General features: G+C 36.4%; 1 long non-coding RNA gene across 1 annotated transcript; it reads left to right on the forward strand.

Moving 5' to 3' along the window:
* Positions 1-353,139: 353,139 nt before the first annotated feature.
* Positions 353,140-896,375, forward strand: LOC142056938 (uncharacterized). Its single transcript, XR_012660487.1, has 6 exons — positions 353,140-353,293; positions 411,399-411,513; positions 559,317-559,369; positions 664,358-664,415; positions 708,045-708,101; positions 896,215-896,375. It is a non-coding gene; the product is annotated as an uncharacterized LOC142056938 (long non-coding RNA).
* The last annotated feature ends 257,058 nt before the right edge of the window (positions 896,376-1,153,433 follow it).

Raw genomic sequence — 1,153,433 nt, forward strand, 5'->3', positions numbered from 1 at the left:
CTTCAGTAAAATAAATTGCTCTCCTATATGTGAATATGCAATTCTGGAATTCTCAGATAATTCTTATTTTTTTCACCCCTCAGTTTCTAAATTCACATTTGCATTTGGCATTCGGCATTCAGGGCCCATTTATTATATAGGGTAGAGTCACATGCCATATTCCGAAAGATTCAGAAGATGAAACATTGCACTCACAGTTGGATACAGATAGCACAAGGATGCTTCCCCATATAGAAAAACGCTGTCTCTCCTGCAACTGAGGAATCTGAACACTGCCCAGTCCCTCCCCAATGTGAACATCTGCCCCTCCAAAAGACTTAAGATACGTATTGCAATATGCTGCCTGATCTGTTCCACAGCACATGCGTGGAAGCTTTTAACTGAGCTTGAAACTGAATGTGAAAAAGCTCAGAACAGTCACCTTCTAATAAGAGTCCTGACAAATGCCTAGAAAGACAGCAGTGTCAGACTAGAAAATATATTTGCTTTTAGATGTAGTCCAAAATAGACTTCTTTCGCTTATGAACAGCATAATATGTTGAAGAATCTATTTCTGTCATATCACTTCCCCATCGCGCAACTATTACAAAAAGCACAAGACCACTAGCTCATGGCAGCTTAGCAAATTTCTTTTAGAAGCTTCACCTTTCAAATATGTCATGGAAATAGGAATGAAAAGAATTCCTGCAAATTAATAAGAATCAAGATATCTCACTGGTAATGGTTGTAGGAAACCCTTAGAACAGTCCTCAGGGGCAAAATAATTGCCTTCACTTCAAGCTGAAGAAGTAATGGCCAGAGAAAGTTTAAATCCCTTCAGACTATACTTGAACATGCTGAAACAAAACAGCGAGAGGCTTAGCAAAAAGTTTGTTAAAACCTCTAGAAAGGAAGAGAACTTCATTAGTTAAAGTACTTGATGAAAAAGCAAAGTAAAAAAATTGTAAACGTTACAAGTGTCAGTCTAGAAAAACAGACATGTAGTTTCAGTTGAGAAAATATCAATTTACAGAAACAGTAGCCTATATCATAAGATGAAAACACATTTAAATAAAATAGAAATAAGCATCATCTTGGCATACAATTTAAATTTAAAATTAAAATTTAAAAATAATTTGAAAGAAACAAGGTGCTAATGACAGAACTACACTGGTGAATTTTTTTATAAGAGTGACTTTATTGAGAAGTATGTGGACATGTTCATAGTACCATTGAAAGTAAAGAAACCCACAGGTGCTATTAAAACCCTTAGAAGACGCAAGATGGTTGTTTGATTAACCTGGGACAGTGTTGATTAAGCCTCTTTGGAAATACATATTTTGGAAATGTGTGCACTACAACCAGGAACACTACATACATTCTGTATATGAGAAAAGACTCCTGACAACACCGACTGTTTTCAGTACTTTTACAAGATGTTCTAAAGACTGACTTAAGCAAGTTATGTATTGAAATGGACTTTGTGCTTTACTGTGACAATCATACACATGTTTCAGACCCTCAAGATAAATGTTCTCAACAAATGCATTACCATAAGCTTGTTCATCCATTGTAACCTTATCTCAAATTGACAATTATAAGAAGTAATTTTACTGGAAAAATTAATAAATTATTTCTTCCATGTTCCATTTTTTTTCTCCTTCATACATGTGCTCTTAGTAAAATTCTTTAATAAACCTGTCCATTAATAACCATTCATAAGTGTTCATAAAGCAAAATCTGGTTTAAACGTGGTTAGATTACAATAACTGTCAAAGCTGTCAGAAAGCTATCATTATGTGGGCCCCCTCCTGAAGGAAACAGGAGACTTGATGGTTGCACTCAAAGTGTTGCAGTCAATGACTCAATGTCCAAGTGCAGACCAAGTGACAAGTGGCATTCGTCAGGGGTCGGTATTGCGACCAGAGCTGTTTAACATCTTTGTCAGCAACATGGGCAGTGGGACTGAGGGCCCCCTCAGCAAGCTTGCCAACAACACCAAGCTCTGTGGTGCAGTCGGCACACTGGAGGGAAGGGGTGCCATCCAGAGGGACCTTGACAGGCTTGAGAGGTGGGTCCGTGCAAACCTCACAAAATTCAGCAAGGCCAAGTACAAGGTCCTGCACATGGGTCAGGGCAATCCCAAGCACAAATACAGGCTGGGCGGAGAATGGATTGAGAGCAGCCCTGAGGAGAAGGACTTGGGGGTGTTGGTTGAGGAGAAGCTCAACATGAGCCAGCAATGTGCGCTTGCAGCCCACAAAGTCAGCTGTATCCTGGGCTGAACCAAAACAATCATAAGCAGCAGGTCGAGAGAGGTGATTCTCCTCCTCTGCACCACTCTCGTGAGACCCCACCTGGAGTACGGCATTCAGCTCTGGGTTCCCCAACATAAGAAGCACATGGACCTCTTAGAGCGAGTCCAGAGGAAGGCCACCAGGATGATCAGAGGGCTGGAGCACCTCTCCTATGAAGACAGGCTGAGAGAGTTGGGGTGGTTCTGCATTCAGGAAAGAAGGCTCTGGGGAGACCTTATAGCAGCCTTCCGGTACCTGAAGGGGGCCTACGAGGCAGTTGAGGAGGGACTTTTTACAAGGGCATGTAGTAACAGGCCAAGGGCTAATGGCTTTAAACTGAAAGAGGGGAGATTTAGGTTAGATATGAGGAAGAAATCCTTCACAGTGAGGGTGGTGAGGCACTGGAACAGGCTGCCTAGAGAAGCTGCAGATGCCCTAACCCTGGAAACATTCAAGGCCAGGATGGATGGGGTATTGAGCAACCTGGTCTAGTGGAAGGTGTCCCTGCCCATGGCAAGGGGGTTGGAACCACATGATCTTTAAGGTCCTTTCCAACCCAAACCATTCTATGATTCTATATTTGACTCACAAAATAAGATGAAGTTTGGCAATGCTAAATTTGATGAAGTTTGGCAGAGACTATATAGTAAAGATAAATTTTGAAAGATTTTCTAGGAAACAAAGTAATAACGCAATTGACTTAAGTGGAATGAAAAATTATATTTAGGGTAAATGGACTGATATAAATGAATTAATATCAGTGTTTAAACATACAATAGCAGTTGTTACGTGCTGGACTTATTTCATGTTTCTGTGGCATACATATGTTTACATCTGTTATGAAAGCCTGCAGGTATTTATTACTGTATGAACCTTATTATCAAACTCAAATGGGACCCAGATATCTTGCATTTTCCTGAACACATTTTAATTTATTTTTTAGAAGAAAGGGTAACCCTGTCTCAATTTTCCTCTAGCAGTTTTGTAAAAAATTCAGTGAGAGGAATGATTTTAACTGCTTTATAGAGGATAAATGGCCTGTTTTAGGAGTAGCAGTAATTAAAAGAAATGATAGACAAAGAGAGGCAAACAGAAGAACCTGCTGGTGTGATATAGACAAGAAATTCTTTGTATGCCCCTGTCCAGGTTAGACACAGATAGCAATGAATGTGAAAATGAAAACAATCTTGATGAGGTAAATAGAGGCAAGTGCCTGTTTCAAATGAAAGGGTCTTCATCAGGAGGTTGTCAGCTGGAACAGGAACAGAATCCATCAACTCTGAACTGAAGATCGAGATTGGGAAAGGCAGTTTCTGTTTGTTCAATTACACTCACCATTGGACTTCTTCAAGATTACTTTTGTATTGCTGAAAAATGTTGAGGGCTATATTAACCTTCATAGTATAAGGCTTTGTCTAGAAAGCAGGGTGGTCAAAGAAGCTACTTGATAATCTGTTGGTAGAAATAAAGGTTAGGAGAAATCATTCAGGGAGATCTATGGTCATATTCGGTTGCTGACACAGTCTGAATAACAATTACTGCCCACAGAGGGAGGAAAAGCAGAATAACCTATTTTGAATCAGAATGCAGGGGTTCATTCAAAATATATTACTAATATTTATATAGATACAAAAAAAAATCTGAAATCCCACATTGGGAGCCCAGCTTTTTTCTTCAAAAATCTTCGTATAGATAACATAGCAGAGTCATTTGTGCTTTGGAGACCCCATTCCTCGGAAACATTTATTTGTCTTGCCGTATCTAGCAGTTTGCTTTTCAAAAGTCTGGATTAGAACCATGCTGTCTTCTCGGTCCTATAGATGAACTGCTGAAATTATAAAATAATATACCATCTGAAGATGTCTGTCCAGTACTGACCTTGGTTGTGGAAAAACTAACCTGTAGGCTTTGAACAACCCAAAAACATCTTTCTAGTTTAAGTACAGGAAAACAGACTCCTCATCTAGCCACTTATATTGCCCATCCTTCTGCACTCTGAAAGCTCATTCTAGGACAGCAACTGGTGTAAGCAATAGTTAGAAAATCTATTGTTCAAGCAATCAAGCGTGTGCAAAACTGAACCTTTCACAGGCTTTCTACAAACTAAAAGAAGGTAGAGTGAGTGTGAATCTTTCTGTTCCATGGAACAGAATGTTCCATAGAGGTGTTAGAGGGGGGAATAAAAAAAGGTCTTATATGACAAAATTTTACACTGAAAATATCATACCTCATGCAATATCCCCTAGAAGTGTATACACTGTATTTTCTACAGCAAAAATATTTATATCAGTTCTTAATATGACTGAACTTTGGTTTTCTAACATTGTCCTAAACCAAAGATTACAAGCAGGTTATGAAGAAATGTAGGCACCCTTTTCTTTATTTTCAAAATAATTAAGTAAACCATTATTGCACAGCACAACTAGAGGTAGATCACAGCTTAGAGATTCTTACATAAGTGTGCCTAATACATAACCTTCAAGAGCCAAGTACTCTCTCACCCAAGCACACATAACACCTGAAAGATCTGAAGCTGTGTAAAAACTAGCCTTGCTGATTACTGTCTATTAGTGCCTAATGAAATCAGGAAGAAACATTTCAAAATAAAGACACTAACATTGAAGAACCAGCCAAAGACTGAAAAAAGTGTGTTTACAAAATTCACTGAAAGCTTTTCTTACTTCTAGTACAAATGAAATAAATTTTTCGTTTGACTACTATTTCCTTTGTTATCAAATTCTAGCATATTGCTATTTAAAAACAGTGATTTTTAAAATATTTCTTTTATTCATCAAGTTCAATTTTTGATATGTGAGCTCTAAGATCATGACCATGATCCTCCTTATATTTGGCAGAGTAAAAATTTCTTAATGAGTTTTGCTTTATCTGTCTGTGAGATAAAGTTGTCATCATGTTCTCATTAGGTATCTTTGTACATCATAGAGAAAATTCAGAGGATATGAAATTAGTGTTAATGTTCCTTTTCAGGGGCAGCTTGCTTAGTAATGTTCATAAATAAAGAATCTAGTTCTTAATCATGGATAACCAGCATTTGTAGTTCATTTAGAGCTGGTGCTCTCAAATCTTGAGTTTCTAATGTTGAAGGGAAAAAAAATATTTTCTAGTTATTTCCTTTTTTTTTTCTATATACCTCCACAGTTTTAACCATTTTACGTGTCAACAATACAGTGCATAATTTCCAGTTCCTTGCAGTATCAGGCTGTGTGGATACGCAGTGAGGGGAACTATATGGAATTTTTGAACAGGACCTGTACTGTAGAGTTTGAAGGTGCAAGGTCTGAGAGATGCTGCAAGCTAAGTTAAATAAACCGTGGTTCTGATTAACCCCTGCTGAATCAAGGGACTACCATACACCCCCAGTAGACAACTTTCTTCGTTATCATGCAGTGGGAGAAAAGAGATTTGGTTAGCCATCAGGTGTATTCTGGACAAGAAATGGATTTATCAAGGAAATGAACATGCCTTCCTCTTGTCAGACCCTGCCTTTGGAGCCCTACTTTCCGTACTCTCAATGTGATACCAACCAGTTATGTACTCCGGGCTGCCATGCAGTGGCCCCGCTTTTCCAAAGTCAGAAACAAGTTGCAATGATGCACAGTGGCAAAGAGCAAGCTATGTCCCATTTCTCCTCCATTCCACCACATGACATGACGGCAACATCACATGATTGTAAGAGGTGTGATCCAGTTTAGGGGGAAAATGTTTCTTCTTCCAACTAAAGCTGGGTTAATACAAAGAAGAGTGCAGCTTTACATTTTTCATACTATTAAATATCTGTCAAAAATATACATATATTAGAAATCCAACTAACCTCTTAATATATTCAATGTTTCATTTCTGTATTTCATTCAGCATGGACAAGGAGGCTGTCTATATAGAACCCCTCCTGCTGTTGTATGCATGCCACAATCCTGCAGCTGAATGCTTAAGTGAAAAAATACAAGAGTTTTAATAAAAATTAATATTTTCTATTCTCCTGACTATACACTGTGTTCTCTTCCTCTTTGAATGCCCCTTTCATTTTACTTTCATACTTTTTAGTAGTATATGCAAATACTTGATTATCAACCTTGTGTGAAAACATGATTACCAATCAATTCCCAGACTGTACTTCTTGGCAGTCAGTTCAGAAGTTGAGCAGCCCTCTGTGCATCCTAAGAAAACAAGCCTAAAATATGTCTATATACATTTTCTTTGCTCCTAAAAGGGGCTAACCTTCTCATTTTAAAGTCCAGCATTTTGGGGAATGTTGTGATGTAAATGGTTTGATCAAACTTAAGGAATATCTGTTTCACACAGAATTGCTGAAATGCTGCCTGCCATAAAAGCATTCACAAGGAGAGATGAAAAGAATGAGGAAGTTCTAAAGACATCCTAATGATATCAATCTGCTATGATAATGCAGTTGTGTGTAAAGATACATATTTATCTGCTTCTTGTAGATTGAACTGCGCTGTCTTGCCTATAGCCTGTGGTCTTCTTCATTTGTATACTGCTTTTGTCACATGAATCAATCATTGTTATACACGCTTTCTTTGAATGAAAAAAATTTCACACGTTATTCCAGGTATGAATAGACAAAGCGGCAAATGTTGTTATAGATTTAGGAAGAGTAGAGGTGCCACAGTGAACAATTAGGAAAAAAAAATATATATATAAGCAGGAAAAAGAAGATGATTAATCTTTTCCCAAGAAAAGAAAGCATTAATAATGGCTTTCCCAAGCATATTCCATCTTAATAGGGTCAAGTTATATCTTGAGGTACATTCACACAGCCATCAGAGGCTGGAAAATTATGATCCACACAGCTGAAAGGGAATTTTTTTTTTCCAAATGAGGACTTTAAAAACAATGGCATTCCTGAGGAAGGGGTACAGCTCAAAATAAGCGTATTCATAAAGGAAATATGAGATTATATCATTAGTTACCTTCCTTAGTACTATTGTCACTTAATAGGAAAAGCAGCATACAGGGCATACACTTGCTATTTTTTATTACAGACAAATTACCTGATGAAAACAATCACAGTTTCATTAATTAATAGCTTCCATTTTGGGAAATTAACTATTTCTGGAAGAACAAATTTCAGCATGTATTTCAATCATATAGACTACCTACCTATGACCATTTCTAGAAATAAAAGGTGTATTGGGTAAAACAGGTTCACACTAGTCACATCCCAGTGTCTTTGTCTTTTTCTTAGGCACTAAAGTTTAAATAAAAACTGATCATTTAAATTAGAACTGTTCCCTCCTCCACCATTTTACTTCTTCCATTCAGGTCTCAGTTTTGACTGGAATGCTCTAAAAGCAGCACTTAATCTAATTGCAATTTTTGCTTTTGCTTCACCCACCCTTTTCACTTCACCACTTTGTATCTTCACATAAAAGGAAGGGTGACCTGCTTCCTCTGAAGGTGATGCTAATGCAGTTCAATAAATGGCAGAGAGAACAGGGTGACCTGAAATGGTGCAAGCCATATCAGAAAGGCATTTCATTTTTTTCTATTATGAAAACGAGATTTTACCTTAAGTGTGTTTATTGAGCTGCAGTAACATAATGTAAAGTAACATAGACTTAAGCAAGATGATCTCATTCATCATCCTGGGTCAGCTAAAGATGTTGGAAGAATTTTGAGCACTGGTTAAGGAAACACAATTTTTCATGGAAGAAATTTCTTAATCCCTTTGGGATTGACCCTTTAAACTACAGCATACTGCTGAAGAGCAGAGCCTTTATGTTAGCTCTCAGCATTAAGCATTTGCGCAGCACCTGTGCAGAGACACAGTTGTAGCTTAAAGAAACGTTAACCAAGTTCAGCAATATGGACTGAGGCTCTACACCTGCTCTGCTTTCATAACTGGTAAAGAGGAGGAAAAGTGGATATTGCAGCAGGCAGAAGAGGTGTTTCACCAGGCTTTAGATCAGGCACATAAATTTTGTCCGGAGCACAGCTACTTGGCTGCAATTCACTACACGCACACAAATGGCAGGTATTTTTAGGTTTTTAGTTACTTCTCCTGCTAGCCAAAATTATTCAAATGTGCTTAAGAACTGTATTTAGAAGGAATTGATGGGGGGGTTAGACAAGACAGCCAGCTGCTAACACGGAAATGTGCCTACGGGTTCAGAGCAAACAGTGCCTCTCACAACCGCTCCGTGCCTCTGACCATATGTTGTTCATCTGTTCATCTCCCCAACCATTCATTTGGACTAGGATGTTGAACTGTGCCAAATAAGCTTCCCAGGGAGTTTCCCCTCAAAGATACCAGGGTAGAGGGTTGTATTATCTGAGCTGAGCCAGTCCGACCTCTCCCCTCCAGACATTTTTTAGTAAAAACAAGATGGAAAACTTCAGCAAACATCCTGCCTCAGTCACCATCTCATCTGGCCCAATCCCTTGCCCAGACAGTTGTTTTCTATAGCCCCTTTAATTTTCTTCTCAAGGCTATTTAACTGCCCAAACCTCTGAGGACCCGTTTCTGTTAGCAAATTTCAAGTTAGACAAAGTTTTCCTGGTCTTCTCTACTCCTGGAAAACCTGTTGAACTAGGGCAGCCAGTTCATGGCTCCCCTCCATTTTATCAGACTAGACAGAGTTTTGAAGCTGCTACTCAGGCAAAGATAACATTTCTAACAATAGTTCATTGTCAATTCTTTTTGGGAAGTTTCCAGATGTTGCTTTAATTCATTTTGTGGAGTCTCCTGGCTCAGTTTTAAGTCTTGTTTTAATTCCTTTTGGTCTTATATCAATTCCTTTTGGCTATTTTTATATCTGTGAGCATCTCCATTATTTATTGCATATTGATTCGACAGCTATATGAACATACAATCTGCTTCAATGGAAAAATAGCTTTCACTGCTAACACCAGTTTCATCGCTTCCTGTCCAAAGAAGCTGAGTATTTTTGATCTAATGGCTGTCTTTCTTAGCTGGGAAAATTGATTCTGTTAGTGAAGTATGTCTTTGATGAAGTCTTAATAAAACAAAGAGTAAAAAGAGTTTTGTTCCCTTAAACACTGAAGGCACAAAGAGCACAGGGCGTTTCCTCGATCTAAAGATCTCTTTTTTTTTCCCTTAGTCCAGTATCCCTAAGCACCTCCTTATCTGTCTCCTTCCTTCCTCCTAAGACCCAGCTCAACACTGACAGGAGCAGCTCAGGGAAAACACGACACTGGCTCCAGGGCAGCCTGCTGATTCCCTGGCCGATGGTTCTCCACGGTGTTTCCTTAGCCACTGGCTGCTGATCCAGTGTCCAGAAAAAGGGATTTTAATAATTCCCTCCTGTGCTGAGACCAAGACAGGTTCTTTGTTTTAAGGTTTGGACTCTAATTTTCAGTGGGACCTAAAGTAACGTATCAGCTTTATTTTGGGCCTTTGCACACCACTACCTAACCCCAGTTTACATCATTTTATTGGCTGACAAGTAAAAATCTTTCTGCAGAAATAGTCCATTGTTTCTTCCTCACAGCTTGCCTCCATACATTTCTTACTGTGAAGAGTTTATTGTTATTATCATTGTCAATATATTTATTGTTTGAATGGAAATTTACTAGTAGCAAAGTACCAAAATCCAGCTTGTCTTTTACCACAATCAGCTGAAAATGGGTTCCTAATCATCCTGGAGATAAATGATATAGAAATTCTGAGTTTCTTTAAAAAATATATGCAACTTAAATACTGTTAAAAGTATACTTTGTTCAGAAAAATCTGTTTGTAGTAATACAAACAGAATCAGAAGGAGACAGTAACAAATCTGGCAACCTTATTATCCATAAGAAAATTTCTTCATAACAACAGAAGAAAAAAAAAGCAACCACTCTTCCCAGCCCACTCCCCTAAATAAAAAAGGAAAACATAGTTGGCATCATCATAATCACAAAACGTGTTATGTTCCTGATTTTTACTCAGCTGCAGCATTGCGAGGAATAGTAAAGAATCAGTGAAGCCTAACAACATCCAGCTTCAAATGGCAGGGACTTTTTTTCTCTTTCAGGCATAAGTAGCACTTAAAACACCTGGAACGGTATAACCTCTGATTCTGTTTGCAAACTTCCACCATCCTGACTTCATTACCTTTTGCTGACTTCCAGTTGATAGAAGAAACACAATAAAAGTATGAGTAAGTTCACGATGATTTTCTATTACCTTATATTATAGTGGCACATGTGTTCCCACAATCAAGGATGCAGTTCTCTATGATAAGTACATTTAAGGTACATAAGAAAACCATTTATTTCTGAGATTTTGAAAAGAAGATTTTCACATGGGTTTTGTTGAACAGTTTTTTTCAAAGGATATTATTTTTGGTCCAAGAAGAGCTACAGTTAATCCCATGTTATTTGACTTCATGGTCTTAACACTAAAGGGAGTTCTTTTTATTCTTTTCAGGATTATGCAAAAGGCGCGAGAAGAACTTTTTCTGCCCTTTCACTCCTGCGCTTCCTTCAGTACCAAAGTCTTCACATCTCTGTTTCTCTCCTTGTCTATTTCTACCACATACTTTGTATCACAAGTCTAATATCACATATCAGTAGGCAAGCTTGATGTGGGAAGCCAAACATGTAAAATTGGAAACGATTCTCAATCATTCTAGCTTTACTCTGTGCTTTTCATGCCTGCCTTCTTCCCACACCTCTGTGCAGTCCCACATCCTGCCACTTCCCGGTTTTACTGTCCGCTGCTCTTGTGTGACTCTCTTGCCAACACAGACTGTGTTACAGGAACTACATCTCAGCAGATTTGTTGTCAAAGCTGTGTAAACCTGTTACAATCAAATCCTTTTCTTTCTTATATCTAAACATAGCAAGTCATCTCTTTTTCAGCCTATTCTAATTGCAAATGGTTTCACTTAAGAACTGCAAGATATATTCTGCTCCAGATCTGAATGGTGTCAAATGAAATTGTTCTGAATGTAAATGATTATATAACAGTGAGCATTTAAAATTTTAGTAGCTCAACATCTCTCTTATATTCTTAATGTTCAATGGTTGGATCACTTGTCGAACATACTTTTCACATCTGCACACTTGAATGGGAATTTATGTACATAATTGTAATTGCTGCAGAATGTAATATTAGCAGTAATATTTATTATTTCTATTATATTAGTGTCTACAAGTAAAATCAGGCTGAAGGCCCCACTGCATTAATCAATATAAAGATAGTTCCAGCTTGAGCAGAACCTAAGCATCATTCCAGAAACAGAATCATGTGTGTGCTTAGCTGAACACATTAATACCTCGTAAGGCTAATTATCAAATTGTATTTGATCTCCTCCTGGTGTAGCCATGTATTCCATTATGTATCCAGGCAAAATAGGAGAAGAAGAAAGAATTTTCTTTCAGTTTTGTTTTTTTAGAGTGTAATGCCCCTTTCTGCCCGCCGACCAAGAAAACTTAACAGGTTTTTCTGAATGTGTTTTTGATAGAGCCTCAACAGGAAGGCAGAGAATATGGCTTGAATGGGACCAGCAGTCACTGTAGCAGAAAGGAGCAAGGGACCACAGGTACTGACTGTGCTCAGTGCCGGCACAAAGTTGGTTTTCTCTCTCCCCGCTCTTGCCTGACTCACATCAACCTAAAGAGAGCCCAGGTACCTTCAAGGCACTGTGGGAGATGAGGTCCCCAGAGCACCCTGCAACCATGTGGAAAGCACCTCCACACTTCTCCCTCTCTCACAGGCATATCAAAAAACTCAACTGCTCTCAGATACAATCCAGTTCTCTTTCAGCTGTCACCGATCCAAAAGCCTCCTGTTCTCTCCTACCACCACTTATTCCATAAGCAGATATTGCCCTTTGACAGAGCAGGAGATTCAGGAAATACCCAAGATTTTGGACAGATACTCAGATATTCAGTGTTCTCATCACCTAAACATCCTAGCACAAAGCAAGATCAGAGATTCTCCAGCAATCTCAAGGTATTTACCTCCCCTGTAAGAAACTACCCTCACATAGGAACTTCATACACAGGTTTTAATATTCTCAGTGCCACCCTTGACTCTGCTTGAGGCAGACCATAAACGGAAATTTTATAAAATGATTTGCAGCTGTGCAAATTAATTCACTGCATAATTTGCATAAAGAGTCATCCATGACATTCATTGAATATCACAGTAATAGTCATGTGAAGGTGAATATCCATATGCTTGCAGGATCTAGGCCTAAAAATACAGGTCTTGGCAAGGTATGGAGTCTCCAGGGGACTTGCAATCTAATTAAAACTGACAAAAGAGTTCTGATCCTAAAACAGACTTTTCATTTTTGGTAAGATTTATTGAAAGCTGCTATTGAGAAGGTGATGTTTGGGGTTTTTTCTTTTGCCATATGTTTTTTCTTCAATCCTCCCAGTCAAAGGGAAGGGGTTTGAAAGGGCCAGTTGAATCTGGCAAATCAAAAAATAGTTACAGGACTGGTGCCACAGCCAGCAGTTCAGCTGCTTAGACCATGGGATTCGCTTTGAGAAGCCTCATCTACTGGGGCTGATGGGGTCCATCTGTCAGAGAAGGGGAAGAGCATCTTCGGTCATAGGCTTGCCAAGCTGGTAAAGAGGGTTTTAAAATAAAGCTGCTGCAGAAGGGGAATCTCAATCCATCCCACTCCTACCAGTTTGATGCCAGTGCCAGCAATAGATGCCCAGAGCCTGGAGAAGTACCACAGGTCAGCAGGAGAGCAGCTGAAGAGCAGCACAAAGGAATTCCAGCCACACCAGCCAGTAAGTCATCTTCATCGGGGGCTCAACTTAAATTCTTCTGTGCAAACTCACGTAGCATGGGGAATAAACAAGAGGCATTAGACATGTGTGCACACCTGCAGGGACATGATCTTATTGGCACCATGATCTTATTGACATGGTGGGATGCTTCCTGTGACTGGAGTGTTGGAATCGAAGGATACAGGCTCTTTAGGAAGGACAGGCAGGGAAAATGAAGAAGGGGTGTCACCCTCTATGTCTATGACCAGCTGGAGTGCATGGAGCTCTGCCTGGGGATGGATGAGGAGCCAACTGAGTGTTTATGGGTCAGGATTAAAGGGAGGGCAGGGACAGGTGACATTATAGTGGGGGTCTGCTACAGGCCACTCGACCAGGAAGACCAAGTGGATGAGACCCTCTATAGGCAAGTAGGAGCAGCTTCACATTCACAAGCCTTGGTCCTCATGGGGGACTTCAACCACCCTGATGGAGAAACAACACTGGAATGTGTTGATGATAACTTCCTTCGCCAAGTGATAGAGAAGCCAATGAGGAGAGATGCTATGTTGCACCTTGTTCTCACCAACAAAGAGGAGCTGGTCAGGAATGTGATTTCAAGGGCAGCCTTCGCTGCAGTGACCACAAAATGGTGGAGTTCAAGATCCTTAGGGCAGCAAGGAGAGCATACAGCAAGCTCATTATCCTGGGTTTCAGGGGAGCAAATTTTGGCCTCTTGAGGAATATGTTTCATCATGCTAGCCGAGATACCACATGGTGAGTACTATGGGATAAAGCCACAAAAGTGTGAAGAGGGGCCCAAGAAAGCTCCTAACATACAAGCGTCACCTCCTCTAAGTGCAGGAGCAATGTATCCCAACAAAAAGAAGTCAGGCAAAAACACTGGGAGACCTGCATGGATGAACAAGGAGCTCCTGGACAAACTCAAACACAAAAATGAAGCGTACAGAGAGTGGACAGGTCAGGTAGCCTAGGAGGAATACAGAAAAATAGTCTGAGCAGCCAGGGATCAGGTTAAGAAAGCTAAAGAAAACCCTGACAGAATAAAATCTGGCTAGGAATGTCAAGGGCAACAAGAAAAGCTTCTATATGTACATCAGTGATAAAAGAAAGACTAGGGAAAATATGGACCCTCTCTGGAAGGAAATGGTAGACCTGGTTACCCAGGATATGGAGAAGGCTGAGGTATTCAATGACTCTTTTGCCTCAGTCTTCACTGGCAGGTGCTGAAGTCACACCACGCAAGTCTCAGAAGGCAAAGGCATGGACTGGGAGAATTAATAACTGCCCACTGTAGGAGAAGATCAGGTTTGAGACCATCTAAGAAACCTCAAGGTGCAAAGTCCATGGGAACTGACAAGATGCATCCTTGGGTCCTGAGGGAACTGGGGGATGAAGTTGCTAAGTCACTATCCATCATATTTGAGAAGTCATGGCAGTCTGGTGAAGTTCCCAATGACTGGAAAAAGGGAAACATAATTCCCATTTTTATAAAGGGGAAAAAGGAAGACCTGGGGAACTACAAGCCAGTCAGTCTCACCTCTGTGCCCAGCAAGATCATGGAGCAGACCCCCCTGGAAACTGTTAAGGCACATGGAAAATGAGGTGATTGGTGACAGCCAACATGGCTTTACTAAGAGCAAATCATGCCTGACAAATCTGGTGGCTGCCTACGAAGGTGTTACAGTGCTGATGGGTAAGGGAACAGCAAATGACATCATCTACCTGGACTTGTGCAAAGAGCATTTGACACTGTCCTCCATGACACCCTTGTCTTTAAATTGGTGAGGCATGGATTTGGTGGATGGACCACTCAGTCAAAAAGGAATTTGCTGGATGTTCACACTAAAAGTGTTGCAGTCAATGACTCAATGTCCAAGTGCAGACCAAGTGACAAGTTGCATTCATCAGGGGTCGGTATTGCCACCAGCGCTGTTTAACATCTTTGTCAGCAACATGGGCAGTGGGACTGAGGGCCCCCTCAGCAAGCTTGCCAACAACACCAAGCTCTGTGGTGCAGTCGGCACACTGGAGGGAAGGGGTGCCATCCAGAGGGACCTTGACAGGCTTGAGAGGTGGGTCCGTGCAAACCTCACAAAGTTCAGCAAGGCCAAGTACAAGGTCCTGCACATGGGTCAGAGCAATCCCAAGCACCTCTGAGTGCTCATGAGTGAGGGGTATTGAGCAACCTGTTCTAGTGGAAGGTATCCCTGCCCATGGCAAGGAGGTTGGAACCACATAATCTTTAAGGTCCTTTCCAGCCCAAGCCATTCTATGATCTTATGATTCTATGATATTTCTTATATATATTTAGATGTCATCTGATAGCAACTAATTTTGATATGACTGGGGTTTTCCCTTTCTTTCTGTCTGGAAGATCTTGTCACACATCCCATCTCTATCCTCATCACAACAATTTCATGTATCAGAATATATCTGGCTAGCTGCCATTGGACAGCAAGAAATCTACATTTTTGCTCTGTTTTCTTGGACATTCTTTCTCAAGTTGCCCCTTTTCTGACTGATATATACTTCTCTCTTATCACTCTTTCTAGAGATTTAAATAGACCTTTTCATTCATTCTTCAGAGCTATATTGTGTCACTCGCCGTGAAGTGTCTTGGTGAGTGGTAGAAAATGTGAAGAGACCAGTGCATAAAGTTACTAGTTATTTCTTAAATCTCTGGGTTTTATTTATTACTCAAAATGCATAAACAGAGCCATTACTCTTTTTTTTTCCTCTGAATATTTACGCTGAACATTAGCCAGCTTTATAATATGTTCTCATCTGCAGGTGATTTTAAATACCTCTAATTTTAAATATCTCCAAGGATTCTGTTTTTTATTTTTAGAAAATAACACTTCTTTGATTCATGGACATCAAAAAGGTACTGGTGTCAGCTACTCTTCATGCAAGGAACAGGAAAAAATTCTTATATGACAGCTGTTGATATGCAATGCATTCACACAAAAATTATGGTTGTCCACCACCCCACATAGCCTCATAGTGTCAGCTCAACTTTACCAAACTGTCAACCACCCTCTCTGTCATATCATGTACAGTGAGCAAAAGTTCAATGCACTTCAGATTTGAAAAGCAGTGTGAAGAAGTTAAGGGACAAATAGAAGTATCAGAATGTAGAATAAATATTGCTGCATGTCACCAACCAAACAAGCAAACAGACAGCAAGAAACTTATGACAAAAACTCTGGAAGAAAGACAATTTTTTGCCCCAACTGGAAATAAATCATTCAACAATATGAAGAAATGAGAAAAATAGGAACCAGGAAGATGGAGACAGCAGAACTCAACTTGTATCTACTGGGCATCCTGAAAAGCAGGGCTCACAAAAGCTAGTGAAAACAAGAGGCAACGACTACTGTAGCTCTTCACTTTACTAAAAATATCTTTACCACAAATTGTTTGTTATGCATTCTTCCTTACCAGCAAGTGAAAAGTAAAGATTTTATTTGTTTGAAAATAAACATAGTGCAGTTATAGCTAATTAATATGGTGACAGCATCAATATTTTACATTTGTTCTTGTTGCAGAGTGTCCTGGTTTCAGCTGGGGTAGAGTTAATTTTCTTCATTTTATCTAGTAGGGGGCTATGTTTTCAATTTGTTCTAAAAACAGTGTTGATAATGTGGAAATGCTTTAGTTGTTGCTAAGTAGTGCTTACACTAGTCAAGGACTTTTCCAGCTTCCCATGCTCTATCAGTTGCACAAGAAGCAGGGAGGGGACACAGCTGGGACAGTTGACCCCAGCTGACCAGAGGGATATCCCATACCATATGACGTCATACTCAGCAATAAAGAGCTGGGGGAAGAAGAAAGAGGGGAGGACATTCAGAGTGATAGTGTTTATCTTCCCAAGTGACAGTTATGCGTGATGGAGCCCTGCTTTCCTGGAGATGGCTGAACACCTGCCTGCCCATGGGAAGGAGTGAATGAATCCCTTGTTTTGCCTTGCTTGCATGCGTGGCTTCTGCTTTCCCTATTAAACTGTCTTTATCTCAACCTGCGAGTTTCCCCACTTTTACTCATCTGATTCTCTCCCCCATTCCACTGGGGGAGAGGGTGAGCAAGCAACTGTGTGATGCTTGGTTGCTGACTGGGGCTAAATCATCACACAAGGGAACTGATGTGGGACAGCCACAAGAACAGAATCACGCCACTCAGAGATGTATTATCTCAAACCTGCTCACTAACCAGGATGGGGTGAGTGGGCAATTGCAGTTGCTGTTCTATGATTTCTAATCTGCAACACGCACCCCACACTTTCACAGGGAACAAGCTCCCTGCCACTCCACACCAGCTCAGACAGGCCCTCTAAGCCAGCGGACTGGGACTGGGACCCTCAGTCCAGCCAGTGCCGCTGTTCCAGACATTAGGTCCCATCTGGTGGCCTGACCCCAGTGGATCTTGGCTTCATTTTGGGCCCAACATTTTGCATGCTGTTGGAAGACCACTTATGTGTTCTCCACCTTGTCTAGTCTAATAAGCGGGGCTGTTCTCTTATTACTTTTGTTATAAAAAGTTGGACATTATCTGCAGTAGTATAAAGAAACTAATCTATTCCTTCTTTGGCTTTTAGGTCACTATTAACTCAGTCAGTTAGAGTTGGGCAGATGTGGTCAATATCTGATTTATTTGGGCTGTGTTTTCAGGTAGGCTTCACCCCATGACAATTCTGTGTTATATAGTGAGCTTCACTTGAAGATTTCTAGGATTTTTTTACATTAATGCCAATATACCTGTGGGGACTGTAAGGAGAAATTCAGCTAAATTTTTAGATGCCAATTATTTGTTTGTATTGGGAGGGTTTTTTGGTGTGTTTTACTATCTCTAGTTATGTGATACAAAGGCTTGCTTACGGATTTCACTTCCAATGTGAAATTATAGCAGTGCTGACCCTTTCACTTCTTTGGTGTACATGCCTTTATGTTAAAGGGACTCTGTAATTCCTAATAAGTGTAGGTAAACTGATCAAAAACTTTAGCAAAGTGGCATCTGCATGATTCTAAGAAATTCAAACAAACATTACCTGGTAATTTGCTGATACAAATGCACAGACTGCATATATTTATATTTTACGCTATAAATAAACCCCTTGTGTATCACAAAAACTTTCTGTGAATTCATCTTAGGAGTAACAGATAGATTGCCATCTTCATGAGGCTATTAATTATTTCAGTGGAACTGCTCTCATGAGAAAGGAGAGGTAGTTCATGACTTGCACAGCATGACACCATGGTGATAGGTACGTAACCATGTTACAGCTCTGGGTCAGATCCTTAGTATAAATTGGTATAGTTTCACTGAAGTCACTGGAAGTATGCCAATTTATATTTGCTGTTGATTTGGCCTCCTGCTCATATTGTGAGATTATCCTTAAGTAATTTGTTTTCCATTTTTTATGCAAGCTTAAACAAGGTCAAGCTCAGAGTAAACTGCCAAATTCTCCCTGAAGGTGCAGAATTATTGCAGTCAGCAGCTGGTAAGCAGATACTTGTAAAAAGACTTTTATCTGGGATATTAGTAAGTACAGGTAGATAAATTCATCTGATTTTATTTCAAATCCATACAAGCCTAGCAAGTTCAAAAGGTTAAATGAAACACAGAAGCTATCAGATTCATATTGACTAAGAAATCCCAAGAAGAAAGCATAAAAAGGGTAGAGGAAAGAAAAACAGAGGATATATAACACATAGAATTAAATGAAAATGACGTAGAAGAAGAGATAAAGACATGAAAACCAAAGTTGTTTTCTGTATTTGAAATTTGATTTTTTAAAAATGGGCTTCTTTCAGAATCATGTGAGATGAAATCCATGTAAATACTTCTTCATGCTGCTGGCATATTAAAGATATTCTGAATAGGCTTCTGAAGGTTTTATTAGTGAAAGTGGTTTTCTACAATATGCTGGTAAATGTTAGGGTGATGGCACCCCAGCTTATTTCTTCGTGGACCAATAGTACTATGGGGGAAGAAAGGAAGCTGTGATTTATAATTGTGCTCATTCATTTTCAATGCTTTTGTTAAAAGTCTGTATAGGGATCTAAAAACTCAAACTAATTTTGTGTTACTGCCAAATAGTCACATATGGTTTTCCTAATTCCAGGGAAACAGTGTTACATTCCCTCTACTAACAACGATGGTTTTAAAGACAGAAAAAAATATAAAATCAAATGTTCTTTATGTTATGACTAGTGTTTGCATTTCATTCAGCTCAGACAACTGCCATTTCACACTCACTTCATGCTTAGCTTCAAATCATCTCTCAGATGCTAATCCAATACTGCATTTTCAGCCTGGCATTCCTCTGCTTGGATTTTCTCCCCCAAGTTTCACAGCGTTTGGCATTATCTTGGCTTCTGAAAGCCAAGTAGTTTGCATTCTTGCACTTCTCACACTCCTCAACACACAGGTCACTAGCATCCTTACAAACACTCTGTGTTCTCCTGCTCTTCCTTGTGGTTATATCTGATATAACCTGATGGCTTTGGCTGCTTCACGCTTTCCTTTTTATCACCCCGGATGTTTTGGGTATTCTGCTATAAACCTTGACTAACCCATACACCTTTGGTTTAATTAGGTCATGTTTTTAAAAGAAAGAACAATCAGTCTGGTTTAGCTTACAACCACGAATACTTTTTCTCAGTTTGTGGTTACACATAACCATTGATCACAATACTGTACTACCTTTTCTTGAATCAGCTATCCTCGTTTTAGTCATACAGTAACTGTTCCTGGTAACTGTTCAAATCATGTGCTAATAATATTTTAAAAAACAATTCCCACAGATTTTCCCTTAACTGGAGATGAAACCTGTATCCAGAAGTGCATGAGTTTGGAGGGAGGAAAGAACTAAGGAATGTATCTATTATAGTTTAATTTAATGAGATTATGAGACACCCTCTGTTCCCTTCCAGAGGGAAAAAACCAAAACAAACACTGCCCCGTGTCCCCTGTCCCCCACCCCCAAAATAAAAAAAAAAACCACAAACCCCAAAACAACTAGTCACTGAAACCCTTCTGTGATAAAAAGACTAAAGCAAACAAGAAGGGGCAGGAATCTGCCACACAAGCTGCCATTATATAATTTGGCTTCTGAAGGATTTTTCACAAAATGGTCCTTGCAGGAATAGGGACAGGATGCTGAACAGGATTCACTCCGCTTAGCTACTATATTCAGGATCAAACCGATTGCCATATCTGAGGTAAAGAAAGAATCCAAGTCTTCCACATTCATAATCACTGGGATAATAAATGCTATTTCCTACCTTGGCAGCCTGATGAGATTAGCCTTGAGGATTTTGTTTGTTGATTTCTTTGCGTTCACAGCTGAAACTATTCAGCAGACTCAACATGAACTCATTACTGGATTTTTCAACAAATATGCCATTCGTTTAAAAAAGAATGTTCAAATCTGGCTGCAAGGCTTACATAACATTTGGGCTCTCAGAACCTATGAACTTCATGTCTCTTGATTACCCAAAAGTTATTTTTGATTGTTAAAGTATTGATAAGACCTACCAGAAGAAGAAATAGGTGACTTGGCTACAAAAAAAAAAAAGGAAAAAAAAGGGAAAAACCTTACCAGAAGAAAACACTCAACCTATCTCTGCTTTCATTTCAGCGTCTACTGATGTTTCTGTCCGTTCATACCGCAAGGTGCAAGTCAATACACTGAATCAGAAAAAAAAGAATCAAAATTAAATACTCCCCTACTATAATAAAAATCCAGGAACCTGAGGGAAGTGCAAAGTGTTGATATCTCAGAACAGCCATTTTGGCTACAGCAACATAAACTTCTGTTGTTAATCGACTTTCATTGATAAGGAAAACCTACATGGCTTTACTAAAATGACACTTTGGAGTATGTTGCAATGGGTAGTTACATGAACCCAAGGACCACATCAATGAGGCTAACAAGCTGTGACAAGGGAATGAATATATTTTTTTAAAAACTAGAAGTCAAAATGTAAAAGCTTTATTGACACACATGATATCTTTACAGAAGAAAATATTTGAAAATGCTTTTGAATATAGTGCAGATTAATGGTCCAGATGAATGAGAATAGATGAACATCAAACATGAAAAAAATTTCAGAAGAGGAAAGAACATGCTAAGAAGGTTTTCTTCAGCCATATGCTTGCAAAATATAATTTCATTCTTAAGGTTAAAGACAGCCTTGCTATTTCAGTTGCAAGGTATAGCATGGGGCTTGCAGCAAATGATTTTCAAGCTGTTTCTACTGTTCACTGTCAAATCCCATAAAAATCAAGCACGTAGTGTCTTTTAAGTCTTGAAAAGAAACAACTGTGGAATGTCCAGAGAAGAAGGAGAAGGCAGGCTTTCCTTCTAGACTTACTAAAAATCATCACTGTGTGAAATTTTATACTGAAACTGACACACATTAAATTTCTCCAACTTGCCATCCACGTGTTAGGTTAAATAACTATAATGTTATGCTCTCTAAAATCCTTATTTATGCTTTCCAGAATAGGCCAGAAGTTTCCAGAGAAATAAGTATCATGTATTTACAGATTATACAGGTGCCCAACAATGAAAAACAGTTCATTACTCTTCTATATATACTTCTAAATTTTATTGGACAGCGACAGTCTTTGTGAGTCCTCTCTCAGAGAAATCATTTGCATGTGCAAGCATAGCACAAGTTGGATATCAAATATATGTTACAAAATATATAGACACCTAAAGCCGGCCTAAGTCTTTGAAGGTTTTCAGAGGAAGTAAAGGAAGCCTGTTTCCCTTTCCAAACTGGAAGAGGCAAGAAATGAGGTAATTTCTTTAAATTTTGTAGCTTTTGTACACCTGAATCCTACATTTATCTCAGATAAGTCAGTTATATAATTTGATAGTTATGAGGAAAATATTGGTGACAGAATGCTATTATCATTTAAAAGCGGACAAAATAACTTCACTCTATTATTGTTTAGGAAATAACAGCATCACATACTCATTTTAACAATATGATCTGAAATAAGGTTTATTGCTTTGTTTTCTGGTAAGAGTAACTGCCCATATCTCTACTACCATCACAGTAAATCTAGGTGTTGAGGATGTGACCAAAATCTGGTCAGAGGTAGAATTTAGTTAAAGGAGTCTTAAGGTGGCAGATTCTCAGAGACAAAACTGTGGCAGTGAAAGACATGGACTTTTTATTATTCTTGAAGAAAATTCAGGGAATGACTGCTAAGAAAATAAAATCAACTCTAATGTTCCATTTGTAACAATTAGCTTGGTACCAATGAAAGTCTTGGAAGCTGTCATTCACTGTGTCTTTTCCTACTATTCTTTCTCTTACTTTCTTCTGAAGAAATATTAGGAAAAACGAGTGCAAACATGCAGAAAATAACTATATTTCATTTTTTTAGTTGTATTTAGTTGCACAGAAGATACTTATTTTTACTGTGTAGGTTTTTGTTTGTTTTTTAAGGAATGTTTAGTTAACACAGCTTGCACAGTGGAGGGACAATTTTTTACTAAATGTGTTAACAGCTTTTTAGTATCACTGAGAGGGACAGTCAATGGAAATACAGAGTGACAAGAAACAGTCGAGTCTTGCCTTTACAGAATAAATTTAAAGCATCCATAAAGACTGGGCATATAACAGTTTTCCATGACAAAAAAAAGGAATACTAGATCCTGTCATGTTGTTAGAGATCAGATTAAACTTTACATGTCACACAGAGTAACTGAAATCAATCAGTAAACTCAATGAAGACAAAGCCTTCACCACAAAATCTTATGTCTTTGGCCAAACAATGGCAGGAAGGAATTTAACACAGAATCTGTACAGAAAACCTCCCTTAAATAGTCTTTTCCTAGTTGTGTATATTAAACAGAGTTAAAGGCAGTAAAGGACAGGCTAATAGATATATCTGTGGGAACACTAGTAGTTTTGACCAAGTGGTAATACTACTTACTCAGTGTTAAAGACAAAGAAAAATTAAAAAAGGAAGAGTCTCAAATTCGGCCATGTAGAAGAAGCCTGGCAACAGCTGGCCTTGATCCACAGCTGGTATTAATGTGCCTATTCTGATTCTGAGAAGCTGAAACTGGCTGATAGTAAATTTACTTCTGAGTAGATTCTGAGGGTGACCTAACATCTTGGTTTCTAAATGCTCAAGACAAGGGCCAGGCTGGATACTATGAAACTTCCTGTTCAGCCAGGAAAATCCCCATTTAGTCTATGGACCTGGACCTGGGACCTCAGAGGCTGTTTGGAAATATTCTCTCTATTCTGAAATGCAGATATCTCAGAAGACTGCTGCTTGTTGGACAAGGACCATATATATATCATTTATGGCTGCCTTTGTAATATTTTACTTTTATGTCCAATACTTCAGAGGAATCTGCTACCAGTAAGTTTTTTCTAGCTTGTTACAGATTATGTCACTGCCTACCTTTAAATATTTTTAAAATCTTATCCTCGAAGTGTAGTGTTGCACAAGCTGGAAATATCATATTAAGCTTGTTCATCCTTTAAAAAGTCATTATTTTGATGGTCTTAAGCACAAAAGAGAAATCTCACTCTGAAGTCTACCCATAAAATTTTAAAATACTATATATGACAACAGCCTTATTTATTAAAGTTTCTTCCCCACTTCACTGGAGCGCTAGGTGGATTCATGAACTAATCCACTCAAAATCGATTGCATATCCAAAGCACAAGACAATATACAGTAAGAGTGAGAATGGAGGGAAAAATTAAAATATACACATATTTTCTGCAAACAATATCTTTGTAGTAGATACACTTATAAATTGTGATACACCTGAACACTTTTTTGTTATGTGGTGTATTATTTACAGGAGACACAGACAAGATTAAAGGATGTATTTAAAGTATCTTATCAGAAAGAGTTTCATGCTCATGGATAAGAATGGAAAAAAAATGTATTGTCTTTTGGGTTATCACTAATGAAACAGAAGAGATGCAGCATACAATAATGAGTATCAGAAGCAGAGGAGCCAGAGAGGCAGATTTCTGAGGGATTAAAGCTTTTCATTGCCTATGTATAAAGTGTTTTATTAAAAAGAGTTGCTGAAGAACAAAAGGAAAAAATGCCCATTCTTTTGAAATGCATTTTCCCTAGCCCTCCTAGGAACATATTTATAAACCTGTACAAGAAACAGGAAAGCTAAGCAAAGAATAACATTAGTATGAGCACTTATAAAAAAGAAAAAAAGTGCAAACAAAATCTGGCCAGCTGGTAGAAGAAGTAGAATTAATGTGCCTTTGTGTATCAGATTTGCAAGAATGCAAATATTGCAGCTTTTGGTCAGCTGGTTTAGAGATTAATTTCAAACAAGTAACTTTTTTTCCTTAAGGAAATGGACTAATAATAGACAGGTCATAAGTAGGCAAACAGGGCCGATTCTGCCGTAAAAGCAGAATAGATTGCCAACTAGAGCAGCAAAATATTGAGGGCAGCAAAATTAACTGTGAACAGAGTTTGTGGGTCTGCATTATCTTTGTCTGCATTATTTTAAATTGCAAGTCTTTTGGACTTGCATGCAATTGTGCAGGTCAACCAGTAGATACAGTGAATTTAATTTAATTGGCATTTTAAAGCCACAGAGGTATATCTAAAAACTTAGTATTATAATAAAATATATTATTATGATCAATGTAACTTATTTAAAAATATATTGTTACCTAACATACTACAGAGTTTTCTTTCACATTTTCCTAAACTTTTCTCTAAAACAAGACTGTGAAATACACAATTACCTTTCTTCATCTCAGAAGATTTGTGGACCAGATGAAAAGGAAAAGACAAAACAAAACAAAAGAAAACCAAAACAAGAAAACAGATTGTTTGATAGTTTCATCTTTGTATACCTGTCTTCAAACATCCCAAAGGACTCAATCTGTCAGAGCTTTGATTGACAATATCTTGTCTTGATCCAAGTGCATTAGTTTATATCTGCCATTTACTGCTTGGTATTATGAGTTTATTCTGCAACTCTTTACAATTAATTTTAGGTTTCATTATGCTGAATAATTTGGTCTCCTCAATAAACTTTCTTATCCCTGACTTGTCCTCCTTTCTAGAATGTATCTGTTGAACATTAAACTGATATGTGCAATGTGCGTCTGTGTAGTGCAAACCCTTATTTATGATGTAAGACTCTAACTAGGAACCTCAGTGTAGGAAATACTGCACTGTTAGGAAATACAGAACTGATGGTACAGTTCAGACCATCAGAAAGGAGAACAAAAAGCAGTGATACAGAAAGGTACAATATGGTATGAGTTAAGGTACCAGCATCCAGATTTCCATTGTCTAAACTGGGGATGGAGCAGAAGACAAGCTTAGACTGGAAATGGCTTCCATACATATGCATAAACAGCACTGTACTTTAGGAATAGAAACATCACACTTTCCTTGTAGTTAAAATATTTCATGTTAATCTGTTGCCATGAGTTGATGATAAAATGCCAGCACTAACCCAGAGTTTCCAAGCTTTATTGTTTTCTTGTAATTTGTTCTTTTGATGTCTTGAATTTTTCAGTTTTCACAATGGAAAGACATCCTTTGGTTTCTCAACTGAGGGGCTTTTTCTCCCTCCTGTTGGTGGACAATGTTGGAATTCCATGTGGACTAAGCCCAGCAGCACAGCTGATATAAAAGAAAAAAAAAGTAACAAATTCAAATAGCTGGACTTGAAATGAAAACCTACTGTATTGCAAATTAATGACAAGAAACTTTAAGATCGCTACCAGCTCACACCTTTCTATTTCTGTGTGTTCTGACTCAGCCTTTCATAGGATGCCACATATTTGTACCTTTGCAAACTGACCTGAAAAGCCTAAGGTTTACATGATTTAAGGAAACACATTCTACAAAACAATAGGAGCTGTCTTCTAGACTGCTATTGTAGACCACTCCAGCAGTACTGACTGTCTTTGAAAAGAACCCATATGGAATGCAAAAGAGAATAACTATAAAATATAAGGACATGCACTAGTAGTTTGCTTACTAAAACCAAAAGATGGGAGGGAGGGAAGGACAGGAAGGAAGGAAGGACAGGATGGAAGGAAGGACACGACGGAAGGAAGGAAGGAAGGAAGGAAGGAAGGAAGGAAGGAAGGAAGGAAGGAAGGAAGGAAGGAAGGAAGGAAGGAAGGAAGGAAGGAAGGATTTAACTTTGTATAGAAGGAGTCATTTCATACACAAGGTATGAAAGAGGAAATTATGCCTGAGCTAAGAAAGAAACATCCCTACCTGCCACAGAGAAATTATGAGCAGACTGCCGAATGAAAGCAAAAGAAACTGCAGAGCTATGCTTTTACAAATTCTACTGTTTGCAGTTGCTACTGTGAGGTTTAAGTTGGCAGTGATATATTATTTTGGCACATTGTCATTTTTGCTTTCATTATGGTTAAGAATCAGCAGAGATGCTATATCAATGCTGTAAGGGACTATGTTTATTAACGGAACTTCAAGAGCACATTGTAGTGCTGCTGTATAACATAATTTATAAAAGCATTTACATCCATCAGTGTCATCTGGGGTTGCTATAAAACACAAGTTCAGAGATTTGGACAGTTTGGCACTGTACGGATACAATACACCAGTCATGACATGACAACAGTAATTTCCTAATTAATTATGCAGAGAAACTTTTTACTAACTAGCAACTTTATCTGCTCTAGGATGTAATCACCTTTCCAGACTATGTATTTAGATGCACATTGTAGTCTCAACTTTATACGCAGCTAAAATAAACAAACAAATGCTGCATTTTCGAAGTCCATTTCATCTTTACCTGTCCACATACAATTTGGTCTCACACAGCATGAGTATTCAAAAGACTTCTAAAATCCATGTGAATATACATTTACAGTGGCTGCACAAATATATTTTTAACTGCTAGCCTTCTTTTATAAGATGTAAACAACATTCGTAAAGAATAATATTTGGACTTTTATTCCTGGCTTTGAGCAACTGTGACAGAGGTTTTTTGTCTAATAAGTACAGTGGCACAATGTCAATACAAATAATGGTTATTAATTCTCACAACTTAATATTTCACAAAATTCTAAACTAAATATATATGTGCGTGTCTAAAGGAATACATATTTACCCATAGGTAAAAAATCCTCATACTTGGTCTATATTTTACTATGTGATAGACTACATCTTTCTAAGAAAATAAGAATTAAAGGGATTTTTTCTTTAAATAAAAAGGTTTTTTTTTTCCTGTTGTTTTAATTTTCATATAAGTTTGCTTTTATTTTCCTCATCCAAGATCAGAAATAAAATTGCCAGAGTAGTGTATGAAAGAAATTTTCCAAACAGTTTCTGATACAACTTTAATCTTTTATCCCACAAGAATAAAAATTCACTTGATAGATGAAGCATATGACTGATACCAGTAAATAAATGCCAATACAGTGTTCAGAGCCTTCAGGAATTGTTATGACTAGCCAACATGAGTAAAACATGTATTTCAAATCATCAGCTTTTAAGAGAAACTAAAATTATGACTCCTTTAATAAGTTTTATTTTCTGACCTTTTCCCATGCAAAGGAGAAGCTCTTGTAGTCTATCAAATTATTACTGATCATTATATCTCCATTTTCATACCAACAACTTCATGCCTTGCCTATGAACAGGTTGTGTGTCCACTTTCCTCCCTCAGCACAGTTTGGATAAAACTTACCAGAGCTTGTTCACTGGCTGTTCATTGTGTTTCTTGAGACTGAGCTGTTACTCCATGATCTCTGATGCCTATTTTAGATTTCTGTGTGCCATGCCCATGTGAGATTTAGAGACCTAGAAGGTTAAAGAACAAAGTTCACTGCTCCAGAAAAAAAGAAAACAATCAGTGTGGAAGCAGATATAATTGATTTGGATGACATGATGCATGCTGCAATTTGTTGCCTTGTATTGAGGCAGAATGGCAGCAGAAGTTCTGTAATTGAAAACCAAGCGGTGAGAAAATTGAAGGGTTTTCTCTAGTGCAGCAGTGGTTGCTATCACTTTGGGAACTGACTATCCCAGGCTTTTATAGTTTGACATTCCAGATTAACTGTCAGAGACAACTGGTGATATTCTTGTGGTGCTATTTACCTCAATATCTCAAATGCATCCAAACTTATAGCTGATTTTCATTGATTTGAGTTTCCAAATTGTGTTAAGAATGTTGTTGTCTCTAAGCTTACTTCCAGCCTTTGGTCTGTTGCTGAAAATCTTACAGAAAAAATAATACATAGAAAAAGGCAAGTGATATAAAAACGGGTTTTTTCTTACTAGTGTGTAAAATAACTAATGAAAAAGGATTTTGCTTCATATAAGTTTGCTATGACAATTATGTGAATCACATGATTATCAGCCAGTGCTGATGTACACGATGAGGTACGTGGATGTACACAGATGTACAGCGATCATTCAAGTGTCAATTTCATTGAGATCTTCTATGCCAAATATTTAAGGATAAAAAGGAGCAACATTACTAGATCCCATGAGTTTTGCACAAAATGTTTTGCAGGACACTCCATAATGTTGGTCCTTTGACTATTCAGATCAGGCACAGGACTGGAATACATATTTTCCATCTTTCCATGAGAAGCACAACTATTTTTCCTTAGTGAGAAAAGCAGAAAAAAATGCAGGGCAGGAGGTGAGTCTAAGATATATAAGGAACCAAGTCACAGACCCAGGATTGGAAAGCATGTCTGTATCCCACAGTTTAGACATATCCACAGAAAGTTTTCAGCATTTTTACAGAACACTCTTTCTGAATATGGGTTGTTCCTCCTTTGCTGCAAAGGCATGGACTTCAAAACCAGATTCAACCATTGGACAACATTATCAAGCTTGCAAACATAGACAGTGAATAACAGGAATGTGGTCAGATCTGCAGGCTACAAACAATAAATAAATGAGAGGTTTTAAAAAGTAGAACAATGTGCAAGCCAAACCAAGCCAAAGCTCTTCATCCGACTAAAAATAGAACATACTTTAAAAAAATCCAAACATGTAAAGGTAGAATGCAAGTAGACCAGAGAGAGCAACATTCGCTTCTTATCTGCTTTCTTCTCTTTTCAATTCTATCATGTATGGTGTTACACAACAAAAATCTCAAGTGAGACACTTGGCTTGCACCTAGCATTCTCTAAACTTCTCAGCTCTGAAAGGGCAATTGTCATTTCAGCTTTCTGCTACCTGCTTTGCAGCTTACTGCAGAGTTCAGGAGAAGATGGAGGAGCTGAGAAGCCCTGCTGCTTTACTGAAGCTACTCCCTTACTAAAGGAGGATTTACATGTGTTGGACCTTGGCAATATACTACTTCACAGGGATTGCATAGGCATTGTAAGTATTTTTTGACTCTGCCTAAGGGCATATCTCTACCCAGTCCTTCCTACCAGTGCTTGCACTTGCACCACTGGCTGCATGATCTCAGTATTCTCTGGTCTTGATCCTTCCACTTACGTGCTCTATGCAGAAAGAATGGAATACAATGTATCTAGGTGCTGTAAATATTATTTTTGTGCCTCTCCACTGATTTTGGGGCATACGTGGGAAGTTTGGGGGAATTTCATCTGTGGTGATGTTCTTCTTTGTACACTGTCAAAGACTCTCCCAATTATAGGCTCTAACCTGTCTTCGGGTGTAAGATGCAAGTATTGTGACTGGACTGACTGACTTCACAATAATATGTAAGCATAAACCTGCCTACTGTGCAAGTCTAAAAAAATTTAAATGATGGGAAAGTGATAGAATGTGTGGCTGGAAAGTGTCCGAGGGGCAGACTGGTTAATCCGTTCACAAACTGGTCAATGGAATTTGTTTACCTCAGGAGTTTTCACAGGGATTAATAAGGGCAGACAATTTCAGCTTTCAGTAACTTTCCATATTAGCAGATGTCAGACAGCAGAACAGCCCAAATAGTTTGTAGACTAATTAATAGTCTCATGTTACTGAAATACTTTACTCACTTTTCTAATTTACAGAGGTTACATGGATCGTAAAAATGTGTAAGGAAAAAATATCTCAGTTTTGTGTCATTGAGGGAGTGGTATGATTACCTGATGCCAATCAGAATTATAAACATAATATTATGTGATGTTTATTAATGAACATGAGAGGCAAAAAAATATTTTCAAAATGCCTTTTTGTTGGCGACTGTTAGTCAAGAATGTGTCATGATATAGGAGTAAGGAACAGGTTGGTGTGAGCATCTTAAGCTGAAATAATATTAAGAGAAGTAAAAACCTGAAATCATTCTCCATACCTGTCCCAAAGAAGCAAGTCTGGGCTGCTCTCTCCTTAAGTCATTTAACACATAACAACCACTTTAAATGTACCCTCTGTGGACTTTGTCTTCGTGTTCCTATGCTTCTCACTATATCAAATAGCAGCAACAGCATGTACTTCAGTAAAGCTATTTGAATTCCCCCAGTGAAAACTCATGTGCATCATGAATGTCTGTGGTGGAATCCAGTTGTGTCCCATTTGCTGTTCCCTCTGTCTGCTCTTACCAAGACAATGGAAAGATAAGGGGAGAGAACCACGTACAACTTCTCCTTATTTATATCTTCCAACATAATACATTATGTTTGTTTTGAATTTTACCATTATGTTACATCATTTTTTCAAACCTAACATTCGTCTTGTTCCTCTCTACTTCCTTATTTTCCCTATCTACAGCACCTCAAGAATAAAATTTTCCTACACAGATAATTTAGAATTGCCATCTACAAAAGACAGTGGTTCAAGTACAGCAGAAATTTGTACATTAACTTTCTTCTTTTACTTCTCAGTGGGAAAAAAAATAGGAATCAATGGGAAATTCACACCAGGTTTACTATTTCCAAAATGCGTCCCTCTGATTTAAACATCTGTAGAAATAATAGTGTCCCTCTAGAAAGACCCAATAGGTTTTAAAATTTCTTTCAAATCTTCTTGATGTAGAAAAAAATTATGAGATTACAAAGAAAAGTTCCACACAGGAGAGCTTTGGTGCTGCCACTGTTCTTGTAAGGCCAGAACAAATGCATTTCAGGAATTGCTCTAATCTGTCCTTTTTTGTAAAAAAAAAAAATGTGGATCTTTTTAAAGGATTTTTATTTAGTACTTATTCTCATTATTGTGTGATTCATTCATTCACAATAGGTTGTCTTATTCATGTACTGGATTAAAGTGTGTCGTGGGATAATTCTTATGTAGAAATAAAATACCAGTTTTTACTACAGTTGAGAGATTTCATATAGAATGAGTGCTCCACTGAATAAATTAAATCATTCAGGATTAATTCATTTTATCATAGTTTGCCCCTCTTCTTCTTTGATAATCATAAATAGATATATCTATGTACATAAGAAAAGAGAAGAAGACACAAGTAGCATGACTGATGTGCAAAACATGAAGAGGTACATAAGCAGATTTTTTTCCCTTATGTCCTCCACACATTAATTAGTATGACAAAAAAAAAAAACTTTTCTTTACAATTAAGAAGAAAAAGTCACTAAAAAGAAATGGGTATCTTAGATGAACTGCCTTGCTCTTTTCTGCTTGGACTGGAGCACTGAGAAAACAAAATCTGTGAGACAAAGAAACTTAGAAAATCTTTGTTAAATATAGTTTATTTGTATTTTTTTAAGGTCTCCACTTTAACAGTATGGAATAAAAATTATCCAATTGTATTTGCCCACACAAGTGTGATGAGGTTTGATTTTTCTCCAGGTTACTCATACAGAAAAATGGGTGGCTCACACTCTGACCTGAAGTGGGACAAGTACACATCCAAATTCTTTTGAGCGGTGTTGAATTAGAATTATTTTCATCTTCCTATCTGTAAAAAAGGAGAGAAGTTTTCACACTGAAAAGCTAGGGAAAATCCATCATGGATCTTAAAAGAGTTTGGTGGTACCATTTTGGGGATATGCTTGGTACTGACTGCACACAGACCTACGTGCTTATACACTCACAGGAACTTAAAATACCACCTTATGAATGAAGCACAACACCCTGTTGTCTGCCTTTCTGAGCCACACTTAGACATTTGACTTAATTCCAAGACTGAATGGAAAGTAGTTCAGTGACAGCCAGGGGATTTTTGAGGAACTTGGCTTAGGTTTCGGGTTTGGCTTTTTTTTTTCATTTTCTGAAGTTATATGTTATTTAGTGATAATAATAACTGAAAATGTTACTTAGCATGTTAAATTCCACAATTTTCCATGCTTCAGAATTAAAATGACAGAGATTTATTTACTGTTATGGGAGACCTGTTACTACTATTGTAACTATTGTTATATATTATTGTTGAGTATATTGGAGGAAAATAGTGAAAAGGTTCACAAATGAGTAATTCAAGAAAAAAAAACAAAACAAAACACAGAAAACAGCTTTATATGTGCTAAATATATCTCGAGCAAACCAGGGTGACCAGAACACTTTTCCTTCTTTCTCTTGTGATTAAGGTGTCAAAGCAGCATGTGGTAAAGGAGGTCATACAGCAATTAAGTACTCTTGTTATCAAAGCAAAATTTTAAGCAATATTTTCATATATTACATCGTAAAATAAACAATAACTCAGATTCCATTGATCTAGTAAAAAACATTGTTAGTTTGCATTTTTCAAGAAGCAAGTCACAAAATTACCAGCTTGTCATGAATTGTGAGGACTGGTAGCATACCTCAGAAACATACAATGACCTGAACGTATGTGTTGCACTTGGTCATATTTTTGGACTGGTAAAGAAGTTTTTACAGTTTGAAGACAAACACAGTGAACAGAAACTTGGGGAAGACATGGAAGTGGCTGAAACATGAAAGAATGAAAGCAAAGATCCCTTCAAATACCTGCAGTCTGTTATCTATTTTTGGTTTACTCCACACTTTCCTTTCTTCAGTTTTAGGTACCTGTTTGTAGATACTTGAAAGAGAGTTATCTTTAAGCAGAAACACTAAGAAAAAACATTTAAGGTATAAAAAATTACAAAATAATTATTTTTATTAATACCTCTCACAAACCATCAAAATGTTAGCATTTATCTCTACTTTGCATAGATACACTTCAGACAAATCTATGAAGCATTATGAACATTGACATTTTTCTCTGCCAAAGAGTTATTTCTTCACTGACTTATCGAAGCATCATCTGTATTTGCTTTTGGTAAGAAAGAAATAAATATTGTTTCTGTTAATGCACTGTAGCACCAGGACTCAACCTTTTTTGACAGCTCCTCTTTTAGCAGCATTTTGCTCTTTCCCTCACTTCTTCCTTTCCCTGGCCTCCCTGAAATCCTTAGATACCTTAAATCTCTACATCCCTAACTCATAACCTTGAAGGTAATAATGTATTGACCTCACATTCTCCCCTCCCCGTCAAAAAAAGAGAGAGAAGGAACCCCACACACAGAGACACTATTCATTTATACCCTTACCCACATCCTGAAGGGACCCAGCCACACACACCTGCACAAACCTCTGAACTCTGGATTTCAGCAAGGACTCCTTCCCTGTCCATGCTCATTCCCTGTTTCGGCAGGGCTGGCTCAGAGAAGTCCCCATTCCTGCAGGTGCTCCCATCCATCCCCCAGTCTGTCCCAGCCCTGCTCATCTGCCCTGACCTATACTAGACAACTGGGTTCTTCACACCATCTCGAAGACACAGCTTAGGTGGTCAACCTTATGTGCCACGCTCGCACAGACCAGCTTGCTTTGCAGGGGTAAGGGAAAGTGTGAGGAGGTAGTAGACCTCTTCCCAACATTTTGTGTACATGCAGCCCTCACCAGCCACTGCCTTTGGTCCCCTTGCCTCTTGTCCCCTCCAGGCTTCAAGAAAATGTCTTCCAGACTGCCAAAGAAGCCAGAACTTTCAGAGAGATCAGAAATGGGGGAAATAGAGAGGAAATGGGAGTGAGAAGGCAAAGGCTTTGCCTAATTTTCTTTCACTCTCTTAAGATTCATTCTGCATTTTCCAGAGGGCTCAAATTTAGTCTGAAAACTGCTGTGTAATATTATGTCTCCTGCTTTCTACAGGTCAGTGACACAGTATTAGCACTCAGATAAAAAAATTTCCAAACCAATAGCTTTTTCAAATGAATTGCTAACAAGGGTTGTAGGGAACTAATGAGACCTGACAGATTTTTTTTTATTTTTAAGCAAAAGGGATTTTAATTGAAACAGGAAACATTCCAAACCTGCTCATGTCATAGCCTTACTATAAACATATTATGAGAGTGAAGTGACAGCTGTTTTGTCAGCATTTATACTTAATACTGTCTTTAATGTCTCTGTTAAAAGATAGCTATTTTAACAGAATTGCCCCAGAATGAACATACGGTACTGTTCTGTATTCTCACCAAAATTTTTAGCCAAAGTTTGGGGCCATGTAGATGAAAGCATTTAAAAAATGGCAGTTTCCTGAAAGGAGGAATCAAAAAAGAAAAAAAAAAATTTTCTTCCACTCACAGCTCCATTTCCTATTAAGAAAAAAACCAATATCCATCTGGACTAAATATCTTCTTTGCTTTTTTTCTAGTATGTTCCCAATGATTGATCATGTTACACCTGGTGCCCTCTTTTCTCTTCACTTTTCATCTACTGTACAGTTTGCAGTTCATAGGATTTACCCAAAAGAACTGGTGAAATAATTTTCCCCACATGTGCCTTGCCTGTACTTCAGGTCTGCTTTTCCTCAAACCAGAACCTTCAGCTACTTCAGCTGTACTTCAGCTACCTTCAGCTATAGTTTCAGCTACTTGGTGCCTGAAGTAGATTAATAAATGTTTATTAGGCTTGAATGGAGTTTTGGCACTGTAGGCAGGATTTCACTGAAAAACACTACTTCACTGAACCCCAGATTTCTTGTTTTTCACAGCCTTTTCATGAGCTGGTCAGAAAGTTAATGTGTTAACCAGGCCTCCTCCTGTATGGCTCAGGAATGAGCTTTCCAGGATGTCACAGCTCCATAGCATGTCCCACAGTCCACTAGAGATTCCTCCATTTCCAGAACCTCAATATGATTGATAGCTTGTCTGATTTAGATGCCTGACACCGCACACTTAGAAAAGCTCTTCAAGAACTGCAAGCACCAGAGATGCCATGATTGCTTCATACAAGTGTCTTACAGAAATTTGTCAGCATCTCACCTTCCTATTTCCCTGTTCACTTCTCTGTGACTATCAGAATGGTTTCATCCAGTCTAACAGTATATCCTTCAAAGGAAAACAGGTTGGCCTGGATGTTACCCCTGCAGATGCTGGTGTAAATCCAAATTTGATTATGTCAGTAGATACCTTTTATGTGCACTCCTGTGCTAGTGAAGATTAGGTTTGAACTCTCTCTAACAAAGACAATTCATTTGTGCCTTTGAACATTTTAATTTCTAAATCCTTGCCATATGGCCTAATTCTAATTCTTCCATGGACATGCATGTTGCACTTCTGCCACCCAGCTTTGATTGCAATTTTTCTTATCATTTGCCAAGTACAGCTCTGATTTCTGCATACAACCTTGCTTGGTCAGGACATTCAAGCCTGTTATTATTTCCATTTCAAAGCACCTTCAGCAAAGTAGCAGCAGCAGCAGCAATTCATCTCTTCACAGGATGCCATCTCTGTCTGTAATGACTGTTTCATCAATGTCCAGGACAGAACATCTATAACCCTGATCAGTGTTTTTCTTTCCTTCTTCTTTCACTTTCTCCTGATCTTGAATTTTTGCTTCACACCTGAATTCATATTAAGGATATGGTTTTATTCTAAATGTCTTTGGTAAGCTACAGAATCTTGCTTGTTTTAATTCGACTTTCAATCATATAGGGATGTTACATAATATGATGAGTGGTACCAGTGTGATTGTTTTTATCTGCTAAATGACCAAACAAATGTTACTTGTTTTAGAATAATTTTTCCCTACAAAAGGTATGAACACTAATGTCTTAAGCTGATAATACCACTAACCAGGTACAAGCAAAATTTTCCATAAATATAATATCGAATTCTTTTTTACTTCTAGTGGTTTGATCACTTTCCTTGTAATACACTTTATCAACATATTATATTGATTTGACATTGTGATGTTGTGTGATATTATGTTTTGATTACACACAATGATTAGTTTTTATTTATATATATTTACACATAACTTTTCTATTTTAATCAATAGAGGTTTGGTATAATAAACACACACTAGAATACTATTTTAAATGCTATTATCATCACTAATTTGTACTTATTTGGGGAAAAAAGTGCATTCATTGGCTCTGTCTTTGCAAAAATTGATATCACAGTTGAGAATTTTTTTAAAGGTGCTCTATTGAATATTAATATCCAAAGTGCAATGATTGTGAAAATATCCTCTGATATAGTGAACACAATAGTAAGGTTAGATCAACAAACTCTTTTATACTCTAAATCACTAGTACAGGAAGATTCTTAATCACGTTTTTGAGTTTAATGATATAAAGACATCAATTACAATACCATAACAGTGTCAAAGTTTAATTGTATGCTTATTCTCTTTCCTGAAACAGAAATGTTTGCTAGTTCTTTGTTTGTTGTGGGATGGACCTTTTTGGAGAGCTAGGGGGAATATATATTGCATTTCCTAAGTTTGTAAGGATTTACAAGGTGCTCCACTGAAAGGAATGAGGAAACAAGGTGTAAGGAGACACAATGGGAGGGTCATTGAGAAATCTCAAAACACATCCACACAGATTTGTTCAGGGCAGCAATTTCATAGAATCATGTAATTATTTACGTTGGAAAAGACCTTCAAGAACATCAAGTCCAACAGTCGGCCTAACACTGTGAAGTCCACCACTAAACATGTCCTAAGTGCCACATCCAAATGTCTTTTAAATACCTCCAGGGACGGTGACTCAACCACCTCACTGGGCAGCCTGTTCCAATGCTTGGTAACATTTTCAGTGAAGAAATTTTTCCAAATATCCAACCTAAACCTCCCCTAGTGAAACTTGAGGTCATTCCCTCTTGTTCTATCTCTTGGTAATTGGGAGAAGAGACCAACACCTACCTCACTACAACCTCCTTTCAGGTAGTTGTAGAGAGTGATAAGGTCTGCCCTGAGCCTCCTTTTCTCCAGGCTAAACAATCCCGCTTCCCTCAACTGCTCCTCGTGACACTTGTTCTCCAGACCCTTCACCAGCTTTGTTGCCCTTCTTTGGACATGCTCCAGCACCAAAATGTCTTTCTTGTAGTGAGGGTGCCCAAAATTGAACACAATATTCGAGGTGCAGCCTACCAGCATAGAGAACATTCATCACTTCTGATGGCCTTCTTGGCCACCTCGGCACACTGTGGGCTCATACTCAGACAGCTGTCAACCAACACCCCCAGGTCCTTTTCCTCCTGGGCAGCTTTCCAATGACTCTTCCCCAAGCTCATACTGTTGCATAGGATTGTCATGATCCAAGTGCAGGACCCAGCACTTAGCCTTGTTGAACCTCATACAACTGGTCTCAACCTATCAACGCAGCCTGTCTAGATCCCTCGGTAGACCCTTCCTACCCTCAACACACTCCAACCCAGCTTGGTGTCATTTGCAAACTTACCGAGGGTGCACTCAATCCCCTCATCCAGATCATTGATAAAGACATTAAACAGAACTGGACCCAACACTGAGCCCTGGGGAACACCACTTATGGCTGTCCACAAATTTAACTCCATTCACCACAACAATCTGGGCTCAGCCATCTAGAAGGTTTTTTTACCCAGCGAAGAGTACACCTGTCCAAACCATGAGCGGCCAATTTCTCCAGGAGAATGCTGTGGGAAATTGTGTCAAAGGCTTTACTAACTCTAGGTAGACAACATTCACAGCTTTTCCCTCATCCACTAAGTGGGTCGCCTTGTCATAGGAGATCAGTTTAGTCAAGCAGGACCTGCTTTTCCTAAACCCATGCTGACTGGGCCTGATCACCTGGTTGTCCTGTATGCCATGTGATGCCACTCAAGACGATCTGTTCCATAACTTTACCCAGCACCAAGGTCAGACTGACAGGCCTGTGGTTCCCTGGATCCTCCTTCCAGGCTTCCTTCCAGATGGGCATCACATTTACTAACTTCCACTCATCTGGGACCTCTCTGGTTAGCCAGCTGCTGCTAAATGATGGAAAGTGGCTTGGTGAGCACTTTTGCCAACTCCATCAGTACCCTTGGGTGGATCCCATCCAGCCCCATAGACTTGTGTGTCTAAGTGGTATAGCACTACATTAGTGCCTAAAGGTCCTACTTACGAGCTACTTTCCTTGTCAAATTGTCAGGCTTGCATTTGCAGATGTCACCTTGTGAGGATATCACAGTGTAGAATTCTTATGGGATAATTAATCAACACATTTCAATGTAATTAGTCATTGCAATATGACATATTAATGTATATTTATAATTGAAGTACTTGAACTACTGTCAGGTCAATACGTGTCATCTACTATTTTTCAAACCATTCATAAGTTTCAAAAATGACGGTAGCAAAATGTTACTGCAAAGCAGAAAAATTATGATAATCAAGAAAAACTTTGTTACGGCTTTAAAACTATTCTGCATCAGTTATAAATATTCATTCTCACTAATTTAATTGATGGTCCAAAGAAAAACATAACCAGAAGTCTGGCCCAATCCTTGCTGAGAAGGATAAAACAGTTAAGTAAAGAATCAATGTTTGTCGTATTTTAACATGATCAATGTAGGATTCACTACTAAAATGTCAGCATTTGCCAACAATTTTCACAGTTACCAAAGGTACTTCAGTTATTTGTCATTCTAAATAAAATTAAAAAAAATAAGATGTCTTATAACTGTTAGTAAATATTGACATCTTTATTGATGGCTATGGACAAAATCTTGTTCCTCTGAAGGTCAATAGAAATTACTTCTGTTAAGTTCAGTGAGACCAGATTTTCACTCCACGTATGTGACATTTCACATAACAGCCAAAATAAATTACTTCAGACTATAAAGCCCAAAACCTGAATAATATTTTTATGTGATGAATGTAATGTATAACAGATGAAATAGAAAAATGTTGACTAAAAAAAATCACCAGTTTTCATGTAGTACAACTACAAGGAAAGATTAGTAAGTTGTGGGTAGTGAGAATTCACCATTAAACAACCTCCTGGCAAATAAAAACCCAGAAACTCATTTGATGATTCTGTAAACAAGAAAAATCTTACTAGAATCACGTTTGGTAATCTTTAAAGGAAAGGTAGAGGCATCATTTTGTGGAATTGCAGCTCTTGATCAAAATGCTATTTTAATCTATGTTCTTGTTCTGTAGAGAAAGTAATATTTCACTCTATTTTTAACAGTGTTAGCATAAATGAAACAGTATGAATGAAGTTAAGCCATGCAACTGGTCATATAAACCCTTTTTATTAGGATGCTTGGTTTTTAGTTTTAATATTTTCTATTTTTCTCTCTTGATTCTTTCCTTCTATTCAGAATTGCATTGCTGGTACATACTTTCACTCAATTTTTATGAAAAGAAATATTGCTACCCTAATCTATCCCTCAGAAAGAAAAAAAAATCAACATTATTTCTGTACAACTCTCTCTTGAACTTGGGGACTTGTATTACATATTTGGCAGCAGAGCTGTAACAGATGCCATCTGTAAGGTCTTGAACCTCAAATTTTGGAATTTATGCCTTTCCAAAACAATAAAATGTTTTGTTTGTCACTACAGTTTCACACAGAGACTTTTTTAGCCAGTTTTTCAAGCAATAAACTAGATATTCTTTTTTATTCTGACATCCATCATCTTCATGTAAATCCTCTGCAGCCTGTTCTTTAATAGTTCTGTGCTATAAATTTGAATCCACTTCAAGCTTGTATTGATCTTTTTAAACATTTATTCCCAGGAACAATACTGAAACTCATACTGGAATGTCATGTTACAGCACCTAATAAGCCCTAATAAAGGGTTGAAAGGCCTCAGATCTCCTATCAGTTCTTTGGTTTTAAGTGTGTATTTTACTAACCTGCATTCTAGTGTTTCCTACTTTATGTGAACTTTGGAGATAGGCCGCAGTACTATTTGAAACTGTAGTTTTACCATCTGGGCCTAATTTGTTCAGGAGTACAGGCAAAATGAAGCTGTTAAGAGTATGAGAGACAAGCTCAAAGGTTAATCTCTGTCAAGCAGTAGAGGCTGGTTGAAAAGCTCACCAGCTGGGGCTGCCACTTCCCTACCTTTTTCATCCCTCTGCACCTTCAAGAACTTGTCTCAAATTCGTTCAGAGAGCTAGGAATTTACACAAGGCAAAAATGCTCCTTCCACAAGTCCTTCCCCTCATCTCCAGTTAGTTGTATTTGAAAGAGGTATCAGGTGTATGGTCACTTCTTATTGTGCAGTCCGCTACTCTTACCAAATTATTTGTTTAGGAGCTCAAGCTGCTTATTACCCAACTCTTAATGTACCCATGTACATCTCAGATTATGGTTCCTGAGCAGAATTGCAGAAACCCCATCAAAAATTTATAAATCTGGCATTCAGTTTTTACCCTTGTACTTCAGGGCTGTACTTCAGGGCACAAGGTGATCTGTTATGAAACCCTAGAAATGGTAAGATTCTTCTAATTATGTTTCACTGGAACTGTTTAACAAGCAGATGGTGGATCCTTACTGAGTCAGGAATGCAACACTCATTGACCTCAGCAGTGGAAATAGTGGATTAAAATAACTTTTGAAATCCATACATCCCTTTTAAGATTCTGCATCTTATGCAAAAAATGCTTTCATTTTTGTAATGTTTTTGTAACGTATACTGACTGTAGAACTGAAATGTATTCTGATAGCCAAGAGGTTGTCATGCAATGCATTTAGAAGTACTACACAGCTCATGAAGTGATGAATGTTCTCTATGCTGGTAGGCTGCACCTCGAATATTGTGTTCAATTTTGGGCACCCTCACTACAAGAAAGACATTTTGGTGCTGGAGCATGTCCAAAGAAGGGCAACAAAGCTGGTGAAGGGTCTGGAGAACAAGTGTCACGAGGAGCAGTTGAGGGAAGCGGGATTGTTTAGCCTGGAGAAAAGGAGGCTCAGGGCAGACCTTATCACTCTCTACAACTACCTGAAAGGAGGTTGTAGTGAGGTAGGTGTTGGTCTCTTCTCCCAATTACCAAGAGATAGGACAAGAGGGAATGACCTCAAGTTTCACTAGGGGAGGTTTAGGTTGGATATTTGGAAAAATTTCTTCACTGAAAATGTTACCAAGCATTGGAACAGGCTGCCCAGTGAGGTGGTTGAGTCACCGTCCCTGGAGGTATTTAAAAGACATTTGAATGTGGCACTTAGGACATGGTTTAGTGGTGGACTTCACAGTGTTAGGCCGACTGTTGGACTTGATGTTCTTGAAGGTCTTTTCCAACCTTAATGATTCTATGATTCTATGCAGAAGAATACTTATGTAATGTTTATCATTCTGTGTACTATGCTGTTCTTATATTCTTCTACATCCGCATCTAAGCGAAGAACAGGTATATTTCTCTAAACAGACAAATGGCATGCTTTCTTTCATGGTTTCTGGAACTACTCTGTTAGCATAGTGCTTTTATTTTCAGTTTTCAAAAATTCCTTTGAAAGAAAAGTATGTACCTGATCTGTGGCAAGGTAGGCTTAATATCAGAATTCACTCTCAAGGGAATAGCTCCAGTAGAGAGATCACAATAGGCAAAGTCTTGGTAGAAAGTGCAGCTTCTTCGGCAATATAAAGAAAACCACTACTACTCTTAGTTTATTTGATCTTGGCCTGTAATTCATCATGTGTTTCTGCTGTTTCAGCATCTAGTCTCAAACATATTGTAAGCAGAGTTTGAATGAATTGGATATATTTGCTTGAAGAGAAGTTTTGCCAGCTGGTTTTCATACTGCAGCTGGGTCAAAATGCTTTGGCTTTCAAATAAGGGCTGAAGTATCCACTGATTCTCCAAACCACATCCAACAGAAAGCAACAGCTGCTGAGTTTATCTACTAAACCATGGAGCAAGTGGCAATTAAACCACCAAATTCCAGGCATTCAACTGGAAAGTTAATGCACCAAAACTATGTTAGTATCCAAGAAAAGGAGAATTATACTGGAAAGGATATTGATAACTTTGGCATGTTGAGTTTATTTGAAAGTAAGAAAAATCACAAAAGACTTCATATTTCAACAAGGGTGGTTTTACAAATAGGAAACACTGAGTATTCATGGCTCTGCATGTTTCAGCTACATTATCCCTTTTATTATTCTCAATCTCTAGTATTTTAAAAAGAACTCAGCATTAATATTCTCAGCCAGAATTTCCCTGGAATTCATCTCCCATTTTCAGTGTCAGAATAAGAGGTCTGTTTTCAGAAGACTTCAGCAGATTGGATATCTAGCAGTTTTGAAAAATCAGACCATAAAAACCTAGCCTATAATAGCATTGGATCATTTCAAAATATTTTCCCAGAGGATGACTCCAAGCAATAGGAAATATGTGTCAACCATGTCAGAAGCCACTTACAAATATTTGATGTTGACTTCTATCATTACATTTCTGTAATTGGAGTAATAGTAAAATAGAGACTGACAGTGAAAAGCCTAGGTGAGCAATACATTTAGTTAATTATTTTCTTTAGTAGTTGGAGAAAAAATGATTGGAAATAAAATAATTTATTTGCCATATAGCTACTGAAGATCAGATTCATATCACTTTGTCCACATTAAAGATACCTATCTAGCTCCAGCGATAGGTGGTGAAGGAAGACCCACCATAGAGTAGATGCTGAACATAGTAAAAGCCACTCTGGAAAATATTTCTTTCCCTGTCTTGATTACAGAAGGATCCTAGGCTCTGAGCTTATATTAGACATTTAATTTTCAGATGGATGATGTTAAAGAAAATAAACTGTCTGCTTGTGGGCAGGTTGCCCCTTTCTGTGTTTTGTTTTCCTTGTCTGTTCACAAAAGTGTCATGGAGTATAGTGAATTAACGTTTTAAAATGACCTGAGATTCATACATGAAAGTTGTTAATTAAATACAGCATATTATTATTATTACACAACTATTACACATTATTATTATTACTATTACACTACGTTTACATTAGTGTAATGCTTTGTACCCCACATTACACAAAGACAACAAGGTCTGAGTTGCCTAGAAAGAATCACTGGATTGGGGATACTGTAATGTGTGATAACAGACAGAGCTAAAAGACAAACACCTGACAGCATTCTGCAGACATGTTTGTCCTCTGTAAAGTGAGATGGCTACTGGCCTTTCTATACCACTGGTTTTTTCCTACTATGCACTTTTTTAGGAACTAGTTGCATATATATGAGTGCTAATGAAAAATTGTGCCATTTCAGCTATTCTCTTTTCCTAATCCTCATTTGACAAATTCAGAGTCCTCTGATTAATTTTTTTCCCAAAGCTCATACACAATGAGAAAATTATGGAGATTGGAGTATTTGAGTGGAATAGGTTCCAGTGGCGGTTAACACAGAACAATGTGGAAATATAAGGGAAGTTCTCTACTTTTATATTCAATTTCTGAATTTCTGTGCTGACCTAAAATACCCTTTTTTACTTCTATCCGCTTCTTCTTAAGATTCAATCTGCTTTGAAAACAGCATTACTCTCACATCATTTGAACACCTCCACAGTCATAGCTTAAAACATTAAAAATCAAATGGAAGAGGGAAACTGGAAGAAAATGGGAGGAATGCATTGTATACATTCTGATTTCTTAGGGAAAATCTTAGCTAAGCCTTTTCAAAAAATCACATCCTTTTCTTAAAATGGAGAACTTTTCTATGCAAAGGAGTCATTCTGCCAGAGGGAGATGTGCAATATTATACAACCTTTACCTTCACTTGCTATGGTCAGCTGAAACTAAAAATTGCAAAAAGATGAAGTGCTCCATTAAATCTCTATTTTATTGTATAAGTGCCCTTATGAAATTGTGTGACTATATGGTAGCATTATATCAGGCTAGAATTAAGGCTTACAACAGACGTTAAACCGCAGCATTACAGTGACCAGATGTAAGGCTTATTTAAACCGGATTTTAGAGTGAAATATTTATGAACTGATTTAAATACTAATGAACAGACACTCCTACAGCTGTCACAGTAGCAGAATGATAAATGTGTTACATAAGAATCTCTATGTCATATAGCTGGCCATTTTTCAATAGTCATGGACACATGTTTCTTAATAATACAGACAGAAAATGGGCAATGAACTAGGCGAGCAGAAAGGCAAACAATTGGAAAAGTTTCCTTCCCTCTCCCTCAGTGACCTTATTGGCTTCCTGATTCCTCTCCCTTTTTTTGTGTGTCTTACAGAAATTCACAGTTCCATTTGTGGAGGTGTCAATACTATCAATAGGACTTATTCCTAGTTTTGGTCAAGGCTGCAGTTTCCTTATCCGCACTGCATGAATGTTAGTCTACTCACAATACCCATCGGGAATTCTTCCCTCTAAGAGGAAACAGTGGCACAGTGGACAGGAGAGCTGCCTGCTAATTGCTAACATCAATTTTTGCTACTTCTAAGAGGGACAGCCCTCCAAAATTCCCAAAAATCTTGCACTTGGCCAGCACCCTCATAACCCTTCATAGTGTGCCCCACTCTTCTCTACACATAGCTGGGACGTCACCCTCTGCTTTTGCATTTCTCTGGCACACCTTAGTACAGCCTTACTGTTATTGATGGCACTTAGTACTAAGAAACTTCAAGCCATAGTAATGATGCCTTAGGGTTAAAGGCAAGTCACCTGGGACACAGAATAGTCTCCAGTCTGCTTTTTATAAAGTTTTCAGGCAGCCAGTTTACTCCAGAGAGTGTTAGGAAATGAGACAGCCTGCCCCAGTTTTCTGTCAGATGCAGTGCACAAAGACAATATTGACATAGCAGTAGAGCAGCAAGAACAACAGAAAGTCTAGTACAACTGATCCAGCGGCTCTGCTGTAAATCTCATCTTTGATTATGTTCCACTGTGGTAGGAGTAGGTCAATAAGGCCAAGTCTCCTCTTTGTCTTTTACTGGTCTTGATCTTAATCTTACTACTCTATGTAAATACAAAACTGATATTTTTCAGCTGCGAAAGTAAGTAGATACATTAAATGTAACATAAAGGATAACCCCTGTGTGCGAAATGATTTAGGGAAAAATTTCAATGAAACTTATCTTTTTTTTCTGCTGTCACCTTTTGAACATTACTTAGCTTTTAATTTAAGATCACAATTCTTGAATTATAAAATTAATATTTTTTCTTTCAAAATAATTGAATGTAATTAAAGAATTGGTTAAATATTACAACAGCTATTAAATGCTTCCTCAATTCTATGATGCATCCCAGTAAGAGAAACTAATGAGTTGGTAAAAATAGCAAAGTAAGCAAAAAAATTACAAAACATGCATGATCTGTCAAAAGTGCTAGCAGACTAATTTAAAAATTTTAACTCACACCTGGTGTCAATGACAATATACTTATGTTTCTGAATAATTTATTTGTCATGTCCAGATCATTTCCATCATAAAAATAGCTACTTTATTAAATAATGAATATAGGTAGTTAAGAACATCATCATGAGGATAATTCTTAGTGATAGATATACTGGATAAAGACTGTTAAGGAACCCAAGTGCCTTCCTAAGAGGAAGGTAATATCCTTGCTTAAAGAAGGGTATGAAAGTGTTTTAATTACTTGATTTGAAATGTAGAGCAAGGTATTTTTATATTGATCATCACAGAGATTTTGAAATAGATTTTCATAGTGCACAGCACTGCACACACACTGTGTGCAGGTTGAGAGCAGCATGACCTTTGAGCAGATGTGATACTAAAGTCCAAATTTCCAGAAGGACGGTTTGTCTTCTGCACTCCCTCATTTAGTAATCTTATGAAATTAATTAGTTTTATTGTTTAATAGAAGAGAGTGGCCTATGATCAACAAAGTGCTGGTTTTATCTTAATTCTTGATCCTTACTCTATTAATATAGAGATTTCCACGTTACTAGTAACTCTGCTAACACTCTTGGAATAAATTTGACATGCCTTAAGATTCTGCTAATCTCACAGGTTGCATCAGTATCCTGAGAACATACTTTGTTTAGACATTGTGGAAATGCTGCATTCTCTTTTCCCTCCAGTCTATGCTATGAAAGCACTTTCTTCATGCTAATGTTTTGCTTTTAGCAGTTTTTTATCAGTTGGTAAGCAGACACGTCTTTGTGTAAAATGCAAATGTTCATACGCAAACATTTTAAGGCTCCTGTGTAACCATTTGCATGGTTGCAAAATGGATGTGTAGTAAAGTTTTATATTATTTTGGCTACTCCATTTACAGGTGTGAATGAGCGTGCAAGGGGCTAAGCAGTGGAAATACAGCATCTGGTTTAGATACAGACGTAGAAATAGTCACTTTTATAAATCTTGATTTTATAAACCAGGTTTGTTCAATCTTTCTGATACATGCATATTTAGTGAGTTCTTATTAATTTCAAATTAGCTTCTTTTGTCTCATAAAGTGTTCTTGTAACCCATTTCAAATCAAAACTGCATGCAGACTTCTCTGAGCAAACCAGTCACCATCTTCTCTGCTAACTGCTGGAGTGAAAATAAATCTCATGCTGGGAAAGATACTTTTGAATTTCTGTTGTTTTCAGGAAGAATGGTGATGATTCCTTAATCACTGTTGGAGAGGAAGGGGATAGAGTACAGTGTACCTGTGTGAAAAGGGTATAACTGAACAACAAAGATGAAAGGATACATCAGGAAGCTGAATGTCTCAGCTAAAGGAATATGGGAGGGAGGAACTAAACTTAGTAATGGAATAGTTTGAAGGATGTAAGAGGAGAACTGAAGACAGGGGAATAAGAGAGAAAATAGAGGTAACTACTGAAGAACTAATTAACAGGAAACTGAAGAGCATGGAAAAAAGAAATGAGACATCCAGCTCCTGAAAGACCAAGGGATACTTCAGTGGAAGCCACTCAGGCTGAAGTGCTCCAATGTATTTATATTGCTTTATCTGCCAAGTATCCCAAAGCTATTCAGAGTGCACCCTGAACAGTGAATGTTTTGGCACTGATCCCGATCACAAATACCCATTTAGCACCCTCAAGGAAAACATCTCATCTTGTACATAGGGCATTCACATGCCTGTTTCTGTACCAGTCTTTGAGAAAGCTGTCGTCTGTCACCCACTTCATCCCAAAACTGGTATCAAACTCATGTATGTGGTTGTGGTACAGCAAGAGAGAATGCAAGGAGCTTTCAACAGAGGAATGGGAAAACCTGTCACCACTAAAGCAGGGTTTTGATTCTCATGGCAGAACTATCAGGCTGTCTTACATTTTTGCTGTACTCAGCCTCGTGTCAGTCAGTCAACAGCAGGCTGAGAATAGAGCTGAATTGCAGGTGCCATCCTGTCTAAGATCAGGCACACCCTGTCACAGTGGATTCATATCACCATCCAGTGGTGGAATTGCATCGTCGTTGCATGTAGGGTGGCCAGCAGTTAGCTTGTTCAATTAATGGCAGAAATGGCTATTTTTAGTTCTGTGAGACCTATGTGGTGGTTGGACACTTCAGACGACCAGAGAAATGTGGCAAGTTTTCCATTAGCAAATCTGTGTAATCCACCGCCTGTGAGAAGACACAAAGGGCTAGGCGTTAGTTGGCTCACTTCCATCTGGTTGTCACCTAAGATGTCCCAGCAACCTTCACTGTTTTCCACAGAAATATTTCACCAAGCTGTCCTGAAATCATCAAAGCACACACACAGTGTCCACTAGAGAGGTCCACAATTGTTACAAGTTTAAGGGGCATGTAAGTTTTCAGCAGTTATGAACGGACAATTTATATAGAGTAGCATCAACCCTGTGGCTTTTTGAAAGAATGAGATATGTTCTGAAAATTTATTCAGTTCCTTGTGAGCCATGCTGTCACCTAATTCTGATTCAGTGATAGATGGCTGTCAAGGCAATTTAGTGGAAATGGATCTTGTAAAGGAACTGTCATAAGTAAGGCCATCAGCAGCTACACTCTTAGTATCACCTCCCTTTCCAGATCCAAAACTATTTTCACCTATTCATGCTTATTAATGTGAATCTCAAATCCTCTTTATCACCTTTTTTACATCTCTTTCCCTCCTGTTTCAAATATATTACTCTGGTGTTCTAACTTCCTTTTATTTTTAAATTTATTCTGCTTCTATAACTATATGTCACAGCTTGGCCATGGAAACTCATTTTGGCTGTCTTAAAGGCCTAATATACACTCCATCTCTTAAGTGTCTGCATGCTCTATAATCTAGCTTTACTTTGCAATTTCACTTACACACACACACACACACTTTCTCACAGCTTTTTGACATATGCTTAATTGTTATTTCTTTTCTGTAGGGACTATGGGCAAATTTCAGGTTTAGCAGATGCTCCTTATCCAGGGGAAAAGACAGGTGAAAACTCGCTTTCCAAAACAAAACATATTGCACTGCAGCAAGAAGTTCTGTTGGTCAGGTGCTTCATAGCTGGCCATCTTAACTATTAACTATTTATATGCCAAATATATAAAACTGTTGAAAGCCTGTACAAGGTTGTCTCCAGGTCACTGGGAGATAAATCTTTATCCTTCACCAAGTTACTAGAATAGGTTTAGGATGATATTGCAGGGACAGCATATGCTGAAGGAAAGGAAACAACGAAGTCAAAACATGCTGCCATTTTATCCTTTTCTGTAGTTCAAACTATTTCAACCCCACATAATTAAAAGAAGTCTTGTCCCATAAGCAGTTAAACATTTATTAACAACTTCTGTGAGTGTTAGATTCTTGTTTTATTTGTGAATATTTCCAGACTTAAATTCACTAATTATCTTTATTAAAATAAAACATTTGCTTTGTTTCTCATCTGTTTTTCCATAAGTATACCCAAAGCTTAGAAAACAAATTGCTTAAGTACTGCGCTATTATTATAAAATGGAAACACTGTAATTTCCATGAAAATCTTCTGCTATAATGCAAATTAAAGATTTCACCTGTTTTTTCTTTCAGTGTCAGACCTTATAACTTTTGGTATTTTTGGATGATGATGTACTAATGCTGGATATGAATGAAATAATTTCATAATTTTATATGTCAGTAGGCTTAAGGGCAAACATCTCTTGTCATGTTTTTCAATTCCTAAATGCTAGTTCTTAAGGAATATTATTTAACTCAACTTCTCTTAAGAGGAGTTATTCCACTATTAGCTAACCCCTTGAATTTAACACAAATTTAGCCCAGTGCACAAGCAGATCTGACAGTATGTAACACCATCCCAGCTGAATTCAATTCCACTTTTCTTTTATAATTCAGAAGTAGAATAACAGCTACTGCAGCTTCTTTATCGTCTAAGATTTGTGTGAGTTAACATAATCCCAACTGCAGAATCAGCTCCATCGAAGAAAAATTCATTGACTACTTCACTGTTTCCCAGCTGCTAGGTGAGGTGCCTCACCCATGAGTGCAAAAGACAGTCCATGAGACAGAAGGCACGTACTTTATGAAATGGACATTATTAGGAATATCTAGAGAAAGCGAGCAATACGTGACAGATTTCGTTTTCCAGATTAAAATTTCAAAGATTATTGCAATGCTGAGATGTATATCAATCACTTAATTTTTCTTCCACTTAAAATGCATTTCTTGACATCTTGAAATAATTTGTTTTCTGAGTGAATATATTTCAAATATTCATGAATATATATGGCCTTTGGAAATATGTCATAAACTATTTAATTTTTTCCCCTACTTTATTCATTCACTACAAACTGGTTTGCAATGTCATTGGAAATCTCATGATCACCAAAAATGACAGGTCATAATCCTTGAGTCTGGTTGAATTATATTTAGCAAAGGACTAGAAGGTTGAAAGAGGCAAAGATAGTTCAGCACAAATAACAGAACTTTCTAGGTCTCCCAAGGTACCAAGCAGTTTGCCACTCCTGCACAAAGCAGGAGAACGTCTGAAGCTGCTCTGGTTTTAGAAACCTGTAATCATAGGCTCTTGAGAATCCACTCAGAATGTGGTTCTTCAGTCACAGACCTTTACACACATGCCCTCTTTACTAGGGAACTGTAAGGCACAGGTAGTGTGCAGCCATTGAAGATGCCAGCAGAGACTCTGTTCCAGCAGAGAGTCCTTTTCTGGTCCTTTTGGGTTGGATTTTGATCTTTTTACAGCAGTGCAAAAGAATCATATCAGGATTAAAGACCTGCCTCATTCACTTTAGTGTGTCTTTATAGTTTACCACATTTCATCCTTCCCAAGTTAGTACAGGTGCCTAGGGCAGAAACTACATCTTGCTGCTCCATTATGTCATTTTCCTGTTCTTTCAGCTGTTCTGTGGTGTTGATATTGATTGCTGCCCCTGCCTGCTAATACCCTTTTTCTAGTTCTTTTAAACGGCTTTTTCTGTATACTAGCTGGTTTCCATTGACAGCTTCACTGAGAATGGGTATCCTATGTCTGAAGTGCCCATCCCAAATTCTTCCTTTCTGTGTAGACATGGTGGTGATTTTTTAAAAGTCTTCATTAGTTACTGGTATTTTCTATATGTTGCTCAAAAAACTTTATTGATGCTTCTACCTGCAGTTGTCTGCTTTTCTCCTGAAACAGAAAACTTGCAAACATTGCGCATCTCATACATTAGCACTGGTGTAACATTTAAGGCATGTAATTCTTTTTTTCGTGTTAGTGCTGGCTATCTTTTTTTCCTACCTATCACTTTCCTAATACTAACATCACTTCATTCTTAACAACTCCATCGGCTAGCGCACTGCAGAACAGGTATGTTAACTGTTCTGTTTTCTCTATATTTTTTCTCCCAGTGGGTTATTGGTGCTTAATCTGTGTGTTGCAATATTTGTCTCTACTTAACTGATTTAGAGCTTGCTTGGTCTGTTACTCCTGTCACAATGTCTTTGTTTAAAACTTTTCAGGGATGTCACTTACTGGCATAACATCTTCTAGGCACTTGCCTCTGGTCTGCCTTTGCTTTTTTGCTTTTTTTCTTCTTATTTTTTTAAAAGCCTATACACGTCTTCATTAGTCACTCTGATGGTTAAGGGTGAGTTAGTCCTATCAAGGCTTTCTTTGAAACAATAGTACCAATTCTTTGTTGCCATTGTTGTTATGTCTACTTCAATTCAAAACATTTGTTTTCAGTTTTACAGTTCTGGTCATTTGACCCATGATTTTCGGAACTGAAAACAAATTCAGTTTTAGTTGGTAAGACCACAATGTATTTTATTTATCTTTCTTTCTCATTGTGTTGTCCCAAAAACTCTGGTCCGTTACACAGTGCGTGTCGCCCAATTTACACACAGAGTCGAGGTATTTTCCTTTATTACATAAATGCGCAGATATGGGTGCAAGGTACAAACCAGCACAGAGTTGACAGAAACTAACAGATATTTATGCACAAAATATTAACATATTTAATCATTTAGTACATATTCATTATTATTCTGTTAAATGGTTGGTTAAAATCCTTCGCCTACCATGTAAATATCTATTCATGCCCACTATGATTTTTGACCTTTTCTTCCTTAACCTTTAGGGTTGGCGAGTTTCTTGAGTGGTGGTCTTTGAGTCAGTGGTCTTGATCTCCCCCTGCCAGAAATACTTTTCCCCTAGTTTCACTTAAATTTGGCAATACTAAGCAGTCCTTCACAGGCCATTAACAAAGCAGACTATCATTCAGTTTGGGGATTTGTTGGGATACAGAGATATATGCCACAGTATTGTTAGGGCAAAGTGAGCTAAGCTAATCTTTATCAATATTAATTGCACAGCTTTGTTTTCTTACTCCACATACAATTTTTCCAGTATTCACTCATTTATTTTAACATTTGAGAATCTTCCTTTTAGAGGAGAAGCTATTTCTCATATTTTGCACATTCACAGTTTATCCTGTTCTAATATATGCTGTCTTTGCTGCAGCCTAACTCACACTGGGAATTGTGTTAAAAGTCACGTGCATAATGACAAGAAAATTGTTGGCTTTTCCTTACTACTCCCTCCACCGTAGAAAACACCTGGCCTTCTATTCAAAAAATTAACTAGAGCACAAGCACAAACCAGGGTGTCTAAATAGTTTTCTGACCAGAGATGGCATACGTTGCTTTACTTTTGACTATGGATGGACTTAGCTCCCCCTCCCCCACCCAAGGTGTCACAGGTGGGTGTCTGAGGTGTGTTCTGGCTTGGGGTATTTTTTCTAGTTTCAAACCAAGTCTCACCTTCCATTCTAGATAAAACCAGAAAGAAATACATGAATGGTTACCATATCTATTTCAAGAAAAACATTTCAGTAAGTTGCTTAAAAGGTTATGAAAATGTAATAATTTTACTATGACTGCAGAATTTTCAATGAAGGGCAGGAGAGAAAGGAAAAATTTCATGTACAATTAGTTTTGGATATTCTCTTCTTGAAATCGACTGAGTAAAATTATACTGACTTATCAAGAAACTAAGGAACATGGTAATAAACATGAGTATAATGTCTAGTTAAGAATGAATTAAATACAACTTTGCTCTCTTCTAAATTAAATTCTGTAATTTCTCTGTGATAGAACTGGAGGGCATTCCATAAATTGTATTCTCCTACTCCTATGTACATAATAATAAAATTAGAATTTATCAGTTTTCAAATGAAAGAAAAAAAACTGAAAACCAAAACCAAACATTGTTCAAAACAAAATATAAAACTTTAATTAAAGAACTCAGCAGGTTAGGCCGCTTTCATGTACAAGAAATGACATAAAGGAGCTTCTAACACTTCTTATTTAACCTCACAAAAGTGCCTCAAATAATAAAAAATGTTTTTGTTAAAAACACTTAGATGAATAAATGTTTGTGCCCAAGGGATACATTTTGTTACGGACTAGTTAAAAATGTTTTTTATTAAATAATTTGTGGCAAAGAGAAACTTTTTATTGCTTTTGTCTTTCTTACTGCTTTGCAAAACGGAACTGATTAATCTGAATTTTACAAGCAGTTAAAAATAAGAAATGAAATACAATTTGTTGCAAAGCAGTAATCTATTCATAATATAAAATTGCATTTAAAGCACTCACAATGAGAATATATTGAATTATTCATTGAAAACATTGTATCCTTTGAATTTGGCCTCTGAGTGTGGTTGCAAATTGTCAATGAGCACTCATGAATTTTACTAATGCACTTTGTTATTTAAAATTCTTTGATGGATTCTGCATATGAATATATTTATGCATATAGATTATTTGTGAACTCTCTGCTGTATTAATTTATTCAAAAGTTCATTGTGCAGATTTTTTTTTTTTGCTTTGGTCATTTACAAACATTTGTTGTTGTCTTTTATTATTGTTGATCAACTTTATAAATCAATCACCATTTTGAAAGATTCAGAATCAAATTGAATCAATCCATAAACTTTCTGTCTTAACTTCAAGGAAATTACTTGCCTTCTCTGGTTTGTTTGTTTGCTTGTTTGTTTTAAAAATAAAGATAATATAAGTTCTTTACTACACAGGGCTTACTTATGAGAGTGACAGAATACCAGTATAAAAACACTGTAACCATACTTGGGGTCAAGATGCCAAAGAAATGTACTGCAGCCTTTTCTTTTCCATTAGAAGATGGGAAGTAATATAAAGACGTAGCTCTAATATGGCAAAAAACTACACACACAAACATAAAAAAATCCACAGAACTAAAAATTCCAAAGTGACGGTATTTCCTGGTATGTTTTGCCATTAACTTTTAGCTATTCTTTGGAAACTGAAGGCTGGAAGAAAGGAAAACATGAATACATGTCTTGTGAAATTTATTTCTATGAAACTTTCTTTTCATAAGACTCATACAGATTTGCACCACTTACGTGGCAGACAGTCATCAGCTTTTGTCTCTGTTTTCCAGTAGTGTGAATACATGGTCTCATGGACAAGATGATAATGGTGCTGCTAGAAGCCTACAGACTTTTTTATTTTTAGCTACCAACTTCATTAATTAAATGAATGTGACTTTTTTTCTTTTTTTTTATGCTATCACTAACCTTTTGCCACAGTCATTCATCACATACAGTTAAACCATTGCTGTCTGAAAAGGCTATGCTTTCCTAGCTTTCTCAATTTCTTTGATTGTCGTGCCACCAGCAAACAGGGGACTGGGAACTTGCTATGTTATGTTAAGCAATGACCAAACAACACCATTCAACAGCATTCACTGAACTTGTGAAACTTTTATTTTCTGTCACTACTCTCTGTATTTTCTGTAACTTACAAATTTTAGGTGCATTATTTGTTCCAGTTGAAGAGTAAAATATTTTTTTTTGTTAAAAACTGTCACCTAAACTTATGAATTAATAATTTACATATCTACTACACACGATGTAGTCATGATACTCTTTGTCTCATTAAGGGCTTAAGTTTCCAGGTTGATAAGAAACTTGATAAATGTAATGTGTGAAATATTTCACATATCTGCAGACAGCATTTCTTTAAACAATTCGCCTCTATGGTTGTCAACATCAGTACTATGTCAGATTATTGACACAGTGGTTTTGCTTATTCGTCCTTTTGTTTTGTAGGAACACTGCATTTATCACACAATTAGCCTCTCTTTTGGGGTTCTGTCCCAGTTTTCAGGCTCATTCACAATGCAGATATTCACTTGCTGTCAGATCATATACATCGTCTTTGTTATTTGTACTTACCATTAGAAGTCACCACAAGAAAGATAAAGATAAAAAAACCTATTCATTTATGTCCTAGATAGACACAGCCAAGCCTCTGTGTTGCTTTTTCAGTACTGTATAGACAACCATAGAATGGTTTGGGTTGGAAGGGACCTTCAGAGATCATCTAGTCCAACCCGTATAATATAAAACAATATTCATGGGGTTTTTTTATGTCATACTGCAGCCAACTACATGATATTTTAAGAATTCAGACCTTTTTTGTTAGTGCAAAAACTGAGTACAGAATGAGTCCCAGTAAAAACCACTACCTATTTAGTCTACACAATTGCTCTAGTCACCGTAGAGGAATAGGTCCCCCCAGAGATGTTAATACAATGTCAATATAGATGTCTCTGATACGTGGATTGAATAAGCACTCTCTCCCTCCCCCATCATAAGAACATGGCTGAATTTAGGTAAGACAGAGCACATACATAGGATTTTCTGTCAACTTTCATTATATCATACGACAGCTATTGCAGTTTACTTTTGCCTGGCCTCTGTAACAAATGGACGGTCCCCTCACCTTCTGTTCAGTACACTGCTGCTGCAATGGGTAAAGACAGCTAGCTACCCTCCGTGGCTAAAAATGTTGAACTCCAAAGAAATGAGAGAATGTCATTTCCCAGCCACTGATTTATGACTGCCTTTAAATTTTTTCTGGTGCTGGGACGTTTACTAGAGTTTTTTTGTTTCTTGATTGTTTTGGTTTTTAGGTTTTTTTACTGTAAAATTTCCAGGATACTGAAAATTACTGTGCTTTTACCAGAGGATCTTGGGTCAGTTTAGAATTACCTACATTATACCAATTTTAGGAATCAGAGCAGGAATAATGATTGCTGCACTCCTCCTTTATATACAATTCCATTTACCTGATTTTACTTTGCCTTCCTTCCCTCCACACTTAACACATCCACAATGACCTGGTGCCACAGTCACTGCAATTTAAATATTTAGATTTGTCAAACAGTGTTTTCTAGCCACTGAACTGAATCCTAACTGATGCATTTACTTTTCACAGCCATAAAATAAAATTTATAAAGTGTTTGCAGAAAAGATATTTGGTTGGTTTTTTTTTCTGTGGAAATAGCAGCTTGAATCTTTTTCTATCGAGCAGTCTTTACTTAAAAGCAGAAAATAAAATTAAGAAATTAAACTACCCCTATGCTTCACAGAAGACTGCAATTTTATGGCCATTTAGCATTTTTTAACCTTTTTGTTTGTTTGTTTGTTTTTCTTGCCAAGTCTTTCCCTGAGCCACAGATGCCATTTCCTATTCAGCTGTTGCTCTGTTTCTTACAGACACCCTGCAGATCATATGGGTAACATTCCAACCCAAATTGGATCATTTGAGTAAGAAATAGCTTCTCAAAATCTGTTACTGTTTCCTTTGCATTCTTTACTTTATTCAGTTTGTTGGCTATTTTGTTGGTTGGGTTTTTTTTTCTTTTTAACCTATAGTTCAGATGCTTAATACAGACTAATAAATATATTTGATTTTAAAACTTCAGTCTCAAAAATGTTGTTATATCTAAAATGCTAGCCAACATCCAGCCCAGCCCAGGCATTTCTAATTTTATTGTTTCATGCATCATGCCATTGCAGTTGTTCATTGCTTTAGTTTCCATTGCTTTAGCTGATTGCAAAAAGGAAAAAATGAAGCAATATATCAAGATACTTTTTCTTTTTTAAACAAACTGAATATTACCACTTTAATGTTCATTGTAAAGGAAAATCTTATACTTTCTCCCCCTCATAGTATTTAGGATTTAGAATCAATAGTACCTTTTCATGTGGCCTGAAGACAATTTATTTGAACCTTTTAAAACTCTTTATGCTTTTTTCAATGCAAATAAATAATTCAGTGTGGTAGAAAGAAAGTGACTGAAATATTGCTGGCCAAGGGCTTCCAATTATCTTTCGGCAGGCTTGAAAACTGGACTCATGCATACTGTTTTATCAATGAACCTTTAAACCCGGAGAAGTTTGATGTAAATAAAAACACATTCTTCATGATTTCTTCATGATTTTGTTTCTTTTACAGTGCGAAACAGGTTAGGAGAGAGATCTCCAGCAGTACAAAATGAGGCCAAACATGGTGGTTTTGTTGTGGTGTTTCACAAAAGCCTACCTCTATATCACACACACATACTTTTTCACACACCATTATTACAAGTATTCCCAGAGCTAAGTCGTAAACTTACAAACATAAGCGTATTTCTTATCAAAAAGATGTTTTTTTCTAGCCTTTCCTTTGATGATTCTGAGCCTGTCCACTTTTGTTGTCTGCTGGAAACCCTGGAGGGTCTCTGAAAGAGAACACAACGGAACTTTGGGGACCAGAGCAATTTGAAGGTTTGTTTTCCCTTATTTTTCTTGACTTTCTCTGAGCTTCTAAAGTAGTGAAGTTGTTCAAAGGCCTTACAGAAAATGCTGTGTCTCAGAAGACTCCTGCTGTGCTTTAATGGCGTAAATTTGTCATGATGGTGCCTGCAATTAGTGAACACAATCTAAAATGACCTAATTCTGTAAAACCGTCTGATATATATATATATTTCTTAACAAGCTGACCTCTCATCTGTGAAAATCGTGTTGTACTCCAGTATGACACATATGCTGTTTATATTCTTCATTAGACTTTTAAGTGCAGTATTTTAACATAGGCACTTTATACTTGTATGGACATGCACCCTAGAAAGATGAATGAATCCTTGTGGTTCATTTCAGCTCTCTGGTCACTGCTCTGTCATGTAGTATCCCTGGGGTTCAAGTGTTTCCTTCTGGCAGAGTTCTGTAAATTGGAGAATCCTTACTCTCATCTGCTCATTTCTTTACTGTCATAACAATCCCATTTTATATTGAAAATTGGTCTACTCTGAAGCTTAAATATTGTTTTACACTTTTTATGGTTTCTATATTCCAAGTGAAAACTAAGATTTATGATGCCCTGGAGAGACCACTTGGTTTCAGTCCTTCAAAGAGAAATGTTACATTAAAGACAGTGTTGATACCCCTGCAGCGTATCAGGAATTTATTATGAAATATAAACTGCACAAGAAACAAGAGATAACAGTGAACATGGGCAAGGAACAGACATAGTAGATTTATTTTTTGTTTTAATGTTGAGTGTGAATATTTATTGCATTTGTGGAAATAGCAGTTTCTAAGCATAAAAAAAATTTTAATAGCTGAGCTGCTTTTGCCAAAAGTAACCCTGCAACTCATGTCAAGATCTCAAAGCACTCTGTGTATATCACGATTCAGGAAGCTGCTAAACACCTCCAGGGTGTCCATCAGCTGTCTTGCAACAGAAAGATTTGTCTTTCTTTTTTTATATATAATGCTTTAATAAATTCCACTTAATAAATGCAGGACATTTTTTAGCATCACTGTAAGAAAAAGCAGCAAAGATTTTCGATCAGTTGATACTGTGTAGTTTATCTTTCTCCAACAAAGACAGTTGCTCATGAGCATTCTTTGATTAATATGAGAAATCCCTGATAGGGAGCTTTCATCTCTGGTATCCATTAAATTGCAGGGCCATGTAGTTGGAATTGTGTCTCATCATCTGAGGCTCAAATCTGGGCTTTCAGCACTGCATCTACAGATGGACAGTCAACAGGTGCCCAAATAAAAATATCAAGGAAAATGTTAAAAAATGGTCAGACTAGATCAAATTGGCAAGTGCATCTGAAAAATAACATGTCAAAGTTTAGAGAACAAGACTGGTAGGCGTCAGAAGAACAGCCACAGAGAGAACAATTGGACATATCCATGTAGCATTTTAGAAAGATTTGACATAGAGCAGGGATCACCAGCAGCTCATAAATGTTGATGAAGACAGTCAGCGAAACTGGATGACTGACAAGAACAGGCCAAACTATGTCTTCTGTAATTATTTGAAACAGTGACTCAGGCATATATGTAGGAAGATAACTGTCAATGAATTAAGAAAATGAGCAATCTTTTTAAAAAAATTAACCGCAGTCTAGACAGCAAAGAATGTTGAAAGGCAGTGTTACAAAAATTAAAAAAGACATAAAGTAAACAGACATTGTTTTTAATACTGTGGGGAAGAAAAAGAGGGGACTGTTATGTGGATATGATGTTTTAAAAGTATTATTACACTACTGGCTCTGTTTATAGTAAATTATTGTATTCACTAAACCTGTGTCTGCATTGAAAAACTTTCTGGAATCTCATAATTGCAACCTAAATCTATAAACTTTCACACCCTCTGAGACAGTGTCTTCCAAAAATTAGGGTGCAGGGGCTGTTGATCAACACTAAAAAAAAAGGTTAATATGTATATTTGACAATTATTTTGACACTTCAGAGACATGTTTAAGGATTAATGATGACTGATATAGGAAACCTGAATGATGTGGCCAAATAATACCAGTCTGCCAGGATTTTTAACCTGTTATCCCTTTGCTATACAGCTATGAAATGTATGTTAATTCAACTTCCTCTTTTATAAAGAAATTGCTTTCCTACTACCATTATTTCTTTTCTTTATTATAAGATAACTATACCTCTTTCAGATATAGTCATAATGTGCGGAGATTCTATACAAACAGAATCAGTCACCACCATATAAACAGATCCTCTGGCTTAAAGGAGTCCTCCAAAAGTCATAGAGATCTTCGCTGTTTGAACACTGACTAGGGCCCTTATACCAATACAATTATGCTCAGTGAATCAGAGTTCAATTTCATAAGTGACCTTAAAATAGTAGGCAAAGGATTAGTTATACAATCTGAAGAGACTGCATCCTTTTTTTTTCTCTAGCCTTGTTTCTCCCAAACATATCATAGTGAACCTCAACAAAACAGTGTGATGTTAAAGAACCTCAGCTGTGTTAAATACCTCTAATTATCAGCCTTGCAAATCCCTTGTATAATGATATACTGTCCTGAGATAATAGAAAAATACCCTGATGGAATCTGGTCACCAGCTTTTACTCCCAGGATCCCATTCTGACTTCCAGAGGCACTGTGAAAGTCTCCCATACTCCACTAGAGTGCAATTCTGAACAAATATTTCCATTATTTCAGGAGGAATTCTACATGCAGAGTGCCTGCAGAGTCAGGCTAATATTAGTATTTGTAGCAAGTAATTCACCACGATATTTAATTTCTCAAAATAAAGTTTATTTAGTCTCCCCATCAAAAGTACAAAAGGCAAACATGAAACAACCAGGCAAGACTGTCATAATTTCCCTACAGACTAGTGTACGGCTGTAACACAGAAGTATTTTCGCACAAGAAAGAACAAGGACAGGACCTGGTGGAGGACAGTGGAGGCCAAGTGACAAGTGGCATTCGTCAGGGGTCGGTATTGCGACCGGCGCTGTTTAGCATCTTTGTCAGCAACATGGGCAGTGGGACTGAGGGCCCCCTCAGCAAGCTTGCCAACAACACCAAGCTCTGTGGTGCCGTCGGCATGCTGGAGGGAAGGGGTGCCATCCAGAGGGACCTTGACAGGCTTGAGAGGTGGGTCCGTGCAAACCTCACAAAGTTCAACAAGGCCAAGTACAAGGTCCTGCACATGGGTCAGGGCAATCCCAAGCACAAATACAGGCTGGGCGGAGAATGGATTGAGAGAAGCCCTGAGGAGAAGGACTTGGGGGTGTTGGTTGAGGAGAAGCTCAACATGAGCCAGCAATGTGCGCTTGCAGCCCACAAAGTCAGCTGTATCCTGGGCTGAACCAAAACAATCATAAGCAGCAGGTCGAGAGAGGTGATTCTCCTCCTCTGCACCACTCTCGTGAGACCCCACCTGGAGTACGGCATTCAGCTCTGGGTTCCCCAACATAAGAAGCACATGGACCTCTTAGAGCGAGTCCAGAGGAAGGCCACCAGGATGATCAGAGGGCTGGAGCACCTCTCCTATGAAGACAGGCTGAGAGAGTTGGGGTGGTTCTGCATTCAGGAAAGAAGGCTCTGGGGAGACCTTATAGCAGCCTTCCGGTACCTGAAGGGGGCCTACGAGGCAGTTGAGGAGGGACTTTTTACAAGGGCATGTAGTAACAGGCCAAGGGCTAATGGCTTTAAACTGAAAGAGGGGAGATTTAGGTTAGATATGAGGAAGAAATCCTTCACAGTGAGGGTGGTGAGGCACTGGAACAGGCTGCCCAGAGAAGCTGCAGATGCCCTAACCCTGGAAACATTCAAGGCCAGGATGGATGGGGCATTGAGCAACCTGGTCTAGTGGAAGGTGTCCCTGCCCATGGCGGGGGATTGGAACTATATGATCTTTAAGGTCCCTTCCAATCCAAAACATTCTTTGATTCTATGAGCCGGATGATGTTAACTCCACTTTTTTCAAATGCTGGAAGAAATCCCCTGAAAAACTTACATGGTTCTAGGATTTTGCTGTTTGTGTCTCTTCTGAGAAGCTGCTAGTTCCTGAAGAGCACAACAAAATCTCAATAACTATTCAAAACAAATATGCAGACTGGTAGTGGAAAATTTCAATGGTTTTGCCACTAGCTGTCAATAAAGCAAGCATTCATATTTTACCATTTAAGTCCTTACATGGTTCAGAATTTCACCTTAAACTGTTCTGATGCTTTTGCCAACATGCTCTTTGTTTCAGAGTATTTTAAGTAGCTATCTTTTTTTGTTGTTGTTGCACAGTTGCAGATTTTCCTTTAATTTCACATCATAGTTAAATTCAGATACTACAGCAAGCACAGACATTTTGTTGGTTTAGGTTATTCATACAGCCATTCAACTGTTTGAGATTATGTTATCTTGTATGACCTTACTGCATCATATGACTCAATACTGTCTTAATAGCAGTTACAGGAATTTTCATTTAGTGAAGAAGTGCAGACTGTATTTCTTTTATTTGACTAAGCTGTTTCCTATTACTTATTGTACTCTCTTGACAGTAATAAATTTCATAATGGTTGCTAGAATTGAAATCAACTATTACACTATCTAGATGGAACAGTAAATCAATAATAGATGATATACAAATCATATCTAATAGCTGGAATGCAAGGGATTTTTGCCTTAAGGTGTCACACTCGGTAATCACTGTAATATTTATTGAAAAAATAGCAAAATGCTATAAAATCAATAATAAATTGGCATGAATATATGAAGACATTTTCATAAGCACAGAGAACAGAACTGGGAGGAGAAAAGGTTCTCTTATTATGTATGCACTTAGAGATCCTTATTTTTGAAAACCTGATTAATTAGTGTGCTTTATCACATACTTTGTCTTCTACATTTCTTTTGAAGCTCCCACTTTCAAAACCAGATAAAAATGGATTACAGCTTGGTGAAATACTCAAACAATAAGTGTTAACACTTGTATTTGAATAGATCTGGGTGTTTCATAATTTTGCTTAGGAGAAGTTTCTAATGTGATAATTTCCCGTGTATTCATTTTTTATGTTCCACTCAAAGAGAAATATAACTGCACAGTAAACCTTGACATCATGGTCAACATGTCTAGGAAATTAAATATTGGTATAGACACAATAAAAATTAAAGCTCAATTCTGATTCTGTGCTTCTTGTTGCACTTATTCTTATTGGGTAAATAGGAGATTGGAATTTATAAGTAATGCATAATCAAGCCTTAGGTTGCTTATTGAAAGATGATACCTAAGTATAATCCACTTCTCACAAGTTCATATAAAACTAGCTTGAATCTTATTGAAAACTATCGAAAACGCGTTAATATCCTGTGAGGTTCTGTAGTTCACTGAAGTTTTAGTAGTCAAATGTGTATCTTTTCTCTGCTTGTCTTTTCTTTTATCTTCTTTTCTTCTCTTCTCTTCTCTTCTATTTTATTTTATTTATTTTATTTTATTTTATTTTATTTTATTTTATTTTATTTTTCTCTTCTTTTGTCTTCTTTTCTCTTCTTGCCTTTCCCCTTTGCCTTTGCCTTTGTCTCATCTTTCCTTGTCTTTTCTTTTTTTTTTCTCTTGTTTTGTCCTTTTTTTTTTTTTTATTAACAGAAAGAGGCACAATACTCATTTCTGTATTTTCTTCAGATTTTAAGAATATAGATTTGGGAACAAAAAAGATCAATTAATAAGAAGTTAGCCAAGGTATCCAGGGAATAAAAAGTCATAGTTTTGATATCCTTGAAACATTTCCTTCTTCATCTGGCTAAGAATCACCCAGCCTCCCAGATTAGTTATCTGAACAAAATGAAATGAGGGTGGATATAAAGCCTCAACAGCTACCTGCTGTTGTCCAAATCCCTGTTTCTCTGCTGAGAAAGAAGAAGGAGGTGTGATGTTTATGATTTATTTCTGTGGCCAGTCAGAAACGCCATAGAAGTCAATGAAAACCTTTTGTTAGTAAAACCTAGAAGCTAGTTTTCTAAGGCACAGAAAGAGGAAGGAATATAATTTTTGCAAGAAAAGTCATGAGTTGAATCATTTTTGTTGGTATGCATCTTGGAGAGGTATTGAATGGTCTGTCCTGACATGTTTCAAAGATAAATAATTTTGTTCTTCCTATTCTGTTCTAGGAGCCAGTGACTATTATCACATACTAGAATAAGGCAAATTAAAGCAGGAAAAGGCACCTGCGATTAAGCAAAGAGCAGAAGAAAGTCCTATTTTGCATCAGATTTATTAAAATATATCTAATTTACTCAGGTATGAAATGTGTGTAGAAATATATAAGTTCAATGACCAGTAATGACTTTGGGGTTTTTTTTTTGCTTCAGGAGGCAGTATCTGCTACATTGATTTTTAAAATAATACACAGACTATTTATTGCACAAGATAAAGAAATATATACCATTTCACAGACTTATTTCATTTGATCATTACCTTGTTACTTCTCTCAAAATATTTTATACTGAAACAATTTGTGTTCTGTGTATCATCATATACTAGATAAAGTCTCAGAAGTCTCTTTTCTTTGAATAATCTTCAGGCTGTACAGATGAAAGCTGAGCTTCACCTGGCAGAAGAAGCTTGGAATGCTTAAGTATACATTTCTGTACTTCAAGCATCATGAAAAGAATCTGCTTTTGCAAATTGTTTGCTTCATGATATAATGCACCAAATGGCTTGCTGAAAAATTGGACAAATTCCCGTTGAACAGCCACTATTCAAATTGATAGTGACAGCTCATTCTGAAAAAAAATGTTATTTTCAAATGATTGATATGAACTCAAAGGGGTGTGAAGAACTATAGTGTTCATATTGCTCATAAGCTGTTGACAGTTTGGCATATCTCTAATGCTGATTAGCAACAAGCCAGGACGCTGCAGTTTGCATTCACATTAAGCTTACAGACCACGTTAAATTATTTGATTCACAGGAACACTTAATATACTAAAATATGCCAAAATTTTCAAAATCAAATTACTTTTGTATCAAGTATCTCCATATCTATGAGGACAGTACTGAGTGATAAAAAGATAGTAGAAGAATAATAGCAGATATTAATAAAATTGAGCAAGTGACCCTGATGATATTTAATTTTCTAGTGAACTGCAGATGTTTTTAGAGATATAATACAATGAAAAAAACATTTGAAAATGGAACTCTCAAAAACTTGTGTACATTGTTCACATTTGACCTGCAAATAGAGGAGCTGGTACTTGAGAATGCTTGTCTAGTGTTTATACATTTCTCATTTCACCTGTGCAAATGTTAATGGTACTAGGCTTATTTTTTTAAAAGCCCTTTGTCCGACATCCTTTCTCTATGACAGTGTTGGTACAGGCAACTAAAAGAAAGTGTGAATATAACTTCCTTAGCAGGCCATTATTTCTCAGTTGGGCTCTGCAAAATGTCAGCATCAGGAAAGGCAGCTCTCACATCCACCCTACAAAAACTTCTGGGATTTCTGTGGCTGAAGGCCACTGTGCTGTATTCTTCTCAGATACCTCCTATTTATTAGCAGGTCATTACCATTATTTCACATTGCCTATACGCACCCCACAATATGATGATCATTTTCAACCTGCGTCTGAATTCCAGGCTATTCCACGCCTAAGTGCATACCAGAGAGACTCAAACATATTTCATTTTCGTAGATGCCAGTTTTTCTAATTCTCAGTCATATAGGAAAAGAAATGCAGAGAAAATGAGATGTTTCCCTAGGCTGAAGAAGATTCTCTTCCCTCTCTAAGCAACCGGCAGATAAAAACCAACCCCCAAGAGTCAGATGATAAGCACAAGAACCTGCCACCAGATATTGAGAGAGTTCAGGAAGAGAATCATTATCTTGTCTTCTTAGATGCCAAGTGGTGAAGGCAACCATCTTTCCATCTGTTAAACTTTCCAAAAAAACCCAAGTGTACTTCTGTATCCAGAGAGACAAGGAATGGATGCTAGGACAGTAAACTTGTGCACTTTCTGCAGGGAAAAAAGAAGTACGGTGGAGGAAAATGCAAGGGATGGTGGGCTTCTCCTCTGCTTGAATAGAACAAGCCAGTATCATAACCATGTTCTCAATGTCCCAAGTGAAAAATGGGCACCATATTAATTATCAGCTTTACATTCAGTGCAGCAAGGTTTGGGGTTTTTGGGTTTTGCTTTTGTTAGGAGCATGAAATGTGGACTGATCTCTGTGCTGTGAAGCAAGGTACAAGCTGAAGCTGACCCACAGATTCAGCAAAAGGGGAAAGTTACAGAATAGGAATGTTCATTCACAGATCAAATTCAGGAACTAACATAAAAAGGATAGCAGGCAAGTTACATTGACCGAGGACAAAGTTTAACTTGCATTTCCAGTATTTATGCAACAGGTAGCACAAGCTCTCACTGACCCTGGCAGAATTATATGGATAATATGATCACTAGAGTGAACTACCACAGAGTATTGTTCAATGTACAGTATTGTGTTTTCCTTTTCAACATTAGCTGTTTTATTGCTTCTATTAATATTGTATAATTGAATTAATTTATACTTGTTGCCACTGCATACACAATGCATACACACAAAATCTTATTTTGGCTGAATTCCTTGACATAATGTCCCTCAGGTAGAATATAAGAGCAGTGGTGAGACACAGCAATCCCAGTTCTTATTAGTACTCCTCCATACTCCACTACCAAAGCAGAGCTTTGAGTTTATACTGACCTTCTACACCAATAGTTACATCTTGTATGAGCAGACCTGACTTTATTAACTTTATTGCATTACAATTCAAAGTACATAGCGCGCTCTGTCACTTCAGACTGTAGACCCAGCTTTAAAGGATATGTGAGTAGCAGTGCAGCTTTCATGAATTTTGTGGTGCAATATCTCCAAAAGCAGCAGGAACAAACTGTTAGGACAGGAGCAAAGAAACAGTAAGGCCAGACTCTTCCTACTTGGTTCAGTGTCAACAGTAATAAAGTCTGTTAGAAAGATATCATAGTAGTTATTAAAAAATCATAGATTTATTAGTGAAGTGTTATTTCTTCTCCACAAGATGAGATCTAAATACCAAAGAAATAGCTAAAGCCATTCTAAAAATTCTCTTTTCCTCCATTTAATAATTGCCAAAATCTCTTTATGACAATGGAAGATAAGTAGTGGTAACAGGCAGGTTGATTCTCTGAGAGTGCCTTCATGTTAAATCTAGATGCCTAAATAAATGTTTTGATCTCTCAGATCCCTCTGAACCTTCAGTTTAATAGCCGATGTACAAGCGATAACATTCTGAATCTCTTGTTCACCTGGGGTTACCAGTTAAATGTATTGCTACACAGTGTGTATAGCAGTCCTAAGTCATGTAAACAACATAAGTCTCATAGTGATGATGGTTGTCATTTATAGCTCAATGTTTATTAATATTTGGTTTATGAGAATAAGTTACAAGATTAATTTATATAAGGTTTCCTGTGTATAGAGACCAACTGTACGCACAATGTGAATTTTTTTCAGCCTAATCCATCTTTTAAGAATTTTTATCTTCTAATAAGGTGTGTTTATTTCAAAAGAGTCCAGTTAACTTACACTTTGCAGGTAGTATAGATCTTTTTTGCCTTCTGCAGATTCTTTTATTTTTCAGTAAGAAATCACTCTGCAACTTTTTTCAAAACTGAATGAAAACACACAAAAGCTGAAAATAATTACAGAAGACACCAAGAATGGCTGATAGCTAAATATACCACAGCTACTTTTATGTGTTGCTAAAAAAGCAACAAGGAAGAAGCAGAAGTCTTTTGACTACCTTGAAGATATCTGATACAGAAAAAAGCAAAATAGGTAATACAAATGTCATTTCTGTATTTTCTAATTTTATTTTTTTCTTCTATTTCCCAGGCAGTGGGAACCTTTTCTATAACATTTTGTGTTGAAGAGTCCACAGATAATATTTTAAGGCCTCATTTTTCTTTTTTTTTTATTTTTACTTACTATCAAAATATTTTGGGGGTCAGTAGGAAACTAAATTAAGTACAAAAAAACACATGCCTACAACTTTTTAATGTTTTTCAAGTTTGCTCTAAAGAACGCAGTAAGAAACTTTGACATAACTTTTCCCTGCTTTGGTTGTTTATACCCTGCTTTCCACAGGATAAAAACCAAAACCAACCCCAAATTAAAAAAAAAAATCCTCCAAACCTTTTTTCTTAATTAATGAGACTGACACTTGTTTATTTACTTTATCATATTTCCTGGCTGGGGTGTGTGTTTGTTTGATTTGTCTGGTAGTAAAATCATATTAAGTTGGACATTTTTTTTCATTTTTACTGAAAACTTAGTTGGTTCTTTTCAAAACAGTGAAAAAATAAGGCTTTTTATATTTATTTATAAGTCTTTTTATAGACATTTTAAAATAGAAAAAGGAAAATTGATTTCTCCTGACAAAAGTAAAAGATGCTTTGTTAGTGACAATTTTTTGAAGAGAACTACTTCAATGGAGACTAGATGTCTCAAGCTGACAGGTTAAAATTGTTTCTATGTTTGATTACATATAGTACATAGCAACATTATATTCCTTTAAATTATCACAAAATATTTATTTTAGCCTGAATGCTTTTGTGCCCTGTTATTTCATCTAGAATTGTCACAAATAAACACACTAATTGCACATTTATCTAGGAAGTTACAATAAAAGAGCTTATAAACGATGACCAAAAAAAGGTATGTTCCTATCTCAAGAAATCATGATTTCACTTTGTCTACCGTCCTACAGGGAAACTCGGGCATAGCTTGGAAGGAAGCCATTGCATTCTGCAGATGTGAGCTGTGTGTGGCTATAGTCACTGAATAGTCTAAGTGGAAAATGGAATTATTCAAATACTGTGAAAGCTAATATGCCTGACTGCCATCATATTACTTATTTAGATATAAATAATAAAATCATTTATAAAGAAATCTCAGCATATCTCTGCTACTGATTACCACACTGACAGTAAGAAGTAGTTATACTGTCTTCACTGAATTACAAGAAATACGTATGTAGTTGGGACAAATTTTTGCTCCCTTAAGTGCCCTCGAATATTGCTGAAGCCAAAGCGTATGTAACCCAATACCCACAGAAAGGACTTAGGTACATTAAGAGTACTTAAAGAGGAAAACCTTATAGTCTAAACATCCACAAGACCTGTAGTTTCCAGGTTTATCTAGTAATGTTTCTCAAGGACAGTATAGAATGAGCCCTTCCCGTCTTAAAAGCAGTTTTTGGAGAACTGTGATTTTCAAAGTAGGCAGTCTTCTTTCTTTCCCTCTGAAAGTCTGAGAAGTTAGCCTGGTCTGAATAAAACTACAACATCTGAAAAGCACTGAACTCTGGACAAAATATTGCAGCTAAAGATACCTGTGTTGAAAAAAACCAAAGTAGGAGGAACTATGTGGGTGCCATCTTCCTTTCTTGACACAAAATTCTAGTTAGAGAATTTGACCTGGTAGAAGACAACCTAGATTCACTGTTTTCCTTAGCTCTTGACAGTACAGATAGCTTCCATCTTCCCAGCTGCAATGCCTTCAGCTGCTCAGCAGCAGGGACCCTAGCTAACCTGCCTAAGTCTAGCAGAGGGGTTCTTGGTCTCATTGTAAGAGTCTCGGCTTTTGGCCCTTCGAACAAGTGCATTTCAGTCTTTATCAAATGCTTATTTGATGAAAAAATTGCACAAACTATCTTGGGGGAGAAATCCAAATCCAAGTCTATCCTTCTCTCAGGTAAGTGCCCTACTAACTGAGCTAGAAAGTTATGGTCTGATGAGTCTTAAATTATTTCTGCACAGTGGCACAGCTTTGAGAGGAAAATTGCCTGAAGCCTAATCATTAGATAATCTCCTAGGAAATGACAGACTGTTTTTTTAACATCCTAACACAGAGAAGGGCATTGAAGTGTGTGTGAGAATGGCCTAACACCAGCTTGTTCTGCAAAAAGGTAAGTTGCACTACCATTCCTCCAAATCTTTAAAAGAAAACAGTGACATTCTGCTTTCCTGTGAAAGGAACAGATTTACATCAAGCCCCATGAAGCTGTATGAATTCTGAGCTAATCTAACAACTCGTTACAAGGTCTTGCAAGGCAATAAAGTCAGCTGCAGGAAAGTGAAATTGAAAGCCTCCTCTACCTAACACCTGTTCGTGTTTCCAGATAAGATAGCTTAGACATTTGATGCACTGGCTGAGAATAAGAATTGCATTGTGAGGTCTCACAGCTCTCTGCATGAATGGTCCAGGGCACTTGGAAACTTAACCTGGATGTAGAGGTTCCTTTCTGGAAAATGGATGCCTGAGAGTCAGCTGATGCAGTGCTGAATTTCACAGAGACAAGCGGATAATTTAAAAATGTTGCTAGATGCTAAGCTCAGGTGACTTCCTTTTTAGCAAAATCTGGTTCTTCATTTCCTTGAAAGTATTTCCACCTGTTTTTCTAGTTCTTCTAACTTGAGTGGGACACTGAATTTATTTAAACCAATGATATTTTTAAGATAATGCTATTACATAATATTTTATTAGGCATCTTATCTACTTACAATAGGTAAATGAATGTATAGGTAGAGTTTTAATGTCCTCTGATTACAAAGCACCAGGATGAAATCAGAGACAGGAAGAGATCAAGTCTTTGATCTAGTAATTAATTAAGTGCTGTACTTTCAAAACACAATGTGACTTTGGTCACTTTTTTCCAAAGGTTTCTGAGCATTTTATGTTTTATTAAAGTAGTAGAGTATTTCAAGAGAAACAGAATATGAGTTAAAAATGTGCTTTTGGGAGAAGAAAATAAAGATCATGAACTACTGTATGGTTTGTTCTATCATCTCTCCTGAATCTATTCCAACTAGGGAATTCATTTCCAGGAGGAGAAAATCCTGCAAGAGGGTTGCCATGCTACTTTGTAGTTGCGAAATACATGTTTTGCCTTTTTGCTAGAAATTACACACATTAATGTTCCTGACTATATGCATATACATACAAAGACACACAGATATACTGAAAGAAAGGCATTTAATGAACAAAGGTTGGAAGTAAAATGGGGAAAAAGAAATCAGAGAAGTGCATTAAACTGATGCTGCCTAATTTAGCTATTTTACAAATACAGCAACCAGGTTATTTTCAAAGCCTAAAACGAATGAGCAACTTAATTTTACAGATTACTTTAGTATTTATGCTCTTTGCATTTTCCTTTCTATTAGGAAGCTTTCCTGGATAAATCTGGCAAGAAGGTACTTTCTCACACACCTCATTTTATGGGTCCATGCCTCTAAGATGAGTGTTATCTTGTTGCCTTTTACACCCCCCCAGAATAATACATAGGTATGCTGTTTGGAGAGTGTTCATATGTTCAACTTTAAGAATGCCACAGCAAAGCAATGAAGCTCTCTCTTAACCATTTACCCTGGAAACTGTTTGCATACAAAAGCCAGTAAGGAAAAAGCAGTAGACAAAGCTTACACCAAGATTTAATTTGAAAATATTTATTTTTCTTTCTTATTTTGTACTTTGCTGACAAACTGTACATGCTGGTCAAATGCAGAAGGTAAGGTTTAGGTTCGGTGTATGTTCAAAATGTCTTTTATGCAGGTTCCATTTAAAGGAGATAATTTTAGGCTGAAAACCATAGTGGGGAAGGCATTGCTGTTTTTGTTATTTTAATATAGTTATTCCTTTGTATAATGGTTTCTGGTGGTTCACTCAAATGCAAACACATCTCCCCAGGATCATTAATCCTAACTTATCCAAGAAGCAGTTTTGACCTTTTCTTCTTGGTTTAGATATTATTGCAATTACTACAGTGTCTTTCCAGCTATGTGAAGATATTTCTTGAGACTTATTCAAATATTATTAAGCCGTTAATCTGCTAGAAATACAATAGCATTTCATAGCTAATAAGGCAAGAGTCAGCTCCTAGCATGAAAACTTTCCCTATGATAAGTTTTAATTTTAAATAAACATAAATGGCAACCATACTTCAAGCAAACACAGGAAACATGCCTGTTGCTGATTACTGATTTGCAAATGAGACAAGATAAGATCATAAACATCAACACAGATATCAATCCTTTATGGTAATGAAAGGCTAGAGGTCCCTGGGGACGGCCAGAGCTATGAGAACTTTCCTCTGTAGTAAACATTTTTTAAAAAACCCTAACATTTCACCCCTGAAGAAAAGAGATGACATGCAAGTATAGCCTAGAATATTACGTATATTTCAAAAATTAATTTGAAAGAATCTGGAAAGACAGAACTGGGGAAAAAAAAGAGTTTACACTTGTTTTCTTCCACAGAGGTCCTTTTTTCCAAGGCCTGATTTTTGTTAATTTGTTGATTTCCTGAGTTTCAGAAAACTCCCCAGAATCCTCCCTTGTTCTTAGGCAATTTTCTTTCCATCATAACTGAGGCCTGTCTCTCTGCTGCATTATTCTCTCGGTACGGATGCTGCATCAACTTCGTGATTCCAACTCTATACTGTGCCATACTCACACCTTTCTGTATTTTGAGCATTTTCTTTCCAAGCATATGTAGCTGCTCACAGCTGGAATTTCACCAACCACTCTTCCTACTTTTCTTATTCTATGTTCCCATAATAAAAAAAAACCAAACAACTGGTAGCAACCATCATGACAACACAGGGATACAGTGAAATTGCCAAATCCAAAATCTAATCTATTTTAAGACCTATGCATTCTGTGACTAAGGAAATACAGTACAGTGTTGCGGAAATGGAAAGTAAAAACATTTTAGTCTATGCTAAAACAATATTTGCCCCCTTTTGTAGCTCAGCACATGAAATTATATATTGCTTAGAAGATATCTATTAGGAAGTGTGAGTTATATTTTAATTTTAACAAACTTTGCCTTAACACAAACAATTCAGAGAATGTTTAGATAGCACATGTAGAGACAGAAGTACTGAATGTTATAGCACAGAGGAGGTAATTCAAAAAGCTTTGGAACTAGGTGGTTTTGGCATTGCCAAAATAATGAATGTTGGTTGCCTAGTGCAAGAATCCCCATTAAATTATCCGTGCCACTAGAAAAATAGTGCTATAACAATTCGGCATTATAACACAAGGAGGAGACAGTATGCATCGTTCTTAGAAATGGCTATTCATCTTTGTATTTCCTTCCTACTGCAGTCTTAGTTACATTTTATATACTCAAAATGGTAAAAAAAAGTATTTCTCTATTCTGTGGTAAATGTTCAGTCGGCACTGTCACCCACTGTGTACAATCACTGGTAATTTCATGCGTTATTATTTGTAACAGTGTGGTAGCATAGCAGTATACAAAGTTTTTCAACCAGTAGAACGTATTTAACACAAAATACAAAACTTACTGTGAAGAATTCTTCTGTGTTTGCAATTCCACATTTTAGACCACACTAAAGTTTTTCACAGCTTCCTAATGCTCATTTTTGGAGATACCTCTCCTGCAAACTTGCTACTGAGGAAAGATACTGTGTATCTATCTCATCCTTTTCAAACTCTTGACAGGATTTCTTGAATGGGCATAGAATCACAGAATCACAGAATCACAGGCTGGAAGGGACCTCAGGGATCATCTAGTCCAACCTTTCTAGGAAGAGCAGAGTCTAAGCAAGATGGCCCAGCACCCTGTCCAGACGACTCTTGAAGGTGTCCAACATGGCCGAGTCAACCACTTCCCTGGGGAGATTATTCCAATGGGTGACTGTCCTCACTGGGAAAAATTTCCCTCTTGTGTCCAGTCGGAATCTCCCCAAGAGCAATTTGTGTCCATTCCCCCTTGTCCTCTCCATGTGACTCCATGTAAAAAGGGAGTCTCCCATCTTCTTTGTAGCTGCCCCTTAAGTACTGGTACATGGTGATGAGATCCCCTCTGAGCCTCCTTTTCTCAAGGCTGAACAAACCCAGTTCTCCCAGCCTATCCTCATATGGCAGGCTTCCCAGTCCTTTGATCATCTTGGTGGCCCTTCTCTGGACCCCTTCCAGCCCGTCCACATCTTTTTTGTATAGCAGGGACCAGAACTGTACACAGTACTCCAGGTGTGGCCCAACAAGCGCTGAGTAGAGTGGGATAATGACTTCTTTATCTCTGCTGGCGATGCCCTTTTTGATGCAACCCAGCATCCTGTTGGCCTTCCTGGCTGCAGCAGCACACTGTTCGTTCATGTTGAGCTTCCTGTCCACCAGGAACCCCAGGTCCCTTTCCGCAGAGCTGCTCTCCAGCCAGGTGGATCCCAGCCTGTGCTGCACTCCTGGATTGTGCATTCCCAGGTGCATGATCTTACACTTTTCCTTGTTGAACATAAGGTTCTTGCTGGCCCACTCCTCCAGCCTATCCAGATCTCCCTGCAGACCAGCTCTCCCTTCTGCAGTGTCTGCTTCCCCACTCAACTTGGTGTCATCAGCAAACTTCATCAGGGTACACTTGATGCCATTGTCCAGATCACTTATAAAGATGTTGAATAACATTGGGCCCAATATCGATCCCTGGGGGACTCCACTAGTGACAGGTTGCCAGTTTGAGAAAGAGCTATTTACCACCACCCTTTGAGTGCGGCCTGTCAGCCAGTTCCCCACCCACTGCACAGACCACTTGTCTAGGCCATAACACATCAATTTCTTCAGGAGGAGACTATGGGGGACTGTATCAAAGGCCTTGGAGAAGTCCAGGTCAACAATGTCCACTGCCTGCCCCATGTCAACCAGGCAAGTCGCTTTGTCATAGAAGGCCACCAGGTTTGTCAAGCACGATCTGCCCTTAGTGAAGTCATGTTGGCTTTTCCCAATCACGTGCTTCAATTGACTTGTGATGGCCCCCAGGAGGATTCGTTCCATAACTTTCCCAGGGATAAAGTAAGGCTGAGGGGCCTATAGTTACTCAGATCCTCCCTCAAGCCCTTCTTGTAGATAGGGGTAACACTTGCCTTCCTCCAGTCCTCTGGGACATCCCCCGTTCTCCATGACTTCTCAAAGGTTATGGAGAGCGGCCTTGCGATGATGTCAGCCAGCTCTCTCAACACCCTCGGGTGGATGGCATCAGGGACCATTGATTTGTGGTGGTCAAGCTCCTGTAGTAGTTCATATACTAACTCTTCCTTCACCAATGGTGGGTCGGTGTTTGGTTCAATTGGCAATTTTGTTCCCAAAGCCTGGGACCCTACAGTGCTGGTAAACACCGAGATGAAGGTGTTGAGGACCTCTGCCTTTTCTGCATCATTCGTGACTGATTCTCCTTTTCTTTTTAACAGTGGGCCTATGTTTTCCTTCTTTTTCTGCTTATGGTTGACATGTCTGAAGAACCCTTTCTTGTTATTTTTTATGTCTACAGCCAGTTTCAATTCAAATTGGGCTTTTGCTTTTCTGATTGCATCTCTGCACTCTCTGGCTATGCCCTTGTAGGTCTCAGCGGATAATCCTCCACTTCTCCATTTCTGGTGTGCTTCCCTTTTGGATTTGAGTCGACCCAGGATGTCATGGTTGAGCCACAGGGACCTCTTGCTCCCCTTACTTACTTTTCCTTTGTAGGGGATAAATTGGCTTTGTGCTTCCAATAGAGAGTTCTTGAAGTATTCCCAGCTCTCACTAGCTCCTTTGTATTCCATGGAAGCCTCCCATCGAATCCCTCCCAACTGAGCCCTGAGTGAACTGAAGTTTGCTCTTCTAAAATCAAGAATCCTTGTCTTAGAGCTGACCTTCAGCACACTCAGCAGGATCCTGATCATAACAGTCTGGTAGATCTAGGCAATATAAAACTGGGTTTTGAAGATATCTTGTGCATATGTAGCTGCATTGTAATGGCAGCCAACACACAGCTCATACACAGAGGTGAAATGTCATTGCTAACCTTTTCCAGTAACATTTGTTTCTAAGTAATCTTTAACAGGAAATCCCAAATAGTGTCACTATTCAAATATAAAGATAACACAGGAACTGCTGGCTGAGATAACTATTTTAATGATTATCTGAACATAATTTCTTAGCACTTTTAGTCACAGTTACTGTTGGGAAGTCAGGAAGCACAAAGATGAATGCTTGTTTGAATAAATTCCAATATACATCAACAGACTCTTCTGCCGCTCTGACAGGTATCATCTAGGCTAAGAAAGAAGCTATTTTGTAATATCTTACAAATAGAACATGCATACTGTATGGCATAGCCAAGCTATTATATTCATTAATAAATACTAATCTAGTAAATAAAAGTCCAAGCTTTAGACAGTTCTATCATGTTAGAAGCAGTGTGCCTTGTCTCTTCTTGATTTTTAAAATCTTAGTTAGATTGTTTCATTTCTTAGAGTTTTGTCCCTCTGTATCTTCAAAGCAACCAAAGAACCCACATCTGTGTGCGTCTCAGGGTTAGAAGCTTTTACTTAAAGGCCATCCTTGGAGTCTTAGTTTAGAAAAAACAAATCCTCTGTCTCCTTCTGCCTTAGTCTTGAGTTGTTTTCTGACCTGAAACATTTTTCTTTTCAAACAGTTACTGAATTGTCAGGCTAAGCTTTTATGAAACTCATGAAGTTGGATATATTTTATATTTACAGTGTAGAGGTTTCCAGATATACAGTACAGTACCTATTATTACACAGATAGTTAGAAAAAAATGAAGTCTTATTACTTATAAATAAGAATAAAAGAAGGAAAATATACTAAGGGACGTGCTAATAAAATTAGGGAGTGCTAAAATTCTTTAAAAATAAACACAAGTTTGCACAAAATGGTCGATCTCTCTTGTTAGTGCATCACAGTGCTTGGATTTTAAGGCCACACTGACTGAGCAAGCTGATCACTGATGGAGGAAAAGGAAACAAGTACACTAAGTCATGTTCTGTGATAGCTGTCCACATGAAATTGTATACCTACATCAAAAATTCCTTAAAGGAGAATAAAAAACATTTTAAAAGTTACTTTTATTCCCTAATGCTCTCTCCTTTACTCAAAAATTTCAGTCTTTAGGAGCATATACAAAGAAGTGTGTTCAAAAGACATAAAATACAGAGTTACTGGGTCTAGGAACAGTAATAAATATAAAAAATGTGAAAAGAATAAGTATACAATAGTTAGGAACTCAAGATGCAGTGAGCTCAGCTATGATGAATAGACTTTTCTGAAAGGCTTTTCCATCTGAAAAAAAGGAGCTCCTTTTTAATAGGAGCATGCCAGATGGTTTAGCAGAACATCCATTAGTCAATCTGAGAGCAGAGTGTGTAATTTACTGCCTGTGATGCTAACGATAGTGCCTAGATCTATGGAAATGGTCTGAATCATTTTTATACAGAAGCTTGGTGGGCACTGAATTCCAACTCAAGAAGGGGAGAGAAAGAAGTCTTGAGATTGATGGTGTGTATCATTTTGTTCTTTCAAGAGATGATATGACCAATGTGGCTCCATTGTACTAGACTTAATGAACTAATTTATGAATTAACAAGTTGCAGTGTGAAGAAGCAGTTACTAAAATAGCATGCATTAATCAATGATTTAAGAAAACATTTGTGCATGTGTAGAGTTAGTTCCATTCATAAAGAGCAAATCATTGAGGCTGAGTTGGCTGAATAAAGAAATCCGTATCCTTATTTATATTTGAGTATTAATCTTCTCCAAGATGCAGAAACAAGGAGCAAAACGAATGTAGGTACAATCTGTCAATCAAGTGATACTCAAAAACCAAATTAAGTATAGTCTTGTTCTAGTAACCCCACAATGTGTCATAGTAAAATTACCTCCACATTATAGTTATTAAAGGTGCAACCCCCTTTCTCCTTACTCTCATCATTCTATACCTCAGGACTAAAAAGAGGCAGAAGAGAAAGAAGGTATAGATGCCTTCCACCACCATTTGCAAAGGTTCCTGAACACTGTCATTTGGGATTTGGTTAGTCCTATGTCTGTTTTACAACTGTACAATAGTAGCTATAAGAATACCCAGGGTGGGGGGGAGGGAAGTGTAATTATTGATAATTCTGTTGAGTAATTCTGAGAGTGGGAGACTTACATATATGAACATATACCTTCTGCTGCTCTCTAGAAAATGAAGAAATCTGTCCTGCTTTAAACGCTGCAAATAATAAAATATAACAAAAGCTAAACTGTGGTTTAAAACATTTTAGTTCTTTGCAAAATTGGCAAATCATTGCAAAACATCATAGATATTTTACCCTAATCATCAGTATTAAGTCAAAGCTCCTTTTTTTGCAAAAGCTTAGTTGAACATTATAGTCATACAATGAAAACTCAAAACCAAAACCCTATGTCATCTGTCTATTTCTACATATATGACTTCTGCTGAAGTGAATAAGCGTTGTACTTACATAACTGATGAGGTAATTAAGAACCTGCTTCTTTTTTTTTTTTTCCTGTGCCTGCTGGTTAATTCTAAGATTAGTGTTCAGTTTAATGTTGAGCTTCATATAATGTTTCAATATCATGCTGTAGAGAAATTGTTGGAGTCCCGAACGTTAAATCAATAGGTCTTCTGTCTTGTTCAAATAATCAAGTTTCCCGTAGGCAAGACCCATGCTGATCCCCAGTGTGAAACTCATTATGTTTCTTGTGGACTAAAATATGACATGTTATCTAATAAATTATTAATACCACAGGTTATAAATACAAAGGAAATAAAATAATAATAATAAATACAATAAATACAAAATGAAAAAAGAGTTCAATTTTTTACTGTCTTAGAATTCAGTTTAAGGTAAATGTTAACTCGGGACAATAAAAGCCATTTATATTAAAAAATAAAATAGAATAAAAAATTGGAAAGACCAGCCTGGATAATGGAAAATTACTTACAAGAAATATATGTAAAAAGTTAGACATGAAGACAGCGGTTGTGCATGCAGATTAAAATTTTTCTGTAAGAAAAGCAGGACGACAGAGAGAGGAATGGAAGGGATTACAGCTAGAGGCAAGCTCTCATGCTAAACACCAAATCTGGCAAACTGTCATGAGTAGTGCTTACTGCAATCAATAACTTTTGAAGAATCAGGCCCTAGCAGAGTAAATTATTACTTCAATTATGATTAAAATAGTACTTTAGGGAGAAAAGACTAGATTCTTCATATTATTGCTCCAAGTTGGAATACAATTAAAAGCCTGACTTTTGACAGTACTACTTGCTCTGAACTCTACTAAAACTGCACTATCATCCCTCAAGTTTTGTCTTAAATGTATTTATTTCTGGAAAGTTTGAAGCGAATGAGATAAAGTATCATGGAGAGAAGAGGGTACAGAGAAGAAACTACCATTTAAGAAATGGGAAGATAATTCAAGGGAAGAAGCACTGCAGAAAGGTGATTGTCAATCAGAAAATAAGTAGCTGAAAAGGAAAGAAGCTTTATGATAGTGGACATGGATATAAAAACTGATTTGGTGTGGAAATGATCCTCTTCAAATACATCTAGAGACTGTTCATAATCAAAATCTGCTATAACACTTCTACTTCTTTTTGCATTCTATTTAAGAAGTAAAGAGAAAATTATCCATAGGGAACTATTGATTCTCTGTGGAAATGGATTCTTTTCCACAGGAAAGAACACACATCCTTAGCAAAAACAAAACTAAGGATAAAAGGAAAGAGGTCATAGAAAGATGCTCTATCAATGGGAGGCAAGGTCTTATCATTTTACCATTTGAAATCACTCAAATTTCTCATGCACCTTACAAATTCTACAAGATTTGCTGCCAGTGCTCAGTTCTTAAATGTGTTATGTGTTCAAAACATCCAAGGAATTATAGGAATGCTTATCATTTCATCAAATTAAAGTAAATGAAAGGAAAGCAAAATGAGAGCCTGGATATTCTCAGTGAAGCTGCAAACAGCCACACACAGGAGCAGATTCTTTCAGTGCTTTTCCATGTGTCTCCACCTACCAAGCAATTATAAACCCAGTGTTAGTACTAGCCCAACAGCAATGCTCTTCATCATAGTCTCTGACATCTATTCTAAATTTGTGACCCTCATTTTCATACAAGGAGCCATAGTCAATGGATTTAAACTGTACTGTATGTTTTTAGTAGAAGGAAGTCTCACAACCTTTTTCCTCCCCTTGCTCCCCTCCTGTTAAGAACAACAGTAGACAATTCAAAGTTGCTACTAATTTTCCAATTAAATTGAATTATTTTATCTGAGCTCAAAAAAAAGGGTCATTTGGTACCACAGTGAGTGTGATACGTGGTCTGTGATTCCTTTCACTTTATTTTTGTTTATCTTTAAAACAAAAAAGAATGTAGTATACAGTGTTTTGCTCTCAGACAAATGACTATGACATTCTCCTTATTATATAACACCTAACACCATGAATCCTGGGCTACATTACGGATTTAATAATAAAACACAGTTCTGTCAATTGTATGCATGAGCAACCCCATTAAAGTCAATACAATTATTTAGACTGAATTTATACAGAAATACTTGAGGATGAGAGCCATAGACTGCAAATCCTATTGAACAGAAATCTCACGAAGGTTTGTTTCTGTTGCTGCCTTAATTGACCACTCGGCTTAAAAGTCAAGCTGGTAATACATACTACCACATTTCAAATAATAAACAAAGCATAGTTAAATCCCTGGCATTTCTATTTCTCCTCCATGAGCAAGACTCTAAAAGAGGACTTCTGCTGTAAGATTTCCACTTTTCACTTAATGTGAAACATAAAGTGTTTGACCTCAGCATGAAGGTTGCATTTGCAAACTGATGCAGGTCTTGAAAGTCCTGAAGAATGTTGCCTATGCTGAGTCGAAATGCTGCCTTCAGCTTCTGGTGATTGTATGGTTATGTTTCTTGCTCACTGCTGATGTGCAACTTCTGATTGTTTTCTGTCCATTCTGTGAATTACTATACCACTATACAGAGATGCTGGTGAGTGTAACCTGATGTTGACCCAGTCAAGGTAGATACTAGGTCCATGAGCTGATTTTTGCCCACTCTGTTAACAGTGAAGGAATTACTACTCCAATAAGATCTCATGTGCATTCTCATAGGCTATTGCCTATAGGACCTTGATGGAGCAGCAAAGATAGACCTGAAGACAAAATCAAAGCTGTAGTCACAGAGTCCCTTTAGAATATATGTTAGTAGCAAGCAGAAACAAGGGGATAATTTATGACCAGAACAGAAGAAAAAGTAGTTTCCTTTATATATAAAGCTTTATTTTATTTTAATATTTCAGACCTTTTTTTAGTATAATGAATTTTTGCCTTATCTTACAATAGCAATATTTCTTCATACCTTCATGAATATTTACAACTTTTACTATGATTTAATAGAGTGATTGCACTAGGATTGCAGATAGACTCTGATCAGGATTATATAGGATCAATAGTAACAAGTTGCAAAAAAAATATTTTTCAGAATTTTACTCTATAACCTTATGAAATGCTTCAGAGAGAATCTACCTGTTTACTTTGATCTTCATTTTTTATTGTTTACATTAATTCAATTTCTTCACAAAAGCCATCTTTTAATATCAAGGCATCTTTAATTGGCTTTGAAAGTGTATTCTAATGGAATTTTCTCAGATAACCTTTCACAGTTTAAAGAGGTTAAATTTTAATGTCATTTATGTTGGAAAGGTGTTCAAAATATTATGCTATTAAATATTTAATGACATCATTATGGAAAATTTAGCTATTTCCAAACTAGACTCAGGAGGCCAACGGTATCATTCCACACTAGTTCTAGAATTGTTAAACAGGTCTACTGAGATTTGTACTCTTTTTCAAAATTTAATAATGTGGTTTAGGTTGCTGCTAACTTTGCAAAATATAGTATTCTTGCACAGATGTGACTGTTAATTAAAAAGTCTCTTGTGAGTGTGAATGGGTTTTAGGGTGATGTTTTGTTCATGTTTGTATCATTTAGGAAAATTTGGAGTATTCCAGTATTTGTGTATCCATAAACATAATGTACATAAAAGACTACAGTCAGTCCTAACTACTGCATAGAACTATAAGAAAATAATATTTACATGTAAGTGCCTTCGGCAACTTACATCTACAATACTGTTGTCGCTAAAAGAATTCATCTATGATTCTCGTCAATCAAAGAGTTCAGTAATAACACTTGTACTATAACTCCAGTGAAGCACTCTTTTTTAAATATCTGCAGACTGTGTTTATCAAGTATCCCAAAGGGGAAACAAAAAAAGTTTATTTTGTGAGTGATTGAGAGTGCTTTAAACAAACATTCCCATTTTCAATAGGGGGTGGGAATGGGCAGGCTGTTAGCAGAAATCAAAAGAAGAACACAGCTGTTATACGCTACCCTCCATTTTCTCTGAAGTGAAGAAGTAGTAAAACACTTAAAATCATAATTTAGGAATGTGAGTTAAAAATATGTTGTCACCTAAATAATAGAAACTATAGTAGAATAGAGAAACAGAAGCCTTATACATTATAGTGATTGTGAGAGAAGAAGAGAGAGATGACACTAGTTTCTTACTTCATCACAATGCATCCTTTTAAAACACACTGGATTTTCTTCAAAACATACTTCAAAAGAACAATTCATTCCCTAGGTCCCACGTAACTATGTTGAAAAATAACTCAAATGTCATATTTGTAAGTTATATGTAAGCATAATGTATGTATGTAAGTAATATGTAAGTAATATGTAAGCATATTATAGTTAACTCCTTTCAAATTGCTCCCTTCAAAATTTACAAATAAAAACACCATAATAATAATATACTGTGTTAAATTTATCTAGATAAGTTCTCCTATTTATTGATTCTTCCAGATTGATCCACCGCTAAAAGATATAATTTTTATTCCGTTATTCTAAAAAAAAAAATCCCCAAACATTATTTTAATCACTATTTGGGGAAGTATTAAAGTAATCTAATGAAAAATATGTAGAAGAAAACACAGAAGTCATGGGACTAAGGAACTTATAGTTATTTACAAACAGTATTTCCCCCCTTTTGTATTTCTTTCTCTGTGAGGTGAACTTTGGATTTTAGAACATTTATATGTAAACAAAGTTTGCAGATTTAGAGAAATAAATAGTCAAATCAATGAAAATATTTACCTGTACTTAATATGCTGCCAAGTAATATATATACTAAATAATTATATGTTATCAACTGCAAATAAAAACAAAAGCCTAAGCAGTCTCTGAAAAAGTCAATTTCTATCTGTTTCTATCTGAGAAACACTAGGATAAGGGAAATGAAAATTTTCTTCTTATACCTTAGCATAACTTAAATTACTATTTTAAAAATAATTATGATTCTTTCCCCCACATAACCTTTGTGAGTACAGAAATGAAGCAACTCAACCTTTTCAGAAGAAAATGTAACTGAGAAAGAATTGCTAACGTTAATTTTACTTTGTTATATGAAGACACTGATGTGTCTTCATATGTGGAAATACATATAATTCAGAAATTGATGGCATGGGCAAAAAATGTTCATACCTGTCTGTATAATTAGTGCACTATTTTCAGTGCTGGAAATCTCTTCCTTTTTCACTGGTTCAGCTGATCAGAAAATAACATTTTAAAAGATTAAAAAAACAATATGGCAATTGATCAGGGACACATGAAGAGTGTTGAATAATTTTGAAGTACAGTGATAGAAAATAAGAGCACAGAATTAAAAGTGGGAATAATGAATAAATAATTAAAGAAGGCCATGCTATTTCAGACAACCAAAATTTGCCAGTCCAGACAACTATAAGCATGCATGAGAACAAAAAGATGGCATTGCTGATGTATAAAGCAGAAATATGGCTTTTGATTTGTAGTGTCTACAAGGGAAATTAAACGCTAAATGAGTAATCAAGGTTATACTTCTGGAAATACGAGGACAGATGTTAGACACTGAGTTACTGTAGAAAAAAGCACTTACTAGGTTTTAGCATGTAGCAAAACCAGAAATATATAGGAATCCAGTCCATGTGGCACATAGAAAGCTGATGAGGAAAACAAAGCCACAGAGTCTCCTGACAATAAACATAAAGGTATAAGCGAACTGGGGAAAATCTGGGAAGAAGTTTCAGACTGGGCAGGAGACTAGCTTCTGAAGAAACTCTGTCTTTGCCTTGTTTGCCCTCCTGCCCAAGAAGAAACACAGTAAGATAAAAATTTCTGCAGAGCAGTGTAAACAGAGTATGTTAGACTGAGCCCACTGTATGATAACATTAAAGTTTCAGTGCTGTGCTACAGTTTTTGTTTTATTTATAAAAATATTTCTGAGATTTAAATTATTAAAAGCAGTAGAAACAAATTCAAAGGTATTTCCTTTTGACATTTTGGATAGATAGGAAAATTCTGCAGATGTAAAGAAAGGTAATATAGTTTTTTGATAGTGATTCTCAATTTTTTATCAAGTCCACAGGGAAAACTGCAATTGCTCCCAGCCCATTCTTCAGATGTTGATATACTGTAATTACTGCGCAACTCGGTGCTAAAAAATAGGAAGTATAGCAAAAGACTATCTCATCAGAACCCTTAAGCAAATAGTTTCACCAAGCTTTTACAATAACGCTACCCAGTCCCCAAAAAATTACTGAATAAATGTATGTGTTCATTTAGACATATTTTCAGTTTAGTGAACTAGAAAATTCCTTTCCTATAAGTAACAGTCCAGTAAAGCAGTGTAATTTATGGCATTTTCCAAATGCGTAAGATTGTTTTAGCAATGGTATTCTCAGTGAGCGAGCATGAATGATAAGGACTAAGATGCTAACTGCAGTTCTTTTAGGTAAAAGAATCAAAATCTATATCAGGACATAAAAGGCCAGTGTTGATACATTTTACTCAACACATAGGGCAGTACTGTACTAGAAGGAACAGCTCTGCTGGGTTGACCAAAAGGAAAGTAACAAAAATGTGCCATTTGTTCCTTGGATATACTGTGTAGATGGCATTTCCCCACAGCACACATGCTACATTTCACAGAGTGTCTTACACCTCACTGTGTGTCTGCACAGCTCCTATGATAAGTACTAAGGGTTTCTCCTGCTTCTGTCTTACTAGCTTAAGAGCCATTTTTTCTTCCAGAGTTAATCATCACCTCAAAAGTGCTAAAAGCCGCTACCCCCAACATAGCTGAGTAAGTCATCTAGCTTCCTGACCCTAATTCTTTTTGATGTAACACTCATCATTAACAGTATCATAATTAAAGCCTAACTGTATTTCTCTTGAAAACTTTATTTCAAGAATTTTATATAAATCTCCCTTTACCAGAATTATTTCTCTAGAGTAATGTAATTTTCATTTCCTGTACCATCCAACTTGACATTCATACTTTCTCAGCTATTTCGCAGAGTTATTGGGGAAATATATGCCCACATTTGAGAGCAGATAAGGAGCATTTCTATATGTGAGGACTGCAAGTGTCGCTTTGCCTCCACCTCACTATCCAGCCACATGTAGAGATTCATAGTGGTCATTGGCTTAAAGAAATGTTTATCACACATTTTTAGCATTTTACAGATAACATCTTACAATTTGAAATCAGTCAATTCAAAGAAAGTAAAGGCGGAAATTCTTTTACAATTTTAAATTATAGTTCCCCACTGCTCCTCCCATGAACACAGGTGTTTATTTCAATGGTACTGCTTTTGTAGAGTTCATCTGCCATCAGTCACCTGTGTTTGATTATTTCTGCTTTTAGGTCATCCTCTTTCACTCAGCTCTCTCTATAGCTCAGTAATATATTACAGTCTTTTCTCCCAGTGTTGATCTTTCTGTTGCCATTCTTGCATTAATGTTATAAGACCGCACAGTAAATCAACACTGAGTCTAAAATTAGTGGTGAATACAACTAACGTGTTAAGCAACTTTGTACTACATCACACTCATTTCTTAAGTTACCACTGATTTTTTGTGAGTATTGAGTATTCAGCATAGATTTAGAACGCTGTTAGGAGCTACACAAGTGTATACGGTTTGAGAGTTGCCTTGCTGAGACCTGTGTCTTCCCCAGCGTGATGCTGCTGGAGCTAACATCAGCAGAGTTGTCTGAAATATCTTGACAGGAAAGGAAATTCTTACCATTGAGTCATTCTTCAGTAAAATTCTTATCCATACTACCATATGATAAAATGAATTAAGAAAGTGCGTTTTGGGGACTACGTGTTACAAATTTCAATTACCAGCAGCACTGGCTAAAATATTCTACAATGACAGTTTCTGCTGCCCTGTCCTCACACCCTTCCAGGATGGTTGGGTAAACTCCAGCATCCTAGATTCAAATTCTACTACGTTGCATTACTTTGGCCTTGCCAAGAATTGGCAAAACAGCAAACATAAATGACATAAACCAAAGCTGGCTTCCAGAATGCAACGGTGTCTCCCAGCCAACCAGAAATTATAGAATGCATTACTTTGGAATGCTGCTGTGCCTTATGAAAATCTTAAACTAAATTAATGAGCTGGTTTTTGTGCTTTCCAAACAGGACATTAGACCATTTCTGCAATTTTTCTTTCTTCTGTCTTCCGCTATAATCGCTGTCTTGCAGTGCTTCAGTCTGCCATTCTTCATCAAGAACAGCTTTTCAAGAACTTTTAACCGTTCTTTTGATAGTGGCAGTCTCATGTGAGATAAAGACAAAGCAGAGCTATATGTTATCATTATAATGTGGGTACTTGACTGAATGTCACTTGAACAGTTCCTCTACTGCCTGCATGTAGACATTCAATACAACAGCCTAAAATCATAGATCTCACTTCAGAGTTCTACAGAAAAGTCTAGAGGTAGATATGCAATTTCTCATACCTGCACTTTCCTCCTCTAGAGAAGCAAGGTTCACACTGCTTTATAATATTTCCCAGGGTCTTAGACATATCTTTCAGACAAGTTGTAAGTACAACTTGAACAAAATTGTAAAGCATAAATCATCTATGATCATCTAAAATTGTCATGTTATAGTGTATTACATGCTCTTATAGATATCTGTTATACAATGAAAAAATTGATGTTTTGTGGCAATTAGCCAAAAGTAAATAGCACATACTTGGTGTGCTGTGATTAGTTTGTACTGAAAAGGAGGGACAGATGAAGAGGAAAAGCACCATCCTCTTGGGTTGAATGAACAACTGTTTGAAGAGGGAATGAAGCCAGTCTATATGACTGCCATTTCAGAGAACTGAAACAGCTGTTTGAGAAATCTTCTCCATCCTATTCAGTGAAGCAGGAAGATCAGCACCAAAGGTTCATTCAGCACCAAGAATCAGCAGAACAGTTAAACACTATAGTTCACTGGCAGGTTTACTGAATGATGAGGGGAATATTTTTAAGGTCTCAAGAAAAGTCATAGCCAAGGAACTTGGAAGAGTTCTTCATGTTTCACTGTGTCTGTATCAACCTCCTTTTTCCATCAGCTTGGATCCAAACATTACCCTTCTTTGTTCCAGTAGGCATAGCCAGCTGGTTTCTTGCACTTAAAAACCCAATGTAGAGAAAACTGAATGAGAACTACATATAAACAATTTCTTGATTTGCAGTGTCACATTTCTGAAACTGCTGACTGGTTATACATAACACAATTCCCTCCTGACCACATGTAACGTGATAGAAACCTGCGGCTCCTACAATAAACTGAGAGTCACTTCTTTTGTTTGAATTTATCTTTGTACAATCAGGAACAAGAAGGGCTAATTTTAAACCCTCTCAAAACCAACGGGAAAGATCTATTACTAGTTTCAGTCAGTCTATATTAAATACTTGTAACCATATAAAAGTGGATAAAAAACTAAGTCTGAGCAACCTCTAAAATAATTTGACTATATGAATCATCTATTGTATGTGAGATAGAGCACAATTACAGTATATGGTTACACAGTACTTTAAACTCCTACTTGCATTTAAAATCTTTAAAATTTTACTGGATACATCTGTATTTACAAATTAAAAACCAAAGATACTAAACATGTGTTTAACACACATCATACAGAACACTTGTCAGTTTAAGGTTTGAAGACAATTTGAAGCATGTAATGAATTTATATCTGGGGTATGACATCCTGAGGCACAGTTAATGAGATTGTTTTATGTAAGGCTATCTGGTAATGTGATCATCTCTAATGAGATTACTCTGAAGTAATCCCTTTACAAATTAAATTAATGAATGATATACATTTGCAATGCAAGAATACAGAACCAAAATGTGCTCAAAACATTTTAAGGTTAATCTCAAAGGATTTCTCTATCCCTCTTAGGGCCAAGTTATTATGTACATAATAATGCATTGCATTAAATCAGAGGAGGCAAAAACCAAGGAGACCCACAGGAAATAAAATATTGCCAAGAACAGTATACTGTCTTTGTGAGTATCACATGTCTTTTGAAAATGACAGCCAAATAATTAAACAGAAAATAGCTCCTGCCTGGAGCCCAGTACTGGATACCGCAGGTAAAAGAATCAAAGGGAATACAGAAATTGCGTATTGAATCTGCTGAGTTGGAGAGGAAAAGCAAGGGAAAATTATTTCCCAGCCTGCTGAATGAAAGACACATAAGGAGAAAGTATCAAAAAAGTACATTGCAATGAGAGGTTGTATTCAGCTCTATCAATCAGAAATGGAGGTAGGTTGGAGCTTTAAAATGGAAAGTAAAATTGGAGGTAAGGGGGAATAGATACAGGTCATTACTGGTATAAACCTTTTATCTATATGTTGTTTGCTGTTATGAAAAACGAACCCGGCCATATACTTGGCTGCTCTTCTTTCAGCCACTTGATTGTTGTGCTATTAGGAACTGCAGAAGAGATCAGGCACCCTATGGTCGGGATTTTGTGAAGACCTTGTGTTTATCTCATTGATAAGACCAAGCAATCATTAGGAGCCATAGCACAAAGTGTATCTCTTGTAAATTTTCCATAATAACATTCAATGGTGCATTTAATTGCCACAAAGGCAGAAGCCAGCATACTGTGAATACCCTGACTCGCCTCCAGTTTTGCCTTTCTGGGAAACATTTGGTAGCATTGTTGTTCTTCATGAAATAACTGCACAAGAGCATTTCTGCCTTGTTGGGTAATGCTTATTCTCTGCCTATTTCTGTCAGACTGATCCAAAAGTGTCTGGTACTAGAGACTTTTTTCCCCTAATAGTAGAGGTGTTTACCCAGCAAGTGAGTTAATTTACCCTCCACTTGAAGCACTTGAAATATCATTTAATCTGGCTTTGCAGAACTTAAACGTAAGTATTGGAGTGATCTGTATCACATACCCAAAGTCAGACATCTAACAGAATATTTTGGTTGTCAGGTGCAGAATCCCCTTTCTTCTCCTTGTCTTCCTGCCAGCTGCCACAGAACACATGCTCTTCCCTATGCGGGCAAAAGTGCCAGTGGCAAGCAGGACCCCTGATATTTGGCATCCCATTCAAGAGTCTCTCTGTGTAGGTGTCATCCTCCTGCCATTGCAGTTAACTTTATCCTAGGTCGTGTGGTGAATGCTTGATCAGAGAACATTGTTTGGTACTACATAAAAATAGAAGATTTTAAAAATCCCCAAGTGAAGGAAAATGTAGTTAATAAAAGCAGCACAGGGTGACAGTAGAAAAGAATATATAGGAGATAGTACCTTTTTTATGTGCCAGCTTCCATAGAATTTGATGCGTTCAGTCACTCTAAAGGGCAGGCAGAAAAGGCTAACTGCAACACTGCAATTTGGGAAGCTGAGGATACTGTTCTACACATGAAGTGAAAGATTGTGTTGAGGGAAAGTTGTGAAATCTGATTGTGACTCTGAGATTTGGGTTTTCAGATTGGGCAAGGAACTTCAAAGCTTTTGTCATTGTGGAATACCATCTGAAACAAGACAGTAGGCAAAGGATGTTGCTTTCACACATTGGCATTTGGTAAAGGGTTGCCAAAAGGAGACTAAAGCAACAGATTTTACCATGTAACCATGACACCAGAGAGGAAACATTAAAGTTAGTAAAAGCATTATAGTAAAAATGGAATTAAATTAAATCACTTCAGACTGATGCCAGCCTGGTCCTGTGGATGGTCTGCCTGTCAAAGTACATTAGGTGTGCTCCTGGAATGTGTCCTCAAGTTTAATTTCTTCCCAGAAGAATCCAGCGCATGTGCTCTGCAGCTGCTGGGTGATGTGACACAAATCATAGTAAGTGGGATGGTGGGGATATTTGCTTCATAACTGCACTCTTGATCTCAGCTAAAACATTAGTGCAGACACACCCCCAGGACTGCTGAGGAACGACCAGTTCAGTTGTTAGCTTCTTTTCTGATTTTAATGCATTAGTAGAAAAGGAAAAAAGCACAGCGTTACTTCTAGTACAGGCAAGTGACTGACTCTATCTTCCCCTGCAATTACAGGACTATTCTGAAGTCAGTTGTGCCTAAATGGTACATTAAGCAATGTTCAGATCTTTAAGGCTGACTCGTAAGCCAATTTCACATATGATTTTTTAAAGAGAATCGGTCAACAGTATTAATTTCAATTAAAGCAGAAAGATTATAAGAACCAAGGCAGAATTTTTCATGCCTATAAAAGGATGTTTAATACGACAGGGTGGAATCTTCTCCCTGCATAGCAAAGGAACGCACTAGGCACAAACTCTGTTTTTCTAGAGCCTGTGGCATTAATAGTACTTGTCAGTCATGACTCTACAGATGGTATCGGTATCAAGTGAACTCAGTAATCTGTAGATCATGTAGATCACGTAGATCACTCAGTCCTAGGCAATAGACTACTGAAATAGTGGACTCTTTAGGATGTGGTAGAAAATGCTAGGACCTCTCTACCCAGCTTCCTTGTTTACTGCCCATTCTATAAGCGTGAAAACATGGTAGGCATGGTAAGTAACTACACTACTTCTTAACTGAGAGCTTTCTCTATCCAAACTTATTCAGCTTGCCACAAACCAAAGTAGTTGCCTAAACCAATTACACTTTGGCTTAATTTCTGTCCCCTTGCAAAAATTCTAATAAAAAATGACTGTAAAACATAAAATATATCTGTGAAAGGCAAAACAATAAATGAATGGCTCTAAGTAATGATCAAGAATCATTTTCTGCTTGTCTGAGAAAATCCATGTCCAACCTGCATTATTGGGAACCCCCAAGAATGTGGTCCATCCAGGTATCATACGGGGTTAAATAATTACAGATATGTTTGGTGATATTTATGGCTACTTATATGGCCTTAAGAGTTCCTGCACTTATAGAGTGTCCAGAAACAGGAGTGTATCTCAGTTCTTATTGAGTGTTACAATAAAGCAGGCATGATTATAGGGCAAATGTATGTCCTACTGCAACTGGATGGCCATTCCAACAAGCTGGATATCTTCTAAACAAAGAGAAAGGAAATTATATGCCTACACTTCTTTAGAATGAATTCATGTTGACATTATAGGGATTTAATCCCACTTGCAGATGTTTCTTCTTGGTAGAAACTGAAATCATGGAAGATGGCTTTTGTTACAATGTGCGACTTGACAATTGGAGCCCCCAAACTTCTTGAATGTCAGGATGGTACAGCAGTCACCTAAATAGACACTTTACTGGCCCTTTACCTGCTAGATTTTTTAAGATGTGATAAAATTCTCCATTGTTGTACATACCATAACATTTACACTCATGGTTCCATCCAAAATATTACTTACCAGTAATATGGAAATCATGTACCTTGAGTGTGCCAAAAAATGATACTGTAAATGTAAAATGAAATAATATTGTTTTCTGCTATAGCTCCAGGTAGCATTCATGCCTTTAATACATGTTTAGCTAGATGTTCACCACTGCAGGATGACTTCTGTCTCATTCTTGTGCACACCCCTTTGACCTTGCAAGCTGGTTTTGAATTGCTGTCCTCAGAAAGTGTTTGGGAATGCCATCAGAGAGAACTAAAACAGAAATGTCACCAGCACACTGGACAGAGTGGAAGGTGTTAAGCCTTTCTTTAGGTTGTTAGTCATGCAGTGTGTTACCTAAAGAGGTCACCCCACTACAGTCCTTCCTCCTCTCTGAATTTCAAAAACACGTCCATGCTGGATTATTCTCTTCAGGACTCTTGGGAAGGACTCTGCCTCCCACTGTAACAAGATTAAGCTCATTCCATAACTGCCTGGACACTACCTTGGGATCTTGGCTGGATTCCTGCCATCCCAAAATCAAGATCAAGCACCTGCTGTGGCATTATGCAGTCTTGGCATATGCATCCCTTAAGAAAGGATATTGTGACATAACCACTGGAGCACAAAAGCCCTACTAACTTAAGGACCCACAGGGCTATTGCCATCTGTTTATTAATTAGGTGCACTAGGTCCTGATTGTTACACATGGAATGAACCAAGCTGTGGGTGGCTCAGTCCACCAGAATGCTATGGTTATAAGGAAAGGATTTTCAAGAAGCAGGAAATAAGTGTCCTTGTTTGAACTGCCCAGTACAATGTCTCCCAATGTTTTAAATCCAAATCGTTATTCCACCCCTCTGCTAAATGTGTCGGATAAGCCCGCTGTTCCTGTCTTGCTATAAAATCTGTATTTCATATAGGAACACCACACTATAGGGTAATTGATAGTTTCAACTTTCTTCCTCATATTTTCATGTTTGTATTCACCATGACATGTCGGTGGGTTTTTTTGTTTTAATCAGTCCAGACCATCATTACCCACCATGCAGGAATCTCCTACTGAAACCAATCATTCAGCAAGCAAAAAGTAAAAACTCCCTAAGAGCATCTTTGTATATTTCAATATATATCATTATGTATTTTTGGTTTGAAAGATCCCCAGCAAAGCCAAAAACAATCTGTGTGTCTCTTCTGGAACACTGTAAAACTGACAGTGTGATTTTTGTTAGACTGATTATCATTACATTTAAATACCTTATATAAGCATATAATTCTCACAGTTCATGATATACCCATTTTGTATCTTATGTCTTCTATCCCTTGTAAGAGAGGATCTCCTACTGAAGAGGATGTATCTTGACTCTTGAGTCTTTTTAGGAGCACCCTTTAGTGCAACAGGAAGGCAGTGGGAATTTCCAGTTGGCCCTTCCTCTCTGTGTCCCTTCCATGTGGCCAGCAGGTAGATCACAGAATCATAGAATGCTTTGGGTTGGAGGGGACTATTAAAGATAACATAGTCCAGCCCCCTGTCATGGGCAGGCACACCGTTCACTAGTTATTGAGTATACCTCTAACGCACAGTAAGAGTTTAAGAATTGCCAGGTTCTATTAATACTTTAAATAGCAGAGTACTTCCTTACAGCACCCCACTAGATAAATAAATATGATCCTGCATTACAGTTGCATAATTCCCAAATATCAGCCCATCCAATAAAAATATTTCTGCATCTGACAAAATATCAGTAATATGGCAAATACTGCAGAAAACATATAAGTTACTGTAGAAATCCCTAGATAATTCCTTCAGAATGAAGGCAATTTTAATTATTTCAATGTAAATCCATTCTGACCTCTAAAAATGGGGTGGTTTAAGATTCTTAAAAGTATTTCTAACTACCACACTATACTATTTCACGTAGGACAGATTATTGAACAAACTGATCCATACTCTACCTACAGAGTATTTTTATTTTCAAGATATAAAACTCTTCCATGGACCCTTGAGCAAAACAGAAGGAATCTTGCAATGCAGCAAGTTTGAACTTCAAACCTCTATGGAAATGAATAATGCATATGGATTGTATGTACGGTTTTAAGCTTTAGAAATAATCTTTAGAAATACTACTATTTATGATAGAGGCATTGCTTCAGAGCATTAATGTGAGTTAACGTGAGTCTATGGGAGTTAACATTTCTAAGGAAAGGGATGAGACAAATAAAGGAAAAGTGGTAATAGATAGGCTGAGAGTTTTTTTCCTTGTGATTGGAATAGGAGATATATGGAAATAAGGAACTTTTAACAAGTGGGAAAAAAGATATCCTGCTAATTCATCAGCTGCCCAACATGAGCATGAAGAAGTTTAAACTATCCAGTTAAAAGAAATAGTCAGCACACACTTTAATTTTGAACAAGTAAATTACTAATAAGGAAACCAAATATAGGGGTTTTTTGTTTTCTGGAGATTTTTGCAGTGAAGGAGATAAAAGTACCCGAACAGATTTGAATAATGTCTTTTGTTGTAAAATGGATGCAACTGAAATACTTTCTAGTAAAACATGAAAGATGCTGTATTGTTGTCAATACATTTAAATTTGAATAATAAGTCTTTTTCAGGATTAACCCTCAGCCTCTCATTGCTCTATCTGGCAGGTGAAAGGGAATTTTTTGCAGAGAAAGGTTGCTGTACAAGCTGCTTGTTCAACAGCCTCTTTGTTCCAATATACATTTAGTAAAAATATTAATGTTGGGGTTTTTTTCTGAATATGAATCAGTGCATGCCGCTTTTAATCAATGTGAGACTTTTCAATTTGTAAAATAAATTCTGTTCAGGCACCATGACTGGGTACAACGAATAAAGGCTGAAGTGCCCACAGTGTACAAAAAGCAATTGTCTCAGAGCTGTGCATTTCAGTAAGAACATGGCACTGGCTTCTTTTCTTGTGACGGAGTTATCTACCTGTAGATGATACTTTCACTTATCATGTTTGACCATGTACTTCTTATCTGTAACCCAACTACAAAAATCCATTAGTGCTCAAGATTTATTCCCTGCCTTAGACTTTTCCACAGACAATTGAAGGCTGTTCTGTGTCAAACAGTCAAACTTTCCAGTCTTTAAAGTACTGGGAGAAACATTTTTAAGATCTAGCAAAGATTAATACATAAAAGCTTTATATTGCCATACCATGATATGTTTGAGAATAATGTTGTAAATTTAAAGGTATATTCTACATCACAACATGCTTTAGGCAAACTTAAGGTATTCCTTTTACTTGTAACTATTTATGCAGTTATACATACATATAACCCCTTAGAGTTTTAAAATAGATTATTTATAAAACATTGTCACCTTATAGCAAACTAATGATTCCAGAAAAGTACATTTGCAAACCTTCTGAATAAGAAAAGCAATTTTTAAAAGTGTATTGATTTGTCTAAAGTGTTAAATGACATAATAGCCATACACTAAAGCATTGAATAATTTAAGTAAATCAATGTTTTCAGAATTTCATACAAGTACAAACTGTCTTGGGCGATAAAATAAATCAATATAATAAAAAAAATTGAGTAGTATATAATGATGAATGTATGGGCTGATAATAACACGAGGTAAAAACTCATTTTATCATCGTAACAAACAACTTCCAGTCATCTTTTCTCTATTATTCCCATCAGAAAACATGATACTCTATAGCAAATTGATTTTAGCCCTTAAATAACTTTTCATTTGAAAGACACCTCGCTGAAGTATAAGTATAACCTTTTGCAAATTATCATCCTGGATAAGGAATAGTTATGCAGATTTATTACTATTAAAGTTATTTCATACAGTTGATGGTTCCTAAACAATGACATATTCTGTAGACCTAAAGGAAGCATCACTTTTATTCTTGAATGACTGCCATAATGTTTTCTTTAATTACTATCTCCAGGGCAGAATGACACTGTTTCAGATGCTATAAATTTTAAGAATATGTTGTTGTTTTGGGTTTTTTTGTGAACAATAATCTATTTCTGGCTAAATCCCAGAAAGTTAAGAGTTAAAAAAAACAAAGAAGAAATGCATACATTTTAAAACTGTTCATAGCATTAAACATAAAAAGTGCATAAATTAATTTCAAAATTTAACAGATAGTATATATGTAGAACACAGTTGACGATTTTTTGTTACAACCATATTTATGAAACCTATTAAATTCTTGCTAAGTGATAAAAAGTCTTAACAGAAACTTCTAATTATCACTTGCATAATACTGTATTCGTTCAGAGATTTGTAGATTCAAAAGTCTTCTAGAAATATTATGATGAACTTATACACCTCTTCATACAGGTGGACATGTTACCAGAATAGCCAGGGTATCTTGCCTTTAAAACCCACATCTGAAACCGTGAGAAAAACTGAATAGCTTATTCTGGGAAACCATGTGAAGGAGAAGAATATTTGTTTGACTGTTTGTTTGAAAAAAGGCTCAATGAAGAAGTTTTCAGTATTAATACTAGAAGTAAATATAAGATCTACATCAGCCATATTTTATATATTTGAATCCCAAGCCATATAGAAGATGTAAGAGGATTTCAAACTAAGTAATTTTTGTTCCAGCAAATTTTATTTTTATAAAAGTCTAATTCAAAATTTGTTTTACAAAAATCAATTTCATTTGGAATAATTGAATGGTACTTTTAAATATAAATCATACTTTCTGCATCATCTCTCTGTTGATCTTATAGGATTTAGCAGTAGCTAGTCACATCAGTTTGAAGAAAGAGTGCTCTCTTTTAGCTTTGAACAGAGGGAAAAGAAATACTATATAAACATGAAATCTCTCTGCTTTTTATTCTAGTTCCGTGTTCCTTCATGCAGTTCAGAGCAAATTTACATCAGTAAAGATGTTATATAAGAGGCAAGATTATGATTTAGCTTGAAGGTGTTGGAATTTATATGAAATGCGCTATTTATAAAAACAATATATCTACAGTTATTTTTATAAAATATACTTTTTAAGAAAATATCAAGAAAGATTATGTTAAGCCTGTATAACACAATGCTTTGCTCCATAGTTTATTTTCTATGAAGTACTATTCAAACTTTTTGTAACTTCTGAATAAGGAATTAACTGTATTTTTGAAGTTGTTTCTAGTCAGAACATCGTTATAATCTTTCCACTGAGATGAACAAAGTAGTATTAGTTATTTCTTATATTAAAATATTCCTTAACTAAATATCTTATGATATGTATGATTTTGAAAGGTAGACGTAGTCTTTTTCTTTAGATATGTGATTGCAAACTTATTGCTGAAAGATCCTGTTATCTATTTCCCCTGAATGTCATTATATTTACTTGCTTCTCTAGAATATGTTAAGTTCTGAAAAGCATTTCTTGTTAGTTTTGGATTATTGCCAGCAAACCACCATTTTTCCATTTTCTTAGCTACTTCTGCACCCAGAGTTCATGTCATCATATGGTTATATAGTGAGTTTCATGTAGTTATCTCACAAGGATTTAATATATGTATGCAAATATAGAACTCCATTTAAGAAAAGGTGGAAAGTGTGTTTATTGGACCCAACTGGCAGCAGAAACAATATTACACTTGTCAAAAAAATTAGGTACTTTTCCTAAAAAGGCAGCAGAAAAATGAAGATGCTTCAGAAGTGACAGATTATAGATCCTTCTTGCTTTATCTCATCATGTAATCCTTCATAAATCAATGTTTCACAGTCACTTTTTAATAGAGATCCAACTGAACTTCATTGTTTAAAATAAAATTTTAAAGAGCTGTAAAAATCAAAACATCAGATTTTCCAAATTAGCACAGTCAGATGGCTTCCTTGGAGATCCACTGTTGTAGTCTTCAAAATATGTTTCTCTTTGACAATGGTGGCGCCAAACCTAAAGACTTATGACAGGACAGACAACTGTGAATGGTGAAGAGTGTTTCAAAGGAAAAATGGGCTGTGTTCCTTAGTTATTAATTTTCATTAATTCTTTTGTGTGTGTGTGTATATATATATTAATTTTTTTTACTTTTTATGTATTTGTATTACAGCCTTAAAATGGAATTTGAGTTTATCTTTGTTAGAGAATTATCTGGATTAAACTGCCACAAAGAGTGAGAAATTCGATCAAAAACATCAGTTTGGAATAGTCAAGAAGGACTCCATACAACAGCAGAAATTCACTTAAATTATTTGCTGAGAAATTCCCTGTTCAAGTGGAAGTACTTAGTAGTAGTAGAAGACTTAACATGGAAATTCAATGTTAATAAAAGAACATATAAAACCATTATATCTATTTTTCCTGGTTATATCTATTTGTCCCGGTTTCAGCTGGGGTAGAGTTAAATTTCTTCGCAGTAGCTAGTATGGGGCTATGTTTTGGATTTGTGCTGGAAACAGTGGTGATAATATGGAGATGTTTTAGTTGCTGCTAAGTAGCGCTTACACTGGTCAAGGACTTTTTCAGCTCCCCGGGCTCTGCTGGGTGCACAAGAAGCTGGGAAGGGGCACAGCCGGGACAGCTGACCCCAACTGACCAGAGGGATATTCCATACCATATGACATCATTCTCAGTATATAAGGCTGGGGGAAGAAGAAGGAAGGGGGGACGTTTGGAGTAATGGCGTTTGTCTTCCCAAGTGACCGTTACACATGATGGAGCCCTGCTTTCCTGGAGATGGCTGAACATCTGCCTGCCCGTGGGAAGTAGTGAATTAATTCCTTGTTTTGCTTTGCTTGTGTGCACGGCTTCTGCTTTCCCTATTAAACTGTCTTTATCTCAAACCATGAGTTGCCTCACTTCTACTCTTCCTATTCTCTCCCCCGTCCCACCAGGGGGGAGTGAGTGAGCGGCTGCATGGGGCTTGGTTGCTGACTGGGGCTAAACCACAACAAAGCTTTATATCTATTTTTATATGCCCAGCCACACAGGCAAGAGTCAACTCAGCAAATAATTTTGATAAATATGACACAAATGGGATTATGTAATTTTACATGTATAATGTATGGGTAAATAACAGGGATGAGAATCTTCCTATTCTAAATGAAAGTCACTACACAGGAGCTCTTGTCTTCATAGTCCAGCTTGTACTACAGCTCCTGATGAAGACTGTATACCTTGGACAAAACAAGAGGAGTACATTCTGGCAAAGATCAGATTTGGAATATCCTGCTTCCTTCTTTAATTAAACCAACATGAAATTACCAAATATCTGATGTACTTGGTGTACCTGTATATGATGCACTGATGTATCTACTATTTTTCTCAAACTACTATATGAAGCCTTCTTTACACTGAACTGAAGAAACTGATCCTCTGGACATTCAGGATAAAATTTTTTATGCACTTTACAAAGGGAGAAGTGTGCAAAGAAAAGAAACTTTCTGTGAGTTTCCTTCCATTTGATGAATTATCTGAATGTGCAGAATAGAGGTCCTAACTTGTTATGTTAATGCAATTGCTTGATTTCACAAATACACCTTTTAGCTCAAAGAGCAAACCTGTAGAGGGCAGTTAGTATTTCCTATAATTAATTTTCTGTGCAGAGGCTGAAAACTAGCACACCATGTACATGTTCCTGCTCTGTGTTAGGGAAAATTACCCCTTTGCATTTTCCTTCCGCTTCCAAGCCCAAACGCTTTTCTTCCATATTTCTCTTCAGCTTCAGTAACGTGTCCTGCTTCCCTACATTTCTATTCTGAACTGATCACTGCAGAAACTATTACCATAGTAAGGGGATACTGCTCTAATTCTGCCTCATTTCAGCCTCTTTTCTTGGTTCATGTTGGTACCTACTGGAACACAGACTGTGCAAAGGACAGTCAAAAACATCCAGAGTGAAAGGAATGAGCAGTACATGGTTTGATTACAAATAATCTGGAACTATAAGCTTAACTACTAAAATGTGAGTAAAATTCCCAGTTCATATAAAGTTCTGTGGGTCCATAGCCTTCCTACTGGGAATACAAGTTCCAAGGCGATAGTTTAAAAAATGATAGTGGGCATATTTTTAAAATGTAACCCTTAATAAATATTCACTGATTTGGGCTTGAGTGAAAACACTGCCATATGTAAACTTCTATAATTACCAAATTTTCACTACTTTGTCATTTAGTTAAAATACCACTGAATTTTAGCCTTTGCCTCTGAATGACATGTTGACTTCCACTAGGAATATCCATTATGTTGATATCATTTTATATTTGACCCATAATTTTGGTATATACTGTCTGATACTTAAGTACTGTACAATAATACTCCTTCAGTTTTCAGCTATATATTTATCTATTAATATTAGAATTCTTTTTGAAGCAGCATTTTGAATTTGAATTCTTTAAGTGGAGAACTCATAAGCCTCCACTGCTCCAGGAAACTCAAAATATACTAAAAGTTTTAGATTCTTCAGTTTACTAAGTCATTAATAAAAATGTGTACTAACTGGTGTTTGACCCTAAAATATCTACAGTGCTAAAATACAAAAATATTTCTAAATATTTTATTTTTATTTTCTCAGATTTTTCCACCAAAGTTAACCCAGTTTTCAGAATCTGGATTTGGGTCTCAGAACTATGCTGAGTTACAGTCATGAATTTTCTGTGGAAGAAGTCTATTGATTATTATATTCATTCACTGCATGTTCAGGTGTGCCTAAAAGGTGGTGTCTGAACATGTGTTCACACAGTTCGGAATTGATCTAGGGAGTAATTAGATCAACTTCTCAGAGGGACAGGTGACGTTGGAGACTGACAGTAGTATTGCTCGGTAGAAGTTTTGAATCTTTTAGCAGCTATAAAAAAGACGGGCTATTAAAAGCTGCACTAACAAAGAAAAATTCTAAGCCAAATAAAACTAGGAAAGGGCACAGCTGTTATTTTTTAAAACATACTGGTCCATGGATGAAGGAGGAATTTGTTGATTGCAAGATATAGATTTGCCTTTTTTTTTTTTTTTTAGCCTTTTCCTAGTCCCCGATCATCAATGTAAGTTGAGTATTTAGGATATTAAAGTTCCTGGATGTTAAGGAGGGTGAGAATTGTTAAAAAGGAGTGTCACTAAACTAAACCTTTGTAAATAAACCCAAGCTACCAGCAGCTGACAAAGACAATGGGAGAAATAGACCATGTTAGCGGCAAACATTCAAGAGGAAGCGTAAAGGAAATTCATGTTCAAAACTGTAAATATACACTCAATAAAGCACAGGTGTGAATTAGCATTTGCCCACTGAAATGTCTTTTTCTGCCGTAGACTGTAACTAACTATAACATTTACCATGAGTTCCTGTTCTCAGGTGATGGCATGAACAGTTGTCACACATAGGGTTTCTGAAATCCTGAACTGAAACTTGGTGTATGAAAGAAGGTGGCAAGTGGAAGAGGAAAGGAGTTTTCCTAAAAAAGCGTAGCAGTTATGTGCTATTGCCAATAGGAGTGCTGCTCATCGTATTCCAGTATTTTGATAAGTTTTAAAGAAAGACTGTAGAAAAATAGATTAATATTAAATCATCTAAGTACATTCATATAATTAAAAGAAGAGACACTTATAATAATTCCCAAGCAAGTAATGAAGGAAATAAGTATTTTTAAGATTACCTTTCCATGAATAAAAAAGGACTAATTTAGGGCAGGAACCTTTGTTGCTGCCTTAATCTGCAAAGAAATTCTGTGAACAATTCTTTGAATTTACTGTATAGAAAAACAAGCATATGAGGCATACCAAGAACACATTTAGTCTATAAAATGGCTTGTCTGTACATACATAGAGGTTGAACTACGTTTTCTGGTAGTACTCAATGATATTATTATAATCCTCAGGAAACAATTCTGATTTTTTTTTTTAGTTCCAGATAGTCATCAGAAAAAAAAAATCATTTTGTAATACATATAATTCATAGTTCTTTTACAACCAAATCTATCAGTGTCATTTAAGAATGGAAAGGAGGAAGGCAGGAAAATACCTTCCTTCAAGCTTAAACCTACGTTCCTATAACTAGCCATTCATGTGGCTTTGAAACTTTGAGGCAGTACTCATGGATCTTGATCTGGCTGCACTGAAATGTAGGATGTGATCATTTTATGGTAATGAAAACTGGTTTAAAAAGTGATCACTAAGCAATGTGAGCAGTAATGTAATATTTCATACACAAATAAAAGAAAATATTTATGAACCTTTATGCACCCATGATGTGACCAGTATCTATTGCATTTTAGAGAGTTTGCCACTTATTTTTCACAATCCCTTTACTTTTATTTTTTAATACAGAATCATTCATCAACTGGTTTGACTTTTGTGTTATTATCTTGGCTTTTCAATTCCGTTGCACATTCGAATATATTATCCTAGTTTGTTTTTTGTAACACAAATACTACCAAAAGCTTTTGGCTTTGTTTTCCAAACATAATCCCCTTAAATGCTTATCATGTCTTCTTGTGCGTATCTAATTTTTTTCTGCAGGTGATCATGGAAACAAAAAAGGCTCCATGTTACCAGCATAAAAACCTTCTGCCTTGCTTTTTGTTTGTTCCCTCATGCCTTCCTTACTTATTTATTGACTCTTTACTGAAGAGTTTTATGACTTAACATTATGAATATTTATTATGAGTTAGAAAAAGGGTTGTAAATTATGTTCTTTTCCTTAATCTTTTTTTGCTTCTCAGTTTTTTACATCAAAAGTTGAATGTGTCCCTTACGGCCTTCTTTTCAAATATATTATTGCCAAGAGGATAAATATGCAAGAGCATACCTAGGTACTTTCTAGTTGCCTTTATTTTTACAGATTCCTATCTGTTGGTAGTCAAATGATAAAGACAAGCTAGGTGATTAATTTTTCCACTGTGGTAATCACATTGATTTAGTTCATATTCATGACATTTCATATTGTTAACAGTCAATGACCCCAAATTAATATAGGAACAGTTTTGGCAAACCAAAGCACAGTCTGACAATGCATTTACAACTGTGGTTGTGTTCTTACTGTGCTGAGACTGAAATGTCAATTTTATTGGGAATGAGGGAATAGTGCATGTATAGGAGAAAAAACATATATGATTATACTTGAAAGTTAAACTATTGTTACTCAAAATCAGCATTCTAATCATAGTGCATACAACCACTGAGAAGAACAAATAAATACCAAACACATATAATTTAGGAATATGAGAAAAAGCACAGTACAAGTATAGAACACCTATCAAAAGCCATAAAATCAACCTTAAAGAATTAATGAAGCAGTGTGCTATCACTGATCTAATGATTTGCAACCATAAATCACACTAATGATGGTAATAGTTCTATTGCTCAGAGATAAACTTTCTAATTGAGATTTTCGAAGTTGAAAATTAAATCTTCACTTTACAAATCTGGTTTTAGGGCAATGAGTCAATCCCTTTGCAGCCAACAACTGTATAATAGCTACAGCTGATTTTTGTACATTTTACTGTGGCTGCTGGTTGAGAGCTGAGATCATGTACATAGTTTTTGTGTGCATTACACATCCATCTGTTCCTCCGTCTGGCAAAGAAAAAGAAAAAAGAAAAAAGAAAAAAAAAAGCATATGAGTGCTTTATAAACTCTTTTCACCAATACACCAGTTGTTAGCTTCCTGCTGGTAGCCCTGGTATAAGCTTCATTGGGTAATTATTTTTCAAGCAGGAAAAAACGAACCCACATGTTCAGAGTAATTATTAGTTCAATTAACTATCCAGAAGCAGGTGATTCTTTTTCTTAGGATGCAGAAACAGAATTATAATATTTGTGTATCTTTAATGTAAGCATTTAGATAGCATCTGTGCAATTTCATACCTGCACGAATTTTTGTAACTGAAACAAAAATTTAATATTAATATAAATTTTCTATATAGATAATAAATTATGAATGATCACATGAACTTTCCTAGATACTTTTTGTGTCAGGTGTAATATTAGCTCTGTTGTTATTTAGCATTTTCATTAATGAGTTGATGATGAGCAAACAGCAGAACTAAATTCACATATGGTATTAAACTGGGAAGTACCCTACACTTGACTGAGGACAACAGCAGGGACATGAGAAGTCATAGAAACACAGGCATGAAATAACAAAACAGACGTAGAAAAGCACAGGCTAATTCATCTGGGGAAAAATAAAACAAAACCAGGACAGTATGACTGGGAGGAAGTGTGAAAGCTGACATGCTGAAAGAGATTTAGGAGTTGTAGTGGACAGCAAACATGAAAATGAATCTTAGAGACAGAAATAATAAAGATGCACCTTATCAAGGGCTGCAGTAATCTACTTTCCTTCTTCAAACAGTTAATTCCCAGCAGATACCATGTTTCTCTCCACCTACTTGTTTCTATTTTTTGCATATTACTCTGAAGGACGAAGCAACATTATTGTCAGAATATATGTCCCCATAAGGCCTTGTCTTGACTGATGCATAAAGTTTTAAATGGCGTAAGCTTCATTTTGTGGGGTCTGCCCCAAATAACAGGAGAATGAGCCAGATAATTCACTGTAAGGAACAATGTGGTATCAACAAAGAGATGGCCTTATTAGCCTTCTCTGAAATCTACAGTTCTTCATTCAGCACTTCCCCATTTCAGAAACTTGAAAAAACTATTAAGTTACAATTATTTTGCTCAGCTTTAAAACCCCTTTGAGATTCTTAACCTCAGAAATAAATGTCTACTTTCTAATGTTTTATTTGGGTTGTACAATTATAGAAAGACACTCTGATGTGTTGCTGCGGCACAGAGTCAGAAAAGCTTCGATTCATGAGAGAGTTTCTCTTTTCAAAGCCTCTTCTTTCTAATTACTATAAAATTATTTAATCCTGCCTATATTGCACCTTAGTCATCAAGTGGTCAGCATTTCAAAACACATTTCCACCTCTTGGTATTTATTGAACATTTAACTTCTGTGTGATTATATGTAATATATTAATTGGCATTGTCTTCCTAATGCTGTATAGGGTAGAAAGCAGGTGCTCCAATTACATAATGCTTTTATGGTGCAACAATATTGAATTTATTCTATTCTATGCTGCCTATCAGGTAAAGGCATTTAACAGTTGATACATACCAAACCAAACACTGTCCTATATAGGAAACTTTTTTGTTTTGAAAAAGAGGTGAGACAAAATACGACTACAGGACACAATTCCAATAGGATTTGTTTACATTGGGAAAAGGGAGTTTCTTCATACATCTGTCAGTAAGAGAGAAAGATAGGAAAAGTTTGAATAAGGGATCTGGTGCAAGATGTCACAAATGTCCTATGTATTCTAAACCATCCAAATGCAAGCAACCTCTCATCCAGAAGGTGATTAGATATACAAGTATCTAACTGTGCCTATAATGGTAAACCATCTCTCTCTAAATGATGAGACACCACTTACCATGAACTAAAATTAACTTCCTATATATTTATAAGACTGGATTCACACCTATCTAATGTGAAGAAATAACTCTATACATAATCACACCAATGAGTCTCTGAGCCGAACAAGTAAGATTCCAAAATCTCAGTGCAGACATGCCTATATGCTTGGCTAAAATGTGTGTAGGAAAGTCCAAGTGACTTCTAGCACAGCATTTAAACTAATTTGGCTACTAGATGAAGTTTAGCTATAGGACTGCACGGATTCATGTGAGGTACTCTAGTAAGAAAGAACAGAACTTCAGCTCTAAGTGTCAATAACCTTTAACCACATGAAAAAAGGTGAAGGTGAAAATTTCTTCTCTGTTAATAAAAAATTCCATGGTGGAATGAGGAGATTGTCATTATTATTTAAATGGGATTTTAAAATATGATTTTTAACACAAATATACAATCTGAGATTGAACTTCTGGACTAATATGTATCCTGAACTAAAAAAAAAACCTCCTGTAATTTACTGATGCACCTCTCTTGCATTCTAAACTTTTCTAGAATGGGTATGCATGTACACACATTTGTATTTAGAAAAACATGGCTTTACTTATATATTCATCACCCTATTTTCCCATCTATTTGCTACCCTGAAAAAAAAACTAGGAAGAAAAAATGTGAAAAATAAAAACATCTTTCAGATAATCAGTTTCAAAAGGATTTTGAGAAGGTAGGCTTGGAGACGGAACCTTTGGAAATCAAAAGCCAACCACGTGCAATGGCTTTAACAAAGATCTAAGATAAGGCCCAGTCTGTTGCTTTCCTTTCTCCACATATAGTTTAAAGGGCAAATGCACATAAGGGGAGAAGCAATGCACTTGTTTGGCACATCAATCTTTATTTCTGGCTGAGGTATGCCACTACACCTTAATGCGAATTCTCATTTGAGAGGTGTGCTATTCCAAGAACCTCTCTGTTTTTGTGGGTTCATTTGTTTTTCCAGAACTATTTCCCTTCTCATCATAAAATCTTGCTTTAGGAATTGAATCCTCTGATCTCAGGACTGAAGTTTTTATTCTGTTCATCACTGAAACTAGGTTGTTAATCTTTTGTTGCTATTTTAACTGTCTGTTTCTTTGCAAGACTTCACTATGGACTGGTCTCTCCTAATGAGAAAAAAACGTTTTGTAAAAAGCTCATCTTACAAGCCACAATCCTGTGACATGGCTTTTTTAGCTGACAAAGCCAGATTTGGTTCTAAGTCACCATTTGATGCTTTCCATGTTTTTAATAATCTGTACCTATAGCCTTGCTTTTTGCCCTCTGGTCAAGTGCACCTGGAGACATAATTACCAATATTTCCAAAGTCACATAGAATGTGTGTGTGTGTCTGCGCGTGCACATGAGAATGAGGGAAAGAGTGTGCATGTATAATTTCAATTTCATCTATTCATTTTTTGTTTCATCTTAAACAGATACTTTGCAGAAATATGGGAGGAGGTAACAATTTTTATTATAAGTCCTCCAAAAACAGTCAAAAAGGGTAGCAAGTATATCCTGTAATCTGTTCAATTAATCTAGACTGAGATTTAGTTATCGTAGAATACAAATGGCAGCCACAGTGAGACCTCATCCTTGTTTTAACGGGCTGGTTATGGTACACTCCATATTTTGGGACCAGAATGGACAGACTGCTTTTGCTCTGATTCTTCTCAACTATGTAGCAGATTTCTCTGGCCAGTTTTGCCTGAGTCCGCATTTGTCTTGCAGTAGCACAGAGAACATATTCCTGCCATGATCTGTGCCCTGGGGAAAATTCAGTATGACTAGAACAGATGCCATCTCTTGTCAGAGAACAGTTAGCTCTTGCCTGAGCATGAGCTCTTCCTCTCCCATCCATCCCCTCCCATCACACTCAACTGGCTGTTCAGTTGTAGATTGATGAGCAGATACAACATCAACTGGTGGCCAAATTCCAGTCTTCATATACAGTACTTACAGAGTAAGATTCTTAGCTTTGTAAGGGAACCTGAAGGATACCCTTGTGACCAATGTCAAAGGAAAGGACCAAGACCAATTGGACTCAGAAGTTACACTTTCCTCTGCAGAGAAATTTGCCTCGGCTCAGGCCTTTGGCAAGGCAGGGGAGAGAAGTTTTTGTTGTTAGTGTCTATTGGACTTTGTTTCTTAGGGTGTCAATCTTCTGACTTCCAGAAATTTATTTTAAGCTCATAGTGCCTTTTCAAAGTCTAGATTCTATGCATGGATTGAAACATGAAGAGGTTTAGAGTATAAAATACTAACAGCATGAAGGAGAAAAAGATACTTAACTTTTCAAAAGTGCCAATTACTTTGAGCATCCTTTTATTTCACAGGGAATCCTGAGTCCCTGAGATATTTCAAAAAGGAGGCTGTGTGGCTTTGGTGTAGGAGATAACTGGCGAAAATGGGCAATAATTTTAAATTTGAAGAAAAAAGAAAACAAATGCTTCCTGTTAGTTGGTGTCACTACAATATCTGTGCAGTATTTTAATTGCTATGTTCTTCTTTTGACAAATGCTACACATCATACAGGTCACCCTGGTGAGGTTGACATTGAACATCATTAAAAAATTAAAGTTTATAATGCAATAGTGCACTTAAAAAAAACATAAAATTGTATAATTTTGTAATTGCTTAAAAATCTAATCTCTGAATTCAAGCAATAGAACATTTTCTGTGATAAATTTCAAAGCATAAGTAATGAAATATATTTCATCGGGTTTTTATCAGGAGATTTATCCATGGTTGTTATTATACATGCTTTGTTGTGATGCCTGAAGTATTAAATATTGCAGCTGGCAAGAAAATAATGTTTAAGAAGGCATTTAGAGAAGACTACCACATTAAAAATACCATTTTACCTTGATATTACTAGTGAGATGGCTTGACAGAAATGATATTTTTTTTCTCCACTTTACAAAGCATTCATGGATTGCATTTAATTGTACTGCTTTGTGCCTACCTTGCACAGAAAGACGACATTCTTTCTCACAGGCTTACAATTATTGGCGATATGTGAGTGAATTGCCAGCCTGGTGCATATTGTAAAGGGCACAGTTCCTGTTCCAAAGGACAAAAAGCCTCATCATTGTATTGTGCCTTTTAAATAAGCTTTCCATAGAAAATTGTCTGAGTGCACATAGAAGCAAAGCAAACTACCAATGAGATGACAATGAGGTTCTGTGGAATCAGCTCAGCTGGACCAGGGTCCCTCAGCTGGAAAGATCATGCTTCAGATTTCTTCAGATCCTGTGGAATTCTTCAAATGAACAACTGGGGAGAATACTGCAGGCAGTTCTTCCACTGGTAAGGCTAATTTAAACAGCTTCCATAGCACAGCACATTGTAAAACAATACATGTTGGTGCCTGCAGTTTAGGAGTCAGTTCTGCAGTTGTCTTGATCTCTGCTTGCCATTAGGAACATACTTTTCACTTCAAGAATACTACCCAGAGAGTCTGTGGAACCTCCACCCTTGGAGCTTTTCAACATTCACATACACAAAGCTTCAGCTGACCTGCCTGTTGTTGGCAGTGCTCCCACTTCAGGAGGTAGGCTGGAATAGGAGACCCCAGATGTCCCTTCGAAACATTTACGGGATACCATAATCCTAAATTACCTGCCTGCAGGGGATCACCAGGGTAGGTGTGCTGTTCCAAGAAGACTGAAATACGTGATGCATTCTTTTTCTTTTAAATTAAAAAAAACAAAACAACACAATAGAAATAGATTTTTTTTTTTTCCAAAAAAAATAATAAATACAAATGCTTTTATTTCAATGGCTTTAGGAAAGTCCAAAACAGTCCCTGAGGCATAAGTCTCACTAAAAACATTGAATCAAAATAAGGTTTATTTTGTAATTGCAGCAGATTACTCTTTCATTAGTGATAGATGTGCTTTACAGTTTATTACAGTGAAAGAGACATACATTTTAATAATATTTTCTCTTTATAATGGCAGGATTGTAGGATTAAAAAAGAATCATACCCCTGCCTACAAAGATGTTTTGCTGAACACAGATAAATGCAATGTCTCTTTAACTCAACAGATGAACATACTGAAACTATAGTTCAAATGACTCTTTGAGCTATCTGAAAGGATTATCAACTCTATAACTCTAAACTCTTGGACATAACCATCTCGAACTCATATTGGCCAAAGTACATTAATTGTAGAGGAAATGGGCACAGATCCCATGAATCTGCCACTGTTTTATTATGTGATCCATCCACTCTTTACTTCACTGAAAGGAATAATATACTTTGACACAGAGATTATAGCAACAACTGTAATTTCATTCTAGATCAAAAAAGTAGCCTTAAGGGCAGATACTTCCTCCTACTCTCATACCCAAAATAAATACATGTATACCCAATTGCATGCAGAATGATCTACATCTAGATGACACTCTTTACATCTTTATGTCAACTAAAGCCTTAAGCAACTTTTTAAAAAGCAACTGTCAGATACGTGATTTAAAAAAAAAAAAAAGTATTTCTTTTTCTTCTTGCTTTTTTGCCATTCTAAATTGATGAACCCACTTGGGTTCATTAGGAGTTCACTGGACAAATAAACTGCTTTAGATGAAGCTGAAGGTTGAAGGTTTTGCATCATGTTATGAATTTCATTGATAACGTGAAAGTTAGGGAAATAATTAACTCTACCTCTAGCCTACTCTGGCAAATAACAATTTTATTCTTTTATAGTGCAATAATTTCATTTTTTCTAATTAACTAGATTTAATATGAAATTTAAACTAGGACAGTAGCATTCATGCACATGACCTACTGAATCCGTTAAGATTAACTATTTCTAATTAAAAATACTGTCCAAAATCGTACTAGCAACATTACAAATTGACAACATCTGGTAAATTAATGCAGACTGATATGACACTGATAATAAGATCAAGGTTATAGATTTTGACATAAGTCCTTTATAGAGAATAAAAATAATACCGTTTCATTTATTACTAAAATGTACTGTATCTTAATACCTTTTGAATTTTGCAAGAAGACTACCACGGTACAGCAGTGGCTTTGGAAAGAATTATACCAAAATTGTCATAACGTTACAGACTTAACAATTTATCATGTACTATTGTAACTTGTCTTTATATGCAGATACAGTACAAACTTTAAAGAAATAAATAATTGGTCATTTCCATTTTTATCCATATTTATTAAAATTCATAAAATTACTAGCTAGTAAATTAAATTTATTATGATCTAATTGTATTAACATTTGGCATACACTAGTAAGCTTTATAAATAATTTGGACTTAGCAGGAAAAGAGTAGTAATTCATTCTCAGACTTCAATATATTTTTTATGCTAAACAAGAGCATGTATTTGATTGATTATGATGAGATTGAAAACCACAGTTTTATGACAGCACAAGTGACCATTTTATGACCATACTTTACTGGTGAGATTTTAGCATTAAATGAGAGGGAGAAAAAACCAAACACTTCATTTCCACCTGCTGGTATTAATGTTTACCTAACAAAAAAACCCAACTATAGCTAAAAATAAAAATCTTCTAGCTTTTCAAAGCTATGTTATTTTTAAAGGTTAATTTTCAAGAAAAAAAAGTCAATAAGTAGAAATACATTCAGCTGTGCTCATTAGGTTTATACTGTCACTTTTTGAGCAGACTGCTCAATAGGAAGTCCCTTCTTCCAGAGATCATTAACAGCATGACTACATGTTGTCAGTGTTGTTAGTGTAAGGTTAAAATAATCCTTAACCTTTTTGGTTATTTAAGTAAATATAAATATTGAATACAAAACCAAGGTTTCCACCAAAAAAAGTAAATGAGCGTACTTGTACCAAAACCTAAAAAGTGTGGCATTCTGTTAAAATTCTATCCGTTTACAGGATACCTAGGGCTTTCAATATTTTCAGTGTACTCTTATGAGTAATAGTAGTGCATGTGATTTTTAAATGATTTAGTAGAGATCCAGAGAGACAGGAAAACAAAGCATGCAATTAGAGGTGGCAACTATCGATTAAAAATCCTTATCCAGTTCACTAAAAGAATGGAAAATGATAAATGACACGATTTTATCATTGGACAGAATGTCAAAAAAACATTGTTGTTTCTCATATATCTCTAGTGTGAACTTCTCTGGAGAAGCTCAATGGGTTTTCTGATGTCTGAGAAAGAGGAAAGATAATGTTATTAGTGTTTCTCAACAGAGGTGTCAGAAGGTAACATGAGGCATGAAAAAAGAGGAAACTAAAGGTACAGTTGAAAGATCCATCTGATTCTGCGACCTTCTTTATAATGGCCCCTTAAATCATATTTTAAAGAAATAGAGTGGTGAGAGGATGGATTTTACAAAATTATTGCTAAATATTCATTATTTTATTCTATTTTACAATTTTTCTAAGAAAGTTATACAGTTCCAAGAATACAAATCTTAATTATTTCTTTTCATTGTCAAAATAAGAACTCAGGAGGCCAAATTAACCTCTGGCAGAGCTTTAATGAACGCAGTGAAATTACACAAGGGGTGATTTTAGCCTATAATATTTGTTGGATTTCAAATTTTGGCAAAATAATTTCTCCCAAACCTCATTTTTTGGAATGCAGAGTGGAGGAAAAAAGAATAACTCCAAAAACCCTACAAAGACAAGGGAATTAGGAAACGAACCAAAGTTTTGGGTTTTGGAGTATATTAAAGCAAAGCAAACAGAACAAAAAATAAAGTACGCTCCTCAGTCCTGGTTTCTAAACAACAGCAACACAAAATGACAAATGAAATGCAAAGGAGGCAAAAAATTCAGGTAAGTTACACAGAAGTCTGGATATAGTGATCCTCTACTCTAGACTGCTGTTAATCATGAGCAAATGCTTTGCCACCAAGCAATAAAACCAGCATAGTGGTGCAATAATCCATACAACAGGTGAACTGTAAGTCTCTTATGCATAAGTGAATCAGCTCCAGACTAAAGGACAGTCAGAATATTTCTCTATGTCTAGCTTATTAACAGTGAATCAACCTTTTTTTTTCTGATTTTTTTAATATAACATATTAACTTCTGCATGACAAGAAACAATGCCAGAGCTGAGCATAACCTGCTTCATTTCCACTTCATCTAGTGCCAAAAAGCAGGCAGTCCCTGGAATGTACATGGACAATCCACTCTTCTGGCAACCTCACAGTCTAAAAACCACAACATACTATAAAAATATCTTAGTCAAGATTTATGTGGAATTAAATGAGTTTCTTGAGTGGACTGGCAGTGGTCTGGGAACTTCTGATTTGCTCAGCAGAGGAAGCAGTTCTTACATACTGTGCATTAAGCGTGTCATTCTCTACATAGTTTGGTTTGGATTTTGGGGGGTTTTTTTTGATCCTTAATCTTGATCTTTGATGCTGGAGAGAATGTAATCTGACACCACAATCAATGCAACTCAGTATACTGATTTGAAAAATAGTTGCTAGTGGTACTAAAGAAGCTAATGGAGGACTCAAAAGATCTAATTTTAGTTTTATATTCTGGCAGGTTTTTATGCATAATTTCAGTGAAGTGTCAGTATTTCTGTTATCCAACTGCAAAATAGAGATGATAATAATACTTCTCTGCATCTTTAGAGCATTATGCAAGATTCTGAAGTACTACCATGCTAAAGAAAAGTACCTTAAACAGATTTGGATTCTTGTTTTTGACAGGTGCTGCTGTTAAGCAAATAGTATGGAAGCCTGGATATTGCCCAGCTTGGACCAAACTTTTATCCTCCTTCCACCAGCATTCAGAAAGAGGCAGGAACTCCATTTGCTTAAAGCTGCTTTGGTTTTCACCTGATTTATTTTGGCCCTTATGAGATGCACCACTTTTTATACCCATATCTGCTAAAATAGCCTCCTGGCATCTCTCAGTCTGTCAAAAATCAAGGCTCCAGTGACCATGAAGTACAGTGACCAACAGAAGACATGAAGGAAATTTATAAATTCTTTCTCGTATACCATGTCCAAATGCATTAATTCCTTTTAATTCATACCTAAACTATCCCCTTCCCTACTGACAGCAGAAAATCATCATAGCCTCTATCTTCAGGGAGAGACTTGTATGACACTGTAGCAAGCCCTAGAAAGAAAGCATGTTAGAAACCAGTGTTCATTGAGCTTTCCGGCAAAAATTTCCAACATGATCTAGTCTAGCTTTTAACTGTATGTTAGTGATTTTAAGTGCATACAAGGGAAATGGTTATGGTACAGTGAAAGCTACCATCTTGATCTCACATTTCCCAAATTTAAAGTTTTCACATGGCTTGTCAGGGGAAGGTTCCAGCAAGAGGAAAGAAATGCAAATACTTCAAAAATGAATAAGTTGTTATACTGAAATCTTGAAGAATATTTCCTCCTTGTCATTACCTTTAGTACTTAACTAGGATCAGGAAGAGTTTTCACTGACATGGAAGAGATTAAAATTAAACTATTTTCATTGTGGTTAGAAAAAAATTAAGAAACAATGCTTTGCACCTCTAAAAATTAGTTTTTTTTAAAGTACTAGGTTATATTTTAAAACAATTTATAAAAATATGCCATATGTGATATAGTCACGTAGTTATTATTTCAGTTATGCTGTTCAGTGTGGTTTACAAGGGCAGACCCTTAGAAGCTCAAATGTGGTTCATGGGCAAAGAAGCAGCACACCCTATGCATAAGTACAGCCAAAAATTTATTGTTAGAATAACTGAAACCTTAAAAGTCTAGTCATTTTTAGTCCACATATAATTGGAACAGAAAAAGAAAGAATAATCATGCAGTTTAAATTGTTATACACACTTTTTTTGAGTTTCTACTCTTTTTCCTGGTGTTTTGTTCTCCATGCCTGTACTGCTCCATGCCACACTCTGTGTCTCCTCTTCTCAAGGGCCCAATATCATACCAGGCCTGTACATCTTTACACTACATCACTGTGTTATAAATACCTTATTCTACCTACAGCAACCACTTGTTACTGCTACCTGGGTAAAACTAACCGTAAACACTGCTAACGGCATCAAACTGTGTATGGCTGTAACATAGATAGCTAAAAAGTAAAAGAAATTAGCCTTAGACACCTGGTCAATTAGAAGAATTGTTGTCACAGCTAAGCCATGTAAAATGAAGCTGTGGGCAGGTCAAGAAAGTTCCAATGGAGCAAGACTGACTGACACCAGTCCTGAGGCCTTGCAAACTGCGTATAAACCTTATGACCTATGCCAAGCTATGGCAGTACTGTATTACCGGGTTACATGGCTAGACATTGGTGTTTTTTGGGGGCCTATGTCTCTCTTTTCTCTATACTAGTTTATTAGAGAACTTGCATCACATCTCAAAATGGTAAATTAATTTTCTCTCTGTGTGTCCCCCAAGTACTGCAATGTTGATTTTGGTTTGTTGTTGTTTGGGATTTTTAAACCACCAGAATGAGTGTATACACTTGTCTATACCCTTGCCTTTCTTGTCTGTACAAGAAAGTTTTATCATCACTCTGTTTTGATCTTAAAGCCCAGGACAATAAGTTTAAAAGTCAAATTGTCTTAAGGGTACCAGAGGCATGTTTGCTGAATCTAAAAAAATAGTGTGACCAGTGTGACCAGAACATAAGTGCTACTCAATGCAACTTCGAAAGGAAATTTTCTGCCAGCAAGACCTTTAATGATTAATAAGAAATGTGAAGAAGGGAGGTGGCCATGAGATACTTTACAGAGACCTGGAAAATAACATCTACTTCTTGAAAACTCAGGTCTCGTTAACTTCAGTGAAGTCTGCTTCATTAGTAGCAATTTTTACTTCCAATGATTATAGACCAGACAGTCATGATGGTCTGTATTTCAGAAAGAGACAAACCAGTCACAAGTCACAATTTGGTGAGTTCTTAAGTTCTAAAAATAGGAATTCCACCACACAGAATCAGCAAGATTTCTGCTAACTTTTCTTACAAAATGAAACCTTAAATTAACTTTTCTCTCTTCCTTCACATCCTTATTCTCTCTTTTTTAATGAGTTTGTTACAACTAATGATTTTGTTATGGCTATTCTATACGTGGGATCTTTATGCCCCACTATGTCACAAAATGTTTCTCTAACTGTAGGTTGATATGCCACCCTTTTCCCCCACAATCAAAACTCATTTGTGCTCATATTTTTTCAAGCCTAGAAATACAAGCAGACCACTGAAAGCCATCCTTTTTTTCTGCCGTCTAGTGTATTCTGCCTAAAAAAACTTCTCTTTTAATCTCCCATAGCACCCAACAAATTTTATTTTGGACACCTTCCTCTTTCCGACTCTGTCATTTGATTATCACCTTTAAGTGTTGCTGGAAGAACTTTGTTTCAGAAATACAAGCTAAGTAAAAGGCAATATCTGCTACTGAATTGAAGGTATTTTCTAATTCTGAAATATATACGCAAGGTAATCTCAATATATGCTTTCCTTTGTTCAAGGATAAGAAGCAAAAAACATATTGGGACAAGGAAAATAGCCTGGGAATATGTGTTAATAATGAGTCTTATTATATGTTTTTATTATTTCTAGTCTCCCAGGTGTGCACTACCTCTTTCAGATAGAAAAAGTGACAGACCTCTGTCATTCGGATCTTACACTTTAAATTAAACATGGCAAAGTTTATACTGCATACTTGTGTTGGGAGACTCTATGGGGAAAAAAGAACATGAAGGTTAAAGCAGTGAGAAATTATGAGCTAAGGACTTTAAATTGTTCTTGTGAGCATATTGAAAAAATTTGGAAAAAGAGAGATCCTTCTTACTTATACCACAATACAGTAAAATATCCTAAGCATTAAAAAAGAGTAGACGTTTCAAAGGACATCATGGAAATATGGCATTGATAGCTTTTCAGTAGGACTAGCATTAACTTCTTAGTTTGGATACTTGAAGATTCTCTTACAATGCAGTAAGGAAAAGGGTGGCAAAACTGGATGGGCTTAGGTACAGTGGGCTGAAACTGAGGTATACGGTGTTGTGACATCTGTGTTTCTGATAGAGAATCCTCCTCACGTCAAAAAGGTTGCCTGTGATGAATGCTCCTTTCAGCCTATACAAAGTTTCTAAAGAACAGAAATCCGGAGCAGCATGCACAGGATCTGTAATACTGCTGTGGAGTTTAAATTGAGCAGCCAATTTATAGAGGATGTCATGGCAGTATAATAGGATCTCCTATAACAGGGCATCATTAAAGGTTATAAACTGGTATCTGCAACATTTGACTGTCTTTTTAGAAGTCTACAAGTAATTAATAAGATGTAGTTTAATTAATGTGGTTCATGTTAGAAATTTACGTGTTTGCATTAAGGAATCATCTAAGATAATACATTAATGGCCCAAATTATCTTCTCAGGAGCGTGTGCAGTTATGTTGGCATAAATCTGGAAGACCTTGATTGGCCTGTCAATTTAATAACTATGACTTGCTGAAATATATTATGTTCAGTTATAATTTTTGTTAATGTTTTCCTATGTCTACTTAGATAATTCCCATGCATTCATTCTTAGTTCTCTTTCACATAAAAACAACTGTTGTCCACAGTGTGACCAAAGGGATTGGGGGCAGAGGCTCCAACTGAATATGGATTGAGGAGAATACAGCTACTCCACTGAAAACAAGAGTTTTGCTTCTTCCATAAATAAAGCCTTGTGAGACCTAATAATCCTTCTTTCCTATAACCTTCTCTTTCCTGTGACTTTTGCAAACTTCATGCAAATATGTCTTCCATTGCCATAACTCTGAGAAACAGTAAGAGAGTTCTTCACAAGAATGCTTTAGACCTCATTTTTATTTTCAAGCTTTATCATTCTCTTAATTTGCGTCTAACATTACAACAAAAGAGAAGTTACATATTTACCTCTACAGATAGAAGTTACTTTGGCCCATGTTTTTTTCTGGTAGGTACAAGTACCAAATATCCATTCCTCTGTCTCACTCAGCATCTTTTTTTAATAACACTGACCAAGCCTCATACAAACAGTCCTTCATCTGTATTGATTGTAAACTAAACAAGTTTATTAACTAAATATAACAGAACAGAATTTTAAAAAGGCATTAGTGCCTCAGCATTATCTGGAGCCCATTTGACAAGTAGCTTTATGAACAAAACCCACAGCTGTATTGATCTGAAACTCAGAGGAGGGGAAAAGAGAGGTGAACTTATCTGAGATTTCAAGTAAAAAGATGAAAGAGAAAGGCTGGCTAACTACTGGAGAAGTATTAGTTGGGTACATACAGCCTGAGCCTTTCTACAAGCAGAGTTGTAATCTTTCCCAACCTTAACTGTAACAGAAGAAGAACAGAGGACTAGATCATCCTGCAAAACAACTTGCCGTCTCTGGAAATGGGATCACCCATTCTTTCGATTTTAATAATACCTCCGGTACAAACTCTTCCACTTTGCAAAGGAGACTCTTAAAGCTTGACATCTTACTATTAAATTTCCATCTAGCTTGAATTTAACAACTTGCAAACTAAATGATAATTTTAATAAAATCAGAGTGTGAAAAATCTTTTGGCCAAATCCCCTTTTCAGAAATAAGAAAAATGCTTCAGTGAGGCCAAATCATCTTTATTTTGTTCTGATTTTGAGTTATGTTTGCTATGGGAGTGATTAAGGAAGGGAAAAGAAAAAAGGGCAGAAAAAATTGTCTTAACATAATTTTGGGGTTTTTTTTTAATTTTTAAAAAATCTTTACATTAAAAAATAATATATTTTGAGATTATTATTTAGAAATAATAATAAAATATAAATATAAATATATTTTTATATCGATATATATAAATAAAATAATAATAAAATATAAAATATAAAATTAATAAAATACAATACGACCAATAAAATATAAACTTTAAATAATGCAATTAAAATATAAAAGTCAAAATTTTCTAGTGATACTAAATATGAAAAACTAAGTGGGGTCTATAAAATGTTTCCTTCAGTTGCAAAAAGATTATTTTACTCAGGGGGAAAAAAAACCAAAAAACAAAAACACAACAAAAAAAACCCACAAATCTTTGCATTAACCTGCAATCAATATTTAAAAACATTTGGAGCTACAGTGAGCTGAGGTCCACAAGACACAGTTATAAAAATCTGTCTTTATAAGAGGTACTGTTCTCATCTGAAACACGAGAGCTATAGGAGGTACTGCTTCTCCGTGTACTCTAATAGAGAATCAACCGTACTGCCAATTAAATTCTAACTTTCTATTTGAATTTGTGTGGCTTCATCTTCCTGCCAGCTGTCTTTGTTGTGCCCTTTCCTGCTAAATTAATGAATCTTTTATTTTCACCCTGTGAAAATATTTATGGACTGTAATCAAATCACCTCTTCATTTTGACAAGATAAATAGATAGGGCACTTTCAGTCTCTCCAAATCCATCAAACTAATGTCCATATGTCTCTTTATTTACCTTATTCATTCTTTTAATGGTAATCATCACAAATAGACTTCAATATTGGCCTGATCTATACCATGTATGTATAGTAAGCCAATATATAGTAAATATTTTGTATAAATATTTAGAGATAAAACCATGTAATTGCCTTCCTACTGCTATCCTGTTTGTACACCGAGGGATTGCATTAGGCCAAGCCTATGCGATGGGACACACAAAGTGTGACACACAAACAGTTTCATGTCCTCACTGACTCCTAATTTCAGTTTATGTATGTTGCTTTCCTCTCTGAAAGTAGGACCACCACTTCTGTGCATAGGTTTCCATTGTACTATTCCTCTGCTCGTGAATGTTTTCATTCAGTTACTTTAGAAATGCACTTGTTTGGTTTGGTTTTTTAATTAAAAAATTGTTTCATGAGGTGGCCAGTGACATTGCTGTGAATATCATGTCCCAAATAAGGTCTTGGTCAACAGGCAGTCACAGCCCAAAAACGTCAAACTTCAAAATTACATTAACTCCTTCCTGGCCAACTCTCCTTAGATTCGGAGAAGAGTGTGTTAATCCCTGAAATGCCATGGCTGATAATCCAAAGAAGTTACAGAAAAAATATTTACACATCACTCAATTCACAGGAAACTCAAAATTATTAATGCAAACGCCTTTCTGAAGGTTGCTTACTGACATAATTTGCTGACATTTAAAATTACAAGCGTAATACAGAATTGTCACTTTTTCCACAAAAAGATTTCAATTAGAAAATGCAGTAGGAGGGAGAGTGGAATCTCAGTAGGAAGAGATAATATGTGCTGCAATGTCTCGGAACAATAGAATCCAATCTCAATAGGAAGTCTTTATTTAGAACATCCTCCCTTTTATGTGAATGTCTTAAGAATGTTATTTAAATGTTTCCCTACAAAAGGAAAAAAAATTAAAATGTGCTAGATTGGGCAAACCTATTTACTCCATTCACACAAGGCAACTTGCTCCTCTGGACGCCAACAAAACTTCTCAGATATGAATGTCCAATGTGATGTAGTCCAGAATTAATTGGTTTCTTTTTCTATGGTCACCTTAGTTTGCAAAGATGTATGTTTTGGATTTAAAAAAAAAAAAACAAAAACAAACAAAAAACAAACAAACAAGTAAAATTCAGTGTTGTTGCATATTCTGCTGTAAATGCTGAAACTCCACTGAAATCAAGGATCTTCTCTGGATTTTAATCAGGGTAGTTCTGGACTGGTGTAGCTGGCTTCCCATTTCCAAAAATGTTTGGTGGAAAATGGAAACCATCAGTGATAGAAATGACAGAAGAAACAAACAGAGCAACTGAGTGAACTTAAAGCAGCAAACTGACATCACATGAAAATCTCTGTCATCACCAGAACACATCAAAGCTTAAAATTTTGAAATATGTACAGTATTTTCATCATGTAGGGAAATACTAATACTTATTTTATGAAGCAGCAGTTAAATGACATGCACTTAGGTAGCTAGGTAACACACCATTAACTGGAAATTATTGGCAGAACAAAATTTTCAACCTATTTCTCTAAAGTTTTGTTTGTCTCCAAAACCTCTGGATTGTCACAGCAATACTGCTTTTTAGCTCTGTCTGAATGGAGAGGCAGAAATATATGTAGTTGGGAACTGTGGCCTTTGTTTTTACTGAAACAATCTTTACTTCAAAATATTTCAAACTGTTCTAAAACATGGTAATTCATCTATTTAAATATGTAACTTTAGTAGGCCCTTCCACATTCTGTATTCAGATTCTTCTTCCTCATTTTTCTCTTTCCAGTGAGAAATAAATCCATGTGACAAGGAAATTTTCTGATGCTCTTTGGTATGTTTCTGTTTTTTCTCACCAGTATTTTGCTGCTTTCTTCAGGAAGACATGTTCTCTCATGCAAATATTAGCGTATTTCTTCAGGAGAAAAAACAGAAGGAAGACATGATGAAGGTGAGGCATGGGACCAAAGAAGTGTGGGACCAAATCTCACTGGTTGGCTGGAGAAATACTTTCTGAACTCATGTAAATGGAATGTAGTTGGGAAGGCAATGTGACACTTCAAAAAGTTTACGTGATTTTGGATGACTGTCTTTAAATAAAATCAGCAAGGTGTTGATGTTTTTGAAAGTTTTATGAGCTTTTTTGTGGAGGGGTGTGGTTATGGTTTTCTTGGAAGAGTACATAGAGTCCATTGAAACTATTTTAGCTGAATTTTACAAACAGGTAGGATCCTGCAGGAATTTAGTTAAAAGCTCATTGGCTGACTTTTCTTTTTAAAGACTTTGGCAGATTTTTCATCATGCACTGATACCTATTGTTTGGCAAACATTTCAGCAAGTGGTAATTACACCTCTATTCAGCAGATCCTTTAAATATACAAAGACAGGAATGCCCACATCAGACTAGAAGTTTACATAGCTCATAATATTATGTTAGTCAATGGGTAATGTCCAGGAAAAAGTACAACAGGACAAGCATGTAATTATATTTCCCCAGAATATACTCTCAGCATCCAGCAGTTCACAGCTCAGTGATTCTGAACAACATGTCATCCTTTTTTTTATCTTGATAGATTCTTCTTCCGTAATTTTAAGCTGTGGAGACTGCTAGCACCCACATGAAGCAGCTTTACAGTTCAATCACATTATGTGAAGAACTCCCTCCTGTTGTTTATTTTTAACTTATCCCTTGCTAATTGCATTAAGAGCCACCTAGTTCCTGTATTGAACAGTCAATGAACAGTACGTTCCTGTTCTCTTTCTCCAAGGCTTTCATGAGTTTCTAGCTCTCTATCATGCCCTCCCATGAATCATCTCTTTCTCCATATTGAAGGGTCTGAACCTATTTATTCAGTCCTCACAGGAAGCTCACTGCATGTGATCCTTTTTACCTTTTTCTGTATCTTTCCCTTTATTTTTAAATGATTATTCCTGTCTCATCTTTCAATATGGCACACATTAGTCAAGCTTCAATTGTACAATTAATTTATTCGGTGACATAATCATGTTTCCTGTTCGGCTTGATGTTTCCTTCAGTCCTTAGTATTACATCAGCTTTTTGGCTACTATTAAAAAAACAAGCCTATATTTTCATGTTCCAGTTCTTGACTGGCAAAATATTCTGTGAGGTATCATTGAAAAAGTTAAAGTACATGTTCTTAATAAATTATTTATTTTAAATATACTAAAGAACTAATTAAAGCTTTTAATTGTGTATAATTCTTCTGTCACAAAACAAGTATTTAATATTTTCTCACTTTTCTAATATTTGCTCCTCTTTCTCCATAATATATTTTAATTAATCTCAAAACAACAGGTCAAAATTTAGCTAAATGAAATCACAAGATTATATTGTCTTTTGTTAACACTGAACATGTCTCACAAAAAAACCCAATCCAACAACTTATTAAATATATGGTACTTAGCTTGACAGTGCTACTTTAAAATTACGCATTTGGATTATTAAAAAAAACATGCTAATAGATTTACTAAATACAAAATTCATTTCTTCTCGTTAAGGTTGTTCTCAGACATAAATGTTTAGAAGTTACACAAATGGTTATTTATTCATGCTCTTTTGTACATACTTAGTTGAAAATACTTTTAAAAAGCCTTTAAATTGTTCAAAATTATTTAATCACTGCATAAAGAAATGACAGTCTTTTTTATTTGATATGACAGTTATGGCACCTTAACTTAAAATGGTTGGTTTATTCCCAAGTGTGATCATTGTAAAGAAGGCCAGAAAAAAAACCCACACAGAGAATAAACCACAGGCAAAATGTTTAATCCGATACCACTGGCTTCATCGTTAATTACCTCTCAAGGGGCTAGGATGTCAATAGATAGTGATCTGGTACCTTGGAGTCTTTGCTGTTAAATGCATGATCAATACTAAATAGAATTTTAACTGCCCATGATTTAATTAGGAGTGGTTCCTTTTATCCTGCATACAATACCAGAATCTCAGTCAATAAAGTACAGAGGAGGATTGCCGTGTTGGTTGTGTATTCACTACATTCTGGGACTTTCCAAAGAAATTGGGAAAGGACACTGTGTTGTTATGAATTTGCAATTGGCTTATAACATGGAAGGAGTCAATCTTCTTCCCTTCACACTAAATTAATTGAGACTTTTGCAAGCACAGAAGACTGAGAACTACATTTCTATATCTTTAATACTTTGCAGCTCCAAGAAAGAAAATTCAAATGGTATTTTAAATGGAGGCAATTAATTTTAAATGGAGGCTAGATGCATTTTCAAGTGGAAATAACAAATCCCTTGAATATTCACCCAGTTCCTGTGTCCAAATGGGCACTGGAAAATAAAATCACATTACTAACTGTCAAACATCAGGTCTTTTACTGTGTGTAGAACAAATGCAACTAAACAAGACATCTTCCTCATCCTGCCATATGACTTATCCAAATAGCCAGCCTGTTTCTGTAGGAGGTAAATGTTACAACTAAGTAAAAAAGAAGCATAGAAGAGTTACAAAAGCAAACGGGACTATCACTTCAGAAAATTGATTAAGGGAGCAAGTACTACCAAAGAGAAATCCATGGACTGCAGGACCAGGGAAAACAGAAATAAGTGTGTGAAGAATATGACAGCAAAAACATACTAACAAAGAGTAATTACTAGAAAATGATGGTAATGCAGTTAATGAAGGAAGAAAATAGAAGAGTTCAACATATATTTCTGTTCTTTACTCAGAAGGAAACAGCATGATGAACCTTCACATCACACAAGGAAGATAAAGTGCTTTCCAGTCCATTAGTAAGCAAAGATGTATAAAACAATACCTACATGTTGTAAACATTTAATAATTATATACATTTCTAATAAATCTTGGAATACCACTGAATTTCCAGCAGACTGAAGACTGATGGTGTTATACAACAACTTAAAAAAGAAGGAAAGTGATCCAAGTAACTGCAGGATGCTACTCTTCCATCAAGTCTGAGGTAAAATGATTAAAAAGTTAATATGAGATTCAATTAACAAAGATTTAAGGATAGGAACTTACTTAATCTTACACAACAAAGTTTTTTTCAAAAATAGATGACGTAAAACAAAGTTAACAGTTTGAGTTTTTTTAAAAAAGAATATTACAACATTAGCCAGTTTAAATAGGTGCAGAAATAAATAATGGACTGGGAATTCTACCATGCACTTAATATTCTCCTGATTTAAAAATAAGCACCATACAGCATTTCTGGAACATTAAAAACATGAAATTTGATCAGACCTGCTAACTGAAAAATCTTAAAAGTTATTGACAGTTATCTCAATGATAAATGATAATGATATGCTGAATCTGATATGCTACATCTTTTAAAATAAAATACAAACAACTTGAACTAACTAAAACCTGGAAGTTTTCTTTCATAGAAGTACCCACATTATATTTTATTTTGAACTGAATGAAGAAAAATATTTTTAAGAACCTAATTTTTAGGTTTGGAGTTGTTCTTGAGGTTTTACAATTTCAAAAAATTGAATTTCAAAATTGTATTTTCTTTATATTTTTTATTTTTATAATTTTGTTCTTCAGACTACTTGCTAGTTAGTGCCGATTGAAACACCATATCTGTTTTAGACATCTAAATGGCTTTGTTTGTCCTGCATGAAGTAAACATTACTAATTTGGTAAACATTATGACAGAATATCAAGTTATTTCATTCCATGACAAACATGCTTTGATCTAGAAGATGATGTCTGTCATGTACAAGTAGCAACTGTCTCTTAGTACTCAAAAAGTAAAATGTTGGCCATTATGCCTCACCAGCACTCTCTCAGTTTTAAAAAGAAATTTCAGATTCACAAATTTCTCAAGTTAATGTTCCCTATAACAAAACCTCTTTTTTCACCTAATGTCATGTAAATAACTGTGACTTAGAGATATTTGTGTAGAAGGAAATTTATATTACTCTTTTGAACTGCTTCCAGTTTTACTGGGACTCCTTCCAGTTTTAACACAACCATTTCAAATTTCAACAACTAAAGACAAGGAATGGGCATCATGTTAACAGTTTAGTATTATGTTACTCAAGGCTATATTTCTGAAATGTATTTTTATGGATTTGGTATGATTATTTGGGGTTTGTGGTCTCTTAATCTTATAACAAGGCCTAAAAAGAACAATTGACCGTGATAGGAGTTTACAGAAATGGAAGCTGGAAATACAGCCAAATATTTTTAACATTATTCTTAATTAAGAAATATAACCACCCGTTAGACTAAATGGGGAATTTCTTCCTCTTTTGACACTAAAACAGCATTTCTCTCTGAAGGTTTGGTTTTAGACAAGTACATGCTGTGGTTTTGTCAGATACACACATTTAATACAAGTGTAGATACAAGGGTAACTGTGATATTTAGGCCCCTATTATGACAAAGGATCAGACAAAATTATCTATAAACCTGCCTTTACAGTCTGGTCGTTAATGGAATAAACACATCTGATTAAATAGATATGCAGGAGTAGGAAATACAGGACTTTGTAGTAGAAAGGTATATAAGAATTTTCAACTTCTGGAGGTTAAACAAAAGGAAAGACAGAAAACAACAGACTTTGAACCAGAATGTGGCTGATTAATATTTTCTAAACCTTTTCTGAAGTATTGGAAAGCTTTTATTTTTGTATGTTTTTTCAAAGGAATGGCAAGAATTGCAACCTCTGGTTGCAGTACACACAGAGTATATTGTAGGGCTGCTATGAAGTTACCCTTACCAGGATTAAGTTATATGTAGAGGAAATTACTTTTCCAGATAGCATTTTGATGCATACAGGAAACTATGCAGACCTTTTAAAGGAGTACTGAATTTCTTGACACCTTGCACAAATGAGAGATACAAAAAATATGGAGTAGTCTTTTTCTGCTACTCATCCTTTTACAGTTAGGAGAGGAGATAATTACTTCTGTAGTACAAGCGATTTTAAATGCCAATTTCAAAATCAGATAAGTCACTTAAGATGTCTATTTTGTTCAATTAACTATAATGGAAGCCTAAGATAATTCCCTATCTGCAAGGGTCAAAAGAGAGTTAAGAGGAACCCTACCCACTGTGTCTTCCTAAGGTAGCTGTTAGTGCTCCCTTACAAGAGTACAGGGATATACTACCTGCTAGAGATATGCTCTGCTCTTTAATTCTACATGCTGCCTCTCCATGTAAAATTCTGAAGTTATTTTTACTGGATGCTATTGAATATTTATAGAAAACAGCTGGTCTAATTCTATTGAGATTTTTCATGAGACTGTGTTCCTCATTTCATCTGTCACATTCCCTGTGGAGCTGAAACACTAGCGGCAAGCACTGAGCTCCATCTTGGTGGTTCTGGAGCACTAGGCACTATATTATTATTATGTTTTTAATAATATGTAGCATTTGGGAGTCCTAGTTATCACCACCTACTTCAAAACAGGAGGAGGAACTCTGTACTTCCAGTATACCGCTGCAGAGTTACTTCTTAGCTTTTTTCCTAATTTGTCAGGGATTTGTGTGACCACTGCCTATAAATTCAGTATTATAGAAATAAAACCAAAACTAAAACCTAAAAAAAATCCAAACAAAAAACCTAAAGGCCTGTGCTCTTTACCATAATTCAAATTAGAATAAATAAAATATAATTTTAAAGAAATCACTAGTATTGTAACCTTTTCAGAGAAGACAAACAAATTTTACTGTGTATCACAAAGAACCATAACCTTTTAAATTGGTTGATTGCAATATTAGGGTTTAATGAGAAAAATATGTAGTTTGCAGTAATCACTTCATGTGTAAACACATGTTATTTCTGTGTAGGTGCTGGTGTTTATCACTTTTTAGCAAAATTTTTTCATCACCAATAAAGGAATAATTTCTTGCTAATAAAATCTTTGAGAGAACTTTGACCCTGGAAATCACTACTATTGTTGTAAAATTATGCTACCTACTTCCAGAAGGTCACACCTGATCATTTTCCTTACAGATATATGATCTGCCTGTTAGTAATGTTATTCCTGTCAAGAAAGCAGCACTGCATCTACGTTAACAGCCTGCCCTCCAGGCCACTGATACCAGATGACACACCCTGGCAATTTTAAACAAAGTCAAAAATTTACTGTTAGCCTAAGCCTGAACAGTCTAACCATAGAGTTGTAGGTAGCCTTGTTACAATTATATTAACATTTACTGTTCAGATTGCCCAATTATTCAGGTCATTCCCAACAGTGGCTCAAAGAAATTTATATACACAAACTTTCTAATATTGACCCCTTTCTCCAATGTTTCATCCTCCCTGCACTCCTGGGTCCCAGGAAGGCTAGCAGGAACCACAAAAAAATCAAAGTCCCTTGCTCTTCTCTGAGAGGACTTTGCTCTTAACTATGGCTGGGGTGGCCTCTTCCTCCTCTTTTTCAGGAGGAATATGGTGTTTCTGTCAACAGTTTCTTCTTTATCAGTTTTGAAGTCAGTGTCACTCAGAGTCGTCTTTTTACAGTTGCTAACACAGATAGCATAATTTATTTGGTAATTCCACGTTGTATCCGAATTTTCTATATGTGATATGGTTTACATTTCCTTGCTCTCTTCATTACAAAAAACACCACCAACCCACCCCCCCCACCCCCCAAAAAAAAAAACCCAAAACAAACCCAAACACTTCCAAAGTTTGCATGTCTTTAATGACACAGTACTGACCACTTTTTAGTTACTTATATCCCTGGGACCCCTGACACTACCCTGTGCTTGCACTTTCATTTTGGGCTATCATTTCATGTTTGTATATTTGGAGATCCTACTTACAATCCCCTGCTTTTCTTCAACAGCTTTCAAGCTGTAGATTCCTAACAGCTTTTACTAGCACAACATCATCCTACATACATCCTTTCTTTGTAGTCATTAATAGTTCCCTCTACAAGAAATGATGCACTAGAAGATACACATACATAAACAAGCAGACAAGCCCACAGCGCTGTAATAAGCATTTGCTGACAAAATCTGTTATCTCTGTTATATTATTAAAACTGCTCAACACCAGTAATTATGGCTATATACCTAATACCTATGACTCTATACCTAATGTGTAGATCATGATATTCAAGACGTTTTTAACATTTCTTGGATTTCATAACCTTAAAGAAGATGTGTACAGGAGGGTGCTGACTACAGCAATATAAAAGATTGTATAAGATTCATAGCTACATATGTTTCACTGGCAACCACCTGGTATCGACATACTGAAATAAATCACATTTTTCATTGGTGGAGTAATTATAAGTAGACTGCAAAGACTGTCTGAGAAAATCTTATCAAATCATAGAATCATATAAAACCATTTTAATGAAATGAACAAAATGTTAGTTGTATGTAGGAGATAAAATTCACTGCAACATGATTCTTGCTGATTGGTGGATAAAAATTTTATATACTCTAAGGACTGGCCTTTCTTAGAGGAGGGCCTACTCAAAACGAAATCCTTCCACGACAAATACAGTACCAAACCCATTATAAAATTTATTATTTTATTATGGTCACACTTTTGAGAAAAAATAAGTTTTTTAAAAATGGAAATCATTTGAATTGACAACAGACTCACATGAACCAGAAAGCATTGCATTGCCAGCAATTTAAAAGAATACAATACAGCAATTTTTTTCAAAATAAGTAGGATTATGCTTGAGAACATGCAAAAGTTTGGAGGAGAAGTCCAGAACAGAACAAAGTCCAGGAAGGAAATGCATGAAAATGCATGTTGAAGGCAAGAAAAAGAATGCACCAGTGAAAAGTAAAACTTTGTAATTTGTCACTTTTTTTTATGGAAAGGTCAGAAATCAGCTTCTGAATACCAGATCAACAAATTCTGTATGTAGCCTTGTGAAAAGACCATGGAGAAACTTGGAACTGTATTTATACTTCTGTTTCTTTTGGGGCGGGGGGGGAAGAAAATAGAAAGAAACCAAAAGATTTGTATTAAGGCTTGGCTTAAAGGCTGAATGATTTCATCAGAATAAAGTTATGTTGAGACACAACTAAAACAGAGATGGAGTATGTCCTGGAAGAAAGAAATGCAAATGAAAAACAAGAAGTAAGAAACTCTTAATGCTGATGTTTAGATGGCTGTTTTTTTGCTAAAAAAACAATAAGTGCTCTGCAATAAGTGCCAATAGAGCTTTAAAAAAAATACATTCTGAACGATGCCAAAAATCTGAATGATTTTTCCATTAAATCCAAAAGACCTCAGTGTTCTTAATGCCATTCATGATATTTGATGAAAATGACTCATCCTGCACACAGCATTTTGTAATATGGTTATGAAGTAACCTCATTACAGCTTTGTAGGAAAAAAGCCTATTAGTTAGTCAGGTAAGAGAGGCTGGAAATCTAGAGCGGAAGCTATGGAGAATTTAACGAGCTTAAGCTGTTTGGGAATTCCATTGCAACAGAAGCAGAAATTTGTGGAATAGCTTCCACCTAAACAAGCCTGATGAGGAAGCAGAGGTCAATATATAACATGGCAACTTCACTTCGAGGAAGGAGCGCTTATTACGGCAGCTAACAGAGTTTTTCTTTACCTATTCTCAAAATTTTCCTGAAAGAACTGTTATTGATACTTGATTTGCAATAGATAGGACACATAAAACTCTATATGCCTGCTTCCCAAGATTCTGACAGACTCTGCTGATATTCCAAAATTTCCCCTTGGCTCTATTTCTTAAGAAATAATTATGACTTTTATCTCTTTAATTAGTTTCCATTTTTATTACAAAATTAAGTATCCACTTGAATTAATTTGTTCTACTTTCAATATATTATCCGTTTCATGATCCTGCAACTTAACTTTGCAATTCTTTACTAATCAAAAGCCTAACAAGCCAAAATTCCAATGTCAGAAAAATATCCTGTGTTTCATTTCCAGTCAGCAGAAAAGATAATAACATTTCTGGATAACAAACTTATGTTTCAGTCTACCAACAACTCAATTCACTAGCTCAAGGAATCTTCTTAAAAATACAAGCAGTGTATTGTGAGTGTTCAAAGTTAGTAGAACTCGGTAGAGTCTAAACATATTAAGAATATTTATGCCAGTAGGTATACATTCTTCCATATTTCAGTATAGACTGTTTTGTTGGCAAAACTTTCACAGTATTTCAAACTGCTGATATTTTTAAAATTATTCCTCTGCTTTAAAGTACATGCAAAGGCAGCTTCCAGTATCCTTCATAAGTTTTACTTGGAAATAACATTTTTTTTACTGCAGCTGTTTTTGAAAAATACTGTTAATAAAAGCTTGCTTTACTTTTAATGGACTGTGCATCTGGTTTAACAGTCTGCCAGGCTCTTAATTCTTCAAGACAGAAGTAGTTTCAGTTTTTCCACTAATTAAAATTCTTGCATTTTGCTTGTTTTTTCCTGTGATGGCAATGAAAGAAATGCAAAGAATTCTTTGAAATGGGATGTACCCTGGAGTAATAACTATCATTCTATGAGTGTACTTCATCCAATGTTGAATCATCATAAATTACCAGAAGTTTAGCAATGATACTTTGAAAAAAAAAAAAAAAATAGTTAAAGTATGAATATTTTTGTCAAGAGTTAGAGCCATACCTATAGCATCAAAACATACCTTGTTCATACTAAAAAATAATATACTTGTTAATGACTGCAGTACAAGCAACTAATTGCTCTCATATTGCACAAATAAGCTAAGTCTGCAAACCCACTTTCTTGTATAGTTTACAAAATTAATAGAAATAAGCAGACAAGGTAAAAGTGGGAGGGGACATCACTAAACAGTATCTTTAAGGAGTATGCACCACTTCAATATGTCACTTACTGTCTCATCTAATTTCTTCTTTATTTTTTAACACAGTCACGTATTTGTATAATTACACAAGTAAAAAAAATCATTAATAAAGTGTGTTTACAGTGAGTTTAAGTGACAGACTTCAAGAGTTAAAGGGCAATTTAGTTACAAGGTTCACTGTTAGAGGTCCCTTTAGAAGATGACAGGAAGGTGAGAACAGGTAAAAAAAATGCAAAGATACATAGAAAATAAGATCCATACTGCAGAGCAGAATACTACCGTGAGCAATTCTGTGAGTCTGAAGGTATTAGGATTTAACAGAAGTTCAAGATGGTAAAATGTTATAAAATGATGTATTAGGAATAGAATTCCCAGGAAAAAAAAACATTTTTGTTTTTAACGCCTATGTCTAACATCACCAAAGCAGGAGCCTGTGACTGCTTTTTTTGCAGATGCAGAGAACAGAGCACATAGAACACAGTGGGTGACTGGACTATCTGGGAGGGGTATGTAACACAGCTAAGAAAGGAATGTCTAGAACAAACGAGAGATCATGTGATTTCAGGCCATCAAAAATATCAACTTTATGTAAAAAGATTTGTTTGCCTGTTTTACACCTTTCCTCATCATTCCTTTTTTTCTGAGAATGTACATTTTGCAAGACAAGTGCTTGCTACACTACTGAGCATAGTGAAGTGATGGGAATGGGAAAGGCCTCTATGTAATAACAGGACACATTCTAAAATATCTTTCATTTTTAAAAAAGATTTCAAGTCCCACAGTACGTACCACATATAGACATAGTATCAAGATATACAATAAGATTTTTTATAAATAGGAAGAGGCAGAAAGACTTAAAATACCTTAGTTGTTTTACTATTACCATGTTTGAATACCTTCCACACAAAAGAAATAATTTACACAGCAATTTCAATGGGAAACCAAATCAAAATACCAAAGTCTAAACATAAAACTACAGAAAGTATTCTTTCTGCAATGACTTTTAGAGGTGGCAGGAATTCTAGGCTAGACTTGCAAGTATTAAAAAATAGAGGAAAAAAGTTAGTAAAATATTTGAAAGAAATTCTGTAAAACTCTGATGTTTTTCAAGATAGAGTGACAGCTATTTAAGGAAAACTTGAGAAAAGTCTTAAAAGGTCTTAAAGTTGATGGTGTGTGAAGGGGGTGTACAATGAGCTGTGAACATCCCAAGTCGTTCACCAGAGGAGTATCATGTCGATGGTATCTTCTTCCTCACTTTAAGATTGCTTAGAGTCACTTTCATATGTTTGCTAACATGCTCTATGGCTTGCTCTTTTCCAGTCTGCAAGCCCATGTTGTATCTGAATTTACTATGTATGGTGCATTTTACCTATTTGGATACTTGCATGAGTTGTGGTGGTTTTTAAATCTCTTTGTGACCTTTAAACCGATTTTACACAGCTCTTAATGGTGCATCTCTTTGATAACTAGTAATGTCCATTGGACAGGGACTAGACCATACTGGCCTAATGTCCAGTATTAACTGGAGCCTGTACTTTTAAAGTTCCTGCAGTCAGCTCGTGCCTGTACTTCTCAATGCTGTGTTATATTCTAGGGTCGTAGACAGTTTTTGTTACACAGAGTAAATACTTGCTATTACTGTCTGTTGGTTACAAAATATATGTAACAAGGCATTCTGTGCCTGGCAAAATTATAGAGAAGATTATTCTGGGAGTTATTGAAAAACACCTGAAAAACAACACAGTCATTGGTCCTAGCCAGCACAGGTTCACAAGGGGAAAGTCCTGCTTAACAAACTTAATTTCCTTTTACGAAAAGGTTACCCACCTGCTTGACCAAGGGAAGCCAGTCGGTGTAATCTTTTTGGATTTCAGTAGAGCTTTCAATACTGTCTCTCACAGTATCCTCCTGGACCAAATGTCCAGCACACAGCTGGATAAACACATAATGCAGTGCGTGAGCAATTGGCTGATGGGTCAGGCTCAAAGGGTCATAGTAAATGGGGTTACATCAGGCTGGTGGCCAGTGACTAGTGGGGTTCTGCTGGGATCAATCTTGGGGCCAGTACTCTTTAATGTCTTCATAAATGACTTGGATGCAGGACTTGAAGGAATACTAATTAAGTTTGCTGACAACACAAAGTTGGGAGGAGCTGTTGACACTCTCAAGGGCAGAGGGCCCCTGCGGAGGGATCTGGACAGACTGGAGGGCTGGGCAATCACCAACCATATCAAGTTTAACAAGGGCAAGTGCCAGATTTTGCACCTGGGGCACGGCAGCCCTGTATATACATACAGACCAGGGAATGAGAGAGAGACTTGGGGGTTCTGGTTGATGGCAAGTTGAACATGAGCCACCAGTGTGCCCTGGCAGCCAAGAGGGCCAACCGAGTCCTGGGGGGCATCAGGCACTGCATTGCAGCCGGTCGAGGGAGGGGATTGTCCTGCTCTGCTCTGCGCTGGTGCGGCCTCACCTCGAGTGCTGGGTGTGGTTTGGGGCACCACAGCACATTAAGGATATAAAGCTACTAGAGAGTGTCCAGAGGAGGGCCACGAAGTTGGTGAAGGGTTTAGAGGAGAAACTGTATGAGAAGCGGCTAAAGTCACTTGGTTTGTTCAGCCTAGAAAAGAGGAGACTGAGGGGAAACCTCACCGTGGTCTGCAGGTTCCTCACAAGGGGAGGAGGAGGGGCAGGCACTGATCTCCTCTCCCTGGTGACCGATGACAGGACCCGAGGGAATGGCAGGAAGGTGTGCCAGGGGTGGGTTAGGCTGGATATAAGGAAAAGGTTCTTCACCCAGAGCGTGGTGGAGCACTGGAACAGGCTCCCCATGGAGGCAGTCATGGCACCAAGCCTGACGATATTCAAGAAGCACTTGGACAGCAGCCTCATAGTTATGGTGTGAATTTTGGGATTGTCCTTTGCAGGGACAGGAGTTGAACTTGATGATCCTTGTGGGTCCCTTCCAACTCAGGATGTTCTATGATTCTATGATCACACCACAAAGTTATACCAAAGTAAGCAAAAGCTAAAACAAAGTCTGTAATAATCACTTGGTCATTAGATCATTGCTATTATAAGCTAAAACACAGGTCCAAGGTGCTCCAGACAAGTCCTGATGCATTTGAAGCCTGTGTTGTTAGCTTAACACAAATCCTGTAAGCCTGTCACAACTGTACCTCAATATTCCCTGGGTTACAAGATTCTGCTTGTGCACTTGTCAAAATAGCAAAGGTCACTAACAGTGAAGGAAGTAACAGGAACAAGAAGAGAAACACCAGCAGCCTGTTCTATTCAGGAATTGGCTCTCAATACTGATAGTATCACCTAATACTATATTGTTTTACACTCAGAAATGTGACTGCAACTGAATGTGAAGAAATTTATTTCATAAAAAATTAAAAAAAGGGAAAAATTCTGATAAAGTTGTTTCTCAGGTCAGCAAAAGCTATAAACCAACAGAAAAGATTATTTTTACTGATTATCTTGCACTGTCACATAGACACAATTAAAACAGATGAATGATTTATAATAATGTTGCTACTTCATATATATGCCTGAAATTAATACAGTGGGCTTTAAGACACCATCACAGTGAACCTACCAAACTGACTTTTCAGCTGAAGTAATTTAAGACTTACTCAAATGAAAAGTGGATCAAAGCTTTGTAAGGTAAGTGAATAAAACATTACAAAGATTCATCAGAAGGATTTAGCCAGAAATGGTTTAATTCTTAGAAACTAGTAGAGTTTCAGGAACTCTGAGATAATTAGTCTAACAGCAAAGAATGTATTATAATCTTATTCTTACAAAAGATAATTTTCCTTTGAGAGTTTCATTACATCATCTAAAGAATATTAATCTCTTCATATATTTACACCTCAAGATTTGGTTTTTAATCTGACAATTTCAAAACTGACCTTTCTGTTCATAAAAAAAGTACTTCCCACATATACACTTATTATTTGTTCCATTCTGAATGCACTTTCCTTTAGTCAGCTCACCAACTAACTCTTTTTAGGGTTAGATATCATTTCCTAAGAAAGAACACCATTCTTTGAAACTTTAACACTAACGTTAGCTAAACACAGCTCCTTTCAGTGCTTTCTAGAACTTATACATCTTTGCAAAGGACTGTTAACTTTGACATGTGAGTTTCCTTTCATTCCAACCAGTTTTAGGATGATTGGGACTACTCACTAGGAAAATACTGCTCTAAAGTAAAAGCATACTCTCCAAACCTTGTCAGTCATACTTTGCAGAGAAATGACTGGGTGCTAGTAACTTCCCCTGCATATGGCACCTTCTGACTCCTCATGTCAGAGTTGTGGACAATGTTTCAGTGCTCCGGATACCTGTAAACACTCTTCAGTATTCATAAGCATGAAACAAGGCTGGGAAATGACACATTAGGCTTTTCCCCATCTTTTACCTGTTCAGTTCACTGCTTTTCTGTCTTTTGTTGCTGTCTTAAGTCTGTTTCTATTTTCTGCTTCATCTTAAGCCTCCTGAATCCTTATTGTTGTTCAACTTACATTTAAAATTGCTTCATTTGTTAAGACAGTGGAAACTCATCTATTCTTTTTTCAAATGACTATATGATATTACCATATTCTCATACCCTAGAACATACAATGCTGTCATTATCCTCACCTATATAATACTGATCTTCTAAAGTCATTTCAAATGTATGTGCAATAATTTTCCTCCTACCCTAAGAACTTGTTTGTTCATACAATACCATACCTTCAAAGACATGCGGGTGATTGAATTTGTTGTGAATCATTTATAAATCTAAAGTAAAGCCAGAGTTGCAATGAAATACATATGAATGTTATCTCTGTGTACACAGGACTCAAGCAAGAAACACCAAAACAACAACGGCCTATGGTACTAAATAACATGGATTTTCTGCCATGGCAGCATTAACAGCGTTGCCTTGTCAGAGCTGGCAATAGTTTAATCATAAAATGGTGACATTTCTAGTGGCAACCAATTTCCTCCAAAACTCAAAGTTTTGTTGATTGGCAGGACTGGAGTGCTGGTTAAAGTGAGGGTAGACTAAAGCTAAAGACAACAGCAGCAATAATAATTGAAAACTCCAAACATAATCTAGGGTAATTTTTGAAACAGCAGTTAAAGGTTAAAAAAAATCCCAAACAATATAATGGTTAAACTAAATGCAGCCTTAGCTGGAAGGCTGCTATAAGGTCTCCCTGGCGCCTTTTCTTCTCCAGGCTGAACAACCCCAGCTCTCTCAGAAGATGTGCTCCAGCCCTCTGATCATCTTGGTGGCCCTCCTCTGGACTTGCTCCAACAGGTCCCTGTTCTTCTCATCTCGGGAGCCCCTGAGCTGAACGCAGTACTCCACGTGGGGTCTCACGAGGCTTTGATCAAAGCTTGGACAAGGAAGATGTACAGTGTGGCACTTCATGTACTGCAGAAAGTTAGTCCCACAAACACAGAGGATTGTCCTTTCAGAAAACTATAATACGCGTATCATATGTATTTTCTGAGGAAAAACAACAGAAATGTCTGTAAAGGAATAAGCAACTGTCAATTTGGCTATGTAAAATATTACTTTCCTGTAGTCTACCAAGACATGAAAATAAATGCTGGTGGGGTTTTTTTGTTGGGTTTTTAATTTTGGGGTTTTTCTTTTGTTTGGTTGGTTTGGGTTTTGTTTTGTTTTTATTAAATAGCATGGTTAAAAACCTTACCAGTCAGAACTTACATTTGATTTGCACAAGATCTCTGTTAGACAATAATTTGGTATCATCAACAGCACATGAGAAAAGAGAACGAATGATGAATTCTAAAGTGGTTTGGGTGCTGAAAATGTATCCTTTTTTCTGGTATTCAGAGACATAACTCATTTTTGTATGAAGTATTTGATTACAGCTCCTGGTTTTTGGCAGGTTTTTATTCATAATGGTACATTTTATGTTTGAAATTAATAACATGAGTTGTCATGGATAAACAAGTGTGATCACATAAGCAAAATGAACCAAGCTGCTAAAATGGCTGGTAAGTGAAAGTAAACAATGAATGAAAGGAAGAATCTTTGCAGGAGTTAAAAATAAATGATGTGAAAGCCTTTAGAAAGCAATATAGCTCATATTCAGCAACCTGAAAACCCGTTTGATCAAAAAACCCACCACTAAGATATCGGGTCTGTTATTAGGTGTTCTAAACTAGTTTCACAATCAGTCAGAAAATTCATCATTCTGTTTATCTGCTCCTGCAGGATCTTCTTTCTTCGTAAAAAAAAATGCTTTTAGTCATTTGGGACACTGTTATCTCAGGTACCTAGGAAATGCAGAACAGAATGCAACTCAGACACGCATCCTGCACGTGCGCTTCCACCACAATTCCACTTAATAGGACTAGTTCCATGATTTAGACCACATGTCTCAATAAAGGAACAGAATTTGAAGCAAAGGACCATGACTCTTGAGTACCTAGATGGTATACATTATGGAAGTTTTGGGAATATTTATCCAAATACTTATTTAGAAGGAAGATAAGACATTTTTGATGCTACAGGTTACCATATAACTCAGACAAAGTCATCACTTCGCCACTCTGCAAGACATAAGCAGAAACACACTAAAAAGAATTATATAGAACATGCCTGTGTACATAATCAAGACACACAGCTATTTAATTTATTTATTTTAGAACACAATAACTCGTGCTCTCTTTGATTTTAGGAGGAAACATAGACTAGCAGGAGCAGAAAAAAACCCCTTAGAAGCATAAAGGAAAAAGTCAGTTAGTGGAGCTTGACTCACAATGCTAGCAATGAAATTTGATTATTAAAGAAAACATATGCATGCGAGATAAAAAATTCATCTAATGCGAAAACCAGCTTAAGTCTTTCAAGCTACTTACAGAAATGTTAATCATAAATGGCTCAAAATTGTTTTCAAAAAGCCTAAAATTTTTCATTAACTCTACAGCCATCATTTTCCCCCAAGGTCAGTTGTTCTCATGTTAATAATTTATTGACAACTTCTAACCATGGAAACCAGATTAGTGCGCCTTAGTTATTTTTTCATGAAGGAAAAAAAAAAAATAATAATGGCCATTTGCTTTCAGTATAAACCAAACTCAAAGATGAGTTTCTGAAAAAGGAAATGAATGTGCAATAAAAATCATGATGCCTATAAAGTATTTATGAAAAGAAATTTAACCCACAAATTAAGAGCTAATGGGTCAAATATTGCTAAGCTTAGTCAGGTGAGTAATATAATCTATTTCAGTGCAACTCATACAAGTAGAGCTATACAATTTGACTAAAATGAAACCTTAAGCAACATCCGTAACAGCACTAATGTGTGATAGATGTTCACCACAGCAGCAATTAAATACTCTGAAGATCATCTAGTACTTTGAATATCTGCTTTCTGACTAGAAAACAAATGTGTTCATTTTTGTAGTCTGCTTTGGTTTTTTTCCCAATCGCTGATCCAATTGTAAAGGCTTCACTTGTGTGGCTAATTTCAGTATAAATAGTCTCCCCACTCTCTTCACCTCTATAATTACTTGCTAGGATAGAAAGCTTTTTCTGTGGATCTAACATCAGTCCCAAAAGGTTGCCATCTTGTCCACATTTGATGTGAGGTGTGAATTAGAGACAGTTACCTGTAGCATACTCCTAGATATAAATCCAATCATATTTTTGCCTCAAAACAGCCAGGTGTTTTATCCTTTGGTACTTGTAATTTCCCAGAGATTTTGCTGTGATTTAATTATTTACTGTCATTATAATTTCATTGTATTCTTTGATATAAAACAGGGTCAAGCATCTGATCAATAAGTCTGTAGTCAAGCTTCTTGCTCTACCTGCTTCTGCTTCAAAATATAGGGTAAAAATTAGTTTAGGGAGTTTTAACTTGTTTTGAGGCCATTGTCACTCTTCTTACCACTGAGTTAGACCCAGTTTCCTGTAGAGCTACTCATGTAATGGTTCTATTATACTTATTTAATTTAATTTTTGTTTATGTACAGTTCAGGAGTATTTTGAGCAATGTCACACTGTTATAATTTCAGTGAAATTAGTTGTTGAGGATTTTGAAAGCCTAACTTAAATTCTGAAAGGATTATGTTACAATAACTGCTAATTTCAAGTTTGCTGATTTGGGAATGTTCAGGTCTATGTAGAATATTCATTTAAAGACAACCATGAAACTGTTCAGATTATATTACCAGTCACTTTTAAACTACAAGAAGTGTTCTCCCCAGTCGGTTGCAGCTGCATTTTTCATTAATGAAAGTTCTCAAAACCTAACAGGCTACAAAAATATTCTGATACATGCCAAGTTTAAAGCAGTTGCTCCTGTAAGAAAAGCATGAAAGCAGAGTGGAACTTCAGGCAATGTGCACAAAATGTAGGCTTGTAGCAGGACAGGTAGAATTGGTTCTCCAGAGGTTAGACTGATGCTTCTACATGGTCATTCGTTCCCTGGATAAACTGAATAAATCTATTACTACCAAATGTCATCTAGCTCAAATAGTCATCTCGTTCTATAGAGAGGCAAGAATCACATTCTGCACACAGAAACAAGAGCAATAAAAAAAATCCACCACAAAAAAAAAAAAGAAACAATCAAAACAAACCCCAGAAACAAAATACCAAAACCTGGTACTTTCCAATATATTTGGAGAATCAGCACTTCAGGCCATAGTTAACTGGTAACTGACCTTAGTATTCAGAGTGTTTCTTAAATAGCTTAAATACTACAGCATCTAGTGCACTCACTCTTATTTATTTTCCTCATGACTTTTATCAAAACTATTCATTACTGTAATATAAACCAGAAAGCTATATATAATAGCAAATCAGGCTCTCGCATTAATTCAATGCCTGTGAATTCTTTAGGACAAATACAATGCCTTTATTTTTTCCTCACTTTATTGATACTCTTTCATAGGTGGAAAGCATAATCTACAGAATTTGTGCATAAAGCAAAATTTAAAAGAAGAAGCCCCCTGTAACAAGTGTGGATAGTTCTCTTTTTAAGAAAAGCTGTGACCTCTGAGAGATAAACATTAGTTCTATGAAGCAATTATTTTCTTACACCTCAGCCTGTGTGTGTTTTCAACTTCCTCTTAAGCCTGCATGTTTGTCAGTGCCAAGGTGTCTGTGCAAAACCAACTAAAAGTATGAGGTTTGTTCAATTTCATGAAAATACATTGTCCTGTCATAAAGATACCAACATTTTTAAAAATTGCTTTTAAGACTATGCTGACTTTTTTTTTATTTTAGCATATACAACATTTTAGCCAATATCTAATACACACACATACCTACACGTTCTGTGAACTTTGATGTCTGTATTTACCTAAATAATATTGAAGTCAAATAGACATGAAACATTTTACGATTAATTTTCCTTTACTGCAATGAAAGCCTATGACATCTTGTTGTGAATTCAAAATATTGCTATCATTCTGCATTTGGTTTATCCATGCATGACTGTTTTTGATAAGATGGCTGTGAGTATCAAGCTGACAGGTGCATTCATCCCAAAGTGCTGACTGAGACCTCTCAGACACAGAGAGTATTTGAGAGGCAGCTCATGCAATAAGAAGTCTGGGAACACAGGACATGGCAGGAAGAGCAGTCAGAATTCCTTTTTCTGCACTTCTGGTTTAGTCTTGTTCATCAGTGGCATACCAGGTTTGCACTGAGCTAAGCCTTTGAGGCCTGAAGATACAATCACCCAATTCAGACATCACACAAGTATGTGATGCCCAAAAGTTTCCATTTAATAGGCTTTAACAAATGGTTCAGAAATAACTTCATCAAGTAAGAGGTTATAGAAACTGCTTCGAGTTGAATTTCCCATCTCCCTAGCTCAGGGCCCCAATACTTTTTTTTAATAATGCAGTAAGAGACTTCATGATCAAAGAATGTCAAACTGCAACGAACCAAACGGATGTCAGTCTGATAATACTGAGTCACTTACAGTTTGGTACTCTAGGGGAACAGGTAATTAATGTCTGAACCAAAATTTTTGAGAAGACAAGGAATGCATGTGTCATTAGGATTCTTAACCCGCTTTGGATTTTGTAAAACCAACAAATAGCTTTTAAAAATTTCTAATATTGGCTCACAGTGAGGTTTGTTTATTTATTTATTTTAAATCAGACTTTCAAGGTGGTGTTGCATTTGAACTTTCAGAGGAACAAGCATTTAATAGGACTGCATGTGCTTTATTGTGTATGCACTTTGTGTACTTTAATGGAACAGATAACCTGTTTAGTGGGCATAACTGATTACCCAAGGTCAGAACATGTAATAGCCACAGGGAGTATTCAGCGATGTCAAGAAATGCTTCTTTTAAAATAATGAATACTTATAACAAAGATTGAAATTACCACGGTAAAAACTTCCTGCATTAACTAGAATGATCTCCTTACATGTCAATTTCTGCATTTTGTATCATTCAAAACAAAAGTATTTCTCTACCCCGTGTCCCATAAACAAAAATATGAGGAATAAACAACAGGTAATCATGGACGGGGGAAGTTTTGGGCAAAGTACAAACAGATTCTAGTGGGACTGGAACCACAGGAAAAAATTTGGAGGGAAAAAGTAACCTGTACTATTCAGAATATGAAAAATCTACTGCTATCAACTTTCTGTAACAGAGCAATAATTCTGTGTAATCCTCTATAGATCCATATGAACATTATGCATTTATCTCATACCTACATATCTGCAAGGAGCAAATAAATTTTTTTCAGAGTTGCTGAGCTGCAGCTCTCCATGATCTATAATTGGATTAATAAATATATTCATTCATGAATGATTAGTCACAAGCTGAAGTCACAGAGCTGAAACCCAGCCCCCCAACCACCCATAAAAACATTCTTATATTACTACATACAGACAAAGTATTCAAAAGGTGTCAGGTGGTTGTAAATTTCTATTTTACACATATACATCTTATCACATGCTAATTTTATTTTTCCCCTTGTACAAGATCCCACCACCCGAAGAAAGAAACAGATCTATATAAATATGATTCATAGGATAACACTCTGCTTTTCATCCTAAATTTTAGATACAAGTTATTTCTGTTTCATGGAGAAAAGCCAGCTTTTACTTTTTTTCCATCTTTATTTACTCTGCACTTTTGTGAAAAATTTCAAAAGTCTTTTCTTTTTCTTCTTTTTTTTCTGTCATAGCAGAATTTTACTTGAGCTGGGCAGAATCTGAGAAAAGTAAACATAGAAAGGTTATTGTCACTCTTTTTGGAGACATTCATAAATCTAATGCTGGCCTCTGAAATGAATAATGAAAACTGCTCCTGAATGCAAAGATTATAAAATTAGGTTCTTCTTTTCATTAAGAAAATGGTTTAAAAATACTCTGGTGAAATGTGCAGCTTTTCTTTGTATATGGTTTCATTATAGAAACAATATCAGCGTAGGATTTCTATTTTATTAGTTTTACAAGGCCTTTTACTCAAAATGATTTATTAAAATCTACAGCACAAAAAAAAAAAAAAGAGTGCAATCTGTGACTTAAAGAGATAGAGAGGAAGGTGTCCTAATCTTTTCATTAGATGCTCAGAAAGAAGTTATTGAATGATTACAGCAGTCAGGAAGTGCACTGTAAGTATTGTTAACAGAATTAATCTTTAAAGTATTTATGAACAAGTGAACTTAGGTGTCTTACAAATGAACAGACAGCCCTAAATTAGAGTTGGAATTTTCTAGAGAGATCTGAAGAGAACATATCTGAATTAAAAGCATCACAAAATCTGGTTCATGTTTATGGTCATGGCCTACCAGCATTGAGTTAATGGTTTGCTCTTCTGTGCTGAAGTCAGGACACATGACCCTGCCACTACTAGGCACTACATTACTGATTAGCGTTGCTTCTTGCACAACAGCCAGTGCAGTTCAGCTCATGATCTGTGATGAAAGGAAGTTGAGTCAGCCTTCTTGAAGACAAACACAAGAGACACCTATAGGATTTCATTCCTGCTGTTTTCTTAATGTAGATGACAATTTCAGCTATCCAAGACAACCAGCCCTTCAGAGGCTTGGGCTGAATTGAAATAAAGTGTTTTGACTGAAGCACAGTTCATTGTTATGTGATGGAAGTGTGAGACTATATACATCAAGTTGTGCAGACCAATGACGGTGGCTCTGTTGAGACAAACACTGTACACATCTCAGTATTATTCTGTTTGGGTGTTGCTGGGCTTCATTTGTTTTAAACTGGCTATAGTCATTGACTGCCTGCCCATTTGCAACCAGTGTGCAATGCACCTCTGGAGCACGATCCAATTAAGTTTAATCCAAGACAAATCTAGTTCATATGTTTCAAGACAATGCCATAATGTGAAACAACGCACAAAAAGTAAGAAAAATCAGGAAATCTGCTTGTAAAGTGCTCTCTGAACACCAAAGGAGATGCATTCTTCCCACTTAATGGAGACATCCATTCTCTTACTTCACAAAGGCATTTCTTTGTTGCATGCTAGTCTTACGTTGTACAACTAGAATGAGTTAGTAAGTACCAACCCACAGTTCTCATTGCCAGCTTCCTAAGGACAGTGCTAAGTTCATCACAGAAACAAAAGGAAAATAAACAAAAAGGAAAGAAACAAATCTGGCATTCTCGTTTTTCAAAATAATTTGTGGAGTTATTTTCCAACTTTCTCAGCTCATGAACATCCCTAAATGCCTGACACACATTCAGATCAGTGAGAACTGGGCACACAGATTCTTTTGCCAAGGGCTGAAATGGAAATCTGTGCAGACTGTTATGACAGAATGGATACAAGTGCCAGAGTCACACCAATGTCACAGAGACTCTGGTTTGTTTTCAGATTAAAACAAAAACTTTCGCTGGAAGTTTGGTGCTCACCAAAAACAAACAAGCCTATGTAATCACTGCCTGACACATGCTAAACCCTGCTGAAGAATTATGTCATAGAACTGTCTTCTAACCACAGAGTAAAAAGTGTCTTAAGACAATGGTTTACATCCAATGTTTTTAATTTATATAAATACTTACAGCTTTTCTGGTTCTGGAAAATAGCATGTTCTCATTGCATAAACTCTTACTGTTGCTTCTCTAGTGATGCCTTTCACACTCTACCTAAAGCTGATCTCTCTCTCCACTTCACTTTTCACCTTCCAGCACATGCCTTTGCCCAAATCTATCCCTGTTCCTATGTATTCCAAATTCCAAAAGCTAGTTGTCTTCTCTTCCTTCTATAGTTTTCCTTAGGCACCTGCTTTTTACACCTATCCACTGACCTCAAGGGTTTAAAACAGTTGGTTCCCTCCACAGTCTTTATTAGGATTTTTTCCTCTCCTCTTACGAGAGAGAGATTTGCCAACAGGTCTAGTAATCAACATTAGGAAAAGCAAGTATTGTTAATAAATGCAACATGCTCATTCTGTCTTCCCACCCCCCTCAACAGAGCTCAAAACGCTCAGGAAAAACAGGAATTGTACCATACTCTAACACCCACTCCCAAAATCATAAAACATGTTCACATTTAAGCTGTTACTAGCATGACATTTTCTGTTGCTGTGGGTGTCAGAAGAAAACACTGGAAAGTGTCTGAATCCCTCCTCTAAAATCTGAAGCTGCATGCTTTCAAACAAAGATTTGTAGAAATAAATACATACATACATACAATATACATATCCCAGACACCATAAGGGTTTCCCTCTACCTCTCTCAGATACAGAATAATCATTCAGTACTACATCCTGTAAATACAATTCTTTATCCTACCTGACAAAGACTACAGAATGTTTACAGTTTTAATTTATGACTGCTATTTTTTAAGCTACATAAAATGTTTTTATAATGCAAGCAGTTAGGTAACTTACACTATAGACAAAGTGTAACCCACAGCCCCCGAGCTAAGCTCTCTGACCCCAGCGCTACTTTGGTGCAGCACAGCTGCGTGACCTTGGCTCAGACTTACTGAGAAGGTTGTTGTTGAGCTCTGAGGGTACATGAATGGGAGCCACATGACATAAGTAATAACACAGGCAGAAGAGAAATTGTTACAATGACAATAGTTGGCAGCTCAGGGAATCATGAGGTAAAAACAAGACATGGAAAATGTAACACCTTAAGGAAAAAGCAGGGAACTTGAACGTGGCAAATCAGTAAGATCAAAGGTCAGACATTTCTAGGATTACGGGAGGTGACACTCCACAACGGACTGATCACTCACTGGCCAGCAGACATTACTCAGAAGTCTCAGAGATGATAGGTACATTAATGCTTAACCTGGTACCATACCTATCCACCGTATGTATTAGCCACACACGCAACTGCTGGGTGTTTTTAAGCTGTGTATACCCTCCTTGCACAGGTCTCTTATGTGCAGTGGACAAAAGTGCATGCCTAGAGAAAAGTGTCTCGGTAGGAAGGGCTACAGAACTGGTAGAGAAGGATTACAGCCCAGGTTCTTTGGGCTGAAAGCTAGACACTTCAGAATTAGAATAATGCAACTTTAAGGAAGTTCATGTTTTGGCAGCCTTCCTGCTCTTGTGCAGTATTATACAGCAATTTCCCTCAGTGAAATTACCAATCTCTACTGTCTTAAATCAAGACTTACTGGAGAAAGGATATAAAGTAAAAAAAAAATCAATGTAAATACAAGCTAAGCAGATTAAAACATGTCTGCTAGATGCTGTGAGGAGTTTTGCTAGAAGGAAAAAATAGCATAATCATCTTGTGTTGACTTAAGCATGATTTAAATTCTTGAATTTCAAACATCCTTTATTGCACTCACAAAAGTGAGTCCCTCTAGATGCTGACAAGCCATTAGGCTGCCATGCTTTCCTCTCTTGGATTAAATATGGAAAATGGCTGAACACCAATCCTCCTCTAACTTAAGTATCACTCAATCAAATTGCGCTCAAAAATTATTGAATTTGATTTATCACTGTTCTCTTCAATCTTAACAGAGATTTTCTTGCAATATTGTATTCTGTTCTTTGTACCAAGCTCTTTGCTGAGACGTAGCCTTGTTTTGATAGGTGGTGATGGTTTCACCTCATTCAGCAAGAGAGGGTTCTACCATTTTTTAAATGTCTAATCACTTCTAAAATATTAGCACGCAGAGTCCATTTAAAGAAACAAAACAAAACCAAGCATTTTCTTCTTGTCTCCCAAAAGAAGTGTGTTCCCTGGACTGCTGAAATAAAATATGTCTAGGCTAAATGATTCACCAAGCCCTACGACATCTTAACACTCAGATAACATTGATTAAATGTTTTCACTGGTTATCTCCAGGTGAGAAAGATCTCAACACATCTAATAATTCTAGTTCTAACTTCTTAATCCTAAAAGTGCTCTTTATGCAGGAATCCTGGATAGGTAGCTGGGAAAGAAATAATTTAAGGTGTATCTTTTCAGTGCATTTACAAGCTGTTTGAACACAGATTTTCCAATATCTGACCACAAGGTAGAATTAATGTTCTTAGTAACAAAAAGCAGATGGATATATTTCGTATTTTCTAAACTTTTTGAGTAGGAAATTAAATTAGGGAAATAAAAAAAAATGCAAGAAGCTTTTTTTTTTTTTTGAGCCTCAAGCTGGAAAAGAATGGAGTTCTGTTTTTATAGAAACATAATTCTGTCAAATAGAATACACAGAGTCTCAATATTTTACAGTTTCCACATAATGTTTTACTAACCAGTGAAATAAAAATATACACAAAAGTTTATTGTTTCTGTGCTAAACATAACAAGGTTTTAACAAAATTACTTTCTGGCTTTACTAAATAAGAATTAATTTACTTCAGAATTGTATAGGAAGAGGAAGACTTATTGACTCCAGACAATTTCTGGACAATTCTACATATTTTTCATCTTTCATTAGGACATTCATTAATATAGAATACATAATCAGTCCAGAAGCATGTTGGTAGTGCTTCTTACTGAAGAAAGATGCAATACTATTAACAGTTCCATAATAAAAGCTCCCAATAATTAGTGCAAAACAATTAGGAGGCACTTAAGTTTAACACTTACCTGGTCTATATCTCCTCTTTTTGAGTTTGGCTTTCTACCAGAACTAATGTGTTTGATAAACATGGACTAATTATTTAATTGGGAAGTCCCCTACATAATGTGCCCTTTGGAAGTCAATTTAATTAATGCCAATTAAAACTCCTGACTGAAAGCTATAACAGTTTGCTTATTTTATGCTACCTTTGTCACTAAAGCTTATGGCAGGAAAATAAGCAAACATTAAGCAGCTGCCTAATGCCTCTTTGCAAGCGTAGAACTCCAGAAAGGTCACAAGGCCATCTCAGTATGTGTGTATCTGTATGTTTGTGTGGGTTATGCACACATGTGCATAACTATGTATGTATGTACGTATATATACATGCACAAATATAAAGCATTTTGTCAGACTGAGAGTTCCTGCAAACTAGAAGACCTGAAAGTCCAGAGTTCTTAAATTAAAGAGGTCTTCATCATGCATACCTTCCTTCTTTTCTTTCTTTATTTTATTAATAACATATTTTATCTATAAAGTAAGGACATTTGTCAGGAAGAATCACTCTATGTCTTCTTTTAATTGTTGTTCTTTTAAAGTGGTAAAAGGTTTAAGTAGCAGAAACAAACTGTGGTGACATTGTTAGTTATAAACTTATTTCCTCTGACCCAACTGCTATTTATACAAGGTGAAGTGAGTCAAGCAAGACAGTTTATACACAAAAATAAGGATTTGGATCTGTGCTTCTTCACACCCCAGACAAGACCTAACTCTGAAGCTATTGTTTGTTCTGAACATGGGATTCTTGCTAAAAGGAAGCAGAGGCATGGATTAGGGAGTTCCTTAAAAATAGGAAATGTTTCATTCTAATCTAGAGCTAAAACCACCATTTTAATGTTACCCAGGGAAAAAAAAATCTGGATAGCCTTATTCTTCAATGATACTCAATAACCATCTGTAGACTATATATTGAAACCTCACTGCTCTTAGCTGTGTAGTATTCCACAAATACTTTGTTCGAACTCATCATCCTTATTTATACAAATGTCACTTCAATTATTTTGGCTATTTGAAGCATACTTGAAGATATTTATAAATTAAGCTTGATCCATATTTAAAATATCTTTTCCTTATCAGAGCTGTATAATTGTCCTTACTGGTGGTAAGAATTCAGGCCCTGTAAGAATGCACAGAACAAGATCTTGTTTAGTACAGACCTGTAGAGTACAGACTTACAACTAACTGCACACATACTGAATATCTAATTTCCACAGCTCTTAACATTAAGACACTTCAACTTTTTCAGCTAGGTTATCTGGAGGTGGGAAGAACAGGAGCCTGTATTAACAAGAAAAAATGTATGTATATTGCCCCTACAAAGGGAGTTTTAGAGACACTTCAACTACGTAGCAGACTTCAGCCAGAAAAAGTATTAGAAAATTTGTCCATGATCTTAAATAATATTTGTCCATGGATTTAAATAATTGCATTTCTGCTTGATGTGGTAGCTATGCTCAGCTCTATCTTTTTCCTTGTCTTGAAAGTAAAGGAGTGACTCAGTCATCCTGCCTAGATAATTATCCAAAGCATCTAAATTAGAACGAAAAGGCACCATCAGCTCCCTCCCCCACTTTATTGGAAATAGATAAATACCTCTAACAGTTAATAGAGATCTTAAATGGGCCTCATTGTTTATATATATTCCAGCCTCTTTCCATTAATTATACAAGAAGTAGGGTCTTAATTTAGGTAGCTACATCAAAGCCCTAAAATTGAATGTAATGAATCAGGACTTAAGAGTCCCTTCGCTACAGTGGAAAGAATGATAAACAGTTTCTTACAAAAAAAAATCCGTGCTGTAAAACACTAATAAACAAAGGTGGTCTTTCTCAGCCTTGGTTTGCTCAGTGCCTTACATAAGTAGACAGCACTTCAGGGCACGGTTTAGGAGACATGGTAGTGTTGGGTTGACAGTTGGACTTGATGATCCTAGAGGTCTTTTCCAACCTTTATGATTCTATGATTCGATGGTTCTATAACAATGTCTACATGTATACATAACAATGTCTGTATTTTGCATCATGTTATGTTAGGGCCAGAAGGAGGATCCAGGGTACTACAGACCTGTCAGTCTGACCTCGGTACTGGGGAAGGTTATGGAGCAGTTCATCTAGAGTGAGCTCACCAGGTAAATGCAGGACAACCAGGGGATCAGGCCCAGCCAGCATGGCTTCATGAAAGGAAGGTCCTGCCTGACCAGCCTGATGTCCTCCTATGACCAGGTGACCCACCTAGTGTATGAGGGAAAGGCTGTGGAAGTTGTCTGCCTGGACTTTAGCAAAGCCTTTGACACTGGCATCCTTCTAGAGAAGCTGGCGGCTCATTGCTTGGACAAATGCACTCTGCGCTGGGTTAAAAACTGTCTCAATGGCCGAGCCCAGATTGTTGTGGTGAATGGAGCTAAATCCAGTTGGCGGCCGGTCATGAGCAGGGTTCCCCAGTGCTCAGTGTTGGGGCCAGTCTTGTTTAACATCTTTATTAATAATCTGGATGAGGGGATCAAGTGTACCCTCAGTAAGTTTGCAGACGACACCAAGTTGGGCAGGAGGTTGATCTGCTTGAGTGTAGGAAGGCTCTACAGAGAGACAGCATAAGAAAGTCATTATAAGAAAGTATAAGTATTATAAGAAAGTATAAGAAAGACATTGAGTTGCTGGAGAGCGTCCAGAGAAGGGCAATGAAGCTGGTGAAGGGTCTGGAGAACAAGTGTCATGAGGAGCAGCTGAGGGAAGTGGGGTTGTTTAGTCTGGAGAAAAGGAGGCTGAGGGGAAACCTTAGCTCTCTACAACTACCTGAAAGGAGGTTGTAGTGAGGTGGGTGTTGGTCTCTTCTCCCAAGTTACTAGAGATAGAATGAGAGGAAATGACTTCAAGTTGTGCCAGGGGAGGTTTAGACTGGATATTAGAAAAAATTTCTTCACTGCAAGAGTGCTCAGACATTGGAACAGGCTGCCTACCATCCCTGGAGGTATTTAAAAGACATGTAGACATGGCATTTAGGGACATGGTTTAGGAGGCATGGTAGTGTTGGGTTGATGGTTGGACTTGATGATCCTAGAGGTCTTTTCCTACCTTGATGATTCTATATTTCTATGATTCTATGTTATTAAACTGAAAGGGAAAATATATAGGCAAAAATATACTTACTGATTGTCATAATTGGGGCATTCCATTGTTAATGTTTCAATTTGAATGGCACTTTCTCTCAAATACCTGAAGTTTGAGAGGTAAGAATATGGAAGTAAAGTTTTCTTCCCCACTCAGCAATAACATTAATGAGCTTGTCAACTACTAGACAGTAGGCAAAGTTTTCTGTAACAGTAGCATCTACTATATTTTGTTGTACAACCAAAAGAGGAAGCAATAGTCTTTCATAGTAAGAAAAGCATAATAAAAGCAGATACATAGATGCAATCTTAGGTCAAATAACATTATAAACTTACATTGCTAATCCTGCTTCTGTTTCTATTCATATGACCTGATAAACTTTATAATTTTTTGTTCATCATGTTCATTCTGCTAGGGTGATCGCTCCCTCTTCCCTTTTAATTTTTTTAGTGTTTCATTCTTTGATGTACTGTCTTTCAAGCCTCCCCTTCTATTGTGTTCCTACTGCCTTTCTGTTCCTTGAAACCCTGTTCTTCATCCAGTGTAGCTTAACCAGAACTCAGAGTAATGCTGAAAAGCAGGACTCAAAATACTAACGATGGTCAAGAGGTCACTGTCTTTTCCTTTGTCTTCAAATTTTAAGACTTGCTTAAACTTTATTTAACATGTATCTAAATAAGTAATCAAAAGTAAATCACCATTTACTACCTTTAAAATGTTCCCAAAGTGGAACATTTCAAAATGGAATAATTTTAAAATAGAATCACAAATATGTGTTAGAATTATAAATATATGATGATGCACAGAAATATGTGCCAAATAATTTTAAATAGAAATATCAACTAATATTTTCCATCCTATGCTCTCTGTCCAACACAGGAACAATACAAGGTTTGTCCTAATGCAATAGATGCTGGGTTTTGTTTTTATTTTTTAACTCAAAAAGTACTATTTAGAAGATGTGATGAGATATTTAAAGAATAAAAAGATTTCAAAATACAGCTAAGTAATTAAAATATTAAGTTATTTAATTTAAAAAATTAAATAAGTTTAGAAAATAATTACATAAAACTATGTAGTTTAATTAAGCTCAGCTTTTTCTAGATTGTCTGACACTAAAGGAAAATACAAACCACAAGAAATAATAAAACCTCAGTGATGGATTTCTTTTTATATGCACACTTCTGCAACACAACTATTACTGTTTGTGACTCTGTGTGCCCTATATTCCCTTATAACAGCATTACTCACAGGCTTAGCTGCTCTCCTATTTTTTCCTTGACCTTCAATCTGTACAAGCACTGTTGTCATTTCTTTATTATTATCTGCTCCTATCTTTATCCCCTTGGCCAAGCCCTGGCCAGATTGCTCATTTTTATCATTGCTTTGTTTTCTTTCCTGGCTTCGGACATATCATTATAAAGGGGATAATTCTACTTATACTCAGTATGTAAGGAATTAAAAAATGGTAACACAGCCCTGTAGGTACAACTGTAGGTAGTTTATTTCCTCATTTCCCTTTCCGCCCCTCGAAATATGTGGATAAGAAGCTAAACATTAGCCTGTACCAAGGACTGAGTTTCAATCTTCTAGAAAAAAACAAGACTGTGGTAAAAGCATAAAACTGGGACTCAAACAAACAGGACTCCATTCTGAATACTGCCACATCCTTCCTAATCAGTGGTGAACAAAGAGCTACCTGCATTCATATTCCTGTGTAAAATGGACATGACTTTTGTGTCTGGATCTTGTGACTCATTTCTATAAATTAGTTTATCAGGTAGAAAGTGATAGCACCACATACAGAATGAAAAAGGCTTTATGAATGCTTGAACCAAAGGTTGTGGGAAAAGTCAAGAGTGGGAAATGGAAAAGAGTGGGAAATGGAAAAGGCAAACTTGGCTAGCCAGGAGACTAGAGAGTGAACACTGTGTTTCATTTAAAGGCAACAGAAACAGCATAAGGTAGGATGCATTTTCAGGCCTGTTTTACAAGCATGATGGGGGTAAAGGCCAGTCTAGATGTAGCTGAAGGAAGGGACGAACAACCTGAAGACTGACATTACTTGGTATATTTCACAGTGTAGTATCTTGATTTTTTTTCTGAGAATAAAGGGGTTTTTTTAACTCCATCCTTTCTTTTTGACCTAGATGTGGTGATGAAGGTGATGTATTAATGACAGCAGTATAGTGTCTCAGACACTAAATAATTAAAAAATAACTTTTTAAGAAAAGTAGTAAAAGAAAAGCTTGACCCTAGATTGCAGCAATCAGGTATGCAAAGCCTGGAATGAAGAAGCAGCAGTCGTCTATTAACATCTCAACTTTTACCATCATGAAGATATGAATAATAGTGACAAGCTATTTGGCTTATTTCCTATGTAGAAAACCATTCTTATATTACAGGTGATGACCTCTGCAATGGACATTACATCCTATGACATTTCAGACATTACAGTTCTTTTACAATATCTTTAAAAGAGTAAGGCCAATGAAGCCCAGAGAGATTTAGGAATTTAATTCTCACAGAAAATTACTGATACTTTTAATTACTTTTTCTAATTCCTTCTCATCATGTATGGTCTTATCTTTCCTTTGCATAGAAGCATTTTTGAGTCTCCGTTTAAGAGTGTTTTATTCATTTGTTTTAGAAAAGGCAGACTTGTATCCAGCCATATACTCTATTTCCTATGATGTAAATACCCAGAAACAGTGACCTGGGTGGATCTAATCAGCAACATGTGATCTCTTGTTCAGAGAGACCCTAAAACTACCATCATGTTCATTAACTTTTCCACTTTTGTGCTTGATAGAATTCACTGTGGTGCTCCTGGAACTGTTTTATTTATGGTTTATGCACAGGACCAAGAACTGCTTTCTTGCTACAGCAGTGACTAGAAGTTTATCAAACATCAAGCTTGCTTTATGTCAATATTCCCCTAATCTGCTATTCCTACAGTTGCCAGCAGGGCAAGTTTTGACAACCTCCTTGTCATGGTTTAACCCCAGCCAGCAACTAAGCACCACACAGCTGCTCTCTCATTCCACCCCCTCAGTGGGATAGGGGAGAGAATCACAAGAGTAAAAGTGAAAAAAATCATGAGTTGAGGTACAGACAGTTTAATAGGAAAAGCAAAAGCCATGCACGCCAGCAAAGCAAAACAAAGAATTTGTTCGCTACTTCCCATGGGCAGGCAGGTGTTCAGACATCTCCAGGAAAGCAGGGCTCCATCACACACAAGGGTTACTTAGGAAGATAAATAGGACCACTCCAAATGTCCCCCCATCCCTCCCTCTTCCCCCAGGTTTTTATTACTGAGCATGACGCCATATGGTATGGAATATCCCTCTGGTCATTTGGGGTCAGCTGTCCCAGCTTTGCCCCCTCCCAGCTTCTTTTGCCCTCCCAGCCCACTTGCTGGTGGGGTGGGGTGAGGAGCAGAAAAGGCCTTGGCTCTGTGTAAGCACTGCTCAGCAGTAATGAAAACATTCCTGTGTTATCAACACTGTTTCCAACACAAATCCAAACCATAGCCCCATACTAGCTACTGTGAAGAAAATAACTCTATCCCAGCCAAAACTAGCACAGAAGGCAGAATGCAGACTGTGCTGCAGACTGGGAAGCAGTGCTTTGTTTTTGGAAGTTTTTTGGTGTGGTTTTTTTTTTTCCTGATTCAGTATTTTTACAGGAGGCAGAAGGATCCATAGCTTGTCCTCTGGGCATGGATAGTACATGCTTTTCCTGTGGCATCTTTGACAACAGGTGTGCTCCTGAAGTCCAACTATTCAATTTAAACAATGTTGAAGCTTCTTCTGGCATCTTTTACCAAGTGACAGTTTTGTGTTATCCTCCTTACTTTTCATCTTCCTATTCAGTGTCAGCAGTGTCTCTAGCTTTCCATCTTCTGAGTTTTTCATTTGTCCACTGACAAATTGCCAAGTAATGATGTTCTTCCAAAGAACAATCTTTGCACCCTCATAGAGGATTTTTACCTACTCTTACAAATGTTTACTTTGAAGCGGGGAAGCTGTGATCTACAGGCTGAAATGGTGCTGAAAAGTTCGAAACAGATTTATAATGAGATCTAGAGAAGTAAATGATGATTAGTTTTAGCACTTCAGTTAATAAGATTGCATGGGAAGATAAATATACTGTACCCTTAAACATCATGAGAATTATTGGGTAAAGGGAAATAAAGAAGAAAAATTGAATCAGACAACAATTATCAATAGTGCATTACTGCAACCTAAGTCTGAATAAACTGCTCTTAGGAAAAAAAACAAAGGCTGACATGCTGTGCCCATTTCTAACAATCGATATAGTGACTGATCATGTGGAGCACAGAATGGTGTCCACAGCTAGAATCTTTATTTGCTTTTAAGCACATTAAAATGTGAAGTTTCCTTAAATGTAAACAGAACCATATTTGATAACATAGATACTCTATTAAAATATATTTTGAAGCTGAGAATTTAGTCGTGTTATCATTTGGGTATATTTGATTATCAAGCAGGCTCTTGTTTTACAAAATTGTTCTCATCTACAGGATGTTCTTGTTATAAGAGGTACAATACATATAAAAGGAAGAGGCATATTTATGAAATCTATAAAGAAGAGATTTTTAATATTCCTTATGACTGCTATTAGAGAGTCCTGAAGTCCTGAAAGCTTTATCTCTTGAGTTGTCCTAAAGACTGTGAGAATATTTGCACCATTTCCATGAAGACTTGAATGTAAAGTGTTTATTTAAACCATTGCAGAAGTTTGCCTGGATGTTCTAGTTCAGGCCAGAAGTAGCACTATTCTAATTTGATTTAAACCAACAAGAACAGATTTAAGTCACCTTGAAGGAAGAGATTAGGAGTGATAACTGATAACTAAATTCTTATAAGAAATATATTAATTATATCTTTTTATCTAGTTGAGTTTTTAGATATAGATATGTAACTTAAGCTCAAAGTAGACAGGGTGTTAAGAAAGATGTACTTTCAGAGGCTTGACTAATCAGCTGTTGCCTGAATTGGAAGGGAACTAAAGCAAACAGTGCTCCAGACGTTAGTGTTGCTATAGAAGGTGGGAGCCTAAATAATGACATGTAAAATAAAGGCAAAATGAATTCCAAATAATTCTAACTCAAATTCTAGTAGACAACAATAGATCACAAAAAGGAGTGCTCATTAAATTTTAGCAAACTTTGCTTTTAAATAGTTTAAATAAAGAAAAGTATTGTACTTTAGAGAATGTATAAAACTAGCCATTTGATACAGAAAGTGCAAACTATAAATACTATGGAAAACAGAGATGTGATAAAGCTTTCTGGTGACTTCATTTACTCAGAACAGCCCCATCATCAGAAGGAACATGTGGAAAAGTAGTAAAAGCCAATTTTAATTTTAGCAGAAGCAATAGAAGTGACAAATGATAGCCAGCAGGACTCTATGCCATTGCAGCTTGCTGAACCAGATGTCCAAGAGATTTCCAAAATACTAAGAATAGAAACATAACTTCTTACCTAAAAGTTACCATGGATGATCTAGATAGCTATTTTACATTGCAAAACCACAACAGTATTTGAGAAATTCTATTTTTTGTAGACAAAACAGTTGGAGTCAAATTCTATATATTGTTTCATAAAAAATTCAGGTGTAGCACACTCAAAAATGCCACTGTGTTACAGCACTTCCGCAAAATTTGTGTGCTAGTTTTGGCTGGGATAGAGTTATTTTCTTCACAGTAGCTAGTATGGGGCTATGGTTTGGATTTGTGTTGGAAACAGTGTTGATAACACAGGAATGTTTTCATTACTGCTGAGCAGTGCTTACACAGAGCCAAGGCCTTTTCTGCTCCTCACCCCACCCCACCAGCAAGTGGGCTGGGAGGGCAAAAGAAGCTGGGAGGGGGCAAAGCTGGGACAGCTGACCCCAAATGACCAGAGGGATATTCCATACCATATGGCGTCATGCTCAGTAATAAAAACCTGGGGGAAGAGGGAGGGATGGGGGGACATTTGGAGTGGTCCTATTTATCTTCCTAAGTAACCCTTGTGTGTGATGGAGCCCTGCTTTCCTGGAGATGTCTGAACACCTGCCTGCCCATGGGAAGTAGCGAACAAATTCTTTGTTTTGCTTTGCTGGCGTGCATGGCTTTTGCTTTTCCTATTAAACTGTCTGTACCTCAACTCATGATTTTTTTCACTTTTACTCTTGTGATTCTCTCCCCTATCCCACTGAGGGGGTGGAATGAGAGAGCAGCTGTGTGGTGCTTGGTTCTGGCTGGGGTTAAAGTAAGGTATCACCCTAGTCTGCCTATATTTACTAAAAATCTGCTATATGAAGACTAGCAAATAGAGATAAATCCATCAATAGATAGATATATGCATATTAGGTAGATAGAATGAGTAGCAAATACTGCAGAGTCAGGCACGTGGTGCTGTTTGTCATTGCATAAACAGAACAAAACGTGTTCACAAATCCTACTTTTGGTGGAAGCACCAGCTAAACAGATGAAGGGTGAAATAACTTCCCTTTTCTTTTTTTTGGGGGGGGGGGGGGGGGGGGAGGTGAGTGGGAACAGGAGGTATAACACACAGCTGTTCTTACCTGGGTTATGTGTGATATAATTATATTGCCCTTTTTGTGCTAAATCTACAGACAGGCAACTTCTTGCCTTCTAGTCCTATCAGCGCAGCACAACTATGATGAACTCTACTCTCACATTCCGTTTTGTAATGCAGCCTATAAAAAAGGATATGCACTACTTATGTAAGGTGTATGTGACTGGAGTGAATATCATTGGCCTGGAGACTAAATCTAGATCAACCAATACCAAAGTTCACTTGTACGTTTGCATTTCTGACACCATATACTGGGGCTGTGCAAATTAATCCAATTGGGACTGGTGCTAATAAAAGAGTGATCTTAATTCATGTTAGGCTCATGATACCTGCAACACCACTGGAATTTCTCATTATGGAGCTCCTGCTATTATGATAATCTTCAGTAAACTCTACGTTAAACTTGGTTGCTTTATTTCTCAGTGTACCTAATCTGCATTTTATTTCAAGTCAAGGTTTTCCTTTTGATCATGCCCACATGCGACAATGGCTGTGATTTTGCAGCACAGAAATTGAGCTCCTTTTGGAATCAATACTCTTTCAGGTGAGTACACTGACACGTGTGCTCCAGAAGCCCTTGACATGCTTCAACCTCTGGAACTAAAATAGAATTTAGCCTGCAGAACTAAAATAGAGCTAATCCAAAGTATATCTTGCCATCTCCCCTCCAACATATAGCTGTTGTGAATGGGAGGTCCTCATCACCAGGTTTGTCTCTCCATAGATCTCATTCTATTGCACTACCCTATGTGCTAATGTAGATACAACCTTACTTTATTTAACTAACCAAAAGCTTTCTGCAGTAATGTTTTAGGTTGTCCATTAGCTGTTTTATCACAGAATCACAGAATGGTAGGGGTTGGAAGGGACCTCTGGAGATCATCTTGTCCAACCCGCCTGCTGACGCGGAAGTCACGGACACAGCACATGACCAATATGATCAAGCAAATGCCAGTTTATTACAGACACAGCACGGTTAATATAGCTCTTTAACCACCTTATTACACACAAGCCTATTGTTAATTGGTCAGTATGGCCTTGGGCTTTATCATAAGGATAGCCACTAGCAGCGTCGGCAGCTCCCGAATGTGGATTGCCTTTGTTTTGCTAAACTGTAACGAGACACTCCTGCCGATAGTATGGGATATGGCCCCTGTTGACAGAGTAGCGCCTGTGGCCAACCTTGGAATTTGCAACTTATTAGGAAGATGTAATGCCCTCCTGCAAGTCCCCATTGTAAGTTTGTACAGTGCCACTTTGTAAGTCTTGGAAAATACAAAATCACATTTGTTAGCAATAGCTACATACATTGGTTTTAACTTGCAACATCCTTGAGGCCTTCTTGTTCACAGGCAGATTAAGTCCACACAGTCTGAGTCTGGATTGTTCAATACGTGTCCTTGGCTTTCCAGATATCCCACACCCCCCTGCTTCAGCAGGCACACCTAGAGCAGGGGGCACAGGAACGCATCCAGGCAGGTTTTAAATATTTCCAGGGAAGGAGACTCCACAACCTCCCTGGGCAGCCTGTGCCACTGCTCTGGCACCCTCACAGGAAAGAAGTTTTTTCTTATGTTCAAGTGTAACTTCCTGTGCTCCAATTTGTGCCCATTGCCCCTTGTCCCGTCATTGGGCACTACTGAAAAGAGTGTGGCCACATCCTCTTGACACCCATCCTTCAGATGTTTATAAGTATTGACAAGATCCCCACTCAGTCTTCTCTTCTCCAGGCTAAACAAACCCAGGTCTCTCAGCCTTTCCTCATAAAGGAGATGCTCCAGCCCCCTGATCATCTTCGTAGCTCTCCACTGGACTTGCTCAAGCAGTTCCCTGTCCTTCTTAAACTGGGGACCCAAAACTGGACACAGTACTCCAAATGTGGCCTCACTAGGGCAGAGTAGAAGGGGAGGATAACCTCTCTTGATCTGCTGGCCACGCTCCTTTTAACACACCCCAGGATACCGTTGGCCTTCTTGGCCACAAGGGCATAGTGATGGCTCATGGTCAGCTTGCTGTCCACCAGCACTCCCAGGTCCTTCTCAACAGAGCCACTTTCCAGCAAGTCAACCCCCAAGCTGTACAGGTGCATGGGGTTGTTCCTCCCCAGGTGTAGGACTTCACAGTTGCTTTTGCTGAATTTCGTTAAGTTCTCCTCAGCACAGCTCTCCAGCCTGTTCAGATCTTGCTGAATGGCAGCACAGCCTTCTGGTGTATCAGCCACTCCTCCCAGCTTCATATTGTCAGCGAACTGGCTGAGGGTACACTCTGTCCCTTAGTCCAGGTCATTGACGAACATATTGAACAGGCCTGGACCCAGCACAGACCCCTGGGGAACACCACTAGTTATGGGCCTCCAACCAGACTCTGCCTCTTTGATCACAATACTCTGAGCTCTGTATCTTCCCACTATGACTCCTTCTCTTTAGGTATCTGGAGTTTGCCAAATACTGTTTTTTTCCAAGATTTGGAAAAAAGTTAATTGATATATAAACTAACTTCAAATATGCTGTTGGCACTCCTAAAAAGAATAGATACCACCTCCCCACTCCGGACAACAGCAGAACCAGAAAAACCTTTTTCAAATACCAGCAAATAACTTCACTGAAAAGGGACTAATGTTCATGTCTAAAATCAAATAGATTCTTAAAGATCTGAAACATATTAAACAATATGAATAAACTAACTTTTAGAAAAATACAAGAGCAGTGAAAAGGTAAAATATTTTATTGTTGTTGATCACAGGAAACTTAGTACACATTCAGTTCCATTATGGTAGATGAAAGACATTAATGTACTGTTGAAACATCCATTGTATTATGAAACAAAAAGACAAATCATATATTTAAAAATGCCAAGTAGGAACACTATACAACTCTAAAATGGAAATAAAAGAAAATAAGCTTTATAGACTATCTACAGAAGTAGAAGTACATGTAGAAACCCTAAAGTTATGACAGAAATAAATATTGCCAAAACTATTCTGAAAGAGAACAAAATGCTGTTTCTTGTGGCTTACAGTTGAATTCCAACATTACAAGGTATCAGCATTGCTTGGATTCTTTAAGTGCCTGATTAGATAATATATATTTATTTTATATAAGTATAGTATATATAGTATACAGATAATATTTAGTATATATAGTATATATATAAGTATATGTGGAATAATTGCTAGAGGTGACTTAGAAATTAACCTTATGTTTTTAGCAAAGGTACAGCATTGAAGAAGCTGTCAGGGTGAAGTGCAGCTGATATGTGAGGAATCCATTCCACGGAAGTTCCCTAGTAACCACAGATGTCGGCAATGCCAGGAGAACTTGGCGTACTGACTCTAAGAGGAGTTATCTGGAGGGTGGAGCACGTGGAGGCATCGCGGCCAGGCTCTGTGATAAATGGAAACTCAAGGTACCATGGAGCTGCTACGCTGCATATTTGCCACTCTTGGCCAACAGCCTGTCATACTTTGACAAAAAATGCTGGCCTTTTGGTGAACTTTGCTCATTATAATATCATTATAATACCAAAACACACCTCCATCCCAAAAGTTACCTGCCTCTAAGGTACGACCACCCCTCACTGGGCATGCGCTTCAAATTTCTTCTAGTCTATGCTTTTAAAAGTAAAGCTAGGAAATTCTACACCAATCATAATAAAGGTATGTATGACTAGAGTCACTCAAGCTCCACCTGAAAGCTAAAAAATAGTATAAAATGTGTGAAGAGAAAGAGGGTGTTGGGGAAGATACCTCTCTGACATCTGGGACCAGTCGACGGGCTGAGCCTCTCTTCCCCCGCATTGGGACGCCTTTGGGCAAGACTGGAAATCTCTTAGAGTCACTTTAAATCTCTAACGTATTAGAGTTGCTTTGCTTCATATTAGAGTTGCTTCGTATTTGTTTAGCATACTTGTAGCCTAGCAGTGTGCTCATAACTTTGGTATTTATGTATGTCTTGTAACCAGCAATCTTATCACCGGTAATCCAAAGAACCTCTGTATCTGTTGCTTTAATAAAATGCACTATTCATTAATCTAGCTGTGATCATTCTCATGGAACGCGACCAGCCTGGGCATCTGCCAAATTAGTTACAAACAACAAATACCCTGATGAGTGGTTACTTCTCCAACCCTTAGAAAATAAACCGTTGACAAAGCCTGACACTAAGACTGGACTTAGCTGCACGTAGACTCTTCTCGGAGGAGTTTAGAAAGCAAGGGAGCCTTGTCTGAACCTCATGACTCAATGGTAGGGTCTGTCCCTAGCCACTTCTCAGACTCTTACTGTTAACACAACAGTATATAAGTATAATTGTGCATAAATTACATAACTACATCAATTTTGGCCTTGGGAAAGGATAAGCGGGTTTAGAAAAAGGCAGAAACAGGATAAAGGTAGCACCCATGAAGTGAGAGAACAGGATCAGCAGAACTTGAATTTTGACACTCAGCAGGCCCTTGTTCCATCCAAGCATTTGTAAATTATATCAGTAACTCAGGCATGAGCTATACCTCTAAATATCAATAGAATTATGCATGACCTGATGATTATAAAACTTTGAAGCTATCAGTTCTTGGATAGGAAAGGCTCCTGGAAGCAGTGCACAGAGAATTTCCTCCGAAACTGAACACTGAATAAGCTTTTAGAATGTTTTTTGCTCCTGTTGCATTTCTTTATATTGTTTCCTTATTTTCTTCCCATATTGTCTAGGCAGTCCAGCGTTTAAGCCTTTTTACTTTGTAATAGAATTGAGAGAATAATGTTCCTTAACCTGACTGTTAGCCCTTCTGTTTTTATTTATTGTACTTTAATAGAGAACCATTTTACAGCCTGTAAATCTGAAGTCATGTGGTACTTTACATGTCAAAATCCAAAAAGGGAACTTCTTGATTTTGAACTGTTAACCTTCCTTTTTCTTACATCCCAGCAGTGTTTTTTTGTGGAATCCTATTTTCTGTTGAAAGTTACTGAAATTAAAAGCAGATATTGTAAGATTTTTTATGCATTTATCATACTGTTCCTACATGCCTGAATTTTTGTAAATACTTACCAATTTATTTTAAGACAAATAGGAAAGACTGTAATTATTTACAGCTGCAGTTAAAATTGTGGGAATTAAAAAATGCAATATAACAGTGTTGTGCAGACTGGCCCCAGGAAGCAGAAAAAACACCAAGATACTAGAAGCTCAAAGATTCACTTCATGTGAAAACAGTGTGTTATCAACATTATTCTCATACTAAATCCAAAACACAGCACTATACCAGCTACCAGCAAGAAAATTAACTCCATCCCAGCCAAAACCAGGACACATGTAAATCTATATTATATTATGGAAATAAACCATAAGAAGACTCAAGCACGTTAAGCTTGAATATATATATATGCGCTACCCAAAATTAAGCCTTAAACCTTGTGAATCAAAATCAAGTTGTAGTTTTGACAAAGATTTTGCCCACATTCTAAGGTGATATAGATGCACTGGTAATTAAGTTCTCTTTCCATGTATTTATGGAAATTTAGGCAAGTTTAAGATGTACTGATTGGCTGCATATCTAACCACATTGAAAGAATACATTTAACAAAACAATACAAGTTTGAGAGTAGTCAGAGAGAAAGGTGAAAAAAATTCTGGTGAATAAGAAAGCTTGAAGATAAAGGTAGTATTTAATAGTATGCAGTGTCTAAAAAACCCCAAACATCTGGCACCAAAATAAACCTAGGTGCAAGTATGACGACACTTTTAGAGCCATTGAATATTAGGTATAGAAATGTGAGTTTTGGAGACTTTCAGCAAACTTACAGTATAACAATACTAGAAGCAATCTGTTTAGTGAAACAGATTTTTAAAATACTTATTTGCCTTTTTCTGCTAAAATATGCAGTTTTCTTGGCAAACAGTTATCTGAGGATTTTATACTTTAAAAAGTGGTGCAAGGAACTCACCTTGCAGAGTACTTCCAGTGCCAGAAATCTATATAAAAATGGTTCCAAATCACTGATTTTCCACCAGAGATGCAGCAATATTTATTTTTATATATTTTTATATCTATATGTATACATATATGTGATCGATCAAAACAAAGTGACTAGGTTTCACAGGAATAAACATAGATGTTGGGGGAACTGCTGACATAAGTTTTTATGGTACTGGATACAAAAATTTGAGTCAGAATACATCAATGGTACACTGAGTTTGTGACAAAAGTTATTTTGTGTCAGTAACACACTGCTACTAGAATATTCTACTAAATGTGAAATCATGAGTAGGAAGGAGAAAAAACAGATGCAAAACGTAATACATTATCCAGCTCTGTTTTTGATTCAGCATATCCTATCACACACTTTGTACACTGCAGATACCCTCATGTGGAGTTACATAGCTGCTACTTATTAAATTTCTTCTATCCTCTTCACTTGCTCCTTGTTTTCTCCCACAATTCTTATTGCAAGGAAATTGCTCATTTATGTTTAGATACAGCTGGATGCAAAATAGACTCATGTTCTGAACATACCTGTATAATTTTTCTCCCCTCCTCACCCTTTTTTTAAAGGCTTAGACCACTGTCAGAATGATGAAGGCCTTAGGTACAGTTTCCATGCTGCCCAGAATTTTTTTCAGCAAATAAAAAGTGACACCTGTTATTGTTGTCATTGGTAGAGGTCTGGTGAAGGAGATTTAAGGAAAAAATAATACAAGGTTATTCTATTTTCCCATTGGGATGTTTGTTCTCTTCGTGATTCTCAGTATTATCATTCTGAAGAAAGATGTAGTTTGCTATTTGCATACCTAAAAAGCTACATCTATGACTTCTGAATGCTGAGTAATAGAAGTCTAGACCCTAAAAGGGGAGGAAAAAAAAATCACTATTCCAAAAAGACAAAAAATAACCAAACCTCCTTACTGAATATTTTTTGTGACGGATTGTCATCTACAAGTTTATTTGAAGCTGCCTAGCACAGTCAGATGTTGCTTGTTTTTCTCAGCAAGAATAGCAGCAAAATCAGCAAAGGAGGTAAATTCATATTCGAGTGCAAACATCTTAGTCAGCTGAGATATCTGTATTTTTTAGAATGGTGAACTTTGCCTCCTATGGTACTATGGATCTATAAGTAAAATACAGGTGTGAGCACTGCAGCAGTAATGGCCAGGAATGAGTGGGAATATCATGGCACCCAAGAGCTCTGAAGTAGCAACACTCAAACAAATCCTTCCATGCAGTGTAAAGTAACTAACTGACAATCACCTCATTTGAGTGTTTACTTAGCCACTGAATTATACTGAGGTGTGCTGTGTTTGCGTTTCTATCCCAAGACTAGAAAAATCAAAAATTCTTCTAGTTAAAGCTGATTCCTTCTCCAGTGTTTCATTCTTTAACCTTCTTGTCCAAAATCTCACTCAGTGACAACATCCTTCCCATCCACACTACTTCTTCACCACCATTTTACAAGTCCTGTATTTCTGTTAGCCTTTTTACACATAACTTTCCATTCATCCAACTGCCATATCAGTAAAATTTTATAGCACTTATCATCAAGGTAGTTGTTTCCTTTGAGCTATAGCCTGAAAATTTGCTTGAAGAAATGTCGAGCTATTATTTGACATACATTTGATCACAGACTCAAGGACAAAGAATTTCCAGGCTTACATCCAAACTATATCCTGTTTGCAAGTAAACCACATTTTCTTGTATATCCTGTCGTGGTCAATCAGAATTGATAGTCCATCTCTGATGTGGATATACTCAGCTTCTCGAACTGCCACTTGACATATTCAGTGAGCTGATATTCTTGCACAATATGCACATAATTGTATGGCTATGACTATCCAAATGGCACACAGATACCATTGAAATACCTCACACTGAAATTGTGTTGTGTTTCAAAATACTGATAAGCATGCCATTTTCCTGAAATCTACTGCAGTTCATATATTACTTTGTGTAAGCATCTTGCTTTTAAGGCCCCTCAAAATACAGTGATTCCCACTGCTGTCCTCAGTGCTTAGACTGGGACTTGTGATCAATAAAAGCTATTGCCTTGGGATGAGTTTTACCATGATTACTGACAAATTGATTGTTAATCTACTGTTCTTATGCAAAAAGGAGATCAACAGAAAAATGTCTGGAAGCTAACTGCAGGAGATTATCTATTCCCCCTATTATGCACAATCAAATATATCTGTCAAAAATGTTGCTAAATTTCTGCAAAAAAATCATTGTTGAAAAACATTCTTCCACCTCCTTTGAAAACCATCATGAATTAATTTCTCTTCTTATTACATCTAATCATTTTTTACTAAAAAAAACCAAAACCAAACAAAAAAACCCCCACCAATACCCTCTTCCCCAAAAAGCAACAAACTGATTTCCTCTTCTTTCATTTGTAGGAAAAACAGTTAATCAGCCTTCCCAGAACACTGTGGGAGTTATCACATATCCCATCCCAGACCTAACCTTTAAAGAGAAAAAAAATTGTCTCTTTCTTCATACCTCATATTTTAAAGTTTTAAAATTAATGTCACACTTCTCTGGTGGAATCGCTGCAGCTTGTCCGCCTCTCACTTCCAAACCAGGCAGTATTTCAGTAAAGGCCTAACTATCTCTTACCAGAGTAGAATCTCCTCTATCTTCTACACTAAACTACCTTTCAGTGAGAAATGTCTCTTTTGCAACTGCAGAATAATATTGACTCAAATTACATGGCTTGCTATATTATCTAGTCTGCTGCCTTTTTAGTTGCTACCCATTTTGCATCTTTTTGTGTGTGTGTGTGTGTGTGTGTGTGTGTGTGTGTGTGTATGTACCATTTTGCATTTATCCTTGCCAAGTTTCTTTTTTTTCTTTTTTAGTTAATTCTCTAGATTAATTAAAATCATTTAAGTTAAACCACTTAATACTATGTTCCAGTATTTCCATTCATCCTTCTTTAGTGCAAGGACAGGTTTTATAAGCACACCTACATATATATTGTTTTATAAGCATAAGAAGACAGTGTCTATTTTATCAAGTTTTTCCTGTCCTGCAGCTTAGGAGTATTTTGAAATATTTAAGATAAGGGCACACAAGAAGAATATGCTGAGAGGGTGTCATAGTGTCATATAAATTTTCTAACAGGAGCTATCAAAGACAGTCCTAAGTTACTAAATCTATTGTTTTGCATTACTTAGTTCCCTTGCATGACATTCCAAGGAAGGTCTAGTTTCAGCCAACATTCATAAACCTTCAGTGTATCCTGAAAGTAAAGCAGTCCTTTGTTACAAGTCACTGTCAAAGTAGAAGCTGCCAGTCCTCTACCTTATATCAGTCATCCAGAATGCCTTCATTTTCAGCGGGTGAATTTGGATTCCATTTTAATTTTAACGCATTTCCCCAATCGACAAATAGTGTGCCATATAGGCAAGATAGTTGGGGAAACACCTGACAGGATTTAGATACGAGATTCACTCTATCTAATGCACCATGGGCATATTCAGGGGAAGATCATCAAAGCATCAAGATTTAATGTGGAACTCCAGACATCCATGAACAGAAAGTGCAGCAACCAAGGAATGACAATCTAAACTTTTCCTCTTAAGTGGTCTAAGTTCTGCAATGATTTGTTGATATGTGCATGTTCAGGTACCTACTGCCTGGGATGCAAAGGCTATTTACAGTCCTGCGTTAGATAACCAACTAACATTATAGGTTCCTTTGATCATTCTGTCATCACGCATATTAAATCAAGTCTTGCACAAAACATAACTGGAATCCCAGCTTCCAGATACTGAGTATGTGTCTTATTAAGTGAGTAGTCAATATTCTCTAAGAATAAGTGAAACACATATTTGCAAGTTGCAATCCTTTCTAAATAGCTTTGAGTCTAGGCCTCTACAAATCTTTTGCCTTTTATTTGTGACTAGACTCATTCAATAAATTTTACAGGTTTTTGTCAGCTTGTTGTGAACATTTTTTGGCTCCCTATTATTAAAAACAGCAGTTCTTTAGAATGGATGCAGGCCTGCATTGGGTTCATTAAAAAAAAAGAAATCCCAAATCATCTGCATTTATTCAAATACAAAACAGTAGTTTCAGTGAAATTAAAGATCACTCTAAGTGATCTTAAGTGAAGATCACTGCCAGCCTAAAATACTCCTCTTTTCAGATGACAGTGTTCTTTGATGAGCAAACCAAAACTTTCCTATTTGAAATAAGAAAAATAATAACAATGAATCTAATCACTAGAAAACTGTCAGACACCTTCAGGCAGACAACTAATGTACAGAGAAAAGAGAAATCTATCCATCTTTGTCGGAATGGGAAACGAATCATCCTCCCAACCCTCTGTACAGGTCATTTTCCTTGCATCTCCAAAATGATGGAAAAGCCATATGAGACTAAAATACAAAGTATATTCTACATGATACAGTCCTTAGGCATATGTGGTCCTTCAATATCAAAAAAAACTTCCATATATTATCCAAAATGAAGAGCTTGCCATGCTGCAAATATAATAAAGGAAAGGGTTGCTAATGCAATATAATAAACAATTTCATTTTCTTTTCCCTAGAATCTCAGCATAAGTTTTGACTCATACACATACAAGAACTCTGCATTTTGAAAAAGCATTATATATTGTTTGCAATGTCCAAATAAAATGGACCCAGAGGTTCTCATAATGTCTGGAAAGAGAATGAAGCACAGCTTATCATCAGAACGACAATATTTAATACATATAAAACACTCTAAAGTAGTGCTTGACATTCTCCAAGAAAGAGCAAAAAGAAACGCTGTTAATCTGAAAGTCTGCTGACAGTGACACAGGAACTTCCCATTTTATTGCTGCTACTTAAAGCTCACAAAGCACACTGAGTTATAACATAAAACAACTCTGAACATCAGTGCACACATAGGTACCTCCCCTCTTGCTCACCTCTAGCAATTTTTGGTTAGAGATAGGAGCATGGCCTCATGAAGTTACACTTCAAAACAGTATGTCATTTAGCATCTTTGAACTTTCAGAAAAACAGGAACATACTCCAGAGCTCACAGTTACTTGTGAAAAAGCAATCCAAAACTTCTGTGGAAAGTGATTCAGCTACTGGGATCAGTATTTAAAGAAAACTAGAAATCCACTCTCAGGATCTCCATACAACACTCAGTGTGTCCAAGCACTACTTCTTCATTTTACTCAATTATGTCTCTGATTTCTCTTTAGCAGAAACAAAATCTGCTATTTAATCAGTCCGTTAACTATTTGACCGAGTTTTTATAAAAAACATAACGCTCATAATAAATTCTTCCTTCTCATTAGTGTCATAAAAACACACAGTGGTCTACCAAATATTCTCTTAACAGAAAATAACTAAAGCTTGAAGAGCAGTTCCCTCTGTGGAGAATGCTATAGGTCTTGGAACCAATCTGTTGATGCTACATTAATCAGTTGCAAGTCCTTTCTTTGTGATTTGCCCTTGGTTCTGATTGACTCAGGTCTTAGAAGGTGACGGAATGCCATTTGTTAGATAACTTCCTCCCAGTGAAATTCTTTGTACAGTGTCAGCAACAGTAGTTGAGCTATACTACTTCTGGGTGATTTGGGGTCTGCATATGAATCACTCTGTACGTAAGTAAAAATAAAGAGCAGCCTTAATAAAATTAAGATCATCTTTTTTCACCTATTCCTTTAACCCAAATTCACACACTATTTAGAAAGCACGTAGATGACAGGATGAATAAGATATTCTTAACCAGCCATGACTAAACGTTCATCTTTTTAATATGTTTTTACAACTCTCAGGGTGCTCAGGTTTTGCCAGTAAATTAAACAAAGCCTTCCTGAGCTCATTTCTTCACAATTGTTGATAGTAGCAATGGAAGAAGAAATGGTTCTGTTTACGTGCCCATAAAGATGTTCATCTACTTGTTTATTTTTTGCTTCCCACTATGTCAGACACTGAATTAAACATTATCAAACAGTTTAGGTAATGTAAATTCGATGAGTAAGAGTTTAAGACTTTTTTTTTATTACATTTACAATTTATTTGATTTATCTACTGTGATATGTTCTATTTCCACATTTTGATAACTGAATTTGATTTGGTAAATTCAGTCTTACTTACAATGTTTAGACTACAAACACATGGGAAGATTATCAGTAAACAAACCCGACCAGTCAGAAAGTTCTTCAGGATTAATTAGAACTTAAAATTCATATATTAAAGTTTGATAATCACTTTTACAAATTTTTACTACAGTTTGCACTCCATGAAGAAATTTCAAAAATATTTTACAAATAGTACTCTAGTTCTTTTAAAAAAAATAAAATCCAGCTAATTTTTTTTATTTTATAGGCTGAACTACAGAGGTAAAAGGGATTTTGCCTTCAAAATTTTGGTTTTATACACTTCTACGTTCACAGAAACCAATGTGGGAGAATTTTTGTATTTCTCAAGGTAGCAGAAGTTAAATTTCCTAAGGATGCATATAATTGTGATTCCACTGGTTCTTACTAAAGCAGAATATCTGGACCCAACCTTTTCAAATGTTTTCTTGTAATATGTACAGAACACACAAAAAGGAAAATATCAACGAATTCTGGAAAACAGGCTACAGACCTATAGGATGAGAAGTTATATAAAGAAATCTGAAAGAGTAAAAAGGAGAAAAATTGAAAATAGGTCTAAAAAAGGTCAGATACTTAATCCACAAGACAGTGGTTTAGCATTTGGTTCCATTAACCTTGACGAGATTAATTAATTGGTTAAGCGTTAGGGGAATTAAATTAAGGGAACAGCTCATCTCAACATTTAAAATGAGGCTAAATAGTGTAAATAAATTGTAGGTTTTAATAGGATTCTCTAAAATTAAAAATAGCTATATTTATTCCTACAAAAAGAATAAGTATGTGTTTCAGCAACAAGAGAATTAATAAAGGAGGGAGCTGTTTTTCTTCTTTTAGTATTATAAATTACTCCTAAAAATGTTAAAACCTGATCCAGGTTTCAAAGGTTTTGACATAAGCATTTTCTACTTTAAATTTAATTAAGTACCTCAAGAGTGAGTTTAAAATTTGTACAAATTTAGGGAAATTCTACAAGAAGAATGCTGAGTATGACTTTTACTCCAATTATTGCAATCACGACTAAATGTGGAGGATTTAGCACAGATTATTTATGTACCAGAGCATTATAGACCTGACATGTGGAAGAGTTCTGCGCAGTATGGTTTCCTATGCCACTGTACCTCACCAGGGGAGACTAAGCACTGATGCGAGCTGCAGCGTTTAGTAGACCTTTCTTTTTACTCTATAAAATCATATTTTATATATATTCATATACTATATTCATATTTTTCTTACTATATATGCTATGAAAAGGGTGTGCAATGTTCATACAGGCTGTTTCTAAAGCTCCAGCATCATTGGAGCTGGGCATGGATTTTCTTTCCTGAAATCTTTCCAATATCTAGGTAAGATAACCAAATTAAAACCCAATAAATTTTGAAAACTTTGAAATGTGTTTTTTGCAGTTACTTTTTTATTTTACCTTCCTTGCTGTTTATTCATGTCAGTCTGACATGAAACAAAGTTACCCCAAAAAACACTGCAGTGGGTAACTCAGTAGGCTGCTGTAGCAGAAGGAGGTTTTCTCTGTTGCTTTGGATTTGCATCCAAATAACCTTTATCATGGTTTACTGTTTTGTGTTTCTTCCGCAAAGGTGCCATAAAGAGAAAAAGTTCCAATACCAATGCCAGAACCTCCACTCTAGTCCAACCTAGAGCACCACAAGCAGGTGGTTGCCTATGTCCCTTAAACTACCATGGAGACAATTTGGGATAATTTCAGTAAGTATGTCCTGGTAAAAAAAGAAGAAAAGGATGAAAAATATATCTGGATGAGAGTAGAAAGAAAAGAACACAAGTCAATTTGATTAATTCACAATGCCATATGACTGTGTAAAACAAGCTTTTATTCAAGGAAATGTTCAATTTAGTTTGTATTGTTTCTGCTCTTTCTAATGTAATTAAGGACATTCATTTGAAGTTATGCTTATTAAGCTATTTTTTTTAAAAATCTATACACTTTGAAAATAATGTCTGTGTTTTCTACGAAAGTTTCTTTTGAACTAGAAATGTTATTTGTAATAGGAAGAATGAGGAAATGTCAAAAGACTTACTTCAAATCATGGACATTTCTGTTCTTACAGACAGAAATGGCTAACCAAAACAAATGCAGTGGACAGTTTAAATGAGTGATTAAATACCTGATTATTTACCTTAATCCATAGTTTTGTCTGAACATGTTCTTAACTCAAGAATGTTTCTTTTAAAAATGTATCTTTCCTGCTGTCTAGTGTGTCTCAGTTTAAATTAACTTTATGTCTTAAAGTGAAAATAAATATGCAGAATTTCATACACCTAAGTGATTGATGGGGGTTTTTTTTTCAAGCCCTGCTGTTAAAAAAGAACTATTTTGAGATGGTACAGTTAATATCATCTTTTGTGACTATTTTTTTTAAAATAGGTACTTTTGTTTTTAAGAGGAAAACTGTATTAGACTTAATTAGATGAAGAAATACAACTTATGCTAGTGAGCTATGCATAAGTCAGTTACTTATGATTGCAAATACGTCTTTTTTCAGATATTCATTTAAAGTCTTCTTGAGATGGATTTTTGGTTGTTGAGAAATATCTGAAATATACAGTTTGGGGTTTTCAAAATCTCCGTTACTAAGGCCCATCTCATTTTAAAATGGCATTCCAAAATCAAATTTGGCTACCAGTATCCATTTTTTGACAACTATATATTTGAGGCAGAAATTCCAGGTTTTGTGGTGTAACTGGAAGTAGTATGTTGGTCTACTGAAACCTACTTCTGTAATCTTAAGTCACTGAGGCTAAAATTCACTATGTATTTATTTGAGTTAACTCGAATAAAATGATTTGTGCTCATAAATGAGATATTTTGTCATGAGTTTTATAGTGTTTGAGCACTTGTAAACATGCTCATTTTGAAAACAGTTCTACTGAAAATTACACTAAATCACCTCTAACAATACGAGTTCAAAAGCAACTGTGTAAGTCTGTCTGTTGCTAATACAGTACCTCTTATTGCTTTGGAGGCTACTTAGACTGGTCAGACCTAAGACTGTTAAGTTGCAATACATCTATTGCTCCAGGGTTACGCTGGGTATGTGTTATTTCACAGACGAACACAGGCATGTGTTTAAGTTCCATCCTTAGATGGCCTGTGGAAAGTTTACCTACATTTGACTTCTTGGACTGTGCTTTTTCTGTCAACTACTGCTCCTGTAGCACTGCCTCACTGCTTTCTTTTGTATCATGTCTTATCAGTATATATTCCCTCCTGATGGGAGGGAATAAAGACAAGGGAGCTAGGCTGTTTTCTTGGTAGCACCCACTGACAGGACAAGAAGAAATGGGCACAAATGAAAAAATATTAAATCTTATCTTAACAATAGAAAGCCCTTTTTTACTCTGAGGGTGACAAAGCACTGGTGTAGGTTGCCCAGACAGCAACTGGACATGGTTCTGGGCAACCAGCTCTAGGTGACTCTGCTTTAGTAGGGGGGTTGGACTTAGATGATCTCAATAGGTCCCTTCCAACCTAAACTATTCTATGAATCTATGAATCTATAATTATTGAAACCATTTCATCTGTTGTTTAAGCAGGGCCCTTTACTGAGATCTTGCATCATCTTCAGAGAAGAAAAGCATATATAAGACCACTTGAGTTCTAGCCACTGTGCAAACAATTAATATAAAAGAAAGAAAATAAAAGAAAATTGGGAGAGATGTCTGGTCTTATCTTTTGCCAGTCAAAATACGAAGTGTCACAGCTACTTTAGAGTAAAATGTCTTATTTGTTCTTGATTTACAATCAATGGAAGAGCAGGACAGCTCCATCCTAGTAACAGAAATGTATCTTCAACAGGAAAAAATTGTTCTAGTGAAGGAGCACATCCACTTCTTCCCTTTGGCAGGAATGGGTTCTAGTTAAACTACAAGGCACTATCTCCTCTCTCAGAAGAACATGTCTAATGCTTTCTTTCCTTCAAAGTCAGAAGTCTGTCTAATCTAAAAGCTGGAAACTTATGACACTATAGGTAACCAAACCCACTTCACAACAGGAGGAAGAGACACCAGACGAGACAGTACAAAATAGAATGTCTGAGAGAGAGTTTAATGGCCATGGCTACTGAGAGAGTCAGGACCATATGGCTGGGTGTGTGCTAGTAAATAAAGCATGTCTGGGTACACTCCAGGACTCTGAGGCCAACTGGCACAGCCCAGCCTATGTCTATGCTACCAAACGTTCAGGCTCCAAAAGAAGGAAGATGCTTACTAGGAATGGCCCTTGAAAATTCTACTGAAACATTTGTGAGAGTGCTAAGTTGTTGCAGGCACCATTTAATTTACTGGTATAGGTGTAGTCTGTATTTTCGAGGGATATTATCATTCTGTATGACAGTCCTATATCAGCCAATATAAAGTAGGAGGAAATTCACCACAAAATCATTTTACCTCATGGTCCAGAGAAGCCAATATGCCTATGTTGTGGTTTAACCCCAGCCAGCAACTAAGCACCAAGCAGCCACTTGCTCACTCCCAGAGAATTGGAAGAGTAACAGTGAGAGAACTCATGGGCTGAGATAAGAACAGTTTAATAATTAAAATAAAATTACATAATAATAGCAATAATAGCAATAATGATAATTATAATAATTATAATAATGTTGATAAAGATGATAATGATAATAATGATAATTATAATGATAATAATGATGATGATGATGATAATAATAATAATAATGATGTAATGAAAAGGAAAATAACAAGAGAGAGAGAAGTGAAACCCAGGGAAAAAACAAGTGATGCAATTGCTCACCACCCGTTGACCGACACACCACCAGTCCCTGAGCCACAATCGCTGCCCCTCCCCAGCCAACTCCCCGTACTTAATATGCTGAGCACGACATCATATGGTATGAAATATCCCTTTGGCCAGTTTGGATCAGCTCTCTGGGCTGTGCCCCCTCCCCTCCCAGCTTCTTGTGCACCCAGCAGAGCATGGGAAGATGAAAAGTCCTTGACTAGTGTAAGCACTACCCAGCAACAACTAAAAAGCATCAGTGTGTTATCAACTTTATTCTCATACTAAATCCAAACCACAGCACTAAAGCAGCTACCAGAAAGAAAATTAACTCTATCCCAGCTGAAACGCGGACAGCCTACAGAATCCATAGATTCAGAAGCTGATTGAACTACAGCTGTATTTGCATCACTGCACAGGAGAAAAATCATGTCTAATGCATCTATATACAAATCACAAATATGTCATACACTACCCTTGCTCTAGGACCTATTAAGAAGGTGCCAGGTTAGTTTTGCCTTATTGCAACACGAGTCTATTTTATAGTCCTCACCATCCAAAGAAGTCCAATCATTCTTTCCATTTTCTTTCATACTTCTCTATTTCTGTAAACATGTAATTATTGTTTTCACTTATTACTGAAGTATTTTTCTTCTCTCTGAGCTCCTGCTAGGCCACACTGATTACTCATTATGTCTTTAATATTTTCCTTTCTCCCAGCCAAGATGGTAGCATCATATCAATTAGCAAGCTGCTTAAAGAGCGTAGTTTTATTGCCACAAAAAGATATGGAAAAAAATGGCAAAATGTTTCTGGCCCACTGCTTGATTCATATACATAGCTTTTAGCCAAAATGTAGAAATATGAGGCAAATCTGCCAACTACAAAATGCAGAAATATGAGGCAAATCTGCCAGCTACAAAAATCTTTTTAAGACAAATCTTCTTATGCATTTAACATCCTAGTCATTGGGTGATTCTCAAATTCCACCCACTTTGCCGTGCTTATTATGAACGTTGCTAGACATTAAAAAGCAATTATTTTATTGTAAGGCAGTGTTTCCATTTGGCATAGAGATTAAACTATGTTTTTCCCATTCAGTTTGTAATTCTAATCCATTCTTCTACTGACTGATAAGTGGATTCCCAGCAAATCGCAACAACAAACTCCAGTCTGCTTACTGCCATTTTTAACAGAATCCTACTGTAGCTTTTAGCACCATGCTTCAAGATAACCAGCAGATAACCAACTATGAATACAGTCATGATCCTTTCTCTGATGTCCTCCATGAAATTCTCCAAGTAGAAATCTTTTTATCACAGAAGTCAGGGAAAACCTATGAAGAACCTATCTGTTTTAAGTTGAAAGTAGTTCTTATGGTCATCAATGCAAGTTTCCATGTGATTCCTCTAGCTCCAGTCTTTGAGATACTCACTGCACAGTTATTTTGCTATTCTTAAAATGCTAGTTTAAAAAAAAAAAAAAAAAAAGGAAAAAAAAGCGCCTTTTACCAAATAATTTTCTGCCAATAAACTTCATAAACCAGTAAGGCCAAGGATAAGCTGGGTCTTTCAAGTGGACCATATATATGGGAACCTCATCAAAGAAAAGGTCACTGCAGAAAGGAAACAGAGAAAATCAGTCCCTTTTCAGCTTATCATAAAAAATTATAAACTTTCTGCAATACTTGAAGAGGCTTGGCAACACTGGAAGAATATACCCTATTTAAGACAGGACTTCTCAACATAATGACAGGAATTGGATTATCTGGAGTATCCAGTGGCTCCCAAACCTATGGGGAATGTTTATTAATAAGCCTCTGTTACTTGTCCAGCTTTATGACTCAAGAGAGGATTTGGAAAAGGCTGTACATTCTTGCTACAATGTACATTCCTGTCAGCTTTGGAAATTTATTTATTGACCTGAGATTTCAGGTTCTTTCTATACATTGCAGAAGTTGCCTTTGAGTTTCTTCTAGCATTATTTATTTTGCAATATTTTTTCATGGTACGCTGAGTTCAAATGCATTTAATACCTAAAAATATGTATTTTAATATTAAATAATATTCACAGTACTGTTATTTTTAATGACTTTGTTATCAGAGACTAACATGCAAAATTATACAAAATGCAAAGAAAGTGACAAGATACTGTCTTTGGAAAAAAAAAAAAAAAAAAGGCAACACTATACTTTTTTTCCAACAGATTTCTCCTGGAACTTCTTTCTTTTTGCTGGCAAACTTTGTGAGGATGGCTCCACAGATGATACCACTGTCACATACGCTGTCTCTATGGAATGAAGGATGTCTTACGCTAGTTTACAGACGATTGCTGGATGACAAATAACTTAGTCCAGACAAAGGGCAACTGTATTACTCAAAATGCACAAATGATTTCCTTAAATCCATAACTTCCTTATAAACTACCTGTACTGAAATATACTTCAAAAATTGTTTTATCAACATGTGAAATGAAAATCCTTTACACTTCTAAAATCTGAAGAAAAAACAGATTCAGTGTGTGAAAGCTTGTTTGTCCTCAGAAATGTTGACTCATTAGCTGTCTAGGCGTTCTCCTCAGGCACCCACGAGGTTGTATAAGGTCCCTCAGTATTCAGAAAAAAATGAAGATCAGGTAGACTTGGCAGTATGTAATCATCAGAAAACCAGTTTCCAAAATATGGTAAATATTTATTTATTATTTTTTTTTTAATTTTCAGGAGAAGACTAGACTGATCATTAATGAAAGCGAATGTGATCGATATATAGACCAAACAGTTAACATAACTGTAAAGAAGAATAATATTTGATAGTTGAAGAAACATCAGCCAAAAAAAACTTTTCCAAAGTGATTTAAACTGATTCGTTTATGAAAAGAAATTCAAAGTGAAAAAATTTAATCACTGACCATACATTTATATAAGCTTTACTGGACATCTTAGAGCATACGGGTTTTGACTAACTTACAATCAATTGCAGTAATGGTAGCATATTCTCCTGTATCTGAATGGTGTGCATCATCACTTGTAATTATCACAATGGCATTTAATTTTTTTTCTTAAATTCATGCACAAAGCCCCCAAAACTTTAATAGATTTTATAGAAGGTCAGGTGACACCTGCTACAGAAGGAAACAGAAAGAATAAAATTCAAAGAAACAAAGAAAGAATATAGCTTGGCAAAATATGGTAATTTCATTTCCAAGAGTCCCTTGTAACATTGAGCCAGGTATAATAGCATGCTCCAATAGTTCTAGTTCTAGTAATAATTCTAGAGAAGGTTGATTTACCTGGCCAAAGTGTACTAGTAGGTCACCACCATGTAGTTTGGATTTTAGCCTCATGAGTTTGTTTGCCCTGAATTTTCTTCTTCGATTTCAGAAGTTGAGAGAGTAGCTTGCAACAGCCAAGTTCCATTGGGTTTAAGTCAATGTACTTTTCACATATTTTAAATTAAGAACTATAAATCAGTTTTAGTGTACTAAGAAAACAGAGCCAGAGTCACTATAAAGATTTCTTAAGCATAGAAAAAGTCGACTGAGGATGGTCCAGAGGACCTTTATTAATGGCTCAAAGTGAACAGGCTACTCTGCTAACTCCAATTTGATGCTGGGAAGATGAAGTGATTATATGGGTTTACCACATAAAGCATCCTAGAGCTGAAAATGCCACTTTGAAGATGTTTGAATATTTGTCTGATGGGATTCAGGAAACTGTTGAAATACTATATACAACCTTTCGTCAGGAGACAACCAAGTATATCCATTCCCCAAAGTCAACACTACTGTTGGAGCTAGGTTGCATTAGAGACTCACAGCTGAATTTATCTCATCTATCTGCTTGTGAAAGCCAGGCATCAAATGGACAGTCATACACACAGAAAGTTCTGAATCAAAAGAGTTTTCAAAGACCAGAAGAGAAATCAGGGGAAAAATTACTACCACAAGGTACTTACTTAGTAAATAAGTAGATATCATAGATGATAAATATTTAGACAGTAATAGCTGTGTGAGATTAACTTAGCTCCTGAGGATCTGCAAAATTAGTAGTGCTTTTTAAAACAGAGCCCATTTCCAGTTATATAGATGCAACTAGTGACCATACATTCCTATTTCTCTTTCCAGCATGCAAATAAAACCACTTAGTCGTTTTGTGTCTCCTTTCCTAACTTGTAGAACAGATATAATTTCCCTTGTAAGAAGAGTTGAAAAATATGCAATATTGTGGTCATGGGACATTTATATAGTTGATAAAAGTGATATAAAACCCAATAAAAAATCTGTATTAATATTTTTCCCTATTGTCTTTCAAACAGTTTATATGTTAAGAAAAATACTTTGGTATTTCGCTCAGAATCAGACCTGGAAAGTGGCTTGCATGGGAAATGCTGTACAAAACTACTTTTTCGATAACAAAAATTTGTCTCTGCTCAGTGTTAGTTTTTTGTAACATTCAGTTTTTATAATGTTTCCATATACTTCTTAAATTTCTGATCTCTGATGATTTCCGGAAGGAGAATTAGGGAATTTTGGTTAAGAAGAATAGAAACACATTCATCAGAAAAAGCCTGCAGTTTGCCTTGAAGTCTGTTCTCAGGTTTGTCTTTTGGTCTGCATTTGAAATTCAAATTACTGTCAAAATGACCTCATGTTCTTACTTAACAAAATCGTTTGTGCTAACAAAGCGCTTCCTCTGCTTTACTGTTGGTCCCTAAGGCGACTGTTTCACAAGATACGGTATAACCATATTGTGTCAAGTGGATGAGGATTAGGTTGTGACTGTTTCTTTCTTTCTTTTTATTACTTTATTTCTGAAAAACCTATCATGTCATGGAACACTCCCATATTCCCTGGCATGGAAAAGTTTTTGCTAACTATTTGTGTATGTAAGAGCATTGAGTCCAAAGCGTACTGCATGATTCACAGGGAAGAATGAGCGAGCGGGAGCAGAAAAACATCCCTGACCACAAAGAAGAGCCTTGAAATTCTAGCTCAACTAGTGGAGAGATTGACTGAGTACAGAAGAGCCCCCTGTGACACACAGTTATTATGTTTGGGGGCTAAAAACCCCATGCACCATCTGTATAGCTGTAGTGATGCAAAAATGGCTGAAGCAAGGAGCAGGATAGGTCATTTGTATCTTAACAACACAAGTGTTCAGGTAGCATGTAATGCTCCTCAAAATGGTAGTAGAGGGTACCTGAGACCTTTAACATGCAGCCTGTCAGAATAGCTCTTCTAGTTATCACATGCCCTCAAAACACGAATGTGTCTCCCCTGACCTGTGTGTTCTTTGCTTTCCAACTGCTTTGTACATTCTATGGAGGCACATGGCATTTTTCTTTAAATACAGTGAACAGGGGAACCAAGTACCTGCTAATGACCCCTAGTATACTTTTAATGATCTCTACAGCCACAGTTGTGAATTTTCTGTTATCCAGAAGAGCAGTCAGAGTTAACTTGCTCATGAAACAGGATTTAAAGATCAGAACACGTTTAGCAAAAAGCCCAGCTTCATGATAACAGAATTGTTAAAAACATAAAGAGCAAGGTATATTAGGATTATATATAACAATAAAGATCTTCACCTTCTTTGGTATGTCAGCTAGCCTCTACTTCTCTCTTTTAGATTAAGTTGGAATCTTTCTCTAGCAACTTAAGAAATATCTTCCTGACACTGATTCTATTGGCAAAAATGGTCATTGTCTTTCCCCTTCCCACCTTCTGTAAGAGCAAAAGGTCAGAGAACAAATCTGAGACTCTCCCTGTCTCTAGCAAGAATGTAGCTTCCTTCCTGGTATGAAATGTTTCTTCCTTGATTCCTGGCTGGTTATTGTGAGGCATCTTGGGCTTTCAGGGAATTACATTTTACCTTTCACATCCATTGCTTTTATGGCATAAGCTAGCACACCCCTGATTTTGAACTGCTTACCCCATTGCATTACCCCTACTATCAGTACAGATGTGTTGAAAAAACATTGTATTTGGATTCTTTTTCTCTGCTCATCAAATAAAGACGAAACATGATACCATATACACTGAAACCAGGAATACGATAATAGCTACTACTTCCTGGTGTAACTGTTCACTTGATAGTATTTGTTTGTTGCAGAAAATTGAAAAGAAAGAACATTTCTAAACCTTGAAAACTGTTTGATAGAAACATAAAATACCCTAAATAAGTGCATATAGGTGTTTCAACATTTTTCCCCCGCTGGAACAAGCTACTGTGTAGTATTCAGTTAACATATCACTTATTTAAAAGCAAATAAATAAAATAAAAAGAATGCTGTTCAACTCCAAAGAATATACAAGCATTGTCATGGCACTAATTTTCAGAAGTGTTGCTTATGTTCAATACTGACTACAGTAATTTCAGTCAATGACAAGTGAAGAGGCATCTAATGCTAAAAATCCAAGTCCCTAAATGCATGAGAAACACATTTTCAACAGCTTTATGCTGCACCAAAAACTATTTTTCCCAGTCTCCACTTTCTGAACACTCTGCTTCCAACATTTTTTTTTCAAATTGAGTATCACAATCAGAAGATTTTAAAGGAAGTGTTACAGCCGTAAGAAAAAAGACATAGAAGTCTACCAGCAGAACTTTGAACAAATATCAAGTTCAATTGACAGGAAAAAAAAAGGGGGGGGGGGGGGGGAAGTGATCATTCCTCATTTCACTTAATAGGTAGCACTGCTCCAGCATTGTAGCTAAACATTAAATACTAACAGCCAAGCACTAGGCTGCCACCCATGCATCCTCCTCTATAATATAAATTCTCCTTATCTCAAAATGCAACAATAATGAAACATTCAAGTAAATAATTCCATTTCAAGAAATTATAGATTTGTGATCATAATTTGTCATTAATCTATGTCATTTATTGGCATTGAAAGCTGTTGAGGCAAAGAAATCTGAGAAATTTTTTTTTAAATATTGGGATACTTATTTAGCATATCCAGAATAGTCAGAGCTATGACAATTCCTATAAAGGTTTTCAAAAAGATATTAAACTACAAATGTAATTGGAAGATTAATACATGAATGTTTCATTCTGCCTGCCAATTTTCCCCAAGTTATTCTCTGAAATATCAACTTCTGGTCAATATTAGAGATATGGGCCTAGAAAGACTTCTAGTCTCTTCAAGCATGGCACTAGTGTTCTTTTCTCTCACTGACTTAAAGATGGTTTAGGATTCAAAAGAACTAAATGAAAAAGCATTTTTAAATACTCAGGTTAAACTTTACAAAATTGTGTGGAGTATTACTTTTTCATATTAACCTATAATGACGTCAGTTTACTTACATCTTCAAAGCCTATGCATGCTTGTTCTTTTTTTGCCCTTTTCAAGGGCTTTCTTCTTTTAAGAGATATATGATATGAAGTTCTGTCAATGTATCAAACACAATAAGTCTATGCAGAAAAATGTGTTTGAGCATTAGTTCTCTCTAGTCTACACTGTTTATAAGGAAAGACAGCTCATATATTGCTTGTTATTAATATCCAAGAGTGCTGAATAGCAAAGAAGGAAACTTTCCACTAACAGAAACCTTTTATCTTGACTCAGCTGAAAGTTAATATACTATAGTCTCAGTTAATAGATGATCAAAGACATAACCCAGTGTGAGGATTAAAGAGAGTTCTGCTGTGACCATCTTCATATATTCTGCACAGCGAGGTATTAATGAAAGCAAAGATAAGTCCAGAAAGCCAATATTGATTCTAAAAATGAAACCATCTTTTCATCTAAAATAGGTGAATATGACAAAATGTCACCATGCACTTGAGAAACAACAATGAAATGATAACAGCAGGAAATTAATTAGTTTACAGGAAAAGTGAGAATTTATTATATCAGGTTCTGATTTAGGAAGGCATTCCTAGTCAGCAAAACACTTTTGTGTATGTTTAACTAGAAACATATTCATAAGTTTCATGAACTTTGATGGGCTATAACACATTCTTAAAGTTTAATATTAAAGCAGTGATTAATGCCTAATATTGTTCTTGTAAAACTCAATAGTTTTTGCCATGAACTTCAAATGAAGCAGAATTAGACACGGCTTGATTCTTGCTTATAATTCCTTTTATAAAATCCTTTTATAAAAATAAAGGCTGACATGTATGTAATCTTGAATGTGGAATGTATACAATGGCTTGCTAGAAGATCCATGTTTTTAACTAAAAGCCTAGAAATTTTTCTGTTTCCTCCTTGAGGTGCTTTATAAAGATTTCTGACCACTTTATCCATAAAAACAGGGCAGGTTTGGAATAAATGAGACTATGAAATACTTTTGATGTACATATCAGGGACAGATACTTGAAGATGTATATTTTAGAGGAATTGCACTGTGGAAATAATTTTCGTAGAGAAATAGTGCTGTGTATGGAAAGCAGAGAAGTCAGACTGGAATACCAAGGGGATGGTGCTACGAAGAACTTAACATGAGGTAGTTAGACTGTGGATGGATTTACAAGTAGCATTGACTCTGTGTGCATTCTTATGTCATGGAAAATGAGACAGTATTTGAGGCAGTTTCACTGTAAATGTGAAACTGCCTTTTATTACCACAGAAGATGAACATATGGAGAGACAACTATTCTGAAGTAGCCACTGCACTGGAAATACTTACAAATCTTGATTTTATTTTCAATGACTTGGTCGCAAAACCATCTTCTAGGTGTTGTATGACAAAGATTTATACTCTAAAGAATTCACATCTTCCGGTCATATTCAACTGACTAATAAAAATGTTCTAGAACAAGTAGATCTTTGTAAAGTTTTAATTTTGATTTTTATGTTTATGCATATTTCATATATGCATGTGTGTATATATATTATGCAAAATTTTTATGTTTTATGATGTCTTATTATGAAGCATGAGATTAAGCAAGTAGGAAAATAAAATAACAACTTTAGAGACCCTGTTCAAGAATATATGTGTAATGGGCATTTCAGCATCAATATACAGTAGCGATAGACAAAATACACTAATCAAATAGGCAAAGCTAATACCAGTTGACTATACCAAAGGACACAGCCATAAAACAGATGGCTATATCTTGGACCACCTTCATTTTCAAAAGCTAGAGAAGCTTAGATTGCTAGTAATACACTTTTCAAAATCAATCATCCTTTGTGCTTTGAAAATCTCAATGATGTGGGAAGGCTGCAGAAAAATATAAAAGTTGCTGGAATTTTGCCAGTTAAAAGCTGTTGGAACAAGTTTCATGTATGTGTTTGAATTCCTTTCTCCACAAGACGGTACAGTTGCCAGAGACTGCCAAGGAAAAGCAACGTATGAAACATGCTTACGTTTTGTACACTAGGCTGCTTACAGACCTAAAACAGGACACCTGCTGACAGGAAAAGCAGGGTATCTTTTAGTTCAAAAGGTATCCCTACTGCTTTTGAATACAAACGTGCCTGATTCCATTTTTTGCAGGAATTGGTTCCTAACAAATAAGACTAATCTTTCATTTGATATCATCCCAGTTGGTTACTTTATTGTAGCCTCCACTCTCTACATCAAGCTTTGTGATTTCTATTTGTTATTTCTTTACAGTTTTTCATTTCGCTTTTCCTTTGACCTACATTTATAGAAAACATAACGTGAATCAAAGGGCTTAGGTAATCAAAGCAAGAAAATTAAGTATTTGGAAATATTTTATTGCCTTTGTTTTCTCTTTGGATAAAGGTTTTGAGCTGAAAAATGCTAGGCCTCATATGTATTTAATCCTTTATTAATTTTTCTGTTTGTTTGGAGACATGGATTAAAATAATGAAGTTTGCATGAGACATTTTGGTAAAATTATAATAAATCTGACCTCTGTTCATCTGTGTTGACTGAGGCTTCCTAGGCTGCTTTTTTCACAGAATTCACATAGTTTGGAGGCTCTGGTATATGGTGTAATAAGCATATTATATGATATGGACTATTAAATCTATTATATATTATTTTATCATTCCAAGGAAGACTTATAGATTTGCCCAGTTACTCTGACTTGTTTTCTAATAAAGATGCATACATAGACATCTGTTCCAGATTTAAATGGGGCAGCTTAAGAAGGAGAGAGTCCAACTGTTAGTGTTGACCTGGAGAAAGCCCAAATGTAGTTAAATTTTGCACTGAAATGGATGGAGATCATTGACATAATCAGTTACTGTGGCTCAGCCGATGAGAAAGAAATCTTCATTTTAAGCCATTACAGTTATTATCAAAATGATTGTCTGTGTTGTATTTTAAATTTACATGATTACATGCTGAAAATTTTTAAATCCTCTTTTGTATAAAGTTAACCAAATGGACTGGTTCTGTTCCTATACACATATACATACATATGCTGCCTGACTTTTCTCATGAAACTAACATTCATAATTCCCTGCTAACTGTAGCTCTGAACAATGAGATCCTTTCTGCATCAGAAAAATACATTCAACAGTTCAACATATCAGCAATGGAAGTCCTAAAACAGTTCTTCTATCTAACTTCATAAATTACCTAATAAGGTAACATATCAATAACTTTTTCAGAAAAGTTAGATACCTGCACCTGTCATATTCTGCTTGTGGAAATCACCAAAGCACTAGGAAACTTCTCTTCTAAAGGAACTTACTTCAACCTGAGTTACACCAGCTATGGTTTTTAATCTTTTACTGCAATTCTTCGATATAGTTTTCATGTTCTGAGTAGAAGTTACAGACTACAAGGCCTCTTCATTTAATGAATCTGTGAGAAAATAGTTGATTAATGATATCAATGCAAGCATTCTGAGGCTACTCCCTTTTGTATGCCACAACCCATGCCAAGCCTTGTATAAAAGAGATTTACTATAAAAGTCACAAAACTGTCAAACTCAAGGCAAGGAAAGGAACTATCTGTCATATTCCTTTAAAAACAGCCTTGTCCTACATGCGCTACCTCTTGTTTAATAAAATTCTGAATGTGTGATTTCCATGAGAACAGCATGTCACAGATTATTTTCATAGCTTTTTAGTTAAGATGCTTTTCCCTAAATAATCTCCTGAAATTACCTTCCTTTCCTACCACTATTATGAAACCCCCATTTTAACAAAATTGAATAAAAAGCTCTTGCCTGTCATTTATGATATAATGAAATCACTGGAGACTTGATACTATAGGTACTTGCAATGTTTACAGAGTTCTCCAGACATTTTGGACCTCCTTCTCTGTTGGCTTTGGACTAATGCAAATTAGAAGCAAAACATGACCTCTCAGGATGAATGTATTTCATAATCTACTCTCTACTCTGAAATTACCGAAAAAATGAAAATGAAGCTGAAATTCTCAGAGTATAATGAAGGCTCTGTCTGTGTTCTCTTGTGTAGAATTTCTTTTTTGGTCTCCTTGTTTTCTTATTCCTTTGCCCTAAAATATTATTCCGAATAAGCATAACTGTTTCCTCTTTGTGTATATGAGAATAAAGACACAGCAGCCTGTGGCTGCACAACAGAGGTACTATAGAATAAAAAAATCCATAAATAGTGTCAGAACAAAGAACTAATTATTTGGATTCAGGCAGAATGAAAAAATCAGATGGCTATTTGCCAATATTGAAATCTTCAAATTATGGGAAATGTGAACAACTAGAAATCAAAAAACATGTGTAGATGGGAGCTTGAGAATGTAAACCAAATACCCACCTCCTCAAAGCAGGACTAGTAATCCCTAGATGATACCAAGAAGGTTTAGCTAGTCTGTAACTGAAAATTCTAGTGATAACATTTCAACAACCACCATAGACTATTTAGTTCAGTGCTTAAGTGTCTTTACATTTAGAAATATTTTCCCAATGTCCAGCATGAATCTCTTTACAGGAATGAAAAACTATCATTTCATGTTCTTCCTATTCTGAATGAAAAAGCATTTTTTTTGCTTTCTCTTTTAAGACTGCTATCACATCTCTTCCCAGTCCTCTCTTCTAGACTAATATACCTACAGAATATTACAAAGTAATTTCACACAGATTATTTCAGAGGTAACTTGGGGAATTTGCTTTTTTCAACCACGATGTAAAAATCTTAGAAAACTTCAGAGCTTAAATCCAACCATAAGCATAAAAGAACTTTGATAAAGATACACATTTGGAAATGTCCCTGTATTGTGGTTGAGATTAAGCAAATGCATTATTTTTTTTTTATTATTACATTAACTGTATGATGATAAATATGGGAAAAAAGAGACTGAATAAATAACAACTTGTTGTTGGAATTAAATGAAAGATCAGTATTAAGAGGGTAAAAGGCAGATCACTTTTTGCCATCAGCACACTGATGAAAATTACTGTATTTCTGTATGTATTTTTATGATTTATTTAATAATGCCTATCCATCAGTAAATATTTACTTCTTTAACACTTAATGAAGCATTGACAAGTAGTGCAAGTAGGCAACAAGAAGACAAGCAGTCATACAAGAATGGGCCAAGGATTATAGCAATATGTATTTTATTTTCTTCAAAATGAAAGTGCCTTGGATTATCTCTCTCAATTCTTTCATTTGCTTTAAGTAATTTATGCAAACTTTGGGCTGGTGCTGGACTGAGGTCTTCTTAGAGCAAATAACTTTTTTATAAGGCTGTTATTTCTTAGTCCTAGTCTTGCAGTACATTTTCCTAACTAATACGTGTCATATTAAACACATGCATTTACCTTCATTTTTAATAACCATACATGTGAGTATTAATCTTACTGAAAAGTCTCTGCATAACTGTTCAACATGTTTTTTCTTTTCTTACTATGAGAACAATGATTTGTGGTCAGCTAGCCAAAAACCACCTCATTCAGCCCTGATGGTTCTCCAGGAGGCCCCTGAAGTGAGTTATCTCAAATTAACACTCTCCTTTCACTTCAGATTTTTTTTTAATAAAATAAAACTTTTTTAGAATCACATACCAACAGTTCTTAATGCAAAACATTAGAATAGCCAACTTAAAATGCTACAAAACATTCTTCCAATGCAGTGGCCAAATTATGAGCTTAATTTGAAAAAACTGGGCTTAAAATACCTAAAATCTTTATCTGCTACCTAGGTTCTGCTGTCATATTGCTATTGCAATATGGTATTACTGAATAATAGGCATGGATATGTTTTTATAAATTATTCACTGCTAATACTCAATTATCACATCCTATAATACTATGAACCAATAGATCTTCAGCTACGAAGAAACGAAGAATTTTTTCTGGCACATACTAAATGTTGACAAATATTTCCTCTCTGAAAAGGTGATCACAAGAATTAACAACTGACATAATTTTGGCTGATGTTCAAAAGCCAATATTAAAAGCTGGAATTTATATCTTTTAAATCTGAAATCCATGGATACTAAATATAAAATAAATGAAGCATAATACTAAATGAAAATTCTGTTGTCATAAAAGCAGCATTGAGTTGCTAGGAGTTAAATGATTTTGAATAATCTGAAGGTAATTTATCTTGCCAGTTGCAAGAGATATTGACTCACTTGATTCTTGTCTAGATTACCAGGGTACAACTGACTACTTCAAAATACTGTTTCAAAGTCCTCTACATGACTGTAGATGCTGGCCATTTAGAAAGGAGTCAGCTGTGCTTTCATAACCCTCACTGAAGTATCCATGGAACAATAAAACAATTCCTGTTTTCTAGACACCTAACAAATAAAGATATTTTCCATGTAAGAATGAAGTTAAATTTAGTGATGAAGTTAGAATTCAGACTACTGTTTTGCATTATCAACAAAATTCCAAGATAACTGAGAGCATAGGGTGGAGTTACATTGACATGTGACTGATGAGGTGGAAGTATGAGTGTGAGAGCCATTGAACACCATGAATTTTCACAATATATCATCATTATGAAAACACCTGTGCTGAAGGACATTATGCTGATACACAGAAAATCTCTTTTCCGTGGTTGACAGAATTTTCATTTTGCCCTGCAATGGTTAGAAAGGAGGACAGTAGTGTCTGCTAGATAGAGTATTTGTAGACTATGCAAAAGCCTTCTACACTGATAACACATTTTCTGGGAAAAATGAGGCTGGAGGAAATCTTCCCCTTCTTTCAAGTCATTGAACTGAAAAAGAGCTGCTTCAGCAGCTATTTTTGAATGACTTTGCAGTTCTAATCTTCTGTCTGTCTGAGAGATGAAAGGACTGAAGGTATAAAAAAAAGCAATTAATTATCTAGATGGGATACAGTGCATCTTCAGAAAGTTTGTAGATGATACAAAGCTGCTAAGGGTGGTTGATACACCACATGGTTTCACTGCCATTTGGAAGGACCTCAACAGGCTGGAGAGGTGGGCCACCAGGAACCTCATAAAGGTTAACAAAGGGAAAGCTGAAGCATTGCACCAGGCTAGTAATAATTTCATATGCTCATACAAGCTGGAGGCCACCTGGCTGGATACCAGCTTTGTAGAAAAAGACCTGCTGGTCCTGGTGGACTCCAAGTTGAACATGAGATAGAAATGTGCTCTTGCAGCAAATAAAGCCAACAGCCTCCTGGGCTGCATTAGGTAAAGAATCATCAGCAAGTTGATCCTTCCCCTCCACTCAGCCCTGGTGAGCCCAAATCTGAAGTGCTGCGTTGGCTGCTGGGCTCCCCAGTACATGAGAAGCACAGACATATTGGAGCAAGTCCAGCAAAGGGCCACAATGATCATTAAGGGAACGGAGCATCTCTTACATAAGGACAGGCTGAGAGCTGGGGCTGTCCAGCCCGGAGAAGAGAAGGCTGTGGAAGGACTTTGTCAGCATGTATAACTTCCTGATGGGGAGAGAGTGAAGACAGAGACAGACTCTGGCAGTGGTCCAATGACAGTACAAGAGGCAATAGGCACAAACTGAAATACAAGAAATTCACACATAAGAAAAACCTTTTCTACTGTCAGGGTGGTCAGACACTGGAACAGGTCGCCCAGAGAAGTTCTGGAAGCCCCCTGCCTGGAAGTGCTCAAGGTCAGGCTGGACAAGGCTCTGAGCAACTTGTTCTAGTTGAAGATGTCCTGCTCACTGCAGGGGGGTGTGGAACTATATGATCTTTAATGTCCTTTCCAACCCAAACCATTCTATGATTCCATGAAAAAATTGAAGTTTGCCTAGAGTGAACATGGATTCTTTACCCCCGATGATATTCAAAAGCGAAGTGTACATGGTGCTGGGCAACCTTTTGTACTTGGCTCTGGTTTATGCAGGTGTATAGGGCTAGGCAATTTCCAGAGGTCCCATCCAACCTCAACTATTTTATAATTCTATGAAAAATGGCCTCACAAACCCAGCGTTGCCTGGTGCCATTGTCCTGTTTGAGTTCAATACAGTATTTATGTGGACTTAAACAAACGTTGTCTGCAACTGTACATGTTGAACCCTCTGTGTCGAAAAGACAGTGAAGTACTGCATTTTCTCCAAAGTACATCCTACAAAAAGACCACAGAGTAAGAAACAAGGACAAAAACTAGAGACAGCAATATAAATAAACATGTCCATTCTTCAAAATTTTTTATAGCTGAATGTGTAAGACTATTCCCTGTTTGGGTACTGTAGTGATCAAGAAAGTACATAGCTTCTTGGATATTCTGATATTTTTAGTCCAGTACCTGCAGAGAGCACTGTAGTGAAGATCATCTATTGTTTTGACACCACCATTGCTGGATATGATTACATGTTAAGTTAAAATATTGTCCTCTGGACTGAAAAAGTTGTGCTGTTGCTTCACAGACAGCATCTCCCTTATCAGTCATCAGTAAAAATGACACATATCTTACTTTGGAGATGTTCAGCAAATAATTTCTTAAAATCATTTCTTTCACAGAGTGTGAAGTAGAATCAGAACGGCCTTTCTTGGATATCAGAATTTTATAGTCTGGGAACAAGGCACTCCCAGCTATAGTACAAAAAAGGACACTGGTTCAGTTGCTGTTCTATTTTGTGTACCTACTGTATTCAAGCAGTTTTGATTGATGGACTGGTCAGGAAAACACCAAAGAGTTATAGCTATAAGGACAACAGAACAAAAATCCCTGCTTTCATATTTCATCACCAATAGTGCTTAGCTGTTAAGGATAACTGCAAAGTTGGACTGAGGAGAATGATAAGATTGCCTATTTTAGCACTGCACATATATGTTGAAAGCGGGACAGTAATTGTATATGAGCTCAAAATATTATGCCTACCATACCTATCAACAATATTAAAGGATTATAAAGCTTTGTAGTCTAGAATTCAAACGCCAACCACTAACATAGATACAGATAACTGTAAATATCCACCACGGTCTAGTATTTAATTAGACAGTGACAGACTTTTTACTGTTTCATCCATTGCATAGAATGACTGGCACTAATTCTATGAAGTATTCATAATTTTTCTTCTTTATGTCCAAGGTATAGCCCTACCATAATGACAGGTAGCCGAATTAATTTTTTCATTTAATTTGTTATGAAGACAGAACTCTGCTTTTCATGGTTTTTTATGATGTCTATTGCCAAAGAATACAATATTTTTTCAAACTTCCCACCAGCTTGTGAGCTAACTACATAAAATTATCCCACCTTCAATCAAAGCACAGATGTATTGAGGTTGTCTCTCAAATAGAAGGAGGGTCCTAATGTGAGATACCCTGGATGTAATTTTTAAAATACTTAGCTCTTCTGCTATTCACAGCACAGCTTTCATATTTGCATCATAAGGTGGGGGGAGGGGTATACTTTGTGACTATTTCTGACGTGGTCAGTGTCACGTAAGCACTTTTATCAGAGGCAGCAATGAATTCCAGTTTCCTGCCAATAATCAGTAGGAAGGTGAGAAGCTGCCCCTGTTCAGCTTGGTAGACCAGAATACACAACTCCCCTGGAAAGTCAGCCAGGTGTGTTTGACACCCTTTTTAAGATAAGTTGAACCTAGGAGCCAGGTCTTTCCCTTCCCAGCTTAGTGCTCTAATGACTAGATATTTGACAAAGACTGGATTCCAGACTGCAGGAGCCTCTACCCTGAGTGAATAGAGGTGCTTACTATTTCATGCTGAGTGAAACGTTTGTCCTTCAGCGGGTAGCAGTAGGCCACATGTACTCCCAGATAGCTGCTGAATTATTATGGATTTCTAAGGATCCTCCTGATTTGTAGAGCTCCTTTGATTTATTATAAACTACTCTTTTGGGGCACTTTCTTCCCAGTTTGGCTGTTTAGGAAACTTATTCTCTTTCCTTCATTTGTCCTACTGGCATAAGTCATTGTGCCCCATGACTTGTAAATGCCAGCAGAGTAATTCTGTAATTTTGTGTCAGTCAGTCCTTAAGTATATTACATGGAACTTCTCTGAAATCACCACTCTGCTAAGTAGAATTCATTGCTTTAGACAAACAAACAAATAGCATCATACTTCTGGAAATTCTGGTCAGGAGTGATTTTATTAAAAAAAAACCAACATCAAGTTAACTGTATTTGGTGCTATCTCTTTTACTGAAAGCATGCTGATTGATAGCTCCCAATTGTGATTTTTACAGTTTAAACACCTCATTCACTCAGAATAGGTTTATAGGCTTAAGTGAAATTACTTTTTTTCCTGTGGCAGAGATCCAGCATATTTTACAACAGATTCACAATAAAAGCTCAGAACACAGCTCATCCACATGCCACATTTCACACAGTGTTTACCTCATTAGTGCCAGTGGAGAAAGCCCAAGAGCCAAGGCATTTTCAATACACTATTTTTCAATAACTTTACAGAAACAGATTTTTGACTAATATAACATGTAGGATTAATGTATGTTGATAGGCAAAATATATCATTAATGTTTTCCTAACTGTTCCTTCCTTATTATCCTAATGAGCTAACTTCTAGGTTGCTGACTTTCCTTGCCATCAAACAAGCAATTCTAGCATCACAGATTTATATGACTCTGTAGCATGACAAGCTGATTCTGCTGATAGGAAGGGGGAAGAAAGATTAATCATGTACCAAGAGATGTTGACAGAATCATTCCCACTTGGTATGAAGGTTATATGAAAAATAGAATTTTTATTTCTTGGCTGAGTCAATCCACTTCTTTTCACTCTATATCTTTAACAGTCAAGCCTAGTCCTGTTAAACACATGCTCTGCTTCTGCTGACTTAAATGTTCAGCATTTTTCAGGATCAAAACCCAAGGTAACAGAATTAAAGATTCACTCCAACACAGTTTCATTTTTTTTCCCCCTTCTTTTTCTTCTTCTGTTTCTTTTTCTATTTTGGGCTTCCAGCAACGATTAAAATATGCTTGAACCCATTATTCCTATCAAATTTTTATATTTATATATATATATAAATTAACCTAAGTAACATTTCCTAAACATGCAAAGATAATAATATAGATAAGTCCTTGCTGAATAATACACTAAAATTGCACTAGTTGAGGAGACAGAGCAAGAATACAAGTCACTCCTAATTCAGACAAATGGTTAAACAGTAATTCAGACAAAAGAAGTCCTTTCATTGAAAGGGACTGTAATCTTCAAAATCTTATCTGTTGTGATATTCTGAAACAACTTTCTCTTTTTGGCTTTTCCAGCCTAGTCAGCTTACTGAAATAAGCATGTGTCTCCAGCTAATTGAAAATAATGCCAATAAAAACTGGATAAAATTGTTAAAAACACAAAGAAATATGGATTTTTTTTTCTGCCTGACATAATTTAATAGTGTAGATATACTGAATACCTGTCTTATAGGATAATAATTTTAGTTTATTACCTTTTGCAGATGATAAAGTTTCCTTAGGTCTGTGCTCTCTTAACTCATGACTCTGAAAATATAAAGAATGATTACATGAATACAAAAAGTCTGATTTCTTTTTAATTTAAACTACAAATGAATGTTAACTATGTATCTTTTAATTTTTAAGATAACTTGCTTATACTACAGGGAGTCACTACAGAAACTAGCATGGTACACACTAAAAGCACATTTGGGTGGTCTCTAGTTTTGATACTACTTCAGTAAAACAAAGAAAATTTTTAAAAAAGCCATACAGTCCCCTCCAGAATAGTTGTTGTCAGCCATGGATAAATTAAAAAGATTGAACACTGTTCTGGGAAAAATGAAGGAACAGAGCAGTGAAGAACATTTAGGGCTGTCCTACATAAAAGCACACCTGAATAGTCATATCTAGTCAACAAAACTGGCAACACATCTCAGAGCTTATACAGTCAGCAGAGAAAAACGTTTCTTTAAACAGTTTTTATGATAGAGAAGAGCCAGAGTTCCTGTGTCTGTTTCTATCCTTTTCACTTCTTATCCTCAAGTTGCAATATTTTCCAAACACCCTTACTTTCTCTTTCTTCATCCTATCCATAAGATTTGCAAAGAAATAGTTGAATATGACTCCAATTTGTTGAGCAAGTCTTTGAATTGCCTTTTCAAAGGATAAATTTTCAAATAAGGGATGCTGACTACAGAGAATATTTAGTTTCACCAGAATTATGTTTCATATCAAAACTCAGTGACGGGGGACAGCAGCAAAGTTTTCCCACAAGCAAGCAAGGTATTTTCAGAAGAGTTCATTCCATCTTCTTCAGAAATATCTACTGTAGCCGCTGTCAAACTTTATAGATCACCAATCCGAGTCAAATTGGAAAGTCCTGAATTATGCTCATGTGGAGCACTGTGCAAAACAAATCCAGAAAGACTTCTGCTCAAGACCAGTCTCAATATACTATAAAAAGGCATATAATTTGTAGCTCATGGACTAAGTTTCTACTAACACTAATTCAAGCTGACATGAATTTAAATAGCACTTTGTAGTCCTAGTCTGAATTATTCAAAGTCTTTATTTGGCTGCAGAACGGCATGATTATTTAAGTAATACTGAAATAATGAAGAAATAAATAACAGCTTATTACAAATTACAGGTTAACAGCTTAAGTATTAATTCTTCTGTAATAGACTTCTGAAGATATTTTTTTCAAAGCAGTAATTTTCCTAATAATACAGAAAATACTGAAATAACTATGACTCCTTAGAGAAGTCAGCCATCACTTCTATTTCAATTTTTATCACAATTTATAGAATTAATAGATTTCTAACATCACTTAAAGATCAGTTACTTCTAGGAATGCATAAAGTATCATCTTATTTTTTCAGTGTTTCTCATAACAACAGCCAAATAGCAGTCATTCTTTTCTCTTTTTGTTCAGACCTTTCCCTCTAGTTTATGTTGCTAATGAAGTATACTTTTCTGCTTCAAATGTAAGGTAGTTTAACAGTCCTTAAAATGTAATATGACAAAGTCAATAATACTTGGAATTTTCCCAATACCCTACTAACAGCACAGATGTTGAAAGAAACCTAGACGATTTGCTGAAAATTGTTATATTTTTTTTCTCTTAACATGCAGTCTTATGAAATCTTTCTTCTTTCTGGGTGTAGAAATCATGCCTGTGTTTTCCTTTTGCAGAATCCATTTTAAGTCTATAAGTTTAACTTATTGCCTTTCTTCTCCCTGATACATTTCTATGGATACTGAACCTAATCCGGAAGGAAATTATCCTTGCTTCAGAATTTGTATTGTTCCTAATATAAGTGCTGTACAAGTAAAACAACCATAAAAATGAAGAAAACATTCAAAATACCTGTTGCATCTTTAGCATTTTTTTAAACAGATGCAGGGGGACTTCTACAGAAGTCCTGCAAGACATTACTTTCCAGTTTCCTAAAGCTCGCACTCAAGCGCAGTCACAGAAGTAGTTCCTTGTTAATGTCATTGCATTGAAGATCTGGTATTTGGAATTCCTATCTACCCATCTCTTTAAGATTCCTTGTGGAAGCCGATTATGAGGCATGGAAAAGGTGTTGTAAAATTTGTCTGGATTTGGACTTAAATTGTAACATGATGTTATATCCATTATACTCTGACATCCTTCAGACCTCTGAGTATGGACTCTCAGCCCTGTAGAAGGGAGGAAAAATCTATCTGTATCTGTGAAATTATTACACTCTTCTATGGAGAGTGCAGCCTGCATATGCCAAAATGTTCTAAGCTTTGTGACTATTCCCACTATAGGAACACACAGTCAGGGATGCAGATGAACCAGGAGAAAGCACAACAAGCATAGGCTAATGAGGAAAGGTAATGGTGCAAGCATAATAAAGTCAGATTTCAGAGCAGTGTTTCTAGCCTTCCAATATGTGAAAATCTTAGACTTGTAAGAAGTTGACACTGATTGGCACCTGACTAAATATAATGCTAGTAATTCCACTGATGGAAACAAATGGCATTACTATCACCTTGCAAGGCTTTAAAACATGTGCAGGTTCTCATCAGTTACAGTAGTTTACTTTGCAATGTTACAAAATGCCTATTAAACTTGGAACTATTAGAAAATCCTGCAGAAAATACAGTTATTCAAAAATTCAGTGTTAATGTTTACAGAAGCCAACTTTGTATTTTAGAATATTTGGAATATTTGTGAGTCTTTCACTGAATAGATGTTTGCCCTGGAAGTAGAATAGCAGTAAGTTTACAGTCTGACAATTGATCACACTATTTTTGCTATCTTAATGGTGCTGGTTATGGCTGAAACTTAATTCTATATGAGCATCATTTTAGTATCTAGTATATTACTAGTAAAATAAAACAACACTGTGAGCCTTAACAAATAAAAATAAGACATAGCTGTTAAGTAATAGGTTTATATCTGTGTATTAAGCTAAACATGTATTACTACTCCAAACTTATCACTTTGTATACTGAATAAAGTCAAATTAAAAAAAACATATAAATCATAAAAAGAACTCAATCATAACTGGTTTGTTCATTTTTGAAAGCTGTGCAGGCTTGACAGATCTGTTCTCGGGTCCCAGTTGCTGACTGTCTGGCAAAGTTTTAGCTGATGGCTTTGCCTCAGGAAAAATACTTTAAGAGATAAGTCTGTCTGAAAATGCATATTTTTCAGTTATCACTTACTATATATTTTTATAATCATATAGGCAAGATCAAAACAAAGTTCAGACATTCAACAGTTAAAAGTTATTTTAAAACTTATTTTACAGAAGTAAATGAGCAGAAAGGTTCTTAAACAGTCTTCACTCTGATAGAGCTCCTGGAAAGTTTGCAGTATGATTCTTCATGAAGGGAAATAAACAGAGGCATCTAGCTATACAGACTTAGTATGATTCTTAAGTATAAAACCCCACAATGAGTTTCTGGAAAGTTCTGATTAATTGTAATGAAACAGAAACAACTTTGTGGTTTCCTTACATTTTGCATATATTTTCTAAATTAAAAATAAATATTACATTTTCAGTGAGGACCATTTTTTTCTTGAGGAATTTCTGTGGTGTTTTTTTTGTTTGCCCAAATGACTTTTTCATATAAGTAAAACATAAATTCGTCCAACCACATAGGAAGAGGTACCAAATAATTCCTGATTTATTGAAGGGATGCTATCACATTTAAAATTTTTGCATTTTCCTGAAATATCTGCACCATCTACTGCCCTATAGTTAACCCTGAGTCATACGTGTCTATTAAGCTGTTGTACAAATTTTTTCTGAAGTAGCAATTTAAGATTACAAAAGCATTCAATATTACCCTTCCTGAAAATAGTTAAGAGGAAAAAACAAAATTAAGAGCCAAGCCATGTAGCTGTAGTTCCATTTGTTCACTTCGTAATTTTGGCAGATTTTGTATAAGGCCAGTTTCCTTTTCTAAAAGCCTCAAGGCCACTATAATGTCAACCTTAAAAACCATTTCTGCTGCAATACCTACCAACTCCTCTACAATGCTAAGATAAGCACACCAAGCCTTACTAAGAATTGTTTTTTTCACTCTACATTCATCCTCCCACAATTTCTCCCCTTTCATTTCTCCCCTCTCACTATACTTTTTAGATATAATAAGCCCACTCACCCACAGACAGTCTTTATTTTTTAATCTGTATAACCAGTATCATGGAGCCAGCATGACTAATTGAAACCATTAGACAACACAAACAATACACATAACCAATGATCATTCCTTGCTGGTCAGTTGATTGCTTTCTCTTTTGATGGGAAGTCATCTCTGATTTGTAGGGGTTTTTTTAATCAAGTCCTTATTAGTTTAAACAACTTGTAACAAGTCGGCTATATTTCAGTTAGGGATCTTTGAAAATTATAGAAAATTAAACTTTTCCCTTGAACTGATATGTTTGGTTTTCTTTCTAAAGACTTATTTCCCACACTGCTTTTCACTGTTACAACTGTCAACAAACATATCACTGAGTTTGGCCCAGGAAACTCAAGTTTTGTCCCACTTTGTTGTCACTGCTAGAAACAAATCTTCATCTCTTGCCTGCTACAGCAATGGCAAAGCAATGATAAAAGCTTGGGAAAGACAGTGGCCATGTCACCAACACAACAAAAATCTTTCAATATAACTCTCACATGACTCACACTCAGAGATTTCTTCTAGACCTTCCAGAAAATGTAAAGCTTACATTAGGAAACCCACCTGACCAAAACTGGTAGTGAACAGTACCAGTGCTGGTCCTCTGAGCATAGATGCTTAGGCAGCACAAAGGTAATTATAACTATCTCCTTTAGAAATGTATCTCCATGCATGTATTGCTCTGCAGCCCCACGTTCTACAAGATTAAAAAAACCAAAACAAAACCACAACATTTTAAATGGGTTCAAGTTTTACTGCAGCTACAGAACACACTGAATTGTATTCACAAAACTTTTCCTTATCTCTGGCTATCTCAACTTCTGCTGCTAGAGAAGCACCTTGGGTCAATGTCAATGTTTCCTAAATCTGTAATGCAAACTTTTTTCCCCATTCTTAAAAGTACTGTGGAGGAATTGTCCTCCACCTCCTTCATATTCTTTCCATTCAGCTCTTCAAATAGGTCTTACAATAAAATTTCTTCCCTGATTCTGAGTCACAGCTAGATTCCTCACTTCGCTGCTGCTACATAAGGCATATAGAGCGATGGGATTAGATATAGACAGGTACCTCTAGGCTCCTCTACAGGTGACATTTACCTTTTCTTTTCTTCATAAGATGAAGAGAGAACCAGAGTTCAGAGGATGTGAACTACTTAGCAGAGCTGTATTTCTCTGCAAACAGGATCTATAGTAGCAGTTTTGGTCAACGCTCTTTTGAAATTCGGCCTTTTTTTTTCTTTTTTTTTTTTTTTTTTTTTCCTAGTATGTTTTATGATGGACCAATAGCCTACGGAAGAAAATGCAGAACTGAAAACTCATTGAGCTGTGAGAGTCATGTAAGTAAAACAGTACTAAGTCACAATATGAAACCACTCAAAAAGGGAAAAAACCTATAAATAATTTTATAGCCAAAACAGATTTAAATCATAAAATTTAATTAAATCTTAACATTAGAAATAGATTACAATCATAGCATTTAAATCGTTAAAAAATTGCATTTGCTCTAGATCTTCAGGATCTTTAATCCAGTGTCATTTCAGTACACTTCAAGGGGACTATACTTACATACATAAACAAACGACAGTTCTTTATTTCATTAGTTAAGCACTTTCCATACTAAAACAGCAATAATTATCTTGGTACATATTCCCTTAAGAGGTGATGGTTTGTAATTAAAACCCTATGTAAAATTAAGAGATCCACCTCTTCTTGAAGTGAGCACAAGTTTTAGATGTCCTCCTTATTTCACAATAATATGCGGATCCAGGTGCCAAATCATGGAAACATTCTTCCAACAGCAACACACAGCTTCTTGGTAAGGTTATTTAGAAGTTGTACCAAATACTTACCTTTCCCTGGGTATGCATGTTCGTGACTGATATGGGTTATACAGTCTGACTTTTACACTGGTTAACATATTTTCTTTAGACATAGCTTTACTTTGGTTCCAAGCAAATCCTCTATTTTTATCTGACCAACAATCAACGATGCACACAAAATTTTCTTAACTTGGCAATAGTCCAAAGTTTCCTAATCTATGGCCAGAGGGTGCAGCTGGCAGCCATACAATTTGGCAAAGAGCAATAAGACTTTATTTAGCTGTCCTTCCTGACAACGTTTCCAAATGTGTACCTTTCTTCAATTTTAGAAAAATTACCATAAAATCATAGAATGGTTTGAGTTAGAAGGGACCTTTAAAGATCATCTAGTCTAACTCCAAATTTACTAGTTTTATTTCCATGAACAGGAATAACATTTTGATTCAGATTATAGTAGCATATACTAAAAACAGAGCTGCAAACTTGTCTTTCCACCCAAATCAAATGCAGAAACATTCCTTTAGTACATCTCTAGTTTAATATATTTCAGTACATCTGTCCTGGTTTCAGCTGGGGTAGAGATAAATTTCTTCGTAGAAGCTAGTATGGGGCTATGTTTTGGATTTGTGCTGGAAACAGTGGTGATAATGTGGAGATGTTTTAGTTGATGCTAAGTAGCGCTTACACTGGTCAAGGACTTTTTCAGCTCCCCGGGCTCTGCCGGGTGCACAAGAAGCTGGGAGGGGACATAGCCAGAACAGCTGACCCAAACTGACCAGAGGGATATTCCATACCATATGATGTCATGCTCAGCATATAAAGCTGGGGGAAGAAGGAGGAAGGGGGGACGTTTGGAGTAATGGCGTTTGTCTTCCCAAGTAACCGTTACATGTGATAAGCACTGCTTTCCTGGAGATGGCTGAACACCCGCCTGCCCGTGGGAAGCAGTAAGTGAATTCCTTGTTTTGCTTTGCTTGTGTGCACGGCTTCTGCTTTCCCTATTAAACTGTCTTTATCTCAAACCATGAGTTGCCTCACTTTTACTCTTCCGATTCTCACCCCATCCCACCAGGGGGGAGTAAGCAAGCGGCTGCTTGGGGCTTGGTTGCTGACTGAGGCTAAACCATGACAACATCATATGAGAAATCCAAACAAGAAAGGTGTTGAGGATTATGTTTTCTTTTTAAAGTTCATGTAATTCTCCTTGACAGAGATAAAAATTCTGTTTCTGTCATTATTGGACAACACTTGCTGTTTGCAACAGAGGTAACTAAGAAAGAGAGATGCTTTCTATTCATCAAAACTTAGGTTTTTATTCATATAGGAGAAGATGAGAAATTAATTGTAAAATATAAATATGCATAAAAAATAAGGGAAGACAATTCTTTTGCCCTCAGGTTATCTGCTGGATTGAGAGAGAGAAATAAATAACCACAGCAGATAACAAAAGGCATTGGGGAAAGAACAAAAGAGAGAAAAGATGAAAGAAGTGAGAAGAGAGACTGAGAAGTGAAGAAATCAAGCAGTTAGTGTAACCAAAAAGGAAAACCCTAGCTGACTGAAAGCCAGAAGTGATGCATGAAACAGAAAAGAAGCACTTTTAAATATACCTGCTTAGATACCTCAACAGACAGAAGAGTAGGATTATTAAAATGCTGTAATGTCCCAAGCAGATGTCTTCCAAGATACAGCTCATTCTCTCTTTTCTCCATCTTATCTATCCACAAACTTATTTATCTATACAGCATTTTTTCAAATTACTGTGAGAAGGTTGGTTGTTTGTCTGTTCAAGCTAGGGTAAAATAATTAAACAATAGAGACTACAGCTTTAGATCTCCTTGGCATTCAGGAAGGGGTTAGCAGGGCAGAATTTCATGTTATTTCTGAGAAGGTAAAACAAGAGGGAAGAGACTGTGTCATCATTAGGAAACTGGGTGAGATTATTCTAAAGCATAGAATAGATGCAGAATTCACTGAATATAAAAAAAAGGGGGGGGGGAGACTTGGGCAGAAAGTAAGACTACTATTATTTACTTGTCAGTGTGGCCATAGTTTACTTCTGTCCCTTTAATTATTTCATTCTAAGCCTTCTAGTAAAAAAATAACTCTCAGCTTTTATTTAGGCCATATTTCTTTTAAAATTCTATGTTATTATGCCCAATTAGAGTTAGAATTAGAATTTATGAGGACTATTCTGTGGATGCTACGCAGAAAAGAATTGTCACATCTGTATATTAAAAGAATTGAAAATTCTGCAACCGTTATCTTGCAACCAGACAAAACCTAAACTACCATAGTACACTTAATGATACATGGTGCAGCCCAATATAATCCCCTTTTGGTACAATATGTACTATTTTTCTTTGCAGAGGCAATTACATCAGAAAAAGAGTATCAGAGGGAAAGATATGACTTGAGGAGTAAATCAGAGATGGGCACCATCACAGCCCTGACAGAGAAGACTAACAGGAAATCTACAAACTGGACACATTTCCTAGTTCTTTGGTCTTGTTTTCCTACTAGAAGTCCTGACAAATACGTTTGCAATATTCATCACCCTCAGGGGATTAAGAACCATACAAAAATGCAAACTCTACCTCGCTTCATTGCATGCTGCTGCTAGGACTCCATAATGAAATGAAATAATTAACTCTTCCTATACATACATTTTGTATGTTTTGCTTCAGAACACCTTTTGCAGGCTATGGTATTGTACAGAAATTAGACATTTAGAAACACAATAAAAGACAATGATCAATAAAGGCTTTCCACATATAACTATCAGTGACGCCTGTTCTTTCCAACAGTAGATAATACAGAAACACACAATTGTTATACCCTTTTCAGACAAACCCCTTTCAAGAAGCCCAAGGAATGAGCTTTGAAGTACTAATAAGCTTTCCGAAGTTAAGAAATCTAGGAGATGACAGACCATAAGGGATCACATCACAGTGAAGGCTCCTCCTGAGAGCACCCTGCTAGCATTCATTTCTCATTTAAGAAGACAAAGTAAATGGCTTGAAGCCACCCCACGATATTTAGAAAAATCTAGGGTTTTTTTTTTTCATACTTATTTTAAATAGATTTAAAAAAACAGAAACCCATAATTTGAAATCTCTAATATGGAACAAAAAAAAAAAGTTTATGCTTCCTGAATAGATACTCACCACCCATTCTGGGGGAAGGGGCAGGAACAATAAAAAAATACACAAAATTCAAACTTTCTGGAACCTGTACAAGCCATTTCTGACTCCCTGTTCTGCCTGTTTCTGAGCCTCACCTGTGACAGACCAACAATCATGCAGCTCCTCGGGATCCTGTTTGAAGACAGGGATGTCAGGGCACCTAGACTCTTTCCTGTTTTAGGCTATGTCATGCAACCCACAGGCTGTGTGGAAAGCAAGAATTTTGAAAGCTTGCTGTCATGGTTTAACCCCAGCCAGCAACTAAGCACCAAACAGCCACTTGCTCATTCCCCACACCCCAGTGGAATGGGGGAGAGAATCAGAAGGGCAAAAGTAAGAAAACTTATGGGCTGAGATAAGAACAGTTTAATAATTTAATAATAATAATAATAATAAGGAAAGGAAAACAACGAGAGAGTGAAGTGAAACGCATGGAAAAAACAAGTGATGCAACCACTCACCACTGCCGACCAAAACCCCACCAGTCTCCAAGCTGTGATCACTGCCCCTCCCCAGCCAACTCTCCCCACTTAAGATACTGATACATATGTCATATGGCATGGAATATCCCTTTGGCCAGTTTGGATCAGCTCTCTTGGCCGTGCACCCGGCAGAGCATGAGAGGCTGGAAAAGTCCTTGACTAGTGTAAGCACTACCCAGCAACAACTAAAAAGCATCAGTGTGTTATCAACTTTATTCTCATACTAAATACAAATCACAACACTATACCAGCTACCAGAAAGAAAATTAACTATTTCAGCCAAAACCAGCACACTTGCTAATAGCATTGCTATGTACTAGTGAATCTCACCTAAGTTTTGTTGAAAACTCCTTAAAACCTGTGAATGTCTACTCGGCATCTTTTAACAAGCTTGACATGGAAATTAAATCCTGCTTCGCCATTAATTTCCTTGGCCAGTCTAGGTGATAGACAATAATGGAACTGGAAATCATTGTATTTCTAAATCATGCAAGAGAATTCACTGTACAATATGTGATCCCATGGCTGTGAGTGGCTTAGAGTGCACTATACAAAGAAGTAACTTCAGATCTTGAAAATAATATCATTTAATTCATTTGCATAGAATAGGTCTTTCTGCATGTCAAAAGTCTATTAAAAACATCGAAAGCTATACATTACAAAGGGTGTTACTGCCACACAGAAGTAGAGGGGAACCTATTTGATCTGATAGTTATTAGTTTTAATTTGCACTGATTTTACTTAATCTTTTTTTAAATCATTACAAAGAATTAAGTAAATTAAATTTATTTACTTTTTAATTTAAAATTCTTCTGATTCATCACTATGTGGTACCAGTTTTATAAAATGTGTCATTGATGATGTGCCTGTAAAATTCTGTGGAGCCTGTGACTGACAAATAAACCCCTGAAATGTAAGATGGGTGAGTGCAAATGGGCAAGGGTGATGTGCTTCTGGCATTCAGAGAATAATGTGGTGTGTGACTGACCACAGCTGTTGTGAAGAAAACTGACTCTATCTCAACACCGAGGGGACAAAAGGGTGGCCTTTGTTTTAGATAAACAGCTATGTCAGCTGAGTGGATTAACTGACTACATCACAATTGAGTGGGTCAGCTGGTGGTGTAAATGTTTCTCCCTGCGTTAGACAGACCAGCTTTTGCGGGTGGTGGTAGTGAATATGTGGCTCAGCTAAACATAGCGTACAAAAACTAAACAACTAACAAAGTCATTTTGAAGAGAGCAATGGGCTTGGGCTGGCTTCAGTCCACGTATTCCTTCCGGGCAACTGGGGATCCCCACCATCGTGGCTGTGAGCATGTTAGAGAGACCTGTAATGGGAATCACATTTGTATTGTGATTGAACTGTGTATTGTAATTGCCATATTTCACTAAGTGTAACTTATATTTGTATTGTGGTTTCAGTATATTTTATTTCACTCTGCCAGATTAGAAATCCTATGTAACATCACCTGTCTTCAACTAAGTAAATGTGATATAAAATATTGCACCCTCCACACATGCAATATCTCGAAGCCGGTCAGAGAGTATTGGACTGTGACAAAGGCATATGTCTACAGCCTTTTCGGTAGAAAATGCACCTACTGGCTACACCCAACCATTTGAAAACTCTACTATGATATTCCAAGATATATACATCATTCCCTGAGTTGCTATGTTAACCAGACAGGGGGATGCCTACACTTTTTCACATTGTACTATAGAAATATTATAAAATAACATAACTCCATGTGATTTTCCTTCAGGAAGAAGTGGTACAGTAGCATGTGTATTAGTCCCTTTTCATGGCTTGTTCCCATAAAATATTTTTCTTGTAAGAGGATACTAGGGAGGTATATGAAGTTCTGCACATCTCCTTATTTTTGGTTTTTGAAACTACGAGAGTGAACTGGGAGCTACAACACACAGCTACAAATGGAGCTTCAGAATGATAAATCTCTCAAATCAAGAAAGAGAACATACTTTTATTTATTGGAAAGGAATATAAAAGGCACCCTCAGTGAAAGGGGCACTGATATTAAGAAACAGTTATTACATGCACATACTATGAGACAAAGATCATCCTGTTAATTCACTTAATGATATAATGTTTTTTCGTATTTTTGCCTCTTTCTACACTAATTACAGCAGAGCATCAGGAATAATATAATATTTATGCTTGGAATATTTATGCACAGTAGAGGGTGCCAGACAGTATGCAAAAACACTTACTACACTAATAATTTCTACAACTAATGATTTAAAGTGATGGAGAAGGAGGTTAGTGTAAAAATATTTCTCAGTTGCAGCTTTGTTTCCTAAGGATAGCAAACAGAAAATCAAGTCTTCTTTTATATGTTTTAAGGTGCTACAGCCAGCAAGTAATAAAATTGACAGATTTTTAGGACACAGATCTGAGACAATTTTGATGGCTGTATCAACATCTATTTTTACAGACATGTTAAAGCATGACTGCTTTCTCTATTCGGTCGTAACACTAAGTACAGGAGTTAGGAGGAACATTTAATCATCTTACAACAATGGTTTGTTCCTGTGGAGAAAACACTGGATTCAAGGATCTGTGCTGTAGTCCCAAGTGAGATCCTGATCGTCTTGTTATTCTTCCTGAGGATTTTTAACTCATTGTGAGGTCACCAGACTTTATCAAGTCATTTTCTTGGGGATAATGGTATTGAATGCTTGGAAGAACCGATGAAAACTGCTACATACAAGTATTATTATTACCTTTGTATCTTTATTGTTAGTTAGCATTTTAACTGCAAACCTACATTATACCTATAAGACTGTTGATTTCTCCAGTAAAAAACAAGGCAAACCACTAATAAAAAACAATTTTAATGCAGAGTTCAAATAGTGCATGGTACCACTTTTTCTTCTGGAATTTTTAGTCATGCTAAGATCTCTGGGAACTGAGAAACAGAGTCCTCTACACATTCTGAACTCAAAGGTTTCCAGACCCAACATTTCTCCCAGCTATCCTAGGGGTAATGACCCAGTCCGTTCTAAATATGCACCCATAGCCCATTCTAAATTTTTAAGCAATTTATATTTTTCAGGAGGAGGAGTCCAAGTCAATTTGTAAAATTAAGGCCAACGCTTCTATTTGGCAGAGTAAATTTGGGATTCGGGTAACCTGTGCTGAACGAGAGATATACTCAGATGCTGACAATGATACTCCCCCAAAATAAATAATGTATTTGCTAACTTATGCAATATCCTTCCCTTTCCCACAATCACTCCTATGCAGTTGGTAAATTTATTTTTACCAGACCTACAGACCACTGCTGTATCTCAGCCCTCAACTTAAAATCTGAACATGAAAGGAAGTTTATTTCTGATTATAAACCTCACTTCTGAAATAAGACATAATGGATTCTTCTGTGTTGCTGGAATGGAAAAACAACCTCCAAATCTGCTTATTTTACAACTGCAGCTTTGTCAAGCTTCTCTAAGAATCCTTCACTTTTCAATATATTTACACTTTACATGGAAGGTATAGGTGTGGAGGGTGCAGAAAACTGCTGGTGACTATTCCCAGCTTGAAGCAGGTGAAAGCAGAAGGCAGGGTTAATTTTGTATTGCCATATACCTTAGCTTTGAATAATAGCAATTATTTTCGAGAATGTGTGGCAAATGTTGGAAATCTAAAGGTCTGGAGGAGAACACAAAGAAAACTTTGACCTGCAAAGATTATAAGACTGACTTAATGCACACAAACACACTGTAGCAAATTTCTAAAAATCTGTAAGCACGGAGTGGACTACGAGATGATAAGAATCAGTCAACATGAACTTTAAAATTGTGTTGACCTAATTCTCTTTTTATGAGGTTATTGGTTTATAGGAGCAGAGGAAAAAAGTATCTGATTAACAGCTGATTAACAGCCAATTAATAGCTTTCTTAACAATCTGACACGGAATTGCCATAAAACAGAATAAAACTATTGCCTAGATCAAATGACTTTTTTAAAAGGTTGCATGATTACACAAGAGCTGAAAAAGCATTATTAGTAAATGTATCTCAAACTGGATTGATAAATCTGTGGGACTATCAATCACAAACTTTAGCCCTGGTTTTATAGTATTCAACATGCTTTTAATACATTAGATAACAGCAAAGTTAAAGCCTGCACTTATAACATCCACAGAGGTTGCTAAGAAGTTTGGAGAGCAGTGTTCAGTTCAAATATTTCTTAATAAGTTTGTGAAATGGCCCAAAAGAAGAAAACTGTATTCAATAAAAAAAGCATCCTAAATGCATTCTCTCAGAAAAAAATAGTAAGTTTCTGGAGTCCAAATAGGAAGTAACAGTTCAGTAGGAAAGTATCTAAGGGCACAGTTATAGTGGATCACAAATCCACTAATCCATTTCCTAATAAAGCGGAAAAAAAGGTCATGGATTCTGCATCTTTATATACAAGATTAGTATCTGAGTTTACTTTGCACTTGAGACTTTGGCAAAAGTTCAAAAAGTTGAAAAGTTTCAGCCATAATTTAGAAATATATAGGTGATGTAAGGAAAATCCAGAGGAGAAAAAAAGTGGATCTAAGCCAGTAGATCTACTCAGAGTGATGCATCACAAAATACACTTTCAAAAAGCAATTAATTTCTCCGAAACACTGTAAACGAGTATTGATCTATGAAATTGTGCATGTACATAACAACTTCATTCAGAATTATTCAGAATAAAGTTTTTAGATTATACCTTAATGAATTGGTTTCTAAACCAAAAGGAATTTTCATAAATAGGTAAAAGAAACAATCAACTTGTTCCAATATCCGTTCTTCGTCAATCATACAGCTGATGGAACACTTGCAATGCAGATTCAGCTTTTTGTTCTCAGACATTTTGCAAAAACTAAAAAGCTGTTGGACTTTTTTTTTAAACTTTGTTCAATATTTACCATTATTAACTAATATTTTATTGAGACAAATGTCAGTCTAAAACTGACATAGCTCCTGACTGATCTCAGGAACACTGAAAGAGTAACTGAGTATTTATTACGGTTATTTAACTTAACTGACAGTTATCCAGAATCAAAAAGTTTATTCTCACTGACTAGTTTTAATTTCACCTCCAAGAACCCTTTTTTCTTTGTGTATTCTTTCTTGGAGAATACTTGCACACAAATAAGTATGTTCTTTCATGTGTGAGTGACCTCCAAATATTTATGTAAATTAAGCCAAATCTAATCCAAATATTTAGAACTTGAATTTATTTTCAAGTGGTCTTTTTTTTTCCATTTTATTGCCTCAAATGTTTGTAGCTATGCATTATTCCTATTGTTAACACAAATTAATGACAACTCCCTGCTATTCAACAAAATGTCATAGATAAATGTCTATGCACATAGATATACTTAAAATGGCTAAAATAGTCATAAAAATGGCCAGTTCTGTGTTATTTGTCATATTGGAAATGGTGAGAATTAACATTTTCACTCCTACTGTTTGAATTTACCTGTGCCTACTATGATGGTGAAAGTACATTAAAAAAACCTGAGGCATACTGAAAGTATGCGTATTTTTGCTGCATAATTGGCAGGCACAATATCACGTTACCTAGTATTGCATGAATTTTGTACTTGCAAATTAGCTAGATACTATTTGTCACCGCAGACATAGAACTGTGCTACCAGTTACCCAAAGATCAGGGCAAAAGTCAGGGCAAATGTACACCACTTCTAACATGTTCTTTTGATTGCCATGCAGTCAGCTAGTCATTACTTGTTTGAAGCCTGTTATCCAAAGTTCATTCACACACACGCAGCCATTCTCCCAAATGTTAGGAAAACGTGATGTTACAACAAACCTGCTGCAGCTCTTATATTGATTCACATTCTTTGTCTAAGCATTCACCTTTGTGAAAATCTCTCATTTTTTCCTACTTTTTAGACACGAAAAGAGCTTAAAGGTAGAGATGTGGTTCTCACAGCACATACTGAAATGTGTACATGCTTGCAGCAAAGTGTAAAACAAAAGGATTTTCAAGCCAAACAGTTCTACAGGAAAGTTGTTTCTTCAGGGGATGCATACTGGTAGCCTCCATTATAATATTAACAAGAACTGAATGTATGCACTGATGAGTCTCAAATGAATTGAATAAGGCAAGAAAATAAAAAACATCTATACTCTTTTTTCCTCGTAATTTTAAAAATAATTGGTAGGCTCTACAGTGAGAATTCTACACTTGCCAGATATGCTAGGGTTATCTGAGACTGGAAAGAGAGCTTTACAAACAGGTTTGGTTTTGTTATATTTAGTCTGTTCCTTCAAGGAAAACTTCAAGAAAAGAAAATGACAAGAAACTCAAAGTTTTCTCCATAAAATTCAAGCAGTTAAGTCAAGCTTCAAAGTGTCAGCATGTTGACTATGCCAGCTGCATATCAGTGCAAGTGAAGCTTGAAACCAGAAGTAAACACTCAAGGTGATAAACACAGCATCCTGGTTCACTGGCAAGTACACAAAGAGTGTACCTACCTATGAGAGTGCTAGTCTAATACTTAAGCACAATTCCTTTCTGACATGCAAAGACACACCCTCTAGCAGTCCGGACAAACCTTATGGAAGGCTTTCTTTTCTGAGTGGAGAGAAAGACATTAAATTATGTGAATGTATTAGAAATATGATGAAATAATGCAAAAAAAACCCAGGGTGTAAAGTTACAAGTTTATTCTTACTGGTCAGACTTGAAGTTATCACAGATTTTTGTAATGCCTTTAATGAAAACATATTCTTTAATCTTTGCTCAGTTCTACAAAAAGACAGACCTGAAAAATGATGAAGACATTTATTGAAATTATGAGAGGTGCTGTGTGAAAATAATTCGATACAGTACAAGAGCACTGCAAAAGCTTGTACCATCTAAACTCATAATTTCGCTTCACACAGTAGTATGAATTGAACACTATGTTCTGGCAGTAATGATAAATTTGTTGTTACTTTAGTAAGCATTTTATCTGAGAGAGTTTGCCTCCCCACGCTTCATACCACGCAGAAATGCTGTCCAGCCTTGCAGTTCCTTTCAGACCAATGTATTACATATTTAGCAAATAACTGGACTAACATGTGCATCAGGGCATAATGACTGAAGTAATTTTGATATACTAAATCAATGAACTGAAGAGAGGAAAATGTCTATTATTTGGACTATAAATTACTTGCTATCTTTCTTATTTAGGTAGGCACTGCAGGAGAGGTGAGTTCAAGCTAAAAATTCAGACTCTAATTCAGACATGTACCAGAATTTCTTCCAGTTTCTGTAACAGCTGAGCCAAAGATTTTGAGTTGAGCCATCTTTATATAAAAAAAATCCCAACAGTATTATTTAGACTGGAATGCTTTATTGCCTGATTTTGTTCCTCCACCTTGTATAGCACCCTTACAACAATAAGATATGCACAAGCTGTTCAAAAGGAACAGAAACCCCTGTTTACTGGTATACCGACCGAAAACCAGCAGTGTGTGATGATGGGATATTTGGCAACTGTGTCACCTTAGGCATTGAAAGGTCCTGTTTAAAAATTATGTCTGGAGACTTAAGCATTACCCGTCAAAAAGAGCACATTTAAAGGTAATTCTCTTATCATTAGAAAAAGCTTAGCAAGAAACTGTAGTATAAAGCTTTTCTGTACATTAACAGATATCTAAAATCCCATGAATAGGACAGGAAGAAAAAAATGCTCCTTTTCTCCAGTGTTTTGTCAGCTTCAAGCTTTAAACTGAACAGTCCCAATATCTTCCCTGACATTTGCTGAAGCTATGAAAGAGAAAAAGCTAATTATTTTGATTATAAGCTAACGTTACTTCTGGGCTTTTGGAGGGGATTCTCCTGTTTTGGATACAAAGTGGAATTAAAGGCTACCTTCCTCCACCCAACTACTTCTTTGAGAAGCACAAATGGAAAATCTAATAACTACTTTTTGTGGAAATTATCTCTGAAAATTCATTTTTCATTTGATTTCCTTTCAGTACAAAACAATGCCAACTTCTGGACTAAAATCAATGGCAGTATGTTCAAAGATACATAACAGAGCAAAAGGAAGTGCTGATGGCTTTTATTCTCAACATACTGACACACTTTTTGGATGTACTGGGTTTGGTCTGTGTCAGAGTACCCAAGCAGTCGTGAAAAACTATTTTGCACCACAGCTGAAGGAAGCTAATTAACTCTAAAACTCTGGTTAATGTATGGGTGGTTTGAGACAGTCCCTTACAACATACACAGAACTGTTTTGACCAGGCAAACTAATTATTACTATTTCTAAACTCAGATATGACTGCATAACATCACAATGTATATACCATGTCAGATTTTTTCTTGCTGTTGAAATATAGAGGATATATTTGACTGTATTTGTAATCCTATAGGAAGTTTTAATGATGAAATAGTGACATTAGAAGACAGCAGTAAATAAATTATATACAGTACTGTTGTTTTAAAAGTTTCCTTCTACAACAGCAACTATTCAGATTATTACAAAGATTATGCTAGTAATTACTTATTTAGAAATGTCTGCAAGGAAAGAGGAATCTTTTCCTTTTGAGAGTCAAATCTTTGACACATTAGAATACAGCATGGAAATCCTATAACCTCTTAAGGAGGCAAAAATGAAGATGTCTTGAATGAACAAGAGGCACAAGTAGAGACACTGTGTAATACCCTTATCAATTTACAGAAAAGATGTACACTTTGCTCAACTGCTTTGTGAAATTTATGTTGTCTCCTGTTTTAGATAACATTGAATGACACATTTCCTACCTACAGTATAAATGTCAGTTACTGTTTATTAGTCATATTTATAAAAAGCTTTTCATCACCCAGTCACAAAGCAGAAGTAATAGCTTGTGAAGCAAACAATACTAGTGTCTGCTGTGTTCTTTTATTCCTCAGTCAATAATAGGACACCAGGTAACATATCCTCAATAGGTGCAGAACTTCTGAAAATTAAAATACTACTACTACTAAAATACACTACTGAAAATTAAAATAGTTACCACTGACTACACACTACTCTTTGCTTTTATCTAGCTTTAATAAACAATTAAGCTTTTCAGTATAATCACATGGCTCATTTAAATTATATGGCTACTATATATTCTAGAATACAGCTGGAGAAGCATTTCTTCAGATTAAATTGTCACACTAGATATATACATATGCCAGACATAGCAATAAGCATCCAAAATATGAATGTTTAAGTCAGTGAGTAGCAGTGTACTAATCTCTGGTATGAGATCTGAATTTAGAGTCTCCAAATAATAAAAGGAAATCCTTTAGACCTGAATGGTTGTCAAGAAATTCTCATCCTTCAATTTAAGACAAATATGAAAGTTAAAAAATCTTTAACTTACAGTTTAGAATACTTTTTAAAATATAAGTTAATAGTTACAACTTAGAAAAAACCGTCACTATCGTTTTTAAGACTGCATAGTTGTAAAACTTTCAGTATCCCTCAAGGTAGCATAATTGCGAGCAGCAGAAATCCAGCTGACTTACACAAAACTATTCTGTATCCTATGTTAACAAATACTGAAATTGTACTACATCTCCTGGGTGGAAGATCATTGCATATCAGTGTTACCTCCCATTTTTCAATCTCTTTTACGTAGGAATATGTGATGAATTAAGTGTTCATATTTAGCCTCTGCTATGTAAGTATAAAGCATAACAGGATGTGATGACCCTGATGTGTTTGCCATTTATTGGTCCATATTTGTTGTCCAAGCCAGTGGCATATCTGTTTTCCAGTGGGGTCTGTTTTTACACACTTGTTTTTATCAATTTCACAGCTGGGTTGGCTGAGAAACAAGGAGGTCAAACATCTTGTCAAAGCTTGCAGAGTCTATGGCTCAGTTAGGGTTATAATTTGCTCTGGGCAACTGGTGACTCTGTGGTTTGCACTAAATGTTAGATAATGGCACCTAGATATTTTGAGATGCCTGGATATATTTATGGATTGTAAATGAGACTTTGTTACTAATTACTTGCTAGTATTGTACAGTAAGCTGCTTTGTAGCTGGTCTAGCTCCATTCCTACTAATCTATAATTTGTGCATATGTGTATTTTTCACCGTGACTAAGATTTATGTCAGAACTTCAATGTCTTCCAGATCAACTCAAAATTAAATAGCTATCCTAGAAGAACACATCATTTAATAAAATAGATTAAATTCCTGCATAAACTACCCTTAGGGGAATAATCAGAACTTTTTTCAGGATGTTAATATTCATTCCATGTTTGAGAAAATTCTCAAATATCCAAAGTACATTCATAATGTTGCTCAATCAATATTTATAGCTCAAAAACATATTATTGTCACAAATTTTTCAGGTCAATGAAAAATACACACTTATACAGGGACTACATAACTAAGCGAAATAGAATGATACAATTTATTTGTACCACCAGCTGAAGAGTCCGTAAGTAATGAGAAGTGTTAAGTTATTAAGGTCATGTCTCTCTACGTAAGGAAAACCTAGATTAGCCTGGACAATTGTCTCCTGCTGTGGATTTCATACACTGAAGTTTTTTTAAAACTGTCATTCCTGTACATTTCTATATTACAAAAGTCCTAAAGCTAGAACTCCTATAACACATATGTGAAGGCTCCTGCAAAGATTTTCTATTACTCAAGTGGACTTGCATTCTGTAATTCCACTGAGCCTGCAATTCAGTTTTGTTCTGCATGAAAAGGTTTGTTCTGTCTGAAAAATAGCAAATAATTGTTCTCTATTTGCTCTTGGCATGCAGTTCATGATTTTACAGATTTCTGTGGCATCCTCTCTTAAGAGTACTATTCTATTTTTTCAATAATATAAATGACAAGACAAATAGAAAAAATATTTTTTAATTTAACAGTTTCTTCTACTGACACATGATTTTAGGAAAAAGTCCTCTGGCATATCTTTCACCAGTAGCAGAAATGCCCTTTATCTCCTTTGAGTGACTACCAAGTCACATGATTCATCTAACATTTCTGGAACAGTCTTACTGTTATTGGACAAACTCTTTATGGCACACTGAGATCTAGTCATCCCTCAGGCCAGCATTCAGTTTTTGTAAATATTGTTAATTTTTGAAACTTTAGCAAGTCACACCTCAACTCCTTTTTGACCTGCCCTGCTGAGACTCAATTTTTTCTTCTATGTTCCTCCTTCTCTTGAGCATATGTATCACAAAACAGTCTTTACTTAAATAACCATAAAATATTTTCCTCAGAAGGTCTTCACTTCACTCAGTCTCTAGTGTGAAACTGGTTCCTGTGCACTCCAGCCAGTACGTATTCCTCTATACTACCTGCAACAACATGAGTAGTGAACAGCAGAAACTGCTTCCCTGTTCTCAATATATCTTTTGAACTTTTACTTGACTCCAAAGCAGCCCGGAAATGTCAAAAATCTGTTCATTCCTTGCTCGGAGTGGTACAGAGATCTATTTCTTAGTTTTACAGCTTCAAAGCAGCAGAGTCCAGAAACTGCTAAGGAACGTAATTTGACAAAAGAGGTGAACAACAAAACACGCACCCTTGGTAAAGGGACTTAGTTTTTATTTAGTCCCTTAATGCCAAGTTTCAAATCCTTAATTCATGGTATGACAGCAGCAGTGTCTTTTAGCAAAATGGTTGAAAGGATTTAACAAGGACAAAAAACCCCTCCTTTTCTCTCATCAAGCTTATCCTGAGAAATTAATATTTTGGTCAAACTTTAATAAAATAAATTTATGCAAATGATTAAATAGGTGCCAATGTAAAAGCTGTTGAAAACAGTTTCCTATAATTGGAAATATCAGACAAAATTTGTTACAAGCTTTATACAATAGTTTATACCTTGAACTGACATAGCATCATGTGTCCTTAATTCACAGACACCTAACAATAAAAAGACCATTAAAAACAGAATATTTGAGTGCATATTTGTGCTTTTATAGATTTACTTTGTCACTCACACTAACTGGATGAAGGCTAGGCTCTAGACTTTTTGCTCTGTGACGTCAAAGTAGCTAGCAAATGTAAATAAATAAGTGAAAGACAGCACAGATCTGTCACCATCTACAAAATACACACTTTTTTTGCCCCAAATTTTGATGTATTGTAGATATGGGGTGAGAAAAATGACTTTTTTCTAAACATCTGTGATAAATTCAGATGCTTGTTTAAATCATGTAGCTTTAGTTTTTTGTTTTTGGTTTGGTCTGGGTTTGGGTTGTTTGTTTTTTTTTTTAATTTACTTCATTACAGCAGATAATTTTTTCTTTTCTTAGAACTTTTTTTGTTCTGAAATAGAACTTAAAATTTGTGTAGTTCTTTTTATGACTAGTACCATTTGATGAAATAGTACATTAGAAAAAAGGAGTACAGTTAAGTCAGAGAATGTCATGGAAATAAACACATCAAAAGCAAGCTCTGTTTGAGCACATCTTCCAAGGTATTTGCTCTGTTGGAATTATACCCAGAGAAGAGGGATCTGTTGTCTCATAGATCATTGATGAAATGCCAGTAAGACTAATGACATGCTGCATTAATATTGCAGTATTAAAAAAACTTGCTAGATTAAAATATTTTTGAGTGTAATATGAATAAATATTCTGGATCTATCTGACACAAAAATCAAGCAGATATTAAAGTTCCAGAAAAAAAAATTTCAGTACTTCTGAAAACAGTTTGGGGATTTGCTTTAGGAATCCCATGAGCAGGATTTAATATAGTAGCCAGAATGGCTATTACAAATAGTTTAATTCCCTACAATACTGTATCTACCGGAATTCCACTGTTCAATCATTTTGATTTAATGTTGTCACATTAAAAAATAGGGATCTGAATACAGAGGTTTTATAAGTCATCTCAATTCATCCTTTGTATGATTTAAAAGTTTTGAAAGGGTAAAAATTGGGTATTTACATAAGAATTAATATCCCCCTACTCATCCCAGGAAAAGTGATACCCTTACTGACGTTCAGCTATTTCTTCACTTAATTACCGATGCTTCACTAAGTTCCTTATTTCTGTAGGAAAAAATGAGGTTGGCAAGGCAATCAGCAACTTAAACCCCTATAATAGTTGAAGGAAGTGTCCTTGACTATTTGTTCTTTAAATTCAGTTTATCTTTTTAAGATCATTTCTGAAAGCATTCAGTTGTTCAGAGTTCACTGGGTATACTTTTGGCTTGATTGCCTGAGTATTTGCTGAAAGTAAATTTTAAACTGAACAGCTGATTATCAAATTTGTAGTTTGCCTTCATGCTGGGTTGGTTAGTTACCATGAGTCACGTGGTATGTGGATTTTGATTGCCTGGCATATATTGCTAACACCTATTATAATCAAACACAGTTGGAAATTCAAACTGAATTGCTTAAGTTCGTCAAATACATGTGTTACTGCACAGAAGTTAGAGCACAAACTGATTGTAATATTCATAATTCACAATTAAAATGACACACCGAGAATTATTTGCTAAAGGAATTACTGAATCACTTTGAATAATGAATAAATTTGAGAAATGAATCACTCTCAAAGATAGAAAGGTGAAATTCGTCAGATTATTTGCTCTGAATTACTTTTAATTTTCAATATTAAAACTTCATTATAATGATATAGGCCAATCAAATAAAGAGTGAAGAACTGGCTATACACTGAGGATAATACTCTGAATACTCCAAAGTGCAAGAGCAGAAGGCAGAGATTGACAGCAGAACTACAGAAAATTATAAACATTCCTTGCCTTGAGCTATAATGTAGATGTTTTAGTAATTATGTACCCTGTAGAGTTACTTTTTAGTGGGGGATGGAGGACATTTTATAGTTTTGTATGATTTCAAAAAAATTTTATCTGATGTGTAATTGATAAGAAATATATGCACTATGCAATTTCACTTAATGTCCTATAATGAGTGTCTAAATGTTCCTTTCCCAGAATTATTTCTCATGGAATATAGACTAAAAGCATGGTAAATATAGTTATTAACTACTTGTTGTCTCATGTGATACACTATGTAGATACTTCATACTTTTCATGTTTGAAAAGTACGTAATGGAGGGTAGGAAATCAGTTTTGAATTGAAACATCCTTAAAAAACTTTTTCTCCCAGTCAAGCAGACTACCCTAAATTAGACTCATTCTCTTCACTACCTAATAGTTACCTGCAAATCATTACTGAACTAAAAAACAGTAAATCTGCCATTGCTGTCTTCAGCAGAACTAGCTAAACTTTTATGATGGAACATCTGAACAGCTGGCAACTTGGTTAGAATCCATAAGGACCTGTGGCTCTGTCTTTCAAGTTAACAGACAGAGCCAGGAGAAAAAATTATTTCAGAGCCTGAACTGAACCAATTTTTAGCTGACAATTCCATGGTTAATCAAAAACATAATGCTTTAAAACAACACATGCCCATTCAACTTTACACTGAGGCTACACAGATGACAACTTCCTTATCAATAAAAATTATGTACAGCATCCTGTGGAGTTATTCAATCAACAATTCCCGGAGATCATCTTTGCTATGGAGTATGAAAGATCTGGGAATCCTTTTCTAGAATGTTAGATTTTATGGAGCAGCACCAGCACGTTTGCAAGTACTTGATATGAAAATGGCATTCCGTCAGACACGTCAGGGAGCATTTTCAGTACAACACACTGAGATTTAGCTGCTTGATTCTCATTAATGTTAATAGGAGTTGCATGACTACATCCCAGTGGACTTAACTAAAATGTTGCCCCTTCCAGTTCACTTCTGCATATCACATGCGTATTCAGTGCAGCCTGACTATTGGGCTAGTTCTTCACAGAAAATACAATAACAGGAGCTTGCTCTGCATTAAGTAACTGAATTGAGGTAGAGATATCATGAAATGAAACTTTAAAAAAGTCATTGAGAAACGTGTGCCAAGAAAAATGCAATGTAATAGAGAAGTCTCCAATAAATATGGATAGTTGTACTTTAAACAAAAGTCATTATTTGAGGTAGTGATTATAAATGGCCACTGTGTACAGCAACAGGCTAGGGCTAGGATGACCTGCTCTCTACTCCTAACTCTGTGCGACTTTGGATAAATGGTTTCGTTTTTATCTTCCCTGATTTCCATAGCTGTGAAACAGGAATAGCGAAACTCAACTCTTTATTGTATCACTCACCAGAGAACTCTATAGAAGAAGAACTATTTATCCCTAACTCAACTGAATGTTTGTGATCATTGATGTGGTAACCTAAGAGAAAAAATTAGATATATTTAATGTTAAATATACAGAATCACTGAAACGAAACTACTCTCAAGTCAAATTCAGACACAGTGGACACAGAGCTAGGTTTAAAAAGATAGCCCTATTCAGACTACAGAATACATGCTTTTAGCACGCTATCAAATGATTTTAATTTTTAACACAGCACAAAATGAATGTGTCTCTACTCAGATTCGCAAATATTGTTTAGTCAAACTGTTCAAGAAGAGGTAAAGCACTTAAAGTGCTTAACTTGGGGGAAAAGAATCTGGAAAAATCTGAAGATCAGAGAATTTAGAAGAAGCGGTAAGTATGTAGTCTTCATGGTCTTGAACATATCAATGACATACTGGAATTTTAGTCAGGTTAGCAATGTTAAGATGGAGTGCAAATGAACTTTAGAAGGCTGTCTATCCTTTATGTTGAATGCAGAGCATTCTAATTCCTGTTGTCTGTAATAAGTGCCAAGCACCAGGCACAGTCTAATTCTTGAATCAGATTATTTTTTCAGCTTCCTTTATTTATTTCAGGGAAACTAGATATTTAAAGAGCAATTCAGAATTACTTTTATGGTCCTACAAAAAGTCATTTTGCAATAAGTGCTGATCATAGGTCTACCAAGCAAAGGAATGAACAAACATTCATCATCAATTAAATCAATAATTTTGGAAAGTACTTTGTTGCCCCTTCCCCCATTTTCTTAGAATACATGGGAAATTTTGCATAATCTAGCCTATATTAACTTTGAATTAGTCATGGCATACCATAAAAAGAAAACCATTACTAAATTCATTGGAACATGATGAAGAAAAAGATACACATTTTAATACTGATGTTACCAAACTTATTAAATCCTGCAAGAAATAGCTGAACTTGAACAGCTAAACTATTAACAAACAGTGGGAGCCAGGTATACTTCTGATTAATGAAGAGAACAGAATACTGCCCCAAGAGTTTTTATGCAATGTTATAAATCTACTATAAAAAAACCCCTCATGGATCAAATAGGACTTTGACCTATCAGCTTTCGCTATTCCTCCTCAGTTAAACTACTTAGACATCTAACAATCTGCATAGATTTTAAACTGCTTCTCCGCTTGTGCTAATAGCCATAGCTGTTACTCACATGGGAAATTTACAATAACAAAGCAACTATACCTAAATTATTCACAGCAAGCCGTAAGTTTGCCAAATATGTTTTTTTTTCTTCCCCTCAAAAACTGGATAGATTCAGAAGTGTAATTTTGTATATGATGTGATGTTGGTTCTTAGAGGAGCAAAACTAGAGTTCTGTAGATTTAGGATGCAGAGGGTCATCAAAGCATACAGACATTTTGATGCATGTCTAAGAGAGAGCTACGCATTACAAAGGGAGCTTGAAAAAATGTAAACCCTGAACATATAGACACTGTTGCAGATCCATGACCCTACATTAAGTGTTTAGGGCCTGTATGCAATTTGAGTTATCTGGTCAGGCAAGATTTATCAACATCTTTCTGTTGAGTACAGAACTGTCTAGCCTACACTTGAAAAAGACATGTTGGCCTCATGTACCTAACATGCACTGTATGATATTTATCCCTCAGCTGACTTACTGCCCAGAATTCATTGATGAAGCTAAGCAGCTATGAACTTTTTTTTAGGAACAGAAGAATTTACTCCTATCCAACTATAAAGGAAGCTTCTCTTTCTCATATATCCCTGATTTCCCCAGACATGCCATTTCTTCATTAGTTCAATGGCAGGTGGTATTGCCCAACATGTGGTAGATCTCCATTCAATTTCTTCCACTAGATGGATTCATAGCCTCCCTAGAAAATATCACAGTTCCCTAGAATGCTAGCTTTAGGCTGTTTTTGTAGGGAAAGCAGCTGTAGTATTGATTCCTTTTTCTTGTCTTCATATGGTAGAATACTAGTATTCATTGCGTTTTGTGTGTGCTCCCAAAACACTCATCAGCTGAAGCCCTCCACATTCACGTGAGTAAATTAATACCTACTCTTCTGATCAAACTTTGGCCTGAATTCAAAATAAAATTGCTCAGCTCAGCAATGTAATCTCAGGACTGATATGATTCTTGTTTCTTGCTAAAAGAGAACATTAGACTCCTGATCGTATTTGAAAAATAGCGTTGAATTACACTTTATATTCAGTTACCTACATTGCACTTCCTAGATTTATTTTCATTTTAATCGAGTACTTATCTATCAGAGTAAGGTCTCATTAGGATAGTTAGGACATATTTAAACTTTCCTATTCCTCTTGAAACCTCATTGCAAGGAAATGTAATTTATTTTAATACCTTAATATTTGGTATCAAGTTTGTTCATCATGTCCATCCTTTAATTGCATGTGAAATGCACGTTTTATGAACTACAGTGACAAAGCTTGAAAAGTGATATCTTTACAGTACTCTGCCGATTACAGCCACCTTAATACAGTAACATGAGTTAAAATAAATTTTGCATTTTTATCTATATATATATGCAAACCTCCTACTATCACACTATCCTCAAAACCAATGAAAATTATTTGAACTCAAAAACCAAGATACAAAATCGTGTGTCACTTAAACTTGTGCTCACATGTTTAAACCTAAATTATTACCAAAATAAAAATTTTCCAAATCATTGCTTTTGGAACAGTGTGATTGTTTCATTAAATTCAGGCCAATCAAGATACACTATGAATTCTCCAAAGGACAGGTAAAAAGAGTATCAAAATACCTGCTCTATTTCATTTGAATTAAAACTAGGAACACCAGTTCTATAAGAGAATATGTTGGGAAACAGAAAAGTATTTTGACACAGAGCCTGTACATATCGTGCTCAGACATCTGATAGCCTTTTTCTGCCTCAATCTCCACCCAGTTTAAATACCTGATTACATTTTGAAGCAGTGTCTTCATTTAAGGTCAAGAAAAATCTTAAACATGTTAATCAAAGTGAATACTTATTGTCATATCTCAATTCTGAGATTTAAAAGAAACCATGCAAATGAGATATGTGACTGAATTACTAGAAAAGGCTATCAAATAATGAACACAGAAACACAATGAACCCCACTATATTGACTGAAGTCCTTCATGTGCCTCCTCTAAAGTGCAAATTAGACTTAGATTTGTGAACTTTGAAGTTTAGGTACCCTTGGATGTATGTTCCTTAATGCATACTGATGTCTATATAAATCAAAATTAAAAGTGTACCATTAAACAAAATTTCTTGCTGTGTGTTTCCTGTGCTTGTAGACTCAGAAGCGAAGAGCTGGTAAGTTGAACAAAGTTGTCTGATACACCTGAACATTGTCTTTTAAAACAAAAACTATTATTATGTGGTGGTTTCCTTTTTTAATATTTGACTTTACTACTTTCCTCTGATCTGATTTTATTAAAAAGTAGCATATTCTTTAATTCAGAGGCCACTTCTTTCTTTTTATTATTGAAAGAAATATTTTATCAAATAAGAAAGCTAGCTTTCTCATTACAGGACTAAATATGTACTGAAAATATAAAGATATTTGTAGTAGCCAACAAAGGGTGATGTTAGTGAGGAGGTGTGGTGTTATACATTGATTGAATATCTATATATCATTTTCTAATCTTTAAACTCCAAGAAATTTAAAAGGCCATTCTAAAAGGATGGAACTTTATTTTAATTCCATTGAAGTTTTTAATTTGTACAGATCGAATCTGTTGGATTATTACAGATCCAATCAACTGGTAGACAAAAGGAGTGAATATTGTCTACCTTGACTTCAGTAAGGCTTTTGACACTGTCTCCCATAGAACCTGTTCTGGTTTAACACCAGCCAGCAACTAAACCCCACACAGCCACTCGCTCACTGCCCATCCGGTGGGATGGGGGAGTGCATCAGAAGAGTAAAAGTGCAAAAACTTGTGGGGTGAGATAAAGACGCTTTAATAGATAAAGCAAAAGCCACGCACGCAAGCAAAGCAGAACAAGGAATTCATTCACTACTTCCCATCGGCAGGCAGGTGTTTAACCATCTCCAGGGAAGCAGGGCTCCCTCACATGTACTGGTTAGTTGGGAAGGCAAACACTATCACTCCAAACATTACCCCCCACCCCCCTTCCCTCTTCTTCCAGCAGCATTATATGCTGAGCATGACGCCATATGGTATGGAATATCCCTCTGGTCAGTTGGGGTCAGCTGTCCCAGCTGTGCCCCCTCCCAGCTTCTTGTGCACCCCCAGCCCACTCGCTGGTGGGGTGGGGTGAGGGGCAGAAAAGGCCTGAATCTGTGTAAGCATCCCTGTGTTACCAACACTGTTTTCAGCACAAATCCAAAGCACAGCCCCATACTAGCTACTGTGAAGAAAATTAACTCTATCCCAGCCAAAACCAGCACAGAAGGCAGAATGCAGACTGAAAGAAAGCTGAGCTTTTCCCTTTTTCTTTATGTGTGGGATAAATACTGTGCTGCAGACTGGAAAGCAGTGCTTTGTTTTTGGAAGTTTTTTGGTGTGGGTTTTTTTTTTTTCTGATTCAGTGTTTTTGCAGAAGGCAAAATGATCCATATCTTGTAACTGTATCCCAGCCAAAACCAGCACATTTTCCATAGAGAAGCTGAAGAAGTATGGGCTGGATGAGCAGAATATGAGGTGGATTGCAAACTGACTAAATGACTGGCCCCAGAAGGTTATGATAAGTGGCATGAATTCTAGTTGGAGGCCAATAAGGAGCCGTGTACCCCAGGTATCAATGCTGGGTCGAATCCTTTTCAATATCTTCATTAATGATGGGGTAGAGTGTACCCTCAGGAAGTCTGCAGATGACACAAAACTGGGAGGAGTGGCTGACATACCAGAGCGTCATGCTGGCATCTAGAGCAACATCAAGAGACTGGAAAAGTGGTCTGACAGGAATCTCATGAATTTCCAGAGGAGAAATGCTGAGTCCTGCATCTCAGGAGGAATAACCCCATGTACCAGCACATGCTGGGTGCCAGACACCTGGAAAGCAGGTATGCAGAAAAGGACCTGGGGCTACTGGTGGGCATGAAGTTGAACACTAGCCAGCGATGTGCCTTTGGGGCAGAGAGGGCTACATTAGAAGGAATGTTGGCAGAAGGTTGAGGAAGGTGATCCTTCCCCTCTGCTCAGCACTGGTGAGTGCACACTTGGACATGCAGCTACTAGAGTCCAGTGAAAGGCCACTGAAATGATTAAGAGACTGGAGCACCTCTCAGATTAGGAGAGGCTGAGAGAGCTGGGACTCTTTAGTCAAGGCAAGAGAAGGCTCAGGGGGATCTCATCAATGTGTATAAATACCTGAAGGGAGGGTGTAAAGAAGATGAAGCCAGGCCCTTTTTTGTGGTCTATACTGACAGGAGAAGAGGCTATGCACACAAAGGGAAGTTCCAGTTGAACATTAGGAAACACTTTTTTATGTGAGGGTGACTTAGCACTGGAACAGGTTGCCCAGAAATGTGGAAGTTCCACCCTTGAAGATATTCAAAAGCCATCTACACACAGTCCTGGGCAACTTGCTCTAGATGGCCTTGCTTGAACAAGGCATGCAAATAGATGACCTCCCGAGGTCCCTTCAAACCTTATCCATTCTGTGATTCTGTGAGTCTGTGTGATTCTGTAATTCTGATCCTGTAATTCTGTTTTACACCACGACAAATAAAAGTAGAAGCAGTTAAGAACTACCTTATAATGAACTACAAGTAAAACATATTAAGATTTGAGACTTGGTCAGTGAATTTAAAGTCAAAGCCTCATGCAGATTTGGTTCCAAATCCTAGATATAAATCAGGAAGTACAGGAATGTAATTTTGCAAGTCCCAGGTGAATTCTTTAAATTCTGGACTTAGGGTAAAAAGGCAGCAGTTGTCACTGTTTGGAAAAAGGCAGCAGTGACATTGCATTTGTTCTTTGATAAGACTGGCCAAATTTCTGCTTAAAAGTTTAGAAACTCTTGAATCTTCAGCAGGTTTATTAATGATAATATTCCTGTATCTCCCTTTCTGTCATCTAATCTTGCAGAGTGTGGAAGACCTCCTGCTGAATGTTCTTGCCTCTCACAGGTGCCAGTGGTAGCTGATAGCATGCAACAGTTCACAGATACTCAGTAGCAGAAATATTTTGCAGGTCTGGCATCCAAGCCAATTTCAGGTCAGGCAGTAAAAAATATAAACCAGATGGTTACATATTCTTATTTAGGCACCCACTGGAAGATTTTCGTACATTAAAGATCCTTAATGCTCCTAATTGCTCAGGCTAATATACTCAAGGATCTAGCTTCCTTTGGTGCATAGACCCTTCTCTTTGGTGCTGCATAGACACTTCTCTTTGGTGCTGCATATGGACCAAAGAATAAACTGAAGACTCCTACATGAAATAGTTAATTCATCTAAGATGTAATAACTAAGTTCAAGTTTTCTGCAACTGTTATCTCTAATTAATTACATAAATTATTTACTTGTTCTGAAGGTTCTATTAACAGGTAATAATGAACACTCTTTTCCTTAATTAAAATATGCTTTAATATACCTCAGTGTCAATTGTTGTTAACTATGGTCATATTGTCAGTAGTAAATTAATTACAGCTAGGTGTTTGCTAATATTTCATCTTATTTACAAACACTAGGAAGTATCCAAGAAAATTAGTGTCAATTACTTAAGAGCATTTACTATAAAAACGTTTTTCTTTTTCCTTGTGGAATCACAGCTTTTAAATAGAAGACTTTTACTCCTTCAGGAGTATAAAAAATTACTTATTAACAATACAGTTGTGACAGCTGGAATTAGAGCTAGCACACAAAGAGAAGCCAGCAGAAGCTGTGAACCTGCAGGACTAACAGAGGGCTCTGACTTCAAAGCTGACTCTTTCTTCAACATACACTCACAGATATTCTACACAATTGGAGATTGTGAATGCGTATACACTGGGTTTCAGCCTAAGGAACTTATCTACATTTAATAGTTGTTGAACTAAAGCAATTTACTTCTGTTAAGATTTACAAGAAAGGACTCTGTTATAAATTACAAAACCTATTTTACCAGTAAACACTTGAATCTCAACACATAATAAATTAGTATGACTAGGAAGAGAAGTAGTTAACAAAGGCATTGCCCTGAACGTATAAGCAATAGGAAAGTAATCAGAAATAGAACCCCATATCATTAATAATACATCTTTCTAGTAAAGCAAGCAAAAATATTATTTTAGTATATTCAAGCATTCTAAAGCAATCTATTTTTTTACCAGTTTTGCAGAGTCTAAGAGCAAAACATGTTATTATAGTCCTAATTCTAAAGGGAGAAAGATTTGTATAAGATGAGAGATAAAGGCCATTAAACACACCCACACACAAAAAAAAAAAACAAAACCCAAACCAAAAAGTTTGAATGTTCCCAGAAGTCACTAATCTCCTGCTTTCTTTGGATGAATATTATTTGTTCATCTGTAAATTTACAATACAAAAATACTTCCTAAAAATTCATTAGAATATGACTAGCAAATTCCAAGTGTGTTTATTCCCATTCTTTTCATCCAATAGTCCTTAGCACCAGACAGAGGCATTGCAGAGGTGAGGAAGTTAATTTATAAGACAGAGTCACTGGCAGCAACAGACTAAGACTTTAAGACGATATTACACAGATGGCTAAACATTGCACCAGTAGACATGTTCTCATCAACTCTGCAAACTGATAAACATGTTCATCATATAAAGATGATAGAAATCTGGGCCAATATCCCTATTTCACTCAACACCTAGAATGACATAAAATCCTGGCCTTAATTAAGTATCTGAAGTATTCCACCACTAGTACCCTTTTCCTTTTGACTGCCAAAAGCCTCTCATAACCTTAGTCAGCATGATTTACAATTATAAAAGCTTTTTTTGTAGATCATCATTCTGTCATTCTGTGAAAATATTACATCTCTACAAAATTGTACATCACAATGTTTCTTATAATAAAGGCACAAAAATCTAAGGGTCTTATCTAGATGTACTGGTTTTGGCTGGGATAGAGTTAATTTTCTTCACAGTAGCTAGTATGGGGCTGTGCTTTGGATTTGTGCTGAAAACAGTGTTGGTAACACAGGGATGCTTACACAGATTCAGGCCTTTTCTGCCCCTCACCCCACCCCACCAGCGAGTGGGCTGGGGGTGCACAAGAAGCTGGGAGGGGGCACAGCTGGGACAGCTGACCCCAACTGACCAGAGGGATATTCCATACCATATGGCGTCATGCTCAGCATATAATGCTGCTGGAAGAAGAGGGAAGGGGGGTGGGGGGTAATGTTTGGAGTGATAGTGTTTGCCTTCCCAACTAACCAGTACATGTGAGGGAGCCCTGCTTCCCTGGAGATGGTTAAACACCTGCCTGCCGATGGGAAGTAGTGAATGAATTCCTTGTTCTGCTTTGCTTGCGTGCGTGGCTTTTGCTTTATCTATTAAAGCGTCTTTATCTCACCCCACAAGTTTTTGCACTTTTACTCTTCTGATGCACTCCCCCATCCCACCGGATGGGCAGTGAGCGAGTGGCTGTGTGGGGCTTAGTTGCCGGCTGGGGTTAAACCACAACACCAGAACAATTCTGGATTTGTGGGTTACATATGCTTACATTTTTGTATACAAATTGTAATAACACGATATATTGGCAATAGCCAGAAATATTAATAGGTTACAAAATAGAAGGAGAAAGGTCAGATTTGGTTCCACTAAACAGCAAAATTCTTATCTGATATTAAACACTTTTAAAAAGTAAAATAAGTCTTTAAGAAGGAAAGCAATAATGAACCAGATCACAAGTAATTAAACTGTATTCTCCATGCACACAGCTACCTGTGGAAAGGATATGTTGGAATATTTTATAGATCCAGCTTTTAAAGTTAGATATAGAACCCATATATATTTATATGTAAACAACAATTTCCTATAAACAAGATGAGTCAAAGAGTCTCTTATACCCTAGATCCATACAAGGAAGGTGAAGTAAATGGCTTGCCAAAAAGACCCAGCTACAGCTGCACAGGGTTTTTAGTGTCTAGAAAATTGATTGTTTAAAAAAGTCTGAAGTACCTTGGGAGTCAATGGTTACCTAGGAAGGCAAGATTTAGTAGAAAGAGCATCATCTTTGAACCTGTTTTCCTTTATATTTCTCTTCCTTTGTGCAAAAGAAAATGATACTTCATCTAAGTAACACGTCTGATATAACTACAATTTTACATCAATGATGAATAACCTTGCTGCCTCTGGAACCAAATAGACTTTTCTTAACTGCAACAAGGGACATGTGATATTCACCTCAAACATATTCCAAGATAATTAGGGAAACTTAGAACTGATTCAACTGTTTCACTGCAAGCACAAAGAATAAGCTTTTCAGTCTAGAAGATTTTTTTCAGTACTAAGTAGCAGCTGCCCTTCATGATTTTAAAAAACAAAAAGTAAAAATGACAGACTTTATTAGATTTAATTAGTTGTGCACCATTGCTACTGTCATGTCATTACACAGTTTTTGACAATTTGTACTACGACATGACAGTGGAAGCACACCATCAGCTAGAACAAATGCGCTACATAGAAAAATAAAGACAGAACAATTTTAAGACAAAGACTTCTAGAAAGCAAAAAGAGATGATTTCAAAATAAATGTTTTCTGTACAAGTTTCAAAAAGAATGTATAGATTTTTAAATGCTGAAGATTTTAATGAAAACGGACTTTTTCATGGGGAAAATGCCTAAATTTCTGACACACATAAAAAAACCACACAGTTCCAGTGAGAACCACTTTAGGGTTGACTCTGCAATCAGCAGAGTACATGTTGTTTTACACACAAGGTAACATGCATTAATTAGCTGATGTAATATTATGACTAACAGATGGGATGCATAAAAAAGTGCCAACAACACTTCAGCAGTTCTTATTTAATACATTCACCTTTAGGAAAGTCATGAAGATTCAAGGATAATGTCATTACCTTTTGCTTTTATGTCTTCAAATGCCCTGCTTCAATACTGATGTGTAACTGCGAGAATTCTATTATTCAGGGCATCGCCTTGATTTGTTCTGTCTAGTTGGTAAATTATACCTGCAGTTTAAAAATATTGGATATTTAGAGCAAAAATACACGTGTTAATATAATGCCCTAATTTAAATTTAAATCTTTCTAAGAACAATGCTTTCCTCTTCATTTCAATCATAAATGTTGGTATAGACTTCAAATGGAGAAGGGATCCTGAACTGCGAAACTGAAAGAGATGTCTATGCTTAGTCTACTGCCCCTTGAAGGAGTTTATGTTATTTTTGAAACAAAAAATGCCATGTTTTTACTGGCAGTTGTTGTTGCATTACAGATGGTCAAGGACGTATGTAGGCAAGCGAACGGACAGCGAATTAACTGAAATGGACTAAAAGCTGCAAATAACTACTTTTCTCAAAAGCTGTAGATAACAAGTAGGCTCCATGGATGATTTCCAAACATGCCTATCGCACTGAAGTATTTATTAAAATGGTTCATGCAAACATTTGAATTTTAGAGAAGTAGAACTCTGAAAAAAGGCTGCAAAAGCCTTGCAAACTATGATCTTATCCAGTGACTACTAGGAAAATCAAATACATAAAATAAAACAAAACCTGGGAGTGGAGATCAGACTTTTCCCTTCCAAACTGCAGCCCACAGACTAAACCTATGTTCTTCCTCGGCTCCACATTCCAGCCCCAGTTTGCACATTGACAGAGCGTGATAAATGGAACGTTCCATCTTTGCTTTTTGCTAACCGGGAAACTACGATAGCATCACCAACCTCTTGCACTCAAATTACAGAATGGGCTGCTTGGATTACCACTGACATGCTACAGGCAATCTTGCTATCAACAAAAGGAACACGCTGTATATGCAAAGGCAGGCATTTATCGTTGATCTAATTAAAGTCCTTGTACTCTAATCAAATAATTATTTTTAGTTCACTCGTAACAATACTAACATTGATATTTCAAATTACAAAGTTAAAATTATACAAACAAAAACTGCCTAGTGTCTATCCCTTCCTCTGGTGATATCTTCTTCCTGTCCACCGTCTCATTGGGTTTTAAGGTAAATGACCAGTCCAGAGGAAAAGGGTGTATAGCTGTCATCAGCATCCTGTTTCCATGAGATTATGTTATGAAAGATGGAACAATCTCTATTTCTTCCAAAGAGAGTGTTTTTTGCATCTAGATATCTTTGTTTCAGGAACCTACTCATGTTTAGATTTGAGCTAGGCACCTATAACAGCTGTGGATATGCAAAACAACAAAGTCCCCAGGACACACAGAAGTCTAGTTTCAAACAAGGACTTTCAGCATATTCAGCAATTGTCCAGTTTTGACTATTTCTTAAATCTTGTTTTAGGCAACTTTGCTTTCCTTTAATCTATTCACAAATGGGTTTCTGTCCAAGATATGGGTGTTACATTCTGCATAAATGTGTTTACCTCATCATGTGTTTGCATCACAAGCTATAACCAATTGTAGAGACTTTCGCAGAGTGTTAAAGTTTTTTTTTTATTGGTATCAACTTGCACTGCATTCATTTGCCTGGATTACTGCAATCCACAACTAACAATGTTTTACAAAACTCTGCATATTTTATTCTGATGCCCCTTTAACATGATAAAACAATGTTGATTTAAAGTTTTAAGTGCTTTAGAAAATGGTTCTTCATGAAGACTGCATAGAACTGCATATATAATAAACTAGTTCTATTACGCTGGCCTTGCACACTGTCTTTTTTTTTAAAAAACAAGGTAAGAAAACGAAAATCTGAGGTGATCACTATAATTCATAGATGTTCATGAAATGCTTAGCTTTCTTAAAAATCAGCTTTTTGAGCATTTCACTTTGTTTTTCAAATGCAGGCAAATTATTTCAATGTAAGAATACTACGAGTATAAGAATCGTACGAGTATAAGAATCAGTATTCCATTTAGCTGAACAGCCTCTTGAAATACCTTTTAGAAACTTTAAATTAGGTAGGATCTGATGAACTATATCATTTATGTTGAGTTAAATGTCTTATGCATAGAATTGTTTTTTAACCCTCTAATGCTTATCCCATTAATGAGGAAAAAACAGCAGAGCTTTAAAAAAAAAGAGGGAGAAGACATATTTGTCCCTCTTAATGGTAAAGAATGTACCTATTTTAAACTGTACTGTACAGCTTTAATTTTGATTAATGATTTAGATCATCTTGAGCAAGATTAAAAGGTAAGGCAGGTGATTAAGACATTTATTTAAGGTATATTTTATGCCTTTTTCTTAATGAAAAAGAATATATAATTGGCTTAGAATGGAAGGCAATACAAATCAATAGCTATCACATATTTAATGAAAGTCCCAGTTCAATTTTCTGTTATAACCTGAATCCTTATTTTAGAGGCCTGAGGTCACAGATCATTCCTATGAACCAGAATGTGTAGGACATTTCCCATATCTGGCTAAAATTTGCTTCTATATGTGTAGGTTAGACTTCCAGAACTAGTTCTATATGAGGGTAGAATTTGGCAAGTTTTTCACAATTTCATTGACTTCTATGTGAAAAATAGGTCTGCACTTTATACATGCACTGGAGGAAGAGAGCTTCAGGTGGACCAAACCGATGGAGTTCATAATATAAACTTATAGACAACAAAGTTGGTGTCCCCTATGCTATTACAAGTGAATACTTCATTGTCTAAAAGTTTGGTTTACTTTCAAAACAATCATTTCTCAGAATTTAATACCAATTTCTTGCAAGGATTTCTGGATGCTGGTTGCTAACTTCCTGTTTCGTTTGTGCATTTGATTCCTTTCAGTAATTATTATATCTAAAAAGTAAACCTATCCCTCAGACACCAGAGATACAAAAGTCTTTTCATTTTATAGATGCAAGAATGACGCACAGGAAAATTAATGACATGTCTGAAGACACATAGGAAGCATTTGTCAGACACATGGGAATGCCAGATTTCCTGAATAACCTGTCACTGAAGTAAAATGGTTACTAAAAATACAAAATAACCTGGGACAATCACCAGTTGCTTCAAGACCTGGACTTCAATCCATCCAAAACGTAAGCTTTAGGACTATATGTTTACACCATATCATTCATGAAGCTGAGATCCACGAAGATATAATTCTTTAAAACTGAATTTGAAGTTTATAACAAGCACCACTCCCCAGACCCCAACTACATGTCAAAAGTCTGTAAGGACCTCCATTTTTGAAATGTGGTAAATGCCTCAATGTTTGCTTCAGCAAACATGTCAGTTTGCCACGTGACACCTATCGTAGGACCAAGATTCCAGAATGAGATCTTCCTCCACCTCCAGCAGGAGGGAAAACCCAGTTCCAGGACACTTCCCATCAGAAGGATGGCCTGGGGGAGTAAATTTTTTTCTAAAATGATTCACTTCTTCCCCATAAAATGCCCTCAGTCCTCTAATGCTTGCCCAATGAATCTTTATTTTATTTATTTATTGGGGGTGGGGGGGTGGGGGGGGTGGTGCTAAATGATTTAGTTTCACTGGAAGGGATTGAAAATAACCACCAGACACAACAGGAGGCACTGTGAGGGTTAATGTAGGCTTGTGGGAGGTGAAAGGAGGAGGCCTGGCTGCCTCCTAGGGACCCCTTGTTCACCCATACTGGAGGAAAACACAGCCCTGTAATCTCACCTAAGTACCTTCACAGCATCAACCCACAGGGTCACTGAGCTAGACACCGCATTTTGCTGCCGCACATTTCTATAATTCAAATAGTCTAATTAAAATTTGATTCTTTATGAGGATTTTGCAACACTTTACAGGCCACCTTCTGCACCTTGCCCTCTGTGGACTCCCCAGTATTCATACTACTGCACAATCAATGCCATAAAACACAGAAAAGTCTAATTACAAGATTCACAAATATATTTGTCATCAATAGTGTGGGGTTAATTTCTCAAGTATGCAGGTTGAGAACTAGTTAGTTCCCTTTGCTAATGGCCACATAAGCACGCACTTTCTTCTAGCAGGAATGATTTAAGAATTTATTAATTCACTAATTCATCTGTTGCTCAGGCAAGCAGCTCTGGTGTCCACAGGATCTGAAGCAGAGCGCTCTAGCACAGTGCACAGGGGCGTTTCCCAAACCAGGGGAGCCAAGAGAGCCGCCAGGAGCCCACAGCTTGTGCAACAGCAACTGACGAGACCTGGGCAGAGGCAGTAGCAGCAGTGGCCAAGCCCACCCCCCCCTATAAAAGAAGCCCTTAGGGAGCCCTAGTGACCAGGAGCATCGCGAACAACGCAGGCAGACAGGGCGTGGCACATCAGCAACGCTGTGGCATAACAGTTTGCACAGAAGGGCATGCAGCAAGGGTGCTGAAGCATCTTCAGGTAGGCAGCAATGAAGTTGCAGCAACCAGTCCAATTGCAGTCAGGACTTCAGGTCCTTGGGATGTCTTGTTAAGGGATCAGGAGCACAAGTAGTGTTCTCCTCTGTCTTTCCAGTTGCAGGGAATGATGAGGGAAGAAATCAGGAATAGCCAGCATATCAATATCTGGCTCCAAGACTGGTGTCACCAGCGGAATTTGGGGGTTTTCGATCACGGGTTAGTCTACATGACACCAGGCCTCCTGGCAACAGATGGGGTACACCTGTACCAAAGGGGGAAAAGGATCTTTGCGCAGGAGTTAGCAGGGCTCATTGAAAGAGCTTTAAACTAGATTTGAAGGGGGAAAGGGGTAAAACAAGGCTTGCTAGGGATAAGCCTGGGGGCAGCATGCCAATGTTTGAATGATGGTGTGCTAGCAGGGTCCTTCGGTCTGCCATTTCAGTGGAGGTAGGGGACGGAGAGCCATGTGGCAGCAAAGACGCAAGGGTTATTGTCGCGTTAGAAAACATGGAAGCACCTGAGAATGATCACGCAGGAATTAGGACTTGTCCCCACAAAAAGGTGGCAGGATCAATAGCCCAAGTGAAGTGCATCTACACCAATGCATACAGCATGGCAACAAACAGGAGGAGCTGGAAGCCACTGTGCAGCAGGAAAACTATGATATAGTTGTCATCACGGAAACACAGTGGGATGACTCGCACAACTGGAGTACTGCAAAGGATGGCCCTAAACTCTTCAGAAGGGATAGGCAAGGAAGGAGAGGCAGTGGGGTAGCCCATTATGTCAGGGTGTGTTTTGACTGTCTAGAGCTTAATGATGGTGACGATAGGGTTGAGTGTTTATGGGTAAGAATCGGGGGGAAGGCCACCAAGGCAGATATCTTGGTGGGAGTCTGTCACAGACCACCCAACCAGGATGAAGAGGCAGACAAAATACTCTACAAGCAGCTGGGAGAAGCCCCACGATCGCCAGCCCTTGTTCTCCTGCAGGACTTCAACTTACCAGATGTCTGCTGGAAATACAATACAGCAGAGAGGAAACAGTCTAGGAGGTTCCTGGAGTGTGTGGAAGATACTTCCTGACACAGCTGGTGAGTGAGCCAGCTAGGCAAGGCGCCCTGCTGGACCTGTTGTTTGTGAACAGAGAAGCCTTGTGTGTGATGTGGTAGCTAGAGGTCATCTTCGGCACAGTGATCATGAAATGACAGTTTTCAATTCTCAGAGGAGTAAGGAGGGGGGTGAGCAGAACTGCCACCCTGGACTTCCAGAGGGCAGATTTTGGCCAGTTTAGGTTGATAGAGTCCCTTGGGAGGCAGCCCTGAAGGGCGAAGGAGTCCAGGAAGGCTGGACATTCTTCAAGAAGGAAATCTTAAAGGCACAGGAGCAGGTCATCCCCATGTGCTGAAAGATGAGCCAGTGGGGAAGAAGACTAGCCTGGCTGAAGAGAGGTTTCGCTGGAACTCAGCAAAAAAAGGGAGTTTATGACCCTTGGAAGAAGGGGCAGGCAACTCAGGAGGACAACAAGCATGTTGTGAGGTTGTGCAGGGAGAAAATTAGAAGGGCCAAAACCGAACTAGAACTTAACTTGGCTACTGCCATAAAAGACAGTAAAAAATGTTTCTATAAATACATTAGCAACAAAAGGCAGGCTAAGGAGAATCTCCATCCTTTATTGGATGTGGGGGAAACACAGTGACAAAGGGTGAGGAAAAGGCTGAGGTACTTCATGCCTTCCTTGCCCCAGTCTTTACTAGTAAGACCAGTTGTTCTCTGGATACCCAGCTCCCTGAGCTGGAAGACAGGGGCAGGGGGCAGAATGAAGCCCCCACAATCCAAGGAGAAATGGTTAGCAACCTGCTATACCACTTAGACACACACAAGTCTATGGGGCCAGGTGGCATCCACCCAAGGGTACTGAGGGAGCTGGTGGAAGTGCTCACCAAGTCACTTTCCATCATTTACCAGCAGTCCTGGCTAATTGGGGAGGTCCCAGCTGACTGGAAGTTAGCAAATGTGATGCCCATCTACAAGGAGGGCTGGAAGGAGGAACTACCGGCCTGTTGTTGCCAGGGAAGGTTATGGAGCAGATCATCTTGAGTGCCATGATGAGGCACAGACAGGATAACCAGGTGATCAGGCCCAGTCAGCATGGGTTTATGAAAGGCAGGTCCTGCTTGACTAACCTGATCTCCTTCTATGACAAGGTGACCTGCTTAGTGGATGAGGGAAAGGCTGTGGATGTTATCTACCTAGACTTTAGTAAAGCTTATGACACTGTCTCCCACAATATTCTCCTGGAGAAACTGGCTGCTCATGTCTTGGACAGGTATAGCCTTTGCTGGGTAAAAAACTGTCTGGATGCCTGAGCCCAGATTGTTGTGGTGAATGGCGCTAAATCCAGTTGGTGATGGGTCACAAGTGGTGTTCCCCAGTGGCACTGGGGCCATTTCTGTTTAATACATCAGTAATTTGGACAAGGGGATCAAGTGCACTCTTGGCAAGTTTGCAGATGATACCAAGTTGGGCAGGAGTGTTGATGTGCTTGAGGGAAGGAAGGCTCTGCAGAGGCATCTGGACAGGCTGGATCAATGGGGTGAGGTCAACTGTATGAGATTCAGCAAGGCCAAGTGCCGGGTCCTGCACTTGGGTCACAACAACCCCAGGCAATGCTATAGGCTTAGGAAAGAGTCACCTGCTGCCCAGGTGGAACTGGACCTGGGGGTGTTGGGTGACAGCCAGCCGAACATGAGCCAGCAGTGTGCCCAGGTGGCCAAGAAGACCAACAGCATCCTGGCTTGTATCAGGAATAGTGTGGCCAGCAGGAGTAGGGCAGTGATCATGCCCCTGGACTCAGCACTGATGAGGCTGCACCTTGAATACTGTGTTCAGTTTTGGGCCCCTCAGTATAAGAAAAACATTGAGTTGTTGGAGTGTGTCCAGAGAAGGACAACGAAGCTGGTGAAGGGTCTGGAGAACAAGTGTCATGAGGAGCAGTTGAGGGAAGTGGGGTTGTTTAGTTTGGAGAAGAGAAGGCTGAGGGGAGACCTTATTGCTCTCTACAACTACCTGAAAGGAGGTTGTAGTGAGGTGGGTGTTGGTCTCTTCTCCCAAGTAGCAAGGGATAGGACAAGAGGAAATGGCCTCAAGCTGCATCAGAAGAGGTTTAGATTGGATATTAGGAAAAATTTCTTCCCCAGAAGGGTTACCAAGCATTGGAACAGGCTGCCCAGTGAAGTGGCTGAGTCACCAGCCCTGGAGATATTTAAAAGACATTTGGATGTGGTTTAGTGGTGGACTTGGCAGTGCTAGGCTAACGGTTGGACTAAATTTTAAAGGTCTTTTCCAACCTAAACAATTCTATGATTTTATGATTCTATGATAATTCTGTTCTGCAATGAAAACTAACAGCATTTAAAAGATTTTTTTACCTCAGGAGATGTCTAAGACTTGGGACTGTCCGGGAAGAGTAGCTGGGCAGGACATCAGGGGCAGCAGGAGAAGGGCTGCTCTCCAGGGCAGGCAGCCATGAGGCGGCTGGGCCATCACCGCACCCACAAGCACTGTCCCACCGCTGGCAGGCAGGGCACCCAGCTGGTGGCAGCAGGGCGGATTAACATTGGGAAGGATGGGAATAAGCCATGTCTGAGATCAGCGCAGGAAATCAAACCTCCCTAGGACAGGACTAGTGGCAGGCAGGCCTGGGGCACGGACTGAAGGCCCCGGCTGGACTGAAATGGTGTCCTGGGTCCATTGGGCATGGAGCTGGCCCTGAGGGAGGCCGGCCTGTGCCAGGAAGGCCCGTTACTGCACTGAGGGACCCAAGGCAGAAAAAAATCTTGCACTATGTCTCTGCTTGTCCTAATAGAGAATTTGTAAGAAGATACCAGGTTGAAGCATTGTGGAGCCCATTTGCTCAGCTGGCAGGATTTCTCCTTCAACTATAAGTCTTTTTGACATATATATGGTCAGTCAGACAATCCAGCTTTTTTCTTTTTTTTTGTCACTTAAACGTCTTTTGCTGATATACAGTCTTACTTTACTTGCAAACAAAATTCTTAATTATTTGAGAGAACTTTTAATTAAAATGACATTAATATATTTCCTTTAAAATAGACTTTTAACTGTGTACATACAGTTTAACAAGTCTACTTTGAAATGTCTGTTTCCCAGAAAGTGTTAAGACTAAATATTTGGTCATGAAACGTAGCAGAATGAAAATGTTTGCTGTCTTTTTTTTCCACCAAGACATAACAAAATAACTGGAACTGAGCTATGCAGCTTTCACATCTGCTTTACTTTTAGAGTTCAGAGATGTAATGCAAATCTGAATCTCTCTAAGAATGCATGATTTTTATCTGTATAAGTATTTATTAGTGGCTTACTCATATATAAGATACATTTATAATATTTGTTGCTTGTATATGAAGATGATTAAGCAAATAAACTAATGAAATATTAGATCAAAATAAAAGCCATGTATTTTGTCAGATGTAAAGAACAGAGCACTGGCAGTTATGGGGATTAGGGTTTTGATGGCAGACCAACGTATCCTACAGCAGTGAGGAAAGGATAAGGGTTAAACTGTGGTTCTCAATTACCCCAGACTTCTATTTTGAAAATAAACATACCAGTCTCTCAGGGAAGAGCCTGCATTGCAGCTTGCTTCTAAGAATTAGACAAGAACTAGCATTACAGAGAGAGCTGTCAAAGGGCTGGCTCAGAATCTGTTGACTCTGAAGATACACATTGCAGAGGTTCCTGATTCATAGCTTTTGCTGAGGCTTCTGAAGAAAGCACGATTTACTTCTGCTACTGAACTTAAACTGCTATCCTTACATTTTCCCCTCCTTCAAACACCAAGAAAAGGAGTTTGCAAAGCAGGATTTGAGGAGGCAAGACAGGTTCCCTGTTAATTAATCAGGCAGGTCTTTAAATACCATTTTCATGAGGGAATGTTTTAAATTAACAAAACTGATTTCACTGAAACTCAGAATATCACCGTGTCTTCACATTCCTATTTAAAATGATAAGTGGCTAATTCTATTTCTCTTTGACAAGGAAAATCTTTAAACATATGTATCAGAAGAAACATATAATGAGTTTGAAAAATTAGTTACTCTAATTGGAAACATTATTGGTAGTTATTAAAATGCAATTTTTCTTAATTGCCATATTTGTACTGTAATTTCAACCACTAAATCAGTGATCCAGATTTACAAACATCCCCTTCTGTGTTTCATATATCCATAATTTATAGTCTCACTTGCTTCTGTCCTTCTGCTATGCAATACTTCCGTCTGTTTTATAGCCTGAATCACATGGGCTGGCTCGATCATTAATCTAAGCCATCCCACCCACCTGCAGAAGACAAATAGCTGCTGAAGGTTTTCCTCTTCTCCTTATATAGATTTAAACTTTGACCCTGGTTTAGCAGCTCAACAACCAAACCAAGCCAAAATGCCGTGTACACCAGACTAGGAGGTATGATCCTATCAACAATGCTTTTCCTAAATTCCTCACCTTTATAATCCTAGCTTCATATGTGTACATTGATAGGCTACCTAGTGCTGCCTGATGAACACTCTCGTCCCTGTTGTGTTACTTCTACATGTAAAAGTACTGCCTTACTAGTAGCCAGGAAAACTTCTGTATTGTAACACATCCAGTAGTGGTCAAAATGAAGATATTACATACAAATCTTGTAACAAAATTGATAACTGCATGTGTGATATTTTTACCTTCACTCCTAAACTGCTGTGTCATGTCTGGAATACTGTGCCCAGCTCTGGACTCCCCACTTCTGGCACGCACACGCTGCCCCTGCGGCCACCCTCCCCCCCGTCGCCCGGGGAGTCCGGGGCTCTCGGCTCGCTGACCGCTGGCCTTTCGCGCCTCGTTTTCGCGCCCTTTGTGCTTTGCCGCGTCCCCAGGCACGGGCGCGTACCCCCCTCGGTAGGGGAGTCGGGGAGAGGCGGGACCCCTCGGCCCACAGAGAGCCCGCAGCCAGTGGGGTGCCTCGATTCTGAGAAGTTTCTGGGTCGCGGCCGATTATGACCACAGCGCAGACCCGGCCCGCGGTGTAAATGGGGCGCCGCCGGAGCGCTCCTCGGGGCGGTCCGCTTGGAGCGGTGGGGTTGTGCTCGAAGCTTCTGCCCGTGGGCTGGGAGGGCGCCTGAGGGAACTTCCCGGGACTGAGTGCCCTCGCCTTCCTTTGGGTAAGCGATTCCTTCTGGATACATCCTTCAGTGAGCCCTCGCGCGGGCGAGCGATTGTGCCCGCTGGGTGCCCGGGAGCGGGAGGGAGTTCCCCTTTGGGAGTGTTGCCTTTGTGCGTGTGGCGCGTTTGTGCGTGTTGCGCGCGCGCTTTGGACCGCTGTTCGTGTGTACAAGCGTGTAGTAATAATACTCTGACAACTCGAACTTGTTAAGTGTTATTGGAGGGTTGGCTGATTTCAGTTTACCCCTGTTCCTCTTTGTTTTTTGTTGTGGTTTTGGCTGTTTCGTGAAAAAAAGGATGTTCGAGCTTGCATTATGTTCAGTGTACCTCTGTGACACCAGTGCGAGAGAGAGATGGAGTTACTGGAGAGAGTCCAGCAAAAGGCTGCTAGCATGAGTAAGGGATTGGAGCATCTCTTAAATCGGAGATTAGTATTACATTGTACTGTTCTCTTACTTGGATAACTACACCTGCGTGTCTCTTGGTGCCTTCCATTTTGAACACTGATTTGAAAAACTATAATTCCTGTTAGGTTAAAAATCTAGCTTTGAATTATTGCTACAAGAGAGAAATTATTTAAAATAATATACAACTCTTTCGTATACTTTTAACACAATAGGGAGGATAGCAAGATGCTACCAACATATTTTGACCCTAAAATATTCAGAAAATCTTGCAAGAACATGTATTTTGTGTATCATGTGTACTGTTTATAGTAGCAAAATATGCCATTACACATGTTCCTTTTGATTTTTTTAATACTTCAGTGTCAAATGGTTGGTAGGGTGCAATATGGATCATGTTAAATAATAATTACCACTGCAGAACTAATTCTATACTTTACTTACTACAGGTGCAGAATTTTTCTTGTGTATCTGAGATTCAGAAAATTTTAAAATTCTAGTTCTGTGGCAGTTGTTCGTCATGTACAGTGTATGTGTGTGTACTGATAAGTGCCCATTAAAATTTTGATTGTCATGTTACAGTCTTTATCTCAGCAGATTATTCTATATGTACCTCAGTGTGGAAAAGCTTATTAAAACAGACAACTGTTGATCTGTATATGTATCTTCCAACTGCTTTTAAAGAGAACAATTAATTTGCATATATTTAAGAAACGTAGTAAGTGTAACAGACAGAAATGAAGATAATTAACATTCTCCATCAAAGGAATGGAAAACCTTATGAGGCCTGAAGAGTCTGTGTTTCTTTTCTTTTTTGTTTTTTTGTTAGCAAAATTCAGACTGAGAGGGTCTATGACTGCCTTTTTGAATACATCATTGGGTAACCACTTAGGAGGAAAAAGAGCTATAGAAGACAAAGCATTTTCTTGGCACGAAAACAAATGTGTAAGCAGTAACTAATAATAAATTTATGCTAGAAATAAGGAAAAAAATCTCTAGTCATCAAGGAAGTAATTCTCTGGAACATTCCAAGAACAATATCTGGTGACCCAGCAGATCACTCCTCATCCTCAGTCTTCAGTTTTTATATGTTTAAAACGTTGTAGGCTATGGTCTCCCAGCCCTCCCAAACAGCTGTGACTTCTTGCTACATTAGCTAAATGTCACTTTAAAGAGTATAGAGGAATACAAGGGGAAAAGAATTCATGCAATACAAAAGGAAAATATATTTTTAGAATAACACTAAAGCTGAAAACTTCATTTTTATGGATTTCCAACTGCAGTTTTTCAAGCTTTTTAAGTATTTTGCCAGTTTGTCAAAGGTAATGTTGTCCTTGAGGATTTGCCCTGCAGTTTTATAGCTAATAGCTTTCCTTATTTACAACTGCATTAAGCAGGTCGCCTGATAGTAGCATAAATGGGTAAGAAGCAGTGGTGATATTTAGTCATTCCTAATAAGAATGCCGGCCAGGAGATATGTGTTCCAAGGGGCCAAGAGAATATAGATGAATTACGTTCTGGAATACAGAGCATGGAAACCCCAAGCTATCAATTAAATTCACACCATTTCAGTGGAAAGAATTGTGGATTATCAACAAGATTAATTATTCTGAAATGCTAATGTTGAAATCTCTGGTAGACTATTAGGTGTTGTCTCTGTTACAGACGAGTAACACAGGGGACAAGGAATATGTTGGTGGGAAAGGGAGAGGTTTATCCTCCAAGCTAGCACTGGCTTTTGACAAGGCTGCATAGCTGTTTATGCCTATGTATCAGTAGCTGACAGACCAGTTTCCTCTTTATAAACAAGCATTACTTTTATTGCAATCACCACTATTTATCTTTGGTTGTTTGGTTGCATATTTCTACCTAAGAGGACACTTGGGCCCCAGCAGTGTACTGAGAAGCAAAAACCTTGGAGATTGGCCTGAGCTAAGGTAGCTGCACTGTAAAGGCACTGCAATGACTCGGTCACTCCATCCATCTAGGAAGGCACCCACAAATGACCTGAGTGGAGTTCTGGTCTGCATCTCAGCACAAAGCTGCAACATCCCTCAACTCTTCACATAATCCAGGAAGGACAAAGGCTGTGTTAAAGCACCTTTGTGTTCCACCCACATACATTTCTGGCAAGAAATCTCAAAAGGATGTTAGCTTCACTAGCTTGTTCTAATGTACAGCATCTGTGAATTTCACTCCCTGGGGTCATTGTCTTAAAGAACATGGTTTTCTCACCCCCACCATCTACTTGTATTTTCAGATCTAGAAATATGCAATAAGCACTGGAGTTGCAATTCTTAATTTAATTGGCAGTCTTTCAAGTGCAATTATATCTAAAAGGTTGGCCTTTAATCTTGCTACACTGCTACTTAAAATGCCTGGGCTTTTTTTATACACTGACCATGTTCACTCATTTTAAATATCACTCTGACAGCTCTATACAACAAAAATCACTGGGTTTGAGAAGTTCATTCAATAAATGGTTTTAACATTTAGAGTAATACAAAGTAGATATTTTCCCTGTAAAAACTTAAATTGTTTGGTTCTTTCACCTAATTAGCATGAAGTCAAGGAAAATAAAGAACTGAAAATATACTTTGTCCTTTATCTACCCACTTTTGAAAATAGCTGTTTTCATTACTTTCAGCTAACTGTAATTTAGTCTAGCAAGATCACTTATTTCAGAGAACACAGTTGCTGGGAAGGTCTCTCCTGTTTTTCCACTTGAGGGAAAGACAGATAAATATGGCTGCTATTCATGGTCTTGCAGTTGCTGGCAGTCTCTGCTTCTTGAGTCATACTTCCATCAGATATTCAGTTTTCTTTAAAAGGAAAAAGGAGAATGTTTGCAGCTCTGAGTTTGAACGTTTTTTTTTCCACCCTAGAGAATGTATTTAATCTAAAAAGGTAATTCCAACTGCAAGACAACAGATTTAACGAGACCAAAGTATTCAGTTCCAATATCTAAAAAAAAATAAAACTATAAATTGAAAATAAAAAAGGCATTTTTACAGACACAGAATATCCTGCAAACATTTTGTGAGTTGGGAGAAATAGGCTTATTTGATTTTATTCATATTCAAAACCAATGAAAATATTTCTGAAATTCCTACAAAATTATATATTAATTTTCTTCAACAGCTCAAAATAATTTGTACGACTAGTGCTCAGCTATGTCTACAGAAAGTCAAAACCCAACGACCCTGCAAAGTATGAACTGACACATTTATCTCATGAGAGTATGGTAATTCCTCAACCTTTTAGAATTCTTCAAGCTATTACAGCGTATTACAAGCCTCCATAAAATGCCAATAAACAACTCCATATGGGAGAAAAGAATACAACTAAGATGAGTGACCTCCTTAAACAGCAAGCTGATACATCTCTGCCTTTGCAGGGTATAGACAAAACGAGGACACCAACAGTTGAGAAGAAAACAAAAGTTCTTCAGAGATAGACAGATGTCTGTCTGTGCAGGTGGTATGGTAAGTTTAATTTAACATTTCCAAATCTTCAGAAACTGAAAGATAATTTATCTGTTATTCACGAAGTTGTTGTGGCTTTGTTTTACCACCTTCTGTTCATTATCTCTTTTCAAAGAGGCTTTATTCTGGCATTTTCATCACATGCAAGATTATTGTGATGGGTGTGTTGCTTTTAAGCATGGGGGGAATGAAAATTTTAATGTACGGTACACATGATGTAAGGGATTAGCAATAGGGGTTTGGTTTTGTGCAGGTTATTGTGCATGATCCAGAAAGTACTAAGAAATTCAGATTTAAAATCAAATGAAGTGAAGCAGACTGAGAAAAGGGAAAAAAATAAAAAAAGAAAAAACCACAACTTTATAATTTGAAAGATCAGGAGTATGTGAGAATGAAAAGACTCTTAATTTGGTAAAGGTGATAAAGTGTTCTGAGAACAATAGCATCCTTCTAACTTACTAATTTTGCCTCCCAAATAATGTGTACAATGATGAGCAAGAGTTCTGGAACCACTGGTCTTACTCCACTTATTACCATTCTGTCTCTTCTTAAATCAAATTGTTTAGGGATGTAATGAAACGGTGGTAATGGAGTACCACAATTAAAAATAAAACCTCACTTTCAGTTCCATTTTACACACTATATTTGCTATGAAAGTCTTAAACTCTTTCTTCATATAATCTTATTTATTTCTCTTTCTGTGTTGCTTAAAGGAATTTATCCCAAGGCAGACTCTAGCCGGTTCCAGAGCCTACTGTTTCACAGTTTTTTGACAGGAAAGTGGGAAAACTTAAGAAATAGTAAGAATCATGAAGCCTATCTGTTCATCTACCTGAGAGGTGGCAATACATGGTTTTTCTGTGATCAAGTATGCTTGTTCTCAGGAATTATGCCTCTCTTGAAAAGCCATAGCCTTGAAGGCACTGATTGCACTGGATTCTACAATTTAAGCATATTTAGTCATATATCAGATGTATAGAAACATTTCCTCATAATGATTCCAAATGTAATGCCATCTACTCCTATTATATCCTTATGATTAAAGAATGAAGCAGCCAAGAGGACAGGCTGACTTGTAAATATCTCCAGCTAAGGTTAATAGAGAAATTGTTCTTGAATAGTTTCCCAGAAAGTATCGAAAAGGCCTTGTTTTAGAATGTTAACTAGTCTAATCTAATACATAGTTACTTTTAAATTTATTTTTATTTCACTCTTTTTAATTGTCTTTCATTCTTCAATGTTCTTGTTGACATGTCAGCAAGAACAGACCTCGCATCCTGGATGACAGGATGCAAGTAGTATGACATAATGCCATCAAGGCTTTAAGTGCTCTTAGACTTCATAAACTCAGAAAAAACAGCTCAAATTTGTCAATGGTAAACTGTTTCAGAGAAAACAGAAAGCGCTTTATTTATCTATAGTATACTCTCTATAATATATTTAATATTTTTATCTTCCTTTAAAAACAAGCAACTGAACATATCAATTGTGATAACAAAAATCGATAAATAATTATAAGGTGAAAAAGCATGCTGTGAGCCAAAATAATTGGGCAGTGTTGTCAGTCTGGGGCATTTTGTTTCAAGTGTTCCAGTATTTGACATGTTTTGTAAATGCTCAAGTCCTGGAATCATGCTGTCATAAGAGTCTCTGGTTTTAAGCTTTTTTATTTATGTAAAATAAACTCTGAAGTTCTTATGATCATGAAAACAAGCTTGAAAATAGGACCATGAAGGATAAAAATAGAAATTGCTTTGAAAACAGAGGGTAAATAAAAAGAGCTGAACTTTTATATCATTTTGAGTGCTATCTATGAGAAGTAAAATATTTCTGAGAACATAGGTACTTGCCTTAGTATGTTGAGCACCAACTCAGTGATGTGAATACTAGTAAACTTCTTGCTAAGTACCTCTTACAGGCAGATAGGTTTGAGGTTCTGTTAAGCTTTTGGGAAAGTAGGCTGTCCAAAATATGTCGATCTTCAAAGCATGCCCCACCTCACCTCAGAGCTTCCTGGTCCAGTAGTTAGCTTCCCTCTTTTCCTCTGCTCAGGAGCTAAATTCAGCAGATCCAGGCAAAACTCAGAGGATGAGACTTTGCACAGTTTTTCTCTAATCCTTTGCTATTTCATGAAACTTCTGAATGCAACAGATTCTAGTGAGCTGCTCTAGGATACCGAAGAGATGTAAAAGTTAACTGTACTGAAGCTAGCAGCAAAAAACCCGATCATTTACTGCAACAGGGTCAGAAGTCACTTCTCCTTGCTTTGCAGTTATTAAGTGAGAAAAAGGATGTTTCACAGATTAAAAGATATCGTGATCACTCCACATATTCTGTTTTCCTGGACTGATGATGATGATAAAATGGCTTTAAGAAGAGGTTCTGTTTAGTATTATTTAGGGAATACATTATTTAAACAGTACTGCAATTTGTCATAGAATAGCATATGCACTTCTAGTTAAAAAATGTGGTCAGCTTGGAAACTGTTTGAGCACTTTTAAACTAATGGTGTATTTGAGATCAAGAGAAGGCATCACTAAATATTTTTCTTGTCAAAGTGTTCAACCAATCATATTTAAAAACATTCAGACTCCAGAGAGCATTTTACATATGCTATAACTGCTGTTGTTGCTTCTGTTACTATTCAATTCTGTTTTATCAATAATCTTACGTAATATTTAGCTAAAATGCCAGTCCAAAGGTTAACCATAAAGAAATACAAGAAGATTTGCATAATAATTACTCATCAATTCAACAGAAGAGAAGAAATAATGAGTGTTTTAAAACCTTGGAAATTTCAATGAGGTTATAAATCCAAGTCTCCTAAAAATATATTTAATGTGGTTTTTTCCAAGACTGCCCAAAAGTTCTTTTAGAAGTCACAGCACAGTATACTTAAAAAATCACCTGAGCATAATAATTCCTTTCTTGTCTTGGGAGATTCTTTTAATTAATTAATAATGATAATAATCCATGCTTCTGTATTACTTTCCCTCTATGATTAATGAAGTGTTTCATGGGCATTATTAAATTAAATCTCCTAATACCATGAGAGATGAGTAAATAGTATTATTTCGGCTACAACATACAGAAAAGAAGTTAGGTATGGAAAGGTTAAATAACTTGCCTAGCAGAGTGTGAATAAGGATAAATATTAAGAAACTGAAAGTAATTCCCATCCCTAGAATTATGAAATGGGTTTAAAATCATGTGGTTCATAGTTTTTAATGCTATTTTTTATTTGTTTTTCTTCCTCTGGGTTTTGGCCTTCAGTTGTTTTTCTAATAGTTCTTTTTAAAGGTTGCTCTCTACAATGACAGAGTCTAGAGATTTTTTTTTCTTAAACTAGACAGAGAGAAAGATAGATAAAATCCTCACCTGAAAACTCACCCCCAGGGGCTTAGACTTCAAGCAGAGCAACAAATAATTTGAGACGGAAACGAAAAAAGCAAACAAACAAACAAAAAATCACTAAGAATCCAGTGCAGCAAAACTGAAAACAAATAATTTCTTAATTTTTTTTTTACTTCAATCCTAAAAGTGAACTTTTACACCTGTACTCAGGTGCCTACAGAAGCAACTTGACTTTTGCCAGCTAGTTACACACACAGTGGTTTTCCTTGAGTTAACCGGAAGTTAATGAAGGCTCAGAACCCCTGAGCACCCAGGCCATTTTTTTTGGTGTGTAATTAAAGGGTTCTGGGCTGGACTTTAGGTTCCAGCTTTGAAAAATCTTAACCTGTGTCTCCTGACTTTTACTCTTGTCTTAAGGGAACATTTTTCTTCACGTTTTTATTTATATTGTATTTGTCACCGTAGCAAATTAGGGTAAATTAAATTCCACAATAATTCATCAAAAACTTTGAGGTCTATTTTAAGATTAAGAGCAGTTGGTTAATTATAATAAAATATTTCCATGTTAACTGCATAGTCTAGGCAATGTTGAAATTATTTTTACAACAAAATTAACACTTTTGACACATACAGCACAGAAACCATAAGTAAAGGGGAAGTTAAATATAAAATATTCTTCCTGAAGCTGTAGATGCTTTGTGACACTTTTGTTTAAACAATCCTTAATGGATTTTTTTTCCAGCATGTTCTCTGTCTAGTTAAATTCACTTTCCTCTTCTGCAATGTAAACAAAACACATGTAAATTCAGCAAGCTCACAGTAACACCTCTGGCAGAATTCCTCAGCATGATGATGTCCTTTAGCCTCAGTGTTCCCTTCAGCCCTTTGATTGTAAGTCCTGTGAAAGGAGGAGCAGATAGCTTAATATTTTTGACCTCCAGCAAAAGTTTGAGTGGAAACTACAGGAGCTCAGGCACAATTAAGCACTAATATAATTGTCTTCATATAGCAGAAATAAATTGTCCTTTCATTGTAATATTTCTGTTTTATACTTGAGAGAAAGGCCAAAAAGGGATAAGGAATGATTGCTTCAATGCCCATATAGATCAAATATGAACTTTAGCATGTAAGTAAGCACATATCTAAAGGATTGTACTCTCTGATTTACTCCTGGGCCTAGCACTGTCATAAATATAAGGTCAATCTCTTTTTCAGTGTCTGAAACAGCCATTACTTTTTACTTTATGAACTGTATACTCCATCTCTGTACTGTACAGGACTAAACCTCATTTTTCTCTGTTTCCTAAATAATTGATACACAGCCATTATCACAACAGAACTCTTCCAGAAAAGTGTTTTCCAATGCAGCCTCACCACAAGCAATTTGACCTGCACTTGCAAAGTAGTGAGGCAATTTGTAATCCATTGGGAGCACTTTCCCTTTTAAACTAAATTTATTTAAAGACAATATAATCCAGATGAAAGCAGCAACATCTGGTTGTAAAAAAATAATCTGTATATTATAAATAATCATCATTTTTTGAAATATATATTTTAACTTGATTCCACTTGGAAAAATACGCTGTGCGTAATGATGGTACGAACCAGAGTTCAACTCCTTTAATGAATATTTAAACAGACGTTAGGGATTTCGTGGTTATCTTCTAGGGTTCTGGGGTTGGGCTTTTTTGCATTTCAGGAACCTTTTGCGATTGGGTGATATTCCAGAGCCATCTATTTGTTTCTTGGATGTATTTCTCAGTAGGGTTGGAGCTTTCTTTATATTATTTTTATTTTTTTAGTAGGGACTACGTGGCAGTGAATAGCAAGCTGTATGGGTAAAGTCAACTGAAAACGAAGAGATTGTCAACAGGCAAACTTTCAAATAAACAGGAAAACAACACACTTGACTGAGTGACACATGTAGCGCCCTGTTCTCATCTTTTCCCCTTCCCATGCAGTAACTATTGATTGTTTTTCCCTCTTTTTCTCCTTTCTCCATCTCTTTTCTTCTTTATTGCTGTTGTTCCTTTGGTCATGCATTTCTTCTGCTGCATTATTCCATGCTCTGTTCTCGCATCTTGCTTGCATTTCCAGAATTGTCTACTTCCTCCAAGCTTGGCGATATACCAGAAGGAATAGTGAAATATTATTATACCTCCATTTCACAAATTGCTATAATTTTACTGCATAGGGCTCAAACAGACCTTCCTGTAATACTGTAATATTGCCATACAACTTGCAAAATCACCTACTACACAGGCATGCATATGTAAGCACAAAATGTCTTTCCAAGATGTGCAGAGATGCATTCTGCATAATGACCTTAGACAACAGGATTAAGCACTATAACTTTAACCTCTGTGAGTGGTACCGTAAGGGAGATTTTAAAACTGAAATATTTAAGTGTCTTTAGAAGTCCCTAAACCGTGTTCTTACTATCCATACTGATAAGAATTCTAACAAGAATTTAGCTTTTAGCCATATATACATATATTTTTCTCATTTTTGTTAAAGATTGTGCAGTAAAAATCAATGTGTGGAAGAGTAATACATGTAACAGCATCAATAACAATAATTCTTATATTTTGCTAAAGGCCAAACCACTGTCCAAATGGGATTTCATATTATGCTTTCGTCTTCTTTCAGATAAAAAATTATCCATTTCATTTCTGCAGCACATTTATTGTCATTTGTCACAGCTCTGCTGCATATGCTACTGATGCTGCTTAAGCATATCTGTTACAAGAGTAACGTTGTCAGCTAGAATGGGGCATATGCGCATATGCTGATAAACTCTTTTAGTGTGATTTAGCTATAATGTATTTCACCCAGCATAAAAAGAAAAGGTAGAATATAGGACAATCTTACAGATGTATCAAGAGCCTGATCTAGATTTGCCAAAAGCTTATATATCTCTAAGTGCTTTTCCTTAAAAGAAATACTTAATATAGATAGCCCTATTTCCCTTGGGAGGGTAATATTTATTATTAACCATCAATGTTTTTAGCATGGAATTATGCACAGATGATTCAATCAAATAAGCAACCTCACTGTCTTGGATGTTGTACAAATATACAGGGAAGACCAGTCCCATGTTACTTAAAATCTGAAAAAGCCTAGAAATAGAGAGAGGCTGGAGAACAGACAGTATAGTTAAGCAAAACAGTTGGGATATAATGAATACAACTGGGATGTAATTAATAATTTTATATTGCATTTGTTTTCTTTGCGTAATGTATCAATTTCGTTTGTTAATCCTTGATCAAGACTGATGGGGAAAACTGGTAAGGGTAATAACAGATGGGCACGGCAACAGCAGATATTGTGAAAAGAGGGAGGAGAGAACAGAGTCTGGCAGCTGGAACTGGTCTGTTGCTGTATTTCAGTCCAGCTGTAGTTTATGTGCACGGTAAATTTTTCTACTCCTATTACCATTGCTCTTCAGCGTTGGTAGAAAACCTCAAATTTTTGGAGATTCTGCTTTAGTGATGTGGATACCTAAAGCCAAATTTGCTCCCAGTCTACCAGCTTTTACCTTTCCCACAGTCTTTGTACACAGAAAAATAGTTATCTCCCGAAATGTCTAGAGAGCAAGGAAATGTTTTTAATGACTACCTACTATCATTATGGAAGAAATTTGAGATATTCAAGACTTCATATAAACAAATAATGGTTTTGACATGGTTTTTAGTGGGCAATGCAATTATTTCTTACTTTCACCTACTGTTGACATTAAGGGGAATAGCCCTTATCCTCTTCCATGTAATCAATATAAAAAATATTGCTACATCCCTCTTTCTATGACCTGCAGCAGATGTTCCTCACTTTGCAAACTCAGCTAATACTCTAGTACCAGAATGCAACAAAAGCCATTCTGTGCAGCTCTTCTTAAAGTATAGCAAGACAATGGCATGAAGTTATTATTTCTGAAGTTCCAAATACAATAATACAGGTCAGTTGAAATCAAATTTTTAATCACTGTATAAAGCCAGAAATTATATGCAGTTTTATTAGTCCACCTGGATTACGTGAATTGTTTAAAACAAGAGAAAAAAACAGCCTCGAACTGAGAAGCTACAAGCAAATGAAAGCCAAAAGTCTGTGATTTGTATATATGACTTATAGGTGTGTGCCATTTTACTTCTTAAAAAATATTCTCAATTTCACAGCGATAACTCTAGCAGCCAGTTCTGTGTCACAGAAAACAAGATAGGCTTGGCAATCAAAGATCACATTTCATTACTAAAGTGTGAACTATAGAAATTAAGATAGGTTAATTAGAATGTCTGCTTCTACATGTTGACTTTTATGTAGCGGACATCTTGGAAACTGGTTGGAAGGATATTAATGAGTGAGTTATTGTGATTCAACGGAGCAAATTACGTAAGAATGACAGAACATTTCACAGGAGTGTTAGAGTAACTCTCTCCATTAAAGATTTTTCTGAATTATTCCTATATAGCTTAACAGCCTTTCTTGGTCACACAGAGAAATTAGTTTGCCCAGTTGAAAACTGATCCACAAGCAAGATAACTATGGCACTCTTGTCATTTTCCACTACAGCATTTTCAGAATATCTATGATGTTCACAAAAAAATCATATCTCTTGTCAAGAGTGATCTTTTCAAGACATGGTGGATGTCGTCCACAAACTATAACATCTGTCAAGACCCTCTGTCATTACGGACAATATAATTTGCATATTATTTTCCTATATCTTGGCAGCATCATTACCTGTCTGAAATACCTACAAAGACCAACCTTTAGATTTTCAGTCCAAGCGTACTCAAGCCAGTACTCCTCCAAAATTAACTCTTGAATATGCCATCAGCAAGAAGTAGTATTCTCTAAACAAAGAACCTGTGAACATGAAGATGGATTCATAGCATGACCGTATCTTCATGAGTTCCCTGAATAATTCCATATACTTGAGTACCAAAATTAATCCGTACGTAAAACACATAGATGCCATCTTCATGGTCCGAACCCAAAACTTGGAATTTCTCAGTCCTGCAGAAATTCAGTATCTCTGGAAGACTCTTAAAATGACGTGACCTTTCAAAGTATCCTGAGCCATGTCAAAATGGTGTCGTGGTTTAGCGGCAGCTCAGCCCCACACAGTCGCTCGCTCACTCCCCCACCGGTAGATGGGGGAGAGAATCAGAAGGGTAACGCTCGTGGGTTGGGATAAGAACAGTTTAATAATGAAAATTAAAAGAAACAACAGTAGAAATGCAATGTAAAGGAGAACAACGAGAGGCGCAAAGCCCCGGGGGAGGGGGGAAGGGAGGGGAGAGGGGGAACGAACCGCCGGAACAAACCGCACGTGCCGCAGCCGCTCGCCGCCCGCCGACCCGACGCCGCGCCGCCTGCGCGCTGCCACTGCCCCCCCTCAATATACTGGTCATGGTGTCACATGGTATGGAATGAACCTGCCATTGGCCAGTCGGGGTCAGCCGCCCCCACCATGGCCCTGCCCCTCCCAGCCCCCCCTGCCACGCCACGCGGCAGAGCGCGGGAAGCTGGAAAGGTAGCTGACCCCCACAGTGAGGAGAATTAACCCCTTCTCAGCCAAAACCAGCACATTCTCCACCCCTTATTCCATACCACTTACACCATGCCCAGGTCCCATATGATGCAATACAACCGTACCAACCACCACCCCTCCCCTTCCCATCCTTTAACATAATACACAGACATCATTCCCTTAGTTCATGGATCTTCCCTGTAAAATGTCCATTAAAATGTCCATTGAGTTCACGCAGTCCATGACTCTGGGCTCCATCTGTTGTATCAGTCTTTCCGGGTGGGAGAGATGGTGTGTGGCGTTGGGTTGCTGCATACCGAGTCAGTCATCGTTCCATCACTGCTGCACGGCTTGTTTCATAGTTGATCTTCCATGGGTTGGGAGGCTCGTACTCTGATATCATTGATACAACACAGAGGTGACACACAGTATTATATAGCAGTTCACATTGTGCCATTCAGTTCATTGACTGTTTTCACCCAAAATCAAATCCCCTTGAGGCACACATCGGATTTCTCCATCCTCCCGCATCACCCACCAAGTGCACCCAGGTCCTCGAGCAAAAACAATCCCACGAATGGGTTTGCCTTTGCCAGAGGCAGGAAGAACCCAGACTGTTTTGCCCAGCATACTTTTTGTGTGCACTACAGGGACTCTATCCCCTTCCACAGTATGTAGGATTTCTGACTGGGCAGGGCCAGCTCGGTTGGCAGATCCCCTCGTGTTGACTAACCACGTGGCTTTTGCTAAATGTGTATCCCAGTGCTTGAATGTCCCACCCCCCATTGCTCTCAGTGTGGTTTTTAACAGTCCATTGTACCTTTCAATTTTCCCAGAGGCTGGTGCGTGATAGGGGATGTGATACACCCACTCAATGCCGTGCTCTTTGGCCCAGGTGTCTATGAGGCTATTTCGGAAATGAGTCCCATTGTCTGACTCAATCCTCTCTGGGGTGCCATGTCGCCACAGGACTTGTTTCTCAAGACCCAGGATAGTGTTCCGGGCAGTGGCGTGGGGGACAGGATATGTTTCCAGCCAGCCAGTCGTTGTTTCTACCATTGTAAGCACATGGCGCTTGCCTTGGCGGGTCTGTGGGAGTGTGATATAGTCAATTTGCCAGGCCTCCCCATATTTATATTTCAGCCATCGTCCCCCATACCACAGAGGCTTTACCCGCTTCGCTTGCTTGATTGCAGCGCATGTGTCACATTCGTGGATAACCTGTGCAATAATATCCATGGTCAAGTCCACCCCTCGATCACGAGCCCACCTGTATGTTGCATCTCTCCCTTGATGGCCTGAGGTGTCATGGGCCCACCGAGCTAGAAATAGTTCACCCTTATGCTGCCAGTCCAGATCCACCTCAGCCACTTCAATCTTGGCAGCCCGATCTACCTGCTGGTTGTTTCGATGTTCTTCAGTGGCCCGACTCTTGGGGACGTGAGCATCCACATGCCGTACCTTTACAACCAGTTTCTCTACCCGGGCAGCAATATCTTGCCACAATGTGGCAGCCCAGATGGGTTTGCCTCTGCGCTGCCAGTTGCTTTGCTTCCATTGCTGCAGCCAGCCCCACAAGGCATTTGCCACCATCCAGGAGTCAGTATAGAGATAGAGCACTGGCCACTTTTCCCGTTCAGCGATGTCTAAGGCCAGCTGGATGGCCTTTACCTCTGCAAACTGGCTCGATTCACCTTCTCCTTCAGCAGTTTCTGCTACTTGTCGTGTAGGACTCCATACAGCAGCCTTCCATCTCCGGTGCTTTCCCACAAGGCGACAGGACCCATCAGTGAACAGGGCATATTGCTTCTCATCTTCTGGCAGTTTGTTATACAGTGGGGCTTCTTCAGCACGTGTCACCTCCTCCTCTGGTGATAATCCAAAATCTTTGCCTTCTGGCCAGTCCATAATCACTTCCAAGATTCCTGGGCGACTGGGGTTTCCTACTCGAGCCCGCTGGGTGATCAGTGCAACCCATTTACTCCACGTAGCATCAGTTGCATGGTGTGTAGAGGGGATGTTTCCTTTGAACATCCAGCCCAGCACTGGCAGTCGGGGTGCCAGGAGCAACTGTGCTTCAGTACCAACCACTTCTGAAGCAGCTCGAACCCCTTCATATGCTGCCAATATCTCTTTTTCAGTTGGAGTATAGCAGGCTTCAGACCCTCTGTATCCCCGACTCCAAAACCCTAGGGGTCGACCCCGGGTCTCCCCAGGTGCTTTCTGCCAGAGACTCCAGGTAGGGCCATTCTCCCCGGCTGCAGTGTAGAGCACATTTTTTACATCTTGTCCTGCCCGGACTGGCCCAAGAGCTACTGCATGGACTATTTCTCGTTTAATCTGTTCAAAGGCTTGTCGTTGCTCAGGGCCCCATTTGAAATCATTCTTTTTCCGGGTCACTTGATAGAGAGGGCTCACGATCAGACTGTAATTTGGAATATGCATTCTCCAAAAACCCACAACGCCCAAGAAAGCTTGTGTTTCCTTTTTGCTAGTTGGTGGAGACATGGCTGCTATTTTGTTGATCACATCCATTGGAATCTGACGACGACCGTCTTGCCATTTAATTCCTAAGAACTGGATTTCTCGTGCAGGTCCCTTCACCTTACTTTGTTTTATGGCAAAACCAGCTTTCAGAAGGATTTGGACTATTTTCTCACCTTTCTCAAAAACTTCTTCTGCTGTGCTGCCCCACACAATGATGTCATCAATGTATTGAAGGTGTTCTGGAGCTTCTCCCTGTTCCAGTACAGTCTGAATCAGTCCATGGCAAATGGTAGGACTGTGTTTCCACCCCTGGGGCAGTCGATTCCAGGTGTACTGGACGCCCCTCCATGTGAAAGCAAACTGTGGCCTGCACTCTGCTGCCAGAGGGATTGAGAAGAATGCATTAGCAATATCAATTGTGGCATACCACTTGGCCGCCTTTGACTCCAGTTCGTATTGAAGTTCTAGCATGTCTGGCACAGCAGCACTCAACGGTGGAGTGACTTCATTCAGGCCACGATAGTCTACTGTTAGTCTCCACTCTCCATTAGACTTCCAGACTGGCCATATGGGACTGTTAAAGGGTGAGTGGGTCTTACTGATGACTCCTTGGCTCCTCAGTTGGTGAATGAGTTTATGGATGGGGATCAGAGAGTCTCTGTTGGTGCGATATTGCCGCCGGTGCACTGTTGTGGTGGCGATTGGCACCTGTTGTTCTTTGACCTTCAGCAACCCCACCACAGAAGGGTCCTTTGAGAGACCGGGCAAGGTAGACAGCTGTTCAGTTTCCTCCGTCTCCAAGGCAGCTACACCAAAAGCCCACTTGTAACCTTTTGGGTCCTTGAAATACCCTCTCCTGAGGTAGTCTATACCAAGGATGCACGGAGCCTCTGGGCCAGTCACAATGGGGTGCTTCTGCCACTCATTGCCAGTTAGGCTCACTTCGGCCTCCAATACAGTTAGCTCTTGAGATCCCCCTGTCACTCCAGCAATGCTGATGGGTTCTGCCCCTATATAGTTTGATGGCATTAAGGTGCACTGTGCGCCGGTGTCCACTAAAGCTTTATACTCCTGTGGGTCGGACGTGCCAGGCCATCGGATCCACACAGTCCAGTAAGCCCGGTTATCCCTTTCCTCCACCCGGCTGGAGGCAGGGCCCCTCTAGTCCTGATCATGGCAGTCACAACTCACTTCCTGTAAATGTGAATCAGGAGTCCCTCTATTACACTTAGAAATAAAATCTGCGCTTCTACTCCTCTGTCTGGGGACTTGCTCGCTGGAAACTGGAGCAGCAGCTTTCCTGGAAGAGCCTCCCTCAGTGACTGTTCTTCCTTGCAGTTCATGTACTCGTGCCTGTAGGGTCGAAGTAGGCTTGCCATCCCACCTCATCATGTCCTCTCCGTGGTCACGCAGGTAGAACCATAGGGTGGCCCGTGGTGTGTATCCCCTTCTTTGAGCCAAAGGACGCTTATTCCTAACAGCTGAGACACTGCTCTGTCGAGGTGGGGAGTAGGACAGATCTTCTTTGAGTTGCTGGACCTCTTGGGATAGTTTCTCCACAGCAGAGACAAGCGAGGAAGAGATATTTGTGTCATAATCCCGGAGTCTATCTATCACCTCTGCCACCGTTGGTGTCTCGTCATCTTTCCAGGACATCACTGCCAATGAGTTTGCATGCGAAGATGGTGCGCTCCGTACAAACTTCCGCCACATGGGTCGTGTGCACTCGGCTTCATCTGGATCTTTGGATGACCGTTGATCATCCAGGTCACCATAAATCACCTCAAACACAGCTAATTCCCTGAGATACTGGATGCCTTTCTCCATAGTTGTCCATTTTCCTGGGCGATATGTAACATCTTCTTTAAAGGGATACCTTTCCTTCACTCCAGACAGGAGTCGCCTCCAGAGGCTGAGGGCTTGTGGTTTTTTTCCAATTGCTTTGTCAACGCCCCCTTCCCCAGAAAGGGATCCCAATTGTTTGGCTTCTTTTCCCTCTAGTTCCAGGCTACTGGCCCCATTATCCCAGCATCGGAGCAGCCAGGTGGCAATGTGCTCACCTGAACGACGGCTATAATCTTTTCGCATATCTCGCAACTCGCTTAAGGACAGGGATCGGGTGGTCTCTATTTCATTTATTACTTCTCCCTCCTCTCCCCGCGATGGCCCTGGTTCTTCATCATCCCGTTCTAAACGAGTTGATGTCCGCTTCCAATATTTCGTCTTATGTATGGGGGCAACTGATACTGGTACGGGTTTATTTTCTGAGCTAGCTCCGGTACTTGTTGTGGGGGTTTGAGTGGCTGCAGTGCCTGTTGTCAGGGCTGGATTGTCTACAGTGCCAGTCACTTTGCATTTCAATCCAGAGACATTCTCTTCCCCCTGGGGGCACTGAATACTGTTGAGCAGGGCTCGGTATGCATGGGCCAGACCCCAGCACGTTGCAGTTATCTGTGTCTCTCTGGAGTTCCCAGCGTAACAACATACTTTCTCCAAATATTCTACTAGTTTTTTAGGATTCTGCACTTGCGCGGGGGTGAAACTCCAAAACACTGGGGGTGCCCACTGCCCTAGGTATTTGCCCATGCTATCCCACATGCCCTGCCACTCGTAACTATCAAGCCTCGGGGCAGATTTCTGGGTGATATTCTTAAGTTGCTTAGTCAAAGCCAAAACAACATGCCCAAAAACTAACAATGACTGCACCTTAACCACCCAAGGATGTTCAAGATACAAAAACGTTGTTGTAACAAAGGCACAGACATCATAGAACAAAGTTGCAAAGGTATTATTCTGTATTTCCTCCATATAAAATCTCTCAGAGGAGGAGGTATAATTGCTAATTGCCTCAACAAGGTGGTATCCGAAGTACAGTAACGGTTTCAGCAAAAACCCCAAATACCAGATAAAGCTGAAAACGAGTGTTTGTATAACAAATCTCGTAGGCAAAACATTACTAATCACAGCAGAACACAGCAGACTCAAACAACCAACACCGATTTTTAACACCAACTGCAAAAAGGACAACATGGTGCTGGGACCAGCAGCTGTTGTTATCTCCAACCCTCGAGCCCCACGTTGGGCGCCAAAAAGACTGTCGTGGTTTAGCGGCAGCTCAGCCCCACACAGTCGCTCGCTCACTCCCCCACCGGTAGATGGGGGAGAGAATCAGAAGGGCAACGCTCGTGGGTTGGGATAAGAACAGTTTAATAATGAAAATTAAAAGAAACAACAGTAGAAATGCAATGTAAAGGAGAACAACGAGAGGCGCAAAGCCCCGGGGGAGGGGGGAAGGGAGGGGAGAGGGGGAACGAACCGCCGGAACAAACCGCACGTGCCGCAGCCGCTCGCCGCCCGCCGACCCGACGCCGCGCCGCCTCCCCGCTGCCACTGCCCGCCCCCAATATACTGGTCATGGTGTCACATGGTATGGAATGAACCTGCCATTGGCCAGTCGGGGTCAGCCGCCCCCACCATGGCCCTGCCCCTCCCAGCCCCCCCTGCCACGCCACGCGGCAGAGCGCGGGAAGCTGGAAAGGTAGCTGACCCCCACAGTGAGGAGAATTAACCCCTTCTCAGCCAAAACCAGCACAAATGGGAACCTAAAAAATTCAGCATATAGCAAAATCATAAAATCATAGACCAAGAGATGAAATGCAAGATGAGCGAAGTCAGGAAAAGGAGTACTGCAACACAGAAAACAAACAGCAGGATTGACTCTAAAGTAGCCTTTGTGACATGAAAACATGTTAAAAAGAGTTTGAGAGAACAAAATCTGGCAGCCAGAACTGGTCTGTTGCTGCATTTCATATGAAAACATGGAAACATTTCACTATGTGAAAACATATTTTTGAATCACCATGGACAATTATTTGAAAATATTGCCTAATACTTAGTGGTAAGCAAGATATTTAGATAGGATGTTAGGAATTATTAAGAAATGAATACAGAACAAGCCAGAAGATATTATTGTGCTATGAGGTAAATTCACAGTACGCCTACATTTTGAACACTTGCAGTTAGAGTAATCCTACTTTAAAGCAATATAGTTGAATTTGAAAATGTCTAGGCAAGCACAACAAAGATGATCAGAATGGCTATTAAAGAACAGTTTTGACTCAACTATAAACTCACACGGACCTCTCGCTGACTGCTTGGAGTTTGTGGGATCGCTTTGAGCTTAGTGTTTCATCTACTTTTTTCCATAGGCAGCCACAGTTGGCCACTGTCAGAGATAGGATACCAGTTCATAGGAGGTTTTGCTCTATTCTCGTATTTTCCCTTTATTCTTCATTGTTAATCAGCATTTCAAATTGGAGGGTAAACTCCAATCTGAAGTGATGAAAAAATGATTTGTTTGTTTTTATAGAAGATAAGACTAAAAAATTCTAATGACGTGTGAGCTTGAAATTCTGCCCTTCACAAATAATTAAAAATTAGTTTGGGAAGATTCATCAAATATATATGGTCTGCTATTCATTGCGGAATCCTACCGTCTATTCTTACAATCCCTCAAGCGTTTTTGCAAAAGAACAAAGGAAGATTACCAAAAAATGTTAAAGGTAACTCATCTCTTTCTTGTAAAAATTCTTTTTTGATATTGTGATCTCTAAGAAATATGGTCATTAGGGTCTAGTATTTTTGTAACTAAGCATAGCTTGTGTATCTATAAAAATTATTAAAATGTTTTCAGTTTATCTGATGTTTTATTTTCTGAACATATGCGGTAGTTAGGGCAGAACAGTACAACAGCCATTTACTACGCTAAAACTTCCACAGTTGAGCCCAGTGAAACAGATGTTCACAGTTGCCAGCATAATACCCCAAAATCACCACCACCAGAAAATGCACAACTGAAAGCTGTGTAGTTTGCTTAGCTGGCTTGTTAGATAGTCATTGATAAGAACTTAGAATGAAGATTTTACAAAGTCTTTAAGGACGCGGTTTTGCAATTTGAGCATGGCAATTTTCACTTTGTATAATTTCTGTCACTCAGTAAGGTTTCGCTTGCCTTTGACATGTACGAATGAACTAGAATTTCTTCTGTAGTAATAGGCTGTCTTAATGGCGGACATCTGGTTTTCTTTTGCTTAAAAATCGTGTCACCTTTTGTCATGGCCCTGTGTGCACAGACTTGCCTTACTGGACTTGAGCAGCCTCGCCTGGGGCGTCCCCCCTCACCCTCCACCCCCCGTCCATGTGCCCAGTACCCCATTTCATCTCAGCTGTCTCTGATCCTGCCTCCTCAGTGGACCTCAGCCCTCCATCGTGGGCACTTGTCTCCTGGATGTTCCTCTCAGAATTACATGATAGCCTTGTCTCCAGCCCTGTCCTTGGCCCCATCCCTTTTTGCTCCTGGCTGAGCACCCTGGATGGCCCCTGGAACTGGTCCACCACTTGCCATATTGGGATCCGGGTCAACCTCAGCTCCCACCTCACCTGCCTTAGAGAGCAGCCAACCCTCACTGCTCCCTGGCAGTGTCAGAAGACTGTCAAGGAGCTTGAATGCATATGGTGCCAGAATTATTCTTCTAGGTGTAGACCTCAGGTATTGAAAAATGAATTAACCCAGTCTAAGAAGTATATGTATTTATATTTTCAGTTTTGTTCTAGTTCCGCTTACAAAACTAACCTTGGATTTATTCAATTTCTCTCTTGATCTTAATTTGAAAAAAATAAATCACTATAAAATAAAGGTCCACTGAATTAGCAGTGGATTTATGTTCACCTGTATTTGTTTATTTTCAGTACAAATTCTCCAGAAGTCAATATGTTGGCCTGAACGTTCGCACTAATCATATGTACTTAATAGTGCACAATATACATACACTGGAAATATGCACTCTTATATGTGAATATACTATCCGAAGTTCTTGAGGAAAATGTTAAGCATCTAAATGAGTATTGAGAGTGTTTCTTTGTGGACCATGATACACCTAGAAAATTATATGTGTGCCCATTTTCTAGAAAATTCTAATGCCAGCATTTTCTCTTTTTGCCTAGAAAATTCCTTCTAAATTCCTATTGTATTTTTTTAATCTGTCCTGAAGGAATTTCTCCCAAGATCTTTCTAAGTCTGCTTTTGTTTTTCCAAGCTCTGCAATTTCATCAGCTCATTTCATAAGCAGTTGATACCTTTACAATTCTAAACCTTACAATAAGCAATATAAGATTTATTTTATACATATAATTGAGCTAAAGCTGAATGTACACAGTTAGACCTTAACACAGTTAGACAAGTTGAGAGCAGGGAGTTGGAAAAATAGCTCTTCCATCATGGTTTTTAGGTATCTCATGCCCTTCTCCAAAATATAATGTATTTCCATATTTTCAAAGTCAAATGTAAGCAAAGCCTCTTTTACAGTATCTTTCATGTAATTCAGTTCGTAGTCTCTGTTGCTAGGCAGGTAAGCCTGTTTCTTCAACCTCTACCTGGTCTAATCCAATTGTAACAGAATATTTTACCTCACTGTCTTCATTACACATACCCTGATTTTAGTCCAGTGTTCACCTTACTAGTCTTTTTTTTTCTATGTAACATACTTATCCCCATTAATACGTTCAGAAAGATTTCCTGTGCTTACAAAACATAAATTGAGCAAAGTTGTCTCTATCCTTCAGATAATGTCATGAACCCAATTAACCCTCTGTGCAAAAAGGAGGAAAAAATAAAATCTTATTTTAAATATTATTTGATTTTTTTTCTGACTGGACACACTAATCTCATTAGTTTTCAACAGGAAGGCTTTGTTTACTTTTAATTGTGTAGATACCCGGCTCCATTAACAGCTCCTATAGGACTGCTAAAAAAAAAAGTAAATAAATCAATATTTTCATTTCACACTTTTATAGGTATTCTACTAATTCTCTTTATAGAAGAATGATCCAGATTGCACCTTTCTCTAAAGATGAGGCCTTTTCTTTTTAACCTGCTTCCCACTCATTTTTCTATTCATCAGTCAGGTGTCATGTAATCTACTGCCAGGTTCTGAAAAAAAAAATAAAATGAAGCGGGACAAATTTTTGTTTGAATTGTACTAGGAAATCTTTGCTGATCCTGATGAATTTAATTATCTCCTCCCAAAATAGAGTAATAGAATAATTAAAAAAAAAGAATAGCATACCAATTATGATTTGAAACAAAGAAACACGAATGGGCCTGTAGGCAGCTGAAATATAAATTATAAGTGTACTGCTATAATTAAGGAATGGTCATGAGCTTACAGTGACTGGTCAGGTGGAAAACATGCTTTTTCACACACGGGGGAAACAGCTAGATGAATGTAATGCCTATGCATGACCTGCCATGCAGCCTTCTCACAGCCTGCTGCAACCCCTGCTGACAACTTGGAAGGACTAATGCTGCTCTAGGAAGGAGAAAAAGTAATTTTATTCTGTTTCTTCTTGTCTTCTCCGGCAGAATTTATATGTATTTCTGCAGACATCTTCAAGAATGGAATAAGAATATTTGGTCTAGAGTTTTAAAATCACCAAAGCTCATGTTAAAATAAAAATAAAGGGAAAAGGGAATGATGGGCACAAAAAGGAAGTATAGAAGGACTTTTTACAGAGTAGCAGAGGAATTCCTAGGTTGGAAAAGGCAGATTGGGAAATGGACACAAGTCTGGCATAAGTTAGAGAAAACCCCAAATGACTTGCCATCAGTTTGATATGTCCTGTTTGTTGAAACATACTTAGCAGCTAGCATGTCTATGAGCATTCACATTTAAGTGGAATTACTTGCCTGAGTGCCTAAGGGCCTGGTTTTACTCGCATAAATGAGTAGAATAATTTTGAATTCTTCAAAAGCCTGGGCACTTCTGTTCATAAAAATGTATTTAGTAATTATCAATAACTCAGGCTTTATGAATGATAACCACTTCAGTTCGATGAAACCATTAACTGTGCTCTTAAATTCGAAATAGTTTCATGGATTTGAATACTCCTATATTTTACCTTAGGCTTTAAAATCTTGTTAAATTAAGGCACAAGGGTAAAAAATCCCTTAGATTAAAGGCAAACAAGCAACAACAATTGTTTTTAAAATAATTTTTCCATTTGTTATAAATTTCTGATCTTAAGTGCAAGACTTCAACTCTGAAAAAAAGTCACTCTCCTTAAAATCAAATTCACTTTCTAACAGTACTGAAACTTGAGAATTGGTGAAATTTCAGAGGAAGATGTATTTGCTGCTTTGTCTCTGAGTCCACTTTCTTTTGACGAGTTTTTGGTGCGGTTTCTTGGCTTATTTTCACTTACGATATACTGTACCAAATAAACAGGGGAATTTGATAGACAGATCATGAGTAGACTCCCACTAGAATTGTGCTGGGCTGTATACTCTTCACCATATTCATAAATTATCTAGGGAAGGAGATGAATTGCGAAGCAAGTTTGCTGATGCTAATAAGTTACTCTAGGTAGTGAAAATGAAACATGACTGAAATACTGCAGAGCATTGCATGCCATTGAGTGACCAAGCAGGAAATCTAAAGTTGATAAGTGATGGGCGTGTGAAAGAAACTGAGCCCCCAGTTCTATATGCACAGAATCATAGAATTGTTCAGGTTGGTTGGAAGAGATCTTGAGAGGCATGCTCTTCAACCTCCCGCTCAGAGCAGCGCCTGCTGTGAGACCAGACAGAGGTCAGCTATGTGTTCGGTCACTCAGACTCGCTACCCAGATCATCCAGTAATTTTTCTTGCCTGTTAGATATTCCAGACAGAGTTCATGGTTCTGTTGCTCCTCTCAGGATTCCAGGAGTGTGCTTCTTTTGTCAAACAACGTTGTGTTATTCAAAACTATTGTGTACGTTTTGTTGACAACAGGGTCTGACATAATGTTGTAGATTTAAAGCAGGCGCATTGAAACTTTTCCAAATCTTATATAGGATGTGTAGAATTTCATGCCACAATTTTCACATTTCCATTTTGATATGAGGCTTCTTGTCTTCCTTTTTTTTTAAATTTCATAATGTATTCCATAGCATAAAGCATATATTTACTACTGGTTTAATTCAGTTAAATATTGACTATTTGTGCAAGCATTTCTTCTGAAAGCACATTTGAACCCAGTATGCATGGTGCCTAAATTCCTGTCAGGTCTCAAATGATAAAGTATTTTTAGGAAATCTAACCAGCTGAAATATCTCTAACTTAAGATTCATAAAAATGGAAAAGCTGACAAGCTTCAATATGACACAAAGTGCAACTTCACTCATGATGTTTCTGCTTTCACCAAATATATTGTAGTTTTCAGCATTTTCAATGCAATCTATGCCAATCAATGCCATTGATAATCAGTTGTATTAAAAATATGAAAACGAAGGTCACATCAGTCTGTATATGAAAATAAGTGAGTGATGTATGTCAAATGAAACAAATACTTCAAAGTGTGGACTAAATGTTGCTTGGCAACGGAATGCTTGGCTAATGCTGGGGTGTCTATGAGACTTTCGCAGTTGTTAAAACAGTGCTACTTAAAAGCAGGAGAGAAAGCATGATAGTAACAGTAATGAACGTCTCAATAATCATTTAAACATCCCATAGCCATCATTGCTACCGAAAAAAACAATACTTGTGAAAATACAGCAGCTTTAAATCGCAGTCTGTTTTCACTAAGATAGCAGCTGCATTCGTGACAGGTATTAAGGCAGACATTATAAGAATTTTATTTTCTTTTAGGTTTTAGATTAATTTGATAATTCAATTTACAAAAATTGCTCAAACAACCCACAAATATTTGCTCCATCCAGGTGCAATACAGATAATTTATTTCTTATCCAAATGATCTAAAGATAAGAAAACTGAACAAATGGAATATTTTCTGTCCAGAATTTTACATAGCATACATTTTTAGACAAATTACATTTAATTTCTGGGCAGAAACTAAGAAATCAGATCATTTTTAAGGCCTTGAACTGTTGGAATATTCGCATTAATCTTAGAAGGTGCTGGGTCACCCATAACTGGAATGAACACTGGGCGAAGTTCTGCTACAGGTCCAAATTCAAAGGAAAACATTTTTAATGGACAATCTAATTTTAAATTGACTTAGCTCAGAGAGCAGAAAGACTTCAGTACACACTTTTGTAAGACATTTTATCTACTTTGCCTTCTAGAATTTAAGATAAAATTCTAGCTCTAGGGCACTGGGGTAGCTGCCTGTGTAGAACTGCTAAAATTAGAATAGTTCTCTTAAATGTATAATCTAAATATATCTCCATAATAGTCAGTTTGTGTATTTCTAGCTGCCTGTCTTGAAATAACTAAATATGATCCAATTTAATAAGCTACAAACATTCTGAGCAATTTCCCTCTTCAGAGCATTTTAATTTGGGTTAAAAAAATCAGAGTTGCTTTTGAAATGAGATTGTGTGTGACTTTAGTGCTCTTCTGTGGAGTTGTAAAATATATCAAAAGATGATGTCTTCCTATAGATGGTAAAAATATGCTTTGTATACCATGACACAAATTTCAGGGGGGTTATACCTGTACACTGTCACTGTTAATGGAGCAATGATTGGTATCAGAAGTTATGTCTTTATCTAAGGAAGTTTGCTTTGCACTTCTTAATATTCCTTCAATTTTTCTGCATACTTATTTTGTATATTTCTTAATTAGGCAGGAAGAAAAGCATTTAAATGCATTTCTGGAGAACTTAGCAATTCAGGGCTGAAATAGAAAAGCCATTCTTATCTAACGCTACATCATAAACTCTTCTAGAGTGATACTTAGCTTAGGTAAAGTATCGCAATTCTGAGACACAGCAAGATGACTGAAACCTGAAATTTTGATTTCAGCTCTGAACTTCCTTCCTGTTAGAGGTTTATTTTAGCCAGTGTTCAGTATTACTTTGATGTATTGTAGGTATTTTTGATGCTTCAGTTGTTAAGTGACCATACGTAAGTGCAAGTATATACAGCAGAACTATCCAGTCACAGATTACACACATCAGTCACTCCAACAGCTTCACTTCCAACATCAGTAGGGAAATGAAATCATCACAGGGAAAAGCAATAATCTGAGGTTACAGCAAATGTTCTGCTCTAAATACAGAATTTTCTTGTTATGTACACTAATCTCCTATTTCATAGAAGGAGGAATATTTTGCCTGGGTGTGTTACCCTCCTTCCTTGGGTCATTTTTCAGGTATTTCTAGCCCTGTACAAAGAGTGTCTGCCAGCAAGATATATATAGCTTAAAAGTGTAATGCAGTTATTTATTGGCTGATGCATACAGAGATATCTGGGATTTAACAAGCTACTAGACTAAGTACTGATATGCACTCTGGCATGATCAGACACCCAGAGTCTCCGCTGGTCAGGCAGGCACCAGCCTGGAGGGGAAGGGCCACCTTCCACTTCCCCTGAAACAGATCCCTTTTCACTGACTCCAGTTTTTTCCTTCAGGATTTTATACCATTTCATGCTGATGTTCTTCCTCTTGAAACCTTGAGCTACTAATGATCCAGTCCCAACAATCCTACTCTGTCGGCAGTTCTTATCTTGCATATCTCTACTCTTCAGACTTGCTCTCAATTTAGCAGTTGCCTTGGAGGTCTGAGCCAAGGTTATGAACCTGAGCCATATCCAATCTAGATCTTCACAGGCAGCTGCACCCTGTGGAGAGTGTCGAGGCGGTTACAGAAGTGATCACAGAGAGAGATGGGTACAGGTGCAATTCAGTTCATGACCAAAGACAGCAGCAAAAGGGGGCCTGACCTTAAAAAGCTGTTAAAACTGCACGGCTTTCCAAAGTCCACTGACTCTGCTTTTATACCCTCCAAATCCTCAAAACAATCAACACTAACAGCACTCCCCACTTTGGTGTCATCTACCCCTGCACACACACTGAAGCTCTTTCAAATGCAAGGGCCAAAACCGTAGGTTTCAGCATAGCTGATCTCTTACTGGATTGTGTTATTTCTGTTTCAAATAGTGCCATGTGCAACTATAGTGCCAGAGATTAAAGTCTGTATAGGAAAACATGGTTTCATTCCTTTCCCTTCAGAAAAGAGAAAGTGTTTTTGTTCTCTACCCTCCATATGGCAAAGATAGTTTGGAAGTAATGAGATTTTTCATCCTTTTACCTCTTCCACCTCTAATAGGAGGCAAAGATAGGAACAAATGGAAACTCTTTTTCTTTTGGCAGAGATGTCAGTCTTCTCTGAGATGACTACAAATCTGGAGTTGCTGCAAGCAGCATAAACACGTCATTGTATCTCTGATTAAAAATCTAGCTAGTGAAGATTTTGCTAGCAGTTTATCGTCTCCTAGTTAGTTCTACAGTTGCCCACCCTTGAAAACTTATGAAAGCTTAACCATGAGATGTTCAGCAGAGGGGAGGTAAGTGATCACATTCCCCAAAATACAGCATTTAACACAATCACGTTAATTCCATCAGGTAATTTTCATGCTGATTCACTGTAGCCAATACAGGTGAAAAATGAACACTATGTCCCAGATGCATGTGCCTGTCTGAGTTTGAGAGTCAGAATGAAGTCCAGAGGCTGAGGGAACTTTGTGCAGCTATTGTATAGTTGAATTATCTTCATTAGATAGGAAGCAATTTTCCTTGTTTGCAGGAGTATCTAAGATCCCAAATGAACTACAACAACAAACCAATTATCCTTCCATACCTTATCCTTTCCTGGTTTTAGCAAATGCCAGACACTTCAGACAAAGACAATTGTACAGGCAGTACTTTCCCAGAGGAAGACAGCAACTTCAGTTCACATGTTTAGCTCTTCTTACAGGCAATCAAATAATTATTGTATTACGCTTTATTTTATGTCCATCCAATTAGGGTTGGTTTGGACATGAGTAAGTGTTTATTGACCAAATCAATAGTCTTAGCCATGTTACAGTGCACATAAAATAGTTACAAGAATAAAATCAGTTGTTACATTAACCACTTGCAAAGAATGGTCAGGCTAAGCTTTGAACCAACATTGCCTCATTAAGTTATATTCAGATTAAGAAGTAGACAGGAACAAAAGGAAGTAATTTTTTTAAAAATTAGTCTTTCATTTCCTTTGCACACTTTAGATTAATTAGAATTTACCACTAAAAGAGCCAGACAGTACAATTAAGTTTTACAGCAGCCATATTAAAGTTTTTAAAAATTGAGCTTCGACTTCCCTGTAAATCCCAGGGGTACTTACAATTAAATTAGGTTTTGTCATCTGAAATAACAGAATGAGATAGATAATATGCCACACACCCTCCAGTACAGGAACCCAGCTAATGAAGAGAGTGACCTAGCATATTGCTACTTCAAAAATACAGCAGCAGTAGAGCTCTACTCATATATCTGGAATCACCTCTCTACAGAAAATATATGCATGTAAAAGTTACTTCATGTTCCTTTTCCCTGGCATTAGCACTGAGCTAGAGCAGAACGAACAATGTATGACAAGTTACAGAATGGATTTTGCCTCTTGAACCCTTCCAGTTGTGGCATGTCCATGAAATGGTCAAGTTCCTTCCACAAGTATTAGGTGCTAAATAGAATGTGAATAATTTCCCTCCTCTGATTTTCTATTCTGGACTCATTGCCAAAAGCCTGCATTGGATTTTCAGTTGACAGCTCTTCATAAATACAAATGTTAGAATATCACTGGTTTTCACATACAATATCCAAATTAATAACTTGTTAACAGAATTATCTTAGAAACTTGGTAAGTGGTTTGGCTTGGCTGTTTTCTGAGAGAGTCATATGGTTAAACGCCGAGTCATTGACCAGATGAGATGAGACAAGTCTGTTTGCTTGCCTCTGCTTTATACATAGTGGGCTATAACCTTTCTGAAATAAATACATAAGGGTGCTGGAGTATATCCCAGCCTTGACAGCAGAAAATCAGTTATAGGAAAGGATCAAGCCAGAATGATGAGCCCAAGGCAGCCAACAGGAAGCACTCATCCTGCTCTCCTCTGGGGATTATGTGACTTCACCTAGTGGTAGAAATCTTTGTGTTTTCCTTCATAAAGAAAGCAAGAAACATCAGATATTTCTTTCAAAATATGACCAGAAAAAGATTGTGGGGTAGTGCAGCCCCAAACAGCATTTGTCATTTCCAAAGGTGAAAGCTAGAGCTGCTGCTTTGTCTGATGAGATATTTCACACCTCACAGGAGAGTAATCTACCTTTCAGGCTAAATTATTCAGTAGAGAGGTTTGAGATGAATACTCTCCTGTTATTCAATTAATGTTCTATTGATTAAGCTACTCAATTAATACTAACTTAGGCACAGAGAGATGTGGATGAGAGTTAGGCATGATATACCTGTGCTGACCTGCTCATCACAAGCAAGTCTGAGGTATGTCTCAGTATGCCCAGAAATAAACCTTTAAGCTCTGGACAAAAGTACTGATGTTGCACAGTGACTTCTGCAGTGTATTCTACAAACCGGAAACAAAGCAACAGTTCTGGATTTGAATGAAATAAAGAGGACTTAGGAGAGACAGTCCACATCCTGAACAATCTCCAAGAAAACAGTCAGGTATTGTAAGTGCTATTTAGGTAGTATTTAAACATTTACAGTCTGATCTGGTTGGTTAGGTGTTGTTTTGGTTTGGGTGTTTTTGTGGGGTGGGATGGGTGTTGCTTGTTTTTTCTGAATCACTACGTGTATTCTTGTGACATTAGGCATGGAATGTTTCTAGCAGATCCTTTCCAAACTGTTAGCACTGTACAGTTGCACATGTCCATAGCCCTGGCTCAGTTGCCTTTCTAGGCAGTTTTCTTTCGTTTCCAGGTTATCAGAAAATAAGCACTCAAATCCTGCATTCCTTGAACCTCATCTTGCTATGCATGCTTCAGAACCATTTCTTGAAGTTGCTTTTGCTGCTAATGCAAAATAAATAATACCAGGGAACAGCAAAGGTAAGTTAGTTCCCTAACTAAAGACCTTTTAATGTAAATTTCCCAAAAAGTCCTTACGAAAGGATGTTTGCTTGCAGTTTGGATGCTAAATATTTCAAGGACAGACCATTGCAAAGGAAGTTTTCCAGAGCTCACAGTGGATGAGAGAAATTATAGCCAAACACAGCAGAGGTGCAGTGTGTTTGGTTCCTCACAATGACGTTATAGTCCAGACAAATGCGGATACCTGATTGCTCATCTGGAAAATTAAGAGAGAGATTTTACTGGTTTATTACATATTTGTCCCCTTCCATAATTTTGAGCACAAACAGTTTGACCTAGACAGCTCTGATTCTAACAAAACATCAGGAGAAAGCACGGATACTTGATATTAAAATTTAAAGAAAACATGTATTGTAATTTCTGCTTTGACAAGAAAAATACAGAATATATGCATCTTTGTTTTCATTCATTTTAGCATGAATACTTGACACTTCACCGACTATGGTTTTTTTTTAAACATTTAATATCTATCATCCCTGAAATTATATTTATCTTATGGCATCTGACACATCTCTGATGCTTTGCAGTAGCTGTTTTCATTTCTGTAGTCCCTGCGATGGATGGCAATATATGACCAGCAATACAGCACCTTCAAAAGAACCATAAACTGGCACTTAGGAACTCAAGGAAAGATTATACCATTTTCTAGTGGACAGAGTGCTTAATTCCATTAGTGCCATAGGCTGATTATATCATCCTACATCACATTTCAAATGCAATGCAGCCATTTAAGTCAGCCCCTTTGTAGTTCAATATATCTTTACATTTCTATGGTCATAAAGATGTTGTGAAAATTTTTCTGAGATAACCTGTAAGTGAAATAACTTATTGCGCTATAGTTATGCCTAACACAGTTTTGTGGAAATGAAAATGATTAAAACATCTCCAATCAGGTGGTTTTTGTATAGAAAATAACTGTGAAATAAGTCTTTAATTTGTACCCTTCAGAGGTTTTTCTGAACTACAGCAGGAAAGTAAAGGACTATGAGAACCAACCAACTGGAACAGAGAAATAAATAAGCTACTTTCATTTTCAGGCAGGTCCCTATTGTGGCAACATCCCCTTGTAACTTTAATATTTTACCCGAATGATAATATCAGCAAGAAGACACTGAAAAGGATGAATTTGATCCCTAGTGTAACATCCATCTAGATCCATGTAGCCAGCACATTTCAAAAGCATTTCTGATTATTCGATTGTTCAGTTTATTTCCACATTTCTAACACTACACAGATGCTACACTAGTATCACAGAAATTACTGAATGCTTTCAGCAGTATCTCCAGGATTCATCACATGCTCACACTGAATGTTATTTATCACAGGTTCCTGACTGAAATAAAAAAGCAGATCACATCTGTACACACCAGGCAGCAAAGGTAGAAAGTTTGGCACTAAGAAATGTTAAGTTTCCTGACACAAACCAATTCTTACATTCGATACTTGAATTTTTAAGTGGGCTAGAATTGTTTAGTCTGTCCACTGCCTCTCATCTCTTGCCATTTTGCAAGCATCAGTGAAGTATCAACTTCTAAGACTTATCAAGACACTGTACCTATCTGGCTCAAAACAGAAATATAATAAATTCTCTGTTGTTCCCAGACTGATTTGCATTCTATTATCAGCCTTACACCATTATTCCACTAGTTTTTGCGATCTCCCTGGCAGGATCTCTGGAATATACTGTGTGCAGGCTTTTCATTCACGAAGTTCTTTAATCTTATCTTGATGGAAACTGGATGTTGTGTTCGTTAAAATGCCATTGCTTGATTCACATAAATGTGTTATGCCTTTGCTTTTTATAAGTAAGAGTTTGATACGTGCCAAGTATACTGGGTCTGGCTGGGATGGAGTTCATTTTCTTCACGGCAGTCCATATGGCGCTTTTTATTTTAAATTTGTAACTATAACAGCATTGATAGTACATCAGTGTCTTAGCTATTGCTGAACAGTGCTCAGACAGCATCAAGGCCTTCTCTGTTTCTCACTCAGTCCCCATAGCAAGTAGGCTGGCGGTAGGGAAGAGGCTGGGTGGGGACACAGCGGTGAGACCTGAGCTGAATTGTCCAAAGAGATCCCATGCTATGTAACGTCTCACCCAGTAATAAAATGAGGGGAGTGAGTGAGCAGCTCATGAGTGCTTATTTGCTGACTGGCATCAAACCCACTGCAAAAGGCCTTAATCTTTGCACCATGTTACATAGTTCTGTATTTCCACAGAGATGTTTACTAGGAAGGTCTTATTCTTGGATTATATTACGCCCTACTCAAAACTCTGAAATTCTCAGTTATGTAGTGGTAGACAGATCATTTCACACATTAAGAGCAGAAATGAAAAGGACAAGGAAATACACGGGAAGATGAAATGCACATGGGTTATATACCTAAGGCTGCCAAAGTGAAATCCCACCGTCTCTAAAGTTCATGACAATATTCAAGTGGAGTTGAATGAAGCCAATGTTTCAACTATGAAATTTCACATCATTCCTATAATTCTATTATAGAAGCAGATAACTAGGGGGGGAATGTCATGTGTACTCATGCTAATTCCTGTGTCCTAGAAGAGTGAGAACAAGTAATTGTCTCAATTTCCAAGATGCATAGTAGCCTTAGTAATATTGGGTGTTAGTAATATGATCTTGACTGATGTATGAGAGGACACAGAAAAGTATCTGATCAAAGTATCAGTAGTCATGCAGAACTAGCATCAAAAAAGGACATTTTCATGGTGTATTTAAGTACCACTGTGTAAGTAGTATATAAGGAGGTCTTGTTAGCAGCTGAGAATGCTGGATAGTATTTTGTTTGGTTGTGGAGGTAGGGCTCCAGTCTGCCCATTTTCCCCATGATTTTTCTGGTTTTATAACTGGAGGTGCACAAATTAATGTGCTGCAAAAGTGGAGAGAGTTTCAGGGCAAGACTTCTTTAGTTTATTATTTATAGTTTGCACTGTGGCCCAGGAGAGAGAAAGAAAGAGAGAACTTGCATACTAAAATCAATACAAATAATAATAGCCTCTTACAAGAGAAGCCTCAGGGGCTGAATATCTCTGGGTTCCTTTTTTTACATAAATGATCTCGGTGGATTATTGTTTCAATGTTTTGTGCTGTCAGTCACAGTCAGCTACCAGCTCTCTTTTTGTCCCGTGGAAATCTGACTTCTATGTGCCAAAATAAAACAAAATTACGTAGCAGCAGGTAGCCCACGATGGCTTCCCTGAATGTGTTCAGCGGAGCAGTATTACAACAGAAGCAGTAATCCATGCTGTTCATAGGCTCTTTTTCAGACACGCGCCCTGTCGGTCAATGCTGAAGTGGCCAAATGTGTTCCTACTTTATATCTGAACTTTTGCATTCTGGAGCAACTTGGGGAGCTGGCTCAATTATTTATCTTGTTTTATTTTCACTTATTTGTAGCAAGCAAAACACGCTGGAAACCAAAAAATACTCATTTGGGCCACAAGAACATTCATATTTGACAACATTACTGTCAGTTTAATAGGAATATGTGTTAGGATTCTGCAGAATTCTGAATACCTTCATATTAGGCAAACCACAGACATTCAGATATCTCTGTATTTTTAATGTGAGCGTATAGTAGCAATACTTAGTGCCTATATTTTTTCCCAGACTTTTTCTTTTTGCCTGAGCAACCCACTTCTGTTATCCTCCTTACTATTGTACTATGTACAGAGGAGAAATGACAATTTTTCATAATTCTTTTAGCATCATCATAATAGTTTTTTTCTTATTAGTCATCTTTATTTATCCGCATAAATATTCAGTGAAAATACATTTAAATTATTTTAAAACATTTATAATTTTTATAATTATATAATTATATGCAGAGTACAAAATCTTGCATAAAATAAATTATACCTCTTTTTTAAAAATAGATTACCATAATCCTGTTTACTGAATTATTCAGTGCTTACAGAGAACATATTACAGTCTCTGCATTTTTACATTTTTATATTACTATTTTACTAAGACAATAATGTTTTGCAAACAGAGGCATATTTTCATTGAATTCCTTTTATTTTTTTGTTCCCTTTTATACTCAGATAATTCAGGAACATAGGAGGGAAATTAATTAAGATGTCTGCATTTTCTGGATCTTAGAAGGAAGTTGAGCAGCTGGCGTTTTGACTCATTTTTGACAAGTAAAAAGTTATTTTCTCTCCAGGGATCTTTTCATGGTAACTATTCAGCTTATTGCAGAAGTTGTGGGTCATATGCAACAGCAGCAGTCTTACAAATCTACCTCAAAAGAAAATGGACAGAAAAGTAGAGGTTTTGACCAAAACCAGAAACTTTGCGGAAAGAAAATGAAAAAAACAGTCTCACTGTATCACCCACCTGTGCGTACTCACACAATGTTATTTCTTTAAGACCCCACCAGCTGGAGAAGTGGAGGAGTTTACTGCCAGAAGCTACACAGTGAAACTAAAAAGTAGGGAAAAGACCAGAATATCAAAGACATTTTGGCAGTTTTACCTGGATCCTCAAAGCTATATTAATGCCTAACTTCCATGGCAAGCAGAGCCTGAAAAAGAAAAACAAAAGTCTTAAAGCAACAGAGGCCCTGAATGTGTTTCAAGCCCAAAGGGTAAGAAAACAAGAGTTCTAGCCCTTAGTGTTGCAGTGTTTAAAGATCAGTATTCTTCTTTCTTCCTTAAAAGGATCCTCGCTTAGTTCTAAGAAAAGAAAAATAAAAAAGAACCTTTTTATCACGGTTATGTGACAGACTGTGTGCTGACTGATGCTTATGTTCAGTGTCTGCTTTGGCAGAAGTGTGTATGACTTTTTGAAGCACATGATGTTTTTTCTGTCTACATTATTACATCTAATTATGCTAAATCTATTTTTCCCTGATATTTAATGCCTCTTCCATTTACTGAAATCTTTTTCTTGTGCAGCCTATTCCATGCTACATTTAGGAGTCACATCAGACTTTCTATATTGCTTATACTAATCACAATTACTAATGTTGTCACAAACCTTTTTTCTGCAGCACAGTTTGTACTTTATGGTTATATACTGTGTCCAATTACTGATACTTATGTATTTGTTTGCATTTATGAGAAATCCAATTTGTCATGCTCTGTACAATATTATTGAATTTGTATGTATAAACCAATAAAAGGTAAATGCTGTTTTTCTCTGACTTAATGGTAATTTTAAAACCAGGAAAAATAACACTAATTCTCATAAAGATGTTTTCAGCCAAGCTAAAACTAACGATGGTCACTGTAACTTAACTGAAGTACAAGCTAATTGCCTTTCTTTTCATTTAAAGCCCCTAGTTATATCTTTACCACAATAAGAGAGATTTTTTCCAGAGCTTTTTTTAATCTTTAAAGAAAAAGCGATACCAATTTACCTTATTCCAAGATCAGAATACAGAATGCCAAAACCTTTGCTACACTAATAGTGCTATTAAAATTTTTGTATTCTTACCAGTAAGTTAGCATAACTATGTCTTCTCATATCGTCATCTCATTTTCTCGATCTGTAACATTTTGGGCTTGTCAGTTGGGAATTTAGGGGTGAGATAGCCACAAGAACAGAACCACACCAGTTATTGAGAAGTCCTTTCCAAGCAGGATGGTAAAGTCTAAGTGCAGCTTCTAATTTATCACATTCACACACATAGACACATACAATATGTACAGCAACACGTTCACACGAGGCAAGGCTTCCACTCTGCATCCAGCACCATGGACTTGGGGGACATCTGCACATGCATCTTGGCCCACGCAGAGCTGTTGTTTTCATTATTTATTGTTTCCAACTTAGATGGCTGGCATGAATTGCCAGTGGCCTTGTTGGTCATACCACCCCAGGTCAGTTCCTTTGGTGTTTCTCATGTTTAAAGCAGATTAGCTGTTGTTACTTAGGTTAATATCACCTTCTGGCTTCCTGCCTCAAATGCATTATAGGGATGTAGTTGTCAAAAGCTCATCTGTCATTCTTTGTTTTTTCCCCTGTGTATATCTAAACCAATAGAAATGAGCAAATGTAGTTAGGCAGTCCTCCCCCATAACCACTGTATTTGTTTGGTTTCCCCAGGGTGTACCAGAATTACCTAAGGAGTGAAGAGGTGGGCAGATATGGTCAGGGTATCACTTACCTGGCAAAAATTTTATCTGGAGCTTGCCCTGTGGAAACGCTCCTGCCAAATCAGGGAACAATTGGAATAGTTTGAACTTATAAAACTATTTGCCTTGGAATTTGACAACTTTTCTGATAATTTCTGTAGAAATTTCTTTTTGCTTTAATTGCACATGCCCCAGTCTGTGTCTTCCAAAAATTAAATCTTAACTGAAGTGTCTGGATATAGACCAGTTCATATTTTATATGCTTACAAAAGAAACAGGTATAACAAAGCATCATAGTTTAACAACTCTGAATCTCAAATACTTTGCAATATAACCGAGCACGGCAGGACCTTGCTCTCTGGTAGCCAGATGACTAGGTGCCAGCTTACAACTGTTATTTTGAGTCTTCACCCAGCACTGTCCATGGGCAGAGAAACAGCTGCTCAGAAGATGATTTAAGTGGAGGTCACCTGTGCAGACTCCTCCCCATTTTGACTGTTTTTGAGGCACCTGTGAAGCAAGATTTCCAGGGGAGGTGTTGCCCATGGACACTGACCAGAGATATCTACAAGGCACAAATTCTTGCAGCTCACTTTAACTTATAATACATTTCATATTCTGCTGTGCTTTAGCAGACGGATGCTTTTTCCCTACAAGGACTCATTGAGTGGTCAGACACAGCTTGTTAAATGTGTGAAGTAAAATGGAAATGGGTACCATGCTAATTACACTGACTGGTAGCGTTAGGCTTTTCTGAGTTGTCTGCTATTTAGAATGCAATTCTCCACGTGTGGGCTTCTCCATCAGCCTGTGCACATGGCCCTGCTGGCAGCTGGGGGTTCCGGGCCTGAGGTCCACAGAGGCAACACACACAGTCAGGGCTGCTGCCTAACACTTAATGACCACATATGCACACACCAATAGTTTTTGGGGGCCAGGGTACAGATGGGAACTATATAATTGAAATGTAATATAATTTCTGCATTGGCAATGTTTACTTTTCCATTTACAGCACTCTGAATGTAAAATACTTGTTGCTTGGGGCCTTTCGTGCCCTCTTGGTGACAACACAAAAGATAATTGTGTGCCACTTTACACTGTACCAGAAGAAAGAGGAGCAAATTTGCTTCCATAACTTCAGAGAGCATATTTTAATGTAAAATAGGGTGCAAAACAAATTTTCTGTCTCTTGAAGACTTTGAGATTTATGTACTTCGATTTTTGTCAGCCGCAGACAAACAGAACGACTGGAACACTTTAAATGAGGCCACTTAGTAACCTCATGCAGCTAGCTGTCTCCTGAAGGTTTAACTCACTTTTTTTGTTCAGTTTATACATGAATGGAGCTGAAGATGGTAGCTGTCTCCTCAGCCACCACTTTTTCCTGATACCTAAGAGATACTGAGCTGCTTACCACTAATAAAGTTAGTAGCATTCTTATTTAGTCAGTACTATCTCTTTAGAAAAGTGAACAAATGTTAAACTGCTTCCATCAAGCTGTGCCTCTTAACTAGCCAGCCTGCATGTTCTCCTCTTGCCTCACTATCTGTCCTACACTGCTTTTCAGCACAAATCCAGAACATAGCCCCATACTAGCTACTGTGAAGAAAATTAACTCTATCCCAGCTAAAACCAGCAGTTATTGCAGATAAGATTATAAAACTTTCAAGAAAATGTCTTAATTTCCACAAAACACCTAATACAATTAATCTGTAATCCTAACTACAGTTGTTTATTATTTTTTATAAATGATACAATAGTTTTAAGCTGATACATTCCTTTCAACCGAGGGCAGCTTAGCCCTTTATCTGTATATAGTATCTCTCTGTTTTCACTCATTATTCTTAATCCTTGAAACAGGTCATATAGCATGTGAGAGCAATTGTAAACAAGCAGAAAGAGTGAATAAGGGAAGAAGCCTTTCCTGAGTTATCCTAAGATGGTATTTATTATGATAGTTACTTGTGATTACAAACAGCTGTCCCTTCAGTTCAGTGTTACTATAATTTCTATTATGGATTTAAAATTCTAACTTACTGCTATTTGGATCCTCTGTGCTGGAGGAAATACTCTGTATGTCAGAAGTTACAGTGTCTTTACCTAAAAATGGGTCAGATTCATACTTCTGTGTTGTGGCGTACAAGAATTTTATACCCTTTGCCCCCGCCCCCCTTTTTTTAAAAAAAAGAAAAAACATCCCACCAAACATTTTTTCTTCAGGACTTCACATAAGTTCTCTATTCTGTCATAATTTTCACTTTCATATTAATATTTTCTCTCCCAACATTAAAAATGAAACTTAAAAATTGCATAAACAAGGAAAACCTTTGTCTAATCAGCTACTATGGATGATTTAATGTGAGAAATATTTTTAAAAAATGAAAACTAATTAAGTAATAGGATATGCTCTTCTGAGCAGAGTAAAGAGAAAACAGAACCTTCAGAAATATGGCTGTAAGGTGGAATGATTGGATGTCTGGATGTCTCTCCATAAGAACATTCCAATAAACTTGCCGTTTTTTGAGTTGCAGACAATTAACATAATATAAAAAGCTTAGTTTTCTTGCTGTACCACCTTATCTCCAAGTGTTAATAGTATCCATATCTAATTTGAGCCAGTCTGTAAAGTTATACATTGAATTCTTTCTAAATGATAAAATGTCACTTCTCATGACATTGGAAGACTTCTAACAAAGAAACTGTATAAGGTTCGTTCTTATGCAGCCTTTGTGAGCTGCTGAATTCAGGGGAAGACGAATTCTAGAAGCAGGCACCAGAATTTGCAGCTCTTAAATAAGAAAAAACAAAAACAACAAACCAAAACCAAGACAACCAAACCCAAAATCAGCCATTCAAATAGTTATTTAGATTTCTGTACAGTCTGTTTGCTCAGCCTTGCAAAGTCTGAAGTTCACCCATGCTCCTGTTAGAAAGCTGCAGACATGCTATTGACAATTGCTTTTTTAAACCCCTACCCAGGCTTCATCAACACACTTCTATGATATCCTGTGTAACATGTTGAACTTAGAGAAGGTAAACGACAATAATGAACTACTTTTTTTCCTGAATGCATTTTTTTTCTTGTACGGTTATTTTTTCATGTTTAGCACAGTGTACTTGGTATAAAAAGTGCTACTCTTATTAGAGCATCATCTAAATCACATAAAGCATATTCTTTTCAGGATAAGAGTTGAAACTCAGTCATGTGTTGTAAAATCTTGTAAATTTATTAGTTATTATTGTGATTATTTCTAAACAATTGTGATCTAAAGGGTTTCTGTTTTAATGCAGAATATAATACTAAGCGAGCAAACCATTCTAACACAGCACGTTTAGCACAATCTTTACAGTTTATTAAGCCCCAGCCTTAAAAGTAACAACCTTTTTTGCCTATCATTTAAGAGTTTTGTTTTTGTGATCCCTACCCCTTCTGGCGCTCAAGTTACAGCTGGCAGTATTTAGGTGTGTAGAGCTTTTCTTGAGAAAGCATTATGAAGTGCTGAAAAAAATGCTCAAGCATAATTAGCAGAGTTACATTTACCCATAATAAAGACAATTTTAATTAAAACAGCACATTTGAAAAAAAAAATCAGTAGAACGCAGTGGATATCATACCTGAAAAGGCAAGACAATAATTCAGTGGAATTAATTTTCACTGTTTGTAACCGTTTACCTTGAAGACAGGATGCCTATGTTTCAAATGAAGCTAGAATATTATACACAACCATCTTTTAAGTTCTTTGTTGTGTCCCCTCAAGCTCTATCATCATAAAGTCTTCTGTTCCCTCTTTCAAAAATACCAGTGCTAATGAAGTAAGGCAGAGTTGTGCTCAGGAAGCGGAGAGCTGGGCTAATGAACTGATAGACTAGCTCATGTCCACAAGTCCTCTAAGAGATCAGAAGCAGTAGTTATGCAGCTTAAACATCTAACCTGTTCTCAGATAAAATCCCCGTCTTCCTCAAGCCCACCTGCTTTCCCACCACCATGAACATTTTCTCACCAAAACTTCAATTATGTCACCATTGATCACAAAAATATTTTCCTTTACTTTAAGAAGAAACTTCTTAAATAATATAAAAATTTGTTAAAAACCCAAGTGGCTGTAAACAGGAACATTAGAATGAATGTTGGATGAGTATTCAGCATGAATACTGAATATTCAAATGCCAAAAACCTATTGGCAAGAAGGTGCTAAAAACATACATTATTTTAAAACTATCGTTTCTGAAAAACTTCTTTCCTGATGAAATGGGAAACAAGAAAGTAACAACAAAGAAAAAAAAATCCTAGCTGTGAATAGTGGAACTGTAGTTACCTGTGTACAGTAAATCTGCTAAATCTCAACTGTGTCCCTGTACAATATCTGAAATAATTACAAAGGCAACTCATTTCTTTATCACTTTATCTACAATGACAAGAGTCAAAAATACAACTGATATAACTACGATTTGTGGGGTGTGCTTTCTAATGAGCTTAGTCACTACATACTAAGTATAAATTCAGCATATCTACGTCCAAATTAAGTGAAAACAAAACCTGCAGTAAGTTACGTTCAGTACTAACTAGACTGCAGATGTGAAACCAGGAGATTCTGAGCATCGCTGCAGACAATACTAGACAACTAAGGAAAAAGAGGGTGATTGAACTATATCTGAATTTAAGCCTTCTGTAATTCATACAGAAGTAAATCCAACGTGAAAATTTCCACCAAAAAAAAAAAAAAACCCGAGAGAGAGAGAGAGGGGGGTGGGAGGGTAGAGCAAATATCCTGCTGAGGATTTTTATTTATTCTCAGCTTTCAGATTTTATCATGTACCAGTATCACACATGTTAGTTGTCTTCCTCACTTTCTCTGCAGTGCTGCATTTATTTCTTATTCCCCCCAGACGTAATCTCCCTTCATTTTTAACTCTTGTTATTTTTCTCAAACATTTATTTTCTCCAATTCATTAAAAAGTTAATTTTGTCTGGTCTCTGTAATAAAAATATTTACAATTTACCTCTTTATTAAAATATTTCCTTTTCCTTCACAAATTAATGATACACCATTCATCTACTTCAAGTATATTAATAACAAAACTGTATCCATCATACCAGCCTTTATTATTTTTAAAGTTGTAGTTATTTGTAAAGGTACATTATTCAGGCAAAATGAAGGTAGGCGCAGGAAAGCTTGAATGCAGGCAGGCAAGAAATTTGGAAGAACGGTTGGTTGAAGGGATCTCATAGAACGTAAAGGTGACTCCCCAAAATTTCACCACAAGTCAATAAATTAAACCCATCACAGATTTTTCAAATTACAACAGTGTTCAACCTCTTGCACTCAGTTCTATGAGCTAATGAATACAGAACTTACAGACTCATGATAAATACATGGTGATTGGCTGAGAAAAACAAAGGTTTCCACACAAGGTTTATGCAGCTTCCTTCCGTGGTTCAGCTGCTCTTTGTCAGGAAGTGTCTCACCTGAGTGCTTGCGTACAATTGAAATGCAAAATATATCAAACAAGTAAATTTTTACTAATTAATTCTAAAGAGAATAAGTGTTCAAATATTGGGAATTCATATTTTTAAAAAGCTTCCCTTTTTAATCAATCTTTACTACTGGAGGTTAAAGTTTAGAGTTCCAAATAGCTGGGACCAAGTTGAGACAAGTGTAAGGGAACCAGAGTGTCTGAGTTACCTTGATATGATAATGACTCAGTGGACAAATGTATGCTGAAGTGGGATAGGAAAAAGTTTCTTGCTGGTTTCAATTCTTCCATACATGTCTTCTAGCAATATCATACATTTCTACCTTTATTTATTTATTAAGTTATAATTAAATTTCATTGAGGAGCTATAGTTCAAGGAATATTTTAGATCTAAGGCAAAAAGTATCTCAGAACATTACAGAATTTTTTGGACTAAGACTACTTACTTTACGTTCACAAAAATAATTTAATTTTTACCCAAAATTGATCAGGGGTTTTGTTTTAGAATCACTAAAAGTATTTAACAATAAATGTGCAACATAGATATAATATATGGATTTGTTTCTTAATGTCATGATGCAGTTAGGGTATGAAATAAGAGTGAGAAATGACTACAGCTGAAGCTGTGGCTACATTTGGGAAAAAACCTCAGTTTTAAGGAAAGGAAGGTAGAGACCATATGAGGACACAGAGCCTTCATCTGCTGATACAGTACCTGTATCTTGTGTAAGTCTAGCTTTCATTTTACTCATTGCACATGATGAACCTTCTCATAAAGAGAAATCAGTGAGAGTACCCTTTTCTCAGCTGTTTTTAGTTTATCTAGGCTTACGTGATGTTTTAGTATCTATTTTCTTGATAAAATATGTTCCAAGGAGGAGGTATTTAATCTTTGCTTTAAGCATTTAAAACAACAAAGAAAACATCAAAACATACGCATTTTCATGTGCTAAATCTCTGGCTCATCAGAGTCTATAAGATATCCTAAAAGCCAAGGATCGTAACAGGCCAGTAGTTCGATTTTGGTAAATCATAAGCACCTAACATTTTAACCGGATATTTATATGTGAAAGAGTTTTATCCAGTTGTATCCATCACCAAAAGATGACAAGCTCTAAAGTAAAAGACAGCAGCTACCTGTTCAGGATAACAGTGTATGAGATTTTAGAAGGGGAAAAAGAAAAAACAAAAGTAGCCAAATGAAAGCAAACAATCAATTTTGCTAATAAACCACACTAATAAGCATAATATAAAAGTTATATGAGGCAAATCAAATATAGGTTAAAAATATGTAATTTTTGAAATGTAACATTAATCAGGATTTTATGGCTAGAACTTTCCATTTTTATTAAATATTTCAAGAACTCTTAGAGCAAGAGGTCATCTTGATTTCAGCTGGATAATCAAGCAGAAATCATCTTTAAGACTTCTCTTGTCCTAATGGTATGCAAGCATAGTAACTCGGAATGTTATTTTCTCATTTAAATTTATTCCATTTCTCTAAACATTGTTCTCCTTTTGTTTTCTTACATTCTATAAGCGTCAGTTTGTCTTTCCTACAATCAGTTTCTAGTTTGTAGAACAAAAGCCGCTGCCAATACTAGAATCTGCTATCCATTGTGCCATTTCTGCCTATTACTTAGATGAGCAAAATGAAGATAAATTGTCCCCATCTCCAGATGGCTTGAGATAGAAGAAATTATCTTCTTTTTATTTGGAACTTAGCTTCTGATCATTTATTATTAATAAAATTCTGTAAACATTCTACAGGTTATACATGTGTTCAGTAAACCTTTACAGGTATTTTAGGAGATGAGGTGAATGTGCCTTTATGAGTGTAAAACTTTAGGAGAGCAGTTGTATCCTGTGTTGGCAAAGGTAGCATAGGAGCCAGGGAGGACAAAGTGATCTAGTTTGGAACAGTGGTAAAGGATGATTTTCAACATTATTTTTTACTAAAAAGTTAGTGCATAAAAAGTTTATAGCAAGCAAGATTGCTTAGCATATCAGGATACTGTATATCCTTAATACATTCATGGAGGCTACTTGAAGGGCACTTTCAGTGCATAGACCTGTATACATATTATGCACTTTATTGTTGACAAAGTCTAGAGCCCTGTGAGTATTTTTACAGTACATTATTTTTTAGAACTAATAAATTACTCATCTGAACTATCCAAGTATAAACATGATGACTTTTTGTCAGGCTTGACTATGATGCTATTACAATGAATTATGGATTTTAGCAGTTATCTGCTTTTGATGCGGTGTAATAAATCATGATTATTTATGGTTGGTTCTGAACTTCATATTGGTTTTTCATACAGTCTGTCCTGCATTTGTGAGGTTCCTCAGAGTTATACTTTTAAAGATGTCAGACAATTTCAAGATAGCATTAGACCAATTTAAAATTCTTTGAAAAGCGTAGACAAGATAAATAAGAAGAAATTTAAACATATTTTGTGACCTCCTTTCTATTCCATACACAATTATAAAAACCCCTCAAATAAACAGTGAACTCAAACTTCATATATTTTTGTCAAAGGACCGGAGACAGTGAGATTTTAAAAAAAAAAAAAATTGGTCTATATGCTCCAGTTACACCGAGTAAATTGGAAGCTATTGGCAGACCATTCATCTAACAGCAGCCTCCAGGTTTAAAAAAATACAAAAAGACAAGACATCTTTAGGCCATATGCGAGTGTAGCTATACTCCATATCACAAATGTACCCCAGAGGAAAGAAAAAGAAATCTTCTCTTAATCTCATCTTCTTTATGTCCAGTCTGTCATCTTTTCCTATATCCTCTGTTTTATCCAGAAATGGCATCACTGGATTAGGAGTTGAGCCAGTTCCCCAGTGGAACCAAGATTTTATCCTAATTCTCTTTTATCCTGATTAATTATTCTTCTGTTCTATTATCTACCTCTGAATTTCTACTTGTTTTTCTCCTGACCTTTTATATTACTTCTGTTTGGCAGAATATATCTTTCTTTGCTTGCATTTCTTCTTCCTCGTTTCTCTACCTTCTCCTGTATTATACTGTGTTTCGTTGTTTGTTACTACTGGGACTAGGCCCTTCCTTCGCTGCAACTGAAGTTAGATGTACGGGATTCATCTGGTCACCATATTTGATGGAAGAAGAAAATTTTTTTTTAATACTACTCTATAACAGTTAAGTATTCATAAAAAGTGTTAAGTAACACTGTTTTTTAAGAATTAAAGTAAAAGAATTCTTCCTCCTCTCCCCCTCCCCCCAAATTGAGCAAATTCTTGCATGTATTTGAAGTTATGTAGGACACACAGGACACAGAAGTGACTTCTTTCCCTTAGGGAAGCATTTGTGCAGGCACAAAAGAAAGAAGTTGTCTCCTTGTCTGTCATCTCAGAATTTGTGAGAAAACTCACCTTTTTTCAGCACCAGTAATAGTAATACCCATCTCAGGTGTTTTGATGACCTTCTTTTCAGGGAGTACTGGGTGACTCAGTCACCATGACAGTCTTGTTGCACACATCCGTGTTCAACATAGCTAAATGCACTGAATGCAGATTAGCAGTTTCTCAGTTACTGTTTATCCCTGCTTTATTTCTACTACACATTAGCATAAACTATCCGTGGAAACATGCTACCTACAAGTTCTGCAAAGCAGAATTATTTAAGGAAGGGGAAAGATCGGTTTGTTTTGTTCCTAACTCAGTGAATAAGCCTCTTTCCCACTTCTTAATATGATTGCCCTAAAAATCAGATATAGGTCTTACACTCCAGAGAATATGTAGGTAGAATATGTAGAATAGATATGCCTGGATCCTACATCAAAGGGAGAAGAGGGAAAGAAAATTCTCCTAAACTCTTCTAATACAGATACAGGTAGGGTGTTTTTTTTTCTACTACTAATTTTGGTCAGAAAATTGTATGTTGGTATCCTTTTGAATTTTTAATCACACTGTCATTTAAAGTAGCATTTCATAGCCATTTGTTTCACAGTAACGGAATTGCAGATCTGCAGTTTTCATCTTTCTTTAGTCCTCCTATCCTTCAGTCATTCACTAGCCCTTACGAAAGAAGGGTTTAGTTTACTAAAGAATCTTGGGGAAAATCCTCTTTAAACAAGGCATTACATTAAAGTTCACCCCAAGGATCCAATTATGTCAGAAAGAGACGTTGAACAGCAAATGCCTATTCTCCTCAGTTACATGTTAGCCCTTATTTGTTAATATTCCATCATTACAATAGGAGTGCTCCTCTGTTTTGTCTCTTACCTTACCTTTGTAAGCTAGTACTACTGCTTGATCACTGTGCCCCCTGAAAGCAAGCAACGGACCACTCCTACGAGCAAGGAGAGGAATAGCACCGGTACTGCTAGGTACCATTCTCACCTGGGAGATAGAGACAGTGCAAGGAGAATAAGCACATGCGAAGCTCACACATATTTTAGCTGCAATATAGGAACTTAAAAGATTATTTTCTACCTGGAGCCTATTTCCTGGTAGGATCAAGCATAGGAAAAGTACTACCACAGTTACGCACATTCTCCATTCTAACTCTTTCCGCTGCTGAATACTTAGCACAAAACCACCAAGAAACCAAAACATACTGAAAGGAAAACTCATCCAAGCAGACCCCAGGCTCAGCTGAAAGCCAGTCAATGTGACCATTGCCTCCAACTTGCAACTGATGCTTGAGTGCACTGTTAAGCTAAACCATCTGGCTGCAGGGAATAATCTCTGCTGAGAGCGAGCTGAGGCTGTGAGCTTCTGCTTCCTAGTGAGCCTGGTGTTCACTCCTTCCCAGCTGGAACATGAGCCTCGCCAGAGATCCAGCTGCTGTATGTCAGACGTAGGCTAAGAAGCCAAGTCAAACACTCAGTGGGAGTGGATGAGTCTACTGTAATTATTGGCAAGCTACTCAACCTTCACCTGTGTAGGCTTGAAGTCCGTTAGTCGTTCAACACCCCTAGGTTCAAGCCTGAGGAATGTCATGCTTCTTTTAAAGTGGTAAGAGCCTGAACAGTTATTGAGCAGTTTGGTTGTGGTTTAGATTATTCTACAATATTTTCTCATACAGAGTCTGCAAAGACTTGTATTACTAGCTTGAACAGAACCAAGCAGGACCATTCTTCCATTGATAGGCCTTCACAGTGTTTCCTTAATATGACTTAAATCTGTCTCTATTTATTTTAACAGTCTCCAGGATTTAACTCTGCCTTTTCAGGCAGACATATCAAGTAGATGGTTAGAAATGTGTGTGATATTTATAAAGCGTAATAATCCCCTTTTGATTCTCTTCATGATGTCATCAGACTTATTGCAATTTCTTGTAGTAAACTGACAGGTTTGCAAACAATTCACAAAAATCTGAAGCTAGAAAGGTACTTGGAGTCCAAATCTAATTTAAAAAATCCTGTAAAACAGTTTACAGTGCCCCTGTTTCTTCATCCATATACGATAACCACTGCAACAATTTCCCCAAAGTAACACTCAGACATGTGACTTGCTTTGGCTCATGCTTTTATTAGATTAAATATTTAAAGATGACAATAAGCTACTGTCAATAATTCCTTAGAAAGCTGAGATTTTATATTGTGGTTTGTATTACCAGGACCTCTGATTCCTAACCTGAGCCTTCCTGATTTGTATTGCCTAATACACAGCATCTGTACCTCTAACAGACTCCAAAAAACATTACCATCAAAAATTGCTTGCAGCTCACATCTGAGATCCAGTATGAGTTAAGAAAAGAGCTGAAAGAGGTTTTTTAGCATTCTGTTGGCACTTGCAAAGTATAACACTTCTAAATCATGATGCTCCCTTTGGAAGAAAACATGTAGATTATTTCACGGTTTTCAGTGGCTATTGCAATACCTCAAATTAGAGTTTAGAACTAGAAGAGCTCATGGCCACGGGCATCCTCACTTCACACAGTGCTAAAAGATGTTTACTACCTCCTAAATAAGTACAGATAATGAGATTTGTATAACACGTAACTTTTGTATGCTGCTCTGAATTTTCTTCTTGTTTGCTAGCAGGTAGCCTAGGGAAAGTGAGTGTGCCATATTTACTTCATCTCCAGCTGCTGGATGGCTTTACCAGCTTTTCTTTTCCTCTATCTGACTGGAAATTACAAAAAAAAAAAAAGAAATCAACATCTTAATCCCATATGAGGGCACAGAACACATCGTGATGATTACATAGTTATGGCACACATGGAAACAAATTAAATAATCCGTGACTAAATGAATTACTGGGTCAACATATCTTAAGGCCAGTAGGGGCCCTCTATGGCACTACAGACTCACATTAAGAGCCTCGGCCAAGATTTTAGCTCCTTTATGTGCCTGCAAAACTAATGCATGTGGGAAAGGTTGTTTTTCCTTCCCTTAAAAAAGAACGGATCTTGCTTTTGGAAAAATGTCAAAACCTGAAAGCACACCTAAGCAGAGAAACATCAACGTGAGCCAGAACAGCAGCAGCCTTGCCTTCTAAGGTTCTATTAGATGTCAATTTATGTCTGCAACGTATGGCCAGTTCTTCAGTGGACCCTTCTGATTTCAGAGATGTGTATATATTCCCAGTCATGCCTGATGTGGAAGCTTAATTTTTTTTCAAACTGCTGCCTGAAGATAAGCTCATTTGGTGTGTGGCAAAAAGATTATGTTAAACACACCCTGGAAATCATAAGGTGAAAAATATGCAATGTGATACAGATAATATCTACTGTTTTGTTTTGCTTTTATAGATATATAAAAGGCAAGGGTGATACTATTGATACATATTACATATGCATATGCATAAAAGGTTAATAACTGAACAAGCTCTAAACAATATTCCAGAACAGTAGATATAATAAACGAACTTTATTAAAACTCTATAAGCAGTTCAAAAGAAGTTTGAAAACTCAAAGACATCACAGAATGCATTAATCTCGGTTGTCAGAGTCATAGCCATGAGTGTCCTGGGAAAATCTTGCCAACTCACTAGTGAACACCTGCCACTATACAGACAAACAGCTTCCTGATTCTAAATTCTGCAGTGCTAAAGCTAAGAATAGATAGGCTATGCTCTTTTCAAACCATCAGTGCTGAGAGGTTCTTGCTCAGTTTGTACTCATCACCTCTCCTAGTGGCTTCCATGGAAATTAGTTCAAGTAGGGTGAGTAACGACCAGGCAACAATTTCAGAATAATTAACGTCTCAATACTGAATGGCAATGATACATTTTGAACAAGAGGACATGCTTCTGGTCTATGAGTCCTTCAGGGACTCATGAAATAGAAAATGTTTTGCAAATGAGCAGAGAACAACGACGGGTGCAAGCAGAGGAAACAATACGAAAGTACTGCTTTATGAAGTTAGGGACAGGTTGCAGCGTGCCAGCGGCACAGCAAACACAGTTACAGTGATTCTGGTTATTTTCTGTTGCCAATACCATGTTCTATCAGAACAGGATTCCACCTCCAAGATACTCTTCATAAAAAGAAAACATTTCAAGACTTTCAGTGTTACAGTTATACCAATGAAGGCCCAAATCCTAGACATATGGGAGGCACTGAATTCTCAGGGGTCAAGTTACCAATAATGGCTTCCATATTTGTGGCCTTTTCCCTTCAGGAAATACATTAAAAAAAAGCCTCATGGAATAAGTAGGTAAATAAGTACCTTAACCATTAGTCATTTACCATATCTTTTTTTTAACTCATCTTTTACTCCCACATCAGGAATCCACTGTGTGCTACTAACATTTTAGCTGACAGCTGTTAGATTTAGTAAAACTTGCTTGTGATTCATTATTCATGTTCTCAAACACCCTCAGAGATAAATTCCAATGAAGCTCAAAGATTCATCCGAATGGCTGCTGAAATGACATTTGATAGCATAGGAGTGTGTTGAACATGTCTGATGCTATGTTATTATAATGCTCTTACAAAACTTGTAAGATATTCTATTACTAGTAAGATGCATGTTATGCAAGACTGTCATCAAACATAATTATCTTCAGAGGAAAAGGTAAAGGCCAAAGTATGACAGAGCAAACTGATTTGCTGCAAAATCTGACTAAAAACCTATTGCCCGTGGAGGACTGGCAAGATGTTCTTGAGCCCAAAGTCATAAGAAGCTGCCTTATCAATCAGAATTTGTAAGTGATGGGGAAGGAAGCAACTCATATGAAACAAAACAAGCTGTTTATATTCAGTGTTTACAGTGTGAAGTGGTGTGAAAAAGTTGATGTAATTTGTTTGCTTGCTTTGTCTTTTTCAAGGCTTTTCTGTCTTTCTGTGAAATGTTTGTCTCCAGCCAGTAACTTTTATGGGTAGGATCTGTAAGAGTATCGTGTACGTACAGAGTCGTATCTCATGTTTCTGTCAATGGAAGCCTGTAGAGAAGTATAATTCTGTTCATGTTCCCATGTTTATCTTGCTTAAAGGTACAAATTTAAAATCTCTTTAAAGGATTGCGGAATTTTTTTAACATTCATAGGCCTCAGGTTTGTAATACGTTCAACAATTTTTTCAATGCCCAGGATAATCTCTGTGTGTCCTCTTTCTAACATGCGTGTCTGACCTTGCTTATACATATAAAGGCTTTATTTTCTGTCACCATAAATATGGATAAGCATATGACTCAGTTCAATCTTTGAACAAATGTTCTCATTACTTCCTACATCTGTGGATGAATCATGGTCCTTGCTATTCCCTTATACTGGACAATGAAGACTGGAATAGCTTTTAGTGTGGTTAATGGTCTAAGAATGTGGAAAGAAGAGGGAACTTCTGCAGAAGTGTGGATTTGAAATTTGCTGAATCGTCACCTTGAATATGGCAAGGAAACATGAGCAATGACTAAGATGGCAGCCTGAGGGCTGCAACATAAGAAATCACAGTATGCATTTAATGCATCTCTATTTCTACTTACATAGATTTAACAGTATCACAAGATACTTACATAGCAACAAAATAATAACGATAAATTATGTAATAATTGTCTTTTTAATGTTATTGGCATGACTCAACTGTAAGACTCAGGAAGACAAATTCTTCTTTAGGTACATATTTCAGTAACTTCATACTTGAAATTCTTCGTATTTTAGAAATTATTTTGGAAATATTCTAATTGGAAAGTTTTATGGGCAGACTGCATTCGGTGTACATTTAAATGGACTCAGTCTCCTCAATTTTGACCTGCTATAACAGAAATATTTCTAGCACTTTTAAACCCAGTCTTATTCAAGCAATCACCCAACTGGTAACTGCAGGAGGAGTATTTATATATATAATTGTACATGCCTATCTACAGTTGTATTTCTGTTTTGAGCACAAGGCAGCAGACCAATTTTAAAAAAATATGTTGAGAACGGTGTTCTTTTCCTATTGGAAATCTATTCCATGTAATTTCTTTAGTGTTAGTCACTCCCTGCTTCCTCTTAGATATCTCCACATTCTCTGCCTGCAGCACAAGAAAGGTATTTTAGTTTAGTTTAAAATGCATCTGTTGGCTGATAATCTCAATTCCCAGAAATGTGGCTTAAAGAAGCACTGTTGGGTGAATACTTGTATCAACTCAAGACCAGTTCTACAACACTTCAGATCCCACCTTCAGAGCCAAAAAGGAAAAATGAAAGATCTATGGTTCATGTGGATTCATGAATAACTTCGTCTATAATTCTGTTCAAAATCAATTGAAAGTACAGAGCAGTGCTTCTAAACCCAGCTCACCAAGATCAATATATCACCATTAATCAGCACTAGATCATATGCTCCAGGGGATGGAACATGCTTCAGGTGGCACAAGGTCTGCTGAGTAACGATGAAATTGTAGGTGGATAATAGTAACTAGATATCTTCGGATCATTCTTCCCATTTATATTGTTAAAAGGGGAAAGGTGCAATAGCATCATTAATCTGCACTAGCTGTGAGGTCTTCCGGTACCTGTTCCATTACCAGCAAGGTTTTTTTTTCACTGATCATCTCTAACGCTACTAGCAACATTTCATTGCATATCTCCAGACAAATTAATTATGAAGATATCTTAATTGCACTAGTCATAATAAAATCAATTGATAATTATAGACTAGTCATAATTACTTCTAAAGAAGTTTCATTTTAATTCAAAATTCATTAAGCTGACATAAATGGGCACTTTGTGTAAAGTACTTTTGCTTAATAATGAAAACAAATCCTTTGATTTTGAGCAAGATTGTCCGTTTTGCTAACAGTTTATTTCAGAAATTACTGGTTTTCTTGTACTGAACATGTTTTTATTCAACAAGAAATTGTCAGTAAAAGTGGTACATACTTAGAACCTCAGGTAGACTTTTGCAGAAAAAGCTCTCTTGATTTTTGCCAGGAAAACTATGTATTTGAGACAGGAGAATGGAAACCAGAAAAATTCTAGCTTCTCTTTGGTCCCACTCTATGTTTAAACAGTATACCTAACCTAAGGACAATCACTAAAGGCATATAATTAAAAGCCTTTTTGATATTACATTACATTATGTTATGTTACATTATATTACGTTACATTATGTTATGTTACGTGCTTACCATGCCTCTTAGAGTAGGATTTATTTTTTTATTAGGCTTGAGCTAAAAGCACGATCTTTAACCTAAAGAAGCCATCAACAGACACATCTGGTTTTTTCTGGCATAGGTATATTCCTTGATGGAAGTGTCTGCCCATGTAAGGAGCTGTAGCAGTGAAAAACTTATTGGAAAGAGAGCTACTAGCCAAACAAATAATTTAGGAATCAAAATATTTAAACACGTTGAAGTGTAACTCTGACACAATGAACATATTTAATAATTTCTGGAACTAGATAGGCAACTCTATAGATTATGTCCATTTAGAAATTAAATTGCCTGAAAAACTTCTGGAAGCTCTCTAATGAGTGATAGAGTGTTGCGTTCTTTTAGTTTAATTCAGGCAAGCAGAAGTAGCTATCTGTACCTATTTATGGAGATCGTTATTACTATTTGCTCTGGAGACAGACTGAAAATACAAGAATCAATTCTGTATTGATGTATTTAGATGATGTCTAGTTTTCAACAGCAATATGATTATCTGCTTCTGCTGAGAATGGTATTTCTTTTAATCTTATCATGAAACAGTCTAAGCATGAGATTATAAACCTGGCTGCATCTGATTGTGATGTGTAGGTGAAATTTAGGAAATTATAATGTCTTACAAGAAAGCAGAGATGGAAACGCTTAAGCTTAGGCAGAAGCCTTCAGGGGTACTAGATTTTGGGGAGGGAAGTGCCTTTTCCTGTTCCTGAGAAGTTCTAGAGGTAAAAAAGTCTTCTAAAAGTCTTGCTGAAAAGACAAAGAAATGTTTCATCATGAATAGTAAAATTAAAAGACAGTTTCAGGAAGAGATCTAATCTGACCCTGTCCCATAAAACACTTTATTTTAATTGATTTGAATCTTGATGTAAAAGTTCTGGACAGTTACCACAAAACGGACAATAAACTGTAAAACTTCAAATATTAACCAGTTTCTAGGTTCTTTTCTTAGCAAATATATTGGATTTACTTTGAACTTGCACTTAAGTCACTAATAATAAAAGTAAAAAGTAATGGTAACTGGGAAATGAGAACGGACTGAAGACTGAAAAGTTCCAGTCAAATAGTCATGCAGTCAGTGATTCATCAGTTCTCTTTTCCAGATTGGTAACAATCTCTTATTTTCTGAAAACACTGATGCCTAAATGAGACCTCAGAAGGGACCTCTGGAGGTCATCTTGCGCAACCCCCTTGCTCAAGCAGGGCCACCTAGAACAGGTTGCCCAGGGCTGGGTCCAGATGGCTTTGAATATCTCCAACGATGGAGGCTCCACGACCTTTCTGGGCAACCTGGTGCAGGTGCTTGGTCACCCTCACAACAAAAAGTGTTTCTTGATGTTCAGGTGGGCCCTCCTGTGTTTTATTTTGTGCCCATTGCCTCTGGCCCTGTCACTGGGCACCACTGAGAAGAGCCTGGCTCCATCTTTTTTACACCCTCCCTTCAGGTATTTGTACACATTGATGGGATCCCCCTGAGCCTTCTCTTCTCCAGGCTGAACAGTGCCAGCTCTCTCAGCCTTTCCTTATATGAGAGATGCTCCATGCTCTTAATCATCTTAGAGGCCCTTCACTGGATTCTCCCCACTATGTCTCTCTTACCAGAGCGCCCCAAACAGGACGCAATACTCCAGGTGTTACTGATAGCAGTTTCATGAGATTTGAATACTTTTGCAGGTATGAATGCTCCAGGAGGTTATCTGATCATTGAGAAGATTCAGGCTTTCTACCATCAGTAGCTCATCCAACAGCTGCAGATTTATACCATTCCACCTTTTTCTGTTCAGAAATAAAATGGAAATGAAGCAGTAGAGCAGAAGCATCCAGCATTGGGCATGAAAGCCAGAGGTGTAATACCAGACTTTGTGCACCTGTAGTCTCATCACCTGCCTGACCAGTACAGCAAATCTTGTGTTGCTGTCTGCTGCTGAGGCAAGCTGACTGCACAACTGGGTCTGAAAACACTTCCAATGTCAGAAAGATCACAAAGACACTTTCAAAGTCTATTACATCAAACTGAAAAATTTGGAAGTATATTGATGGGGACAGTCAAGGAGACTAATTCTTTAAATTGGAAAGGTTTAAATATCTTTGGATTACTATGGCAAGGAAGTAAGAAGGTTTACTTCTATATTATTTGGAAAAGTAGAAAAAAAAATTTAGAAGGAATGGAAATATGGCAGGACTTGGGATCATCAAATCCAGCTCCTGTTCCTGCTTGCAACTATGTAAAACAATTATTTCAGAAACTTACCTCTTTATAAGCTTAAAGCTCAAAAGTTTCTTCCCCCAGGACAGGAAGATGATTATAGAATGATTTTCAACTTCTTTATCATTAGTTTTAACTACTGCTTCATAGAAAGAAATTCCTTATAGATTTTCTGAGTTCCCTAACTTAAAGAGTTGTCTTACCCCCAACGGATTCTAAAAGATACTCTTGCACACTCCTACCCTATACTTTGTGAATCTAGCTGCATTCTGTTAGACCCTTCATATAAGACACATTTTCTATTCCTCTTATCATCCAAGCAGCACCTATTGCAATTTGACCTCATCTTCCTTGAACATCACTGATCACAATTTGTCCTTGCTGTTGTAATTATCAGAAATAGACAGGCCTGAAACAGGAATGTTTGGATAAGAATTCTGAATGGAACTTTTAATACAGATATAAGAATAGATTAATTATCCTGCAAAAGTCTGAGGCACCAGCTTTATAGATGGTGGATAGATGTTATTAGTTGTTCTCTCTTCAGCTATAGGCAGTGTATCGAAAAACTGTGACTAAGACCTGAGTAATAACTGAGAGACAAGTTGGATGGCAGAATTGTATCAAACGAAGATCATGGCTGTAATAAAATCACTTTCCATAGATTTAATAGAGCATAAATGTATCACATGATCATAAGAATGGTGAGGGCATCGGCACAGGATGGCACAAAATCTGTCAATAGCTCTAATAAGCTCAGCACAGGTGCTGTTAAGTTGCATATTGTTAAAGTAAAAAAAGGATAGTTAAAACTATTTAACTTTTTGACATTCAAGCTGTTAAAGATGATTAAATGTAATGTAGCAGTAGCTATAGGGCATGTAAAGATCATAAAAAGATGAAAGAGACATGGCGTGATAACCCAACAGTGCATCAGCAGTAATGGCAGAACAGTAATAGTCTACATATTCTTCATACAGCTCCCTTGCTGCTCAAAATCCTCTCTGTCATGGACTAGATTAATGAAACTGAGAAGAACTTTATAAAGGTAGCACTTTGCTGCTAAAAACTGTTAACTATCTAATCTTTCTGTGACACTGATGCTACCTTTTCACACTGTAAATTCTTTCTTAGAAGAATTCTTCATTTTCTGTGTACCTAGAGACCTTGATTGTTATAAATTACTTGTGCTCTATACCTGGTAGTTTCGTTTAATCCTACTACTTATTCATCTGTCAGTTGACATCGAAAAAACCCCACACAAAAGACCACGAAACCAAACCAAAAGAAAACCATGCAAAGGGCTGGATTCTGACAGCTTTTCCCTTCCACTAGAAAGTTGTGGCCTGTTTCTGTGAACTGGTTTGAATTTTCTGAATATCTGTTTCTTCCTTGGAACTTAAATTTAAATTAAAACAATGTGCTCCTGTTGGAGTGCTTGAAAATAGTCACCCCCAACATTTTTCCAAAAACTTTTATGTTAGAAAATAATTTGTTCACAAAAGTTTAGTGGATGACATACACAGATTTCATTGATTTCTCCAAAATTAATCAGATCTTCTTTAAACATTATTATTTCTAATATGCCATTGTGATAAACAAGAAATATTTCATAAAACTTTTAAAAGTCCTTTAATACTTCCTTAAAATCTGTATAGGTTCATGGGCTTTGACATGAGTAGTCCTTTTGACAACAGTGGAACTACCAGTGTACAGGAACCCAAGAATCCAAATTTTGCAGTACTGGCCATAGATCCTTGTAATACTAAATCTCACTAAATACAGAAGGCATTTAAGGGATTGACCTTAAGAATAAAAGTAGAGAACCAGAATTGTCTTCCATGAAGAACTGAATGTCAGCATTTTGGTTTCACTTAATTCTCTCCCAGTGTCAGCATCTTTCCATTTTTTTTCCTACGGAGATCATATCTGTTAGAAGCGTCTTCATTTCATGTATTCTGTCCAACCTTCTCTACCGCAGTATTCGACTCTCCTACAAAAGCCCTGTTTACACACAGATTTTCTTAGGGAAGCAAGTCTGTTGGTTCCTCGTTAGGACTCAGCTCTATTGTAAATCACTGCCAACTTCAGCAAGAGATATAGGAAGTATTGTGATTCAGAGAGGTGCACTGCTGAAGCCCTGCAGGGACTGCAGTCTTCCACGGATTTGTCTGTGAGTCCTTGCCACATCTTCTTTCCTCCATAATATCATTATTTTTAAGCACCTAATGGTACTATCTATGAAAGTGCTTTATTTTGTGAAGAAAGTGTAAGCACTGCTTTACATCAGCGTTACTGAAGCAAGAGAGACCGTCTTGAGGTTCCTGAGTTATTACTGTATCCAGTTTAGCATGATAAACATAAATTACTGAATGTTTCATTCAGATTTTAGATACAGTTAATATTTCAGGTTCACAAATACATCGTAAATACATTCCCAAAAGATGTTCTTGGAATTTCTTCCCAAAGGCAAGGGCCACTAAGACAAATTCTCCATTGCAATGGACACCTGACTCTCTGCCTGCACTTACCAGTTTTGAGACTGATAGAAACATCTACAGAGAGAGAAAGAAAAGAGTGTCCAAGGAATATAGCAACATAGGAACAAGGAAGTGCAAATAGCAGTATGATACTTTGCACAATGATACACTGCATGAGGATAAATAGATGTACAAAATTTATGAGTATTCCTTTGGATAAAAATTCCAATATATTTATTTAGCCAATCATATGGAAAAAAATCATTACAGGAAAATTACAATTTCCATAATTTTTTTTTGTTTCAGAAATTTTTCACTGAGTACCACTTCTTTGCTATAGCTAAGATAATAAGGGACAGTTCTGAGAAATGGAAGTGTACAAAACCATTAAAGGAAGGCGGCCAAAGCATCTAGTCAGATAGGCCCCCTGATTGAGTTGTGTCAGCCAATAGTGAAATAAAGGGTAAGTTATCTGGAAATCACAGAATTTACTCCAAAGCCAGTGTGTATAAATAGCAAATGCATTTTAGATTCCAGACCTAACAGTGTACATAACCATACAACTGTAAACATAAAAATGTACTTTCAAACTTAGAGTGGTTATTGATGTTTGCTTTTTATGAGAAATTAAATTTTCTACAAATGTTTAAATGCGTGTTGTACATGCTTATTGGGTGAGTTTTACAGCTCCTGGATGGAATTTCTGGATAAGAAACAATAGCACAACAGTGTCATGTTTTAGCACCTGAAATGCAGGAAATCCAAGTTTAGGTCTTTGTTCCAAATCCAGTAAACTGGGAACTTCTTCAGATTTGAGAAAAGAGGTCTTATTCAATAGATTGTGGTTTCGGCAGGTAAATAGTACAAATATTTTGGAAAGACCTTGGGTTTCACTTTGCATTAGAATAAAAATAAATACAAAAATATCGGAGGGGAAGTTTCCCACAAAAAAAAAAAAAAAAAGTGGTGTTTTTTTTTCCAAAACCTTTTTTTTCCAGCCAGTATTATTTCAAATTCAGAAGAAATTAGTTTTGAAATACAAGTGAGGCTAAGATGCACATGCACAATTCTAAGAGTATATTAAATGTTATTCATGCAAGTGAAGTTGTCATAATTACTTTCAGACTTGATTACTGCTCCTAGAAGTCCATCTTTTGATGCAGAAAAGGGTGGAAGTTCATTAGTTTTTAGTCCATTCCTAATGCTGTAGGAGCAGTTTGGGGTTGGCATAAAATCTTTTCAATGTGCCATGATTAAAATATTACCAAGACATAATACATGGATAATTCTAAATCTAAGGTTGAGATGAGTTTTATGCTCACAAAGGTATACAAGGAGTTTCTTAAGTTACAAATGAACCATATCCTTCCAAACATCAATGCTCTAATGCTAAGTACACAACATTTTTTTTCTGAGAAGTTACAAAATAAACCAATTAATTAGTATGAGATAATGTAATTTAAAGATATTTAGTACTATTTTGAATCATTTGTTGGTCTCTGCTGATTTTTATAATAGAATAACCTGATCTGTCAAAAGGAATGCTTACTGAAAGTCTGTGCTATGGCAACATCTCTCTTCCCTTCCCCCCACCCCAGTCTCTGCATTTATGTTACAATTACTGTTTACCCACACTTTATTCTGAAAGCTTCCTGAAAGAAGAGAGGGCCAACTGTTAAAAAAAAATTACAATTTTGCATCATTTTTCCAGTACCGATCAATAAAAACAGAAGGTTAGGTATTCACAGAGATCTTTTCTTCCTTCCAGAGATAACTATTTGCACTCAGTTGGAAATGAAGTAAAGCTTTTCAGCTGAGACTGAAGTGTGAACTTCTGGAGTTATCAGTATTTTACGTCAGTTTATTTTTGCCTTCTAGTCTATATTTCATGTAATAAATTTCATTGTGATGTAAACTGCAAAATGAACTTTTAGTTTAGTAAAAATCATATTTTAGCTGGCCGCAGTAAAGGCTGTCAGCTCTAGAACATGGAGGCTGGCCAGAATTAAACACTATCATTTTAATAATTTTTGTCATGTTTCACAGACCATAATGCCCCTCCCTTTTGCTTACAGCTCTGAAGTTACCGCTGTAGTTACACTTTACTCTTTAGATTTATTACATCCTTATTAACTGGTAACATGAAAACCTGTAGTTTATGGTCTTTTCTACAAACAATTGAAGCAGTAGGTTGACAAACTAAAGAGATAAACAGAGCTTATTTGGACTGTGAGACTTCTACTGTTGCTGTTGCGCTAAATTTGCTTTGTTGCATTTTAGTGTTAGAAGGCTATCAATGCGTAGCCGTGAGATACTGTCCTGCATTTCAGACGCGTACACTGAGCGATACGAATCTGGATTATGTTTAGAAAGCCAGCCTCCAAGACTGGACCTACTTTTAGGCTTTATGTTTGAGAACAAATGTGCATATCATACGAAAAATTCAGAACAGACTGTTTCTATTTCATCAGCTGCCACAACAGGAAAGTATTACAGATATTTTACACAGGAGGACACACTGCTGTTGCGTGCGAGCTGCTGACTACAGTGAATTCTCTGTTTTGTTTAGAGCAAAACACTGTTTTTGGTGTCTAAGTAGCTCTGTGTGTGTTCACGTGAGGTGTTGGCTAGGCATTACCATGCAAGAGGAAAACGACATTGTTATTGCACATTCGGCGTGGGGTGGGGGGGAGGGAATTAAAATGCCATAAAATGTAAAGAGCTTGAAGAATATGTGTTGCAGCTTCATTTGACAAGGGAGATTTGTCAAGCTGTCAATTGTACTAATTAACCAAACGACCACACAGTATCACTTCTTACCTTTCCTTTTGTAGGAATTATTTTAAGTAGCGTTTTAAACCAATACTCACTGTTAAAGAGTTTGCACTCAGGCAAATGAAAAAAAACCCCAGATATTATTCAAGGTCTGTTTACCCATATTTCTTCAGAACTGAGAACTGTTTCAGTTTGCACTTTAAACTGTGGCAAGTGCACTCAGGCTAGCATACTGCACAATTTAAATATGAGATATAGGAAGATATAGAAAGGTGGTGGTTTCAAAATAGAAAATAGATAACGGCTTATTTGTGTTAGGTAATTATGGTTCTTATTACCTCTTCATTTTGGTGCCAGATTGGGTGTTAGTCCACAGAGAATATAGGTAAGCACTGTATTTTCAGAATTGCCGGTTCGTTTTCAGGCTTAATGTTGAGGTACACAGAATCTGAGCAAGGAATGTTATAATTCAGCTGCTCAATAAATGAACCATTTTATCCCCATTAGACCTCAACACATTTATGCAAAAAAATAGCCCTTTATTCCTTTACTTTGGCTGCTGTCAGTTACCTCAGTCTTCAAGACTGCAGGAAAATTACAATTGCAGTGAGCCAGCGGCTACCCAGAAGCTGTCTTCTAACACCCAGCTGACACATACGCTAATGCCTAATGTCTGTACTAACTAGTCATCCCACACACCCAGCCGAGTACTCTTTTTCAGAATTTCTAATACCTATTTTTAGAGTTTGTTTTAGCAGTGACAGACAATATAGGTCATTTCAGAAACCATCTGAAGTCATCTTGCTAGTGTTTTAAAATTTGGTGACCTCAAAGCTGGTAGATGTTTCTGAACCAAAGTCAGCATTTCTTTACCTTCTGGCCTTGCTTTTGTGCTGATACACAGGCACATTTCCTGCAGGCCGGGAAGTCTGCACTGATACAAATTTTATAAATCTGTATAGTGAGTTGTCACAGTTGTTACAGCTATAATGTGCAGCCACTCTTTGGTAACCTATGCACCCCTCTGGCAATTAAAGCAGTAAGCATAACAATAAACAGAAAGGATTCACTTTTCTAAAGTCCCAAAAAGTTTTGACTTCTAGTGTCATTAAATGGCTTAAAAACAGGGAGAGGTCTGTGAAATAGAAGCTCCAGGTCAGGAGCATCCGACTAGTATACAAGCATCCAACTAGTGTTCATTTCAAATGGAGTTTGTTGCCTAAAGTATTTTACAAGCACCTGGGAAAATTTTAGTTTCTTACTGTTGTGAAGTGCTTGACCTATGCTAGTTTCTTGAGAGGCCCATCAGGCCTGTGGATTAGAGAAATGAAAATTAGCACAATTCTAATCAGCTCCAGTTTATCCGGTATCAAGCTTATTGTCCTGGTTTCAGCTGGGATATAGTTAATTTTCCTCACAGTAGCTGGTATGGGGCTGTGTTTTGGATTTGTGCTGGAAACAGTGTTGATAACACAGGGATGGTTTTGTTACTGCTGAGCAGCGCTTACACAGAGCCAAGGCCTTTTCTGCTCCTTACCCCACCCCACCAGCGAGGGGGTTGGGGGTGCACAAGAAGCTGGGAGGGGGCACAGCTGGGACAGCTGACCCCAACTGACCAGAGGGATATTCCATACCATATGGCGTCATGCTCAGCATATAACGCTGGGGGAAGAAGAAGGAAGGGGGCATGTTCGGAGTGATAGTGTTTGTCTTCCCAAGTAACCATTACATGAGATGGACCCCTGCTTTCCTGGACACGGCTGAACACCCACCTGCCGATGGGAAGCAGTGAATGAAGTCTTTATTTTGCTTTGCTTGCATGCATGGCTTTTGCTTCGCTTATTAAACTGTCTTTATCTCACCCCAGGAGTTTTCTTACTTTTCCGATTCTCTCCCCCATCCCACTAGGGGGAGTGAGCAAGTGGCCTTGTGGCGCTTAGTTTCCGGGTGGAGTTAAACCATGAAACTTATTCAATGTTTTAAGAATATGTCTCATTCAGCACACTACAGAGAAAACAATCATACAACTACTTAAAAAGTTATAACTTTAAGGGGTCTATCAGCTTCAAGGCCCCTTTGTGTCAGAGGCAACAGAATGCCTTCTTGTAAATATTTTACTAGCACACTATATGCAGTTTTATTTTTTGTCATGAACAAAGGACAACCTTAATTTCTCAAAAGGAATCATAATCCTCTTGTTTACATTTCTGTCACTCAAAGAAAAAAGTTTTGTCTTCCTGTTCTATTTTCTGTTAAGAACAAATTATAATAACAAATACAATTCCCAACTGATCTTTTTCCTCAATTCTTTCTTGCTTAAAATGCCTGTCAGTACTTTTAACAGTTCCTTGTATCTCCAAGAAGACTGGCCTTAGGCTGTAGTTTGACAAAGACACCCAAGATACCTCCATCACTTCATAGGTGGCAGCTGTCACCTTCCCAACGCTCCTTTTGTTAAGAAACGCGTGTTGCTACTTGGTCTTCCTCTAGCTGTCGTAAAGTCGTATAACCAGGATGCTTCAACATGGTAGTATTACCTGATGCAGCTCTTTCACTGCCTAGAAATAATGATAAGAGTTAGTCTTTCAATTTTGCAAGCTTTATTACTTAGGTTTCTGATACATTTTATAGAAATGCTGGTTTTTTAACTATGGAGTCATTAACACAGGATAACATATAAAAAGGGTGCAAAAAGGAAATGAAAGATGCCGCTGTTATAGTAGTGGGAAGACAACTTGTACCAATAATACCTCATTTTCCTCATAGCCACACTTATATGTGTATCTGCATTCTTGGAATGACTCACTGTGTCAGCAGACTTCAAAAAAAAAAACCCAGCAAAACCAACTTCTTGAAAATAATTTAATCTAACCATCTAATCCAGCATTAAGGATTGCAAAAACAACATCCTAAGTTATAGCAATTTCTCTATCTGAGGCAATAATCAATTATGTCCCATCAAAGGCTCAAGCAAGGAATCTGGGGGGGGGGGCGGGGGGAAAGTTAAACTTTGTGGAAAATATAATCATCCTTAGTGAAGCATTTCTTTACACCAAAATGAGGGAGGTAATTTGAAAAAATAATATAGCCTTACATTCTTTTCCACTACTTGTGAGAAAACCAAAGACAGCAATAGTTGGAGATAGGATGTTGCCCTTACAACAGTAGCACATAAGAAATCTCTATTTTCTCACTTTCCAACAGATGCACATAATTATGAGGATATTTAACAGTTTAATTCTTTGGGATACACTTCAAACTTAAAGACATGATAGAGGTAACAATCCTTATAGTCTGTCCAGAGGTGTTTTGTGGAAAAAGGATCCTGTTATTTATACTTTCAATAGTAGAATTAAATTTATGGCTGCTTATGTTTTAAGCCCAGAGACATCTTTTTTTATTATTGCAGAAGTTTCTATTTGTCAACAGAAACCCTAAAGGCAACTCTGTTATTGACAAAGAGCTGGCTTAAGCTCTTTGATATCCCTTCCATCTCCTGAAGTTCTATAGATCAACCAAATGACTGTTTTGCCCATGCTATCCTAAAATATTGAAATCTTTACTGTTTCAGTTTAAATCTGAGTTCAACATTCTCATCACTTCTTCCCCAAATCTTATTTTAATTGAAGACTAAAGCTGAAGTCCAGTCCTCCAAGTCCTTCTGAGGGGAGACTGACTACAAAGTCTCCTCCCTCCACTCTAGCTCCTCTATATTCAGGCTCAAGATACAGTCACTGTTACCACTGTTTCTTTATTTAGTAACACTGAGACATTACTCAAGCCTTAGCGCAAGGACAGTTTTATTAAACTCTTCTCACAGAACCTGTTGGAAGGAGGCAGTGTTTAAGAAACAAAGAGTTTAGAGGAGGCACAGAGTAAGTTTCCACACACAGTTAGAGAAAACAGCTTGAAAATGTAAGTTTGCATTGGGGATTTGGCATTCAGTGCCATACAAAGCATTGTATAAGATCTGCACTATGCTTCTGTCTGTTCCTGCTCTGTTACTACTTTTCTTCAGTTCAGTGCTTCAGCTCTGTTCATTAGTCACATGAATTTCGTAAATTATATCAAAGCAATTAACCCCTACACAGTGTGCATCTAGCAATCAGCAATTAATACTGAATAGGAATGATATAAGCCTTCAGATAATACATACCAGGTACTGGCATATCACAAGTTTAAAACCTCTAAGTCTTCAGAGTGTTCTCAAAAAAAAATGTTTGCAAGGGTGGCCTACACTTAATTTTACTGAGTTCATCATCTCAGATTCAACTTAACAAAGAAGCTTTAAAATGTCCCAGCTGCAGAACCAGGACCCTGCTGTTACTGAGTACTTGATTACAGCCATCTCTCTTTGCAGGAATGTCCTTTATAATGCATCTCATATCTAAATGTGATTTTAAATTTTTGTTCATTGGTTTAGAGAAGGTTGTGCCTAGCTAGACAGGTCCCTTTCACATTTTGGAAAATAGTTAGAGGACAGTACAAAAGACTCAGAGAATTGTCTTTCTTTAAAAAAAAAAAAAAGTCAATAAAATCCACAACAAGAAATCCATATTTGTCCATCTGTGCATTTGGTAAGCATAATGACAAACTTGTTGATTTGATACCACAGGGCATGAGTAAAATCAAAGACTTGCCAGTGCAGTCTTTGTACATAACAGATTATACTAATTATCTTGTCGGGCCAAATTTAAATTCTAAGTATTAACTCCTGTTCCTCCCAGGTGGGAAAGATAAAACCTTTTTATAAAGAAAGAAGCAAGAATAAGTATGTTCCACAGAGGGGAAGCACTGGATTTGCAAAACTTATTATGCGCCTACAGCTCTGCATCCTCAACAGGCTGTATACCCCCATGTAACTGAAATAATTGCTCAATGACACCATTCTATAAATAATGGTTTTCAATAGACACTGTACTTCTGTGGATGTCATTATGGTATGATGCCATTGATACTGTGTGTTGCTACAAAATCATCCCCTTGGTTGGAACAAAAACCTTAGCGAACCACCCCATCATACAGCTTCAGGGTCATTTTCCCCCCTTCCAAACCATAATGAGTTGTATGCTACGTATAGGCCAAAAAATTCAATTCTCCTTATTCCAACAAGCATAGGACACTATTAACCTGAGCTACCATGTATTGTCCTCAGTTCCCTCATGCTACTGGGATTTTAAACACACAAATAAGCAGACACAATAGCAGGCACAATCTCTGAACCAGATCTTTGGCCTTCAGCTATATGGGAGAGTTATTAAACTCACATCAGTTTAGAGCAGCTCAAGCTTTGGCTCATTGCCGTTTTCAGTCAGGAGAAGAAAAGTAATGCCTTGTGGCTTCTGTCTTCCTTCCTCCAGATCCTGTGTTTGCCAAAGACTTGGATCATCTTAATTTACTGTCTTGTTTCTGTTAGCTTCTTCCTTTAAGCCTGTAATTGGCTTTGGTCTTGAAACCTCGCAAAGCTCTTTAAAATCTGTTGCATTAGCCCTCTTTTTATATGTTTGGAAAAAAGAAAAAGAGGCTTAGTTTGGTAGGCTCGTGAAGTGGCTTGAGTGACTGAATGTGACTTTCTTTGTGGCAATACTTGTAGAATGGAAAGAAGAAAGAGGAGACCAAGGAGGGCAGCAAAAAGGAATGTTCCTCGATTAAGCAATCAAGAGAAAAGGACAAAGTTATCTCTGTAAGGATGAAGAATTTTATATGGTGTAGAAAAGGGGACATATCTTTATGGACTTGCAATATTATGCATCTATATACTCCTCATTTACAAATCTATGCCTTTCAGTTGGCCTTGCTGACCTGCCCTATGGCTTTCATTTCTCATGCCATCTGTATACTTTAATATCTTTAATTAGTTACACTGAGGCCAAGGGCTTAGGCTTTTAAAGGATTAGACATTTAGATAGATAATGATAACAACTGTAGTTGCATTAGGTAAGATTAAACACTTTTTTTCTGAAGAGACATAAGCTTCATATTTTATGGAACAAGAGAAGTTCAACTGACAGAAGGAAGAAAACCTCCCAAAAGGCAAATTATTTCATAATTGTTCACTAAGGGGATTCTTTTGCCTTCTTTAAAGTATGATGCTAGACTGCATCACAGATAAAATACCAGACTGCATGGATCCATCTAAATGTTTGATCCTATATTCCAAATACAGACGAGGACTATTTTAGCTAACACTAACTCATTTCAGTACTTGATCTCTCAAAACTTTATGACTCTTCTTTTTTCTGCACTGCAGCTAATTAAGGCTGTAAGATCCATTGCCTGAAGCCTATTATTATTTCATTGCCTAACAGTGTTACACTGGTAGTAATAATTAAAAAGTATAATCATATTAAAGTCCATAGATGGTAATTCTACCCATAAACACTGGTGTATAATTTGAGTTTTTAAATATATTTACCATAATAAAAGGTATTAGTAGTAATTGTAGTGCATTTAAAGTGGGATTAATGTATATGTTAATTATGTTAGTCATGTTAATTTTTGAAAAAATGGGAAAGGTCACCTCGTTTTTCTCCTTCCACTTTCTCCTGAAAACTTTCTTTTGCCAGCATGTCATCACCTATTAGGTAGTTGCTTATTGCACTGTTCAGACTTTATCTTTACATAGTGCTTACCCTTCTGGCTTTATCACCTAATATGTTTGGACTGGATTGATGTTATAAAGCATAGGAGAAAAGATCAGTTTATGGATCTGTAATTGCTACTGATCAGGGTCTCAGTACAGATTTTTTTCTCCCAAATTTCAGGTACATGGCCATGAAAATAATAATGAGGCAATGTGTGACTGGGATCTACCTTTGAACTGAGAAGCCAGATTGCATATGAGAGAAAATGATACAGTTCTTATCTTCAAAAAGGGAAATACATATATATCTCAGTAAGTAAGCAAGCCTTGGTTTCTTGGACTATCCAACTTCTCATTATTTTGAAAAGTTCTGAACTCAGGAAAGAAAAATATCTTGATGGAAGTGGAAGCTGCTTTCCAGGAAGAGAGATATAGGAGGCTACATCATCCTAAAAAGACCCACTTTCCAAAATTTGTGTATATATATGCTCACTGATAATCCCTTAAATTGGGTTCATCATACTTTCTCCTGTACCATATTAAATTCAGAAGCGGAGCTAGTGCCCAGAGAGGTCCAGGGATGGAACAAGTGTCTATAATGTTTTGTTCAAGGACTGCAACTGAGTTTAACCATTAAAGATGGGAGGCTAGCCTTCCCTTACACAGGCCCAAGAAGAGAAAGGGAGCATAACCCAGTGGCAACCGTTACAAACACATCTGAACTTTCACAAGACTAAGCCTTTAAAAACAACAGGTAAGTTATGGTGTATATGAACATAGTTGTTTTCAGCTTAATTAAAGTAGAATATAAATGTGTTATCTTCATTAAATACATTAATTTTTTCCATGCCATCCTTGTGGTAAAAGCTCCTGCATTCAGGTTTTAACAGAGTCTTCAAGGACAGGGATATCAGACCAAATACTACATCCAATTGATTTAGGCTGAAGAAACACACCTTCTATACAAAGTCAAGAGGTCATTGTTAGTTGTATTAAAATCTTACCAATCTAACATTCACAGTCCAATTATTAAGCTCGTTACCAGTAATAATAAAGCTAAAACAGATATTTACCAACTTTCTAGTATTTCTTCCCCTTTCTTCTGTTAATGCTCAGCCTTCTTATGCTGCCTGGGTACTGAAATGTGGGGGAGAAGAGGGAATGGCAAGTCATTAGTATCTCAAGTTCTTTGGCAGGAGGAGTATGACTATGTCAGTGGTTTCTTCCTCCCACACATTGGAATAATTCTTACACACTTACTAAGAGGCAGTGCATCTTGCTCTTTCTTCATTGGCTTACAACTCCATGTTATAGTGGCAGGTGTAGGGGGACCTGTTGCAATGTCCTGTTATTTCTTCACTAGCCTTCAAGTCACAGTTTCCTGATAACATAGCTAGTGTTTGAATAGCACATCATATCCACACATATATCATTGTTCTAGGCCATTTGAATTCCAACCTACAAAACCAATAATCTTTTAGAGCTATTAAAGCACCTCTTGCCACCAATATCGGCTACGTATACCGTATCATTGCAAAGTTATCAATATTACTTTGGAGAAGGGCATATATGCTTTTGATATAGAGAGGTCTAAAATAAGTGGAATATGGACATAGTAACCTGGCTATGTTTTGTTGTTGTTCTCATAAAAATCTAGTGTTGGGGCCCTGAAAGCATTTCTGCATCACTGGGGAGGTTTGGCTGGCAGAACTCAGGCCCAACGTGGAGACAGTGCAGCTTGTAGCCTTGAAAGAAAGAGAAGCTTCAGCGGAGGCTCCCTATGAACACCTCTGCTAACAGCTGCTTTTAGCTTAGGCTTTTGTGCTTGCTCCTTGCCTGAATGACATTGGAAGTACACAGCAACCATGCCCGTGCCTGGCCACATACCCTGTTGATCCAAAAGCTGACCCAACCCTTAGACTTGACTCCCCAGCTTGACTTCACGCCTGCCTTATCACTACAGTCTTCCCCAGAAATCTGATCTTTGTCTGAGCTTGATTTCTGTCCCTTGGACCTGCTCTTCTCACCTTCCTCAGGTCGCATCGCCTTTGCTGGTAAGGCCACTGCCTTTGCCTACCTTTTTACGCTCGGCTCCTGGCCCGCCTTTCCTTTGGAGCAGCCTGCCCTTGCTGCTGCCTGGCAGCTAGGTGCAAAAAAAAATCCATGAGATTGAGTAGTCTGTGATGTTTGGAGCACCCTCTAATTGGGGACATTGTGGGTTCCTCTCCCAGCCCAAGCTAATGCTTAACCTAAAATCTGCAAAGCTTAACTGAAGAAGGAATGAAAATTAGGTTCCCTTGCTGTGCAACTGCACTCACAACAGGCTAGCAAGCAAGTTTACTCTTTCCCCCTTCTCTTCTGTATCTCAGTAAATCTTTAATTATTCTTTGTAAAGTAAAATGGTTTCAGTGAGCAAGGTTAAGAGAGTCCTATAACCTTGTTATTATAGGAGTTAGAATTGGCATACGAGATAGAATTGGCAAATTCACATCACTTCAGGCTGGTATAAGAAACTACAAGTGAATTATCTACCTACCTTAGCTAAAATGAGAAGGCATTTATTCTGTATCTTGGGATTAGTCTATTAAATGTTCTGTAAAAATACCTACTGGATTTCAGTTTGCAGGCAGGAAACCCAAAGCTCTACTTTCTTACATTTCTAGTAAGATGTATTTTAATAAAGCCTGACAATGTTTCAGGCTTACATAGTCACAGGCATAGATAGGACCAAAATTTCACTGGTTAGACAATTTTATCAGTAAAAAAATACACATTAATGGGCTTATGGCATCTCCAGGGTTAGGTAGTAACTGAAGAGGACTTATGGATATTTCATATGTGGATTTACAGATTTCTAGGGGAAGACAGAAATTAATTAACACACTGCTATTTCTGATACACTTCACAAAATTGCACAGGATGCCTGCTGACGTTTAAGAGAGATCTGCAGAAAGTAACTTTTTACTTACAGAGCTATTTCAGGGTCTTATGAATTTTCTTGCCAGTAGCAACCACTGAAAAAATATCAAGTCATGTCCCCCACATCACAAGCTTAAACTAAAGTAATGAAATGTATACCATAACATTAGATGTTATGATAATGAGACTTCCTTTTTTTCCCCTGCTGTCTGCAAACTTCTTTTGTGCATTTGTATTGCTCCTTAGAGATATGAGGGCAAAACTTACTTTTGAAAATGAAAACTGAGATCTGCACGCAACCAGTTGACAAAACTAACAACGCAGGACTTCTTATTAAAAAACCCAAAGGTTTGGAGATACAAAACTATAGTCATCAAAATTAATAACGTGTTTCTAAAATGCAGGATGTAAAAGTAAATTCGTTATTTCTGGTGACTAAGGTGAAGGGTAATACTATTGACAAAAATTGCAAGGTGATATTTTAGATAGTTAGAATTTTATTATTCAAGTTGAGATTTTGTCAATTAAGCATACTTAGTACTAGTACAACTGTTAGCTACATTAAGCAGCAAAGCTTCTTATCCAATTATGTTGCACTGTACAACCCCACTTGCTCCTGCCAGATTTCTGGTCCTGCAGGGCATATGCTTCAAAGAGCACAAACTAGATGTTTCTGTTCACAGTGGGAAAAAGAGGTTTTAAGCAACTTAGGTTTTCTTTACAAAAGAAAAACAGAAGGATCTCTCTCTATGCTCTTTCTAGCCCATGGGAACTCTACAATCTTTGGATAGGTTCAGATGAGTTTTGTCTTTGCATCATAGTTTATTATTGCTGCTCCTTTTCCTTTCCTTGTAGCCTGTGATCCTGCATACCCAGGCCAGCAATATGTATGGGGTTTTCTGTAACTACTAATGCTGGGTTTCTAATAGGAAGAGGAATGGCACCGAGGCGGAAGGTGCTTAGGTGCATTGGGTTTTGCTGAACGTTGGCTTGCTTCAGCGCAAAAGGCTAGGCTCGAGGTTCGAAGAGATTACATAAAATCAATCTCAAATTAAGGCCATAAGGGTACTAGGCAGCAAGCTGGAAGAAAGACTGGCAGGCTGAATGAAAGAGGGAATTAAATCAGCTTCTCAGTAAAAGTGAATTGCTACTTTGTGTTGAATAGTTAAGTAATAGAGAAGTGTGAAAGAAGATGAGAAAAAGGTGAGCCCAGAGTTCAAAGATCATCCAGAGCTAGGGTCCCTCTTTCTCTCAGCTGATACAAATATGTTGTCTCTGGTAAGTAGAGACTCCAGGCTCCTACCAGTCATGAATACAGTCAAAATTGGGAAACAAAAGTTGACTTTTTTCACAGGGGAAAGATCAAAGCTCTTGTCAGAGACAGGTTTCCCATTTTCTAAAGAACTGACTTCCCCAGAAGATTAAATAAAGGGAGACTAGAAATTGAAAAGAACATATCAGATTCCCAGGCAAATACTTTTCATCCCTTCCTGCTCCATACCATGCAATATCCTAGGGTTTCCCTGTGAAAAAAAAAGCTGCTTCTCCTTTACAGTTCTCCCAGCAAAATGTTTTTATGCTCAGTAGAATATTTTTCTGATTACACTTCTGCCTTTTATAGTGATCACAACACAGAGGAGCAGGTTTCTATTAACAACTTCACACACATACACACAGACACATCTTTTGTGGCAGGATCCAGCCTGTTCTTCAAACACATCACTAATGCCAAACCAACCCAAATTTCAGGGGAGTCTGATGTCTGGAAGTGTCAGGAATTCTGTTTTGGATTTCATATGAATCCAAAGCTTTTAGCAAGTCTTTTCATCTTAGTCTATCAAGGGACCTGGTTTACAGTACTTTCAAGAATGATTTGCATCTATAAAGTCAGTACTATTTTCTTCAGCTGCAGGAATTGCCTTGGAGATCCCCTATCCAACTAGCAATCAGATCTGCATACTCAGTGTGCCTGAAATTGTAAAATAATGTGTATCAGCCAACAGCTCTACTCTCTTAACTAATAGCTAACCAATTTTAGCTAACCAACCTTTAGCAGTGCCGTCTTTCTGAAGCTAGATACTGCTGTGATCAGCAATGCTCTATTGATTGGCTATAAGTGATGCTCCACTTTATTTATGGAAGCTCACTGAAGAAAACCAAGTTGCACAGAAGTAAATAGGAAGTGTTTACAGGCAGACATGGATTCTAGGATGACTTTATAATAGAAATAGTGACATAACTAAGGAAGGACAAAAGCAGCAACCCACAGTTCACAACTTTTCAAGCAAGATTTGATAGAGCATCTTCAATAAATGCTACACACGTGTATCAAAAACACAAGGCCACTGTACGATTATTTTTAAATCTGGTTTTGTAAGAGAAACTATTTTTAAGATCCCTATCGAGGAACATTCTCCACATGCTCTTTCCAAAGAAGTGTCTACCATGAGTGAGTTAAATGCACTGGGCTACACTGGTGCTAAAAACAGAGTGTCATAATTAGCTGTTTAAAAATTGCCACTGTGTGTGCATGTTTGGTTGCGATATATTTCTTTGTAAATATGTGTATGCACACATACAAAATAATTATAAATAAAAATGCCCTACAATCCTTTTCTTAATCACATGCTGGAGAAAAGTAGACTGTGTGACTGACTAAGAAAAAAATAGAGGATAACTCTACTTTAATATTTATTAAAACAATTGTGCCTTTTAATATCCCTCTTCTGCTTTACAAAATTGACATCCTTCTGTCTAGAAAAAAAAAAAAAAGAACAAACTGATTTGCTCTTGGTACTTGAGCTAGCCAAAATACATAACAAACTGAGATCACTGCTGTTCAAAGGAGATTAGGATAATGAATTTCAAACTTAAAAACAGGAGTTTTCTGATAAAATTTGGGATTTTTTTCTTTGAGCCATCTGCCTGTCTCTGAATTGGTGTGCACTGGCAAGTTATGAGGGTGGTTCTGTGAGTCATCCTACTCTTTAAGAAAATCTTTCTGGGATGAACATAGAGGATCCAATTATCTTCACTGAACATACATGGCATTACATCCAGAAAAGAACAATTGCGATAAAAAAATAGAAACTCTGCAGAGTCAAGTCACAGTAGTTGTGCATGTGCAGTGCCAAGAATACAGCTTTTGGCTGAACCCGTGTTTGTTCCCATTCTATGTACGCCGTGTGACAGGGTTTTATGTTCACACACTGGCTATTCTGAACTGTCACAACGATCGTGGGACCTGGGCCCCAGCTAGGAATGCAGCACCGTAACGCAGCCTATGTGTAACCACACTTGTGGGTTTTTTTGTTCCCACAGGATAACTGTTTCAGTCATTGCAAAGGGCAGACAGGTTTTTTCTACCCTGCCTTTTCCCTTGGTGATAATTTCCTCTCTCTTTTAATGCCTAGGTCACTTATGACCTCCCCTTACTGTTCTGTTCCAAGTGTTGTTTTCATCCTCTCTTCCTGTCCTGTCCTTTTTGTTGCTGACTCCTTGCGTATGCTTGGTACAGAGAACTTCCTAACTGGATTCAGCATGTCAGAGTTCTATGACTCTTCATTCATGCACTGAGATTCAGGCAAGGGCATGTTTTCACAAGGGTGGCAAAAGACACCATATGTGATGCAAAACTTGCAGATAATGGGTATGGTAAAGTTTCATGACAAAACAGTTCTCAGATTTCATTGCTACTTTATATCTAGTCAAACCAATATTTCCCTATGGTCCCTGGAAGCAAAGGATGAGTCATTTTGGCAAATGAGGATGGTTTGTATGGATGATTTTCCACATAATTTCACCTTCATAGACTTTCATCTTCACCTTCTGAATGTTTCAGACCAAATGTGTCAGGTATTGCAGAAAATTCTGTCCTGGTGGACAGAAAGCTCAACATGAGCGAACAGTGTGCTGCTGCGGCCAAGAAGGCTGGGTTGCATCAACAAGGGCATCGCCAGCAGAGAGAAAGAAGTCATCATCCCACTCTACTCAGCGCTTGCCAGGCCACACCTGACAGTTCTGGTCCCCACTGTACAAAAAGGATGTGGACAGGCTGGAAGGGGTCCAGAGAAGGGCCACCAAGATGATCAAAGGACTGGGAAGCCTGCCATATGAGGATAGGCTGGGAGAGCTGGGTTTGTTCAGCCTTGAGAAAAGGAGGCTCGGAGGGGATCTCATCACCATGTACCAGTACTTAAGGGGCAGCCACAAAGAAGATGGAGACTCCCTTTTCACACGGAGTCACATGGAGAGGACAAGGGGGAATGGACACAAGTTGCTCTTGGGGAGATCCCGATTGGACACGAGAGGGAAATTTTTCCCAGTGAGGACAGTCACCCATTGGAATAATCTCCCCAGGGAAGGGGTTGACTCGGCCACGTTGGACACCTTTAAGATTCGGCTGGACAGGGTGCTGGGCCATCTTGTCTAGACTGTGCTCTTCCTAGAGAGGTTGGACTAGATGATCCCTGAAGTCTCTTCCAACCTGTGATTCTGTGATTCTGTAAAAAACAACCAACTGAAAACATAGTCTTGTAAGGGTATGTTAACAAGCAACCTTGAAAGTAATCAATAAATGCTTCCTCAGTCACCTTTGGTATCCCATATATGCAGAGAGTTTCCATGCAAAAGACAGCTTGGACCATCTGTCCTGATCTTCTCTAATCCATCACCACTTTGCCACTTAGGTATAGTTTACAATATTAATTTAATGCCAGTACTATCTGTAGATCACATCATAAAGCGTTATTCTCTATATATTGATAGAGAGGCTGGTGGCAATTGGCAGGCTTAAGCATTTTTGCTATAATAATCCTAATTTTTTTCATAAACCTTTAATACATTTTTTCATCTACTTGTCCCTGTGTAAACTAATAATCCTAAACAATTGTCTCTACATTATACTATTCATGAGTATGAAAGAATCTGAAACAGTGGGTCCCTTCACCTCCAGCGAAAATGAATTGCCATCAACATGCAGAAGTCCAGCAAACAAGACTCTGTCTTGAAAGGATAATACTGTTCTGCTTAGTTAAAAACAACTACTTGCATGAACAGAATAGCTGAAATAGAACAAATGTTTAATTTTCACCAGACAACTATTGACCCACCACGATATTTGATCTTCAGAATAAAAAACTTCACCTCTGATTACATATGCCTTCAACAGCAGAAAAATTAGCTAATAAAACCCCATATATTGAAAACTGCTTGCCTGAACAATATTCTCAAATTCCTACTGATGGAATAAAAAGTTAACTTGATTACTATATTACTCACTTTTATCACAAGCTTCCACCTTTTGTTGTAGTAATTTTCATTTTCTCAGACACTAGAACAATGCAAGAACAAAGAAAAATAAAATGAAAATTCTTTTTTTTTTATTGATTAGAAGTCTCTTTCTGTCCTTTTAACTCTCTCAGAATTGTCAAATAAGAAATCAATTAAATACTATGTGGTAGGGATTGTGATATTTATTGGTACATTGCACATAAATCATCAAAGTGAGGTTTCACTGGTTGTGTCGGAAACAGTCCTCAGAAGTCAACAACAGAACTTCTGTTGATTTTGATGGGAGCAGAACTGATCCCCTGCTCTGCGACTTGCATCAGAAAATTATCAAGATTGTACCACAACACTGCTACCTTGTGGCATGACATAGAGTGAAATCATTATTGCTTTTGTGACATGCCTCTCACTTCAGTAACGGGGATGCCATATGTCACAAAATGCTAATGCCTCGTCTTACACTTGAATGTACAATTCCCTTTCCATTGTAAGTCTCTACATGATAATTAGTGGAAAGCTATGCCCATTTTACTCATGTTAAGACTACAAAGTTTTAAAAGATGATGCCAAATTACTTTTCCATTACAGTTCCAATTCATAATGCATTCATTCTTAAAGGTGCTAATCGTCTTGCAAAATTTTGTAATGCTGATGTTAGGAAAATGGATATAGTTTTCCATTAATGACCTGAACAAGTTTGGAACTAGTTTGTATATCACAGATAAAAATACCCTTCCCTACTCCACTATATTTATGTCTCATTAGTTTATGGACCTAAAGCCCTCCAGGGATTGTCACTCACAAATCCACCTAATGTTTATGAGCTCTAGATTTTGCATTTGGATCTCTAATTTAGCCAACAGATATGGAAAATCATATAGATAGAAAACTCCCTAGTGACTACAAAGCTCTAGGTTTTAATAGAGAGGGCAGAAATAGTACGAGCATAATGTTTAATATAAGCATAATGCTTAGCACATTAGTGGCAAGCTAAGAGTATCACCTAAGAGGAAAGACATTCACTGTTTCAGAGAAGTGTAATACTATTCCTTCCAGGACTGTTGGCTTCTAATGATAGGGAGTTTAATATGTTTGTGCGTTAATGCCACCCAGTTCCTGTTGAAGAAAGTTTTTTAATGGACCATCTTCCACACAAGCAAGTGAGGATCAGCTATTTTCTAAACTGGTAGCTCTAAACTTTAAGGACCAATGGGCCACTGTCATTTCTCCAAATTCTCACAGGCCACCACACAGTCTTTCTCAAAACTCTTTATCTGCAAACCCTATACAAACAGCCCTACCACAAATGTACAACTATGGCAGGAGTTAAGCACATTACTCCGAAACTCAAAGGTGCATGGGACAGTGAAAATGCTCTACAGATATTCCTATTCTATCCTCTGAAACTTCTATTAAACATACATAATTTTAACTGTTCTTTCAGTTTTCCACAGCATAATACATGGTACACTTGATAGATCCTAACAGACGTAGAGAACTATCCTCTTTCCTACTGGTCATATTGCGCATATAGCCTCAGAACAACTATTGAGGTACCTACAAAATAAAGTATAAAATTGATTTTTTAATCAGAAAAGAGAGTTGTGTCCTGAAAGAATGCATGTGGCTACAATGTAAAGTTTGGGAAACTGAACTGGAAATGTGGGATTTTCCTGAGTGAAAAGATTTAGGAATGGATAAGAAGATATGGGATAGATATATAGCAAAACTTTTTAAAAAGGTGGATTGTCAGCACCAGTGTCTTAACAGTGAACGCTAAATAAAAGCTCCCAGTAGACACTGCAATGCTGAAATTTGGCTAAACTAATAATGCAGTTTTATACTTAAATCAGCCTGTCCTGGTCAGAGGAATTTAGTGAGATAGTACTGTCTCTACCTCATGATTACTTTGGCATTAACCGTGTATCAGATGTTTTTTCACACTAAATAAAAAGTTCAAACAAAATGGGAGGACCTCATAGAAACTAGTTTTTTTAAGCAAGTGTTTTTTACTACGAAGGTGATATGTGTTATTTATGTATTCAGTCGTATTTAAAGATATTTTCCCAACTAAGATCTCCTTTATGTTTAAGATCATAATGTTTTATTACACTCCCTTTACTCCCAAAGATATAACTGAGTAGATATTTCCTGGATGATTAAAGTTCTTTTTTTTTTAAACAGGGATTGAATTTTTACAGGGATTATTTTATTCACCTAGAAATTTTGAGGTGAAAATGATATGCCTGGTAAACTGCAATGTATCACTTGTACTCTCAGTTCAGCCCTGTGAACCAGAAGATAGATACTTACATTATTGTTCTGCCTGCTCTGTGTTGAGATGAATTCAAATATAATATTACTGCCCCGATAAATAAATTCTGAGTTGCATAACGCGCATAATATACACATCTATACCATAATTCTTTGAACTAATACTGAAGCTGGTAGATTAGGTATTTTATAATAGTAATATTTGTAATAAAACTTGCTGGCACTAGCAACCTAACAGCAGATGGGGTTTTATAGAGAGCACATAATGATGATTCATTGCAGTAAGTACACATGGATCCCTCAGATCTTCTTTCAGTTTAGGTCTGTCTTTGGTTTATACAGTGATTACCTGGCTACATAATTATTTAAAAAAGCAAGCAAAAGCGATGTCAGCCATCTGCTAAATGATTAGTAGATATAAGCAAGCTTTATCTTTCGGAAGCAGATTCTTTCCTGTAATGCCACTTACTGATGTGAAATTAAATACCCGCAGTTAAAATGTTTCACCTGATATGCTCTCTATTGTTAAGTCGCCAAGTGATCCTTGACTGATAAAATACATTTCAGAAATGCATCAGTGGGGAAGAGAGGAAGATGATTTAATGATTAAAACACTGAATTCAGTTTGAAAATCTGCGACCGGTATTCACAAACTCCCTACATATCCCTAAGCGTGCATCTCTCTCTGTGTCTCCGTTGCTCTGACATGGAAATAAGGCCTATCCTGCTTGATGTCACAGAAGTACTGTGAATTAAAAAACACATAAATAATTTATAGATATTTTAACCTTCAATAAATTATACTTTACTGTGTTGATCGCACTCTACCTCCTGATACAAATAAGTAAATCGTTCCCCTCTAATTAACTCCAATTACTTATCTAGAGTGCAACAGTAGGAGCAGTATTTGGAGATGTTACAGTACAAGTTCACATGCACTCTGCACCCAGACCCCCCATTCTTGAGACTTGCTTTTAACTCCTGAAGCAATGGAAAGCTTCCTGTTGAGCCTCAGCTCCATCAAGGCTGCTCCAGACACTCTTCCAGCCTGCTCCTCATCCCCAGCCAGCCTGCAGCAATAAAAATTAAAAATAAAAGCAAAAGAAAAAAAGGAGAGCCCAGGAAAGGTATGATATAGGCAGGGCAGGCCTGAGTGTTGATCCATTTTCAGCTCAATCACACCGGCAGTTTCCCAAAGCAACTTAAACATCCTCAAAATATCTAAAGAATTCACCTGTACAAGACAAACTATAACTGGAAGGAACATCTGAAGCATACATTGTTTTTCTGAAAGAAGTGGAAGACTCTAAATGTGGGGGTTTTGCAGATGCTTGTTTTGCTTCAACAGATTTGTGCGCTACCTCTTACGGGGTAGTGTTCATGGCATCTGTTTCTAGAGTGAAAGCGTCCATAAACGTTTTTTTTTCCTCAGATTAAACACCACTAAATTCTTTCCCTACTTCAGTTTTACAAGGAGTTTTAACAACAGGTTTGAATTTATTAAACAGATCTTCAAGACTGCGCTTGTTTTATGTGTGAAAATAAACAATAACAATACCACTTACCATTTTTCAGATTTTATATACAAGGTATTAATCAAATTAAATGAAAAGGATTAAACTCATTGTTAGCTTATATAACACTGATGTTGCTGGATTTAGAGGAAAAGGAGTTTGCTCCCAAATCATTACAGTGTAATACTTTTCTGTTTCTGATTGATTCCCTGTATCTCACTCTGTTTATCTCGATGTAGAAGCATATCACTGAATTAAATGGTAAGTCAATCACAGGTGAGAGATTTTATCTGAAAACACAAGGAATGTTCATGACTTTACTGTGAGAGTACTGCGTAAGAAGGAATACATGTTTCTGGTGTCAAAAGCAAGAGGTTTATGTAAATTGGCTCAAAAACATGACAGACATCATCCATATTAGATTATTCAAGTTACAAATTTACATCTGACAAGGAAATAATTTTTAAGAAATATATTTTATCATTTGTTTAAGAACTATTGTATGTTAAAGAAATAATGTTTTATTAATAACCGGAATCCTGCTTAGGTCAATTGGACCACCCGTCTGAGGCATATGAAGCAACAGACGGGAGAACTGAAGCCAAAGTTAGATCAGGTTTGAAGGGTTTAACGTGCTAGTTGTATCATTTAGATATTTTAAATCAGCAGAAACTCAGATGTAAAAATAATTAAATAAAATATCTTCTACTGCTATCATATCTGAAAAAGCTTTTGAAATTCAGCCGAAACCCCACGGAAAGGAACGTTTTCACCAAGAAGCGAGTTTGTGAAAAGAAGCTAATTCTACCTAGACCAAAAATTACTTTCCAAATATTGTAGCTACAGCTGGTAGCATTTCTTATTTTGAAGCATATTTTTTCCTCCTGGCTGATTAACATATTGTGATCCCATGCTTCTGCTATCAAAGATTTTGCCACAAATCCTGATATCCTGATACCCTTACTTCATTTAATCTTTGACCTCATAATACAACCCCTTTTATTACAGCACAATGAGCCCACTTAAGCGGGAAGCATTGCCAGCTTTCCAAGGTGAAATAATCAAAGATCTGCATGTAATATCCACACCCCTACATTACTTGCAACGTGGTATACAGGATGCCCATAAAATGATGCAGTACAAATACCAACTAAGGGATTGTTGTACATGAAAACTTCACAATCAAAGCCACAAATACAGAGCTGACATAGAACAGAGCTCACAAAGTGACTCCAGCATGATGGCTAAATCATCATGTTAATACCGTATTAAAATATTTATATGTTTATTTTTGCATGAGCCCATTTCAGGAGGAACAGGAAAAGGAAAAGTTAAGCTGAGTAGGGAGGAGAATAAAAGATGAAGGTGCAGGACGGAACTGAAGTAAATTATCTGTGTGGAGGGGAACTGAAGGCAACAGATCTGAGAAAGCAGCATCAGCTGGTACAGGGCACAGAAAATTTAGTTAAAGCTGTTGAGAATTGTGAGTGAATCCTTCACAGGGTCCTCAAGGCTAGTGCCTCCAGCTGACAGTCCAGTTTCTGTTCAGAAGACTAAGTATCGACTGGCTCTAAAGCTCTTAAAACCTCTCCTATATATCTCTGGATCCATAAACTCTGTGGTCAAGTGGAAAAAACAGAGCCCTGGAATACAAAGATCAGCACGAAGTTATTGGTCACTGACTGCATAAAGACTTGGACACAGTTCTTCATAATCATCTCCCACTTACCTACTTCTGAGGAGAAAATCCGGTGCTTGACACACATGGAAAAAGAAATAGAGCTAAATCTTATTACTGTGTATAAGCAGGCAAAAGAAAAGGCAAAACAGCACCAAAATTAAAAGGGCGAGACTAATGCAAAAAAGTTTTTAAGTGCTCCACATTAGAAAAAATATTGTTGACCAAGTCTGATTAATTTGCACAGTAATCTTCCAGACTCAGCTTCAGAACTTCTCTGCGTTATGGACTGAATAGTAGGCCACATGAGACTGGCAAATATACAGCTGTGCTGTCAGAACACCAAACGTTCAAGTAACTAAAATTAGGATACTGACTTAAAAAATTACTGGAATTAAAAAAAAAAAAGTAAATGAGATATTTATGTGAAATGGGGTTTTTCTTACTTATTTCTTAAGCAAATATCTCATCTCCCTACAGAAAGCCACACTAACTTCACTTGGTGATTGACTTCCTAAGCACCTGGCAGCCACAAGATCATAGAGAACTCAGTGCAAGGGTGGGACTTCTTCTAGGAATACAAACCATCTCCAACATAAGGTCCTCAGTGTTCCCCTGGTGTCACTAAAACATGTACAGATTAATTTTTCTTCCAAGGTAAAGAAATTTTTAGAATAGCAGTTCTACAAAGAAAATCTACATCCTGGAACCTCTTTGCACCAGTTCCCTATACATGAAAGATCCTTCATCTGTGTGTTGTAGGATTGCCTGCAAATAAGTGTTAGCAGAATGCAACTGTGACTTGTTTCTATCCTCAGAAGAGAAACCAATGACAACATTATCAGAAGAGAAGGGTCAGACCACCACACACAAGTCCATGCACTGTAGTGCACAAATCTCAGGTGCCACCCTCAGCCAGACAGTCCGAACTGCGTGAATGGGTAAAGTTTCTTACAGACCAAAGCCAGAGGGCTGGTGTTACCAGTGTCTCCAGGGGAATTCAGAATGATGCACATATATGCTCTCTGAAACTGCTATGACTCGTATAATGTTGCTTACAGATTACATCTATTAAACTGCTTTAATCTCCTGTCTTTGACCTAGACGTTTTGCCTAAACCTAGCGCTCACTCTAATAAGCTTCCCTCATTTACAAAGCATGAAAATATGCAGTTAAAAAAATGTATCTAGAGGCAATCAGAAAAGATAGGATTTCCCCATAAACGCATAACATCATCTTTGTAACTAGTGTGCCACCGCAAATATGCTTGTTTCACCAGCTCCGTAAGTTCCAGCACAATAATGATTCAGGCATTCAAAGTCTGCACCACAAAAAGTGATCATATATTTGAAGTTATGTCTTCTAAAGGTCTACTTTGTTTTTCGGTGAGGACTTCACACTGTATTTTCCTATAAGGCGTTTCTATGAGGTAAGCCTATGATAGTCCAGCTGTACAGTATTTGTCGGAACATTCCGTTCTACCTTTTACCTTAGAAAAACATAAGCATAGAGTACCTCAAATCTGATAATCAAATAGTAAAACCATAAATATTTTAAATACTAAAAATGTGTATAATTGCTTTTTATCAATTGCTATTTTGTTTCTGGACTGAGAATCTAAAATGTAGTGTACGCAGAATTTACTTTTAATTCAGATAATAAGATCTACAGAAACTACTTAAAGATTCTGCTTTCAGAGAAATATCTCTTTTGTAGCAATAGACTTTAAAAACTCTTTGTTCAGGCTGCTTTGAGTATTTTTAGTAGTAGGCCTTTGTATTTACTAACATGAAAATTTCCATACAAAACTACCAGTAGAGCTGATCACAGCTAAACACAGATTACAAGCTTTACATTTAAGTATTTTGGGATGTAATAACACCTTCTTTAAAACTGCCTTTGTATCTGGAAGTGATAAAAAATGCTCACATTTCCTGTGCTCTTGTGCTTCATCGTAAGAAACTGGTGATGCATGCTTGCTTGCTGCTTTGGACGATTCATGTGTACTGAGCACAACCCGTCCTTGCAGAGGAATACACGAGTTTTTACATCCCTTTCAAACACCGAGTTTTGTGTTCTTCTGAGTAGCAATTGCAGCACTCTCACTCCATTCGGCTAATAGAGATGTGTTCGTTGCTGTATGTAAGAGCTGAGTTTAGAAACTGAAATATGAAATTTCAGTTTATGAGGAGATATGTTACAATTTCTGGCAGAAAAGTCAGCAGTAGCAAAAAGAAACCATCCTATTTCAAAAAAATTACGAGTGTGGTACATAAAAGTCCATTAGAATGTTTGATTCTTCCTTTTTCCCTTTTGACAGACGCAATTTTCATCGAGAAAATGATCCCCTGAAGAAAAGTGATGGAGATGAATCCAGTGATTCAAGAATGTTTAGGAAATGTCTTGTGCAATGGGAGTAATTCATATAGATAGGTCCTTACGGAGAAATCCTTAAAAACATCCATATGTTTAGAAAGACATTATAAACACCTGTTATAAGCAAAGTTGGAAACTTAGGAATTCTTTTAAAGTTACAGCTTACATTCTTGTAAAGAGAATTCCAGATCGTTTCAGGTCATTCCTGTCTTCTGTTGGCACAGATTTAGCATCCAGTCTCAGCCAGGCCATATGAGTAGGGAAATCTCCTTGCGTAGTTAAAAAGAGAAAGCCTCATCTCCACAGGAGGGAACATCAGTGCACTTGAGCTTGGTGCTTTCCTCCCTCCATCTTCACCTGCAGTCTTGGTCCCAGTGCAGTTAAGCTGTAAGGCACTCTGCGTCAATCCCCCGTGATCACAGGTGCACCTTCTTATGCACCTTCCAAAGCATTCAGTAGCTGAGACACACAAGTGAGACGTACAGTGTATACTCACATGGAACCTGTCACTGAGGAGGAGTCTAACTCCCACAGAGACCAAGAAAAGTGAAGAATTTAAGTACTTTATTTGCCTCAGGTCCTAAGAGTTAAATCATTACTTCAGTGAAATCTTGGGGAATTCTGGCAAAAATCTACTCCATCTAAGTAAAAGATAACCACTAAATTATCCACTGAAAGACAACCACCTCTGTCTCAACTGCAGCTTTTCTTCCTGAAATCATGTTAGATCAGGATTTTTTAATATCTGTTTTTAAGCAGAATGTGAAAACAGAAATAAGTTATACAGCTGAAAAACGAGTGGACATACCGGCATTTCTTCTGCACACTTTGATTTTATTCTTATTTTAGTCTTACTCTTCCAAGGAATTACTAGAGCACACTGCGTGTAAAATAGAAAGAATTTCAAACACTGGAGTTTTTAAAAAAGACAGGTAAGGCAAACATCTGTCAGGAACGAATTGGGTATGACTGCCCTTTATTCGGAGGAGGACGAGAGATGCACTGACTGAATAGCCACTTGATGTCTCTACTTGTATTTTTCTACGATTTCTATTAAAAAAAAAAGTGAAGCAAACTTTAAGCAACTGCTTGCAGTCATAATACTACTTCTCTACATCTTCTGAAAAGCAGCTGTTCTAGTATTTGAATTACCATCATAAGGCACATGTTTTCAAGGAAATGTAATTAAAAAGTCATCAGAAGTCACCCATAACACAAAGGTTTTCTCTGGGAAAACCTGTTCCCATTACTTAAGATATATTACTCTTTAGTGTGTGTATATTAAGGCATTTATATTCACTGAATGTGAAATCTTTTCTAATTCTGTGCCCAAAATACATTAAGAGAATGCTAAGCTTGCAAATACAACGTTAACTCTGCTTTCTTGAATATTTGCACACAAATATAGGATGAACTTTGAATTTCTTATAAAGGGGCATTCTTCTAATTTCCACAGAGACAGTAAGCCGCTCAAGCAGAGACTGCAGGCAACAGTTGTTGCATCCCTTGGTATGTGCCATGACAAGAATAAAGCACTAGATAAATATATATTATCTCTTGAAATATTTTTAATGATTATTCCCTTATAACAGCTTACTCGCTGGAATGTTCTCTTCTGTTTAAATAAGATGTTAATAACGTGATTAATCCTGTTATACGGTGAGTTTTCTTAACCAAAACCACAATTAAAGAGTCAGAGGTGATTTTGTTGGAATGAAAGGTCTTGTTTGAAAAGTACTGCTAACGTTTGAGTGTCAGATTCAGAGTCCTTACCTAGTAGTAAGGGATATTCAGGTGTTGAAGATCATATAACCTCTTTCAGCCACTCCACTGCTGGAGCTAGCCAGTCTGCAAGTTGACATAAAATTCCAGTAAATGGAAGCTTTAAATCTGTGATGCCATGGAATTGAGTATCGTAGGAGGAAATAGCCTGTGCTCATAGTACCAATTTCTGCCGCTGGGTGATTCACAGGGAATAAGGTCTCACCAGCTCTGCTCCATGTGCCAACTAAAATACACAAACACAATTATCTATGAACTATGATCTATGAAACAAATGCTTACCAAAATACCTAAAAGGCATAATTTAAAGGGGCAAGCTATAAGTAAAAATGTTAAGGAAGACTAAAAATTTGTGCAGCATCTTTTTGTGTTCCAGGATTTTCCAGAACATACAGGAAATAGATGCAATAGATCTTCTATAGTTTTTATAACTGCTCTGTATTTTAACAGAAAGACTTAGCAATGTGGAGAGTAATGCAAAATGAAAAAAGATCGGAGTAGTTCATTATGTGAAACATTACATCGATGCTGTATACAGCATGAAACATCTTCCTTTGGATCTTTTTGGTCACCTTCCTTAGGTTTCCCAGTCTTCCTGCTGTCTAACATGCACTTATCTTGCTAATACTTATTTTACTGTGCAGAAAACTTTCTACCATACAACAGTGAGAAACATTTATAACATCATCATTGATGATACTTTGTCAGTAGACAACGTAAGAGGCTCTGCTATTTCAGATGCGGTAAGCAGTTTGTTACAAAGATCATAAAACCAACAAGAGATTCCTTTGATTTGAATTTACTCCATAAAGATTTGATCCTTCATAATGCGCTACAGTGAATGGCTATCCTAGTAATAACCAAAAAAAAAAAAAAAAAAAGAACATACAATTCATTTGTCAAATGAACTGAAAACTGATCAATGAACAATGAAAATAATTGCCCTATATTTTTCCTGCAGGATTTTCCTACATTATCCTGCAAACTTTGGGGAAACTTAGTATGATACAAACAATAAGGTGCCTCATGATGCCTCTTCCATATCACTTGAAACTTCAAATCTTCTATTTATTCCAGTGACTCTGAAACAGTTGATACGCCTCTGAGTAGGCAAATGCAAACTTTGCGGATCACTAGACAAGATTTTGTTATCGTTACCCTTTAAGATCATATAAAAATAGCAAGACAGAGAGGTCTCTTGGCAGACATTTACACCACTCTATGAACACCATTAGTAATTTTCATTACAGCTTAAGTTAAATGTACATTTACAAAATAAGTGCTGAGTTTTTGTACACAGAGTATAACTTCTGTTACCTTACAAAAGCATAAAAAGCATAGGACTGCTCGGTGAGGGTTACTATTTGACAAATACCAGCTTTCTACTCCAAGTTCTTTTTGTGGTGGACTATAAAAAAAAAAAAAGCTGCAAAAACTGTGTTACACTGTGAAAAGTCTTTTCCTTCATTTAAATTGAACTGGAAATCATCTGAACTGTTGTTATGTGAAATGTCACCAGGGACAACAAACAGCTTAATTTCTGAGTAAATGAGAGATGTACCAAAAATATTCCCAGAAATTAAATAATGGGACTAAAAACATGAACTTGAAAGTACATTCTTTGGCAATGATGTGTTTTCAGATCTGATTTCCAATATATCTTTTCATTATATTAAAGTTCTGACTGAATGAAATTAGACACTGCAGAGTACTGCATTACAGCAAAAGTGATATACTTTATTTTATATATGTTAAATGAACAGAGCTCTGTTTTTGTAAGGAGGAATAAACTCCGTTCAGTTATGCAGTATTTCAGGCTAATATTCAGAAGCACTGATTAAGTAATTGCCCTGTAAAAGAACCCACGTTCTGCTTCTGACTCCAAATGAAATTTTCTTCCTAGACTGAAAGTTTTTCCAAAAGTCTGAAACGTCTCCTAATGATTTCTTCCTTGGAGGTCACTTGAAAAGTTTTTGTCCTTGAAAAGGTAACAAAGCCAATATTTTTCTTATTTAAAAAAAGAATTGATTGTGCTCTCCAGCACTTTAGCTATCAGTGTTTTTTGTGTCATGTTAAAAGGCTCTCATGGAAATTCTAATCCATCCAGTACAATATCACATACAAATCGTGTATATCTATTATTTTCTGCCAAAGGGTATTTTGATTCTACTGAATGATGACGGTAATCTTTTAAACATTTAGCATCTTTCTGGATATATTTTGCAACAAAGTGTAGACGGTGATTATAGATAAGTGTAAAAATAGGACGTAAAGGAAATGGCAAAAAAAACCCCATTAAATTCTGTTGTATGATTTTGAGTATAATGGGGAAAGCTGAAAGCTGTAGCTATGTTTATGTTTTTCATACAGCAACAGGAAATGGCAGAAAGTCACATAGCCTCACTGGAGATTCAGAATAAAAGTGTCAAAATGGGGAGAAAGGAGCAGAGGAAATAAATTTGAAAGGCACAACACTCTAGATAACAATCATAGTAAAGTCAGACAACTGTGAACCCCAGTTTCAGGTGTTAGAATAGCTGAAAGCGACTATTGTTGTGCCTGCAATAAAGGCACTTCCATATATAGACTCTCGATGCTTAATGGCGATTATTAGGATGGTAGAGAAAGCGAAAGAGCAAAAAGTTATCAGTCCTTCAGCTACCTGCCCTTTAACAAGCCACCGATTCTTCAGTATGTCGATAATCAGAATGGCATTGCAGGGACATATTCCAACACAACAGGGTAGTCACCATAAGAAGAAAAGTAATCAGAAACTAATTTGACTCAATAGTCCAAATCCCTTCCTGATGCTACATCAAACAACTGGTCTCTTCAAAACAACCTGCTACACTAGAAATGCATGTTCCCCCTGTCAAGTGAACGAGGTCTATCTGCAGAAAGAATTTTTAAAGGCTTATCTCAAAAATAATGAAGTACAAACCTCTTACCAAAAGAGGACAGTTTGGTTTTACAAGAACATAATTTTAGATGACTTCCTCTTCCTGGATGAAGAGAAATAACCAATTTTTTTGCTACCTTTCCGCAAGACCTGGACAGGCTGGAGAGCTGGGCCGAAGGGAACCTCATGGAATTCAACAAAAACAAGTGTAGGGTCCTGCTCCTGGGGAGGAACAACCCCAGGCACCAGTACAGGCTGGGGGCTGAACTACTGGAAAGCAGCTCTGTTGAGAAGGACCTGGGAGTGCTGGTGGACAGCAAGCTGACCATGAGCCAACACTGTGCCCTTGTGGCCAAGAAGGCCAAAGGTGTCCTGGGCTGCATTAAGAGGAGTGCGGCCGGCAGATTGAGAGAGGTTATCCTTCCCCTCTACTCTGCAGTAGTGAGGCCACATTTGGTGTACTGGGCCCCCCAGTTGAAGAAAGACAGGGAACTACTGGAGAGAGTCCAGTGGAGAGCTATGAAGATGATCAGGGTACTTTCATCCTCTGAGGAAAGGCTGAGACACCTGGGTTTGTCCAGCCTGGAGAAGAGAAGACTGAGGGGGGATCTTATCAATGCTTATAAATACCTAAGGGTGGGTGTCAGGATGATGGGACTAGGCTCTTTTCATTAGTACCCAACAACAGGACAAGGGGCGATGGGCACAAGCTGCAACACAGGAAGTTCCACCTCAGTATGAGAAAAAACTTCTTTCCTGTGAGGGTGCCAGAGCAGTGGCACAGGCTGCCCAGGGAAGTTGTGGAGTCTCCTTCCCTGGAGACATGCAAAACCCACCTGGACGCATTCCTGTGCCCCCTGCTCTAGGTGTGCCTGCTCAAGCAGTGGGGTTGGACAAGATGATCTCCAGAGGTCCTGTCCGACCCCTACTGTTCTGTGATTCTGTGATTTCAGTCTTGTACAAGATGAGGGATGGGGAGGGAGGCAAAACAGCTGATTGTTTTACAAATGGAGTAATGAAGGTAACGTGACTTCTCTAAACTCAGGCCAGAATCCTATTTAATCACACTAGGCCCTAACTAGGGACTAATTGCTTGTCAACTCTAACTTGTATTTTTACCTGCTAAATTGAATGTAAAAGTCTAACCCTTACCTAACTGAAAATAATTGGAAAAGTGCAAATACCTGAGCAAGAGTAACTTGAGATAATAAATGTAAGATAGAGTGCTTTGTTTTGGGATGGACAGAACACATGCTTACAGGAGAGCATATACCTTAGCGTCAGGTGAAATAGAGTCATTTTGAAGTGTCATATATTTACTGGAAGTTAACCCAAGTGCTGTAATGCTGTGTGAGAAACAATCAATCCAAGTACTACCAGTTACTGCTAATGTTTCGCAATATATCAAAACTCTTCAGCTTTATTTACAAAACCTAAACAATGAGAACAAAGCCCAGTGCAATCACAAAGCAGCACACTTATTACAGGATATTGAACATATGGAACAAGCCATAAAGGCAGTTCTAGATATTTCCCATGACAAGGAAGGAAAGGGTTCTTTGATATTCTTTAGTATTATCCCGTATTTTTTTAGTATTGAAAACATACATATGTTCTTTATTCATTTGGTTATATATTTAAAGCATATCTCTACTTTCTCTCTACAAGGATACATATATATGTAACTTATAGATATGTAACATATAATTATATATATACACATATACACACATACATATACACATATATATACATGCTTTATGTGTGTCGATATATAGATGCGATATATTTATGTATATCCATTTTATTATATATTCATACACATCTTCATTTTTAATCCTCTGGTTTTTAACAGGTTTTTGCTTATTATTTCTTCTTATCCTTAATTCTTCCCTAATTTTAAAACTAGTTTAATCTAATCACTTGCGAATGGCAGTGGCTGGAGAACTTGAGAACCGAATAATTTTTCCTTGATGAGTGAGCTGCTCACAATGAATACAGAATGCAGACAAAAGCATTACATTAGATAAAATATATATGCAAACAGTGTATTTTTTTTAATGATGGATCAAAGCTTATTTCAAATCACTGACCTATATCAGGATATTGTTCTGAATAGAAATGATTTAATACGACATTCAGCCTAAGACTGAAAAATACTAGTGAGTCCATAATCACCATCATATAGAAAATCACTCATAAAAGAAACTGTGACCATAAATAATATGAACACATAAAAAATCTTGCCATTCTCTGTATTTGTACACATGAAAGATTCTAATGGATTTATTATAAAAATTATTCAGCATACAGTGTACACATCATGTGGGGAAATTTATTTGAGCTATTTACAGAAATCAGAGATTGATTTAGGCCATTGTGATTTTCCAAGGAAAATGTCTTCATTAAAAAAAAAAAAAAAAATACATATATGAATAGTAGATTGCAAAACTGAATAATTCAGCCAAGTATTAATATCTGGAGACAAATTCAGAGCTCTCTAAATGTTCTATATTATCAGCTGGCTGCTGACTATTAATGCGCTCCATTCACAAAGCAGCTTTGTCTTTAAACTTAAAGAATTTGTTAAACTTATGGGTATTAAATTTTGCTTTTTATAAAAAGACTTCTTATTAATACAATCTATCATGAAAAAGACCCTTTATAATACAATATACTTTAAAGAAAAAAATATTATTTTTCAATAATTTTCCGGACAGTTGTAAAGAGATGTACAAACAGGACAAATAGATGTGTGAGATATTTTGCTTCTGTCTTGCATTTTTCTTGTAAAGTTCTAAACACAAAAGATTTGAATGACAGTAAGCAAATTTTCACCTATAACATTCTCAAAAAATCTGAAAATTATATAGAGGAATAAACTTCTTGAAAGTATTCATGTTCAGTCTTTTAACTTATATCTTCAGTTTTTGCATATTATTACAAAAAAAACAAACAAACAATGGTAACTATGCAAGCGTGATAAAGAAGGAAAAATCTTACTCCCGTCTTGACTGGAGAGCAGGTGCGCGATAAGAGGCAAAACCAGACCCCGGCCAGCCCTTTGTCACACGTGGGCACGTTGAGGGATTTTAGTTGGAGTTGACAAGTCACCACTTACTTTGTGTGTCTCATTTCAAGACCTCTCTGTTGGGGCAGACAAGCTTTGAAACACAAAGCTTTTCTTTCAAGGTGTGGTAGTCCTGGCTTCAAACAGCTACCCCTGTCAAATGTTAAGCTTGCCTCCCCTTCTCTGGTAGCTGTAACATTATGATGAGACCCTAAAAGAAATGTTTCATCTTTCTGTATTTATTTAAAAGTAAGACTGATTTTAATTTTAATGCAATTTTCAGAAGCTAGCTTACTAGTAAGAGCGGATTTATCTCATTGTTCTTCGAAAAGTTATTCTTAATGATTTGTTTTGGATCCTTGTTCATTAAGGACTGCCAAGTATAAGTTATAATTGACAGACTGGTTACTCAGAACCATTTGCAATCCAAGACTTAACTGTGATCTGCTTAGTTGAACTGTTCATCATCCATGGTTTGTGACTGGTCATTTAAGCTGCAGGGATTTGATCTCCTTTCAGAATGAAATCTTCGAGAAAGGAGAATAATGAAAAGGGAATAACAAAAAAATCAAACATTCATGTTTACATGGGAATATTCTGGTTTAAGATCATTTGCTTATACAGGCAAGAGAAAGATCACTGCCCCCAAAGGTCACAGGAAGCTTAGTTAATATGCTGGACAAATATCAACATATTTTTTCCCCACTCTCATACTTTCCTCTAGACCCTGTCAGAAAGAGGAGACTAGCCTAAGTGGATTTGTGCTTTCACATGACAGATGTTTTAATGTTACGTTTGTACCACCACTCGTTCCCGAATCTTTGCGTGAACAAATGCCTATAAAATATCATTAAGTATTCCTGGATAGCAAGTAACAAGTGAACACATTAAAACTGAGCAATAGTTAAAAAACTGAGTAATTATCAGCATTCAGCAAAAATTCTCTATGATTTTAAACAGTTTTATGTCCTCCTTTGAATTCAAATAATTGAGTACAAATTAAATAATGCTATAATGTTCACACGCTAATGCAAGAGGAGCGCTAGCCATGGAAGAAGTGGAAATTATACTGATTTTCAATTGTTAAAGATGTTCATTTAATAAACTAGAAAACAGAATTTTCATAGTGCGAGGAGTTTTATCATTTGTTAGACAAAATGTTTGTTATTATTCTCTGGGTGGTATTTCTGTAGCTTTTGTTTTGATATTAAAGTTATTAAACTTGCCTCTTCTGTTCTCATTACCAGAGTATTTTATGGGTAAATCCACTTAAGGAACCTATTGTGCTTTCTGATCAAAGTGGAAAACGAAGCCAGGTTATAATAAGCAATTTAATTTTTAATGAGCTGATTGAGGCCCAAGGTCATAACAGAGGGCACAAAAACAAAAAAAATACAAACAACAACAAAACTTTCTAGCACAGAACACTAATGATAGCACCCTACACATGACCTGGGCAAAATAATATTTGGCAGAGTGCATTTAAAAGCTATCCCAGTTGTATTTTTTATTTTCTTTCAGAACTCTGACTAAGTCTAAGTAAGGTGTAGCATATTAAATAATACAGAAGCACATAAAAATGCATGAGACTTATTTTCTGAGAAGAACTTAGCTGCTGGGATGTTTATTGAATTTAAATTTCCCAAGCTCAAGTTTAAATGCTACAGCTACAAGCTGAGTGTTTAACCCTCTAATATCTCTTATAAGAACTGAGAAGGTAGTTAACTACTATCCTGGAGTGTAATTCTGCCAGAATCCTGCAAGTGACTTCCACTGAAGTCCTTGGGATTTGGCCTTTCAGTCTTCAGAAATAATAAATCATATGTAAGTAGCATCTTTAACATGGTGTCCTTGCTTTCTTTGCAGTTTGTAAATTAAATCATCAAACTTTATTATTTTTGAATGCAGCCTTGTTTAACATCTTATTTAGCATAGTCTTCGATTTTTCCTGGTGGACTTTCTTACAGCTTTCTCCAGCAGTGGAAATATTTATGTCACTAATCCCTCTAGGAAGCACTTTATGTCCAAGACACACATCATTTTACCCTGACAAAACTGCTATATGTATTGCAAAGTAATACCCTTATGAAACACACTCTGTCTCATTAAGGGTATATAAAATGTAAAATTAAATTAGATATACCTTTACATCTAGCAGAATATAAGCAATAGAGGAGATGCTAATGAGTTCTTCAGGTTCTACAGGTAGTCCATGGATCAAGTCCAGCCCACAGGATGCTTTCATCTGCTCTACTAGCTTTTCTCTTGGGAACAGATGCAACTGTTGAACAGCTAATTGCTGCTGGCACAGCCAAACACTTCATCATGATACTGTCACTGCCTCTACTCTCCCAATGAGAGGGGAGAGGAAAGAAGCAAAGAGGACAGACATATCTTTTGTGTTCTGCCAAGCACTTTTGGTTGGCAGAAGACAAAACTGCCCCCAGTCAAAGAGAAGGAGCAGTGGTACCCCTGCAGAGCTCCAGAAAAACTCATTTTCCTAAGTGACAGTAGCATGAAACACAGAAGGCACAGGCCTGTGCTTGTATCGCCCGGCAGAGCCTTGAGCTGCGATTTTACGACAGTCAGTCTGAAGGCAAAAACTGAAGCCCAGCTCCCCTGGTTGCTGCGGTGACAGTGACCCACTTAGAAAGTTTACACACTTCCTCAGACCCTTTTTCTTAATAAAATGTATTCTAATCCCTCCCTTTCTTCCCATTACTAACAACACATGCCGTCTCAGTTCAACCAAGAGTTGGAAAATACAACAAGTATAAGAGCTGGCTATCTGGCAAAGCATTATTAGAAAAGTGTTTAATGTATTTCATCTGTCTTCAGGTTAGGATTGGAGGAGGGCAGGGGGAAAACTATATGATGAAGTGGCTTTCTGTGGATCACAACACAGCTTGAGAACCACTGACTTGTGTGATCGCATATCAGTCATTTAAACACTAATATGAAAAGCATTAAAATGAATATCATGTTATGTCCCATTTGTGTATTATGTCACCCACTTCAGATGTGTTGCAGAAGTGTAATCCCACTTGTTAGCTGTACAGGAGCTGGACATGGCCCTTATCTCTCCTGATAACAAGTGTATACTCTGAATTTTATCAAAGGATGTTGGTTGCTATTTCTTTGGATGTTGGTTTTTTTTTTTCCCCAGTTTCCTTTAGAAAACTTATAGGTCGGTGCCCCTGAGATTTTTCCTACATAATTTCTCATTTCCACTAAAAGAGAAGAGGGAGAAAAGGTGAAGGGGGAGGACAAGGAGAAGAAGGAGGAGGAGGGGGAAGAAAGAAAGAGGAAGGAAAAAAGAGAGAGGGAAGAAGGGAGGGAGATTGATTCTCAGTGAGGATGTTTGGGTTGTGGAAAGAATCTAAAAGAATGAGGACAGTGGAGTGGAAATGATAGAAAATAAAATATGTAGGTAAGAGAGGACTGGGGACTCAATCGTGTCTGGAGATAATACCATTTTAACCTATGCCTTTAATTTGTTGTTTCAATAGAAAGGATATTGTACAAAGAGGTGTTAAGATATGATTTAAATATGATGCACATAGGCAGATTATCCATTACTTGCACAGTGTAAGCTTCTTTACTGCATTTTATCTATATATTATTGTCATAGTATGTTACTATACTACATCTGGCAGGGGCATCATCAGTAACACACCAGCAATCCAGTAACTGGATTTCCTGGAAGACTGCTTCAATTTCCTTCTTCTGAAGGTGCACAGAGATGGACACATTGCTTCACACCTTTCTGGGGAAAATAATACAGATCAGACAACTCTGATATAACACATAAATAATTTGGTATGGCCAAACTGTTAGAAAAGCTTTACAACAGCTTTACAATTGCTGTTGTAAAAGCTTTAAAAGAACTTTAAGAAAATCAGAATTAATCACTTAGTTTTGAATTCATTAATATATTTCATTCAACGTATAAGGATGATATGTATTTTTACTTACTTTTAAGTTGTGCTAGATACACTCTGATTTGTTTGTTTGTTTCAGCCTGATTCAAACTAAAATTTTGCTTTATTTCGGCAGCCTTCAAAAGAAGAACCCTCTTTCCTGGTTTGTTCAAATAGTTAATATAATTGAGGTTAAAAAACCCAAACTTTTTCCTCAGTCTAAAAATTTTAAAAAGCAGTACACTGTTTGCTGTTATTTTCCCCTCTACTTCAATTCCTCTAACATATCCTGAACTCTTGGCAATTTTCAGGAACTATGCCTCTGTCTTCAAGCATTGTCGTGAATTTTGGATTGTCAGCTGAAAACACAAACAGAAAACCAGCAGTTGCAGGTAATAAGATTTGATAGGAGCACAGATTACATATAGGACAGGTGCCCAAGACAGTATTTGACATGACGGAAGTGGGTGTCCATTATCCTAGAATGTAGTCACAAAAATGGCATAAACGCAGTTTAAATTAACATAGAAACAACATCAGTCCTGAAAGAACTCTGGAATGGCATTGACTCTAGAGAAATCAATACCATTTACTGGGGAAAAGAAGCTCAAAACTCAACCTGTATTTGTCATTATCAGCCTACTCAATGCAGTCTCTGTACCAGTATGACATACTTCTTGCACGGGCAAGAGAATGACAGTGCGCACACCTCTCCACCTATTATAGCACGTAAACTCAATAACCGCAGTACAAGACTTTGACAAGAGAAGGGTAGAGAAAAAAATCTTTAGTCACAGTCGTGGGAGTGACAGAAATTTGTCATAGCCTGAAATTTGTAGTCTCCTGTGTTCAAAATGCAAAGATGATTTCTTTAATTTTTCAGTCCAGAATGTTCATTCTTTTCCAAAGCCTTGACATGGAACCCGTACACTCAGTGATATACTGCCTTTGTACAATACAGGTATGGAAAAGACCTGAAGGCAATTTATATTTTAAAAAGCAACACGAACACCACATGGTCTTTTCACATTATCTGAAAGCAGGAGTCAATTTCACAGTGATTCAAAGATACCAACAGTATCTATTACAAATAATCACGATGCAAACTGTGATAATTACTGTGGCATTTCTCTTCTCTGATGCTAGGAAATCCTAGCATACCTAAAGCGAGCAACTCAATTTCTGTTTCGTGTAATCTGTCTTCCCAAAACTTCAGTGGGGAGTTATTAAGAACGTAACACTACACATGACCTTTTACAAATAGCATCAAGTCAAATTACAGTCTTTGCTTGCTGACCATTGACCTAAGTAAATATTTTGACAATGTAAATTATAAGGGACTCCTGGAGTTTTGCAGACCTGTGAATGCCCTGTAAATTTTATTTCTGACATATTTAAGTCTTCCGTAATAAGATGATGGTTAAGAGAGGTAGAAAATGGCAAAATCTCTTTAATATCATAAACGGTTTCCATACTCCTTCCCATCTTGCCTCTGTTGCGCAGATGGAACCACTTTGTGCCATTGGCAAAGCTATATTTATTCAGTTTCTTACTGATGCAAGTTCAGTCTGCAGACACGTGTGGCTGATTTCTTCATTAGTGAGCTGCTTTTTGCTGATGACTGTGAGTTGGTAGCTCACTCAGTCAATAACATTCAATTTACTATTGATGACTTTCCTTGTGCATACTATCCCTTTACTTTTCCTGTGAACTTAAAAGACAATGGAAGCACCAGACCAACCAACTTGTGCACTCACGTTATTAAACTTAGCAAAATTTTCTCAAGCGCATAGAATACTTTTCTGGTTAGCCTTCATACAGGTATAGGCACATTGTGAAACTGCTTCCACATTGCCAATTTTAACTCTTAATTTGAAATCCCAGCATACTGACCGCGTAGCCATGAGAAGGTCAGACCCCGAACATGCACTGGGCACTTGTTCTCAGAACACTCTGGCATGTTCATGAGACATAGACAATTTATTCTCTCTACATGGGAAACTCAGTTGCATAGGCAGTGCCTCTAGTATATCTGGAAAATTGAATGACTACATGCTTCTAACAGCAGTATCCTTAAATAACAACAAATATTGAAACTGATGCTGTGATCCCAAAAACTTGGCTGTGATAAGGATTACACAATATGGCCCAACTCTCAGATAGTTATGATTACCTGTTGGTGCCTTCTTCCAAGATGGTCAATGCAAACTGCAATATCCTTTGAAACAGAGTGAGAGTACACTATGCAAATTTGAGCATGAGAAGGCAGTTAACAGAGAAGCAGATTCAGTATATTCCAGCTAACTCTAATTGGCTTATGATGCCTTTCTAAAGTTTCATAATGATATTTCGTACCACAATGCCATAGCCTTCCCTTTTTCTCAAATGGAATTGAATAATTTTTTCTGCACTCACTGGGGAGACCAGAGCAACAGAAGATATTGCTGGCCTTTCAGCCAGCCTGGAGTAAAGTCCAGTAGTTCTTCTAAAGGAAAAGAGCTGTACAGAAACCTGGACTGTGTCCTACTCCTGCAAGGACTCTCTTCTGCTACGATGTCTTTCCTATGACATCAATATGACTTACTGACCGGGTGGTAGGGGTTTTTTTTGGAACTGCTGGGAGAGCCCAAGGGCTCCTAGTGACCATCAGCCAGCTGCCCAATCATATGTGAAAGAAGCTCCAAGCCATACAGAAATGAAACACAACATTCAGTAATTTTCTTGCAGCTTTTCTCTCTCCACCGATCAACCCCTAAGTAATAAACCTTTCTACTAAGGACAACAGAGCTAATGAGCTTTGCTACACCATATGTCCATCAGCGAGGCCATAACTACCTCCCCTGTCTCCTGATATTAGTGGCTACAAAGCAAGAAGAAACATTATAATCTTTTAAAAGATTAAATATTTCATTTCCCCTGGATTAAGTCAGCTAAAATCCACACACATTCTTCTAAATGAATAAAGTAATTGTTTTCTAAGACCAGACCACTGACACGTCACGAGAAAGAATTTTTATCCAAGTTTATTTCCTAACTCTTTTCCGAGTGATGCAATAATATCCATGTCTAATGGCTCGCCTTTTTAAAATTTTAAATAAGTTCCCTTTTATTGTATCAGTTGTCACACCAACTTAGCGACTGACTGAAACCCTAAATTTTTCTTGCAAGGAACCGAAGTTTGTGTGGCAGTACTTTTAACTATAATTTGACCCATTGTTTCCAGTGGAGTTAAGCCACTCAGGAAAGCAATATTCCTTTATATGAGAAATTTCAGGTGCCTGAAAATTCCTGAACACAAAGACATAGATATGTTGAAATTCTGAACATTATTCTTGCTACATTTAGCCCTGTGTCTCATCAATGCCTATTTGTTCAGACTTCCAGATCCAGTACTTGCTGGATACTTTTTAAGAGTCATTGTGATGCCTTTGAGTACTGTTCTACAGCGCTTGACAATTTGCATAACACAACATAAAAGTAAATACAATAGGTGACAGAATTTGTGTCTTTTACAGCTTTCAAAAGTTAGAGAGACTATGGCTTTCATTTCACAGTCAATAGAACCTGGTGAGGAGCATGTAAGGAGCAGGGCTGCACTCACTGCAGAACAGAAACATTATTCATGCAAAAACATGCAGGAAATCAGTAGAAAATCCAGAAACAGAATACTTAGTTCCTAGTTTAATGTAAGTGTTAAACACATTTTTACAATACTTTTATTCACAGATAACTCTTGCATTCTTTAGCTTTTATAGACTCCTGTTGACCAGCTAAATGAGTGGATTACAAAAACATGTCAACTGATGAAAAAAAAAATTTAATTTCCTCCTATAAAGCAATTTACTTCTAAAATTACACAATGAAGAGAAATAAATTAAGTTGCAATTTATGATAATATTTTTTTAAGGAAAGGCATTTTGCACTTTATTAGCTCTATTCTGTTAAAGACTTGGGAACAATTTTTGTCTGATCAGATTTATGACAGATCTTACTGAAAACTACAAATTTGAGTGTGTATTGGTTGTGCCATTATTCATAAAAATAGGATGTTGTTTAAAAGTGTTAATACATATTTGTATATTTCCTGTTTTGAAAAGTAGATACCATTCTGACTTCAAATTTATGGAGAAAATGCTTTCTGAATCTGAAACTACACTTTGGGAAAAATTAATTTCATGAGTTGAAAGTGGTGTCTGTTAAGTGTAAATGATCTTCAGAGGAAGTATTTTTTTCTATACTACAGAGCATCACACAGACAATAAAAGATTGTAAAATATTTACCAAGAAGGAAAAGAAGATATCTAAGGAGATGTTTTAGACAAACCTTTGGAAGCAGCTTTCATTTTCCAATTCTACTGTAATCAAATTATTCCACCATCTTTTCAGAAGCACCCTAATGTCTTCTCTACTCTTTCTGAATACATTCCCACTTGGAAACAAGACAAAAAGCAAAGGAGAGGGAATTCCTTACTACGATACCATTTCATAAAGAGAAACTACAATCAACATGAGAAACTTCATAATTCTTCCCTTTGAACTCAGACACGCAGTTGGGGAAACTACTAGATTCAAACAGATTTTCTTTTATATATCTTTTATATCTTTTCTTCAGAATTTTGATCTCTGGCAATATTTTTTAGGTTGGGAAAAAATGTTTTCTTTTGCTAAAACACTCACTTTTTTCTTATTATTCTTGCAGTAAAGAGGCAGTACTTCACTGAAGGAAAAACCAGATGAAAAAAGAAAATAAGAAATCAGGGAAGACCCCATTCCGTCCCAAAGGTTAAGTCTTCTTGTCCCCTTTACCTTTATTGAAGGCAGTTTCATTACATTGGAACATGCAATACACATTTCTTTCTGGAGGACTCCCAGCCACAGACAGGTTCTCTGATTATTTTTGAAATTTCATTTACATTAACAGCCATCTGTAGATTTCTATGAAGCTCTCTTTTTATATGGAAAGAAGGGAGGTGTGGGTAAAGAAAACTCAGGTCCAATAGGTAGTGTTTGGGAATGTTCTACTGCTGCCTAGGGATGTTCCGAGAAAAAAATCCTCTGATTCTGTGATGTTTTCCAGTAAGGAAGGAAGGGAATTAAATTGCCTGTGCCAGGGAGTTTTGAAACAGAGACCTGATACTTAGAGGCAACCCCCTTCCCCCCTCCCCACCCCTTGAAAAAGAAAGTATTAAAAAAAAAGAATCCTATTAAAACAGAAAAACAGAATCTAATAAAGTCTTTCTTATAATCTGCAAAGTGATAACATCAGAAAGCAGGCAAGCAATTAAAGAAACATGATCCTTCAAACTGTGAAGCAGAGATCTAAACCAAAGAGAGGGTCTGCCAACATTTGCCTCAAAAGACATCTGCTTCTCAAATACATACATATATGATAAGTACTGAATCTTGATAATCTTTCAAATCTAAGCATGGTTGACTCTTTCTTCTTTAAAAGTTACTGTATAACCTCTTTAATACTCTTCCTCACTTTCTTTAGGTGCCCCAAAATTTGAACCATGGAAGTGTCTTATTTTCTTTTTTTCTGCTTTAAACTGTTCAAAAGAATCTTTTATTCTGAGTCATTATAAAAAACCCCAATGGCTCACTGAATACAGTATTGAGAAGGTAAGACATAAGTTAAATCTTAATAGAGAATTATAAACCTCTTCCTAATGAACTCACATGCAGATCTGTAGCTCCACCTAGAGGAGGAGCTCCACCTAGGAGGAGGAGTAAAAACAGGAAGAGGAAGATTAAGGTGTCTTAACACCTGTTAAGTACTGGTTTTAACTCAACATTTTTTTCTTCTTAATATGTGTAGTGTTCCCTGTACTGTGAAAGAAGGAAATACTCTGACAAACACCAATTCCAGTGGGAAAAAAAAAAAATCTTTTCCAGAAATCTTAAGTATGGTTTCTAAATACTTAAATGTTCTTAATAATAAGACCCTTGGATACATTTTGAAAAATAAGTGCTGCAAAATTGAGTCTAAAATCTTATTTAAAAGAAAATTAAAAAGGTTTTAGTCAATAGCACTTTATCTATTGATTTTGATTTTTATATGACTTTGCCCTTCAGCCACTTTTAAAATGGAAAATGTGATATGTAAAATATATACACTTATTTTGACATAAAGATAAATTATCTAATTTCTGTAATCTATCTCAGCCTTGGACAAATGTAGGAAAATTCCTGGGAGGCAGATACCAGGTCTTTGAAGCAACACGCAACATTTTGAAAGTCAGAACACAAATAACCTTGATATAAGAAACAATAATAGTCTCTGCCAATTTATTAAATTGCATCTCTTTTCTACTCACATAACTTCATTGGTCTGGGTTAAGCTTGAAGTGGCTCTTTCCTCAAATTCTCATTTCTTCAGCACACTCAGCTAGTGACAGCTTTGTCTCTTCTTTACAAGAAACACAGAGCTAGGTATCAATATATAGATTTAATATGAAGCTCTTACTTTCGGTATCTTGGAGATGTCTAAAATGTACTTTGAATTGGAAAATAGACAGGTTCAATCAACATGTGGCAGGTTTCGAAAGGACTCACACTTCCTTATTACCATCCTTAAAAAACAAGATGAAGAGTAAAGGATAAAAAAGCACATGAAATATGCTGAAAAGCAGTTCGTTGAAGGATCAATGTGTAGGACAACGACCAACAACTAGTGAATGCAGTAGGTTGAAAACGCATATACATGTAATGATTTGAAAAAGAAAAATCGAGTGAGCAAGACTCTTTCATTATACCCTGCATGATCATCTGCAAGAGTACATTTTAAAAAATATTTGGGTTTTAATACATTTAAGAACTGGCTTAACAATATGCTACATAGTACACAGCACTGCAATAGTCCCATTGTCTCAGAGTACATCTAAGCTTTTCAATTTTAATTTTTTGTTCCTTTTGCTCATGACAGAGACTTCAACACAGTGGAAAGGTGGCAAGGACAGAAGGGGATAAAAGCAATTAACTCGCTGAAATAAAATAATCAACATACTACCAAACGGCAAGGGGTTTCTTATGTAGCTACAGCATTACCAGTACCCAGGTGAGAAACTTCTAAGCTATCTGTTGCCACACTGCCAAACTACTGATTGTATTAAAGATGTGTCCCAGGTGCTTCATGCTCCACTGACACAAAGCAGTCATATGGAACAGTCAGCAACAGGGACAGACACATGAAATGAGATCTCTCAGGGTTTATATATAAATTCCTGACCTGATAATAGTACTAGGTGTAGAACAACCACAGTCATTGTAATTACTCCTAAATCCGAACCAGCTCTTTTATTTCCATTACTACCATGATTTCTTTATAAACTTTCTCATTTTACTGTATATAGGTATTACCACAGAGCCTGCTTTTGTAGAACAAAGTAAATCAACCAGAGTACCAGCATACTGAAATCTCTGACTAGTTGATTTCAATAGCCTGTATGAACATTAATAGGGGAAAAGCTTAACAACGTTGTGGATGACATACACACGACACTCCTGCAATTTAAATGTAACATATTTGTCTGGTGGATTTTGTAGTGACACTGGGAAACCCGACCCTACGTATTTATTTGCATGTTAAAACATGTTTATCCTATATGGCTGTTTTCAATAGGAATACTATGGCATTGGGTCCAGCCAAAAGTTTGGGTACATTTTTGTTGTGGTTCAGCCTCAGCTGGCAACTGAACACCACGCAGCCGCTCGCTCACTCCACCCCCCCGTGGGATGGGGAAGAGAATCGGACAAGCAAAAGAACTTGTGGGTTGAGACAAGCACAGTTTAATGATTACAATATAATAATAATAATAATGGTAATGATTATTATAATAATGACAATAATGTTAATATAATAAAATGGAAAAGGAAGGGAAAGGAAAAAGAAAGGAAAAAAACCACGGAAACACAAACGATACAACCGCTCACCACCCGCCGACTGTCACTGCCCGTCCCCCAGCCGCGATTGCTCCCTCCCTCCCCCGGCCAGCCCCTCCCAGGTAGCATACTGGGCATGACATTACATGATACGGAATATCCCTTCGGTCAGTTTGAATCCGCTCTCTTAGCTGTGCCCTCTCCCCTCCCAGCTTCTTGTGCACCCAGCAGAGCATGGGAGGCTGGACATGTCCTTGACTAGTACAAGCGCTACCCAGCAACAGCCCAAAACATCTGTGTGTTATCTCAACATTTTTTTTCCCATGCTAAGTTCAAAGCACAGCACTGTACCAGCTAGAGTGAAGAAAATTAACTCTATCCCAGCTAAAACCATGACAATTTTAGATTAATTTTCTGCTTTGATTTCAGTTGAACTTCTTTGCAAGAAGACAAAATAAAAACATAATCAGAAATATAAATATACATACATATTTCTCTACACATAAAAACATAAACGTATATTTTAGAAGACCATATATCATTCTCATTCATAGAAAGATCTTGCTACACAAGTCCAATCATTCCTGCAGAAAAATGCTAATATGTACCTAGAAAATGTAATTTGTATAAACACCTATAAATTGCAAAATGCAGTACAATTAATTTATGCACAACTAATATCCATAAATACTGTCATATCTTGCACTTTTCTGTGACTATTTTAAGCAATTCATTAATTCTATTTCCTATATTATATGTGTTACGTTCCTTGATTCCAGAGAATATCACAGAATAACAGAATCCCAGGCTGGAAGGGACCTCAGGACTCATCTAGTCCAACCTTTCTGGGAAGAGCACAGTCTAGACAAGATGGCCCAGTGCCCTGTCCAGCTGAATCTTAAAGGTGTCCAATGTGGCCAAGTCAACCCCTTCCCTGGGGAGATTATTCCAATGGGTGACTGTCCTCACTGGGAAAAATTTCCCTCTTGTGTCCAATCGGAATCTCCCCAAGAGCAACTTGTGTCCATTCCCCCTTGTCCTCTCCACGTGACTCCATGTGAAAAGGGAGTCTCCATCTTCTTTGTGGCTGCCCCTTAAGTACTGGTACATGGTGATGAGATCCCCTCTGAGCCTCCTTTTCTCAAGGCTGAACAAACCCAGCTCTCCCAGCCTATCCTCATATGGCAGGCTTCCCAGGCCTTTGATCATCTTGGTGGCCCTTCTCTGGACCCCTTCCAGCCTGTCCACATCCTTTTTGTATAGCGGGGACCAGAACTGTACACAGTACTCCAGGTGTGGCCTGACAAGTGCAGGTCCTATAGATTTCTTAAGGTCTACAAGGAATAATCCTTAAGTATGGACTATATTATGTTGACATTTTCTAGAACTAACATGATCGTTAGCAGAATTTCCACTTTCCTCTGAACTTCAGTAAAATGTTCTTTAATCCCTATTTTCCCGTACATTGAGCACTGTCCTACAGATGGAGAACAGCTCAATGGAAAAGACATATGTGCACAGGAATATAAAGAGACTGATGGAAGGGAGATGAAACAGAAATTATGTCTATCCCACAAATGAGGAAAAGTCATTATATTACTTACAGGTGTTTTTCCGCACAAACAGGAGAGAACTTAAATTCAATTTACTATTGAAATTGCAAATATCTCACTAGGTTTCTTATGTAACTGGCAAACATTTTTCATTTTTGTTTTTTTTGAAGTCTTCCAAAAAACCTTTGAAATGTCAGTCCATATGATCTATGGACAATTGTGGAAGGATTAGATTTGCACAATGATACTGTATGGATAATATTACCTTCTTAATGCAAATAAAGATGAATTTACCACACTTCTACTCTTCTCCCTATAGAAAAATCCCAAAGTGAAGTTGACTTAACAAAGTCAGTGGAATTTGAAACAAAACTTCCTCTGATGTCTCCTGTAAAATCACAGATGCCTCTGTGTCCCCTTAATCTAAATTAAGTTTAGAAAATTATTGAATTTTTGATAAGAATACCTTAGAACTAGAAATCATATTATAGAATCATAGAATGGTTTGGATTGGAAGGGACCTTAAAGATCATCTAGTTCCAACCCCCTTGCCATGGGCTGGGACACTTTCCACTAGAACAGGTTGCTCAATGCCCCATCCAACCTGGCCTTGAGCACTTCCAGGGAGGGGGCATCCACAGCTTCTCTGGGCAGCCTGTTCCAGTGCCTCACCACCCTCACTGTGAAGCATTTCTTCCTCATATCTAACCTAAATCTCCCCTCTTTCAGTTTAAAGCCATTAGCCCTTGGCCTGTTACTACATGCCCTTGTAAAAAGTCCATCCTCAACTGCCTCGTAGGCCCCCTTCAGGTACCGGAAGGCTGCTATAAGGTCTCCCCAGAGCCTTCTTTCCTGAATGCAGAACCACCCCAACTCTCTCAGCCTGTCTTCATAGGAGAGGTGCTTCAACCCTCTGATCATTCTGGTGGCCCTCCTCTGGACTCGCTCTAAGAGGTCCATGTCCTTCGTATGTTGGAGAACCCAGAACTGAATGCAGTACTCCAGGTGGGGTCTCACCAGAGTGGAGTAGACGGGGAGAATCACCTCCCTTGACCTGCTGCTCATGCTTGTTTTGTTTCAGCCCAGGATGCAGTTGACTTTGTGGGCTGCAAGCGCACATTGCTGGGTTATGTTGAGCTTCTCCTCAACCAACACCCCCAAGTCCTTCTCCTCAGGGCTGCTCTCAATCCATTCTCTGCCCAGCCTGTATTTGTGCTTGGGATTGCCCTGACCCATGTGCAGGACCTTGTACTTGGCCTTGCTGAACTTTGCGAGGTTCACAAGGACCCACCTCAAGCCTGTCAAGGTCCCTCTGGATGGCACCCCTTCCCTCCAGCGTGTCAACTGCACCACAGAGCTTGGTGTTGTTGGCAAGCTTGCTGAGGGGGCCCTCAGTCCCACTGCCCATGTTGCTGACAAAGATGTTAAACAGCGCCGGTCGCAATACCGACCCCTGACGAATGCCACTTGTCACTTGGTCTTCATTTGGACATCGAGCCATTGACCACAACTATCTGAGTGTGAACATCCAGCCAACTCCTTATCCACCAAGTGGTCCTTCTGTCAAATCCGTATCTGTCCAATTTTGAACAAGGATGTTGTGTGGGACAATGTCAAAAGTAAACAATGAATAAATACAATGATCCACATGCTGTAAGGCATAAATATACTATTTTCCTCTTTCAGTTACAGATACGATCTTTCTTTTGTATTATTCAATCCTTCTTCCCTAGAAAGGAGCATTATTTGTGGCAGGTTAAAAATAGAAGATGTAAATTAGGAGGACTCCAAAGCAGACCATGAAAAGTAAGTAACCAATGATGTAAACAGTTCTTGAAAGTGTAAATAAAGGATGAAGGAGAGTTAAGAAAGAACTGGTGGTATGACTGGATTTTAAAAGATGACAACATTATAAAAAGCAGGTAAATGCTTTATTTTGTCACTTTTCTCCAGAAGATGGAATAAGTCATGTACAAAGTTTCTGAGCATTAGTAGTAAGAAGATCCTGGAACAAACAGATACATTGAAAAGCTGTACTTCATTAGGCCTAGACAGAGTTATTCATGAGTTCTGCTGGAGCCTCGGAGTCATCTGGCTGAACTGTGAGCTCTAATGCAGTAGTTAACAGAAAATGAAAAGGGCTGCAGGGTAGCATATCTACTTATCCTATGCTAGCTATGACTAGAAAATCATGGATATCAGCAGTCAGAAATGATTGCTTTAAAAGGGTATGATATAGGAAAATGTTAAAAACCAGTTATGAATTTCTGCCTAATTTGTAGAGTGCTGGTGCAACAGGAATATCTTCTAATAAGGAGAGCTAAAGTATATACTTTCGTAATATATACTATAAAAATATAAAATTATATAAAATATAATTATAATTTTTTCTTTGAAAAAGTTCTTGACAGTAAAACCTGGGACTGCTGATGGGACATGAGGAACCGTTTTATCATGGATTAAGCCTTGGTTAATTAGAAAGAGACAGAGAAGAGTGAAATTAAATCATCAGTTTTCATTATCTCCAGTGGTTAGCATCTTAATTACTATGCTATTTACTACATTTTTATTCCTGTAAAGGGTCAAGCAGATACTGAAATTTGCAGAGGACAGAACTATATGAGATGTAATGTCAAGACGGTAGGTGAGTGGAGAAAACAAATGAAATTCAATGTTAAAGGATGAATTAATATATATTAGGAGCAGTATTTTAAGTAACCCACAAACAATGGATGGTTTTAATGGTTATAATTATCTGTAGTGACTCAGCTAAAAAAAACAGTGCTACATTTCTCGCTAGTAGCATGTAAAGCTTTGCAAAATCCTGATCCTGTAGCATTCAGAGAAACCCTCAAACAATGAAAGAACAAATATCTCTAGAGAAGTAATGCAATATATATATACACACACTTCAAAAACCCAACAACTTACAATGTTCTTCGATGTCATTCTTCCCCCAGCATGTGAACTTCAATACTGATTATCCCATCTTGAGAAAGAGAGAGCACAAACAGAAGGGGATTAGAACTGAAGGTTGCATATTGAAACATTTTTCTTTAAGGAGACACGATAAAGATTCTTAGCAAGAAGGCATACAATGAAGCCATACAGAACGACACATATCACACAGGCAGAGCAGCATTTCCAAATATACTCGTGTCACTTTAACCTTTTAAGTTTCATTTTCAAGTGTCTAAGGAATTTTAAATGCAAGATTTAAGACTGTTAATTTTCTTTAGCTCCTCTGGCAAATTATACACAAGGAAATCAGGTGTTCTTTTCTGGAAAGAACATAGAAAAGTTCATTGACATTGAAAGGCAACAAAATGAAAATACACAGAGACTTTTATATAAATGTATCTACATTTACATACATATGTGTCTAAGCAAAATCCATAACTGACTTATGTAGTTCAGTGCGTTAAAAGTTCATGGTAGAAGAGCAGGAATATACATAAAAGAAGAGGATAAAACCAGTAAGATGTAACTACGGATAATGAAATTTGTCACAGTTACCTTAAGAAAGAAAAAATGTTGTGTGTCAACCTTGTAATCTATTCAGTGGTGAGCTCGCACAAGCAAGCTGAATCCTCTGGCAAGTAATACGGGCAGAAACTGAGCAGATAACAAAATTGTGTCTATTCAGGGAAGGAGAAAAGGCACCTTCCTTCTTCCTGAACAACCTTCTTCTCCCTCAGAGGTCACTACCAGAAATTCCTCCTCTCAACTAACACACTGTTTTACATGGAATACATTGGTTGAGAAAGGTGTTATTTTTGGTAGCAAGACCTCAGGTTGCTAAGTCTCATGGAAAATATAACTGGAAAATTAATGTTTAAGGCTTGGAAATTGACGGATTATGTTGGATTAGAAAAGGAAATAAAAAAATCCAGAGCACTGCAGGCTAACCGTGGGGGCTGCATGTCAGAGCTTACTTTGCTCAGTCAAGAAGACTGTCTAGGTGGAAACTCATTTTTTGCTGGTTATCTCAGGCTGATTAGGACAGATACACTGCTCACTTGGGTGGTAGGAAGAACAGAAATTTAGAAAATGCAGGGCAAAGATATCTTGATGGGAATAAGAACTAAACACAAATGAGGCAAAGCAAACCATGGCTATTGGGCATCCTTGGATGTTCATTAGTGAGGGTGAGGTATCAGCTGAATAAGTAACGTCCTTTATGGGGAACTTACTGTGCAACTGTACAATATAATATTTCTTGCTGATGGAAAATGAGAGTGAAAAAAATCTTACGATGATGATCTGATCTAATACTGTAATTTTTACTTTCACATTATTAAAAGGGAAATTATAATCCTCTAATACAAGTCCTTGCTCTAAAATTCCAAAATGTAATAAAGTACCTCTCAATTTAAAACTTTAACATAACTATAAAATAATTTAGTATCTATTCTAAATGTAATATTAGAATATTTAGTACCTATTTTAATTTAATATTAGAATATATGGACATAACTTTGACCAGTTTTATACATACGAAAGGTTTAGAATCTTCTAAAATCTTTAACAATTAGTTACGGGAATATTAGAAGGTGAAGGGTGAGCATGAGGTGAAAATACTAGTGTTATGCAGACCAGTACAGGAAAAGTGTGCTACATGCAAATTTGGTGCTAAATAATGTGAGTTAATATGTTGTTCCACAAACCTGACTCACACAGACTTGTTTTAAAACAATTAGAATTCTATGCTTTAAAATCACATTGATCAGAGTATTCAAGGACAGGCTATGAAGAAAGGCTATGAAGTCTTTCTCTACTAGACTGAAAAATTCACTAGTATCTGATATTTTCCTCTCTTACAGCTAACTAATATCTTTAACTACTCAGTATTAGACATTTTCCCCAGTTTCCAAGCACTTAGGGCTCTCTTCTGTAAGTTTTCTACTTTTCAGCTTCATTTTATCATGTGGGCATAAGGAGGTTTATCTATACTATACACATGAACGATTTAATCTCAATTCTCCTAAACACTACTTATTTTTACATATAACAAATAAAGAGAAAACCCCCCCTTTAAAGGCAACATGGTAGTGTGTGTGTGTGTGATAGTGAGTTAACTCTCTGTTTTATGACCTTTTAATTATTTTCAGAATAATTACTTTCAAGGGTACAATCCCAATTTTGAACGTGTCGCTTATGTGTCTAATTTCTAAGCATACAACTAGACAGGCAGCTGTACAAAACCACTTATCTTTATCAGCCAAATTCTTAACATTCTCAAAGAAAGAATTCACATTTGTTTGACAGGACTTTATCTTCTAAAAACCTGCTGCCTTGAATTCTAGCACAAATGCTCTGTATTCAAACTTTTGAACTGTTATGTATAGAAACCCACCTCACCGTTCTCTTAGCTTCTCTTTTACAACATGGGTCACGTTGCTTGGGTTTCTGTTTTGTTTTTTCTTGTTTGCTTGGTGTTTTTTTTGTGTTTCTGGGTTTTTTTGTTTGTTTGTTTGTTCTTCAGTTGGTTTGGTGGTTGTTTGATTTTTAAGCTTTAATATTACATTCACCTCTTCCAAGAGTTTCTAGAGTATTCCAAGATTCCTCTACAATTAACACAGTATATATCTACTTCGGAATTCAGTTCATCTGAATCAGCTGCTTTCAAATATTCATCATAAAAATACTGCTTATTGCTTTCCTTAGAAACTAATTACTTGGAAAATACTTCACCATCGTTATGGAGTACGAGTGCAGTTTCCTACTTCCTACCAGAAACAGAAAAGAAATAGATATTGAACACTTTCTTTTTTTCTGTTGTTACTAGCAATTTCTTAAACATTTAATGGTGTCATTTGCATATATAAGGAGGTACTCTTTTCCCCCTAATATAATGTAATATATATTCTATTGTCCTTAGCTAAACCAAGGATTGGTCTGCCTTTCACTATACTTCACAGCTTCTAGTTCATATCAAATTATACTTGCCTTCCCACTTTTTACACTGTGATATTATATACACGTTTCTTTCCTTACATGTTTATGCCCTCATATTGTCACCAAAGCTGGGTTTTTCAAAGTTGCTCTTCTCAACCATGGTACAGTGGCTATTTGGCTAGCTACTAAGCTTCCTCTGCTCTAATTTACCTTTCAGTCAAAATCTCATATCTACTTACACTTGTGTCTCTAAAGAATGTCATTCAGAACGTGTTTAACTTTGAGAAATAAGCCTCTTTGAGGTATCAGTTCTCCACATTATTGCTAGGGACCTTCCTCTGTTTACCAACAGTAAGTACGATCAACTTAAAACCATTGGTCCCTAGGCAACTGTAAACTTCCATTACAATGATTAATTCATCTTTATCTAGCCCAATGAAGTCCATAGTGGAATAAGTTCATGTACAGTATCTAGCTATACGTCTCCTAAATTGAATTCCCAAATAGCAATTCCATTTTTCTCAGGAAGGAAAGGAATTAAAAAAATAAATTAAAAATATATTTTAGGTTTAGAAGAGTAAATATTCTAACCATATTTTTTCTCCATAGCTAGAAACACATTGTCTGAGTATCAGATTTCAGGTAAAAAAAAAGTTAAGCATGTGTATAAATGTTTGCAGACTAAGAAGTCCATGAGCAGAGAAGGGTTTACTAGGAATCAAAAACCAAAGTGGTTTTAAATATCAACATTATGAACATTTTCAGAATATAGTTCTTCTCTGTGGCAATCTAGTTTTTTAAAACTTCACTATACGCGTGGGTCACATGTATGTATATAATTCTGCAAACAGTTAATTTTAGCAGCAGTTCGGCTGCGTACACTGGAGCAATACAGACCACAAGTCTGCAAAATGTATTAGTTTCAGATCAAAAGGGCTGAATGCAAAAAAGTGTAACAAGTAGTTTAATCCCTTGATACGAAACCAATAGGTACAATAATTTCAGAAGGGAAAACAAAATAAACTGAAATGAAAATTATAACATCTTTCTGAAAAGCGATAGAAACCCAAACATTTTCCATCTATATATATCAAAATTCCAGTTGTGAAATGTATTACTCCAGACAAGTAATTTTAACAGTTAAACTCTCTTTCAGTTAATTTGTTCAGATACCTATTCCAGAAATCTCTTATTATATATGAGCTTTCACCTTTATCTTTTGCTTGTTAACATCAGTGGTTGAGTCTCCATCCCTGGAGGTATTTAAAAGAAGGGTAGATGTGGTGCTTGAGGATATGGTTTAGTGGTGGACTTGGCAGTGATGGGTTAGCGGTTGGACTCAATGATCTTAAGGGACTTTTCCAACCTTAACGATTCTATGATTCTATTACAGTGACAGATACTTTCCATTGCAACTTCTTGATTTCATAAGTTCATAATCCCGTGAAGCCTTGAAGCTACTTTTTTAAATGTGGGGTTTTTTTCGTGCCGTATATATTATTATAAAACACTCAATAGGATCATTACAATGAAATAGCAAACATTTAGTCCAGTATGAGCTGTAGAAGAGGTTCCAAAACCATGTAAGAGCAGCCAGACTGGACCCAAGCAAAGATGCCTCTCACCCAATACCCCTCTTTGTCAAAAAGCTGTTTGCTGCGTAAGGTGACGTCTAAGCGTAGACAAGCATATAGGGATGATTTCCTTGAAAACTCTCCCAACATCTGGCACTACATGGCTCAAAACAGAGGTCGAGTCTAAGATGTCTGGTTTTTTTTCACTGTATCCTTCTTCTAAGAACATTTAAGTGCAGTTAAACTGTCAGCATTCACCATGTCCTATTGTATTGTACTGACTAACCTGGAAATGGTAGCAAATGTCTTTCACTTTCAGCTATTTCTCTATTCCAGGGTATTAGAAAGGTTATCTTCATCTTCTGCTAGACCTTTCTATCAAGTAGTCTTTCCAGGTGCAAGATGTTTTTTGTGTCTTGCTTAATAGGGTGTATACCTTTGTGTCAGCATTTACATGGCCAGCAGGAAATACCTGAGTGCTGAATAAAAAATACCACTAGGCAAAGATATGGTTATTCTGAACATTTATGGTAGCAAATATTTTTAAAGGACGATGTATGGTGGAAAAAGGCTCAGCTGGCAAGACACAGTACAAATATCTGCCTATTACGCATGACTGCCCAGTCAGAGGCAAGTCATGACAGCAACTGCTTAATACACTTGATTCCACTAAAATGTGTGTCTAAAAAAATAGACAAAAAAGAGGAAAAAACAAGATGTTCTATTACAGAGAGGATTATAAGCATTGATTCAGTCCAAATCAGAAAAAGCACACTGCTCAGGATCAGCAGAACATTTCTAATCCAGCTGACATCAGTTTCAACTTCAGCGCTTCAGACATGTTCTGCAGCAGTAGACCACCCATCAACATGCTTGTACACACATCACTTAGAAGATTTTTGGTTCAGCTTTACAGCTCTGACCCGAGCAGGGTTATTCTCTGGACAAATGCCAGAAAATAATGACAATTACAACATATTGCCACAGTGAATGGTATTCAAGCATTCTCAAAATATACAAAAAAAAGTATTCTTTTCAGCTCCCTCTATCACATACACAAAAACTTACCAATGCCTCTGACGCAGATGAAAAGCTCTTCCTGGCTGCTGAGGGACACAGGTGACATGGGGCCGTATGTGAATGTTTTAGAGTTACAGTAATGATAGCAGCTGATGTGACATCTATCACAGAGTAGAATCATAGAATCTCAAGTTGGAGGGGACCCATAAGGATCATCAAGTCCAACTCCCTGCTCCTTGCAGGGCTACCTAAAACTAAACCATATGACTAAGAGCGTTGTCCAGATGCTCCTTGAACTGACAGGCTGGGTGCTGTGTCCGCTTCCTGGGGGAGCCTGTTCCAGTGACCGACCACCCTCTTGGTGAAGAACCTTTTCCTAATGCCCAGTCTGAACTTCCCCTGACACAGCTTCATTCTGTTTCCTTGCATCCTATCACTGGCCACCAGAGAGAGATCAGCATCTCCCCCTCCGCTGCCCACCTCGAGGATATTGGAGAGTGCGATGAGGACCGAAGATGCAAATCATCTTAGTTACCAGAACAGAAATAGACTATAAACGACTCCCACTACCGAAGCCTGCTGCTCTTTTTCTTCTATGTAGAAGCCATTGACCTCACCTGTGGTTGTATGCTTCCTTAGAAGAAGAAATCATTTTCCCCTAAACAAACAGGAAAAGTAAGTGGTGGTCAGACCTAGAACTTACTATTCAAATGTATTTATATCACTTCAACTTAAAGGTTTAATTTACAGGGAAGCAAATCACCTTCCACACAGTGGCCTGAGAGTATCAACATTTTCTTAAAAGGCTACTGGTTTTCTTTCTATTTTCCAGTCTTTATGATGGTTTTTCCTTTTTCAGATCTGTTTATTGACATGCATTTCTTTCAAAATATGCAACATTAGCACAGTTCTCCTAATGTCAGTTCTACAGAGTCATCTTTGTTTACAGAAACTGGAGAACAGGCCAAAGACAGAATTCTCTAGTAGCCCTTGGACAGGCTAAGATAAATGCAATGCCTTCCTCATTGGGTCTGAAAGAGGGAGAATTCCTACCTTTTCTTGCCTATGAAATGCTCACAGTGGTAAAATATTCCAAATCCTGGCTAGCTGAAAAACCTATTCAGTAAATCTTTATCAGACTGCAATAATTAGGTAAGATTTTGTAATACGTTAAATGTTATCCGCCCATAAATTTAACATGCACTTGTGTAGAATTCTTGGTTCTGTATGACATAGGCCAGCATACGATTTCTGACACAATTTTAAAACTCAAACTGTCCAATATATTCTTGCTAGTTTACTCACAGCTTTGCCTGACATATTTATAAATTGTGATCAAAAGCATTTCAGCTACCTGAAAAGAAATTGAAAAAGGAGTGGAAACCTGCCTGTTCAGCTGTGGAAGAAAAAAACCACCCTTTTTGTAAAAACCCTCCTGCACAGATAAAATGGCTGGGGGTAGAAAACATTGTTTGTTTTGGAGAAACTTCTTACCGATGAGCTGTCTGGCTTGATATTTAAAGTGAACTTGCTCACATTTGACTGATTTGAATATTTGAAAAATATTAAAAACATTTAATTTTCTGCTGAGATCATTAGACGCATTTCTGAAGTACAACATACTGCATAGGATGTTTATCAGCAGCTACATGTAGTATTAGCAGCTCTTTAAGCCCGTAGAAGTACGATCTTAAAGAGTCCAGACAGAAAATAGGCCGTTATATTAGAATAAAGAAAGCTAGTTTTAAGGTTTTATCAGTATTGGTGGGTGGCAGCGGGGGCAGCATTTTTTTTTTTTATTTAGCAATCTCAATTTGAAACACTTTAAAACACCAAAATGCCAAGCGTAAGATCACAGGGATTTCAATGATGAAAGAAGCCAAATGAAGGCAAGTAAACAACACAAGATGAAATTTTAGAAAACATAGCTTTGCCTTCTTTCTTCTTCCTTTGTTTTATGCCTTTTTTCTCTTTTTTTTTTTTTTTTAATTTTAGCTATTTATTCCTACCCTACTTGTATTATTTCTCAGCTATGACTCCAGAACACTGAATATTCTGCTTGCATAACTCAGGTGAGCAGTCAGTATACTAAGTAGCCACTAAATTCATTATTAGCTTGACTTAGACAAGTCAAAGTCCTGTTGAGGTGGATCCACCTGCCTAAGGAATTAGTTTTGATGGAAGCAGATATAATATGCTAGTATATGATCATTCTTGTTAGGGGCTTTGCTGTTTTTAGATAGTGCTTCCTTTTGTTAGAATCCACATAAAAATTAGAGAGTCTCAGTTTACCCATAAATGAATTGCTTTTTAAGATCTACGAAACAGCTGAAATTTTGAACAGTGTGTCACAGTGTGTCAAACTAAATTTAACTGAAATCACTGAGGTTCTTTTCACTGCCTTTGGCAAGTGTTGTTATAGGCCCATCATTACTGAAGTAGCATCTTCATTAATGTCCCATATTTTGAAAATATAGTCGCTTATTCCAGTGAAAGACACTCTCTGCTCTTCTGAACAAATACTTGCTGAACACTGAGAATGTACACATTAAAGTAACAGTTAAGACAGTCAACTTTTTAAATATTCCTGACTAAATGTCACCTCAAGTTGGTGACATTCTTTCAGGCATGGAATGCATCTGTCATTTGCATTTCATTGACCTTGAAGCTTACTGGTAAGAGATGAAACTTCACCTATTCAAAGCAAGCTGTTTAAAACATTCAAACAGATTTTTTTAAGTGCATTTCGCTTTTTAATTTCCTACTGTTCTTCTTCCATTGAGAAAGCACTGTCTGAACCCAAAGGGATTTCCACATCTAGCTTTCATGCTTTTTGTTGCTACATGGCAGCGACCGCAAGATTGGCAAATAGAATAATTGCCTTTGAGAGATTTCTTTAAGGATGTTAAGAGCATGAACTTCATTCTTTTTAAGTAGCTTCTTAAATAAATGCTTCAAAACAAAGTCAACTATTGATCCAATCCTTTGAATAAAAAGTTCTCCCCATTTGACAATAGGATTTACTACTGAAGACAAAATGTACATTAATCTTTCTGGTTTATTGTCTTCAGTTGACAAAGGTAGAATTACAGAGTTGCTGCACAAAGAAAGATTTGTACCCTCTGTTTGAAATGACAAATCTACATAAATTCATTGACCGACTTTGGATAAAAGCAATCTTTACACCTCTGTGTCTTGTCACCTGAAGAGAAATAGGGTTATAATTCATGCTTTATTGCCTAGTAATATTTTTATTATGTATGTTGTATTATAATGTTTATTCTCTAAGCACATTCGTGATTTCCTTGTTTGTTTACTGTAGTGCTGTGAGTGGTTTTTTTCCTCCCCTGGAAGTGAAAAAGAACATCCAAAATGTCTATTTACTGCCAGAGGAAAAGGGTGGGAATTTTATCCAGGAAAAACCAACCAAATAAGTAACATCCCCCCCCCCCCCCCCATCAGAATATGTGGAAGAGTTTGTACCAACTTCACAGATTTTACACTTCTGTCTTCTACCACTGGGACATCTAATTTGAACCCTAATTTCTACAGGGGGACGGATGGGAGAGAAGACAAGAATGTCAATATTCTGCCTGTCACGTGCGTGTACAGCGGGATAAAAACAGCCACTGTGGGACAGAAACGTTTTTTTCCACTGACAGCTGCAATGAGAAGCTGAGCTAGGACAGATACTGCAGGAGCAGTGAAGGGAATCCTTCATGCAGTCTCACCTCCGCAGCTTTTAACTTATGTTCCCTTTCCCTGCGATAATCGCAGTGGTGTGCTTGGCCCTAAGGAACGGACAGGTGAGACCTACTGTGTTGTTGCTCGAGTTGCATGTGGATTTGGGGGACGGGGGAGGAAAAGGGCAATAAAAGCAGCAAACAAAGGTTCAGCAGCCGATAAGACCGAGGTGAAATAAAGCTTGCTCTGCACTGGTCACGCATAAGCTACAGCACAACGTAAAAGCGATGCACACACAGTACACTGCGGCTAGCGAGTCTGGAGTCTCCTTGAGAACGAGCTTCGTGCATCGCCACCGGAGACACACGTACGTAAACAGCCAGACACCGGCACTTCCACGCACCCGAGGGTGCCCGTATGCGCACACGGCGCGGGAGGCATAACCCCGGCGCCACGCACACCGCGCCCGGCCCGCCGGGGCTCCGGCCGCCCGCTCCCGCCGCCGCACCGCGGCGCAGCCCGCCCGCTCCCGCCGCACCGCGGCTGCCGGGGCTCCCCCGCCACGGGCGGGGGCGGCAAAACGCCGCCGCGGTGTCCCCCGGGCTTCTCGCTGCGGTAAGCGCCGGCCACCCTCCTTCGCGGCTCCGGCCGCCGAGCGTCCGTCCCCCTGCCCGGCTGCCTCGTCCCTGCGGTGGCCGGCGGCAAGGCGGGGATCAGCCCCTCCCGCCCCCGCGGCCCGGTGCGGGGGACGGGGCGTCCGGGGGGCACCTCCCGCCCGCTCTCCTCCGCTCTCGCCCGGCGGCGGCGGCGCGGCGGCTGCCCCGCATCCCCCCCCCCCCCCCGCCCCCGCTCCCGCCTCCCCGCGGCGCGCCCGCCCCTCGCCCCGCACCCGGGCAGCGGGCGCCGCCGCCGGCCGCAGAGCAGCCGCGGTGCGCGGCGCGGAGGGAGCGGGGCTGGCGGGGCGGCGTGCGGGCGGGGAGGGAGGGAGGGCCGGGAAGGGGAAGCGAAAGGGAAGGGAAGGGGGGGGGGGTGTGGGTTGTGTGTGGAGGGGGAGGGAGGGGGAGAAATCAAATAAATAAATAACCTCCGCACCAATAAGAGAGGCAGCGGCTGCCGAGCAGGCTGGGATCGGATGGGAGAGGTCCTTCCTGGGCTGTATTTGTTTGTTTGTGACTGGAGCTGCAAAGTTCAGACCCAAACGTGTTGCTTTCCGCCGGCGGCGGCGGCGGCGACCGCCCCACTTCACCTGCTCCGCTGACGGGTGCCTGCCCTGCCCGGTCCGGGGAGGCCCGGTCCGGGGAGGCCCGGCCCGGGGCGGCCCCGCCGCTCTGCGGGCCCTCTGCCCGCCATCCTCCCGCCGTGGGGCCGAAGGACGGCAGGGGAGCGCGGGGCTGCCTCTGTCGCCTGCCCGCCTTCCCTCCGCGGCTGCCGGAGAGGCAACGGACAGGTGAGTGCCGCTTCTCCGCACTTCTGCCCGGCGCGGCGCGGCGGCTGCCGCCGCTCCGTACGTACCTGTCGCTGCAGGAGCTGCTCATTTATCAAACTTTGCCTCCTGTTGGCTCCCGCACCCCCCGCCTCGCCTTTTGCGGGAGGGCGAGTGCTCGGGGTTATCTGGTTGTGCGCAAAGGGAAGCCGGGGCGGGGGGCTGTGGGGTGTGCGGGGCGCGGGGTGGGGGGGGGGGTGTCCCGCTCTGCAGAGCTCCGTTCAGCCCTTACCGGGGGAGGGGGCTGCCGCCCGGAGCCCTCGCAGCGCGGGCGCGGAGGCGGCGCGAAGTTTGGGGTGTTTGCCCTGGAGGGAGCCCGCGGGGCCCGTGCAACAGGCACCGTCCTGCGGCGGGAGGGCGGGGGGCTGCCGGCGTCCCCCAGCGCACCTCGGCCCTTCTAGGCGATTTCGCTTCGTTTTCCAACACCTCCGAGGCTGCGCCTTGCCGGGGAGCGTGTGCCCTGCGGCCGCCGGGAGTGCCTAGGAGCCACCTTCGGAGGCACGCCTCCTCCTAAGGAGGAGAGAAACTTGCCGATCCGCACGAAGGGCGGCCGGGGTGTTTCCGCCCGGCTGCGCGGAAGGTGCGCGCTGGGGCGCGGGGGACTCAGCCCTCCCCGCTGTGGGACCCCCCCGGGAGCGGAGGGAAGGGGCTGGCGGCGGGGCGCCGGCGCCCGGCAGGTGGAGCCGTGGGGAGCGGCGGGGATTGAGCTCGGCTTGAGCAGCGTTGCCAGCGGAGCCCCGTGGGCTGCGGAGCGGCCCGGCGCCCCCCAGCCCGCACCTCCGCGGCCGGGGAGCCGCTCCCCGAGTTGTTCGCGGCGGGCGGTGAGCGGGGCTGCGGCGGGCGGGGGGGCGCCTTCCGCGGGGGGCGGCGGGGTTGGCGTTACCCCGGCTCACACGCGTGTTTTTCTGGCGGTGATTGATTGCCTTTCTGGTTGTCACTACGTGGTGGCAAAAAAGATGAGATTCTAGGGGTAGTCTGTCTTAATTATCACAGAACGTATAAAAGCGTAACTGCTAAAATTATTCAATAGCGGTTAACAATTAAAAGATTACTCTGCAGCTCGCAAGGAGCAGACTGTACTAATTGGATAGTTAATGACATTTAAATAGGCAGGCTTTCTTAAAATAGTAAGCTCTACTCTTCCACGGAACTGAATAGGGTGGTAGAATATTTAATAATTATATTGCAATGATGGTAACGCTGCTGAAAGGGCTGTGGTAATTAAGTTGTTAGCTCGGCCGGCAGCACTGGGACAGACTTTGCACAGTTTTAGAGCATCGGCTCCGAGAAGGCTGTGGATGTTCATCATTTTGCCTTTGATGGGTGAATGTAGCTAAATACCTTAGAAATTTCTGTAAGGCCGAGTCGAAGGGGAGGCAATATTTTACATCTTGTCCAGTGAAATCTTCTTCCATCTTCTACTGACATTACTTGACTGAAATGATAATTGAACTGGAGTTTTATGTCACTTTATGCCACTCACACTGTTTGGAAATAGTTACTGTTTAATATTGTGAGGGCTGGATCAGGGGCGGTGTAACAACACTCCTCTTGTCATCCTTTAAAAACTAAACAGCTAAGGTAGTATATACATGTTGGTTTTTGGTAGTAATATACCAGTTTAACCACTGTAGTTCAATAACAAAGTGATAAATCAACTTCTGTGTAGTTAAACTTTATTTTCTAAACTTTGTTCTCCACATCTCGTTCATTCCTTGCGTAACTTGAAAATGCTCTATGAGAAACTCATAGACCAACTGCATAAACTTGTTGCATTTTCTTTTAAAAGTTTTCTCAGTGTAATGTGTAATAAAGTTGGCATAACAAGAAGCAACGCAGTGCAATCTTACGCTTGCTGTATTTTTTTTTCAAAGGCAAAAATGTTTCCCACTGTCGTCATCATAGACATATACTTAAGGAAAATGCCAGAAATGCAATTAAATTAGAGATTAAATTTAATGAATTAAATAGGATATTCTAAGAACTACTGTAGAGAATAACACATAATTAAAATTGTAAACGGGCTCTTATATACCTGTGTTCATTCAGTCAGTTGTAAGTTTTGTCATCGACGTAGTCTTGCCTGCCTTTGAGGTAAAAAAAAAAAATACAGAAATAAACAAAACCCCGACAACCCCGACATCGGGTTGTGTGTCTCCCAAGTCAACGGAAATGCTGAGCCTCACAGAAGTTACATCCACAATTGCAGAACGAGCCTGTTTTCTTCTTGTGTCGGATGCTACAGTTGTCACTTAGGAATCTTCTTGTGTTGGATCCCAACCTTGCTCTTTTCACTAATGTAGATACATTTCTCAATGTATCTACACACCCCAAAGTATTCCTGCACACCAAAGTATTCACATATCTCTTAGCAGCATTGCTGCTGACTTCTGAACCTGAATTCCATTCTATGCTTTCCCAGATGAGGGTTTCTAAAAATCTGAATAAGGGACCTTTTGTTTTTTCCTCAATTCTTGTAAAAACGTTCGCTTGAATGAAGATGGGGTTTAATGTTAAGATTGAATTTCCTCTGAAACAAAAGTAGGACTTTCCACACAGCTGATTAATAGCTGAATGTGTTACTGAAGATTTACAAAACGGTGATGTCTTGATATCTGGATTTGTGGAGTGTCTTTGATAAAACACGGAGTGTGAGAAAATGCTGAAGAAGTTTTGTCTTTGTTTTTTGTTTTCAGGGGGAAAAACCCCAACACCCAAAACAGAAGGATTGTTTTAAAAAGTCTTTCCATGGTACGCTGGATTGTATAAAGCTGTTTTGGGGAATTGTGTTTGTGTATTTTGCATATATTTTATTAAAATTATACCGGCACAAGTTTTATAAGAAAATGAACTCTGCTTGAAAAATCCTCCTCATGAAACACAGACACCTTTCTTCTACAATGCCTACTTACTTTTTCCCCTGACTTTTCCCAACTCTTTATCAATAAATCTATGCAGGAAGATTCCCAAGCGTTGTTAAGCATGTTCTTCTGTATTGCTTCCAAATTGTACCACTTGAAGTCTTTCATCCTAACATTTGCAATACTAATGTTAAACATTGGTAGGTTGAAGGTACCTTTCTGCTCTTCTGACGCTTCCAAAAAATACATACGAGTATTTAACACATAGTGTATCTAGAAACATTGTATTTAGTAAAGTCACAGCTAGCTATGGATAAACCCAAAACTTTGATCTTGGAGAATGCAATTATAGTATTGGGAGGGCAAGAAGTTCTTAAATCCTGTAATTACCATATTCATATTGCTTGTTAAATGAGGGAATGTCAACTCCTGGGCACATGGCTCTGGCATACCAGGAAAATACCCTATGGTTGACTTTGAAGCTACAGCATACATTACAAATCATTCTAGGTAAAACAAATATTTAAGAAACAGAGATGCCAAATATTTGTTAATGCACTGAAGTGAATGGGCTGTATAATTCTGCACCTGAGAATATTTCTAGTATAGCTAATGAAAAAATAATTATTACTTGTGATTGATACTGGAATCAAACTTCTGGAAGCCAATACTTCTGTGTTTTTTTTTTAAAAAATGTTGGCTTCATAGATGATTACTTTTAAAAACGTTATAATAGCATTTTACTGTATTAAAGATAGCAATTGAAGTTATAAACTAATAAATTCTATAGGCTTAGAAGAGTCATGGTCTGCAAATTATCAGAATGCATTAAATTACACTTTTATTTGTGCAATAAAGGTAATTTCATACAAGGCTTGACTTGCAGCTCTGTTATGTTATGAATACATTTGTACTTCTGAAATTCCGTTCTTTCATTCAGGTCCATAAAGAAACTAAATTTTACATGTGGACCTGTTACCTGGATACTCTAGGACTAAGGTTTTTTTGATGACTAACAGTTTGTCAAACAGAGAAGGTTGATCTTGGTTTAGTACATGCACATGCACTGATACGTGCCTATATATGCTTTCTGTGTGAAAACCCAGTATTTTATTTAAAAAAACTTGGGCAAGAGAGGTAATATATCAGCTTTCAAATGGCTTTAAAGATTTAATTTATTTAGTACCTTGTACCCCAAACAGGACATCTATTTTAAGGTAAGAAAGAATTTGCAAAGATTCTTTTAAAGCATGGGAAGTGTTTTAACTATAGCACGTAGAAAGATCAGCATGGAGTATTTGGAGATACTTTTCCTCAAGACACATGAATGAGTCAAAGGTGATATTAGTTTTGTTAATTCAAATGGCATCTCCAACCTTAAACTTCTGCAGTATAGTACCTAAAGGCAGTCTGCCTGTGAGCTCTGCTGAAATCTAGAACTCCTGAGAATGTTTCTTCTAATAGCTGCTAAATGTTCCAGTGTTAATTAAGAGGTAATGTAAGTGGAATCGAATATTATGACAGCATAATGGTCTCCTGTTGAATATAAGTTCCATGGCTTAGCAGACACTTTCATAAAACAAGCATATTTCAGCATTGTCTGTTCAATAGGAAGTGTTTCTGCAAAAGCCTAAAACAGTCCCCCATAGAGAAATCTGTTCATCATGTTTCTATTGCAGCAGTCTAATGAGAGCAGCATCGCTTTCCCTTCGATAGTTGAATGCAGGGACGGTTTACAGAAATTTGTAGGGTCACACACATGGTGGTTCTCTACTCCAGTCCTTGTCTGCGCCGCTAAGCAAGACTTCTGCTACCTGAAGCTTTTACTTCCTCCAAGGGGAAGAGAAAGCAAGAAAGGTTAGCTGTATTCCAGCATATGCCCTTGTGACTGTTTGACAGTGCAGAACTGTAGAGGGCAGACTCATGTTCATCCCACTGTGCGTGATCTTGACCCATATGGAATATTTAGAGTAGGAGCGTCTTGAACATAAAAGGCAAAGTGGCCAAGTTGCTCTTCCCTTCTGATAGACGCCTATGCATTGACAGTTCTTGTGTTTACTCAGAAATCATTCCGTTTTAAAAGTAGTGTTAAAAAAATCACATTGAATTAATCTCTGAAGAGGTCACCTTGACAGTTCATTCTGGCTCAAGTACTGTTCCCATGCTGTTCTCTGCCTTTTTATTGTAAACGTGTTCTCCCTTGGGACAGGGTAGCATTGAGATGTAGCCGTAACGACGTTCAAAAGAACATCAGCCATTTCGAAGGGCAGGGAGCATGGCACAATTGGGGGAGGGCAGCCAGCCAGCAAGGATTGAGCTCGTATTTATCCAATTCCAGAGCAAGTGGGGTGAGGAAGAAAGAAGGATGAAGTGTGTGCTAATTGACAGGGGGCAGTGCCCCTAGGTCACAGCAGGAGTGAAGCTTGTTGAAGTTTGGACTGAAACACCTCCAGCTCAGCTCAGAGAGACATTATCTGGGCAGCTAATTCCACTTTATGGTAGACTGACCATTATATGTACGATTTCAGATGAAAGCATTTGGGCTGTTAACAAAATTATGTGAAATTGCACTGATTTATGCAGTGACAGCCATCTAACATTATGACTGATAAAACCCATTTAGGCCCTGTTCCTGTGGACGCTACATACATGTTTAATCTGATGACAAGTCCTGCTCGTATTTTTAGGACTACAACAACTTGATATAACAAGAGACATGAAGTGTAATCTTAGATCAGAAGCAAAATCTGTTGAATACTTTTCTTTTTGGAAACTAACAACTTTATTTTTCATTTTGGTGGATCTCTGACTGGCACTGAGTCATACATCAGCAACTGTATATAGTACAGTTTCATTTACATGCTAGCCCCTGTAAATCATTGGGGTATAATTTGCTCTTGGACAGTAGAGGTTACTAAACTTAATTTTGTGTTCTACTGAAATAAAAGACCACATTCAAGGAACATACAAGTCAAGGTAATTTTTAAACATTTCTAACAGTTTGCTACAGTTAAGGGGATAAAATACAGGAATGAGAATTGAAATGGACTAGCTGATGGTCTAAGGGGAAATCAAGCTTTGGAGAGAAGAGGTGCTAGTTAATAGAGTTTTGTCCTTTTTTTTCGTATTTCAGCAAATGTGCTGCTAATTTAGGGTGCGGGCAGAGGATAGGCTGTGAGTTAGGTACTGTGGGTGAAAAGATACTGTCCATTCACTTAAAGGCTAGTGTTGATATAATTGGATTTTTAGCTGCCTTTCAGACTAAACTGCACATGTATTCCTCGTCCATTGCAGCAGGAAATAAAATATGTTCATTTGCAACTGCAAGACTAATTAATTTTACTTCACTTTGCAAAAGATTTATTGTGGCTTATGCGTCCCTGGGAAAAGCAATCGTAGATTGTTGTAAAGTGCTGTAGCATGAAGGATTTTTTTCTTCCTTTTTAAATAAAGATTGACTAGCTGTGGCTTACTTCAGCTATAGCTAGGATTAGCAATACTGAGGCACAGGTAGAATAAGGGTTAGGTTTTACCACCCCTTCATATACTCACTAGTAAATACTGTAACTTAGTTACTGTTCACTCAGATATGCTCTTCAATTTCTCACGCAGAAATTGGGGAAGAAACTACACAAAGAATGAGAGGAGATTGCATGGGACTGATTGGCAAACTAGCAACAGCTGTTACAGTAATCAAGGGGGATGACAAGTAGTCATTCTTTAGTAGGAACTGAAGGAGTAAGGATTGGATTTAACATAAAGAAGAAAAAGGAGTGATGAGAAGAGAGAACAGTTAGACTGCTTTAAAATGCTACCTTGTCAGGAGTTCTTGGGACAAACAGGTTAGTCAACAAGGGGGAAGAACGAATATTTTTTTTTTCTAAAGAAAAAACCCTCCCTACTTTTTTTGAGTAAGAAGTATTAAGTTGTATGAAGATCTTGTAGAGGACATGGAGTGAGTGTCTGAATCTCAAACAGTACACAGATTCTTTGGGTATAAGCCAGGTTGGGGAGAACTACTCTTTATATGCACGAGTTTGTGTTGTGCTGTGTGGACTCGTGTTCTTGGAGGACAGGAAGAGCTTTCAGCAATCTCTAAAATTTTCTGCCCTTGGATCCTTTTCATAGACTTTCATCCCACTGTCTTTATCTTTGTTTTCTTGACTTCCGTGATTCAAGAGCATGAGGATCTGAAGATAAAATTGACCTAAACCGAAAACTCCCTGAACCAGTAGAATTGACTGGGGCTGTGATCACACTCAATTTCGCACTGCTGCTAGTGTCATGTAGAGTAATATTGTGAAGGATTCTGTCAATTTTTGGTTCAGCTGCTAGTTGTCATAATGGTAAAGAATCACAGGGAGAGTCACTATCTTCAGTCAGTGAATGAGAAGCTTTATTAAAGAAAGGAAAACTGGTATTTTCTTGAAGCTTTCTTTTTTTTCTTCATTATAAAGCTTTCACATAGAATCTTTTCATTTCCGGACTGAATATCTGCAGCTGATTTTCAAAAACTGTATATGACATTTGAAGCCTTGGTTCCATACGTATTTTTCTTGATGGAAAAGTTAAATTTTCCCAACCCTTTGGCTATTCATTTCTACTCTCTAACAGCCTTCTCAATTGAATTATTTGGAGGACTATACAAAAAACCAACCTAAACCTAAAGTAATTCCGTGGCAAAAAAAAGAAACCAAAAAGCTAGATTTTTAACCTTATTGAATCACCTCAGTGCCCCCAAATAGTTTGCTGGTGCAAATGAGGGTGCAGAGTAAGGGTAGGGTTCCCTCCTGGGAGGGGAGAGGAGGTGGGATCTGCTTTAGCCAGCCTTGCCACCAGCGGATAGATTTGCAGAACTTCTGCCTTATGGTTGGTACCATATATACACCCTGTAATCGGAAGGTTTTGTGATGGTTTCATTATTATCTTTAATCTTCTGTGTTCTGCTGTAACAGCTAGAGACCTAGTTAGAGAGCAGGAAAGGACCCTTGTGCTAGATGGCATGTGTATTTAATGAGTACAGATTCTGTTTTATCCTTGTAATGGACATAAGATTCCATTGTCTTGTCAAGATGTACGCACTTGCATATGCAGCGCATCTAATAAAACATATAAGAATATTTGTTCCTATTCAGAACTTTAGAAAATGTATTTAAACTTGAAGGTAATTCATTTTTGTATTGCTTTTCTTTCACTCACCCATGTGCCGTTCTGCCATCTATTCCTTTTGGGGAATTTCATGGCTGTCAGATCACAGACTGAAGATCCTATTTGCTGTTTATGTATTAATAACTCTTGGTATAGCATAAGTAATGTGCAGCTCTTTATTGTAAATAATTCTTTGCTAAGGCAATTTTCCATTGCTGGACTTTTTTTTTTTTTAGCTCGACTACAACGACTTTCTCCACCCAGCAAGTCTTCCCTCTTGCTCTTCTATTTTGGTCTCATCTGTTTCTCAGGTGCAACTGTACTTCTGCTATTACTGTAGTTATCTGCATTTGCAACTCGTCATGGAATTCACTGTGGTCAGCCCTGATTGCTAGCTCCTGAGCTTTGTGGGTGGCTATCCTTTTCTCTGAATTTTTGTCCTACTCTGTCTCTTTGCCCTTCACCTCCCCACAGAAATGTTCCTAAGTTGATATTTTGGGAGCCAAGTCTGAGTCCCAGGCAATTGTTTTTGTGAATAACCTGTAAGCCTGGAAAAAGATCTATTGTGAAATCTGTGTATCAGCCCCTCTTTCTGATCTTTTTCATATAAAGAGGAAAGCACGAGGAAAAGCTGCAGGAACTAGATAGATAGTATTTTTAAGATTAAAAATACAATTTACTTCCCAAAATTGTTTCTTCATTAGTGCACAATTTATGATCTACTAAAGAGCTGTGCTCTGCAGTCACACTTGCTCAGAATAACACAAGCATATTGCGTGGGTTTTTTTTGAAAAGCCGGTTTGAAGCCAATGAAAGAAAAGTGTTAGCTGCATGAAAAGCATGTCAACTTACCCAGGGAAAAGGTGCATACTGGGTACATACGGATAAGGCTCCATTTCATCACTGTCATGGTAATCCATATCAATCTTACTTTTGGGAGGCCACTTCTAAGTTTAATGTCAATTTACATTTCCGTGAATACGTTGTTTCTATTTCTTCACTGCAGTGAAGATATCCTTACTTATTCAATGACAGCATTTTTGAATTGCCTATCGTGTTTGTAAAATATCTACAGTGACAAAATGTACACAGTAAAATGTGAGCTGTAGAAAATAATATTGCATACTGAACTGCCAGTAATTTCAGCCCTAGTAAAACAAAAAATACTCCTGAAGTTATACTAGATTTCCCTAACATTCTTCTGGTATGCCAAGGTGATGAATGAATGTCTTTACGTGTTTAAAGCGTGCTGAGTCTGGACTCTGAGGGGACCCACAATAGAAGTTTAAATGTCAGTAGGAAATTTTTTGTTTAAATGCCCTCAGTAACCACAGTAGAAATATTGCTTCATGGGAAGAAAAACGCATGTCATAACCAAGACATTTCAGGAATTATGCATTCAAACCGCTATCATGAACTTCATTTTTACAAAAGAAAAGCTTTCATCGTTCAGTGAAGACAGTACTTTGTGCCATCTTTAGAGAACAATACCAAACTTGCCTGGCTAAATTCTGCATCAATTATCTTTAAATGTTCAAAGGTATTATGCTATGTAATGTGCAGAGATATACTGTATCATACCTGCAGTTCCGTGAAATCAGGAATCAGTCTGTTATGTAATAATTTTTGCAAGGAAATACAAGGACAGTGTGTGACCCTCTGAAGTAAAAATTGTACATACTTGGCTTTCTGCGATTTTGCCACTGCAACTTTCCCTCTGTTCCTCAGAACTCTGACAAACCCTACCAAACATATTGCATATTGTAAATAATACAGTGATAGGTCCTCTAATATTTTATTGTTGTCACTGCTGTGAAAATGGCTAAACACAAGTAGCTTTTTATGAGAAATTAATTTTAACTCATTGGTAACTTAACGGTTTACATGATTTGAGGGGTTGTCAATATGTACAAGAGATGTACTTTGTACTCTGGCTATCCCTGCTGGTGAAAAACTGTGTTGAAGATGTCTTTTTTTTTTTTTTTTTTTTTTTCTTCACACTTGACATCACTATCACATGCTTTGTTCTTTTCAGTTTCTTTCTCAGGACTTCTCCTCATGAAATCATCTCTAGTTAAAAGAAACATCATCTTTCCTTCAGATATGTAACCCTTCTCTTCTAAGCGTATCTCATAATTAAACTAAAACAAATCCAGAAAACAAAAAAGCCCGTTTGTCTCTTTTTAAAAAATCCTTGTTATCTTATGTACGTATTTTATTAACTTATTGGGCCTGAAATCCACTATGAAAATCTTGAATGCTAAACTGCATCGGACTGGAAGCTAAAGTTTTAGTTTTCTGCTGGACCAGTAATTTTTCTTAGTTATTTTAATCGTGTGAACTTCTACTTTTTCACATTTTCTCAAATGTAAATAAACAAAAGACTTAAGGAGGTTCTTTAAGTGGAAGATCAGTAGAGATTTAAAGCTTTCTTGTTAAAATTTGCATGAAACTTTTCTCTAAATTTCTGTAAACTGTAATCTCTCTGTAAACTGAGCTCCCCGTTGAAAGAACTGTATTAGTTGAAAAATGAGCAACTGTGCAATACATCGGTTTCTTTCGCACAAGAACAACTCTATGCTTTTGAAACAAAAATCTGCTATTTCTGATTTTATGTTGTGGTTTACAAAATGGGTATTCTTCAATTCTACTTGTTTATTTTGTATTGCCTGTCAGTCTCAAGCTGGCTTTAAAAAAAAAACAAACCACAACGTAAATCCTAGGACCCAATCTTGCTAATATTCATGCATCCAGAGTTAAAAACGTGTAAATGAGAGCAAGTATAGAGTAACTTTCAATGCTCTAGCTCCAATATCAATTTAAAAATACATCAGTTTCAGAGGTCTGAAAAATCAGGTATTTGGAAAAAATGGCATGATGCTAATACTTGTTGTTGCTTACATTGGTTCATTCTCACCTCTTTTGGTAGTATCCATGGTTTTGCTATTAAAACTAAGATTATAATGCAGTTCTTTTCCAGTGCAAAATATTTCTTACGACACATTTGAATAAATTTAAATTGAGATCCTTTGTATTTTTTTTCTGGCTTTGAGTGTTATCTTGTCCATGCAGAAATTATAACCTACTCTGGATGTGCAAACAAATGATGCAAAATAGTGATGCTTTGAAAATACTAGCTGGCAAACCGGAGCCAGTGGAAATCGCTGTTTATTTGAAGACCCTTTATATAAAGAGCAAGTTGGGAAATAGTGACACTCTAGTTTTCCATTGAGAAGTGGCTCTAAGGTGTGTACTACTGAGTATGTAGTATAACCCACTGAATACTGAAGGGTTATATCTCCATTCTTTGCAGCTACAAAGAATTATAAACTATGTGAGAACTTAAAATGCAAGAATAGCTGCTAAAATGTGAACGTTGCTCAATTTAAGTGAATTTCCTCATTTGTTAGCATGTCTATTATTAAATGCTGAAGAATTCATTATTCTTATAAGAGGACTTTGACACCTTAGTCTTGTCTGGTTTTTGTGAAGCGTATCTATAGTTTCCTGCTGCTTGGTCCAATTTGGATTTAAATTCAAAACCTTTGTATAGTTTCAAGGTGATAAGTACCTTGAAACCTGTTTTTTAGATTCAATTATCTGATTGTCTTATTGTCCCATTTATTCTCCATATTTTAATTTCCTGTAATAAAGTTGGTAGAAATTCCAAGTAAATAATTCATAATGATCTTTAAATTGGTGATGGATATTTTTGTACTTTTATTTGAAATAATTTTATGTCAGATTTATTTTGACAGTTAACAGAAATGAGTGTACTAATTTCTTGTTGCTTCAGTGAATTTTGCATCTTCACTAATGTTAAATCTTCATGCTTTGAAGTACATGTGTAGCTGTTGAGAAAAGTAATACTGTCAGTGAATTTCAGATTCAACTAATTTTATTTCCAGTGTACTTTTTTTGGGGAAGTTATCTTTTGGACAGAATATGAAAAGCTATGGAAAGAGTTTTATAATTACTTAATTTTCTTTCCATTGTTTGATGATTTGATATACAGGAGGCCAGTGGAAGCCTCATTCTGTTTTATTGTATATTAATTCAGGGGCCAGAATCTGGCTTCCTTTTTCTAGGACTAAACATTTAAGTGAGAGAAACTTATTCTCTTTAAAAGGACAGTAATAGCAATTGCAGGTACCTCTTAGTGCTTAGATAGTGAAAACACCAGTCTTTCTGCCATCTTTTAAAGGGACTCCAGTTAATAACTCCAGTGTCCTACAGAAACAGCAGGTTAGTTTGTTACTATGCAACAAGTAATTTCGAGAGAGAAGTAGAAATAACCAAAGAGCATTACTCTGAGATGCAGTGAATATGAGAGGAGGTCTTGGGTGTGCCACAGGATTGTTTTGCTTTCTTTTTTTCCCCCATTACATAGTTATTGGGTAAACAGATCAAATTCTATGAGTAGGAACTAGAATCTGGGTCTCAACTCAGTAAAGCTGCTGATTGCTAAGATCGTAAGACATACAGGCATTCAGTGCCAGAACTGGATATAAAAGATCTGGCATTTAGTCATTGTTAGTGAATGTCAACTATTGTACGTGAAGAATGAATAGCTTTAGAAAGAAATTTACTGAACTATATAAGCCACCTTTCCATTATCACAATATTCTTATACGCTTAACAAAACCAGAATGTTTTGTTTTTTTTTAGTTGAATGTGTTAGCATCACAGTTATAATTTTGGCTAGTAGAGAACTTTGGCAGAGAACTTTAACGGAATTTCAGGGTTCAAACAGCCGTGTAGACTAAACAACTATAAATTACTAAGGGGAAGTTTTCTGTACCGTTTTACTGTCAAATGATAATATTTAGCAATCTGCTAATAAGAAGGAAGAAAATGAAGGCTATGTTTGGGAGCCTGTATGGTGGCAGTCCTATCAAAGGCCTCTAAGTAATCAAGACAATTACTTTAAAAAAAAATGTTGAAAAGGACGTGTAAATCTAGACTCCATGGTGCTAGTGTGTCCCCCATGTCTGTTCTACCCCCCCCCCTACTAAAATACAGTGAATGACTCCCTTCTGTATTTCAAAAAGATATATGTGGGGGTGAAAATATATCTCCAGTCGATTCTTTCTCAGTCATGGCACATACAGTGGAATATCTTACCCAATTTTATATGATCGTTTGCTCTGTTACCACTAATATATTTTTATTAGTCTTAAAGTCTTAAAAGCTCCTTGGCTTTCTGCTTCTGTGTATACTGATTTTTCTCATGGTGCCAACATATTTGTCAGTATTATGCCAGTGATGAACAGAGTAAATTAAATGGCCAGCTGTCTTTTTCTGTAAAATTTTCCTTATTTAATATTCTTATGAATATTCATAGAACTCCTAGATTTGTTCTTTATCCAACTGTTTAACCTGTAACTATAGAATTTTTTAGTTCACTACAAACTTATTTGTGTTTAGTATTTGAAGAGAGTGGTGGTATGGCAAAAGATTGGAATGCTAATTGTGCTGCATTTCTTTGTGGTATAAAAATCTAGACACTTGTATGTGCTTAAGCTTCAAATATAAAGCAAGATGATTGTGTCTAATTACCAAGAGAAGAAAGCGGTTCAGCTCATAAGCTGTAACAAAAATGCTAAGTACTGTTTATTTCTCTTTATAACAATAATGGGCCGAACTGTGCTTTTAAGATGAATGAGTGTAGTCTTCATAAAATACATCTGTCTTACTACAGCTGAATGTGTGCAAAGTAAAAGGATGACTTGCATTTGTGTAGGGAGCAGGTATTAAAGAAGGCCTTTGAGGCATCACTTTGCTGTAACCGGAATTATAAGTATTCATAAAGACAGTGGAAAAGAACTTTAAAGAATCAAATTTGGAAGTCTAGAAAGGGGTTTCTTCTTAGTGTTTCAGATTATGTACTTTTCTTATGTGAACATTACTCTTTGCAGAAGGGTTCAGGTAAGTGGGGGGAAAAAAAATACCTTGAAACACAGACAGCCTTAAAATATTACCCCCGGAAATGTGCAAGCCAGTTTACTAGAAGCTAATGTACATTTCCCAAATTATGAGTGAGAACTAAAGATAGAGTGATTATTGCTTACAATCAATAAAAGGATCAACTACAAAGTGTCCAGAATATTAATGAGACTGGTTACTACCCAAAGCTCCCTGATTCACTTAGTCTGAAGGGTGGCTTTTTCAGGAGCATTTCAAAAGTGGTCCCAAGGTACTTCTGCCTCTGTCACCTGTTAGTTGTGAGAGTTAATAAGCGGAGAACGTAAGTGAATTTCTGTTACGTTGCGTGAAGGAAATGTCAACTCTGTTGTAGGGTAGAGTCCCAGTAACAGACCTACAATTATGGGAAATTCTGATGTATTTGTAGGCACCTACTTTGGAATAGCCAGAGAGTGTGCGTGTAGAAAATTCACCATTGTATTATTAGGTTCATCTCTGACATAAATTTTTACATAGTATGACAGTGTTTGTAGTAAATAACACTGAGGATGTGAGGATCTAGAGCAAGAAGGTTTATTGTTGCAATTGCTTGTGAAAATTATTTTACAGTATCAGTTCCACATCTGTTGTTCAAGTGCTTAAATATAACAATATATAATATTAATGGTTATCATTAATAATACCTAGTATTATTGTGTTTTATGTAATTGCATTTTTCACTTAAGATACATAAAGCTAGGTTATCGGAAATCATGGTCTCCTAAACTTGGACAATTTTTTTTTTCTGAAAAGGTAGTGTATGTTAGGTCAGAATTACAACATGGCACTTAAGCCTGTTAAGCTTGATAGGACCCTGGATAATCTAGTCTAAGGTCTTGCTTTCAAGAGAAGGTTGGTCCAGGTGATCTCCAATGGGCCCTTCCAACACCAGCTTTTCTGGGATTCAAGATTGCAGTAAGAGCCTTATGAGTTCCTTCCTTACTTCTGCGTAAAGGGAATGAAGAACTTGCCTCCTTTTTCTAAAACGGAGAAACTGCTGAACAGTAGCCGAGTTTGGAATATTCTTGTGTTTGCTGTTCAGTATTTCACACTCATCTTTGGCAAGTGTAGATGTGACACAATGCTTGAACATGGTGAACTGAAAAATAGATGTTGTATATGCTTGATCATTATGCAGTGTATGTCAGTATCCTATCATATACACCTGATCATTATTTGGATACTCTTTAGGTGGGGGAAATGAGACAACCTTGATCATGTCAAGTACCACTTGCAGACCAGGAGGTGGAGATAGCAAATAGGCTTATAATCAGGTATTTTCTTATCCATTTTATTCTATATCTGGAAGAATTAAGCAACTGCATATAGTGTCTCAGAGTCAGTGTATATATAAATTTTGGTTCAGGACTGATTGGTAACTTTGTTTCTGAGGAATGTATTCTGCATAGCTATAAAGACCACTCTTTACACTGCAGAGTACTCTAAGGAAAGAACAAGGTCATCAAGCAGATTGGTGTGGACTCACATTCCTGTGACAGAGGAAAAACATGGGTTTTCACATGGGGCAGGTTGGTTTGTTCTGAGTAGCTCTGAGGTATGATTCTGTGAGTGGGTTGTGGGGTTGTTTTGTTTTTTGGAGTTTCATTTGGGTTGGTTTTTTTTTGTGAAACAGTGTGTGAGGGTGTTTTGAAGGTGAAAGGACTGCAGAGACTGACAGGATTCTGTGTTGCATTGGCTGCCTCGGGTGATGCATGCTACGTTTGGTGTGGTGTGTATTGACACTGTCTGTCTACAGCAGACTTAGGAGGAATCTTGGTAATGGTGCCTGCTGGATTTCCTCTTAGAAGAGACCTGAATGACTAGATGACCCTAAAACGAATGCTGAGTATGAAGATCATTCTATTACAACGTGCCATCAGAGCAGACTTTTCCTTTGGCATCCTAAATTTCAAATGTACTAAAAATGTTATAGGCGCATGTCGCATACTTGGGGAAGTAAACCTGGGCTAACTTTTGAGATCCAAGTGGTGTGCAGCTATGTGGGAACATCTGAAGAGTCATAGTAAGCCTGATGAGCTACTTGTGATTCTTTTTGAAAAGAAACAGTATGTGTCTTCACAAGCAAGTCAAAATAAATGCACTGATGAAACAAGCAGAAGATGGCTTCAAAATTGTCACTAGAATTAATCAAAAATATTCTAAAATGAGTATATTTATCTTTTGGGGGTTCAGATGGTCAGCAATTCAATTTCCTTTTATCTGGTCTTTATTTCTTTTGATGAATAGTTCTTCTGAATTGGGGCACTTGCTTTTCTTTGTTTTCAGACTCCGGAGAACTGGTGAAAGTCTGACTTATGCACTGTTTCTTGGATGGGTTAACTTAGGATGTAATTGTGCATGATAATGTTCAGGTGTATTATATGAGAAGGTATGGTTCTTTCCTCTGAAATTATTACTGAGTGGTTGACTGAAGTTATTCATGCTTCTACTGGTTATTCTAGGTCATCTTCTATTAAGAAAGGCTTAAACATTTACTAGCCATGTTAATCTTACTGCCTAGTACAGCGGTTTCAGGTGGTCTAATAAAAAAAATTAGTTATGACTACACTATGTAATAGTGTATAATAGTAATAATACTGACTATACAAAGTTCCTGTAATGCATTACTCTTAGCACATATATACAAGCAGATATATATATGCTTGTGTGTGTGTGTATGTACTTAAACTAAACCTGCTATATACAGTTTTGTATAATTTGTAATTATTCCTGAAAGATGTCAACAGTATCTGCAAGCAGTCAAAACTAGTAAAATCACGCCATATGCTTTCTCCAGTCTGTTCGTAAATTCTGCCACTGACACCCTTTAGTCAGTAACAAGTTATATACTTCATGAGCATATAATCAATGGGCACTGAGCCCTTGCATAAAGACAACTCGAGTGATTCTTGTGAAAAACTACCACTGTATGTGCCTCCATCAGAAGACAGTTTGCTGCCTCCTACAATTTATGGTCATAAATCTGTAAAGCAGAGTGGAGTGATCCAATGTCTTTTGTCTGATACCATGCAGCTTTGCTGGCCAAGTTCAGGAGGAAGATACTGTAATTTCTTTCTGACAGAAACATCCTGAGGGTGCACACTTAATCCATTGCAGTGAGAAACTGGAGTAACTCTTTCCTGAGAGATTGTAATCAGTATGGACTGCATTAATGTCCCCCAGTTCCTCCTTTTCTGTGTTTTCAGGAACACAGACATCAGATTTTTGACAGAGCTGTGTATTATGGTCATTGAAGGAAAGCCTGAAGAAGATAGGCTGCACACCCAGTTCTGATAGACTTAGCAATTAAAAAGAAAAAACTGTTCTTGAACAACTGAGCTAAATGTGTAGCTGTGGTGAGATCCAAATTAATAGTAATATCTCAGCTAGTTAATAAAAGAAGCCAGTTTTAAAAATACTGTTGTTTAGTGGTTAACACTTATGACTTGTAGAGGAAGTTGGTTTATAGCAGGGTTTGCTTATTTTGGGTAAAACAGAAAACCAAAAGTTAAGTATGCATGAAAAGTATTTTTATTAAACAAATAACCCCTGAAACTCCAGAGAACAGTTTGAAATATCCTTCTGAAGGTACAGATTTTGTATTTCTGAAGAACAAAGTATCATATGAAAAGGGAAAGGAATTTGACCCTATTAAATATAGACATGCATTGATTCATTTAGAAAAGGAAAAGAACTAAAAATTTTGTTTAAACAATACTCTTTGGAATATAAAATAAGAACAGAGCTTGGCAGATGTACATGTGACTTGCCTCAGTAATTTTATTGATTTTAGTTGGCATTCTGAAAGGCTTATCTGCTTGGTTATCTTTTCCTTTTAAAGGTAGAAAATAGATCAGGTGTGGTGTTCTTTTGGGTTGTTACTGTTTGTTTTTTGTTTTTTTTTTTTTTAGCAAACAGGAAAAATTCTATAAATACACCAGGAGCAAGCTAGACTGTCAGGCAGATCTGAAGGGCTACTTAAAAGTTGATTGAAACACTACATTCTCTGAAGAGTAACAGTTATTATCTATCTATAACCTCTGAGGGCTTGAAATGAAAACCAGTGACACTTTGCATAATTCTGTATTTAAAGAAGTTGTATAAATGACTTAAAAAAAAAAAAAGGTTTGCAGCAGTACTGAAGAGACTATTCATTGAATCAGTGCATATAGTAATTCTTGAGAACGGCTAACTTGATGTTTCCATACAAATGTGTCTGATATTATGGCTTGATGAGTTAACTACACATAACTCTAGTTAGGCCTTAGCTCCTGCACTTTGTCCCACTGAATATAGTGGTGGCTTCTAGCATCATAGATAAAATGCAGAGGATGAATAATTACCGAATAATCAGGCACTTGTACAAAAGCTGTTTGATTATTAGCTTACTCTTACACAAGGAAGTTCTCTGAGAACTCTAAAACTTACACTCCAGTTAAACTGCTTGGATGTTTGGTAGCCCGCACTGGAAAAAACACTTTAAATTTTGGCGCATGCTAACAGTGCTTATGCTCCACTAACTCAGAAATTGGTGAGGACATGACTGTGCTGACCTGGTATATTAGTCATTAGTAGAAGCTAATACCTTTTTTGTTATTCTTGCTCCTAATGTCATGTGCCAGGATTTCAGGAAAAAAAGAGCAAGTGTATGGGCATAATTCTAGTCCCACTGAAGTTCACAGGAAAATTCATAACAACTTTTTTGGACTCGTGCTAACTGTTTTTCTCATATCTATTGTGCTCTCACAAAGAATTATCAAAATAGGAAGATAGAAAATGCTGTACAGTTACATAATGGACTTAATATGGAGCACAGCTGGACTATTTTGATCTATTCATATTAAAGTTACAGCAGACTGCTAAATTGTAGGATGTTTGATTGTGGTAAGCTAAGTGGCAGTTCCAGTGAATAATATGCCTCTATCTTCCAACTTATCTATTCTCCTTCATCCTCTCCAGTTCCTCCTTTCCTTCCTTCCGCTTTCTTTACCAGAGAGTTGGATTGCTCAAACAAATGACAATAAAGTTAGGACAAATCAAAGGAAAGAATATTGTCTGTTCATTAGATAATATCAATCCAGACATCTGGGATTATTTTTCATGCATTCACGCAGAAAGATCAGTCAGCAGTTGCCAGTTCTTGCTGCCATACTGTTTCATTTCCCCTCCAGATTCTGTTCTGCTAATAACACAGATGCATATTGTTGTTTTATTTCATTCACTTACCGAAAAAATAAAACAAAGTGTCTGGAATGCCATTATAAGTTTCCTGGGAACCTGGAATATTTTTTTTTCAACAGAAGAGTTCTTTTGCCTAATTTTTTTTTTTACAAGAACTGAGTAGGAAGAAGTCTTATTGCTTTATCCATTAAAGGAGAAGAGATGACACTTATGACAAATGATGGATATTTTTTGTCTAATAAAAGAGTTTAGGAAGCATACTGAAGGGGTTTTTTTTATACATACCTTATAGGAGTAAAACTTTTCTCATTGAAGGAGAAAGACAGGTGACAAATTTGATCAGTCTTTTGTAGCTTTTGTTCTGTAGAAAAGAATGGGAGATGCCTACTGTTTTCAGTTTTTGATCAGAAGAGAGATGTTTGAGTTGTGAATTGACATCACTCTTGCAAGTATTCATCCTAGAACTGTCTGATACAAATTCAAGATACAAATGCTATGAAAGGCCAGTGCTATCCAAAGAAGACTGAAGAATGCAAAAATGTATAGTACAAGAAAGAACTAGAAAAACTAATTGTTTTGCAGGAAGCTACTCTAGAAAATAAAATAGTTAAGCCTCAGCTGACTGTAGGGTCTGTCTCAAACTCTGTACTGTTGCTTGAAGGTAAAGCTAGACTTGCTGAGCAAATGGAATCCTAATCGTCACATACCTGTAACACTCCCACTTTTTGCCAATATTCTTCGGACTTTTTTAATCTTTCCTGCACCTCTCCTTCCCACCCACATCCCTTCTGTTACTAAATTTGGGAAATAGGAAGGAAAGGTAGAACTTAATTATGAATATGTTAATAATTGCTAATCACAGCAGTCTTTCATCCAAAAAAGACATATCAAATACCCTTTCTCCCCCACTCAAATAGCTAGCAAGGGATGCACAAATACATTTTTATTTTTTCTGATTTACTCTTCTGCAAATCTTTCAGTGCTAAAGGCTTTAAACAAAATTAAAAGGCAGGGGAGAAAAATTCCTTGTATTCATCTTTCTAACAGCAAAGACAGGATTCTTTTCAGACTTGAACAAAGAACTTTAAACTCACAAATATATCTAATTAGTTGATGTTTACAGGATTAGAGATCGGTGAAGTGTGGGAGTTTTTTGGGGGGAGTTGGTAAAGGAGAGTTTGGCAATAATGAAACCCTTTCATGTCCTCTAAATGAAATATGGATGATATCATACTTAGTCCTGCTAGGAGGATATTTCTCTTTAACTCTGAAGTCTGAATTACTTGTGGGCAGCTTTGTTTTTAGTCCTGTTTTGTCTTGAATGTATTGCCCATAATTTTGATATATTTCTTAGCAGATTGGGTTTTTTGCCTATTAATTGTACACAAAGGAGCTTTGGTTAGTATTCACTCTAATCTATAATACAAGATAACAATGCTAATAAATGCAAACTTGTCTCTATAGAATTTTTAAAAAGCATGTGCTGTGTAGCTTTGGAGGCTTTGTTCTTTTGCCTTTGGGAGTAAATTGGGAAATTCAGCCGGCAGAGCTTACTTTCTCAGAGGACATAACAGGTATTGATAATGTACTGTAAACTGTAATTCTGTAGTGACATCAGACTGCAGACTGAAAGCAATCTGTTGGGTGCAAGTGCCAAGGTTGTAATGCCTTCGCAGTGAAGCGACTGATGTCTTCAGAAGGCGTGTCTGATTTCAAAGGACATTCTGTTTTTCTTTAAAGATGAAAGCATTTTTTACTTTTCTTGTGCAAAGTTATGACTGTTTAATGACAGTAAATAAAATTACTACTCTTGTGAGAGATTTATAGTTTGAATATAAAGTCCATTTGATTTCAACCTAATTATTACACAATTAAAATGGGTTTTTGTAAATAGAATAGGCTGCCTGTCTTCTATTAATATGAATTGAGAGCAAAATTATAAAATTTTGAGTTATTTGTTGAGTCAACATGTCTGTTGTTGTGTCAGTTGAGTCAACAATTGAGTGTCAATTATTGAGTTAAAATATTCTTCCTTTATTGGGACTTTTTTATATGCTTAAACTATTCCATAGGCAGCCTTTATTAAGAATTGAAAGAAAAGTGAAAATTTCAGTTAATGTTTCATTACTATCTTAATGATTCTGTAAATGTAAGGGGTCTTGTATGCAGTAAACACAAAGAAACATTTTTTTAGTCACAAATATCATTCTGCTTTTTATAATACTTATCTGTTATAACTGTATATAACTATTTCATAAATACTTTAGTAAATAATTTTATTTGCAACTTAAAAAGTTCAGGGACTGACACATGATTGGACCCATAGAAACCACATTATCAAATCTTAGTATTTGAGAAACCAAGGCACTTGTTTGCCTTTTTTACAGTAGCTGAGACAAAGCAAAAGATAAGTCAGTTTTACATAAACTTTCCAAGTATTTCTTTGACTTTAGTGCTATAGTTCATGTTAGCTCATTAGAATAGCATTACCTGTTTACAGAATGTTTGTTTTCATGGAAACACCCCCCTCCCTTAGATTTCATTATTGCTTTTTCTTAAATTACATTCTTCTTTATTTGGCATGTAATTTTTCATCATACTTGCTGGGTACCGTGACAGCATTGCTAGTGGTTTCATCTCAGCAGCATCAAGCTTCATACCAGGTCTTGAGCAACTTCAGTTAGGCTTTGTTTGAATTTTAAGCAAATACTTGTTAAGATATTTTAGAATGCTATTCTTCCATAAGAAAACACCTGCGTGTTCTTTTTGCTTCAAAATCTTTCTTTTCATTTTCATATCTATTCCTCTCTATGAAGCTAAACCACTTTAAAATAGAGGTCTGCTGCAATGCATTAATCTCAATTCTCTATAACATTTTTCAACTATTTTTTGACATTCAGCATGAAGCTGAAGACAAAGCTTCTGTGTATCCTGGTGATATTTTCACCACCACAGAGAAGAACAACGTATCTCAGACTGATGTTTCCTCCTGGCTTTTTGCCTTTTTTAAAAATTTTTAACTGAAATAAAGAAAAAGTTTTCTGGCTTGATTTGCCCAAAGCTTTGTCATGAACTTATATTTATAATATTTACTGTTAATTTCTGCATGGCAACAGCTTAAAAATTAACAGCAAAGCATCAGAGCAGATGAAGTAAATAAATGAAATGTTTATTGAATAAGCATTCATCAAAAGAAATCAGTGAATGATGACTAGTAGGTACTGGTTGCAATGTAAACAGCTAGAATTTAATACATACAAATCTGAGGATAAGAAATCTATTTTCTGATATTTAAAAAGTTTGTTCTGATCTCCCAGAACCAGCTACTCAATTAGTATTATTTTTGTTTTTGCTATCCTGGAAAAGAAAAATTCCGTGTTACAATTATATTGAGCTTCTCTATATGTGAAAATCTTAAATAGAGCTTATAGGGACACCAGTGCCCACTCTATGTAAAATGTTTAATCTTATTTTAAGGTAGACATATTTCTAGAACCAGAGAAGAAATCAAAAGATCTCTTCACTCTCTAGGTTTAATGTGTTGTCCCTTTTTGTCTTAAAAGATTATTTTTCTTGACACCCAGCCAAACAGGAATGTATACTATCTCCTCAGCAAGAAGAAGGCAGTAGAGTCTTAATTAAAATAGAAAAACACAGGGGAAAAATAGTATGTTCAAGACATCTAAGCTGACTGATTTTTTCATGGTACAAATTACTTTGATATGCTAGGAAAAGTCAGAAGCTTAGCAATCACCATCATAATTGTTAATTATTTATTCTTAAATTAAGGTGGATATTTTCTTGTTCCTGTCACTTGTCACTAAGTTTACTACTCTGTAATAAGAACAGAAGATCCTACTTAGGGCTCTAATCTTCAAGTTGATTGATTGTAGCTTCTTTGACTGATTTGCAGTCCATCACTTAAAATCGTCTGTTTTCAATTAAAATGTCACTCTTCCCCCAGAAATTATAGAGAAGGCATTAGAAACAGCCTGCAGTTCTGTCTGGGCTGCTTTTCAGATGTGAGTGGTTACACTACTGGAGTTAACTAGCATTTCTATAGAGGTAAAAGCCAGTCAAACAGTCCTGGAAGCTGTAACAGTGTGTATATCTGCACTGGTGGAAAATATTATACTCTAGTAAGATCATCTGTGTCTTCTGTCTCAATCAGGTGTCCTTCTGTGTTTTGCTTTGTAACTCCAAGAAATGACTTAAAGGCAAAAGTTTCAATAGTGTAGAAATGGTGAGAAGTAAAAGGAAAGGCATGCACTGATATTTCTGCAGAACAGTATTTGTAATTATTTCTATAATCTGTATCAGTGTACTAGCAAGCAACTTCCCTTCTACATGTCATAATTCTTCATGCACTCTCCTGTTCTGCAGTTATAAAGAAGCTGGAATAGTTTTTCTTCAAGTTGCAAAGATTTGTTTTCTCTAGGCATTCATGTTGATATATAGCCATCCTCTACTTACATACACCCCCTGAACAATATTCCATATGCTTAGATTTTCAGAGATGTAGAGGTCCTTCTTATGCCTCCGTTTTCATTTACTTCACTGACCTGCAATCATTTATCTCTCAAAGTTTGTGTAGACCATGTCAGCACTAGTCATTTCCAGGAGACTTGTAATGCAGCATAATATATATCTGAAAGTACAATCATCTTCATATACTTTGTTCAACATGGTGTTTTCTTCCTTCAGTTACTATGTTCAGAACTGTATTTTCGCTCTGAGTATATTTAACGTGTTTTTCAGAGGGAGTAGAGAAACTGAAACAGTGCCTGACTATTTGAAAATAAAAAAATATCATTACTGAATTGCAATCATGCACTTCAGAATTTTTTGAAGGGAGGAAGGAGTGACATCCAAAACAGAATTAAGAGCTTAATATTGTTAATGGTGGAAAGCTATGAAACAGAAACCTGTACTGGAGAGGATAGAATCGTAGAATCATTTATGTTGGAAAAGAGATTTAAGATCATTGAGTCCAGCCATTAACCTAACACTGCTAAGTCCACCACTAAACCAGGTCCCTAAGTGCCACATCTGACGTGTCTTTCAAATACTTCCAAGGATGGTGACTCAACCGCTTCCCTGGGCAGCCTATTCTAATGCTTGATAACCCTTCTGGTGAAGAAATTTTTCCCAATTACCGAATCTAAATCTCCCCTGATGCAACTTGAGGCTATTTTCTGTCATCCTATCACTTCTTACCTGGGAAGAGAGACTGACCCCCACCTTCCTACAACCTCCTTTCAGGTAGATGTAGAGAGCGATAAGGTCTCCCCTCAGCCTCCTCTTCTCCAGACTAAACCACCCCACTTCCCTCAGATGCTCCTCAAAGGCTTGTGCTCTAGACCCTTCACCAGCTTTGTTGCCTTTCTCTGGACACACTCCAGCAACTCAGTGTCTTGTACTGAGGGGCCCAAACCTGAACACAATATTCCAGGTGCAGCCTCGCCAGTGCTGAGTACAGGGGCACGATCACTGCCCTACTCCTGCTGGCCACACTATTCCTGATACAAGCGAGGATGCTGTTGGCCTTCTTGGCCACCTGGACACACTGCTGGCTCGTGTTCAGCTGGCTGTCGACCAGCACCCCTCATCCAGATTATTAACAAAGATTAACAGAACTGGCCCCAACACTGAGCCCTGGAGACCACCACTTGTGACTGGCCACTGACTAGATGTAACTCCATTCACCCTGATTCTGTGGGCCCGGATATAGGAAATGCTTATAAAAAGTAGGGAAGTCACCTGTAAAATTTATGGGGATCATGTTTTCTTCGTTTAAAAACTTGTTCATACACCTTAGCATGTGGAGATTTAGCAAATGTACGTAGAGGTAGCTTTCAGAATATTAACTACAGTCATAATGTATTAGTAGGCTGTTGTATCTGGGAAAACAAGTTTTTTCTTCATACAGGTAAATGAGATATCAGTTAAAATTTGTTTTATCATTCCATGAAAGAGTAATCTATCAAGTCAATATGCACTGCTTGTTTCATAGCTTGACAGTAATTAGGATGATAAAGTAAAAATATCTTTGTGTTCTGCCAATGATTATTAAATCATCCTACATTTTTTACTTTAAATGATTTATATTTGTTTACAGATGTATAATAAACAGAATATAAACCTTAAGCAATTAGATATATATATGGCAATTGGGCATCTTGAAAATGACTGTAGTTTTTAATGAGAAGTAAGCTTGAAACTTTATTTGAGGAAAAAGAATTTCAAAAGGAGTTTGCAAAACTCAGATGGAAAAGCCACAGAGATGCATTTCCTAATAGTATTTTAGTTGTTTCCTGAAGACTGGAAGAATCACCTTTTTTTTTTTTTTTTTTTCCCCCCCTCTATTTGCAAGCTTTATGTGAGGCTAGAACTAAGATTTTGAAGAAGGTCTGTAATATTTCAATACTCATCTAAAGAGGTTATAATTTTCAAGCTGTGATGAATAAAGTTTCTGAAACCCATTTTCTTTCAGCTTTTGATTAAAAATTCTCTTGTTCCTTGGGACAGGCTCAGACGGACAGATGCAAGCTCATTTGTAAAGGCTCTGAGGTTGTTGGCTGTGAACTTGGTGTAGGCCCAAAGCTGTATAGCTATATCAGGTGGGATCTGTGCCCACTTTAACATAATCTTACCTCTCCAAGGACTCCTAAGGAGGACTTGACTGAGAAAATGGAGTCAGCCTGTGGGAACTCCACAAAAGAGAAAGGTAGCCTGGAAGGCTGAAGTAACAAGCCAATGCAAGGTGTGACTTTCTCAATATAAGGAAATGCGGGTTGATGAAAAAACGAAATTTTGTTAGATGCGCTAGAGAGCCTGGTTGGAACATTGATGGGAATAAGCATAATCAAATGGAGAGCAATCTAGAGCAGACTAGAGAGTTTTAGGAGATCTGAAAGAGGGCTAAATTTCCAAGAAAAGTATGTCAGTATAATTGAAGTCACCTAATAATGAAGTAATATGGAGATTGAGTAGTGGACTTTTTTAGAGTTCATAACAAAAAGATCACTGAAGATGGTGAATAGAATATTTTCAATAAAGTGCATGGGACAGAGAAGACAAATCAGAAGTAGCTGAGGATCAGAAGAAAGAAGTCCTCTCTGTAGTAATTGTAAAATTTTAATGATTTTAGCTATGAGAGGTATATGGATTATTAATACGGTAGACAATTAGGAGTAGGATCGATCTTTTATTGTTTTTTAAAAAAGGGCATTTAAACTTTGTATGAATGGTGAGGAGAAGAATAAAAGTGAGAGCTAATTAAGGATGACAAAGGTAAGGTTTGTCACACAAATGACTGGAACAGTGTGTTTCTAACTTTTGCTGGGACCTTTGAAATGGGGTATGTCTTGATCAAAAAGCTCGGGATGACCAGTCACCATCTGAAGGGTGTTGGTGACCCTCCACAAGCATCCTCATGGAGGCTTTTTAAGATGTGTCAAGTGATGTGATACAGAGGTAATTTCAGAATAATGGCGCTTAGAGAAAATTCAAGTAAGTGCTGAAAATAATTATTGAATATTTGTCAGCAGTTAGCATTAATGGAGGAAGTCTGATACCCACTGATTTCACTGTCTAAGTAAGTAACAGTGTAGTGCTTCATCTTTAAAATGGGCAATGAGTTTCTGCTCCTGGACTTGGAAGGATGAGGTAAATTCCAGAAGCCTGGAACTGTAGGTGTGAATGAACTGCAAATTATCACATGTCCGAAAGGCTGATTTTGAGTAGGTAATGGTTTCTTAAGACTTAAAGTGAGTCCTCCTCTGCTGAAGTCCAGAAACCAGTTTTATTACTAGTTGCTTCTATTATGTGTTTAGAAATTTAAGATCTTAAGATTGTTGATGTACAGGAAGTATAGGAATATCATTTACATAGAATATTATTTGCATTAATAATTGTCCTCATATTTTAATTAATATATGATATTACACAAAGCAAGAGAGAAGGTGAACTATAAACAATATAAACAGCCTGAAATGCACAAATTGAGCTGAAAGATTCTTGATTAAATGCTTCAGGGAATATTAATTTTCTCTGTATACTTCTGTAAAACTCAATTTTTCACTGGCAGTTACGTATAAACAGGATGACACTTTTAGTCAGTATCTGTACTTCCTTTCCGTGGCTCTTTTGGCTTTGGCAAGTAAAAAGATGCATCTGAGCCAGGGAGTTTGTAACACTAGGGCAAATGGAACCTGAACAATCAGAGATAATGAATCAATAAATATACCAAGTAACAAAACTGTTATCGTGCCAGTATTTTCATTGCTGTATGCTTTCTCCCTGGCAAGTGGCCGCTGTCATAGTAGGTCCATTCCTGTTACGTGATAGGGAATAATAAAAGTATCTCTAGAGATATTAATGTGACAAATCCCGATACTGGATAAATAATGAGACACCCATATTAATCCTTTATGACCTTTTGTAATAAAGCTTCAGTGTATATCAATTTACATTTTATGATCTCCTCTCAGAGGATAAAGATCTTTTACTGTGGCATTTTACAGAGATGGCAGAATCCAACCCATTCAGCATAGAATTGAACATGTAATAGCGTTTACACTATTAGAGTGTTGTTACCAATTTTAGCAGTACATACTGGATTGAAACGCTTGCACATAACTTCCAAGAAAAGGAATAGGTTTGTACTGGTTCAGCCTATATAACATAGGACTCATGAAAATCAGGGAATATCTACCGTATCTGTTTTCAGTGAGTAACTGACATAGCTGTTTCAGAAAGGCCATAGGAATTAAAATACAAGAACAACCACTTTTTGTTCATTTGCTAACTCTGTAAGTGAATGTCAGCCTTTATACAAGTCTGGGGGAGATACTGGTCTTCTACAGCTCCTTTAGAGGAGAACTAGAAGAACTTAAGTAAAGATTGTGACTGAGGAAAAGTGAGTAAGGTTCTGTCCTGCCATGACTTTCTGTTCCGAAGTACATAAAAGGAAGTCTGGCTGTGCTACTTTGCTGTCCAGCAGGTGAGTTGTTTGCTATTATGTGCTGCTTGTATGTGGTGAGTTATATTTGGTCTATATCTCTCCCTGCCCTCCTCTCCCACTATGCTTAAGAAGTGATGAAAATGGAAAGATATGTTATTTTTGAACATATAAATATACTTTGGAAAAAAAAAAGCAGAACCAATGACATTCTGATATATTCTGACACAGTAGGAAGTAGAGTGATTTTTAAACCAGAACCTCTGAACAATGTAAAACTGTATATTCTTCAAAAATGATATTTCTTGAAGGGGTAGTGCCTTGAATTTTTTCTCAAGTTATGAGGACTGAGTCAAATAGACAATATTTATAGTGTACAAGTAACAGTGGCTTCCCATATCATATAAGGTTTTTATCAGGGGGAAGGAGGGAGGAAAGAAAAGCTTTTAAAAAACTAATGATTCTTTTGTCACATGGTGACATGCCTGAGGACTTCAAATCTTACTGATCCTGTAGATTGTATTGGTTGTCTTTTTAAACATTTGTAATCTTTATATGCTCTAGGTCAGAGAAGACAACAGCAGTTGCAGACACTGTTATATCAATCATAGAAGAATGTAGTGACAATTATTGACTGTGTGATAGTGATCAAAATTTGCTAAGGTAATTTGCTTCTTTCACAACTGAAAATTGAAATATACTTCAGGCATGACCTTCTTCATAATACAAACCCTTGCTACACTTATATAGCAAAATATGCATTTACCAATATATAAGGCCATCATGGAATGATGCAACCATAAAAAAAATCAATTTTGGGAGTTTCTGGAAGCTGTTGGGTTCCCTTACATTTCAAAAATGATCTGTAGAGTTAGTACTGCATATTAATCTTAAGGCAATAGTTCAGTGAAGCACCTGCTCTACTGTATTTAAGAATCTGTTTCTGTTGACTGGGGGATTCTGAATTTTCTGAAATTCTTCATGCTTTTCTAGATTTCCTGAAATGCTGTCGGTGTTGTGTTTGTGCACAGTAAGGGAAGTTTTTCAAACAGAGGCTATTGAAACAAGCAGTTCCTGCAATACAGAATCATAGAATTGTTTGTGTTGGAACCTTTAGAGGCCACCTAGTCCAACCCCGCTGCAGTAAGGAGGGACATCTTCAACTAGATCAGGTTGCTTGGAGCCCTGTCGAACCTGGCCTTGAATGTTTCCAGGGATGGGGCATCTACAACCCCTCTGGGCAACCTGTTTCAGCACCCTCATTGTAAAACATTCTTTCCTTCTATCTAGTCTGATTCTACTCTCTTTTAGTTTAAAACCATTGCCCTTTGTCCTATCACAACAGGCCTTACTGAAGAGTCTGTCCCATCTTTCTTATAAGTCCCCTTTAAGTATTGAAAGGCTGCTGTAAGGTCTCCCCAGGGCCTTTCTTGTCCTGAGGACTTCAGAGCTGGACGCAGCACTCCAGGTGGGGTCTCACCAGAGCAGAGTAGAGGGGCAGAATCGCCTCCCTTGACCTGCTGGCCACACTTCTTTTATAAGAAGCGCAGGATACGGTTGGCCTTGTGGGCAGTGAGTGCGTATTGTTGGCTCGTGTCCAGCTTTTCAGCCACCAGTACCCCCAAGTTGCCCCCAAGTCCTTCTCCCCAGGGCTGCTCTCAATCCCTTCATCCCCCAGCCTGTATTGATATTGGGGGTTCCCCTGACCCAGGTGCATGACCTTGTACTTGGCCTTGTTGAACCTCATGAGGTTCACATGGGCCCACCTCTCATGCTTGCCCAGGTCCCTCTGATGGCATCCTGTCCCTTAGGTGTGTCAACTGTACCACTCAGCTTTGTGTTGTCCGCAAACTTGCTGAGGGTGCATTCAATCCTACTATGTCATTGATGAAGATATTAAACGGTACTTGTTCCATATGGACCCCTGAGGGACACCACTCGTCACTGATGTCCATCCAGACATTAAGCTGTTGGCCACTACTGTCTGGATGCGACCATCCAGCCCATTCCTTATCCACTGAATAGTCCATCCATCAAATCCATATCTCTCCCATTTAGAAAGAACGGTGTTGTGGAGGACCATGTCAAAGGCCTTACAGAATTCTAGAGAGATGACACCTGTAGCTCTACCCTTGTCCACAACAATATAGCTTTGTTTGCTCTCATTCCAAACATGTTCTTAGGTACTCAACAAATGTCATATAATGCATTATATATAATACTTTACAGAAGTAAAAAGCAGGAGGTAGGTGAGTGAAAGGGAGGGTGGAAGCTGTCTAAGTTTGTTGTTAATATTCAGAAGAAGATTAGACTTGGCTGAAAATATGGCTACAAAGAATTTAAGACTTTCTGATCTGTTTATTTCAGTAGGTGGAAAGATCCCAGAGGCTGTGTAATTGCACTGAAACCTTTCTAACCTTTTGCATGTTAAGATTTTATAATAGCTAAACGTGATGATAAAGACAGGACAGATACAGTGACCTGGAAATGAAGCAAGGGGACACACGTTGCAGTAGGGGATGAAACACAAAGGTCTTCCTTTTGCATGCTTAGTATTACTGCAGTTGCCAGGGATTTGTTATAGTTCTGTAATACTGCTAACTGTATCAGACTGCAGACTCAAACCATTTAATTTGCAACCTTTATCTCCATTCCTGTGTAATAAAATATATAGGAGAGGAACACTTAAGAGTCAGACTCTTAGCTTAAACTTATTAAAGATATTAATGTTGCAAAAGATAATAGCTGCTACACAAGTTAATGTTTCATATGCCTCGGAAATCCAGGTGAAATTTCACACAGCTCAGAAATCTAGTATTCAGTAGCAAAAGTATACTACTTACTGTTGTTCAAAACAAACAAAAATATCCAACAGAATTGAAGTTTACCAGTGAGATCTTGAACTCTACCAAGACATCAATCTTTAGCAAAACTGGCACTTCAGGTAATATAAAATTCAGTGAATAACCCCACAACGCTCATTCTGCTGTCTGTGAAGGAGACGTACTGCACACAAAACACATCTCTATTTGTCTTTAGCCTGTACAGAATAAAAGCAACATATAAATGATGTATTGTCAAATTATAGGCTGCTAAATTTCATAACTATTATGTTGTGTGCTGTGTACAATCTTTCACTTCTATACATTTAGCATCATCTGAAATTATTTATTTTATTATTTGACTGGTGATAATCCTCAGGGCAAGCTGTATCTCCCTAACAACATACACAATGGAATGTTGAAAGGAGGTGACAATGCTTTGGTATTCTTGAAGCAGAGTTGGGTCTATCCTGGGATCAGGCTTATAGGAATTTAGTGAAGGAATTGACCCAACTTAAACAGTCTAGTCTGTCCAGGCTTTCCAAAACAATCTTTATGAAGTTGCTTGAGTGTGCACTTACAAGCACGTTATGTTTTCTGTTTGTAAATAGTTCCCATGGTATTTTATAAGCCTGAATCCAAGGAATTTGAGCTTGAAATATTCTAGTTCTTCATACTTCTAGTTTTCACAGATCTGAATCCAGATTGAATTTTTTTTGAAGTTAACTTTTAGAGAACTTAACATTGTTGGAAGGGTGTAATACACTTCGGAGAAAATGTAAGCCTGTGTTTTGCTCTTTTTTAGATTGGTGATGCTGGAGAGTTGTTTTACTCCAAGTACTACGATGTGGATTTTTGTCCATGGTTATGTACCTGTGTTGAATATGCTTGGTCCTTACAAATACTATAAGCCAAACGGAAACCAGAAAAGTCCATATGAACTAATAAAATAACAGTATCTAGGAAACTTTGGTCATCCAAGACCTTTAATAAAATTGATAAATATCAATGGAAAGACTACTATTGATCCCAGTAGGTTTTTATTGTTTGGATCAAGCAGTTTTCAGATTTGTACTAGTTGATAAACAGTTACTATGTTTTTATATGTCATAATAGCATTCCAGGAGGTTGTGCTAATATTCTAGATAGAGTAATTATCTCCTTGGCTTTTGTTTAATACTTCTGAGAATTTATATTTTTAACTTCATTTTCTTCTCAGTATTTTTACAGGTGGCTTCCTCATCTTCAATGAAATACACTTTATTATGTATTCAACCTAAATGTTTATTCAAACAGATGTACATAATTATAAGTGAAAGCAAACAGCTGCATTTGTTATTTTCTGACCCGTTTGGTTCCTTCAAATATAAGCTTTCTGTTGCATTTAATGGAGTAAGTGTTGATTTTAGTATAGAAAGACATTAAAGTTTACTCACTGTAGAATGCCTGTAGTTTTAGTATAATGAACATTAAATGGCGTTCCCTGAATTTTTTCTACAGAGCCAAACTATAACATCGACAACAACTTCTGTTGTTACTACTTCTTGCTTAAAACCACCCCAGTTTATCCAGTGTATGATATTAAATACCCATACATTGCAATATATTAAATGAAACACAACAGTGCAATATGCTTTCTGCTATGTAACATCTTAAAAAAACCCAACCAACCCAAGCCTATATAATACGCCTATCATATACTGCTAAAATACCAGTTTCTCTATTTCATTTCAGTTGTAGTTGTAGAAACATCTCTGAGAATGAGGTAAGGAAATAATTAGTGGGAAAGTAGTATTTTGGACAGAATATGTAAAACTCCATAATGATTTTTGGGCCTAGGGGAGTGATCAGGAGTCCAGGAAAGTACATCAGTGTAAAAAGAAAAACTGTTAGGGCATGGAAAGCAATTAGGAACTTGGATACAAATGTTGCAGCCTGGGGAAGAACATTTGTCTTTCATGGTGGATTAAAACAGCTTCAGCCATTCACATACTTCCATGTTGTGTTGGTGAATGTGGAAACTGATTGCATAGCCCAAACAAAATATACTGTGCTACTGAAATTAAATATTTAGGGTAGTTAGAAACAGAAATAAAAATGATAATAATACACAGTGTAATATAAAGTGTTAGGTTTCTTATAGTTGCTTTTGAGTGCCTTCTAATTTTTTTTCTCCTGTGTCTACATTGCAAGAGTACCCTCTCCTTTGTTACGTTTCTTTTTTGCTGGTAAAATAAGTCTTCCTTTTATGGTATTATCTATTTAGAAAATATCACTAATCATGAAAAATTAAATGTGTATTGTCAGCTTCCTTGATTTCTTTTTTTTTGTTGTTTTTGGGTTTTTTGTGACTAATTTTGAAGTGCTTTATAACTATCAGTGAGTGAATTGTGGGCATCTGTGCCTGCCAATTGGCGTGCTTTACAGAGTTTATTCAACTTCTTAAAAGAATTAAAAATTTTTTTAAATTAATATGATCTGCATAAAGCTGTGTCCTGAAATTGAAAAGGACGCATAGAATTTTATTAAAGTTGTAGCATTAAGTTGCTTTAAACTATATGCTTTAAGCTGTATTCCTAAATATCCCATTTTGTTCCGAGGGATTGTGTGAACAAACAAAACAGATTTCAAAAGATGTTTCTTGATTTGTTGGACACTGAATATAACAGTACCGGTCAAAGAGTCCAGTAAGGGTTTTGCTATATTTTTAAGTATCATGACCAAGAGTCTAAAAAACCTGCTACTAATAAAAATAATACTGCATTCTAAACCAATTTGCAGTCCAGAACTCTTAGTCTGCTTCCTGAACATTTGGTGTGTGTTATTTCAGTTTGAAACACCAAAATCAGTAATCAGTTTTAGAAACCATAACCGTGCCTAAAATTAAGAAAAAACCAACTGACTTCAGGGTTCACAATACGGTTGGGGTTTAGGCAGAATTTTTTTAGTGACTTATATCTTGCTCAATTTAGTAATGCTTCTGAAATTTTGAATTAAATGTATATTCTAAATCAAAAGAACACTCTCTTAATGTGTAAATATATCCTTAATTTATTACAGTATTTTGAGTGCAGTTGAGCCTAAACGTAGCTGAAGTTATTTACTAGCAATACTGCTATTTTGAAGTAGTTTTAGAAGATCAATTATTGAATTATTTTAAGAATGTAAAGAAGCTACAGACTGACACGGGGAATGTGATCACTTCTTATATTTTATTGTGTCATTTTGTTTTAACTTCTGCTACTAAAGCGAGAAGACTGCATTTGGTACTTGGTGACCATTTCTTCAGAGTTAGGAGTAATGGGAATTGTTAAGACCCCTAGCTACGACACTGAGGCTTTTTCTGCAATTTTTCTCAGTGTTTCTGTGATCTAAAATAGAGAAAATATTAAAAAATAGGAAACATTAGAAATACTGTGAGCTCAGACCCTTGGTCTTTTCCTACAATACATTGTAGGACTGTGCCCAAGCCTTTACTTTGCGTATCCTGACCTCACCTTGCTGACTTGGTGTTAGATGTGCCTCATGACTATGGACTAGTCTAGTGATCCCAGGGCTGTGATTTTTACCCTGAATCCTTGCAATTTAGGATCATGATACACAAATATCTATTTGATGTATATCTTATCTACAATTCTGTACCTGATTAATGGATATGAAAATAGTTGGTTTCTATTAAAATTTAATTTTCCCTCCTGTCTATATTACAAAACTTAATGATTGTGCACTATAACGCTTCTTTTTAATACTAAAAGACTAGTGTTAGTGTTGAGGTTAGTGTCAAAAAAACCCCTGGGATTTGCAACATAGAGATATTTAGTTCAATAGTATTTTTCAGGTTCTTGAAGGAGGGAATAAATTGTAAAGTGCCTTCTGGAACTTAAGCACTGCCATACAACTTCTTTATGTAGCCATGGAAAGCTGGCAACCACAGATCCTTAATATCTTTTTTCTTCAATGCAATTGTTCTCTTTCACACTGCAGGATAAAGGATGGATGTCTAGTATGTCTATCTTCCCTTATGAGGGCGCTGTGTAGCAGGGTGCTTTCTTTTCTCTATTGTATATTTATCTAAGGGAGGAGGAGGCCTGTTCCTGTTAATTAGCAAGAACAGACAATACTTTTCTATATACTGTAACTTGAGAAAAGAAAGAGTCCATTTCATGTGAATGCTTTTTTTTTTTTTTTTTTTAAAGTGTTTCAGCTACTTTCAGCTATGTCAGGGTCTCTGCCAAAGTTGCTATAGAGGAACAAGGCTTTGAAATGCTCTGAGAATTCTGGTACTGCTTTTAATAAATGAAAATAGCTATCAGTAATGCATTAGTGCATTATAGGACTTTCAAATCACTGCACCCAGACTGTGATGAATCACAGTATGAAGTGAGGATAAATGTGCTGAAAAACACAGTGAGAGACTGTTTGCTCCTGCCACGTTAACTTCAGCTGAAAATAGTGTTTTAGAAACATAGTAGTTCTTACCTTAATTTTCAAGATGTACTATTGTAAGGGGGTTGTAAGTCACCTAATCTAAAGCTTCATTGTAACGAACAACCGTGTCCTCTGATGCTGTTCATAAATTGGTCAAATTCCCTTCACAGCTTTAATCCTGAAACCTTTGTATTATGTATACATGTTTAAAGTATCTTTCCAGCTATAGATTAACTATATGTACTACATATCTTTGTGGTCACAATATAGCAACAAAAGTGCTAGGAATTAATTCCTTTAGGTTGTAATAGCAATCAGCAGAGAGAAACTACAGAAAAGGATGCTTCCCTGTTCATGCTGGAATCCAATAACATTTCAAGTTCATGGCAAACTCCATAGAAACAGAATTGTGATATATTTTCTCCTTCATTCTAAGTCATTGATCAGAAGAGATTTGATTGATGCTGATTTGCACATATTGAAACAAGTTCTCATATGGACAGCACACTTTATTTTGGACACTAGTGAAAAGAACTTGCCTGCAGAACATACTGCATATGAACCTTTATATGGAGCTGATTTTTCTGATGTCAGAAGTCTGGTTAAATACTTAAGGTAGTAATTAAGTGTCACGATTGATAAATGACTAGTTGCTTTGCATCATCTATTGATATTGCATACTACAGTACAGAAACATTCATATTGATTTCACTATGTCATGTCAGTGACCAGACCCTAAAAAAATAATTGTTTTATCCATGAAACTAATAAAAATTACAAACTTACAATGGAGTGCATTTCCTACATCCTCGAGTAAAACCGATTGTCTTCCTATATCCCTGATTATTTAATAGCGGAAAGCCATTTACTGTATTTGCCAAACTAATTTATTAAAAGCAGCCGAACTGCTTTTTTGTCTCAATAATAATGTAGAGATCTGTACTAGCACTAAGACTATGTCCATGAAACGAAATATTCCACACCGAGCATGTAAAACTGACTTGATCTTGTAGCTTAACTTGGACAATTTTTTTTTTATTTGGGGACCAATTCTTTCTAAACACAGAAAGCTAATGAATTGTTTTTTGGATGACATTAAAAGCAGTTCCATTGTTCTTGGCTTAATCATTATTGGTTATAAAAAAAAGCAATGACAAGAAAGAAAAATAAAATAACTTTAGAAGTTAGTGGACTTTATGTTATCATAAACACATCCTTCTCAAACCAAAGGGAGGAAAAAAAAAAAAGCTGGAGAAGCATTAAGAATATAAGACCATTATAAGGAATATAAATGTTGTAGATTAGCCTGGGTTTTACCGCTCTATAAAACTGATTTTCACCTCCCGATCTGCAAGGACTTCAGAAAAAAAAATACTGAAAAGACTCCCGAGTTGTTTCTTTACTCTGAAGAATATAAAAAAACCCACAGAAGGGGGTAGTACCTTTTTTCCCAGAACCATACATTACACTTCCATCAGAAAAGTTAGACATCTGGTGTGCAAAATGTTCTTTCCTACTTAACCTGCCAACAGTGGCCCATACTTGTAGAAACTACTTGATTATGATGTCAAAGCAAAAGCACTTTGATGTAAAGACCATCAAATTTATGATCTCCCTTTTCATTTTGCAAGATCTTCTGCCAACTCTAAAAAAAATTTGCCCCTTTCAAAAAGATTTGCTAATACTAGAAATATGACATCTTGTAGCAACTCACTTTCTCTGTTAATGCAAATGAGATCTCTTCCCTGGATATTTATGATGCCATTCTTAGCTAAACATCAGTGTGACCAAAAGTATGCAGGCTATTTTAGGTGCTGAAAGAGGGATTGAGGGCAGAGAGACTTATTGCAGGTTCAAAGGTAGAAACCCAGGAAATTACTTCAGAATAGATGAAATGGATATTAAGTACAGCCAGTTCTTTTGTTTCAAATATCAATTAGAGTTTTAATGTTTTCCCTAGAGATTGAAGCAGTTTTATTTCAGGTGAATTGATCTACTGCAACTGTATACAATTAACTAATATTTGATGAGTAAAAAGCTGAATGTAGGCATTTTTAATAATTTGTTCTATCTTCAGCAAGTAAATAGGAAATGCAGGTAAACATGACCTGCTAATCTAATATTTAGATTAATAAACAAAAATTAACACAAAGTAATATTTAGGTTTGAATGTTTAATATTTATATTTCTAGTTTTTGTAATTTAGTCAAGGAGAAATAAATATGCTGGGGAAAAAAAACCAAAAACATTGACTAAGTCATTGAAATACTTTTGAAAAATTACAGTAAATTTTCCTAATGTTATAATTTTGAAGGTTATGATTGCCATAGAAAGTTAAGCTTCATTACACAAAATCGTAATTTTTACCACGCGTGGATCTTCTGTTTTTCAACATAGAAATAAAACCCACATGGGTATCATTCAGCACTTTAGAATCAAATGAAAAATATATGCCAGGCTGTTATATCTCTTTAGCCACTTATGATTGCAACTAAGAATTTTCTATTTTTCAGAATTAGGGGTGAAAGATTTGTAGTAGACATGTTGGATTTCTTCTTTAAAAGTAGTTTGTCACTATGTAAATACAACATCCATGATTTACATTTGTTTTATGTTCAATGTAAGTGAAGTTCTCTAATAAAATACATGTATGAATGCATGTACTCTCTCTGAACTATACATTTTTTAAAAAATATGAAGCAAATTACTGGCTTATTGGTCTAGTGTCTTAGTTGCACAATGCTAAGAAGAAAGCCATTAGCACATATCTTAACTTGCTTATCTATATGCTTATGCAGTTACAGTTGGCTTATATGTGTAGCCGATAATTAAAATGATCCTAAATAGAAAATTATTGTATGTAGATGAAAAAGTAAAAAACAAGAAACATGCTTCACCTTCTTATTAAATGTCTTCAATTGTTTCTTAAATAAATGTAAAAATAAGAATTTATTATTACAAACAACTCATTTGGAAATGAAGAAAGTATATAATTTCATTAAAGTTTAATTTGGTTTTAAATCAATGAAATAATTTCAGTCTGAAATTTACATTGCACTGTGGCACTCAGAGATGTGGTTTTGTGGTGGACCTTGTAGTGTTAGCTTAACAGTTTGACTGGATGATCTTAAGTCTTTTCCAACCTAAATGTTTTTATGATTTAACTCCTGATGAAAATACAAGATCCTTCACTGGGAAGAAATGACTCTCAAAATCAGAGAGCAATCTGACCAAAACCAGCCTGCAGAAAACAATGCTTCCAGTATTTTGATAAGTATACTGCACAAAAATTTATCCACAAACACTATAAGCCTTGGTTCTTGGAGAAGTTGTTATATTCTGTGAGATAAAAGACTGGAAGATACGCGCATGCTTACTCATCTGTTGTAGCTGTCACAGTTCAGAAAAATAAAGAAGGCTGTAATGTGATTTGACAGAGAAAGCTGCATTGTAAGAGGATTTCTTCTTGAAACATTAATATTTTGCCTTTAGAAGACTATGTTCAGCAGAGAGAAGTTGTAATTCAACAGCATGAAGTATCAATGAGCTTGAATGCTTTGTGATAATTATTAGAAGTAGCATTCTAAGGAAGCACTCTGAACCACCTGAACTCTTGTTTTCTGGGGCATTCATTTCATTATTCTACTAGCAGATGGAGGTAGGAAATATGCATTTATTAAGGGAGGGCTTTTTTTAAATATATAAAGTCCTCATCTTTTTCAAGTATGAATATGAATTTTCAATATGTGTGTATACCTGTATTTATAAAAATGTGTATCTACGTTGGCAATTAGTCCTTTTGGTACCCAAATCACAGGCAAGATATCAGAGATGCTTGAGAGAATGAATGCAGAGAGCAGATAGTGCCAGCATCAGAGGCTCTTCTGTTCCCTCCCCAACTCTGTTCTGAGTGAAAAAGTGCCGAGTTCTTAAGTACTCTTACATGGCTGAATAGTGATAGAGAAAAAACAGCCTTCCTTCTTGCATTTGAAAACCTCATTGTGGTGAGAGGAAACTCCAGCATATTTACTGAAGGAGCCACATGAGTAGAGACAAAGCTATTTCAGGCCCACAAGCAGACGAATCAATTTTAGTAGATGGAATATCTATCCTGGCAAAACATAGATCTGTCCCTGCCTACCTTTTCTACTAATGTAGATTAATAGCATAGTTAGATTTAAAAAACAAAAAAAAAAGTTTTTACTTAATCTATAATTTACAGATTTACGGGTTTTTCCCATCAGTTGTTTTAGACTATCAAAGAGTAAGACAAGGATTCTGGTTTTGATGCTTAATAACCCGACGGGAGTGATGATTGCTTGTGTTTCGTGTTAAGTGAGAGTTACACTGAGTACCCATTATTTCAATATCTTCTGGGTATCTTTGCTAGGAAGTGTACGGTTGTCTCAAATGTAGTTTTGATGCCAAAACCAGTTATCAGAACTTCGTGGTTGTCTCTTTTAGACTTTTAAGACTGGATATTTTTATTACCCACATTAATGTAAAATTCTGTTGTTGAATATTCTTTACCTCTAAACTACGTCCATGTTCTACAGATTAAATAATTCAATTTTTAATTTCTCCGTTCTGGACTCTTTCTAACTCTGGGGTATTTCAGTGGAGGTGATAAATATTGCGTAGCAGATTCCAGAGAGGGTTGTATCCATTGTGACGTTTTCTATGTAATTTTTCATGGCTTTCTTCATGCATTCTAACACGCTGGTTGCTTTCTTAATCATATTCAAATACAGGAAAATTAACAGAAAAATCTGTATTATTTCTCAGTTTCTAGTCAGTTATTTTAGATGCCTTTGAAGTGTGTTAGTAGACTAAACTCTTCCTCCATTAATTTTCAATAGACTTTGCATCAGTGCCTATGATTTCATCACAAAATATACAGAACTGACATGATCAATTTGGGGAAAGTTCCAAAATCAGCATGTTTGCTTCTTTGACCTGTGCGTGCTGTGAAGCCGTATGTTGTACTACAGCATTTTAAATAATTTAAAAGGAAAGCAATATCCCAGTAAAATAGGTTATGGTGAGGAAGTTATTTTTTAAAAAAGTATTTTATTGGGTCCTGCAATGTACATGCTTGTCTTTCATACCCTATGATAAAATCCATTTAGTTTTTTAACTTTTGTAATAAATATCCCTATTTAAAAAGTATTAATGTTCTTTCTTTGAATACTGAACCCATCTTGCAATCACAGTTGGTAAAATAATATGGTACTAAATGTTCAATGTTGCTTTTCATGTAGATTACATACCTAAAACACACAGAGCTATTTCACCATTTGGAAATAATGACAACTGTCTGACTTCTGTGGACCAATATGACAGGCTTTAAGATGTTAATGCCAGGACACTTGGGATCCATGTTAATAAACAGAGATTATTACATTTAGGTCTGTTGGACTATTTCATTTTCCTTGGCAATGAAGGTTCAGTCTTCTGGTACTAAGTCTTTCTCTACCCCACAAAGTATGCAGAGGTAACTGGCCTTTGAAAAGGGAATACTCTGGAAACAGTTTCTGCTGAAGTAGTTCCACAATCAGTGTTCTTGCAGACTTCCTGTATACAAGCCAACTGATTCTCTAACGTGGAATTAATTGAACTTGGATACTTCTACTTCTTAGACAGTGCAAACATAAAAAGAAAAAAAATTACGTATAGAACTTCTAGTTATTTCAGAGTCTTACTTGCAAATGAATTAAGTTTTACTGTGTTTTCTATTTTCTTTCCAGTGCTTATGTACATGTATTCCTCAGATTAATGTAAAATCAAGATATTAATACAAAAAGCATGAGCTTTGACTCAACAAACTGTAACGTTTTAGGCAAGAGTGCAATACCTGGACTAAAGGTTTTCTCATAGTCTAAACACTAATTGCCAAAATATATTTATTTTTAATTTTAGATTGATTTTGCTTACTCAAACTTTCCTTGTGGCTCTACATAGTCCAGTGTACATATGTTCCCTGACGAATCCTGATTAGGCACATATATTTTAAAGGGAAAAATTGCCTGTCCTTAAAGAATACTCTATGTGTCATTGAGACAACCAATTTTGCAGCTAATGTAAAAACTTCATAGGGATAGAACAAAGATTCTTGTGATGACAGAGCATTGCACTAATATATCACACCTGAAACTAATGATTAACTCCATACTTTGCTGGATAATTTTAATGAATTTGAGTATAGCTTCAAGACATAACACATACAGTCATTTTCAGATTTCTCATTTTTATAGCCATCAGCAGACTATATCTTAATGGCATTTTGAAAAAGAATGAATAATGAGTTATAAGAGTGGCTAAAATGGATTTCCTCACCTGCATACTGTGGTATATGTGACTCTGGAGTCTAAAGAATATGTAAAGCACAAAACAGGAAACGATCCCAATGTCTATGAGTTAGTAATGCCCTACGTGATACAAGAACCATATGATACGGATAAGATGGAGTGCTGCACAGATACATCAGTTTGGATATATGATGCAATTTAGCCTCAACAGGTTTTATTAGCTTATATGGATTACTTTGAGTATTAAAACTTGAGCGAACTTAAACATGAGTATTTTTCTTCCAGTTGCAGAGCTGACATGGGTGTTCAAAGCAATGGCAGGTGACACCTACATTCCGTTAACCAGCCTTCCTTGAGTTTTCCTCTTCTCACCATAATATCTCCTAATCAGATTCTTTTAGATTTTCATCATCTGATCTTTTCCTCTTATCACAGCACAATTTTAACTCTGAGAACAATGAATTGGGAATGGAGGGTGTTCTTCCTTTTTCTTCTTTTTTTTTTTCCCTAGCAATTGAATTATAGATTTTGGGGGAAAATAATAGCTGTCTCTTTCCCACTCTCACTGATACAGTATTATGCTTCTTATTTGTCACAATGACAAATTTTAGTTTGGTGCCTTTCAATCATGTTTTGCCAAAGCTTTATACGTGTACCCTGAGCTATTAACATTAAGATAAATATCTAGATAGAACAGTCATCTAAAAACCACCAAAACACTAGTCTGGTTCCCCAAAATTATCTATGTTGCTAATTTTTAAGATAGATAAAACTTGGTAGTATGTGCATTTGAAGTAATGTCATTTATTACTCAGGAACATCAGGTATAGTCTTTCTCTGCTTCATTCTCCAGATTCAGTTCATGCAAGGGAGCTCAAGGAGGTTATGTCAATACAAACACAGCAGTATGTCTCTTGGCACTTGGCCAAAACTGTGTCTTTTGTGTTTTAAATAAAAACTTTATTTCATATACCAGTAAAAAGAAGTTATATCAATGGAAAAATATAACAATAATTAGAAGATGATCTGTTAGAATATTATTGATGGATTCTTTGAAGCAGAATAGACAAATTAGTGGGAAACAGTTCATGTAAAGTTCATGTTGTGAATGATAGTGTGATTGAATGAATCAATGCTGCATTTTAAATAGGGTCGGGACAAAGGATTTTATATTCAGGTGGCTATAGACCCACCTATTTGTATGTTATTCAAATGGTGGAAGGCTGCTAACTCAATTACTTCCTATCTTCCCCTCTAGTTGTACTACTCTTTTAAGTTTAAAGGAAATATGCCTGGGTTTCCCTCTCCAACAGCTGCAGTAGTATTGAAGAATTCTACCTTGTTTTAATATAATGGTCCATAAAATCTCACATTTTTTAATTAAGCTCTGTGAAATGTCAGCTGGCATTGACAGCAACTTTGACTTGGTTACAATCCAAGTTGGACAGTGTTTAGGAAAGTCCCCTTTAATAGTGTGACTTATTTGTCCATCAAGGGAATAGCTTCCTTACAGCTACTCTCGAAGAGGGAAAGGTGAGAAGCAGAACTGTCCTCCTACCCCTATTAAAAATGTATGAATATAAAATTGGTAGGAACTGGAAACTGAACAGGGAATCGCTGTTCTCTTCCCAGGCTGAGATCAATATATCGGGCACAGGGACATGTTAAAACTTCTACAGTCTTTCCAAACCATGAGGAGGTTCAGCCGCTGCTGGAAAGGAAGGGGCCCTGGTGATGCAGAGAAGGCAGAGTTACTGAATGCCGCCTTTGCCTTGGACTTCACTGCTAAGGCTGGCACTCAGGCATCTCAGCCCCCAGAGAAGAGAGGAGAAACTGGGACAAAGGAAGACTTACCATCAGTTGAGAAAGACTGGGTCAGAGATCAGCTATGCAAACTGGATCCTCGCAAATCCATGGGCCCCGATGGGATGCACCTCCGAGTACTGAGGGAGCTGGTGGATGTTCTTGCCGAGCCACTCTCCATCATCTTGGAAAGGTCGTGGAGGACAGGAGAGATGGCCGAGGACTGGAAGACAGCAAATGTCACTCCAGTCTTCAAAAAAGGGCAAGAAGGATGACCTGGGGAACTACAGGCTAGTCAGCCCCACCTCCATCCCCGGAAAGGTGATGGAGCAGTTCATCCTGGAGGTCATCTCCAGGCATGTAGAGGACAAGAAGGTTATCAGAAGTAGTCAGCATGGATTCATCAAGGGGAGATCATGCTTGACCAACCTGATAGCCTTCTATGATGACATGAATGGCTGGGTCGATGAAGGGAGAGCAGCGGATGTTGTCTATCTTGACCTCAGTAAGGCATTTGATTCTGTCTCCCATAGCCTCCTTAAAGGCAAGCTAAGGAAGTGTAGGTTGGATGAGTGTTGCTGTACGCTTCTACGGGAGAACTTATCTTGGGCCACATATCTCCGGGACACAGGGCTCTACCCACCCTGGGGACAGTGATGCACAGACATCAATATGATGGATACAAAATGTCCGTTTATTTGGCTGCGTCACACGCTTATATAGCTCTTGCGCTTCCTGTTCCTGCCACTCCTATGGGGAGGAGTCTATCTTTCCGTCACATCCCGTGATCTTCCGGTCGCCGATCCCTGTCTATTCCCCTACAGATGAGTGGACAGTGAGGTGGACTGATAACTGGCTCAACAACAGAACTCAGAGGGTCGTGATCAATGGGGCAGAGTTTAGATAGAGGCCTGTCACTGTTCCCCAGGGGTCTGTGCTGGGTCCAGTCCTGTTCAACATATTCATCAATGACCTAGATGAAGGGATAGAGTGTACCCTCAGCAAGTTTGCTGATGATACCAAGCTGGGAGGAGTAGCTGATACACCAGAAGGCTGTGCTGCCATCCAGCAAGACCTGGACAGGCTGGAGAGCTGGGCCGAGGGGAACCCCATGAAATTCAACAGGCGCAAGTGCAAGGTCCTGCTCCTGGGGAGGAACAACCCCATGCACCAGTACAGGCTGGGGGCTGAACTACTGGAAAGCAGCTCTGCTGAGAAGGACCTGGGAGTGCTGGTGGACAACAAGCTGACCATGATCCAGCAATGTGCCCTTGTGGCCAAGAAGGCCAAAGATGTCCTGGGTGCATTAAAAGGAGTGTGGCCGGCAGATTGAGAAAGGTTATCCTCCCCCTCCACTCTGCTGTAGTGAGGCCACATTTGGTGTACTGCATCCAGTTTTGGGCCCCCCAGTTTAAGAAGGATGTGGAACTGCTTGAGCAAGTCCAGCAGAGAGCTACCAAGAAGATCAGGGGACTGGAGCATCTCCCTTATAAGGAAAGGCTGAGAGACCTGGGTTTGTTTAGCCTGGAGAAGAGAAGACTGAGGGGGGATTTCATCAATACCTATAAATATCTAAAGGGTGGGTGTCAGGATGATGGGACTAGGCTCTTTTCAATAGTGCCCAATGACAGGACAAGGGGTAATGGGCACCAGCTGGAACACAGGAAGTTCCACCTCAATAGGAGAAAAAACTTTCCTGTGAGGGTGCCAGAGCAGTGGCACAGGCTGCCCAGGGATGTTGTGGAGTCTCCTTCCCTGGAGACATGCAAAACCCACCTGGATGCGTTCCTGTGCCCCCTGCTCTAGGTGTACCTGCTCAAGCAGGGGGGGTTGGACAAGATGATCTCTAGAGGTCCCTTCCAACACCTACCATTCTGTGATTCTGTTATTCTTTTCTCCTGATCTCCCTGTTAAAAATAATAGAATGTCTTCGTGAGCTGGGTTCAGAAACTAACGACTGCTGCCAAAAAGAAGTCGAGAATAGGCATTTTTCTAGCCTTCATGAGACTACTTTCCTCAGAGAAATCAATTTTTCTTCTTAATTCACAAGTTTGACATTAGTGTAGAAATGAAATTACATCAAAGTTTAGGAAAACTTAGGAAAACAATTGTTATTATGAATCAGCATACGATTCATACGTTGCATGTTACCTTTATTAAAATTAGAAATCAATTTAGTAATTGTCATTTGGTATTGGTATTAATACTTGGTATTAAGCTTGTGTTGATTAAAAAAAACCTGAAAAATGAATTTCATAAGCATTTGGTGATTCCAAGTGAAGGTGTGATAAAATGGCGGTTGAAGTTACGGAAAAAAAAACCCCAAAATAATAATTCAATCAGGGGAAAACCAGGTATAATTTCAGATATAAAATAAGAAGCTTTAAAGGTACTGACTGTTAGGAATGTATCTTTGTGAATAGAGTTCTGGCAAAGTGATTTAATATTTAAGGTAGTTGTAGTTAGGCAAATAAAAAGCTCTGGCTCATGGATACATGGAAAATATCCTCACCTATATATTCCAAGTATGGAATAGCATGTGCATTCCTGGTCACCCAATTCTAAAAGTGATATAAAAGAAGTAAGGGAACTGCAGAGACTGTTAAATTGATTAAGGCTCAAGTAGCAAAACAGGTAACGTAACATCTTACTATTTATCTAAAAACAGTGCTATCTGGATATTCTTTACAAATGTAGAAAAGCTTGATTTAAGTTTTAACATCAGCTAAAAATTGAATATCATTAAGGTGATGTCGGAGATAGAGGAGGCAAGTGGACAAATCTTCTGTGGGGTAAAATAATCTATGAAAAGTTGTTTCCTTACAGTATTGCAAAACTGACTTAAGCTTTTTTCTGTATGTACACTAACTGTGCTGTATAATCTTTGCTCTTTCATTTGTTTGTTTTTGGTTTTTTTGTTTTTTTGTTTTTTTTTAAATGCATGAATCCCTAAATTTTGCTCAGTTTTGGGTTTTTTTTCTGAACAGTGACCTCCAATTTATTCTTGTTTCTATTTCTGCTTCTTAACTAACACAGATCTAGTACCTATTAAAACAAAATAAATAAATCAAACCTTTTTTGCCTCTGATTTTCTGAATCTCATTCTAATTCTTTGTAGTTACTTTTTTAACTAAGTATTTTTGTCAACTCATTAGTGATTCAGCTGTAAAATCATATTTGCTCTAATGCAAGACTGTTAAAATACTTTGATCAGAATATGCTAGTAAAAGAATAGCAGATAGAAAGGTACAATGGGGTCTAGCCACACTATCCAAACTTGAGGCACCTATTCTAAGTGTCCTAAACTTAAATGTCTTTTAAATGCACCATCTCTCCCTTTCATGATATAGAAAATTTAGATTCTCAAGTTACAGATTACTAATGGTGTTAATACACACATTGTAACACATGCACACTCCCTGCCTCATCTGTATTTAACCACTTACTTAGGAATTTAAGGCCTAACTTCAATTCTTGATCCACTCCCTTTTTGTTGTGTATAGGAATATTTTTTTGTTACTGATTTTTTGTTGGTATTGCAAAGGCAGTTATCTCCATTCTGTATGGATATAGTTCATCAGTGAAATAATTAACCCCATTTTTTTTGCTGGGAGTTGATTTTTGTACCTGCTGGATTTCACTTATTGTGGCAGCGCTTATCCTTGTCAGACTCAAACCCTGTGTTTGGTGTCTGCATATGTGCGTGCATATATATATGCCATTGCAAAGGTCACATTCTTGCCATATTTGACAAATTGTTCATAAAGAACTACGTGGCTTTAGTACATTGTCCTTAAAAAGGCCTTATTTACCAGATGCCTACGCATGCTATAACTGCACCTTTACTAAAATGCTATTGCGTAGCTTATGATAGCTCTTTTTATAAAAACATATTTTTAATGTAGGTTGAATTGTGGCTAACCAAACCTCTTGTAATCAGTTATGACTAAATCAATGTTGTACTTCTAAAAAGCCAACATTTGTCTGAATCTTATTATTAAGTTTTAACCAGGGATATGCAGCCAACTAGGATGAGCTATCTATGAATTATAGCTGAGCTATGAGTTCAGAGGACCAGGAAAAAATCCTGTGGCATGTCTTCTCTGATTGACCACTGAGAGCAAACAGGTGTAAACCTTAAGTTACAGTTCCACTTTCTTCCTGTGGTCTTAGCACACTTGATGATCCAGATACCCACCAACCGGCCTCGCAGTTTGATTCTGGGATCAGTGCACTTGATTCTGGGATCCTGTTTCTGAGCAGTGTGTAGAATGAATGCTCTCAGTGAATTCACTGCTTGGCTAATTCTCAGTTTAGCCTGGAGCGAAAAGGCCTTCTTTAAACAAAGTTCTAACAGAATATCCTTGCCATATCTTCAGGCAGCGTCCCACTGTATTTCCAGCAGTGGCAATCTCTGCTGCCCTTTGATGCCTCTGCTGCTCTGTATGGTTGCTAGACGTTGCCACTGCTGTCCTGTCTATCCTGTGTATGTACATCTGGATGCGTGCATGTGAGAGAGAAAGATGGTTATGATTCAGCCTCAGCAATCCCAATCCTCAAGACATCTAAACTGTGTAAAAGAAGGATGTGGCTAATTTGCTGCAGCTACACAGTAGGGAATGCCTTGTCAAAGGCACCCCCAAAGAAAATTTATGAGAAAGTTCCATGAATATAAGTAAGTGACCCAAATGACCCGTCATGCTTACTTTCTGTGCTCTACTCCTAATCTTTTATTTTGCCTGTTCAGCCTACATGTTGCCATGCGTCCTCCAAGAGTGTTCTTTGCTGCCAATGGAAGCTAGTAGTTTTTGAAATTTTGGGGTATATTCAGATTAATGAAATGGTAGAAGATCTGAGTGTGAAAATTAGTTGCTTACCCTCTTTATTCATAAACAGTATAAGGAAGGAATTAGTTCTTTTGAACTTGTACAGTTTTGCTTTCTTTTGACCAGTATATCTCTATCACTTACAGTATCAATTTTGTTGGCCAAAGGGTGAGAAGCATATATTTTGTCCTTACTTTAAGCTTCACACTTCTTATATTCATGACAGAAACCTTTTAACAGCCTTCTATAATTTTATTGCATGGTATTTTAATTTTTTTTTTTAATATATATACACGCACACACTTAGGCCAAAAAGTATAGTTCTGATCATCTTGATAACATAGGTTATAGAATCTCTCTGAGTTCTCTTTGAACTAAGGTGTTGTTATTAGCATTTAAACATGAACATTTAGGAGAATACTAAATCATAGAATCATAGAAGATCTTGGGTAGGAAGGGACCCATAATGATCATCAAGTCAAACTCCCCATCTTCATCTAAATCTTGATCTAAAAATTGCCAATACTGAATATACTGCCAGGTGGCTTTCCATGTGCCTGTCACTGTCTTTATCACTGCTCTGGTTTCTTCTTACGCTATCTTGCATGCCATCCTCCCCATTTTAAATGATCCAGTCCCTTTTTTCCTTATTTGGAGTAATGCAATTCTTTTGGTAATCCCTATTTTAGAATAATTACTTGTTCTCCAGTCTAAGTTGCCACCATCTCTTCAACACACTTCAAAATTGTCTTCTAAAATTGTCAGTGTGCTTCTTTTTATTTTCCTTGCAAATAGTATATAATTAAAGAAATGAATAATATTTATTTTTCTTAGAATTCCAAGCTGCGTCTATCTGGAAAAAAACAAGCAGTGAGAAACCTTGCCGATGACATTCCTGTTCTTTCTGTTGTCTAAAGGAAGACTTTTTCTGTGGATCTCGTTTTGTAACTTCAAAATAGGTACATTCAACTGATGGAAAAATATAATTACTGTCCTTAAGATAATTTATCACCAAACTACATTTGTGACATCAGTCATTATGAGGTCTAATGCATGTAATTGGCAAATGTGTTTGCATCTCATACTTTATTCTAATTGACATCTACCATATTGCTGCTGACAGCTTTTCAGCCCAGATGAATGCTGTTTGCCAAGAGCTATTACTACTTTGCTGAGGTAGTCATACATGGATACATTATAGCGAAGGTACGGAGTAAAAATTCACTATGTTTTTTTTACTGCTCAGGTGTCTGGGTTCACTAGTTCTGAATAGCGAAGCTTTGACATGCATCAAGTAGATTCTTGACAGTTTGACAATATGTCACTTCTGAGGGTTTGCACAGTACACCAAAAGAGGACCATTGAAATACTGAAAGGTTACTATGTTCTTTGAAGCACTGAATATAATTCATGCAAGATGAAACTTTATAAATTAAATCTCTGAAGAAAAATGTTTTACTAGAGAAACTACCATTAGACATTTTCTCTCTTGTACTAACATTACGTTTTGTCATCAGTACTCATGCAAGAAGACGATAAAAGTTATTTTTATATGTTAGTGAAGGCCATAAGAGACTTTCTAGAGACATTAAATAGGCAGCATACCTACTACAGTGACATCCTGTCAAATCATAAAAAGTGGCCTGTCACTCTCGGTGGACTAAATCATGATGTGCTGTTGCTCATATGTAAAGGTCTTGGATAATAAAGATAAAATAATTGTAGCTCTAGTGAGATTGGGATGTTTATATTTGGTATCTTGGCTATAATTAATCCACTCAATTTTCAGAGGAAAAGATAGTGAAGCACAGCATTACTGTCTTAAAGTGGTTGCACAGCTCAGATATAATAAAAGTGCAGATCACGTTCAGCTGACACATTAAAACATGAAAGCTACACATTTAACCAGTTTTTATAGACAGTGGTACCTAAAAAAAATCCTTTGTTATCATCATTTGCAGTACTACTTTTTTGCTATATACATAGGCATATATTCTTCTGTCAGAGCTGCTTGAAACTTCTTGAATATTAAAGACTACACATGGTAAAAATCAGACCAAATTTTAAAGTTAGATAAAGCAAAGTCTTATTTCATAACTTTAAGGTGCTATTAGATTCAAGTATATTTTAAGTTGCTGTTTTCTATCTTCTTTGCAACTTCCAAATAAGAACTTTTAAAAAATTTCATTTTGTTTCATTTCATATTAATGTACCTTATAGGTTCAGTAGCTAAAATCCATCTGAGAGCACAGTACTTGCAATATTTTGCTCACAGTAGATAGACCATTCTGGGTTCATTCAGTCATATCTGGATTTTTATTAAAAAACTCCAGTTTACAAGGGAAAGAAATGGCTAGAAACTTTCCTTCTTTTTTCATAAAAGAATCAATTTAGAGAAACATTTTTAGCTTTAGTAAGTTCTAAGTGTTTACAAGTAAGTATTGTTAAAACTTCTCTGGGTGTTGGGTAGCAAGCCTTATTCCCACATTCTTTCCTCATACCATGCTTATAATAAGATATTGATTAAATTGCTGTTGCTCTAACTAACTCTCCCTTCCTAGGCAGCACGAATTGCATCATGAACTCTTTATGGCTTCATAACAACTTACAACATACATATTGTTTAGAGAATTATCTATGTAATATTTTCATAGTATCCACATGTGAGGTATGGAGGCTTCCACAGACCACGTATAATATAAGTATCAAATCTAGTGCAATTTCTTTCTTTCTTTTGGTAATTTCAGAGTCAAGTTTTTAAACCTTCTTGCTATCAAAGCCACGTTTTCAGAAAGTGTGACATTTAGTTATGCAGCAGTAAAGACTTATGATTAGATTTTTTGTAAATAAAGTAGTTTGATACTTTCAAACAGCAAGCTTATACACTATTTTTCATCTTACAACAACCATTTTTTGCAGTTTCATGCAGTAATTTTCTCAGAGACCTTACTGGAAATGAGCTTCATATTTTTAAGATAGTAATTGGACATAATTTTTCTACATAGGCCATGTTACATACACTGTATGAGAGAGTTGTATTTATACTTGTAGAAAATGAAATCATGTCTTTCTTATTTTAAAAGGCGAAAATGATAGCAACAATAAATATGATAATCTCATTTATATAAAACTCTAAAAATGTGTCACACTGTAAATGATATATCCATAACCAAACGAAATCTGTCTGAAGGTTGCCTTAATTATCTGCATGAAAAATAATAGAAAAAATTGTGAGAAACCTTTAAAGAAGATGTTACTAAGTAATCTAAGCAATTTTTTTTAGCACTGTGCTAGGCAATATATAGCAACCATTCTCAAACTTTAAATGACAAAAAGTTTCTTATACTTTGCATCTGCTTTTTGCAAAACACCGTTCATCCATACACTGCATGTGCCTGTTTCAGATATAATATCTATTTGAAAAGAAATTTAGCTTTGCATATATTTAAAATATATGATAAATAGCCATATGCAAACGGTATAGTGTTCTAGAATTTATTTTTAAACATTTTTTAAATGTTAAAAAACTCTCTCAATAAATATTTACTCTTATTTTAGGTTTTATCACAGAATTATTATTTAGGTTAGAAGGGACATCCAGAGGTGTCCAGTCCAACATCAAAACAGGTGTAATGACATCAGGATGGTCTCGGCTGTGTCAAGTTGAGCCTTGAACATCCCCAGAATGGATTCCACAACCTCTCTGGGCAACCTGTTGCCAAATTTAACCACCATTATGCTAATTCTGCTTCCCCCCTGCCCCACCCTGAGCATGTAATTGAAACTTCTCATGTTTTCGTCTGTTACCTCTTGTCCTATCGCTGTGCACCTCTGATGGGAATCTGGCACCATCTCTCTATTTTCTGATGAAGCAGTTGTACAGAGCAATAAGGTCTCACCTTAGCTTTCTCTTCTACAAGCTGAACAGGCCTTGTTCTCTCAGCTTCTCCTTGTATACCATGCTTTTCAGTCCCCTGACCACCTTGTTGGCCTTCTGCTGGAGTCACTCAGTATGTTGATATCCTTCATGTACCAGGGAGCCCAAAACTGGGCATACTGCTCCAGATGTGGTCTTAAAAGTACCAAGCAGAGGGGAAGGATCACTTTTTTGGATATGCTGCCTACACTGTTAGTAATACATACCAGGACGCAGTTGGCCTACACTACACATGAACAACCGCTGGCTCATGTTTAGCTTGTCCACCAGGCCCATAGGGCCTTCTTTGCAAAGCAGCTTGCCAGCTGGCCCTCAGCCTGCCCCCGCCTTGCTGCATAGAGCGTTTCCATCCCAGATGCAAGGCCTCACACTTGCTCTTCCTGCACTCCATGAGCTTCTGGTCAGCCCATTAATCTCGCCTGTTCAGGTCTCTCTAACTAGCAGCCCCACCACCCAGTGTATTGACTGCCTCCTCCAATTCAGTGTCATCCGCAGGCTTGCTGAGAGTGCTGTCATCCAGGTTGTTAATGAAGACATGAAACTACTGGGCACCAACTGGACTTTGCACCACTCACCACAACTCTCTGAGCCTTAGTAGTCCAGCCAATTTTCCATCCGCCTTTTAATCCACTTGTCTAGCCTGTTTCTCACCAGTTTAGTGATAAGGAGACTGTGCCTTGGTAGAATGAAGATGCACAACATCCACTGCCTTCCCCACATCCACAGGTGCCAGTCACCCCACAGTAGAGAGCAATGAGGTTGCTCAGGTGTGATCTGCCTGTGCTTGCAGTGTGGGCCAGAAATGGCTTCTAAGATCTTGGCCACTACCTTTCTGTGGACTCGTTAAGGCTGACCATGCAGTTCCCTGGATCCCTGCTTTCTGCTTGGCTTGAAAAGGAGCGTGACAGCAGCAGCTTTCATCACAAACATTTCAAAAAGGGCATGCAGCAGCCTCGCAGTGACATCCACCAGCTCCACAGAAACCTCTGAGGATGCCTCCCACCTGGGTCCATGGACTTGCATACATCCAAGTGGGTTAAGCAATCCACTCCTCCTTCTCCTATGGGTGCTGCTTCATGCCCACAGACTGTTTTAGGAGGCTCAGGGACCCGGGATGCTTGAGGAGAAGCCTTAGCCGTGGAAACCGAGGGGAAAAAAGGCATGGAGTACCTCAGCTTTCTGCCCGATTGCTTACCGCTAGCCCCCCCCGCCAAGCAGTGGCGGCAGCGTCCCTGTAGCCGCCTCCGTGCAGCTTCAGGCAACCCCGTCGGGCGCCGCCACCGCCCCGCGCACCTGCCGGCAGCTGCCTGTGTGCCGCCCGCAGCCGCTGCCGGCAGGGCGCAGGCACAGAGCCGAGCCGGCGTGCCCCACCCCGCCGAGTACCGCGCTCACAGCCGTGCGGAACCGGCCCCGGCCCCTCAGCACCGGCCGCGGCGCTTCTGGCAGGACCAGGAGCCCGCCAATATAGCGGGGGCGGCGGGTAGCCTCGGGCGGGAGCGCTGCCGCTGCCTCCCTGCCGGCACATGGCGGCCACCCGCCCTGCGAGTCGTGTGAAGAAGGCTTGGCCCGGTTGCCCTGCGCGCGGAGTTAATTGTCACGCAGTGAGTGCCGCTGAGGCTGGGAGCGTCCGCTGCTCTTTGTGCCCTTCATGATTTTTTCTCTTGCTGAGGTGTAGGCTCTCTCAAGAAGTAGGGATGTTTTCAGAAGTGTTTTGTAGGCCCTGGAACTGTTCTTTTGGTCCCTTAAAAAAAATTTTTCAGCCTTAAACTGCGTAGTTGAAGAGCGGCAGCCTGTGGTTAGGCATAAATTGTGCATAAGGACGGAGAAGTTTGTGAGGGCCCGTGTGGCGCCAGCCGCCGCGGTCGGTGGGAAGAGTAGCCAGGCTGAGGGAGGCCCTGCAGCAAAATTCAGCCGATGAAGGTGAGCCTTCAGCTTCCTCACTGGAAGGTTTTAGGAAATGGTTAAGGTTGCTAGGCAGGTTACCATGTTGTCATGGAAAGAGAAGTAAAAGAGAGTTTGAAAAAGCCTATCCTTGGAAAAGGAAAAGGGGTGGGGGGTTTTGGGTGGGATTTTTGTTTTTGTTTGTTTTTTTTAAAAAGTATTTATTTATTTTATTTTATTTATCTGTGAGCTTTGTGAGGGATGTTGGGTAGAAGCCCAGGCATGTGTTGCTGGAAGATAAGAAAAATAAAGTAGAAAAGGAGACTGGATAGATAATTTTCTAACACTATTTTGATAGATATTCCTTTTCTGGGATGCTATTATCATGGAGGTAGTAGAATTACAGGGCTGAACTGCTTTTCTTAAGGTCATTTTATATGTTAAGGGTGGGGTATTAAAGAGTAGAGAAGCCAAAGAAAGTCTTATGAAAAAAATTAATCTAGTACTTAAAATGAGATACAGTTGTTAACATAGTCTTCTCACTAGGGAGAGCTGATATTACTTATTGTTTTTATATGACAAAGAGACTACTCTCCCAAGCCCTTGTTTAAGAAGAAGGCTGCATGCAGGGAGGGGAAGAGGACTTCAGTGCATTCGTTTTAGACTTACCTTCTTGTGTTAAACTTTCCTTATGCAGTGAGCTATAATTTTGCTCATAATCCTGTATTAGAAGTGTGCAGTACATACTAAGGTTTGTGGAAAGTTATAGTCCCTAAGTTCCATCCCAATGTTAAAGAAAGCAAATTAAGTTGATAGACCAGAGAGGACCAAGTGCCTAGAAGGAAAAAGAAGGGCAAAACTGAGCTAGAGTAGCAGAGAAGCTGAAAAAATACAGGGGAAAAAAGCATATAAAATAATTTGTTGCTATGAACATCTAGTTCCTTAATTTAGACAAGAGGTAGCCAGATCAATGCCCACATCCTTTGCCAGTTTCTGTGGCAGGGTGGAGGAACACCAAACAATGTGACACTCTATTAATCAGTTCATTGAAGGTTCAAGTGAGGGATAGGCTATGTCAGGGAGGTCTTTGCACACACATGTACACATGTGGTTAACTGACACCTGCCTCTTTTATCTCCCCTGTGAGTTGGCACAGATGAACCTGGGGAAATGAGGCACTTGCACCCAGTAGTCTTAGATTCAACTGGTTTTGTCTTTGATGTTCTTTCCTTTAAGTAAAACACTTCTGGTAATCTGATGAATACACCTCTCTCTGAAGAGCTTGACACAGTAATGTAATGTAGATGTCCCGAAACAGGAGCATCCATTTTGAAAATCGTGTAGTTAAAAATATAAAACAACATTTTCTTTTTTAAATGTACAGAAAGAACTGGAAAACCCATTCTGTACATGAAAATTACTGCAAGTGAAACAAAAATACTGTTACTCAGAAGAATCTTAACTCAGAGATGAGAGGAAATGGTAGGACAAATCCATGTATAATTGCATAAAACCTTAAAAATTAAACGTAAACAGTTAATTACCTGTATCGTACTCTGTTAGCCTCTTTGCGAGAGGTAAGTGGTCTATAGAAAGTGGTAGAAAATTCAGGGGCCAGTATTAGAATCTAGGATGAGTGATACGTTAGAATGCAATGACTTTAGCTATTAAAACAAATTAATTGCACAGAGAGTCATGCCTTAGAGAAATGAGTCCAAATTATTTAACTGCAAGGCTATCTCAACTAGAAACAAAAAACTGTCTTTCTTCAGATCTTGATTTTGTGCAGAGACTGTTGTTGGTGTGATTTATAAAGCTGGAAGATACGCATGCATGGAAAAACCAAATCTTTACACGATGTATAGTAACAACATATTTGAGAACTTAAAGATGGTGAAATTTCAAAAGCTTAAAAAGGGGCTGACAGAAAGACCTGAAGAAATATCCAAAGAATGGTAGATAGTTCTCTTAACTGAATTTCTGTGAGGGATCTTAAATTATCAAACTGTTCTCTCTAAGCATCTCTAAGAGATGATGAGAATGAACAGCTAGCATAGATTGGTAGGGAACAAGCCAGATTTACCGTATCTCTTTTGAAAATATTGCAGCAAGCCTTAAGGGATAGACGAGATATGCTATAACTTGAATTCAGTAAACTGCAGTTTTGATAATCTCACATAGCATTCTCTTAAGCATTCTAGGGAGCTGTGGTCTAGATAAGACTGGTCTAAAGTTAGTACACAAGGTTTTTTTTGGAAAAAGAAAAGTTTTTTATTTATTCACAATCACTCCTTTCACCAGTAACCGCGGGAAGGCGGGGGGGAGGAGTGTAATCCCATAAAAGTCTGTACTGGATATGAGGTTGTTCCAGAACTTTGTTGGTAGTTTGGTAATAGAGTAGATCCTACTCTTGCTGCAGTCATATTAGTATAAGATAGGACTCAAGTTCAAACTAATCACAATTCCAGAAATGATGGAAAATAACAGATGTACAGTTTGATAAGAACAAGCACAGGCACTAAGTAAGGGTAATTAACTGCATAAGTACAAGATGGAGAATTCCCTCTAATGCTTCAGCAAAGAATATGGGGACAGTATATTCACCATGCCATACTGTTACATGTGTAGCTGGTTCCAGACTTTTTGCTCTCCTACATAAGTGTTTACTGTCCCTTCATATCAGCAGTACCAGAGCTCAAGAAGTATTAAAATGCCTGGCAGATGTCCTTTGGCAAATCTGAAAACATTTCATGCCTCTATCACCCTTTATGAATTTGAGGCATGGCATACTAATTTCTGCCTACCCATTTACTGGGCTGATAGTCTGTGGCAGAGGCACAAGAGATACAATATCTGAAACTGCTAAAACAAGATCCACTAGAGCTCTTTCACCACAGATCTTCAGGAGTGGAATGTGTAAAACACCCAGTGAAAGGATTTGTAGGCTCACATTGTCTAGGTTTTCAAAAAGGACAAACAGTACAATGTACCTAGCTGTTAGTAGCTCATGAAATTGTTACAGGCATTAAAAGAAAACTTAGAACCAGGTTTATTTAACCTAGGAAACGAGAAGAATGAGGATAGGTATATATAAAATAGTTGTGAAAGGAGATCAGTGTAAACTATTTGCTCTTTCTGGTTTAGATACGACAAGTAGCAGTGTTTAATTTGCAGCAGAACCTAGATGCAAGAGGTAAGAAAAAGGTCTTTGAAAAATAAGAATGGTTAACTCCCTGGGGTAGGTTTTTTTATCTGGAGGGTAGTCCAGCTTCGACTTCAGCTATTTAAAGAGAGATTGCACTGGCACTTGTCAGTACTGGTTTAGATGTGAAGCAAGATACAGCTGAACACTGCTTCCTATAAGAAATACCAAGACGTATAAACAGGCCCTCTTTATGCCTTATTCCTATCGCTTCTTAAGTCACTTTCTGTAGAATTCTGCCAAGTATGTAAATAGGAACCAGGAGACAGAATAGAAGCTGCTGCTTCTGTTTCTGCTGAAAGACCAAATAAAAGTTATGAGTTAACTCTACTGTTAAAATAAACATGACTATTTATTTCATGTGTTCTATATAATACAGTTGTTTGACATGCTGAATGGCAACTTGGTTGTGCTGTTTTGGAAGGCTGGACCAGTTCCCTCTGTGGTCATTATGTTTCTCCTCTCAGGCCACCAGATGGCTGTTTAGGTGTAATGATAACAGCTGTTTGATTCTTCTTGCCAGCCGTGAGACTGAAGAACTCCAGAATCACTTGGGTACTACAGGATTAAACAAAGACAAAATTTAAACTTTTATCTTCTGTAATGTGGTAATTGCATATTGATGAATAAACATACGGACTTTGCAGTAAATTGTCGCTCAATGTGTTATTTTTTAATTTCTAATAATCTGGTTTATGTTATTTTCTATATTTATTTGTACTTACTCTGTACCGGTTATTTCCTAGGTGTATCTACAGAAAGACAGAAAATTAATCACATGAACAGAACACTCTGGATTTTCTTCCGATGTGCAGACTACACTGATTGAAGTACTGAATCCACATACAGCACCACCTTCCTGTAAGTAGGCTCAATCAGTGTGAAACACATTGTATAAAATTTTGCTGGGTTTGTGGTAGTTCAGTACTCTACAAGGAAAATCTCTGATCTAGTATTCTACCAGAGAAACACTGCCATATATTTAAGTGTACACATAAGAAAGAACAATGTGAAGACTTAAAACATCTTCTGACAGATGTTCCCCCACTGTCTTTTCTGAAATTCAAATTGAGAAAGGAAAATCAAGAGTCACAGACACTGTTAGCCAGTTTTCAGAAGTGGTAACTAACTGTACACAATGGGAGATGTAACAGTGAAGTGATAAGGCAAGAAAAGCAAGAAATAGAGTTGCAGCAGGAAGGGGCTATAGGCATAGCTCTATTTACTTTGTTCTTGTCACCTTCTCCCTGTGTCACTAAGACTAATGGCATTATCTCATCTGCTTTTAAATAAATATTATTAGATAGCACACCTTTACAGCATCAAAACTAACAGACATAGCATACGCTTGTTGTTCGTTGTTACTCCTGGTTATGTGCCTCACAGTTGATATCACGGGACACAGAAAGATAATTCTGAGACAGAATGACAGTCTAAGAATCTGTGTGATGAGTAAATATTGAATGTATTTTTAAATTGGATTCTATCACAGTACTACAAGCTGAGATATAAACCTCCTCATTATTATGGGCATAAATGGATATTTTGAGGTATTTTGAATTCACAAAGTATCCAGGTGTATAAATTTGGGTCTTCAGTTATTTGTAACAGGCATTTGGGTAGGCATACTAGTTTTCTGGCTTCAGACTTCTAAATTTCACATACAAAATAACACCATGGAGGTTTTGTGATTTATTAACTGATTTAAGGAAAAAAAAAAAGAGAATGTCTCACTGGCTTATTTGATAGGCTGTCATTTTATATGGTTGAAATGTGTAGTGTAGACATGCGAATTCTCCTAGATGATAAAAATAGAGTGTGTTGATAAGGGGATAATATACCTATGTTTTTTGGAAGTCTGACTCCTTGAAGTAATTGAAATTCAGACATTGACGTTAACTGGAATATTCAGTGCAAAGGCGCTAAAATATGGGACCAAAATTAGAAAATGAGAATTTTTATTGTATCATGTATTTAACAGTGTCAGAGTCAAACACATCAGTGTAATTTCTGCATTTTATTTTCTGTCCTATTATAATATATCTGCATCTTCTGAAAAGGCTTTTAAATATGCAGTAGTATCATAAGTTGTTTTGTATGATTTTTGGCTTAAAGTTGACTTTTTGCAGGGATCTAGGGGATTGTAGCTTGCCATCTGTTGCTTAAATCTCTGTACATTTCTACTGCATTGAATGGATAGTCTTTTTAGCCTGGCTTCATGATTTGGAAATAAGAAGTGATGCTTATGAGATCAGGCAGTGTGAGGTTATGTTAGTGCTCATTTGTTTATATCTGCACTCACTGCATTTGAACCCTCTGGAAGGGGTGGCGTTTTGAAAGAGGGGGAAAGGTCTTAATACTATGTTTCTAAAACTTATATGGAAATGAATGGCTGAGCAGAGGAGATGGAGTCGTGTACTGACTGTCTATAGTGTAAATACAAACTATATTGGACGAGGGAGTAAAAAGTTATAGTTAGCTCTGTTATGGGAGAAGCTTCAGACAGCTTAACGCTTCCTTACATACTGAAAGTTTGTCAGAAACAAAGTATCCTATGTTTCCTCATGCTTAGTGAAAATTCTTGCTTCTAACGGCTGTGATGAACACTGCAAACCTTTTGAGCTTGAGTCATCAAAACCCAGTGCTCCCAGCGGAACGCTGATATTATTTACAAACACATGGAGATGTGGCTGGAGGAACAGAATTCATGTAACGCCTGAGTGCAGCCAAGTGAATGCCTCTTGTTCTCAGCTTTCAGTTTGGTGTTTTAGGTATGTTTGTAATACTTCAACATACTTCTAATGGTGGAGCTGTTTTTCGGTGGTAACCATTTGTATGAAATTATTTCATGTGTATGAAATAATTGAAGTTTGTACAATAAAGCATAGCTCAATTTACTTGAACATGTAAATCGGCTCATTTATGAGTCACTTGTGTATGACTGGTACAGCAGTATTCCACACGGTAAGTTAGGAAGTATATAGCAATTGACATATAATAATATTGAAACAGATTGTCCAATACATTTATTTCTTTGACAAAAACTGATCGGTTTTCATTTGTCAAATTCTGTACTGCTCTTTCATTGAACTGAAGGTGTACTTCTTAAAACAGCAGTGACTCTGAAGTCTAGTGTGTTAAAATTTGGTAATTTCTTTTGGCAAATAAAAAAATAATGAGATTAAGTCAAGAATCCTTGTTAAATTTCAAGTGCAAGGTAGTGGGAACACAAAAAATGCTTTATGATGAGCTTTGTCAATCTGTATAATTTTTCAGTTAAGCAGCCATAAATCAAGGGATATTGTATTTTTTGAGGCTCATTAAAGAGGCATTATAAATTAGAATAGTGAGGCAGTCAGTATAATGAAATGATGAATGCCTATAACTATCTCTGTATGTAAATGATCTGAGACAGATTTGCTGGTACTACAGAGGAGAATAACAATCTATTTGACAGTTCCCTGTAGGTGCTACTTCTGGATAGAAGTGACAGATTTTAAATGTAAACCTCTTCAACAGCAAGCACTTATTAGCACTCAGTGGGGAAAAAATGGCAATATAGAATAAGACAAATAGCAGATAATGCCATTTAAATAACTTTGTTCTTACAAAGCTTTATTGCCAATGTGTTAAAGTCTGGGAGGTTGGTTTTCATGTTTGTTTGTTTTCCTTGACAAAGATCAGGTAGGTGAGAGAACATTTTGGAATTTAGAAAATTGTAATCAGAATCATTTAAGAACATTCACTGAATATTATGGGAACTCTTGATAGAAAATATATGCATGTGCCCTTTCATCAACAAACTTTTTGAGAAGTTATTTGGTAAATATAACTATTATCTGTGATAAATGTTAGTACTGTCTGTGTTTGCTGCTGTTACTTGATTTACCAAACTACCTTTACTTGTTGTTTCCTTTTTTATTCTTTTTTCCCGTGATAGAATGGAAAACAGTGGTCTTTCAGATCTCCGATTTTAATAGAAAAAGGGCAGAAGTGGTTAATGAAACCAGGTTAGCAATAGCTAATACTTTTTAGGACATCTTATGATTTTATTTCTAGGTCATTTGTCTCAGTCCTAGCCTGAGATGCTACTCATAGAGGTATAAAATATTAATCTGTGTGAGATTCACATTTCGATAATAATCCAGCTCTTCACCAGAGATCAGCATTAAAGTAGTTCAGGGGACTATCAAAAACACTTGATTTATTTCTTATCCTACTTTGTAATAGATTAGGTTATGGATTTATATTTCTTTAAAGTATGAATCTAGGCACATGAATTGATTTTTCAAATTGTCAAAGCTTACTTTAAAGCTTTTTCTTTTTTTGAGATAGCCTGTCCTTAATGAAATTTTTTTTCGTATCTGCCAGCCAAACAGCTGCTTGAAAGGGTAGAGATTAAGCCAACACTGAGAGTGATGCAATGTCTACATGTTTAGATTCCATATGGCCTTATGTCTTTTAGTATTATGAAATCTGTGACACGCTGTGATTTTTCTTTGTTATCTTTTGTCAACTGTTAAAGCTACCTTGTGTTGCTTGCACTAAATCTCTTCAGAACTTAGTGTTTCACTGCACCACTGCAGATTTGTAATCCCCTTTCATGGTGTTAAATTATCAGACACATATGCACTGTATCTGACTTACTGGATATATTTATTGTTCCCCTGACTACTGTGCTTACTAATTTGTTTCTTTATTGCTTTGCCTTCAGTTAGGGAATACTCACCCTCTGTCTCTTGAATTTTAAAAGAATAGCCAAAGTTCATTGCTATGTACTTTTTGCTGTTAGTTTTCACTGTTTCAATTCAAATCTAGATCATTTTCCTCACATAGATCCTGATCCATGTTCATGCAGGACAGCTGAGGTTCAGGAATGTAAAATGTGAATATCATCTCAGTGGGGAAAGGAGAGTAAAGACAGATTTTATGAGAGAATTTAAGCTATAATTTGTGACTGTACCAGACTTCTCGCATAGCCAGACTTCCTTTGGAAGTAAGGAGGAGTTCGTAAGTCCAGGAAGTGTATTTTGATCCTATTAACGTAGCCTCTTGAAATGATGACAGGGCTTAAACTATTGCTGAATTTTATCTCCTTCTGTTTGCAACACAACAGAGTTGTAAACAAGAGACACTCAGTCACATTAGGTAGAAGAGCTTCCTATGCATGTACTGGCTCAACATTTGCTCCCTTTCCTTCGCTTCCTTCTGTGTTCTCCATTGTCCTATAATCCCTCTTACGTTAGATGCCACAAGTATTTTAAAAACTGTCTTGCCTGTCTGGTTGATTAGACCTCTGAAATGTTTTGAAGAAAGTGAAAACATCTAACATCTACCTTTCCATGACAGATGAACAAAATAGGGTCATGTGCTATATATTAAAAGAAAAATAAAATCAGCAACATGTGTTCTGTAGAAACCTGTTTTGAACACTCTTATACCCCAAAATAGAACAACCAAACCATCCCATTTCATTCAACCATTTAGAGCTTCCATGATGCCAAACACAGTAACTGAAATCAGAGATTACTGCATCTGAAATTAAATTCTTTCCGCCCCTCAGAGGTTGGTCCTATGTGATACTGTGTTTTCCTATATGATGCTCTGTAAGTCACTAGAAATGAGTCTCTTACTGGTGTTTCTGGTGCCTACATTTGTTCAATGGGTCGATGGTTGAAAGTTATTCACCAGTTCTAAGAATACACTTTATACACATATATAATTATAGACTTTATAGATTATATAAATATAGTGCCTAAATATACACTAAGTATACGCAGTATATGCATGCCTACAAATGGTAGACTAACTATACACTGTATAAATAAATATTCAATACATTTTTGTTTTTAGGAAAACAGCTACAGGTTAATAATTTACAATATAATGTAACTGCTTCCAGTACTCTGAACAAATTGCTTTGAAATGACTCATCGAACTTTTCTGGCTAATCAGAAAGCATACTGAAACATAAACGTTTCATTGCCTCATTAACTCTGTTTAGTGTAAATAAAAAACTTCATACAATGACACCTATACAAACTGCTGAAGAATGATGCATTTTTTTCAAATATTGTGAGTCAAATCACCAAGGAAAAACCGTACTAAAGAAAACTAAAATGAAATTACATGTATATGTTACGTTGAGAGTTTTACTTCACTGTCATTGCATTTTAAAGTCAATTTACTTCTCAGTTGTACTAGAGTACTTGAGTAATTATTGACTAAGCTTAACATTAGGTAGATGTAATCAGCATTTTTTCTTTATATATCAGTTAAATCTGCCTGGTAATCTACAAATTGTTACAATTATGATTTCAAGTCTCATGTCTTTGTCAGTTATATTTATCTGAATTTATGACTTTATTAATTACAAAACATTGAAATCTCTTGGATGTTGTTTCTTTTACTTAAAGAAATCCCTTTGCAGAATGTAATAAGGAAGTGCTATGATGCTCATCCAACTATTTCAGCTATTTATATTTTTTAAGAGCTAGATAATAGGTTTAAATGATACTGAATGGCAGTTGTATGGGTTGAGTTCTGCTGTGTAAATGTACCAGGAGAGTACAAAATTAAAATCTAAAACTATGATATAATAATGTTTCATTAATGCCTATTTCAAGTAATCGAATAGTTAAAGCAGTTGTAATTTGTGATTTATTCTAGTGGCAATACTTTTACACAAATAATATTTTGGGTTAACTGAACTGCTACAAACAAAATGCTGTTGAATTTGTCAAACATGAAAACGAAAAAAAGTCTTATGAGCCCATTCCAGGAGGTTTGGCCTCTCTTCAGCTTTTACAGAAAGCATTTCGAATTTTGCTTGTACAGGGGTATTCTGACTGAACCAAAAACTCAATCTTCAAAAGTGGTGTCAAAATAAAGAATAATAGTGCTCATCTGGGAAAAAGCATGAGGGGAGGGAAAGCATATATTTAGGCAACCTGTTAAACAGTTGCATTGGATGACTTCTGTTTATTTGATTGTATTAAATATTAGTAAAATCTACAGATAAGGATGTATGTTTGAAATCTGCTCATACATAGTATCTGTGTTTGAGTTTTAAAATCTTTTTTTTAGATCAAACTGTAAAAAAAAAAAAAGATATGTACTCAGCAAAAGATCCCTGTCATGCAACACTGTCGAGCTGAAGGGGGCCTAAAGTTTACTCATCAATCTAGAAGAGAGTTCTCCTTGAACAGAAAGCTGAACACTGTTCTTCAGTCCTGCCAATATACAGGCATAATTTTATGGTAACAATGAACGGAGACTCATAAGGATTGGTTGCTTCATTGATGCTTTCAAAATTAGATAGCCCAGCAGCAGGATAAGTTGCAATTCTTTCCCATTTGTCAGTCTGCACTTTGTCTTTTTAATAAGCGGGACACAGTTTTAGGACCTCATTGCCAGGAGATGAAAGTTAGGGCAAGGCTATGGAAAATATGGATATGGAAATGAGTGATAGTTATATCTGAAGACTTTTTGAGATTTCAGGAATACAGTATATATTCAGCAGTCTCAAAACAGTCCTTTGCTTTTCAGTTTTGAGATATAGAAGAATACTTACTGTAGTGGCTTTTTGTGAAGAGAAAATAGAAAGACAAAAAGATTTATGACTGGTATTTAAAATGCTGTGGACTGAGCAATTGGATTGCAATGTATTCTAGGTTTCCTCTTCAGCCTCTGTAAAATTTTGACATTCAAAACTGAGGCTGAAGGTGAAGGATTGTGGGAAAGACTAGAAGTAAATTGTAACTAAATGCAAGAAAACAGTAGAAAAGAATGAACAATGGAAAAAATATTACTTTGGACACCATTGAAGAGGATGAGATGAAAGGATGCTTGAAAAGGAGAAAGATAATGAGAAAGAACTTTTTGTTCCATCTTAATTTTAGAGACTGCCATAACCTGAGGCAAACTGTTTGACATTGCTAAGCAGAAGCAATTATCTATTTTACTGAAGCAATTTCCACCTGAAAGGGATGGAAATTAGAAAATGAAAAGATGAAAAAACTGGTGTAGGAATACTGTGCTAGAAAGTATGTATTTAAAGTCTAGTAAATTCTGATGAGATGCATCATTTGGTAGCAATAGTAGCAAAACTAACATAAATATTGTATTCTAAAAATGTCTTAAAATATAATTATATAGATGTGTATATAGTTTATACCCATATATATGCATCTGTATATACATCCATTTTTATCGATTGGTATGTACACATCATTAGTAACTGAGTTTCATTACCTCTATTCATTTTCTGGTGAACGTTGTCTGCCAAAACTTTAATAAAGTTTTTCTCTTCATAATTGCATTTTATCATTATATTTGAGTGATAAACCTGTAATAGTCCCCTTGCAGCATAAGTGCTTGCATAGTAGCCTAGAATACCTCATGTTTTTCCCCTCTTATCTACTGCACCAGACAAAGCTAGGTTGAATGAATACATAGTCTTCTGGGTTTTCTAATTTAATTTGAGAGGTAGACAAGAAGGACAGAAAAAAATAGCTTAGATTAAAGTGAAAAATACAACCTTTTTATTCCTGAAATGAATAAAATTAGCCTTTTTCTACTTGTCGTAACATGAAAGAATTTGCACACATTCTGTTAAAAAAAAATAGTTTTGATTCACAAGATTCTGGGTGGGTATTTTACCTAATCTCCCTGATAGCCGTTTTTTATTTTAGTAGATTTATTTCTAAAGTAATTGACTGAAGAAAACAGGCTTCACTTCTCTCTTATGTCTGAGAGGATTTGATTCTACATTTTCCACAAGAGTGAGGCTGTACTTTTTTCTGGAAAGGAGAGGGTAGTTAGGTTTTCCTAAATCCTGTGTTCTTCTACTCTTTGACTAAAGCTTAATATTTTTAATGTAGTATGAACAGTAATTAACTATTAATTCTACTATTAGTTATTGTCCGTGTAATATATTTCCCTAATATTAGTATCTGTCCATTTTTGAAAGTGATGACAAAGACCTGAGAATGAAAAAGCTCTGACATAATTTTTCTAGCTTTGCCATTGCTTTAAAATTACAGGCTCATTTTTGACTGTTTCTGGATTGTGTCCTACTGGGGACGGAAGAATTGATAGATACTTTTCCCACTGCTGTGAAAAGCAAAAACAAAACAGAATGAAAAGCACAGTGAGCATCATAAGTAACTAAAAACAAAAAGAAGTCAGAAAGAATCTAATTTCCTTTTAGTCTCCTGAACTCCACCTCATTCTTCTAAGTTCTTGAAAAATAACTTCCCAGTGCGGTGGTGGTCTTCCAAGAATGACAATCATCCTAGATAAAATTTCTGTCAGTGCAATTCTGTATCTTTATCAGATCACTGTTGTGTCATATTTTTATTGCTGAGCTGATAATATATAAGTATTTGAACAGGTTGCTCAGACCTGCTGACTAGAAACTCTGACCTGAATATGTCTAGCTATGACAAAGGTTCCTTAGTCTCTTCTCTATTTTCCTTACAGACAGGTTATAAGCATTATTACTTTTTTGATTTCACAAGTTCATTCATGGAGCTTTCTTTCTTAAACTTTCTTTTTCTACTAAATATATTTGCTTATAGGAAAAATAGTATAAAATAGTTTTCTACCTTATGGCCAACGAAATCTTGGATTAAATGGTTGGTAGAGGTATCTGTCAGAAATTGCCACTATTGACAGTCTGCCATATAAAGATTTTAATGAAGAATTCAATATAATAAAAGTGTATGAAAGCTCTAATGATATCTGTCACCTGGGTTCCAGTAAAGAATTTACACCGTTAAAAATCTGCAGGAGAGGGGGGAGGAGGCAGTTAATATGACCTAACATTTTCATAACTGATTTTAAGAGTGAACCTATTTCTTTTCAGCTGAGTCGGAAACATATTTTGTGTAAAAGAAGCAAGACCATAATAAGGAATAACTTGAAGTTTATAGAGTAAACAAACATACAGAAGCGGTTAGGACAATGGAATTTTCTGGATGTTAAGTTGAGAAGGCTATGTTTTTTAACATGCTCTAGGTGAAATGCTAATATGAACATGAATTTCATACTGTATATATGCATGTGTGTGTATCTATATGGATTTAAAATTAGCTTCTCCATGTTGAGACTTGTTTTGTGAGTAGGAAATAATACAATCATGCAAGAAAATGTTGAGGAAGTGAGTTATATTACTACCAACACAACAAACAAAGCCAGGAATAATTTAACCCCACAAGCTTCTGTACTTTTTTTTAGTTCTTGAGAATAAAATTCCAAATTATTCAGAAACTCACAATAAATAATAAAACTGGTTGTGTTTTTTTTTTCCTTGTATGTGCCCGCCATCTTCACAAAAGACTAGGCTTCAGTCCCACAATCATGTAGAGACTTGGAACTATGAATATTTGTGATTTTGTTTTGGAATATAGCTGTTTTGTATAAACTACTTTGATATCTCTGACACTGTACCTCTCCTCAAGTAATTTTTTTCAGTTTTTAGTGGCAAGGTAGCAGCTCTCATCTTACATTAATGCTGAGCTATTTAATAAACAAGCTAAGTACTTTTTTTTTTTTCCCGACAGTCCTGTATGTCTCACTAGAAGAATAATTATTTTCATATTACTTTCTGGTGATCTCAGTGACAATAAACACATGCATACACATATTTACACACCCACTGAGACACGTCAGTATGTATGGGAACATACGTACATACAGATACTATCTCAGTTATGTTTTTCTTTTAGAAGGTAAAAAGGGCATGAATATAAAAATAATGTTACATCTACAGCTAATAATGCCATAATAGGTAGAATCAGATTTTTTCTTGTATTTGTTTTTTTATATATTTTACTGTGTTTTTACCACATCTATTTAAAGGCTAATTCTGATTTCATTAGGAGCTGTTCACCTGAAAGTGTAAATCACACTGATTTATATATACCTGCGTACACAATGTAGCATATATAATACAGTTTCTTAGAACTCAGTAGGACTGTTGTCTTGAACAATAATCAAATAACAGTTATACAACATATATCACATACTGGATCATTCTGAGAGTTACTACTACAACTTCTCACTACACTTGCGTGAGCGGACCAGTAAAGTTTTTAGAAATTCTGTTAATTTACAGTAGTGTGTTTTATGAGTCAGATCTATGTCATGCTTATGCTTTCTCTTGTTCATTACACTTGAAAAACTGGTCTTGGTGAAGTCCCTGCCAGAATTAACTATTTATAGACAGTGGTTTCTTAGTTCTTCAAAACTATTACTTTTCTTCTCTCTTTCTCCTGCACTTCCAATTTGTGATCACAAATGGTTTTGAAGGATTTAAATTTCTCAAGCATTAAATTATTAAAATGGCCCTAAATTCTACACATTTCAAATTGTAACAGAAAACTTTGAACAAATGCAGAATCTGTGAACAGTTATCAAATTTATTTAAATATAAAAAATACACTGCAGTTGGCACTGCTGCCCTACTGGGATGTAGTACATAGCTTTCTTTTTTGCTTGATGATTGTCTGGGCAGGAGAACGGACCAAATTAATTACTAAGATTCCCTCCAGACCTATTTTCTACGGTTCATTTTCACGGTCTTTTCAGGCAAGAATATAACCATTAAGTTTTAGATTTTTGCAACTAAGTGGTACTTTCTGACTATAAAAATGGTTGAATTTAATGTAGATGGATGAAACATTTGCTTTTTATTAGGGAATAAATGCTGCTGTAGTGAAATTTACTTTGTACGATACATATTATTACACATACTATATTAGCCAAATCAAAAAACCCAAGTACTTTAGTTCCTATTAATCCTCTTAGGAATGTGATAGCAATTTTTGTCCTAATCAATGATTTGGAAATGTCAGTAAACTGAAAGGTAATAGCATTAGAATGTTTATAAGGGATAAGCAGGTGTTAAGGTAATACTGGCAGAAATTGTTTTGGTGGTTTATCAGCTGTATTCAAACACCACTCACTCAAAAATTTGAAATTTTTAAGCATTTCTCTCCCGTCAAGATTAAATTGTTTTTTCTAATAACAAGTGTTATTATTTATTCAATTGTCAGCATTAATTTTTAATTTAGCAGCTTTTGAAAGTAAGTGATTGGAATGGCTCTATATAATTTCAATTTAAGCATAATGTATTTCTACTGTTTTAATGTATTTGAGAGATTTCACACTTTTTTCTTCCTCATATTTTGTCCAAATAAGACAAACACGACCTCATCCACAGACAGAACTACTCTATGCAGAAACTAAGCAGAACAAATCTTAAATTCCAGTCTCTGTGGTTGTAAACCTTAAAAAATTTCAGGACAAAAGGTGGGTATCAGCCGCTTACAGTGATTCCTTTTTGACTTATTTATAAATTAACTCTGTTCCAGAATGTCTTCATATAATACAATGATCGTATAATAAAAATTGTATAATAAGAAAACCTACAGTTTAGGTAGAAACAAGGTTTTAAAAATTAATCACCAGGGAGGATATTTTGGTATACAAACCCAAAAGCATCATAATGGTAGTTGTTGACTTACTGTTTTTTGTTTACTTGTAGATCATAAGAGTAAAATCGTCTTGACCAGATATTTTTTTTTTTTTTGTGAGCTAAAAGTTCAAGTTTGTTTTAATTTTTGAGCTCTTCAAATATTTCTTTTCTGTTTTCTTCCTAAAATTAAATTTGCTCTGAAAGAGAGTTTAAATTAAAAAAAAATCTAAACGTCTGGCTTTAAATTTCACAAATAAGGATTTTATTACTAGAAATAAGATTTCAGATACTTTGGGAGAGAGGAACTAAATGAATCAGATTAGCAGCATTAACATAATTTCATAAAATAAATTTTTTCTTTATCCCTCTGTAACACTAACCTTGATGAGCCTGTGGGCTGCAATATGCTGTGATTTCTAACCTGTCAGGATTAAACCATGGGGTCTACTTTTTGGAAAGAATTAGAAATATCCCAAGAATTAGGCAGGGAAAAAAATTATATGTTTGATATAGACCAAGAAGTTTGTCCTTTTCAAGCATTTCCTTGGCAAGCAAAAATTGAAATTTTTGAATTTTTCTACTTTTGCAAGCAACATACCTTAAAATGTTTATGTTTAGGATATTAGTCATTGCAGTGATCATGCAAGTTAATCTGCTAGAACAAGCAGTATTTGGAAAAGGGAGTGGTTAAAATCAGTTTTAACTACTACCATTTCATTACAAACAATCTACACATTTCTAATTCCAAAATTAGGATAATCATAATAATTTTGGACCTGTATGATGATGATACTGAAGTTGGCATTACCTACCACGTGCAAGAAAAGTTGTTAACAGTGGTAGCATTCATAGACTTTCCTGCAACTGATACTTTATTTCCTATGGCATGGTACATGTAAGTCAAGTTCTGGGGCGTATCCATGATGGCTCCCAATACAGCAAATAAGGGGCAACAAAATACAGTGCATTACCCTCCCTGGCAAGTGCAACAGACCTCTTTAAACCCTGCTCATCTTCTAAAGGGAGCTCCTGTTGCCTGATTGCTCAGACTCCCATTTTCTAGCTGAAACATGTCACATATCTCCATGTGTGTATAAGATTAGATAACTGACTCTTTAGGGAACTTCTTCCATCAAAATGGAGTCTTGTGGTCTTCTCAAACCATGCCTGAGGAGGAAATACAGGTTTAACGACAAGCAATTGCATCTCCAGGCTGTTCCTCATTATCTGTCACTTCATATTAAATGACAGTTTAGGTGCAGTGCTGTTATGCTTTTTCCAAATGAGTTTCTTGGAGAGCATGTTTGATATTTCAGTAATCAAAGAAATACATTGCAGCACCTTTTTTCTCAGAGACTGTGTGATTTTCATATGAGATGACCCAGTCTTCGATACTATGTTAGATCAAAATACGTCATTCTTTTGATCTTTAAGATGAAAAAAGGGAATCTTGTTTTGAACTTATTATGTATTTATCTAATAACTTAAGTAAACATTGGTTATGCTTATTTACAAGCTGATAGTTCTGCAAAGAGAAATAAAATGTGAGATGTTTATAACTATTATTTATACTATTTGGGGTCAAATGAGAAGCAAAAGAGCAGAATCGTAACACCTTAAAACTGGTCCTACTGTTCTGTGTATGCCATTTGAATCATGGAAAGCACATTATCATTTCATATGATTTGTATGTGCCTGTGCAGTTTGCATAATTGGATGTGCTTGCCTGTTTTTCACAGGCAGGATTAGAAATACAATTTTAAAGTCTGGACACTGCGCCTTAAAAAGCAGAACCATAGTTGACCTGACTGTATGTAACTAGTTAGGAGATTAGCTGATGAGAGATCTTTCAGATAAGGTGGCTGGCCTACATTCGTCTTCATTTTACCCCTCTTGCTTGGTCAGAGTGAGACAACCCTCATCTTGTCTCTAAAGAAGTGGTGTACATGTTTCTTCTCTTTCTTACAACTGTAAGTTTTAGTGTAAATACAGTTTTCATGTGTATTTTACTGGGATAATGCAGCTTTCTATCTTCCACCACTATGATTTTGTAATTTAAAATAAAATATAATTAAATACAAGCTAATATAGCCTCATGCTATTGAATAAGCAGCACATCTGGCTAAGACAGAACCATATTACTCCAATGGGAATCTAATTGGAATAATAATTGCTGTAATATGGAGGCTTAAAGATTGAGAAGTAAAATTCTTGTTGCTGACCACCAGCCCTTACATGAGAGGTACAAGGACCGTATTAACTAGAGAAAATGTCTGATTCTTCTCAGTGCTCCTTGGGTTATTTCTGCATCCTGCTCACACAACATTCATACACATTGATGTGTTAAATATGATTTTCTTCTTTCATTAACTTTCAGTACTTCAAGTATGGAATGATTTAAAAACCCCATACAATCATAATCCTCATACTGGTATCTTCAAAAAAACGTCCTTCTGATCTCACTAACATGCTTAACTGTTAAAGGAGTGAAATCTGCTTCCAAGAGAAATGAGAATTCAAAACCGTAGTAAGTTCTGGGCCGTGTAGCTAGCCTGCATGTATTTGGTGTACTTCAGCACATTGTCATATACAATTTTTTTCTTCTATCTTTTAATTTGTTATATTTAATTATGACTTGTAGTTTTCAGTGAAAATATGTCACTGTAGAAAACAACTGTTCTGTTGCAGGATTGCCTCAACAGTTACCGACTATGATGTTTTTGGGCCTGTACGCCATCAAAATTTCAGAGCATCTTCTGTAGGCAGAGAGAAGTCTGCTGACAGTGTTCAGGTTCTGGTTATATACCTGCTGCCAGCAGTATTTGCCTCTGAACATGGCCGTTTGTGGTGTTGGTTATAGTATGACCAAGGATTATGAGGTCTGAATAGTAACCATCTCCACTGACCGTGTAGCTGTAGAGGTTTCCTGCTCAGTCTCAGGAAGAATGTACACTCCCCCTGATGTTTAGAGGCAGGGTAGCATTTTATATTTTATGGTTCAGCACATAGCAGTTACTCTTCAACTGTTTAGGCAACACCACCCCTCTTGAGATTCAGACTGCAATTCAATCCCTACTTTGTCAGTCAGACAATGTGTTTCTAATGTACCCTTAGTTAGCCCAGTGAGCTATAACCAGAAGGTATCTGGATGAAATTCAAGAAGCACAGAGAGGCCAGCAAAAATATCCACCGCTGCAGTGCTATTTCAAGAGAGTTTCTTTAGTTGGTCATGAATTGTAGTGTCACAAGAGTAAATTACCCTGATTATTTCTCTGTGCCGCAGAGTTTAAGGGTAGCTGAGATATCTCCACACTAGATATGGAGTATATATGGATACATGTGCTATTTAGTTACTTGAAATAATTCTAAAATAGAAGGGCTTACAATGCACCTTTACTGTAGTGCCATGAAAGTTTTGAGAGATAATACTGTGCAAAACTTTAATAAACTGCAGTTTGGAGCAGAAAATATTTTGGATACACTAAACGTGTGTGTTCTCTACTTTGGTAGGGTAACAGTGCTGCATAGTGAACCAACTGTTACTTAGATATTATAGAAATATAAATGTTGTTAATACCATTATTGTATATTTAATGGTTTCACAAAAAAGAATGTTCTGGTACATTCAATGTCTTCTAATTCAGAAACATCCAGGAGACAGTCATAAATGCCAGAAGACAATGCAAAACATAAAAGGAGATAGAAGGGTCCTTAAACAGTTCACAGATTATAGCATATGCTATATGTAGCATATGTATAGCATGCTATATATATAAGCATAAATTATATACCTCTACATCTTTATAATCCTGTACTGTTGCAAACACAGATTATATTTTTTTAAAAAAATTATTTACGTACAAAGCAAACCTGAAATTTGCTTAATCATTCAGATTTTTGCCTGTACTAATTCCAATTCAGTCAAGAATTCCTTTTGCCTTTTTTTTACCAGAACTACAAGGTATTTTGTGATGATTAATGGGGTTCTGATATTTTAAAGAATAGACAAATCCTCTAGCTCCAAGGATAAACAAATGATGATGATGATGATGATTATAGTAATAACAATAATAAAAATTCAAGGCCAGGCAGATAATAACCTGTTACCAGAAACTTTTAAAATATGTATCCATCATCCTCAAGTATTAATGTGAACCAATCTATTTGAAATATTGGTGGATATTTATATTTGGTCTTAATTTCTGGAGCTTGGTATATCTCACAATATATTAGTAGTGTTCTAGGGTATTTTTAGTTGGGCTGAGTAAAGTAATGAAACCAGCATGTCTGCTTATGTCATTCTATGTTTTTTCCTAAATACCAAGTTCTAGCCAAATACTTGCTTTGGTCACATAGAAGTTTGATACATGTAGGTATTGTCTTTCTCAATTAGAAGTACTTCCCTTGCTGAATCACAGAATCACAGAATGGTTGAAGTTGGAAGGGACCTCTGGAGGTCATCTTGTTCAACCCACTTGCTCAAGCAGAGCCTGTAGAGCCAGTTGCCCAGGGCTGTGTCCAGATAGTTTTTGAATATCTCCAAGAGTGGAGACTCCATAACCCCCCTGTGCACAGCCTGTGCCACTGCTCAGTCACCCTCCGAGTGTAGAAGTGTTTCCTGATGTTCAGAGGGAACCTCATGTATCATGTTCATGCCCATTGCCTCTTGTCCTGTCACTGAGCACCACTGAAAAGGTCCTGGCTCCGTCCTCTTAATACCTTCCCTTTAGACATTTATATATGTCGAGTCTTTTGATCTTTCCTTTGCATTGTACAATGCTATGTATTCTAGAATATACCAACAAATTTCATAAAGAATTTTCTGGTCACAAAGAACATGGGCAAGCTGTATCTGTCTAATATGAAATTGTCCTCCATTCTGTTACAAATTATTTCTTGGCTTTTTTATGTTTCAGAAGTTTTTGCGCATGATATTAAAATGGTGGGGTTTATGCTTAAATAATTAAATTATTAATTTTATAAATATAATTTGTCATATCAGGCTTCGAAGTCACTGATTTGCTCTTGAAAGACTTACTGTGACTCTCTTGGTTTTACATACTTGCTAAAACATATAGGAAATGCATTTGAATTGAAAAGAATTTTGGCTAATAATTGATTTCCAAGTCTATTTTAAAGCTATCAAGGCAATTTAATTTTCTCATAACAATTCATTTAAACTTAGTCCATGAATCAGATGTTATTTATGATTTTATTATTCAGGCTTTTCATTACCTCTTTATCACAGTGGCTCAAGTATTTAGATGCTTCAGAGACCACTTAAGATTCTTATCTTGCTGCAGGCCTTTCAGACATATGTCAAGGTCAAAATTCCATCCAAGCCAAGGTGATTGATCAGGCTTGTATGCTGAATAAATACCATATGACAATGAAGTATCTGGCATCATAACCAGTTGCACTTGATTAGCCAGTCTTGATGACCGTGCTCAATTTACAGCTAAGAACAGCAGCCATCAACAGGAGAGAAAGATGTAGCCTGAGCTTGTGAGCTTTGAGTTGTATCAAAAAGGACGAACGTAACTGTTGTTATAACCCTTCAAAAAATATGTAACCCCAGAATTTTTAGACTGGCTTTTAAGGAAGCAGGGTTTAACAAACACTTATTCTATTCTGTCCAGTAACTTTTGAACCTATTTGACCACATGTCACAGTGAAACAGAAGTCTTAAAGTTCTTATATTCCTTTAGGTTTCAAAAGTTAATGGCTGTATGGAAAGATTGGCTAGATCTGGATCTGACATCCACACCACCTACAGTCCAGTGTTACTTCACACCAGCTTGGGCTGAATACCTGGTAGTACTTGGATTGCATTTAGTGCTCTTTTCAAGCACACCTTCTGGTTTAATTTAATCCTAAAGGATTTGCACGCACCAATTCTTTTCTGTAAAGGAAACCAAAGTGTAAGAAGAAGCTGTGATCAGGAGGTGAGCTTCAAAAATGCACTCCTGATCAAAATTAAAATGCCAGTGTGGATGCATGTTAAATATGCTGGATACCTGTGAGGCAATTTATTTGTGTGCAGGCGAAACTGAAGGCTCAGGGGATAGAGAGATAAGTATCATGAACAATAACTGACAGATTCTGGGGTAACAAGGAGATATGGTGGACCTCTGAGTATTTGGTGCACAATCTGAAGGAAAGAACAGAGTATTAAGATACAAAGGAAGGGTGCTTGGAACACAGGAATTCATAAAGCAAGCTATACATAGGGTGGACTCTTTCTCAAAGAGTTTGTAGTGACATTTTCCTTCATACTTTTTCAGTTTCAGTCAACTTACTTGTTTTCACTCGGTTTTTCCAAGCTCGTCTTTGCCCAGTTTCAGTGATGCCCGCCTCCTTCTATCATGAATGCTCCTGGTTTTATTCTTTATACATGTTCATTCTGCCTGTCAGTGTTTCATCTGTTATAGTCAGACAAATTCCTCAATCTCCTTACCATTATGAAGAAGGTGAAACTTGAATACGGTCTGTCTTTCTTGGCAGCATGAACACCCTGATGAGTGATTGCACTCTGTGCAACTGCACAGTACAGAAGCTGTAGCTGCAGAAGTTCTTTCCTGGTTTTAGTTATAGACAGTGTTGAAAAACTTGCTTATTTTATTTTGGAAAATACTGATGAAACTGATCTGTAGGTATTGTTATTAATTCTGCCTGTAACATACAATAAACCCAAGTTGTCTTAGTTAAGACTGTGTAAGAAAGAAAGGAAAAAAATCTGCTTTTTAAAAATAGATGTTTCCTGATGTTAATTTCTTGTGTATGTTCAAGTTCTGCTCATATTTATATTAATTGTATATTGCTTCAGGTGTCAGACATTCCAAGGCAGTGTCAACCAATGTCAACAAAGTAGCAGATTCATAATATTTTCTTTTAAGTCTGAAAATTGTAGTACTGTGATTGAAAGATTATTGTACCTTTTGACTTGTCTGTCATGCTTCTGTTGAATCGAAATAAGCAAACATGTCATGGCTTAAGAACTTTATCACCTATTTATGTAGATTTGTACCTATGTTTGTTCAGAAACAGAGGTACAAATGGGTACATATACTCTCAGGTTTTTTGTAAGAAATAATTTCTAATACACCTTGTAAGTTCTTCAGATAAAGCCTGGGTCTTTCTGAACCTACAACTGTCTTGTCATTGTGGGTTTATGGCTTACAAAATGGAGACATAACTTTCTCGATTTGTTGGTGTTGGTGACTATTCCCACTGAGTTAAAGAACAAGTTTTAGGGTATGTGATTACTACATGAATGCTTAGTGTTTTTTTCCCAATATTGAATTATTGTCAAGATCCAATAATGCTGTCGTGTTCTTTTGCAGGCATGGTCACTTGTATATCTTATTGTATCATATCACATCATAAGAGTTTTTTTAAACTGATGTGATTCTTTTTTTCCTTCCCGTAAGGGTTGTGAGTAGTTTTTGAAACACATTCAACACAGATTTTCCTGTTTATTTTATTCATGCGAGTATGTTTCCATGGAGACAATGCCGGGGTTCATTTCTGCTGCAGTTCTAGACAGTCATTTATCTGTAGAACAACAACACAAATCAACTTTTCTGCATATTGTGACAGTCCTAAGGCGATTAGTTCACGGGCTATAGCTAAAGTTCATTTCCGTGTTTGCATTTACACATACAGGCATAGTGTGCTTCTCCTTGAAGAATAACACAAACCCACCATTTACTTCTTATGGATTTAGACGTATGATTTGGGTGCAGTTACAGATAAATCAATATTAAGGAATGTTGGAGTATTACTGGTGAATAATCCCAATCCCATGTTGGCACAGAGACCTAAGGGCATACCATTTTCTTTCAATTCCTTGCTCCTTCCCTGACATTACAGCAAAAAGAAAACTGCAGCACTCTCAGCAGGTGCCATAATATGGACAAATATTGCGAAGTTTGCTGCAGAGGTATCTTGGCCTCTGGCTGTAAGCACATTGCTTAAGATTTTCAGCACAGAGAGTGACTCGTGGCCCTCAGGCAAAGTGGTGAAAAAGTGGCCCATATTGCTTAGCCTTCTCAAGAACATATTGGCCTTATCCAATTGCACTGTAGTTTATCAATATCGTGTTTTATAGCATGCTGCTAGGAATATGCTAGGAATTTGCATAAGCCACGTGGAGGGTGTTTGAGCATTTAAAACTTGCTGAAATAATATTGTACTGTAGAGAGTGTTAGAAATGAGTGCCTACTGACCTGTTCCGTAAAATGAGCTGACAGGCACCCTTGTATAGCTTAGGGTAGGAACCTAAGATTTCTGTGTGTTCAGTATAGTTCTGTAAACTCCATGGAGGGATTTATGTCCTCGGTTTTAACAGTATATTAGAATATATTTACAATGTTTTGACTAAGCAATTTTTAATAACTATTGACTATTCACAGTTAAATATACTTAAATTCATGGCACTGTGGCTGTAGCTTTGATTGAACTAGAAAAAAAAAAGATATTTCAGTAAAATTAATGATAAACATCAAAAGACCAGACACAAAACTAGAAAAGGTCAAGGAACTAATCTGTTTGCAATTTCTTTCTTTCAAATTTGTTGAAATTCAGCAGAGATTAAAACTGATCTCTACCCAAACCCAGGGAGATAGCCACAGCAGTCACACACTCAAACTTCCCTAAGAAATATCAAGTCAAAAAAAGACAAAACATTTTTCCTAGACTTATTAACAAGTATTTTGCAAAATGAAGGTACTTACCAAAACAACCATAATAGAAACCTAGATAATAAATGAAACATCACAAAAAGAAAATGAAAGCATTAATAAGGTGAATGCTGGTTATGAGATTATTTACCAGGGTTATTGAATCAAAGTATATTCTACCTGGCATTCTGGAACAACTCCTTGACCATCAGATTTTAATGAAAACCCTGTATGCTACTCAGAAACAGTTAAAGTGTCAGGTTGTTTGTTTGTTTGTTTTCCCACTTATGGGTTCTCTAACCCACTGCTCCATGGTTATTTTCAAGAATGTAGTCTCCAGGCACTCTGGGGGAGTGTGTAATACATTACAGAAAGTAAGCGTAAAATTCTAGAAAAAATAGTTTTATTAGCTTGCACTGTTTGAAAATAAAATTTGTGCATGTGTAGTAAATAAATAAGGAGCTACAAAGCTGAAGTAATGTCTTCATGCTTACATTTTGTTTTCCTGATTTTCTGAATGTGATAATTACTTTGTGAAAGTTATGCAAGTGCTACCTTGTACCACAAATAAAATACTGTATTTTGATTTTCTTAAGCTGTCTCTAGTAAGCTTAGTTTGAAGATTTTGTTGGCTTTATCTATTAGTTTTTAGGCGTTTTATAACTACAATGTCTTGGGTTATCTTCCTCTCCAATTTAAATGCTGAAAAGAAACTAGAAGGGTTTTGCAATCCATCTGTCTGTATAATTATACTATGATTTAAATTGCTTGGTAATAGCAGTATTAGTAGTCTGCATTCCTTGAGGCACTGATGTAAAGCATAACCTGTCTTGCTCGTGTAAAATTGACCATATGTCATCATAATACATGTCACATTTTCCTTATAGTCTTTGGGAAATTGTTTTGAAGAAAGTAGAGATACTTGTGTTTGTTATTTTGAAAGGTTTAAATGAATATTTGGTATAGAATACAAAGTATTTAAATCCCGTTTCAGGTATTTGCTGTTTCTGTTAAAGTGTGATAATTAAATTGCATGCTTGATGGTTACAATTTTTCACTTTCTTTTCTTGTTAATTCTTTCTAGACTGACCATAATCTTTGCACTTGTTAAAATGTGACATGAAGTATATTTTGGTACATCGTTAGAGGAACAGAACCTTTTATTCATTAATATATTTGAGTTGTGCATTATATTGCTAGAATTACTTTTCTTTAAAAAGTAATTGGACAGTCCTGAGCTAGTCATAAAGGTGATTCCTGCCTTACTTTATGATGAAGATGAAAGTCTTGCTGGAAAGTATGGTCCGTGTTTCAGCATTAAAGCCTGAGGATTGAAAATTACTAGGTTATTTTAGACCAGACTAGATGCGACAAAACCAGTTCGCTAAACCCTGTCTCGTGGGAGTCCTAACTAGGAAAAATAGTTGGGTAGCGCTAAGTTGAAAATATATTCAAATCAGGACTGTAAGCTTACTGGGTATCACAATTTTTTTCAACTCATGTGCATGGTCTTAATAGAACTACAGAGAATTTACCATCTTTATAAGAGTTCTAAATAATTGCACAACCTACACTAGAAGGCACTTACAAGCTTTGGAATTTTTTTAATTTAGTATAATTTACAGAACGAATAACTTAGTAGGTATCACTTTTTCTAAAAAAAAAAATCTTTTTTTGTTGGAATTACTATACAAACTTTGTTTCTTCCACTAAAAGTCATGAGATTTTTAGGCTTTATTCAAAGAGATATGTATGATCTCATAAGGGAAGAGTATTTCATATTTCCAAATATCTATGTTTAAAATAAAAAGGAAATTGGGAAGTGAAATGTGACACTGAAAGGCTGTAGATCCTACGGATTCTTTCTAATTTGTCAGATCCTAAACATTCAGATTCCTACATCAGTTTTGTGGAAGAAGGCAATAATATATCAAGTATTGTATATTGGGCTATATCAAATCAGTCAAAATATTGAGTCCAAGTTGACGTGATAAATCAGAAGAGGTTAATACTCTTAAGAATATTTTTTATTCTTTGTCATGAGGTTTGTAATGAAAATAAATAATTAAGCATTTTTTCATATTCATGGAGTTAGACTGTACTAGATTGCTCAAGTGTCTTAAAGGTAAATGCTACAGTATGAAAACATAGACTAGTATATGAGATTAGGGGAGCTGATGTGGATGTTGTAAATGCTATGGCAGGTGATTAGGAGAAGGGTCTAGTGATAGACACCGTATTGTCCTCTTCTCATTTTCTGTGCCTTCTTTACATGAGCCAAAAGAGGAAGGTAAGATTTCACTGACCCCAGGCCACACTGAGGCTCTTTTCACTACTGAATTCCATCTTGCCATTTTGTTTTATATGTTTAAAAAAAAAAACAAAAACAAAAACAAAACCCAGTGATTTTTTTCTTGAGGAAATATTTTTCGTTAGGAATATCTTTTTAGCAAGGTTTTGTTGCATATTGTCCTCAAGAGTTTTCCAGTTCTTGATGAATATGCTTACTAAAATTTGTGTGCTAGTTTTGCCATTTAATATAGACAGCTTCTCTTTTGTATGAATTTTTTTCCATTGGGAAGAATAAAACAATTTTTTTCTAATTAACTGCCTATAGGGGAAAAACCCCACTTAATGGTGATGACCTAGGCATAGTACTATCAAGAATTTTGGAATAGTTTTAAGAGACTACATTTTGAGCAATGTACTGCAAGACTAGAACAGATTGAACTGCTTATACATGTTCAAGAAATTTCTTCACGAATATTGAACATCAAGTAGGAGATCAAATGTATCTCAAAGAGTCTCATTGCAGTTCTTAAACAGATGTCTCATTTAGTCTGGTTGTTTTTAACGAGTGGATGTGGAAGTTTTCTAAAAAATTCCCTGCAGGGAAATTTCATGGATGCGTTATTACTACTGGACCAAGTGAGACAGAATTCCAAATTTGTTTGCTGGAAGTATGACATATTTTCATCACAAAACCAAACACGAACTATGAAGGTAATGCCTAGTGACAGTTCATCTTGAAATTTCTTGCAGATGTCAGAGAGGTGGAAGCTAGATAACTGAGGGAGAAGAGAGTGAAAAATCAGTGATAAAGCTTTTTTGTATCTGAGCTGCTGTGTTATCAGAGTGGATGTGGCACCTGCAGCAACCAAGTGAATATTATATCCTGACTTGTCATTGAAAAAAATTTACTGAATCTCATTGAAAGTCATTTCCTGACTTTCATTTGCTTTACGAAATTTGGAAATGCATATGTATCACATGGGTATATATTGTATTCAAAGGTTAAGACAGGAAAAATGGTTGAGTTTTGGCAACTTACTTTGAAAAATAACTAATGTAGGATTTTGGGAAGTAGAGTAAGTCATTGTTTTGAGGTTGGGGGCAAACTGTTTGTTTTTCTAACAGAGATGGTAAATTATTGTTAACTGACTGATATAATTCCAGAGAGCTCTGTTACCTGCTTTTCTAGCTGTCATGAATCTGTAGGACTGCTGCTCACCTGGGAGTAGCCAGGGTCTTGAGACTAACAGAAAAGAATGGTTTTCTATATCATTGATATTGTTGGTCAGTGGTATGGAACAACAATCACTGTTCAGCACTGGGCTCCGCAGGGCATTCCCTACACAAGGAGAATCCCTGAGTGGGAAGCCAAACCAGCCTCAGAATTGCCTTGCAAAGTCAGAATGGTTTTAAACACCAAAAGCATGAAGTTTAATTGTATTTTCCATTTTGTTACGTGCATGTCTAAGCAACAAATTATTAGTGGTACAATGTTAGTAATGGCCATGCATGTGATGATTATATGGATCAACAGACTGACCCAACAAAGGGTTCGAATTCCGTTTCTGCTGCTTCTTTTAACATACTGAAAATGGGTGGTTGCTCTGATAGTCCAAATCAAGCCTTCCCCTATCTGTGCCAGAAAGTGTCTCCATGGAAAGGGTACTAATTCTACTCACTTTAATTGTGAAAGGGAAGACAAATTATCCAATTACTAAACACACACTTCCAGGCAATACAAAGTAACATGCTGATTAATCTAACTATATAGGGAGAATTTTTTTTTAACTTCAAGAGATCTCATGAAACAAGCAGCATGGAGATAAGCATAGAAGTGAGCTAAATGATTAAGAAATTCTAAGCTGAATGCTGAGTTTGTGGATAATATGCGTATTTTATTAGCTGAATTAAAAAGAGAAAGTTCCAAATCTAGCAAATAAAATTCCTAATCATTCTTACTTTAGTCATACTTCTCTGTGGTCATATTTCTTCTATCTTTCAATCTAATTTTAATTCCGTACTCAGATCCTTTTGTCCAAAGCCATGTTTATCAGTATTCCTTTGATCAATACTCCTCAGTAAGACCACAAATTCAGACACCATTTTCCTGCCACTTCTGTAATTAAAGGTTTGAAGGGTTTTTCTTTCTTGTGAGCATTCTGAGAGAAGATGATCGAATCCCAGTCTAAAACACAGTTTTCTTAAGCTAGCAATAAAATAATAATGAAAAGAAAGTTACCTTCCATAAGCTTCACTAGCTAATATACTTCCAGCTTTAATAAAGCATAAAAAAGAAAGGAACTCCTTTAAAAAAGCAATTTTTTAAAGTAGCTTTCTTCTCATGTGTCTTGAGTACACTTTTTTTTAAAAAAAAATCATGGTATGAATGCAGCTTTTTTATATACAGGAGAAAGGGGAAATATGTTGCATAAAAATATATCAATATCTATCACCAGAAGCAAATTTCATAGTTTCAGGACCGCAGTCAACAGTTTTTGCAAGTTCATGTTGACTGTGAAAGATTCCCAGTGAGTGGAAAAAGGCAAATATCATGCCCATCCTCATGAAGGGCAGGAAGAAGTCTTGGAGAGCTACAGGCTGGTCAGCGTCACCTTGGTTCCCAGGAAGATTATGAAGGAATCCCAGGATCATCACAGATTCTCTTGGAAGACATTTCCAGATGTGTCAATGACAAGAAGGTGACTGGAAACAACCAGCAAAGACTCAGCAGGGGCAAATTATGCTTCATGAACCTGACTGAGTTTGGTGATTAGAGGACTGTCTCAGTGGATGGAGAGGGAGCAATGGATGTCTTTTGTCTTAACTTAAACAGGGTTTCTGACAGGGTATCCATAGCTGTGGTATCCTTTTAGTCAAATGGGAAAGAGATAGATTAGTTGCATAAATTACACAAGGTGTGTGGCAACCAACAAGCTGTTTTCTAGTGGTATTGCTCAGATCTCTCTGCTGCAGCCAGTGCTATTTAACATCTTCATCAACAACGAAAAAGGTGGAATGGACTACAGCTGGAACAGTGATGATAGATGACACCAAACTGTGGGAGACTGCCATTCAGAATAGTCTCATTAAGCTGGAGAAATGAGCTGCTAGAAACGTTGTGAATTCTGATAAGGAGAAATGGGAAATCCGTTACATGGAATTAAATAACCATATGCAACAGCACAGGCTGGGGTTGGACTGACACGTTTGCAGAAACAGACCTGAGTATCCTGGTGGGCAACGGGTGTGAGTCAGCAGTGCACCTTTGTGGTTAGCTGCATACTGGTCTGCTTTGAGAGTGTGTAGCCAGCTGATCAAGTGAAGTGATTTTTCTAATTGATTCTGCACTTGTGAGGCTGCATCTGGAGGAGCGTGCCCAGGTCGGGTCTCCCAAATGCCAAAAGGTGAGTCCTAATGCACTCAGACCAATCAGTGGGAGATATATGACATGACACATATAATTTATTAGAAAGCATAATAATTAAAGCTTATAGCGTCAAAATGTAACAGATGATAGATATAGTGCTGACACACCACTTTAAATAAAAACTGTTACATCTTTGATACCTTTTGGATACATCTGTGACTTAGGATCTAAATGCAGGAAGATACACCTAGCTTTTGAAAAAGTGACATGATTTTTCTCTATAGATAATTTTTTTTAACTAAAAACCTTAAAAGATCATTTTAGAACGCATTATAATTATTTTTTAATGAAAATTCAATATATCCTATTTGAGTAATACAGGTGTCTTCCACTTAATATTGCATTGTTAAATGTACAGGTTTCAGAATTTACAAGTTCAAATAATTTTAAAAAATAATGTTATATCTGCCCCTGGAAAGTGCTGAAAATCCTTGCATGGAGTGGATGGGAAGAACAACCTTTAAAGAAAAGAAAAATCTGTTTTTTAATTAAATATCTTCACCAGACAATATACAACCTCTGTATTACTACAACCCGAGTTAAGAACATACATTTAACTGGAAGTTTTTGTAATTTTTCAAAGAGCAGTATTTGTAGAATCGGTTGTATCTACACATCTTCTACCTCAGTCTGTGTTATGTCTTCCGCTACATCACTAGCTTCATATAGAGACAGAGTCTAGGTAGGAGCTAGTGAGTCAGGGCTTCATTGTTTTGGGGAATGAAGAAAAATAATGCAAGAAAAAACCAGGAACTATTTTCAGGGCATTTTTGTACACTTTTGGACATGTTGAATGCATATCAGAACACCCATGACATGAGAATTTTCTGACAATCACAGAATCACAGAATGGTAGGGGTTGGAAGGGACCTCTGGAGATCATCTTGTCCAACCCCCTTGCTTGAGCAGGGACACCCAGGGTAAGGTGCACAGGAACGCGTCCAGGTGGGTTTTGAATGTCTCCAGGGAAGGAGACTCCACAGCCTCCCTGGGCAGCCTGTGCCACTGCTCTGGCACCCTCACAGCAAAGTTTTTTCTCATACTGAGGTGGAACTTCCTGTGTTCCAACTTGTGCCCATTGCCCCATGTCCTCTCGTTGGGCACAATAACATTGGGCACAATAATCTGTATTTTCCAACAGATAACTGTTATGAGCATGGACAAATGTACATACAGCATGCAAGTAGGAGTCTGTTTGGGGGCTCTACTAAAATGAGAGGACATTTTAAGGTGATTTTATCAGTGTACATTATGGTAAATACGAGGCTACTTATCCATCTTCAGAAATCCCTATGTTTTATGACCGTAGGCCGTTATTCCAAGTTTCTGATTTTTGTTCAGGATCCAGTACTCAGTGTTATGTACTGCTTGCATGCAAAGTATGCTGCCATGCTAGGTGGCCTCAGCTTGAGAAATGGAGAGGAATGCCACAAGCACAAAGAGGATATGGTCAGGAAATTTGTTGTGTGTTAGCTTGCTTTTGGACTAGTACTCCTGAACTCAGCCCAGAGGTCCAAAGCTGTACAGAACTCAAGAATTCAGACTCAAGATATAGTTGTGGCCATACTAATGTGTAAGCTTGCCATATGTCTGAAATTCAGTTATAAGTGTAATGTTCTACATTTTAGTGCTAGAATCTCTTATTGTCATTCTGTTCCTTCTATAAATATTACTGAGTTGTGTGACGCATCACAAATGTTTTAAATGTTCACAAAGTAACCAGACTTCTAATATTTCAGAATTTCTAATTTGTCAGGTTTTTTATTAAACCATATCTTGTTATCATTGTTTATTCACTCTTTGCAATTGTGATAGTGTGAAGATAGATACTACAATTTGCTCTGTAGCTGGTAATCTTTATTCTCTCCTCAAAGATACCTCTGCTTATAGTGCTTTCTTAGAATAGATTTCCAAATATACATATAGTTTTTATGTTTTAAGGAAGAAGGGACTAAACTATTTATAATGAAAAAGACATTGTGAGAAACAGTCCAGAACTGGACAAACACACTTTAGAGAGTACACTCTGAATATATATTAGAAAAAATACAGGAAATATAACAAAGGGGAAAAACTACTAATGCAAAATATTACTTGTCATAGTAATAATTATCATATTAGTTATAATTTTAAGAACACTAATTCAATTGAGGTTGCAGTAACGATGACCGTTGGAATGATTTGATGATGCAGCTGCATTTTTTAATATATATATATATACAGGCTAGTATATGCCACAGGAACATTAAATGCTTATTCATGCTGACTGGGACATTTAATCTGGGGATATTGTCTTTCTCCACTGTTATTAGTGAGCTTTGGTGTGATGTTGCCACTTTGTTATCATTTCATCTTATCCCTGCTTTTGGTCACTGAGAGTTGGCCTCTTTCCTTATGCAGCATCAGCACATCCTTTGTATGACCTTTGGAAAAAGTGTTTGTAACTCAGATAGCTAAAATAATGTGAACTGCAAAGATGAACAGAAAAAATAGGAAATAACATTGTATCACTCCGTAAACCTGTAGCCTTTGTTATACTTGCTTTGGCTTGCTCCCTTGAATGTAGTTACCAATAAATCCAAGAAGCAAGGATTTGTACAAATTAGGTACAAGTATTTTCAAGTACACAATACATAATTTTAAGTGTTGACTCTTCTGTGATAACATAATATACCACAAATAATTTTACAATTTTTAGTATCCAGAAAGAACACAAACATTTTTATGCATGCATATTAGTATTTATATTTATAAAATGAAATTATCTATGAAATTCAAGTAGATACGGTCAGTTTTATGCCTTGCACATTTAGATATATTTACTTCCCTGTATGGAAGGTGTTATACAAAAGTTATTGTTGCACAAAGCTCAAAATTGCAGTGGAAGATAAGAGAATGGTGCCTGGTTATCTAGGAAAATTATCTTCCTAAAATTTTACCTGGTTGAGAGCTCCGGCTCCCCTGCCATAGAGAGGCGCATACATACCAGTTTTGTGCCATAAGCCTGTTACAATCCAGTGACTGATTAGTGGTATGTTAGATTTTTGTTTGTAGTTTTGAGTTTGTAGAGTGATTGTTCAAAACTGCGTGTTCTGTTTCACTTGAAAAGAAAAATACCTAGGCTGGTGTTTCTATAACATTAAAGTTTTAGAAATTGCTTCTCAGTTAGAATTTTTGGTGGATTCATTCCTTGTTTAACTGTTGAATTCCTAAAGCAAAATAAATATGAGAAATTAATGAGGAAAGGAATAGAGAACAAACCACAAGTCTGACAAACAATGGCAACACCAATTTTACTGGGCTGCAAGTACTTTGCTTGGGCTGTTAGACCTTTTCCTAGACTAAGTACTTCAGAGGTCTTTTGAGCATTGGTGCCTAACACTGCACTGGGTAGACAGACACTGTAATAGTTCTTCACTCTCTTCTAGGAAGTTTCAGAATGAAGGGGATCAGGAAAAGGCATCCTTGTGACTTCTGTGGTAACTGTCACTGACGTACTGCTCAAGAAAGGATAAATGATCCTGTGACACCTTTAATGCTGAAAGTAATCTAAAGAGTAAAAAAATACGCAGAAGCCTTAATTGTTTAGAGAAAATTATTGCTACTTAGCTAAGAAAAGAAAAAAACACACCCTATAATGAATGATAACGGCCTCAGTTGGGTGCAAACAGTGGTGTGATAAAGTCTGTCACTTTCCTCAATCTATGAGGCAACTTATTTAACCATAGTGTGTGTAAAGCATAGGAAGTTCTGTAAACTATTTCAGCGTATTATGAGATTCCACTTGCTTCAACACAACCGGGCCTTGAATAAAGCGGCGGATACTCCAGTGTCATTAGGTTACCTAATACATAAGAGAAAAGCCAATGCAGAAGTCTTTTGCTGTAAACAGTTTCCTTATAAAATCTTTGTTAATAAGTTAGAAATATTTCATGGAACATTTATTGAAATTGTGGGTTTGTTCCATGATTCCCAAATTATCTCAGTGAGATTCTTCTATTTTGAAAGAAATTAAATGAGTGTGGAAGGATCACACTGAAAAAGAACACCAAATATCTGGCCTTCTGTTTGCTCAGCGTTGTTATTTGAAATTAACATTTCCAGTTACATCTTTAAAATCATGCCACCTTCCAAGCCGGAACGGTCTAAACTGTCTTCATTCACAAAATATTAAATGTATTTACTATAGCAAAAATCTTAATGTACTGAAAGTACAAGTTTCATAAATACAGTTCTGAAAATTTTGAAGACGTTATGCAGTAGCAGATACTTTGTGCTTGGTGAAGTCTTTAGGTATACCATATTAACATATATGGAGAATCATGTGCTTTTGAAATTACATTCAGTAATAATTCTTACCATTTCATATATTGAAAGGATAGCAACTTGGTGCTCTAGGAAGCTGAAAGTCTTTGTAGTCCTTTGGAACTAGACATATCAGGATTTTTCTTTCCTGCCATAGCGACCCCTTAGGAGAAAGTTCTGAGAGAAACTCAAAACATTGTTACTTAAGGGAATTATCAGATCAGTAGGAATATCAGCATTGTCAAACAAGATAAAGAATTGAGGAAAATGAAGTATTTCACTCAGCAAAGAATACTGTTCCCTGTGGTCATATATGCTCCATGTATGTTCTTAGTTCATGCTACATTTCTTCCCAGCACAATTGGAAAGCTGTATGCATGTTACAAAACCAAAATATCATCGCTGTAGTAGAGGTTTTTCCCTTCTGTTGGATGCCTACCGATATAACCTGGCCATTCAAATAATCTGTAGTGCTTAAAAAGTTTAGAAAGATTGCACACCTAGGCAAGTAAAACACACTATGGAAGCAACTGAAGATCCAGAGCACAAACCCACTAAATGTCATAGCCCTGGGTGGTGTCTGGCAAAGAGCTGTATCCAGAACAGAGGGTTTTATCTAGCCACCATTGTTACTGATCTGTATAAATTGTTTTGTGCACATACGTATTTCACACACTGATGCAAATCTTAAGTTAGATTTTGAGAACCTGTATAGGTACTAATTATGGGGATTTTTTAAAAAAATTCATCCTCTAACACTTCAGGGCTGGACTAAATGTTTTCGATGTGAGTAACATTACAAAATTACATATTTATCTGATATTGAATTTGAATAAGAAAAAAGTGTAGTGGAACTGAAAATTCCACTATTATATAAGTTCATAATTGTCCTAGTAGCTGGTATAGTGCTGCGTTTTGGATGTAGCTTGAGAATAAGGTGATAACACACTGATGTTTTAGTTGTTGCTAAGCAGTGCTTATACTAAGTCAAGGACTTTTCAGCTTTCCATGCTCTGCCAGCAAGGAGGTGCTCAAGATGCTGGGAGGGGGCACAGCCAAGACAGTTGACCCCAACTGTCTAAAGGGATATTCCATACCATGTGATGTCATGCTCACGATATAAACTGGGGAGAGTTGGCTGGGGGGCAGCAATCGCTGCTCAGGGACTGGCTGGCCATCAGTCGGTGTGTGGTGAGTGGTTGCATCCCTTGTTTTTCCTGGGTTTTGTTTCTCTCTCTCTTTTTGTTGTTTTCATTACAATTTTTGTTGTTATTATTGTTATTGTGTTTTATTTTAATCATTAAACCATTCTTATCTCAACCCATGAATTTTCTCACTTTTATCCCTCTGATTCTCTCCCCCTTCTCTCAGGAGTGGGGGGAGGTGAGCGAGCAGCAGGGAGGTGCTTAGCTGCCCACTGGGGTTAAACCATGACAGTTGTTTTTGGAGCTCCACTCACTGGTGGGGTGGGATGAGGAGCAGAAAAGGCCCTGACTGTGTAAGCCCTGCTCAGCAGTAAACACCCCTGTGTTATCAACACTGTTTTCAGCACTTATCCAAAACAGCCCCATAGTAGCTACTGTGAGGAAAATTAACTCCATCCCAGCCAAAACCAGCACAATAATTTACTTTCATAATTTAAATAGAATTCTAGTTGTATATGCTTGTAATTATACTAACAGATTTGGTAAAGGAAAGTAATTCTAAAACTGCTTAGTGGGCAACAGATAGTCATCTTGTGATACAGAAGATTTTTTAAATTGGGAAAAGAAGAAAACTCAGTTGTGGTGTTCATAGACTTTCAGTGCTATTTCCATTTAGCTTTTCTGTGGTTAGTGCCTAAGTTCATCGTAGACATTGCATCTCAGAGACTGACAGTTCAATGCAAAGTTTGCATTTTACTCTCCCAGTTGAATTGACCTTTACTAACTGCTTGTATTGTACTTGCATGGTTCATATCATAGCATCAGCAGAATCCTTTGATGGAAATAAAGAACTTAATTCAATTGAGGTAATCTATGGTCTTATCTAATAATTTTCCTCTATTTACTGTATATTATCAAGGTAGAATCGATATTAACTGCAAATAAAACATAATTCAACTATATAAGAAATATGTTTATGTGTAGGTTATTAAAATTCTCAAAAATCATTTTAGTCTCAACATTTGGTGAGGTTTTTCCATCATAGGAACAACTTCAAAATTTTTTTTAATGAAATGTCAGTAACATTTCACACTCAAGTTTTTACATATCCAAATGCTATGAAGATCTTGATTTGATTGTTTAGGGCTTAATCCGAATTGCATTGTGATAACAGTTTGTTGATAGCACAGTTTATTGATAGCGGAATTGACAAATTATGCCTCTGAATATTTTTCCACATGAAAAGTATATTTTCAGAATAGAAAAATGTAAATACATGCGTCACCTGATAACTTTAGAATTTTAGCAATATTTGCAGTTTAAGCCAGTTCGCCATCCTTAGCCAGTGAGGTCAAATATCAACTGACACTTCAGAGAACAGCAATGTGCATGTTTAGGTAGCTAAATGAAAACAAAGAAAGAAAAAAACCAACCCAAAACCCAGGCTAAATTAATTTTACAGATATGTCACTGTGGATTAAATCTTTGTACCTTAGGTGCAAAGGGTTTTAGTAACTAGGGAAGCTGAGACGGTTGATATATCACATTTTCATGTTTGGGTGTACTATCTAATTGTTCAAAGAAAAAAGTTATCCACTAATGTGCAGTTAAGTTGCTTAGTAGAGGACAAAATTTCATGTTTAAATGTGAAGATATGATAGACATACTATGATAGAGTATATAAAATCAGGTATTAACTGTGATCTTTCTTACTGTATATTTCTCTGTAATGATAATAAGAAAAATAAAGTTGGCCTTAACTGCCAATACAAAAGAGGTAAGAAGCTCAAGTTGTATGATAAAATTGCATGCATGTTTTGCTTCCTTTTGTAAGTTTGTAGGGAAAATATTTGGCCACAGGGTTTGTGTTTAGTTAGTACACTCTGCTGCTGCTGAACTGAAATGACCTTTTAAAAGCACAGGCAATTTAATATCCCTAACATATATTGTCTAATGGAGGATGTACCTGTATCTTTTGGTCAGTTACTTAAGCTGTAGAGGACATCATGCAGCTCCTTTTATCATATATATGTTTTTTGCAATTTTTGCATCAACAAAGGTGAAAACTGCAGACTGACCTTTCCAGCTGTGGATTTTCAGGGTTCTCCTTCTATTTGTGCATGTAATTTTCATTTCAGACGCTAATTCAATGGTTTCCTTTTGTAATTTTTTGTAGAAACATACCTTGTGGCTGAAAGCTTGTAGCCAGTTAGCTTTAGAAGTACTATTCTCATGGGCATGGTTGAATATATAATAAAAATAACTATTTCTTCTTGATAAAGTAACTTCTACTCTTACTAAGCTGTATTAAAACAGTGCTCAAAATTACAGCCATATTGTTTTTTTAGGCTGCTAAGCATATCTGATGATTTAACTACAAATCTGTTCTACAAAATCTTATTTTTATTCCTCCTATGGGGAAAAAAATGAGTATGTATTCAGTTCTAGATGATAAGAAATTCTTCCTTGTACAGTGATCTCTTCTTTTCTGGAAGTTGACCATTGCACTATGATGATTCATGGTTTTATTCTGAGTAATTACAGGATATGATATTGCTTTATCTTGCATTCAAAGGACATGGAATGGAATAGAATAATTCACCATATGTAAATGCAGAGGATGTGTAAAGTCTAGGATGAATATGGGAGCATGGATATATGATTTTACAACCTTGGAAATTAAATTCCCTCTCTCTGTCAGTGCTTAGATTTTAGGAAGCCACAAATCTACTATCTTACATGCCCTTTCTTTACACGCTTCCTATTGGTTCTTTTTTATTGTGTTTGTTTTCTGTTTTCTTTTACCCACGTACTGTCTGCTGCTAAATTTTAGGGAGGAAACTAATAGTACCGGAAGAAAGCTGTGGTTTTTCATAATTGTTACTGTTAATCCCTTATTTCAACTTGCAAAATAAAAAACAGAATATTGTACAATCAACACTGAAGTATATCTTCTAAGTACTGCAATGCATCTGATTCCTTAGGTATTCCTCTCAGTTCCTCAGGAGATGAATGAAAATACAACTTTGGATTTGTCTGCTTGGACTGGAGTACTTTTTGATACAAAATCCCAGTAATAAAAAGAATTTGAAATTTGCTGTTTCCTTTGCAGTTAGTCTCTTGCCAGTTGTGTTAGCTTGGTCTTTGATTTTTGAACATTTGTGGTAAAGCTGAAATTGCATTAACCTTTTCATAGTTTATCTCTTGATATCCATTCTGAAGTATCAAAGTATTTTCCTATACTAAAAGAATTCCAGGCAAAAAAAGTAAAGCAAAGAAAACCTTTCCACTAAGCTGCAGTTAAGGCTGTTGGTATATGTCAGTAGGTTAGGGAAAATTATACTAAAGAGAAAATCCTCCTTTACCTTTGGTGCTACGAAGCTCATCATGAACAGCAAAACTACTGCAATTTTTCTGTTGAAGAAATTAATTTATTTTGTGCAAAACCTCTTTTTGGAGCAGCTCTCAAAGTACAGAGGATTTTGATGCCGCAAAGCACAGGAGACACACAGGAAAAGTGTGCTTTCAGGACAACTGCTCACTGTGTGCACTATGTTATGCTTTTGTTCTTGTATTTTATTATAGTATGTAACACACTAATTTAAAATCAGATATTAATTAAATTTTCTTTTATTTTAAAAGTTAGCCAGAATCTGTATTGAGAACAGACTTTAAAAAATATTAGATGTGATGCATTTTTAAAATTTAATTTGTGGGAAATATAAATAACAAATGGCTTCATATTCAGCATTGCAGAACATGTGCTTTGCTTGTATCACCTGAATGCAGACACATAAGACTTCAGTATTAAGAATTATGCTACAGAGCTACACAAAATTTGCTGACTTGAAAGCTTGCATGGAAGGAAGAACAGTAATTAAATCTGTTATCCTCTGGAGAAAGTTAAGAGGTAAGATGTGCATAATCCTTCTATTGTATATGGAATGGAGAAACATGGGCTTAAAGGAGATTAGAGAGTGAATGATGGGTAAATGGAATAACTAAAAGCAACGAGTACTATACTATAAGTGAGTTTCTGTGCAAAAATTCAAATGCATTTGCATTTTGAAGTTGAGCTTGAAATTCTTTTACCTACCAGAACATTGCTTTTCTAAGCATTCAGGTAGATGAAACTTTAAAAATTAAATGTTTATACTGCTTTTATGTAGAAAAGCATCTTTCCAGTTTTTAGCATATTAATATACCTGTTACTTCATGATATTAATACTGTTACGAATTCATGTCTTTTTGACAGTGAGATTTTGAATTGCGGTAAATGGAGGGTGATTTTTCTGTTGATAACCATATTTGGTATGCTCTTTTAAAACTGAATTGGCACTGCTGAAGGAAAAACTGTTTGGTTTTGTTTATAAACCAAAATAGTTTATATAGTTTTATAGCTTAATCTTTAAACTATCCACCTTTTTATCTGAGCAAAAATACGGGAGGTAGAACTAGATTTGATGAGTATTTCATATAGTGAAGAATAATGATAGTTGGTTTTTTTTTCAGAAAATTTCAAAGTTAATGTATTACACTCCTTACAAATACCTTCTTGAGGTAAACTGTAGATGCTGAATATTTAGGCCTGTTCCACACGATGGTTATAGAAGTACAGTTAAAATGATTGAATAATTACTTTATGAAGGTCCTTTTATTAATTTCTGTAAAAATTGCTACACATTAGTTCTGTATGCCAGAGGTTCAATGTAGTCTTTGTTCTAAGAGATCAGATTTGTTATCACAGGGACATTGCAACTGATTAGTTACCTGAGGTTTCCCAAAAAGTGCATAAATACAGACAAGGTGAACACCAGTTCTACGCTGTGTAGCAGATGTTAAGACAATCCTGGCTTGGCAAGTTGGGACACTTTACTGGAACATTGTCAGGTACAATAGTTTTGCCCATCACTAGACCAGACTCAGGTGTAAGAGATTTAAACCTCTAGCAGAAGGAACCTCACTGAGGTTATCAAATGCGTAGCACAGAAAGTTAAATGGATCCTAGGCATACCAGAACTGCATCACATGGGTATACCATTGATGTAGCTTCTGCGCAGGTCTGAAACATCTGACATGCATAGGAACTGTGCATAGCCAGTAATGCAAAGTAAAAATGCATAAAATTGCACCAAGTCTTTTCCAGAGTCCTCTAATGATGCTAAAACTGCACTAGCACCCTTAAGTGAAGTGACTCTCAAATTCCAAACAGATGTTCAAAGTCTGGCCTGCATTGCCTTGCTTTGAATGGCTTTAGGACATGGAAAATAAAATATTTTTTCCTAGCAATTTTTTTAAATACTCTTTACCCCACTTTGGAGCATAGTAGTAATGTTGGTTGTAATGCATAATATACTGAAACAGCACTTGGAGATAAAGCTGATTTGGTGGTGTCCTAAGTCTTCAAACACTCCAGAAAAATCTTTCCTAACCAGTTGTCTTCTTTGCTATCATGTTGTATGGATGCAGAGATTAATTACATGAAATGTTTACTTTGGCTTGTATGTTTGGTAGTATGTGTACTTTATAGAAATATAAATGTTAATATTTAATACTTACTTTTAATGCTGTATTTCTCCCCTTTGTGGTGCAAATACAGTAAATGTTATTCTGTACTGTAGCCAAAATACTGCTCTTATAAATCTTTCTCCTTGAAGATTGTCCCCAATTGCATAGTTAATTGCATCATAATTTATATAATTTCCTATTTACCTGTGTAACATAATTGCATAAAGTGGTTTCCTTATTGCACTTCATACAGATCTTTTCTGATGTTTCACTAATGCTTAATTATCAGTATTACCACTGCTTTGCATGGCACAAATATTTTGGACACATTTTCTCCATCTCTTTGTGCCTTTTCTGTATGCAGATATGTGCATAAAGATATTATCTCTTTAATACTTGTATGTCCCATATGTCATTCTTTTTTTCTCCGCTCTTTTTCAAATGGATTTCTAGTTCCACACCTTCATTTTGCTGTTTGTACAAGATGAATACTGCTGCTAAAAACTTCTGTTTGCACCTCAGGCATTCAGTACACTCTGGCTAGTCTAGCTTTTTTTTATTTCTGGTCTTTGACTGTCTACCACAAGTAATTTTGTATTTCTTTGCATTTGGTCCCTTAAGAATGCATTCTTTAGCATGCAACCTCATTGGCAAGTTACTGCTTGTTATGTACATGTTCTCCACTTGTCAATAGCTAAACAAACTGTAATTTTTTTCTCACCAGAAGTTTTTTTCATAAAGTGAAGTCTCATATTTTTTAAAAAAAACCCAACCAAAAACCCAACCTGCAAGCAGACTTCTCCTATTTATGATGTCAGAGTTTTCTTTTCCAATAAGCTTGTTGCTAATATTCTTCAGAAGAGCAAGCTTGTTTCCAAATTGAACATTATGTACATCATTCAGGTTAATCTAATTTTCTGCTCTTTTTATTCCAGAATCTATTGGCATTGTATTCCTTGTATTTTTTGCCCAAACACTGCATAGTTCATTTATCCTGCTTGATATTACTTTGGGGTTGATTTCAGTTGTTTATGGGAACAGGGATCCACATAAAACACAGTCGGTTAAACAGGTTTAGGTATTCAGACTTCTAAAATATACTTGATTCTCAGTAATTTGGCTCAAAACACATATCTGAATATACCCAGAGAAAGCAACAAAGAAATTTATGTTCTTGAATTACTCCCAGTGTCTCTATTAGAAAAACAGAACAAATTATCTAGTTGCATCATTAACTGTAATGCAAAGCCTGACATGAACTCAAGTAACAGAATGACTGTGACTATAAAGAATGTCTTTTTAGAAAAGGATAGAGGGAAGTCTGTCTTCCCTTAAGTAACTGACCTTCTTAGAAGGAGGTAACACAAAAACAGCATTCTAGGTTGCAGGTGATGTGTAAGATAGAGCGAGAGCATCTGGACAGCAGTGAACAACAAAAAAACCAAACCAGCTTTACATTGCAAATGTATTAGTAAGGCAGGGAGTGTCTAGCCAAAGATCTAGCTCAGGATGTAGCATAGAGACCAGGTAGAAATATGGACAGGAGTAAATTAGCTGTCATATTTAGATGCTGTAGGGGTCTCTGAATGCAATATTTTCTGAACACAGTTTTCTTAATTTGTCATCATTTTGATGTTATCTGAAACCCACTGTTCTGAGAACCTTTAGAAAGGTTTGTTATTGTACATATAAATAAGCACTACTACAGAAATATTTTAACATACGTTTATTTCATGAAGGGAAATTACATGTTAATGCATGTTTTTAAACGTATTTGAAAATCTGGAGCTACAGATTTGTGGTCTTTACTTAGAAAAAAAAGCTGAATTCAATGAATTTTAGAGTTATGCTGAAAAATCATTCTGAAATTCTCATTTTATTTGCATTGGAAGTTCTGCTGATGGGCAAGTAAGTAGTAGTTAGTCAACCTCAAAGTTTAAAAAACAGGCACACATTCATTTTTCAGGTTTGTGGTGATATGAAATTAATTCACCTTAACATATTGATAAAGAAGATTTTTTAAAGGTTTTTCATTTTAATTTTGAAATACAGTCTATATTTTAGAAGCTTGCAGTTTATCTTTCCTACAATATGTAGATAATAAGATTAGAATGGCAAATTTGGAGGAAAAGCGTATAAAGGAATAATTTTTCATTCCCTTCTGATCCTATATTTCTGATTGTTTTAATGTATTTAATTTACTTAAGTAAATAATTTTATACTTTGGTCAATACATGCTTCTATATACAAAAATATATAATTTCAGGTGCCTTTTAACTTAGTAGATTTGAAAAATCAAGTCTTCTGGAAAAATACTGCTTCAAAAATGTAATTCCATGTTAAAGTATTCTATATGATGTAAGTCTGCTATAGGCATTTAGGAATGCAGCTGAATTCTGTTTCTGTTGAAATAAAATCTGAATTCTATTGTGAAAACAAGATTGGATGTTTAACCATTTTTAATGTAAAGACTTGACATATTGTCCATAGATGTGTAGTGTATGTGAACAAATAAAGATTTTACAGAAATGATAGTATATAAATACAGCTCTCTATGAAAAAAAGAATAGGCTTATATTCTTTTTGCTATAGAGTTTGCATAACTTAAATATTCATGAAGCACAACAGTTTCACAACAAATCAAATTTAATTAAATGATGCATTTTCACCACTTACAAAAGGTTTATTAAAGGTTTATTTGTTCATGCAAATTAAAGTGTTAGAGTAAAAATCCACATGAAACTTGGCACTAACAATTAAAAAAAAAAATTGGAAGATTTCTCGCCTCACTGCAGTACCTTGCCATGTTTAAACTGCTCAGCTTGTCATTTAGAATCTTTAATGAAACCAGGGAGGAGGCTATTTATTTGCATAATAGGACATAATTTGCTGTGCTGAGGTTTTAATTATTTATAGGCTGTCTAAAATATTTAAAATGGCATCACTAAGGAGCATGAAATGTTGGATAATGCCTTCATTTCTGGTTTCCTGCTGATTCCTTTATGGGTCAAGCATTTTATTTGTAATTAGCATATAAGCATAGTAGCTTTAGAAACACAAGGAAAACAAATTCATTTTAGTGTGTTTGCAACCTGAGCAATTCAAAACTAGCAAAGGTCATTGGGAGCAATCAAAGGTAGAGAACATGCCAGAGAGGTGCAGCCAGAAGGAAAAAGATTGATCAGGTGTGCGAAATAGACCTAATGCATTGTTCTTCTCAAGTACATCTTTATCACTACCTGTTTACCTCTCCTCCTTTGCATATAATTTTCTACAGTATTTACCTATATTTCTCAGTATGTAAATACGTTATATTATTCCTGTAACGCATATAGCAAGGAAATATTTTTTTAAAAATAACAAGTTCTCTATTGTTCCTATTTATAGCCCATTTTACATCACTCCAAAATATTGATTCACTTTAAGGGATTTCACTCATATAATGCAGAAAACTGACTGCTGTTGGAGTCTTTGTTATAAAGGATTGTAAGCAAGGACAAGAGGGAGGAATGTGGATTCTTGCTTTCAGGGAAATGAAATGAAATGATAGAGTTGATTTTCTTTGTGGTTTGAACATTCATGCAGATATATATAAACGATCAGGTGAAATTTAATCCATCTTAAAAAAGTAACCAGGCATGTTTTTCCATCAGAGATCTCTGCAGAGGGACAGGAAGCCAGACTATGGGAAAAATCGCATGGCTCAGGATTCATCAGGAGAATTCGGGAGAGTTCTGTCTTTGATGTATTTCATAGGTTTTAGCTGGCCCTTCCCTCTAGACTGGTTAGAACGCTCTGGATTGTAGCTTTACCTTCATAAAGCATATTGGTTGCTCCCCCAGTTTGGTGTTATCTGCAAGCTTTTTGAGGAGGCACTCCATTGCCTCCTCCACTAATAAAGTTGTTAAGCAGAACAGGTCCTACAATAACACCTCCAGTATGCTACTTCTTACTGGCCTCCAAGTAGGGTATGACTCCTGAAGCACCCTTTGAGCCTGATCATCCAACCAGTATTGTAACCACCTTGTTGTCCAACCATCCAGACTTTAATGTAGTCATTTGGATACAAGAATTAACTTAATCCTCCATAATTTAACCTAACCAGACCTATAGGGAATCCTGACTACAATTAAATCATTAACAATAGTTGCAAAAAAATAAACTGTTTCTTCGGGAAACTACTTCAGTAAAAATTACTCAGTACTTCCAACCTACTATATAGCAATATAAGATGAGAAAACTGTGAGGAGAACAGATACACACTCATTTATTAAACTACTGAGTATACGACATAATCCAAGGATATAATTCTAATTCATCAAAGTATCATTGAAGTCAATTAATTAATTAGAGAAAATCTATTATTAGAATATTTCTTTTTAAAACATTTGCCTTTTTTTCTTCCATCACTGTAGTCTCCAAGCATCTCTAAATTATGAAATCTGAAACAAACTGTTGATGTTTGCCACCTTTATCTCTGAAGCCTTGTAGTGTGGCTTCCTGAATATCACAGATTCTGATTGTTCCTGATCTTTTATCGTTCCATCTGAAAACTATTTTCTTCTCATTCTGGGTTACTTTCTCCAGTTCCTAATGACTTAAATTAGATCAATGCAATATTCAATAATTCAATCTGTTTTTTACTTTTTAGCTTCAAATAGAAGTCTTAAAACATTGTTTATATTTAAAACTTTTGTTTTCTCCTGTTATACAGTCCTGTCCAGTTATCAGCTACCATCTTCAAGCTATTGTCTGATGGTTTTCTGCAATCTTATTTATCAAAGCAGAAGCAGAAAAACATCCTTGATATGTCAGTTAGCATCAATTTTATGTGAAACTTTTTCAAGGCTCAGTTAAAATTGTTAGATATTTAACAGACACCTCAGCAATTTTTGTAAGAGCTTCTGGGCTTTCTTGAGTTACAGACTTGTCCTCAAAATTCCAGTTGTTTTATAGTTTAAGGTACCTAATCTTTTGATATCGGGTTACTCTAGGTGTACGTCCTCTCCTCTGTAGAAAAACATCAGATTATTTTCCATTGTTTTGTTTGTACCTCTGAAAAGTGAGGATAATGTCAAAGTAACTTGCTCAGAGTCCATTTTCACTATTTTTTGAGAGGATGCCGTCTGCTGGAGGAAGATGAGTTATTTTATAAGTTTAAGGAAATTTTGTTGTCTTTCTTCATCCACAACTTCTCAGGTTGCCCAGAGAAGTTGTGGATACCCCATCATTGGAAGTGTTCAAGGGCAGGTTGGAAGGAGCTTTGAACAACCTGATCTAGTGGAAGGTGTCCCTGCCTGTGGCTGGAGGGTTGGAACTAGATGATCTGTAAAGGTCCCTTCCAACCCAAACCATTCTGTGATTCTAAGACAAAGACTCCTCTGTCTGGTGAGTTTCCTGGAAAAACATGTGAGGAATTCCATTCATTTTCATTATAAAACTATAAAATTCCATCTTGATCTCAAGCTTTTAAAATGAATTTTGAGCCTTTAATTTTCTTCTTAATAGACTCTTCCTTCAAAGCCAGAGTCCAGAATCACAGTGACCACAGATACACATCAAAAGTCAGACCTGACAGTCTTGATTTCATTTTTTTCCATATAGAGTAGTGAATTTTGCCCTGTGAAGGTATAAGTACACAATCATTTCTGTAATAATTTTGGAATATAAATAAATTGCTTATTTTCTTACTATATTTAATGTTTTGTTTTGTTTTTATTATTATTAATTAGCCAAGATCAACTAGTCAGTTGTGGCAGATCATGGTAAAAATACCTATATGCATTTGCATACCCCATATATTTTGAATTACATTTTTTATCTCTGGTCATAATTAAGGAAGTTGTAGTTACCCTGTTAAAGGAACAGAATCTTTAACTTCAGCTCTGACAACTTCTCTTCTAGTATTTATTCCTTTGCAATGTATGTGATTATTCCAACAGACCTCTGTTCAAAGTGCTGGTGGTGTGTTTCCTGGCAGAGGAACGGCTCTGCTGCTTCGCTGTCTCCTTAGTATGTTCTTTGGTTCTCACTCCGGAGAAACTGCAATATATCTAAGGCAAATCTGGCATTGCTCAAAAAAAAAAAACAAACTAGTATCTCAGCATATTGGAGATTAAAAAAAAGTTTGGAGGCAGGAAAAAATAATTTTAATATAAAAAATCAACAAACACATTTTCATTGTTACAAGTTTATTAAAAATTGCTCTTGCTTTATTTATCTGAAGCCACTATGAAAAAAATGGAGACATTACTTAATAGAATTTGAAATTTTACCTGCTTATTGAAGCTACACTTTCTCTTGAAAGCTGATCTTATTACTTTCCATGTGACTCTTCCTCCCTTCCCTTCCCTTCCCTTCCCTTCCCTTCCCTTCCCTTCCCTTCCCTTCCCTTCCCTTCCCTTCCCTTCCCTTCCCTTCCCTTCCCTTCCCTTCCCTTCCCTTCCCTTCCCTTCCCTTCCCTTCCCTTCCCTTCCCTTCCCTTCCCTTCCCTTCCCTTCCCTTCCCTTCCCTTCCCTTCCCTTCCCTTCCCTTCCCTTCCCCCTCTCCTCCCTCTCCTCCTTCCCTTCCCTTCCCTTCCCTTCCCTTCCCTTCCCTTCCCTTCCCTTCCCTTCCCTTCCCTTCCCTTCCCTTCCCTTCCCTTCCCTTCCCTTCCCTTCCCTTCCCTTCCCTTCCCTTCCCTTCCCTTCCCTTCCCTTCCCTTCCCTTCCCTTCCCTTCCCTTCCCTTCCCTTCCCTTCCCTTCCCTTCCCTTCCCTCCGTTTCAGCTATCCCATTTTTCTTTAGTATTTGCTTTCCCATTCTAACTTCGACATTACCCATATAGAATTCTGGAATCTGTAACATTAATATGTAGATTTATCTCTCCCCTTCCCCCTTTTGCTCCTTGACCAGTGAAGATATAAACCTATTTTCTCCAGATCTGATAGGGTAGAAAAAAAGTTTTGCAATGCAAATCTCAGTGAATAACTGGTTTTGCCCAGTTACTTTTGCAAAGGGATGCAAAACCTCATCATAGTAATAACTCAGTATGCATTTACAAATATGTTAGTCAATAAAAGCATTTATTAATGTTTTTTTATCTCCGTAGTTTGTCGAAGTAAAAATTCTACATTTGTCATAAAGGTTGTTAGCCTTGTGTCACTCACTTTTTTTGGTTATCACTCAAAAATATGGAGTAGAATAGTTTTGACCAGCAGTATGATTGAATTTATGTAGTGTGAAATGGGCTGAATAACTTAAACCTTACAGGGATAACAGAGCTTTGTGCAATTTTTTTAGCATTGCAGAAGTTGACAGTTGTTCCATATTTGAAAATGAGAATGCTAACCCGCACAGTTTAACTCTGTTGACACAGTGATGATAAAAATTGATGAGAATGGATACTTAAAAATATAAAAATTTCTATGTTTAGTTCCAAAATTAGTTGGCCTTACATGACCACAGACATCTTATCAAGTTATATGGGAAATGAAGCAAGATTTTAAAAAATGTATTATTTTGCTATTTTCTTAACATTTAGGAAATCAGAGAGCCAGGATGCTAAACTGATATTGATTAACATATTCCGTGTGAATGTAGTGAATGTTTGCCTGCCTGGATTTCTCATTTATATTCATGATTCATCTGATTTTTGTTCGTTCTTTACAAATTTAGAGATTTGTTATTACAAGTTAAAGTGCCACCATAATTAATACCTGATTAGGTGAATGTAAATCAAACACCTATGGCAATTACAGTGATCCTAAACCTTGGAGCATATGCCAAAAACAAGATCATGATGATACAAACTAATACTATACCTGTTTAGAAAAGCTTTAAAACTCTAGACCTAGATAGCCATAAAGTTATAATTAAGATACATGTTAGGGATTTTTACTGTTTAATTAAATGGAAGACATTATGCAGCTTTTAACTTCACAGATTGATGTTCACAGGACTTTAAGTCCAGTGCATTTTTTTTTTGATATACATAGTTCAATTCTTATTCCAAAAAACCACTCCTGTTTTTATTCTGTTATCACTTTGATTGTTCAGAAGCACTATGTTGTTTTCCATTTGAGCCTTTGCAAAAAGCTTCATTGTATTCTCTTTCCATGAAGGTAGCTTCATTTATAGCAATTACTTTTCCTATGAAAACGAACAAATGACATTACATTCCTTTAGCTTTTCAATTTATTCCAAAGATAAATTACTGCGCCTCCTTAAAAGTTTGTCTGAAAATACCCTTCCTTCAAATGCACATGCATTTTTATGCAATTCTCAAAATTCTTGTGTTAAAACTGTGTTTATTCTGATCACATTCTGAGGTTGAAAAGCTTTGGCAAATGTAGGATTTTCTGTTTTATCTGAGCAAAACCATTAAAAAATCTGTTCTGTGTGGAAGTCCAGAAACAGGGATGAACTACATCCTGAATTGTTTTGTTTTGATGAGTCATAATTTGTGGCATGTGAGAGGATTATAGATTAAAGGCTTCCTCTGTCTGAAACTATTTCTGGCACATGGTGAGGAAACAACATATAGAGACAAAAACAATACAGCATTACTTTGCATTCATATCCTTACATTGCACAGGGGCATAGAAATACCCAGGATGAACTAATTTTGATCATATTTTGTAAGCAAGCTGCCTTTTGAATTTATATATCTGTGCCAATCTGAAGAGCTTTTTGCAGTTCTTTCCCCTTGCTATCTTCACTATTTACATCAGTCATACGGAATCGGGGAATCTGGGGAGTTGTAGTCATTTTTAAGTTGTTCTATTTATCCCACCATTCAGAAATTTTCTTGAAGGGGAAGCCCTTCAAGGAAGAAAAGCAGATAATGACTGTCACAGAAGATTCACTTACCTACACTGATCCCATAGCATAGCATTCGGTTACAGAAAATATTTTATTAGACTACAGTGAAGGAAATTTATCAAGGCAGCATTTTCCCTCACAAAAAATACACTCCGTTGTCAAGATACTTGTAAAGCGATCTGCACCTATCTCACACTTCCACTACAGTGTCAATATACTTGTCCAAATGTTGTGAACTATTTTACCATAATTGTCTAAACAGTTGTCAAGAAATGTTCTTTCCCTAAGTTACTTAAAACAAGTTTCAGTGTAGGGTTCTTTAAAAAAAATTAGTTTCTTTCTATTCTCTAATGATCATATTTATTATAAAGGTCTAAAACGTATATCTGATGGCATTATTGCTATTTTGTATTATCATCTTTTCCCTACCTCCTTAATTTTGTTTTTCTAACATTGTTTTGAATTTATCTCTTTTTTCAAAGATTATTATAGCTGTGCTTTTCTGTGCTCAAAGAAGGACCTTACATCACTAGTCGATGTTCCTCTAAAGATAACTGTTTTAGGCAGATTTCCTACAGCAAGGCTTATCTTATTTTATCTAGTTTCTTAAATATTGAAAGGCTATAACAAGTCATAAAGAATACTGTGACAAAAGGAGATTACAGACACTCTTGGCAGAGTTACTATTAGTAAGCTCTTTTGAAAGAAAGATGGTAACTAAAATAACTGTATCTGCTGAATAAATCATAGAAATGACCTCTACAAAAAACCTAAGAAAAATACAGCGTTACCAGTGTAATGCATTCAGACATCATGAGCCCACCCTAAATTTATTTTAGTCTTGAAATTTAGTGTAATATATATACGTATGTACACTATATATATATGTATTTGCATGTCTGTATGTGTGAGACAGAGTATCTTAGTTTATGTAAATTTTAATTTGCCTTCTGCTATTGAGAAAAAAAGTACACTTGAACCATGCTAGGAAGTATTTTTAAAGGAAAGCTAATTTTTATATCATTATGGCTCTAGGCATCTAGTCTTAGCACAAATGTCATTATGTTTAGCAATACTGCTATCACTGTTACATGAATGAAAGGTTATTTTCTCAACTCTGTGAAGATGAGAGTTTATTTGAATGTTCTCTAGCAAAATCTGCACTGTGTATCATTCTAAAGTTTCCTGGGCAGGGGAAAACCGAACCAATTTACACACTTATTTCTGTAAACTGAATTCATATACCTCTGCTCCAGTGGTACACTGAACACTGAAATACCAATTTAACTTTCCTGCAACAGGAAGGTTTTATATGTCTCAGAGAAATTCCTGTTCAGGGAAGGTGGCTTTTGGAGTTGGAGAAAGACTAGAATTAATTTCAGCCAGAGGCTAAATAGGTACTCCTGGTTGTAGAGTGTGCATATAGTTGTTGACATATCTTGTAGCCATCTTGTCATGTTCTCCTAGCAGCTAGCATGTTGTCCTCTGCCACAGATAAGCCCCTGTGGGCTATTCATAGAAAATTTGTAGTATCTTTTGCTGTGGCTTTCACATGCCATCCTGATTCTGGCAAGCTGCATCATGGGGATAGACAGGCGTCAGCTAACAGTGAGCAAAGAAGGTAGATGAGCTGGCTGTGTATGCCCAGTGGGACATGCATGGCAGTTTCCCTGTATTTTTGCAGGGCCCCTGCCCTTAATTCATACCATGGCTGAACGTGGCCCTGGGTATAGAAGCTTAGTTCCTTTAATGCACCCTTGCAGAAAGTTGTGCTTACCCCATGCTTCAGTGGTTTATAGCTACAGCTGTACATACTGTTGTGCACTGGTGAGACGCATATTGTTAACTTATCCCATGTGGAAGGCTTAATTCCGCAGCCATAGTGGCACAGTTCGTTTGGATCTCTCAGATTTACAGGACAACGTACTGTGTGAATTAAGCTTTATTTTATGAGCTCATTAAGAAATATAACAAACAAGAACAAACAAGGGCTCAATTTCCTTTGCCCAGACTAGTCCCTCGTGTGAATTCACTTACCACTCAATGCATAAGGTTTCATAACTTAGAACCCGTAACTCTTAATTCAGGCAGCTGTGAGCAAAAATTAGTTACCTAGCCAACGGTGAGAGTGCTCATCCTTCCTACTCCATCACAATGCGGGCATCCCTTGTATCACACTAGGAAGCTGGAAAGCTTTAGCAGTCCAGCTGCTGTTGGATCTGCTTCAAAGGCTTTTTGGGTAAGCTGACGTTTTATACCTTCGGTCTTGGAAGTTTGGTATATACCATTTCTATAAATTAGCAGATTATGAGGAAAGTGCTGGGCAATCAATATGCAAAGATGATGGCTGCAGGAGACTGCAACCTGCAGGTGATAATGGCTGCACAATGGCCTTTTAGCTCTTCCTGGCCACCTGTCCTGCTTACATGGTGCTCTTCTTTGACCTAATGGCACTGCTCCCAGCATACATCAGGCCATAGTAGGAACTGTGGTAGCCAAAGTCTGAGCAGGAGTTGAGTGAATAGTCACTCAGTCATAGTTCCTTTTTTTACCGATGTCTTTGAAACAAAGAAATCCAGTGTCATCAACTCTTTGAATTTAGGCATCCAGTGTCATTTCAGACTCTCTGGAATACCAAAGAATCCACACAGGGGTGGGAGAAGTGATGCTAATTCATGGCAAATTAATACATTTCTGTGATCATCATTGTAAAATGGTTTTACAGTAGAGTTTTAGTTAGTTTTTTGTTTTAATTTCCTTGTAAAAAGGTGCTTTTAATTTTCCTATGCCTTCAATTTCACTGACTAAAACACTTAACCATGCACCTACCTTTAAGCATACAGTTACGTACTGCAGAAAATTAATATATGTTACAGAAACACTGCTAGATTTTGTTGCTAACACTAGGAATCATAAAAACACTAAAGTAAGAATTCCATATGTGCATTTGTTATTATTCAGTTCCCCCCAAATCCCTTCAGCTGTGTTTGAGCACCTGAACTTGACTCCTATCTCTTAAATAAATGTGCCCTATACTTAGACACATCCCTGTAAAGCTTATACATCCATATGCCATGTATCATTAAAACAAGAGATACAGCTGTTTTATTAACCTAAATTTCTTTAAGACTTCTTTTAAAAAAGATTCTGCTTTTCTTATTTGATAGTTTTATTTCCTTGCAAGTAAAAATATTTTGTCAAAATGTTAGTGTACTGCATCTTTTCAGTTAGATTGTTATGCAGTATAAGGTATTTTTTTCTGCTGAAATGGAACTTGATTTCATATTTAATCTCATAAGATTGTATTATTTAAGTCAAAATAGCTCACACTTGGAACAAAATCAAGAGTAAAAACTTAAATAAAAAGATCTCCATGTTCCGCAGCACGGCTGAAGTGATAGCATAAAAGCACAATCATGTTTCTCATAATCTCTAAGTTTCATAAACATTAGAACTACTGAAGGAATATAGATGAATATAAAAGCACAAAGTTTATTTACACAAGTATGTATGTTTATAGAAAAGAATTGTTAGGACATGTGTGATTAAATGAAATGGTGAATAAAATACTTCCATATTTGTTCTATGCAATTTTAACATATTTATGTTAATAAACACTATCTGTAAAAGCATTAAGGGGTGTGGATGACAATAATATGAGCAAGATCAATTTATCTTCTTCTGTAAGTGATTATGGTCTTTTTATTTCACCATTATTAAATTTGTATTCTGTATCTTTTTAAACTTTCTTTGTTTTCAGTATTAGCTGATGATGTTCTTGCACTGTGCTTAGAGGATAATAATTTAAGGAAGTTTATTCAGCGTTCACTGGCTGGTTTGCAGAGAATTGTGGCTTATGTGCTGTTCTATTTGAGTGGTTTTGGAGTGCTTAGCTAAACAAATCAGAAGTGACTCGTAGTGCTTGTTTGAAATAAAGCTCCTTACCAGTGTAACTATGTAAGATCTTAGTGTGGTTATGGCTAAGAAAAAAGCAAGAAATTATGTGTTTTAACAATAAGTAAAAGAAAAGGCAGATTTATATTTGCTATTACTTATTCACTGGAGCACGGCTAAATGCAAGCTTAATTTTGCTCTGTAAGCTCGTATGCAATTAACCCCCTCTGTCATTTGTTAGTTGTGGTAATAAGGATATATTTAATTTACAAGCGGTCCTGATAAAATAATATTTTGACATAAAACCCTATCTTAATTTTCATTGTGAAACATGCAGGTAGTCCTTTCCAAGTCATAAGTATTAAAAATCCTTCAAAGAAGAAATGCCAAATATTTTTTATTTGTGGGAAAATTGCTAAGTCAGACAAGGAAATATAGATATGGATTTTTTATACCTTTTTCAGGAACGGATACAATGTATGTGTTGCTTTTGAGTAAGGTTCTTTTTTTTCAATTATATGTTACTTTTAAGCAGTGTAGTTTACTGTCATGGTTTAACCCAGCAGGCAACTAAGTACCACACAGCCGTTTGCTCACTCCCTTCCCCCAGTGGGATGGGGGAGAGAATTGGGGGTAGGGGGGAATAGTAGGATATGTGGGTTGAGATAAAGGCAGTTTAATAGGACAAAAAAGGCAGGAATAACAACAACAACAACAATAAAAGAATGTACAAAATAAGTGATGCACAATGCAATTGCTCATGACCTGCTGACCAATGCCCAGCCAGTTCCCAAGCAGTGTCCTTTCCCCTGGGCCAACTCCCCCCAGCTTGATATTCTGAGCATGGTGTCATATGGTGTGGAACATCCCTTGGTCAGTTGGGGTCAGCTGTTCTGGCTGTGCCCACTCCCAGCTTCTTGTGCACCTCCAGCCTTCTCAATAAGCAGAGCATGAGAAGCTGAAAAGTGCTTGACTTCGTGTAAGCACTGCTCAGCAACAACTAAAACATCAGTGTGTTGTCAACATTATTCTCATACTAAACTCAAAACGCAGCACTAGAGCAGCTACTAGGAAGAAAATGAACTCTAGCCCAGCTAAAACCAGGACACTTACATGCATACAAAACCCAGTCAGTGCCTCCTTATTGATTGGACTGAACATTCACCTTGTCATGGCCTTAATAGTTCAGTCCCACAGGATCAGCCCACACAGGATCCAGAGTCTCAGGAAATGGGACTCTGAAATATATCCAATAGGTAGAGCTTAGCATAGAATACTCAGTGTTCCATCCTCACTTTAGAAGCTGAGTGGATCAGCGCCCTTAAGTACTGTACCCATCTGGAAAAATCAAAGCGCTCTTCTTACCCAACTCCAGGTTTTGCTCCATTCTTACTCTCTTCCACAAATACAGTTTTGACAATAGTGCTAAAATTTATAAAACCAGAATGTAGAAAGACCGCTGATAGCAACAAAATACAGTAGGAGAAGCAAGGAATGGGCAACATTATAATTTATGAGCTGAGGTAAGAAAACCTGTTTTTCTGCTATTTCCCCTGAAGAATTTCATGTTTCTAGGCCATTTATCTCTGGAGACAACAACAGCTATGCAAGAGAGAGATCTGTCTCTGTTCCAAAAGTTAGAAAAACTTTTCCTTTAGGCTTTGCAAGAGACCACTCCCACTACAAGTTTTTGAAAATTCATTTTGTATGAGTTATGTTGACATTTTTAGTAATACTGCTCCTTTTAATGATAATTGTGAAGAAAATCAGTATTTATTAATGCTTGCCATTATGTGTTATATTAGGTATGTGTTATGTTAGTATGTTAGGTACTTTCTACTCTTTAAATATTGTAAGAAGTTGCTGGAGTTATTAAGTGACAGCTATGATTATACGATGCATACAGATTTCTAAAGACATTAATTCCTTACATGGGCAATATTGTACAGCTGGGTAGCATGACATAAAGCTTTGGTGATGTTAACATAATCAGAAACAGTTTTTGCCAAAGTTTACTGATGCTTATTCTGACATGTGTTGCCCCCTTATCAAAGATGCCTTCAGAAATATTACTACCTCTCTATAGTTTTATTAAAATAAATTTAGCTAAGCTGGGAAATTGCTAGAATTAAACTTTTGATTGCACTTATGATGTGCATTAGGATAGTTTTTAAATGCAATGTCTCTGTTCTTTTTTTCTTTTAAAACAGGTACACAATGTCATTTATTATAAAATTACAATGTTTACTTCAGGAAAAAGTTCATTATTCAGTTTTTGCTTTCCTTCAGTGCTTACTCTGCGTCAACATGTCATATTTATTGTGCATTATGTAAAGACTGCTCTGAATGCAAAATGGTTAATTCCTTAATAGGATAAGTGTGGCGGTTGTCATGCAAGTGCTGGCATACTTCATGAACATTAATAACTGTAATAAACATAAACATTAATAAACACATTACTTACGAGGCTAAGGGATAGTCTGTTTTACCAATAAAGAATAGAGAAACAGGGAAATTAAATGCAAAACCATTCTCCAGATTTAGTTAATGAATTTGAACTGTACAGAATTTGCTTTTTTACATTACTTAACTTCATATATGGTTTTATTTGTTTGTAGTGAAGTTTCTGTTGTTTCTAGTATCTCTCCTATTTCTCAAAAATCAAAATCCCAAGTATCAAGTGCACTGTATGTGGCCTGAAGACAGGAAATAATAAAAGAAATAATAGTATATATTAAATCCTCGCAGGTACAAACTGCAAGTGATGGGATGACTGTAGAGCACACTGGTAATCATTTTCCCAGTCTTGGGCAGCTATTGATAAAACTCATAACATCTAACTGATCATTCATTTATTCAGGTAACTAATGCTGTGAAAAAATTGAAATGTTTTCGTAAAAGATCTGGAAATGCTCAGTAGCATGGATGGACCAGGACTTTAGTATATATGACTTATTTCCTTCAGTATCATTTGTGTCTGGCACATGCTTTGGGCTACCATTAATTGCTCTGGTGTCACATGCAGATAATCCAGTTCTCAAAAGTCAGCAGTTCAACACTAGTACTTGAGGACCCCCTCAAAATTAATACGGTTGATAGTTATGACTCTGTGCAGTGAAGTGACTGTATTCTCCTAGAAAACACAGAAATTTGCTCAAGAGTCTTGGGATAATCCGAGCAGCTCAAGTTTAATCTTGCCAGTCTTTTGAAACAGTCATAAACCGTTTTGGAAACTATCTTAGAATTCTCACTTTGAGCAGGGTATTAAAAATAATTTTTTCTTGTACCTTATGTTGCATTGTATATACTGGAAAGGGATCATGAGACTTCAGCTTTTATTAAACATGAACCTTATCTGTAGATTAAATTGTGAACTAAGAATATGACTTGAATTAAAAATATTGAACTATCTTTTCTTTCTTTGCTTATAAATGAAACATTCCGTTTTAAGTATGAATGGAGATTACATAAAAAATATGGTGATTGCTGAGTTTCGTATTGCCCTGTAGGTGACTTTATCACTATATCCTTTTAATCACTAAACAGAACATAGCACTTTAATGAATTTTCTTATGCTTGTTTATTTTTAACAGACTTTTAGAAAGTACTGGCTATAAAATGCCAGTAGAATGCTACTATACATAATAAGCTACCACAGGCAGAGAAAGAATATTTATCTACCCTGAATTTCAAAAATTTAAAAGTCCAAAACTATTACAAGTGTTCTTATTTGTGTGTCACAAATGTATTTTCAAATAGTTTACTTAGCCAAATGTGCCACCTTCACATTAAGATTCACTTCTGTGTTAATGGTTTCTTGAAAAGCTACAGTATCAAGACATATTGTGCATTAATCATGTGAGGCATTTATAGCACCGCATTTATCATTTGCTGTGTAACATAATGCAAATCATTACAAAACTGTGATGGGTAATTTATAGATAATGTTTTGGTCCTCATGGCATACATAGGTTATTACATTAAGAAAAAAAACAGTTAAAATATCATCAAACCCTCAAGTCAAGTACTCCAAAGTCAGAAAGTACTAAACCTGGAGCTGTTTAGCAACCGTACTGCAGCTTCTTTCTGTGCTTCTCTGCTAGGAAGCATCTATTGCTATAGCAAATTCCCTGCTTAGCTGTAGAACAGGGCCTGTGGGGAGACATGCAGACCGCTGAAGTCTAGTGAGAGTTGCCACCCACAGCAATCTGTGGTCATCTGAACAGCTGAGGCTGTGACTGAACATTTCAGTGCTGACGAAGACAGACTTGCCTGAATAACTTCGGCAGTCGTTAAAGATAATCTGTCAAAAACAGTGCTGCAACTATGGAGGTGTGAAATATTAATGAGGGGCAGAAATAAACATGTACGATCACATCATTTTTCAGCATGTAACTTTTAGCTCCTCAGGGAATGCAAGTTTTCAGGTTTCATGTAATGCACACCTTACAAGATCGTTTAATGGATAAAAATTTTGAAACAGACCATTTTAAGTTGCCTCTATCATGGAGCAGATCATCTTGAATACCATTACGCAGCACATGCGAGACAACCAGGGGATCAGGCTCAGCCAGCATGGGTTTATGAAAGGCAGGTCCTGTATCACTAACCTGGTCTCCTTCTATGATAAGGTGACCTGCTTAGAGGATGAGGGGAAGGCTGTGGACGTTGTCTACCTGGACTTCAGTAAGGCCTTTGACACTGTCTCCCACAGCATTCTGCTGGAGAAGGTGGCTGCTCATGGCTTGGACAAGTGCACTCTGCGCTGGGTTAAAAACTGGCTGGATGGCCGAGCCCAGAGAGTGGTGGTAAATGGAGTCAAATCCAGTTAGCGGCCACTCATGAGTGGTGTTCCCCAGGGCTCAGTGTTGGGGGTGGTCCTGTTTGATATCTTCATTGATGATCTGGGTGAGGGGATTGAGTGCACCCTCAGGAATTTTGCAGATGACACCAAGCTGGGTGGAAGCGTTGATCTGCTGGAGAGCAGGATGGCCCTACAGAGGAACCTGGACAGGCTGGATCGTTGGGCCAGAGCCAACGGTATGAGATTCAACAAGGCCAAGTGCCGGGTCCTGCATTTGGGTCACAACAACCCCAGGCAATGCTACAGGCTTGGGGGGGAGTGGCTGGAGAGCTGCCTGGAAGAAAAGGACCTGGGGGTGTTGGTTGACAGCCAGCTGAACATGAGCCAGCAGCGTGCCCAGGTGGCCAAGAAGGCCAACAGCATCCTGGCTTGTATCAGGAATAGTGCGGCCAGCAGGAGCAGGGAAGTGATCGTGCCCCTGTACTCTGCGCTGGTAAGGCCGCACCTCGAGTACTGTGTTCAGTTTTGGGCCCCTCACTACAAGAAGGATATTGAGTTGTTGGAGCGTGTCCAGAGAAGGGCAACAAAGTTGGTGAAGGGTCTAGAGAATGAGTCTTATGAGGAGAGGTTGAGGGAACTGGGGTTGTTTAGTTTGGAGAAGAGGAGGCTTAGGGGAGACCTTATTGCTCTCTACAACTACCTGAAAGGAGGTTGTAGTGAGACGGGGGTCAGAATTTTCTCCCTAGAAACAAGCGATAGGACGAGAGGAAATGGCCTCAAGCTGCGCCAGGGGAAGTTTAGGTTGGATATTAGGAAAAACTTCTTCACCTAAAGGGTTGTCAGGCATTGGAACAGGCTGCCCAGGGAGGTGGTGGAGTCTCCATCCCTGGAGGTATTTAAAAGAAGGGTAGATGTGGTGCTTGAGGATATGGTTTAGTGGTGGACTTGGCAGTGATGGGTTAGCGGTTGGACTCGATGATCTTAAGGGTCTTTTCCAGCTTTAATGATTCTATGATTCCATGATTCTATGACAGAATCTGAATGATTCCAATTCTGTTAATCATTTCACAATGGTGGTATTATTTTCAAATCACATGTGAAGTGTAGAGACATTGCAGTGAAAATTACCAAATGTCCATTCACTTTGGATGTTCATCTTTAGAGGATTAGGACATTATTTTTCAGTTAATCATATTTTTATAGCACTTCATATTCAAAGCACAATTTTAGTTGCAGTTGTAAATACCGAGAAAATCTAAACTCACAGTCCAAAAATCCTTTCAGTGCATCTCCTCGGGTTCTACTCTTTTTCCTCTTCAGTGTCTGTTCTTTCCATTTAACTTTGCTCTTTGGCCTTTGTACTCTGCCTGTCCTTTCAGAGATCCTTCAAGCCCTGTGATTCTAATCAAACTTTGTCATCCATACCCCAGATGCCCTGATATTTTTTGCCTTTTCCTTATCCCTTCTCTAACACACTGCTTAGTTGCCAGAACATGCAGGATTTGATGTTTCTGTTTTTAATCTGCATCCATTGCCATTTTAAACCGCAGGAAGAAATGTCAGAAAAAGCTAGACCATCCCCTGCACGTGTAGAAAGTAGCATGCTTAGCTCCTTCATTAAGAAAGAGTCTGGTTTTCATCCACAGTGGGATCTGTAGAGAGTTTGACTGTGTTTATTATGGACAAAATAATTGAAGAATGTAAGCGTGTAGCCATCAGACTAACTTCAGCGGCCAACTAGCACATATGTAAACCGTGTCCTTGGTTTCAGTGCAACAAATGCATGCTCCAAAGCACTAGGGCTATTATTTTTTTCTTTTTTCTTTTTTTTTGCCTCCAAACATTGGAGAATAACTTTCTTTTCCCTTGGATGAACTGACTTTTGTGAATAATGCCAACTTTTAATAATTTCTTTCAGAAAAGCTGAAAACCAACAAAATTATAAGCAGTTGAAGACAGAGCTTTACAATGTAGAATGGTGACTTCCTAAAGCACAGAAATTTCCAGATATGGGTGTATGATAGAATCAGATTAAAATATTTTCAGTTATTGCTCATCATCTCAGTTCCAATAGGAAATGTGCATTTTCTTTGCCCCCTCTAAATGCAAACTGAAACTAGCTTGCTTCATTCTTGCTTCATAAAATATATTTTTTCCTTATATTTTCTACTGATGATTTCTCAGCTGCTAGTCTGTGGTGCTGTTGGCCACTGGGATAGTTGGTGTGATGTGTGATGTATGGCTTATATGGTCTCCATAAACTTTGTCAGTTACAAGAACAGTTTATCAGTTTTCAGGAAGTGATATAGGCATCTACAAAGCTGGAAGTGGACAGAGCACTCTAGTCTGGTAAGGGATAATATACTCATAAACCTACTACAGGTTAATCTGGATTCACGGTGAAGCACAGTTAAAAGTGATCCACCTTTGTAAGAGTGGTTAATCTAGTGATTTATGTGACAGGCAAAAACATTGAAATTCATCAGAACTTACACACCAGACTGCCCTTGTTCCAGTCTTTATTTGCAACTATACAGTGAGCTGATTTTCAGGAATATCTATGATAAACTAAGTATAATTATAAAAATTAGCATAGATATAATGTATGACACAGATGACACATTAGTTGTCATGAGTGAAAGCAATGCACAGTTCTGGTCATCCACCAAAAGAAACTAAGTATGGCAGCTTGTGTGTATTGAGCAGAGTGCTATTTTTGATCTTAAGTGTATGTAGGTAGAGCCAGCCTTGAAGGTCTAATCTGCTGATTGCATAATTATGAAATATTACTTACCTATTCAAACTATATCACTTTCTTTACTTTAGAAGTAATTTACCCAGAAGTTAGGCTAGTTCTTATAGAGAATTTAATTACTAAAAATAAAAGCATTTCAATACAATATTTAATATGCATACGACCAGTTTCTCAGCATATTCATCTCTGTAATCAAAATATCATTCATCATTCTGCTCATTTCGTTTTCTTAAAAAGTTTGAACATAGCAGTAAATTTTGTAATCTCAATAAGCTATAGTGCTATTATGCACTGTAGCTCACCTTTAAAATAAGAACATAGTGTTTGTTCTAAATTAACAATGGGGGGAAAAAAAAGTAGGTTTAGTTTTGGTTTACTTTTAAGAGTTTTTCCTTCACTGAGATTTTCATTTTGGAGAGTCTTGCCTCATTATGGATGCTGTTATTACCAGATTCACTGTTAGGGCAGCTTTCTGCTCATCTATTTACATTTCAAAAATCAACCTATCCGCAGGAATTTATATGTCATGATAAATGTAAAAGTGAGTTCCTGGTGCATGTGGATTGTATGATCCTAGACAGAGGTGAAGTTAAATAGAGCCTGCTGAGCCTGCAGGACATCATTTACCCAACATTTTTTCAGATTTCATACTTGTGTAACTCAGCTGATTAAAGCTGAGTTATATCCATGGGTGGAGTGTGTGAGTTAGGTTATTGCATCCAAGTACTCAGAGAGATTTACAACCAGATAGGAACTCTTCAGCCAGTGACTACGCTGATAGCCCTTTTAGAAGTTTAGCACTAAATCAGTAATTTCCAAGTTCAGAATCAACTACTACTACTGAGTTCTCCAAAATCTGACCAAGTAATTTTTGCATATCCTAAGTCACTGTTTATTGCTGTATTCTGACAAAAAAACCCACCCTTCTGTTCCCTTTCTCTCATTATCTATCTGTTAAATTACATTTACATAGCAAAATCTAAACTATACCGCTCTTCCTCATATTACATCAACAGTAGCTACCAGCAGTAGAGTGACATGATTAAGAAAAGGAGAAAAGATAAGACATAAGATGATGAATTATGTTATGAAAGAGAGTTCCATTTTGTGGCTCTAGTTTAGGCTTCTAAGAGTTTAAAGGATCCCTTTGTCATTAGTGCACAGACTTAAGCTTTGTCTCATGATGGATGAGCTGACTGTCTCTGTCTCAGATACCTCGACTCAGCTTTGGTTAAAACTTCTATAACTTCTCTAATTTCTGCATAACATTTTTTCCTAAATAAAATCTGAGGTATCTGAGCAAAACTTGTTCTCAGTTTTTCTTCTTCACACTGTGATTGGAACATATTTATTTCCAAAGGATGTGTGCACCTAGGGTGTACTCAAAGGGTATATGCCAGTCACACACCCCCAGTTTCTCTCCTCACCATCTGTATCTCCTGTGTTGTGCCTTCTGCCTGGAACCTTACTTGTGTTACTTAAACCTGTATGCTATTTTTCTCCAAAGCCACCATACCTTTAGCAACACTTGTCAGCTTCAACATCAGGCAGAAACTTCGAGCAACCTGACACCTCACTGAAGGGAAAACGTTGCATATAGATTACTTTTCAAGGTAGTACATAAGTGGCCGCAGTTTCTGCTGTGGCATGCAGATATGGACTAATAATCAGCTCCAGGCTGCAGCACATCCGAGTCTAGGGCCAGTGGTTTCCAAGCCACTTAGGTGCTTCAGAAAATATTCTCTGTCTTTGTGAAATCCTCATATATTTATTCAGAAATGAATGCCTTCAAGAACATCTTGTATCCAGATGTCTGGCATTTGCTATAAAAATAATATAGTTACAGATTATCTAGTCTGTCAATGGCTTCTGGCTGTTTTGCATAAAATGATAATTTATTTATGTAGGATTCTTATAATTCTCCGTTTTGTACTTTTGTTTTAAGTCATTATGTAAAAACAAATGTCTTAATGTTGAAACCAGCATGTACACATCCATCCATCCATCCACACACATATATATATACACACATATATGTATGAAAATGAAAAGTGGTTGCAATTAAACTGGAGAACAAATAAAATGAATTCTAAAGTTCTACAGTGTTGTAGTATAGAACAAGATCTTATTTCAGAATCAGTGGATGTATATTTGCAACTTAAAACCAATCCTATGAAATTATTACTGTGTTCAATACTATTCAATGGGGAACATAAAGTGGACTTTATACAGCTTCATTAACTTAAATAATTTTAGACATTAATCCATTTCTAAAGGGTGAGCATAGCTGCCGTGAGTATATATACATGTAGATTCATACTGCTAGCTCATTTTAATATGCCTGTGCTAGTACAAAGGTTTGCGGAGTTCTTGCTTTTGGATGTGACACAGCAAGTTAACATCTTCCCTTTAAGAAAGGTTTAATTATTTATGGAATCAGTTACAATGATATGCTACCTAAATTAAGCTGTTTGATAATATGTAAAAGAAAATAAATACAAATAAAATTCATCTATTACTTTATTTTCTTTCATAGACAATAAAGGAAACCTACTGAATCATTTAAGTCCTGAAACGAAAGACAGAACACACAGAATTTCTGAAGAAGTATTGTCTCAATTACATAGTTCTCCATTGTTCATATGCCTGATTTAACCACTTACTTTCTTTTCTGAATTCTGTGTACTAAGCGCAGTTACAGCCATTGTTTATGTGCTGTGTATGGTGGATGAATGTAGTACTGCCCTAGCTCGGAGCTGTGAATTCTGTCAAACCACAGCTTTGGTCTTGAATGATGTATGTAATTACTACTTCTGTCTGTATGAATTCAGGTCTTCAAGGGATCTTCTAGGCTCGTGCTTATGGATACATGGTGATCCCGCAGTAGAAGTTATGTTCCGTTTTCACAGAAGTTGCATTTTGCTGTCAAAAGGCATAGTTGTGTAATACTAATTTCCCTTTGAAAATCTGTTGACGTGTCTTCATCATGAAGATGCAGCTTCCATTATTTCACTTTTCTGAAACTTTTTGCAGAACTTTGATATAGACATCTGTCAGAAAGTATTTGTATGTGAAAACAATATACTACATCGGTACCTCAGCCAACATTTCTAACTACAATTAGGATCAACATAATGATTCTCTTTTTATACTTTGGAAAGCCATTTTATATCCCCATCAAGCTTTTTGAAGAAATTCCATGGGAGTTCAAAACACCTTCCAGTATGGAATGTATATCACAAACCCAAATAGGAACATTTAATAAATGAATTAGTTATTTATCCAGCTATACTGAAGATCCTCCAGTTCCAAACTAGTAGCACTGAATAGCTGACATCTCTGAGTGTCTTTAGATTTGTGAAGAAGGCCATCACCAGCCAACTTCATTAACAAGAATATAAACAGAACGTGATGGATATCTGAATACCTAACATCAGTTTATGGTTCAGTTTTCTTAGTTTAGTACAGTCCCTGTAACTGAGTCTTTTCTGTGGTAAACGTAATTCTGGCCAGTCTTTCTTTCAGAATCAGTGGCTGTACTTTGAAATAAAATTAATACTGTTACAGTAGTCTCAGCTAGTGATTAATGAAAAGAATCTTTTACACAGGACAAGTAGGTTAAATAAATTCTGAGCAAAAGGAGACAGTTTCTTGTGTTGCTAACATAATTTCATACTCAACTGCATATATTCAGGATCTACCAAAAGGTGTTATATTTTAACTAAACTTCAACAGGACGTCAAGTAACTTAGAGTAATTAAGTAATTAAGACTCCCAAAGTAATTTACAATAAAATGCATCACTGAACAGTAGCAGTCAGTCTCTACACAGGTCTCCTTTGTCATGTCAATCTCTGATACATCTAATAGTTTTTAGTCAGAGTTGTCCTCTATTTGAGCCTTGTACATATCTGTTAAGATCCTCTGATGCTGTCTGATTCCCTACTTTTCCTATGACCTGTTCTGTATGTAGTTGAGATTTTTCACCTTCCTTTTGCACTAAATTTTAATAGTCTTAAGGTGCCTACGCTATCCACCAATCTGTTACTGTAGGGCTGCCAGTACAGCCCACCCTTGGCAACAGCACATGTTAAGACAAGAATGTGCATGTTGAAGGGAATATGAGAAGGGGACACCCAAAACTGTCTGAGGGGGTGTTTGCCTGAAACCGATGATGTTAAAGAGTAAAACAAGTCTCAGATTGCTTAAATGGTAGCCAGAGAACTATGAAGTGATTTTTGAAATTAAGAAGGCATCAGCTTTAAACGAAATATGTAAAAAGGAAGTCTGTAGCATGTGGGGAGACACCTTGCAGTGGAAACAGCAGCAGTCAATCCTCTTTTGGCGCTGCTGGAAGCCTACCATCACAACAGTATGGGATGCAACAAGTAGGGGCTTACACCCAGGTGTGTTTATGTGACCTCCACGGTGTGCTTTCGCACTGGCATGTGGATTAGCAAGTAAGCTGTCAGGAGAGGCACAGCTTCACACACAACTAGAGCACTTCTGTCTCTCACACAAGGTTTGTGTGAAAAGGGTTACCTGCCCTCCCAGGGGAGAGGGTTGTGCTTGAACCCAGCCTGTGTCTGCATTCCTGTAACTTCGTGGTTGTGAGTGCCCTTAGAACTCTGTGAGACTGGCTAGACAAGGGAGTTGAGAAATTAAGAGGTGTTTGTCAATGTTTTTGTATCTAGTATTGTAGTTTATCTGTTGTATTGTTAATCATGAATATAAAATTCACTGATTGCTAGTTAATTATTTCTCATTAATAAATCAGAAAGCTGCTTTGATCCCGATTTGAGCTGTGTAAATTAAACAGTTTTTCCCTGCAACAGTTACCAATTTTTTTGCATCCCAATTACATTCTAGCAGTGGTTGCAATACAATTTGCACAGTTTGCATGGGTCAAAAAGTGGACCTTATATGTAAAACAAAGAGTTTTTAGTCTAATTACAGTCTTAGCAGTCTAATCAGAGAATTATTAGTCCAGTTGCAATGATGCTAGCACTTATAGTACAAATTACTCGGGTTTTATAGCTTATTCTTGATAATGCCAATTAAACCTAACAATTCTCCAGTATCTGCCTCTTTCTCTGTGTCATGCTCAGCTTTCCAGTGCTCTTCTAGGTCCTGAGGTCAGTGGCTTGGGGAAGTGGGGAGAGAGAAGAGGGTTGCTTATGGGGAGTCATTAGCATCCTAAAACTTCCATTGTGATTGTTTCTGGGGATGTTAAATTTTGTGTTTTCTTCCTGTTCATTCTTGGGTATGCTTGAGGTCATTTTAGTATGTTTGCTAAAACAGTCTGCTTACTTGTTCTTTCTTCATTGGTTTGTTCTTCTAGGTTATATCCAGAGTCACTATATGTGGGATGTTTTATCTAAACTCAATACTTGCTTTTTGTTATCTTTGTTGTCCTTAACACTGGCTTTGCCCAGCTCCCAAGGTTGTACTCCTCTGATGCGTGTAACTGACAACTGAAGAGTTGCTCATAGCCTTTGGGGATCAGGTATATCATCCTATGCCCGTACTCTTGTACACTGCATATTTTTTTTCCTGGCATTACGGATTATTCATTCAGTACAGAATAACTGCTGCTTCTTACTCTCTATTTGTTGGAATGCTGATAAGTTAGAACTGGCATTACAACACAGTTGTACTTGGTTGTAGATAATTGCTGTTACAGGTAAACAAGTTAAACCAAGTCTCTAGGTGGGCAAGACAAGTCTAAAATTCCTGAAGCTTCAGTTGTTCTCTTAATACAAAGCCTGTGTCCTGTTACAAGTGATGGCAACACCATGTTTACTGGGTTACAAGCCTACATATTGTGGAGAAACTGAACAGAGGTCCTCTTGTATTGTCTTGTTTGATTCTCTTTATCTTGCAATCACTTCATAAGAGTAAGGTGGAACTTCACAAAGTACTCTTATCTTTTGTGTCCAAATTTTAAACTGTAAATTTACAGTTTTTTGCTCTGGCAGAAGGTTTATATATGTAGCATTTTTTTAACTAACATTTCTTTTCCTTTTTTTTTTTTTCTTTTTTTTACTTCCTGGTGTCATAGAGGTTTCTGATAGAGATAGGATAGCATTAATGGAGGCATAAACAGCCTGATTCTAACATCCTACTGCAACGTGCAGTGCTTACGTTTATAAATGTCTTTTCCTGTAAGTTGATACTGCTAAATAGGAATCTAAGGTTGATATTCATGATTTTCATCATTGATTACGTAGTTTTGATACCATTTCCACAAAACTATAAGAATGAAACATAGAATAAAATTATGCTTTCTTGAAAAAAAGTAAATTCATGACAATAAAGTTGTGGTGTAGTTATATCATTAACGTAACCAACAAAAGGCGGATGTTTATACAGCAGCTACATAGTATTCTCCAAAAATGCTGTGTCTGGATAGTCAGAATAATAATAGCTATCTGATTCTTCTGAGGATATACAAGTCGAACTATGTCAATATCAATGCATGTATGCAACTGTTCCTTGAGCATATGTGTACTACATTAGAGCAGTTTTTTTCTAGCATTTTTGTTCATGTGTGGCACCTTTCAAGATTTAAATTCTTTATAGGATTTTTTTTCATTGTATTTTGTCTTGTCTGCTTTTCTTCAGTTCATCGTAGAGTGTCAAAGTACTTTATTATGCATCATCCAGCAATATTATGTAAAATATAGCGATATTATTTTACAAATTCTTTTTCCAGCAGCTGCACTTGCCTTCATCAGAAGTAAAAATCTTTGAGCATCTTCAAATAGATACTGCAGTTTCAGAGAGTTTGGGCAGTGTCAAAGCCTTCAACAGCTCTCATGTTCTTCACCTTACTGCCTATTCCTAAGCTCCTCTGTCAGTTGCACTCCTGGTTTACTTCAGCATCTGGTATTGGTTGATATTTAATGATAAATCTAGGGTGAAAGCTACATCAAAGTTGAATTTTTACTGCAACAACAGGTGGTTAGGAAAGAAAAGTAAAATGTATAAAAGAGAGAAAGGAGCATATATGCATCACTGTGAGCTGTTAATAGCGATTTAGTGTCACAATAGAAGAGTTGCTTAACCAGAATGTTTTTGAGAATATTACATTCATGCTGAACAGCACTCAAGGACAGCTAATATACAAAGCTAAACTGGAATTCAAGCCCACTGCAATAAACTACTTAAAAATCACATTCTCACAGAATGTGAGAATCCGTTCTCCCAGAAACCCACCTTCACAGAGAATTTTGGAATAGTTGTTAATAAATAGGTATTTTCTTGGCATTTTTTTTCAGTCTGCTTGTCTAGTACAGGGATCTTCCTGCTTCACATTTTTTAGAATTGTGTTTAGTATTAAAACAGTTTTGTAATAACATTACATATATGGCACATGCAAAAAGAAAATATTAGATATAGAAGTACAGTAATATTTTGTTAGGCTCAGTTTGCAGATAATTCCATCTTATATTCACTTCATTTTATATTTCGTGAAAGGGAAATTTTCTATGAGGTCTCTGTCATATTTTTTCCCCAAGTCACTCAGAAAAAGAAATATATGAAAATGTGTGCCTCTCTTGATTTTTGCTGAACACACTTGCAAAAAATGAAATTATGTTTCAGACCTTCCAGTTTCTTTCCAGAAAATAGCAGTTCAGATGAGTAGATTCACAAGGGAAAAGAATTAAATAGTGTTTCTTCAACTCATTCAGCAAGGCTCGTGTTATAGCTGAATACTAAATCTTTTTGAAAGAAGACTTTCCACCATTTAGTGCTCTTTTTATTTCCTACTTAAGAACTGCTAAACTAAAAATTGCTCCAAGCACTAATAAAGCTGTAATAGAAACTGTGTTATGTATTTATTTATGAGAAACGTGTTAATTTGAAGTCTGTGTAACCTGGAAGTCCAGCCAATTCCTTTATTTCCAAAAAATTAGGAAGCTAGTAACAATTACCAGGACTGATAGGCAAATAAATTAGCATAGAGAGAATGAATATAAAGAGGTAGGTTACTCCTTTTATTAACTAAGTATAGCAGTGGAAGTAACAAATTTTCGAAATCTAGCAGTCAGTAATTAAATTAGACCTTTGGCTTTATAACATAGTTGACAATCTTCATCGATGTAGCATTGACACATCATACATTCAGTGATGTGAGGTGATGTGAGCCATAGCTTGCTGAAGTAATTTAATTTGTTTGTTGTTTTTTTTTTTTTTTAATAAAGTCTTGATTCCCTGTAGATTCACAAGTCACGTAGTTCAGAAAGTTTAAGCATTACTGCCTAGGCAGATGGGTTTTCTGAGCTTCACTTTAGAGTTATTGTCAATACGTTATGGCTTAAGTAACTCTCATCTCACGTCGTAAGTTTCTTTTCTGATTAGTTTACCCTTGCTAGGCTGTCATCAGCATAGTGTCAGAACAAAGTCTGACATGCATTCAACTCATCATACAGGTTTAAGAACATATTTTTTTTTTCAGAAAAAATGACAGCAGCAACAGAAATATTCAGCTACTTAACTGGACAGAGGCAGACAGGCGTCAGATATATTTTTTTGTTTCAGTGTAGATATGACCATAATGGGTTTGGGTGTGTATTAAGTTGCTCAGCCCTCTTTGCCTTACCTTTCACAACATTTAGTTACCTCTATTTCGCTCTTTCTCTTGAGCTTATATTGAGAGAAGCTGCCATTCTCTGGGATATGCCCACATAGGCATTATCAAGTTCCCTTGTCTAATGCTTCAGGCAGAGAGAAGTTCATTCTACTTGTTCACTGAGCCATGAAACCCCATGGCTGCAATTAACCCAGCAATGAAATGAAGTATACGATATCTTAGGCTTTGCAATGTGGCAACACCGTGTGGTTTCTTTTGGCTCAGAGTATGGTCAGAATACACTACAAAAACTGTGTAAACATTCCCTTAGATGAACTATGTGGTGTAATGTACTCAAATCCTCCGCATCTGCTGAAGATGCAGAACTCAAAACATTCACTGAAGGGGAAAAAAACGGTCTGTACGGGACCCCATAATTGAAAACATACCTAGACATTCTGGAAGCCCAGCAGATTGAACTGAACTGAACTGAACAAAAACGAGGGACAGGTTGTCTAGATGCCCATAATCCATCTACTTATGGGAAAGAAATAATAGGTGAATGGTAAAGCAAATACATTTCCTTTAAACTTTCCAGTGCCATGATCCCTACTTTGCTTCTTGTTCTTTATATTCAGGGTTTTGAAATAAATCCTACCTTGCTCCTTTCTATTGAAGGCAGTCATCTTTTAGACAATGATTATTTTTAGACGCTATCCAAATATTTTGTATGACATTTATGTGATTATGGGCTTTGGTTTTTGCTTTCAATTTAAAATGAAAAGGCTAACTTTATCCTTTACCTACTTTAATTAGTTTTATGATAAAAAAGGTTTCTATCAGTAAGTAAATAATGATAAACATTCATTATGAAATATATACCTCCTCTGTGCCTTCTTTTGGTAGCAGAAATTGCTATCCTGAAGGCAACAATTTATTTAAAAAAGCATCTGGGATTTAGGTTTTAATTACCAATCAGAAAAAGTACCTAATAAAAGTATCACACACACAAAAATATCTTTGCTGGCTATAGTAATGAGTTGTTTAAAAACCAGGTTCTACTAGAGATCAGACAGAGAAATGTTATGTTTTATTTAATGGAGGGTGCATTCAGGTATCTAATTACTTACCTATCCAGTTTCATGTTCATATGACTACATAAAAGATGAAGCTTCATGGTCTTGTTTTATATAAGAGATTAAATAAAGCCACAGTTGATTACAGTTTATAAATTGACCACATGCCAATTATACTGAAGGTTTACAAAAGGTAATGAATAGCTCATTGACTGTGTCTGTTTACTGTGCACTCTGCATTGATTTCTGGTTTGTTAGAACATTTCACTATCAGCACTGGAACCACTAGACATAGTGTTCTCAGAGGAACCTGAGAGTGCTATCGGTCAATAACTGAACCATATACCATACATACTCTACTTAGTTCAAATTAATCACTGTAGACCAATTTCAGTCCTAGCATAAGTGGGCAGAACAGCAGGACTTGTTTTTGATAGGGCTTTATTGACATACTAGGATATCTTTTTAGACATTTGTATCGTATTTCTGTTTGAGTTTCTGAAAGATATGAAGTCTTTCTCTATATTCCTTACATGCCAGTATTAGACAGGTCCTTCATTTCAACTGATAATTGGTGATTTCAAGTTTACTTTTGGATGGGAGTGTTGCAGTTTTGATGTACTGAAAGCTTCTTGGAGACTTTTGTACATTAAAGGCCACAAAAACTCCCATAGTCTGGTGTTTAGGTGTTAAAAGCCAAACTGATCACACGGACATCACTGGATCTTAGAATGTGACAAAACAAAACTCTACCTTCAAACCTCTGGTATGAGTTAATTCCTTGAATTGTTCCACAGATGTCAGACAGGATTTCTTAATACTGAGCCTCAGTTTCTTTAGTCAGAATAACTGCATCTGATACTATTCAAGAGATTTCTGTCATTCACACCTTTGGAGACTATTACTTCCATTTGATATCTGTTAGAAAAACTTTATACTGTGTTCTTTCTATTTATTGATCAAATTATTTAGCCTTGCCATATATGATTAGCAGTGAATGTGGTATTCTAGGCAAAGTCTTAAAAAGGCTGTTACACTAATGCTCTGTAAAATGTTTTTCTGCATATGAGAATATCTATTAACTTTTATCGTAAGTATCAGGGAAAAAGTTGAGCATTTATACAAGAATTAAGACAGTAAGAACATCTTAAATTGTGTAATGGATGAGAAGATAGTACAAGAATAAAAGAACTATATAATGCATGTAAGCTTATGTTGTTCTAGCTTCGTCCTGTACTCTTTTACCTCAGATGGAGGCCAAGAATAACAGCCACTTAATGAATACTTTATTAAGAATTGAATGATTTTCTTTGTGGTGTCCCCTTCCTCTTCCAGCCAACAGCAGTGAGAGATTTCCAAAGCTGGAGCTTTTACCTGTACCACACATAGTAGTTTGTAACTTCCAGCTGGCATGTCAAGTTTTTTAGTTTCAAGAGATTGTCCAGGAAAAGAGCTGATGTGACTGACAAAGCACATTACCATGACCAAGACAGCCTGAATCACAGTCATGTGAACAATTGCTCCAAAGCAACATTATTCTCTGGTGTTTGATGGCTCCTCCACCCTCAGGTGATGAGAATCATAGTGTTCTTCTTGTATGGTTCACCTCTTGCAGTGGATCTAAATCCTCATCCTGCATTTGATTTGTAACACTTACTGTTAAGTATATGCACTAACCATTAACTCAATATCCAGCTCTTTTCTCATTAGCTTTCCACTTGCTAGCTTGACTTTACTTATGACATCTGCTAAATGCAGGCTAAGCTACACCAATCTAATCATGTAAGCCAAAAAAAGTTTAAGACTTATTATAGACAAGTGCTCATGAGCAACATCAGACTTCCCTTATGTACATCCAGATAATTTATTTTCTGTAGATAATTTAAACACCTGTGTGATCTCTGGCTGGTACAGGTACTCTGAAAGATAAGGTTTAGACTTTAAAGCCGTGGACTTCTCTACTGTCTAGGCTTTTAAAGCTGTTTATACTTCTCACATCCATAACATACTGTGGCAATTTTGTGTAAGTCTGTAAATCACTGCTTGCTTTTAAAATTTCTTAATTTTATGCTGTGCTGTTGTATTATTACATGGTAACAATTCCATATTCCGCTTTCTGTCCATACAACCTATTTATCTCTTACGTTTCTTCTGCTGGGATTGTTTAGCCTTGAGAAGAGATGGCTGGGGGGGATCTCATTAATTATATAGATACCTTAAGGGAGGGAGCAAAGAAGATGGAGCCATGATCTTTTCATTGATGCCCAGTGACAGGACCAGAGGCAACTGAAACTTCCTTCAGTTGGAAGGTATGTTTCTTATTAAGGCACATAGCATTGAATGTAAATAAAGGAATATAACGACTATAAAGACATGATTGGAGTCAATGGAGAAGAATAAAGGAGTGGCATGCAACTGTACAGCCTAGAAATACCTTACAAAATATAACAGTAGAGGGAAAGAATGCTCAGAATACCTAAAATGAAGGTATAGGTAGGAGGTTTTTTAGAATGAAGATTGACAGAACATGTTATGAGGTTGAGGAAAACCAGAGAAGCCTGTAGTTAACAGACCTCCTGTCAGACAGTCAAGTGTATGCCATAAGGAAGCCACAGCAGTTACACAGTTTATAAAGATTATGTAGAATCTGAAAACACAGTGAAATAGAGTTATGAGAGGTGTTCAAAGTATTCAGGAAGTCAATAAAAGGAATTATCAGAATATGTTATGTCATACTACTATAGAAATACATGGAAATACATATAACACGTTTAAGAATCTAACAGAAACAGAGATATGGACGCTGCTTTTTCTGAAAAATTACAACTAGCAAATCCTTGGTCCCTTGTTCTTTCTAACTAATTACTACTGGTATGGTGCCTATGTCCTTTGGGACTTCTCAATATTCTGTCTGAAAACATTCAATTATTAGAAATATTCCTTTGTCCATTTTTTCTCAAAGAATATATTGACAATATGGTCAGTATTCCCTGTACTTCCAATAAATTCAGTAAGCAGGGATGCTGTGTTTTATAATCACCCTAATTCAGTCACTTTCCTTTTTTATTTATTCAGGGGCAAATGTACTGATGGGAGGTAAGGGAGTTTTGCTTACTCTCCCTCTATGTGTGTGACACCCTCCCATTCCGATAAGAATTGCATCTGTCTCCCTCACTGGTAGGCTTTTGGATGCTTCCTTTAATAGTGCTTTTTTTTGTTTATGCCTACCGTATGTATGTATGTAAAAGTCTCTTACTGAATTCTCCTTAAAATTTTCCAATGTGATCATTCTTAGTTTTCCATTAGCCTGAATTGCAGTAATATTTCTGTTAGTACTTACAGTACATTTTCTCAAGAAGTAATCTTACTTTTTGTTTTTCCTTTTTGGAGGAGGAGGAGGAACAACTGTTTACTTTCTCAACTTTTTTCCATGCAGTCACAGTAATTTCTTTTTCTTCCTTCACATGAATTAGTAGCAATAGTAATAGTAAAATAATAATCAAATCAAGTTAGTGAAGTTACGTAGAAAATTATCACCAGCTTAAAAAAGGGCCTGACTTAATTAAGGTTTCTAAAGTTCTTGTGCAAAACTGAGTGTGTCAGAAGATATTCCTTATACAGATAACAAACGAAGCAACAAAGAGATACAGCCTCTTACAATTTTAAGCCTTTAAGTTTCAGAAGTTTGTTCAAAATACTGGTTGACTAGACTGTCATTCTTCTTTCTGTTCCAGTTTGTAGAATGCTCTTTTGGTGTCAATAATGTCTGAAAGCTTTTTGTTTCTGCCATTTATTTTTGTGAGGCACATTCATAGTCTTCATTCAGTTCAGAGTTTACACTGGCAACCTTCTGTTAGCATGTGGAGTTATTTCAGTTGGCAGTAGTTTTTTTTATGCATTATGGCAGATTCCGCTCAGTTTTTTTGCCAAGTGAAGTGCCAAGTGAATCACCAAGTGAGGATGGCCATCACTCACCAAGCTGGTCCTCAGTAGTGGCAGAGGGAGTGCTTTCAAATGGATCACTGGTAGTTCTTAAAGGAGGAAGTCAAGGGAATCCCTATGATTAGTGCAAATTGCTTCTTTTGGATTACCATAGTGGTACAAAGGAAATACAGAATGAGACATCATGTCACAGAAAAAGAGACTGTAATACAAATTAACTCTATGACTTTAACAAAAAGGAAGAACTGTGATTAGGTAAGATTTAAACAGACTCTGTATGTCCATGGGAGAGTCCTTCCTGTATTTTTCTTGTGGTGGTTCTTGTGATATTCCTTGATTTTGTGCTGTTCCCTGATGACGTTAGGTCAGGACATTCTTTTTGGTCGTTTTTCTTCTCTCTACTTATTCTTTATGTCACTCTTAAAATCTCAGGTGCACTGCAGAAATAATGTCTTCTGTGTAATCTGGGTCTTTGCAACATCTGTCACAGACAGACCCTCATTTCACCTTCCCTCCTGCTTGCTGTAGTCTTCCAACTGCCAAAATCTAGTTTTCTTTCCTACTGAGCAAGGCTTAATGCCGATAACATATTTTATATTACAGTGACAACTTTTCTCAGTTTTTTGTTTTCCAATTTCTTTGGTCAAATGACAGGTAAGTATTACAGTACTACCTGAATAACAGTGTTGCCCATTGAGTATGCAAAATGGATTTGTAATTTATGGTGTGCTGCAAAAAATGTTAAGGAACCTGCACCTACAACATAATGGTATTCTAGTTAGGGATTTAGATTACTATTTTAATGTTTTCTTAGATGCTGATTGTACTTTTAAACTACGACTGACAATATAGAATGTACAGAAAACAGAACTCTGGAAGATCTTCCAGGAATTGGAACTGAGGATTTTCTAACTCTAAGGCATAGTCTGGAAAACATATGTGAAACACCAAGTTTTTTCTGCTTTTTTGGCAGAAGTCCACTTGATTTACTTGTAGAGGATTTTTCATCAGAAATTTTTCTTTCTTTCCATTTCTCACCCATAGGATATCATGCCCATATTGTAGCAAGCAGCAGAATCTACAGAAATGAAAACCGAGGCACATAAAGGACAACTCTTTCCACTGTAGTATACAGGATTGAACTCGCTATATGACAGACAAGTAAATAGACCAAGTAGTCTTGAAACACATTGTCTTGATTTAATCACTCATAATTTCTGTCTTAGCTTGTAACCATGTCTGTATGCATTAAAGGACAGTGTTTTTAACATGTCCCAACTTTCCCTCATTAATCAGAGGTTTTATTTCTTATTTTAGATCTTGTTACTTCAGGATCTTGATCTTGTCTGTGCATAGGTGAAGACTTAAATGTATAGGCAGCACTTTGGGCAGTACTATTCCCAGTTAATCAGAGAGGTTTACACTGGTTATATGGAAGTGGGAAGAACGTGGAGGTAATCCTGCCTAACTGTTACTATTAAAATGGCTCATTCTATTGTTTTAAGAAAGCTCAACACAAATGTGGATGTGGTTCTTCCCTGTAGCTACTCCTCTGGAGAAATAGTTGTTTGCTCCTCTGTGCTTCGATCTGAGCCCAAAAACTTACCTGAATGCAATGAAAATATTAGTATTACATTATTTTAACAGAATTCCTCTTTAAAAATAAATCTTCACATGAATTGTCCATATCACATAGCAGTAGAAGAAAGATTTTCTAAAATGGCACGTATGAAAAATATCACATAAGAAATCTGATCTCTTTAATTACCAATGAATGTTACTTCAACATTTTCTTCAATGAAATTTATGAGGGAATCCAGGTGCATTTTCCTTGAATATTGCAATCAAATTAGGTAGTAAAATATAAAAATTAAACTAATCATTTCCTATTCAGTTATTAATTGGGTATTTCTCTTACAGTTAAGCCATTCTCATTTGTTGAAACGCCAGTTCTTAATGTATCTCATAATGTCTGCTGGAGGATGAAATTACTCACAAGAGAGGGCCCTCAGAGAAGGATCAATGTATTTATATTAATGTAAATTAACACTGATTAATGAATGCTGTAACCAATAAGGAATTAAATCCTTACTGTATTCCTTTTTTGGAACCTAACCTTCCTGTCAATTCTGCAAGTTAGAAATCAGATTGATTTGTCAAGTACAGAGAATAGGAATAGTAAAAGCCTAATCAATAGTATTTTTTCTGTGAAAAGAAATACTATTTTGGAGCAGCAAGTAAAATTGAAGTTAAGGAATATACTTAGTTTTTTACAAAATAATTCCTATAATAGTGCTTATGTATATGACTGGAATAAATAAGTGTTTGTATTTATGATCAATTATACTGTGTATCAGATTTTAATTGGTACTTGTATATGATACATTTACTGTGATATTAGAACAGTGTGAGCTTGTGGAAATAGTCATATAATATTTGACTGATATGTGTATTATTTCAAAACCGTAGAAAATTACAATGTTCTGGACACTGAGATAAAAATTCTAAAATAGTCATGACTATATGTACCTGTATGTCAGTTTGGTTTTCACAGAATTGTTCACCACCTGGACAAAGAAAAAACATGCTGCTGTTGGTGTGAGTATATCTGCATACCGCTGCACTGACAAATGTAGTTGACGCTTGTGTACTTGGATTGAAACCAGGTGGAAACTGCGCAAGAATATATACTTCAGGAAGAAAAAAGACCAAAGAAGCAAGTTACAATACTGTGAAAAAGCAGAGGAGAACAAAGACTGAATATCTGTCATGAAAGAAATCATTTGACAACCACTTCTTAGCCATCAGACTAGGAACCAAGTCCCAAAGCTCCAGAATGGAAATACTCCTACTCATACTCTGGGTTTGGCAGAAGAGAGACTATGCAATGCATGCTCCTTAGGGTATATTTCTGGGCCAAATGGAATATTATTCTGAAACTCTCAAACTAATCCAGATAATGATCTCCTTATCTGATGGCTTTTTCTTGACTAAAGGAGGGGGAAAGAACTGAGGTCTGTACTGTTGAAAGCATGATGATGTGAGTAAAATTCTAAATTTGAGGGTTCAAAAAAACCATAACATTTTGGGGGTCAGGCATGTATTCTGTAACACATACTCATCCATCATTTTCACTAACAAATTATTTTTGTCAGAATTCTAAATAGATATGTCATAAGATGCAGATAGGTAAAGCTTACTTTATCATGCTGTATAATATGGTGTATGTCAAGGATAAGTACCTTGGCAAAATACATTGCTTAATTCATCAGTAGGCAAGCTTTTCAGTTTATCAGTTGAGAAGTGATATCTATTTGTTTGTGAATACTCTGAGAAGACTGTTTCCTGTAAAGATTTTCGAAAGTTTTGCTGGTTTTCATTTCAAGAGGGAATTTCACACATATGCTCCTGAATTGTCCTCTGTTTTTTGTTGAGGAAAACAACGCAAGTGGTGTGTTGTTTGAGCTTATATTGAAGTCAGTTACCTGCTTGGTATACTGGTTTTCAGTTCACTTACTTCAAAATGATTTTCATGCAGCACTGCAGACTGTAGATGCATAACCGTATTGTTGTTCTGCACCCACAGTCCATATGTGGGTGAATAAACACATTCATAAAGCTAAAAACTGTAGAAACAATGACAATTATTTTAGCTTTTTGGGCTGTTACATTATTATATACTATTGAAATAACTTCCTGTGCACATGGTTGAGAGAACCCAGAAATTAGGCTGATAATATCCCCAATACGTGCCCAATAGAACTATTGGCATATAGCTGCAGTGTGATCTTTTCTAGATATCCTTGTCTCATTTTTGCACTTGAACGTATGATGCTTATTTTATATGAATTTCACAGTATAACTAATGTGTATAATACTGGAAATAAAAAATTAGTATTTTTTAATAGGAAGGCTGAAATCTTTATCTTACTGATATACCTTTTTGTCTTTTAGCCATTGACTGACTAATGATATTGAAAACATTCTGAATGATTGCATACGTGTAAAATGAGGAAAAAGTGAAAGGTTATTTTTATTAGTATGTGAATGAAAACCAGAGTGACAGTTTTTTATTATTTTAGTAATACAATAAACAATTTGAGTCTAATCATATATTGAGCAAAATTAGTAAATGGCTAACACTTTAGAGAGCTAAAGTACATTAGTTCATATGCATATGTGTGTATACATCTTACTTATTAAATGAACTAAGAAACATAAGTAAGGAAGCAGAGGCTAAGATTTTTGGATGCATTTCAGCTGTATTAGGAAAGAGTCTGTAAGGAAGAAATGCCATGATCCTCAGTCACCTGGGGACAAAGAAGCCATCTGACAAGGGAACTGGTGAGCCATACATTTTCATTTAGGTAGTTATGATATTATGTGAGAAAAATCTCATTAATGTTTTGTTATATAAACCTCTGAATTGGCAGATGACATGAATTCTGTTGTCTTGAAGCTGATTGGAGTGAAAGAGGGTGCAAAGGTATTCAGAAATTCAGCTTTATTAAAAGCTTAGGGGAAAGCCTCTTTTCCCTATTTATTTTTCAGTTCACTTCTCAGTAAAGGTCAGAGAAAGGCACTGAGCCTTCTACTTCTCTTTGACACTTACATGGGCTTGTTTTACTTCTAGTATTTATTTATGTATTTATTAGCAGTATTGTCTGTGTCATTGAAACATGCTCCAATGCCAGCTTAGAAATCACTAAAGTAATACTTCCAGTGAAGACACAATTATATTTTCTAATTTTTCATGTGAACACATTCATCTTTATAGCCCACAAACTGTATTTAAGACTTGCTTTATATTTGTTTAAACACTGCCAGATACTTTGGCTGGTTTTTGTTAAACTTGGGTAAGTTTGACTCATATCCCTGCTGTAGGAACAGAGGGTGATCCTTAAGTTTTCTGCAGCTATATTCCATTTCCTTACCTGATAACTGTAGCTTCAGTGCACAGGACATTAGCTTCTGGTGATAAGAGTGGTAAATGTAGCTTCAGTTTGATGAGTTCTTAATATTTTTGTTTACGTTAGAGTCTCAGCCTTCATCACGTGCTCACACCATGCTTATGTGCAAAAGGAAATATGCATATCCTGCAAGGCGTGCATTGAAATGATTAATGAATGAAGGAGAAAAGGTTCAGTCTGTTGGCTCTTTCTGTGTGCACATCTCACATAACTGATATTGTCACTGACTCAAAATGAATTTTTCAGGTAATGTCCACTACTGTGCCTTTTGACTTAAAATTTTCATCTACTGAAGGAACATCATTTCTCATGTCTCATATAATGCGTAATGAAATTTTTATTACTTTTTCTTCAGACTTTCTCAAAGTAAAATCTGAAGAACTATGGAAGTTCACATTTTAATAAGAAAAGATAACTTTTGGGGAAGCAAAAACATTTTGACTCTTAAAGGGCCTTCCATTTCTGTTTTTAGCTGTATAATGATAAGTAGAAATAACATATATAATTTGTAATGCCAGGGATGCCAAGTGAAAATAATCACCTTGAAACATATGTTAATTGGTAAGCAGTGATTCTTTCTGATTGTGTAAAAAAGGGGGAAGACATCAAATGCATCAAAATACATGCATTATGCATTGTAATAGCACCCGAGAACAAAAATACACTTCTGGCTCTTTTCCATAAAAGGAATGTAGCAAGTTTTATGAATTTAAAGGATAGCTTTTCTGTAATGTATTAAGTCCACAAACTACAGTGCAAGTTCCATTTTGTACGGTTTGTACTGCTAGTTTCATCCTTTTATTGTAAAAATATACTTTTTCCTTAACAATGGGTTTTTTGGTACATGTAGATAGAATCACTTCAAAGGCATGAGAAGTAATCCATCAAAACTGAAGAGCAAAATCAGTGCACCAAGACAGTAAAGAGAACTTCAAGTTAGTTCCATGACTGAAATGAAGTGCCTCTTAAATATGAAAAATGCCACTAGGTTCATACGTCATTTTGACTAGCAGTCCAAAATCCTATAGGCAGAAGTGCTGATCATTTACAAGTTAAACTGCATAATTAAATATGCAAACTTCCCAATTCAGTGGTGATCTTCCCTTCCCTTCCCTTCCCTTCCCTTCCCTTCCCTTCCCTTCCCTTCCCTTCCCTTCCCTTCCCTTCCCTTCCCTTCCCTTCCCTTCCCTTCCCTTCCCTTCCCTTCCCTTCCCTTCCCTTCCCTTCCCTTCCCTTCCCTTCCCTTCCCTTCCCTTCCCTTCCCTTCCCTTCCCCCTCCCCATCCCCCTCCCCCTCCCCATCCCCCTTCCCCTCCCCTTCCTGTCCCCTTCCCCTTCCCTTCCCCTTCCTATCTGTACTTCAAATCACATGTAGTAACTTAAGCCAGCACTAGCCTTTGTTTCCTAATCCATGTCAGGACCTGAACTGTCAAGAATTTTGCTCCGGGTAACACACCTCTCACAAGGCAATAAATAAAGAAAATCTGTATGGAGAACTACAGTAGGTTGCCCAGAAAAGGGGTGAAATCTCCATCCTTGGAGATATTAAAAAACAGCCTGGAAATGGTCCTGGGCAACCTTCTCTAGGTGTCCGTCACTGAGCAGGGGAGTTGGACAGTTATGACCGCCAGCGGTCCCTGCTAATCTCAGTTATTCTGTGATTCTGAGGTTAAATATTTGTATATGGCTAGCACCATATTTTTACCATGATATGAGGGTGAACTTATATCTCTGGTATATTATAATTTGATTTTGGAATCCTGTATAATTTTTTGAGCTCCTTCAATATTTGGCACTCTGTTTCCTGTGCTCTGTTTCACTGCCCCTTCTCCAGGTTCACAGGCATTGAGCTTCCCATATGGTATGAAGGAATTTTTTAAGAAAAAGCTGGGAATTTCTGTCACTGGAGGAATTTGTGAGCATTGCTGTGCTGCTCTACTATTTGTCTACTGTAAGCACCAAGCTTGAGTTGTGAGGTTACAAGCTAATCAAGTTTTCACAGTGCTGATATTACTAGAAAAATCATATATGATCCATATCCCAAATGACTTAAAAGTTCCCAAGACTAAGCACAGGAACTGAGTAAAATAAAATTATGTAGAAATGCTATTTTAAAAATAGTATTAGGAAAACTTCAATTTGTGTCAAATGTGTGATCTAAATCTGGACTCTGAACTACTTATCTGTTTACATAGTAAGTCCTCTGCCTCAGCTCCTGAACATTTGAACATATCTTTGTAAGCAAGCTGACGATAATTTTTCGAGCAACAGATCTCAATTTCTTCCCTACGTGTGAAACTTTCTTGGGTTCTTCAAGGCTGGTTTTGCACATGCAAGCCAATGTTTAAAAACAAGGAGAGTTGACACACCTCTTCTGTCAAGAATGGGAGACAGCTACTTCTGCTGTGAAAGAGTATACTTGTTGCTACACAATAACAATACGTCAATATTTATTCTAGCTATTACTATTTAATGCCTGTAGTGGGAATATTTAGAGACACCTTAAGCACTGTATAAATACAAAGAATACTTAAAATTTGAGGTTCTGCTGCAGCAGTTACAAGTAAATATATATTTATAGAACTCAGTGGACCTACACACCCAGTCTTCTGTGGGTTCTTTGGTAGTGTGAGGATCTACAAATAGTCTTATTTTCATTGTTTAATAAAATCTAAGGGATTAAGAGTCTGATCCCAGTGCAGCTGGAGGAGACTCTGTGGTAGCCCCTGGGAAAACAAACAGAATAAGCAGCCTAGTTTAGACAAAATTTTTAGTTCATATGGATGGCCTGAAATTTTCCCACAGTCCCTGAGACAGTGGTGAGGCTTGAGTACCAAAGACTACACCCCATTCCAGAATGGATGCATACAAAAGCATGAAGTTGTATGTTCTGTTCTGCTTTTATGTAGCTTTTGTACAGGTTGATGTAATTTAGTTTCACATGTAGTAGTATTGCCTATCATTCATCACCGTAATACAATAATTGTTGTTACCATGTAGTAAAAGTCTGGAAGATGACTAACATACTTGTTCTAGGAATCCAAGCAAGCAAATATAATTTTATTAGGTTGTAATTGTTATCCTGGCAAGCTGTTGGGCTGGCAAGAGAAGCGACAACAGTAAAATCCTGACTGAGCTCTCGCTACATGTAACCTGTTATTTCAGTGCCTGGAAAGTGTCATTAGTGGTTTTGTGTATAATCTGTGAAGGGTTTTCTGATGCTATCAAATAAGTCTGTTCTGTCTTGTAGTATATAATTTTCTCCTGTTGCTCATACAGTTAATGAAGAAATCCATTCTTCCTCTGTTGAAAGTAATTTATCTTTTGTACATCATAGTATAATTCCTTTTGCTCATATCAGGCTAACTTTGTTCAAGATTCTAATCTCACCGGCATTGTGTCTCATCATAAATACTTACATATTTGTATTTTACTTTGTGGTTTCATTTCTGAGATTGTTTGCCAGGTTAAGGTCAGTACGTGCATCAGATCCTAAACATCTTCCTCCTCTCCTCAAATTAGTGGATAAAATTTGCTGGCTTTTCATCATATATTAAGTAATAGAGAAAAGGAGTGACAATACAAAAGACACTACATTTTTACTGACAATTTAAATTTTGTATAGCTTTATGACATAGAAATCTATCTTTCCTTTAGGGCAGGCAATTAAAAGGGTAGCAAATATTGAAGATTCAAGACAAAATAACTGACATTATTTTTTAATAAATACCAGAATGGTCAAATTCCATGATAAGTAGCTAGTGTTATATAAATAGGATAGAGATTTTTAAGCAGACTGTTAATTATATTGCTATGTGTAATGGTATGCATTCATTCTTACAGCACTGCCAACTGGGAAAATTTATTTTATTATTCACAGAAAATTAGTTTCAGTTTTCCAGAAGAAATGGCTGCTACCTATCAGCATGTTCCTAATAAATATAATATCACTGTGAAGCTCTCAATTACCTATCATGGACATAAATCTGTTTGCTAATGACTAAACAGTGGACATAGGCTGCCTAAAACATGGAAGTCTTTGTGACAAAGGACATTTTGTCACTCTCCTAAGTACATATCGTTGATTAACATACTGCATTTCTGAATTATTTCTATAGGCCACATTTCTGGCACACTAATTAAAATATATCTTAATACCTTTTTTTATAAAGAATGAATTATTATAAAGTCAGTTACATAAATCCATTCAGATACCTTGAGATTACAGCGTTAAATTAAAAAACGCTTTTCATTCTGTGTAGATTTTTAAAAAATGTCTTCCCCTCAAATATAAATAGAACACACTTCTTGTCTGTCTCTGTTAAAGCACTGCTTTAATTACTATGCACAAGTTAATAAACAAACCTACCATATGCTGCCAAATTAGTCAAATGCCAGGAAAAGCTAAATAAAAACAAGGAGACAAACTTTTAATTACACTCTCTGAAAACCTTCAGCATAAGTAATATTTTTTACTTGGCATTCTGCTTCAGTGTGAAAGGGCAGAAGACATGACCAAGCTAATATATCAAATGGTAGTAAGAGAACTTTCTAAGAAAGAAAGTAAGAAAACATTGAGGTAGAGGGAAACTTGAAGCACAGAATGTTATTTTTATTTATCTTCATTTAAACATCTTTATAAATATACAAAGCAAACGGTTAGAATTTCTTTGACTGCTGTTTGCTGAGAAGACATTCATTCACAACCTAAGTGTAATAAAATCACATTTTAAAAAAATATTCATGAAACAAAAACCCCACAGAATTAAGCTGCTACCATAATACATTGTAAAATAATTTGCGTAAGAACTCCGTGATTCTCAAAATTATAGATTAAGAATGCACTGAAAAAAAGAAAGAAAGCTGTTTAAACAGAATAATTACTTATCTCCAATCAGTCCAGGGAAAAAAGTATTTAATTAATTAATGTTGGTGTTGGACTCTACAGAGCATCCAGCAGTGTCAGTACGTTCACTGAGGTAGGGAAAAAAAAACCACCACCACCTTGAAAAAATAAAACACTTTCAAATAATTATTTCTTGTCTTTTATAGCAGTAGAGGATATTCCTACCCTATAAACAGTGGCAGTGAGGTGAACAGGTCTGACCTAAGCCCACTGTGGCCTTCCTATTGAATCTGATTCCGCAGGAAAAATGGATTGTATACCTATTCCACAATATCACTAGAGCAGTAGATAGGGTGGGCTTACAGGTGACAAAACCAAAGCTCCTTCGGCCAATGAAAGAACTGAAAGAAGATTTCCCACGTTTGCTAGATATTTGAATAACCTTTATTGCATTACAGAGGATAGCGTGTCACTTCCTCACCTTATACCACATTTCTAAAGGAAAACTCTATCCATAATTAGCTAAATGTCTAAATCAAGCTTCAGTGGGACTAGTGATCTGCTTAATAGCCTACTCCCTTTTAGTGTATTTATTTATTTTTCTTCTAAAGTAAATGTGCTCTAAATGAAAGTGACATTGAGAATTAATTAAATGTATGTTATATTGCATCGTATTCAACATCTAGTGCAGTCATAGAATCATAGAATATCCTGAGTTGGAAGGGACCCACAAGGATCATCAAGTCCAGCTCCTGTCCCTGCACAGGACAATCCCCAAATTCACACCATGTCTCTGAGGCTGCTGTCCAATTGCTTCTTGAATACTGTCAGGCTTGGTGCCATAACTGCCTCCCTGGGGAGCCTTTTCCAGTGCTCCACCGCCCTCTGGATGAAGAACCTTTTCCTAACAGCCAACCTAACCCTCCCCTGGCACATCTTCCTGCCATTCCCTCGGGTCCTACCATTGGTCACCAGAGAGAAGAGATCAGCGCCTGCCCCTCCTCCTCCCCTTGTGAGGAAGCTGCAGACCGCGGTGAGGTCTCCCCTCAGTCTCCTCCAGGCTGAACAAACCAAGTGACTTTAGCTGCTCCTCATATGGCTTCCCCTCTAAACCCTTCACCAACCTCCTGGCCCTCCTCTGGACACTCTCGAGTAGCTTTATATCCTTAATGCGCTGTGGCACCCAAAACTGCACACATTTTTATCCTGCATAACTTAATATCATCACAGACGTCACCTTGTTAGTTACTTTCTGGGTCATCTGTGGTCTGAACCTCTTGGACAGCATAGGTCCAACAGAAGTTTGCATAGTGGTATAGCTGAACTATTCCCATAAAGAGAATGTGATATTCAAAATCCTGTGGTTCTTACGACATTCATTGTTTATTCAGAAACATTCTCAATGAAAGAAACACTTAGTTCAGTCCAGATTACATTAAGTTGATGGAAACAAAGACTCTGTAAAAGTTGAATAATTCTGAAAATACCACCTAATAAATATAACTTGGTTATTTCACATAGATGTAAGTTTAAGCTTTCAAATAATAGAGAAGCTGTATTGTAGGTAAGTAAACATCACTGGAAAATTTAACGCTTAAGACTGTGGTTTTAACATTCTTTTATGAAACAAACAAATGCAATGTAATCATTGTACTCCAATAGAGATGCAAAAAAGAATAATAGAAATATAGTTTCCTTTAATGCCCTTCAGTTATTTCAATGCTACATTGTTTGAAATTGAACAAAATTATTACTCCTTCATTGCTGTCTAAAAACCATTAAGATTATAAACAATACTGCAGCTGACTGGGCTCTTATCTCAATAGGGTATTCATCAAAGTCTTTGCAGATTCACAGTGTAATGTTTCTCAAGCTGAAATCAGAGTATTATTATGTAAAATTTTAATTTAATGCATGTTTTATAAGAACATATTGAAAGCATAGAGTGTTACTTTGATTTTTTTAATTGCTTTGTCAGGGTGGTGACTTGGAGACGCATCATGTGTGCGCTATATCCTTTTCCTGTCTATAATGTCACCTACAGATGAAAATTGTCGTGTATTTGTTCAACCAAGGGAAAATGTTTCACATAATTTTAATATCCACAAGGTGATAGTTGTTACACATCCAAAGTTCTCTTTATTACAGTTCTATTACTGATTACATCCGATTTACACTTAACATTCGTTTGGACTTTAAGGAGATACCCTGAAATTATTTGCCACTTGCAGATGTGAAAAGGTAAATGAATATTTTATTTGTTAAATGTATGAGATTTTGTAGGGGAGCCTGAAGTGCTACATCCATGATCTAGTCAATAGAGATGGATCAATCAAATTTACAGGCAAAATCACCTTGCTAGCTATATGTATGTGACTCTAACTGATTTCCATGATAAGCTAGCGGTCTGGATGAACAGGACAGTTATTTACACAGAGAGAAGACTACTCTGAATCTGGAGTTTTCATAAAATTTCTTATTTATCACTGAATATATTTTTTTTCCGAAACACAAGTGTTTCTGCTTCAGGGCAGAATTTCCCCTTCAGCACAGGTATCTTGGAAAAGCTTTTCCACATGCTGAATTTCATTATTTTTTTTTTACTAATAGATTTTAGGTGTAATCTTATTATATACAGAATAGATTTGGCTGATGCTGATGTATTTTGCATAAGATATTTCTGATATCAAATAGTCACTAAACAACATTGGCATAGTTTAGACTCACTTAAACAGCTTTACTGATGTAATTGGGAATAGAATCACATCTGAGAATCTCACTTTTCAGATTAATGTGTATTCTTTCCTGTAGTTCAGTAGTCTATGGTTACAGTTCTGTACAGTAGCTACATTTATGTAATTTTATCTTAAATGACAGTTTTAACTGCAGGCCATAGAAATAGTTTTGTTATCATTCTTAGCCTCATGAGCAGGCTTTGTAGCAGTGATATCTTTGATACTATGATCACATTTTGGCTCCTATCCCATGTGTATTCATCTGTAGAAGAAAACATTTTTTAAACCTAAATTTTGTAAATCAGATTTCTGTAACTGTTATTATGTAGTAGAGTTCTAGTGAGCCTACATTGTCATACCTAGTTTAATAGTTTCTATATAAAGTTTGAGATTATATATTTAGATCTGTGGAACAGTTCTTTTTTAGACATGTATTAACTTGGGTTTTTTTATTGGATAATTTAGGAAATCTACTCCTAAAATATTGCAGTTACTATCCACTGTGTATATCTGCACGCCATACTGCACTATAGTATTAGCTGAAACCCTATGTTGCACGAGAGTGGAACAGGATCGAAAAACCAAGTATATTCTGCACTGATATTGGCTATTCACTTGTTGAAATTCTTTTACTAAACTCAATCTGATTGTGTATTTACTTCATATGTTAATATAAAACCAGGGTTTTCAATTTAACCATCAACTTTCTGTTGTGGTGAGTAACAGTTCTCAGATCACTTTTTGAAAACATAATATAAGCTTCAGCCAAAAAAATCCTATTCTAAAATGTCAGGCTGATTACTCTTACTGCCACATAATCAGATCTTATGTATGTAGCTAAATGATCAGTTACTTTACAAGAAATGACAGTATTCCACTGTGCTCGTATGACAATATAAGCAATATGTTTTAATATGTAGTATACAAAACCTCCTGCATGTAACTTAGCAGTTGCTTAGAAGTGTGAAACAGCAATTTAGGAGAGAAAGCAAATTAGTTTCAGTCAATCATAATTATTCTTCAGTATAAAGTGAAATGCAAAGTAAATGCAGACACAAAAAAGAACTCTGATCTGTGCTTTTAAATTTAAGACATGTAAAATCTTTTGGAGTCAATTAAAAGATTTCAGTACAGGTATTTAGCAAAGAGAAAGGATGCTTTCAAGGGTGAAAATAGCTGTATCTACTTCAGGACAGCTGCTTTATCCATGTTTTTGGAATTTCTGATATTATGTTCCTGAGATTAACATAGCTTCAGAAAATTCTCCTTCTGACTGGTTTTCTCAAAAGAATCATTCAATAAAAAATTAATTTTAAAAATCCTCCTCTGTGGTAAAGGATCACCTTTTCCCAAGAAGTCATAGGTATGAATCAAGCTCACAATTGTATCAGTGCAATTGCACGTAGGAATCTATAGTTCATATGACATAGTAATATTAAGATTTTGCAGTTATTTAGTTTATTTTTCATTTTACTGTTCCTGTGCCAATGTTAAGGTTTTGGCTTGCTTAGCAATGCTAAAGTTTGGGTTGGTTGTTTTTTTTTTGTCTAAGAGGCTGTGAGTTGTTGTAATAAAAAGGAGTTTTAAAATATGTAATACAGATTGAATAATGACTGAAAGTTTACTAACCAGAAATCACATCTCACCTTACAGCATGTACAACCATCTGGTTATCATCTATGCTTAGGGGTAGACAGTGTGGATGCATAGATTATGATATTTAATATTTTAATATTTTAATATTTTAATATTTTAGGATGTATTTTAAATCTTACAAAGATTAATATTAGCCAGCCAGATTAATTTTGATTCCTTTTGTACTCCTTAATGAAAGTAAGCTGGGTTGCTTTTTCCTGTGATGCACAAACAAAGATTGTTTTCTCTACATGCAATCAGAAGAAAAAGTTTTGAACTGAATTTTATCATTTAACTTTTTGTTCATATGTTTATCACAGCACATCACTGCAATTTATTTTAAAATAAAATAAAATAAAATTTTATTTAAATAATCTCTGTAAAAATGAGTGAATAACAACAATTAAACATTACAAAATATCCAATTATTTGTTTCAATATCAACTAAATTGCAAAATAAACTGATCTCATTAGCAATTGTTTAATGCAGAATAAAGTCAGTGCGCTTCTCTGAATCCTTAAAAACCCATGTCAGGAATCACATGTTAAAAAATCCTTCAGTAGCTTCTCTGACTTATAATTGTGGGGATAAATGATTTACTTGAAGCTGGAAAATATATGTATTATTCATCAGCATTCTATCTCTCCATCTGCGTTGAGAGGTATTTGAAAGCTACCCTCATCAGGAGACTGGAATTAAAATTAATATGCTAACATTGATTTCTCTGTATTCCTTTTTCTTTTTTAAGACTGATACTGGATTAGGCATAGACTTTTTATTTTTAGATGGTAAGAACCAGAGACTTCCTAATGCAGATATAATATTAGACAAGTATTTTAAGTATAATATCTATTTACTTTTAATTCTTCTGTTGTTCTGATACCATGTATTTTGTACGATTTTTCAATAGGTCAAGACTGGAGGACTTCAGTTTTTCTGTCATGTCTCCTCTTACCCAGTTTTCTCCTCATGTATTTTGATAAATATTTTTAATTATTGTTTTTAATTTTTACAAAATAAGAATGTTACAGTCTTTCTGTTTTTGTCTTTAACATGTTTTCTTACCAAGTTCCCCTGATAACAGTCATCACTTATTCCCATACACTGTAGCCTGGAACAATGCAGCAAAACCTATTTTATTAGGAGGAAGCAGGAAGGCAAATAGTATCTCTTGGCATGAGGCAGAGGGTGACATATACGTATGTATAGTCTATCCAGAAACTCCATTAACAATAACATTAGTGGCTTAATTCCAGAGCCATGGGAGAGCTAGCTGCAGCCTGCCTTTTGGTATAGGAGCACAGAGAGAGAAATGGCTAAGCTTTTTTTGGTTTTGTTTTTCTAGCAGTCAGTGATGCCAGTTCTTGGACTGACTTTTGCAGCCCCTAATATCTGGCATCCTTGAGGTTTGTTGTTTCTAATGAGACTTAGATGGTCTATGGCAAGGAAGCCCTAGGACTGTGAGATTAACACGAGTCCATTATCAATATTACACTGGTGTGGACCTCAAATACATTTATTTCAGTAAACTTAAAAGGAAAAGTTTGAGGTTATAAAACTGAAGAGAGTGTGCTATGAGAGAAAACCATAAATAAGAGGTTACAGACTTAAAATATAGCTGACTTTTGCTCTCAGACCTATCTGTGACTTGAGGAATAATTCATAGGCTATATTGTTACTAAAGCAACGAGAGGTTAGACTGCCTCAAAGAGGACAACTCCTAAACAGCACAAGTGATCACTTTTAGTCTAATTAGACATAAGGATAGACAGAATCTTTCTAAGCATATATATTATTTAAAGCTGTTCCAAAATTACTTTGAACTTCCTCATGTTTGTAAAATTTAATTGCTGCCATAGATTACACTTGGAGGTGTGTAAAAAGGCAAATGAAATATTTTTCTTGATTGCTTGTAAAGCTCATCAAATGTACAGATCCTGTGATATTTTGAATTCTCACTAGAATTTTCTGTCACTCCTATGTTACTAAATGGCTAAGTCTTTTCTTCATATTAGACAATATGACCAACATTGTCACATATTTTTTGTCTTGATTAAAGTTTACCAATTTCATATCACTAGAATTATTTGCTATGTTTTTGCTACGAAGATATATGAAAAGCAATTTCTTTGTCACTCAATTTATAGTAACTTTATAGTACCTTGAGAACAGAGCAACAAACTATACAAGTACTGCAGAAGAACACACTCTGAACAGTTCAAAGGCTTTTGACAAGGACAGTCTTTCCATCTGTTTTCATTTTCTTTTGCTTGAATGACCGATATATTATTATTATTATTATATATTATTATATATATTATTACCATGAGTAATAATAATTTGACAAAACAAAATAATTTTTTTTCATTTCAGCAGTGCAAAAACTGGATATATTTTGTTCCACGGGCAATATCAGAAAAATGACATCTGTCCTTTATAAACCAGGAGACAGGAATTTCTATTTCAACAACTTCTGAATTACGTCAATTTTACGTGCCATAAACCCCATTTAGGATCAGTGTAAACTGATTTTGCTAATAAGAATACTTTTTTTCTCTTTTTTGGCAGAGAAGTTAAACAAGCAGCAGCTATGTTAAATGAAAAAGAAGAATTAAGAATACTTTCCTCTCTAGATGTGTGATCTCTCTGAACTTCCGAAAATTATTTCTGCGTTGAGCAGTTCCCACAGAAGAGGATTGTTGCTGTAAGCTTTAAATATCCTCTGATGAATAGATGTATATTTTAAGCAGAACTGGACTGACAAAATATGTCAGTTTCGAAGAGCAGATATCAAGGTTCTTTTACTGTGGAACACTTAACAGTTAAACCTGTAAAAGTAATTTTAAGTAAAAGTCAAAGAATGCCCCCCAAAAGTGCATCAGTAAAGGTTTATCATAGAAATGGGGAGGCGATTTTGTTTATTTCCAGACACTATATGCCCATAACACAAAGGTACATTTGACATCACAAATCATTTAATGACTTTACCTACAACTATCTTCTGAACTGCACATTTGCAGTTTTTCTGTCCCAACCTTCTTTTATGTGGTGCACACTTCTGCCAACCTTAGCAGGAGCTCTGACCTCACCTCAAACAGCTTTTCCATTTTCTCTACTAAAGATATGGACAAATATCACAATTCTGAAGATTGCACCATATAACTGCAATCATTGTAATGCAGCATTGTCATTAATGACACCTGAATTTGTGCATACAATGATGTTTCACAGCTATTTATGAGATTCGGAAGAAGGTGTACCTGTTAATACTCCTCTACTCTGACAATTCTTTGGTGGCTTCTGCCAGCTCTGAACCACACCTTCTTTTACATTTTTGAATCTGATCTTTTTACTCAGGCATGCAAGAATGCCTAGTAATCAACTTTGCTGCTGTGGTAGGTATAATTTTTCTGAGAAGACTGGATGGAAAGGGGGTTACTATTAGCAGGTCTAATGTGGAGTACACTGTGTCATGGTCAAGAGATTTCAGAGGTTATGGAAAAAAGAGTTGAGCAGCTTGTTCAGAGGACAGGAGTGTAAGAATTTCTGATGCTTGTAAATGACAGCTGTGTGCTTTTCTAAAAAGTTGTTTATCGTACAATAAAATTGTATCATAAGAAGTAAGAAATTCCACCTGAATATTAATTCTGTCCTGTCACTGTCTTCATATTCTTACTGCTCACTCATGAAGTCTGCATATCAGAGAAGTAAATCCAGAACTCTTAATTATTTCCACATGTTTAGCAACAAAATTGATTTATGTTTCATATTTAAACAAAAGTTAATGATATTTTATGTATGATAAACTTTGAACTAAGTTTCTCGACAGAATATAAATTTTTAGAATGAAGTTACACGTACAACAGAGTAGGCACCAGAAGAAAAGATGGGATTTCTGTAGTCCTTTGTAAATATGAAAATGGTATCTGGGTAGGCATTATGGGCCTACTGTTACAATAATGGCTAAGTATTTTGTGGTAGTAGAACATCTGGTCTTGTTTGTGTTCCAGACAAGAAACTTAGCTGGCTGTCAGAGTCAGAATAGTTGTGTCGTGTGACTATGACTGCCATTTTGCCTAGTTTGCTAGATACCAGTCGTCTTATTTCTTTTGTTATGTTCATGTGAGCATTTGCAATGTTTGAATTTGATGATACATCTCACAATGTAGTACACAATGCGTAGAATCTTGATAGCATTTTTGATCCATACTTTGGCTTCAGGTTTATCCTTTTTTGTGTTTAATTGTGGGTTATAGATCTGTGCCAAAGTAGTTCTGTCCTAATTGTCTTCCTCTGTGGTTTTAAAATACCTGTTAGCTACAAAGAACTCTGTGTTTAGTAAATAAAACCTTCAGACACAGACTTTTAAACCAACACATGTTTACTTATATCATCCTTAGGGAGTGTCCTTGGAATTGCGTGTATGATTATTTTCTTCTTTCAGTGTTGGGTAGGTGTTGGAGTTCTGACAGCCTCACATCCCATCATCATTCTTTTTCAAACTCCTTGTAAATACTGAATTTCAGAATGACATAAAAGCTTATTATCTCTTTATTATGGTTTTAACTTGGTGGGAGGGAAATGCACCACTAACAGTATTTAGCACAAGCGAGTTGTCGTACTAAATTACACGAGAGGTCAAGCTACGCAATGCTAATCAGTTAGTGTCCGGCACTAGATTTTACATGGCTGATTGTGAAGCAGAATTTGATGTTTAATACAGAATCTTATCAAGTTCAGGAGTTACTTTTCTCATGAAAATTCTTTCATTTTTAGCCTAGTTATAAGCAGTAGAAAATCATATGTACAGTTAGCCTCATTTCTTCCCTGATAATGGCTAAGATGAGGAAAAAATGTGTTGAGTTGACCAGTTGTCCAACAATAATAATAACTGTTACCCTTTTGCCTCTTGTTGAATGCCCTTAGTAGAGAGGCAAATACAAAATGTACATCCATTTTATGGAAGACTGTACAAGAGAAAAATAGCTTAAGTACCTGTAGTGTGTATTAATAGATCCATTTTAAAAATTTATTTTTAATAACAGACTAGAAAATGCATGTAGAAAGACAATTCTCCAGCCAAACAGTAATGTATTTAGCAATGAAAAAAAAAAAAAAAGAGAGAAAGAAAATGCTATACTGCAGACATAATGCCACTCTTTCCAGAGGGAAAATCTGCATATGTAAATTCCAGTAGTCAACAATAACACATTACTAAATTTTTGAAGAAGTTCTGCTAAGGGAAGCTTTTATAGAACACCATACCTAGGCCACAGAGAGACTATAAAACAATATTATGCAATCTATTTCACTCTGCTGAAGAAAATATTCCTGATACTAAATAATATTAGTGCGTACTAAATATTCTTGATACCTCTTTTTTCCCCAGGTATTTCTTAGAGTATCTACTTTATTATAAAATTAAAGAAATAGATAAATCAAGCAGTAATGCATTAAGCAGCAATGCCAGGGGACAAAATAAAAAATAAAAATAACCCCAACCACTCTAATATTAGCTATATTTCATTATAGCGGGCTTGGTATGACTTCGAAGTATTCAAGATGTCTGCATGAAAGTTACATTCCCATTATTAATTGATTTCCTTCACCCTTACCTTTACAACTGCTTTCTGAATGCAAGTTCTTTTGAAGCAAATGTCTTATGTTGCAGTAGTTTATAGCAATTAAGTCTGCAAGCTTAATAAAATGCATACTTTGCATTGCATGTTAATATCTAGTCAATTCCAAGATCAGACTCTCTTACTAAGCTAGTCAGTGAACTCCAGCAATGGCTCAATTATTTGTATTCCACTCCACTTATCTTAAAGGGATAATTGGGATACGATTAGAATAAATACTCAGTTTCCCAATTTAGATCTATTCAGGAGAAAGATATTTTTTAAATCAGAGAACAATAGCCTTATAAACATGCGGTTAATTTTATATACAGTCCTGGAAGCATACCATGCAATATTGTTTTCACATTTTAAAAATAATCTTAGCTTTAATTTTTTTGCAGTTTGCCTACTTGAAATAAGATTTGAAATTATTTTCTCTTCAATCTCACTGTATGTATGGGCTGTAAATCAATATTTGCTTATTTTCCAAAAGGAAAGAAGTGGGACACTATTGCTTCTTATGTAAAGTATATGCCAGTGTGAAATAATTTAATATATGTTCTTGTCATATTCTGAGATACAGCTGCTACTTTCACATTCACGGTAAAAGTTTGTCCTCTGAGTGTTAGCTGAGAATTTCTTTTCTGTCAGCTTCCTACCTGTCTTTATCTAGCCTTAAGTTTAAGGTGCATAAGATCTGAGGGGCACTAAGCTTAAGATAACACATGACAAAGAAAAAAAAGTTAAGAGAGAAGGGTCAATTCAGTGAACAGATACCAAGAAATAGTTTGGGATTCTAAATGAACAAAAGGAGTGTGTGAAGATCAATTAACTGGAACAAGTGAAATCCAAAAGAAAATTAAACAAAAAGAAACAGAGGAAGGAAGAAAGCATTGTGCCTACACAGAATATATCAACAGCAGTTTACAGTTTGGAGCAGAGAAATTAAATCCAGCTGGCATTGATGAGAAGGCTGTCAGGGAGTGAAATACAGAACCAACCTCATGTGAGTAGCACCTGCAATTTTGCCAGCATGTTAAAAACAATCAGGAAGACTTAAAATGAGAAGACAGAATTTGTTGAGTCTCTGCATACCTCTGCAAGTCTAAACTAGGCAAGCTGAATTTATTTTAATTAATCCTGAATTTGCTTTTCTTTCTTCTTCCCCAAAAAACAACTTCTCCAAAACCTGCTCAAATTCTCTTTGTTTCCTCCAGATGTCAGAATTAGATTCAGTCCTCTGCACAAAAGTGCTCCTCGCCTTTTCCCTGGACATTGGTTGGAAGTGTTTCCTTAAGGGTTGATAATTTTGTACCCTTTTTATTTTTTTTTCCATTCTTGCCCGTTTAGTGGGTGCTTTTTTGTATTGTTGTTGAAATATACAATCACACATAAATAATCTACTAACCAGTTTATGAGATTCATAAATCATAGAACAGGTAAAATCCATCAGAACAGATTTTTTTCTTTTTTTCATTAAAAATAAGGTACTTCATCATGACAAAGTAAACCTTTAGGTAGTATTTATTCACTGGGTTAAGGCAGAAATTTTTCAAAGCTGTCTATCTGAAATTTGTGAATGGTTTCTACTAGGGACAGCTTTTCAAAGCTATCAAACATACACAGTTGTAACTGATTCAACATAAATTCTGAAAAATCATGTTGCTAAGTACCAAACCTGGAAACCTCAAAGCAAATTGCACAGAAATATAGACCAAACTGTTCTTTTAAATACCTTTATTAATATTATAAAACATTTTATATATTTAAATTTCAGAAAGTCTACAAGCTTGAAACTGTTGTTTATTGTGATTCTAGGATTATATAGTGATTCTGGAAATATGTTTTGCTTGTGATAAGAGCTCATGGCAAAAGGCTGGTCAGTTGTGAGCTATTCTTTGAAGATTTATGTTTTAATAAACTTTCTGCTCAACAGTTTGTTCCCTAGCAGTAGGAAATCACTTGTGGAGAAGTCCTATCCGCATTAACTGCATTATTTCAGAAATGTTCTGTAGTTGTAATGTACACTGAGCTCATCTGGTGTTAGCTATGTCAAGCACAGTCCATTTCTTGATGATCTGTTGCAAGTAATTTTCTTTCTGTCCAGTATTCGCTTAATTTGGCCTGGTGCACTTTGGTATTCAGCCGATGTTCTTTTGGAGTTATTGTGGTATCTTCATAGCAGCAGTGGTTACATCTCCTGAGATGAGAAAGTGAGTCACTGAGGAAACACCTATGTTACCTACCAATGTAATTTAGAGACACTGTAGCCAGTTTCATCAAAAGATATGGAAAGGAGCATTCGCTACTTAAGTCTTGCATTACCTGCTCTTCTTACTACAAATTTGAGTGCTTCACATAATAGAGGTGACTGAAGAAATCTTTTTCCTCATACTTTTCTTCAGCTAAGGCTTGTGAAAAATTAAAGGTCATTTGCTGTCCTCATTTGTATGGAGAGCTCTGTGAAGCCAGAGTATTGCTTTCTGAATGTAACAATAAGGCCATCCCAGAAGGACATCAAAAGAAGAGACGCCTGGTGTTCTGCTCTGGTTCCCACTGCAGGTTCTCATAACAGGTTGAAAGCAACCCTAACAGGCCTGGACTGGGGCCCTGTAAAGTTAGTGTAAAACACAGTTCACATAAAGTCCTTATCCTGCTACTGCTAGCAATGTAAATACTATTTTTACTAGGCCAGTAGGTACAAAAGCACTTATTTTTGTTTTCAAAACCAGCAAATATTGTATTCTGCTTAGTGTGCTGCTTCTGCTATGGATGCAACAGTTTGTAGCATAAAAGCTCAAGTTTGAAAGTACTGTCACAAGCAGTGGCATGGGAGGTTCTGTCAGAAGTGGAACATAGATGAGAAAAAGTGAGTACTTACTCCAAAATGGATACCCAGTAAGGGCAAAATTCCTCTGAGATGGGTATGTACTACAGCCAATGAAGATGGTGCAACATGATGTTGCAGTTAGCCATCAACAACACAGACTGTGTTGTTGTTTATTGCAATAAACAGAGTTTATTGCTATGTAGAAATGTAGTCTTACACTTGGATTTTTGGAAACTTTGTTATCTTTCAATACTGGTTTTTTTTGTTTGGTTTGGTTTTTTTTTTAATTGGTTGTGAGCTTCATAGAAGATCCAACCAGGGTGCTAATTGCCTCTCTGAAAATGTCAAAGATGCATCTGAGTAAGAAGGGTGCTTGGCAGCCATCTGTTTTATGAAAATTGGCCTTACAGGGTGCACAAGGGTGACAGTGTGAGGTTTGGGTTGAGGGAAACGTGTGGCCAACTGAGGGAGGTGAGTGTAGCCAGATGTGAGATAGGCTGTGTCCCTGCTGAGCATTACGTTCTAGTCCATTCCTAGGTTTTACACAAAAGACTGTTCACTGCAGAGAACATTCCTCATCGTACTAATATGTTTTTAGTTGTGGCATTAGGATTCTGGTGTCAACCAGGAGACAGAGAAACAAGGTGCATAAGGCCTAGTACTTTAGTGTTTTATTCCTCCTAATTTAACTTCTGTCTACTTCTATGGTTACTGAATACATTCATTATCTAAAAGCAGAGTTTAGCAGCTGGAAAAAGAATACTTTATAAAGTCAACTATGGACATTCAATTTACGGAGGAACCACTTCAGTATTACCAGGATGTATACTACACACATTCTAAAAAAAAACTTTTTAAAATTAGTGTTGTAAATATGTTACTAATGTGTCATTGTTAAACAGCTCTGCAGGAGGTGACAGTGAATGTCATTTCAGAATAAACATCAGTGATTGCTGTCCTAATCATTTAGAAAGAGAAAAATATTTATCTGTGAAAGTTTAGTTACTGTTACTTGTATGCAGTATAATATTTTAAGTAGATGGCTGTCATAAATAAGTAATACATAACACCATAAAAGATAATATTAAACAGAACCAATTAATACTGAAATGTCTACCCTTACCTTAATCATCTTAATATATAGTTCTTCACTATATGACATTTAAAGTTTCTGTAACTTGACTCTCAAGTATAATACATTATGACCATTCTCATTAAAACCAGCTTTCCTTATACCACTTACAACATTGGACTCCTACGGATAACATAATGAGGGTAGAATGCATTTTGATTGAGTTACCACTAGGGAGAAATTTAATTTAATTAAACTGGTCTTCATTAAAGTATTACATTGAAGTAAAGTAATTATAAAGGCATGTACAGTATTAGAGAAATCCTGCTGTTTAAAAGACAGAGAAGGCTCATTTTAGAATGATCATAATTTTAAAAAAAGCTTTGTTCCAATAATTATCTCAAGACTTCTAAAGCATTCATACCTTGTAAAATCTGGTGATACATATATGCCATTTAAAGCTAATGCTAATCCATCTACTTGTAATTCCTGCCAATCTGCCTTTGAAAACAAACTTCTGTAGCCCCATTCTGTTTTGTACAAACATCTACTAAAACTTCAGCATAAATATGTGGTTGTTGAATATATTTACATTTTAAAAAATAGATAAAAGCACAAGGAAATCTCAGATTTTTGAAGGTGAATTGCGTTAGCCTTTGAAAATACACTGCAACAGGAGTTCTCATAGGACACAGTTTTCTCTTATGCTTTCATTTTCCATAAACACAATACCCCTATGCAGTTGTCACCCAACTAATGCATGCTCAAAGTACAAAAAAAGCACATCTGTTTCAAGAAGTCCATGAGGAGGTTAGGGCAGTTTTCAGATAAAGTACAATGACATTCTTGCTCTTTTATTTTTCTGCTTTTTTTCTCATCCCCACTCACCACTGTTGCTCTTTGTTCCAGGGTGAATTTTCCTGTTTGGTTGATTTCACTTTATTCTGGCATTGTGGCTGTTTGTTTTCTTGGGCAACAGCATGGACTGGATTTTGGATGGAGCATCCACTCTGGGAGATAACAATGACTTTCCCCAGCAGTTGGCTTAGCTCTTCATTATTATGAAGGCAAGCTGAAGGTTGTGGGGCATAGTTCCGGTTGTTGGTTTAAACAAATTTGCCAACCAGCCTAGGAATCGCAGCTGTCATTTGCTTCAGCCCAGAATCCAGGTACACTAGGTGCCAATCCCATCTTTGAATGGTTACTTTTGCAGGAAAAGGGTGAATATGGTCCACAGGAAACCAATTGCAGTTAGGTTGGGAGGAACAAGCTCTGGCCTTGCTATCCTGTATTACAATGCCTGTCCTTGTGATCTGTTGGCATTGTTTGCTTTGATTTACCTTTTCTGTGTATGACTATGATACAGCCTTTAAATTCATCATCACCTGATGTTGTTATTTTATTTAATTCAAACATCTCCAATTTGCTTCCATATAAGGAAAATGAATAGAAGTGTATGTGTTTCTGAAGTGAAATCTGTTCATGTCCATTGCCCTGAAGTCTTTATCTCATTCTGCCAACCAGATGTCCAACAGAATCAGCCTTCAATAATTAAAAAAAAAAATTAAATCCTCATTGACAGGTAGCTTTTGCATAGATACATAAAGTCTCTGCAGAACACACATTACTAAAACAGATGAGCAATATTAGTTTGAAAAAATAAGAAGTCTTATCAGCATGTTTTGGTTTCCATTTTCTAATTATTCCTGTTACTGTCTTTTTCCTTGTGTTTCACTTCTTCTTCCCTTTTTTTATATTTTTATTTCCCTTTCTGTTGAAAGATTATAATATTTCCAAAATATATTTTAAAAAAAGTTTTCTTTTCAGAGGGGGACCATATAGTGACATCTATAACAATATTTGTATTTTTTTCCAGCACCCTGATGTAAAAAACTGTTGAACTCTAGAAATCCCATAAAGAGTGGGATGGGTGGTAATTTATCTACAAATCAGAATTAGGTCATGCATCAAATGCCATCCTCTAATTTGAAAGATGTGCCTCTGATATTTTTCTGCCTTATAAATAAAATAGTGTTATTTATGTATATATTCACTTAAATTACTCAGCCTAACTAACATCACACTTCTTTCCCTTAGTATTTGAGGCAATTTTGCCTATTAGAAAATTGCTGGGTCTGTAGCCTATTTTCAGAGAGAGATGAAACCTAGCTCTTTATCTTGTCACAATGGTGACTATGGCATTCTCAGCAAAATTGGAAAGTAGGTGTCGAGATGGTTATAAATTTTAAAAATCTTCAACGTGATCTGCAGGGCCTTTGATGAAGATTGAGATTTTGTTCATAAATTCACCAAACAGGAGAACTGTATCAGGACTAAAACAGATTTGAAATGCTGCTCCCTCTGCTACAGTGACTGTCTTGTGCTTCTCTGTCACTATATACATGTGTATGCTTGTCTACTTGTGCTTATGTTTTCACATATGTTGGAAGACTTAACTTTAGGGCTTTTATTTGCTTTCTACTGCTCTGGGCTGGCCAGGCTTGGCTGAATTTCTCATGCTGCTAATTTTTCTTTTTAATCTTTTTTTCCCCATTCTTTTACAGTTTTGAGAAAATTTAATTTCAGTGCAATTTACAAAAAGCACTGACAAAATGTTACTGAAAAAAATTTGACACCACCTTTATGGTTATTCATGTTACCTCAATACTAACATTTATTCTGAGGTGAGTAAACTCATCTTTGCGTTCAGATCTGGATTTATGTGTTTGTTTCCCTCAGAAGCTGAAAATGTGAACCCAAATCCAGACAATCCTGATTTTTTAATTCAATTATCAATAACTGAACTAACCTCTTTTGCTTATCTCAGAGTACATGCAGATCTTAAACTTGTTTCACAGTTACACTAAATCCCTCTTTTAGCTATTTTAACTATTTCAGCAGACTAGGGGCATGAAGGAAGAGGGAGAAGGCCCCTCAGGGCGTAATGTGTGTACACTTAAGTGTAGTAGGGTTTCTTCTCCTGGAGGGGCCTGGAAAGCAGAGCCAAAGCTCGAAAACCCTGAGGGGGCATGCCAGAATATTGGGAATATGAAAATGTCTTAAAAGTACAGTGCCTCTCAGTTCACATCCATTCAAATCCACAGTGCACAGGGACAAGTATGACCATTGAGCTAAGCCCTTCTGTTTCCTCATGGTATAATATAGATCTGACCTGTTTTATATTCTTTCAGAACATTGTCTTTAAATAAAAATAGACATTTAAATGTGCAACCATAGGTCTTTCCCCTGAGATTTTTTTAGTAAAAATCCTCCATATTAATTTATTGCATCAGCTCTCCAATACAGCATATTATATGTTTATTCCAACCTGTTGTGTATAGGTCTGAAGATTTTTTTCTCATTTTCATCTGTTTTAACAGCTTCTGCTTTTCGCGCAGCTTAAATATAATCCAAACATCACAAAATTATAGGCAGAATTGGTACTACTGATCCTTTTGCTAACTGCATCATGTCAATCCAATTTCTGTGGCATATTTGACCTTCCTGCTTAGTCTAATAGGATGGAGCTGGAGATTTTATTATATTCTCATCAAGTAGCAATCATTCAAAATAACACATTTTGTCCTTTTGCCAGATTCATTACCGTGAAACCCATTCTTTGTATTTTATATTCTACATAACTCTTAAATTGCCTAAAGGATTTACTGCATTCCCTAAATAAGATACTTTAAAAATATTTCCTGATTATAGATTTAGAGCCTGGTTCTTCATTGTCTTACAGTCTCTGTAGTATTATGACACATCCTGTGTAATTTCATGAAGTCAGGCCTGGGTGTGCAGTGTTATCGCATCAGAATACAACCGTGAGGTGTTGGCTGCGAGAACATACCCGTATGTAGTTGCTAAATTCTGACAACAGGGAGGCTGTTGCTGGGCTGATGCCAGGGCTCATTGCAGTGACCACTACTACCTCTTTGAAATTTCCTATGTGTGATTTTATCTTTTAACCTATTCCAAGAAACATTCCTGGGCACAGGAACTTTATCTCGTATTCTGCTGAGTTGTTATGATGGCCTCTGGAGTATTTTGTGATTGTGGCCTTTGGCTTGCACCCCGGCACCTGCTGTAGGTGCTGCACTGGGAGCATAAGGCTCTGACCCCTGCTCCTACCCCGAGAGCTGGCTCTTGGTGTCACTTACTTGGGTCCGCTTGGACACTGGCACCCAGGCCACTGTGCTCCTATTCCCCTCTGGACATGAAGAGAGGCCTTTGTTAAACTGATGGTTCCCCTGATGGGTCTGGGAGGAGACCGGCAGGGTGTTATTTGGGCTCTCCCTACTTGTCATTGTCTCCCTGGGCACCTTTGTGGGTGTGCAGATGAGCTTTCACCACATACCCTGATGATATTCTTGAACAGTACATAGCTTTTGTTGCGAAAATTGCTTTGGAGAGGTACATGTTTGCAGTATATAATAGGCTGAAGGGACACAAAAATGAATATGAGCTTTTCATGAATGTAATGACAAATTACAAAGTAATTTGAGTTTGAATTAAACGTGATCTACTTTATCAGTTCTCTTTATTTTATCATATCAATGGCTGATGGCTTTAGAGATATAAACTGTTGCATGCTGTGACTATTTCTGCTGAAAGCAGAAAATGACTTTCCAAACCCAGAGTTCTATGTAGGCTTTCATGAAGTCTGAAAAAACTCATGTCACCCTTCTGCCAGTACCAGATTCACAGTGGGGATTTGGTTAGTTTGAAAGTCCTACATCTGAACTATATACCCTATTGGCTTTTCTGTAATAAGAACTTTTTTCTTTTTGTTTTGTTATTAGGACCAGAGGAAAAAATATAAAAAACCACACACACAAACATTCATTCTGTCTCTCAACATAAGACTACACATTCCATCTGAACTTTAAAACCCTTTCCTTTCTTTATCCTTTCTTTTTCCTTTCATTTCCTACAAGACTTTCTGGCAGTTTCACTTCTAATGCATATTTCTGAATATCCCTGCTGGTCAATATGAGTTGTATTTATGCTAGCAAAGCGTAATTATATAGTTACAGATAGCACATACTGTAGAAGTCAGGATTAAAATTACTGACTGTGAAAAGTAGTAGAAATCTCTTACATAACTTGATTTTAAGGTCCTGCTATGATTGCAGAGTTGGTGTATGAACTTCATGGCTGAAAAAAAATGTTAGCTCACATGATAAAACTTTCTAATGCAAACCTAAATAATGTGGGTGGTAATGTAGGATCCTCTGGAGAAAAGTGCATATTACAAGCTTTTCTAGACCAAGATACCTGAGTGTACTTGCCGTAGTACACTCTGCTTCCTTTAGAGATTTCCAAAATGTCATGTTCCCATCTTCAGTTGTAGGTATTCCTGAGAATTCTCACTTCTTTTACATGAAAAATTCCTTATTTTCTCTTTTTCCTCTGGTACTTTCAACATATTGTCTGTGTTCAAACTAAACTCTATTGGGAAAGTACTGAAACATGAGCCGGAAAGGATATAGCAGTATCGTTTGGCTAATAGATAAAAAGTTGCTGCCATCAGAGATCTGCTGATGCTTTCAATGGCTTCATTTAATGAACATTTTCAGGTGAATGTATCATGGTTCTGGTGGAGGAAGTACTACATGACTTGTTGCCATTCTTGTGATTTGTTTTTTTTGGTAGTTAATGGAAATCAAATAGGATTCTGCCTACAGATGTGCACATTTGCTGAAAATTTAGATCTGATTTACTGTAAGCTTCTAAAATGACCAAATTCTACTAAAAGCACAGCTAGGCATATGTCAGCTGAAACTTGATACATAATTGATAAAAAAATACTTTTAGGTAAGTGATGCAAATTATTTCCTTATGTGAGATGCGCAAACATGTGAGATTAAAAAAAATGCACTATCTATATGGACTTGTCCAGGACCCAGCAGGTGTCTGATATCCTACAAAAGTTTCACTAAAAATGTAGGCATATTCCTGCAATTATACATAATGGAAAATTAGCATTTACCTTAAAAGAAGGCTTATTGATGTTTTCATGTTCAGTTTTTATGTAAAGAACTTTGAGATAATTACCTTCCCTTCAAGTACAATGGTAAAACAATAGTAAAACGATTACTTCAGTTAGATGCAGCTCAAATTACATGCCAGAATAAAATATGAGAAAGCATTCAGAGTACTACACTACCATGAGCACATCTTTATGGATCTTAGTTGTTACTTATGCTCCAGACGAACCAGAGATAGGTCCCTTCTTTCTTCCTGTTTCCAGAAGAGTAAAGGTCTCACTGGGCCACGCTTAATCCTTATCTGTAAGACTTCTGAAAATGTCTTAGAACAAACCAAACAAACTAAAGTACCAAAGTACAAAATAAGAACTGAAGCAATATATGCCAAAAAATATATTTCCATAGTGCTTGACTCTAGCATAGTAACCCTACCAGGGTAAGCGACTGTGAGTTTCAAATGAAGTCTGGTCTTGAGTGTTTTAAACCATTGCTTCACCTGGTGTCTGGTTATTGACCCTTTGCCATTTTGCAATAGGCTCTCATGTCTGGCAGCCTCCTGTTACTCGGCTGGGTTTGGTTTTGGTTTTAATTAGTGACATCACATTTTTCCTCAGTTGTTTCAGTGACTGCTTGTTTTCTTTTCAGTCTTGATGCAGTCCTCCTTACGTGTCTCTCAGCTTGTTGCTTCAATTAACTTCTCAGTGGACCCCCTGGCAACTTGCATTGTCTCCCACTGCTGTTTTCTATCTCCCTGCTGCTTTTTATCACTTCGCTTGTTTTTTGGTGATCACTAACCGGCTGCTTAGACTACTGTTTGGAGCACTAGTGGTCCCCTGCTGATTTTATCACTTATTCCCTACAGATCTTTTCTTAAACTTATATTTTTATAAGATTTCTGGCTGTGGGACTCTATAAACCAAATCCAATATACCTTTCCCAGAAACTTTCAATCTGTTTAGAAGATACTTATTTTTCTTTGAATTTCAAACATTAAAAGTGATTATGTGAGACAAAAAAAAAAAGAAATTCAATTAAAAGAAATAAGACTGACAATTTTTTAATCTGCGACTGTATTTTTCCTGTGGTTCTTTTTTATATTTTATTGCCAGTTACTTGTAAATTATTAGAAGTAAAATAGTAAAAAGCACTGTATCACTTCTCTGTTTCCCATTCAAGACACGTTAAGTATCTGTCCCTGCTTGCAGACTTCAGTTAGTTGCTTGCAACATGAATACCCTATTTTTTATAGTATTTAGGATTTTAAAAACTTTCTGGGGAAGCTTGTGGTCTTATGGGAATACCAGAATAATATTATGCATAAGTCAGAAACCAGAAGTGTATTGTACAGATCACAAATATTTTTGAAATTATTTATTTTAAATATTATAATTACTTTAAAAAATTTATTTCAGTCGCTTCTCATCATGATGTACACGTTCTGGAAGCAGCCTCTTAGCACCAACAAAGAATTGTTCAACCTAACAAAATAGTGTCTGGAAAAATCTGATAATTGAGCCATTGGAGGCCTGCCTTTCTTCTTCACATTTTTAATAAGATTCAGCTTCCAGACAATATCTGTGTGTTTTGATGGGCCTTATTTATTGATTAATTTTCAAAACTTTATACAGTCAATTATATATCCTCTACTCTTGATATAAATTTAGTTTCTAATTGGAGTGGTTTTGGAACCAGTTGATCTCTTGCTTATGTTCCTCTTTAAAGCTTGGTATGACCAAAATATTTTTACAGAGAAGTTTATACCAAGTTTTATAAAGTATTTCTATTATGAATGTCATTCTATTTTAAATAAGAAATCAATTTAATTGAGCCCAGGCTTTGTATTTGTAAAGCATTATTATAACTGGTGTTTAGGAAGTTATACCAGTACTGAGTTAACAAGAATAAGGAATCATTCACCCCTGTGCCTTCTTGTACATTGAATTATCCTGCAAACTTTATGGACTGAGAAGGTTCATGTTGTCATAACTTTCTGCCTCACAGTTTATTCTTGAATTTTACATTATCATATGCATAATCTATATATGGGGGACACACATAGGATACCATTTCTGTTACTGTGCATGACAGCCATCGTCAGTGTGACCCAGAGATAAAGTATAACTGTATGTGTATATTAGAACAATGTCCAAGACGTTTAATACCTGTGTCATCAGTTTCCATCATTTCTGTGCTAATCACTATTTCATTTTTTCAATTTAATGCCACTTAGGTGAATTTTTAATTTATTGAATAAAGCTATTAATTTAAATAACATTGTCTGCTTTCCTCAGAACAGTTTGAGTTTTTATTTAAAACCTTAACTTTTCTTTTTGAAACCTAAGAAAGTTTGAGGTTTTTAAAAGATGTTAAAAAAGATTTTAAAAGATTTTAAAAGATTTAAAAGAGCACTTTTCCAAATGCATCCAGAACAACTCATTCTGTTAAATGCATTTAGAAATAAGCTAAAACCCGTTGAAATCTTTATTTACTTTAGTTGAGCTCGTAAAGGGATCTTTTGAGTGGAGTCTTCTAGTACCTATATTGTTCGCGTATGGATTCAGCAGATTGTTATTTGATTAATAAGTGAAATCAGAAGAAAATAAAGTTAGTAGCTTATTGTTTTAGCACTTTTGAATATTATGTACTAACAATATGAACCAAGTTAGTTGTGTGACAAAGAAGAGATTATGTATATTTCACTAGAGATTAGTGACAACACTTGCTTTAGGTAATTCCTTTTCAGAGGACAGAAGTCATGTATCAAAGTGTGTCATAACTTTAAATTATGGGTATATGGGCGTATGCACAGAAACATACGTATGTGAATATGTCAAAGCCCAACTTCATTTTTTCTGGTAAATTAGTCTGAGAATTAACATACTTTACATTTCATTGATGAAAGGATGTTTCATAATTTTACCATGAATTGCTCTCTCCCTATTACAGTCAAGCATTCAGGGGGAAAAAAAAAAAAAAAGTAAGTTGGAAACATAATTTAAATACATAAAGACCACAGAAACACATATAGTGAATAACAATGAACTACTTGTCCTACACAGGTCACTGTTCAGTGAAATTCCGTATTTGCACAGAGACATATGGCACTATACAGTCCTCTTTAACATTCGTTACAAGTGAGAAGAACTAATTAGGGACTATTTTACTTTGGTATGTGAGAGCACATACTAAACAAAAGCCTGCACTGTTTATTACCAAAACACATGGAATCTTTACTGAAAAAGTGGAATCTCGCAGGAAATAGTTTGAGAACTGTGAACCTCAATATGACATCTCAAAATACTTTAAAGACTTCATCTGACAATATAATATATTTGTAATATGTTAGAAGTGTATGATGCTACCATATTTTTATTGCTGAGGCATAAGGGACTTGCTAAGGTGAAGTGTTTTGTCAACTGTACGAGTTTAGATTGTCAGATCAGATTTAAATAAACAGCAGGTGATTGTTATAGAGTTTTATCCTGTGGATTAACTTTGTGTCAGTGCCAATACTAAGATTCTTCACGATGTTAAGTATTACCATAAGCTTCTGCCAGAGCAAAAATAATTCCTTTGCTGTACTTTATTGTAAATATCAAGATGGAGAATTAAATCTTGAGTCAGTCAGGAGTAAGAACAGACAGTCATTTGTTCACTGTCCATGTTCCAGATGGGTCTGCAATGACTACAGTTTGGGTCTGAAAATCTTCAGTGAATATAAACGGAAGGGACATGGAAATACAGTAGTGGATTCCTTAGAGATTTCAGTCTCCTGCCTGTCGAGGATGCTCAGAAAATGTGAGCTAGCCAGTTTGCAGAGTCCTGTAGTGTAGATCTAATTTAGTAGTCTGTCTGAAATTTCACCTGGATTTTATCAATTGAGTGGCAGCTAGTATTGACAAAAATGCTTCTGGGTTCTCTGATTATGATGTGGGAGGGTGACAGTATTTTCTTCCTGAAAAGGAAGAAAAGACCGACACTGTCACTAGGAAAAACCTATGGAATGCGGAAACCTCAGATTGAAAATAAACAGCTGAATTCTGGTTTTGGTTCTGTCAATGGCACAACAGATGAAGATGAGAAGCAATTTTGTATGACTGTCAAAGGGTGTCCAACAGTTTTAGCAAACACTTATCTTAATCTTTCTCTGACTTGGTTTCCCAGTCTGGAAAATTAAAATATTTCATCCTCTGTAAATCATGTATTTCTAACTGGACTTCAGACAGTGCTTTTGAAACTGGGGTCTACAAATTAGTGGCATACAGTTTACTTTATAATAAGGGGATTTATGTGTACCTGTCAAAAGGAAACTATAGCACACACAATTCTATTGTATGAAGTTAGTATATGTTTGATAGAAGCAATTGCCACTGTCTTCAATGTTATGAATAGTAACAGACATCAAATAGCTTTTGTTCAAGCCAGAAGGTTTTTCATAGAATCAGATGGGACCTTATGTTTCGTCTGTGCAAGACAAAACATTTTAACACCATCAGAAAGATAGAATTACAATGTTTTGTTGATTTATTTCATAGGTGTCTTGGAAATGTTAATTCTATATGAAATCCACAATGAAGTTAGTCTTGTGGCTATGTATTCTAAGGTCAGCCAATCCAATTGTTCTGCACATATTAAGAAAAACTGGGTTGCCACGTCAAACAGGATTCACTTTTTTCCACGTGCAGTTATGAAACCTAGTGCTCCAGTAGAAGTTCTGAGTCTAAGCCATCATTGCTGTTATTTCTTGCTTAAACTTAGAAAATGAAGAATAGGGAAATTACTCAGAGCTAGTAGAAACATAAATTATCTTGTCTACCCATGTTGCTATAATATCACCAACTTTAGTAACTCAGGTCTGGATACAGCTACAGTAGTAAAACCTAGAGGCTACGGATGTACTTCTTGTATAATCTAAGAGTAGATTAATGCAGCCAGTTTGCTTCCAACCCTAACAGATTGTATATGAAATTGTGGTCAGCTGAACACATTTACTATCAGCTTAGGTTTCCATTAGTTCATTTCTGTGGAGATATTCATACATCAGTAATGGCCCCCAATCTAAAAAAGTAAATGTCCATGTCTTTAAAGTAGTATTTTTAATCACCTAGTACTATCAACTGTTCCTGATGTTACTTGTTATACTTCATTTTGATTTAAGTTTGCTTGAGAGAAGTAGCCTCTATAGTGGAGTATGCATGTCCACAATACTGGAGGAGACTCAGAATTCACACTCACAAAATCCCTCAGAGCTCAGTTTGATGAAGTTTCTTTTCCTGCCTACATCCTATTTCTACCAATGAAGTATATTCCTTTTCTTCCTGTAACTGAAATGAATTCTTCATCCTATCTAAGTGTTTCCTACTTGCATTTATTCTCCTTGTTCCTCTCTGAACTTCTCCCAACATCCATATTTTTATTGGATGTTAAAAAGAGAATACGTAAGTGGAGAATACTTCAAAATAGCAGAAGCCTCAGCTAATGGGGGCTCAAAAAGTCCTATACTTATGACTGTTTGTTTAGTTAGAGAGGGATTTGAGATTTTTTTTTATTATTATTATTTTTTAGCTATTAAAAGAGTAGCATTAGTGTTAACGTCAGCCTGGCTTTGCCATTCTTTCAGAGTGTGTTAACACAGCTACAGGGATAATTGTTCAGATTTTGCTTTCACAATAAGTAATGACAATTTTGGAGTGAATCCACTGAAATAAGTGAAATTGTTTTAGTTTTATGCCATTGCTGAAGGTGAAGTTAGAATACTTATTGTATCAGCTAATTAAGTCAGGCTGGACATTAAATTAGGAAGAATGTGGAAGGGGAGGATTATTGATTTTCTTCATATAGCTTAAATATGTCAAAAATACGTGATAGAAATCTCTTATCGATTACACTAATGCTATTTGTGCAGCTTACATTGTCTCATTACTGTAACAAACATCCTTAAACTTCTGTATTTTTTTCTTTAAAATTAGCCATATAAGTATAGACTTTATAAAAGTAGTATTTGCATTCAAACATGCTGGTTGCATAGAACAAATGTCACTCATAGAATCATAGAAACATAGATTCGCTAAGGTTGGAAAAGACCCTTAAGATCATCGAGTCCAACCGCTAACCCATCACTGCCAAGCCCACCACTAAACCTCAAGCATCACATCTACCCTTCTTTTAAATAGAAAATAAAGCTTAACAGAATTCTGATACAGAACGTCATGTAAGACAGAAATTGAACCTTAAATTGTACATCACGTTTTTATGTCATGGATTGTAATGAGTTGGGAGTAGCAAAAGATTGGAGTAGATTTCAGGATGGGTCCAGTAAATTTAAAGATCTGTTGCACTGAGTGCATATTTTTTAATTCTGTATATTATATATATTGGAGAGTTAGACTGAACAAATCTTCATAAAGCAGTCTTTAATAAGAAATTGAGATCAACAGATGTAGTTATTCACTTTTTGATACTGAAGTGAAAGAAAAACAGTAGTGATCACACAGATGAACGTCACTGTCTAGGCAAGACAGTATAACTGTAACAATGTTTATTTAAGGATAATACCTTTATATAAATACATATATTTATATAAATACATATATGTTTATATATGAATACTATATAAAACTATATAATACTATATATATACACACTATATATTATACATATATGTTTATATATGAATACTATAGACTATTTTGGAAAAGGCTATTATTGCAAAAATAAATTTGTACTTAAAAATAGGAAGGTTCTAATTTGGAAGAAATAGAGGCCATATTCAGTCTTTAAATGTTGCTACTATTGTATAAATGCTGCAGAACTGCTGCCAGGATTGATAAGTTACAGACACATTTTTATCAGGGTTCTTCGTCTTGTCCTAGAAAATATAGCTTTGTCAGGTAATAGCCACTCCAGAACTGCAGATTTTCCCCTATAGTTGCAAAATAAAAAACCTAAGAGTCTCACTCTGGTTTTCCAGAATAAGAATTTTGCTGGTTTTCTAGCATAAGCACAGCTTATGCTGCTGGAAGAGAAACAGAAGGTGCAGGCCGGTGCCACATATCTCAAGGAAAATAGACCCAAGCCCTCCAGTATCAAATAAAATAATAAAAATCAGAACTCTTTTTTTTTCCCCCCCTTGTAGAATAAATGGAAATAGAAACCTGCAGAACAAAGGCATGATACTCAAGTTGTTATTTTGTTACAGTGAGAGCAGATGTTCTGATAACCTTAAGGAAAGATCAAACTTAGTTGCTTACGAATTCTTTTGTCTGTGAAAAAGAACATGCAGAGAAGTTTCTGGTTCTCTCCTCCTTGAGCTCCTACTTCTATCAATATATTTGCCTACATACTCTGAGATGAAACTCAGCTGTCAACCAAGTAAGAAACCTGTCTAGCTCAACAATTAGGATTTTCCCTTTTTTTAAATTGAAAAGTAGTTCCTTGAGCACCATCTGCTTTCTCAGATAGTCTCATTACTGTGGGAAAAGACTCTACTCACTGAAGAAGGTACAAATGCCTCATCAGGACCAAGCTGAGCTGAAGATACATACAGCCTATAACAGCCAAGTTTTTGGTACTTAAAAAGCAACAACCATTTGAAAGGAAAGCATCTGGTTTTTTTGAAGATAGATGTATCTCTGGCTCAGATAATGTAGGTGGCAAAGAGGATGTACAGAAATAAGTATCATATTACATACTTTTGGAATTTCACTCAGATAGTCCTTTGATGGATGCTGTAGAAATATCTTAAGAGTTTTATCTGAACGAAGTTGAGATAATGTATTTCATGTACACAAATTTTCATGATCAAAATTCTATGGAACTGCATCATTCTTTTAGGTATATAGTTGCACAGTTATTTTCCATGTAAACAGTAATACAATACTCAGTTTGATTTTAATAGAATGTTTCTTCCTTCTCAGTTTTGTATCTAGAAATGAAATAATCACAGAACACTTGAATATTTTGTTTCGCAGTTATAGGTAAAGCATAAGTGTTAGATCTTTTTCTTTTTTCCATTCACATAACTCTGTCCAAAGATGCTTCTCATTTCTATGGCTTGTAGATGAACAGAAATAATCTTATGATCCTAAAACTTTAATAACAAATGGAACATAACTTATATTCTCTGAAACTAAGGTTTTAATGGTGGAAATTCCTAAGGCCAGGTCTAGCAGAAGATTCCAGATGTTATTACAGACAGTATTACAGTACAGACAAGTCCTCCACTACTAGTAGCAACAGAAACAATTACCAAGAGACTATTTCAAAGATGGATCAGCCTGCCATGCAGGCCTGGTGCACGTTTTTATAGCATTGGTTGGTAAAAAGTGTACTAGTACCCTCCCTCTGTGCCAGCAGTTAAGGAAGATAACAAAAGGATATCAGGGGAAGCAAGACCTCAGACATGCATATTGATACTCATATTTAATAATCTCTGAGAGTATATTTTACTGGAGTGATTTCAGATTTGTCTTTTGCAATTGGCTAATCCGTTTGTCCTCCAAGGTTTGGAGTTCCCTTATCAAAAGCTTGTGTTCCTGAACTCTAGCTAATACATAGCTAGGCTTATATAGCCGAAAAATGTGTTCATATATTTAGGAACTGAAAATTTCATTTAAAAATCTTTGTAGATTATGGCGGAGACAGGTGGTGTGTTGGCGCATCTGTTTTACCCATAGGTATTTGAGACTAGAGTAGAAAATTGCAGTAGCAGAATAGGTGTGATTAAAATGTCTCACAATCACCAAGATTCAACAAGTCTGTGTTCATCCAAACTGTTTTTCCAGCATTTTGCCTTTTTTATTTTTGATATGTGATATGTGAAATGCTTTGCTGTTATCTGGCATATATCATCATACTTTCATTGGAATCATCATGGCTTTTAAATACTGAAGATGTGCTTCTGTTTTTAGTGTAATTAATTAACGATAACTAGTAAGTTGTATAAGAACCAGTGTATGACTGACAGTCTGGCTTAAGAATAAAGCAAAGGCCACCTATAAATTTGGCTAAGGAATGTTTTTCCACAGGTGGTTCTAAACTGGCTAATGTGAAATACTAAATGTGAAGTTTATAGATGGTTTAAACCCCAGAGTGAGAAGTACGAATGCAGTAATATATTAAGAGCAACATTAATGTCTTGTTTTGGCCAATGACTATTTTGTAAGTCTTTGTCTCTTTTGCTAAATTCTTAGAAATGTGTTAAAATGGATAATCTGATTTTCCAGCTGTCTCATGAGGTCCTGTAGGTGAATGATGTCAAGTCCTATGATAAAGTCATAGGAAGGATAAAGGTCAAGTTACTTGTAAGAAGAGAGAGAGGGAGAGAGGGAGTTCTGCATCAGAGAATGGTAAGGAGTGGTGTTAAGGTCCCTGCTAACTTGTGAAGGGACGGCTTAGTTTATTTCCAGTAATTTGGTCATGGGAAAGTCTCTAAGTCCCCACAGAAAACCTTCTCTTTGCTTTGAGTCTTAGTGGACCCAGTGTACACGAATCATACTTTTTATCTTTATGTGTGAAAAAACAGAGTAATTAGGTGCATAAATCAGTAAAGAGACCAATCTCTTAAACGATGGAGAGTTGAGAGATTGAAAAAATCATGTTAGATATGTACCATAAAACCACTCCTGTCCTACTGTAGTGTGAAAATGGCATACCTGATAATACCAAACTTGAAATGTGGCCCTTCTAGCAGAAGTTAAATGAATACCTCTTTTTAAGGGTTGTGAAAGATGCTAGGAGTGTGCAGATGTAATAAAAGGCAAAGAGTCAGGGAGGTGATCACAAGGTCAATTTAAACGGAATCTGTCACCTGGCCATTGTTATTGTAGAGTTAACACCATGTTAATCCTTTTATAGTTTTATGAACATTGTGTAATCTTAGATACTAGCTGAATATATCATTTAAAACTCCTGTCAGCGCATTGCTCTGATGAACAAATCACAAGTCATCTTTATTTAAGAAAAACAGTAGTCATAACTTTTATTAGTATTTATCACAAATAAATATTGTGTTTATCATTAGATAACCTGAAAATCATTGCAAATCCTATAGATACCTCACAGCAACCTACTGATGTTATTACAAATCCATTTGGCTTGTAGGTCTTTCTTGCGGTTCTAAATACAGATCCAGTGTGTATTTTATTAGGATGTTTAGAGAAGAATTAATGAGAATGAGACCTTACTGTAATACCTACTGTTTGAAATGATACGGTACAAACCTTTAAGAACAAAAAGGAAGAAACATCTTCTGTATCCCTGAGTCCAAATACTAGTTAAGTTAAAATATCGCAAGCACTTTGAATTTGGTGGGAATAGGTATCCTATTTGATGGAGTTTTATTTTTACCATGCATAGGGGCACAGAGAAAACTCAATAAGCCATTATTAGTTACAGTAAAAATAGGCAGCAGCCTAGGGAGAGGAGAAAGAACTGGCTAGTCCAGGGACTGGTCTTCTACTTCCACAGATGTCTGCTTTCTTTGAGAAAGGCAGTCACTGTTTCCTGCCTCCAAGTTCCCCTCCGGTGGCAGGACTGGATTGTCCTTCCCACCAGGTCATTCAGTCCAGTTTTCTAGCCAAGCTCTGCCACTTTCCAGTTTGCAGACATGCCTGAAGCAGAAGCCTGGCAGTAAGGGCATACTGAGTGCAGAAGGGAAGAGCGCGAAGCTGAAGCAGTGTGGGTTTGTGAGTGCTGGGAGGGAGAAGACTAGGTATGGCAGAACAAAAGCAGGTGCTGGATGGGAAAAGGGGAGCCCCCCCAAAACTTCTCCCCCACCCCACCAATCGCAATTACAGTTCCTAGTGTAATCAGCTTGATATCCCGTTGTTCTGGAGTCATCTCTCCACTCCCCAGTTCCCTGTCTACTCTTTCTACATCTCTTAACCACCTCATTCATCCCCAGGTCCTCAGCATCCCTTTTGAGGCTACTGTCACGCCAGGTTTCTTGAGTTCTGTACACACCACTCCTTTCAGCTGTCTTTCTCTTCCTTCCTTTACTCCTATTAGGTATCCTTGCTTATCCTACTATATCAATTTTTGACTGCATGGAGCATGACCACTGAGATAACTTTGAGGCATTTCTGGACCTGGCTGTCTTCTAAGTGGAGTCTCAAAAAAAAAAGTGCCTCTTAAAACACTGATCTAATATTCCCGTCTGACCTCCCAGATTCATACTTCTATGCTGTTGTTTTGTTGACAGCTTGAATCTATGGAGTCCTATGGTCAATTATCTGATCAGGCTGAAAATTAACCTTAAATAACAACAAAGACTTTTTTTTTGGCTGCATCAGCCTCCTGATCAGCCTCTCAGACACAGGCACGCAAGTGCCTACCCTGGGAGCAGCTAGAAATGCACAGTGAAAGAAAGAAGGAAGACTGTTTTAAACTCAAATACTATAATCATGTTTTTAAGAAAAATAATTTTATTTCAGTTTAGGCCCAACAGTTTATTTTAGCCTTGATGTTACACTGTGAGAAATTATGTGTAACAAAACAAAGAACCTGTAACTTCCACAGGGCTTATAGCACAAGTATTTGGTAAATAAATCAAGTCTTCCTGTCATCTCTAAAAGAGCACACGGGAGTATAACTTTTTTAACATGCAGGAGTATAACTGTTTTTATTAAATTCTCTTTCATTGTACTGCTAAAAATGATAATTTTCCTAACTTGCTAGAAAAATTTTAAAGCTGTTGAACGTAATCTATTTTTGCTGCCCGTTAAGAAATACAACCAGGTTCAGAAAAATCTGCTTTGTAGACTATCTTATCTAGAGTCCAAGAGAATGCTAAAACCGATTTTATAGCAATTCATTATGTGATTTCAGTATAAATACATTTGTGTTTCAATGTAATCCATGGAGGATCAACAGAAAAGCTTGTGAGACTAATATGTTAATGAGGTACATACCAGCATACTCTTATGTGTGTCATATCTTGACAAATAAAACTACTTGTCAACTTGAAAGACTATTCTAAAAATAGTGATCTAAATAACACGTAATTGGTGTCATAGTGCTCCTGGCAATTGAAAATGATGCAGGAAAACAGGTTTCTGACAAACTTGGCTACATTTTTGCATACAGTATGATATTTCTTTCATATTTAGAAAAAAGAATAATACTATATAGCTGGAAGTGATTACAGAACTCAAATTAATCTACGCAATTATATTGTCTGTGTAATTATATTGTTTATACAGATGATGAGAGCTAGGCTGAAAGCTAAGGCAGGAGACAAATATACATGTTTTGCTGAAGAAACACATTTTGTGTTGCTGAAATTCATATTAAGATTCTTAATTTACCTGGTTTTTAAAGTAGTTGAAATGTCTTTATGTTACTAGAATTAAAATGATGCAGATGTTGAAAGTACATTTGTTCTTCAAGTCTGTCACCTGCAATGGAGATTTGAGTTGGAAAATGCTTTTTCTAGTTTGAAATTCTGCCCGTAAATTCACTTTTTGCTTTTATTTCTGATCTTATACTTAACCTTTGAAGGTATACAACCCACTCCAGATACCTATGCTCTTATTCTCTGAATCCACAAGTTTTTCTGAAATTACATTTAAGTCTTTGAAGAAGAATAAGTTTCCTCTGTTGGTGAAAAGTGCAGATTCTCCCCGTGCTTGAAATGCTTTTTCCGAAATGCATGTCAAGCTGTTTCTTCCAACCTTTCTTATGTCATCACCTTTTCTAGTTTTATACCTTCAGTTGCCGTTCGCCTTGCACACACTTTGTCTTCAAATACGTTGCTGAGATAGCTACATCCAGTGTTAGTTGGATGTTGCTAACAATAAAAATGTATTTACTTTTCTATCTTTGTATATAATACAGTGCAATGTTAGTGTAATTTTGTTGGAGTGTAGAAGAGAGATGCAGAAGCCTCTGCCATTTGCCTGAACAGTGGAGTGAGGGGCAGGCTCCCCACTTCACACAGGAACCATGGCAACTGCATTATCTCACCCATATTCATATAGTAATAGGTAACCGAAGAGTTTATGAAATTGGAAAGGGGTGTTGTAAAACTCAAGAGACAACAACTAAACTGTTCAGGAAAGATTTCAAATTGTCACTGGAATAATGTGATGCATTTCAGAGCTTGTAAAAATCATTTGTTACCAAAAAAAATTGGAAATGCATACACATTGATAGGATATAAGAAACTAATAATTGTGTTTATATGATCTATGTCAAGAAATATTCTGTGAGCAGGATTAGAATGTCTTGATTGTGTATGAGCTATTTTAGTATCTCAGATAATGAAATTTCAAATACATTAAACACATGAGGATGATATCCATTCCACTCTGTAAAGACATTATCAGACGCTTTATCAAATCCATTAGTTTTGTATTGAAAAATGAATCAGCAGTTTTTATCAGTATGTCAAAATTTATTATCAAGACTGATAATTATATCTTGCCAATATCCGTCATGTCAGCTATTAATACTCTTATGAAGTCATGTCTCAGATTCCTACATTTCTCTCTGGAATGTTTTTTCCCCCAGTGCAAGTAGTTCAATAAATTATCTTACCGTCTATGTGAAAAAGTACAGTTCATGTTTTTTGTCTTTGCCTACAAAATTGTACAGTGGCAATATACTTAAAAATCTGTATGGTTCATCTGTGACACTGTGTACACTGTAAAACTAGATACAAATACTGCAGACCTCATTCTCAGAAGCACACGAACATTTCAAGCTTATGTAACGTTTATTTCTTGGCTGAGCAAGTATGGAGATACAGGTACTTTCATTTAATAGTGTTTTAGATGACTGATGTGCATTGAGGGCCGTGTCTTTTCACTTTGTTTTTGTGGTTTAAAGTTGTGCTTTCTTTCCAGTAATTTCATCCCTTCTTATGTGGTAAATACTTAACAAAGTACAAAATTAACGTTACAAGTTGTTAGAACAACAGAAATGGATCGTGTCCAACTCACGTGTTTAACATGCTATTCCATTCTAAACTCAGCCTTTTTTGCAAATCCTTGCTAAGCAGCAAAATTTTGTATCATTTCTGGGCCTTTGACTCAACATGCAGTTGACAATTGTCAAGACCAAAACCAGCGTACTTTGCTTTTAAATAATGGTCTTACATTCAGTAAGGGTACGTGCTCTGGCAAAAACAATAGAGGAAAACAGATGTTCTCATGGAGTTTGACACCTCTTAGCTAGTCTATTGGACTCTGCTTTTCTGAATGCTGTGTACAAACCAATATCACAGGAAACATGTTAGTTGGAAGTGTAAACCAGCTGGTGATTTTTTTCCACAGTCAATTCAGACATAGTAGTAAGTCACAGAAGTACAAAGTCAAAATGCAAAACATTACCTCATTAACTCTAGGCAAATATTTCTCAGTGAATAACATTTTGTTTGTTTTCATGAATGCTCATACTGAGATTGTTTTTGCAAATACACGTTTGTAAAATTATTTGTCCTTTTTTGTTGTTGGAGATTTGATTTACTCATGTTTTCTTATTTGAGATGTCTCATATATTGGTTACAGAAATTTTTAGGGTTTGCATTTGGGTTTGTCAAGGGGAGTTTTGGGTGGAGGAAGAATTAATTATCTGTTGCTTAAACATAATAGTTCTCACCGGAATGTTTTTTAATGATGCTGTAAATGCTGAAAGTTGGTGGATACACACGACCAAAATGGAAAAGAATGCACATGAGCATATGACATGCACTTCTATAAAAACATTTTATGTTTTTAAATCATCATTTTGCTAGCATGGGAATGAGATCTGTAATTCTTCGAAAAGTTAGAGGGCAGGCATAGTGTTTCAAGGAAAAAGGAAGTTATTTTTATGATCGTCTTCACCTTTTACAGAAGAACCACTATAAAATTTCTGGCAGTAGATATATAAAGCTAAACTTTTAAAAGAAAATTTATGATTGAGAGAATCTTTTTGCACAGATATCTCCATCCATTTATCCATCCATTGTTTATTATTTTTATCCTTTCATTCTGTATCTCACAAGTAGAACTACATATAACTTCACTGTTAAAATGTTAACTTTTGTTCACAGAGTTCATAATACTGCTGCTGGAAATAGGAGGTTTCTTGCTAGTGTTAACTGCTTGGGTTTACACTGGTGTGTAAAATTCCAGAGCTCTACTCTCCCCTACTAATGTGTAGACTTTGGTTTTTTGTTTAATGGATATTGAACACTTGAAAAATACAGCTCTTCTGAAGTTTACCTACCACACTGAAGTTTACCTACCACATTCTAATAAATCAGGTTCTCTATTCTGCAGTCCACAAAACATATTTTCAAGAGAATTGCCAGGCATAAATAAAAAGTGAACACTGACTTCCTGATTCAGCAGTTCTTCAGAAGCTTAATGCAATAGTTGTATCCATGTGTCTTTCTGTGGATCTGGTTGTGCTTGAGCTGAAAAATTTCACAATAATTCCTGCAACTAAGACCTTTGCATTTCAAAGCCTTGCTGAAATCTTTTTTGCTTTATTTCCTTGATTGACGCTTGTAGTTTTCTGCTCTTTAACACCAATGTTGTCCTGGTGGGTCCATATATATTCACACAGTAAGCAAGCTAAAATAATTTCCTTATATGAAATTTCACTAGAGTAATGGTTGTTGCCCTGTCAAAACCCCATGTCTATCTATGAATTTTCTGAACTTCAATAACATGAATAGACTTGATGATGGTATTTTGTATTTGTTATGAGTTCTAAAGATTGAGCGAGAGAAATCAATTTAGCAAGACATTTCAAATGTTTAATCTATATTTATTCTTCCTGAACACTCTTTCTGTAGAGTTTTTTTAAAAATAGTTGTGAGTTTTCTGTGAAGAATTGAAATCCATATGCAGGAAGATGCTGGGTATCTAATGTTTTCCTAATGACTATTTGGAGATGCAAATAGTTACATTTCAATTTGCACTCAGTTTTGTGGCTGCAAACAAGGGAAGCTCTCTTTTGTACATTTATCCTTCATGTGGCCATCAAACCCAAACTTTGCTCTTGAGTAATTTCCACAGAACAACTTTTGCTTTATAAATAGCAAAGATTCAATGTGCGTCAGCAGGGAAGTGATGACAGAAGTCTCATTTTCAGCAAGTATAGCCTTCACTTGGCAGCATGCTGAAAGGAGGTGAAAGAAATTGCTGCTTCATCTTCATAAGCGTCCATCTATGCCTTCAAAATGACCAGAACCAACGGCAAATTATTACAGGCATGTGTGAACGGCTAAACAGTTTGATTAAACTGGGAGATAGATCTGTTCTTGCCCAAAACAACTTCCTCCAAATTTATTTAAAAATGAGATTAATAGACACAAAAGCATTTTAAAAGTACATTAGACACTTTATACTGTATGCAAATGTTTGTTAATGGTTACTCAGAGCACCTTCCTGAAATGGCAATTAATATTTTTCTTCTGATGCATCTGATACCTGAATGGTTTATGACAGATGAAGTTGTATATTAACAACATAGCCGTATATGAATTACAGATATCTACAATGGTTTTGTCCAAAGAAGGAATAATATAACAGGAAATAGGTTGGATTTTCTTTTTTCACTACTAGTCTGTGAGCCAGCTGTCGTGCTATGAAGCTAAGAGGAAATAGCAAAACTGTCACATGGAAGGGAAGCTTCTTTAGAACATGAAAGTGCTTCTGGGAACGATGATTGCAATTCTGGCTTTAAATCAGTAAAGCACTTAAGAGTAACTGCATTCAAAACTTATGTTTACACTGAAGTATTCGTTGAGTTGGGGCTTCAGCAGGTGGCACTATTCCTTCAGGATAGTTTAGTAGGAAATGGCACAGTTTTGAACCTTGTTTTCATTCAGTGAAAACATATTTAACTTCAATGCAGATTCTCAGCTGGTGAAGCTGGCAGAGCACCATTGACTAGGGCTGTGACACAAGGCAAACTGGCTAAGGGTCTGCTTGGTATTTAAGTTTGGATACTGCCTGAATTTCGTACTGAAACAAGTGCTGAATCCTGTACTCCGCTCATATTGACACAGCCTTCTCTGTTAGTGATAAGGAAAAAAACCACATTTTAAAAGAAGAGAAATTGCTATTAATCATGTGCAGAATATTTATGTGTATGTCAGTAGAACAACTATTTTAGTCACCATGATGTTTAACTTTCAAAATTTCATTAACCCCAGATAGTTGCATTTTGCTCCTGGAATTACTGTTATAGGTAGTACATTTCTTTTCAAAGCATATGTGTTTGTAATAGTTACATATTTTTATACATGTACATGCTATATGTGTGTGTATATATGTCTATTTATGTATGTAATACGTATACTGTAATTTGGAACAGTTACTGTTTACATACAACCTGCCCTCACTTTTAAAATATAAATGAAATTGCAAAAGTTCACCTAGCCATAACAAAGAAGTGTGAAAATATAATTAAAAAACAGTATTTGCATCATTAAACATTTTGATTTTAAAAAATTTTTTTATAAATACAAAAGGCTGGTTTTGGTGTGCGCTGTTGCACTTCCTGCACTTGTGCATCTTTTTATAATAATAATCTCTGCATATACTTAGTAATTTGTCTGAAGAAATAGCTAAAAATATTTTTCTTCATTTGAGCTAACACAACATGGATCAAAATAGAGGCATTTAGTATATTGACCTAATATTGAAATTTTGCGAGAGTGCTTTCCAAGTCAGTAATTGCAATCTCTTTGTAAAGTATATGGCACTGTATTGATTCAGGGCCCATCACTTGCATGTAGTCAGGCATCTGAGCCTGCTGATGATGACATTGACATCTGCAGCAGGTAAAAAGCATTAGAGAATGTGTCATTTCCTTCTGGCTTCTCAATTCTAGATCACTAGTTTAGTTATGTGCATTTTTACACCATCTTGGGACACCAAGGAATGTTTCAGTCGCAAAGTAGTTTGTGAAAACATGCTTATTTATTCAATCTGAAAAAATAAGGCTTCAGACTGAAGTGATACTAAATATAGAGGTTGTGTTGTTTAAGATACACTATGGAGAATGACTCTGGAATTGTATTTAATGCTTGAAATGCAGTATAATATCATAAAAAGTAAAATAGCCAAATCATATTCTAAGGATTTTATGCATATCCAGTTCAGCTTTGCAGTTAATTATATTAGGTGAAATAAGCACATTTATTAGGGTCTAAAAAAGCTTTTAATCGTTTTTATTACTTCCTTAGCACCATTAGATTAATGTTATACTTTCCACATGAATTTGTATTTTAATTGTATGCAGTATGTAGCGTTATGAGAGGTGTTCAACATCTCTTTGGCAACAGACTCTGCCTAGTTAGAGGCAGGTAAAATATTTCTACGTATGCCATATTTTGTATAACAGCAATGAAATAACTTTAAAGAAATTATCATTTTGGATTTGTGCCAGTGAATACTAGCTAAAAGATGTTTATGAATCTAGAACGTTCTGATAGAGGATCTTATAGAATTTGAAGGAAAAAAAAATAAAATTGAAGAATTACTAGAAAACCTTTAAGAAGCATGCACTAGGCTTTTGTGTTTCAGTTCATTATCAGATATCTTATGGTCAGGTTTCAGTTCACTAGGTCTTCTATGGTACTTCATAAGAAGCCTTTTAATATGCTTGAATAATATCTCAGAACAGTTTGTGATGTAATCTGACCTGTATTGATCTGTGCAAATCCTATTGTGTTGCTCTTTTCTTTTTCCTGAATTTCACTTACTATAGTCAAATCAATAGTGAAATATATTAATAATTTAAAATACATTTTAGCAAATAGGATGGTACTATAGCTGAAATTCAAAATATGGGCAAAATTCTGCACCTAATATTAAAATCTACCAAGATGACAGAAGCTTATAAACAGATCCGTGTGTTTACAGTCTCTGTTGAAGTACGTCTTAAAAGTAGGTTTTGGATATTTTTTAGTACAGTTGGATTTTCAGCCCAAAGTTGTCTTGTCACAAGTCAGTTACAAGCTTAATTCAGAAAAATAATTCCATTTGTATATTTATAGTCAGCATTTTGTTTCAACGTAGTTTACAAGCTTATGTGAACTACGGCTCATTGAACAGAGAGACTTCATACTGAAATGCATACAGAAGGAAATTGTGCTGTTCACAGAGTCAAGGAATCATTAACAGCTGAGTACAGTAAATGGCAGCAAGTCTTCCACACTTACACCTTTAGAGAAAAGGCAATTTTCCGCATTTGGGTGTGGAGAGTGCCAGAATAACTTCTAGATGCCTAAGGAAGGAATAAGGTTTGAGGAGAGTATATGAATCTAACTGCCTGAGGTTGAAGGAAACAAAAAGGAGTTTATGAAAGGGTTGGCTACTCTAGCTAATCTCTTCCAAGAAATGAAACCAGAAATGGAAAACATACTGGAAAATAGAGTCTTTGAGAGTGTGAGCCTGGAATTCAGCAGGTTGGCCAAATACTGGAGCATGAGATACCTGATCCTAAAATAAGTGTTGTAAAGTGTGGTCTTCTTTCATCATTGTATGTATTTGCTGTTACACATTTACATGTTGTAAACAAACTCCTGAATTTGTGTTTTGCTTTCATTTGGCTTGTGTTAAAAACAATATCAACATATATGGGCATTAATTTCCTAAGATCAGAGGTTAGGATCAAAACTATATGGAAAGTGGCATGAGGGCACATCTGAAACTAAGATCCTGAGGGAACACTTACACTTCATGGAATACTGAAACTTCCCATAATACACGGGTAATTTCTGCATCTTACTGCCGTTCTGTCTTTTCATGGAAGCATGGCTATCCTGGGAGCTGTCATCACCCTGGGCTTTTGGCTGACAGATTGTCATGAAAATCTCCATGACAGGAGAGCTCCACAGTAGGGAAAGGGATTGCAGGAAAATTCCCCCCAGTCTGAGATGGAAGGTGCCCTTCTGCTGGACTGCAAGTCTCATCTTCCCAAGCCCTGTTTCTTAAAAATGATGCAGATTTTGTCTCATTAAATATGCTTCTTTAATTGAAAGCATTGGTATTTCATGCTACTGTTACTGCATGTATCAGTCATACATTTTACTATAACTAATCAGAGATATTATAATAGAACTTAGTTACCTCTAGTCAGCCATCATGCCACCAAAACCTGCTGTTGTATTATAGTTCTTATTGCTCTCAGAATATAAAATATAACTCTTGAATATCTCTTTGGACTACAAATAGAGTCATAAAAGCGAGAAGAAATATGAAATAGTTAAAATAACCTATGTAGGCTTGTTTATCCAGCTTTATTTCCTTCTTCTGTTCTTTTTATCTTCCTTGAATTCCAGTTGTAAGGGACAGGTACACATCAGGTTTTTGCATAGGGATAACAGGAAAAAGCAGATTGTAGTTTAATATTAAAAAACAAGAAACCTGGAAGCTTTGAATCTTATTCCTGGCTTTTGCTTGGTCAACAGCATGCCAAGAAGAAGTCATAGTTTCACTGTGTCACAGCTTACAGCAGATGAACATTTCAGCTAGCTAACATGTCTGCCTACCTCTTAGAAGTGCTGTGAAGCCAAATGAGACACTTATAAAGTACCTTGACATACATAGATAAGATGTATTGAGTATCTTTTCATTTGCATTATTAATTTAGAAATGATAAATTAAATTGCTTTGATATGAAATCCATTTTAAGTAGACTAAATACGTAATTTTGGCTAAAGAAGAGCAAAGTAGTGTATGTGCAGAATGTTTAGGTATACATTTACTGCAACAAGATTTTCTGTTTTCCTGTCACTCACAGAACATAAATCAGGATCATGACCTTAGAACTCATTAACTGCTATAAATAACCATGTTACCATCACATGCTTTTCTTTTGAGGATACAACTACTTTCACCTGCTTAAGGACAGAGACCTGAGGTCAGAAACCACATTCCTTTCCTCCTAATATAACTTACCTACAATCCTCTAGTCTATAGGCTCGATGACTGTTTCTTGAAATTATAATAGCATTGAAACTTTTGTGAAAATGAACAGCTTGTCTCCCCAAAAAACATTTGCTTTTTTTCAGATTTTTGCTATTGTGATTTCTCCTTATACTTTATAAAGCTAGACACATTATCTAAAAAATGCTATTACTTCAGTTAACTTTAGATAATATGAATCACAACACTCTTTTCTTCACTCATATATAAAAGATCAGTGTATTTAAAGTTGCCTTGCCTAATTATTTGCAGGCAAATATTAAAAACTCAACAGGAAGCATACCCAGACTTTTAGAATGCAGTTCCCACTCTCTACTGTCTTCCCTTTTTTTAAGCATTCAGAAGAGTAATATTCCTTCAGCCATGTTAGATTCCTCCATCAGCTGCCCTCATCTTAGGTGGTAGGAAAAAGAAAAAGATTTTCCACTGAGCTATCAGTGTCCTTGCCATTGTTTGATATTCCTCTTCTAAATCATGTTCTTTGGAAGGACTTTTGGAGCAAATAGGTTTTCTATCCTCTCTTAAGAAATCCACTAAACCTAATATACTGTGAAGATTTTATGAGATTTCTCTTGAGTCTTGATGGTTCTTCAGCTTTGAAGTGTGACATATGCAATTGATCAATTGGTTGTCTATTCACTACCCTTTCACCTGTATCTGGAATAGAGCTGAAGGAAGGATAATTGAAGAGTCAAAGTGGGAGCAAAATGGGAGGAGAGAATTTTGCCTCAACCATGTTCCATAGGCTTTTCTAACCTTTACCACACCAACCCTCTCTTCCCTCTTAGTCTTCTCAGCCCCCTAAATCTATCCAATTTCTCTAATCTTCCTTTTAAAATATCTTCCTTCTTAAAATACTAATCTTATCTAGCAGCTTTCAACTAAAAGCTGCATATCAAGGATTTTCTACAGTATGCAAAACATGTATCTTTATTGGGTTGACTTTATGCTAATACGGTTTCACAAGCCAGCTTGTCCTGTAGTCTTAGTAGTAGGTATTGGTAAGTAGTTTTAACTCACAGTCCACTTCACAAGGAAGTGTGACTCATTTCCTGAGTCAGTTTCATACATGTTTTTTGATAAATGCTCTGAAAATGTACTCCATGTCCAATCCTGTAGAATCAGTCCTCTATCTAGATAATATAAAAATAATGGTCAATAATAAATATTGACAATAGGAGTATCTAGGATTGTGCATTTTGCACGCTGTCAAAAAACAAATCTTTTATGCAATAATTCATGTTATTTCAAATCATTGCAGGATTACAATAATTTTAAAATACGTAGTGTTTAAAAAAGCATCACGATTTAAACTGGAGAAACTGCTTTGCTGCAGAATTTAGTTATGGGGTAAACATATATTTTAAAATCTCTTTCTTTTAAGAAATTTTATTGCTAACTTTAGTAGCTAACATTCCCAGTAGCATAGCAGTTATATTTTATTCATGACTGACCCACATATTGGTCACATTTACTTTAGCTGTGACATTAAAATGACATCATATACCTGTATTTTACTGTTGTTGATATCTCTGTATCTACCAAGCACAAAGATAATGCTTAAGCCTTGGTAAATCAGTACCAAATGCTTGTATTAGACAACAGTGTTTCCACAACAAAAGATGTAAACATCTGTTTATATACAAAAAATGTAAACAACAGCTGTGTTTACCAAATGCATAATATTTATCTTAGACTTTTTTATTTTCATGCAATCAATTAAGCTTACTTGAATTAATCAAAAAGATTGGATAAAATTTTTAAAATATGTCATACCTCGTACGTAACAGTAGTTACTCCTTTTGAAAGTATCGTTTGCTGTTTCTGTTATGGAATTTATAAAACATTTATAAATATATTTGCAGGGCTTCACCTTATGCCCTTTGGAGTCCTTAAAGAGAAGGTTATGGCATGCATCACAGTGAACAACAATTAAGAGTCCATGAAACACATACTCTTAAAGTCAGTGGTTTCGTGTTAGTCCATTGGAATATAAAGCTGAAGCTGAAGAGTAAACATGGAGTCCTGCCCTCTCCAGAAAAGCAACACAGCTTTTCAGGTGACATTACAAGATAAAATAGAAATGTATACTTTCAAGGAAGAGCGACAGCTTATGTTAATAAAAGTGACAGCCGTGTAATGGCCAAAGGAAATTAAAATGAGGGTGAAAAAAGTATTGCAGAAACCTAAATGACAAACATGTTTAGATTTTTATTAATGAAAGTAAGCCAAAAGTCTCATAGTTTTATGCAAAGTTATTCATCAATCTTTTATCATTCACCCAAGAATTTTCAAATCGCCTTGGGAATTAGCTCCATTACTTCCATTGCTTGGAAATTCTCTGCAGCACTTTAAATCAGTAGCAGGTCTGTCCTTTTAAAGTAGTCTTCCTTTGAACTGTGCATGAGATACAAGCATTTCCCCATCACCCCCCTTTTACTCTTTTGTTAAGTAGGGAAGTGTACAAGGGATGGAGACATGGGAACAATTTAACAAGTCATATCCTTGGTACTGGTATGCTTCCTCATTCGTATACTTTGGAGATGATAGCAAAGTTTGCTACAGGATTCCGACAATATTACCACACAAATTCAGAAAAGTGTTGCCTTGTACTACTGCTCAAATCCAGTTCACTTGTAAAGCTTTGCTATTTTGAGAAGCCCCAAGTGATCTTAGCGCCTCAGAAGAGTCACTCGACTAACTTTCTTGCTTCCTAATCCAAGTTATGAATAGAAGACCTGAGGAGAAAGTTCTTGTAGTTTCTGATGTGTTCACTGCCAAGGATTCTCCTCAGCTCTAGTGTGCACAGCAAAAGAGATGTCTTTCACATCCTCTGTTAGTCAATAAAGCTATGTATAATGCATATTGGTAACAGAATCTTATTCTAACCCAAAACCTATGAACATGCCAGTGGTGAATTAAAGGAGAAACTAGACAGTGCTTGTGATGTGTTAAGCTTAGATCTTGTTTCTCAGTCCTAACACTTATTCTTTCTGACTGAAGTAAATAATGCAACAAGACATCAGCTTTTGAATTTACTTTAACCCACCCATTTGCCTTTTTCCTTGTGTACTTATTTCTGTCATGTCACATCAATTTTGATTTTAAACTAATCCTGAGGTGCTGAAAATACTAGAAAAGTGTTTATTCCCTTCGGAGGTCTCAGTTACGTGTAGAAGTTGAGGTCCGTACAGCAAGAAAACCTTTTGTCTCTTCTAAAGAAGTAAATACCAAAGTCATGAAAGTTGTGGACTTATTTTTTGTTTGCTTTGTTTTTCACGATATCGTATACCAGTCTGATTAGGAGAAGACTGAATTCCCAAACCCCTGCAACCTATTCTCTTTCCAGCTGTATTAATTTTACAATGTCCTAACTATAGCTGTGTCTGTATGAGAGAAAGAAGCTTATGAGTTTACTTATACTAATTAATTAATTACCTACAATAAAATATGTATAAAAAAGTATGTGTATGTATGTTTTACACAGAACCGTAATCCTGTAAGTACATTTTTCAGCAATCTTCCTTTTTAAAGCTTCTGGTTTGCTGAGAGGAGAAACTTCTAGTAATTATCAGCTTTGGGAAAAAATTGCAATCTGCTGTAATTTCTCACAGCCCAGGACATAAAGCCAGCAAACTGGACCCTTTTTGTAATGCCTTTTGTGAATCTGACATTGCTCTGTGGCAAGGGATTTCTTTATCATAGCATGAAATTAAAACAAAAGAGGATCATATGGATTTAACTATCTGGAAACTGTAATTAATTTTGGAATTGTATTGGGTTATTAAAACAGTGCAAGTCATCCATTCTTTCTCTGAACATTGCAATTTTAGGGAGAGCTACTACCTGGCCTCCCATCCTGCCCCAGCTTCTTAATAGGGCTCGAGAGTCCTACATCTTGCTTGTGGAAGATGTATAAAACAAAAAATTGCAACATTACTTGTAAACATTTCCTTCTCATGTAAAGCTTAAGCAGATATTAGCAAAGGGAGTCTTCTTCACTATCAACTGGCAGAAAACCGACAAATTATTCCCAGCTTTCCTCAGAGCCTTCCCTTTACTCCATTTGTAAATCTAGGTTATTAAGGAACCGGTTTCTGTGGGAAAAGTACTAGCAATAAACACCTGCCAAAAGGATGATCCCAAATTACCTTGTTAGACTCTATTCCCAAACTAAAATTAATTTAGATCTTAGACACCTAATAAATCTCTCTTTCAAACAATCTGTTGGTTGCTCCCAAACAACTAGGGGTATGCCTGCACTGCAGAAATAGAGGTCCCAGCCTGTTTAACCTAGCACAGCTTTAGTAAAGAAGGTTTAGACAGAGCTATTTAGTTCTTTTTCTCAAAAGGTGGCAGAGGAATTTACTGAAAACTTTGGATCAGTAATATTAGCCCTGAAACCAGTTGAAAATAAGGACAGAAGAATGACTTGTGTTTTCAAATATTTCAGCTCCGATCTCAAATTGTTCCCATTTTCCCTTCCTTCCCCACTGCCCCACATCACTGAGAACTAGCTCATTTTTAGCCACCGCCATTACAGTTTCTGACTGCTGGGCAAACTTTCCCTTCTAATATTAGTTTAAAAAATATTGTGCTAGTTGTAATCCCCAGTGTTTTTCTAAACCTTCACCTTCACCCATTTCAAAATCACACTGTGAAGTGACTTATGTTGTCACCCTTAGGCCAATATTTCAGGAAAAACAGTCCTTAACCCTGCCTTTGATAAGAATAGTCCACTGATTATTTCCTATGTATATATACATACATATATACATATACCAATATTTACATATATGTACAAGTATTTTGAATATGAGAACATGTGTAAAAATTTATGTTAAAATTTTATGTGTATATTTACACTTTTTTTTACTCTTTCCCTTGTTGAGAGCTGCTTTATCTAAGTGGTCTGACCTCTTTCTCTATCTACGGAGAGCAGAAATTGCAGCCAGAAAGTACCCTGTCATAAATCTCATTTGAGTAGTCAATTCTCCTCTGCAGAAGAGAGCAATACATAACTTGGAACCAAGCATCCTCAGGGACCCCTGACATTTTTCCCAGGAGCCAGATTGCTGTATGACCTACTAGAGTTCGGAACACAGCCTCAGCATTCTTTTTGCAGCCAGATGTACACGTTTTCAGTATGAAGTTTCTTCGCCATTAATATAGCATAGTCCGTAATTTTGCATCCCGTCCCCGATATTCAGTGAGAACCCTAACCAAGTATGATCCATTCTGCCCTAAGTAACTGTTACACCTTCTGTTTGCCGTTAGTCTTTTTGTAGCTTCTGATGCTCGGTTTTTTCATCGGTGGTTCAAGCTACCTGTGATGCCTCGTAAGCATACCAGTTTTTATTTATTTCTTCTGACCCTAAAACTTACCTGCGTCCTGACTATTTTTTACTATAGTAGTAAAATATGCAGGTGTTAACTCAAAAACAATGCTAATAGTGAGCAACTCAACTGATGCTTCTATTGGTACCACTTCCCTAAAGCAAATAGACAAATAGATTTATACCGGTTTACACAGCTGAAGTCTGGCTCTTTTTTTATTGCAATTGAGTAATGATTAGTAAGAACTCATCTAGGGGGTAGTTCATGAAAGTCAGGTTGGGAACAAAGATGAAATGGAAGTTTCTTTCACTACTAGTTTGAAAATGCCTGCATGTGTTCCAGTAATTTCAAAGCTTTGTTCGAATACTGGTTTTTTATAATAGAGAAAGGTGCAAGGTAATTGTGGCTGAAAGATTTGCTGTTATTATTATAACAAAAGCTAAAAAATGAAAAGCTATCATTAAAAGGTGTCATTTCGCTTTATAAAAGCAGTCTGATATGTAATTAGTATTTGAATTCTGTTGAAGGCTGAGAGCACAAGTCAAAATATGTCCCTACTTGCTCTTGGCCTGGTAGTTCGTGATAGCTGTTTCATACGAAGTGGAGTGGTTTCAAAATGAATAATGTTTTCACTACTAGCTTGTGGGAGCTCAGCTAAAGATCTAAATATTTTAACAGGAATTAACTGAACATCTCAGATCTGTTTTTAGATATGTTTTTGGCAAGATAATTTACTGCTTTCAGTGTTTCTTACTCTGAAAATAAGTAATTTAATATTGACAGAGGCTTATTTCAGTATCAGAAAAAATTGTTGGGAAACACTGCATAAAGATTTTTTTTGCCTGCAAAGAAGAGGTGATCATTAATTTCAACTAGATAAACACTTTACATTTTATCATTTCTGTAGTTGTTTTGTAAACCACTAAATAATTTCAATTATGGTGCATTTGAAATCAATGTTTTAAGAGCAAAAAGTGAAAACCACAAATAAGAAAAATATTAAATGCAATCTTAAAGCAATTCCCTTTAATCTAACCTGCACTAAATATTAGATTGGACTTTCTTGGGCCAATCTTATATACAAAAGTTATTTCTTCCTTTGTCAAATTTGTATTAAAATATGGATGTTCATGGTATTCGCATCCTTTGTCAGGATGTCACAGAAAATTACATACTGGGCTAAACCCGCAAAATAGTCCATGACCGGAGCATATTAGTTTTCAGTACTGTCCATTTTGGAAAAGAGGCTTGCTTTTGAAAATGTTATCTAGGTGGAACTTGAACTGATTTCAGGTTGACAATGCTGTAAGGCACTTTATTTGACTTTGCCCTTCATCAGCTTGTGAATCCTCTGGTCAGATTACAGCAACAAATTGCGGAATTACATAAATGTGGAAACAGCAAAGTTTGAATTGTGAGCACTCAAACTGATAGTTGCAACAAAGGGTTTCTAAGTAGTGCACAGGTGAAATAGATTTACATGAATTGCCAAATCATTTTGATTAGAGAACACATTTGGGAATATCAAACATGGCATGGGCAATTGATAAACAAAGCAAAGAAACACATTCTAACAATTTTATTTGCTTCTCAGCTGAAATTTTGAGGTGTGAAAAATTCATATTTGGCATCCTTGTGGACAAAGTATCTTTTAGATAAGAATTTCTAATGTTCAGAAACATAAAAGAATATGCTTGTCTGGTATACAGAACTGTTATTACCCGGGCTTTGTCTCTGTCTTAAAGTAATATTTGCTAAGTTCTGTGTGGCAGTTCTTGCACATCATTCGTTGTGTATATTAACCACATTTGTAGTTTATTTCTGTTTCACTTGCACTTTTTGACAGCTTGAAAATTTTTACCGGTATCTTGGACTTTTATTAGGAAATGTCTGCATTCATAAATGAGAGTCATAAATAAGAGGAGCCATATCATTGTGACCTTATCAGGCTGCTCTGGACAAATTTTCCACTTCCAGCAGGACTTGATACTTCTAATCTGATGTCTTTTGTATTAAAATTTAGGGTATATACTGGAAAAAGGAGAGCTGTCTTGAAATAAGAAATGTTACACAAAATAAAAATTTCCTTTTATTGTATAGCAAGGGTTTAAGGGTTAGCAAGATAATAATTGAGATATGCTGAGCTGTCTTATGTGCACTCTTAAATATTTTTAAGTTACTGGCATGCCTTTTTTCTGTAGTAACCAACCATAATATCTGCAGTAGAAATTAGTCTTTTTCACAGAGTTGAATGTTGATGGCTCAATAGAAGGAAATGCATAAAACGCAGCACAGGTCCTTGAATAGAAGGACTGTACAAAAATTACTGTTATCTGAGGTGTACAGTTGCAAAAGCAGATTCTCAAATTAATGGTTTTGTTTTACTTGAATACTTGAAATAGCCATGTAAGGTATTTTTTTAGTTTATTTTAAAAACCCACACACGTAAGACCATTTAAGCTAACTTAAAGCAAAAAGTAGTAACACATGAGTTTCTCTATGCTCATAATTCACTGTGGTTTCTATTAAATTCACCACAATGAAAATAATTTCTGAGCTATGTTTTTTAATTATTTGGTTTTAATTCCTATTTCTTCAAACAGCAAATGCTTTGGAGCATCACTGATTCCGGTAATTCTGGTAACAGTCTTGATAACAGGTACCTGTGTCAAAGGCATAGATATTTCAGATTTAATTGAATAAGAAGCATGGACACTTCTAAAACACATTCTACATGGCATTTCATTTATGCTACATCCCTTTTTCCCCCATCCTCCGTGGTTTTTAGAAGAAATTGCTAATAAACTTTGTCATTGCACAAAGTAGGACTAGAAAGAGGAAGAAAAATGTCATGTCAGTGTTCCTTGCTGCAGTTTTTAATGTGTAATTGTAGCCAAAAGCTAAAAAGACAAAGTTGTACATTTGATTCCTTTCTATGACTGGGCAAAATTTTGCGCACATGAGAAGCTTCAAAATGCATGTTATTGTCAGGGTAATGGCCCTGATTTCAGTAATACCATACCAGTATGAAAGGCTGGTCTAAAACATTTCTTCCGAAAAAGAGTTTTAAACTTTAATTAGCTTTGATGAAGTCAGTGGCAAAATACTCATCATACAGATTGGTTTGTCATGACCATTCCAAAATATCATGCAAGGTACTGTCTATATATTTAAATTTCAGGTGAGCTGAATCAAATGAAACTCAACTCTTGAAATATACAAGTGCAACTATAAAATTTTTTAAATTCAACTACAGTATTTTGGGGAGCTTAGGCATTGGTTTTCTAGGATAATTCAAAAAATTGAAATACTTCAGCAATGCAAAAACAACAGTGGGCATAGTCTAATTTGTCGGAGTACTATGGATTCCTTTCTTCATACCTATAGTGAATGAATCTCATTAGATTATGTAGTGCATCACTTTTACTTGGTGAAATGAAAACATTTTTATATCAAAATGTACTATCTTCCTTGTAGGAATTTTATTTTCTTTGCAGTTTTCATGTGCTAGGGATTGCCCACAGTCAACAGAAAACTAAGTAGAAAATCCCAAAATGTGATTCCACAAATGTAATATTTTAATAAATCTTTTCCAAATAAGAAACTGTTATGTTTATGCCTATCACAATGAGTACAGCAGTTTTTTGATTAAAAATATAAAAGAATGTAAACTTACTTCGTGTATTATTAAACAAACATGGAAATGTATATAGGGCAGCATTAATTCAAAACAAAACTGAAAATATAACAAACCAGGCTGATGTAGTACAAAAAGTAATGCAATGTGACATTTACAAAGTATTTTTTGTTTCTCCCATACCGCAGAAACAGAAGTCATTGCTTCCTTTTGTAATTTTTATAAGCTTTTTACTTTTCTTGCTTTTGGCATGCTACCTGTACATGACATATATACTGCTTTATTTCTTTTTGCACTAACAGCTTCTAAGACCTTAGTTTTGTGGTATTCTGAAAATCACATTGCTGTAATAAGGTATGCGAAAGTGCATGGTACTATAACAAATAGTTCCATAACATACCTGTAATTAGCGTAAAAGTACTTCAGTAATCCTTCAGTTCAGTGCAGGAGAGCTCTTCTTGTGAGTTAGTTCAGTCCTGAAGCTGTTGTATACTCCTGTTTTTCTAAATTTCTTACTAGACAAATAATGTTTAGTTATACAAAACTGAAACTTAGTGGGAGCAATATCTTGGTTTGTTTGCCAGTAGTAGCTGTTTTCCCATTGGACTTACAATTTTTAGAAATTGTTTACATAAAAGGATTTTGAATAATGGAATTCAGGAAGTGGAGAGTTTGTGCTGTGTTGCTGATGTAACGTATATCTATCTGATGTGTATGTGCAAGGATCTGTAGAACGTATAAATGCAAAGTATGTATTTTGTCCAGTAGTTCACTCTGTACAGCGAGGTAGTAAAATTCATAAAGATTGGAGAAAGCACCTCAAAAGTCTGTCACTCATATTGATTTTGATATTCAAATGGTGATGTCAGGGCAGACACACGGAAGTTAATTTTTAAATACAGATTATCAATTTTTGAAGTATTAGTAAGGAGAAAACTGTGACCCTTTTTAAACATAACAACCAGAGTTATATCATAATCTCTTGAATATATATGTCTGTTCTATAATTTATTCTCCTGAGTTAAATTTTTCCTTTTATTATCATAATTATTACTTCAGAATACTATCCATGAGAAAGTACAGCATTCTGAATTCATTACGTTACAGAAAGACAGTGTTGCAATTATATATACAAAGGACAGAGAAAAAATCCTACAGCAACACGTAATAAATCACAAGGAATACAATGTTTGCCTTAGTATATCGTATATTATCTTAAATTGATATGTTTATCTTAAACTATTAAGGACATGCTTTATCAGAAGATGATGAATTAAATAACATTACAGCAATTACTCCAGTCTTCTGTAGGATGGTATTAACTGAAAAAATGAAAGCCCCACCCATGCCTGCCCTTTATTAACAAACACCTGTTTTTTCAGTGTTTAGCTTTGAAATAAAATATTTAGGCATTTTTTCTAGCCGACTTCCTCAGTGCCAGAACTTTAGTCTTGATCGTTTATTTCAACACTTCTGCTGGATCTTTTTTCCATAGTTCATGCACTGCATTTTATCTTTTCATGTTTCAACAGCTTTTTTACAAGTGCCAATTTTTAATTTAGGTTAGAATCATTCAGCTGCAGTACTGAAGATTTAAGTTCAAGACTTAACATTAGGCTAACTTTACATTAATATTTCTAATAATATTTCTGTCATTCAGAAATATATCAGGTCACCATTATCTGCTGCCACACAGGTGTAAATTTTACATATTTCACATAAAATGCACAAAAAATGAAGTTAGGGGAAGGTCATTCTGCTGCTTGGAGCTGTAACATTTCACTTAATGTGCTATGTGAACCCCTAACAAATAATGAGATTTTTCTTAATAATTAATGAAACCATTAAATGACTGATGAACTCCTAAGGTGCTGAGATGACATACATTTTTTTCATGTCTTGTATCTATGTAGTTATTTCCAAATAACACAGTAAGAACATAGAGGAACTACAGAAGTTGCAGAAGAAATTGGTTGCACTTAATGCATCTGTTGCTGTGTCATTAGTTCATTGCTGTGGAAATGGCAGGAAGATGTGCCAGGGGAGGTTTAGGTTGGATATTAGGAAAAGGTTCTTCCCCCAGAGGGTGTTGGAGCACTGGAACAGGCTCCCCAGGGAGGCAGTCATGGCACCAAGCCTGACGATATTTAAGAAGCACTTGGACAACACCCTCAGAGACATGGTGTGAATTTGGGGATTGTCCTGTGCAGGGACAGGAGTTGGACTTGATGATCCTTGTGGGTCCCTTCCAACTCAGGACATTCTATGATTCTATGATTCTGTTGTGACACTGTATGCACAAACGTAGAAAAGCAGCTAGCTCCTATCATGCACTTCATCTCTTACCTCACTGCCTTCCCTATAGGCATTATAAATCTTATAATCTATCCGTGCTTTGTGTCAGTTTCATCTCCAATCTTTCAGTACTCCCGTTAGCTAGTAACCCAGTGAAGCTGAAGAGGAACTCAGATGGGTGATCCTTAGGGACTGTACGTGTTGCTGTGTTTCTATGGGCAATGCTTCCCTACCGGTGTCTTGCTAGTCATCTGCACTAAGGCTGTAAAGGAAAGGAGCAATAACGCAGACAGCAGGAGAGCAACTGGCAATGCGGAAACTATAACTACCAGTCCCATCCCTGAAATAACAGGCTACATTTCCCACAGATTACTTTTGAAAAGCTCTGCATTTGCAAAAACTAGGTGCTAGATTTAAGTTTTTTAGAAAACCTCATCCCTGGAGAAAAATACAGACTTCATTTTTCATGCAGTTAATAGAACTAATATATCTTTGCAGGCTTATTCTTTTTGAACATTCTTTATCAGTCACCACCTGATTCCACTAATTCAACCAGACCAGCACTATGAAAATGGGAATGCATCCTTATTATCAGGAGACGAAGAACATTCATATGGTAGAAGCTGTAATTCTGGATCATCTGCTTAATGCTAGACAGCCTCAGGTGCAGTATTGCCTATTTTTGTGTACTTTTTATGATATTTGAAGATACGCAGAAAAAATTTACACTCTAGAGTACCCATGTAATTGCTTCTGGGGTAGTTTTCATCAGTTTCGTAAGGTGATTTAAGACTTATGCATAGAATAACTGCACAGAGTGGAAAAACGGCAGTTTAATAGCAATGTGATTATGACTGCAAGTGTGGCTCTTAGAACAATAGACTACTCTTGTTATCAATTATGAATGAAATGTTGAGACCATCGTTGTTCGCATCATCTACCTGCATAGTATCCCTCAACCCAAACCTTATGATTAGGGAAGCTCATGCTGCTGATTACGGCAGTGGCAATATTCTTTCATAACTCTCTGGGCAAGGAAGAGTATATATGGGCACGCCAATAACAGCACAAGTTCATCATTCTGAAGATGTCTTTTCAGAAAGAAGCACTCAAAACAACCAAACCAACTGATCTCTGGTGGTTTTTTGCTGTTGTTGTTTACTCAAATAATATGTAAATTTCCTAATATTTTTCTGTTAAATGATCAATTTAAGCTGAAAGGTGAAGCTTTACTGTTGTGAAGTTGTGATGCATTGACCCTGGCCTGCAACTAAGCACCCACCAGCTGCTCACTCACTCCAGCAGTTTGGGGGAGAGAATCGGAAGGGAAAAAGTGAGAAAAACCTGTGGGTCAGGATAAATACAGTTTAATAAGTGAAGGGAAAAAAAGAAATTTAAAAAAGTGAGGCAAAGGCAATTGCTCACCACTTCTGACCAGTAGACTGATGCCCAATTCTGTATCCTCTGCAAGGAGTATAATATCAAAGATACACAAATATGTACAAGGAGTACAGTGTTTTGTTAACATGAACAACATGTCAACCTGTCATAGTTCAGGAATTGCACTTTCGAAATATCAGTGCCAACTTTCTCATTGCTTTTTAAGCTATTTCTACAAACCTTGTCTTATAAAATAATAGGCATTTGATTCCCAACTCCAGTGACGTACAAGGTGTTTGTAATGGTCATCTTGCTGCTGGCTGATATACTCAGACCAATCACTTCTAAATATCTGTACTAGATGTAGTATAGACTCTCATGCTGCCTTTGTACTCTCCCTTAAATATGTTGCTGCTTAGTGAATTTTGCATTTAAATTTCCTTCAGTGTTTTAGGCCATTTTTTCATTTCAGCTCCAGCATAAGCTGAAAGCAAATGGCTGCCAATATGGAGATCACATCTGTTAGCTGATAAGCACTAAAATTCTTTCAGTTTCTGAAAAAAGGTACAATAGGTGACTTCAATTACAATGTCTCAGTTTTTAATCAGGAGACTTGATTTTACAGGGGTTTTTCTACATTTATTTTTTTTTTAAGGAGATCTTGCAAACTGAACAAATGAATTAACGTGTGTCTACATAACTTTTACTGAGTTGTCTGTGCTGCTTTGGCTATCATCCTTTTATTTTAACACGTAGTGACTGATGTGAAATAGATACGAAATAGAGGTTAGATGAGTTTCCACTTAGTGTGCTTTGCCTTCAATAGCCATTCAAACAATGTCAGAGAACACTGTGAAGATTACATGGAGCCATAAGAAAGAGTGTGAAATCAGATAGACTCAAATTAGTCTAAGCATTAAGAGGGTGAGAATAATTAGCTTTGTACCCTAGCTATATTTTGAGAATCATATTAAAGCTGATTTGTACTATCACAGTAGATCTTTCCAGTGAAGAATTGCACTGTACAGGAAAACGTCTTGATAGAATAGTACACTGTACTGCCTCTTAAACCTCCTGAATCCAGTCGTGTAGAGGCTTGAATGACGTTCTCTCAGTAGCTCAAAACTTTAAGGATGCTAGATTGTCTACTTAAGGTTGAGAGCATTATACAAGATACTTCCAAAGCTACTTTACCAGCCAGTTCAAGCCTTTCTTATATTTATTTAGAAACCTACACAACGGTTTGAAGAGAACCAGTTTAACCAGGTGAAAGCAGGCACAGCAAAGGTCTCACAGCCATGGCAAAGACTCCTTCATTGTTATCTTGCCTCAAAATACAGCCTAAGAATCATTTATCAGCCTTAGCATCTGTATAAACTAATTAAGAGAGAAATGGAAGAGGATTTTCTGATTTTTTTACAAGATCAAGAACAGTATTTTAAAAAAAGGTATGTGATATATGTATAGATGCAGAACAGTTTTTTAGGTTCTAATAGCAATGATAGAACCCCTTTTGCTTGAGTCTTTTCTAATTATATTTTAAGAAACAAGTTTCCATTGACAAATGCTGTAAAAAATAACCTGTTTAGTTTTGGCTTGTTTTTTGTTGTACTAGTTCATGCAGCCTTGCAAATGGTAAAAAACCATATTCTATTACTTTATGAGAATAATAGGTGTGGAGTATGAGGTCAGTTATTTTTAAATGGTCAGAGGAAAAGCCCAACCTCAGGTATCTATATCAAGACATGTCTGGAAATTTCCATTCTTAAAATCCTGCAGAAAAAGATAATATTTAGAGTGCTAATCCCAACACAAATCTTTTGCTGCTCATAAAGCTGGTATATGTTCAGGTCTTTGCCCAAAGATAGTTAGAGAGAAGTGAGGTGATCTCAAAACTATGACAGTAAATAGATCTGTGAATTTCCTGAAATTCTTCCCAGCTTTTATGACTCAGTGGGCTTGGCTTTCTAAACTCTGTGAAACTCAGGAATTCTCCTTTTTCTGGGCACATTCCAATCCATAATTTCTGGCACTAATACTCTCTTTTTCCTAGGAATGAAACTCTAGTATGTGAAACTGATGAAAACCACAGTACTGATAACTGCCAGGTTCTTGAAGCTTATAGAACGGGTCCTGGGCTTTGATGCAGCTAGTGAAGCCAGTATTTACAGAAAGTGAAAAGTATTAATTTCACTGATGTTGTGGAAATCACTTTTACAAATTCCCAGTACCCAATAATGAAATAGAAATTATTCTGCGCTACATACTTTCAGTGTGAGATGATGCATTTTAGACTTTAATCCTTAATATTTTTTCACCAGTTTCCACTTGAAGCTAATATATTATTCTCACTCCTTTCATGTCTTGGGTATCCGATTAGCTGGTCTCTGTAACTCCTGAGCACAGGTATATGCTCCAACTTTCAGGAGTCATTTTCTGTTCAGACTGATCATCTGAAGCTGTTGAACTAGATGATCTTTTTGAGTCCCAATATGAGCAATAGGAAGGGAATAACCATAATATATTTTAAGCAAGGTTGTTGGTTTTTCTTTTAGATTTGCTTTAAATTTGGAGGCTCCCAATTAGTGCTTGCTTATATATTGCCAAGATGCTCATTCAAGTTATTAAAGTTTTTTCTGGAAAGTTTTTGATGAACAGTATCAACTGTGGGGAATCCTCAGTGAATAAAAATGAGTTCCTGTGCTTAAAAAAGAAAAAAAATCCCTTCTTGTAAGACAGGAATAATTTTAAGAATTGTAAAGTTTTAGTTTTGATGCTTTAGTTTTATTTGTGAAAAGGCAGCAGACATTTCTGATGTTCTGGTAAATTATGAGGTACAATATTATTATATTATTTAAACAATGCTGTTTAAATAATTTTTACCTAAATCCCTGTTGTCTGTTAGGTAAGTTGCTAATCTTCTGTTTTTACAACTATCTTTTCACCAAATCTTAAAAATAGAATTGTGATTTTTACACGCACAAGTTTGTTAATAAACTAGCACCAGAATTAACGTACTAGAAAACTTTAGAAATTTTATGCCCTCATAAAGGTAAGATTAAAAATATGTACTAGATAAGTAACCTCCATCAGTGAATTATTTAAGAATAAAATGAAGAGTGAACAAATGGCTCAAATGTATACCTTGTAAAGCAGAAACCATATTTAAGTGATTAGACAGGTAGCTAACTGGCATTGTTCCAATGACTGCTTTGTTCAAATTATTAAAGTTTCACCAAAGCCCTTGCAGTCAGGACTCCATCTCCAAGGAGACCATTCACAAAATTGCAGCTGTGCTCTGTAATTGCTCTCTGACACAATGAGGGTTCCACCAAAGCTGGAAAGCTTCTATATCAAGGAACCAAAGAACATTGTTCCAAAATACACGGAAACTGGTGCTTGGAACAATCAAAGAGAACCACATTTGTGTCTGCTTCTCTCATACAGTAAAGCCCTGAACTCACTTTCTTTTTCCTGAATTTTCCAAATAGCTGGGATTTCAGTGTGTTCCCTGTGTTTGGGCTGTGCTCCAGCCTGAACTATTAAAAATCCAATTACAAAGCAGGTGGAGTTAGCTTTTATGGCGGATTATCAGGCTATATATGCCTGTGTGTGACTGGAATATCCTGAGCTCTTTGTCCTGCCCTTGTGTTTAACCTGCTGGTCCAGTAGAATTGATTCGTCCAGTGATTCCAGGGTCACTTTCTGTTCAGCCTCAGAAGAGATTGTATCAGCATCATATCATTTTGTCTATCTTTAGGAAGATCCAAAGAGGGTCTTCTTTCACACTACTGAAACTATATGTTAGCAGTCAGGTTTGGGAATAGAAAGCTCTGAAGTCTACACTATCCTTAACATGTCTTCAGATCATTGGTTGAATGCTTGAAAACTATGAACTGAAACAGCTTGTGGCAATGAAGCTTAACTGACAGCAGGCATGCCCCTGTTGTGAAGCCCTGAAGGGTGTTTGTTTAAGACTGGTGTTGGTGTTATCTTTTGACAAAGATTAAGCAGCTCCCTGCTAAGGGTGTTGGCTATTACAGACCACATTGTTTAGGAAATCTATTCTTTCTTTGGTAATGCGACTGCAGAAGAGAACCACCTAGCTGCCTAACTTGGACATAAACATTCTGCCAGAGCGAGAATGGAAGAAGTACTACTCCTAGACAATCAATGAACAGGAATTAAATCCAAAGATTTAAGTTTTTAAACAGCAGAGATTTTTCAGCACACTTAGAAAACTGCAGAGAATTTTCTGGTGATTCATATGACTGATATCTTAATTAACTGTATGGATATTTCTGTTTTTTAAACACAGCAGATGCTGTTTTAACTATACAGTTAGCAAGAATGCTGCTCACTTTACAAAGCACTTTAGTATTAGGAAAGCATTAAAAATAGCTATCGATAATGATTAATTTGGATGTATCCCTAATGAGTTAATTAAAATGACAGTAATGTTTCAATTTTAATAAGAATTCTGTTGCTGTCAATGAGACAAAATTATTTGGGCAGATTTTTAGCATCTTACCTCCATGCCCGGTGGACATAACAACAGAAATTAAGCCTAAGTAATTAATACTAACAGAAAACAAAAATAATTGTTAAAAGCAATAATTGCCATCTGTTCTTGTCAGTATTATTAATGTGCATAGAACGGCCTTTATTACAAAATAGCTTACAACTGTAGTGTTGACAAAATTTGTTTCTTTCAAAGTAGCTGGACTTGCATTAAAGAAGTTACGGTGGGCAAACAAATTCAAAATGTTAACACAGCCTAATAACATTGGTGTATCAGCCAATTTATAATTAGTTGCATTTTGCAAGGAATGCAGATCTCACAGGATTAAAACCACAATATCTAATACTTGTGGATAAGGTTCTGAACCATTCATGCATTATACTTTGATGTCCTTTAACTGGTATACTTAAGCTGGCAATGTAAATTTGATTTCTTATTTTTCAAGAAAAAAGTATGCTTCATTTCAGTTTCCATAGCTACTAGTGTTCAGTTAATTTATTTGCTATGCAAAAGTAAGTCTTCTATCAGTTTTGTAAATTTATTATACTCTATACTGCAAGATTTTTGACTCATTTTTCTAGTCCTGGAAGGAACAATTTAATGCTGTTTACCAAAATTATATTTTACAACCAGTTATTCTCAGATTCTTTTCTAGCATAGTTTCCTAAGGTTTATTTTGCTCTCAGGTTATCACCAGGTCCCTGCACTCTCCTGAGTCGCTTTCAAATCTGGTAGCTAATTTCTGCAAACTTGACAGAGGAGTAGAGGTCTGAAAAATATTAGGTTCATACAAGATTTGTGAAAATTGGTGTTTAGGTAAAAAAGAGGGATTTTATTCATTATTATCTGTAATACAGAGGGAGGGTGTTCTGTGGTATGAGGCAGTACTTGTGTTTGGCAGCAGAGTGAGCCAGTTCTGGATGGCCAACACTTGTAGCTCCCGTCTAGCCATAGAAAAAAAAATGCTGTTAGTTCTGTGGATCACTGAAGAATGTGTGCTGGAACATTCTTATTAGCACAGGATTCAAATTAGAGTTACTCCTCGTTTGTAGAGAAATTAAATATACATCCCTACTCAGGGTGGTGTTTAAGCAAATATATAGCTTTAGGGAAATGTTTGTACTGAGATTTTTCCCTTGCTGAAAAATATTTGAAGTACTTTCTGAATTGGGGAAATTGCAGTTTGCCTCTTGAGGCAGTGAGCTCTGCAACTTACCAGATTCAGAGGGAAGTTCAGAAAGCTATCAGTTTAGACAATGAAATTGAGAGCCTTGATGCTAGCTCTGAACAAATAGGAAATAACAAAATCAGCCTTGATGGTAGCTCTGAACAATAACAACTTCTGCTTTAAATGTAAGGGGGTTTGGTTTGATTTGTATTTTTAATATAGGTATCACTTCACTTACTTCTCTGTGCCTGTTTCATTATCCCGGTCATCCCTTAACATCATTAATTAAAAGTTTTTTTATTTCTGTTTAATTTTATTTTAATGCCAACAGCTCATAATAAATGCTTTTAAATATTTGGATCCATAAGAGGCTGCCAAGCATGTCTCAAACTGCTCTTAAACTCTCTGTGTTTTCCGATCTTGAATTTTGGTTTTCTCATAGTACATTTCAGACTTAATCCTTCAAATTATTCAGCATTGGGAGATTACCATCCATTTCAATACATGGCTAATAGATGATACCTTTTTTTTTCTATAATGATTCTCACAGGGCTATTCAGTTGCAGTTCCTAGGGAGTAGTTTGAGGAAAATGAAGTAGAACTGTGGGATGTTCTTAGGTTTAAGTAATCTCAAAAGAATTTCAGATTTTAAAATGTACAATGCAGTATACAGAGAGGCTGATGAGCCCAGATGCTCAATGCTTCTATAAATACTTTCTCTTTATATACTAATTTCAGCCAAACTGGTACACTTCATGAGAAAATTAGTGTCATTTCTTAGTTCGGCATTCAGAATCAGTGGACATAAATATTTTACTGATGATGACAAAGAATTTATCTATTCCTTTTATGTATGTTAGCTTGAGAGGCAGCAGAAATCACTCAGGGCAAAGTTTGTAATTCTTAAAGCTGTGGTCTTAAAACTCTCATCAAGAACTTGTCTGTGAAGAAAGATCTTAGAAAAGTTTAGCTTATTAAACTGTTCTGTGCTTTGGATGTCTCCTTGCACCGGAATAAGAGGCTTTTCTTTATTTGTGGTACTGAAATAGCAACTGAAGGTGTTTGATGTGGCTTTGTTGTGTCTCTCTTGTAATTCCCATCTCACATAGTTCTTCTTAAAAAAATAAGGTGCCTCTTGGTCCTGTTTATGATCTGTTTGGTTTTGTTTATTACCCACTCTGCATACAGTTCCCAGGCATGGGTTTTCACAGGTTTTGTTTGACAGGATTGGCTTCCAGGAGGATTCCAAGACTTTAGATGCTTTCTTTGAGCTCCTTGAAGATTGTTGCCTTTTGGTATAGCTACATTCACAGTACAGTTTATTTTCTGTGGTATGTTAATATTCTTATTGTCATCCTTCATATACAAGGTGTGCATAAGAGTCAGGAAACAGCTGCTGACAAAGGTGTTTCCAGCACTCTTGTATTTCAATAGGGTTATTCAGTTGCATATCAAGTTTTAAATGATGCTACCTCATCACAATGAACTGCCGGGAAACCAAGGACCAAGATGCAAATAATAATAGCGTTGTACACCTCAATAGTATTTAATATTTCATCTATCACAAGTGAACGATTTTATATTATTTTCAAGCATACAAGAGCAATGGTTTATGACAAATACAGATACTTGCTATGTCATCTTCAGGAGAGTCACTTACACTTTTTTGTGTCATTATACTTACTCAGATAATTCATGGTTCTTACCTTAACATTTTGTAGTGGTTTAACCCCAGCCAGCAACTAAACACCACAAGGCTGCTTGCTCTCTCCCCTCACAGTGGGATGGGGGAGAGAATTGGAAGGGGAAAAGTGAGAAAACTGATGGGTTGAGATAAAGACAGCTTAATAGGGAAAGCAAAGGCTGTGCACGCCAGAAAGGCAAACCAAGGAATTCTTTTACTGCTTCCCATGGGCAGGCAGGTCTTCAGCCATCTCCAGGAAAGCAGGGCTCCATCATGTGTAATGGCTACTTGGGAAGACAAAATGCCATCACTCCAAACATTCCCCCTTCCCTCTTCTTCCCCCAATATTATATGCTGAGCATGACATCATATGGTATGGAGTATCCCTCTGGTCAGTTGGGGTCAGCTGTCCCAGCTGTGTCCCCTCCCCCATCCCACCCCCAACCCCCTCGCTGGTGGGGTGGGGTGAGGAGCAGAAAAGGCCTTGGCTCTGTGTAAGCGCTGCTCAGCAGTAACGAAACCATCCCTGTGTTATCAACACTGTTTCCAGCACAAATCCAAAGCACAGCCCCATACCAGCTACTGTGAGGAAAATTAACTCTATCCCAGCCCAAACCAGCACAAATTAATAAGAATCTGGAATAATGGAGCTGCATTTTTAAGGAAGTAATGTTAAGGTGGTGATAGTTCGAATGTAGGAGCATAATCCTGGTTTTGGAGCAGATATCAAATGATGAAACAAGATGCTATATTCTACTTTTATTAAGAGTCTTCAACTCCTGTTAAGTGTAAAATCCCAGAAGCAACATGGTAGTCCTTGCCTGTAAAAGCTGACCAACCAGTCTTTGTTAGCAAATGATTATAGTCACTTACAAAAATCAGTAAGGAAAAAAAAAAAACCAGCACCCAAAAAAAAAAAAAAACAAACCACACAACAAAGAAAGGTGAAATAATAAAAGAGATGCTGATGGAATATTTCTGATGAAGTTGCACAAAAAGTAGGTGTCAGTCTAGACCGGCTGGTCTAATTGATCCTAATTACAGTAGTATCCACACAGGTTGTCCCCTCTACCATAGGATAATGCTTACCCCCAGAATTATGTACAGTAACTCTGTAATATTTTGCTATATTATTTTCTTAAAAGGCATGGCACTTTTTAAGTAGCTGGACTTTATAAGCTGATAAATCCATGTACTAAAACTAGCACAACTAAGAGCTCATGTGAGTTCAAGACATACCCTGGCTAGGATCTTCCGGATAGCCAAAGATATATGTAAAGGGAAATGCCTAGGCTTGTGACTTGGAATTCCATTACAAAGTTCTTTCCCTAAAAGCTTTATTCACATAGACGGTGAGTGTGACGTATAACCTTGATTCTTTAGAACGATTCTCTGCTTCTGCCTTGAAGACCAGGAATATCGCTAGATGATCTTACAAGATCATCTTGGTTTTGATGGTCTGACAAGATCATCTAGTTTTTCTGGAAGGAGGCATGTCTGAAGATGAAGTTTTTATCACCGTGCCAAATTCAAAATGAAGAGAGAATTCCTGAATTCTTAGCTTCTTAAATAATAATAAATGCTAGGCCAGATTTGTGAAAATAATTATGCCATTCTCTTTCAGACCCTACTGTTTGTTTCGTATACTTAGTATAAGTATAGAAAGAATAAAAAGACTTGCTTTCTATAATCTAAGCAGTCCATAGTCTTCTCCAGGAAGCTGTTCAGTTGCTGGATGTCACTGATAAAAGGAAAAATGATCAAACTTTTTTGTATTTACTAGAACATAAAAAACTAATTGAAAGGTTCTGTTTAGGCTCTTTTGCTCCTGCTGTGCTGAACTGATCGATAGGGAGGACACCCAGGAGGAGTCATCTCTGAAGACCACAGCAATTTTGTGTGTGGCCAACTTATACAGCTGTTCATTTTACATTAATTTTCTGTGTTATTCAAGCAGCTTTCAAATTGATGTGATCAATAACATTAATGACCTTTAAAAAACCAAAGCAACTAGTAGCGATGGAATGTTAAATATAGAAACCTTCGCTATTTGATGTCCAGCTGTCTATCAGACTACAGGTGTTTCTAAAAAGGTTGGCACTAAGAGAGATATATTAAATTCATTAACCAAATACTGAAAAAGTAGAAGTGTGGAAATAAAATAGAATGAATGCTAATTTCCTTCTCTTACTTTCTGTTCATTTCTCCCTATATATAAATTTATTTTCCCCTATTGTTAACTGTATACACTAATACAAACATCCCTTGATCATAATTTCTCATGTGTAGTGTACAAAAATATTGTGCAGGTGCTGGAATTAAAATTATCACTTCAGCTACCATTCAGATGGACACAGGAATGCAACTTCATCAACACTATAAACCCTTATGCTTCTGCTGTCTTTATGCAGCTATCCTGAGGACCATATGTACATGTATTTGTAAATCTGCATTACACCTAAGAAATAGAGCTTGGAGCAGTTCTTCCTTTTTTCTTTGTTTTCTTCTTTTGAGAGTTGCCATTTGTGTTGCAGTCACTTCATTTTTTTCCTGACAGCTCTCTATGCAAACTAGAGATAAAATACGATGGATTTTAGAGGGGGACATGGATGGAAGCAAGACACGATACTGAACTAAGACTGGAATATCAGTTACAGAAAAAAAAAAAAATTACCTGTATATTTAGATTTTTGAAACTAAAATTTTATTCATTGTCTTATATTTCTGTCATATCAGTAACAGTTCCAAAGGCTTCAGAAGGATGCAAATAACATAACACTATTTCCGTAGCATAGAGAATGGGTCAAATTACAGTGATGGTGAGCAGCATCATACCTGGCTTCCTATGAGAGATCTTTTACTCATTCCTCATCTCTAACACGTCTTTTCTGATGGCTTAAGTTTTCTGTGCATTTTGAGTACGTTATAATATTTATCACTGGGTTATAATATTTATGCTATCAGTAATGTATAGATAGATGTTCTCCTGTAAGTCTGGTCCTCAGCTTTTATAGACTATTTTACTGTGTGTAAATTAAAAAAAAAGAAAAACCAACAAAACAAAATGAAACACAAAAACCCAGCATAATGTCCAGAAGGGTTATTTTTCATTGTGTTGAGTAATGCTTTATTTTTTCCGTGTTTCCATTGGAACTAGGTGATTTTTAAGTTCTATTTTAGATGAAAAACTAGGAGATGGAGAAAACAGCAAGAGCAACTTCAGTGGGAATATTTTCAGTTTACTGGTAATCTTTTGGTGGTGCTAGTTTAAGTGGGGGGAGGGTTTGCTTTTTTGTGTTTTCTCTGTTTTGAAGTTTCTTACAGAAAGGAATTGATCATTACTTATTGTTGTACAATAGTGATGCAACTGCAAGTGTTATGATCATAAGGGTTTTTTTTCTGAACTGCTATTTTTTTTCTACTCTAGAGCTGGAGTATACAGAAATTCCTTCCCATTCTCTTAGTTTTTCAATAATCTAGACATGTTCAGAAAGGTTCCCTGAAGTTTGTATGATAGCATTTACAAGTAGGCTTCTTGTACTTTTGTAAGGAAAAACAAGGAATGCTTTATATGTTATGTTTATCATTCTTAAATTTTGTTTTCCTTTGAATATATAAACCATTTTCCAGGGGGAATTATCTTTTAATTCTTTTGCTTTCCACTTACTACTTCATTTCAGTTGTAAGTCATCAGTGCATTTGGCAATTCTACAGCTAGTTTCTCTGTCTTGGTAATTTATGTAGATTAGAAGCAATAAAGATCTGAGAACTGAGTCCCCTGTGACCCTTTTCAACACTTTAATTTCTAATCACTTTACTTTAATCAGTTCTTTATCTGTTCCCACGTTTAACCTGAATCTTTCCTGCTTTCAGTTTAAGACGAAGACTATCATTTGAGACGTTATCAAAGGCTTTATGTAAATCCAAATTATGGTGCTTGTACTATTATTATCAATTTTATTCCTAATCTTCTCAAAAATAAAAAGTGGCTGCTTGTCAAGATCTTAATTTATTTAAATATCTTATGATGGTAAACTGTATTTGTTTTACCTTATTAACAATTATTTAATGACCATCATCTTTAAATATGTTGTACACATTTGAGTAAACTATGAATTTTTAAGGTCAGTTCTTTCTGCTGGTTTCCTTTCTGTGCCACAATGTGTCATGCAATGTCTGTGTATACTCTGACATATACTGGCCATAATGGGTCAGGCAAAGCAATGAGTAGCAATTCTGTTGCAATTTCAGATTATACACAGCAAATTACCCTAGAACTGTTGAGAGTTGCAAGGGAGCCTTTGGTCCTAACAAATCAGATAAGATTTATTATTTAGAAAGTTAAAGAAAAGACCTACAAAGCTTTTTTCCTCCGCTCACTGCATTTTAGGAAATACATTAAAAAAAAAAAAAAAAAGGGTTAAAAAATAACTTCTCTGCAGAAACTGATGTAGCCCATGAATAAAAATAATATTTTGGTTAGACTGGCTGCTCTAAAGAGCAGAACAATGGGATCTTCTGGTATGAGATACATCTGGAGAGTAACCAAATGGATTCTTCTTTTTTCTCCTGATTGAGAGATATGCATTCTATTTTTTCCTTAGGAAGATAATAGTTAGAGATATTACTTATTTTTAAAAGTATTATTTCATAATTATAAATTGTTTAAAAAAAGTAATGTTGTATTTATTTGCCACTTTTCATTTCAGAGAGATAGTAGGGTCATTCCAGGTGTTCATTTATATTTTTTTAATACAAAAACCAATACCTTACTGAACTTTCAATGTTAGTGGTCTTCTGTGTAGCCTAAAATTGTTGCCCAAAGATACTAATATAATAATATGACCTCTTAATAGGAGTTATGTTTTTCGTTTCCAAAACACATTCTGGACATGATTATGTTTAGAATTATGTTGGATGGAATATATGCGTTTTCTATCTGTAACTGAGAAAATATAATAGAGAGAAATTAGAAAGCTTATGCAAAAAAAAAAAGAGAAAAACTTAAAGAGCTAAAATTAAATATATATTCAAACTTTTCAGTCTAGTAGTTAGTATCTGAGCGGTCACAAAAGGATTCTTCTGTTGGCAGCTACTGAAACAGATTGACTCTGACTTAGTTCTGAGTCACTTAGACAGATTTGCCTACTTAATCTCACCATAAATATAAAAGAACTAGAATTAACATTGAACAAAACGATAAAGGTTTCTTTGAGAAGCTAAGAATAAAATTGAAGATAATGGTTATGTTTTTCTTCTTTTAATTACAAGTAAAATTAAATGCAGGAATAGATATGTCTTAGGGATTCAGGATAGGCATGGAAGTCAGAATGTGGTGCCACTTGCTTAAATGATTCTGATGAAGTCAAAGTTAAAGAAAATTTAAAATGCAATAAAATTAATACAAGTTGATTCAAGCTCTAGGAATCACTGAGAAACTATTAGAATTGCAGTATATACAATGAAAAAGCCCATACAATCAAATACATGTTGAATTAAGGACAGTGCCAGCATTCACATTCTACTAGCTCACAATCACCTACCCAGACAGACCCTGTGATGCACTCTGAAGACTAACAGCTAAAAATTCCCACCAATCTACATATTTAATGGAGCTGTAGTTCAAAAACTGCCATTAAACAAAACAGTTTCTCTTTCACCTGTAGACATGCCTGAGTTCCTGGATGTTTAGTGAGGCATGATAGAAAATATCTTAGTACGCAGCATGCTATACTACTGTATGCTAAGCTGTATACAGTATTTATTTTTATATATTTATTGTCATATCCCCTCCAAGTCAGAATTCTCTTGTGCAAGACATTGTTCAGTTGGAGGAATAGGAAGTGCCCCTTACCCTTTGGAACTTAAAACAAAAGTGCTAAACCAGAGACAGTGGATGCATAGAAAAGGAATGAGATACAAGAAGATGCTGGACAACAGAGTCCTCTGTAGGCATAGTCACTTGGATTCTAGATACTGTAGAAAATTCTGTAGGTACCACATAAAACAGGTACTGAAGTAAGTTTAGACTAATGAAAGTGTTTTGCCCATAAATGCAAAAATAAGTGGGAGGTCAGCACTTAGGAGCTACCTGAATCACATTGAACATAATTTTGTTTAATTTTTTTGCAATTCTAAGAGCATCGCACATTCCCAAACCCTGCCCTTTCCTTGATGAAACACAGAGAAATACATACGCACATAGAAATACACTGAGGGGAACATAATTAACATTAATCTATATATACATTTAACTGACTAATGAAGGTGATTTACTTTAGCTGTGCATTCTGAGATATCACTAATAAGACCTTATCTTCTTTATAACAGGTAAATATTCCATTTCAATAGATTGCCAAAAGGAACTGCAAGATACTTCAAAGGTAAGGACCTCCTTAAAAACAATACATTAGGTGATCACTCCTCCTAGTTTATGATTTAGAAAGGAAAATGGAGAATGTTAATTCTGTCTATGTGGCTGATAGCAGAGAATTACGGATGGTGTTAATCGATATAGACTTTGACTTCCTGTTTGTGAAGCTGTGTTTACATATAAAAGAGAAATTTTCACTTTTATTTTCTTAGGGTAAATTTAATTAATTTGATAACTGCAGAAAAAAGGCTTCGTGTGTGGAAATAAAATATTAAAAACTTGTTACATTTTTATCGTATTTTTTTTGTGCAAGATTAAAAGAATACTGTTAAACTACTAGAAAATTTCACATGGTTAGGATAGGATACTGTATTTTTTTCAGTATGACAGCCCGCTAACTTCACTTCTTTGTTTTTTACTGATACAACTTTCTTTAATTCTTGTAAGAAATATAAGTTTGGCTTTAGTTCCAAACATTCAATTAATTTTGAGAGCTCTTTAGTTTTAGAATACATTAATTTCAGCTGGGGGGAATAACTCAGTGTCATATCATATCATGCCCAGACTGTTTGTGGTACTTCATTGTTCTTTAGCTACCTCTCCTGTAGTTGATTTACTTTTAAACTGTACTGTCCACCCTTTACAGAGAAAATTCTTGTCTGTCAAGAACACAGGTACTAAGGAGCCTACATGTCATTTATGCATATGCTTAAATGCTTATAGTGATAGGGATAGGAGTTCCTGTATTAATTAATATTTAGCTATACATTTCAACATTGTCTGTTTTTTTTTAAAAAGAAATTTCCATAATTACCTTGGCCTCCCAAAACATGGCTTCTGATTTATAGACATTACTGGGTGTAGTTTTTTTCCTGTGTGTTCATGGAGGAGAGGGAGAAATTCTGAAAAAGTTCCGCAAGCTTCTGGGGATTGTGCCAAATGTGATCTGAGTGCTGGACTTATGGAACAAAAACATGTAGGTTGACCTTTTCTCAAGAGAAAATCCTAGTGATCAGGGTGGAGAATCTATTCTGAGTGAAAAAGTCAGAGGCTCATCTCAGAAGATGCTGTATTCCAGAAAGGGGTGTGACAGACCAAGGACTTCAAGCCTGTTTTTATGTCCCAGAAGAATGTCTGAAATATTCAGCCTTTCACTATTCTGGCCCTGGTACTCTTATTAATTTTTTATGGGTTTTTTTAGACTTTCTTTCAAAAAGATCTTTTGGAAATCCATTTTTTTGCTCTTGATTGGAATCCCAGAGTCTTGTGAGAATTGGGAAGCCATTCTTGTTATACCTCAGTGTGCCACCAAACTTCTCTTTGTATTCTTCTAATGCACCTGCAATGCTTAGATTCATCAGAAAACTCCAAATTTTCAGTAGTCTATTGTAGTTCGGAAATTATAAAGGGAATCATAATATTACAAAAAGGCTGAGTTTCTCGTGTGTCCAGATCTGTTGCCAAGTTTGTTCAATTTTTTGCTTTTTCTTTTCAGGTCTTTTCTTTATATAGAAATATAATTGATGAGGTAATTTGTTACTTTCCCAAGTACCTCAGATAGACTTTGATCTTGCCAAGATTTAGTGTTGGGTAAGTTAAAATATTTCAATGAAAGTAGAAAAAAAAGAGCCTTAGGAGGCAAAAATGTGGGACAGTTAGAAAAAAAACATAGTTTAAAAAAAAAAAAAGGCAAGCCAAGCGAGTTGGGTAAGTGAAAATATTTCAGCAGAAGTAGAAAAAAAGAACTTTAGGAGGCAAAACTATGGGACAGTTAGGAAAAAACATAGGTTTTTTTTTAAAAAAAAAAGAGTTTGAGGGTACCATACTCCAAGGTCCTATTTGAATGCCACTGAGGATGCCAGGAGAAACATCACTAAAGGACATAAAGTATCAGGATGAGAAAATACATGCCACATTTCTGACAGGTACAGCTAACTGTGAAAAAAAAGCCCTATTCAGCATAGGAGGTGAAGGGAAGAATACAACTAATGACATTACAATCCTCTTGAGAAGTCTTGTTTTGTTTATTAAATAAGCCACTCCAGTAAGATAAGTAAGAAGAACTGCTTAGTCTGGCAGTGTTAATTGATGCTGTCCTGGGAGTTTATTGTTATGTATTACTCTTTTTGTCCTTTCATGTAAAGATGTCAGCACATTGTACCTGACAGGATATATTGTATATTATAAATTATTCTAACTGGGATAGAAAAATTGCCATCAATTGTTGCTACCTTGTATATCTAGGGCATGACTGTAATTTATACATAATATTAATTCCCAACTATCAGCTTTATTTTAGTATATACTTTAAATTTATATTGTTTCTGTGATGTCCTCAGATGAAAAGTAGTTATATTTTATCCAGTTAAGTTTTGACACATATGCATATATTTCCCCACACAAATACAGTGAACCCATGTATACAACATGTATGTGATAGGAAACGAGGACAAGAGATAAAAGACATAGAGCCTTTCAGGCCTGACACGAGGTGCTTAAAAGAGAGTTAAATACAATCTTGCACTCTTCCTTGACAAAGACTAGTATTGACAGCAGTGTTATAAACCAAAGACAGGGACATGAAAGGGCAAGTATCACTTTACTCTACCTTTCATATTATCTCATGAGTACATGGAATAACACAAGGATGGGCACACTATATCTTGTAAAGGAGGCTATAGCAACCTGTTTTTTCCCCTTTCGTCTGTAATTCTGGGACGTGCAGAATTTTTTTACAGAAATTTTAAAGCAAAATGAATAAATTTCATTGCAGTGAATTATTTCAGTGATGCTATTTTAATCCTGAAGCAATTACTTCCAAAGAAGATAGCTCTCTATCCTGAATTCCATTAGCATAGTGAGGCAGTTTGTAGCCATTTCGATATATAAAACAATTTGGAAACGTGTTTTTTTTACCTCTCAGAAAAAATACTGGTGGAGACTTCTTTCTGAATTTCACTAAAAAATTGAAAAACAAAAATAAGTGCTAATTTAAATACTATTGTCTGTAGCACAATGTGTTCTGGTTTGTGCTAAACCTCTCTACACTTTAAATATTGCTCTTCCTGGTAAAATGTAGCGGAATTGCCTTGAGGGCAAATATGCTAAATATTTATTTATGATATGGCTTATTGCCTACTTTTTTTCTCCCTAAAGGCACATATATTAAGTACTAGAGCATTTAAGTTACTTGTTATTTACTGCCTACGCATTAGGAAGAATTATGAATTCAAGCATGTACCATCCATTTTGTTTAAAACCTCATTTGCCAAGCAGGTATGTTTGTAATAGGAAAAAAATAGAGTTCCCACCACTGCCATTTTCAGTTATGTGAATAATTCTCTTCCTTTAAGACAGAAATAGTTGTTGTGATGTGAAAGAGATAAAAGGTCTGTGGTTTAACAAATAAGATGCTCTTGACAGACTTATGTAGTGGTTTTCAAAGGACTGAAGTGACTTGGGAGCCTAGTTTCAAGAAAAATCAATGTGACTTAGGAGATGATGTCATTTCACAGACAAAATTACTTTGGGCAAGATCCATAAACACACTTAGGCATTGCAATACCTAGTATTCAGAACCAGCTGTAGGCACCTACATTCCTTATATAGTGCACAAAAAGAGTTAAGTGGTGAGAAAGAAATCCACAGTCAAGAATGTATGGAACAGAGGTTTACCTATATATAGTTAGTCATTAGGAAATCCTAGGGTGTGGTAAAAATGATAGTGAAGTGACAGGTTTTCTAATCTTATTGCGGTTTAGCCTTAATGCTACTAAGTGATTCAGGTGACTAAACCTTGTCCTTGTTTCTTTCTTTCGGAAATAGAACTGAGGCTACCTTTTTAAAAATGTAATAGGTGATTTTGCCCTGAAGGGCACAATTAGTATGCATTCTACTTACTCTACACCAGAATCCTATAACTGACTATATCAGGACCTTTGCAAGTGCAATTAGTAACTCTCATGGGTTTTTAAAATATTATAAGAGAAGACCCATTTTTATATATTCCTTTGTGAGCAGAATACAATATATAACCAAGAATGTTGGAGGGCTAAAGTTTAATTCCCTTTCTGTGTCCAAGAAAATGTAAAATCTTATTTTCCATTTAGTGAGGGCCATAATCATCAGTAGTGAATTATACTGGGCAACAGTGATTTCTTCCTGTCCTGCTGAACTGTAATTCCAGACTCAGTAAACCAAAGGGAAAGAATTGGTTTGGGCTCGGTTAAATTTGGAGAACAGAGTTCAGGTCTGTTGCTATGCATATGGATTTGATATGGAGGTTACATGAAATATGCGCTAAATTACAGCAATATTTATAGAATCATAGAATAATTAAGGTTGGAAAAGAGCTCTAGGATCATCAAGTCCAACCATGAACCCAACGCTACCATGTCTCCTAAACCGTGCCCTGAAGTCTTTTAAATACCTCCAGGGATGGTGACTCCACCACCTCTCTGGGCAGCCTGTTCCGATGCCTGACCACTCTTTCAGTGAAGAAATTTTTCCTAATATCCAGTCTAAACATCCCCTGATGTAGCTTGAAGCCATTTCCTCTCATTCTATCACTAGTGTCCTGGGAGAAGAGACCGACACCAACCTCACTACAACCTCCTTTCAGGTAGTTGTAGAGAGCAATAAGGTCTCCCCTAAGCCTCCTTTTCTTCAAACTAAACAACCCCACTTCCCCCAACCTCTCCTCATAAGACTTGCTCTCTGGACCCTTCAGCAGCTTCGTTGCCCTTCTCTGGACACTCTCCAGCAACTCAATGTCCTTTTAGTCAGGGGCCCAAAACTGTATTCAAGGTTCAGCCTCACCACTGCCGAGTACAGGGGCACGATCACTTCCCTACTCCTGCTAGCTACGCTATTCCTGATACAAGCCAGGATGCTGTTGGCCTTCTTGGCCACCGGGGCACACTGCGGGCTTATGTTCATCTGGCTGTCACCCGGCACCCCCAGGTCGTTCTCTGCTGGGCAGCTTTCCAACCACTCTTCCCCAAGCCTGTAGCACTTCACAGGGTTGTTGTGACCCAAGTGCAGGACCCGGCACTTGGCCTTGTTAAACCTCATACAGTTGGCCTCAGTTCATCGATCCAGCCTGTCCAGATCCCTCTGCAGGGCCTTCCTACCCTCGAGCAGATCAACACTCCTACCCAACTTGTTGTCATCTGCAAATTTACTGAGCGTGCACTCTATCCCCTCATCCAGATCATTGATAAAGATGTTAAACAAGACTGGCCCCAACACTGAGCACTGGGGAACCCTGCTTGTGACCGGTCACCAGCTGGATTTAGCTCTATTCACCACAACTCTCTGGGCTCGGCCATCCAGCCAGTTTTTTACCCAGTGAAAAGTACACCTGTCCAAGCCATCAGCCGCCAGCTTCTCTAGGAGGATGCTGTGGGAGACAGTGTCAAAGGCTTTGCTGAAGTCCAGATAGACAACATCCACGGCCTTTCCCTCATCCACTAGGTGGGTCACCATGTCATAGAAGGAGATCAGGTTGGTCAGGCAGGACCTGCCTTTCATGTAGCCATGCTGGCTGGGCCTGATCCCCTCGTTGTCCTGCACATGCCTGGTGAGCGCACTCAAGATGAACCACTTTGTAATCTTCCCTGTTACTGAGATCAGGCTGACAGGCCTGTAGTTCCCTGGATCGAATTTCTAGCCCTTCTTGTAGACGGGCGTCACATCGTCAAGCCTCCAGTCATCTGGGACTTCCCCTTTTAACCAGGACTCCTACTGATTAGCATAGTGATATGGGACTTCCCTTGACCTATCTTTGGACACTCAATCCTATTTAAATAATCTAGATTTACAAAAAATCAATTACTTTCTATTTGTGGTGTTTCAACATGCAGACACTACTTGATTCAGTGTCACCAGTCCAAAATATTTACAGTTAAATTGTTTTATCTTGACTCATGCAGAGAGGAGAATTATTCAGTTTTTGTTTGCTTTTGATTTCTGAGCTTCACAGTCTAGCATCATGCTAACGCTAAGAACTGTATAAAAATTTGGAAATGTTGTCTCATTCATTATCTATGAAATAAGGCTTCTTATTATGAAAATTACTTCTTCTTTTGAAATTTTATAAAATAGGAATAAATCTCAAATCTTCTGCTGTCTTTTCTTTTGGGGGACTTGGGACTTTTTAAAAAAATATAAGCAGCTGCTTCTGGCAAGTTAGTCTCATCAGCTGGATTTACATAAATCCTCAAATAAGAAACAGGGCTTCACTATAGAAATTCTCCTGCTGACTTTGCTTGCCCAACACCGCAAAAAGGCAGGAGTCTATTCTGCCTTTTCACGTTGGCATTTGGCACACCAGTTGAGAGATTAAAATTTAATGTGTTGGGAGAAAACAAGTAGCAGTCTGTCAGTATGCAACACTACTGCAACTGGTCATCTCTTCCTGGGGTTTTGCTTATTTAATCACACTCTCTCTCTTTCTTTCTCTGTATATTTATCACCACCGTCCCTCCTATCTTTGGGATTCAGAATGTATGCATTTTCACGTAGTCTTGTCTGAATTTTGTTATGCACATGAGGTCCAGCAAGTATTATGGAGCAGACTGCTTTGGGAGCGGCTGCAAATCCCAGGAACAAAAAAGCATAAATCTCCTTGACCTTCAGTCCTTTTGTCACCGAAAAGGTTACCAAGCATTGGAACAGGCTTCCCAGGGAAGTGATTGAGTCACCATCCCCAGAGGTATTTAAAAGACCTGTAGACGTGGCACTTAAGGGCATGGTTTAGTGGTGGACTTGGCAGCGTTAGGTTTATGGTTGGACTCGGTGATCTCAAGGGTCTTTTCCAACCTAATGATTCTGTTGTTCCTACTGAGTCCCACTGATGCAGGAAACTTGGAGAAACCTCTAGCCCCTTACAGAGGAATTGCACCCTAACTGCTCTCCTTTCTGCCCTCTTCTCACCTCTTCTTTCCTCCCCAATTGGAGGTACGAGATTTCAGCTTTATTTTTCAGTACAGAATCCCCCCCCTTGACTGTTCTTTGTCTTGAATAGTGAGGGTTCCTCTTTGAAACGCTCTGCTATCCTCAGTTACAGGCATGTCTTAGAGCTTTCTTTTATTTCACAGTTCAACCTTCCGGTACACAGTTTTAAGATGCCATATAATAACTGCTAGCACAAAAGGCTTGAGAAAATGACTGTCATATGTTTCAAATTGTTACATGATTTGTGGACTGTAGCTGTCAGTAACCTAAGAACATACTCAACAATATATCAGGAATAAAGGACAAGCTGTGCTTATTTTATGGCACATAATTTAACACTTTAACTGTGGACTAATTTAAAGGTATTGCATTATTCTACCTGGAAAAAAAGAAGTATTTATATTATTATTATTGCCAAATGCTGTGATCCAGTCGAAGTGATTTAAGGAGATAGAATAATATACCCAACTGACAATGTTTACTTCTGGCACTCTTAAAAATGGAGATCAGAATTGTTATTGCCAAAGCAGCACTATATGTAACTAGATATTGCTTAATAGCACAGGTAATGAGGCACCTGAAACTTACACAGCCTCATTTCAAAACCTCTACATTTTCCAGTTTATTTCTTCAACTTCTTTTTGAACAAATGAATTCTTCCTCACAGCCCCAGTTTTGAATTGGTAAACTAGCTAAAGGAGAGTTAGTATGCATGCCTGAGCTTTTCTGTTACAGGTTTTTGACATTTCATTCTTATGCTATCTTTCTTTATTCATTCTATTATGTATTTCAATTGAGCAAAACAAAACAAAGCTGAAAACAAGTTTGCTTTCTCTCTCTCTTGTTAGTACCTGGAGGTTTTCTTTCCAGAGTTGTGCATCAAAGTTTCAGAAATTGTGCATCTCTCATTCACTGATTGCAGTACGAACAACTCGAGGTTTTGCATACACACTGTGTAACCCACCTGGAGTGTCTGTCAGGAAGAAATGGAGCCATAGTGCATACCTAAACAGAAATAAGAAGCAAAGCAAAGCAAAACTTAAGTCTTTCCCTCTGAAGGGACTTGCTTGTTCCATAGATAGGGTGGGGTGAAAGTCCTTAACATACTGCCTAAATATGAGGCTTAGTGTAGCATTTTCCTGTTAGGTTTTTTCCCTAATTCCGTAACCCACAGAAACAAAATGGTAATATCAATCATTCTAGGTTCTGAAGCAGTCTTTTATACCTCCTGGTATGCCAAACATACTGCTTTGAATCAGTATCGGGGTTTGAGATTTGGTCATCAAAATGTGTACAAAATTTTGTATTTCATTATAGTTTACTTCTGCCAAGAACTGCTTCTGTTGATGCATTACATGTTGTTTCCTTCTGTGTAACTAATGGAAACTGTTGTACATAACATCATAATTTTTGCTGTCTTGATATTTTAATGAGCGTATATTTATCCTATAATATTCAGGCTCTGCTAGTTTTCTATTAGTTTTTCTAAAATTCTGTGTATATTTATATAATTTGATTATATCCCATGCATTACATGCATAGCCTAACGATCACTTCCTATCAGCAGTCTGTAAACAGTAAAGGTATAGTTCACACTTTTTTTTGTGATTGGTTTCCTTCAGATTTTGATTTATTTATGTTACTATAATGATCTTTAGCATTAAAAGCATGAGCCTCTCACAGCTGACACATCTTTGCAGTTGGACAGGCAGTTCTTATGTCATTTCTATACCCAGGCTTTGTCTTTCCTTATAAAATTTCTCTCTGGCAACATCACAATCAGGTGGTTGTCTCCCATGACTAGGTAGTACGAGTTCTTCGTCAGACTCCTGCACTAAACCCACTGCGGTTAATGTGAGGCCGAAGGAGCACACCCTCTATGAAAAGCAGAGAATTTATTATCTGTTTGAGTCTAAAAAATTTGTTCAAAGATTTTTTAATAGTCAATTTGTGATGATGGTAACGCTTTCAGTTCAAATTAGATTTGCTTAAGACTAATAAACAAAACCTTTTTAGTATCTTCCTCTTTCTCTAGTGATATGTTCACCCTTCCAGGGTCACCCCGGCTCCTGAGGCCAGTCTGAGAGGACAGTATTATGATGAGCTGTCACCATCCAAAGTCCTCCAGCAGGAGAATGCTGATGTTCGTAGTGGGGAGATTCCTTCTCTCAAGGATTTATAATGTTTATGATTAAGGTTTCCTCCTCTCTTCAGTGTCAGCTTGGGGACATTGTGTTTTTGTTAGCATGCTCTGCATCTTGGGTTCTTGCTCTCTGTTCTTCTTGTTACCCTTGAAACTGGTTTTGCCCCTCTCCCAAGATTTTATTTCCTTAATAACCAGTCACTGACTGTGGTTGAGTTGTCTGTAACCCTCCGGTATCAATCTGTGCCTCTACTTTAAGGCTTCTGCTCTCATCCCATGTGATATTCCCCAAGCTGGCATTTTAATGGAGGGCCATAGACAGCTCTACACAGAACAAGTACTTGGTATTACTATCTCTTAGTTACAGAACATTTGTAACAATAGGCATCACATTAACAACTGTGCAAAGTGAAGCAAAAGCTAAATCAAAGTAGGTAACAGCCTACTGTTAATTGATAATTTTGGTTACAGCTAAACAAGCTAAAAGAATGGTCTAGACAGGCCAGGAAAAGTGCCTGACAAGGCGCTTGTGGTCAGCATATTGCAAAGCCTGCGGCCCATTGCTGGAGCACTGTGTTAGTGGCACTATGAGAGTACATTTTCTTATTTCATGCTTTGGTTGATAAGTATTTAAAATATTTACGATAACCTTTTTTTCCTTTTATTTTTTGTGGTGTATGTGATTTTATTACGTGTTATAATCTGGTTTTGCATTAGGGGTTTAAAAACTTTTTCAAAGCATAATAATATAATTTCCCTGTTGCAGGATCATGTAGTTCTGCTGTGGCTAAATTTGATAAGCTAAACAGCTCTGTGAAACTGGCATGTCCTCTGACCCTTTAGTTGTGTGATGTTGACTTTCACTGACTTCGTTTCAGACATTTCTGAATTATCACTTCTTTGAAACACGCCCCTGAGAAATGCAATTAAATAAAATCTGGTCATGCTTGTTTGAAAAATTCATGCCATCAGAAGATATTTAAGTTCTGTGTTAACAAAGGGATAATCTTTCCAGTTAAAAGTGCATGGCAGTTTATTATAGAGGCACTGCTGTGAGGGGAACATATGCTATTTTTTGCACTGTGGTAATTGCACAGTGAGATTTGGATTATGCAGGTTTCATTTTAAACAATGGATGCATAAAACTAAATTCCTACATTTATATTTGTATGCCAGAATAACGGCACTTGCATTTAGAAGTGTTAAGCACTTATCATCTCCCGCTGAAATCAGTGAAAGTTGCTGAATGTATTCTACTAATAATAGTGGCACTGTTGTGATATGGTCAAGTAACATCGCATAGTGGTCTGGGCTTTAACCATTATTCAGACGACCAATTTCTTCTAAGCATTAAATAAATTACTGTTTTTCACCAATATTCTATTGTTAAAATAGAAGCATATTTACTAGTCCCAGCTTTACATAGAAAGCCTGGAGAAAAAGAAATAGTTGAAAAAAAGAATTGTATTTTAACACAGGAATGTATACTGCATTTTTGGCTTCAGGACTCAATAAGGAATCAGTCTATTTTTCTCAAATTCTAATTAGATTTTACTTCTTATCAGGTTAGTTGGGTTTTGTTTCATTTTATTCCTTCCTTTCTCTTCCTTCCTCCCCTCCGCTCCTGTCTATAATATCCCTTTAATGGACCACAGTTCAATTACACCGGAAGTTCAGCTAATTATGGTGAGGGGATGCTTTTTTCACTCTGCTTACAGGAACTTTAGCACTTTGACTGTTCATCTATAGAAAAGAACATCTACAACTGAATGCTGTTTCTAAGTGTTTTTAAAGAACTCCATTGTGTACATAATGAAAGTGATGAGAAAAGTCACTTTGGTTTGTGCGAATTTTAAAAAAGTAAACTTGTCCCTTAAAATTCTGTGTAGAATGTTGATTCTCTGACATTTATCAAAACACTATAATTCATGAGTCTTTATCAGTATCGTTTACCACCATCATCTGCAGCACAGATTTTACTTTTAACCCTGTATCTCCATCTTGCTTTTGCCAGTGTTTTCTGATAGCTTGCCTGTTACGCAGCCTTTGGAAAAGTATTTCAGGGTGTAACATTTTTCAAAATAAAGCATAATACAAAGCGATTCATAACCACCTCTGAAGTGTAGCTTCTTTAAAGTTTTACAATAGGAATTGGAATCCATTAGAGTAGATGTTGGAAGTTCTGAAGATGGAACAAGGGCCAAGAACTTGCTGTGGCTAGTTGAGTGCCCTCAAGATCAGGATAAAGAATCATGCTTTTCTTGTGTTCTGTTTCTGTTTTACCATAAACTGAACAATGGCACAACCTCAGAAGTACGGGTATGTGAGATAAGCCTTAAAAATGCCTCTTATACTGATTCAGGAGCGATACAGTTGTTTTCTGGACTTTTGCAAAACTTCTGCATGTATTAAACCCCAGCCTCCTCACTGCCTTTTAGAATTCGGCATTGCTATGGAATGATGTGTTTGAGGAACCATAATATTAAACAGAGGACCCCCTTTGGATCAACTGAAAACTGAATTGTGATTTTTGAGGGCACACTTACCACCAGATATTGTTAAAGCTCTGTATGGTTCTTGTTTGGCTTTGGCATTTACTTCTTTTTACAGAATCTTCATCCCAGTCGCCTTATTTTAGCAGGCAGCATTTGGTCAAAATAAAATATGGTATTCTGAGACATAATGATCTGCTAATCGTCTTGTTTTTTCTGCAAACACATGTTTGTAGAAGGCTTGAATATATCTGTGACAGAAATGCCCTCCTGCTTTTGCTTTTTACTTCCTCACCTGCCATACCTTTTTTTGGCCCTTTCAAGGATCATGTTGAGCTAATATGCTGTTTAGAAATTATTGAATCACTGTATGAAGTATAAGGAAACTGCCTAGAGATAGGGATGACTCCCTCCATCTGATTACCTTTTTTTTTTTTTTTTTTTAGTCCAGGGAAGTTGCTATGATGCAGTTGAAGGTATAGGCAGGGGAAAAAAGACTGTCACTATTTTATCTGTCCAGTGCAATGGAAGGGAATGGATGGAAAGCCTGCCATAAATATACTTTCTGTGTTGTTCTAAAATACTGAGAACTTTATCTTTGCTTCTTTTTGTTTGAATTTTGTCAAAGAATTGATAAAAAAGATTGATAAAGGTGCCTTTACTATAACAATAGGAATAACAAGGGAAAGAATTAAAAAGAGTGTACTTTTTGACATTTTAGTTTCAGGTTTGTAATAGTGGGTGGTTGAATAGTTCTGCTTAACCAACGTAAGTTTAAGGTAAACATTTTTAGGAATAATAAATGGAAGTTATTTAATAGTCTAAAATTTTCAAGATGTTATAGACAACTTGGAAATAGGCAAGTTGACTTTATTTATAGACAAAACTAAGCAAAATATGTAATTTTAAAATGTCTGCATTCTATATTTTCACTCTACTTTTTAAACATACGATATAGAAATATTAAAATAATTCCACTGTAAGAATGCCATATAATACACTATAATAGTCTTTAAGGGTAGGAACAAAGAACTGGAAAATACTGGGGATCTGTAAAAGCATGTCAGCCAGTAACAAATTCAACAACTGTCTATGTAACTTCCATATCTATTCTTTTCAACTATTAATTCCCTTACACTGCCTCTTTCATAGTGTAATGAGAAATTATGGTAAACTATACTTGAAATAACTTCCTTCCTGATAGTGAGAGGCAAAGATTGTAAATAATATTACGTTATATAACATCATTACACCATAGAATACAATAGATTCTCCTCGTGCTTCTCAGAAGTATTTTTCAATGACTGAGGTTATGAAATGAATAGAAATTTTTTATATAAAGCTATTAGATTTGTTTAATACTTTAATGAAACAAAGGATCTGGAATTTGCCCAGAATATTGGACTTAAAAACTTGCTGAATTACCATGGTACAGAGACCAGAAGTTGCTAGAAAGAAGTCTCAATTTATACCTCATTCTGATGTTGGCTTGGGCGCAAGGTTGATATTCACAATCTCTACTTCCTGCAGAGGTTGCAAATGCAATTACAGGTCCTCAATGACCTGATTCACCCTGTTTATGCCCAGTGACAACCTATGACATAGGGCAGCAAGTGATATGATTCCAGGCCTCTTGATGATCACAAATATTCTGTATAGGCTTTAGTGAGATTGGGTGAGTAATTGTTCTTTTATTGCTGACTAAAGTAAAAAACTAGGGAAAATTATTTCAGGCACACAGAAGCGAGCAATGTTTGATTTCCCTGGCAACATGAAAACCAAACCGAAAATGGATTCATGTTAAGTAAAATATTTATTGAAAAAAATCTGTTCCTTTTTTTTATTAATTAAGTCCAAAATTCAGTATAAGGAGGCAAATACCAATACAAATAGTGTAACTTTGGGATATTAATTTTTCAGGCAAGAACACCGTAGCCTTTTCTATATCCTGTGTCAGCATCCTGACCCATTCAACAGTAGGTCCACATTTTCCTTAGGCTTTCTTTTATTACTGATATACCTGCAGAAGTCTAAATAGTTACACTTCTTGTCCCCCACCAATGTCAACTCCAGGTGGGTTTTGGCTTTCCTAAGGCTGTCCTGGCATGCTTGGACAGTGTTTCTACATTGCTTCTGGGTCACCTGCCCCTTCTTCTTACTTTTTTATGCTCTTTTCATGTTTGAGTTTACTCAGGAGCTACTTGTTCATCCTAGTAGGCGTCCTGCCACCTTTGCTTGATTTCCTGCTCATCAGGAGAAGCCATTCTTGAGCCTGGAGGTGATACTTGAAAATCAGCCAGCTCTCCTGGACTCCTCTCCGGGACTGTATCCTATGAGATTGCCTGAACAGGCCAAAGTCACCTGGAGTCCTGGCTTGTGATCCTACTTTTTGCCTTGTTCCCTTCCCTCAGGATCCTGAACTCCACCATCTGATGGTCACTGCAGGCAAGGCTGCACCTGACCCTCACTTTCCTAATCAGTTCTTGTATGTTTGTAAGTATGAGGTCCAGAAGGGTGCCTCCCTTATGGGTTATACGTGTCCATACAGAAATACAGAATTCTGCAGGTGGTAGAGGTCTAAAAGTCCAGATTCCAGTCATGATTATTGAAAGACAATTTTATTGGATATTTGTGGTAAGTCCTATTGAAAATAAAGTCAGATTAGACAGGATGTAGGTACATGCCTTTTCTGGGAAATATTAGTGGAGATAAAAATGCATTTTGAGCATAGATCTGTAAGACCAAAGAAGAGACCAAAGCATGCACTTAGGAAAATCAGGAGATTTGAGGGTAACACATTGATATATACATAGTTATGTCTGTTAGAAATAAGTGTGTGTATAAAGTGGGTATGTATCTGGAAAAAAAAAAAAATTCGCACTCTCAATGATAAAATCAACTGTGGTGATTTTGGAGTAAGCCAAAACCTCTTTTTGTGTCACCTTACAAGTGTATTGCATTTTAAAATGATGGATGGTATTGTAGATTAAAGTTGCTCTTTTCTTATGGTGAAAGCCTGCCAAATTCTGAATATATTTTTTTTTAATCTGTCACTCCATCTCCAATAATTTTCTTCAAAATAACAGACAAACAAAGCCATAAGTTTTTCAGACACTAATAAAATACAAAATGAATGCTTGGCACTCCTTGTGTTGGCTTTGCAGCAACAGTTAATTAACAAATGCTATTCCCATAGCTAGTCTTCTGTGTTTGATTTCCATGTGCTAAGATATTTGACAAGATAGGTGCTATACCTGGCTTGCATTTTTTTAAAAAAATCAAAAACATCAATTGTAATGTCAGCTTACTCAAAACACAAGGGTTGGGGAGAGTCTAATATTTGCTAAGTGGAAAAAGACAAAAAGGGTATTGGGGAAATGATTATTTTCAAGCTTCCAGTTAGATGCTACAATCAATGGAGGTTTAAAAATAAACAAACAAGAGAGGTAGTGAGAGATCTGTGTCAAAATACACTAATGCTTCAAATTGGTATCGATTTCACTGGGAAAAATCATAAAGCTACTTCATACTCCAGCTATACTAAGTACACTAGATCTGCTTTTCCCCCTTCCCCCAATGGAAGCTTAAATATTAATTGGTGTGAGAGAATATTAGCTAGGAATTGAAGGAAAATATGCCCATGTATTTCCTTTATTTCCAAATTAACAATTTAATTGTGCTTTAATCCTCAGAAATTAGATGGTCAGATTGTTGATTGTTGCATAATAAGTGCGATCAGTATTCAAGGCAAACTCCATGAGAAACATTTCAAGAAAATAGGTTTCTCCTTTATATTTGACTTGTGATGTCATCAAGCAAAAACATATTTAGAGGTTTTAGAAATTTTGCCATAATATTTTACAGTAGCAGCAAGTAACATTGAGAAGGGTCTTAACCTTCAGTTTAACTTTGATATTTGCACTTAATATGATGGGAAGGATAACAGCTGTTGCAAAAATTCTCTTACATTAGCAGAATTCACAACAGTAACCAAAAATTGTGAACTCAGAAATGGCCCCCAAACCCAGTTTATTCATGCTGTTTCTGAATCCCCAGTTCATATTCCATTTTTTGGTTTTATGCTAGTAAGTTATGGATCTCTCTCCTACGCAGAACTTACTATTTAGAGTAATGAGAAATATAGGGAGAAATAGTATTTTTTCCGTCTCTGTGTAATTTCAGAACTTCATATGCAGGATTTGGGAATATTTTCAGTTTTCCTGAAAATGTTTGCTTATTTGGTTGGTTGGTTGTTTTTGGTTTTGTTTTAAACTCCCATACTTGGAAAACAACTCTCAAGAGCAAGGTTCCTCAGACCTTATTCCTATGAGGTATTTATTTATATTTCAGTTTTGAAAAGATTTCTGATTATTTTACGGATCTATTTACAGATATAAACCCATCATGAGCATGGTCAGAATAAAAAGATCTGAAAGGTAATTCAAACGCATCTGATGTGCAATGTCCAAAGTATGTAATCTGTATCTTCAAAGGTGCGCACCAAAAATCTTGTTCCCTCCACCTTAGGAGACTAACGGTCATCACTCCCCTTCTGTCTGTAAGACAGAGCTGGGTTCTTCAAGTTTTGCAAGACCTACCCTAAGACAGGCCTATTACAGGAATATCTTCCTGCAAAAATCAAAAGAAGTTGGAATTGATTCAAACTGATAAAATACCAAAAGAGAGATTCCCAACACTGTCTTCTCTGTGTGCCCATATCCTCAGAAACTAAGGAGTATTTCTGGGAAGGAAGTGGAGGGCACGTTGAATTTTATGTTTGAGTCTGAGAAAGCCGATCTTTTTAAGTAATATTGTTCAACAAATCCGCAACGGGTAACACAGAGCAGTGTATTGCCAAGACCTTTTATCAGCCTGTTTTCCTAATGGAATGCCCTTATTACTCTGATTCAGCCAAAACCAAATGAACTGAAGGTATGTCTGCCAAACTGCCCATTTAACATTGCACTCTTCTACATACTGAACAGCAAAATATAGTAAATATCTAAGAGGGAGACCTAGTCTTTTTGACTTTGAAATTTAAATGGCTCTGCAGGCTTGTCAGCCTTTCAACAGTTGTTTTGTCGGAGCTTAATGCCATAGCTGAGGCAGTGTCTCACATCTATGATCTTTCAAATGGGATACAGAAGTGAGTAAAAGCAATTGGGAACGTGGGCATTCTACACCTGTGAGTTTCACTTTCTATTTAAATACTTGTGAATTTGCTGAGCAACTAATTTGTCCACAACTGTTATGCGGGGTTTAGAAAATGTTTTGCTTAGAACAGTTCTAAATATCAGAGAATGGGGTACAAAATATTCTTGCTTATCACCTGTTTTAAGCTAGATGATTCATCAGGTAGCCAATGTTCTGAGTAAATCACATTCCTATGTTTGTATTTTTACTCACCAAACTGTCTTGCAGGAAGAGAATAATGTGTATGTAAAGAATTTAGTTTTGAAAGTGTCAGTATGTGTTAGTATGACAGGTAATGAGGCAATTTGGCAGAATATCAGAGACTAATTGAGCTCAGCTTACATCAATGCAGTTTTTGCAGCTGAGACTGTGTCTTCTAAAATGAACAGTAGAATTACATAAGACAATATAACGTGTAAAGCTTTAATTGCAAGCTCTAATTTAAAATACTTGAAGCACGTTTAGAATAATTTCTACACAGACACAATCTTATTCAATTAATTAAGTCTCTTCAGTGGGTCATATAATGGCTTGGTGTCAGAAATATAAATTATTAAAGCCTCTGCATATATAAATATTCAAGCAACTTTTGAAGAGAAGGGATTTAGCTTTAGTAGAAAGCGGGTCTCACAACTGCACACTTGTATGTAAAATTAACATGGAATTTTGTAAGAGAGCTATTAAAATCTGTTAGTACTGTTAAAATACTGTTTAATTTAGAAAGTAGAGCTTTGATTTGGTCACACAACAAAGAAAGATTGTAAAATATAATCTCAAAACATTTCAAAGATCATTAAATTATTTTGTTAACACTGATTTTTATGTACTTAATATTAATCTCTGGGGATCCTGTATGCTATTACCAGAGCATTGCCACACATGGTGCTGTTCTTTTACGCTAGGATTGAAATTGAGAATCTGTTAAAATGAAATTATAAAGGATAAACCTCTCCCATAAAACAGAATACTAAAACATTATTTGGGGGCCAAGGGAGTGATGGTGAATCTACATCAAGTTGTTGTTTGAGTCATGTGTGTTACGATTCACTTATTGTTTTCCATATTCTTTGAGGAGTTGATTTTTGGGAAACTTTATATAGATATATAAAATAAATTTCCTGCCTGCCAGATTGTCTTAATTACAAATGAAAACATGAATATACTTAGTAATATGTATCACAATATTATACCAAAACACTCTAGGAAGGAGGGGAAATATTATCTCTGTTTTTATGGATAGCAAAGCTGCTGCTTAATAGATTGAACTGATTTTGCCTCTAAGTCACCAGCAACGTCAGTGGCAACACTGGGAGCAGAAACAGGACTTCCTCACTTTTAGGGTAGCATCCTCTTCACTGATTGACATTCTTTCTCTCACTCTCCTCTTTCTTTAATTATGACGTCTTTTAGGGGAAAAAAATAACAACATGTATTTTGTTCTACTGTGCAAGTAGTCTGAAGCAGCAAGATTTCTTTTAAAAAGCAACGATGCTTCCCTAATCAAAACTAAATGTTTCTTGGTAGTCATTTGTATTTCTTAACATTTCCAGTTTTTAAACAATGCTGTTCCTTTAACTCATTATGTTAAAATGTCTGGATTTCAAGCCATAAAAGTTATTTCATATTTTTTTGTTTAAACATGTAAATAAATGTATTGCTTCCAAAGGCATTTTTAACAAATTGAATATCATGAATCAATTGGCTTAATCCCTTATCAATATTGCTAAATCTGCCGTATTTCAGTTCTTAATGTAATCTGACTGGATCCTAATTGGTACCTGCTGAAAATAAGTTTTTGAGATCTATTTGGGATCCTGGGAGCTTCTGATATGAAGTATGATGTGTCAAGCTTATTCTTATAATTAAATAACTTTGATATACAGAATAATCTTGTATCACAACCACACAACATTTTGAAACTGAGAAAACGAAAGTGACTTTTTATTCAGAGTTTCTGGATAAAGTAAATGTAGGATGAAATTCAGTGCCAGTTGTCAGACTTTTCTAACATTTTTGTATACCTCTTCATAGTAGCAGAGGAGTGCATTATTAATTGTGGCTGGTTTTGATATTACTGACTTTTTTCCCCCAAAGAAACATATATTTTAGCGAATTCAGGATATATAAAATAGTTATGAACACATATTAACAGCACAGACAAATGTGCTGCACTTGTTTTGATTAGCTTCCTCTGACAATTTTTCAATAACTGTTTACTAGTGACTGCTGCTATGAATATCAATACCTGCTTTCATGAACTGTCTGCAGCTAATTGCCATGATTAACTGTGAGGGCTTGAATGGCATGGACACTGGAAGTCTGCCTAAAAACATTGACAACTTGAATGATTATCTTGCATCATTCATGGTAACTCTGTCAGCTTGTCTGAGAATAATTGTGAAAGAAACACAGGTCATTATGGAATGAACATGATGTGTCCATAATGGTTCGCTTGAAGCTGCTGGAGTTTACTTGGTCAATAATCTGTCATGAAAAAGTAGTTCAATATATTTTACTGAAAGGCTGAACAAATCAAGTCTACTGTACTCCAGTATGTTTCAGAAATGTTATCTAGCTTTCTCTTGAAAATTCTTTAAATTATTAAAAATTCATTTTTTTCAGTATTATTTATTGATGGATTTATGTCCATTGATTCTAAGAAGTGAATTTTTCAGATGATTCTGTTTAGAAAATTTTGCCATGTTCTGGAGGTAGTATTGATAATTTTGTTAATTTTAAAGCTATTTTTACAATAACAGTAGTTCTAATAAGGATCAAATTTTCTCAACTCTTTTGTCAACAATATGTATGTAATGATCACCGTAACCTATTAGGCTTATTTTCTGCTAAGTATACAGAGAAAATAACTTGTTACTGTTGCACTTTTTAATACCACCAACAGTTGCCACTCAGTCTGAAAAGTCCTGTATATTTCTGACTTTTAAAATTTGTTGGTATTAAGGGGAAATATAATTTTTTAAATCAATAAGGTAATTAAAACTACTCTAAATCTAGTGCACGAGACACAAAGTAACAAAGAAGATTTGCTGAATTCTTAGAGTTTTAGTAATTCTGATGTGACTTCTCTATTTTAACTGAAGCATTTTACCTAGATAAGCTCAATCATATCATAGATGCTTAAAACTTGTAGACCGGTACCGCAGATTAATGATAGTTTGCAATATGAAGGCACTGGCTTTGCAGCTAAGTCATTTTATGTTAGAAACCGTAAAGCGTGTCCACCGAAAGATGATTTGTGTCAGCTAAAACTGTAGCCTGAAGCAACACTTGTTGGGTTATTACTTAATCTAGTTATTGCAGCCTTGAAGTGTATGTTAGTAAGCTGAGGGTAAAAATGTCAAAAGCACAGTTGAGACTGATCATTAACCGTTTTTAGGAACAACAGAATACTGCCCCATGCGTTATTTTTCTGAATTTGGTCAACAGAAATTGAAGCCTTATTGACTGTGGATTATCTTAAAAATATGTTACTTCTAGGAAATAATTATTTTCTTATGTGAAAACTTCCATAAGTAGGTATTTACACACAAAAAAGTTTGTCATTCAATGACTTGGACTTTTGAAAAGTTACATTTGCCTCTGCCATCTATGCATCAAATGAATGCCAGTGTACTGTATTTATGGGCTGGTATTGCAGCATATTGTTAATTCTTTAGTACATTACAATTACATTAAACAATACTTTAAAAAATAAGGTTAATTTTGTCAAAAGCGATAATCACATCTCTGATTACTAATACCTGCACTAAACTACAGTTTCCAGACTACGGGTACAGACAGGATAATGGAATCACAAAATCACAGAATGATTGAGGTTGGACAGGACCTCCGTAGGTCTTTTGGTCCAACTCCTCTGCTCAGGTAGGATCACACAGGGCAGGATGCCCAGGACCGTGTCCAGACAGCTTTTGTGTATCTCCAGGGAAGGAGACTCCACAGTCTCCCTGGGCAGCCTGTGCCAGTGCTCGGTCACCCTCACAGTAAAAAGTGTTTCCTGATGTTGAAACGAAACCTCCTGTGTTTCAGTTTGTGCCCATTGCCACTTGTCTGGTCACTGAACACCACTGAAAAGAGACTGGCTCCATCTTCTTTATTCCCTGTACATCAGACATTTGTACACATTGATGGGATCCCCCGAGCCTTTTGTTCTCCAGGCTGAACAGTCCCAGCTCTCTCAGCCTTTCCTCATATGAGAGATGCTCCAGTCTTTTAATCATTTCCATGGCCCTTCACTGGACTCTCTCCAGTGTGTCCAGGTCTGTCTTGTACTGACGAGTCCAGAACTGGACACAGTACTCCAGATGTGGTCTCACCAGTGCTGAGTAGTACAGTAGACAACTGGGTAGCAAACGTACCTGAATTCCTGAGCCAGTAAATACTATTCCCCATTCCTGGGGAGAGGCGTAGCATAGGACTGTCTCCACCACCACAGATGGGGATGAATAAATGGATCAGACGTGAGAATAATTTCTAAACTTAATGATTTTTAACTTTTGTTCAGAAACATGATACTTAACTATGCATGCTGTTGAACATTACATTTATGGATGGATTCAGAAGCTGATTTATACAACTTACACTATAAAAGACTTATCATTTAGAATGTATTACTTTTAAAATGCTAAAGAAAGCTGAAATACAGGTTTTCTTAATTGGAAATTGTGAAGGAGTTACCTCTGAAAGTAGATTAATACAGCTGGTTTCAGTATTGTCTTTATTTTCATTTTGGAAAAGTTAAAAGACAATGGACAGTGGACAGACATTACCTAAATGTTGGTAAAGGTTAAAGAGCTAAAACTTAACATATATGTACATATGTTTCTTATACATGGGGTTTTTTTGTAGTCATCATTGCAATGCCATTACAGACATTTTGGGGGAAGGAGTTTGTTATGGCTTTTAAAGCCATTCTATCTAATAGCATCTATAAAGAGATAGCATATTGTGAGAATTTTCACTTTCAAGTACTATAATAAAATACTGGATTTAATGTGTTTCATGGGCTGCGATAATTCTGTCTCATTCATATTTTAAAATAGTTATTATGTCAGTCTGTGTAAATATATATGTGCATTCTTGACATGTGGGTTTATTCTAGGCATGCAGTAATTATTCTAGATAAATTGGAAATCTGTAGCTGCATTCAAAATTCATAACTACCTACCAAATTACTGTATTTCATTACTCTCGTTTTAAAGGTATTTGCAGCATTTTTCACGTATACAGACTGCATTATTTTCTTACATATTATTTAAAAGGGAAAAGGTTGCATGTTTGCCTTGAACTGTCAGTGTCTCTTTTCTCCTGCTCCCCATTCAAGATCCTCACCCCATATCTTCCTTCCTTCCATAGAAGAAGAACACTCGGCTGTTCTCAAAAAAATTACACTTACCTAATCTGAACCTTCTGCTGCTAAACGTTGTGTGGCTGTAGTGGAATGTGGAAAATATTATATCACCCTGTTGGTACTGCTAGTGACATCTTTTTTAAATGGCATTCTTTCTGCATTATACTTCTTTAAAAGTATGAGGTGGAATCATGAATCCATTCAATTTCCTAATAACTCCCTGTTAATTGCCATGGGAGTCATTGCACCGCACAGTTCACTGAACTTACTGAATATGGACTTAAGCTTCTGGAATAGAACCCGGAAAGCCCAAGCAGCAAATTCTCAACAACCCAGTGGTTTTTCAGAACTTGTTTTGATGCTGAAAAACCGCATGCACTACTATATTTTCTTTTCTGCCCCTGCACTCGGACCTTAATTTCAGACACAGTTGCTCAATTTATTTGACTCCATAAATGAATGAATTCTTTATTGCACGTGCTGTGAGATAGCTTGTCTAGAAATCCAGTAGCTGCTGATTGTTATTGAATGCATAGACAAGAAAAGTGAAAGTGTCCTTTATTCATGACATGCCTTCAAAATATTCTGGCTTCAGGCCAATACTGGTTAAAAGTAGTGATACTGTAAAATAAAGGTCTTCCTTATTATGTCAAGTGTAAATTTGACAAGCAGAGCATGCACATGTAAAAGAGTGGATTATCCGTCCATGCTCCTTCATGGTATTACCACTTCCTTCAGGCTCCAGCTGCTATTCGTTTTATTTTCAATAACTGCATAGAAATATGAAATGTGATATGTTACCTTCTAGCCAGGATTTCTAAGTCTGCTATAAATTTATATAACTTGCAGAAATTATAGTTAAGCTTCAGAAACTACTGTGAGATCAGGTGAAAATAAAAAGTGAGGTTCAGGAAGTCTATATGAATGGGTGAATGTAATAAAAGCAAGAAGGCTCCAAAATCCATCGGAGTAGACTGAAAGATTTGTATTGGTTTCTTGGGAGTTTGGATTAGGATTCCTCTTCATCTTTATCAAGGTTATCCCTAGGTATTTCTGCTGTCACAGTTCCTATGTCTAATCCCTTTTTATATCACATATGTGTAACCAGTACAGTCTCAACTGCAGTTACTTTATATACTTGATGTTTGAAGGACGTCATTACAGCACTGGCAATTTATTTCTGATGATTCTAAAGTTCTGTTTTCCTCAGGAGGAAAGAAAACCAGCTATTTTCATGTGTCATCCTTTTTCCCTCAGACCAAGTGAATCTGTATAATCCACCAGCATTTCCTCTCCAGATGACCAGGAGGAAAGGTGAACCCTAATATGTGGACATTTTAGGTCCAAGGTAGAGGTAGTCCCAAACTGGACCTTCAGCTTTAACCTTTGTTCAGTACTCAGACATCAAGTTAGGTGAAAACAGATTTTTTTAAAAAAAAAAAAGACACAAAGGGACATTTTGAGGACCAGAAATGGGCACAATTGAGAACTAAATTCTATTTACTATTTCTAACACATGGGAGCTTTGACATGTTTTGATAATGGTCTGGAACTGAACATCATTTCAGCATTTCAGTTGGAAAATTTGGAAACAGACCAGCATCCAGATGATGTAGTTCAAACCAACCCCATCTGTGATATATGTGCAATTGGGAAAGTTTATTGCTACAAAATAATGTTAGGGAGCATATTTGGTACTACATCAAGAAAAGGTAAATAAAAAAATTAAATGGATATATTTCAGAATGACACTCAAAAATTTTTTTTTAGCTTGTAGTAGAATAATTTAGTTATGAAGTAGTAATGGTTAGTAAGACATGAGGGAAATATATCCTTACTATAATATGACCAAGATTATATGAAGGTCACCAATGAATGAAAAAACAACACATACTTTAATGAAGTGTGGTAGAAACTGGCCACAGCTTTATTAACTGTAGCAAAACAAATTAAATAATTTAACATCTCCCTGAGATTCTAGTAACTAATTTTTGTGATTTGAGCTCCTCTGAGTGTCACCTTGGCCCAATCTTTTTTTCATCACCACATCTACCTCCATGAAATCTCATCATGCCAGCTACTGCTCAATTGGGAATTTACAATTCCAGCTGAAAAACAGATAAAACATCCTGATCATGGATATTTCTTCTTCTTAAGTAAGTTTCATAGTTCATTCTGCAGCTTCATTTTGCCACTTGAATTATAGCATCAGAAGCAATCAACACTGGCATTGAACTACTGCACATACAAACTAAAATAAAATAGTCCACTACTCTCTTAAAGAGGTATAACAGCTTCTCATTTGTAGCCCTGAAGTAGATTGCACAATATTGTTGCTAATTGAAGGCTGCAAATAGTAAGTTGAGGATGAAAAGCAATGTTGGTAAGCTCTCTTACACCATGTTCAACATGCTGATTATACTTTTAAGTCCCACCTACTCTTCTTCATGCTTGGAAGTGGGGACTTTCATCCAAAGGTGAGAATGACTTTACATTAAGGATAGTTCCAACACATGAATGTGAAAAATCATTATAAATTTCAGAGTCATAATTTTTCAAGTTTTAAAACTGGTTATAAAAAGTTAATAATTCTGGGTTGGAGTTTTAGTTTATTAAGAACTTTATTGCTTTCACAGTAATATCAGCAGTACTTTTCACATTTCAGTAAGAGAAAAAAGGTTAAGTCCACATTAGCATAGCCCACCTTTAAATGCAGAAAGATCCTTACCTTCAAATATCAGAAAGGGGCTTAGCCTGTTAAAAAAAATAAGGTCTTGGAAACAGCATGAAAAAGTCTCAGCTGTAAAATATTCAGGTAACTCTCATGAAGAGAGTTTTATTGCTGTGCCTAGTGTGAGATGGTTTCAAAAGGGAGACAGAATTTGCATCTGAAACAGAGGATCACTAGTTTATGTAAACAGAGTATTCCTTAATTTTTTCCTTGTACCTTGTCCACATTTATGATAACTAAGCTCCCAAAGTCATTTGTGAGTCTCTGAAGATGTTCTTCTTGGTCCTCCTGTCTATTGACAGTATTTTCTTTTTTGATTTCACAACTATAAAATTGTGTCCATAACAAAAAGGGATCAAGGAATGATTACTTCAGTGAGAGGTAGTTTGGACATTCAATATAATTAGTATTTTTCACATGTGTTGTAATAGAATTTTGTCAATATTCATACTGTTAAACAGATGGGGTAGAGTGAAATATTTAACTGTTCATCCTTTGTGTCATAGTGAGTGTTAAAACTGAATGGTTGGTGAGAACACGCAGAGTCATTAGGTGTGTGTTGATATTCATCTTCTGACAATCGTCTTCTTGTTCACTACTCTTTTGAGGTACTTGTTTTTTATAGAATACTAGCTTTCATTTTTGAAGCCTAAAAGCTATCATTAATGACAGCTATTTTATGTATGAATACATAATCTTCACTAGTTTCCGTAAAGTATACAGAAATTAGGAAAAAAATAAAAAAAAGAAAGGAGCACTATACTGTGAGGAGTGTTAACAATTGCCTTTGATTGATAACTGTGGCAGCCTGAGTCAAGTAAGTTTGGAGGATTCTACCCCTTCTCGCCCTATTTGTAGTAAAGCAGATGCAATGCCAAAAGTTCTTGCGAAGCATAGCAGCTGCGCCTTCCCTTCAAAGCCAAGTGGAAGCAGCCCACTACAGCATACTCTTTTCCATGTAGAGAGAACTAGAACCCCAGTGTCAGTGGTTGGGCCCAGGGTACATTTTGAGGCTTAGTGATGTGACGAACAAGTTTCAGAAGTGCCACATGGTTTGTGAACTACATTTGGAAGAGTGCCAACAACTGCTAAGCAGAAACTACGAGCCCCCAAATATCTGAAATATTTATCTGAATGAGTATCAGTCAAAGGCAGAACAAGACTGTTTACAACTGTAGCATGCATTCAGCCAAATTACATTTGCAAATTAGTGTTTTGAAGCTATAGACCTAAAAATAAAATAACTTAATGGGTTGAAATCGTTTTTGCTAAGGAAAAACGTATCTATGCCAGCAGCTTGTATATGAAGTTACAGCCTGTTACAGCCCAATGCATTTTGAAATGACCGAGATATTAAACTCACAAACAAGGTTGTCAGACAACAAATCGAGCTGCAAATTAGCCTTCTAATCTTATAATTTGCTTGCAGCTTCCAAAGTACAACTGACAATTGATTTGCTGTTTGCTGTCCAGCACAAAATGTCATATATTCTTTTTGATGAGAGTCAATGAGTGCATTAAGTGTATAGCAGCCCATGTCCTCCCAACTCCATTGCAAATAGTCCTAAATTACTACGGTCATTATCTGTACGAATAAACCTACTACTAGCAACGTACAAAGCAGAATTTACATGTGACTCTTCTGCATTTATTCACTTGCAGGAAATGTGTATTCTTTTTTCAGCAGGTATACAAAGTAGATCTGTTTGAGGTCATTCAATGTGCTAGCTTTCATGACTGTGATAAAAGTAAATATTTTCAGGTAACTACTTTGGTAAAGTGTCATGAATTATTAATAGAGTGATGTGTTTACTTGTAGCATTACCCTTTATAATTAGCCTTAATTTTCTATCTAGTACCTCTGATATGAATTAATTAACTTTTCATACAGGATATATGATTTTCTACTTGTTACAGACTGTAAGACCTTGCTTAGAAAATTCAGGACATTTACTTCTGTTCGGGGCTTTTAAACAGAGCAGGAAGAAAAAATATGGAAGGGAAGCATTTGCTGGTAGAGCGACTGAAATGGAAGAATAGCACTAAGAAATCTTAACAACTCTTTGATTAATGAAAATAATGTTGCGTGGGGGAGTAATTTGTGCTGCCTGTCTTGGAAAAGGTCTATTAGGAAAATACTTCTGGTGAAGACTGTTATAAACCTGTATCCTACTCACAAAAGGGATATCTCAGGTGATGACAGTACAAATATAGGAAAACATTATTTTTTTTGTACCATAATGGGAACAACAGCAATAATTAGCTCTAGGGAGACTTAAGTAGAAACCTGTGAAAATTCAGTCTCTCAATGAACCTCTACCTCACTGAATTTCCCCTGAAATTTTACTGATTTTTCCTAATGGGAAAATTGCCAACAGAAGACTGTCTGTTAATAGAAACCTGATTAGAAATAAATGAAATTGAGGCACAGTTGAAGTGTATGGTTTATCAAAACAAAAATGAGAAGACATTTTAAATAGGAGGCCGTTAAGAAATGTTGCCAGGATAAATTGCTTTAAAAATGATTAATTATTTTCAGTTGTTCGAAGAATAAATTAACACTTCCAGAGCAAATTCTTAGACTCTTTGTAGCTAGTTTCAGCATGGAATTTTGCTTGTTTCGTTGTTTTTGGGGTTTTGTTTTGTTTTGTTTTTATTGCAGGAAAAGTTATAAAACTTAAGACAATGGTTTATGAAAGGAGTGCTGACACGATTTTAGCTACTGTAGCATAAACACTGTCATTATATTAATGGATTGAAGAACAACCAACTGTCTGAGTAAGGAGGTTTGGGAGGAATGGTACAGTATCGAACACAGAATAGGAAAAGAAACCACATTCTCCTATACACAGAAACATTTACTCTTTTTTTGCACCAATTTTTCAGTATAAATATTTATAAATATTTAATTTCAAGGAAAAAGAATAGAACATACTGTATCTTCTCTAACATATAAGTGTTTCTTTTTTACTACTTTTCTACCAATACTCATGAAGAAAAATATATTCTGTTGTTATTTGTAACTTCCTGCATCACTGCTTGGCCATACAGACCTTAGGACAGGCAAATACCTGTTAGTTTTAGAATAATTAGAGCATGAGTGAATGTACGGCTTGTTTGGTGGACAATTTCATAAGAATTTTATCAAGAATAGGAGAACAGAAAAACAATTGCTAGTAAACTGAGCATTTGAGATTTCCTGCAGAGGTACTTTAAAAAAAACTTGAGAAAAACTTGGGATAAAAGCTTCCCAAGTTCTCGAAGATGATATAGATACAGGGGATATGAAAAGCAAATAGTTGGAATCTACTAAAGTAACAGAACAGAGATCACGGTGGTGAAATTCAAAAGAAACAGTAATGTTAGGACGCAGTAAGTGGCAGAAAAGGAGTCGTGCTTGTATCTGCAATCTTAATGCAATTACCTGCTGCTTCAGTTAGCTCTAAACAAGAGGTCACGGAATGAGATTCATAACTGCCCTTGAAATTTACAGCTCAGGCATATTTCTGCCTAATACTCACCAGTGTTAATAATATTGTTGTGTTAGGATTTATCCTTAATATGCCATGTAATAGGAATTATGGTGGACTCATGAAATAGTAAAAAAGTTTTCAACTGCTAAGAACAGCAACTTGATTCTGAAGTATGTTAGTTGCTGGTTTGGTTTGCAGAGTGGTGTATAAAGAGTATTTTATCAAAGCTTGTGTGAAGTTCCTTGTGAATCTATGTTCACAGGAAACATTCCCTCTACATTCATCTTCCCCTCAACAGGATTCTGAGGTTTTCTTTTTGATAGGAACATGGAAAGCTCAGTGGGCTCCTATCTCTCTGCAGTTCTTTCCAGGGCTAACTTGTTACTCTGATCTATTGTATTTCACAACACTACATTGTTTAAAAAGTCATTTCCATTTATTAAGTGTTTTTCTCCTCCCATTTATAACACTGAAAATACAATACAAACAATTGTTCACTGTTTTGAACTCTGACTCTCAGTCATTAATTTAGTTCATGGTTCTGCAAGATGCTCTGCATGAGCACAAGCATTATATGATCTCGGACGTAAAGGAAGTAGTATTTTCTGAATTATTTTCTCTCTAGCTCCTGTAGAGACTTAATTGAAGCCAGTCAGACAACATTCTACTTTCAAATTGACAATAAATATATATATTCATTTTTAACAAAGTATTATTTCAAAACAATTGGATGTCTTTCCTTCTTCTAAAAAATAAAAGCACAACCATAATTAAGAAGGTGTGGGATCATATTGTGCTTTTTTTTTTCTCTTCTTTTTTTTAAAGAATTTTCAAAAGATTATGTCAACCACCACAGTTGAAAATTGTGGCGTATTTTTTGTAAGTAAGTTTAGAATCTCCACTGTGGGATCTTTATGTGAAAGTTCAGCTAAATATTGCACTGACATATTTTAAGTGTGGCTAAATGGTGTGGTAATGAAAAAAACAAATCCAAGATATGTTGAGACAAATACAAATTAAGTCGTCTTACATTAGAAACTTTTCAGTGTTAATGACAAGTGGATAAAAAGAAGCAGTAGCAGGAATGGGGAAGATATGATTAACCTTCTCTTGCCACAGAGCAATATTCCAGATAGATAGCATGCTATTCTATATTATCTCTATAGCATAAGAATTTTCCCATTCCCAGACCCGTCTGATGTCCTGATCTGGGTGTAAACATAGTTCTCAGATCTCTGTATTAATGAGGGCACCATGATGTCAGTCATCTAATAGTCCTGCATCCAGTGGCACCGTCTGTTAGAGAGGGGCTGCAACCTTTGAGCATATGCACAGTTGATCTGACCTAGAAAAATTGTTGAGAACCTCTGGTTTAAGAGCACTGACACAATGAGGAATAGCATGCAATGTAGTGTGCATTTTTCATAATGTGTTTCAAGAAACAATGCAACAGAGCTGAAAAACAATGGATGTCAGCCCCTCTTATGTTTGATATTTTATTAGAGACTTTACAACTTGGACTCAATTATCTTTAAAGAAAGGTAGAGCATTTTAAATTTACAACACCATGAAAAAAATAGGGCCAAATGTAAACTATGGAAAACATCTTTCTGCAATAGTTTTGAATGGTATATTAATTTCTATAATAAGGATTTTTGTTATAAAGTAGACTGTTCATTTGATGGAATTGTAACCATGTAAAAGAAAAGTTTATTGAAAACCCCTTGAAAGCAAAATTAGCTAGCAGTATACAGTAAGTAAACCCTAAAAATTATTTGCAATATTTATATTCCTGTCTACTAAAATAGGTGTTAACAGCAAAATTTAAGACTGTCTTTTCAATAGTAATTTTTAAAGCTTTGACCTTCACAGATCAAAATTACAAATTTCCTAATATCATGATCCTCTTTATCTCTTCATTACAGCTTGCAATACTGAGCAATGCGTAAAAAGAATTGTGATTAAGTGATTTTTGTAGCTTTGGCATAATCAAGGAAGTGCCTGCTGCTCTTGAACTCTGTATGCTTCTCTTATATATTTGTCTTCTGTCTTCAAGACTGGTTCTGAGTGTAGTGTTCATTCCCATCCATACCGTTCTTTTACTTTTTTTTGTTACTTTTTCATTACCCATATTTGTAATTGTAATTGAATTTTTGGCTGCACTAGTGCTTTTGTTGTAATGGCAGCCTTATTCTGACAGTAACAGCCTAGAAATAACAATGTTAGATTATCTTTATGCAGGAAAGTTTAGTCCAGTACCCTATTATAAACATACAAAAATAGTAGAAAACCATTGCATGTAGGACAGACAAAATGTCTGAAAAAATTAAAAAATAAGCTGCCTCTTGCAAACACAACCTATAAAACTCATTTAATTCCCAGTTCTTTATTTTAAGCTTGCTACACACTTTGTAGTCCAAGAGAAGGAAAACTGAGGGACCTGATTTCCCCCATCTTTTTGCTTAGACCTTGGGTTTATTACAGTATTGTGTCTGTCCTGAAGCAGGGTGAAATCAAATAAATTTCAAATGTATACACACACACATACATACATACATACATATATATATTCTAGGATCATAAGGTGAATTGCCCATGAAACTAGAAGAAAGTATAAACATCTACACTTTCACACATTTTCATTAAAAGAAAAATATATATACATTTTTAAACAAACTATGGAATAGTTTCCATGGGAGGTTTATGTTAAAGGTATTTTTAAGCAAATAACTTCCCACATATTGTTAGTCATGACAGAGCTTTTTTTGAGACTAGCCTAGTGGTGATCAACCCTCTGTTTTCTAGAGGGAAAGGAAAAGGAGGAAAGACTGTTCTCGGATGTATCAACCTGCTCTTCCCTTTGTCCTCCATCCTTTGCATTTCTCAGTAGGAATACAAATTTCAAGATAGAAGGAGAACTTTCTCAGATTCCATACGAAGTTTTACAAGCAGGACTGTGGACTTTGACTAAAAGGATCCAGAATACATACCTGACAATCTAGTAGCCATTTTCTTCATTGCTTTCCTGACCCGAATCTGTTTTTTGTTGAACCATCCGTATCCTCAAAATTTCTGACTGTACTGCTCACCTAAATAAAACTGAGGGATAAAAAAAAAAAGGAAAAAAAGAGTAAAGGATGTGATGAGATAGAGCATATGTTTCAAATGTAGTTCCTGGTTTTTTAATGAATGAAGTTTCTATGACTATTTTTAGCAAAGGAGTTTTCATTCAGTACTTTTAATCAGATTTACATTCTGTAATTTATGACAGAATGTTGTCCAAGGAACGTGTATATTCCTTCATAAATTATTTTTAGTTGTTTCAACTAAGTGAATGAGAAGGGCTCAGTCTCCATAGTATATCAGACTTAAACAGCTGATAATGTTCTACTTAACTTAAAGGTTGATGATGACCCATGATTACTTTATAAAGTAAATAAGGATCTTTGTAACATCCTTTAGGTAAAGCAACCTACTGAACAAAGCTTATGTCAGGCTTCTAATAGTAATTCCAATTCAGATTGTGAGTAGTGGCTGCACTCTTACTTCCTAGATAAATTTAATGTAGCTTTTTAGTTTCACCAGTATCAAGAAAGTATCGCCGTACTCAATTTTTAATTACTATTGGTGTGCACATAGAAATAAAAACAATAGTCAAAAAATTGCCCTCAATTTCATTTAGTATCTTATGAATATAGCACTTCCTGCAATTTCACATGTGTTTGAATAATTAAAATCTAGTGTAATGTGCAAATAGTTAATTGAGACATTTGTAATACCTTATGGACACTACCATCACTTCTGTGCTATGATAGATTTCCTGCTTTTGCTATTTCTTGCTTGCAGTTTATCATATGACCCTAGATTTTGTGCTGGGGGAACAAAACAGAAACTGAAGCTTGGGAAGACAAAAAAGTAAGGATGTGACCTGAAGCACCATCATTGGAAATGAAGCTTCTTTATAGAAAGTGTTATTAAAAGGAAAAAAGTATGAGTTTCAGAACTTGAATTTATACTCAATAGCATTAATGAAAGATTATTTAACTTCTGGTTACAAAAATATACTTTATGAATAATAAAGTAAGCATATGTGGTATTACATTTTTTGTTAAATATTTGTCAAAGTCCATAACTCCTTACACAAAAGTTTTTTGACGGTTCAGAACCTACTTTTAAAACACGTTCCTATTTTCAACAGTATTTCTAGAAACATCTTTTTGCTTTTCCAAAATTTTCAGTTATCGGAATTTCAAAATATCTGGCAACGTCTCTTTCAGAAGACAGTTGGCCTTCCAAATTCTTTCTTCTGTTCAGTCAGCAGCAGCTAAAATACCTACCTTGGAGTACATCTTTTCTTCTTGCTAAATTTGCAAGTTTATCTGCAGAAATAAAGTAATTCTTAACAGTATATAGCAAAAGCATGCAAGTAACTATTTTTTTAGCTGAACCAGTAGTCAAACTAATTGTCTACTATTTTTCTTGTTTCTACTTTTTTCAGCCTAGGGCCAGGACTGAGGAGGTGGAACATTAATATTGCGTCACAGATAAATCTTAATATCAGTAGTTATTGTACACTTTATCAAGTGTACATGTGTAGTACAGTGTACTTTATCACGTCTACAACTATTCAAGACATTTTATTGTGATAAATGCATATATAAAATATATACTGTTGTTTTGCTTTAATATTCTGTGGTCACTTCCAGCCACATTGAGCCTGCAGATGTGTGAGCACAATTTTTTCGTTGTTAGTTTTATTTTGGCTAGCACTTTTTACTGTTATAGGACAGATAAATGGCATTTTTTGTTATCACCCACTTTCTAACGCAGACATCTCATAGGAACTTTCCATAATAAATAGCAGTTTTATTCCCAGCTGGATAAAATCACAATTTTTTTTTCTGCTATGGACAGAGATTGGTGGAATGAGATACAGCAGAGGAGAAACTAACTTCCTTTCCCATATGCAGACACCTGTCATCTTTAATTCAATACCTATCCGTAGTGTATCTCTGTTCAGCTCTTCACCTTTTTGTCCTACCAAGTCTGCGGGAAATCAGAAGGAAATACAGGAAATTGATATATCAACATAAATCGCACAACTTCAAAAGCATAGAGAGCTGGACTTTATTTGTACTGTTATTGCAAACATCTTCATAGTAATAGTAATTGCAGTTAAATAATGGCTCCATTTCCAGCTCTGTCAATGGACTCTGCATAATGAATTTTGCAGGACTTTATCTCAACTATTCCATCTATAATACCAGGTAATGATGTTCATCTTTGTACATTTCTTGAGTTGCTATAAGTAGGAACTGCATAAATTCCTGAATGTTGTTATTATTTTGTTTTATATCATTATGCCTTATACAGATTTAAAACCTAAGTTCAAATCTGTCATTGTTCAGCAAATACAAGGTTTCTACTTACCACTCAGAAACCAGGCACCCTTAACTGCTGATTTTCTGGAATCATGTTTCTGATCATTATAACTTTCAATGCATATGTTAAATTGTCTATCATGTATAACAAAAGTAATTGATTTCATCCCAAGATTGCTTTATAACACTGAAAGTTCTCCAGGAGTACTGCTGGAATTTGTATTGCTTTCATTTCTAAGTGTTTGGGAGTTTGTTTCAGTCTGTGTAAAATTTGGATACTTAACAGGTTTTGGTGCACTTTGGTAGTGTCCTACGAGCAAACTGTAATAGCACAAAATTAGTCGTGAGCAAAGAAGTTGTAAATGAAGCTACTGTTGTCATATCTGAGCTGTCTCTTTTTAACTGCTTTGAACAAAATAAGTATTTTCTGTTCTTCTGTTTACAAAAGTTGTTAGTTTTCCCTTGAGTAGTACAGTCCTCTTCTGTTGAAGAGGGGGTTAAGATGCCTGCCTTCTGGGGGCTTTGTATCCTGTTGTGTGAAGCATTTGAAGTAAATTCTACCCTTTCTTACTGAAGGAGATAAACCCTAGCCTCTTTCCCCTTTTTTCACAATCCTTTCTTGACAAGGAAGGATCAAAGTCAGATCTCTCTGACAAAGAGTCTCTTCTGCTTGAGTCGTCAATGATTTTACTACACACGGGATAGAAATAAGAACTCCACTACCCAGGAAGCATGAAGTGAAATTAAAGCAAAGAAAGGAAGGACAATTGAAAAATAAGAGTAGGCAGAAAGAGAATGGGATTGAAGGTGTTCCTCTCCATCTTAACTAAGTCCTTTTGCAGATTGCCTGCAAGGTCATAATTGCTAATACAGAATAGCAGCAACAACCGGTTCTCATGGATAGTATGTAGCTGTGGGTACGTCACGCCCAGAAGCAACAGGTGAGCCGTGAGATCTGCATTCCATTTTAGTAGAATTGCTACCAAAGCTGGTTGTACCTTCTTGCAAACACTTACTAGATGGCTTACCAAACAAGTATTTAATGGAGGAAAGAAAAATCTTACAAGAGAAATAAACAGTGAAATAACTGATTCTTTAACTGATTTTGAACTATAACAGTTGTACAGTGTTTTTTGTCTAGGAAGTGGTTTTTAATTAATCTATAGTAAGCTCCCTCAAGAACCTTCACTCACATGTTAAGACTTCCCAGGTAACGACGTCAGGTTTAATATAATTTTTTTGTTGTTAGCTAGCCTTACTTTGTTAGACAGCTGATTCTCTGTCAACTGCTGTATCACCTACTTCCTGGCTGATAAACAGTGGGGGTTTGATTATTGCTTAATCTATCTGGAAATATAGCAAATGGTCATATTGGCTTGGTGGCAGATAGGACTTTTGGTGGTGGCGCTTGCGCACCAGAAGCCCAAACCTGTATGTGTGGTTTGTACTCAACTCCTGCGAGCCATTCTGTGTGACTCATTTATGTTATGGTTGTTCATGCTGCTCTGATTGTGTGGCTCCATAACCTGTAAGAACTTTAAAAACCTTCCACACCTTTCTTCTTCTTCTTCTTCGTCTTATTTTTTTTTTTAATCTTGTTTCTCCTCTTGTCTTCCCAGTTTTGTAGGACTACATTTGTCATTTCATTTTATAGGTTAAAAAAAGTTACCTTCATATGTCACTTTGACATTGTGATAACAAGCTGGATTGGCAAATGGAAAGATAAAGTATCTATTTCCATTACATGGTAGTCTTTCAAATTACATTTTTGAATGCAGAAAGTTATTTATTAGTTAAATTATGGACAGCATCTATTATTAAATATAGATTTTTTTCTTGCAGTGTCAGATTACCACAGCTAGCAAATTGTGGAATTTTTTTAAGATTTCCTTACTGCTATTGGCAGATGCCTCCTCTATGTTCTTCTCAACATTTAAGTCTCCCTTCTGAATGCAAACTCATGTTGCTCATTAATTATTTTTGCTAATGCTGGCAGTGCAATGATTTGCGTTCAGAACTATTTTATTGGTGAATATGGATGCTTTTCCTTTTTGTCCTTTCTTATAACGGACCCCTAAAAGTTACACAATTTTAAGGTGGACATTTCTTAAGTCCTTAGATGCAAAATTATCACACTAGTAGACTATACATATGCAGAAAAGGTAACAATGCAGATGATTTATGTAACATTATAACATCTCAGAACCCTGTTTTAATGCTCTGTTAAAGATGGGTTAACTGATGAAGATATTGCAAAACTAGAAATCAGAATTTTGGCAGAAATAATCAAACAACAGCATCCAATGGAATCAGCATTTTATTTGCCTGCCCAAATCAGTCTGCAGTCCACTGATGTGTGTGTATATATATATACACATCTATATATATAAGCAGATCTATACATGGTGCAGTCAGAGCTGACCAAGCACTGGTAAAAGTATTGTGTAGAAAGAAATTCAGAACAAAAAATCCTGTACTGCCCTTTCTGTGGAATCTAAGTGAACACAGGGCGTCGGAGAACATGGTAAGGAAGTTAGTCTTAGCTCCACTGACGACTTGGTTATTTCGCATGGGGTTAGTTTGCAGTCAGAGGTCAGATTCACACCCATGCACAGCTCTGATCTTACTGGGGAAGTACCATGGTTGTAACCACAGCCTATGACATAAGAATGAATGGTGTTGGTGGCAATGAAATGAAGTTAATAGATTACTCGTATTTACTCTTTAGTGTTAAATGGTCAGGTAGTGTAACTGCTTTCATAGATTTCAGTTTGATGGTTAACACTGAACTGAGCATAATGGCTTATTTTTCACTAAAGATAATATGTTTGGCCAAAAGATCTTCCAAAGGTGAATCCAGTCTTGCTTTGAGTCCATGAAGAGGCAGAGAAACCAATTTTTCAGTAATTTGATCCAACGGTCAAATATTCTTACTTTGAAGTTCATGCCTTATGCTGAGTTTTCAGCTCTCTGTAGCTAGGTATCATGGTTAGAATTATTTCTGCTCAGGCCTGGAAAACTCTATTGTTATAGGCACAGAGCCAGATAACCACAGTTGTTCTGCTTCTTAAGCCACCTGGTACCTTTGAATTTCATTCAATATCTTTGAATTTCATTCAAAGAACTGGATTTAGTGGCCAGCAGCACACAGCAGCAATTCCTTGGGGAACCATGTAGGATCCTGTCAAGACTCCAAGCTGGTGTCCCCAAAAGACATCACCTCTGCTCTCCTTCCTCCTCTTACAATGAAGTCAGAACAGGACAGCAGTCAGATCCCAACCTAAAAATTATTCCCCCAAGAGCATTTGGAAGTGTACTACTGGCACTGTGTCTTGCAAGAACTATTTCGGTTCTGATCATGCTGATATTATGGCTAGCTGTATCTGTGCTTTCTGTGCAGGGTGCTCTGAATGATTGAGACTCTGCGTTACCAGAGCTCATGTTTCCAAGAAGACTATTTTACCTTAATTAGGTTAAAATGCTCTTTGGCACATAGGCAGTATTTGTTTGTTCATGAAGCAAAAACACCTCTGTGTTTCCTAATAAGCTGAATAAGTTAGCCCTTTAATGTTTTCTTTCCCTCATTCTGAAGCATTTTTTCCCATCCTTCAATTGCTTTTTTGAGTTTTTTTTTCAAGTTATCTGGATTTTAAAAACTAATATTAGATATGCATACAGTATTGCTGTGTTATTTTCACAAATTTCATATGGAGTGATTAAGTCAAAACTTATCCCCTTTTTATATATTCTTTAAAAATACACCTTTTTGCTGCAGGTCTGCGTACACTGGTTTGCCTTAGTCTGAATCAAAAAATCATTGCTTTCCAGGGCATGGGTGCTTATACTTAATATGCATTCTTTACATTCCTTACATTCTTTGCTAGCTGTTTATTTTTCATTATTCATTTTCATAATTCATTATTTCTCTTATAGTGTGCTTCAATCATTGTATTTAATGACAAATTATTGGTGAAAAAGGCATATAACATAGTCTAGATCTGGTGGCTTAATTATGATTTAATTCCACAAAACCATGCTAAGGATGTTGCTTTTGATAGTAATTCTGATTTGACATCTGTCAGTTCTAAATTCATTCCGTGCTTATATTGCTCAGTGTTAGTTTGTTTTAATGATTAATATAATTAAGCTCTATCCCTACAAAGACCTACTGCATATAAATAGTTGGCTTCATCAGAAAGATCTGTAGTTTTATAAAAAAACTTGAAACCAGTCTTAATATAATTATCTAATGAGGGATTATCTATAGAAAACCTCTGCAAGCCGTGTTATGATTGTATAATGCAGATACCATTTAAGAAATGCAACTTAGAGGAACATGAGACTGGGTGTGGTTTGTCTATTTTTATTTTTCTTTTCATCAGTATTGGTTTTAAAAAATCAACATGACTTTAAAGACAGGAAATACAATTCAGCTGTGGTCGGAGTTTCATTTGATGGTCTTACTGGTGTTTTGCTCTTATCCTCGAAATAGAATGAACCATTGATTTTTCCAAAACAAAGTTCACAGAGGTGAAGTACAATGTGATTTCCATAACCATATGTAGAAAACAGAATTGAAATCCGCATACATATTTTTGCTAGAAATGCTTAGGCACTCATCCATTCAGTGAAGAATCTTTACTTGTGAGCTATCGCACAAAAAAAGCATCTCCTATGCATAGGGCTCGAAGAGATCCCTTCACAATCTATACTCAGTTACCAGTATGACATACAAGAATTTGGCAAATGGTGTCAGCTAATGAGTAAATGAGAGAAAATCGTGATCTGCTTGTTTATATTGTGAAAGTAGAAAAATTGGCTCAATGTACTCAATAAATTATTCATTGGAAGTTACTCATTCATCACTATCAAAAATGCTGTCTTCATGTGTTTCATGTATTTGGTGTTTCATATGCAGGAGAAAACTGATTTTACAATTTCTGTCATTCCTTCAGCTATTCTAGAGAAAGACTCTGAAGAAAAGTCCTTATTCTCACAGAAAATGTAAGCTTCCATTCTTCCACCCTCAGAAATAAAGAAAAATTATTACAAATATAATATACCCTAGATTTTTCTGGAAAAAAAAATCCAGTGAAAAATCTGTCAATACCAAGGCATGTTCATTTCACACAACACATCTGTTACGTTCACATGACTTTCTTAAATCAGGAGTTGAAATGCCCTGCGAATGTCTACAAGACTAGAAACCAGGGAAGGACTTGGCAGCATACAGAAAACACTGAGGTAAGCATGTTATCCTTTCCACGTGTTTTAGCTTATTAGTTCTCATTTAGAATTCTTTGAAAATGCAGGCAGCGCTAGGGAAAAGGTTTTGGAGTGGTTAACATATCTTCATTACTGTGTGAGTTTTCCTAACATGGCTTTGAACAATATTAGTAGAAAAGTAGCAAGGAGAATTAGCAATTAAAGGACTGCCAGTCATCACAGCCAGTTGGATGTGGGGAGCAGAGTGACAGTAAGGGTGATTTAACTTGCATCAGAAGAGAACTTCCAGGCTGGTGAAGTTTGGAACTTCTCCAAAAGGATCAAATATGACCGGAAAAGTGTTTGACAGGAGCTGGTACACATTATGTATGCTGCAGTCTCCTGGTGCCTTCCTCAGCTGAAAAAGAAAAAAAAAAAAAGAAATTACAAATAGAACAAAATAGGGAGAAATAAACCCATACTTGGAGCAGTTTGCACATCTAGGTGTGGAGAGTGAACTGTTAGAGGAAGCTAGTAGGATGGACAAGAAGTCCAGGAAAACAGACAATGTTGACATATTTTCTTCTACTCATTCAGAAATAATCCTAGATAATTTTCTTAAAAAAACAGAATTTACACCAAAACATTTTCAAGAGTCTATGTATAACTAATGCCTGAACGGTAGAGCTATACTATGTGTGAATAGAGAAATGATATTACAGATTTCCTCGATACCAAATAGCACATATATTTTCATGCTGTCGTGATGAAGCTTCCTGTGTTAATTTTATGACAAATTACTAATAAATCAGTGACAATTTTATGTGTATCACAATAAAAATGGATATTTATTTCTTTAAAATATGCCTCATTTCTAATTAAGAAGGTTTAAATAAGGCAATACAATGCATTCATGAGTATATTAAGTCTAAGTTGCTATAACAAATTATTCAAGTAATTCACCACTGTGTTCAACATTTGAGTATACCAATGATAACCTTTACCACTACCTGTTTTGGTAAGAAAATTATGTCGTACCATCTACTGCTTATATGGATATTTCTATTAAATACAAGAATTCCCAAATAAACAAAAATGTGGACTCCCTTGGTCAACATGGTATTCATAGGGGTTTTTTACATTTTGGACATGGGGTGGTTCATTAAAATCTTGACACTGTCAGGGAGTTAAAGACTTCCCAAGGTATGCGAGTAATTTGAAAACTAAAAAGGTCTTCAGTTTTTCCTCACTCCTTCCCATTAACTGCCTAAAAAGAGCATACTTACTAAGTGCCCTGCCAGTTCTTAGTTGGACCTGGAAAGTAGTAAAATGGATTAATTTTCATAGTGGGATGGTTACTTGAAGTAGTCAGGTCTCAAGTTCCATATGATTTGAATATTAGCTTAGACATGAAATAGTCTGAGAGACAAGTAAAGGACATAAATGGTAAAGATTCAAAGCAAAGCCGTTGCTTTCTTGTGTACAGCACTTAATGTTATTGCTTTATAGAAAAGTTTTAAGCTCATCAAAAACAGAAGTAAAAAATGCTTCCATCATGTTAACTTCCATGCATTCATTCTTCTTCATAAGAAGAGAAAAGATTGACTGACAGGTGCATCCTTTTATGCATTATTTTTAAGTCTGAAGGTCAAAGTGAAGCAGTTAGGCTGAAATAGAAAGTGGAAAGTTAACTAGTAATAACTTTCAGGAACCAATCTATTGTAATGGAACAAGATGGGAGTGATTATGAGGTGTTGAAGATAGTAACTGAAAGGCTTCATCTGCAGACTCATGAAACTGTATTTACAGTGTCAGACCTGGAAATTTAGAAGATACTCCTTCTCCATGTAAGGAGAGTGAGATGGTGCTGATACCAAGATTACGTGTCTTTCCAAAGTTGTCATAGGGCATAAATCGTACTTGATTGTGACTAGTGAGAGAAGAACTTATTTTTCCAACTGATCACCTATTACTGTCACCAATGCCTGATCATAGCAAGCACTGTAAAGGAGTAATTTACTTAGGCTGGCTTCTCCTCTTTCCTTCTGTCATCTATGTTGATATTGTTATGCTAAAGCTTTATTAATTTAAGACTTACTTTAAAAGAGAAAATAAAATTAAAGTATATCTAAGCTAATAAAAGGTTAATAATTAATGTTTTCTGATATAGTTTTTTGTAATATCTCATTAAAATTGGTATAATTGTTCATATAATATGTGTATCAATTTATCCTCTCATTGAATATTGGGAAAATCCTATTTTTCTGCTAAATATCTGCAAAGTTTTAGATTGCTGTTTGAAATGTGATAAATTGAGCTGATTTTGATGATTAAATAATAATGATTAAGTCATAATGTTCTTCAATTTTTTGAAAATAGAGAAGACTGGTAAGATAGAAGTTTCTTGTCAAATAAAAGTCTCATTTTGGTTAGCTTTTTAAATCTAAAATATATGTAGTAATTAAATATTTAAGAGTGTCTAGCTGTGTAGGTATTCAAAACACAAGTGCACAGAGCCCCGAGCATCCTGCTTTAGCTGACCCTACTTTGAGCAGGGAGGTTGGCTGGGAAATCTCCAGATTCCACCCTTCTAGTCTCAATGATCCTGTGACTGTGTGATTTTACATTTAAATTTAATACTCAAAATGTTTGCCTTTACAGATTTAACTAAACTTTTAACCATTTTCAAATATAGTTTAGTTTCCATAACAGAATTTTTAAAAAGAAAAAAAAAACAACCTATGAAGCACTTTTAATCCCTCCAGAAATCTGGTGATTGCGAGGTTGAGGACTACTTTAAAAAAAAGCTATTTCCCAGATTTAGAATATGTAAAATGGTAATAATTAATGTGGTAATAATGGTGTATATGTAATGTAATAATAATATCAACTTACACAAAATGCATGCTTACAATATCGTGTTAAAAAGTCTGCTTTTAATAACTACATTTTTGCTTAAAGTATAATAGGATTACTCTTAGTTATTACAGATTAAAAAGAAATATTTTGCACATCTGTGATTTCCCCAATTTCCAGCGATCATTTCAAATATTTGCTATTGCTGTATTTCTAGAATTTCTTTCAGAATAACACTAGAAATGCAAATCATGTTAACACATAGTGTTAAATGACTATTAGTGTATAGTCACAGAAAAGCAATGGTCCTGTGCTGTGTGATAAAGTGTGTAACTACAAATAGTTTCAATCAGAGGAAAGCAACTGGGGAAAAGTACATTAGGAGCCTGAATAAAAAAGCTGTTCACAATCAGTTACAGCTGAGTGCAACAAAAATTACTTTCTAGGGATCAAAGGAAATTAATGATTGACCAGTGTAACCAGAACATCCCACAGCATGTTAAATATTTAATACCATGCTACTTCTGCCCAAAACAATCTGAGGTTTGGCATATATCCACTAAAATAGCTCATCGCTAATTAATTTGGCATGTCATTTTGCATAAAATTAGTAATTAATACTAGTCACTATGCACTATAGTGAACTTTTTTCAGTTGAAGATTCAATCTCAGTAGTTTCAAAAGCTTGATGAAATGGTCATTTTTTATTATTCTTAGACGAGAACTTGCACATTGAAAAAGGTATTGCAGACAGAAGGAAGGATATATCAAAGTTTATAGACCAAATTTATTTGAGGTTGTTCAAGGTCAGTGAATTTTTTTCACTCCACTTGCTTGAAATTATGAGTAATAGAATATGAATAACTGGTACTCCAGCTGAAATGAACTACGGTGATGTGTAACACTATATTTAGCTGTCTTTTAAACTGTTGCAGACTGATCTAACAGGCTCCAAATTGAACCTGCATTCTCCACCATTTTAGAGGCAACGTTTATCCCAAGGTAAAGAAAAATCTCCAGTAATTATTACTTAGGATGCAGAATAAATCCATTCCTGAAAGAAGCACTTAGGGTAACCATTGTAAACGGTGGTTTTGAATAATAATAATTAAAAAAATAAACTTTGAGTTTGCTTTGTATAAAAAAGTATTGTTATAGGAAAAAATTTTGGATTTTTTTTTTTGCTAATTTTCCTAATCTCTCTATCCTCCCAAGCTGAAGTCTATAACTAGTAAAATACAATTTATTCTGAGCAATTTTGCAATCCCAAACCCCAGGCACTGAAAGCATAGTGAGTCATTGAAAGCTAACATTACCCTGTGAAGGTCTGCAGTGAGCACGGACGGCCTTGTAGCAGAGAAGTCAGAGACTGGAAGATCACTAGTAATTAAATTAATAGCAGTGAGCCCAGGGCCAATTTTCTTCATCTACTGTTTCTCATATTACCTCTCATTTTTTCTATGATAGTCTTTTCATCTTTCTAATTCCTAATTAACACCTGTGAACATATTGGGCTTTTTCCTTGGCTTCTGTTAATTCTTTCATATATAGTTTTGTTTTCATGCTTCTTCATACGTGTAATTTCCCTGATGGCTGATCTCTCCGTTCATTTTCTCTGGTCCTTTCTTCTGTTACCTTCCTCCTTTCACTGTTACCTTCTCCTTCTGCTTTCTGCTTCCTTTCATTCATTGTGCCATGTGTCTACCTTCTCCTTGCCTTAACTGTGTCAGTTCTCTATCAGAAAGGGCTCGTCCAGCACTTCTGATAGGGCTTCCTCATTCCATGTGAATAATTTGAGCAGCATTATTGAAAGGAATGGCTTTTTGCTATTCTACCAAAAATTTTCATAACCTTTTCAAAACTGTGTAGTTCACCCTGCTCTAAGCTCATAGCTTGGGATTGTACTTGCAGTAAAATACCATGACAGCAACTTGAATGATGACAATAGTACCATCTAAAGTGTGAACGTTATAACATACAGTGGGTCTAAATCTCTTAGTGTAATTTAGGACCTTTTTAGTAATCCTACTAGAACTATTAGGGTAACTAGTAATCCATATATGCATTCATCTGTACTGAATTTTCCTCTTTAGAGGGGATGGTGCAATGTAGTACAGTGCTATGCAATAGTTTTACCAACTTAAACATATGTTACCATGCAAGCGGCCAATCTAAATTATTTAGCAGAGGTGGAATTGCTTGTTCTTCCATGTTATTCCGTTAAGACAAGCGGTGCAGGCCAATATATTTGAAAACTGGGACTTCTCATGCAGCAAGGTTATCCACAGTCTCTGGGAACGTAGCATCAGCCTTTGGATTATTCCTTTAAAAAAACCTAAGCAGTCTCAACCTTCTAGGGCTTCCCCCCTTACCATCAAGGGAATTATTGGCATGGGTATTATTAGGTCTTGACTTCTATAAATAACGACTGTAGCAGGAACTTTTTTTTCCTGAGAAATTCCCATGTAAATGTTGTTCTCAGTGCTGGATTTGATTCTCACGGTGTGAGAAGCTTTCCAGTGAGCAGGATGCCCTGGTTTAAGGGTAAAAGAACTTCTCTTACGGCTTTGGTTTTAAGCAGAATTTTTTTGTAAGGAAAAGTAAACTGTGATGCTCTAGGCTTTCATATCAAAATTTGGACAGCAAGCAATAGAGGGAACATTTATTATTTCTTTCTTTACACTGTTGTCAGAATGTTTTGCACAGGAATATTATATTGTGAAGTACACTGTTACACACAGACGGACTAAGGAATTTCTGTTAGAACTTGTTATGAGCCTTATCTTTTGGGAATATAAAAGAAGAAAAGAAAGAAGACATGTCTTTATGAGTCAGAGGATATCAGTGAGCAGCCATGGAAAAAAGAAATGCAATCACTGCATGAATTGAGAAGGTATTTCCACTAGCAACACAGATAAAAGAAATCTGTGCATTGAGGAATAATATTTTTTTTAAAATGTAAATGATTTTCAGTTGGAAGACAGAGGTAAGTTTCTAATCTCTGAGGAGGGAGTTTAGAACTGCTTTCCACAAGGGTAAGGCAGCTAGAAATAAAGATGAACACGTGAGCTGATGTGTAAACTGTGTTTGCTTGTTATCACAGGCAATAAGCTAGTGATCTCTTCAGCACTTTCTATGGAACTAATGTAGAGGTGGCCACTTAATAAGAATTATTAATGTCCTCATTATTCCCTGTTATTCACATTTTAGGTTACTTCTTACAGATCACTTTTGGAGAAGGTCTCAGCTCTCTCCATTTTCTTGAAGTTCCTGATACTCTGACATAAAATCAATGGACATATATTCCCTCCAAACTTAATAACACTCTTTACTACTTGGATGAGGTTAGTAAGAAGCAGTTTATTTTGTCTTGCAGCATTGCTGAATGGTTTGCAACAATGCCTCCTAGTTCCTGATAGTGCAGGGAAATAAAAAGCCAAATTCTCATTTCTTTAGAGTGTAGAGTTCTCTCTACCACAGCTTGAATTGCCAGGACATTTTTTTTCTTTGCAAAAGGAGACGTTTTATTTTTTGAACTTGAGGTGATTAATTGTATCATAGTACACTAAGAGAGTGCTTTATTCCTGACTAAGCGGTATTTTCACTAAGGCTTTGTGACATAAAGACAAGCTTTCCTTGTTATAAAGCATGATTTTTAGATACCATGACAATGTAACTATGGGGGAAAAATGCCTTCCGTAGCCTAAAAATGAGTTTAGAGAAATTTATCAGGAAAGAAACTTTTAAGTCAACTTTCCAAGAGTATCAGTGCTGAGCTAATAGAACAGTCTGCAACACCTTTTATCCAATTGACTAATATAGATGCCACGTACACTACGTAATCAAAAGATATGAAAAAATGACCCTATTAACTATTCAAACACAAGTGGCTTTAAATAGGTGGTTAGACAAGAATAAAGAACCTTTAGTAGAAAAAGAGCATTTATTTTCACAAATGTGTAAGTAAAAATTTCCAAATAAAATGTTGGAGAGTCATTTGTAAACAAACAAATGTCTCTTTCCAAAAGGTTATCATTCTTGACAAAAAGGTTAGGAATTTAAAGTACAATTTAACTGATCTGGAGAAACGCTGTTATATTCCTTACCAGTTATTACAGGCATTTTTTTTTAACTTTCTAAGTTCTAGAATGCTTGATAGGAACGTCTCAAGATTAGAGCAGCTCTCATGGCTGTGAATCTTATATATACTACTTCGCCGTTCATTTTGTTATTAACATACTAAGCCCTGGTGCTATAGAACTTTTGTAGCATATTCTGGATTTTTGAGTAAGTTATTTGGTGTCTCTTTACTTAGAGTCTAAGTGGGTAGTTTAAAAACACATCTGCATTTTCAGATACCAAAATACAATTTAAAATTATAAATTAAGACCCTCTAACTTTTAAAATGGGTTTTTTTCATACTTTAAGCTTTTTGTAAAAGAAAATAATTATTTTAGAAAAGAAGTGGAATATGTCCATTCAGGAAGAGCCCTGTCTGTTGCAACTAGAAGAATAATTGAAATCAGAAGTAGGAAGCTAGGACAGGAAATGACCTACGCTTCAATACCGAAAAGCTGTCTAATGTCTGGCATGTACCCGTCCTGTAGAATATGGATATGTTTAAGTAAACATACATTGGAAGTCTCCATGATCTAGAAAAATAATTTATAATTAACAAGTAGATTTTCTTTTAACATATATTTCCTATTCTCCTCAAAAAAAATACATCAAATTTTTTTAAATAGCTCTTTCCTCATGTTCATTAGTTCAACATGCTTCTTACTTTTCTTAGCTTTCCATGTATTTTATATTAAACATACTCACATGCTTCATTTAGGCTGCCGAATAATTTTGAAGCAACTGTTAACATAGCTGAAGAGAGAAAATATGCCGTTTTTCCCAGCTTATATTTATGAGTTGGATCATTCTTTTTGGTTTCCATTGTATTACCAATATCAAACATTAAGAATCCATGAATCCCCCAAAAGTAATGACTTTATATAAAACCAACAAACTTTTATTAGAAGGAGTGTTTATTTTCTTTTCCTTCCTGCTTCTGAGTCTCTGGAGTATATTCAGTTCATATTTTCAATCCTTTTCTTCACAAGCACAGGCATCTTTATTTGTTTATATTTTTCCAAAAATGAAAGTGACAGCTAGATCAAGGAGAGGTATTTGTGAGAAAGCAAGGCATTATTAGCCTTCTGATAAAATACGAAAGTTTACTACAGTGTTATAGCTTGCCATAATCAAGTAGCAAACAAAGAAGCAGCTATGAAGATGGAAATGTATTATTTTGGCCTTAGATATTAATTGTAACAAAAGTTTTGGAGTCCTTTGCCTGTGACAGTGGAAGATGACAAAACATTTCTGACCTCACCACATCTGCTGCTTCCACCACTTTGGCTCCTAATTTTGCTAATCCTTTAATAAATATTTTATTATGTTAGATTTTGAGTGTTAGATAATTTATAGACACTAATTTAGTACCTGTCTCCGTGCATAGCCAACATATCGCCTCAGCTGAATGTGCAATATGAAACTTGGAATACATAAAAACATTATACACACAAGTATATTATTTACTTTATAACAAAAGAACATTAAAAGGTTTACTCAGAGTATACTGACAGACACAGAAAATTTCACTCCTGACTTTTTTATCAAAGCAATATAGATCAATTTGCAAGCTTGTATTTCAGGAAGGAATTCACATAGAAATGAAGGCACCAAAGCATAAAACAGGATTAATCAATACAGGCTCAACGTAGATGTCAGAAAACAAATAAAACAATACATGGTACTGTCTGTAGGAGCAGCAATAGAGAAATTACAATAGAAACATAATATAGGCATTAACAAGATGTTTAAATGTTGTATGACTATGTTTATACGTATCGTTAAAGGTGTATATCTATACATACATTTAAGTGTTCTGAAAAACCTGGCCCATTTAAAAGCCAGTTTACAACCAAGCCTGCACACAGGAAGGCAGGGAATATCTTGCCCTTAATAATACTCAGCGCTGACACTTCCACTGGAACAAGTACCGTGATTGTGCAGAACAGACTCCAAGGCACTTACAGATCTTCTCTAGTGGCCTTGGCATGTAGAGAAGGTAGATCCTTCACCTCCCCATATGTGTTTAATAGTTCAGTTTAAAAGCATGGTTTCCAAGACAACTGTGGTGGTGTACTGTACATCTTTACTGAAGACTAACATGGAGAGCTGGTGGGAGATTATAACTTTTGCATCATTCTTTCACCTCTCCTTTGATAACAGGCTAGCACTAGTGTTGCCCTTTGCTTGTCTTTACTCCAAAGGAGTGTTCGCAGATTAGAGCAATACTAACTAGTCGAAAAAGGAAAGAGGAAAACACAAAATAAATGCCTAATAATTTTTATTTTTTTGTATATATAGTGCTCAGAGTGGAAGAAAAATGGGGAGACTAGATAACTACAGCTAAACAGAAGTAAGGATCTTGCTGAGCTCAGTGGGGACACGAAGACAGGGATTCCTGCCTCACATTTACTATTTAGTTCTGAAACCCTCCCTCACCTGAGAGGCAGCGGTTTCCTCTCATAATTGCAAGGTTTCACTTATAAACTCAGCAATATCTTGCTGCTATGACAGGGAAGACCTCTCAGCTTCCACATCTTGCTGAGTTGTGGGAGTTGGATGACCCTGGGAGATCAATCTTTCCTGAATGGCGTGACCTCCAGGCTCCCCATGAGCTCAGAACTCAGGAGGATCTTCCATTGTGCAATATTTTGCACTGGCAGTGGCAGCTGGATCACAGGTCAAGGAGGAAGGTTTCTTCCTCTTTTGTTCTTTTTCTTCTCGACTGCTGTCTGCTATGTTAGCAAGACACAGTCAGCTAATTTGAAGAAGTTTTATCTTACTTCTGCAACAAGCCATCCATGGTGCTTAGAGCGACTGAATGGATGCAGAAACGGGGGAGCGCAGAGGGAGACAGCACCTCTGTTTTTAATGTAACTGGTGGTTGTAGAAAGTAGTGATATGGTACAAAATAAGCCAGTGATGCCCCAATTTTAATAGTGTGTGTATATATATGTATAATAAATCTTTCATTTTCCTGAGAGAGTTAGCCATCCAAGACTTAAACCTGAATTATGGTGTTATTGTCTGTAGGCTAAATGACAGTAAATGTTTAAGAGATTGTTTGTGGGGTCTTGATAATACCAAATTTGTTAACAGTTTCATGGTTTGCATTATTCAGCTGCAGACCCTCCATAAGGACTCCATAAGGATTGTCTGTCTTACATTAAGGTTTCAATATTTGATCAAGATATTGAATGAAGAAGTTTATTTCTTTAAGCTACTGAATGGACTTCTGAAATAGCAAAATTCTTCAACATGTGCTAAAACTGATGCATGGGTTTAGTGCTTTTGGCTTTAATGGATGTGTTTCGATAACTTAAATTCAATGTACTATCGCCAGAGAGCAATGAAGGGACACATTGCAAACGTACCTTATGTCTGACTGAAGACTCATTAACATTGTTACAATGCAATGAAAACATCACAGCATAAGCAAAATTCAAAACCAGTTGTGTATAGAGCTAATTTCTCAGCTGGAATGCATCTCTCTAACTTTATTGACTTAAAAATATTTTTATAAGACAAATTAGAAAAATATGCTTGAAAATTTGATACACAAGTAACTATTGTCCAGATTTTAACCTGAAATTGCACACTTTTTCTTTAATGTTTTATAGGTTGTTTTTTTTTTAAGTACATATTGCATCACTTGCAGATAAATTCCTTTTTCTGTTTATTTACTGGTTTTGAAGTTGGGCACCCTCACTGAGAAATCACCAGTAAGTAACATTCTGTGTGCATTCTGAATTATGATATCACAAGAAATGCACGAAATTAGTAGCAACTGATTTGTGCCATTTCCTTAGGCTTTTTTAATACTCAGTTTTATTGCCTGGTTTAAATAAATGGGTTGAAGTGTTTTAATAGTGTTCTCTAATTGTGAAATAACTAAAAACACGCTTAACTTGTTTCCTCTTTGGCTTTGATATGATTGAAATTAGGCATTTGGGATAGTTTCTATGAAGATTTTCTCTTTGTAGTTGTTAAGCAAGAGCTTGCAAAAGGAAAAGAAAAACTATATATACCCATCTTAATGATTTCACGTTTGGTTCCCTGCATCAAAAGTAGGTTGTTGGTGATGATGAGAAAATGTTAAAATTTATTATTAATAATATTTTATGGATATAATTATTGCATAATTATTTATAATAAATAATACAACATATAATTATATGTAATATAATCTTATTACCTATAAATATAACATATATAATATAATTATTATACTAATATTACACTTTATTTAAGTATAAATATACTTGAATAAAGGTAGCATCTTAGCTACCACCACGCTGTGCTATCCTTAAACCCATGTAGAAAAGCCACGCCCTTCTGCGTGCCACAATCAAGAAAGCCTTTCAGCTGCCTGGGAGGAACTTGAGTTTCTTCTAGGTTTACAATAAAGAAAGCTTTATTGTGAAGAGCTTTTCAGTGTTTGCTTAATATAAATTGTCTCAAAATTTTTTCAGAACTGAGGCTGTAAAACACAGAGAGGATTTTGGACTGTGCTTTCAGAGAGTCATGAGAGGACTGGCTGGAATCTCTAAGTAGAAAGAGCATGTAATGGAAGGGGATATGGGCAAGAGCACGAGCTAACTGGAATGTGGGCACACTGCAAAAATAAAACTGTAAGGAAGGTTTTATGTGTGGATATTGACTGCGGGTAAATGCATGTCCAATGCTGAGCATTAAGGCTCCTGAAAGGATATTGGCAATTTATTTAGACGAAAGAAATCTATTCTTTATTTACAACTCACTTGAATTTCTGTCTGCTTCTTAGAAGAAACAAAAAATGAAAAAAATCCTTCAAAATAATCAGTTGTTAATTAAAACTCATGTTTTATCTTGAAACAAAAAACACACATTGCATGCATGTTTCCCAGCATGCATGTTTCCTCTTTTTGATACTTGCCTTAAAATATAATTTCATTTTCCCATCCATTTTATACAGCATCAGAATCACCTAACTAGACTCAAGAAATTGCACAAAATATATAAATTGCTTTTTAGGAAGTATCCTGAAAATAGGTAGCCCTCTCTGGTCATTTTCTTTTCCTTACGTTTAGGTGATGCCTTCTTTTTGACATGTTGCTGAACAACTCTGCTTTCAGTTGAAATCAATATATGTATGTGGCACTTCTTTAAATGATTAAGATTTTCAAATACAATGAGGAATTCCACATTTGGTTGTTATTATTATTAATGAAGCAAGCCTCCCAATTACTTGCTGTTTGTGACATTGGGGTTTTTTTTCCGTCCTCAAATGTATAGTCTTGTAATACAGAAGTACAAGTTTACAACTAACTTAATCTAAAATTCTGGATTGCTTTATACAATTAATAAGGTACTTTTAAATATTATCTTTGTCTCTTGTCTGTTAGTTTGAAGTGAGCTCTTCCATGAGCCTTTTTTTTAATGGTTACAGGCTTAGTCTTTTTAAAAGTTCTAGATTTTTCTTGCAGGGATTTATGAATCATACATATTTTGTCATGCTGTATTTTACTACTTGCTCCACAGGAATTAGCATAAATAACAGGTCTACCAACCTGAAGTCATGGCAGAGAGTGTTGTTTGTTGAAATTCCATTTTCTCCACTGCAGACATCCAATAGTCCTGACTTTTTTTTTTTTTTAAATCTCTTTTAGGACTAAAACTCCCAGTCTCCTAGAATTAGTTCATAAATGACAGAAAGATAAGGAAATTATTTAAATGTATATGAAGGTTTTTGGGTGTAACACTCCGTGACCTAAATTAATTTCTGTTTGTCATGGAGGGCTTTTCATAATTGCTCTGTAACTTGTGTGTAGTTGTACTTTCAATGAAAATACAATTTTCAGCTTCCAAGAACAGTTTACTGATGTAGATGAGCTACTTTCTGCAACAGGACTTTTATCTATGTATCAGTAAATTGCCAAGAAGTGTATATATCTGAACAGCTTATAGCATCCTATGTTGAATTAAATATTGATGGAAAATATAATTTACATCCTGATTTCGATTTTCTTTGTTTTCTGTGAGAGCTGAGAATTTTATTTCAGGGAAAAAAAAAATTCTTAGCCAGGATATCTCAGGCTCAGACTCTAAACAGAACCTTGTGTAACCCCACTGGCTTCAAACAATGCAGCTTCTGTTTGTTAAAGTTGTTAGAATTAAGAATTTGTATCTTAGGTATATGTCAGGCCTCCTACAGGCCTATGACATTTAGAAGAAGTGTCTTGATGTAGGTTGTAATGACTGCTAAAATAAAACCTGTGAGTGATACATGAACAGATTGCTACTGTGAAAGTGTTTAAAGGTTTAGGACTCCTACTGATAAAACCACCAGAGAGAGTTTGTAGAAGATTGCTCTCTTCTCACCTCTAATTGCATTATTTAAGTTGAACATTTTCTCCGCTGAATGGAGTGCAAATAATAAAACCTTTTCATTTATTATGCAAAGTCCTTTACAAAGAAAGTAGAGAGACTATAGGAGTTAGGCTTGCTTTATTGTATTAAATAACCACTGTCTGCAATGAAGCTCATGTTCAAAACGAAAATTGAAAATTAACTAAATCAATGGTGCATTAGGCCCTGATCAGATTGAGATATTGCAGCTATCTGTGGGGGGATGTTATTAACAAAATCTTTGTAATGCAGAAATAAGCATTTCCAGTGGAGAAGCAAAAGAAATGTGTCTTACAGAGTGAACTATCTAGAAACACCAGAAGATAGTTCTGCTGAGGAAAGGACTGAAATTCTTGAAGTCTTCTTTTCTACAGCATTAATATAACTTTCTCTCCACCAATTTTTTTAAAAAAAGATCAGCTTTTTGAATTGTGGAAACTACTATTGACAGAAAAAATTGATTATGGAAGACTGTGAAATATCATTCAAGGAAAGCCACACAGCAAAAGAAAAAACTATCCTTCCTATATGCCTATAACCTTATTTATACCTTTTATCTTACTGACAATAGACGTAAAGCGGGGAAGTTTTTTTAATTGGTTTCAATTCAGTAATGACCCTTTTAAAGCTAGAGGAAATGTACAAATTAGCTTGAATATATGTTGCATTTTTCAGATTTGCTCAGATGTGAATCTCATTCCATTAAGAAGGCTTGGGCACAGCAAAATGAGGTACAGTAATAGGCCATGGATGGAAGGATGAAATATAACTTATATGTGCAAATGTAAAAGTTCCTCTGAGACAAGGTCTATGAAAACACTTGACACACATGTAGGTAAATTAATGTTTATAAACCAGAATATGGCTTACTTTTTCATTGGCTATGGCTATTTTGGTTTTTTAGCTTTATTTAATGGCTATTCAAGCTTAAGGTATAAAAATACAGGAAAAAATTACAAACATTTTATTTGTTGGCTTTTTTTACTTTTTGTCAATACTGCTTTTTGAATCCTGAAGGAGAAACTGATAGGAGAGTACTTTGTGAGGAAACGGAAATTCTTATTGGACACAGAGGGGAGAAAATGACTGCAAATTGTAACAATATATAGAAAACTCTCCATAAATTGATTAGTCACACTTTTATGTGCCATAGCTTGCACAGCACAGATTCAGTTTCATTGATTTCTCTGTAATTGACATAAAATGGTACACTTATTCTCTCAAGTTATTGCTTCTCAACATCACCATTTTTTTCCATTATGTGACGTACAATCGGTTCCATTTCTCGACCAGATATTCTTTTTCTGATCATAAAAATAGCCACAGATTATATTTTTGGAGTGAGATATGTTTTGCCATCTAGATAAATGGCAGTAGTGTGAAAGGGGAGAATGCTGCAGAATTAAATGCACTCAAAGAGAAGTGTAGCATCAATCACTTCTTATTATGAATAACACCAGAAAAGACCAATAACCCTGAAATCAAAGGGCACTAACTCTGAAATGGGCAAGACCACATAGCTGTGAAATGTAACAGTTTTGTCTCTGATTTAGAAAATGGTTAAACATGGCCATTCTTGTTGTATACTCGTTTTCTGTAGTTGAGAACTCAGTGCCTCCTCTCTGCAGCTTCTGCTAGTCAAGATCCTATGGTCCTAAAAATACTTAGAGTTACTAAGCTTTCTCAGAATTAAAAGTGAAGCAAATAGAAGAACATGGTTTATTTTCAAAACTTTTAAGAAATCTATCTTCTAACAGAGCACATATGATTTAATTTCATTTTATTGTGCTGTGTACTTTCACAACCTGGTATATACATTCCTTGTATTGGTCAGGTTTATCTGTCCCAATATGTCTAAATTACCCATTCCCTCTGTCAGTTTGTCTCATGTGGGTAGAAAGGGAACTCTATGATTTGGTAATAATTATATAAAAGGATCAGCAGAATTAAAGAATTTTAATTTTGATGGTTTTGAATAGATTTTTATTTCTTAGGACATGCAAAGATTTATGTTTTACATTCATTGAGAAAGAGATGCTTTCTGTATGGAGGCCATCACATTCTAGCATGCTAACAGTCATCTTGCTATATTTCTTCATTAGTCAACAAGGCACAACACTTGACACAGTCCAATGTGTTTCTTGTAACAGTAGGTGAATGTAATTTTGGTCTTTAAAAAGTTTGTTCTAAAGACAGTTTGACTCGTAAGCTAAGATCCCAGACAAATCTACAAGTCTGCTAGTAAAGCATGTGCCCTCTTCCCCCCAACTCCATCACCAGCTGATGAGCCAGTTCCCATTGCAGGCTGTGGAGCTGTGTTAGTGGAAGCCTTCACTAAGAATGAAGCCTATTAATGGGGCCATGATATGCATAGATTGCTAGCTGTAGTTGAGGGTGGGTGTCCAAATGTGCTGATGAACCCTAATAGGCTTTAATTTAATTTTAATGGGATATTTTAATCTCTTAATGAGTTAGTAATGCAGCTGATATACTTTTTTCTGGGTGTTTTTCCCCCCCCCCATGCAAAGACAGAATCACTGGTTATATACTAGTAGTAGTTATGGAGTACCCAGAGTTGCCAAGACCAGTGCCTAATCTTCCAGGTATTTCATCTGTGTGTGTTTATAGAGTAAATATATATTTCTGTCATTGAAAGTTCCTGATGAATGAACTGTTTATAACAGAGGCCCAAGATCTTTTCAGCAAATAGCGTACAATGTATGAGGAAAGTCATCTTTCAAATACATACATTCTAAAGAAATACCCATTTATTTTATTCAGCAGTCTTATTTTCAAAGAAGGCCATTTAAGCCAGTTAATGTACAACTAGAGGCTAAACAATGGAAAGAGTCTGTAAATCTTGTCTATTTGCACAACTGTGGATTTTTCCTCCTCAGAAAATATGGTACAGTTATCTCCATGCAGCCTTTAACAACCTTCCCTTGTATTCAGGGTGCAACAGAGCTGCAGCCCAGAGACACTTGGGTGATGTAAACAGCCACTTAAAAGCCATCAAAGTTTCTGAACTTTTGCAACTTGTGTCATGTCTGAATAAGGTAACCACTCATCAGGATCCAAGATTTGAAGCCACTAATACCTTAATGCACAAAAAGTCACTGATCACACATTGTTCCTATCTTTCCAGCACCTGCATTTGCTTTACCTTTCAGTATGGCTTTTGGCACCTCTTAGTAGGATGGTGAGTGAGACAGCAAAGCCTCCAATCAGTGAGGAAGGAAACTTAGCTTTAAGTTGTTCTGCTTCTTTACGTTATGAAATTGTCTCTCATGAGGGAGCCAGAAGGAATATAAGACCATTTCATGCATGCTGACGTTGTCACTTGCGGGGGCTCTAACAAATAGTCTGATTTCTATAACTGAGTATTTCTGTATGATTCACTGTAACTGACAGTACCAGAAACTAGCCCTAAGCAAATGAAATGCAACAGAAAATCTGCTGTAAGCAAATTAATCACAGTCTAAGTGATAGAAAACTTACACTTCATTTCTTTTCCAGGATAGATTTGTAACAGGAAAATAATTCCCTTTTCTCTCAGAAGGCTATGAAGGCTGTCAGGCGCTCTGGGGCAATGGAAACAAGTAGTTTATGCCTCCCGTAAATAAAGACACGAAATCACAGAATCACAGAATCACAGAATGGTAGGGGTTGGAAGGTGCCTCTGGAGATCATGTCATCCAACCCCCCTGCTTGAGTAGGTACACCTAGAGCAGGGGGCACAGATGTGCATCCAGGCGGGTTTTAAAATGTTTGTATTTGTGAACAAAGGCCAGAGTAACCTCATAAATTTGGCATTCTAGGCTTTGGCTCATGGGCTTAGACCACTGACAAATGGGTCACTGCCCCAGCTGTCTGCCCCTGCACTTCTCATTCAGTCACTCACCTTAATATTCTGTGCTATAATTTAATGCTACCTCTCTAGTACCATTTTTTAAGACGTCTGCTTAAAAGATTGTTCTGTTGTTATTGCCTGGAAGCATATCTCTTTAACTAATTATCTGTGTTTCTCAAGATTTTTATTAAGAATGAAGTCTCTTGGACTTTATACAGCAGTGCCCCTGGGCTTGCTGTTCAAGAAAGGAGTTTAGACATTTTTTTTCTGGATATTTCACCATCCTCTTATCAAGATACTTCGAATCCTTACCAGTCCTTATTTATTTATCAGTCAGCAGTATCTCCTTCTAGTGCATCCTACAAATACACTTTGCACTTGAAGTATCTTCCTTTAAATTTTAGCAAATGCATTTAATGGGTTTGTGAGCTTAATTTTATTCTGATTATTTTTTTTCACAGAATTCTCTAAAACCTCTGGTCACTGTGGTTGTTGGCTTGCTCTTTTCCTTCAGATCATAACTTTATTAAGGAGGTCATCAGAAATGTGCTTTCCAGTGAAAAATTCAGGAGCCAAGCAGATGACAAATGGAAGTCTATGAAAACCATACTTTCCAAAATCAATACTCACTGTGCATAAACCATGCATATCTTGCTAAGGATGCTGGTGAGAATCCTGAGAGGCATGTGATTTCAAAGAAGCCATTTTGCAGACAGCGTACATCACAGTATTTTCCTCTTTGTAAGACTACCAGCTTTTCCTGAGCAGCAAGCCCAGTTGCACTATCATGCAAAGTCCAAGAGATTTTGTTCTTATTTTAAAGTTGAAAAAGCTTAGCTTTTCTAAAGGATGTGAAAACTATCCTTTATGTTTGTATGTTTTTACATTTGCCATGGTAAGTGTTCTAAAGCTCTTCTTCACTTGGATTAATTCCCTTCCTCTTCAATGACTGTGTTCGTTGGATTAAACCTATGGCTGGACAGACTTTAAAGCCAATAATGGGTAACCTTTTTCATGATACCATTATAATCCAATTCTCTGTTATCTAATTATTTTATGTCTTCAGAGGAAATAAGGTCATAATCTTAATTGTTTGCCTTTTAATATCTGTTGCTTTCATTTAGAGGCTCTAATGTTGTTTTTGGTAGCATAACAGCTCATGCACCAGGATCCAATGAAAAACCAATAATTATGTCATTAGCTTTAAGACTGATAGTATAATCACCTTTTATTGCAACCTTATCCTTTGCTCTGATGAGAAATTAATATGAACTAGTCATGCTGGTTTGGTGGTTTTGTGGGTTTTTTTGGTCCATATTTGCAAACTATTTACCACCTACGTTTTATATCCGAAGATGCAAGGTTGTTTTTCAGAGCATAAACTTATGGATAGTTTCACATTTTCTTTTCTGTATGTCCTCATCAGAATCAGATTTTACCTCTTTCGTGCTTGTGTAGGATACGGTAGTTCTCAAAACTTACTTTATGCTTTGGTTTTAATGTTTTACTCTGTGTCTAAAATAATCAAATTACTTAAAACTATACAGTCCATCAGAATTGCTTGTTACAAAAAAGCAACTTCATAAAGCATGTCTTTCCTGATAGCCACACATTGCATGCAATTTTAAGTTGACTTGCCATAGGGGTTAGATAAAATGTAGGTTTAATGATCAAGCCGTGTGTATGTGTTCACAATGAGCCTCTTGAAACTGTTGCTAGGAATCCAATGATTTCAATTCTAAAGAAATTTTTATTTTTTTAAAATAAGAAACAGTCTCATATAAATGTAAAATCAAATTCAACCAAATTCACTAATCGTCCTTTCCTTTTAAAACTGGAGTATATATCAAACGACAAAACATTACAAAACAATGGGATATTCCAAACCAAAAAGCCACAGATTGTTTGCTGTATTTATTTCTGAAGTTAGATCAGCATTCATGTTTTAATCAACTTCAAGATTTAAGACAATAATAAAAGATGTTGGAAGATTGATATTTCCAGGTCTGCTGTAACATCCTGAATGAGGAGCTAATTAAATTTAGTACTTATCTCCTTCTTATCAGTTCAGGGGTGGTAGGCAAGTTTTTTCATTGTATAAACACAGTAAATCCTGCCTCTGCACTTTGGTGGCAGGAGAGCTCTGCAGGCAGCCCTGTGCAGGGTTCAGTGAGTAATCCATTCTCAGAGTGATAAAGGCAGAGCACTCAATCTGCAGGTCAGGATGCAACAGGAAAGGCTATAGTTTACCAAGAGTCTATAAATGATAAAAGCTTTCCTTGACCACAGGCTACTTACATTGATTGAAATTCCACCATAGTCCAGATATGTTAAAACAATATAAAGATACAGTTTAACTGTAAATAAATAGAAGTATTACAAGTTATTAACTTCCTACACTATCATGGTTTTGTTATTATTTTTATTTCTGCAGCCCTTTCTCCTCTTTGTAGCAAGGTGTTTTAATGGGAAGGAAGCTCCATACTTTGTGAATGGTCAGATTAAAGAGAACTCGCATTTTTCTCTGAAAAGGTGCTTTCTCTTCCTCCCCAAAGTAATACAAAAATGTGAGGTTTGGTTTTGCTACTGTACTGCCTTTTTACTCAAACCTTTTCTTTGAAAGCAATTTTCAGTCCTTTGGATTTCGTATTTGGTATTTTCCCCAGTAATCTGGCCTTTTGTTTCCTCTGCTGAGATCGGTGGATGCTGTATTAAACCCATCAACAAATAACTTCCTGAGGGAGACAGCAATACTTCTTTTGGCTTCAGGTACCATAAAGAAGAACTTTATGATTTCACCATTGCCCTTTAAAATTACCTTATTCTTAAAACATAATTTGACATCCTGACTACCTAAAATGAAGCTATCATGGAATTCTATATTAATTTAAATATATGTATATATATAACTTCATGACTGATAAAAATCCTCATGATTCCTTTACTGAAGTGATGTTTTCTTCACTATGAGGGTGGTGAGGGTACCTGGGAACAGGTTTCCCAGAGAAGCTGCGGATGCCTTCTCCCTGGAAGTGTTCAAGGCCAGGTTGGATAGGGCTTTGAGCAACCTGGTCTAATGGAAGGATTGGAACACCCACGACCACCACCACCATGGCAGGGGGACTGGAACTAGATGATCTTTAAGGTCCCTTCCAAAGCAAACCATTCTGTGATTCTATGGTGAATGAGCTTGAAATGAGCTCAGAGAAGTTTTCTTGCTGTTCTCAGAAGCAGTAAAGAAAAAGGCAGGTGTTAAATTCGGGCTAAATCAGATCAAAATGGTAATACAGTGGTAACAAACTAAAAATAATAGCTTTTGAGTTCAAAAGTGATGTTTAAGCTCACATCTCCCTGCTATTATGCCTTTTTCTCTGTCTAGCTATTTATTGCTCCTTGAACATACTATCAAAACACTTAAAAACTCTTGACAATGTCTTGAATTAAGGAGGCAGAGGAAAGGGGTGATTGTGATATGTATCACATGAGGAAATCCAATATATTTTTATTTTTAAAACTTTCTAACAGTTACTAACTTGCACTGGACTGACATTAGTTCCTTTTGCTGAAGTATTTTCTGTATCCAAGAATATTAAAAAATCACAAAAGCTCCATGAAAGTACATTCATAAGACTGTATAGAATAAGTTGTAAGTTTAAATCTTTATTACCTCCACTGTAGCTAAAATAGCATATTATAGAAACTCACAGGTTGAAGAACAGAATCACAGCTATAGTTGGCTGAGAGAGCAAATAATCATAGTTATCTGTTCTTATTAAACTTGGAGAAAAAATTGTTTTTACAAACCGCTACAGTTGTTTAATCCTATCCATAAAACCTGCAACTATTTGTCTATAGAAAGAGCACGGACAAGAAAGTAGCTAAATATATCACTGACTAATATCACAGCATGTAATTCAATCTGCTGCACTCCTAAGGCTCAAATCAATGACAGTCATGGCAGCCATACAAAGTCAAGGTTAGGGTATGTAGAAAACTGTTGTTAATATACTGTGCTTCAGTGTGTTTTCAAAATCTATGATTTTCCTTCTGGCATCATGTAATACAAATAGAGGAATTATGCTTTACTTGTTCTCTAATATTTAACTATTGCTTATGGATATTGCACTAACATTTCCAGAGCTATCTTTCCACCTGTGGAAGTTAGAGTAGTACAATCTCCTTCCACATATTACTAACTTAGAGTAATATGCCACATTGGTGCTCCATTCAGGGTTAGCCCCAAAGCAGTTACACTTGGTCCCAAATAGGCCGTCATGGATCCCTTTTAAGCTCTGTCTGGTGGGCACTGGGATATATATATATATATATATATCTATATATATATATCTGGTATATGGGCTCTTTTCTGCAAATGGGGCAGTGTGCACATGTAGGAGACTGGGAACATACCAACAGGTAGTCCTTATGGACATTTATACCTAGGACTCAAGTGTGAAATTTTGGTCTGGCAATATAGATGAGCTTGTAAAGATGAGGAAATATTTGCTCGCCTCTCATAGTACAAGATGGCTGTTAAGTAAGACAGGTGTGGTCTTCAGTAAATGGCGAAAGGTGATTTAGGTCAAGGTAAGAGACAAAGAAGGGAAGCAGAGAAAGAGTTGTAAGTTAGCCACATCTTAGCATCTTCCCAGGGAAATGGGCTTACATCCAGTACTTCATCCTGGGCAGAGTGAATAATCTGCGTCATTATTGGCAGGAAACAATAATATAATAGTAGACATTGCAGTAAGTCCTGCCTGAAAATTTCAAAGTATCTTCTATTGAGGATATAAATCTGAAGTAGCTATCTTTCTTTTCTAATGCCTTAGGTCTAAATATATTCTGTTTTCCATAGAGAGCATCTATAATTTAAATGATTTACTTTGTGCATAAAGAGTGTGAATTCTCCAAGTGTTCCTGCTTTTATTTCTCAGAGAAAGCCCTTGGAAAAAACCCTTAACTATACAATCATTCAAGATGCGGGTACAATCTCTGAAGTACTGCTTCACCTTAAAACTATCAACACAGAAACACATTTTGAAAACAACAAAGTGACTGCTGAGTGTATGAACAATATTGAGATGGCAGTATAAGATCAGTCACTTTTCCTAGATCTTTAATATCAAAGCAAAGGCAGAATTTGACTGAGATTAAGGTTACCACAAATAACAAGATACAAACATTTGTAATTTCAAGTGGTGACTAAATCAGTGTGTAGGGGTTATATTTTATATCCACACTATGTTAGAGCAGTATTTCCTTCTGGCATTGTGCTGTACTCATTTTTCTTGTGACACGGGCTTTATGGGCTATGTGCAAATGTCTCCCATTATCTATAACAAAACCTCTCTAATTGATGCAAAATATACAGAGGCTATAAATTACTGACTTCCAGCTTTAAATTCACTAGTAATTGGGGGGAAGGGTGGAATAAAGGAGCTATAAGTAGAGCTCTGCTAAACACTTCTTATTGTATTATATTTGCTTTTGTTAGTGTGGCTGTTGAGCTTTCTCCACTCTCTTATCTTTTCCCCTTCAAAATGGGGCTGCATGGACATCTGCAGTTTTCTGAGAGTTAATTACAACACTCCCATAAAAGGAAGATTGTTGCATCATTAGTTTTATACTAGATTGTCTTACTTTACAAAATGTATATTTTTGTTATTTCTCCCATTCTTTTGGCTACATGTCCATATCTTATTTGAAAAGAATGTTTGAGAATAAGTGGCTAAAATTTCAAAGCATTTTGAAAGAAGAGTCCTGAGGATATTGAATTAAAACAGTGGCAATGAAGCTGCTAGGGCTTGCAGCAGAAGTGAAGACCACATCTCCTGCTGCAAGTCACAGATAGAATCCGATGGGATCCAGAGGAAACCTTCCCAAAACTGGGGCAGATTAACTTGAACATAAATTAAGTAAATCATTAGATCTAGCGTAAGAGCTCCAGTATTATGAGACAAGTGTATGTTCTTTTTCTCCTTCTCAGTTTACACCCTCATGTAAAAAGAAGCAGCTTGATTTCTAATACACAGTGTTTCAATGGGCTCTATGTTTTATTTTCCAAGTGTATCTGCTAGCTTTAAAGAGTTTCCTAGCATTTAGGGAACTTCTGTTAACCAAGACATACCTGTTGAGATACCTACTTCTCTCCTTCCCCTTCCCTAGAAGTTGTTTGCGCACTGTAGATACACTCCATTGGGGATGTCTGTGCTTGTTTTCTTCATCCCGTGTGGAACTGATATGTACAGAAAATCCTTTCCTGCTAAAACAAATTGTAGCAAATTCCGTAGAAGTATGTGAACAGAGAAAACTATAACATATTGTACGTGAGTGATAGTCTTTTACTATGCAGTAGATGCATTCTATATTGAATGGAGTTTTGACTCATTTCTCTTCTGATGGTACACATGCAAATGCTTACCTTTTGACAGTTTTACTGCCTTTCTGTTTCTTATACATATAGTACATAAATCTGAGCAAAACTGATAAAACTCATTTTTCAGTTTCTTTGCACCAAGCAAGGTTTATAATTGACTTTCTTTTAGGAGTAAAGTATCCAAGCCATGCATTTGAAGTATACATGCAAACTTTGCAGCTGAACACGCAAAACAGAACACTGCTCAGGACAGTATGGGAGCAACCAGTCTCCTCAGGTATTGGAATTAATTAGCCATTTTTTACTTTTATTTTAACTTCTGAGGCCAAAATATTTTTGTGTTATTTTTTAATTAAAAGCAATATGCATTTATTTTTATTTTTTGCCATGTAGTGATCTGTTATAGTTATTTAAATAACGAAGGCAATTAGATGTTATCCTAATGACTGCCACATAATTCAGAGCCAGTCGCATGTAAACGAGGGGCTGTAACCCTCACAGGTTAGGTCTTATGTCCAAACCTCTGTCAAGGATCTTGCTCATTAGTCAGTGTTTGTCTGTTTTCATTCATCCCTAGAACTAATTTATCTAAGCTTTTAGATTTTTAATTTTCTGGGTCATATTTCAGCACTGCTTTTACTTTCCAAGTTATGGAGTAAAAAATTCATTAGGCATTTTTCTCTATTAAAACTATTTTATTTTTTTTCTAACTTCATCTACCCTTTTGTATGGTTAATGGGCTCTAACCAGTTTTCTTTTGATAAGATGAAACTTGCCTCTGCCGTGGCTATCTCATAAAATGAAGCACCCTAAGTTAGACTTCTTCCTCTTGCTAATAATTAATATTCAGCTACTGATATTTAAAGTCCAGATGGTTGACTTCCTGAGTATCCTAATTCTTTATTTACAATAGCAACAATTTGCTTATTTCTCATGTATTTTCTCAATTTGTAAAGGCTTTCGTTATTCATCTCCATTTACTGAATAAGCTTACATATCTATGACACTTGAGAGGATCTATGACTTTTTAAAATTTCTTCGGATACAGTGGCACAGTACCTGTGTAGGTACCCCATACATTATTCCAGGATATCTCAAGAAAACCTCTCATTTACTTCAATGAAGCCAATCAAAATCTGCACATTCTAATGAAAAAATCTATTGATATTAGTGTACTTGGATTTTATATGGATTTTATATTCCAAAGGAGAATAAAGGAAGACAAATCATAGTGTTTAGATGCAGTGAACAATAATTGCATATTCATTTTTACTATTAAATTGGGGGTGGTTCTACGATATTGATGTCTCATTTTTTGTTTGTTTTTCAAGATTTTGCCACTTACATGATGCTGTGCCTCTTATTTTACTGCCTTCAGAAAGTACTCTAAGCAGACCTTTAGTATGAAATGTGCCATATAACTAAAGCCATCACTAGCTGTCATGATTTTACAGAGTATTTTTCTCTCCTTGGAGATAAAACACTGCAAAGAGTGTGACAGTAGAAAAATATATCTTATGATTGTAAATTCCTAATACCATCAATCAGAGTAGTTTCCTTTTATTTCATTGGTGAAGACCTTGATACTGTCTTTAAAGTAATTTACTTAACTGCTAAATCACAGTGTATACCTTTAGATAAGATACCTCAATAAAAAATACAGAGTTTATTCTACATTCTCTAATACGCTTCAGACTTTCTCACAATAGTGATGCAGATGAGTGGGATTGCATTTTGGGAGTCCTATATCTGGGATCACTGTGTGAAAAGATAATTATGGGTAAATGGAGCATTTTTGAGCTACCAAAGATATTCTTAGAATGGGGAAGAATGAAGGGATATCCTATATTTAGTGTCTTCAAATGAATATTCCATTCTATGAAGTAAAATGATACTTTGAAATTACAGTTTTAAAGTGACTTTTAAAATGTCCTTGATTATGTATTTTGAATTTATTTAAATTTTCAGTGTCAAAGATAGCTTTAAATTGTAATATCTAAATATCTAATTCTATTTTATATTTGTCAACTTTGAATTACAAGAAACATTCATAGTAAACTTCAACAATTGTAAAGCATCAAAGCTTGCATCACAGAACTCAGACTTCATTAAAAGATATTTTAAAGATAACTTATTTTGTGTCTTGGTCTTCAGTTTGTTTTGCATGAGATTTCTGAAATATTTTTTGTTGCTGCCACAAAGCCAGGTATATTAAGTTTAGTTCTTAAATGTAGAACGGTGTTTTCCGGATGACATCAAGGTGGGCTATCCATCTTGAATGGGCATTTACAGCTGTCAAAACACAACTGGAAAAATAAATTTATCCTCATGTTCAATTTTTATTAAACTATTGGTTTCCAGTAATTTGCTAAAAATGAATAATATGTTTATGGCACATGTTAGTAGTAGTCCAAAATAATTTATAAATACATAACAAATGTTTTTGTGGTACATACTACAGATCCTAGTATATTAACTCTTAAGTTTTGATAATATAATAATAGATAATGGTGTCAACAATTGCACAGGGTTATTGCTATTTCCTGTGCTTTGGGAAAAAAGTTATCATCATAACTAAAAAGTTGTAGATATGTGTGGGGCGTAGGGGAATTATCATCATGGCTGAAGTTTCTTGATGTATTTTACAAGCCATTTAAAACAAAGCCCTTCAGGAGAAACACTATTTTAAATTACTGTATGGATTATTTTATATAAATATCTTTAAGTTTTTAAAATACAGTAAAAAGTGTAACTTCCATCTAAGTATCTAAGTATTTGAGTCCAATATGCATAGAATACTATAAAATAATAAGTTTTCTGGGGGGAAAAAAAAAGTACTAAACTGCTAGTGATCTGAGCGTCTTCAGTGGTATCAGCGGTGATGGCAGGCAGAGACACATTTGCGGAAACATAAAAGCCTGATCACTGATGACAGTGAAACCAGCGTCTGTAAGTCTTCGGTTACCCTTACACTTTTGCTAAGGTGCTTTGAATGAGGCTTGTCAGTACTTCTTGTCTCCTTCAAATAAAGCCTTGCTGTAGTTTTAGTATGACAGTGTCCTTTGGCAAGTGCTCAGATCCCAGAGATGCCAAATGTGTTTCAAGCCTACAGCTAATGTGAAAATCTCATTTCCCATTTGTTTTTCAATCACTCAAGCTTGCAGGCAAACAACTGAATTATTTTCAGATGTTCACTGACCAGGAATGTATAGATCAAGTAATATTTAAAGAGAGGGTAACCAACAGTATTGTTTAAGTTAATTTGACTATGATTTATTAACTGTTTTAAAAGTTCATGAGTGGAAAGTACCTTTCATTAACTGATATAAAACATTAGAAATACATATTTTTGTGAATCTATGTTGGTGAAAAATTTTTATAAGCTGTTTTGTCTTCCTTTCTCTTTACCAATTACAGTCTAACTGTATTAGCACAAAACCTAACATTTATTTCACTGACCTTTTTAATTCATTGCATTTGGGTTTGTACTTTTTTTTTTTCTACAGTAAATGTAACATTGCATTTACTAAAGTCAGCAGTTTCAGTGGAAACTCATTAAGAGTGCTGCCAGGTGTTGCCAACCGCAGGTGTCAGCCTACTGGATAGTGAGATATAAATAACTCTTTATGGAAAAATTGCAGTCTAACAAATTACCCATCTTAGGCAAAGCTAAACTAGTATCCTGTGATTTGGTTTGTTACTTACTAGCTGCTAACATGTAGGCCAAATGAGAAGAGCATATGCCCCTTCTTAGAAGATATAAATCAGATTAATGACTGCCTCATTACCAAAAGTCTGTTCCACAGGTACCCATGCAAAATAGAATTTAAGTGCCAGAATGCACTCCAATACTATCTTCTTTTTTCTTTTTTATTTATTATTTCTCTCTAAAACCAAACTATTTACAGAAAGTGGTATTCCTTGACAACTAAATTTTTACATCCTCTGAGCTTTCTGTATTATTTCCTGTGGATTTTAAGGGGCATCTAGGTGAGAAACAATTCAGAACTGCAACAGGAAAAAGTTCACATGCAGCAACAACAACGAAGTGGGGGAGGAAAGGGGGAGACAGAGAGAGACACAGCTTTACTCATCTCCCCTCTTTCTCATAAGCCAGTATTTCGGAACTCAAAGGTGCAGGAAATATTGCTGTCAGCCAAGGGACTACAATTTTCATAAAATAAATGACAAAACATTGGAAAACTACAACCTTTATGAGTTTAATTATTCTTTTATATAGTCCATACTTTTTATTTACCACCAGCCCTCTATTTTTGCGTGAAGGTTGGAATGTATTTCCTATATTTGTTTTTGTATTTTTTTACAACTAAAGTCTAAATCTTACCATGACTGGCACCGCCGTGCCTTAGATGTAATGCAAGAGCACTGAGTTTCAGGAAAAGAACATGTTTTAAATGTACTGTGTGATAGATAAATGTGAATGTTCTCAGCAAGCGTGATCATGCAGCAGAAAGAAGTCTGAACAGCATTCAGTAGACCTTTGAACTTTGCAGAAAGGTGAAAGAGGCAATATTTCAAATAGCCAGATGATTCAGTTCAGTTATGAAACATCTGACATAATGTTCTGCAATTAAATATTCATATAGATTGGAGAGCTATCTTATCTCTATCCTGCCTTGAGAAGTATGTCTGCTTCAACAGAAAACATTCACATGCACTTAGAGGACTCTGGTCACACTGAATTACAGGTCATGACAAATGATTTTTCCACAATTTGTTTCTGAAGTCCCATGGTATTATTCTCCTTTCCAAACAGAATAAAAGCATTACAGATCTACTTTAAAGACTGTAAATGACTTAGATGTGAAATGTGCTTGAAATAAAAAATTCTTAAATGGGTTAATTATGAAATGGATGCTGGTATGGACTTTGGCTCAGCGTAACCCCAGCAGTGTTAGCATAACCTATACTAAAATGGCTGCAACAAGCAGCTTGGGGGCTAGCGACTAACAGAGGTGAACCTCAAAAGCAAAAAGGGGCAAAGTAGATCCAGTGTAAGCTGCTGTCATAGAATAAGAAATTAAAATCAAATTTACGCACTATATAGGAGTAAACTTAAAAAATCATGCAACAGAAATGTTGAAATACCTATTTAGAATATTACACTCTGCGTAAATTGCAGTTAATATACCATTCTTTGCACTCTGCTGTTGGCATACTTCACATTGACATTTTCTGCTAGTTTTGGCGTTTGAATTGTCATTCCATGTGTTTGGTTAATAGGTTTTGTCTTGGCAGATGTTTAACCATGTATTCTGCTAGTTTTCAGTGATTCTTGTTTGAGTGACACCACAGGCATTTCATTTAAGTTGCTTCTATCAGTTTTGTGATAATTACAGTTACACCTGAAGGTTAAGAACTCAACTTATACATAATGTAAATGGGGGAAAAAAGTGACAATACAAGTTGAAGAACGTAGTTTTGATGCCATTACCGGGGAATACCTGTAAAAGATGTAAGCATATAGTCAGCTAAAAGTTACCACAGCTATAATGGGCAACGAGCAAAAAAGCTAGGGAATTTTGAGATTTAAATTACACCTAGAATCATACAAGTCTTCATTACAAAACCTGCTTCCACTTGTCCATTAATTTATTTTAAGGAAACTGAAGATTTTTCCTAGGTGACAATTAGGATCAATCAATATTATCAGTATTTTCTGACCCTCAAAATGTTCAATGTCTATTGCACTATTGCAGTTTTACTATCTTATAATTGATAACATACTTGCTTTTGTCATATATTGTCATAAACTAGCAAATGGAAGTAAAAATATATGTATGTTCACACTTCTACCTTAGCTTATCTTCTAGATCGGCATTTCACCTCTGATATCTTGGCTTGTCTAAACTTTCCAAATGTTTTGGAAACTTGTTGAAAGTTCACATAGTTTTCTTTACCTTTCTCCTTACTGAGAGTAATCCTCTTTAATGGTGGTTGCCTCCACCAAGAAAGTTGTGAAGCTCTAAATCCTTATGTGTAACCCTTACTGCATCACCTTTTCTAAGAATGGTGTTCTGATCACAAATAATGTTTGCTTGTTTCTTCCAAATTAGTTTCTGCCTGTTCCATTATGTTTCAATCAGCCATACATCATTATCTTTATGAATGACCCAAGCACTGCTTGTACGCTGAAGAAATAACAAGCTTTTAAAAAAATGAATCCAAAATAAATACTATTTATGTGGCATTAACATGACAAGAATGTTTTCCTCTTTGAATTTTAGTTGCAATAATTGCTGGTAAATGCTTTATTTGGCTTTCCATACCTAGTGTTTTCAAAGCAATTGCACAGCTTTGGTGAATGTTTTTCAGTAAGTCTCATTCCAGATGTTAGCAGGGCAAAATTTATGTCTTAGATTCGAACTAGGTTTTTAAGAGATGGGTTATCTTTAAGGACTAAACTGTGTAGTGAGTGGTTAATTGAATTTATAGTTTCAGATTTAATACATTGTTTCAGCATCATCATACCTTTGAAACTTTACTAAAAATACATGTTTTTTTATCATTAGAATTAGCACTGTCATATGAACTGTTGACATATTATTCAGTAAAATACAGTTTCAATTAACAGGCAGGCATGGTAAAACCTCATAACAGAGTGGAGAGGTGAAGTAAACTTCCATATTTTTGCATTTATAGAAAATTGTACACTGTCTGGCTTGCAGAGTGTCCCCTGAAACAAATCAGAGGCTAGAATGAGTCGTTTTAGATCCCTGACTAGTTTCTGCAGCCTGTCTCACAGTAATGTACCAGAATACCTGCACACCATGCAGGCAGACATAAAAAGTCAGGAAATGCTCAGCACAGGGATGTGTTTGAATTTTTAAATTTGAGAAGCAATTAGAAGACTTAGAGCATCTCTCATGCAGAAAGTGGAACCTGTCTTACTGGGGACAAGCAGCTGTACGTATTCCTTGAAAGAACAAATTAAGTGTCATTGTTTTATTTTAAGAACCAGCCATTAAGAGAGAGACAATACTGGTTTACATTTTGGTTATATTTCAGTGATTCCAGCTTTCATCTAGGGTGTGGGAAACCCAGATTCATCATCTTCTTAATCTTAAGGTTAAAATTTGTATCTTTCAGCTCTGTAGACATAGATAGTATCTCTGTACAGAATGTTGGTGGCTAGCAGATACTTAAAGTTGAAATAACCATATCTCTATCAGAAAATTACATTATAAGACAGTGTCCAGAGGAGTTTGTTAATTATTTAAAAGCTTATATGGTGAACTTCATGAAGTAGAAGGAGAAGTTTTACTTATCAATCAGATTACCAGTCCTGGCACTGATGATACAACAATTAGCATTACATATTGACTTACAATGTGTGATGGGCTTCACCTGGTGAAGCTGAATTTTCATAACCCAGCAGGCTATTGTATTTTTCTGGTGCAGGAAATAGTAGGTTTTTTACAGAAGAACTAGTCTGTGGCAGTAAAACACCTACAATACCTGTAATACAGTTGTAGCTTTGACTATTGCACAAATAGTTTATAAATAATTTTAGCCAAAACTGGATTGGTTTGCAAGGAGCTCTAATAGTCTAATACCAACAGAGAAAACTGTTCTATTCACATTCAAATGTATTTAATTAGATTCATTCTTGCAAGCAAAAAGAATGTGAGACTGAAGTTCAGAAATTAGCAACTTCGTTTCGCCTGTCATCACTTGGTGTAATTGAACATAGTATCATAAACTAGCCTCAGTAACACCTCCATCTCCGAAAAACATTTTTTTCATATCTGTTTGCAGCTCAAGCCTGTTGCTGTTGCTTTCAAGTAAATAAAAGACATTAAAACTTGAAATACAGTTTGTTCGTACAGCTGTGGAAGTTGTTACATACTACACTGATAAATGTTGGTGATGTGTTGATAGTTTGACTTTTCTATTTTTTTAAATTGATGCTAATTCTTTGATGAAAATTATTTCTTTTCTCTGTGGTTTTCATTTCCGTAATTTTCTTTCTACTTTAGACATTCATTTCTTTAGAGGACTGATCCTTAGCTTGTTTAGCTAGAAAGCAAGGAGAGCTAAAATGAGGGGTATTGCGGCAAAGCTTTTTCTATCTTGAAAATATAGTCTTCAAGGAACAGTAAATCCACTGTATCTTAGATGGGGTCACCCACTTCAGATAAACCCTGAAGAAAAGACCTTTTTCCTGGAGAACAGTTACACGGTGTATGATACTTAGTTTGTGGTTACAGAAATAGATAAGTTTAATATCTGTTTTTAATGAGCTGTGGTCCTTCCTCTCTTTCTTTAAATATACATGACTTTATAAACATGAATTTTTGAAGTCTACTTAAAAGATATAAGGCTGGAAAGTTTGCCCATAGCGCACACATATTAGTGTAGGTGAAGAGCCATGAACCTTTCCTTTCTTTTTTAACTGGGTACAGACATCTCAGGGGAGGTACAGCAGAGTTCCCCAAACCAGCAAAGGCACCCCCCTGTGTTGTGGCATGTGCAGTTCAGAGAGACAACAGCACTTCCCCCGCTGCTGACAGGCAGTGCGAATTCACACCTTTCCTTACCTTGGGCTTCACTGGTGTGTTTGATCTCTCATGTGGAATTCAAAGCAGCTTTTATTCAGATTTTGGAATGAAAAACCACTGTTCACCATAACTGTTTTTTATAGTACAGAAATACAGACACTCTGAGCATTCTGTATATCGGTTGTATTTAAACCCAAGTAACCTTTCTAATCTTTGGACTGGTATTTGTAGACACTACACAGTGTAGATTGTGATAAGACAATACCTCATCATGGTGTTAAATATAAATTCTGGGAATATCTCATCTGCCAAAAAATGTCGATATCCTGATGTGACATTCAGAGTGCAGTGTCCTGTTTGAATTATTAAGCAGCTGTCTTCACTGTCAGTGACACTGTTCAAAATATTTCATAATTACAAGAACTGCAAGCCTTTAACAAAGAATTAAATGATGTACATGTACTTCATTTAGGACATTTCTGTTTGCAGTTATGAAATGGTGCATATATATTTTGAAATCACCTCTCAAAATAGTGGTATCGGGAAGATATTATATATAACTGTGCTTATAAAAAGATATCGGATGTAAAAATGTAATATCACCCTTTATTGTTTAACAAATCTTATGAAGTAATGTAAAGTGATAAAACACTAGTGTGTGTATTTTTGTGCTATTTTTACATTTTGTCTTTGCCACTGGTATTTTAGAATACATCTCTTGAGTTTGTAATTGAGCACTCCTTTTTGTTTTTCTGAGAAAAGACAGTTGTTTTGAATTAAATCTTTTCTTACAATACTCTATCAGACATATTGCCTTCCCTATGGAGGAAAATCTGTGTATCGGGTTTCCCCATATCGATTTGTATCTAGGCCTTTTACAATGCATTTTCCTTTAACTTTTATTATAACAGCTTACAATGCAACCACCAGACCTGTTTGTAAGACATTTTTACCCTGATTTGAGACAGTCCAAATAGCTCCTGTCAATAAATAATATCAGCTTGGTATAGACCACAGAATATTGTGAGTAAATATGCACTGTGGTTTTCACATTGCACTTACAAAAGAATTATGTAAATCTAAAGAAGAAAAGAACAAATACTATGACTTTGGACTGCAAAAAGAGAATAACTTTACCATTCTACAGTTCTGAAATTAGTTGAATTTAATAAAAAGCTTTAACAAGCTTCACAAATCTGCAGATCTAAGAACTCTGATCCTTCCACTTCAAAAATATGGGCCTGTAGCACTTGATATAAAGGAAGAGCGTGTTAGCTGTTGGCAACAGAAGTCCTTTCCGAGCTGCAGCCAGTCAACAGAGGACAATTTATGCAGACAGGCATTGTGCATAAGCCTGATGCCATTGAAGGCAATAGCAAAACACTGTTGTGACATTATGGTGATCAGCACAGGACACAAAATGAATCACAGAATTTGTTGCTAAGCAATTATCTGTTTTCATGATTTTTTTTTTAATCTTGGTTTGTAAAATGAGAACTTCTGAAGAGGAGGTAATATCCTGTGTGAGAACTACAGCAAAACAAAACCGTGTTTGATGAAGCTAGAATATCAGACCATTTTTATGTGGATTTTATCCGTATTTAGACATTACCATCAAATAACTTCCTTAGGTTCTAAGACAAATAAGTTTTTCAGCCGAAACATTAATGCTGCTAATACAGGCTTCCTTTATAGATAAGTGCAAATGTTATTGTGGACAACAATAATCAATCAGGCCATATAAGTGGCCTGATATAGCATATAGCTGGGGGTCTTGGCTAAATCAACAAAACAATAATAACAATGTTAACACCTACCTTGTTATAAAAAGTCTATATTTAAAGTCAGTGTACAACTATTTGTATCATCAGGTGCAAATGCAAAACTTGCATTTGTATTATCAGAGGTAAAGTAATTAATACTTTTAGTTAAAAGGGGAATATTCATACATGTCAATTTGAATGTATCTAGTTACTGATAAAGGACTCAAACACTTTTCTAGATTTTGGGCAAAAGCAATCATGAACAGATAAAAATGCCCACAGTTTCCTGTGAAGAGGTTACTTCTGTATGTCTATTTACAAGCCATAACTGGGTTAACTCATGCTATGAAAGTATGATTCACAGCCGTATTTACTTGCTTTCTAAAATCAAAGCTTTCAAGTATATTCAGCAAAAAGAGATAGAATAGCAGGTTGGCGTTTCAGGTTATGTTTGTTAGTTTATTGCCTTTTTCATTTACTAAAAAAAAAAATTTCATAGCCACCAATTAATATTTTTAATTTTGACAAAAACATTTTTTGAGAAGCCAAATGTCTTGCCATTCTGTTGAGTTCTGTATGTTTAGATAAAAGCATAAAGAGAGAACTTGTTTACTTTATTTGTCTCATAGCAGAAATTCATACATGAATGAAGTTTTGGATATCTTCCATATAATTTTGAATTTTAGAATGAATTTTTTTAGATGTCTTATATATAATTTTGAATTTCCAGTTCAACAATATCCTGTAGCTGTATTGTTAAACTAGGCGCTGTGTTATCAGTGGTGTTTTTTGAATAGTGGAGCTCTTTTTGTTATTATGTTGAGAAGCCAATGATAGGTTTACCTGCTGTTTTCACCACTGCTTTTTAAAAATCAGGCTAAGAAATGAATGAAAGACATCACAAGGGAAATGAAAATAATTTCAGTACTGAAAATGTGAACTTACGTATTTTAAGTTGAGTATGTATTGAAACTTAATACAGAATATGTAGGGCACAGAATTGCTGATAATGCTATGTAGGTAAAAAAAAGAAAAGCTGACTCTCCTTGGTTCTGCCTGCTGAGTATATCTAACACAGCCAGGGATCCAGCAGTCTGGTAATGTTCAAGGATTTCAAAATCTAGCAGGTTTAAAGTGGTTGAAGCAGATTGGAACCAGACCACGGATGGATCCAACTGCCTGGCTCCTGGACGAGGTAGCAAAATCCCTGGGACTGGGCCCGGGCCATGGCTGGCAGTGTGGAGGGCTGGGAGCTGCGCTTTTGCACGGGAAAAATAGGATTAAACAGCTGTGGAGAAAAGGAGGAACCTGAAAGGCGAGCAGCCTAGTCTTATGTACCTTTCTGCTCAGTAAGGATTATTAAGTCAGGAAGTTTCTTCTCACTGTGCTTTTTGGTCACACATTAAAATCGGCGTCTAAACTGCACGGGGACTTCACAGTAGCTAGAAGACTAAAAAGGTGATACCTAAACCATACAAATTGCTGGAGAAAGGTGCTTTTCATTAATCCTACTTGGACTTTACCTGTGAAATTAGTATTCATGGCCTAAAGACCTTTCTAGGGTTCAGATCAAGGTGGTCAAATCACTTTTTTTTTGCTTAAAATCTAATTCCACCTTAACTGATGCCAAATGCAGAAATCAAGTGTCACAGGTGTCTTAGGATTCATGAGAGCAAAGAGGGAGCTGGACTCTGTATCGTCCTCATCAGAATGAAAGTAGGAACCTTGGTTTTCTTTTTTGTTTATGTATTTTGCATTCAAGAGAAACTAAATAAAATGAGTCAGTAAGTATTGAGATCAAGGGCCAAAATCTCTCTAGGGATTGGACTCATTGCTAGGCTACAGTCATACTTCTTTCTCCCTCCCACCCTATTTCTGCAGTTTCAGATCTTTTAAAGCGTACATAATTTTAATGGAAAACACAGGCAACTGCTTTCATAGCTTTGTGAAATAATTGAGGCTGGAAAGGACCTCCAGGGGTTTAGTCCAAGTGACTGCTCAGAGCAGGTCTAATTAAATCAGGTTTTTCAGGGCCAGGTCCACTTAAGTCTTGAACACTTTCAAGGAGACTTCAAAGCTGCTCTGGGCAAATCGTTCTAGTATTTGACCCCCCTTTGTGGTATGACATTTTTTTCCTAGTATCTAATACAACTTAGATCTGTTGCCTCTCATTCTATCCCTGTGTATGGAAAAAAAAAAAAAAAAAAAAAAAAAAAATGTTCAGAACAGCTTTAAGAAATCCAGAAGAAGGTTAAATTTAAAAATAAAGCTATATTTGAGCAAAGAAATGCAATTAGACATGCATGTGCCTGTGCATAGTGTTTTGATGGCTTAATACAGTTGGTATGGGGAAGAGCTGGATTCTAGATATAACCAGCCAGATAGTTCTGTTTGCTGTTGCTGGGAAAAGACATTATGAGAAAAGTCTGAGAATAAGTTAAAAGAATACAGTTCTTAAAGAACAGTGACGTGGACCTTCCATAGCTTTGTCCTCACCCCAAACCCAAGGAAGAGCCTGGTTTGATGGGGATTTTCTTCTTTTTACAGAGATGGTCTTTGGGTGGCTGCTGAAGTCCCCCAAGCAGAGATATGTGGAATAAGCAAAAGGCAGTTAACACCTTACAAAGCTATCAGGCTCTCTGAGTGCTCGTTAAAAACCAAAAGAATAAACTGTAGATACTGATAATTCAAAATCCATTTTCCACTCACTTTATAATATAACACCTGATAAACTGATGATGCCAAACTAGAATTTGTTCAAAGCCCCAGAACCGGTAGGCTAGAAGAACTTCCTTTAACAGTTAACATAAGAATGTGCATATTTGCAAAAATGTTTTAAAGCAATAATTATTGTGTGATTTTTTAAAATTGTAAAATTGCTTATGAAGTATATTTCCTAATTACTTTTAAGTATTTAAAATTATGCATACAAAGGAATTAGCTTTTCTAGAGGAGTAATTCCCAAGCAACCAATTTCTTCCTGCAATTTACCCAACAAAAATGCTATTGCATTTAATTGACTGTTTTTTTTACAAGTTATGACGTGGAATTTCTGTTAGTATATTTGAGTTGTGTAGATGCTAGTCTCATTCTTTTCTGAGGACAAAGAATCTTCATACAATCTATAGAAAGGCAAAAAATTGGTGAGAAAGTACTGCCACAATTTTTTTCAGGAAAGGAAATCCAAATGGCCATCCGATAATAGCTTCTTAGCCAGAGGACAGAGCTTCTCCTTCCTTTGGCCTGGAGGTAATCCTTATACCTAGGGCAAAGCAAATTTAGAGTGACCAAGCACCCTACTGCTTGCTGGAGTTCTTTTTCCAAGGCAAGTTCTTGGTCATTCAACCCTGCACTGTATCGTCTCTTCAGTCCCTCTGGAGAGAGGGGTAACATCCCACCCACACCAGTGAGCAGTGGAAGAGGGTGAGTGGACTCCCACCCACTCTGGACACCAGGGCTCTGGGAACAATGGAGCCACCCAAGTTAAATGCTGGGGAAGATTAATTATTGCTGATCATAGTTTTTATACAAACATATCTCATTATTTCTCTATATAAAATACATAGATACACAACTTATTAGGAACTCTATACCACTTCAGTGTGACAAAAATACATTAAGACAACACTTCAGCAGTGTCCTGTATAGACAAGCAGAATAAGTATTTCAGGGGTTCGTAAAACACCACATTAGACACAGCTCGTGCTTTCAAATCTGAGAAATAAGTATATAAATGAATGCAAGCACTAAAATCAATTGTTTGATGTATCAACTATATTAGCGTTTAAAATATTTTTAGTAAAACGTACTGTGGTTTGGGGACAACTTCCTGGTAAGGACTTGTAAGCTAAAGCAGAGAGGTTGGGAAGCAGCCACCTGGAGAGGTAGTTCTTCTAGGAGCCAGGAAAGCTAATAAGGGCAATGCATACTTCTCTTAGACAGCCATTCCTTAGCTGTAATAGGAGACCGGAAAAAAAAGACTTGGAAAGATCAGAGGCTTTTGAAACTACAGAAGATGGACAGTGTGACACGGATTTTCAGAGAAAAAGATAAATATGTAATTAACTTTGTTCTTTGTGATTCAATTTAGAGTTAGACTTGTTGCATGTTGTATATTGATTAGTACATCTAAGTTTAAAAGCTCATGACTTTCTATTGCTTTTTCAGTAATCCATTTCACATTTTTTGTTAATGTCAACTGGAATTAAGGAGACAGATATCATCAGGTTAGGATATTTACTTCTGCAACACCTGAAAAGATGTAAACTGGCACGGTCTGTATAAGAGCGAAAAGCAAAACATAAGTAATTGCACAAGGCCTTTCTCAAGAGAAAGGAAGTTACTATGCTACTTTATGTATCTACTGGGTCACAGTAGTTGCATCTACCCAAGATAGATTTAATTACAGAAAAATGTAAAGGTTTTGAATTCATAGCATAAGCCAGCTGATTTTGAGGCTGAGCTAGCATTTAGAAGACATAACAAGAACGTGGGTGCAGATTATTAAAAATTATCCTGTAGACTATTTCGTAGTCTTGTAGAAGTGTGACTTGCATTTGATTTTAATTTCATTACATGCCAATAACTCCATTGTTCTTTCTGAAAGGAACTGTGGAGAAGAGGAAAGAGCAGTGTAGAAGTCTTTATAGTCTAAGTACTTGTTTAATATTCCTAGGTGTGTTGTGGGAAAGACACCTCCTCACTGTCAGAAAAAAAAGAATTTAAATTATATTTAAATTAGAAATGGCAGTGTACTTGAACTACATTTAGAAAATTCATTACTATCAGAATAAATGCAGAATATTCACAAAGAAAAGACATGATAAAAGACCTCACCTTACCTTTTGGGGTATATGTACCTGGCAACTGACTTCCAGACTTCTATGGCACCACCACAATGCTTTGTTCTGAATCTTACAGGTTACTTCAGCATTTGAGAATACATACACAAACCTAAAGAAGAGTCACCCCATTTTTTTTTCCCAACTAGTATGTGAGCATTGGAAAAGCAAGCTCAAAGTAATATTTCTGTTAACTTTTTAGTTCCTGGACAATATTTGTATCAGTCTAACATACAGCAAGTAAACATAGCCTTTTCCCCAGGCTATAAATTCCATCACCTTACACACACACACTCTTCTTTTTTTTTTCTTTTTTTTTTTCCCCCCCCAGATATTTTTCATCAGGTCGTAGGAAGCTCCACTTAACAAACTTACTACCATTGGGAAAAGTAAAAAAAAAATGAATCAAGAGAACTTTTCTGGCTTTCAAATATCTCAAAATATTCAAGCTTGGGGATGAATGGCTGGAAAGCTGCCCAGCAGAGAAGGACCTGGGGGTGTTGGTTGACAGCTGAACACGAGCCAGCAGTGTGCCCAGGTGGCCAAGAAGGCCAACAGCATCCTGGCTTGTATGAGGAATGGTGTGGCCAGCAGGAGTAGGGAAGTGATCATGCCCCTGTACTCGGCACTGGTGAGGCCGCACCATGAGTACTGTGTTCAGTTTTGGGCCCCTCACTACAAGAAGGACTTTGAGGTGCTGGAGCGTGTCCAGAGAAGGGCAACGAAGTTGGTGAAGGGTCTAGAGAACAAGTCTTATGAGGAGCGGCTGAGGGAACTGGGGTTGTTTAGTTTGAAGAAAAGGAGGCTGAGGGGAGACCTTATTGCTCTCTGCAACTACCTGAAAGGAGGTTGTAGCGAGGTGGGTGTTGGTCTCTTCTCCCAGGTAATGAGTGATAGGATGAGAGGGAATGGCCTCAGGCAGCATCAGGGAAGATTTAGATTCGATATTAGGAAATACTACTTCACCTGAAGGGTTATCAGGCATTGGAACAGGCTGCCCAGGGAACCGGTTGAGTCACCATCCTTGCAGGTATTTAAAAGATATTTAGATGTGGTGCTTAAGGACATGGTTTAGTGGTGAACTGACAGCGTTAGGTCTATTGTTGGGCCTGATGATCTTAAAGGTCTTTTCCAACCTATATCTGTACAATTGTGTGAGTAAAATCAATTGTATAGATGAGTGCAAAACATCTAGTTTAAAAAAATAAAGAATGTGAAAGAACTTTTCTTTGTTGACACAGTGGCTGAATAATGTTGCATTTTGCATTCTCAAATGAGATCAGTAAGCACAGATATAACCAGGAAATTACCTGATTGGCTTGTGCAAATAAAAATTCTTCCATGGCTAGGTAGTGTACACATACATTTAATACAAAAATAGTATTGAAGTTCTGTCAGTCACATAAAAGTTTTTTATTTTTTCTCCTTCAGTTATTTAAGCAACTAATTTTGTACTGAGAGGGAATACAAAACGTGTTATCTAAATTCTCCATATTATGATTTTCTATGTTTTAATATTCTTAAGTAGTTTCTTTGATCTCTATTCTTAAGTGAGTGTTCAGTGTTGTTGCCATTTGTACTCATCAATTTCTGAACTGTACAGTCTGATTCTTGAAACTGAGAAAATGTAAGTGCAAATGGTGTTTTAACTTATATATATATATAATGGTATTGGAACATCCTTTGTATTATTATCTTTATAGGTTTGCACGTTTGCACATCTTGTTTGCTTCTCTGGCTGGATCTGTGTTTAGAATTAAGATAATTAATGAACTCTTTGTAGTCTTTCCAGGTGAATTAAACCACTGGAAATTGTTTGGATAGTTTATTTTCCTTTCATTTCTGAAGTAATAAACTTTAAAGATTATTTATTATTAACCTCATAGTGCACTGTACATTTTTGTCTTTGAAGTTGTTTATGGTATGCTTGTCTTGAGTAATTAAAACTAGCAATTCCAAGAAACAGAGATGAAGAACAGTTGTTTATAACTTTATAGTTTTGGTCATTTAACTTATGACCAGTTGAAATCCATATTCCTCAAAGCCTGTATATTCAGTAGCACTTTTTCTCCAGTGGTAGCATAATTCTGTAAGAGTCTCCTCACAGTTTTGCACATAACTTTTGATTAGACAAACTGCTATTCTCAAATACCGCAGTATGTCTTTAGAATGTATGCGTTTTCTGAATTTTGCTGAGTTTCCACATTTAGGCATTTTGCCCATTCTTTATTTATTGCCAGCACTCTGTTTCCATTTTGCTTAAAACTAAAGCTGTCTCCTCTGCATTAAAAAGAATGGGAGAGAGAAAAACTGTTACCAACTGGTCTGATGGAACATAGAAAATGGATGACTATATGCAAACCCATTTTAGTTATGGGGTTGCTGTTCTAAAAGAATCTGGGAAACCTTTGTAACAGAGCATTGTTCACCTAATGTACCCCGTTTATTCCACACAGTAACTCAGCTAATGATTTTATTAAAAAAATTGAGCCCCAACCTGCTGTTAGCATTATTAAAAACAGCTAAATGTTACTCTGACGTTCTTAAAAAAAAATCAATATATCTTCTCACAGAATGCAGACTCTCGAATAGAAACTCAAGTTACCTTTGTATGCCTAGTTCTGTGTAAAGCAATAAGAATTATTGTATTTTATTTGACAATTTTGCAAAGGGTAAAAAAGATTTTAAAAAAATGTTTTAAAGCAAAAAATCTCACTTTTCTAGACAGAAACTGCTGTTTTGTTGGAGGAAACATCAGATGTGACCATAAACTGTTGTTACTAAAGCCCGATAAGAAAAAAAATATATTTAACTGGAGTCTAATCGGTGTGTGTAACAGCTCAAAGATACGTATGGCATCCTTGATGTATATTTCTTTCTGAATGGCATGATTTCAGTGCATTTATTTGCTTTCTTTCATATTGTGAGATGTATACAACTCAGGGACAATTAGTAATAAAGAAACATTAAGGAGAATTAATTTCTATTAAGAAATTAATCTCCTCAGTGGTTCCTGAAAATTTTTTTTAGCCTGGAGGGTTAATTTTATGGCTTTAGAGCAATCATTATTTATCATCTCTTGGTTTACGGGAAAGAATTAGAGTTATTAGCTATTAAATTATCCATGAAAATTTGACACTATACTAGACCAAACAAACCCTGGGGCTTGCTGGTTTTCCCAGTATGAAACATCTGTGACTTCAGCTATAGAGAGCTTAACATTTTCTAATTAGATTTCTAAGATTTATAAGGCTCCAATACTCTATTATTAGATACCTGAAAATCGGAGCAAAAGTTGCAACTTGTATTTACTGAAGATTATTTAAAAACATTTTTAATAGCACTGTGTGTTGCTAAATACTACTAGCTTGTAATTGGTGAAGATTACCAGATAATGTATTATAGTCTGTAACAACAGAAAAAACTGTGCTCCCTACTATTGCAGTAAGTTGCAGCTTTCAACTTCAGTAATTAAAAATACTTTATTGAAAATGCTGCACTGGTTATATGTTTATTTTTATATTCTAATTTAAATATCACTTATATTATGCGGTATGCTGAAGCAAAAAATCAGGTTTGTGTACTTTCTGTTCTGCAATATTGTCACTCATGGACAGTGGGTGATAATTATCACTCATCAGCATAGAAGAAGTGGTTGTGTATTGGCTGTGATCTCAAGTCTGATGGACAGGGAATTAGCCACCGTTCTCTTTCTTTGGAGTCAATATGGCTTTTTAACAAGGTAATTAGGTATCTCATTGCACCTTCCATTATTGGATCTCAAAATGCTTCAGAAATTTCAATCTGTTAAAATAAAAATAGATTATAACATAATCGTTACTGCTATAATAAAAAATAAAAGAGCATTATTATGTTTGCAGAGAATCTAGAATTCGGAAGGTGAGGAATCAGAATTATTCTTCCACTCTTAATTTGTATCTTTTGTATTTGGATTACAGCAATCTTTAGGTACAGGATCCCTTTCTTATTAAGTACACAAAATAAATATTGCTTAGCTAATAAACAGCATTTCAATATTATGTCTTCTCCTCATTGCTCATTGCATTGCCCTATATATAATTTACTGCAGTCTCTTCAGTTTCTGCTTTAAAGAAGAATTGGTTAATTTCCTCAGAGTTCTTCGGTGATGCACAACTCTATATTGTCTGAGTTTTTCACAAACACTAATTAATCTTCATAACATCCTCGTGGGTGAGGGGTGAAATTAACCCCAATTTGTAGAAAGGAAACAGAATTACTGAGAGTGTAAGATCACAGATCACCATAATACGGGTAACATTTACTACTTGGTTTCTTAGAGTCCAAAGTATTACATAAGGCTTTATTCATAGGAAATTCCTATCCATTTCTATTTCATTTGTGAGAAACTTTTCTGTTAATGGGACCACATCACTAAATCAAGTAATAAGAAAAAAAAAAAAAAAAGACTATGCAGTGTTAATTAGGCATGAGAAATCTGCTTTCCTCAGTTACTGAAACCTCAGGAAGAAAAAGTTTCCATAGGATAGAATTCAACAATGTGAGTCAGGAAGCCATCCTTTTTTTCTCTCTGCAAGACTGCATTTTATTTATTACATAGTTTCTATTTCTATAACAAGTCACACAGGGGTCCTACAGTAACAGCCTCCTTCATTACTGCACTTTGATTCCATGGGAGATCTATTCAGTGTCCTGGAAAAGCGAAAATGTTTAAGAAATAGCATGTGTGGTCTTGTAGTTAAGGGGTACGTTATAAACTATCTAAGTAATATAGGTTAGTTAATTTTATGTGGGCAATCAGTGCCTCAACTTGAGTGCTTGACTTTATGATTTCAATAATATTTTTCCTACTGCTGAGTTCTTTGTGTATATCCCTTGATTTGGAAAAAAAAAGCTAAAAAAAAGCCCAAGAATTTTGACACATGAATATTTTCTTCTGAAACTGTGTATTTTATCAATGCTTTAATAAACTCTTCCTTCACAAACTGCTAGTATCACAAAGTTTCAGTATCTAGCTCCTCCCTCAGTGGGAGTAGCTGGGAAAGACTATCCAGGGAAGAGTCGTTACCTTGGCTGGAGGATTCCTTACCACTCTGTAGGATTATTTGTGTTTGCTCTTCTTTGTGTATGGACGGATTTATGAGGGGTTTGAAAACACAGCAACAATGAACTCTTCTGAGATGTTAAACTAAATATTCCTATTCAAAGCATTATTTTTATAAACGTATGACATAGATAAATTCTATAAGAATTTTGCAGCCCAGACAATGTAGGTATAGATTAGTTCACATGCAGAACCTTAGCACAGAAGTTATCTGCTGACTTTAAAGTCCTTGATTCAAAGCTTAGGGGTCCTAATATAACTGACATTTTTTAGCATAGGCACAATGTCATGTTTGCACCTTGTTTTTCTTTAGGAACATTTTCAAACCTTTATGACTAAATATTTTCAGATAATTTAGCTTAAATAAAAGCCTCACTAAATAAAATGTATAGCCAGAATGAATTACACTAGCAAAGCTTGAAGGGATTGAAAAGGCAGCCTTATTAAAGGAAATTGTCATGTGATTTTAATAACAGGTGGCAATTCCAGGGTGTTTTTTTTTTACTGTTACATTAATTAATATTGAAAAGGATGACAGAAGTTATGCAACTTTGCCAGTACCATATAGTGGGTTTCTCATGCTGATGCAATGCTAGAGACAGGCTTGATCAGATCTCATTGTAAAACATAACCACGCTGCTTAAGCCATTAAGCTTCTTTTGCTTACATAATGCTTTTGTCCAAGAACACTTCCCAAATAGATAATGTACTGGTGAGACCGTGTGTACTTACAGTACTCTTTGTCTGTCTCCATCAGTTGCAAAAAATCCCATTGTTTGAGTTCAACTGCATACAGGATAAATCCAATTTGACAGGGGCCTTTGACATTTGGGCCACATTTGTAGTGCATGGATGTCTTTCCTGACCATGCTAGAGGCTGCCTGAGAGTGTGGAACACTCGGACCTGTATATTCAATTCAGAATTCAGTTTCCAAGAATGTTTGGAAGCTTACAAGTAAGAAATGGCAAATACAAATGGTATCTTTCACCTTAAAATCTCCCAGTTTCCAACAACATTCAACTTAGAGGATTTCTTGAGATTGATGTGCTTTGACAGTAAGTAAGTAGAGATCCTAATCTGACCATTATGAAAATATTTGAGTGTTATCTATATTGGTCCATAATTACTTTCTTATACGCTAATGTTACATTATTGCATTCTAGGTTTATATACAAATATCTGTACAATTACTTTATTGTTCTTCCTTTTTTACATAAGATTAAATGGAACAATTTAACATAAATTCCAAATCCTGTTGCAAGCCCCTAGTCAAGTGTGGTCTACAGTAGGAAGGGCATTTTGAGTGGAAACAATATTTTCCATATTAATAAAAATTTTAAAAGCACAAGTGCTAAAGCTCTTTTCCAGTGTCACTTTTCTGCTCACTCTTGATAGATCCAGTTTTATCAGAAAATATTAAGGCCAAAATAACTGTATGTGTGTTTCCTTGCATCACTCTGTCATTTGCTCTCAGACCTCGGATGCTGATTATCCATCTATGCTGAGCATGGTGTCTGATTTCCCAAATTTTGTATCAGATTTCCTTCCATGTGAAATATGCCAGTTATGCTGCAGGTGAAGTAACGTTCTTGAAGTGATGTAGGAACATTAATATTACGTATGGATCTGAGAGAGATACAGTAAAATGAACAGGTGATGCCCTCCGCTTGCTGACATGCAACAGAATATGAACAGGTATAATAAAGACAAGAGAATACAAAGTTTTTATATTTTGCTTTATGAATGTTTTAAGAAAATCTATCATCTAGAACACAATAACTTGCATTTCTTATTCAAAAACTGTTGTTGAACACCTATTGTGCATGATTACAACAAAATAATCGAGACATTATTTTAAATTAATTAGTATAACCCATTGCCCTTGATCCTGTATCCTTTGAGGACCTGTGAGTTAAGGCATTCATTTTTAAATTGCAAATCAAGTTTATTTTTAAAAGTAACTGATGTTCTGTTTGATTAGAACTGCTAAATTGTTAGCATCTTGATGCTGCCACCTTCAGGCACAGAGGAGGGCAATAAGAAGCAAAAATAGATCCTTAGTTCTAACTAAAGCTGAATGTCTCTTATGTGTAGTGGGGAAAAAAAGCCCCACACTACTCATTACTAGATAAGAGCTGCTTCAGCAAGATCTCTAGTTTCCTAGCTTATGCATCTGCAGAGTGTCTTGAAGAAACATGAAGAAAGACGTGACAAGATTTTGTTTACTTAGAAGATCACAGTATCTTTTTATTTGTAATGAAACTACTCCTGGACTCTGCAGGGTGGGCATGCTTGGTTATAAACTTCCAGTAGAAAAAAAGCAATGGAAAAGTGTAAGTGAAAAGGAATTAAGATTTTACAGGTTCAGATATTGTCTGTTTTACTATTCAGAAACATGTAAGAACAGATACTCCCTTAGGTAAGACCAAAAATCAATATTGTCAAGTATCCTGTCTCTGGCAGTTACAAATAACAGTTGCCTAATGAAGAGGCCAATAATGTAATGATACTGCCCTAGAAAACTATCCCATTCTAAAGTGTTTTTGATTCAGGAGCCAGAATGCATATGCTGAACGGATTTTTCTTCCATAGATTTGTGTAGTTGCTTTTAAGATCATCTAAACTTTTAGCATTTACCTTTCCAGCTGCTCATGCTTTTCTAGCCGGTTCTGTACCTTGGCTCATCCTTGTCACCCCTCTGATTCTTTACAGTTGAAGTAGGTCTCCTGGGAAGTGGAATGAACACAACTTGAATAGCATTTGTGTGAATTTATGTGAAGGCGTAACAGTGTTTTCTGTTTCGTCCTCTATTTCTTTCCTAAGAGTTCCTAATATTTTGAGTTATTTCTTTTTACTGAGTATTGAGAAATGAACAAAAACGATCTATAAAAATCTCAAGATCTCATTCTAGGGTAGTAACAGTCAATTGATAGCCCATGTTGGGTTTGGTTTTTTTCCTCTCCGTATCTTGCATTGCATTTCTCTGCATTTAATTGTATATGGCATTTTCTTGTTTCAGTTACTCAGTGTTGTAAGGCTCTTAACAGATCATACTTGCCCTTATTATCCTGCATAACTTAATATCATCACAGATGTGTCACCTCACTAGTTACTTCCTGGGTCATCTGTGGTCTGAACTTCTTGGGCAGCATAGGTCCTATTCCTGAGTTTTTTAGTGATCCTCTTCCCTGTGATAATTCACCATTACCCAATACTCTCTCTAGCCGTACTTTAATCAAATTACTCCTCTATGTAAGGGACTTCCTTTGTCTAAGAACAGCCTGATTTCTTTAATGGACTGTGGTTGATGGAACTTCTCATATGGCATGTGGAAGCCTGAGTAAACCAGACTGGGTGGATCCTACAGCTTGTTCAATCCTTAAAAAATTCCATTGGATCTGCAAGGCTGGCTCTTGTCCATAACACCCGAGTTATCTGGGTGACTGCTAATACTTTTCATCAGGGTAATTTGCACTAGTTTGTTTGGTACAGAGGTCAACTAAATGGTCTGCAGTTTTCTAGATCTGTCTTGGAGCTCTCCAAAAATTCTCTCCAGGTTGGTTAATTATTCTGCAAGCCTCTGGTGTGGGGGCAGTGGTAAGTGAGAGTTTACACAGCATCATAAGTAGTTAAGATCTTTCATCCTTGAGTTCCTTTAAAACTCTTGGATAAATACTGTCTGGTGTTGGTGATTTTTTACTGCTGATTTTGTCTATTGATTCCATGACCTCTTTCTTCCGCTGACCCTTAGTTTCACTTTTCTACCTTCAAAGTTCTCTATAAAAGGAGTGGCAGTGTGGGCAGCTCCCCAGACTGTGGGTCACCACAGATGCAGAACAGTCATTTGGCTGTTTGTGGTTCCTGAGCCTTTGACGACCCTAAAGGAACTGTGATGAGCTTCCTGCTTCTGATGTGCTTTAAAAAGGATTGTTAGTATTTTTGTGGGGTTTGTACTTTTCCCAAAAACTGTCTTATTTGCATTTCTTCAACTAAAGTACCAGAGTTTGTGGTCATCCCCTCACTATGGTTTTCCTCACTCAGACACAGCTTCACTTTTTCTTCTCATTTCTGATTGCCATTTTAATCCTCACTCCTTAGCCACACTGGCTTATTTTTGGTCTTTTCTCATTTCTTTGTGACTGTATTGCATTTGTTCTGAGTCTCGAGGATTCTATTTTTATACATTTTCTACAACATCTTTGAAGATGCAACTTTTAACTTGCATTTTTTCCTTCTTCTGAGTAAGTTCTCACATTTTACTGTAGTACCTGTTTTGGAAATAAAGTATAACCATAATGATTTTTTTTATTATGATTTACTTTTTTTTTGCTCCTGCAAGGATATTTTGAATGCTTGTGTGCTACGATTACTGATAAAGACCATCTGTTCAATAGGAGCATCCTATTCTGTCTTCCCTGTATACTGTGCACCCTAGTATTAATGTCCCATTGATTGTCATCCTTCCTTCCAGCTTCTGATCTGATTATTTTGCCAATAGCCTTATTTAAGATCAGGCATTTTCTTGTCATCGTTTTATTTCTTATACTTCACATGTATCATTGCTTCACTGTCCTCTGTTTCGCTGTCAGTATATTCTGACAATTATCTATGGCTTCTTGCTTAAATATTTCCAACTTCTGTCCTATCCTTTACCTGAAGATAAAGAGTATTTTGACTTTGTGGCTGCCGCATACATCACGAGTGCAACAAACTTTAGCACGTCTTGGTTGAAGGCATTCTACAATACCTATTGGTTTTCCTCATCTTTAGCTTTAAAAGTCTTGTATGTCCCTCTTGATGTGAAAATCCAGTAACTAGGATTTAATAATAGTTTAAGGGAAGCCTGACCTTCTTGCATGATATCCCTCTCTTCTGGAAAAGTATTGTGTTTCTGGTAATCTTTATATCTCTTTTTCACTGCATCAGTCGAACATGTATTTTAAGTTTACCTCCTCAATAACCTTTCTATCTTGTTTTCTGCATCCTGGGAGCACTTGCAAGAATACTAAAACGTAGAGCCTCTTTTCAGCTTCCTATGCAGCCCACTCCAATTTTGCTTCTGTAGTTTCTGGTTTACTTTCTCCAGTAACACAGAACCATGGACCATGACCATGACCCCAGGATTTTCTCTAAACCTGTTAATCCACTTTAAAATTCCTTGTGTCGTCTCTCGCCTCTGGCTTCTGCTCCAGAGGCATTTCAAAATGCAATTGCTAAAATTAGTTGCTATTGGCATGGAAGCACCTGCAGTTGTAAGAACATCCCTTCCATCTTCTCATATGTTAAGTATTTCAAGCCTTTGCTTTTTAAACCTCCTTATAGTTTGGGTCATCTGTACTATTGGGACTTTTTTTCTTACTGCAAGGTTATCCTCAGCTTTTTACCTTCTTTGATGTCAGCCTCAGTTGTTTCACCTTTCTGTCACAAAGTTCAGATTAGGTAGATGCTCACAGCAGTATTTAATCTAGGCCAAACATGTATGACAGCCTAGAACAAGTGAGTATAAAACACTAAACAGAACGTTAGAGGTGGAATTTAAGCAGTCTAAATACGGATTGTCGTTTTCTAAACTTCTTTCATCTTTCTAGACTTCAGACTGTTTCTTCACATGCTTATACTTCAACTTCTTGCATGACAACAGCAGTTGCTAAGTTGTGAGAAGAACTGCTGATGATCTAAGAATAACATGGACCTTAATGTTCTTTGGCTGCCATGCACCATTCATTTGTTCAACTGCACTGTGATGCTGCCTCTCACATTTTAGAATAGGGAGTTTTGTTTGGGTGAGGATCAACAATGTTAATTAATAAAGCTACATGTAATAAATCTTAAAGATTATTGTTTTCTCTGGCTTATGAATTTATCACCCACCATTGTTTCAACAATATGATTAAACAATAATAAACAGTACGATTGTTTATACACAGATGTCATCAGTATCTGTATTTAGATCAGATGAATTACGCAGATAAACTTTTTTCCCCCATTTGCGTGTCACAGATTTGCCGAATGCGCTTTGTCTTCCTTTTTCCTTTTGATTTCGTGTATTCATGCTGTACATACAATCCTTAGGGAGAAAATTGATAAATTGGTTGTTAACATAAAGTCATTTGTGGAGTTGAATGTAGTTAGATATAGGTCTTTTCAACATGTAGGAAGTATTTAATTAAAAAGAAATTAAATTCTAAATTAAATTCAAGTAATAAATGGATGTTATCCAATATAGTAAGCTATTCTCGTAAGAAATTAACACTGTCCAGTAAACTGATTTTAGGTCTTGAGGCTAGGTTTTCTGGAAGCTAATTGTATGACTATAAAATAAATGAATCTAAGTTTTGGAGGTTTTAGATGCCTTTCTTTCAGGAGTGTAAAGTGCCACAATATACCAACTGTTAATTTGAAAAATTAATTTATTCTCTCAAATTCTTAAAGACTGCTCAAATTCATTGTTTCTTGTAAACCGTATTGGATTAAAAATTGTGCCTGTAGAGAAAAATACTGTCCATATTAGTGGACAGCTAAATTTGCAATCTATTTACAGTCTATGTGCTTCTTATAAGCACCCCATCATATCTATTTCCAGTCATTATTTTATTTAGAACTAGCTAGTAGTCTAAAAGCTATGATATATGAAGAATACGTAATATAGAACATACATTTTACATCTGAATGCTTTCACTGCTAGAACGGCTAAGCAAGAGAGAAGTTGGATTCTATCAGTGTTAGGAGTAATGGAGAAAAGAGTCACTGCATTATTTCATGGTGGAAAAGTATTAACTTTTTAGTTTTTTCATATGTGAGAATTAGGGAATAAAGATGGACAAACAATGCATTTTCTAGAGATCGTTATATTTGCTCAGAAGTCAGTTAGTGTGCTGTAGTTAGAAGAATGGCAGACTTTCATTTGAAACCAACTTGCTGAAGTGCCACAAATGCATTTATCTAATCTGGAAGTAATAAAATGATTGCATGCTAGTTTTGTTTTGCAAGTAAAGAGTTATTTACACAGCATTATTTTGTCCTTCAGAAAGGAGTGGAAATATCATTAGAAAGAAAATCACATTATGCATTTGAGTTTATTATCATCAGCCTACTTCAGTTCAGACTGCAATGTGGAATTTTGTATGATTTAGGATGTTCAGCTTAGATGTATTTCCTCTTAATGCAGTGGAGTTTAAATTGCTACTTTCTCTTGTTTGCTTTTTGGATGAATAATAACAGAACAGGGAAAGTATAGGCATATTTTAAGCCAAATGTTATGTTACATAAAGCATGTTATACTTACATCTTTACATTTCTTCTGTGGGAATTGTACATAGAACACAATAACAGATCCTGTTCCAAACAACAGAAAGGATTACAGAACAAAACACAGGGAAAATTAGGTAGATCAGATAAAACATTTTTTAACCTTTTGAGGATTCAAATATTTTATATTGACCAATAAATTTGTGTAGTCTTTCTCATGTTAGCTGATACATGTTAGGGATACCTTCAGCTCTATAAGAAATATTTTAATATATTGGATGAATAATAGTCAAAATGTATGTATTCTTTCCTAAGTAGTCTTCTGCAGAAATACTATCTCTCCCTTAATATACATATATTTAACAATTTAAGGTTTTTAATAAGTAGACATTTGTTATTGTGCCTTGAGGGATCAAAGTTGGCTGTTAGACACTGAGATTAGATGAATTCAAGTCAGGGACTTCCACATCCCATGTTTAATGTCGAAAAATCTTGAAAATTATATGAAAACACAAAACCACTCCTCTCAACAGACAGAAATTCACTAGTTCACGTGGCTGTGGACAGTTTCATAGAATCATTAAGGTTGGAAAAGACATCTAGGATCATCAAGTCCAACCAATTAACTAATGCCTATTAAAATAAGGAAGGTGCAGACTGAAAATATTACAAAAATTACAGCAATGTTCTCCTTCTTGAAAGGGACCAGAGGATGCCATGGAATGCAAATGTGTCTCAGTCATGGTTCTCAATCCTTCCCCCTGCTAAACAAAAAGAAGCAAAATAAATAGACCATATAAGTTGATGTGAATGCTTGCTTCCTCCAGAACGAATTTTGTGGATAGTGTTTTTACTGCTTTTTCTTCCAATCATTTTTTTCTGTATGATGCAGCTAGAATTGTGAAACCTCAGGCTACTGCTGTTCATCAAATAGTACATGGTATCTACTCAGTTTAGAATATTTACCAACTATAACTTCATAGAATTGATAAATCATCCAAAGACAAGCCCTTAAACTGAGAGTTTAACTGATCTCTTCACAGAAAGTAGTTTGATGGATTTTATTGAGCTTCAAAGGACATCATGGTCGTTTACAATGACAGTAAAGAAAACAAACACAACATCCACTCAAATTTCTATTCTGTTAGAAAAACTACTTTTGTGATACAATTTTGAGAAGTCTGCTTTAATCTGTGATAATGTCAGCTGTATATTTAAGACCTAACTGCGGATACCTAGCCATACATCGTTTGAACAACAGTCTGATTGCAAAGTGCGCTGTTTTTTTCCTAAATACAGAATAGCCAGGTTTTAACTGTATATGTCAGAATAAAGGCCATAATTAACTTTTTAACCCAAAATTGATTGCTGCAAGTTTTCAGCACCTAGAAGTATTGCTGACTTCATAGGAATTGGTGATGGTGATGTCTGTAGTCCTTTTTGTTGGTAGTTAGGTGTTTAAAAGTGTTGATGTCTTCAGGTGGCTTGTCGTCCTTTCCAGTTATAAGATACTTCTTCCTTTTCAAGGTGTGTAACAGGAAGAGGTTCCCATTAAAAACCAAAGAAAGGGGTAAGATTTAAGAGAGAATGATATGCCATAACGACAGTTTTATTTCCGTGCAAGTCCACGAAGCTATGCCTATGCTGGTAAGAAAGGAAAGTTCATATGCATCTTAAGGGGATAAAAGAAAAATAAGATTTCTTTGAACATTATTATTATTTTTCTTTCATTGTACTCACTGCTTAGTGGTGCTACTACTCCTGATTTCAAGCATAAACCTTGAATAAAGATAACTTACAACCTACAAATGAATACTAAGTCTAAAAAGTGGCCTTTAAAAGATGAGAAAAGAGCTACCTTGTAACCAGAATGAACCTTAAATGAACCTTCATTAAGAGTATTAAGCCAGCTTCTAACAGACACAAGAATTGATCTAATTAACAGGAAGTGCATAGCTGAATGGAGAGGTCCAATAGAATAAATCCCTTCCTGTTGACACAATGTTGGCACAGAATTTAGGTGATGGGGAAATTCTCAATAATACCTCTGGTCTGTTCTCTCCACCCCCACCCTCAAATACTCTCATTTATGGTCCAATCAGCTGGGAATGCCTTTCAGCATATATATATGGTACACTGTGCTTTCATGGCAAAGAGTAATTTAGCAGGAAAAAATTAGAAAAAAATAGAAGAAAATTTATGGCTTTTATGTTTCCTTATATTTTGAAAAATGTATTTATTATGCACATTTCATTATTGGATGTACTTAGCGTCTTCTGAGTAAATCAAGCTCTATCAGGCCAATAATATTCCCAAAAGCCAGAATGTAAGTGTACATGTCAGTCTCCTTTGTAACTCAGAGCTAGCTCAGGAGTTTTGAAGGCTAAAGATTTTGCTAAGGTGAGCAGGACTCACGCTTCTTCTAACTTATTCAGATTTGATCCTGAATTTAGAATAGCTTAGCCAAAGTTATTTAAAAAACTATGTGTACTTGCATCTTTACTTTTAACAGGTTTCTGTGTACTGTATTTACTTAAACCTGTTGTCATGATTACATTAAAAAGCAACCTGGATTGCAGTAGTTTAATCAAAGTTAAGATAAAAATGATCACGCTGGGCACAGCTTCAATGGTAAATAGGGAGGATATTTCTAACTCTAAAGAAAGGAAAAGAAAAAACAATTTAAACACATAGCTTGAAAGTAAGAGTATACAAGGTGATATTACCAGGTCTTCTTTTGTTGGGGCCATGGAGATTTTAGTTTAGAGCCTGCATTTACATTTTTGACCTCAGTAAGTTGTATCATTAGAGAAGTAGGCTAGCTGAGGTATTTCGAGTTTTACCAAGTCTGTTTTCATTAGGTGAATAGGAAAATAAAATGCAAGTGCCACCAATTTTATACCAGTTCAGAAAAGCCTTAAGATTTTCATAAATTTGTATGTTATTCTTTTTTTTTTTTAAACCATTTACGAGCTCTTGAGAGAAGATCAATGTAAAATATATTTTTTCTTACACTGTAAGTATAAAAAAGGAGAAAATGGCTAGATTTTTCCACTAGTGTAAATCATGGCAGTGCTATCCGTTTCAGTGAAATTGCACTAGTTCTTCTAAAGAGAACATTTGACCAAACAGCTTATTCATCTATCAGCCATTGTAAGGGCTGGAAGACTATATACTACTACACTCCCGTTTTTATTGATTTGTGACTCTATATTCTTACAAGGCAGAGGATTAAACAGCATTATTTTTCAAAACTGTTACTTTTGTCTTAATAAAAAGGTGAAATATGCTTTTACTGGTTTTCTTTTTTTGACTCTCACATTTCTATTTAGTTTTCCCATTTTATATTGAGTTTCAAAAGAGTAATATCTGTTGCAGGTGCAAGATACTTGTTTTAAAAGTTTATCTGACATTTATTTGACTATATTTATAAGAAAGGTGTAGATACCGACACTGCAAAATACATCTATTTTATATACCCACCTACTCACACTCTAGAATACAATAGACAGGAGACACAGCCACAGGCATGTGGAATGCATATAGACCTCTGGAATTTGGATGAAAATGAAAACAAATGGTTTTAAAGTGATACACAGAATTCCAAAGTCTGTAACCCTGTATAATGCTTTCAGAGATTTTGGGAATCATTACTTATAACAGAAAGTAATTCCTGCTCTTACTCCAAATGAGGTTTACTCAGAAAAATGTATTATGAAAATCTTGTAGCCTAATTGGCATAAATAGGTAGGACCCGTTCCCCCTTTTTTTTACTCAAACCCATGTGTGAACTCACAGAAAGTAAGTATAAAACACTGAGACAATGTATGATAATGAGTATCTCTTGTTCTGTCAAGCAACCAACATTTCTGATTATCTGTACCAAAAAGTTTCAAGGGCAACCATTGTAACTGCATGTTCCAATTAGATAAATTGCTTGTGTATGTGTTATTTTTCACTTTGACTCCAGAATTAATAGTAAAAAGAGTCACAAGCAGTTTACAGGAAAATACTTTAGAATGAAGATAAAATAACAAAAAAAATTTGATAAAGAGGTTCTTGTTTGTTTGCAGTATTATAGTCCCAAAACTATATTTTCTTTGGGATACATTTTATAGCTTTAATTTGCTGCCCTTTGCTGCCTTTTTATAAATATTTCCTCAGAGTTGTATGTGGTCAATATTTCTGGAATTTTCATCCAGAATAGGTTTTGGATGATCTGCAGAGTAGATGCAGGTTTTCACAGATCAATTTTATTTTCATTAAATTATATAGTGAGCATGGATTTGCTAGCTTCCATATTATATTCCTAATCTAATCTGATCAAGATCCTACTTACACAAGATAATTCCATCCAGGTTGGGGTGATTCCAGCCTCCAATTAATATTTTGTCACTTAAGTTTCTATCAAGAAATGAAAAAGATATTAAGTTTTCATTATTTGTATGCATATTTTTGGATATTCCATGATTCCACATTCCTGATATAGAAGAGTAATAATAATTATGATAGCACATTTGCAAACATTTTAAATTATTCATATCTAAACATTACTATCCACAAATAAAACTTTCATGTCTAATGGTCTCAGCTTGTTTACTCCTCCTTAGCAAACCTGATGTCAATCTCGTTTGAAAGCTAAGAACATTCTCAGTCAAATTATCGTTACATAATTCTACCCTATTTTTGTCAAGTAAGCTGGTGGCCAACCTTTCTGTCTTGTTGAAAAGTGCCTCTGTCTAGTGTATGTGAGGTAGTTTTGTATTTTATTAAATTGACATAAAATATTAGATGTCCTGAAGCCCAGCTGTCTAAAATACAGCTTACAGAACATTCGTAGAGTAGTATATGGAAGCTTACATTACATCTATGTGTGTATAAGTATTTTCTAAATAAAGCAATCCAGTCTCCATTGTAAACCTAGATGTATATAAGGATTATATAGATGATTGGATGATTAGATGATTATAAGGAGTATTATATTTTTACCAGGGGTAAGCACATGAGCACAACCAATATAAAATCATAGTTTTAGATATTGAGATATCATTAATGGTGTATTTAAGACTATATCCAATAAGAAAAGTAATTGTGAGTAAAAGACTAGCCTTTCTGTCTTTACAGCTATCCTAATATAGTGAAAAACTCTTAACAGAATCCCCAAGACTTTTTTTATGAACTGTTAAAATTGCTTTGAGTCACCTCCCTGGGTGATGCTGAATCAGTGTGAATGCTGTAAATAGATCAGTTATTTTTGCTGTGTGTTGAAAATTTATAATGCATCTTCTGTTTGATTCATAATTCATAATAGTTCGTGAAAGGGAGGATGGCAAGACTCAAATTTCCACTCTGGTTCTGATGGATGGACTCACCTTGGGTAGGCTTTGAAGATTAGTCATCGGTTAACTGATTTGAACTTTCCAAGGGAAGTAGAAAATACAGGACAGCGAACCTTTCAGTTTCTCATTCAGAAGGATACTAGTCAGTAGAACCGCTGGTACACTTACCAGTTTCCACTTCAGTGCTAGTTAGGTGCTTTATGCAGCTCACCTCTTCGGTATTTACATTAATAAGCATAGCCTACCACTTAAATCCACCTCTTCCTTCTCATTAGAATCATAGAAACATAGGATAGTTTAGGCTGGAAGGGAACTTTGTCTGAAACACTATTTGGAGCAGGGCCCACGCCAAAGTTTGGTGAAATAGCTTAGGGTCTTTCCCAGTAAAGTTTGAGTGTCTCCAAGGACAGAGGTGGCACACCCTCTCAGGGACCCTGTTAATTCCATGCTTAAGGACCCTTATGGGTGTATTTTGTTTCCTTTTATTTAGTCACAGTTTCCCTTGGTCCTGAGCTGCAGAAGCTGAATTTGTGGATATTACTTTCAAGTTGCTTTTCTGAATTTTTAAGTAAAGGTGATGAGAGTGGCTTTTCAAATCTTGTAAAACATGAAAGTGTTGCTTATTACAAGGAGTATTCTTACAGTGTTTGCCTCTCAGATATTATCCTGTGTTTTTCAGATATTATTTGGCATTCTTGATTGAAACAAAAAAATATTGCATCTTATTGTGGTGTCTTCTATTTAATCTTGTTTCTTTAAATCGTAACTCTGAGACCATTAACACTTCATGTATTTCACTAATGGCAATTTTGCAGTGATCATAAAATAAATTCTGAGGGCAAAACCACGCATATGTAGGAGATAAACAAAATTATATATGAAAAAAGCACACATAAGTGTTATGTTAATGCAGTCTATTCTAAGACGCATTGTCTATAGATAAGTAACCTGTACAAAAATGCTTAATCAGACAGAAATGTTCTGAGAGCAATAACTGAGAGCTGTATCTACTTGTGAAAGATCAAACTCGTACACTGGAAAGTTCAGAAGAATGAATGTGAATACTTTAGTTATGATCCAGGAAGACATCTGTATTTCTGTTTGTTTTTTACTGATTCTTTTACTTATCAGAACTACTGTTGGCCAAGCCTGAGCCTTAGAGGGTTGTAAATTGGTATTAGCACAATAACTTTTTGTAGATATAGGCTCTTTCTTTAACAACACTAATTCTAGATGTCTTAGAAGCTGATTTTCCACTTTTCTAACTACCTCTGTGCCATTCCAGTTAGAAACAGTGGGTCCTGAGTTTTCCCTGACAGCCTGAGCTGGTACGGGCAGGAACATTCCTAGTCAAGAAAGCTAAACTGGCTTTTCAGGAGGTGCTACCTCAACCAGTTTGTCTTGTCAACAAATACAGAGCCTTGATGACTAGAAAACCACTGAGAATGAAAACGAAAAGAGATTCAACTATGTTACCGAAGAAAGCCAGAGATACTTTAAGAGGTTAAAGTGAAATGTGAGGTGTTCTTTCTTATCTGAATTTGTAACATTTCAGTCATATACCTTCCATGATACATAGAACACTAACCAGCGGGGAAAAGAATGCAACACAATGGTACATGGTCTGTCCTGAATCCATCTTATTGGTGAGAACAGGGATTTGAAATACAGCTCATGTAGGTCAATCCACTGGCAGGCTAAGGAATGTGTTATGTTGTTTTAAGAACTACAATGATTTAGGTCAGACTGATTTAAAAAGAAGGTATTTAATGCCATGATGAAAATTAAATTTTGGGGAAATCCAGTTTTCATTTTTAGAAACTGTGCATCATTCTGATCGTTGTTAATAATAATAATAATAATAATAATAATAATAAAACAAAATACTAGTATAGGAACTGGACTTTAATGAAAATTAAGAGAAAAGTAAATGAATTTAAAAATTATGATCAGAAAGTATCGTACTGCCCCACAAGTAAGAAACATCCCTTCTAATTAAACATAATTAAAACCTAAACACAAAAAGAAGATTATATTGTACAACAATAAAGATTATTTACAGTCCTCAGTGATTAAACTGCTGAAACTCTATGAAAGTTTCCAGTAAGGCAAAGTTCTACAATCAATAATTAAAGGAGTTTTACCAACCTGATGTATTGTACTGCCAACACTTTTCTTCAATAATGGGTGCGTTCAAAAAAACTGTCTAGTGCTCAGATCACAGTTGTTTAATTGAGTGGATGCAAAGTATTTACTTTCTTACTGCCTTGACCTTCATCTGTTTCAAGAGAGGCAGTCCATACAAAGCTAATATTTCTGATGGGTTATAACTTCCATATTAAAAAACAGGAAAGTAAATTTCCGTAATTTCTTGATAGCAACTTCAAGGTGTTTTCTTTTTCTAATGCTGAAAATTAGCTTCAGCTGACCTTGAGACACTTGAGTCATTGCTGAAACTGTATTTCTCTTCACAGAGTGCACAGGAGTCCTTCAAACTCTTTTTCTCGTCCTGTTTTCCTTCAGTCATTATTGGTCTTAGTATCAGGCATCCCCTGCAACATCTGATATAATTCCTATCCTATGTGTTGTTCTCTCACCTTGCTTTAAAGAAAGATAAATTCTGATCTGGAAGGGGAAGTTGTGTGTGTGTGCAGGTGCATGCACACATGTTCATATACTGCATGAGAGTCTTGTCTGGATGTTTTGAAGCCTGGCTTTTTAAAGGTCTGGTTTGAGAAATAGGCCAAATAGGGCACATGCGTTTTTCTCAAGAACTGAAATGGGAAAGGTGTTAGTATTTTTTTGCTAGTTTAGTTTGATTTGAAACTGAAATGGACGGCGGAAAAAAGGTTTTCTTTCTTTGCTTTTTGTAAGGAAAAGTCAGAACTGAGCAAGTCTGAGATGGTGGGGGCTTTGCATACTCATCCTCTGCTGTTTTTCTTGTCTAGCTAATGTTTGCTGCTTTCCATCCAGCCACCTTTAAGGATGAGAATCTCCCAAATCAGGCTTATGCAAATGTATTTCATTATTTGTGGACAACGGCTCAGTTACTTGTATTTTACGTTGCATTTCAAGTTAATTAAATTTAAAGCTTATGGGAGATAACCTCAAATTATCACTGTGTATGTTAAAATCAGAAGGTGGGGTTTTTTTATTATTATTATTTTCATTTTTTTTAATGTCACTCCTAAGAGCATTTGACTATTGTGAAGAAATTGCTCAACAGACTGAGTTTTTAAAAACTTACTAGAATACACCAACCAGGATTTTTTTTGAGGGTGGCCTTCAACAGATGTTTTTTCACCTCTTATCTACAGGTAGAACCTGATAGGAGGTATTAGACTGTCAGCACATCTCTAAATTTACTTTGATGCAGGCTGGCAGAAGCAATAGGTTCTGCAAAACTAATCTTTCCAATAACATATGTCTCCTAGAAAGAGACAGGACTCTATGTATTAAAAATAGCTTGACTGAAGGAAAAAATATATTGACTAGGATTTTCTTATCTGATATTTACTTTTATGTCCTGGCAGCCTACCTTCTTTCTCTCTTCTCTAGTCCCATGAGGAATAAAAAGAGGCCTGGGCTCCTAGTAGATCTACTTCTGGTTTTTGGTTTGTTTGGGTTTTTTTTTCAATTTTTTTTTATTAATAGCATAAGTACTGTCTTTGAAAAGGGAGGAAAATCTTTGGGTTTGCTTTCTTTTTCCAGTTTTTCAGATCAAAAAGTGAGCTATACCTACTTTTGAAACAATCACACTTCTTTCTACCTCACTGTTAACTACTATCTACCTGCAGAGTCATGTAGTGAATAGTTCTGTAGAATATTTGATTTACTGCACATGTTCCTTTTAATAAGCCTATAAAATGTGTAGTTTAGCTTCCAGATACTGTAATATTCGGTGGTTTTTAAAATTTATTAATATGACTAAAAATCTGTAATTACGGAGAGAAGTGAAATTTTGGATTATTAGGACAGCACATTACTCCCTAGGAGTCATCCATTCAGTTATATTGTTGTGTTGTAGTAATTTAAATTGTAAGCAGGATGTTCTTGTATGAATGTTTCGTGCCCAGATAGAGATTTTTGAGATTTCCATACCACCCAGATGCCTGCACTGTCTGAATGGGAAGGCATCTGTCTCCTTGATAGCACTTCTGGTATATCCAGGTTCCCTCTTAGCTTTAAAAACCTTGAACTCACCCATAGCAGGCAGGCAGCTGCCTGCCCATCCCCTGCAACTCTGCCTGCACTTCCTCAAAAGTTCATCAAGCCTGATTGTACTTCTTTCTTTCTGTCAGATGGTTTTCACCTGCTTCAGGAATACCCTCAGTTATATAGCTGAGATTCCTATTTCCATCAAAGTAGCAAACATATTCAGTACATAAAACTGGCACTTTCTGCTTAAAAATTACTTCCAGAATTTGTTTAATTGCTTTTGTGCTTTCGCATCTATTATATGTGCTGTAAATGTTGTTGCTGGTGCAGTAGCCGCTGTTTCTGCTTTTTCTGCTCTGAAGGAATATAATGGAGTTAAGCAATGACAGGCTACTCCAATTCAGTGACCACATTAATTCAACCCCTAAAAATGTCTGTGAAGTAGCAAAATATTATTTGCATATTTAGAGATGAGCACAAGAGAGATGAAACGACTTCTCATAACATTTAAAGCCAGAAAGAAACAAGCTCCTGTAATTTTTTTTCTGGTTTTGTTTGGTTGTTTTTTAAGCTCAGCCATCCCTCTTTATCCTGAATAAATATTCCTATTCTAAAGCAAGTGTCTGTCTGGCACAGACACCTGCTGTTGTTTAAGAACTTCGAGCAGGTAAAATTTTAAAGATAAGACTGTTTCTCCATTCATGGTTTCTCCAGAGTAGATTGCTTCTCCAAACTAGAAACCAAAGTCAGAAGAGACGTCTCAGCGTTTAATACAAAATGTGTGGTTTTTCCCCTCTTCTCTTTGCACCACTATTTTAAAGGGTTAGATAAAAATATATAAGAGCATTATTAATGCTTCAGAGCGAGTCTGGTTGACAGTTGAGAACAAAAGCCAACCCGGTTCTTAACTCTTAGCTGATGAGCATAATTTTCATAAAATGTCACCTTTTCATTGCAATCAGTGAAAGTGTTAGTGTATGTGATACTCCAGACCTGTACATCTGACCATCATGGATGAAGTATTTTCCATCTAACACAGGCAACATTTCACTGGAATGTCAGAACCAGGTAGTGTAATGCAAAATTTACCAGAAAGCTGGGTCTGAAGCTTCAGTTTTACCCTTGTCTTAGCTAAGTATCCAAAGGGCTCACGAGCACAGCTGGTGGCAGGGCACAGCCTTTCCCTTGGGCGTCCCTTTGCTAAAACATCTTTGACAGCAGCTGCTCCACTGGGGAGCAGCCACCAGCAGGGTCACACCAGCAGCTGACCTCTCCCATGATGGTGAAATACAAGGAGCTGATCCTGAGCATGCTGGCTGGTGGTTACGAGAGGGTTTCAGGCTGAAGCTGGGCTTTCACAGCAGGCAGCACATGGGTGGCTTTGCACAGTATCAGCCTAAAATCACATGATAATTCTTGAGGCTTATCTGACCTGCCCAGAATAACATCCTGGCTTAAATCTTAGCCAACAAGACATAGAATGTGAGGAGCCATTTGTCATCAGTGTGTCTCAGCTGTGGGACCAGCAGACTGGTTTAAGCCAGAATTGCTGTGATGTGACATGGTCATCATCAGCCTGCTGCATTTTGCCACACAAGAACCTGTTCCAATGATATCATCTGTCCTGGCAGCTGTACAATATTGGATGAATAGCTCTAGGAGAGGAGTCCCCAGCTGGAGCTGTAGGACATGGGGAAGAAGCTTCAGCAGCGGGCCACAGCTAGTTTACTGTGCCTCAACTGTGTGCTGGGGATGCCAGAATACACTAAATCACAATTTCCTGGAAATGTGAGATGAAAGAAGAGTAACCATGGCTGAGAGGTCAGAAATTGTGTTGCAGATTCCTGTGAGGAAGAATAAAGACAACTAAGGAGTACAGGCTTGATCATTGTGTCTGCAACTTATGTGGGTTTTAGAAAATATGAGGTCTAGACTGCAGGATAGGGTCAGTCACACAGTCATGAAGATTTTATCCACACAAACTCTCCTAGCAATACTGTTTGGTAGAATCCAATACTGAGAAAGTTTAGGGTAGGTAAGTCCCTTCTGAACACTGTTTTAGGATGAAGTTCAATGTTTATGCCAAAAACTATCTGGACACTGTTCACTTACAGTTTGTGAATGAAGCAGATTTTAGTGATTTGAACACCAGGGGTGGATAGGGATTTTTGACCTAAAGGAATTCTCCGACATGGAATGGGTACCCATGGGCAAGTCATTTATCTTGGATGTTTTTATTTGCTTCTCTAAGAGAAGAATTATGAGATGAGCCTCACAACTTCAGTGAATATTTAGGATTTTATAAAATAATTAAAGTAATTGAGTTTGTAAAATTTTAGATAGTGTATTTCAAATACATTTGCTGTTATTAAATTAATATAAAAAACAAATACAGATTGAATAGCATGAAAGTACTTTTTAACAAAAAGGAGTTTTGCATTCAGGTAGTTGAAAAATATCTATTTTGATACATAGATTATATACTTCATAGCTTTGTTATATTCTGTATTAAAATAATACCTTCCATGCATGAATACAGTTGGGAATCAGTCTAATTGGCAATGCAGCAGAGATATATCGTCATCTTCCTCACTAAGATGTTGCTCCTAACCCTCTAGTAACAAAAATGAATACAATACTGAGGTATGTTTATAAAATCACATAATGAAGTAAGGCAAATTTCTTATCTTCAGGTTTCCTTTTTTAAGTCAGTTATTAAAAACACTACTTTGTGACACTCAAATGTTATTACTTTCTGATATTCACAGTTTGTAAGCTGTCTCCTCAGAAAGCAAGTACCAGTGTCTGCACAAAGCCCTTCTGACCTCATTACTTCGGCTACGATGAAAAATCTGGTTCTCCTGCTTCTCTTGCCCTCCTCTCCCTTCAGGAGTCCTTAGAGCATGTAAAAGGAACACTTTTATGGGTATTTTTTGGCTCAATTGATGCAGCAATATATTATTAGCTTAGTGTAACTCTCTCAAAATTTTATGAGGCTTCACAGACTAGCTGAAGTGAACATAGGTTTTATGTTCCATACCTAACAGATCATGCAAGTTTCTGTCATTATCAGTTAGGATATGCTTGATCAAGTTCAGGCAGTTTACAAATGATGGGTATTTTTTTCTTCACTGCGTGATACATCAGAAAGACAGTAGATTATTAAGGGGACTGGTTCACAGTTTCAAAATACAGAGTTATTGTTACAAAACCTAGATCTAGTTAAATAGTAGCAAAAAATTGTGTTTTCATAAATTCATTCACATCTGAGTGGCTGTTTCATGTGCATATCTATGTGATCCTCCCTGTTTGGCTGGTATGGAGCAACATACCCCCTTTCACAGAGCAATGATAATTTTTTATGTATTTATAGGAATGAAATCCTATCCTCCTAGAAGATCTTTATATCAACAAAGCATATAGTAATTTAAATGGTATTTGGCAAAGGGATTTTCACTGTAACTGCATAAATTTCTGTACTGTGTTTCCTTGTGAACAAAACTATTAGTGTGCAAGATAGTAATCATCTCTCCCATTCTTCTTCTGTTCTGTAATTTTTGTGCCTCTGTAAAAAGTATAGAAAAAAATACACAATTATGTGTTAGGGTTAATTCAGTCACCGAGTTGAGAAAAAGTAATAGAATTTTAAAATGTGCAGTGATCCTCTAGTAAATATAGATGTATATGAAATATAGATAGCTAAACAGGTGATAAATAAGATATAATGGTTTCTCTGGAAAAAATTACAATATGGGCAATGAATCCTACTATAAGTGAAGAATTTAGCAATCCAAAATTTAATCTTGCTAGATAATTTGTAACCCCAGTTTTGAAATAAAGCCATGCAGGCACTCTTTGCAGGACTAACACTAGGATAACTATGTAAAGAAGCAACAGAATGTGACTGAAAAGACTTCTCAGTTTTCAATTTATAGGTATTCTTTCACTCAGGATGAAAGCTTACTTTCTAACAAGCATGAAGTAAATACCAACTATATTTTATTCTTGGTGACCAAGCATTTTTAAGACAAACAAGAAAATAAGATAATAGAAAGCTATTAGAAAGAGAAAGATAAAATCTTACACCAAAATTATGAATACAGAAATAAAATATGACATAAAGCTGTAATGTTTCAATTCGTCAAAATTTTTCCATGCGAACACCCAAAGGTAGGCAGTCGCAGTTATGTTAGTTTCAGTGAAAAAGAACGTAACAACATTTCTTTGACCCGTATTCTTTTAAAAATGTGAACACTCAGTGTGTTTTAAAATAGTTATTTCACTTTTCTGAGAGTACATGTGCTACTGACAACAATAGGCAAATGAAGCCATTAAGGCAGCAGACTGTGGTTTTTTTCTTCACATACTTCTCTGTTATGTTTCTGAAATCGTATTTCAGTTTTCCTATGAAAAGCATGGTAGAATCCCCATGATCAATTTTAGTCTACCAAAGAAATGAGTTTAAGTTACTGACTTTGAGTTTGGAGGAAGTAAATTCTACAGCCAAGAGCCACCATGTTTTACATCTACACTGTGGTTTCCACCTCCTTTCCCCAAATATGCCATTGTTCCTAAGGCTGGTCTACCTGCTAATACCTAAGTATCACCATTTGAAAATTGAACTGGTGGGATGTTTCCCCTTCTTTCTGAAAAAGATTTTGTATTTGGAATATAACCAGAAATGTTACTGCTAATATGACAATGGGAATAACTGCAAAATAAACACACATACAAGTCAGTGTACAAAAAAAGAGAGTCCACTGAATAAAAAGATCCAATATTTAAATTTATGTTATTCTGAATATGAAGTGTTAAGTTATACATTATTAAATTCCCTTTTTACAAGGTCAGTATACAAATATGTACACTTTCAAGAAACATATTAAAAAAAGAATAAATTCTGTCAGAATGCAAAATCTAAGATAAAACATCTGAAAGCAATGTGCAACATTGGTATGTTGAAGGGGAAGCAGTAAATTTGTCTTGCAATAATTATACAAAGTTTATTACTCTGTTGCTACCACAAGCAGAGTACAGTGTCCAAAAGTGTTCCTAAAGGATTATTTACTAAACCCTTTCTTTCTTAGCTAGGTCTTTAGGCTTCTTCCCTAGTTTTACAGAATAACACATGTTGTTCTTCCTGGGCTGGCTTCCATTCTGCAGTTAAGTATGGGTGGGCTCAAGGTTCTGTAGTATTTCACACAATCCTAATGCCCCTGTGGTGGGTGTAGAGGCTGAAAAGGAAAGCAAGTGGAAGCAGGTGCTCGCTGACAGAAATTCAGAAAGGTATTAAAAAGCAAGTGATGTGATGCAGCAAAACATCCTTAGCGCATTTGCTGCTCACATCTGGCGAGTATGGCACCTTCAAAGCCAAGTTTTGCATCTTACCTGTTTTGACTAATGCTGTATAATTTAAAGGCAAGGAAGTATGTTTTAAATAAACATGCTCATCATCTTTCCTTCTATTTTCCTTTTTTTTTTCTTTTCTTAGAACCTCAAAAGAGGCAGAGCAGTATCGCTGGAGCATAGGAGGACGAACCTTAAACCTAGTAAGTGAGCTTAGAGTAGAGTTTTAAAGAGGGATAATTATGTAAATGAAACAGGTCCTGATGTGATTATTTTGTTTCTTGTGAATCAGTGCATTTAGTTTTTTATTTCACAAGCATGTTTCTGATTCTTTGGTACCATACATTAGCATTGTTTTTTTAGGTAATAGTTAACCAGGAAATAAAATAAAGCAGCCCAAGTCACGTGAGTTGCAAGCTTTAGCAAACTATCCTTCTGTACATCCATCCTGCTTTGTGGGACCCTGTCAGGACAAAATAGTTCATTCTCAGTGTTTGCTCTGTTCTAGAAGAAGACATAGTTCTTTTTTTAATAGAAATCGCGAGTGTGAGACATAGGGAATACTGGGTCATAAGCTGCTGTTTGCATACTAAGATCTTAATTATAGGTAAGTGCAACTTTCAAAAGTGATGTTAATTTCAATTATATGCTCCACTTGCTCCACTTAAGACCCCATTACTTTGTTCACTCAGTTATCACCATCATGAGGGTAAAATTAGGTTGTCCTGTATTGAAGAAAGACCTGTAGTGTCCTAGTTTTGTGTGAGGCAATGCACATGTACTGGAGGAGACCCACTGTATCTTTTATCATGGAGGGTGTATCAGTAGCAGCACTTTGTTCTGTGTTCAAAGTGGAAGTACTTGTCTCCAGTTTCTTTTTACATTAAAACTGTGGTTTCCACTAGTAGTGTGTACACGAAGGTGTGACTTGCTCACAGTACAGGAGCCGTACAAGACAGGATGTTATTTACTGAAAGCAAATTTTTCATCCTTGCTTATTTTTATGGGCCTATTATTAGTAAACTATAGAAAAAAACCCTCCCTCTTTTTAATCTCCCTGAGGTTTTAAATACTTCATATTACAATACAAATGAATATATTTAGATTCGATTGAAGGTGGAATTTTATTTTTTTTTTCGGTCCAGATCTGGGCTTATACTAAACTTAATTAAGCATAAATGACCTTCCCAAATGTATTAAATATTTGAAGGACCAAACCCAGAACTAATTGTGCCTTGAATATCTGACTACTTGCACGTCAATGGCAAACACACCTAAGGCAAGTTTATTGTGAAAGGAAACCTTCATGCCCTTCAGACAAGGTACCCTCCACCACATGCACTTACATGAAGTAAAGCATCCCATGAGGCTTAGGAAACCTCCAAGTCAATAATCTTAGTTGTCCTGGCCAATATATTATTTCTGAGTAAAATAGGAACAAGTAGTTGAGATCTCTTAGTGAATAATATGACCTCCCTTGTTTGCCTACATAATGAATTGGCAAGCCATATTTAACTTTGTGAAGTACACGGCAATAATGCAGTAAGCCCAATGTAAAGATTAGTTTTGTTTTTTAAGATTATGCATTTCCCGAGCATTTTAATCAAGACTGCAGTAGACAGTCTTAGAAATTCATTCATAAGTTTAGCGGTTTTTTACTAATATTTTAACAAAAATAATTTTGTTGTAATAAATTATGGTTTTAAGAAGATCGCATTTACATTTTTACAAATAAATGATAATCTCATCTCCCAGATAAGCGGTTAAATAGATAGCTTTCTTATTAACAGCACATTGATACAACCAAATGATGGGTAATTTCTATTATCGTTATAAATAGATAAGAAGTATATAGATGTGAAAGAAGCATTGATGTGGAAAATGTTAAAATAACAAATCTTATTAGAAGAAAGAATTTAGAAATAACTTGTCAGGAGGGTAATGACCTCAATTAAATTTTATGTGAAATTATAATTGGCGTTTTTAATAAAGGAATGCTATTGCAAATTGCATGTTTGATATGATATTACAGGACATCTTATTTCCTCTGGCATGTATTTATATAAAATAAAAATATTTGACATAATAAAGGTAGATTCATAATTTAGAGTTTTGGGAATCCGCTCAGATGACAGGTTTAAAATAGCTTTCAATACAGTAAAGAGGAAAGTGGGAAAGTTATCTGAAAGTGATCCTTTTGTTCTTTTGACCAAAAAGACGTTGATATTCGACACGACATGATGTGGTGCGTGTTCTCTAGATGTAGTCAAAGATGTAGTGACTTCAAGATGCAGTCAGATAGAATCCTTTTTTTTTAAAGATATATCATTTGAGTCCAGAAAGTTCAGTGTGTGCAAACTGTCTAAATAAATTCCTCAGAAACTTCCAAAAATTAGCCAGTTGTCATCTTTTGTACAGATATATATGAGAAGTGTAATGTCTCTCATTATTGTTCTGGTAATGTGCTGATTTCTAATGCCAAACTAATATTGGAATAGTAACTCCGAAGTAGTTCTGCAAATAATATCAAGATGTATGTTGGGGGGGAGGAGGGGTTGCCTGTGGAGTCCTCCAAACATCACTCAATATTAGGTTTTTAATTATTTATATTGTCACATACTTTTTGTTAAAATTCAACCTAGATTTACTTAATGATACCAGAATAGTGCAGATTTCAAATCTGGGATAAATATTACAAAGAGAAAAGCCATCTTAAACCATCTCTTGTTTAATGTTTCTCCTTTGCTTACATATAATAGTAGTAGAAGGGTTGCAGCTGTAGACGTAATAGTAGAAGTGATGTGTTAAACTCAAGAAAAAGCTCCAACAAAAGTCAGTGAGGAATATTGGCTTGGGGTCACATAGATAAAATAAGCTGTAGTAGTTGTTAGGAAAGTACCTAATAGAAATTTTAAGCAAAAAGAAGTGGTGTTTGTAGCATTTGCAAATAAGCAGCTGCTTCAATTCACAATCTGCCCCAATTACCTTCTGTTAATCTGGCACATATTTAAAATGAAATACTGTGCATAATTTTTCATGGTTCAGATACTGCAGACTTTTCTTCAGGCTCACTAAGAAAAGTCACTCTCACAAGTGACCTGTGTAATTGAATGTGAGTTATTTTAGAAACAGATTTCCACAGAGGGAAGGAGAACTGTGGTGGTGGGGAATCCTCAGCATTTACTTTTTAAGTTCTGAGCTGATAAATAAATGTGAAAAGAGATAAACTGACACTGGTGAAAAAGGAATGGGTGTTCATCTATGGAAAGTTTATCATATACATACTGTCATAGGTGTGTAGATATGTATGTAGACACACTTGGGGTTTACTGTAACCTAAGAACTAGGTTCTGATATTGTTCTGAAGATGTTTTATGTATGAAGAGCAGAGCACTGCACCATCAAAGCACATTTCAACAGGCCACTCTGAGGAAAAGCTGCTGCAACCACTTCTCAGATTAGGTGAGATTTGGATGTCAGAACCAGCAACCCAGAAATTCTATGTCTTATCTAGCTTTGGAGATACCTACCTTGACCTTATGTCCATATTTTGGACTACAGTTTTTAATTCATCCAAATTGCAGGTCCTTGCAATCCTTGAGGCTAATGCTTAGTTCTCATTAAACGCACTTGTGATCCAGTATGAGGTTGAGAGCTATCTAACTCTAGAGTGACCTTATGCATGAAATAAAGTCATAGAAGAGTCATTTGTAAAAAGGATGAAACTTACACCAGCTGATCTTGCAGCTGAGTATTCAGTTGGTTCACCTTTTTTTCACAAATAATAGTTATACTTAATTCCTTTAGAGAAAAAAAAATCACATTTCTTAAAATATTGAAGAATGGATTAGGTCGTGTTAGTAATCCAGAGGTCTAAACTGATCACCACAGTCCACTGTGCTGTCCCAGGACAGTACATTTTTACAGTTATATCAGGAGAGTTTTGTTTCTATGAAGAAAGATTGACCCTAAAGCTCCATTTGAAGCTTTTATTTATTCAATACAGTGTTTGTGTTTAAAGGTAAACTTTTTTACAGACAGCATGTTTGACAGGTGTTTCATTGCTATACAAAATTTGCTGAACTTGCCTGGAACAAGCAATCTGTAGGAATCAGTGTTTCTAGAGACAAGGAGTGCTTGAAGGTGCAGGTAACTGAGATGAGTAGAGACATTTAGAAAGCTGTTTTGCTCAGTGAAACTTTTCTCATGTTTTGTGCAAACTCAGAACACTAAATTACTGAGAAATATCCTTTAATTTAATGTATGTTGTGCTGTTATTTCAAAAGTGTATGTCGTGGTTTAAACCCAGACGGCAACTAAGCACCACACAGCTGTTTGCTCACTTTGCTCACTTCCCCGAGCTGCCCCAGTGGGATGGATGAGAGAATCAGAAGACTGAGAGTGAGAACACTTGCGGGTTGAGATAAGAATAGTTTACCAATTGAAATATGATATGATATGATATGATATGATATGATATGATATGATATGATATGATATAATATAATATAATATAATATAATATAATATAATATAATATAATATAATATAATATAATATAATATAATATAATATAATATAATATAATATAATATAATATAATATAATATAATATGTCATGTCATGAAGAAGAAGAAGAAGTAGAAGAAGAAACGTAGTGAAAAGGAAAATAATAAAAAGGGAGAAAAATTAAAATAAAGCCCAAGAAAGACAAGTGAAACAAATGAAAAACAATTACTCACCACCAACTGATGCTCAGCCAGTCCCTGAGCAGTGGCCCCATGGCCAGCTTTCTCCCATTTTATGTAATGAGCATGATGCCATATGGTACAAAATATCCCTTTGGTCAGCTGGGGTCATCTGTCCTGGCTGTGCCCCCTCCTAACTTCTCACTGGCAGGGCACGAGAAGCTGAAAAGTCCTTGACTAGTGTGAGCACTACTTAGCAAAAACTGAAACATCAGTGTGTTACCATCATTATTCTCATACTAAATCCAAAACACAGCACTATACCAGCTATTAGGAGGTAAATTATCTCTATCCCAGCTGAAATGAGGACATTATCCACCCCTTACTCTATACCATCTACATCATGCCCAGGTCCCACAGTTTCCAAGACATCCCAGTTAATCACCACCACCTTTCCTGTCTTTTGTTATATATACACCAATATATATATACACATATATATATACACACACACCAATATGGTCTGTGGGCCATCCCTCTAAGATATCTATTGAGTTCATTTAGTCCATGACTTTGGGCTCCATCTGTCATGGTAATCCTTCAGGGCAGGAGAGATGGTGCGTGGTGTTGGATTGTTTCATGCTGAAGCCAGTTCTGGTTCCATCACTGCTGCACTTGTCTGGTTCCATCATCGCTGCACTTTGCTTGGTTTTCATAAAAATTCATTCTTCACTAATCTGGGTGATTTTTACTGTAATACTGTTGATATGGCAAAATCAAATCCCTTTGAGGTATTCATGGACTTACCCATCCTCCCACCTCACCCACCAAGTGCATCGACATCCTTGAGCAAAAGCAATCCCAGCAATGGGTTTGCCTTTGTTCAAGGCAGGAATTACCCAAACTATTTTTCCCCAGCATATTTTTTGTGTGCACTACAGGAACTTTATCCCCTTCCACAGTACGTAAGAGTTCTGATTGAGCAGGGCCGGCTCAATTGGCAGATCCCCTAGTGTTGACTAACCAGGTGGCTTTTGCTAAATGTGTATCCCAGTGTTTAAATGTCCCACCCCCCATTGCTCTCAGTGGAGTCTTTAACAGTCCATTGTATTGTTCAATTTCCTGGAGGCATGATAGGGGATGTGATACACCCACTCAGTGCTGTATTCTTCGGCCCACGTGTCCATGAGGTTGTTTTGGAAATGAGTCCCGTTGTCTGACTCAGTTCTCTCTGGGGTGCCATGACGCCATAGGACTTGTTTTCCCAGGTGCAAGATAGTGTTCCGGGCAGTGGCATGGGGCAAGGGGTATGTTTCCAGCCAGCCAGTGGTTGCTTGCACCATTGCAAGCACATGGTGCTTGCCTTGGCAAGTTTATGGGAGTGTGATATAGTCAATCTGCCAAGCCTCCCCATATTCATATTTCAGCCATCATCCTCCGTACCAGAGAGCCTTTAATCACTTGACTTGCTTGATTGCAGCACATGTTTCACATTCATGGATAGCCTGTGCAATAGCGTCCATGGTCAAGTCCACCCCTTGATCACAAGCCCATCTGTATGCTGCATCTCTCCCTTGATGGTCTGAGGTGTCATGGGCCCACCAAGCTATAAATAATTCATGCTTATGCTGCCAGTCCAGATCCACCTCACCCACTTCAATCTTAGCAGCCTGATCTACCTGCTGGTTGTTTTCATATTCTTCAGTGGCCCAACTCTTGGGGACGTGAGCATCCACATGCCGTACCTTTACAACCAGGTTCTCTACCCGGGCAGCAATATCTTGCCACAGTGTGGCAGCCCAGATGGGTTTGCCTCTGCGCTGCCAGTTGCCCTGCTTCCACTGGTGTAACCAGCCCCACAGGGTATTTGCCACCATCCAGGAGTCAGTATAGAGACAGAGCACTGGCCACTTTTCCTGTTCAGCAATGTCTAACGCCAGCTGGATGGCCTTTACCTCTGCAAACTGACTTGATTCACCTTGACCTCCAGCAATTCCTGCAACTTGTCCTGTAGAACTCAACACAGCAGATTCCCACCTTCGATGTTTTCCTACAATACAACAGGACCCATCAGTGAACAGGGCATATTGCTTCTCATCTTCTGGCAGTTTGTTATACAGTGGGGCCTCTTCAGTACGTGTCACCTCCTCCTCTGGCAATATTCCGAAATCATTGCATGCTGGCCAGTCCATGATCACTTCCAAGATTCCTGGGCAACTGGGGTTTCTTATTCAAGCCCGCTGGGTGATCAGTGCAACCCATTTACTCCATGTAGCATCAGTTGCATGGTGTGTAGAGGGGACGTTTCCTTTGAACATCCAGCCCAGCACTGGCAGTTGGGGTGCCAGGAAGAGCTGTGCTTCAGTACCAACCACTTCTGAAGCAACTGGAACCCCTTCATATGCTGCCAATATCTCTTTTTCAGTTGGAGTATAGCGGGCTTCAGACTCTCTGTATCCCAGACTCCAAAACCCTAGGGGTTGACCTTGGGTCTTCGCCGGTGCTTTCTGCCAGAGGCTCCAGGTAGGGCCATTCTCCCCAGCTGAGGCGCAGAGCACATTTTTCCCACCTTGTCCTCCTTGGACTGGCCCAAGGGCTACTGCATGAACTATCTCCTGTTTATTTTGTTCAAAGGCTTGTTGTTGCTCAGGGCCCCATTTGAAATCATTCTTCTTCCAGGTCACTTCATAGAGAGGGCTTACAATAAGACTAAAATTTGAAATATGCATTCTCCAAAAACCGACAACGCCTAAGAAAGCTTGTGTTTCCTTTTTGCTAGTTGGCGTAGAGATGGCTCTTATTTTGTTGATCATCTCCATTGGAATCTGACAACATCCATCTTTACATTTTATTCCTAAGAACTGGATCGCCTGTGCAGGTCCCTTGACTTTACCTTGTTTTATGGCAAAACTGGCTTTCAGAAGGATTTGGACTGTTTTCCTCTCTCTCAAAAACTTTTGCTATGTTGCCCCACACAATGATGTCATCAATGTGTTGTAGATGTTCCGGAGCTTCTCCCTGTTCCACTGCAGTCTGAATCAGTTCATGACAAATGATAGGACTCTTTCCACCCCTGGGGCAGTCGATTCCAGGTGTACTGGAGGCCCCTCCAAGTAAAAGCAAACTGTGGCCGGCACTCTGCTGCCAGAGGGATTGAGAAGAATGCATTAGCAATATCAATTGTGGCATACCACTTGGCTGCCTTGGACTCCAGTTCGTATTGAAGTTCTAGCAAGTCTAGCATGGCAGCACTCAGAGGTGGCGTGACTTTGTTCAGGCCACGATAGTCTACTGTTAGTCTCCACTCTCCGTTAGACTCCTGCACTGGCCATATGGGACTGCTAAAGAGAGAGTGGGTCTTGCTGATCACTCATTGGCTCTCCAGTCGACGAATCAGTTCATGGATCAGCTCAGGGAGTCTTGGTTGGTGCGATATTGCCATCGGTGCACTGTGGTGGTGATCAGCACCTGTTGTTCTTTGACCGTCAGCCATTCCACAACAGAAGGGTCCTTCGAGAGGCCAGGCAAGGTGGTCAGCTGCTTAATTTCTTCTCTTTCCAAGGCAGCTATACCAAAAGCCCATCTGTACCCTTTTGGGTCCTTGAAATACCCTCTCCTGAGGCAGTCCTTGCCAAGAATGCACGGAGCCTCTGGGCCAGTCACAATGGGGTGGATTTCCCACTCATTCCCTGCAGGGATGAATGTCACGGACTCCTGATAGATGTTTTGCAGAAGACCTTTATTGTCAGCTTTAATCCACATTATCCAATAGAACCTCATTAACCTCCACCCCACTTCCCCATCCTTTGATAAAATACACGGATATCATTTAGTCCACGGCTTTGGTCTCCATCTGTACTTGTGGTCACTCAGGACAGGAGAGGGGGTGTGTTGCATTGAGTTACTGGGCACCAAAGCCAGCTGAGGTCAGGTCACTGCTGCACTTGCACTGCTCCTTGAAAGACTTGTCCTCCATTGGTTTGGATGGTGTAGTAATTCCTATAACACGCAGCTCAAATCACAGGTTACAACAATTTAAAGTTATATCCATCACAATCTCCACCCCTGGTCCCTTTGGGCCAGGTTATAGGTTTTAACATTGCAGTGAACTCCTCCCCTTGCCCATGGCTGGCTGCAGTCCCTCCAGAATTAAACCTGTTCCAACATGGCTTTGCCCATGGCTTTATAGTGTTTTACTATAGGTGGGGTATCATCGTTTTGGAATGGTAGCGACAAATGGTTCATCACGTATAATATTTTTGCTAATCGGTTGTGTGGGGTTTCTTGGCTATCTCCCCTTTTTTGTTTGTGGAGGAGTAGTTTGACTGTGCAGTGCATTCATTTGGTGGAAAACACTTCATCAAACTTGGAACTGCGGTTTCCCCCTTTCTGGCTGTAGGTCTTTCCAAATCGGGATGTCATTTTGGCTCCTGTTTCATATTCTCTCCGCGTCGGTGCTGGCGGCAAGGTCGGGCAGGCATGGGTGCGGGTCCCAGGTCGGCACTGCCGCGGATGTGCGGCACCGGCATCGGTTTCTGGCTGCTGATCTGCCACCTGCAAATGGCGCGCTGCCAACGGCAGCCTCCACTCCGCCCCTCCCCAGTACTGGCGCCGGCTCCGATCCCTCGCAGGGTTGCACAGGTGTTAGAGCCCCCAGCGCCGCTTCCTACGGTGCTGCTTCCTCCGTGCCGGGATTATTGCCACTCTCAGGACGGGGCTTGTGACCATGTCTCCACCATTTGCCCTGCTCCTTCCCATGTTTCAGCATCAAACACTGCGGAGACTGTTGATGGAGCCCCATGCTTTTGCAGGAATTTCCGTAATAACTTTACTCTAAAAGTATCATATTTAATGCCTTGCTTGCTCAATAACTGAATCAGTAATTAACAATCGCTTCTTCTTTGGCAGACAGATTAGCTCCCATGCTTACTGCCCCAGCCGCTCACCTGTAATATTAAGGTGATGTCCCGGGATTAAAGCTGCGGTCCTGCCGTCAGCTTGATTCGTCCAGCTGGCGTCCCTGCGGACGCTGCTCCTCAGCATTGTACTCCCACGTCGGGGTCGCCGTTTGCAGGGATGAATGTCACGGACTCCTGACAGATGTTTTGCAGAAGACCTTTATTGTCAGCTTTTCACTGTTTATGTATCTTTTCGACACATTCCTCATGCAATCACACACACAAACAATTCCTGTTATTCGTCAGCTAGCTCTAAGCACGCGCCTTATGCTACATTCTAATAGTCTGTTCTATTTGCTCTACTTCATTAGTTTTTGCTTACTTTAATTCTTCTTGGCATTTCCCACATTCCTGTCTCTGTCTTTTGCTGCCGAATTGCTTCAGTTCAAGGACGTGTCAAACAGTGCTAAGTTATTTGCAAATTCATCCCCCACAATTCGCGGTTAGGCTCACTTCAGCCTCCAATACAGTCAGCTCTAGGGATCCTCCTGTCACTTCAGCAATATAGATGGGTTCTTCCCCTGTATAGCTTGATGGCATTAGGGTGCACTGTGCACTGATATCCACTAAAGCCTTATATTCCTGTGGGCCTGATGTGCCAGGCCATCAAATCCACAAAGTCCAGTAAACCCAGTTGTCCCTTTCCTCTGTCTGGGTGGAAGCAGGACCCCTCTAGTCCCAGTCATGGTATTTGCTACTGACTTCTTGTAAATATGAATCAGAATTCCCTTAATTAAGATAGGAGCAAGATCAGCCCTTCTGCTCTGTCTGGGGAACTTCCCACTGGAAACTGGAACAGCAGTTTTCCTGGAAGAGCCCCCTTCTGTGATTGTTCTACCTTGTAGTTTACATACCCATACCTCTAGGTTTGAGGTAGATTTTCCATCCCACTTCCTCATGTCCCTTCTGTGGTCATGCAGGTAAAACCACAGGGTAGCCCATGGTGTGTACCCACTATATCTCCCCTCTTGAGCAGAGGAATGCTTACTCCTAATAGTTGAGATACTGGTCCATACAGGTGAGGAGTACGATCTATCTTCTTTGAGTTGCTGGACCAGTTTCTCCACAGCCGATAAAGGAGGAAGACAGACTTTCTTCATATAGGGGGAGTTGGCCAGCCAATTTACCTACTGTGTGCCCCTCTCTGTCTTTCCAGGTCATTACTGCCAATGAGTTGGCATATGATGATGGCGCACTCCATACAAACTTCGCCACATGCGTCTCATGAATTTGACTTCATCTGGATCTTTGGATAACTGCTCGTTGTCCAGGTCGTGATAAATCATCTAAAGCATGGCTAATTCCCTCAGGTACTGGATACCTCTCTCCATGGTGGTCCACTTGCCTGGGTGACATCTTCCTTGGAGGGATACCTTTCCCTTCTGCCTGATAGGAGTTGCTTCCGGAGGCTGAGGACTTCTGCCCCTTTTCCAATTGCTTTGTCAATGCCCCCTTCCCTAGAAAGGAATCCCAGCTGCTTGGCTTCCCTACTCTCTAATTCAAGGCTACTGGCCCCATTATCGCAGCATCAGAGCAACCAGGTGACAATGTGCTCACCTGAATGACTGCTGAAATCCTTTTGCATATCTTTCAGCTCACTCAGGGATAGAGATTGGGTGGTTACCATCTCATTTCCGAGTTCTTCCTCTTCCTCCAAGGAAGAGGAGGAACCCTGCTGCTGAGTTCTTCCTCAGGGAGAAGTGTGGAATTCTTCCTTTTCCTCCTCCTGTTCTTGTGATGGCCCTGCTTTAGAGTAGTCTGCCTCCTGACTGGCAGGGCAGTATGCTTCTTCATCCTGCTCCCTCTTAGGAGGAGCTTCTTCATCCCTCCATAAACAAGAGGAATTCCACTTCCAATATTTCTTCTTGTGTATAGGGGCATCTGATACCAGCGCAAGTTCACAGAATCACAGAATCACAGAATGGTAGGGATTGGTAGGGACCTCTGGAGATCATTTCATCCAACCCCGCTGCTTGAGCATGCACACCTAGAGCAGGGGGCACAGGAACGCATCCAGGCAGGTTTTTAATGTCTCCAGGGAAGGAGACTCCACAACATCCCTGGGCAGCCTGTTCCACTGCTCGGTCACCCTCACAGGAAAGAAGTGTTTCCTCATATTCAGGTGGAACTTCCTTGTGCCCATTGCCCCTTGTCCCGTCGTTGTACACCACAGAAAAGAGTCTGGCCCCATCCTCTTGACACCCATCCTTTGGATATTTATAAGCATTGATAAGATCCCCCCTCAGTCTTCTCTTCTCCAGGCTGAGCAAACCCAGGTCTCTCAGCTGTTCCTCATAAGAGAAATGCTTCTGTCCCCTGAAGGTCTCCACTGGACTCTCTCCAGTAGTTCCCTGTCTTTCTTCAACTGGGGAGTCCAGAACCGGATACAGTACTCCAAATGTGGCCTCACTAGGCCAGAGTAGAGGGGGAGGATAACCTCTCTTGATCTGCCGGCCACACTCCTTTTTATGCAGCCCAGGACACCTTTGGCCTTCTTGGCCACAAGGGCACAGTGATGGCTCATGGTCAGCTTGCTGTCCACCAGCACTCCCAGGTCCTTCTCAACAGAGCCTCTTTCCAGTAGTTCAGCCCCCAGCCTGTACTGGTGCCTGGGGTTGTTCCTCCCCAGGAGCAGGACCTTGCACTTGCGCCTGTTGAATTTCATGGGGTTCCCCTTGGCCCAGCTCTCCAGCCTGTCCACGTCTCGCTGGATGGCAGCACAGCCTTCTGGTATATCAGCCACTCCTCCCAGTTTGGTATCATTGGTGAACTTGCTGAGGGTACACTCTATCCCTTCGTCCAGGTCATGGATGGATATGTTGAACAGGGCTGGACCCAGCACAGACCCCTGGGGAACACCACTAGTGACAGGCCTCTATCCAGAATCTGCCCCATTGATCACAACCCTCTGAGTTCTGTTGTTGAGCCAGACCTCTATCCACCTCACTGTCCTCTCATCTAACACACACATCCTAAGCTTCCCTATGAGGATGTTACGGGAGACGTTGTGAAAAGCCTTGCTGAAGTCAAGGTAAACAACACCACTGCTGTCCCTTCATCTACCCAGCCAGTCATGCCATCATAGAAGGCTGTCAGGTTGGTCAAGCATGATCTTCCCTTGGTGAAACTTTTGACCGATTCTGTGGTTTCTGTGATAGACCTGAAGTAGCTTGTAAACTCTGATTATTTCATGTCACTGGAGTGCAGACTTTGTATTACAAGGTTGTAATTAAAAATATTGGTTCAAACAAGAGTGCAGAATGCTGTTATACCTGGTTTCTGGTTTTTAAATTTCACTTAATTGAAATTCCTTAAGAAAGAATGATTACCGTGATATAGTCATTTCCCTAAAACATAATATGGAAATCACAGCCTGGAAGACATGTTCTAAATAAAGGCCTTTGAGATAGTGTGCTAATGGTCAGTTATTCACAAGTATGAGGTGCCAAATCATGGACATGCTCCATGAAGCATTTGGGTGAATCTATAGATGCTCTTCACTATTCAGTATTATTTCAGGTTTTTCTTTTTTTGTTCTTTGTAATTCCATGCTTAGGAATTATGTTTGGGACTTTTAAAATTTATATTTCTGTTGCTGGATACTCATATTTATTTTTTTCCCATTTGCAAAGAAAGTCTGCTAGCAGGATATACACAGTCTAAAAGTATCAAGCAATTAGTTATTACCTCATCTAGTTGGGACTAATGAGCCTGTAGGATAAGCATCAATATGCTCAACAACCCTCATGTGAGACCTTATGTGTATGCTTACTCAGATCTTTGGTGCTGCTGAGTTGTTGTCTTGCAATGCTTTCAGTTTACTTCAGGATTTCGTATTTTTCTCTGTCAGTATTTTTCTTGAATCTTTGGGCAGCTATTCCTATCAACTGTCTAACCTCTGGTTACAATATTACCTTTTTTACCATTTGTGGTTGCTTTCTGTGGACTTTTTCAAATATCTTCTGCATAATTAAGCAATTTTCTCTGAGCCAAGGTTATGGAGCTGGACTGTATAAAAAGACTTTGGATCACACACTGGAACCTCTTGGAGAAGAGTTAAAATTAAACTTGTACATGAACAGTAGTTTGGAGGAGGTAGAAATAGGTACGTTGGTAAAAATAAGAAGCAGAGTAATACTTTATAATACATTTAATAAAGTTATTATGTGAGCTCCACCTAATCCTCAGCTGTAATTGAGAGCAGAACAAAAATAACTATTTATGAGGCTCTTTGGATTCTTTAGTTAACACAACAATATTGAGAGGACAGGGGGCATATAAACAACTTCATGTTCTTATTTCTGTAAAAGCAAATGATTATTTTAGCTACCACAGAGGAGGAAGACACAGAAACTCCTTCTCTTGTGCAACGTAAGAATTTATAAAGAGAGAACAGAAAAAGTTCTCCATGGGGAAAAAACCACAAACCCCAGCTTTCATTGTTTCATAATCTTCAGACCTGAAAAACTCACCTTAGAATTTAGGCTTATGGTAAGCTAAGCTAAATCACTTTTTTTTTTCTACTGGGATTTGATTTTCTGTTCATTGATCTTTTGCAAAAATGTCTTGTCTTCGTCACTTTATTTTTTATGATCTTGGCCAGTATACATTGAAGTTGTTCATCCATCACAGTCAAAAGCTATCTTCATGAACCACCTCTTGGTGCCAATGATGATTGCTTATTTTGCAGGTGACAAGAAATTGGCTATGTTTTCAAGGTAGACTTTTCATTAACAGTTTATCCGCTGAAAATCTGGATCATTCTCAACACTTTATAGAATATGTTCCAAAATATTTAGATTCCATAGACAATGCATTCATTTTACCTTATTCATGATTAAATTGAAAAAGGTTTTAATTTTAGAGAAATATTAACTTTAAAATAGCAAATTAGTTGCTGCTACTGTATATAAAAGGTCCATACATTTAAGAGTAAGCCTACTTGTATAGCTGTTTTTAGGAAAGGTTTTATAATTTGATTAGATTTATATGACTCGGTTAAGAGTAACAAAGTCACGCCAAATGTCACTCTGAAGTTGTGTTGAAAATAATCTCAGGTTTAGATAAGGCAAAGATGAGCGAGGAGAGTTGATTAGTTACACTGCATTATGGCATAAAGCTATAAAAAATTCATTTATAATATTGCTGTTTATATTCCAATAAAATCTAAAAGGTTCACATTAAGATCATCCCCCCAGCGCTAGACCTTGTGCAATCAGAGAATAATAATCAGTGTTTGCTAAAGAAGCTCTCAGTCCAAACAGATTAGAAAGTGTGGGAGGGAAAAGATTATTTAAATCTCTTCTCTCATAATTATCTCCAAGATGATTGCTAAAGTATATTTCAGGTACGAGAAAAGTAAGTTTGATAAAGGGAAGGCATCATATTAGCATTAATTTCTCACAGCCCATGTGAATGTATCCTTGGGGTGCTCTTTAACAAGTACTCCTCTATTTTTGTCTGTAACTCATAATCTGTGACTTGAGATCTGGTCTTTGGTTCTTAAAATTTATATTAGTGAACCAGTCAGGATAGAAAGGAGGTATTAAAGTATACTTTATGATATTATCAGTCTTCAAAGTCTGACAGAGCTGTCATTAGATCTGTTGATAGACTCCCACTGTCAAATCAGTGTCTCTAAATATAGTAAAAGAATTGGTAGTGCAAGTTTCTGTACTCTTAGTATTCTGTCCCAGTTTTTCAAGGATCACTTAAAAGATGACTTAGTTGTTTAGGTTTCATCCTTATTCTGCCCTGTCTGTTCACTAAGGCTACTCATAAAGGAAAGATTTACTTATGCTTGCTCCTACCCTTTGGGAACTTAAACTGAGATCATCATCTCCTTTTATCTAAATTTCTGACCAACAGTTAGAAAATTTATTTCTTTAGCAGGATGGGTTAGAGTTGATGACTTCTTTCCATGACACTGAAAGATAGTACTGAATAATCTTTCATACTAAATCAGATTTTTCCTGTTCGCATCTTGTTTCAGATCAAATATGCTATGTGCAAACAAACACGAAATCCCAGAAAATTTAGTTTTTCAGTCTGTAACATCTTACATACTGTGACTACCTTAAAATGCCTAAAGGAAAAAAAACCCTACACAACTAGGAAGTAAAAAGTGAAAATTAAAGTTTCCCTTCAGAAGTATGAATTTACAGGCCTTTATTCAGTGCCTATGGAGAAAGTATTTTTTTTACTCTGCTCAGTTGGTTCCAAAACTGGTGCAGGGATATCAAGAAAATTATCATATTCATAGAGACACACTTGCTAGTGTTTTAGTGCCTATTCCACAGCAAACTTGGGATACCCCTGCCCCAAAACAAAACAAAAACACCAAAGACAAACCATTGTTCTTTGTTTTTTATAGGAGCAATGTTTAAAAAAGTTTTCACATCTTAATTGGCAAAGATGCTGACTTACACAGAAACACATATATATTTCATTTTAAACATTGGTGCAAACCCCTGGACTTGAATGAAACTACTCACATAAAACTGTATTCAATACTTTGATGAATGAGGAACGTAGTACTATTTTTATTTCTGCTGTTCCCTAAAGCTGAGCTTAAATTTAGAAAAGAGGGAAGATAAATGAGTATGAAAATAAAAAATCCTTTTCTGTAGTCACTATAGAAGCAGGAAAAAAATATAAGAAATGGATTATTGTTATTGTGCTTTCTCAAACTATTACATATTACATATTAATTTATCGGCTGGTTCCAAGCTTATATCTGCTGACATATTGAGTGAAGTATTTGAACAGAAGTAACATTAAGAGATCTGAAGTTAAAATGCCTTACCTGAAGATATCAAAAAGTTCAGCTGTATCTTTTTCAAATATAATTGTTTGAATGTGACATCTTCAAGATGCCCTGGTAAAAACTACTGTGTTCCTTAGTATATTAGGTAATAGCTTCAAACTTGCAATCCAATCAAGACCTTTTCATGTACCCTTGCTCTCAGTGAAAAATACCCCACAATTCATAACAGCTTATGAACCTGGACATAATGCTAGTTAGTACGGTGTTTCTGCATTATGATCTGCAGGATGTTTTACAGAGGCCTACAATTCTGAGTCAGATTTTGTTACGGATAATTTTTGTTTGGACACTTTTTTTTTAAGCTACATGAGTAAATCCCATCTTCACTGCTCTCATCATAGTTTTCCACATGATAGTGCTATAGGCAGGAATTCAAATGTATTGTAGCACCTCTTAAAATAAGTGTTGCCTCTTTGGATATCCTAAAAGATCCATGAATTTTGAAATATGAACCATAAAATATGTATACACACACAGATGCATGAAATTGCACTTGCATGTTTTTCATTACTGCATTCTGTGATATTAACCAGTTGTATTGGTTTATATACTGCCGTAAAACCACTGAAATGTGAGACACACAAAATACAGTTTTAAAATGAAAAAAGAATAATGCTTTTGGCTATATCTGCTTTTAGACCTGGAGACCCGTCAATAACTTGTAATAAAATGAAATTATGCACACATCTGTATACACAACATTTATTTGAACCAATTTCTAGATGAGGCAAAAAGGATAGATCTCATCAGTCAGGTCTTCAACAAATCATTTAATGTGGTGACACTTTACTGAATACAATGAAAGTGTCTGCTTATAGAAAATTAGTGAACATAGAAGTTAGAGTAACTGTAATGTGGATAAAGTTTTGAGCAAACGAAAGGGCCAGATAACACTCTGGACTTTTATCTTGCCTTGAGGACAAGTTAACCAGCAGAGTTTATGAGGACTTGGATGGTTGATTAGTATTTTCATGGAGGATGACACAAAAGGTAGAAGCAAGCTAGTAATGTTTTGTAACAGCCCAGGTTTGAGCATCTTCCTTGATAAGGACCAGGATGAAAATGTATGTGAGAACACAGTTAATAGTATAGAGTGCACCCTCATGCATCTAGGGACTGAGATGAAAAATTTCTGCAGTAAAATAGGTATTCAACAAATACAAGCCATCACATCATTGTAGCTATGAAAAAAATAACCAATGAAGATGCAGCAGATGAAATACAAATGGAGAAATAATCAGTGTGCTTTAGGACACCTTGTCTGTAATATACATTTTGGCTGTAATATATGTAGAGGTCTGAACCAGTTTTTCAACAGAGACACCTGGAAATATAAAAACCTAGTTATGCCTAAAGTACAGTTTGGTATTGGTGTGTCTGAGGAGATGCCTTACAGTAATTTGTTCTAGGTTTTTTTTCCCTTCTCTTATTCAACACTAGCTCTACCTTCCAAATGTGTTTTCTTTCTCAGCTGCAGTTAGGGGACTGCTGTTGGTGTCTGACACCTTCATCCCCAGTTCTCAGTCAAATACTGACTAAAAGTCATGCTGAGTCAGTGTGTCAAGACTATTCTGATGAAGGGCCAAACAAGTGCAAGTTACGGCTTGGTTACAAGGTATAGAGAGACTGGGAGACAGTTTTAAAATTGCAGCAAATGGACCTTGTGAATATTTGCTGCAAGTAAATTCCAAGTGAACTGGAAACTAAACTCAGTACTGGAAGCAATGGGGAGTACAGTGAGTGGATAGGCACAGCTCTCAGGCAGCAACAATTTAGATCAATTCACAGGGAGAAAAGAGGATTTAAAAGCTAAAATACAGCAATGCAGGCACGCTGCTTCCAGACTGAAGCAGTATAATGGCGTGCTGCACTAACTAACTGGGCCAGTGAGAACTGCAGGATCTGTGCCACACTCAAGCGGTATATTCACTCTCCGTAAAAGTATAAAAAATAATAATTCGTTATGATGCCAGCTTCTATCACCTTGTTACATTTTCAAGCCAGCAATCCATGCTTTCTCACATGGGAGAACTTTCCTATAAATATCCACACTACTTTTTACTTGACAATAATTAGGCTGCTGATGTCTTGAAAGCACTGACTATCGTCATGTATATTAATAATGTATTATTGTTTCCTCATGCTTCATTGTCTTCCTTTACCCTTTTGCTTTGCCTTGTCATATAAAACTAATAATAAAACAGATTCATGCCAGGTGTTTTTGCTCTGTGTTTGTCTAGTGCTTGCCAAAATAAGGTTCAGTTCCATGACTTTATACTTAAAGTGTATGGTACTGGGTAAAAGGCATTCATCAACAGGCAGGTTATACAGTGTCTTTTGGAGGTTCTTCTGGATCTGCTCTTAATACTTATGTTATTGTAACTTTTTTTTCAGTAGGAATAAAAAATGTTTCTCTGATTTTACCTAAGCAAGAATATATTTTGTGTCTATTTTTCAGTTTCAGTACTTTCAGAATTTTCCTCTAAGACTTCTTCATTTTCTAAAATCTAATCTTATTTTACAAATTGGAAGTCATGTGAAGAAGAATAGACCTCATGTTTAAAAACTCATAGTGTACATTTGATGCAGTAAATCCTGGAATCTCAATAGCTTCCAATAATCTTGGAATTTCCTATACATCTGGGATCTGGAGAGACCAGTATCTATGTCTCTGTGAAATACTCAATGTATTTAGTTTCTTTATTTCAAAACATTAACATATATCTATTCTTTCTTTCACCCCCTGCTAATGCACAGCAGAACTTATGTTATTTACTTGTTGACAGAACGCACAATAGCTTATTTTTTGCTCACTCCTTTAGGACCAAACTTTTAGAATAAAATTGGATCCTTTGCAAAGGACTGTACTTGGGTAAGGCGAAGGAATGTGCATCACTTAAGCCTCATCTAAGATTTAAAACAAATGATTTAAATAGGTTTTTAGATGATTCATAATTACTATACAAGCTTTCTGCACATAAGTTAATGTGATTTACCTGCATATTTTTACTCAGAATGTAATTACTTGCCAATCCATTATCACTCACTTTTGCTGAGTCTATTTTTAGAATTAAATCATTATGTGTGCTTCTCCTCCCACCCCACGGAGGACCTATGCTAGGATCACTGTGCTGCTGAACTTCCAAAGACAAGGCTCTTTGAGGAGGCCCCTGAAATAAGATGAATTGCCCATAAGACAGGATTTATAATTACTAAAGTGATTTTATACATAAATTGTTTTTTTGAGAAATCCTGAGAAAGGGTGTTTTGATTACTGAAAGTCATGTCACTAGATTAAATATTAATTGTCTCTAACAGAAGCTTCTTTAGGAATAAACATGCCAGAATGGTGCAGCAGGCAGAACCTTATATCAGCTCTACATAGATGACGCCCTTGGCTGAGATCAGCCATCCCTGCCCTCACCTCAGGATTTTTTTATACTTGAGGAATAATCTATTCCCATTCATAATTTTTAAAACCAGCATAGCTTCCTAATTCTTTTGTCTTTTTTTTTTTGAGCTAACGAAGTTTCAAAAAAATTTCACCTTTTCATTCTCACTGCCCTTTATCTCAAGCTGTGCTATTTTACGTGTTCTTTTTTGACCTCCTCAGCCTGACCTTCCTTCCTGTTTCTAGGGAACAGCACCGTCACTGATTTCTTCCTACAGAGACAGAAGCCATCACTCTATTTCTGGACTTTTGCTGTGGGTCACTATGCAGCGGTCTAATTAGTCTGTTAACTATCCTTATGTGGTTTTAATAACCTAACTTCCTTTAAGAGTTTGCTATGAAAAATTTCTCCAGTTCCTGAGGTGGTCCTGAGCATTTGATATGATATCCATGACCTGGATTTCCCAAACCACCTTCTCTAGAACTCTCTTGTTCTCCTAACTGTTTTGTATGGGGGTTGTTTTGTTTGTTTTTTGTCTTCCCTGTGTTTGTATGGTCTTGTCTGCATCTGATTAATTCAGGGACAAAGAAGAGTATAAATGTCTCCATAAACTGGCCTTAGATCACCTTTACCTTATCAAGCTTACCTTGAAATAAGATATTTGCAGGGAAACTTCTTTGTCAAGTTTAACCTCAACAGATATTGATTTCATTACAAAGAAACAGAGAATAAGCTATCATTATTAACTCTTTTCTATTTGTCATCCTAAGGATTGACAGTATGAAGCAAAATATTTCTGTTCTTCAGGAAAACATTCCAAGACTCTTTCAATAATGATTATAAAAGAAATGCAAATTCTCTGAAAAAAATTATTAACTATCACACTTATCTTTAAATCATTCTGATTTATGAAAAGAAACTGTACTGTAGTTTGAATACAAGGCCTCAACTGTAACATTTTTTCTCTACTGCAGATAACTTTTCCCATCAATACAGAATATCCAAAGTGGACAACCAGCCTGGTGCAATAGCTCAGTGTCAATGCACCTGTATAAAGCAATCATCCCTACCCCTGCCCCATATTTCCAGATCTTAGTGAAAATGTACATGAACAGTTAAGTGCTTTCAGTCCTTTATATATGTGACAGAAAAACTGGATGAAGAATTGGCTATAAACAGCTAATTATTTTAACATTGCTAGGTAGGACTATTACAGAAAAACAACTTTCCACTGGAAATACAACAGAAGGGCTTCTTTGATCTATAAATATACAGTCTAAGCTCATTTAACATAGCAAATAGCCGAGCCTTATTTTTGATCAGTCACTAATGGTAGACAAAGTACTCAGAAACCATTTCCAAGGCTTCTGGGATGATGAAATAAACCACCAAGATGGAGATGGCAGGCTGTGCTTTTCTGGGTATGGAGAAAGGAGAACAGAACTCTGAATCGCCTTATCACAAGGAAGACTTCCATTTGCTTTTGTCCAGCAGTTAGTATATTATCCCACAAAAACACAAATTTCCTTGCTATGCACTTGAATTTGTCACTGACCTACCTTAGATGCTCCATGAGTGACAACCTCTTAGGTATCAAAATTTCTATTCCTCTGTTGTACCACGAATGGAAATTTTTACCGTAGTCCTGTCTTCACACTGATTCCTCTTCTTCCTTCCCATAGATTTCCTGATTATCCATCCCTGATCCTCCCATATAGTTTCAATGATGCTATGTCATTTCATTTTTTTTACAACCAGCTGGGAAATTACTTTTTCTTCTCATTTTTTTCCAGTATCAGAAACTATATGAAATAACACATTAACTTCAGAAATTTAAGAAAGGGGAAACCCTACATCTTTTCTATTTCCTCCATTCTGTTGTGAACAAGACAGAAATTATTACTTGTCAAAGCTTTAGTTTTCATTTGGGCAGCTGCCTAACTATGTCTAGCTAAACCATGTTTATTTAATTTTGTGGCAATGTACTATTCAGGATGTGCCCCAAACTGTTCCTTAGCATTTGCCTTGAGGTGCAAAACTCCAAATATCTGAAAGCTACTGATAACCTCTAGCCAAATGAATAAATTTATGTTTATGAATTTTCTCTGCAGATGAATTGCTAAAGGGAGAGCACAACAATTCCAGTTACTGTCTGCTATAAATGAATAAAGTTAGTGAGTGAATTATTCCCCCTGCAGTAGGATATCCTGGAAAAGTCTTCATTAACTAATACGTTTCCCCAGGAGAATCACTTAAACTCTGTTTGGATTCTAGCATATTCAGAAAGGATTCTGGTACTACTTGACTAGGCATGTGCCTGGAAACATTTATTTTTCAGTATTTCAAAAACACAATACAGGAAAGGTGTATGCCAGGGTGTATGCAAAGTGCCTACAGTCACCTCTGAGATTAAAATGACTGTTACATTTTGAAGTCAAATGAACTTTGACCCAGGAAGTGCTATAATTGATGAAGAAAAAATAGGATTGGAGAGCAAGGTAGAACTGTTTAGAACTGTGAATTCTAAGTTTATTGGTCTTCCAAAGTGAGATTTTTTAATAACTGCTGATTAAATTGCTAAATTAATGGATATTACTTTCACTCAGTTTTCCTCTGGTACGGAGACTGATTTTATAACTTTTTCTCCCCTCGATGAGGTGCTGCTGTGTGACAATGTTCTCTTTAGTAGAAGGATGACTGAATGTACTTCAACACAAAACAGTGCCTTATGGAAATGAAGGAATAACGATATATGCATCCATCTTATGAAAGGTGGTCTTGAAGAGGAGGGAGACTTACTTTCTGAAGCTGTGAAAGGTTTTGTATCTCTTTAATGAGGCCTGATCACTGGAAAAGCCAAGTGCCAGCCATCACAGTGCCGATGGTAGCTTCTGTTTGGCAAAGCTGTGCCTTTCACTTTTGTTTTTTTAGTTGTGAATAATGTGCATGTTTGGAATATGCTTTAACTTAACATTATGTCCTGAGGACGCAAATATATCCCCCCGGGGGATTACAGAAGCCACTCAGTGGGCATTTTTGTCAGTGTAGTCACCTTAGAAGACCCAAAAAGCAGTCAACATTGCTTGGCTTTCATTTGCTTTGGTCCTTTGCTTTTCCTTCCTTGTCACTATTCATAAGCCTCCGGGAGAAGTTCCCTGGCTGCCTGCTGGCTCTGAAACTCCCCTTAATAAGAGCTCAGGGAATTCCTCACCGCTAACAGAGTGAGCTCCTGCAGTTGAGCTCAGCACTACTGTCTGTTTCTGAGCTGGAGCTGCTCACGTTGCTCCCTGGCTGACATTCCTGGAGCCACAGAATAGTTGCTGAAATGTGGGGATAAGGAAGGCTGCTTTACATTTGGCCAAATGACAACAGCTGCTTTTTGAGGCTTTGAAACGTGTTTTTGTTTTAGGACATGAACAGCACCTCATCTTTTGAATGCTTTGCAAATCATGTGTTCAAATGCTGCTTTTGATTTGAGTCAAATATTTCTCATTTCTGAAACACTCAATTTCCTTCTCACCTTATACCCTAGCATAAGTTTTCTCAAAGTCAGTTCATCTCCATTAATATTTTACTTTGAAAAAACCAGCATGCTGTGTGATTCTCGTGTACATATTACTAGATACAAGGAATACACAAAGATTATAGCTCTCCTTTTCTCCTCAGTGGTTGAAAGCCTTTTCCTTGTGGCCATGGGAATTGAATCTTACAGTCAGTATATGTATCCGTTAGATTTTTTTTAAATAATACAGAGTAATATTTAGCTCTGTCTCAAGAGTATTTACAGGTCCCGTTTTCATCCTCTGTTTTGGTGGTTTTCATACAGATGCTAATATTATGACACTACTTTACAAATAGTGTCAGAAAAATATTTCTTGTGACTTGGATTTCTTTGTGAGTTTTAGATATACATTCAATTTTTCTATATTTGGCACAAGATATGAAAACAAATATTCTGTACAATTCCAGACAAGGAAAATATGTATCAGCTATATTTAAATATTTTAAGAGGAGGCAATGGATTGGCTACATGTCCAGCTGCATTCTTCTCTTTTATATCCTCTTACCTCAAACTTTAATCTGTCTTGTTTTTCTGAATACTGCAGAGAAACTATATCACGTGAAACTGCCACTAAGAAAAATTACCTGAGGGCATTCCAACTTTCTGCTTAAGCTTTATTTTGTAATTTATTTCTATTAACAATCATTAAGCAATTTAATAATTATAAGCCTCATTAGCATTTTAATGAGACTAGTGGCCATTGCTAAATGTAATTAAATTAGTTTTATTGTATGATATTTTGAAGCTGTGATTAAATTAAGTGTTACTGTGCTTTGAAGAATAAACCTATAGAGATCACTCTTCAGTAACGGTCTTGTTAACTTACGAGGACTCTGTAAAATAGACATACCCAGGAAAAAAAGGCAAAATATTCCCTACTGAAGTTAATCATACAAATAGAAAAATCAAGTGCTCCTGCTGCGACCAGCTCCAAGATTACCAGTATATTCTTAGTGGTAATAGTAGTCTGTTAAATAGCATTCATTTGTGAGTAGCTTTGTGTAATCTATTTTTAATTTTTCGAAATAGCATCTTGATGCTGTGGTGAATTGTTCTTTACAAATCAAGGAGAGAATCCTGTAGTGCTTGCTCAGACAAAACTCCCATTGAGTTCAAATGGAATTTCACCACAGTAAGAACAGCAGGGTGTGTAAAAGCTAAGTATTATTGGTGGTGGTTGTGGCTGTTATTATTATTATTATAGTTTCAGAGAGAGAAATTGGGTAGTGAGGAAAGACAGTGAGAAGAGGAAAAAGGTACCACAATCAGAATCAGTTAGATTCCTGTAATCTATCTGTTACATTCCTCTGAAAAGACATACAAACAGAAAATTAGGCATACCTCTGTCTGTGCCCAACCTCTGTGAAATCTTTAGCAGAGCGCACCGTACTAGAACAGGTTAAGCACTGGGTGAACACTGGAGGGTGGCTTGTCCTCACCCATTTATCAGGTAAGAACTGCTGTCTGTCTTCCACTAGCTAATTCACATCTTCTTTTGCAATCATGATTGTACCTGAATGTGCTGCACCGTTTAGCTGGACTTTATTGAGTGTAAAGTTGGTTAACAAGTAAGTTTGCATTTGCTTATTATGGTTTGAGATGTTAAGTATGTTTATGGTTGCATAACTTTTTTCCTTTTTAAAACCATTCGATCCAAGGCTTGCCTTGACATAGTTGGACTATTTGGGATTATATTTTCCAATTGGAATGTCTTTCTTAAGATTGGAATGTTGTAGGGTTGTTTTTTTTTCTTTTAATTAAAATTTTCTTCAGTGGGAGAAAATATACAATTTCTCTGTTAAAACACACAGTTATGTCCTGCCAAGCGTCATGGCTGAGTGTTTTGGAGCAGTGTTAATTTTGGACACATTTCCTCATGCTAATGCCCTTGTGATTTGCAACTTCATAAGAATTTCCTATTTCATTCCAGTTTGGAAAAGATCATTGTATACATCAGTAAAGTACAACTCTGTTTCAGTTTGATTATTGCCGAAATTAGTGTATTTCAGTTCTTCGTAGCTTCACAACAGTAACTTTTGTGTGCCATATTTCTGGAGTGGCGGGGCTTAGCAAGACCTGCAGTTTCTCCTAGCAACACTATGATGTCAGCCCAGACAGTAAAGGAGGAGAACTGGAGAAGAAAGACAGGGAGTTCAGTAAGAAGCACAAAGAGCAGAAAGAAGTAACAGGGGAAAAAAAAGCTGGGGAAATGGTAAAGGGCAAAGAGGAAGAAAGGAAAAGGCATAAGGGACAGTAGAGAATAGAAAAGTTGGGCAGGAAAGGGGCAGAAGAGCACCACTAGCACACAAGAAGATAAATGAGAGTAGGAGAGAGAAGCATGGAGGGGAGGAACAGAGACAGGAAAGAGTGGAGAAGTAGCTGGGGTTGGGTAAAGAAAACATGGAGCAAAGAACACAGAGTAGAGCAGAAATGGTATGGGGCAGGGCCCATAGACTGGGTTTTAGAGAAATAGATAGTCTGTAATTGTAAAAGACCATTGTCTGTGTAGGAACCAAATCCAGGATCCCTGGGTAGTTTCATCATTTCTGGTATAATTGTGTTTCCTCTGCCATTAGTGATTGGTTCATATTAAAGAAAAAAGATCGTTCTTTGCAGTTTTACGTTAATCTATTTGTTCAAATACCAGTAGGCAGGGATGCAAATCTAAAGGATCCAGTCATCTTTATAATCAGTAAGAGTTAGGTATAGTCAAAAGGTTACATTTCCAGGGTATTTTCTTATTTTTCTTATGCAATAACAAGCACATTATTTATTTTAATGTGATTTTACAATTGCAAAGCTGAAAACTTAAAGGTTATGAAGTTGCAAGGATTCAGGTAGCCCACATGCATATATGTTAGCTGAGATCAAGGCAGCGCTTAGGATGGTGCAGACCAGGGAATCCTGAACAAATTTGTTATCAGATCAAATAATTGTAAGCTGTAGAAAAAGGTAGCAGGAAAGTGACCAAAGCAGAACTGTGTGATCGGTTGTAATACTGGGAAAGTGTTGCCATTTTCAACCTCAGATTTGCTCTCTTAAATCAGGTGTAATACGTATTTGTTTCTACTTTATCTGTACTTTAAAGAAGGACGATTTAGCACCTGTAAAACTAATTATGTTGTGACAGCTGACAGAGTATAGACCACACAGGACTTCTGCCAATAAGGCAGATGACTGACTAAATCACAGATCAACACTATTAGCATCTATATTATAAACTAGGAGAAAGCCTCCAGCTTGGATACATGGGTCCTGGTTGTAGAAAAATACTTAACCTGTGAACAGTGTCATGCATTTAGAGGGTTTCATCCTAGCCTGTAAGAGGCATTTCTGCGGTATGTACTTGTAAGCCAAAATCCTAATTACTCTCCTGTATCTCTCCTCTTAATATGCCCTGAATCTACTCAGGCTTGTACGTTTAAGTACAGAAGTGCTTTTGTATTCAGCTCACATATCGAGGATAAAACATAGCACTCTATTTTTAGCTACATTGTAACTTTTGATGAACTGCAATTCATCAAAATTAGGGGTATTGCAGTGAGTAAGTCTTTTTATCGTTGCTAGACTGCTCCAGCAGTATTTTTATAATAAAGTAAAAGTTCATAGTACATAAAACCACTTAGAATGTCCTCAGTGCCTGTGAGAAGAATATGGGAGAAGCAAAGATTTTACACTGTGAGAAAAAAGCTGGATCATTTATTACTCATCTCTGACACTGTAAGCTCCTTCCCAGAAAGGTATTTCTAGATCTTTCAATGGTTTTTAATGGCATGAGGAACCATCTTCCCTCCACTCAGGAGACGTCTCCGCGAGCCATCCATCAGCGCTGAGTGCAGAGGGAATTCCTCCCATTGCAAAGCCCAAGCGCTTCCTCTGAAATTGTTTTTTCTCTTTCTGTTAGTTACAGATAGAACAGGGTTTAGGAATTCTGTTCCTGTGAGGTTTGTTTGTTGTATTGAGATACCTGAAGAGGGAACTGTCACGGCTCCTGCTTGCTATTGTTTGCTCTTAGACCTTGTTTTAACTGATACGGCTGGTGTTACGGAATGAAGTTTTTGAAATACCCTCAAGAGCATAACAAGATAGCTGTGTTTTCTGATGAATTGCTTTACAGAGAATGTAATTATGCATTTTACAGGATAGCAATTTGTATACCACATAAAGCACATGTTTACTTGTGGGAATTGTGTGGTTTTGCTGTAATTATTAGAGCCTATTGATTGTCTTCCATTATGTTAATGTTTCCAAATTAAGCAATATGAAGCAATTTTCTGCCATGCTGTATCTCAGAAGCCTTAGGGATATTATCTGCAACTTGTACTGCAAGTCTAGAGGCCTTTGTGAATAAAACTTATAATTCACTTCATTGTAAGTTTTTCTCCTTATTGTAATCAATGAACCTTATACCGTGGAATATAAATGAGGTGACAAAGGAGGAAATAACCCTTCTGAGGTAGGAAAAGGGTGATGGTAAAAGGCACAATGAGCATTAATCGACTTCTTAAACAAAAATACTTTTGCCCTTTCTTTTGAAGACTGGCTACTTTCAGATAATCATAAGCTGTTTGCAGCTATGGCCACTTCAGAAAAGAAGAATAATTTTAATGATGAGTCATTATCGTAATTGCTTCAGCATTTCCTGCACTAGTTAAGATAGCTTATTTCTGGCCATATAGTACTTTATTGGCTTTTGAAATACTGTATCATCTGTTCAATTTGTGGAAAACTATCAAAGAAGAATAACGGAATGTTAGGGATGGAAGCACCAAAACTTTTCTGGCAATTCTTCCCAAGATCGGCTGCAGTCAAGTTGTCCTGATCTTACTTCTTCTGGTCCTACTTCAGAAATACAGACATAGTCACTCTTAATTTTTGGTTCTACAGATTTCTTTTAGGCTAATTCCTGCCACTCACCATTCCTGTTTTATAGGTTTCTATTTTACTCTCCTACTTTGTATTATTTAATCCATTCTCACTTTTTTCCACTTGATTGTTAATTGACTTTTACTTTACTTCATTTCCTATCTTATGTCTCTCTGCTTTTATTTCTGTTTCTGCTTCTCTTTTCTTCCTAGATTTGTTATCTTCCTTACCATCCTTGCTGTTTTATTTTTCTACTTCTCATTATTCTCTTCTGATATTTTTTTCCCTTCCACTTTTGCGTACATTTCCTATTTTCTTTCATGGGGCACCTTGTATAAGAAAGATGGAAGCACAACTTGTGAGGTCACAGACATAATTTTCAGATGGAAAGGTGCCTTTTCATTTCTGTGTGTCCCAAAGCCCTTTGAAAAATAAGGAAATAGAAACATTCGGGGGGGGTGGTGTTATGTATATGTTTCTAAATGAATGTGTAAGCACTATTTGTATACTAACTCAAGTAGTCAGAGGATGAGAAATAAATCTATTGGTAAATTTGTGGACATACAAGTCTGTAATTTCCCACCAGTTATCGCTAAATAAGAAAGATAATGAAAATAATTTTATATTCTGAGCCCTTCCTAGCAAGAACTTTAAATCTGAGAGTTTGCTGATACATTGGGAAAACTATGATTTGTTTGCTTTTTTCCCAATGCGATCATTGGCACAGAGCAAAGTTTGTACTCAGAATCCAGAGGAGAATATCTACATCCTTTGTTTAGAAAATGTAGTATAGTAGAAATGTGAGAGTTAGTTAAATACCAGTTTCTCCCTTGATTTTTTCCGTAATTGTAATTATGGTCTTTTTGCACTCTCTGTTTTTATTTTACTAATAGATTTTATACCTCGTTCTTTAGAGTGATTGATTTGCTTGAACTGAAATGCTCTATCCTAGTCCAGTTCTAAGTGAGCTAGCTTTGATAGAAAGATCTACCACCAAACTGAAAGGAAAAGGCTGAATAATCATAGAGACAGACAGGAATATTTTCACTACTTCTGTGGATGTTAACTCACATGCCTAGGATAGGAGGCTTGTTTCCCTTAGTTGCTTCTCTGTATGTGTTGAAAAGATAGGCATTTTGAGAAAGATTTAAAAAAAACCAAAACAACCATACAACAAAACTGAACAGGATGAAGAGCAGCTTTAATGGCATCTATTGCAAGGAAGCCACCACAGAGGCCATTGCTCTATTCAGTGCTATGTTTTATGTTACAGAAATAACACTAAAGTAGATTGCAGTGCTGCCTTTACCCTCCTCAGGTATACTGAACTGAAAAAGTGAACACAAAAGGATAATTATTATATCTTAGGTGCACAGCACACCACAGGGTGCACACAGGGCCACCACCCCAACCACCACAGCTTGGCCAAGCACTGTATCATGTGGGTGTACCAGGCTGTGTTAGAGAACTAACCTTTGGCATTATGGACATGTGACAAGCTGTATCACTCTACTGGGGAAAATGCATTGATCAGTGTAGACACAGCCTGTATTTACCAGGTCTCTGAGTCCTGAGCAAGACTTTGAATCCTACTGTCATCATAGGAATGTTCTGAAGAAGCTCTAGGAGGCAGTTGGAATGTATTACTTTTTTGGGAAGAAATATAAGATGTTAACTGAGCTTTGATGGATATGGATAAACACTTCTAGACAGTAAAAGATTTTCTTTATTTGTACTAAATCAAAATAAATTTTCTGTTTTCTCTTGAGTCATTTCAGCAGACTCATTGCTGTTTACGTTGCTTTCTTATGCACTGAGAAGGACTAAAACAGCATACAAGACTGATGTTGGTTTGCTTTTGTAAAGGAACTGAATATCACTGATCCTAAGCTGCACTACTTAGGAGGAAGTCTTAATAGAGGAAGCAGACTTAAGAGGTCACTAGACTTATTACCAAGCAGACAGACTCAACCTGCCTCTGTTTTTTTTTAAAGGATCCCTTCCATGCTATTTGGGCAATGAGGGATAGTAGTTTATGTTTTTTAGTATAGTAGTATTTTTTTAACAAATGCAATGGTAGGATTTGGGAGGCATGTATCCCCCATTTTCACACTCAGCATGTTAGCAGATGAATTGCCTTTTTTTCATTCTCATAGAATCATAGAATGATTTGTTTTTGAAGGGACCTTTTAAAGATCATCTTTCATTAGATCAGGTTGCTCCTGATCTCCTGATCATACAGCTGTCTTCTCGGTACCTATCCTAAATACATCTTCCACATTTAGAAGGAAAGAATTTATGTTGACTCCTCTTAAAATGATTAATGTGGAAGATACAGAAATTTAGAAGATTTGGAAAATTTGAAGTTTCTCCCTGGAAACTCTGCAGAATATTTTGGTATAGTCCTAAAGAAGAAATTCAATGAGCATGAACACAATTCCTTTTAGTATGGCTCTAATCCTGTACTAGTGACCACACTTGCACGGAATCCATATGTCAGATTCCCTAATCCTTGATAAGGATTCACAGACTAAATCTCCTGAAGAGGTGTAGCCATACGCAAGCCCTGAGATTAAATAACTGTTCATACATATGACATCTGGTAAGGACACCTTTTGCATGATAACTGACAATGAGTGCATACAGTCCATTTTATTGTGAAGGTCAGAGAGGATAACTTAAACCACTAGTCAATATGTTTCAGATAGCGTACAGTAAGGAACAGCCTCTTAACCTGCCTTTCACCAGATTAATCCACTGCTGCTACATCTTGGTATAAATTGATGCTTCTGAGCATCAGCATTTCAGTCCCCATGATGAGGAAAGGAACAATTATTTTTAGCTTACCAGAGTCCTTTCTGTTCTTTGGCTATACTAATGGGCCAGGTACCTACTAACCTACTGATGGGGAAGTAGTTGGTTGACGTGTTGTGTCTGGGTCCATGATTAGATATGTAAATTGAATGACTCTACAGCCATGACCTCTGTTTTTAAGAAGCTGATGTTCACTAGAAAGGCTTCTTACAAACTTTCAGAATCTTTGAACATAAAAGTTCCTTTCAAGTTGATAATTAAGCCATTTAAAAATAAAGAAGTAGAATGTATTTGATCTAGCTTTTCATACCTTCTGAGTATGATAAATACAGTGCCTCGAACAAAGCTGCTTAATTCAAAAGGCTATGGGTGTGAAGTAAAATAGTGCCATCTGGTTTAGAGGAGGAATTCATGCAAGGGAACATTCAGCCAGCATTAATCTGAACAAATTACACCAAAGAATAGGGACTATGTTAAGTATTGTTTAAAAAAAATTCTTATATGAAATCATACTTTTTGCCAGATGTTTTCCCAGTAAAAGACAGCGGCAATATTAATTCATTCTTTTCTCCCCAGATTTGCTAGTGTTTCTGTAGAAATTACAGAAGGACAAATACGAGAGGAAAAATTGTGAGCAAAAGGAATTCTTAGTTTAATATAAAAATTATTCTTCTGAGTTTGTAAAAAAGACATTTTTGCAGAAAAGCTTCTATACCTTTGTCAAAGGAAGTTTTAATTTGCAGATCTTAAAAAGAATCATCTACATTTTTAATAAATGCAAATACAGCATTTAAGAAAATGACCTTTGCATTACTTCCTTCACTAATTACCTCTGAAGCACCTCCAAAGCATACAATATAATTTCAAATCATGTTAAATGGGCAAAACTTGCACAGTACTTTCCTAAAGTTCAGGTGTTAGAACTAACATCTTTGGCATATTTTTATTTACTAAAACTGTGCACCGGGTCTTGAAAATTTCTCATTACAATGATCACTTCATGAATTTTTCTCTTGCTTACCCAAGTATTTTTTCCGTTTTCTCAGAGAAATGCTACAGACCTGACCTTCCTTCACTACTGATGGTCAGAGTATGTAAGATCAAATATTGCATCTTACATAACAAAAAGCAAACATTTACTGGAACTGATATTAAGAAATGTTCATATAAACTATTTCAGAATACATATGCAGAGATTTTTTTTCATTAAAGCTGCTTGGAAGAGCAACCTAAGTTTAATTTTCTGATTGTAATGGAATATTATGAAGTTAGGTAAGTTTTCTTTCCTAGGAAATGCATAATGTAATCAAGGAAGCAGAGCTGGGCATGGTCAAAGGAATAAGCATAGATTATGTGATAACCAGTTTAACCTCTGCCCAGTGGTGTGTCAATGCCAGTGTGCAGATAAAAAAGCTGAGGTCACAAAATGAGGGAAAAGCAGAACTGGTAGCACTTACATATGTAAGCACCATGTATCCAGAGATACTTAGAATTGTCTTTTCCTCTTTTTTTTCTGTTCAAATACATTTCCCTGTTCAGCCTGAAACTTCTTGGTGTATATTTTATGAATGGCTATCCTTGCTATCACTATTACCTACAAAGACAAAAAGCTTCCCATGAATACTCAGAACTGTTTGATCAGAAAGACAACTACTTTACAAAATGTCAAACCATTTGAACTGATTTTTTGTATCATACTGACATTTGCAATTATAGCTCTTTTCATCAGGATTAAAGCTTGAATAAATTCTGAACCCAAGCAATTTGTAGAAAATATTTTTCATTTCACTTTGGAGCTCTGAGAGAGGAAAAAGCAGGAATCCACTTTCTCTGAATTCTTCAGGAGAAGGAAAATTGGACACAGTTGCATATGTGACACTGTCAGGGAAACAAACCCTCAGCTTTTTTTTTTTTCCCCCCTAACAATTAAAAAAGGTAGTTAAAACTTTGTAGGTTTGAATTGTTTCTAAAGTGGATTTTTTGGGGGGAAAATATGAACAGAAGCCAGTCAGTTCCTTTAATTTACAAGAGTATAGTATGTTTACATGAACAAATTTGTATTCTTGGAGGGGGTTTATGTGCATGAATAATCTAAAACAACTCAAACCTTACATCACAAGAAGCATGTCACATTACTGAATGCACTTCCTTAGTGCTGTCTATACATCAAGGATCTCCTAATACCCCTGTTGATATCTCCAGTAATTGTCTGAAACCACAGCCTTCCTACATCCAAAGTAAAAGAAATTATCTTTTTTATGTATGCGATGAGCTATGCTCCAACTTTCCCTGTCATTACTGTAATTCTTTCCCAACGATATATTTTCACTTTGTGTAATGGTAAGCCGTGCTTCACATTATTGTTTCCATTTTCTCAGAAAAGCATCTGGAGATAGACATTGAATGGTATTACTCTGGTAATAATTGTGTTAAACAACTGCAGAAAAGAGCACATAAATATTTATTATTATAATTCTGCTGCTATTGCACTCCAGTGAAGATTAGGGCTCCAGTCTAGATACTAAGAGCTTGTCAGTGTAAATACCCCGGTGAAAGAAGGGTTGCTAATACTAAAAGAATCCTGAATAGAGTAATGATTTGAGAATACTGTATTTTTTATTCCTTTTTTAATTTATAAATAGTTTTAGGTTAAGTAACACATACAAAAAAAAAAAAACCTAGAAAAATAATTATGAAAAGAGAATTTAGAAAGTAACTAAAGCATGTAAGAAGAAAAAGATGTGAGAAAAAAAATAAAAGAGAAAAAAGTGGAAGTTTGGGCAAAAAAGGATGTTCCAGAGTGTTGTTCAAGATTTACAGTCAGTGGTACCTCAGAGCAAAAAACACTGCGTAATAATATCCTGGTAACTGCAGAAGCAATCTCTGCAGCTGCTTCTACTGGCTACACTGTGCAGCTGATCCCCCTAAGAGTACCTTTCCCAGTAGGTTAGGAAAACTATTATGATGCTGCAGAAAGCAGGCTCACGGTATTAAAACACTTATTTTACCAGTAACAACATATTTTCTATTTTAAGACTTTACAAAGCAAATCTACTGTGATGTCTTGCTGTAATTCATTTGTGGGGTGAGTTTTTTCGTATGCACAAAGTCTCAAAGCCATTGCACCTGAGCAGATGATGCGGCATTTCAGCAAGGGGGAGGTTGGGTCAGTCAGGTGTGTTGCATTACTGGGCAAGCTGGGAAGTTTGGAGCAGGGAAAGAGGAGCAAGTAAAGACAAAGAAAGGAGAGAGGGAGAGCAAGCAGGTGATACCTTTCAAGGCTGATTAAGCACCCCTCTGAAGACCATTTCCCAGCACACCTTGGGAAAGCACTGAGGGCTTGCTTTGAGGAAAGCATGATATTTCTGGGGTTTGTTGCCTTTTGTAGGTGGATGACTAAGGCTGTTTGACTTACTTACTCTGAGGTTTGTTTTTTTTTAAAATGGAACTGTCTGTATCCTGAAAGCAAATGTAGCAAAATGCTAGCCTTTCTGAGCAAAACAGGAGAAGTAGTTGGATTGTTGATAATATGTGGAGATGGCTGCAAAATGAAGCTGAACTCACAGAGCAGAAAAATGAGAGAAAATTGGAAAAAGGATTCAAGGAAAGATGTAGATGGTGCTATAATCTGCTAATGAAGAAGTTGTTAGAGTAGGTATTTGTGACTGAGGGGAAAAACCTCAACAAGCCTAGATGTTCCTCCTGTAAAATCAGCAAGAAGCAATAGGGCTGTGTGCCTTGTGGCTGAGCAGAAGATGGCATGTCAGCAGCAGAGCACTTTTGATCTGTGGAGCAGAAGACCAAAGAGAGCCTGACTGATTCTGGAACTAGGTAGGTGTGGACCTGGGTGATAGACCCAATTGCTTGAAAACAGTCTTAAACTCTGCATGAAAAAAGGAACTGATACTCTGAGTAGTGAACTGGAGTGAAGTGAGCGGTCCCATCTAAGTTTTACAAAGCAAAAGTATAGAAAACCTGGGGAATCCTAGAGCAAGATTTGCATCTTCGCTTTACCCTGTGTCCCTCCAGTAGTCCTGCCATAGGGGAAGATACTGCCTATCAAAACTGTAGGAGATGAGTATGCTGCCAAGTGAGGCACACCAAGCAGAAATGGCTCAGGGCAGGAACAGTCTTAACAGCTTCTTAGCTGTGCTCAGTGTGAAGCAGGTGATGAAGGTTTGTGCTGAAGTATTAGGTATGGCAAAGAAGGTAGGTCAGCGTGGGGATAAAGGTGAGGTGCTGTTAAGATGTCCTGCTTTCTTTAATTTTATAGTAACCTTTTTGCAAGCCTGTTCTGGTAGGCTAACAAATGTCTCGGGAGTAGCAAGGTAACAGTAAGCAAGAGCTACCAGAGGTAGGTATGCTGCTGGGTCAGCTGCAAGAGCTAAAGGTTAAATGCCATGTTTCTGGAGCTTATGCTGAGGTACTCTGTGTAGTATTTTTAAATTAATAAACATAGCTGTGAATGAGTGATGTTACAGGAGTCCTTACCAGGCTGGGCAGTGCTGTGAAACAGGGTTCCCATCTCCAGGTGTACCAAGCTGTGAACATTAACAAGTAAATGAAGCATGAGGACCCTTGCTGCTATTGCTTGCTTCTTCAAGTGCTATTCCTAGTATGCCTTCTTTTATTCTTGCGCTGTGTTACGCTGTGCCCTGTAACATTTGCCATTCTTTCTAGCTGAAGTCTAGTCTAGCCCCTTTTCTAACCTGGTCCTTAACTCTTGCTTTTCCATATATTTTTTAAAATTTTCATACTTTCTTGATTATTTCCTTCTTGAGCACATGCTCTTTTCACCATTCACTTTTCTTTCCAGCTCTCCTGATTTCCTCTTTGCCATTTTTCTTTCCAGTGCTGTTTTCCCACATCTCACCTTGTTCTCTTATCTCATTCTGTTCTCATTACGTATCTCTCAAGAAGGGTTTGTTAAGAAGAAAATGAGTTAAATACTTTGCAATTTCCTTCTATAGGTCTTTCCTCTAATTACTAGCAAACAAGCTGTACTTGCTAAAACAAATTACCAAACCGTGTTTTCTCCTGTGACACAGTTGTAATTCACTTATGTCTGGAATGCTAAAGATAAAGGTAGTCTGGTTCACAACATAGTCAAGCCTAAGCAAAGACATCTGTGTAAAAGCTTACTAGAAGTATTTTTAATCTGAAGTGATTTGTGGTGGGCACAATTCCTAACTGCAGGTGTCTATATGGAAAGTGCAGAATAATTTGATGCCTCAGTCTGGTGACAATCACTTGGCCAGCAAACATTTTTCTGGTGCGAGGGAAGCTGAAAATATGGGAAACACCTGAGAAAGTGTGAATTAGAAAGCAAATTGTAAATAGGATATATTTAAAAGGCAACTTCAGTGACAAAATTAGAGTAAATATCAACTCACTGTTATGTCTATGATTTTAGAAGTTATTAAAAACAACTGGCAACCATAGAAAGTTGGGTCACTCCAATTAGTCCTTCCTTACAAGAAAGCTTGTTTCAGACTCTCTTTAAAAAAAAAAAAAATAACTTTTCAAAGGCATAGGGACACTTTCGGAAATGTCAGATGCATGAGAAGTGAAAGAGAATTTTCTTTATATATTCTTTTTTGATGCTTTTAAAAGATGAACTTTCTTCTTTTCACTCCCATTTCCTGCTAATTATCACTAACCATAACACTCCTTCTTGTAACCCTATTTTAAATGACACATTATAGATCTGACCTATACAGTAGAAACTTTTTTCTGAAGTATTATTTATTTAATCATCAGTACTTTAAAGCTTTTTTTTTTTAAAGTACTGGTGGGGTTTTTTTAACATGTCTATTGCACTTTAATGGCTGCTTACTTTAGGACTGGACAGGTTCTTTTCACTTACAATACTTGAAGTCTTACTGTCCTTTAAGGACTCTTTCTCCCTCTGGGAAAGGAGAACTGGTGGAAATGTGAAAACCTGGGGAAAAACTAAGAGATAAGCTTAGTCCTGACTGTAGGTCATGTACTTTCAACAGCAGGTGAGTAGACAGCAGATATGATTTAGGGGAGAGGGAGAAGTGGGGGGTGCAATGTGGTGTAGTTATAGTATCCTTACTGGTACAGGTATCTTCAAGATGTTATTTTTACCAGTTCTTAAAAAGAAAGTACCATAAACCCCACCCTCCAAAAAAAAAACCCCAAACAAAAAAGCCCACAGCAAGACTCTAGTCCAAACAACGCAGTTTATAAGGATATGGGGACACCATTCAGTGGAAGGTAGTGTGGGCATGTGAGCCAGTGCTGGCCTCACTTCTGGCATCTTAATGATCCTGTGCAACACAGTGTGATTATATTGCATAATGATAACATCTGTCTCCCTGATGTGATGGGTATGCAGAAATATAAGCCTTGGCCCTGAACTGTGGGATTTGTTAGGTCAGGTGCAGATCTATACTGAGATTTCTGTGCTAATATGTAACTTTGGAGTTGTAACCTCCAGCAGATGTGTTTCTCTGCAGTACACTGTTGTGCTGAGGACATGCTTGTGGTTCGAAGTCCTTTTCTAGATAATGTTTGGCTTCAAAAATCATGTATCTCTGTCATGATTTCGTGTTTTTGTTCATTCATATTTAGTTGCTTCCATTTACCATTGCGTTTCCAAAACCATACAAGAAAATTTTACCCAGTCAGTTCAGCTCTTTGCTCTCCCTGTGTTTGAGCTTTTGTGAATGAAATAACTGTGACTGAGGGACTGTATTAAATGAGTAGATGTAAAATATAACTGAAGCACAAGCAGGGCCTGTATATAGTCAGAAATGGAGTGAAGTTTTCCTATCAGTGTTCTCTCACGTAGGGACATACCTTTGCTCATACAAATGTGATAAATTGCCTATAATGAAGTTTCACCTCTTTATGATTCAGTATATAAAAACTGATTTCTATAAAACTCTTTTGCTGCTTTTGAACTCAAGAACTGTTGGGTGCTTTTATTACTGCTTTTTAGATTTTGTTAATCCTTAAATTGTTCCTTAGAGCAGTATTTTTTACCGCTTAGGTGTGTTAATACAGTTATTGTGAAAGTATTAAATCTCAAGTTTTTAAGTGACTTAATAAACCGTTGATTAGCAACTTTGAATTTTTATGAATGTGTTTATGCTTATTATGCATTATTTTGTGTGTATGTTTTTGTATCCACAAGTTCCAGATCAGGTACCTGTTAAATAGCTTGATACCTTTTGACCAGCAACCTAGCAAGCTGCCTGGTGTAAGCTTCTGCCAGCAGCAGACATGAGGAAAGAAATTGATTATTCTGTGGTTAACACTTTTAAAGCACAGTTCTTAATGCGTTTCAAGCCTGTCAGAACAGCCTGCTGTGTGTACTGTGGTATACCTGAAGCTCTGTCAGCCCTTATGGTTACCAGTCACTGGCAGACATTTATTCCTGCTCCAATTTCTCTGGTGCCAGCCCTCTACCTAGCACACCAAGCTGAAACAGGGGCCTGTGTAGCACTACTACATTTGAGCTCAAGTGGAAGGTGTGCTTGACGGGTAGGACACTTCTCAATGTGCTCATTTGCTGTAATGTGCAGATTTACAGCTGCCCTAGGTAAGGAAAGTCTTGCTGTTCTTGTGGTGGTTGTGGGATTAGTTTAACTCTAGGCACGTTAAGATAATGAGTGTGTTTTATTCAGATTCTAAATAGACAAGTTACAAAGCTTAAAACCGTTTCTTGGTTTGTACATTTTGAAATAGTCAGGCTGAAGTTCTGTTGAAAGCCTCATCTCCGAGGGTCCTGCTTTCCCTTTTGGGCAAGGGGCAGTGAGGGTCTTGAGTGGTTTTCCTCTTCAGTCTGGCCAAATCTCATGGATGGGTTCAGTCTTTAAGTTCTCTCTTTCTTCCAGGATGGAAACCAATATAGTCTGGCCACTTAATTAAAATAAACATTGCTTCAGCATCTTTAAAATGTGTATATATCACTGTTAGAGCAATGCCATCAGCTTTACTTGGCTTGCCAATAAATAGCTCCTTGCTGCTTCTCTACCAGCAAGTTGCAAGTCTTATGTTGCATTTTGCATTCCACATTAAGATATACATAAGTGATTTTTGATACAAAGGTTCAAAAATAATAAATGTAGCTCATTACTAACTAGATACGGTGATAATTAATTGTTTTGGAATACCTCATCTCCAACTTCTTTCCTTAAAGCGGACAGACCTTCAATATTCACACTGTTTTCTGTTGAACAGATTCCATTGTGATTAGTTGTGAAAAGCAATTATTTTGGAGGATATGGATTGTAAAATTGGAACTAAATCCTTACAGTTCAGCCTCTAATTTTATGTGTCATGGTTTGCTTTTTTTAGTTGATGGTAACTTATTTAAAGTTTCTGGAGAAAACACATAGAATTATAGAATAGTTTGGGTTGGAAGGGACCTTTAAAGGTCATCTAGTCCAACCCCCCTGCAGTGAGCAGGGACATCTTCAACTAGATCAGGTTGCTCAGAGCCCCGTCCAACCTACCTTGAATGTTTCCAGGAACGGGGTGTCGACCACCTCTCTGGGCAACGTTCCAGTGTTTCATCACCCTCACTGTAAAAAATTTCTTCCTTATACCTAGTCTAAATCTACCCTCTTTTAGTTTAGAACCGTTACCCCTTGTCCTATTGCTACAGGCCTGTGCTGTTGACTATATTTTCTTTTTAAAAAAAGAGCTATAAAATTCATGGAAAATAATTCAAACAATGAAGTAAATAGAGCATTTCTACTTGAACAGATTTTGATCAGCTCTCCTTGGCCTACCAACAAACTTCTGAGGACTTGACTATTCTATTTTTTTTTTTCTGAAAGGGGAAAGGAAAAATGTAATACTTAAAGTCAATGCTATGAAGAACTAGCAATTAGTGGGGTTAAAAAAAATACAGCCTTATGATCAACCCATCTTTTAAATAAAAGAGCTTAGAAAATGTAGTTTATAGGAGTAATCTAGGTATTTTTCACCTCAGATGTATTTCTTCATTGTGCCTATGTAATGTAAAAGTTTATCTGTGAATCAATAATCTATGTACAGATCCTCCTGTTTACCCCATTTTATTGTAGCTAAGTTTAGTTTTGGTCCTCTGGTAGCTAAATGGTTGGTTCACTTGCCTATGTGTAAGGTAAGAATTTGTGCTTCTGCGCAGTAACGTTAAGATGAAGTGTCTTAAAAATGTGCGCTTCACTTAATACTGCCTTTGGTGTAGAACTCAAATTTTCTGTGTGCGGGGAAAAATAGTAGTCCAGACATGGTCTCAGAGCAATTGATGTCTTTTTTTACATATGTGCTTGTGTGCATATTTGTGCATCTCTGAATGCAGAAATGGCCTTTGACAGCCACAGAGAGCAATCAAGAACTTCCATGTCTTCAAGAAACTAAACTGAAAGTGTTGAAATGTACTTGCTGCTGAGGCAAAGGAAGGGAAATTGGAAATGTGCTAATACTTAATTTTACAGAGTTTAAACACTGATAAATTGCAGGTGAAGAGTTGTAAGGTTTGGGGCTTTATTTTTACAGCTCTTCACAAACTGTCATCTGGTGACACTTGTCATTATTTGGCAGAGGTGGGTTAAGTAATAACAAAATGGCCTGTGTGATTATCAGAACAGAGTACCTTGAGAAGCCTCCACATCAAGTCCTAGCACTGAGATGGAATTGAAGCTTACCTTTGAGAACAGATCTTGTCTTGATGTAAGCTCCAGATGGGTAGAGAATCTTCTCAGTATCTTGACTAAACATTTCAGTGGTTATTAATCCTGTTCTGTTGGGTACAGCACTTAACCTTTATTTAACTTCTATTTTTTAGACATTAATCCTTTTAGCATATTAACAAGATTAGAGAGCCATCTCTTCTCATGTTGCTATTATATTTCTCTTAACTGCCTCATTGGTAAGCAAAATAGACTGAGCTTCTCCTCATGGGTGGTGTCTTCTAGTCCCTGTGTGCTCTTTTAAGTACTACAAGTAAGATTGTCTACTCTTTTTATTACAGTGGGAACTAACATGGCACACATTCTACTTCTCTAATCCTAATTTAACTGTGTCTATCTTGTAATTGGGCCCTTACACCACATGGAGTCAGTCCCAGGTGGGTACCACCTGGATGCTCTTGAAGTATGTTGGATTTGTATATTGTCACTGTATATAGCTTAGGAATTTAGAATAATTATTATGGAACAATAAGGCAGTGATCTGTATATCATAGTCCAAGTCTGTAATGCAGTCAAGAAGCAAAGTAACTACATGAACTGACCCAGAATTTTACTAAGTCCAGTAAACAAAGCTTTTAGCAGTGGTTTTCCTTAACCAATAGAGTAAAAGATACTTGCAAATATCGAAGTCACGTGATTGCGTCACTCTCGCCTGCTGCAGGTCTGAAGCTTGACAATGCAGGAGTGTAAGCAGAGGTCTGTTGTTCCTTGACGCTGGGTTAGCAGGGGAGATGTTCAAAGTTATCAACTTTGAACAAGTCGAGTTCTGAGATTTATGTTTAGCATCTTTTCTGGAATAAGCACCTCTGCAAGATAGCTTATTAATATTCCTGTTCAAGGCAAACCGATGTTTACCAGGTACTGCAAAGTGTTTAACTTCCAAGCTTGTTTTTTAATCTCTGCTTAACACAGTTTTGATGTCACAATGCTCCTATTCAAACAGAAAGCTTTTATTTGGGGACAAAGTTTTAAATAGAATGACAAACTTAATTAAAAACTGAAAACATTATTTTACCAGTGGGTCATGCCTAGTTTCTAGACTTTATTGTTCTCTTCTTAGCGAGTCTTTACTAATAATTAAAATGTGTATAAATATATATGTGTCTTTAGCAATGGAAATGGGAGACTGGAGATAAACCCATTAATTCTATTATAGGGCATGCTAATATTATAAAAAACTAAGGATATCCTTTATTAATTCGTATGTTGAATTAAATCTGGTTCTTGCTTCACAACAATAGTTGACTCTGTTAATTAAGAATATTTTAAAAAGCACACAAAAACCCACTAAACTTTGACAGACTGTTTATCTTTCATTCAGGCATCTCGACCTGTTCTTATTTTAATGACCTAGCAAATTTGGAAACAGTGATCTTAAATTGCCTAAGATGCATAATCTGAATTAATATTACTGAGTAATATTAGAAAAAAACACTAATGTGAGTTATTACATATTATGTGTTTTTCAGCCTTTACAAGAAAATGTAAGATTACTTCACTTTTGTGTTCTAGAAGACTAATTCCTCATAATCCTAGCATTTGAAATGAGCAAAACGGGCTTTCGCTTTGGAAGTTTTTTCTCAGTTTTGTAGTATTGGAAAATATGTTAAAAGAAAACGTAAGTTTTAATGTCATTGCTTTATTGCTGAGCAATTTGACTTTCACTTATTACTTATCATGCAATTATCCTGACACTTGCCCAAAGTTATGCTGGTCAAACTCGATTGCAATCTTCTATCCAAAGATCTCCTGGGATAATTTAATTTCTTTCCCGTTTTGATTTGGAGGCCAGGTGAAGTGAAATATATAGTTCTATCTCAATTATGTTCTTGATAAACCTGCAAATAAGGTGTTTCTGTTGTAGGTTAGCTAGGTCTTGCCTTTTGTGTGAAATCTCAGCTTCCGTGTTATAAGAATATGTAACATGTTGGTGGTGTTTAAAATAAAACCTAATTCTACTTAATCTTGGAACTTGCATGTGGAGGTGGGAAAATGGAACTTGAAACTAAGATGCTTTAATGGGTGTGAATATGTATTTACTTTGAAAGATCATTTATATCTTCATTTATATTACTTCTATAATTTAGGCTCTCGATAGCTGAGGGCACGTGGACATGGATTTTTTCATACTACTGTAGCTTGTAGAAAGTCACATTAAGAATACGGAGACACTATATATTAGAAGTTATCCATGGGCTTAGCTGCTTCCACAGATCTTAAAGGCCTGACTTTGTCAATGTGTAATACAATTGATTTTGTTTGCTTTTTCGGTTACTAGAAATTGGTTATTTCTATATAAGGAAGGAAAAATACAAGTAGGATTACCTGTAAGATAAGCAAATGATAGAAAAAGCTTTTTGTTTTGGTTTTCTGTTTATTTCTTTCTGTTGTAGCAATACCTTTCTTTATGTGAAAATTGGAATATAACAGAACCTATTTTTGTGCTATTTAATTGCTGGCTCTAGATAGAAAAGAACTGGTATTGGCAATGTGATCAGATTTACATTTTTCTCAGGTCTGATATATTTGGTAAGTATAATGGAATAAGTGATAAACTGGAGATATCATCACCTTGCTTTCAATGTTTTAAGAAGTCAGCAAAGTTAAGTCCAATGCATGTCTTGCTTATCTGGTTCTAATCTTGGAATTTTACTTTGCAAATAATAGGAGACTGTGTCCTTATTGTAATAATTTGTGTCTACTGCTGGAGTACAAGAATCAGTTAGAGCTTGTTTTTCATTTCATTAGGTTTTTATTTGTGCACATTCAGAATTTTTTTCTGTGGTCCCAAGGTGGCATTTCTTAGCTCATTCTGTGACAGTGTCTCTATTAAGAAATAACTTCCACTTGTTTTGCATTTGTGATTGTTAATTCATGGGGGGGGGGAGGGGGTGTGTGAAATATAGGCCTTATTGTGGGTATATTTGTTTATGGTATGAAAAGATTCTTATTAGCTGTTGCAATTCAAAGTTTAGTCCATATTAAATTAACATACATTGTTTTGACTTCTTAACAGGCAATAACTTCGAACTCTGACTTATGCTTTCATTGATTCTACAGCAAGGCAGTAACAGTAAGTGTTTGTTATAACTTTTTTAATAAAGTAGTTTTTATAAGTCTTTGTTTACTGTAAATGTGTTCTGGAAAGGCATTATGACTGCTGGCCATGGCCAATGCCGAAATGCTACAAGTAGGTTCTCTCAGTGAATCAGATGGTTGATGTTCAGAATATTTAGTCATCTTTCACAAAAAGGGAAACAAGATCAGAGCAACGGCCTCCATTTCAGTTGGCTGTAATTGTCAGTGCTTTCATTGAATGCCATAACTGTGTATTAAACAATTTTTTGAAGTTACTAAAATGATTAGAAATGAGAGTGTAAGAATTTATACCTTTACAAGAGGTTTTACTATGTTTTAATGGGTAACAGGAAACCTGGAAAGAAGAAAGTCATTGTGTTAGAAGGAGAACGAGTGTCAGTGTTCTGAAAGACTAAATGAAGGTACAAAACTGGTTCATGATAAGCTGTTTCCAGGTTATTGCATTTGGTTTTTGCAGCCAAAGTTAAAAATAACACTGGACATACATAATCAACAACAATTTTTAAAAAGTCTTAATTGTCTTTCATGAAGATGCTCTTAATAGCTTTTAAGTCTCAGTGTAAAACAATGCAATGTGAAGTTACTAAATTACTATGGACGTTAAGACTTCATATCCTTTGTAAATGAAATTGAAACACAACTGTTGTACACTTGAGAGTAAAAGTAAATGCATACCAGTTGCTGTGTTTATCACCAAGGGATTGATTTGGGAAACTTATATCTTTTATTAGCTTCCAGTTTAGCTTCAGTTTTCATTAGACATTGAATAAGGCTTGTTGGAGGGAGAGAGGCAGTCTTGCTCTGAGCGGAGTGTGATGCTGCTAAAGGGTGTTTCTGGCCTGAGGACATCCTAGCCTGGGGCAATGTCTGGGCAAGTTCATAAGAGTAAGCCCTGTAGTATTTGGAGGGGTCTGTAATAATCAGTGTCATTACAAAACTGTGTTATTAAGACTATTTTTGGTTATTTGTTTTTCAACTTAATACTCTCTGCCTCTCTTCCTAAACTCATCTCTACCTGTCAGTTATCAAAAACAATTATACTAATCTTCCACCTCCACAAGTTCAAGTGGTACAATGAATTGACGTAAAAATCTAACTAAATCTTTTAATAAAGAGGTATACTGACTATTCCTAAGTCAACTTACCTTCAGCAGTTTTGGTGTGTATGTATAAATTGGCACAGGTGTTGAATCAGTTGTTCACCCTTCTTTTAAATAAAGGAAGAGTCAGTGATCTTGGGGTGGGGAGGGCAAGGCAGAAATCAGCTTTAAATTGTAACATGAAAATCTTGGGCTTAGGTAGGATGCAGCATCTTAGGAAACACATCATAACCTTTCCTGTATCAATGTCGTCTTATAGGGCACTTTGGAGAGCTTTTTTTTGTGTACTGATAGTGGTCTGCTGCACTTGAAAGCATCAGAGAACTTCTGAAGGATTTTGTATAAATATTTGCATAAATACAAACTGCATTTCTCCTGATTATCACAAACTTGTTTAAACTTGCTTCCTGATGGCTGTGTGGCCCATGTGAAGGGAAAAATGGGGGTGTTTTTCTGCATCATGTGATACTTTTTTTTTTAAAATGTGCTGAGGGTATTGCGGTTTGCTTTTTTATTTTGTGCAATTGAAATGAAACTGGGGTAGATGGGGTCACTAAACCCTACCATGACTCTGTTTGCTCAAGTGTTTGAGTATCTTCTTAAGAAAACCTGGGACTTGAGTTGTGGAAAAATCAATAGGAAGAATTAGGCTCTCATTTTACAGCTTTGTGGTAAACTGTATTTTTTTCCCTTGAATATCAGCTTTTATTTTTAACTGGACAATAAGTTTGTCCTCACATCGTATGATATTATTGTGCCAAGGCATATCACTTGCCTCTCAACAAAGCAGTGGAGAAATGTTAAGAAAATGTCTGCTCATGTAGAGATTTTTTTCCAACATACAGAATTTTAAAGGCTCATAGGAATTACTTAAGAGACAAGATTTGATCTTGGGTAGGGTGATATATTTTCTGCTTAATCACTTCCAGTTCTATTGCTTGGATGAAAAGGGAGGATTGCATTGCTTCCCTAAACATAACGGTGAAATGTGGTTGCTTCACTACCAGTAAACAAATTTGTTTCTAAAAAAAATCCTATTACACCTAAATATTTTTAGGTGACTTTTCAGGAGTAGAGTCTAATATCCAACACAGACCAAAATAATAGTGAAGCAACTCTGTCCCCTTCTTTATTCAACTCTTAAACTACGCTTGAGCCTCTATATGTACTATCCTGAAAGCTCAGCTATTCTAATCCATGATGTTTAAAGAGACCCTTTGAGGGTTGCTCCCCTGACTAGGAGTAACTTTGATTTGCATTTTCTGTGTTCAGCTACATTTCTTGCCTGTGTAGAAATATACCCTATGACTTGAAGGAGATGAACTGCAAAGAGCCCATTATCTGACTGTCTCTTTAGATTACTATTCTTAGGCATGCTTGTTTTTTCACTGGAGAAAGCTAATTAGTATGAGGGATATTGCATTTTCAGTTTGTTACACAATAGTGTAAATAGTTGGGTTTGATTGAATTAGTAGGCTTATTTCCAAATATGAAGGGATTGCAATAGATTATACTTGTAATCAGAGTCTTATGAATACATGGGTTTAGATTCCTTCTTGGAAGTTTGATCAGTAAGAGTATAATACTTAAAAAAGTTTTAAATATTTGAATAAGCAAATTCACTGTATCCCCTGGAAAGGGAAACATGCAAAGACAGAACTGGCTTTAAAGGTGCCATCTGTTGGTGATGTCTAGTATTGTTGCATTATGCTAAAAAAATTAATCAAGTAAACTTCTTTCTTCTTGTATCTTCTGTGTTCTGAAGTTCTGGCTATTCTGATCTTTTTAATGGCTGTTCTGATTTTTTAATGTGTACCTATTAGTTATATTTCGGTGTTTTTCTTCTCTAGTAATTTGGTACGTTATCTTTGGTAAAATATGGAAACAGCTCTCCACATTCTTAGCTCATCCTGAATCAGGGGCGGTGGGCAAGTTGTGTGGGATTTTGTTCTTTTTTTTGAATAGTACAGATTTGATTGCCAGTAAGAAATTACATATATTGGTATTTCACGTATGAAGAGCTAACATCTATGTACATCAAGGTGTTGATGCAAATGTGCTTATACCTTGATTTTTGCACCTCTAAAATATTAGAATCCATTAGCTGTTTGTTTCTACAGAAAGCCTTTCCCTCTGTCTTCCAGAGTAACCCATCTACTTATGGTGCTTGCACAGTTCAAAAGCCTGTTGTTACAGGTAGGCCCAGAGTGTAGAAACCCAGATCCTTAAAAGGAACACCGCCATATTTAAATACAAACTTTGTGAATTATGGTAAATTAAGTAATTTTGGAGACATTACCTTTATTTTACTCTCAGATGTAAAATAATTAGCGTACTCCAGTTCACATAGATGAGACTTTTGTAGAGCAATAACTGAAAAAAAGCCTGTCATGCTATTCAACCAGATGAGCTTTGAGATAAGTGCATGATGCATGTGAATTTGGGGGTTTTAGGTTTTTTTGCATAAAAGAGGCATTGTTAGCATGGAATCAAAGTGATGATGATAGTCTGGGAGACATGCTTTCAAGGGTAACTTTCACAAATGAGGGTCATAACTAAAAGCTCTTCAACTAGCACAGAACACATTAAACTGGAAGAACAAACAAAAAGCTGGTGTTGGCAGATCAAAGAAAATGAAAGCGTAAAAGATACTCTTAGAAGATCAGTTGGCCTAAATATCAGAATTGTAGTAATATCTTTTCTGTCTTATTCTCCTCTGTTTTATCTCTTTCATGTATACCTTGATTATTTTAGCCACTGGTATCATTCCCTTCAAAAATTTGCTCGTTTGCTGCCTGAAATTTAATGGGATAGTGAGTGTTCAAGCTTATGAGAAGACTTATATTCTTTGAGAATAAAGTGTTATCAGTCTTAGGAGAATTAATTGAGTTAATATTCTAATGGGAATATAATTTTTAGCCGATCCTTTTCTACTTTGCTGGAGTAAATTGAACAAAGGTAAATCAAACACTGAGGACTGCACCTGGCGTGTATGAAATGTCCTTGGGTGTATGCATATATATATATATGCACAGACTTTGGTGTATGATAGCTGTAGAAAATGAGATCTGCCTGTTTACCAACAGGGCATTTGTGTAGATCAGTCACAATATGGATTTTTGTATGATCAGTACCTAAAATGTTTGCAGGTTTAGGTGTTTCTAGACTAGATAATGGCCATTTATGGCCTGAGCTACGAATCAGATCTGGTAATTTTTTGCCTCCCTCTTTTTTTTTTTTAAACTGAAATTCTTTCAAATAGACAGGGAGTGAATGAGAGACTAGATGTGAATTGTTCTTGCAGCTCATTCTTTTGTGAGGCCTTTTCACTTTTCATTTGACTGAAAATGGGTCCCCTCTTTAAGCAAAATAGTCCACTGTGTAAGCACTTCTGTATCTTTTGATATTCTGATGAATATACATGCATAACTAGTCATGCAACTGGCTTTCTGCATGTGACTTAGGCTAAATGACAGCCCCTTCATTAGACACAAATATACAATGAAGAGGGCTGTGTCCTAAGCTTTGATTACAGCTGCCCTTCTGGTCACATAGGAGATGAGGGGTCAGGCTTGAGGTTATAAAGTAGCTCTGAGAGATGGTATGCCTAGGTCCTGACTAAAGCTGAGCTGATGTTCATTCCTAACAAGGGAACCTTTTCCTGATTGGGGGAAATGAGCTGCTCAGTTACAGGAAAATCTGTATCAAATAGACTGAAGTGAAATAATTAATTTGGCTTTCCATCTTGAAGTAAGATGGAATTAAGCTACCAGAGAGCTTCTACACAGTAAATAAAAAAAAAAAATATCTTGGTTGGTGACTAGAGTTTTAGTAGAGGTATAATGGGAAGAAAAAGCATTGGTCTCTAAACCATTTATGTAAATAATAAAGTCATATTTTGAATGTTCTTGCTCATAGCTTTATATTCAAAGTAATTTGCTATTACAAATGAACTAGTCTAGCATAAACTCTTCTCATTTTGCCATAGAAATGGAGACCAGAACATACACATCAGTAGAAGCTTTCAAAAGATAATGGGGGGGGGAGTATTACATGTTGTACCATAAAAGACACTACTGACTGCAAAATTGAATGGGACACTAATGCATTACACTCAAAATATTAACTATAAAATCTGAAAATAATATCAATGTCTGCTTCCATTACCATGTGCTGATTAGCATACAAAACTTTGCCTTAAGAACTGTGAGGGAATTAATGGGGAGGGGGGAACAAACACCCATTTCCAGCTCAGGGAAGGCTCTAAATGAAAATGGCTCCTGGGAAAGCACTGAGGCAAAGATGATATCTTTTCTATTACACACTTCCCAGGCATCTACTTTGGGTCCAATTTTTGGGCGGGGGGGGGGGGGGGGGGAGGAATTTGCCGGGCAAGGCAGACCTTTGATTCATTGCACATGAATATCACCAGAAAAAAAAAATTTAAAACCATTATTTCAGATTGCTATAGTAAAAATAATTGCTGCTTCCCTTCTGGAAGCCCTTTGTTATAGAGTGGCAATTATGGGAATGACGCTACAGTGTGTGTTAGCTATTTCTGATGCTCAGCCATTAGCCACGATGCTGTAAAATTATGAGATTTTGATCTTTTCAGATCATCTGACAATGCTTACCTCCAAGCTTCCTAATAGGTGTATGCAGAACAACCTACCATTTTTCCCTAGAGACTATTTCTCTGACCTTGATGTGGTGGACTGAACTTTACCCTTTACTATAGAAGGCGGTTTTTTGTGACAAATGGATAGAGAAGCCTATCAAATCAGGGTATTATAAAAGCTAGTTGACTTGATGTTGTGTAGTACAAAGTATGAGATGGGAACTACAACAGTGGCTTTGCCTGGAGAGCTCCTAGCACTTGTTCTGCACTGAGGTCCTTAATGTCACTAGGAAGCTCGAGTAAATCCCCTGCAGTCACTAGAGGCTGGCTGATTTAACAAACTAGTCCAACAGCTGGACTTTTTAGAAACTATTTATAACTTTCTCAGCTGCTAGTAACAGGAAATACTGCTTATGTAGCATTCAAACTTGGGGATTGCCTTGTTCATAGTATGTAGCCTAATAACTTTAAAGATAAGCTCAGCAAATATCCAATATGCAGTTCCAATGATTAGTATTACATCTAGTATATTTCAAAATAAATCAGTATAATGCTGCATCAGCATTTCAAAGAGTCCTCATGATTACTAGCGCCACAGAGTGGAGACTAAAGTATGGAGAAGGTAATTAGAATGACCTTACATTACCAAACTGGTGAGTGGTACTGGATCTTTGTCCACAAGTAATGGAGTTTTTTCTTAAGATGCTGCTTATCAACAGTGTATGCATATAGATATCAGTGAAAGTTAATGTGAATACCTACATGTGAATGTAAATAGCAAACCAAGTACTGCTTATATTTTCCAAAAGCATTACAGTTTTAGCTGAGCTATTCACATTTTTCTTGTTCTTATTTTTTTGACTTTAAGCTTTTAGCACACTAAAATTGTTTTTAGAATACTCCTTAAGAACTTCATCAACATAATTATTAGTATGTTGTGGTTTAAATTAGGCTGTGTGCCTTCTCTAACAGTTAATAGCTGGATTTGGGGTTATACTACACTAGTATGTGTTTAGTTTAATACTGGTTTATAACTTACCATACCTGAAAACATCTGCAGAGTTAACACTGCATACTAGATTACCTTTAACATAGATGATCTATTAATGTGATCTACAAATGCTTGTTGCTGCCTTAGGTTGTGTTTTGTCTTTAGAGTTAAGGAAATCAAATAAGTCTCTTAAGACAAATAATAGATAAGTAGACTACAGAATGTTTACAGTCTCCTAAAAATATACATAGAAGAACAGTAATTTTAGCCAAGCACCAAGAGTTCTGTTTTCTTTTACCATTTTCTGCCATTGACGCTTAATTTAACAATGATAAACTAGCCAGAACTCTGTAAGACGGGCTACTCAGAAATGCCAGGTTGTCTATAGCAGCCTTTGGACACAAATCTTTAACTTTTGCAACTACATGAACATTTACACAGGACATGAAATGATACAATAATTGTGGTATACCTTACAGTTTTAGCATTATTAATCAATTGATCTGTTGAACCAAATTCACCTTGTGTCTTAGGACAAGCTTGTTTTGTTTTTTGGGTTTTGTTGGGTTTTGGCATGTTGTTTTTTAAACTTCTGATTACTGTTTGTGTATTGATTCAGTTTTGAATACAGGAATCTTGTAAAGAACAATTGGACTTCTGTTTAAAGTATGTTGTCTACATTTGTCTTAAGATGCTCGTCTAAATGAAAATTGACGTGATCTCCTGTAAACCTTGTAGAATGTGTTAAATAGTTTCCCACTCTTATTACTTTCTCTTCATGCAAATGGATTCATGTCTACCTGTGTCCTACCTATATTTTACAGTCTTTGTGGAAATAAGGTATTAGCAATGCAATGCCTAATATATGTTTTATGGTATAGCAGTCTGCTTTATATCCATGAGCTTTCAGTATTTTGTATGTTGACTAATAAGCTACTTCACCTCAGAAAGAGGTGAACTAACTAAACTAAATAACTTAAAAATATTATCCAAGTGGGAAAACTATGGACAAACTCCCAAAGTATTTCAATGCAAAACAACAGGAGTTACTGTGAACAGAAAGCTGCTTCAGGTTCACAGAAGGAAAAGCTAATTGTCAGGCAGAGGGGAAAAGGTTTCATGAGACAAAGATGTTGCTAAAGGTAGAATTTTCACCCCAAGTATATGGAATTCTATGGAGAATTAATGTAAAGAGCTGGTAATTGAGGCAGTGTTAACTGTTTCAATGCTTATCAAAACATGAAAGTGAACTGGGAAGATTCCTTTACAAAGAATTTCACTGCTGTCTGAGGATGACATCTGATTTCAGTGTCCCGGTTTAAAAAATCTCCACTGATGGAATTAAAAACCAAAGAAATACTGTGGACTTTTTGCATAAAGAACTAAGCTAAATATGAAGCCTGCTGAAATGAGTTCCCCATTGGAGGCTGATTTGATCCTATGAGCTGTTACAGTTTACAGGGAAAGAAGACTAGCAAACTGCCTAACTTTTTTTTTTGCAAATAGTTATTGAGAAAATGCTTCATTTTCACAGTATTCTGATTTTTATTCTGAATAAAATGTTCACTTGGGATTCATTATCCAGTTTAAAAGACTTAAAAGATTTAAAGGCGTACTGGGAAAAAACCAACCAACCCACTTACTATAGAATTAAATGAGTTTCTTTCAGATAAAGCAAGAAGTATTGTGTGGGTATACAAGTTTCATTATGCATCCACTGAAGTTCTGTTGCATATATCTTGCTGCTCAATTGGTGTGCTGAACAGCAAAATTTATCATTTGTACATAGCTAATCTAATGATAATGAGCTATGAGGAGACTGTTTACAGTACAGCAAGTTTAGACCCATTCTCAAAGCTGTCAGGGAGCGATTGTGAATGTTTCTTCAGTGATTTAAGTGAATTTCATATCCAGTGAGGAAGATTTTCAGAAGTTAGGTGTTCTGAAACCAAAGCAGACTCAACATACTGGAGACTAGTTACTACAAAAACTAGAATGATTTTTGGAAATATATGCAAAGCTTGCAGGACCATATTATATTTAAAAATTCGTGATGCTTTACAAGCCAAGGTAAGCTGGGGAATTCTCTTCATTAAAATACGCTCCCCTTATGTGATTTGCTTAATAGATTGTGCAGAGTTTCAGATCACTTTCTTAAAACTTAATTGAACTTGAAAACTGATTCTGCTAAATTTGACTTAAATGTGTTTTGTGTAAAGCTTGTTAATGTAAGAAAAATGTAAGTAGGAGCATGGAGGTGTTGCTAAATTCTGAGTATTCAAAGTGAGAACAATCAACATGTAAATTATTGAGCTGTCAAATTAAATGAAACTGAATATTTTTGAGTGATTCACATGCAGATTGTTAAAAAGGCACAGATTCTGCAATTAGCAAAAATCAGGAGCTCAAGTTAGCCCTCATTACATTTCAAAAATCAAAGGAACAATAAGAACTATTTTTTGTAACGTAGCTGTGCAGGAGGAGTATTAGGTTGGTTCTCTTTTTAACAATACAACAGAAATTCTAAAGGAATATCTATTCAAGAGTATTGTCATACTTTTCATTTTAATTTTCTTAGTCATTAATCTACATGGATATAATTCTTACTGGTTGTGCATATTGCAGTAGTGGTGGTTTTGCAAAGTAAAATCTAAAAATACCTTATTGCCCTTTTTGAGACATTAAACAGTTAATAATGCTGATAAGTTGTCTTTAAACGCGTAACTGAAATAGTCCTTATGGAGCTGAAGGCAGCTTTTATACATCTTGGAGCTATTGCTCCAGATTTTGTGCAAAGCAACTTCTGTGACACTTGTTTTAATGATTTTTTTCTCACTGTGAAGACCGAGTCTAAAAATAATCTGAGGTATGAAATATTTTAATATTGGAGAGTTGCTAGTGTTGTATACTAATTCATATAAGTTGCTTCAGAATTCTGTTAAGAGATTAAGGGTCTCTTTCTTTAGTGTAACTGCGTAAAACACTTCTCTCTGTACCATGTATCGTTCTTGGGGACGGGGTAGGAGGGATGAGGGTGGAGAAATATAAACTTTATTAAATTTGGGGTTACTGAAAGTATCCTAGGTAATGCTAAAATGAGGTCTGACTCAACCTTCTGTGGGTAATGAGCATTTCCACTAATGCAATGTGCATTGCTTAATATACAGTGGAGTTGATCTAGACATACAGTATTAATCCTTTAAACTGTCAACCTTGTAACTTCCGTTTCCGATTTTTTTGAGCTGTTTGCCATGTAATTCCCAAATTTATGCTGCTTCTCTAGAAAGTGAAGGATTTTGGAGTTTGAATTTATTCATCTCTGATGCAAAACAATTTTAAACTAAACAAAAAACCCAAACCAAACCACTTCCCCTACCCCTTGAGGCTGTGTTTATGCTGTGTGTTGTATCTGATGGATTTCATTTTAATAAGGTGCTTCACTTGAAGAGGTGGGGAGAATCCTTCAATCAGCCATACATTCCCTGTCTTTAAGCAAATTAATTGGTATGAAAGCAGCTCCTTACTGAAGACAAGCTAAATGACCAGCACCAAAGAGCCTATCAGTGTGAACTCATTAGCAGTTTCCATTTATGTACTAGTAAAATTCATTAAAACAAACAAAACCACAGGATATGCTAACTCAGGCTTTTTATGCTGTATTTCAGAGACAGTTGTGTGAAGACTCTCTCCCTTTTTTTATCCCCAATTCTTCACCTTAAAGACAGATTAGTATTTTGTATTTAGGGACTTGGATTTCTACTTACCAGTATGAATGCAGACACCTTATCAAATCGTAACAGCCTAATAAGCTGCAACATTTAGGCTGGTGTAGTGGGTGATGCGGAGATGACGAAGAGGCTTCTGTTGGGCAGAAAAGTTAATATCAGAATACGTATGGTCAGAAATTCCCATTCACTGATAAATTTCAGTTAGTCTAGTTCTTGATATGGTGAGAAACTAATTGTGTTTGATTAGGCTCTTGTACTTTGCTATTGGTCTTGCTTTGGGAAAATCACTTCTGCTCTGTGTGTGTTTGCTTTTGTAAAACAACACTACTATTTACTTCCTTTGAACTGTTGGTATTACTTGGTATAGGGCTTCCTTTGAAGGTTCCAACCTCTGTCTGGAGTGGGATGCATCTCTGTTAGGAACATAGCCACCCTTTCTCAACTCTGTTATATACAACCTGCTCTTTTAAGGGGTTAGGGGATGTTCCTAAGAATGCCACATGCCATGCAGCTCACTTGACAACACCTGAAGTCAACCTGCAGTTCCAAAACATGATGGAGTAAGGAAAGGCTTGTTGGATACACTGCTCATAGCAAGTGGGGACTTCAGCTCAGGGGAGTCAGTTATTCTGGGAACTTGCATGATGTTAGTAGCACAGGGAATGCTAGTAACTACTCACAAAGTAGTTACTTTGTGAGTTTGTAGCCACTAAACACTTGTGACTTCTGGGACTGTTAAAGCCAACAGAACAAAGTGCTGGTACCAAGTAATCAAAACAAGGCCAGCTAATAGGCTCCCGTGTAACTTGCCTTGAAAAAATGGACGTATTCCAAATTGGGATCATGTCCTTTAAAATGGCCCCTGGGAAATTTATTAAGCAACTGCACTAACTTTATGCTTGCTCTTTCTCAGAGATGCCAATCCGTGTGCACGCATAGAAGTGTATGCGAAATATGCTTATTTTAAACTTCAATATTAAAGAACTTTATTTGTGGTGATGTAATTCTATATTAATTTAAAAGCTAACACCCAAAATATTAGAAAATAATTTCACAGCTAGAAAATCCAAAAATTGTTTTCTCCTTGTGATGTTACTCATTGTTCCCTTAATCCATGTTTCTCAGATGAATTTTGTTTTAAGAATGGGAGCACAGGCTTCTGATGAACTAGTGTCTTGGGACAGCTGAGTCAGGCTTGGTTTTTATCTGTGTTTTGTCACTGATTTTGTGTCCATGTATTGTACTGACATGTAATCAAATTCCTTGCAAAATCTGTGCTCCTTCCCTTTGAAGAGTTCTGTACTTTGAAATGGAGTGCTATTAAAAAAGTAATTTCTTTCTAGTATATGCAAGATAAGCTTAGCCAGAGCTTTATATGTGAACCTATGAAATACAAAGAAAGAACTTTCAAGGCTAGTTATAGAGCCTGTAATATTTAAAAAGGAAAGTATTTTCCTTTTAGATAAACCCAAACTAATAGTGCAGCATGCTTATGTAGTGAAAAGCAACTTATTTGGGCAAGTGTAATAAATGTTCGTTTGATCAGTGTGTTTTTAGCCTCAATTTCTGCACAGCTAAACTTTCAGGGTAAATTAGGTACATTGCTGTAGCTCAAGAAGGCCAAGCAGTAAAACAACTGTATACACTCTTTGCCTGTGAAATTACCTGTAACATGCTTTTGTATTAACAAAAAATGAGAGCCATGAGAAGCAAGTTACTGCTAAAGTAGTTAGTTACTCAAGCCTTTCATTGCCATGTGATTCCGCCTCTGGAGGACAGGCGGAACAGCTGGGTGTCTGTGCAAACTGGCTCAACAGGAGCAAGCAGCAGTTCACAGCGCTGCGCTCCAATTGCAGTAAGCTGTTCTGAGGCCATGGTTCAACAGCAGACTGAACCTGGCTTTAGGGCTCGTACTTCTAATCAAGAATGTTGCAGCTACATGATAGTAAGCACAATGCAAACATTCTGCTAACTTAACAGTTTTCTGGGAATTTTGATAAGTTAACATTATTGTCAGGCTTTATGCCAGATTGGCTATTATCTGTTCTACTATAGCTGTCATGTAACCAGTGTAGAGCATACAGCTATCACAGAGGCTGTATTGTCTGCACCATCTAATTTGAGGGAAAAACACAATTGTGTTCTCGTGTCTAGTACAAATCAAGTCTGTGTTGCTGTGCACAGATCCAGTATTAATGGTTATGGAACTACAGCTCAAACACATTTTTTGACTGTTGTCTCCTGGCTAGGTGTAGGCAGGACAAACGTACATGTTTGCAAAAGACCTTCAGTGCAGTGCTAACACTCACACGGTATAAAAGCGTGAGGATAGCATGACATTGCCTAAATTTGAGTGGGACAGAATGGGCAGTGTCTTGCATTCATTGTAATTCACTGCTTTTCATCCTGCACTCTTGTTGTGTTCATCATACCTATCCATTTTATGGACATAGCATATGTGCATAGTCACAAAAAAGATAAGGTTTGGTAGGTAAATGTCAGAATGAAAATATGCTCATTCATCTCAATAGAGTTTAGAAGTTAATACTCTAAAAGTGCTGGGTTCCCTATATTATTAGTGAAGTACTGGGGGGAAGATAACTGCTGTGTTGCAACAGATTAATTTTATAACAATGCAGCATAACAATACTTGGATAATACTTTGGAAATCAGTGAAACAGAAAATGCTTCCCTTTGATTGTGATTTATTATGCTTGACCTGAAGGATAGTATGTTTTCCCTTCTGTTTACATTCAATTTATATCTGCTTGTACTGCAGACAACCTTACAGCTGTAATGCAGTATTGTGTTTTCTGTCTGAAATGATACATAACTGTAACATGTTGGGCTGAATCTTTTTTAAAATCAGATTGAGTCAAACATGAACAGCCTATTTTTTCTTAGGTAGCAGTGAGATTTACAGTGCAATGTAAGTTACTGAATGGTGAAGACTTATTTCTTTATTTCTACACAAAGAACCTAATAGCTGTGATGGAACTGAAAGTATGTAAAGGCTGTAAAGAGGATTCCTCAAAGTATATATTATGTGATGGTAAGCCCGTGAACGTAACATTCTTTGGAAATGTTCTCTGGAAAGCTCTATTAAAATATAGGTACATAATATTTTTTGAATACAATGTGCTAAGAAGTGATGACCAAGATCTTTATTTTCTTCATCTCTAGCAGTTCTGAGACACTAGCTATGATTTCAGCTTTAATAAATTTTTTTGGCAGGGGGTGGGGTGAGGGGAGGTTGGTGTGGGGCAAGAAAAGGCTCCAGGGTGAGATCTGGTCTCTGTCATTCTTCCACCTCCTCTTTCCACTTCCTTCCTTCTGTAGTGTAACCGTGGTTTATTTGCAGTTTAATATTTATTTTTTTTTCCCCCCATGGTTTGTGTTGTTCTAATTTGGGGGACAGGCATGTAAGAAGAGCAGTAAATGGGGAGTTGAACTCTTAGGATGCCTCCTGAATGGCCTGTGGAAATTGTAGAGACTGCAGCCTTCTAGCAATTATTTCCATTATCCCAGTGCTCTTGCAATGAATTTTCCTGGACTGAAAATAGGAACAATGCATTTAAACACAGTAAAATGATATGCAAGCATAAAATGCATATGCATGTGCATATAGGTATGTGCCTCCTTTGGAAAACTATTGCTACTGTCTTCTACATGCTTTAGCATTGGTAAGTATGCAAATCATAAAATCACTGAATTTGTTTTTCTCCATCTAAATTTACTTTTTTCTTTGTAATAAAGCAGTTGATCAGATATTTCATTCTCTTAAGGACTGTGGTAAAAATTACGAAGGTAGGCATTGTGCATAGCAGCGTATTGGCAGAGGAAAGAGCTCAAATGTGTTTGTGTCAGGAACAACTATTTTCAGTTGCTTGAAGGTTGGAAAGATATCGGTATCCATTCCATGTGTTTAGGATAGAAACTCTTGTATTTTGACTGAAAGGCAAAAGTCCAGTACATGTATTTCTCATTTCCTCAGTGTACTGTTTGCAAAGCAAGGATCCTCTTGAAACCTGAGCTGTGGCGATTTTAATGACTGACCATGAGAGCTTCCGAAATCTGATGTACAATTGGTAACATGAATTAAGACTAAACAAAAAGAAAATATAAGTTATGAGCAGGTGATTTTTTTATTGACAAACTGAGATATACAGGAATTTATTTTCAGAAGCACTTTTTCTTGCTGTGTAAAATTAGATGACATCTTATTGGGTGTCTATAACATCCTCTTTTGTTAGAAGACCTACAGTAGATATCAGTGGTAAATACTTCCAACTTATGCTAGAGGTCATAAATATGTAGAGTGAGGATATACTTTTAGTGGTGGGGTTTTTTCATATAAAAGAAAATACCATCTACCAAAGCTATATGCATAGAACTCCGTGATGACTCTTTTCATTGCACTGCCACCCTTCTAAACCCAATGGAGAAAAACATAGTTTGACAGGTACTGTGAAACATATTTATGGTAAACTGGGAGGTAACTGTAGCCTTCAATAAGTAATTTTGAGTACTTTTTCAAAGTGGATAATAGTCTTATTTAGACATAACAGGAAAACATACTGTTAAACAAAAGAGGAAAAAGGCTTCTACTGAACCCAAGGTAATACGTTCATAAATATTTGTATTCATTTAAGGAACAATTTCTCAGTCTAAACCAATGCAGTGGTAGACGAAAATATATGGAAAAATCCTGGACGCAGACTTTTGGAAAAAATAGTAAAAAGGATAATTTGACCATTTCTTTGTTGTAATATTACCATAAGCAAACATATACATGAATGCCTTGTGTTTACATTAATGGAAGAAAAAAGGACTGGGAGAAATAAAATATTTGACAAAGCAGCATGTATCAAAGACTCTTCCTGATTATAACAACATTAATTGTGAACTTGGAGGTCCAATGATATTCAACATACTGAAGCTATTTAATTCATGTTTTACAGCATCAATAACTGGGGGAAAAAATCTTAAGACTTCTTTGATATTGAAAGCATGTCAGCACCCATTTACCAGCAACCTTTATAGTCTAATCGTATCATACCTGTTTTAAGAGTTCTAATATGACTAAATATATACCTTCTGTAAGTTTAGAACCTCAGCATCCCTAATGTCTTATCAAATCTGTGTGGAATTTTAAGCACAGGATATCACTTACAATGTGCCTTATTTCTAATGAGCTTTACACTGAGAGGCTATATTGATGGGTACAGTATTATTTGGAATAATATTCCTCTCAAATTCTGCATAAATAGCTACAGCAAACAGATACCTTACTGTTGTGAAATACTTATATTGTGTGCTATGATGTTTTATTGTTGATGTTGGAAAACAGAAGTTGTACGTATTTGAATTCTAGCATGGTCAAACTACCTTTTACTCTTTACTCTTACCTTTTACTGTTTTACTACTAATGCTATTTGGACAGATTGAGCTTTAAAATTAAAAAAAGTAATTTTGTTTGAATACTGAATGTGCTATGACATTTCTGTAATATTAGGGTATTTTTCTGGTGCTCTGCCTTCTACTGTTTGTGTATAATGCCAGATGGCTTCTGTTTTGGAGCTTGAAGATGCTACACTGTAATATTTTCCTACATTCAAGCTCAGATCCTGTAATCAGAATTTAGACATATAGATCCTTGGATCTTTTGAGAGACGCACTTCATGTAGTATTGCTCAATTTGTATGTATTTGTCAGCATGTCTTATCAAGGCCCTTAATTACAAGCCACTTTACAAATCTTTATACTGGAAGATGCTTGATAGTTTTAAAAATATATAATATATTTTTTGTTGTGAGGATGCAAGGTGATGCAAGCACTATCTAGAAGTCCAGCATCAAATAATTTCAAGAAGAATTATGAACTGAAGCATACGGAAAATGCAAAAATCTAAGAACATGAGTAGCTCAAGACTGAGTAGAAAAGAGAGTAAACACTCTTTATGCCAGAACTACTTTTAAGAAATTTGTACTGTTGAAGGTATCTGATACCAGTGGTAGAATCTGTGACTCTCTTAACCCATTACTTTCCCAGTTTTCCTTACAGAGATGCCATTTAATGGAATGTTTAAATATCTGTGTATTTTTTTTAATGCAACTGTATCACTATAGTCTAAACAAGAGGTTTTTTTACTAAATGCCACCTCCTGTGTAAGAATACTTCAAGCTGACAAAAAGTGCTAGTACTGTTTTACCCTCAGAAGAACGTCTTCAGATTGTTTTCTGTTATTGTGTGTATTAAACCTGATGTTGGTATGAGTCAGATGAGTGTAAAATGTGTTAGGAGATATAATGAATAAACTAATCTGTACATTCAAATGTTTTTAACAAGTATACAGGTAGGGCAGCTCTTCAGTTGTATTTGTTTTTCCTGAAATGGCTGCATTTTAGATGTAGCTTTGTTGGAAATAGTACTGCTTTATATTCAGAATATTCAGAAAAGCCAGCAAAATTGCTTTTTGTAATCCTTTACAACAGTGACGCTTGTACTAAAACACCCGTCTGTTTGTTTACTAGAGATTTATCAGGCCAGCTACAGATGCTAGTTCTACAAGATCTTCCCTAGAGTAGAGTTTTAATTAAAACAACTCTTTTTACCCCAGCTGTCAGTGCAACCCATATAAAAGGGGAAAGCTTGTTTTTTAGAGGAGAGTTTGAATGTTTAGCTTGTCCTAAAGTCTATAACCACAAAATAAAATGAAGCATTGAATTTTCTACCTCTCCAAATTCTTTTCTCTCTTACCACTTTGCAGTAACTTTGTTTGCAGAAATCATTTTAGCACTGTCTAAAGCTTGTTTTCTTCATAAACAGGAGTTCACAGTGCATACTCATTCCATTCAACTGGAAAATATTTTGCAGGAAAACTTTGAATATTATTCTAGTCTAATAACTATGTTACAGACAACAGTTGTACAGCACCTTCTACATTTTTTTCCTACCGCTTGTCACATTTCATGTGAAGTAATATCTCAAAGATTCACATTCTTACTGAGTCAAAGCTTCCTTCAAGCTGGAAGATAGTTGAATATCAACTTAAAAATGCAGCACAAAAATGGGAACGTAGTTTGAAAAACAAAGTCTTTTTTCTAGGTTATGCCCACTTAAATTCTCATTTGTCTGCCCACTCACTATTGCTTCATGAAAAGATCTGAGTTGAAGCAATTCTTCCAATTGAGGAAAGAATTGACTTCATAATACATAGACAGTTTTCTTGAGAGAGAAGAGTACATGCCTGGACTCTGTGAAACTAGACATTTCATCATGTGCTTGAGATATAAATCTGCTGAATATTACACATGATCTGACCAAACCTAGGTAGCCCAAATTCCGTTCTGATCTTCTACTCATCCAACTAATGGTAGCCTTTTGCTTGCTCAGCCCTAGGACTAGCTAAGCACAACAGGTGAACTTGCCCTCAAAAATATTTACGGCAAAAATGGATTACTCTAATGCTACTGAATACCTGTATTCTCTGTCATCTTTCAGCACCTTCATACGTGTTTTTAGAAGTGAAGCCAAACCCTGTGAGACAATTGCTAGTTATTTTGCTGCTATTTTCTGGCCGTTTTAGAAGAAAGAACTTTAAATAGTGTCTCCTTCATCATAAGTTTTTACTCTTTTGACCATAGAGTATGGGTCTACCTAATAAGTTTTTTCTTTCCTGGTGGTGAAGTTGGTTTAAAAGGTCCTCCTCCCAACTGTTTCATCCTGTTCTCACTCAACCTCATACACCTATCTTGCTCTTTTTAGCAATGGGTCTGCAGTTGCTTTCTAACTACTGTTACATGGCAGCCTACATGACTGATGTCTGCCTTCGGTTGTCTCATCAGAGATGAATGGGAGCTGTGTGTGTCATCTATAAATGCTTTTCTACCTCTAAGCTTAGCCTTAGCTGCTTTAGGGCACTGACTTGGGAGATACATTAAAAAAAGAACATGCTAAGCAGGAGTGTTTGTTACTTCTGTCTGTAATAGCTGGGCTGAAATAGCCTGTCCATAGGAGCTGACAAGTCTTAATGCAAAGGAGGAAGAGAGGGAAAGACAATAGGACAGAACTGTAGCAGCAATCAGTTAAACAGGCTTAGGTTGCCATAGAAGCACACCTTGTATGCAGGGCTGTGTTTTATGATGGACCAGTAGTAGGGTTCAGAATAGTGTTTTAGATTTTGTTGTGGGTTGTGGAGCTCCTAAGCTTGTACAGGACTTATATTCCTAAGTAATCTTTCACTGATAGAACCTGAGTTCCTGTAGACCCTTGGTTACCTAAGAACATAAGGAGCTATGTTCTTTGACATTTCCGAAAGGGTGCTGCTTTAAGACTGCTTAGGAGGTGCCTACGTGCTCTACCAATTCTTCCTGCAACTGAGAAGTTTGGGATTTCTTCAGAATTAAAAAACTTTTAGTGCAGCAGCACTGGAGGTCTGTTGATATGATTAATAAAATACCGTAGTTCCTACACAAGTTTATCTTTCTATCATTTTGAGTAGCTATACCGAGTCATTCCTTTGCTTAAGATAATATCAATAAATTTTTTTTAATTTGAAGAGAGTACATTTGAGATTGTTCTGCAAGTGCAGAAGAAAATCAACATTTTCATGTAATGTTTTGAAGACCAGGAATTGAAATCAAATTACAATACAAATCCTGAATAACTTTTTCTTATGAAGTTTTTCAGGGTGTTTTTGTGCATTATCTATAATTCATTTTTTTCTAAAAGCAAGATTCATACACTAGGTCATTGGGTAGCAGGGAGGGCAGTCCTTTCACCTTCCCACTGTAGGAATTTTGATGTAATTCCTAGAGTGAGAATGTAGAGGTAACGCACTTTCTGAAGCACTGCCCAATGTGTATGATTGCAGATTTTGAATAACAAAGATAGTTTAAAGCATTGTTAATAAGCAGTTAAACTGATTAATAGTCTGCAGTAGATAATTACTGCATTTTTTGTTATGAAAAATAATTTTAGAGCATTTCTCCATATTGAAAATTAAAGAATCATTAGATAATGTTTTAAGTAGGCGTTATGTAAGAGGAAGCTACTCAGTTATTCTTCATAAGCTTTTTTTAACACAAATTATCAGACAGATAACTAAAGCATTGTCTATGTGTAGACTAGACTACAGGCAGTGCAGGAGTGTCTCTGAACAGAGACCCTGCAAACACTAAGGTATAAGAGTTGACGTGATTGTCCTCATTCGTTCTACATCTGTTCTCTAGAGCAACTTGGGGTGAGGGGGGAAAGTCATTTCAGTCAGGTTTGGGACAGAAATTCTTGGAAGCAGAACTAGGAATATATAGAATTCTTCCATGTGTTTTGGTTCTCCAGTGACTTCAGGGACCCATTTTACCTTCACTATCCATTTTGGCATGATTAATATACTGTATTATTGAAGTCTACTCCTTCCCTTTGTATTACATATGGAAACACATGCTGCAAAAAGTCCAGATAGTTTCCACATCTCTCAAACTTCTTAGACTTTGCTTTTTCACGGTACCTTCAGGGTCCTACCCCTCCATTTTCTAAACTCCTGACAGTGTGTTTATCAAATTCCCTTATCCCTGTACAACCAGATGGATGAAGGAAAAACTTAAGAATAAGTTTCCTTGGGACCCTGTATGGGCTAACCAGCAACCTAAGCACCAGAGGTAACTCTCAGATGTTCCTCAATAGGGGCTGCCTGTTCAGAAGGTGATGTGGGAAATCCAATATCATAAATATTCAGTATTAATTAAAAATGGGCAAAAGAATCAAAACAGCTGTGGAAGAATTCACATGAATGCAGAAGCCTCACTTCCACAGATTAAAAATCCCACCTCTAAAGTATAAAATAAGGCCCGTATTTTCTAACTCGGATACAGCTAGTTGCTCTTTGTATGATTAAGAATGCCATTAAAATGTACTTTTATAGCTATCTTTATCTTCCACTGTTGGAACCACCAAGTAATACCGTACGTGTGTTTTAGAGACAAGATGCCACTTTCAAGGAAGGACCATGAAAACATTTAATAGATTGGAACTTCTAGCCCACTGTAATAGGTATCCCATGTTGGGGCTATTTCAGAGTCTCACCAGAATTTTTTGTATGAAATCCAGTTTGTTGTGTAAAGCTCTGTAGACCAATTCAGGCATTTTGGGGGAAAAAAAAGGTAAAATAATTTTTGGAGTTGTAAGACAGAAGGCTACATATATATGGGTTAGGTGAGTAAAGCAAGTGTTTTCCAAAGCACTGTGTTCCTGAGGATTGCTCCTTTCTAGATGTATTCACTGCTACTAATAATGACTAATTTTTTTCTAAATCCTAACTATACAGAGCATCCAACTGTTAGAGAAATTGGACAAATCAACTTGTCCAATTGAAAGGCACTTTTAAAGTTTGCAGTAATATTTTAGTTTAGTTCTGTTTCTTAACTACCTACTTACCTTCATGGAGCAAAGGACAAGCAGGGTAATTTGCATGATAAGTATGGGTAACAGCACTTCTGGAATACTCAGTACCAGTTTATCGTATGGACACAGTACTTAAAATACATCATACTTTAAAGTGGCTAGAATTTTATGCTTACTAAGATCTGGCTAAGGGATTTTCACAACGTTATTTTGCTTGAACCACTGATACCAACAACGAGTTTACATCACGTCTTGGTAGATTTTAATGATAATATCTGTACAAAGGTGTCCTAAAAATTTTGCTTTTGACTTGAAACTTAATTAGCACAATGAAACAACTATATATTTACATAACTTGAAAATTGTAAAATAGCAATGATCCTGTTTTCAGTGGTTGCTAATGGATAAGGAGAGATACTGTGGGAAAGATTTCACTAATTAGTAGTTATTTTTACACTTACACTTCTATTCACTTTAGGTATTTTTTAATTCAAATGCAACATTCAAAGTAATTTGATTATATTTTCTAACTATATCTATGAACATAAGTTTTGGTTTAGTGGAAGACACAGAAGATTTGTATATAAATGCCTTAAGTAGGACAAAAGTCCTCATTTCAAGATCAATGTACTGAGACAGTCATGATGTAGCAAAATACAAAAATGAATGTTATGAATGTTATGTAAATGAGTTGGTAAACTCAGAAAGCAAAAGTTCTAATAAAAGTTCTGACTGGCTTTTCTGCACCTTCTCAAGATGCAGTTCTGAATATTATAAGAGGTTTTTTCATATGCTTGATTTATGTCCTTATTTTTGCTTTCTGTGCAAATGTTTGTGTTTTTGTTGTTTGGTTTGGGGCGGAATTTTGTTCTTGGTTTTGCTTTTATTTTTCTTTTTTATTAGTATTTTATATATTTTGATAGTATGTTTTTAACGCAAATTTTCCTAATGGAATTTTTCGTGGGTTTTGCATATCATAGCGTCACTTACCTTTATCAGCTATGCTACTTTGTGTCATAAGAAAATAGAAATAACTTGTTTGTCATTCAGAGAATCTGATAATAACTATTTATGAAGACATAAACTGAGACTTCTAAATGTGGAGATCTAAGGCTATGTCGATGGGTATATCTACATCAGCATTTCCATTCAGGTGAGGCATGTGCTTGAGAATCAACTCACATAAGACATCTCAGTTCATATCCTGGAGCAGTCTTGGAGAGCACAGCTGGGTTCGTCACAAATGCAAGCGAACCGGAAAGTGCCTTCCAGGAGTAGAGGAAACAAGGTCCAGCCTATGGGCATTCATGCACAGCACTAGGCTCAACTGGGATGTTCTGAAATGCATGTAGTGGTAGCATGGTTTCTTCAGCATCTGTCACAAATGCGTTCATGTGGTGTCATGCTTGGTATAGAGAGGTGTTTCCTCTCCTTCAGTTACAGAGGTCTCATAGGAAGGCTAATTCTTAGTTAAAATTAGTGTCTCTGAATATTATCTCTTAAAGTACTTGTAGTTATGGAGGAACGTTATTTTTCTTGAGGAATCTTGATTGAAACATAAGTCCTTGAAATGCTTTGCAGTATCCTTCTGTAGTGCTGTCAGTAAACGCTGGTGGAAAGCTGGGGAAGGGAACAATTATGAATTTCCCTCAGAAGGTGCTTCTTTGTGCCTTATCTTTAGGCTGGGTGTAGGGCAGGATTGGTGTGGAAAGCAGATAGTAGTCTTGGTCAGGAACACAGGTCTTGATGGGATCATCAGTAGTTGGATCAGGTGGTACAAACCTGTTCTATGAGTTTGGTTGCTGTTTCATTGGCTGCTTAATGCAAAATTCAGGAAGAAGTCCTTGTGCAAGGGAATGGATCACAGGTAAACTGTTTTCTTTCTTACCGCGCAAATATTGGCTTTTCTGCACTGAAACGTAACTTTGGGGAAATTGTGATCAACGGTGACTGCCTTTCCTAAGATCAGCCTCGAGCATGGTTAGGATTAGAAACAGGGACTCAAATCTCAGCAGTAGTAGGAAACTGAACTAGAAGTGCTATATGTAAATTGATTCTTACAGCTAATAGCCATTAAAAGAGGGTAACATCAATCTATTGGGCATAGTTTTAAAACAAACTGATAGTAGCTGAGTTCTGAAGGAAGGTCAGAGTTCAGCTTCTGTTAAAATTGTGTGGCTTACCTGTCATCCAAGCCCTGGAAGACTATATAGATTCAAGCGAACAAGGGGCTGGCTCACCTCATTTCATCTGTATATTCAGGCCTACTTGAAGTACCTGCATGCTCCAAGAGGGGTTGGTTTAACCTCTGCCACTGAAATTGTTCTGGAAGTGGTTCATGGGGTTACTGTAAGCTGGCACCAGCTCTAAGTTGGAATGCATTCATGGAGAGGATGGGAAGCTGGCAGCTACCAGATTGCTGTTGGGCTCCAGTGGAATGGCAATCTAAGTCCAAGTTTTAGGTGCCAATGTAACTTACAGGTCTGGACTTCACTCTTTGAGGTTGGGGGGACGCAAATTAAACCAAACCCAACCCCAGTACTGTTCTACCCTGAACTCTCCCCCCAAAAACTGAAACTTCGTAATTCATATGGTTTCCACCAAACTGGGATTGAAGCAGTTCATAATCCTACTAAAGTGCAACTCCACCAACAACCCCCAGAGTGGCATGCATCCCCTTCCCTCACAAGATATGGGCCACAAACACACCTCTATTTCTGGCATTGAGCATGATGCTCACACCTCCGTGATGCCGTATGTTAGAGACGTGCTTTTTGTGTGTGTGCCTTGAATTGTTGTACACTGTATTGTCACGCCAGCAGCTGGAGGCTGTCCCACTGCATGGCGGGGAATGTGCACCTAGGTGGAAGTGGCAAGGTCAATGATTTCTGGTTTTGACAGGATTCAAACCAGGCTTTCTCTTCTGTTCTTCTACAAATTTTCTTCTTTGTCCCTACTATTAAAAATATTATTCCTTTACACTATTTTTAGATGACTCTCTAAAACCTCTCAGTAGTCTCCTGGTTAATGTTTAATCTGACCAAGGGTTGTGTTCTTCCTTACATTGTCATTTTTGGGCAAATGCGCTCATGGGCGGTTCTGGATGTTCCTTTCACACGCTCTTTACACTGGCATCTCTGCCATATCAGTTGCTATTATCCAGACCATGTGGATACCTCCACAGTGGAGATCTAAATGAATTTTTTTTTCTCCACATGCTCAGGAGAAAGAAGACTTTGAGGTTTTAATTAACCAAATACCAGGGAACAGACTGAGCTGTAATGATAGCAGCAAGATTAGGTGAGGAAGAAGGCAGAACAAGACGTCTGTCTTTCAGCAGTGGAGACTGTAGTTTGTTGGGTTTTTTTAAACCATATCATTTACCATATTGTGCCCTGAGGCCCAAATCATCTTTGTCTCACAATTTTATATACTGCCACCTGCATTTACAGATATTTTTTTCCTTGCAACTTAAGTCTAGCCATTCTCATTCCTTAGAGGTATTTGGTGACTTTGAAACTTTCTTTCATCTGAAGTTATGTAATATTAAGACAGCTGCAAGGATTTTTCTCACTTTCCAAGGGGCCTTTGAATAAACTCCTTCCTTTCAGTTTTCTAATAGGTTCCTAAATAGTTAATCTTTTTTATACAGAAATTCTTTCATCCTTTTGTCAAACAAAAAAAAAGACAAAACTACACATAATCATTACAATGGAAGCATGCAATGAATCTTAATGTTGCTTTAATGGTAAGCTTCTAAGGGTCTGGGCTTTTTGGGGGGAGGTAGGGGAGGAGACAACAGGGATCTGGTTGCATAGAAATAAATGACTGAGTTACATTAGAAGTTAATTTAACTCTCCAGTGGACCTTAGTATTTAACGTTTATAACTTGTCAAAGTAATCAGACTGAAATCTTCAAGGTCTCAGCTGATGGTTACCTCATCTCCGATCTCCATGGATGCATGTTTTTATGTTTCTATCTGTCAGGAACAGGAAGGGAATGAACAACATACATGCAGGCTTTCTCATAGAAAGCCATTGGAATATATAACAAGGTACCTGGAGATGTTAATGTTATAAAGAAGATGCTTCTGTTTCCTGCTTAAGGCTCTGAAGTATTGTTAACTAAAAATGTTGGTCTATAGAAGGAGGAGAAAATGCCCAAGTTCTCTATGTGCCATTGTTGGTCCTTAAGCTGTCATCTCGTCTCTGAGCTGAAATAATTGGTTGAGAGTTTTTAGCTTTCTGTGTTAATTTGACTTGGAAAATATTTTCAAAAATATATACTCTAGCAACTACCCCACATGAAAAGGGAGGAGAATTCCTCTCCTTTCCTTCCCTCTGCTATCTTCATTTGAGGCTGTACTCTTACCACTTCCCTTTTGGGCTGCCTTCAGAAAATCAGCAAAGTAACTTACTAGTACTGGACACAACTGCTTGTACTTTGAGGAGTGTTTTAAGCTATTCTACTGAGTGAAATCTGCTCAAGGAAGAGATCCAGTTGGTGCTAGAAAAGGCACAAGGAATGGAACCAAGTGTTCTGTATGGCAAAAAAAGGAAGAAAGGAATAGCAAAGCAGGAGTGAGAGGAAGGGAGACAAGACCTGATTCTTTTGGCAATATCAAATTGCATGTTTGTTATGTGTTTACTAGCTTTCAGGGAGCTGAAATCTGTTCAAGGAAGGTTCCAGTGGAATATCACAAGGCAGGCTTGCATGGCCTGAACAAGAAATGAGAAGAGGTAATTGAGGTGCTACTCTTTCAGTATCATTGGGCTGTTGTCAGTAAAGCCATATTCTTGCTTTCCTCATCAAAAAGAGTATAATAGATTTGCCTTAAAATTATTCAGTGTTATCACTTAGTTTTTTTTAAAAAAAGTCATAACTTCAAGGAGCAGATACTATGCATGTTATCTAGAGTTAATCAAAAGCAACCCTCCAAAGAGTCAAACGCAGCTTGAAGTCTGTATTTGCAAAGGACCTATCTGTTTCCTGTTCCTTGATGCAGGCAGAGCACTATAGTACTCCTAACTTTACCTTGAAGAGCTAGCTTACTAAGGAGCAGTGATTTAACTCACCCTGAGTATTGTGGTAAAGTGTCTCTAAGGATATGGTCACTGTTCTCTTTAAGGCTGCAATCCTAATGCTGCCACCTTCAAAGTTTGTGTCCCTTGCACAAATGAAATCCAATGTTGCAATGCAAACATATCATGCTATTCCATCAGCTCTGCAGAGACAACACAAGTAAGGATAGTCTTTTGTGTTTGGTGAAAGGAGGAACAAATGTACTCTTTTTAATTAAGATAGAAGGTTGAAAGTAAGTAGACTTAAAAATGAGTTCAGTCTAATACCCTTCATCCTACCTCTCAATTCGCCAAGTATTTGGAACACAGGAAACTAAGAACAATTTTACATTTTGTTTATGACCGAGTAGCAGAAAAGTTAGTTAGACCAAGTGTTTGGAGAAATGAACAACCCTTACACCTCTGTATGTAGAACCTGAGGGTTTTTTAAGGGACTTCAATGGGAGAAGGTTTTTATTTAAATTTTTTTCTTTCAGTTTTGTGTGGAGCTCAGGCAAATCTAACTGAAAAGCAAGTAGACACTCCAGTCATTTTTAAGAGATTGTTTAATCACTATATTTAAATAATAAGCCATTGCTCTCCTCCCCACAGCTAAATATGAAATGAGCTGGTGTGTGCTTTGTTCAGAAATGTGTGAAGGCTGATAACAGCATACAGAACTCCAAGATGAAAGATTAAAGTTTGCCGAAGTTTATATGCACTGGTGGGGGCCAGGGGAGGGGGAGCAAAACCTAAATTTGCCTGCTTCTGAAGCAGATGATGCATGATAAATGAAATGGTATCAGAATCTTCCAGGAGTTATACATGTATACACATAACCTTAATCAAAAACAAGAAATTAACCATCAGAGAGATGAATTTAAAAGTATAGAGAAATTGCATCTAGCGAAATCAGTTTAGTTAGGTATTTAGTTGTATCTTCCAGTAGGTGGTATTATAATTGTAGCTTCTTTACTATGTAAAAAACACTTATTTGAATAAGTAAACCTAGATTTCACAGGAAATATTTAAGCAAAAAGTACTAATAAATTATGTCTGGTGATTACTAATGTGGCCTGAAAGTCTTCTAATTCCTGTTTTTGATCTGACATGCCTATTCATAATAGTTCTTACTTGTCTACTCCTATCTCAGTTTAATCTTTTTATCAATGTAATTTCACAAAAGTTCACAAAAATCAGTTTTGCAAAGGAATTGGAGACATAGATTATTATTTGTGAGATTGTGATAATGTGTTACAAGAATCATAACTGATATGCACAACCCTTGGCTGTTTAACTGATTAGACTGGTGATCTTTTGGTTTCATTCCTTCTGTTCTGTTACATAGATAACAATTAAAAAGAAATGGAAACATCTACTCGGCCTTCTCCAGCCACTTCAAGTCACTCTTTACATTTACAGTTCCTGATAAGTTTCATTAAGACATTTTTGGTGCCAACATACCCATTCTACTTTAGGGCTTCAGTCTAGTATTTTAAAATGCTTTGAATTATTCTACTTCTATGTAATTTCTGGTCATTCACTAAAGACAAGTGGAGTCATATTGCCCCCAGCAGGGAAAGCACAGAACATAATTCCATTCTTCTATATCAAGCCTAAAGTACAGTGCTGGATTCAAGGAATGTGTGTTAGCAGAGCAACTTTTCAAAAATATGAACAACCAGTATAAATACATCTAGCATATAAATAACCAATCTGAATTTAAAATATTTTAATAAGCAAATTTACTTTGTCCTTATCTTTTTGAAACTTACTGCTGTCTGTACCAAAACAAGCTATAGTTCACACAGAAGAAAATAACTTATTTTGCATTTTCAAGACCAGTTGAATTATTTTTCAGGTTTATTCTAAGACCTAGTTTAATAATCCTTCCTTATGTATATACAAAATTCCTTTTTGTCATAGTGGCTGGAGTTATTTCAACAGAATTAAAATAATATATAAATAAATTATACAATGAAGCTTTATTAAAAGCAGCTGTTCATTTAGGAGGCAGCAAGAATTTTCTCATAGGGTATCATTTTGTAAAGGACTGTGGAGGTAACTATCTTTTCGTTAACTTACTTTTTTTATAAATGCTGAATATACTCAGATTTGTGTATTTTAAAAAAGTTACCTTTTTGGTCCTTACATTCTGTAGCCACGTTGACTTTATCCTATAGTAGAATCCCATTCAGAATCACTGTGCCATGATTAAAAATCTACTTTAAAGAAACGCGTGAAGCACGGCCTGATTTTTTTCCTTATGTTGAGTAAGATTAAATCTCGATACAATTTTATTTTCAGCTTTTCTCTTAAACTTTTAAATTAAAAAGAAGTTCACATAGATAAGTTCTCTGACACATTGCTTGATAAAATGGGATAGAACTTATATATGTTAAACCTTAGGAAAAAGTTGCTGCCAAATATCAGGGTGTCAGTTTAAATTCAAGGTTCATTAAACCTTGTGTACCTTCTTTGGACTTCAATATAGTAGAGATACTTGGTGTCTGATAAGATACTTAAGATTAAACATTTCATGCTATTCATGTTAGTTACATTTGTGAGTAAGACTTAACTCTTCTTGGATAACATCCTAGAACTAAAAGCTATTTTAAGGACAGGTGCTTGGACTGAAAGCTTGCTGTGCTTCATGTCAGGCACAGGTTGATTTTTACCTTATTTGTTTGTGTTAATGGAGAAGAGCAGCTTAGTCACTTCTGAGAACATAGCTAAGGAAAACTGCTGATTTTGCACATTTAAAAAATTTGATATTTCCTTTGTGACTGTCTGTGATCACTGATTTAGTAGGTACTTAAAAGTTAGTACAGTGCTGGGCTTTGTGCCAGGTTGTATGCCTTGCCATTTTGTTGCTATAAGCTTTGGGAAAGAAAGTTATAGTTCTGTAGGCATGTGGCTGGGACAGTGATGGGTCTGAAAGCTTCTTGTACCTCAAAGTGCTTGTAAATCCTACTGCTGAGTAGTTTGTGGAAGCAGTCTTTCACAGATCAGAATGCTTCATTCTACCATGGCATGTGGTCAGCCAGAGTATATGCTAACCCCAAACACCCATATTTCTCTGAAAAAAGGCTAATCCACATTGTGTCCATTAAGGATTTGGTACAATGGCTTTATGCTGGTCATGTTCAAGAAGCAGAAGTAATATTAAAGGCACTGCCTCTCTCAAGATCTCAGTAGCTTTTTTAGCTCTTGTCAAAATTAAGACCTTGAATTGCTTTATGCAAGGATTGAGAGAAGATGGCATTGGAAATATGTGAAGCTGTAACAGTCTCTTTTGGCTAATCCAGCTGAAGGATTACTTGCAAAGGTAAGAATGGGTTGTCAAATTACACTGCAGCAAGTGGGGGAAAATATGCGAATTGTGTCTTTTTCAAGTTGTTATTTGCTGTTCAACATTTAGCACACAGGAACAATTGAATGACAAGGTTGTAGCATAGTGTCTGCTAAATAGTCAGCAAGGAGCTCAGTTTCTGTAATTTTCATCTTGTTTTTCAAAACCAAAATAAACACAGGGCGGGGGGAAATAAATTATGTGACCTAATTTCCCCTTATACCTGGTACTTCCCAGCATGAGTACTTGAACTTACGTGCTTGTTAGTGTTCCTTTGAACTTCTGTTTTATGAAACAGTAAGAAAACATGTATACAAGAGAAAATCGTATTATAAAAAATAGTGTGGATATCAATGTAGATGGACAGAGGGAGATACGTGCATATTTAAATTGCATTTATCCTCTATGGTTGTAGTGCTTGAACTCACCTGTTGAGCATGACTCTGCATGTGACTTAAAGGAGATCAGTTGCTCATATAAAAGACACCGATTTCTCTGAGTTTATAACCAGCCACAAGGGACCAAGTTATACACACACCATTACATTTAGGTGCGACTTTAAAACTAATTTTCTATAGTTACTGACTAAGCACAAGTTTCAAGGAGGTTTAACTACGGACAATATGAAATTTCAAATACAAATTGCTTCTGCACAAATTCAATAAGCAAAACAATATTAGAGTCTGGAACTGCAAATTGGAAAATTTTTAATCCAGTACTTTTCCAATATTTTGTTTAATAGCACCTGACAATGAGAGAAAAATTGAAAAAGCCTCTGCAATTTAGTTGCATTTTACAGAATACCCAACTGTGATATTTTTCTGTCCTCCTAAATAGGTGGACGGAAAAAACCTAAATAAAACAAGACTAAATAGGCCTAATAAATAGCCTAAATAGATATATTGTGCTGAACAGCTGAGCCCCTTTCTATTTGAGCTTGTGTCATCATAAGAAAATTATCTGAGTGGAGATGATTGCCAAAATGCAGAAAACCTTATTTCATAATCCATTTCTAAGGATAGTAAGATACTCTATAAATTTCTGAGTAAAAAGGAGGGAAAAAAATCACTCTACCACATGATACTTAAAATATGTTGCACAAAATGGGAAGGAAAAACTAATATCCATTTACAAAATGCTTGTATAGAAAATACACGGATTTGTAAATGTGTTGTGAACTAAATGTGAAATGAATTGAAAAATTGATTGTTTTACACAAAGCTTAATCACTGAAATGTAGTGAGGTGTAGTGGGTAAAGTCTCTCATATCAGGTTTTTGAGGCACTAAACTATAACAGAAAAAACAAGAGTTATTGGTATGCTGACTTACAGAATATTAAGAAGCAGTTAATGATTCTAATTGGGGTACAACAAAAAGTCAGAAAGCTCCAAAGAGTAACTGTCCTGGAGATCTGTTTACTTCTGTGCGACAGTATTGTTTGAAGTGTGTTTAGCCTAAATTAAGAAATGTTACAGTTGACTTCTGTGTCTGCATCTGCTCTAAATATTATCAAAAAAGTGCAAATAACTATTATTTGATCCTGCAAAGGTTGGTTTCTTTCTACTTTGTATTTTGTTCAGAACTGACGTAGAAGACAATTTTAGAAAATATTGAATCAAGCAAATAGGTCAGATTTGTGCACACAGTTTTCATATATTTTGTTGAAATCCAACACCTGATGCCTCATGAGGTTTCTTCGGCTGTGCTTTTGTTGTGGTACTTGTAAGCATTTTTGTTCAGAAATAAAATGTCCTGAAGTGAGAAGTAATCCAACTTTAGCAAGCATACTTGAATTCTCAAAGTATGCCGATCCTTAACCTCTCCAAGAACAATCACGTACTACAGTTGACACTTAGTAAATATTTAAAAAATAATTTTGATAATTTATGCACCTTGGAGAAATAGTAATTAGTCAAGAACATATTTTTAATTGAACTTTGGACATGCACCACCTACATAAAAAGTTGAACACTATTATACATAGGATGCAATTCACCCTTCTAATATATTTGTACAAGACAACCTCCTGTACCTCTAGATTGGCTCTTTCCATTACATTCCTTAGCACCTACTCTTTGCACCTCCTTGCATCTTTCCAATGTTTTTTTTTAACAAAAAAAAACAAACCACCTTATGATAACTCTAGAGATGCCCCATATTTTTAAAAGCATATTAAAAACATCTCAAACAAAAAACCCAAACAATCCAACAGTCTTCCTCTATCTTTGGTTCTTGGAAAACTAGTCAAAGATATTATTCCTCTATATAACAGCAAATATTCTAACATTTTTAAAGTCTATATTTTGTATGTCAGATCAATTTGTGCTAAGGCACACATTGTCTAGATATATTAGTGTTATGCATTTTATTGTCTAGATTGTTTGTCCAAATAGCGACAACTTGACACCAAAAGAAGTTTGGTAATAGTCAATTGGATTTGGATACCAAATAAATAATTATGTCTAAGTTTTTCCTGTTCGTGGGTGTTAAGCAAGGAATGGCTTATCAGATTTTTACCAGACAGATCCTCTCACATGGCTGTTCATCACTTATATTCTCACTTTGTTCTGAGGCACCTTACTGAATGGTAGGCATTATAGCTGGATGGGGCAGAGAAGTCCCTAAATTGCTGTAAACCTTCAGTGGCTCATGTACAGCTCCCTAAGGGAAAAGGATCTACAATATAAAAGGCAGAGTTCATGGCTTGCTTTTGGAGAAACTTTCTGGAGTACTATTGTAATAGGACTTCTACAAAATTAAATCTTAATTGAAAGTCTTGACTTTACTTGCCGAATTATGCACTGGTTGTCTTTTTAATGACCCTCAGCATTAGTGAAACTCCTTATTTCACTGTATGTAATATGTTTGGCTGTTCAAATATAATTAGGAAAATGTTTCCCCTATAGAGTTAAACAGGAAGAAGTTTTTAACAAATAACTTGGGAAAGTATTTGCCTACAGAAATTTAATATATAGAGTTATTGTACCTTGTGGAATCTGGAAAGGAAATGAGAGGGCAAAATACTCGAGCATATATTATTTAATGCAAATCACCAATATTAAATGAAAAAAAAATCTTATTAAAGTCCTTATCCAGTCTATTCCTTCAGGCAAACATATACTGAAAAGCAGAATAGTTTTCTTAATTTTTATCCAACTTCTTCACGTTTACCTGGAGCTATAGATTCTAAGCGTTATGTTTAGAATACTTCAAAGTCCTTAGGGGCTTCATTTAACAGAAAGATTTTAAAGTTTGATGGATATCATAACAATAGTCACAGATAAAATCTGATATACTGTCCAGGTTTATTTGGATAGGATAAAAGGATAAAATATTGCTAGTACTGAGAGACCAATTTTAAATATCTAATGAGCATCAGCATAGAACGTCAGCCTGATGTTCACCAGTTACTTAAAGTACGGATTGCATTTAAACAGTGGTTTTAACAGTAATAATTGTATAATAAAATGGCCAGGTTTAGCCGTATGTAGTCATATGTTTTCTTTTATTTGTCCTCTTTTTCTTCCTTTTCCACCTCTCTTCACCCCTCTAATGTTCGTTTTTTGCCAATCCTTACTAGCAAAGATTAGGATATAAATAGGTACTTCTGAAAAAAGTTATCTAAAATAAATTTTACTGGATCTTAGCAGAAAGTGAACAGTTCTGTTATAACTGGGGAGCAGAAGCAAAACTTGATTGACTTAAATTGGTGATTAAGCCATCGTTGATCTCAATCAATTATAATTTTTTTATTTGGCTCAGGACAATGAGAATACCTTTGGAGGAAGCTGTGTGTGTCCTGTAGCCAGCAGAAAACTCCGCACAGCACACATTGCTCACGGCAGTAATGTGGTTATGGTGGGAGAAAACAAAATGAAGGACACATTGCTGCTGAATGCAGCAAGCAAAATATTTGGATACATCAAAACAGCATAGTGTTATTCCACATCAAATTAGTTGTCTCAGCAATACACTGCATTTGCTTCTATAGTTACCTATAGGTGGAGAAAGAGAAATGTTAGAGGGCTTTTAATAAATGTGTAACATAGTGGGTTAGACACTACATGTATTAGCCCATGCTTTGTTTCCTTATGTCATAAAAACTTTGATCGTGAGGATGGATTCTGCAAAGTACCAGCTTTTTCCTGGCAACCTTGACAAATGAATGCTTAACAAAAGGCTGAGTTGGTTCCCCCAGCACAGCAGGTTTTTTCTTTGGCCTGTTTTCTCTTGTACCCAAGCAAGTCAATATCTTCTCTAAACTTTTAGCTTTAAAAAGCTCTTTGATTTGCTTGTTTGCTTTACTACATTTTTGAAATATTGCATAAGGATAGAGCTACATCTCTGTTATATTGTAACAAATCTTTCCTTTAATGATCATATATTTTTGCATTCTATTTGAAATCACTCAAGTAGAATATCAGTAGAAATACATAAAAGATTTCTTAGCTTCTTTTCTACTAGCTATATTTCACAGCAGTGATGATTTGCCTGATTAAGAGATTAGTCTCTGAGAAGAGCATATTTGAATGAGAATGAACTCTAAATGCTCAGTGGTACCAAGTAGATTATTTTCCACATGATGGAGGTGGTTCTAATTATTTACGCTTACTTTGATTGCTATATTGTGTATTACTATTTGGATTACCGGATTATTGCCTTAAAATGTGCTGCTGTGGTGGCAAAAATAAATTTTGTGTTATGCAGAGAGGAGCAGAGATGCAAATCAAATGGAGAATTATTGGGGGGGTTTTAAAGGATCATGAGTTACATGCTAGATCCTGAAATGAGTCTACAGACTTGATGACAGTATGTCTGTTGTGAACTATGAAACAACTTGCAAAATTTTTTAAAATTTAGAACACTATTTCAGCGTTTCTTTAATACAGAAATCTTTGACTTTGTTATTTTCCACCATCCATCTCTAGATCCTTTCTTACACTGTCAGTTGTTTGTTTTACTACAACCAAACAGAAGGCTGTGCTTACTGGGTTTTAGTGCCACAAAATACTGTTCACAAAGGACAGCATGTGTCCGTGATAGCCTAGAGAGAGCCCTGTGGCCTTCAGAGCTCCCAGGTCCCTGGACCAAGACTAGCATATTAGTATCCAGGGTAAAAAGCTCCACTGTAGCATCAAATTAGTAACCATAATTTATATTTATGTCTCTGCCCTAGGAGGAGCTCTGGTAGAATTTATTTAAATCGTTGTGATGTTTTATTTCTTAGGGATAATATATGAAAACAGCTCTTCCTCCTTTCATGGTAACTTTGGAATTACATTGTTTCCCTGTAGTAAGTTAAAAAAATTTCTCTTTCTGTTAGATCTTCTGCATGGTGGGAACTTCTGAAGGAAAATCTTTCTTTTCTTACAACACCGCTTCAGTTTGAACTCCAGCAGCATGCAAACAAAAGTTTTGTTTTCTGATTTATATAATAGCATGGTATAGAATGTCCTATGTGACCAGAATGTAGATGAAACAAGTTAACATTAAATCAGGATTTTACAGAATGTGTGGGTGTGGTTAAGGGGTAGAAGCAGCATAAGAAATACTAGTTAAAATATCAGCTGTCTCCTAGAACCAAAACCAAACAGCTGTGTCAGCACAGCCCTGTGCCAACACTAATTACGAATAGAGATATGATTTCAGAGGTGATATGGGAAGAGAATACAGAGCAGAAGAGCCTGGGAAATACACGTTACCTATGTAAAAATCCTGGCTGAATCCGTTGGTGATTCTGCAATATAGTTCCTATAGAGTAGTTGGAAACCTCCAGGTGTTGAGAAATGTAGTTGCCCACCTGATCTTACTATCTAGTGTTGAGACGTAGGGTGTTGTTACAATACACAAACCCACTGATAACCATTGTATCCAGTCTCTCTAAGCCATTGGGTCTATATGACTTATTCTAAGAGCAGGAAGGCTTCATAAAATACAGCTGGTGGGAAAAGCACTGCTGTGCTCTGGCAATAGGCCCAATGTGTCCCAGAATTGTCCAGCTTTATACAGAACAGGGTGGATGGGTGTGTATATCTATGTGTCTCGCTCACTGAGACATTCACCTGTCCTTCCTTTACCCTTGACTCTTTTTTCATTCTTAGTGTAGTATACTGAGTTTGATGGGAGAAGGTGTTACTTTTTCAATTCAATCATTATTCTATTTCAAACAGTGTTTAAAAGACTATAATGAGACAACGTATAATATAATTAGCTGAAGCTTAATCTCAGATGCTAGAAGAGGAAGAGACTATGCTTTTAGAGGGTTGCCTGTTTAGTTCTGCGTTTTTAAAATGCCTTTTTTACTGCCTCTTTCAGATTTTTCTCCTCTTCGTTTTTTTTTCCCTACAAAGCAAAACCAATGATTACTTGAAGGGCTTCAAAAAGACAAGAAAACATATGGTGATCATGTTTCTGCTTTTACATGGTTACAACATGGCAAGATTAATCCTGGTGTAAGTCAATGTGTTCACCAAGTCAATTTTCCATGCATAAAAGGAAACTAAATTAAAATGGCAGCTTGTAAACTCAATATGGCGTGTGACAAGTTGATTAATAGTAAATAAAGCCTAGTAATAAAACCCAATTACTTTCAAGTCTGCAAATGTATTGAAGGAGTTGATCTGGCAAACAAAGTTGTTGTCTCATCGTCAAAGTGAGAAATTAATCTGAAAATTGCCAAGATAAATATAACTTGTTTTCTCTGATCAATTTATAGAAAAAAGAATGTGCATACTGTTACTCTAGAAACTGTTTTATATATCTGAATATCTAATGTTTTTCGGTGGGTTTCAGATTAAAAAATAATCAAACCTGTCTTAATTGTCTTAAGATGAATAATTATAGTTGCTTGCTAATCCTCCATTCCTTGAAATTAATTCTTAAATTAAAAAAGCAATGTCTAGACCTTCATGTTCATTACGGCATAGTAATAAGTACTCAATATCAAACTCCCGTATGCAGAAAATGCCTACATATGTGCTTTGTAACCAGTTAGATTTATTTTCTGTTTTGAACTTCGGCTGTTTCAGTTTGCTCAATGGGGCACAGACACACCGCAAGTACAGTACGGGAAGCACTCCTCCCATTTATTACTGTAGCTGGCATTGCAGTTGCTTTTCATTTTGGGAATTCTTCCTCAACATCTTGTAAATATTTATTCAAAGAGTGATCTAATCAGTGCCACAGCTTTTTGTGGACACTTTCATAACCTTAAGAAATTATGTCTCTCAAAATCACCTTATGAGCACAAGTGGGGAAGAACCTGTACCTTTTAGAAATATATGAATCATTGTTGAAATAATAATTTGCTGAAAACCTATTTGTGTATTTTTTAGATTATTAACAAAGCAAGTGTATGTATATATTCTGTGAGCAATAGCACGTGAAAAAACTGTTTTCAAGTTCTGCAACATATAAACATATTAGTCCATTTAAATACAAGACTTCATTCTAATAAATGAAAAGCTAGCTGGATGATGCAAATTGGTTGCAGATATTAAGCCATGTACTATTACTGCTAGTAATTAGTAGTCTTAGAAATATTTTTCTTTAAAGTTTTTCTTAAATATTATATAACAGCTGCTGACTGATGTCCAAAGGTATAAGAATATCAGGCAAGCATTATACATTCAGTTTAGATATCATTTACATTTAGTGCTTTATTGTAGTTTAAAAATTATGGTGTTTGTGTACGCTGTGCAGACTGAGTTTTCTAAACGTTCTTTTTAGTTCTAAGCTACCCTGAGTAACAAAGCTTATGGAGGGCAAAAATGAATAGCTGCAGGAAGGGCTGAAAAATTCTGCCCTACTTAAAGAAAAAAAAAAAGAAATAAACAAAAAAACTCAAGCCAACAAATCAAAAAACCCCACCAACACTACGTGCAAACAGCCTCCCCCCCAATATTTATACAAAGGTGCATTAAAGCAAGCAATACTAATATATATGATACAGAAAAAGTCTAAAAATGTTGAATTATTTTAATTTCCACTTTGTTTTAAAATATAAAATGGGGGGACAACAACAAATTCAGATCAGTGATTGGGTGATTATCTGGCCGAGGTTTGAGAATAAGCACACATCAAAAGTGTTATATTCACAGCTTCATTGTGTTAATGTGCTATGTGACAATGTGCTTTGGGTTTTATGCATCTTATGCTTCTCCTTTCTTGTTGCTGACAAATGTTAATGAAAGGTAGACCCTGCAAGGTTAGAATTTGATGTACAATTGTCATGAAACAATCTTATCTTACTGGATACACTCTAATATAATGGCCAGTGCTGCCCTTTAATTTGCTATTGGGTATTTTGATACCTAAGCCGTTATCCAGCAAAATACAAAAGTATGTATTTTTTCTGATACTGTTTAGAATTACCAAGTGCTTAAACATCATCTGTATAAGCTGTGACTAAAAAAGATTGTTATTCTGAATCTTAAGCCCTGATTCAGTTACCTTCCATTTTTCATCTGCACTTATCCTTTTCAACATTGGTGTTTGTGTCTGCTGTTCAAGCCTCCCAGAAGCCAAGTGACTGCAATGGGACATCATTTCTAAAGTAGAGAACTGCTGTGCTAGAAGTAATAGCAGCCCCTTTCATATGCTTTTCTTGTAAATTAAACTTCTGAAACATTGGCCAGGAAAAAAAGATTGTTCCTCATGTTTCAACAAGAAAAAAACACACATATGGTAAGCAGAAAGGGAAGCCATAAATTTCTGATATTAGCTTGCCCTGTTGCTATTTCTGTACGTGTCAGCAGATGGTGCTGAAATGCAGTGTAGTAGTTAAGAGAAAGCCTTGCACACACAGTTAAATTAAAAATAATCCTTAAAGAAACTGTTTTGCTATCTAGGCTGTACGAGGTTTAGCTCTTTGGAGCATCTTGAAGTTACGTTATAACACTATGTTTATTTCTAAATATTAGAAAATTGTGAAAACTATAGTTCAAATTTTTTTTGCAGCCAGTGATCCTGGAGGATTTTTGTAAAATGCAAATAGTTGTCACACGTGCACTGGTTTTGTAACAAATATGGCAATAAAGGACATGCAGGCAACCCGGGCAAAAGATGAGGGGTATATGGGTTCGTGAACTGAATAGTTAAAGCAACAGGGACAGTGAACTCATTGCCGTAATGCTTGCCACAATCCATTAAGAAATTGTACCAGAAAACCCCCAACAGTATTCCTTCCCAGGTGAAGGAAGCATTTACACAGTTAAAAGTGACAGAGTAATTGTGCCATCTAGGGATTAATTTTCTTGGTGCTCTGTCACTGCTCTTTCCTCTGGGTGTGGGCAGCACTTAGAAGTGAGCAATGCTTTTAAAGTCTTTTTGCCAATAAGTAATACTCCTGCCTTCTGTACTGCTTCTGAATTATATACCTTGAAAAGTGGCAATCCTATTTAGGTAAGGAGGAGGAACTTAACTTCTTGTAAATCTTGTCTTTATTTTCTCTTTTTGGCCAGAAGCTGCTCAGGAAGTAACTATGTAAAAGCAGTGGAGTTTGGGATGCTGTTGGCAAAACAACATGTGCTTAATTACGTGATCGAGTAGTATTTTCCCTTCTGTTTCATTCAGTGCATTGGGTGATTTAATGGGAATATTGGCTTTCTAATATACCTTTTTGCTGCCATTCTGTTGTAAACGTTGAGCAGAAAACTCCTCCACCCCACCCCCCCCCACCAGTGGCAGCCCCATTCTTGAAACTTTGTATGGGGTTAACAGCAATTAAGAGGTGACTGTTTACTCCTTCTGCCACTCCACAAGTTTGTATGATCAATGGTATTACATGTGGTTATTTTGTTCAGCAGCAAGAGACTGGTCTTCTTGCACTGGGGAACATGAACACTGAGGTGAATACTGAGTGGTGTCCAAGGTTTAATGGCAGGAATATGAAAGTGTATATCATTAATTTGGAGTTTTTTTCCCCCAGATTAAGATGGAACTATGAGATTTATTGTCCTAGGTAATATAAAGCAGGGAATTTATGATTGGCATAAACTAATACCTGAAAAAGCCCATTTCCTTCTTTATACTGAGATTCAATAGGTTTTTCTATAGTTACGTGCCTTGCTTTAAGTCTGTTGCTTACAAATGAGCAGGTGTGTTTCTTGTGGAGGTTGTGGCTCAGCAGTGGCTGGCTCACTGGCCAACTCAATCCACAGTGCATGTGTTAACCTCCTTTTGTTTCTTCTTTTTCAAATACTGGTAGTCTAGAAAGACAGAGGACAACAGGTGGTCAATGCCAAACTGTAGCAAGAGGTGACTTTGCATTGTGTCATTTGGATGGGTCTGCACTGGCCCAAAAAATGATCTGAGGTACTTCACTGTTTCAGCATTTCTAGTCTCACACAGCCTACCTACGTTACTGACTCTTGAAGGGTGACGGCCAATAGACTTTGAATTGCTAACCCTTTTAAGAAGGAAAGGAGTTCCCCGGGAATGAAGACAAGAGTTCCTACAACCTGATGAGGAAGAGGCCACTCTGATGTGCTTTCCAGACAGGTCACGCTATTGCTAACCCCTTTTCTCTATTCCCACCACAGATTAACACTCCTAGCAATATGTTCCTTTTCTGCTGTACTGTGTCTCCTTTGCTCTCAGAAACCATTCTTACATGCAGTTCATTTTCCCCGCAATAGCAAGAACTCTGTGGACTGCTTACCTGGGTTGAAATCTAAATAAGAAAAAATATAAATTTAAAATAGTTTCCCTCTTTCCCTTTCTTCTGATGTAGATTTCCTGCAGAGCTTTCCCAGACTTAGATCAAGAGTCAGCAGCTGGCCAGACTGCTGTGGGGTAAAAATAGATGACCATAGTATAACACTTCGTGTCACTTGTTTTGATAAGAAATCTGTGTTATTTGTGAATATGTGCATGTTGCAAACCATTGGAGACACAAATAATACAGAAATAAGCTCTTTTTCAAATACTTTTCAGTTTTGTTTTCATAGACAATTGGGGGAACTATGAACCATCTGAGATATGTCTGCATAGAAATCAAAACATTATTTGAAGAGATGTGAAGATGAGGAAGCTCTTAAGTGGAAATGAAGGAAGATTAGACACCTATAATTAAAATAGAATGATGAAGGCTTTTAAAGAAGCTCAGGAATTTATAGTTCTTCAGCAAAATATGAATCATAAAATTGTTATATGCTAGATTCTTGCTCAGGGATTCATTCTAGTAAATAGTTTAAGCACTGTATCAGCCCTCAAATCAACTCTATATCGATTACTATGTCACATTGTGAAGAGAATTAAACACCCCAGTGTCAGAAGAATTCTTACCCCATATCTTATACTTTAACTGTAAAGAATTGTTAAAAACCCAGCTGCATATTAACCACACTTCTCACGAAACACGTGTTATCTACTTTACCACTCTTGACCTTATCATATGGTAATTTTCTAGCTTTTAAGATGTAATTTTTGAGATTTTCAGAGGCACTCCCAGTTTCTTCCTAAGGTGCTTTCACTGTCTTAAGTAGTCTTTAAATGATTTACTTCTAGCACTTTGACTTCATATTTCATATGTTGATTGCTTGCTGAACTCTTGCCTTGATGTATGAATAGTAAACGAAGTTTATAAAAAGCTTTAAATTTAATTTGCCTCAGCTTCTAAAGTCAGATTATTTCATATTGCAAAGATGAGTTTCCTAATCTTTACTACATAAACTATAGAGAAGATTGAGTAATTTTTTTTAGTTATGAAAATAACTCAAACATTTTACTGCTCAAAAACCATGTGTTGAAAAGGCTTAGCAATTATTTTATTGATTTTATTTTTATATAAACCATCCAAGCAAAAAGAAAAACCTTTTCCTAGAAAGGAAAAAGAAAAGTGTTTTTCTTTTTCATGCTCTAAGAACCTCATCAGCTTTGTACTTACTAGTTTTCAGGAAACTTGACAGAGATCTCAGCCTTCAATAAAGTAAAATATACAAGTAAAATATAACAAACAGCAACACCTTCATTGAGCTGATTCTTATTTAGAATTTTAATATAGCCTAAAGTCTGTATTACTGCTTTCTTGAAAATTTTCTTATATACGGCTTATGATTTGAACACTCCCATTGGATAGCAATATTTTCAGTAAGCCCAGTTTGTGGTGTGGCAATATATTTCAGTGAGCCCAGTTAGAACCATAGAATCATAAAATCATATAAGTTGGAAGGGACCTATAGATATCATGTAGTCTAACCTCATGCTCATAGTAGGGCCAGCTGTGGCAGTTGCTCGGGACTTTGGCCAACTGCATTTTCAAATATCTCCAATAATCTTCTTCAGCCCTTGGTCAAAGACTAACTGCCCTCACTGTGAATAAGCGTTTTTTCCCTTACTGAGCTAAAACTTCCCATGTTCTACCTTGTGTCCAGTTTCTCATCCTTCTGTGGTGCGTCTCTGAGAAGCGCTTGACTTCTTTATGTAGTTGTCAAGATCGAGAGGTTTTCCCCTTAGCTTTGTTTTAAGTCTGAAGAAAACTCTCTCTCACCTTCTCGTATGTTGTGCCCTTTACCATCTTGGTAGCTTTTGATTGGACTTCCTCCGGTGTGTCTCTCTTACACTGGAGAGTCCAAAACTGGTTACAGTACACAGTTAATAATAAGCATTATAAGTGAGCTTGGGGGGGTGGGGGAAAGAAAACATGACAAAATCATGTTCTGAAATAACCAACGGAACCAAGACCACTCTCATGCTATAAACAACATCTAAATAAAGGCCAATAAATTACAGTAAATGATGCTTCTGTAAGGTTGAGTTCTGTGGGAGAACATCTTTTGGAAAGTTATGTGATAGAGATTTAGAGAGACCTCAGAATAAGTCAAGACAAGTAATGAGAAAGATGAAAAACTCACACTATAAAGTATACCTTACTATTAGTCTGCCTTTTATCTAGCTTCAAATTCCAGCCATTGAACCTTAAATGATATCTTCCTTCTAATACAAGGATTCTCAACTAATTCGATCAGTGTTCTGATATTTGTTAGAATCCTTTTAAATTGTCTAATACACTTTCCAGAACTGCAAATAAGAGTTTAAAAAAATATAGTTTCATTCTGGTACATGACAACTCAGATGGCAATTAAAGATATGAAATGATCAATAAAAGATTTCAGTCAACATATAATTATTCAATATTGTAGGTGACTAATGGTGAGAAATTGGCAGGCATGATATGCAAAGGTTGTTTTCTTAATTTCTCCTCAATTACTACTTCTGGTATCACTATCTAGGCTATTCCTGCACCAATTAATTGAGATTGCTCCGAGTTCTTCCATGCACAACATATCCTCATGTCAGAGCTTTCTTTTTCCCCTAATTACTATGACCCTTTCTATTAACATACTTGAATCAGCCATGATCATCTGACATCCCAGATATTGCAACTTCATTCCTGATGGATATGGCAAATATAGCTCTTTAAAATGCTGTGTTTTATCTAGCTGTTTGTAATTTTTCATGTTGCATTTCTTCTCTGGCTCATCAGCTGTAATCTGCCTAACTGGCTCATAGTTGGAGCTGATATCCATGATCATTCTTAAATGACAGCAGAGGCAGCTATTCATAAATCAAATTATCAGATTCTTTTCAGTGTATTGTGTTAGGTTTTTGGAGACTGGACACTACCCCACTGCAGTGGCTATGGGAGATTAAAACAAAAATCCCCTTGGGGATACTGTCTGCTAAATGCCCTGGATGTAAAGATTGCAGTTCACAGAATCACGGAATCCCAGGCTAGAAGGGACCTCAGGGATCATCTAGTCCAACCTCTCTAGGAAGAGCACAGTCTAGACAAGATGGCCCAGCACCCTCTCCAGACGAATCTTAAAGGTATCCAACGTGGCCGAGTCAACCACTTCCCTGGGGAGATTATTCCAATGGGTGACTGTTCTCAATGTGAAAAATTTCCCTCTCGTGTCCAATCGGAATCTCCCCAAGAGCAACTTGTGTCCATTCCCCCTTGTCCTCTCCATGTGACTCCTTGTGAAAAGGGAGTCTCCATCTTCTTTGTAGCTGCCCCTTAGTACTGGTACATGGTGATGAGATCCCTTCTAAGCCTCCTTTTCTCAAGGCTGAACAAACCCAGTTCTCCCAGCCTATCCTCATATGGCAGGCTTCCCAGGCCTTTGGTCATCTTGGTGGCCCTTCTCTGGACCCCTTCCAGACTGTCGACGTCTTTTTTGTAAAGCGGGGACCAGAACTGGATATGGTACTCCAGGTGTGGCCCAATAAGCGCTGAGTAGAGAGGGATGATGACTTCTTTATCTCTGCTGGTGATGCCCTTTTTGATGCAACCCAGCATTCTGTTGGCCTTCTTGGCCGCGGCAACACACTGTTCGTTCATGTTGAGCTTCCTGTCCACCAGGACCCCCGGGTCCCTTTCCGCAGAGCTGCTCTCCAGCCAGGTGGATCCCAGCCTGTGCTGCACTCCTGGATTATGTTTTCCCAGGTGCAAGACCTTACACTTGTCCTTGCTGAACTTCACAAGGTTCTTGTTGGCCCACTCCTCCAGCCTATCCAGATCTCCCTGCAGAGCAGCTCTCCCTTCTGCAGTGTCTACTTCCCCGCTCAGTTTGGTGTCATCTGCAAACTTAATCAGGCTACTCTTGATGCCATTATCCAGATCCCGTTATGAAGATGTCAAATAACATTGGGCCCAATATAGATCCCTGCAGGACCCCACTTGTGACAGGTTGCCACTTTTAAAAAGAGCTATTTACCACCACCCTTTGGCTGCGGCCTGTCAGCCAATTTCCCACCCCACAGACCACTTGTCTAGGCCATAACGCATCAATTTCTCCAGGAGGAGGCTGTGGGGAACAGTATCAAAAGCCTTGGAGAAGTCCAGGTAGACAATGTCCATCACTCGTCCCATGTCAACCAAGCAGTTTACTTTGTCATAGAAGGCCTCCAGGTTAGTCAAGCAAGATCTGCCCTAGGTGAAGCCACGTTGGCTTTTCCCAAGCATGTGCTTCAGTTGAATTGTATTGGTCCCCCAGGAGGATTCGTTCCATAACTTTCCCCAGGACTGAAGTAAGACTGATGGGCCTATAATTACCCGGATCCTCCCTGGAGCCCTTCTTGTAGGTAGGGGTAACATTTGCCTTCCTCTGGGACATCCCCCGTTCTCCACGACTTCTCAAGGATTATGGAGAGTGGCCTCACAGTGATGTCAGCCAGCTCTCTCAACACCCTCGGGTGGATGGCATCAGGGCCTATCAATTTGTAGGGGTCAAGCTCCTGTAAAAATTCACTTACTAGTTCTTCCTCCACTGATGGTGGGTCGGTATATTAGGATCAACTGGGAATTTCATTCCCAAAGCCTGGGACCTGATGGTGTTGGTAAAGACAGAGGTGAAGAAAGCGTTGAGGACCTCTGCCTTTTCAGCATCATTGCTGACTGACTCTCCTTTTCTGTTTAACAGCGGCCCTATGTTTTCCTTCTTTTCCTGCTTGTGGTTGATGTACCTGAAGAGGCCTTTCTTGTGATTTCTGAATCTGCATCCAGTTTCAATTAAAGTTGGGCTTCTGCTTTCCTGTCTCTGGCAATGCCCTTGTAGCTCTCAATGGATAATCCTCCACTTCTCCATCTCTGGTATGCTTCTCTTAGTTTTGAGTAGATTCAGGGGCTCATGGTTGAGCCAAGGGGGCCTCTTGTTCCACTTACTTCCCTTTCCTTTATAGGGGATAAACTGGTTTTGTGCTTCCAAGACAGAGTTCTTGAAGAACTCCCAGCACTCACTAGCTCCTTTATCTTCCATGGAAGCATCCAACGGGATTCCTTCCAGCTGAAGTTTGCTATTCTAAAATCTAGAACCCTTGTCTTTGCACTGACCTTCAGCACACTCAGCAGGATCCCGAACTCCACAATATTGTGGTCACTGCAGTCAAGGCTATCACTGAGTTATTACAAAGCAGGTTTTCTTGGTTTGTATTATAAAATCTCTTCTAATCTATTTGTAGTTTTTATAAAACTATATTGGAAGAAAAAATATTAGTTTAGATAAGGAATATTCTTTCACGTCTTGCAGAACATTGAATCATCCCCATGAGCATGATTGTTTCATGTTTGTGTGTTTTTGTTTCATATTTAAGTGTATTATTTATTCACTTTTAAAACAAACAAAAAAACCCTGAAACCCTAAATCCCCCCATACAGAAAAAGCATAGTTATCACATTTAACAAACCACAGTAAAAGACAATTAAACCAATTGCATTTATTAGGGGCATGTTTAGATAAATGCTGTCCCACAATTGATCAAAATGAATTTAAAATTAAGTTTCTGTAAATAAAACCAGCACTTCAACTAGCACTGCATGTCAATTGTGATTTTAGTGATTTTTTAGCAATTAAAATAAGTATAAGTGGTACTAGAAAGTATTTTAAAACAATATATTTAGAAGTTGTTTTAAAATAGTAATGCTCAGTTGATTTTTTTTTTTTTTCCAAGTACACCACAATTTGTCACCTTAAAATTTAATTAAATGCTCCTGGAATTAACTTTTCTTGTCACAGAGTTTTCAGTGAGGAGTACAATACCAAAACCAAAAGTATTATTTCCTTTACTACTCCTGCTAAATCTGATTGCAACCAGTTTCTCCAAATCAGTGCCAACTGCTACATTACCATAATGCACTCCCAGTTGTCCAGAATTCATAAGGTTTCAAAATTCTTAAAATAGTTCTGGGCATAATATGCAACTCCTGAAAGCACCTCACACCATTCAAGTCTTGTTTTACCATGAATTTTTAGCCGGCTTATTCTTTTTTGTATCGATGTTGCTTTCCTGACATACAGCAATGTTCATTTTTATATCATTCCTTATTGCTAATGATTCACTTTTCCTTTCTATGATTCATCCTGCATATGCAAGATCGCACACTGTTCTGGGTGATTGATAGGGCCATGATGTAGCCTGACTTCCACTATCTCTAGTTTCACCATAAGTCTACTTCCAGGAAGTAAATACAGAAAAGCAGGCACTGAAGTATTTTTTTTTAACAATTTTATAGCTGAATAGTTCCTTTTTCTATACTAGCTGGCTGTTTGTGTACAGCTGATACCTCTGCTTTGCAATCATGGGAAAGGGAAAGGAACAGCTTTCAGGTTAATGCAAGCTCATGTTCCTGGGCCTGGTAAAACCCTCTCAAGCTACTCAGCCAAATGCCACTTCATATTTTATTTTGACTCCTCACTATGAAAAGAAGTGCCTTCTGCCCTGTACTGTGTGCATAGGAACAGTCATTCTTCTGCTTTCCCCTTGTAGAACGCCTTCCTTCTATTCATAAAAATATTTTTAAAGTTGTATTTAGTAACAACAGCTACTATATCTTCTTGCTGGTTTTAGGAAGAACTCCTACAGGAGAGGAATGTCCACTCATCTTCACAAGAGTCTCATCTGAGGTTTCCAGTTGAATTTAAAAAAAACACACCACACCAACCTACCTCACACAAAAAAATAAACTAATTACCACTCTAATTCAACTGGACCACTTCAGAAATGCTGCAAACCTTTTGTGTTGTGCAGCAAGCATGGTGGAAATCCCCGTGGTTTCAGCAGGGAATAAAGATTAGAAATATTAACATTGCAAGATATTTGGGCAACTAAGGAATTCAATTCCAAGAGATAGAGCCAGTTGTTATTAACCATTAAATAATATTAAACCCATCAAACTGTCTTTACCTAACATTTTTTTTTAAATTAGACAAGGATTTAATAAAATGTTGAGTAGTACTTCTGAGAAAATACAAATCCCTAGCTACTGTTGCACAGTTAGGGAGAAAGGAAAGAGACTGGTGCACCCTAAACAGTGGCTTATAAGAGCAGCATTCGTTGGTGATTTTTATTTCTTTTCAAAAGGAAAAAATGTTATTTCCTGACCAACTCATAACAGGAATTTTACAAAAGAAGCAGAACCATTGTGCATGTCCACTGGTAGTTCACTTATAGAAACACTGTGTTTTTGTAGGCCCTTGTTACTGTATTGTTATCATCCATAGACCCTGACAGCCACTCACTCAGAAAGCACAACAATACAAAGGAGAAAATAAAGAAAGAAATAACTCTATTAAATTTGTCTACCTTTTAAATAAAGTTGCCATTTTCCCCACAATCTGTCACAAAGTAATTGTTTTGTATCTAGCTGTGGCAAATTTTAACAGCAAGAAACTCATTATTTAAAGGGCTTTTAAATTTCCCATTTTATCTCATTCAACAGTAATCTTTCAAATTCCGTTCCTTTATTCTGCTAATACTACTGACTAAATTGCTAGCAACGTATGATTTCTCATTTGGGGTTGATGTCCAATGCTGAAGAAAGCTGTAATCCAACATGCTCTCATTTTTGGTTTTTTTTTGCAGCATTTTTAGCACAATATTCTTGAATACTTTTCACATAAATTGTCTCAGGGAGCAGAGCATATCGGTGAAGGAAGGCAAGAACAAAAAGTCCACTTGTTTAGGTATGGGGACATGTTGAAAAGCTAACTTTCTGCATTCAAGTTTGAAAATTTTGATTTCTTTTTCAAATTTTTTGCTTGGTGTGGGTTTTTTTTTAGTTTGTTTGGGTGTTTTGTTTTTTTTTTTTTGCCTCTGTGTACTTTACCTGGGAAGTCTGCATTGCTCTGGAATGAATCTAGAAATGGGCGGGTGGTACATGGCTGAGGCAACAGACTAGTTTCTTCCTTCATATATCACAGTAAGACAATAACCACCATTAAACCTGTCTGTTCTTACACTTTTGAATTCTAAAATAAATCATGTAGTGATTTTATGACACACATAGTGTTACAAATATTTATGTTTATCTGGAAAAAACAAATTAAATAAAGTTACACTTTAATGTGTGGGGGTCTGTGTAGTGCTGAAAAGCACAAATACTGCCCTTAAGTCTTGGCTAAACATGTGCAAATACTTTCTCTAATATTTTATGCACTTATGAAAAAATACTACTTATCTACCGCTACATCTGTCTTACATTCTGCCTGTTTTGGTGGGGTTTGCAATCAATATCTCTTCAAAAAAAAGTTGCATCTTAGAATTATATTGAATTAAACAAATGACATTTAGTGCTTGGAAGTTTTTCTAAACAGCTTCTTTTAGCTTCTGCTGAGAGCAAATAATTCTTTTTACCAAACAGTGTAAGATTTTTGGCACAATTTTGTATAGTTTTCTATATGTATCTTATTTCAAAGCAATTCAATAACTTCATAATATCATATTTCTTACTAAACAGTCACATGACTAAGGATAACATATAATTAAACCTAATCATTTTTAATTACCTGATACAGTTATATGTACCTCTATTTTTAATGTCATCCATATGCCTTCCTACCAAACACTAAAACCTGTTCAAGCCATGAAATTCATGTTAAGGTGGCTTGTACCGTAGTTAATCCCTAGAGGGACTGGGGTTCTTCTTTAGACGTTTGGAGCTTCATACCTTTCCTCATGATTAGGTGTGGGTTACTGTCTTAGTAAAGAATTATATTAAGATTTTAACTTCCTCTTCTTTCTCCCTGCTGGCAATGAATGTATCCTTTTAAATACTCAGTATTAGTTTCCTGAAGACTGAGGAAGTTTCTAAAATGTGCCACTCATAACGATGTAAAGGTATTTTGCAAATGTCTAAGTGTAAAGGGTGCATGTGGAACTTAGTTCATCTGAGTTGTTTTTATGCTTTTAAGTGAAATCATAATTTGGTCTTACCTGGTTTAGGTGGGGAGTTTTGTACTGCGTTTTTCTGAGAAAAATATATTTTAAACAATGTAATGCTATTCTCAGAATGGTCTGACCTACCAGGCCTTGGGGGGAAACGGGAACAGGGGAGAACGAGCAAAACGCCGGGATAACATTTATGCCCAAAATAGGAGGACAAATTAACATTCTAGGCCAACATCATCATGAGGTTTAAAGCTATTAATCAAAATTGATAACCTTGTACCCTTTTTCTTGGTTCAGAAAGATAGTCTGTATGCTGTAGCCTTTGTATAGCAAATGAGGAACAGATGCCCTTTGCTGAAAGGAACTAGTTTTTATCCATATTTATCTAAGCCATCTGCAGGAGTTTATTTGTCCCTTTTATTTGTTAATAACATTTGTCGCTTTTTTTGGTCAATTTGTTGACGTTTGTCACTGTCAATTTGTTGATTGAAGCAAAACCAAATTATCAATAAGACATAATTTACTTAGACCCTAACCTTGCTAGATTGTACATTCTGGTAACGTTTAGATGCTCTGTTAGGTGATTGTTTATACAATTTACGCTCTAGGCAGTATATATTTTGAAGATGCATGTGTAATGTAGCTACAAAACCTTAGGCAAAATATGCTGCAGTATCAGCTCTTCAAGGTGACTTTCTTTCACGCTTTGGTGCTTCTTGCATTTCCATTCGTCTATGTGCCATATCTCGCTTCATATCCAGCTGGATTACACAGAAATTGATCGTGATTTTTCAGATAGAGCCAAAACTCCCAGGAGATCGCCTTTATGCAAATCACATTCTCTAGAGGAGTGAATAGATGCTTAGAATAAAGGAAAAGTGGATAATTACCTGTTGGGTGGTAAATAATCATATGCGTAAAAGAAGACAGAAAAATAAGCACTGCATGTGTTTGTCTTTGATATTTTTCCCTTTGATATAATTTATAATTCTTCATATAGTACTTAATATTTAAAGACAAAATGTCATTTTACAGACAGAAGAAAAATTAATCCAGTTATATTTTCTTGCTCTATTGCTCATCCTTCATTTGTTTTCCAAATCTGTTCATATGTTATATCTCTGTAAATGCTTTTTTGTTTGTTTGTTTTGGGGGGGGTGTTGTTATTTGTTTTGTTTTTTAAGAAAAATATATGCATTTCAAACTTAAAGAAGTATGAGATGGGAAAATCCTGTCTGTCAGATAGTTGTTCTGGTTTGGGTCTTCTGGGTTTTTTTTTGTTTTGTGTTTTGTTTTGTTTTGTTGTGGTTTTTTTTAAAGAGGCAAAGCAACCCACAAATGATTTAATTTTGATTAAGAAAAAAATTAATTATCAAATTATAAATAATATATAGAGACACTGACTGTGCTTCTAATGACAAAATGAAAAAGATTAAAATGGCTTTTTAAATTTCTCTCCTGTTCTAAAGGGACTATAAGGGGGTTTGTGTGCATAAATTGTACATGTAATGAATGATAGAATTCATAATTTGAGACACAATTTCAAATAGATGCTGTAGAGTATATATGTAAATTTTAGCCTTAAAGGAGAAACCGTTGCTCTTTCCACTGACCATTCTTCAAGTGTAATGTGCATTTGTGCGAGGAGTAGCAGTATTACACGCTGCAAATAGAAATGAAATGTATAAGATGACTTGACTGATTTTAGCAGTTTGGAGTAAAAAATATAAGCCTGAGTCCCTAAAAATGTTAACAGTTATGTAACACATGTCCATATCTCTCTATGCCCAATACATATGTGCATGCATACATGCATGCATATGTGTGTGTATATATATTTGATTATTTTGATTTTAGGAGGATTATTCTTATGCTTCATATTAAGCAAACATATAAATCTTTTCAAGATCAGAACGCTGTCTACTTCTTACAGGAGCTTATTAATAAAATATTTATGAAAACAAATTCTAGTCATCTGTATAAGTTCTAAACAAATCTTTGAAGCTGTAAGAATTGCACTGTTGTTTTTTACTGTTTGTTGTTATGCTACTACTCCTTGTTGATTTTGTTTCTTTTGTTTATTTAATGACAACTACAAACTTGTCAAAGAACTAGCTAGTGTGAATTCATGCTTAAGCCAGTTCAACAGATTTCTCTTCTGAAATATGAGTAGATAACTATAAAAAGGGATAAGTAGATACCATAAATAAAGGTAAACTAAATGTTTTCTTTAGAGTATATGGTAAAAGATTTTTTTCCCCCTAAAATAATTATCAGTCTCTGCTAGTAATGAGTTAAATCCTGATTTTCATGGTAGATAAGATTCCTCTTGAGAGGTTTCACAAACCCACCAGTAATTAACTACATGAGCTTTTTAGTGCTTAGATGAACAAACTCATAATTTTCATTTGTAAAAGTAGTGTTACAGAATCACAGAATGGCTATGGTTGGAAGGGACTTCTGGAGGTCATCTGGTCCTACGCTCCTACTCAAGTAGGTTGCCAAGGACCATGTCCAGACAGCTTTAGAATATCTCCAAGGATGGAGACTCCACAGCCTTTATGCTGAGCAATCTGTTCCTGTACTCCATCAGCCTCAGAGTTAAAAAGTGTTTCCTGATTTTCAGAGGGTACCTCGTGTGTTTCAGTCTGTGCCCATTGCCTCAGGTCCTGTTACTGGGCACCACTGAAAAGAGCCTGGCTCTGTTGTCTTTATACCGTCCCTTCAGATCTTTATATAAACTGATGAGATTCCTCCTGAGTCTTCTATTCTCCAAGCTAAAGTCCTAGCTCTCTCAGCCTTTCTATATAGAAGTACCCTTAATCTTCCTGGGAGCCTTATGAGAGTCTCTTAATCATCTTAGTGGCCCTTTGCTGGACTCTCTGCAGTAGCTCCATATCTCTCATGCTGGGGAGCCCAGAACTGGACTCAGCACTCATGATGTGGCCTCAGCAGTGCTGAGCAGAGGGAAAGGATCACCTCCTTTGACCTGATGGCAATACTTTGTCTAATACAGCTCAGGATACCATTCGCCGTTTGAGGCAAGGCTGCGTTGCTGGCTCATGTTCAGCTTGTCCACTAGGACACTCCAATACATATCTACAGCTTTAAAATGTAAGTGGATTTGTATTTCCTAGATATTTTTCCTAAAGCATTGGCAAGACACTGATCTGTAATTTTTCTTTGGAAGGAAAAAAAAGATTGTTTTGGTTGTTAGTTAAAACCTGTATAGTTATACCTTTTGGTATTCATGACTCTGCTGTTATATTTTGTCTTTACAATTATTCTGGCTCTGTACTGAAATACTATCTAGATTATTGTGTCAGACATTATACAAAATTCAGGTTGTCTTCCATATAACTTTCAAAGAATATTAAATGCATTATATTCTCTTTCTTGCAAGATACCAGAAATGGTGTTTATTAGTGCTTTAGAATAGTTCCCAGAGCACAAAGTGTAGATACAGCTACAGTAAAAATTGAGCAGCTTCCTTTCTGTAAATCATCAGCTTGTGGAACCCTTGTTCATATTGATAAACACTTTATAGATAATTACATTCTACTAACCTACTATTCAATGTGAAGAGACTAACAGGGCACATGACCCCCAAACTTCCAGTTCTTTTGGAACAGTTAAAATAAATGTTAACAGGTATCTCAGTGATAAAATTGTTGACAGAAAATTACCAATATGTTATGATAAATAGCTACTTTAATCCACAATATAATGTGGCTGTAATGAAATGAGATATGTAGGAGTATAATTCATTTATTCTTCCTAAATATTCACCAAACATTTAAGAAAATTTTATTCGCTAAAGGGAACTTCACACTGCACTGTATGGCTTAAATATATCCCAGGACCACATTCTCTGACATACAGCTAGAATCGCACCTGTCTGGGTTTATTTAGCCCCCTGTTGACACATACCATGTAATTTTTCAAGTTCTTCGAGCACCAGTCAAAAAAATAGATCTTCATTTCTCCAGTTTGAGCCTCGCCTTCTGATATATTACCAATATTCAGTGCCCCTCGCTATAGGGTTCTGTATAAGTTTTTGCATTCTAATCCTGTAGTCTTACAAACATTTTTACTGGGGGAAGCATGGTAGTTAAAAGTAAGGAAAATATGGTTCCTCATTCTGGATCTCTGTCAACTGATCTAAAGGGGTGCAGCCTTGAAATGTGTCTGCAGCGTGTTTTTCTTTTCCACAGTAGTTATCACTTCGTTTCCTGTGAGGGAGCAAAGATGTGATAAGATAAAAGAAATGAAGCTTTAAGTTATCTTTTTTAATCCGTATTCCTGAGATTACTTTTAAAGGAGGTATTTTCTCATATCTCAAGGGATGCTCCAGTGTAACTTCTACTAATTTTTTTTTAATAAAGCATGCTGTTTGAAGAAATTGCAAAAATAAGACTAACACAAAAATGCATATCACAGTTGATAGTTATGCAGAATAATACAAACATAATATATTTTAGTCAAACCTTGGTTCTTTAAAGAGAAGTAGCAAAATATTTCCACTTTTTTCCTAGCATTTTCTTACGTAAACTTAGTCTTTTACCCTTCTATCTTAAGACTCAGCTGAAGTAATATTTTGCCACTAAAAAGATTGTCTGTTAGTCCATTAGTTGTCTTCTTAGAAGCAGCATTAAGCTTATCCTATGTTTTCAGTATTTCATGGGGATCTTATCTACAAATTATACATATTAACCAAAAAGGGCCATTTTATAATGGGAAAGGCTAGGATCTCAGGCATCAGAATTATGTATCAGTGTTTTTAGCTTTAGACTGGAAAAGGTTGGATTAGACAGTTGACATACAGCACAACTGTACCTTGTAAAGAAAGGTCTTGTAATATGGAGGAAAAAATCAAGATAAAAGCTGGCAAAAATATGGAATTAAGGGCGTAGCAAGCATTCAATAACCTCATGTAAAGAAACTCAATATCTGGAGTCAAACGCCGCCCAGTTTGAGACTTCACAGGTATTTTTCTTCATGGAAGCAACTATAAAAACTGTGTTTATATTTTTTTAAAATGACCTATGCTTTAGCCACTTCTGCAAGCATAAAGTAGTCTGATAATGCATTGTTTTTATCAAAATTATGTACCATCAAAATCTGTGCAACTATTTCAGTGTATGATGTCCTATGAATGAGTAGAGTTTGACCATGATTTATCAGGTTTGTCTTGTTACTTGCAGAGGGATACACCATAACAAACTCTCTCACTTGAAAAAAATATGGAAATGTCTTTTTGTCTTATCAGGAAGGCTTGCCCAAGACTGCTAATTCTAAATCTTGTCCTTTCAATATTTATAACTTTCCTCTTAAACATTTCAAATTCAACTATCACAAAGCTATGAAATTATCTTGCTATAAAATTCGTATTCTTTAGTAAGAAGCCATTTGCTAGTTAGTAGCTTGGAATCTAACGTAGTAATAATAATAATTTTAATTTATCCAATATTTTGCATTCCAAATATACAAATACAGTGGGTCATTTCTTTTATGGTAGAATAGTGTTTCTTTGCAGCAATTTTCTAAAATACCTTCCATCTGTTTAAAAAGAAACCTGTCCTTTATCAAAAATGAGTATCATGATAAGCAACACATGTGACTGAAGATTAAAACAGTATGAGAAAAATTATAGGAAGTGTTGTTGGATGGAAAAAGCACATAAAGGAATTCAGAATTGCTAGGAAAACTGATTATTAATAGTAGTTCAGAAGCAACCAATAAAGTTAACATTATTTTATAATATTTAATCTATAAAATCCTTTCTTGTATGTCTCTAAAATTACAATTTGTAATGTGTGTGAAGAAACTGGAAATGTAAACTTTATCTGAAATTTAGTGTTTGATGAAATTGGTTTTGTCTTCTGTTCAGTTGTCCATTAAGGCATTGTACTTGCTTTATACTTTCTTTCTGATAGAAGGTGACGGCACTGTCATCCTTCCGTAATGAAATGTTATCTTGAAGTAATCACAGGAAGATGTTATCAAATTTTAGAATAATGCTTACTTTCAGGAGTCTAGTTCTTTCTAGTTTTGTTTCATTAGGTGTTTCGCAATCTTCTTTCCTACTTCTTGTTGACTTTGCACTTAGTCCTGTATAGAAATGAAGCTTTTTCTTTTATTCTCTTTCTTAAAGTTTCTCATTTAAAAATATAATTGTGTTTTGATGAAGCATCTTTAGCCAAAAAGTGAGAAGACTGGGTATAAATTTGGCTTCTGCAGGGCATATTTTTCTCATTTCTCTCACCTTCACAACAGTCTTAAGTGCATTTTTATAAGCATGTTTGGAAAAGTGCGGGCAACTTGGGTGTGTCTTATGTGCCACGAGGAAGTCATCCTTACCGAATGTAATAAGTTTATTTCCTCTTTGCTAGAATCGTTTCTGTAGTCTGACTAATCAGTATGTAAAGACAGAACAGCTCAATATGTAAACCTAATGCTGGTCTTAAAAGGAAGAGCAGAAAGAAGGGAAGCAGGGCGGGGGGGCAGAATTAGAGATACAATCAGAGGTAGCAAAAAACCTCATCATTGCCCCATCTTCTATAGTGCCGTGGTGGAGCTGATCCTTGCCGAAAGAGGCATCATCAGTGCTGTGAACGTTTTTGTGATTGCTTGTATCAAATGGAGAGCAAGAGTTCTGAGGGTTTCTTCTGAGGGGTGTTATGTTTCTTCCTTCCTGCTAACATGCTGAGCAAGCCAGCTTATTAATGATCCTTCCCTTTATGGGGAGTTCAAAAGTGACAGGAATTTGCAGGATGCATTTGGATGCTAGAGAACAAACAGAATTCCTATATGCATAATATAAGCAGCAAGCAGATTGTGTCTTTCATACGTGCATGCTATTAAACACCAACTGGTTCTGTTACTTTGAAATTATTTTAGAAATCCTTGCAAAGTCTTGTCTGAGATTTGCTTTGTGTTTTGAAGGAAACATGTCCAGCATTTTAAAACTTCATCTGTTGTTACGAGAGGTCACAAAGATTTTATAGCTGCTTTAGAAATCCATAAGAGAGACTAAAGCAGCAACCTGTGAGTGGAAGTGCCTGGGGTTTGTATCAGTACATTGCAAATGGTTCACCAGATTTAACAAAGATTTAGCAAAACTGACAAAATCTTCTATTGACTGTAGATAAGTATAGTATTTTGTAATTATAGAGTATCTAAGATCATCTTTTAAGAGTGTTGGTTGAGAGGCTATGTGAGTTGTATTGTTAGCTGATGGTACTTGGGTGTTGGGTTAAAAGGTGAGGAGTCTACTGGACTCCTTTATACAGTTTCAGTTGTAAAAATAAATTACTTTTAACTTGTTCACTGAGGTACTCTGAGTTTAAAACATAAAACTGATGTATTTAGCTAAATATATCTTGTATATGAAATATTTGCTATACTGCTTTCCAGTTGTGTCAGAATTTGTGGCTTCCCAACACAAGTAATGTAGACAAATTGTTCACACAGATTTTACATGTGCATTTTCAGGCAAGCTTTCTGATCAGCGCATGGGATAGATTTCAGTCTGAAATTCATATTTTTAGATATGTTCTTCAGCAACTTTTGCAGTTTCTCAGTTTTTCATCAGTTTTTGAGCATGTAATCTGTAACTGTATTTACTGTAAAATACCTCTGTTGGCCCCCTGTATGTGGAGAATGGTGTCTTTCACTATGTTAAAAAGGCTGTCTTTATGTGTTACATCTGTCTTTTTTAAGCTTACCTGGATTTCAGGAATACTGAGTAGATTGAATTGAATAAGTTCTGGCATGCAGGAATCGTTAAAAAATAAGTAAGTAAGAAAGAAAAGGGCCAAAAGAGTACAGGTTGAACCAGGAGGGTTACCACATAACAACCCATTAGATGAGTTCAGTTAAAGCTTAAAAATATATATATATACATATATCCAGTACTTTTCTTATTACGAGGTTTAATCTTTGCTAGAGGAAGAGATGTATCAGGGAGCAGTGTGTGTTGTCTTGTTTTTCAAAGCTGATGGGGAGAAAACAGAATTAAACGTTTTTAAAAGCTTTGGGTTTCCATGACCATTACATTGAAAGTAATTATACTGTTCTTAGAAAACTTATGTTGTCATCTTCATTAATGCATGAGAAATCACGTTTCCTATCTGTTATCTTTTTATGTTCCTTTCCTTACTGACAATGAAACTGTAAATAACCAGTGAAAGATCTCAACTTCAGAGGGAAAAAGGCAAATTGGTCTTTGAATAATAAATTCCTTTATATAAGCATATAGTTACTACTTTTTCATTCTTAGGGGGCAGTTTCATTTAAAGTATAATCATAATAAATATGTGGAATAAATTGCTTTCACCTCTATAGTAACTACTAAGCCCTCTTAACACCATGACAGCACTTAAATCTAGAATAGGTTTGAAAGAAGAAAATAAAATTGTGGTTTTTTCCACCTTGGGAGATTTGGATAGGCTTTAGAAGTTCCCAACAGATGAAGGTGTTTTTCTGTTGATTGTTTTGTGCTTATTTTGCTGCTGTGAATAATACTGTGTTCTAATAGATATTTGGGGTCAAATCCCTGCAGGCAAAAAAACCCACGAGGAAACTCTCAGCAAGTAGTAAATTCAGTTGTTGAATTACTGTGTTACTGTAATGCTGCATATTTCTTGATTTCATCTAAGCAGTTGTGTTCTGCTGTGTTTATTGATGCAAATACACTTTTACATCACAGTTCAGTGATGTAAATACACTTGGTGTTCTGTGTAGGATGTTCTTGGTACATGCCAAAGAACACTGAGCTGTATAGAAAGTGTCCTGTTAATTTCTGCAGATTTGGGATGAAACCTCTAGGTACTCCAGTACCTAGAGTTTCTTTTCTAGCACTTCCTTTTGTGACCATTAACATTTGGTATCTATTCTGTTCCTTGCAGACAGCAACACAAAAACACCAAAAATTGTTTTTTTCTGTTTTTTTAACATAAACTTAGAAAAATCTTGTTGCTTTTTTGTTGTTGTTTAAACCTGTGTTTAGAACAGACTTTTAGTTATTTGAATATTATTAGCTAGAAAGCGTGAATTCTAGTTTTGTTTTGTGGCTTTTGGAGTGTGGTTGATCACAGCACTGTTTTTCTTAAAAAAAAAAAAAACAGTAGTCTATAATCAGTGCTTGTTGATTTCCAATAACTACACTGGTTATTTCCAGGTGGTGCAGCAGATTTTCTTTTACTGTTATCTGTATATATTCTTGGCCAAAACCTGTTGTGTTTCCTCTCAAGATGTAAATTACTGAGAAAGCAAGCTCAATTACAAATTAATATTAGTAATTAACATTATACAAACAGTATGCATTGCTCTTGGCAAACAACTGGGAAGGCATAGTCCCTGCCTTAGAAGAGCTTACAGCTAACGAGTATGATCTGTGTGCAAAAAACTGATGTATTTATAAATACAGGTGTCTGTATGTATCTAAAATGTTGCAATTATACGTGTATACAAAACTTGGCATTCTTTCCATAATCTTTTAAAAATTATAATTTTGGTGTAACTACTTGTATATATTAACTAGTAACACAATTTTTCTTATTGTATTTATAGTCATATTTGTGGCATAGACAGAGTTTTTTCCAAGGAATGTTGGATGAACTAGGTATAGAAGTAGAAACAACTATCTTGAAAGTGATGCTTCTCCTTGTGATACCTAAAAAGGATGCACACATATAGCTATCTATATTGTTTCTTCAAATATATTTTCACATGCAGTCAACATGTTTTCTTGATGCTTGTCTTTCAGCCTTTTATCCTGCCCTCTACATCTTTGCATGTATTTGTGTGTATGCTTGCATGCACTATATTTAGTTTTCCAGTGTATATAGTGGCATTCATAGTCATTTAGTGATGAAGTACCATATGCAAAGTTAAATAGTGCTCTATTTACAAGCTTGAGTTTGCTTTAACAGTTCTGTGGTTTCTGTACAAATGCTTTAAACCTTAATTTCAATTATTCCAATTCATGGATGAAGATTTTGAAGAGATCCTTATTTTGGACAGTTTCATTGGAGTAGTAGCCTTTGTCTCAGCCTTTGTACCATGATTGTCTTTCCGTTTTTGTTCCCCTCACTTTCAACTCTGACTCCCTTCACTCCACCATTCCATGCCAAATGAGTTGCACACCTTCAGAATGACTTCTTCATGCAGTCCTCCCAATTTCTAAATTAATACACCCATATGTATATAAAATGGTAGCACTCAATTAAAAATATAAATTCCGAAACATTATATTAACATAATTTTGTCCCCATATGTTATCTCCTCTGTTTCTTTTTGTCTATTCTTTGGAGTCGTCTTGCAGCAACAAGAATTCACTCTCTCTTATATCTGAGTTTTTACAGTTTCTATTGCCACCCATGCCATCTGTGGGGCTGGAGCCTGGATGGCAACAGACTTCCTTAGTTCCATGTTCTGTGTGCTTATGAGTAGATGTAGTCACTACTCAGAGTTACTACAACTAGGCAAAGCCTCTATTTTCAACCAGTGTCATACACGTGACAGCATCTGCATAGAGAGCTACATATGCTCTGGTCTTGCCCTGAGCTCCTTGAAGACCTTCGAGATATGGGCACTGCCTGTCTTCTGCACTCCACTATACCCTGTGAAAAATCTATGTGTGAGAAATCTGGCAGGCTGCCTTTCTCCCAGAAAATCAGTACATGGCAATAACTGCTTGAATTGCATCTCAAATCACAAGATACTGCATTAATGTATCCCATCAGCAACAGCTTCTGGTATCTCTAATCTACCCCAGAGGATTTCTTCAGGGGAAGGGTCTGCTCCCTTGATCCAATCGGAGTGTCAGAACTGAAGCCGGTTGCTACAATAGAGACAAAGATGCTCCACGAACCATGCAAACTCACCCAACAGGCAATGATTATCATCTATATGACAGTATCTTCGGACTCTTCTGTCATTTGAGAAATCTCCCTTGGTCTCTTTTCCTGCCACATATAGCTGCTGTAGCTGCTGCTTTGCACAGCTGGACAGCAGTAGTTTTACATTAGAGTTTGCAAAGGCTCTTTACTGCTGGTTCACTTTTTTCCTTAAGCTGGACTAAGTAATTATTGTGATCTAGTCACTGTTTTCCAGTTTTTCAGTATTTATGAGATAATTTTTCCACTTCTAAATTTGTGATTTTATACAGTGTGTTAATTAATGAAAGCACTTGCCCAGATCAGTGCTATAGCAAGAAAGCTTACTAATCAATGCTTTGATATAATATATTAAATCCTAGAGATCACAAGTCATTAACTTTCTCTCTTTTCAATACTGACATCTATTAGTACTCTCTTTAAGTCAGTTAATTTCAATGATTATAGTTTCTTTTATTGGTGCAGTCTTTAGACATTCTGACATTATAATCCTATAGTGTTGCCAGAAAACTCAGCAGGTTTTGTGTAGAGAACTAAGCCACAGAGAATTGGGTATGATTGACCCTCTCCCTATAGAGGGAGGAACTTCTGGGTCCAAACCCATGCAGGTATGAAAAGAGGTTGTATAACTGCTTGGACATGGGTGGTTCGGCTGTTGAGAGAAAGGCATCCGGTTTTGGGAGTGGTGCTTGCAGGAGGCTGCTTTGAACAGCCCAGACAAGAACCATCTAGGATTTCACTAGCTGAATTTAGGGAATTAAACAAACCAACTTTTAGTACAACCTCAATTTTAAGTGTGCAGTCTGTTGCAGATAAAGTTGCCTTGAGGTGGGATGGAAAAATGCAGTGTTCAGTAGCAGATTGAAAGATAAATTGATTTAAGCTGTGTACTTCAGAAGTGAAATGTTACAGCAGTCAGGCTCAGGACAGCCTCAGAGTTGACATTTCTTCAGGCAAGTCCAAATTCTACCCTATCAACACAAGTTTTATCTCTGATACCATTAAGAATCACCTTGCTCTCCTCAGCCCAAAACTCACTTGCTATTAGTTTGTCCCCGTTATGTTCATTTATCTACAACTGCCTTTGCTCTGCTTCAAGGCTACCCTGAGGCATCCTGCTTTCCACCCATGTCATGGTACCATGACGCAGCTTCAAAGCGTGAAGTCTTGAGGCATCCTGGAACACAGCAAAGAGAGCTGTAGCTGGTTGAATAAAACAAACACTGTTCAAGTTTCTCAAACTTTGGTGCCTTGGGCAAACACCCTGTTTGCTTTTCCATCATTCCGCTTCAGGGTCTGCTTTGAAGGAAACAGTGCTGTGCCAGGCATTGACTTAGGAGGAGCAATGGTATTGCATGTATCGGCAGATATGAAAATTCTTTCAGTGATTAGAGGATTGATCTTGAATTTAGGGTTTCAAGGTCTGAACATGTGCATAAATCAGTGAAAGCATCTGTAATTGAATCAATAATAGCAATGTGGAATAACATTTGTTTTAATACCAATTGCATGATAGAGGCAGTAGGTAAATATTTAGTTATTCTACACCATTGACCAAAATGTAGACCTTAGTACCCGGAGCATGGGTTTAGATTTATTTTTTTTTTAAACCGGAACAATTCAAAATTAAAATAAAGATATTCTAAAATACCCAAAATAAAGGAAATCAAAAGCCCAAACAACAAAAAAACCCCTGTACTTTGACTGCAAGTTACAATATGTGGGGCTAAAAGTATCCGCACATTGCTATAGCCATGGTAAACACATTACTGAAATGGCAATGTGATTAATTAAAAATTCTTTACAGGCATTTGCCAGCTACAGAATTACAGAATTCATCATAAGCTGCAAAATCCAGTGAAGAAACAGTACGTATTTGGATAGTTAGCCCATCTCAAGTCTATGTTTAATTACATTGCTGACTTGAGCTTGGAAGTGCAGACTGAGGAACTGACATACCCCTGAGCTGATTAAGTTGCTAACAGTCACTAAAACGTGTTACGTGGCCAGTGCACTCCTGCCTGCGGCTTCATGCTCTTCTTACACTGACTCATGCTACATCCATGTCGGCTGAATCAGGGAGTCAAATCGAAAAATCAACACAAAAAAGAAGGAAGAAAACAATAGAAAAAGGGAAAAAGAAGGGTAGAGGAATAGTTTTTATTGCTTTAGGTTCCTGAACCAGTTCAGGAAAGATCCAGTGCTGGTGCAGAGGAGGGAAGCATATGGGAAAAAAATCTACTGAGATTGCCTTTTGAATAACAACAGCTTGCGTGTGTACTGCCATAGCTGTAATATGAATTGTATTCTAGATTGTTTTAGCTGTATTGGGTGTGCTTACGGCATAGTCATAATGCTGGCTGCAGTGGACACATGCAAATATACCTGGGGAAAAGCTCAGATTTCAATTCAGTTAATTTACCAGTGATTTTTTAAAGAGCCCACTTCTTTTAGTGGATAGTGTCTTGAATTGACAGCACTCTTCAGGTTTACATCTACAATGCTTAACACACATTAATTCTTCATTTCCGCTGAAAAAGAAAATATATTTTGCCCTTATCTCTAAGCACTGTAACACTGATATTCCCAGAAAGCTGAATTTTCTTCTGCCAATTACAAAGTCTGCAGGCAAAGGATTTTGTTTCATTGCAAGTAAATGGTGCATGGGGTTGTATAGTGCAAACAGTAACCTTGAGTGCTATTTGATATCACAGCAAAAGATTTCTTGAGAGTAAAAGAAATCTTATAAATGATCTCATGTATGTTGCTAATACTGGATTCCCTGCTAAGCCAGAGTAAACAGAAAGGATGTAAAAACAACTGCAGAAGAGATCTCAGTATGAAATATGACCATAGCGTTTCATCAGAATCACAGTTTACTTTCAGCATTAAGGACCACAGTAGGTAAACTTACCATCTGTAAATTAAAAGCTAATCTATGGAAAATTGTGGTTATGGGGCATGAATTCTTTATTTTCATTTTTTAATTATGGAAACAGAGGAGAATAAATTACACATCTCAGATATTCTTGAAGGAAATACATTTTATTCTCATCCCATTTTCTCAGTCATACCCTCTTCCCCAAATAAAGTTGATTTTACTAGTCAAGGCTTTGTGCTAAATAATATTGCAAAAGTGGCTCCATGTATTTTTTAGAGCTGTTTATCATCTGAAGCTCCTCTGGACTTTTATTGGAGCTTTGCATGTTTAGCACTCTGGAAATCAGGTCTGTAACAGTTGCATCCCTCTATACTGTTGATATTATTTTAAAAACCCTTTGAGAGAGAGTGTCTAAAAGGAAATTACAAATTCAAACACTTTTCTGAGAAAAATGCCACCAATTATAATTCTTTCTCAGTCTGTAATAAAAGTCACAGCAATATTTTTATTTGCTGTGTTTTGTATACACACACACGTATAAAAATATACACGAAGATGCATGACTCAAGCTGTGCAAATAATGGATTTTTGGTCCATCTCCTAAGCAATGTAAAGGCCCAAAGAATCCTCAAATGATTTGTTCTTACTGAGCCAAATTTTTTCTTTCAAAATTCATGATGAATAGGTAAGTTGAAAAAAGGTCTTGTGTGAAAAGAAGCCTCTTCTAAATTAAAAAGTGATACATGTGAGGCAAGTGTTAGTATTCTATAATTTAGAGAAGACGGATGGTGTTTCTGAAAGTAACAAAATGGAAGGTTTTAAAAGTGAGAAAAATGCAATTACAAATCAGTCAGTTTTAATGAAATAAATAATTGGGAAAAAGCCTCAACTGTTGTATGTTGTTAGAAAACAGACACACGAATAACAGCTGGAATAGCTTTATCAAGAATAATTCATACCAAACCAATTGATGTTGAATTTGTTGCAGAATAATGGGCTTGTGGATTGAAACGTCTTGGAGAATGTCACATGTCTTAAATTTATTAAAGCTGTTGATACTGTCTCGGATGAGATTCCTATAAGCAAGCTAGGAGATTGTAGTTTAGATAAAACTGAGGTAAGGTAGGTGCAAAACTGTTTGGGAAACAAGGTGTTTTCAGAAAGGTTAGATAGTACCTGCCTTCTGGTTAGATAGTATCTGCCTTTAGAAGGACCATAGGTTACCAGATTGACTTCTTATAATCCCTTCTCGTCCAATTTTCCGTTTGTGTATAGTCCTGTCATTTGGTGATGGCATTTGTAATACAGAAAAACCTTAAAAGACATATTTAAATGACTAAAGATATGCCAGTATACTCTGGTAGCTCAACAGAATGGAAAGTTAAATTTTGTTTCCAGTTCTAAGGGTATATCTAACCATAGTTAATTAAATTGTAACCTCCCTTCGTATTCCACCTGGACTGTAATTATGTTCACTGGCTGTTACTGCAGTTTAATTTTTTTTTTCTCTGTGAGGCTAACACTGTAGAAAGGCAGGTCAAACATTACTATATTCAAGGGGAAACAAAACCAAAAAAGCTATCAGAAAATATTATTGCGTTTCCATTTCACCAGTGATAAGTATATCTCCACAGAAAATGCAAGAGAGAAACTTGGTAGACTATCTTAAATCTACACATATTGTTTGCTACATAAACATTATTTAAGTGAGTTTAAACTTAGAGTCTTTTTTTCCCCAGCTTTTGGTACAGTTAATATTATTGGTGATTAATTGAGAGTGCTTAACTATTGGACATGTTTAGCTCCCAGACATGTTAGCCAGCATGGAAGTTGTAAAATATTTAGCTATGGCCTTTCATTTTCTCTTTATTCTTTCATTTTCTTAGTATTTGATAATTAGTATTCTTTCTGTATATGTACACTCTCAACCACAGTATATTTTGGTATTATAGAAAGCAATTTTAATTTACCTTTACAGCTAGATATTTTTTTTCTATACATTGTTTTGTATTGCCATTTGTCATTCTGTAATGAAACTCACCAAATCTAATGGAAATTCACAAATATTACATTTTCTTAAGAATTAGGAACTCTTCATAAGGTATTATTTTTTGTATTGAAATAGGGAAAAGAAAGGCATACATTGCATGCATATTGATTTTTTAATTGAGAACAATGTTAACTTAGCTATTTCATTATTCAGTACTTGTTTTTAATAGTTTCATTATATCCTTCATAATTTTTCTAAATATTTTAGCTTTTAACTGAGGGTATATCTTATAAATACTGAATTACCTGACTGATATATCAATTGCCTTATAGACTGTAATCCTGACCATGAGATAAATGTCTTAAACAGTAAACTCTATATAGGGGGCTGGGGGGAAAGATGGAAAAGCAATTACTTGCTCTCAAACCTGCATAATGTCATGGCTAGCATGTCACACCTTTTGGCTCCTGCCTCACTCTCCTCTCTTGTCTGGAAAACATTAAAAAGAAATCTAGATGAGGACCGGTGTTTAATTTTCCCCATGCTAAGTTTCAGACTTCTTCACAAAGAGGTTCAGCTGCTGAGAGTAAGAAGGGAATATTAGATTTTTGATTGTCTGTTCCGAGCACCAGAGGCCCAGGATTCCATTTAGTGACCCTTCTGAACCTTCCTCACGCAAAAAGTGTTCAAGCTCTCCCTCGTGGCTGAAATGCACTTTTCACTATGCTTGGCGTTTATTGTCAGGGTTTTAATAGAGCAAGTGCCAGACATGGGATTGTTTTCCAGATCTTTTTTATTTCAAATTAATTTGTCCAGTTATAGTTGAAGATCCCTTCCTTTACATGAGCAGGTAGAATTTGCTGCATTCCATCATCAGCTATTCAATGATTTGCACTTTCGACTCCAAAACTGAAATCCTACAAGCTATACTTAAAAGGACAATGTACTTAGAAATTTCATTTAGACTTCATCTAAGGCCACTACAGCGTAAGCTGTAGGCTTTTATCCTTAATAATCACTGCCTTCCTTATCAATTTCTTAACATTTTAACCTCTTTGGTTCCTAAGTTATGTGCAAAGAATTTTTATAGCTTTTTTAATTGGTTCCAATTTCCCTCAGAACAGTTGATCATTTTTTTAAATTATAATTTTCTGTTCCAGAGATGGAGATCCTGAAACCAATTACATGACTCTCACATGGAATAAAATATTTAGGACACATTTTACTGTAGTACTGCCTGGTTTTCCAATGTTTTCAAAATAAGTGAACTAATGACTTAACTTTTACCTTTTTTAAAATAATTTATTTAATGACTGCTACTGTTTGACACCTCTAAATCAAAAATAAGACTTAATTCTAAAAACTTTCAATCATGGAAAATCTTCCTGTGTCGCTAACTCTGTGTCATTAGTTAACAAAAATTGATGAGGAGTTTTCAGTATTGACTCTTCAAACTAAAAGGCCATGACTAGATCTCCGAGCAGAATATCAGTCTCTTTAATGTCTTGAGAATTCCGTCCTACAAGCAGCTCAAATTTAAAAAAATCTTTAAATCCATATTTTATCATTTTAAAATAAACATGCATAATCAGCCCAACTTTTGTCTGTTGTTGCTACTTATTTCACTTGAAGGAAACAGCACTTCCTATCTCCAACTGAATCCCAGAGAAAAAAAAAAATGTCCTGAAGTCTCTCTAATCTATCGAAGTATTTAGGTAGGACTTTATCTCATCTTAAGTTGATGCTCTTAACCAACACCTGGCATTCGTCTTGTAAGTAAAATATATTTAATTAGTATCACTAAAGAGTAGTGCTGCTTACTTTGAGAGAAAAGGGTGGTCCATGAAGTCGTGCATACAATCTATGCAGGGGTCTAGGATCATAACACAATCTCACATCTTCCTCAGCAGGAGACCCACTCTGGTTGAAAGTGATGTTTAATTCTTGTCAGTAGGCTCTATTAATGTTTTAGTATGTAAGAATCTTCTACTCCTGTATTGTGACATATTTTGAACTTTGTACTTTGAGTGGTATTTTAATTTTTTGGTCACCATTTTTGTGCAGCAAGTGTTTTCACCTTTTAATAGCGTGTCCACCAAGTTAGGGTACTAAGACACTGCTTTGTAGGCTGTGCTAAACATGCATAAATCGTACAACTCAAACTGCTTAAGCGCAGAATTCTGACATGCTAAAATGAACTGTTATTGTAAGTCTGTTCCTTTACCTTAATTAAAAATTTACAAAGCCTTTGTGAGCTATTTAGGCTGTCAGTAATAGGTATACAGGGGTGTTTGTGTGAGAAGAGGACGTTTGCTGTACACGAGTCTAATAAACAATACGAGACATGTATTCAGATGGGTTAATCAGTTCAGGTATACATAACAGAGTTCACTGTTCACAGAAGGAGGGCTTCGGGCATCAATCCAGGATCTAGGAAACTGTTGCAAAACTGTAGTGCTAAAATGGAAAATGGGATTTCATATGAACTGAAACTGTGTTCTGCTGAATCACAGATTCCAATGGTCTAACTCTCTGGCTGTCTTTTTTTCCCTAGTGAAGTACACTGTTAGGCAAGAGAATGTGTTTTGGAGGCTCTAATCCTCAAAGGTAAAAAAATTACTTTTGTACTCCGTTCATACATAACACATAAGAAGCACAGCTCTGTTTAATATAGAACTTCAGCCCTGAAGAATTTGTCATGCATAAAATAATATTGAAAAACTATCATCTTTCCTCTGATAAAATATTCTGAATGCTTTCTGAATGCATTGCTGAATTTTAGTTAAATAATTAAGTCTGTCTGTTCTGCTATTATGAAAACTGTCATGTAAGTGAAAAACATGCTGCAAAAATGAATATATACAGTGCCAAGTGTAACAGGAAGAACATGGCATTCTTACTAAAAGATTTTATCAATGTAATAAATATGTTTGCTTTAATTTCTACCAATTTCTGATGTCTGCTAGTTATGACTAAATAGCAAAGGTTTGGTTTGCTGGTAGTTCCTGTAGCATTAAACCTGTGAAACCAAATTAATCACTTGTTTCCATACTGAACACTGAAGTCTGTGAGAGGTAACAGTAAATCTGGATGTTGAGTGAATCTGATCTTACTGGGGCAGATTTCAGAAGGCAATGTTATTAAAAAGAACTTTTTTATTATGTGACATAGCTGCTTTTGCTTTCTGCTGTGGCGTTTTTTAAAAAAATTGAGTTTAATGGGTGTTCGAGCTGGTGAATAAGAAAAGAATGAGAAGGATGTGATAGCCAGCTGTGCAGGCAGAGCATCGATTTGCCATTTAGAGACGTTCTTTTGACCTTACTGTGGATTGTCACATGCAAAAATTAAGCTCAGACATACAACTTCATAATATCAAGCTTATGCATTGAGCGCCACGTTTGAAGCCTTTTGGTTTCTGGGGCAGGGCATCAAGCTCTCTCCTTTCCTAGTGTATGCAGGGAAAGAGGTAAATAAAGGTGCATTTTTCTCTGTTCCTACCAACCAGAGTTGTCTGCTTAGGGGTTGACTTCGCAGTGCACTGGATTTTGTTCCCAGAATAAATGAGGTTAGTGTTAGAAAAGCAAAGGCAATTTTCTTTGCTATTCTCTGTTTAGGCTTTAAGGTCTCTGAACCAAAATCTTTATTGTTCTGCTATTGCTTAAGGAATTTATTTCATATAGTGAATTCTCTGTGTGTGTTAGCACTATATAAATCCAGTGTTTGAGGAAGTATGTAGAAATATCTGAAAGGACATAAGAAAGAAAAGCCTCAGTATGACAGCTGACATAATAGGAGTGCTGGAAAACTACTTTTTCTGGTTAAAATGCTAATATCTATTATTTTTTATTTGCCATTACTTGACATTGAGGTATAAAAGAAATAAAGTTCTCTCTATTCTTCTTTCTTTGCCAGTTAATAGGGAAAATTAATAGAGGAATGGTGTATAAAGTGAGGGTGCTGCAGATGCCTTTTCTGTTGGAGATCTATTACTCTTGCTAAGGGATGAGAAGTGTACCCTTACAGACATAAAACCTGATCATAGTGCTTACTACTCAACACCAAAATAAAATTAGTAACTTATAGCTCTACCCTGGGGAAAAAAACAGATTCTGTACCTGAGGGGTACGTGCCCTTTCCACAGTGCGCTTCACTGTGGGCTTTATCTTTTTTTATATTGTCCTGCTGGGTAGTTCAAGACCAAATAAGACTCCCCCTCAGCTTTCTTTCTCTAAAGCTAAACAAACCCATTTCTCTCAGCCTCTCATACGTCGTGCTCCAGCCACCTAATTCTCTTGGTGGCTCCCTGCTGGACTTACAGAGGACAAGCAGAAAACCAGAGGCTACTCCCAGTAGAAAGCAGAAAAATAGAAAAACTTTTTGTAGATTAACTCAATAAAAACCTTTCAACATAGCACACTGAGGCAAATAGGATTACCTGATGAATGCCTGAATGCAATTTCTATAAAATCTCAGAAATTTTAATGGCTGACAGTTGTGCTTATCTTAGGAATATCTTGTACAAATTAGCCAAATCTTATATTTAAGTTTTATGAATAATTAATCAATTTTTATGTACAGAAATAGTCAATTTTTCAAACAAGATCAAAATGGACTGTTTAAATACAGTCCATTCTAAAACTATACAAAGCAGTTTGTCTTACTTATGGTTCAAAGGACATTCTCATTATCTGTTTGCCACATCATTTGCAGTGTCTCTGAGATACATAGCAAGGAGAGGAACATCAGTGCAGTAAGATGAGGACAGTATGTACGGTACTGTCTTCACATATAAGAGATAAAATGAGGAAAATGTGTGGCTATTCATTATGTTGTTACTTCACACTGTTGAACCCAAATAATCCATTATATTTATCAAATGCAGAGCTTCTACAGTTCATGAGTCAGCAAGAATAAGTTGAAGTCTATCTACACTCTTGATTCTTCCTAGGTCTAAATCAATCCAGTGCGAAAAACAGTGCTAGCAAACATTTTTTTTAATATTTTGATGCTTTCACTGTTTTTGTCTTTTAATTTCTTTCCTTTTTTAATCTCTGCATGAGTAAATCCACGCAATTGTACTAATGAGTGCCTATCCAAGAACATTAAAGATATTTTATTCAGAATTATTCCATTTATTGAGGCCTAAGAATGGGGGAGAAAGAGGAGATGGAATAGTTTTCTGAATTATTGCCTAATAAAGTGGCACAAAGTAATCAGATTATGCCAGTAGAAATTAATATGGTTAATTCTAATTCATAAGGTAGGCTTAGTATTCTCCACTGGGAAAGGATCAAAAAAACCCACAAACAAGCAAGCAAGCTTGTAGACAAATGGATATTGACCTAAAAATACGTTGCAGTTTGGCTTCATCTGCAAGTTTGTAAAGTTTAATGATGTTCTGCCTTTTAATTCATGCACTTTTTATCCGATATTAATAAGCACCTAATAGCTAAAAGCAGCATTGCACACTGATGTATTTAATATTTAGCAGTAACTTAAAAAGTGATTACTATCAGAAATAATATTTCTTCTTAGATACCCACAGGAGTCTAATGAATAGAAATAACTCAGAGGGGACAGTTTGGGTCTTATTATTGTTTTTCACCTTTATCAACATTCTAATGCTTGCAAGCTGAAGTAAGCCTCATGCACCTCAAAGAGACAGCTCTCTGCCTTCAAAGGTGATTATTTCTTATTTGAGCCTTCTATTTTTATATTATCAGCCTCTCCGTCTGAATGAAGATCAGCATGTAGGCTTGGTTTGGAAAATTTAAAAAAACAGTTACAGTTAATACAAAAGTATCTGACTTTATCACTGTTAAGCTAACTTGAAACAAACTTTATATATTAAATTAAATACTAGCAGAATTATTAGTGTTCAGATTAATCATATAATCACTGATTTCTTTCCATGCTGCATTTGACTCTTCAAATTGAGTCTATAATTTGAGACAGTAGTTTAGATTTAGACCCATTTTAAGTCTGATATGTTTAGAAGATTCAGTTTAATGATAGATAATCAGCACCTGTCATCCACACCAGCTATTTTGTATCATATTAATACATAATTACATTGTGGTGATTTTAATATATTAATGACTTGAAAAGTTCTTTTTCACTGCTCAAGATAGGTCCCCAGTCTTGCGAAGAAAGATGCATGTTTCTGTTCAGACAGTTATAGTACATCGCCTCATAATTCAAGAAGAATTGATGAATAGTTGTATTTACACTAATAAATAGTATTTACTTTGAATGTTGGCAGGTAACAAATCTATAATCTTTTCATAATTTTGGTCTCTTGAAGTATATATTTTTGCTTCATGTGTAACACTGGATGATTCTTGTTTCTGCATCATCTGTGTCTCTTTTCATCCATAGAAGAATTGTCTCTAATAGCTTATTCCCTTCAAGAGGCAGATGATAGCCTTTGAAACACATAGCACAACACACATTAGGTTATGTAGAAGAGCGACTTTTGCAACTTTTTTCTTACAAGGTTTTTTTTTTTTTTTTTGAAGGATCTAGAGGTAAAGGTTCAAGACACACTGGGTTACAAACATTTCAGGTAAACACCAGGTTAGAAGTTAAACTGCTGTCAGTATTGCCTTGATTAAATAAATTGAATATGTATTAGTGATATATGGCTGCATATAGACTAGTGTCTATAGAATAATCCTTGTTCTTGTAAAGCACTAAGTACTCTCAGGTTCCATTGCTAATCAGCCATGCAGAACTCAGAAGACTAACTAGAGAAGAGAAATTTATTTCCTCTCATTGCTTAAGCGTGGCAGGAAAATAATTTTTAAGTTCTATATTTTGCTTCAGAGGTAGGATTGTTTAAAGCAAGTGAATTTGCTTATCTACAGAAGTCGTATCTTTTGCTAATAGAAAAGCATTTAAGCTCTTTCAGTGCAATTTGTATAGCAATACAGAGACCTTTCAATAAGAACTTTGGAAAAACAGAAATAATAAATAACTCCATGACTGCAAGTATGTAGAACACTAATTCTTATGCCAATAAATGTTAAATCAGAACTTCGTTTAAAAAAAAAGAAAAAAGGACCGAAACAAAAAAAACCACCCTACAGAACTGAGCTGAAGTCTACTTTGTGATTAAATATTTATTCTATAGAATCTATTCCATGTATAGATTCTGTATTAGATAATATCTTCCCCAAATTTATTTATTTATTGCTGAAAATAATATATCTTCTTTTGTTACATCTTAGAAGCAGTTTGAAAAATTTAGTCCTGAAAAACATAGGATAAAGTAGAAAATATAAAGAGCCAGCCATTTTATTGGAGCAAATTAGCAAAAGATCGTAAAAGACACAAACCCAGAACTCAATAAATGATTCACTCATGCCCATTAATTAGGCTTAGAAATTATCTGATTTTATAGTCTAGCAAGACAGCAGAGCAATATTCAGAATTTCTGATATAAGTATAGGAGCAAAAATGTATTTGCTTTAAAGCAAGTCTGTTGGATGGGAATAGCCATTATAGTCAACAATGAGGCAATGAATCTGTGCCTAAAGCAGTGTAGTAAGGCTTTTCATAACTTTTTGTATTCATAGTAAAGAGTAAATTTGCTGGAGCATCCACAGAGATTTAAATTAATTTCAGAAAGAAAATTATTACATTAATTTGTTTTCTACAAATATAATTTTGAATTAGTTATTCAGTATGGGTTTTCCCAGTTGCCTTTAATAAAATGATAGAGATGGGCTTATGGGGAGAATCTTAATTGTTCAGCTTTCCATTTCTGTTTGACTCATTTTCAAACTTAGTTATTAGTGGGAAATAGCTGAAGTAAATGAGTGTTTGCAAACTGTAGTGCCTGATTCTAAGCTTTTGCTTGAGCTCATTTAGAAGGTTAGTAGATGTTTAAGAACACAGAACATTTTCATTTCTATCAAAGTAGTGTACTCATGGAGCTATGTTTTAGAAAGAATTTCACTGTATATAATGTTGCAAGTCACATTTTAAAGTGAAGGTTATGTATTCATTTGACCTTAAGAGCAAAGTTTGTTAATTTAAAACAGCTAGTTGCAGCTCAGTTTACTAGGACTCAGTTGAGTAATACAGGTTAATATTTTTGCACAGCTTTTCTCTGTTTACAATGTTTAAAATGTGAAGGGCTTGTGGTGCACATGAGAATAAATGAAGAATGCTCAGCTGTCAAATAGAAAGGAAGAATCAGGATGATCGTAAAAAGATTATTTTTCATTTATCATTCTCACCTGAAGGTCATAATTATACAGACCACTGATAGGATAATTTCTCATTTTTTCAACAGAGTAAAAGTTCTTTATTCATTAGCTTTATGAGGAAACTGTTTCTGTAAAGGTTAAGTTTATACAGTTGGACATAGGGAGAATCATACTCTGTGAATGCAGAATATTATGGTGTCAACACAACAGAACAGTATTGCTAAGATGAGAAAAGGGTCGTGTATAGATATCACTGTTATTCTGCCTGTGAATTCAGTTTTGTAGGTACAGAAAGAATATTTCATTATGACCTTATTATTCATGCATTTATTCTTCCTAATGCTACTGATTTGTCATAAGAAAGGTATAGGTAGAAGTTTATTCCAAACTGAACACTAAGAGGATTTACTAATCATATTTTATAACAGAAGTTATAACAACAATCATGTATAAATACCCTTTTATTTTATTCTTCTTTCCTGACAAGACTGCTCAGAACAGCACTGCACACTTTCAGCTAAGCTTACAGACCTTTATACAAAGAATGTAAGCTTTTGCACTGTTCCGGAGACATACTTGAGCAGGAATTGCTTTCTGTGATTTGAAACCTGCTTCTTTCCTTCCATTCCCACTGAAGAATGAAATAAAGGAAATTTTGTGCTTTGCGACAAGCTGAATCCTCTCAAATGCATGAAAGACAGTGCTAAGCATACCATCTCAGCTACTTCTGAATAACCTTGTGGTAGGGATCTCACCTGGGATGTAATCTGGGCTGGTGCTGAGGTGAGCATAGTCTTCATTTTTGTTGTTAATCTATGTCAACAAACAAAAACCCTATTTACTGGAATTAGATTACTCTTATCCGTCTCATAGATTCCTGTTCTCCATGTGGTTGAAACATTTCTATCAACATTCCTTGAGATTTAGTACAGGATCTCAGTTTGTAGGTGAGATTAGATCTTTTAAGAATATGGCACACAAGACCTGTAGTTTCTAGCTTCAGAGGCTTGCTAGCTATGACTCTTCAGTTTTGCAGCATATAGACTATGAAAAATTGCTGTGTCTTGGTGACTGTGTCTTTGCCCCATGAATCTTTTCTATTTAAGAGCATGAAATCTAGCTTTTGGACATGTACCAAAATATGCCTTAGAAAAGGAGTAATTGTTTGCAATTAAGGCAACAAGATTTTGGAATTGACTTATTGTATGAGATCATACATAACTCAGAATAAAAGTATTTTTCTGCTTCATATATGTCAGTATTAAAAAGAAATGAAGTTTTGAAGAATTTAAAATTGGTGTCGTGTCCATGTGACTAACTGTTTCTGAAGTTGTGTGGTCATAAGCTTCAGTGAATAAACTAAGGATCAAGGTCTGGAACGAGATGTCTAAAAACAAACGTGTCTTGTCTGTAAAATATGTGTTAAATAAAAAGTTAATTTAAAAGTAGTGTGGGTTATATACATCAGCAGGCAATGCAAGGACCTTTTACCTCAGAACCTGGGTTGCAAAGGCTTTCAGCTTGTGCTTTTTCAGTCTTTATTTTCCAAGACAAGTCTGGTGCATCTTCCCAGAGATGCAGAGATTCTTTGCTTTAAAGAAAAAAAGAAAGTGTTTTCTGGGGAGTTGCAGGTAATGTCTTCAGTTAGACTAAGAACTAAAAATAATTTCAATTTAAAAGTCATAAAGAATGAGCCCTTTTTCAAATCTAGAATGTTGCTATAAATTTTTAGTCCAAATGATCTGAATAGAAGCAGTACAAGCCAGTCATGTTGCTTCTGAAAGTTCAGAATATGGCTTCACAATATGACTAAGGTATACAAGTAGGGCACAGAAATGAATTTTCTTTTTGGAAGTAGCTGTTGTGCCTCTTATCAGCATAATAATTGTACGTTGGTGTTGTCTGTGCTACTCCTATTTGGAGGATAAACAGGTTATTATTCTCTATAGCTCCTAGTCTGTTGCTTTTTGAGCTCTAGGTTCATTTAAAAAGATAAAGTGCTTCTCTAATAATAAAATTTTTTTAAAAGTCAAATTTTGGAATGAAAAATTTAGGAGAGTTACTTTTTTTACTTCCTTGATATTTCCAATGTGAGTGATATTCTTCTGTTCTGAGGCAGGGTGAGGCGTATGTGTTTGGGATGTTTGGGACAGTGTGTGTGGAGGGGGTAGTGTCAGCCTTATTATAAAGCTCAGCTCAAACTAGGCCACAAATGTTTTGTTTATTTATTTATTTGAAATAACAATGTCACTTCTACTGTCTAGAAGTTAGTCAAATGGTGCAGTTTCTGTGTAATACCCCTGTATCAGGCATAGCAGCATTTGGAGGGTCTTAAAGGTGTGTAACTTCAAGGCACAAGGTTTTAGTACAGTAGTTTCTAAATCTTGCAGTGAACTGTGTATAGTTTGTCAGTTAAGGTTTGGATTGGTCAGATGACCTAAAAGTGTGTGGGGCCACTAACTTTGAGTAACTGAACAGAACAGTAATTATACAAGGGGTTTTCTGTAGATTGCTGTGTGTTGGACATACTAGAAATATCTTTCATTGCCTGAAAGAAATAGAAGATGCACCATAATCTATAAATTGAACATCAACATGAGTAAGATTGTGAGCGGTTTAAAAAAAGCTTACTGTTTTTTGTATGTCTTAGGTGCACTTCCTGTATCTGCTAATCCTTTTTTTTACTGTAGTGCAAATGAGACTTATCTAGTATGAGTGTTGAATAAAATTGCTCGTATTTGTGTACCTTTCTAGGTGGACAGCACACATGCACATGTCTGAAGGTTACCACATGCAGAGATATCCTGCTAGTTATGATCTACGACATGTTTTTGATAATATTTAGTTATCAACCTATGCAAACAGATGAGAGCCCCATGTAGCAGTATACCTTGCTTTTGTATTGTTGCACTATATATTTCTGGAATTCTAAATTTTTGAGGGAGAGATTGTTGGTATGACTTTTGGTTTGGGTTTTTGGGGGGTTTTTGAGTTTTGTTTTGTTTTGTTTTTCAGTTATTTTAAAGCATCCTAGAAGTGTTGATTGTAAGGGATCTCAGACTGCAGGTCATTCTGTCCAGCCTCCTACTGGGACTAGGACTATTGCTAATGCTAGGACAGATTATCTACGGTTTTGTCTAATCACATCTATAAAACCTTTAGGGGTTGGAGATTCTACACCATGATACCAGCACCATGGTACACTCCTAGTGAAGAGCCATCATGTCGTAGAAGAAAGCTTTCCTAATTTCCTTTATGAATCTTCAGCTGCTGTGGCTATTGTCCTTTTTTTTCTGTTGCTACTATGAAGAGTTTAGCTTCATTGTTTTTGTATACATCCTTCAAGTGTTTTCAAGATATTGTTAGGTTGTCTCTTAGTGTCCCATTCACCTGACTGAACAAGGTGGGTTCCCTCTCTCTCCCTCTCCCTTCAGAAGTTAAGTGCTCTAAACCCCTAACTCCTTCATCTTCTCCGCATCCCTCCTGAACATTGGGGTCCAAATCTGGACATAGTATTTTGGGTGTAATCTCACCAGCATGGAGTAGAGAAGGTCCATAACTTTCTTCAATCTGCTGGCATCTGCTGGCCAAGATTTTTTGTTATTATTATTTGATTATGGTGTTTGGGGGCAGTTTTTTGGTTATTTTTGTGTTCTTTTTCCAGGACTGCTGCTCTCGCTTCTTACAGAATTTCATGAGGTTTCTGTTAGCTCAGTTCCTATGAACCCCTGTGGATTTAGGTAGTCCTGCTAGATATCAACCACTTTCCCTAATTTTGTACCATTTGGAAATTTTCTCAAGGTGCGCTTTGTTTTATCATCCAGGTCACTTACAATAGGCTATTGTCGCTGGACAATAATGCCCAGGATCAACAGCTGGGATGCCCTACTTTCTGCTGGCTGCCAACCCAATGCAAACCCCGGTAGTCCAGCCATTTTTCAATGCACCTGTCTCTTCCTCCAGTTTGTATTTCCTCAACTACCAAATGAGAATGCTGTTACCATGGCATCAAAAGTTTTACTAAATTCAAGGCATGTTACTTATGCGGGTCTCCTACCATCCATATAGCCAATCATTTCACCATAGAAGTCACTCAAAGTAGTGATGTGTGACATGCCTTTGGTTAGATACATGTTGACTGTTCCCAGTTATCTTCTTGCCCTTCATGCATTTAGAAATGGATTCTAAGAGGATGTGCTTCGTAATCTTTCCAGGGACTGATTTATCTATTCAAAGCTAAGGATAAATACATCAGTAGAGCAATATTTCTCAAAATTAGTATGTGGTACCTTGAAAATCTAGGTCCCATCATAGTATTAGCATATATTATATTGCTTTTAGTAAAATAGCCACCTTTGTGCTGCTGATTGGTGGCATTATAGTGGGAGGATGTGTTTAACTTTTCAAGAAAAGATCTAATAGTTTATTTCCAGCCTCTGTACAGTTGGGACTGATAAAGCTTAATTTCTCCCTTATATTTAAGGCAGATTTTCAGATGAAAGTCTTTACACTGATAGGAAATAAAGCTTCCAAGAAAAGGGAATAAAGCCGTTATCATAGTAAAGGTTACTACTGCTCTAATGATAATTCATATCCAATAATGAACACCTTGTTCAATAATATTTAATTCAAATCATGATGCTGAATATAGAATTACATATTGAGAGAATTCATTAGGAGTTTTTAAAGTAAGCTGAATAAATGTGCCTCAGAGAATGTATTTGATGAATCTGTAAAAGTATTTAAATTAGATCTGTAAAGTATTATGGAAAAACCACAAGGGATGCACAATTAGGTGAATAAGCTGTTCGAGGCCAGGAGCTATTGAGCTTTCTTGTACACTGTTTATGCAAAACAGGTGAATGGCAAAAAGTAACACTACACAAAGTTTAAAAGAAACCAAGCAGAGGTGAGGGCTTAAATTATATATATATATAAAACATTTCCTCATAATTAGTTTTTCAGTCTTTACCTACACATTATTACTATACCACTGAGCTATTTAAATGTAGGTCAGATGATTATTTTTCATAAGTGTATTTTTTACAAAAGAAGCAAACAATATGCGTATCGTTTGTTGGCCTTTTGAGGTAGCCCATTTATAATCTGGTTGTCTTTTCCTAAACATGTACGCTGGCCTTTCTGAATGAGCAAAAGTATATTAATGTAAATGGTTATAATATCTTTAATTGGGATCATTGGTATCTGTAGCTGTACGCCATTTTAAGAAGGCTGTTTTCACTTTTGCATACTTCACATGATATTTGTTATTACTTAACAGAGAAAGATTTGCAATAGTTGATAAAGTATGATACATATATTATTCTTTTCAGGGTTTTAGTGGATGTCATGAGACTTGCTGCTTATCAGTTCTCCCCCATTTTTTCTGACACGTTTGCGACTAAAGATATATCTACATACCTTTAGTATGCTATTGTAGCATGTGTGATAATATTCAAGATAACCTAGTTAATTCGTGCCACATAATCTACAGCACATGGTTTCAGCTGTTTTTCAACACTGAGCATCCTTGGCTGGGACAGTATGGCATATCCTGTGCTGCCACTTTTTCCCAGTCTTTGCTCCCAAGCTAACTAGAAAAAATGCCAGATTTTATGCCTACCTACATGGAGTCATACCTGGTAACTTTAATAAAGATGTAGCTGGAGACCCTTCGTCCTATTTTTGTCCACATCTTGCCCATGTTTTGTTTTCCATGCTGCCATAATACATCGTTAGAGCTCAGGGACTAAGTAATTATATCAGTCATAGCATTCGTGGGTCTAGTTATTTTTCAAATACAGAATAGCTGAAAATACACACGTATATTAAACTGTGAAGCCTTAAGGTCTAGGTGTTAATTTTTCCTCTTGTAAACATATTTTTCCAATTGCTTTTTAGTGACATGTACTTATTTTTCCAATGGCTATTACCTGTGTGAGCAGACATAAAAACAAAACCAGCAAAGTTTGCAGTGTAAAATCTCTTCCTAGAGATTAGTCACTCTTAACAGATTATCAACAGAATGCATCAGAAGACCTTCCCTGGGCCAGACTGTACCTACGCTTCTTGGGAAGGAATGGTTATTCTAATCTTAAAATCCTGTCATACCCTGGGGAGCCACTCCTACTCCCTTTCATGCAACAGAGGTAACAATCCACCTGCCTCGGTGAATCAGCGGTATCCACTTAACCTCTTCTCAGCAGGATAAGCACCTGCTAACAGCATGGGGTATTGCTGGGAAAATTATGAGCCTGCTAGCTTATATGTTAACAGTGATTAATATTTGGTAGTACTGTTTCAATATGTAGGAGGCATTACCGCTATTGAAAAACTGCCTTAACTCCAGCTGCTGTTCCTACAGAGATCACTCTCATTTAGAAGATGCAGTTATGCAGTGCTCCTACCAAGAAAGGAATCGGAAGCATCTTTCAGGGCTTAGAAAACAGAGAGACAGTTAAAATACTAAGTGCTGTGAAAAAAAAATTAAGACAGGATTCGAATTTACATACCGTCTTTGTGAAACACTATAAGTAAGGGCTTTGTGTCTTCTAAAGTGGGGGGGGGGGGGGGCATTAATACTTGTCTACTTTTGCAGAGTTTGATGTTTTTGGGTACTCTGTGGAAATACTTGTTTTAGCTTCAGGAACATAAGCACACTAAGATCATGAGAACACAGTAGCGTTCTCTGTTTTCACCATAACTAGCTGTTTCCTTCACTAAAAGACAGCATTGATGTTTCCGTAAGTGTTACGTTTCATGTAAATGCATCAAGAGCCTGGACAGTCTTGGTCACTATTTTATAAATTGGTTGCATATTGCTACTGATCCACCCAGTTACTAGGTACAATTAGTTTGACTGAACATTTTCTAAACATGGCAGAAGCCATGAAAATATATCAAAGTTTTGCTTTTCTTTAACCTTTAGGATAATACTATGAGCCCTTCTACTGGTATTTTAATATCTGCACCAGAAAAAATTATAGAAATTTTTAAAAAAAATGCAAAACTTTAATTGTGTCTATCCTTATTATATCTAGAAAAATAATTATAATTTAATCAAGCTTTAAAATTATTTTATTAATTTGACATAGGTGCCTTAAGAGGGCTTTAGTTCAAACAAAAATAAAAAAATAAATATTTATATTTTAATTGTTGTAGCAAGTTACTATCGATTCTTTTCCAAACCTTTGTCCCTCTTAAAATTAAGTGCAACTCTATTTGTGTTTGTCCTGTTGTGTATATATGATGCCTACGAACACACAGCAAAATGCCATCATCATTCACTTTCTCTTTTGTTTCTTCCACCCCTTTTCTTAAATTTAACTTCCATATTGCTAGGGAGTCTGTATCACCTCCTCTTATCCTTCCCCTAAATCTTCATTGACTTCATACTTGGTAACATAGTAATTAGTAATATGTTCTAATTATCTTGACTATTCTGCAAGAACGACACAAAAAAAATAATTATTTAATTTAATATCTACCTCTTTAAAATGGTACAAAAATCTTTCGTCTGATTACTCCTTTCATGTTATGAAAATCCCCATACATCCATGCTAATCAGCTAGACCGGTTTTAAATATTACTGCATTTTTTTCAAAAGGCCGTCATGCACCATTTTTTAATGTGGCAGGCTGATTTTGTTTTTCCCATGAATCTCCATTTTAGGTTTGTTGGCTACCAGAGACAGAATTATTCTAACATCGACATTTCCTGGTACTTTTGACACGGATATTTTATTTGATTTTCAGTGTAGAAGTATGTCTTTCCTTTTAATGGATTTTGTGTATAAATGACAGTGATTGGGGGAGTTGCAATGTGAGGAAACAACACCAAATGTGTCACAGTTTTAATAAGTTAAAACTGGCAGTAGCATTTTTAATGATTATAGGAGCTGAGGGCAAACCTGTATTTGCAATGCCTATCGACCTGCCTGTATCCTGTGAGCAGTACAGGGTGGGTGATGGATGCTGTGCTGATTTCAACTTAGTTGAAATGTCCTGGCTCCTTGATCTTGCATGACTTTGTTTTAAGCCTGTGCTTCTGGAAAATGTCCATGCTTAGGAAGTGCTTTCTTTCTCTTTCTGTAATGTACTTGATGAAACAACTAACAAAGGAATCTACTGACAGTATACACATGCATGATTTATCAGCTGATAAACTGCTGGCAGCCCTGCAGCTTCTAAAGGTATGTAAGATGTAAAATCTAGACAATTTCTAAGTATGTATTTAAGAGGAAAAGTAATAGTGCAAGATACAGTGCAATTTTTGCAGTTTGACATCTAAAAGAAAACACTATATAACCCTTTATTGCGATTTTATAAACCAGTGAACAGGAAGAGAGACTCTAAAAAGGAGAAAAAAAGAAAGGAAAAAACCAAACCAAACAAACAAGAAAACAACAACCACCCACCCCAAAGCCCCTGCTAATAATTTGAAACAGCTAAAGTAACTTTTCTTATACTACGAAAATCAATACTTGGCTAAGGAGTATAGTGTGCCAGAGTAGCTAGACAAAGAAGTAGATTTTATTCATTATTACTTTATAGAGCATAAATTCAGCATGTGCTTTTAGATTGTTTGATGAGGTGATTTTTAACAAAACCTGCTGTCTGGCTAGGAGTTAGAGCAGCTACTGGAGAGAGAAGGGAAGTGTGTACTTTTGGATACTTTATACAAAATTAAATATATATTATAACCAAGAAAGTGTCCAGCTGAGCCTTTGCTTATGACTTGTCTTTGAATTCTCTGTGTAAAAACCTGTTTTCTATTTTTCTGTTTCACAACTGAATTTTTCTCAAAGCTACAGACTATTTGTAGCTCTACTGAAAATATATGAAAAACTCAAAAATGCATCTTTTTGTATGAAAGGTTATTAAAAATTAAGCTGCTGCAGTAGAAGATCATTGGTCATTGTCTATTATTATTCTGCTACCACTATAGTCTTTAGATATTCCAATTATATTATGCACTGGTAGCCTAGAGGTGGCAATGATCTGGACCCAGTTTTAAAATTATCATATTTAAAATTATTCTAATCTTCTCTGCCAGCATTTCTGGAAAAACAGAAGGGGAAGAAAAGAGAAGATGACCATTTTAAACAGAAAATAACCTAATCTTTCACTACTTATTCCTAATAAAGACAAATATTATAATTTTGTCTAGCATTAAGGCTTTGATAGGGCTTAATTTCAGAGGGTTTTCCACAAAGGGAGAAGGTGATGTTAACAAAAAAAACCCCACACCCTTGCATTAAAGTTTTTTTGCCTGCAAACTTTACTTACTGCTAGTGAATAAAACTGAGTATCAGTAAGGTGATTTGGTTCTGTTCTTTGGCTTCTTTTTATGGGTGTAATTTCCAGGGAGCTTCTGTGTGTCTCCTAAAAATGTTTAAAGACGGTCTTTTACATGGATCTTACTAAAAGGGGTTAAGATATTGTCTCTTCAAACAGGTTTTTTCCTGAGAAGAAACCTGGGACAGATAAATGCAGATCTTAGTGGCTCCCTATGTAAAACAGGTGTTCATCACCACGTAATTTCCCTTGGTGATATGTAATATTACTACAATAAATACGGAATATATACATACTCATAAGCAGTATTTGCTGGTATGCTGCTAATTAATTTCTTATGCATAGATGGAGCACTCTTGAAACATGCTCTAGGAATTGTATTTTGTGACTTTTGTCATCCTATTGTGTCTAAATATTTTGCATATTTTTTCATTATATAAGTGTCAGGCAGCTGCAAACCTAAAATGCAGGTAGCTTCTAGCCACGGACAATGCAATTCAGTTATTATGGATTATCAATTTTAATTGTAAAGTTACTGGTTGGTGATGTATGTATTCTATAAACACAAATCAGGTACATAATTTTATAAAATATGTGATTCTGTTTAGTTTCTCTCCAGCACCATATTGTAAATGTACACAGATTTCATTCTGATGTTCACATTGGTACAGTTTATACTAATTTAACTCAAGTAAATAACTGACTGAAAAGCATCTCCTCTTTAAATCTATGGTAGATTTTGAAAAAAATTCCTATGAGTGCAAGTTGTTTATACACACAATGAAACATGATTTTGGTTCATATTAGCACTAGCACCCTAGCTTCTTTTATTTATTTTCAGCTAAGCTGGAAAGCAGGTTTTGCTTATCTTAGCATTGTCCCAGCGCTTTTATTTCTTATTAGCATCATAAGGTAAGAAATATTTGTAAGTCCTCTACAGTGACATAGAACTTTCTGCAGCTTAGCACCTGTTAATAAGGTTACTGATTTGCTTTCTTGCTCATCTGTCTAAATCATAACATTAAGGCACTCGTTGATAGACTGAAGATGTCAGGTTGCATCAGCCAAATACAGTTTTGGATAAATCATAATGAGTTTGCAGCTAGAATATGCTTGTTTAAAATAAGATGATCCTACAAAGTTTAGAATGCATGACAGTTGCACTCAGAAGATCCTCTTAAGTTTCCGCTTACTGAATTAGTACTTGTGCATAAAAAAGCTTCATCTCGCCAAGGGAAGTGAAATGTGTCAGGGAGCCTTTAAGACATACTGTTCCTTTTCTAAGTTGTAGAGTAGTTCATATGTCATGGCGTCAAGGAAAAAAGTATAAAATAGTGTCACTGTGAAAGTGGCTGATTTCTTCTGGCTTTGTCCTCTTGCCATGTATTAGCCCTGTTAAATAGGGTATAATATATTTATATATCATTTTTAAAGGAAAGTTTTCTGATCATAAAACTAGTAAGAATAATACACTTTCTTTACTATTTCTAGCAAAGAATTCCTCTTAGACATGAGGTGGAGATTGGATCAAAATACTGCTATTTAGCAATTTACATGCATCAAGATGAGGAACTTATTTGTCAGCAAAGCCTAGTTGGAAATGCCCTCAGACTGTCCTGAACAAAGTGTGAAAACAAAACTAGGGCAGTGGACACAACTAGATCTAGCCAGTCTTTCCCCTTCTTTTTATAGGAGATAAGAATCTTGGGCTCTTCCTCAAATACGTAGGGGTAATGAAAGACTGAAGAAGGTCTAAGTAGTCTATAGTTTATTTGGAGTGGCATTCCCAGATGGTTAAAGCTGCAAGCTCATTCAAATGTGAGCAGGAGGATATGAGCTGCATGAAGACATTACAGCAATAAAATTTCCTTAATGTCTAACACTGTGGGCTAAATGATTTTTTAGCATGATGGGAAATATACATCTAATCGTTACTTTGGGAAAATTTGTATTGGACCAAGAAGAAAGAAAGTGAGCAAGCCTATTAAAATGTCTGCAAAAATAAACATGTAAAGGCAGTAACATAACTACTTTATTTGAAATTGAAGTCTTGAAGAGAATAACATATTGAAACTCTAATGCAATCAGTTTTCTTTGTTTGTTTTTAATTCATCAGCCGTTGATAAAAGAATCGGTAGCCTTCTCTTCAATTTGAGCTTTTTGGATTTTATAAATATTATTTTTGCACTGGTACCACATACTCTTCTCAGCTGAGGTTTAAAAACATGAAAATATTAAGACCTTATTCTGCATAGCCGTTTGAGTGAAGTCATTGCTTGTAAAACTGGAAAACAGAACCTTTTAACTAAAGGTCAGATGGATGGCATAATACGAGGACTTTATAACTTGTGCAATCCAAACACTCTCTGATTGGAAGTAATAAAATTTACAATGCCTATTTAGCTCCTAGATTAACTTTGAGTTACCAACAGAAGCGGCACTTAATTACAGGTTTGCTAATGATCTCTGTAGCACTGATCTGGATCCACAAACTTTACTCTCAGTGAAATCAAAACAGCATGGATGATAAAATGTTTCATGATTGTTCCATCCAGCAGAAGCCAGTGCTGTATCTGCTACAACCAGCCCTTATTTCATGTCTAAAGGTGTGACTTTAGTAACAACAAGCATCATTCAGTTTCAAGTATTTGCTACAAAAGCAGAACTAAAGGTCAGTGCAGCTAGGTAGACAACCAGAACTGGCACTTGCTTAGGGGTGTGTCTCCAAATCCATATATGAGGTAAAGAAGGAGAGAAAACAAAAAAATATATTAGCCCAGAATAATTTTATTTGTAGCTGATCACACTTCATTGCAACATAATAATTTCTACTGATCTAGAAAACTCTTTCTTCTCCAGTAGAAAACAGGAGCTACAACAGCTATCTTTAGAAATGATGGTAAATAAATTAATTATCTATATTTAGCAGTTACAACAGTGTGTGTGTGCGTTCTGATAAACAGGCAGTGCCTAGCACGTCTACTGCAAGACTGGTGGATGCTGATTAGATGGTGATGGATAAAAGTAATTTTTCCATAAAGTCGTGTGATGCCTATGCCATTTCTAGCAAATAACGTAGCAGGTATGCAGTGTATTCCTGCATGCTAGAGTCTGTTTCTTGTCGAAGGTGACAAGACTCAAAAAGCACCCTTTTCTTTCAGCCTAAAAATATAAATAAGTAAAACTCGTCAGTGGGCTTGAAAGAACATGAAGTGGCATCTGTGCTTTAAAAGGTGACAAAACTCAAGTAGTGTAGCTTTGTCCTGAGTATATACGACCTGCGAAGTCATAGAACGGTTTGGTTGATCAGAAACAATTTCCCTAGCCAGTGTCAAACAAAGTGCTATGACAGGTGTTGCATGAAGCCAGCTTTGAATATTCAACTCAAATGGCCATTTACAGATGGATCAAGAGGCAGTCACGTTCTGCGCAAAATCAGGAAAAAGCTATGAAATCAAACCTCTCAATCCTTAACGCGACTCTGAGCCTACCTGTTATGGGGGGACAATCTGCTCGCGCAGGGTGCGGTGTGGAATCAAAAGATGTGACCACTCACCCATAACTGACAGATTGCAGAAAGTGCCTGGAAGTGTGTTTGTCCTTTCAGAACAGAGGAAGAAAACATTTGCGACGTGTTTGAGGAAGGTCACTGATACCAGTGTTTCTAGGTCACCTTGCATTTCATCCAGTACCCTTTATTGGGTACTGTCTAGCCTTGAAGGAGAGCCAGTATTTTCGTCTGCTGAGAAAGAAAAGAAGCACATTTGGAAAACGTTTCAAATTTGTTGTAATATATGACAACACCGTGTGGTTGTGGACACAGACAAACCAGTTTCTAATAGCTTTTCCTCTTTTCCCCAAACACAGTTCATGCTTTAAAACTATTTGAAACTAACTTTAAGGCAAGTTGCTGACCAACAGTTTTATGACTTGATTTGTTTTAAAGCTTAAATGGCTTAGGGAAATGTTTTACAGAAGGTATAATCCATCCGCATGGAATAAAGCCTGGAAAATTAGGTGGCATAAGCCTAAAACACAAAATACATTGTCATGACTTTGCACTTAAGCTGTTGCTTACTGAACTAATTCAGCAGAGGCTCTGTATTGTTTATTGCCGATAACTTTGCTTTCTGGAAGTTGGAAAATGCTTTAAAAGTCCTTTATTAAAAAACATTTATTAATAATGTCTTTGAGGTGTTTGTAGGAATATCTGTCTGACATATGACTTGGATCACCATGTGGAATAGCTGCAAAGCCAGTAACAGTGCTACTGTCTTTCCTTGTGTAACGACTTCATCACCACTGCTGTAAAAATATATTTATCTGTCCTGTTGATTCCTCCTTTTATAAATTGATTCCAAAGTACTTCATTAATGCCTTTGTCTTTTATTCCTCAGACACAGAAACCTGTACACATCTAGGCAGGGGAAGAGGTTTTGGAGTGCTTCGTAACATTTTGCTTTTAACAGAGATTTTTGTGTATATTTTTAAATATGAACCTGGTAATAAAGCTGTTACCAATACAGCTTTTTGTCGAATCAGACCTCCTAAATCTGAACAAAGGCAGTGTTGATTTTACATCAGTAATGTATATTTACTACTTGAGTCCTTTGAGTTGTAGATGTACATATATACATATATTTTCACCACTTTTTATACACTGATATACTTAGTGTTGGAATGATACTGTGGGTAATATTAAGTATGGAGAAGTGATGACTTATTTGAGAGCAGCATTAAACAGTTGTTTGCATCTATGTTCACATGTCTTGTGATACCAAAGATGTTTTGAAATAGCCTGCTAGATGTTTTTCTGAACATAATTAAGGACTGATAAGTGAAGTGAGAGTGGTCAGATCCCTAGGTATGTCTTTCACAGAAAGGCGTCTTAGAATGTGGTGGGATAGCAGGCAGCAGCAGTTACAAAACCTGGACCAATTGAGGTATTATCTATTTGATTATCTGCCTTGAATATTTAGGTGTGCTATTTGTCTTCCTTATTATTTTTGTGAAAATGAATATAACCATTTTAAAATAATCTTAACTGGCTACTGTACAATTGTTCAATTTAATTACATTGAAAAGTTTCATGGATTTGTAGTAAAAGCTTGATATTCAAATTGCGTTGTGTTGATACAAAGGCTCTTCTATTTCTTGTGCATTTTCAGTAGTGTACCCAGGGACAAAACAAGCTGGTTTTGCATAAGCCTGACTGAAATGGTATGTAAAAGTTTAATATTGCCAAATAGCAAACAAAAGCTGTTATATTACAAACAAATAACCCTTTATAGATGTTCCTGAGCAACATATATAATCCGTGTTTAATGTGCATACAGTATTTAATTATTTTAGTGGCTACTTTACTACAAATACAGGGAGCATCTTAGAGGTATTGTTGTGGCTTAACCCCAGCCAGCAATGAAGCACCGCACAGCCACTTGCTCACTCCCCACTGGTGGGATGGGGGAGAGAATCAAAAGACTAAAAATGAGATAAAAACACTTGAAGAATTAAAAAGAAATATTAGTAATAATAATAAATTGGAAGGAAAAGAGAGGGGTAAAAAAAAGAGAAAAATAAAACCCAAGAAAAGACAAGTGATCCACATGAAAGCAATTGCTCACCATGAACTGACCGATGCTCAGCCAGTCTCTGAGCAGGGGCCCCCTTGCCAACCTTCCCCCTAGTTTTATTGCTGAGCATCTCACTCATCATATAGTGGAACCGCCTATATCCCCTCTGGTCAGTTGGGGTCAGCTGTCCCAGCTGTGCCCCCTCCCAGCTTCTTGTGCACCCCCAGCCCTCAGTGGTGGGGTGGGGTGAGGAGCAGAAAAGTTGACTCTGTGTAAGCGCTGCTCAGCAGTAACAAAAACATCTCTTTGTTATCAGGACTGTTTTCAGCACAAATCCAAAGCACAGCCCCATACCAGCTACTGTGAAGAAATTTAACTCTATCCTAGCCGAAACCAGGACAGGTGTCTATCAAAAGCTGTCTGAAAGCCTGTGATCAAAAAAAACCCACTCAGAGTTAGCTGTTTATGCTACCTATGACCAGTCCTTTTGGAACGACTGGCTGCAACGTTCCTAAGACTCAACCTCAATCAATCAGATTTTGGGTTTAAGTGAGATACAAACAGTGGTAGAACATAAATTGAAAAAGCTTAAACTTACATCTGTTAGCTGCCTTTATTCTTTAGAAACCAAATTGTTTTGTGGGTTTCTTAGGAAATGCGTAATCACTGAATGTAGTACTTTTGAAGAAGAACATATTGCTGCATTGCAAAGTCAGTAGAATAAGGCATGGGTCTGTTCCTCTTAATTCTTTGACTGAAATTGGCTTTCTTTGAATATAAAATAGTTATTTTTTTATTGGTTCAAACAGCATAGTTTTTCTATGTTTTAAATATATCCTAAAAGACATCACAATCTTATCAGTATAACCCTTTTCTTCCAAGTGTTTTATTTTGGGCTTCAGTTTGGTTTTTCCTGAGCTTTAAAACTGCTTTATCTCAGATGTGCAGTTGTCCTATTATGTAATGAACGGGTGACAGTTATTTCAATAGTAAGTTCTGGGCTGTCTGAGGCCCGAATATTTTAAACAGTTAATAAAAGGAATAAATAAAAGGTCAAAAATTTCTGGAATACATTAATATTTGTCAGTTGTCCTTATTTTAAATGTGCAGGGGCTATTGTCAAAATAACTAGAGAAGGGGATGACTAGTTATCTGTAATAGAAATACAGGGCATATTAATGTGCGAAATCAACACGACAACATTAAATAACTCTGTAAAACTTATTTGGTTATAGTAATTAGGATTACCTGGAAAAATGAGTAAGTAAATATATACCTTGGCCATTTAAAGCACAAAATTTCTCATGAAAGAAGGACATAAAATGTATAACTGTTTTTAAAAAACAGCTATATTCAGAGAGCTGTTTGTAACTAAGTATTTATATTCATAGTGATTATCTCAATGTCATTTCAAATTAATATACCAAGTTGCAATTTGCTTGCATATCACCGTTGCTTTTTGGGGGCATATATACGCATATGGCTAAATTTCAATAAATTTTTGCAATTGTAGCAATTTCCACGAGGTGGTGCTCAAGCAATAAATTTTAAACTGATAATGTAATAGCTATGACTGTTAACAAGCTGAATTTGAAAATACGGCTGTCAAACAGATGTTCTTCTCTTTGATGCTATATCTAACTTAAGGTGGGAATGATGGGGTCAGGAAGGCTAATGAATTTATTATGTGGTGGAAAAGTTATTTCTCCATGCCCAAAAGACAGAAATACTGTTATTTTTCACAGCATAATACCAGGGGGTTTTGTCCATTTTGACATGGAATTCTTATAATCCTTTTCATAGCTCATAGTTTTGTTATTCTTTATATGCTGCCCACTCTCTGATTATGAGCAAAGGAACTAGCATTCATAAAGAGATTATAGAAGTTGCTCTAAGCAACATGGTAGAAAGTTCAATAGTTTTAAATAAATCTGTCACAGAAAAATACACTGGATGCCGATTCACTGATCATTCAACAGTAAATAAAAAATGTAGGCAGTATGATAATACAAAGAGGCAGATGATGTGAGAGAATGGCAATGACTATAAACAAAGCAGACAGTTTGGCATAAGTGTTTTTCCCACTTTGATCAAATAGAGCATCCTTAGCTGTTTTGCTTGCCGAAGTGCTGGATCTGGGGTTTTTTTTAACATCCTCTGCAAACCCCTTATTCATCTCCTCCTTCAAATTATATAGACCATTTATAATTTAAAGTTCACTGTGACTACCTCTGAAGAAGAGTCAGTAATTAACATTGCAAGCTTTGTTGTTGTTGTTTCATTCTTAACCATCAAAATGGCAGGAATTATATTTGCAATGAAAGCTTGTTTCTTCCTTCCACATTTGTTTCTTTTCTTGGCTGGTTTGTTGTTTGGGTTTGTTTTTTTTTTCTTTTCTTTTAACTTGTGCTCTTTTGGTTTTTTGTTTGTTTGTTTTTCCAACTTAACTGATCAACACAAAATCTACCAAAAGCACAAAAGGACTTACTTCTACTGGAAGCATTGCTCTCGGCCAGCTGGTGTACTAAATAAAATAGCCAAAGTTCTGGTAGATTTTTTTCCCTTGTAACAAAAGTATTACATTTAAAATATGGTATGCCTTTTTTATTGTTCATTGCTTCTAATCTCAGGGATGTAAAATAGAATTTGTACACTCTTCTTGAAACAAAAGTATTCTTAAATACTGAACAGGTTTCTCCTAGTTATTTTACTTTCTGACAGTTGATCGAGCAGTAATCATCCTATTTGAATAAACTTGAAGGGTCTGTGAATAAGGAAGTCTCATATACTTTGTTATGCAGCCGGTTGAGAGTAAAGTGATGACAGAGCTGCGAAAAACAAATCAACCTTCCCCTTCTACTTTTATTTCAATATTGCACATGCAGGCCACTCCTGCAAGGTATTTACTCACCAGACTCCTACCCACATATGTTTGAGGATCTGAGTCCAAGTTCATTGATGGTCCATTTTATAGATAATTAGTTCAGCCAATTAAAAATAATAGTCATTTGCAAGGTTTCTTTCTACATTCAGATGTTGAACGCTTTCATTGTTGGAACAGACTTGCACCTCGTATGTACGTTTTACCTTTATTACCAAATTATGTCTGATTATTCACTGGATCTTTGTGCATGTACATTTAATAAGGGTTTTTGTTTTAACTAGAAAAATACCTTCTGCTAGTGACTAAATTGAAATACTCATGTCTTTTCCTTTATTTTCGTTATCTTCTAACTTATATTTACAGTGAATAACTACTGACAAACAAAATTGATTAACTGTTTAGCTACCAATCAATAAATACAAGAAGGAACAAAACAATAATTATACTTTAATATCATTGTAATCCATTGTGAATACACTCTAAGCATACATTATAAGTATAATGCTATCTGGCTTGTCTGTAACATTCGAGAATAGGTAGCACTTGCTCTTTCCTGTTGAAGAGTCTGGTTAATGTTTGCCATTCTGAAGCTCTGTGGTTCCTTTTGTCTTTGAGACGTGGTAATGGGAGGAAAAGATTTTATAAATGCACTTTGATTGTAATTAGTATAAGTTTGAGGGCCTTTTCTATCTAGTTTTTTTTCGTGACCACTTTTGTTAATCTTTGATGAGGCTGTACATGTGCACTCTTGTGGATGAGAGAGCAATATGGACTGTCTGTGAGTAAATTAATTCCATCAGAACTCATCTCTTTAGTACTGGCTCATTCTGTCTTCTAATTCCACAGTACTGTACAAAGGTAGAATTACAGTTTTCCCACTGGTACTATTAAATTGCTTCGTTACAGGCTCCTTTGCATCTTTCAACATTTTAACAGCTGAAAAAATGGTTTCTTTCACTTCTTATGCCATGCTCTGCATAAACCACCTTCACATTTGCTTTTGACCATTTCAACTTTGTGTATTTGTATTGTCTTTCATCCTTTTCCAGTTCTTGTGGGTATCTGCCTTCACTATCGTGCCAATTGAAAACTAATTAAAATGCCTAGTTGAAGTATATGCAAAGTTTACTTGGCACCTGTCTCCTGGGGGTTCACAAAGGCTGTATGCATATATAGGCTTTGAGCACAACCTGGCAAGAACTTGAGACACTCATTCTACAGTCTCAGATAGGTGTGGTATAAAGCCAATAGCTCTGACTGAGCATTGACCTATTACACCGAGTAAGTGAACAGACTACTCAGAATCAGTAAAACTTGTGACTTAATTATCAGGTGAGAAAAGGTTAAAGGAGGTTATGGGACCAGTGATTTATTCATAAGATAGGAAAAAATAGCTAAAGAAAAATGAGTGCTGAAACTGTCTATATTTTACACTGTGGTCTGCAATTCTTTTTGATTCACCATAGATGAATTGTGAAAGCGGATGGAATAGAAAACACAATTCTCAATATAAGCATTGGGGTCCGCCCCTTTTGTTTTCTAAAGTTAGTTTAGTACCTGTATTTGAACTAATGAAATATTGTACTCATTTTCATCACATTATTTAGGTCTTTTTTTTTTTCAGTTACCAAAATCAAGTGAAAGTACTAAGAAAATAATTCATATAGTAGAGATTCATTAGAGGATATGTCTTTGTACCAGATAATTGGAAAATTTGTGAAGAGAATGCTGACATAAATAGAGTACATGCTGTGACTATTTATCACTGATCTGAGCTCGCAACAGTTTTCAAGACCATTTGACGTTCTTAGAAAAGCTTGGGTAAAATCAATGGTATAAACACTACAGCTCCTGAAAGTCAGAACGCACTAAAGGATAACTAATAAGGCCAGTAAGGTGCTCACAGTGTTTTCAGTCCCCAGCAGAAGTCTGGCAGTGTGGCAGAGGGGTGCATTACCCTTTCAAGCTATTTGGCTCCTAGTGAGCTGATATTCCTCTGGAGGAAGCAGAGCAGCATCTTCTAATTAACAAGTGAATGTGAATTTGTTATGGGTGCATGGGTGGGAAGGTTCATCCCAGTTCCCTGTGCGTCTCCTAAAATTCTTGATAGCCATTGTTATTATTTACTTACTGCAAACACAGTTGCTGAAGTCTTTCATCTAGATTGTGATTCAGGAAAACTAGCAGAGTCAAGGCAACCTGAAGAAAAATTTCCCATGTTTTCTCCACCTGAGTGTTTATCACTGTTCAGAAGAGTGAAAGTGTCAAGAGCTTTAAATGACACATTGCCTTGCAAGCGTCTCTTTATGCAAATATAAATGTTCTTTGACTAATGCTCATATCCTATCACATTTTAAAATGCACATGTAGACATATATATGTATAAAATCTATGCTAATTTGAACGTAACTGATTGCATTTAGGTCTTGTACAGTAGGCTTCTTCCCAGCAGGTTTAGCAGAAAGCTTTTACGCTCCTTTGTTTTACAGCACTCAAAATAAATTTAAAATGTTTTAAAAATGTTTTGCAGTTCAAACATGGGCCCTCACAAGAGACAAGGTTCTTGTCTCAGGAGTTTGAAGCTTCCTTGGCTTCAGGTGGAGAGTGAACAATTCACGTGCCGACTCTAGATTTTTTCTTGACACTGCACAGGAAAAAACAAGTCATACCATCTGGTAACAGACGCTCCACACCTAACTTATTTGTACATTGACAGTTGACGGAAAGGGCATGCAGGTTCAAAAATGGGTCAACCATGCTGTTAATTCATCTCTTAAATATTGTGAATGCTGTGGAACTTTAAAGACTGGATTAGTTTAAATTGTTTGCCAAACAGCAGCCTGTGTTCCTCAATGTTCCTGACCCAAATATGTCATGATAACAAAAATATCATATAAAGACATAGCAAATCACAATCATTAACTTCTGTGCAAGACAAATAATTTTTCCTTTTAACAATTTAAAGACATCTCTACTTTAGTATGAAAAATAAACTAGCTGAAACTGCTGGTTGTCATATTGACAGATTGATCGTTACATTGTTGTTATTTTTAATTCGTAGATTAACAATTTTCTCAGACAAAAGTTGTGCCTTCTTTTAAATTTACCTTTTACTTTGGTCTTTTCTCTCTTCTTCTTAATCACTCTACTAACTCCCTCAGAAATTACACAAAATTATACTCTCCTAAATGCTTCTATGAAAGCCGCTTCTGAGTCAGGCCTTTCAAAAGCACTCAGAGCTTTACGGCAGCATCCTACTCAATGGAAGGTCATGTAGCTTTTCTATGTTCCCCCTTCTCTTTTACACATAGTTTTATTTTGGCCATGGGTTATTACTACAAAAAAGTCTTTGCTAAAGCCATCACTCACACAAGACACTCAACTATGCGATGTAAAACATGTGAACATTACAGAAAGCCAATTCGATGATTAAGACACTGGGCTTAGGGCTCAAAAAATCCTGCATTCACTTTCATCCTTTTGCAGATGTAATTTTGAAACCAAACCTAAAATTTTAAATACGTGGAAGGCCAGTGTCCCCAGATGTATTCCGTTAGCCCCTGTTGTCCATGTGTTTAATTGCTGTCTTAACCCTTTATTGGTTTCTTTGAGGTTTGTTAGAACTTTAAGGCACTGAAATAATGGAAACATTGCTGTTCTACACTGTATCGTACATGGGAGAAATGAAGACCATACAAAATGCTAAATCTGTTCTACCTAAAAGATAAATAATTTCTATGGAGTTATTTTTGCTTGTGTTAATTTTTATTTCCTAAATGTTAGGAATGTAAATATCTCTTTCTAAATCAAAGGTAAAACACACTTATTTCCTCAAAACTTTAATAAGTAAATCTCCTGCTCATCTGACTATGCTGTTTACATAAGAAAGTCATACATAAGGCTATGCATGCTGAGTCAGCTGACAACCACATCTGTGCCTAAATAATCACTTAAAAAGAAAAAACTTTGCATTCTTTCTAGAGAATCATAATTATAGTCCTTCTAGGAGGAAGATTAGAAATGGTAATTCTGTAAGTAGGTAGTCATTATTTTATCATTTACAATTAGCTATAATAATGTTGGTCATGATGAACTAATATGGTATTAATATGGATTTCATATGTACTCTCTTAGGAATGTAATCGCAATATACCATTTTATTCATGTTCAGTCATTCTGAAGTGTTGCTGAATTAACAGATCCGCTTAGTCTTAATCACTACTCACCTCATTTTATATCAAAGGCAACTTTTTCTTGTGTATGCTTTTTAGTACTATTAAAATAGGTGTGGAACCAAGAGACTGCAAACATTCAAACAAAACCAGAAAGTAAACTACTAGTTGGGAAAAACACGGTTGATTTTTCTAGCCCTTTTGCTGGGCTGGAGTGAAAAACTGCTTTGCAAAGAACAGCTGGACTTCCAATGCTCGTTAGTCTAAGGAGAGTTTTGTGGACTCTGGAGGTGCCTGTAAGTCAGGAAGGGATGACTGAAATGAAGAGTGGCTTAAGTGAAATGGGAAATATGAACCTTGTTTCTTTACGTCACTGCATGGAATCCCCTATTTTTTTCTGTTGTCTGAATCTTTTCTATTTTAGTCTGGGCCTTTTTTCCTTTCTTTGAACAAAAATAAGTTATAGGATGGAATTTCAAGGTCTGAATGCACAGGTGAAGGATTGTTTGCTTATGGAAGAAACTGTTCTTTGTCTTCAACATTCAATTTAATTGCTATCCTGTGATTAAGACACTCTGCTGGTACTTGTAAGGTCTTCCCTCAGTTTCATTTCATTCAAAAGGTTTTCTGTAGCACAAGTTAAAATCACTTCTTTCTGATTTTATGAACAACAACAAAATTATTCTGTGGGTTTTTTTTTCTGATAGTTTCGTAATCTGCTAAGAGATAAAGCCATATATTTCAGTACTGCTCAAGATATATTGTCATGAGAGCACAAATAAATGCCCAGGACTCCTAGCATAGAGTCTAGGAGATGACAGCACAGGTTTTGTGGGTTATACATTTATTTACTTGATTGGAATAAAGATTAGTGTTTATAATTGGTTTTTTTTGTTCAACTTGAAAGGAGAAATGTCACCTGCATAATCCAGAAATCGTCCAGAAATACCATTCTATCTTTTGTACAGACATAAAATAAAATTAAATTTATTCTGTCAGTGTTTGAGCGTAACTGGGCTTTGTTTGTTTTAGGTTTATATAACCCAGTAGAACCAGCTTCAAACTGCATTGAGCTATAAGAAGTTTTGTGCTAGGTTAATTTCTCATAATTCTCTGTAACTATAAAGAATGTACTAGGAGGTGTCAAAGTGCTGAGATATTAAGGACAGTAGCAGCTGCAGCTTGGCAAGCCTAAGTCACAGTTCAGAGCTCATTAGAGCAGTAAAATTTTGCTGTCTCATTGTCTTTATTTCTGTTAAAATTTGAGAAAGGTCTCATTGTTATTAAGAATCGAGTGTTATGAAGACAAAAAGATACCCATAGGATGGAATGATAGTATGCTGAAGCTACTGCACAGGGCTAAACCTAAGTGTCAGTGAGAACGAACAGTCTGAAGACCAGTTTCCAATGTAATGCTTTTGGTTCAGGGGGCAACATAATATTTGGCTACTTTGAAAAAATAAATGGATTTAACCAGTCATGCTGAGAAAAGTAACATTGTTTTAAAGGTGGAACTACTCTAGCAGATTATTAAGGAATGTGGTAAAACCAACACTGAGTCCTGTAACCAACGCTAGTTGTCATTTTGAAAGATTTCCCTAGAAGGCATGGTATTAGTGCAAGAAGCACATATAGTTTGTGCTTGAAGCCAGATGAGACACTTATATTAACACTTTCTGGCTTTATAAGCTAAGATTTTTTTTTTTTAATCTTTCCATAAATGTCATCAGTTGCAAGTTCTACATGTTTTCATAGTTTATACTTTAAAGAAGCTTTGCAGTATGTAGGCATAGGCAATGTAGGTATTTTTAAAGCACTTCAGCACACATTCAATAAATGTTTAAGTAGGGACTGAAATAGCTGACGTTACACACCTGGTACTAACTATCGAAGTGGATCAAGAATCCAGATTTGTTCTGTAACAGATGATTAGAAATTAAGAGGATGAAAAATCTCCAGTTTAAGGAAAGAGCCTTAAAGAGCTAATGAGTAGGAAATGTTTCAACTCAGAGACTGTACTAGAGGTTTGAAGTTGCCTTTGACCATGAATGGATCCTAGGTCCATATTCCTCTCCTTCATTTTGCCACCTGTTTTTTGTCCGGGCAATATTCATAGTCAACACTTAACGCAGCCTTGCAGCTACTCATTCCAATAACTGACAAACGTATTTAAAATTAAAATTTTCTCCTTTGGAAACCTAACAGGATACTAGTGAGAATCAGGATATATTAAGTTCTTTCTGGACAATACTAGGTTTTGTTCCACAGTGCTGAATTTAAAGTAACTGAGTGTGAATAGCAGACTAAGGTTTGCCTAAAAAAAACCCGAGGTCAGTGTTACCTGCGGGCATTTGCAATCACAGTGTTATTTTATTTGCCAAAATACTGTTCAGAATCAGATTCCTTTATATACTTGTGAATTGTTTATCAATACATTATATTGAGACATGCTAAAGAAGATTTATACTCTCCCTCTATTTTAAAAGTACAGCTAATTTTGAACTACAGTAATTTGAATTCAAATGATTTAAAAGAAGCATTCTATAACATTTGTTTCTGGTTACACAAGTTCCAGTTGTATGCACTCTAGCAGACTCTTACTACAAAATTATTGAAGGTATATAGTGATTCAATTTTATACTATAAAACTATAGTGTAAAATAGCAGTGTCTGCTATTTTACTTCAAAATGTAATTGCTGCTACTCATAAAAGCCTGCCAGGTTTTTTTTTTGTTTCTCTTTTTTTGATTTTAAAAAAAGGATTAATAAAACTAGCAAGCCTTTGAATGCAGTAGTAATTACCATGTGATTTTATTCTACAGGCTACTAATAATAAGATTTTGAACTAATAATCTTATCATTTATACTACTTAAAAGGAGAAAGGATGGTAAGGGAGCTCATCATTAGCTGTAGAGATGAAAAATGTAGTTCATAATGTCAAGTCCTACTGTAGCTGGACATTAGCTGAATATAGCAGCGTAGCATATGATACATTAACTGGAGTGAGGCAGTTAAATATTATATCCTGTCACCAAAATGAGAAACACAAACTAGCTGCTACTAGAACAAGTAACCAGTTTCCTTTGTATAAGCATAGGCAAGTTAACACTGAAATCTGTTTTGGCGTGTCAAACCGGTTTCAAGTGATTTGTACAACTTTAATGGGTATTTTGCCGTTTTCTTCGTAATTATATGTATAGCTTTAAAAAAACACAATAAAGCCACAAAACTAATTAACCTCAGGCTTATGACACATCTGCAAATATTTTAAAATGTTTGCTTACATTCAAATGAAAATTTGCATTTAGATTTATTGTTAGAAAAGACTCTCTATAAAATAAGCTATTGGCATATTTTATTAGTTAAGTTAGGTTTTCATCAGTGTCTTTTCCACCCACAGTTTCAATGGAAACAACATCTGGCTGTTTTCCCATAATCAATATAATCTCTTGAGTTCAGTTTCAAAATCAGCTGCAGAGAGTAACAATTAGAGGTTAGTAGGCTTGATAGATTTTATAAGAAGCAATTATGTCATTAACAAATTATCAAGTTATCAAGCTGTCTCATAGAGATAATGCGGGAAAAGCTGAAAGCTGCTGATTGTACAGAAAAAGAGATGTGTCTATGATAGGAAGAACATGTTATTAATTGAAGTGTGTTTTACAGAGTTAACCTTTAGAGCTTTAGTGATGCTGGGAGTCAGGTGCTATACCCAATAATGGATTTTAAAAGCAAGATGTAGAAATCCTGTTTTGTTACCTAAACAAGAGTTTAGGTGGACTACACAAATCTAAATGTAGCATTTATGTTTTGAATATCCCTAGATTGCTATTGCCTGACAATTATTATTATTTACAAGCTTCTCTGGCATAGAATCAGGTACTTTCTGTGGAAAATCATAGATTCTGAGCTGTGGGCTACCTGTCTGTGTTACATTAAACAGTGTTCAGGCAGACTCTGCTTGGACTCTGCACAGCCAATGGAGCATGAGATGGTATAATTACCCTGCTGGTATAGTTACCTTTGAAGGAGTTGGGAAGGCTAGTTGTCTGGGGGGAGGAGTGTCACCCAATGGCACATTTTGACTGGGATCTTAGTAGTGTTTTTCCTCTTCTGTTTCTCAAATAGCCGTAAATCTCTCCCTAACCATCTGAAAACCTGGATGTGATGCCCTCCAAGGAGATAGAATCTGTGGATTTAAACCTTTCAGTTACCACAAGGATTTTCAGTTTCTCTTCCACTTTGATTAATGCTTCAACTTCTATTCTAAAGGTCAGCACCTCAACTAAAAGTATCCACATTGTAAATGAGGAAAATAAGCCCTGCTGAGTTCTTTAAAAGATGAGAGTGCAGGTATGCAAGGATTTGAGAGATTAGATTCCAAGAAGTTGAATGCATCTCCCTAAAATTCTGAACAACACTGTTAAGAAGCAGGAGTCGCGGATGGCCTCTGTCCCCAGAACTACCCTCTGGGCTACTTCTCTCTTCTTCAAGTACCTCTTCTCCTCTTCACTTTGCATGCTGTTCTGTTGTATTCTGTCCAAAAGTGTCTAGCTTTCCCCTTGCAAGTGAACAGAGGTACCTTGCTAAGATTTTGGACTGCATCTGTAGTCAGGTGTCTACAACACTAGGGATGCAGGAGTTAATGCGCCCCTAAATGTGCTGTTGGATCTGTTTCCTGATGTGACTATTAAATGGTGTTCATTTTTTTTAAGAAAATGAACAAATGGAATCACTAGAGATAAGCTAAAAGAGCCAAGCTGACTTTTCAGCTCTTTCATGTGTTCCTTCTTTCTCACATTTTTTTCAGTTTTTAGAAAACACAAACAAATCTTCCAGTCTTATTCTGTCCTTTAGATGCTGATAACTCTTGAGATGTTATTGAGATGCTGATAATTATTTAGATGCAAGAGACTCTCCCTGCATGATACAGGAATATTTAGTATTTGATCTAACTAGTTTGTTTACTTTCAGAAAAATGAAAAGTTTTCTGCCCTACCCTTTGGCAAGCAGATTGATTATGCCACTAATGAATTAGGAGACGAAGCAGTACTATTTTGATCAAAAACAGACTGCACATTTTTATATCAGAAAATGCACTTTTTCCTCACTTTCTAGGATATAAACTGCAAAGTTATGCAAAGTTTTCTAACAACTTATGTAAAAACATTGCCAAAAAATTGGGGGAAAAAAGTTTAAAACTTACTTATTCTTCTTATAAATGCAAAGAGATATGATGGAACATCAGACACTTGAGATTCGTTTTTCAATATCCAACCAGTAATCTAAAAAGGGCATAGGACTAGTGCGGCTCCTAATAACTTCCTGCATGCAAGCCAACATGATGAAAAATTCAAAACTGTTGTTCTGTATAAAGCAAAAGAGGAACATAAGCATGCAAAAGGACTATAGAAGGCAATTTTACCTTGACTGGTCTGGAGTAAGATACTTGATATGACTAAACCACTTGAGCAGAATTGACTAAAACTGCTTGTGTGTATTCGCTCTACAAATTCATACACTGTAATGAGCACTGTAGGATCTTCACTCTCTATCACCCATAGAGATTAAACTGTTTTCAGCTACAGTTTGGAAAAACAAAATATGTAAGTGTCATACTTTCTGTTATAACCCAAGATACGTATGTTGTCATTTCTTTAAAAATGCGAATATCTAGAATCAGAACCATGTTCAGCTGTGTAACATAAGTCATGTGTAGCTTTAAGGATAAAGAGAAAAGGAAATTACACAGATATCATCTATACTTTGGGATATTCCAGTTCCTGGCCCAGGACTGTACACAAAGCAGAGGAAGGAGAAATAGGGAATTCCATTTAAAATATAAAAGGAACAAGATGTTGAAAATGCTTGGTCTAAATGGCTAAACATCATCCAAGCAACTGAAGCAGGGAAGTTGTATCTTTAAGAATTTTGCTGGCTGTGACAAAAGTTGGATAAATTACAGGGGCAATCTAGAGAATGGCTGAGCTGCTAATTCTTACAGGTAAGTATAATTTCAAAAATGATACATTTTATCATTTTATCCTTTTGAAACATTGCTTCATTATCAAAGGTTATGTTATCCATGGATGTGACAGAATTCTTTATCTAACTGCTCCTATTGATTTGGCAATTCTTGGAATTCAGGTTCTGAGTAGTTGAAGCAGGTTGCTGAGCTTTGAAAGACTAAAGGTGTCCATGGCACAACCAGATGCTCCTCTAATAGACTTTACTGTTCTTAAGTCTAAGAGATGGTAATGCAACTCACTAAACTTAGGAGTAGTGGCTTAAAAGAGACTATCATAGAGTAATTCTTCAGTGTACTCAGGAACAGTATAATTCTTGTCCAGAAACCAGATTCTCTGTAAGTGAATGGTTTCCTTCTCTCTTTCTGATTTCTAATTCTACTAAATTACATATCACTACACATAAGAGCTTAGGAATTTTTTTTCTAATCAAGGCATTTTTGTTGTTGTTGTTTGAATTTAATTGGTTTTTTCCTTTTAGAAATTTTAGTCTCACTTCTAATTTTAATACATTAAAACTACTAAAAATTTTCAAGGAATGGGTTACGTGTGTTCTCTAGGTATTGCAAATGATTCATTTAAGCCAAAAATATGCTACAGCTAACATGCAGTAAAATTACATTTATATAACTTTGAAGAGTATTAAGGCTACTTAATCTTTGAGTGACATCAATATGGACCCAATTAGCACAGTTTTCAGCCACTTCATAATTCAAAAGAATGTGATCATTCAGCTGGAAGCATATTTGACAGAAACTCTATAGTCATGAAGGTAAAAGCTTGCAAGATCACCCAGTAGGATGGAGAAGCTGTCATTCTTCCATCAGTGCTGTTGAATACTAATGTCAAGGTCAGAAGAGTGTAATTTTAGGCTGCCAAAATATTGTTGGATTTGATATGCTAGCAATGTTTAAAAAGAAAGTAACAAAATAGAAATTTATATATAACTTTGATATGACAGCTACGAAGTTTCAGGTGCTCTCCCACTGCAAATGTTCTGAATCATTTACTGCTTTGGCACTTCTGTATGTAATTTTTTTTCTTATTTTAAATGCTGATGTGGGTGACTTTGTGTTCAAAATATTAGTCACAATTATAGCAAAGATTTGGATTCAAAAATATCTGAATGCTTAATTTAGACATATCAACTTGGCGTGTATAATAAAATGATACATTTTTCTTTACTCACACTTTTCATTTATATAGCATTATCATGCTAAGCAGGGATTCTTACTGCTGTCTGCATCTACCTAAGCAGCACATATAAACAAGATGAGCCCAGGCAGTTCTCAGGATATCTTTTGAATCATAAAAGGATGAGAGGCAGTGACCACAACTTCCAACAAGGCAAATTCCTACTCAATATTAAGAAAACCGGTTTCACAGTGAGGATGGTCAAGCACTGTAGCAGGTTGTCCAGAGAGACTGTTAAATTTTTATCCTTGGATATATTTAGAACCCAATTGAGTGGTTGCTCAGAAGGTGTCCTGATCAACCTGACCTAAGTTGTCTCTGCTTTGTGTAGGTAGGCTTGACCAGATGACCTCCAGACTTCCCTTCTTCTTTCCAGCCTCCAATGTTCCATGATTCTTTCATTTCCATTTTGATAAAACAGTTGTTTATATAATTGATATAAATTTTTAAAGGTATCAAGTAAGAGTATCATTTTGAAAATACTTAGAGGCTCTTTTAATTCTTGGGTTATGAAAGATATTTAGGAACCTGAAAGTCATCCCTTTTATGAAAGAGTAAATCTCTTCCATGTCACCCTTCAGGAGGTCTAGCTTTAATTCTCAGGTTCCCACTACTGCCTTGCTGTTACCTATATCTACTCTTTATTAATAGCTTCACTTACTCCTCTGTCCAAATAGAAAAGTTTCCAAATGGATGAGTTAAAACTATAAACCGATACTGCCATAGTAGTTTAAATCTCTATGTAATTACAAATTTTGTTACTAAGCTTTCTAAACACAGAATTTATCAAAAAACAAAATGATGCCACCTCCTATTTTCATATCAAGTAGGTAGCTTTGTTAGTTCAGCTTTGGGTTTATATTTAAGTTCTTTTTGGTTTTGACTGATTTTACGTTACATGAATATGTCAATGAGCAGTGGCAAACAATACCTCAGTAGGATTGCTTTTCAGACCCAGATACATCTTTGAAAGATGTCTAAAATGACATGTTTGCAGTAAAATATACATGGCCGGGTGAACTTTTCTGGTCTTATCTTGTGCCTCAGTAATTTTAAAACAGAAACCAAAGCCTTTATTCTGAAAACTAGACATCTTCCTAAAATATATTTATTAAAATGAAATATTCAAAGATTCCAAAGAGCAAGTATACATACAGCAAATGTATTCTTTTCCTCCTGTGCATGGTTAACTTTCATTCATATTAATGGGGTTATGAACATGCTTCAAGCAGAGAAGGCTATCATTTTTAAAACCTGTCTATTGAATATTTGGTTTGGTTAAATTTATGTTGTCTGTTTACTGCAGTAGAGAAAAATAGTTGCTGGAAGGTAATGCTTCTTTTGAGTTTAACTGTTTATGGATATCCTTATCTCTGAATTCACTAGTGAGTATTTTGAGAAAGATTTTAGAACCTTGAGAATATTTGGAAAAAGATAACTATATGGCATTTTCATAACTAAAATATTTTTATACAGCAGAACCCACTATCTGACATTTTTTGCTTGTTTTTTTCTTTCTCCTAGTCAGGCAAGTTCTTTTCTCCAAAAAGAACAAGCAAAGTTTGTGCAAATCTAAAACAAGTATGCTGATACCCAGTACCTTTAAAATAGGGTATCAACACAGAATTAGGAATATTTCGACTTTTTCTGTATAAAGAAGAGTATAAAGAAATAAAATTTTGTATAAATAAAAAAAAATTTAAAACCCCTACCTAGTCAACTGTGAATAAAGATTGAAAACAGTTTGATGTAATTTGAGATTTAAGTCATAAGTTGAGATCGCTTGCATGTAGTAACAAAATCAAAGGCTTGCAAAAATATATATCTTCTCTACATTGCCGAATCATATTCATGATGACAAGCCTAATATTTAAAGATGCTCTTTTCAGAACAGTTGCTACGCTTAAAAAGCTGTTTAGCCAAAACATCATTATGACTGTTGTCCATAATTTGTCTGAAAACAAACTCGTTACAATTATATTAAGTGCTGAGGTTTTTTCTGTGTTGCTGAACAGCAGACTGTGTATATTTGTTTATTATTGTTTTCCTATCTAGTTGAGATCAAATTCACCAAATCCTTAGGTTTTACATGTAGTTGAACGACATCTCTAATCATATGATTCATGTCTTACGATTCTTCCTTAAACTGTACACTGTAGCGTAGGTATGTTGACACATTAGTGTTACTCTGAATATTGGATAGGCATCAAGGTAATTGTCAGTGACAAACACACTCTCAGAAAAATTCTCACATGATTTGTGAGACAGTCTTGAAAATATGTCTTTGTAACAGCCGATGCACATGTGATCCTGCTTTCAAATGCAGTTACGTGTTTAAATGAGTTGAGGGAAAGGAAAATTATGACTCAAAGGACCTTGTTTTGTTGAAAATGTAGTGGAATTGCTATATCCATATCCTTTTAATTCACAGTATCTTAATAGGATTCTGTAATTACTCTAAATTCCTTATTTTCTGCAGCGCAGTTGTTCTGTACAAAGTAGTGACTCCATACAAGACTGGCACCATGCAGTGACCTTTCTTTAGTGTAGGATCCCAAGCTGATCTCAGAAGTGGTGACACTGTAGACTAAGGAGTTTGTTGTTATAATTTAGTAGCGTACCTCATTCATACGAATTCATTGCTTTCATACTGTGCTGAATACCAAATAACCAAGTTATCTGTAATAATTGCAGTGTAAATTCTGAAAGTTTCCAGGAATTTTCATGCAATTTTGGCAGTCTGTAGATGAAACACTTCTACAAAATTCTCGCTAGCAACCTGCCCGTGCATTTTAATGGTTAAAAACATGCCCTTGAACTCCATGGCACATGTCTGAAATCTATGGCATACAGGCATTTCTCTTATGCATCTAGGTAGGGATACATACGTGTGTATTTTTTAATGTTTGTATAAATGCACTAAGTTTTAACAGTTCGTATATATTTTCATATACTCAGCTCACCCACTCCATTCCCTTTGGAAAGAAGTACAATTTCTGGGTTTAGAGATTAAATTGTCTTGAAAATATTTCAATAACTTCAGGGTTTTTTTCAGTAATTTAAGCTCTCTGTTACCTTTCTGGAAATCTGAGGTGGTTAAACAGACAGCATGGATGATGCATACACAACCCTTTGGCACAGTACATCTAATAGTGACTGTTTATATGTGCAATAGAATCCTGATCAATCTCTGACACTTACTACAGACTTCCTGCTGCTTAGAAATGTGTACTGTAATAGCATTTGTATGTTTTCTTTTCCCTTAAGAGTTCCGTATGCTGCTTCACAGGAGCAAAGAAAATTAGAAATAGCATCACAGACACTGTGGTAGAAATAAATAAAGTAGCAATTTGTAAGCTCTTCCAGACAAATCTTTACATACAAATGCAGGAGTCTCAATGTATAAGTATAATGTGACAGTAACTTAAGTAGGGATTATATTTATAGATTTTGTGTATAAACACAGTTATTTCATTTTACACGTAACTGTTTAAATTGTAAGAACCTGACCTTTTCCTCCTTTACCAATAACTAGAGCACAAGAGACACCACTTAGTACAATCCTTGAAGACAAAATAAAGGTCTTTAAATTTTAGGGTTTTTTTTTCTTTTTTTTTAAGCATTTGAGTTGAAAGACTAGAATTTATTAATGATTTTGCAAAAGGTAATCTGCGGAATTTTAATAGGACTAAAATGGGCAAAAACTACCAGATTTTAATTGATTTTACCTTTTTAGTGTGGCAGACAGGTGATACAGTTTTCTGGCATATGTGAACATATAGAATGTACATACAGAGAGCATACAACCAGTTTAGAAGAACAAAAATTAACAGGGGTTGGGGGGGGAATAAAAGATGGGAAGGGATAGGGAACATTACTTTGAAAAATTATATTATCAGCACAAATTAAACTATAGGAACCATGTGTAAGGTTCCTCCATCCCATGTAGCATCAGTTACTTTTTCTGACGTTTCACTGAGCTACAAAGCTGATTATATGCACAATAGAAAACTATACAATTCAGAAATCAATTATTTTCAATAGAATTATTCATTTCTGTTCTTACTAATAAGCTATGTCTGAAATCCTGGTAAAATTGGAGTTACTGAAACCTTCAATATAATTTTTAATGGGGAGAGGATTTATTTCTGTGAAATATAAAGTCAATGTCCAAGGGCTATCTAATGATTCTATCTAGCTTCATATCCAGTCTGAAATCTGAGGCCGTCTGTGGGAGAGAATTTTATCGGATGAAGAGCTGCTACAATTCTACGCACAGTATTTTTTGTGCATTTTTGTCCCATAATATCCCTTGGGTTTTTTCCCTTTAGTAAACATTTTCTTTGAAAATTATATCTGTTTAAAATCAGGGATAATTTAAAACATGTCCAGAAAATACCATTGCAAAGAATAATGCCATGTATTTTTTAATCTTAAATGTTACACTGAAAATTCAGCTGCTGTAATTAATTATGACAAATATACATACAATCTGAAACTGACCAAGCTTTTTAAGTGTATACCGTGTCCCCATACTAATTGCCTCATGCAATGTATTTTAGTCAGAATATGCTGGGCTCCAGTGAGGTACAAGAGCTATGTAGGGAAATATTTTCTACTTTTGCCATCCTAATAGTGTGATTTCCATGTCACTGGCGTTTAAAAAAGTATTTATTTCTATTGCTAAAAAGGGAAGTTTATACAGGGAGTGTCTTCTTGGGTTTCTCCTTTTTTGATCTCCCTTAGAATGCCATGCTTCAAAAACCTGCCTAGTAGTCATGATCTCTGACCTAAAACCTAAAATTTTCATAACATGAAGTATTAGCTAACCTCTACTAACAAGCCATTTAACCACGAGTCCAATCTACATGAAGATGTGTTCCCTAAACTGTACAGTAATCTTTCTGTACTTCTCTGTAGTACACTCTAAGACTCATTTAGAAGTAAAAATAAATATATCCCTAATAGAACATAATCTATTTTTTTTCCAAAGAGAATACAATTGATTAAATCTTCACAAGCAGGATCAGCTTCCTAGAATTAGCCTTGCATTAGTAAAAGCTCTGTTTCTACTGCAGGCTATAGCTGTTGCTACAGGTTATTGCTACTGCTAAAGGCCCAGCTGCATGGCATACATCTAAACTAATGTGAAGCTGTTACAATTAGCCTACCACAGAAATTTGATTTAAAAAAACCTCAAGGATTTAATAAGGTAATCTTTGGTATAGTACTTTCAACACTGGATATGGTACTAACTTTTGTCGGTTAAGCAATATACAGGCACAATTTCATGTATTTCCGGGAACAAGTACATGAATCCCAACCTTTTAGTTCCAAAATTCCCACGTTTCTTTCCTCAGTGAGCTACTTGTAGGGATTGTTGGTCATTTGCCTTTACTCTAGACACAGCACAGGGCAACATTGTAGTAAAGAAAACTGGAATATTCTACTACAAAATTAAAAAATAAAGTGTTCAAGTTCCTTGTGGGCTTCCCCCCCCCGCCCCCAGCATTTAAGTGTCACTTTTCATCAGTTACAGGAATTCATCCTGTGGTTTCCTTCTGTGCTAATTTAGTTTTACCAGTTCTATTGTACTTTGTGAGGCTATTTTCCACTCCCCTTTTTCTATACCAAGTTCAGGAATAAGTGCTTAGGTACTGGTGAAGGCTTCTCTAAACACTTGGTTTCTGTGTTGTGATCCCAGTTAGGTCTTCCTGACTTGGGAGTGGTTTGGTTTTTTGTTTGTTTTAAATTTTCTGGTGAGTATCTTCAAGTTCTAGGTGAGGATAATAAAGGAGAATCCAGAGAAAAATACTGTCAAAATATTTAGATATAAAATGCACATGCATAAAATGTGTTTGCAGCCATTACTGGGAATTTTATCAAGGCTTTAAATGGTATTTTAGTAGCAAATGGATTAGAAGAATAAAAAAAGAAAAAAGTCCCTAATAGGTGCTTTTTTAAAGGAAGCAAACACACGCACCTTCACTATTAGATGTATACAGCCTGTTGGCAATCATTTAATTATTCATATAGGCATCATATTCATTCCTCATTTCTAAATATTTGGAGTACTCCGTAACTCTTATTGTTTTCCATTCATACTTTATGAGGAAGGGGAAGTTGCGTTTTTCTGATATAGGCTTAATTATTGTCATCCCTGATTGATCATATTGTATTCCTACTGAAGTATTATAATGCATTCTGCAGAGGCTCTATTGAAACAGCCATACATTACCACGTTATGTTTGTTTTATTTATGAAGTAGTGCTTCACAAAGTGCCTTGTGCCATTGTGCTTTAGCATGCACTGGCTTCCGGGGTGCTAGAGAAGAGGAGGTTGCTCGTGATCAATAAAGCATTAAGTAATGTAGTATCTGTCTGTTGAGGCCTTTCTCTGTTTAAAATAAATTTCTAGTGACTATGAGTGGAGGCAGAACCTTAAGGTTCGCCTGCTAATATAATGTTATCAAATTAAAATGTGCACCTCTCTTAATAGCTTTTACCTACAGTTGTTTCCAGAAGCACAGAGAGACTCTTTCAAACTGTTAGCAGTTATTATGTGGGTAGCAGTTTGAAAGGTGTGTCTCGCTGAATGTACTGGCCATATATATGTGGTTACAGTTAATTTAAAGACAGTAACTTTAGATGAAAATAACAATGATTTTGTGAACTGAATTTACAGAAGTGAATCAGGTATATTTCATTCAATGAAAAAGCTATTAAAATAATCAGCTCATGTGTCAAAGAGGAAGACAAGTCTCACTTGAACCTGCACCTCCTCTCCTTTCCTGCAATTGCCTTAATCATAACACCTTCAGACATTTCCTTTGTTGATATATTTCCACTTTGTATGCAATATATATTAATTAGTATAGTATTTAGAACTTGGGTTTCCCATGTAAATGGCTTCAACAAACAGGGAATAGAACAATTCTTACTGTCTCTGGGTTATTGAATATGTGTATATTTATTAAAAGTAGTAAAAAGTTTCATCAGGAGAGACAGAAACATACTGATCAACAAACTCCCTATAGTATTATGGTTAAGAGAGCTTGTGGGAAATAGGGGTTAAATAACTTCCAGGTAGGGCTGAAATGGAAAGGTTAGATTTCCATATAATTGATGATTATTTGAAGAACTGTGTTATTAAGTAGAGAGTGAGGAACACATTAGTGGTATCTTTTTCTCCTTGTTTCTGTGAATGGTATCTACTTTAAAGTTTAACATGTCAATGGAAGAAATGAGGGGAAAAAAGAGTTCATTTGATTTTCTTTCAGCTGTAACTCTCTGATGAAATATGTAGAAAATTATTTCTACAGTTCCTGAGTCTCGTTTCCTTTGTGCCAATAGATACTGGCTTCCCCTGTTGTTTGCAGGGAATATTCCTCTACATGATGAAAAAGACAGAATATATTAAGCTGGAAAACCTAAGGTAACAAGTAACGGCATCTTATGTACTGCAGCAGCATCAGAAATTAGTATCACAACCTTTTAAACAAAATTGATCTTACCATTATGGATGTCCTCGCAAAAGTAGCGACCGTTATCAGACCATTTTTGCTCTAGAGTATTCACATCCCACAACATTAGTTAACATAGTTTAGACCAGTTATATTGGCAGCAAACTGCATAAAGCAGTTTGGTTTGTTTTTTTGTTTGGGTGTTTTTTAAGCTTCTTAGACTAAGGCAAGATCAGGAATATGGGAGTGGTTTACTGTATTCTGGACCCATATAATTTTAGATTTGAGTTATAGGTGGAAATTGGTGTAGCCCGTGAAGATTTAAAAAACCACACAAGCACGTCCGTGATCAACAAGCAGTAGATAGAGGAAACTCAAAGAAAAAAGATAATAGAACAAAGAGGATTTTGTATTTGTGAAGTTATGTATTGTACCTTTTTCCTTTATGTATGTACAATAATTGGAAAGGTGACTTCTGACAGCTCATGGGTCATAAACCTGAAGCTGCAGCTAAGTCACAAATCTGGCAAGGTCTTTCTCTTTGACAGGAAGACACATTTTTCCCTAAAAAAAAAATAATTAAAAAAAAAAATTTAAAAATATGAGTAATTACAGAGGGACTTTCAAAAGCACTGTTAAAATCCTAGGGGAGAAAAAAATCAGTAAAGATGGTTAACGGTTATCAGCCATAAAATAAGTGGTTTTAAGCTCTGTCAATTTTGCTTTTCTAATGAGGACTTAACTGCTCCTAAAGTAAAGCCTTTATCCAAGCTGTGTTTTGTATTTCATTTAATCAATGCTTTGTATAGACACAGTTACCATCATCATAACCTTTCAGTTCTTGTGTTTTGGCATCTCACAGATTTTGTACGCAAGTTTGAGGCTCAAGGGAAGTGAATTTAGCTGAAATGTCCAAGTACAATTTAATGTGTGATGCAGAGCCATAGAACTCCTCTCAGACTTGCTTATTGTTGCAAAGAGAGCCTTTATAATTACCAGGGGATTATGGCAAAACGTGAAAGACCTTGAAAGCAGCTTTCTTGCAGATCAGGGGTGTGTTCCGCACAAACTCTGAAACAATCAGCTGGAGTACTGAAGCAGAAGTGTATTAAAATGTGAAAAGTTCACTGAAAAGGTCCTGATAGAAACTCCTAATTAAAGAAATAAAAAACAATGTTCAAAATTGCAAAAGATTCACTCTTCAGTAAGAAAAAAGGGTCTTACGAGGACTAGAAATGAGATGACAACACGAATACAATGAATTCTTCCTCTTCTTTCTCAGCAACAGAAGTAATGAAAATTGAGTTTAATGGTACATAAATAAAAATAATTAAATAGAAGCTAGTTGTTAGTGGTACATTACTTGAATTAGTATACAAGATTAAGAGACCAATAACCCAGAAATAATTTTGTTACTTTTTGGTTTTTCTATAAATTAGTGAACAGTTTTGGACAAGTATATGGTGCAGTTTAGCACCAAACTTCTTATTACATTAGCTTTGACTTTTTTTTCTCTAATTATTTTTTAGTCACCGAGGACCTTTGTATTAGTTCTGACCTAATTTCTGCCAAAAAAGGACTGCATATTGACATACTGAGCCATACATTCTTACTTTGTCCTTTTCTATTTCAAAGTTAAAAACCAACAAAAGTAATACAATATTTTATTGTTATGTGATGAAAATAGTGTGCATCAGTGTTGTAGATGTGGTTTTTGTTGGCTTTTTTTATTATTTCTGATAAATTTGTGTGTTCAGTCCTGATCATAGAGGATTCGGTGATAAACTTTCTCTTCTATGATGGAAGCTGCATCGGCCTGGATTGAGTTTTCTATTAATGCATTTTTTCCAGTGATGCTGAAATTAAAGTTAAGGTGAATTATCGTTCACTAGTGAGCAGGTATGAAAATCATACAATGCTTTTGCAAAAATACATCTGTTATTTTAGCTAATAGAGTTCCGAATTTATTGTTTTTACAAAAGTAAAAAAAGCAAAACCTGAATCTTTTCCCAGTCTGCTTATCTATTGAATCCATTAACGTATTTTGATTTTATGAGTATTTCTGAACAACATCATAAGAAATGAGGGGGTTTAGGTTTTTTCCTACACTTTAATCCATAACATGTTTAAAAAATAGTCGAAGCCCATTCGGCCAGATTTTTCTTTTGTGAAATATTTGTTATATATTTGAAAGTCAGAATTCTAAAAACGTGTCCGGTTATTGTTTATGTGAAAGAAGCTTTAGACCAGCATGTGTTTATCAGTAGTCAGTGATCTGTTACAATAATCAATGAAACCTACAAAACAAATTCCACTGTTATTAATACTGACACCTGCTCCATTTGTTACTCATATGAGGATGAACTTCCCCGTAGCAGCAACTGTTTTTCATTGAGTAGTTATGCCATGAGCATATCTGAGGTAGAAGCAACATACATTTTATTGATACACACCATTTATCAGTAATTCTTCATTCTCCATTACAGATCTTAAATATTCACATCAAAGCAGATTTATATTAAAATGATTATATTTTTACTGGACTTGCTTGAAAATTAGGAATTTCCTATGTCAGAACTTTCTTCCCCCTCCCCCAAGAAATTGTAACTGAAAAATCTTCCTTAACTGGAAAAAAACTTCTATGTTTGTGGGAATGCTGGGGTGAGAAGGGAACATGGGAAACATAAAAAGTTAGACTTCCCAAGGGAAGCACAATTTATGCAAATAAGCATGTTCATTAGCAAAAAGATAGATTGAAAAAAAAATCGTAATTGTTATTAGCAGGCAAAATGGAAAAGATTGCATTATTTTTGCATGTATTCATATTTTGAAAAAATAAGGTAAAATAAGGGCTATATGAAAGCAGCAGCATGTTCTTACATTCTTGTGAAGAAGTAAATAGTGACTGTGTCTGCTATATTGAGATGCAGACCAGCAGGCAACAATATTATGTAGCAGTGGCTTAAGAATGAGTATTTCTGAATATGTAACGTTTATATAATCAGCAAATTAAATTATTGAAGTAATTTTATTAACCTGGAAATGTTCCTTTATCCAAAGTCTTGCTGTATTTCTAGCCTAACATTTCGGCTTTACCAGCCTTTTGCTGTTCAAACCCACTTTCTGTTTGAAAGATTTACATCCAGTTAACTTGTCATTGATATCCCTGGAGCTTCTGAATGCTGTCAGGAAAAAATGAAGGTTTTAGGAGTGAAATAGTGACAATGAAAGAAAAATAAGATTTAAATACTGTAAGTGAATTATGCTTTGTTCAAATTCAAACAACAAAAAAATCTGTATCTAATCTTCAGGAAAGCAAATTAATTCTCAGGTCAGTGCTGATGGCAAGTAGTCAGGAATTCAGGTATACTTTTCTGTTATGCAGTATAATGATTTATTTTCTCATAAAACAGACTCAGATATGTTGGAAGGCAGTATATAATAAATGAAATCTAAAATACTGCATTAAAATAGGAGGCTAACAACCATAGCATTGAAATGCAAAGCTAATATTGCTAGATGAACTGTGCCGACTTCGTGTCCAGATACAATCTCCAAAAAAAGAAAAAAGCATAACCATTCCTTTCTCATGTGCTAAAAATTATAATGAATATACGCTGCACAATTTGAAATGTTAACTTAATAGAGCTTCTACTGTAATATCTCCCTCTCACCCCACGAGTTCTGAGAATGTAATTTGTAAAATAGTTCTTAAATGGCAGTCAATCCTAGCTCCACAAGGGTTATTAGTGTATATTACTTACATATATTAAAAGAAAGTTCAAACACGAGCCCAAAAAAAAAAGGGGGGGGGGGGGGGGGGGGCGCGGGGGAGGAGTTGCTTTATATGTGCAAATATTTTTCATCCAGTCTTTAACTGCCAGTCTAATCTGAGCCTGTGTGGAAGACAATGTGTTTTTCCATCCAATATCTGACTACATTTCTGGTGAATAAATTGATTGCTAAAACTTAGAAAACACTGTCAGTCTCATTTTTTTCAAAATTCAGACTGAATTTGGAATTACTTTCTTTTTGGAAGAGGGAATGGATTCACAAAACTCGCAGTGAGACGACAACTCTTTCTCTTCATCTTCCTCTCTCCACCCACTCACCTCTACCCCCACAAAGCTGAAGAACTCACCATATGTTTTTTAACACAGTAACTCCTGTATATACGAGACTAGGTTTCAACAGCTTCCCACTGAATGAGATTTAAACCCTTATTTTCTACCTTCCAGGGGAATCACCTAGCCACTGGATATTCTGCAGTGGTATGCTCTCACCGGAGCTATTTGAACTGCAACTTTGACCTAGCTGTGTGCCTCCCAAGTGAATGCTTTAACCACCAGACCAAAGAGTCATTCTCTCTCTTTGACTCAGTATTTAAATAATCCATGCAGAACAGCTTTTTCCATGGGGATCGAGAGAAGCCAATTATAGATTTCTCACTGGTTTAAGAACTCTTCTGGGAAAGCAAAAATGTGGGTTCAAGAACGTGCAGACAAAGAGGGTCTTGAACCTGATTGTCCCACATTGTATATCAGATGAGGCCCTAACCGCAGAGCTATTGAATAAATGAAGAGAGGGGGGATTCTCTTTACTTCCATGAATGATTTACAAAGAGTTTGTAAACCTAATCTTTCATTTCCAGTTCTTTGGTTTTGTGTTTAAATAGCTTCTGCAGAGTGGCCTATATCTCAGGCGAGTGTACAGATTAATGATTGGACAAAAATACTAATTTTAGCAATGGTGAAGGATAATTCTGCTCCACATTTTTTTTCCCTAAATATTTCCTGAATATTTCTGTCAGTCCCAAATGAAATCAGTGTATGCTTTTATTTGGCAGTAATGCAAAATTTTAGTTTAATTGGGCGGGTGGGGGTGGGGAAGATGACTGATTTTTTTCAATACCCCTTTTGTTAAAGTATCTAACTGAAAAACTATTAATACACAATGCCCTGCTGCCTATGCTTCCACATCTCCTAGCACTTCTTAATTCAAGAACTTGTACTGAACTAGCATGCTTTCATTAAGAAGGTCTAGTAGAACTTGCTAGCCACAAGAGTGCTCATTTCAATTCAGACCCAAAGATCAATACAAAACCAACACTGCTTGCTTATGAATCCTGCGTCATCTCTCTCTATAGCTTATGTTGCAATGGAATGTAAGAAAAAGCCAAAATAAAGTATAGGTGATTTTTTTTTTTTTGAAGGGGGAAAAGCCAGCAAAACCTGTCAGGCAACAGTCAGCTTTTAACACTTGCAGGAAAATGTCGCAGTAGTAGTCTGCAGATACAGAACAAGGTGTTAAGTGTTGAAAATCTGTCCAGAGTCACGCAGCAGGTTTGCTGATACCAGTTGTGAAACCCAGAATTCCTGAGTCTTTATTCAGTGAATGATTATCCCACCCTTTAGGGCTGTAGTGAAGGAATAAGAATGGTAGCATGCCATCCCCTAACTACAAAGACAGCTTGTTTTGAATCTTGATTTCCCAAGCTATCTTTTGCTTTATATTAGTGAAAGAATGGCCAAGAACATAATGCACTTCCTTCTCCAAGAGATAAACAAGAGAAAGATCAAGACATAATGTAAAAAAAAATTCAGGCTTGCTTAACCTTCATGACTGGGTTTCTTCAGCTCTCCCTTTCAGAAGTTTACCTGGGAAAATGAAGAAATCATTTTTTTTTTTTCTGGTTACATGTACACACAGAGATCCACTGTGTATTTCATGGGGAAGGGAAGAGTCTTTACACATTTATTATCCTACATATCCAGATCTGCTGTGGACGGCAGTTATACCACTGTAGGTATTTAGGTAGCTCTGGTGCTGTCACTTTAAATCAGATTTTTATGAAATATCTACCAGATCTGTTGTGTTGCTGGTGCTTTTTTATTAAATGGTAATAGGAAACATACTTGAACTCGGAGTTGTTCTCTTGTGTCATTTCTCCCAAAATAACACATTTTTCTGAAAGTCCTTCTAATCAGAATCTCCAAAGAAATCAGCATTCTTGCTGGAAGAGTCAATTGTATTTGCTATTTGTTCATTCGTTGTTTGTTGACTGTTTTGCAAAAGGATATAGTGCATTGGATTCTTATAGTTCACTGTTCAAGCAAAAACTGTTGCTAGTAAAGCACCCTGAATTCTATTTTTAACTAAGCGTCTGTCATTCTCAAAAATGCTGGACCTTCTTAGTCCATAAAACTAAAAGCAGTTTCTGTTCTGGAGAGATAAGGATATTTCAGCCAATGTTTTATTTTCAAAACTGAAAATGTTTTCTGAACTACAGGGGTGAAATAAATCATAAAATGCAAATAATCAATGTTTATTGCTTTGCTCACACTTCCACGCCCTTAGATTTAAACAGTATATAAGAAAAATGGCAATAAAAACTTGTAATAATAATTCATATACGCATTCTGTATGTTGCTTCTTATCTAAGAACCTTCTCTTATTTTATGGATTTCACAAAAAAGCGTAAGCATAAAGAAAAAAGCATATTTAGCAATATACAAAATAAGCATGCAAGATATAAATCTTTAAAGTGACTATCCATTCTTATAAAGCAAATAGAAATATGAAGCATTAGTACATGGACAACTTCTGGACCGAATGCAGGGTTTGAAGAAACCTGTAACCTGTCTGTGAAATCAGCAGGGCACACAATAATAGGGCTGGTGTTTCTTCTGTAGTGCCCATTCAGCACAGCTAGGGAGCTGGCTGGCAGCAGCAACTAGATGCAAAGTTAACAGAAACAAAACAGGAGAAGGTGCTGGAGGGATCATAAAGTGAATTTTTGGAGTGTTGTAGGGTTGGGTTTTTTTGGTTGTAGGTTTTTTTGTGTTGTTTTGGTTTTTTAAAAATTTCTTTCACGACATCCCTCAGTTACCTCAGCATTTCTCTTTCAGGATTTCCTATGATTAACTCCTCCGTGGTACACAGTACGTAATCTGTATCGAATCTGTCCCCTCCAGCTTAAAGCTGGAGCTGTCATTACGCAAGTGAAATCTTTTTCAACCATACTTGCCACTTGCAATCATTTTCATACTTCACCTGCTGCCAGAAGACTAAAAATGATATTCAGGAGCTTTTAAAAAAAAACAAACCTAACCCCAAACAAATCCCAAACTGAAACTCTTGCAAACATGCGAACCTTTCCTGGCATATTTTTCTCAAAACCATGCAAAATTTAAAATGAAAACTATGAAATATTTTTATAAAATAATAAAGCCTGCTTTTTTCACAATAAATTTATGTTGAGCACATATGAAATTGCAGTTATTATGTTCTTCATTAGTCAGAAAGTTTTTTAAAATGTATTGTTTGGCTTAGTTGGGAATTAGATAAAGAGATGCCTCTAGCTTTCTGCTTCAGGGCCCCTCTGTCTTGTTGAATCAAGCCTGTGCTGGAGCCTAATGTATTTCTCTCTCTTTGTATTGTTTAGTAGATACAGTTAATCTCCAACTAAATGAATGCTGCTTTGCAAAGTGATTTTCCAATGCCATAAGTATTTATCAATATTAATATAAATATTGCATATTTGTGTGATGGTATTACTATATATAAATATACTAAAATATAGTGGTTTATTATATAAATATAATATTTATAAATTGGAATAATAATGGTAAGTGCTTGAATTAAGACAAGGTGTGTAGATATTTATTTTGTTTAAATTCGAAAGGATGTCCCTTCATTCACAAAAAAATAATTAGAAAGTCTGATTTTGCTTGCTCAAACAGTGAGTTATTTAGGTCTCAAATGAGGAAGTAGGAATATATAGAAAGTGCAACTTTTAGTAAGTTATTTCTAACTAGACCTTTTAAATTGTTTTCTATAAAGCAGACTCTAGAACTGATACACTGCAATAAAAATAATGGATTTTTTTCTTTTGTACTTATATTTTATTTTTACTTTTCGTATAAAAATGGGGCAAAATCCACATCCGCCTGAAGCATAGCTATGTATAGTAGAACTGTGTCTCTCTATTACATATTCCCTGCCTGCATGTCACACCAAGGCCACTTAAGTCACTTCAGCAGCAGTCAGAGATGTTTAGAAACGCTTCTTCCCAGTACTTTAATTGTTCATCAAGACCCAACCCTTTGAACATTGCTTTAAGGCATTTTGGCTCAGCTCTGAGTCACTGAAGCAAAATTGGAGCATCTGGATGCAGTGTCAAAATAGCCCAGGCAGCTTCAGTGCAGCACCCAAGTGGATAATCTCAACACGGAATACAAACACTGCATTAGTGATTGCCGGAAGGCTACAGTTCATCTTCCTCTGAAATACAATACAGGAAAGTACAAGAAAAGTTGAAGGATGATACTTTTTTCTCCGTATCTTCTGCTGTGTGAACAAAGAATCAAGCTGTGTTTTGATGGTTTGTTAAGTGTTTGGCAGCATTTTCAATCCTTGTTTGCCCTACTAATCCGCTGATTTTCTCTTCTTTGGACAAAGCAATGAACGTTTTTTACAGTTTATGCTGGTTTAAATATGTGAATGCAAAAGAAGGTATCCAGTTGATGATTCCACCCCCAAATCAAAGTAGTGGAAGAAAAAGTATGATAATAGCTTAGTTGTCTATTAGTAATATAGCATCTAATTATACTCTGTTAAATTGTACTTAAAATTTCCATAATTCGTTGAGTTATCTGGGATTATATTTCTTTTGCGTTGTTTGCTCTCACAGATGGCAGCAAAACTGCATTCCATTGTTTGAAAAGTGCATTGTAAGTAACTCGCTTTGTTCTTTTTGTTGAATTAGGCTTCGCATTTTATTTTTCGAATCTGCTTCAAGAATCTGCTAAAATTTTATCTCATGGATAAAACTGTGTTCTTTCTTGAAAACTGGTGAACAATTAATACTGTGTAAGAGCCCGTGAGACATCTGGCATGTGGCTACAGATACAATCCCCAGGACAGATTTCTTTTGCCATAGGCAAGAATAGTTTATGTAAGGCTTAGGCCAACAGGTCAAGAAATATAAATGCAGAAGCATGCTAAACATACCAGCTGGCATCAGGCTCTGCCTGGAAATGCTGTATTCCAAGTCTCCAATATGGCTGGTCTTTAGAGTGCACACCAGAATGAATACTGGAGAGCAGAACTGGGGCACAGCAGCATATATAGTCTATTTCCTGACTACCTATTTTTCTGACTATGCATCTAGGAATTCATACTTACATGTATATATAGTGGAACTGAATTCAACCAGAAGCATCAGACTAGTTTGAAGCTGTGCTGTTTTTATGTAATTCAGGTAATACATGTATTTTTTGTGTGTGTGTATATGTATATAAAAACAACATACAATGGAATTATTAGTTGTTCTGTGATACTAAAAAAACCTCTGCTAAACACACTACTTCACACTACTATTCAAACTATTCACACTACTCTTGCAAATGCAGTACCAGAATATATTCCATTTGGAACATGTCAAATAAACGGGTGACACTTTTTCTAACATGTCTAACTGCCATTAATTGAGTTAGTATTCATTGTAATTACACTGATCATAATGAATTCATTTAGCATTAATGTGAACATTATACATCTTTTTAGGAACTCCATTATAATTCAGCAATAATTAATGTACATATTAAATGAAGTGTTACTACTCAATGCTATTATAAAGCCATGTTGTTTCATTTGAAAAGCTTTAGAGCAAGTTGTGTTTAATCTGATTGCTATTCTGATTGTTGCCAAGAGGTATTCTGCAATGGCAAAAGGCAATTCACATTGGGAAACTTGTTAATTTTTCAGAGATTCCATGTTTGCACTTGTCGACTGATCCACTTATAACAGCATTTGAGGCAAGATACTTCATGGCCATGATAATGCAAAAAATGTCTAATTCTCCTAAAAACGCAAACAATTTCTGACGTTTCAGACCTTATCCAATAAAGCAGGCGAGTGTTTTGAAGTACTGCAACACCTACGTTTTGTGATTATTGTTCTCTTCCACCCTCCAAGAGTAATCCAATACTAAAAACCAAGTATTTTCCATATATCACACATCAACACAATTAGGTGCCTCAAAGGTATCCACGCCTGCTTCAGGGAGCAACATAAAAATAACGAGTAGGAGAAATATAGGGAAAGAAGAATGTCAATATGGGATTAGGGTAAGAATTGTCTGGCCAGCATCTTGTCTCTGGGCAGTAATTATAAATATAAGACCCAAGAAAAGTAAGAATAAGAATTACATGATACTTTTCCAGATGTTCCCTAGCCTCCAAGAGTTTTAGCTGAAGAAAGTTCATCAGAGGTATATGGTTTCTTAAGAGTAAGATTTTGACGGTTTTCTCCTGCATGAATCTATTCCCATAAACCTGTTTAAACCTTCCAATAGCATTCCTTGACAAGTTGCACGGGTCTACTACCCTGTTAATTTTGAGCATAAAGAACTATTCCTGCGTTTGTTTTGAATGCAGATTTGATTAAGCTGGAAAAATAGGTAATGCTTATCCATTCCCTCTTTGCCACCAATGATTTGTGAGCCTCATCTGTATCCTACTTCGGAGATCATCTTTTCAAGAGAAGTATTGTACTCTGCTACCTGTACAGAAGCTGTTGATCATCTTGGTACCCTCTTTTGGGTTTTTGTAATCTACATGTGGATTTCAAAGTATGAGAGGTTCCTGTGTTTATACTATTTCAGAATTACTCCCCCACATTTTCTTACTGAATAGTAACATTGAATAGTTATGGAACTGTTGGCTTATTTCTTCATGGTAATTGTCAGCTCCAAGCCTACCATGTTATATGCAATGTTAACTTTCCCCCCACCTTGTGTATCACTTTATATTTATTGTCAGAGCATTTAATCTGCCATTGTATTGCCTAGTTACTCAGCTTCATAAGTTATTTCTGGAATTCTACACTGTCTGTCCTTGTCCTGACTATCCAAATAACTCTGATCAGGAACGTTTTCTCACCAACTCTCATCCCCTTTCCCAGACCATTTATGAATGCTGAACAGCACAGGCCCCAGAAAAGGTCTTTGCTAAAGTCCAGCAGCAGTGTCTCTTGATTGCAGGAACTGGATGTTTACTCTTAACTCTCTACTATGCAGCCTTTAAAGTATCAATTATACATGCCTTTCTTCTTAACTGCTTACTTTTTTTTATAGCCTTATTTTTTTAATAGCCTTTGTTGACAAACTTTACCAAAAGCCTTTTGGAAATCCAAGGTAGACTCCAACTAAGCAACTCTGAGCAATCAAATCACTCATATTGATGTGTCTGTTCTAGGATTTGAAGTACTTCAGTAGGACTGCAAAGCAGAAATTTCCTTTACAAAAGCCATCCCTACTTGTGCAAAGTATAGCATCTTTACCTAAGGTCCACTCTTGGGTTTTTTTTACAGTTTTTACTAACTTGCCCAATATGGATATCAGTCTCACAGACTGTTCGGGTTTTTTAAATATATATCTGCTATTTAACTTTTTATTAAAATTAATTTTTACTGCATTTTACATCTTCTAGCTCTTGGTACCTTTGCAATTTTAGGTGAGAGATAATGCACCATCACTAGTCAATACGCTGTTCCATCTGTGAGTTGTTTTGTAACTCAAGTGAATACTATTTTATCCTAATGATTTCTTACTATTCATTTTCTCATCACTTCCTTTCTCCTTCAAGTGGATATTCCTCCTGAGAGTTATTACGGTACATTATCACACAGCAAGCGATCTTTACCTGCAGTTTTACAAAATATATCAATGTAATGCCAATTAATAAAAAGTAAGCTAATCTATTAATTTCTGTCTTCTCTTCTGCTGATATATTTGACCTTAGGCAAATCACTTAATCTCTGCATTTCTTTATTGTTTCATTTCCTAAAATGGAAATAATTGAATTAATATTCCCTTAGAAACTGTTGAGCTTTACTGATTATATGTGTGCTAGGTATTTTTATTTATTTTTCACAGTAAAATTAATTAAATTCTGTAAAAGAATAGTGGATGAAATAGAATAAGTTTTAACAGTTATGAAATAGTTGCCCATATGAGAGAGAGCGTCAGAAACTAATTGGAACCACCATTTAAAAAAAGTTCTTTTGTTACTTCACAAAAATAAAAAGATGAAAACAAATGGGTTTGTACGCTACACGCTGAATTTTCCTACTTTCTTTGGTAGATGTCCTTTTTTGATTGACAGATTAATAAGGAATTCATTCTTCTCCTTAGTCGTTACTGTGGGTTTACATCTTGTAACTGTATACATAGAGACTCTGGATGTATTTTGTATAAGTTACTCAGAAATGTTGAAAATATTTGTTGATATGCTGGATGTAAGTAGACCAGCACACTCGCTGGAAGTATTGCTTCTTATTGAACTCAGTAGTTGCCACTTGTGAAGTGTTAATGAAATTTTTGTCCCTTTTTTTATTGTAATCTTTTCTGTCCTTCCAGTGTTGAAGTATCTTTTTCCCTTTCTCAGGGAAAATTCATTCATCCAATAGCTAGCTTCTTGCTTCTGTGTAGAGGAGACTGCAGCATTAAGCTTTAAATAGATCAAAACCAAAACTAGTTATGCTCAAATACATAATGTTTGAGTTTGCATGTTGAAGGCTTGGTTTTCTAAAGTAAACCAGGTAAGTGTGTTCTCAGGACTACTTTTTCTGTTATATGCTTTCAAGCTTTCAGTGTCGTCACGCACTTTTCTTTTTAGATCTGATGGTGGGCTCTGTGGAAGTCATCTACTAATTCTTTCTCATGGGCTAGTTAAGAACAGTTCTGTCTACCGTAATTTTGTTCCTTAACATGCTATTAGGAATACTTTTTTAATAACTCATTATCCAAAGTAATTTAGTTCCCATTACTATTAGTGACTTACAACCCTGTTTGCAGAGATACTGAACTCTAGCAGCTATAGCTGAAATGAAAGGGAGATGTTGATTCAAAGTACTTGTAGAAATAAGATTACTAACACGTGGAGCTGGTTAACATTTTCTAAAATCTTTTATTTTTTATTCTGGTTTTACATTTTAGTAAATACATTCTATACTATTTATGTAAAACACTATTTTGTCCTTTCTTGTGAAGGATGAATTCTATGTTTCTCTTGTCTACAGAGGTGGCAAAAGTGTTTAAAAGGTTCAATGACAAAATTTATCAGCATTTGAATTTCTTGTTGAAAAGATACCAGGTTTTAGGAACAATGTATTTATTGTATTTCATGCATACTTTGGAGGCATACAAAATGTGATTTTCACTAATCACTTATTTGATGGCACCAGTGGAAGTGCAGCTTAGGCTCATTCCTCTCTCTCTGGTTTGGACTAGTTTGGATAGATAGTAGGTTATTCTTCCTTTTTAATCTGGTACGTTGATACATATTTTCCAGGCAAATATACTGTCTCTTTTCTTTTGAAAAGGTATTTAATATTCTCTCTTGTCTTGCTTCTGTACATCTTTGTTTTGGATCTCACTCCATTAACATTTGTTCTATTGGGGCCTTTTTATTCCAACTTCTTTGTGACTTTTTAAGGCCTTTGTTCTTATTCCCAGTTTTTCCTTTCCTGGGTGATACTCGTATTTACCTATTAAGTACCTGCATGATGGTTGTTCTGGAGCTATTCCTTGGAAATGGGAATGTTTCAGTTAGATCAGTCTCTCAGTGCTACATCTAGTTCTTCGTTTACTGTAGCATTAAGGAAAGATGGAGAAATGACTATGCAGGAATGCTCATGAAGAGTTTTCCTCACTGAAATATATGAAATTGGCTATTAAACACCCACCCACCCAGATTGTCCTTAAACTGTGTTTGTCATGAATTAATTTAAATCAAAGGAATTTCAAGGAACTGGGAAATATTTTTCTTTCTGACTGGGATCCCAGCAAAGAGGATCAGATTGCAAGCTGTATATTGTGTGCCCAGTGCTTGAGCGTTCTTAGGGATTCTGTCCCTTTGCTTTTCAAGATTAGGATTTGGACCTATCTCAGTAGAGGAATTAAAAAATAAGTGCCTAAAGACATACTGTCTAACAGATATGTAATACCACATTTTAGCTCAGAGCCGCTTTCTATAGTGTTGTTTAAGCTTTCAGAAAAATAGTATTTACAATGAAACCCTTTAACAATCTTTTACCATGCTTGCTAGCAGGCACTGATTTAATGCTAATGTGACAGCTAAGATTTTAGGGAGAGAGACTTTTATTTCCCTGATAAAAGAAGTGTTACACAATCTGAAAACCAGACAGATTTTTCTGGCCATTGTCTCCTCAAGTTTGTGCCAGTAGGGATTTGCTGACTACTTAAATTATCTTTCACAGGTTAGCACATGTCTATCTTATATAGAAATGTTTATCTTCCTTTCTGACATTTCTCTAAATGGTCGTATTTTGAAAAAAAATGAAAACAGATTTTGTTGTTGTTAATAAGTGGCTACCCAATGTTCCTCCAAAAAAACTGCTAGACTTTCATAATGCAAGACATCAATTTAGGATGAGCTTGAATTATAGCAAATCAAAATATACTTTTTATAAAATACATTAACAATTTGCAGTAGACTCCTCTGAAAAAAAAAAAGTGAAAAGACAATATTGTAATCTCAATAACATTCATAATGTTAGCAAAAGGTAGTGATACATTAAATTAAGCTCCGTTTTATTTCTGCTGTGATTCTGAATAAAAAGTGCTTTAATTTTTGTTTGGTCTAGCAAGGCCCATTTATACACCTTTACAAACCATGTTATTTAATCCTTCCTGTGGTCACTCAGAAATTGTTATATGTCACGCCAGATCTGTATTTCATGTATATAGCATATCCTGATTCGTATTTTCAAACCTCTGTGCCACCTTATTCTTTTTCATTGGGTATGTAATTTTGTATTTTTGAAATATATATTTGAACTTGTTTTATGTCTTTGCCACCTTTTTAATATTTATTGCAGAAGTTTCATGTAATAATAGTTGCACTTTGGGGGAAATCTCAGTGTAAAGTCTGTTCAAAAATTTGTTAAAAAAAAAAAAAATCCTTTTTTGAACCAGAAGTGTGGATTTGCTTCTTGGTCTGTGTGCTTCAAAGGTGGTGTATTTGGACCAAAGCAGATATCACTAGTAGTAATATTTTGGGGAAAAAATTAAGTTCTTTATGTTTCACACTGACCTTTAAATCCTTAACATAGTAAAATGAACTTCTGAACTTTTTTATTATATGCTGCTACATTCACCAGTCATATTAACATGTTTCTACTAAAAGTGATCAGTTCATTCTGATATTTAGATGTCAATTACATTCAGAATTCAGTTACAGGCCCACAGAAATATTTGGAGCATTATAGTTAAATATCCCTTGGCATTTACAGATAGAGCAATTGATTATTTTAAATTGCAATCTGTTTATATTTGTAAAGTTATTTCAGCTGTAAGAGCTTCAGATTAAATTTCATTTCTTGAATGAAGTGAGATTTGGAAGACCAGTTGTATTCCAGCTAAAAAGAACTCTTCAGTTAGGCAGGGATTTGTGCGTGAGGCTCTTACTGTAGTATGACTTTGCAATGTTGTATTATGTTTTTCAGGAACAGTAAATCATTTCTTGGTTCACTATTTTGGTCAGGGTAGACAGATTATTCCTACTATTGTCACCAATATCATCCCAAATGACATTTTAATTCCTCAACGTAATGTCTATAGCCAGTTATCCTGGAAAGTGTGATAAAGCACCCATCTATGATAATACTGAATCAAAATAAATATGTTTTCTCCGTGTATAACCACTGTGCCCATTTTCCTGTTTTGAAATTTTAAGAATTGTTCTAGAAATGTATGGTTCATTCAGGTAAACATTTTCAATAGAGGTAATGACGGAAGTGATTCATTAATCTGGAAATGCCCACTGTTCTTCTCTGGTTTTTCAGTTATGTTTCTCACCAGGAGAGACAGAGAAAATATTTCACTTGGTATCAAATTCCCCCAATCAGATTACTAAACTGTTACAATAGTACTTATTCAATCCCCAGGTCATTATCAAGCCATTGCTATTATCTTGATAAGGTATCCTGAACTATGGATGTAGTAGAATTCATAGAATCATAGAATGGTTTGGGTTGGAAGGGTCATCTAGTCCAACCCACGTGCAGTGAGCAGGGACATCTTCAACTACATCAGGTTGCTCGGAGCCCCGTACAACCTGACCTTGAATGTTTCTAGGGATGGGGCATCTAACACCTCCCTGGGCAACCTGTTCCAGTGTTGGTATGATGGCTTGCTTCCATTAACTGAAGGGCATTTTCCTTATGTTTAGCTAAACTAGTATTATGTTTTGGAAAGAAAGAGTCTGTCAAAATTTTTAACTTATTAAACAAATGCAGTGATTGCATATATGAACTAGAAAGTACTACCAGCTTCCTCAGGTTAGCAGTATTCATGCTTGCTTATTGTTTCGTGTTTCAAGTAATGCATTTGCATCTGAAATTATTTCCTATTAGAATTCAACTGAAACAGATATTTCAGATGCCTCTAGCACATTACATGTTACTCCTCCAGTCCTTTCTTAATGCAGAGTTGTGTTTTTAAGCATAGCTTTCATTTAAAAGTACTATGGAGTTTAATCTACCCTGTGGAAACACTGGAAAAAGTAAACGTACCTTGAGGTTCCAAGCTTGCAGCAGTCACTAGTCTTCAAACAGCCTCTCTTTGCCCCAGACTAGGACACAAAACGAGTGGTTGGAGCTACAGTATTGTTATTTTCTGATCCTCCAGCCTAAGTTCATATTTCTATTTTCTTCTATGTGCTAAACAGAGGTATATATCAGATTTTGCAGAGAAGGATAGTAACATGGAAAAATCTTTTTGCAGCCAGCTTTGTGAACCTCACAGTAACCTCATTGCTGACGTACATCATCCTTTCATGCTTTCTCTGTTGAGACTGCCTTAAACAACAGTTTCATTTATAGTCTAGTAAACTTCCACACAAATTCACAACATAATTCAGTTAGACCCGGAAGTTCACTGGCTAAACTAAGTCTGTTTTGTAGAAATTCAGAACTATCAAAGGAAAAGTAAAATGTTTAAAAGAAAGATGCATTGGTTTGTAACGAACTTATTCTGGAGAAAAAAGCACTTTCCAGGGAACTTTGTTTTTATTATAGTTCAGATAGCTTTCTTACGGAATTAAATATGCTTAAGACAAACTGCAGGTCTCTTAAGAGGGAGAGAATACAGTTAGAGTATACCATTTTCCGTATTGCTCTCTTAAGGCAGATGTCAGAGGATAAGAAGAAAAAGTATTAATTTTAATGACCACTACTGAAATACTGTCTTTTCTTCCGAGAGGCAGGAAATAAGCAACTAGAGGGAGCTTCTGTTATATCCTATTAATAGTATTTTATTCAGTCACTAAAATGTGAGGCTATTAAAGCAATGACTGACCATGTAATAAAGTAAAATTCCCTGCTTTGTTAAAGTTTGGTAATTTCAGGGGGTTTTGTTTTTAATACAGTTACATTAAAACTTATACAAAATCTGTAGGTATATGCTTATGTAGAAAAAACTGTTTTCTGAGCTTTTTTCCCCTTCTTTGGTGGGTAGGGATTCTAGATTCTCTTCACACTTCTGCTGTATAATGGTAACAGAAAAGGCAAATACAGTCTGAAGCTTATTTCTTACAAAGTTAAACATACATACAATGGGCTTTAGGTTTAAGCTACTTTGGCCACAGGGAGCAATTGACCCACTTCATCTTATTTTTAATGAGTAGAGCAACTAGTGGTGAAAGGATCTGATAAAAAAATAATATCCAGAAGGATGACTTTCCATACAGTGTTCTTTTTTTCTCAGAGAACATCCAAATATTGTCAGAAACTGTTTTCACTCATGTTCCTGAAGATAAATTGTTATACCACAAATTGCTGTAATCCACATCCAGAGATAAACAGTTTGTTAAAATGCCTTAAATGTTGTCACCAAAAAATAGTTTCTAACTGAATATCCTGCACACTGACACAAACTTTGTGCAATTTTTCTTGCTCTCCTGGAGCAACTGAGATGTAATAATGCATATTGCTGAGAGCATACCTTCACAGAGAGTTAGTTTTTAATTTTTATTAAGCCTGTTCTCATTTGCATGCAAGGATTTATTTGCATACATTTAACTCAATGCATGCCAGTTCACATTTGGTTTTAATGCCTAATTAATTGTGAAGAAACCTTGATTTCAATATTATGCTTTAAAAGTAACACTAGTGAACTGTGACTGAAAATGATGTTATAGGCAATTAGGTATGATGTGGAAAAATAAACACATAATCTATATTATTATATTGCTTTTACTGCAAATGACAGAAAGACTGTTTAGAAATGAGTGCCAGCGTTCTTATATTTGTTGACAATTTACATGTACAAACCGTGTAGGTAAGAGGGACAATTTCAGTACTTTGTATGATCTCATATATATTTAAGTTTTAATAGAAAGGCTGTACAGATAGGATGAATTTTTTGCACGTAACTTTCATTACATGTAAATCTGCTTTAAAAATTTTGCAGGCCAAATGCTAGAACAATTACTAGGCCCATCTAATCTTGTGCATAGATTTGTGTGGTTATATACTGATCCCTACAAAGCAGCTCCCTGCCTATCACTGACTTGAAAGTGTAATGCTCAGCAAGTTTTATTTGACCTTAGTTTTGATTTCCACATCTTTATCTCCTGTCCTTTCTTTGTCTTCATCTTTACCATTAAAGGTCATTTACAACAAATCGGTCTTGAGAGCAGTAGCAAATTAATTTTGTAAAGCATTGTCAGCATCACTGCAGATCTCTGCCAGTACTAAGCTCTTGCAAGGATGCTAATAGTTAATAATTTCTGATCTAGATATCATAACCTGAAACTCTGCAAAGTGTATTTCCTAGTTGGTGTATTACATTCTTCTTTACGCTCAGGAATCTTGTCTAGGACTGCAACATGTAATACTGATTCTTTTAGTTTGGATTAAATTATTTAAACTTTGATTCAAAGCAAAACTTAGTCATCTGCATATATGTAGACACTTGTAATTTAATCTCAAGCAGTTCCTGGTTCAGATGATACAAAACTTTTCAAATTTTGCATCTTATTATAATTCTTCAACACTTGTTGAAGCACACACCGCTTTTCAGTCACAAATGCGGAGAAAAACCACTATCCAGAGTCAATTCCAGTAAACTCTAAGACATAAACTGAAAATATAATTACCAGGTCTAATGGAAAAGGGAATGATTATAAATATGTTAAGTTGCTTCAAGACAGCTGCTTAGTCTTCAGGTAAACCATTTTTCCAAATAGCAATGCCCTATATTCCAGTCAGGCATTAGAGCTCTTAAGACTTTGTGCCTATATTCCCTTCTACTAAAAGCCAGTCTGACCTTACAAGCCAAGATCTGTTAACAGCGTGTCTTTCTAGAGCACTCTGTAATGACTTTCTGTCCAAATGCTCTTGTGTCTCACTAGATTTGGATGCAGCTGAGATACAAATTTATCATTTTCTTCTGCCACTGATTCTGGGCCAGCAGAAGAGCCATATGTCTATAGGGCATTAGAGGGCTGCTTTTCAGTGAGAAGCCATCTTGGTGAAATTGTCAGTTCTGCTCTACCACAATATGATTATGTGTCACTAGTGTATTAACTGCAAATGCAGTCCTGGGCAAAAGAGTGTGGGTAACCCTATTCGTGCTACTACATGCTGCTGTTGTAAATACTGTCCTACTTAAAGAAAATTGGTAAGTGAATGCAAGTAGCAATTTAGAAAACAACTACTATGAAAAAGGAGTAAAATCATAGATCCATTAAAGTAAACAGTGTAACTCCCACCGATTTCATCCCAAAGAGTCAGCTGATGCTGAACAGCCCTGGTTTATACCAGCTCAGGATACAGTTTTTTATAGTTCATTGTTGATGCTGCCATTTATAGAGAAGGTGAAGATTTACTCACATGCTATTTTTTCACATATCTGAAAGTGTTTTTGCTTAAACATCCTGAAAAGTAGATAGAATATTTTCTCCATTTAGAGATATTTAAAAATAAACAAAAGGAAAATGATTTACAAAGCCATTACACTCGGTTCATATGCTCTTTAAGAATTCCATCTGAATTAATTAATTCAGTCTGAGGGGATTTTTTGTTTCTTTTCCCCTTACTAAAAAGGCATATGTAACACTACAGAATAATAAAAGTAACATTTGACTCCCATTGTTTAGCTTTGTCGGTATTAAGAATTGCGGCGAAACTAAGGCCACTTTTATACCACTACCTTCAATGCAGAGTTATGGATTTTCAGATAAAATGCACCAGATTGAGCTCTTCCTCAATAGAGGAACAGCTTTAGTGTTGTCAACTGCAGTGTTTCAAAAACCAATGGGAAATCGACCAGAAAATTACCAGCATTGAAAAATGCCATTGCAGTATAGATGTATCTGTCTGAATGTGCACGTATGTATGTATGCATGTGTGTGATGGTCAGTGCTGCTGACTCATCTAAATGCATTTAGAACTGTAAATTTTGCTTATGTTACAAAAACTCTCTCATCTTCCTCATCATCCTATGCTTTGCCCAGCAATTTTTTATTCCCACCTCCAAATTCCAAATCAGTCTCTTGTGCTCCACCTCTACGTGAGTTCTGCCCTTACCCAACTCAACTCTAGGCCTGCCAACAGTCTTTGTGTCTGTCATGCCTGCATCTGAATGTCCCATCTAATCTTCTATTCTGTTCAGTGCGTTCTTCCCCTCCCTTCTGTCACTACCAGCTTCCTTCATGGCCACGGTGCCACGCCAGCTTGCCAGCTGAGTTGTCACCCTTCCTTTCCATTTGTTGTCCCCTCCTGTGCAAAGTGCCCAGGAGGAAGCTGAGGTACTGGTCTGTTGCTCACCGGGAGGCGAGAAAGAGGATGAGCTATACTAAACTAACAGATTCCACAGCTCTAACAGGAAATCAGAGTAGTCTCAAGGAGTAGGGATGAAGCCTTGCCTGATTCCTTTGCTGGCTATGAAGATGGTGGCTGGATAGCTGGACGGACGACTTTTTCTCAGGCAGGGCTAAAACTCCTTAGATTACCTAAATTATATTAGAAATAGTGTCTTTATGTGAGATTTTTTCCTACTGATACAAATGAATAGGTCAGCTGCAAGGAGAGGAGATTTTGCCAAGAAATGGTCAAAAATTTCCAATTAATCTCCATTTCAATTGAAATATTTGCTACCTAACGCCAGTTTTAATTAATCTACAAGTACAAAATATCCTTAATTATTTCTTCTTACTTCTCATGGTGTAGTTTCTCATTTAAATCTATCCAAAAATATCCTTTATATTTTCAGTACACACACATTCGTAAAATGTATCAACAACAATATCAGAAATGTATTGTGTTGGGGTAAAAAGGCTCAGTATGTAATAAACATCACAAATCTTTCACAGAAGCCACAGGAAAAGAGGGCTGGCTGCTACTGTACTTTATAATTTCCAAGCAGGATATAAACTCCAGTCCTGCAGAGTTGTTAAATCTCACTTATCTTGGTTATTATAGGGTATTAGAATAGCAGATGGTTCTACCTTCAGATATCCCCTGCAGGAAAATTCTCTTATTTCCACTAAAAACTAAATACTTTGAAATTATAGAAAAATAATTATTATTAAGACAGAACAATTTTTTATTATATCCTAATGTAATATACTGCTTATTTTGCTGGAGCATTTGCATTCATTTATAGATGCAATAGATGCTACTGCTGTTTTGTGCTTGTTGTCATGGGTGATCTGATCTAGTTTTTACTGCCCTTGTGAAAAACAGTGAACATACAGCAAAGTCAGTGGGGAATACAGGAAAAAGTCTGAATCTGTAACTGATCCTTGCCTCTTTTTACCTCTTGGAGTAAAGCATAGCATAATAAAGTTTACTGTAGACCTTTGCCCTTTAGTCTAGTCTAACAGAGAATTTTCAAAATGGGAAAAAACAAAGAGGAATCCTTAAAGTAATGCAAAATGAAATCTAGAAATGACCTACAAATACCATTAAAAAAAAAAAAATATAAAACCAAACACGACACGCATATAACTGGAGAATTGTGATAACCAATACACACAGTTATCTCAGAGTTTGGTGTGTCCGCTGGGGCTGCTTCACTACACCTGCTTTTTTGTGTTTAAAATACTATGTACAGAAATGTTTGAGCCTGCAGAGTTTACTTGTTTCTAAGAAGAAAGGCTCTGCAGGAGAGAGTTTTCTGTCCTGTGGAGCTTATAGACTCTGCAGGATCTTTTGCTTGGTGACCCTAGTTTATCCACAATTCATTTATGTGACTGAATCTTATGTCTCCCAGACAAACGAGTTTCAGATCATTAAGGTTGTACTGTCCTTGTTAGTAAGAATATATTATTGGCCAGAGGAATGCCATAATGTCCTTTTCCAAAACACAGGGAAATAATGAATATAGAATTTGTTTACAGTTTTGTTTACAACTTATAAACTGTTTCTTCTCCTGTCTCAAGAATAAATTATTGATGAGGATTCCCATCTCTGGACAAAATTTTTTTTTGTATTCTCTTTGATCTTGAAGAATTTGCAGGATGTTATGCAATGTGGATTGAATTTGGATGTTGACTAAACCTTCGTAGAAAGAAAGAATAGCAACAATATCTATATAGTTGTGCAGTCATTATAATTTAGAAAATAAAAAACCCACATATAAAAGCGGAGATGTCTTCCATCTAATGTAGTGTGTGACTGAAGTGTAAAGATTACAAGCTGGGAAAAAATAAAGAAACCAACAAGAAAGCTTTGCGGCATCGAAACCAATCCACCTTTTTCTTTCATTTTCTTTTGCATTTTTTGAGATCTTTGGCATACAATTCAGAAAGACATTTTATTTAAAATTGTGAAGATTTAAAATTTGTCTTTGCACATCTTCATTACAAAAATATAGCAAAATCTAAAAAAAAAGTTGTCTAGAAATGCATCATGTCAAAGATACATTAGAGCCATATTTCTCAAAAGAAATATGATGATCAATAACATTATCTTAAAGAACATTGAACTGCAGCAATTTTTGAGAATACTGTTTTGAATAAGCAAACTATCCGATGAGTGTGACAGTGTAGTACACAGCGTGCATAGTCATAATAGTTCTGCAATCATTATTATGTATTCATTAATGTGTAGCAGAACTTGTTTCACGTTAAGTAAATCTCCTGGGCGGAAAACATAAAACAGCCTTTGAGTACTAAAAATAATGTGCGAATTTGAATTCTGCTATTGTCATTCTGTCATTAAAGCTCAAGCTAAAAGAGAGAGTTATTTGGTTACTCATTTGGTCTTAAAATTTGCTTAATTTTCCATACAATGAGCAGCAAAGAGAATTACCTGCTTGAAGAATCAGGGTTTTAAATTTACCTATTTTTATAAAATATTTGGAAGAAAATGTTTTTAAAAAACTTTAGGAAAAAATATTTTAAGAAATGTTTATAGTTAGAATTATATTCATGAGAATTAAATATAAATAAATAAATGTTTGCTTCCGTTTGTATGGTCATGCATATATCTGACACAACCAGCTTATGCCAAAATGCTAGTGTTCAAAAATTTGGCATTCTGAAATTTAAAAAAGTGAGGGAGTATATCTTATGCACCTGCTGTAACTTAGATCTCAGATTTCACCATGTATTCTGAATGATACAGAAAAGCAAATTTTTAGAGGTGCGATTTATTGTCCTTGACTGAATGATCTTTCAATTTTTTTCTTCCACTCTCATTGTCTTCTTGACTCGTCCTACTTGATGTCACTTACTCTTCAATTTGGACAGTACTATATAATAGCAATTAGGATATATGTGCTGCTATATTTTCTGGACTTCTTTAAAAAATTCTCATTTGTGGCTTCTGCTCACCTTTTTGTTCTCCATTTCTTGCAGCGCAGCATTGCAAATACAATTGAAATGCCTCTCTTTTTCACTTTGTGCACTATTGCCTCTAACTTTTTATGTGCTTTGTCGACATGTTGTTGCCCAGCAAATGCTTTTCTCTTTCTGTTTCCAAATGTCATTTTCAACTTCAAGGAAGTCAGCTTCCAGTGAAGAGCCATTCTTTGGTATGCATGTGCTCGTTCATCAGAAATTAAAAACTTAAAGGAGGCACGTCAGTTGCTATATGTTTCTGCTGAAAAGTAGGAAGCTTCAAGTGGCAACCTGTCCGGTTTCCTGCAGCTTGCATGGCAGCACTCGCTCTGGTCAGCCAGAGCACCCCAGGTACCTGACTGCTTACAGCGTTGTGACAGGGACTGCCGTGTAGTCTGAGGCCTAGGGCTTCCTCCTACTTTTTTGAAGCAAAAGAATTGGTTTCGGTCTACTAAGCCTCCAGCTAAAACTCTTCAAGCCTGGAGTTATTGAAAGGCTGTTAGGGACTCCAGAGGTTTAGGACCTCAGTTCTCAGCAGCGCCCCCACCCAACCTTGGCCGTTACCCTTAGCTCTTGGTGGCCTCTCCCACCCTCTCCGGGGGTCTCTGCCCCCGCAGTTACAGGATTGGGTAGTGAACACCCAGCACTAAGTGGCTGAGATTCCCTTGGCCCCGGCAGCTGGCTCTTGCACTCTCCGCCTGCCCTTCTGGAAAGTTCTCCACGCACTGGCCGTGGCACAGCCATTTGCAGGTGAGTGATAGGGGGGTCATATGAGGGTAAAAGAAGTTTAGTCTCAAGCCTATGCCAAATGACCACCTCATCCACCTTTTATCCCGTACACAATTCTGTAACTGTTCATAGAGATTGGTTTATCTATTACATGCCAAAACTTAGTGTATGTTCATTATGAATGTTGCACTTCATCCCTGTAGGCAAGCAATAGGAATTAACAGCCTGGTTCTGTCTCACAGCCTTCACCCTTTTCCTTTGAGAACGAAATCACCAGGGTTAATATTGTATGTATTTTGAAAGAAGTGTAATTAAAACAAAACTCTTGATTTCAACAACTTCTGTTGTATGGCCTGGTGATTCAGGTACCTGTAGTTCTTTCTGCATATTGCGTTTCATCGGCTACATTGGCAGCCTGTCAGTCTTGGTACAGTTTATACTGGCAAATAAACAGCTTTTTGAGTGGCTTTTAAATAGATTTAATCAAATTACTAAAAGGTGAAGATTGTTGAAAACATTTCAGGGCGTAGTCTGAAATGAACTTGATTTGTTTCTGAGAATAAAAGACACAGCAGAAGTCTTTTTATACCATCCTTTGTGTGGCAATTCTTTTCGTGTTCTGTGCAGTCAGTTTTTCATGTGATCCTGACAGATGTACATTCTTTAAAAATAGAAAAAGGAAGGATTGCTTAGTAAAGTTTGACAGGAAATCACATGTATTAAAAAAATTGATAGTGTTTGAATTATGAATAAATAGGTATTTAAGCACATAAATCAGTAAGTCAATAACATAATGATTTTGAGCTTTTATTGTACATGTAAAGCGCATCCTATATTACCTACAATTTAATAGTCAAGTATTCTGTCACTGTTCATAGAAATTTTCAAGGCATGAAAAATGAACATTTATTCATGGTTAATATGTGTCAATAAGCTACTATTCTCTAATAATAATAATAATAGAGCCAACATGCATCAATCATCTTAGTTTTTTTTCTTTTTACAGTCAGAGGTTATAAAATATTTTAAAACATGCTGTAATGTTTGGGGTAGCCTCTTGATTTGCTTGGGCCTTATGTCTAAATATTTTTAGAAAATAACAGAATACAATGTATTTTATCTCGTGTGTATGTTTTTGTGAATACATGTACAGGTGCATACTGCATCTTCTTTGAGTAAGTTGCATATACACGCATACACGCCACCTCCTTTACAGAGAGATGTATGTTCATGCCTTTCAGCTTGAAACAAGGAAGATTTCCCTTTTAGTATCCACAAAAGACTTTCTATAACCTGCTCTTTCTGTTCGCTCAGGCTTTGGCATACAAAATGGAACATTACCACCACTTCAGGTACTATCTTACAGCTTGTCTATCTTACTGAGGCAGAATCCTTCTACTTGGGTTGTATCTTGCTGTTCAGCTGCCTTCCCTTCCTCCTTGGCATTCAGTGACTTCACTAAAGGCCTTTTTGGCCTTGTGCTGTCTGGGACAATCACAAGTCTATATTGTGGGTGTTTGTGCTGCCTCAGAGTCCCATGGCCAAAATCCTGCCTGTGGTTCAAGCCTCAGGCAAGACGAGCAGGGAGTCAAACTCTAGAGCTTTTTGCTCTAGCAGCCACAGAGGTCTCTTCTGACATCAGAACTAGACAGCTGCTCTAGTTCAGCCAAACTGCATTGATCTTTCAGGCCTTGACAACACAAAAGGCTGCCAGAACTGCAGGAAAAGGATCAGTTCTAATTAGGTGCCTTCATTCTTTCTTCCCTTCTCTACATCATGCTGTAAGACTTGAGCTTTCCAGGGCCATACAGTCACTGTGATGAACAAGGCAATCCTCTCAACACCATTTCATGTGATGAAGCTGAAGATACAAAACTGCATCATCCTGCTCTCCACTGGCACTCGGTTATCATGCAAAGACTGTTGTGGCACTGTCTTCTATAGCAGCAGTGGTGCCTTTTCTTCTGTTCATCATCATACATTTATCGTCTCAGCCAATACTCAATGATATTGTTATATCAATTCAGTCGTTCATGCTGTATGCTGGGAATGAGAGGATTTCAATGTCAAACTAAATGCCTTCTCCTGTATCTTATACATAGTGATACTGGCTCCTGGAATAGGCCTGATATCCAGGTACTGTACATCAATGCATTTGGTTCTTGACTCAGATGAAAGGAAGGTAATCTCTGGTTGAGGAACAGGAAGGAATGTAGACCAAGTTGCATAGGTGATCAGAAGGGCTTTTAAGACCCTACCAGCAGTGCCCATCAGGACATATAAGTGCATCTACTTCAAACAAGCGCCTGAAGTTTATCACAGGTTTATGAATATCCTCCACTGTTTCATTTCCCCTAAACTTTCTCCCCCTATCAGGGTAGTCTCTTTGGAGTGAGTGTATCTGGTGTTGTAATTGCAGTCATCACCTTATTGAGTAGCAAAGACAGTGGACCGCAGGAAGATGAAAGAGTCATATGGGCTCCATTATCCTTTTTGTAGGCACACCTGCCATCCTTTTTCATTGTGGTTGAGAGCCAGAAATATGCTGCTTTCCCTCAGTAAAAGAATGACTGAATGAGAAGAATTGGGGGTCATTGGGTCTTTCTTTCCATTAATGAATTATGTGATTGTGGTTTTTTTTTTCCTAACTGGAATTTTAAATGCTTTTTCTCTCACAGAGTTCCCATAATTCTTCTGTCAATTCACCTTTCTCAAATCTCAGATCTTTTCTTGTTCCCTCTGAGCTGGTTTTATAACTTAAGAAGTAATCTACATACACTGTAATAATACAAGGTACAAGCAAACCATCGTTACTGTATTGCTTACATATCAAGGCTGAGTGTAAGGAGTGGTACTTGAAATTTTCATCACAAAATGAGTGACCTATATGAAGATTTTTATCTTCTAAGAACAGGATATTTAAAATCCACCAGTGAAATATGTGCTATTGGTGGAACTATATAGGCTGTTTTCTAAACTAATTAAACAATAGTAAATCCAGTACACACAGAAACACAGGTATGCGTGCATACCCTCTCTTTGTGTATAGTTCATATATAGCTTATAGTTTTATATGTAAATCCACACATTCTTACCATGTAGTATTATGAAGTAAGGAGCAGTAAATTGAAATGAAACTCTCCCAGTTCTGAAGTATTTGCTTCAATCTGCAGACTACATCAGGATGGGACAGAACAGTGTATCTAAAAATCTTTACAGAGGTCAAAACTTGGATTAAAGGAGATATTTTGACTGAATTGAGTTGAAATTGCCAGAAGCTTCTCAATTTGATTTGCTATTGTAGTTAGAGAGAAGAAATTTGGATACCATAGTGGGATATGGAATAATGAGAAGCCCTATTAAGTCCTTGTTGCCTGTCATAAGGAACAATGATTCCTCCCCCTTTTACCAATTTTTTTTTAACTTACAACCTATGGGAAACAGAGCAAAGACTCTGCTTTGTTAAAATTCTCTCTTCAGAGGTATCCAAAACCCAGCAGTTTTCCTTCTTAGTCCCTTGCATCTGATGTGGTCTTTGCACCTCAGGCAGAAGCAGTATATTTCCTGTGCCTATTTCTCCTTCATAAATTCTAATTCCGTGTTTTAAGTTTCTTTGCTTTCAAATATTTGGGGTTTTTTTTTAAGCTGAAACATATTTTAAGACTTTGAAAAAATCTAGTGCTTTTTCTGGTTAGTTTAGCTACAGTTACTTGTCTGGGAGGTAAGTAATCCTAAACTTCTTTTCTTTAACTGCACTGCGAATAATTTATTCTTGTACTGTGGGAACATTAGGTGAAACAATTGATGTAACTATATAGATTGTCTCAGTAAATATTGATATTATTTTCCTTCTTTCTAGGCTAAATTAAAATCCCCTTTACAGTCTGTTACAAATGCATTTGGCCATGTTTCTTGGTTTCACAAGAGGTTCTAAAATAGAATATGTAATTCTAAAACAGAATTACAAATACAAATCATTTCAGCCTCAATTATTATTAAGTTTATAAGTTATAAATAATGACTAGTTGCCTAAGCATATATTTCATATAGTGAAATTAAGATAGAAATTCTAATATGGTGGAAAATTTTCAGTAATTACTGTAATTAGCCATATTTATTTGTTTGGTTATGTTTCTTTTTTTCTCCGCTGAAGTGAAGTAACATTGAAACTGAGGAGAAATAACTTCATTGAAGTTAAATAATATTATGAAGCTATGTTGCTATTTGGAAGGAGGGTCAACAGTAATGTGGTGTTTCTTTTCAATTTCTTGCGTACACTTGATTGTGCTTATCACAATTGGTCTGCACTAGACTTGGTGTTTCCAGGTCATCTTTTAATTGTGCGGACTTCAGGTTTATATTGAAGAATTATCTTAAGAAGCAGTTTATGGGAAAGCTGTTTATTTCCCATGCAGGTGAAAACAGACTAGAAAGAAGGATGCAAAAGTGTGATGCGAAACATAGTTATTACCATTTGTAAGGAGAGATTTATATTTTAGCAGTAAGTAATGGGAAGAATGCTCTACTTGCACATTGAGATGGGCTTGATGTAACAACTTCTTAAGGAACTGTAGTTTTAATTTATGTGTTATAGATTTATAATATAGAAATATCAATTATATATTATTAATTCCACTTCCCCCCTTGAAAATAACCATATTACATGTATGTAAATTGTACTAGTAACATAAAAATGAAATGAAATTATAATTTTGGTAGTCAAATTAATATTGCATGTTTTTATTCCCTGTATACCTGAAGCTCCTATTTAAAGTAGTAATCAATTAAGGCCACTTTTTCAAGAAATAAGCTTATGTGCATTCATTTTTTCCTGTGCTTTCTGAGTTTTGACAGGTTATTAGTGAGAAAGAGGTGGATTTAACATGCTTGTTTATGCACTGGTTTTATGGCATTCATATATAAACATACGCATACGTATTTGCACAGGTTACAATGCAATGTGAAAAAGCTTTTACAAAGCAATACAAGATCATTGTAAACCAAAGGAACTACATAAAGTCAGATAATTTTATTAGTTCCTTTTTGGTACTTTTATTTTTAGTGTTTCCCCACTATTTATGTTAGAACTGGAATTTATTACTAGATAAAACATAATAATTATATTCTCAATTTCCTCTTTCCTTTAGTGATTTTCTCCTCTTGCCACTGAAGATGACTACTTAAATATATTCTGCTGGTCCCCCCAATAATTTTTTGTATTATGTTTGAGAAAAGGAACTAAAAGGAGTATTTTAAGTTTTTAAATGAATAAACAAGCACAAAGCAGTTTTTGAGTTAGAGAATGGTCTGGGAGGACTCATGATGCATACTCAGTCAATTTAAAATCTCAGAATTCGAGACTTCTGGTGGTTTATTTAGGGCACTTCAAAATCTGGTCCTTATATTTCTGTGACTTACCCAAATCAAGAATAAAATCTAAGCTAAATGTGGACTAGATTATGTGCTATTGGTAAAATTGTTGGGTTTTTTAATAAAAGATACATCTATGACTAAAACCTTCAACATTAGAGCAAAATTTTCCCCCAATCGAATTGTGTAGAATCAACAAATGTTCAAAAGAAGTAATCTAGAAATCTAAGAAAACCATCTTGAAAATGCTTGTCAACATTTTTTTAAGAGGTATAAACTGATTGTTGAAGAATTACACTAAATAAAAATTAGTAGCAAAAAAGCAAAGGCCATTTATGCAGAATAAATATTTTAAATGACTCAAGGAAGGCAATTAAATTATATGTAGCACTTACTACCCATGTGCCATTTTTCCTCAGTTAAAATAGTTTGTTGTTCTTATTTTCTTCAAAGATTTTTTGTGATCTGGTTTGAAAGAAAAGCCAGAGAGGGGATTTACAGCAAATACACTGGAGAGATGACAAATGCTTTTGGATCAGTTATGGGCTTTAGTAAGGCTGTGCTTGTAGGGAACCTGCAGAGGTATCACAGCCTTTTTCTAATCAGAGGCTAGGTCTTATGCTGAGAACATTTTGTCATTGAGTGAAAGGAGAAAGGACATGCTTTATTTTCTGCACAGAATCTGCTTATTAAAAAATACTTTGGATGGACCTCAAAGCCTTTGGAGGGCGTTCCTTTTCATTGTATATGATTTTAGATTTGATGTACACACTGCCCAGTGCAACTTCCCCCACTTTTCTACATTTTTGGGTATTTTAATCCGGTTTATTGGTTATTTTTGCAGTCTTTCACTGCTACTACACAGACATCATGAAAATTTAGGAAAGTATTTCCTGAACAGTTTAAGCAAATTGGGTTCTTGAAATAAGATGGGCATTGCTGTTTTTGAGTCTAACAAGATAATGAAACACCTAAAATCCTCAACATTAACAGGGTTTTTGCAGAATGGTTAAATCTTTCCATCTGCAGAATAGGTGTGTAATTCTTGAGTCAAAAGAGGTAACTCAGAATTAAAACCTTGGCACAGTCACTGAATTATTTGCACTGGACAGTACACTCAGTGTTTCTGTGGTAGTTTTATTATTAGTGTGGTTAAAAAGTATATGTAATGAATATGAAAAATAATTTCCTCAATTGTGTTGAAAAATAGAGTGAAACAACTCTTAGGTGAACTAAGAAAAATTATTACAGAATGGCTACCGGCAACATCCCTTATCTTTTTTGTAATTATCTTTAGGAAAGTCTAGATATCTACTAGCTATTGGAAACAGTAGTTTCTTACAGGTAGCATAGCTGCTGGCAGTAGGGAAGATCCAGGTTATTTTTCAACCCTTTGGAAGATATTTTGCTCCCAGTGCTTTTGAGGTTTCCCTTTCTTTGTCTGTATACAAAGATGTTGTTATGTACTCTCTGGTCCTCCTATGCCAAAGGCAGTGCAGAACAGAATTTTAAAAGATCCTGATGGGCAAAATGTTTGTATTCTGTCGATTAGCTTATGCTGTTGGTGATCTGTCTCATGGTTGTTGTCCATAACTGTAATATCTGACAGAGTAATTCTAAAAAATAAATTACTTCATGTATGATAGAATGTTGATGTGAATTTCCCAAAGAATTTACTGGTACAAAAGTTAATATTCATGATTCAGCAAATGTCGGTGTTCCATCAGGGTCAATATTGAGCTAGTTCTGTACCTGTGACTTTGGGCACAGTGTTGCTGAAGATAGATCGGAGATAAGATATAAAGCAGAGGACTTTATTGATTATTTGATTTTCAACCTTGAGGTGAAGGCACATAGGGAACCAATGTAATCTTTACAGAATGTTTCTCTGTAGCCGTTCTATGTGCAGAAGTTTTGACTCACTGAAAATTGAAGATGGAACAGAAAGTTACACCAAGAATGAAAGAGAAAGTAACATTCTGATATCAGTAATCTCAGTTTCAAAATATAGTGCAGTTTAGCTGTGTTCCAATAATTCAAGCTTAAGTTTCTTTCTATACTTTTTAACGTAATCCAAATTGGAGCATCAAAATGACTAACTGAACATCTTTAGCAAAAGACAGAAGCTTAGCCTAAATTTAGGTTGAACAGTACCTTCTGTCATATACTTTTGCAAACACTGGGAAAATGTGGTATGTTTCACATTTTCAATAGTTATGTTTCATAGCACAACCCTACAGGAGCAACATTTGTACTGTTTGGTTTAACTTTTTTTTTCTTTTAGTGAGTTGTAAGGATTATGAAAAAGTCTTCTCCCAAATTATATGTTTTAAAAAGGGATAAAACTATGGAATATCGTAAAATAGGTATTAGCATGTAGCAAGATATTTTGCTGACCTTCAGGCACAGAATATTTCTACAAATTTTGTTATTAGACAGCTCTGGTTCCTTCTGCTAAATCTTTTAGAAATTATCTAAATCCACTGAGGTAAAATCTATTTTGTTTATTCCTCTAATCCAGCCCCTAGAGCAACTGTTTTATGGACATCTTACCCACAACATTAAGAAGCCCATTCTTGTTATTTCATGTGTGCTGTGTTTAGGCCATCAAGAATGAACATGGAAATTGTATTTTGTAGCCCTCCAGGGAAGTGGAGACTTGATAAGTATCCACCCAGTGCACTTACTTCAAGTGATAAATTAAAAATACAGGAGCCACAAAGCAATACTGTCAGTCAGAAAATCCACACTGAGTTGAAAATGCTGGTTGACAAGAAACCTGATCAACAGACGCATCTTAAGCCTCTTGGGCTCAATTTAGAAAAGGAGAAGAGGAGGAGAGAAGATATATTAAAACAATGTCTGCTAGTAGTGCTATATGTGGTGTTGGCATTTCCATTAAAAAACAGTATCTTCAGGGAGGTTCCAAGGTCTCAGCCTCACCCAGACTGGTGGGACTTTTTATATTTATATATATTTATTTTCTGGTTTTGCTTGGTTGATTTGGTATTTTTTGTATTTGCAAGACAAGGAAAAGTATCGCTTGTATTTGTTAAGCTTTAAAGAACCATTAGTGTATACAGTTCTTAGGTTTAGGTGTTTTCCTGGTTCACCACTGAATTGAAGGACTGGTTTTGCAGATATTTGGCCTTCTGTGTAAAGTAGCAGGATAACATATCTATTGCTAAATGAAAATTAGGCTCATTCTGTTTTAGTCTCTTCAGCATTTGATTTCTATATTTCAATGACTAATGTAATATTGTTGTTTGTAGAATGTGGTGGGTTTTTGTTTTTTAACCACAGCTATTTGAGAACTATAACAGAGACCTGTACCGGAGGTAGCTATACAAATATTTATGCTGGCGCTCTGATTCCGTATTCAGTGAAATGACCTGTGTATTGCATGCTATTTTGAATTAGGTATCAAAAGTGGCTACTCATATTCTGTGCTTTCAATTTCTTCTGTGCCTCAGCTTAAAAACATACAAATGTGTATGTTTATGGAGTCACTGTTTAGTTTGGAAATTCTGTTTCAGATTACATTCCCCAAAAAACAGAAACAAGAAGTAAGAAAGCTGAAGTGCAGCAGGAGAATCAGATTAGCTTAATTATTTTACGATATTAAAAATACAATTTGAAATATCATTAATTTCCCATCCTGGCATAGTAGGTGACATTTAGCAAAATAGCATTTAAACTTGTATAGTACATGAGCTTGAAAATAATATACATCTCAGTTTATTTTTCCATATACGTGTATGTATGTATAAATATTTATATAAACAGGAGAACATCCTCAGAATTCAGTGTCTGAAAAGAGAAGAAAATGCTGTTTAAGCAGTTATGACAATCCAGCGCAGCAGCAGCGTACCAATATAAAGGAATCTCCAAAACTCAGAGCATAAGTGCCTGTGCAGTCTGTCGTGGAACCACATGCTGCTACTCAAAAAATACCTTCTACCTTGCTGAAGAGTGGTGAGATGAAGTAGCAATTAAGACTAGCAGGATAGTTTTGTTGAGCTGCATGGCTGGGCATTTTAATTTTTTTTTTCCTATGTGAATGTACAGAAAATGCTCATAAGATGAGCTGAGGATGGTCCTTTCAGTGTTCGTTCTGGTTGGTTCTCAGTGCCCTTTAATAATGTTAAGTGTCTTTTCAAGTCTTATTTTTAGGGAATGTTCTTAGCGTCTTTGTCTTATGTTGTTATTTTTCAAACCAATTTTGGAAGACTGCAATGAACTACATGTAAGGTTTTTAATAGAAAATCTGGGTGTTTTGTAATCGACCATCCAGGGCATTGTGAGCAGTTACCAAGAGCACTATTAACTGTGCAACAAATGCAGGCTTCTTGTCAGCAAAATACAAAACCTGCGATCTTTTTGTCGTATTTTTAGTGCTGCAAAGTACAATGAAGAATAGAATTAGAATATTTCTGTGCATATTAAATACAAAGATGTTATGTCTGGCTCAGGGAAATTCCCAATACGCAGGTCACCATTTCCCATGGAGGGCAGGACCATGAAGTTTTGCTTTATGTGTACCCTGGTTTTATGCTGCTATCTGGACCCATCACTGGCCACTGCTTGAGGCAACGTACTATCTATATAAACCTTTGATGTGATACACCCACCTTTCTATGAAATATAAATCTGAAATTTAAATTCAGTTGATAGACAAAATTCAGAGCTAAATAATTTGGGAAGCTCCTACAGCTGGGGAATTTGTTCTTGGGCTTTCTCTTTGTCCTAGGATACTGTGTACATCCTTGCTCTCAGTGGTTTTTTTAAAAAACTTGTTGGGAACTCTTCCCTTGTACACATCACTTCATCGTGATAAACTCAACTTTGCAAAGTACTTAGTTGAATTGGAATGTTATTTTCAAAAAATATATTGTGAAGGAGTGAACGCTGCTGGCTGATAAATGCCTAGCTGATTACATGGCATTTTTTGCTACCATACATAGTTAGAGAAGCGTTTCCCCCATTTGTCACAGATCCTATTGACTCCACATGTCACAGCTCTCTAAATGGCCCATTTCAATGGCCAGTCTCTCTTTCATATGTCCACACACCATAAGCCTTTTCCTGCACATGGATATATTATGGCCCAGGCCTTTTCACATAATACATCATATTTACATAGCACTGTTCTATACCGTGTGAGAATTACTGGTTACTGCATTATCTGAATTTAAGCCAGCATTCAAATATAGTTTGTAAGTGTTTGTAGAAAGCATATTGTAGTAGAAGGGGCTTTTATTCAGGCACGGTAAGAAAGAAGCTGTATACAAATCAATGAGTTTTTTAAGTACATGTGCATCTTCCATTAACGGTATTGTCTGTTACACATGTGTATTAAAGGATAATTATGGATTAAGAAAAATACACAGAGCACAAAAAGTATTTTAGAAAACAATGTTTAAAGGCTTATTTTCTACACAGACGCCATGTGACTATTTCAATGGTCTTTGTGGTTTTTTTCCTTTTTCTGAGTTTTTCTTTCATCTGTTTTTTCTTTTTTTTTTTTCTTCATTATTCATCACTCATTTCTCTGCCAAGGTTAGCATCACTATTCATTTTTAACATGAGTGTACTTTAGCAGTCAACTAAATAGAACTCTCTAATCCCCAGTAGGTAAGGTTACATCTAAAGTACTGACAAATCTATATTATCTAGGCTGTAATTTATCTATAATAGGTATCTCTCAGGTATGTTCATTCTATTATTTTACATTAAAAAATCCCCAAAACTCTGTTTGTGATTCTGTTTTAAAAGTTCAGTCTTTAAAAAACTATACCTGTTATTTACTGTCCAGGGTGTGATAGAGAATCACTGACTATTATTTTATAATAACATAAAGTTGTAATTTGTGTATTATGACCTAAATAGTTTCTCTGACATCAAGGCTTTTTATAGGCTTACGTCACAATACAATACTTCTGTATCAGTCCAGTTTCACTTACCTTTGAATCATTTTCAGTTGTTTATATTTCATTTGCTTGAAGACCATCCTGTCGCAAGAGCTCTTGTATTACAACATGATTTCTGTATTTGCTTCCAGTAAGCTAAATCTAAAACAACAGAGCAGAAAATGAAGCAGCTGCTTGCATATGACTTCAAAAAAACTATTACAGGAATTATAGATGGCTTAAACTTATAAGGTCATTTTTCCAATCCTCCTGCCAGTCAGAGATTGTTCCCTGTGGTCTATTAAGAGTTCTATAACTTTCCACAAAATTTTATAGGTTCCCCAGGAGAGGATTTTGTCTGTTGAGAGCGCTAGATGAGAAGTCCCTTTTCTGTATTTTACAGCTGGAAAACCTATCTTTTATTGACAATTGGCATTGACACTAGCCTGAGGAACACAGTGAGGCTATCTGTTTCCAAAGATGTGAGAGTTTGGCAGAAGCATTAAATGGAGTGACTGAAGTTTGATTGTAAAACCAGGGAAGCTGAAGTCAGAGATTTTTTTCTCTGCAACTCCAGTTAGCTATATTAATGTTATCTTACTGATGCACAGAGCTACTTTTTACAAAACCCAGGTGTAGCAAGATCCACTTTAAATGGTCCTCACAGCTATGCAGCATGAGGAATGGAGGGGAGTAAATATTTCTGTAGTCATAAGTCCAGAAGCTATATTGACAAAAGTAAATATTATACAAATTACTTCTCATTTGAAACAGCTTGATTTATATCAATGTGCAAATGCACAACCAATATGAATGCGCATTTTATATTTGAGAAGGCTTAGTTTCACTGAGTGTCAAGGATTCCTCACTCAAATGAGGGTGGGCAGGTAAAAAGGTCTGCAGGATCAGTGCCAAACTGAGAAATATATTTCAGATCTTTAAATAATTTTGCAGTTTTACAAATGTTTCACCCACTTTCTAAGAAGGACATTTATAATAAAAAATTTGCTCATTTTGTAATATTTTTTCCTATGTACATATTTTATTAAGACTTATTGTATTTAAAGAAAGTAGGAGAACCTAAAAGTTGAAATACATATGGTGCTGATACAACCCAAAACCTTAATGGCTGCTTATGCAGGGCATCCATCTTTTGCATTCTATTGGCAGATCCTGGATAGTACAGTTCCTATGCAGCAGTGTAGTCAAGGACTTTCTTACCCTAAAGATGTCGTAAGAATTAGAGCTGGAAGTGTTCCTGGCTGATTAACAATGAAAGATATTGCTAAGTGGAGTTAAAAGGAGTGCATCTGCTGACTGCTTGCCTTCATCAGTTTTCAATACTTTTCTAAAACTGTCCATACATCTCCCAGAGACGCTTTACATCTGAGGGTAGAGTTGGTGCTGCAGGGGTATCTTTTCATGTATGGAGTTACAGAGTTTCATCAGGTCTAATAAAACTCTTAATATTTTGTGGGGGGTTTTTTTTGAGGTTGGGTGGGGTGGGGGGATGTGTACTGAGTGCTTACAAGCATCAGCTTGGGTAGTTTGGTCTGGGGTATGAACTTTTACCTTATGTGTATCAGGAGTACTCAGATTTTAAATACATTGGTGCTTTATGAGAACAAATTTTTAACTTTGCGGTTTCCTGTGAAAGGGTAAATACATAGACTCTTATCTCCCTTTCACCACAGAGAGAAAAAATTTTAAAATGGCAGGAAGAGTATCTTCCACATCTCGAACCAAGATAAACCAGTAGCAGGAGTTTCTTGCATATTCCCTCCTTTGATTGTGGTGCCTTTGGCTGTTAGCTCTCAAGCATTCCCCGAGGTAGCTAACAGAAATAATCTAAAATTAGTTTAGTGTTGGTCTAGAATAAAGCCCTGTTACTAATTTTTGTGAGGTGGATCCTTACAAAATGTCTTGCTCTAAGGTCTCAAAATTCAAATCACATTGAGTATCTCTGCAATTAGTTTTTGTTGTCAGTTATGTTTTTGATAAGAAAAGTATGTCAAAACTGAGGAGACGAAGTATAATCCCTTGTATTGCATTTGCAAAAAAACCCCACACATTTATTTCTGCCTACCTTCTTATACCTAGCCTGTACACAACAGTTTTTAGCTTTTTATACTTTAGACTTGAATTTGAAAGACCCATTTTCAGAGATATAATTATCTATTTGTCTATGTGCTTGTCAAACTGGGGTGTTTTTTTTTGTTAAGAGTTATATTTTAGTGATATCTGGCTTATGTTTTTTCTTTATCGACAAAACTCTATATTAGCTGTGTTAAAGCAATTATGAAACATCTGATAAAATAAAATTTCAGACTACATAGTTTAATTTTACATCAATGTTGTTTTACAAAATGTCTTCTGTAAACACATTTTGTTAACCAACATACAGAATATGAAGCAATCAATCAATATTTGGGGCACTAAAGCAAGCTTCTGGCCAACAGAACGTGGACCTCATGGGTGAGTTCAACTACCCAGACATCTGCTGGAAGAACAATATGGCAGCTTGCATTTCATCCACCAAGTTCCTGGAATGCATAGAGGACTGTTTCCTCATACAAACGTTAGATGTGCCAACCAGGAATGAGGCACTGCTGGACTTGCTATTCATGAACAAAGAAAACCTGCTTTGTACTATCTCAGTTAGTGAGAGCCTTGGCTGCAGTAATCATTATATTGTGGAGTTTGGGATCCTGCTGAGTGTGCTGAAGGTGGGTACTAAGACAAGTGTTCTAGATTTTAGAATAGCAAACTTCAGCTCACTCAGAGCTTAGTTGGGAGGGGTTCTGTTCGATGCTTCCATGGAAGATAAAGGAGCTAGTGAGTGCTGGAAGTTCTTCAAGAACTCTGTCTTGGAAGCACAAAACCAGTTTATCCCCTATAAAGGAAAGGGAAGTAAGTGGAACAAGAGGCCCCCTTGGCTCAACCATGAGCCCCTGAATCTACTCAAAACTAAGAGAAGCATACCAGAGATGGAGAAGTGGAGGATTATCCATTGAGAGCTACAAGGGCATTGCCAGAGTGTGCAGAGAAACAGAAAAGCAAAAGCCCACCTTTAATTGAAACTGGATGCAGATTCAGAAATCACAAGAAAGGGCTCTTCAGGTACATCAACCACAAGCAGGAAAAGAAGGAAAACATAGGGCCGCTGTTAAACAGAAAAGGAGAGTTAGTCAGCAATGATGCTGAAAAGGCAGAGGTCCTCAACACTTTCTTCACCTCTGTCTTTACCAACACCATCAGGTCCCAGGCTTTGGGAATGAAATTCCCAGTTGATCCTAATATACCGACCCACCATCAGCGGAGGAAGAACTAGTAAGTGAATTTTTACAGGAGCTTGACCCCTACAAATTGATAGACCCTGATGCCATCCACCCGAGGGTGTTGAGAGAGCTGGCTGACATCACTGTGAGGCCACTCTCCATAATCCTTGAGAAGTCGTGGAGAATGGGGGATGTCCCAGAGGAAGGCAAATGTTACCCCTACCTACAAGAAGGGCTCCAGGGAGGATCCGGGTAATTATAGGCCCATCAGTCTTACCTCAGTCCTGGGGAAAGTTATGGAACGAATCCTCCTGGGGGACCAATACAATTCAACTGAAGCACATGCTTGGGAAAAGCCAACGTGGCTTCACCTAGGGCAGATCTTGCTTGACTAACCTGGAGGCCTTCTATGACAAAGTAAACTGCTTGGTTGACATGGGACGAGTGATGGACATTGTCTACCTGGACTTCTCCAAGGCTTTTGATACTGTTCCCCACAGCCTCCTCCTGGAGAAATTGATGCGTTATGGCCTAGACAAGTGGTCTGTGGGGTGGGAAATTGGCTGACAGGCCGCAGCCAAAGGGTGGTGGTAAATAGCTCTTTTTAAAAGTGGCAACCTGTCACAAGTGGGGTCTTGCAGGGATCTATATTGGGCCCAATGTTATTTGACATCTTCATAACGGGATCTGGATAATGGCATCAAGAGTAGCCTGAATAAGTTTGCAGATGACACCAAACTGAGTGGGGAAGACGACACTCCAGAAGGGAGAGCTGCTCTGCAGGGAGATCTGGATAGGCTGGAGGAGTGGGCCAACAAGAACCTTGTGAAGTTCAGCAAGGACAAGTGTAAGGTCTTGCACCTGGGAAAACATAATCCAGGAGTGCAGCACAGGCTGGGATCCACCTGGCTGGAGAGCAGCTCTGCGGAAAGGGACCCGGGGGTCCTGGTGGATGGAAAGCTCAACATGAACGAACAGTGTGTTGCCGCGGCCAAGAAGGCCAACAGGATGCTGGGTTGCATCAAAAAGGGCATCGCCAGCAGAGATAAAGAAGTCATCATCCCGCTCTACTCAGCGCTTGTTGGGCCACACCTGGAGTACCATATCCAGTTCTGGTCCCCGCTTTACAAAAAAGACGTCGACAGTCTGGAAGGGGTCCAGAGAAGGGCCACCAAGATGACCAAAGGCCTGGGAAGCCTGCCATATGAGGATAGGCTGGGAGAACTGGGTTTGTTCAGCCTTGAGAAAAGGAGGCTTAGAGGGGATCTCATCCCCACGTACCAGTATTTAAGGGGCAGCTACAAAGAAGATGGAGACTCCCTTTTTACAAGGAGTCACATGGAGAAGACAAGGGGGAATGGACACAAGTTGCTCTTGGGGAGATTCCGATTGGACACGAGAGGGAAATTTTTCACATTGAGAACAGTCACCCATTGGAATAATCTCCCCAGGGAAGTGGTTGACTCGGCCATGTTGGACACCTTTAAGAGTCGTCTGGACAGAGGGCTGGGCCATCTTGTCTAGACTGTGCTCTTCCTAGAGAGGTTGGACTAGATGATCCCCGAGGTCCCTTCCAGCCTGGGATTCTGTTTTTCTGTGATATGTCTCTTTTGCACATGAATGATTTCGTAAGTAGTTCTGTAGTGGACTGATGAGGAAATAAACTGTCTGAGAGTAATTGTCAGCACACCATAGCTATTGGTGTGGTTTGCGATAGACTCTAGGATTTTTTGGGGGTTGGGTGGGTTTTTTTTGAGAGAAAAGTGTGTTGTAGATTAAAGTGTTCAAATAGGACAATCTACTTTCTAGGTGGAATAGGTTTGGAGATGTTACATTCATTTCACTGCATGTATATGTCATGTGAAAAAGTGAATTCAGTTTTCTTGCAAATTAGTGGTTCCTGTTTAGGATAAAGGATGCCACTTTCTGTTATTTCACTTTTCTTGCTCCTTATGTATTGTGTCTTATCTTTTTAGAAGATGTTATCAAGCAGGTTTATAACATACTATAAGTAAAACATTAATTTTCTATTGTTTCGTTGATTCTAAAATTGTATTTATATCCTACATTACTAAGGTTCCATAAGTGCCTCATGGGTTACTCCGTCTCTTGGAATAGCCTTCAAAAGTGGAATGATTCTGGAATAAAGTCAAAGACCCAGGTCTAACATGAAGCTCATGTAGTTTGTCCCCAGATATGGCATGCTTGTTTGGAGCAGTAGAATTTATACACTCTTTTAAAGGTAGATTATGTAGAGTCTAGAATGGTTTATCTTGTACAAGTGGTGCATATTTCTGTATAACACATATGAGTGATTGGTATTTTGATTGCATCAATTGGAAACGAGATTTGATTAAAGACTGAAGGTGTCTGCAGATGTCATAAAGAATTAGCTGAGGCAATATGTTTTTCATAAACCTAAGGGCTATGTTAGAATCATGTTGAAACAACCACAGTGGCATGCTACCTTCTTTGATGTTTGCCACCAAATGCCTTACAAAGGCACATTGGCATTATTCATGAACCGTTGCTGTGTACTTCACACAAGGAAAGGCTTTCTAGAAACAATGTGTACTATCACACTCTTCCAGGCCAATGAAACTCAGATTTTCAGTACTCAACATTCTTTAACAGTCATCAGTTACTCTTGATGGTAATAAATTTGTGCTTTCCTCTAGATCTTCCCTTTGTGTAACACCAATCTACTAACCCTTCCTTTACATTTCTAGTCAGGAATGTTCATTGCCTTCTTAAGATTATGTTCACATTCTGGGTATACCCAGATAGGATTAAGTTTGAAAATATATTAAGTTTTACAAAAATAACACAACAATTAAAAGTACAGTTAAGTTCACAAACAATTCTCTCTAAAGTGGAATTGACATTAAGAAATTACTGATTTGGAAGTGCAAACCACTCTTCTAAGAACGCTGTAAGTGCATGCAGAATTTTAGGATGTGAGCAGTCCCATGAATTCCAATATATGCCTTGCATATATATTTTTTATTTATTTAAGACTTTGCAGGATGTGAGCCTTAAGATATTTCCTACATTTTAACACAGGTAAATGTAGTCACAGTATTCTACCCAAAGCAAAGCATTGACTACCATAAAATAGATATTGGAATTTTTAGAAATCATATAATCATTTCTAAAAATAAGAACAGATTAAAACCACGAGAGTACAATTGCGCTTGAGATGTTTAACCTCTTTCTTTGACTGCAGTGAATTGTTAGTCGCTATTCACCAAAAACTGAGTTTTAAGATTGGAAAAGCAATGCATTTTGATTTGAAGTTTGCTCACACTCTCGACTGTCTCAGCTTATCTCAGTTTAAGGCTCATTTATGAAAACAAAGAGTCTCAGGATACACACTAAGCAAATGAACGTCATAGTGCCTGATAATCACTTAAAAATTTTTAAAGAATTTTCTACTTTCCTCTCAGTTCATATTTTGTCCTTCTAAGGCATACCTGTTTGATTTTCGTTTTCTTTTTTATAAACAATCTTGCTGTGGAATGCCAGAACTGAATCAAATCTCTTCACATCAGAACCCATTAAGAAATTCATTGTTAATCTCTTGCTAAGTTAAAAGAGGTATTCAGTTCCTTAAATGATACCTGAATAAATATTTCTGTGAGGAAGGCTTTTATAACATTAATGGATTTCTGTGTTAAATTTTCGGGGAGAATACTATGTACTGGTACAATATAAGTTCCTGTAGAAACTGTAGAATGTTAAGAAAACCACTTTGTATCAACAGATACATAGATATGATTGACTGTGGAAGTGACAAGAGTGTAAGCACACAGTATAAAATTTACCTTTAAGCATCATGACTGATTCAACAAATCGCATAGATGTATGTTCTATTTTTAAGCATAACTCCTAACAGCTATTCAGTGGAACTCAGCAGGACTATTCACATATAAAAAGTCAAGCATGCAGCAAAGTGTTTTGCTGTATAGCAAACACAAGTTGCTAGCAACACATCAAATGCTTAGTATGCTGAATAGCCACAGTTGGTTAAAAGTAGTATTAGGCTTAAATTGTGCATATTGGATGATGTTTGCAACACATTTCCATGTATGATGAGCCACCCTTTGTTGATAGCACAGAGATCTTAATGTATTCTCAGCATGGCAGACCTCTGCCCCCTCACTGTAGTGTTCCTCTGTCTGTTTGCTGTGAATTTTACACATGCAAAGCACATTATACTCGGCATGTAAGTATTTACCACTGTTGCAGCACGTAGTCAAGTCTAACGTACTGTGTCATGAGATATCAGCACTTACCAGTATGTAGCCAAATTTTTCTAATTTTGCAGTATTGATACAAATGAAAAATTACAGGGTTGTCTACTCTTTAAAAAAATGTAATGAAACCAAAATCTGCATGGATTTTTACAGGGTCTTTTTCTTTATAATTATGTAATTGTATTATAGTAACACAGTATTTGTTATAGAATAATGACTGTCATTGTAGTAAGGTAATACTAGGCATTATAAAATTGAGCAAACCAATTTTTGTTTAGAGTAATATTGTAGAACATAGAGTTCTTGGGGGGTTTTCCAAATTACCTGGTACGTCTGCACCTTCATTGTTAAGTATTATTGCCATCTTAACACTAATTTGGTAATCTCATATTTTGTGACCATTATCAGGTTTTTCTTATACCTTTTCTAAATGTAACTAATCCAAATACTTGATTTATATTTGTGTCTAACCTTATCTTTCTGTAGTATCACTCTAATTCTCCCCATATATGAACAATTCCTTGGCTTTGTGTAAATACCAAGTATGACAACATCTTTTAGAGGCCTTGTTGAACTGGTGATGTCACATGTTCATCAGTAATTCTTTTAATCTTTATATTATAAATAGCTCAAATATTGCACATCAGTATGGAGAAAATGCTGTACAGGTGTGACTTTCAGAAATCAGCATGCAATTTTTGATGTAAGGCAAAGCCGGTATTAAAAATATTTAAAAAAAACATTAAAACCTAGATCTTTCTCTTTTGTTATTTCTATTTTGCTGCCAAAAAGCGAGCTGAAAATGCTCTTGTTGGGACTAGATTTATGGCTATATTTCACTTCATTAGAAGGTTTGTGTTAGCAAGGCTTTGAACACAAAAAGATAGATTTCAGAAAAAAGCATGGGGGTGAGAGGGATGACTTTTAAAAACTGCAACATCAAGTTGGGACTGTTGTGCAGTATGTAGCGGCTGACAGCACGGTTTTATTAACCTCTATTAGGTTATTAAGAAAGTAGACACTGCATTTCACTATGATCTTGAATCTTAATAAAAGGATTCTTTGTTACTGTTGGAAGATTCCTTTGTCCTAATTTCTTGTGCAGAAGATTCAGAACTCAAATGAGTATTATCCTTGGTAGGTAACCTCAGAAAAACTTCATTGTTGATTTTTGGAGGAGGATTTGTGTAATTTCTTCTGGTGTTACCTAGTTCAGTATGGGGTCCTTTGCCCATGCAAATGCAACTGTACTGCTTATAGCAATACTGGTGGTAGTATAACAAAGTAAGGCAGCAAACAAGTATTTGGAGTAGTTATTAAACTCAGTTCTCACAAAGCTAGCTATATAGCTCGTGTAACTGAAACAATATCAGGAAATTCTGCTGGCATGACTATATTTGTTTAGGAATCATGAGAAGTGTGTGATGCATACCACTTTTCCTCTCCTACAGTGAGGGAATGGAGTATTATTCTGCACAATTTCCTGCCAGTGGGAGAATGGAAGAACACCATAGATGGGTCATCCCTGAAACGTGGCATTGGTGAATGTGGTCTATTGTTTTCCCATATTTCACAATACTAGAGCAGTAGGATTAAGTAGGACAACTGCACAGTTCTCTTAAAGTGAAGTGAAAGTTGCCAGTCTGAGAAAATAGCTAATAACAAATGGAGTACCTGGGCGGTTTAGACTGTTTTTCAGTCTGTTCTCTGAGATTGCAGCCTTTTCTGTTGCCCCTTCACAAGAACAAAATTATTAACTCTTAGTATGCTTTTTAAATAACTATGCTGAAAAAAACCAGCCAGTTTCTCAGACATTGATAACACTTACAGCTAAACTGGAAAGAAGTCATTGGTTTATTTGGAAAATACTTTCTGACTGGAAGATTAGCCAGTAGATGTTCAAAGGAATAAGATTGCTGCTTTCCCTGGCAGCTAAGCTAGCTTAGACTGAGCTTTTTAAAAGCACTTAAAACTGTCAAGTAAGAAGACAAATGATTGTAGTATTTGTCTCCTCTTCCCATCCACAAACGCATTAGATATACTAGTAGCAGAATTGGAAACAGAAAACTGATCAGATAGGTCTGTCTAGATATTCTGTGTAATTTTACAATTATGTTTCATTACACTTTAGACTGCATTTTAAAGATTGAGAACTGTAGCTGAGACACACCAAATAAATAAGTGCAGTAAATGTTCTTGTTTTCCAATTGGGAAAAGACAACTACCTTTGTTTATCAGTGAATATAGATTTTAAAATATACAGGTATTATATTTCATATATTTCACAGAATCACAAACAGTAGGGGTTGGAAGGGACCTCTGGAGATCATCTTGTCCAACCCCCCTGCTTGAGCAGGCACACCTAGAGCAGGGGGCACAGGAACGCGTCCAGGTTGGTTTTGAATGTCTCCAGGGAAGGAGACTCTACAGCCTCTCTGGGCAGCCTATTTTACACAGTTGAAACCACACATTAAATGCTAGAAAAGCTGTCAGATATTAACCCTGGCAAATGTACATGTCTAGGGAGAGGAAAAGAGGGGTTAACAGAGTTAGCAGAAAGACTCCTTAAAATTCTCTTCCAACTCAACTCTTGTGTGGGTTATATTAAAAGTAGAAAGTTGATATGGAGTTATTTTGTGTAGATGGTATCTTTCATGAGGTCAAACAGTTTCCTCCAAGACACAGTATTTGCTTAAGTTCAAATAATTTTTTTTTTCCCTGTCAAGCAATTTAGATGCAGTAATTTTGTGTTAAGTGTATGTAAAGGAAGATTCTTGAGGTGTGCAGTGATTGTTTCGTTCCACTCTTTATTAACAGTATTTTCCCTAAATCCCTCTTTTGTCTTCCAAAAAACAAAGGTGTTCTTGTAGGGGTGTGGGACATCTTACATGATAAATAATGTAATACCAAAGGGCTAAGGACAGGGCAGGAAGAAAAGCTAGCTCTTTAAGATACCAATAAATTCAATTCTATCTTGAAAAGCTTTGCTTGCGTAGTTGATTTTTTGAAGCGCAATCTATCATCAGACACAGAAAGGCAATACTGTTGACTTTAATGGATTTAATCCTAGTAGTAAACTATCAACAGTTAACTTCTTTCTTGTTATGGTATGACTGGTACCCACTGCTCCTGACCCCTGATAACAGATGAGATTTCTATTGGCATCGCAGGAAATGTACCAATAAGCTGCACAATGAAATACTGGTGTTTTTCTGAAGCAACAAGTAGTAGGAAATGAGGGCCTATATTTTACCGTACTAACTTTTAATGTAAATGGATGTTTTGTATAGTATATGCAAAATGAAGAATTATTTAAAAAAAATATCAAAATCTCAGTCTTAACAAAATCTTAATTTTTTACACAAGAATAAAAGAATGGCTGATGCCCTGTCTCTAATGGCAGCCAGTCAGAAATGGCTGGGAAAAGTAAGAACAGATCAAGCATAAAATGAAACTTTCTGGCATGTGGCAGTCCACAGCTCAGGGATTTCCCAAGCTGAAGGTTATATTTTGAAGGCTTTATTCTATGAATTTCTGATAGCTTTTCAAAACTATCAGTAAAGTTTTGATTTTCATAACACACAGTTACAGTGATTTTCTCAGTTTAACTGTGACCTCTTTATACGTCTTCTTTTTTTATTTCATAATTTCATGTGAAAAAAACAGTGAATACCAGTATCGATTTCCCAGAGATCTGTTATACTCCATCTCAGTTACCATTCTTCTAGGCAGAAGGGTCCTAAACTATGGAGTTGGCTCTCCTGCAGTTGTTCTGTTATCTTTTCAGTGATCCTTGATGATCCTGTAGTTTTTTTTTCTATCAAGAAATATAACAGATAGTAAACATTAGAGGGAAGTAATTTTAAATTGCACAGCTACTGTCTATTTAGTCTTTGTTTTGAGGGTCATTTTCAACAGATTTTAAAATCTGTAGTCCTAGCATAAAAGGTTTTCATACAACTAATTAATTGCTTTTAAAAGGACACAATGATTTGACACACTGATTAAGAAAAGCTATATTTCCAAGAGCCTTGTAACAATGTTTTGAGGTATAGCATGATATGAATATTCTTGTTACAAATGGTAGGATGGGCAGAGATTTTGGCCAAAGATCCCAGAGATGACAGAGTGTAAGGGAATTCAATCTTTCATCTTCCAAAACAGAAAGGTCTTGGATTTTGTGGATGAAAAAATATTTAAATAGTTTACTTTCTGCACTATGCAGATGAAAGGTAAACAACACAGTCCAGGATTAGGAAAGTTTTTTAATTATCCCAGGATTTTTGGAGTTGGAAATATTTTAACTTAATTATTAAAACATTTCCCTGAGGACTAGAATCTCATCCTACCTATTACGCAGCATATGTTAATTTAGTATAACAAGTCCAGCAACTTAAGAAAGTGTAAAAACAAAATGTGAAATGATGGATATCAGGTAGACACTGTGATTTTGAGAGGCAACTTAGATACATACCCTTGAAAAGTTTCATCTACCAGATGAAGTGTAACGGTGCAGTTTTGCTGCATTACTTTAAATGGTTCTGCATCGCTAAATATGAATATTGTCCTTATTTTATAAGATTACATATTTCCAGAAAGATCCTATCTTACAGCAGGAGCCAAAATGTTCCCCAGTGGTTTGGAAACTGCAAAACTGTTGCTATTAGAAGTGAGAAAGTTCTGCAGAGCCTTCATGATTATAGGTCAAAATTCTTTGCCAATAACCAAGAACGATACTGTATACTTAATAATGAAAAATACTGATTTGAAATGCAGATTTTAAGTTGTGCAAATCTGTTTTGGTTTTTATTTGAGGTTAGAGGAGATGAGCTAAATCCTTTCTATTAAAGTTATTGAACGAAACAAAAAGAAGTGTGTACTCCCTAACAAAATTAGAACCTGCTTTTAAGGTAATAGGTCCAATAGCATCATAGAATCATTTAGGTTGGAAAGGACCTTTAAGATCAGTATCACGAAGGCCAACTGTTAACCTAGCACTACCAAGTCCACCACTAAGCCATTTCTCGAAGCATCATACCTACAGGTCTTTTAAATACCTCCAGGGATGGTGACTCTACCTCTTCCCTGGGCAGCCTGTTCCAATGCTTGACAGAAGTTTGTAAGGAGGAAAAAAAAAACAACGAAACCCAAAGAAAATAAGAAATAAGTAGCCTTACTGAGGAACACAAGTACATAACTATTTCTGGAACCTCTGAACACATGTGAACTGCAAGAAGAAAAAAGACAACAATAACAAAGATTGTCTACTGTTTCTGCTGAATTCTCTTGTAAAACAGATATGATTTAAATGGTCATAGCTTAGCAAATAACTAGACATGTAGTTGAACAATACAATAATTCTGCCTTTAAAAATATTAAGCAAGTAATCTGTAGCACATTCTTAATTTTTGCCAACCATGTTGATAAAGTACATTAGTACTTTTTATTAAGAAAAAAGTTTAATAATGATATCTGTTTTAAAATATTTAGTTATTTCTCATTATCAGAGCTTTCAGTAAAAAAAAAAAAAAAAAAAACCAAAAAAAACAGTTGTCGTTTCCACATTAATTTCTGCTACAGTTTGTGTCATTGCACTGTTTAAAAACAGTCCTGGCATGACATGTGTTTCCTTTTTGTGGAAAAAGAGAACAATTTTTTTTAATGCAGTGTTAGGAAGGTTTGTTTTTTATTTTAAATTTGTATTCACTGTCTTTTTTATTAACAGTAAATTTCCAAAGGTGAAAACCAGACCCCAAAAATTCCAGTACACTCTGGGAACCAGTTCTCTAAGTTTGTTTTTTTTCTTAAAGAAAGAGGTATTTTTTAATAGAAGGTGAAAGGAGACTATTCAGTGGCTGAAGCTTCTTTTCCTCTTCTGTAAAGGCAAATGCACTACCAGGAAAGAGGCTGGCGTTACAGGATTTTAACAATATTTAATTCTCAAAGAGGCAACAAGACTACAAATAGCAAATATTAAAATAAAAGTAAATGTATTCGGAAAAGCAGGGGAAATGATGATGTCATATCTTCTCCCCTCCTCCCCTCATATTTTACTGGAGTTTTTAATTTAATATTTTTTTATATAAGCTGTTTGCTGATCAAAATACTTTTAAAAGCACTGGATGAAACTTTTAAGGAATTATACAGCCTTCATTTCAAGTATCGTATAGTATTAGAAAGTACTCATACTTCACAGTATCACCTACTCAGGTTTACTAGTCCTTTTACAGGGCCATAAGGCTTATTGTGTTTTTTCAGTTGTAAAGTTTGCTTCTGACTGTATTCTGTCTTGCTATGTAGTGAAGAATTGCTTTCTAAATGCCTGTTTATGGAGTATGCTGTTTCCTGTCTTTCCACCAGTATTTTTAATAGCTTAGGACTTTTTTCTATACACGTTTAAATTATAGGTTTGTACTAAAATAGTAGTAATATATACCAGTTCTCTTAGTAGTAGGCAGTCTGTGGACTTCTTGAATGGCTGAGTGGAGACATCACCTTTGTCCTCTCCTTGGTAATTTATCCAAGGTGTATATCACTAAGCAGTAGCCTGATACATATTGCCGTGCCATGTTTGGTATTTTTAAAAGCAATTTTTTTTCCCTTCCTTGGCTTATATTATATGTTTCATTGTGTTATGTTATATGTTAACAATCTTAAAAATTGTAGCTGTAAAATCTGAAATATTATAGAGTTCAGAATTTTTTTTGCTTTTGCCTAATTTTCTCCTTATTTTTGTTCTGGGTTATCTTACGATATTCTTGAAATACTGTTCTGAGTCTTACAAGACAAAGTTCATCACAATGATATTAATGGAAAGGCTGTACAAGCATCATGAACAGGATAATATCACGGGGTTTGATCCCTCCTAGTGGTCTGTAATCTTCCACTTGTTTAATGCAAGTTGTTTCTTCCTGCCAGTCTCTCCCCCATCTGTGCTGAATCAGCATCTAAAGAAGCAGTGCAGCCTTTCTCTTGGGTGGCCATCAGCAAGAAAAATTAAAGGAAAGAAAAATGCAGGGACAAACTAATATCTGGAAGCTACTGTTAAATGAGAAAGGAAGACTCACGGATACTGTTGAGATATAAAATAGTGCAAGAGTCTAAATACCAGTGAAAGTACGAATTTTTTACATCATGGAGGGAAGAGAGTGAAATGGTTTAGGGGACCAAAGAGTTTGAGTGGTTTGTAGAGCATCACAGCCTCACATGCTTTGTGACGCCTCTCAGTGGCTGTTGTACAAGTTGCTGAGCTTTTCTGTCTCTGTATCAAATGAGGATATTATTTTTAGGATGGTGTTCACAAAGTTGATGTTGATGAATTCATGGTTGATTCTGATGAGCTGGTGTGTGATCACACAATTTAATCATGATCGGCCAGAATCCAGCCTGGAAGCCTCATAAACCTTAATACTTTCTCTTACAGAAGAGCCAGCATATGCTCAGTGTGACATACTGGTATTTGGCAGAATTTTAGTTCCTGCAGGAAGTGGAAATGGTAGTCATGTTCAAGGATAAGTATCCTGAGCATTTTGGTAGACATGGTAGTAGGAGTTCCACTACTGTGTGTGGAGGGAAGATAAGTGCAGATTTAGGAATTGAGCTATCTTTGATGAAACATGAGAAAGAACACACACAAAATACAGTCTGCATTTCTCATCCACCTTAGGTCCAACACACACAGATAAGAACACACAGAATATAAAACATAAATAATGTCTGTTGGGTGAGATTTAAAATCACCCTGCTAGGAGAGAGTAAAGAACGAGGTGTGCATGTGAGTGGAAAAAGTACGAGCAGAATCACAGTAAAATCTGTCCCAAAACCACACTTTCTACTAAACACAAAATAGAACACAGATTTATTAATGGGTCTGAGCAGTCTGCCCTCTCTTACAGTCTTGGTTGAAAATACCATTCCTGAGAGCAATATTCCTAATGAAACTAAGTGGATAAAAGAATCTATATTTCCTCAGATTGAAACTTAAAAATAAGAAGTGTAATAAAATTATGCATAGTTTTTGCCAATTCCATTCTACTGTTGTACCTCTGTAAGAACAAATCTAGGTAATCTCTGTAAGATTACCTAGATCTCTGTAAGATCTCTCTAGCTAATCTCTGTAAGAACAAATCTAGGTAATAATAGAAATTTTTTCCTGAATTGAGGACAAGCCCCTACTATGTCATATGTTTCTGTTCTGTGACTAACTATTCTTATCTCTGTCAGTTCAATAAAAAAGAACCCCCTGTTTTATTTTCAAAAAGTTATACCTGCAATCTCAACATCATTACAAAAGCTGTCATGGCCATAAGGTGAGTGAGATTGAAGCTGACTTCTTCATGTTCTGATGGTTTATGGTAAATTATTTTAAAAGTAGAATGCTACAGAATTATTTAGAACTCTGTAAATGAATAACCAATTCTTCAAGCTATTTTATTTTAAAACACAATTTCACGTGCTAGAAGATGTAAAATGAGTAGATATGTAACATGCTTGTGTTTGCATATCAAATTTAACAAACTTTAAAAATATTAATATCAAAACACCAGTGGAATGTGGACTTCGAATAATTTAGCTTGAGATTATCTAAACACAAGCATATGTGTTTGCTTCTCATTCAACACTGAACACCCCTACTAAAGCATTCTTCCTTTAATTTGGGTGTTTGGAAGAGAATTAGTATTAGAAAAAGTCTGTCTTCTAACAACCAAAACAACAGAAAGGCTAGTGTTATTTACTATTTAGACTTGCCACCACCTCAAATCAGAACTGCATTATTGTGCAAGATTCTATTGTTCTGAAATTTTAACTAAAGATTTACAGGAAAGCATTAATTAGTTCATAATTTTTGCTGCCTATTTTTGTGCTTTTGAGAGATTTATTAATTTTAAGTGGAGGAACTATTACTGGATTAGGAGGGAGAGAACTTTGTCAAATATGGTGAAATGAGAGGGATGAAAGTAGTTACAGAAGATAATTAGAGGGTCAAGAGGAAGGAAAGCTACTAGTCAATGACCATGAAGTGAAGAAAAATTCCTGGGTTTAATACATTGAGTGAGTGATAACATAAAGATATTACAAGTATTCTTCCTGGACATTACTGTTCTTTATCTGAAGTGGTTATGGAAAGATTCAATCTAAACAATGTAGTGGTGATGCAGGAAAATGCTGATTTTGCCTCAGATTTGCAAATCTTTGCTTCTTGGAAGGATCTCCAAGAGGCCAGTTTTAAAGCAAGGTTTCATAGAAATCCCATCCAAACCTTAATGCTGCATTCCATGCAAAACTTCAAGATATCACTGTCTTCAGGTCTAGGCTCAGGGCATCATATTTAGCACAAAATAAATGAAAAAGGAGGTCTCAGGGTTTTCAAGCTTTTTACAATCAGGTGTCTAGGAGCCCAGAGCAGATGACTTGGGAAGTGAACTTGAAGGAGCTGGCTTTTTTTAGTCTGGTGAAAAGGAAGCTGAAGGGCAATCTAACTAAAACTCTATATCTCTTTGATGGGCAGCTTCAAAGCTGGTGGAGCCAGACTACTCCCCATAGCGGCAGACTGTGAGGTATAATGATAACTGTTTGCTCCTTGGGACATTCACAATAGGTCACTACCCTTAGAAGGGTAGTGCAGCTCTGGAGCAGGTTACCTGATGATGATATGGAAGTCTCTAACCATTGAGTTTTTCAAGATTTGGCTGGACACATCTATCACCTTATCTAGTGATTGCAGTATTTCTTCTCTAAGCAAGAGATGGGAATAGGTTGTCTGCAAGGTTCCCTTTCTAATCAACATTTATGTAATTATGTGGTAGTCCTGCTTCCACAGAAGTCTCGTATAATTTTCCATTGATATGGTTAGAATGAGTTGGCACTGGCAAAGATTTGGTGCATAAGGCCTCTCTTTCCGCCACCAAAATGTTGCATACCAAGCGTTTTGGCAAATATAGCCATGAGGCATAAAATATACTACAGGACGTTTTTGGTTTCACCACAGAAGGCCTTCAAAAAAACTGGTGATTTTGTTTTCATTTGTAGCCTGTTCAAGAAGCAAGCAAAGGAGTATAGTGATCAGCTGAAAGACTGTGCTAAATAGTTACATCTCATCTAGCTTTTTGTAATCACTCATAAGCACAATAACAAGTTGATTTATTGGATTTCAATCAATAAATTATAATATTTGTACTGCTGTCAACATCATTTCTAACAGAAAGAACAATGCGAATAGCTTGAGTGTAGCAGAAATGAGTCTATGGTTCTGGCAAGAGAAGCTAGAAACAAAAATTTTGTTAGTAATTGGTTATAGTTATCATGTTGAATTCCCTCAAAACTCTATACCATCTAAAATTAGGCTGCTCTTATATAACATCTTTAATGAAAGACGTGGTACCCTTTTATAGCTTGTGACATCTGTATTGTGCCATAGGAGAGTCTCGCTTGCAACTGTGTCATCTCAGAATTGTCTTTGGTCTGTTACTGTCGGTATCCTGGAGAAAATTAGGTGTACTTCTTTATAAAGAGGAACAGGAACTGTGAGTGAAAACCAAAGTCTTGGGCTACTATCCTGAAAGTAGTTCCAGTACTCAATAGACATGGTTCTTGTTAGCAAAAATAAGATAAAATCCTGTGTCTGTGTCTATGGCAAACTCCTTAGTGGGACATAATTTTACCATAACGTTATGAAACTAGCCAGTCTTAACTTTCACCTTATAGTTCAGGATCTTGCCTTAGAACTTTTTATTTTTATATGAAAACCAAAATAATTCTTGTACTAGAAAAACTGCACAAACAGATACTGCCTTGGGGGAGGGGGGGAAGGAAAAAAAAAACCAACATGGCTGTGTTTGCAACCAGAACTTAACAAACTTAAGTTCTTAACTTAAACCAGAACTTAACACAAATTAAGAGTTATAAAAAATGTGGTGTTTCTTATGAAAAACAGTTTTGAAATTTTTCACGTCAGTCCCAATCACTCTTAATAAGAATCTTTAAAGAGCAATTGAATTATTAAAGTCTAATACTTTCTGAAGTCTCTTTGGTGAACTTACACTATCCCATTGAGTGAGGTATGCAACTTTCTCCTACAATGTCTGGGTTTTTTTTTTTCTCTTTTTTCTTTTCTCCAGAAGTGTGAACAGTTAAGTATTAATATAACTTTCTGGAGTTTTTTTTTTCCCTTTGTGCTGGGGCAACAGTCTGGTATCTAAACAGTTAAGTATGCAAACTGGCATAAAGTCCCCAGGTTCTGCTTTTCTTACTCACACTAGGAACCTTCATATAAGACAACAATATTGTTAGGCTCTGCAAAATTTTTTCTTCTTTGCAATTTTCAGTCATAATTACGTATCATGCAAAATAATATTTGGCTGATGTTTAGAAATTTAATTCATTCATAAGTAATAAAAATTAAATTGTAACCATAGATTGTGCATGTTTTCAGTAGGAAACAAGAAAAAGATCATGTTATTTTGAAAAAAGTTTCTGCTGTGGGAGGAAGAGGGTGTATATTTGTCATTTTTCTTTCTATTTTCATATGGGTTTGAAGGGACTTTGCTGATTTATCCCAATTTCTTAAATATAGATAAAAATTGTCTTAGTTTCCCTATGTCAAGATATTCTTCACTTTATTTTGGAAGTGCTGGTACCTTTTGGATTTTAATATTAATTCAGATTGAACGCATTTCAGTATTACTGTTTGAGTAGAAACTGGATTTCACTGGTCAGAGTGGATGATGTATTTGTTTTCACTTTGATAGTGATTTGGAAATTTTTTGTTATTCACCTTAGTCTTGTGAATTGCCATGTTAGGTTGCCATTTGTTCTTGGGATAGGAGTCATTCAAGTCTATATATACATACACTGCTTGCTGTACTTTCTAATTTCTTTACTTTTTATGCATCAAGTACTCAAAGCAAAAGGGTTTTTTTTTGTTTTGTTACGTAGTGTCTCACACAACAAGGAAACACAGTTTCATACACTGCATACACTATATAATGTTGCTTGTTCTATGACTCTTTTGGGAGTCAATCCAGTCATTATATCTCTGTATATTAAATAACAGAGTTACAGAGATCATACTGAAGAAACTAAGATTGGTTCTTTAGCCACGTCCACCTTCATACCCAGCATAGCAGTGGAATAAGCATGTGTTGGTCATCAGGGATAGCATTATTGTTTTTTACCTCTTTCAGGAATACAAACACTCAGTCCTATTCAGAGTAATGACTCAAATGGTAGCAGTGGTTTTTATTCTCTTCAGTACAGACAAGACTGAGTCACTTCCTCATCTCCATTCTTTCCTATTTCTAGCACAGCTATGAAATCACATCTAATGCTTTCTAATTCTGGTTTTGTTTTGCCTTTTTTTTTTTTTAAAACTTCTGTACCATAGGTCATTCATGACGATAATCATGCAAGGGTAAGAGGACAGTGTGATGTATGAGGTTAGTGTAAATTATGTCAGGCACAACATAAGTGTACCTTTTTTATTAAACAGATCCACACATTCTGAAATGTTTTGTTTGCATTTTTTCAAAGGGGACAGGCAGTTAATGAAACTAATGAAATTTTAAGCCAAAGGAATAGTATCTGTGGTTAAGATATTATGACATAATGAAATTGTAGTACACATTGCCAGATGATGTTATGGAGGCCAAAACCATAGATGAGCTCAAAAAGCGATTAGTCTAATTTCCAGCTCAGGAATTTATGTGCCGTGGATTGGCACAAGGTTGAAAGGCACACCAGGGAAGAATTACTGTATACATATTTGTATATGCCTCAGTTAATATCCACTGTCAGAGGTAGAAATTAGACAAACTGAGACACAATTCAGACTTTTCTGTGTCCATGTGAGAAGTCTGTGTTAAAAGCAGTATAAAACTTGACTTCCGCATAACAGGAAAGTTTTCAGATGCTACTGTGACAGCTGACCCAGAAGCGGAGATGAAGTGTCTAAAAAGGCATAGCCCTACCCTTCAGATTATTTCAGCATGAACACTCCTTCCAATCATAACTAAAAATGGTAGTAAATAGGAAAAGTCTTCATTTCTTTAGTATTCATTACAGTAACGCTAACGCTATAATGTTGAAATGCTAAAAGACATTGCTAGTCATGGCACAGCCTACATCTGAAAATTAGATTTTGTCATATCCAGGGAAGAAAGTTGACAAACTGTCCAGTAGCTACAGATGTTATAGAGATATTGTTCGAATATTAAAGTACAGCCAAAAAACCATGCAAATTTTCATGATGCGTAAATTGGTACTAAAAATGCTGGGTATATTTCCTGTTTGGAACAGAATAGTCAGACAAACAAATACATTTCCTCAAATTATAACAGATGAAGATACCAAAGCATATAGGTTAAGACTGAGAAGGAATCAGGTTAAAACTTAGAAAACCTTTTGTGTTCACTGGGGACGTTGACTTTCACATAAAATATCTTGACTGTGGCTAAAAAGTACTTCATACAAAACACATTTGACTTTTAGCTACTTCATTCCCTAGTAGAAAAGGCATATTACTATTCTGCCCGCAGGGCTGGGATTTGACTGTTTTCTGCATCCTAAAGAAAGGGTAAGAACGTTTGCTACAGACTTCCTGGCACACAGTTGTTTCCTCTGTTTGTTTCATGAGCTAACAATAATCACATTCACACATTTACAACACTAGGAATCTCTTTGAGATTTTTGAGATTTTTAAGGTGTTTAGAAGAGTTACTGTAGTCTTTGTGTGCTTCTGTGTGTGTGTGTAAAGCACATTAATAGTAATAATTCCCAGTGTTCAGAATGGTTGCTATTTTAAAACTGTCAGGGAAAAGACTATAATAGGACTTTTTTTTTTCCTGACTTTCTGACACTGTTGAACTATTTGGCTGTTAAAGTAAGAAACATACTGATCTATTTAACATATTAGCAAATGGAACTGTAAACGTAATACAACTATGGTCGATATTTTAAAGACACGTGCCTAAACTTTCAGTCACTGAAAAATACCAATGCGCATAATTCTTCCAGGAATTATGTGGGTGTGTTTTAAAACAAAGTGGTTTATTCTGAACCAGAGCAAAATGTCAGACCAAAATAGTACAAAATTGCCTCCAGACAGTTACATAATAGCAACATAAGAAGGAGCCCACCTCTGTGCAGAGGAGGTTATTGTCAAAGATGGAGAAAAATATTCTGTTGTCAGCATTATACTTTGATAAGGACCAAAAAGTTTAAATCATCAATAATATCTTCTTTAATTCACCAACAAAAATTATTTTGATCTCTCTCTATTTATGTTACGAAAAGTTTCTGCAAGCCATGTAGGTGGGCTTGACCAGCATTAAGGAATATTGAGCTTGTAGCTGGGGCAGTAAATCTGAGTGTCTGTTTGCATATAGTGTTCTGTAAAACCTAGTTTAAGTTCATACCTACAGCAAATACTTTAGTAAACTTTGTTGTTACAGGCTGAAACAAAACCCAAAATTTGTATAAGCTCAGGCAGCGCATATTTTTTTTTTCCATTTCTTTGCTTTACAGCCTATATTTTTATTGGATATTAATATTTCTGTATTTCTGTGTCCCTCTGGAATTCATTAACTCTGTTTCTAGAGTATAAAGGGGACAATTTTGATGCAGCAATGTTTCTGTTATTTTCATTTTCAACTGAGATGTCCAATCAACACCTGCAGACTGTGTATGCATTAGTTTACTCTGCATGCTGCCTAGGAAGTATAGTCTAATGATGGTTTGGTAGAGTAAACGTTTGCAGACGAAGGTTTTTATTATATATATTCTCAGTGCTGTTTGAACAAAGCAAATTAATCACCCTGCCTGGCACCTCTTTTCTTGTGAAATTACCTTGTTCTGAGTTGTATTTAATTCTCTTTTACTATTTATGTTTTGATGTCTGCTCTTCAGACTGTTCAGAGCCACATATACATTTATAGGTAAAGTGGACTATTTTTCATGGTATTGTAGCTTTAAAGCATTATCATCTTAAAAAAAAAGGTTCATCTGAACATATTGTGGTGGCATTGTCCCTATAAATATAAGCATTGATATTTATGAATCTTCTGCATAACAAAGATTGTAAAAGAGAGCTCAACAGGAATGTGTTATGGATTTTTTTATAAAAACATTACAGAAAAGTACCCATTTTGTTAGATGAAACCATTTCAAACTGCTTTCATTACTTGAAGACATAGCATTGTCTTTACAGATCTTTTGAAGGTAGGAATCTTTTTAGATGGTTGAAAAAATTCTTCCAATATTTGAAAAGATCAACTAAAAGAGATGGCTGGTCATAGAACTTCAGGGCAAACCCCAAGAGGGTTTTGATCCATGTCCCTTAAGGTGCTGTACATTTGTGTTTTCATTCATACTAGTGCCTTCAAATACTTGCCAAGTTTGAAAAATATATATCTTTGTTTTATTTCACACTAAAGGTCTCATTCAGAGAGGCACTGTAAAACAGTATATTCCCCTTTATGTTGCTCTTCTTGGGAGTCAAAGAATAGTACGGCCTAATGAGGTACTACATAGGTTATCAACAGGATTTTATGATGGACTTCAATAGCTTCACATCAGAAGCAAACTTAAAAGACTTATAAGAAAAAAAAATTAAGTGCAGAGTTAGTGCCCCATGATACCATTTTTCAGGAAGAAAAAGTTCAATTAAAATACCGAATTAAAAAATACAGATTAACAAAAGCAAGTTCATAATGAGGTGCTGTTTTTCTTCTGATTTGTTTGTGATTACTGAATAATTTCATTAATTAAATATTTAGATATTTCTGTAATCTTCAGAGCTAACAAGTATTTTTGAGAAAGTTCAAAATAATTTATTAGAAGTAGTATAAGCGTCAATTTTCAGAAGACTAGAAAAATTGTAACATTTATGAAAACAATAAACACATTAAATTTTTACAGCACTTGAAATGTGAACCTGCTATATTGATAGTATCAAGACTGATTATGAGATACATATTATTTATTGTCACTCTGTGTATTCCCCATAGTTATTTTTTATTTCTGTGGAATGCTCATGTCATTATTTGTACTTATTTGACACAGAATCTTCTGAAATAAGTGCAGCGGTTCTAGAACATTGGAATATAGGTTTTTGTTGCTCTTAATTAGTCTTTAATTCTGTGTATCCTTAGGTGACATATCAAAATAAGACTGAGCTTAGTGTGGTAGTTCATATTCAACTGTGATCTTTCCTTCTAAGATGAGTATATAGCTATGTACAGGAAGATATAACAAGGATGAAAAAATCATAAACTTCCTCTAAATGATAAACCAAACTGAACCTAATCACTCAGAGCTTTTATACCTAATACTTCATAAAGTGTTACACTATTATATATATGTTGAGGCAGTTTGGTTTACAATTTGAGACAATATAATGAGATTTGATATGTTAATGTATAATTTTCACCATCTCCCTGACCTTTCTTGCCTGGAACCATTAGTAAAATGAAAAAAAAAAACAAACAGAATTTAAAAAAAAATATTACTGTACTGGTACTTAATTTCAGAATTCTCTTGTCCCTTTCTCCATAGATAATGTGCAAGTGAAGGAACTAGAAAAATATAACCACAATAAGGTTATTTGGAGATTTTGTGGACTATCAGATAAAGCTTATATACTGAGGGAGCTGGCAGAGGAGCTTGTCAAGCCACACTCTGCCATTTACCAGCAGTCCTGGTTAACAGGGGAGGTCCCAGATGACTGGAGGCTTGCTGATGTGACGCCTGTCTACAAGAAGGGCTAGAAATTCGATCCAGGGAACTACAGGCCTGTCAGCCTGATCTCAGTAACAGGGAAGATTACAAAGTGATTCATCTTGAGTGCGCTCACCAGGCATGTGCAGGACAACGAGGGGATCAGGCCCAGTCAGCATGTCTTCATGAAAGGCAGGTCCTGCCTGACCAACCTGATCTTCTAAGACAGGGTGACCCACCTAGTGGATGAGGGAAAGGCCGTGGATGTTGTCTATCTGGACTTCAGCAAAGCCTTTGACACTGTCTCCCACAGCATCCTCCTAGAGAAGCTGGCGGCTGATGTCTTGGACAGGTGTACTTTTCACTGGGTAAAAAACTGGCTGGATGGCCGAGCCCAGAGAGTTGTAGTGAATAGAGCTAAATCCAGTTGGTGGCCGGTCACGAGCAAGGTTCCCCTGGGCTCAGTGTTGGGGTCAGTCTTGTTTAACATCTTTATCAATGATCTGGATAAGGGGACTGAGTGAGCCCTCAGTAATTTTGCAGATGACACCAAATTGGGCAGGAGTGTTGATCTGCTTGAGGGTAGGAAGGCTCTGCAGAGGGATCCGGACAGGCTGGATCAATGGGCCAAGGCCGACTGTATGGGGTTCAACAAGGCCAAGTGCCGGGTCCTGCGCTTGGGTCACAACAACCCCGTGCAACAGTACAGGCTTAGGGAAGAGTGGCTGGAAAGCTGCCCAGGCGGAAAAGGACCTGGTGGTGTTGGCTGATAGCCAGCTGAACGTGAGCCAGCCAAGAAGGCCAACAGCATCCTGGCTTGTATCAGGAATAGTGTGGCCAGCAGGAGTAGGGAAGTGATTGTCCCCCTCTACTCGATGCTAGTGAGGCCACATCTCGAATATTGTGTTCAGTTTTGGGCCCCTCACTACAAGATGGACACTGAGGTGCTGGAGTGTATGCAAGGAAGTGCAACGAAGCTCGTGAAGGGTCTGGGGAGCAAGTCTTACGAGGAGCGGCTGAGGGAACTGGGGTTGTTTAGTCTAGAGAAAAGGTAGCTGAGGGGAGACGTTATCGCTCTCTTCAACTACCTGAAAGGAGGTTGTAGTGAGGTGGGTGTTGGTCTCTTCTCTCAACTAACAGGTGATAGGATGAGAGGAAATGGCCTCAAGTTGTGGCAGAGGAGGTTTAGATTGGATATTAGGAAAGATTTCTTCACCAAAAGAGTGCTCAAGCGTTAGATCAGGCTGCCCAGGGAAGTGTTTGAGTCATCATCTTTGGAGGTATTTAAAAAATGTGTAGACGTGGCATTTAAGGACTTGGTTTAGGAGGCATGGGTGGTGTTGGTTTGACAGTTGTACTTGATGACCTTAGAGGTCTTTTCTAACCTTAATGATTCAATGATTTTAAGAAACCAGATATATAAATTGGAAACATTGCCCTGGATTATGTTGGATTTTAGAGGTCGTGAAAAAAAATCAATTCTGACTATGTTGTTTAGGCCAAATTTGACGTTTAACTCTGTTCAAATATTGCATCTGAAAATACAGGTACAATAAAGCTATGAAGTAGTTCAGTAAAAAAATGTTCTTGCATTCTGTCACGAGATCAGTAAGACTGTATATCTTTGCAGTTCATCTATAGGAAAAACTGAGGTACAGCATAAACACATGAAAAGATCAAAGCTCTGTCTTGCACAATATTGTGTTTGATCAATTATGAATACCTAGGGAATAGTGTGAAAACAGGGCAAGTATATATTGATAGCTCCCAGCCTACTTCCACATAGATGTCTGAATCCACTTCCAAATCCACTGCCATCCATTTTTCCCTGAATGTGTCCAGTTCATTCACACCTTAATTATTTGTATGAGAAGATATACCCTCTTTGTTTTGAGCATGTCAACCCCTAGCTTTGTTTTATATCCCCTAATCTTGGTATTAGAAGAGATAATTAATTAATTGTTGCCAGATGTCTTTCTCCTTACCACATGAATTTCTAGATACCTGTCAAGCAGGCTTCAGACTTAGATTTTCCAGGCCAACGAGTTCTGGCAAACCCAGTCTGTCTGATGATTTTCGGTTACAGGGGATATATGGTGTGTGAATTGCAAATAGCATATAATAGTGGCCTAGGCCATAAATACTATCTTCAAAACATCTAACAAATCAGATATTCTGATTTGGGTCCGTTCCTTCCCTAAATATTTAACCTTAATTGCATTCACATATAATAAGGATTAAAGGAAATTACTCAATATAATGATTTCCTATGAAAGTCTTTATTTTGGAAACATACTCTGGTGGAAAAAAAAAAAAAGATACTTGGAAAAGTTTCCAACTGGTTCTAGACATAAAGAAAAAAAAATAGAGGGACATCTCTGTTCCTTAACTGTACAGAATCACTACAGTCCAGATGCATAGGTACTGCAGTATTTATCATAAAGAAGAACTATGACAGGATCACTCGAACTCTGTGCTGAGTTTTGAGTAAGCAGTTATCTTTAAAAGAATTATTGGAATTTTGCATATGTAGACAAATTTTATAGACAAAATACAAATAAAAATGTAAGTTGGGTGTTGAATCTATTTTGTGATTGCCCTTAGAAATCACTTTTTACTTAAAACATACCATTTCTCACCTACTTGTAAAGCAGGAATTTTTGTATTTTGTTTTATAATGTGCAGGCTGTAAAACTTTATATCATCTCAAGAGAACACACGTAATATCATGCTTCATCACTTTTTGAAATTTACCACTTCCTTGGCTCTCTTAAAGCTTTTCTAAACAATGTTTTACATTTCTTCTACATGATAATTGTTTTGAACCTAATGATGTATTTACTGATTAATGCAATTCACTGTTAGAAATATACTTGTATTTCCAATTTAAAATATTATGTGATAATATTTAGGAATGTGTATAATCAACTGCATTCAGAGTAAATGACAATACTAAAATAGTAAATTTAATCGGTTTTATATTTATACATATATTTAAATTTTAGGAAAAGGTCATTAGAGCCGATTTATGTCTGTCTATATTTATCTCAGTGAACAAGCAAGTTAGTTTAAAAGTACATGTCAGAATGTGTTTTGATTCCATTTCAGTGTAACTGTATGTTTCAGAATAAACTGCTCCGAGGTGATGTGGGATAGGTTACGTTGCTAATCTCACAGCTGTCTGTCTATCAATCAGTATTCTTAAATCACACAGTCTGTAGTAAGAAGAGTAAGTTGGAAAGGTTTGAAATCCAGAGAAAACCATGACAAAGGTGATAGATTATATGAAATGACTGCAATCTGAAGATTTTGTATGAAAGGGAATGTTTTGCATTTGAAATATATGCCTGCATTTGTTGCCCTTAGGGGATATGTACCATATGCTAGATACATAGAGTATTTTTGAATTATTATCTGATAATTTTTATAATCTTATAATAGAACATTATGAGATGAAAGTTCTCCTAAATCTCATGGATCACATTCCTAAATCAGTTCCCACTTATAGGAAAAGATTGTTTGGTGTATTTTTTAAATCTAAGTTCATCAACAAGAGGGAAATAATCTGAATACCTGATGTGGTAACACATATTTAAAATTATTTTGTACTTGGCTAGAACTCAGTCACTGAATTAACTGAGTTCCATTCCGTGAACACACTATGAAGCTATAATAAGTAGTTCTGCATGCACCTACTGCACATTAAAGGCATGGGATCCAGCACCATATTTACAGAATAAAACCCAAGAAATAGCTTGAAAAATATTTTCTGAAAACACCAGAAAATAAGTTTTTTCTTTTTCTCATACAAGAAATAGTGATCAAGCTATATGTGTAGCTGGCTGAATAGTTTAGCAATCTGTCTTAATTTCATCATTAATGTCCACAGCATGTTTAGGAGGGTCTGAATTTTCTTGCCCTTCACTAATTATTTAAAAATATTTTTTTTATGTATTTGTGCAATTAGTTAATGGTTTGTATCTCATTTACATTTGTCTCTGAAATACTGAGCTTGCATTCTGGACTGGATTGCAATTGTCCCGATTCAACATACGTAGATAGTTTCTCATCCTTCATTTAATATAAGAAGGACATAGGCTACCACCAAGCTTCTCTGCATATATTATTTTTTTAGTTTTCATGGCTATTATGCAAAATTTAAAATAAACATGTAGTTCAAGCACCTGTATAAAATTAAGAATATTAATATAATTTTTGCAGTATCTGCCCAATTATAGAAATGTACATATGAATGACCTACAGAAAAGTTCAGCTGCATGTATACTATGGAATTCAAATTAATAATTCCTGTGGAATATATGATAGGGCCAGGTTTCTTTTGTTTTCAAAATTTTGTTCTATAATTTGTTCTTAACACTGTACCTTGCTAATATGTAATTACCCATTAGGTTGAAATAGTAGACTGTGCTCCTTTCTTCTTTGATTGAGGCCTATGATGCATATTCAAGCTGCCAGAAAAAGCAAAGTTAAAAAAAAAAAAAAGGTGGGGGGAGAGATTGAGACATTGCAATGTTTTGAGCCTCAATTGCCTAAGCACAGATACAGTATACAATTGTGTAAAACTGTCTTTAACAATTTTAGTTTTAATTAATGTTGGGTTCAGTTCTGCATTGGCCAAACTGCAATATTTTGATGAATCTGATCATTTGAGTGCACACACATCATAGAGGAAAATTATTTTTTCTTGCAAGTGATTTTTTTATTGTAAAAATTGCAGCAAAAGGAAAAATTGCTAACATAGATATCTGTCTCAGTTTGTTCATGGAACTTTTCTACCTTCAAATACAGAGCTATAGGCATTAAATATACTTTTCAGTTTACTTACATATGTGGTTATGCAGCAATCTCTTTTTGGTGTCTTATCTTCTGATTTCCTTTCCTTCTCTGTAAAACAGAAACATTTGTTACTGGTTTAGACAGGATTTCCTTGCTGCACCACTGTATAGAAAGATGTTTCAACATCAGCTATAAAATGGAGACAGGGATATCAGGTACATAGTAGCTAAAATGCAAGACATGAAGAAATTAAAACAGTAGAATTTTAGAGCTCTAGCATATATTGGTTTAAGTTCTTACTATTTATTACTTGTATGGTTGCATCCAAGTACTGCAATACTTGAGATACGGTCTCTGTTTCTTGTATTGGCAAGAGAGATAAATAAATAAATGTTTGATCAAGCTCATTCAGAACTACCACTGTAAGTAGCAGCTGAAAAGTGTGTTTAAAAATAAATCAACCAAATAAAATTATTTTAATAATTTTAATAATTATATTATTGTTTCATAAAATTATAAATAATTTTAATAATCCCTGCTGTTGGATCCTGAATAGGAAGCGATACCATATTTCAGCTGTCTCTAATACAGGAAAGACAATTTAAACCAGCACAGACTACTTTGAAATACTCTTTATAGTCAGTTTAATAATGTGATGTTAGTCTTCAAATATGTGTAAGTCAAAAGAAAAAACATATAATGAAAATCAGTGACCCTTTCCTGGTTGAAAACTTGTAATTTTACAATAATTTGTATCACATAAAATTACCTCTTCCACTGGATATTGCTGGGGTGAATGAGAAGGTTTAATTAAGCGATAGCCATTCTCCCTTTGCACTTTTTTGAGAGAATACATTAGTTCAGATTAATGCAGCCATTATATTTAGTGTCATTTTAACAACAAAACAGATTTTTAAAAGTACAAGGATTACTTGTCAGTAATAGTCGTCAGCTGCTGAAAGATTGGGTGCAGTTTCTAGTGTTAAGACGCCTAGCTAGCTGACCAAATCTAAGTGTGTTCTTAGTGAAAAACCATAGCCATTATGCCCTGGGAAAAATCCTTGAGACTGCCAGTGTTGTTTAGTGGCTTGAATTGCACTTGCTTTCAGTGTGACTAAGGTTTTCTGAAAATTTTGGGTTTAGTGTGGAGACCAAGATATAGGGTACAATGGAACACTGTGCAGAGCCTCAGTGCTACAAGGAGCTGTTTCTGGAGCTGGAAGCAGTATAGCTGCAGCAACAGACTGCAGCCTTATTGCAGGTGAATTTCCCTCTCTGAGAGGTAACCCTAATTAGTCTCTGTACAGTGCTAGGCTAATAGCGGTGAGAAATGACAGCTGCTGACCACAGAGAGCATGCACTCTGCCACATAGATATACCAGCTCTGAAAGAGCTGACTTTGGAATGCTTGAACACAGCAGTCGTCTATATCATGTAGACATGCCCTGAGTAATTCAGTCAATAATGGTCAAATTTAGTATTATATATTCTTCAGAGTTTTTATTATGTTTTGGTTTTATACCTGTAGGTTTTAGAAGTGCTTACTTTTGGTTCTTCTGGTTAATGGCCACATTAAAATGCCCTCCTAACTTATTAGAAAGGAAAGTAGAAAAAACCTGAGCAAATTTTTGTGGTAGCTTTGTACAGGTAGTGTATATGCCTCAAAGTTTTTCTTCTAGAAGTTAATGATCACAGAGTGAGTATTGTGCAACATAACCCTGTTACTTATGAAGCAGTGTAATTCTTGAATGAAAAGAACAATTTAGAGTTAATTTAGGGATAGTACTATTTCTTTGGTTTCTAAAATGTCCTGTGTTTTGTAAGTACTTCTCAGAATTCTTCTATTCTGTGTTCAAGGGCTGAAATTTCTCATATCTTTTTGTTTCACGCATATAAGTGGATGAATACCTATTATTTATACCAGTGCAGGGTTGCTCAAAAATTTAGAGTAAATACAGGTAATACCATCACTCAGGAATTGCAACTGAAACATTTAACGGCAAGAAAAGCAATATCAAAACGCTAATGACATCATATTGCAGCTGTGTTGCTTTCTAATTGAAATACTTCAAGTATTTCAAAAGCAATGGCATTAGATATTTCTAGTCAGAAATCATTTATACGTGTTCTTCTAGGCTTCTGAGCTATACATACCTTATTAACTTTTCCACTAAGACAAAAAACATAATGCTATAAATATTTCATACAATCTACAGTAGCACAGAGATGAATACAGAATGTATTTGCAGTTGTTAGTTGACATGGGGTTTGTCTTGTTTTTCAGAAAGTGCTGGGGGATAAAGGAAGAATGATTCTACATGTACAATTCCAAACAGTCATTTGGTGTTTTACATAAAATGACCTGTTGTCTAAAAATGGCTCAGTGGGCTATTTCAGGTGTACTTTTAATTAATATTTCTTTTATAGTCTACATGCGACTACTCCCACAGAGCTGGCACTAACTAAACACTCTTAAAACCAGTGCATATTTTCCCAGCTTGAGATTTATGCATATTAGGACACTTTACTGATATTTTGCCATTGGAAAAACATCTATTTATCTAAATTGGTGTCACCAACATATTGATTCCTTAGCTTGGAACATTTGTAGTCCCACACAGTTGTGGAGCGTGAGACATTACAACCCGATACCCTCAGTGAGAACCCTCGCAATCTTCAGGTTTCTGTTTTCAAGAATAGCTGTAAACCATTTAAAACCAACTCTTGATATAGCTGTTAGGCCTTGCCTGATCTTCTAAACACTTCAGAATATTAAACCCAACAAATAAAATTAACACTGGCATTTAACTCTGAAAATTATTTGGAGAAATCATTCTTTTGTGTCCATGCCATCTGAATTCCAGAAAAAAAACAACAGTGAGGTACCAGAGATCTAGCAGACTAGAGACTCTGGAATTCCACCTCACATTTTATGAACACGTACAGAGAGGATATATTGAAGCTCAGAAATAGTTTTTATAATCAGTAATTGAGTACAGTCCTGACTGTTTCCTGAGTGTTACATGGTCACCAAATTGGGGTAATGATCTGACTTTACCCAGGCATGCTTTCATAGGCAAATAAGTTGTCAGTACTCTCATAGTACCTAACTAACCATGGAAAGCCTCTGTATTCCTGGAGCAGTGGTCAAACTAATCAGAAGGAAAAAACAAACAAATAAGACCAAAAGTCAAAACAAGGTCAAAAAACCCACCCAAACAAAAAAAAAGGGAGGGAGTAAAAAATAACAACACCCAAACCCTAATTTAAGGGATTTAATATCTGTAGAAGCAAATGATTGAATCGGATAGCCCTAAGTCCTTTTCTATGTTTCCAAGCCAAATATTAATTATTGTATGGTATTATAGATTTTCCCCAGGAGTTTATTATATTGTCTTGTAAAGTGAATAAAAAAATGGTTAAGGATAGAATTTTAGTTCTATTGCTACATCTCATGTCAAATCACTGTCCTAGTGTTCTTTAGAGCTGTTCTCTGTTTTCTGCTAAGTAGTATAAACCTATTAATATTTGAGAAGATTGCTATATAAAAGTGGAACATTAAGTTGGAAGATGGCAGATTTACCTGTGTTAAATTGATTTTAAATAAATATAGCAAAGAATTAAAACACAGTCTTCCTTTCTTTGATAGTGCGCAGTCCTGCTTGCGTAGAGCGCTGTGAATGCAGGAGATGGGTGACTTTGGCAATGTTAGGCATACTGTTGCCTTCGGTTTTCAATAGGCTTTCAGACACAGTATTGCTAAACTAATGAATACATGGGTTTTTATATTCCTTATTTTTTCATGTTTCGTTAAAATACAGTTGAGCGCATATTCTTTTTGATCAGCAACATACTAATATTGTAAAGCAAAACAGCAGGGCAGTAGACACTAAATCGCTGATACATTTCAGTATCCTGGAATACACAAAGGCCATGTCATGAGTCTACAAATACTTAGTAGTGTGAAATAGGATAATGAACTATGGAGACCTGGCTAGCATGTAAACTGGAGAGAGAATTCATTTCTGCTGAAAAAGAGCCGGCAATATATTGAGATTGTAATTCTTGTTTTAAATTACTCCTTCTAAGAAAACTCAAAAGATTCCAGATCCCGTAATAAGAACTGGACTGGGGAAACAGGGCAGCATATTACAGAGATTCATATAGTCTCTGACTCCCGTAGTTCAGAGTAAGGAAGAGTTTTTCTGACTTTATGTGGCTTCAGAGGTTTAGTATGATGAAGGGGAAAGATGAGCAAAGAACAGTGTTTGACAACAGTTTAATGTTGTCATTTTCTAATAAGTAAAATATTCCAGATTTCTGTAGTTCACAGAGATTAATTTCCAGTGAGGTTTGTTTAGCATTATATTGTACAAAATCTTAGGTTTCCATAGTTGCTTAGGTAAATTAAAATCAGAAAATATGGACAGTATACAGCAGGTTTCCTAGGCTGCTAGTCGTGATGCCCTTTTCTCCTAATAGCCCTTCCATAATTTATAAAGGTGAAAAAGCGGGAACGTAATCTGCTAGTGTGAAATATTTACTGACTGAAACAATGAAGAAACTACGTACTAGTTGGATTTTAAACTACCTTTATCTTAGGGTAGAACAGCACACATTACCTCTTACACAATCAACTTTCACATGATCACTCAAAAATTTCATGATCTCGGTAAATTTCAGGAAGTAGTAAGAAAAAAAAAGTAGGACTGAGTGAACAGAACAAATGTAAAAGAGGTATGCTGTTCGCTGTAAAAAGCAGAGTGTAATACTCGGAAGAAGAGCAACCGATATCTTAATCTAAATCAGCCTCTTGGAGGGATTTAACCCCGATGTGGAAGCGTCCATTATGCCAGATAGTATATATAGAAATCATGCCTAAAAATATAAGTCTGGTGCCTTAGAAAATTAGACTTTTTAGAGTGTCTTTAAGTATATCCTTTCTTTTTCTAAGTATTTCCTGTCTTTTCCTTTCCTAACAAAGCTAAATAGCATAGATCTGGACAGGATCACAAAAGGATCAGCTTGTGCTATCCCAGGAAATTACATTATATAAATGGATCTCAGCAGTCAGGATTTGTTTCCAGTATTCTGGATTAACTGACGTTCCAGAGCAACTCAGTTGTAATGATTAGAACTTTTCCTCTGGGTTTCCACCTTTGCTATTGATTGCTAGTTTTATGCATTTATTCTCATGAACTTTCTTCCACAGCTTTTGTCTACCAATATGGACAGTTATCATATTCCTTTTCAGATTTCATTTGGCAGCAATAAACAAATCAAACATTTTCAGGCTTTTCTAGTCATAAATGCAGTACTTAAATTCTACATTCAAGTTGATTAGTTCATAAGTGCATATGACTCTGACTTCTGCATTTCTAACTTTTTTTCTTGATGCTTCTGTTAATGTACCTGACAAAGTCATAAATGTCTTCCTGTAATATCTTCCACTCCTTTTGTGTGTTAAAAATAATGAAATTGTGTCTGCAAACTTCGTTGGTATACAGTACTTTACCTGACTTGTTAAGGTATTAAATAAGGTCCATCTAATTTAAAGAGCTCCACTGGAAATCTTCCTTCAGACTCTAGCCAGATTTGTCTCTATATAATAATCCTTGTCAGCACTCCCATCTTTATCTTAATTTCCTGTGAAGCCAAATATAAAATGCTTTAACAGTATCCAGATAAATCTATTGCATTTCTGTTTTTTGAAAAAACTATTTAGCTTACTTAAAAGCTATCAGATTGCCATGTTTTTAAATTTTCTTTGCTTCAATATTTTTTAAGGTCTTGTATATATTCCATAGTGTCAACCTAGTACCATAAATAAAATTATAGCAGATTTCTTAATATGTTACAGTTACAGAGATACATACTACTGAATTACTCTTCACACAAGTACCTCATATACATTTATGTTTCATGATCAGCTGAGTTCAGGAACTAAAAACTAAGTAACATAGTTTATAAGAAGAAAGGTCAGATAAATTGTATTTATATTTAATATGCTTTATTTAGAAAGTTATTTCAGGTTTTGTACAATTTCTAGAATAAAAAGAATTTTGAGGAGTGGAATTAAAAAAAAAAACCAAGATGCAAACCACAGGAATGTGTAGCAGGAAGATGAGCTGAGGTTCAGAGGCTAGTCCCCACACTTGGTGCTGCTGGTGCAATTCATAGTGAGTCCAAAAGGCTCTGTAGAACAGCCACTCCATATGCTTCCATTCACAGGTCAGAGAACTCTTTCCAACCATCAAAAGGAAGGTTTTGTCTAAAAGCCTCACTCTGTATGATGTTTGTTTTCCAGTTATCACAATGTGGAGTTATGACAAGCACATTACAGTTATAACATGTCAATTAATTATACTTGCTGCCATAAAATCGAGCATATGCACACCTAAAACAAAATGGCAAACTGAAATGAAAGCAAAATAAATGCCAAAATAATGCCAGTGAGCATCTCTACCGTATGTGAACCTGAGGAAGTTCTGTAAATATTTTCCAAAATTAAAATAATTTTTGCAAATACTGAAATACAAATCTCACGATGCAAAGAACAGTTTAATTTTATCATCTTAAATTTTTTTTTACATATCCTAGAGATGATATTGTTGAATTCAAAAATACATGGGAAAAAACACCCCAATCAGTACGTTGAAAGTCATTTAAATTGTGAGAAGATTCATTAATACATGAAGCAAAAAAACAGTTTGAAGAAATGGCAGGCGCACTCTCAGTAGAATGTGAACGTATGCTAACCCATTTACTGTGTTTAGATATAGTCAAAATTCATATGTACCAGTAAAAGCTGTTGAGTAAGCTGTATTTATCATGTGCCATGGTTAATTGCACCTTGGGCTTGTACCTAATCCAGCCATACTGCAGCCAATCTAACCTTCACAGTGTCTAAGCAGCTTATTTACACTAAATATGTTCTGTCATCCCAAACCCCTAACCAATATACTGGAATTACAGACTTTTGATGACCAGATACAAAAACGTAGTTCTGCTTTACATTTACCTCATAGGTACAACTAAAATTGATTTTAAAAACCCAGGAGCTCTCTTTCTCTCAAAAATGGTGTGTTAAAAGATCAAGAATTTTTTTCAATATGTTAGAGATTAACAGAAATATCCTGAGAGACGAAAGAAACATTTGAGAAGCCTAATTGTACAGGAGATAGTATTATCAATATATATCCTGTAACAAGTAGATGAGTTTAAAAGATTTAATTTATTAAACTTCCCATTCTTAAAAAAAGATGAAGTGTATAAGTTGCTCTACAGCAACTTCAAGATTAGAACATACGAATTTTTCTTTCCTCATTCTCTGGGGCTAATATGGTTCTATGAGGAAGTTTCTAAACATTTGGCATTTGCTTAAATTTATTAACCTCAGATTTCAAGAAATTAGAATAATTACAATGTAGTAAGACCAGGTAATATGTGAAAATACTGGCGTTTAGGAACTGAGATCCAACTTCTGTAAAATTAGAAATTATACTGACCCCCTTTAAAAACATTACATCACTAAAAGCACTGTATGACTGTGCTGTATTTTATTATTTGTATGTATTTATTAATTGCATACTGTATTTTATTTAATAACTGAAAAGAACTTCACATAAATTTGAATTCAAATGTAAGATATTACATGTACATATTTACCACATCAGCAATTCTTTACACTAATGTATCTTTGAATACAAATATTAGTATCGTAATATAAAATATCATTTTAAAAGGGGTTTCATTTTCTCTAAATATCTTCTAGACTTAATTCTGTCTGCAAAGATATTTCGAAATTCAACATTTTTATTGTGGTCCTATTTACATGAACACGTAACACAGCATTCTAACGCTATGCAATAATCAACAACATAAAGTTCTTTCCTGATATAAAGTGTTTGCTTGTCATAACTCTGTCAGTTTTCTGTTCTGTTCTTCAGCACTGATTTTGACAGATACACTCTGTGCTATCAGTGGCTTACTCTGAACTGTATAAAGGGGAAGCTGCCAGTGCAATTTGTTTCAAAGAACTTCTAAATTGACTGCAAAAATAGCAGAATATAGACAGGGAAAAAGATACTACAATAATGAATTCACCTTAAGAGCAGCACTGGCTATTAATATATTTTAAAGGGAACAAATATAAAAATATTTTTGACGCCTGTATATTCCTTCTCTATAAGTTGTTTTCCCATTTTGCCATATTGTGAATATAAGAAAAAATAGCTGTGTAGAGACTCAGTGTGTGAGAATCTTTCACAATTGATTTTTACCGTTTAAAGAATATTTACAACAAAAGGGATGATTTCAGCTTCCCTGTAAGATTTCTGCCTGAGTTAACTGGGCCTTACACAGAAAAACCCTTGAAAGTTCTGCAGGTAAAATGGAGTGTGTCCATTCTCACCCCATTCTCAGCCTCTTAGGTACAGTACAGCTGCTCTGTGCTCTTTCTCTTTCTTCACCGTTTTGAAGGCTTTCTGTCCCACCAGATTGGCAAAACTTTAATAAAGAATCCTATCATCAAACATTAGTGAGAGCTGAAAATTATTTGTTTGCCAAGTAGATGTTCTTCCCTTCTTCCTGACAAATGAAGCAGAGACTTATCTGTCAGGCTACCCTGCTTCCACATCCAGAGTACCATTCACATCTCTGAAGTGATACAGAATGCTTTTGCTGGAACAGAAGTGTTAGTTGTTGTCAAAGCTCTTTAGGGTCTGACAGCTGTTAGCTTTCAGGAACAGCACGGAATGAGACTAAATACTGTAGAACACATGGATTTTAGCAAAATATGGAGCAAAGAAATTTGGGAATAGGAGGCGTTAGGGGCCACAGAGCTCCTACACGCGTGATAGGGAAGGGGTATTCATGAGACAATAGCAACCCAATGAAAGCAGCAAATACACCAAGCTCTTATGGGAATGAGTTACTTTGACACAGATGTATGTTCTTCTGCCTAGTGTTACCAATTTCTTTCTTCACTTTTGTAGTGAAAAGGACATCAGACTTTCTGTACTTTATAATATGCACCTGCTATGATGGTATGCTTGCTTAATGGATCCTCTACAAATCATCAGAAACTTTTCTTCATGTCATTAATAATTTCTTTCAATATTGTAATTTTATGTACAGGCAGGATTGTCAGGGAAGAAAAAAAGTCTCCTTTCCTACTCTAAACTTGTTTTTAAGACCTTAGGCCTAATAGCTGGGTTAGGTGCACAATAATTAAACCAGGGTCTATAGTATTGATTATCTATTTTCCTCATTACTATCTGCTAATATGTCATTCAAAATATATGAAAAGTGAAATTTTTGAGTACTTCAGAAAATTTCTAATATCTTTTGGGAGAGGGTCATATTGCCTACCTCTATGAGGGAGAGAAAAAGCAATACAAAATAGTTCTTGAAACTTTTCTTTTAGTTATTTTGTGATTACTACCTCATATGGAAGAGTAAAATCAGTACCGATGTGAGGGATTCAACCTGTCTATAAGGTTAAGCTCATATTTTTGATATTTTTAAGTGAATCGATACAGCTGTCATTTCATAGCAAACTTCACTAAGGTGTTCCTCCCTCTGTTCCCCCATGGTTCTATTTTATTCTCTTCTTTAAATCTGTCATATACAGTTACATTTTGTTCTAATACAGAATATATGGTCTAACAGTACACTGAAAAAGCCATGAATCTGTAATTAATCTAAATAATGAAGACACAGGAGAAATAAGGAGGAGCATTACAGTTTCTAAAAATTTGAAATGCTGGTGTGCACTACCTTTGTACAGTGTGTGGAAAACTGTATCTTAGGAAATGGAAATTAAGCTATTTTGGAAAAGAGAGCGCGCCACTGAAATACTTTGCTTTTATACTTCTTGTTGAACTCTTAATTTGGGTTTACATTCACTTACTCCCTCTTCTGAAATAGCAGTACGTCATATCAAATTATCAAGGCAACATCTGCCAACAGTTTTGTCTACAGAACGCTGAACTACTGGATCAAAACTGTGTCTTGGAGAGATTTGCTAAGGTATAATAATTTTCTACCCAAGATAAAAATTATTTTTATGGCATATAAGAGGTAGGTGTTTATAAGCAGCAAGTGTCCTTTGAAGGAATAAATTACTTGCATTAACCTATTATGTGACAACGGTATAAAAAGGTGGGTTTTTTTCCTCCACTAAAAAAGGTGTCTGAGATCCTCAAGGTATTGAGGAATGTATAATATGTCTGTAAACATATCTGTCATAGAATCAGCATATGAGTGGAAACAAACTTTGCATAATTTCAAATTTATCACAGGTCTTAAAATAATAATTTTAGCTTGGAGGGGAGAGGAGAATTAATATGAATTTATTCTGTTGTGAATGTGTTCCCAAATGTTATAAAAATGACTTCAGCTGCTGCTTCTTAGGGAAAAGAAATCAGTAAAGGAAGTCAGACATAACAAATGAGAATTTCAGGCCCAGTGACAGTAGACAGAGACCTGGGTGCCTTATATCCACACACCTTTCAATCAAGTAATATGTGTACTGCAGTGGAATAAACTGAAGACACTCTGGCAGCCAAGTAGACTTTGATCATTTTTGTTCGTAGATGTGACTCATATTTCAGTAGCCTCTTTTTTCTAAGCTACTGATCTTCCCTAAACTTTACAGTGAGTGCTCAGTGAACTTAAAGAAACCTTTACTCATTCTGCAAACCAACATTAAATACTCATGCTGGGCCACACTATTTTTTTCTTAAAATATCAGATATAGTCTCTTTGTTACAGTTTTTTTTTGTCCAACGTCCTTCACAGTCTACAGAGCAAATTATGGTGAAATATGAATTACTTTTTATAATCGCAGTGCATTCATTAATTCAGTTTTATACCAGAAATGAAGTTTGAAAATACTAATTTGCCTGCATTTGGTTTATTTGATGGTTTTTGTTGATTCATGGTTTTTTGTTGATTATGACTATGTTTTTTATTTATTTCATGGCACATTAAGATACTGTACACAATTAAAAATAAAGATGATAAATACACTTTCATAAATCTATCCTAGTATGTCTGAAGGGAAGGCTAAAAAGAGTTCTGTTTTTACTAGTGAGGATACAGGGATAAAGAAGGCGTAGTAGGGACTGCCTTATTCTTTTGGTTGTTTGTAATGCTAGACAGCACCGTCATAAACCACACATTGGTAGAAAAATGTGACATAGGCTTTGGTCCCGCTGCCCTTGTGCCGATATGGTGTCTCGCTGGCTCTAAGATATGAACATTATTTGTTATGAATTTTGTCCAGATAGAGCATAACGGGTAGGCTCTGTGCAGTCTGTGAAAGCTGTATCTGCGTAGTAGAAAAGTGAAGCTGTGTGTTGTGTGTTCTGGGTGTGAGATGAAGGTGTGTGGGAATCTGAGCTTTTTAAAGCCTGCTGAGGTAATGCTAGATGACTGCAGAAAATAGAAAGGGCCAAACTTGGTGCACTGCTCTCTATATTGCCTGTTCAGCACGACCTCTGGAATAGGCTGTGTCCTATGCTGCACAAGTTTTTACTTAAAAAAAAACCAACACAAACCAACAACAAAAACCTAGGAAAGAAATAACATCTGACTTCCGGAGCTATTACTTGATAGTGTAGTCAAAGCCTTAGTTTGCACCTGCTAGATCTACTTTGGCATAGCCTTTTCCAGTGGAGCTAACTGGATCCTCTTGCTACCTCTCTACCAGTCAAAACAATTGTTGACCCATGCAGAATGCATACTGTGCTTCCCCCTGCAAGGATGAAAAGCAGCTTTGTTAGCTATGATGTCTCGGGTCTCCCAGAGGCATCATAACTATCAGAAGCAGAGCGCTACCCAGAAGTTGTGGGAGTAGTACTGCCCTGTTACACCTTTCTTTTTTTAATGCTACAAGAATCGTAAATAACTTTCTTTAAAACATCTCAATCTCTAGTCTCTCTAGGGAAAAACCCTAAAAAAAGTACATTTTGTGTGGTCATTTATAGCCGAAGTACCAGTTAAAAAAACACAGCATGGAAAACAACAGTTAAAAATTGAAGCTTTTTGCTTTCAGTAGAGAGGGATACTGAAAGTCACCCTAAAGGAGATATTCAGAAGCATTGGGTTTAGGTTTTGAGCACTCTAGGAAGTCACCTTAGAAAGGACTTCCTGAAATGCTGTCTCGTCTTCTGCTGCCTTTTAGTTAACGTTGTGTGATAATACCTGATATTCAAATCCAAAGAGGTAGTTTTTCATTCCTTTTATATTAATTTCAAATTATTCATTGTGTCAGCACTTGCTCTTGGCAACATCAAAAATACCTGTTAGAAGTAATCATTACAATGTGTTACACCAATAGCGATCATGGAAAATTAGCATTCTGTGCATTATCAATAGTTTGGATGAATGAAAGAATCTTGCCAAGAAAATACAAATTATCCAATAATTATATTCTTTAATTTTTAGGGGATACATAAATAATGATTTTGAGTAACCAAGAATACTTTCTGCTTTGCTCATATTTTAATAGTGTGCTTCTCATTGCTGTTTTAGTAATTAAGTCTTATGACATTCCAGAGAGCATAAATCCTGCTGAGATGTTTAAATTTAGAGCAACCTCTTGATGTACAAACAAAATAAATAAAAAAAAGGGGCACTTACCCAGGATCTTAAGAAGCTGTTTTGCTTTTACCTTTGAAACAAAATTGACTGGTAAAGCAATATGGCCTACTGAAACTGTTCTAGCCTCGTTGTTAGCTAGAACCTCCTTTTGAAATTCATGCCTTCAATTACATTTTTTAAAGAATTTTAATTATGTGCCTGAAAAGAATAAAGATGCTCCAGGCTCCATTTGTTTATCATGGAAGGCCTAAAAAAATGAGGACAGAGCTTCCCAGCTCATGCAGGGGTTGCAGAGAGAGAGAGATGACTTTTAATTCGACAAGTTCAGAGAGATTTCTTAGTTTGACGCGCACCGCAGGGGGTCTTTGAGTGCCTGGCAATACTTCAGCATTCTGAGCTTTGAAAGTCTTTCCCTGCAGCAGAAATTGTATCAAAAGCCAATGATAATATTCCCTGCAAGGTAAAGGACCCTATTGAAGATTTCTAGGGCTGTTTATTTATTCATCACAGTTTTTTCTTTTAGGACATATCAGGCATATAGGTAATAATTCACACAGATGCTAGAGAAATTAAATTAAATAAATAAATAAATAATTAAATAGACAGGAATGCCTCATTAATCCTTCACCTTTCCCTAAAGTTTTCCGTAGGCCACGTTCACCTATAAAATTTCCTGTCATTCCCTGCCGTGTATTCTGCATACAATCTTCACTTCAAATCTCAGCTTTTTCCTATTTTTAAAGGAATTGTCATTTCTGTCTGCTTTCTACCACCAGCTGAGTACATAAGATGTTTATGGCCATTTCCTTCCACTAAACCCTCAAAGTGATTGATTAATTTTACAGAAGGATATTCAATTTCTTAGGGCTCTTTCTAAGTCTTATTTTTAAAGTAGATTTGAGATAACTGTTTCAAAGCCAAGATTAAAGCATTATGTATATTCCAGAGATCAGAGTTTTAATGTTTTGCTATTACTTTTATTTGAAAAGTATACACATATGGGTGTTTTTTTCTGGTTTTGTTTTGTTTTGTTTCTGCAGTAGTACTGGGACTGTGAGACTACGACAACCTTTCCCTTGTGTAATGTCAATGTCGGCTATCACTTTGGCAGAATCAGCCAGCTCAGTGAAGACAGAAAACCTCTCCTTCCCTCCTCTTTTTTCATCTGCTGGTGGCATTCAAAGTGACCTTCCCTTATAAATATTGGTGAGTGCCCACATGGGGAAAGCAATTCCTTGGTGCAAAGAACTTGTTTCAAAAAGCTGTGTTGAGCTGAGGGGTTTCCATTTTTTTCAAACTATAAAAAAACCCTACATTTGCAGGTGTTTGTTTTTATAATTTTTAACAATAATTTTAGGTCTTTAACAACACTTATTTGTCTAGACTAATAAGCATTTATAGAATACTAGCATTTGCTACCCATTCAAACTATATGAAACAATATTTCAAAATACCTGTTTTTGAGAAATAAATACTTCCTGATAGCAAACAAGAATCTCTCCCCTCTTCCTGTTACTTTCTGATGGATAAATGTTCTGGAATGGTATAAATTTATTACAACAGCCTAAATATGGCAAGATGAAACTTTCCCAAGTGTAGGAATTATGGAAGATAGCTAGAGGCTGTGTTTTGGGACCCTTCTGGTTTGGGAAGCATGCCTAAGGTGAAATCACAGCTCTGCAGAAATTGTGATACCCACAGGGCAGTCCAGGAATGATGTAGTAACTGTAGTAGTTTTATAAGGCTGTCTAAATTACATAGTTCAGTACTGAGAAAGTTTTCAGGTCATTTGAGGCTATCTCGGCTGATTCATCCTGCTGGAGACATCCAGTATGCCTACAGAGACTTTCAGTGTTGAAAACAATGTGTAGATAGTGAAATAGCCACCAAGGGCTCAGCAATATTTACGGTACCATAACATAGAACAATACAAAATACATAGATGCAAAAAATATTTAACCTGGCTTTGAAAAGTTATGATGCTGTAAGTATGTGCAGGATCTAAGGCTGGAAATTATTTAAGGATTACACATTTTTAATCTAAATACATTGCCATAAAGAGTCACTTAGCTGCCATTCAGTATTAACTACATTATTGCAATTACATCCTATTCAGACTACAGTCAGACAACTGTGATGTATCATTCATGACTATATGATAAGTAATGTTTGATTTTTTAAAAAAAGATTTTTCTTCACTATATGTGTATTTGAAGTATGTCAGTTTAAAGAACCAGAGAAGCTTCAAGATAAATATTAATAGCAGCATTATCATGGCACCATCCTAAAAAACATAATGCCTTTTCATCAAAGGAGGGTGGTGAGGCACTGGAACGGGCTGCCCAGAGAAGCTGTGGATGCCCCCTCCCTGGAAGTGCTCAAGGCCAGGATGGATGGGGCTTTGAGCAACCTGCTCTAGTGGAAGGTGTCCCTGCCCATGGCAGCAGGGTTGGAACTAGATGATCTTTAAGGTCCCTTCCATCCCAAACCATTCTATGATTCTGTGAAGGGAACATTTCCAGCAAAAGGAAAGGCTGGTATATGTAGTGTATGTACCTCTTGCTTGAAGAATGAGTGGTGATGCCGTTTAGAAGTTCCTCAGCTATGTATTTTGACTGTCACTGATTTCCTTGGCCACTAGTAATTGGGACAGAGAGGAGACAAGAAGGAGGAGGACAAAAATTTATCAGAATTGCATAAATGGCTATGCATTTGGGTATACGGGTAAGTCAGTATCAGGCTTGGTTTTGAGGGTTTGTGTGAATCTCTTAGAACTGAATTAAGCCTTCATCCTGGTCTGGGATCATTGTAATAACGATCACAAAAAATGAAGGAATTAATAAATATATAGGATGAATAAATTTTCTACAGCTTTTCATCTAGTAACGTTGTGCTAGTCATAACCACATACTACATTTAGTTCAGTGACATATACTGGTAGGGTTGCACATGATTTAAAACATTAAGGGAAGGTAGAGGTTCAAAGCGTTCATCTTCTGAGAAAGGCCTTCTTTAACTGCATTTCCATTCTAAAGTTTTCTGTCAACTCGTTTTTATATCTTTAGAGTATGTTGCATACAGTAGCTGTACAGAATAACTTTCTGTTTGATCATATTATGATATTTTGCACATGTAGCTGCTTTCTTTTAAAATGGATAGGACAGAACTATAGACAGTCCAACAGTTAAAGACTCATCATTTCTTGTTTTCTGTGCAGGATTCCAAGTATCGGCATACAGATCACAACTCATTCTTTAAAGTTATAATGTCATTTATTGAAATCTTGCAGGAGCAAGTGGTATACTAATAATAGGTAACTGGATGATTGTAAGCTCTGCCAGGGCCACAGCAACTGGTCTATTCTCACTCAGACTGTAGCAGCTTTGTTGGCGTTAGGATGTGGCCAGAGAGGATCAAATGTAATTGTTACCATTTCTCACTTCATTTCTGGTAGCCCCCCCAAAAAAGTGGCTTTTTTAATTCTGGGTACATTCATTGCTAGAAAGAAGTGACAAAGCATGCAAATAATATGTGATATTATGTTTTCATGTTTAATTTCTCTTTGGTACAACCACGTACTTCAGTAGATCTGCCAGATGGTTCTAGATTGAGTAATATGCTGCTTCCATTGCATTATTCACGTATTTGATATTTTGTTCAAGTGACATTTTAGAAAGAGTAAGGGGACTTAATTCAAGAAAGTTCAGATGAGTAAATAGATAAATAAATAAATGAACTACTGCATCTATATAACTTACAAATCTCTCTGTATGAAGAAGATGGGATTGAACATATTCTTGGTTTTAACCTATTGTGTCTCAGGGGGATTAATCCAACTCTGATTATTTTATTGTCTTTTTTTTTAAACCTCAACTATTTTTCAGCAGTTTGGTGAAAAACCCCCTGTAAGCTCTAACACAGAAAGCTTTAAAGGCAAATTTACCCCTTTGAAGCCTGTAGCTCTGAACTACATATGAAGGCTTAATGAGGACACTTCCTTGAAGCTTGGCTTAAATATCGATTGATTGTACACACTGCATTAACTTCCAGAAGTATATACTATCATTAGTCTTAAACAGTGTTGCTCTCCCCTAAGTAAAGCCATTTCCTATAACAGAATATACTTTTTTTTTTTTACCTTTTTTTCTTTTGTAATCTTTTTTCTTCATTTTTATGTAATTTTCTTGAACCCAATCTCTTAGTAATCTGATGAAACTGGAATCATAACACCCTTGGTTTCTAAATAAAAAAGTCACACAAACTGCCAACTAGCAGAAACACGATGCTTCAGGAGCTAGAACTAATAAAGCCAGATTTCCTTTGGAAATCTTGTTTTCTTTGTTCTGTAAGATCACCAATTTCAACTGCTAGCCCAATTTTCCTATTCCTCTTGTCTCCAATTACCCTCTTTGGCTGAGAGACAAAAGAGCTCTGCTTAGTCTGCAGCTCCATGAATGTTGAGTAGCCCAGCCAGCTTGTTCAGAATCCCTGAATTCTACCCACATTTCTCTCCCTGGGGATATTAATTTGGATCTCCATCCCTGAAACTTGTAGAGTCTTAATTATCTTTCACTTGCTTTTTTCTGATTTGGTTAACACTTCACAATCACCTAGGTGAAAAATTACTAAGTAGAGAGAGACAGGACACACATGCAGACTGGGAGTTTAACCTTAGGTAAGGCTAAAATTTGCAGGCATTAAAGTACCCAAGAACTAACTGCCATTGGGAGTAAGAGACAACTCAGTAACAAAATGAAGCACCAATGTTTTTCTTATTTAAAAAGCAAATTTTTGTGAACCGTACTTATGACTCTTAATTCCTTATTTGAACTTTTGATTATTCAAATACCAGATAAAACAATTGCCCCCCACCCAAGGTTTTAAATTTAGGAAATATATAGAAATTATTTACTTTTGTTAGCTTGAGATTTTACAGATTAACTAACTCATTACTGCTATCTATTTAACCAATTAGAACAGAGAATATCAGTCATTGATTGTTTACATAAAATGTTTAGAGCTCAAGGAAATTCGTAGATAATTCTGAGTAATCAAAACATTAATATAAAAATCACATCCAGTCTGGTAAATACTTGCGTAACACATATCTGCAATTCCTCAGATAAATGTGTCATTAAAATTAATCTTAGAACATGGTTTTAAAAAATGGAAAAAAATTGTACACATGGAAATAATGAAGGTAAGTTGTTCCTTTTCAAAAGGAAGCATTATCATCCTGATAATATCATTTGTTTAAGTACGAGAAAACTAAAATATGAATGGTGGTACTACTTCCTCTATTAAACTGTGGGGCAAACTAAGCTTAACTGTGGAAAGCTGCTGTGTAAAGGAAGTAAATAAGAGGGCTCCTAAGAGGTGCCAAAAGCCTTTTGAGTGACAGCGTTTAGGACGCGCTAGCTATTCATGTGACAGTACTTTCAGGTAACTAGCTGTCTCGTCTGCTATTCAAATACCGAGGTCAAAGTTATTATGCATATATTCTTGTTACTTGGTTACAGTTATGCAGCAAAGTTGAAATAAAGTATATTATTTTTTTTTTCAGATATCTGATTGCAAGAAGGAGGAAAAGATATTTTAGAAATTTATTTTTGTTTCTATTTTTTTGTTTCTTTGCTTTCTGCTTTTATGTGTGCAACAATTTTAATCTTGATTTTAATTTTTATTCAGGTTAGATGCATTTTTAACTAAAGTTGTGGAGTTATCAAACTGTGAATTTTATGATTTTATGGTGACTGTAAAAAGGGACTTCTGTATGAGCACCACAGAGAACGACATCACTTAGCTTTCAAGCATCTGGTACTTGGACTGTCATCCAACTCTGTATTATGTGCTGTGAACTAAGTGATGTGTTTCAGCATAAAATGCACTGAGTCAAGCCTACGGGTCAGTAGAAGGTGTTTGTGGGGATAAAAGATATGCCATAAATCTCATGTTCTTGGGCTACAAAGTGGCATCTTTGTCAGAGCAGGAGTTGCAGCTAACTAGAAGCAGAGTAAAATTGAGAACGTTCACAAGGTTAAGGGTGCCCATATTCATAGCTAAACTTAAGCTGTAGCCCACTGACCATTCATAGTCTTAGGTTTCTGAGACAGTGACACTGAGGGTGTAACTAAGACAGACACACAGGCTGACTGCTATGTCAGTCTGTGTGTCTGGCTGCAGGCATAGGCCTTCCCATCATGAGGATGGTGAGGGAAGCAAGCTTCTGAATGAGCTCCATCTAGACACAGAGTCTGCACATCATTCTTACAGAAGTCTCATGTATTCATCACTAATATCGAGAAACTTAAGAAAATGAAAGGGAATAGAACGATCAGAAGAAGCACAACTATAGCCTCCACAGAGAAGAAAGGAGGGGCCCCAATCTTGGTTTTAAGGACTGCTCCTGCATTTTTTACTGATTAGCCATTGAAAAAAACACTTTTCCATTTAAGAGCTTTATTTCTTGTAACAAAGATGGTGTCAACAAAAGTTAATGAAAATTTACATAAAATAGAATTCATGGGGGTTTTTTGTATTATGTTACACATACAAGCCTTTGGAAGCAAATACACTTTTTCACTTCTTTTTTTTTTTATTTCAACTGCTTGGTGAAAAAAAAGATATCTAATACATCTGATATTATACCTTGTTTCACATGTATCCAGCAGGAATTCAGGGACAGGATTTCTTCTTCAGTATTCTATCTCTTTCTGCCGGTTATAAAGCTTTTCCGTGTATGCTATTCTGATTGCTTTGCAAAAGTATGTTAAAAAGGCATTCTGGAACCTGACTATGTAAGACTTAGTTAAAGAAACTTAACATACGTACTATCAAAATGCACTGGTAATACTCAGATTTGCTGTCAAGTAGCTCCTGTGACTACTTGGCTTATCCTGATCTCGGATGTATGCTAGTAAACCATACCAAAGCAGCACAAATTTACAAACAAATAGAATGCAGTTAATCAGGTAAAAGGGAGGAATTTAAGGCCAAGGAGGTGGTTTTTTTTCATTACCTCTTTGTTGCTTTTATTCCTCGAAACTTCTGATTGACATAGCCATTACGTTACTGTTAAAGAAACCAAAAGGAATAGACCGTCAGTCTGCACTTACACTTTTGAATCGTCAGCGAGCTGTGACCAACTGACAGCAACCAACAACCAAGTTGAAGGTTTGCCAGCTAGCAAGATGTACATTAATTAGTTTCTTGCACAGCTAAATATTCAAGCAGTCTAAAGCAGACATCAGAGGTAAATACAGTTTAAAAGAATTATATTCTTCTTTTAGCTACCTACTTCAGCTCAAAGTTTTCATGGTTTACAGTTTTATTCATCCCTGTGTCTCTTACACTATTCCTTACCACGTTTTCCAGTCCCAGCTCAGGAATTGACTGTAGGACATGCTGAGGCAGCGTTAGCACTTGCGGGCATAACAAACTAAATCATAATGAACTTCTTCCCTGCCAACAAATTCCTTCTCAAATAATTTAAAGCATGAATTTAAGCATATCTGAAAACCTGATTTCCCTTCAAGTCAAATTCCCCATTCTAAGGTGCTAGATTTCTTTCATCTCCCTTACAGTCCAGTTTCTGTGTATGTGTACCGACCTTGTCAGCCAGTATAAAAGGCAAATTCAGAAAGACACAACAGGAGCCAGATTCTGTCTTGTGGGCCAAGTGCATGATCTTACAGGTGCTGCCCTGGCAGCGTGGTAGCATTTCTGCACAAAGGTTATTCAAGTGACTTACGCTAATTAAGTGAATATACTTCTGTACTGGAGAATAATATATTTCTACACCTTAGAAAACAGAGAGAAAAGTGAATTTTCCCTTTCAGTTCATTTTTAAATATATTCACATGCCAGGCATCGAAAAATGTTATAGATATTCTTTATGCCTTATTATTTTGTGGTACTGATATTAACAGTAATTTTTAACATATGATTGATTTCTATGCCAGCATGAAATTCTGAAATTAAATGTACTTAGCCTTCAATGGAAGAAGATGGCAATAGACAAATAAAGTGGAGAAATTTAGGTCTTTAGGCCTAAATGAGCTATCAGTCTGGTTTAAAATTTTCAAAATTGTACATACACAATTTGAACATGATTTTAGATACTGAGAAGCCTATGGTTTATTTGTTTTCAGGTTTGAAATTTCACCTAGCTTCTTGAAAAGTTTCAAAAATATTATCAAGGTTTTCTTTTAACTCATACAGTACATTAGTGAATGTTACATTAATAGCAAACTGAGGTCCAAATCCTGAAGCCCTCCTAAATCCTTAAAGACTTTCATGCAGATAAAGTAATTTTCAAGATGTGGATGGTTATAAAGGCAAGGCCTTTGCTCTATTGTGCAATGACCTTACTGTGTTAGGGCAGAACAGTACCAGGAGAATACTGAGGTCAAACTAGCTTCAGGCATTGATAAATGTAAAGTTACCAGGAGCTGAACTATGGGGGGATGTATTTTCCCATCCAAGTGGTTCTTTACTCTTGAACAAGAAGAAAACTGAATTCAAATGAATGCGTGTCTTTTTTTTTTTTTAAAAAAAAGGCAAACACAAAAAAACACAAACAAAAGCAAACAAAAAACCCCCTATTTTTCCTCTGAAAGACTCCATAAGCATTTTATTTAACTGAGTGGTTGCTACAATCTCCTTTAAAAAGAAATTAGCTGTTAATATCCTGGGAAATATTTGTGTTAAAGGTCATATTAAACAAAAGTCAAATCTAGACTATCTGAGGAGTCTGGAGAAGATGTTTAATGCAAATTTTTGTGGAAAAAAAGGATGTGTGTCACTGCAGGTCATCTCTGAATATTCTTGTTGGGGTTTCTCTGTTGGATATGCAATCTCAGCTAAATGTTTTGAAGAGAAGGAATCAAATAAATTGCCCTATTTTGGGTCTTTCTCATCTGTATACAGTTGTGCAGCTCTAGTAGACCTGAAAATTGCCCAGAGACAAACTTTTAAAAAATAGAGTGCTTTTGAGGCAGAAAATTGCTTTTCTGCAGCATGGTCTGGGGGACAGGATGTGACAGGAGGACAAGGAGTTGTCACTATGTAGCAATATTGTAAAGCATATCTTACATAACAAAAAGGATCATTTGTCTCTTTTATCTTTCATTTTCAACTACAAGAGATTTAATTGAAATGGCTGAAGGTTTACCCTAACCCAAGAAAAAGCTATCATAATTTACAATTAAAACTGAAAGTTTCCCCCTTAATCCACGTGTAATAGCTATTCATTGCAGAGCACTTGTGGTATTGATGTCTGTCCACCGCTTCAGAAGCCCTATTCTCCAACAGAAGAGTAAAAAAAAAAAAAAAAAAGAGAAAAATTCATTGTATATGCATGTCAAATATTAGCGTGATTCTTGTAGTATAATAAGAAAAGAAAGTGGTTTGTGCTTTTGATTAGCCTCTTGATGTTTGAGAATGTTTCTGTATGGCTTAATTTTCCTTTTTATGGCAGTTTGTACATATAAAACAAAATGAGGAAAGGAGTAGAGGGGGAAAGAAATGTGCCATTTATATACTAAGGATATGAGGCCTCCTTTGGGCCCATTATACATTAATGGGTCAGCTGAGATTTATTAGGATATGTATATTAATCTTTATACACATTCACATACTATAATTGTTCCTTTGGTACTATAATGTGATTAGCTTTGAATTTGTGCAATATTAACAATAATATGGATTTCCATATTACAGAACAGTAATAACAAATGGTTATTAAAAATACATGTAAAGTATGGGATGTGAAAACACTTCCAAACTCTCAGTAATCTGATTATGTTTTGTTCTGTTTAAATACCAAAATGGTTAAGTCTTTACCGTAAAGTAAAATCTTGTATGGGAAAAGCAAAAATTTTACGTTCCACAGAATTGAACGAATGAGTCTAAAACCATCTGAAAGAAAGATTAATGTCTGTTTCTCATAGAGAGCTGATGTGGATTTTTGCGTTACTAATCCTTAAAAATACAGCAAAAAGTAGAATATCAAAGGTGATAGTAATGTTCAATAGTAAGGTCTTCCTAGTAGCGTGCTCTTCCATATAGGAGCGAGGTGTGGTGTGGAAGGAACTCTCTAGCATCCCTGCTACTTCCTGGACAACCAATTCAGTATTGATACATCTACACTTCAAAGCTGAGGGGAGCTTTCCTCCTTTGTCTGGAATATTTCCACCCATCGGTCAATCATTGTGTGATACACAGATATAGTACAGTAGGAATATAATAAGGGAGAATTATTAATTTTAATTTTGGAAAGATAATTATTTTTTGGTTTCTCAAATGGTATAAAATAGAGCAGCCACTTTGATTTCAGATAGTTTGCAGCAGTATTAACTCTGTACGGCGAAGGGTTGTACACCCTCCTCTGTTATTCTGCTTCTGCTTTGCAATCGGAAATTACAGAAGTCCCTGAACTTGGCTTTGAGACATAGAGAAACCACATTGAGAACTTTTTATAATCTTCTTATAGGATGCATACTCCTTCCTGAGAAGTTGCAAGCTTTTCTCTCCAGTTGTTTTCATAAGGTAGTGATGTTTGTGTAGTGAAAGTTCGTTTATCCTCCCTTCATGACCCCATAGTGGGAGGGTGGCTTCTTTGACCCCTCTTTCTTGAATCATGAATTTCCATGTTCACCTCGTATATTTTTTGGAGGAATAGAAGGAATATCTTATTTATACCTTCTACCATTTACCATATAGACTTAAAATGCAGTCTTCGGTGATTTCTAAAGCTCTTAAAAGCATCACACTTCCCACTTTTCATTCGTCTGGTCCGAGAAAGTTTTAAGAATCATAGAATGTCCTGAGTTGGAAGGGACCCACAAGGATTGAGTCCAACTCCTGTCCCAGCAAAGGACAACCCCAAAATCCACATTATACGTTTGAGGGTGTTGTCCAAGTGCTACTTGAAAAGCATCAGGCTTGGTGCTGTGACTGCCTCCCTGGGGGGGAGCCTGTTACAGTGCTCCAACACCCTCTGGGTGAAGGACCTTTTCCTAATATGCAATCTCAACCTCCCCTGGCACATCTTTCCATCATTCCCTTGGGTCCTGTCATTGGTCACCAGAGAGAGATCAGTGCCTGCCCCTCCTCCTCCCCTTGTGAGGAAGCTGCAGACAGCAACGAGGTTTCCCCTCAGTCTCCTCTTCTCCAGGCTGAACAAACTAAGCGACTTTAGCCGCTCCTTCTATGGCTTCCCCTCTAAACCCATCACCAAATTCTGGCCCTCCTCTGGACACTTTCGAGTAGCTTTATATCCTTAATGCACTGTGGTGCCCAAAACCGCGCCCAGCACTAAAGGTGAGGCCGCACCAGCGCAGGTCAGAGCAGGACAATCCTCTCCCTCGACTGTCTGCAATGCAGTGCTTGATGCCCCCCAGGACTCGGTTGGTCCTCTTGGCTGCCAGGGCACACTGGTGGCTCATGTTCAACTTGCCGTCGACCAGAACCCCCAGGTCCCTCTCTCATTCCCTGGTCTGTATGTATATACAGGGCTGCCGTGCCCCAGGTGCAAAATCTGGCACTTGCCCTTGTTGAACTTCATACGGTTGGTGATTGCCCAGATCTCTGGTCTGTCCAGGTCCCTCTGCAGGGCCTCTCTGCCCTCGAGAGTGTCAACAGCTCCTCCCAGTTTTGTGTCATCAGCAAACTTAGTAAGTTTTCCTTCAAGTCCTGCATCCAAGTAATTTATGAAGACATTAAAGAGTACTGGCCCCAAGATTGATCCCTGCAGAACCCCGCTAGTCACTGGCCACCAGCCTGATATAACCCCATTTACCATAACCCTTTGAGCCTGACCCATCAGCCAAGATAAGATAAATGAGAGAATGATATCTTATTAATAAATAAGATTTATTAATAGATTATGGACTGTAAAACCTGATCATAATGGAGGAAGACAACCACTCTTTTTTGGCTTCATCTTCTAGAAATGCTACTTTTCCAAGTTTAGTATTTTCTGGTCCTGCAGGCCCTCCATCCCACGACAGGATGTGCCCTTGATATATACAGGGTAAAACAGAGATTGTGGGGGTTTTTTTGTAATGTATTTAAAAGATGTTCCTTAGACTTGCTTTGTCCTGTTTTATTTTCTCATTATATTGAATCCAAATACCTGGTAATTCCAAACCTGAAAAAATTTTCATGGGCTGAAAAAGGCTACTGACCGACTTTGGGAATACCTTTTCACATATTTCCCTTTCCTGCTTCAGTGTTCAGAAATCTTATAAAATAAACAATGTTAAGTTACATAAGTGTAGGATTTCTAGGTGTTTTATTTTTATGCAAACTGTGGAATAAAGACACCTACCTTATTCCTGCTCACAGTAATACACAATTTAAGTAGAGGAACTTTTGTCATGCATTTTACATGAAGATGATGAGCATTCCATTGTATTCAAATGCTTGTGGAATTGCTGTAAAATGACATACAGCAGGTGGGCCAGTGTCATTTATGGAAAGTCTCTCCGAACCGCAACTCGAGCTGCTGATGTCTCTCATTGGCATACAGTACTGCTGCAAGGCAACTGTTCTTTGCTTGCTTATCTATTGCATTTTATTTTGGTGCAAATTGATCCCTTATTTTCAATTCATATTCGGTCTGTCATTTGCTTCTGCTTATTAATTTGTGGCTGCAAAAGGGAACAAGTAAAAGTCAACCATTAAAAGCAGTTCTGTGCAGTGTATTTTCAACAGCAAGGTGGGATAGTCCAAGGCCTGTGGTAAAAGTGCCTTCTTTCATGGTTGAGTGGACTTGAAGGATTTTCCTTTTACCTTTACAGTAGCCTAAGTAAACGTTTTTGCATTTTAGCTATATAAGACTATTCTGATAGCTGTTCTGAAGAAATCTTCAATATTTTACGGTGCTTTCTCACAATTTTAATGGCATCTTTGGGAACGTGTATAGCCAGGCAATGTATCAATATGGATACTTACATACCATTATGTATGTATATTAATATAAAATAATCTCAGCTCAAAGAATAAGTATGCATATGCATTAACAAATATATTGGAGAAATAGATTAATAGCATTTTGAGCTGTTTACATAACTGACATAATTAGTGTTGTAAAAAAAAAAAAACATTCCATGTAATGAAATTACATAAAATCTGCTTTATTTGATTTTGAACTATTTTTCATAATCTGCTTAATTTTGATTTTCAGTTATCTAATTTAGAGAAGACCATTTTATAGTTGTGACCATATTGTTTTAAATACAATTAAGTAGAAGATTAAAACTCCTCATGTTGGAACATTAATTACCCAACCACATTCCTGTCATGCTCTTCTCTTCAAATATGGAATCTTAAACTAAGGTATTCTTTCAGAAACTTTATGGAGAGAGTTTCAACTATCTATCTGTGGTACTTTTGCTGCTCGGACCTCATGAAAGGCCTTAGGTTGGATTCCCTTCTTTGCTATCTGTAAATATTTCATATTTATGGAATTATAAAACTGGTCAAAACACCTCTGAAATTAAGCCATTTTCTTTTCCCTGGAAGGGAAGACATCAAATGCTTTGCACACAGTGCAGGATGTACTGAGCTTAGACCTCTAGTGGAACTCCACTGCTTCATACTTACCCTGATACAGCAATTTCAATTCACAAGCCAGGTCAGGAATTTTCTTGATTTATCTTTGATTTTGAAAAGTTTATTAATCCTGACTTATATTATATTAAATAAGAATTATGGATTATAATAATAATAGCACTATCATATTCTGAAAGTACCTTCTTGTCTGCTGACAGATTTCTCTCCCACTGTTCCAGCAGGCTTTTGTCTGTTGAGTTCTCATTTCTTATGGAAGGGAAGTGACATTTCTGAATTATACTGAGAAATTGTGTTTAGAATTGCCCGTTAAATGTTAGAAATCATACTTTCAACCAATTCTACTTAAAATGTAGTTCACAGTCATACAGTGTAGTTAGTTAGCCACGACTTCCTTTTACAGGAGTAATTTTCAAGGCAGCGGGGTACACACTGGGTACATCTGTCTTCAACATGTACTACAGACCTCTGTTGCTTATCTAACATAGGCAAGAGTGATCCTTAAGGTCCCCTGAGCCGTGTCCCATGCTGCTGCGGCCCCTCAGGAAATGACGGACAAGAATAGTGGGGCCTAATGCGTCCTTAGCAGTCGTAGTCCAGAAGGAAGCTGCAGTTGCTATTAGCTGAGGTTACAGATACTCCAGTTTCCTCTGATCCCAGAACACTCTGGCACATCACTTACACCTGGCAAACAGACTTCATGTGCTAATGGTATTCACTGTGTGTGAGGACTTATACATTATATCCATACCCTGAGAGAGCACAACCATGTTCAGTTACTACTAAAATTCGCAGCAGTCACTTACTGATGCTTGTGACGCATAATTTATAGAACGATCACCTTTTAAAATGTGTGAACTTTCCTTGATGACAAAATTACAGTTCCTCATTATTCTTAACAAGACTGTGAATAGGCAGATATTATTACCTAAAGCATAGCTGGAAAAATCTCATATTATTTGTATAGTACTGTAATTTGAAAATGAGATTTCTCTGTTTCATAAAATAATGATCTTTTAAAAATTTAGAGAACTCACTGCAGATGTTGAAGTGTCTGATAGAGTTCAAGACATTTTAAAGTTAGGCCAAACACTGAAAACCAGTAATGTTATCTCTGCCATTTAGATCTGCAGGTATGACTCTATGCTGCAAATGAATCAACCTGCAGCAGCTTTGCTATAGTACATAGGTCTGATACTCGTACAATTAGAGAGGAGAGAAAATGGATCACAATTCAATGTATATAAGTGCATAGACATTTCCATTGGGCAGAGCTAATATATAGCATCTTATAACTGAGAATGTACCTTGCCATGCGGTTTAAAAAAATATTTCTTGTTTTCTCTACCTTCCCTGCTTCTTATTCTTCTTTCTTGACTTCTTTTTTTCCTTATGGCTTTACATTGTTTTAAAAACACTGGCAGTTTCTGACCCCTACAGAAACAGGAGGAAGACAATTCTGTGTTTCTGATGGACTAGATTTTCTGAAGCAGTGAATTATCCTAGTACACAATACAGGTATAGGAAATTACTCTTCAGGAGACATGCACACTTTCAAAGTAACAATAAAGTAATCAGCGCATTTCACGTGACAAGGTGCATTAATTTACTTTCAGCAGAAATAATTTGAGATCTGTATCAAGGCAGCTTTATAATGATATTTTTCTATCCATGCTTTGTCAACTGTCCTCCTTTAACCTAGTAACTGGGTAATGTCCTCTACTTGCCATTAAAACAGTGTTACTTCATGACTGAAAACTAAATGATACATCTTTCCATATTTGCATCTATAAATTATTTTTTTGGCAATAGGGCTGTAAGCACAGATACATTTAACTTTGTATGTTATTTTCAAACTTTTCCAAATACCATAATTTATTCTTTTTCTTCTAGCCTCTTGTGGTCTTCTAGCCTAATTTAATTTTTTTTAAAGCATTTATATTATTTATAGCAAGGAACAGACTGTAATGTATTTAGCAGAGAACTGTAGGCTCTCAGGGTGAACAAAAGAAAGATAAAATATCCTTGGATTTTTAAACTCTTTTCTGTCAGAATAAAATTTGACTCAGTGTGGAGACAACCTACACACAGCCTTTCTCCACCCGCCAACCAGCCCAATGGAGCTTTCTTTTGACTCAGCTGGATATTGCTGCTGCTTTCAGATAACAGAATGATCCTCTTTGATTTTGTACTGTATTACTGGATAAAGAGCAGGGAGGGAGAGGTGAGGCACACAGTAACTATATTGTTGTCACATTTACGGTTTGACCACAATCACAGTTTTTGTTTATTATTACGGGAAAATGAAACCACTTTAACTACACCTAAATCATAATGAGCGATACTAAATGTTCTAGAATATGAAATCTAAAGAATCTTAATCTAATATATTTTTAAAGTATGATTTCAGACTTATCAGAATCTCAGTTGACCTTCAATTCATAAAAGAAAGAATAGATTGGACTCTGCCCTTATGAATTAAGTAGTTCAGGTTTTCTCTATTGGTGATTTCCTTTGTAAATTAAATAATCTTAGGAAGCCTCAGTTTTCTTTATGCTCTATCTCATTTATGTTCCTTGAGTCCTTTTAGGCATACCTGTAGTACCTAAATATAAGTACCTAGATCATCCACTTTCCATAAGAATATAATTTAATTTTATACCTGTTTTTATTGTTCTTGTTGCCTGGCATGCAGAAATGTGAAGAGAAAGGCTATGTGAGGCCTCTCCAATGTTTGGACATCAAAATATCCATGGACAAATACAGTTTATTAGTGTAGTGAAATGAAGATAATGCTTTTGTCCAGTTTTGGTAGGGACACATAGGTTGTTCGCCCTTTAGATCCATACCCTCCCAAAAAGGAGTCATTGGAATATTACAAGAAGGTACCCTCATTTTCTTGAGATAGCAGTGGACTCTTCATTCACCAGAGGGATCAAAGAGAAACTCTCTCAAATGAGGCTGTTCTCATATATCATTATTGTGTCTCTAATTTGTGAGTCTTTTGCGCAGTTTTTTTATCATAGGCATGTAACACACTCAACTACCAACAGAAGTACTAATAATACAAGCATTACAGACAGGAGTTCTTTTAGCCCTTAGCAGAGCAGTTATTTATGCAAATCTCTTTTTTTCTGTGAAATTCACCCATTGTGCCTTGTGCTAAAGACAACACATAAAGTACAACCCTCTAATTAGAAAGAAAAGGTTTGATGTTTTGCTAGTGCTATCCTGATGAATGTTTGAATTTTAAAGGAAATAGCAAATTAAATAAATATCTGCCAGAGGAGAAATTGGCTATTTCAGTTATTTTCCACAGTTGCATGTTTTTGAATTATTTAATTTATTTCGTTTACCCAATCCACCTGCAGAAGTGAACAAAAAAGGGAAATGTTTCTGATGTGTCTGATCTCTGTGCAGAAGGCCCAAGCTTTGTGTAATTTCAGAGATTGAAGAGAATGGAAAAGAAACTAATTTTTCACTTTAGTGTTTCTTTAATGGTCTAGAGAAGAAATAAATCTTCTGGTATGAGTCTTTGCTGCCAGGAAAAAAAAAAAATACAAAGAAGAGTTTAATTTAAAACTGTTTCTGGGGTCTATACATTGTCTTTTACCAGTGGACTGTAAGTAACAGTTCAGTCTGGCTTTCCTTGGAAACGGTGTAAGTGAAAACAACAAACAATATTAACCATATTAAACTTGCATAGAGAGGTGCAGTTTACTTAGCCATTGCCAATGGAAAAACATTCTTTCACAAAAGAAGCACTTCTCTGACTTTTCAATCTGGTTGTCTTGATGGACCCACACAGAATTTTCGTATCACAACAATGGGAACTGTAGTTCATTACCATACACTAAAAATCATAGATGTGCTTATTTGTTTGATTCTGAAACACAATACATATTTCCCCTTACTTACAGACTTCTACAAGAAAAACTGCCAGCCTGTTTGTTGCTGTCCTGGGTGAGACACATCTCTCCCTTGCCAGTGTTTCTCTCTGTAGTGCCAGTACCAACTTCTCTCAAATCTTATTAATTATTATATTTAAGTTAAATTTTGCCATTTAGGTCATACCTACATAAAGTTTTCTGTCCCAGGTCTGAAAAATGCTGTGTGGCCAAAAACCTGTAGTCAATTACATGAGAGAGAAATGGGCTGAACACTAAGCAGTTCCCCTGTCACCTGACTTCAGGGCACTTAGTTTCTTTCAAGATAAGACCGTTAAGGAAAGAAAGTCTATGATGTCAATGAGGAGGAGTATTTCTAATAAGAAGTGCTGCTCTTAGGATTTTAGATTTATCGTTAATAAGATCATACACTGCCTGACGTACTAGAAGCTTGCAACTACGCTTTCAATGGAGCCGCTACAGAATTAGAACAAACATTGTTTCAAGAACCAAAAAGACAGGTTTTGCTTCAGTAATTTCAAGTGCTGTAGAAATTAATATATACGCACCAAACTGAACTCTCTTAAATGAAGGTCAGTAAGTATACATACTTTACTGCTCTACTTCTACCCTGCACTACAAGAGCTTTTTAACTAGCAAGAGCATCAAAAATTGAGTGTTTTTCCCATTACTGCAATTCAGATAGTCGGTACAAAATAGAACCTAAAATGTTTAACAATGAAGAGAATAGAATCACCCTGCTAAAAACTTTGCATCTCTTAATAATAATGTCTGAGCAGGTATTAAATACAAACAGAATAGGAGAATTACCATCAGGAGATATTAACCAGACCAAAAATATTTGGTTTTCGGGCAGCAGTAAGCACAGTTTGTGTATTACACATGGGTTTTTTTAGAGAATTCTGTGTCTTGTAGTACCAGTTCTAATGTTTCTTCCTTTCTTTTTCTCATTTTCCCTAATACCTTCTATATAATTCTTCTCTAATTAAAGAACAGCTCTGAATTTATACCTTTTAAATTACTTAAATCTCTTTAAACATGTGACTTTGATACATTTCCAAATATAAGTTAGCTACCTTTTTTAATCCCTTATTATATGAATTCATAATTTGGTGGTAATAAATTAGAAATCTCTGATACTAGAAACAGGCTCTGCAGTGCTTTGTATCATGTTGTTTACCACTTTCCTTAGAAGTCATTTTGTCTTAGTTACATTTTTCCAGAAAATAACTTGCTTATGACCTTGAGGAATTCACTTAGTTTCACTGTGCTTTCACCATTTCTTGACAAGGATAATTTTTATGAAAACAACCCACATTATTCATGAAAAAATATAAGATGAATAATATGTATTCTCTCTTCTTACTAACATATGCATTGGTTGATATTCCATGTTGTAATCAGCGCTTTCAGAACTCAACCTGAGGCAAAAGAAAGGATGTAATGCATTCCTTGTCACACCATTGTCATCGGTCTTGGGTTTTGTGTCAACTTCATCACGCCTTTCACAACTCTACTCGTCAGCTTTTGCTCCAAAATGCAAGATGCGCATTGCAACACAGATCTGGTTCAGCCCAGTCCCCTGTGTGCCTTCCATTCACAATGAGCTTTTATTTCTCTGAATGAGCTGTATTAGTACTTCTGAATTCAGTATAGATGTTGCTTTTATATAGCTTTTTGAAATTATTTTAAATAAGTGTAATTAAGAACATAATAGGCATTACAAACACTTGCCTTCCTGCAACCTGTTTGTTATCATATCATAAACCATTTATAGCATTTTAATATCTATAGTTTGAATGCTGTATATAGCCTTTGTTTTCCATTTATTTTTTTACAGGGTACTCAGTGGGAGCATTGTTTTAGTTCGTTTTGAAAAGGTTAGCTAATTTCTCAGCAGTGTTCATTATTTTTGGAATGTGGTCTTAAAAACTTGTCTTTTCCAGAAACACACAGATATGCGTAATGTTGTGAAGAAAATCGGTTGAGTCTTTGCTATTTAACTTACAATTATGATTTGCTAAGTGTTATTATGGCAAAATTTGGATGTGGTATGTGTAGGAAAGAAAGGAAATCTTGAATAAAGTCAGACATTTGGAAGGATGTTTTAAAAAAATTTGGTTTAGGCAAAACATGGGAATAGGTCTCTTGAAGGAAACAACTGTGATGAGAAATCATCTAAAATTTTACAGTCCTTTTGTTTGCTTATACTGGACTCTGGGTAGCAGTATCCTAGTCACGTCATGGAGTTTTCATGTAAGCTGTATCCATGAGAGAACACTTCCAAGCCATGTCCCTTTGCAGTGTCCACGTAGTGAACAGAACTCCAGTTTCATCTTAATTTCTGTCATTGCTTGGCCAGATCAGAGCTTTTCTTCTTGATGTTCCTGAAGTCTTCTGTAGTCTACTGTTTCTTTGTAGCACCCTCATGATTCTGCATTAGCTACCTGTTTTTCCTTGAGTCTTGCACATTTCTTTTCCTATCTTTGCTTTTAAACCAAACTGAATTCCTACCTTCGTACACATACCTTTGATGCTATTTGACTCTTTGAAGCCCTCCCCCCTAAACCTGCTCCAGTTTCTTTGAAAGAATCAGGGAAACGAATGGTGTCTCTTGACCCATTCTCTTAACTCTGTCATGCCATATTTAGAACAGGACATAAAGAGATGTTGGCATCTGAATCACTTCAAAGACAAAAAAACTTCTCAGTTAAGTTACTGGCATGTGAAAAGAAGAAACATGACATCAGGTATTAAACTCAGCTTCCTTTAGCAGCAGTACACCCTTGTAGTTCTCTGAGACCACAAAATTTCTCCAAAGGAAACTTCGTAAGAAAACCCCACTGAGTACAAGTTATAACGCCCCTGCCTACATACACACCTATTTATAATTTTTATGTCAGTATGCATGGTTTAAAAATTCAGTAGTGCAGCACTGATTCACCGCATAACCTGCCATCCTCTTTCAGACTCCTTAGTTGCTTATGAGGATGCTGCTTGTTCATCAGCTGCTAAATCATTTGAACACATCTGATATAGAAATGGAGTTGAGAGACTCATTCCCTATGCTTTTCCCCTCTTCTAACTGTACATCTTGGAGAAGAGGAGACTGTCAGTGCTTAGAATCCTGTGGAACTCAGGTCTTAAATATAGGAACACTACAATATAGGAATATAGGAACTCTTACAGGAATGGGAAAGAAGAGTTGATTCTTCTTTAAGCTTTGCTTGGAATCATCTCATGTGTTAAGGAGTATTGTCCACCACTTCTTTTTCCTTTCTAGATAAGACCGTTACTCTGAAAAAAGAAATATTGATGCTCTCCTGGACCCTGCATGGGTCATTTTGTAAAGTCCAGCTTATGGTGGGGCTATATGTAAATATTAGATGGACTAAGCCAGGACAAAATACATGCATTTTCTTTCTTCATTGTCTACAGAAAGCTCCTGTTACAGGAGGAAGTAAGTTGACCTGTTTCTTTCAGGGGATATAAACAAATTGATGTTTTTCTAATGTAATTTTCCAGTTCCGTTCAATTTGATTAGTTTCAATTCCATAGTGGAAATTGTTTTCTAATTACAGAAATAAAAGTTTCTATTCCAAGTAATTTCTTTTCAGATCTCATCCTGCCAGTTTTTAGGAGACACCTTGATTTTGTCCTTCTTTAAAGGAAACTTGTCTCTGGGACGCTGCTTCAGGGTACAGTTGATGCCTTTGACACCACAGTGTGGTCAATAGCGGCAGCAGTTGCCTTGAGAAAACACTTAATCAAAACATGCTATTTTGTGTAAAAAGTCTCCTCTTTCATGTTAAACACCCATTTAACACCCAACAGGTCTGTGTTCAGCAACAGTCTGTATGCGAAGATCTTCTGTTATGTTCCCACCAAGAAGATTTGTTTCCCCTTAGAGTATATCTGTATGGACTATAGGTCTGCTGATACAAATTCTACCCAGGCAAAGCAATTAGAATCCCTACGTTCAGTGGCAAGTGTCCCCTGGCGCCTACACTATCAGCACTGCAAACTCTGGCTTCAATGGAAAAAGTGTATAACAGTACACTGGAGAACTCTACCTTCTTCCCTCTTACAACAACTACCACTATAGTCTCTTTTTCAAGTGTTCTTCAGGTTTTCAGTTTGCCAGTCAAAATGGCACTGCCTGTGGAAGCCTAATATATCTGACAAACAGGCTTTGCATACCGTACCCCACAGCTACACAGTCAAATTTCTGGGCATATAATCTTCTAGCTTTTTCTGTCAGTGACTCTTTTCACAATATATGCTTCTGTAAAGATACGGTCTTAACTGTATTTACAGACTATAGAATTAAGTCCCTTAAGATACAAGTTTTATGACACCATTCATATGTATATTTACAAAAAGGGATTCATGCTGAATACTTATTTAAAATATAAAAATCTAAATGCTTAAACTGAGGTCCAGTAACCCCCCTTCCTTTCACAAGGGAGGTTGCTTTACAACTCTCACTCTGCAGGATCTTCCATCACTCAGTTTTCGCATCACAAGTCCCTGCAAATCATACTAGGCTACTAATAGTTGGCCTATTGTCAGAAACGAAAAATTCATGTCCTTTATCTTCTTATGTGACAGGCTTTTGAATCTTTTGAATGCTGTCTTCTGCATCTATCTGTGAAAACAGTCTTTATGATCTCTCCTGTGCAACAAGGAGAGCTGAGATTCAAGCTCTTACGGCTAATTCCTTTGCACTATTTTCCATAAGGAAAAGTGGTAAGATCCATCTGAAGCTTTTACCTAGAGAATTCTGACTTTCATGTACTGAAGGAAGGTGACTTGTCTGTATTCTATCTTAAACTTCATGCTTCTTCTCTGGAACCAAAGTCTCCCAAAATTAGACATTATACTGAGGACATGACCTTACAAGAACTGTGTTTTTTCACCAGAAGCTGAAAGACCCAAGGAAGTGCTAGCCCCCTCTCAAAGGCATCTGGTGTGTAAAGAGAACAGCATCAAAATCACTAACTTTCTTTTTCTTATGAAAGGTCTACTTGGCTGCAATTCTAGCAGAAGCAGTGGCTTTCCCAAGAACTTTCTCATACTTGATATTTGCCATACAGCCACCTGGAGCTTCCTTCACACTTTTGCTAAATGTTATATACTTCCTGAAGCATCTAGAAAAATTCAAGTCTTTGGGAAGTCCAGCTCTGAGTCTTTACTTAACTAGAGAGTGTGAAGAACTCCTCCAGTTAATTGCAAGATATACTATGTGGAATAATTACCATGTAAGTTTACAAAGGGACAGTCACGCCACATGAAAAAAAGAATTATTCACCTGGAACTGTTAATCTTCAAGATATTTGTATGCATATTCAAAGTTCTCTCACACAACCATCTCAAATCTAATATAACTTCTTGGCTACATCATCTTAGGGAAACTGAGGATTAGGAGTATGGTCTGCCTGTTTTAATTACTCTGTGGATAGCACACAGAACAGGGCATAGGAAGTGCCTTAATGGAAACAGGTAAAAACTGTTGGACCACCAACAGTATGGTATTGGTAACCAGGGTGTGAACTGATGTATAGATAATACCTCTTCAGAGGTAATCAGTAGGATTATTGATTATTCCTTTATGTCAGTGCTATACAGTTTTTTATAAGATTACATGTTTTCTTTAACAAAAGACGATAATATATTGTTAATACACTTCTAATAAAGGTATTGAGAAATTCATATTACCTCTTTGTAGGCAGAACTGGTATAGCTACTTCCCTTACAATAGCAGAATTTGCTTAGCCCTACATCTTTCCACAATATTGGTCAGTTACCGTTCCCAAAATAATTTAAAAAAACTTTTTAAAAGGTCTGATGTCTCCTCCTATTAGGCAGATATTAAAGGTGACTTGTCATTTTCAATTAGAGTGTTTACATCCAAGAACAAAGTTCTTTTCCCCATCAACAGTCCTCAAAGCAGGTAAATATATTTTACTTACTGTATTTTAATGGTTGTACTAATCTGTAGATCAGATTTAAACATCAAGTAAAACACTGGATTAGCTCCACGGTTCATAATCCAAGAGTCTGCTTCTGATAGATACTTCCAACATCAGCTACTTCAGAGTATTGTGTAACACACATCCAGAGTAATGTGTAAGACTGCCAAATTTGCCAGGAATCTGTTAACCTCAGATACAAATTTCGGTAGAATTCTAATTCACAGAATACACAGAATCATATAGGTTTGAAAAGACCTTTAAGGTCATTGAGTCCAACTGTAAACCTAACACTGTCGGTTCACCACTAAACTAGGTCCCTAAGCAACCATCCAAATGTCTTTCAAATACCTCCAAGGATGGTGACTTGAACCGCTTCCCTGGGCAGCCTGTTCCAATCGCTGACAACCAGTAAAGTATCCTTTCCTAATACCCATTCTAACACTCCCATGATGCAACTTGAGGCCATTCCCTTTCATCCTATCACTCATTACCTGGGAGAAGAGACCAACACCCACCTCACTACAACCTCCTTTCAGGTAGTTGCAGAGAGCAATAACATCTCCCCTCAGCCTTCTTTTCTCTAGACTAAACAACCCCAGTTCCCTCAGCCGCTCCTCGTAAGACTTGTTCTCCAGACCCTTCACCAGCTTTGTTGCCCTTCTTTGGACACCCTCCAGCAACTCAATGTCCTCCTTGTAGTGAGGAGCCCAAAACTGAACACGACATTCAAGGTGTGGCCTCACCAGTGCCAAGCACAGGGACACCATCGCTTCCCTCCTCCTGCTGGCCACACTATTCCTGATACAAGCCAGGATGCTGTTGGCCTTGGCCACCTGGGCACACTGCTGGCTCATGTTCAGCCGGCTGTCGACCAACACCCCCAGGTCCTTTTCCACCGGGCAACTTTCCAGCCACTCTTCCCTAAGCCTGTACTGTTGCACGGGGTTGTTGTGACCCAAGTGCAGGACCCGGCACTTGGCCTTGTTGAACCCCATACAGTCGGCCTTGGCCCATTGATCCAGCCTGTCCGGATCCCTCTGCAGAGCCTTCCTACCCTCAAGCAGATCAACCTCCTGCCCAATTTGGTGTCATCTGCAAATTTACTGAGGGTGCACTTGATCCCCTCATCCAAATCATGGATAAAGATATTAAACAAGACTGACCCCAACACTGAGCCCTGGGGAGCCTTGCTTGTGACTGGCCACCAACTGGATTTAGCTCCGTTCACCACAACTCTCTGGACTCGGCCATCCAGCCAGTTTTTTACCCAGCGAAGAGTACACTTTCATAGTAGTTGATATGTGTTGAAACATGTAAAAAGGGTTTTCCTCTTGGGTTTGGGTGGGTTTGTTTGTATGTTTTCCTTTGGAAGGCAAGGAAGGATGTTTTGTTATTTTAAAGAAACATATACTTGAATTTATCATCAGTGAACAGAGGGAACAGTCACAATAGGACAGCCTTATCACTGCCTGGTCCACTACAGACCCCACTGCACTTCATTAATTAGTGTAGTAGAAGTGAGTAATTAGTTGATTAGTGGTGTAGAAGTCAGGTTTAATTCCTCCATTAACATCAAGCCAGTGAGAATTTCACTGGAGGAGTTAAATTCTGTTGTTTCTGTCCAGGGCCCCTCTATTTTGTGTTGCCTGGATAGGATAGGGTGAACAGATTGGTATAATCTGAGAATGTAATATACTGTAGAACTTCTTCTGAGCTCTCACCTTCTTTTGAGGCTCTTCTAAAATGCTCCACGGCTATGAATATCACAGGTTAATAATACATGTGAGAAAGGTTGATGGTTATAATTACAATTAAACACTCTTAGTACTACATGTGTAATCAAAGTGTCTCTCTGTTCCTGGACTGAAGGAATAAATAGGTTTACTTGACTTTCATTCTCTATTTTGTATCCTTTGATAACATTCTGTCATTTCTTTCAATACTGAAGATAGCATTGCTTTTATTGCAGTGTTTTTGGTCTCCCCAGCTTTGTCACCTGAATCTAAACTATTTCTTTTCTCAGCTCAGATATTTATTATAGAACACAATTACAAATGGCAATGCACAATTATTTTTAAGTGCTTCTTTTTATTTCCTTGTTTTATATGTTGGTTTGACAGTCACTGCTTGATTGAAGACATTTTTATTTGAGATTTTTTTTTTGAGAAGTTACAGGTGATTTTAAACTGAGCAGTGAGTGAATAATCCCTGTTCTTTGTTCCATTTACATTAATCTAGAAGTGTGGGGGTTGGGATGTGATTTCAAAACTGAATTTAATTTGCTATAATATTATTTATTTGCTTAGATTTTTTTCCAGAATTTTGAAATTCCTTTCTATCTTCTCTGGCTTCAATATAAGCAGTTGTAATAGAATCTTAAACATCTCACAATTTGCTGACATACTTTCATAGGGCTTGAATACCTTATCTCACAGATCTCAAAGCATCTCTTTCAACTGGATTTCCCTATATTGAAAGACAAAAGAGTGCCTAATGCTTTTTCAAATCAGCAAATTGTGCCCAGGTGATTCTAGTGGTTGGATCATTCCATACTCAGCATAGGAAAATTTCTTTTCAGCCGCCAGTCAGACAATCTAAAGAGGTGGGAAATACATCATAAGAATGCAGATTTACTGCACTACTTCAACGCATTGGTCTGTTTTAACCAGTGTTACGCTTCTAGTTTTAAATGCCAATGTATCATTATTGTTTGTCTATCTCCTTAACAAACATGGCTTCTTGCCGTGCTTAATTTAATTCCATCTGCAGAATTATGATTTGTGCTACATTCAACAGGATGCCGTTACCCTGGGTGGTGTGTTTAGTGTTTCCCTGTTATATGGCTGATTAGTATTTTTAAATCTTAGGGAAATAGTGCTTTCCTGTTCCCAAAATGTTGTATGTTAAAATAGAAATTCATTAGATTTCAATTCAGTTGTCTCTATTATGAATAGTTAGTAAGGGATACAGGATTAATTGTTGCCATTTTTTATTTACACAAAGTAGATATAAATCAGACACTGAGATCTAGAAAACTGCTGATTTTTAAGTCAGTAGTTACTACTTCATTGTTTATCAAAGTTAGTCAAATGGTGAATTCACTGAAATCGGAGGAGGAAATTTTAATAATAGAAATTATTATCCAGTAATTGCGAGATTTGTAACAGTATTTAAATCATTATTTCAAAAGAATTTTCAGCCATGCTTACATATTACAGACACAAAACAATTTGTTTTTAGAGATGCTCATGGGGTCAAATACTAGTTTTTTGTAAGTTAAAACTTCAAAGACTTTGGTATGCTTGATTTGGATCCCCACTTACTAAATTGAAATCTTGCACTTTTTAGTTAATTGTATTGTTTGTCTTCTTTTTACTTTTTTTTTTTAAAGTGTGTGCATATTTTTCTGTAATTTGTCCACAGTATGTGTATTAGAAGCTCCATGATAAATCTGGAAAATTGCATTCTATTATTTTATATTATGCTATGCTTCTGACACACACAAAAACTGAATTACAAACTTCCCTCTGAATTGCCAAAAGTAATGACCTTGCTTTAATATGTTCATTGCTAAATATCCCTACAGATTCTTACTTGCTTGTGACTCAAATCTAGTCAAGAATAACACCTCTACTAGTGTGAGAAGTCATCCATGGATTATCACAAATATGAGGAAGTGCTATAAAAAATTTTTTCCTCATCATGTTACTGTTTTCATTCAAAGATGGTGAAATGTTCTTTCTCTTGGTTTACATGCAAAGAAGAAAAATTCCTTTAATATTTAAACTTTCAACATTGCTGTGCTTTCACTGGGAAAATACGTAAAGCCTCCTGCATATCTCTTCGTTTTCTTGGTGATCGTAAATAGCTTCTGTATGACTTGACAGCTTGAATGTTCCCTCCTGAATTAAGTTCAGGCCATTTGTTGGGTAGCAAGGGGAAACTCATATGACAGATGCCTACACTGGCAAGCCTAGAAAAGTTCTAACAGCACAGTAGTTACTTTTCGGGAATTACTCGTCTGCTAACAAAAGCCTATTTTCCCACAGAAAATTAAAAGATAATTAGCCTAGTTCTGAAGTTATTTTTAGGTAAGGTGTAATATTAAAGCTGTCCAAACAGACTTGCATTTTAAAAGATTTCTGTAACAGTATTTTAAATTTTGTGTAGATTTATGTTTTTGAAAAAATAATACTGTACTTTTATGACATTCATAAATGCAATATTAAAAGGCATAAGCCTGTACTATCTGACTATTTACTGATACAAAATTGTACAAACTTCTGTTATTGCCCATAGTTTCAGAAATTTATTTTCCAACAAAATATAAGGCCCTCATCTCAAACAATCTATAAGAATGTTTTTTTAACTGTCTCCAAAAATGAACACGCATGTTAAACAGCAACAAAAGCTTTTTAATAGACAATACCATCCACGTCAAATATTGTTTGCCAATTCAAATAAGAATGTAAACATCTAAAAATAAATTTTGAGGAAAAATGCAAATGCTTACAACAAATAATTACATGCTTATTTTCACAGCAATAGAGAATAATTCACATAATGGTCTTCATTCCTACTGTCATATAACTGAATGGCAAAACTAACAAATACCCTTTCCCTGTATGGACTTATAATTATCAATGTATAGGCTGAAACAATATTCCTGTATGTATAGCTGCAGCACCCCTGACTCCATTATTAACATGCTGGAGACTAGATTGCAGTTTGATACTAGAAGCCACCTGGTAAAAAAACGGCCTGTGAAAGTGGCTACACCACTAAAGGAGCTAAAATTTTAAAAAGAAAGGAGGGTGGGCTGGATCAGATGAGTAGTTCTGTGAAATACCAAGCTGCCTGTGAGACACAAAGGGGAAGGACGGTTCAGCAAGCAAAGGAACAAAGCCATAAGCAAGCGAGGTTTGCTCGTATGAATTCATAACACCCACCTCTAAGTAAAACTTTAGATCCAGCTAGTCAGTACGTGTTCTAAGCTGTCTGGCTGTGATTATATATATATTTATTTTGTGTGTGTATATATATAAAAAAATACACTTTGAGCTAGAGGACCAGGAACTACTACTGTTACATTATATACATTGTATTATACTTGCTTGAATGGTACCTAGAAACTAATCTGTTCTGTGCTCAGTTTCTGAGAGTGTTCATCTAGTGCAAATGAAAAAAGCTCCTGTATAATTTTTTCTCCTATGAACTGATGACACCTTCCTCAGCAACAGGAAATCTTTATCTCTAAGTTTTCAGCAAATAGACAGATTGCATGTGCATATTTTTTCAGTAAAACTGTCCTATCTTTTTGGCTTTCACGCTGTATCTTGTTTGGGGCACAAAGAAAACAGAACTAAGGAGAATTCATCTTTTCAATGCCACACACCCAAAAGCTGTGATGTCAGACATTGCTTGGGAAAATATAGAGAGATATAAAGAGATTTAACATTTCATCTTAAATTTTCTCTGTTGTTTTACAATAATCTATTAATTTATTCCTAATATTCTGTCATTGAGTTTTGGTTTTGGAAGGAAGAGGTTGGAAGAAGTTCTAATTTCAGCCACTTCTGAAAACTTCTTAAGGTTTCCCACATGTTGTACAGTTTGCTATTCCGCTCACTATCCCTCTTCTGTGCCACCTCGTTTTTTCATTCTGTTTACCTTAAGTTCTTTGTCTGGAGACATTCGCCAAAGCATGCTTGATGAACTATTTTAACAACCTTCAGAAGAACTGATGAGTATTACGTTTGATGTTCTGAAATACAGAACATTTATATACATACAGTAGAAACCTGTTGCCAAGACTAAGCTGTGTAGGTAGTCTCTAAAAGAGTAAAAAACTAAAATGTACTCTCATGTGTTCTTCTATTGCTATTTTGATTACAGTTATTTCCTTCAAAGAATATAGTTGAGTTTTTGCTGTTGCTGCTTTCAGACATAAACATTCAGATAAAAGGCAACACGGGATCATTTTGAGACAGGCGAGTTGAAATCAAAGAGAATTTTCAACAGGTTGGCAGTCCGTATGTCTGACTAAAACCAAAAGCCCTGGTCTGATGCAATTTGGATAAAGAAGTGTTCGAGGCTTTTCTTGACAAGAAAGTGAGACTAAAGGTTTCCTGACATTTGAATAAGAAGTTTTCTGTAGCTCAGTTAAATCATTTGGTAATACGTCTTCTCTCTTACTGCTCCCCCTCCCCGTCACATAGGTGAAAAGCTAATTTAAGGATTTTGTGATCTTGCAGGTGGTATGGTACACAAGACATAAAAGGAGAGAAAACCAGTGATTTTACTACATGCATTTCTACCTTAGTAAATAACAAGAGATGCAGCCAAATAATCACATTCAATTCAACAGTTTGGCACAAGTGTTCTTCCCTCCTGTGGAGAGATCTAACTCAGAGTTAGCAGAAGGTCTGAATTGGCTCTCCCAACTAGAGAGAAGCTTTGCCTCCAGACAAGGAATAGTGACATAATTTGCAGTGCATTATGGGGAAGCTCCTCTGTAGCTTTTTGTATAAGACGTACGTTATGAATTAATGGAATGTCAGTTTTCCAGCCCTTAATAGAGTTGAAGTAATTTAAAAAAACATGTCAATTGTGATACAACAGAGTTTGGCTTTTAATAGCAGAAATCATGCATATGTGTGCCTGGTTTTTTGCTTGCTAGATGTGACATCAGTATTCCCATGAATTTTCTCTGTTGCCTTCGTATGGGAAAAAATACAGGTCTTCAGTATTTAGCCATGGGCGTGTTTTTCCAGTATCAATTTGTATTAAAATCTATTAAGCATTGCTTCATATTTTTACAGGCACTTTGTTTTAGCTGTGGTAATTCAATGTCAAAGATTTGAGAGACAAGACTGAGTCACATTTTTATGTGGGGGCTTTTTCAGTTAATTTCAGTCTTTCTTGCAAATGGCGTGTATTATCCCTGTTATTGGAGTGCTGAATATCACTAAGCCGCGTATCTAGTAAAACTTATCACATCTAAATGCAACTTAAAATTGAGTAGCTGTACACTGCCGTTTAAACTTAATGTATTGAGAAGTACCACAGAAGAATCCAAGATAGTGCTTGGACTGTGAACCAACACTTCAAATAATTCACATCCACGCTTAGTTCAGCAGAAGCAATATTTTTCTATTTTTTATAATATTGGAAATATTAAATGGAATTTGCCATTTTACTGATAGTTAAAAGCAAAAGTAGAAAAAGTAAAATGTTCAGAAATATCTTTTTTTCTCACTGTTTTGCACTTTTTCAGTCTTTTGAATTATTTTGTTTTAGAGGAAATGCTTCAGGGAAGCAGATCAGATGCAATTCAATTCAGAATCACAGAATCCCAGGTTGGAAGGGACCTCAGGGATCATCTAGTCCAACCTTTCTAGGAAGAAATTATGGAAGCATATAAAAATCGTAACTTTTCTTCAGCTGATTGGCTGACCAGTGCTGAAGATTTTCCTCATCCTGAGCTGGCTATTATGTCACTGTCAGTGACAATAATAAAAATACTAGCCAATGAACATAGCCTTACCTCATGTGTTTTACCAGAAGTAATTTTTTTTTTCAGGCCGCCTCCATGCATACTGCCTTTTAAAAGTCAAAAAAGGGCATCCTCTGATATCCAGCTTGGGAGATGCGAAAACTATCTAACTACTAACTAATAGAAAATCCAGGCTAGATCAAATAGAACAAATTGTCTGCTGGACTTTACTTTGATTTCAGTATTCATTTAAAAGCAAAAGGTTAAATCATTGCCTGATTGAGGATACTTGCACAGCTCCTGGATATTTCAGCTGCCAGGAGTTTACTTCAGCTGAGTAACTAAACTGTCAAATCCCTGAATCTGGAAATGAAAGCTGAAAGACTTTTTTACAGCATTTAGTATTCTTGCGTGTATGTGGAAACCAGCTGACCAACTTTGCTTTCTTGTTTACAAGTTTCAGCTTCAGCCTCATACAGTGCAGGGGCTTCCTACAGGAGTATGCATCTTCGTGCTGTTGCGTGTATATTGTGTGCATCTTCATCCACTGTTACAATCAGATCTGCACAGTAAGGGAACTAACCTCCATGTAGGGAAATTCTGTTACCTCTGTGAAACCATCTTTCCTATCTTCAGACTAAGGAAATGTGTCTCCATGGCATCTGTGCAGGGCAGCGGTTGTGATATGGAGGTTGTATAGTTCAAAACTGTGAGGTACTCATCTTCAGAAAGGGTAATTTTCCCAAGCAGTAAGATTGTTCTTCAAATCTTTTCACTGCTAGAGAGAAATCCCTAGGATGTCAAATGCAATGGAGTCTTGGTAGAAGGGAAAAAAGCCCACCTCATATGGAAGCTCAGAGGTAATGTGGATCCCTGGACTTTTATGAAATAGCATATTCAGGAGCCTTCTGTATCTCAGAGTCTTCAGAGAAAAAGATTAAGTGAGCTATTATGAGGTATTTTGAACGACCAGAAATTAAACAGCAGAAATATTCATTTCACAGTTTCCAAAAGGCACTCACTAGTTTTGACCTGGTTTAGTTTTGATAGCTTAGCTTCTCATGGGCAGTCATGCTTCATCCCTTGAGTTTAATTTTACTTGACACGTTGGGATCTTAATATTTGTTAATTAACAGTTCATTCTCTCTCATCAAAACTGCAGAGCTCCCAGATGATTGGCTAGTATGTCCATAAAGTTGTGCCATACATAATTGTTACACCTGTTGCAGTGTCTTGGGGCCCTGCAAGTCCATGGGATTTAGTTCATTCTCAAGCTCTATATAACAGTGCTTTATTTTTCCCTGTGTTTAATAAATTCTTAGCCGTGATGTTCTGTAAGTCATTCCTCTGCATCTCGGTTGTCATATGCCAGTATCAATGTTCTGATAGAAGTAAGTGAATTGTTATGGGGTAAAGAAGTCTATCATTAATTAATAAATTAATTAGAGTAGTACTATTATCTTGCAATTCAACTCTGTGATGATTTTGAATATGTCGTTCATTTATTAATGCCATGTTCCTCAATATAATTAAGATATTTACAGAAATATTAATGGTTATATTGTAAATAAAATCTATTCTTTTTACATGTTTGCATGTGCAAGATTTTCCTTTATTTTGGTTGCAGAAATTTAGTTACAGAAATGCAATTATATTGTCTCAAATCAAGCTGTAACATTTTAATGTGACCATTCAAATCAAACATTATAAATGAATGAGGGCCTGACTTGAATTTGCAAATGAGTCATTGGTTAGGATATGTAGGAGGGAATAAATGAAGGCTCTCAAGTCAATTTTAATGGCAGCTTATAATTTAATTAACTATTAACCAGGACAGTTTAAACTCCCTCCATGTTAGCTGCCAGGCTTTTAACCTGCTTCATTTAGAAGCACCTAGAGAAAGGAAAAAAAATGTAAATCCCTGGGAGAAAGAAGTTAACTTAATTTGATTCATGGCAATTTATAGCACAGGTATGGTTTTGGTTATGTTCCACTCTTTTTGCTTGCAGAATGATGCCTCCATCTTTGGTCTGACACATACTCTGTAGTCGGGTTATACCTGTATGAGCTCCCCTTGCTCTCTTTTCAGGAAGTAACATATTCTACAGTCCAGAGAGTTCCTTGATCTGGCTGAGAAAAGGGTGGGAACAAATATGTACTAGTTAGCAGAAAGACTTAATAGTCTCAAAAAAAATGAAGCAAAATACTTTCTATACGGTTAGAAGTTACTGTAAATGCTTACAGCTGCAATCTCTATTCACTGCTATCCCTGCAATCACTGTTATCAGACAGTGAGATGCATATAATTAAATTTGAGAACTGTATAATTCAAAATTTGTGACTCTCAAAGAAGGGTTTCTAACAAACAAACCACAGTAAAAGTAAGAAGACTCGGTAGCAGCATCTTTGAGGTTCACAACAGGTACATGATGTACTGAATCAGTTGTCATTTAAAAAAAATAAGGGTTTATTCAGGGTTTTTTATAGATTTTCCATTGATGAAAACTGAACTCTCAGAACTGCCTGCAATGCGATGCCTTAGGCAGCCAAGCATACCAAATATGGTGCATGGGCTGGCTTTTACTACTCCTGCTATTTAAAGTCCTATTTTCATGAGCTTATTAGCTACTAGTGATCCCCAAGGAAAAATACAATTAAAACTTAATCATACCAAAAGCTGAGGTTCTTCTGATTCAGCGAACTTGTAATCTTTTATATTTAGTAGTTTACTTTTAATGTCTTAGTACTAAGAAAGCAAGGCGTATAAATTAGCTTTGGTTTGCAATAATGCTGCTCCTCCAAAATCAGATGGCACATTTTGTCTGTGTCTGTTTGACTTTAAGGAATTCTGACTGGCAGTGCTGGTTTGTTTGGTTGTTGGGTTTTTTTTTAACATAAGAGCAGAACTTTTGTTCCCTCTAACAGTCATATTGCACAACCTTCCCATACCCAGTCCTGTTCTCCACAGAAGATTCAGACAGTTAAGAAAAGGTAAGTGTGAAGAACACAAGCAGCTTTTAAAGAGAGTCTGTGCATACAGTTGTGAAAATAACTGATTGTTGTGGCTTCCCCTCCCAAACTGAAAGCTAAGTGAAAATAATTTGAAACAGATCTTTTTAAAGTTTTAGCTCTGTGTGAAATACAAAACAGCCAAAAATGTTTATTTTGAAGAAATTAGATTTTTCATTTAAAAATATGAAGTCAAATGTTTCCACTGGAAAAAAAAATCATAGTTCAGTCAGTTTGATGTGAGTACTTTAATTAACGTTTTTATACCATTTCCACTCAGAAAATTTTTGCAGTAAGCTATTTCACACATCTCTTCTCTGATATGACTAAATTGTAGAATGATAGTAAACATACAAGAACTTCACAACGTTATTGCATTATGACACAGGACACAGATCCCCTTTTCCTATGTTGGCTTTTTTCCAACTAACTTCTGAAGAGAACTTGGGGCAAATCCTATTCCTGCTATTGCTTTGGTCACACAGTAGATTAAAAACACATACAATGTGCAACATACAATTAAAACCACTGTAATTTAGTTTTCTTAGATGCAATCGAGCATTTTGTTTCCTCTTGGCTTGACAGAGAAGTAATGGCACCAGTCACGCCGTTCTAATCTGAACCTTTGAACTTCTGACTAATTGTGTTAGACTAAGTTAATTATCTAGTTGTCACTTATGGCTGCTTAAATTAAGAAAAGAAACTTACAAATTAAGAGAGTTGTTTCACATACTGTGAAAAGTTCTTGATTCAAACAAAGAAGCTTTCTTACAATAATTGACAAGTTTTTGATTAATTGGAATAGTAATATATTCGAGGTCTCAATTTACTTTCCCTAGTAGTCTTGCTTAAATTCTGGTCTGTTGATTTCACCCTACTCAGGGTACCATGTTCAGTCTCAATAGTGAGCAAGCATAAACAATCATCCTGAGAATCAAAACGCCTTCTTCACTAGGTGTTTTTACGATAAAATTCTTACAGGCTCTGTTTACAAGGCACAAAATCTCTGTGCCTGTTCACAAGACCAAAATATCCAGGAGCAGAGATTGATTTTGTTCATCAAGGAAGCCATGAGCTTTTTAAAAACTAGAATTTTCAAAATAGTTAGGGAAAATAGTAGTTCAAAGAGAAAAAACACTTTATTATTATTTTTCATAGTGGGAGTTTAGAATTGCATCCTTACTAGCCACACTCTAGGAAGAAATACAATTAAAAGACTCAGAGAGAGTCTTTTACCTTTAGTAATTTTAATCAGTGATACATTTCCATAAACACATTTTTTCTGTAAACAATTTGCAAGGGAATGTATTTCATGCTGTTTTAACATGCTGAGACCAACTTTATTCTGATACATTCAGGTCTTTTAAAACAACTGAAATAGGACCCATTCTGTGCTTGCTGGAGGGCACCATGTCACAAAGATTATAAAACTATAAATGACTGCCTTCTCCCTGTGACTGGCCTTGAGAGATCTAAAATTACTTATTAGACAGTTTGCAAATAACCCTTTCAAATCTTTCATCTCATCAAAGCCATACATTGATGGTTACCATACAAGCTATATCCTACAGTTTATCCTATCTTAAATACCTATCTGAATTTTTCCACTGGTATGACAACACAGCTCTTATATCTGGTTTGAAAGTCAAATTTAAAACAGCTTCCCCACCCTTTGTGTGGTCTAGTCAGAAACTTCAGGTGTATGATCACAGGTTTCTGACATACATGAAAATTTGGTTTTCCCTAATCAGTAGGCTCATTCTCCCCAGCTGAAAGGGAACTGAAAGGATGTTCTTATCTATAGAAAGACCCTTCTGTCAAGAGTTATCTGATCTCTGTCAGAAAAATTCACAGCTATTCGTTACGGTATTTAGTAACACTGTTTCGTTGCAAAGCCTTTTGATTCCTAGGAATTCCAAAGAGTAAAACAGGAAAAATTTTTACAAATCCAGGGGAATCGTGTTCTTTCATTCAGAAGGTGTGTGTTTATGAAGAATTTCAGCTCTAGTGATGGTAGAAAAGAGTTATTTGTAACTGGACTATAATTACCAGTTCATTTCAGAATTTAGGCCTTCAACTCTGTATCCAAAATGTTGGCTCTGCAATTTCTGTTAGGTGATTCACCCCCTAAATTAATATCTACAAAACAGATACAGCTTCACAAATTTATATGCAGTTATTTCTTATTATTCTTGTATCAGCCATGCCTGTTTTTCTATAATCTTTGATTAAATTCTGAAACACTGCTTTATCATAATAGGTCTCATGTATGTTACGCTCTGGCATTCTGAAGCAATCTGTACCTCCCAGACACACAGGCAAGTAAAGAGAGCAAGAATCTGCTAAATCGATCGGGTGACTCAAGATTTCCAAGATTTCTTTCAGGTGCAAAGAACAACCCCGTTTCATTGTATCATTAGCATTTTTCTGTTCTCCTTGTATCACACAAGCACCAGGGAGAGTTGGGGAGGGGAGAAATCCAGAGACCACTAGCAATAATAGATTAATGATTTGATAGCCCAAGTGCACAGAGCAGCAGTATCCTTTCTGTAAAAAAAACAACCCTCACTATGAGAAATACAGTATCCTGGGTTACAGTAGCTTGCAATAACAGTGAAATGTGCTAATGATTGTCACTGAATGCTCCTTTACCAGGAAGTTTCAACTTCTCTCCTTACTTAAAGACAGTTTAACTGGATTATATCTTTTTTTTTCCATCTCCCATTTTTATTGGACTTAAATGTCCCATCACTTCTAATTACTAGAATTTACATCCCTTGATTTATTTTGCCCGCTTTCTGGCATGGCTTTGTTTAGGCTGTGGTGATGTCCTCTTGGTTATAATGTCTTGCTGTTGTTCTGACTTCCACTAAACTACCAGCACAATATTTTATCTGTCTCATTCTGGTTTGTGTATCTGTCTCATTGTGCATCTGTTAAAGGGCCATAGACAAATCAGCAGATTTCTTCTTTTTCCGTCGGTTACACCACTTTCAACACCTGCATCTCCCTTCATTGTCCCATAGGTTATCACACATCACTCTGTGTGTCCGTGCATATCCACACATACACACATACGCATATACATATAAAGGATATTCAGGAGAATGTCTGGGTTGGTATGTAGCAATGTAGCAAGTGGATCAATGAATGTTTTCAAAGAGAAGAAGCAAAAATAAATGTGCTTTTTGAACTAACAGTTGTTAATTTCTGTAGTTTTTTTCTGTAGCCATCTATACAAATAACCACAGAATATAAAAAATTAAAACCATCCTATTATTAATATAAAGGTCTGTGAAACTGTAGTTAAATTTTGTACCATTTGACTTTTTGCCTTGCATTTCCATGTGACTAAATATAAAATGAATGTGTAAGTATTAATACAATAGCATTGCATACTTTGTAAAGCAATGCAGGAATGAATGATAGGACAAGATTTTTGACAAAGGAAAATCAAGAAATATCATAGTATCATATAGCTCTGCCAGTTATAGTTCCATATTAATGTATAGAAAAAGGGAGGGCAGCAGTGAGGGATATTTCTATTAACTGATTTTGGTCCATTGCCATGCTTGTTCAACAGTAGAGAAGAATCAGTGAGTAGCAACAGTCAGCAAGGAAAAGAACTTGGAAATAAAATTTTTTATGTCTTTTTATTGAATTAGTGACTTGGCCATTGTCGTGGAACTAAGCTCCGCTAGGGCACAAGCTATTTCACTTCAAAACAACCTGATTGGAGTGATTTCTTTTGTTACACTACTAGATGTGACCTTGTGTCCCAGCAGAATCCAATGTTCTGTGTGACTGACTTCCGCCCTCTCCCCCTGTGCACGTGTGCATAGTTAGTGATTCTGTCTATTAGACCAACCAAGTAAACATTGTTTGCCTTCTGGGAGCAGAAATATGACACTGGCAGTGGTCTGCAGTTGCTCCCTGTCACTGTTGTTTTGGGGTCATTTTTTTCCTGTTTTGCTTCCTAAAGTTCTGTTTTGTTTGATGAAGGAAAACGTTTTTTTGCCTGGAGTAAGTTGTAATAAGGCAACAGTTATAAAACTTGCTTTCATGATCTATTTTCAATAGCATCAAAGTTATAAAATTCAGATTAAGATAATAATGATGGTGTTTGTTTCTAATAATGCTTTTAGCTTATTAGTTAATGTGTTGCATTTTCACATTCAATAAAGACCCTGACGGAAGAACTTTGACTATCTTTTTCGGTGCGTGAATACTACATTTCCTTAACACCTGTAGGCATACCATGAGTTTTCTGTGAACCTTAGCGATTTAGGTACGTACCTCCTGCCAGGGGGTTTTCCCATCTGTCATAGGTGGCTGCAAAACTCTTATTCTGTCCACAACCTTGTGATCTTAACTCTAAAGGAGCAAATGAGGCTGCTCCGGTTACTTCTGAATGCCACAGAAGCGTGTTTGGGATTTGGACATTTGCTAAGGCTAACGGTTATGTAGTCTGTTAGATGAGAAACACAAAAAGGTAAAAGTTCATTCCTGAAAGTTTAATAAGAAAATCATTCCTTACCCTTAATGAACCTAAAATGTCCTATTAACTTAAGCTTGAATTCTTTACCTAAGATGTTTCTTCCTCTTTCTTCTCCACCTCTACTTGTTTACCACCACCCTCCTATGAAGGGAAGATAAGGGCAAAAATCTAAAGATAAGACCCTTTTCTGCTGTTCTAATACACCAATTTTGATTATTGCCCTAATGAAAACATTCTACTCATCCATATTTTGATACCTGGCATCAGTTTTGTGGAGGTGAATGTTATTATTTTACTCACTTTTACCCTTCTCCCTAAGATCTGGTAATCAGGAATTCATCTGAATGTCTCCCCCTCCTCCTCCTGTTAAGGCTGCTTGTCCCTCTAGAGGCCCCTGAATGTGTAGGCATCATACTAGATTCATAACAAATCTTATTCTGTAAGCATCATTTAAAAACAAAATATGCCCTCAGAAATGGGGAAGCTAGAAATGCATTGTCTAATGAGAATTTTTCTCCCCTGTCTGCACTCTTGGTTTTCCTGTTCACTTACCAGATACTGTACTGCAGCAGAGAGATAAAGATTTCCCCTGAAATCTAAATCACTCACTCTACCTTAATTTTCTGTCTTTTGATTCAAGGTCATTTCCTGTGGTCATTATCTGTCCAACTTCTCTTCTGCTATTTCATATGTATTTTAAAAAGCTTGTCTTTTCCACAGTAGCTTTCATGTGTGTTTGTTAATGTATCACATTTCTGTAAATCAGTTCAATTCATTAATAATTACATTATTGTTCATGAAGTGAAAGCTTCTTTATCGCTATCCTACTGTTTATGTATTTGAGAAGGCCACTGAGGATTAAAACATAATCAGTCTACATTGCAGCGCAGTTCTACTATTCAAAGTGGTAGCTTTAAAGGAAAAAAAAAAAAAGATATTTTTTGTGCATGCTTACTTTTGGTGAACATTATGCTTCTTACTTCACATATGGATACCAATGAATATTTTTTAAACTAAAGAAAAAGAACAGAAAACTTTCAAAACCACTGTCTGTTTTTGTGGAGAGAGCTCCTGCCAAGCAATATTTGATTATTTTTTTAAAGAAAGCTACATCTTTACTCATTAATAAAATAAGAAAATTTTCTTGGGTCCTGGCTCTTGCAGTGAGGTCTCTTATTCATGTTTACTATAGCATAAATAGTATTTAAAACACATGTACTCCATGTGAGCAGAAGAAATATTTTTTTATTTGTATACATGCACATATTGACACACAGAGACCTCTTAAGGTACTCCTACAATGTATACTATTACATATACACACCTGTAAAATGGGCAGCTTGTCTGTTTAAACAAGCGTTCCTTTACAAGTAGCTTTGATGTTGACTGACTCCTAAATTTGTTTGTTTGTTTCTTTTCTTTGTGTTTTTAAATAGTTAAAGCTCTATGCCTTAGATATTTCTCCGTACTGGGGGAGGGGAGTATAATAAAAACTTACATAATGAGGAATTTTGCACAACAGGTGGAAGGTAAATGCAATACTTTCAGATTGCACATACGAACAGTTCAGCAGTAGATTTTCTGCTTGAACTTACTACACAAATATATGTTACAAAATTGGTGTGCCATGCTAAAGCATACAAAGTAGAATACCAAAAATAAGTAAAATGTTGCCAGAGTTAAAGCTGTATAGAATAAAAAACAGAGACTGATGACAAGATCCATGTTTCTTAAAACTAATTTTGGGGCTAAGGCTGCAAAAATTATCAAAAATTGTTTTTTCAGTAGAGCATATCAAATAAATAGACGTGTTCCTTTTAGAAAATATACAACTTATAAAACAGGAAGAAGTTTTGATTTCTTTGTATTTGCTCTTATTGTTATCAACCAAAATTCTGAATTGTCTTTTCAAGTCACTTTGTGGCCTTTTCCCCAAAAATTATCAGAACAAAAATCAGAAAAAATTCATTTAAAAAATCAGAAAAAAAACATATTGCTGTTTACCAATACCAGAACAATTACAGAGAGTGTGGAAATGATAGACACCTCATTAGAATTTGAATAATTTGTCTTTCTGACCTGTAATACATAAAAGTAGAAAACAATGTTAAATTAAATATCTGAGGAACATTTGAATGCTAAACATGGGGTGATAGCCTTCCACCCCGCTCCATGAGGCTGAAGCAGTAGTTCAGCAGGAATTAACAAATATTTAGATTTTTATAAGATGGAGATTGTTTTTGGTTAAGTTATGAGGGATATATTGATCACCTTGCTTCATGACATAAAATAATTGCCACTAGAGACTGAAGAGGAATTCCGTCCCACTTTCGTGGTACAGCAGTCTAGACACATGGTAGGCTTCTCTGTCTTCGTAGGAGATACCAGTTAGATGTCACTGCTTGAAGCAGGGTGACAACCAGAACTGATGGACCATTATGGTTTTCAGTAATCTGCTCTGATTTAGCACAGAATTATTATCTGAAGTGAAGAAAGATCATAGTAATCTATTCATCAGTTATTTTTTATTTATAGCATTTTAGTTCTTTACATGAAAATGAAGAGTGGAATTATGAGGTTGTTTGGATTTGATATGAAGAAAGAAAATGAAGTTGGACTTTTTCTTTAGAACCTATTTTTGATATGGTATAGCAGTTACCATACAACATTGAGTCTGTTCCATCATCCCTTCCAATTTTGCACACAGAAGTATGTATTAATGGTATTAAAGAATACGAATATAGGAAAGAAACTCATAAAAATTCAGCATACTTGCTTACGCTACTTGTAAATAATCCCTAGTTCTACAAATTTTTATTACAAGATAATTAATACCACATAAAGCAGACATCAGTAGGCTTTGTGATTCTGTACAGAGAACGTCAGAGTCATTTACTCAAAGATCTGTACAAATTTAGTGACACCAGCTGTATTTTTTATTTCAGTACTTACTATGGTCTTGATTTTTGAGAAGGAGCTGCTGATTTATAGGCCATATGTAGAACCACCAGAAAACACCTACATTGCTCCCTTTTGCTATCACATATTCTTAGAAAATTTTATCAGTACTACTGCATTATTCTTGCTCCAGACTAATTAGTGGCTGAAACAGCTGAAAAGGGGTGCTGTGCTTCTGAACCAAAGAATAAATTTTCTGTTGCTAAAACCAGTGGTTATTTTCTTTCTCTGTTTTCTTCTGTTTTGTTTTTCTCTCCCTGCTATCTACAGTTTTCTGGAGCAATTGTGCATGGTTTCTAACGTGCTATCTTAGTTTCTTGTGCCTGCTGGTACATAACTTTTAATTGCCATCCAGTCAAAACATAAATAAGCTTACTGCTTAGTATAAATTTGTTTTCTTGTGGAAAACATTTTAATCGTATGTAAGTTATTTTATACAAGAATTGTTGAATCCACTCTCTACAGTATTCTCACTTAGGAAGGGGGATCTGCTATGGGCTGACTTTTTCAAAGCATACTAAATGGCTTTATGATTTTAATACTTTTAGCAAAGTATTAATAAGTCAGTTAATTGTCAGGTGAACATTTTTAAACACATTAGGAATGAGGGAGCCATACATTATTTTAGACTTTTAGGAAAACACTCTAATATTAATGCATTCCTTTAGAAGACTTTTATTGGTCTAAACCTTTCTTTGTTACTAAAGAAGCTAATTTTGAGCAGTTTTAGAGAAAGGAATCAGGACAGTCTCTAGAAATATCAGTGCCACTATGTGGAAATTTAATGGGTTTTTGCAGTCAGTTAATGACAGAGGTTAAATAGAACTCAGCTGAATGATCTCTTTTCATCCCTTATGAAACAAAGAATGCAAATATCGACTGTAAGTGTATCCAAAACCAGATATATAATAACAAATTAGATTCATAGCTTTCTTGAGAGTCATAGATTTTTTTAAAGATTCATAGCTTCTTTTTAATATACAGTATGAATAGAAATTATTGTTTTGCTGGGTTTGATACAGAAGTCTGAAAAATTAACACTGCTACGCTCCAAATCTAGAGTGAGCTTATGCTTCCCAACAGAAGCTGCAGCTTTGTCTTGGGCACTTTTGAACACCCATTCCCTCTTAAATAATTAGGTAAATTTTGATTTCCTTGCCTTTTCCAAATAAGAAACTGCAGGGAGCACCTTCAAGAAATTTCATTTGCTACATATTCCCTGTTATCAATCCCATTCAGGCTGGATAAAGGGCAGAGAATGCAGTTTGGCTTTCGTTACTTAATATAACCTAGAATGTCAAAAATGGAAAATGTACTCTTGACTATGTTTGCTAAAACACTATTTTGATACTATTTATAAACCACATTCTGTATCATGCATCCCCCTTTCTCAAATCACAGTAAATTTGAATGGCCTCTGTGGTCTCTGTCTGTGGGCAGCAGGCTGTCATGCCCTGTTTTCCATGTGTGAGCAGACTTGCTTGAGCAGGAGCATTGGACCAGAAGATTTCTAGAGGTCTCTTCTCAACCATTCTGTGATTCTGTGGTCTTGATAATCAGCATGAAGCAGTAAGGGAGAGGTTAGCACCTTCTATTGGAGTTCCCACCTCTACTCATGTTTAATTAATTTACATGAATGAATGCTCTTTACTCAATACTCTTTACTTAGTATTGTTGAGTTACATTATGGGTACATCCTGCCTTCAGCACATATCATATGCTACTTCCATATCCTCTAAATAGCTTAGAATAAATATTTGGGAGTTGTGAAATGGTGCTATAACTTTGGGGTTTAGGTTTATCATACTCTTGGGTAAGTGCCATTATCTTCAAATAAATTTTCAGTCAAAGCAGGCAATAAATTAATTTACGGTGATCCAAATGGATGATGAAATTAATATGTTTGTGAAATGTAGATAAGAAAGAAAACCACAATAATCTAGTTGCATGAAGAGTAAATCTATGAGACCTCTGTCCTCATGTCTGGGCAGAAACTTACTGTATATGCCTTCCTGATTCAGTTGCCAGGATAGTGCAGACTTTTTCTCTCAGGTTGCAGACCTGAGAGGTGGGGGCCGTCTTTCTTGGAATATAACTCAAGGAATCCTTCAGGATTACAATCAGCTTGAAATCACTTGCTTATTTCCCTTTTCCCCTGCTAAAGCACTTGTTCACTTCTAATTCATTCAAACAATAGACTTAATAGTCTGCTTTTGAAGATACAAAAGGTAGTTTGGCACAGTAGTTTCACCTCTTGTCCTTAATGTAAGTATTTGACTTAACAGCAGATTAAACTCCACATTGACTTTGTGTAGCTTTTAAGTGTCTCTGTCTACTGACCCATGTATTTCTTACCTACCTGTACCTCAACAAATATGCCCAATTAAGTATCTAATTGTGATTAATACTTGTAATTCATTATGACTGAAACTGGATATAATAGTCTCTGGAGGAAAATTGTTAGGCTATTATGAGGTATTGTATCCCAAAAATCCACCATTTAAAGACACTAGTTTAACCATTTAGTAAGGTAGTGAATTCAAACTATTTGGCCAGGTGGCCATTGGCATCAGCAAATACATATTGGTGTTTGAAAGGCTTTGGGACCCTTGGAAGAAGGACATAACGCAGCCTAAAAAACTGAATTCCAAGTAATAAAGTCAGAGTGAGAACAACCATGAATAAATGTGTTGGAATGTCAAGAAAGGGAACAAAAAAAAATAGTTGGATGATTTATAAAAATTATTTGATTAGCCATATTCTTGACTGAGGCTAGCTAGTTATTCCAAGGAAACATGGCAGATACAATATCTGAATTGGATGAGATGCAGCATGCTTTATGCCAGCATTTGAAAAGGCAAAATCAAACAACCAAACCAATGGCAGAGCTTATGATAGAGTGAAAATGCATTGCAATAGAAATACCAGTTAATGCACGCTAGCCAATAAGTAGCTGTGTTCACAGGCACACTGAAGAACAAAACTCAAGAAGAAATCAGGGAAATCAAGCAGACTGCAGAAGTGCATGAGCGGTGAGCACTCTTAGGGGTTTTCCAGATAAGGGATGTTTCAGTCTGATCACACCTAACTTCATTGTTGTTAACTACAGGCTTTCATGTACTAATTTTTGAAAGTCACCTAGCAAATTGGTTCCATCAGACTTCATTTTTACTATACTCTATTTTTGGAGGCATTTTTGTGACTTATTGTGCGCTAACAACAATGCAGTATCTGACAAACACAGACATCCAGATGTACTGACTGCAATAAGGCACATTTAAAAATATTTAAACTTCATTTAAAAGAGCCTTGGTATTCAGCAATAATCCTGGAGCAGACTAGAAGCATCAGGAAATGCCAGTACTTGTAGATTGACAGATGCTTCAGATTATGACAGAACCAGTTCTGTAGACTTTATGCTGCTGTACATGTATGACGTGTACGTTTTGTTACTTTTTACTTTCTCTAGTTCCCCCCATTACTCTCTGTGTACCGCTGGCTTCTCACGACGTTTCATAAGTCTACTTGGACATATTCACACACAAAGTGTGTGAATAAGTGTTTTGCAAAAGCAGCAACAACTGAAGACACTCACCCTTTCCTTTATTCTCATTCAGGTTTTGAACAAAGACGGGATAATCTTTTCAATTAATCTACCAGGCAAGCATCTTGTTCTAATTGCGCTCAGCCGTGGAGAGTTAGCAAAAGAGTAAAAGATCAGAACTATTTCCCTCAGCTTCTAGAAATGTACAGTTTAGGGAGTATTGTGAGCTAGAAGTTGTGTGTTTGAATTTACTAGCCCTTCATCGATTTTTCTTCCATTAATTTGCCCATGTAAGATCGTATGGCCTTAGTATTTTCTAGGCTATGACATGCAGATTTAGAGTGTAGCAATGGAAGTTGCCTTTGATCTTATTGTTTTTATTGGCTTACTTTTAGTATTTGTGTTGTAATTACAGTTACAGTTCCTGGTTTAGTGCACATTTGTAAGCTACTGTACTTTTTATTTTGAAGTAAAAGGGGAGCAAAAAGAACTGTTAGCATCTGGCAACCACACCTTGATTCATTCTAGCCCCCAGAGTCTTGGTACGATGCATTAATTTTTCAGTTTGTAATTTGCCAGCTGCATTTAATGGAACCAATTTTCATTACATCTGTTCTATGGTTCAAAGAGCTCTGTTACTTGCCAAAGGGGGCCATCTTCCCGCAGATTCAGAGAGGGTGCTAATATACTGTATCTTGAAGTATTAGATAACTAGGGATGGTTTTATAGCAAACAGATTATTTTTTACAGAGGCAAATTCTATATTCACGACTTGCCACTATTAGAATTCAAATTTAAACTGCTTAAGTCTCTTTCTCAGGAACCATATATTGATTTTCATGGCATTTTCTTCTTAATACTCCCTGACTGCTTATCTTTTCAATCAACGATGTATTTCTGTTTATTGGTGAAAGAAGACATAATTATACAGGAGTAAATCCTGGTTTTAAACTAAGAATATATTAGAAAAGTTTTCTAATGAAATACTAAAAGAAATAAGGAATAGCCCTGTGTAATTTTGAGCACTAAGACAAGGTATTTTTTGTACCGAAACAAACTCGCATTACCAGGACAACTGCACACGTTGTGCATAATTTTAATCTTCATAAGATGTGTAGCAGTTGTATGGTATTAAATTCAAGTTTCTAACTAACAGCAACTTTCCATGAAAAGGTTTTTCCTCATGGGCTGAAGAAAATTTGAAATGTTCTACTACACTTTGAAGTTCTAAAGCATCAGCCATATGAGAATTATAAAGCATTAATCCCGAAGAGTTTCCACCTGACAGTCATGAAATAGCATACCTGTGTGAAAAGTGACTCAGTTTTACTTCCTCAGGCAATACCTTCTTTTTTTTTCTGCTGCTTCAGAAATATCATGCATCACGTCGTAGTGAAAAGACGGCCTTGGAATGACTGGATCCTTTTGAAATCACTGAAGTCTACAGTATCACTGTATTTATCTAAGACTTTTCAATGACAGTTATAAAAGTTGTTTATACAGGAGTTTTATTCTAGTTTGATAAGATGTGAAATTTGCTGCAAAAAAGTAATCAAGAGGTTATTTTCACTGTGTTGTTTTAAACACTTGTTGTCTGTAAGGCTAAAAACATCATAGAAGGAGCAAATGTATTAGCAAGAGTTAATATGCAGTTTAGGAACATTGCACACAAGGTTAACATGTGCATAGCGCTCCCTTATGCACTAGTTCACTTGCTTCTTTGGTATCAGTGGGATCTGGTGAGATTATCTGGTGAGATAATCAGGATCAGGACCTAAGATAACAGATTTTCATTTCAGGAATAGTTTTTTTTGTCTGTGAAGTATTTATTTTTTCTTCTGAAGGACAAAAGCACACATTTGCTGTGCCTCTTTGACTTTAGTAATACACCTGTTCTGCTTCAGAAGATGGTATTTTAAGACTCCTGGTTTTTCTGTCTATTGCAATACATTGTATATACTTCCCTCTGCAAGAGAACATTATAAGAAAACCCATTCAATTTGATTTGTATCAGTTTGATTCAGATCCCAGTCTGAAATAAAGCAGGAAACATGTATTCATGACTGTACAGTAATAGAATGAGGACTAACATGTGAAGTTATGTTTACATTGTTTCAGCAGTAAGATGTGAGAGACCTTTCTCCTAGTGCAAGCTAGATCAATCACAAGCTTGCCATGTGGCCTCCACTGAGACTTTACATTGGTAGTTTTGTAAGGTCTGCTTTTTAGGCTTGGGGTACTAAACATGCAATTTCTTTTCCCACATAAGAAGGGAAAAACCCAACAAACAGTCCTTCAAGAATTCTAATCTTTTGTCTTTTCTCATGACATGGAAGCATAAGAAAAGAAATGTTAGATTTATTATTCACTCTGGCAAACAGCAGGACAGTGATGTTTCCCCCTTCCCCTGTCTCCCTCAGTTTATTTTATACACCAAGCTAATGATTACATTTACATTTTTCCAAAAGTAAAAACAAATTCTTGCAGTGGTTGGTGGTATTTTTTGTCACTGCAACTGACTGAATGGGGGTTTGAATATGAATTACGCACTATGAGGTAACCTTACAGAAATGCTTGAGAGAAGGAAAGGGCTGAGGAGAGGGGTGAAGAAGGACAGTCACTCCAGGTCTGTATTCCAACTGCAAGATTCTGTGTCACAGAATTTACACACCAGGAAGTGAAGAGAAAGAGCAAGAACAACATCAGAAGGGAAGCAAAGGCTGCTCAAGTGTTTTTGTGTTGCATTACTTGCTATGGAGGAATGCTTCATACTCACTTTAAATAAAAATTTACTACAAAATGAGAGCAGGAGGTGTCTGTTACTCTCTGCATTGCCACAACTGGAGACTAACAAAATATGAAAAGATTATAAAATGTGGTGATGTAAAATAACATTTCACTGAGCCATTTGAGCTTTCCTGTTCACAAGTGCAATCTAATTCCTTCCCACATTACTGTATCTCCTCTTTTCATTTTCTAGTTACTGGTTTGTTATATTTAGATTTATCTGGAATTAGTTGTTTATATACAATAAGCTTCACAATATTTCTGTTGCCAAGATACAAAAATAGCTGCATGACTAAAACTAAGATTGACACAGAAAAGGATGAACCATGTTTCAAAAGAATCCATATGTGGTCAGTAAGCTATGGTCATTTGAAAATGTCGTGGGTTTTTTTTTTCCTATTCTGCTACTGAACAAAGCCTGAGAACTTGGTAACATCAAAATTCTGAGACTCCACCTTTTCTTGAGATCTGACTTTAGCACCAAAAAGGTCACCATATGAAGCTCTTGGCAATCTTACACTGGTTTTCTTAATTTCCTGTCTCAGAATTGATTTTTCTTCAGCCACTCAGAAGATCCCAACTCAGCTTTTTAGCTTTTTCCTAGAAACCATAACAGCTGATAACAAAAATAAGTTTAGCCAGAAAGCAATAGATAGAAGCTACCACAGGACAACCTCTATCGTCCTAACTTTGAATAGATGCATGAATAGTGAAAAGGAAAGCAGAGGGACCAGAATTAAGTGCTCCTCAGTACTGTAAAGTTGACAGATTCTAGTCCGTAGATTCAGGTTCACCTAATGTCACATCCTGGGAAAATAATATTTAAAGGAATGAATATCCCTGTAAGAATATCTCATCAAATCAAAATTCAACCTCAACCATTTTTTAAAAATAAATTTAGCTAATAGCATTCAAATAGTATTCAGCTGTTTTCCTCCATTTTGTGTAAGTAGGGATGATATTTGATGCACAACAGACTATATATGAAGTTCAACATTAAATGTACTCATATATGAATATTTTTAGCAGTCTTGCTGAGAAAATATGAAGGGAATAGAAAGGTATGGATATTTGGTCTAGATTGGACTACTTACTGCTAGGAAGAATCTGATGTTCCAGATGAATAAATAAACTGAGAGACTAAGGACTGGAGACACTGCTAAGAAACTAGTGTTTAGAGCATGAGCTCTCCTTGCTTTTGTTTCCTGTTTTCTCTTCTGTTCTCTACTGAGGTTGTCTAGTTTGACTGTAGAAATATTCCTTGATAACTCATGAGGGAGAGAGGGTAACATCATCTAGAAAAGACTTCTCTTTTCCTGTAGAGAACACATTTTGCTCAGTGTGGATTGGTGATGTCGTGCCTCCTTAGGTGCTTTGTCACTTTTCCAAAGCACATAACTTCTAAAGACACATATTATTCCAAAATGCAATGCATCTTTCTTTATAGCAGAAACTTGCCCCCATGCTGAGTATGGCTCAGCCCACATACTGACTTTCCATGGCCTATCCTTTGATTACAGTGGAACTCTTGTGATTTAAATGTGGAATAAGGGCATTGTTCTGTCAAAATCAAGATGGTGAAAGTTGAAAGAAATAAGTAAAAATAACTTACATTGATATCTGATGCTACTAATCAATCAAAAACTTGCAACAGTTTCTTACTGATGGATGCAGTAAATTTAATATCTGTTTATCATTAACTGGACTCGGTGGCGTAATGAAAGCTACTAGATACAACTAAGGACTTAGGAACCTACAGTGAAGAGCCTGAATTTTAGGTTTCTTTCTTCCCTTCTGCAGAAGTCAATCCTAACTCCTAACATAGAGCATCATGTTTCCTCCTGGGTCTGTCTTCACTTTCTAGCCCCATCCATCATTCCCCATCAGGATTATCATGCCTTAATTAGTACACTAAGGCTGTCTGTAGATGATGTGAGGAAAGAGTGGGGGTGGACAGGTAGAAACACTCTTTATCCCTTGTGTGACACAGCTTAAGAATGATCATTAGATTTTTTCATATTCTCTGTTGTGACAAGTCCACTGGTTTCAAATCTTTAAAGAATGACCTAAATTCTGCAGTTAGTCAGGATAGGTCACAAGCTAAGTACTGAGGTCTTCAAGAGAGGTGTGTGTAAATAAGCACACACCCCAGAGATTTGCATAGAATTTGGGCACTTTTGTGTATACACAGCATCTCTGCGGACATTTAAACTACTTGAGTGTTGTAGTAAAATGCACAGATTTCAACCCTCATCCCACTTGAGGTGCCTAAGCCCCTTCATTTTGCCAAAGCTTAAAATATTGTAATTGTAGAGATTTAAAAAATGCTCAAAAGTATATGTTATATAGTAAACAGACAGCATCTATCCTGTATGTTTTATAGAAATAGAGAGTCAGATCTGGTGTAAGTTGGTAGTGGGATCCAACCAGGATTTTGACTCAAATTCTTTTGATTATGTGTTAGTGATAAAAAACGTACATATTAAATGGCCCATATATCTATCAACTATGATTGTGACAGAAGTATGCTTACATATAGAAATTTCTTTATTTCTTTTCAGCCCCTTTCCTCAGCATTGGTCTTTATTTTCTTCTAAGAAGCTGTGTTCACTTTCAGGTTGGACTCATAGGGGGATTTACCTAGTGTAGTGTGTATAACTTTTGCTTGGAACAAACCAAGCAGTCTGCTAGCAAAGAGTAATGTCTTTTAGTAGGCACAGAGCTGTGCAACAGGAGCTTCATTAACTTCTGATTTTTAGGTAGAAACCAAATATTTAATCACTAATCTGTGTGTATTTTAGCCTACTGTGTCATCACATCATCCTTTTTTACATTCATATTTCTGTAATAGATCTATGACATGACATCAGTATGCCAGATGATTCTGATTTTGATCTTATGCAATTCCATGGGGAAGATTGTCTTACGTGCATCACCAAAGTCAAACTCTAAGTTTTTCTAAGTTCATTTTTCTAAAAATTCTCTTGAGAAGGAAATTGAATAAGTTTTGCATGATCTGTGTTGTATAAACCAATATTACCTAATATTTTCGCTTTTGACTAGGTTAACCTTAAAAAGGTTTAATTATTCCAGCAATTTCCAAGTTATTGGAAGCAAATCCACCATTCCTAAATTGGTTTTGCTTTTTTTTCCACCACCACTTACCTTCATTTACCATTTACTCTTCTGATACTTCATGTAACTGCTAAACATTTGGATGTTGCTGATGCTGATCCTTTGCAGCACAATAGGCTGAATGTATTTGGTCTGCTATTTTTAGTACTTTTACATTGTCTAAATAGTCTTTAATGTACTGTCCTTCCCAAGGCTTCCTCGTTACTCCTTTCCTCATTACTAAAATCTATTTTCCGTTATGATTTTTGGTCCAGACCGAAACAAAATCTTTTTTTCACAAATCTTTCTTCTGTTTAGGGAGTTATTTTCCCTATTTCCTCTTAGCTTTCACTGTGCTCCCCTTGCTCTTTGTGTGCCTAAATGCAGCCCTGTCCCCTTTCATTTCTTTTGGAATAGTCCCTTTTGACCTTACTTGATACAATAGTTGGCTTTTGCTAAAATATGTGGTCTTATGTAAATACTCTTTGGTTATCTTTGTTTCTTTTCTAACTTTAACTTCTTTGACATTTCACGTTGGTCTGCCAGCACAGAATAAGCTACAGAAGTGAGACCACAGAATAAGGTCCTTAAGGTGAGATTTTGCCTGATCTATGGCTAGGAAGTATATCATCAGTGCTACCATAACTAGCTGTTGTTCTTGTTTCCTTTGTGCATCCAGAATAAAATACATTTTTCAGCAATGTCCCAGATACATGACAAAATTACTGCCATGAATTTCTGTTCTATTAACTTTTTCATTTAAAAAATTATATTTTGCATTACTATATTTAAATGGCACTGTAAGCAGTCATCTTTTTATATTTTTTATTGATTATTAGTACAGTTGCTGTAAAGAACTATAATAATTATGACCAAATATGCAACAAATTAATTTCTGCATAGTAATACCCTGAGCATCCCATTGACTTCAGGGAGTTAAAAGTGTATGACAACCCAGGATCTGACCAGTTAACAATGAATTAGATTACTGACAATACAGTTGAATAATGTTACATATAAGGAATGCTGAAATTAGATAAAAAATATTATTCGAATCATTGTATTATGTTTAAAAAAAATAAATTCCTTCCTACTTTCATGGTGCAGTATGTAATGGTGTTGCTCTGCAATATTTCAGTTCAGTTAAATGTCTCATTAAGAAAGATCAACTTGCTGATTTATCATTGCTTTGCAGAGTAAATTGTAATGAGTGAAATTTCACTAATGAGTAAAATCCATTTTCCAAAGAATAATTTTTCTTTTATGGAGGCTGAGTGCATTTGTAATAGGCATGTTTAGGTTTAAAATTATTATTGCTCCTACATCAGTTACTATTTAGTTTATATAAGAAGAATATTTTAATGAAATTTAAAAGAATTATTTTTTTAAAAAAATCTTAATTACGTTATATATTTAACAAATTTGAATACTGTTGGACTGCTACCTTCCAGAAGTAAGTAGCTTTTCCATCTTTTATATTTTAGTGGAATAATCCACATATATAATATTTATGTCAACTGAATATTACCAAGTTATTTGGACTTGACACAATGCAAAAAAATATTTGACCTTACAGCCTTCTCCATACTGACCCAAGACATTTGGATATGTAGTTTGAGATATAGTCTTAACATGAGCTATCACGCTTTCCACCCACCCCACCTCCCATACAAAAATTTATGCCTATCTCTAATTTGACAGAACTACACCCCTGTCATAGGAAAGGTTTTTTTCAACATTTAGGAAAGAGGAATATTCAATTCTGCAGCCTAAGTCAGTTAATTTCCCACGTTTCTGTTTTCATTGTAAGTGGAACTGTTTTTAAGAATCATACGGAAGAGAGACACGGTGAGAATCTGTTGTACAGATTCACATCTCTGTTACTGTTAAGTATTTAATTATAAGTAGACCACATAGCATTGCAGTTAATTGCCTCCAATTGCTTTAGTTTCATTTCCTTGTATGACAATTGTAAATTATACAGTCACAAGTTCTCTATTCCAACCAGTTTGAATCAGGGGAGACATAACGAATGCTTGATAAAGATAAAATAGTTTATTGGATGGCTGTCTATTCTCTGAATAAGGTCAGTATCCAAACTGCAAATGATCATATAATTGAAAAGGTATTTGGTTTTATCATTAGTTTAAATGCATAAGTATTTATAGGTTAGTCTAAATTTTTGGCATTTGCAATTGTGAGCACTTTGACATTAATTTGCTAATCCTAGTTAAATCTCGCATTTGGTTTCTATTTTTGTGATGTTACGTATATTATACCAGCATCATAAAACACTAAGGGATTGGACAATACATCATATTAGAAAGAACAGAAAGCAGGGTAGTTTTATAAAGAAACACAAAAGCAGGTAAAAGAGAACTGAAACACATCTTGCAAATCATAGTCTATTTTTTACTATCATATTTACTTATGTATCCATCTACTAATTTTACTCACAGTATGAAGATACAGATGAAATAGATACAGATATTGGGGTACATCAATAGGAACCAAAAAAAATAGTGTGAGGAATATCAAAGACAGATGCACACCTTATGTTGAGAGCTACAGGGGGAAGAAGAGTATGACATGATATGACAAGGCATCATCAAAAAAAGTGGGAGAGCAAGTGGCATGGGAAAGAGGATGAGGGGAGGACTGCTCTGTAACACCTACCTGTCAGCATCTGTTTTCTGAGATTGATGAGGCAGAAGGATCTGCTCTACTGTACTAAAGCATAGGTTCCTCTTACAGCAGCACAGTAACAAGATTCAGGAGCTAATGGAAGAAGTGCTCAGGAAAGCAACTGCATTGTCTTGAAAATGCCAAAAAGAGAATCTGTAAATTGTAGACCCTCAATCAGTAATATTCAGAATTTTTAAAAATAGTTTTGACTAGATGTGATTTCTGCCAGCTGAAATCTCCTCTTAGTTGTTTAATGCTGGTGAAGTCTGTTGCTGCTGAGGGCTCACAGGTTTTTTGATGACCTGCTTAAATCCTGCAGCTCACATTCCTGCAAGAGATATACTGTAAGGAGTCTCTACTTTTATTTGGGTGAATCTGCTCAGTTGCCATGGTAGGTGATAGGACAACTGCCTGTCAATATCAGTGCCAGCATCTTATTGATATGAAATTAATCTTTAAGTATCCGGTCCTTAAAGCACAACATACTCATGTAGCTCTTTCTCAGTTTTACAAATACGGTGTAAAATTCTCCACAGTGCCAGTTTTTTATATTTTCTTAAAAGATGCTATACTTTTTATATTTTCTTCAACGTTGTATTGAACACCATTTAAAAGACATTCTCACTCTCAAAGGTATAATTCAATTAAAACTTGGAGGAAAACCATGAAGAAATCTTTAGAAATGGATCAGTTCCAGGCATCTTGGATGAAAAACTAACATGTGCATTTTGTTTAGTTTTTCTCTTTTCAGAACTAAATTTTCCTGTTTTAACAGAGTCTAGCTAGCAATTACTTAACATATTTACACTACCTAGTTTGCATTTTCTGGGACAAAACAGGGAGATTTTGTAAAAATCATAAGATCCTAAAAGGAAGAGTCTCATTTTGAAGGACATATGGTAACAATACCTGTATTGAATTTCCTAGTCATTAAAAGAATAATGGCTACTCACATTTCCCAAATGCAGTCGTCCAATGTTTAGAGAAATCTTTATTAAGAAAATGACCAGACATAAAGAGTCCTTCTCTTGTAAGTGTAGGCACTTAACTCACTGCTCTGATCATTAAAATAAATTAGACTACATTCTCCACAACTCCCCATGGAACTTTTATCTCAAGAGAGAATTGTAAAACAATTCACTGTTGCAATGCAAAACAGAATGCCATGTTTTCTATACAGTGGCTGTGCCCAAGTATGTGTGTTTCTTTTTTCCCTTGTCTTTGGACTGTCTTCACTTAAAACAGATTAGCTAAACTGTGTTCACTTATTTTTTCTCTTTCTTCCCATTTCTGGCAGACAGAGGTCAGTGCTTGTTTCTATCTTGCAACTTTTTTTTGGATGTTTCAACAAAATATGATTTACCAAAAATGTCTACCTTTTTCATATGCTGTAAGAGCTCTAGCTGGGGGCAGCAATTCCAGTGAGCATTGCTTCCAAGGTACCTCACTTTTTGTGACCGTTGAACTAAATTTGCATTCCACGTGTTAATGTTGTATTCCTTCTGCTTACGCTCTGTTACAGTAACACAGTGTCACTCATGTTATCATCAGAGAAAGCATGATCAAGCAATTCTTGATGTAATTGATTTAACCCTTACATTTTTATTGGATATTCTGCCTTTTTTTGACTTATTATCAGCGATTCCACATCCACAGTTTCTTAAGAATTACTTTGTCTAAGGTGATGTTGAAAACTTTCTGTTCGCTTTCTATAAACCTTAGAATAATAGGGCTTTAAAGTATCTCAAGAAGTTGTTTAATCTTCTGCCAAAGGCAGAATCTGCTGTGCTTATGTCATTCTTGTAAAACATTTTTCTAACCTGCTTTTAAGGACCTCTAACTTCTTCAGGCAAACTATTATGATGCCTTTCTATAATTATAGTTTGAAACATTTTCCCTAATGTCTAACTTGAGTCTTGCTTGTTACAGTTTAAATTCACTAAATCTTACCCTGTCCAACAGGAACTTGAAGACTATTTCTTTACCCTTTGTTCATGTACACCCTCTCAATCTTTTTGTTTTTCTAAATCTATGCCCTCTATAACTCTGAGTTGTATTTTTCTCAAAGCCGGGTTCCTAGAACTGGACCCAGTAGCACCTGGTGTGTGACCAGCACCAGACAGAATGGAAGATTGATTTCATGTGTCTTGCAAGCTACCTTTCTGTTGTTCTCAATCTGGTTGCCTTTTTCATAGCAGTAAAATATTTGTTGACTCATGTTGAATGTGTGATCCTATGTGACCCCAGATCCCTTCTACAGAAGTATCAGCAAAATAATCCCTGTCAAGCAGTTGGTCATTCTTGCCTAAGTGCCATATCACCAATCAAAGGATTTGATCAACAACTTCATCTCATCGCCTCTGCTCTGAGACACAGAAATACCTTTAATCATGAAGGGACACATACTCAGCTTAATCTTTCATCTTAGGACATCTGCAGAAGAATTCACTTTTAAAAGAGACAGAAAAAAAGATAGTATCGCCATGTTGTCAGAATTGTTAAAGGACTTTCAATACCAACCATCAACTTAATGCTTTTTCTTTTCATTACAGCTCCACTTGTTGCTTTGAAGGCTTCTTAATTTAGTCTTTGAAATGCAGCTAGTTACTTTTGCACATTTCATAAAAAGAGAATACTTCATTGTATTGCTACAAATTAATTATAAGAGGAATTAGACATTAATATTCAAAGACCAAAAAACCCAGATCTATATGATTGTGTAGGAATGGTAATCACAGAGAAATGTGCCTTTTCAATGGCACAGTTATATTTTCTTTTGATCAAAGTATCTTTTAAGAGCTGTCATATGCTGGGGAGGTGAATGAATACACATAAGGTACTCCTTCACCTTCCCTCCCTTCCTGAATTTCATCTCCTTACAAAGATCTTGATTACAGGTTTTGTCATTTTCATAAGGAAAGAGAAAGAATGACAGGTCTTGGATGCTTTAAGGGTATAACATTGTATTTTAGTATAATTTGACCTTTTAAATAATAGTGTCATTTTTTTGAGGACCTTAGTAAGTTGTTTTTCGAGACAAGTTGTTACATTCTTGGCTGTCATCTGTTCTTAGTTGAAAATAATAACCTGCTTTTCCCAAATGCAAGGTCTTCCAGGCTGGCATAAACCAATGAGGCAACAAAAATAAAGTTATTTTTAGAAAATATTATAGGGGGCTTATATTGCTATGAAAACCATTAAAGTTCTTCAGGCTGTATTCAGCCACACTAAGGTATGACTAATTTTGGACCGTTTACTTTGGCTATATCAACATAAGATTCCAGATTTAGAATATGACATTTTGGGGATGGGTCTTGGATATATCTCCTCAAATTCAACACATTTTTCCCTGGAGACTTGCTTAGTAGCCTGCAACTAGTAAAAATGTGGTTATTCCAATAGTGGATTTGTTTCAAAACCTAATACTGTTTAAATATAAATAAATATTGATTACAGAGATTAAATAAATAGATGCTTGATGAGAGCTTAAGAAGGGTGCATGTGATGCAGCTGCCTGTGTTTTTTCCCAGCTACAGGTTCTCCCTCTCACCAAAGAGGGGAGGGATCAGTCTCCTCTCTTTTCTTTCTGCTCTCCGTCACTTATTTTTACTTTCCCAGCTTCCAGACCGTTCTGTGCCCTTTCAGTAGCTGTACTATTTCTATAATCCTTCTCTGAGCCATTGAACACTTTTAAAAAGGCAGAAAATTATCCAGGTTGAGTTTTACTGCTGTTTTAATGAATTCCATTTGCCTCCAGAGGGGTGCAATGCTAACATGGTAATGCAGAGGGTGGAATAGGGTGGAATAGAGGAACCAGAACTCCCATTTTTAATGACTGTGAGTTCAGTTGGTTCAGTGGCTCTTTTGGAGCCAGAGTCTCTCTAAGCTGAATAAAAATACTGCTTGTCCCTGCAAATCTTGTTTTCCTTATCTCATTAAATGATCGTGCCTTCAGAATAATGATTGGCAAAAAGGCAACTTTTAGCTAACTTGTAAATCATTCATCCCTAATATAGACTAATCAAGATGTACTTTGTGGTTGTCACAAACAAGGTAATTTAATCAGATAATCAAATAGGAGAAGTTATCAGCTGCAAATAATGACATACCAGTAGAAAATGCAAGTTATTCCTCTTTGTGCAGCGCAGTTTCTTTCTGGAAATTAAAGGGGATCCAGTCCTTGAATGTATTTGCACAAACATGCAGCATGCAATGCCAGAGCACGCACAGCTCGAATTTGCATTTAACTCACAAGGTATGACTAAAATTAGCGTAAGAGGAGATTGTCTGTTCAGTTGGTAAGCAGGAATACACTCCAATAGCACAGCAAGGAGAGACTTCAGCAGTTAGATGGGTGATTGTTTTCACTTTGCATGTTTTGAAAAGCATGCAAACTACCATGGTTTTATGTGTTTTAGCAAAGACGAATTTTTTAAAAAAAAAAAATAGGGGAGACTGGCAGTGGTGGTGCTGGGTCCTCATTGTCTGCCATTTGGAGGAGCTTTTTCCTTTCTGTTTTTAAGTGCTTTAAATTTTTTTTTCTTTTCCCTTTATTTCCTCTGTTCTTCAGTCATTTGGGGTTTTTTGTTTATTTAGGCATTTTTATGTGGATTTTTTACTAGTTCTTTGTGGGGCTGTTGTTATTCCTCTGTTTTGTATTTGTTCTGATTTGTTGGGGTTTTTTTTCCCACATTATTCTAAATTTCTGCTTTTAGTTGCTTCTCGTCCTTCTGGGGCTTCTGCAGCTTTTCTGCAGTTTTTCTTACTTTAAACACTATATATATATAATATTTCAACATCCCCTTTCCAAACTTTGGCATCCCTTTTCAATTTAATGGCAAATGACTGTGGGTTTCTGTTCTGTGACCTCGCTCTCAAGGAATTTCTACATAGTGAGCAACTGTCACATGTCATCCATCTGACACATGTCAAGAATAATGGTAAAGCTGATAATTCCTTATCATCGTAATCATTCAACTTTCAGCAGAAAAAGTGTGGTGTTTAAATGGCATTTGTAACTGATATCAGTATACAACACATTATTATGGTGACAAAACGGTCATTTTGGCCTACGGCTAGAAACCATATATTTTTTTTGGTTCCCGAAATAACTCGAAATAAAGCTCAAAATCAGCCAGATTGCCAGATTTGTATGTGACATAAGATATTACAGACCAGCTGCTGCATTGTTTTATTAACCTATAGAAACCTTTTTTAAAGATTAAACCTTTTTAAGAAGAAATGCAAATATGTAATATAAATCTGTAGGTATTACTATATAGGACTAATTTAAGAGGTTATTCATCAAAATTTATTTCTTTCAAATGGCCATCCTCTGTCCTGCAATAACAATTATAATTCTTCCCAAAAATCAAGGTATTAAAGCACAGAATACAAGCACTGTAGATCAAAGAGTGAGAAAAGTATCTTTCAAAATAAGCACTTGACAGAGATAATGAATATTTGAAATTGAAGACTGAATTAGAGTATTGAGCTAACTTGATGGCTACTGTCTTAGATTGTTATATAAGATTGATATTTCGTAGTTGTTATGAATATCTACACTCTTCACAGACTCTGCTAGAGTTACCATAAAGACGGTATTCTCCATCTCTAAAAATTAGCTGATATTACTTACAGATTTTCTTCTCTCAAAGAAAGTAACATGAATTCATGAAGATAGGGGTGAGAAATGACTTCTGCTCTGGGAAAAATTGCGGTTTAAGAGGTAGCGGAAAAACTCAAATCTTCACTTAAAATAAATCAGCATCCTGAGTTTATGGCTCAGAGCAGTGAAAACTTTCCGTGATACATTTCATACCTTAGCAATAGATATTTTTTGCTTTTCAAACAAATTTTTCAGATCTGTCTAAAAAGTCCTCACAGGGGAACTTGCACATATGATCAGCTGTGTAAGATGGATGAATTGGAACACACTACCATTCTACAGAATTTTCTTGTTCGATGTGACCACAAGGAAAAAGAAATCTATAATTCTGGACTAGATAGATACTTCTGTGATATTTAAATTTTTGTAACCTGAAACATCATGGCTATTGTTTATGCTGGATTTTAATCTGATGAGGGATGTCAAATCCAATGAGGAGGACTTCTAGACGTATATAAGCAGCAAGACTAAAGAAAACATGAGCCTGCTGCTGGCTGGGGCAGGGGTGCTGGAGATTCAGTGTGTGGAAAAGGCTCCGTGCCTACTGGTATGAATGCTACTGAATGCAAGCTACTGAATGCCTCCATTGCCTTAGTCTTTACTAGTAAAACCAGACTTCAGAAATCCCTCCTGCAAACCAGGGGATAAGTCTGGAGCAAGGAAGACGTGCCCTTGGTGGAAGAAGGTATGGTCAGGGAATGCTTAAGCAAACTGGGCATATATAAGCCCGTGGGCCCTGATGGGTGCATCTGTTAAAGCTGATGGAGGTGGCTGATGTCACTGCAAGTCAGCATTAATTCACAAAGGGAAGTCAGGCATTACCAACCTGATAACTTTCTATGATGAAGTGACAGGCTTAGTGGATGAGGGGAGAGCAGTGGATATTGTCTACTTTAACCTCAGTAAGGCTTTCATTGCTGTATCCCATAACACTTTCATAGAGAAACTGTTGAAGTGTGGGCTGGATGAGCAGTCAGCGAGGCGGACTTGAAAATGGCTGACTGGCCAGGCCAGAAGGTTGTGATCAGTGGCACAAAGACTAGTTGGAGGCCAGTAACTAGTGGTGTACCACAGGGGTCGATACCAGCTCCAATCCTGTTCAACACTTTCATTAATGTTCTGGATGATTGGTTAACCGCAAACGCACAGTAAAATTCTTCCTTTTAGTTTAATCATGGTATTGTTGATCATCATTTTGTTTGGCCAATACTGGTTTGTGCTAAATTAGCTTTCTGATTCAATGGATGCTATAAAGTTAAGAAAAATATAGTTTATTGCCTTTTGATTCAGATGTCTTCTGTCATTTATATAGCCTGAGACTGGAAAGCAAACATATCTGACAAACTATTTCCAGAGAAGCAAAAGCAAAGAGAATCTTGACTGCTACCTAAAACATTAAAGGTTATTTTTAGCCTTTCAAGACTCACTTTTATTTTTAGAAGTATAAGGTTTTTCCCTTCCCCTTTTCCCTTTTCCTTTTCCTTTCTTTTTTTTTTTTTTTCTTTATTACATGCTGTACAGTGTTTGTGCCTGAGCTCATAATGAAGTGCTTTTGATCAGCACTAAAAAGGTCTACTGGTTGACTCTTAAGTGCAAAACTTCTGATGAGAATAAACTTCAAGGTCTCAGAATGCACTTATCAGATCTACTGTATGAATAACTGTCAGGTCCCAGAGTAGATTGCATAAATCTTTTTGGTTGAGCTTGGTGAGTGCAAAGCTTAATACCCACAGGCTTGCAATCTTTTTGAAGGTGATTGTAATTCAGCACCAGCTTTGCATCCTGGATAAAGGTTCCCCTTGAACACAAAGTATGTTACCTGCTTGTGTGCTAGTGATCAAAATACCCAGAAGGTTGTTGCTCTTACAATTCTTAAATGTCCAAAATGATGTTAAAATGCTATATCCAATCAACTAAGCTGTAAATTCAATTACTGTAGATTGAAGGCGTAATTCTACCTCATATGCCAAAAAACTAATTTCAGTCATAGTATTTATGTTACCATACTCCATGGTGTAGCATAATTCAGGAGATTTACTGAGAGTTTATAAATGGTATGTTTAAGATTTCATGACAATTTTTTTTTTATACTTGCACATAGTGATAAGGATTGCTGCCTAAGGAAGAAAATATGTACTTTAATTTTCCAAACTAATACAGGCGATAGATGTTCATCCATGCTTGTTTAGGATAAATTTTTAGTGATACTATGCAGATGCTGAAGATTTAGTTGTTGTTGATAAGGAACACTGTATTATTTTATGGCGTTTGTCTTAACTCTTCATTTAGGTAACAGTCCCAATCTTGTCAGTTTGATAATTTTACTAAAACAAGATTGTTGTCGGTTTTTTACTTTATTGTGAACTGTATGTTCTTTAACATCAATTGTCTCCAGCCTCTCACTAGCAAAATACTAAAGATAATAGTGCTTATTATAACAGTCAATTCAGAAAAATTCTTTTCAAACCTGTACTCTACATTATTAACCTCTTAAAAATATTTTCTTTGTTAAACTGAGGTTGAATGTGATCTCAAATTTTACAGCATTTACTAATGAAAATTTCCTTCTACTTTTAAGAGTCCATCTTAGATCATCAGTTGAAATATAGCAAAAAATAAATTCACAACATACTTTTAGTAATTCTTTATCCTTGGTTTTCCTTTGATTACAAAGTTACAAATTCATTTACAAAGTTCAGTAACTCACATGAAGTCTTATCATGGTGAAAATTTGTGAGGTTTAGCTGACCTTTAAACCTTAATGTTCTGCTTTTACATTCAAAAGCTTCTGTAATTAAGAGTCTAATAAAATACTATACAAAATGCCTCTTATTAGTTGGTGGTCAACTGATGAGGCAGAGCGCCAAAAGGAAACCTGTATTTTAGTGGGATTCAATCTTTTGTCACATAGCTTTTGCAATCAGCTTCCAAACCATGATCAAACCTAACTTCAGACTAGTATAACTGACCACTTCACTCTCCTCTTGGAAGTAAATTCTTAAGATAATGTTTTTCCACCTAACTACTTTCCCAGAAAAAGGAATATAAGCCTCTTTGTTTGGGAAACAGGTACATTTGACATTCCTATACGCTGTTGGGAGGTATTACAGAAAGCGTCTTCCTTGGGTTTATAGTCACATCCAAAATATTGACTATAAGATCAAACAAAGAGCAAAATTTGCTATAAATATGTAGACTTGAACTGGTTTATCAGAGTTTGCAGCTGGACTCCCTCTTCCACTAAAAACAAACAAAATGTTCTCAACAGTTGTAAGGTGTAAAGACATTTTTGGAGATGTACACTGATATATGCTATAATGACTCTCAAAGTTAGTTGTATTGGTGTTTATGCCGTACTGGTATGCTCTGGGTTTTCAATGTTTTCAATGAAGCTATACATTCACTGTATAAGTAATATCATGCGCCTGGTCTGTCTCTAATACACCAGTGTTACATGGGTGTTAGGTGCTGTAACGTAGACAAATAGCCACAAAAAGGATCTTATCCATCACAGCAGTACCATTATAAACACTTAAGTTACACTTAAGACATGTAAGGTAGTGAATTAACTCATTTTTTGGTAAACATCCTAATATTAACTGATACTTACATTCTGTTTATCTCTTTTTCTCTCCACGTATAGATAAACATGCATATACACATAAATGTACAACAATACGCACAAGGGTTGTGTGTGTTCATTTGTGCGCATACGTGCTCATGTCTTATTAAATCTTCCTTGGCAATTGTACCTTTTCTGTTGATGTGTAGAGTTTTACAAGAGGCTAGTAAAAGAGTCGTCACTGAAGATGAGTCAAGTTTCTTGTTCTTCAACCTATCCATCAAGCTTATGTACAACAGAAAATTGTAGAACTTAGTTATAGGCCATAACAGTATTTATATTTGAATTCCAGTTGGGATGCTATAAGGAAGTTCCAGTGATGTTTTTCATAGTTTTCACTCTTGTGTTCATACTCAAATCAGTATAAATAATTGTTACACTGGTATAACACTAGTCAAACTAGGAGCTGCATTAAGATCACTGTTTGGGTGACCGAGCAGTGGAACAGGCTTCCCAGGGAGGTTGTGGAGTCCCCTTCCCTGGAGACATTCAAAACCTGCCTGGACACAGTCCTGTGCCCCCTGCTCTAGGTGTCCCTGCTCAAGTTGGGGGTTGGACAAGGTGATCTCCAGAGGTCCCTTCCAAACCCCGCCATTCTGTGATTCTGTTTTCATAAAAATAAACAGGTATTTCTGAGTCTGTTAGAACAGTAAAACTTATTAAGTCCTGATACCACTGTGGAGGTCGTGTTGTTCTCATGCTGAGAAGACTCACTTTGGATTTCAGCCTAACCATCAGTATTGAATCCATCAATAATCATCAAAATCTTTCACTACCTCTGTTGCCCTAAACTTCTGAAGTCTTCTGAGGCGATTTTGAAAACCAGAAGGACCTTTTCCTTTCCAGATAAGTTTTATTTGAGTATGGAAAAACTATGACCTGTACAAAACAAGTAGGATGTTTTGGGTTTGGAGGGAGGGGGGATGATTTTTTTTTTCTTCAAAATAGTTTATACTATCAAACTTCTAGAATTAAGAATTTTAGAAGTTTTTCTGTGTGCTAAAGGTGAAAATATTTCTCCCAAATTCGTGGAAACTGTTTTCCAGAGTTACCAGGAGTGCCAAGGATGGTAAATTATTATTTTGGAAACAGAAGGGAATGTCATTCTTGTGTGCAAATCTTTATATTCTGCTGCTTTTTTTGAAAGTACTTGTGCTGGTTTTGGCTGAGAAGGGGTTAATTCTCCTCACTGTGGGGGTCAGCTACCTTTCCAGCTTCCCGCGCTCTGCCGCGTGGCAGGGGCGGGGCTGGGAGGGGCAGGGCCATGGTGGGGGCGGCTGACCCCGACTGGCCAATGGCAGGTTCATTCCATACCATGTGACACCATGGCCAATATATGGAGGGCGGGCAGTGGCAGCGGGGAGGCGGCGCGGCGTCGGGTCGGCGGGCGGCGAGCGGCTGCGGCGCGTGCAGTTTGTTTCGGCGGTTCGTTCCCCTCTCCCCTCCCTTCCCCCTCCCCCGGGGCTTTGTGCCTCTCGTTGTTCTCCTTTACATTGCATTTCTACTGTTGTTTCTTTTAATTTTAATTATTAAACTGTTCTTATCCCAACCCACGAGCGTTACCCTTCTGATTCTCTCCCCCATCTACCGGTGGGGAGTGAGCGAGCGACTGTGTGGGGCTGAGCTGCCGGCTAAACCACGACAGTACTTTTATTATATATGATATCTTATCATAGGGAGAAACATAACACTGTACAACAGATTAAAAAAAAATTAAAAATTCCCATTATCAGAAAAAAAAAAAAAGACAAGCAGAATCAGAGCAGTAGGTTGATGTATCAGACAGTTCTAAAAAAACTGGAACAAAAGTATAGTCTCCTGAGTCCACTGCTATGCTGGTTCTATAGCAATATTGGGGATAATTAGGAGGAAAACACTGAAATCCTTTTTTTAGGTAGTTCTTCCCCCTTTTTCCTTTCTTTTATATGCAAAAAGCGTAACCATTTTTTGGAGGAAGCTCAGGCAACCAGGGCTCCTCTCCATGGAATAAGATCCTCACTTGACAGTAGTGTCCTTGGAAATATGAACGGAGATGCTCCACTCCGGTAAGCTGGTAGTGTCTGAGGACACACAGGGTAGCAGAACTGTAGGTGCTTGCTGCCTCTGAACTGTCAAAGGAATGAGGCATGGATCTTAGGAATAGCTATCTTGGCTCTGAATATCTAAATTCTACCTGACCAACTCTTTATTTTCCTGATTAGTTGTCTCGCTCTCTCATCTAGTCAGTTAACGAGACCAGAATCTCATTTATTTCCCTAGGATCTGTACCCCACTATGTTATTACTTCCTCTGTTGTGACTTCGGATGTTATTGTTCGTGATGAAGCTTAGTATCAGCTCTGTCACCAGGTTTTGAAGAGTCTGTCTGTATGTTAGGAAAAGAAACCGGAGCAATATGCTCTGAAACGACATTCCCTTTTGAAATACTTGGCATTTTACATCAGAAAGCTAGTAGTATTATTTATTTATTTTTATAAATATTTTTCAAACATCTCATCCTTTGAGAATGGCCATCAGTATATTTTTTCCCCACAGCTGGAGATGGTGTCAGTAAAAGCATGCTACATTTCCAGCTAGTGACAAGTTCTTGACTGACTGTAGCCAACAAGGGGTGCTTACGCATGCAGCAGTCAACCTCTTTTCCTGAGAGACCGTGTTTTTCTTTTACAAGGTCCAGCTTCTACTGGCTTACTGATCAATGTGGTATCTTGTTTCAAACTGCTGTTCTGAGCAGGTACATTAGATGACATCAAACTAGCCCCTCCAAGAAAGCTTGTTAAGTATGAATATCCTTAACCTTACGTGAGATGTTATGGATGTGGTTCAGGTAGCATTTTTGTCATGTTGTGAGGGGCAAAATTGTAGTTGAACTTAGAACTCCTGCCGGTTTTTGGAGCATAGGTAATGTACTGCTACTGAGAAAAAGTCAGAGGGGGACACAAATGGGAATAAATCCCACTGCTTGTAGCTCCTAGGTCCTTAAAGCATTCAGATTGGTTTATTTCAATAAATGGAGTATTTCTCATGTTTTACAAGAACATCTTCATTTAGGAAAATTCACTGGGGTTTTTTCACCCCTTTTAACTGATACCTTTTTTGGCTACTGTTTTCCCTTACAGTAGCTGAAGCTAACAGTACAAAGAATAAAAATCACAGAGTGCATAGCAAGAAAATCCATGCTGATTGACCTGTATATTACCCAATTAACACTTGTTCACCATAATCCTTCACCACAGTTACCTCATATCTGACCACCTACTTCCTCAAGTTCCTATCTCTGAGAATTTGTCTGCCTTCTTTAAGCTACTAAATAGCACAACCTTAATGATATCAGTGATTTCAGCCAGAGTGCTTATCTCAAAAGACACTTGGTCATTTTTGTTGGGCATTTAAAAAAAGATCTTTTTAGCGATCCTGATGCTTATACTAAGACTGCATTTTTAAATAGGAACCAGAATTACTGGCTGGTTTAATATAAAAATATCAAGAACAGTGTTTGCTTATGATATTAGTGATAATACACATTTCTCAAAATTTATAAATAAGTAAGAGAAATTTGCTCAGCGGTACTCTTAAGTAGGGACTACTGGTATACATAGATATGTATAAATTTCTGTGGCAGTCATGCTGTGCTGATTTTGGTAGACTGAAGGTAGGTATTTGGGTAAATGTGATCAGTATGGAACAATCAGGACAGGATCCTGAATATCTGTGTTTCTGCAGAATCTTTAGTGACTATACTAAATATTTTTTCACTTTGTTAGAGTGAAGTGTTTTTCTGTAGCTGTTAGCTAAATTTAAATGTGAATGTTACTGTAAATTGCATAACACTTTCTTATTGTGATACTGGAATAAAATCCCTTCAGTGACTTTCGCTTGTTTGGTCCACATCAAAACAAAGCAGCTTGTAAAAATAATCACTGTGAGTGCAAATACTAATTCATGTCTATATTCATTCTTAACATACCTTAATATAATTGCATTGGTTCAAATTAAAACCGACCCGTGACATTTTCAAAGATTCAATTTTTTAAAATAAGGAAAAGTATAGTTTTTGGCAGTTAAGACAGAATGGTGGACACTATCAATATGTCTAAGAGTTGGATTTGAAAATAATTTGAAAGATGTGCAGATGAGGGTAGTGAAAGGGTTCAGTATTATTTGGTATGATGAAAAGAGTTAGGTATGATGAATTTCTGAGCAAGAGAGAAGTAGATTCTGTCCCTTCTACCTGATGGCTTGAAAATGATGGTTACTAGTAAGGACATGGAAAAAACAGATTGGAACCCAGTCATCCAGCAATTCTAATAACCACGCAAGTCTGAGGTTTCCTACAAGTTGATTTCTTGTGACACGGTAAAAAATGACTTACATGGCAGACCTTGGTGGTATCAGAAACAAAGACCGTGAAGTGTGATTGTTGTGAACAGTTTCACATGCTTCTGTAGCAATACCAAAAAAGCAGGCATCAAGGAATGTTCAGTATAATTAATGTATCAACCTGAAGTATCCTTCATATGTATCTCTGCTTCTTATTATACAAAATAGAGCGTCCTCACTATATTCTCTGTGATTACTCTGAGTGATTCATTTCCTGCAGATTCACAGAGTGAGCTCCACTTCTGAATTAATTAGTCTAGCGATATATATGAGTTGTCTCTTAAAAAAAAAATGCTTTTGGTCAAAAATTACAGGAGGTGTGAAGTCTTTCCCTAATATGAAATGAGTACCTAGTATGTTTTTATTCATCCCCAAAAAAAGATGGAAAAGAAAATGCCTAATATAATCTGAAGTTCTCAGTATTTGGCCTTTGTAGAAGTACAGGCAGCATGAAGTCCAGCAGTAAGGATCTACAGCTGAGTATATTTTATCACTAACCCCAGAATTAAAGTTGTCCTCATTAACCTTGACACAGTAAACAGGATCTCACCACATCCTGTTCTGTCCTATCATGGCCTATTTCTGTTTTCGAGGTATGTAAACTTTAATGGCAGTAAAGAATATTTTCCTTTGATTAGAGGAGCAGGTTTTTCTTTTCAGCACATAATAATCATAGGCATTTAATGGGAAATATGCAAAAAGGCAAATTAAACCATTCTGTATATGGCTGGAGGAACAGCTACCACTTGCCACACAGTTAGTGTTTGGCAGACTAACATCTGTCACATCCTCACCTGAGCAGCCTCAAGACCTTTGTCTATACATTCTAGTCCCAAAGCAAGTTGTGGTTTGTGGCTTTGGAGTCATAGGCCTTAAGTTCTCTATCCTCTTTGGGAAAGGTGTGAGTATTCTTCTGGAAAAATATAGGTATATCTATAGTAGTCTAATTGGCAAAATGGAATTTCACTCCTAATTATTTCCTAATTTCAACACTGTTTCATATACCAAGCTGAAACATTGAAACAGTTGTCAAGATCTTTTGAGATGCATTGTTAAAGCTTCCTGTTATTATTTCAGTTTGTAAGATTATATAATAATAATAATAATAATAATGTAAAATGATTAGTCATCATCAATACTTCCTCTGCCCAATTAATGAATTTTTATTGCTTTTCCAGATCACAGAGTAGTATACTACACTTCTAACCTCTAGTTAAAGGCATAAAATATAACTAAATTGTAATTTATAAAAGGAGGCACTGGAGGCAAGCTCAGGAAGCATGTACACTGCAAAGCATATTATTTTTCAGCCTTTCTCTTGCAATATGCTTACTTGGGCATACTGCAAAAAATCAGCTCCCGTTCTAGCCAGTGAGATTTCAACATGCTGAACATCTCTCAGTAGGTAGCAGGACTTCACAAGATCAATCACATAAAGAGAAATATAATCTGAAAATGAACATGTATATACTTGGCAATAAAACACAATGCTACAAGTAATTAGAACCAGCAGAACTGTGTTGCTCGATAATGGAGTTTTGATACAATTCGCTTACAAAGCTCTCATTTTAAGAAAAACTTAGTCTTCACTTAGCCAGTATGCCTTAAGCCCTGGTTCTGCAAGCTGCAATAATATGGGTAATCTACAAAGAAATGCATCAAGTAGTTTACCATATTTCAGTCCTGTCATGGAGCTATTTTATAAACACGATTTCCTAGAACCCTGAAACACAAAATATAAGAAACATAATACACCTTTTCTATTGTAGTATCGTCCTGCATTTAGTTCAAAGTAGTTTAATTTGTAGAGCAGAGTATTAGTTGTGGAAACAAGCGCATATGCCATAATCTTTTTATAAACTGTCCTAAGCATACTTATTTTTAGGAATGAGGATAAGTAATGAACACCTCAGGATATAATTTGAATAATGTAGCCTGCTCAAAATTAAAAGTTTTTACAGTAGAAGTCAACATAATAAGAATTTGGGATACACCAGAGTACACTCATACCAACATTAAGGTATTGCACTGAAACACTTTTATTTTGGGAAAAATTAACAGAGAAAAGGCTTATCAAATCCCCATATGATGAACTGGAAGAGATATCTTTTAAGCCAGCTTTGTAAGGATTTCTGTTTAAAATAGTAGCCTAAATGGTTTTCTCACTAAAAAACCATTTTATAATACAGAAGTCTCACATTAAAAAATTTTCAAATGTCTCTTTCTCAATAGAGACAAATGTGTGTATATTTTGTTGTATTAAGCTTCAGATATTGGGTTTCAATTTAAAGATAAATTATTAATTATACCAAAGGTATTACAGATTTTGCTGGAGTCATTAGAAATATGGTTTTAAAATGTTAGGGGACAAAACCAAGAAGTATTCTCTAAATGACACTATACAGTTCTATTCCACTCACTGTATATTTTCATGCAGAATTGACTTTGGAGAAGCATTTGCTAATTTATTATTGGAAAAGCCCTTGCTGGTTTAGTCAAGCAAGAAAATTACCCCCAAAGCCCACAAGATTTATAATGCTTAGAAAACAAAAAGAATAAAAATGCAACAAAAGAAAAGGGCAATTCAAAACCTAATGAGACAGTTTAGGCCTCATTTACATCTCTAACCTGATGCATTTCTTCAAAACGTTTTTTTCTTAACTAATTTGCATGCTAAAAGCTTATTCTTCCCTACCCAAAATGATGATGAGATTTCCCCCACTATACTGAAGTTAGCATTACTTTAAAAGCTATTTGTAGTCACTTTTAGAAGATGAGTTGTGTATCATTCTTAAATTCACACCTCTATTAGATCTGATAGTGGAACCAAATACTTTGTTCTTGAAATATGATGCCTGTAAATTTAAAACAGAGGTTTTACGGATCATTACTACAAAACACAGTAATTTTATCACTGGATAGACTTTTGTGCTAGACAAATCTCTTTCTTTTTTTTTAACATTAAAAGTGAATTGAAGAAATCCAAGTATGTGGATAAATGCCTTTTGATTGGGTGAGCATCACCTGGTTGATAGTGCATATATGGATTTCCAAAAGGCTTTCAACAAAACCCCTTGTTAAAGTGTTTTAGGGAAATTAAGCAGCCGTGACTTAAGGAAGGCCCTGCATGGATAAGTAATTGTTAGAAAGAAACATGCCAGGCATATGCTTCCTGTAATCAGTAAAGCAACTTGAGAAACTAAGGCTCCCTTCACCAGAGGATAGCTGTCCTAGGGCCTATGTCTGTCCTTACAAACATACGATTAAAGGATCGGTATTGTAGTTCTGTTTATATTTTGACTTTGCAATTGCAGTTTGACTTTGAATTGAAATTTGAAAACGAAAGGCATCCCCTATAAATACAGTCACCTGGTATTTTCAGAAGTGGAATAAGTACTGTTCTTAAAATAAAAAGAGGTAAATTAATATCAGTATATTCTTCATAACTGCATATACCTTTTTAATGTGGTTCAAAGGTTATATTTCATATTAGACATTTCGGTTTGAAGTGAGTAAAGAAAATACTTAATGCACAAGGCAAAATTTCAAACCTAGAATGTTTTATAATGTGTTTAAGCACACCCAAGTAGTAGTAAAAAGGGTTTTTTGATGAAATTTACATGATCTTTAATGAAAAACTCTTAATAGGCAAAAGATCTCACTAAGAAAAATCTCACAGAAAAATTAAAATTTACCCATTTCTATAACAACAGCCTATCTATAATATATGCCTTACCTCTTTGCACTAAATAACACAAAAGTAACATTTTAATGACCTAAATAATGAAAAGATTGTGCTATTAACAAAGTTTAGGTGCAAATAAGAATGATGAGTGTTTCCAAATGTTATAAAATGATGATAGTTATAAAATGTAAGCATGGTATGGACCTAAAATTCCTGCCAAGGCATAGCCTTTACAGAGGAAAGTGCTTTTTAGGATAAATGCTTCCCTAAGAATTGTTAAATTTTTCATGCATAGCCCTGAAGCGAGAAATCTGTCACCTGAAATTATCTTATCCTTTGTGTGTTTTCACACTTTTGTTAACAGTGAACTGTTAATTGATATGCATGGGAGACACTGCATAAAGCAAGATTTTGGCCCTTTATGGACTAAAACCCACAAGACTTCCTCCAATAACTAATAATAAGTAACTTTTGCTTTTGTGTTAGCTTTTTCCATCATGCTTTCGATACATCAAAACTGGTGACCCTGTTGACCAGTTTTAGAGAAATAAAGCAGAGGAATGGAGACCTGAGGGAATTTTCCTGAAAGGCCCCTGAAGATACATGTTTGAGCAGAGGGGAGAGATCCAAATTAATATCCCAGTTATATAGATGGAGTAAAATGAACTTAACTATGTTATTGAAATTCTTTAGATATTAGACTAGACTATCTATCTATTAGATTAGATATTAGATATTAGAATGAAAGCCACAGAAAACCTTGCTGTTTGTGAATGTCCTGCTTATGGCAGTATCTTTTTCCTAATCAAATTAGATGATACTACATTTTTTTAGATACCTCCTGCATAGTACCTGGTAATGTTAGGATCATAGAAACCTTTGCAAGCTTAACTGAGCCCTTTGCCAGATGTGATTGTTGTCCTAGATGTTAGTGGTATAAGAAGGTGAATAGATAATTATGTCTAATACTTCCTGAGGCATATTTTTTGACCTGTAGCATGTGAAAGTATTAGACCAAGGTCCAGAAAAAGGGGCTCAAAATGTTCCTTAGAAAAAATTTTAGCTCCTCTGTCCAATATGTATTCCTAAAGATCCTTTCTTAGTTACTGCCTGATGCTGGAGGCACCTTAACTACAGATATGCTGGTTTTTTACCTAAAGTTTAAAGTAACTAAAGTTAATGTTCCTTTGCATGAAAAAAAAATGTTGTGGTTTGAGAACATGAGTAACATTGTGTTTAGCTTGTGCTTAGGCATTTTTAGGAAGCCTGTGATTTTGTCCAAGACGCAAACAGTACAGCAAAGCTTCAAGGGTTACATCTGCCTTCTTAAAGAATACTGTAGACACTAGATGATACATGCTATTTCTGCATTGAGACAAACAGTTAAAAACTCTTCATCTCCTCCTAAAATTAATCACTGTGCAGAATAGAATTCAAGGTTTTTTGGGCCAGCAAAATGGCAAAAATACAAGTCTAAATTTGTAGCCTGATAACAAAAACAGTGGGGCAGGAACAAAAAGGCTTGGCTTTCAGCACCCTTTTTTTCTATGCAATAACTACATAAAAGTACTACATGTCAGCACCTTTATATTCCCTGTTTCCTTCCTCCACCCTGGACAACTCCCCAGAATAAACACACTTTTTTTCTTCCCAGAACATACATTAAACAGAAGGGGAGGGCATCCTCCTGAAATAGGACTGTGAGGAAAAAAAAGACTCTCTGCTTCATCATTTTTTGAGAAAAAGCCGTACAGCCTCAAGTTTTAAAAATGTTCTTATAGTTAAGATCCCAAGTAGAAGGAAGAACCTCATTATATTCCTATGCTCTGAGATTTTAGACCCCTAAGAGAAGTCTCAAGCAGCCTGTCTTAGCAGTTCCACATTATCTAGCTGTAGATAGCCTCACATAGATTGGGTTTCCCCTAAGTGACCCCTGCTCAGACATTGAATTGTCTTGTGCTTTGTTTTGAAGAACGACACTTCCCACATCCTACATCAGGAGCCTTCATTTCTCATAAGGGGATCTGAATTCCATGCTGCAGACCAGTTGTCTAAACATTAACTACGGCGGTTTTAACTTTCGGTCTCCTAAGTCCCTTCTAGCTATTTTGTTGAACATTGATCATTGTGAAAAAATAAGAAAGATTTTTCGTCACTAGTAGTAAGAACCCTGTCTGCTGCAGGGAATTTTCTAAGGTCTTGTGGAGTGCAAGCACACCTTCTGTAGGGATTTCAAAATCTTACTGGCTTCAATTCCATGATAACGACCGTTTGTTATTCTCATGCTTTATAAACCTCTCTGTCGTAGTTATTTTCAGTAGTTCTTAGCCCTTCTGTTTCTTTCCTCACCCGACTACATTTATGTTGGCGTACAGAACTCATGTTATTTTCTGCCCATATGGTCTCGGTGAGTTAATCCATTTCTAGATTGTTGTACGTCAGTGCTGAGCACTCTCAAATATTTTGTTGCGCATTTCCATCTGGAAGTCAACATCTCACCTCCTGTCTTTCTAATATCTTTTCAGAGCAATTTCATAGATTCCTCAGAGCACATGGAAAATTGACATTTCCCCTTTTGAAATTCTGTTTCTTTTGTGTTGCCTCTTTCTGCAACTGCTGGATTTTCATCCCAGATATTTATTTTTATGTGAATTGTATGCATTAATCCGTGACAATTATATTTCAAATGACAAAACAAAATATAGACCTGCAGCTGCATTTTCCTTTAAAAATTGTTTTTGTTATTGCTAGGGGTTGGATGATTGAGAGAGGACAAACCTGAATATAGGAATCTATGGGTTTTTTACAAATGTAAATATTTCTCATTTATACATAATATATGGTCTTCATAGTTCAATGTCAATAGATTCTGGCAGTAATAATTTCATAATTTTCTCATTTACTCAAAAGAATTATTTGTAATATTGCACTATCTTAACTGTATTTTACTTTGCAATGCTGCAGAACCAAGCTGTTCTACTTTCCACCTTTAAAAAATTCTGACAGAATTCATCATTTCAATATTGCAGTTGTGCTGTTTTCAAGGATTCTGAAGCACTTTAAAGTTCCTCCTTTTTTATTCTTTCCTTTTTTTTTTTAACAAAATGCATTTGATGTACACAAATTTTCACAGTAGATTGAATGTCAGCTTGAGCATCGATACTTTAAGAGTCCTTACAGAATTTTTTATTTATTTTGATGTGTAATAAAACTTTGTTAGAGGCTTTTGTGGCAATGAGATGCATTAAGCATGGCCCTTTAAAAGTTTTTTTGGGGTTATTCTCATTTTATTTTTCTTTAAAAATACCTTTCTCCTTCTTTTTAATGAAAGATTAACTTTTAAATGCAGAATGTGACATTTTTGTCTTATCTAAATCAAGAAATCATAAGAACAGTATCTGGGGAAGTTATCCATACTAAAAGATAAAGACTCATCTATCATTTTATTTGCTTTTTGACATTTTAAAATTAATTATATGTGTTTACATAAATATTTATTTTGTATTTCATTGTTGAAATTGCTAACATTGTAACATATAGAAATAGTACAGTGATAAATTTTCAAGAGCAGAGCTAATGCCTCAAGCCTCATCACATGTCAATTACAGCTGTGAAACCAGAATAGCTATCCTAGAAGAGTGGCTGCTTTGCTTTTTTTGTCAACAGAGAGTATCTTTTTGTAAGCAGCTGCAGTTTATGGTAAACAGAGCAGGTATCCTATTGTGTGACAAAGCATGTATACTGCTTGCCCTGCAATGGAAAGGGCCCCCTCTCCCCACCTGCCGTTCCCCACCACCCCGATAAGCCAATGCCTAACTGAAAGTCTGAAGATTTCTGGTCTCTGGGTGGTATACTGACCTTTTCAATCTGTTAGCAACCAGCATAAACCGAGTAATCTGCAGCCTGCCGTGAATTATACCAGGAGATCCACAGCAGGATCAGTGCTGGGGAAACTTAAAGATCGCAATTACTTATATCCATGTTCCTTAGCCACAGATGAAGGTTTTTTCATATTCGCCCTCATAATCCTTATTAAACCCAGTGATTTTGAGGATTTTTTATTTTTTAGATTATTCTGATAACACAAACCAGTTGCAAATAATGAATAAATTTACACCCTTTACGTGTGATAAACTGTAAGGACATGATTCCTCAGACTTACTCTTTGAAGCGTTTTGCAGGCTGTTTCTGTGGATTTTTTTCTTGCATGTCAAAGGTATATTCTACATAATTTTACAAAAACAAGCTAGACTTAGACTGAAATGCATCAAGCTATTGTGTTTTGCGTATCAAATTATGGCATAGTAGCTATTGCTCAGTGTTACTAAGAAGTCTATTTAGAAATTTATCATTTCCTTATGAAAAAGAAACTCTTCTAGGAATATTTATGGCTTTGCATCAGACTTTAACGGGGGTGAACTGCATAATAATTGATAACCAAAGCCAATCAAGCAGGAAAAATCAAAACAGAGCCTAATATCTCAAAACCTGTAATCAATATGATACAGAAAATAATCCTGACATTTTCATTCTTTACAGTTGTGGCAAGTACCTCCACTCTGGTAAAGCATAAGCCTCTGAAGATAATACAGGAATTTCAGAAAGCAAGAGGAAAGTGAAGCACCAGACATAGCTATAAGAAGTTTGTATCTTTCAGGTGTTGCCACTAAACAAATTCATGCCAGCTATGACAATGCCTAGCAATTTATGCCAGGTGTTCAGTGTTGATGGACTTTGCTTGGCAGCCCTGGCTGATAGGTTGACTTAGGGTTGGTTATGAGGAGGCAGAAGAGGACAGTGTAATTTCAATTAGTTATTAATGTTTAGCAGTCAAATTAATGTGGAACTGAATTTCACATTATTTCTTAATAATTTCTCATACTTTCTGTAATGATGAGGACTAATTCCAACTTAGTTCTTTTTCTGCAAATTTGAGCGTTCTTTCCGTTTTCCTCTCTTTCTGTCTTTTTGTCTCTCCTCCCCACTTTTCTGTAAAATTGATTTCCTCAGAGGGAAAAAAATAACAAACCAGATTTTTTAGGACAAACAGTACAACCTAATAGGTAGTTCTACTTGATAAAATTAGCACTTAGAAAAAGAGAGGGACTGGAGTATATGCTGAATGACTGAAAATAACATGTAGAAGGCTCAGTCAATAATCCTTCCCAGAATACACATTTCTATATCTTTTGTCCTAATTCTCTTTTTAAAATACTCCCTTCCCTTCGCTTCCCCTTCCCTTCCCTCCCCTTCCCCCTTCCCCCAGCACACTGATGAACAATTTAAAAGTGTGTGGAAGATGCTTCTGCTCCAAAACTGTAGAGTTGTTATGATAATTCACTACAGTGGCAAACAGAAACATTATTGTAAAATCATGTCAATTCTGTCAGTAAAACAGAAACAAAAGAACAGGAATTATATATGCTAGAAGGCCGCATTTTCAACTACACTTTCCTTGAATTAAAACTAAATTGATGAATCACTGCTGGATGGAAAAGATTATATCAGAAAAGCCCAGTATTCTTTGTGAACTAAGTTAATTAGGGCCTTTATGTAGAATGCCCAAAACTTAATATATAGCTACCCCCTTGAAGCCACACTCAGTATATAAATTCAAGTGGTTTCTGGAGGATGGGAGGAGAAAAGGGTTTGGTTCCATAGAAAGAAGAATGAGTAGTGATTACTAGGATTCTACTTATCTCCTCAGAAAACTACCTGTACACTGTGCTCTAGGTGCATCTGGGTGTCAAATAGCACTGGAGTACGGACAGTAAACATCCCACTTCCATTTCTAGCTGCTGGTCCTGAGGCAAGGATTTCTGTGTCTTCTCCCACATCCTGAGACGTAGGCTGTTACATCTGGCTCTCCTATTTAAATGTACACACGATGCATGTTATAAATATCATCTTCTGTAGTGCAAAATAAAAGTTTTATGGACAGTTGCAAGCCATATGTTCTCAAAAAGAAATCTTTTCCAGATGAACTTGTGAAGTCAGTTTGGCTTTTTTTCAAAATTAGTATGTAGCTGCCAAATTTTACATGGTATTCATCATTCAGTTTTGTCACATCTCTATTTCTATTTCATATGAATCCTAACTTTGAGTAGTAGAAAAATGATTTTTTACTCCCCTTTTGTTAGCTTATTTTTATTAAAGGAAAATGGCATTCAAAAAAGGCTATCTTTACCTTTTATACTTTATTACATTTGGCTCAATTAAATGAACATGTAAATTTGTTTAGCACAGAGTGACTAACAGATATGAACATCTGGGTTGCTTGAATAGGCAGAGTAGCATTTTGGAATCATTCATTTCTCATATGTTAATGAAATTTGGTTTAGAAGATAACCATTTACTATTATCCTTTACCTCATTCAGTGACCCAGACTATGTCTTCTGCTTGTTAATTGGTGCTTATTAGGAGGGGGTTGTGATGTTTTGATCACTTCACAACAAATTAGACTGAGAAACCACCAATTTATTTATCATCATCTGCTAAGCAGCTGTCAGACGGCCATTTCTGTTGGTAACTGAGTTTGTTTGATTTGCTTACTTTTATGTATGCGCACGGTTACTAGAATACCGCAAATGTACGCAAAGTTCAAGCACCAAAATAACTGTTTGCAGAATTAGGGCCTTAGCAATGGAAACTTCCATCTTCTGTTTCTCCAACAGACACTGTGCTGTGCTGTGAAATTGTATTATGGTGGGCAGAATCACGTGGACCCTAATGGAATTGTTGTTACAAAGAAAGAGTATCCAACAGTGTGATTTGCATCATGCTGTGTGAGCCGCCTACACTTTGCAGCAGTTGGTTCTGTGTCTGTAATTTATTGCTCTAGAAACCATTATAATAATACAAGAAATGCTGCAGCAAGTGTAGAGGAAAGAACACATCACAGTCAGACTGTAATGACTATTTAGACTATTTAAACTCACTCAGCTTGTTTTACATTAGAAAAACAAGTCCATTTCAATTACTTATTTTATGCATTTTATTTGGCTTTCTGGTCTCATTGTGGTTGAGATTAAATACACTGTTAGACATTTGAAGATAGTTTACTATCATAACTGCTCAAAAATGCAAAACAAAGCCTAAATATAAAATGTTAAAGGCAAAAATTTTCACCTTGAAGAAAAATGATGACAGACGTGCTATTTCCTGCATAAGAAATGGTCTTGTTCTTATATAAGTACTCCACAGTGTGTGATAAAAGTATGCTGAAATGTCTCTGTACATCAGCTGTACAATTAATTCTGTTAGTCTTTTTAAAAACAATGACATTTAATATATGACCATTATGGACTTAATCCTCATTGAGTAGGAGGGACATAGCCAGGATGGGTTTTTGTAGCTCAGTCTTTTCACTGGTGTAGTGATCACTGGGGGGCCAATATAAGAAAGAAATGCCCTGAGGCTGCTAAGAGTCCCTCAACAGACCCAAATGGGACTTCCAGCTGGTGGCTCGATATCACCTTTTCAGTCTTGATTTAAGCACAGGACACGGCCCATAATTTTTATCCTCTGGAATTTTTATCCTACTTCTTTCAGCACACAGCTTGCTTCTGTGTTTGTACTGTCCTGCAGAATGGAGAACAATTTTTGTCAAGTTTATTGTGCTTTTATCTTCTGCAGGATAAAAGCAGTCATTTGTAACTGCATACTTCTTCCTCAGGTATCCAAATGCTTTCTTTGGCACAAGGTTACTCTAAACATTGGCATAACGTTTTGTTTTCCTTCCTTGTTCTTCTCCATTTCTTCTGACTCAGGCAGTTCGTTCCCCTATCAGTTTTCTGCCTATTTTCTTAATTTTCATAACTTCGTAACCTAGAATATAGCTGAGAAAAATGTTTTGGTTCTAGAATCCCTTAAACTTTTTCTCTTGTAGATTTCCATACTGCCTTTTTTCCAAAGTTTTCTTTCCTGTCTGTCGCTCACCAATTCCACTCCAATGAACATTCCTTTTTTCTTTTGGCAGAGCTCATTTACAAATCCTAAATGTTCCTCTCTGTCAGTTTACCTCTTTGTCTCTTCTATTACCGTTGTTCTTCATTCCCAGAGCTCTTTTCTGTCACATCCTTTGCTTCTAGCTGTTACTACCTTTCCTTAAGCTATTTCTGCATTTCATTCATATTTAATGTTTCCACAGTTCTAACATAAGTATAGTCACTTCCTTAACCTCCCAGCATAAGTAATTTCTTCTGCCTGAAATACTCTCTTTTTGAAACCACATATTGCTTGGCTACCATATGCTTACCCTTTTCTTGGGGATGTTTAGCAGCCAATGTACATTTGCTTCCATATCCTTTACCTGCCATCTGAATTTATAGAAATCTTCATGTTTTCTTAGCATTTGGTACAAAAGCTAGATACACAAAAGCATGATGTACCACACAAAACTGTATTGTAACAAAACCCCAGTATGGTAGATAACTGCATGTTTATTAGGATGCTGGTTTTGATTTTTTTTTTCCCCTGGTCCGTTTCAAATATAATAGTGCACAGCAATGTGGCAGATAGGAAGAAGTAACTGCTAGCACCAAACCTAATTTAATTTTCACTGATATAACCTGAAGGAAGCAAAATGCTTCAATCTTAAAACATTTTCACTGACTCAGTAAGGATCTCTTCAGAAGAACAGATACAGACATCAAGGGACCGACTGACTGGAAACTCCAAGGGCAAAATTATATTTTCATCCTCTCATTTATGTGTTGCTTTGTTTATCTCTGAGTAGTTTTGGGGTTTTTTCCCCCCAGATTTTTTTTTTCTGGAAAAAAAAATGCATTAAGCCCTTACGTGCCTATAAGAAATTTGAACATAAAGTAGAGCGAATTGGAAATACAAGGAAATTTCAGTTTTAGAGAAAAAAAAACTGGTGCAGTGATAGCTTTTGGTCTTCTGTCAGAATAAAGGGAATTTGAATCATTATTATCTAACTTAAGAGAAGGTTCAGATAATTATTTATGGGTACGTTGTATTCCTTAATAAAGCCTGATTTCATATTATTCCTTTGAGCAGCACACAAATAAGCAGTAGTTTTGTCACATTTTCCAGAACTACTGGAAAAGTTCAAGAAGCTATAAACTACTGAGAGAAGCAATAAAAGAGTAATAAAATTGTTAACATTATCTATAATTAAACAGATTAACGGCCCACATTTTTATATTTGTTTTGGGTTTTTTTCCACCAAAGCATTCACCATTTATTTAGGAAATTACAACTAACAGTATTACAAGATAGTGCTAGGATATTTTAATGACCTTAGAGTTTTGGGGGGTTTTTCCTCTGTATGTTAATTTTTTTAAGACTCTCATAATTTACTTTTGCTTAAAATGTGTCACTGGAAGTTTTTACTTTCCTTCTTTAAATCATTTACATATGCCTCATAAACAGGTGCTCCAGACAAGCCTGTAATTTTTCCTAATTGTCGTTTAGTCAAATGCATTACTGGAGCCGAGACGGGCTATTGCCTTTCTCTCAGTTAAATTATTAAAATCTTATTTTTATTAACTTGTTAAAATTAAAAAGACTTGGTTTTCAGCAGTGACACCTTGCTTAGGATTCATCTTTTGCATTTTGCTTCTATCTCTCCACACCAGGGAAAATGCTTTTTGCTTCTGCAGTGCGATCGAGTAGGATGCTAGGTATTTCATATCAGAATTAGCAAGAAGTTCTCATTTTGTTAGGGCTGCTTTGAGTGTAGAAACACTCGCACAGATCTAGCCTTCACTAGTCGTTTTCCTAAACTGTTCTGAGTCAACCCATGAACTTCTCTTACACATCAAAGCTTATTTCCAACTGGGCATTAAAATCAGCTTAAGCCATAACAGATCCTGCCTGATGCAGGGCACCATCCGCACCATTTCTAGTACCTTGTTTAACTTCTTTTCCATTTCTTTATCAGTAATTTATGGACATATGTGATATGAAATATAAGCATTTGAACTCCTCCCCCCCCCCAACCCCAACTTTTACAGGCTGCAGAAGTTAAAGTGTGACTATATAACTATCTAACTGTCTATTATTGATATGTCTGTTGCAAGTAAAGTTTTTTTTAATCAGGTAGTTCACAGCATTTTAGAAATCTCGTGAATTTATTCTACTACTTCAGAATGTGTTCTGCATTTTGCCTTACTATTTTTTGCCTTTCCTGACTTAGTGGCATTAGTACAGCTGCTATTCCCTCTCGGTCATTGCTTTGACCCAATGTTTGTGCTGCAACTGCAGACGTATCTCCAGAACACTGATGGATGCCAACACTGTCTCTCCATTTACGCAGTCCTTACTGCGTAACCTTTAGTGCAAAGCACTACACAGAGTTTATGAACATAAAGGAATTATTTCATCAGATACCAAAATGCCTAAGATCAACAGGTGACTTGATAGCTATAGTATAGAGACAAAAGGTAGAGACCTACTGTGGACGCTCTCAGTGATTAGAAGGGCAGTCCCTTTTGCAGGAAGCTGACTTTCAGTAACCTGTGTTCACAGTCCTGCTTGAGATGCTAAATGCTATGTAACAGGGTGCTGTTATGAATTGGTTTAATCAATGAGGCAAAAAACCAAAACAAACCTTTAGTCCCATCCAGCAGTTGCTATGAGGATAAAAACAGTTTACAAAGTTCACATACATACTAAATGTATTCTAATTTAATGTAAGCGACTCACCATTTTCACAGATGGATAATCACCTTAATGGCAAAATGATATAATGATACAAGGCCACAGAGGCCACTGTATCCAACCTTATCAGAATATTTTCATCTCCACACAAAACTTTAATTGCAAACATTTATCCTCATCTGCTCACTGGTGCTTTTTTTAATCCATTTTATGACAATCAGTAAACACTTTTTAAAAATTAATGGTGATCTCAGAGCAGGTCAGCTGGCTTTTGGCTGACCCTGAGATGACTGACAAGTGGCAGTGTATGTTATCTTTCTAGATCTAGCAGGAGGAGAAAGTGAGCATTTAATTTCCATCATGATTTTTTTAGGCATTCTGTTGACAAAAATGTCAGATATATGAGCTTTAAAGATTTTTCTTTAAATTTCTTTATGATATAATGTAATATGACAGTGCCTTTTACAATATACCCCTTTAGTGGTATAAGTTTATCTATAACTAAGAAATTTATTCATATATTCATTTCACTGTGCTGTCAACTTCTCTATACTTAATTTTTTTCTTTTGGTAGGAAGCTCTTTTGTTTTTTTTTTTTACTGACTCATTTATAATGACCGACATAAAATAAGTGTTAGTTACTTGTATCTACAAATATCATTCTTGTTTCCATGGACTAATAATTGCTATGTGATTATGAAGCCTGCATCTATCTTAATATCTCTTCCTTACCTGGTGAACCATTCTGATACTGTTTTTTGTAATGCAGTGGTGTTTAGTGATCACTGTAAGTTTCAGTAAAGTAAAAGACAGTCCATACACCAGAAAGCTTAAACACATACTAAAAACATATCTGACAGACAGAGCCAATGATCACAGCAGAGAGAAAACCTAGTGAAAATACTGCCTTATTTTTATTATTCAAAGAGAATGTGACCACTTACCACCTTGGCCTTTATCTTCTGGTAATTTTCCATGAACAGCACAATAAGTGGGTTCTGAACAGGAACTTTATTTACTGCACAGCAATGACTGCATGGGCTGTTTCCATGAGGATGTCCTTTATATAGGGAGTTCAGAAGAAAGAAAGGCACAAATGATGAAATCAAAATGAACAATCAAAGATGATGGAACATGTGTAAGCATAAAGATAAAAATTAAAAACTAAAAGACAATTTTTAGTGGTCAACAGAAATAAGGAATTGTGACTAGGACAGAATGATGAAACGGGTCTTAGTAACGTGGTTTTGATTGACTGAAGTTACTCAGTGAAAGGGAGTTTGCCACTAGAAAAAGCTGAGGATTTAGATCAGACAGATAAGAAACATCAAATGCAAAATAAGGCAAGAGGGGAAAGTAAGGAAGGAGAAAGGAAGAGAAAAATAACAATTCTTTTAATTTAGGGGAAGGCAAATGCACTAAGTGTGCAGAGTAAAATGAAGTACTTCTCTAGGAAATGTGAACATGTTAACAGTGCAAAAGAAAGGAGTGACTGTCTGCTTTGGTCTCTGGCAAGTTCAGAAACCAAAAATATAGATTACTGGATAATTCAGGTAGAAAAGGACCTTAGGACGCCCTAATCCAACCTCCAGCTCAAAGCAGGGTCAATTATTACTTCAGATTATTATTTTAATAATTCACATAAAAAGTCTTTACAACATAGTTTATCATAATCTAACATCAGAAGTTGAGACTACTCCTATCATACTCTAGAGAATCTAACCCATCGTATATTTGGTGCTCCTCTAGATGTGCTTGCATGTAACAGCTAGCAGCCATTACACTGATCTTTTCATTACTGGATTTTCTCATAGTAATGACACAGGATTGCACAAGCAATTTCTTTAAGTCAGGCTGGATTGTTGCGTATGAAGGTATGCAAGATTCTTCAGCTCCAAAAGAGAAGCAACAAGGCATCAGAGTCTAACTCTGCTTTATGTAGCAGTTTCATCAGCTGAGAGGGACTAGGAAATAGCACATCATATCCTGTTCTCTGCCTTCCTTCCGCATCTACTCAATATCTAAATTACTTAAAATCTATTAGACTGTATACCAAGCAAGATGTGATGGAGAGAGAGAGCTGGAAATATGGGAAAGTTGAAGGAACAAATGAGGCATGCTGGTCAAAACAAGAGAGTCGGATGGATGGCAAAGTTCAAGGGAACAGTGAGATGATATTGGTCAGTGTGATAGGAATTGGCCTGAGACAGTTGCAACCTAACTATTGTCCAATTTTTATATGTGTATCATGGAATGTGGAAAAGAAAGACTTTAAACAGGATTTTTGAAGGAAAGGACAAAATGGTATCTTCTTAGTACACAGCAGAAAGCAGCGTGGAAAGAGGCTATGTCAAAGTTTTACTGATCTTGCAGAATGATCTCTGCAAGGGACTCATTCATCCACATAATTAAAACTCTTACTCAGTCCCTTTGTACTGAACCCTTTCACTGAACCCTTCCACATCAAACATAGCAAACCTTCAGTGACTCTCTTAGCCACCCTTTATGGTGTATTGGTTGTATTAAAAAGACATCTCTTCCCAACTCCAGTGAAGTCACACATTGTTTATAGCACATCATCTGTTTTATTCTGGTGAAAATCTTTCCATTGGGCAACTCCTTGGATGTTATTCAGTTAGTTTTGGTTGTGTGTATATGGCTTACACATCTTTGAAGATATATCCACAGTTCTTTATTCTAAGAACTATACCGTATTTTTGCAGCATCCATTGTCATGAAGGTTTTATAGAATCCTCCTGTATTTGATTTTTGAAAAGTATATTCCGAGTGTAGAGCCAACCACTGTTGCACAACCTCTCTGTCCATCCAGCTGGAGTGTTATATAAATAATAATAAAGGAAATTGGAAACCAGTGCCTCTGTAAGTGGGTGACTGGTGCACCACCTTCTTACTTGAGGTACATTATTTTGTCAAAAAATCCTCACCAGCTCTTTAAAGTAATCTTGCAACAAGATTTCATTGTTTCTTGTACAAATAGGTCTTAAAAACTCTCCGTTACAGCTTAATGCTCTTTGTTGTTAGAACTGCAGCAGTTGGCTGCGCATTCATACAGGCCTGAGCTTCCAAGCCTTGTTAATGATGATTTTTAAAGGTCTAGTCAAATTAGCAGGTAGAATTGGTGTGTGAATGAGAGGGAGCATATTCATGAGTAGATTGTTTTGCCTATTGAAGAATAAAAGGTGTGACAGCAGCTCATGACATTTTAAAAACTAACAACTCCTTCCACAAAAAAAAAAGAAAACCAAAGAGGAAGGGGCTCCTTCAGTTAAGCCTTCTTACTGAGATCTGAAGCCTTTCTTACAATGAATAACTACATTTAAGGAGTAATCAGATAACTTTAAAATGCTGTAACACTAAAAATTTTGTTTATATCCCATTTAACTTTATTAGATTAATCATCCAGCAGAATTACAGAGAGGTTTGGTTTCTGGTCTTAGCTCAGCCTCAGAATACCTTGTAAACTGTTTCACACTTCTGTATATTGCAGCTACCCCATGATTAAAACAGAAGGTAGTACTTCACAGACTGAAAGACACTGGTAAGGTTCATCACTTTTTGCCAGATGGTTTTGATGGCAATCACCATAACATAGCACAATCCAAAATCATGTGAAAATTTAAAATTGTGCAGTTTTTCGTTCAAGAGAACACTTGACAAAATGGAGAATGTCCCTGCTACATGGCACTGGTATGCTATTACTAAAATACATGTTTAAGTATAAAAAGGATAGAATGCAAAAAGTATCTGAATGGTTGATTAACACTTCTACAAAGAAAGTTAGTTTTTCTTTTAACTAATGACTAAAAACTCTTAAACCAAAGAGCAATTCACTTTAAATGTCATTGTATAAAAATTCAAACAATAAATTCCACTAAAAATGAAATTTTCAGTTGAAAGTACACATGCTTTTCTGATGACAATGAAGAGAAACTGCTTTTTATGTGAATAGCAGTCAATAACAATGAACTTTGCTTAATTTGCTCTTTGTCAGAGCAACTGTAGTTTTCTTTCATGTGTTTCACTTCTGGGTATTGTGCTTTGGTTTTGGATTTTGCTATTTTTAATGGGTGTACAAAGAGTCTTTTTCTGGTGGTCTGCATATAATAAAGCAATACACTAAATTACCACCACTGACTGTATAAAATGTATTTTTTTCATGTGATAGTGCAATTTTGCATGAGAGACGACTCTAACAACTAAAAGCATAATACCTAAAGAATTCTGAGGCGATAATTTTTCTTGATGCTCAGAAGATGACTATAGAATTTTTTTTTTTACCACTGAGGCGTATTTGAGATGTGAGAAACATTAACAATGAGGAGGGCTTTAGGTCAGGATCACTCTGCATCTTAGATGGCATTATCTGCTGATTTAGCTGAGCTGAAAACTGCTGAAAAATAATCCTTTTGGTGCCCTTGTCAGTGGCTTTGGCCTAGAGTAATAGAAAATCAGCTTTACTTGAGTCAGATAATCATTACAAAATGAATTTTGTTCTTGACTCACAGAAATAATTGGGAGAAAAATATATTTGATAGGTGTGATGAATATTATTTTAAGTTAAAGCTTACTGAGATGTATAAAATACTAAGTGCTGCTGGTAATTGAGCAACTCTATGCAACTGTAAATTAGCTGCTTGAATTGAAAATAGTTGATTACTGAAAGCATTTTTTCCCCCTAGAAAACTTGCTGTTCTCCTTTTCCTTAGCATTCACAAGGGGCATTCAGTTAATCATACTGAGGTCTCTCCCTTAGTGCTGGAGTAGCTGATTACCCAGCAGGAGGTGCAGTTCCAGCAGGGTAAGTCAGAATGGTGTTGGTCGTTCCCTGGGGAGGGACATCCTGTAAAAACACCAAGGTTGAGAACTGTCATATTCACAGCAGTAGGTGCATTTTCCTCAGAAATTAATGGAGCAAGCTGGGCAAAAATGTTTTTAAACTACATCTTCCCTAGAGTAAGATGCAAATTCAAAGCTCTTTTGAAGCATGGGAATGAAAGTTGAAGATAAGACTTTTTAGTTTTTGACATTGATGATATAGGCAACACTAGCACTAAGAATATTAAATTGAAATGGAGGATAAGTGGGGCAGATGTTATTCAAGCAGCTCCCAAACGCAGTCCTATTTCAGAGCTAGTTTAACTAAGGTGCTTGTAATTATGGTTGTTTTTATTGCAGAATACCTGACAGATTTTTTTCCTTCAATTTTTTAATTGATCAGCAGTGCTGGACTTTTTTGTGAAACAAGAGGATTGAAAGTAATCTTGCCAACTAGACTCCCATCCAACAAAAGGGGGTTTGAAAAAGGAGTGCATCTTTGAGATGCAGAATTTTTTCCTACAGTAGCCTGTGTGCTGTTCAGCAGCAAGCAGCAATTCTAGGCTGCTTTCTCTATTGCAGGCTATGCAGCACAAAGTCATTGTGATCTGTTTACAGAAAGGTTTTACAGAAACAGTGAGCACCATGTTTGCTCTGTCCTCTTGAACAAAGGCATAAGAAGGGTCTGTTCATAATACACAGTTTCTACACATTTCTTACTAACAGAGCAAGATAAATCCTCAAGGATTGTCTCTTACAAATTATGTAAGGCCTGTATAGCCTGGTCACAAGCTCCCTTTCCCATGTGTTTTCAGCTCCTATGGTCTTGTCCTCTTTTCTTTGCTCCAGCTCAGTGTTTCTTTTTTGTCCTCCTCATTTGATTCATAAGAAAGGTCTTACACTTTGTCTATTACTACTGGGTTATAAGAACCTGAATGGCTAGACCTGAAATCCACCTAGCCTGACATACTGTCTCTGTGTGGTCAATACCAGAGACCTAGAAAATAAATGGGGGAAAAAAAAAAAAAGAGGGAAATGAGAAGAAAAAAAAGGGGGGGGGGGCAGGTGCAGGAAGACAATTTTCTTCATTAATTTCTTTTTAGTCTGCAGTAATATCTGGACTAATATCAGGGACTGCCTGATCCAGAAGTGATACCTCTGTGTAAGAACATTCCAGTAAGCTTGCACAGTCAGTCTTCATTCCTTCTTTAGCCAACAGGCCCTGCTAACCCTAACTGGCAATCCACTCCCTAAAACAGAATTTAAAATGTCACTGAAAATGTGCAGGGGCACAAAGCTTGCACGACTTTATTTGGTTTTCATTTATGGAGATTTTTTCCTTGTGTCTGTCCAGTAATTACCATCAAGTAAATATTATTACAAAGTCAAATCTATAGTTAAACTAATGACCTTTAAAATCATTCTAGTATACTCTATGTCATTAACTTTCATAAAATATTACCCCCAATTTCACTTGTCACCATATCTGTAGCAACATTTTAATCTGTCTTTTTATTTAATGCATACACATATCTGAAAACCATAAATGAAGCCCTCAATATTAGATATCCTTTTAAAATAGCTTTTATTTCCTATTTCTGCTTGGTATACCTAACATGTTTTCATATCCATAAGTAAAACATAGACTGATATTTCTAGAAAATGGGGACAGCATATGAGATGAGGAATGTGAAAGGTGACTTCAGTTAGGAGTTCTGTGTCACCAAACAGCATATAAATACTGGTGTCGCATCTCCAAAAGTCAAGTGACAAGGCCTTCATTGTTCTTTAATAGGACCCAGTTGTTCATGAACATATGGGAATCTAGCTTATTAATAACATTTTTCTTCCATAGTCATCTTAATTCTGCCAGATTGTAAATTATGCAGCCAGAGTGAATTAGAGTTAACTCACTATTTCCAGGCATTCTGAGAGATTTGTTCTGTAAAGAAATTAACCTGGGAGGTTTCTTGCTTCTCTCCGGATCTTCTCCTAGGTAAATTCATTGCATACTTCCAGCAATGTGCTTAAGGGTAAATATACTTTAAAACCCAGTGTGAACTAACAGGAGATTGATATGTTGAAACAAAAATGATCTTAGTAGGCAGGAGATCTCAAGTATCTAATCAGCCCACTCACACAGGGAGACAGGTCCAAGTCAAAACTCTAGACTGAAAAATTCTCTAGGCTCCGGCCTGCTGTATTTTGCACTGCAGGCGTGAGCCAAATTTTGCAGTCTGAGATAATTCCTTTTAATACCTTCCAATTAATTTTATTTTCACTTGTAAAATAAATGTTGTATTAAAGTCTGCACACACGTTAAATATGCACATTTATACTGCTTCTGATGGTAAAGGAGTATACCCTCCCTGACAGCAACGCCCCTTAATATATTGCAGTGTTTAAATTTAGATGTTTGAGGCTCCCACTAACAATAAGTTATTAAAACATCTGCCTTTCCATAAGCCATTCTGTTCTCTGCCATTCCACATGTCCTTTTCTACTTCACCAGGCAAAATTGCCCAATCTAAATTTCAGCTCAAGTGTTTGATGGCTTTCACGCTGAGCTCAAACTGTTAGTGCTTCCCTGAGAGAATAGAATTGAAACAGGATTTAATCTAAAATAACAAAATAGAATAAAGGTTTTACATATAAATAAGTAATGCCCTGTATATTTTTATGCACACTTTTCTAGATTTTGGATGCAGTGAAGTTAAATGTTAAAATACATAGATAACCCAAAGGTGACAGAAAAAACATCAGTGCGTGTTGCCTGCATGCTCAATTAATGCCTATCCTACAGTATTTTTATTTCAAATACATAGTAACTGTTACTACAAAATATATTGCAAAAATATAATTTCTATTGCTACCTTTGTCTCAGACTGCTGGGTGCTTGTTTGCTTTTTTTTTTTATCTTCAGTGGTATTTTCAAATAGTATTCCAAACCAAGTATTCGAAATAGTATTCCATTGCAAGCATGCTGTCTAGTATTTTCAGTGATTGTAGCTGGGGTTTGACATGCTCACTGTTAATGGAAGATTCATATTTGGAGCTTGGTTTTTTTTGTAGAATGTTAACAGTTCACTTTGTAATCATAAAACAAAATTATGAACTACCTATTAGCAATAGATATTTCAATATTTATAAATGGAGTACTAATAAATATTCTGGACTTCTGCAGTAAAAAATTACAAGATTGATTCCCACTGCTAGCTATAATTGTGTGCTTGATAAATGAAATGGAGGAGGGTCAAGCTGTTGTCACTTACCTTGCCATTGTTTCCACATGTAGATAAATGACTATTAATCACAGCTGCTCAGATAACAAAGCTTTTAGTTTTGTTATCACCCTTGTAGCAATGAAGGCTTACCACATACTGGGGAGCAACATAACCAGCAGGTTGAGGGAAGTGATTATTCCTCTGTATTCAGGACTTATGTGCAGTTCTGTTCCCCAGCTGCAAGAGAGAGTAACAAACTGTATATGATGTACAAAGGGAAGCTGACGAAAGTTGGCTGCTTCAGCTTGCAGAAGAGAAGGCTATGAGAGGATCTAATTAACTGTTTTCAGCTATATCATGGTGGAGAACATGGAGATACACCTCAGAGATGTATAGTAAAAGGACTAGAGGTAATGGTCAGCAGCAAATGAAGTTCCAACTGATGTAAAGAATATCTTTTCATCAGGCAGGAGGGGCTAAGCTGTGAAGCAGAGTGCTTCAGATATTCAAAGCTGGACTGGACAAAGCCCTGGGAAACACATTTTAACTTTGGAGTAGGGGACTGGGCTAGATGACTTCCAGAGATCCCTTCCAACGTAAAGTATTCTGAGGTTCTGTTTTGTGAATCATCCCACAAATAAAATGCTAAGAAGAGTCTTAGAAACCCAAAATTATCACTCCAAGATTCACACCATTAAGAATGTCTTCAGTTACTGATTCCCCTTTTTAGCTCCATGCTTCCGTTCTGCAGTCTACACACTGTAAACCATGTATCTTCGTGGTATTTAGGTTGTTATAACCTTGGGAAGAATAACAAAAATAAAATTTTCAATTTATTTTCATTGTTCTGTAAGACAAGATAAAATCTTAAATTCTTCACCCTGAAAAGTGGCAAAGCATTTTCACGAGAAGCTGAGACTTGTTAACAAGCTGATTGTGACTTGCCATTAAACATTAAACTGTGCAAGATTAAATTTCAAATCTTAGCTAAAATTTGCTGTCTGAAACAAGTCTCACATTTCACCAGAAGACTTTTCAAAATCTTTTATTTTACATTAAAATACTGATCACTTGTCAAAGTATAAGCCTATAGCATGGCCATTTCATCAGTTGTTAGCTAATCAGACTGATTAACCATATTTTTTTTAATGGAAAACAAATTTTACATAGCACAAATTATCTCAAACAGAACAACTATGCCACAGAAATTGCTATAACTGCCTAACTTCACCTAAATTCCAGATTCAGAAATGTGAAATTTTTTGCCGTTTAGAAAGTAAAATCCAAGTCATACCATCTCTTACTTCTGTGAATTTCAACAGGTAGCTATTTATTTCATCAGTCGTTCATATTTCCTGCTCACCCTTGCTCAAGAACAGTCCCCTGAGGAGACATGGTTCCCCTAGCCTTAAGGAGTAAGCATGGTGTGCTTTACAGCCTGGGAGCCGGAGCAGCAGAATCCCAACACGGAATATCTTCTGTCCACTAGGGTACAACATGAAGGTGGAAAGCTGTTATGGGAAGGTCCCCTTGTAAGACATGAAGGGCAGTTATAATACTCCTCATCCATTCTACCCTATTTCCTACATTTAGCAATACACTAGAAATGCTGTAGGTGGTATAAACACACCGTATTTGCTAGTCTGGAAAGTGTCATGAGTCATTTTTTTACTTTGTGACATTTGCAGCTTGGCCCATGCATCCCACTTGTGCAAAACTCCAGACTCAAGTCCATTGCAGTCAGTAATTTCACATTCCAGTGGGCTGGTAAGATGAGCTCTTCAGAGAATGGTTTGATTTTTCCTAATGTGAAATGTCTACACAGGGCAAATGTAGTAAATTACTTACTACCTTTGGCTACCATGCTCAGCTGATGAAGCTGAGCTGAAGTATTATTACCTTTCTTAATGACATGAAGTCATTAAAACACTTCTCTGTAGTTTGAGATATAATTTTAACACTTGCAGGAAATAAGGGTTTTAGAAAGTGTGGTGCTGTCAGCTTCTATATTATCAGACACACAGCATGTGCCTGCAAACTACATTGATGCTGCTTAACTTTGTGAGGCATGAACAGATCGAAGACCCCATAAAATGTGTTCTGAAAAAAGAAACAAAACCATATCTGTAGTAAAGAATAAGGTGGCATAACTGTATTTCTGTTAGAAATGAGAATAATGGATATTATTCTTGAAGGAGGATTATTATCTACCCCTTTGATATTTTCTAGTTTAAAGTTTATGTTCCGCATCTGTCAAACATGAAATCACAAAAATTATCATTCATTTCCTTAATCTATGATGTTTCTGAGCCTCCATGACAATATTAAGTATTTTTTTATTTTTCAGTCAACTTTTATTATTCTGCTGAGTTACCTGTATTAATTAATAATAATGTTCAAAAAATTAGGCATTGTTTTAATGACGTTTTTAAGGACATCTTAAGGCCACTAATAGAATTTTTAGTGCTGTATATTGAAATAATGTAAGCAGGTAAAAAGCTCATAATGATTGTATGTTTGACCCACAATATAGGTGTTTTTACATTTTTTCCTTTTCTGTGTAACCTAGCATATTGCCCATTTCCCCAATTTTATTAATATCCTGTGGATACAGTGTTTGTTTGAGGCTGAATAAAAGTCCACAAACTCCCAATTATTTTCAATTTTGCACTTGTTTGATTAGAGTGCTGTTGTATGTAATTTTTATACTTATTTTGAATCTTCAAAGTGCATGATTCATGCCTTGAAAACGGGTTGTTTTGTGTTTCCCAGCACTGCTTTTTTTTTATCCCTGCCAGTTATAACCTGATAACCTGATTTCATACTGTGCTTTAGCACAACAATAGTCATCAAACTAAAGCAACACAGTAAGTGGGCACATTAGCCATCATTTTACTTGATCACTTGGGAGAGATTAAATTTATTCATTTTCAGAACAGATAATGAAATATTTAAAACATGTTAGAGTAAATGGTGGTAGCATTCTGAAGTTCTGACATGCTCTTTGGCAAAGCAGTATCCTATATACTACACATGTAAGACACTTGTGCAGATGTTTGGGAAATTTCTGCAGGTTTTTTTCTTAGGCTCATTTGCATTTAGTTTATCTAAAGTGAAATCCATTCAATTTTATTGAACTGTAATTCTGGTAATTTACAATATTTACATGCTGTGGTTAGATTGAAATCAGTCCTTAATTCAAATTCAATCTAAATTTACAGCATAGTAATTAGGGCTTTGTAACTGACACTAGGGGCCTATTGATTTAATGAAAAACTTAACCTTACAGTAAGTGTTTAATTAGTTGCTGCAGTAGATTCTGCGCTGTCCTAAATTGTGGACTTTAGAGAATTAGGTACTAATTTAAATTACATTACTATATAAAGATCAGAACTATTTTTTAAAAGAGCATGTAGCCCTACAGATGAATTAATTTCTCAGTCTCTGAAAAAGATGACAGAAAAAAGCAGTAATGAACCCAAATGCCTACTCTGCCTGAATTCAGGTAAAGCCATGCTGGGTATCCTGGAAATGACTACCTACCTTGGTAAAATATTGATTTAAAGAGTTAATAAAAAAAAATTTCAGTCAGATTTTCTTCATGGAAATTTTTCTCAGGAGATAAAATATGAAATAACATATGTGAGTACATATTGAAGCTGTTCTCTTGAAGCTGAAATAAAGAAAAAATCTAACTATAAAAACTAATATGCTTGTATTCATAACGGAACAGAAATGTGACAGAAAATGAGTGTAGACATCCATTTTATACACAGAAAATTATATTTTCATCTACAAAAACCTCAAATGTAGTAAGCAGTTATTGTTTTTCTCCAGTTCCATAAAATATCTCAATCTAGATCAATCCCATAAATTTGCAGATTTAGAAAGAATGAATTACCAGTAACAGCAGGTGTTTCTTTCTTCCTTTTTCTTCCTGTTTTGTTTTCATGCCTTGGTATAGCATGGACACCAAGTCACAAGCTGGAAGTGACTCTTGTTCTCCAGATCTGCCATTAACATTTTGCCTTGATGTATAGCCATTGGAACAAATCACAGTTCATCAGCAACATGTCAGTACACACTTATCTCAAAGCCCTTGCTAGTAAGTTTACCCCTCTCTTACTGGTTAGGGAACCATCCTGGAGCAGCAGTGGCATTAGAGCTTATTGCCTTGCTGCCCGTCTGTGTGCTCCTGGCCCCTGGTAAACATAAAGTATTTTGTAGTAGATACTCCTAATATGCAAATTTTTAGTGAGCCATAAAATTTATACAAGATCATCTAGGAGGTCATAATGGATTTCAGTGATTATGATCCTACTTCTTATTTCCCTAATCAACCTGAATTCATCATCTGTTTGCACCCTACACTTGATTTTGTGGGGAAAGCAGAAGAGATCATTCAGCCAAGCACTACTACACTATATTGCATACACATAGAGACCAAGCTAAGGTTAAACAGGGCCCATAAATGTGGCATTCCTTGGCCACATTAAGGAGGCTCTTAAAGGCCTTTTTAGGGGACTGGAGCATTTCTGGATCTGAGAAACTGATCCAGTAATCCTGCTTGTTCATTCACTTCCCTTCTCAGTTCCTATAACAAGAGGACAGATATGTCTGCTGGTACTGCGTGCTCTGTCCAAGAGCTGTGCATTCAGGGCAGAGGGGAGGTGTAGATAAAAAAAGGTAGAGTAAGGTGAAGGTAACTGAAGATCAGGAGCTTGCCTAAACTCCATCCGTTCCCTTCCGATTTTCCATGCATGCGGTGAAATACCATTAGGACCGAGTTCAGTCAGTGGTGATGCCATGGGAGCTATTGCAACAGGTATGAAAAAAGAACCGTGGTCCTTTGCAAAATTGTGTGTTTTATGGGACAAGAATAGAAAAGAGAGTAGAAAGGTCATCTGAGAGATGTATCTCTATAGAAAATTAAACTTCTCTGGCACCAAGTAACAGGACAATGATCACATAAAACAACTAATTTATCCAAAGTAGCATCTGAAATATGCTTTATAATAATAAAGTGAAGCTAGATAAACATGGTGATAACGTAATACAGCACAGCCATGAAGTAGTGTACAGGTATGAAACTCAGGCACAGAGAGACAATTTATTTTCCCAGTTCCACAGGCAGTCTGAAGCAATCGGAAGCACCAAATTTCTCTAACTGATTTCATAGAATGTAACATAACAGAAGCAGTGACGCTGGCAATCAGAGATGTAAAATCCCTATTTTTGTTCTGTTCCAGGAGCTACACTTTTCCATGATAAGACCTTTTAACAATTCTATTTGGACAACATCTCTGCTGAGTTGCCACTGTGCTGAGCAAGGCCTGGTATGAAATTCAATTTCAATATGTTTCTGAAAAACATACTTCTTATAGAATTCAACTAAACTCCATGTGTTTTATTAAAACTTTTAATTATTTTAATTAATTTCAAATACATTCTTTTTTTCAAAAGTAACAGATTTTTATTTTTTGGTGTCTGACTTGGCGGGGTTACAACCTGTCTGTTATCCTGGTCATGGCTTCTCAGGTCATTCCATGTTTCTAAGCCTGGACATAGTAATATACCTGTGTGAGATTTTTACACAAAAGCCATGGAGCTGAGGAATCTGCTGATAAATCTGTTGGGGTATTTTGCTTGTTATAGGAAGGAGGGGGAGAAAAAAGTGCATTTTGTCATTGCCTTTTCTTCCTGCTGGTGAAGAAAAGCATAAGTAAAACACAGGTACAAGAGAACAGGTATTGACCTACCTCTATATTTATTGTAAAAATAAATAATATGTTATCTCACTTTATTTTTTTAATCAACAAATAGCCATCAAAATACATGAAAACAATTCACTTTCCAGTAGTCACTGTGTAAAGCAAGAACAGAAAGTAGGTGTGTTGGTCACGATCTCGGCCCTTATAGGCTAAGCTATACTGATTCTCCTGATCTTTGTAATTTTATTAATAAGTCTGCACAGTGCCTCACCAAACACTTTTATATTCAGAAATTATAAATGGCTTCCACCTGAATTAGCATTACAACAGAGTGAAACACATCACCATCAAAAACAGTTGTCAAAGCTAGAAGTCAATGTGCAGCTTATTGGGGAGGTCAAAATCCCCACTGTAACAAGCAGATTATTTTCAAATCTTGCTATTTCAGGAAAAAGGTAATATTTTTTTCAAATGAAGGAAAAAGAATACAGAACTTAAAGAATTTTAACCCATCTCATGTAATGTGCTACATGTGAAAGAAGTAGAGGCAGGGAAGGGAAAGGCGGTACCGTGTCTGTAATCAGGTACACAAAATTGCAAAGTTAATGGAAAAGCTCAAATAATGTAGCGAAACCTAAATAATTACATACATGGAGACTAGCATCAGAAAAGTCACCAATTCCATCTTTAAACATACTGTATCTCAGCTGTGTTTTCCCAATAGTAGTCCTCTGTGATGTATTTTTTCTAGAAAAGGAATACTTAGGCAGAGGACATTTAAAGAGTCCTAAAACCACCCTCCATCTGCACCACTTTTGCCAACAGTTACTGGTTTTGATGGGTCAGCACAGCTTATCAGCAAAAGCAGCTTCAATAGTATGACAAGCAGGATTTCAGCGTGGAAAAATGCCATATTTGTTACTCTATCATTCTTTAACCCTTTAGTAAGTTAAAACATAATGAAAGTATTGTATAATATTGTGGGTAATGCCTAACAGTTTGCAGCAGTAGACCCAGCACGTTAAATCTTTTTTGGTTTTCCTGTGTAGAGCTACCAAATTAGAAGCCACATTACCAACATCTCCATAGGTTGATCTCAAGAATATTCCCAAGAAAAATAAGTGAACTGGAGGATTTCTGCGTCCTAATGATCATAAACTTCTGGAATATGCCTTTTTAGGAAGCATTGGCAGTTGGAGATAACTTTGCTCAAGACTTTGCTGAATTTTGGCAGATGGCCAGAGTGATAGTCTGGCTTTCAGGACAAGAACGCAGAGGTTCTTTAAAGGCATTTTTTGTTTCTTCAGTAAGTCTCCAGACTTACTGAAATGGATAAAACAGCCTCCTTTGTTCAGGGTACGCAGGAATTTCTTTTGGAAAGAACAGATCATTTTGTCATTATGAAATGGATAAATACAGACACAAAGTAAAAATTAAAGATATGCTTCTTGAGTTGTCAGTATATTTCAAGTTACATGCACAATCTGTAATGCAATTTTTGTCTATACGTAGCAGACAAGAAAAAGATTATTTGAACCACCACAAGAAATGTTTATGATTTCCCACCTCAGAAAAAGCCAGATTCATGCCATGACTCTCCATGGGTTTCCACAATTCATGCCATGACAACATGCTTTGTGGTTTTGAAAGGTTAATTGCAGCCCAGTACAGGATGAAAGGAAGGGAAAAGTGATATTATGTGACATTTAAGGATTGTGTTCTGCTTTCTCTCAGACTTTAGGGCTTAGGACTGCCCATTTTTTTCAGATGAAACCAATCTCTACTGAAACAGAAGTACTTTTAATAGAAATTTAAAAATTGTTCTGAAATTAGCAAAATAACTTATTTTTCCTAAAACAAAATAGCCCTGTTTCTTTTGGGGTGCTTTCAAACATGTAATGCACAATTCACAAAACCAGCAAGGAAAAAGAAGGCACTCCAGTTTATTGCGTTTTTTCCTCTGTGGTCTGATCATCACGTCGCTCACTCACGTTTTGGAAAACTGATTCAATTTCCTTCTCTTCCAACTCAGAAGAGATCTGAATAGTTATCTACTCATTCCAGATGAATACTCTGACTCCAGAATTTGCTGCTGTCAGTTGCTCTTGACCTTCACTTGTTGCTTTTGTTTCTGCTGCTGAGTGAATATAGACTGACTGCAGATGAGTGCCCTAGCTACTGGCTTTGTGTCACTGAATGTATGCAGCTGTTCTGTATAAAATTAAAATTTATTAAATAATACAATTAAATAAGCAAAACCAAAGAACCTCACCCCAAACCTATTGTAAATTTTCAAGCCAGGTATGAGCAGCCACCAGAGCTATACTGAAGTTTGACAGGTGAGACTGTGATTTATGCCATTCCTCTGTTATTGGTGTACCAGGAGAATTTCCTCACTATTATCCAGCTTATTTACAAACCCTAGGTTCTGTAGGAGCAGAACACTGTGGAAAATACAAGGAAAAAATGGCCCTTTTACACACAACTGTGTTACAATTTTCTAAGCTTTTAGATCATCGGGAATCTGAGATGCCAGCACTGTTCACTGCAGCTTGTATTTGAGCTAAATGTTAATAAATTTCAATCAAATTTTATTTGAAACTCTTCATGGAATGGAAGTATGCAAATTTAAAATTGGGGTTTTCTTTTCCTTTAAAGAAAAATCTTGTGTTCTGCCATTTTGCAGTTTTCTAATGACATATCCTCCACTCACCTTCATGTTTTAGCCTTCAAAAATATACAGGCTTATTACAAAGGTTTGGGGAATTTTATTTGTTGTGACTTAGAATCTTCTGTAAAGCCAAGTGCCCTTCATGTCACAATAATGTTGGCATTCTCAAGAACAATGCTCTGTGACTGGAGAAAGGATTTTTTTCCTTTATAAATGGATCATTTTGTTGTCATGAAATATCATTACAGTAACAAACATTATAATAAAACTAACATGCCCTTCTGCTACTGCCAGTCTTTCCCACAAAAGTACACATCAGTGTGATAGGAGAATGAAAGCAAATGTGATATAATAGGTTAAGAGAATATGGATATATAATTCCTGGCTTGTGCTAGTTTTCGTCTATAATTAGGCAATTTTCTTTTTTTCTAATACAAGAATTTTCCACTTGTATCTGCATACAGCAAGTCAAAGACAAAGAGAGTGTAGCAGTTCCTCTGTCTTAAAACATAATAGATGCTTCCCCAACCTTACATGTAGTTAAATAGTGTAAGGCTTTCCACAAGATCATTGGATTTCTACTTCAGTGGCAGCAGAAATAAATGTGATCAAATGATAAGAGTGCTTTACCCTCCCTTTTTAAATTTGTGCCACTTTTGCCCAAGGCAGAATCGGCATGCTTGAAAGTTCAATTCACGTAATAGCAAAAAAGGTAGAAATATTGCAGAGCCACTCACTGTACAGTTTATGCTAATAGTCAGCTACTTTTGAACATCTTTTGCATTTTCCATAAATTCCCACCAGATAGATAGATAGATGTATATTTATATATTCCCATACATTTCCAGTACCTTTGCTCTTATAGTGGCATAATGGGTAAAAAGACATTGTAATATTTAAAATTTAATGAAGAATTTTCGTTCATACAGTGAAATCCTAAGAACTTACTTTTACAGTAAAGGATTACTGAAATCATTCCTCTCAAGACAGTACTAAAAAACATTCTAGATATGCTTTTAATAAAGATGGCGTAAAAACAATTAGTGACTTATTATTATCAACTGTCTTTATATCAAACATCCAAGATCCATGCAAAGGGATTTTTTTTCTTGTTTTTCACCAGCTTTTCTTCAGCTGTATGTATCTTCTTATTACCATAGTATGGGGCAGGGGGCTAGTGGAAATAATATGTAATAGCTTTTACAAACTCTAGACAGTTTACCTGCTTCTCAACTTTATCTCATGTGTTTTGCCTAAGGTGAAGCTGGTTAAACTTTTGAAAACAACAAGAGGATCTCTTCAGCAATCATGGAAGATATTTGTCTCACTTGAATTTCTAAAGTCTGCTTTGAGCTAAAAGTCAGAATAGTCACTAGTTCTCTGTTCAAGACTAATCCTCCTATTTGCAAGTTATGTAAACCAGCATGGTGTAATATTAAAAAATGGTATTATTTCTCCTGCCATGGTTATTAAGAGAGAAAAAAAACAATATCCAACTAAAATAATTTCAAGGAATTAGTAACAGGTCTAACATCTTAATGTGATCTTTTCTGAAAAGATTACTTTATTAAAGAGCCAACTGTAACCACTTCACCTGTTGAAAGGGAACTGTATTTTGCAGAACACAACTAAGCAGGTCACTAAATTACAGAACATTTGCAAATCCTAAGGTTATCTGATGACCACCTCCCATGTTTGTTTCCATGAGAAAAGCTGTTCAGATTTGAGATCAGCTCCAGTCCGAAAACCAGTTTTTCCACTATCAGCTGAGGAGATAACAAGCATGCTCTGGTTCTCTGAAGGCCAAGCAGATGCAAGGGTCTCCTGCCTGCCTGGCTGACCATCCACACACAGTGTACGGCTCCTGGCCCACACTGGCAGAAAACATAATAGGATTGCCTGTGCACAAGAGAAAAGCTTTTATTTTAATCATATCTGCTGTTTGTCGGCCTTCCCAGTTTTCTGGCAAAGCAGCCTCTGTGCCTTTTTCTGATATTTGGGAAGAGGGGATTGCAAAGTGCACTGGGGTTTGTGGAGGGGAATAGGGAGAAGGAGAAAATACAAATTGCTTGTAAGAAGGAAGACGCAGAAATCAGTATAGTGTTATAGTAAAGGAGAGAGCAAGGGTTTTGCAACAGTAAGACAGGAGCTGGATGACTCAGTGTGGGTAACTGAGAAAGCCTGAATATTATAGACTAGTGTCAACTATTTAGTTAAAATTGTCCCGTTTGACAGTATTGAAATTCTGTCTTCATGGAATCTCATTTTTGAAGAGTGAATAGACTATTTTCATCATTACTTTGGAAACATTCCCTCTCCATTTGTGTTCTAATTGCATCTAGTAGTTGTTTGTGCTGCCAAGATACCGCACTGTTCAAATCGACATAAATCTGTGAAGAAATCTGGAACTGTTCATTTGGTCTCCAATGGGAAGAAACCTTGACAGCCCTGTATGCTGTACTTAATTATATAAAATCTGTGGGTTCTTTTTACTGTTTATACTAGTTTTATGCTCTGTCACTGTCTGTGTTTGGAAACTTTTAAATACTGAAGTATTGCCACAGACATACAGTGTAACTCTAAGCAAGTAATTTTTATCTCATAGTACCTTGGACTTTCATCTGTTGAATGGGGATATTTCTACTTGCTGCTTCTTGCTATTTGTCTTTCCTGTTTTCTGTATTCAGATTTAGATTTTTAGCTCTTTGGGGTAGGAATAGCAGCTAACTACAGAAGAGTGCAGTACACATAAGTGGAGCCCTTTGTATTGTTGATATAGCTCGATGTTAACACAGTGCAAATACCTAATAATTCTTAGGCACCTTGTGATTATATAAACAGTCTTTCCACAGTTCAAAATACATGTTATTTTCTGGGATTAATTAAGCAGAGATGAGAAGCAAACAGTGGACCTAATGTTGAAAATACCTTGGGTTTGTATTGCATCTGTGCTGATTTGAATCTCTGCATGCTGTGCTGTCTGTACACCTAAAGTGGATATTTTATGGTTCAGGTTAAGGTGCAGCAAAAATTTCATGAGCATAATCATACTTGAAAAATGTTGTCTATGCACGGCAGGATTCTCCTAACAGCTGAGCCAGAAAGATTTCTGCCATTGAAGAATCCAATTTCTCCATCCACCTTTCTCCAAAGGTATCAAAGCCAATATCTTTTTCATGTAGAATACTTTGTGCACTCCCAGAGGTATGTAATTCTTAAAACCTCAGAGGTTTCTGATAAACATTCAGATAACAATAAGCTTGCTAAATGCATTTTATAATCTCATTAATCTGTGACCATCTTTCCATTTCAGTCTGGAGAATGGCTGAGAGTATCACCATGCTGCATTGATTAAATATTATCGTGTTTGTTTGATTTCTTGATGTGAATATCTGTCAAGATCTGTGAGTTTTTACATTTTGTGCAGATTTCATGTTTTGAGAAGTTCTTATTTTGATCACTTAAGATTCTGAGAAGTCGGGATATTTTTTCTTGTAAATTCTTTCAATTATTAAGAAAGAGTTGAAGGTTTTGTATAAATCCTTTCAGTAAGCATTGCATACCCATCTTTTTAACAAAATGAGTCAAAATTCCTATAAATCACAAATTTATTTATTATGCAGCTCTTACTCATTTTCAGAGTGCTATAAATCCTGTGTGTTGAAGATGTGCATCTGTAGCATATACTATGCCTGAAGCATGATTCTGCTGTATCCCAAACCCTTTCATAGCTACATTGTAGAAATATTATCCTGCCACTCAGGGAAGAACCATACGCAAACTCATTAGCACACCACATTTACGCCCCCACCAACATTCGTCATCTGTTTGCAATGTAGGCGAGTCCAAGCCATCTGCACACTGTAACAAGGATGTCCCATCTACAGTAAGATTGCAAGCCAGTCTCAGACAGACAAGAAAGGACATTGCTGCAAAGGAAATGTGCATTTATAGTAATGGTGAGGACACACCAAACAGGTATACACATATCCTATATTCTGGCAATGCAGAAAGTAGTTGAGAAGCAGTGTGAAACAGTCACAGAATTAGGGATTTTAGTCCTCAGTCCAGCCCACCTGGCACAGTGTGGTTTATGCAGAGATAATGAGTCCTTCTGATTCCTCTGTATGCCAGACCGTTTCCTTAGTATTTTCCTCCCCCTCCAAGAACTAACAAGACAATTTTCCTTCATCATACCTGGTCCTAGAACAACCCTAACTAGTTAGAAAAGCAACCAACCACACAGAAGGTCCTATCCAGCTCTTACAGTGTTGGGTTAATACAGTCTTCAGATGATTCAGCTCCGAAATTCTTAGCAAGTCTCTAGTGAGCTTATGCAAATTGAAATTCCCAGGGACTAGTAATATGTCCAAATCTGTGCAATTTTCAAAGGGTCAATGACAAAAATTCACTGGCACACCCCTTAAGATTTCAGTTGTCTGCTTCAGAGAATGGAAGGTGTCTGAGAAACCTAATTATATGTATTGCTGCTTAATGGTTATGTGAGACAAGGCTGTCTATTTTGTGGCATTTTGGGAAGGATCTTTAACAATGGGAAAGTGCTAGCTTGTTAAAATGTTCTTCCTCAAAAGTCATTACAAAAATGATGACTGAAAGTTTTTAACTAAATAGGACCAGAACTCGGTCATTGTTCAAATAAGGTAATGCCAAATAGAGTAACATATAGTTAGACCTCAAGACGTGTTCTTTACATCCAGGATATTAATGACAAGTGATGAAGAGTTAGCAATCATGCATTTCCATTTACAGTATGTTCATCATTCTGCATGTGTTAAAGAAAGTGAGGGAAGGCAAATACTTATTAACTTTAATCAGTACTGCATGGCCAGACACTCTTGATTTGCAGTTCTGATTGATGTGTCTATCTCCATTCTTAAAATAGTTTTATTCATTAGGCCTTCCTTGGCAATCAAATCTCAGAAAAGTCTTGCATGTCAGCAGCGAGAGTCTAGTAGACACTATTTCTGTGAAGTAATTACAAGATTATTTCCTTTTTTTACAATATTCTCCATCCCGAGTTACTCAGTAGCACAAAAAATGGTGCTGTACACATTGAAATATTGTTCTCTAGATTTCACCTAAAATACAAAAAAGAAAAATTGGAACTTATTATGGGAAACATTAGTTGAAAATGTAAGAAGTGCATTTTAAGTATATTGCCCAGCAGATAGTGATATTGAGATAACAAATTAAATCAGTGGGACCTCTTCTGTGTTTAATTATTTTTCAACCCAAATAGAGATGTTTTAAATACTTTCTTATGTCACAGTTCTGAAAACCGACTAATTTGGGGTGTCTTGATTTTGATTCTTGAGACACAAGAGGGTCTGGAATTGGAAAAAACATTAATCTTGCATCTCTTGTAAATCAATGCAAGCCCTCTGAGGCAAAGAAAAATTAGTGGCACCAAAAATTTTAGGCATTTTTCAGTAAGTGTAGGTCTATTCTATGTGCTTTGTTTAGTTTACCTGTAATTTAATACAAGAATAGCGCTTACATATTGCTGTTGGTGTTACCCTTAAGCGTAATTACAACTGAATACACATTTTTATTCTGTGCACTGTTTTTATGAATGGCTACTAAATTTCCCATAAGTGTGATGCCAGACACCGTAGTCCTATATTCTTCTAACTTAAAGCATGAATAGGAAGATCCCGGGATATACTATGCACAGGCCATAGGAAGTGTTTAAAGTTCATCTTAGGAAAGGGTTTGACATAGGCTCTCCTTTGGCCCACCAGAGAGTCCCTTAACTTCCTGCGAAACAAGAACATCTGAAGATTGTTACTAGATAGCTAAGGAAATAAGGCAGGAAGTTTATAAATTATAACAATAATACTATTTTATTGGCATGAAGGGTTTTCCAGTTTGGAGTATTTTATCTAGGACAAACTTCTGAGCTGGAATTCTCGCACCACCTATGTATTAAATCTTTTCAGATCAGCTGCTTGCATGTGACATAAAGAGGAATTTCTCAGCACCCCACAGTTCTCGGGAGCAGTGCTAATATGTAAATGAAGGAGACAGTTTCCATTGGCACAAATACAGATGTTTTCTATACGCAGAGCTGTAGTCACTGAGTTCAGGATGAGCAAGGATAGATATAGCCAGTTCCTGCTGTAAAACTGAACTGGGTAAGATGACAACCAACAACCACAGCCCCTTTCATATAAGCCAAAGGTGTTCACAGGCAATTTGTGGAGAACAGTAAACGGAAAATATTAATAGGATATGTGGCACTAGGGGGTTGCTGAAGTTCTGTGGTGTTCAGATTTTATTGCCTTAGAACCAGTTATTGCAGAGCTTCAGTAACCATATGATCTCCAGGTCATTGTTGTATATTATATTGACATCCATAGTAATACTAATTATTATAAGAGCTTGTGCTTGCATATGCCATGTGTAAACTGTGCTGGGGAGAAGACCCTTAACAAAAATTGTGGTACGTTGAAAAAAAAAAAAAGAAGTGAGAGAGGGAGAGAAACTATTTCAATTCAGAACATCAATTAACACTGATTTGCACTGGAATGCATTTTAAAGTACATGCAATATTCACATGCCAAATGAATTCATTAAAGACCAGTGTGATTACAGTGAATGTCAAATGAATTAATAACAATGGGACCTTTAAGTGTTACCATTAATTTCACAGTGTGTTGCTGTTTTATACTTATGGGCTCTGAAGCTAAATGACACTCTACCGTTGCCCTAGTAGATTAATTGTGCATTAATAATCTATGGGTGGGCCAGCAATCTGGTGGGCACTTTCATTTCATTGACACTTGGATACTGAAGATCATCCTCACTTCCAGTTTTCAGTCAAGCTTTAAAATAGGCTCGCACCATTTCTTCTATATTTGATTAGAGTTCTTAAAGCAGTGTTAAGCTTTTGTATTCTAGGCCCACATTCAGAGTTTAGCTTGATTAAAGATTTAAACCCTTCTTAGTTTTTTCTGTATATGGCTTTCTGTCTAGGAAATATGCCAGTGATTTCTGCTTGCTAGTAGGCATCCTGGTCTGTTCAGGGCATTTATTTTGCTGCCTAGTATTTAAGAAATTCTCCCTGCAGGTCTGACTACTTCAGTTGTCTTTTTTTTTTTTTTTAATGGTATTTAGGTCTGCTAACTTTAGGAGACTACCATTGTTAGAAATGTATACTTTCATTCAGAGCTCAGAAAGTGCATACCAGTCTATTTACCCAGTATTTTTATAGTCCCTCCCTTGAGAGGAATAGAGCTTAAGTGAGAGGTGAAAAAGAGAAAACTTTTTTTCGGAGAATATTAACTTATCAGTTGCATATTTTTATTCTCAAGTATTGCACTTTTGTTAAAAATGTCATCTAGCACATGCACAAACATATATGAAATCTTAATGTAGAGGAACTGATTTTATTGTCATTAGGCCTTTACATTTTGAAAGAAAACTTTAATTGACAATTTTTTCTGTCTTTTTTTATTATTAAATGACACACTAACATTGTGAGCTGTTGCAAATAAGGAGATCCCAGGAGCCATGTGGAGAACCATTGATATTAAATGTTTAAGAGTGTTAGTCAAGATTTGGAAAGAGAGACAGAGGCAGAGATAGAACGTGAAATTTTGTTATATTCAGTTGTTCTGAAGAAGAGTGTGTTTGATCTAAATTTTGTCTAATTTTTCAACTTTCATCACTTCTTCCAATATAAGATATTATCTGTTTTCACAAACGTTTCCTATTTTAAAGTTTTAGATCATCACTCCTGCAACAAAACTAAATACTATAGTATTTGAAATTGGACAGAGTTTACAAAACAGCTGTATAGGCAAAAGTTGCTACATACCTGACACATCTCTCTTTCACAGAGGGATAGAAACATAAACATATAGAAAATCTGATTGTCATATGGGGAAGGGGAAAAATCTAAATACAAGGCAAGCTAAATTTGGTTAGTTTTTAGTAATTTTTTGTTTGCTTGCTTGTTTGTTTTTTAAGCCAACAGAAAGTTAATTGATCTCAGACTTACTTAGGAATTGGATATGTGCATACAGAAACTCATAGAAACTCATAGTCTTGGGCATGACTTTGTACAGATGTCTAAAAACTCTTTCGGATACTCTGTACAAAGGCAATTTAATCAGACAATAATTCAGGTTTCAGAACTAGGATGGCGCATTCCCACTTCATTTGTACATTGGTAAACAAGGCGGTGTGTGCTAGAAGAGGTTTAAACAAAACTGTAGTGAGTATTATAGTAGGCTTCATGAAAATTTATTGTAACTCATTAAACTGCAATAAAATACATATTTATATTATAAGTCGTTAATCAATTTTACTTATTATCCAGGTATTGCATTTCTTTCTACCTCAGTTTTATAGGATGAGACTCAAGCTTAGGATATATACACATATAATCACTGAGATATTCTGTTTATGTCTAACTGGAATTTATAAATGGCCCATCAATCACATATTCTGAATTTCATCCGTTAAACATTCTTTTCACATCAAGCTCCCCATGACACTTACAGAATTAAAGAAGAGATAGGAAACCTTAAGAGTATTTTTAGTTTAAAAATAGAGGAAATATGGTAATCTTGTTATATATTGAAATATATTGTGTATGTATCAATATCTATTAATATATATTAATATTGTAATCCTGAAGATCCTGATTCTAGAAATGTGCCACCTGTTCAACACCCTGGTTTGATTCAGAAACATTCCTAGCATGTCATACATGCTCCTACATAATGGTGAGCAGATCCTGCCAGTTCGTGATGATATCACTCAGTATATACACACATGCACAAGCATAGATACACATACAGACTTTGGACTACGTGTGTTCTCAGGCAGCATATGTGGGTGTAGGAAAGTGAAACCAGATTATCAATCAGAACTTTTTACATTTGAGATATTTATGATCAATACATTGTTGTGATTTCTGCTGTATAAATCAGATACTTATCACATAACACTGGTAAATCACAAGAGAAAATGTATTTTGCACTTGCAGTTACATTAACAGATTCCCTGTTCTTCACCTGCTGATACCTTTTTGCTCCTACCTGTTTGCTTTTGTGTTTGATTTAACAAATGGAGATTGTCACTTATTTGAGTTCATTCCAGAAAAAGTCAGTAGCAAAAAATGCATTTCAATTTCTATGTTTTCCTGTGTGTATATATATAAATGGCAAGGATTCAGATTTATACATGAACTCTAATTTTACTTTAAATTTTATGAACACATCTGTATACCTTTAGTGAAGGAATAACAGCAGTCACAAGTAGGGAGAGAAAGAAGGAAAAGGTGTGGGAGTGAAGGAGCTCCCACACTGCACAAGTCAAGGAATGGGACAGGAGATCCCAGACCAGACAGGAGCAGTGCCCCATCTACAGCCTTGTGGTCTGAAACACAGCCTGTCACTGATGCTCGTGAGGGCGCGATTTCTTGTTAGAAATGTAACACTTGTGAGGTATGAAACAGGCCTAAAAACTTGTCCTCAGAAAGACTATCATAGAGCAGCTGAATGAAAAGTTTTGGCAGTTGTCATTTCAGGTAATCTGGGCATTCAAAATTGATACTGAGAACCTTAGGTGGTGCTTCTGTTTGTATGACTTGATGATTATAGGACTTTGTTGAAAACCCATCTTTTTTAACATCTCTGACACGGCTCCAGAGCTCTCCATTCATAAGATAGTCACCAGTTCTTCCAGAGAAGTTGAGTGGAAGCAATAAAAGCCTTTATTAATCTTATTATTAAATATAATATCTACTATGGGAGTTTTCTTGATGAATTGCAGATCTATTCATAGTGCCTGCAGCCTAATTTTGTTGTAGCTGAGTGATGGTTTTCACTTCACTTGGCAAAGCTTCTTCCTCTTGGTAGAGAAATCTGAAAGTCCAGTCTTCAGTCTATCTGTATGGTATTCCATGCATCTGTTTAATAGAAATGTGTTTCCCCTTGCCACAGAGATGCAGGATAATATTTGATAGGAAGGGGTTGGGGAAATTAGTTTTTCACCCATTCTACCATTTCATGCCACTTTTTTTAACATTTGGATAGCATCTGCCTCCAGCCTACCTGTTCATTAGCAACTGCTGCGTGCCCACACAGTCCCTGCATCACTGACAGGGTGACAGGATCTTGGAAGACTAAATATTGCTCTACGCTTGCTGAGAATATTAGAAGCAATATCAACTATCTCTTCCTCTGCAGCTCATAGCAGTGGAAGGGTTTAGCGTACCCAAGTTTAAGGCGAGGAGTACAGGAGTACATGCCCGGTTTTGCCTCTTCCTCCTCCTCTGGCAGGTCATCTACCTGAGGCTCCCCATCCTCTTTCATGAAATAAGGACCTACTAAGTAAAATATCTGAATTGTAAGTCATGAGCAAACCTATCATCTGATTAAGGGTTTTCCTGTGATGTTAGCAATTTGTAGCTCAGCAGTATCATCTAGATGGTTCGCAAAGATCTCAGTTTGGGTTCACCTGTTCATGGGGTTTTTCACTTTTGAAGAAGGTCAGCCGCATCCTCTGTATATAAGCAACATATTTATATTGCATAATTTAACTTTCCTGGGGATCGGTGGGAGGAGAGTTTCTGATAAAAAAACCCCAAAGGATCAGAAGTATGTGTATATCCTGACCAGGGAGCTCAGAAGCACTCTGAAATCACTCATTTTAGGCAAAGTTTTATTTGTGAATGCTTTTTGGCAGAGGGAGGGCTACAGTGCTGTAGAGTCATTTGGAGTTCTGGCCGTGAGTCATTATTCCTTCAGCATGCAACATGCTCGTTAAAGAGACAGAAGAATAAATTTTAAAAAAGAAAAAAAAAAAGGTTCTCTTCCCTTGCAGCCAAGAATATCACCCCAAAAAATTCAGTCAAGGTTTTTTCTCTTTTTTTCCTACTTCATCATTTTTCATTTTCTTTTCCCTAGTAAAATATTCAAACAATGTTTACTATTTGGAGGTTTCCCTTCACTGCTCCTTAGCAAGAATAAGATAGAATAGGTAAGACTTCCATTAAGATAAATGGTAAAAAAGACGTAAATAGAAGCAAATATTGTCCCAGGATACTGGGAAATGATGGTAAAATTATCTGAAACACAACCAAGTTCAAAATTTATTTTTTTTAGGAGTTTCAAGAAAAATTTGGAAAAATCTTCTGTTCAACCTTCTCGCTTGAGATGTATGAGATTTTTCAGCACATTGAACTACTAGATCCTAGCAGAATGGGTAAACTCAGTGCAATATGTGTATGTTTTTGTCTTAATTTAAAATAAAAACAGTCCTCAGCTATTGGGGAGAGGGAGAAGATTAGCATAAAATCTTCTGCTTAACAAAGAGGACATACAGAAGAAGCTTGCAATTTTTAAGTGACTGAGTGAACTAGACAAAGAAGAACCCAGACAGGAAAAACTTCCATGTCTTACAGTCACAAGAAGAGACATGTGCAGCTCTGTTAGAATCTGGATACTCACCAGGGATCTTACTGGCTCAATGCATCAAGAAAAAATGTCTGTCAAGCTCCTACAAACTTTGCTTTCCCAAACAACTGCCATATGCCAGAAGTAACAGCATAAAGGCACTATGAATCAAGCCTCAACATTGTAAGATTTAAAGACATTTGTAGATTTATTTTTTTTTAAGTTTCTATGAAATCTTTTCATTTCCTCAGTTTCCCAAGCAGGTCACAAGAGCAGCAGTGTTCTGTAATGCAAATTTTATCTTTTAGTCTTTTGGTCTGATGATCTTTTGCCACTAGAGGAAGTTCAGGTCAGATTCCAATGAATCACAGCACTTTATCCTGTCCAGGAAGGTATTAAGCAGGCTGGCATGGGGCTTCACACTGCCACAGTGCATCCTTACTGCTAGCGTTGGTTCCAACATTAAAAACAGTTCCCTGCCTGCTGCAAAGCAAATATCATCATTAAAAAGGTACTTAAACAAGCTGCCTCCCTCTCTCTCTCTCTCTCTCTCTCTCTCTTCACTAAATGTCTTAATGATATAAGCCTAACAGTTCTTTGGGTTTCTTTAAACTGTAGGGTGGAAGAGTGTTTTTTTCACCCCCTAGACTTCCAGACTTCAATTCCTATAGACATCAGCTACACCCTTTTTGTGAGCCTGAGCACCAGGCAACCCATACAGAAGCACTGTGTCAAATGGCTAAATAAATAAATAATGTGCAGTGGCCTGGAGCCAGAAATACTCTCCCCTTGCACCAGTGAGAAAGGTAACAGGAAAGGAAGCTTGAGCCCTGATGCTACTACTACTAATGAAGAAGGCAAAGGCAGTAAGCTTGGCATATTTGTCATCTAATATTACATCACAGCAGCTTGTGATGAGGTGTTTAGTATGTCTGAAATCTCCTTATTTTACTGAGCCTATTTACCAATGTTTCCCAACAGAGATGGAACCCTTTCTTCCTGCACATATTAATTCATTTGTTATTTATGCACTTCTGATCTTTGTGACATTTTGTCCTTTGGCCAGCTACCAAGTCATTTTTTATACATGTTCTGAGAAAAGGTGGCCCTTGCCCTGCAGTGAGCCTCACAAATCCCTGACATACACATATGCATTTTTTATTGTCCTCACATGTTGCTTAACAGTCTGCATGATTCCTGCTTTACAGCACAGCAGATGGGCTCCTGCATAGCAGTGAAACAGATGAGATGTTCAAATCGATTGTTTTATCAACAATCAGTTCTAGATAAAAATCATTTTAATGAGAGAAATTAATGGTGTTTGCAAACATGATGTTAATTACAGAACATAGCTTGGGCTTTTTTCCCTCCTTTTTTCCCCCTGCACACAATTTTTGTTACCCATGACATCTTTCATTATTGACTCATGCCCCAAAGAAAAGGCGATTAAAATCTGCTTTTGTTTGATGTAGCTTTTATTGAAGAAAGAAATAGATCTTTCTGAAGCTTCCTGGTGAGATGAAAGTCTAATTATCTCCACAAATGAAAGGAAAAGCTTTAATTAGGCCTGTGCTGAATCTGCGCACTGTGAATTTGTGCATTGTGATGGATGGAGCCCACATCTCCTCAGTGACTGCAGTTGAAATAATGAAGAAGGAGAAGAGGTAACCTGCTCCCATGATTCAGCTGGCAGAGCAGACTTGGAGGTACACCTGTGTTGTGAGAGCGTGCCCAGAGCAGCTGCCACAGGCCATGTTTCTGTGCAGTGCATTCGGCTGTTTTACAGCCTCCTCCTGAGCTTTGATCTCTTTTCAGACAGCAGGGGTCCTAACAAATCAAGCTTTTCATGTTTCACTCAGTTTCACTCTCTTTTGCTTCACCATTCATACTCGAACTCCAAAGAGGATGGATAAAATACTGTCTTTTTCTGAAGTAATTAATGATCAGCAGTGGTGTCGTGGTTTAACCCGGCAGGCAGCTAAACACCACACAGACGTTTGCTCACTCCCCCCCAGTTGGATGGGGGAAAGAATCAGGAAAAAGGTAAAACACATGGGTTGAGATAAAGACAATTTAATAGGACAGAAAAGGAAGGGAAAATAATAATCATGATAAAAGAATGTACAAAACAAGTGAGGCACAATGCGACTGCTCACCACCCACTGACCAATGGCCAGCCACTTCCTGCCCCGGCCAACCTGCCAACCTCCCCAGTTTTTTGTTCAGTATGACATCATATGGTGTGGAATATCCCGTCGGTCAGTTGGGGCCAGCTGTCCTGGCTGTGCCTCCTCCCAGCTTTTTGTGCACCCCCAGCCTCCTCACTGGCAGGGCTATGCGAGAAGCTGAATAGTCCTTGCCTTAGCGTAGGCACTGCTCAGCAACAACTGAAACATCAGTGTGTTATCGACATTATTCTTGTACTAAATCCAAAACATGGCACCAGAGCAGGAAGAAGAATAACTCTATCCCAGCTGAAACTGGAACAAATGGACATGATTGAAGTGGGCATTTTGCCTTTTACGAGGTGTTCTAAAGTTGACTCTGGTGTAAAGGCTACGAAAGAATCAGAAATCACATTTATTTATTTTACCATTTAATTAATTCACCACTTATGTTTTTAACAACCTCTGTGCATAACACTTCACCTGCTACGCACTTCTTTTTTGCAATGCTGTAGTGTCTTCCCAGTTAGGAAAGGTGACATTCTAGGGTAGTGTTAGACTGCTAATGGTCCCCAGGGAGAAATCTGAATTATGACAAATAATGCACTATCCCAGATTTTATAACATTTCTAATCTATTTTTACCATGTTGCATGCAGCTTACTCTGTCTTCATGTAGTCCACCTGATATCAGGAAGGTCAAACCACTACTTATTCACATCACTTGCAGCGAGCATATTTTGTGAGTCATAAAGCACCTTTGACATCAAGGGCAGTCAAGGAGATTACCTCCACACCTTTCTGGACAGGATAGTAAAAACAGGGAGGAAGTAATTGAAGACAAAGTTCAATCAGCATCAGCAATCTAATCTTTTATTCTTTCTATCAGTATATTCTGTGTTGTTTAGAATGTATTACTTTAATTGTATACCCGTCTGGAATTGAGTCAACTGGAAACATGCAGAAATAGAAGGATATGGGATAAATGGGATTGCATCCCCTGTTGATTTGTTTATTTAAGGAAAGGAGGCATCTGAAAAATACAGCAAGGCTGCCTTGCAAAGCAAACATTCTGGGAAGTCTTTTTTTAGGTAGATACACACCATCTATAAAGCCTGAAACTGGTGAAAGCAAATGATGCTGCTTCTGAGTAATTCAACTAAGCGATAATACAGATTTTAATTTTGTCTATGTGAAACAAATCTCTGCATTACGGTTCTCCTTATAAACACAGCTTTATCTCCTGCTATTCTAAAATTTTATATATTAATAAGTTACTTGCAAGCTGAAATCTTACTATGTATATTTTGTCATTTGTTTAGAGACCTTTAAGGTAGCTGGTTCTTTTCTTAGTCTAAAATACCTTGATTTGTTCTTTTCACTCTCCTCCTGCCGCTCCATTTCACAGTTTCTTTGTGTAGATTTGTCTCCTTTGTTTATGCCTTTGTAAGTATCTCCCTAGTGTTAGTACTGAGTTCACAGAGCTGAAGTCAAAAACCCGTCTTATACAATATTCTAATCCTTAGGCCATCAGTGCCGACATCCAAGTCTGGTGCCCTAGAATTACAGGGATGATGGTGAATGTATAAAGGTCCCAAAGCTCAGTATAGTAGAGAAAAGCCGGGGGGAATGCTGTTACACTAGAGCACAGGTCTGAGCTAAGGGGCACAGCCGGGGGGGAATGAGGAGGCCGTGGAATTCTTGTTAGACTGCTGTGCAGAGATGAGGAGCAGATAGTAAATTAGGAACGAGCACTGCAAGAACACATCTGAATCAGACCCTCCAATTAACTGTTCTCTTTCCTTCTTTCAAGTTTGATTTCCTTTTAACCTTTTATTTTATTCTTTTGATCTCAGCATCTTTTTTTTCATGTTCAAGTGAGGAGCAGTAGTGCAATAATTTTTGTTGAGGAGGTGCTTTCATTGTTAGCTCCTGTTTCCAAGCATAACAAGTGATGATCAAAAACTGGAAATATTCATGTATGCCATCACTCAGAATATGAGTCTGACCAAAATTTGAGAGGTGGGACAATTTGAAATGAAAACTGTTCTTCCTCTGTTTGTGACAGAGGTCCCTTTATTGCTTCTTAGCTGTTGAGAATCTCAGCAGATTTTATGGGAAACTTTCTGTGTGCATGTGTGCACAAATACATGTATACTGCAATGGAAGTTTTTGAAAGAAAATCTTGTAAAAAGCAGGAGCAGTAGAATTTGCCTGTTATATGCTGGAAAACAGCAAAACTGGCCATTACCATGTAAAGAACCTTGTAACTTTCTCCTACGCACCTCTTATTTGGGCTAAGTCCAAATTGCTACATGACTATCTCTGAGAGCTCTGGGATAAGCAGAAAAATCCCTGTGAAGGGCTATTGTGCAAGTATACGAATGTGTGAGAATCCTGTAATGCACTTCAGCATTAGTAACATTAGTATAGTTTCTATACATCCCCTATGGAAAGCTGTAACAGCTCAGTCTTTCTCCAAGGTAAGAGCCACCCCAGCGTTGTGAAGTATCTTGAGGAGCTAAATTGCTGCTGCCAGTCTTGTAGGCATTAAGAGAACTATTGTCTTTGTTCTGAGTCATCCCTTTCTACCCTTCCAGAGGACTGTAGAAAAAAAAAAACATTATAGAGGTATTTTTCTATTAACCTGTCTTCTGCAAAGGCTTGAGAGCTGTGAATTCCTGTGATGAGGCATACAGAACATGAGGTTTGGGATCGTGGATTTTTTTTTCTCTCTGAGAATGGTGCTGGCTGGCTGGTGCATGCTAAGACAGAAACATGGTACTGTGAAATGATTCAGTGTTTATGATTTTGAAGTTTCCGGATTGAGATAAACACAGACACGCTCACTTTACTGTAAATACCTGCTAATTTTTAGTTCTGGAATTTCTAAATGGGTGTTTGTCCTTCCACATATATTTTACAGAATCACAGAATGATTGAGATTGGAAGGGACCTCTGGAGGTCATCTGGTCCAAACCTCTGCTCAAGCAGGATCACCTACAGCAGGTTGTCCAGGACCATGTCAAGCTGGCTTTTTAATAACTTCAGGGACAGACTCCACAACATCTCTGGGTATCTTGTTCCAGTAGTCAGTCACTCTCACAGTAAAAATGTGTTTCCTTATGTTCACACGGAGCACCCTGTATTTCAGTCTATGCCCATTGCCTCATGTCCTGTCACTGATTACCACTGGAAAGGGCCTGGCTCCATTTTGTATCCTCGCTTCTGATATTTATAGACACTGATGAGATCTACCCCTGTGCCTTTTCTTCTCTCTCTCAGCCCTTCATCATATGGGAGATGTTCCAGTCCCTTAACCAGCTTTGAGGCCTTTCATTGGACTCTGTTCAGTATATCCATGTCTCTCTTGTACTGAGGAGCCCTTAAATGGACACAAAACTCCAAGTGTGTCCTCAGCAGTGCCACCTCACTGTCTGCTCATCCAGCCTTCAACAGCATTTCTATGAGGATCTTATGGGAGAAATTGTTGAAATTCTTACTGAAGTCTAGGTAGACAATATCCATGGCTCTCTGAGGATCTAGTAGGCCAATCATTTCACTGTAGATTTTTATCAAGTTGGTTGAGCATGACTTACCACTTGTGAAGCCATGTTGACTCCTCCTGATGATTTTCTTGTCGTTCATGTGCCTGGAAGTGATTTCCATCATTAGCTGCTCCATCACCTCTTCAGGGATTGAGAAGAGGCTGATTCACCTGTGGTTCCCTGGGGTCTTCCTTCTTGCCCTTCTTAAAGATAGGAGTGACATTTACTTTTCTCCAGCCTTCAGGCACTTCTCCTAATTTCCATTATCAATCAAAGATTAGTGACAATGGTCTCACAATGGCATCTGCCAGCTCCCTTGGCACTCATGGGTGCATGCCATCAGTGCCCCCATCCAGTTTGCTTAAGTATGGCCTGACCTGATCCTCTTCCACCAAGGGTACATCTTCCTTGCTGCAGATTTTCTCCCTGGTCTGTGGGGCATGGGATGTCTAAAGGACAGTCTTGCTTTTAAAGACTGAGGCAAAGATGACATTCCATACCTCAGCCTCTTCCATACACCGTGTAACCTTGAGCAGCAGTCCTGCATTTTCCTTAGGCTTCCTTTTGTCACGTACTTACAGAGCCCCTTCTTGCTGTCTTTGACATCCCTGGCCAGATTCAGTTATTTGGAATTACTATAAACTACCAAGACCCTATATGCTAGAAAATCTTACAGAATGACTTATATGGAGTAATTTTATTTAGCAGAGTGAAGAGGAACCAATGAAACATAACCAAGGTTGTAAAACACATGTTGGTGCTTTTAAAAGGGTAGCAGGCAGAGTTGTTTATGTTCTTAGGGAATTAACATCAACCTGAAGTGTTCACGATTGTCATAACTTCCTTGAAACCAAGTGGATATTGTAGAAATTGGTGTTTTGAAGTGTCCCTGGTCTGATAACTAAAAGATTAAAATAACTCTGAAGGAATGCAACAGTTTTTCTTTACTTCTCCAGCAAATTATTAGCTTACTTTCACATCCTCTGAATATTACATTACAGGCAAGTCAATGTTATTCAGGAGTTTATAGGTCTATATTAATATATTACATAAATAAATTAGGACATATTTAGTTATAGGACATATTTAGTTATAAGACTTGCAGTGCATGATGTAATGATACAGGGTTGTTCTTTTCATAGTGAAAGGAAGAATTAAATTGAAACTGTAGACAAAAACAAAGCCAAATTCTCTATACATCCTTCTTTCAGGTTGTTGTCCCATTTACACTTTATGCTCTGGCATTTTCCAGATTGCCACAAAGGTAGGACTATAAAATTATGGCTCCGGAACCGCCAAGATATAAAGCTGTTGTTGAGCTATATCTAAGCAGTAGGAAACACACCATATTGAAGTTTCTAGAGATTTTGTACTTCTGATAGTCACACTTCAAAGCGTTCCTAGTTCAGGGTTTTCTAAAGAAGCAGAAGGTACCCGATCTGGAATGAAAATTACTTCTTACTGAATTCTAAATAAATGCTGTGGATGTTCACCTCACATTACCCTGATATTTTGGTTCTATTGTCAACATTCTAACATGCTGTTGTACCTAAGCTTCTATTTTGTGTGGAATTAGACTTTTTTTTTTTGGTTCTCATAGTCATTACATAAGTAAGTTTGGAGCTCAGTAAAAAGTGGGATAACTGTGTATTAAAGGGCCATAAAACCCTGTTCTAACTAAAAGTATTATCTGTATTAAGAAGACCAAGTAAGGAAGTAGTTTCTTCACCATACCATTCATACAATGAAAGGAAACATTTAACCATTTGTCGTTGTTCTCACAAGGCTAACAGGTTTCATCAGCCTTGAAATCTTGGTGTTCAGAGGTTCACCGAAGTCCCTATGTATGCAGGATTTGAAAAAAAATTCTGAAGTCAATCCAAAGTTCCATTTTCTTGGGAATAATCATTGCCTCTGAAATAAAAAAAATTGTTATTAATATTTTATATAACCCTTTTTTCTTCAACTATGTATGTTATCACAGATTATTTTTTGATAAGAAAGAATACCTAATACAGAACACACCCCTGTCCCACTAGTTTCAGCAGTCTTTAGGATGAACAGATACAACCCACATCATTCCTCATGGCACTGTGATATTGCAGAGAACCGTCTTCTTTCTCACAACCACCAGCTGCTGTATGAGAGCTGAAGGGCTTCTCAGAATCCCTTAACCTTATGTTTCCTTATCTGCAGTTCAGTTTCATGCCTGATTTCCCAGAATTTGCTTAACATTTTCAGAAGGACGTCATTCACCCACTAGTTGTAGCTGGATTTGGATTCATAACTCTTCTGAAAAGAAGAAGTGATATGATTCTCCATACCCTCCAACGCATATTGTCAGATGATAAATATTCTTCTCATCAAAATACGATGGAAGAACTGAGTCCCCCCCATCCACCAGAAAACTCTGAACCAAATTAAGGATGAACATTCTGGATGCTCTTTCACAAAGATAAAAAAATGGGACTAGCCATCTGGCACCTCTTGAGGCTCTTTAAACACAGAATTTTTGCTGGAGAAAGCATAGCTGTCTTCTGAAATCTTCTAAGGATCTGTTTGGGGTTTTCTGTTGTGGGGTATTTTGTTTTGTTTTGTTTTGGTTTTTAATGGATTTATACCATATCTCTGTATTTTAGATGAACGGCCTTATTTTTAATGCCAGCAGAAACTTACTGGAGGTTTCTACTTTACTAGATCCTTGATGCCCTGTTAAGGAACCTGCTCCATATTGCAGAGAGGCATTCAGCAAGGGCTCTGTTGCAGTTGTTGTTGCCTCCCTGATTGCAGCTGATACATGTATGGACTAGAATCATGCTGGGATCCCTGGGCATCTAACCTGTGCTGGGAATGGTTGTTCTCTCTTTGTCTGAGGCACCAATTTTCACCTCTTGTATCTAGCAGGAACTGATTAGTGGTAATCTCTGGGTTCATGTTCAGTTGTTACTTAAAAGTTCAGTGGGAGCCAGTGCTTCATTCAGGGGAGTGTCTTAGGAAGCTAAAAACCGCTGCAGTCTACAGGGTTAGAAACCATGCCTCCATCCCTTTTGGTGCACTGTTGCAGAGTTTAAGGGTCATAATTTTAGAATAAGCTGAGCTGACTGTTACAAACTTACTTATTTTATTCACACTATAGCTGAAAAACAGGCCCTTTTTATGTTGTGTTTGTTTGCAAATAGGAACATTATTACATCCTTAAGATTGGACAAACAGTGTATGTACTGTAGTTATGGACAATACTAAGTAGAACAAAGAATAAATGTAAGCCTATGAGTAAGTAGGTTCGGTATAAATACAGAAATTACACTTGCCACAGCAGGTGGTTCATGCTAACCAGGAGCTGCTGGAGGTCATATTTGAGATATTATGCAAATTCCAAACTCAAAAATACAGACTATGAAATAATAATTAATTACATTTACACTTTGATTAAAGATTAAATCACAGTTTTTAAAAAAAAATCAACCATGTATTCATATTGCCTGATATAATTAGGCACTCTCCTAAAACAGCCAAACTAAGAACTGCCTATTATGTCCTAGGAAACCTGTGGGAGAGCCTGACATGTTTAGCAATCATGTTTTTGTGTTCATCAGAAAAAATAATTTTAAAACAATGTGGGAGGGGCAGTCCTTATCTTTAAGGCAACTGTTGGATAATTGACCTCCTTTAGCATTTAATTTCTCAAGCCTCTAGGAAGCTTAATTTTGAACATCAAAGAGGTACCTGTGGAAAAAACTGTTCCAGACTGGTGAGTAAACAAATTAGAGTTAATAGGGTCATTAGCTTTTGTGGTAAAATTTCAAACTGGGTATTCCTCACTAAGGAATGTAAATGTCAATGTTTTTAAGTCTTCTGAAATATAATTAGGCATGGAACTTTAATATAAATATTGCATATCCTATTAACAAACAATGTTTTCCCTACTTTGGGCATTATTTTATTAACATTAGGGAATCTGCTGTTCTGGTCCTATGTATTGCATGCCAGATAGTTAGAATTGGAAAAAAATACGAAGCTCCAAAGTCAGTAACACACTGTAAACATTAAGGATGCTTTATGTTCTGTATAATATAGAACATGCTGGCTAGTTACCTTTAAAGCAACAGCTGTAGCTCTGCTTAACGCTTCACTTTATGTAGGAGTACAAAAGCTTTAAAAAAACCCTAAAACCTCACTCACACACAAATACCCACCCCAAAAAAACAACTTACATTCCCTTGTTTGAATGGTGGATGATCTTCTCATCTCTACTTTCTCTTGGTTCTATGGCTACATAAGTGGATAATTGCTGATTGAATTTGAAACAGAGAATGCAGCAAATTCAATTCCTACATCCTCTCATTTCACTTCTTGCGCAATACTCAAGTCTTTTATTCAATTATCCTTGCATATGGTAATAGAAATACTGCTGCCTTTCTTCCACCAAATGCTGTCAAATTTCTAGTCCACCCACATTTCTACACCTTTTCCCACATACCTACCTGCAGGCTATGCACACTCTTAAATCTATTTCCCCTGAAATTCTTGCTGCTAACCCTTCCCAACAGCAGCAAGCCAGGTTCTCAGAGCAAGTTCCCTTTTTCTCTTTTTAACCCTAGAAAATTTAAAACTGGGGGATTTATTCTATCTCTAGGAACTTAGTACTCAGGAATGGCTTACTTTTAATCCAGGAATTTGGCTGCTGCTACAAGTGTCATCATTTCAACAGGTAGAGTGGACAATTTCCTCATAATGAAGTAGTGATATCAGGTCAGTATAAGAGTTTGTGGAGTACAGACAATTAGACTAACTGGCAACACCATAAATGCTTTTAGCATAGAAGGAAATAAAATATTTGCTAGAAGTGCCAAAGGAGAATTGCAGAAAATATTTAGACTGGAAAACTGCAGCTGGGCAAGCACATCCAGTGGTAAACCACGTCCTCCCTGTGAAAACTGATTTGTACCAGCAGGGTCTGAGTGAGTGCTACAGTGAATTCTACCAAAAAAGGGGAGGGTGAGGGAGAAGAGAAAGACATTTTAAATAATTGATCATAGCTGTATCTGTGGTTACAAGCATTGGATTCTTAAGTCATTAGCCTGAAGGAGAAAAGGCTTTAAAAAATATTAACTCTTCTCACTATATATATAACCATGAAGTTAAAGAAAAAATTATTTTTTCCCATTTGGCTCTCATAAATCATTTTGTTGTGATAATCTTGTGTAGTGGGCTGATTTAATCTTTTAATCTCCCATTCTCCCTCAGTAACAACAATTTCTTTTTGCTTAAGTAACACCAATAAAAGTAAAAAAAAACCTCAGATGCTTTTTATGTAATGTGAATCATGTTTAAGTGATGTTTTGAAAAAATCCTTGTCCATTAGAAGGAAGCTTTTTGCACTAGGCAAGTTGTTATGACTGAGATTTTTGCAAAGTGGTTCTAGTTACCATTTGTTGTTGGTCTCTAACAACATGCTTCAAGTAAGAATCTTAATTTTACCTCAGTAAGAGTATCTCAGAGAGTTTTATAAGCATTCATCTTTAAATAACAATCAGTTTTATTTCAACTTCCTGTTTTTGGTAGAATGTTACTCTTTTCACACAGTATTTATTTCCCACTGTAATCCAGAGTATTAGATGAGTATGACTGTCTCCATTTCACTAACTTACTGATTTTACTCATGGGGACAACAAAATATCAAATCAAAATCACATAATGTATCTACGACAAATTTGGGATCATATGTAGATCTGCTGATCTCACTTTCTCTGTGTCTTGAAGGGTAAGACTCATTTAACCTAACTTAAGCCATACAAAAGTTAGGCATCTGGTCTTCCTTCTGTAGTCAAGGCCAAGACAAGCACCTCCAGGGGAGATGTCATCCTATTGCAAAACAAGTAAAGTTTGGCAAGAAAAATCATGGTAAAGATTATTTGCCCTTCCACTAAACTAGGCAGTTGAGAAGGTAAATGCTTCTGCACTGCTCAGTGAAAATGTTTCATGGTCCAGTGTGTCTTGCCCATGAATGTAGCAGGGGAACGAGACTGTTGCTTGTACTGTACGGACTTTTTATTCTTTGATTGAAATCTTGACTGTAAAGTATTATAAAAAAATCCTTCCTTATTTCGGTATTGTTGAAACTACACCACTCATCTGGATGTAGTGGCAAGGCTACTTCCAAACTTAAAGTAAAATCAAATTAAAGCAGAATAAGCGTGTGATCTGCATATTGGGTGGGTGAAAAAGTACATTTCTAAGACTTCTTTTGATTTTGAAAAAAAACCATTTCTTTAAACACCTTTGGCACTATTTTAACTATTGTTTTAAGGAGTAGAAGAGTAGGCACAATCAAATATTAATTTCTTCAAAACTAAGTGCAAAACAGAATTTACAATATAATCCCTTTCATGTAGATTGACATAGCTGTCACATCCTCTCTGCTTTATATGCATTGGGTTTAGCCAATACAGCATGTGCTTCTGAAAAAATCCTGAACTATTCAATAGAAACTAAAGGCAGAAGACCAGATGGAATTTATTCCAATAACTTCTAAAATTTCATACACAAAAAAAACCCCTTTCATTCAACTTGTTACAAACTGTAGAGTTCCATAGCAAGCTGGTATGTTTTAATCATACATAGATGCATTGAACAAAGCTATGAAGAACGTAACTTTCTACTGCAATTTTTAACCTATTCCCAAGCATACTTCCTGGCTTTATCTTTCCCATATCTGTTCTTGATCCCTGTCTAAGGGGTTACATCAGACCAGACTAGAAAGGCCTGACACCAGAGGGTGCAGAGGTGCTGTTCCATGTCTTCAGCACATCATCCATAGGGTAGCCTGACACATATAATCAGGAGAGGTGGTCTTGCATTAAACTTTTCCACTCTGGGAGGATAAAATGATAACGAAACAACAAAAACAGATAATGAGGGAAGGAGAACACAATTCTTGTGCTTACGGCCAAGAATGTGGGGGAGAGGGTAGTGGGACAACTTAGTGCAGCCTTCCAATCAAGCGTTACCAATTCAAATAATAAATGGAGTAGCTGTAAATGTAAGCAGATGTAAACGTAGACATGCACCTGAAGATAAGACCTAGAACAGTAGTCTGTTAAGTACTGGAGGTTTTTTTTTTGTTCTTATGACTGGCTACCACGTGGCAGGCAAACAGCTTTCCCACATGTGCTGGTTTTGGCTGGGATAGAGTTAATTTTCCTCACAGTAGCTAGTATGGGGCTGTGTTTTGGATTTGTGCTGGAAACAGTGTTGGTAACACAGGGATGGTTTCGTTACTGCTGAGCAGCGCTTACACACAGTCAAGGACTTTTCTGCTCCTCTCCCCACCCCACCAGCGAGGGGGTTGGGGGTGCACAAGAAGCTGGGAGGCGGCACAGCTGGGACAGCTGACCCCAACTGACCAGAGGGATACCCCACACCATATGACATCATGCTCAGCATATAAGGCTGGGGGAAGAAGAAGGACAGGGGGATGTTTGGAGTGATGGTGTTTGTCTTCCCAAGTAACTGTTATGCGTGATGGAGCCCTGCTTTCCTGGAGATGGCTGAGCACCTGCCTGCCCATGGGAAGCATTGAATGAATTCCTTGTTTTGCTTTGCTTGCATGCAAGGCTTTTGCTTTCCCTATTAAACTGTCTTTGTCTCAACCCACAAGTTTTCTCACTTTTAGCCTTCCAACTCTCTCCCCCACCCCACTAGGAGTGGCTGTGTGGTGTTTAGTGGCTGGCTAGACTTAAACCACAACACCACAAGACTATTAAAAATGTAATTATTTAGTGACTTGATTCAATTGACATCCGTAGGGAGAGTCATTCTGTCAAGCAAGTGAAACCCCAGAATCTAACAGCTTTAAACAACTACAAGATTTGATGTTTTGCTTAATGCTGCCTCTGCTGAGGCATGATTTGCATAACAGCAACGTACAAAGCCTCGTATTATGTGGTGGTAGCAAAACAGAGAAAATGCTTATCCATTTTCTTTTCTGCCTTTATGATCTGATTTTTTGGCATTTTTCTACCAGTAAGAAACTACTACTCCACAACTAGGAGCTCCATTACAGCTCCTAGTAATAAGGCAAAATGTGAAGATCAAATATTTGGTGGAATGTCAGAGCAGATAGCTCAAAAGGCATGGATAAAAAACAAGCCATAACTAAATTTGTACATACTGAGTTGAAAGCAAATAAGAATCTGGCTACAATGGAATTCACCCCTTGGAAGAAGTGATAGTATCAGTTAGCTCAAAAAAGCAAAGATAACAGTAAAGCCAAATTGCATAGGCAAAAGACTATTTCTCAAAAGCTGCATGTTGCACAAATGATGTAACGGTAATAGTTTTCCTTTGTTTTGTCACATTGACAATTTGGGCACACCAAAGGTTGCATTTGTACTGAACTTACGTCAGTGCTTTTTGAACACCAAAGCCCTGGGCATCTCAGGAAGTTTTCAAGCTTTTTTTTTTTTTAACCTGAGTTAAAGTTACACTGTATATTAATGTTAAAAAAAATCAATCATCATTAATTATCCGTTAAAGTGATGTCTGCACATTCTTATACTTTAATCTTCATTAACATGTAGGAAAGCAAATATCCCAGAGGATGCATGTGTTGCCATGTTTTACTCGTGTCTCTCTGGATTTCTTAATAGCTCAAAAAATAGGCTTCTTCAATGGGAAGCATATGCCACTAGGGCCTTTTATCTGAATGCTTCAGATTCAATCAAAAGACACAATCTGAGCACCCATGGGCCAAAGCAGGATTCATCTCTTTAAGTCTCTGACCCTGGCGATATACTGCTTGAGTGCCTGTATAGCGCTGAAGCTATGTCCTGTAGGGCTTACTGTGAATTACGTTCATGTGTGCTTTTTGTAACACACCAGGTTTTCTTATGCCAAGTGGGTTTTGTTTTGGTTTTTTATTACCCCTTTATATGAAAATCATAACAGCATGACACTTACTGCTGTCAGCAACAGTGTCTCTTATGAATATTATAAATAGTTTTATTATTTACTTGCCACACGTTACGCAAACCACGTATGTATTGCTTGATTGTATGTAATAGTAGTTAGAAATTGTTCTCCTATAATGCTTTGAAAGACTAGACTCAAAAGGAAGGAAACATGTATGACAAGACATGTAATGAAAGGAAATAAAGGCTGCATAGAGTATTTTTGTTCTTCATAAAAAACTGTCACAGAAACAATGGATACAAATTTCTTGATATTCATAAAGTGTACTGTACTGTAAAAACAGATATTGAAAACTGAAGTAGGCACAGTACTCTGTTCAGGCTTAATTATGTTTCTTCTTGTGGATAACTGATATGGAAAGATCTATAGCATGCCCACTCAGAATGTCACACAGGCTGAATAGGCTACATAAAAGTGTAATGTTGTCAACATTCACCCAAACGCACTGTCCAGATTTCATCAGGTTGAACATATGCATATTTAGGTACACTGAAACTCTGCAGCCTCTAGTCACCAATTTTGAGTTTCTACTTCTCTGGCATGCTGCCTGCTCTACATGTTCTCTGTCTGCTGAGATACTGGACCCTGCAAAGCTGGGTTTTTTTCTGACATCTGGGTGCAACCCAACCTTCCCTAATACTTACAGGTAACTTAATAGAGCCTTTCCAGAGCTAATGAGCTTTGTGATCACTGATTTTATAGCTCACTTCTTCAGAAATTTTAATGGAATGAGAGAGAGATCTTTGGGTAAGTTCAAGAAAACTTATAAAAGAATGTTTCACTTAAGTTCTTGAAACCAATGAAGACACATCATGCAAATAATGAACACCTAATATTAAACACTTTCCTCGTCAGGTTTCCTTCTTTTCTTGAGAATTTTGCATTTAAAGTCATATTTCTTTAAGGAAGTCAATATTTTTCCTTTCTTCCACTTGGCTTCTCCAAACATAACCCTATCCAAATTTATAACTTCCATTTTTTTTTGTGTAGCGATTTCCTAATGAGATTAATTAGATAATAAATTCTTTTACTTTTCCTTCACACATTTAAAATCCATTGATAAGTCAACCCAACAGAAGTAGTTTAATTGCTGTGCCCATGTTCTGCATGGTATTTATTTTATTGCTGGTACAAAAACTTTGAAACAACATGATACTGCTAAGATGACCAGAAATGCTACTTTCCATTTTTAAAAAGTTTCTGGGAAAAAAGCTAACTTCATAGATGACAATTTTACAAGATTACATAGGCAAATTGAGTCACAAATATTACTTCATAAAAGTAAAAAAGGAGCTCTGTCAGATTCTCCATGCAGTATAGCTCTATCCCAGTTCTCTTCCCTGCAGGGTACTGTTCACTCTTTAATGTATCAAAGAAATGAGGGGGAGGTGGGGTGATTGCTTTATAACTTAAGCATTGATTGTGATTTTACATCAATTTGCATCCTGTGAAATCTGCAGTAATAAAGGTGAGCACATTTCTAGCCAGCAAATGTAAACAAACGTTGATACCATACTCATTCAGCTTTTTATGTTTAAATGTACAGTTATCACTGGGTAGTCATAGGACAGCAAACATCTGTGGTATCCCTCTTAAAAGACAGATGAGGACTGTGGGATGATTCTGTGAATCCCAAATTATTTCAAACTCTTCGTAGTATTCCTCTGTATAAGCATAAATTCCCTAACATACCTTGACATATGTAGGCTCTTAGTGACTTTTGACATCAAAGAGCAGCCAGCTGGGCAATTAACACTGCCCCAAAACTACATCTGGCCATGAGCTTCCAAAAGGCTCAGTTCAATCCGTATACTTAGAACCTTCTATATTATTTAATTTCTGAAAAAAATATTGAACTGCTCCCCCAAATGTTTTGTGTCATTATCAGAATTGTAAAACCATGGCATTTATTCAAACTACCAGTTTATGCTAACACACCTGTCAATAACTGGAAAAAAATTAAAGCCAAGTCAAACTTTCAAAGAAGTTCATCTTTATTAATATATTGCTTTGATTTTGGATTGTAGAACAGCTGCAGCTATAGCTGTTCAGCCCTAGGTCCTCATGACAAGATGAAGACAAAAATACAATTAAAGGGGTGGAGTGGAGAAAAGAAAGAAAAGAAAACAATATAATTTGGGCATTGATAACAATACAAATATTCAAAACCGTGCTCATTAAATGAAAATCAGTAAGTTGTCTTAGTGACAACAGTAAGGAATAAGTTACTCTATTCAAGTGTGAAGCATCATTGCAAATTTCTTTTTATGTTTATTTTTATTCTCACATTTAAACTGTTACAAGGATGAATCATCATTAGGATTCATACAATATGTTTCATCCAGTAAGTCTACAAGGTATGCATTTTCACAGCATTGTATCTGTTTTGATAGTAGTAATACAAATTCCTCATGTAAAAAAAACTTTCACTCAAAGCTAAATTATAGACCAACCTTAACAATTCTATGATTCTATGATTCTATTAAATTGCCAACCTATTTACTGTTTTACAAAATTATGTTTTTATGGTAAAAATATTTCCACCTTTTGAGGACAGTAGGCCACAAACTTTGATCTCACCAGCTTCAAGGTGACAAAAAGAAACTGATTTACAGTGTATGAACTGAATTGGTGATGTCTGCATTCCCAGAACTCCCAGTTTGCTAACGTCAGTATCACAAAAACACTACCAGAGGTGCTTCCGTGCTAGAAATCAAGAAAAATATCAGGACCTTAACTAACTGGACTATGAGGACAGATGTCTTCAGCTTAAAAAAGAGGTTCCTTCAGGGGGAGAACATATTGGTTTAATATTGTATAATTTGCACTATCCCTATTCACCTTTTGAAAAGGTTATTTCAATCAGAAAGCAGTCAATTTGGCATTTTCAGAAGAACTAAATCAGTTTTTAAAAAGTCAGAAAGTTGTTTTCTCTGTTTCTTTCCTTTTGATTGATTATCTATGGTTCCACAGCATATTACATGATCACAGCAATGTTCTTTGGAGATATAATCATCAAAGAGCCTTTCTCAGCTGGAGAAGTACATGTGAGGGGTGTAAATAATGAAACAAAACAGGGGGCCATTAAATACATTTTTTTTTTTGTTTTCTGTGCTTGGAGGCTTGTTTACAAAGTAGGGGGTATGCTGTTTTTAAAAAAAAAAAAAAAAAAAAAAAAAAAGTAGAAAAGCGCAAGACTTTTAAATTGTACCAACCAATCCATCTGTTCAGACTGGGAGCCCTGCAGACCTGGCAAACCTTGAAGGTTTATCAGTGTTCATTTTGGCTTTCAGAGGTGTGCATATTCCCAGTGGTTCAGAAAGCTCTACTTTTATGTTAGGAAGTATATTCCCAAAGCAGATGTTTGATTTTTAAAATGATATAGTCCTTGTAATCCAAGTTATATTGTGCAGGATATTTTATAAATCCTGTTTCTGTGTAGCACATCAAATAGAAAAGATTGGAACCGTTAATTAATGATTGGTTTAGAGGAGAGAAGAGAACAGGAAGCGAAGTGTTCAAACATGTATGCCCATGACTTGTAGCAGTGTTGAAAAGTAACTGATTGTGTATGGATAATTGCCATGACTCAGTTTGGCAGACCCCTATTGTTATCAAAGTTGCAAGGCTGCCTCTTAAACTGTTCAAACATGGATCTCCAACATTCATGTCAAGAAAGGCCAGCTGCTCTGTTAAAATTCATTGCCTGTTTGTTACAAAACGTATATCTTCCTTCCCTGTCATTATTCCTGTTTTGGGTTTTTTTTAAGAAATTGGTTCCACATTTTTCTTTCTAATGCAAGCTTCTGTCACTAATCTGAAGTGTCTGACGCTGAGTCACCTGATACTGGCCTGATATTACTTTTGTATCTGTATAAAATAAGCATCATTAGGAGTAATCCCTACAGAAGTCTGATTCTTATTTACACTATAGCTCTCTTCCATTCTTTCCCTGTAAAGGGACTTTGTGTGCAAATTGTGTATAAACAAAATTAACTTGGCCTAAGTGAAATAAAGAGATTTTTAAGAGCGAAGATTAGACCCATTAGGGTTGAACAGTAAAAACACTGCAAGTAAGATCAGAGTAAAGGTTAGTGTACAGACCACTGCTGTTAATATTCAAATCATTTAGAAAGTCATAAAATTGCAAAGCCTTTGAGGAGACCTGAGAGCAAATTTCATGTAATGCAATGCTTTGTTATCCATCATAAAAAATATTAAGAGACAGGAGAAGTAGGGTGTCTATGTCTGAATCTAGATATGTGGATGTTTGTGTGGATTACTGCTACTGTCATGCTCTAAACAAAACTGTTAAGTTGGTAAACTAGAGTATATTTACCAGCCTTTGCTGAGTGAGGTCAAATCAGCTAAAATATATACGTAAACAAGTTTCATTGTGGACCTACAATCTCAACTTTTGACTTTTTTTTTTTTTTTGTAAGCCTAATGTCTCTTATTTGTTAGATTTTATCTGATATTGTTTGAATTGTATGTATGTGAAAAAGGGGTTTAAAATTCTCTGGATGAATTTGGAATCATTTCACATCAATTTTTGTACTTGCTTATTGAAACACTAATGGTTAAATACCAGGTAACAACAACTCTGTTAATATAGACCATGTAATAGTTGTTTTGACACACTGAAACACACTTTGAACAGAGTGAGTTTAATTCCTCATTTCAGAGGAATATGTACACAGAAATTTTACACACATAACATTTTTATTACTGAAATAACATTAAATTGAATTTTTATGTTTTAAAACTTCAGATTTCATATACAGTAGGAAAGTGATTCTAAATAATAAATCAAAATGCACACCCTACCAATCAAGAGGCAGGAATGCAAAGCATGAGAAACCTTCCAATTTAGCATAGAGCGGTCTCTCATGTATAACTGCTGTCCTCTGATCAAACCATGCTTTTTAACGTCAAACAAGGAGTAAAAAAAAAAGAGTTTCAGTAAAAAGGACAGCTAGAACATCCTTTAAGAGAGATTGAAATGACTTGAAATAGAACTCAAAAGAACTCAAAAAGCAGTAGGCATTTTTTGAGTTACTGTTCAATCCTGCAGGTAAACTGTGCAGCTGAAAAGTATGTAAACCACATTATACCCAGAATACAGGGAAGTGAGTAAGAAGCAAAAAAAAGAAAAAAGAGAGAGAGAAAGAAAAAAAAAGAGAGATGGAAGAAGAAGCATAGATCTTCTAACTGGGACAAATAAAAAAAATAATTGTATGTCTGTCTGTGGAAAGGGTCTCATTTATAGTGCTTGTTAAATAGAAACATTTTCTGAAGCAGTATGCTTTTTCCACTCTAATCTTAGCAGATGTGGATGTGAAATCTATCTGTACTGATATACTGAAAAAATTTCCAGCTTTCCTTTTTTTAGTAAATGTAAATTATAACTCACAATGCTGATGCTATCAAACTGTATGATGATTTAAGACCAACAGATGTGCCAACAGTATAGGACTTTTTACTCTAAACATTTTAATCTCGTTGCAGACTGGTGGGAAAAATATTTTATCTGTATCATCCTTGCCGTGGCTTCAAATGTTAAAGATAAAATCCAGACTAGTGTTTGACTTGTTAGAGGCTCTCGTACCAAGGTTAGAGGTGCCGGCTAAGAACCCGTGTTGCTAGACAGGGTAGAGCCGCAGTCAAATTTCTTTAACAATAAAATCTATTTCTTTTCAGTCTAATACTGGTTTATTATTACAAGGATAAGAATGAGAAAAGTGGGTTTGTATGATATTATTCTTCCCCCTGGGGCAGAAGACAGGGGCAAATTGACATTCCTCTTACCTCGAAGTTGAAGCAGCAAAATGGGTAAATTTTGTTCACGCCACATTTCTGTATGGACCTTGACATTCCTGACTTCCTGATGACAAACTAATCCAGTGGGAGAACCAACAGCTATAAAAATTGGCAAATAGCATAAAGGATAGAAGAGCAAACTTTCATGCGTTTACAGTACTGTGATCAAAAGAACTGCACTCATCTAGTCTAACTAGTACATGAAGCATTTTTCTCTTAAGTAGTTCACAAACCTCAGCAAGTTGTAGAAAACGTTATATGCAGTTGTTTCCTTAATTTGTCCAGTGGATAGGAAATAAATAATGATGACTTTTTTTTAATACTGAATCCTAAATATAAAGCTAAAGTGTATTAAACTATTATTTCTTTCTGTGTGCCCAGAGAAACATACTTCTTTAAGGAGGGACAGCAAAATGACTAAATGACCCTACACATATTAGGTAATAAATAAGATGGATGAATAATTGAAATCTTGTACTATGTGGGCATCAATAGATTAATTTTTACTAGCGAACTTATTTCCAGTAATGATCTTGGGAAGTAATCTCTCATCAGCAGGCTGTCACTGTGAAGGAGAGGATTTTAGACTTCTGCTTAAAGTTGTACTAACTGTTCTGTCCTCTTGTGTGCTCCATATTTATATAATTTTCTCCTTCAGTTGCGTACAAGGCCAAACAAGCAATACTTATGAGCTTTTAAAAGCCCCTTTAAAAAAATGTCGGTTTGATAATTCAAACAACATCCAATACATTTTGAGATGGCACTGAATTTAACTTCTTTTTCTGCTCTTTTTAATAGAAAAGAGAAAAGAATTTCAGTGTAAGCATAGCTTTTCATAACATGAAAGGGAAATTGATCTTTGGTGTCCGTTGATGCAAACAGGAAAATTTTGTCTTGAAATGCAATATTCTTTGGAAGAATTCTTCCTGCAGATCCTGGACACTAAAGGGAAAGGCAAATAAATCACTGGAAAATATTTTACTCTTAAATATGGCAGTAACTCATTACCTATTTGGGCACTGATTCCTTAATCTGGGTGCAGAATTCTGAATGTTCCTACATCACTATTTCTTTCGATGTCTCTGCCTGTCATTCTAGTTTGAAAGACATCATCCCTTCCAGATGCGTAGATATGTATAGCGATAAATTTTAGCCTACTCCAGTCTGCATTAGTACCTTCCTATTAAGATTTCTTAGAATGTATTTTTTGTCTGTGGAACAAAAAATAAGGAAGCATATATTAAATAGCACAAAACCCTGAAAGTGCAGCTGGACTTTTTGATGCTTTGCATAATATAGAGCAAAGCATAAAGGCTGTGACTGCAAAGACTAATTGTTAAGTTTAAAAAACACTAGAGAAATAATTGTTGCTAGTCTCCATGTCAAAAATTTCAAGTTAAATGACATAACATATTTAACTATACCCCAGCTGATTAAAGCAGAAGTAGATCCCATTCAATATCTGAGATGATGTTATGTACAATAGAGCTGTTAACTTCAGAAAACTGACGGCTGAAGTAATCGAATGAGGAAGCTGATTTTTTTTTTAATCTTTAAGAGAGATTCCGATCAATACATTGTTCTACTTGATTCTCACATTTTTACAGGTAGGGAAGCCAACTCTATAAAATAATACCCACCTCCACTCTAAATCTTAGAGAAGTTCAACCTCATCCAGTGTTTTCCGGGTGCTATAAGGAATTGATGATATTGCATGTCTCCATCCTCATGTGAGAGAGTTGAATTTCTGCTCTATTCTATTTGCACTACACATTTACTTAATGTTTTTCATTAGCAAGTCTTAAGGAAGGATAAAAAGAGTAGCATCAAAGGATAGACAACTGAAGAAAGGGGGTTTGTTCTGGAGCTGTTCGGTGTCTGTATGAAAACATTAAATTCCTGAAATGGAAACCTGTATCTGTTAATATGCAGCGAAAAATATGTAAATCAGCAGAATCTGTGGAGTTCCTGACCACAGAAATGTTGAGTGTGCCATCCTTAGTGTTGTGCATTTGTGCACTTGGATAAAGTATGCTTGGGGTACAAAAGGCTAATCGTGAAAATCTCTTTAAAAGAAAGACAGAAAGTAAATACCGTTAGTCCTGGGATTTATTCAGGAACTGTAATGAATGCAGTATTCTCTATTGCAGAAGAAAAATTCAAATAATTCATGGAAATCTCTACAATAATAAATGTACATATTCTAAATTACTGTTCTTAACTGAGCTTAATTATTCTTTGTATAGTTATCATCAAAACGCGTAGAATAAGGTTAATAGAAATGATCAAAAAGTGACAGATAAGAGCTAAACACACTTTGCTATTCCAGACATGGTTTTAAATAGATTTTGAAAGGAAAGATCTGAAATTATCAACAGCTACTAACAGAAACAAAAAGGCAAACCTTATTACCACTATGTGTGGGTCCTTTTTTCAACCACCCAAGCTCACTTTAAATTATTCTTCTATTAACTCACTCTGCTGCCTACTTCTAACCCTTGCTGAGCAAACTTCAAGAGCTGCACCCAGCATGTGTCCTGTAGCTCAGAACAGGAAGCACTTTGGTACTCTGTATTCATGGGGAGAAATGGGAGGAGGGAGAAAGTCCATGGGAAAAAAGAAAGAAAGAAATCTAATGCATAGGTTACTAATAGCTGTTCTGTATTAAACTGAGCACAGAAATGAAGCACTGTACATACTATTAGGCGGGGTGGATCTATTTCCTTGACTTCGATTACCTATTTTTGTACTATTGGCATTGTTCTGGATGCATTAACTAGGTAATGGTTAATACAGTGTCAAATTCCATCTACCAAATAGCTTTTTCTTTGTATGCACTTGATGACACAGGTAAAATTTAGATCAAACACTTGTTCTTTGGAATGGTATGGAACCCTTCTTTTAAGTGCAGCAGCAGCTTTGACTTGACCCTTTCGCCTTTATTTCCATGACATGACCAATTGTATTTCTTCACTTCCAGCGCTAAACCTAAATTACCAGCCTTCTTTGTACTCAGCTGTGCAATTCTTCCTGAACAGATATTTGACCATTCTCAATTTCTTCATTGATGATATAGGTGATATAACTTTGATGAAAGAGACTAACTCCTCACAACTCATACATTCAAATGAAAATATAAAATATTTATATCTATACAAATTGTATTAATTTACAAGAAAACATAAGCTTTATGGAAAAAAAATACAGTCAGTCAGATGGAGGGAAACAGAACTGACAAATGTTTTTAGTCTTCTTCCTCAGTAACATTATGAACATTTAAACGTATGCAGCAGAAGCAGATGAAATTACATTCTCTGACACTTTATAACTCTTAAACAGATATGTGATTGATTTCAAGGTAGTGTAGCTGCTGGCATTTTTTTTCGGCACATTGTGATGATACAGTTTCTTAGGTGAACTTCAAGTACATCAGTGACACATACAGTGTTTCAGACACTCTGATTTAAAGCTAATAATTTATGAGAGCTTTTGGAACCAGTTACTAGGTTTGTCTCAGGAGAGACTGATTCTTTTTTTTTAATCCTCAGTTCTTCTCTGTGTGTTCTGTTTATTTCACCTTATTTTGGTATAAAACAAATACAGAGAACTTTAATTCAGGAATGTCTGCTCTAACTATGTGTCATCGCCTTAACAAGGTTTCCTTTATGGAATGCTTTGACTTGAGAATGCCCATGCAGCAGATGAGTCTAGAAAAAGGTGAAGAATATCTGGAATGAAGTACCACAAATAAATTTAATTTTAAAATAGCCAAAAACATAAAAGAAAAAGCTTTAACAAGAAGTTTAATACCTTATTTGTGAGACTGTTAGGTTCAGAATGCTAATGCCTGTGGCAGACTGAATCTTCTCATATCTACACCAATGTAAATCAGAAAAATGGCACTGAAATTGACCCCATTTATCTACCATGTCCATAGTTTCCTTCAGAACTTCAGTAGTTGAAATCAAATCAAATACAGGGATTGGAACACTCCAGAGTATTCCCTGGTAAAAAGCTGAAGGTCTTTCTCTTCCAAAAACCATTGTGTATACAATATTGAATCACTTGACTGGAGAATTCTGAAACGTAACTGGAAGAATAGTAATGGAAGGAAGAAAAGAAAATTAATTGCTACTGTAAATTGTGGTTAGGTCACAATGTGATATATTAATTTCAAATTATTTTAGAAATACGGAAGAACATAATCACCAGATTTGGAATGCAAAAATTCCCCTGCATCTATGAGGATTCTGTTTGCTAAGTTTTGCCACTGAAATTATTGCACAAGAATCACATTTTATGTCCTTATATTCCTAGATAATTCAATGGGAATTCAAGTTCTACTCAAAGCAGTCAAATTGAATGATTTACTATCATGGTTTAAAGCTTTAATTATTTTAAAACAGACATTCCCTTATAACAACACTAACGTGTAGATCTACTGTATCTTTTAGGCATTTCCTTAAGAACCCAAGTGTACTCATCACAAAGCAGCTTCTTTCTGATTAGCCAAGAAGCGTAGCATCTCTTATAAGACATGAACACATTTAAGGACTTTTAAAAAGGTCTAACAGCCACCCTTCATGCCTTCCCCTAGAAGGCAGTGGAAGACATGAGATACGCATAATCCAATTGACCTCAGAGATTTTACTACAAGCAGAAAAGTTATAAATAAAGGATGAGTAGCAGGTTATATTGTTATTTCAAATAATAATTGAGTACTTTTAATGGCATTGCTTGTATTAGTCCTAAAGTTAAAGTGTCAAATTTATTTCTGGCCTAACTGCAGTGATACCAGAAAGCTGGTCCAGGAACGAATTTGGCGCACTGTGTTTTGATTCCAGATTCTCCAGAGAATTTCACACATAATTACTACACCTAGAATTCAGTTCTCTAAACAATGTGTAGGATAATTAATCCCACAAGAAATCAAGCTTGATAATGAGAAAAAAATGGATTATCAGACTTTATATGACTACTAGAAGAAGGATTACTGTGTGGCAATGAGCCTCTCTGGAAAAACAGGTGACAGATTAATTGCCCAGGAGTTGCAGTGAAATATGCCCATTTTATTTTCTGTAGTCCCAAGTTACCAACTTCATAGCCACCTGTTTTATTTGGTAAAAATGGGGTTTCTTCTCATTGTTTTGCATATAAAGTAATTAGAATGCTTTTGAAATATTGGTAGAGTGCTCTCAAAATATTCACTAGAATTGTTGGCTTTTCTAGGAAGTTATACATAGTTTCACTGGCAAAAAATAATGCTCAGTTCTTCTTCTAGCAGATTTTAAATATACCTTCAGAATCAATGAAATTTAGCACTCCTAGAAATCACAGCAAAATGCTTTGCAGTTGACCCACTGTTTGGGTTACAGAAGATCCCTCACTTTTATACCACAAAATCTACAAATTCATGCAGCTGGTACTGTTAGTGTTTGTGAGCTTCCAAATATCTGAGCCTTACCATTTACTATTGAAAATCTGTAATTAAAAAAAGAAAAATAAATCAGCAAGGTGAAAACACCAGCAAAAATACTGCACAAAGTAAGTGTAGTGAAAAAAAGAATCTACTTTGAAATTTCAGAATTTGTAAAATATAGATGAGAATTATGCATGCAGTGCTTAACATTGGCTACCACTCAGTTCTTCCTAGTAACATTCTTTTTGATCACACTAATAATACACTATGAAGCATCACTCTGTGGGATGCAGTTAAAGCCTATTTAAGCCAAAGAAACTACTCACACTCTCCCAGGGGAAAATATCAGAACATTTTTATTTTTACCTCCAGAAAACTTCATGAGGGATAGTCTTAACCAGTGTTACAGGGAAATTGCTGCCACCAGTATGTCTGGAAAAAATAGGAGAGAATGAAACAGTAAATATGGTGCTGAAAAATACTGAATAAAAAAGGTTCAGAATTAAATGCTTGAGGCTTACTTGAGCTTCAGTTGTGGAAGGTTTATGCAAATTAGGCAGTTAATAGATATTCTTGTCAGTGATCTTTGTAGAAAATGCAGATTAAAAAATCCCACTCTACCTCCTCTCCCCATTCTCTTCCCCGGCTCCCAAGAGCTAAGTTTCTGCCACACAGACCACAAATTTAGGTCTCACTGTTTCAATATTTCTGTTCTCATAAAAAATTAATTTAGTAGCACTTCATGTCTAAAGCTGCGTGCTTTTATTTTATTTTGGCTTTTTTTAAGTTGTGACATTTAACTATTTTTCCTTTTTTTTTTCAAAAGCGAAACAATAATTGAAATATCCTACATGTTAAGGGGTAGTAGATGTACTCATAAGTAATATGCTTAGAATCTTTGGGATTTTCCCATACTGGGTAAATAAATCAGGTTGAAAAGTCTTCCCTTATGCAATATCTTTACATCTAGAGGGAGAAAAAAAATGTGGAACTAGTACTGTTAGCAAAACAGATTCTTGTTTAGGCACTAAGAGACATATCAAGAAAAGAACAAAAGCACTAAAATAATGAGCCTTGCTATACTGAACTTTGAGTCCTGAGCAGAGCAATTAGATGAAACAGAAAAAGAGGATAGAAAATGTATCTCTTTGTTCACTGGAGCCAATTTCTGTTACTCAATATCATTGTATAACTTTCATAAACAGATCAGACTCCGTCTTAATGGGAACTGGCTTTTGAGTGCTTTATTTTTCTTCACCCTACTACTGGTATTGGGAGGCTGCTCCAGATCTTCACTGCTGTCTGATCATTAAGAATACTTTTAATCTCCAGCCTAATTTTATTCACGGACAATTTATAACATTTTTCTTCTGCCAACAGTGCCCTTTAGTTTAAGTAGTCCTTCTCCTTTCATGGCATATAATTCTTTTCCAAACATAATTATTTATAGAAAGTGATTATCTGTATTCTCAACCACTATATGTTGTCTTGGCCATTATTTTGCTAACTTAAAGAGGATAAGAACTTTTATTCATCCTTTGTATGATAGGCACTCTGTTACTCTGATCCTCTTTTCAGCACCTGTTCAAGCTTGGTTTCCCCTCTGTTATATTTGACTAGATTGTATATTCCTGGTGAAGGTCCATGCAGAGTTAAATGTGCTCAAAGAGGATTCACAAAACTGAATGGAGAGGCAACAGATGTCATCGTGCAAAATGGAGATCTATCTTTGGAAACTGACTGATAAATTCTACTGTTTTTGGAAGCATGTGACATAATTCTTATTACGCTAAATCTGACATTGTACAGGACTCTAGATATTGTATTTGGATATAGGAGACTGTTCAGAATTCGCAGCCCTTGTCTTTGCAGGTTTCTGTCTGTGACTGTTCTTTCAATAAATAAACAGCCCTAACTTATCTCACAAATTGCTATTAGGCAGGGGATAGTTTTAAATCAGTTAAGAGACTGTGAATGCAATATTTCTCATTAAATGATGTATAAAGTTTTATCACCATCTTTAGAAGGCTGTAATAGGGGAAGCCAGCCTTAGGTAGGATAAATTAAACAGTTTGGTAGAAATGTTAATTAAGCAGCTTCAAGGAAGAAGAGAAGAATAATGTCTTAATCCTCCACAGTAACCTGTGATATGTCAGTGCTTTATTACAAGCAATGACCATGGAAGAAAACTTTTGCAGAGGAGCAAGTAAACAAGACCTCATCATTCTCTCTCTGGCTAGAAAAAGTGGAGGTGGTTCAGGCTCAGAGTAACTATTTTGGTGGCTCTGGTTGCCATCTTTAACAATAGGAGCACAAAAATATTACTTTAAGAACACTTCAAGGTTTATAGATTTGGAGAAGTTTTCAGAAACTAATTATGTGGTCACAAAATCTACAATCCAGCTGAGATGCATGAGCAGCCAAGGTATATCCTTATTCCTGAGGTTACTGTTTATAATGCATGCTGTTATTTTAAGTCAATAACATTCTTCCCATTATTTGAGGGTAAGCATATTCTCGTATTCTTAAGTCTTTTATAGTGGTGAAATTGAATCTGGGTAATTTGGTTCATGCCAAATACACTATTCCTGTGGGTCACTATTTAAAGATGAACTAGCAAATATCTAGTCTCCTCTGAAGTATGAGGGCCTCATCATAGATGGATTTAAAAAATTGTCAAATTTTATAGAATTAATTTTCTGAACTATATTCTGAGCTTCCAGTAAGGGAGAGGGAGAGCTGGAATTGGAAATCACTCCAAGTTTCTGCTAAAGCCTAGCATAACCTGTATGCAAATTCAGTGATTAGAAAATGTCCCGAGGAGGTGATAGACAGACGTGAAAGTATTCCACTCTCTGAGCAATGGTCTAAGTACCAGCCTATGAAATATCCTAACATAGGAGTGCTCCCATTTTCTTGTCTCAGATACTCTACTTTGCATGAAATAATTAAATATTAATTGGCTCAGAGAGAATGCAGAAGTGTGGGTATAAAATTCCAACCTAATGGCTAAAGTTTCTGTACAGTGAGGGAAGTTGCTAGTTGCGATTTTTGTTACAAAAATAGTATATGCATTTTACTAACTGATTAGTAAGTGCCTAACTGAACTTTCTTAACCAGTCATCATAGTGGAAAGGATGAGAGTAGCTGAGCCAATAAGCTAGAAATGTATTCTCATTCTAACTTCTCTCTACCACTATGATCTTTGATTATTCTATATACAGTAGAATTGCTACAATAGGAAAGATTAAGAGTACTTGTATTAAAAAAATAGTAGATTGATGATGATAACTAACGAGATGTGGGTTTGATGATGTCATGGTTTAACCCTAGCCAGCAACTAAGCACCACACAGCCGCTTGCTCACTCCCCCACTCTGGTGGGACAAGGGAGAGAATCTGAAGAGCAAAAGCAAGAAAACCTGTGGGTTGAGATAAAAGCAGTTTAATAATTGAAATAACATAATAAGAAGAAAAATTGTTACCAACTCCCCCCAGTTTATATACTGAGCATGACATCATATGATAAGGAATATCCCTTTGCCAGTTTGGATCAGGTCTCTTGGCTGTGCCCCTTCCTCTCCAAGCTTCTTGTGCACCTGGCAGAACATGAGAGGCTGAAAAGTCCCTGGCTAGTGTGAGCACTACTTAGCAACAACTAAAACATCCGTGTGTTATCAACATTATTGTCATAGTAAATCCAAAACACAGCACTATACCAGCTACTAGGAAGAAGAGTAACTCTATCCCAGCCAAAACCAGGACAGATAACTCTCTGGTGGAAGACAAAATAGAATCCTTGTCCTGTATCTTCTTGCAGTGTGAACTATTAAATAAAAAGCTATGTGAGGGGATCATCCATTTACATTTAGTATAAATCTATAAACTCAATATGTTCAGTGAAGAGCTTGATCCTGCAGGCATAATCAGGAAGCTAGCACTACTTTTTTTTTTCCTTTTGGATGCTGACTGATCATGAGACTGATGACAATTCAAGAATAGATGTTTTGAACATAAACAGAAAAGTAAGTTGAGATGCCAATCAAAATCTTTAATATACAAAAAAAAAAAAAAAAAAGAAGATATTCCAAAGAAGTTAGCCAGTTGCATGCTTTGATAATAGGGCTTTTAAATCTGTAATTTTAGGCTCAGATGACTGACTTGTTTCTACATATGTATCTGAATAAGAATCAGGTGCCACTGTCCTTTAGCCAACATCGAGAACAGGGCTAAAAGCAGATTATGCACTTTGAATTATGTTAACTTTCTCTGCAATAATATTTTTTATATTATATTTTTAAATATGCTATTGAAACCATACTAGCTAATGTAATTTTTAAACAAAGATTATTTTCTGAGCCTGAATATGGTTCTTAAATCTGCACATTGTTTTGGAAAGTCCCATTAGAATTTATGGTGCTACACTTACATAAGTTATTATATTTTAAAGATTTATATGGAGATCTCTCTCCCCATATTTTTTTTCTATGATTTATCATAAAGAGCTAGTACTCTCAAAAAATGTTAAACCTTCATACTTGTGGGTTTTTTTAAAAAAGATATAGAACCATGTATTAACTGATATTTTTGTAGCGTGGTCTTTTCCCCCAGTTTAGCTAATGACTAATAGCAAGTAAATATACAAAGGATCAGAGTGTGTTTTAATAAAGAATATGTCCAAAGAACATGACAGATCAGAATTTGGATATGACAACTTGAAAAAAGTGGTAAAGCCAAAAGCTGAGGTGGCTGGGAGGAACATAAGCAAAATAGGGATTGAAACGAAAAGAGAAAAGAAATATACTTTTGTCAACAACTTAAATGACTTTTTTGTTAAAGGCAATAAATCACTTAAAGGAAAAATGTGAATGACAGGATTAAGATCACTTCAAGAACAATAATTTGGATGAGTGGAAAGAGAAGTATTGATTAGAACAAAGAGCAAAAGAGAAAAAAGCAAAGACTAAGTATCAAAGGAGAAAAATTCAGTACTGCAAATGACACTGAAGTTATAAGTCTAACAGATGGACAGAAACAGAAAATGCCAATTTATCAAACACAAATTAGTTACTGAGACTAGTCTCTTTGACATGTTTTCAGATCTAAAATGCTTTTCAAAATAGAACCTCTGAAATTATCAATTTTTCCTTTTTAAATTATTTCTTTAAATTTACAAATTGAAATTGTGGTTGGTTTAAAAATTGTAATTTATATTTTTAAAAACAAATACAATCAAGGATTTTGAACATTTTTCATTGTCATGAGTATGTAAGATTGGTGTTGAAAAATTTAGGTTTCAATTTGTCATTTTTTTATTCATGAAATTTACTAAATTATTCAGAAATCTAAAAAATTCCTGTGGAAGAGGAAAGCAATTATAAAAACTATTATTTGGTTTTAATATGTCCAAAGAAGTTAATACATTAAAAAAATGGTCCTTTCTTGAAGAATAAAGCAAAAAGCAACCTCAAACACTGCATTTCTAATCATTCATGCAGTTTTATTTTTAGTATCTTTATTGTAACAACTGAGACCTCAACCCACTATCACCACCACAGCCCCACGATAGTATAAACAGGGAGGAGGCCCAGTGAGCAGTAAGCACAGACTGCTCAAGGTCTGGCTTCTCCTACTTTACAGAGTCCCACAGCATTACCCCAGCATGCTTGGGCCCTTTTAGCACTCCTGTGTGCCAACAGCTCGAGCCCTCAGCTTCACAATAGCAGAGCAGCATTCCGAGGGGCAGCAATACAGCCTTCACAAACCCTCTGAGCTCAAAAAGTAAACCGAGTTATGTTCTAGGACCACATGAACATGATGTGGGACCCCAAAATGATTCAGGCGCACAGGCTCTTTGGATGTAGGTAGACTATGTTAATGAGCCCCTGAGCCTAAGAGTGCTCACTGGCCCTGTTTCTCAGTGTAGGCAGCCTCTGATATTTCAAAGACTTGGTTAGATAAAGCCTTAGAACTTATTCCAAAGCAGCAATGATTTCTAAGGATGTCCTGCTGTTGAAAAGTCTTCAATGACTTCTTGGAGTTAATTTGGATGGTCTGTACACATTTGGGAAGTTTTGGTTTTGAATTAACGTCTGGGAAAAATGTGTATAAAAGATCAGTTCCATGAGTGCTTCATAGGAGCAACAGACAAATATGAAAATCTTTCTCCTGACACTGAATATGACTGTAGAGCCAAAAATACGTCAAGACACTCTATCCTGAAAACAGTGCAGAAGTGGAATACAGATTTGAGCTTGCAAAGGATGAAATGAGCAGATGTTCTGTCAACAAAATGATCACAGTACAACAAATTTTAAAACAAATTGAACTAAGACATTTATGACATTTTTACACAAAGCAGTTTTTCTTCAAACTGTAGCTGAGACTGTTCTCATGAGCATCATTTTGTTAAACACGTAAAATTAAAAAAAAAAAGAAATAAAATCAGTTCTATTTTCATTCTAAAGTTTAAGCTTTATTTAGAAGCAATGAGGCTCTCTTCTGCAGTCAGTATTGCCTTCTATTGCTGATTTAGGTGAATGAGTTATTTTTACACTTGGTAGATATGCTATCATCAAGTAAAATCCTGATGCAACTTTCTCCAATGACTATAGGTGTTAAGGGGAGCGAGGAGATTGCAAATTGTAGTTTGAGGCCTTTCCACTAACTTTTCAGATTGCTAGTTCTGTTATCCTGTAGCAAATCCACTACACCACTCTGCACCCTGGAAGGACTCATTTCAATCGCCCTAAATTCTATATCTGCTGCCTAAGGTTATCAATAAGAATATGCATAGGACTAGCTACAGGATTTTAAGGAGGCTCAGCATGATTCCACAAGGCTTTTTCACAGTGTTGGCTCTTTTTCTCAAAAAAAGAGAAAGATTCCAGGGATTTTTACCTGAACACAGAGGATTCACTGGGCATAACCCACACAAGGAATTCCCTGTGTGGACACTTTTTGTTAGTATTAAATCATTGGCATCTTTGCTTTTGGTTATTATCTTTGAGGTCCAGAATAGACACTTTCTTGCTTAATATTTGTTAGTCTTCTTCATGGGTGGACATAGCAAACAGGTGGATCATCCAATCTGTTTCAAAAAGAAAATTAGTCAAAGCTTTTGACCAAGATCCAAACCAATCACTTTAGGTGCCTAATTAGGACAATGCCACAGTTAAACTAGGCACCAAACAAATGAGGGGTCTCAGCTACCCACACAGAGTGAGTGGAAGACAGTAGACACTTCTGTTGCACAAGTAGATAGCCTATGTGCCAAGCAATATACCTAGGGCTATATGACAGAAAATACATCAGGGCATCCAGGGACTTCTTAGCCTATTTTCTAATATATCTTTGAGAAATTTCACCCTTTTGAAGCTGGTTGCCTCTGTAACCAAAAATTTGTAGGATTTATAGGATTACTATATCTATCATTCAAATAGGAGTCAGTAAAATTCTAAATTCAGATTGCCAAAAAGCAGTAGAGATATTTATTGAAAGAGAAGCTACGTACGCAGGTAAAGATGCCAACTCTACTCAGAAGCAGTGTAAATCACATAAGATTTTTACATCTTTACAGTGGTGGACATTGAAAATCAGCATGACATGTTTTTTCATTACAAAATACTCCTTTATCTTTGATTTCAAAATAACACAAAATTAAAATCTATTAACTCTTAGTAAACAACTTTTTGACGGTAGACAGTAATTAATGCTTCATAGTTGTAGTAAAGAAGGGGTTTATTATTATGCATATGTCTAGAGATCGTATGGTCATGTTTAAACAGTTTTAAAGAACTGTACATATAATTGATTATGTTTATAAAATGGCATCACAAATGTTACTTATTCACAGATAAATATGTACTTCATTCTTGGCATTGACCAGGACTTTTTTAAACTTCTAGGTAGTGATACTTTTAGAGCACTTTCTCTTTAAAAATTTGGATAGCTGAAATTTATTATAATGCTTACATAAATATTAACTAATTTCACAATGTTTTGTTTGTAGTATAACTTAGTTATATTTTTAATTCGTATTCTGGTGGTTCTTAATTGCTATTTGTAGAAACCTTGTGTCATAGTGTGAACAGTCAGGATGTTGACAGCCATAAAAGCTTATCAAAATAAACATCACTACAGTACAAAAGCAAAAGTCTTATGGAAAATATTCCCTTTGAAACAGTCCGAGATCTGGCCTTTTAGATAAAATTCCCAGTGCCTGAAAGGTGGAGCTCTGTCAGTGCTGCTTGCTATATTTTTGTGTTGGAATTAAGGGATGCTAGAACTGGGAAGGGAGCACAAAGGAAAACTTCTTTCTGTGCAATGACTTTATGAATATACATAAAAAGAATTTTTTCCATACAATTTTAAGAGTCAGTTTAGGAGTGTCCTTCAAATGTGAGTTGTCACTACATTTTTTTTTTAAAGTCAACTAACTCAAATGTCCCATTCATAGGAACTAACAGTTCTTTTCTTGCAAACCATGAATGTATCCAGACCGGAGAAAGCCTAGTATCTATTTCTGTGCAGGTAGCATGTCAGCTAGAAAAAGAAGTTGATGACTGCTGACGCTTCAAGCGAAGCTTTCTGGGGAACAGATTGTCTTGAACTTATTCTAGGTGTATAAACAAGTTTGAGAAAAGCTGGAAGAAGTTTGGTTACATGTTAGTTTTGTACTTTGATGAATAAGTGCTGTAATATTTTCTTGCTGTAATGCTCATAGTTAATTCCCTATTACATGCTTGCTATAGCAACACGAGGATAAAAAACAGCAGGGAGAAGGAAGCTCATGGTTTTTATCTGTCATTCATGATGTAAACACGTAAGCCATGCACTGCTTAAATCCAAACACAGAGCAGCGGTAAGACAATCAGTGACATTCTGTCCTTTAGCAGATTAAGGAACAGTAGTTGGAGACAGATATTCAGTGATGTGCCATACATGAGAAATGTTGGGTTTTTTTAAAAAAAAGGCAAAATATGCATATGCCAGATTGGAACCTTGAGTCAGCGACAGCTCTGAAATGGGAGAGTCCAATGCCCTCCCACTTTTTTTACACTGGGCATAAAAAAAAAGGCCTCCAGAAATCTTGTCTTCTCTCAGGCTGTGTTTTATTAAAACATCCAAATAACAAATTAGTACAAAACCAGGCGCTCTGCAGGACAGGCCCCTTCCTGCCAATGTGCAGGACACGGTGCCGCTCAGGGCGGCACTGCTTCCCCAAGGCCTGGCGAGGGGGGTCTCTGCAGTGGCCTCCTCCCTCCCAGAGCTCCGCAGCTGTGGCAGGGGCTGACCCCAGGAGTCCCCCAAGCTCCCAGTGCTGCCCTTCCAGCCCCAGCCGCCCGCAGGGACAGCCACCCGCTTCCTCCCACACACGGAGCCACAAGAAGGTAAAAGGATGATTTTCCCTTTCAGCCCCTGGCCTGACCTGTGGCAAAACACCTGGGGTTTCACGTTTATACAGTACACTGCCAACAACAGTATTTTCTCTCAGAAATACAGCAGTGTGGCCTAGCGGCATGGCCCTGTCCTGGCTGTCCCGGCCCGGGGCAGAGGGGTCACGGGGCAGCTCTGGAGGAGCAGGAGCTGCTACAGCTGCACTGGTCTTGGAAGATCTTAGAGTTTGATACGTGTTTCGTAACAATGAATGGAGAAAGGTAGAAGTTTACTATGAGTTGAGAGAGGTGATTGTCCTGCTCTGCTCTGTGCTGGTGCGGCCTTACCTCGAGTGCTGTGTGCAGTTTTGGGCACCACAGCACATTAAGGATATAAAGCTACTCGAGAGTGTCCAGAGGAGGGCCACGAAGTTGGTGAAGGGTTTAGAGGGGATGCCGTAGAAGGAGCAGCTAAAGTCGCTTGGTTTGTTCAGCCTAGAGAAGAGGAGACTGAGGGGAGACCTCATGGCGGTCTGCAGCTTCCTCACAAGGGGAGGAGGAGGGGCAGGTGCTGGTCTCTTCTCTCTGGTGACCGATGACAGGACCCAAGGGAACAGCAGGAAGATGTGCCAGGGGAGGGTTAGGTTGGATATTAGGAAAAGGTTCTTCATCCAGATGGCGGTGGAGCACTGGAACAGGCTCCCCCCCAGGGAGGCAGTCATAGCACCAAGCCTGATGCTTTTCAGGAAGCAATTGGACAATGCCCTCAAACATATAGTGTGAATTTTGGGGTTGTCCTGTGCAGGGACAGGAGTTGGACTCAGTGATCCTTGTGGGTTCCTTCCAACTCAGGACATTCTATGATTTTATGCATGCAGTAAGGAATTCACATTAGAGTGCTGTAAGTTTGGAAAATAAAGTCTTTCCTCCTTGGAAGAAGTAGCAGGGTGGGCACGTGTATCTGAGAAAAAATAATTAAAATATTGTTAGCTGATTTCTGCTAGAAGGTTTGATAGGTTTAGTGAAATAAATTCAGTTAAAGTTTTACCAAAATCAGAGTGTGTTTCAATCCAGCTTCCGGTGAGCTTCAGATCTGTAGCACCCCCACACTTAATTCACAGATTTGGTTGTGTATTCTAGTAAATCATTGGTCATTTAGGATTCTGCAAAGGTACTTCTTAATTTCTGATTTTGTTCAAATGCAGAATATGAAATTTAATCACCCTTTTAAGTTAGCACTGAAAATACTGTAAAATTACAAATTTTTTATATAGTTAGTTAAAGCCCATTTTGGTAGAGTAAGTTACAGCTCTTTGGAAAAGTCCAGTTAGAAATATTATATCTACCTTGTCTTTAGGTGACCATTTTATTTCATTCATGAACATGGCCTAAAACTCAGTAGCTATCATATGACTCAACAGGAAACCACAAGCAAATTAAATACTCACACCTGTATTCCCCCTTATTTTTTCCACGGGGATGGAAAACTTACAAAAGGAAAGTGAACCAAAAGTTGATCTGAAGGTGAGAACTGTAATGGTGAGCCACCATAATCCACAGCTAGGTACTGGGGGAAAAAATGCAGTGCTGTGGATCAAGCCAAAAATCTCAGAACAGTGATGTTTTTTAAATGCAGGCTTTTATTATTTCTACATTTTGTAAATATTAATTCATTTTGATTCAAATGTTTATCCAGTAGTTTGCATACTTACTATTTAACAGTTAGCATCATACCTGAAAAAAGCATTGTAGAAAGTTAAATACATGGAAAACTTTATTAATTTGCAATAGAGACATCTTTTTATAATAACGTCCTATTTGTGGTTCAGGACAGTGATGTAGCAACAAGCTTACTCCTATTTTTTACGCCTTACCTCTTGTTTATCACTGTCATTCATTTGACAAAAGAACCCTATCTGCAAGTTGTAATGCATCCAGATTCTACAAGGAGCTAGAAAAGCAGGTAGCTAGCTTTTCCTTTTCCTGAAACACACTATTTTATTCTTGGATGATGGCTGGCTGTTGCCTCTGACTTCAGATCGGATGCTATCGCACTGTAGTTTGGGTGGCAGCTCCCAAGTGAAGGTAACATGAACTACTGTATTCCAAGGCCTGTTTTCACACATTTAAACTTCCAGAGGGGTGGAAATGCACATTTGAGTTGTTATTTCTCATTCTTAGTCTTAGATCAATGGTGGGTTATTTTGGAAAGGTCGAAGAAAATAAGGGGAGTCATTTTTGAGTGATGATGTTGTGAAAAATTTACATGTTTCAGTTTTATGAAAGTGTTGTGACCTTTTTTTGCTCTCTCATATCTCAGAAGAGTTTGGTGTTAAAAGTTCAAGCTTGTCATGCAGTTAATCCTTGATGAGAACAAGTGCATGTGGCATGTCTGAACAGATCTGATTTAGAAACAGAAAAGTTAATTTTACTCCTAATTTGTTAAACCTTTCATCTTCACCAATCCAGAATGGAAGATAAATAAGCAGTTCCAGATGCCTGCATGTGGCATCTTTAGCAGGCATGAGCATATTTCTTCATCCTCACCAGTAATTCTATTCCATCTTCTCCAAGTTTAAAATGAGAAGGGGAGGGAAAGAAGGTTGCATTTTCTTTGTGTTGTGTCATTTTCCAAATAATTTAGTCATATTCTCCACATTTGATTATTGAAATATATTCTCGTTAAACATTTACCAGAATCCTTTTTGTTATTTTTTTGGGGCAGAAGTAGGACTACACCAAATCAAAATGCTACTTTGTGCCTGCTGAAATCATACCTTGAGGTATGAGTCCCTAAACCCTGCCTTAACACAGAACTGTGTGAGATAATCGATTAGTCTTTGAACCTGGAGTAGCATTGTGGAACCACTGGAACCAGTTCTTCTAGCATGAAGTTTTCTTGCTGTGAAAGATTAAACCCTAAGATTAAACCCTAGCAAACTTCGGTCAAAGCATTCAGATTTCTTTGAGGTACTCTGATTTGGGACTTGCTGAAGTCCCAGAGAATATCTGGCAGGCATGACATTTTCAGATTCCCAGTGGCAGAGCTGGCTTTTTTTCCTGTCTGTTGTGACTGAGCATTTGTGTCCTATGACCTTTGGACACCTTTCTCAAAAACCCCATAATGACTGGACATGAAGAAATAGATGGAGTTGGACAGATTAAGGAGCTGAGGCAGAGATTTTTTATGAGACCCGTAAATGGGTCCAAACAAAGTTTTTTTCTTAGGTTAAAAATAATTATTCACGTTCACTTTACTGTTGCTGGCAAACTTCTAAGTACATAAAATAACACATAACTTTTAGTGTATTTTTTTTCTCTTAGATGACAGCTTGTTCTCCGGTTAGATTTCATTCACTCACTCAAGTCAGTGATAAAAGTGTGTGCCAGCCCCCAATTTACTGGATTCCCATAGAACCATGCTGGTGGGAGAGTAACTGTTTTGTCCACTCTTCCACTCCAGTTTCACATTCTTTTCTTCCAAACCCACTGCCCATAGTGCAGTGTCGTAACACCGCTATTATTGTTTTTCCTGACTACTATCCTTGGGAGGAAAATAGAGGCAGTTTGTGCGACTGACCTACAGTGATCTTCCAACAGATAGGAGAAAAAAGAATCCAAAGCATGAGGAATCCTTGGACCCCTACTGCAAGGCTGTCCTATCAGTATTGTAATGAAGTCATTTAACCTCTTTCTTTACTGACACTACAGTGGGCCAAAGTTTTATTTACAATATGTGGCAGAATAATATCTTTTAATACATAGTCATTAAGCAAACTGTGGCACAGGTGTGCTGACTACAAGGATATGTTCTCAAGTTAAAAGAGACACCGGAATGATTATGTGTGCTGACCTAATGCATATCATAGAACAGTCTCACCTAATAGTTTCTTTATCAGAGCAATTAGAGTATATGTTTAGCATTAATATTGTGTAGTACACTGACTACTCTGCTTATTTACAGCCTCTAATGAAACATGTCTGAAAAGCAAAAAATGGCCATACTTCCTTCTGATGCTCAGCATTGCTCCTATTTCTTTGTATGGATTACTTTTATATGAATAAAAAAAGAGAAGTGCTGCAATATCAATAGTTATTCTTAAATACTCAAGTGTGCAATAAATGTAACCATCCCTTTTATATTTAAATTAGGTATTTGATATAAATCAACAAAGCTCAGTGGCAAAAACTGACAACTCCATGCATAATGCTGTAAAGAGAATGATTTCTGAAAGATTTAGTGCATCTATAATTTTTTACATGCTGGCAGAAAGAATACCAACCGAGTGGCCCATACATGCATATTTTATCTATTTTTTAATTTGTGTCATTCTAATCCTAATAGTACCTCACTTTTTCTTCCAGTAGACTAAATAAGAAATCTATGATTACTTACAGAGTCCTTAACAATGGGAGACTCTATTAAGCATGCAGAGAAAACAAATGCAGCCCATGAATTTAATTCTAGTTTTCATTATCTTTTATTTGTGTATCACACCCTAAAGCTGTCGATTCTATTCTCATATTCATCTTTTTAGTAAAATGTTTGGAGGCAGAGGGGAATTCACTGAACAACTGAGTTGTTGATTCATTTTATGTGAGAAGTCCCTGCAATTTAAAAATGATAATGTCTTAAGTTACTAATGTATTTTTTACAATATTTGTCACTCTGGAAGGGTCCTAATTCCTGACTGTAAATTAGTAGATTATTATTGAAATACAATAAATATTTTAAGCAGGATACAATATCATTAAATTGAGAAACCTCAATAGCAAATGAACCTACTTTAGTGTAACGTCTCAAATTCTGTTAGGAAATGTTCCCTGTCAGCATGGTGGTGTATTTGGCCTTTGTTCAACCTCTTGCAAACCATTAAGAACCCTTTCCTCCCCCTCCTTTATATAGTCTGCTTCTTACACTTTTTTTTCCAGTCTGTTTACCCAAGAGATAGCTCGGCGTAGATGCAGCATCTGGCTTCACTGAGGTCCTGCTTTTTGCGTTTTTAAGCTGGCTTGACTGAAGCTAAGGGAAGCTGAATGACTTGCCTGAGGTTGGCTCAGTGGGGATTAAAACCAAGAATCCTCTTGCCCACAGCCATTTGCTCTGAAAAGGAAACCTCCCTACCTTCGCTATTACCCCAACAAACCAGAGGGGCATAGCTCACATTTAGTTTCTTTTATTATTTCTAATAGTTTTCATTCTTTTTTTTTTTTGTTCAGATTTTCAGAGGTATTTTGTCCTAGTCCAGGCTTTTTTGGAGTCAGAACACAAACCCTTTTTTGAGTTCATATTTCAGGTAGGATTTATCTTTTCAGGGAATATGGTAAATAATGGCATAAACAAATCAGTCATCTTCATAGTACTCCTTCATATTTAGCCATGGATAATTTCTTCAGTGCTCAGCTCTTAGAAGGAATTGCAAAATAGATCTATGAAAAAGGAACACCCAGGAAATGTGATTTTTCATAACTTCCAACACTTAGTAGTAAATATGACTATCTGGATGTACACACACATACACACTGTTAAATGCACATATTTATACATGCACCTTTGCACACCTGCACTCATGCGCAATACTGTTTTTCAAAAAATTAAGTTTTAGGTAATGGCCAATGATTATGTCATATTTTAAGAGAGGATTCTGTATATGTTTTTTGTTTCCCCAGTACCAATACATAAGACTTAGGGCCAATGGGAGTATCCCTGGGAGTTCTAGGTATTCTAGCAATGAGTCAAGGAGTTATAGGGTTTCCAGTAATGTCCTATAGCAGAGACTTCCCCCTCACTAACAAACTCCCAGTGCTAGGAGTGTACCTGTGAAATTTTATAGGTTAGAATTTAAAGCCAAAGCTGTGGCAGAGCAAATTTTTCACATGGATCTCTTATGCCGTATTTTTACTGATGATGTTATAGTCACAGGTTTTTTTCCAATTCTGAATGCATAATTAAAGTGCAGTTTTCAGATCTGGTGGTAGAAGACACACTGGCCTTGAGGGATTGGTAATTATGAAGAGATACCTAATCTATTATACATGACAGTAGGAAGAGGCAAAAATAAGGAGCAAAAGCTAAAGGACATCAACCTAGAGTCATCTGGGAACAGATAGGGAAGTACAAAAGGTCAGTCTGTGGTGCGCAAAATTTCCTTGCAACCTCAAACAAAAATACCTTAGGTGGAATATGGAATAAAGTAAGACGACTTCTACTTTTCTTCTTTCCTCCCTCCCCATAAACACAGAAGAGCTTCTATGTTGAGGAGACTTGTTCTTCTGGGCATAGAAAAAAAACCATGTGTCATATGACATATTTTAGCCACATTTCTTTATGCATCAAGTGGCAAACATGCTATAGAACCTAAACAGAGAAGATGATCTGTGTTCTTTTGGTAGGAAAAAGAGAACAAAACTATATTTTTACTAATTTTGGAGGTGGACCTCTCTGTAACCCTGAAAATTTACTTTCCTGGATGCATCCACATTACTAAGCCTAGAAATACCTTCCACCTTTTTGGGCCTGTCATGTTGCCCAGCCATATCTCATTTCCGTATCAAATAAGACCAATGGGCTGACTTTTTGCTCCATGAAATGACAGGCAGATTCCCAGGCTATGTGGGACCTGAAATGCACTTTCACAGTTCCCTCTATCGGAATCATGAGGGGCGTACTCTTGAAGAGTATCACACTGCAGTGAGTCAGATGACCCCCATGCCGTCTCCAAGACTTGTTTTAAATGTTAAAAAAGATTCCCAAGGATTGTTTAGGTCACTAGGAAATTTCTTAACAAACTGAAGAACAGAAACAGAGTAAGAACATGCCTAATTTGTAAATAATTTAGAAAATTAGCATCATTCTGACCAATTCAAGTCTACTCCAGCTTGTGAGGCTTAAGGGACACCAGATGGTAGTAGTGCATTGGAAGGTATCCAAAACTGCTTTTGAGTTAATTGATATAGTGGAGGGGAGATCTCTAGAGAAGTATATATCCCCAGGTAGTTGATTGCTTTGGAATTCCAACAGAGAAGAAATGTGTCAAAAATGAGAAAGGAAACATAAGTTACTGAGTGGTTATATCTTAGACTTGGCCCTGTTAATTTCTAGCCAATCATACATTAAAAAAAAAAAAAAAGAAAGAAAAATTGCGCTAGAGAAGGAAAATGCAGTTGCTGCAGAACTAGAAAGAATTGACAAAATAACCTATTTACCCTCAGTATTTTGTGTATTTACACTTTATTTCCATTGTGTTAGTGTATAGAAGAAGTAGAAGACTTATTTTTAATGTAAACCTGTAAATTTTAATCAGAAAGGCAATGGTGTAGCTGCTAACAATACGTTGTTAGATACTGCTAAATGAAAGTGTCCATGTACTAAAGTGGATGTCTCACCAGAGGTTGTTTAAAATCTCTATAAAATTGATCAAATGAAACTCAAAAAGTAATTGATAGCTACAGTGAAACTGGAAGTGAATATAGAACTTAAAATCACAGAGAAATCAGGACTTACATGGTAAGCATTCAGTCTTCTCTCAGGCTTTCTAATTGAACACCTTCACTCAGCCACTTGATAAGCAAGGAATCTACTTCTACCATATATTTGACACCATGATGAATAGTTAACAGGCATTGAGCATCATCTTTGGTACCTTAGGTTACTTTTATGTTTTCTTTGTTCTTTTTTCTTTCTCGCTTTCTCTTTATCTTTCTCTCTCATTTACTTTCTTTCACTTTCTTCCCTTCCCCTTTCCCTTTTCCCCTTTCCCCTTTCCCTTTTGCCCTTTCCCTTTTGTCCTTTTGCCCTTTTGCCCTTTTGCCCTTTTCCCCTTTTCCCTTTTCTTCTCCAAATATACATAATTAAGTGTATTTAGTTCTTAACAATTAGATAAATCTTTTAACATTTTTATTAATTTCATTTTGGAAATGTTTCATCAGGAGATTTCACATTTTCCATGCTTTTCTTTCACATGATCTCTTTCAATCTGTTTAGTGCGTGTACCATTAGAAGAGCAGTCAGTGTGACCTTTTTCTATGGGGTTAATAAAGAATGCACAGTTTCATAAGCTTGATTCAATTTCCTTTATGTGAACATGCCGAATAAGTGACCATTATAGTATTTGTCTGGTTTTCTGTGCTTCATTGTGCAGTTACCAACCTTTTATATGAACTACCACATCTGGTGTGCATTTGGCCACGTAAGGTGAGACAAAAGCAAAATAGATTTTCCTTAGCATTAAATCAAATTTCCACACAATGTACTCTCTAATGTGGATCTCAAATGTATTAGGTTATATATTATTTAGCTGCATTGCATTTTGTGCTTTTTTTAATTCCATCCCACATTCCCAGTTTTAATAAATGCATGAGTAGATGCAATATTTGAGCTTTATATCTTTGAAATTCAACACTTTCAACAGATTCTTCAGACTTCAAAGAATTTAATATTAGTATCATAAAAGGTCTTTTGAAGAATAATACTGGAACATAAGAAAAATGACTGCCTGAATGTGCCCTATCATTTTGAAAGTGTTTTATTGCTTTAATTTCCTGTCTTACTAAAGTAACAAGCGGCATAATAGAAGATATACTGTAACAGAGTTTGCAATTTATTAGGAGGCTTGAGCTGGTTGAAGACTTTATGTGATGTGAAAAAGAAAACCTCTATTTAGCTGAAAAATGGAGACAAGCTACAACATTAATGTTTCAGCAGCTTTAAATGGAGTGCTATCTTTGACTGATAAGTTGCTTCTACAAGCCCAGTATGTTTGAATGGGATAAATCTATAAGTATAGGCCTCACTCGGTGCTCGTTGTGTGTAGATAGGCTCTTGGAAATCTAATGTTATTTCATCCATGAGGTGTATATGAGATGACGTTGCTATTTGGATTCCACAGAACAAAGGTACTATTGCAGCTATATTGATCCATAATATGTCTATTCATTTATTTGTTATACTTCCACATGTGTCTAAATTTTATTCTGGGCTTTGGCAATCTAGTATAGTCAAAGTCTAAGCTATGCTAAGTGTGTAAAGTAAGTTTTACATACCGTAACTCACTCTTTAGAACATGGATGCTGGAATTCATCCCACAAAAACATGAAAAATTGCTTTTTCAAAATTATAGAAATGAAAGATGTGATAGTAACTAACCTGTAGAAATATGATGCAAAACTACTTTGTAAGTAAAGGTAGTTATTTCCCTAGAAGGAGCAATAGACTATCCGGTTGCTTATTACAGTGTGCGGAGCAAGATGTGCAGGCATCAATCTGTATGCTGGTGTTGCAAGTTGCATGTTTATCAGCGCAGAGCAAGAAGTACAAGACTCGCAAGGGCTTCTTAATCCCACCACTGTTCTGCCACTGAAGGATTACAAAACAGCTGGTTGTAACAGATTGCTTGGTATTTCCAGAAAGCAAAACAAAACCAATATGTAATAATGTGTGGCCAATCCCTTTGAAACGACAAAAAGAACAGTTTAGCAAGAGATTTTATTGATAACGCTGTTTATATGGATTGCAGGCTGCGTGAATTGCTTTGAGCAATTTTTTTCTTATTTCTTATATTTGGCAGATAATTGAACAATACTACTTCTGATTTTTTTCACTTGAGACAAGGACAGCAAATAGCGTAAATTCATATGATAGAAATCTAACTTTGAAAGTTCATGTATTTAAATGTATTATTTCTTGGACTCCTAGGGGCTCAAGTACAAGCAAAAGCCCAAATATTACTGGTATCCTCAGTTATCTATGTTCGTCTTTGAAAGAATAATGATTTGCAAGGCTTATTGCTAACTGAAGCACAAAAGATTTCCTCTGGGCTTGCCACAGACAATCCTCAGGCACATTAGTGGAGTCAACTAGAGTTAGTTCAAAGTGAATTGCTCTGTTTTAATCATGGTGACTTTACCCTCTCAGTCAATATACTGTAATGGCATATTGTCAGTATTTTATTCCTTTTAAATGACAAGTTTGGTCACTTTATTTTAAGGCATATTTTAGAGTGTTTGCGAGATTTATAGATTCAACAGTTCTTCAAAAAGACTTTCTGTCTTGCTTTACAACCCTGAAATTTTGTATTGCTGCTATTTCATCACCTTGAGGCAGTTCTTAGTTAAAATATGTGGAGATGTTTTACAACTGAATGAGTTCTTAGTATGATATATAACCAATTATATAGCTATAATGAGTCCAAATTTTAAAAACCAAATAAAATATGTTGCACTAAGGATTACTAAAGACTAACATTACCCTCTCTTCATTTATTTGCAAATAGGAAACAGGAATGTAACCATAGTATTCACAAATATTATTGTCATTAAATTAAAAAATTCAGCAATTTGATTACTTTAATACTTTAGCTAATTAACTCTGAAACCTTGGAGGGTTTTATGCATTTTCTGAAGTCAGTGCCAATTTCATATATACTTACATCACTTCCTAAACTGCTAAGTTGTTCAGGATACTAAATAATAATTAATGAACAGAAAATGTTAATCTGATCCTCTTCTTCCCCCCCCCCACCTGAGACAGGTTGTTGCTGAGATGTTTTTCTTCTCTATAGTGTAGCTCACTAATACTCACTGAATCTTCCGGGGAAGATGTAACTTCTTCGCAATCCTTTTCAAGAGTTTTAAGAACATTCTTTTAGACATGAGGGACTAAACACCAAACCCTTCCCACCCATTCATTGATGACTCTGAGTTTTGTAAAGAGTAAAGGAGTAGACTCTATAGTTACAAAATCACTCCTGTATTTTTTGGTTAATATAGGTTATAAAACTAATGACAATGATGGTCTTTTCCCTTAGCCCTTCCTGTATTTATGTCTCTGGTCCAATAACCTGAGGGAGCATACAGGTGTATTTTATCTTCATTTTAGCCCCCTTGATATTGTTTTAGCCCAAAGGGGAAATCAAATGAGATACAGAAGATGCTAAACTTGCACAACTCTCAGGTCATTAGCAAGTAATTAGAAACAGCTTATGGATCTCAATGATCCTTTAGGTAAGATGTTAGAGAAGGATGAGAGAACATTTAACATCTTCACTTCCTTATTTTTTCCAGGCAGTGGCCAAGTGTATGACAGAGTTTCTGACTTATTTTCTGTTGTTGCTTTTGTTACAATACAAATGTATATTTTTCAGTGTCAGAGTAGGTGAAGTGCAAGAACATACTGACATATTCATAGAATTAATCTAAACCAGAGGTCTTTCCACTATGAATTTGTTTAATATTATTTAAATGTTGAGATTTACTAAATAGATAAAACCCAAAAATCTACCTAAAATACAGCTCATGTCATGTATAGATGTATAAGAAAAGGAAAGCTGTTGTACTATGGAAAACTTGAAGGATATAAATTAGTAATAGACACACTGTTAATATTAGCAGTTTATTAGCTGTTATTTATGGTCAAGGTTAGAATGCTAAGATCTATGAAGTTTGTAACTCTTAGGATAACCTCTGCTGTTACATCTCAAGGTTGTAAAGTGAAATAGGTTACTCCCGGAGCATGGATGGTTTTGTTGCAATACAGCTATCAGAGATCTACATTCGTGTGTTTTGCCTCCCAAAGGTGCCAGGTGCCACACTGGGATCTAGCTCACTCCATAGGCATGCTTGCCTGAAGCCCTGCTAACATTTCATATGTCCAGCAGAGTTACAGGGACTAAGCTGTACTTTATTTCATATAAAGCCTTTTGACTTGTGAGATGCAAGAGGTACTTCTCCCTACTTCCAAAAACACACAACCTCTTGTGCTTGAGAATGTCTGTGAGGAAAACTGCTGACTGCAAATGTCACTCACTGACGCGTGCAAACCTAATAGGTTGATCTGTCCATTTGAACAAAGATGACAGTAAAACTAACAATAAACATTTCTATTTTGGTCAAAGTTAACCCTTTCTAGCATAACATAACTTTTAAATGTACATGTATTCATCTAAGTCTAGCTGGGACCCATGAAGTAGAATTAGTCCTCTGTGGAGAAACACTATCTTTTGATATTCCAGTTGTCCAGTCCCACACGTTAGGGAGCCACAGAATAGTTCATATTCCAAGTTTTGTCAGGCAGTAGACCTAGGAATCTTTTATGAACTGTTGACACTACTGGGATAAGAAGTATAACAGACCTAGAAAAGAAAAAGGTCACTTTTTCTTTCTGATGTCATCTCCTGTATTTATGTAAATTTTAGTTACATTTTCATGCCTCTGTTTCTGACTTAGGAGAATTTCTGGAGCATCCTCGGTCTTGCTTTTCTAAACACCACAGTTGTTATTGTCTTTCTCTTCCATGAAATGTCCTTTGACTAAAGAAGATATCTTCTATAAAATCATGGGATTTTTTACTTACTTGTCTGTCACAAATACAACCTTGTATATCCTGCCGACTACACCAAATGGTTGGGAATATTATTTGTTAGACAGCTTTAGTTAGCAATTTAAGATTTATTAATATTTTTGAATTAGATCACAGTATTAGGTTGTATAATTCTTAACAGTATCAGCCAACTTAAAACAGCAATTTGATGGAATTTTTTACAGTCAACATAGTGACTTAGTTAAAGATTCGAGAATGGCAAGGTTCACTCTGTTACTTACATAGGAGAAGTGCACACAGGAAAATTGAGGTATACTCGAGTTAGAATGATTCAGAGGGATTGTGGATGCAGCAGATAAGGAGGACCCTCCTGCTGAGTTGCAACGTTCAGAATAGACCCCCTTGCTTTCTAAACTTCTTGCAGAGAGAAGTCTAGGTGTAGCTAAGTCTGATCTTAGTCTCAGACTTGGTCAACAGTTTATGTGAATAGGGATTTTTTTATATACATACATATATATATATATGTGGTCAAGTTGCACACACGCCAAGGTTAACCTGGGAATAAAATTTCCCTTTTCATGAGTTTCATAAATCACTCAATTTTATGTGCTGGCATTCATCAGCGCACGGTCAGCAAACCTCGCAAAATCAGGCCTTTGAATCCTCACGAAATCCTCAGCAAACGATTCTTCTGTCCTCACGAAATCTGCCCTGAGAGGTGTACCAGCCCAGGAAGAGATACAGGGTCATACAGCCCGCTGCAGTCCCAGAGACCTCAAACAGTCTCCCTCTTGGTTCACTATTTATAGGATGGAGATGATTTGCTTTGGTCAATATTTTACAATCTGGCCACAATTCTGGTACACAAGTCAGGGAGCAGATGGCCCAGGGGTGGACAGAGATTGCCTGGTGCCCAAGTCATTGTGACTAAGATAACAACACAATAGGGCTCATTCTGGGATCCCAGAGTGGACTGGGGGGCTGCCATCACCACATCTTCTCCCCAAGAGCCCTACCCTAGTTTATATATCACCCTTTCTCTTACTGCAAATGTTCTGTATCTCCAGAAACTCCTTTCTTTCCAGCCAGCCTTGACACAGCTGGTTTCCTTCCTAGGGTGCTTTCCAGCATGGTTATTGTTTGCTTGTTAGAGAGCAGTTGCTAAGGTTAACAGTTTCCCTATTCATTTAGACTGAAGAATATGTGCTGCAGCTGGTCAGCAAAAAATCCACATCAAGAGGGGACTTTGGACTTACATGATTTTATGGGCTGCGCATAGACTGATTCCCTAAATCATCCTAAGTTCTTTAATGCCTTTGTCATTAAGAATTAATGAATTCTTATATTGAGGTGCATGTCATCCAGTATTCTTTCTCCACCAATGAAAAGCCTTAGAGGTCTTACAGAATGACAAACATACAATAATTTAGCAATTATAAACAACTCTTGCTGATTGTTTTCATTGTATCTGGGGTGTCTTCTCATCCGCCCTTACTGTGACTTATGCAAATATACAAACTAATTGGTAGGCCAAAGCCAACTATCTTAAGATTGTCTACAAAGAGATGTTATAGAAAGGTTATTTAAATTAATTTAAAATTTTACTTAGAAAAATCACTTTCGAAGTAAAGAAAGCTCAATCCCATACTTTTTTGTAGCATTAATGATGCCAAGTTTGAGGAGACAGCAAACAAAAGGTAAATATGTATCATTTGGGGAAGTTGAGAAAATCCCCCATGTACAATACTGAAAGAACAAGAACAATATGGAAGGAAATAGCAGCTCCATTACAAAGATTTTTAATGAATCTATTGAACGGAATGTCATACAATACGGTTGGAGAACAGTAAATATTTCAGTCACAGTTTCCATTATCTGAATAGGTGCTGGGCTGGAATGCCACGGATAATGAAAGACCATATTTCTCTCTGCCAGCTTGGTAGTTTTCCGGCCGGCTCACCCCATACGTAGCCCCCTCACTTATGAAAGTTTATTATTTTAGGAATGGCATTAAGGTTCCTAGTTTGAGCATAGTGTGGAGCTAATGCAGAGTCAAATGCGATATTGCTGTGTTCTTGTTTCCTCAATCAATTAGCATGCAAAAGTATGAAGGGGCAGTCCACCACAATCTCGGGAGCACAGTGCAGATGTACTTGGATGGACCCCGCTCAAAGCCAATACGGTCCAGCAGTCATCATCAGTTTGTGCCCAGTACCATATAGTTTTAAGTACACCAGTTAGCTGCACAAAGTATAGCTATTTTTGCATAGATTTGCTCAGCTGTCACTAGGTCCACAAACTGGGTACTCTGAAAACTTAAAAAGGCAAGTAGTGGATAACAGGGAGAATTGCTTACACCTACATTTGAGAAGATCAAGGGAAAGGAGAAGTTGCTTAACCTGGGAAGCTTTTGAGAATAAGGAAGAGCAGTTCAAGCATGAAAGGGCATCAGACTGAGGATGGGATAAAATAAATGTGGTGTGGCTTTAATCTGAAGAGTCTTTGCCAGAACTTTTTCCCCCCAAGATAATTGTTTTTTGAGCGGGGGTTCAGGCCGGTGCTGTTAATAAGGAAAATGTGACAGATATGATCTCTAGAGACTTCTGCACAACATCTGATGTATTGCCTCATCGGAAACTGTTAGTAAAGATGGAGACAATGGGGATCAGTACAAAACCAATATGGTGGTAAAGAGCTGGCTAAAGAAAACTATAATTTGTGCTATCAAGCAGAAGTATGAGCTTGCAGGGAGATTACTAATGTATTTTTTCAGGATTAATGACACCACATGGATATTGTTATTCTTCAGCCTAATCTGTCCTTCCTGTACAGTTCGTAACTAGGTATTACATTACACTACTTCTAATTTTTGTTATTCCATCATGTTCCCAAAATGCGTCTTATGTGTAGGTTGTCTTAGTTCCCAGTGCTCTAGCTCAATTCTATGCCATTATGCTTTTTTATTCATGTCTGAAGAGAATGTGTGTATAAAAATATGATTTTATCTTTTCACAGAAAGCTTATTTTGTGGGTTTAAAAATTTGTTTCTTTTTTTATTTGATTTCGTACCTTTTTAGTGTGATATGTCCTCTGTGTGGTGAGGTGGGCATCCAAGAGCTGTTTTGGACTCAGGTCAAACAAAATATTTCTTTCCTCCTCTAGCTTCCTCTGACCCTCTGCTTCCATTTAGCAGCAGCTAAAATTACAGAGTTGCAAAAAGGTCAGGGTAGACTGGAAGGTTTAAGTAGGAAGTAGGGAATCTGGAGTTGTCAGAGCTTCGTATATAATGATAAATTAATCATAGCCACTGCAGGCCTAACTCATACTGACATGATTGGACTCACAGACAGCCGCAACCACTGCAACTGAAAAAGGCCCTACGATGTAGGAGTCAAATGGGTACTTCCTCTCTCTCTTCAGCCTGGCAGAATAGTAATTAATTACAGTCCTTACTTCAGATGGGAGGACCACCAGGTTCTGAGTTCTTAGACTGGCAGGCTGACAGATATATTGATATAACTCTTTCTGCCGTGTCACTGTGCAGAAAATAATTCACGATTGCTGTGTCAAAGAGAGGGAGCATGAGTTAGGAGTTCTGTAAGACAATAATTGGGAGATGAAAGAAGGGTAGCCTTGGGTTTCCAGTCCTCATACATCAGCCAGCGCTTACTTAATGTAAAAAGAATAAATAGTCCGGAGAACACAGAAAAACAAACAGGCAGTTACTCAAATCAATGAGCTCCGAAATCATACCCTTCTTTTTATTCCTCTTTTGTTTTGGCATTTTCTATACAGAGAGAAAAAGCATGCGCCATAATGATTTGGTTACTCTTCTTCAAGGGGAAAACCTGATTTTGAGCTCAGGCTAAAATACAGACTCACCATATTTTGGTGGGTGCTCTGGTTGTTGGTCAGTTGTGTTAGGTGGAGAGATACAAGAAGGAGAAAGGGAATATTAATACTATAATTTGCTCCTCTTCTTGGAGTATTTTAAGAGAAAGTGATCCTTGTTCTGGTCCTGACAGGTGTGATTTATGCCTCTAATTTGAGGAGAGCATCCTGGATTGCAAATCTTGCTCTGCTACGTGCGCAAACACTTAAAGCTCCCAGCGAGGTTTTAGAGTTGTCTGGCTGCTACCTTTCTGAGGTGTTTCTTTTTAAATTTTTTAAGAAATCTTACAAACCTCACTTAGACCTGTCAAGCCTAAGAGGGGCATGCAGGATCTTCATCTCAGGGCCTTTTTGGCATTTGGAATTTTTTATGATGGTATGCAATTTTTTAAGTTATTTCTAATGCCTAGAGGTAGCTGCCTCAAATCACTTGTTGGTCTTCACACATACTATGAAGTACTTAAATTTATTGAATTAGCTTCCTTTTTTCCTGCTGTTGGTCATATCTAATTTCAAATAACACACCTTGTAGAGACCTATCTTTCTTACAATCAGCTACTCACTGTCCCTAGATCATGGTCCCTAATAGTTCTTATACAATGTTCTAAGACTTGGGGGTTTTGGCTTGGATAGAGGCGGACTTTTTCTCCAGAGAATGACAAAAATTAGACCTTCGCTAGATACATTCAGGGTCAAATTAAGCTGGTATACTGTTCAAAGACATCAATGCATTGAAAATTAGACAGTGTAAATAGAAAAACTAAAATATCTGTTGACAAGAAAAATGAAGGTTACGTTGATCTCCATGCTGGTAAGATACTGTCACATCAGAATTACTTGAAACTTAAGTTTGCTGAAAAAGGGAGCTTTTGAAATAGCTTTTGAAAAAAGGCAGAATCTATAGATTAGATTGTAGATATAAAAGAACTGCTGTAAAAACAGTTATGTTGCATTTTGTTTAGTGTATCTATAACATCTGCCCATGCAGGTCATGTACTTCTGATTCTATTCTGAATTTTCTTTCATATGTTTCACAGGTTGTAGTTATTTATGTTAAGATTATTCATTGCATTTGAGAGTATGTATTTCCATTACTGAGTAACCAGTTGATGCTCTTGGTTAAGATATAATTTTTACATATCAAAGGTGGACAGTGTATTCTATTTTTCTTACCCTATTTATACGTTCTTTGACTGCTTGATTCTATTTTTCTGGTTTGATACCTACTTCAATGCTAGTGACAAGGAGATTTTGAGTGGATCTTTGTTTCTTTCTCCAGTATTTTGTTTGTTGAGATAATTCAAGAAAAAGCTATATAGCTATTTTTAATCTAAAGCCAAAATGTTAACTTTATTAGTACAGAGAAATACACTTTTTACTGCGCTGTATGTAGGCATCCATGAATTTTCTTTCTTAATATGATCATTTTTACTTAAGTCCTTGTATTGCTAGGTTAGTTTTCTTCTTACTACAGGGTTGATTTTAGGCCTATCATTGGAAAAAATTACCTAAAATAAGGACACCTTTACAAGCTGTAGTCACATCAAATGTGATAGTCACTGTGTTGAAGTCTGGATGACTGCCTTGGGGCATAGTAACCCCCCTATGTTAAAATCTGCCACATGCTGCCTATAATCCACAAACTTGCAAAAAAGGGTCCAAGTTATGTTTGAAGAACTTTCTCTTGAGAGGATTATTTTTGTTTTTCTTTGTTATAACATTAGCAAGCCTTTACAGGTTTGTATTTACCCTTACATATCTGGGGATTTTACTTCTGTAGTGAAAAAGCACCAGTCTCACAGTGGTGTATCTGAAGGATCCTACCTTGCAGAATCTGTAGCTTTTTTCTACTAGGAATAATTTCTATAATTAAAATTAGTAATAATGAAAGAAATAATAACTTTTATATTAGGAATAACTTTTATATAGTATTCCAGGAAGCCTGGAACATTATAGCCAAATAAGAAATAATGCAAACAGATTAATCATTTATCTTTCAGAGAATTTCTCCATCTTCTTCTCCCAGGCTTTATTCACAGGCACTTCTCTTGTATCTCAAGGACACAGAGGATGTTTCTGTCTGGATTTATGCTGATCTTTTTTGCTGTCTTTGAAACTCAGCATCACCCAAAAATTTTCCACCTCCTTTTCAAACTGACTTATTAGAGATTCCACCTATTTCATCTTCTTCCTCCTCTTTTGAGAACTGCCATACTTATGAGATCCTAGTCTGAGGTTCACCAGTTTTAGGAACTTCCAGTTGAACCAATAGCATCAGTTTCATTTTTGCATTAGGACAGCTTTTCTCATGACAGTTGCTTCAGCACACAGAGCTGATGAATTACACTGTCATTATAATTTACCACTCTTGAGAGTTTTTCATAAAGATGAAATTACTTTTAAATTACATTCTACATTTCTTCCAAATACAGCTTCATATTATTATTTGAGTCAGCTCACCTGTCCCAGCATTATTCCTGAAGTCATATTAATTTCAGGTGTGGAAGCCTTAAAAAGATAAAATTATTCTCTGTCTTCCTACCTACAAAGAATGAGCCCACACTGATTTTCCTCTAGGTTTTTTATTTACATTGCAGGCTGATAAAAGAGGCCTCTGCTATTAAGAGCCATAAAATCTCATAATAGGCATAGTGTTGTAGAAGTTAGCATTGCTGTAGCTTAATTGGAGTTTCCTAAGAACATCAGACCATATTGAGAGCTCAGACTTATCAACCTCTGTCAAAAATTTCCCTTTGTGTAGCATCTATAAAGCTGTCACATATGACATTCACACTTCTATCTATCACTGGTACCTAGTGAAGGCATCTTATTCAAACTTCTGTTTTGGTACATGTGTGTTGGACTCTCTTTCAGTAGGCTCGCACTAGTTTCCTTTATTTCTGACAAACTCTTTGTGACAGCAAGAGGAGACTTTAAAATTCAAATGAAAAAAGGAAGGAAGATACCCCTTATTACTCAGTTTTATGGGACTAGTTGTCTGTGTGTACTTTGTAACCTGTTCTCCTTTCCTCGACGCTGTAGGCTTTTTTTTACTAATGTAAATTGAAAGGTTCAAAGAAGCTGTGGATCAGTTGATCTTCTGTGCCTGTACATGTTTTGGTGCAGGATAATGTCTGATGTCAACAGTAAGCAGGAACAACAAACAGATGCTGCAAATTAAAGTATTTTAATTCTGGATAGCCGTACTACAGAAGTGGGATATGTGTAGACATTCTATAGCAAAGATTTTCTGCCATAAGGTCAGTAACTGAATGATGGAAAATAAAAAGGCTAGGACCCAGTTAGAGGGTAACTGTGAATTCCAGCATGATACAGCTGTGAAAAGCTAAAACAATTCTAAGATCTCTTAGCAAGGTATTTTTCAATAAAGATAGGGGATTATCATTCAAATTTTTGATGTTGTGTGCAGGTACAGAGAGACACGCATGTAAACAGAAAGAGATCCAGAGGAAAGGATATTTTTAAATAAGTTTTAAAAAGCTCAGTTTGTTTAACCTACGTAAATGAAGATATAAAGGGAATATAATATTTCTTCATTGACATATGCTGGGGGTAAATACCAGGATAGGATAAAAATTAGTTGGATTAAAGGATAAAATTGTAAAAAAATCAAGGGAAGTAAAATTTGCCATCAGCAAGTTTACATCAGAAATTATAAGGTTTCCGGCCACCTAAAGAGTGAAGTTCTGAAGTTCCTATAATCTTCAAATAGGGCAGTAGGTGCAAGATACGGAAGCTGGTTTAGAGAGTGTCTGATAAGCATGTAGAAGGGATTATGGAAGTAAGGAGGAGAATTCTGAGAGATATAAAATGACACCTGCAGTATGAGTTTTTGGATTTCTAAGATACCAATATATCCAAAGGGGGTTGAATAGAGCCTGTGTTGTTATTTGTGTGTATTTTTTTCACATGTACAGGGCAAAAAATCTTTTTTTCCACTTATGTGCATTTTTTGGTGTAAGAAAAGAACGGGGACTGTATTTTCTTGCCTCTGAAGCATGGAATTGTCCACAGCCAAAGATCATATATTGGTTGTCCTGTTGCTCCTGCTGAATCCTAAATTAAATTTAATGCCTGGCTGATATGGTCTGTTCAGGTTTAAAGCAGTTACTGGATTTTACTTTCAAGGTTGTTGTTGGTTTTTTGTTGGTTTTTTTTTTTCCCCAAGGACCTTTGTTTTAAAGTCCTCACCTTTTCTAAAATGTACAATATGCAATATTCCCTAGAGTCATCCAGGAGTTTTATCTCACAGATTTTTAACTGTTGCAGTAACTTTATATGTTGGCAATGTCCTGAATCCCTCCTGCTCTCTTTTTGTGTCATAGGATGTTCGTAGCTTTTGGTCTTTCCTACAGGTCTTGCATTTAGTACAGGATGTTGAAAAAGGTCTATGGACTCTGAAAAAATGTAGAAAAAAATGTTTACTCAGAAATAGAAAAATCTTGTTTTGTTGCCTGCAACTTAGAGAACTAGATTCACTGACTTGAGTGATCCATATTGGCACAGTGTTTCTACCACTCATTGCAAAGCAAACTGAAGTTCCCATACTTGAGGAGATTTAGAGACTGTCACATGTATTACCCACTCTTTCCAAATCCCCAGAATACATATTTCAAAGGTAAAAATTACCATCTTTAATAATCTAAAATTTTGACAGCCTCCTTGTGGTTTACGTATGGCCTAGGTGTTTGGATTCAATTTAAAGCTCAGCAAACTGAGAGCAATTAGCTGCATATCTTAGTGAAAAACAGCTTTTAATGTGGCTTCCACAATATCATGATCTTCCAGATCTGGTGATTCTGCTTGGAAATAACTCAACGGGTCATATCTTTTCTTTTTTTCTATATGAACATCATAATTCAGTTTTTTACAAAGGTTTTCTATGAAACTTTAAAATGTAGCATATAGGAGTGAAACAATATACCCCATAGAAGGAAATAATATCTAGTGAGTTTTCTCTGATATTTTATATTAACCTTTCTGTTGTCTTAAATATGAGTACGTTGAATACATGAATACATGCTTTAAATACAGATTTTAGTTTTCTTTAACAGGAAACCATGAAATATTAATCTTTCAATCTTAGGTTAATGTACAGAGAAGCTGTTCATCTGTAGTAAAAGACATATAACTTACAATGATATTACAGTTATGTTTTAATTTGGATGCTTACCTAATGAATTTTATTAATATAGTATCATTTGATTGTTACAGGACAATGCAGTTATAGTTCTTCCAGTCTTTTCCTTGGTATAACTGTTTTGATTTTTTCCATATAGATCAATTTTCATTAGCTGATGAAGCCATTTAAAAGCAAGCATTTATTATTAAATATTAACCACATTTAGCCTTATCTCTGTGGGAGGAAAACTAGAACATTATGAGCAAGACAGTAGGTAACAGGAAGGCTGGACAATATTACTTTTCAAGGAATCACAGAAATACCTGCAATGTTATAGGCATATAAATCAGCCGGTGACTTGTATTTCATCTTCTCCATTAGTAGTATATCAAAACACTTTAAGGAGTTAAATACATTTAAAGGCAGAGGAAGAGACAGAGATCTGCGGATGCAGGAAGATGTTTTTTCCCCTTGCAGACTTGTACAGTGAAATTGAAGCTTTGTAACTACATAAGAGTTATCTCTGTAATTTAAGGGGGTTATTTTCCAGTTGGTACACATAGGGTTTTCCACAGGTAAGCCACAGGATCAGTGCTGGGTCACGATGCATCTGCTTAAAGCTCCCAACACATCAAGAGGAAGATAGATGCCTATTTTCGGAGGGAAACTTGTTAGACAACTGCTCCCTAAGGCTCTAGTGTTCATAGTAATTGTTAAATCATTTACATCATGCATTAGCAGGAGCAATATAGCTACAGTAAATGACTCACACATATCTGCTGCTTTGTATTTACAGTGGAGAGATGGTAACTGCCAAGTTTCATAGGTGCCAAGAAAAGCAATACACTACTTTAAATAACCTTGTGCTACAATGTCCAGATCTGGAAGAGATTCTCAGAAAAATACTGCAAAATCCACTTCAAAAATTAACTCCGCTTTAGTATAATTGGCATGAAAATACAACCTTTTAAGTAGATGCTGTAACATTTCTCTCTCCTTAAATCTAATTTCAGTGGTTTAGATTTATTGTATAGCCTATTCATTCTTCAGAAACACAATGGGACATCATTCATGTTTCATAAAATGTACAAGGTTACAATTTCTAATCAGTGTCTTAAGAGCCTTCTCTGGAGAAGAGGTAATAGATTTGTAAGGAAACAGAGAAATTAACTACCATGATAATAGTGCCAGCTGTAAAATTATATATATCTTAGCAACTGGCTTTGTTATTTTTGATTGATACAAGGTTTGTTTCATGGAAATATGGTACTTCAGTACAATTATGAAATGCTGCTTTGTGGTGCTATTCTGCCTCTCCAGAATTTGTTTTCAGTTTTGCTTACCCACATTGAATAAGGTAACAGGTATGGAGAAATTCTGATTTTTGTCTTCACTCCGTTACTGACAATAGGTCCATGGGACACAAAGATGTAGGAGGAATGCAAAAGCACAGTAGCCTGCCTCTTGCAGAAAGAGTCCCATGTAATGTTAGGCAGGAAAAAAAGATTTGAGGAAGATCAGGCTGATGCTAACTGCCTGGAAGGAAGATAGCTGCAATGCAAGGTTTAGGGTTAGAGAAGACAAAAAAAAAAAAAAGAATACCTCCTTTTTCCCCTTAGAGGCCCTCTAAGAGGAGATGAATGGCTGCAGGAATCATAATGCTGTCCCATGTTAATGTAAAGTGAATTTAATTGTTTTGAATGAGCTATACTGGAATGTAAAGTTGTTTTTATCACACTGGAAACTCACAGGAACCAAAGGCTTTTATTGTGACCTTGAAACCATAAATCCAACTCCTAATCAGAGAAGTGATGTAATGGAAGTAATGTAGTTTATCATGTACACATCCACCTCCTCTTGATTCCTGTAATAGATCTTTCTTTTTAGTAGCAAAGCATACACTTTGTGCCCCATGGTTTCTAAGAGTTCAGTCCATCAAACTGCAAAGTTCCATATATTCCCCTTGGCTGTGTTGACAGGAGAGGACACTCAATAATTTACAGTACAAGATCTTACTGAGCTGTTATTTGTAAGTAAGAATGTTCTAATACCTTTGTTTAAATCTGTTGAGTTGCAATCATCAGTTTAGGTGCAGATAGAAAAGATTTTTATATGCAACTTCCAAACCACATTCTAATGATTCTAAGAGGGTTTATATAATTAATACACGAATAACCAGAGACAATACCATTCCCAGTCTACAAAGCTGAACAAATAGGCAATTCTCATTTTTCTGAAGGAACACTTTGAAGTCTGCATATGATCATTCATAATTGTTATTGGCTGTTCTAAGCCTATAACAGAGATACAGCCATCCAGACCTAGAGAGCTGAAACAGTAGTATGACTGATGCCTGAACCTGAATTAAAAATACAAAATAAACCAAGTTGCTAACACAATTATTTTTCATGTGAGCAGAAAAGATTTTGCTCTTCCTAGGAAAATGCCAGTCTTGGGAATTTTCATTTTCAAAAATAAAAATAAATCCCTTTGTTGATGGAAAGTATGGGCATATAATTTTCAAAGTAATCTGTTAGCAAGGTAAGGAAAAATAGCAGTTTTTTCTTGCATATGTTTCAGTGTTTCTGTAATATTCTGAAGCTAGTACAGCATTTAAAAATCTCGAAAACAATCCTTGGACTAGAGAAAATGGGCTAACTTTCAGGAAGATTTAAGGAACATTTCCTGATCATATTCTGCTACTATCACTTAGCAGGAACTAAAATATTTAATTGCTTAATTGATTTAGCAAATCACTTATTTAATTTTAACAAGAATCTTTTCTGATCAGAATATGCATGCCAGTTCATATTAGTGAATGGCATGCCTGACTGAAAAGGGTCAAACAATTTATAAATTGCTGTTTAAAAGTGAAATGTGAAAAAAGTTGTCAAAAACAGGTGAAGTGAGTTGATTCTTCACCTGCCAAGGCTGGATGCATTGAATTTTAAATAGAGTTTTAATATTATGTTAAGAGCTATTCTCAGTTCTTGGTTTATTACAAGCTGCTTTTATTCTTCTTGAAAATGTTAGTCATAAGATAACATTGTCCTGGGACCCTAGCCTCATCCTTCTCTTGCCTTCTTTACAAATTCATCCTGTGTAACACAAGCTAAAAGGGCAGATACATAATCTGGGAAGTTTTCCAGATTCAAGGTACTTAACACTGAATGCATTCAATGTATGCGTTGTGGGATCTTGTTAGTCTGTCATAAAAATGCACCAAGGCTGAACACATATTCTCACTCTGCGCGTGCTGGTTTGCATCTTGGCCTACTACTCAATTCATTTATTTGTTCCTGATCTAATGAATGTTTTAATTTTTTCTATAGAAATAGCATATTTAGAATTTGTGTTTCATAGAAGCAGTGATATTAGGTTTAAGCTTTATTGCCCAAATGATGCAAATATCTTATTAAAAATTCTTGTGGTTGAGGGGACTTCTTGTGGGATTATTAGATCCTGTTGAATCCTGACAATATTGCCAGAACTGGTGCTCTCTATCTTTCTACCTAATGATCTAGCATCTTAATGAGAGTTGGAAAATAATTTGAGAAAGTATTTCTAATCACATGAACGGCTTTAAATTAATCTTTCACTAGTCTTCAAAAGGGAGGGTGATTCAAACGCTTCTAGGTCTGGATGACAGATAGAAATTATTTTGTCAGTGACTCAGTAATCTAAATGAGAAAATTAGGAAGCAGTCATGAACTACGTATGACCACTGATTTTACAAACAGAATTTAGGATTTTTTAAGTAGCACTCCTCATCTTCACCACAGAAGTACTTTAATATGCTATATTTTCAAATTCATCAGACAATTTAAAGACATTTTCAGGGTGATTTTTTTTCCTCATAAATTTTTGCTGTTGACAGCAATTCTTCAGTGGATATGAACGTAGGAACAGGCTGTATACAAAGCCCTGATAATATCTGATTTAAAGACAATAGAGATTTTGTTTTAAAGGTGCTGTGAGGACAGGCTGAGGAAACTGGGCTTGCTGAGCCTGGAGAAGAGATGGCTTTGGGGGACTCTAGTAGCAGCTTGTCCATACCTACAGGATGGTTAGTGAGAAACAGGCAGGCTCTTCACAGCGGTGCATGACAGGATGATGAGACAACAGTCATTAACTGAAACAGGGCAAGCTTTGACTAGAAAAAAGAAAAGTTTCCTCTACAAGACTAATTAAGTATTGGACCCAGAAGGCCTGTGGGAGCTCTGGCCTGACTAGGCAAAACCCTGAGCAGCCTGGTGTAAATTCAGTGTAGGCCCTGCTTTGAGCAGGAGGCTGGACTGGAGACCTACTGAGGTCCTTTCCCACCTGAATGATTCTGTGATCCTATGATACACAGAAGTGTGGGGGAAGGACGGAATCAAGAAGTGTAATAGTCTAGGCCTTTAGAGACATCCTATGGGCAGACATTACTGTTCTGTAAACATAGGAATCTGAAAGTGATGAGAAACTATGTCTGATAAAAGAACAGCAACTGCCTAATCCAGGAAAAGCAGAAAAGATAAAGGATAAAGGTACCAATTTTTAAGCTTTTGAGCATGAGACAAATGTTAACCGAATTTGTTTTGCATGATGCAGTACACGTGTTTATTTAAATGTGTTTCATCTTTGTAATTTCCTTCAGTGTGATGAGGGACCTAAGACGTGATGAGAGATTGTTAGATTTGGCCTAGGTCAACAATCAAAATCAACAATTAAAATCTCAGAAATTGACTTAAATTGAAGTGTAAAAGGTAAATGGCTTAACGAAATGCCTTAATCCACTTTTTTTTTTTTTTTTTTTAAGGAATAGGGATTTCTGGAAGAATGGCACCTACAATTACACTAATAGGATAAAAAGGGATAACTTTACAGAGACTTTCAGTCATTAGGTTTCAGGATAATGACTCAGAATTTTCTGGTAGAAGTTTTTATTAATCTTCTATTTATAGCTATTTAGGGATATTATGGTTTTGTGGTTTTTTTTTAATAAATACAAAAGAGAAATCTGGAGTAGATGCCTCAGCATAAAATATTGCAAAGTCAGCCTTTCACACATTTCTTGGTCTCTAGTGTGCTACAAGAACATCTGAAATTACCTCATTTTCCTAGTTCTGTAAGTGGCCATCCCAGATTGCAATGGGGTTTAAAGATTCATAAAAGTCTAAATTATTATTGCCATTGGAGCTTCTTATCTTTCATTCTCATGGCCTCTAAGCACCCACAAGACCTTTTTCTACTGTAGGTTGTATTATATTCTTCAGCTGTCTCTTGAGGGGGAAAGGAAAAGGGAAGGCTTTAGATAGCTTCCCTAGCCTTCCCTATCATCACTACATCTCCATGAACATCCACCAACCACTTTTACGTGTCCTTTCTGCTTCAATTTTCATATGTTGACTATATCAATATTTTTTATTTCTGTATGGTACAAGGCCTAATTTTCTTTTATATTTGCGAAGTACCCAGCACACAGCAAAATTCAGGAAGGCAACGTAAGAGAACAACATCTGGAAATGTTATATCGCTTCCTTTCTGCAATGTTTTCATAGTCACATATGTTTGCTTTTAATTTTTTCATTTATTGAATTTTTCCTATCCTATTTTATTAATGTATTTGAGAGTAAAATAAGGTGAGAGATGTAAGGGGTTTTGTTAAGAATAAAAGTTTGGCCTTCAGACTTGATATTTCTGATGCAACATTTTATACTAAAATACCACCACAGGTTTTACTATATAATATTGTCCATTTAGAAGAATATGAAAAAATATGTTAGCATCTAACAAATTATTCTTAATTAAAATTGGTTAGCAGTATTTTTTATGTATTTCAGTACATTTTTCCAGTTGTAATTGCCATCAGCATTCCTTTAATTTATACTTACTCCTGACTCATTTTGATTAACGTAAATACAGTCTCTCGTTGTATTAGATTGGGTGGGGGGAAGGTAAGGATTAATACTGAAATAACTATCAGATCTTCAATGCAATGCTAATAATTGAAATTTTATGACATCCTGTTTGTTCACTGCTTCCAAGTGAAACCTACTTCACAAGGATGCAAAACAAATTCCTAGGAGAAAAAAATCTTTGCAAGTAAATACATGCAAATAAATATGTTGTTCCAGAAAAGAGAAAGATGAGTGTTCAAAATAAAGACAATAAATATACATATTATCTTCAAATAACACTTCTATTTTTAATGCAAGTTTTAAAATATATTTTTATTATATCATGCCATTTTGAGTTAGTACATTAAAAAACTAAAGCTAATAAAATTAATTATTGTACAAGACTGCTTTGCTTTACAGAATTACACAAACTTCAGGTATCTTCCACTTAATGAACTTTTCATCTTTTATTTTGGATTCTAGTCTTTTCTTTATTTTCTTTTTTTTTCCCCACTGCACATGAATTAAAATATCTTGAGGTAAATATCTAGAATTTTAAGTGTACCCGGTATATTTTGAGTGGAAAACTGTTATTATTTTGACAGGTTGGGTTTTTTATTCACACAGACAGAATGTATTTGTTCCAAAACATGAGGTGGGGCAATCAACTACCTTGTATTTTACTTCTGTTGCTCCATTTAACCATGGCCATGCATTTTTTGCTCTTCTATTGTTATTGTTGTTTCTATTTAAATGGGACAGTGTATTAGGACAGTAAGTTAACAGTTTGACATTTTTTATATCTCTTGAGTTATAACCTATCACTGTTGACGTGACTACAGTAAAGCAGTGAATCCCTCCTGTAAAAAGAAGGATGGATGTAAGGTACAGACAAGCACACAAGCACTTTCAGAATCATCTTAAAGTGTATGAATTATCCCATTGACCTATAGGAGACTAGTAATATGGAGGTATATTTCTAAGATTGAGTTTTCTCCTATTATTGCCTAGTTATTTCCTATTATTACTGTATGTTAAAACTTATTTTATCCATTTTTATGTTTTCAGAGACTTGTTTTCTTCTTCATCTTGTGGTTACCTTGACCACCTCTATAGATCTTCCTTCAGAACTCCCCAGGTCTCCTTAAAGCTGCCCCTATCTCTGCTAGTATTGTTCCTATTCTATTTCTTTATAGTAGATTCTACAAGGCATGGGACAAATTTTTGTATTTTTTTAATCATGCAGATCGTAATAAAAATTAAAATCAATCAAAATAATTTTAATTTATTTTCAGTCAATAGAATCAAATCTGTCTTGCTTCCTTTAGTAAGACAAGCCATGACAGAAATTCCTGGGTAAATTCCAGAGAGCTCCAAATTAAATATCCGTCATCACTTATATAACCTAGATACATGGGCTGAGGTGAGCTACAGATAGAATGGGATAGAATTATGGTTTTTAGCTGCTCTTTAAATGAGTTTGTGCCTTCTCATGTTTTGCATGGATTTATGAGCACTTCAGTTCTGAATTTGAATCAGTGATCATATTCTCTAGTGTTCTAGTTATTAGAAGCTACCTGGTCTTTCAAGTTATTTATAAAGACTGTAGACAAATGTATTTCATCCTTTAACAATCCTGAAGGTTAAAATAGGCTGCTTGACTGTCTGTCTTAGCCGAGGAAAAGTTGTAATCAGAGAAGACTATAATACAAGTGGAAACAATCCAATACAAATTGCTGCTTGTTGACACTGGTTGAGTTACAGTATATAGCCACATAAAAGTTTAATTTTAACTTTTCATACATTTTATATCTGATTTTCTGAGTTTTCATTGTGTAAGTTGTGTTAGCAGTCTGTTCAGGCTCACTAGTGAAAACAATAGGTTTCAGTAATAATAAGGATTCAAAAGAGAGTGTGTGGGGCTGCTTGATTTTCAAAGATGCTTGCCATGAGATCACAGTGCTTATTACAGGCACTGTGTGAAGAAGAACACAGTGATTGCATGAGCAATTTATGAGGGCCAAAGGAAAGCTTCAGGTTCTGAAAGACACGTTCAGCAACGGTGTCACAGGAGATTGTGAGGGCATGGGATCAGAGAAAACTCAAGCTTTCAGTTCATTTGCAATGAAAAGTTTGCTTTCAAATCACTATGAGCTTTCCTGGAAGAAGTGGATGAATGGCACCTACGTGGCCTGAAATTTTAACATTTACCTAAATATAAAAAATTTATAATTGTAATTCGAGGCCACAAATTACTCTCTCTTAGTAGTATTGAATTGCCTCCTTTACAAATATTTTATACTGATGTCCTGGAAAATGTCACAATGAAGCATAGGTAGAAATAAAGATTTAATCTCTTCCCTACCTCTCAAAAAAGTAGTAAGCTCCTATGAAATACTCATTCTTGACCAAGTTACATGTGTTTTTCTCCAGTTTATTTTTTAGACAGTGGAGGTTGACTAAAATAATTTCTAATTTAATATAGGGAGAATATTCATACTTCCAGAACACGGAGCTCAGAGAAATACTGTATTTCCCAGGCACTGCATATTCAATAAAGCCTGCACCTCAAAGAGACATCCATGGTCAGGTCTTTTTATGAGACCCCAACATAGCTCATAATTTCTGTTCAGCTATGGAAATAATGGATATACAGAATTTAGCTAATGGAATTGTATGGCCTCTTCCATGTTGAAGTTTAGCATCATCTAATTGTGAGACACATGTAAATTTCTCAGGGGAAAGAATGCCTTCCTAATTCTGTCTGCACCCAACTGTAGTAGAAGGCCATGAAGTCTTCTAATTACCTTCCAGAGGCAAATGAAGCAACATTCACTAATCTGGATCATCTTGTAATTGTCCCATGCTGAGCACAGGAAGATTTAGAATAGTAAAATATGCTGAAAGCGATATTTTCTTTAAAAAAATATATACATATATATATATGTTTTTGCAAGATTCATTTTGAATACTTTAAGTTGGAGACTGTATGGCACATACATTCTTAGCTTGGAAATTTCTAGAGATCGCTTAGCTCTTGAGTCAATGTGAGCAGACTGGATAATAGAGATGGCTTTTGCTTTTGAAGGAGACAGTTCTTGAAAGGTCACACTTCTGTGCTCTGCCAGACTGTAATTTTCACATGTTTAATAGGGTTAGATGTCTATTTAAAGATATGCCTGAACAAATAGCTTTTGTACACAGAACTTTATAGTTTTTATGCTGGTGTAATTAAAGGAATAATACCAAAATGTTTGCTAGCTATTAGAGGCTGTGGAAAAGCACATCTCAACCTGTGACTTGCTGTTAAACTTCTTTTTCAGGTTAGTCAGTAATGCATTAAATTGCAGGTCGACATCAAATCAGAACGTTCCTCCTATAAAAATAATCTGGAAAAAAGGTCTTAACTTTTACACCACCACCAATGACCAGAGACAGACCGTATGTTGTATTTTTATTAGTGTGCTTCCTAGTGATTTGGGTAAGCTTTAAGCATAATGCCAGTTGGCGATCACTTTCCAAACAGCAATGCAGAATATGCAAAGGAAAACAAAACCATTGTGAGATTATTTTAAAAAACTAAGCCAATGTTCTAGAAACGTGCTTTAACTTCTTGTACTAATGGGAAACATTCTAATCCAATGCTGCCGAGTGAAGCTGATTGCAGAGTTAATTGCTCTTATGTAACAACTAATATCTGTCACTAACACACGCTGTATAGCACTGGCAGGTTTTGAAAACAGTTTGGTCCCTTTGCCCCTTCTTTCTTTGTTGTTCTGTTTACTGTGCCCAGTTAATGTGCTCTTGTGCCATAATAATCTCTAGCTAAATGGTAATTGCTCTATTGACAGCACTACTGTACATTTTTGACACATCATTATTCATACTTAACCACTTGACCTGGAATAAATGTTAAAGCAATTACTACTGAGAGCTTTTCTATGAGAAAATTGAGGCAAAGTTTAAAGATAATCAAAATGCAAAGCTGATCATGATAGCAACTGGAAAAATGGCAAATCCTATTAAACGGGTTTTTATTAGCCAAGTTGATGCCACTAGATATTATCTGGTAATTTAGTCTTATTAAAAAGAAAATAAAGCAGCTAATTGTTTACTATTCTGGAATTTATTCCAGCTTGCAATTTGCAACTTAAATTAAGCTTTATGTGGCTCATCTATTTTGTCACATTGAAATATGAAAATCATTTGGTACAAAGCACATCTGCTCAATCCTTTTAATCTGACTGGCAAAGCCTCATTCAGTATGTTTCATACCTGTTGAGGCACTATATTCATGCATACAGCACCAATATTTTAGGTATTTGTCTCTTACGAACCTTGAATCTTCAGCTCTTAAAACTCAATATTTTTCCTCCATTATAGATACCTTTTACAACCACAAAAAATGTGTGAGTGTAATCTGTTGTTGGCTTGGAGACTTCAGAGGGAATTTGGAAACGGAGAAGGACAGACTTATTGCCATGGAGTTGTGTGAAAATTGTCGAAGTCTCCCAGACCAGCATTTTATTTTGATAGTTAATGGCATATTTGCTCTAGTTGTGTTAGTACTTTGAAAGGAAAGTTAAATGTTATCCAGTTTAGTTGTTTTAAAAGTGGCATTTACACTGATCTCAAATCATTTCACAGGACTCAATTGCAGCACAATGCCTTCAGTACAGTGCTTACAGTAAAAGCTGTAATTATAAAAGAATGCCAAAAGACATCAAGAAAGCCTTAAAGGGATAGCGTAAGCTTTTACTGCCCCCGTCTGAACTATGAGGCTTGCTTGAAAACCACCATTAGGATGTAGAATACTGATTCTTGATATGTTACTATTGCTGTCATGGGAGAACTGTTATAAGGGCCAGAAACTTACAGTGGATTCTATATTAATGAATCTTTTCCACACTTAATGAAAGCAAAGAAAGATTGGGGGTTTTAATTAATAAAATATTAAAAACGTGAGGAAATCTCTTTTCATGCCGATCCACATTCAGAACAGCAGTAAGGACTTCTGCAGCAGTGCTTTATCAGGCAGATAAATCTCTTTTTTTCTTTTAAAGCTCTCAACTCCCTATTAACTACTTCAGTATACTGGATGCCTATCAAACTGATAAAGGATTGTTCAGAGGGCATTTAATAGCTTAATTCTTAAACTTTTCATTCACATTATCATTTCTGATTAGTTATGAAGGAGCTTTTAGAGTAAGAGTAAAGCACCACCAGTTGTCTAATAAATTTTCAAAAACTGGTAGGCAGACTAAACTCATCTAGGTCTCTCCTATTGCTGCTGTGATTTTCGTTCATAGATGAGAAAACTTTTAGTAATATTTGGCTTGGAACATTATACAATATATATTTATTGTTAACATTAATAAATTATGTCAGCTGTCAGCCTTCTAGTGTTAAGGAACTTGGGAATTAGTTACTTGTTCAACCTCTCAGTTTTTCATAGAGATACTTACCTCTGCATGCATCAGAATTTAAGCACCACAGAGCATTTCCACTAGATAAAACCTTTTGTTTGGTAGACTTTTTGCATATAATTTTCCAATATTTTTATTTCTACTTTCTGTCCTTTCCTGTTTGTTTTATATGCATAATACATTAAGCCTGGCTTTTCTTATAACCATAGATGCAGAGACCAAAAGTCCTGTTGTGTGCTTTTGCTTTCTTTTTTTTTTTTTTTTTGTAGACAAAGCATCTTTTTACTTCAACAAGCACTGATTCAGGATCTTAATGCCTGTCTTGTATGGTAATGGATTATTATATCATAATTTCCAAACTGCATTTTCGTTAGTTTAGATAATCTTTCATAAAGGCCACTTTTTGCTGTTAACTGAAAGACTGTGAATCTATAGAACAGCAAACAATTATCAGCTTCATTTCAGCAAAGACAGTTGTACACAGTAATTACAATCAGACCATTTCAATTTCTATTTTTTCAAATAGAATTCTTCTCCCTCCCCTTCTTACCAAACTGAATGGAGCATAGTATTTAGTATGCATTCCTCAGAATCAGTAAAAGACAGACAACTGCCACAACCAATATGCTATTGCTCCCTGTCAGTCTACATTTTGTAGCAAAGGGGAGTCTAGAGGTAAAGAAAGTAATTACTGTTGTTAGCTTCATTGGTTTGGAGATGAAATAATAAGATTGCTTATTAGTACCCTGAGATTTTTGTACAACAATGTGTACCGAAATTTGTTGAATTTTTCAGCTTCTGAGTCTTTATTGTTTTATTTTCAACTCCTTATCCTGGAACAGGTGTGCCAAAAAGCATTAACCTGTTGGAGTTTTTGTCTAGCATTTTCTGAGGAGAAGGGGGTTAGGAGGAAAACATCATAAGGCTGAAACTGTCATGTGAATTCAGATTTTTAGGGATTTAAGGAAACCAGCAAGATTCACCAAACTAACTATATATTTGAAACAATTATTGACATTGGAAATAGCATGAGTTCTCAAATATTTACTCTTCTTGAAACTCTGTACCTATGCCAAAAAATGTTCTTAGATTGTTCATAGTAATGTGTAGCCAGTACCTAATCTGGCTTGGCAGATTTGTATGGGATTTATTTAGTACAGTTTGGGGGGAAATTTGTACTGAGACTTTGCTACAACATTAGAATGGCAAATAACGAGCAGAGGTAGTTTATCAATCTCACAGAAGATTCTGTGGAAACACATTAACATTACTGTGTTAACAGGGATCCTGCTGCTTTTAAAAATGGTTGTTTGGAAGCCAGTAGGACAGAATCATGAAGACAGGGAAATCAGGTTCCCCTCAAAAGAGGATGCAAACACAACATGCTGTAGCTAACACTGCTTAACGCTCGTACATTTTATTGAGTCCTTCCTTGTAAAAGGTGTTGCAAATTTCCAAATATCTTTTTTTGATATTCATCTCAGGTTCAGTGAAATAATTTGCTGGTATGTTTACAGGCTTGGAAATCACATGTGAACAAGAAAGGAAATGTAAAGGAATGTCTTACGTAAGCTATAGATTCAATTGTAGGAAGTATGAAACTAAGAATGGTGTTTGTTTACTCAGCTTTCTTGTTATTGCGAGGCTAGCAGTATGAGGATTCTTGGATATGTCTTTCTCCAGCTCAAGTATCTGGCTGAATTTATACTCAAGTCAAGTATACACCTCTGTGTATATTTTGTAAGGGTATTTCTGAATCAAGTCTGTTCCAGGTTTCAGAAATGTTCTAGATGTCAGTGACCAGAACCCTACTTGTTCAATAAATAAGTGAAACTAGAAAAAGAAGGAAAATAGGTCACAGATGTGAGACTCTCTACTTGTATAGCAAAGCTATATCCTTAGATAGTTTTGATGTTGTGAGTGCATCAAAGCCCTCAGTAGCACTCTTTCAAGGCTTTTCAGCAGAGCAGCCATCCGTTTTGCCCATCTTCCAAACAGATTTTTGTCATGCTGAAAGGGGAAAAAAAAGTGTTGGCAGTGGGACACTGTCAAATCAAAATCTGGATGAGGATGGGATTGTGGTGGAACGTGGAAGGGAAGACCATAGGGCTCTCCACTTCCTGGCTAGAGGGAAAGAACAAGCAACATTTGTTAAAGGAGGAATGGATGTTCGGTTCACAGAATTAAAGATGGCAAGGGTGTGAGCGACAAATAGAGCTCCTGGTGTTACAGAGAAGAGATCATAGGAATGTATGTGCATGTCAGACAAGGGGCCTTGAATTGGCTGTTGTGGGGTGAGTAAGAAACTCTGGACCTCACTAGGAGGTGGGCAGTGTGGAATCCCTCACGGTGGACAGACTGGCATCTCTAGTTGGATTGGCTAAACACACGGCTTTCAGACAACCTATAGAAGCCAGATCCAAGCAAAGATCTTCTCATATATGCAGCGCACACTGCTGCCTTCTTGAACTGCATGCTTACACATGTGCACAAAGTTTTGGTTTAGAAAAATAAGTCTCCAAAAGAGAGTGTAACTTATTGATTTGATTATATCAGCTGCAATGTGATTTGATCCCGTTGTCTCACCAGCTTATGTAAAAGCTGTACTAGAAATGGAAAAACTCTGAAGCATAACCAGTGTTCTCCAAGATGGAGGGATTAGATTGACTTTTATTTTTGTCCACAGAAATTTTCAACCCATGTTCTCCTATCATAAAGATTACTAGGCTGGTGTTATTCAGAGTAATGCCATATGGATCTAGACCAATCATTAAAATATTTAAATTCCATTAAACATTTTTAGCAATGGTACAAATGAAATTATTCTCCTAGTTCACATGCCTCATGTTGTTTGAAGGGTAAAATGTGCTGGTTTTCATACCAACTAGATGAAATTTCAGAAGACAGGCAGCACTTTTCAGCAACTATAAAGTCAACATTGCACATATAATAATTTTTTTCTTTATTGTCTCTTACAAATATGCCTTTATTCCAGAATAAGAAAACTGGTTTCTCTTTTTATTTATTTTTGAAACTGATGTTATAGTGGGTGTTGCATGGGTATTCTGCATTCATTGGCTTCCTAGATTGTGCATAACATAGGGCAGTTGGTGTGATATTAAAATGCTGAGTTGGGTGCAATAGCAAAAAAGCAAGTGTATGGCAAACCCCTCGTTTCACTGACATGAATGCAGCAAAATATTGTCTTTCCTACACTTGCCAGAGGACACTGCAAAAGAACGTAATGATCTTACCTATGTAACCAACTTTGAAGAACTAATGCATTACAGTCTTTGAGATTGTTACAATGTCTTCTAACAGTATAATTACAAATGCGCTTCAGAAAATGCTGTTCTCAATTATCGAGGCCTGACTCTGAAAATTGAGCTGGAAAACTACCAAGTATCTTGCTGTGCAGTTGGCATCCAGAATAAGGCACCTTGAACCAATAGCACATTTTTAAATTTAGATACTGGGTAAGTGATTGGCTGAACACTGAAGATGGCAGATCTGGAAACCTCCGGATGTGCACATCAGGTTCTGCATGGGTTGATTTCCATCGCTTTGCTTGCCTGCAGAGATGTGCCAAAAACTTAGAGAGGTACATGCAGATCGCTCTAACAGACCCTGAACCCTTTAATTTTTAAGGGCATTAGCAACAAGAAATGTAGATTAATTAAAAAAAAAGCTATCTTTTTTTTTAGCTATAAAATATGTGACATGCTGAAACCTTTCTTACCAAGAGCTGATATATCAGTGTTCTAATTCCAAGTAAATTGACTGAATTTATGGATTTATACTATGTGGATGAATGAAGCATTGTACACTTTTAATTAATGAGCAAGCATCTTTAATGAGCATACATAAATACTTATACGAAGTTTGGGGGACCTGTTCCTAAATTTTATCTTTTAATTTCAGTGTGGTGGCAGCAGCTGAAGAAAGAAGCCAATTTGATGCCATGTTTTCTTTTCTGATAGTTCAAGATTGTTAGTGCCCCAAACTACAAAGTGATACTGATACATTAATCCCCTCTGAACAGGGAGGAGATCTATAATGTAATTTAAGAACCAGGTACTTTAGCCCCATTTTGAATTGATTGATCCTGTTGTTCTTATCACAAACAATAACAAGGTTTGAAAATATAAAGAATTTGTGTAATTAGAGATAAATTCGTCAGGATACATTTTCTTTCTGTGAAATACCAGGAATGCTAGAGAAAGTGCTTTGCTTTGTTACAGAGCTGGTACAATTCTCAGCAGAAATATAGGGCAAAGATATTGATTGCAGTTCATTTTAGAACATTAAATACTGCATGTGCTACTTCAGCTTTCAGCACTGATTTAGAAATATAAACACAACAGAGAGGCCGGTACAGAAAAGCTACGCCTCATTTGTCTGTTGTGTCATCTGGTGTAGATCAGGAGTAGTTTCTGTAATGTTCATGAAGTCCCACCAGTTTAAAAGGTAATATAAATGAGAACAGGTCTAGCTCCATTGTATGTAGTGTAAGAAGAGGACAGAATTTAAATGATAGATTTATGCCAGAGCTGCCCTAGGGCGAATAAGAAGCACATTAATAATGCAGTGTTTATTTTGAAAGATTTTATTACTATTTTACTAAAAATATCCAAATAGCAGGGAAAAAAAGCGCCAATACTACACATGTTCAGCATTTAGGACAAGTTATTTTTGCAGTAAGATTCTTGGCAGACTGTATCATTTCTTGTAGTGCTTCACCTGTGACACTATAAATAATACATATTTATTTAAGTAGAGCTATTGTACACTACTTTTTCTGTCGTACATAATTTATAGACAGTGATCTCCTAACATGTGTAGGTAATGTTCTCTATGAAAAGAAATGTTCAGAATAAAATAATTTTAAAGGAATGAAACAGTTACTTAAACTGGATTGAATCAAGAGCTGCAATTTGAGGGTAAAGATTGATAACTATTTTCTTAATTACCAGTATTAATTTTCCTTTTTCAGTGAACTCTAACGTTACAATAATTTTCTTTTAAAAATTGGTGTGAAGCATCAAACAACAGAAAATATGAGTGCTTAAACAGAAGTGTGATTACCACTGAAACTACTGCTACATATGCTCCAGATGATGTCAAATACATCTGTATAGAATTTGTGTACATTTTTATGCAAGTTGAATGGAAACCTGCCCCATATTACACTGAGATCATAAGATCATCTTTGTATCCAAGACTAAACACAGATAGGAAATTGTTTAGGAGTTCTGTGTTCATGTTTCCTTGGGGGAGAATCCTACTAAGAATATTTTAGCCACTATGCTGCCTGTAATAACTGTATTGACATCCAAAAATACAGTGATTTCCTCTTGAGACAGCAGAAGAGACTTTATATTGTAAATCTGTTCTAACTTTCTGATCTCATGTGTGGACATGTTCCTCCATGTCTCATCTTTTCTGGGACAGTTTGAAAAATTACTTGTATTGGGAATAAAATTCCACATTCCCTATACAAAAATCTGTATGCATAGCTGTGTGTTCCATGGTCTTTTTTTTTTATTTTTTAACTATTCCAGTGTGATGCTTACTATATTTTTTTAGAAATATAACAGGGGTTGTGTTCAGAGAATATATTGGGCCCAAGATATCAGAAAGGAACAGTCACATTTTTAAGTTCCTTTAGTATTTTTTCCCCTCCCTCACATACACGTTGTTTTTTTAAACTCCAGTGTACTGTGTATTGTTAGCTATGTTTTCTGAAGTCTGGAACAGGGTATATGGAAAATTTCCTTTAAAAGCAGCAGCTGTGTTTTGCCAGGTTAAGCATCAGAATCACATTGCATTCTGTGGGCAATCTTTTCCTCTTTACCAGGGTTGAACTGTGTGTTATTCATTAAGGGACCAATCCAAAGTTCTCTGAAGTTGACTGAAAGTTTCCCATTGACCTTCGGTTTTGGCTCAGGCTCCAGTGGCTGTTCTATATCCTTTGGTGAGGAGGATTAAAATGTACTCTTTCATTAGTTAAGTAAAAACTGAATTTGAAATGAGTCAGAATATATAGAAAGTAAAACTGTCGAATCATTGGTATTGATTTAGACACTGTTAAACAGGGGCAGTGCTAACACACAAGGGCTTGTTCTTTGTTACGACTTGCTTATAACCCCCATTGATGATAATGGGAATTACAGGCATGTCCAGAAGGGAATGTGCCCTTTGTAAATTCCCTATAAGCCTTGGATTAAGGAGCCACAGTTCTGTGAGAGTTCAAATGCTTTTTGTGTGCAGGCGGAACTGCCTGAGCTCTCCTGTGTCCTTTCTTAGCAGTTCTTGGAAGGTAGACATTTCAGAAAGAAATGTTTCCCAGAGCTGTTTTCTTGCCGTTCCATATCTGACAGGGAAGATGCCAGGAGAGAGGCACACTTTTGTCCAAAGTGTGTGGCAAGAAAAGGTATTACAGTTTGTACAGAGCCCTGACTGGCAATACAAATTCCTTATGTAACAAGAAAGGTTTGTGCAAAATTGGTAGAAAAATAAAACATGTAAGTTTAATTTGATTTTTTTTTTCATACTAGTGGTGTATATATCAGAGGCTAAAGGGATAATCAGAATAGGGCATAAATAAAATACTGTGGCAGCTTCTGTAAGTAATCATATTTTCATTGCAGTTATTGAGGATGATCACTTTCGTCTTTCTGAAATAGCACACTGCCTTTGCTTGGTGTAGTGTTATACAAACCATCTAATTTCCAGCTACTGTGCTTACTATCCAGATCAGAAGGTTATTTCGTTCTTATATTTCCAAGCATTTTCAGTTCACACAGCACTGTACAAAGCAGAAATGGGGGTGGGGGAGAAGAAGAGGGGTAAGGGTGAGCAAGGGGAGCTTCATATTGCTTCTAGGAGTTTACAGCCTAAACCAGAAATACACAATGAGGTGTAAAAAAAAAAAATCATAAATAAAATAGACCTGTTACATTAGTAGAACCTTTCTTTAGTAGATACATGTATTCATCTTGCTAAATTGTTTACAGATAGAAATGCCGATTAGCCAGTGTTCCAAAGTTTGTTCATATTTCTGCCAAAAAGATATTGCTTTAAATACAAGGCAATATTGGCTATGTGCAAGTTAGATGGAAACTGACGGACACCCTGGTGAGTCCTCATAAGTCTGCAAATCAAGCACATTCTCCTACCTGTCTCGAAACCACTTACATGGCAAGTGTGCTTGCACACACACATACCCTTTCTCTCATTAGTTTTGTAGTTTACGGTTTCCAAATCATTAAGTCTAATAATAGTAATACACAGCTTGTCCTTCTCTAAATGTAACCCAGATGCTGCTCCTGGAAAGGAAATACTTTCTTGCACTACTGGGGTTGGGCTATGACATGTCACTCACATCACAATTTGACATAAATTTGTCCATCACAATTTGTATTCAGTGATCTGCTGATAACAGCAACGCAGTAGGTCATCTGAAATAAAGCCGGTATGAGCAGATGCCACTTACTACCCTGTTTGACAGCAATGCCCACAAGAAATTAATGTGGTGCGTGGCAGCGCAAAGTTTGCCGTCTGCATGTCCATTTGCTTTCTTCTGGGAAGTTACTGCTCTACAGGGACCTGAGGGAGGGAGCCATCACAGGGAAGGCATGGAATGGAAACCCCCTGGTCACCCCAGCTATTTATTACACCTTTTTGCTTCTGAAATACTTCTTGTGCTAATGGTGGTATAATTTTCTCTTAATTTCATTTATCTCTACTTGTAGGTTTGGGGCTTGATTTGGTGTTTGCTTCTGCCTCAGCCCTACTGCTGAGCCTAAACTTAGCTTCAAGTTCCTCCCTCATCTGCTGCCTACATCTGGGAACACCAGAAATCATTAGGCATCTCTCTGTCTGGTTTTAACACTTTCTGACTGTATGAAAGAAATTAACACCACCTCCCTGCCAAAACAAACAAACCAACCAAAAACAAACAAACAAACCAACCCACCAGCTTTGGGAAACAGAGGGCTAGAAAACTGCTGATTCCTATGTATTGACACTGGTGCCTCAGAATGACACCTGTCACTTCACTTGCCAGGATAAGGAAATATTGCTCCTGCTCTTGTTCTGCTAATCTTAGGATCAGGAAAGTATTGAATTCAGACCCTATCTCCTGGGTCAGTGCTGTAACAAGTTGTTTCAATTGGCACCCTAACTTCTTTTTCGTGCTTTTTTTTAAAAAAATACTTTCTGTCAGGACCCTGCAGGCTCTGATGGCCTTTACTGTCCCTGCCCAGCCTCCCCACCCTGCCCGCTAGTCCAGGATGCCTTTTCAGCCCAGCTGGAGCCCTTGTCCCTGTCCCAGTGGTGCCACAGGCCTGCCTGCCCCTCATCCTGCCCCCGGGCACTTTGATTTCCCACACCAGTCTTGGACATGGCTTATTGCCCTGTCCTGGCAAATGCTTGTCAGCCCCGCTGCTGCCCCCTGGGTACTCTGTCCGCTTGCCTCCAGCTGTGGGACTGAACTGGAGGGTTAGATGATGGCTCATTTTCCTTGCAGCCACCTGCCTTGGGAATGCAGTCCCACTCCCGCTGCTCCCTGACAGCTCCCATCCTGCTGCGTTGCCTTTTAGATCTCCTGCTGGAAATTTGGATCTTGATCTGCAGAACAAACATGCCAGTCAGGCCCCAGATCAGGTACCAAAGTCTGTTCTGATTTCCAGTGCAGCTAGATGGGTGGCAGCTGTCTTTATACCTGCTCCTTGCTTTGATCAAGAGGATGGTTGCAGAAGTTTCTAATACTGCCTTGGTACTGAGCTTTTTTAATCTGTCTTGGAAACTAGGCAATGAAAGCCATGTATCTGCATCCTCTGCAGAGTCTAGATATTTGTTCCAGATCCTATTTGAAGAAATCTGTCTTGAAGAAAGCAAAAACAGGTAGATAAGCTAATCCAATGCAATCTGTTCTGTAACGGTGTATTCTTACAGATTCAGCTCTCCCTGTACCCCTCTCCAATCTGTCACTCTCCTAGTAAAGACTTCACCAAGATCTATATTTTAGAGCCTTCAGACTAGTGAAATAAATAACGTATGAATATATTTATTACAAACAAAAACTGTTCCAATTATTATCCCTCACAGACATGGATCCCATTGAAGACTATCCCACCAGACCAGATACAAACAATATATTTGTATTATTAAAGAAGATCTCACAAAGTTATTCTGAACACTTAGAATGCTATAACAATAGGTTTAGAAAATCATGTACTTTTTCAAAAAGTATGCCGAACAACATCATTCACACTTCTGTAGGACTTCAAAATTAAGAAGTACCTAATGGAATGGATCAGACACAGGCCGTAAGTGTAGCATGCTTGCAGGTGACAGATAGCTCTTGTACCTCAAGTTTATCAGTTGTCATTAGTTTGTAAAACCAAAAAAGCCCTACTTCTATAGTGGAGCTCAAAGTTTGTCTGTTTGGGAATACATTTATCTATGTTACAATTGTACTAAAAGGTCATGTGTTAAAACAGGCGAACTACTCTTTGCTACATTTGCTTTGGTCCAGTGTTGATCCCCAACATATAAGCAAGGAGTACTCACTTGGCCTAGCTGAATAGAGTGCATGTGTGCTTAAAATCTGACCCCACCTTGCCACTGTACAAACCTCGGAGTTTGAGTAATGGTATAAAAATTAAAGATTTTTTTAATATATAAATTATGGTTTATATTTTGAGGAGGACCTGGTGGGCATTGAGGCAAAAGTAATTCTGTCTGCATCACATACTCTTACAAATACTAATGTAGTGCAAAGGGGAATCTTATCCTCCATTTCCTTTACTCTCCCAGATGCTTGGCAGATTTGGAAGAAGATCCATAGATTTTTTTTTTTTTCCTGGAAATTGTATTTTCATTACATTGAAGCTGGAACAGTTTTTAATCCCTAAGAAAACAATTGCTATTTTATAATTAAATGCATCCACCATTAAAACAAAACAAAACAACCAAAAACAGTGAATGAAACAAATGTCAATGTGCACAAAATGGAAGTTGACCAATCCAAATATCAGTGCACAAGAAACAAGATGAAATATATCTATAAGGATGTAGCTTTCAGCATTTTGTGATCATACCACCTGCGTTAATGTAAAATACACTGATTTTTTTATAAATTCAGTTGTTTCCTACAGAATGTTTTGGTTTCTCTTTTCCTTTTTATTTTAAAATAGGTTGAGCATGTTATGCAAAGCCCAATCAAAATCCTATAAACATTTCCCTATCTGTTGCCAGGCCTTTCTCAGATGAGGTTTAACTTTTAAAACATACTTTCAAGGGAATTTTTACCATTTGTCTCACTTGTCATGACATTTTAGTGATTGAAAGTTTTTGTTTCAGAAACAAATGAAAATCAACCAAGTAGAATCACTTTGCATATTCTTCTGAGTGTCTCTGCCCTTTGCTGTGTGAGGGCAAACTACTGCTGTTCTGTGCAGCCTCAGGACAATAAAGACTACTGTTACAAACAGGCTTTTGAACTTAGTTGATGCCAAGTAGTGAAATGACTCAAATACCAATAAGCATTATGCAGAAATGCTGGCAGCCCAGCTCCAAATGACCAGCATTGTTCTGCTAAAAATGTTCCCATAATGTCTGTGAACTCACCAGCACCACACTGGATTTGTTTTTACTGAAATAAGTGTGTATACAAAAGAACTTTTTTCTCCCCCTCTTTCCAGTTTACGTATAATTGAAGCAGAGATGTTTGGACTTCTTCTAATGTGGAAGATTCTTTAGATTTCATACATACTACATCATATAATTCGTTATGGAATTTGTTTGGCAATACCTCCTGTATGACACATTGCTCGACCTAAAAGAAAAAAGAAGCATGCTGCCAACATTATTATCCCTTATTTCCTGATGCAATAATATTTTTAAAAAAGATGACATATCCTGTAAGCTTTTTGTAGGGAAAATAATTATATCACCCACTTAAAATGAGATCCTCATTTGAGTTTCTTATTAATTAACATCTCTCTGTCGGGAGGAAAAGTACTCTAATACAGCAAGCAGAACTAGTATTGACTAACATCCTTGCAACAAAGATATAAATAATGTTTTTTGAGTTTTTAAATTGAGTATTACTTTCCTGAACATGGTAAAGGTTATGTTCATGTTTTTTAGAAGTATTGCTACTATGTTCCACATTCAGATACTCGCAAACATTGTGGTTTATTTCCCGCCTCGCTCCTTGATTAATGCACTAAAAACCAAGCATGGTTTCAGTTGTGATGACAAAATGTGTAATGTTCACAGAATGATTATTTGCATAGATTTCAACATTTTCAAATAAAGATTGTGACTTTACAGAGTCAAATAAGAAAAGGTAATAGAAAACCTCATAAGATTATCAAAAGCTATAAAATATTTCGAAAATAAGCTGCTCAGACTTCTGCTTCTGTGGCAGTAAAAAAATGAAAGTGAAAACATTGTCCTCGAAAACCAAATATATGTGTATTAAAAATAATATGTAGGAGGAGAGAAAGAAGATACTAATTTAATATGAAAGTAAAATTCATAAGGGATTTTTATTTATTAGTATAGCTTGAATTTATGCCAGATATTAGATGTTAAAAATTCTAAATTTTAGGAAAGCTTTAAGCATCTAACACTTGTTGAAAGTACCTATGGGTTATAGAAAGCCAGTGAGAAAATGAAGGTCCTTATTTCCTACGGGACTTCTGAAAAGTGACATGTAGTTTTCTCTGTTACTCAGGCACACTAAAGCCCTTGATTCCAAAATCAGTTCCAGGGAGACTAGTCCTAATTAGATGAGTTAAACGCAAGTTATGTTCCTGGTAGGATAAAGACAGAAGTATTTCCTAAATTACTTTTCCATTACAATAAAATTAATGAGTTCCACATGCTAATGATGCATTTTATATGATTACAAATTAATGTATATTGAATGCTTAAAGGTTTTTTTGAAACAGAGAGAACACCCAATCAAAACAAGTTATCAACAATTGAAGGTAGAAACCTTTTTCTCCTTCACCACCAAGACTATGATTTTTTTGGTCCCTTTTTTTTCCCCAAAAAATTCCCATAGGATTCCTTTGAGTAAAAGAAATTGAAAGACCTCTTCAAGACAACTATTTGTCCTGGTTTTCTGATCCCCTGATTAAAAAAAAACCCCTGTACTAGGTAAGGACCAAGACTTTCACTGAGTGTCATCAGTAGTCTGTCTGTTATACAAACATGAGGTGATCAGATAAATTCATCCTGTCAAAAGGACCAAGCAGCAAGACACAGATTAAACAGCCAAATGGCAGAGATCTCACAAGCTGGGTCACAAAGCGTCTGACTCTTCTGTGCAGTTTGTCTTAACAGTGCAAACAATACAAGTAAAATTTCAGGACCTTTTTTTCAAGTGGATGATAGATATCCAAAACCTTCTTTTCTGTCTTCATGTTACTGAAATCCCCCAAAGTGAAGTTATTTTCTCCTGAGAGGAAACAACTGATCTGCTGTATCCAGTGGAAAAGAAAAGAAAAAATAAAAATAAAAAAAAAGAACTTGTTCAGAACCAGTGCTTAGGGGTTTGCTTATAGGTGTCGTTGTGTCTCACATCCCTGCTGTGAAAATCAGCTTGCATCTGAATGTGCATCTTGACCCATAAATGTCACCCTGGTCCACTGAGCATCTTGACTTTAACATTTCCTGTTGTAAAATGGACAATGGGATAACACTTCTTTTTCTGAAGGAGGGACCTGTGACAATGTGTGCATGTGTGCAGTCAGAAGAAACTGCAGCACTCGGGATTTAAAAGCATGTCATCAGCCACTGAGCAGGAGATCACAGGAGAATGAAGTTGCTGGACAGTTTTTGAAAAACACAAGGATTATCATTTCTGTTTCCAAGCCACTTGTCCTTTTCATAGCCCTGAATGCTTCTTGGCCTCTCCACATCAGTGGCTCAACGATGTGCCCCATAGCAGAGTATGTCCAGCTGTGTGGTAGAGCAAGCTGCCTTTGAACAATGAAATAAGAATGCTGCTGTTCCTGAGCACACGTTGTTTATGTTGCTAGCCATTTCTTCATTACATGCATTTTCTAGTACAAAACATCTTAACGTTGTGCTCAGAAACTGAAATTTGCAGTGAGAACACACTGAAAGTTTCATGTAGAATAAATGGAGTCCCAGCTTTCCCATCTCTTGATGATTGTCTAACGGTTGCAATTTTTTTTGAAGAAAAACCAGGCTTTTACTTTTTATTTTCTGTTCCAGAGGTTATTTACAAGTCAAGTTATGTTCTTTAGGACATTGCTTCATCACTAGAAATAAGCGTGCTTCAATCAGATACCCAACCTCAGTCCTTCAATTTGAAGCCAAAGTGCATAATTCTGTTATTGTAGGAGACATAACTTCTTCCATACTTACTTGGAATTTAGGACTTCAGAAATTTTAAAATGTTAAATGTTTATAGGAGTAATTGTACACATTCCTGAAGACATGGGCAGAGTACCCTGGTTCTAAAAATGTTCATTAGTATGCTTTTAGAAACTATGTTTAGCTGTAATTTGAATTAAATTATGCAAAGAATGATACTGTGTTTTCAAGACGATGTAGCATTATTTAACTGTCATTTATGTATTTCCATTGCTCAGATACCAATTTTCACCCCATTGCATCAAAGGAATGTAGATCATAATTTTTATCATCAGGAATGATCAAGAAGATCAAAATATGGGGGTGTTTTTCCTTCCAAACATAGGACAGATGGTTCAATTTTAGAAATATCAGAAGGTGTCTCCATTTTTTGCATATGTCTGCATATGTATAGGTACCAGTCTGAATGTTAGTGTATCTTTTCTTGCACTAAAAACTTAGTTTAAATTCTTTTGAGTGGCCTTTTCACAATGATCAACATCATTAAGTAAAGAGGATTTAAAGATGAGCACAGGGAAAACCTTTATTATTAAAAAATGCATCATAAGTAAAATTTCTGGTGTTTTCACAAATGCCTGTATTGGGACAGCAAGACTGGAACCTTGGTGTGATGCACAAAAACCTGATAGAATCCCTGATATAAATGTCATCTCTTATCAGAACCTGAAATTTCATGATTAACGCTTTTACCTTATGCACTGAGACATTTTCACAGATACTCCCAAAAGCAGTATTGAAGTGTTTGATAGATCTCATTAGAGCACTTTGATGTCTCCATTCTTCATATTCAGAAGGTAAAAAATGCAGGTTATGATACAGTTGGTTAGATGGAGATAGAACAGGATATTAAGGAACAAATGATATCGTTTATGGCTGCTTAGAAAAAATCACATCCAGTAGGGGAAGCAGAAAGGTGTAATTAAATTGTGTGCAAGGTTTTAAACTACTAATGGTATTTCTAAGAATACTTTGATAACATGGATGAATGTATTTTATGATATACATACTCAGTTAAAGAATATTGCTCATTCAGATTCAGAGAAATTAATCAAAAAAGGAAGAGAGAATATCTGTGAAAGGAAAAGAAAACAATTTACCAATAAATCAAAGTACGGTGCTAACATGTATCACCAAAAAGGTACCAAATCTTGTGATTCATCTGCTGTATAAAACCCAGCCTTTTGTGGACTGACAGTTATAAGAATAAGAGAGAAAATATTCAGCATGGCAGAGCGTCTTTCCAGCATTAGTTGTTTTGCATCTGATTACTTCTAAGAACTTCATTAAAGAGCCAACAGAGGACTGTAGAACTGTTTTTTTTAACTGTAAAAATTTTGTACTTTTAAAATAATTTCAAAGGAAATTGTGTCACCTGCTCATGCATTTTAATTCTGCATATTGCATAAAAGCGATACACTCCTAATATCATGCTTCTTGCTTTTGCTTGCAGTTTTCCCTATAGATTAGTTAACTCCTAAATGCAGTCATTGCAATCAGAATCTGAAAAACAAATGCCAAATTATTAAAGAAAATACTTGTATTCGTCACAATTATTTCTACAAATAAAACTAAAGCTCCTTTTTAATACTGAACATAAATGTAAGTCTCCAGAACCTGTACGGCTTGTAAGTAAGCTAGAGTGTGCCTACAGTGGTACCTTAAAAATAATACAAATATTTATATGGCAGGTAATTGATGTAGAAACAACAGATACTAACTATTGAGTCTTAGTAAAGGCAATGTGTTTCATAAATGCTACTGTTACTATCATTTTGAAACAGTAGTTGATATAATAGGATACAATAGGATATAATAGGATGACTGCATTCTCGAACATATAATATTACAGGAGATTATTTATAACCAAAATGTTATCTATCATAATAAAAGCCTTCTGATCCATTGGAATAATAAATAGGAGTAGTGTACTTTTAAAAAGACATCTACTTGCACATTTTATGTGCAGTTTAGCATACTTAGTACTCCAAGCTCAATTCATTCTCCTTAAAGTTTTACTTCAAAACAACTTCATTGTTTTAAGTGACTAAATTAAAGCTTTTTAGTGTTTCCTGCAATCTCCCAAAGCAGAAATAAAATCAGTTTTAATTTATTTTATTTGATAACACTGTAGATATAATTATTGCTGCAGAGTCTTTTTAATTGTTTTCAACTAGGTGCTTGTCTTAAAGTTGCAATAGACTTCTAATTCTACATTGTTGATATTCCCTTGTTAATTTTGACAAAGCATCATAAATCCAGGTATTTAGGCTTATTGAATTTTGAAATGAGGTGATTAGTTGGAGCATGGATGAATGAACTGATGCAAAGCAAAATGAATTTTATGATTTACTGTCATTTACAAGTTCCTTTGGAACCATTATGTGCAAATTGTAAAATGTATTAAGAGGCAAGATATCACAGTTATAATCAACAGTGTAAAATTTTCTCAAATAAAAGTATTCAAGCAGTCCTCAAAAAAGAGTAATTGTTGAATAAGTATTTATTATACGCAGTTAGTTTTTATTATAGATCATGCTTTTCCACTCCAACATTTCAGTATGCAAAAAGGTATCTTAATAGACTTTCAGTAGCAGTCAGTAATGTTAAAGTTCCAAAGCTGTTACCATTATAATTTGCTTTCAAATATTCATGTACTTTAGAAGAGGCATTTTTAGGATGAAATAGCCCATTTATCAGTTTTTACTTAAAGTTTATAATGGTTATTAGCTAAAGGTAATAGCAAACTATGATAATGTTTGCCCTTGATATCTGGTCATTGATATTTCTGTGGTAATTTTTTTTTTTTAGTATATTTGAAAGGAAGAGAGTTAATAATTTTGCCTGTGTGGTATAAAATGCTAATACACATGCAAGCATGAACTAAAACATGGATGTGTTGTGCTTTTATTTCCAATTAAATAAAGACTTAAGTTTAATTATTAGAAAAGAGAGAGAGAACCTAGATGTACTTTCAGAAACTGAAGTTTAAAAGTCAGAGAGCTTGAACTCCACAGCTTTGTAGCTGCTTATTTTTTATTTTAATTTTAGGTACAGTCTGAACATAAAGGACTTCCAGACATAAGAGCCCCAAGAGCTGTTTCTCTGTTTGAATTACAATTCAAAGACCAAAACTTTCCCTGAAACTTGAATGAATTGCTGCAGGCCTCTAGAAAGGCAAGTGATGAGAACCCCATGTAGCAGTTCTTCTGTGGTCGTGCAGGAAAACAGAAAATCAGGCTCTGTCTATTCTTCTGATTACCTGGGTTCCTGTCTGCCCTAAGGTGGGAAGTGCAAGAGTTACATGTTTTCTTGCTTCTCTGAACCCTGGGCCAACACCAAAGTTTGGGTAAATCACTCCAAATTTGCAGCCTCCCTTTTTTTCCTACAGACAATGGCAGGGTTGTTCCTCTTCGCAAAGTAGAAAGGAATCATGAGGGGATTGTACAAATAATGTATGTGGATTCCTATATTGCAGGGAGTTTTATTGGACATACTTTTTTGGCTCACTTTTGTCCTGCATTTTATGAACAACGTGATGAACCTCACTGAACCTGCAGAATACTGCGTATATTTATATGAATTCTGGTAGAACGAACCCATAAGTTTATATACACCTTTACAGCAGTTTTCTGTTGGAAATGGCCATTCACATACTTTGCATTCTTCCATTTGTGGTGTTATGTCTTCACAGTTTTATATTTAATAAAAATTTGTGGCAGGAGAGCTTTTTTGTCAATTTAAGAAAGGCAATGGAATCTCTGCCTGATGAAATGATCAGTATAGTTCCCACAGGGAACAATGATGCATTAACAGGTGCGAAAGCAATTATGAATAATGTTGAAACTGATTTCTTTTTTGTTGTATTTTATTTTTCTTCACGTCTGTGTTGATGCTTTCTCAGTCCACTGTCACTTCAAGGTCTGATTTCAAGCTTTCATTCTCAGTTTCATTTGGTCACATTTACCTACACTAATGGGTAGCTAATGTGAGTCAATACTGTAACAGAGAATATGTTTATCCCTGCTGGTGGTTTTATTTTACAGCTATTTACCTTGAGGCTTCCCTCACATTTACACAGCTTTGCTACAAGTAGTCTGATGCTAGTTCAGTGACAATAAAGTTACTTTGAAAATTTCAGGGCTTATAATAACATCACACACCTTTATAGCAAAGTGCAGGATGTTGAGCCACTCCGCTGTTCGGGGATGAAAGTAAGATGTAAACATTACAGCTGCTGAGCAATGATCCATTGGTGAGTTGGGTACACAGTTCTTTCAAAGCTAGACTCCATGGCTTATCCAAATTTAGACTCATAATTACCTATGTGTTAGGAAAACATGCTCTAATAAGAGTTCTGAGGTATTATTTTAAATACCTTGACAGAAAACATCACGTTTTGGGGGGTTTTTATTCAACTTTTGTTTCAGAGGTGAAAACTGTATCTTTATATTTAATTGGCTACCTGCAGTTCATTAGTGGCAGCATCATTAAGTAATACTGGAACATTTGTAGTGGCTAATCTTTCAAGCATTTAGCATTCACGATGACCTCATTAAAAGTAACAAAGGTCAGGCTTCAGTTCAACGGAGTCGCCCATTCACCAAGGAGACTAGCATAGCGAAGTAATCTCTGTGTGTCACTTTTCATTAATCATGCTCCTTTCCTCGTCATGAAATTCCAGCAGATAATTGTTACTAAATGCGATTTGCAACACCCTGTGCTGTGGTTGAAGGACCAGAAATAGGGAAACAGATAAAAACATTGTTTAGCTTGCAGGCAGCAAGTGTTTGCTATTCAAAGGTACATCATGCATAAACATTGATTTAGCCATGAGCTGACACTTATAAAGCTTTTTCTGTTTCCAGAAAGCCCTGTGGTCAGGCTTAGTAATAGCCAAGGGCAAGTACTTTTACCTGTGTACCAAGGTTAGATTCTATATAAATTGTCTGATCCTGAAATAAATCACTTTTCATAACGTTAAGCTGCTTCAGCGTTGCCATGGGTCACAACAAAGTACATTAAATGAAACAGTTGGATGTGTGGTAGGAAATGTGTTCCCATATAAGTTCACCTATGATGATATTGAATAAATATTTCATTAAGAATATAGTTAACAAATAATTTTCTTGTTTTCCTTTATCTCAGAACTTATTTGTATGAGTCTTCCCTATGCTAACAAACTTCTAGGATTAATTTATCCTCATTTCCATCTGCACCTTGTAAACTTCAGTGAAAGTTGAACAGTTTTAGAAATATGCCGGTAGAGTTGCATAGAAAGAGATGATTACACGTTTGTCACATGGCCCAAAGATGCAATTTTATTCAACACCAAATTCTGATGTTGAATTCTGTCATAAAATTGCAGCTGGTAGAATTTTTAGAATTTGCTCTAGTGTTCCTCAGCAAAAGGCAGATTTTGATTGCTACTAACAAAATGGAATTGCACTCCTCTATTTGTGCAAAAACTTAATCTTACTGATCTGCCTGTTCAGAGAATTAAAGACAGAAGCAAAATAAACTGTAGTTTTAGTGTGAATGTTTTAGTTCCATTACCTACATCACAGAACAACTGGTGGGGAAAGTGTTTTTATTCATGGGTTCTTCAAATAGGTTTAACTTGCAACTTACAGAAAATAAATTAATGCAAACTCAAACAAAATTCAGGACCCAAGCCTACTCATAAAGTACATCTCAAATGTGTTGCAAATAAGAATTTACAGCAGTACAATTTCTCCAAAATACTGTTTTCAAAGGTGACCGGGAGTGCCTGCGTTTCTTCTGAAATAAGATAGAAAAGCACCATTTTAATTCTCAGGCTTCTTATGTTAGGATATAAGTTGCAGTAGAGTTTAGTCAATTCTTGATTATTCAGGGTAATAGTATGGCATAATTCAGATAAAGCAGAAGTATCAACAATGCAAAAATGTGTAAACTAAACTTGAGGAACATGTAATGAGGGAATGGAAAAAATTACTTAACATCTGTGAAGAACTTATGTGATAAATTATTATGAAAAGTCTTCATTTAAATGATAAATAGGATCAGGATGTACAGTGTGATCATTCGCATTGCAAATGGTGAATAATGGTACCAGATCCTACATTCTGCAGGTACATACCACTTTTGACTTGAGTCTAATTTAATCTGAGCAATCAGACTTGGCAGTGGAATTAAACAAATCTAAAGTCATAGAGCTGTAACAAAAAAATACTGCTTGACATTAATAATTCAAACATAAAATAGCTTTTCAGAACTGCACAGGGCACAGTTTACTCAATATAGCATTTATAAGCATGAAACAGTATTTTCATTTGGTGTGATTTTGTTGACATTCCCTAAGTGCCTTATTTTCTGAAAACTCTACCCTTTTTCTAACATTGGGCCATGACAAAATCTACATCTTTCTGGACTTCTGGAACCAGAAGTGTCTGTTTTGCTTTTAGTAACCCTCACCTACACACTAATTTTAAATGTTGAACACAATGCCTGCTAGCTTCATTTAATGCCCTCTGCTTTTTTATTAGAAAAGAAATTGGACAATTAATCTCTATCCATACCTATGAACTTCTATCACATTCCCACTCGGTCATCTCTTTTCCAGCCTGAGACGTCCTGGCTTACTTAGTCATTTCTTGTATGGAAGCATTCAGTCTTGAACCGTGTCCAAATGCAATACTGTTGCAGTATTTAATCCCAACTTAAGTACCATCTGCTGGTAGAATATTCTCTGCCAACTTTTCCCTCCACTACTTATTAAGAAAGGTAGTACTATCTAAAAAGCAAGAATGGGTTCTCAGGCAGTTTGCAGTATATGTCTCTCGGCTTCTCCAGCAATTGGTAAATGCAGTATTCGAAGGGACTGTTCTTTGCTTTTATTTGGAGGGGTGGGAGTTTAAAGATTTATCTTTTGCATCATAGGATATTTTCTATATCGTTCATGGACTGTTTCAGTTTTCAACCTATGGTCAAGCAGCATGAGTCACATTAAATAGAATGTCGTACTTATAAGAGGTATTAAATCAATAACAATCTTATGTAGTATAAATAAAAAGGGCAAGAAAGAAGAGTTTGGAGAGTTTGGATTTTTGTTTGCATTTTATGTATTACATTTTGAAGATATCTGGCAATTCTCACCTGCTATTCTTCAGGACTAGTTGAGCTTAAAAAAATCCAACTGAATAAACACCGAGGCAATAGCTGACTAATCATTCTTTCATTCATTTATTGCTCTTGACTTTACAGTATGTGGAAGGTGAACTAGAAAGTGCTTTCTTTCATAAATGGCTTACGGAATAGATTTCCTAAGGCTAATTTAAGGCATCTTAATCTACATTGAAATGTTTATACGAATAAGGACTGCCCACATCAGTCCAGTCCAGTATGCTATTTGCAGTTCATATATATCTGTATACTTGCATACAGTTCTGCAGAGCTGAACTTTTTCCCCAACGTACGCCCCCCAAAAAATTATAAAAGTATACTACCTTTTGATAGTATAATACAGAAGATTAATTCTATATTATGTGGAACTTCTTGCCATGAATTTTTTAGATGCTCAAATCTTATATGGTTCAAAACCCAGCTGGGCAAATTTGAGAAAGAAGAGTATGAACAATTAGGACAGGTCGCTGAGTTGTAACATGCAGAAGGCTGGGAGCATATTACAGGATAGTGTTGCAATGCCCTCACCCTGTTCGCATGCTCTTTTTCAACTCTTGGAAGCAGGGATGCATGTTCAGCATTCCTTGGAAGACCCTTACATAACACGTAATACTATATCTAATGACTGGAATTCATTTTTGCAGTGCTGATTTTTCTCCTTCAGAGCTACAGCTGTCAGTATCAAAATTTTATTTCATGCTTCTCCTTCCTGAATAACCAGATGCATCAATGTGTATTCATGTCCCTGTGATACAGTGAAATTTGAGGGTATGTAATAGGTAAACTTTAAGGACATTTAAAGCTTATAATGATACAGATGACATTTGAGATGGGAGTGCAGGAGTGGGTAGTACATGAAAACACTGCTGGGCATGTGGAGTATGAATGACACTTTAGGCTAGGTTTTATGGACTAAATGGATTCTGTGTTGTTCCTTGACCACTGAAGCAACTTTTATCTGAGGAGTGAAGAAGGAATATTTTTAAAACACAAGTAAAACCAAGATTTTGGAAAAGTGAAAAATGGACATGAGAAGATATTATGCATAAGGAGATCTGAGGGTGACAGGTGTCAAATATGTGCTCAGCCAAAAAATGCGTGGCATAGTTTTAACGCTTAACAAGAGGGTTGGGATGCATGGAGCTGATCTGCATTTTCAGGATGACAGTTATGCTACATATCCAAGATATTTAAATAAGATAGGGATAATTGGAAGTTTTATCCGTATCTTCAGGATTTATTAAATGGTTCTGTAAATTTTTAACCATTCTTATTGGCAGATCCATGTATTTCAGCAGGAACTATGTTTGTCCCATATTTTGATTGTCCCTGTGTCCTGATAAGGTAAATGTTTCTTAGAAAACCATAACAACAGAGGAAAAAAAATCTTCAAAAGAGACAGCTTGACATTTGCACAAGCTGAAACAAAGTGGCTGAATGTACTTAGTGATCTGGCAGCATCAGAGATACCGCTCAGGAACCCCTGTGATTCACAACTGAAGCCCTAGGTTTGATTTTACTGATTGTACTGCTGTAACCTTATCTAGGGTGATGCCCCTGAAGAAGAGAGGTAGGCTGTAACTACACCGATATAATCTTGTTCATTGTACTTGTGCTAATTAGTAAATGAAGAAAGATCATTAAAAGACTAAAAATAAGTTAATTAAGACATATAAGTAACAGGTTCAAATTAAAACTCATTTTTAAACACAAAAGGCTCCTTGACATTCCTTTAGCAAAGATAACACAAATTTGCACTGAATTGTCAAGGCCCTGGCAAATACATTCATGGACTGCAACTTTTTTTGGTTAAGTTGAAAGAAAGGAACTGAAGAAGTCAATGTAATTTCTCTCAAGGCTTCTTTGTTTGAACACATTTTGAATATAAATTTAGTTTGCTTTCCTCCAAGTGAGGAATTTTAAAGATATGGCCTGGAGAAGGAAGCAATGACCACAGTGTTGATAAAAATGGTGTCTGGAAAATGATATTTCAAGGTTAATATGTTCTTATGTTTTTGATTCAGCAATTCAAAGGCAGAAATCTCTTTTTCGGTTGTTATAGTACCTGTTCAAAATAAGAAAGAGTTATGTTCGTCTAGTTTTTCTAGAATACTTTCTAAAAAACAACCATTTTTCTAGCAAATTTTAATAGCTACGTTTGTTTTAAAGGGGAACAATATGTGAAATATTCTATTTCTATTCTAATTAGATGCTACAAACAAAGAACTTAACAAGTATTCAGAGAAGCATTGAAATTTTATTGTAAGAACTAGTATATAGAATGAAGCATTTCCATAGGGACAGTGAAAAAAGACTGATGATATTTTTATTTTGTTAATCTACATTTTTGTTGCCCTCTCTGCAATGCAAAGAATAGCTGGCATCTTTGTTTTTAGGAAAATTAGGTTGAACACTATAGAATTTCCTCTATAAATCCATGTCACTTGGTTCATTTATCAGGTGGAGTTTTAAGCTTTTTGGAACATAATGGCCCTCAATTAAAAAGCAACATACACTGACAGCCCAGCGCTGTATCAGCTGTATTGTTGCAGCAGTTCCCCAGGGCTAGGGAAACACTGCAACCTTTCACTTATTCTAGTTTGATAAGTATTAGAATCATGAACTTTTAATAGCAAGTGCTCTGTAAGTTATTGTCAGACACTGAAGACCTCCATGCTTTGGCTTATCTCTAAAAATATGAGTCACTTCACTGCAATCGTATGGGGATATGATTTGTGCTAACATGTTTACATGAAAAAAAATCTGGGTTTGTGGTAGTTGCAGAAATAAGTCATTTCAGAAGAGGCAAATGAAAGAAGAAAATTATTTCTATGACACATGCACATACAAAATCCAGTTTGTGATTAAAAACACACAAAGAAGTGCATCAAGGGAGAAGTTATCTATTTGATTTAAAAATGAAAAACAGAAAGACAAGGGTTTCTGTAAGAGTAATATTTTTAAAATTAAGTATTTTTGCATATGCCTGTGGAAACGTGTTAGTATTATTATATAAAAGAAATATCCACTGAGCCTGTACTTGGGAGCATTATTTATTTAGAATACTTATTGATGTTCTTTACAAACTAATTTGTGGTTTTGCTTCTCTTGTAAATTACAAGTTTATCAATAGCTTGTAAAAATAAATAATGTCTCCAGTCAGTTCACTGGATAGCTCTTATTTATCCAAGATCTCACTTTAGCTTTGGAATTATAAAAGTTATACTACTGTAACAACTACAATAATTACTTTAATTACACTGTAAATAAACTTGCATATCCACTTTTTCTTTCAGATTCCTCTAAGGGCTATAGTGATTTAGGGCGCTTTCACTGTGCTGTAGTAGCAAAATATATTTTATTCATTTAAAGCCTATTAAAAAGACAACTGCAGAAGTATAAAGCCACACTGTATAAACATCAAATTATACGATAAGTAGCTTTCCGTCAGCAAACAATATAACATTATGTAAAACTTTACTTTGTCCCCAAACAAAATCTATTTTCTGTAGTGTTTCTTTCAGTTCTGGGTTATTAACACACATTCTCCCTAACTTTGGTGGATAAACAGACTTGGCTTGTTTAGCCATTTCTGATACTGCGACTTAGAGCTTTGATTTGATTCTGATCCCTTGGCACACATCATGTGTTCAGAGATGTGTAAATTTGAATCTGGAGGTTGCCTGCTGACTTCTAAGTAAATAGGAATTTATGCAGGCACCAGCATTCCTATAATTATTTTGTTGGGTATCTTGCAGGATCACATATAAGAATCACAAGAATAATCTGAAAAGTAAGTATATATGCAAATATGCTACCACAAAAAACTGTTCTGCTTTTACCTCTGTAAACTGTAGATTATAAAATGGGTTTCATTATTTCAGTGGTTGTGGTAACAGCTTTAGCTAGGACACCAAAAGCCTATCAAAGTTTTCCTGTAAAAGTGTCTAAAAGGCAGGTCGGAAGACTTTGGAACATTCACCTTGTGTAAGGCATTGCTTTCAGATTCTCCCTTTAGGTAATGAAGATTATATGTCAATAACAGATCCTATCTCTGAAATCTGCAAGGGTTTATGACTTCTTGATTTCTGGTTCCTCCATAGTTTTTCACAGTTCTTTCATTTCACTTGTGTTCACACCTCTGCCTTCTTCCATAGTAGAATCCATTTTTCAGGAGTTTGTTTCCTGAGCTGTGTAGAGTATTGCCTAAAACGGACAGTGGAATTTGGATGCTCCCTTCCCTCGCAGCCTATTCTCCCTGCTAACATCACTTTCTTTGGTGCATTCCAGTCTCTGAGGTTCAAAGGAAAAAACTCATCTTTTTCATGTTATCCTCATCTCTTCTGTGTGTTCTGGCTGTCTCTTAATAGAAAGACACATGTTCTATATTTGAGCTACCTAAGCAGAATAAAAAAGCTTTGTAGCCCGCTCCAGGAATCTTTACTACATATCCTCTACTGTTCACATATTGCTTCTACCAGATATTTCCAAATATTCAAGGCCGTACTGCATAATTTCATTACTTTGTGCCACTGCAGTTGCTAGAACTTTACATAAACATAGAAATGTAGCTATTTTAGGCAACTACCAGACTGTAACAACACTAAGTTGTTTGAACATTTTTCCACTTGCAATTGGTTTTTGAACGACTCTGTCATCAAAAGAGCAGAAATGCCACCTTCTTCTATCACAGCTCCTGCGCACAAGGAAGCAAAATACAGGTATGTCTATATTACTCTGGTGTTTCCTCTCCCAAAGGGATTTCCCAGTTTTTCTTTCAGGTAGATTAAATTCATTTATGCGTCACAGATTTAGGTCAAAATTGCTTTAGGATATGCTTTCTGCCTAAAAATTGAGAATTCATTAATGAGAATTATTTTTTAAGCAAGCTCAAGAGTCCTAATGCCTTTGGTGTGTAAATAGTCCACAAAACTGATATAAGTAGCTTCTGTCATCTTGTCTATGGCAATTAAAGACCTGCCACAGCTAATGACACCACGTACTAGCAGTGTACAGCTTATTTTATTTCCGTTCTTCTTTACCCTGATAGAACTCTTTTAACAGAAACTTACTGCCTACTATATTCTTTTTTGAACATGGTACTAGAACATGTATTTTCAGATAACTGAAAACTACTATATGAAGAACAAAGTCTTATTTTATTATATGCAGATATAGTGCTTTGCAGGAGGTGAGAAAGACTAAACTTAATGTGAATGTTTGTCTTCTTTGTTTATGTCTCTCATCCCTTTCCACCTTAAAATGTTTTTTTTTTTCATTAGAGGACACTTAAAGAAAATAAGATGCTGGTTATGTCAAAAGATCCTAGCAATGTCTTTTCTCATTGGTGTAATTATAACCCTATACAAGAGGAAGAATTTTAATGCACAAAGGTTTATCACAAGAGACATCAACCAACTTATCTATATTAGAACATGAGTAAATTAGCCCTGTGCATTCCATATGAATAGTGCTGTCACAGGATATAAATATAAAATAGAAATAAATGTGATATGCATTGAAATCTTATCAGGCTCAAACAAGTGTTCTAATTGTGCAAGTAAAAAGAACTGCTGTAACAAGGGGCCTTGGTGCCTGCAGGCGAGTCTTTGATTATATACCTTTCCATCTTGTAACATTCCACACTGAATATCCTTGTAGTCTTTCTCAGCACAACTTAAAAGACCTCTAATAATTAAAAAAGACAAGAATAGTATCACCTTAGCTGCCATTGTAGGACAGATTTTATTACTGTGCATATCACTTAAAATAAGCTAAAACATTAGATGGACAATACTGAAGTAGTCAGTCTTCAAAACTAACTGAATGTACTTAAAGAATGGAATTTATAATAGAATTTATTGATAAATAGATCTCATCTTTGATAAATTAGACAGATTTATTTACCAATTAGATATTATCAAAGTCAAACATAACATACTTGATTATCCTTAATCAAATGGCAGTAAGTGGCCTTCTGATTTCATCTCATCCAATACAGCCAGAACAGCCTATACAAAAAACAGTCTGCAGGATGAATTTGGAATATGACCAGCACTGTCCAATGTGCTTTGAACTACTCTCCTTTGCAAGGGCAAGATTATATATATTCATCATGCCCTAATATCCTGCTGGTGTGCAGAGCAAGAAGGGAACTCTGACTTCGTCATTAATTTTTAGCCAAGTTACCAGGTTAGTTCAAAAGTACTTAAACATTATGCCCCTTTTAAAAATAACATATCAGAATTTTGACCATCAAATAACTCCAAAATCTGCATGATATCCAGTTTTATTCAGTGGTGCCAACCAGATGGTGTACAACTCAATAAGTGTGCATCAGCTCAAGTGGGATCTGACGTACAACAGGTATAACAGGTTTGAGCTACACTGACTAGTGAGTAAAAGCCTGTATGTGTTTGACTGATACAGCACTACTGCCAGTTCTCAAAGATATAAATAATTTTAAAGTAGTATTTTTTTATTTTTCTTATGCAATTTCTCAGAACACAGCAAGGGTCAGGGATTTCTCTTTCTTCTGTGTAGCTTTAATTCAAGAGCTAGAACCTGTAGGAGTATGTACAGGGTTGTACCCAGAGCGAATGAAAACAGCTAGAAGTTATTTATGATTCCACTTGCAACTTCTGATATAGACTGATTATAGACTAAGTAGTATGCTATACAATCTAAATGGCAACTGAGGAGCATGAGTAAGTGCTGTCAGTGAGACACACCACAAGACTGTCCACTGCTGCATCTGAAATAGTGTTATCTTCTACAGGTGACATCCTGAAAGCTCGAGGGCAAGCCTGCTTAGGACAGCAGACACCAATTAACATGGCTGGTTCTTTGTTGCGTTTGTTCCTCTTTTATGCGTGTTTTACATGGGGGGTGGGTTTACTGCACATTTGTCCTTATTCTGTTTTAGGTGCATCCAATATGTCAACTTCTGTTTTTCTTTCAAACAAATGTAATGTCTGTCTGTTAACGTTTAACATGTAACATCATAAATGTATATATTACTTTCAAAACATACAAATCCTAATTTTTCTATACTGCACAGATCACATGCCAAAGGAAGGTCTGCAAGATCCAGGTAGCCCCCAGCTGCCTTTGTAGTCACAGCAGAATGCTGGCTGCTATGGCAGACAAACAATATAGTCATGTAAAAGTCTGTTTTGTACAAGCAGGTAAAAGAAAAGCATTAAATGTCAGGTAAATCAAGAGAAGCTTCCTCCCCCCAAAAAAAAAATCTCATGCCTCTCCTGATGTTGCTGCTATTCTAATTTATTCAATTTTTTGTTTTGTTTTGTTTTCAAAAATAAAGCACAAATCCTCAGTTCAAATTATGCAGAGCAAACAGGAATGGTATTACTGTTTTACCCAACTGCTGTGTTTCCATATGTCATTTGTGCTTTCCCTCCTTTTCATTATAATAAAAAAATAGAAGTCATTTATTTGCAAAGAAGGAGAACAACCAAAAATAAAAAATTTCTTTGTATAGCTTAATTTTATATAATAATCTAAAGTTTCTATCCAAATTTGTGTCCCCAAGACTAAGGGACTTCAGAGCCAGAAATTAAACTAGAAGTTTCTGTAAGTCCCTGATTCACAGAGTTATGAAGTGTGAGTAGTGTTGCACAAACTTTTTGCAAATTTTTAAAATATTTATTCTTATTTGGGTTTATTTGGAATGCAAATATACTTGCATTTAGACCTAACCCCTGAAATACAGATGTGTTATTTATTCTGCTGAAACTGTTAAGTTTGATTATAAAATGTTTTTTAAAGCATGTCTTTTTTCTTGTCATCTTGTGTTCCATTTCTTGCATTCCAAAAGATCATTTCAGTGTACTAATTATTTCCTGATTTTATGATTTCATCCAAGGGATTTGTTTGTTTGCTTAAGTAGACAACAAAATATTAATAATGTCTCTTTCCGTTCCTCCTTCTACTCGCATCTCCTTTCAGTATTAGCAGCACTAGAAAAACAGTGCACGAAGGAACAGCTCTTCTTCGGGCTTCAGTTCTTAGGTTGCTTAAATATATACATAAATTGAAGTTGTGGTATTGAGAAGTCCCACAAAAAAAGTTGTTGCTCATGAGCTTAAATATGTTTTAAGTTCTTTGCTGAATGGTTTCTTGACTGTACCCTTTCCTATAAAGCTCCTGTATACCACCTAGTAAAGTCCTCTGTATTAAAAAAAAAAAAACACCAAAAAACCAACCAATCAAACCAAGCCATTATCTATCTATTAGATAAAAATATCCAAAGAAAGAACCTTGAAGTTCCAAAATCAAGTGCTCAGGAGTTACAAATAGTAGAATTAAGTTTATCCATGTAAATTTTAGCTAGATGCTTTCTACATGTCATATGCTACAGTCTTTAGCTACTTGATTCCTTACTATTTTTCCTAGGTAATTCCTATTCAGACCACGGGAGCAGGCTGGGATGACCAAAAAGCTTTTTGATATTTTGTTGGATCACCCTGGCACAAAGAGTGGCCCAAGGCATTTTTGGCTGTGTACAGGTCCAAGTCTGTACTCAGTATAGTTATCACTTTCTGCCAGAGCTTTGTGTGGTACTCACCACTATTGTATGAGTTTCACACATTATTATTATTTTAATTTCAAAACCCACCTATGGGGTAGGAGGTTATTATCCATATTTTTCATAGGACCTGTCACAGATAGATGGGGCTGGGTGAAAGACTTAGGAAGCAAAGGAATCCTAGTATAGATTCTTCACATTTACTCCAGAAACTGCAGGGCTTAAAAGTTCTCAAGTTCCCTAGGTCTCTGCGCCCATGTGGCCGAGTACCTGTGCTGCTACTTTGATTCTGATGGCATTGCACAGGAAACCGACCCCGAAAGACCTTGACATTTCAGTACCTATCTCATGCTCTTCTGCTAGCAGCACATATACTCTATCTGGATCTATAAATCAGTGTTAAAAGTCTGCTAGCCTTGCGCAAACTAGTGAGAAAGTAATGCTTTACTTTAACCTACCTCACAGATAATAAAATTAATCTGAGAATTTTAAGCACCTAGAATGGGGTTAAAAACTTCAGCAAGAGTCAGAAATCCAGGCAGTTATACTGTTACAAGACTAAGCCTCAAATCCTCAGTGTCAATCAAGTACAGGCAGTAAAGTAAAACAATCCATTGATCTGAGTAGACAATTTAAGACGCTGACCCCTATTTGGGGGGAAAATTAGCGTCATATAGGTCTTTGTGTTCATGACACAGCTTACTATTACAGCCACATTACTGTTCGAAGTTGTGAATGTTCATTATTCTTCAAATAGATGACAAAGTTTCAAGTCAGTTCTGTGGCTCCAGAAACAGGGAGTACATCACTTAGTACCAGCTGTGAGAAATAGGTTTTAGGGGATGTGCAGTATCCTCTGGGAAGTCTATAATAGGATCTGGGATTCATTTCTATATAGCAATAGTTTAATTAATTAAAAAAGCCCCTCTGATAACACCTGCTTTCCTCATAACTCATTTTGCAACTTCCGCAAGAAACAAGAGCGGGGTCTAATAAGTGACAGCACCATTCACTAAGTGATCCTCATTCCTGCCCAGAGCACATTCCTTGCTCAGTGAGGCAGAAGAGCTGATATATTTTGATATATTCCATATTTCAAAACACAGATGCCCTAGAAAGAAAAATCTCACCTCTGAGAGTTTCCTTTCACAACTGTAGTAATACTCCTTGAATTTCGCTTTACTTTGGTTTTAGCTTTTCCTGTTCGTACAAGAGATAGAAGTGACTGGAATTGGATAGGGGTTGTTGTGAAAAATCTTAGGTTTATTTTTTTTCCCTGCCCTTATCCTTATTCTACTGGAAAGGGGCTGCCTTTAGTAAAGTAACAGCTTGGTTTCACTTCTCAGAGTTTCAATAAAAGATACAGGATGACATAATATCATAGCCATGCTTTATTTCACTGTAGCAGTCAGAAAAGAATCTTCATTAACTCTTTTGGGATTTGTGCCCTTTTCAACATGTTGGTGTGCTTTGCTTAGATTACAAATAGTGACCAGTAAATTACCATTGCCATTTTAAGCTAACCAAAGACTATGGAAAACAAACATTCAGACAATAGTATTTAATAATAATTACATAAAAGTGAATTTGGTAATGAGTTTAGTTTCTGCTGGCTTTCTAGCTAACCATATGGTTAACTTCAGAATCAATCAAGAATTTCCTTGGACTTTACTTAATTGGGTGACATACGATTTAAGTACATGAAGTGTGATAAATACAATCTGTCTTGATGAAGATCGCTCTGTTGACTGAGATAGTGATTAAATAAGAGGAACTGTAATAACAAATATGTGCATAGGTATTTTTAAGTAAAAAACAAGCCAGCCTATCAGAATTAGCAAGAGAAAGTTTAATATTGTTATCAGTCTCCTCAGTTATATACAGTAAGCAGAAGCAGTGTCATGCACACTGAAAGACATTCTCACACTTGCTGTGAGCCATAGGATAAAGCAAAGAGAAAGATAGTTTTTCTTTATTTCATTATTGCTTTATACTTTTAACTGATGCAAATAAAAAACTGAATGTTGCATGCATGTAGTTCATTTTTTATTTTACTCTTCTGGTGTACAAGAATGCTGCTGTTGCTTTGTTTTAGTTCGGCTGAACACCGTGTTGGGCTATTATTATTTTGATTCTCTGAGATAGCAGTTAACAAATTTTACTCTAATGATCAGAAGGAACAGATACTTTTACACATCATTTCTTGGCTGAAAGGACAATTTCACCATCATCATTCAGATCACTTTATTTTAAATCTGTAGCGTGAAGCAGATGTTTAACTGCATTGTCTAGACACAGAGAAATATGCAAAAAACAGCACACAGAAAATAAACATAGACTTTCTAGTGAGTATTTTCTGCCCACGTGACTACTTTGCAACAGCAATTGTAGTGATGTGATCCTTAATCATGACTTATAAAGCTGGGGTAGCCTCTGAACCAGAAGTGTGGTACATGATAGGCAACAACTGAGATACAACTATAAAAATGACTGCTCTGTTCAACTTGAAGACTTGTACAAGATTAGGTTGATGACAATTTTGTCTGCTTTTCCAAGCCTTTACACAAATCTTTCCCACTAAGCACTGATGCTAAGAAGACATCGACTTAACATGTTCCAGTTTGACTTTGGGCTGTGACCAAGTTTATCAACTATAGCAAGTAAACAAAGCATCTTTCTGGTTATTGAAGTAATTTAACAACTGTAAAAAACCCCGCTAAATTTGATACCAGTTTGCCAATGAAATACAACTGTCAAGCTTCATGGCATTAGTGTGCATGAGTAGGATAGTAGGAACAACTTTCCTCAGATGTTTCAGGTTTCACTATTGCTGGGGAAAGGGCATATGTTGTGGTTCGCTGAAAGATACTTCTACAGCTGGGGGAGGACACAGCACTGCTGGAAGGCTGTGTGCCAATGTATTCAAGTTCCTGCAATACTCAGTTCAAGCAGATAAGGGAGGGGAAACCCCTAAAATTCATTCTGGTAAAGTATTTCAATGTTTTCTAGACTAATCATAAAGGCTGGTGGTAAAGTGCCATGTATAACTCTGTACATTATGAAAATAGGGAGTTTTCCCCCACATTCAACATTCAGGTGAAAAATGGCTAAAATAAGCACGAACTTCTCCATAACTGTAGATTCATTAGAAAAGGCAATTTTTTTTTCAAGTTTTGAAAATTATTTTATTGCCATTAATCATTTTTCTGTCTAGATTTTATAGGTATCTCTCACAAACTGTAATATAGACCTTGCAATGAGCCAGTCCTTCTTGGTGATGCATCAGTTTGCTGAAAAATCCATATGAATTAGTAAAGGCTTGTCTAGTTTTTAATTCTCCCAGCTGATACAGACAAGCAACAGCTTAACTTTTCCCAGCTGAACATGATTGTATAGCACCCATTACAGTTATATGCATTAATACTACAATCCTAAATCATTACATTCTGATACAACCACAGTACTACAGCACTTTTATATTACTGTTATGCCCTGCTCTTTATCACGTGGTTTTGCCCCGGTCTGTCTTCAATCATCCCACCATCCAGACCTGCTACTTAAATAATTTGACTCTTTGCAGTAGTAGGGAGAGAAGCAGGACAGTTTCTTCCTGGTTTTCCCCAGTAAGTAGAACAAACCTACTAAAAATGCAGGATAAAGGGGGAAGAATTTCCATAGATTCCAGAAAGGGAATACATGAGGAAGGGATGGGGTACCAAAAGGGAGATGGACATACACTTCCAAAGATGCAGAGAAAACTAGAACCCTGAACTGGTTCCTGCAACTTGGGAAGAAATCTCCTATGGGAAGGTTCATTCATCCAGCAAGTTAAATCAGCTGGTGAGCATTAGGAAAAGGTGTTCACGTCTTCCCCAACATCCTAACATCCAGAGAGATTTAATTACATTGCAAAGTGGCCCCATTGCAAAGTCTGGGTTTTTTTCTTTTGCCGTCCAGAAAGACTCAAAGGGTATTACCCCACTCTCACTTGTATTTACTGGTGAAGAAAAGTGACTTTAATGGGGTCTTTACTTTCCTCCCCTTGATACATCAGCCAGCCAACCCACATGGGGAGGTGCAAATTCATTACTCTTTTCTGGCTTACTGTTGTTAAGACAATGCTCCAACAGCAGGTGTAATAATTCAATGGTGCTAAATAGTAGCACAGAAAAGCTGTGGTGGCCTTGCTTAATCTTCTTCTTGATTATAAAGCTAGAAAACAGTTCAAGTTTAATGACTTTGCTCAGTTAACCTGCATTCTTAAACCTAAGTGGGGGGAAAGTTATGTTTGAAGACCTCATATTTCTATTGAAGGCTTGTTGATTTGTTAGAAATTGGTCTCTGACAAGGTCCTCCTTTTGTTCCTGAGAGCTGCTGAAGGTAAGCAGCAGAAAGAGCCACCTTTATTATGTGAAGCGGAACAGGAAAGGCTAGGCTAAAATTGCAATCTGATGCCACGTTATTAAGACCCATATACTACATCCCACAAAAAGTCGTTGTTACAGAGAAATGTGTTCAATGTGCCAAGTTTATTAGAGAAGAACAGATAGCCACAGAAAGAGCTACTTTTTTTTGAGTTTATAGTTGAGGCTGCGGCAACATTATAATTGTAGACAAAACTGCTGCTACAGAAGCTTTTTGCAGTGAAATGGAGTTAATGTAGAAAACAAGTAACAGGCAGATCTTTCTCAGAATACCAAATATGTCCTAGTTGTTCATATTCCACGTATGCAAAGTTAAGGGGATCTTGAGGCTGTCTGCAGAGAGGTCATAAGCAAAAAAACCAAAGGAACTGGAATTAATTCCAGTGCTGGTTTCACTTGCATGCGCTGTGGACTATCAGTGTAGTACATAATATATCTCAATCTACCTGTCTGCTTCTCAGAAAAGAAATTATACCTGTCATTTACTTTCCCTTATGACATTTAGGGAGCATGCCTAGGGTGCACTATATTAAACACTGTTCAAAGGGATAGCAGTAGAAAAATAAATCTAATGATTATTCAGATTTAAGAAAAAAAAAAAATTGTCCTTTAACATAGGTTTTGTGTTCTACAGGAGAAGGGGTTGGGTAGGGCAAGGCTACACCCAAATCCAGGTCCTGTTCTTTCAGTTGTAATTTAGTTTTTGTCCTAAAGATCATCTCACAATCAGCTGGATTTGCAAATATGCCCTTAATCACAAAGCTTGAGTGTATACATTGCTGGCAAGAAAAAGAAGAGGATAGATGGGGCTTTTTGTGTGTGTGTGTGTGAACTTGCTACTTGCAGCGTAGGCTATTTTTCTAACAATATGACTTGTTGATATATGATGATGTAATTGGCCTCTGCCTTAAATAACTTCAACAAAAAAGAATAAAACATCCAGGCAGTGGTGGCTGGATCACTGCTTTCAGAACTAGACTGAAAGCATCTGCCACAGCTGCTGTATCTAGCATTTTGAATTGTCATTTTTTTTTTCTTTTTTAATGTTGCATATCATTACTTATAAATAAATAGTACCAAATACCCTTATTATTCTTCCTATTATTTTTGCTTGTGCATTTACTGTGATAGTGATTTAATAATAGGACACAAACTATTTCTTAACAAATGAATGTTATTTTAAGCACTCTTTGCAACCTTATATAGACATGTAACATCTATTCAGGACAGTATAAAGTACTCCTCCAGATGGCTTGATCATGACAGATAACCTTATTTATTGTGATGACAGTACAGGGGCAAGCTGCACCTGTGGTCTCTTCCCAGTCTGTCTTGCAGGCTTGTCTTTCAAGCAACAGACCTTATCAACACTTTTGCAGGATTGAATCCAGCGGTTGACCTAACTTTAGACTGTATCCCTGCTGTCAGCTTCTTGCCCCAGTTTCAGACCAATCAGTGCCTTATGCATCCTTTATGCATCTTCTGCAAGTGTTTCTTCAGCTAGAATATACCACTGTTTCATTTCCTATTTTACTGTTCTTAGTTTTGATTCTAGGACACTGGTCCCTTTTTTCATACGGTGAACCTAGCAAGCCTCAGTGTAAATTTTTATGTTGTCTCAGTGACACTTTTCTGTAAGGTTTTGTGACAAAGATCAAAGGTAAAAAGTATCTCCCTATAAAGACATGTGTTAACCATTCCCTGCAGAAACACATCAGAAGTACAGGTTGAAGATCATAATACATTCTTTTGCCCAGGCCAGTGGAATATGTCAGCACAACTGCGTGCGAATAAGCATGACAGGTTGCTTAAACCATATTATTCTCTCACATTTAGGCAAGCCCAGCTACTTAGTATATAACCTCAAGTGTTTGTACACAATCTTGTTGCATTCTCAGTCTCTCTCTCTCACATTGTTTTTTCCAGTGCTGACTTAATCTCTTCCTTTCTAAGTGAAATTTGTTCATGTTTTAATACCTTTTTGATCACAGAATTCCAAAAGGAAAAAGAAGCCTGTTAATCTAGCTGAAGTCAGACAGATAGAAATTTCCCCTTTAGTAGTTCTCTCTTAATAGGTCTTGGTATTTCTATATTATCTCTTATCTGTGATAATTGTTTTTGCTAGCAAAGTTGTATGCAGCCAGCCAGAGTGGTATCAGTCAGCCAGACTGAAGAACACAAAGTATTTATAAAATGTTATTGATATCTCCTTTGTCCCCCACAATTAATAAACTTTTTATATTATAATGATATAATAATATAAGAAAAATACCATCATGTTCTTAACTGCTTCAATTCTTAACAATGTATTAATGTAATCAAAAGCAAACAAAAATGTCCCAACTGATAATGAAGAAAAGGCAAATTTTGATATAATTTCTTTTGTCATGTTTCTGCTTTGATCCTATGAACTAACTTTGAAATTGAGATTAGGAAATTTAAGAAAAATTTGACAAATAGGAAGGCTAACTGGCTATCAAAATGAGGCAGCAAAATGCTGAAACCAAAGTTATCATGTACAGATGCATCCTAATTTAACACAAACTCTTCTCTTATTCATTAGAGTCAGCAGTGGTGGTTGTCTTGACAGTAGAAAACATTGTGGTACTGCTGTCTGATTAATAACTTTCATTCACAATATGGGTGTTGCTGACTACAATGGAATCATTTTCAAAGTGACTCCAATGCTGTATGATAAATGGATGAATTTCAGGAAGGGGGCTTGATCCATAGACAGTGATGGCCATGAAGAAATTGCTGTGTGTTTTGTTTTGCTATAGCTGAATCTCATTTAAATTTACATTAATTTTTCTTTATATTTTTATATTTTCCAGTGTCTTATGATATGCTTCTTTATAGCTCTGGCATAAAAATTTGTCTAACGTCACTACCATTTCAGCAGAAACTGCTGAAAAATCCAAATGTTAATGGGGTTAAAAGCTAGATATTATGTTTATTGGCTAATCTCCACCCCTTGTGTGAGCATATTGATATTCAGCTGTAATTTTAGATTCTTACAGTGGTTTTCAAGAGTAATCAGTTCAATGTTTCATCAGTTTACAAAGAATGGACTATAGTCCTCAAATTCCAAACCCATAGTCTCTTTCTAGATTGAATGGCAAGTATGTATGCTGTTGCTTCCTCAGCTTTTACCATACACCAGTTTATTTCTTATAGAAAACTCCTAGAAATTTTATTGAAATGTTAGGTTATCTTTCAGCAGAGTAAACAACACAGGGATGGTGGGAAATGGATTAAAAAATGTATCATTGTTCTGCTCTCTCTTTGAAGAAAGAAAAAAAACCAAAGACAAAAAGGTAAAGCAGGGTAAAATGAACCCAAATAGAGCAATTAATTTTTCCCCCAAATAAGTATTAACCATATGAAAGACAATAAATACACTTAAGTACAAATAGGAAAATATTTGTAGTTGTTCGTCATAAATTTTGCATTTGGGAACAGGAAAGGCACTGATCAGCAGCCACAGGAATCAGGAGCTCCACGCAACAATGTCCATCAGTGTTTGGCTAGCGTTACAGAAGTTGGGAAATCCCCGCTCATATCTCCTGTTAAACATTTATCTGCAAGTTTAGATGTTAATGTTACACTGAAATTTAATTACTAGGTATCTCTGGAAATCAGCCGGTAGGATGTAGATTAATTTCAAGTAAATATAAGTACTCACCAACATGCCCAAGTTAGAAGCCTTGGTTCTCTACACTCCCACTGTAAGATAAACACACTTTTTAAGTGTGGTTTGATTTCTGGAGATGCCTTTCCCTTTTTGTATTGACCACAGAGGAAATTTTGGACAAGACTTCAAACTTCCAACCTTCAATAAAGGGTTCAAACCTGGCCAGGAGAGTGCATGAAGTAATTTTAGTCTTGTTCCTTTTTCTGATTTTCCAAGCAATATAACTTAATTGCTATATCACGCTCGTCATTGCTAAGAAACATTTTGGAATTGTTATTTTTTGTTATTCTTTTCATGTGAATTCTTCTAGCTTTAAAAGTTATTTTAATGATAATACACAATACCGTGTGGTTCTCGGCAAGTTTTGTGTTAGAATATTTAGTACAACTGTGTTGACATTCTGCCAGGCTCTTGGTGAGAGGCGCTTGTAAGAAGTCTTGTTGTTGAATTGGATTCACTTTAAGGCAGGTCACAAATCTCAGTCACAGTTCAGTAGATCATCCAGATTTTATTGTCTGAGTTAGCCTCTTTTATGGCTGGCTTCCAAAGCAGCATACTGGAGTGTGAGTTCAGATGAGGCAAAATAGGAAACAAGAAGTAAAGGATTGAGAAGGCACCATGCAGCTAACATGCAATCTGTACTTCGCTAGTGGTCCTCTGGTTTAGTTCTTGACACTGTCCCTTGTGAATAATAGCAAATTAAACTGTTATAAAATTCATATCATTGTTTAGAGGAGCAAAGGTTCTCTGTCTGTTCTGGAGTTTAGTGTGTCTATTATCTTGGCTGTCCTTTTAATCAAGAGAAGCAGCTGACAAAAAATGTGCTCAATATGACTAGCAGATAACAAGTCTTAATACTTTGCTTCAGTTAAGAGAATACAAGTGACAAACCCAGGATAAAATCCTTTCCCTTTCCATTTAAAAATATGTACCCATGGTACCGACCAATATTAAACATGTTCTTTCCTGGAACCTATTATCATGTGAAAAATAACTTAGGTCTACAGAGAATTTGATACCCATCTATGCATATATCCATAGCAGTGGGGTATATTCTATTTTGTACTGTAGTACCTCAGTAACAATTCACAGAATAAAAGTTGAACTTCTGAATACAAGTTTAAATACTAACATTCTCAAGGATTAATTGCTGTGTACTGATATCATAGTTGATGGTCTGATAGTCCATCTACTCACTCAAGTCTTATAGTAAACAGTAATATTCCTAGTCAGCAAATTCTGCAGAGTGCTTCTGTGTCTATTGTATAGCAAACAACTCCTGGCTGGAATAATAGGTGAGAAAGCATTTGGGCAAAAAAATTTTAAAATATTTATTAATGACATTAACACAAATTTTCTGATTGACATTGACAGAAATTATTGTCCACATTTTTCTGAATGTCTTTAAAAGACTGATTGCTCCCTCACTGTAGTATTAGTTTCATCACACACTGTTATTTAGAAGAAAACAATTTAAACAATCTATCAGCAATAGCTGCACCTTTTTGTGATTGTTGTATTTGCTGCTGGTTTTCATTACCCCTCAGGTATATTGATTATGTAGGAAATTTATAGCATGTGTTTCTCAAACAAGTGTCTGTGGAAAATATCTGTCCCTTAAAGGTATTTACAAATAGCTTAATAAAGGACCATGAAATACAATCTCAATGAAGAAGGACCTAACACTTGTTCTGCTGTTCCAGAATGTATAGTAAATCTTCTCTTTTTGACATACCTTCCCATTCTGCTCTTTTTCTGTACAATAACCTTTATAATTATTATTATGTAATGTATGTTAGCATCAGTCCTTCAATAAGCTACAATATTTGGAACACTGAAATCCCATTTTTATGAGTATTTTTTCTTCCCTATTTCCATATTGGAACTTGCCTTTTTTTTTTCTTGTCTAGAGCAGTCTGTTCTTTTGGGTTTTTTGGTTGAATATATTTCTTATTTCAGCCATTGACAAACAAGTTGTTTCTTGTTCTCTAGAATGTAAACTTACTTCTCTAAATTTTATCCCTTTTCATGCCTGAGTTATTAGCTGACATGTTTATTTTCCAGACTAGCTTTTTAAATTTGTTTTCCTTCCTTTAATTTATAAATGATATGATCAATTATTTATACATTATTTCCCTAGTGAGTCCTAGGCAGAATATTTGATTGTCCTCAGATAAGTCATGCCATGAGCAAAGTGCTCTCAGGCACTCAGGCAGCTGACACCAGTTAGCCCAGCTAGCTCCTGAGGCCAGCCAACAGTTGCCAACATACTGTGTCACTCAGTGAATGAAACTGATGCATTCTATGATGCATTCACCCCCTTTTGCTGACCTTGCGTTGTTTTAGCTACTGCATATGCAGTCAGAATTAGCCTGGAACAAAAAGAAATGGTTACGAGAGAGAAATACAATCCAACTTCAGCTCTGTAATAGCCTTCCCTCAACACCAGCTCATCATCAGTAATTTGACAAGGGTCTAATAATCTGTGGCATTCATACAACATGGCTGAAATTTGGGTGGTGTCCACACAATACTACAGAACTTGTCCAGTTTTTCCAGGCAGACTTACATATATGAAAATACTTTTTGTATTCTGAAGTTAAGTGCAAGCAGGAGAGTTGTGCCCTTTGCATTGTTAATAATAATGTCCCATAGCTGTTCATTTTCTAACTAAAGAACTGGTTTTATAAGTAGATGACATACTGTCTTCTAGACTCTAATTAAAACTTATTTTTGGTCCTTAGGTGTAATGGCTACTCTTCTGAGATGAGTTCTTAATTAATGCACAGAGATACTGAAAGTACCACCTCTCAACAGTAATGATTGACATCCAAGGATACATAATTTACACTAATTGAGCTTCCCATTTATACATTTTTTCTGCAACCAACTCATCAGAAAAGGTAGGAGAACAGACTATCATAAGAGAAGTTATTTTGCTGTCATCCATATTTTCCTGAGGGGGACAATCTTGCAGAACTATTGAACATTTATGACCATGAATGTCAACTCTTCTCTTCAGGTTTTAGATGTAACATTTGCTTTATTATGAAAATTAGCATTTTTAATTCAGTGATGTACAGTTGCATAGTGACACAGTATTCACGATTCAAAACAAAGAATACCTTACAAGTCAGTGGGCAATGCTTTGGATCACAAATAGTGTTGCATAGCAATATATACTTTCTGAACAGAGGTTGTTTGGTATTAAAATGAGATATTTTACTATGTGAGTAGTGTTTTATCTGTAAATGTTTTCTTAATTTTGACCCACAGTCGGAAGCACAGATTTTATAGTACTTATTAAGCAATAATATATTTCTAGGATTCAATAATGAACTTTGCTTTGCATTTAATTTAACTCTATATTATTTTGGAGTCAGTTAAGATGAAGTCACTGAAGTCATTGAACAAAGTCCAGTTTCCTTATCTGCCCTGAGGTCTACTGAAACAAAAAAATACTGATAAGAACATGGTGGATGGAGAGAGGAACAAAAGGTGCTGGAATGTATCAGAGAGATATTTGGTAGAGGAATTACATTGCAAATGGTATACAGGAAGTACTAGAAGCCATCAAGGAAAAAAGAACTGGAAATGAGGCCAAACATACACCTACGTAAAGATTTAGCTATGTTTTAAACAGTAATCCAGGGTAGAATGATAACTTATTAGACCTCAGAAACAAGCTTTTGTCTGACCATGTTTTTGTTTGACTGTCCAGGTGACTTAGAACACTTTAACATGAACTTATTTATTCCTTATCGATAACTTTAATTTCTGGTGACTTATAACAGATTTCAGTGAAAATGGAGCTCTTGAAGTAGGCATAATGAAAGAAATCTGTCCAATTTCAGTGTTTATATTTTACATTCACCTGGCATCTATAGTATTCTAGAAATAGGAAGCATTCAAGGTATATGGGGAAAAAAATAGAACATATTTTAGAGATTATATTTGAGGAGTCTAAAAAGAAGCCAATGGTTTAATTGGAAGTACTGAGTTTGAGAGCTAGAGGAATTACTCTTCCTTGGGGAATATCCATACTGGAGCAGATCAAACTATAAATGCTTATTGACGTGTCTTTAAATCTGGAATAGAAACAGATCTAGCTGTTTGTATCTAGATGAAAAGTGAACAGATCTATGGAAAGAAATTTAAACATATATATACGTATGTGTGGATATGGATGGGGACTGTTTAACTTCTGAGATATTTACTCCTCAACTGCAGCACAAAGGCTATAGAGAAAGGGATTGAAACAAAAACTAAAACCAGGATTGCGTAAAGCGGGTGCTGGACAAAGAGAGGTCCCATCAAAGCAGTACGCTGACTTTGCAACATCTCCTTTGTGTTCAACAAGTTTATGAAAATGCATATTTCCTGTGCAAGACTACAGAATAAAGCAAACAGGGAGTATGGGAGCAGAGTGACTTAGAGTCCAGGCCTATGTATTTCTTCCAATAAAAATGTGAGGACAAAATGAAACAAAACTTAGAGTAAAAGCACAGAGATATAAGTGGAGGCTAGGCAAAAAAAAAACGGGAAATAAAGAATAAAGTATAAAAAAATTGGCTATTCTAAATGCCCTCCATATCTAGAATAACTTCATACTCTTAGGATTAGTGCAAAATTGTTAAATTACATTCTCATAAAAGATCTCATCTTCTTCGTGCTATAACTCCTTGTCCAGAGTCAGCCATTGCTAACTTTTATATTTGCCTATAATTTGTAATGTTACTGTGATTTCTATATTTCTGTGTGGAGACATAGCATCTATGTATTAAGTAATTTTTTCTCTTCATTTCTGGGCATGTGGAAAGGATATTCACTCTAATTTGGCTACTTTGACAAAGCTGAATGGTTTGAAATCTGAACAGTTTGGTAGAACCAAAATGTTTGAACTTGTTAAGGAGAACAAAATGCTTCTGTACAACATAATACAGCCACTGGTCTGTCAAGGTCTAACTTTATTATAACGCCTTCAGAATTTGTGTATTTTTATAGTTATGAAATGGTAAAAGCTCACTGTAAGTTTCACTAGACTGTACATATGTGGAAATATCTATTAACAGGAAACATATGCATAAATTCAGAGTGTTGGCAGCTGTTTTAAACTGTAGTTAAAATGAGTTTTGTGCTAATTCAAAATAGTAGGTCTAGCTATAGCATGAGCTTTAAAGATCATAGCAAATGCCAGATCAACTGAGGCCAATGTACACCCCTTGCTTATGATAATCAATTAGACACTACTGATAGGTATTTCATTTTGAATAGCTGCAACAATAAATTATTCTCAGGGTAACATGGTGGAGCCTAGTCTCCTTTGGCTTTTGGAACCAGTAAAATAACAGAACATCAGTCAAGTTAATAAAGTGTGCCCTTATTACACATTCTGCATCTGTACATAAACTGCCAGCATATGATCAAAGACTGCAGCTGTTTCAGTTATATCACAGTCACATCATAGACATTTTATATTTATAGCAGAGATAGAGTTCCAGGGACAATTCAGTCACCTTGGAGGCATACAGAGTTCAGTGGAACCTCATTAAATTGCACCTTGATATTATATGAAACTGGTAGCCCATCTATTAGGTATGGTATATATAATTTCCAAGTTAAAATTGTTTTGTATGCATTGCCTGTGTTTCTTCTGAAGAAATCCAGGCTTTTGTTCACACAAAACTTCAGAGGTCCATGTTTGCATATTTTATGTTTGAACTGGTAGTTGCAAAAAGTAAAGGATGATTAATAGCCAAATGGCTGTGTTGTATTGCTCGCTTTCAGGCCATGTGAAGGCATTAATAAAATATCTAATATTAATTACAATAGTTATAATGTAAACTGGAATATTAAAGTGTGTTTTCATAGCTGTTGACACATTTTTCCATTTCACCTCATGAATGCGTTTCACTTCAGTCAATGAGTTTTGCCATTGACTTTTAAAAAGTAGGATTTCACTTAGTCAATTTTTAGTAATAATCAGGTATGTTTTAATAACAACTGATTATTTTTCCTGTGTTATCAGATTTCAGTATGAGGAAAATCAGAGAGGGAGAGATTTTAAAAGAAAGTGATTCAAGGAGTTATTCCTGAAAAAAATGTTTTAAGAATTATATAATGTTGGACACAGAATACCTAACTGCTATACCACAACAACAAAATTAAACTGGAAACGTCTTTGTCTGGAATTTTAAAGACACTATAACTTCAGCATCATTGTTGGTTTAGTTCCACATTAGAATTCACCAAAATAGTATAATTTTGTCATTTAGGTAGCTAGCTAATCCAATATTTGAATCTTAGTATTTTTTGCTAATTTTTGCAGGAATTAATTGCTGAAGCAAAATAAAGCAAAAAAGCCCAAGTTTGTTTGAGGAACAGGTCTAACAAAAATACAACCTGGTGTTCTTAGCTACTCTTCCTAAACCTATTCTTCACAGTTCACAGCTAAAGAAACATACATGTATTTGTTCCGATAACTTGCAGTGCATGTGCAAAAAAGAATAGGTTGTAAAACTAAAATATGTTAGGTGGGATAATAATCTATTATGGTAACAGTGAGATCGCTTGTCATGTCATGAAGGGTTATGCTTTAATTAAGCAATAAGGCATGACAGGGTGTGAATTACAATATAATAATTCTTGTCTAGTGTATTTTTAGGCAAGAGGCCAAAGGCCTAGTGCCACTGAATGCTGCAGGAATAAATTATTATGCAGTAATTTAAACAGTGCAATACCATATTGCAATAACTGGAATATTATATTTTAAATTAAAAAATACAAATTATAATTTTTCTATATATAATTACTGCCCCAATAAACTATATCCTTGCCAAGGCTGTCACAGAAAAGAGGGTTTTTCTATTTAATATTGTATTTAGATTTAGATGGCAATTAAACTCTAAAGACAATTGTTTCTGGGAGATCTAAAGGATGCTCTTTTGATACTGTTTTTCCTAAAATCGAAGATATACAGCTCTGAGGAGCAAATGTTCCCTCTATTCTTTCTTTTCATTAGACGGAACTACTGTACAACTCTTAAAGCAAGAGCTTTGTGAAACTCCTCTTACCTAGGAGCCTTGCATTTAGTGGAAGCTTTGTTATTACCTTTACCTTTTGAAAGCATGATTTTTCTTCTTCCCGTTCTTTGTTATTGTCACATTTTCAGAAGACACCTCATTTGTAAAGCTCTTCAAATTAATCTTTCAGACTAATTGTTTAAAAAAAAATTGTATTTTCTGTGATTGTTTCCCCTGATCATCAAAGGAGAAGTCAGTAGGAATAAGGCAAAACCACAAGACTGTGAGAGCTCCTATTATATTTCTCTGCTACAAAGCATTAAATCAAAGATACTATAAATATTTGGAATTGTTGAAAAAATTGATGAGCTTTGATATTTTTCTGCATTTTCATTGGTTATATGATATAGGTAGCAAACCCCATGTAGTTAAGTCTTAGAATGCATGATGCTTGCCACTGCTAAGAGATTATACCTTATTGTCCATTTTGCAATTATTTTGTGGTTTATGTGTCTGACTAGAAAAGGTTCAGCAGTTTCCATACCTTAAATAAGATACGTGTGCATTTTTCTTGAGAGAAGTTGGAAGCCTCATCCATTGATACACTTATTTGTTTGTAGCTGAGCAACATCAGTCAAGTTAGTGGTATCAAATAACCCACCTATTTCTTCTCAGTTGTAAGATTCAATAGAACTGGACTGAAATGTGGGGATTTTCTCATTGTTTTTCATTGCTTTTGTGGCAGTGATGTAAATCAGTACAGCTTCCAGAAGTCACAGCTCTGCTGTACAGTATCACTCCAATCTAAATTTCTTTCTGTGTTCCATGGGGGTTTTTTCAGTTACATTTTCAGGTTCAGTCTGAGGCTGACTGTTGTCTGATGAGCTACTGAAAATCAGATACGGGATCAATCTGCAAGTTGCTGTTTGACTCCTCAGTTGACTGAAGGTTGTTGTCGTTAAGTAAAATCATAATTTGCCGGTTGACTTAATCACATTACAATTAATATACTTCCTTTCAGTGTTGCAATATTTACTATGGTAATACTAGCAAACAATGTTTAATACTTTTTTCTTTTATGTCATCACTTCTGTAGTGCAGTATAGCTGTAGTAGTAATAATAGAACTCACGTAAGAAGAGAGTTAGTGTTTAGGTCAGTACATGAACAAAGAGACAGTTTTTTTCCATAACACTTGAATTACAAGTAAATTTGCCTTCAAAGGATACTTTGTTCAGTAAGAAAATCTGTCACTATGACAAAGTTCACAGAAGGAAACAATTGATTTAATTTTCACAACAGTTGAGTAGCTTCCTCTTCTTTCTAAGCTCAATTCATCAAAAATTATATTATATTGCGTTTCCGATATGGTTCACCACAACCAGTTGAGAAATTTGCTTTTGGTTTTATAGTGATTAGCAGGGCATTTCTACTTTTTAGCTTTCAGTGAACAGTTGTCTTTAATCTGAGACTGCAGTCTAGATAAGGGTTCACAGCAATTATTCATCACCAAAACACTTTTCATGCCTGTAACTCCTATAAACTGATGTTTTGACTGACTTTCTCCATTTCTGTAATACCCAAATTTGTATAAATACTCTATAACTTTAGCAGAAAAATAAAACAGTAACAGAAATGTTCAGGGCAAAGGATAATATACTGCCAGTTGAAACTTCTGTTTTTCAAAATAGTAATGCTTTTGAGATTTGATTAGCAATGACATATTATATGACAAAAGAAGAAAAAGGATTTAGAAATGGAAACTAAAAATAGTTGTGTGGTAATTTAATAACCTGGCAGATTTCATTCCATCTGTTAGGAAGAGTTTGAAAGCCATTTCCTGCTGCCACTCACACCGCAGAAGCTTCAGAGTTCAGAGACGGAATCAAATACCTGATGTGAAAATCTGCTGTTATGATTCATATCCAAAGATTCATATCAATATCCTTGCCTAGAATACTGTGTAGGGTTATGTAAAAAAGAAAAAGTGAATCCAGAAGTTTACGATTATTAATCTCACTGTCAATACTGCACCTTGTGGCAGAAAAAGAACTAAAAATATTCATCCCTTTCAATTTATGGAATGAGTTGAAACTATTCTATGTGACTGGGCAATTCAAGAAACCAGATTTCTCAGATACATGGTCCAGTATTATTCAGATTTCATGAACTTAATTTCAGGGTGACAGTACAGCATTATATTGATCTGTCCTTCATTGCCATCCAGAATTGATAAGCAAATCGGGGGAAGAGAACATCGAGTCAAATTATGTGGACAGAAGGTATGAAGGAGAACATGTGTAGTGTAAACCTGTAGCTGATGAACTGGCCTTCCAACCCACCATGTATAAGTACTGTATGCACCGTGTTCTGGCAATGGGTTAGCTGCAGCAACCCACACCTATCTGTATACAGCTGGTTAGGTACTATAATTGGTTATTTCTAGATGATACTTCACAAGTGTTTGATAGATATAAGAAAACATAAATCTGTACCACTCCTGGTGGTTAATCTAGCTGACAGTATCAGGCAACATAGCTTCTCATCACTGGGGGAGTAAGAATGTAAGTTAGAGTTGGATATGGGTGAGTGGTACAAGCTGCTGTAAGCACTATAAACTTTCTTTTTACACAGAAAAGCATATTTTACGTTTGGTCATTCAGGAAGAGAATCTAGAGGGAGCACTGAAACTCCACTGGCAACCTGACCTTTTCTTTTTCTTTTCTAAGCTGGCCAGAACACAGATAAGTGTGTTTATATCTGAAAATGTAAAAATAATCTACCTTCCTTTTAGATAAAGTTTTCATGAAGAATTAAAACCCTTATGTAATACACTTTCCACCCATTCACACATTCACATGCTTTTTGCAAGTTTTAAAATGCTCTGGCCCAAGATAATGTTTTATCTCACCTGAAATCACTTGTTAGAAAAGAAATTGAAATAGTTCATTTTAATCACAATACAAAGAGTACTGACAATTGTAGCTGGTTTTTTTTTTAATATATTTCTCTTTTAAAAAATTTAATCCCTAATTTGTAGGAAGTTTTTCGGAGATATGATGGAAGTGGCCCTGTATGAGAGGCCAGTTAGTGTCCTATCAAGTGCTGGTTCTACAGGATAGGCATTTGCTTAGATATTTTCAGAACTGGGCTAGAGGAGGGATATAAGGGTATAAATCCTTGTGCTACATTATTGATCCACCAAGATATCTGTTCTGTCAGGATACACTTGTTTCCTGCCCAGTCTGTGCAAAACAAATGTGATATTTACAAATACAGATCAATTGAAATAACACTGGAGTTAATGATTTTTGCAACTGTAAGAAAATCCCTCATTGTGAAGTTTCACAGAATCACAGGATGGTAGGGGTTGGAAGGTGCCTCTGGAGATCATCTTGTCCAACCCCCCTGCTTGAGCAGGCACACCTAGAACAGGGAGCACAGGAACACATCCAGGCAGGTTTTGCATGTCTCCAGGGAAGGAGACTCCACAACCTCTCTGGGCAGCCTGTTTCACTGCTCTGTCACCCTCACAGGAAAGAAGTTGGTTCTCATATTGAGGTGGAACTTCCTGTGTTCCGACTCATGCCCATTGCCCCTTGTCCTGTCATTGGGCACCACTAAAAAGAGCCTAGTCCCTTCATCCTGACACCTTCCCTTTAGATATTTATAGGTAATGATGAAATCCCCCCATAGTCTTCTCTTCTCCAGGCTGAACAAACCCAACACTCTCAGCCTTTCCTTATAAGGGAGATGCTCCGGTCCCCTGATCATCTTGGGAGGTCTCCGCTGGACTTGCTCAAGCAGTTCCACATCCTTCTTAAACTGGGGGGCCCAAAACTGGACACAGTACTCCAGATGTGGTCTCACTAGGGCAGAGTAGAAGGGGAGGATAACCTCCCTTGACCTGCTGGCCACACTCCTTTTAATGCAGCCCAGAATATTGTTGGCTTTCTTGGCCGCAAGGGCACATTGTTGGCTCATGGTCAGCTTGCTGTCCACCAGTACTCCCAGGTCTTTCTCAGCAGAGCTGCTTTCCAGTAGTTCAGCCCCCAGCCTGTACTGGTGCCTGGGGTTGTTTCTCCCCAGGTGCAGAACCTTGCACTTGCTCTTGTTGAATTTCACCAGGTTCCCCTCGGCCCAGCTCTCCAGCCTGTCCAGGTCTCGCTGGATGGCAGCACAGCCTTCTGGTGTATCAGCCACTCCTCCCAGCTTGGTATCATCAGCGAACTTGCTGAGGGTACACTCTATCCCATCATCCAGGTCATTGATGAATATGTTGAACAGGACTCGACCCAGCACAGACCCCTGAGGAACACTACTAGTGACAGACCTCCATCCAGACTCTGCCCCATTGATCATGACCCTCTTTTGAGCCAGTTTTCTATCCACCTCACTGTCCACTCATCCAACCCACACTTCCTTAGCTTGCCTGTGAGGAGGCTATGGGAGACAGTGTCAAATGCCTTACTGAGATCAAGATAGACATCATCTACTGCTCTCCCTTTGTCAACTCATCCAGTCATGCCATCATAGAAGGCTATCAGGTTGGTCAAGCATGATCTCCCCTTGGTGAATCCATGTTGACTACTTCTGATAACCTTCTTGTCCTCTACATGCCTGGAGATGACCTCCAGGATGAACTGCTCCATCACCGGGGATGGAGGTGAGGCTGACTGGCCTATAGTTCCCCAGGTCCTCCTTCTTGCCCTTTTTGAAGTTTGGGGTGACATTTGCTTTCCTCCAGTCCTCGGGCACCTCTCCTGTCCTCCACGACCTTTCAAAGATGATGGAGAGTGGCTCAGCAAGAACATCTGCCAGCTCACTCAGCACTCACAGGTGCATCCCATCGGGGCCCATGGATTTGTGAGGATCCAGTTTCCATAGCTGATCTCTGACCCAGTCTTTCTCAACTGATGGTAAGTCTTCCTTTGTCCCAGTTTCTCCTCTTCTCTGGGGGCTGAGATGCCTGAGTGCCAGCCTTAGCAGTGAAGACTGAGGCAAAGAAGGCATTCAGTAACTCTGCCTTCTCTGCATCCTGCATTACCAGGGCCCCTTCCTTGTGCAGCAGTGGGCCCACTGTATCCCCAGTCTTCCTTTTACTGCTGATGTATTTAAAGAAGCCCTCCTTGTTATCTTTGACATGCATTGCCGGATTTTATTCCAAGTGGGCCTTGGCCTTCCTCGTCATATCTCTGCACACGCTGACAACATTCTTGTATTCCTCCCAAGTGGCCAGTCCATATTTCCACATACTGTGAACCTCCTTTTTCCGTTTGAGTTTCTCTAGAAGCACTTTGGTCATCCATGCAGGTCTCCTGGCTCTTCTGCCTGACTTCTTCCTCCTGGGGATGCACCGATCTTGAACTCAGAGGAAGTGGTCCTTGAATACTGTCTAGCTGTCTTGGACCCTTCCAGAGCCCTAGCCCATGGGATTCCTCCTAGAAGGTCTTTGAAAAGGCTAAAGTTGGCCCTCTTGAAGTCCAGGGTTGTAACCCGACTCATAGCCCTGCTTCTACCTTGCAGTATCCTAAACTCAACCATGTCATGGTCACTGCAGCCAAGGCTACCTCCAGCTCTCACATCCTCAACCAGCCCTTCCTTGTTTGTTAGGGTAAGGTTGAGCAGCACATCTCGCCTCGTTGGCTCCTCCACCACTTGCATCAAAAAGTTGTCCTCGATTCTCTGTAGCAACCTTCTGAATCGTGCATGGCTCACTGTATTGCTTTTCCAGCAAATACCAGGGTGGTAATATCACGCTAATATCTTCTAACAGGCCTAAGATTAGCCTGCTGGGGTAATTAAAACAATAATACTAGATTACAGTGCTAAAGCTAAACTCAGAGTGGGTTAATATGTTTCCATATTGAAATAGATTTTTTTGGCCCCGTGAGTAGACCTTAAATTTAATAAGACCAGCTCAAGCAAACAGATTTGTTGGTGTGCAAAATGTGACTTGTCTATGTTACCTGGGCTTCTGGGGAAGGATGTGTCACTAGCTGTAAGCAAAAAAGACTGGAAGAGTTGACCCACGTGCCCTTCAGACTTTAAGTAGAATATGGACTGCAGCCTCAGAAAATGCATTCTTAAAACTAGCATGAAGATACAGTTTTCCATGTGGAACCGTGAAGTTCATACAGAGTTTCATTGTACAGATCAGGCATATATGAATTTTTAAATAATTGGTGCTGATTTTTAGGAGCAAGGCTTAAGTTTAACCTTTCCTTTCTACAAGGCTTATTCTAAGCATTCCTGTGCCTCACCCTTTGAACCAGCATTAACATTTGGACAGGTATGCCATGTGATACAATATTTACCTTTTGTCACTCTATTTTGGTGTAAATAGATGGATCTCAAACGTACTCTTTTGCGACATGTCCACATAACAACAGTGGTTGCTAGAAAGAAATAACAAGAAATTCAGAACCTGAATACCTAGTGATACCTGTAACCCATAAAAAAGTACTCTTGAAGAAAAATAAATAATTTCATATTCCTAATGATGCAAAATTTATGACAATTAAGAAATTATCTCGGGCATTGAATTAGTATTATTTCTCTAATCTTTCTAGATCCTTTCAACTGTGTATTAGATGATTGATCGGATCAAACCAGATTTTAGCCTTTTCATTTATAAAGCAAGGATTTTTTAGATCTATAACTGTGTGCTGTACACCCCAAGGTGGCCTGAACAGCCAATAGGAGTAATAGGGGTGATTAAACCTTGTCACAGGGGGTTAGATGTGGTGCTTTCTTCCGACATGACAGGCTGTGACAGTCAAACAGCACTGAAGCAGAACAAACGACAGTGGCAGTTTGCTGTGAGCAGTGCTACTGTCACAACTCCCACTAGAAAGCTAAATGCTAAGTATTCAGCTCAGGGAAGTTTCAAATAGACCATGCAAATTCTGGTTTCAAAAATTTCCCTGCAAATAAGTAGTGACATGCATTAAGCGCAAAGTGATTGTGTTGTTACGCGAGCGATTGTCCACTGTCGGATGCTGGCCATGATCATAATTTGAGTGATACTGTTGATCCATTTACATTTGTGCTTAGCTGTTCCTGTTGTGGGAAATATGCCTTCATTGGAGAGAGCTGGCGTACTTAATGTAATTAGAATGATGGTTATTATTGCTTTTTAACGACTGCATGTGTTTGTCACTCTGAATAACTACGTACCGAATGCTACAAAAACAATGTACCCGACTGAGCCCAGAATAAAATCACACACATTCAGATACATCATATAGGCATTCATTCCTGAGTAAAAAGGACTGACTTTATGAAGACTGTAGAAGAGTGAACTTTGAATTTTTCACAGGTCCCTTAAAAGGCAAATGCTAACCAAGAAAATGCACCCACAAATTCAGTCTTTTCAAGTATAGTGTTCCAGGCTTTTGTAACACAACAGGAGAGACAGATTTTACAGAAAAAGGAAACTAAGCATCTTGCTATTCTGCTTAAGGGAGGGGCATAATATAAATATTTTGTTTTCACGTTTTAACCTAAATTTAGACAGTGTTCCAGAAAAGCAGCAGTACTGTGAGCCTACATACCTATGTATTTAAATCTATGAAGATTGGTAGAAGGGGGTTGGAAAAAGTTCAAGAGAACCTCTGCAAAATCAATAGTGAGTCAATATAGATAAGAATATTTTCATTATTTCAATATACATCTTTTCTAACTAAAGAGCGCTTTTCTAACTAAAGAGGAGTCATGTTTAGATTTCTTCCTGCTCTCTCACAAGCTAAGTAATTCTGAATAAGTTCTGGCTTGAAATTTCAAGTTGCTGTTTGTTGCTATTAGCAGTAAGATTAGATGAAATTGGCTCGCTTAGCTATGGATGGTTAAGGAACTGAAGGTTACAGCAGTGTAGTTGATCTTGCACTGAAAATGGCCCTTCTAGAAGGACTAAATCCCACCTTTTGTACTTCTTTATTTAAAATTAATCCCAAATGTTACCATTTCTGTTCAGAGGATATTTTAATCTTGGAAGATTTATTTTTCTAATTTTACTACTCTTTCCTAAAAAGAAGGTTAGCAATTACTTTTTAAACCTTTATTTTTCAGCACATTTTTTTTATTTCTGCTAGCTATAGATATTAAACATGTAAAGCTTTACATGAGGTGTCCCATTTTCACATATTCACATCATGACTGCCCAAACAGGGGCCACTTTTTCAATTTTAAAATCAGTTAAGAAAAATCCTGTCTTATTAAGGCAGGGATCACCAAAGCTGATCTTAGATCTGGTCACCTGCATCCATTCCTCGGTGTGCTTCCCTTGCACTGCCAGGCATGTTGCCTTCTGGCAACTCCTGAGCTCTGCTTCTCCATTATATCCAAAGCAGTAACAGCTGTGATAACATTTACTGGTTGAAATACCGATATGACTCTCCACTCTTTCAATACGGGGCATGTTTTTCACTCTATTCACTCTCCTGCAAAATATATATGATTTTTTCACAGAAGAGATCCATGCTGAATCACGAGTTCAGTTTCTTGGACATACTTGTCCTTTCCTCAGCCCTTTAATGCCCTTGTTCCTGATAGGAGTTGAGACATGCTGGGAGGGAAGGATTTGTAGGCAAAAATGCCTGAGAAACTATATAGGGAGCATTGTTTCCATCTGGTGAACATTGTGTGGTTTGCCAGAGAAAAATTCAGATCCATCTGTCTTTTCTGAGTATGTCAGAAGAGATTGCTCTCTAATAAATATTATCAGTGTTCTGGACAGCATTGGGAGTGGTTATGCGATGAAGTGGGACTTTCACCAAGCAGTAGTAAATTAGAAGTCTCCTTTCAGAAATCCTTTTCAGCTGCCAGTGTCTTTCCTCTCTTCTCCTCCCAGACTTTTGCAGACCCTCCAAGGGTTGGCCCAGGGATGTCCATAATCCAGTTAATACGTGTTACTAAGGTAGGACTTTGGCCTCATAAATCAGAAAAGGGGCTTACAAAACAGGAGAAAGATAATAGTTGCCTCAAAAATTGCACTCAAATTTAAAAAATGTTAATATCTACTTCAACAAGATTAATCTGTCTGCTTTATAATTTCTGTCCATGAAATTATTACCTAAAATGTAAGATGAGGCATTTGAGAGCCATTCTGAAAAACAGATGTAAGCATTCTATTAAAGAAACCTCTTCTACTCAAATACCAATCCAGAACAGTTTTAGAGAGCAGTATAATTTCCTTAAAAAGCTGCAATTTTTAAGCAAAAAGGATAGAGGAGGTGATGTCAATATCAATATTAAATGCTTTTTAATTAGTAAAATTAAGTTAATAAAATAGACAGCAGTTGAGTACAGAGTAATCATGTGAGAAAGCTACTCAGTGGTTTGTTTAAAATAAGTCATTAAAGTAATGATTTAGATGTGCTGTCTTGCTTACCCACCACACAAGCAGTTAATACAAAACATTCCATTTTGCTGTTATGAAAGAAAAAATATATTTTTTTAAAAGAGCTGTAAATTAGGTTGTGTTAGAAGCATCCATTTTCTTGCCTCCATCACTGCCAACTCCCACTGTTTTCTTTGATATATGATTTGCAGACTACTATTATTATTTATGTGTTTTACAGTTACTACGAGTGACACCTCCCCTTCCTAAGCCCTAAGCCACAAATCTGAAATGAATAAATGCTGTTTATTGTGACAGTCTGCCTTTTGTCTGTGGAACAATGACAAACTACACCACTGACAGCCAGTTGCTGTATTTAACTACTGCTCTCAAGCTCAGTCTTTGAGTGTTCTTCAGAACACAACAACAGACAATCTGGAATAAAATAAGGGGAAAATGTGTTGCATTTGTTTAGCATGCCGTGACACCGTTGTCCAATACATTGAGTAAACAAGAAGAATAAATTACATAAGGACAATAGGTTTTAGTTGTCTACATTTTATTGAGATTTGTACAACTGTGGCCATCTCAAAATTAATATATTAATGCTTTTTAGTATTAATCGTTTTGATACTCATATAGAGAATTGCTTTCTGACTGGAATGAAGCGAGGGAGGAGAAATAAAGGGAGCACTTTCAATTATTTGTGAAATCTAAGAACATTTCACTCTGAGCTCTTCACCAGAGCGAAGGCAGCATAGCATGACTTTACCTGTATGAATTTTGTGACTGTCGTCTGACCTGCAGCTAGTCAGTTTTTAAGAAATGTTAGAATGAACTGTTTGATATTTAATTGCACCTGGCAGAGCGGAGTTAGTAAGTAAATCAGGTCTTACATTTGACTGGACCCTGGCTTCTGTCTAAATGCAGATGTGTAAATATGGCATTTTCTTTAAATCAGAGTTTGTACACGAATGTAGCATTTCTTGAAACCAGATGTTATCCTCTTGCTTATGCCTCTTCCTCCCCTTACACACACCTGGTAGATATGTGTGCATGTGCATACACACACACAAACATGCAAGCATGCAACAATGCTAGTTCATAATCCTTTTTTTATGTATTTATGTATGTTTGTGTACATAAATGAGTTCTGCACTGTTTTTTTACTTGACTGTCTAAACACAACAACATCACAGAGGATTTTCTGGCATTTGTATTTTTGTCATAGAATGTTGTGCTGCTTGTAATAATGGAAGAGCAATGTCTAGTGTTTAACTTAAATCTTTATTCAGTACTTAATGGTATACCTGTCCAGTATCTGATGAAAAAGGAATTTTTTCCTGAATTACGTGTCGTATACAGATCAGTATATCTCTTTAAAAATTCCTCAGTATGTTTGTGGTGTTTTAAATTTCTTTTTCCTTTTTCTTTGCTCAAATTAAAGATAATGGACAGACTATAAGCAAATTCCAAGTCTGCATTGGCACTGCCAGCTTGTAGAAAATGTATTTCTAATTAAAAAGACACAATCTATAGTCTTGCTTGGAATTTCCCATAATTTTGTACATTAAAATCTGCAGTTAATTTTTTAATGCATATCTCAGATGAGTAATTTGCCTTGTCCTCTTCAACTATCTGTACCTCCTGTCTTGCCTTTTTTCTTCTTTGATTTTCCCTTTAAAGTCCCCTGTACCTGTTTTATTTCTTAGACTTCCTATCTTCCTTCTTGCAGAAACACCTGGAAACACTCTCAATATAGTTTTCTGTCTGTTAAACAGCAGGATTTATTGTTTTTATTTTAAATACAAATAAAAGCCATTGAGTAGGGAGCTGGGTAGCTTCAGAGTGGACAGATTCTTGTCCTTGCAACAGAATCATTCCTCCAAGAGTGCAATTTTTATAGTAATACTCAGAGAAAACCCTCAAAGAAAATCCATGAAGTAATATAGCCTCTTGTATATCTTAGTGTACTGATTAATGGATAATATAAGTTGATACTCAGTTGATCTATGGGTCCAGCAAAGAGAAATAATATTCTTGTATGTTTGAAAGAACGGTTTTGTGAACACTTTTTTGAGGGTAAAATATGGTACAATACAGTGTGACACTGTAAGCATGAAAATATTCATCTAACTGGCAAGAAGAGGGCCTTGTGTGTGGTTTGTGTGGGCAAGAAGTCAGAGTTGCAATTAAGTTCCCTTCCCAATGGCTCAATCCACACTAAACTCAAAAGGAAAACTTTTTAATTCCAGTCTTTCTAGCTTAGCAGTTTTTTATGCTGTTGGACAGCATGAAATTAATGAGCGAATCACACAGCATAACAATACATGAAATCAAGAATGTGCATATACATTCAGTAAAGAAAGCTATTTTGACACCCTCAGCTAGGTATTCTAATCTAAAAGAGAACACTTCATCCTCATATGTTGCCTCCTGGCTGCCAAACACATACCCATTTGAACGAACACTGTTGTGCTCATTGATATAGCTTAAGTATCCTTCCTAAAGACACAAAGTGTGGTTTCGTTATTTCAGATAATATCTAGGTTATGGCCATTATCTAGCTATAATAAACTACTTGCCATCAGTAGAGCTATCCAAACATGAATGAGCTCTTTTTGAATCTGGAGATTAGTTAGGTTTTCATATCAGTTATTCACAACTGTATATTAACCTATTTATATTTTACTTTAACTATGAATTTTAATAAGGTGATTTAAGGAAAGTCTCCTCATTATTGCTGGAAGAAGGATCTGGCAAACTACATGCCTGTCAGCCTGACCTCAGTACTGGGGAAGGTTATGGAGCGATGCATCTTCAGTGCGCTCACCAGGCATGTGCAAGACAACCAGAGGATCAGGCCCAGTCAGCAGGTCTTCATGAAAAGCAGGTCCTGCCTGACCAACCTTCTGTGATCTGGTGACCCACCTAGTGGATGAGGGAAAGGCTGTGGATGTTTGTCTACCTGGACTTCAGCAAAACCTTTGACACTGTCTCCCACAGCATTCTGCTGGAGAAACTGGCTGCTCATGTCTTGGACAGGTGTACTTTTCACTGGGTAAAAAACTGGCTGGATGGCCGAGTCCAGAGAATTGTGGTGAACAGAGCTAAATCCAGTTGGTGGGTGGTCACAAGAAGGGTTCGCCAGGGCTCAGTGTTGGGGCCAGTCCTGTTTAATGTATCAATGATCTGGATGAGGGGATCAAGTGCACCCTCAATAAGTTTGCAGGTGACACTAAGTTGGGCAGGAGTGTTGACCTGCTCGAGGGTAGGAAGGCTCTGCAGGGGGATCTGAACAGGCTGGATCAATGGGCTGAGGCCGACTGTATGGGGTTCAACAAGGCCAAGTGGCAGGTCCAGCACTGGGGTCACAACAACCCCATGCAACGCTACAGGCTTGGGGAAGAGTGGCTGGAAAGCTGCCCAGCAGAGAAGGAACTGGGGGTGTTGATCGACAGCCAGCTGAACATGAGCCAGCAGTGTGCCCAGGTGGCCAAGAAGGCCAACAGCATCCTGGCTCATATGAAGAATAGTGTGTCCAGCAAGAGTAGGGAAGTGATGGTGCCCTTGTACTTGGCACTGGCAAGGCTGTACTTGGAATACTGTGTTCAGTTTTGGGCCCCTCACTACAAGAAAGACATTGAGTTGCTGGAGTGTGTCCAAAGAAGGGCAACAACGCTGGTGAAGCGTCTGGAGATCAGGTATTATGAGGAGCGGCTGAGGGAACTAGGGTTGTTCAGACTGGAGAAGAGGAGGCTGAGGGGAGACCTTATTGCTTTCTCAACTACCTGAAAGGAGGTTGTAACGAGGTGGGTGTTGATCTCTTCGCCCAGGTAATGAGTGATAGGACAAAAGGGAATGGCGTCAGGTTGCATCAGGGAAGGTTTAGATTGGATATTAGAAAAAATTTATTTACTGCAAAAGTGGTCAGGCATTGGAACAGGCTTCCCAGAGAGGTGGCAGAGTCACCATCCCCGGAGGTATTTATAAGACATGTAGATGTGGCACTTAGGGACATGGTTTAGGAGACATGGTAGCGTTGGGTTGATGATTGGGCTTGATGATCCTAGAGGTCTTTTCCAACCTTAATGATTCTATGATTAGTCATTTCCTGTTTATTATAGTTGAAACAGTTATTGATACTTAAAAACAACAGAAGAATGTTTACACAATGACAATAGATTTTCTCTCAAAACCTTAATACAAAGTATGTAGCAACCACTGCTTGTGATATTTAAGATGAAAATCCAGCAAATGCATGTTCAAAATTAAATCAATCTTTAGTGTCATTTGAATGTGTACAGAGAGATTGATAAATACTAATAAAAACTACAGTAAAGCATATGTAACAGGTACTTTACTGATTTGAAATAGAGATGAGGCTTCTTGCTTGGTGTGCATTTCTGTTACCAATTTAAAAACTCCAGAAAAGAAATAGCTTGTCCTGCAATACAAACTGCCCAAATTCAAGCTCTCATCAGGAGTGTAACAGTGAATTCTAATTATCAGGCTTTAGATTCCTAATGTGATTTTACACATTATAATCTATGTAGATATGACAGATTTACATGAAAATAAAAATTTACTTGAGTTAGTGGTCTGATTACCTTTGCTATTTCTCAAACCTATAGAGAATGGGCATTTTCACATACGTGGAAGAGCTTTAAGGTAGCTTGAAACAAGCTACAGTGGTGAAACTACTATTTAACAGAAATCTTTCTCATGGTTGTGAAGCTGTTTATTTGGGGTACATGTAGTCACTTGCAGAATAACAGCCCAAAGGGATCTTCAAAAGCAGAAAGCTTGAGGTCCCTTAATTATAAAAGAGCCCTGTCTCTTCCCCAGGACTCTTGCCCAGTCATTCTAGCTGCAAAAGCCAGAGCAATTTGTATTCAGCCCTCCTCAGCTACTCCTTTCTCCTCTCTAGTTTAATTCATTGCAGAACTGGACAGCATGGGATCAATGAATGAATCCTATTTCAAGTGACAATACATTAATTTAAAAATAGGAATATACAGCCATTTTGACAATCTAGATTTGGTATTCTAATCTAATAGAAAAGCTTTCATGCACTTACATTGCCTCTTGGCAGCCTAAACAAATCTCCATCTGTGAAAATAGTACTCTGGTGATCATGTAACTATGCTGTTTATGCTTCAATTTGAATACATAAAGCAGAATTTCAATTATAACTGTATTTCTCTTCCTTAAGTTTCTTTAGGCCCTGGGGTTACAAGAGCAGTAACCAGGAGCAGTGATGAGGAAACTGTGAGATTACCAAAAAAAAACGCCATTAATTCAGACACCTTGTGGTAACAGGCCAATAATCATAAAATCGTCTTCCTGAACTAGTCATCTGAAGCGCCCATATGAGTAGACTACATTGGTATTCACCATTACAAATTTTACTGAGTATTTTTACCCTTTCTGTTTTGGGTTGTTTTTTTTTTTTTGTCTGCTACCATGAGTATTTTGTGAGTGCTACTCTGTGCCTCACACTCATAGATTTTACTGGAACTTCAGCATGCAAATCAACAACCAAGAATAGCAGAAGAAATGCAGACATAGGATTTGACTTGTGACTACCAGACAGTCTAATTTTGCTGCAAAGTCGCCTTAGGTAACACATGAAGAGGTCACAAAACAATGTAGAAACACCTTCTGAACAGACTGTGACTATAATTAATACAGTCACCAAAATGACATAAAAAGAACAATCTCTTTGACCATTTCCAGTGTTAGTTTAATTCCTGGTCTTTATCTGTAAAGAAGTTACTACATCAAGTCCAAACACAGCAAAACAAACCTCAGTCAAGTTGCCATTTTATAGACTGAAAAGCAAAATGAAACAAAAATCTCAGAAGCCTTATAGAGTTTGCCAGAGATTTCTTTTTACTATTTAATTTTACATACAGAACATCAGAAACCATTGTGAAAGGCATCCATGCTTCTGCTTAAATTCATTGTCTGATTTTATAACATATCAAGCATATGCAATTTGCATTAACTTCAACTGTCATGGGGTGATATAGTTTACATTTTTCAAAAGGCTATCTTAAAGCTAGATACCTGAATTATATTTCAGTGGAAACTAATCAGTAAATATTCTCTAAGATTTGGAAATTATTTTTTCTGTTGTCAAGTCAATGCTTCCTGTGTGTTTACTAGTAAGGAAAATTACAAAACCTAGGTCCATATGTGGTCATTAGAAAGCAAACCTCAGAAAATGCAATTTATGGAAATGTAATAAAAAATAAAAGGTTTATCTACAGATGTTCTTTGTTTGATTAGTTTTTCATCGGCATAAGAAGCCACAAAATATGTAAAACTTGTTTTTGCACTCCAGTACTGTCTTCAGAATGATAGGTTGTTCTCCAAGCACCTGAGCAGTGTAGAATTCCCAATGCAAAGAGATTTACAGATAAAAAATGAGGTATAAGAAGATTAGAACTAAAATATATGCCATTTTTGTAGAATATATAATGAAATCGCTATTAATATGTAGCCTTGACTACGAAGTTTCAGCATAGATCTCTCAGACTTTGCAGAGGATTTGAAAAATCTTTTTGGAGTAATTACATAAATATGCAAAGGAAATCTCTTAGTTTTCTCATGTTATCTTAGTGAAAATGACAAAAGAAGGAAAGGTCTAGAAGAAAGCTAACAATTGCTTTCCTCCAGAATATGCGCTGCAACTGGTGCTGCTCAAAACCTAGAAGAGGGAGCAGTTCACTGAGGAGGAACACTTGCCAGTGATGAAAATTTATTTAGATTATTGAAGACTAAGGAGAATTGTGAGGAAGACCAAAAGAACCTGACACATGCAGAGAAAGTAAGTTCAACAGTGGCTGATGAAATTCATCCTCCCTAAGCGGGGAACAGCACACACTACCGTGAGAGAATTACAGTATCCTTCATGTACTGAGAGACTCTGAATTAGACGTAACCTCTCAGGACAAAGATCTAGGCATCCTTGTAGACAGCTCAATGAAGACATCTGCTTAAAATGTATCAGAGGTCAAAAAATTGAATAATGTTTAGGCTGTGTAGGGAATATTATGGAAAATATTACAATGTTACATAAATTGATGTACCTCCCTACCTTTACTGTTAAATTCCGTTTTGGTCAACTCTTTTGTGAAAATCTTATAGAGAGGAAAAGTGAAGGTTACACAAGGGCATATATATTTTTCTCTTGCTTAGAAGGGAGAAGAGTGAAAAGAAATACAAAATTCTGAATAGTAATTAATCTCAACTGGATGTTTCCCTTTATTCAATCTTAATAAAGAGATCAACTAGAGACAGGTCCTTTTTTGAAACATATGGTTGGTCTCTAGTACTTAGCACCTTTTATTTCTTTCAATTTAAGATTTGTGATAGGGTGTTTAATTAAATGCTACATGTCTGGGAATAAGAATTGAGCTTTTAATACTGGCAGAAAACTCCAGATAAAAGTGAGGAACTTAACATTTTAAAATATGATATCAACATCTATTGTGCCCTAAAACTGCATCATTTCTGTGTGGTTTTAGTCAGAGAGGAGAGTGAGAGGTATTTTTCCTAAATAACCTCTGTTATTTTCCACTTCTAAACTCAGACGTCTTGTCTGTTGTTTCCTCTGTTCCCAGATTCATGACATTATTCAGGTTTCGTTAGGGGGCAGGGGGAAGGCAGTTAAATATCCCCTTGGATTTTGATAAGAAACTGCCAGTGTAGTGGAAAACTTTTGCTCAAATGAAGCTTGGGTAAGTTTTTCCTATTTGCAACAGAAGTTTTTTAAAAATTGGAAGGTAGAGGAGATTAACTGTTGCGGATACTTACCTAGACTTTAGTCTGTATGTTGTGCAGGAATACTTTTCAGATGATGATGGCAGAGCCATGTCAATTCACAATGGACTAAAAGACAAACCCAGCAGTCAAATGCTCCTGTAGAGCACTTTCCAAAACATAATTTCAAAGTACTGTAATACCATTAGCTGACAGTAATTTGAGATGTTTAGGACAACGTGCACACATCTCGCTTGTGTAGAATGAGGACTTTAAGAGGGCTAGAAATGTGGTTTAGTTAATGTAATGGCTGTTTGAACAAAAGGCAATTATCAGATGGTTTATTATGATGTGATAGAAGGAGAGAAGTTATTTATTGTGGGAGATACAGTCACAACTATCTGGGCAATTAAACATCAGAACATGAAGGATTAAAAGGAGGAAAAGCCCCAGGACCTATCTTTGCACCTTCCTTGGTTTTCTTTTTTTTCTTTTTTTTCTTTTTTCCCCTTCATGTTTCTCCCTCTTATTTTCTTGAGTTAGAAATGTTATCTAGAAGGATGAAGACTTCTTGATTCCTTCTGGTTTTTACACTGCTAGTTTATTACTTCTACATACAATGCTCATTATTTTTGTATTAGGGTTGTTTTTTCTTATTTTCTTGTTCTTTGTTAAATAGAGTTATTTCTACTCTTCATCTTCACCCTGGAAAAATACTACAACTCAGCCTTAGAGCAATACTAAAAAAGAATAAAATCTAGGCATGATGTCATTTATAATGTCTACATTATAAATGTCTAACAAAGATATTCTTTATCACATGTAAATACTAATAAGAAGGATAACCAAAGGCGGACAGTCCTGAACTCTATCCATTTTTACAATATAAAATAAAAACGTTTTGCCTGACTTATTCCTTAAAATATCATTATGCTCTGAGTTAGATAAGTTTTATTGAACTTCAACAAAATTTTGTAAGGGCAAGAAAAGGAGGAATGAGCTCCCTGCTGAAGTATGAGTAGAAAACAGTCACAGGTTTATTGGCATAAGGAATATCAGAAAAATGTTGGAGAACCGAGGTGTGCTCTCAATTGCCTGGCAAGCCTTTATCTGATAGATAATGAATTAAGTTAAAATGTCATAGGTTGGTCATTAGACCATTTTTGATTACTGCACTTGCAGTAGTTCTTAAATATCAGGAAGTACAAGTAGTACAATAATTCCATTGAGAGCTAAAGACTGAACTATTGCAGTCTCATTTCTAAAGTATTTTATGGCTGTTGTATAAAAATTGGTCAAGATTTATTAGATCAGTTAAATAACTTTATAGATATTTGAATCTGTCTCTTTTCCAATTGTACATTGCTATAAAATAATAAATGTAGATAAGGGGGAAAGTAGAAGCTTAGACACCGTCTGCATTGTAATGACTCCCTTTTTCCCATTCTAAGATCTATTATTTAACCATTACTTTTGCCATTAAATGTGTGTGAAAATGGTTGTATATAGTCTTAATTTGAGCAAGCAAGATTCTCTGTATAATCAAAACTTATGCCTCACTGAAGTAAAAAACTTACATTCACAGTAAAATTCTTATCAATCAAATATGTAAGGATTTAAAAAAATCGATGGCTTTGCTTTGATTAAACCTATTCTTTATAAACCCACCCTGCTACCACCAGGTATGTTATCATCCTTCTCATCTTCAATAATCCCCGTAAAACTTCAGTGTTTTACCTGGCACCATTGACAGTTTGCAGGCCTGTATGTATGACTGTCCATCTGATTCTTTCACATATTGACATGATACCTCTTTGACTGTGGACTCTAAAGAGTTCAGGCCAATCAACTCCAACACATAGTGGAAAAAAAACCCTGTTATTTTTGTCCAGAGAACTCGTAATTTAATTCTTTCAAAACTCTTCTTCTTTATCTGACATTCTGATTTTAAAATGATGGGTTTAAGAGTTGTGTTAAACATTATCTCTGTACTGTTGACAGGGAAGAGATTTCATTACCATCATCATGTATATCATGAGCTTTCCACCTAAATACAGAATGAAACTATTTATTGAATAATTCTGACATTTTTATTTGTTATGTTTAACTCTGGCCATAGCTTTTCCTTTCTATATTTTCCTCTTATCTTTTTTGTAACCTATGTTTCTTTTAATTGTCACTAACAGTTTCAGTTTAATTCCAATTCCTTAATGTGTTCCTCTTGTAACTGGTTTTGTTTTCATAAGTGTTTATTCTTAAGGAACCAAAATATATCTGTTTCTCTTCTGGACTTTTAGCACATGAAAATTAAATAGTCTAGAAATCTGTAGTATGCAGTTTGTGCTTTATAACTTGTACGGCATGGTGAATGATCATCTACCTACCTGTGAGGTCGTTTTTAGGACACTAATTTATACTTAGAACTTTTATTGTTTTAGAAAGAGATTCACAGAGTGAAGGCAAGCAGAGAAATATCATCAAAGTAACCAAGATTTTTCTCAAAGGAGTGGAGCAGAGTTTATTGAAGATCAAAAAAATTCAAATCTATTAAAAGTGACTCTATGTGATAGAAATCTGCTAGAGAATTACATGAAAGTGGTAGGAGAAACTTCTGAAATGTGTAAGATAAAGCTGAAATATGAGCTGAACCTCAAGCTCCTATTTATTTTCCAGCCTAGTGATGTCACTGTGCCTGTCACAAACTGTGTTGCCTTGCACATAGAGCTGGAAGCCTCATACAGTAAATCCTTGTTACCCCTTTGATTCCTCCATGTCTTATCAGAAAAGAAATGCACACATACAGCTCTGCATAATACAAGGCAGTAATATTTAACAGAGTGCTCCTGACATACACAAACTGCTCATTTCTTGTTAATATGGCAACAGCAGAAAGTCTCCAGAGGGTTGTCCAACCTTATAATGAGAGCCCTGTGTTATGCACAGTTCTGTAGCCTCAGAAGTGGCCATGGATTCATCCCCTGCTGTGAAATTTGGCTGCTGCCTGAGGCCCTGTGGAAATCACGTTTCTTGCTTTGCCCGACCACGTGCAAGCCTCCCTGCTGAGAAAAGCAGGGAAATTTGCTGAACTGCGTTCATCTATTTCTCTCCATCACCGTCTGAGACAGAGAGAAAAGGATCTGCAGGGCTGTATTTCCTTCCTAATTTTTTCTTCTGAAGAGGGAAGTAGGAGGGACATCAATATATTCCTGAGGATGAGCTGATAGCAAAAGTCAGTGAAGAAGTTGATTTCAGGAGGACAGTCATACGCTAGCAGATAGAGCAGAAACTACAAATGCAGCAACTACCAACACATTGAAAAGAGGATGGAAGGAAGCCTTGAGTATTCTTTTATCCTCAGGAGGTTCTGAGACCAGTGTAGGAGAAAAAAGGAAAGGTGTAATGTGAGCCATGCCTGTTCCTGTTACGATGTGCCAAAATCAATGAAACAGTAATAGCCACATGCCTTTTTTTATAGTTTATGCATCTGATCTCACCTAGTTGATGTCTACCCCCTTATTTTTCACCTGGGAGATGAGTTCCGAGAGCCAGTGAAATGTAAGGGACCAAATTCTGAAGAATAGGCTGTCAAATTATGTGATTAAAACCACAAAATAATTACACATACAAAACACTGTGCAGTAAAGGGTATTTTACATGGTGCGGTGCTGAAATGTTCAGAAAACAACAAGTAAATAAGAATACTTACTAGCTTCCCCACAAAGTGTACAATTAAAGGGTTTGATCTCAAAAACAAGGCATCTTCAATATCTGTTAAAGTCAGAGTCCCAAATAACAGTAGACCTGGAATGAATGAACAGGATGGTGGATGAGAGTAAATGGCAACTGCTCTTGAGAACACACTTGATGGTGGGGTAAAAGGCAATTTTATTTGCTCTGTGTTCTTTTTCTTACCTCTAATATTTTCTATTAAAAACCAGGGAGGAGCTTGCCTAGCATAAATGAGTGTCTTGAAATTAATAGAGCTGTCATAGTATATAATGATTTGAACTGGTCAAAAGAAAGATAAAATATTGCTGATAATGCTAATAGCAATGTTTTAATAAGGTAAGGAATGGTAGCTTTTGCATGCAGGCAAAGATGTGGGGTGGTTTTTTTTGTTTATTCAGTTGTGCTACAGAAATGGGGAAAAGCATGCACCAAGGCAAACTGGGGAGAGTGTTACAGGGGTCTATAGCTGGAGAAATCCTTCACAAATGAGAAAACTTAACCTGTTATGGTGGGAGAAACGAAGGCACTATGTAAATACACATTAAACTGATGTGAACCGAGAATGATTTCAAATGGACTGGAGGGAGAGGATCACAAGAAGCCAATGGAGGACGCAAGGATTCATTTCTCAGTGATTCAGAAAGGTGGAGTGTCTCAGGGCTGATATACAGAAACAGAATCAAGCAAAAAAATAAATTTGAGGTGTAGGTCCTACCAGAAAGTAGAAGATAAGCGAGTAATGTAATAAGGAGAAGCAAGGAAGGGGAAAGGATTTAAGTTTTATAAATTTCTTTTTTTTTTTTTTTTAATATTCAGCCATGTGTTTAACAGAAAGAAATATCTAGTAGTAACTATATATATGCACCCACCGGTGCAGTATGGATGCTTTCAAATTAAATGTTTTGTTTCTTTTGAGGAATAATGATGAAGCATAAAAAAGTCTGTAAACAATAAAATATTACATTTGCAGATTGGTCTGTTACAGTATGTATATATGCATACACAGACTATTATGGATCTTTTAAGTAGAATATTATGTTCTCAATGAATTTTGCAAATATAGCTTATGACCTAGTTCCAGGCTATTGAGTGATAACATTTGTGGGAATCCTATAGGATTCTGTATTATGCTTTTTTACAATGTGGAGCTACTAGACATTGTTTTGCTCCTGCTGGACTGCTGCATGCACAAAACAAAACCTAGGTCCAATTTGTTTCACATGTTATATTTATAATAGTTTGGGTGGAATGCTAAGTATATATAATCAAAATCCTTTTGAAAACCATGATATTTCCTGGTCCATATGAGATTATTATATATTTAATTTTTTCTTTTTTATTGTTATTTTTTCAAATCAGATGATGACGTGAGATCAGTACTTAAAATCAAGAAATTGTCAACAAGATTATCTTTTCTTCTGAGGCAGGAAAAGAAATGTACAGTATTTAAATTAAAAGGTTTTATATGGTGATTCTGAACTGGTGAAGCAAACAGTACATAGATACATACAGTGCAACTAAGAGGGAGTACTGAAGTGCCTCAAAATTCAGCTTAAAGTATAAAGAGGGAAAAAACCCTACTCTAGTTGGTAATTGCATGAAAGTAGGAAAAAACACTTCAAATACTGCTGGAATCCAGTAATTCTAGGGTATATTTATACAGTTAATATCCAGTATTCTGATTTTTTTACCTCCCTAGAGTCTACTTCATTTAGACCACATGAACAAAAAACCAAAATCTTCTTCATTAGCACTTAAAACAGCATGTTTCATCATACCAATTGTCAGCTTGGCTGCAATATCTGGATTATATTTTCTTTTTTTTTTTTTAATTAAGTGTTATAGATTAATATTGACTTACAAATACTACTATAGCATTTCCAAATATAGTAAGCTTTTTTCCTTGTTATTTAATATCTATTATTATAATGCTTGCTATTGTTTGGCTAGTTTTAAACCGCTGTATAAAATAATTTACTGCAGTCTTTCTCAGCAAATTTTTCCTATCTCAAGTGAATGATCTGCCGGGGGTTCAGTTCAACTGCATAATACCACAGGTGAAGGGTGCCATGTCACTGTGAACCCCACCTTTTCACAGTGTTTCAGTTCAAATGTTAGAAATAAAGAACATTCTAGGTAGCAGTATAGTATGATATTACGGTTTTTATTTGTGACTTTGGGAATAAATTGCAATGTGGGAAAAGCAGCTGAAAACATGGATAAAAGTCGAATGCAGGATTATTGTAGACCCTGTCAAGATAAATGGGAGAATATTTTTTAGTATGTAATTAAATGTCAAGATTTGTGAGTTAATGGAATTTCTGTAGTCACAACAAGGTCAGATGAGCAATTACTGTTTATGAATTATCTGAAATCTTGTATAGCCTCTTCTAACTAGTCTTATAGCATCTATTTATATTAGACGTCTTTGCCATTTCTGATGTTTCTCCCCCATAGTTTCTGTTAACAGCAATGTGGTGCATTTTGTCAATTCTGTAGTTGTTTGCAAAACCTTCCTTTATTTCACTGAAGAGCTTGCAATTAGCCCACTTCTCCCTATTGAGAAGCATCTTTGTAATAACAGCTTTCCTGGCAGAGCTTTTGTTAGGCAGATTTTAAAATCAAGAGTCTACAAAGGTTGGGAAAAATCCAATCATACAGAAGTTCAGCAAATCCCTTTCAAGGTCATATCAGTTAAGATTACATAGATTTTCCACTTCAGCAAACATTAGAGTTTGGCATTTTTAGGGATGAATTTGGAGTGCTAGAGTTAATAAAATAAACCAATTCTAAATGAAATTTAGCGAAGCTAAACTCAAAGAAAAACCAGGCTCTTTCACACTCGCCCCTCCGTATTTAGTGCGGTTACCTTTCTCCCCCATGCAGCCCTCTTGTATCACTTTCTTTGAAGTTGTTCACAGCGTTTTCTTTGACAGCCACTGGGTGTGGGAAGTATAAGGCTATAGCAAGTATCTCCACAGCATAATCCGCCCAGTCACTGTTGGTCACTGATCCAGCTGCATGCAGCAGCTTAGTAGTCAAAGGGCATGGTAATTCCCTCCTTCTGTCTTTTCTTTCTTCCAAGGCAAAATCTTCACCTGGTGTTTTTGATTCATGCATTCTAATTATGATGGCTGCCATCATCAGCCCTGTGGGTGACACTAGAAATTCTCTCAGCCAACAGCTAATACCACAGCTTGTTAAGCGACCATGTCAGCCTGATTTTAGGGCCCATTTTGCAGTTCACCGCAGGCCTATCTAAAAGCATCAGGAGTCTCCGTCTAGCAGGACAGGCTCATTGTCTTTCTAAATGTCTGCTTGTGATAAGCAGATCCAAATATGGTTCATTCACTGTGGATTTGAAGGCACAGTGGGGAACTTGGCTCACATAGTGGATACAACAAAATGCTTAATATTTTCACTTGGTATAGAGCTAAAGAACCCAATTTTCAATTCCAGGATGAAAACACTTACTCCCTGACTATGATCAGGAGTTTGAAATTTAAATCAGAAGTCTTCGAAAGCTATTCTAAGTCTCAAAGGAGCAGGCTTTCCCATCCTTAGTACAAAGAAGAAAATCCGGGGTTTGTATCAGAGTTTGAGTCACACAGAATTCACACGATGACCAGAAATGTCCTTTGTTGCCTGAAGATATTGTAGCAAATTTTCTTCTGAATAATTTTATGTGAAGTATGTGATTCTAGTTGCTGTGAGGTTACTAACAGTGCTATGAATACTGCAGTCTGATCTGCCTTGCAAAATTTATTTGTTTTTAAATAAATGCTACAAATGCTTTACTGCTGTATATATTTTCTTGTAATGTTTTGGCTGACCCAAGCTTTGGCAATAGAAGGCAATGAATATCTTTCAGTTGCAGGAAATGAGAATTCTACAAAAAGTATACTAATGCGCCTCTCTATATTTAACTGCCTCTCTGATCTGCAAACTGTTGTGTTTTTTTTAATAGATAGAAACAGGGCTAAGTTTTCTCTGAGTATACAGGCATTTTATCATAAGAATTAATAGGAATTATAAACATATATTAGGAATAAAGTGTGTCTTCCATTTTGTGCTAATAACTATATTTGAGACTGTATTAAAACCTGGCTGCATCAAAACGCTACAGCTTAGTTCATCTAAGAATCAGCAAAGACAGATAGAAAGCAAATAGATGGCCTTCCCTGTAGCATAAATCCACAGTTATAATATTAATTCAACACAGTTTTTGTTCTCCAGGAACAAAATTGGTTACTTACCAATGAGGTATGTAAAAGTGCTTATCTTGCAGAACTATCAGTTTGAACCAGTATGCATATGGGATGAGCTAATTTAAGGACTCCACAGGAAATTAGAGTGGCTCTTTTATTATCAGCATCCATTTCCTAAATCCTGTGTTGCTTTTGGCTTATATTCCATTGACCTATAATAATGATGCTGGAGAGTTATTCCATCTCTTTGTAAGTTGGCAAACTGGCAGCCATGCCTATCTGTAAGCTTACTTGTGGAGATAACTAAGCAGCCCATTTGGCTGCAGAAAAATCTAGTCTTTTGTAGCCTGTGTTCCCTTTAGTGATTGTGCTTTCATGTGTAACATGCTACTGGAAAACTTCTTCCCCCTTATAAATTCTCAAAGGATTTATAGGAAGAGGGCATTTCCAACATACATGATAATTGTGCTTTGGCTAGCATGTATATTTTTCCAATTTTGAAGTGTAGCTTCTCTACTGTAACCAAGAAACTGTCGCGAACCTTTGTGTCTGCACAAAACGAGAAGACACAGACTTGATGGTGATACATAGGGGTTACATCTCACAAAATTTATGTATCTGTCTAAACATTAAATTGAACTGAACAGGCAGAATTTCCATTTTCCTTATTTTCCATCCACTTTTTTTTTATCTAATGTGTCTGGGAGGCTTTTTAACATGGTATAAAATCCTGAGAGAAACCTGAGTACAGGATGGGGCAAAAGCTGTGCAAGTTACAGTGTGGAGCTACAAGAGGAAAAATACCAGGTTATGTGGAGTTAAAAAAACATAGAGGTATGGGTAGATGCCTAAAATGACCCAAACAGAATGGGGTCATTCAGAAAAAAGATAATATGAGATATTTTGTGGGAGTGAAAAGACAGCAATAGGCTAAGGATTTGCTCCCATTGCAGTGGCATAGAGCTACTTACAGAGAATTGTATTACATTGGATCTGCTAATGTGGTTTGTTAACCTTCAGCTGATTTGAATTATATTGACTCTGGTCTAGACAGGGCCTAACAGAGCATAAACTTCAGTCCAACATCTTTTTCCCTTCTTCATTATCCTAAAATGTGAAACATCTACTTCTGAACATATCTTCCATCACTGTAAATATTCTTAGATTGGGGTTAGGAGTTAACACAGTCAATTCCAAAGTGAATCAGAAAAAATACTTCAGCATTGATAGTTAATGGTTGAGCAAATGACTTCATGAAAACTTCGCAGAGGAGTCTTTCATCCCCAGTCAGTTAGCATGCCATTAAAAAGAGCAAAACCCCTCAATGATTATTAATCACATTTGTTCTTAACATTTTCAAACTCTTAAAACTTGTATGAGCAAGTCCAGTATTTTTCCATGTAACTTTATGTGAAATATTGGTTAAGATTTCAGTACTTGCAGACCAGTCTGCATGCTGTCAATCAAAGTATCCTGTTTGGACTTTGTTATCTCCCTTCATTCTTTCCAGCAGGCTGCAGACTGCTTTCAGGTCTCAGAAGATATGAGCCTTTCCTTTAAAAATAACCCAGAGCTTAGCAATGAATAGTACTGCTTCCTCAATTCCTACCATTATAAAGTCCTGCCTAATGCTTTTCACTTCACTTTTCATTTCCTTTGTAGTGCTGAGATCTGGAAAAATTAAGATCTGTGGTACTCCATATTCAAGGATATATTTGAGACTTGCAGCTTGCAGCATTCTCACATGATCTCTGCTATTAGTGAATGTAAGAACAGTTTCTACCCATCTCCCTCTTTCTATTTGCTGAACTAATAGATCAGTGGGAGAAATTTTCCATGCATAATATGACGAAACAGCGCTTAGCTCAAGGATATTTTGGTTTACCATAGGTCAGGGGAGAGGATGAGAATCCAGAAATTTTGTAATTTTTTCTTTACAACATTCAGCCTGGGCTTATGTCTCTAAGAATAATATTATCCTCTTTCTGGTGAAGGTGCTGGCAAAGACCTGTTAATTTCTTCTGTAATCTGATTTTAATGAGATAGCAAGAATGCATAGATGATTGTAGAAAAGTAATATAAGCATCACAAAGAAAAACTTGGGGAAAAATACCAACCACGAAGCATTCATTTGGGTATGGGTCAGTCATAGAAGAGTCACTATTACATTAGACTGTTAACCTTAAGGCTAGTAAGGAGATGTCAAAGGAGATAATAGAGATCACCATGGTATACACAAGTCCTAAGTGTAGTATATTTTATAGAACAGGAGGATCAGAGGGTGCGACAGGTCTTTGCCGTACATCCTGCTTTCTTGCAAAATACATAGCTAGCATTGAAGAATCAATTTTAATAAGAAGACAGTTTGGGTTTTTTTTACTATGTGCATGAGCTTAGTATCCATCTAATTCTGCTTGGGACTCCAAAATTATCTCATTCATGCCACTCATAAAATGCTTTATCTCTTGTTGCAGAGCAATCTCACAGCACGTGAACTGGATACCTTTTGGCTAAAACAAAATTTAAAGTTGTACTTCTAGCAGTATACCTAATCTGCTCCAATCCCTAGACATTTAGTCAGTGGGACCAAGACTCAAGATAGTCCATACCACAGTCTGAAACATGTAGTGTGGATGATGGGGTCTCGGTACCCACAGCTGAGCTTTACAAATCTACTCTTATGGGATCACGCTAGTATGAAGACATAGATGTAGTTTCTTTTGTTTCATGTAATTTTATTTACCCATATTGGTACCTTGTTAACTGTCTTTATAGTTATAAAGTACAGGGAATCCGGGAGAAAGTACAAGTAACCTTGATGGGACTCTCAGCACCTAACAGTACTGGGAAGAAAAGTCAGAAGAAACAAATATCAGCTCTTTTCTCTTTTTTATCCTTTTGTATTGATAAACACTCTTCCCAGCCGAGAAGAAATTGTTGTAGCTCTGATTTTTAAGTCAGAGATGCTCTAGCAACTTCCCTAAATTTTTTAGTCAATGAATGTTTTGTCCTTAATTACTAAACCTTGTATTTTATTTTTGCTCTTAGTACGTATGTAACAATTAACATTTCAAAAGGATTTAGAATAGTGTAAGATATAGTATATGCAATGAGCAAGGAGGGGAAAAAAACCCAACTGTTCTTTCCAAACATAATGAAGCCTGTAAAAAAGCAGCTCATCAAAGATGTAAATGTAACTGCATTACTAAGTTCTCATTTTCTGAGTAGCAGCAATTAAATAAACTTGAAACTGGTGGCTATAATCCTCAAGGTTGTATCTGATTAATAAAGCAAGTGATAGCCTGCTGATTCTGAAGTAAAAAGCTGAATAAATACATGTTGCCGTTTTCAGCAATAAAGTAATAAGCATTTTAGAGTAAATGTGATTGGCATAAAATAATGTTAGAAATAATGTCAAATACACTCATGAAACAGCTATTGATATCAAATTAGCAAAATTAGGCTGGCTTTCCAACAGATATATACAAAGTTTAAATTGAAGTTAGGATAACAGACATGGTAACAAATTATTCATGGCAAATTTAAATTATGTCCTAACTAGTGCCGCAATAGCAATATTTACTTAATCAAAGCATGATCATTGTTTGACAATTACTTTTAAAAACATCCCTAAAATCAAATAGATAATATTTGTACAATTCTAATAGATGAGCTATGCAAGCAATTGGAAAGCTTATGCAGCTGTCCAATGGAGTAAAGAACCTAGAAGAATTTGGCATATCAAATCATTGCAATGCAGTACTAACTAAATAAAACACTTACTGTTAAATGGAACCCCTTGCATATTAAAGAAAGCAGGGTTTCGTATATGATATCTCAAACTTGAGAATTAGCTTACACAAAACAGTGAAGCTGGTAGCCACTGAAATTGATGGGATAATTAAAGCAGGTAGTTTGCTTTCCAGTATGGCACATTTCTGGAAGTGCTTTAACTCTTAAGAATATAGCAATGGCCACAGTGGATCAGGCAATAGTTCCATCTAACCTATGAGTCTGTCACAAAGAATGGCCGTGCGTGGATACAGAGGGAAGCAGATCTATGCAGCCATGTGATTCTTCCCCTAATATCCTCCCAGTTACCAAATATTTTAAGCTTAGAATCATACAGAGACAGATATGGTTGTATGCGTTTAGTTATTTGTGGGTCTTTCCAGACTGCCCTTAAGCCCACATAGACTTTGAGTATAGCCTTCCCTAGCACTGACTTCCTTAGGTATCCTGTCCTTTTGTTTGGAGCATACCTTCTAGTTTCATTACTGGTCCCCAGTTCTTGTATTGTAAGAGATGACCAGTCCCTATCCACCACCTCAGTGCTGCTTCTGGTGTTCTAGACTTCTGAAATTTACATAAATACATCTTTTAACATATGGATAGACCCTAGCCTATGTTGTTCTTTGTCATAAAGCAGCGCTTCCATGCTTTTGATAGCTATTGAACTCCCTTCTGAACCTTTCTGAGATTTCCAAGGTGGGGGATTCACATGTGTGGCAGAGCAATAATGTTTGGGTATACATAGTACAGTGATGTTCATTGCATTGCATTGCAGTCTATTCCTAATACTTGGATTACTTTCCAACTGCTGCTAACCTTAACTTGCCCTTTGGTAATGGATTTTTGTCAAAAGTCATTTCAAGATTTAACGTTATCTCAGCTGGACCACTCTGTACCTCAAGTGGATCATACACATGCTCCATGATTCCTCCAGAGAACTTCAGGATTTACCTTTGCAAAAACTATGCTTCCCAAGTAGAAGACATCTATTCATGTGGCCATTAATCAGAATCCTTACTTATCTGGCACAGACACCAGGATTACAAATAGGTATGCAGTTCCTCAAATTTCTCCTCGTGTTCTTTGATATCAAGGCAGACTTAAGGAAGAGATTTTAGACCATCACTAACAGTACAGGCATTTCACCTCTGGGTTCTCTTAGAAACCCTGAGTGAATGCCATCTGGCCCCAGGTGTTTATTGCTTTTAATTTTTGTCAATGTTTTCTGTAATAAATGCTATAATCTCTGTAATGTCAGGTCCTCTGATGATTCTCTGTCAGAGAGGGGTTAGCAAGGTATTGTTCCTAGTTTCTTCCACAATGAAAGTGGGGAATTCGTTTAGTTTCCCTGAAATGCCCTTAGCTTGTCTGACACTCCTTTTGTATCTTCCTCTTCAATTGGCACTATGGAATCTCTGGCATGTGTTTTTCTCCTGATATATTTCAAGGAAGATTTATTATTATTATCCCTTATTTCTTCTACTAGTTGCTCTTTAAGCTCCCTTTTCAGACAGTTTGGTTATGCTTTTACATTTAATCTGCCAGAGTTCATTGTTCTTTCTATTTTCTTCATTTTAATATGATCTCGAGTATTTGAAGGGTACTTCCTTCTTTGTCCTAACCTCCTTAAAATTTTTTTGATCAGTAATACGCACCTCTTTTTCTTCTCCAATATGGTATATTTAAATAATTTTCATACTGTCTGTAAAGATTTACTTCTCTTAGTTGCTCTCTGTGGCTTCTTCTGAGAAAGTGTCCTTATATTTATTCTTGAAATGCCTGGCAAACATGGTTCCTGAAATCTTCAAGATTAAGAAGGATACTGTTTCACAGTGGGAAGCATATATTGGACATATTGCAGCATCATTTTCCATAATTTATGCTGACTGGGGTTATAATGACAATGTTATTTTTATTTTTTAGTTCTTTAACAGGAGAAATATATCAGCATGAACCAGAAGCAAATTATTAAACATTTCCTAAAAAAAAATAATTTCCCCTGTTTTCTGACCTTCATTAGAAAGTTTTAAAGTTCAATCTGGTACTTCAGCAAAAGATCCCCGATAACAAGAAAATACCAGAGTTGTTAGTGCAGCCTGTTGTCTAACAAAGAAGGCATTTCAGTTTTCCAGGTGAGACATTTTAGTTTTAATGGTGTATACATGCTGTCTTGACACCAGGGCAGCCATTCCTTCCTTGGTTTTTAAATTACAGCACGAACATTTCTCATCGATTGCAATTTTACAGCCATTTCAAAGCTCAGCTTTGGCCCCATGGTTTCACTGTGCCTGTACAATTGAGGAGAATAGCTTCTGTGATGTGTACTATTATGGTCATTGTGTTCTTGTGAGATGGACCTAAGTCTCTACTGAAGCTGGACAAGATGCATAAATGTCTGCAGTCCTCTGACTGTTACTGAGGGATTTCTGTGAACTCCCAAGATGTAAAGAATGCACTGTTTTCCCTGTTCCATGCAGGCTATGAAAATACACCATTTTTTAATATTGCCTACTTGCACTGCTACTGTATGGTTAATACTTAATTTCCGGAAGCAGTCTATGTAGAGAGGCTTTGCATCAGAATTCCTGAGTTTATGTCATTAAATAATCATTCTCTGATTGTTTGAAATCAAGACCTAAGTGCCTTTTTCCACTGCTACAGCTTCTTAGGTATGATTCTTCGAATAGGTGCTTTTTGCCTGCAAAATTGAAATTCATGGAGTGTACTTTTGTGGCTACAGGATACTTTGTGTGATTTAGTGTGATTTATCATCTTACATATTTAACATATCTTACATACATAAACTGTATATTGATACACAGAATTTTTGGGAACTGAAAGTTTCAGAAACCTGTTTCACACACCGCTTCTGCTACTCCAAGTAGTATTGGCACAACAGTATAAAAATTATATTTAATAATATCTCTTTCCGTATGCTTTTACAAACTATAGGCTGTTCTTTTACTGACTTTTTCTTTTTTGTTGTCCATTGTTATTTGATTTGAGGTGTTCCTCACAGACATTGGTTCTAACAGAATTCAAGGTATAACCCATGAAAAATGAAGAGTGGTTTGTCATGAAAAGTACTGCGCTTCCTAGTGATTCACAATGTATCATGAAAAGATTGGTCCTTAATAGAGCTGTTCGTATACGTTTACATCTGCATGTGCTTTTGGCCACTGCCAATGACAAAATAATTGGCTAGAAGAACTTGTGGTGTGGATACGCTCATGATACTTTATGACAAAATGTAGGATTTATGAATACAAAATTCTAGCAGCTCAATACTTAAGTCAGTTGTCAAAACTGGTGGCCTAGATTTTTATGTTTCCAAGCACTTCAGGCACTAATTCCTCCTTGGCCAAGAAGGGAATCTTTGTTACACAAGCTTGAAAATTTCTGGAGAGTAGTTTTTGTTGTGCTGCCTGTATGTTTCACTTTTAATTCCCCATTCCCATGTAGTACAATATAAGCACAGGCAGTCATAAATTCTCAGTTCCTTCTGCCAAAGCAGATTATATATTGTGCCTATTTTACCTTTGTTTACTCCTGTTTCTAAAGTGCAGAATTTAATTCTGGTCCAAACAAGAAACAGTTAACTTCTAGCAGACATACCCCTGTTGGAGGTGAAGCTCGTTGTTACTCTTTGTGTGTCTTCAGTGAACTGAATGGGGCTAAAAATCCTGCTTAAAGTTCCAGTTTTGAGCTTGTGGAGATCTGTTGTTTGCTTTCCTAACTCTAGCAAGGGATCTTCCACTTCCTTTCTAGGCAATTTCTTAAAGCTCATCATTTCCAAATTCTCCTTTATTCTCCAAATTAAACTCATCTGTGCCTGTAAAAGCAGGTGGGGAAATGAGTATTCTGAACTATAATTATTCTACATAAATTCCCAAAGGAATTGCTCTTGATAGGTTACCTGTTTTATTAGGTAGAAACAGTAAGGTGTCTGTGGTGATCACTTTTTTAATACATATTTACTTTGTTCTGAGCAATCTGGTTTATCTAATAAAGTTGCTTTCTTGGCCTCACTACTGTCTCACGGGTTACAAAATCTGCCTTTTACCCATTCCTTCAAGGTCTGAATGTTGTGATCTCATTCTCCTCCAAGGAAATATTTAATCTATTTTTTTATTTATTCTATTTATGCATGATGACTGATTTAATGAAACAGTGTATTTCCAGGTTATTTTATGTGTTGTTTTTCTCCAAATATTACTTTACAAAAATAATTATGTCAGCCTAAAAAGTCAAGGAAATCCAGTAGCTAATAATTAACTTTGCAAAGGCAGACATTAAAGGATAATGGTGCTCTATTCGCACTCTAAATTCAGATTTGGGTTTTTTTCCAGGTGTTAAGCAATTTGTACACAGTTTTCTTCCTAACCAATTCACTATTTACATAAACTAACTTACATTATCTAGATGCAAAGTTCTGAAAAACTCACTGATCTTAATCTAGAAAAACAAAGAAAAAAATTGTGTGATTTCTCATTTTGGGATGCTGAACAGTTTTCTATTCAAACTGCATTAATAGAAAAACGGGGTAGCTAAAAGAACTTCTTCAACTTTTAAAAAGGAATCTCCATTGGTCTTATGAGCTCAGAGCTTTGCACTACATTACTACACAGTTTCCCAGAGTTTTTTCACATCCAGCCACCTTGATCTTTAGGCCACGTATACCCAAGGTCTGTCTGCAGGCATGTGTGCGGATATGCCCTCAGCTTGCCTCTTTCCTCCATCTTCTACTACCTTTCCCTCCCTCTCTTGGAAGATCAGGCTATGTGCTTTTTTTTAATGAAGCATGAAATTCTTACTTAATTGGTTGAAAAGAGTACTGGGAATTTGCAAATATAATAACTGTTGTGAGACTCATTTTTTTCACTTTGCTTTCCTAATTCCTACCAACTCTTTCAATGTTAATTGAAAGAGCAGGTATTCCATTCTTTCATACTCACAAATATATCCGTACTTATCTTTCTGTGAAGACAGTTATTTGCTGCTCTCTGAACAGACCTCTCTAGTTCAAGCTGCATTCCATACACTGCATTTTCTAGGTCACTGAAACCTCATTAGGTATTTTAGAGCTGTGTTTGTGGATTCCTAATACTTGTAAGCCTGAAGGAAGTATTCTGTCCAAATGCTCTGAAACAGTCTTTAAGCTTCATTCAAATGGCATGTAGTTTGTTGTAGTTTTTCATTACACATCAATTTATCTGTAAATCTGGAAAATAAAGTCTGGCCAGTATGTTTATGGCTTTAATAAGAAATAAAATCCTCAGATTATGACATTTTTAGAAGGATTCAGACCAGACTCAAAATGAATGTACTCTTACATTGTAGATTAAAATTTTTCTTTGAGTTAATTTTTAATACTGTTTGTAAGGTAAGTTTCAGTAAATTGTGTTAATACTGAGTGAATATTTGGAAGTCAGCTTTCAGTCAAACACATTTAGCTTATAAATCCAAGTTATAAGCACATTCTAGGATACATAGCAATTTTATAGTTCTGTGGTCACCAAAAATATAAGGTTATGAATATGCTGTAGTTTATGGGGGGGATTTCCTCCATGACTGCATCTGCTGAACATTAAATTGAGAATACAGATTATCTTCTGGATTGATGTAGTCCCTATAGACTTGAAACGACACCGCATTAAAAAAAAAAAATCTGTATTCAGACTTTAATCAAAACTGAAAAGGATGAAACAAGCAGTCCCCTCAGCCATTCAATAGAACTGGGTATTGTACCTTCAAGGATGGCACCAGGAACCCCCACAGGGAAGTGACAGGATGAGACTAGGAATGTTTGTGACTAACAGGATACAAAGAGTGTCCTTTCACTTGCTAATGTAAACAGGTTCAAATTAGCCATAGTACAGCATTTCCCCTGGGAGCCACCTAAACATTTTAACAAGAGAGTTATAGGAAGAGGACCGAAAATCTACCATGACTTCTAGTGTCCAACCACAGGTAAAAAATTGATTACAGTTCTGTTGGTTTCAGAGCTTTGCAGATAACAATTTGTATTTCTAAGTTTCAGCATGACATTGAAGATGTAAGCTGTTGCAATAGGCACTTAGATTTTAGAGGCAGTTCATAGTAAAGCTAAGGTACTATCTCTTCATAGCACTGACTTTTATATACTTAAATGTAGAATGGATTATATTTATTTATACTACCTGCTATCATTGAAAAACAGACCTTAAATATAATGTCAATGCCAATTGTTCTCTATCCATTTTCATGCATAATTGTTTTTCTGATTGTATAACATCGTGGTGTTTTGGAAAGTATACAGTGCTAATTCACAGCAATATTTAAGGTATAGAGCAGAATCGTCAGCGGTAACTGAACTCATCAGAATGCTAATTTAATTCAAAAGTTCACATACAATTATGAATGAAAATATATATAAACTTATAGATAATATTTAAGTTCTGAAAATGGACAAGGGAATTTCTGTTTTTCAGGAATCCTTTTATACAAGCTTGTGTTTGGAAATATATTGACTGTTAAAAGCATGTGATCACCCACTGTCTATTTGTAGCAAAGTACTTGTGATAAGTACTTGGTATTACTTGGAAATCAATCTCAGTCATCAGGAGGAATTGTGGATATTCGGGTGGTGGTGGAAGGTAGCCATAACTCTGGATGCACACATCTTTGAGCTTACGAGAAGCTGGGATCAGATCCAAGCTCTGGGCCTGCGGGTCTTGTATGAATATAAAAAGCACAGATTGTATAGTAAAGAAACAATGCTCTTCTAAACACAAATGGAAATCTCTATGAATCTCATCTTGGTTACACACAAGGGGGGTGTATTCTCCACTGAAGTCTAATGGGATGTGCATCGAGGGGAGAATAATATGCGCCATTGCCTTGTTCACTAACAGGTGAAGGGTAATATAGATGAAATTGGAGAACTAATGGGCAAGGAGTTCCCATTAGCATATACAAGGCAATTCCACATTTTGCAGCAAAGGCAAAGTAGTGGCATAAACCAAGGAAAGATTAAGTCTAAGACCTGCTGTCGTTGTGATGAAAACAACTTGACATTTGAGTCTTTCGAGTGCTGGTTTATCACATGAGTGGCTCAAATGATTACTTTCTCTGTAGAATCTAACAATGAGGGAACCTGAAGGACTTCCACACTGTATCAGATATGGTGCAAAAGAAACACTGAACTGTATGAATTTGGAGACACAGCGTGAAGTTGTCGTTGTTTTGCACATTTCTAGCAAATGACTGAAGGAAGCTACCTGCCTAAAGGAGTAGGAGTGTTGTTTTTTGCAAAAAGATAGATAAAACAATCAGTCAATAGATCAATCTTTAAAGCCCCGATCAATTCAAGGCTTATGTCAATAATTTTTTGCCACCATGAGTTCCAAAGGTTGACAGCACATATGGACACACTTCCTTTTCTTCCAGTCCAGATGTAGTTTTTCCATTCCTCCATAGACATGCAAGGACAAATTGCTTGTAAATGTGGCAATTCGAATACATGCCATATGATGTTTTAAATGTGTTTCTGAAGCTTTTTGATATTGTTTATATTTTTTATATAATTTAATATCTGCCATCTGGAGAAACATATTTTTATCTGTGTTCTCTTTAAAAAAACATCGGTTTTTTTCTGAAAGGTCTTGCAAAACTGCTGGTCAAAGATAGTTATGCTCCAAAATCAAAACACCTCAAAAGATATTTGTAGCAATATTAAGAAAATATATACTGCTCTAAATATGAAACAAACATACATAAAAACAGTTTTATTACTTCTAGCAAACAGCTCCAG

This window comes from Phalacrocorax aristotelis, chromosome 4, assembly GCF_949628215.1.
Source record: "Phalacrocorax aristotelis chromosome 4, bGulAri2.1, whole genome shotgun sequence".
Lineage (NCBI taxonomy): Eukaryota > Metazoa > Chordata > Aves > Suliformes > Phalacrocoracidae > Phalacrocorax > Phalacrocorax aristotelis.